This window comes from Microcebus murinus, chromosome 8 (assembly GCF_040939455.1).
Source record: "Microcebus murinus isolate Inina chromosome 8, M.murinus_Inina_mat1.0, whole genome shotgun sequence".
Lineage (NCBI taxonomy): Eukaryota > Metazoa > Chordata > Mammalia > Primates > Cheirogaleidae > Microcebus > Microcebus murinus.
The window spans coordinates 17,256,006-18,354,891 of record NC_134111.1 but is presented as its reverse complement, the minus strand read 5'-3'; the positions used below and the strand labels follow the sequence as shown (position 1 = coordinate 18,354,891).

The window sequence follows — 1,098,886 nt, the reverse complement described above, 5'->3', positions numbered from 1 at the left end:
AGGAGGATCGCTTGAGCCCAGGAATTTGAGGTTGCTGTGAGCTAGGCTGATGCCATGGCCCTCTAGCCCCGGCAACAGAGTGAGACTCTGTCTCAAAAAAGAGAGAAAGAAAGAAGAAAGAAAGAAAGAAAGAAAGAAAGAAAGAAAGAAAGAAAGAAAGAAAGAAAGAAAGAAAGAAAGAAAGAAAGAAAGAAAGAAAGAAAGAGAGAGAGAGAGAGAGAGAGAGAGAGAGAGAGAGGAAGGAAGGAAGGAAGGAAGGAAGGAAGGAAGGAAGGAAGGAAGGAAGGAAGGAAGGAAGGAAGGAAGGAAGGAAGGAAGGAAGGGAGGGAGGGAAGGTTGAGGGTCTGAGTGCAGGCATTTTGGCTGATATCAGTCCCCAACCACCCTGAATAAGGAAGTCGCCAGCAAGGAAGGAAGGAAGGAAGGAAGGAAGGAAGGAAGGAAGGAAAGAAAGAAAGAAAGAAAGAAAGAAAGAAAGAAAGAAAGAAAGAAAGAAAGAAAGAAAGAAAGAAAGAAAGAAAGAAAGAAGGTCGAGAGCCTGAGTGCAGGCATTTTGGCTGATACCAGTCCCCAACGACCCTGAATAAGGAAGTCGCCAGCATGTCACTGGCCCAGGACCACCCAGGAATGGATGAATTACTAAGCCAGATGCCTTACGAACTGTTTGTGACTTCTTTTCTGTGACAGCAGTTTACAATTAACCTTATGTCCTGACCTCAAGACAATGCTGGTCATGTAGGGGTTTCTTGAACATTTAAAGTGTCACCATTGCCCCCATAAGGGTGCCCCTTCTGCCTGGGAAAGGGCCCCTGTCTGTGGAGCGGGATCTGTTGCCTGTCTCTCTCAATAAACTTGCTGTCACTGGTTGGCTCACTCTTAAACTCCTTCCCACACAAAGCCAAGAACCCACTTGTGAGTTCAGAGGGCTTTCTTCCTTGTATTGGGGCACCCCTTCATCACGACGAGGTAAGGGAACATGAGTGACAATTTACATGGACTCCAGGTATGCTTTCTCTGTTGTTCATGCTCATGGGGCCATCTGGAGAGAAAGGGGACTTCTAATCTCTGGTAATAAAGAAATAAAACATGGACCCAAAAACAGTGCTCCATTGGGGGTCTGACCCCAACCACAGGACTCAGGATGGATAAATGAGACAGGAAGGGATCTGGTACGCAAATATCTTATGCATGACATTGTCAGGCACACTCATGACTCCATCCCCTGTGGCAGGGATGCCATCCTGCATGCAGAAATATATCCTTTGCCCACACATGAAAAGGACGGTTCAGAAAGTTATAGGAAAATGTCTCCCCTGTACTCAGAACAGCCCTACAACTAGCCATCCCTCCCTGCACAAGGAGTTCAGGCGAAGTGATTTCACTATGATGCCAAGGGTAGCAGGAAATTTCAAATATCTACTTGTGTTCGTGCATCCCTTCTTGGGCTGGGTCGAGGCCTTTCCTTGCTGGACAGAAAGAGCTTCTGAAGCCTTCAAGGCCTTAATAAAAGAAATGATTCCTCAGGTTGGAGTACTGGTTTCCATTTAGGGTGACAATGGTGCTGCCTTTGTGGCCCAGATCCACACAGGATGTTTCTCAAACCCTCGGAATAACTTGGAGACACCATATGGCCTGGAGACCACACTCCACTGGAAAAACTGAAAAGATGAATCATACTATAGATAAAACCTTATCTAAAATCTGCCAAGAAACTAATGGGACCTGGGATAAGGCATTGCCTATCGCCCTATTTAGAGTTAGAGTGGCTCCTAGGATCAGGCTCCAGTTGAGCCCTTTTGAAATTCTATATGGGCGACCCTTCCTGTGCTCTGGCTCTAAACCACAAGACCCGACAGTTTACTTGTTAAAGAATTATATGCCATCAGATATACACAATCCATAGGTCTGACTGGAACTGCTATTAATGAGTTTGCTTCCAACAGGCTGCAGTTCCTGGTGGATGTTCCACTACATCTCATCTGGCCTGGAAACTGGGTACTGTTTAAGATCTGGAGGACCCAGCGGAGGGGGCTCTATGAAGTCTTGCTGGTGACCCACTCCTCTGTCAAACTCATGGGAGTCAATCCCTGAATTCGCCATAGTCAAGTGAAGTGACCCCAGCCTGACCCCTGGCCCAGCAGGAAAACCCAAGAAGATACTTTGGGATCTCAGGAGTGGACAAGCGATCCCCTGTCAGATTTGAAGTATCTGTTCAAGAGAAATCCTAAATACTTAGTTTTACCTTTTAAAAGAATTGAAATGATATGCCCTCCTGATTATAATCAGTATTGTGAGCATCATAGGAATCTTTATTATCATTTCTGCTTTGTGCAAAAAGGTGGGATACCTGCTCCCATCTTTTGTTCCCTATTAATATGTGCAATCCATACATGCATTTTATTATTGCCTCAATCATTGTTATTGCTGGAATCCTTTGCATCTTAGAGATTTTGTGCCATGAAAGAATAGTTCCTTGCCTCCTCTTATTTAGATACCCTTAGTACTTGGGCTTATCGAAGATGCCACCTTTAAGTGCTGTGACTTTAGTCACCCTTTTGCTCTTCCTTGTCACATGGCCTAGAATGGCATGGCAATGCTATAGTCCTATCTCAAAGTATTGCTACAGGTGGAAATCTGTCAAGACTGTTGGATTTGCCAACACCTTCCCAAGTGTAACACCTACCATAGATTTGTCAGATGTTCCCAATGCCACCACATAACCAGACCAACCCTTCTGTATACTTTTCAAGCTCCATTAATCATACATCAAGACACACCTATCCCTTGTTTCAATCTCCTCTGTGTCCTTAAAATTGGATGGTCACACTGGACCACAGAACCTCCACAGCCCCTGTACCATTGGATTAACAGAAGTAACAGAATCCAGTTTTCAGGATTGGGCTAGAAAGAGGTCCGTGTTATGCCAACAGATCATACTTTTGGGATATCACGTAAGTGGATTTTGGAAAACGTGTATGAAACATGATTCCCAGTTTAACCTTGTATTACCCATGCTCCCTGTGAACAAGTCTATTAACAAGCACACCCTAGGGGGTGTTACTTGTGGGCCCCTGGGTATACTTTTGTCTTTGGCATGGGATTAGATCCTCCCTTGCAAGGATGGGCCCATTGCTGCCTTAACAGCCTACACATAGAAGGTTCCTGCTTATTGGGACACTTGGCGACCCCATTCTCTATTCACCCTAATGACAAAAGGTTCCACGCCCTAACTCAAGTATTAAAAAGAGGGTTGCTGGAAAGATTCCAGGACGCTGATGGCAGAGCGTTTTAGGAATAATGGCTCCTAGGCTATGAATTTTACACTAACAGAGACATGATCAGAAAGTTGTCTGCCACCCTAGGGTTAATTGCTGAGGAAACCGCAAAAAGCCTTACGGTCTTAACTCACTGGCACAGGTAGTCCTCAACTGGGCAGTCCTAGGCTTCCTGTTGGCTAAACAAGGGGGAGTTTGTGCAGTGCTAAATACCACCCTGGCATCACCTATATAAATACCTCACAAGAAGCTGAAACCCAAATAGAAAAGATTTCTCAACAAGGTGCATGGCTACAACGGGTCCCTGCCAATGACTCCATGACTGATTGGTTCTTGGATTATTCTCCTGGATCCTCCAAGGTTTCTGATCAGTTCTACAAGGCCTGCTAAAGTTGGGGCTCTTACTCCTTCAGATAGGGCCCTTATCATCGCCTGCTCCCCTAAATGCTGCACTAAACAGTGGGTAAGGGCACTGTTGTCATTGTCATTCAAACCTTGGATCTCCAGCCAGTCACCTGTGAGTACCTACAGACAACTGCAAAGTGGTTTCATTTCTTTCCCCTGGGGTCCACCCCCAACTAAACCCCTTATCAGCAGGAAGAAGCTAGAGCATCATCCACCTTTCAAGTGTAATCAAGTCCAGGGGGACTGAAACAGCCTGTATTAAAATAATGTAAGGACATAAGGCAGAGGTAATGATAAAAGTTTGATTTCTGTAAGAGTATAGATATAGCCAAAAGTTAACCATCCATGTTTCTTGACTTCCCTACTGCTATACTTACTTAGTGCTTAAGTGGCACATATCCTCCTTGACAGGGGCAAGATTTGTGACTCTCCCAACCGCCTCTGTAGTTAGCATCACCATTGTAAAACCTAAGACTGGTCTTTGAGATACTCTGCATTCAAGGGGGGCCCACTAATGTCACCCAGACCTGTGGGCAAGCATGGGAACTGATCCAACAAGTTCTGACACACCTCTACCCAGGAAATGTCTCAGCCAAGAAGACAATTTCTGCTTCCTCAACCCAATGAGTTCATCTCCAGCCAATTAGCAGACCCCATTACCTAGGCCTTTAAAAATGACCACCTTTAAAAATGTTAGCCTCTGAATTCTTGGGGAGATAGACTTAAGAAAAATACCGTTTCCTCACCAGGTGTGATATTAAACTTTGTCCACTGCAACTCCGGCTGTCTCAGTGTATTGGACTTTACTGGACCTGGTTGGGTGTTTAACAGGAGGGCTGGCATTCATTGAGCTTTTAATAGAAAAAAACACACCATTTAATTTCGGCAGCTGTTTGGGATGGTAGCATTCTCACTTTATTAAATGAAGACTAGAGTTCAGAGCCTAGTTTCTCAAGGCTATCCAATCAGTAGGTGGGAATTGGGACTGCCATTCAGATTTGTCTGACTTCTTAAGCTTTTTCTTGCTGCCTCTAACAGATTCCTGATGGAATCAGTTATATCCTGAAGTTTCACTCAGAAAATGACTGAGATGCTGATAAATTTTGATTTTTGAGTATTTTAATGGTGCAAAAAAGCTTTTCATTTTTTACCTACCAGTAATACTGCCTTCTCCCTTTTCACCAAGCACAACACCCCAAGTTTCCAATCACATTAAAAACCTGATTATGTACTAAATTTCTGTATGCTGAGCCCAAGCTCAACCAAAGAAATTTTAACCCTGTTCTAAAATGTAGTTCTACAGTATCTCCTTAACTTTAGTCTACTTTGGCCTTTACACTATGTAACGAGTGGCTCCAAGATAACTCAATCTGCTCAGTGAGCAGCCAAAACTGGACCATCACCAGCCAGGCCGTCTGTATTCTTCATACTTGCTGTACTTACAAGTATTAACAGTTTAAAGCAGCTACTTAAATGCAGAAATGTGCATTCTGAAAAGCTTTCCAGGTGACTCTGCCAACCTTGAAAGTCCCTGGTGTAAGCAGCCTCTTCCTTTAATGGTAGTATACAAAGTTTAAAAAGTCTTCATGTATGCTATTACACTGTGAAAAATTTAAATGGCAAACAGTCCTGAGGAAAGGCTATCATGCTTTTTTTCCTATTGCCAGGACATCTCAAAATTGTGAAAAACCATGGCTGAATCATCTATAAAGCTGTCACTCCTAGAGATTGATTTGAAAGACTAAAAAAACTGACCTTGGATGTATGTGTAAACATTTGAAAGGTCTAAGCAAGCCTTAATTTCATATCATGATGAAAACTCTCATTAGTGAGACCCTAAATGGTTTGGGGAGGTGGTTTTGGGGGTTGGGAAAAGGCAGATCATATGCTAGAGCTAAAACAAAAACATACAATTTCTTTTATTATATCAAAAACAGCAAGGGGTGGGGGGGGGGAAGAGCATAAACTAACCTGGACAAATTTGGTTAAACAGAATCACCGATTTTGTAAAGTTCAAGTAAAACGCACCTGTTTTATTATATGGTCACAGAACATGCCCTTACTGATGTTATCAACAGTAATATAAATCTCTTAATGTGATTTAAAAACACTTATTTTACATTCAGGCATGAAGTGCATTTTAGAGGAAGTAACTTTTTAATCCTAATTCTATTTTAACAAAGCCATTGCAACTAGCTTCCATTTTCTTTCAAGGGGAAAGTGCAGGAAAATTGGTGGGGAAGGGGAGTGGGAGAGAACAGCAATATTAAAAGCAGGTTATGATTAAATATTTTGATGGATAATCCCTTCCAGATAGTTGCAATTACTCTTTGCCTTTTATAGAAGTGATGGAAGAGGTTAAACAAGAAAATCCCAAAATGTGAATCAGAATGAACAATTTAAAAGAGAATTCTGAGGCCGGGAGTGGTGGCTCATGCCTGTAATCCTAGCACTCTGGGAGGCCGAGGTGGGAGGATTGCTTGAGGTCAGGAGTTCAAGACCAGCCTGAGCAAGAGTGAGACCCTGTCTCTACTAAAAATATATAGAAAAATTAGCTGGGCATGGTGGCATATGATTGTCGTCCCAGCTACTCAGGAGGCTGAGGCAGGATTGCTTGAGATCAGGAGTTTGAGGTTGCTGTGAGCTAGGCTGAAACCACGGTACTCTAGCCCAGGCAACAGAGTGAGACTTTTGTCTCAAAAAAACAAAACAAAAACCAGAGAATTCTGGATACTATAGGCATGCATCTGGATTGGCTTTCATCACTGTTCCAATATCCAAAATCTACCCCTTTATTAGGATTCTCTCTAATGCCATCCATTCTATCTGGCCTTCCTTGACCACCCAACCCCTTAAACCTCACAATTCTATGACGAGGTACTATTACTAACGCTTCGTAGGAAAGGAAATCAAGACGTGAAGTCAAGTAATTCACCTACGGTCATTCTGCTATTAATTAGTAGGGCTGATATGAGAACATGGACAAGCAGATCCTAGTGGCCACAATCCTGGTTATACAAAGTTACCTGGATAAAGACTCAATTATAACAGAGACTTTATTTCCCACATTTCCCAGGGACTGAGAGTTATTAGATTCACATTAACTTAACAAGACATGTTAGAGCCTTGGATTTGTGTTGTCAATAAACAAATTTTATTAGTAATTCCTTGTAAAGATACTGAGAAGCTTAAAGTCAATGACTAATTCATGCCATATACACATATTCCTGTTTTTGATTTTTCTATCAGCAAACATCCTAGTCAACTGTCATTGGGGGTTTTGAGTACATTCAGAAAATGAAACCCCACAATCACTGTTTACAACAAATGAGTACATGTGAAGTTTTTCTAACCAAATGAAGCTGCTTGAAAAACAAACACACCTTAAACATAAGAATGTACTCACTATTTAGTAAGAATGTACCCATTATTACTTAAATAGGCAAATCAAACTACTAAAAAGAAATGTTAATACTCGGGATTTTAAGTGAGGCTTTCTCCCTAAACTTGGAAATAAAGGAAATTAGACAGCCCTCAGAATTAACTTGTGAGATTAATAAATCACACAGTGAATGGGTTAAGTCACCTTTATGAGAAGAACAGAATTACTCCTAGCCATGCAAGCTTCAATACATCTTGCTTATCAACTGATCTAAAGAACTGTTAGGCAGGATAAATAATGGGTAAATTATAGAACTGAAAGAGGAGCGGCAAAAACTGGCTGTGCCTAAATTGACACTGTGGAGTAAAAAAATGAATGCATGGTATCAGAGATAAAATGTTTTGAACATTTCGGTCCCACTGGCAAGATCATCTCTATCATAAAGATATGTTTCAAGCAAACTTCTGATTTTGACTTACGTATGTCAGCTTACAGTTATCAGATTGTTCACTGATTTCAGACGTTACTGTAGCTGTGATTCCCAAATTAACACGTTAGCACCCTAAATTGGTACCCTAGGATATAGACAGAATGTGCTCTTTCAATGCAAAAATCCCTATCTAAGTCAGTGTATCTTAAACAACTGGGCACATGAAATTAGTACCTATCGTACTGTGAACTCAGTTAATTCAAGTTTCTTGAGTGGGAGATTTGCTGATCCTTCATCTGGGTAAATGTAGTTAGTGAATTCTATAGCCTCCAAAGAAAGTCTCCTGAGGGAGACTATCGGATCAAGAGAAATACACAATCAAGAATTCTTCCTAACAAAAGCTTCCAAATTTTTCTCAGCAAAGACATCCTAAAAGTCACTTAGCATTTTAAGCACAGTAGCAGGAAGGATTGCCTTTCATTTACATAAAACTGGAAATGATGAAATATCTTGAGAACAGAACTGTCTTCCTCTATAGATGCTACCATGTTTAAAAAAAAAGTCATTTTCATAGTAAATGCAAAATGCTGAAATATCTCATCAACCAAATATACTTATAGAATGCATAATATTCATGCATATGTAAGCAGTGGTTTATTTCTAAGGTTGGTTAAGGAATACAAATCAGGAATTTAAACTTTAAAATATAAAAGAAAATGTGCTTGAAAACCTTTTAAGGCAAGGTATTTGGTAACTAACAAAAACATTTTAAATTGGTTCTCTGAAGTAGACCTCAACTAGTCATTTCTTTAGTTCAAAGAGGATAGGCCAAAAAAAGTAAGTATCCTACATAATTGCAATCTGCTGTTACAAAGTAATATAAGCAGCCCTTCATGACATTCCTCAGCAAACCATTAATGGTAGAAATTTTCTTTAAGTGACTATGAATATAAGAACTTTAACCATAACGAATCTGTACACAGAAGATGAAAATGCATATATAACTCCTTTCAAAGATACAAACTTAGGGCTGACTACTTGCCTTTTCAGTATTTAAATACCTCCAAGTAGGAATATTGCAGTCTTACCATCAAAGGATACTACCACCAGTTTTGTAAAATAGGCCTCTGAGAATGTTTCTGTGAATAAACACCCCTTTGCTTTGGTTCTGAAAATATATTTTAAAATAGCTAAGGCAAATATTTATGGGGACACAGCTCAATATTGGGAAATTAGTTGGAAGAGGTAGAAGTAAAGCCATTCTTTGCAATGTGTTTCTGCGTAAAGGTAACAAATCTGTGATCTAGGGAAAACACAACTTAAAAATGAATCACTCTTTTATAGGATGTTTAAAGATAATGCTTTTTAATATTTCAAATATTAAAAAAAATCTCATCAAAATGTATCACCTTAACAGTATTTTGCACATGTGGAATTTCGTATCTAAATTTGATGATACTATTTTGGTTTATTTATGGCTACTTACAAGAAGACTCACAGTAATAATGTCCATTCATCAGAGTCTTTTTCTTTGGTAGAGCCTAACGGGACCAGGAGAATGAACTATCTTATGCAAATGAGATAGTTAAAGCAAATTCATAGTAATATGAATTATAAGGGTTTTCCTTTAATGGAAATGAAACTTAAAAGGATTTCCATATTTGTCCCCATTGTGGTTTTGGAAACTTAATATCCTGTTTAGAGGTTAAAGAGTTTGAATAGCTCACACAATCCTGTAAAAATTACAACTGGCTGCCCTTTAATAAATAAAGTCATTGTAAAGAATTACATTTACAGAGTGAAAAGTGAATACATAGCATTTCAATTTTGGAAGTACTAATAAGTACTGATCCATAACAATATACACTAGCTATCTTTTTAACTGTCCATCATTAGCACCAATAAAGATTCAACAAAATTACCTTTATTCTCACATCTCAAAACAATTCTGCAAATTCTTAGTGAAGTTTAACTATAGTCACAGACCTTAAATATTCACATTGTTTTCTATGTCTACTGAAAATAAACTCACTACTTTTCTGGATATTCTTTACAAAATCTTATTAAAATTCCTGGTATTATCATCCCCAATTATACAGTAGCACAACCACCCTATGTAGCTTCACATGATAGCTCTGTAGAGGTTTCACATCTATATTACCAAGAAAACCCTTCCCTCCCTCACCTTGCACTCAGCTTAATTCTATACTAGTCCTTGGATTATGTACCACTGATCAAAATTGTTATAATTGATCAAAATTACCATGTTTATGGATACAATATTATGCCATACAGAGCAACAAAGTTACACATAATGACAAAGATTACTAAAGTTATGCAAGACAAGAACAAACGTTAGGACATGCTAGCTAGGCAAAGTCCCTAGAAAGAGGCTCCTAGTATCCCAAGTTCAAATAACATTGACAAAATAAACAATTAACTTAAGAAAATTATAAAGCTACTGGTAAATTAGGTAATTGCTAAATAAAAGTAGAGCACGAGATTAAACTCTCTAGTATTTACAATTGCAACATACTTGAGTAAAATTACAATTGTACACATATCAGTGGCTTTGTAACAAAAATAATTCATATACACAGGAAAAATTAAGACAGTTTTCAGCTCAACAGAAGTTGAATCCAACCCATCTCAAAGATATGCAACAGCTCAAAGATTTACCACAGGATAAATTCAAGATTAGCTGATAAACAAGAGCCACATTACTGGTGTTTAAGACAAAATTTAAACAAGTTAAAGTCTATTGTTTGATCAGAAGTCAGATGACTGTGCAAACTTTACCTCGACAGAAATATACTGATATGTGCAAACAAATCTAAAACCCCCACTAGTGGTTTGCCTGGGAGGCTGACTTTTTTTTTTCTTAGAGCTTCCTGATAACAACCATAAACTATAAATACAGGTACAATGCACAGTCAGTGATCTTTTCTTTTTTTATTATTGTTAGAATATAAAAGAGAGAGCATAGGTTTAATTTCATTTTTATAAGGAAGACTGCATTTACCTGAAAAAGAAATATGGCATCACACACAAACACGCGTTCGGGGAGGAATATATTTAAGAATATGGTGTGTCATTCTGAATGTTAAAGGAAAAGTGATCCCTGTTTACTGTTAAAATATGTAGTGTGAAGTTCTTTAAGGAAAGAACATATTGATTCTTTACTATGTAAGTTTTTGTGAATTTAGTTTTCAAATCACAGTAATCCACATAACCATTATTAACAGCTCTATTTTATAGTACTGCAACAAGCCAACAAACACTTAAATGCACTTCACATCAAGAGTATGTAAACTTTATTTTTTCCTCTTCAAGCCTTCAGAAAGTTTAGGGGCTATTTCAGCAAGCCAATCTGGTCAGAACCTCTGAAGGCAAAAGTTCAGTGCCTCACAGTGTAAATGACCATCTGTGGCACTGCATACCCATCTGGTAGTGAAGTGTCCCCCCATCAGTGGCTTCCAGTAAGGCCTAGAGTTTAAGGTTAACATAAAAAAGTGCCACCTTTGTTTTAGATTAGTGATGGACTCTGACAAGATAAAATAAAGTTATTCTGTATATTGTTATACTTACAAGCAGCTCCAATCCTGAGTATTTATGGTAATATCTAAACATACAAAAATGTATGTACATTTTTCTCCACTTTCTTGTAAACAGTTATCAGTATACTGTTTTATCCCTTTATCATTGAAACATGCAAATCATACATACAAGTATAAATACACAAAAGAAAACAATTTACACTCATTCAAAAGCCAAGCAACAAAAAATAGCTACAGTATTCAAATTATAAATAATGAATGCTTGAGGCATCTTATATTCCTAGAAGCAGCCAGCCATTCATCCTAATGTTCTTAGCTGCAATTGTAGAAATACTGAGTGTTGCACCTTCCATGCTTTTACAGTATTTATAACACTATCATATGTGGAGATAAAGACTTGTTTACTATAATCTCTTCTTTTCAGAATGAAGAATAAAGCAGCACTTACAAATGTTGAGGCAGTGGCAGCAACAGCAGGTGTTACCACTGCTATATCAGGAGGAATTTTTCCATTCTAACAATTTTTAAATTAAAAAAGTAAAGGAAAAATTGACCTAAACAAATTATTACATGTTCATTCCTTGGGCACTTAACAGCGAGTCCAGCATGTCGAATGTGTCTTTGTAGTCCATATGCTGGCTGTTTGTACTGTACTCGTGATTGGCATCAGGACCGTTGGTCTCCACTGGCTTCTTGTCCAGTTTCACGAGGGTGCTGAGATGTCCGTAGCCCACCTGGTATGTGACAGGGGGAGGAGGGGGTAAGGGATGGTTAAAAACAGAGTTGTGAGAGGATATATACTGCTTAACAGAGGAGGAAGAACTAGATGAACTACCTGAACTTTTGGAACTTTTGCTCATTTTGGAGTGATGGTTGTGAGACGCATCATTGATATGCAGCTTCTTCCTCGAAGAGCTGGAACTAGATGAAATGCCATCACTGCTCAGGCCAACAGGACTCCTCAAAACAGTGGGTGGTATTCCATCAGCACTGTGTTTACTGCCACCGCTGCTGCTACTGCCACTATGTGAATAGGAATGCTTGTGAGTGCTGGCGTGGTGGCGGTTTGAAGGATGCTCTTTGTGCTTCTCCTTATGGTCTCTGCTAATATGTGGGCTTGAGTGCTTGCTCTTCCCACTGCCTTCATCAGAAGAGCTGTGCCTTTCTGAGGAGGAAACTTTTATCTTCATTTTCAGTTCTTCCTTATTGGTGCTTTTATCAGCAGGTGGTATTGGAATCCTTAACTTCAGCGATCCACTCTTTTCCTTTTTATCTGCCATGTATTTTTCAGGTTTTTCAGGATTTGTGATGGGAATTTTCATTTTAATGGGAGAAGTTACAGAACTGCTGCTGGCTGCCTGTAACTGCACGTGTTTGTGTTGCTGTTCTACCTGGGCAGCTATATAATGATCCCTTACATCAAGATCAAGAGTTTCTAGTTTACGTTTTTCTCTATATTTATCTAATGACATTTTCTGAGGAATTATTCCAGGAGTAGCAGAAATTGGCCCATGGTGTTTACTGCCCCCTGCTTTATGAGTATATTCTTGCTTCATAGAAGAATGATCAGAAATTTTGTCAGGTCTGTGATGTAATCCTGAATGTAGCGATACAGAAGGTCCCTGCTGGAAGTTGATGTTGTACTGGCTACTAGACAAAGATGTCTCCTGTTTCTGTGAATATATCTGTTCTGTCCTTGCTGATTCTTGATGTTGAGGCCATTCTTGGTGTGATGACAAACTGTATGAGGTACTTGGCATTCCTGTTGCTAGTATTGACAAATTATCAGATGTATGGCTGTCTTGAACAGAAATATTTCCTGAATTTAGAGGTACTGGAGCAGGGAATGCTGATGTAGATGGTTTCTGAAAATTTGGGTTTGTAGGCACACCAGTGACACTATCTACTAAAATGGAATTCTGGACCAAAGATGAACAAGGAAGTGGTGTCTCTGACACTTGTCCATCTACTTTTGGTTTCTTAGCCGCCTCATTTGCCTATTAAAATAAAACACAAAAGAAGCAGTGACAGCAAAGGAATTTAATACAAATTTTTTTGTTTACAAAGATTCTATATTAAATATATGGAAGTAAAATCACCTGGGGATCAAGTTTTATGTTGCCAGTAAATAAATGTCTTATTCAGAGGCATAACAGAAGGCTATACAAATTTGAAATCACTGGTTTCATAATTAGAAACAAGTTAAATCCTAGCCCAGTATTTTAGAAAGTAATTTAACTTGTCTAGGCTTTAGTTTCCCGTTTGTAAAATGAAGAGAATATTTCCGTCACAATCACTGTGAGAATTAAAAAAAAAAGTATAATGTACTTTAGCAAAATCCACTGGACACACTAGTTGAATATATATGTGGTTTATGATACACTGTAATTATTTAGGAATATTGGAAAGACTATTTAACCACAAAAACTCAAACTGGTTAGCTATATAATTGTTAAATCCTGCCAATTCTCTTACCCTCCAGTTTCGAATCCTCTTCAACCTACTAGGCGTTTTCTCCAATATTTGTAGAAACTCATGTGTTAGCTCTAAAAATAAAATTTAAATTTAAAACTTAGAAGGTGCCTTTAGGATTTAAATTTCTCTTAAATGGGCATATTAAAAAGGGACATTAAGAGTTCATCTACTTCACTTTCACCCTCCTATTCAAACTTTGGTGTATACAGAAGTAGATACAACTCTGAAAGTGAATCCTTTTTGAACAATTACTTTTTCCCCTGATTTTACTTGCTTAATTAGAATCTCTGGAAAATTAGTAGCATTAAAAACACTCTCTCCGATAAAAAAATCTCCAATTATGTAAACAACACAGTAATTCTTTTTGTAGACAAGATCCATCAATATATTCTTTAAAATTAGTGGACAAAAGTTTGAGGAAAAAGGATAACTGTGTATTTCCAACATATCTTCCCCAAGAAATTTATTAATTACCAAGAGAAAAATAATAACTTTATAGTGGAGAAACCCAGCAGATACCACCTTAACCAAGTGATCACGGTTGACATTACCAGTGATGTCAACCATGATCACTTGTATCAGTATGTTATACCCCATGACCCCTTGTTATACCCCACCAATCCTAATTCTATAGTATTCTTGCCAAAAATGTAACTTCAATCTGATAATGAGAAAACATTAGACAAACCCCAATTGAGGAATATTCTATAAAATTAACTAGTCATTATTCTTTAAAGTATCAATGTCATAAAAGACAAGAAAAGATTAAATAACTGTCACAGACTGGAAGAGACTAAAGGGACATGTCAACTAAACGGAATATGGGATTCTACGAATGGAAAAATATGGAACTTTGAATAAAATCTGTGGTTTAGTTAATATATTAATGTTAATTTCCTAGTTTTGATAACATTGTTATATAAGATGTTAACACCAGGAGAAACTGAGTGAAGGATATACAGAAAATCTATACTATTTTGCAATTGAAAAAAATTCCTCCACTTATATTTCCTAACAATCAACACTATTAACATATTAGCAAATTGCTCTGGTCATAAATTTATATCAATTTTCTTAAAATTTAAGATTACAATGAGATAATCCACTTTCCCAAAGTGGTGTGGTTATGAAGAATTATAGTTTTATACCCCAAAACAGTGTCACTAATAGTTATCTGCCACTCTCAAGACAAGTATTAATTTAGTCAAGTGAGTTAGAATACCAATTGATAATTAATAATGCCAATTTGACCCCAATACTGGAGGGAACCTCTGTCAGTGGACACTACAGATGCATTAATTGTTTTTCAGTATAAACAATAAATTTCTTTATATAAACTATTCAATAAAGCAAATGCTAAGACTGACAATGACAACAATATAGTTTGTCTTAAGAAACCAAAGAAGGCTGGGCGCGGTGGCTCACGCCTGTAATCCTAGCACTCTGGGAGGCCAAGGCGGGCGGATTGCTCGAGGTCAGGAGTTCGAAACCAGCCTGAGCAAGAGCGAGACCCCGTCTCTACTATAAATAGAAAGAAATTAATTGGCCAACTAATATATATAGAAAAAAAATTAGCCGGGCATGGTGGCACATGCCTGTAGTTCCAGCTACTTGGGAGGCTGAGGCAGGAGGATTGTTTGAACCCAGGAGTTTGAGGGTGCTGTGAGCTGGGCTGATGCCACAGCACTCACTCTAGCCTGGGCAATAAAGCAAGACTCAGTCTCAAAAAAAAAAAAAAAAAAAAAAAAAGAAAGACAGCAAAGAACAAGCAAAAATTCTACAGCATTGTATGTCTACAAGTGTGACTACTATACAAAACTAGCCCTGAAAACAATGTGCTAATAATTACCCGCCCCCCCAATCAAATCTAACCATTAATTTTTCAAGATGTAACTTCTTTGACAATTTCTATCCCCTGCTAAAGTCTCATGAGGTTTTTGATTCAATCTAATGCCTGGACTTCCACTTCCTCATTGGAAAAAAGACTACTTTTCTGCTTGAAACTAGTAAATGTATCAAATACAAGGCACTTCTGGTTCTAACATTAGCAAGAAATTGTTTTGACTGGATTTCTTTAATAGCTTGGTTATCAAGCACCAAATGCACATAAACTTCCTGGGCCAAAATCTGGCACACAAAATGTAACCTTTATTTCTAAGTATCCTACTCTATTAAATTTTATAGCAGAGGAACAAAAGACTCTGTCAAATAATCTGTTATTGTAAATAATTAGCTGTATGTACAAAAACCACAGTATGATACTTAAAATAGAGGCCCATCTCCCTCAAAGTTAATGTCCAAGCCAATGCTTTTTCTGGAACACAGTCTTTAACTGAACTATTTTACTTCAGATATCACACTAAAATTCAGATATATCTATCTTAAATTTTAGGTTATTTTTGTGATCAAAACAAAAAAAACCCTGCTATAATAACGTGCTAAAAGTCTTAATATATTAAGTTTTCCAAGATTCCTATTCTATTGCTCTCCAAATGAATAATGAACCTGAGCTTTTTCAAAATGAAAGAGAAGTAGCTCCTGTTGTGTCAAAAAATCTCCATAAAATATAAAACTTCATCTATGAGCTAAAAGCAGGATAAAAGATAGATTACTTTTTTGTAAGCTTTACTTTAGCACTATATACACAAACTATTTTTCAGATTATGCCTAACTAATCTTAACCTAGTAACTACTAAGATAAAACAGAGGCATAGATAATCTGAATTTTTAAGCTGCAGAATAGATAAAAACAATTCAAAAAGCCCCCATGGTTTTTATTTTTACTATTTTTTAAAATTTTATTCTTTATTTTTTTCTTCTCTCTTTTTTTTTCTATCCTAGTTTGTCCCACCCCATGGTTTTTAGAAGATGTAATTTTAACTCATTGAAGATTTTCTTCCCTCCATATAAACTTTGAAAAATACCTGCCAATTTAAAGAAAACACAATCATGCAGCAATAATATGGCATGAGATATATAATTTTGAAGAGGATCAAATTTTACACAACAGGAGTAAGAAACGATGGCCAGTTGGCCAAAGATGCCTGCTGCCTGTGTTTATCAACAGTTTTCCTGGAACACAGTCACACTTATTCATTCATAAATTGCTTATGGCTGCTTTCCAGCTACAAGGGTAGAGTTGTAGTTGTAGTTATACCTGCAACAGAGACTTTATGGCCAACAAACTACCCTTTGGTCATTCACAAAAAAAGGTGCAGACTTCTAGCTCAAAGATTTTACTGTAAGACGACATTTCAAAGCTACTCAGGTCTCTCACTTAATGTAACAGATGTTCTCAAGAGCAACAAAAGTGAATCCTGTTTCCCAATTAACTTCAATTTTGTAAATGGAACTAGGAAAAGTGCCCCCTCTCCCCAAAAGCTAAAAATCTGACATGTCAGTTTAGGTGTATCTATTATAGAAGAAGTGTTATCTAGTTCTTTTCTGAAATCTACAGTGTATCGTTAAAATGTATGTATCCCAAGAATCTCCCATCTCAGGCCAGCTTCTTTTATTTCTCAACCGGGAAAAGTTTCTTTCTTATCAAAATCTCCACATTCCAGGTTTATAATCTACAGAACTCATACCTCCAAATTTTTGTTGTATATTCATATTTAATAATGCAAGGTAACAATGGCACTACAGAGCAAGCAATATCCCCAAAATCCTGTTAACATTCAACTTTGAGTCTAAAACATTTAAAACTGAACAGAATTATTATACTTTAAAGAGGTATTCTTGTCCTATAGAATTCTAAATCGTATTTCTCTGAAAAGTCCTGAAAGGGCTTTAGATACTCAGTTGTGGTTAATACACATTCAATTGGGGTTTTTTTCTTTAGGCTAACAAATTCTTATTTTTGTCCTATTCATTTGATTGTGTAATTATACTTTTTATTGTCAAACTATTAAAATGAAATTACGTTTATGTTTTTAAAGAGTCCTTGTATTCTGAAATACAAACTAAAATATTAACAGATGAAATGTTATTTCAAATTAGCATTAAAAAACTGCAGTGTGTGTGCGTGTGTGGGTTGGAATGGCCAGAAATGCTAACTGGTCAGGTGGGCACTGAGTATACAGGAATTTAGTTTTTCAAACCTATAAAGGAGTAGATAGATTTTTTCCATAATAAAAAGTTTATGAAATATTTCTAATGTAAAAAAGATTACTTTTCTCTACTTACCATCTAATAATTCTAGTGTAACTGTAGGATCGACATATTCCCACCAATGCTTTCCATCAGTTGACACAGGAATCTCCCAATTGGACCATTTGCAAGCCAAATGAATGCATACACATGCTATCACTGTTGGTTTGTACTGAAGACAGAAGGTTGTAAGATGCAGACTGTTGTACAGCAGGTTTGAAAATGAAGAGCCACAGAAATTCAAATATGTAAAACAAAGAAAAACATTTGCCAATAAGATTAGAGCAAAATTAAAATTATAAAGGCTTTAAGTATAGAGTATAAACCTTATTTTATTAAATTAAAAGCTAACAGTTATAAAATTCTAATACTAAAAAAACTACATAGATTATGAGCATTCCTTTCACCTTCATATGCTGGAATATTATATTAATATTTTACTAACACTACTAATCAATTACTAATTAAAATTAATATTTTAAAATTGTTTTCCACCTAAATTTGAAGTATTTTATAAAGGAAGGGAAGATCGTATATTTGTAATAATCATTATATGTAACACTTTAAGCTTTTTTGTGGTATTTTTGTTTCTTGTGTAATATCACAGTAAAAATGTAAAGAAAAAGACTATTTGTAAAACTGACAAAGTAATTTCAATGTCGAATTATAATCAGGGACATTTGATATGGCTTAAAAGGCGTAATTCTCTAGTAAATCAAAAAGAATTTAACACACATCTATATAAGTAAACTTTTGCCTTCTTTTCAACAAAGCCACAAAGAAAACTTACCTTTTACCAAAGAGCTTCAAGGCCCATGTTGCTAAATAGTACAAAAAAACTACCTTTTCCTCCTGCTACTATATACCAAATATTGGACATGAATCATCTAAACTAGCTTTTTATAACTGAAGTTTGAAATTTAAGATTTTGGGGTTTTTTTGCTCAAAATTACTAGGGATAAAGATTAAATCTCAACAATAAACATCTGAGAAAATATATTGGTATTTGCCAATCCAAAATTATAAATAAAGGTTATCAATGTCATAAGAAATTAAGGATCACACAAAGCTGGTTTGGTCTCCTTCTCCCCAGTGACCCACTTAAAAAAACAAATTTAAATCATTAATATAATCAATCTAGAACAGAATTATTATTAAAGGCTCCTTAAAACTATTCTTCCAGTTCAGTTTCATAATTGATGAAAATGTTAACTGATTAGCCATAAACACATACCACTTTTTTGCTTTATATATACTGAAAAGGAAGTTAAGGCTTTTTTTAAGTAAAAATTATATTTATGTAAATCCAGGCACTGATAGGATTTGACTACTTCTAATTTGCTACTAGTGGGTATTATCTGGAAAAAATTCCAAGTTATATAAATTTTATTTATTAAAAAAACTTTAAAGATTAAAGTTAAGACTGGATCAATGTGAAATTTAAAAAAATTGTCATTTAACTATAATTGTAAACTAAAAATAGCTTTATACTTACCAAGTTGCTCGAATTTCTACGTTAAGTTTAGCTCTTTGTAATCTTTAGCTGCTATTCAGGCTACCAATTTTAGACTTATGCACTCACAAATCGAGAATATGTCATCAGAAAGCACCACTACACTTCACATTGTGCATTTAACCCCTCTGTGCCCAAAGTCCCTTGTACAATACACCGCAAAGCAAACAGGAAGGTACCACCACAGTAGATGGTCCAGTCTCCTGTTGCAACAAGGGTAAGAGACACATTGAGGGGGCCCTGCATTAAAGGAAGCTATAGTGTGCTACAACAGTGCAACAAAGAGGGTCAGGATAACAACCTGTTGGTAGCCATGAAATAGGATGTCTGTGCCAAATCCTTGCTTGCTGTAAGAAAAGAAAAAAAAACGAAGACAATACTATCAGCTTTAACATGCTACCATCAAAAAGTTCTCAACACAACAAAAACTTCAAAGATTTGTACACAAAAAGTAAATTTTACTTACTACTTACAAATATCACAAGAGCGCCATCATTTTCTATACTACTGAAAATCTTCAACAACATTCACTCAAATGTTTCTTGCTATCCCCCAAAGATCTGAGAAACAAGCCGATTGCTTTTAGCTAGCCAGTTACAAGGGCTAAACTTGTTACTAAGTTAAGCATCTAGTCAGCTAAAAGTTGCAATAAAGCATTCTCCTGGATTTAAAAAAAAAAAGAAGAAGAAGAAGAAGAAAAGATTTTGAAGTCTAATACAAAATACAAAGAGTTGCCTGCCAGACTTAATCCTCAGTCATCATATTTAAGTTGGCTTAAATACTTTCACCAAAATAAAACAAACCAACCCCCCACCCCAAAATACAGAGCACAAACTGCTCAGTTTTTCATCATGCTATTAAGCATCAACAGTGAGTAAATAACCAAGAAACAGCATTAAGGGTGTAGATATTGGAAGCTTCACTGAATTATTATATTTTTTTTAGTTATAGAATCCAATTAAAGATAACACTTAGAAAAGATATGGGTACTCTAGGTGGATCAGAATGCTTCAACACTGGTCCCCAACAGAAAAGTAATTTTTAACTAGCTTCTTAAGAAACTGAAAACAGTTTCCCTTTGCTATAGTTTTCCTTTTTTCCCCAATTACATTATAGTCACTGACATACCTTTCCCTTCTGCTCACCTAGGATCAGTTCACCTCATCTCCACCCCTCTCTAACATCCCTCACATTTCTTCCCCCTCCTATTCATTCATGGCACCTGTAATCCCTGCTGCCCCATGTGGATCATCAACATAAAGGTTCTACAAAAGGGATTTGGGCTTAGCAGAGCTGTGCTAAGGAAGAGTGTCAAAGCATCAGATGTCTTGGAGGCAGTGTGACTTAAGTATGGCATTCTTTCCTGGTGGGGAGGGAAGGAGAAATCACAGAAGTGAAAGGTCCCTGTAAAATGACATTAGCCAATTCTGTAGCAAAGTAGCATTAACCTTCTCATCTCTGGGGGGCGGGGGGAGAGGGGGAAGGACTTTACAGAAATCAAATTTATTTACCCTCCCCCCAAAAATCAAAATATGTAGAGAAGAAAAAATAATTTTAAATTGCCATAGCAGTTTTCACCCAAGAACATATCTAAATTCAATAATCTATAAACAGTTACTGTGCAAAAGAGAAGAATGGAGAGGAAATGTTTTTGTTAGTTGAAAGTTGTAATAGAGCAAAGGAAAAAAAAGACAACAAACATGAAAGACCATCTTTTAAATGGAGTGAGATGTAAACTGTAGTTACCCGAAATGTTAGTCAGACAAAATGATGTTAAATATATGTATAGTTTGTACTCAAATTTAAGAATCAGTCACATTTCAAACAATTACAACAAAAAAATCAGATTTAAATATTTTGTTTTGGATGATATATCCAATCTGTAGTTTCTGTAAATGTTTTAAAATTTACTATTTAATTTTTTAAACAAACTGACTTCATGTTGTTTAGATTCTTTAGATGTAGAACATGTGCCAAAAAAAATGAAACTCTGATAAAGAATTTAGAGAAGCCAATTCAAATTTCACATTAACCTGAATAATCAGTTTTATTTCCTACTAATATACATAATATATATTTTTAACATATACCAACATCTTCCTTCCACTAATTTCTTTCTTGCCAGGCACAGTGGCTCATGCCTGTAACTCCAGTGCTTTGGGAGGCAGAGGCCTGGGAGGATCAGTTGAGCCCAGGAGTTCCAGACCAGCCTGAATGACATAGTGAGACCCCTGTCTCTCAAAAAACAAACAAACCAAAAACTGGTAACTTAATTATATGGCTCTCTATTATTCTTACAAAGCTTAGCTTACCCTTTCAAGCTTTCAGGAAAACAAAACTACTCTACGCTTTTTTCCCTTAATTCAACATCTACAACTAGTTATTGTTATAATTCTATACTATATTGTAATACTGGGGGTGAGAATGAGCTATAAAATATATTCATACACTCATGAAGAATAGGAACCACAATTAAATATGCTCTAGTTTACAAATGATAACCTGTGCTAGTAGGACCAAAAAATATAACTGGATTTTTAGAAGTCTAGTTCTTAGGGACACTGTTGTATTAGACAATGGTTTTCTTTAAATGTAGCCATTGACATAATAAAATGCTATCTATGAATAAAATGAATCAATTTAGAATGAAAAAATGTGAGAATATTTAGGTAACTACTAAAAATAAAATAAGACCTTCAAAAATCTTACCCATTTTAAGATAAACCTAAAAAAAGCTGATGATAAAAGAATGAAACTGCAAAATGTTGTTTACAAAAAGAAAAGTAACAGAAAATGGCACACTGAAGGTCCCAATCGTTTGCTATGAGTATACTTCACATGGGAAACAGGAAAGTAGAAGTCAGAAGCAGCACAACATGCAACTGTGTAAAAAAGTATTTGTAGAGATACAACAGATACATAGCATTCATGTAGGATTTAATAAGGGTAGAAAAATGTCGTATCATGTACTTTACAAGCAGTAAAGCAATAATACAAAAACTTTGTACTCTCTGCTTACAAGAGTCTTAATAAGCACATCATAAATTATATGTATCATGCTTTGTAATTATTTCCCCATTATACACAAAAAGGAAACCAATTTTAGTAATGCTAAAGAACTTTGAAAAACGTATTAATTTTGTTCAAATGAACATGGGTAAAACATTTCCAAAAATGACAAATCTGCTAACAAAGGCAATTTTTATCTGAAAGATCTGAGGTTGGCCTCAAAATTCTTCAACTGTTATTACTTTTCAATAAGTCAAAGTTTGGCATAAACCTCAAATTAACATTATTGTCTGTACCTATGCATTAATGGCCTACATCTTAAATATTAACTGAAATGGGTCTGGCAAAGCCCAATGGGGAATGGATAGAGTACTAGTATTTGAAAGCCCTCTAATTTTTTAGTCAAATGAGATTCTCACCTAAGTTTAAAGGAAGTTAATGCACCAGGTAGAACCACCAATAGAAGACATGAATAGTAGAACACTAAAAAACAATGCTTCAAAATAACATTTCCCCCTAATTTTAATAAAACTCAACAAAAGGTTAGAAGAACAAAATAGCATCCAAATCAATTACAGATGATAGAAAGCATTAATACTTATCTTTAAAAAGTTTCAAAGATCACCTACCTCTTACTAGCTGGGTACATTTCACTACATCTGTATGTGGGTGTTCAATGGTGATCTCAAAACCTGAAATGATAAGGACTTTTTTTTTCCTAATCACTTACTACTACAATACTTGCCTGAGAAATGCAATAAATGTATAACATATCCTTCATTATAAAAAAAAAATCCAAAGACAAAGTTCAAGTTTCTCATCATTGACATGCTCAGTATACCTCCAAAGATAAAAATAATTTCTCAAATACAATATCTCAATAATGGAAATAAAGTTATTTTTAAAGACCAAGGGTAACATTTATTCAAAATTCTGAATTAATCTGGGATTATCCTAAAGTTAGAAACAAAATCACGGCAAATAGATTTGTTAAGCTGACCTCATAATTTAAGGAGAGAATTTAACTAAGTAATATCTTTGATTCTTTAAATCAGTTTCTAATACCAAAGATGAAATGTTGAAAAGCTTTCAATGTCCAATCAACTGTTAGGTATGGCATGGTTTTTACTTTTATTAAAAATGGAAGTTGCATTTAGTGCCTTCAGAAGCAGTAAGTGAATAAAATCCTAACAAATGAGTAATCTGGGTTTATAAAGTTGTTGTGTGGTCTATTTATATTTGTACTGTAACTGAACATGCAAAATACTTCAAAGCTATAGAAGCATATCCTCTAAATTCTAATGTCTCCCTTAAAATAATGTTATTCATTCTTAAGGCTTAATTAAGAATGTGATGTCTGGGCGTGGTGGCTCACACTTGTAATCCTAGCACTCTAGGAGGCTGAGGCAGGAGGATCATTGGAGCTTAGGAGTTCAAGAACAGCCTGAGTAAGAGCGAGACCCCGTTTCTACTAAAAATAGAAAGAAATTAGCTGGACACTAAAAATATATAGAAAAAATTAGCTGGGCATGGTGGCCTGTAGTCCCAGCTACTTGGGAGGCTGAGGCGGAAGAATTGCTTGAGCCTAGGAGTTTGATGTTGCTGTGAGCTAGGCTGATGCCATGGCACTCTAGCCTGGGCAACAGAGCAAGACTCTGCCAAAAAAAAAAAAAAAAGTGATACTCAATAATTTTATATAATAAGTAACTATAATTTACATTTTTCAACTTTTATCATTACATAAATGTTCATAACTTTTCATAAATTTATATAATTTTCTATAACAAAACAATAACACACCAAATCATTAGATTTGGAAGAAATAAGATGCTCACTTTCATTTTTGTATCTTTTTATTTTATAAAAATTTTCAAGTAAATTACAGTTGACCTTCGAACAACATGAGGATTGGGGAGCTGACACCCTTGCAGTTGAAAATCCATGTATAACTTTTGACTCCTCCAAAACTTAACTACTAATAATCTACTGTTCACTGGAAGCCTCATTGATAATATACAGTGAATTAGAACATATTTTGTATGTTATATGTATTATATACTATAGTCTTACAATAAAGTAAGCTAGAGAAAAGGAACTACTATTAAGAAAATCATAAGGAAAAGAAAATATATTTACTATTCATTAAGTGGAAGTGGATCATCATAAAGGTCTTTATCCTCATTTTCTTCACAGTGAGTAGGCTAAGGAGGAAGTGGAAGGGGAGGCAGGAGAGGTAGGCATACTTGCTGTAACTTTATGGAAATATACTCTAAGTATGACTTTTTGCTTTTTCATTTCTCTAAAAATGTTTCTGTTTGGTACCAATCCTTCTTCCACTGTTTGCTTTAGTTTTAGTGCCCATATCATAGAAGGGTCCATGCAGTAAAAGAAGTCAAAAGCAGTCTTAAGTAATCAGAACTCTTCTGCCAGACTGTCTAACATTGATGTGCTTTCTGGGACTGCTGCTTCTACATCTTCTTCCTCACCATCTGGCACTGGTTTGGAAGCACACATCTCCATCAAGTTATCTTCTGTTAATTCCCATGGTGTGGTATCTATTAGCTCTTGAATTTCTCCTAGATGCTAATCTTAAAATCCTTCATCCCCTACCTTTTCTTCTATATCCACAATCTCTTTCATGATTTTCCTGATTGGCTCTGTTGTAAATCCTGTAAAGTCATGCATAACATCTGTCTTCTCCACCAGAATTTATTGTTTGGGGCTTCATAGCTTTCATAGTTTTTTCTATAAGAACAATGGTATCTTCAATGCTATAATCCTGACTTGCATGTTTTCTCTGCTGGGGTCTCTTCCAAGCATTGGCAATACTTTCCACAGAGTACTGTGTGTATTGAGACTTAGATGTCCTCATGACCCCCTGATCTAGAGGCTGAATTAGAGACACTGTGTTTGGGTACAAGTAGACCACTTTAATGCCTTTGCTGTTGAACTCAACAATGCCAGGGGCACTGTCCAATATCAAAACAACTTTAAAAGGAAGTTCCTTACTCATACGTTATTTTCTGACTTTTGGGACAAAGCTTTCAGAACCAATTCAAAAAAGGGGTTCTCGTTTAGGCCTTCTTGATATACAATCAAAAGACCAGAAGCTGGTGTTTATCTTTTCCCTTCAAGGCTCCTGGGCTAGCAAGTTTATAGATAAGGGCAATATTGATGATAAACAAAACTGCATTTGCACAAAACACTAGAGTTAGCCTATCCTTTCCAACCTTAATTACCTGGTGCTTGCTTCTCCTCCTTACTAATAAATGCCCTTTGTGGTATTTTTCCCCCGAGAATAGGGCACTTTCTTCTGCATTAAAAACCCGTTCAGGGGCCCCTTCCTTGGGCCACCACTCCATCCCCAGCACCAGCCAAGCCAGGCAGGAGGCAGCAGTGGAGGGGCCAGGTGGCAGTAAGGCAGCCATAGTAAGCAGTGGCTGAGAAACTTGTCACAGCAGGCCTAGGAGGTGGACCTGGGCCAGCAACAGGAGCACCAGTTGTTATTTAGGAAGTGGCAGAAGCTCACCTGGGGGTGGGGGGCATCAGACTCCTACTGGATGAATACCAGGGCCTGAAGTATACAGGAGACTGCCATTGCACTTTGAAGTTTAAGCCTCAGCAGGCCTGCACACTTCAGTCCAGGGAAAGAGGCCAAGCAGATAGAGAGTGGCATGCTGGTGATGGATGCTGTGGACAGACAGCTAAGCAGTTTCTCCTAAAGCAAGGATGTCAGCAGGCATGCCACTATCAACAGGACCCAGAAGTACACTCCCAGGAGCCTCGGACATTTCACAAGAGTGATAATGGACCCCCCTTTGTAGTGGAGATAACCCAACGAGTAAGCAAAGCCCTAAACCTAGAATAGAAATTACATACATGCTGGAACTGATATAGGAAACCCACCTAAAGTGAGATAGGGTATTGCTGCTTGCCCTCCTCTGGATAAGGTAGCCCTTTAGAAGCAGGCTTAAGCCCCTAAAAAAAATAATTTATGAGAGACCCTTCCATTAATATAACCATAAGTAAAAGAGAATAAAGTAAAACAATATGTCAAATGAGTGTGTCAGATGCTAATCACTATACAAGAGTTTGCTTCTTTCAGGTTCCTGCCCCAGCTGGAAGCAGAGAAGGGACCCTGTGAAGTGCCTCTAACAACACACACCTCATTAAAATTGTCAGAAGTGGGTCCATTATACTAAAGCAAAGAGGTGTACCCCTTAGGGGAGGAGCCAGCCTTAGGCAATCTAAAAGTATCTGTTTGAGAAAAAGGAAAAAAAGAAAAAGAAAAGAAAATGTTGATATTTTTGCTAATCATTTTTAGTTCTGTCTGTATAAGATAGAAGGACAATGCCTCAGTGCAGATTTCCTGGGGCTATTGCCTCTTCTGTTGATAAACCTCAGTTTGGTACAAGTATTTCCGTATGTCATTTCTGAATTTGCAGAAGCCAGTCTCTTGGATCACTACAGGGCACAACTAATAGCTCTGCACTCACAAGTCCCATGTTTCTTTTCAGACCTGTATTGGACGTTGCATGCAAGGCAACAGTCCATTTCGCCTTGTCAATCCTCATGGTCATAGTTACTGCTTATGCCCTTTTTCACCCGATAATATGTACCTTCCATCTAAAACATTACCCCAATTCAGCAGGAAGTAGTTTGATGACTATGTTGCCCCTCCTCCCATGGATATAGAAGGGTAAAATTGACAGTGGCGAATACGTAACAAAAAGAATGGCCTGAAAAAGAGTAAAAATGTTTTCTGTCTTTGAAAATCTCTCACCCTTTTTGAGAACTAAAACCTATATCCCTGCCTCAAGCCACTGGTCAGGAGGGGCAGGAGGCTGTCCTTTGTGCCACAGGAGATGGCTCAAGGAAATTGTTCCAGCATAGGTCATGAGATGGTCTTAGCTGAAGACAGGATGAGTCTGGGCAGAGGTCACAAGACTGTCTTTACCGAACATGGGATGAATCCAGGTGGAGGTCATGAGATTGTTTTAGCCAAAACAAGGATTATGGGATTAATCAGAATTCTTAAAAACTCTGTACTTCTGCACAGAAACAGGATATTGGTACTTTAAGATGGGAGTCTGCCAACCTCTTCATTTGCTGGCAAATTAACAAACTTCTTTTTCCTTCTCCTCAAATAAAAGCAAAAAAAAAATCACCAAACCAAAACAAACAAAAAAACCTATTCAGGAAGATATCCTTTCTCCTCAATGATCTTCTTAACGGCATCCAGAACTCATCTGTTGCTTCTTGGCTGGCAGAAGCTGCTTCTCCTGTTATCTTGACATTTTTTAAGCCGAACCTCTTAATAAATTATCAAACCATCTTTTGCTGGCATTACATTCTTCAGTTTTATATCTTTCAACCTTCCTTTTGCTTTAAGTTCTCATATAAGGATGTCGCTTTTTCCTGAATTATATTAGAGTCTATATGGCATCCCTTTCTTATATCAACCCTGCACTCACATAAAAGCTGCATTTTTAATGAGATAAAAAGGTATTTCACAAAAATGTGCAAAGTTTTCATGCCTGCTGGCATAGCTGCAGTGATAGCTTGAGGAATTTCTTTTTCTTCTTTTACACTGGTCCTTAGGGCTGGATTCATTTACCTTGAAATGGCAGGCAATCACAGCTGCAGACCTCAACCTATGGTACACATCAAGCAATTCAACTTTTTTTTGTAAATGTCATGACTTTTCTCTGCTTCTTGGTAGTTCTTTAATATCACTATGGATGCTAAAAGGACCCTTCACATGGGTCCTATGGGATTATTCAAAATTTCCAGTATTGCACTAAAAATGACGAAAAATACACCAGAACCTCAAGAGATCACTTTTTACTGTGATAGGCAATTTAATGGAGAGACAAACTGCTCACTTGAAGATGATTAGTAACATGAGATGGTTATAAAATTATTACAGTAATACAGTATGCACTATAGTTAATCTTAGGTAGTTATGATTTAATACTGCATCATTATACTTTGTTTACATTTCATTCCACTGTGAAAAGTGCCATGTACGGTCTGTGTGTGCATAAGTTGTAATTTTTAATAAATCTGTATATAGTTTATGGTAGATGATAAAATATATTAGTATCTACATTTGTTACACGTGACATACCTTTTTCTTATTTTTTCAATATTTCTAAGCTACATGACTTACCTGTTTTTTCAAATTGTTACATCACCAAAAAAGTTTCTGATAATATTTATTTAAAGAAACTGCATAAAAGTGGATCTTAACACTTCAAACCCATGCTGTTTGAAGGTCAATGGTATATGCATTCCATACAAGCTACTTTTGTTATAAAAAGAATCTGTCATGATGAGAAGCTGTGATTTATCACACTTCCATTCAACAAGGAATGAAATAACGAAATAAAAATAACTGCAAATTCAAGATATGAGGTGGATATTATTCCATCTCCACAGAATGAAGGTACAACAAGTAAAGAAACTTTGCCCAAGTTTACAAAGCCAGTCAGAGGCATACAGATTTAAATTCAGATCTCCCCAAAGCCCATGTTCTTACTAAGACACCCTGCTAAGTTCTTGCAGAAGTAATATATGACTTCAGACAATTCATTACCTTCTTAGGCCTAACTTTCTCATCAGTAAAGTGAAAGGTTAGAGTAAATGAACCGTATACACAAAGATGTAACTTTCAGAAAAGGATAATCAACATTTAAATAATTACTATGTCACATTAAAAACAATGTGATGAAAACTTTTTTCAACGAAGGCTGTTTACCATTCAATTAAATTATGCCAAATGAAATTAAATTTTAGAAAAATGGTTTCCTTACAACCAGGCAATACTATCCTGGTCTAAAACCTGTTTTAAAATAACTTTCTTCAATAAAAATTATTTCAGAAATCTTTTCACTTGTTTAGAATACTTCACAGAAGAATACACAAGAACATTATCTAAGTACGTACCTAGAGTTTGTAGCATTATGGTTTCAAGTATAACCAGTTCTTGAGTCTGTTGAAGATAAGCCTGCCAGATAAAAATATTAAAATGATTAAGATAAACATAACATCAATAGACTATGTGACCGTTACCGCTCATGAGAATTACAGATTGATTACAAAAGAATCATAGTATTTGGAAATATGGGAAAAATAAAGTGAGGGTAAGAGAGACAAGTCTTCTGTGACAAGTCTAAATTGAAATACTTTCTATAACACGAAATGTAAATAGAGCAAAAAAATAAAAACAAAATAATTCTAGGCCGGGCGCTGTGGCTCACGCCTGTAATCCTAGCTCTTGGGAGGCCGAGGCGGGCGGATTGCTCAAGGTCAGGAGTTCAAAACCAGCCTGAGCAAGAGCGAGACCCCGTCTCTACTATAAATAGAAAGAAATTAATTGGCCAACTAATATATATATAAAAAATTAGCCGGGCATGGTGGCACATGCCTGTAGTCCCAGCTACTCGGGAGGCTGAGGCAGGAGGATCGCTTGAGCCCAGGAGTTTGAGGTTGCTGTGAGCTAGGCTGACGCCATGGCACTCACTCTAGCCTGGGCAACAAAGTGAGACTCTGTCTCAAAAAAAAAAAAAAAAAAAAATAATTCTAAATATGAAAGGAGGCAGATTAATTTTAAAAAGGGTATTTATGTAGTCTGTAAAGTCACACTTTAACTGGGCATTGGTGCTTCAAGACACATTAAGGACAAGAAGCACCATATCAAGTAAGAACATCAAACTCAAACTTGCCTTTAACATATTAACTGCTATGTGAGTTGTATTTATTAACTCTTGGTAGTTTTGAGCCCAGGGCTTTGTGAAGCAAACTCTGGGCAAAACCCTGCAGTTGACTCATGAAAATCTTACTTGTTGATTGCTTATTGTTACAATTAATATTGAGAAATTAATTTTAAAAACATGGATTAAATGAATAGAAGTCACTACATTTCAATTTTCATTAAATTAAAAAGAGTCATTTTGTTTTTGAAATTTTTATTCTATTTTTGTAATAAAATACTGGGGCCCCAAGGAAAAAATTTTTTTTTTCTAGTGTGGCAATGTGTTAAGTAAAAAAGGCTTACAAACTCACTCTAGAATATTTCATGTGGTAATTCCTTGAAAGTCACAGTAAGTCAGTGAGTTAATTTTAGAATTAACTTCCCCTCCTTCTTAGGGAACCGCCCCCCCTCAATCCTCCAATCTCTAGATAAAAGAAAAAATTTTCAATTATAAAATGCTAAAATAATGTTATCATGTACCCTTGGGACATAAACATTAGAGAATTTTCTCCTTCAATTTCAAGAAATTATTCCCCTATGACAATTTCTCCAGGAATAAAGGATACAAAAAATTTCCTGCCCTCCCTTAGATCATGACAATTGACCAAGGTGATAAGAAAATAATTACTACATATAAATATTCATTTCTGTAAGGACATATTGCTAAACCCAGAGAGTGAAAGCAACTTTAATTTTATTTATGCCCTATTTAAAAAAAGCACTTAGCTGATTTTTAAAACATAGATTTCCATTATTTGAACAATATCCCAAGTACTCACAAGAAATAACTCTGAATTTGTAAAGTTAATAGAAACTATAAGAACTATCTTTGAATAATAAATTCCTTACTGCTTAATGTCTATATTAATATTTTACTCCTTTGAAGCCAACATCTATAAAACTTGTCATTAATAAAGATACACTTCGATCAAAGCTTAAACTAACCTGGACTTTAAATCAAGCTGAATTAATATAGTCTAGTGGTCATTCAGTGGGATAAGGCTCCTGATTAAGTAACTTACCTATAACAAGAATGCTAGAAAAATGATTTTAAAGGCCCATAATTCTAACTTTCATTTTAAGATGTCAGAAAATTTTTCAGTGGTTCTTTCAAATAAGGTCTATTAAAATCTTGATGATAAAGAAGTTGTTTGGAAGCCAGCATTACTCTTTAGGAAAATTAAAATACTTAAAAAACAATGCTCCTTATCAAAGCATAGTAAAATATATTTTTATGTATTAGAGAGACAGATAGTATGACGTGTACTGGTCTAGAGGTAAATCCAGCATTTTTCTATACTTTCATCTGCTGATGTTTTAAGAGTTACTTATCTTCTAGTCTCAATGATGCCTACCAATGGAGGTGATATAACTTACCCTGTACATATACAACAGGTTTACTGTGAGAATAAACAACAAAAATGCAAAACACTTAAAAGTACCTTTGAATCAAAGCTTTGCATTATTCAGAATGACATCCAAATTCATGAACATACATGAAATGTTTCTGCAAGATTGCTTCCTGGTATTACACTGCTAAATGGTAATAAAAATAAGCCCCATTTGGAAGGCAACACTAACTGAACTATATTTTTATTAGGTTTGTATTATGAAAATGTTTCAAATTTACAAAGAAAAACCAAGATCCCAATTTTTACATACATCACATTTAGTATCCAGCAGTGGCTCTAGAGGATGAAGACAAGCATGTGCTACTTTGATAACATGTTCAAGTTTCCGAGCCTGTTCTTCTACTTTCGCAGCCAAAAATAATGCGGTAGGTGATATTATCTGCAGAAAAGACAAAAATCTGGTGATTTAAAAACAAATACATTTTGGAAAAACCCTCTACTTTCTAAGGGGGGAGGCGTGCAAGGAAGGAAAGCAATATTAACATGTATGTATCGTGAGTTGGGCCACGACAAGATTGATGTAAGAGTTTTAATAAGTTATTCACTAATCACTGAGTTTAAATAGGCATATTTAAATTCAAATAATGTTTTAAGATTACATTAAATCAAGAACTCATTTGCCCAGTTTATAAAATATTTTACTTGTTTGCAAGTAGAACAGCAAAGAGGAAAAGGAAAAAGACTTACACTAAAAATGCTAAACAAGAAAGTTTAAATAGTATTTTGGCATTGTGGAGGCAAAATATAAAAAATAACTCAAGCAAAATGATGATGCCATAGCTTTAAAAAAAAAAAAGATGAAAAGTGGGCAAAGTATATCCACTGAACTCCCTTTTTTTAGCCAAAGAGTCACCACTTTCTCATGTTCTAAATCAAGCAATGATTCATTATGTGGCTAACTGCTACACTATCTTGTTTAAGGGACAGAAAAAAGATCTAACAGGGTAAAATAAAGAGAAGAGGATTCTGAACATGAAACTGCTAGCTAATATCTCTATCACTTCACTACAGCAATAACAAAAGCAGCCATAAAACTAGAGTATAAACACGCAATATGAACCAATACGGTAGAAACCTTGCCAATTGGAGATCCAGAAATTAGCAAATTTTTTTTTTAGTTCAGTAAGTTAGGTCCTTGGGATAGAAGTACAAGAACACAGTACCACAAAGACGTTAACTAAGACAATCAATTTTGAATAAGTATTTATCCAGTTAGTAATATACCAGAGAATTGCAGATTTGGTAAATAGGCATATTTAAACTCAAATAATGTTTTATGATTATATACAAGAAGATTCTCATGAAAGGTAGTTTCTGAATGTCAAGATTCAAGTACCTATTTTTCAAGAAATGAACACTTGAGCCTCACTATATCTTGGGGGTTGGGTCATCAATCACCACAGAAACAATTTAAAACATGAGGCAGACAAACACGTCACCACAGGATTTGGGCGGTTAACACAAGGAGAAAATTTCTGATACAGGAAGGTAGATCCTTTCCCCTGAGAGCATTTAAAATCTAACATGAAATTTAATCACTGGATCTGAAAGGGACCTTCTCTGGTCCAACTGCATTTACAGATGACTTTAAAAGGTTTTCATCTTGCTGTATAAAAACTCATAAAATCAAGTCAGTTTGGTTCCCCAAAACCAGAAATATGTTACCTTAAAAGGACTGAATAATTTCAACTTATTTCCTCCTTATAAAATTAAAATTACAACAATGAAAAGATCAGAAAAATTAAGGATACTTAAAAGAGTAGCTTAATATGGAAGCAGCTTGAACACAGAATTATTCATTTGTGTTCCCAGTATCTCTAGTACTGTATGGCTGCCATTCAATGTTTGTTGAATGAATGAGATGTAGATTAATATACAAAGGCACCCATATTAAATTCAAAGCATTCCAAATACCACAATAAAAATCTAAGAGCCAATGCCAACATAAGAAATTCAAGAAACACTCAATAAAACGAAGACACTCAGGTTCCCACAAGTTCTCATTTATTATCTTATTCAAGTCTAAGAGAGGAATGACTAATCTAGCCTTCAAATGCTAAAACTGTGTGTCAGAGTGAAGCAACACAACTTCAAGCCATAAGTCAAGTTAGACTGAATTAAATCCTTAAACTTCTTTCCTAACTGCCAGAATTTTTTTTACCTGCCTAAAAGATACTTATAGAAGTCTCCAATTAACTTTCTTGGTAAAAATCTCATAGGGATTCACAGTCGCAGTCCATCCTCTTCAAACTTGTATTACTAGTGGTAACTGTAAGCCTCAATCAATATCAAGAATTACTTTCAAACTACACATCTTTTTCTCCTTAGAAGACAATCTCAAAGGAAACAAAGAACCCGTGCTAATGATTCTAAAATTCTATAAATAATTTAAAAAGTATCCAGGGAGCCAAGCAGTGATCTTCAGGGTATCAGATTCCTGGTTTATTTACCCCCACTTCTCACAGCAGTCTTTCTGTTCCCCCTAAACAGGGTTTGATTCTCATCCTCTTCTAGTACAACACTAATATTCAACACTCTTCCAAAGTTCCTAGTGAAATCCACTAACTCCATTTACATTTCCTCCTCTATAGCCTGCAAACATTTTACTTCATTAGGGCTGTAAAACAAAACAAACAAAATACCTTTTCAGATACTTTGTGAATATCCATGTGAGGCTTTAATTTTAAGGCTAAGGAAGTTGATCAAACTAGATACTATTGCTTTTTGTATGGAAGGTTGATTTTGTTGTGTGGCTTAAAAGAATTCCAAATGTTTTAAAGGATAACAGAAATATTACTAGTTGGTCAGCAGCTTTTAAAGGAGACCATGCTTTTGAAGGCACTAAACATTCGTTGGCACATGTAAGCTTGGTTCAAAGCCAAAGAATTCATACCAGTATTACTGGAGGAATATAGATAGTTTGGTTTGAGTGACCAAACAATCACAAACTGAGATTCAGCTCACTGGGGTCAAGGACCATACACTATTTTTATGTTTTAGACTCTAGTTTTAATAAACTTTTTCAAATTACTATAACTAAAGGGAATAAAAGTAAAGGGAAATTGATTTTTAAACAGTGTTCATACTCTGTCACTCTAGCAGATGTGTAACTATTTCAAGGGAATGTAACATTCACAAAACAAGACAAATTTCTACAGAAAAATACCATACAAATCATGGAGGGGGGAAGTAGAAGTGATGAAGCCAGCTGTAGCACAGTAGTCACACTGCCTCAGTGGAATCCTGGCTCTGCTATCTGACTAGCCTAGGCAAATTAATTATTTCTTTCTGGCTCAGTTTCCGCATCTGTAAAATGGGAGAAATAGCACCTGCTTTACAAAGTTGTCGTGAGGATTAAATGAACCAATATATATGTAAAGCACTTAAAAAGTGCCCCATAGTAATGACTCAAATATTATTGCTACTATGTTGAAGAATTAAAACAACTGTGTACTGTTAGTGATCTTAAATTTTAAAAGTAATTTAACAAGGTTATTTTAAAAATTCCCTTTCTTGTATACCTTCCATGGTTACACTCAAATCTTTAAAGGTTCTGCTGCAGTCCTATGCATATTCAAACCTTGAAATTATAATATGATACCTGACATTACTTTAGTGATTTATACCTGTATTCCTTTCTTCCCTTCTCCTTTTCTATTCCTTCGTGTTTCCATTCCTACGTCTTGATCTAACACCCTTCCTTTTCCATTTTTTCTCCTCCTGTCCATTCCTGGCTACTTTCTCCCTCTCTGCTCATGATGCCTTTACTGCTGACATTCTTTAATCTCTGCTGCTGGAAGCAAGGTCAGGCAGAATTAACAAAAAGCCTGGGTAATTTCTAAGTCATCAAAGATGGCTGTATCAATCAGTTTCAAATGAATCATTCTGGTACTGTAAGGGAGAATTTTTCCACTCCCTTCCTAACAGTAGCATAACTGCAAACTAGCATGACTAAGCAACTAAAGAGTGACCTTTGACCAGATTTCAATCTTGTGTATGAGTGCAAAATAGCATGACTAAGCAACTACAGAGTAACACCTGGTCGGTCTTGCGCCTTGTGTAGACTTTGTAACCATTTGCTTCTGTAACCTATAAAAGCCACCATGCTTAGACTCCATTTGCTCAGAATTTGGAGGCGAGACTCCTTTGAGCCCGCCAGTGTAATAAAATCCTGTTTTGCAGTACTCTTGTGTGGCTCTTCTTGGTTTGTTTCCCAGTCCAGTTTGCTGTAACATTTGGTTCCCTGACCTGGAAACCCGATAGCACTGGCTGTCAGGGCCACCATTCGCCTGCTGGCTGACCCTGACTACTGGTGAGGATCTAGGTGCACCAAGGTCCCGAATGGGGACGCTCTCCTCTTCGCTGGAAGGGGCTCTTGCCGACTACTGCTCCTAGAACCGAGAGAGTACGTGCAACCAGGAACCAGAAACAACCATCTGAACCGCAGGAAGGCCAGACTTCCTTTAAAGGAAGGCTAGAAGCCTTCTTGGAGGGAAGAGGAGACTGATCACCTCCTGAAAAGGTTATAGGATTCCCCGTGGGTGGGGGGTGAGATGTAATAACCTCTTGGCTTGGCCTATGTGTGTGTGAGAGTGTATGGCTCCACGGCGAAAGCTACGGAGTCTGACTGGGTCTCTACCTGTGGGTCTGTGGCAGCGTAGTAGGGCATAACGGTGACTCACTCTTCCGAAAGGAAAGTGACCTGGCCCGGGGTTTATACGGGAGCACCTTAGCCAAGACATGCCTTAAATCCCTGCAAGGGGTGCAGCCAGGCGAACAACTGAAAGTTACCCCACCCTGTGCGACACCGATCAGCAGGAACATTATGGGGGGGGTGTGTCTGAGTCTAAACCAACTGTTCTCAGATGTATAATCAAAAATTTAAAAGGGGATTCTCCAACGATTATGGAGTTAAAATGAGCGCAGGGCGTCTCCAGGCACACAGGCACTCTGCAAGTTAGAGTGGCCCACTTTTGGGGTAGGATGGCCTAGTACAGGATCTCTCGATGTTCCCACTGTTTGGGCTGTCTGAAACCAGGTTATTGGCACCCCTGGACACCCATATCAGTTCCCATAGATTCTTGGCTGGGAATTACTTGAACCCTGTGACTCTGGGTCTGGTTCTGCTCAAAAAAGGGACAGAGTAGGGTGCTCTTTGCTCAGCAGCCTAGAAAGTTCTCTGATCTGGGGCCCAAGCCTGTACACCAGGGCCCATCCGATGAAGAATTCTTCCTGCCACCTCCCTATAATGTTAAAAGTCCACCATCAAGGCCTCCGTCGGCACCAGACAGCCTGCCACCGCCAGTATCCACTCGCCCAAGGCCTGATGACACTGTGGAAGCAACTCCGGTAGCTACACCCAAAACCATGGCCCAGACCTACAACTGCCAATCTGTGAGGTCCGTAGCCAGCCCTGCCCAGCTGAAGATGGGTCAGTACAGCCAGGGCCACCAGCATTATACTATCAGCCCATCTCTACCACCAATCGCTTAAACTGGAAGCAGCACATTCTTTCATACTCAGAGAAGCCCCAGGCCAAGATAGACCTACTGGAAAGCATCTGCCAGACCCACCAACCCACTTGGGGGTACTGTCGGCAGATCTCCTGACCCTGTTCAACACCTAGGAGCCACGTCAGATCACCACCAGAGCTTGGAGATGGGTGCAAGATAATGTACCAGCAGGTGTCTTGGACCCTGAAGCATAGGCCCAGCGAACAGTTCTCAATAGAACCAGAGACACAGGACTTTATCGGCTTCACAGGAATAAAAACAGAAGAGGACCGACCTGGCTCTCTTACCTTGGCCCCAGGGAGCCCATAGTCACAACAGATGTGTATGTGTGTGGGGGGCAGCCAGTGACTTTCATGGTAGAAACGGGAGCCAAACACTCAGTAATGACTACCTAGGTGGCTAGGCCTTTCTGCCAGGCTCGATCATCATGCCAGCTTGGGGGACACCAAGTGACACACGAATTTCTCTATCTCCTAGACTGCCCAGTTCCCTTATTGGGACAGGACCTCCTGCACAAATTGGGGGCCCAGACCTTTCGTCCTGAAGGTGGCACAGACCTGTCATTGGCAGCCCTACAGTCCTTGATAATGGCAGTCACCATCCCCAGGGAAATGGAGTTATGCCTCCATGGCCGCCAGGCATGCAGCTGTAGGGTTCGTGGGCACAGCTACAGGCCATTGGGCCTGCAGAATTCTTACACTAATGGCCACATTTAGGGTGTCAAAGGAGAAAACCCCTCCGAGTTTTGGCATAACTTCCCAACAGTATGGGCAGTAGACAACCCCCCCTGGACTAGCATTTGGAAGGGCTCCAGTCATAGTTGAGCTAAAACCCGGAGCACAGCCCGTCTGCAAAAGGCAATATCCTATCCCTAGAGAAGCACAGAAGGGGATCCAAGCTCACCTAGACAAACTTCTTCAGTAAGGCATCCTGAGAGTGCCAGTCCCCATGGAATACCTCGCTGCTCTCGGTAAAGAAATCTGATGAAACTTCTGGACAGTAAATGAAGCCATGGTCACTCTCCATCCTGCAGTGCCAAACTCCTACACACTCCTGAGCCACATCCCTGGGGGTGCCAAGTGGCTCAGTTGCCTGGACCTGAAAGATCCGGATGGCCCCGTAGAGCCAGCCCTCTTTGCTTTCGAATGGGAAGATGCAGGTTCCAGAAGGAAGAGGCAGGACCAGGCTGCCACAGGTTTCAAGAACTCCCCGATGATCTTTGGGGAAGCACTGACAACAGATCTAGAGTCGTTCCCACGGGGGAAGCTCAACTGTACTCTGTTACAATATGTAGATGATCTCCTCCTAGCACCCATAACCCAAGAGGAGTGCATGGAAGCAACAGGAGCCCTACTCCTGTGAGAAAAGGGGTATAAGGTCTCATGAAAAAGGCACAAATTTGCCAACAGGTCGTCACATACCTAGACTCTAAAATCACCGAAATAAGGAGAGAGAAAGAAAGAATAAAGAGAAAGAAGGAAAGAGGAGAGAGAGAAAGTGTAGAAAAGAGAAAGTATAGAATGAGGAGACAGAAAGGAGGAGAGAGGGGAAAATGAAAAAGAAGGAAGGAAAGTAGGAAGGAGAAGAAAGATGGAAAAAAGAGATGTCTCAAAAGACTAAGTCAGGATGGTGGAGTCTGCCAGATGGCGGGGTCGTCATACCAGAAAGGCTGGCCTACACAATTATCTCTAATTACCATGTCCTTACCCACCTGGGAAAAACGGCCCTTACCAATCTGCTTGGCCAGTACAGTACTACTACATTCCTAAGCTTCTGTCCATCACAGCAACCATCTGTGCCCGCTGCCAAGTGTGTGCCGTAAGTAATGCAGCCACTCGGCCTAGGCTGGCCCCAAGCATCCAAAACGTTGGAACATCTCCCTTTGAAGATACAGAAGTGGACTTTGCTGAGCTAAAACCATGCAAAGGAGTGAAATACCTGTTAGTAATGATATGCACCTTCTCGGGATGGGGAACTGAAATGGCAAGGGAAGTAATAAAGGTGCTTCTAAGGGAAATTCTTCCCCGCTACGGGCTGCCACTTTCAATAGGCAGTGACAATGGGTCAAGCTTTACGGCAGACATCACACAGACTTTAACAAAGGCATTGGGGATTAACTGGAAGCTCCATATGGCATATAGACTCCAAATTGCAGGGAGACTAGAGTGTATGAACCAGCCTTAAAAACACCCTGGCAAAGATGTGCCAGGAAACTGGGCTAGCTTGGGTGGACTTACTTAGCCTGGCTCTACTCAGAGTCAAACGTAGCCCAGGGCCATCAGGATATTCACCCTTTGAGATTCTTTATGGAAGGCTCCCACCCATAATTACGCTGCTTAAGGGAAATATTACCCAAATAGGAGAAGATACTCTACAAGCTCAGCTTGTTTCCTTGTCCAAGGTTCTGAACAGAATTCATCACAAAGTTATAGAAAGAACACTCATAGCAATGGAGTACCCTGTCCAATCCCATCACCCAGGAGATTCTGTATGGGTTAAAGATTGGAAAAGGACGCCACTTGAGACCACTCGGACAGGCCCCCACACTGCAGTCTTAACCACACCCACTGCTGTTAAGGTTGCAGGAATAACTCCCTGGGTCTACCACACCCGAGTCAAAAGAGCATCATCTGAAGAGGACCGTGGCACCTGAACGGCAAAGCAGGACCCAAAGGACCCACTAAAGATCTGCCTCCGACACAGTGACCTGATGACTACACCCAATCCTGAATGACTGGACTGACTTCCTCTATCCCCATTGGCTTATCAGGACTATTGGCCCTACTACTGGGCATTGGACTTTACTCCATAGCCTCTACAAGACTGGGGGATGGGTAAAAGACTATGTTTTGTCATATTGTATTGGGCTATAGCGGGGCTCCTATTTCTAATTTGGATATTCCTATAGACAATCAACATAATACGGGATACAGGTCATTGATACAAGATGCCACTAAAACTCTTAACATTGGTTTCCTTACTCACATACATAAATATTCAAAACCCATGTTCCCCTTCTTGTAGCAGATATGTAAGGAGGACTGATGACCTGGAAACAGGGCCTTATGGGTCTTATGAGATCCAGGCTCAAACAGTTCCTAGGCCAGAATGTGTCATGGGCCTACAAAAATGTATTCATAGCACAAAAAATACTGGGAAGGGTGTTTAATAGGAAATGCTTGTGGGGAAGACAGGGAGACAAAAACAGGATGCAAATCAGGGGGCAGGCACCCGAAAGGCCAATTTCCCCGCCTTCCAAGACTCTGCCAAGTCCCACCAAGAGATAGCCCGGATTGTTATTAGCACACTTAAGGCATTACCTAATCAGACCCAATGTTGGATTTGCTTACCCCTCAATAGGCAACTATGCCTGGGGATTCCAATACCCACAGGTTGGAGAGCCCCTGCGCCAGAACCCAACAAAACTGTCCTAGTTGGACCAGTGGTGACATCTGACATACATCTGGACAGATCATTTAATGTCACTTGCCTCCTCAGCAAATGAGGGAGCAAGCCTCTAGGGACTCTCCCAGGCAATCTATGCAATAAAAATCATACCTGCAGTTCCAATATTCTCTGTCCCCGAGAAGGCACGTTCTTCCTATGTGGTAAAACTTTATATATCTGTCTCCTGGACAGTTGGACTGGGGTTTGTACCCAAATATTCTTGATCCCAGATGTTTCAATCCACAATACTTCCCAAATCAAATCAGCCTTAAACTCTCCCCTAAATGTCCGAAAGAAACACGTAGCCCCTTTGCTCATCCCACTCCTTGCAGGAGCAGGTATTCTGATGAGCATGGGAGCCGGATTTGGGAGATTAGGGACCTCACTACATATTTACCAAAAACTATCCTGGGAACTGGCAGATGACGTAGAACAAATAGCAGACTCCATGGCTACCCTCCAGACCCAACTAAACTCCTCAGCAGCAGTGACCCTCAAAACCAGAGAGCTCTAGATCTCCTCACCGCTGAAAAGGGGGAACCTGTGTATTCCTGGGGGAGTGTTGTTATTATGTCAACCAATCAGGGATAGTAAGAGAAAGAGTCCAACGAAAAAGACAAGAAAGCCAAAACTGAGGGTTAGGATTCAACCTGGGACAATGGTCTTCCTGGTTACTCCCACTCGCTGGTCCCCTCATAACCATTCTCTTTCTTGTCACTATAGGGCCCTGCATTCTCAGCCAGATCATTAAGTTTATAGAAACTACAGTCACCTGAAGGGCCACAACCTGCATCATAGCCCTCCAACGATAGTCATAGCACATTTAGGGCCATCAAGGGGGGGAATGTAAGGGAGAATTTTTCCACTCCCTAACAGTAGCATAACTGCAAACTAGCATTACTAAGCAACTATAGAGTAACATATGACTAGACCACAGTCTTGTGCAGACTTTGTAACCATTTGCTTCTGTAACTTATAAAAATCACCTTGCTTAGACCCCATTTTGCTCAGAATTTGGAGACGAGACCCCTCTGAACCTGCCTGGCATAAAAAAGCCTGTTTCGCAGTACTCTCGTATGGCTCTCAGTTTGTTTCCTGGTCCAGTTTGCTGTTACAGTACTTATTCTTTCAACAATTAATCTTGTACTTATATTGTATGCACATTTGTATTTAAGAACTATAGATGAGTACTCTTCAATTTTAAATCTCCTAATCCAGAAAAGTTCTAACAGTAGCAAAGAAAAGGCTTCCAGATTTACTTTTTATTTGCTAATAGATTATCAACAGGCTCATTCTAATCTGTTCTAGTGTTTCATCATTAGGTCCTATTGGCAAGTGAAACCATTTCTCTCCTGTCCCTTAATTGCCCCAAACATGTCCCCACCCAGCCTGTAAGACTAGGATCACTATTTTCAGTGCCTTGAAAAGGCTTCAATAATACATATCCAGTAAGCTCTAGTTATCCACAGATCAAAATTTGGGAATTACTTGCTAAGGCTATAGTTTAGGGAAAGTGGTAGTTATATAACCTCAGTAAAAGCTCACACAAAGAAGGTCTTAGAATAAAAAAAGGAAATAGTAGAACGTAGATGTGAGTGAAGACAAGGGAGGTATAGTCAACAAGGAAGAAAGTGGAGTAAGTCAAAATATCCATTTGTTAATAGGAAATTATCAATTTAAAAAGTCTTCAGGCTGGATGTTATTTGAGACACCTAATTACATTTGAAAGATAGCTAGCTTAATAAAGGCTGGAAAATACTATTCAGCCTGAATACTATAAAGTAGTATTCAGTATTGTTGAAAAGCAGTACTGATTACGAGAATAAGACTTGATTTCCATAGAGTAACTACATATATTTAAACAATGTAATGTAATTTACAATGTAATGTAATTTAAACAATGTAATAAATGTTTGATATGAACATAATCTGGAATTTAAAAAATTATTGGGAAGTTCTTGGGCATTATGAATATTTCTAAAATGAAATATATGTTGCCATGGCTAGAGTGCCGTGGCGTCAGCCTAGCTCACAGCAACCTCAAAGTCCTAGGCTCAAGCAATCCTTCTGCCTCAGCTTCCCAAGTAGCTGGGACTACAGGCACGTGCCACCATGCCTGGCTAATTTTTTCTATATATTTTTAGTTGGCCAATTAATTTCTTTCTATTTTTAGTAGAGATGGGGTCTCGCTCTTGCTCAGGCTGGTTTTGAACTCCTGACCTTGAGCAATCCACCTGCCTCAGCCTCCCAGAGTGCTAGGATTACAGGTGTGAGCCACCATGCCTGGCCTCAACTTATAGTTTAAGCATACTTAGCATTTCAGAGTTAAGGCTCTATTTTCCCTTAAATAGACATAGCTCCTACCAGTCCATAATAAATACTCAAAAACGCTACTCTCAGCACCAGCTACTTGGGAAGCTGAGGCAGGAGGATCACTTGAGCCCATGAGGTTGAGGACAGTGTGGGTAAAATAGTGAGACCCTGTCTCTTAAATTAAAAAAAAAACTCCAAAAGCTTTCACATAGTATTGTGAAACAAGAACATTAACATTTCATAGGTATTCAAATATGCTACACAATCTTACAAAAGGCCACTATTCCTTCAGACAGATTATTGTGAAGATGGCAGTACTCCACAAATTTGTTTACAGATCAAACGCAATTCCTATAAAAATCTCAGCTTCCTTCTTTTTGCAGAAACTGACCAGCTGATTATAAAATTCATATGGAGATACCAGAGACCCAGAATAGCTAAAATAATCTTGAAAAAGAACAAAGTTGGAAGACTCATATTTCTTGAATTCAAAACTTACTGCAAAGTGACAGTAATTGAGACTATGTGTTACTGGTGTAAGGGCAGACATATAGATCATGGAATAGAATCAAGAGTTTAGAAATGAACCCCTATGTTCATGATCAACTGATTTTCAACAAAAGTGCCAAGACAATTCAGTGGGAGAAAGAATGGTCTTTTGACAAACGGTCCTGGGACAATTGTTTATCTACATTTAACAAAATGAAAGTCAAATCCCTTTATACCTCACACAAAAATTAGCCCAAAATGGATCACAGACCTAAATGTAAGAGCTAAACCTGTAAAACTCTTTAGAGAAAACAGAAATGAGGCCGGGCACGGTGGCTCACGCCTGTAATCCTAGCTCTCTGGGAGGCCAAGGCGGGCGGATCCTTTGAGCTCAGGAGTTCGAAACCAACCTGAGAAAGAGTGAGACACTGTCTCTACTATAAATAGAAAGAAATTAATTGGCCAACTAATATATATAGAAAACATTAGCTGGGCGTGGTGGCGCATGCCTGTAGTCCCAGCTACTCGGGAGGCTGAGGCAGAAGGATCGCTTGAGCCCAGGAGTTTGAGGTTGCTGTGAGCTAGGCTGACGCCACGGCACTCACTCTAGTCTGGGCAACAAAGTGAGACTCTATCTCAAAAAAAAAACCAAAAAAAAAAAAAACCAGAAATGAATCTTTATGACCCTAGTTAGGACATCAAGAACACAAGTGACAAAAGAAAAATACTACTAAACTGGATGGTTGTGCTGCAAATAATTCCATCAAGAATGTAAAAAGTTCCACACACAGAGTAGGAGATACCATTCCCACTTCACACACACTAAGATGGCTATAATAAAAAAGGGCAATTTTAAGTGTTGAAGATAATGAGGCAATACTGGAACCCTCATACATTGCCTGTAGGAAGGCTACTCTGAAAAACAGTTTGGTAGTTCCTCAAAATGTTGTTCAGGCTAGAGTGAGTGCTGTGGTGTCAGCCTAGCTCACAGCAACCTCAATCTCCTGGGCTCAAGCGATCCTACTGCCTCAGCCTCCTGAGTAGCTGGGACTACAGCCATACACCACCATGCCCTGCTAATTTGTGTATATATATTTTTTAGTTGGTCAATTAGTTTCTTTCTATTTTTAGTAGAGACGGGTCTCGCTCAGGCTGGTTTCAAACTCCTGACCTTGAGCAATCCACCTGCCTCGGCCTCCCAGAGTGCTAGGATTATAGGCGTGAGCCACCACACCCAGCCCTCAAAATGTTCTAAAAAAGCTGTCCAAGAATTATTGGAGTCTAGGGGGATGGGCAAGGTACAAAAGCAATTTATGTAACCAGATTGTTGTACTCCCATAATATTCTGAAATAAATTTTAAAAAAAGAAATAATTATTGGAATCTAGAGTTGCCATACAACCCAGCAATTCCATACTCAGGTAATATGCCGAAAAGAAAACTTATGTCCATACAAAACTTATGTCCGTACATGACTGTTCATAGAAGCATTACTCATAATAGCCAACAAGTTGAACCAACCCAAATGTCCAACTGATAAGTAGATAAATAAAAGGAGGTACAACCACATGATGAATGGAATATTACTCTGCACTTAAAGGGAATGAGGTACTAATATATTCTACACCATGGATGGACCTTGAAAACATTATGCTACATGAAAGACCATATATTGCATGATTCCACTTATACAAAATGTCCAGAACAGGTAAATCTATGGAGATAGAAAATAACTTAGTGGTTGCCTAGGGCTGGAAAGGGAAGCAGGATTGGTGAACTGCTAATGGGTGCAGGTTTCTTTTTGTGGTGATGGTAATATACCCATTGAATTATGTATTCTAATGGGTGAATTTTATGGTATGTGAATTATACCATAAAGATTTTTTTTAGAAGGAGCTAATGCATATACACACCAACAAGGGAAATTAAAGGAAACCAAAGGCCTAATCATAGCATGACAAATACTGAAAACACGCATTTTAACCATGTATTATATACCTTTACCACATTTGTTAATTTAAAAGTAAAATAAAGTTTCATCTTCAGAATATCAATTTCTTAAACAGCAAGTGACTTTTGACATTTAAATTATGAAATTTTTAAAAAATTCTAAAAAATAGGGCCAGGCACGGTGGCTCATGCCTGTAACCCTAGCACTATGGGAGGCTGAGGCAGGCGGATTGTTCAAGGTCAGGAGTTCAAAACCAGCCTGAGCAAGAATGAGACCCTGTCTCTACTAAAAATAGAAAGAAATTAATTAGCCAACTAAAAATACATAGAAAAAATTAGCTGGGCATGGTGGCGCATGCCTGTAGTCCCAGCTACTCGGGAGGCTGAAGCAGAAGGATTGCTTGAGCCCAGGACTTTGAGGTTGCTGTGAGCTAGGCTGATGGCATGGCACTCTAGCCAGGGCAACAGAGTGAGACTCTGTCTCAAAAAAAAAAAATTCTAAAAAATACGTTGGGCATGGTGGTTCATGTCTACTATAATCCTAGCACTCTGGGAGGATGATGTAGGAGACTGCTTGTCAAGAGTTTGAGATCAGCCTGATCAAGAGCGAGACCTGTCTCTACTAAAAATAGAAAAATGAGCCAGGTACAGTGGTGCATGCCTATAGTCCCAGCAGGAGGATCACTTGAGCCCAAGAACTTTTGAGATTGCAGTGAGTTATGATCACGCCACTACACTTTAGCTCAGGCAACAGAGTAAGATGCTGCCCCACAAAAACAAAACAAAAAAAGCCACATGCAATTATTTCTGTAAACCATGAATTTTTTTTTTTTTTTTTTTGAGACAGAGTCTCACTTGTTGCCCAGGCTAGAGTGAGTGCCGTGGCGTCAGCCTAGCTCACAGCAACCTCAAACTCCTGGGCTCAAGTAATCCTGCTGCCTCAGCCTCCCGAGTAGCTGGGACTACAGGCATGCGCCACCATGCCCGGCTAATTTTATATATATATATTAGTTGGCCAATTAATTTCTTTCTATTTATAGTAGAGACGGAGTCTCGCTCTTGCTCAGGCTGGTTTCAAACTCCTGACCTCGAGCAATCCGCCCGCCTCAGCCTCCTAGAGTGCTAGGATTACAGGCGTGAGCCACCGCGCCCGGCTAAACCATGAATTTGCTTGTTTGACTAACAAAAATAATTTCAACAGATGTTTAAAACTACATAGAACGAACCATATCATTAATTCAAATAGGTACTCATATTAAGCATTCAGAACACCAATCACTGAGATATAGCAACATGAAGTACCTAAAACACTTACCTTGGGATGGGGTCTTGGAAAAATCTGGTATCCTCTCTGAGTCACTGCATCACTTAAAGACTGACCCCAAATCCTCAGAATTTCCTCTCCCTGCCCTCTGACCTATTTCTTTTTAAGCAGGGAACTATATCAACTTTCATTATTTTCAGATTCTTGATGAGAAAAGAATCATCTTTCCCATTTTTTTTAACTTCTAAATGAACTTAGTTTAAAATTAGTTTGAAGGAGCATGTTTGCCTACTGAACAAATTACTATAGTGTGAACTCCAATAGCATATTTTTATTTGTTGATGGATACAAATGCCTATAGCTCAAACTGTCACTGTCAAACACAAACATGATGCAAGCCACAAATATAATTAAAAATTTCCACTAAACTAAAAAATAAACAGGAATCCATGTTAATCTATTTTACTTACCCCAATAACATACAATCAATATAAAAGTATTAGGTGACATTTTATATTTTCCCTATAAAATTTATATTTTACACTGATATCATACCTCAATTCAGATGCTGATATTTCAAAGTGAAATGTAATCCTACCATAACAAAAGTTTTGTTTAATGGGAAATTATTTCACATTACTTATTTATTACAATGCAGTTCCTCAGCGCACTAGCTATATTTCAAGTGCTCAGTAGCTACTTCTAGTTAGTAGCTATCATAATAGCACAGGTTTAAACCCATAGGTGGCATTCTGAAGAGAATTAAACAGATGAAAATGTTATTAAATGTTTGCAGGTATTACAAAATAGCTCAGATTGATCACTGTTCTTAGCAATTTAACATTAGACAGTCAAGCTTAAAGTAAACTATTCAGTATTTTCTTTACTCTCCCATTAGAATATATGTCCCTTAGGGAAACCACTATTTATGTTTTATTTATTCGTAAGAAAATAAATCCCATCTCTGCATACAGCTTTGCACATTATTAGGAAGTTAATGTTTACGGAATATGGTTCTACTGTCACGTAAATATACAAAATACTGCCACTAAGTTCAAGCGATTAAAGCCCTAAACTTCATATTTTAAAATTTTAACACTGAACAAATAGGTGAACTTCTATCTATATCCCTCATTCATTTCTTTTCCTCTGGCGGCTCCAAATAATTTAGAGAAAAACTTCACATTCCATATATTTCCTTAAATATGGTCATATAAAGAGCACTCAGTATGCCAGCTTTACAACTAGAACTTATTTAAGTGTAAAACATTAGGTAAATACCCCAAAATATTGTAAGGCAGTAAGGTGGTTTCCATCATTTTCCCTAAAATAGTATATATATATTCATATATATAGTGTATATATATATTCATATATATAGAATATATATACACATATATATGTATGTATATGTATATGTGTGATCCCTAGAATATGTATACATGTCTATAATACGATGTACAGTGACCGAATTTGATTTTCACCTAAATTACCTTAACCAATTTTATGTACTAAAAATGAAACTCCTGTTCTAAAATGGCCTTGAAAGTAAAATCAGTCTTACTTTACACTGTACCAATGTAAACATTCAATGGATATTTTTCTTAATGCAAAAAACCTGTTTTATCTGTAGACCTGACTCAGTTTAGAACCTGCTACAGTTTAAATGTGCCCTGGGCCTGCTGGAGTGAGCTCACACACTTGCCCTTCCTTGATGATTCAACGAGGCCACCACAGAATATATAAACTATCAAGACTAAAAACATACATTTAAAAAAAGAAAAACATATACACATCTGTGTGTGCAGAGAAAAGGTGTATATTATGTATTCTACAATCATGCAATTTTGAAAAAAATTAGGCTGCTTCAGGAAGACTTCATTAAGATTTGCATAAGTCACTATACTCAATTAGTCAAAATCCCTGTAATTAGGCAGGTAAGAGTGACCTGTTTTAAAATAACCTTTAAAGCTTTTTGGGAAATTTTCTATTTGTTTTCAAAATCAATTTGAGAAAATCAAGAATACCATACATGCTTTGTAATGCCTATTAATAAATGAACTCTCCCTAATGGATCATCATCCTCATTTAACAGAACAAACTTCAAGTGACTTAATTATTCCTTAAAAAAAAAGAAAAATCAACTTCATCTTCCTAGAAGTATTTATTAAGTATATTTATTTATTGAGACAGAGTCTCACTCTGTAGCCTGGGCTAGGGTGCCATGGTGTCAGCCTAGCTCACAGCAACCTCAAACTCCTGGCTCAAGAAATCCTCCTGCCTCAGCCTCCTGAGTAGCTGGGACTAGAGGCGCATGCCACTGTGCCTGGCTAATTTTTTTTCTAATTTTAGTAGAGACGAAGTCTAGGCCTTGCTCAGGCTGGTCTTGAACTCCTGACCTTAAGCAATCTTCCTGCTTCGGCCTCCCAGAGTGCTAGGATTACAGGCATGAGCCACCACACCTGGACAATTAAGTATACTTAAATGATAGCCTACTGTAGTACCACTGGAAATTAATGTATTATCTCTAAAGTAAATGAAGATAAACTTTTAATGACTTACCTGAAAAAATCCGAGATGATGGTGGCAGAGGTGATACCCAAATCCCCACAGAAAAACAGAGCAACAAGATAGCAAAACCAAAACCTCATGGATATTTACAACCAAATCACATGAACAGGTCATTCCTAGGAAATTCGGAATACAAATGCGTGAGGACCCAACAGGCCACAGTACCTAGCATCTGTGCAACAAGAAGCAAAGGGAGGCAATGGGGCATGTGCTGGACCCAATAACAAAAGAACCTCAAAAGAGCCAACAGGCATTCATTGGAAATGATGGCTGGTCAATTTGAGAATGACAGCCCAAACTGGGAGTGTTGCCCATCCAATACGGAGGTGGATGCAAGAGGCATACAGTAGGCTTCAAGGATTGAAGCTAATTTCTATGATCTTTTGAAATTGATCTGCCAAATTTCGCTTCCAGTATTCCACATCGAAGAGAAACCTCTAGAAGCAAAGCACAATTGGCAGGATAGGGACAAGGGGAAAATAGGATTAAAATATTGAGGGGAACAGAGCTAGGAAACCTCACAAAGCAAGCTGCCACATTTTTTGAACATTACCTGAAAATAACAGAAAAGGGAACTCTGTGATTGGAAAAGCTACTCTGAAGCACATCCTGTCAATTTCAAGAAAGCTAATCTCTCACAAAAATAAGTCGATGAAGAGAATATCAAGATACTGTAAGACAAAATTAGAAGTTGTGCCTAAAGCAACAAATCACACTATAAAGAAATGCTTAAAAAAATTAACAAATGGTGCCGAGGAAACTGAATATCCATATACAAAAAGAATGAAGTTTGAACCTTACCTTACACCATATACAAAAATTAACTCAAAAAGGATCAAAGACCTAAAAAGAAAACACAGAGGAAAAACTTCATGACACTGGATTTGGCAATGATTTCTTGGATGTCACCAAAGCACAGGCAACAAAAAGAAAAAACAGATTGGACTTAATCAAATTTAATAAAGTTTGTACATCAAAAAGGAAAATGACACCCCAAAGAATGGGAGAAAACATTTGTATATCATACATTTGATAAGAAATTTGATATCTAGAATATGTAAAGAACTATAACTCAACAAAAAAACCAAGCAACTCAAAAAAATGGACAAAAGACTTGAACAGATGTTTCTGTAAAGAAGATAAACAAATGGCTAACAAGCACATGAAAAGATGTCAACATCAGTAATGAATAAGGAAATGCAAATAAATCGAAACCACACAGATACCACTTCACACAAGTTAGGATGGCTACTATCCAAAACAAAAAAAACAAACAAGCAAAAACACCCCCCAAACTACCAAAACCCCACAAGTTTTAACAAGGATGTATGGGAACTGGAACTCTTGTGCACTGATGATGAGAATGTAAAATGTTGTAGCCAATGTGGAAAATATGGTTAGGTTCCCCCCAAAATCAAAAATACATTTATCATGTAACCCAGTAATTCTACTTCTGGGTACACACTCAAAAGAACTGAAAGCCAGGTCTCTCAAATAGGTATCTGTACATGCATATTCATAGCAGCATTATTCACAATAGTCAAAAGGCAGAAACAACTCAAGTGTCCATAAATGGATGAACAGACAAAATGTGGTATACACAATGTAGTAATATTCAGGCTTAAAAAGGAAGGAAATTCTCACACATGCTGCAACATAGATGAACTCTGAAAATATTATGCTAAACGAAATAAGCCAGACACAAAAGGACAAACATATGATTTCACTTATAACAGTAGTCAAAGTTATGAACTAAAAAAATAGAATGGTGGTTGCAGGGGCTGGGAGGAAAGGAAGAATGAGGAGGTGGTTTAATGGGCAGAGTTTCAATTTGGGAAGATAAAAAACCTCTAGAAATGGATAGTGGTGATGTCTGCACAGCAATGTGAATGTACCTAATGCTACTGAAGTACACACTTAAAAAGGTAAATTTAAGCTATGTGTATTTTATGACATTTTATGTATTTTATGACAATAAAAGACAAAAAATTAAAACTGTAACATATTTCTAAACTGACATTAATAATTCAAAATATGAAATACAAGTAAAGATGATTTGAAAATATTTATAAAAGGAACACACCACCCAGGTGAGTATATCAACCCAGAACAATCAATATCAAGATTTTTATAGTATTATTATAGTAAGATTATTATAGTAGATTACTGGATTTTAAATCCTTTGGCCACTTAAAACAAAAACAAATTAAAGAAAATTACATCACCACCAAACAGCCAACAATGCTTTATGCCAGAAAAAAAAAAATAGTAGTTACATATTTAAGATACCCTAAGGAAAGAAAGCATAGCTAAGAATTTTATATACACAGAACTGACCTTCCATATAAAGGCACAAACTACTGACAATAATTAAGGATTCAGAGAATATTGTTTCCATGATCTTCAGCAGAATTTCAGGCAATCAAAATGAACAGACTTCAATGTAATCACTGGTAGTGAGCAATAAACATATAATTACTCCAGAACTAGGATTAAATGACAATTAAAAGGGAGAGTTATATAATGGCTATTTAAAATAATATAGACAGCCCTTCTAAGAGCTGTAAGACGAAAGAAGCAAGTGACATACAAGGGAAAGCCAATTCGAATAACACCAGACTTCTCTAATGAGACTTTACAAGCAAGGAGAGACTGGGGCCCCATTCTCACTCTTCTGAAACAAAACAATGCCCACCCTAGAATCTTATTCCCTGCAAAACTAAGCTTCATATATGAAGGAGAAATAAAGACATTCTCAGACAAGCAAAGTCTCAGAGAATTCACCAAGACAAGACCAGCCCTACAAGAAGTACTCAAAACAGTGTTACGCACAGAACACCATAATAAAAACTCACGAATATAAAAACAACCAAAACCCAAAGATTAAAGGCCAGATAATACAATGGCTCAAGAGAGAAATCAAAGCAACAACATCCAACCCAACAGAATGAACAGTAATCTACCTTACCTATCAGTTCTCTCAATAAATGTGAATGGCTTAAACTCTCCACTCAAGAGACATAGGCTGGCTGAATGGATAAGAAAATACAGGCCAAGTATATGCTGTCTTCAGGAAACACATCTAACCTGCAAGGATGCATATAGACTAAAAGTAAAAGGGTAGAGATCAGTATTCCAGGCAAGTGGAAGCCAAAAGAAGGCTGGCATGGCAGTTCTAATTTCAGACAATTTAGTTTTTAAACCAACAAAAGTAGTGAAAGACAAAGAGGGTCATTATATAATGGTGAAGGGCACAGTTCAACAAGAAGAGATAACAATTTTAAATATATATGCACCCAACTTAGGTGCACCCAGTTTCATAAAGCAAACCTTACTGGATCTAAGCAAATGGATTAATAGCAACTCCATAATCACCGGAGATTTCAACACCCCACTGACGGCACAAGACAGATCCTCCAAACAGAAAATTAATAAAGAAATAACGGACTTAAACAAAACCTTGGAACAACTGGGTCTGACTGACATCTACAGGACATTCTACCCAAAATCCACTGAATATACGTTCTTCTCATCAGCTCACGGGACATTCTCTAAGATTGACCATATCCTAGGACACAAAGTAAATCTCAAGAAATTTAAAAAAATAGAAATCATACCATGTACCTTCTCAGATCACAGTGGAATAAAAGTAGAAATCAACCCTAACAGAAACTCACATTTCTACACAAAAACGTGGAAATTAAACAACCTCCTACTAAATGATTACTTCATAAATGAAGAAATCAAGATGGAAATAAAAAAATTCTATACTCCTACACTGCTGGTGGGACTGCAAATTAGTTCAACCTCTGTGGAAAGCAATATGGAGATACCTTAAAGCGATACAAGTGAATCTACCATTTGATCCAGCAATCCCATTGCTGGGCATCTACCCAAAAGATCCAATGACACTCTACAAAAAAGACACCTGCACTCGAATGTTTATAGCAGCACAATTCATAATTGCAAGGCTGTGGAAACAGCCCAAGTGCCCATCAATCCAAGAATGGATTAATAAAATGTGGTATATGTATACCATGGAGTACTATTCAGCTCTAAGAAACAATGGTGATATAGCACATCTTATATTTTCCTGGTTAGAGCTGGAACCCATACTATTAAGTGAAGCTTCCCAAGAATGGAAAAACAAGCACCACATATACTCACCAGCAAATTGGTATTAACTGAACAGCACCTAAGTGGTCACATAGGTACTACAGTAATAGGGTATTGGGCAGGTGAGAGGGGGCGGGTATATACATATATAATGAGTGAGATGTGCACCATCTGGGGGATGGTCATGCTGGAGACTCAGACTTGTGGGGGAGGGGGGAATGAGCATTTATTGAAACCTTAAAATCTGTACCCCCATAATATGCCAAAATAAAAAAAAAAAAGATAATATAGACAGAGTACAACGTCTACAAAACGGGAGGGGAGGAGTATGGTGGTAGTAGTATTGTTATTCTGAGACTTTTTGCGAAACAAGGGATTAAGTTAATGAAGGATTATGGAATATCCAAATTCTATTATCCCACATTCTTAAGAAGGGGGATGTTATTGGCAGGTGTGAAAGACAGGTGATTGGGGCCAGGCATAATCCTAGCAATCTGGGAGGCTGAGGTGGGAGGATCACTCAAGACTCAAGGTCAGGAGCTTGAAACCAGCTTGAGCAAGATCCCATCTCTACTAAAAATACAAAGAAATTAATTGGCCAACTAAAAATATATAGAAAAAATTAGCTGGGCATGGTGGCACATGCTTGTAGTCTCAGCTACTTGGGAGGCTGAAGCAGAAGGGTTGCTTGAGCCCAGGAGTTTAAGGTTGCTGTGAGCTAGGGTGACACCATGGCACTCTAGTCTGGGCAACAGAGTGAGACTCTGTCTCAAAAAAAAAAAAGAAAGGTGATTGAGATGTAATGCAAAAGAGGCTGAAATTAAAAAGCCTGTTTTTTCAATCAAAATGAATTCATGAGGTATTTTACATATGTATTTAAAATAAAGATATAAGACAAATAGAGTTAACATATTTATATTTCATATAATATACTTAGTATTAAAATAAAGAACACTTAACATATCAATATGCATGGCGAGCATATATATATTTACTACACTATATATTTCTTAGCTGTGTTAACTGAAGATGCCTACAATGACCAACATAGTAACAATAGGCAACAATAGTGCCCAGGCTGTGGTCTTGAAATACCTCTTCCTATTAAAAGAAAGAAACTTTTCTTAAAGAAATGGCCAATTCCAGCTCTGAAATTTTCTGAGGCAGAAATTTTACAAGGGACTGGAATATCTTGTCATAACAGAGAAAAAGGTATCCAACATTACTGGTGTCTAGAGTTACCATATGATCCAGCAGTTCTATTCCTGGGTATAAACTCAAAGGAAACCAAAACACACGTCCACACAAAAACTTGTACATGAACATTCATAACAGCAATATTCATACCCACCGTGGTTGTCCATGTAGCTCATTTTCAAGATTAAAATCAGCAGAACAGAACTTTTCAAACCATCAAGGTACTGTGCATTCACTAACCACATCCTTCCCAAACACTTCCTTGATAATTAGAGTTGTCTGTGCTGCACTGGCCCCACGATGGAACTCATATTCAAAAATAACCAATTTTTGACTTACCCATAGTTTCACAAAAATGGCTCAAAAAATATTGAAAGATAATCACAAGCCAAAACGTGCATTTGCAAGACTGAGAACGCACTTTCACAATAAAAATAAAATAAGTGTCAAAGTGAAATGTCAGAGATACTGACCCTCAAACTTAGTACTTAACACACTAACTGCCACACACACACACACACACACACACAAAATTTCCCTGGGACCACGGTGTTTTAATAAAACAAAGCAATCCTTTCTTTCTAATTTGTTATTTTTTATTGTTTTCTGTGTGCAAGTTACATGCAATGCAATCCACATTAAATTGTCAATATAATTTTAACAACAAGAACATCAACAAGTAAGATTTTCACGAATCAGCTGCAGAGTTTTGCTTCATGAGGCCCCAGGCCTGAGTTAAATGCAACTAGCATGGCAGTCAATGTGATAAGGAAATCGGACATTTCAAACTTAATAACCTAACATTTCTTGTCTTAGGTGGTTGTCCGCATTATAACAATTCAGTAAGCCATACATTAGTTTGATGGTTTTACGTATTTGTTTTATTTTATAAAAAAAAAAATCTCATCTAATATACGTACAGTAATACTATAGTACTAAAAACTAACTAAACAAACATCATCTCCCAAAACCAGGATGTAAATGGGACCCAAAGGTAAGATCAAGAGACAGAAATTCAGAAATGGAAAAAGAGTTCTCTGAGGAATGCTTTATGAAGGAGCTGCAACTTCAGCTGAGTCTTAAAACTTGACAGAGCACAGTCATGAGGAAAGCAGAGAAAGCACCCTGAAGGAAAAACAGGGATGTACAATGCATAAATGCTAAAACCGATGTACTGCTGACAAAGAGGAATTTGAGATGTATAAAGAGGACCTCACTGGAGCACTACAGTATTCTCACGTAATATTAACAGACTCTAAGCATAAAATTATCTTTAGATTGTTTTATTAAATTAAAAGGCAGCAGGAGAAGTAAGCAACAATATAAACATCAACTTAGATTTCATAAGACACTTTCCTTTAGAAGGTAAAGAATAAAACACATACTGATTTGACTTCTATAAAACAGAGTATAACAATAGATTGATATGCACACGAGAAAAGGCAAAATTTAAACCAATGATCGTCAACTTTTTTTTTCACTTGGGAAGCTTGTTAAGGTAAAGAACCTCAAGCTCCACCACAAATATTCTGCTTACATAAGTTTAAGGCACAGCTCAGTAAAGCGTATTTTTAACAAGCATCCTAATAATTTTGATGTAGGTAGTTGGTGAATCACACACATTTAGCACATCATAAAGGCTTCATACTTATTACTTTCAATGAGAAATTTCAGGGTTATGAAGATAGTCCTAGTAATAGATAGTTGAGGTAGGCACAGTGATTAACTACATGAACTATGGAGTCTTGATCTGGGTGTAATTTTTGTTTTCATCACTCTGTTGCTGTGTGATTTCAGATAAGATATTTAACCTTTATAATTCTTATCTTTCTTATCTGGATGAAAAAAGAGGATATCAACCTCAAATACATGTTTGAAAACCACATATCAAAATAAACCTAAAGATTAAAAATACCAAAATTCTTCCCACAAAATCATGAAATAAACACAGTTGGACATCAATCTCTAGATAAGTATAAAGGTAATGAAATAAGGCAAAAGTAAAAACTGTTAGATTTGATTAACAAACACTTTTTAATGTCAAAAAGCCATTTTTAAAAAGCTAGAAAAATTACTAACACGGATTACAGGTGCAAGCCACCCCGCCCAGCTCCAAAAGAAAAAAAACTTAATCTTTGTTTTTAAAAAGGTCTTTGGGGAATTACAGATGAATTAGGTGATTTCTTACTAGAAGAGATGAAATTTACCACTCAAAATACAGTGGAGGTAATACTACCTTAGTATTCATTCTGCCTAGAGCCTTCTTCACTCAACTTCTTAGGTTAAACCAGGGTTTCTTAATCTTAGCACTAAGGACGTTTTGGACCAGATAATTTTTTATTAGGGGGTGGGGAAACTGTCCTGTGCATTGTAGGATGCTCAGCAGCATTTCTGGCTTCTACTCACTAGATGCTAGTAGCACCCCACATTAAGTTGTGACCACCAAAAATGACCCTAGTTGAGAACCACTTGTCTAATCTACAACAGTGGTGGGGAAACTTCGGCCTCAAGGCCACAGGCCCTCTAGATTACTAAGTGCAGCCCCTCATACGAACCAAACACAGAACAAATCCCTTTTATACCTGTGGTTATATCTTAAAAATTACTTCCCCAGAAGTAGCTATACCTAGCTCATACTAGGCCAAATCCAAGATCTAAGGTTAAATTAAAAAAACACTTTTTTGTGCTGAAAAAGATATACATATGCTTGCAAATGCAAAAGACATTTCTGAAAGGGCACACAAAAACCGTCAACAGGAGGTGCCATAGAGCAGGGGTGAGGGCTTAGACTCTTGGATGGAAGGGAGGTTTATGATAACTTCTTTTTTACAGTTTTCATTTATCTTGTGTCTACACAGGTTAAGCATCCCTTGTCCAAAAATGCTTAGGACCAGAAGTGTTTCAGATTTCTTCGGATTTTGGAATATTTGCATTTCCAGTTGAGCATCCTAAATCTGAAAATTCAAAATGCAACAATGAGCATTTCTTTTGAGTATTATGTCAGAGTTCAGTAAGTGTCAGACTTTGGAGCATTTCAGATTTTCAGATTTGGGATGCTTAACCTAAGTTTTCAATAATAAAAGATTTTAAATGTATCTATGTGGGGAGGATACATACAGAAGAAAATGTAGGAGTCACTCAACAGACCTGTGAACAAGATTACATCCATTCTACTGACAAGTATTTGTTCGACGATATCTTCTCTATGTGAGACTCTTTTCTAGGCACTAGTGATAACAGTGAATTAAACAAACAAACAAAAAACCCAAATAAACAAAAACCAAAAAAATCCCTTACCCTTACAGTGTAATAGGTAACTTCTACTAGTCAAAGAACAGAAAATCCTGGGCATTTCTCCAGACAGATAAAGAATGGCCTTCCTCCAAATCATTTACATCTTTATTGGAGGAGAAAAGAATGGAAAAAGAGTATCTTCAAATTTTCAAACATCAATTGAGAAAGATTTTTTAAAGGCCGTAATTAAAAGATGGCAATCAAATTTTAGCACAAGCAAATACTACTGACCCTTGAACAACACGGCTCTGAACTGCACATGGTTTTTCTTTTCCTCAACCATAACTGGATGGGAAGCACAGTATTCGCAGGATGTGACACCAGTGGATATGGAGGGCTGACTTTTCATATATGAGGGTTCTGTGAGGCCCGAATGCTGGGCTTGAGTATGTGTGGATTTGGTATCCTCAGGGGTCCTGGAACCAAATCCCCAGAGGATACCAAAGGACATAAATACAAGTTTGCTTACAAGTAGCTGTTGACCAATCTAACTTACATGTATAAAATGAAACTCAGAAATGACATTGATGATGTATTCTTAAAAGTCATTATAGTCATTCCTTAAGATTATTAATCCTGAGTCCTGTCTCCTTAACTCACCATGTACACTTGGGTCCTTACACAAACTACAGAACATTCAAATCTTCCATATTATACACAGTTCTGATTTCTAGAGCTCAAGGCAGAGACAATGAAACAAAGGAAAATAAAGAGAAGACTAAAAAGACCACGTAAATTGAAGATGTGCCATGAGAACAGACCATGATCAACAAAAATACTTATAAACATCCTACAATGTACAAAAAAAAAACCAAAAAAACAAAAATACTTAGAAAAGAGTGTGTTCTTTACAATTTAATCTTAGAAGAATTAATCAGACTTGGAATTGGTGTAAGAAAGAAATGCATCATAAACTAATGAACAGAGTTTCTAAGAGAAACTGGGTCAATATTTACAGTAAGATTGACATTGGGGTGGATGTTCTCCCTCACCATATACCTTAGAGGCACTGTTGGCCTCAGGGCTTCTATACTTTACTAGATTTATTTTGTGCTTGATCCAGCAAGATCATTCTTTAGTTACTAATCCCATCACACAAACCTCACTGAAACCAGGGAACGAAGGGTAGATTTATCTAACTAAGCTACATATAAAAGCCATTTACCGCTGATAGTTATTCAACTCTCTGGAAATCTGACACAAGAACTCAATGACTAGAGACAGTTTCTGGATCCTGATACATGCTGATACTGATTTTATTCTTAAACACAATAGCACTTTACCCTTAGGGTTTTTTTAACTTTTAAATTTGTCAACGTGGGAAAATAAAACAAAGTGACATAAACATGTAAAAAATATTTTAATATGATTAATGCACAATATTTATTACAAAACTAGATATAGTGTGTCACTAGCATCTTAACATTTAAGCTTGTTATTCCATAGGGTTTAATTTGCTGAATGGTGCTCAGTTTAGCATAGTGAAGATTTGTGCTTTTCTTAAGTTTACTATGACATTGCAGTATAACCCTGTAAGAAAAATTTTCCCAATGATGTGGGAGAATATGAATTTAAGAGTGACTCACATTCCATTTAAGATCACCCCCTTCACCCTAAAAGAATAGGGGACAAAAAAAAAACCCACACACAAAAAAAACAGCGAGGTTGTGCAACTGATGCAAATGCACTGACACAAATGTAAACCCCATAGCAAAGGTAAAAAAGACAATAGATATGAAGGGTACAATACTGTTTCTCAAAACAGAAATTAATACCAGATTTTAATTATCCTGCTAATAATGGCTCCATGTAAAATGCTGAAGTCTACCTTCATATACATGTAAGACATTAAGGAGGGTAATAATCAATACTCTGGCCTTTATAGTGAATGATGGCATTTAAATAATTTAGTGAAAACTAAAATACCAACGACTTCGGCTTTACCAGTCAATATAAAGTCGTGAATTTTGGCTTTAAGAAAAATACTTGTTTTAAAGCACATCAACCAGGCCACAAAGACAAATTATAAAAGAGGGAGGTCCTTCCCCCAAGGAAGCGAAGACTTGTGGTGAGATCATTTACTGAAAGTAGGAAAGTAAGCCTGATTCAGCCAATGGAACATATGTAGCCATGTAAAGAATTTCCATGGCCAGGCGCGGTGGCTTACGCCTCTAATCCTAGCACTCTGGGAGGCCGAGGCGGGTGGATTGCTCAAGGTCGAGTTCGAAACTACCCTGAGCAAGAGCGAGACCCCCGTCTCTACTATAAATAGAAAGAAATTAATTGGCCAACTAATATATATAGAAAAAATTAGCCAGGCATGGTGGCACATGCCTGTAGTCCCAGCTACTCGGGAGGCTGAGGCAGGAGGATTGCTTGAGCCCAGGAGTTTGAGGTTGCTGTGAGCTAGGCTGATGCTACAGCACTCACTCTAGTCTGGGCAACAAAGCGAGACTGTCTCAAAAAAAAAAAAAAGAATTTCCAGAGCTATTTTGACTTGTAATTTCTACCAGCATTATCCAGGGCTATTTCAGGAAAGCCACATTTATATCAATATTCACTAGTTCACTACTACCTTTGGAGAAAATTCAAATAAAAATCTAATTCCCTTAATCTAAATGTTATCAGCAATAGTGTCCTTTCTCTTCCTTAACACTATCATGGACCTAAGTGTTATGCACAAGAAATAACTTAAGAAACTAGAAACAACAGAGCAAGAATGACACAGATTTAAAAGAGGAAGAGTAGAAGCAAGACGGAATGCAATAGACCAAAATGTATATTAAAACACACAGGTCAAGACAAACCTATATGCCAAAAATCAGACTTAACGATCAGAAAGACTAAAGTAGGAATCAATCCAAACAATGAAGTTTTTCCTTCCATTTCAAAAAGAGTACTCTAAGGACCTTTTAAAAGACTTTTCCTAGCAAATAAGGTCCTAATGACTATCCACAAATAGCAGAAAAGTCTTCTTTGGTCCATTTTTCTACACACACCTTTCAGAATAACATTCTAAACTGTGATAAAGCACTATGAGATGTTCTTTAGGGTTCAAACACAGTATGCATGTTACTCTGAATAGATACCAGACTGTCTTTCATAACTTAAAAATTTCAACAAAATGCCATCACTCTATTTGTCAATATTTACAGGTTCTGTTCTAAATCTGTACCTTAGTGTTTAAGCGTAGATTTTACATCAAAACTAATAAGGTAAAATACTCCTGAGAGTATATTTGAAGCAAGAGTTGATGTTTCAATCATCAAAAATTTAAGGACACAATTAATGCTACTATGTGATAAACAGAAATGTCTGACATCTTAAATACTAGGTTACGAATGAAATATTTGTTAAACAGCTAGCTCTTTCAAAAGAATGTCACAAATTAATCCCAATTCACAATATTTGAAACAGTAGAACACAATTAAGATGTATCATAGAACTAGGCTTGCTCAAATTATACTGTACGTTACTACTGAAATTACTCAAATATTAAGTATAAAACTTAAATGAAGAAAACTGAGGTAATAGCTTCGTAAGGAAAGAAATGTTTTTTAAGTCTATTTTTTTAGCTTAAAAAGCCTGGCAGAGCCTAACTAAACAGTGCCTTGCAGTTTAACTCATTGTAAATTTTAAAAAACCCACAAAACCCCGCATCTGAAGCAAAACATTTATCATGTAATTTACTTTTACTGTTAACACAGAACACTACATCCAACAGTGCAATCAATGACCAACCAACTTTTCTGCATATTGATTTACTTTAAAATTCGGTGGTAGTAAAAACAGACAATAAAATAGTACTTACATTTCTATTGAATTTGGTGAAAGAATGGTGCATATAAAACCTGTGCATATAAACAATCGCAGTGTTTATAGTAAGCTGAGAGCTGGAATGTAATATTTAGGAAATATATGAGAAAAACAACATCTTATTTCCAAAACAATTTTCACGGAAAATTCCCAGGTTCTTTTCCAATGCCTCTCACTCAAAACCTGAAAATAAATAAATAAATGCCCGCGGAGGGTGGAGGGGAAGAATAGGCTACAAGCCAAATAAGCAGGAATAATAACAACTGCTGAGCATTGACTCTAATACTGCTATTAAGAGAGCCCCGGAACTAAGTACGAATACCTACGACTAAACTCAAAACCAAACAGTTCAAACGCACGCGCGCGCGCACAACCTTACAAAACCACGCCAGGAACATAAAGACCTCCCCATCCAGTGTGCTCCCAAGGTACAAGAGAACCGCCATCAAGCCGGCACGAAGCACGGGGAAAGGCTGCGAAGAACACTTAAGCCTTTCAGTATCTCTAATCTTCCTACCTCTCAACTCATTCCGGGACAGGGAGAAGTCGAAGGAGACGCCCCTTTTCTGCAATAATCCCTAAGATTCCCCACTCGCCCGGGAGGCACTCCCATCCCCCGCCGCCACCACGCGCGCCCGAAACAAATTACACAACGCAGCCTCCTGGCCAGGCCAGCATTCCCGGTCTCCCTTCTCCTCCACACCTCCTCTCCTCCGTTGGCCCCTCGCGGCCGCCCGAGCCCGAGCCTTCCACCCCTTACGGCGCGGCCAAGGCCCAGCAAAGGCCGAGGCGGCGGCGCCATTTTTGCGGGGCACCAGGCCGGGCGACCGGGCGAGGGAGGCAGGGCGTGAGCGGCGGAGGGCCAAGAATAGGAAAGGATACACATTGAGACGCTGTCCCATCTCCTGGATGAGGTTGGCCGCCTGCTGGCGGTACGAGAGCTCTCTGTCCGCCTCCACTCCGCAGCGGCGGCTCGGCGTGTTCTCCAGCTGTTCCCGAGTAAAGAACCAGCGAGAAGAACCTCCACGGCCCGACGCCATGACACTTCCTCCTCCGCCCGCTCCCTTACCCACCCCCCGCCCCTCCCGGCTCGCGGACTCCCCGCCAAGGCGCGCGACCCCGCCCCACTCCGCTCGCCGTAGTCCACGCACCGCCCCTTTTCTCCTCACGCCGCCGCCCTTGCGCGTGCGCGGGAGCCGCCCTACCGGCTAGCCCCAGTCTTTTGCTTTCTTTTTCCTGACCCCCGCCTCGCTCTCGCGCACAGGACCAGAATGCCGCGCGCCGCTTGTCATAGGGAGGCGCCGAAGGTGGGTGGTTGTCTCGGAAGGAAAAGGTCGTCGCAGTGCATGTCGGGTGTAAGCTTCTTGGGGCGAAGGGGTGGGAGGAGAGGAGGGAAGAGGCTGGATTCGGGTTGGGTGGAGAGAGAGGGCGGTCAGGCGTCTGCGCTGTGTGGTCTGTGCGTGGGCTCTAAAGGCCTGGCTGGTTCTTTCTGGGACAGGAGTCTGGCGGCCCTTTAAAGAAAAAATACTTTTCCCTGTCGCGGCTTCACGCCGCAGTCTCCATTTTCCTTTCGGATTGGTGCGCGCAGCGTCGGAGGGTGTCAATAGCGAACAGCCTTCGCCCAGCAGGCGACTCTGGGAAGATTGCCGGGAAAGAGTGCATAGGAAATTACGCTCCACGTTTGTCTGCGCTTGAGTGCTTCTCCCCCTCTTTCATTATCTTGGTTGAATCCAAGACCATGCAGGCCATGGGTTTATTTTTTAAAGTTTTTTGCCAAACGTTATCCAGTTAGTAACTGGGGGAACTGAATATCTAAACTACATTTTGAATAAAGTTTCTGATTATAAAGTTGAACTATTTGCGAAAGACAACAGAGTACAGGCAGGCTTGCTTCTAATAGGCAAGTGATGTCACTTTTAAGCGAGTTCCCAATTAAAGCTCCAGTTTTTTGTCTTGTTTTGGGGCTCCTGGGTTCAGGTTGAATTTGACCTGTTTGAACTTTAACGTGTGTTCGTGTTGACTTTTCAAACTTTAAATTTTTTATTGAGTTTTATTAAGTTGTGAGCAGTTTTTTATTTTCAGAAATGGAAACTTCAATTTACCTTAGAATTTTGATTAGGAAAAGTCTTCAGAATGATCCCTTTAAGTTAAATTTAAAACTGGTATTTATCTTCATAAGTTAATCTTAAGTGATTACCTTGAATATAGATTTAGGTTTTCTGGATGGGTACTATGAATTGGGTTGAGCCAGAGCCGTCGTCCTTTTGGGGGGATATAGGAGAAGGTACTGTACAAGGAAAAGAGAAATGCTTGGATGGCTATGAATGAATGTTGTTTCTCCTTTGGAATCTGGTAGTGTTGGAATTTATTTTTAAGATTATGTTTGGAGAAGTATTTGCAGTGGATAAGAAAGGAGAGAAAAGGCTGAAAAGGTGATATTCCTGAGAGACTCTTTTGGATTCTGTTGTGAATAATGTTCCAGGGCCAGGCAATCAAATATGGCATGGAGAAGGCTATTCTCTTTACCTTTGCTCAGAATTTTATGCTGCTAATGGCATCTGAGAAGAATGTCTGCTATCACCAGATGGCAAATTTGGCGTAGGCATTCCCAGATTAGTTTGTGAATACATATATGGCGTTTCTTATGGGCTGAATTGTGTCTCTCAAAAGTTCTTCTGTTGAATTCCTATCCCCCAGTATCTCAGAATGTGACTGTATTTAGATGTACGGTCTTCAAATAGTTAATTAAATTAAAATGGGTTAATTACAGTGGGCTTTAATTAGGATGTAGACCTGTACTGAGGGAAGATAAAGGGAGAAGATACCCATCTATGAGCCCAAAAGAGAGGCCTCCAAAGAAACCAACCCTCCTGACACCTTGATCTCAGACTAATCTCCAGAATTGTGAAAAAATAAATTTCTATTGTTTAAGCCTCACGTCTGTGGTACTTTGTTACTTTGTTATGGTATGGCAGCCCTAGCAAACTGATACAACTTTCCTGTGGGGATGCCCAGAAGTAATTGGAGTGGAGGGCAGAAGAGTTACCACTAGGATAGTGAAGACACAAACCATTATAAATAGCCACAAATTTGTGAGGTTTAGCCACTTGGATTACACTTAGAGTTACATGCATTCCCAACATACTCAGGATTGATTTCCAACTCCTTTCTTTGCTCCTTTTAGGAGTATCTGTTCGTTTTTCAAAATTAAGTTTGCTATTTATCTGTTCAAGAAATGTTTATGGAGATGTTACTGTGTGCTGGGAAATTCAAATTGTATCAGTCTTGACTTCCCTTTTTGTATGTCTCAAAAGCATTAAATTTCAGTATCTGCAAAAACTAAATTCATAATCCCACCCTTCAAACCTGGTCTTCTCTCTGTGCTTTTTGCAGTAAATGGCACTACCAGTTATTCAAGTCAGAAAACTAGGAGTCATCTTTGATATTTCTAATCCTCACTTCCCATTTGTAACCCCATCATCAAGGCCTTTCCATTGACACACCTTATCATCTCTGGTATCATTACACATGTTTCTCCACCAGCAGCATCCCCACCACCTTGGTCCAAACTACCCCAGTTAAGCTTCCCTGCAAGCTATTGCCATCCTACAGCCTGCCAGAGGGGTCTTTTCAAAATTCAACTTCATTTAATATCATTCCCGCCTTAAAAACCTTCTCGTTGCATTTTGATAGACAAACTCCTCAACTGACCTACATTCTCACATTATCTTGCCACTTTATACCAAGAATATTTTCCTTTCTCATCTCTAGCCCCAGTGGTCTTTTCTCTTGCTGTTTTCTCTCCTGCCTGTTCCAAGGTGAGCAGGTATATGCAAACCTACCCCCAAAGAGTGAGGGAGCTGAGAGGCTAAATAAAGAGGCTGATAAGTCCAGTTTCTCAGAAATAAATGTTTAATAGGGACTTAACTAACAGAGGTGATGTCTCAGGTGGCTGCAAGTTGGTGGATCACTGTCCCTGCCCTCCAGAAAGCATCTTTAATATAGCAAGCTTTTAGGGTAAAGACATGTAGCTGGTCATATCTCCGATTTTCTTGCCAAAACTTGTGACCACTGGGGAAATTAGATGAGCATCTTTATGAGGGGTTTTCTATGCTGCAGGTATTGTTTAAAGGCCTTGCCACAGAAAACCTTTGTGTAGAGGAGTCAAACATCAGTCATCATGGTGGTTTTGCTTCAAGATGGCGACACTCTTGCCATGCAATAGGCTGTTTTCCTATGCTCCACCCCTTGAAATCAGCTCTTAAAATCTCCTACACCCACCTCTTCTGCAATAGTTCCTGGGCTTAGAGAGAGGGTGTTTTGTATTATATAGCTCTAGCAGCAATGCATTGGCTTCATTGGAGGCAGATGCCATAGCAACACTAAAGGCAAAAATGAGACAATAAACAGTATATGAGCATAATACCTAAACCAAGAAGCAACTTCTACAACCGGGGACCCCCAGGACCCAACCAGCTATGAAGCCAATCGTTCAAAGTTGGGGTTCCATCTGAGAGATTGGTCATTTGGGTTTTCATATCAGTCATTAATTTAGTGATATTTATCTGATGCGTGAGGAATATAAACACTGTTAGGTTTTTATAATTGCACAGGTCCCCCTTTGTGCAGCAGTATGTCTAAAGCATGTAATTTTGGAGGACAGTCTTTCTCATGAGAGTGACTTCCACGTATAAAAGAGAGATCCCCATGCGACTATCATTCAGAGCTTTCTTTGTATAATTTGTTAGAGCTTCCACCTGCCAAATAACATCTTCAATTCCTAGTTGAGGAAGAAATAGAGGCCAAATTGTCATACCAGTAGAAAACAGATAGGGACCAGTGGGATTCCAAATGAGGGAGATTCGAGGACTTTGTAAGGATGTGACCTGTCTGTCCTTGTGCCCATATATAACACAAAGAACATCTTCCCATCTTCCTAACCATTCAGGCGGTAACCAAGGCCATAAATTGGTGCCACATGTCTGGGAAGCTCCATTTGAAGCCAACCACCCAACTCCCGGATGCAGTGCCCATTCTGTAGCATGTCAATCAGTACTTTGTAACATTATATTAATAGTGTATAAACGTTGGTCTCGTGGTATCCATCCTGTATCCCACATTTGGCCAGGTAACTTTAGAATGATTATTTTGTTCTCAACACAGGGGAGCAAGTTGACTAAGCTGGCCAAAAGGTGGGATTAACTAGATAAACCCATCCTGTATTTGGGTTATAGCATTGCAGTATCAAATTGTTTTGTTCTTTAATTAGGATGTTGCTGGTTGGAGAGTGTGTGAATTAATTTCATTGACAGAAAAACTCTTCCCATATCCCTTTTCAGGAAGGGTAGTATTAATGGGCTATTGGGTTATTTTATCTCTAGTCATACTTGTGTTATATTCCATCATGTAATTTTGAGAAGCAGTACTATGTTCCTGATAGTCTATTCAATCTCATCCTTGGAAGAGAGAGAACCACCATGGTAGGCAAGAAGTACCGGAGAGTGGCATAAGGCCACATGCTCATCAGGTGTTTTTCTGTAAGCCATCAGCATAGTCTTGGGGCCCATTGAAGGAAAAGGTTTGTTTCATAGGTGACAGCTCCATCCATTAGAATAACACTAGTTGATTCATTTGGAGCAATTAGTAAAAAGCTCTTGGCTTTTGTAAAGGGGCCATATACCATATATTTTGCCCAGGGAATGAAGTATCAGCCACAATTGTCAAAGCAATTTGGTTGAGAGTACACCATATTAGAGAGCCCACCACCATGCCTTGGGGTATACATATTTCTTCTGACCATTTATAGTGGGTGATTTTGGGTTCAGTATTCAATAGGATCAACAGGGACCAGACTGTTGGTCCAGGATAATTTCCACTCTCTGCAGGAAATAAGCTATCCAACCTGGGGGTATTTGCCATTCTAAGTCCCAGTGGACTGTCCCCTTCCCATTGACACCTTTATGCACAAAATATGCAGGTTGTCAACCAGTTTGGGAAGCAAAGCAGTTGTCTAAGTTACCAGTATGCAAACAGTGGTAGGCCTGGGGGATAGTAGGCCAACCTTTATTTTTTCAAATTGAGCCAAAGCAGGGGTAGGCATCCCTGCTTTGGCTCAATTTGAAAAAATAAAGGTTGCAGATAACATATTCATCCACTCATACAAGATAGGCCTCCCCCTGTAGAGTTCAAATCTGTGCTTTCAACAGACCATTTGTCCTTTCAGTTACCTCTGCTGCTTGTGGCTTATATGGGAGATAAAAATACCATGCTATATCGTGTTCCCTGGCCCAGTCCTACGTATCTCCAGCAAAATAGGCCTCTCCGGTCACTGTCCATGTCCTGGTGATAGCCGTACATAGTACTGAGAGTCCCTAAACCTTTAATGGTACTGACTTGGTTAGATTGCTTACAAGGGAGACCTTGCAGCAGTCCAGTAGCAGTGTCCATGCAGGTTAACACATTTGTTTCCTTGTTTTACAGGGAGAGATCTATATAATCCACTTTCCAAACTGTTGCAGAGTGAGCAGCCCTTTGAATGTGTCCTGCTTGATATGGCATACACCATGGAAGAAGGTCAACAGTTTGTAACAGCTATAAGGAGACTGCTATATTTTAAAGTCAGTCCTTGCTCCTTGGCTGTCTCCCAGACTATCCTATCACTTCTGTGACCACTTTTGTTATGTATCTAGGTCAGTATTTCAGCAGCATCATTTGGCACGATGCTTCTGATTTTTGTTAGGGTTACTATATTTACTGGAACTGAGTCTTTTTTTGTGTGTGTGGCCACATGAAACACAGTTAAATCAGATTCAGGATATTGTATGTATTTACAATAGGTGGAACCATTAACAAATACTCTTCCTATGACTGTGAGAATGGATCTACCAATCAAGGGATGGACAGAAGGATTGTTTAAATGACCCACCCCTGCTGTAGCCCAAACCCCTACCTTGAATAAACGGCATATAAGATATCTTATATGTCTTGCCTATGTTCATACCCCAAATGAGTTTGTACATATTTGTCCATTTTTCTTGTCCCCCACTGGGCTAGCTACACAGCCTTTGAATACACTCCAGCTATCAGTGCAAAGAACCAAGGGCCAGGGCTCATGTGTAATTACTAACCAAGCAGCTTGCAACTCAGCCCACTGACTACTCTGATGCATACCTGTATCACACCAGATTGTATCAGTTTGTGGTTGTATAGCAACAGCTGTCCAAATACAGGGGCTTCCCCTGCTGGATCCACTGGTATACCAAGCATCATCCAGGGTGGGTAACAATCCTTCTCTTACTGTGTCAGGTGCTGGTGGAGGAGGAGATGAAATGGTGTCCTTTGATTGCTCATATGCAACAGCACATAATTCTAGGCTTAACCAACTTGCTGCCAGAATACTCATGTTACAAATAGGCATGTCGTTTATTCAAGGTAGGGGTTTGGGCTACAGCAGGGGTGGGTCACTTAAACAATCCTTCTGTCCATCCCTTGATTGGTAGATCCATTCTCACAGTCATAGGAAGAGTATTTGTTAATGGTTCCACCTATCGTAAAGCATTATATACTGCTAGCATTCGTTGTTCAATAGGAGAGTATCTGGTTTTGGCTCCTTTCCATAATTATGACAAAAATCCTGAATGGCCTGGTTTACAATACTGTGGTCACCGTAAGACCCAACTGATACCCTCAGGAGCAGTAGTAACATCCAAAGTTATAGTGATACCCTCTAAAGAGGTACCTAAGGCTGTGCCCACTGCACTAGCACTTTGGCCTGTTCAGAATCTTCCTGCTGAAGTGTGTCCAGGTCCCAATGTAGCCCTTTTCTAAGCCTATAGAGTGGTCTCAAACAATGGGCTAAGTGTGGGTTAAATGCTGTCTGGTAGCCAAAAAGACCTACAAATGTTTGGGTTTCTTTTACCTTTTTCGGAGTTAGAAATTGTTGAACTTTGTCAATTACTGTATCCACTTTCAAACAAGTCTTACCCAACCATGTGACCCCTAAAAACTTCACAGTGGGCCCTGGGCTCTGATCTTCAGAGGGTCAGTTGCCCATCCCCCTTTCCACAGATGTGTACACAATGCTGTGAGACTTTACTGTAACACATTAAAATCTTCAGAAGTTAACATAATGTCATCAATATAATGAAACCAAGAAAGAGAAGACAGGAATGAGAACAAAGGCACCATTCCATGGCAATACTTGAAAGGTCCATTGGTGACCTTGCCAGGTAAAAGCAAATTTGTCTTGTGATTGTGCTGAGAGAGGAATCCTGAAAAAGGCATTAGCCAAATCTAAGCAGGATGTATCCCCAGCATAGACACTGTGTGGTCGACTGCAGCATATATGGCATGGTTACCTTGTTCAATTCCTGGTAATCCACAGTCATCTCCCAGGTATGGTATGGTTTGCCTGCAGGCCAGGTGGGTCTATTAAATGGGCTTACAGCTGGTGGATAATATACACCTTTGCCAGTTCCTCAATAGTTGCACTTATTCCAGCATGGCCCCTCAAGCAATTTGTGTTGCACATGTTGACAACCTGTCTAGGGACAGGGAGTTGTAGGGGTTCCCATTTTGTCTCTCTGCTGAGAACAGTCTTTACTACATGCACTTTCAGTAAGAATTCTCCCACTGAAGTTTGCAAAGTCTTTCCTAGCATGATATCCACGCCTAAACTGTTTTCTGGATTAGGAGAAATAAACACCATATATGGGTTAGGGGGAGCTTTTCCAATACCTACATGTATCAAAGTCCTTTTTACCCAGATCGTTTGTCCCTCATAACCATCAGTGGCAGCCCATTAACAAGGGTGTCTTTCTGGATTTCCATAGATTAAAGTTCATTCTACCCCAGTAACTACTAAGGCAATAATTTAATATGGGCCCTCTGGTCACTCCCTATTGCTTGAATGTGGGGGGGTAACCTTGGCCCCACTCCTAGTCTTGGGGACAGGGCATTAGAATGAGGAGTCAATTTGTCTTCCTCTTCTGCTGGAGGGGCAGAAGGGAAGAGAAGAAACTGCTGTTTAGGCTGTAGTTCCCTCCATAAGGCCACTAGTATAGCATTCCATTGTTTTTCTGTTTTTTTTCTCAGGGTGTTCCAGCTCCCACTAAACCATGCCACATTTGCTTATGTGTGACTCTTATCAGTCCCTTTCCCCTTCTTTCTGTGGGGTTTCCTTTTTCCCTTTCATTAGCCCTTCTTGGGTTACCAAGCATGCCCTGTCCCTGGCTTTCTTGGTGGTTTCTCCCAAGTCTGCGATGGCTCCTCCCACATCTCATACGTTTTGCCCCACTGTAGGACTCAACAAAGACAGGAAAGGGTTGTGCCATTCTCTTGGTGCATGTTGTAGCAATTTATTTCTCATCCCGTCAGCAAAAACTGCTTTCTTAGGTCTCACGAAAACCTGAGCATAGATGGCTTGCCTCATTCTCAATTCTCGGAGAAGCCCCTGGGCCTCTTCGACTGACTGCCAGGAGGCTGTCATAGACCTATTTAAAAATTTCCGATGGCTTCCTATGAAACTTAATATAAAAATCTAAACTCTTGATCATGATCTACTGATCTTGCCAACTTTTTGGCAACATCTGCCTGTCTCTCCCTTGCTTGCAAGCTCCGGTCTCCAGCAAGCTCTTTTCTGCCTCAGAGCCTCTGCACTTTGTGTGGAAGCCTCTTCCCCATTCTGTTATTCAAATCTCAGTTCAAAGTCCTCTTTAAAGAGACTTTCTTTGGCCCTGCAATTTAATATTTTATCTCCCTCCTTTCTCCTAGTCACTCTTTATCACATTTTTTTAAATTTCGGCATATTATGGGGGTACAGATTTTAAGGTTTCAATAAATGCTCATTTCTTCCCCTCCCCCCACAAGTCTGAGTCTCCAGCATGACCATCCCCCAGATGGTGCACATCTCACTCATTATATATGTATATACCCGCCCCCTCCCGCCTCCTACCTGCCCAATACCCTATTACTGTAGTACCTATGTGACCACTTAGGTGCTGTTCAGTTAATACCAATTTGCTGGTGAGTATATGTGGTGCTTGTTTTTCCATTCTTGGGAAACTTCACTTAGTAGTATGGGTTCCAGCTCTAACCAGGAAAATATAAGATGTGCTATGTCACCATTGTTTCTTAGAGCTGAATAGTACTCCATGGTATACATATACCACATTTTATTAATCCATTCTTGGATTGATGGGCACTTGGGCAGTTTCCACAGCCTTGCCACATTTTTAATTTCTTCATAGTGTTTATCAGTATAAGAAAAATTTCCTTCTTTCTTTCCTCCTCCTTTCCTCCTTCTGTTGCTTCTTTTTCTTCCTCCTTCCTTTATTTATTTATGTTTCTTACTCTCTAGATTGTAGGCTTTGTCAGCGAAGGGATTTTATCCTTTTTGCTTACTTCTGGCGTGCCTGGAGCATTCTTACAGTCTCGGACATAGAAAACACTCTGCGAATATGAATATACCCATTGCATAAAGTGATTAGGTTACTTTTTATAATAAAACAGTCATTAAACAGTATGTTCAAAGTACTCAAATATAGACTATTTGAAAAGGTGTAGACATTTTCCCCAAAGACTGGGGAAGGAGAAAAACAGCAACATATTCTTCATGTTGTTTCTTTGTTCAACTTTTTCTCTTCAGGCAGATAGGAGTAGTAAGCAGAGTGGTGGGTGTCTAAAATCCTGGAAGGCAGCAGGAGGAGCAAGAAAGAGATGGAACAATGAACTATATAAAATGAAAATAATGGAATGGGCATAGTTAAGTAAGAATTAGATTTTTTCTTTACTCTGGAGAAGGGTCAGCACAAATTACATGTCAATAGTCTACTCTTGATTTTCTGGACTAATGGAAGGGAAAAGGAGAATGAATGAGTCCAAAGTGAGAGAGGATAGTTTTAAAAAATTATATTTGATTTTGGAATTCAGCGAGAGGTAGAGGGACCACAGATGTAATTCACCCCTCCCAGGGCCAAGTTCCTTTTCAGTAGCCCAAGCAGAACCATAAATGAAGTGTATAGAACAAGGCTACCCTGATATTGCCTGGCTCACTTTACACAGCTAGCTTTATATATTCTGCTCAGTATTTTAAATTACAAGAGCTTATGGTAAAAGTAAATTTGTAGACTGAAACATTTTCCCAGAGCGGGTTAAGTATTCAGTTGGAAACCACAGCTGTATTCCAATAGTTTCACTTTCCTATTTCCCTTTCTCCATCCCTAAAACCACATTATCCATCCTCCTAGACTTGGCCCAAGTTCTGACCTCTGTGAAGATCTGCCCAACACTTTGAGACCAAAGTGAATTCCTCTTGCTGGAACTTCTTTGACACTCATGTTGTATTGCTTAATAACTATTCCATGAACAAGTATCTTGCCTCCCTAATTGGGCTGGAAGCTCCTCAAGGTTGTGGGTATTCTATATGCATGTCATTTATTTTATGGAGGCTAAATCATTCCCAGTCCAGTTTTGGGATAACGGAAGGTGTGAAAGGTGAATTGGGTGGAATTCACACATCCTTGCTCAAAATGAAGAACCTACCTGAGCCTTCTAGATGAATCTGGTGTTGGTCTTTCTCCGTATAAATGATTAATGACATTTTGTTTTTTATTTATTTGAGATTAATTAAAAAGGCACTGGGAAAATCACTTTTGTTTGTTTTTTAAATATTTAATTGGTACCAATATTTATTTTCATTTAAAAAAAATTTTTTAAGAAAAATCATTTTTGATTTATACATGAAATATACTGCTTTTCAGAATGAAAACACTTGTGAATCATTTTTGTTCTGAATAATTCAGGATATTTGAGATATTCTATTTCTAGGTGAAATAGTTCAAAATAAGATTTTAGTAATATGTGTATGATACATATTTCAAAACAAAAATGAAATGTCTTTTTGAAAGTTTCCCTTTGCAGTAGATTCAATCATTCGAATTGTTTTCTCTCAAGACACAAAAATTCCAGGGCATTGCCAGCTTTAAGTTTATCCTGAAAAAGAAAAGAAAAGGTTTTATTTTAAAGCATTATTGGTTGTTTTTAAAGTACTATGTTGAGTATCTTTATTACCTCCCCAATATGAGAGAAAAATATTAGCAGGTTATATAGTGACTCTTTTACTAAAATCTTCTTGGCCCACATTTTGCCTACTGCTTGAAATCTAAATCTGAGACGACTGTAGGAGAGGAAGAGACTTCTAAGCAGGAGAGCCCTCCTTGGGAAGTGCTCTTCTCTGGATCTTAAGGACTATTTGGAGGTAAATACAGAGAAAAGGTACAGTTTAGGTCTGTGGGACAAGAGGACTAGAAACAGTGCCCAGAAGTCACCTAGCCATCCCCCAGCTTCTAGGGGTGTGTGTGTGTTTGTTTAACATGGACCTGAATAAAAGGTAAAGTCTTTCAGAGCAAGAGAAGTGATGTGGGTGAAGAGTCTCACATGAGGATACCAACCTGTATAACTTATACTTATTATATATTATATATTATACCAACCTGTATAACTTATTTCACATGAGAAGAGGACTCCCCAATTTTTCTCCACCTAAAGAAGTGATTTGAAGGGTAACTTTGTGATATCCTCATTGATCTGTGCTCAGCTTGCAAAGGACAGGCATGCAGCTGAGGGGGGAAGGAATGTATGGAGTCATGTAACATCCATATCATGACCACTTCAGTGTTCTTACACAGCCTTGAAAAGTGGGTGATTTGAGATAGGGACCTCTTACTCAAGGTTCTTTGCTGATGCACACTTGGGCCATCCTCCTCTAGAGGAACAGTTCTGGAGGGACTGTTGCTGCTGGGAGAAACCATTTGCTTTTCCTTTTAAAATAGCTTGTTACCAAGTATCCTTTGAAGGAGAGAACCTTTGGTGTGTTGGATAGAGATCTGATCCCGGCGTCAGGGGATTTGGGGTTGCATCCATGTGCTATAACCCAACAGTTATATTGCCTTTTGGCAAACCTCTCAACCCCCAAGTCCTCCACTACTTCATGGTGGAATGCATCTGCCTGTATTCAGTATTCCCCCCTTATCCACAGGGGATACATTCTAAGACCCTCAGTGGATACCTGAAGCCACAGATAGTGCTGAACACTATATACACCATGCACAAATTTCTTTTTCATTTTTTACAACTTCATGGATAGAAGATTTGTTCTTACAAAGTGAGATCTTAGCAACTTGAGCATATGATGTTTTTTTTTCTTTATTAAGTTGAGAACTTTCACCTTTTCACTTAAAGGAAGCACTTTACAGATGCTCTTTGGCGTATCTGAATTGCCAACTTCACTAATCTCATGTTTGGGAGCCAATATTGAGTAAAATAAGGGTTACCTGAACACATGCACTGCACTATGATGTTTGACCTGGTAAGCAAGATTGCTACTAAGTGACTAAAGGGCGACTAGCATCTGTAGTGTGGATCCACTGGACAAAGGGATGATTCCACGTCCTGGGTAGGATGGAGCAGGATGGTGTGAGATTTCATCATGCTACTCAGAACAGCGTGTATCTTAAAACTTATGCATTGTTTATTTCTGGAATTTTCCATTTAATATTTTTGGACTATGGTTGATCAAGGGCAGCTGAAACTGTAGAAAGCAGAACCATGGAAAGTGAAACCATGGATAAGGGAGGACTCCTTTACCTCCCAGTGATTATACTTATCAAATGGATTCGTTTATTTTACTTTAAATTTCTTTAGCTGTTTTTGCCTTCACATAGTTCAAAATTCAAAAGGTTTAAGATGGGTACTTCTCTCCACTCTGCCACTCAGCCACCACTTTTAATTTCCAGAGTTAACAGTTTGTTGTTTATTCTTTCAGAGATATTTTATGCTTATACTGTACACGCAAATACTTATATTTAGCTATATGGATGTTCTTTTCCACAAACAGATAGTGTACTATCTACAAATGGAACTATGCTATACAAAATATTTTTTACCCCTTGCTTTTTTTTTTCTCTTGGAAATTGATATTTTATGGCTACATAGATTCCATTGTTTATATTGTTATTTATTTGACTATTCTCCTAAAGATTATTTTCAGTATTTTATTACAAATAATGTTACAATGAATAACCAGTACAAAATGTCATTGTGAAATTGTGACAGCATAACATTTTTATGCAAGATTTTTTTTGAAACTTGAAAGTGATAAGCATATAAGGATAAACAATAAAAGGCATAAAATAATAATGACTGTTGTTCCATTAAATTCTTAATCAGAATACTTGGGGTCATCTGCTTTCTGTTTAATTTTGTTTAACTTTATAGAAAGTTTTTCATTTTCAATGTCTGTGGTAAAAAAAATGATAAAAAGTCTTAGTATAGCTTCCTACTTTAACAGGTAAATATTTAACAATTCAAAACTTTTAGTGCCTTAAGGTGGGTAAGTTCTAAAGGGGACACTTTCTGTGTAAAACAGTCTGAGGTTTCCCAGTTAATAACTTCATCAGAATGATAATATCATCAGAATGATACATTATATACTTGTATACACCAGAATGAACTCTTCTTGGCATCTGTTAATGTGCTTCCAAGCCTGTTGAAGTAATACAGTGAAAAAAGTAATAAAGTAATAAAGTAAAAAAAAAAAAATCTGATAAGCTATATCTTATTTTTACTTTATTCTTTTTAACTCCTATACCTTGAAGACAACATAGCTATATATTTAACAGTTAAAGCAGAGAAAGTTCAAGGCAACCTCTGGATTGTAGTTTAGAAAAAAGCCAAAATTATGCAAAAGGATTCTGAGTAAGACTTACATAAGATTTATTAAGGGTTTATACATCTTCATATTTTCACTTTTGGCTCTCACTGATCCCCGGTAGTGATTGGTGGTGAAACCCTTAGGAAGAATTTGGTTTTTTGGAGAATGGAGTAGGGAAGGAGATGGCAAAGGAAAGGGAATCTGAAGACATTGCATCTCATTTTAAGCTTATCTTGGTTCAGGAGCCGAAGGGGTAGACTAGGTAGTGGTAGCATTATAGCACATTTTAGTGTCATTTAGCCACCTTAAAAGTGAAATGCCCCCCCCCAAAATGCAGTTACTTGGGGGTTATGATTCCTTGGGCCCTTGTTAATCACACTTTAGTCTCAATATCCAAATAACTGGAGTCATTACAACTTTTGAGATTGATGAATTTGTAATAGAAATACTAAAGGAAAAATGTAGTCATTTTTCTTATGATCCATTTAACATTCAGACATATATTAATATTATCATTATACAGTTTATTACAGTGTTCTTTCTGGATTTTATGAATTTAGTTGTGCTAGGCTGACTTTCAGCTTTGTCACGTTCCTTTGCCCTTTAATAGTTTAGCTATTTGTGGAGAAAGTAATATTAATAGTTCTAGGAATATTAAGCGTAATGGTTCCTGCGTTCTCTGTTATCATGTATCAAAGTGCTCTGAAACCAAATCCAATTAGAGCAGGAAAACTTATGAGGATGACTATGAGGTAAAATGCATATACCTTTGTTTCTTCATCAAATTCTTCCATGGACTCTATCAATTTCCCAGGTTCCAGCTCACCTAGTGGAAAGGGATAATCGGTTCCCAAAATGACTTTATCCTAAAAAAAGGAAATATATTTTCATCTGTAATTTTGTAAAACATTGAAGAGTCTCTTATAAACAATTATGTTTACTTACTACAGACATTCATATAGGAAAATAACAAATTTCTTCTTGATGAATAGAAACATAAAACTGGCCTAAAATTTTAAACATTTAATGGTTCAAAATTATTCTGATATTTTTTTCCAGCAGGTGTCGCTATTAGGTCTCTTCATGTTGCAAATCCACCCTATTCTCCCCCTTTAAAAAAAAATACCTGTTGCAGATTACTGAAATACAAGAAATAGACATTCATTTACTAAAACATACTCATATAGTCAGATGAAATTAAGGATTCTGCCTTTCTTAGAATGATACATTGCAATTGATCCCACAATTTTTGAAAACACTGGAGTTGGAAAGGAAAAATAAAAAACAACTGTATAAAAAGTAACAAAACAAAAACAATTCCTGTCCTATAAACTAGATCATGATTTGTTGAATGATATAGCTTCCAGTCTCCATTTGATACTTTGTACAACAGAACACACAGGGTTTGTCAATCTACAATGTGCAGTATGACAGGCAGTGTGTTAGAATCTAGATATACTCTGGTCAACAAAATAGACATGGTCCCTGTTCTCAGGGAACTCATAATCAAGTGAGAAAGAGAGACATTAAGTCAATAATGGTATTCTATTAAAATAAAACAAAAACATTTCAAACTAGAAATGTTACTTCTAGAAATGTATCCCATTCATACACTTCTACCAGAAATATATACAAGGGAATTAATATCTCCAAAAAAAAAAAAAAAAGAAAAAGAAAGGAGGTTTTTCTGACCCCCAAACTCTAATCTTCCTGCACAGAGGCAACTAATGTTACTTGTTTTTTCTTGGATATCATTCCTGAAATAGACTGTGTATATATGAACACATATTTGTGGGTCTATAGGCCCCTTGTTTAAAACAGAAATATGAACATAGCAGATACATTGTTCTAGAGTGGTTTTTTTTTTTTGTCTTTTGTCTTTATAACTTGGAGATTATTCCATTTCAACACATGTAAGTATTGTTTATTCCTTTTTTATTTTTGGATATTCTATAATTTAGTTGGCTAGTCTTTTACTATTACATATAATGTTAACATTAACTAAATTGGGCTACTACTATAGTTTTCTAACTCATCTCTCTGATTCCAATCTCATCCACTTGAATCAGTACTAAACACTGGATAAAAAGGTATTTTAAAAATACAAATTTTATCATGGTATATCCTCACTTAAAATCTTTCAATAATTTCCCATTTCGCAGAAGGTAAAGTTCAAATTCCTTAGCATGGCATAAGCGGCCCCCAGTAAATGTGAAAAGTGGTCCCAAACCTGAGTTAGGGGAGAATTCTGTGGTTTGATGTGACTAGCTGCTTTTCCTGAGGGAATAATTCGCATTCCTGATAAAATACTTGAGCAATTTTCTGATAGACTGATGAACTTAAGAACCTCTCTTGGGAAACCCACTCAACTGATTATTAGTATTGGCACTAGTCTAAGACCTTTAACCAATAATGCAAAGAAACTATCACCCTTAACTGGATAGTCTTCTTCTTTTTAAAAATCTAGTCTAACAACTATTATCTAACCATATTTTTTCCTAGAAAATGTGTCTGCCAAGATGGACTCTTTGAACTGGAGTTTTAAGAAAGCCTATTCTTTTAAGACAAGTTTGGAGTAAAACTCTGACACATGCTTATAATCGAGAGTTGCTTTAACGTGTGTGTGTGTGTTGAAATAATGAATGCTTGAATGTATGAAAGATGGAAGTCTGATGGGTAACTAGGCCTGAAATATTAGCTGTAGTTTAAATACTCTAAATTTGAGCTATTGTGAGGATAAATGACACCTTGATTTCTACCAAAAAAAAAAAAAAAAGATTTTCCTAGGTGTTATGAATACATTCGTGAAATAATGTGGGAAAGTGCATAAAGAAGTTTATAGTAAGGCCATGATAGACTAACAAGTCTATTCCTAGATTTCTGTATTCATTACTGTGTTAAACCAAGCAAATACACCTGCTGGTAGAAGCCCTAAAGACCCAAAGTTATGTTTACTCACATCTGTGCCAACAGCTGATCTCATTCTGAACTGTCTGCTTAGTAGTCACTGGAGGTTCATTTGTCCTTATTTCTAACCTGCTCTTGCTAAAACTGTTTACTATTTTAAAATACAACATAATTTTTAGAAGTCCCATGCTTACTTTACATTTGTCAAGTACAATTAACATGAAAATTACATCTAGAGATTAATTTTGCTTTCTAGTCAGGAATTCTTCCATTCCCAGCATTACAGCCTTCTTGGATATAAATACATTTTAAGAGGGGCTCTGTTTTATTTTAATGTGGAAAAAGCAAATGGTTCTAAAACAGACATGAAAATCAGTCTTCTGCAATTTATCCATCTTAGTTAAGATGCTTCCCTGCTTTCCTTCCTAACTTGATTTTGGATGCCCATTGCAGAACATCAAACTGATGGTTTGGCAATATTTAATTATTTAGTAGCTATTGTTCACAAGTCCTCTCTGTAGGAGGTTAATTATCCACTTGTGGTTATTTAGTTTGTAAATTTTCCCTACCCATTATCTGTCTGTACAGCATTTATTAATAACCTATAGTAAACTTTTGACCTTTTTTAACTTGTTAGTAATTTCATAAGAGACAGGGAAGTAGGCACAAAAGAACTGGAACTAAAATTCCTGTCAATTGAGTTTCTTGTTCAAAGGGAGAAGGATAATAGCAGGGAAAAAGGTTGAGGGAAAGAGATTCTTCATGAGTTTTAGTCCTATAAGATGAAGGTTGCATACGCCATTGCTTAATACCAGTCTCTACTTGGTAGATGCTTAATATAATAAATGCTTGAGTTAAAATACTTTTTCAGTCGTGATTTCTATTACCTATTATCTAATACTGCAAATTAATTATATTTTAAATGAATTACATAGAGAGTCCTGGGTTAAGGAGGCATATAAGATGGCCTTGGATAACTGTTGTCCCCATTTCCCACTAACCTTTGCTCCCTGGGATATCCAAGGTTCATGACATCTCAACAATAGTCATAAATGGGATCTTATGTTGGGCATTTGATCTATGAGTTAGAAGATGCACCTAAGCTGGAGATCAGTCAGCCACAATGGCCAAAGCTTCTTCATCCTTTTTCTGTGCTTCTATGTTGTTTTTTTTTTTTTTTTTTTTTTTTTGAGACGGAGTCTCCCTCTGTTGCCCAGGCTAGAGTGCTGTGGCATCAGCCTAGTCCACAGCAACCTCAAACTCCTGGGCTCAAGTGATCCTCCTGCCTCAGCTTCCCTAGTAGCTCGGACTACAGGCATGCACCACCGTGCCCAGCTAATTTTTTCTATATATTTTTAGTTGGCCAATTAATTTCTTTCTATTTTTTTAGTAGAGACGGGGTCTCGCTCTTCCTCAGGCTGGTTTTGAATTTCTGATCTTGAGCGATCTCCCCACCTCAGCCTCCCAGAGTGCTAGGATTACAGGCGTGAGCCACTGCACCCGGCCTGCTTCGATGTTTTTAATATTCAAGACTACTCTATTCAAGGGGTTCTACAGGGTTATGATGATCTGGAAATACTGAAAAGGTTCTTTATCATCAAAGAAAGATTTGATTATACCCAGGGCTATTGTAGGCAGTAGCCTACATACCTGTTCCTGGCCTCCCAAAGGCTGAATTTTCTTCTGTCTTCTTGTCTGTGATCTAAGATCCTATTCCTTTCACATCCCCTATGATCATAAACCATTTTTTAAAGATATCCGTGTTAATGTGCTAATATAACATTTGACAACACCAACATTTTAGTAGGGCCTTTCTACAGACTCTATTAAAACCCAAAGGAATAATTTGGAAGGTGAGCATTTCGTGTATCATGACTGTCTCTTCTGGGATTCTGAAGTTATACCTTCTGGACAGTTGTTGGCTTTCCTTATTAGGCTCTAAAAGCAGTGGATAATCCTGATGGATTTCTCAGCACCAACACTTTACCCCAACATATGGCTCCCCCTGCAAAGCCAGCAGCAGCACACATCTCCCAATGAGGTCAAATACTGAGCTGATAATAGTAGTGATTAATATTTCTGCCAGGGAAAGAAATAAACTTCTCACCTGCTGGGATACATCACCTTTTTCGCATTCTCAGGGAATGCTGCAAGATGGGGTTTACTAAATAATACTAATAGTGGGAGAAAGTTTTGTTTTTCTTCTGGAAAAGAAACACTTAACTGTCTTCTCATTAGCATATCTCATTAGTAGCATTTGCAATAAATACAACATAAGTGTATTATAGTTTATGACAAAAATTTTAGTATACCAGGGATTCCGTTTGTTTCCTGAGACATAATTTCCTAGAGAAGGATCCTGGTTTAATGTAATCAATTCAAAGTAAGATTAGTCTTATATCCCCAAGATATCATTACACAATTCAGTTAAACAAACATTAACTCAATGCCTCTATTTGTAAAGCACTAGAATAAGGTGATATACATCTCAGACATTTGTATAATCCTTTGGCATAGTATTAACGTTACACATCAACAAAGTATTAACTTTTCACATAACCAGATCTTCCTGGTTATCAACCCCAATTTTCAGTTGTGGAAGCCGAGGCTGAGAGGGGTAAGTGATTGTAATTAAAGATCACCCAGCTAACCAGTGGTAGAACCAGTACTTGCACTCTCTCTCACTTACTACAACTTATTGAGAAAATAGTAAATTATACTCTTGTCCTCAGGAAGCTTACAGGCGTCACAAAAAAAGGGGTTCTACTGTATTATTGAGGGCTGTAGTGCACAGGAAAACATCACTTAATCAAAATACTTGGAGACTGAAGTATTAAAATAAATTTAAATGTCATGTTAGGTGGGAATTAGGCATGAAGCCCTTTTTGTTTTAAGCCATGCTGGAAATATTTCTAATATATATGATGTGCTCTACTGCCTACATGCCCTGGGTATAATCAAATCTTTCTTTGATGATAAAGAACCTTTTCAGTATTTTCAGATCACCCTAACCCTGTAGAACTCCTTCAATAGAGTAGTCTTGAATATTAAAGACGTAGAAGCACAGAAAAAGGATGAAGAAACTTTGGCCAGTGTGGCTGACTGAGTTCCAGCTTAGGTGCATCTTCTAACTCATAGATCAAATGTCCAATACAAGATCTTGTTTATGCCTATTGTTGTAAAAAAAAAAAAATGGTGCTGTTGTTCCTAAAAGTGAGCCATTTCTTTTACTATGAGAGAAAACACTTTCTATTTTGCAGAACAGGAATTTCTGGTTTCTCCTTTAAAAATAAAACATCTGAATGGATATTTTGCTTGGAATGGCTAAAAGTCTAACTTACAGAGAGAGGCCTCTGTCTCTTCACTTTTAAAAAAAATTGAGGTGAAATTCACAAAACATAAAATTAACCATTCTAAAGTATACACTTCCGTAGCATAGAGCAAAATCACAATGTTGTGCAGCCATTACCTCTATCTTGTCCTAAAACATTTTTAGATAATGTTATATAATTATCTAAAAAGTCAACAAACCCAAGAGTTAGGTAGTAAAACATTTTACATGCCCAAAGTACAGACATTAGGAAAGCCTTTAATATGAAAGATTGAGACTTTTCAAAAAAGACAAAAGAGTCACTTGGAGGAAGACATACAGGGATAAGTAAACTCCAAAAAATTCTTAGTATATTCAGAGAGATAAGAAAAGGTATTGCACCTACCCAAAAAGAAGAGGATGTTTAAAAATATTCAGAGAACAAGAAAAATAATAACAAACTCTTGGAAATTTTTAGAAAAGACCAACTAAATAGAAGGCTTTGTTAATAAAGCTGAGAAAATCTCCCAGAAAGTAAAACAAAAGTTCAAAGAGGTAGTATGTAAGATAGGACCAAAAAAAAAAAAAAAGATTCAACATTAGAATAATAAGAATTCTAGAAAGAGAAAGCAGAGGGAATTAAATCATCAAAGAAATATATTAAGAAAATTTACAGAATGAAAGGGCCCACAAAATGACAGGCATAATAGGTGAAAATAGACCCAAAGCAAGTAACATCATTGTGAAATTTCAGGACAAAAAGAAAGTCTTACAGTTTTGAAATTGGGGAGAGGAGGGGAGAGAAGTAGGTTTTATGCACGTTTCAAAGATTAGGATGGCATCACATTACTCAGCAGCAACTCTAGGTTGGGCGAGCAACTCTAAGCCGAGGTGAGAGAATTGCTTGAGCTCAAGAGTTTGAGACCAGCCTGAGCAAGATTGAGACCCCATCTCTACGAACACTAGAAAAAATTATTAACCAGGCATGGTGGTGGCTTGTGCCTGTAGTCCCAGGTCTTTGGGAGGATGAGGCTGAGGCAGGAGGATCACTTGAGCCCAGGAGTTTGGGGTTGCAGTGAGCTATGATGGCATCACTGCACTCTACCCAGGGTGACAGAGCAAGACCCTGTCTCAAAAAAAAAAAAAAAAAAAAAAAAGCCAGAATACGATGGAACAATGTCTCTAAAATTTTGAAAGAAAATGGCTTCCAAGCTAAAATTATATACCTAACCAATTAACTCATTGTAAGGGAAAAATAAAGACATGTTTAGATAAACAAGATTTCAAAAATTTCACCTCCTATACTCCCTTTCTCAGAAAGTTATTGGAGGATATTGTCCACCAAGATAAAGGAGTAAACCAAGAAATAGGAAAATCTTGGGATCCAGCAAACAAGAAATCCAATGAGAGAGACAGAGAGAGAGAGAGACAGAGACAGAGACAGACACAGAGACAGACACACAGAGAGAAATAATGTCCTCAGGATAATGGTGAAGGGAGATTTCAAGATGACAGCTGTGCAGTAGGTCTAAATAGCAACCCAGTCCATATTCAAGCAAGGGAGAAGGCTCCTGAAGATAGTTTTTTAAGAATAAGGAATTATAATAATTAAGACTATTGTACCCAATATGTTTGAATGTACTGAGAGGAGAGTTACAAAATTGGTGGAGAGTTTGGGGTTAAGTTAGTGTAGTGTGCAAATAAAATAAAATAAGGAGAGAAGGAAGAAACTGGTGGGCTGCAGTCATCTCACTGAACCTCAGAAGAAACCATGAACCAGAATTGCCCAGTCATGGGGTTCCTGAATTCCTAACCCAGAGACAATGAATAAGATACTAAATGTGTATTGTTGTTTTAAACCACTAAGTTGTAGGCTAGTTTGTTTTGAAGCAACATATAACTAATACAGAGTTTTATAGTGGAAGTGGGGTGCTGCCATAACAAAAACCTAAAAATGAGGGAGTAGCTTTGAAACTGATTAGTGGCAGGAAGGACCTTGAAAATAGTGAAAGACTTATTAGAACCCTGATGTCCTGTGAGAATGTTGCAGTAAGGGCTTAAGGGAGAATGAGGAAAATGTTGGAAACTAGGGGAAAGGTGATCCTTGCTATGTGGTGGCAAAAATTTAGCAACACTATCATCTAACATGCAAAGTAGAAAACATATTTAATAAACTAGATGATATAGCTAAAGAAATTTCCACATAAAGTGTTGCCTTGCTTCTCCTTTCTGCTTATGGTAAAATGCAAGAGAAGCTCCTTAAAGGAAAAACTGCTACATATAAAGGAGCCAGGAATTGTTGGTTTGAAAATTCTAGGTCCTTCCAATGACCAATGATGCTAAGATTAAGATTTGGCTTTCTGGCAAAAATTAAATACAGGGCACAATCAGAAAATACAGTCTAAAAATGAAGCTAAATGTGACTAAAATAATCTCTTTGTTATGACCTGGAAAGATTTAGGCATTGCCTCAAAGAACTATCCAGTCAAACAGTAAGGGCTTCTAGGAAGCTTAATGGTGTTTTCCTTCAGTCACCTTAGCAGAAACCAGAGGTAGAGAAGAGCTTTTCTCTGAGATTTGTGGGTAAGGCTTTTGCCTAATGGTGTAAAACTTAATAAGATTCATAAAAGACCCACAAAGTTCTTAAGAGCATTGTATTAGCAGAAATACCACCAGCTTGGACTGAAAAGAACAGATGGAACAAAATGAAAAGAAGCCTTTGGATTCCAAAACTTGTACAGGCATGAAGCAGTCTGTAAAAATGACTCAGCCACAAATACAGGCTAACTTTCGTGGGAAAGGAAAAATGGCTCAGAAGGTAGAACCAAGAGCCATGCTGAAGCATTTCTGCACTTTGAGTTCTAATCAAGGAACTGCCAACATGTTCCTGACGGATTTCAGATTTGTCAGTGACTAGGGACTCCTCTGAACCTCCTGTTTTCCCCCTTTTGGAATGAGAGGGCCTGTAGCAACTATCCTATATCTGTCTGCCATTTTATTTTATTTTATTTATTTATTTCGAGACAAGGTCTCACTCTGTTGCCTGGGCTAGAGTGCAGTGACATCATCATAGTTCACTGCAACTTCAAACTCCTGGGCTCAAGCAATCCTCGTTCCTCAGCCTCCCAAGTAGCTGAGACTACAGATGTGGACCACCATTCCTAACCAATTTTTCCTATTTTTTTTTTTTTTTTTTTGGTAGAAACAGGGTCTCACTGTGTTGCTCAGGCTGGTCTTCAACTCCTGGCCTCAAATGGTCCTCCTACCCCAGCCTCCCAAAGTTCTAGGATTACAGGCATGAGACGCTGTGCCTAGCCTTACCGTTTTATATGGAGTCTGGGGGGGGAGGGGCAAAAGAACTTGTGTCTTTAGTGTACAGTGCTTTGGATTGAGAAAAACTGTACATGAGGAACCTTATCCACAAGTTCATTTAAGTAATGAGATCCTAAACTTTAAGGGGATGCTGAAAATGGATGTGACTTTTGGGGCAGTCTTGGTAGGGGTGAGGAATTTTTGTATTTAGGAGGAATATAAATAATTTGTGGCCAGAGGATGAAATGTAGCAGTTTTAAAATATGTGAAATTATTTGATATGCCTCCTTTTAAAAGATGGAGCCTAATTTCACTCCCCATGAATGTGAGCCAGAATAAGTGACTTGCTTCTAAATAATAAAATGTGGCAGAAGGAATGCTACGTGACTTTGGAATCTTGGTCATAGAAAGGATAGTTTTTGCCTGGTGCACGCTCATTCATTCTCTCTCTCTCTCTCTCTCCCTCTCCCTCCCTCCCTCCAACCTCTCTCTCTCTCTCCCCAACCTCCCCCCCCCACCTGTCTCCATCATCCTTTCCCTAGTCTCTCTCAGATCACTCATTCTGGGGGAAGCCAGCTGCCATGTTGTAAGGACACTCAAGCAGCTCTGTGAAGAGGCCCACCTGGGGAGGAACTGAGACTTCCTGCCAAAACCTGGCACCAATGTGCCAGTCATGGGTAAAAGCCAAACTTGGATATAAATCCTTAAGCCCCAGCCAAGCCTTTAGGTGACTGCAGCCCTGACTGATACCTTGCCTTCAACCTCTTAAGTGACCTTCAGCCAGTTAAGCTGCTCCTAACATATAGAGACTATGAGAGATAATACATGTTTACTGTTGTTTTAAGCCACTAAATTTTGGGATAATTGCAGTCATGCACCACATAACAAACGTTCTGGTCGGCCACAGGCAATATATGATAGTGGTCCCGTAAGATTATAATGGAGCTGAAAAATACCTATTGCGCAGTGATGTTGTAGCCATCACAATATCATAACACAACACATGTTTGTGGGGATGCTGGTATACACAAACCTACTGCACTGCCAGTCCTATAAAAGTATAGGGCATACAATTATGTACGGCACATAATACTTGGTAATGATAATAAATGATGTTATTACTGGTTTATATATTTACTGTACTTTTAATGGTTATTTTAGAGCGTACTACTTTGGCTTATAAAAACAAAAGTTAACTGTGAAGCAGCCTCAGGCAGGTCCTTCAGGAGGGATTCCAGAAGAAGGTGGTGTTATCATAGGAGATGACAACTCCATGTGTGTTACTGCCCATAAAGATCTTCCAGTGGAATAAGTTGTGGAGGTGGAAGACAGTGATATTGATGATCCTGACCCTGTTAGGCCTAGGCTAATGTGTGTGTTTGTGTCATAGTTTTTAACAAAAAAGTTCAAAAAGTAAAAAAATAAAATAAAATAAATAGAAAAAAGCTGTAATCCCAGCATGTTGGGAGGCTGAGGCAGAAAGATTGCTTGAGGCCAGGAGTTCAAGGCCAGGCTGGGCAATATAGTAAGATCCCATCCCTATGAAATTAAAAAAAAAAAATTAGCCAGGTGTGGTAGTATATCCCTGTAGTCCTAGCTACTTGGGAGGCTGAGGCAGGAGAATTGCTTGAGCCCAGGAGTTTGAGGCTATAGTCAGTTATGACTGAGCCACTGTACTCCAGCCTGGGCAACAGAATAAGAATCTGATGAAAGAAAGAGAGAAAGAGAGAGAGAGAGAGAGAGAGAGAGAGAGAGGGAGAGAGAGAGAGAGAAAGGAAAAAACTTATACAATAAAGATATAAAGAAAGAAAATTTTTGTCTAGCTGTACCATGTGTTTATGTTTTAAGCTGTGTTATTACAAAAGAGTAAAAAAATTAAAAGTTTATAAAGTAAACATTACAGTAAACTAAGGTTAATTTAGCATCAAAGGAAGAAAAATTTTAAAAATAAATTTAATGTAGCCTAAGTATACAGTGTTTGTGACATCTACAATAGTGTACAGTAATGCCGTAGGCCTTCATATTCACTCATCACTCACTCACTGACTCACCCAGAGCAACTTCCAGTCTTGTGAGCTCCATTCCTAAGTACCCCATACAGGTGTACCATTCTTTATCTTATACCTTATTTTTATTGTTCCTTTTCTATGTTTAGATACATGAATACTTACCATTGTGTTACAATTGCCTAAAGTTATTTAGTATAGTGACATGCTGTACAGGTTTGTAGTCTAGGAGCAATAGGCTATGCCTTAGAGCCTAGGCGTGCAGTAGGCTATGCCATCTAGGTTTGTGTAAGCACACTATGATATTCGCACAACAATGAAAGAACCCAATGCTGCATTTCTCATAAGGTATCTCCACCATTAAAAGACAGATGACTGTGCTTATGCAACAGTAGATTACTAATGGATCTAGCCAAAATTATGATGTAACCATATGAGTATATGATATGACTGACCTCTTAAAAAATCTATCCACCTAAATATTTTAAGTCTATTTTCTATGATCATGTTAATATAGGGAGGCAATAAAGTATCCCTTTTTTTGGATTTTTTTCATAGTGATAGACTTATATGACTAGCATCCTTTACATCTGTCTTTAAAACTGAGCAGATATAGATTGAAGGTGAAGAATTTTATAAGTGGAAGGAAGCCAAGAGATTAAGTAATTTAAGTATTTTTTGACCAAATAGCCCAGTGTTTTAGAATTAGTAGGTGCTCAATAATGGTTTTAGTTTTTTAAAATGTATTACATGTATCTATTTATTCTGAAGATATTTAAAATTTTTGTTTATCAAAGATATGTCTATATGTGATTAAACAATCACCCATTACTAAAATATCTTTATTATCAAAAGCAGTCCTGGGCCCACTTTCCTAACTCTTGTCTTCCAAGGCAACTTCTTTTATCTTTTCAACTTGTATCTTCTGACAATTACCTTCATATTCCCAGCTAATAAACTCATACATTCTTTCATGATTTATTAGCTTTAGAGAATATTTACCTATTTCCCCTTAGGTTCATTGAGAATTTCTTTCTTTCTTCAACCTCCCTATTTTCTTAATAGATTTATAATTTCCCATTAAACCAGTACCTAATATTTACACTATTATGAATATAAATAGTGTTCACTGCCAAGTCAAGTGATGTATGATTATTATCTGCCCTCATACAGATTTTTGTTTTCTTAAGTTATGTCCTTTCCTTTCATTTGCTTAATTTTCTATGTATATACTGCTTCTTTGTTCTTAATGCATCAGCAGATCTGTTAAATGTCTAGCAATAATTGTATCCAACTCTCAAACACACCAACTAATACATCAGTTCTGTTTTTTGTTGTGGTCGTTGTTTTTGTTTCTAGAGACCTCCCTCCACTGCACTCCATGCTCTTGCTCTAATTTGGCCAGGTTGCTTTGTAGCCCAGATGTCCATCCTGCTAGGACTTTCTTTATCCATTCTGACTTGGGGATTGTTTTTAAAAGAGAATTCGCTAATGTGAATATAACTAGAATGAGAAAGCATTAATATTTTAAAAAGAATCCTAAATTATTGATATATACTGCTTCTATGTTCTGGATTCATCAGCCTGTGAGATCACATAAAATGAGGTCAGATTTACTTTTGATGCCCAAATTAAAATAGCTCAAGCCTTTACAATTTGAATGCAAGATCTCAGCACCACTAACTTTGCAAAGTGCCCTCTGAATTTTTCTGGGAGTTGCTAATAGGGGTGTAATCACATGTTCTTACCAACTGGTCCATCTACTGGTTACCATGAGGCACTTGTCATATTATCATTCTGCTTCTTTGGCCCCCTGGCTAATGGGTATTGCCCTGGGTGCTGTTTGAAGGTGATAGTGACCCTCGTTGCTGATGGTGTCCCTCAAGAGATGGGTTTTGTATTTGCCAATGGCTTTTTCTCTTGATGTTTCCATTTCCAAGAATACTAGGGAGTACTAGGCTTGATGGGATATACTGAGAATGACCCTTTTTCCCATTCCACACCACTTAGTTTCTTCCCTTTGTAGTTTCCTGTTTACACATTTCCTAGTCGCCCTCCATTTAAATCCAAAACACTTCTCATTTGAAAGAAAGATTTGATTATACCCATATTTCAAATCCAAAACAATTAACAGTCGTGACCAACTGCAACCACCCATCTCAACCACTCATCTCAGCAACACAAAAGCTAGACAACTCAGAGACACAGCTCAACCACATAATGTATTACCAAACTAGAATATTTAACATTTATATTCTAGTGATTTCTTCAAGCCAGAGAAGCACTTAGCATTAAAGTAAGATGAAGCATTTATTCTGGAGGTAGAACACTACTTGCAACTTTTAAATGATGCACCTCTTTTTCTGCTAAACAAGATTTTTTAAATCTTAGAGTCTAGTTGCAATCTGAATACTATATTGCAAATCTTTAAATATGTCCATATACTTTTTTAAAACCCCAAAGATTTTTTTACCTTGGGAAAATTTGGAAATCTATAGATATCTGTAAGTGTTAATAACCAAATGGAATCGAAGTGCTAAATATTTTACACTTTGTGCTAATTCACACTGGCCTTTCCCCTAAAAATTTCTCTAACTCGCTGAGTTAGCGTTTTCTTCCTTTCCTTTCCTTTCCTTTCCTTTCCTTTCCTTTCCTTTCCTTTCCTTTCCTTTCCTTTCCTTTCCTTTCCTTTCCTTTCCTTTCCTTTCCTTTCCTTTCCTTTCCTTTCCTTTCCTTTCCTTTCCTTTCCTTTCCTTTCCTTTCCTTTCCTTTCCTTTCCTTTCCTTTCCTTTCCTTTCCTTTCCCTTCCTTTCTTTTCTTTCTGACAGAATCTCACTCTGTTTCCTAGGCTACAGTTCCATGGCGTCAGCCTAGCTCACAGTAACCTCAAACTCCTGGCCTCAAGCAATCCTCCTGCCTCAGCCTCCTGAGTAGCTGGGACTACAAGCATGTGCCACCATGCCCGGCTAATTTTTTTTCTATATGTTTTTAGTTGTCCAGCTATGAGTTAGCATTTTCAAAGAATACTTTAAAGTAGGGGTGCTGCCAACAGGGAGATCTGCTAGGAGACCATAACAGAGGAAAGACTGTTCTTGTGGGGTTTAAAAGACCACCATGCTGGTCCTTTAATCAAATGAGAGAATTGTTTTCAAAACTAAGGTCATATAATTCCAGGAAGGAATTTCACGGCATTATACACAAGACCCTCTACCTCAGTGGGTCCTAACTTGTTTGGCACCAGGGACCATTTTCATTGGAAGAGAATTATTCCATGCATGGGGTTGGGGGTAGCAGGGATTGGGGGGCAGGCCAGAGCTCAGGCAGTGATGTGAGCAATGGAGAGTGGCTATAAATACTGATGAAGCTTCACTTGCTTGTCTGCCACTCACCTCTTGCTGTACACACCACCTCTACTTCCTAACTTTCATGGAAAACAGTTTTTCCACGGACAAGGGGGCTGGGGGCAGCAGAGCTCTGTGGCCTGGTCCCCAACAGGCCATGGACCTGTACCAGCCTGTGGCCCAGGGGTTGGGGACCACAGCTCTACCATCTTCCCTGACTCCCTATCTAGTGCCAGGTCCCAGCCCTGCTTTCCCCCCCTTTTGATGTTCCAGTTTTCTCCATTTAGTAGATGAGGACAGTTGTGTTAACAATTTATCCAACTAGTAAGAGGTAGAGCCAGGATTTTAACCAAGGTCAATTTGACTTCAAAACTGGTGGCTCTTTCCTGCTTACCATGTTGCCACGTGGCATTTTGGATGGAGATAGAGATGTCCCTAAGGAAGAGGAGCTGATCTGGGGGAAATTCCCAGCCATATGGATTATCTGGGATTTCTCTGGCACATGTAATGGGTTCCCTGGTGATACACACTGTGTTGAGGGAGGCCCCAGAGAACATCCACTCTGCAAGCAAACCTAATCCCAAACCTGTCTGTGCCTCTTCTTTCTTCTAATGCCTTTTCTTCCACCCCTTTTTTGGAGAGAGGCCAAGTAACTGGTTGCTGATCCAGCATTGTGCTCCCCATAAACCATTCAAATGGTAAACGCGGCTTACCTTTCCTATGGCATCTGTTAACAGCTTGAGGGACAGAGGATCATGCACCAAGGAGTCTGTGTAAAAGGAACCAAGGTATTTCCTTGGGTTAATTGGATTGTCCTGGGCACACAGATCTGGCCGCATGCTGAATCCATGAGAGATTCTTCCTACTGTGAAGGCGAAGGAACCACCTGCAAGTAAAACTCATTGCTGAAGGGCTAGTGTTGATTGGAAAAGATTCCTCAGCCCTCATGCTGTGTGCAGGAAGTTACTATAGCCCAGCTGATTAACAGTAATTACAAAGGACCCATTGCATTCCAAATGCTGGGAGATGACCTAGAAGAAATGACATTAATTCACCTAGAAATTCAGACTTGAGAAATTTATCCTAAAGAGAAAAGACCAGTGTGTAAAGATATGTGGCCAACTTTTTCAAACGTTGTGTGGTTATAATAGCAAAATACCGAGACAGTCTATGAGCTGGGGACTAAATCATGACGGCACATCCATAAAATGTAATGCGTGCATGAAGCCGTCAAAACTGAAGCTCTTTCACTGACATGGAAAGAGTCTTCGCTATGCTATTGAGAAGGAAAAGCAGGCTAGAGAACATGTATAGTTTTATATTGTGTGTATGTGTGTGTGTGTGTGTATGTGTGTGTGTGTGTATGTGTCCAAGAGTCACAAATTCAATTACCTACAGGGGCCAGGCAGGCAATGGAAATCGAGGAAATAGGCCTATTTGTAAACAATGGAGAATGGTAGGGACTGTTGTAGACTGGAGAGGTTGTAGTTTTACTAGAGGTATTTAAATAAAAAACAAAACAAAATAAAAACTGTGCCAAGCAAACTAAATTCGCCTACAAAAATAGAATCTGGTCCCCAAACTATCATATGACTAGAATGGTGGCTGGAAGGGTGTTATGGACTGAATTGTATTTCTCCAAATATCCTGTGTTGAAGCCCTAATTCCCGATGTGACTGTATTTGGAGAAAGGACCTTTAAGGAGATAATTAAGGTTACATGAGGTCATAAAGTGAGGCCTTAATCTAGTAGGACTAACATCCTATTGGACAAAAGAGTTTGCCCCTTGCACGCACAGTGGAAGGGCCATATGAAGAAGGTGGCCACCCGCAAGCTAGGAAGAGAGCCCTCCCTAGAAGCCAACCCTGCCAACACCTTGATCTTGGATCTCTAGCCTCCAGAGCTGTAAGAAAATAAATTTCTATTATTTTTTTTTTTTTTTTTTTTAACTTTTTTTTTTTTTTTTTTTTTTTTTTGAGACAGAGTCTCACTTTGTTGTCCAGGCTAGAGTGAGTGCCGTGGTATCAGCCTAGCTCACAGCAACCTCAAACTCCTGGGCTCGAGTAAATTTCTATTATTTAAAAGCCACCTAGTCTGTGGCATTTTGTTATGGCAGTCTGAGCTGACTAATACAGATAGGGTTTTACCTCCATGTGCAAAACACACTTTCAGTTTAGGAAACTTCTCAAACACTCCACCCATGATCATGGAGCAAATGGCTATGGTGGTCTCTGCTGGCATTCCTGAAAGAGGAAATAGTCACAAGGCTCAGGGCTTGTCATCTCGAGTAAGAAGTTCAGCGACATTAATAGCTGGGGATTGGCAGCTAATGGCTGGGGAACTGTCAGTGCTAAGCAACTTGGGGCCCCTGTGTCCCAGCATGGCTTGACTTTGGCAAAGAGAACCATCTGAAGCTTCTTAATAGGGGGACTTGTCTATGGCTAGAACAGTTGAGGAGTCAGAGGACCTGGCATTTGCCCTGATTCTCTTGACTTCAGTTTTGGATGTAGGCAAGCAGAGTGTAATGAGAATGGGCTAACCCCTAGCTCCAATTTTCTGCCTCCTGGCCCTTGACCAGTTATTTAATGTCCCCGAGCCTGTACTTGTTCACCTGTAAGATGGGGACAGTGTTGCCCATATTGCAAGGCTATTGTGGAGCCTTGCAAATAATGATGTCAGCAAAGTTCCTGGCCAGAAATTCACATTGGAGATGCTCAACAAATATTAGCTGCCTCTCTGTGTCTCCATTTCCTCATCTGTAAAATTAGTTCCTGCCAGTTGCTTTGAGGATTCCGTGGACCTGGCACTTAGTGAGTGCTCACTAGGTATTAACTATTACTATTCCTGCTAAATCTTTGTTTCCTCTTGGAGCTGAGGTTGAAAATAACTGGATCAAAATGAATTATTTCAAGTGCTTTGTGCTTCTAGAAGAAGTAGCTGATCCATGTCTGATGCCTTCGCCCCCGATGAGCCAGTCTAGGTTATGTTGCCAGACAACTGCTTTTCAGACTGATTCAGAGATCTCTGACTGCTCCCTAGCTGTGCCCCCCCCCCTTCTGGGGAAGCCTGACTCTCTGGGCTGCTGAGTGGGGCTTCCTTCACCAGATGCTCATTCTGCCCAGGGCAGGTTCCTGCTCCCCAGACAGAGACACCCCCGGCTCCCCAGCCTCCTGGCAATTCTGGAAGCATGATGGATTCCTATCTATCTGGGAGTGGCTTGTAGACAGAGCTTCCCGAAGGCAGGGAGATGGGCAATATCACGTCCTGTGATTCTGCTTTCCATTAATTACTTGAACCATACATAACCCCACAATCCATTCTCCTTGTAAGAGCCAAAGTTATATTTTCAGTGTGAATTGGATCATGACCCCTCTCTACTGGGGATCCTCCAATCTACTAGTGACCACCTTTGCATCCCACATAAAATTCTGAAATTAGCCTGATGGTTTGTGATCTGTGTCCTTGTTTATTATCTCTTTCTTCTAACCAGAATATAAGCTCCATGAGGGCAGAGGATTTGTTTCTGTCTTCAGTGCTGAGTACAGGCCTGGCCTGCTGGAGGGGATCAATATGTTGTATGTGTTGCATAAATGAATGGTGGAATGACTCTATATACAAATGCTTGCCTCTTTTTCATATGGGAAGTTGCAGTATAAATAAGTTTATGGGACTTGTCAAGTGTTGTGAATAAGGATGAGATTTTTTTGAAGCTTGACAGCACTGGGCCTTTTAGGTTATCTCTTCCTACTAATTGTGGCTCAAGAATTTGGTAGAGGATGGGTAGGAAGCTGCCTTACTAAATACTTTGGTCTCCAGCAGCAATCACAGAAATGTATAAAAGGTCAGAGCAGAAAGAGACCTGCGAAGGAATCCGGACAGCATTCTCATTTTACATATGAGGAACAGGGGCCCAAGGAGGTGAAGTGATTTACTGTGGACTATACAGTGCAATACAGATTGAGCTGGAACTGAAAGTCAGTTTTTTTTTCACTTCCCACATTGCTCCATTTAATTCTTCATGGTGGTGGTTTGCATTTTGATGAATTCATAATTACGAATTGTACTAACTGGGCTGGAGAGCGAATGGGTAAATAGCCTCCCTAAAGAAAGTCCAACGCTTTTCATTTGGGGACCCATTTTTTCACTGGGTTTGTAGAAGAGCTGCACTTTTCATTTGTAGCTCCGGAATTTTGCATCTGTCCTCCATCTCTTCTCATCAAGACTGATAAGGAGAGATTGGACAGGCCAAAACAGGGGTTTCTCATCTTTCCCTTTTCCTCACCCTCATGTGGAGCTAGGAATGAACAGTGCAGGAGGCAATGGGCAGAGGGGAGGAGCAGGCAAGGACAATTGTACGCCTGAGTCATTGAGGATCTATAGCTTCAGATTCGTGGGTGGTAGAAGTGGACCTTCTACTTGTAATCCCAGAGTTCTCATTTGTAAGAGTCAATGCTATTATTAGCTTCTAAAAAATCTACTACATAGGTGTGGTTAGTTTTTTTTTTTTTTTTAGAGCTTCTTTGGGGTTGCTTTGGAGTCAGATCTATATATAAACTCCATTTTTACTTATCAACTCTGTGACTTGGACAACTTACCTAACCACTAGAAGACTCAGTTTCTCCATCTGTACAATCAACATTATAATGTCAACCTCATAGGTTAAATATATGATTTAGGCTGGGCATGGTGGCTCATGCCTGTAATCATAGCACTCTGGGAGGCTAAGCTGGGTGGATCGTATGAGCTCAGGAGTTCGAGACCAGCCTGAGCAAGACCTAGACCCCATCTCTACTATAAATAGAATGAAATTAGCCAAACAACTAAAAATATATAGAAAAAATTAGCCAGGCATGGCGGTGCATGACTGTAGTCCCAGCTACTTGGGAGGCTGAGGCAGGAGGATCGCTTGAGCCCAGGAGTTTTAGGTTGCTGTAAGCCAGGCTGATGCCACGGCACTCTAGCCCGGGCAACAGAGTGAGACTCTGTCTCAAAATAAATAAATATATGATTTATTTATGATATAATTTACTTATGATTGTATCGGATACAATTAAAATTAAACAAGGTAATATATACTGCACTGATCTGAGTAAGTGCTCAATAAATCATAGTTGCTATTACTCACAATCCTGTTAATTATTCATACTTTCTCTATTTGACATAATAGGGTTCCACAGATGATTGGAAAACCTAAGAGTTGGCTCTGTGTTCCAGACCCTAAGGAGACACCAACCTACGAGCCAAGGGAGCCAGTATTTGTCCATCCGTCCATCCATCTGCATGTCCCAGGGATGCACAAACAGGGAACAGTTCAGTCTTTCAGCCGCCTTCAAAGAAGCAATGAGAGAGAGAGGGTTATTTGGATGAGCTGGCATATATTATACAATTTGGTACTGTTTTGGGGGGAAATTGCTTTTCTCTGAGTGTATATTGGTCTGTATAAATGAACTAAAATACTTTTTTTTTTTTGGGGGGGGGCAAACCACGTGGCTTTATTATACACTCGTGGATGAGGTTCTGGGGCCCCAAGAGCAGGGGCCCCGGAAGTCGCCCTAAAATACTTTTTAAGTTGTTCCATGATCTATATAAAAAAGTCATAGACAAACTCTGCTTCTGCTTGGAAAATAAAAGGGAAACTTAGAATTAAAGGGGGTTGGTGGATTTACCATTGAGCTTGCCACACTTAATATATTGTTTGGCAAAGCAAATGTCAGGAAACATCCACCATTCAAACGTCTTGGCTGAGAGCAAAAGGCTCAAGGACTAATCCCACACCTCAAATGTGGGGGAGATTTTCCCTTCTGGGTCCTTCTTGCTCTCCTCCTTCGGAAGGACTGCTGAGATTGCATCCTTGGAATGAGTCAGGGTGAGAGTGCTCCCCCCATTGGAAATCTGAGGTTGTGGAAAGTGAGGAAGTGATGGGCTGGGAGCTGGGGGCAGGCTGGGCTGGGGCAGGCTGGCCTGACCCAAACCATCTGGCCACTGAGAGTCCAACACTGGGTGGAATTTCTGGGGTCTGCAGGCGCTCACACAGCCCCAGGAGTCCAGCTGAGTCCCTGAACAGTTGGGTGTGAATGAGATGACCTCAGAGAGGAAAGAGATCTCGATGCCTCAGCCGGGCAGGTCCTGGGATGAATGCCATGGGCAAACCTGCTCCAGGGCCTCCTGGGAAATGGAAAGGCCATCTGGATGGAATGACCTTTATTCAACAAAATTGTTTAATTAAAAGAAGTCCCCTCAACAGGAATTGAATATTAGTGCTTACTGAGGTTCAAAACAGATTTCTCTTAGAACATCGCTTTCCAAATCCATTTGGGTGCTGGAGTGACTCATCCCAGCTTCATACATACATATTTGTGCTAACCAGGCTGATGCAATATGACTTGTGTACATAGCATTTTTATAAAGGAAGAGCAATTCTGAGACAAGGGGATTCTGGGAGTGGCAGACAGAGGGTAAATTGAAGAAAGCACTCCTAGTTCAACAGGTTCTAGGGAGCAGAAGAGATATAAGCCTTTGGAAGGGAGAAGAGCTAATTGGTTTCTGATAATGAACAGTAGGTCGGAAAGAGAATAACAACTTCTTGGGATAGTTTGGGCTTGGTAAAGGCACACATGATCCTGGTATCTCAGTGAGATTTGACTCCTCATTAGGATAAAACTTTATTCTGTGTGCCTGTGATGGTTCGTTTCTATTCAATTCAAATTAATCCATGAAACATGATACAAAACACAAAAAGAAATCACTTATACTCTCAAAATCGTAACTAACGGTAATTGAGAACTTACCGTGTACCAAAGCTGTTATAAGAATTTTATAGTTATTAACTAGTTTAATCCTTTATGAGATAAGCACTATCATAACCCTCATTTTACAGAGAATGAAAATAAGGCAGAATGACTTACTCAGGTCCTGTGGCTGAGAAATGCTAGAGCCATGAAATCTGGCACTACCATTCTGTCTGCCTCATACCAGTAACAAAGAAATTTTTGTGCCTGAAGACTGCCCTGAGCATGTATGTGGGGGTCACTTACTAAGAAGGGAGACCTAGGAGATAAGGGGGACAGGTAGATGCTCTGGAGCACCAGGCTCACCTTGAAATGACACAGCTAGCTTGGCTCATGGTGATTCCTTTGTTTGTTTCAGTAGGTTTTACTGACGCAAGCTAGAGAGCAGTGAGGCAGGCAAGCCTTGCTAACCAAATAAATGTGCCGTCACCCCCAGGACATCACCAGTCAACTGGGGCCAGGATGTACTCCTGAATCCCCTCAGAGACTGTCAGCCCCTAAAACAGTCTAGTTAGAATGATTGATGGCTTAAGCTAGTCACAGAAAGAAAAATATCCATGTGGACTCCAACCAACTTCTGTTGTTTTCTGAGCGCCTTAGTAATTCATAAACTCAATTCCAATGAATAATAAAATGACTCGCAGCTGAAATCTCGCTCACACTGTGCTGAAATGACTTGGATGCACAAGTAAATAAATCCTTTTTCAAAGCTCATTAAAGTTTCTAGAAAACATTCACTACATCAACTAAGCCACTGCAGCCATAAGCTTCAGGGAGTTCAATATTTAGAGGAATATTAAATATTTCAGGTTATTTGGAGGCAATCTAACAGATAATCCTCCAACTGGTGGTCAGTTTAGATATAAACATGGAAAGAATTTTACATGTATAATAGTTAGAGCTCAGTAAATATTAAATGAATAAATGATCAGTGAATACAGTTCCTGGTGAGTCCACAAACAACTATTCATTATTAAAGATTGCATTTACAATGAAATAATAGAAGGCAATATTATTGTAATTCTAGGAGGAAAGTAAGAAATTTAAAAATGCAATTCAGTAAAGAATTATGCATCATGAATCCTGGTACTGAGGAGAGATTTAGTTATAGAAAGAATTGAAAGTAGGCCAGGCGCTGTGGCTGCTCACGCTGTAATCCTAGCACTCTGGGAGGCCAAAGAGGGTGGATAACTCAAGGACAGGAGTTCAAAACCAGCCTGAGCAAGAGCGAGACCCCGTCTCTACTATAAATAGAAAGAAATTAATTGGCCAACTAATATATATAGAAAAAAAAATTAGCTGGGCATGGTGGTGCATGCCTGTAGTCCCAGCTACTCAGGAGGCTGAGGCAGCAGGATTGCTTGAGCCCAGGAGTTTGAGGTTGCTGTGAGCTAGGCTGACACCATGGGACTCTAGCCCAGGCAACAAAAGTGAGACTCTGTCTCAAAAAAACAAAGAAAATAGAGGAAGAAGAGGATGGATGGACAGGACTATGGGACTGTGGATACTTGAAGTTGGATACTTCAAAAAGAATGGCACTGAATTTTTGAAAGTATATTTTATCATGAAATATTTTAAATATAGAAAGCATAAACAGTAACACAATGAACACCATATATTCACCATCTACTTTCATCAAATGTTAATATTTTCATGGCATTATTTTTTTATTATGTATTTTATTATATTTTACATTTTCAAAATATATGGCTTAAATATCTTAACTGAGGATTGGTTGAATCAAAACATATCTATGTATTGGAATATTCTGTGGTTATTTAAAAATCATGCACTGAGAGAATTTTCATTTAGGCTGGAAATTCTTAATTAGGATATGAAATCACATGTGTAATAATTTCAATTTCAGGCTGAGCGCTGTGGCTCACGCCTGTAATCCTAGCACTCTGGGAGGCCAAGGTGGGTGGATAGCTCAAGGTCAGGAGTTTGGAACCAGCCTGAGTGAGACCTCATCACTATTAAAAATAGAAAGAAATTAATTGACCAACTAAAAATATGTATACAAAAAATTAGCCGGGCATGGTGGCGCATGCCTGTAGTCCCAGCTACTCGGGAGGCTGAGGCAGCAGGATGGCTTGAGCCCAGGAGTTTGAGGTTGCTGTGAGCTAGGCTGATGCCACAGCACTCACTCTAGCCTGGGCAAGAAAGTGAGACTATGTCTCAAAAAAAAAAAATCAATTTCATTAAAATTAGATATATGCAAATAAAAAAACAAGTGAAATGTACTGTAACAATGATGACTTATCTTTGGGTGGTTGGATTATGGGTGATTTTTTTTTCATCTTTATACTTCTCTATATTTTCCATAATTTCTTCAAGATCATTTTGAAAAATGTTAAGTATTTTTTTCCAAAGCAAAAAGAAATACTTTTTTTTGCATGTCATTAATATGGTTCTTATGCACAGTGGCAGTGATGAGGGTTATGTTTTGGCTTCCAAGTGAAAGATTAAAAGGACAGCAAGGGAGATAGAAAGATGAGATATTTGGCTGAGTTAACTCAGGGCTGGCCCAGGAAGCATTTTTATCTGTCCCTCTTCTGTAGAATGGTCTACTCCTTTTTGGGGCAGCTGTTTCCCCACCTTCTGCCTATATCCAACATTCGTGGACATCTCCCTCACCCTCCCAGGGTGGTGGCGCTTCCTCTCCTCCCCACCAGCACCCAGCGGTGGCCGAGGAGTGCCGTGTTCTCACCGCATAGACAGGGAAGAGTTCCTTCGAGTTCAGGTCCCACTCGTTGATGTGGGAGCCAATCTGGACCCCGGGAAAGCCCAGCTCCTTCACACAGCGCTCCATCTCCTCGATGGCCAGCTTGGGGGCCTGCATGGGCAACGTCCCCAGCCCCACAAACCTCCTGGGGTGTCTTGCAACGGTGGCAGCTAAGTCATTGTTTAAAAGCTGGCACAGGTTTAAAGTGTCCTGAGGTTTGGCCTGGTGGCGACAGGAAAGGGAAAAACCACATTGTTAAAACTTTCTTCCTTCTTTAGATAGTTACTCTGAATAATGCCTCCTCGAGGCTAAAATATTCACTATTCTCAATGGCTTTACCACATCAGAAAACTGAGGCACAGATTGGGTAAGGGACTGGCCACAGAAGACTCAGAAGCCAATCTTTGTGAAAGCAAAGAAAACTGCTAGTATATTACTGATTAATTAAAAAAAAAAATTGAGGCTAGAATCAGAAGGGAAGGACACAATTACTGGATCTGGCATCCTAATGCCAGAGATGGAATGGGGATGGGCCACTGCCAACTTCAGAAAGATCCAGAACCCCCCACCCCCAGGAGGCTGGGCCTGGCCAAGGGCTCATGGACTCCTCCTGTCCCTGCCTGTCCTCCTCCCCTTCCTTCCCATTGGCTGTGACATTCAGGGCTGTCCTTAGCAAAATGCTGAGGCAAAGTTTGCTTTTGATTCCCTTGCCTTTCCCTTCTTCACTGTTTTCTTTTCTTTCAACATCACCCCACTGCCCCCAGCACTGCCAGGACTTTGGTACTCTCCCGCTGTCCCGGTTGTCCAGTCAGAGTGCTACCCAACTTGATAAGTGTAGGCATAGTGAGGTCTGGGGTGTTTCAAGTAGTGAATCTAATCACAAGAACAGGTAAAGACTGAATCATTCTCTAATACAGGGTTTATGAACACGGGTAGAGGGAGTAAGTGGTATTTCCATTGCTCCTTAAACCACAACAAGAGCAAATATCTGCTTGATTGAGCAGGTACATGGTGCACTCCCACCTATGTACAAAAATTTCCCTCCCTGGGCTCAAATTCATGACTGAAACTTTTAGCGCTTAAGATTTGTTCACTTGGGGAAGGGAATCCAACTTCAGGACTCCCCTTCTGAATTATATGTATCTATTTCCCTGGGAGAGGTAACATATGGCCATGATTATCATTCTTACCTCAAAATCATTCTTGCCCCAGAATACACTGGCTCATCAGTTCCCCAGCAAGGCATTGCTGCAATGAGTCACCAGACAGCAAGCTCTGGTGGAGACTGAGGCTGGTCTAGAACTGCACTGTCGAGTGGAACGATAACGTGAGTCACATAGCCACATGTGACTACTGGCTACTGTACTGGAGCAAGGATATGGCTAAGCAGGCAGGCCTGGGAGGGGACACTGCAGTAGGGAAGGCTGAGGGACCCTCCCGATCTCTACAGGGGAGGACAGTTGGGAGGGTGCTCAGTGGGACCAGCGTTCAGACTTGAGGCATCTGTTCACTTGCTGGGGAGCTGGATGCGAGCCTTTACCACCAAGGAGATGGTTTGAGGTTTCACACTCACCCAGTAGCTAAACATGACGGGAACGGTGGAAAGGGCTTGCACCGTTACTCCTAGACACAGACACAAAGAAAGGCAAAGCTGGTGAGAAGCGTGGCCTGGGGCACTCCTGCCGTTCCCAAGGCCAAGTGGCCATGAGCCTCCACCCCAGACTCCTCCTGCTCTCCCTCCCTTGTTGCTCCTCCCTGCACCCCTTCTCTCAAGGCCTTTCCCCAGGCCCCCTCCTCCCTCAGCCTCAGGTTCTAGGGAGAGAGGTAAAGGTTGGACAAAAATGAGATCATTCAAGGAAAACTAACTGACCCCATTTTCCAAGGGTTATTTCTACCTTTGCTTCCTGTGAAATTTTATTTAAGCAAGACTTTATCAGGGTTTTCCATCTTAAGTCATGCATAGCAGAGTGTGTCTGTGAACTACCTTCCCTGCCCCTCTAATTCAGCTCCTAAGTGAGCCTAGCTGGAGTCCCACAGTCTGGAATACCAAGAATGGGACCCTGAGTTTGAATCCAGATTCCAGGATGCCCAAGAATTGTTTTTCTTCAAGAGCGCCTACCTCCTGGGGATATTGTAGTGATTAAATGTATGTTAGGTGCTTAGAATCATGCCAGGTACAAAGTAAATGCTCAGTAAGGGTTAGTCTGGACTGTTCTCTCAAAGACAGCCATGGACTGAAACACAACAAAAGCCAAAGTGGTCACATGCATTCATCTACACTGCAGCCCTAAGCAGTGGTTTCCGACAGCAGTCATTCAGGTCTCATTCCCACTCGTTTGCTCTTGCTCTCGCTTCACATTTACAACAAAACCTTGCTGTTTGCTGTAGGGTTGGGAAGCATGTTCTTTTTCTAGCTCCTCTGCCACCCCAATGTACTTTTAGAACAGGGGGATGTATGCTGTGTTCTGTGGAATGGTCTACAGAAGGGCTTTAGGTTTTCAGCAAGGTTCAATTTGAATGTTGCTTAAATGTATTTTTAATTGTTAAAAAAACATATAAAGCAATGTCTGAAAAAAAGGTGTCTTACAATAAATTCTAACATGCCAGAGACCACCTACTCCTTTTGGGCTGACAAGTTAACTCCTTTTTTGCAGACCTTGGAATAAAACGTCCCCTGCCATCTCTGTGTGTATATTTGAACTTCTTGTAATTTGTCTTTGATTAGGAAGGTGGCAGTTCTAAACTGCTCTTTGATTTGTGTGTTTGGATCGTTTGTTTTCTAGTTCAGTTCTTCCACCAAGGTAAAAATTTAGTCCTGACGATGTCAGTGGTGGTCAGTTCCCCAGCACGGCTCATGGGCGTGGCTCACAGGTATCTGGAGGGCCTGGTGCATTTTCTTGGCACATTCTTTCCTCTGGTGGCACAGCCAGTCTGGCAGTAACAAGTGAAAGCATAATGTAGCCATGATATCCTATTTAGATAGTCTTTGAAATTATTTTAAATTGTGAGGACTTGTTTGATTTTTGAACATAAGGAAGGCAAACTGTTCTTAGAAATTGTAAGCAATTCAGCTTTGAAACAAAAATTTCCTAATTTTCTTCTTTCAAATTTCTGGAATGACTTTATTATTATTTAGAGTATCCTGAGATTATGTGATTACTTTTTTTTTTTTTCGAAATGCTTCCATTTCCACCTCTGATGTGTCAATGGAGATGTTCTGTGTATAATACACAGAGACAAACTACAGCAAGGAATTGGATCCTAAGCCTGACTACGCAGGTGATCGGTATTCTTAATCTGTGATTTCTAATTTTTACTATTTTAATTGATTCTATAAGTAAGTACTATATATTTGAACTTAAAAATGTTTTAAATAATAACATGCCACTTTTATCTTTTTGGTGGTATAGCATTCTATTTTAAAACAGGATATAACTGATTTTAGAACATTTTAGACCCATACTCTAAAAGCATGGTGGTAGAAGCCCCCATCCCTCCCCCACTGAAGCTGGAACAGCATGTCCTGGCAGAGAAAAGGGGTCAGAAGTTACCATTACACAAAGTTCTTAACAAATCTTAAGGGTAGAATGTTGCTTTTACGTCAGATGAAAACAGTGGCAGCATTTCCCATTGCAAGTACCTTTTTGGTCCATTTCTCTAATTCGAACTTCTGGATCCCAGCAGTTCTCTTGGATCACTCTGAAGACTTTCCCATCTTTCAGCATCTTTGCTTTTCCCTGAGGCGAAAAACTCACATTAAGAAAGGCAACCTAAGCCCATTTGAACTAATCTTTCCTTATGTGCTTTGGAAAATCTTTCTTCCCTTACATTTTTAGGGATTTTTACTTAATCCATGCAGAAGTAGAAATCTGTTCGTTTAACAAAATTCAGCTTTCCTTCCTCATGCTTTTCTTTGGCCTGGGGTTGCAGGGGTGTGCTCTGTGGGTGTCAGTGCCTGGACACAGAGACAGTAAGGTCATGGTCATGCCTTTCTGGGCTGGATGACCAAGGACAGCCAATCACCTTGCCGATGAACCACCGGCTACTAGACCCAAGGGAGTGGCCTACTGTCTGGAAAATGTTGGCTCTATAACATTTTAGAATTGAAAAGAACCTTTGAGATAGATTGTCTAGTCCAGCCCTCTTGTTTTATAGAGAAGCAACATATGGATAGTGAGAGGAAGTGATTTGTCCAACAGAGCAGTGCCCACCGATGCCAACAGCTGTGGGAGGAGGTGAGCCATGAAGTCAGTCAGTCTAGCAGCACGTACAAAATTTGGAGCTGAGTTGCTCACTTCCACCAGGCATCATGCCTGCCTATATACACTAAAACAATTTTTATAGATTTTTAAAAAGTGACAAATAAAAATTGCACATATTTATGGTGTAGGACATGGTGTTTTGATCTATGTATACATTGTGGAATGGCTATATCAAACTAATTAACATATTTGTTACTTTACATATTTTTTGAGGTGAGAACACTTAAAATCTATTCTCTTAGCAATTTGCAAGTATAGGATACATTGTTTTTAACTATAGTCACCATATTGTACAATAGATCTCCTGAACTTACTCCTCCTAACTGAAATTTTGTATTCTTTGGTTCTCTCCCCATTCTTTCCCCACCTTTTGGCCCCTGGCAAAGGGGGCTCATTTTGCTAGCTGCATCCACATATAAGTGGGCTCATGCAGCATTTATCTTTCCATGCCTGGCTTATTTCACTTAGCATAATGTCCTCCTCCAGTTTCATTCATGTTGTTACAAATGGTATTGATAGGATTTCCTTTTTTCTTTTTTTTTAAGAGACGGGGTCTCCAATTTGGCAAAGAAGGGAGTGAACAGGGGCGATGGTGAAAGAGAAAAAGTTGGGAAAGAAGTTTTATTTGGCAAATGAGAGATTTTATTTTTCTTTTGCTCCTTACTTGGAAAGCTTAATCATCACGACATTCCCAGTATAGCAGAGTGCCAAAGAGCATGGTCTTTGCATTCAGATAGACCTGGGTTTAAATCTCAACTAAATGACTTACTAGCAATATAACTTGTTATGGGGGCCTCCAAATTTAAGCCTCACTTTTTCTGACATTATACTTAACCATGCTTGGCCACCCAACATCTTTGGAACACATCCTATGCATGAAGAAATGTTCACATTATGATTCTGCCTTCCCATCTTCCCTTTTAGCTGGGCCTGGCATGTGCTCCCGGCGCTGTCCAATCAGATGTACCCACCTGTGACTTTGATTTGGAGGCGAGCAATGTGAGGAAAGCAGGGATCGGGCAGAATCAACCTGTGGACAAGGGTGTTGTCTAAGGTGTGAGAGGGGACTGAAGCAGCAGTGGCAAAGCCTCTGGGTGCCCATCTCAGCAGGGTCAGCGTGAGCACCCTGTTAGTGACTGGCAGTGGTGACACTTGCATTGTTGCTGGAGCAGCTCACTGAGTGTGATGTGGGCATCGGCTGTGTTCGCACGGCCTCTGAGCTTGACCGCTGGCCCTCCCGGGAAGTCTGTGAGCTCCTTGTCTAATTACACTAGCTAGAGTGGATTCTGCTGTTTGCAGTTAAGAACACTGAGTGATACTGAAGATTCAATAATAGAATGTTTGTGAAGAACTTAGCATCAGGCTGGGGAGCATGCTCAATAATGGCCAGATATTACTGATACCATTATTAATAACATATGTTACCAACTGCAAGGGAGGAAATCAGGTTTCTCTGGGAGATGCCTGAATACGTTTTCATTTTAGACAAAGCAGAGCATGCTAAAGCTGGAATGGATCATTTAGTTTAACTCTTGCGTTTCACCAGTGAGTCCATGAGGTGTGTGGTGACTTGTCCAAAGCATATACTTGGTTGGTATAGAGCTGAGATAAGAACTCAGGCTTATGAAGCCATTTTCCATCCTGCCAGGCTGATATTTGGCAATTGGTGTAGGCAAAAGTTAACTACTATAATATCCTAAGGAGTTTGATCTTCTTCCGGGCCAGGGGTGCGGTGACCCTCATTAAATGGCAAGAGAATCAGACTCACCAAACTTCTCTCTTTACATCCTTCATTCTGGATCCATGGTAAGAAAAAGGAATGATATTGACTGTTAGCAGAACTCTTTCTGAGTGGAAATTGCCACAGGGAAGCTGTGCCCCTATGAAAGACCCCAGATTCTCATTGGTTTTTCAGCCAGGATTTTGGGACCTGCCAGCTGTTGTAAAGAATCAGTCCTTCCCCCTCTCCCTTTACATCCAGGAATCCAGTATCACCGCAGGGCTACACAAGTGCCTCAGGGGCCAGCAGCTGCAGCCATGGGAGGGGATGGGGAGTTTCTTAGGTCCTAGTTTTTAACATTGACCTCAATATCTACCAAGATCTTAAACTCAATTAATAACCAAGTAATTGGAGCAAACTGCTCTAATTAATGCAACCAGAGCCCAATCTCATTTTTCCCCTAAACTCTCCAAAGAAAACCAAGGTTTTTATTAAGTTAAAGAATTCCCCCAAGCAACCATCACTATCCAAATAACCCATTTTACATACATCTCTAATATTTTTAAAGCCAAACTCTATCTCAGGGTCTGATTCCTAGGGAATCTAACCTGTGGAACTTCTGATTTTTAAGTTCTAGTTCTAATACTATTGCCAAATATGTCCAGATATGGCTGGCATTTCAAATGCTTGGTACTGCATGATCATCAGAAATGTGTTTTCAAACTCAACATTTCACCATCAGATTTCCATTCTCCTCCCCCTCCCCCAGTGTCCACCCTGGTAACCCCTCTAGACCACGCAGACTGCCATGGGCTTGGGTTGGCAGGAAAGGCCCAGACTGTGTCACTAGGAAGCATCTTCTGTAATCACTGCAACTCCCACATCCCAAAGTTCTGAGCGACAGTAGCCCAGGGAGGCCCCACCTTGAAGTCAATTAGCTCTAACTGTTCATCTCTCTCCCTGACCTGCATGTCCTCCTGGCTTGGCTGATTATGTCCTTGATGCCTGCATTATCTTCCTCATCCCTCTGAGACTGCATTTCTTCACTTCCCTCTGCCTGATGTGCCATCATCTAATCCCTTTCCCAATACCATCGATTCTGTGTCCAAGATACATCCCATAACAGTTGGTCCACTTCTGTCCACCTTCACTGCTCAGCCCTGGTCCACGGCCCCCTCCTCTCTCCCAGAACGACTGCTCAGCCTCCAGCTTCATCTCCTGGCTTCCCTTCTGTCCCTCCTCCCACCCAGTCTTTACAAACAGTCAGACTAAATGGTTAAATCCCCAATCCCCAGATTCTCCCACTGCCCCACTTAAAACTCTTGAATCGATTCCCATTGCCCTGAAGGTAAGATCTGAACTCCCTAACCTGGCCTGGAAGACCCTCCTGTGTGATCTAACTCCTGCCTACCTCTATCCCTTCCTCACATGCCTGCACCTTTATAGTCTCTTATTAACTCTTTTCAGAGTATTCTAATTTAGGTGGGATATTTGTTTTCTTTTTAGAATCTGATTGATCTAGTTTTTAAAAATGTACCTAAACATGCTGATTAATACTATGTCATTTACATAGGTAACATGCATATATAAGTATTAATAAAATCATAGGAAAAGGTCTGGAAAGATACCCACCAAATTGTTAACAGGAATTTACTTCTGAGGATGAAGAATGTTGGTCCAAGGGAATTGTAGCTGTATCTCTAATGGCTTAAGTTTTATAAGGAGTATTTATTCAAATATTACCCATGTAATACAATTAATCTTAAAAATAAAAACATATGAGGGAATTGAGACTGAGCGTGGCGGCTCACACCTGTAATTCTAGAACTTTGGGAGGCCGAGGTGGGAGGATTCCTTGAGGCCAGAAGTTCAAGACTAGCTTGAGCAAGATCAAGACCCCATCTTTACAAAAAATAGAAAAATTAACCAGGCATGGTGGCTCCAGCCTGTAGTCCTAGCTAATTGGGAGGCTGAGGTGGAAGGATCACCTGAGCCCAGGAATTTGAGATTGCAGTGAGCTATGATGACACCACTGCACTCTAGCCCGGGTGACAGAGTGAGTCTCTTATTTCGAAAAAACAAACAAAAAACATATGAGGGAATTAGGCTAGATCAATGGCTTTCAGTCAGTTTGGGCTGTGACCCCACATTAAGAAATCTATTTTTCATTGTCACTCAGAATACCCATATGTTTCTATTTATACAGATACAAACTGAGAAAAAAGTTTCATGTAACATTATTTACTCTTACCACGAGCAATGTGTTCTGCTGTTTTGTTTTGCAATTTATTTCATTTTTTAAGCTGTCCTGACCCACTACATTGACAGTATGACCCACTATTGGGTTCCAGCCCATATTTTCAAGCACTGAGCTAGATGGTGACCAGTCTTACAGTTGTATGATTCATTATCTTTATAAAGATTGGCCCCTGCCTTAGGCTCTCCACCTCCTCTGAACTCTCTTACTTTTTATTATCTCCTTCACTCATTTAGCACAAAATTACAGCTATCTATATATTCTTCATCCACTTGGGTATCTGCCTGGCTACCGGAAAAAGGAAAATCATCTTGAAAGCAGGGACCAGGTGAATGGCTATCTTAGTCAGCTTGGGCTGTTGTAACAAAATACCATAGAGTGGGTGGCTTAAATATGTATTTCTCCCAGTTCCAGAGGCTGTGGAGTCCAAGAGCAAGCTGCTGGCTGATTCAGTTCCTGCTGAGGGCCGTCTTGCAGATAGCTACCTTCATGCTGTGTCCTCACATGGTGGAGAGAGGGGGCAGGCTATCTGGCGTGTCTTCTTATAAGGGCACTAATCCCATCATGAAGCCCCACCCTCACAACCTCCCCTATCCTGATCACCTCTCAACGCCCCATCTCCACATGCTGTCATGTTGGGGTTTAGGACTTTGGCGTATGAATTTGGAGGAGACACAAAGATTATCCACAACAGTGAGAGAATCAGAAAGATTTATGCTAAGCATGATTTGAAATGTGTGTGTGTGTGCACACACTTATGTTCCCAAGGTCCTGAGAAACACTCAATGGATGTTTTCAGATGCTCCTGACCTACAGATGTGAAATGGGCCCTGTGTCTACCCTCCTGCATTGTAGTCCTTAAAATGCTCCCAGGTTCGGGGCACAATTCCACCCCCATCCCATGCAGCTCCCGGCAGGTCCTTATACAAACCAAGGACTGCCTTGCTACTTTTATAAACGTTCAGCCAAAGAACAAATGATGGTTTTCAATTCTGAGCAAGCCTTTACCTTGGCAAACAACTATCCCTCCATTTGTTCTGAGGGCACTGAAAAACCAAAGGTTAGCAAGATAAACAAATAGGTCAAACGGGAGAAATGTTTTGGAAAGAACTTTCAGAGAACAGGAATCTCTAGGGTAAATCAATCATGAAGGCAGAAACTATTTCGCCACCAGAGGAATGTAGGAGAATAAAAAGAATTTTCAAATACTGGATTTTCTCGTTGCTCTCAGCCTAATTTACATAATTGTAGACATTTGCATATGGTTTTCTAGTGACTCTAATCTCTGACCACTGTAATTATGAAAAATACAGATTCAGTTTTGTTTTGTTTTGCTGTGATTTGCTTCTGAGAGAGAAGGAAAGGGAATGCTACTGCTTTGTAGACTACCATTGTATCCAATTTTGCTGGAAATAAGTAGGTCAATAGATGTGACTGGAAAAATATTTCCTTCTTGTTTTCTTTTAGAGGTTTACTGCTAAGTTTATGAAATCTTTTGACATTAAAACGCAATGAAACAAAGGCCATTTAAATCCAGTATCAAGGGACAAACTGAAGCCTGGGCCATGGAGTAAGAAAAAAAAAAAAAATCATAGGCCGCCTGTCCCTGCAGCTGAGGTTTCCTAGTGGCCTTGTGATCTGCTCCACTTGTACAGTACTTTCCCCTGGAAAGACTTGAAGCCAGTGTAGTGCACCAGCTCTTGGGCTGGGAACTAGCTCTCTGAACCAGAGAAGTGTAGCACAGTGTTTAAATTGGTACTTCGCAGACACTCTTTGTAGAAGGTGAGGATGTTTCCATCAGAGGTTCTGATGTTTAGAACTTTTTAGTGATTCCCCCACTGCCTGCAGGATAAAGTACAAAGTAGTAAACCCATTTGGGGGCCTAAGCCCCTAAATCCTTCAAGAAGGCTTCTGTCCTCCTCTCTGGCTTCCTACCACTTTGCTCCCTAAACTCTTATCTGCCTCTATCCATTCTCCGCAGAGCAGACATGTGGTCTTTTCAAGCCATTAAGACCCTCCAGAAAATTTCCACTGCATTGTGAACACAATGCAGCATCCTTGGCATGTCCCTCTGTGGTCCTGCCTCTGCCTGTCTCTCGAGTGCCTGTTTCCTACCGTCTCCCCCTTCTGCTGCTTGTCAGCTACATTGTCCTCCTTTCTGTTCCTTGGACACATCTATGCTCCTCAGCACCAGTGCAAAGGTGGTCCTCACCCCATCAGGCTGCACTGGGTTAACCGTGTACATTAACTGTGTCTCTCCAGACCATGAGTCCTCTAGGGCCTGCCTTAGCCATGTCTGTGTTCCAGCTGGAAGCTCAGGAATGTTTCCTCTGAGCTCTGGCCGGGCGTATGATGCCTCCGAAAATGAAGGCAGACCTAGATCCTGGCTCCCTTGCAGGCCTCAATATTTGCAGAATGTTTTGCTCCCCCCCCCAGCCTTTTTCTCCCCTCGTTTTCCTCTTATTAAACTCAGTCCTTCATAACAGTGGCTTCTCCCCTTTGTCTCCAGTGTTTAATTTCTCCAGGTTGTGCTCAAACTTAACTCTTCCGTTGTTTTTAGTCAGCCTTAAACTACTGTGATAACCTACAGAGAGCATCAGGTTGCTTCCTTGAGGCAGAGCAATAAATGCTCAAATTGGTTCCAGAGAGAGAGAGAGAGAGAGAGAAAGAGAAAGAAAGAAAGAGAGAAAGGGGGAGAGAGAGAAAGAGAGAGAAAGAAAGAAAGAAAGAAAAGAAAGAAAGAAAGAAAGAAAGAAAGAAAGAAAGAAAGAAAGAAAGAAAGAAAGAAAGGAAGGAAGGAAGGAAGGAAGGAAGGAAGGAAGGAAGGAAGGAAGGAAGGAAGGAAGGAAGGAAGGAAGGAAGAAAGAAAGAAAGAAAGAAAGAAAGAAAGAAAGAAAGAGAGAAAGGAAAGAAAGAGAAAGAGAAAGAGAGAGAGAGAGAGAAAGAGAAGAAAGAAAGAAAGAAAGAAAGAAAGAAAGAAAGAAAGAAAGAAAGAAAGAAAGAAAGAAAGAAAGAAAGAAAGAAAGAAAGAAAGAAAGAAAGAAAAGAAAGAAAAGAAAGATTTCCCTAATGGATTCCCCAGTTCCAGTTTTAGTTTCCTGGTGCTCTTTGAAATCACCCTCACTTTTCCTAATAATTCTGAGAAATCTCAGTGCTGCTCCCTTGCCTGCTGCAGTGTTCAGGGGCGGGCAGGAGAGTTGGGTTCTGGGAGGCCCTGCCTGCAGTGAGCCATCCCAGGGCTCGGGATGCCCCTGGTCCTGCCCAGGCTCGTGCTTTGGGAGACACTCACCTTGCCGAGGTGTTGGAGCTCCACCCAGCCGCCGTAGCCGAACCTCTGCAGTGGGGAGAAGCACAGTTAGGCCTGAAGAGCAGAGAGGCCTGCACTCGAGGGTGTCCTTAGGGCAAAGGGTCCCAGCTCCTTCCTTTGAAGCATCACCTTCCCATTTTCCCTCATACCCATGTATCATTTATTCCATATGCATGTTTAAAGTATTTGACTTTTTCCCCTTAAATGTATTTATGCAGAAGAAAGTTCCATATCTCAGAAGTGCTGGTTTTATCTTTTCTCCTAATGCAGTTTGAAATTTTAAAAGTGAAAATTAACATTCAGACATATTTGTTCACGCACCACCTACAATCATTTCAGGGACCACGAAGTGTACACCGCCCATGAAGACCACTGTTTAGGAAATACATTACTCTTCAAACTCTGGGTGGCAACCCACCAATAGATCATGACATCAGTTTAGTGGATAGGGACCCAGGCATTTTAGAAACATGAAACAGCATGTGGAGCAGATGCTGTGGTTGTCCCACTCATAGCCCTTCCCGCTGACACTTCTGTGCACACCAGCCCACCTGCAGCTGCCAGCACCTGCGTTTCTTTGATTGAGTACCTCCCTTTTGATCCTGGAATCTGCTGTGATTGAGCCCTGCTAGCAGGTGCAGGAAATTAGCCCCTGCCTCTCCCTCCACCCAGCCGCTTTCAACAGATGATTGAGGTCATCGTACATAAATTGACTGAGTACACTGCACCCGGCCGCTCGGGCGGGATCACTCTGAGTGAGGCACACACTGGGTAGATACCACACCATTCACTGGCTCCCTTGTTTTTCCTGCCTCCCTTCCCCACTTCACTGGTGTTTCCCAGGATCACCTCTGAAGTGAACGTACTTGTATTGAATCCTTGTCTCGGGGTCTGTTTCCTTGGAAAACACACGATAAGATGGCAAAGGAATGGAACAGAATAGAGTAGAATGTCACCCATGTGGTAAGTGTTGGTTTCATTAAACTTTTTTTTCCATTTTATGTACATAAATATTTGTACTAAGTCTCCTTATAAAATACACTTCTTCCTTGGGTGTGGGGGGGAGTCATGAATAAAAAGTATTGAAAGCCACTGCCTAAACATAGATATATGTAACTATTTGTTTTATCATATCATTCATTCGTTACTTATCCTTCAAGCTTTCGTGGAGTGTGTTCTATGACCAGTCTGACCGGGACGGAGGACAGTGACACACGGCTCCAGCCCGTGTGGAGCAGGGTCTGGAGAGGGCGCGGCGGGGGTCAGCAAGGGCTTGCAGAGCTGCGGTAACCGCGAGACACACCGCGGCTGATGTGCAAGGGCTCTGGGAGCCCCGAGGGGGGTGCTGGCCCACACCACCTTGGGCCCGGGGGTGTCAAGGAGGAAGGTTGAAAAGGTAGTCCAGGATCAGATCGGGAGAGGATCTTCTGGTGTCCAGGATTTCCATGCTGCCCGGCCTGGCTCTCGGAGTGTGATGTGAGAGGCAGGGGACGAACTCGTGAAGAAGCTCCCTAACAGCTCCGAGTCCTGGGGCAGTGAGGCGTTGTGGAGCGAGGCAAGTGGAATCTCAGCTCAACTGCTTACATGTTGTGCTCGGATAAGGCCAGGGCGCTCATGTCATGGCAGAGGGGATTTGTCTGGAGGGAGTCAGGCGGTGGTGAGTCCCTCTTCCTAGCTCCCTTCTCACCTCTAGACTGAGTGAGACTCTCCGGGCCTGGATCCATGGGGTGCTTGTGTGTCCTTGTGCCTGTGACTGGGGTCTGCCTCAACAGGCTTCTTAAGATGTGGATTGATTCTATACCAGTCTTATTCTACCCAGATGTAAGGTCGCTTCTTGAGTTCTAGTTCCAAAGAGTCATATTAACTCTGGACATCTATCTGCTTCCTTCCTCGTGCCACCAGCAGACCCTATTTTACAGGCTTCTCCCTGCACCCAGCCTCTCCCTTGCCTGTGCCCCCAGTCCTCCTTCCCTCCCTTCGTGCATTCGGAACCACGTACTCTTCCCTTCTCTCTCCCTGGAAAAAGTGCGTGTTAAAGGAGGGGGCGGAACATGACCATAATCAGGTACACTTTAGAGTAAAGTTAAGGCTGTGTGCTCTCCAACTGGAAACTTGCCTTTGACATTTTATCCTCAATGTGGAAGAAAATATTTTATTTCCTTCTTTCCTGCTTTTTTCTCTTTCTTCCTCTTTTCTTTCCTGCTTCATTCTCTTTCTTTATTACCCTTCCTTCCTTCCTTCCTTCCTTCCTTCCTTCCTTCCTTCCTTCCTTCCTTCCTTCCTTCCTTCCTTCCTTCCTTCCTTCCTTCCTTCCTTCCTTCCTTCCTCCCTCCCTCCCTCCCTCCCTCCCTTCCTTCCTTCCTTCCTTCTCTCACTCTGTTACCTGGGCTACAGTGCTGTGGTGTCAGCCTAGCTCCCTAGCTCGCAGCAACCTCAGACTCCCGGGTTCAAGTGATCCTCCTGCCTCAGCCTCTCGAATAGCTGGGACTGCAGGCATATGCCATCATGCCAGGCGAATTTTTTTAAATATATATATATATATATATATAGTTGTCCAGCTAAATTTCTTTCTGTTTTTTTAGTAGAGATGGGGGTCTTGCTCTTGCTCAGGCTGGTCTCGAACTCCTGAGCTCAAACAATCTACCTGACTCGGCCTCCCAGAGTGCTAGGATTACAGGCGTGAGCCACCGCACCCAGCCTTTATTACTTTTCTTAATCCTCTAAGGAACTTTAATCCATCTGTTAGCAGATTAGAGGAGTATTCCATCTGGGGAAGGGCAGGGAGGCAGAGGGAGGCAGAGCAGAGGGATCCTGCCACACATGACAAATCACTTGCAAGGTCCTTGCCTGCGTTGGAGTAAGACACCTCTAAGTCACTGCTTCCCTATGTGTAAAGTGAGGGGAAGAAGAACAGCTGAGTCATAAGGTTTTATGGCAATTAACTGAGATGATGCATATGAACCTATTGACACCAGGCCTGGTTTATAGAAAGGGCTTCAGATGGTGACGACGATGATGACGGTGACAGTGGCGATGGCAGTGGTGGCAATGCAATGGTGGAAGTAGGGAGGTGGTGATGGTGGTGGGGGTTGTGGAGGTGACTATGGTGGCAGTGGTGGTATCAGTGGTGGTGGTGGCAGTGACAGCTGGGGTGATGGCAACAGCAGTGGGGGTGGTTGGTGGCAGCCTTATTTCACCCCTGGGTGGAATACCCTGGGGTCAGACACTAAGGAGAGCTGTAGGAAGGAGCCTTTTGTCATGCTGTGTTCTTCCCTCTTTTTCCTGGAAAGTATACAGTGCCCAAGTTACCCCATGGGCCCCTTCCGAAGACTTAACCTATTTAGGGCAATTTAATTCTGCTCCAGGTCTGGGCTCTGCAAAGTCCCCTGCTCTCATCCTAGGTTGATCCAAGCCTGGGGTCTGAAATTTATGACCCTGGTTTTGTAACCCTGGTTTTGGTTACAGCATATGCCAATCCAAAAGTGTTTGACTGATAATCACCAGTGTCCCATAGGCATTTATGGGCATGCCGGATAAAAAGGAAATTTAAAACATTCAAGGGAATTCAGTTTTATATACAAGAGATGTGTTTCTGAAATGGGCATAAATGAATCAGAGTGGATGAACTGAATGACATTTTTAATGTCTTGGGGACCTCACACCTTCATGAGGTTAATAGTGAACCTCCTGGGTGATGAAACCAGGTGTCTATTTCCTCAGAAGGGTTAAGTCAAATTACGTCGGGGATTTTGTCTTCTAAAACCTTAAAATGATCAAGTGAAATTAAATCATTGCTAACAAAAGAAGATGTAAATATATGATTTTTTTATTGAAGGCCAGAATTTTTTTTACCCCATTTAAAATTGGAAGGCTCTTTGTAAGCCCTACTATTGGGCACATAGTAGGTGGTCAGAAAAGCCTTGCTGAAGGAAAAAGCTGAAACCTTGTCACCATCCTTGTTGCTATGGATAACCTGTTGTAGGTCAAGCTGAAACCTCTTTCAGTATGGCCTCTTGGGCCCCGACCCCCCTCTTTGTGACAGCAGAGAGTGTGGGTCTTGATTTATCAGAAACAATTTAATCAAGTGTCCTGAATCCACTGTCTTTCCACTTCAGATAGATTTTTTTTTTCAAGGATCTGAATTGTAACTCTGAGTAAAGTCATCATTAGCAAGTGAAAATGAAAAGATTTCTCAAGTCCCAGTCCTCTGTACTCATGAGTTAATCATCACCCTAGGCATGTTGGTTCTGCTTTTCTGTTTCTTCATTGTAAAAGAAGGTCAAGGTTATTCCCACAGCAGTAGTTTCTTGGGCCAGTTTTCTCAAGGTGACTGTGGTGGTGCTCTGCAGGGACCACAGTGGCCCCACGTAGCTCTAGGATTCTGGGTTCATTTCTGACTCTCAAGAAACTCATATGTCAAGTTAATATAAATCTTAATCTGCACAAGGTTTTATGTGAATTAAATTATTTTTCTATCTCTGTAAGTACAAAGTATTATTACTGTTGTTGTAATAATGATGAAGAAGTGTATTAGCTGTCTGCTTGCAGCATGTGAGGCTACTAGAGAGGAAGAAGCCTGGTTTACTGCGACAAAATACCGCTCCCTCTTTTAAGGCAATGGCTGGTGATCAGAAGGGGAGGCCAGGTACAGAGCCAGCAGCTCCTGAGTTTGGGGAGTTTCCAGGGAACACATCTGTGGCTGTCCTCCCGCTTTGTGTCTCTCAGTTTCCTAAGCAATTTTAACAATGCCATTCAGGCCCTGCATGAGGTGGGCACCTAGAGAGGCTCTTGGTGACCAGTTCTCTGCTCAAACTGAGGGCAGTCTTGGGGTGGGAGGCAGGGAATGGGATGTGAGGTTGTGGCACAGGACACTGGATAGAAAGTTTTCTCCTCTCAGCAAAGAGGAGGCATCATTTTAGGCCCCTATGGGTCTTCCAGATGGGGAAGCCTCAGGATGTATGAAAGAGACCTTCATACATGTGGCTTACTTAGGAACAGTTTCCAGCACCCAAAAGGAATGGCTCACTGGGGCCCAGGTGTAGTGGGAAGGTGACCATTCTTCCCAAGGAGTTTGAAGATTAAAAGAGTGTGTTCCCCAGGAACAGGATATTTCTCTTAGATGGTGGCTTAAATCAATTTGGAGGTTTCTGAAGCCTGGGTTTAAGTCTGAATTCCACATTGAGAATGCAACAAAAACAGAACAGCCAGCCAGGTTCTTCTTTGTACAATGTGCCTTATACCTGCCTGTGGGAGGAACTGAAAAATCTTTCTTTTATCAATGAAAACATCTTAACTGTGACTGGCTTGCTCTCTGTCTTAGTCCATCCAGGTTGCTATCGCAAAATACCATACACTGGGTAGCTTAGAAACAACAGAAATTTATTTCTCACAGTTCTGGAGGCTGGGTAGTCCAAGATCTGGTGAGCACCTGCTTCCTGGGTTTTAGAGGGCACCTTCTAGCTGTGTCCTCACATGGTGGAAGTGGGAGAACAAGCTTCCTGGGGTCTATTTTATAGGGGCATTAATCTCTAAGCCCCAAAATCCTTGTCCGGACAAGGAGGTGGACAACTGGGAGCTCAGACCCCCTGGTGCTCTGACATTCTCTTGGTGGGGGATCATGTTGGCCACCTCTGTATGGAGGGGGAGAGTACAGGTGCACAGTGTCCTCTACAGACCACCATGGTAGTTCCCAAAGCATTTCATGTGGACGTTCTTTGATACTCAAATAGAGAGAAAAGCTATAATGTTGGAGGTAATGCTATTTTCTGGGGATAGAACAAGGGCTATTGTAAAATATTAATACCAAATGCTAAAATCTGGATTTTTCTAAGACTTTCTGATTAAGTAGTATAGTCTATTTCTTCCAATGCCTGTATCCTAAATTAATTTATTCATTGCATAATTTAGCAGACAGATACTCATGAAAGATGGGTAGAAAATGGTGAGCACTATAAGATGTAAGAAAGTTCATGCAGCTTCCAAACAAGCCAGATGTATTTCCCTGAAGTAACTGGTGCATCCCCTTCATACAATTATCACCATTGTAAAGTTACACTTTAATAAACTATGACAAGGACAACAACATTGAGAACAGCATATTCCCTCGTAAGCATTTAAACTCCTTTTGGGGGGAGGTAGATTGATAGGTTTTGCTTCTATCATTAGCTGTAATAGCATAAGCTTTCAGAGATGGTGCAGCATCACCCGTACTTTTCAATCTACAGTTTCTACACCCATCTTAAAGAAACCCTTAAGATGAACATTCTTCCAGGAGACAATGATGAAAAAAAATATAGTTTCTTCTACTTGCACAATGAAGTCCATTTTAATTCCAGTTTGAGTTAATTTATTTTTCCTCACTTGAAAAGATAAAACATTTTAAGTAGTGTGAATACACTAGAAGACTGCTAAAGATTGAATAAAACCTGATATTAATCCTGAACAAACCTCTAGCCAATTTTAAATTTCTGTCATGTTGCCCACCTTCCTCTTTTAGAATCCATTCAAAAGTCCTTAATGACACAAAGAAATGTCCATCTTTAGAGAAGCACAGACAATTCTTTAGAAATAGTCATTGTACAAAAGCTTCATGTCATTTATTCTAGGGGCTTTTTCTTTTTCTTTTTTGATATGCCTACTACCTAGTTCTTCATGACAAGGATTTACAGCTTAAAGAACATCAAAAAGGAAAGATTTCAGTGTCCTAAAATAGACTAAACATTTTCCACAAAGCTATCTCTTGGTGCTTTTAAAATTTTAAACATTTTGGAAAGAAGATATATATTTTAGAAGTCCTTGAAACCTATCACATTCCATGTTTTAATAGTCTTTTGCTTGACAATGTAACTTTAAATTCTATAGTTCGCATATATCTTCCCAGCAGCCGAATATGTGATTTTAAAAAGGTAAATCTACCTGACTTAAATTGTCCAGAAATTTTAAAGAATGCTTCATTTGAGGGGAGAAAAAGGATTTTGAGAAATCACTTATTTCTTTGATCCAATGTTCTTTCAAAATAAACATAAAAGTCATTTTTAAAAACTAGAAAATCAGATCTATCCAATAATTTAAAAATCAATTCCAAAGCAGAGAAACTTAATATATAATTTCCACCCCTTCCCCCACCAAAGAGAAAGGCCTAATAATGGAGGCATTGAGAAACCCTCGAGAAGTTTCAAAAATAATTCAGCAAATTAATTACCATTACCTTTTTTAGATCTGGCCATTCTTTTGGTAGAATATGACTATGGATATCAATTTTCATCTTCACAGGACAAGAGAGGTATGTAAGGAAAGAAGTTTTGATATCAAGAGATCTCTGTGAAAACCGTGGAGTTAAATGATTTACTCTGTCCTCTTCTAGCTAGTCAGCCCAGCCTGCCCAGCCCACCAGTCTAGGTCTGTTAGAACTGCTCACTAAAGTTCAAAATTCTGTTTATTTGTTAACCAGATTTTTGTGTCAGCACTCGTTGGTAGTCAGGACTCTGGACAAAAATACTTAAAAAAAAAAAAAAAGAACTGTACTCAACCCTTTGAGGTCAAAAAGCACAGCAGGCTGCTTTGAGTTACAGCGGGTCAAAAATTGACTAAATTTTCTTTTAAAAATGCCATTTTTAATCAAAATACACATGGTTAAAAATCAAGCAATTCATATAAAAATCAAATAATACAGAGAGATTTTAAAGAAAGAGTAGATCCCTGACTCATCTCTTCTTACACTTGGTTTTACTATCCAGAAGCAGCTAATTTTGACGCTTTTGCTTTTTGTTCAGTTAGTTATTTTGTTAAATAATATTTAACAATTGGCTTGTTTATGAAAATTTAACATGTTAAAAAGTTGCATAGGAAGTTTCATATTTGCTTTTATATCATAGAAAAAGCCTACTTTTTTTTGAGATAGGGTCTCACTCTGTTGCCCAGGCTGGAGTACAGTGATACAATCATAGGTCACTGCAGCCTCAAACTCCTGGTCTCAAGAGATCCTTCCACCTCAGGCTCCTGAGAAGTGTGGACTACAGGCGCGTGCCACCACACCTGGCTAATTAAAACATTTTTTTTTTTTGTAGAGATGGGGTCTTGCTATGTTGCCTAGGCTGGTCTTAAATTCCTGGCCTCAAGCAATTACCCAGCGTCACTCTCCCAAAGTGCTGGTATTACAGGCGTGAGCCACGGTGCCCAACCAGAGTCCTCTATTCATATATATTTTTTCCTCCATCCTCTTTGTTTTTTACTCATTCATTCATTTATTCATTTATATACTTAACAAATATTTATGGAGAACTACTGTGTGCTGAGGATATAAGTTTGAATGAGAGCTAAGACGGTCCATATGCTATAATAGATCAGTATTAAGTGTAGGGAAAAGAAGGCAGTAGATGTTACCATTGAGCATCGTCAGAGCAGTTAGGGAGGGCTTCCACTAGAGCCTGGAACACAGCAACCCTCTGTTGCTCTGTGTTTACCTTTTCCTCTTCTTGGGAAGCTTAAAATGTTCAAGGGACCCCCAGAGCCCCTGGCAACGCCTTAAATATGCCTTGAGATGCTCCTTTTAGGTCAATATCCACAATACAGAGACTTAATAGTTAAAAAGCTTTCTTTCTGTAATTCAACTAGATTCTGGATCTATTACCACAGACAGCTTGAAAGAACATAAGAGAAGTCCTCAAGATCCATTTTTTTAAAAAGTCCAGTGAGCTAAAACCAAATGAGTGAGCCTTGAGCTAACACATGGAGGCACATGCCAATACCACATAAGTTAAGTGCAAGACTTTTAGAGCACTTCCTATGGGCCAGGCACTGTACCAACATTTTATTCCTATCAATTTATTTGTAACATTTCTACTAGAGAGGAACTATTGCCAATATCCATTTTAGAGAAGAGGAAACTGACGCAAAGAGAAGTTAACTAACTTGATCACGATCACACAATAGTATGAGGTAGAGCCAGAATTAGAACCTGGACAGTGTGGCTGTAGAAGCCTAGATATTTGGGAATTAGTATCCTCAGGGGAATGAGAGATGCTTGGATATCGTAGAGTGTACTTACACAAATCTAGATGGCACAGCCTGCTATACACCTAGGCCTATGGTATGGCCTATTGCCCCTAGGCTACAAATCTGGACAGCATGTTACTAAAAATCTGGACAGCATGTACTGAATATTGTAGGCAATTGTAACACAGTGGAAAGTATTGTATCTAAAGATAGAAGAGGTACAGCAAAAATATAGTATGATAATCTTATCGGACCACTGTCATATATGTGGTCTATCATTGACTGAAACATCATTATGTGGCACATGACTATATATATAGACAAATATATGTATGTGTCTATATATATGACAAATCTTCCAACTTATGTCTTTCAAATATTGCTAAATCAATAAAATAAAAGTTATCTACAGGAAGCTGCAGAGGAGGGCCCCAGGGCTGGGGAACCACCAAAGAATCTCAAAAGCATTCCACACACACACACACACAAATATCTTTTTGTGCTCCAGCCTGGCCCACAGAGCTCTAAGCCATCTCATCAGGGGGTCAGTCAATTAACAACCTAAACGTTTCCTCTCTCTCCTTGTTTTGGCCCTATTGGAGAAAGAGATTAAGTTTAGGGAGGGAAATGCCGGTTAGGGAAGGAGAAGAAAGAATCACATGCCCACCTTCAGGGAGAGAAGACTTACCTTCTAACAAGGATTGAAGAGATGACTAACTTACTGGGCACTTTTACTTTCTGAACTGAGACTGGGTTTTCAGTTTAAAGAAACCTTAGGAATTTTTACTACCTAAAAGTGAGTAGAAATGTCTTGGAGGCTCTGCACAGGTTTTTTTCTTCCAAAGGGAGGAGAAAAACTACCTTCACTAGGCAGAATAAAAGGGAAAATGGGGGATTTAAAAAGTTGTGTATATGACTATATCCAATGTGTGTTCAAAGAACCTGCAGCAGAAGAAAAGGACATTGCTTTTATTTTTGCTCATAAAGACAGGCAAACCTTTTGGCTGAATGTGTAGGAGGTTAGTTGCAGAGATCTCATGAGCAAAAAGTTTTAGTTCCCACTGTAACACCAAGAAAAGTGAAAACAAAAAGGAAAGTTGTATGAGATCCCTACATTAAAATTTCAATTATAAATCGGATGGGCTTTATACTGAACATTCCTTTGTGGAAAAAGGCAAGAGATCCTTGAACTGTTCAGTAGTTAGATTGCATAAAAATAAGAAATGGTTTAGACGAAGTCTGAGTAGCTCTTTTCTCTTGGCCCTAATCAATGAATCAGCTCAAATATCAAGGTTTGACATCTTACTCCACTGCTTATTAGCTGGATGGCCTTGAGCATGTTATTTAGTCTCTGTGTAAAATGGAAATGACAATAGAGGAACTGATTTCAAAGAATTGCAATAAGTATTAACTTGAGTCATATAAAGCTATTGACTATGAGTTATACTGTGACACATAATTCAATTATTTCTTAGTTCACCATATGCAAAGACTGGCAAGAAGTCTGACATCAGTCAATTTAAGGGACCTTGCTCCCTCTTTCTTGGATTATGTAAGAATCCTGGGTTTATGTGATGCAGGAATGTGGAGTGGGGACATGCCCTCTGTGGTGTCACCATGATCGTGTTTCTCCTTGGCCAGGCCCATGTGACCCACTTGAAGGTGGGCAGTTCCACTGGTTGAATGGACTTGTGGAGGTTCCCATTCCAAAATGGAATGCTTTTCTCCTACCTCTGCTGCTCTCGTGTTTTCTCTCTCAGAGGATGACACCCTACCCAAACCAAACTCCTCTCTCTCTTTCTCTCCCCACAATCACTTAATCACAAGTCTTTTCATTCTAACCTCCTTGCGTCCACTAACCCTGTTCCCTCTCAAGTCTCATCATCTCAGGCCCTTATCATCTCTCTCCAGGATTTTTAAACTGCCTACTAATGGTCTCCGGCTCCACTCTTGGCCCACTGCAATCCATCTCCACGACTTTCTTGGCCAGTGTGATCTCTCTAAAACACAAAATGATCACATCTCCTTCCAGCGTCACACTTTTCATGATTTCTCACTGCTAAGTCCAAGCATCCTTGGGAAACAAGGTCCCAGATGTGCTTCTCCACCTCTCTTGTCTCTGTGCTTTGCCACTATGCTCTATTCCTCAGCCACAGGAAACTTTGTGCCTTCCAGATATAGTACATCCCCCCTTTTGTCTTTGTTTATGGCTTCTTTGGCCTTTGATCTCTGGAGTGACCTTTGCCTGCCCTTCTTTCTCCTATCTGTGACTCAGCATTTAGTTTAAACATTACCTTGTCTGTGAGGCCTTTTTATATATATATCTCTCCTATTGGTTGTGTCTCTCTAGGGAATCTTTTAAATATTTGATGAAATAATTAATCAATGAGTAAATAAACATGAATAAGTGCATAAAATGACTTTTCCAGGAACATTCTGCGTAAGCCTCATGTGGACCTGTTACGCAAAGGTTTCAGCCCTTATTCAATACTGTAGAGCAGGGGTCCTCAAACTTTTAAAACAGGGGGCCAGTTCACTGTCCCTTAGACCGTTGGAGGGCTGGAATATAGTTTAAAAATAAAACTATGAACAAATTCCTATGCACACTGCACATATCTTATTTTGAAGTAAAAAAAAAAAAAAAAAACGGGCAAAAACACCTGCATGTGGCCCGAGGGCCATAGTTTGAGGACGCCTGCTGTAGAACAACAGGTGCCATTCCCAGTGTTTCCTTGAGCCCTCTGGCCCCTTCTATATTTGGACAGCTAGGTGTTCAAGAGTGAAAATAGAAGCCAGCTGGTAGGCTTTGAGTTTTAAAAGCCTCAGCTTCATGGAAAGACATCGAGCCATAGTCTTAGAAGGAACTTCATGAGGTTGATCTGTCTCTGATTTCACCAGTCTTCTTTTGTTTTCAGGCTAAAGAGCATGCTCTTGCTCTATCCACTAAACAATGGCCCCCCCAATTCAGGGGTGGCAGGGGCAAGACCCGGCACTGTGTAGATCCAAAGGCTGAGCAGGTGACAGGTGTCACTGGCCTCGGGAGCTGGTGGAGAGTTCGCTCCTACACTGAGCAGGAGCCCACAGCCCTTCTCTTTTCCTGTTTGTCACATCTCCCATTTGGTGGCCCTGGGACACTGGGGCTAAGTGAGTGGCCAGAGGTGAAGTGAACAATAGGAGGTTGGATCTCTTACTGTTACCAGCTAGGCCAGACACTGCCCCCCAGTTGCCCTGAGGTTTTCAGTGAAGTCAGAGAGGGTGCCAAAAGTAAGATGTGTGTTTTAAAATATATATATATATATATATATATATATATATATATATATATATATATATATATATATGTATATGTGTGTGTGTGTGTGTGTGTGTATATTTTTAATTATGAGACATGAAAAAAAAGAATTTTTTTTAAGAAAAAGATTATTTTATCTAATTTCAAAAGTTATTTAGGCTGGGCACAGTGGCTTATGCCTGTAATCCTATCACTGTGGAAGGCTGAGGCAGGAGGATTATTTGAGCTCAGGAGTTCGAGACCAGCCTGAGCAACAGTGAGACCCCATCTCTACTAATAACATAAAAATTAGCTGGGCATGGTGACACATGCCTGTAGTCTCAGCTACTTGGGAGGCCAAGGCAGGAGGACTGCTTGAGGGCCAGGAGTTTGAGTTTGCAGTGAGCTTTGATGACACCACTGCACTCTAGTCTGGGTGACAGAGTGAGACTCTTGTCTCCAAAAACAAACAAACAAACAAGTTATTTAAAGGTTGATTCAAAATAGAGAATTAAAAAAAAATTAAAACAAGATTAAAAAGAACCAGTCAATAAAATAGAGATAGAAGAAAAGTTAAGGATATGAAGATATATTTTGTTGATAAAGGAGTTTTAAAAGAAAAGAGAATAATTTTGTATGAGAAAGGATCTTGTGCTGTAAACTTTGGTTTAAAAATTAAATGACTGGTTACTTAAGAAAGAAAAATTTAGGACAAAACAGAATGTTGTAGATGGTCTGTATAAGTTGTGATAAGGTTCATGAAAGAGAATTTATGAAATAAGTTTTATATGTGACCAAGTTGGCTATAATTGAAAAATTTTTTTTGTTGTTGTTAAAACAAGATTCTCTTAAAGTATTGATTCATTCTTAATAAAATTACAAAAACTTTTGATTTTAATTCTATAATCTACTTCTTTTGAAACTTCTCAAATTTATGTCCCAGAAGTTCAACTTTTGCTATGTCTTGATGCTTTTAGCTTTTCTCCCCTTGAAAAGGCTGAATGATAACTCTCTCCTTCAACCTTTTTCATCGGCTTTTGAAAAAGGGACTTTCTCCCTTCCCATTCTACGTCTATTGTTATGGCCTGATACAAAATGTTTCATCTCAAAGGTTTAGAAAAGCAATGATTTCCTCCACTATAACTTAACTCTATACTTGGCTTTTCTTGATATGTCTGAATTATTCAAGGTGGTCAGAAAACTTTTCACACTGTTGCTAAGAGTTCTTTGCTCCCCTGTTCAAGAAACTAGTTTTTCTTATTCACATTTCTCTGTCATATGTTGTATACTCATGGCCTTGGACACTCTTCCTGTGCCTGATTAACTCAAGTGCCCTTTTCATCAGGTTTGACTTCCAAATTGTCTAAATGAGTTTCCAATTAAAAAAAAAAAAATCACACTACAGAAGGCTTTCCTTTACCTTTTGATAACTGACCTAAGAAACAGAGATTTTGTATTTTATCAAGATAATTCCTTTATTATCATTGCTAGGTTTTTGACTGCTTGGAAAAAAACCCTGAACTTTGAAAAGCTTGAGGTTTTTGCATCCATGTAACTTTCTGTACTGCCTTTTAAATCTTTTATCACTCTAGGTTAAGTGAATTGCTATTATTTTATAGTGACCTGTGATTCTGCTTTTGATCAGGTGTTTTGAGCCTTTTGAAATCTTTGACAAACATCCTCAAATCAAATCAAAGCTTTATCAAATATTGTTGACTAACCCTTGTGCTGTTAAGTTACAGGGTCTTGACTCATGTGTATCTAACACCAAACTCAGGTTAACAGACCCAGAAAAAGACAACTATAAATGGCTTTCATGGAACAAAAGACCAGGCCTGTGTTCAGAGACATTAAGACTCATTTAATAATTTTGCTTCTATCTCAATTAATATAAACTGTTTAGTGGATAATTTAAATGTTTAGCTACCTGTAAGCTTCCTTTTCCTGTCACTACCAGAACTAACCATGATTTATAAGTGTTTTGTCTAAAACATGATTCATTCTTTTAAAAAACCCACAAAAAACATTCAGATACAAAAAGTCTCTAAATCCTTAGGCTCAAGTGGTATGACAAAATTTTGTGTAACAAAATTCCTGCAAGTCTGCAACTAAAATCACAATTCCCAATGCTTATAGATAAGTTAATTTTGTAACCTTGTCTTTGGTGTTTTGGGTTTTGCTCTTATGTTACCTAAAGGGTTTTATAAAATTGATAGTGCCCAAGGTTCCCATTTCACGGGACATGACATTCAAAAATGAGCAACAGAATAAAACACGGACTAGAGATTTCATCTGACCCAACAGGGGCAGGTCTAATAAAAGAAAATGGTTTGTTAAAAACTCAAGTCTGCGCACTGTCCAAGGATGGCTCCTTAAGGTCCTGGACTAAGGATCTTCCGGGGCTATACAGGTTTTACCATGCATGGCATCGCTTCTTATGAGTTGCTGGCAAGGCCTGTAAAACAGGCCCCACACACTCTCAGAGTTCTGTCTGAGACACCAAGCCATGCCCCTGGCGCAGATGGAGGATGGCAAGCCGTGCTCCTGAGAACACCAACAGACCTGATGAGCAGCGAGGGCTATGTGGACCTAAAATTGAGCTGCAAGTTACCTCCATGATAGATCGGCTTTATGGTGCCAGGGGGTGCCATGAAGGCAGCCAACGATGAGGTGACCCCACCTGTGCTCGTTGACAGAAGTCTGAAAGCCTTGCAATACCATCATGCAAAGATATTGATACCAGCTGAAGCCATTAGAGTGTGAGTGATCTGGGCAAGGCCAGAAACTTATCAATGGATCATTATGCCCCCTGTTGGGGAGGAAAGCCACTGTGGTATTGCAGGCCAGGCTCTCTAACAGGGCCTCTGGGAGAGAACTCATCAGCAATAATGTTACACGGAGTACATTTGCCCTTGAGAGTTCCTTCTAAACACCTGTGTCTGCACCACAGGCTGTTGTTCCCACTATCCAATGGCAAATGACAATGTCTTTTTTTTTTTTTTATAAACATTTGGAATTTTATTTAAAAAAAAAAAAAAAAACATCACAACCATGACATTGTTACAGTTAGAGGCCCTCTTGGTTCTCCACGACACTGAGCATGCTCACAGGGGTTCCCATTGTTAAGTCTTAGTTAAACAACCATCTTTAAAAGAAAAAAAAAAACTCGGCACACTACCATTTAACTTGTTTTAATGTTTCTTCACAAATGGTGAAAAATACTAAAGTACAGACAAGGAATAATCATAATGTTGTGGCCAACATTATAAATATGGAATTATAAATTTAAAACATTTTCTGGTTTAAAAAATAAATCTGGTAGTCAATGCAGCTCTGTGGGGTCTCCGCGTCTAGTAGGGCCGGTCTCTGCGCTCCTGACAGTGCTCGCCTTTATCCATTTTTCCAGGTCCTCCACGTCCGCCTCTTCTTCCTCCCATCTGTTCCATCAAAGGTCCAGGGGGCCCCCCAGGGCCACCTCGTCTTCCTCCGCCAAAGCCACCTCGGTCCATGCCCCGGCCACCACGGAAGCCACCTCTGTCTCCACCACGGCCACCTCTGAACATTCCACCAGGGCCACCACGATCCATGAGGCCACCTCTTCCACCCCGCATGCCGCCAGGGCCACCTCTGCCACGATCACCACCCGGGGGCGGGAAGGGTGGCGGGAGGAAGCCTTCAGGCTTCGGGGCCTTACACTGGTTGCATTCTGTCCTCCAGGCGAAGTTCTGGTTTCCACAACCCGGATTGGGACATTGCCAGTCTCCTGCTCGGTGTTGGACATTGCCTCCTCCAGAGGGGTTCCCTCGAGAACCTCGGGGCCCCCTTGGAGGGAAACCTCCTCTATCTCCTCCACGGCCTCCCATGCGACCCATGGGGCCCCCAGGACCTCCCGGGCCTCCTGGACCTCCACGAGTGGCGGTGGCACCCCTCTGCCCTCACGGGGTGGCATACCACCCCGCATGCTGTTCATTGGAGGCTTCTTCCGAGCAAGAGAGACTTTAAGTTTGCTCCCTTGAAAGTCTTTCCCATCAAACCACTCCACGGCAGCCTTGGCAGTTGGTGGGTCTTCATAGGACACTGTGGCGTCACCTTTGGGCTTTCCTGTTTCCTTGTCCAGGTAGATGTGGATCATGGGTTGCCCAGTTCTCTTGTTCATCTTAACAACCCCACATTGCTTAAAGAAGTCTGCCAGATCATCTAGAGTCACATTGTCATTTAATCCTTGCACATAAATTGCACTGTTGTCAGAGTCTTCATCCGGATTTACAGGTGGGCCTAGATCAAGATCTGGTCCTTCGTCCATGGGTCCACCAGGCTTATTGAAGCCACCTCACTCTTCAGAGCCCATTCCACCGCGTCCTCCTCCCCGCCCACCTCTGCTCATGCCTCCACGATCAAATCCCCCTCTTCCCCTGCCCCGGTTATCAGGGCCACTCATGCTCCGGTTCTCTCCTGGTCCGGAAAATCCTCCAGACTCCTGCCCATAAACACCCATGCTACTGGGGTGGTCCTGTCGGAATGAACTCTGCTGCCCGTAGCTGCTGCTCTGTTGGCTATATTGACTTGGAGCCTGGCTGTAGGATCCAGTCTGGGGGGGGTAACTAGTGGGAGGCTGCTGCCCATAGCTGCTTTGTTGACCATAGCTACTCTGCTGTCCATAGCTGCTCGGTTGCCCATAGGTGTTCTGCTGAGAGTAACTGCTCTGATCATAACTAGTCGGCTGTGTAGAGGAATAGCTGGTAGGAGGGTAGGATGGAGGTGTGGTGACTGGCTGCATGGGGTAGCTCCCAGGTACCTGGGGATAACTGTAGTTACTCTGGCCGTATCCTAGGCTGGGTTGGTTGTATCCCCCTGTGGTAGACTGAGGCTGACTAGTCTCAGCAGGCTTGTTACCGTCTTGAGGTCTTGTAGGTGCGGTAGCTGCCGGCTGCTGCCCATAGGCTGGGTAAGCAGGCTGAGTGCCATATGCAGACTGAGCTGCATAGGAGGCCTGGGTGGTGGTGACTGTAGCAGTGGTGGTATCATAAGCACCAGTGCCATACCCCTGGACAGGCTGGCTGTACGCCTGGGGGGCAGTTGGAGTAGTATAACCAGTGGGAGGCTGTCCATAAGAAGTCGCATAGGCGGTCTGCCCATAGGTCGCAGTGGTCTGAGCTTGGGTATAGCTGACATCAGTGGGCTGTCCATAGGTTCCATAGCTTTGTTGCCCATATGCCTGGGTGGTCTGTGCATATCCTTGAGTGGGCTGGGCGGTGTAAGCGCTGTAGCCCTGCTGGGCTGCAGCTTGGCTGTAGGTACTGTAATCCGGGGACGCCATTTTCTATCCTTCCTCCTCGTTCTCTCAACGTCCGTCTCCGACAATGTCTTTTTAGATTGGGCTGCAACAAAAGCAGCGGTCAACATCTAGTCCAACCATTGGGTTTGCAGATTTCTACTTTTGTCCAGTGGGAATGGGATGCCATGAAATGTGCTGCCCTTAACACCACAGAATTGGAGTGACCGGATGAGCTCTCTGAAAAGTGGCAACTCTACCCACATGAGTGACACCAACTCCACCATTCGTCAATGACAGCTGCCTGCATTGCAGAATACCTCCTACATGCCAACTCTCGGTAAAACTAAGACCCGTGTTTCCATTGATGAGACAACACATAAATGATTGTACTGTGCCTGCGTGATTTGTCTCACTGTGAACAGGCAAAGATACAATATCAAAACTTTACCTCACTCATTAGGAAGGGACATCGGTCTTATCATCGCTGGGATAAGAGCTGCTATTAGAATGGCCACCCATTACAGAGGTTTTATTTACCATAAAAAGTTTCTCCATAAGAAACTTGTCTACCTAGTTAAAAGTTCTGGCCAAGACTACTAGAGATACTTTAAGTATGCTTCAGACTTCCCTGGATTCTTTCGCCAACATTGTAATAGGTAACCAAATAGCCTTAGATTATTTATTGGCTAAACAAGCTGGTGTTTGTGCAGTCATCAAGAAAACTTTCTGTACTTATGTCAATGCCAATGGACAAATAGAGAAAGATCAAGAAAATATATAAGCAGACTAAATGGCTACACAGTTTTAGTCAAGGTGTCACCTCGGCAGAAACTATCTGCGACTCAATAAAAAAGTTTTTACCATCTGTTAGCTCTTAGGGCCTTTAGGGGCAATTCTGTTACTGTTAATCTTTGGTCCTTGCTTGTTTAATCTCCTTTTAAAGTTTCTGTCTTCCAGATTACAACATTTCTACGTAAGACGATGTTGTCACAGGGCTTCCCACCCATCCGTCCAGCCAATCCAGAACATGAAATGTTCTGCCCTTGGGCCCCATGGATCAGGCATGCAGAGGTTTTTATTCCCGAAAGGCAGGGTCTGCAGCCCCACCTCTGCTTTGAAGAAGCTGTGGGAGATGGATCCTTGTTCTTCAGCGCCCCCTTAAGGATAAAGGTGTTGGTGACCTGCAAGTGGAGGTTTTTCCATGTTCTTGGTGATCATTGGGAAAAGAATTTCAGGACACACTATGTAAGCCAAAGCGACAGTTTTTTTTAATTGAAAGATTAAAAGCAAAAGTACACTCTCTCAAGAGTAAGCAAACAGGCAGGCTCGAAAAGAGCAGCTGCACCGAGACGAAGTGGTTTTTGGTCTTTTGAAGTCTTACTAACCGAGGGGAGGAATATTTAAGGCTAAGGGGTTGGGTCTTACTAAATATTTGGGTAGTAATTCCTAGAAGTTCCTGAGTTCCCTCCCATTTTTATGCTTTATATGGTTGCTTCTGAACTCTCATGGTGATTTTAAGGGCGGAGAAAATTTAAAACCATAATGCAAATAATATTATAATTACCCAAAAGTTCATGTAAGGTGACAGAGAGGCTGACAAGCCAGTTAAAGCTAGTTCTTGCCTATGGTTAACAGCCCCTCTAGTTAGCTTCTGCCTGAGGGTCGTTTACACCTTCACAGCTGCACCCGATTTGCAAGCCCCTGCCTCCAGTCTCACCTCTGTCTCCTAGTCTACTTTAACAAGGGGATAAAATCTCTGAGGGGGGAATGAGATAGGAGTCAGATATCCTGTAGGCAGGTAGGACAGGAGCCAGAAGGAGAAGGCCAACAGTGTAAGAAAGTTGCAAGAATGTGAATATGCTTAGCTAAGATAAATGTGCTTATAACACCCTTATCTGAAGCAGAAGGGGAATTCCTTTAATTGGAGCATACACACAGTTGAGGCCACAGTGTCCCTAAATGAACTATCTTCATTAGCCAGATAAAAAAACACACCCAGGGTGCTATGACAGTTGTAGGAGAGACCCAATGTAAGGTCAAGGGAGGATAGGGTTCCTGGTTCTAGGAACTCTACACCCTTTTCCCAGAAAACCCATGAATATTCCACCCCAAGCTTAGCATATTATCACGAATTAGCATAAAAGCAGTCCCTAAACCTGGGGGTGTCATTGTTCCTTATTGGAGCAGTCTGCTCTTGCTTTTTCTAAGAAAGTGTGCTTTGCTTTTAATAAATCTATCTGGGCTTTTGCTTATATTTCATGTTTGACTTCCTTTCTCTCACTGTGGCCCTGAGCTTGAATTCCTTCCTGCATGGAGGTCAAGCACCCTCTCTGCCATCGTGGGTGGTGGCCTGTGTAAGGCTGGTAGCGGGGGGTGGGGGTGGGGTGGGGTGGGGGGGTGGGGGGGTGGGGGGGCCTCCCCTCCCTAGATCAAAAAGAAAAGGCTCACGAGACCAGACCCACCAAGGACAACTGCCAGGCCCCAATGAAAACAACAACACCTGGATATCCACTCAGATAAGAACGTTTTCGATTCCTAGATTATGCAAATACCACCAGCCCCTCCTATTTCTCAATAACCACTGAAGGTCACAGTGGAAAATCCCCAGTTCTTCCCTCCAAAAGTTCCTAGCCTGCCCCAAACAGTTTAAAAAGCCTCACCCCCTTCAAATGGATGTGACTTCTCAGGCCCCTCCTCTCTTGGGACCTGTGAACCTCGCCCGGGAGCACTCAGTAAAGTCATGTTGTTTGGCCCCACTCTCTCTCTCTCTCTCTTTCTTTCTCCACCGAAAAACTTTACCATCTGCATCTGCATCAGAACTAGGATCAAGACTAAATTTTTACCTACTCCTGACTAAATAAGGAGCTGCCAGGACTGGAAAAGGGCAGTCAGAGGAGAGGGGAGTGTGGGTCCCTGAGGATGGCATCCTAAGCCCTGCACTCCAGAGCCAAGCCCAGGTGAAGTTGGGAAGGAAACTCCAGATGGGTCAGGGGCTGTTCATCTGGTGGTAGAAGAGACTTGTGCCTCTTCTCAGGAAGAGTCTGGGAAGGTGGCAAGAAAAAGTGGTTGAATGTTGTACCTGGACTGAGAAGCCTTTAGATGAGTAAGCACAATGCCTGGGGTTCAGCAAGGCAGAAAAGAGAGCCATAGGGTGGTCCTAAAATGAGGATGAAAGTAGCAGAAAGCAAGTCATGAGAGGGTTCTGGGGTGAGGATAAGGGGTAAATCATCAGGCACCTGTGTGTTGATGATGGGAGGAAAAGGTTTCAGCGGATCCAGTACAGACAGTGACCCAAACCAGACACCACCTCTGCCTACTAATGCCTTGGGCTACACAGGAGACTAAGAGGGGCTCCAGGGTATTGGTTTAGGGCATAACCTGACATACACTTACAAACTTTGTTTCTTTGGGCAAATTACTTCTTTATGTACCCATTTCCCCATTATGTAAAATAGGACAATAATAGTAGAACCTACCTTAGGCCATTGTGAAGATTAAATGAGTCAAGACAAGGAAGGCATGTGAAACAATGGCTAGTTAGTGGTACATAAGGATTATACTTTATTTTTCATATCATTATTATCACATAAGCCCACCACAATTTAGATAAAACCTCAAGGAAAATGTACAGGTAAGGAAAACCCTAAAATAATTGATAACTATGTTTTCTGCCATCTGCTGGCATAAGGATTTATATTAACAAATGAGGGGTATTATAGAAAAGTAGAAAAAAATTACATTGTGCACACATCTGTACAATGACACACCTGAAATTTTTGCAAGCTCAACTAGAATTCCAGATCTCATTATATGGACAGGGAGGGTTTTGAGGGGAGGTTGGGACTGATAACCCCATCGTGTCATATTACCCCACTGCTCCACTGACAACCCCATCGTGTCATATTACCCCACTTCCATATTACCAAGGGTCATGAGCTGCCCAAGGAGATGTGGAGTAATGGGGACCAGGGACCAGGTGGAAGGGTAAGTAGCTCAGGGGGACAAGGACTGATGGAGATTGGAGTACAGGTGAGGGATTAGCTTTGGGGGGGAGAGATCTTCTCTTCTTTTGAGGGTGAAGGAAGAGATGAAAATATATAAGGGGGCTGTAATATGTTGAGCTGAAGGCAGTTACCAATCCAGAGCTGCTAGGATCCATGACCTTTACCAGGCAGGAAGTAAGGCAGCCACTGAGACAGAGTTGGAGATTCACAAAGAAAGGAACAGCATTCAAATGGCATTGGAGTTGCTTTTTGGGTGATGAACAGCAGCAGCAAGGCCCCAGTGTAGTTGGACAACCACTTGGAAACATGCAAAGAAAGTTTTTTAAGTCTAGAAGAAAATGCAGCCAAATGCATAGTATGGTTCTATTAGAGTAGTGAGATTATGAATGACTTTTGAATCTCTGTATTTTCCAAATATTTTGTAATGAAGTTGTTATAAAAAGTTCTGATCATTTGAAAGTTTTATAAAAGTATATTTAAAAAGAATTTGTGATATGTCATAGTGTCAAATATTTTCAAAATTCACCATCACTAATCTTTGACAATGAAACACAATGGTTTATCTTCTCTGAGCTGTTTTAGTTATAGCTAATCCAATGTTCTCATCCCATTCTGACAACCTAGACATGATATAATTTACCTGTTTGTCCCTATAATTGAGTCAATAACCCCAGAGCCCTATACATTCTGCTGCAGTTGCCTCCTGAACTCTTTTAAATCAGCTACAGGAACCAAGAATTGATATTCAATCCAGGATCTCCTCTGATTGTGTTAGCTTTTGCTAGATCATGGTAACCTAATAAGGTTCTGCACCCATGGAAAGAGCTATACCTACTGGAACTCAGGAAAAATAACTGGCTCACTTTAAATCAGATCTGTGAGTGCTAACCTCAAAACTAGTGATGCATTTGAATTTTATTCATCTTTTTTCACTATGGCTTTGAATCAGGGATCCGCTCTCCTCTGACTAAGACTCTTCATTCGCAATTATTGCCATAATTGATGACTAATTCAGAAATGAGGGGGTAGGCATTTACATAATTGGGAGATTATGTGCCATTCACTTATAATAACAATGCTAGGGTTGTCAATCATTGCATTCTCTTACAATGCTATGGAGGGGAGAAGGAGAAATTAAATGAATGTGAAATACATTTTTAAAATACATCTGATGTGTATTTTAAAAAGGATGAATTCCGCACTAGATTTACTCAGAACTCTGATGACAGAAAATAATAATTCTTTATCCTGCAGGGTTGAGAATGAATTGGGCAAAACCAGAGGTTCTCAATCTTAAACGCCAAATGGCAATCACCTGGGGGAACTTCAAAACTACTGATATCCATTCCCCCTTCTGTGTCCCCCTTTCCCACCCCATCCCTCACTCTCCACAGTTGCCCAAGGATGCCTAGTTAAGTTTGAATTTCAGACAAACAATGAATAATATTTTCAGTATGTCTCCAATATTGCATGGGACACACAGTAAAACAAAATTCATTACTTATCTGAAATTAAAATTTAACTTTGGTCCTGTATTTTTATTTGCTAAATCTGGCACATACACACTCCCAAACCAGATTTAGAATTAACACGTATGAAAGTTGTCAGAATCAAAATGGAGTCACTTGTGTCAAACTCTAAGAAAAAAAATAAAGTCGGGAGGCTGAGACAGGAAGACCCTCACATGCACATGCCTGTGGCTAGAATTATTACAAAGACCCTCTGAAGAGTCTTACGCACATATGCCTGTAATAAGAACTTTGTCAAGGGTTTCTCAAACTGCAGCTTGCTATGCAAGTCACAAGGACAGCTAGTTGGATGCGCAACACATGCCTGACACACTGTCTCCACTAATGCAATCAACTGCTGTAATAAGCCCCTGTAACCAATGTTCCCTCTGTCACAAAACAAATTGTGTGTACTTTTCACTTTTGCCCTTAAAGCTTCCCCTTGCCTCAACCTCTTTGGATATGCCTATGGTCTCCTTAGGCTGTATATCCCTGATTTGCAAATACCCTGCTCATTCTCAAGTAAACGCAATACCTTTGGAGAATATCCGTTTGTTATTATTTAGGTTGACACAGGTCTGGTAGTTTTTTAAGTTCCATCAGGATGAGTCTGTTGCGCATCAGGACTCTGAAAGACTGGGCTAACCCTGAAAGGTGTAGGCTGAGGTTGGCAGAGGGCAAATTAAAACAAGAAGGAAAAGCATGGGAAGTCATTGTGAAGAAAGATCAGTGCAACCCATCCCAACTCCTTTAAAGTCTGCTATTTTGTTATCCTATATTCTGTTACTATATATTATCCTATATTTGTTATAACTTACTGTTGCTTCCATGGCCCCTCCTGAGACTACCATACCCCTAGCCCCTGCTGAGTGGACAATCCCAGGAGGTTGTGCAGGCATGTGTGGCCATGCTCAATCAGTGACCCTCCTTGCCCCTTCCATACTTTGGCCACTGGGGCAAGAGCTAATTGCACACAAGGGAGGCACGTGACCCAAGACAGTCAGTTTAAAGTCTGGACAATGGTCTATGAGGTGGATGAGACCAGAGCTTTGCCCAGGAAGGTGATGATGATTAAATTAGACTAGGCAGATTCTCAGTTTGGGTACTTACGGATACGGAGCGTCAGATGATCAGTAATGGAAGAAGAATCAGCTGGGATATGTTAGGTCAGTGGCTCTCAAAAGGTAGTGAGCATTAGAACAATTTGCAGGGCTTATTGAAACACAGATTGCTGAACCTCACCCTCAGAGTTTCTGATATAGTAGGTCTTGGCTGGAAGCCAGGAATGTGCCTTTCTAATAAATTTCCAGGTGCTGCTGCTGCTGCTTTTAATTTAGAATTACTGGGTCAGGTTATGTTGCAGTAACAAGCTCTAAATCTGAGTGATTTAACAAAAACAAAGGTTTATATCTTGTTCGTGCTGCATGTCCATCATGGGTTGGCAGAGTGTTCTGGTCCACAATGTTGATTTCCTTACTCTGGGACCCAGGTGGGCAGAGCAGCCACTAACTGGAACATTCCAGCCACTGAGGCAGAGAGAAAGGAGAGACGTGTGAGGGACACCCTCGCTTGTAAGCATTCCCTCCAGAAGTGACACAGGTCATTTCTACTCAATTTCCTTGGCCAAAGAAAATCATATAGCCACACAGAGCTTCTAGAAGAACAGGTAAATACAATCTTACCGTCTGCTTAGAAGGAGAGAGAGCCTGAAGATTGGATAACTGCTCTAATGACCACACAGGGGCTGAAACTAAAAATGGCACACAGAAGACAGCTACATGCAGAGGCCATGAGATCATAGGAGCCATGAATTGAGGACAATTGTGGCCAGTTGGTTGGCAGTGGTGGGAGTAGTAGAAGCAGAGGCACAGAGGAGGAGAGTCATGTGATGTAGATGTGGTACGTGTGTGTGAGTGTGCATGCATATGCATGTGTGTGTGTGTGGGCGATAGGGTTCATGTGATGATGGTTGTTGAAGATGATTTTGGTCCTGAACCATATCAAGAGTTGTTGCATTATATTCTGGCTACCATGGGATGCATTTATTATGGCTATTCCCACTCCCTGTGAGATCCCCAAGATCCTCATACCTGTGAGCATGTGAAGCCTTCACCACCAGGGGACTTACTACATTCCCAAGTCACCACCAACAGAGTGTATCCCAGCAATTAAATGCGATTGCAATGTAACTCAAGTCTGCAACTTGTATTCCTTAAACAACATTTAGGGGACACCTAGACCAAAATAAAACATCTTAAAATTTCTTTTACTTTAAATACTTTAAACACATTCCCCCCCTCCCCCCCCACCAGCCATAAAGCTCCATGTCCTGCCTTTGGATTTCTAGTTTTTTCCCTCCTTTTCCCTTTGCTTCCAGTTTTGCATTTTAATATCCCGAGAGTCTGACTTAGCAAACAGGGATAGAAACTGGACTGAGCAGGCACAGTTAGAACAGAGTCCTCTTTTGTGGGCAGCGAGAGGGGAAAGTCTAGGTTATACCTAGGTTACCATTGTGATCATCACAGCCTTACAACAGAACCCCATTACTTTAGGTACCTGAGGGACACTGAGTTCCTTGTAATCAGCAGAACACAAACAACTCAGAAATCTATAGTGGAAAATGTGTTTTGTGTGTGTGTGTGTGTGTGTGGCTTAAATAGTCTGACACATTATCAACAAAAAGGAAAATGGTAAATTTTCATCATTGCTCAACTGCCAATCATTTAAATTTGTGCTTAGATACGTCTAAAACATCACCACTGTGTTGAGTCCAGTCTAGTTGCTTCCCCCCACTATTTGCTTGTCTAACACGAGTTCGCCATGATTCTCTCTCCTCACTACTTTCTTCTGTTTATCAAGTGATTGAATGAGATTGAACCCTGCGTCTTGTTCATCTCCCAGGATCCCTTTTGTGGATCCTTCTAGGGATAGGTAGTATCTCTTTTGGACTTGAGAAAGAAGGGTTCCTTCTCTGGGCCCCATGCTTAGCAGACTTTGGTTCTGGGTCTCTCCTGGCCTCGGTGCTCCTAGGCAAGGCGTCCCAGAGGCCAGGAGGCCATGTCCGGGTAACCATCCTGCTTACCACATACACCCTGGCCCTGGAATTCCCAGTGGCCCTTAGCCACTTCTAGATTCTGTATATGTCCCTGGGTCTACCTCCCAAGGATAGAATGTGCCACTGCACTCAGACCTCCAGGCCCAAAGGTTGGCCAAGGAGTGGCTGTGTGTGAGTGTATAGGTGGAGCTTGGACATGCAGGCTGGCATTTTGAGCCCACTGTGGTGGGGGTTGGGGAGGTGAGGGTGGGAAGACAAGGGGCGTAGTTCATGGGCCAGCAACCAGAGCTCTTGTCAATATCATGTTTGGACTCAGAGCTTCTGGGAGCCCAAGAATTTCAACTTCAAACTTGGCCTCCTACATAGTTCTGAAGGTATTTTTGTAAAGGTAAGTGGATAGAATATATTTGACAGTTTGCCAGCCTGATGTATAAGTTATTTTGATAAATATTAATAAAATTACAGTACATGGATCTCCATTTATATTCTTGCCACAACCCCGGTAGATGTTCGGTCCAGCCTGGGGTCAGGTGGAGACCTGGAGAGGCTGGGATCCGGATCTTGGTCTGGGAGAGTTAAGGAAAAACCTGCCAATTTAGTTCTATGGTGCAAAGACTACTGAGACTGCTTTCACCATGTAAGTTTCCAGATTTTAAACAACTGATGGATCATCGTCCTCAAATCAAGTTCTCCAAAGCCTCACAGAAGAGCCTAGCAAAAAAAGGAATGAATGCTCATGGTTCACTTAGCCAGCATGGCTCTCACTTTAGTCAGTCAACTATGTGTATACTACATTGTAACGTTAAGAGCATTATGCTAGAAGTCAAAGACATGGTTTCTAGGCACTATAACCCGGCAGCCAAGAGCACGAGCTTTGGAGTCAGAGAGAACTAGGTTAGAATGTCAACTTCCCTGCTTACAAACTGAGTGACCCGAGGCGAGTCTCTCAACCTCTCTGAGCTCAGCTTCTTCATCTATAAATGGAGGATAATGATCTCTGCCTCACAGGGTATTGTAGGGACTTAATGAAAATGACCTCAAAGTGGCTGGCATATAACATGTGAGCAATAAGGGGTAGTTGCTGCCACTACTGCTGTTTGTACTCTTCCTGCTACTGTTATAATTGATTGTGCAACCTTAGACCAGTAAGTTACTTAAATTCATTCATTCACATAGCTTAAAAATCAGATATGAAAAGACAGACATTGAAAAATGTACTTCTCCCACCCCTAGCCCCATCCACCTCATTCCACACAGCCCTGTCTTCTATAGGTAACTCCTTTGGTTAGTTTTTGGTGTATCCTTCTGGTATTTCTTCAAACATAGGGAGATATATAAATACATGTTATTTTCTCCCTTTTCATACATAAAAGGTAGTGCGCTATACATACTGTTCTGCACTGTTGCACTATACATACTGTTCTGCACTGTGCTTTTTTCACTTAACGGTGTATCTTGGAGATCTTCCCATATCCATATATAGAGAACGTCCTCATTCTTGTTCACAGCTGCATACGATTCCACTGGGAAGTTTATTCCACTAATCTCCTAGAGGTAAACGATTGGATTGTTTCCAATATTATGCTCTAATGAACAAGGCTGCTGTGAATGAATTTGAACATATACTGTTTCATGCAAAGCAGGCATATCTGCAGGAGGGGGTAAGTAGGGTAAATGCAGTTTTGATAGATAATGCCAAAGTGCCCTCCATGGGGGTTGTCCTATTTTGCATTGGCTCCAGAAACATAGGAGATTTAAGTCATGTGAACTTCTCATCAGGTTTTTGCTCTGTTAAATAGGACCTATAACGGTGCCCAGTTGTATCCATTTACCATTGTTGCTGTAATAAATTACTACACACTTGATTGTTTTAAATAACACAAATGTATTATCTTTCGGTTTTGAAGGTCAGAAATCCAAGACGGGTCTCAGAGCCTAAACTCCAGGTGATGGCCGGGCTGCACCCCTTTTGGAGGCTCTAGGGGAGAACGAACCTCCTTGCTTCCTCGAGGACCAGACGCTGCCCACACTCCTTGGTCCATGTTCCTGCATCACTCTAACCTCTGCTTCCATTGTCACATCTTCTCTCTGTGACCCTCCTGTCTCCCCTTCATAAGGACTTTTGCGATTACACTGGCCCAGCCAGATAATCCAGGATGCCTGCCCCATCTCTAAGTCATTAATCACTTCTGAAAAGTCCCTTTTGCCATGTAAAGTAACATATTCACAGGCTTAGGATGTAGCCTCTTTGGAGAGCTGTTATGCTGCCTATTACAACCACACACGGCGCAGATGTTAGGAGAATCAAGGCAGAGAAATTCTCCAAGGAAAGTTATGTAGCTTGCCGCTTCCTTGCCGGTGTCCCCAGCTAGAGGAAGGAGCTGTGTTTGGTTCAGCTCTTTTGTCTCTGTCTGTGCTTGATACCACCTGGTCACAGAGGAGACCCTCCATATATTTAAAAGTATTAATGAAGGAAGGAAGGAAGAAAATTCTTGAGAAAAATACAAAGCATTATGCAAAAGAAGCCATTATTTTTTTTAACAGGATCTGTATCCCAGTTGCCAGTTGTCTCATTAGACAGAAAATGGTGGTTAAGACAACTGTGATCCCTTTAGCCATTATTGTGCCAACTTTTGAGAATCAGTAATACAATCTGTTCTTATTGAAAGCATATGCTTTATATCTCAATGATGAAAATTCATCTGCTCATATCTAAAAAAAAAAGTCTTTCAATTTTTAATTTCAAATTAACATGCAAACTAATCTGCTGTCCACTTTTCCCGGCTCATGTTACTGAGTCACATGTCCATAGAGCAAGGAACAGACTGGAATAAAGCTGAGAATTCATGAGCAGGGGAAAATTCCTTTTCCGTGCATTGGAGGGAAGTGGCTGTTGCAGGAGACACTGCAGGCTAGGAAAAAAGCCACGTGTTCCCACTTCTAACTTGTCTACTGAGGTCTTCACCAGGGTATCTTCTTCTCAACCCCTCGCAAATGCAAACTTCCATTACAAAGCCAAAGGCGAATTGCCTGATTTCCAAATACCCTGGGCTTTGTGGGGGGCAGGAAACTATTATATAGTGATGAAAAACCCAACTTGAAACCCAATTCCAATACAACGAGATTTTGAGTGTTTAACCTCCCTAACCCTGACCCCCATTTTTGGTCAGTGAAATGTGGGTAATGATAGTATCTCTCTCTCATAGAATTGACACAAAGATCTGTTAAAAGGGAAAAATTTTTTGACCGATTATGTCAAGCAGGGTTTACTTGAACAAAGCAAAACAAAGCAAAACAAAACAAAAAATAATTTATGAATCTTGGTAGCTCTCAGAACCAAACAGGTCCAGAGGACTCCCACCGACATGATCTACCAGCATTTACAGAAACCAACAGGAAGGTATAGAGACAGCTTCATTGGTTACAATGTAATTGGTTAATTGGTTTACAGAGACTCCTGCAATTAACTAAAACTCTATATGGGTTTGGTCTGTGGGGCCCAGAGCAGGAGGCTAGTCCAAGTCAATGACCTCCTACAAAGTTTTATTTAACAGATTAAATGCTAGGACATTTGTAAAGCACTTAGCATAGTGCCTCAGTAAATGCCAGCTACTGTTCTCGTTGTCACTCTTATTGTCTGTTGCAAGGTCGAACCTGAGGCTTGAAATAATCAATAACTATAGTATCACTGGCAACCGTCCCACTCGGACCATCACCCCATCCATCCATGGAGCATACTACTTTCTTACTATCTGCTGCCCTCTTTGTTCCCAGCGCCCTTCTTTCTCACCTTAGATTCCAAGGTACCTACTGTATGCCTTTCCTTTTTTTTTGAGACAGAGTCTCGCTTTGTTGCTCAGGCTAGAGTGAGTGCCATGGTGCCAGCCTAGCTCACAGCAACCTCAAACTCCTGGGCTCAAGCAATCCTGCTGCCTCAGCCTCCTGAGTACAGGGACTACAGGCATGTGCCACCATGCCCAGCTAATTTTTTTTTCTATATATATTAGTTGGCCAATTAATTTCTTTCTATTTATAGTAGAGACGGGGTCTCGCTCTTGCTCAGGCTGGTTTTGAACTCCTGATCTCGAGCAATCCGCCTGCCTCAGCCTCCCAGAGTGCTAGGATTACAGGTGTGAGCCACCACGCCCGGCCTGCCTTTCCTTTTAAACACCCTTGACTCTTGCCATCCTCTCTGTTTTTCACATACCTGGCAGAATCTCAGCCTTGGTTAAAACCCTAGTGTTTGCCTACTCCAACAGTTGACAATAACTACAGAAAATCACGACAGTGGATAGCATCATTAGTTAAATAATAATACCAAACTATTATTTGCCCTTTTCACTGTGTCGACATTTGCAATGATAGTGCAAGAGCAATGGTGGGTAAAACTGCGGCTGCCTTATTAGCAGGAATCAAGGCAATGGCTCTGAACTGCACTAGCAGGGATTGTAGTTTTATTACCATTACATGCTTGCAGCTAAAAAAAAAGCCTATTTCACTTAAGAATGTCCTTAATGAACCAGTAAAAATTATTAATTTTATTAAATCTAAACTATTGATTATACATCTTTTTAATATTCTGTGTAGAAAATGGGTCTGTACAAAGAACCACTACTGCCTACTGAAGGATGCATACCTTGAGGAGAGTACTTGTGTGATTATTTGAGTTATGATCTGAGCCAGCTACCTTTTTCATGAAATTACATTTTTACTTAAAAGAATGTCTGGCATTCTTTAAAGTAAAAGAATATGGCTATCAGTTTTGTGTAAGGATGGTTTTTGAAAATTAACAAAATGAGTTTGTGACTTTAAGGGAAACAACACTTTTTTTTTTTTTTTTTTTTTTTGCCAATCACAGAATTTGAGGTTTCAAGCAAAAATTAGAATTTTAGAAAACATACAACCTCCTTCATGAGCTCAACAGCTTCCCAATAGTTAAAGAGTCTTTTGGGCCGGGTGTGGTGGCTCATAACTGCAGTTCCAGCATTTTGAGGGGCTGAGGTAGAAGGATCACTTGAGTTTAAGAGTTCAAAACCAGCCTGGGTGACATAGTAAGACCTTGTCTCTACAAAAAAAAAAATTTTTTTTAATTTAGCCAGGTAAGACGGTTCATGCCTGTAGTCCTAACCACTCTGGAGACTGAGGCAGGAGCATAACTTGAGCCCAGGACTTTGAGGTTACAGTGAGCTATGATCCTGCTGCTGTACTCTATCTAGCCTGGGTGACAGAGCAAGATATTATTTCAAAAAAAGAGACGCTTTTGATGTAATAGGTAATGATATTAATGAATGTGACTTTTTAAGCATTGTATAACAAAATGTGTCAAAATGTGGAACAGCTGCAAATTCAGAGAACCAATATTTTTCAGGCAACCAATGCATGTGTTACAAAATCATTAACAATGCAAGATAGATCAATGATGTAACAGAGTGCAAAAAGTTCATTGACATGGTTTCAGATTCCCCATGGCAACTAACTTTTAAGAAACTACCACTTGTCAAGTTTCCATGTAGAATCAAATAAGAATGTCCACAATTATCTGAAAGTGCTATTATAATAGTCCTTCTTTTACCAACTGTATATCTACATGAGCCCAGATAATCTTCACATCCTTCAACCAAAACAACATATCAGAACAGAAGTTCCGAGTACAGAAGCAGATGTGAGACTCTGGCAGTCTTTACTAAGTCAGACATTAAGGAGATTTGAAAACTTGGAAGACACTACCATACTTCTCTCCCTTTTTTTTTTTGACAATATCATTACTTTTCATAAAAAGTTATATTATTCTGAAATGGAGTTATTGTTATTTTATGTGAATTAATAAATATCTTTTAAACTTTTCAGTTTTCATTTCTAATATGGTAAACATTCATAGATCTAGCACTCATAAACTAAAGTTTGTTGGGGTCCTCAATAATTTTTAAGTGGGTAAGGAGGTCCTAAAACCAAAAAGTTTGAGAACCACTGCTACAATGCAACATAGATAATATCATCCTGCCCAGAAAGGCAGAGCAGAGTCAGAACAAGGAAGAGCAGTTTTAGTGAAAGTCTATTTCATCGTTGATGGGCAGCATTTCACAAATAAATACATTTAAATAACATGTAGTTGACTGCACTGGTAACTGAGCAGATAGTCAATTTAAGTAGAAACCAACAGGCAAGAATTATCTAAATATTCTTCTGATCATCCTTTGATTTTTATCACTCTCTTGGGAAAAACAAAATTGGGACTATAATAAAGCCATATCTGCTATCCATGCCCAACCTCTAACTCCACATCAGCTGGCAAGAATTTGATATCAGGCTTCAGGGTTGAGTGGGGTCTGTTCCAATTAAAGTAGAGTTGTTAACTTCTATGGAAAAGGAAGCACTGGAATTGATATATATTTAGCTGCAGTAGCAAACTGAATTCAGTTGGTGCATATGTCCAAGCTGGGAATTCAAGGTCTTTACATACTTTTGATAGACTGACCCTCCAAATGCTGCCCCTCATTGATATTGATGTGCAGCTGGTCCACTATGGAAGTATTCCTTCTCAGCTTTGATTTGGCATTGTTGGTGGTCATCTGGCCAATGTGCTATCCTCGAAAACCAAAGACAGCGATTCCAAGGTGGCAGGCCTGGCAAAATCAAAGTCCACATCTCACCAAGTTTATCCACTTGCCGTTTGCAAGCAGTTTCTATTTGATCACTTTTCTTTCCTGTGTTTGTTGAGAAGCTAGTCCTAAATGTTGCTTTCAAACCATGGCAAAGCTGGTCTTTCACTTCTGTTCCCAAAGGGTAATCAGTGTTCCTAACTTTCTGTCAAAGTCAGACCCTATCACCCCATTTGTATTTTCTAAGGCTTCCTTCATTTTCCTGCATGAGTTTTTCACATCCAGTCTTATTAGTCTCAAATCAAATCCTTGTTGAAAGTGTCTCTTGTTATTTTACTAAGGTCTGCATCTGGCAGAGAAGTATGTATTTAGTCTCACTAACGTCTGGCTCTAAGCCACCTTGGTGAGGCCACAAGAGGGGGTGATTTGGTGGTTGCCTGCAGATGATGATCCTTTAGCTCAGTGGCGAGAGAACAAAGGGAAAAACAGTTTATATTTCTGACTTCTACTCTGGTGGTGGATTTTGTTTTGTCCTCATCTGGGATTTGGAGGATTTAGGTATCTGTTGAGTATACACAAGCATCAGTTTTTCTATATCTAGGACAACTCTCAGAGATCTGGTCCAACACCATCATTTACTGCTGAGAGCATTAAAGCTGGAGAAGGAAAGTGACTTGAGTTCAGAGGTCAGGGTCACGTGGTGGCCAAACTGGGATGGTTTGTCTCTCTTCTTTGCACTGCCTTATGGTGCAGAAGCCTCAAAGACCTAGGTCTGGCATCTGTCTGTTGATCCTAGATTTGAATCACTTGGCTCCAGCCTGGTGCCTCTGCAGCCACGGTATAATATGATGGATATTTGTGGTGTTTTTCTTTCTAGGATTTCTTCCTTTTTACCTAGCAGCATCCACTCCCTTTTCCCTGTCTCAGTCTGAGTGGTTTCAGAGGGGCTCACCCTGCCCTCTGGTTCTAGTCTGGACAGCCAAGATGATTGGTAGAGGAATGAACATGTGACCCAAACTTGGCCAATCAGACCCAGCCTCAGGCTGTTTGCTGTTGTTGCTATAGAGAAATATGGTGTCTGTAAAGGAAAGCGAAAATCTCAGGACCACCTCTCATATGCATAAGCTCCTTATGCATAAGGGAAGGTCAAGCCTGGAGGCTGAGTCATGCAACACCCCCCCTTCCAAATGAACAGCTGTTACTAACATACATTAACCAGTTGCCCAGGGAAAGGTAAAAGGCATCTATAAGGACTGCCCACACAGATCATTCATAAAGAAATTCCTTCTTGGCCTCCCATAAACAAGGACTTGCCAATTGTAACTTTGTGTCTACAGGCGTGGTCTAGCTCCTAAAACTAAGGTCTGTTCTATTTTGCACTAATAATGTTGATTCCAAGTTATCTTTCCAAGTGCAGAACAGAGACAAGATAAGATCAATCATTCTTCCACCTACCAGGAACATCTATGTAATTGATGCTTCCTTCACTCCAGTTTTTCTCTTCAAACGTTTACCTTATCTTATGTAAAATGTAGATTTCCTGGGCCTCACAAGAATGTAACCATTTGCCTCGATGCTCACCACCTCCTCCTTTTTCTTTCTGGGTGCCTTCAACACTGAGTTCCCAAATACTGCATCAGGGAGGAAAAACAGTCACAGGTAGGTCTGTAGCTTGTGTTTTTTCCCCTTGTGTGTCCTCACCCTTGGTCTTAATAAACCTCCGTTGATTGAGATCTTTGCCTCAGTCACTTATTTTGGGTTGTCACGTCCATTTGGTAGAATATAAAATTGAAGGTTTCCATGGTCATTTGGCCACCACTTGTGAAGAGCCTGACTGAGAGGCAAACCAAGCTGTGGAAAACAAAGCTGAGGAAGAGGGACTGAGAGAGGAACAGAGGGAGAGGGGAATGAGGAGGGGGAATGGGAGGGAGGGGGAAGAGGTGGTTTAGCACCTGAATCCAGCTGCATTTGAAGCAAGATCTATCCCTTGAATTTTTTGTGATATGAAGCAATACATTTCTTTTTTGTCTTAAGCCAGTTTAACTTGATTTGTATCACTTGCAACTGAAACAGATCCCTATGGTGAGCTATTAATAAAATTCTGCTCACTGGCTAGGGTTTGACCCTCTAAGCTACTTGTTCTGCTACATTTTAAAAGTGCTAGTCGCTAGGGGCGATTTGCTGCAGCCTATTCTGCTGCGACCTGTTGCTCTCTGTGTAGCCTAAGCCCCTGACCTATGTGTGACCTGGGCTGCTTCGGGGTCCTCATTTTACTTTGGGGCTCACTTGTAGAGATTGGAAGGGGACGCTCACTGTCCACAAGCCTTCAGTAGATTTGGTCCCATGAGGAGGCATGACTCGCTTCTTTTCTATTTTAGGTTTTAGGTCTCTACTGGTATTAGTATCTCTAGCACTAAAGGAACAGAAATGATGGATTCTTATGTCAGTGAATTATTAATAAAAGGAACTAGGAATAGTGTGCATGCTGTATTCACAATGACACATATGCACAATATGGGGTGCATAACGTAATAGTGTACATCGTGTGATAATATTTAGAGAGTGTGTACCCATGTGCCATATGAATTAACACATTAAAAAATTTTTTTTTATTTTGGCATATTATGGGGGTACAGATTTGAAGGTTTCAGTAAATGCCCTTTCCCCCCTGCCCCCACAAGTCTGAGTCTCCAGCATGACCATCCCCCAGATGGTGCACATCTCACTCATTATGTATGTATATACCCGCCCCCCTCCCATCTGCCCAATACCCTATTACTGTAGCACCTATGTGTCCACTTAGGTGCTGCTCAGTTAATCCCAGTTTGCTGGTGAGTACATGTGGTGCTTTTTTTTCCATTCTTGGGATACTTCACTTAGTAGTATGGGTTCCAGCTCTAATCAGGAAAATATAAGATGTGCTATATCATCGTTGTTTCTTAGAGCTGAATAGTACTCCATTTTATCTTCTGCATCAATCAAGGATCCTGGCAGACACCTATGACACATTCAAACTAGAAAATTTGAAAGACTTTAATAAGAGACTACTTCCAAAGTTGTGGGCAGGGTGTAGGGAAGCTGCTGGGATAGCGCAGTACTCCCAGCCTAGAAACATCAGGGTTATAAAAAGAAAATCAAAGTCCCAGGGCCACTTCTCCAACTCCTTATGCCAAAGAGAAGGTAAAGGCCTCAGGCACCTACAAAGAGCTGGCCCCACAGATCATTCATTAAGGAAATTCCTTGCTAACCTCCTATAATCTGAGGACATGCAAATTGCACCCATGTCTAACACCTAGAACTAAAGCCTATCTGATTCCACACCTGCAATGAGTTACAAGTTCATCTTACAGGTAACAGAACTGGAGACAAGACAGAACCAGACGGCTTCTACCTCCCCAGGGACAGCTACATAATTGATGGTTCCTTCACTTCCTTACTTTATGTGTAATGTAGATTTCTTGGAACACAAAGAATGTAGCCACTTTGCCTCATCAACACCCGGCCCCTGCCAATTTTCCTTCTCTCTGCTGCCTTTAAAACGCTGACAGTGCCCATGTCCCCTTGGGAAAACAGCCATATCTTATCTGTGGTTCGTGTTTTGAGGGCGCATCCTCAAAATCTTGGCTTAATAAACCTCCATTGGTTGAGATTTTCGCTTCAGTCACTTACTTGGGTTAACAGGGCTCAGGTACCTCCCCTGGGCCCGAACTGACAAAGGAGGGAGCGGTCCCAGAACCTGGAGGCTGTGAGAGCTGTGTGGCACCCTGGCCCACAGGGAGGGGGCTGGGGAAGAAATGCTCCGTCAGAAGGGTTTATCTAAAGCCTTGACACAGAAAACGCCAGGCGCTGGGACAGGACGTGGCCGCTTGCCTCCCTCCCATGCTCTGACGCTCCGCATCTGCATCCCCCAGAGCTGGCACTGTGCGAGGTCAGTCGGAGGGTATGGTGCCCGGCCAGGGATGCCACCTGCTGCCACCTGTTTTTGGCCATGCTGCTTGTGTGATCCTGATTGGGTAATTTTGAATCCCACTGTCATTGATTGGATGTTAAAGCTTGTTGCTGATTGGATGTTAAAGCTTGATGTTGATTGGATGTTAAAGCTTGTAATTGATTGGATGCTTTTTGAGCCCTACCAAGGGTATAAAAGCAGGAGGAGAACAAGGAAGGGGGGGGGGTGTCAGAAGACCAGAAGACAGGAAGAGCGCTGTAACACTAGGTGTGCTGAGCCTGCCAGAGGAATAAAGACTATTCTCCGATTATTCACGTGCCGCTGGGTTCTTTCCCCGGTCACGAGCTGTAGCGCTAGCTGTACGCTTGCTGCAACATTTTGGTTCCCTTAGACTGGGAAAGCCAACCGAGCTGGCCCCTTGAAGCCACCGGGACGGTGGACTGAGATGAGCTGGCACCGAGCAGCTTCTCCTTCAGTGCCAAGAGCTGTCGGCCAAGGGCAATGCCAAGCTTGCCGAGGCATTGCTGAGGGAGGGGAAGCAAGGGCACCGACGCAGGCCACGCTGTGCCTGGCAGGTGCTGGGCTCCACGGTGCAGGGGCAGGAGGCTGAGCTGGTGGGTGCCAAGCTGAGCAAACTGGAGCGGCAGACCAAGGATGTCGGACAAGGTAGGGTCGCTGGGACCTGCCCGAGATAGGCCTGTCAGTGGGATGTAAGAGGAGCCCCATTGGCTCCTAGGGTGTAAAGAGGAGCCCTGTCGGCTCCTAAGGATTAGTCATCAGTGGGACAGAGGCCTGTCATCAGGATGGGAGAGGAGCCCCATAGGTTCCTAAGGACAGGGATCCTCCAGGGGAGGGAATGTGTAATCTCTGAGTGAATGTGAGTGGAGGGAACAGTGACTACTTGCAGTCATTGTGTCAGCAGCCCCACAGCTTCAGCTATGGGGTTTGAGCAGGTCCTAATCTGGGGTTCGGGGGTGATGTCGACATAACGGCGATTGCAAAGATGTGCCTAAGTTCTCTCGCTAGAAAGGGGAGGAGCCAGAGCAGGGACCAGAGTCTGGGCAGGGACAAGGTTCAGAAAAGGAGTGTTGTCGGGCGGCGTAGGGAACAGGAGTGCTGGTTAAATCAGTTGAAACATGGGAGGGTCCGAATCCAAGCCAACAGTTGCAAGGTGCATGCTGATAAGTTTCATGCGTTCAGTATGGAGAGTGGTGACTGGGACTGCACCCGCCACCCCGCCACCATCGGTTTCTCCACCGCTGGCATCTCCACAACTTGTCCACCCGTTGCGGTCTGCCCCGGCCTTCCAGATGCCTCTGCGTGAAATGCAAGGTCCGCCGCAGATTCGGGATGATGGAACCATCCAGCCGGGGCAACCTGCCCTGTATTATCAGCCTTTCTCCACCACCGACCTATTGAATTGGAAATACCATACCCCGTCCTACTCTGAGAAACCACAGGGCCTCATCGACCTCCTGGAGTCTATCTTCCAGACTCACTGTCCCACGTGGGAAGATTGCTGGCAACTCCTGCTGACCCTCTTCAGTACTGAAGAACAGCTTCAGATCATGACTGGAACTCAGAAGTGGCTGCAGGAATGGGTGCCGGCAGGCACCCTGGATGTGGAACAATGGGTATCACGAGCGGTGCCCAAGGCCAACCCAGAGTGGGATTTCAATGCACCAGAAGGGCAAGCAGCACTCCAGCGGTACCGAGAGGCTCTTCTCCAAGGAGTGTGGGAAGGCTGACCAACATGAGCAAGGTTGCCCTAATTACCCAGAAGCCAGAGGAGCCACCCTATGACTTCTATGAGCGCCTCTGTGAAGCATACTGAATATACACACTTATTGACCCGGAGGCAGCTGAAAACCAGAGAATGGTGAATGTAGTATTCACTGGGCAATCAGCCTCCGACATTCGGAGGAAGCTGCAGAAACTGGAAGGATTTGCAGGCATGAGTATCATGCAGTTAATGGAGGTGGCCCAGAAGGTGTACGTCAACCGGGACTGAACTGCTCAGAGGGAGAAAGATCAAAGGATGAAGAAAAAGGCTGCCCTCCTGGCTGCTGCCCTCAGTAGACCTGAGCCGTCCAAGTGGCCTGGACCCCCCACAAAAGGGGGGAACCAGAGGATGGGCACCCCTGGCAAGAGACCAGTGTGCAGTTGCAAGGGGTTTGGGCACTGAAAGAATGAATGTCCCACAAGGGAAGTCAGCTAGTGTGGCCTGGACCCCCATGAAAGGGAGGAACCAGAGAACGGGCACCCCTGGCAAGAGACCAGTGTGCCAGTTGTAAGGGGTTCGGCCACTGGAAGAATGAATGTCCCCACAAGAGAAGTCACCTGTTGCAAGGGAAGGCCCTGTTCGGGACTATCCAACAGAAACCAGAGGTCCAAGAGCTAGTGGGGCTCACTGGCATTGACTCCAAGTTGGGCCAACCAGGTTCCTTCAGCCCTCGGGAACCCATGGTCGAGACAAAAGTAGGGGGCCAACAAATGACATTCATGTTGGACGCTGGAGCAGAACACTTGGTTGTGGTAAGGCACGAGGCCCTCCACATGCCAGACTGTCCGGTGCCTCTCTTGGGACAGGACTTGCTGAGCAAGTATAAAGCAGATGTCATCCAGAGGACCGAGGAGCCGGAGGAGGCCAAGAAGAAGCTGGCAGAGAAAGATAAGGAGTGCGCTGACCTGAGGTGCAACCACCAGTGGGCATTGGAGTCTCTGCAGGCCTCCCTGGATGCTGAGACCCAGGCCCGTGACGAAGCACTGAGGCTCAAGAAGAAGATGGAGAGGGTGACCTCAATGACCTGGAGCTGCAGCTGGGCCATCCTACCCATTGGTCCACAGAGGCCCTGGCGACCACACGGCTGCTGCAGGCCCAGCTGAAGGAGGAGCAGGCAGGGTGGGATGAGGAGCAGCGGCTGGCAGCTGAGCTCCAAGAGCAGGCGCAGGCCCTGGAGCGCTGGGCTGCGCTGTCGGCTTCTGAGCTGGAGGAGCTGCGGGCTGTGCTGAAGCAGGGAGAGTGCAGCCAGTGGCTGGCGGAGCAGGAACTGTTGGAGGCCACTGAGTGCCTCAACTTCCTGCATTCGCAGAACACAGGCCTCCTGAGCCAGAAGAAGAAGCTCGAGGTGGATTGGCCCGTCTAAGTGGGGAGGTGGAGGAGGCTGCCCAGGAGAGGCGGGAGGCAGAGAAGGCCAAAAAGGTCAACACCGATGCCGCCATGATGGCTGAGAAGCTGAAGAAGGAGCAGGACACAAGTGCACACCTGGAATGGATGAAGACACTAGAACAGACGGTACGGGAGCTCCAGGCCCAGTTTGAGGAGGCTGAACAGGCTACCCTCAGAGGTGAGAAAAGGTAGGTACCTATGGTGGTACTGGTGCAGACTGTGGGCCCCTGGCAGAGGCCAGTGGCCTGTCTGTCCAAGGTGCTGGACTCGGTAGCGTTGGGATGAGCGCCTTGTCTGTTGGTCAAGGAGGCGGACTGGCTTGCATTTGGGCAGGGTGTCCATGTGCAGGTCCCGCACGCAGTGGTGGCTTTGGTGGGGGACCCACGAGTCACCATCGAGACTGTGCAGATCTTAAACCCTGCCATCTTCCTTCCTACCGGGCCAGGGGCCCCAGACCATGACTGTGCTGAGGCTGTGGAGGAGGTCAATGCAAACCGGCCAGACTTGAGGGATGATCCGTTGCCGGTGCCTGGCCTGGAGCTCTATGCAGATAGCAGCAGCCACGTCCAGGATGGCAAACGGTTGGCTAGCTACGCAGTCACCACAGGGAGCGAAGTCATCACGTCAGCCCCTCTGCCTCAGGGATGGTCGGCCAAGAGGGCAGAGTTATGGGCGCTCATCCAAGCCCTCAGGTATGCCCAAGACAAAAGGGCCAATGTATATGGATTGCCCCTGAATCCAGCTGGAAGCCAAAGACTGAATGGGACCACTGGTCTGGACTCTTATGGGAACTGGACTTGGGGCCTTCGCCCCAAGAGACTGGACTAACTTGCTTTGGTAATCCTGTTCTGGGTTTACATGGGGTGCTTCTGTGTTGTTCTTGCTTGGGGCTCTCTGGGGAAGAATATGTAAACCAATCAGGAATTGTAACTACCAAAGTCAAAGGGCTATGGTAACCATGGGACCCTGCTGGCCCAATGCAGTTATTAGATTCATAGAGGTTGATGCCTCTGTGTAAACTGATAAGGGCATCACAAGGGGAGAATGATGTGGAAAACGCTGGGAGCCGGGACGCAGCCACTTGCCGCCTCTCTGTGTCCCTCTGCATCCCTGCCGGCTGGCGCTGTGCAAGGCCAGTCTTAGGGCATGGTGCCGGGCCACCGCCCCGCGTGCTGCTGCCTGTTTCTGGCCACGCTGCTTGTGTGATCCTGATTGGGCACTTTTTGATTCCCACTGTCGTTGATTGGATGTTAAAGCTTGTTGCTGATTGGATGTTAAAGCTTGTAGTTGATTGGACGCTTTTTGAGCCCTACCAAGTGTATAAAAGCAGGAGGAGAACAAGGAAGGGGGGTCAGAAGACAGGATGAGAGCTGTAACACTAGGTGTGCTGAGCCTGCCAGGGGAATAAAGGCTGTTCTCCAACTCTTGGTGTGCCGCTAGGCTCTTTCCCCGGTCAAGAGCTGTGACACTAGCTGTACACTTGCCGCAACAGCCTGAAGGCCCCTCCCTCACATGGGCCCCTGGAGTACCCATGGGTGCTGGGTTGTAAAGTGCTCTGGGCAGGGAAGCAAAACCAGCCAGCAGTTAAAAGTATTTCTCTGTAAGCGTTTTGGATAAATTGTCTAGAGAGACCTCTGACCAAAGGGACAGGAATCTCCACACCGCCAGTAGTTTGTTCTGGTGTCTCTTCTATCTAATTGTGTATTTGTAGTTCTGTATTTTTCTTAGAAAATTGTATAAGCTTCAGGCCCCGCAAAACCTTGATTGGCCTCAATCTCACTCCACCCCCATCCTCCCTTGGACCCAGGAGAAACTTAGATGAAAACATACGATCTCTGTCCTCAACGGACTTACAGTCTAGTAGGGGGCACACGGATGGGCAAACAGTGGAGCTTCCCCATGGCCCCCAGGCAACAATTTTCCATGTTCCATATTACCCCACGCAGAAATTATACATCGTGGTCCTTATCGTATTGTCTTGTCACTGTCTGGGTTCTTCTTTTTCTCTCCTCAGTAATCTAGCAGCTTCTCGGGGGCAGGAAGTGGTGTCTTTTTAAAAAAATATAGATGCCTGGTCCTTGCTCCAGGACTACTGAATCAGAATTTCTATAGCTGGGGCCTGGACTTCTGAATTTTTAACAGTTGTAAATAATTCTAATGTATACCCCTTGTTAAAACCCACTAGATTTAAACTATGTAACTAGTTTACATGTGTGTCTATATATTGGGTAATGTAGACAAGAAGTGGACCAGGAATGATAACTGCATTGAGCACCTGCTGTTCTCGCCTGCCCAGCATCTCACCCCCTTCTCTAGTAATAATGTTCTGCTTTCCTTTGGGGATCCCCACCCTGCTCTCAGTTGATATGGTTTGTGTTGGAGCACCCCATGTCCTCAGACCCCCTCAGCCAGCCTCCCACCCCCAGGGGAGCTGAGAGCCCGTCCTGGCCAACCTGGGCGTCCCATTGTCCTGGCTCAGAGATGGGCACATAACATCAGTTAGCCCGACGAGAGCCCAGCCTGAATCCTTGTGCGACATTTGGGAAAGAGGCCCTCTTTCCACTGGGATGGCCAGGTGGTCCCCAGGAGGTCCGTCCGGGACTGCAGGAGCACCTGTTGGAGAGTGAGGTCAATGGGGAAGAACAGATCCAAGTAATGGAGCGGCAGGGAAAGTCCTGACCACTTCCTCTTAGGCCCTTGGAGCCAGCTCTGTCTGAAGACACCTCAACTTGGAGCAAGTGAGATGCCTTTACGTAGGCCAGCTTGAGTAGTCACTTACAACCAGAACGGTCTTGATTAACAGTTTATATAAAGTTCCTTTTTGTTTTCTGTAAACTTGACTAAAGTTTTTAATAGAAACACATTGGAGTCATTTTAACTTATGGTGATAAATATGAGCTACCGTTTATTGAGCACCTACTCTGTGCCAGGCCCTGTTTTAAGAACTTTACGTACTCATTTAATTCTCACAGTAACCTATAAGTAAGTGCATCCTTATTTTACAGATGGAGAAACTGAGGCACTTAGTGAGCTCCATTTTCATCAATTGTGTGTTCAACATAGTTCCTCCTCTTAGGTCAGGCAAATATTACGAAGATCTTGCCTGCTATTCAAGAAGCCACCATTTAAGTGGCTATTGTGCTTTTAAGGGTTAAAAGCATATTACTGCTTTCAGAAGTGTCTCACCGAAGCCTTGAGAGGATAAGAAAGAATGATGGCAGTTCAGCCCAAGACTACAAAGGAAAAGTCAGTGGTGGGCTGGTACCATATGAGCAGGTCTTTCTGTGCAGAAGAAAGGTTAGAAGGGTTCTTTCTCTCTGCAAGATTAACTAAATGATTAAGAATAGCATACTACTCTCAGAAATTCAGACTCCCGCAGAAAGAAGACGGATGAGGAAATAAGGGCGCGTTGCCATGGCAGAGGAGGTGGGGACTTGCTCCTGTGCTATCTCCTGGCAACCATTTGACAAGGAGCAGCACTTGACTTTGAATTACAAGCGTGGAAGCTACCACTCAGGGATCATTTGCAAGAGAACTCTAATCAAGCTTACCTTGGTGCCTCCAGAGAAGCCCAGACTTATTAATAGAAAATAAATACAATTTCAGGTGCTTCTCAGTGTGACTAGTCATGAAAGCAATGAGAGTTTTGCTCATGAAGGAGCCTTCCACTTTTAATTTTCTGAAAGTTGCACAGTCCTATGGCAAGGAAGGACTAGCCCTTGTCTGCAAATGCCTCCACCCCAAGGGCCAAACCATGGGGGTGATAGAATCTGAGATACCTTCTAGAATGGAGTTGCCAAAATCTTGCCCTTGTTTAATAAAAGAAACAAACCCCTCATTTAGAAAGAGGAGCACAGTATGTGGGGATTAGGGTGACCAATTCGTCCGGCTCACTTGGGACTTTCCTAGTTTTAGCCCTGAAAGTCCAAGTTGGAGAAAGCCTCTCAGTCCTACACAACCTGGAACGGTGTGCCAGGACTATCGCTCTTTTAAAAGGCAAAGTCCCACATCCAAGGTGTCTTAGTCTGTTTGGGCTGCAGTAACAAAATACCATGGACAGGGTGGCATAAGCAACAGACATTTATTTTTCACTGTTCTGGAGGCTGGACGTCCAAGGTCAGGGTGCTGGCATAGTCCGGCTCTGGTGAGGGCTCCCTTCCTGGCTTGCAGGTGGCTGCCTCCTAGCTGCGTCCTACATAGTAAAGCAAGAGAGAGAGAAAGCAAGCTCTCTGGTCTCCTCTTCTAAGAGCACTAATCATCCTATGACTCCACACTCACGACCTCATCTAAATCTAATTACCTCTCAAAGGGTTAGGGCCTTAACATATGAATTTAGGGGGGGAGGACACATTCAGTCCACACCTGGGACAATTCGTCATCCATGGGTGATTGTCTTCCCCATTAACCACCTTCAAATGCTTTACTAGAAACAGAGAATATACTCTTTGAGCAGACAGATATGCTTACTTTCTCTTTTGAATTTTCCATGGGCTCGGGCCACTTTGACATAATCTCAAATGGACAATTATCTGCTTGCATATAAAGTAAATATCCTGTCCACCTTGTACACACAGCCTCAAACACATCTCCTGCTTCACCTGCTCTAACAAGTCTTTCTTGACCTCCCCAGTCCTCTGTGTTCTGTTCTAGAGAGCCTAGCAGGTGCCCAGTAAATAACCAAGTGAGTAACATCTGCTCTAATTATGTTTGTCTTTAAAGTTCCTTCTCTTTTATGGTCTTATGAGGGTGAGTGGTATCTTCTTAACTCTCAGGCCAACATGTGTGTGCCTGCTGGCTCCAGCAATAACTCTTGGTGCTGGGTGACAATGGCTTTAGCAATATCCTTTCCAGCCTCTAGTCTTTGCAAGGGAAAGGCAATTCCAAAGTAGATAATGTCTCTTAGGCAGGTTTTGATTTTGCAACCCATGAGATAAAGATATCATAGAGCAGGTGTTCTCACCCTTGCTTGCCAATTGGAATCACTTAAGAGTGTAAAAGAATTCCCACACACAACTTCCCACCTTGACAAATAAACTCAGACTCTCTGGATATGGCCTGAGCACCAGCATTTTACAAAGTTCCTTGCACATAGGTTATTCCTACATGTAGCCAAGGTTGAAAAATCAGTGGCCTAAAGGATCTTTGAGGACTAGGATAAAATATAGAAAGGAATTATTCTATTAACACTTACCTTTTCTAGACCAAAACTTACAGGCATCAGCAGGACTTGAGTAAAAAAAAATCTTATTTGTTTTCTGGTTTTTAATATATACTGTACTTATTTTTAGTTATGAAAATTATATGCAAATTACCTTTATAAGGCTTCAAATGATTTATAAGTCCATAGATAGGTTAAAAGCAAAAATCATCCTTTCTTGATTACATTGCAGAGAAAACCCTCTTGTTGGTATGGGGTGTATTCATTCAAATCTTTCCCATGGCTATTATATTTGTGTATGTGGTATAAAAATAGATATTTTTCATAAATACAATCATGCTTTTTATATTGTTCTCATTCTTTGTTCTCCTTAATTACTCAATCTTCTAGATATTTTCAAGCTACCACATCTCTGTTTCCTTCATTCCTTTTAATAGCTGTCTGGTGTTTGTAGGATACATGGTCCCTAGGTTATGTCCCAATTCCCTTGTTTGTTTCAGAGTTTTGCTGTGACAAACGCTGCCAGTCCTCAAATCAGATTTACACTACTTTGTGCCACATGCAAGTAGTTTTGCTAGAATAGAAACCTAAAAGAGTTTTCCTGGGTTGAAGAATATACATATTTAAAAAATTGATAGCATTTGCTAAATTGCCTGTCAAAAGACTGTTGGTTCACATCCTTCCCAACACCTCTCATGTTAGATCTATCTCCATGTTCCTGGTCCTCGGTTCCCTGTGTCAGGAGTGATCACAAATGCAAAGCAATCCCACACAGTTTCTTACAGAAAAGAAAGAAACTATACAAAGTGAAAGTAAAAGAGGAAGCTACCCAAAGTGAAAATAAGTTCCAGAGAGAGGAACGGGTCAGATTTTATCCCTGCCAAACACTATGAGTGCCCGCCCTGCTCGCTTCCCTCTCAGGGCCTTTGCACATGCTGCTCCTTCTAACAGGGATTCCTGTCCCTTATGCACTTCCAGGTCTCAGTTCAAAAGCTTTACTTCTTCACTCCTTGGCTGGGTCATGGTCTTGTGTCCTGCCTAAGTTGTCAGGACATCAAACTCTTGTCCTTCGGAGTATTTACTGTGTAAATACTACACATTAATTGTTTGATGACTATCTGGCTCCCCATGCTGGTATAATTCTCCACTTGGCCCTCCCCTAGGCCCATTCCTTGTCATTCTCTGTGCCCAGAGGCTGACCCTGGGCTCCCTTGGCAGCTGGCTTCCAGCCAGGTTTAGCCACAGGAAGCACTGGCAGGTGATCTGGAGGGATTTCTCCACGTTTTCTCTATGAGGGCTGTGACTGATACAGCCTCCCCTTCTAGAAGGCATTCCAGAGTATAAGTAATATTATTATAGGTGTTACAGTGACTGACTGGGGAAAGAACCGGGCTGCACACAGATAACCAGAGAATCAGCCTTTATTTCGCCCGTGGGCTCAGAGGGGCATGCCACCAAATTCTGAGCCCTGCTTCCTTGTTTTTCTCCAGTTTTATACATTTCTTGGGGTTACACGCAACCAATCAACTATGAGCATAAGGAGTTATCCCATCAGCGGTGGGATTCAAAAGCATCCAATCAGCAACAAGCTTTACATACGTGAGTTTAGCCATGGGGCCCCAGGGTGGGGGTTTTTCCCTGTCATAGGGATTACCACAGATTTCATGTAATAATTTTTAAAAACCCTACCCAAACTCCAGTACTTCATTATGAGTCCCAGTGACTCAGCCCTAAATACCTTAGGTGCTCCACAACGGAGAAGTGTGAAAACGAGGATAGGGTCATGGGATAGTCACCCCCAACTGACAGCCCAGTGAGGGGCGTTCAGGTACAGATGATTCTTCTTACCCTCGGCGGTTGTGTTCTACCCAGTCGCAGCAAACGCCGAGTTAGCAAATCCTGAACAATTGCTCCTAAGAGAAACGCAGGTCTAGGTTCCTTCAGCCTCTGGTCACAGCATTTTCATCAGCCGATCAATCGGCAACCTTGTTCTACCTGTGTCTCTGTTTAGAGACACCTTATCTGATGCATATTGTCGATTCACCAATGTTAAACTCACAGCCAACAGCGCCACATCTCGCCCGAAGGAAGCTGATCTAACACACATTTTCCCCATAAGGCGCACATCCAGGCCTCCATGTGCCTGGGGACACCAGACAGCTCTTCAGCATTACACGTGGAGGCCATTTTAAACACAAAATCACCAACAAAAAGCACAAAAATGTGAAAACAATGTGGCACCACATAGACAGCAGCAAGGATACGTGTTTACAGCATGAGAGGAAGCAAGACGGCGGAGTGTTGGCTTGTTTGACCTCAGCTGGGAACATGTGCTTGGGGGAACTCGATGTGGTTCCTGCTCTGTGTGTGTCCTCAAGTGACTCACAAGGTGAGCAAGCGTGGATTCGGGGGTCGCAAATACATTGTGGCAAGCAGGCGAGTTTGAAGATACAGCATCCTCAAACAACGAGGACCGACTGCATTGTGTTTGACCGGCAAGGGTGATGCAAAGAAAGAAGAATTGGAGCGATCGGGATGGTGGGGTGTCTTCTGGAGCTTGCCACAGTCCCCGCCACCTTCCCTACCCAGCTGGCAGAAGCATGTGAGTGTGGGACCCGGCCACGTCTGCCAGAGGTGAGGCCCCTCTTCTGTCAGAGGGCAGGTCTGGGAGACCATCCGTTGTGTTTCCTTGGTCCCGGAGAAATTCAGGGCCGGCTTGGAGGGGAAGGAAATCATGGAAAACAGCGCAGCCTGGGGGAGGGGAGGGCTGAGATGTGCTGTTAGCTGTCCTGAGTTGGGCTGGGGGTCCACTATGACCCCAGGCTTCTCTCAGCCTGCTGCCTGCTTCCCAGAGCTGCAGCCACTCCCCCAGGCGGGCAGTCAAGGTGGGGCCGGGTCAAGCGGACCCGCTTGTTCTGCCCTAAGACATTCCCCTGTGGTTTTGGATGAGGGGCCTCCCACTGAGTCAGACAGGTTCCCATCATCTGTTCACCGCTATCTGAGGAGCGAGTTTTCCAGGGACCTGACATGTGTCTGTAGAAAACACAAGTTTAAACTTCTAGCCATTTGAGGGGAAACGCTTTTGGTAAATTTTTTGCTTCACTGCCAGATAAAATGATACTAAACATAAATTAGTGCGTCCATCACCCTTAATACAGTATGGTTTTGTGCTGAGTGACTTCCTCAGGGCTGGAAGGCCCCCTACACCAAACACCCCCAGCTATTTCCTTTCATTTGTTGAATTTTTCCATCTTTTAGCTGATTAGAAGTTACTCTTTGCTGCTATTGATGTTCTGATGAAGTCCAGAAAACTGGTAGGGACAGACTTAGCAAAGTAGGCCTGAGCTATATAATCCTACAAAAGGGGTAAAACTTGGAAGTCTCGGAGTAGAGACTGCAGGGGGTCTGCTTGCTGGCTTTGAATTCCAGAGAGTTCTGCAGGGTTGGCTGTTCAGTTACTCCCCTCGGCCTGGTCTCTCCTGTGTCCCGCCCAGGACTTTTAACAAAGACAAAGACCTATACTCCTTTGACTTTGCCCTGCTTCCAGCCTCCCAGTGACAAGCCAACGACTTCTGCCATACGGTGGTCTTTGCGTTTGGATTGACAACCTTCACATGTAGAGTCTGGGCCAGCAGGACTGTGTGGCCATTATTTTGTCTGCTCATCTACCATCTGACAACGCAGCTGTGAGGTTGGTGCTGCTGGCCAGCGATGGTGAGCCACAGCCCAGAACTAGGCTTAGCAGTCTGGGAGGGGGCAGCTGGGTGGAAAGAAAAGCCCAAGAGGGAGATCGCAGGAGGGGCAGACTTTCCCCCAAGAGGCTAGAGAGAGAAGATAGAAGGAAAGTAACTGCTCTAGTCCGCTCTGGTTGCTGTAACAAAATACCATAGACGGGGCGAGGGCTTATAAACAACAGAAATTTATTACGCACAGTTCTGGAGGCTGAGAAGTCCAAGATCAAGGCAGATTTGGCGTCTGGTGAGGGCTCACTTCCTGGTTCTTCCCTGGCACCTTCTTGCTGTGTCCTCACGTGGTGGAAGGGGCGAGCTAACTCTCTGGAGTCTCTTTTAAAATGGCACTTGTCTCGTTCACGATGGCTCTGCCCTCAGGACCTACTCAACTCCCAAAAGCCCCACCTCTTGATACCAACATTTGAGGGTTAGGATTTCAACAGGTGAATCTGGGTGGGACATAAGCATTCAGTCCATTGCAGTAACCTCAGACTGCCGGCACCATCGGAAGCAGTTTCTAGATTCTTAATGAGGTGCTACTTCCAGGGAAGTAAACTTTCTAGCAGATTCACAATCAGTAAAACAGAGACACAAGTTTTCCTTCCTGGAACTAAGGTAGAAATTCTTCCATGCATCAGCTTCCTACCATAAGCAAACTCCTCATGAATGAAAAGCGTCCTCCTCACCTCTGGGGTTGGCAGCAGTGCCTCCCACCCTAGCCACCAAGGCCAGGAGGCCCGAGGCAGACATGCCCTTTCCTCACTCCCCACCACAAATCTGTCACCAGGTTCCATCACTCCATCCCTCCCGAGATTGCTGGCGTTTGTGCACCTTTACCACCGCCTTGTTTCAGGTTCTGGTCTCTGACATTTCACCCCAGGGCCAACGGGAGCATGTCCCCCTTGCATGTGCTTTAATGAAAGCGCGGTTTCATTAGGGTGGCACATTCAGCCCTTCATGATGTCACTTACAAAGCATGTGCCGGTCGTCAGCGGGGGACCCTGCGCCAGACTCCCCGTGCGTCTGGTAGTGCGAACGCAGGGGTTAGAGCTAGGAAGATTTGGTTCTGAATCCCTGCTTTACCACCTACCAACTCTGTGACCCAAGATGAGTCCTTTAACATTGCTGAGGCTCGATTTTCCCATCTGTAAAATAGGGATGATATTTAGCTCCAATACTTGCCAAACTCTCCCTCCTGGCTCCCTTGGGAAATGGAATCAGGGGAAGTGTGAGGAAAGGGGTTACCTTTTATACAATTTTATTTTTATTTATTTATTTATTATATACATATATATATATTTTTTTTTTATTTTTTTTTTTTTTGAGACAGAGCCTCGCTTTGTTGTCCAGGCTAGAGTGAGTGCCGTGGCGTCAGCCTAGCTCACAGCAACCTCAAACTCCTGGGCTCGAGCGATCCTTCTGCCTCAGCCTCCTGAGTAGCTGGGACTACAGGCATGTGCCACCATGCCCAGCTAATTTTTTTTAATATATATATATCAGTTGGCCAATTAATTTCTTTCTATTTATAGTAGAGACGGGGTCTCGCTCTTGCTCAGGCTGGTTTTGAACTCCTGACCTTGAGCAATCCGCCCGCCTTGGCCTCCCAGAGAGCTAGGATTACAGGCGTGAGCCACCACGCCCGGCCCTTTTATACAATTTTAAATTGTTGACTTCTTTAGTAAGACTATGCATGACTTTTGTCAATAGAAGTCTTCAAGGAATGAAAAAAAAAAGTCTAGTGGATGTCGCATAGCATGGTGGTTAGGATCATAGACTCTGCAGTCAGACTGGCCTGGTTTAAATTGAGTTCACGCTTACTTGCTGTGTGACTGTGGGCAAGTTACTTACCCTTTTTGTGCCTGCTCTACTGATTTGCAAAACAGTGCTTAGCTTGCTGGGTTGTGGTGACGATTAAATAAGTAGCATACATGAAGTGTTTGGAATAGTGCCGGCACATGAATGCTACTTATGTGCTTGCTGTTATTAGCAATGGACAGTGAAACATAGTAAGTGAATCACAAATGCCTGGTGTTCTTGGCCCTCCCACAGATTTCACAGGGATGCTGTGAGGACTGAAGGAGGCTGTGTATCAGTGGCACCTAACTCATGTTGAGCACATAGTAGCTGCTGAATAAATGCTGCTTCCCTTTGAAGGCTCAATCAAAAACTTTTTGTTTGGAAATATTTTCCTGATCTATGCTGTCTGGGCCACCCCGCATTTCCCTGTATTAGGACACTTTTCACAAACCCGTGCCACTGCTGGTTTGCATCTCTGTTCCACACCAGACTCTGAGAACTTTGACAATAAGGATTATCTTAATTTATCCTTACATTTCTAGCGCTTGGCACAGTACCTGGCAAACAGTAGGAGCTCAATATATATTTGTTGTATTTAGCATAAATATGATCTCCACCTTTGAGCAGCTTATAGCGTATAGGGTGGAAACACACAAACATTCAAAAATTTACTCTTGTTGCAAGATGTCAAGACCTGTTTTTGACAGTGCCATGGGCCCCAGGGCAGTGCAGAGGCGAACCCAGCCCTGGTGCTGAGCTTTCTCCGAGACTTTGGGCCAGTCGCCACACCTCTCCGAGATGAAGTGTCCTGAGCTGTCAGATGAGGAACGTAACTGCAGGCCACCTGAAAACGCTGGGTGAACACACTGGTGCTTAAATAGCAGACTTGGGGCCAGCTGTCAGCTCCAGAGAAACCCAAAGTGGGGGGAAATCTGCGTCGGCCTCTGTGGTTCCACAGGCTTCTCGAAGAGGCAGTGTCTGCGCTGAGCTTTGAGGGGGTGGACAGAGATTAGGGAAACGGGGAGGAAGGCAGACTATTTCAGGCAGGATAATATCTTGAGATGAAAAAGTTTAAGGGAAATGAAGAGACAGATGGGAAAGGATAAAATCTTTTTTATTTTCTTATCCAAAAAAGAGGAATTAAAAGAGAAGGCTCATTGGCTTGTGAATACTGGTATTTTATTTCATCTATTTCTTTTGGAGGAAAGGAGGGAAAACACTGACTTGGAGGCTACAAAAGAAAAGCTGGGGACAGAGGGCTCTGCCCAAACCTGGAGAAAACTGGGACTCTAAAATCCCATATGGCAGTGAAGTTAATTTTTTAAAAAGTAGCACACGACTAAGACAAAAACCAAAAACAGTGAGGTACAAAGATCGTTAATAACCAAATGTTCTTACTGCTTTGAAACTTCATCATTTCATTGAATTTTGTTTTTCTAAACCTTCAACTCAGTAAAAAGTCAGAAAATACTGACAGTTGTTTTGTATTCAGCTTTTAAGAACTGAAAATGACATTCGAAAACAGTTTTTAGATTGATTACCTGTGTTTTCTAATTTTTCTACAATGTGGCATTACTTGAGTGACTTATGAAAGTTCTACAATAAAACTAAAAGCGAGTTACAATAACCTCTGAGTTTTCTGCGCCCATATTCTCCCTCCTTGGGCTCCTTTGCTTCCTATGGCAATAGCCCAAATTATAGCAATATAAAGAAATCCTGGTTGCAACTGCAGTTCCTCTAGCATCTATTTATGTATGTTTTTGTATGTTGTCTACATTTTTGTGATGCTGTAGAGTTGCATAGTAACCATCTCTTCCTTTAACCTTTAGCCAGTGCCAGAGATGAGTGACAGAGATCCTGTTATTAATGGATGTTGCCCCCTAGTGGAAATTCCGTACCCATTTACAATTTGGGACAGCTAGTTGGGCGCAGTGCTATTTTCAAACCACTCTGTAAGGCTAGCAAAATGAAACTCCTCATGTTCAAGCTGTCCTGTCAAACCTGGCTGTGGCAGACAGAATCATGCGTCCCCTCCCCCAAAGATACCCATGTCCTTATCCCCAGAACCTATGGTGAATATGTTACCATACACAGCCAAAGGGACTCTGCAGGTATCATTAAGTTAAGAATATTGAGGCGGGGAGTTGCCCTGGATTACCTAGGCGGGCCCAACGTAATCAATTACAAGAGTTCTTATTAAGAAGGGGGCCGGAAAGTCAGAGTCAGAGCAGGAGATGTGAAGATGTTGCGGCAATTGTACAGCTAGTGTTACAGCTCTTGACTGGGGAAAGAACCGAGTAGTACACAAGGAAAAGGAGAACGGTCTTTATTCAGCCAGCAGGCTCAACCTAGCAAGTGTTACAGCTGTCTTCTGATCTTCTGACCCCCTTTCCTTGTTCTCCTCCTGCTTTTATACCCTTGGTAGGGCTCAAAAAGCATCCAATCAACGTCAAGCTTTAACATCCAATCAACGTCAAGCTTTAACATCCAATCAGCAACAAGCTTTAACATCCAATCAACAATAGTGGGATTCAAAAATTACCCAATCAGGATCACGCAAGCAGCATGGCCGGAAACAGGCGGCACCATGCCCTAAGACTGGCCTCCCACAGCACCGGCCGCTGGGGATGGGGAGCAACGGGGAGGCCGCAAGCGGCCTGTCCTGGCGCCTGGCCTTTTTCGAATCAAAGACAGAGCAGAGTGAGTGCTGATGACGCTACGATGCTGCTCTGCAGATGGAGGAAGGTACTGCAAGCCAAGGCCCTTAAAGCTAGAAGCAGTGAAGAAACAGATTCTGCCCTAGAGTCTCCAGCGGGAACTCAGGGCTGCTGACACCTTAATTTTAGCCCAGTGAGACGCATTTCAGAGTTCCGACGTCCAGAACTGTAAGAGAAGTGTGTGTTGTTTGAAGCCACCAGGTTGGAGGTAATTTGTTACAGTGGTCCTGGGAAACCACCGCACCTGTCTTGAAGGAAGGGAAAGCACCTGTGGGGCTTGCTGCCTGGGACACCTGAAACCCTGACTCTGGCTCTGTCGCTCTTCTGTTAATTATCTAGGAAGAATGTGAAACAGATCCTTGAAAGTCATCATGTGGAGAAAAATCTAACCTGCCATTCTGCTTCTGTAAACTCCGCTCGCTCAACCCTACTCCCTCCCCCGCCGGCGCCACTCTGTAACTTCCCGAAAACTGCTTGCCGTTAGTCCTTGGAAATTATTGACCAAGATTAGAAGTTCCCGACATTAGCTCATCTGGTACATGTTTGTGCAAGGTCAAAGCCCATGGAACTTCCCCCCACCCTGTGATCCCTAGCCACCTGCGTGTGGTTTCTGCCTATAAAAATCCTAAGGAAAAAAGGGCCGTGTGGCAGCTTCCCTAGCTCGGTGGTGCTGCTTGCCCCTGCGCTCCGCTGGAAAATAAATCCACCTCATGCTATTGCATCAAGTCTCTGGACTCTGAGTCTTTTTGAGCAGTCGTCTCTCCCCCACACGGGCTGTACATTGCTGCGGCCTAACAATCACACTGTCCAAATCTATTTAAAAGAAGGGAAATTTCACTCTCTCTGGCCCAACAAAAGAGTCAGCCAAGGTGGCATCCTTGCAAAAGCAAACAGTGATGAGCACAACATTGTTACCCGACTGATGAAAACACACCTAACTATACTAGGGAAGGGAACTTTCTTTTTTTTTTTAAACAGAAACACTTTTTTTTCATGTAGACAATGGAAATGCTCTAGAAAAACTTAGAAAATACAGGAAAACAATGAAAATCACCCATAATTCAATCACCCAGAAAACCACTATTTTAGCATTTTTCTTCTAACCAATTTTTTCAATTGTTAAGAGTTTATAGTTTGAGCAATTTTGAATCCTTTTTTAAAACTTAATACTATCATGAGCATTTTCCATATCACTATAAATCAGGCGTCCTCAAACTACAGCCCACGGGCCACATGCAGGTGTTTTTGCCCGTTTGTTTTTTTACTTCAAAATAAGATATGTGCAGTGTGCATAGGAATTTTTTCATAGTTTTTTTTTTAAACTATAGTCCAGCCCTCCAACGGTCTGAGGGACAGTGAACTGGCCCCCCGTTTAAAAAGTTTGAGGACCCCTGCTATAAATCCTCTGAAAATATTGCTTTTAATGATAGTAGTGCAATACTCAACAGTTTTCATGTTCTAAAATTGACCTAATGTTGCTATGTTACTGGGCATTTAAGCTGTTTGGGGTCTCTAGTATAATGAATAACAGTGCAATGAGTATTTTTATGCAAAAGTTTTTATCTGAATTTTGAATTATTTCCTTAAAATAGATAACAGGTTTAGAGGTTGTGGATAATTTCAAGGTCTACGAAACTTATTAAAAAATTATTTCCCATTAGGTTTTATACTCTTTTCCTCTCCTACTCATATTAATAGTATCAACTATCTCCTACTCCTATTAATAGTTATCAGCTGGAAATATGCATGTAGTCATCTTAGACCAGTGGCTTTCAAATATATTTAACTGTAACTAATCGTAAAAACATACTTTGTATCATAACCAAACACACAGGCAGGTGTACACACAAACTGAAACAAAGCTTTCTCTGTCAACATAAAATGCACTACTCTGATATTGTGTTTTCTGTTGTCTCCTATTTTTTTAAATGCTGGTTTTGATTCTTAAACTGATTTCAGGGCCTATGAATGAGTCTGACCCAGTTTGAAAAACACTGGTTAGATCGTGAGAGTGGACACAGCTGAGTGTAACTTACATGCACATCTAGGAGGATCACAGGAACTACCCTTTCTAAAAATATCTTAAGACCCAAATTTCCTGCCACTTCAAGAAACATGCTTGTTTGATGAAATGATCATAGCACTAGATTAAAAATAACATCTGCATTGAACAGCTGACCAACCTTTTAAAATCTTAATTTAGCTCTGCTTCAAAACCTAAATGTCATCCCCATTAGTTCTACATTTTGGATGCTTGTTAATTCAAGAAATTGTCACAGGTACACACCTTGTGGTTTCTATGCATTTAATAATGGAAGATGAAGTGGCAACATCAGATTCTTACAATTTTGAATTCTGTGAGATTTTGATGTAACTTGCACCTTTGGTGTTATCGACACTTTTGTATGTCTGTGATTCTACCTAGGCTTTAAAAAAAGATTTATATTTCCCAGCTAACATCTGGGAAAGGCGAATGAACAAGCAGCAGGTTTTTAAAAATAGAAAAAAGAACATAGAAGAAGGAAACCATCTTTATTTTTAGATCGATGTCAGATTAGTTTTCTCGATTCAGGTCTAAGAGAAATTCCTTCTCATGTGTTAAATGCTTCCATTGTGATGAAATATATTTCAAAAATCTATCAGCAAATATATTAAATACATGTTGTAGGCCACTTAGCTCTAAATTTTATGAGATCTAAATGGCACACATTTCATAAATAAAACATTCTAGCTTTGATTGGGATTCTTTCTCTTTTCCTTTTTTCAACTGGCAAAAAAAAAAAAATGGAGAACATTAGAAGAAAACAATGTGCAACAGTTAAATGTAAAAGGTGAAAAAATGCTTCAAAGATTAGATTGCCTTTTATTTATGATATGCTTTTTCCTCCCAGGAATTCAAAGAATTTCACAGACATCTTCCTCATTCATTTTCACAGTTCTTCAATGTAAGAAACAGACAAAAGAATCTTATATCCTACAGTACAGAGAGAGAGTTAGGGGAAATCAAGGACTATAGTCAAAGGACCTGCCCAGATTCAGAAGTCTGAACAAAAAACTTACATTTGAAAATTCTAAATCGTTATCTCACATTGTGCTCCCTGACTTCAGCCACAAGACCCTCCAGGGCTTGAGGCTCTAAGAGCAAACGTCATTTGTTAAACACTTTCACGGCACCAATCGTGACCTGCCACTATTCCAAGTGCTTTCCAAATGCCGGCTTATTTCTTCTTCGCAACATCCCTACCAAGTGGGTACTATTATTTCCATTTTATTGACGAGGAAACTCAGGCGCTGAGATAAATGATTTGCCCAAGGTCACGGCTAGTCACTGGAACTTGGGTTTGAAAACTACAACCTGCCCTGTGGCCTTAACGATTACACCGTGTTGTCTCTCATGCTCGGAAGCAGACGACTCCCCACCCTTTTCATCTGGAAGCCAGCTTTCACTAGGGTTTTATGTTGTCTAGCGTGTTGGAACATATTTTTTGACATGATAGTTGCTGTCAGAGAAGGAATTCAAAAGCCAGCGTGCGTGTCGTGTGTGAACACACACATATATGCTCTCGTGCATGTATGAAGCCGGGTAGAAGTTTACAGATTGTAACCTTATATTCACTGAGCCCATCCTGCTCCATCCCCCTTCTTGCCCATGCTGAGGAAAACACAATTGTTTATGAAATTTAACTCGGTCCCATCCAGTGTAAAGCCGTCCAGTGGAGGTACATGTGGATTCCAATTCTCATTCTGTCTCAAGGCCGTGTCTCCCCTCTCTGCAGGCACCTGGGTGTAGGTGTAGGTCCTCTGCGGGTCCCCCTGCCGACCACTAGAGGGCCCTCTTCCGGAAGGGTCTGTGGGCATCTCTAACCGTGATGCGGAGGAGTAATGATGGGTCCCGGCTGGAATTTTGATGTCACTGCTGAGGCTGAAGGTCCCTGTGACAGCCTTCAGTCATAAGGCCCTCTGCCCTGTGGCCTCCACTTTTTGATGCCCAGGCGCCTCTGTCTACCAGTTCTCTTAGCATTTCCACATCCCCTGCAGGTATCTGTGGGTGCTACTGGAGCCCTGCAGGCAGCATGTCTGTAAACTGAGGTCCGCTGGGACCACCAACTCCACTTGGATGAAGCTGCTCCATCACTACCCTACAGCATCCAATGCAGGGACATTGCCCAATGTGGAACTTCTTTGGGTGCCCTGTAGTCTTCTCTGGCATTGAGCTCCCAGTATTCTTTAGGTTTCTCAAAATATAAGAGTGGGCTCCTTATACCTCTTCTGGAAGTTCCCACCCATAGGACGAGCCAAGACATTTGCATCTGATCTTTTGCCTTCTCTCCCTTTCCCCTCTCAAATGTTTCCCCCTTACCCCAGTGCTCCCCTTCTCTGTGATTCAAGCTTTCCTTCTTCGTATTTAAAGGGAAGGTTTCAGAATTTAGAAAATATCTTTGTCACCCCACCAAGCCCAGCTCTCAAGGTTATCTTCGCCGTGGACTTCAAATCGGTTTGAGACGTAAAGCTGAGCTATGATTCCTTTGATCTCAGTGGTGTCCGTGTTCTCTCGGAAGCAAAGAAGGCCACTGGTTCAGCCGGGGAAGTCGCCCGGCAACGTGATTTACCAGGAATGATAAGTAGCGTTCCTTGATTCAAGCACTGATATTAGAGACTTTAGCTTAAAATGAGACTTTAGCTTAAAAATCTTAATTATGGACTACTTATAGGAGCAGGATGACATGATGGGTAAATCTACCCGAATGGGCTCTTTTAAAATGTCACACTGGAAACCATTGCCATGGCCCTGCCTCCTGCCTGTCTTCTCAACTATAGTTGGTCCTCGATGCCCCTTCACAAAACTGTTTTTGTAACATGTTTCTTTTCCGTTTAAGATCTTTGACTTCCCACCACCTTTAGGATTACATTCAACATTCTCTGTGGTCTGGGCTCTGCTTGAAATATCAGCTTTACTGGTGCATTCTCTCCCCCGCCCTCCAACCCCCCCAGCCCCCTCCAGCCTGCACCCCTCCCCCAATGCAGCCTGTGCCCCAGCTGCCAAGGAGCCTAATTCCCTGCAGACCTCCCCCGTTGGCCCCCCACCGCAATCCCTTGCACCTGCTGCCAACCTACTTTGAACACCTCTCCCCCTGGCCACTTGGCTGATCCTTCAAGACCCAGCTCGAGCGGCATCGCCGCCTGGGGAGATTGCCCTTACAGCCGCCACTTATTTTGATGTGTCTCCTCTTAGCTGCCGGATGACCCTCTATCCTAGCATGTTAGCAAGCTGTTTTTTAATTGTCCGTTTTATCTCTGACATGTTTTATGCAGTCTATATATCTTAAATACCATTATTTCCACCAACGAGAATGCATTTTGAACTACGAATTGTGTTAATCAAGTCACTTGTTAATCAAGTCAATTTTATCATTATATTAATAAAAACAATTTCTGGCAAAGCATTGATGGAAATACTGATATCGGAAGCATTCGTTGTAGCCCTTCTGATATGATGCCAGCTGATCACCCCAGGAACACATATGCTTGATCAGGCGACTGACACGCTTAGAGATGAGGTTTTAACCAACTAGCACATTTGTATTCACACCTGGTCTATGATGAAATGTTTAAAGCCAGGGGTGAGGTCCCTTTTCCTGTTGGAAGCTGCATTAATTTAGCTGTAATCAAAACAGGCCACATTCAAGAAACTTCAATTAGATATAATTAAAATGTACATTATTTTGTAAAAATCTAACTACTATGTACTTAATAATTTCACAAAATGAAAACTACTTGCTAATTTTAAAATTAACCTTTTAATGACTTTGTTGTGTCTGCTTTTTGTTGGGAAGCACTTGAACATTTGGTTGCAGCACGGATGTCCTCGGTTTCAGTTGATCCTCTAGCTGGGTCTCAATCATTGTGACTTTAAGGGCGTCTTGATTTAGGTTAGGTAGGAGAATGTAGATTTGCAGCAATAAGTGGAGGAAAAGCAAGAATGCATTTTTCAGACATGTTGCCGAAGCTGTGGGTATTCTGCTGCATTTTTCCATATTTCGATTGGATCTTCCTTAGCAAAAAGTCAAACAATGACTTTAAAATGTCATCTACTGAGAGCTCAGTCTATTCTATCTGTAGTTCCTTAGGTGCCTTGGTGATGTCAACTAGGTGAGGCTAAAATGCTCATTTGAGTGTGATGTTATGATTCTCAAAGTCAGGGGACCTTTTATTGTACTCTCCAACTAAGAGGTCTATAACAGCTGTGTATTCTTCCAATTCTTCGCATATATCATCCTGCTCATCAATGACCTTTGCTAACCGGGAAAAATGTTCATCCAAAATTTCCTTTAGAAGAAGTGTTTTGAGAAAAGACAGCTTTTCTCAAAATGTTTGGAATTTTTTTGCCATATATAGACTTGGTTTTACCTTGCAAAGAAATATTCCAGTCATTTTGGGTTGACATGATATCACACAGAAATGCTGCATTGCTATAGAAATCTTCTTTCAATAATTCACATTGCTGATTCTGTTTTCCATAAAATTTAACTATTTGTTCTCACAGAGACAACATTTTGGCTAACACCTATCCCTGCAATCGCTAATGCACTTTAAAATGATATGGCAAATCCACACTGAATAGCTCATTGTTAAAGTTTAGCATATTGTGAAACTGATGATGCTGTGTTGCATTTACATAAATATAGTTAACAATACTTACAACTTGTTGCAAGACCATAGTTAACAATACTTATAACTTGTGGCAAAATGTCACTTAAAATAGTAGCTTTAGGCCGGGCGCTGTGGCTCACGCCTGTAATCCTAGCTCTTGGGAGGCCGAGGCGGGCGGATTGCTCAAGGTCAGGAGTTCAAAACCAGCCTGAGCAAGAGCGAGACCCCGTCTCTACTATAAATAGAAAGAAATTAATTGGCCAACTGATATATATATAAAAAAAAATTAGCCGGGCATGGTGGCGCATGCCTGTAGTCCCAGCTACCCGGGAGGCTGAGGCAGAAGGATCACTTGAGCCCAGGAGTTTGAGGTTGCTGTGAGCTAGGCTGACGCCACGGCACTCACTCTAGCCTGGGCAACAAAGCGAGACTCTGTCTCAAAAAAAAAAAAAAAAAAAATAGTAGCTTTAGCACAGAAACTTTGCTGATGCAAGATACAATGAAATGAGAGCATTTGGATCTGTTAATACTTTTTTAATCTGTGCAATAAATCCTTCATGTTTTCCTGTCATGGAAGATGCACTGTTTGTACATACACTCACTAAATTTACCAAATTCAGTACAACTTCATGACATTTATCTTGAAAGTTCTTGAAGATATTAATTCCCCATGTTCTGTTCACAGAGTGCCCAAAGCGCGTAACTCTTTGTAGAAAAGAAAATCTTTTGTTATGACCACAATGAAGTATAAAACTTGTGCTGAGTGAATATTATCAGTTGATTCATCCATGCAATTGAATAATATATATTTTCCTTTTGAAATATTGCATGAAGTTGTTCTGTGAAGTTGAAGGCTAATTCATGCTGCTTGCTGATCAGTCATGGTTCTCCTTGAAAGAGGCAGTTGTTTATGCTTTGAAATGTTATTGGGGTCTAAGCATCCTATAACTTCAACAATGCATTCTTTCACAATTTCTACATCACTGAATGGCTTCCCTTTTTTTTCACAAGTATATAAGCTACTTTAGAAGTTGCTTCAGTGGCATTATTTCTAGGTCTCATTGCTGCTTGAAAGAATTGTCTTTACTTTAGCATTTCATTCTTTTAGTTTCTACAGTACAACCTATTGTGCCTCTCCCTCTAATTTAAAGTATTTGTGGTCCTTATGAGTGTTATAATGCCGATGAGCACTGAATTTCTTTAATGTTGATATTGCAGTATCACAAAGCAAGCAAATCATCTTATCTTTAACAGAACCAAGATAATATTATAATTCCCAATCTTCATTTTAAAAAATCTGTTGTCTTCCTTCAGCATTCTCTTGGTCTTCTTTGACATGGTGGGTTGCTAAGCAGATAGAATTTAAAAAACACTTCTTCACAAATTCCACTTCAAACAGAAACACAGCGCACCATTGTCATAAGCTGATAACAGACTGGTGTACTTGACCCCCATAAGCTCTCGCCAACCAGCCTCATTTGGTAGAGGCGCCAGTCAGGCGGGAAAACTTAGAACTAAATCATGAGCCTAGAAACCATCAATTTAGCCCTTGTGGCTTACTCATGTTGTAATTGTGCCGGTCATTCTGGGAGGATTATTTCATTGAAACTTATTTTATTCTTTGATATTTTAAATATGTTCATTTTTAAAATAGAATAAAAATATAAAAGATGAACAAAAATATATTAGTGACAATAAAAGGATTTGTTCTATAAAATTTGGATTCGGTCAAAAGGTCACACTTAAGGACCTAGAAGGCCACATGTGGCCTTAAGGCCGAAGGTTCCCCATCCTTGCTTTAAAGCAATTTATAGACACAAAAGCATGCTCCTTGAGGTATCAAGAACATCTGTGCCAAGAACCTCTTTCCTGCTATTGCCAAAGTCCCTACTTCTAGAATGACTTCTAGAGTCGTCTCGGGCTAAATATGGACCTAGGTCGTCTTGCCATGACCTCTATGGCACACTTTGCCCTAAAGCAATGTTTCCCGGAAGGCTACCACTAGCTCTCATAGTGCCTTTGTGTGGATTAGAAAAATACACCCCTTCCTCCAGGTGGATGCAGCGAGTGCCAGGCACCTCACTCAGTGAGCAGGATTTGCACGACCACTCACCCCCGTTGGCCAGCTGCCTTGTGTGGGGTGGGAGAAATGCTCTGTCTGTCCGTGAATAGACTCCCATAAAACCTCTTGAAAACAGTCCCTTTAGCTTCTCCCTTGGGCTCCTCATCTTTTGCAAACAATCCTCAATCCTCCAAGTGCACCCTCTCCTTCAAAATATACTCGATACATGCCCCCAGTGAAATGTAAGAAAGCAATTGCCCATCTCCACATGAGCAAACGATCATTCAGGCCAATGCTAGTCTCAGTTTGCAGACAGCCAGGGAAGAGTGAGCTTCCCTCCCTCACTGTGCCCCCAATTTCCCCCACTCCCTTGAAAAACAAAGCGGAAGCTTCAGCAAAAGAAATGTTGGCCTTGTGACTATATGATTAAATGAGAAAATCAAACATCTACTTCAAGTAAATGAGATCGTGTAGCAGGATGCTTTTGGCAGGAGCAAACAGAAAACCCATCTCCAAACGGCTACAACTATAAGGAGAGCGTATTATCTCACTTAGTAAGAAGTCCGAGGGAGGGCAGCTGCAGGGCTGATTAGCCCAGTGGCTCAAACAACATTATTGAAAACCCAGATTCTTTTCACTTTTCTCCTTTGTCATCCTATTCATATCACCCTCTGTGTTACAAAATGGCTGCCATTGTTTTGGGTTTCACATACAGACATGACAATGTCTAGCAGAATAAGAGAGACTTTTTTCTGTTTAATGTGCCTTTTGGCTCTCCTCTCTTCCTTCTCATTGATTTCCCTTCCAGTTTTTCACTGCCAGAACTCTGTTCCATGCTCACACCCAAATCACTCACCCTCAGAGAAATGGGATAAGCAGGACTGCCTTTAGGCCAGGCCACCACTCACCCCTGGGACTGGGATGAGGAGGGAGGAGGAAGGGTTTGTGTGGAGGCGTACAAGCGTGAGAGGGGCACGTGAGTGGAGGGAAGGAAGTGAGTGGAGTTCAAGGTGGCGGGCCATGTCAGGCTGTGCTGAGGAGTTGGCCTCTATCCTGCCTTCATATCAAGCCATTTAGTATATCCATTTGTAGAAATAATCTTGAAACTAGAATCTTTACTTTAAATCAAAATTGTTTTTCGTTCACCACTGCGCTCAGCTGTGTATCTTCTGACTGGGAAGGATAAGATGGCTTATCTCCTGTTTCATGTTTTGTGCTCTGCAAAGTGTCAATGAGATTATCTGATGAAGCCATTTATCATAGCAGGAATCAGGCACGCCTTGGGGACCCACAGGCATGGCCACGCCCGGACCACAGGGCAGTTCTAATCCCAGAGCCTCCCATTCCGTGGGGGCTCCTCCTTTCCTGACCCCAGGCAGCCACAGGCCCCTCCTCACTGAATGCTGCGGTTCAGGCCACTGCAGGAAGCATCTATACTTCCCCCCAGAGAGTTACTCACATTTTCCCAAATCAAACTTCTCACCTCAGTCATTTTTATTTCGAAGCCTCTTCAGGCCCTGAACTGTGACTTCTGGTCTCTGCACATCACTTTCTATTTTAGTGTAGACTGCAAATGGCACGGTAACGCCGTGTGGCTTCTTTTCTAGAGCACGACCGAAGGTGCTGGAGGAGAAGTGTGTCACCGGACGACCTTCTGAGTCCCCAGAAGAAACATACACCCAGAGGGACTCCACATCGACCAGGCTGGCCTCCGGGAACAGGGGAGGGGAACAACGTCTGCTCTGAGCCTGCTGCGGACTTTGCAGCCAGTTTACTTAGTCTGCCCCACAGACCCGACACGGGGTGTTATCAATTCCATTTTGCAGATGCAGAAACTGAGTCTGAAAGAGGGTAAGGAGCTTGCTCAAGGTAGGGTTTGAGCCAGGTGTGCTGCCTCTAAAATCTGCCCTACAGCCAGTGCACCATGCTGGGGCTCTTGGAGGGATGAGTATGGCTAAGTGTCCCAAGCTTATTGTGATAAGAGGCCACTGACCTTCCTGGGGGCCCCAGGGCCAAGTCACAGCTTCCCCTTGTCTGGCAGGAGCAGCTGGGAGGATGGGGCAGGTCGCGGGGACCATGGGGCCGGGCAGCAGGAACCGGCAGCTTTTGCCCGACACCCTCTGCTCCTGTTGCTAATCAGTGTTTGGAGCAGCTGCTCCCCGGGACTCTCACTTTGGGCCTCACATTTGCAAAGCAATTCAGGCTAAAGGCAGGTGGGTCATGAGTTCTGAGCCTCGTGTCAGGTCACCAAATAAAAAGGTGACAGCTCCTCTCTGAATGAGATGTTCTGGGAGCCAAGAAGACAAAATGAATTCCCGAGATTTATTTTTTCCCCTTTTGTCTGAGACAATTTTCTCTTTCCGCCGAGAAAGCGCCGCTGAGTAACCTTTCCTGAACCTCACAGTTTGGGCAAGGAAATGAATTTCCTGCTGCCACAGCAACCGCCTCTCGCTTGCCAAGCTATGGAGCGGGGTGGACACTCTCGGCAGCAGGGTCTGTGACACACGGGACGGTCCCCCTAGCCGGTGCCCGGTGGCCTGTTTGTACCCCACGTGCCGGGGACACACGTCAGAAACCCAGGTTCCCTTGTTGCTCAGCAGATGGCAGAGCCCAGTGGCCACACAGCCTGGGACCAGGCACTGGCCGTCCTCACGCAAAACGAGGCATCCCTGGGCAGGAAGCCTGTCTGGAACAGAGACGGAGACTGATCCTCCACCCTCCCCCAGGGGAGCCTCTCAGGGGGCAGCCCTGTTCCCTCCTAGCATGCCTTTATAAGATAAGAAAGCAAAACCCACTAATCCTTTTTGGGGCATTGTGTGACATACAAAATATGTGCTCTGCATCGGCAAGAGTCTGAGAGAAAATATGTCAACTGCTTAAGAGTGATTGCTTGTGATTAATGAGAATTGGAGTAATTTTTATTCTTGATGTTTATTATGTTTTTTCTTTCTCTCTCTCTCTCTTTTTTTTTTTCTAGTTTTCTCCAACCATTTTTGGGGAAATAATAGTATGTTTTTTTCTTAAAGTCTGTAAAGTGAACACAAAATGCCATCCTATTTAAAAAAAGAAAAATAGGCGGGGCACAGTGGCTCGTGCCTGTGATCTTAGCACTCTGGGAGGCTGAGGCAGGAGGATCACTTGAGGCCAGAAGTTCAAGACCAGCTTGAGCACAAGCAAGAACACCCCCCACCCACCCACCCACCTGCCGTCTCGCTGTCTATACAAAAAACTAGAAAAATTAGTCAGGTATGGTGGCATGCACCTGTGGTCCTAGCTGCTCGAGAGGCTGAGGCAGGAGGATCACTGGAGCCCAGGAGTTTGAGGTTGCTGTGAGCTGTGATGAGGCCACCACACTTCAGCCCTGGTGACAGAATGAGACCCTGTCTCAAAAAAAAAAAAAAAAAAACCAGAAAAGAAAAACAAGTTAATTCTTCTATAAATAAAACACAACAAAGAATAAGAAATGCAGCCAGTTCACCTCAAACCCTCAGTGTGGAAGGGCAGGCAAGAGGAGATCCGGGCCAAGCTTTGGCTTTGCCAACGGCTGACCCCTTGTTCAGTCTCGTGTTTTTAAGTGTCCTTGCTATGACTCTTGGTTTCGATCTCCAACTGGACCTCTTTCCTGAACTCAAGATTTGGATGTGCAATGGCCCATTCATCATCTCCACTTGGATGTCTAACAGATTCTTAAAATTGACACGTCTAAAACGGGACTCCGGATCACCCCTCCCCTCTAAATCTGCCGCCCTCCGAGCCCCCCCTTTCCCCAGGCGTGGCAGTGCCATCTCTCCAACTGCTCAGACCAGAACCCTGAGAGTCATTCTTGACTTATCACTTTCTCTCACATCCCACGTGCAGTCTGTCTGTGAATCTGGCTGGCATATATGTCATATCCTGTCATCTCACAAAATCTAACCACGTCTCTTCACCCCTACCGCTACTACTATGAACCACGCGCCACACTGGATTGCCGAGATCGCTTCCTGCTTTCCTCTCTTTGCATTTTAGCAGCATTTTTGTAAGACGGATCTTGTGGCATCTCTGTTCGGATTCCTCCCGAAGCTCCAGCTCATTCTGAATAGAAGGCAGGCTTGTTGGGAGTCGACTACCTCTCACTACCCTACCCACAGAGAGACAGAGACACCGAGGATGCAAACACACAAGAGGAGTTTATTTTCTGGCTAGCCAGGGTCCAAGCCTTGAGCACCAACGCAGTGGCCACTCTGGTAGGCAAGGACCCCGACCGGGGTTGCAGCGTGCCTTTTATCTCTATGGTGCATACACTATGCATTGGCTGATCACGCGTGGATCATGCATTGACCTTTAACATGATTGGTTGGCTGGTAGCCCCACTATATAGGGATTCAAACAATGCAAAGTTGGTACAAACAAGCAAGCAAGCAATAGTTTCCATGGCAAGCAAGCAACAGTTTCTAGAAGCCGGATGTTGCTTCCGGCTTCACTGGGGGTGCAGGGCCTTACAGGCGTGTAATACAATGACTCGACCCCTCACAGGCTTACAATGTGGCCTGCAAGACCCTACACCATGTGCTCCCTCCCTGCTCTCTCTGGCCTCGTCTCCTGGCATCCCCATCCCCGTCTCCAGCCACACCTGTCACCTTCTGCACTGCTGTGACTAAATCAGGTACACTCCTGCCTCAGGGCCTTTGCACTTGCTGTTCCCTCTGCCTGGATGCCCTTCCCCCAGGTGTCGCAGGGCTACTCCCTTACCCCCCTCCAGATCTTCACACCAGCGGCCCCTTCCCAGTGTGAGGGCTTTCTGGTTCTAACTCCCTCCACCCAGTGCCAACTCCCTGTCCTGCCCTTTCATTCTCTGCGTGCCTCTGCAACTCTGATCACCATCTGACATTATTTACTTGACTTGCGTGTGTTGTTTCTTGTCCCTCTCCCCCAGCTGGATGTGGACTCCCTGAAGCAGGGACCGTGTGTCCTGTTGCTGCTGTGTCCTCAGTGCCTGGGTCAGAGTAGGCACCAGCACAGTGAAGGCCCCCGTGGCAGGCAGAACAATGGCGCACAGAGATGTCTGCACCCTAATCCTGAAACTTGTGACTATGCCACCTTACATGGCAGGAGGGACTTCGCAGATGTGCTCAAAATAAGGATTTTGGGATGGGGAGACTATCGTGGATTATTTGAGTGGACCCGACACAACCACAGGGGTCCTGTGTTTGAGGGGGAGGGTGGGAGGATCCGAGTCAGAGCAGGAGATGGGAGGACAGAAGCCGAAGTTGGAGGGACACGATCGTTGGAAGGGGCCATGGGCAGGGAAAAGCAGGCGGGTTCTGGCAGCTGGAAAAGGCAAAGAGATGGATTCTCCCTGAGAGCCTCGGGAAGGAATGCAGCCCTGCCACCCTGTCTCAGACATCTGACCTCCAGAATGCTAAGAGTAAATTTATGTTTTATGTTGTTTCAAGCCACTGAGTTTGTGGTCCTTTGTTACTGCAGCAGTAGAGCACTAATTCAGAATCACCTGTTGAAGAAATGAATGAATAGGCTGGGCTCCCATTCCCTTGTTTGTAAAATGAGAGATTTGGACTCAGTTCATGATCTCTAATGCTGTATTTTAAAGCTACATTTTGTGTGCTTCACTGAAGAATGAATGCATATACTTGGTAAAAAATTCAAACGGCCTGAAAAAGCGTATAATAAAAATAAGTTTCTCTTCTACCCCAAACTTGTGGTCCTTGGTCTCCCTGTCCAGATGTGAACACCATACAGATTCTTATGCATGCTCTCAGAGATTCTATGAATACAGATACAATTTCTCCCTTTTCCCACAAATGGCGGTATATTATATAAACTGCTTTGCTTATTGCTTTTGTGACTAAAACTATAAATGTGAAGATTGTTCTATATCAGCATACATAAGATGCAATCCACCTTTTCCATAACTGTGTAATATTCCATTCCCTGACATAGATGCATCTCAATCTGTTTAACCAATTCCCTAGTGACAGACAGTTGGGTTGCATCTAGTCTTAAATATACATCTTTGTACACATGCACCGTATATCTGAAGGATGAACTCTTAGAAGTGGAATGCATGCACATTTTATTCAATATTGCCAAATTCCCTTCCAAAGAGATGTACCTACTCTTTTTTTTTTTTTTTTTTTTTTTTGAGACAGGGTGTCACTTTGTTGCCCAGGCTAGAGTGAGTGCCGTGGCATCAGCCTAGCTCACAGCAACCTCAAACTCCTAGGCTCAAGCAATCCTACTGCTTCAGCCTCCCGAGCAGCTGGGACTACAGGCATGTGCCACCATGCCTGGCTAATTTTTTCTATATATATTAGTTGGCCAATTAATTTCTTTCTATTTATAGTAGAGATGGGGTCTCGCTCTTGCTCAGGCTGGTTTTGAACTCCTGACCTCGAGCAATCTGCCTGCATCCACCTCCCAGAGTGCTAGGATCACAGGCGTGGGCCACCGCGCCCGGCCGAAATGTACCTACTCTTTACCAACAGTGCAGGAGTCTCTGTTTTCTCATGGCCTTACTAAAATTTTATTATTAATTTTTTTATCTTTGTCAAGCTGATAGATGAAAAATGATGTTGTGTTGTTTTGCATGAGGATGACCATCTTTTATGTGGCTATGAGCACCTTGTATTTATATTTCTGTGGATTTTCTATTCATGATTTTGTTCATTTTTCTATGGGTTCCTTGACCTTAAAATTGACTTAGAAGTACTCTGGATATGAGGGAAGTTAACCTCCTGACATTTATTTATATGCAGATATTTCCTAGTCTGCAAACTTCCTAGTTTGTCTGTTTTGCTTTGCTCATATTCATCACCATGCAGAAAAATTTCAATTTTATTAAGTCCCTTAATGACTTACTTTATGGCTTCTGGCTTTGTATATAGCTTAGAAAAGAAGTCTGCATTCCTGTATATAAAATATTCTCGTATTCTGTTATACTTCATTCTAATACTTTATAATATTATAATTTTTATCTTTTATGTTTACATCTAGATTGATCTGGTCGAATGGTGATCCACTGTATGGGGAAACAGGAATGCTGTAATTAATTTACTCATTCCCTCCTTGATGAATATTTGTGTCATTTCCTGTTTTTCTTAATATAAATAATGCCGCAGTGAACAGCTCTGAGCATTATCTTTGCACCTTTGTGTAAATCTTTGAACCAGACAAATCCCTAGAAATAGGACCACTGGGGCAAAGTGTGAGGGCCCTTTCCATGATAAAGTGTTGTGATGTAGAAATGGCCTCTCAATCAAAGGGACATGTATCTGAGAACATGCCCTTCCCTAACACTTCCCTCCCCAAGCCCACGTGGTGGCTGTTGCCATTTGTGTGGAATTCAGAAGCCTTGGGGGACGCTCAGTCCTGTTACAAATGGTTACAGGTCCAGGGGCTGGTTGAGTGAATCGAATTAACAGGCTCTGGGGCTATGGAGCTGGCACTGAAGTTGGGCCTGGAAGCTGGGGCAGAGTCCCAGAGACAGATGGTGGAGGTGTTCCTGGTCTACTGATCTGTAATTTGGAGTACATTTCCCCATACAAAGGTTATAATTAGTAATAGTGGGAGGTGACATTGAAGTATTAATATTGCATTAGCTCATGACTTCAGGGACTCTGCAGAATAAATGGGCTTTGATGGGTTGCTGGCCGAGGAATTGAACCAGTGTAAACCATAGTTCTGATAAGACAAAGCTTTCTGAGTCTGGACAACTCACTCAAAAATGAGTTTTGTAACCCTTCGTGAACTTGAGGCTATGCATGGAAGACGCCCTTGTAGCCTTCATGACCTTGCCCACTTCACTTCCCAGCCACTCCTCCTTTCCCTCTAATGGTCCCCAAGTCTCCCAGACCCAGGTCTATGATCCCTAGCATTCCCATGTGACTTACCCACATCCTTTTATTTGTCTTTGGCCAACTCCTTCTCCCCTTCCAAACCCTTCTCACGTTCCTTAAGCCCTTTTACACACAGCCCCACCCTCTCATAGTTGATGGCTTCATCTCCTATATGATCAAAAGCATTAGACCTTTGGGCAAAAACTGCCCTAATTTCCAGCCTCCCACCTTACCCCTAATATAGTCATCTACCCAATCTCAAAGGATGAACACCCCAATCAAGGCCAACCTATGCTTTAGATAGAGCCCGGCCTATCTTCCTATCCATCCGTTTATCACCCCCTTCTATGTACATCTGGGCCACTGCACTGCACAATTCTGGGGACACCGTTCACATGTGATATGGTGTAAATGATGTCACTTGGAGTTGGCAATGGATAGGGCTGGCCCGAAAACCCTACTTCTCTACCATCTCTCTTTCCCCAGTCTGTCACATGAACAACAACAACAGCAATTTCCCTTCCCTATGCATCCTCCTTTAACTAACACTCTTCTCTCTCCTCCCAGCCAAACTTCTTAAAGAGTTATTTATGCTTTTCTCCCCTTCCTCTCTTTCCTTTACTCTCCATTGTACTTGCAATTCATTCTTTCTTTAGAAAGAAAGAATGAATTCATTATATTCATTACCTTATATTCATTACATACCTATCATATGCCAGGTACCATGCCAGATGCTCAGACTACAAAATAAATAAGGCCCCTCACACTCATAGGGCTTGCAGACTACTGAGAAAGAGAAACAAGGAAAATAACAAATCATATTTTAAAAGTACTTCATTTCAGGCTAGTCATAGTGGCTCACACCTGTAGTCCTAGCAATTTGGTATATGTGCCACCAAGCATGCACTGTAATCCTAGCAATTTGGCAGGCTGAGGAGGGAGGATCACTTGAGGCCAGGAGTTCGAGACTAGCCTGAGCAAGAGTGAGACCCTGTCTCTACAAAAAATAGGAAAGTTAGCTGACTGTGGTGGCTCACACCTGTAGTCCCAGCTACTTGGGAGTCTGAGGCAGGAGGATTGTTTGAGCCCAGGAGTTTGAGATTGCGGTGAGCTATGATGACGCCATGGCACTCTAGCCTGGGAGACAGAGCAAGACCTTGTATCAGGAAAACAAAAAATACAAAATTTCAAACAGAGATAAGTTTTATATCCAAATAAATGGAGGCAGCATGTAAGTTTGATGTAAAGCAAGAAAGCTGATCTGTTATCCCCAGTAACTAATATATTTGTTTGCAAAAAGTACAATCTGGAAATACCACTACATATCCTTGGACTTGCTAAGGGTAGGAGTTCTCACCCTGTGGCAGGTCAATGAGGGTGACATTTGTAGGTGGCTGAAGCTTTTGACATTCCTTAGCTCTCTGTGCTTCAACACCTACAGGAGAGCCTGCCGGGGTGCAGGCTTAGACCAGGAGTGGAGAGGGGAGAACATTCCAGTCATCCGGCCTAAGCCCTGTAGGTACAGTACAAGAACCAGTGGCTTGATTTCTGAGGCCCCCAGATGAAAACATGCTGGTTTGGGGGAAGGATCTTCCTGTTGAGCTCTGACTCCAGAAAACAAGTTGAGTGGAGTTGAGACGCTCCAGACATAAGCATGGTGAAATGCAGAGTGGGCCATGAAGGCAGATGAGCAGGGAGGCGAGTGGCTTCCTATGAGTCCGTTGTTTATTATGGTGCACTGGTGCTCGCCCCTGACAATGCCAAGGGTGACCCTGGCTCCCACAGAGCTGATGTTCCAGAAGGTTTGGCCCAGGAGGGTGAGAAGAGCAGCTGTGTGCAGATCTGGGCCCAGTGTCAGACCTGGCTGGGGCGCCATTGAAAGCTTGTCCGACCACAGCCTATTATAGGGTTGTAAAGTCGGAACTAAACTAGGGGTGGGACAGAGGAAAGAGCCTGTCCACTTTAGCTTCGCGGACAGACAGATGTGACTTTGCAGACTGGCGCTGCCACTTCCTAGCTGTGTGTCCTTAGGCAAGTTCCTTCTTGTCGAGATGCTTTGCGTTCCATGTGAGAGGATCCTCAAGTAGCCTGGCTTAATTCCTAAAGACCTCGATGGCTCACGTGAGCAGCTGCCCAGAGGAAAGCAGCACCAGGTGTTTCAGTGGCTTGATGAGACCTTTGAGGACCAGACTTTCTCATCCTTTTCCTCTTCCATCCTCAGGCACATCCCAGGCCACCCCCATGGTCGCCATAAGACTGACGAAGACCCCAGCTTGGCCTCCTCCCCTGATGCTATGCAAAGCACGAAGCAACAGGGACAGCGGCATAACTGTCTCCTGCTTTTTTCTTTCTCATAAAAAGCCTCCCTGGAGCACCCCCACAAACTTCTCCACATGTCTCCCATGCCCACAGCGCTACCACCCACGGGCAAAGTGGAGTGTGGCCAGCAAAACCGCTTCGCCTAGTCTTGACTCTCGGACTCACTGAGAGCTGGGCTCATTGTCACTGCCAAGGAAGTCAGGTTCTGTTAGCAAGGCGGCACAGAGGAGGGGCCTTGGGTAGGCAGCCAGCAGTGTCTGTCACACTCAGCCTCCCTGAGCCTCCATTATCTCAGCCCTTCCAAGGGTGGATAATAACCCCTGCCGCTTTGGTTGGGATGAGGACTGAAGGAAATAACAGAAGTAGGGCACCCGGTTCAGGCAGAGCACTCAGTAAAAGTCCACTCCTTTCTTTCTTTCTTTTTTTTTTTGTTGAGCCAGAGTCTCACTTTGTTGCCCAGGCTAGAGTGAGTGCTGTGGCGTCAGCCTAGCTCACAGCAACTTCAAACTCCTGGGCTCAAGCGATCCTTCTGCCTCAGCCTCCCGAGTAGCTGGGACTACAGGCATGCGCCACCATGTCCGGCTAATTTTTTTGTATATATATTAGTTGGCCAATTGATTTCTTTCTATTTATAGTAGAGACGGGGTCTCGTTCTTGCTCAGGTTGGTTTCGAACTCCTGAACCCAAACAATCTGCCCGCCTCGGCCTCCCAGAGAGCTAGGATTAAAGGCATGAGCCACCTCGCCCGGCAGTCCACTCCTTTCTATGAGTTAGAATCTAGACTTTTAGGACTAGCAGGAATGTCAGATATTAGCCAGGCCAACCCCTTCCTTTTGTGGGTTGCAGAGCAAATATGCATTCAAGCCAGGCCCAGGAAAGAGATGACAGTGGCTTACATGAGGGTAGTGAGAAAAAGGCAACTCTCTTGCCTTTTATGTATATGATGACAGTATTGCCGACTGGGTGGGCTGATGGATTTGCCATGTGGAAGAGGAAGAGTGGCGCCAAAGAGGACTCGGGGTTTTCGGCGGGTGCTGTGTGGTGAGATGGGGGACACTGTGGGGGCGGGGGTTAGAATGATTGTGGCTGAAATGGGAAGAAGGCAGTTTGAAGTTTTCAAACATTCTTGTTGTTTTCAAATTCTTTGTTGTATATGTTTGGGAATGATTTATACCATGTAGAATAATGGGCAATTTCTAAATCCATAGAAAAATAAGATGTCTAGAGATTTCCATACAATTTAGCTACCTACAAATTTCTCAGGACTCTGTTACCTAATGTTGACATCTGATCAGTTCACAAAGTCAAATTAATGCTTAAAAATAGCCTCTGCTTTGTGAAATCAACATGTCTTCTCTTTGACTCACTCCATTTGGGTGGCAGAAACAAAAGATGAGAAAAACCATCGTTGGTTTTCCTGTGGACCATGGAGGCTTCCAGGCAAGGTCTTTAAGAGATGAAGATAACACTTGCTCTCCATAAAGTGGTAGCTTGTCTTAATTTAGGAGACACCAAAGGCAGGGGCTTGCATGCAATATGGGAGGTTGGTTTTGCTTCTTTTCCCCTTGAAAACACACCTTCGAATACTTGCTCACTGGTTCTTCAGTAGCCAGGCCAGATGTGGTCCTCATCAGATGGAACGGATGCACTCTCTGGGTGCTGGCCAGACACCAGCCACCAAGGGTGACTGTGGTACGGTGTACCCATTCACCCTTCCTTGGAGTGGTGTCGTGGGTGTGATCATGGGAGCCTAGGAAGATATAGACCAGAGAAAGAACTTCAAGCATCCTTAATGATCACTTAGATCAGGAGTGCTCAAACTTTTTAAACAGGGGGCCAGTTCACCGTCCTTCAGACTGTTGGAGGGCCGTTGGAGAGTGCGGCGCACATTCCACACATGCGCACTGTGGGCCCGGGACGAGTCGGCTGCTAAGCAGGACAGGCAGCGGTGGCAAAAACACCCGGCGGGCGGGATAAGTGTCCTTGGCGGGCCGCATGTGGCCCGCGGGCTGTAGTTTGAGGATGCCTGACTTAGATCAATGATTCTCAGCCTTGGCTGTACATTGACATCACCTGGGTATCTCCAGTGCTGCCAACGGCTGACTACCTCCCAGAGGTTCTCTTGTGATTAGCCTGGGATGTGGCCAGGACATCTGCAATTTTTAAAATCTCCTCCCCAGGGAGGCTAATGTGCAGCCAGGGTTGACTTTGTCCCTCTGAATTTGTTCCCTGCTCTCCCTGTACAAATAAGCTAATCGAGTCCCAGAACTTGAATAAGGCCACATGGCTAGTTAAGTGGGATATAAGGGTTCAGACTCAGGTTTCACAAATCTTCTATCAATTGTTTTAAAAAGAGGTGGATATAGTCAGAGAGAAAAGGGAGGAAGACCGATTTAAAGGGTTTGATGGGAACACTTGTGAACTCCATGAATTCTAAATAATTTCTATGGTTCATATAAGAGTTGTGGTGAGGTCACTTCAAAATGTTTTCTGGTGGGAGGGTGTGGCTTGGGAACTCCAGACACCAGCCCTGCTCACACTTTCTCCTCCAAAGTCACTGTCCTCTCTCTTGAGAGGTGCTCGCCATTCTGAGCAAACAGAATTAAATGTGAAAGGACAGAGTGCAAAGAGAAAGCTGGACACTCCCTGCAGGAGGGGATTTTTTTTTTAAATGAATCAATTCTTTTTATTATGATGATTCCAAATATTTTTCTTTATAAAAAATTTTTAATTGATACATAAGAGATGTACATATTTCTGAAGTACATGTGATAACTTAATACATTCATATAATTTGTAAAGATCAAATTAGGGCCATCAGGATATCCATCACCTTAAATATTTTTGTCTTTTCTTTATGCTAGAAACATTTGAATTATTCTCTTCTAGCTATTTTGAAATATATAATAAATTATTGTAAACCACAGTCAACCTACTGATCCATCAAACACTAGGTCTTATTTCTTCTATCAAACTGTGCATTTGTGCCCATTAGTCAATCTCTCTTTATTTCCCTTTTCCCCTGCCCTTCTCAGCCTCTGGTAACTCCCAGTCTACTCTCTATCTTCACAAGATCCACGTTTTTAGCTCCCACATATGAATGAGAACATGCAATATTTGTCTTTCTATGCTTGGCCTATTTCACTTAGCATAATGACTTCCAGTTCCATCCATGTTGCTGCAAATGGCAGGATTTCATTCATTTTTATGGCCAAATAATATTCCATTGTGAATATATACCATATTTTCTTTATCCATTCATCCACTGATGGACACTTAGGTTGCTTCCATATCTTGGCTATTTGTGAATAGTGCTGCAATAAACATGGAAGTGCAGATATTTCTTCTATATACTGATTTCCTTTCTTTTGGATATATACCCAGTGGTGGAATTGCTGGATCATACAGTAGCTCTATTTTTACCTTCTGAAGGAAACTTCATATAGGTTTTCATAGTGGCTGTGCTAATTTACATTCCCACCAACAGTGTAAGAGGGTTCTCCTTTCTCTACCTCCTTGTCAGAGTCTATTATTGCCTGTCTTTTTGAAAAAAAGCCATTTTAACTGGGTGAGATGACATCTCATTGTGGTTTTGATTTGGATTCCTCTGATGATTAGTCACGTAGAGCATTTTTTTCATGTACCTGTTAGCCATTTGTGTGTTTTCTTTTGAGAAATGTCTATTCAGATCTTTCGCCCATTTTTAAATCAGATTATTTGTGGGGGGGCGTCATTACTGAATTGTTTGAGCTCCTCATATAATCTAGTTATTAGTTTCCTGTCAGATGGATAATTTGCAAATATTTTCCTCCATTCTGTGGGTTGTGTCCTCAGTTTGTTGATTGTTTCTCTTGCTGTGCAGAAGCTTCTTAGCTTGATATGATCCCATATGTCTATTTTTGCTTTAGTAGCCTGAGCTTTTGAAGCCTGGCACAAAAAGTCTTTGCTCAAATCAATGTCCTGGAGCATTTCCCCAGTGTTTTCTTCTAGTAATTTTATAGTTTTGAGTATTATATTTAAGTCCTTAATCTATTTGTATTTGATTTTTGTATATGGTGAGAAATACATGCAAAAGAATGAAACTAGACCCCTATCTCTCATCTCCTTGCTTAAATTTATTTCTAGGTATTAATATTTAATTAATTTATTCATTTACTGTAGCTATTATAAACTGGATTGTTTTCTTGACTTCTTTTTCAGATAGCTTGCTATTAGTGGTATAGAAATGTTACCAAGTGTTGTATGTTGATTTTGTATCCTGCTACTTTACTGAATTTGTTTATTAGATCTAATAGTTTTTTTGATGGAGTCTTTAGGGTTTTCTATGTATCTTGGTTCTGTTAATGCAATGTATCATATTTATTAATTTGTGTATGTTGAACCATCCTTGCATCCCTGGGATGAATCCCCTTTGATCATGGTGAATAATGTTTTTAATGCATTGTTGAATTTGGTTTGCTAGTATTTCATTGAGGATTTTTGCACCTTTGTTCATCAGTGATATTGGCCTATAGTTTTCTTTTTTTGTTGTGTACTTGTCTGGTTTGGGTACCAGGGTAAGGCTGGCTTTGTAGAATGAGTTTGGAAGTAGTCCCTCCTCTTTGATTTTTTTTTTTTTTTTTTTTGAAGAGTGAGCAGAATTTGTATTAGTCATTTTCTAAATGGTTGATAGAATTCAGCAGAGAAGCTATGGGTCTTTCTTTCATGGGAGACTTTTTATTATGGCTTTGATCTCATTACTCAATATCAGTATGTAGATGTTTTCTATTTTTTCATGGGTAGTTTGTATGTGTTCAGGAATTTATCCATTTCTTCTAGGTTTTCCAATTTGTTGGTATATAATTGTTCATAATAGTTGTAATCATTCTTTGTATTTTTATGCTTTCAGTTGTTATGTCTTGTTTTTGGTTTCTGATTTTATTTATTTGAGTCATCTCTCCTTTTTTCTTAGTCTAGCCAAGTGTTTATCAATTTTTTTATCTTTTCAAAAAAACTAACTTTTCATTTTGTTGATCATCTGTATTGTGTTTAAGTCTCCATTTCATTTATTTTTGCTCTGATCTTTATTGTTTCTTTCCTTTTATTACTTTTGGGTCTGATTTGTTCTTGCTCTTCTAGTTCCTTAAGGTATATCATTAATTTGTTTATTCGAAGTCTTTTTGCTTTTTTTGATATAGGTGTATATTGGCATAAACTTTCTTCTTAGTACTGCTTTTTCTATATCCCATAGATTTTGGTATGTTGTATTTTCATTTTCATTGGTTTCAGGAAATTTAAAAATTTCCTTCCTAATTTCTTCATTGATCCATTGGTCATTCAGGAGTATATTGTTTAATTTTCATGTGTTTGTGTATTTTCTGAAGTTCTTCTTGTTATTTATTTCTAGTTTTATTCCATTGGGGTCAAAAAGATACTGAAATAACTCTTACCTTTTTTTCTTTTTTCAGAGACAGGGTCTTGCTCTGTTGCCTAGGTTGGAGTGCAGAGGCATGATCATAGCTCACTGCAGCCTCAAACTCCTGGGCTAAAGCAATCCTCCCAACTTCAGAATTTAACCACAAAGCCTTTCCTTTCCAGGGCAAAATATAACCACAACTATTACCACCAATATTACCACAATTCCTCTCTGTTCTCTTTCCTCACTACATGTTCAATCCATTAGCAAGTCTGGTCAACTCAACCAGCACAATGTAATCAGAATCCCATCATTCTCATTCTCTTTACGGCTACCACATTGGTTTAAACCATCGCCTTCACCTTAGAGCTCTTAGATTAGCTCCATTCCCCTAACTATTAGTTGCCCCAAATTTTCTAAACAGCTATAGTGAGATACATATTGTCTCAATAAATTTCACCCATTGTAACAGCACATTCAATTGTCTTTAGTAAATTTATAGAGTTGTACAACTTTCACCATAATCTAGTTTTAGAACATTTCCATGTTCCCCAAACAGGGTTGACCCCTGTTTATAGTGAATCCCATCTCCCGCCCCTATTAAATCTTGCTTCTGCCTCTTTAGATTTGCTTCGTCTGGAAATTTCACATCAATCAACTCACACTATTGTGGTTGTTTATGTCTGATTTCTTTCACTTGGCAAAATGTTTTTGAGATTCATCTATGTTGTAACATATACCAATAGTTTGTGGCTTTTTATTGCTCAATAGCATTCTTCTGTATGGATATACCAAATTTTGATTATTTACTCACTCATTGATGAACATTTTTATTATTTCCTGTTTCTGGTTATTGTAAATAATAATGCTGTGAACATTTGCATACAAGGTATTTGTGTGGACATATATGTTGATTTTTTTGGATAAATATCTAGTAGTAAAATTGCTGGATCATATGTTTTCTACATGCTTAAGTGTTTAAAGAAACTTCCAAACTATTTTCCAGAGTGGTTTTACTATTTTATGTTCCCATCAGTAATGTTTGAGAGTTCTAGTTTCTCCACATCCTTACCAGCACTTGATATTGTCAGTCTTTTTGACAGTAGTAGGAGATGTGTAGTAGTATCTCATTTTGGTTTTAATTTGCATTTCTCTAATCACTAATGATGTTAAGGATCTTTTTCACATGCTTGTTAACTATTAGAATATTTTCTTTGGTGAAATGTCTATTCAAATTCTTTGCCAATTTAAAGATTTGATTGTTTACCTTACTACTGAATTTATTAATTCCAGTAGTTTGGGTTTTTTGTTTTTGTTTTGATAGATTCCTTGGGCTATTTTTGCATTCAGATTACTGTCATTTGTAAATAAAAACAGTTTTACTTCTTCCTTTTTCAATCTAGATGTGTTTTGTTTCTTTTTGTTGCTTCATTGCAGTGATTAGAGCTTCTAGTACCAGGTTGAATAGGAGTGATGAGAGATGACACCTTGCTTATTCCCAGTCTTGGGGAGAATCAATCAGTGTTTCATATTAAATATGAAGTGAGCTATAGGTGTTTTATAGATACCCTTTATCAAAGGGTATATGAGGAAGTTCCCTTCTTTTTGTATTTTGTTGAGCGATTTTTTTTATCATGAAAGGATGTTGTATTTTTTCAGATGCATTATTTTTTTAAAAAAATATTAGAACTTGAATAAGCTTTATACTGGAATTAGACTGCAGGTGGAGCTGAGAGAGAAAAGGGCTGCAATGCTACTGGAGGATCAGAGGAAAAGTCCCTGATGACACATGCCTGAAACAAAGGAAAAGTGGGGCTCACAGAGCAGTGTGCTCTGCTGCGTGGGCTTGTGGTGAGCAAGGAGAAGCTACCATATCTCTGCCATGGCCTCCCAGCTGTAATAGCTTTCACTTCATTTTTTAAAAAATTGTGGTAAAATGCACATAACATAAAGTTTACCACCTTAACCATTTTTAAGTGTGCATTTCAGTAGTATTAAGTACATTCACATTGTTTTGCTACCATTACCACCATCATCCCTCTCCTGAACTCTTTCCATCTTGCTAAATCAAAACTGTGTACCCATTAAATGCTGTCTGTTCCCTGCTTCCCCTAGTGCCTGGCACTCACCATTCTACTTTCTGTTTCCATGAGTTTGACTACTCTAGGTACCTCGTGTAAGTGGAATCACACAGTGTCTGTCCTTTTGTGTCTGGCTTTTTTCACTTAGTATAATGTCCTCCAGGATTATCCATATTGTGACATGTGTCAGAATTTCCTTCCTTTTTAAGGTTGAATAATATCCCATTGTACATATAGACTACATTTTGTTTCTCCTTTAAAGGACACTTGGGTTACTTCCAACTTTAGGCTATTGTGAGTAATGCTCCTATGAATCCTATGTATCTTTTCAAGTTTCTGCTTTCAATTCTTTTGGGTATATACCCAGATGTGGAACTGCTGGATCATATGGCGATTCTATTTTTAATTTTTGAGGAACTGCCATACTGTTTTCCATAGCAGCTGTGCCATTTTAAATTGCCATGTCAAGTGTATTTTTTGCATCTATTGAAATGAACATGAGGGGCTTTATCCTTTATTCTGTTAATATGGTACAGTAGATTGATTTTCTGATGTTACTAAACTTACATTCCTGGGATAAATCCCACTGGGTCATGGTGCATACTACTTTGTACATGTTGCTGGATTGAGGTTGCTAATATCTTTTAAGGATTTTTGCATCTATGTTCAAGGGGGATATTAATTAGTCTTATGGTTTTTTTTTTTCCTTGTGCTATCTCTCTGGCTTTGTTGTTAGGAAAATAGCAGCCTCATATGAAGAATTGGGAATTGTTCCCACATGTTCAATTTTCTGAAAGACATGCAGGATGCTATTATTGCTTCCTTAAATATTGGATGAAATTACCCAGGTGAAATTTTAAGAGCCTATTTCAAATTATGTTTTCTTTTTAGCTTAAAATGCTTTTGTTGCTTTCTAGCCCATTTAAATTAAGATCCAAACTCCTTACCCTGGCCTATAAAACTAAATGATCTCTCCCACCCACCGCTGTACACTCATATCTCCTGCATCCGCTACCCTCTCCCTCCCACTGTACTCCAGCCACCCTGGCCTTCTGCGTGTCCTGAAAATATACTGAGCTTGTTTCCACCATGCCCAACTTGTTTGCACTTAGGGGCCTTTGCACTCCCTCTGAAATGTGCTTTCCCAGGTCATTTCCTTACTGGTGCACATCTGGGTTTTCAGATCTCAGCCTGAACTTGCCTCCTTAAAGGGGCCTTTCGAGGGCAGAGGCCAGATTCAAGAATTTATTCCATTACACTCTATCTCATCACCCTATTTTACATCTCTGTGTAGCAATAATATCCTGGAGTTTTTCCTTGTTTATTTATTAGCTATCTCCCCTTTCTCGAATGTAATTTTTTATGAGCAGGAACCTCGTGTTTTTTCTCACCAGTGTCATCCCACTGCCAGGTACAGAGTGGACGTGTAGCAGACAATCTCAAGAAATATTGGTTGAACAAATGAACAGCAATAACAACAATAATAGCTGCTTTGGGGGAGCAGGCATGGATTTAAATGCACTGCTTTCAGACCAGGTACTATTTTAAGTGTTTACAAATACCATTTAGTTTGGTTCCCTAATTTAACTCAGAACGAAGATACTATTTTCCCCTGCTAACCAAGAAGGAAATGAGGCTTAGAGAGGCTAAGCCTGGCAGGTTCACGGCCACACAGCTGTTAGGGCGCAGAGCAGGGGAGACCCCAGGTTCGTCTGACATCAGAGCCCCAGCCGATCTGTACCTTGACATAAATCCCATCCTCTTTGGTCACAGGCAGGAAATGTTGGTCCCCTAAATTAAAGGTGGGGACTTCAGGCTGGCAAATCTTTGAGGCAGCCCAGGGTGAGGCCCCTCTGTTCGCAGCAGGGACCCAGGGGACAGTGGGGAGCTGCTGCACAGTGAAGCCCCCACCGCCCCATCGCCGTCTCGATGAATAACAGACGTCCTCAGAGGCTGAGTTTTCACATCCTCTTTTTGAAAATGGATCTGCTCCCTTAAACACAGTTGGCTTCATCTTTTACATGATGCAAATTCTTATTCCTGTCTTTTGTGAAACCAGCGTCCCCGTGACCTCCACGTGTGTGCCAGCTAAGGTGCTGGCTGCTTTAGACAGTCGGACCACGGAGGCTGATAATAACCCCGGATCGCTTGAGGGCTTCCTCTGCTCCAAGCACCGCACCTAGAGCACCACGGGATGGTCTCATGTCATCCTCGTGGAGCCCCAAGGTGTAGCTCTGCTAATTAGCCTGTTTTATGGATTGGAACCCTGAGTCTCAGAGGGGTCAAATTAGGCACCCCAAATCACATGACTAGTCTATGGCAGGGCTGGCACACAGTATGAACCTGGGTCTGTCTGGACTCCTCCTGGCTGTGCAGCATCTGGCTGAAAATCACGCATTATGTGACGCTTACTATTACTTCCACACAGCAGGGATAAACTGGAAATGATGATGGTGACAACCCCCAGCACTGTGATAGGCACTGGAAATATATTATAGTTCTGGAAATATGCAATAGCTCTGGGAGGGGTGCTGTTGGGGCCCCACCCAGATCCACTCCAGCCCCCGCCCCCACCTTGAGGCTTGGCTGCCCACACCCCACAGCTGCTTCCTTCCGAGCTCTCAGCTAACAGGAGGCACCTTACCTGGAAATGCCTGCTTCCCCTCTGGGGGCTGCCCCAGCCAATGACTGGCAGAGACAGGGTGCAAAAGATGGTGCTTCCTCTTAAGGGCGTGTAACTCTATAGTGCCCTCCATGCTACGCAGCTCCCTGCAGGATCAGGCTGCGGTTAGAGTTCAGCCAAACCTGCTTTTTTTCTTCCTCCTTCTTCCTCCTTCCTACCCTGATTCTCTCGTTCCCCTTCCCTGAGATCACTTGCACCAAGAATCTCTGTCTCGGGTCCTGCTTCTGTGTAACCCCAGACAAGCCCTGTGAGTCCAGAACGACCGTCTGTCTCTTGTAGAGAGGGAGCGTGATGCAGAGGTGGCCGTCCCCACTCGGGCACTGCCTCTCTCTCCTGAAGGTGCGTCATGGCTCTGGGCTCCCCGCCTGTGTTGGGAGCGTTCACCCCCAGCACCCCTCCTCAAACCAGTACCTCCGGGATCAGAGGAGTAATGCACAGGTGTACCCCTCTGGGCTCAGCCTTTCTTATCTTTGCACTTTCCCTGGCTTCTGCCTCCTCCTCTGTGGCCTCCATGAACCGTGGCTGCGGAACACTTGCAGACAAGCTGGAGGCTGAGGCAGCCTTGGATTTTGGTCTCCCTGCATGATTTCCTTCCTCTGCTTTCTGCTGATAGCTCACTCTGCACTCACTCTGCACCCCAACTTCGGCCGCAGTGTGGGCACATGGCCCAGGCTGGACCAGGGCACCATCCCCTGCTGGTTACAGAGATTGGCTCAGACATGAGCGCATTGCGGGAGGACAGGCCCCGGGACAGGGACCTGAACCCAGCTCTTCCCCGTCTTGCTTTCAATTTTCAGGCAGAAACTACATCCTGTGATTAGGAGGAGATGTCGGGAACATTCCAGGCTATGTCTTCGTTCCTTCTAGGACAGAATATCCCGCAATGCTTGTGCTCAGTGACCCCAGTGGCACCCAGGGTGTACAAACCCAGGTGGACTGCTTCTGGGGTCTCTCAGCAGTAGGGTGACAGGGGGGCAAGCCTGGATGAGGCTCTGTCTGCCCTAGGCAGCCTTTCTGAGCCCAGGGTTACTGCTCGCCATGGACCCTCCCTAGGTTTCTGTCCATCCCTGCTGCCTAGCAGTGGGTAAGAGAGTTGCTTTCCCTGACTTGTGCAGTGTTCTGTCTCACTGGATTACACCTACTAAAAGCAAGTGCTGAAGGACTGGGGCTCCTTTCCCCCTTGCAGCCATCCTAAGGCGCTGGAACTGTGAAGCAGCTGGGTCTTCGTTCAGCCCACGACAGGGTGACATCCCTCGCAGAACTCCGGGTTTGTGCAAAACCTCTTGCCAGGGACCTTGGCACATATGACCAAGCCAGGACAAGGAATGCCCTTGTTTGGGACTGCTTTGTGGAAACTAAGGGAAAAGACAGCCTCCTGCCTCTGGGGTGCTGGGAGGATTCAGACCTGGGGCTGTCAGTGGCCACCTTCCTGCCACATGGAAAAAGGTCATCTGTGGTAACAGAAAGTTGCATTGATTTCTGTTGCATCTTGAGGCTCCCCTGGACTGGCTGGGTGGGCTCCTTGTCACCACAAAGATCCTGATCAGAGGACATCAGGAGAAGGGAATCCAAGAGAAGAAGGGGACGTGGTGATGGAAGCAGAGACCGGAGCAGCACCGCCAGGGGCCACGGAGCGACTGCCACCTCAGAAGCTGCAGGACACAGGGGAATGACTCTCTTCTGCAGTCTCCAGAGGGAACCAGCCCTGCCGACACCCCAAAAGGTGATTTTAGTCCCATAAGACTCATTTCAGACTTTTGACTCCCAGAATAGCAGGAGAATAAATGTGTGTTCTTTCAAGCCTCCGCGTTTGTGGAAATTTGTTTTGACAGCAATGGGAAACGGATATGAATACACCCTGCTGTGCCTCGAGTGCTTCCCCTGACCTCTGAGCCCCGTCCCTCTCCCTTTCTCGTGTCTGCATTCCACAGCCGTTCTCTTGGCTTTCTTTCGGGCTAGGTAGCATAAGTGTGTGTCAACTGGCTTTTTCAGACATTAAGAAAGCAAGGTCCAGTGAGGTCTAACAGGGACACGCAGCCATGGCTGAGGTGAGCTGGAGCCCAGTCACATCTCTTCATTTCCATGAGATTAAAAAGTCATAGACAAGGCCTTTCTTGCTCAAATTTTGTTTGGATATAGAACGGTGTGAGCTCATTTCAATGGTGTTGGCATCTCGAGATGAGAGCTCAAGGTCAGACTCAGGGAGGACTTAGAAGTTGGAGTTGAGGCAATAAGCTCCTCATCCAGCAGGCCGTGGTGAAGTATTAATAGAACCAATTTCCAAGTTTATAAACAGCTTCATGGCTTCCCAAGGTGGTGCCACCGAGGATTACTATTTTAAAGTACTATCAGGACATGTTTTTCTCCAGTTATTAAAGCACTTTTCGTCTGAAGATCTTGATATGCATTCTAACTAATGAGCACTTACAATTTTTTTTTTTTTGGGACAAAGTCTCACTCTGGTGCCCGGGCTAAAGTGTCGTGGCATCAGCCTAGCTCACAGCAACCTCAAACTCCTGGGCTCAAGCGATCCTCCTGCCTCAGCCTCCTGAGTAGCTGCGACTAGAGAGGCACACGCCACTAGGCTCGGCTAATTTTTTCTATATATTTTTAGTTGGCCGATTAATTTCTTTTTATTTTTAGTAGAGATGGGTCTCGCTCTTGCTCAGGCTGGTTTTGAACTCCTGACCTTGAGCGATCCTCCTGTCTCAGCCTCCCAGAGTGCTAGGATTATAGGCGTGAGCCACCGTGCCCGGCTGAGCACTTACAATTTTTAATCTCCACATGAGAAAAGGGGAGAAAACATCACAGAGGACAGACAAGAACAAAATTTTCTCCCCTTATATCTAGGCCCCTTGGAGAACTGTCTTCTAAAAGCCTGCACAGTAGTGAGAAGGGCTATGCTGAGTTCTTCGAATAGGGTGATTGTTAATTTACTCTTTCATTAAACCAAGAAATATTTGTCTGCCTTATAAATGTTTATCTACCTTATACCAGGCACTGTTCTAGCCACTTGGGATACACTCATGAATGAAAGTGGCAACCCCCTCTTGTCCATGTGGGCCACACATTCTAAAAATAAATGATGGAGCGTGGCATTTGGACAGGTTGTTTGGGTTCTGCATGGACAATGGTGGAATTGCTGCTGGCTATAGAACTAGGGGCTCGTTCCTAGAAACCAAGTCACTTTGTCAGCTTGAGTCTCCAGTAGCCATTCCTCCTTCCTCACTATATTGTAAATTTATTTTAAATTTTTCTGTGTATTATGATGTTTTGACATATTAAAAAAACCTTTCTGGCTGGGGTGAGACTGCACCTCTAGGTGCTAGCCAATTCTTAGTGACAATAAAAGGCCCAGCCTGGAACTTGCCTTTGACATGCAAACTAAGCAACCTAGAGTCTTTACTCCTCTGGAAGGCCCATACACCCCAGGATACAATACTCCTCTGCTTTCATCACCCCAGGACCAGGTGCCAGGCAACCAGGGACCAGCCCTAAAGCCCAGAGCCCACCAAAATTATTCAAACTAGCCAACCCTACACTGTTTGCCCTGCCCTGCCTTGCTTTGCCCATGGAAACCCCAGTAAAGGCTCTGGCTAAACCTTGCCCTCGCCCCTGTCTTCTGCTTCCTGCGCACCCCAAGGTCTTGCCCACGTGGCCCTGGGTGGTGTGGTGTGTCCAGTCCCCAGGACCTGGGAGTGTAATAAGCTTTGTTTTCCGAGCTTCCCTGTCCCTCCTCTTGTGGCCACACCCGGCTGAGCACCACACAGAACACAGAACAGCCACCCACCCAGACTCATCTCCTTTCAGTGGACCAGCACGTGGCCTGGCAGGGATGGCTGGGGCTTGTGGAGCCAGATTCTGTGGTCCCAGTTTGGGCTTGGTCACTGCCTCGCTGTGCCACCTCAGGAAAATCACTTTCAACCTCTCAGAGCCTCAGTGTTCTCAGATGTGAGCTGGAGGTGACAGTAATTATTTTGTATTGCCGCTGAGAGGGTTAAAGAACGGACAGCGCCTGGCCCAGAGTGGCTATGAGCCTCTCACCTGTTCTCACCCCAATTATGGCTGGACGAGCTCTGATATAAACAGTTACTGCGGGATTTAAGTAGACATGGAACACAGCGGTAAGGGAATCCCAGAACCGAGGGAGACAAGCCCATTGGTGGATGGTAACCAGGCAGCAGGTGCTGGGCAATGGGCACTGCTGGGAGAAGGTGAGGCATTCATTCATTCATTCATTCATTCACTCCACAAATGTTCACCAAGCTGTGTACACTCCGGGCACTGTGTTAGGATCGGGAGGCTGAGAATTAAGATGGGCACAGTCAGCAGAAGGGGGCCAGTGGAAAGCAACTATAATATGGTGTGATACGTGCTCTGGAAGAGGTGGGTGCAAAGTTGGGCTTCTGGAAAGGGAGGGGGGCCCATCTCCCAGCCTGGGCACCGGAAGAGTGTCAGGGAAGGTTTCCCAGACCATGTCAGCACTGAATGGAAGGCATCAGCCGGGTGGAAGAGCATTCCAGGCAGGTGGGGAAACAAAGGTGAAGGTTTGGCAATTTGGGGGAACCAGGAGGACGTGAGTATGGCTGGAGCTTCGGGGTCAAATGGGGAAGTATAAAGCTGCAGAGGCCTTCGGAGGCCAGATGTGGATGGCTTTAGATGCCAGGCCAGGGAGCTTGTGCACATTAGCCTGATATAATGAGGAGCTATCGGTGGATTTTTAGCAGGGAAAAGACTTGAGTCACTCGTGTTTTAGCGATATTATCCTGGTCGCCTGGTGGAGAGTGAGTGGGGTGGGGACGGCCAGAAGGCAGGAGCAGAGCTGGGAGGAGGTGATGGCTGCTCTGGGAATCTGGCAATGGGGCTGGGTCAGTTGTTCTCACCTGGCTGCATGTAGGAATCACCTGGACAAATTAAAAAAAAACTGGTGCTCAGATCCCACCCCAGGTTAATTAATCCAGAATATGTAGGGTGGGGCTGGATGCGGGTGTGTTAAAAGAGCTCCCAGGTGGCTCTCAGGTGCTGTCAAGGTGGAAGATGACCAGGAAATAAGAAATATCTGGGAGTATTTGTAAAGAGCGCAGGTTCCCCAGCCCCATCACTGAACGAGTGAATCTGCATCTCTGGAGTCCTGGCCTGGGAATCTGCATTCACAAAGCAGCGATTCTTAAACTCCCCAGGATCAGAAATCCATTGATCTACAGGCACAAAATAAGGGAGGTGACCACCAACGGTAAGCAGACAGGGGGGCAGAACCTGGGAGGAGCAGAACTGGAGGGGCCATTCACCAGAGCCCAGGAGGACACAGGGAGAAGGGCCCAGAGCCACCCAGATGGGGATGGAAGCCCAAGGAGGCTGCATCCGGACCATTCTGGAGTTTCCACAACATGCTTGCATTTGGGCACTGGATTAGTCCACAGGGTCTGCATAGCAAAGCACCACAGTCTGGGCGGCTTAAACAACAGGAATTTATTTTCTCTCAGTTCTAGCTACCATAAGTCCAAGATCAAGGTGTCAGCAGGGTTGGTTCCTCCTTGGCTTGTTGATGGTTGTCACATGGTCTTCCTTCTGTGTGTATCTGTGTCCCAATCTCTTCCTCTTACAAAGACATCAGTCATGTTCGACTAGGGCCCACCCAAGTGACCCCATTTCACCTTCATCACCTCCTTAAAGGCCTTGTCTCCAAATACAGTCACATTCTGACGTACTGGGGGTTCAGACTTCAACACATGAATTTGGGGGGACACAATTTGGCCCATGACAGACGTCTCAGAGCTGGAAAGGAAGAGTGTGAACCAGCTGGGCCCGACTCACCCAATGAAGGAGGGCGCATTGGCGGAATGTCCCCCAGGGCAGCGGAGAGAACAGCAGCCTGGAGAAGCCTCCAGGAGGAAGGCGGGGACGGCATGCCTCCTCCAGGGACCGAACAGACTCTTTGTCAGGAAGGTGAGCAAAAGGGACAGAAGTTATGATAAAAACCAGGAGCAAGTTACAGAGAAGAGGAAATAAAGAATTGTGTTTATGTTTGAATACAATAGGTAGCATATTTCATGGAAAATTCTCCATATCAAATATTTTGTATTAAGACTCCAAACTGTGTCCATGTAAGTTTCTAGCCAAGAGCCTGCAAGTGTTTGGGCGAATTCGAGCTTGAAGGCAGGGGAGCGAACTGGGTGACCCCTGGGCTTCGTTAGTCCTCTAATTCCATCAATTTCGGGTTCATCCTTGACCATATAACATTTCCACATCTCTTGATCTGAATTCTGTTACCGCAATTGGCTTTTATTTCCATTCAATCTAAAGCAACAATGAAGCATTTACTACCCCCTTGACAGAGGCAGTATAATTCATAACTGCAATAAGTGAAATGATAAAAGAAAAGGAAGTCCTTCTTTGTGATTTCCACTGATAGAGACAGGATAGAGATGTACCTAGCTGACTTTAAAGAACACTGTATGTTCTCTTGTGTTTATGAACTTTAAGTACAATAAAATCATTTTAAAATACAGTTGGCCCTCTGTATCATTTTAAAATACAGTTGGCTTCTGCACCCTCAGATTCAACCAGCTGAGAATCAAAAATATTCAGAAAACAACAACAACAACAAACAATAATATAATAATTAAAAAAACTCATACAGTGTAACAACTATTTACATAGCATTTATATCGAACTAGGTAATGTAGAGATGATTTAAAGTATACAGGAGGCTGTTCATAGGTTATATGTATATACAATACCATTTTATATGAGACACTTGAGTATCCATAGATTTTGATATTCACAAAGGTCTTGAAATTAATTTCCCCCAATACCCAGGCACAACTGTATTTCTTTCAAAAATTGCTTTACATTTCCCATTTAAGATATTGTTCAGAATGAAATGGTCAATGTAGAATTTTTTCAGAAGAAATATTTAAAAGAATCTACGTGTTTATCAACTGGGGAAAGAAAGGGGCTAGGAGGGCGGTGCAATCTCTGGGATGGGAACCGCTTCACTGGCTGGCCGTGAGATCGATCACAAATGATCTGATCAGTTTAATTATCTAAGGCTTGACGAGAGCAGCTAAGCACTTATTTATTTGTTCCTTCAACAACCATTTTTTTTTTTTTCTGGGCACTTACACTCTGCCTGTGTTGTGGTAAATGCCAGAAACACCAGGATGAGTAAACTGCGTTCTTACCTTGAGAAATTTTCCCTCAGGCAGAAAGAAATTGGTATATCAACAAAATTAGAGAACTAAAGTGTGGAAGGGCTATAACAGAAGTATGTGTAGGGTACACATAGAGAAACAGAGGGAAAGATCAGAGCCCCTTATCGGGTGCCATATCAGGAAGGGCTTGGAGAGAATGGAACTCTGGGAAGAGCAGAAGGTGCCCGGCTTTGCCCGCATTTGGCTGGGATTGAGGGAGAGCTCAGAAGACCCTTCCAGGAAGAGAAAACAGCAAGGGCAAAAGCATAGTGGTATGACTGAACTATCCAGGCAAGTTTGGGGAACCAAAGATATTTTGCCCAGTTGGAGAGATGGGGTCAGAGGGCTGTGGAGGCATAGAACAGTACAGAAAGAGAGAAAGGAGGCAGAACAATCTAAAATATTTAAGACTTTATTCTAGAAACAATGGTGAACAGAGGAGCAGCATGGTTAGAGTGATTTCTTGGAAAGAGCTCAGTAACAGGAGTGTGCAGGGTGCTGGCGGGAGCCAGATTGGGACAAGATGGACTGGCCAGGAGACCACTGCAATAAGCAACTCACCAACAGGGAGGCTGGAGATGCAGAGATTTGGGGTTCTGCTTTTGGAAATACTGAGTTTGGGGACAGGCTTACTCAGCAGGAGATATTCAAGAACAGTTGGATTCATGAGCCTGGGGCTCTGGGAGGAGGTCAGAGAGGGAGGAAGAGATCATGGAGAATAGATGCCGTAAACTCTTTTACAGAGTGGAAGAAAAAGAAATATATATATTTAAACTTCTGTAACTCCCTTTCCCCAAATCAGATTCAGCTAACTTTGCACTTTATTCTTTTCAATGCCCTGCTCTCCATATCTTTGACATTTGCCATTGAGCTGAGCAAGATGACTCATTAGTCCTGCACAGGCAGTAGCCCCTAGCAACCTCTGGCTGGGTTCAGTACAAACTGCTTTAGCCAAGGGAGATCCATCCCTCCTAATATATCTGATCATTCTGGATAAAAATTTTTCTTTTCATTTTTTTTTTTTTTTGGAGGCAGAGTCTTGCTTTGTTGCCCAGGCTAGAGTGAGTGCCATGGCATCAGCCTAGCTCACAGCAACCTCAAACTCCTGGGCTCAAGCAATCTTGCTGCCTCAGCCTCCCAACTAGCTGGGACTACAAGCAGGTGCCACCATACCCAGCTAATTTTTTCTATATATATTTTTAGTTGGCCAATTACTTTCTCTCTATTTATAGTAAAGACGGGGGTCTCGCACTTGCTTAGACTGGTTCTGAACTCCTGACCTTGAGCTATCCACCCGCCTCTGCCTCCCAGAGTGCTAGGATTACAGGCGTGAGCCACCATGGGAGCCTAAAAATTTTTCATAAACATTTTTATCCTAAAATAAAACACAGGTACTAAAAATCACACAGATCAAATGCATGGCTTAATAAAGTCATTATAAAGCAAGTGCCACTCGAGTCAAGAAACAGAACTCTTCCAGCCACTCCAGAAGTTCTTTCAATCTGCCCCATTCCAATCTCCTTCTTGCCCCCACCGAGATAACCCTTATTTGGAAAGAATTGTGGATTGCACATTTGCACAAAGTTTTAGCCCATTTTATCATGGAATCCTTCATGCCTATCCCCATTCCCCTTTCCTGGGATATTCTTGGGATATTCCTGGATATTTCCCCTTTCCTGGAATATCCCCTTTCCTGGGATATTCTCCCACCGTTGCAAGTCAGTGTTACAACTGACCCCCACAAGCACTTCCAGACTCACCTTGTCTCTCTATTCAAGGGCCACTGTGTGTGGGCGGTTTGCTAAGCACTGAGGAATCCAAGAGATCAGTGTATCCTGGAGACTTCTCCCTCTCTGTATGGCATCACCAGTTACAAATCAAGGAAGTTTTACTTCTTTGATTTTTCCCTTATGTTAATTTTCTCCCCACATCCCTCCCTTCCTGACTCTATTATAGATTCTTTCAAAGTAGAAGCGAAACCTACTGCTTGTGCATTCTTGCCACTCAGAGGGTGGTCCATACACTAGAATCACCAGGGAGCTTGTTAGAACCCCAGAAAATTGGGCCTACTGAATTAACATCTGCATTTTACCAAGATCACCAGGTGATCCTTGCACACGTTCAAGAAGCCCTGTCCTTTCTTATGCCTGGTTGTACACTGGAATCACTTGAAGATCTTCCAAAAGCATTTATGCCTGGGTCCCACCCCCAGAGATTCTGATGCAACTGGTCAGGGTGGGGAGGCTGGTTTGGACATCAGGATTTTTAAAAGCATCCTAATGGGATGACTAACATCCCAATTTCCTTAGGACTAGGGGAGTTTCCAAGGACATGGAATTTTCAGTGCTAAAACAAGGAATGTCTCTGGCCAACCAGAGTGAGCTGGTCACTCTATCCCTGGAGATTGTAACGTGTATATGAAGTTATGATCCACTGCTCAAGCGAGTGCATGGCAAAGGCTGGCAATGCAGAACTATATTATCATGTTTAGCCTACAAGTCCCTTAAAGGCAGAGATGGCATTTAAAAATTAATTTTGGGCCAGGCAGGGTGGCTCAGGCCTGTAATCCTAGCACTCTGGGAGGCCGAGGCGAGTGGATTACTCAAGGTCAGGAGTTGAAGACCAGCCTGAGCAAGAGCGAGACCCCTTCTCTACTAAAAATAGAAAGAAATTATCTGGACAACTAAAAAATATATATACATATATATAAATGAGCCATTTATATATGTATATATATATATATATATATATATATATATACATATATAAATGAGGCATGGTGGCGCATGCCTCTAGTCCCAGCTACTTAGGAGGCTGAGGCAATAGGATCACGTGAGCCCTAGGAGCCCTAGGAGTTTGAGGTTGCTATGAGCTAGGCTAACGCCACGGCACTCTATCCTGGACAACAGAGCCAGACTGTGTCTCAAAAAAAATTATTTTTGTATGTATATTTTGCACATGAATCCTCTTAATGATGCTATCACCAATATGGTGTTTATCCACATATTCTGAAGTCATGCCCTAGTTTATACTTTTTTTTAATGGGAAAAGGAGTTTATAAATTTAGCACTCACACCTTCAGGCATGTGTGCATACACACACTTCCCAGATCTTAAGGCCATTCCTGCAAATGCTGTTGGGGTTGACCTTGGCAGCTTAGACACTCCAGTGCTGGACAGCTCCTCACCCAGCCCCAGCCCTGCAGTTCATGCCTACAAGGGCATCCTAGCTCTCAAGTATCCCTTATGTTTCTTTAAGACTTAAGAGAGACGGATATGTTTATATTTGGTTTCCCAAAGCCCACACGTGTAAGAAAGTAAAGCAAGTATATCTTAACCTGAAACCTGCTGTAGCTGGGTCAGGTGTAGAAGCCATGCTCTGGGTCATCTTTAGTTTCTTCCACGGAGGCCACATAGGGTAGTAGTTAAAAACAAGCCTCAGCAGCTTGACTCAGTTTCCCTATCTTTAAAATGGGGATACCAATGATACCGTACCTGCTTTATAGGGTTATGAGGACGAAGTGGATTCTTACATGCAGTGTCTTTAGAACACTCATGACCCTTAGGCGGCTCCACAGGTAACTGTGACTTTTATTCTCAGCTGAGGCTGTTACATCTACTTTGTTTCCTTTGATGTCTTGGTCTTTTCTTCTCTTTCCTGCATATATTCCTTGAATTAGGGCTTTGGGGACATTTACTGAAAATGTAAAAAGAATAGATAAGAACAAAAAAGGACACCACTGAATTTCTTATCATCTTGCCCATGTGGTCTAACCCGTATGTGACTTTCTAAGATGCCCTGATGGAAGTCCACTGATTTAAGAATGTGAGATTTCACAAACTTAACAAAATTCCCCAAATCCTAACATATACTAAAAATAAGACTCAGTGAAAGCTAATGGAATAGGTTTGAAATCATAAATATTAGTTTAATTCTTATCATATTCCATCTTTCTCATCATTACTGAGAAACATTTTACTCTTCATGACTATATTAATGGTTGTGAGTCTTAGCACTGTCTCTCTTTTGCAATGGGCAAAGTTCAAGGTGAGGGTGTCTATCTCTCACACTTAAGCCTCCCTACCTCCCTTAAAATTTTTTTTAGTAGACTTTACTTTTTAGAACCAGTTTTAGATTTGCATGAAATTGAGAAGATAAGAGAATTCTGTATACCATCAACTCAGTGTTCCCTATTGAAAATATCTTACATTATTGTATGTTCGTTACAACCAGTGAACCATAATCAACATGTTTATTAACTGAAGTCCATACTTTATTCAAATTTCCTTAATTTTTACCTAATGTCCTTTTTCTATTCCAAGATCTCATCCAGAATGCCATGTTACATTTAGTGGTCCTGTCTTTTTAGGATCTTCTTGGCTATAATGCTTAAGTCTCCTTTTTCATAACAATTATTTTGAAATATTCACTATTGTGATTATGAAATCACATGGCTAATACATACACGCATAGTTTAAAAATCAGTATGATGACCTAAATTATAATAGAAGAGGAATAAAAATAAAGCAATACATAATTAGTACATATTTGCTTTTGTAAATACTTACTCAGAACTACATGAAAAGTCATAAAGAAGTTGTCAGATATTTGCAATTACTTATAATTTAAGAGCAGAAAGACAGGACTCTGGAATATTATTGACACTTTTACTTTTTTTTTCCTGTTCAGCTGTTTAAAAGACCATAGAAAACACTTTTTTCATTGTCATTTTGAAACAAGAGCTAAATAAATACACACATAGGGAATTACTGGGCCTGTGGCTGATAGACATGTGTTAATCACTGACTCAGATTCCATGAGTGGAACTGGCTTCAGTGTCCTGATTTTCCAAAATGGCAAAGAGAGTATCATCTTTCCTAGACTTATTGAGTAGTTGCATTTCCAGGAAATTCTGTGTGTATTCAAACGGTGCAAAAATATTTTGTGTTGACATGTAAAACAGAGTCAAAGTTCTAATGTAACTAGAAGCACATTTTAAATGAACCAAAAGTCAGATCTGACATAGGAAAGCCATGTGGGCCATAGACAATCTCCCATATTCAAGGCTACCCCCCACTAAATGCCAGTGGCTCCCTCCTTCTATTCATTGTGGTAACCAATGAAGAGCACCTGCAAATTTCCAAAACGCCCCCTAGGGGGCGGTACCGCTGTGGATTGTTGTGCTGGACAGAGCTTAAGTCGGGAGAGCCGCCTTGGTTTCTTTGTAAAGTGAGGGCAGTAGCAGCTAACTGAGCGAGGCAATGCATGTAAAACCCTTAGCCAGGTTCCTGGCACATGGTATGCCCTTCAAGAATGTAAGCGAACATTATCTTCCAGTTCATCAGCAGGGATTGTTTGGGGAAACACTGTGTCCTTAATATCCAGGTAGCTGTGTGAGTGAGGAATGCGGACCAGGGAGAAACCACCATCCCTGCCCCACATAGGAAAGAAGCAGTGAATTATTAATCGCTTACGGTTCTGAAAAAGGAGTACCCAGGGGTGAGCTGGAGTCAGAGAAATCCTTCTGGAGATGACAATAGCAGCTTGTTGAATCCAGGCAGCTGGAACATGAAGAAAAATATATTTATCCCATGAATAAGAAATAACTCTTAGATCCCTGCTTCTCAATGTGTGGTCTTCAGACCAGCATCATCAGCAGCACCTGGGGGTTTGTTAGAAATGCAGAATTTCAGCCTCTATCTCAGACCTACTGAATTAGAATCTGCATTTTAACAAGAAGCCCTCGTGTTCCTCTGCACATTCAGGTTTGAGACATGCTGGACTACAGAACCAACCTAGGAACCAGAAGAAAGAACAATGATACTGGCTCCTTTGCGGGGAGTCTGTGGCAGATCTTGGTGTGTGTGTGTGTGTGTGTGTGTGTGTGTGTGTGTGTGTATGCTGATGGGTTTAAAGAAAGATTTCCAGCCAAATTCCAGATCTTTTAAATCAGAATCTCAGTGATCCATGGAGAAATAATGACAATAACAACAACAAAAGCCCCAGATGACTCTTAGAATAGGGAGGGGCCCTAAAAAATATCCACATCAAGGTCCTAGCCCAGACCAATCCCATCACCTATGATATATCAGGTATGATAGAATCTCTAGCAGTGTGGCCTTGGCATTTTTGTTCTCTGACTCCCCAGGTAATTCTTTGACAGCCATTGGCAGGGGGATCACCAGGAGGGAAAAAGTTGCAAATACATCTGAAGGATGGTCTCCCTTAGGGGACAGAACCGGGATTAGTGGGTAGAAATTTTTATTGTTTGAATCCAAGTAATCATAGCATTTTTCTTTTTCTTTTGCAGCAAGAAAGGACCTTTGTAATGACCTAGTTCAATTCTTTTAGTTTGTAGTTGAAAGAATTAGTGGTCTGAAAGGTCAAGTGGGTTGGCCAAGGTCAACTCAGATCTTCTAATTCCAATCCAGTGACAAGAAAAAGTCTAAGAACAAGAGCAAGAACAAAATGAAATGAGATGGTCTTCCCATTTCTGGTGATATTTCCACTGTCCATGAAGTCATTTAAATCCTACTCTGATTTCAATCACAAACAAAGTAGAGATGAGAAAGGAAAAGGGTTACTCTTCAAAAAACAGGGTGGACTCCTTTAAATGAGGAATTGACATTTTAGAGTGCTTATTACATTTAGAGACTGTTATCAATCTAAAGATGAAACCTACACTCCAGAGCTTGGATGTTGATACCATTGAAACTGTAGGGCAGACAGGTTTGATCCCTTTCCTCTCTGTCATATAAGTTATGCCTAATTCTCCTACAACAGAAGATAGGTTAACAAGAGTAAAGTGTAAAAAATTTATTTAATCAAAGTTTTACGTGACATGGAAGCCTTCAGAAACGAAGACCCAAAGACTCAGGGAAAACTGTTTTTATACTTAGGTTTGATGAAGAATGGACAGCCATGTAGAAATGGGATTGGTCAAAAGGGTAGGATCTAAGGGCAATAGACTGAGGGGAAACACAGGAAGGCCTGTCTGTCCAGATTCTTCTTGACCTCTCTGTGCGGTATTTCTACCCCGCAAGGGGTGGGGAGCCTGCGGAATTGGGGCCAAATGTGGCCTTCTGGATCCTTGAGTGTGGCCTTTTGACTGAATCCAAATTTAATAAAGGGATTTGTTCTGTGAAGTTTGGATCCTGTGGACGGCCACACTTGGGGATCTGGTTTCTATGAACAGCTTGGGGGAAAGAAGCGGGTGAGAGAAAGGAGGTGGTCAGAGACTTTTGCTTCTGAGTCTGCTTCGGAGGCCTCTGTAGTTCAAAGTACTCAGTGTACCAAGCATCATCCTTTGGGGTGTACTTTTCTAAGTCCCACCAAATTCACGCTGAATCTGCTAAACGACCTGCTTTCCCCTGCGTCTCCCTGGGCTGCAAGAGAGCCAGTGCGGACGAGGTCCCCGCCTCGCTGGTGAGACCAGCTTTATGGGGGGCATGGATAGCGCTGGGACAGCCAGGGGAGACTTCTCGGAGGAGGGAGCCTTGGACACTCAGCGGGGAAATAACGAGCTGATGAGGGAACTAGATGGGACAAAGGACCAGGGATAGTCGCAATGGGGCAGCCTTGAAGTCCCAGCATCTTCTAGAGCATCCGCTGGTGCTAAAGATATCCTATCCCTTGGCTAAATTGGTGCTCGAGATAGAAACCAGGAGAGTTAAAGCCCCTAAAACAAGGCCCCAGCCCAACGGGGCTGGGGACGGTGAAGCTCGTCTTGCTGGGATGGGCGGTGAGGATGGCGGCGGCGGCGGAGACCCTGCACGGCGTCCTAAGCCTGTGCGTCTCCAGAAGAGGAAGATGCCAAATTAAGGGCGCTGTCCGCTCTCCCGTCCACGCAGGGCCGCCGGTTTGGGGGAGGGCAGGCAGAGGAATCCGGTCCGAGGGGTCCCTTCTGGGCACCACCCTGCGGCGCGGGCGGGGCGGGTCCCTGGTCACGCCCTAGCCCAGCCCTGCCAGAGCCGCCAGCGGGTCCCCACGCCCCTAAATAGTGCCCGCAGCTTCCGCGCCGCTGGCGGGACTGAGTTCCAACCTCACCACCCGCCTAGGTGCGCGGGCTCCCGCGCCCGAGCCTCGGGGCGGGTCCCTGCCGCCCGCACCTGCCCCCAGGGGCGGAGCGCGGCGGCGACAGCGCGGCACCAGCCTCCGCCACCGGCCGCGGAGCCGCGCCGCTCCCCGACATCCCCTCCTCCCCGGCGGTGCACCTCCACGCCGGCGCCCGCCCTCTCCACGCGGTCCGTCCGCCCGTCCGCCCGCCCGCCCGAGCCGCGGCGCCTCGCACACTTCGGGCTCGAGTCCCCGCCGCGCTCGCCGCCGCCGCCGCCGCGATCCGCAGCCCCGCGCCATGGAGCCGGCCGCGGGCAGCGAGCGCCGCAACAACCCGGGGCCCGCCGTCCCGCCGCCGCCCCGGGGCCACGCGCCCTTGGCCGCCGCCCCCGGCCCCGGCCCCGGCCCCGGCCCGCGGAGCTCCCCGGCGCGCGAGCCGCCGCAGCCCGAGGAGGAGCGGCAGGTGCGGATCAGCGAGAGCGGCCAGTTCAGCGACGGGCTGGAGGACCGAGGTGAGCGCGCCCCGCGCCGGCCGGGCCGGGCGGGCGACGGGGCGCCGCCGCTGCGGCCGCCCTCTGCACCCGCGGGCCGGCCGGGGCGCGGGGCCGGGACTTCCCGGCGGAGGCGCGGCGGGCGCTGGGCGGCAGCCCCACCTCCTGCGGCGGCACCGCCTCGGCGGCCGCGCCCTCCCGGGACCCCGCGACCCGCTGCCCCGGTCGCCCCGCCCGGGCCCGCGCTCCCCCTCGGCCGGCCCAGCCCCTCCGGCGCCCACTGGAAAAGTTTGCCAGACGCATTTTGTTGCTTTCGGAGCCGGGCGCTCCCAGGGGACTGCGGGCTCCGTTCAGCTCGCAGGGATCCGGGCTCGAAGCGTCCGCCTTTCCGAGTCCCCTCCGCCCCCGCCGGCTCCCCGGGAGAACTTCCCTCTGCGGGTGTAGCGTCGGGGTGTCCCTCGCGGCTGCCGGGCTGCGCGCCCCGCCGAGGGGCGCAAAGAGGGGAGTGAGCGGGACCCGCCGCCGCTGCACTCGGGTAGTCCCCGACGTCGGGGACGCGGGTCACAGTGGGTCACTACCTCCGCTGGTGATAGTGACCGCCACGTTTGGGTTTGGGCCACCAACCTCCCTGGATAGATGCCACTGAAACCTGGTGGCTCCCGGGGGCGGGCGCCTCTACACCCTTCAGAACCAGCCCCGACCACCGGCCTGGCGCCCCGCACACGAGCCCCTCCCGGGAGGCCAAACTCGACTCCCGCCGCCCCTGAGAGTTGCCCGCACAGAACGGGAGAGACTCCCCTGTTCATTCCCGCGTTTCTCTCCTCCCTTCCTCCCTCTTTCCTTCGGCTTGGATTCCTTGAGGAGCCGGCCCGGTTCCTGGCCGCGTCTACGCCTTTTCTACTTATTGGTGAATCCAAATGCAAATTGTCCCCCTCGGAAAGATTCTGTGGTTCTGCTGAAACGGATTAGTGGCCAAAGCGGGATCCTTGCAGCCAGGCCCTTGGGGGAAGCCGGCTCTTTCTTTGCTCAGCCACCCCCTGTTCTTGGAAGCCTAGTTCGTTGGCTGTGGCGGGTTTATGTATTTTAGACTTAGCAGGTTTCTGTCCTATTCATAGTATCTCCTGTACATTTTTATTCCGGTTTAGTGTTCGGATGCACGATCTCTTTCTCCTTGGAAATTCTAGACTGTAGCATATGAAATAGAATGACATGGAAACGGCAGTTCCCGGAGAATACGCCGAGATGCTCAGCGAGGACTGGAGCGGCTCCAGTTGCAACGAATTCCGCACCTATGTTGCAGCTTCCCCCCCTCTTCTCACATAACTAGATGCCATCTCAGGCCCGATGGTTGGCGACATTGCAAGCACCCAGCAAAACCTATCACTTTTATTGCATAGGGTGTGTGAATTACCTTTGCCTCCCCCAACTAGCATGGTAGGATTTTAACATTTCATACTGAAGAAAGACAGAAGCCTGGGTCGAGCTTATTTCTGTAGCATTGCAGGTCATCTTTCAGAGCCAGCCTGTTTTTCTCTACCCCACGCAAATGATACGAGGGGGGAAAAATGCTAGGATGAGTTAATATTTAGCATCATTTTGTAGTTCATGTTTAAGTGTTAAAAAGCCCTTCTGAATTCATTCTTAAGGTTTATTTTTAACTGGTCAACAGAATTTCATTTTCTATTATATTATAGCATGAAAGCATTGACTGTTCGTAAACTGTCGCTGTGTAAAAGCCTTGCGTGTCACACACAGCCTCTCTGTTAGGATAAACCCTCTTCCCCAAAGAGCCCAGTGCTCTGTGGCATCGAGAGCTGAAAGTCAGTGTGACATTCTTTTGTTTGACCTGTCCCTGATGGCAGAGAGAGTTAATGGTGAATGAGTCATTTTTGTTAAATAAATCAGAAGGTTACCTGGGGAGGTTTATTGTGATATTTGGTATTTGCGTTATCTTTTTCTTATGGGGCTGCATCTTTCCAATATTGATTTTTGTATCTCCTGGGGACTGTTTGAGTGCAGCCACCTCTTTCCTACCAGTGAGAGGATTCGAGGGGGAGGAACCTCAGCAGTTGCCCACTGTGCATCTCTCCATCCTGCCTGGATCGCTTTCTTCTAGGCCTAAATACCGGCAGGGTGTGGGGGGTGGGTGGGTACCCTGGATCTGCTCCTATATTCGGTGTTGTCTTTTGTCCTGACTTCCTTCTGAGCTATCAGGATGCCGTCAGAGACCAAGGCTAACTCTGATCAAAGGTTTGTTTTATAATCTAGTGTTTTGGGACTTTGCAGGCATTTTTTTTCCCCTTGGAAGTTATGTGGGCTGGTTTGCAGAAGCTTAGCTAGCTCAGAATGTCAGTAACTGCAGTGCCATTTGTAGTGCCTGCAGTTCAAGGAGCAGGAGCTCTGTAGCTTAAGACTTACAGGGACTCAACACAAAAAAATAGGCCAAGTTTATCTTAGTCATCTTCCCCTTTTCATATCCCCTGTTCTCCTCACAAGTGTTTTTCTATCATTTTGTCCTAAACCTTAGAGCCCAGCTTAGCCTTAGAGAGTTATGTGTTTCAGCACTTCCCACTACCTTCACATCTAATAAAAATTCCCCTTTCTTCAGAGAATTCAAGCTTGACAAACTCTTAGGAGAAAGCAAATGGAACTAATTCATACTAGAATAGAAATGACTGATTGCTCCAACCTCTCTACATGTATTTGCACCCCCCCCAAAATAAATAAGGAATCAGTCCTTCATTAAATATGGCCTGATGCTTAGTATTTCCAGGCCCAAATTGCAAATATGTGAAATTTGAATGAGGTTAAAATTTGGATGTGGAGGCTCCAGCGCTGCCTGCAAAGCTGCCTGTCTTAGCTTCTCTAGGCTGTGCTGCCTCTCCAGGCTGCCTTCCTTCTACCTTTGAACCACAGCTTCCCAGAAACTTCAGGCGTTCTCACTACATCTTGGTGGTTGTGTGCCTGCATCCAGCATGGGTGCAGAGGCACCTGTGTGTGGAGCGTTCACTTATGAGCTGGGTTTCAGTAGGTCGTCACACTCCACTTCCCTTGGAGGAGTAGAAAGTTTTCCATTCTTGGTATCGGCTGTATTTTTAGAAAGGAAAATCATCAGGAAATAAGCAAAGATTGGATAGAAATGGGAAAGGCTTCCCATTGTACCTATTCCAGTTTTTTTTTTTTTTTTTAATTTAAAAAATATCGTGAGTGAGGCACACACAGGATCAGATTTGAAGAAGTCCTACTGCCGAGCAGACCCGAGTGTCACCTTAGCAGGGCAGTCCAGCCCAGGTGGGCTGTCATCAGAACTCCTGCGGGGCAGTGCTGTCTCAATGGGGGAGGGGGGGAGGCATGTAAATTGGTCCATATGTGTGAACCAGCTACTGTCATGTGGCAGACTAGAAAACCCCGATTACTATTGTTCCTCTTAGAAAACTAAATCTACTTCTAAAAGGAACCTTGTTTTTACCCCAGTGTATAAACCTCTGGAGATTTGTTGCTGTCAAAATACCCAGCAAATGAACTGCTTATTTGAGCCGGTAAATGGTATAGCTTCACTTTGCCTGAAAATCAATTGGCCAGGATAAAAGGAAGATTTTTATATCATTTGGGAAAAGGGACATAAATTATTAAGGGGGTGTGGAATCTGCTCATTTCAGGATAGGGCTTTAACTGGTGATCGCAGTTGAAAATGAGAATGGGGTGTTTTTTGGTAACTAGGAAAGAAGTAGACAAAGAGACATGCTGAATTTTCATTTGAAATCACTTCTACCTGGGGCAGAATTTGATAAGACAGAGTGTCTTTCTTTTTTCCCATCCAAGTGCATTTATGAAGCAGGGTTTGGGGAGATTTTTACAGTGAGATGATGGAGATGGCATTTGTACTCAACGTTTGCATTCTCATCTCCCTTTTGATCCTGCGTAAGCTTATAGGTTACAATTATTTAAAAATATCTGGGCTGTGAACTGGGCTCACTAAGCAGCCTTTTTGACATTCCCTCTTGCTTTGTTCAGGACTTGTTCAAGGATGCTCGAGTCTGGGTTATAAATGGAACTGAGAAGTTTTAGCAGGGTCCTTGTTTTATTATAATATTTGAACAGGATGCAATTTTTGGCAACTAGAGGCTTAGTGTGGCACCTAGTCAGACAAATGAGATGTCTTTTATGTGATGCATACATATGATATGTTCCACATTGTGTGATATTTTACCTCTGTGACCAATTCCTTCATCATTTGGAACAGTTCTTCTGAGGCTGCTTAGCCTCCGAAAGGTGTATTGTGGGTTGTTTTGCTAGAGATGGTATAATAAGCTCCTGTTTATATAGAAAGCATGCGTGAAAATTTGGTTCTCTGTGCAACTGAGAGATGCTACATATGATTTTATTTTCAAAGGAGAAGCAAAAATACAAAGCAATATCATATTGAAGATGTTTGAGTCTTTGATTCAAGGCAGTTGAAGTTTGGGCATTGCCTGGAAAGGGTCATGAATTTCTGCTCTTGTTGAGGACTCACAATGTTGAAAGCATAGGAGACAAAAATAAAACCTATCTTATACAAGTTCTACCTGGGACGCTACCTCCAGTTTTAGTAAGGTTAACCCACTTTAATATTCTGAGAATTTTTTGACATGTGTTTGGTCCAAAGGGTTATATACTACAGAGCAGAAAGAGAAGGGAAGGAAACGTGGCATGTCATTTTGGACTGGCGGCTCTTGTTGCTTGTGGTTAAAGAGAAATAGTCCTTCTCCTCCTGTTAATTGTCAGGGGGAGCAGTGAGGGCATTGGTATTCCATAACTTCTTGCTTTGGGCAAAACTCAGTCCACCAGTTGGGACTGTGCTGGTGGATCGATGCCAATCCATGCCCACAGTGGAAGAGCCCGAGTGCTCAACTAACTGTGGGCTATTTGCACTGTTTTCCTAACAGAAAAGCCCAGTTGGAAAGAGCAGCATCCACCTGAGCCAAGCACCTTAACACAGGGGCGAGGGCTGGCCTGGCGTGATGTGTCAGGGAGTGGTGGGGTCTGCAGTCCTAAAGAGGACAGCTGCTGCTACCCTGCAGAAATCCATGCCCCATATTGCCAGAGCCTGTGATTTTCCAAGGCATGCCAGAAAGCTTGATTTTCATGGGAAATCTCTTAATTGTTAAAACACAATGTGGGCCAGGCAAAACACATCTTGTCTCATGGGCTGCCAGTTTGCAGTCTTTGGGTAAGAAATTGTAGCTCTGGCTGCGGGTTTCTGAGTAAGGAAATGCCTAACTTCCTTTTCTCCTTGTTTTTTGTCAGGCTTACTAGAAAGCAGCACCCGACTGAAGCCCCACGAAGCCCAGAACTACAGAAAGAAGGCTTTGTGGGTGTCCTGGTTCTCCATTATTGTCACCCTGGCCCTTGCGGTGGCTGCCTTTAGTGAGTATCCGGAGTCTTGCAGATTGATACATGCTGGTGTTGCCTGTTTTATTCTCTAACTCCTGCGGGATGTGCGTGTGCTTTTAGTTGACTATTATTGATGAGTAAAAATTTTTTTAGATGGTTGGATAGCCAGGGTCCTTATAAATTAGTAAAATGGCTTCTCTCCTCTGCAGAGGGAAGAGGTATTAAGAAGAAGCAATGGAGAGCCTGGGCTCTCATCAGTATGCGGGTTTGTGGAAGTAGATTCTGACTGCCAGCCGAATAGTGACAATATTCTCTTAGTGGATGCTTTCAGCTTGGGCTGACATGTGACAAATATATATCCTTGACATTCGTATTTTGAGCCTAATGCAACAAGATGGATGCAATATTGTAGTGAGCCCTTTTCTTTTCTCCCATTATATCTTGCAATAAAATCGCATGCACATTTTCATGAAAGAAAAACGAGAGGGTCTTCTCTCAAGTTTCCAGCGGCCACAGAAACAAAAATATTTATAACAATCTAGAAAGACTAAGGAAATGAAACAATTTCTGCCAAATAATCCTGTTTGGGAGTTAGGGAGCCTTGTGGCATGTGTTTTCCTCAACTAACATTTGCAGCCTATGGAAATTTACATGTGCTATTTATTCTTATGAATTGTGCAAATGATTCACAAGCCTAAGCAGTGACAGCTATAGCTCAACCTTGGTGGCAACCGTGGTCTATTTTTGATGCTAGGGAAAAGAGGAATGTCTTTTGTGTATTTTGTGATGAATTTATTACGCCACAGAAAGATCTGTATTCTAAGTGATAAGCATCATACAAAGGTGTCTCCTGTGACAACCCCGAGAGTAGAAGAAAAGAACATGTTCTCTAGAATATATGGCTGTGTGTGTGTTGTTTAAAATTCTATTCTGCAAGGTTAGCTCTGCTGCTAGAAGTTGGGGTTGGCTCCCAAGAGGGAATATTAAAATTTGACCAAATGCTCCCTGCAAAAGTAGGCATATATTACTTGAAGCAATTGACATTGGAAACACTGTACCATGTCTTGGCTCTAAAAAAGCCAAACATTTAGAAGCAGAGGATAATGCATTCCAGGGTATAAACATTTTACCACTAGTGAGCCAAAAATCGAAGCAAGAGGAATTGTGATTCCTGAAAATACTGACTCCCACCCCTCCCCCCTCTTTTTTAATTTTTTTTTTTTAATGCTGAAACAAGAATAACAAGCCAGATTGAGGTCCCTAGAGGATAATTTGGTTGTGGTGGTTGGTGGAGGGCTCTGGATCAGACATTGTAATTTACATATGTAAAGAAAGAGGAAAGGAATGAAGGGAGGTGATTTACAAACAGAATAATAGTTACTCAGACATGTCCGTGTGCCTAATAAAGCTGTTATGACTTTATAATGTGGGTGTTTGAATGAGGACCTGAATGTGAAGAAATATTCAGCAAATCTTTCCTCTGGGAGAATAATATTATGCTTGATGTACTTAAATCTCATATAATAGGGAAAAATTAGGATGAAATGTTGGTTTCGCGTGTTATACCTGATCAGTTAGGTTATCCTAAAAATGTTGTTCCATTTCCTTTAATAGGGAAAGACTCTTGCATAATGCATAAAGAATTAGCATGTTGCTTTGTGAAAAGGATTTCCCTTTCTTTTTCTTTTTAAAATGATTTTACATCTTTACTGCAGCAGGTATTTAAGTCCTCTATCTTCTTGCCCATAAAATGTTGGCATCAGCATGTAATGTCATGACATGTCTTATCCATAGTACATTCAATTTGTTCTCAAGTTACTTTCAACTGTTCTAGTTTAGTCAAACCCCAAAATTTAGAAGATGAATTATATTTTCCCCCATTTTAACTATAGATTAGCTTGACTGTGTGTGTATGTGTGTGTGTGTGTATGTGTTTCATATTTTAAACCTGTGGGGTGGTGTCTCATTGTGTTAGGGATGTTGGCTTTACGTTTTAGTTTCCTAAATGTATTTATAATATGAAATATTTAAAATATTTAAAATCTTTTTCAAAACATCATTTACATGTCAAAAGACTTTAGTGCAATCCTTTTCCTAGTTTTGAATGGAAAGAAAATAGAGATTAACCAATATAAACTTACTTTTGAAGTTACATTTAAATTAGTGTCTAAAGAAAAATGGAACATTTCAGAATGGCAATAAATATGTTTTTTAAAAAATGTCACAAGGAGCCCCTGTCTTATTTTCCAAGGAAGTGGTTGACAGAGATGGATGAAATGGAATAAATACTCTGGCTTAGTGAACCTCTGTCCCGTTCATTGAAATGGACAGGTTGAACCAATTATTAATAGTATTTTTAAGAGCATTGCTATAGAATTGTCAGGTGTTATTCTGAAAATGTTGGTTCTTGGCCTGCTCATGGTCAAAGAATGACCAGACATGCCAAAGTAAGGCAAGTACAAAAATGAGGTTTACTGAGGATAGAAAGATAGGATTATAGGGCAAGAGCAAGATATAGGTTTATAGAGCATGATACATACTACACAGATGATGACTGAACCCATTGTCACAGCAGAAGAAGTGCCAAAGGAAGGGTGCTAAAAAAAAGAGACTTGGTTATGGTCTGCTGTCTTGTTTTACAGTGCCTGGATAGGGACCTCCCTGTGGCTCAGACAGCACCATGGAACTACTTTGATTGGGCAGTTGGGAGTCACATGACTTGAGCCTTAACTACCCATGCAGGTTGTCCCAGTTCAATTTCTGGACTCTATGGTACCTATGTTGCTTGGCCTGTGGGCTAGAAAGTCCTCTGCATTCTTTCACAGCTGGCATGCCTAGTTTTCCTCCTCCCCAACTATGGAGAATTAGGGTGGGGCAGAACCAAGATGGGGCAACAGCATCCACTGCTGTCCCCGGGAGACCTGGAATCCCTCACTACCTGCCTAACAGAATCTCTGTATGCAATGCTTTGGTGTGGCAGAGTAGGCTTGGAGCATGTGCTTACGTGGTGCGTGTGTGTGCTGGCAGGGGTGTTGGTCACGATGAAGAGAAATAGACCGTATTTATGGTCATGTCTTCTTGCCACTGTGGGATGACAAAAAAATTGGGGGCAGGAAGAGTATCCATCTTTGCATGGAGTCAGTACTGAAGACTTTTAAATACATGAACTGGGAGAAATTTTAAAAAACATTTTGTTATTTTTAGTTAGATGGAGGAAAACATTTCTTGGAAAATGATAAATTTCACTTAAAGGTTTAGATATCAGGCTTAGGTCTTGTTTATTTTATAAACAGTTATAGTTTTTTTGAAACAATTGGTCGTCCTGTGGCTGTTCTCTTGCTAAGGGCTGTGTCCTGGAGCTGCATCTGCTGTGGCTAGTCAGAATTTCACCTACTCAGCGACTGTTTTCTGTGTAATCGTAGATGCCGATTCTTAGCTGAGCATCTTCTGAAGAAATGCTGTTGTCTCTTTGGTGTTTGGAAATGAGGGGGATGGATTTATAGGTTTGGGGACACATTTTATTCTCAGTCAACTAGAAAGATTCATATTTTTACATAACATGTACATTGTAAGTAAAGACTGTTACCCTTTACCCAGGTAATCGGTATGCTGTGTTTTCTCGAGTTAGTAGTCACTAAAAGACCTAATGATAAAAGTAGCTTAGGTCAGAATTACCGAGTTATGAAAATGATGTACATTATTAATGAAAATGATGTTATTAGTGAAAAATGTTATTATTAGTTATTAGTGAAAAATGATGTATATTATTATGATTGATACTGACATGTCTGGTATAATTTGAAAAATTAAGTTGGACTTTCAAAGTTTGTGCATTGAAAGTGTTTCGAAAGGGATATGAACTATTTTTTGATAATACTTGGTAATATAGTGATTTTGGATCTGTTCAAAAGCTGATATAAAACCAGATGGTAATACATCTTGAATATTTCAGAGAGAGCCCTAGTTTGGTTTTAAAATTGATTCTGTTTATAATCGGTAGGCAGCATGGAAAATGGCAATCCTGTTATGAACAAACGTGAAAAAAAGTCTTTTAATAATGAGGCGAGAAGGAGAACAGAAGTTCCGTTTCAAAACTCAGGGTTTTGACATCATTGATGTCTTTGTTAGAATGATTTAGGAAAATGCATTCTGAGTTTGTTTTTGAGGTTTGAATGTAATTTTTGGACAGTCAATACATGTTCTGTGGGAAATGAAGATATATTTGAAACATTCTCAGGGGAAAACCTTTTCTAAGATACACAGCTCCGTTAAAAAAAAAAGTACTCCAAATGAAGATATTCTCAGAAAAAGCTCACTCAAAAATTTAGTGCAGCAGATTTAAGAATTAGAAAAAAATCTCTGAACGGAATGATTTTCTTTTTATATGTGGGAACTTTAAAATAATTTATTTGATTTTAGTGTAAACTCTTGACCCTTAAAAAATGGTAAGATATGTGTATTAATCCTTTTCATTTGTAAATTGTAAGACCAAGAGTTGAGAGATAGATAAAAGGAAATTACATGATTCTTCTACAAACACAACAAAAAATGGGAAGGAAGTTTCTTAGGTTTCCCTCCTGACAGACACATGGGAAGGCAGAAGAGGGATGAGACTCTTCAGGCGCTTTCTGGTGTCCTGAGAGTAAAGTCCAAACAGGTACAGTGGCCTTAAACGTCTGGCCTGACCTGGCTTTTTGTCGCCCGAACTTCTCCTTGGGGCTGGAGAAGTTTCTTCAGTCAGTTCATCTTCTCAGGGATCTCACGTGACAGATGACAGACTCCTCGTTGGCAGGGCACATCCTGAAGAGGCCTGCGAGGACGGCGAGGACCGTCCCCCAGCGTGGGCTCAGCCATGGCACTGCCCGGTCCTTCATCCCAGCTCTTGCCTTTGTGCCCCAGCTCCGTCAGACGGGGACGCTGGTGAGGCCTGGTCTCTTGGCCTGTGCCCCTCAGAGCCTCTACCCCTGAAATGCTTCTGCGCACCAAAGGCTTAAATGTGCAGCTTCCATTCTGCCTGTGGAGTGATCCTTTGTGTAGCTTGCTGGTCTCGTGTTTATTTTATTGAAAAAAGCCGTATATGCACACCATAACAGTTCATGAGACCAAAGGTGCACGGTGCGAACTTCTAGCCCATCCTCAAGTCTCTCTCTCCCAGTTCCCGCAGACAGCCTTTGTTACCGGGGCCGTGTGTTCTTCGTCACATTTTCTCTGCACGCACACGCCCAGGTGTGGTGTCTACACACACTTCTGGCAGCTACTTATGGTATACAGGTGGCGTCTTAGCCTTGCTGGTCTTTTAGACAGCACAGGCCTCTTCGCAAGCTACTGTTTTCGCTGCCCTGTGTAGAGTGGAACCGGTGTGGAGAATCTTCAGGAATAACCCCCCCCCCAGTGGGCATCTGCCTGCTGCCACTGAGCCGGTGAGGACGAGCGGGGTGGGTGGTGTGGGCAGGAAGTCTGTGGGCCACATCCTGGCGGTGTTCCGTGGGATAACTTGCTCCCACCAGCCTGCTCGGTCAGTGATAACTGCCCAGGCCGCTTCTGAGAGCTGGAAACCAGGAGGGAGGAAGAGGCAGGCATGTGGTTTAGGAACCTCACCCTGGCAACTCTCCCTGCCTCTGGGTTCTTCCTTTGCACCCTGTGGTCATGTGATCGAAGGTTCTGTGCCTGTCACCCCCGGTGCTGCTAGCTCACTGACAGCACAGGGAACATGGCTTCGTATTTTAATCAGGCCTCTTTGCTTACCACGGGGTCCCTGGTGATCTCGCCTCCCCCTTCCTCTTGGCTGGACTGCTGTCCTCCCACCCCCAGCCCACTGCCTGCTCTAGCCCCAGCGCCCCTGGTAGCCCCATGTGCTGTGTCCCACTCTTTGCCCCACAACCACACACCTGCTCATTCCTTGGTCTCAGGTGCCTTTTGTTCCTGACCCCCACCCTTCTTTTTCCAGCTAAATGTTACCTCTCCCTCAAAATCAAGATGAAAGATCACCTCTTTCAGGAAGTCTTCCAGGCTGATATTAGTGCCCCTTTTTTCCTTATAGCCCCTGGCCACGCATCCGTCAGAAACTCGAATCGTCATGTCATTGCTTTCTGTGCTCAGTACACACAGCCCCGTCCTCCCCAGGCTGTGTTCTCAGTCCCTGACACAGTTGCGGATTCAGACACTGGTTGGACAAGAGTCAGCTGTGACGTCTCCCCGCTGAGGCCCCCATGGTCGCAGCAGGTTGAGGATGTATAGCTGTGGGTCCCAGACAAGGGAATAGCAGCTTTCCCAGGTGAACGGAAACAGGGAGGGAAGCTGCAACTCGGGCATCTTCAACTTTGCAAACAGCTGGGATGCAGGAGCCATTCTCTCCCTCCTCCCGACTCCGCTCCCTGCTCTCCCTGCTCCCTCCGCCTGCTCTTGGACCGGAGGACCCAGGCTTCTATTGACAGTGACACTGTGGGGAGAGCACGTCTTCCTGAGTCTCCAGGCTCACAATGAGCTGCTGTTTGCAGCCGGAGCGGAGGAGGGGTCTCAGCAGCTGCCTGCGTGTTCTGCTGCCCTTCTTGGTGCATTCTGCACACTGCGTTTCATTATGAGTATGGCCAGGGCGAGTTAGCAGGAGGGTGTCCTTGTCACATAGACGTGGCAGCAACACAGGGTAGCTGGGCGGCAGGCTCCAGCCGGACTCATCCCTTCTTGCTCGGGTCCTCACTGGCAGGGGACCCTTGGGAAATCTGTGAGGGTTTTCCCTCCTGCCTCTCATTATTTTCCCAGTCGCGTTTGTTAGACAGTGCATGAGAAGGGGTTTTCTGGTCTGCGTATGTTCCAGGGCTGTGATTGGGTCCTCTGGGAATTGCCTCTTTACGGTGGATTTCTGGTGTAGCCCCTCCTGGACAAGAGGCTACTGCCTGTGCCCTATGCTGTGGGCTGAGATGTAGAAGTACTGAGATTTGGAAGGAACGGAGGAAGCCAGAGGGAGGGAGAGAACCTCCGTTCCCCCCTGCAGAGGAACCTGTTCCTCACTTTCCACCATCACCTCTGCCTGCCAGCCAGCCCTCCTTCCTGCGGTGAAAGTGCCCATCCCGGACTTAGTGGGCGCCTGTCAGTGCAGGACAGTCTGCTGTGCTGGCTACCACAGAGGACAGCAGGAAGTGGAGCAATCTGTCCCCCTGCAGAGCTCAGGTCTAAGTGGGCAGGTGGACTGTCTACCTGTCAGAGCAAACAACAGGGCAGTGGCAGCATAGTTTACCTGGCCATGTCCCCCTTTAGGCACACAGGGATGCTCAGGGATGGGCAGGCCCCCAAAAGAACGAGATGAAAGTCAGAGCCGCCCATGGGTGGGAGTGGGGGAGGGCTGCTGGTCTCGGTGAGGGGACTCGGGTTATGATGTCCACACAGGGATGGAAGGTGGCTGCGTTAGTGTGCTCGGGCTGACGTAACGAGGTACCCAGCCTCGGTGGCTTAAACACCAGAATTCTATTTTCTCACAATTCTGGAGGCTAGAAGATTAAGGTGTCAACAGATTGGTTTCTTCTGAAGCCTTTCCCTTTGGCTCATAGGTGGGCATCTTCTCCCTGTGTCTTCACATGGTTGTCCCTTTGTGGGTATCTGTGTCCTCATTTCCTCTTCTTATAAGGACACTGGTCATATTGGATGAGGGGCCACCCTGATGACCTCATTTTAACTTAATTACCTCTTTACAGAGCCCATCTCCAAATATGGTCACATCCCAAGGTACTGGGGGTTAGGACTTCAACATATGAACTTTGGGGACACAATTCAGCCCATAACAACAGCCTTGGCCAGCACTGGAATGGGGGAGGAAAGTTAGATCCCGGAATTAAGTAAATTGCCTTAAAAGGACTTTCCCTTCAGTGAAAAGGTGGACCAGAGTGAACACACCTACCAGTTCAGGAGGGCAAAGAGAAGCTCACCTGGCTCAGCATAGCTCTATGTGGGGTGAAGGTGGGAGGTGAGGGAGGGGGAGCCTTCGCTAGAATTCATAACCAGGAGACTTACCTATGCACATTTGTGTTTGGAATTTTCATAGGTTGATTCCCCAGAAGATAGACTCCAAGATGCTGAGATTTACCACAGGAGATTATTAGGTGTGGGGGCTGGGGGCGGGGAGATGGTTCTCAGGAATAACATCTGGGAGGAGCCAGGGAAGCAGGACGGGCAGAGGAGAGGTTGCACAGCCATGCATGCTGTTGCCTTGGAGGCTCGTCCATGGGACTTGGAAGCTGGAATGGCCCTGAAGAGTTATCAGTTGGAGCACGGGCCAGACCAGGCTTTGGTGTGGGCTGCCCCAGGGACAGGTGACTCCTTCTGTAGAGGGCAGTTCCAGGACTGGAAGGGAGGAGCCCTCGGCAGCTCTCACTCTTGGCAGCTGGGGGAATGAGTGCCCAGGTCCTGAAGGAGGATCCAGGAGACACACTGTGGCATCCACTCTAGGAATTTGCATTCTCCACTTAGCCTGGGACCCCTCATCCTGAGATATTAACATGCACATGGCCCTAGGTTGGAAATACCCCTGGAGCACCTCAAGCAAAGCGCAGAACTTCAACCAAGACCCAGCGGAGTCCGATAGAGGCAGCCTCCCCAAGAATGAGCTCACAGTGCTGCGTTAGGAAGCTCCTGAGAACAGGGCCCACCATGAGTGACAGTCACACAGACAGCGTGGGTAGGACTGAAATTACAGAGGAGGGATTATCTGGCAAAATCTGTAAAATAAGTATGTTTATTATGAGTGGATAATTAAAAAAGAATCAAACACATGGAAGAAAAGACACTGAAAAGAGCAACTGGAAAAAACCAAATAAATATATATATATTTTTATTTTTATTGAAGCTCTAACATGGATGTAGTTATAAAGAAGTTAAGAACTATGCAGTTACCATTCTGTTTCCTTCTCTGTTTTCCTCATCCCCCTCCCAGAAATAATTTTTTTCTTGTAATTGATTTTTAAATTTACTTAGATATGTATAAATGATGGGCTTCCAATGGTAATTCTTGATTTTTTTTTTCAAGTTTAGGCATTATTTCCCCAATAAAAGGAGATAACGAACTCTGTCATCTTCCTGACCTCACATAGACAGGCTGACTTCCTGAATTTCCATCCTCCCGTACTAGTGATGGCTTTCATTATGATGACTGTAAGTCCTCACCCAGCCATAGGGCGACGCATGATTACTTCTTTCTTGCAAATTTTTTTTTTTTTTTTGAGACACAGTTTCACTTTGTTGCCCAGGCTAGAGTGAGTGGCGTGGCGTCAGCCTAGCTCACAGCAACCTCAAACTCCTGGGCTCAAGCAAATCCTGCTGCCTCAGCCTCCTGAGTTGTTGGGACTACAGGCATGTGCCACCATGCCCGGCTAATTTTTTTCTATGTATATTAGTTGGCCAATTAATTTCTTTCTATTTATAGAGGCGGGGTCTCGCTCTTGCTCAGTCTGGTTTCGAACTCCTGACCTCGAGCAATCCGCCCGCCTCGGCCTCCCAGAGTGCTAGGATTACAGGCGTGAGCCACTGCTCCAGGCCTTGTTTTATGGATCTTTTTAACAGATCTTTTCTTATCTATCTGAAAATATTTGTGACAATTAGGAAAAACGGTTTCTGTTTCCCGCGTTATCTTCCTCCAACGTGCTTTTTTCCCCTGCTGCCCTGGACTTCATCGTTCATGCCGGGGAGGAATCCTGTGAGTGGATGATCGGCTCATGTTAAAGATGGGTCGTTAAAGGGCCGACTGAAGCTCTGAGCGTGTGGGTGGCATACACTGTGGGGCGACGTGCTCAGATTGTTCTGTTGGTAGGTTCCAGTTTGGTACTTCCAGATCCTTCTTGGGCTTTCCAGGCTCCCCAGAGAAGGGCGCTCTGATCCTCTGCCTGGAAGGTGAACCTCTGACTGCCTGAATTTTTGGAAGCTGAGCTGGGAATGAGGCTTGAGATTTCAACATTCTGTTTGAGATACTTTACTTGGTCAGCCACTTCCAGTCTTTCAGTTCCTTTCCCCCATCTTTGGCTGAGTCTGGTGTTCCTCACAGAGGAGACGGTTGCGCCTTCTCCAGAGAATAAACATCCGACGATGTGATAGGAGAGTTGGCCGAGAGTGCTATTGCCCTGCTGTGCAGAGTGGGGGAGGGAATCTGAGACCCGCGTTGAAAACAGACTCTGAACCAACCTCCCTAATGTCTGTCTTCTCTTTATTATATTGTGCTACCAGTTTCTGTGTTTTGGGGTGCCCTGAGGTGTAAATTGGGTTGCCTTTTTGCTTTCACGCTGTGTTTTAGGGATTTACTTTTGTGGAGTCTGTTAAATCAATTACCACTTGGCCATATGTTTTCTAGCTTCTAAAAATTGTTTTTGTTGCCTTTTCCATTTTCTTTTTTTTTTTAAATTCACTTTCATTTCCTTCTAATTTTTATGATTTTACTTTTTGTATTTAACTCTTTATTTTGTTTTGGATTTACTTTGGGGTACCAAAACAATATGTTTAGTGCCTTTGGACATCTCCTGAGCTCCAGATCCATACTCCCAACTACCTGTTAGACCACGTGTAGTCCCTGTGCACCGGCCATCTGTGTCTATCTAGTTTCCTTATGGAGCTTCTTCCATTTTATTTTCTCAATGAGCTTATCGTTGAAAAACATCCCTCTACTCTTATTTTGTGTAGTTTTTAGAGACAGCAAAAGCAAATGTGAGGAATCCTCTTGTTATATTTCTCAGGAGGTGTCAAACACAACAATTTGTAATGAAAAGTATAGTACAGGAACCAGAAACCTATGAGAAATAACCAGTAAACCAAAGTATGGATCTGAGGAACTTATCCAAAATGTAGAACAAAGTGATTCCTTACATTCATATTTACTAAGAGACATGGAAGACAGGATAAGTTCCAACAAAAACAAATACAAATTCCAAAAGCAGAGAAGAGAGGAAATAGAGAATAGTCAATGTTTTTAGAGGTGTCTGAAACTGTTTTGGGATTGATAGAAGGGATGGAATGCATACCTTTCAAACCATTAGATGGAAAAAAAGAATTAGGAAGCTTACCTCACTGAGTAGATAGCAGAAGTGAAATAAATGGCACAGAAAAAAAGCATAGAAAGTGCAAAATAAAATATAGAAATGAATCCAAATACTTTAGCAATTACAAAAAGTATGAATGGACTAAATCCATGAGATAAAAGTCAGAGATAGATTGCATTTAAAAAATCTAGCTGTATACTATTAACAGGAGATAAATTTAAAACATAAAGTCACAGAATGGGTTAAGTATAGAGATAAAAAGAGATGTATCTAGTACATACTAACAAAAGAAAGTTGGTATAGCTATATTAATTGGAGAAAATAGACTTGAGGACAAAAAGCATTGTTGGACAAAGGGTGTTACTATGCAAACAAAAGGTTCAATTCACCTGGAAGATAAAACACTTAGGAATTTGTATATACCAAACAACAAAGCCCCAAACACCCAACCAAAACTTGATGGGATTATAGGTAGAAATGAGCATATCATAATTATAATGGTAGACTTTAATGCACCTGTTTTACTAGTTGATAGATAAAAAGACAAAAAATTAGTGAACATATTATTTGCCTTATGCAGTTCAGTGTTTTTTAAACATTGTTGACTGCTATCCATGGCAAGAAATGTGTATGTGACCTAGAATATATAAATTTATGTGTATGTACACTACAGGTCATCATATCTAAAACACTTTTGAGTATAATATGCAATAGGATTTTTTGTACTAGTAGGAGATTTTTTTTAAATGCTGCCATTGAACTGTATCATGAACTGTTCATTGTATGAGCCACTTGATTTCAGAGTTGTTAAAATGTGAAAGTAACTTTGATAATTTCTAGCCTCTTTCATTTTAAAAAGTGCTGATCACCATTTATCAAATTGATTTTATGCCCCACTAATGGGTTGTAACCTTCAGTTTAACAAACACTGACCCAGTGGGGCAGTATAGAGCCATGGATTCAACAAATATGTTTCAACATCATGGAACATCTATGAAAGGTGACCACTTCCACCATCACAAAAGAAGTCTCATAAACTTTCTAAGAATCTATATTTTACGCTGTTCTCTGACCACAGTGCAATAATAATTTGGGATCAAATATAGCTAAAATACTCCTATATTTTATTTGTTGATTGATATATGTTGGGACATTAGCCATACTTTTCTGAGTAGCTCAAGGATGAAGGTTATATCAAATATTAAACAATATTTAGAACTTAAGATGAGAAATTGAAAATTGATGAACAAAACTGGCCAAAACAAGAGGCTAAGAAACTGAAAAACTGTAAATACAAGATAGATAGAAGAAAGGAAACAATACATTTAAGAATACAAAACGATGAAAGAGAAACAGATATTATAAAATCAACAAAACTAAAAGCTGTTTTAACACTAATAAAATAGGCTTAACTATGGCAAAATTGATTTTAGAAAAAGGAATGAATGAAAGGTAATTAGAAATGAAATGAGGGATGTAATTGATAATACAGAAAAATTTAGGAAATGAGACTGTTATTTACTATTTACAATTTTATGCCCATAAATTTGAAAGCTTAAGTGAAATGTAGTTTCCTAGAATAATAACATGGCATGATTGGCTCAAGGGGAAAAAATACCTGAGTGACCTATGACCACTGAAGAAGTTGATCCAGGACGGTGGTTCCCAACCAGGGGTGATCACGCACCCCTTCTCTTTCCAGGGGACATCTGGCAATGCCAGGAGACATTTTTGTTGGAGGTGCTACTGGCATCTAGTAGGAAGAGCGCAAGGATGTTGCTAAACATCCTACAATGCACAAGACAGCCCCTCACAACAAAGAATAATCTGGCCCCAAATGTCAATAGTGCCACGGTTGAGAAACTCTGATCTAGGCCAACGTGGTTTTACAGGTGCTTTTCTGAGTATTCAAGGATCAGATAATCCCAATCTCATGTACTCTGTTCCACAGAAAAAGAAGGAAAGCTTCCCATATCATTTTGAGACTAATGTTACCTTGATACCAAATCAAAGACAATAGGATTTATAGGTCAGTATCACTAATGAATATAGATACCTAAATCTTCAATAAGATATCAGCGAACTGAATATCTCTGTTTATATAATGAAACAATAAATAAACATCCTCACCACATAAATTTGTCTTAGGCATGTAGGGTGATATAATTAGAAAAGTCTATTATATACTTTACCATGTTCAAAAATTAAGAAGAAAAACCATAGTATCTTTCAATAGATACATAAAAAGCATTTGATAAAATTCAAGGCAAGATAAAAACTTAGCAAACTAGGAAAGGAATTGTTTTAACCTGTTAAAAGGTATCTAACCTAAAACATCAATAATTTTAAGTGGTAAATATTAGAAGTAGTACCTTAAAATCTAGAGTGAAGATAAGGCCTGCTATTACCACTTCTCCTCAACATTACACATGGTGTCCTAGCCAAGGAAATAAGGCAAGAAAAAGAAATAAAAGGACTATATATGGATTGGAGGGGAAGAAAAGTAACCATCATTGCTCACAGATATTATAGTCTGGTCTACACAGAAAAGCCAAGGGATTCTGCCGAAACTATGAGAAGTAGCAAATTTCAACAAGGTTGCTATGGATGGGTGGAAGTTTAATATACAGAACAAAATATATTTTGTATGTATATAAATATTTTTGTATATATATAATAGCAATACCTAGTAGAACTTTTAATTTTCATAAGGATACCATTTATTATAGTAACAAACCAAAAGGAATAAATCTAATATATGTATAATTCGTTCATGGAGAAATTTATAAAATACTATCAAAATGCATAAAGTAAGATACAAATAAAGAGAGATCCCATAGTCACTATTGGGAGGACAATATAATAAAGATGTCATTTCTTCTTACATTAACCTGAATGCATGCAATTTCACTAAGAATTCCAAGAGTTCTTTTTCAACAAAATTGGTAACCTGTAAAATGTATATGGAGGAATAAAGGACTAAGGATAGTCAAGATAATTTTTAAGAACAAAGTGCATGTACTTGTCAAAACTTCTAAAACTAGGGCAGTTGAGATTGTAATATTTTTAGGGACAGATAGACCAAGGAAGTTGAATAGGGAGTCCAGAAATAGTACCATGGGTATATGAAAATTGGATGGATAAGAGAGGTAGCCTCACACATTGGGGAGAGAAATAATGATACTGGGACAATTGGCTGTCTACATAGAAAAACTAAAATAAATTTCTCCCTCCCACATATACAAATATAAATTCCATGTGACTTGAGAAACTAAACCTGAAAAGCAAGAATTTTAAACTTTTAGATGAAACTATGAGATAATCTGTTGGACCTGGAAGTAAAGAAAGATTTTTAAATTTTAAAACAGAAAGCACAAACCATGAAGGAAAATGTCAATTAATTTAACTACAAGCAGACTAAAAACTTTGTGCATCAGAATACACCATATAAAACAAAGATAAGTCACTGCCTGGGAGAATATTTACAAGCCTATATGTATTTAAGGAGATATGAAAGACTGTTCTAGCACTTTTGTTGTTATAGCGAAAAAACTAGGAGGGAGACAGATGTCCGCTAACAGGAAGTTTGTAGACATGTTGTACTGTTTTAATACAGTGGACCTATAGTTAGCAACAATTTTCAGCTTTATCAGACCCAATAAACGATTTTTATAACCAGCATTTTATATTTTAGTATCTTAAAGTGAACTTCTATCTATACACACCGTTCACAAAAATAGTATTATATCCTAAATGTAATATAATGGAGAAATAAAAGAAGATACTTTTGGGAAAAAGTAGTATATATTTAAATATATAAATGTTTGGTATGATGATATTAATAGATACAACTAAGTAGTTATTTGCTTACACCTGCAAATAATGAGTAACTTTGGATCTAAGAGAGGTGAGAAAAGGGTCATACTGAATTGTTGACATTTTTCTTTGTATGCCATTTTGAAATAAGGACTAAATAGGCATATTGGTATACACATGTAGAATCATCATGAATGTAACAACTATAAGAACAGACTAATACAGAAGTTTCGTAGTGTGATTTGAATACCTTGAGTGGAGTTGCCATTGATGACCTTATTTTTGAATTGGTTTGTAATTCTGTGAAGGTCTGAATAAAACCAAACATACTCTTCTCTTGATTTACATGGTATTAATAGTTACATTCCTGGAAAAAGCAGTATATATTTTAAACCATGCAAAACAAAACACCTTTCCTATAGAGGTAAAATACAGTTGAGTTCTAGGTGCAGATAGTTTTTCATTTAAATGAGTATCATTTATTTGGGTTATCTGAAAATCCTGTGGGACAAGAAAAAAATTCTTCATTGTGAATAACTTGAATATTTCAGGAAATTAAGATCTCTGGCTCCCTCCAACCCACTAAATACCATGCTCTCCCTAGTCCAAAGTTGTAACAACCAGTAACAACCCTCAAATTTCCAACGTCCCCCCGCCCCCCATGATGTAGTGTTGCCTCATGGAGAACTACTGAACTAGAACTACTAACATGGAGGAATCCGAAAAATAATGCTGAGGAATAAAAAAAGTTGCAAGATCTTACCAATTAGATAATCTTAAATAGTAACTATGTTGTTTGTGGATACATAAGTAGAGTATAGCAACGAACATAGGAGCGATGACCTAAACTCAAGATAGTGGATGTCGGGGTAGACAGAGACAAGGGATAGATGAAGGATATGCAGAAAGCTTCAGCCAGAACTGTATTATTGTTATTTTTCAAAAATAACAATAAAGTTCTCTTTAAAAAGGTCTGGAGCAAATATGACAAAGTGTTAGATTTGTCAGAACTGTGTGGAGAATATATTGGTGTTGGTCCTTTTATTACTGTGTAGTTCATCATGTGCTTAAAAACCTTGCAAAACAATCTCAGGTCAGATAACAAAATAGGTGAAAACAAAGTTCAGTTGAATGGTTATCATTATATCTATGCCTTTGTATGATACCCTTTGTCCCCCTACTCCATTTATTTTGGCTGTTGTCTGTTGCCTCTTTACTATAAACCTATTCTTTCCTCTCCCCTTTCTTTCCCACAGCATCTAATTTGAAATATTAGGTTATTAAGTATGAAATGTCTGATTTCCTTATGTACCATTTGACAGTTGATGTCTCTGATATTTCACTTTGACACTTCTGGTTTTATGTTTATTGTGAAAGTATATCCTCAGTCTTGCAAATGCACATTTTGGCTTATGATTATCTCTCAAGGTTTTTTTAAGAGCAATTTTTGAAAAAACTATGGATGGGTAAGTCAAAAATTCATGTTATTTTCGAATATGAGTTGCATCGTGGAACCAGTACAGTGCAGACAGCTGGAAATATCAATGAAGTGTTTGGGAAGGATGTGGCTAATGAACACACAGTGTGTGGATGGTTTGAGAAGTTCTTTTCTGGTGATTTTAGTTTTGAAAGTGAGCCATGTGGGCAACCTGAGACAAAGGTGTATAATGATGGGCTGAAAGCTGTAGTGGAAGCGAATCCACCTCAACCTACGTGAGAATTAGCAGCAAGGTTTGACGTTACTATTCCAACAATATTGGACCATTGGAAACAAATGGGCAAGATAAAGAAGCTGTATAGATGAGTACCACATGAATTAACCTAGTGTCAGAAGAGATATCATCTCAAAGCTTGCCTTTCTTTGCTGTCACAACAAAGCGAACCATTTCTACACTGTATTGTTAAGTGTGATGAAAAATGGATTCTTTTTGACAATTGCAAGCATTTGGCATGATGGTTGGATAAAGAGGAAGTGCCAAAACACAGTCTGAAACCAAATATTCATCAAAAAAAGCTAATGGTGTCTGTTTGGTGGTCCAGAGCTGGTATTATCCACTACAGTGTCATGAAACCTGGTCAATCAATGACAGTGAATGTCTACTACAACCAGTTGGAAGAAATGATGAGGATACTTGCAATTAAGCAGCCGAGTTGGTTAATAGAGACAGGCCAATCCTCTTGCAAGATAACGTTTGACTACATGTCGCATGTCACTCAAACTACAGACGCTGGACTTGGAAAGTCTCTGTCATCCACTATATTCACCAGACCTTGCACCAACTGACCACCACTTCTTCCAGGCTTTGGACCACTTCTTGCAAGGAAAAATATTCAATTCTCAACAAGCTGTGGAAAATGTCTTTTGCGATTTCATCACCACTCACTCTGCAGACTTCCTCGCTGCTGGCATAAACAAGCTACTGTTAAGATGGCAAAACTGTGTTGATAGATGGCAAAACTGTGTTGATAGATGGCAAAACTGTGTTGATAGTTTAGGCCCATACTTTGATTAATTGTACTGCTTCTTGTTTGAGATATAATAAACTACACTTTTGATTTGAAATCTGGCATTTCATATTTAATGACCTAAAAAATAACATTTTACTGATAGTCCACCTATAAGATAGTCAGTGAATCTATTATTTTTCATGTACTTCCTATGAATATTTTCATACACTTTCATCTATTATTTTACATGTGCCCTCTGCAGTGCTTCTTCCCCCTTTAAAATATTAGACAGTATCTACATTGTCATAACATGGAGACATTACATATTCTATTCTCCTTAGAGCCATCATTTCGTTCTATAAGTAAATAAATTTTTAATTGTCACTGCCAATCTCTGAAATGGTGCTACATTTCAGCCCTTTCTCCATTAAATTCTTCAGGGAGAGTTCACTGGAATAATATTTCTTGAGCTCTTGCATTTTATATTTTTTCAGTGGTCTTTATACTTGAATTTTGGCCGAATATAAAATCCTTGGTTTACGTTTTCTTTCTCAAGTATCTTAAATATATTACTCCATTGTATCATGGTATAAAGCATTGCTGTCAGTGTTGGATGACAATCTGATTTTCTTTCCCTTATAAGTGACTCGATCTTTTCCTTGAATGCCTGTAATTATTCATTTTTTAATACCCAAGAGTTTTGTCAAACTGTGTCTTGGTGATATCTATTCTGTTTTTCCAGAAACAAGGTATAATTTCATGTCTTTCTATTTCAAAACTGTTTCCTTGAATTATAGTTTTTAGTATGTGTCCTGTTTAGTAGCTTTGGTTTAATTCCTTAGGGATTTCTAACATATGTATGTTGGATCTTCTTTGCCTGTCATTTATATCTGTCACTTCTCAAATCATTTTTATTTTTCATTTCATTTTGATTTAAAATTTTTTCCTCTTTTCTGTCATTTAGTTCTCTAAAAGCATTAGCTATTTTTTTGTTCTCGTATTCCTTTTAGTTTTGTCTTCATTGCTGAAATAAAAATTTTCAGTTTTTTTAAAGCCTTTTGTGAGTTCTGTTTTCTATGTTTTTAAATGTTTTGTTTCTTCACTCACACATTTCTAAAGTTTTAAATTCTGATTGCATATTTTTCTTTGTATCATTTTTCTTTATTTCTTTTTGCTCACTTTAAGATATTATGTTAAGAGTTTGTATCAGTTTTGTGAGCATGTTTTTCTGGTGTGCTCTCATCATGTGTAGCTTCCTATTCTTTTCTACTTAATTGTATGATATTTCAGTTCTTTTTTCCTGTAACTTGTATTTAAGTGAAATGAGTCTTCCTGTACTTTTAGGAGGAAGGTTAAGTTTGGAGAACCTTTTGAACATCATGGCTCTAAAGTTCCCTATTTTTTTTTCTCCAGAAAGATTTAAAAAATATTGCTTCCTTCTTTGAGTCTGCCTTCTTTGCTCCCATTTTCATTATGAGTGAGCTTTGCTTTGCCCCACTTGTCTCTGGCCTTGTTCAATTTGGATTCTACTTCCTGTCATTTCTTCTCAGTGTGGTCTCTTTCCTGGAGGAGAGCTTTGACTTGTTAATTTGTAGAGCACAGACTGCTTCTGCACCCTCAGACTTTACTGCTGTCTCCATGTACTCACTTACAAATTGAAGCTTGCGAAGCTTTCTCTCAGTTTTGACAGCCTCTCTTAGACTTACTGTGCATTCCAGTAATTATCTGTTGGTGATTTGGGGGTTCTTCTTTCCTTCCCTTTGCTTCTTCCTGATCATTGCTGATAATGTGCAGGTCTTATTGCTGTTGTTGTTGCTATTTTATGTTTTGTAGCAATGGTTTTCACATAGTTTTATTGTAAATACTTCAGTTTTTGGTTTTATATTCTGGTTTCTCTGATGTCTTTTATGAGGGACTTCAGGCAGATTCAAAAACTATTTCACCACCATTTCTATCTTTCCAGAAAACCATGGAATTTGTATTTCTTACCTGGTTAACTTTTCCATTATATCTTTATTTATCAGGAGAGATTTCTGGCATTCCAGTTAATTGCACTTAGAAACATTATAGCATTTTAAGATGGAAAGTAATCTTTGTTCATTTGATAAAGTACCTTTTCAAAATGGAGGGTTTCTGCTTTTTGTGTGTGTGTGTGTGTGTGTGAAAAAGAGTAATGTGTATATGTAGTCATTTTGTAAGAGTTTGGATCTAATCCCAGGTTATTCTTGAGTGTGATTGAGGAGATGTGATATCAGAACTGAATAGATATTTATTATAGAGTAATTTATGTACCAGTTTCCTGAAAGCAGAAGCTTGAACTTTACATGTCCTATAAAGACAGCATTCTTAGGGAATGATTTTTAAATTACAAAAGATGGCTATTTTTTGTTCTAAGCATGGACAGATGTAATTTATTTCTGGTGAAATAAGTTCTTAGTTGTAAGTGTAAATCTCATTACCTTTAAGTGATGAGGTTACCATGCTAACGACATTGGTCCTTCAGTGTTCCAGTATTGGCAGTGCCATCGGGCAGTGGGAAGGTTCTTTCTTTCCAGATACCATTATATCTGAATTGCCATCATTAGAGATCCTATACTCTCTTTAGGTCAATTCTAATAGTTCTCCAGCCTTTGTTTGAATACCTCTAGTACTGGGATGCTAGTAATTTAGTGAGACCCAGTGTATGTTCCCTAATTCTAATTCCAGAAAGTTTTTTAAATGATCAGCTGAAATTTGCCTTTTTCTAACTACTGCTTCTTAGTTATTCTTTTCTTAGCAAACATTTGGCAAGCATATATAAGGCAGGCACTGTGTTAAGTGCTTCACATACGTGATTACACTTAATTGTCACACCATTGCTCTGAGGTAGCATTATCATTCCCATTTTGCACATAGGGATTTTAAGATTCAGAGAAGTTATGGAACTTTCCTGAGATCCCATAGGTAGTATGAGAGAGAGTCCGTGTTCACATCCTGGTCTACTTGGCTTAGAGTCTGTGCTCATAACCACAGGACTAATCTCCCTTTTTCACCACACACCTCTTCAGCATGAGCTTGTTGTGTTGTCTTACCACTTTTGCTGAAGACTGAGCATCCCAAGATTCTTCAGCTATTCCTTGTGCAGGATGGTTTTGGAACCCACAGTCTTGGCTGACCTTGTCTCGACCTGTAAGTGTCCTGTCTAAAGCAGTGCCCACAGTTGTCCTCTAAGTCATGTCATCAGCAGGGAGCACAGTGGACTTGTCACCTCCAGAGCTGTGGAATTCACAGTAATTCACATGAACGCAGGTAAAGTTTGCATCTGTTTTTAGAGGCTTCATTATGCTGTAAGCTCTGGTTCAGCTTTTTTTTTTTTAGTTTTAGAACAATTTTTAAATTTTATTTGTTATGTCTTACTCTTAAGGCAGAGCCCTTACGAGTACCTGCTGATATACTCAAGGTTTCTGGATGAAGAGGGAGAGCAAAGAAGTTCCTGAGCCTAGAGGGTTGCAGAATGGCAGAATCTTTAGCAAAATAAGGGGTTAGAGAAAAAAACGATGGTTCTAATGGCAGCGCTTGGGGTGAGGTAGAGGGGTGTCAGGAGGTGACTTCCATTTGCTAATGCCTAATTTATGGCCTGGCAGAGCTTTGGGAAGGAGACAGCTGGCAGCCAGCCGGACATGTGGGACTGGGCGGTGAAGTAGGTGCAAGAAGGAAGGAAGGTGGACTTAGGGAGTGTTTTGCTTTAGACCAGTGATTGAGGGACTGGGGTGGGTAAGACAGCCTAGGTTCATGAAGAAGAGAGAGGAAGTGCTATGGACTGAATTGTGTCCCCCCAAATTCGTATGTTGAAGCTGGCCCCCCAAAGTGATAGTATTTGGAGGTGGGGTCTTCGGAAGGTGGTTAGGTTTAGATGACATGATGAAGGTAGGGCCCTCGTGATGGGATTGTGCCCTCTTAAGAAGAGACATCAGAGAGCTTGCGTCGTCTCTCTCTCCACCCGCATGCACCGAGGAGTGACTGTGTGAGGACTTGGTGAGAAGGCGGCCGTCTGCAACCCAAGGAGAGGGCCCTAACCAGACACCAGCCCTGCCCGTCCCTTGATCTTGGGCTCCCAGTCTCCAGAACCGTGAGGAAGGGACTCCTGTCGTTGAAGCCATGCAGTCTGTGGCATTTTGTTCTGGCAGCCCAAGCAGACTGAGACAGGATGGGAGAGGGCAGAGGACAGAATTTGGAGAATGACTTCTTTTGGGGTAGGACCATGACAAAGAATGAGTGGAAGATGTTGAAGTTGGAAAAGTTGGAGAGAATGTCTTAGTTTTCTGTTGCTGTTGTAACAAATTATGACAAAGTTGGTGGCTTCTAACAAGAGAGATTTGCTGTCTCATAGTTCTGGAGGCCAGATGTCCAAAATCAATATCACTGGGCTGAAGTCAAGCGTCAACAGGGCTGTGCTCCCTCAGAAGCCCAAGGGAGGAAACCTTTCTTTGCCTCTTCCAATTTCAGGTGGCTGCCAGCATCCCTTGGCTTGTGGTCGCATCACTCCATTCTTCGAGGCTGGCATCTTCAATCTCTCTGTGCTCCATCTTCGTGTCACCGTTTCCCTGGCTGTCAAATCTCCCTCTGCCTCTCTCCTGTAAGGACTCTTGTGATGACATTTAGGGCCCACTCAGATAACCCAGGATAATCGCCCCATTTAAGGTTCTTGAATTAGCTATATCTGCAAAGACACTTCCCAACCCCATTTGTTGCCCTATAAGATAACTTTCATAGGCTCCAGGGATTGGGGTGTGGATGTCTTTTGGGGGGCTGTTTCTCAGCCTGCACAGGAAGCAAGAATTGTACAAAGACGCAGAAAGCCAAATACGACACTTCGAGGAGGGTGTCCAGTGATGTTCCATGCTGCCCAGGGCCAAGGACGAGGAGACTGTCCGTTGGAGTTGGTGTTCAGGAGGTCACTCGGGACCTTGCAGGGAACGCTGTGTCAGGCTGGTGAACCCGGAAGCCAGGTTGCTAGGAGATGGACTGAGCATGGGGAAGGACAGGGACTGTGAGCACAGTGCTGGAGAAGCTTGGGGCACCCCAGGGTTGTATAAAAAGGGTGCATGCATGTGTGTGCACATGCCTGTGTGTGTTTACATTAGAGTTTTTTTGGAGGTCCAGCGAATATGACCCATTTTTTTCTTCCCAAGCTCAGAACCAGTTGAGAAAAGGCCACCGAGGAGTCAAACAGATGGAAAGAAAAATATCAGCTTTGTTGCTGCTAAACCCAGATTGGAGAATGGGGCTTTCTATGCAGCCACAAGGGCTTCTTTACACTTGGTGACCAAACTAGACAGACTTGGGAGACTTGGTGGCTGCCTGCTCCAGGGCTGGCTGCCTGCTCAGCTCGTGGACTGAAGGGAGCTGACTCAGGGGGACCCTTATGTAAGGAGAGGGCTTCACTCCACTTGTTCTGGGAACTCACCAGCCATTTCAGTTGCTCCCCTGTGCTCCCCAGAGTCTCGCTCTGGGGGAGTTGACTGTTCCCTGCTTGGGCCCTCACTGCCCTTGGCATGAACCACCACCCTCACGTACGTCCCCGTTGGCTGTCAGAGTGTCCCCCCACCTGCCATTCCTGCCAGCCACACTGTGAGCCAGCACCTGGGGCACTGCCTGGCTGGAGCAGGTAGATGGGCAGTCAAAGTTTATTGAACACGTTAACGAGCACGTTGCCTCCCAGGGTGGTTATTCAGGGCACTGTCTTTATTTTAGTAGCGTAAGTAAGTTCCATTGGTATTTGCATTGTGCCAGTATTAGTCTTTACACTGGTGGGAACAGCCACATCTGTGATTGTACAAGATCTGATTAGTCAGCCTTGAGAATAGCTGTGTAAAGACAGCCACAGTCATAAAGTTTTTAATTGTGCTGAGGTGAAGTCGGAGGGAGGGATTGGGCTTTCTGATGGTTTGCACAAGGCTCTGAAGAACTCAGTGTTTTTTTCTCATGATGAATTAAATCCATCCTTCAACATGATCGGTGACTTTTCTCTCTTGTAAGTTGCTGATGTAGCTAACGTTTGACGCATCTTGGGTGGCCAGTGGATATAAAGGCAAAGGGGCAGGTGGACTTTACTTTTGGGCTATACATGCAGTACTTTTGAGAAACCACACTTGTGAAGGGGGCCTATATTTGCTTGGGCATTAGTTTGAAATAAAGTTTACTTGTAGTAACTTGATGGTACGTTTGGGTGTTGAAATTTAGGAAACCATGATCTTCAGTCATAAAAGCGCAAGCTACGAGCTTTTCTAACTGCATCTTTCCCTCTGAACTCATTCATATGTACTAGGGAAAGATGAACCGCAAACATTTCCCCCACCTCTCCTGCCTTGCTTTCCTTCTCCTTGGAGGCTCCAGCCCTGGGCAGGTCTCCCTGAAAGTTTCTGGGCCCCTTAATTCCCTTTTGAGAAGGAGCAGGTGGGAGGGGATGTCACAGCGCTAATCATCCAGGGAAGTGAGCTGTGTGGGTCTCTAGACGCTGTCTAATAGAAACGAAAGATCATTCTAGTCACAAATGTGACCTACATGTGTAATTAAACATTTTCTAGGTGCTGCATTAAATGAAGTAAAAAGAAACTGATAAAATTAATTTTACAGGTATTTTTTATTTGCCCCAGTATATCCAAAACATTATACCAATATTTGGTAATAAAATATGACAATTTTGGGGATATTTTACATTCTACTTTTTCATGGGAAGTCTTTGGAAACCAGTGTGTACTTTACAGTTACAGCATATTTCAGTTTGGACCAGCTGCATTTCATGTACTCAGCAGCTACACATGGCTGTGTAGTGGGTATCATACTCGGCACCGTACTTGTACAGTGTGTGTATATGTGGGTCCTGAGATAATCTGATGTCTAGCTTTATAAGGTGTTTAGATAGGATTAGTACTATGATGAAAATTGAAGGTCATTTTTTCCATTGCTGCTAAATGTCTATCACTTCCTTGGAAATAAGTAAAGAAGAGAGTCTGTGAATACTTGTAGTGGAGAAACAGTTATAGCTGAGCAATTTGGGTGATGGGAGAACTGAAATGATTTCTAAAGTCCAAGTAATATATGACCTAATTATTCTTATCTGTTTAAGAATATTTTGAGGATTAATATATTCATGCATAGAAGGACTGAATCTAGGAGTTTGTGTAAAGAGGGCATTTGTAAGGAATAGAGTATTTTTGACTTCTCATTTGTCATTGGTCGATCATTGACTGTTTGCGTGTATTCTATATAGCCCCCATGGCGACATTCATTTAGTTTTATTTTCTGACTATGTGTTTGGAGACGCCCACCATTTATGTCTTGGTGGGCGGGGAGGTAGGGCCCTGGCTGGAAGGAACTTAGTTTCCCTGGATGCTTGCAGCCAGGCTGAGGCACATAACTGAAGCAGAACCAACTAGAAGTTCCTGCTTGGGGCTTTGGGTCTGGAGGGAGTACATTTTGAGGTTCCCTCCAGTACTGAAGATGACAGTAGTGCCCAGTGCTCAGTGGTGTTGCTGGCTGCTTAGCCAGGAGTCAGGTGCCTTGGTATTGAGTGTCCAGTGGTGCCTTGGTCACTGGAGTGATGTGGCCCTGCCTTCCACTGTGTGTGTCCTCAGCATCTCGCCTCCCTTGGTTCCCGCCAGCTTCCTGAGCTTATTTTGCTCTTCCCATCATCTGAACTCAGAACTCCTTCCCAAGCGAATGCCTTTTCTGTTTGTCAAGCTGAGTTGGTGGGCGTTGTTGGCAACCAAGAATGAAGCTCCTCGAGTTTGGGACTTGTTTTGCTAATTCTTTGTATCATCCCACGGTGTTTTGCACATAGTTAGGCATTCTCCTGTTGGTTGATAAACTAGGTTCCGCTTTTTACCACTGATCTGTTTTCTCATGAGAGAGCACAGGGTACATAAATGGGATGTCGATCACTGAGTGTGTGGTTGATAAAGAATTGACCTCCACTTGTAATAGCTTTGCTTGACTGTCACCTGGGCCATGCATTTCACAGTTGAATGCCATTTAAGAATGAGTTTTGCCACCTTGGCGGTATGTACTTTATCACAGCCACATGGCATCGTTTTTAGAGAGGTCTCTGGCATTCAGTGTTTGCATGGCAGTGCTGAATTTATAAATGGAAATGAATACACAACGGCTGTGTTTTGCTGTTAAATTTGTACATAGTTTAATTTTGTTTATCAAAATAATACATTTTCATGATTTAAGTCAAATAGTGCTAAAGTTGATGACAAATCAGTGTCCCCTGTGGGCCCTGGCCCCATATAGCTACTTCTCCCCCCAGAGGCAACCCTCCCCAGGGTTTTATCTGTGCTTTTCTACAAACCCCGTTTCTAAAAGTGATGGCTTTTGGGCATTTCTATGAACTTATTTAGTAGGTGCAGATTTTAACTCTCTTCCTTGCTGGGAGACAGTTATTCCTAGTCTCACACATTTCTGCATGTCTTGCAAGCAGTGGTACTAACTTTCTTTGTTTCAGACTATTTTTTCAAGGGTATTTGTATAGTGACTAGCCTTGGACAATGTAGTCTTCTTCCAGAGGAAAGATCAGGCATCCTTATTGCCGTTATGAAGGATTCAGCTTCCCTAGGCTTGGGGCTCCTGTCCTGCAATGCAGCCCACTGGATGTGCAGGTATCACCTGCTCTTTGGATGGCCGAGACAATGGGGCTTGGGGAACCAAAGCAAAAATGTTGATATCCTGGCTACTGCTATTGCTGTGAGTAATAAATTATCCTTTGTCTTTGATCCAAAAGTCTCACATCTTCTGCCAACATTCATAAAGCTGGCAGACTAAATTGTCAGCTTGCAAGTTGGGTAAAATCTCAGACCCTTCACAGCTTTCACTTCTACCTCCCCAATTTTTTTTTAGTATTATAGTTTTTGGTGAAATTTGTATCAAGTATATTTATAATTTTTACTATATAAAAATTGTATCATGAGGGGGGTAAGTAGCATGCTATGATTTTATCTTCATTTTTGCTCCTGAAGTCTGTAATTGCCATTTAAAATCTCTCAGTTGACAAATTTTCTTTTAATCTCTGGTCAAGTCTTCCCTTGCTTTCTAACAGCTCTATAATAGATAAAAATGACTTAAGAATAAGATGTCACATAATCTAGTAGTTCTTCCTGTTTACTGGATGTCTGCCCCTTGATGCCGAGACCATCCTGCTCAAGTAGGTACTGATTGCTTTTTGGGCTCTGTGCTGCTTTGGCCGAGCCTGGGCCAGCCTTCCCAGCTCCTGCTCACAACCTCCTGCACAGTCCTTCATCTGCTTTGGAGCCTGCGTGAGCTACCTCTTGTCTTCCCCGGCTTCTCCAAATGTCTGGGTGGCTCTGTAAACCTGGTAGATGATCATGTGAGCAGAGGTTTACCAGGGTGGGGCAGGGAGGGAAGCTGGGTTCAGGGAAAGTTTTTGCTTTCCTGGTGAAAGGGACAAGTGGAGCCCAGAGAGCTCTCCTTTCCTCCTAGCCGGACCATGGGCATGGCACCAGGACCTGTGACAGCCATTTCTGTGATCAGAACATGCAGGTTCACAGGCTGGCAGCCATACCTAAAGCGAGTCTTGCACTAGACGTTTCTGTGTGTGTGCGTGTGACATGCATCAGTACAGTTCCTTTTTGCTTAGGCCCATTTGGGTTGGAGCTTACATCCCTTGTAATGAAAAAGTCTAAATGGATGCAAAACCTATTTGGCATCCCTGAATAGGTAATGGAGAGTGTGGTCTGTGGTCAAGAATCTATGAGGTGGTAGTTTCAGAAAATGGGTTTAATGATGATTATGTGATTGGTTTATAGACAGAGGATCCTTTCCTTGTTTTGATTGTGTTTCCTTCTTCCATGTTCCTTTTATAAATAGTTCTATCATGATTGCATGAAATGCTGGTGGAGACAGTGGGAGATCAGGGGCTTTGGTAGCAGGGGCTCCAGATATCATTAGGCTATTGCTGGACCTCATAGTGACTTTTCTCAAAAACACTTTATAACTCAAATAGTAGCACAATGCAAAATTATGCTTTCCTACTTATAAATAATTCATTTCCATAATTTAATATTCCCAGCATTCTGAATTGCTGCTCTTAGTATAGAGCAAAATTCCTCTCCCCAAACTGTTCATGATAAAAGACTTCAAGTTATTGGCTGGGTTGTTGGTCTGTCATTTACCACCTACTCACAGCTCTTTCTGGATTCCAAATTAATGTGTAATTCAGGCTATTTTGATGATTTATATAGAGAAAGAGAGTCCTGAGAGGGGAGCTTATAGTGGAAATCACAGACAATTAAATGGGAATTTTGGAAACAGCAATATTTGAGGGTTAGACGTCTTTAAGATGCAGTGACTGGCTTCGGGAGCTGACTCAGCCAGGATCTTTAAACATAATACTGTTTGAACCCTGAGAGAACACAAAGTCCGTTAATTACTTTGTCAACCCAGTACCCAAGGGAAGGTTTGGAGAAGCAGTTCCTGTTTTATTTTAGTTATGACATCATCAGGTGAGCACCTGAAGTGTGAGAATTAGGTTGGAGAAAGTGGATATTCTTGCAGTGCCATCTTTTGAGGGCCTTGTTCTTGGGAGCTGATTCATTCTGCTCTTAGGGTATCTTTCTGTGTTTCCAGAACGTTGTGGTAGTGGGCTACATCTTGTTCCTGGGCCCTTTTGTTTGGTACCTCTAGAGCAAGGGTCCTCAGACTTTTTAAACAGGGGGCCAGTTCACTGTCCCTCAGACCATTGGAGAGTGTGCACTGTGGGCCGGGGACCAGTAGGCTGCTAAGCAGGACAGGCAGCGGTGGCAAAAACACACGGAGGGCCGGATAAATGTGCTAGGTGGTTGGCATGTGGCCCACAGGCCGTAGTTTGAGGACACCTGCTCTAGAGTCTAGCTTCATCAGCTGATAGCTTGGCCCCAAAGGTGCCCCACACTTCTGGCCTTCCTTCAGAAAAAAATGCTCTTCCCATCGTCCTTGTCCTTGGAAGAACCTTTAGCGCCTTCAAGGCCCTGCCGAGCCTTTGCTTATGCTCATAGAATTAATTACTGCCCTGTAGCACTGGGGCTCTTTTCATTTTGCCCTGTGGGTGGTAGTTGGCTGTGTCTGTCACCATCACTAAAGAAACCTTGATGGCAAGGCTGTGCTTGATAAATCTTTTCATTTACCAGTAAATGGAAGGTGTTCGGTTAAACATTTGTTAAGAGAATGGGCAGTGGGTGTATATCATAAGGCAGAGACCCAGAGCACTTTGTTTGTTCTGTGGCCTTGAACAAATGAATGAACCTTCTTGTAGGTCTTTCTCCTCTTCTGTAAAGCAAGGTAATAGTACTTACCTTAAGGATCTGTGAGTATTAGTGCCAAATATGCAACTGCTTAGGTCATTAGTTGATGATCATTAGTCATTGTTAGTAAATTGCCCATTTTACAGCTTTGAATTTACCATAAGTCAAACCTTAACTTTCTGAGACCACTAGAAATTGAAAGCATGTTGCATCCACAGTCACCAGTGTTAAAAAAGTGTTCCCCTGTGTTTCTCACTAATGATGACCTTGGTGTTGACACGTCAAGTTTAGGGAATTGCAGAAACAAGCCGGTCTAGTGTCTTCGTTGTCCTTTTGCCTGTTTTCCGGCCTTACTTGTTTGAGTAGCAAAATCTGATAAACTTCCCCCTCACCTTACTAAACACCTGCTGTTGAGCCAGGGGCCGTGCTGGGGACATGGGGATGAGTGAGACACCCTGCCAGCTGTTCAGCATGTCCAGAAATTAGCATGACTTGTGACAGATTTAATCAGTAGAGCCGCAGAACCTTTAATAAGCAGACATTTAGGTTCTAGTGCCAAGTTGTTCACACTTCGCAATTGTTTACTCTGTGATCAGAAAAGTTGGTCTGGTTGTTTATGGTCTAGCAAATGAGTTTTATTTTAAATTAAGGAATTGAGTGCAGTGGAAAGAGTCCTGAACTACAAGTCAGGAGATTGGAGGTCCTAGCATTGGGACTTTTGAATACATTTCGGTTCCTTGAGGCTTGGTTTCCTTTTTTTTTTTTTTATTGAAGACTTTATTTTTAGATCAATTTTAGGTTCACAGTAAATTTGAGAGGAAGGTACAGAGATTTCCCATATACCTTCTTCCCCCAGGCTTTAGCCTCCCCCATTATCAACGTCCCCCACCCGAGTGGTGCATTTGTTACAACTGATGAGCCCACACTGTCACTGCATTGCCACCCAAAGTCCATCATTTACACTGGGGCTCATCCTGGTGTTGTACATTCCATGGGTTTGGACAAATGTATAGTGACATGTATCCACCACTATATTAATAATATTATTATACAGAATATTTTCACTGCCCTAAAAATCCCGTCTTCCACCTATTTATCTTTCCCTCTCTCTAAGCCCTGGTAACCACTGATCTTTTTGCTGTTCACATAGTTTTGCCTTTTGTTTTCCATAATGTTATATAGTTGGAATCCTATAGTGTGTAGCCTTTTCACGCTGGCTCCTTTAACTGTGTAACATGCACTTGAGGCTCCTCCACGTCTCTTCATGGCTTCATAGTCGTTTCTCTTTAGCACTGAATAATATGCCATTGTCTGGACATACCAAAGTTTATCCATTCATCTACTGAAGGACAGCTTGGTTGCTTCCATGTTTTGGCAGGTGTGAATAAAGCTGCTATAAACATCCGTGTGCAGGTTTTTCCGTGGACATACATTTTCAACTCTTTTGGGCAGATACCAAGGAGCATGCTTGTTGGTAAGAGTATGCTTCACTTTGTAAGATGCTGCCAAACTGTCTTCCCACGTGGCCGGACCATTTCACATTCCCAGTAGCAACACACGGGAGTTCCTGTTGCTCTACATCCTCGCCTACATTTGGTGTTGTCCATCTTTTGGATTTTGGCCATTTTAATAGGCGTGTAGTGGTGTGTCATTGTTGTTTTCCTTGTTCTTCTGGGAGTATGAGAATGAAGAACTCTCCCACATGCTCTTCCCACTCTAATAGCCTGTGGTTCGAAGGACTTGGGCCCGCTTTCTCATTGGTGTTCCCTCACGTATCTCTCTCATGAAGGGGTGGATGCCATTCACCCTGCTTACTGACCACACAGCTGAGGCACGAAGAGATCGGCTGTCTGAGGCATGGCTTCCACCCTGCAAAACAAGCTGAGCATGGCCTGTATGTGTTGGCCTCTCCGCAAAGAGGAAGAGAAGTTTTAAGCTTTGTCTAGTAATAAGGGAAAGTGATTAAACATTTGTGAGAAGGTTCCCCTTCCCCTGCCTTTCTCAACCTGGATTCTGCAAGAGATTTGAGCTCTCATGCCCCGAGAAGAGTGCTGTCTGCACTGAACTAATGTCTGTCCCATGCAGCAAGGATAGTAGTAGCCATGTAGCATGCTCGGGAGAATTGAGAAAACTCACTCCAACCATCTTCTATGCTCTGTGTTTCAGATGAGGAATCCTGGTTAAGAAAGACTGCAAGACTAAGTAGCATCCTTTGGGGGAATTGCATGAAGATTCTGTATTTTATTTTCTCAGGCATCTTTTAAATAAGTATTAATATTTTTGATGTAGTGAGTCTTTTGCCCTGTGTAATGTGTGTGTGCCTTTCCCCAGACTAACAGTTTATAAAGTTTCCTTTGTATTTGGGTTCTGAATTTACACTTGTGAAAATACGGCTACGGTGGGGATGCTTTTGGGCATGTGAAAACTGTTAACAAGTTAGCAGCAGACAGACACCAGCCTGTTTCATTTCTAGAAGAAAAGGTGCTTGCTGGTTACCTGTTTACCTGTCCATTCCACACACCCTGGTTGAGGTCACGGCATGCTGGGCAGCAGGCTTGTCAGGGGGCATGCAGAGTGGGAGGATTTGTCCGCCAAGAGGATACTGTGTACTAGGTGATGCTCTGCTAAGAGGGGGCATGATACCTGTGTATCATGGATTGGAGCCTTCTGTTCCCATGTGCATGGTGTGCGTGTGTGTGTGTGTGTGTGTGTGTGTGTGTTGGGGGGAGGTGTGAGTGAGTGATGGGGCAGAATTCCTCAAAGGCCTTTGGGGAGTTACCCAGGGCGGGTTCGGTGGGCAGGAACACTGGGATGGGGTCTGTGCAGAAGGAGCTGCAGGGAGCTGAGCTGGAGAGGAGGGCAGCAGGCAGCGAAGGGAACGCAGGGCCTCCTGCCTGGCGTGGAGCTCGGGCTCTATTCTATCAGTGCTGAGCAGGGTCACCAAAGAGGCCAGACTAGAGTAAGGCGCCATGTCAGAGAGCACCACTGTGACCACGTGGAGGAGGAGGGTGGGGTGCCCTGCTGGGGCGCTGAGGCCGATGTTTGGAGGAAGCAGGGACTTCAGTGAGCATGCAGTGTGAGTTGGCTGGAGAGAAGAGGGCGACTTAGGAGATGACGGTAACTGGCAAAGCCACCTTAAATGACCCAAGAATCTTAGGCAGCTGACCCAAGTGGTTGCAAAGCCGGGCGGGTGGGGGCACACATTTGCTACTCTGTCTCCATCCAGGGTTGGCAAATGTGCGTGCTCTGCTGAGCTGTTTCCGTTCAAGTAGCCCACAGGGGTTGCACAGCTAATCTTTATGGAGCACGGACTGTGTGCTAGTTGGTCTTCCATGTGTTTTTGTGTAGTCCTCACAACCCCGAGAAGAAACGGAAGCGTGGAGGGGTTAGTGACTCCCGAAAGGCCACACAGCTGACCGTGGTGGGGCTGGGCTGCAAAGCCTGTTCTCTCTTCACCTGCCCTGATGCGAAGCCCTGCGCCCACAAGCCTCCCCTAGCTCCTTGCACGGGGACGGGGACAAGGCCCCACTGCTTCGACGTGGACGGTGGGTGGGTAACTGCCCTGCATGCAGATCAGCTGCCAGAACAGCCAGAGGAACCTGCGCGTTCACGGGGTCCGTAGTGAGCCTTTAGGAGTGACAGCACGAGTCCAGAATTGTACGTTCCGATGATTTACTTAAGGAAGAAGTGAAAGACTCATGGGAGGTGGATGTTTAAATTTGACCAGTGACTATAAAGGCTGGTTTTTGTAGGTCTCCTCTTTGCGTGTTAAATCCTTTGATTTCAGTCTTTTTATTTAATCCTTTTATCTCTCCCTTGAGGATAAATATCCATTCAAAATGGAAATTCTTTGAAAAGAAAACAGTAATTAATTATTTAGGAAATAGTGAAAAGTTATTTTAAGGCCTCTTTTAAATTTTTTGCTCTAAGACATTATGTAGAAAGCCTCATATTCTCGGGCGACCATTCACACAGTTAAGGATCTCCTAAACAGTCGGGGTCTTGTCCCAGCAGCTCCCCCCTTTTGGTCATCATGCCCCCTGGCACAAGGCCATGGAAGCTGAGGTTGCCTGTGTTTCCTGCGCCTACTGTATGACTGGGTTTCTTTTTGTAGGAATTAGCATTTAAAGAGCAACTTAAAATACATCTACTCTGGCAGGTATAGGGCGGGGCGTTACGGTTGCTGGGGAAGTCCATGTGGTTAGGGGAGGAAGTGGTGGCTGAGTGGCCGGGCTGGGAGGGTGGGGACCCTGCGGGAGTTGTCACTCTCCTGTAGCTCAGCTATGGGGCGGGGAGTGGGGGGCATTAGGAAGTGTGTTTCTCAGCAGGGACCTCTTACTAGCTTTGTGACCTTGTACAATACATTGAGTCTCTCTGAGCCTCATTGATTATTTGTAGAATGGATATAATGATCCTTTCCAAGGCAGGTGTAAGAATCGGATCAAATGCCTTAGAAAGCCCCTGGTAAGTTCCTTATCAGTCTTTAGTTCCTCCCCTTCCACTTTTCCTTCAAACCCAGAGCACTTTGTCACTCATTTCTATGACATGGGTAAAATGGGTCTAAGTAGATATTCACACAGGGGCCAAACAGGTATGAAAATGACTAAAATTGGTGGGGTGGGTGGGGGCCATGGCACATACCTGTCACCTACTTGAAATGCCAGTCTCGCTTTAATGTAAGAAAACCTTTCCTAATATTGGAATACGTGATCTAAAGTGAATGAGTTTTTCCTAAAGCCATTGGAACAGGTAAATCAAGCCAAACATACATGCACAGTCATACACACACACACACACACACACACACACACACACACACACACACAATATATATATAGTAACCACAGGGCTGGTGTTGGGTGGACATGTTCCAGGATGGCTCTGCTGGTTGTTAAAATACCACTTGGTAATCTGCCTCTGCACAACCTCTCTACCTCCACCCTTGTTCCCTGTCCACCCTGAGATCCTCTGGACATGCCTACCAGCCAGCAGCTGAAAGGTCTAATGCCTGGCGTGGGCTCCAGGACCCGGCCCAGCCCGGGAGCAGACACTGTCCCTTATGCCTGATAGGGGCCCGAGATCTGCTCATCATTAAATATGTTGATTGTCACCTCTGAGTACAAATCCATGATTTTCTCATATATAGGTAGATATTGGAAGAGGTTTTTTTTTTACTCTGTGAAAGGCTGACATTTCAGCAGTGGAAGTAACAGTTGTTCTCAAATACAGTAGCCTCATTAAAATGTAGCTTATCTACTTGCAGTTAGAACAAAACAGCTTAATAAAAATTCGTTTTAAAGCAATTAAACACCAATAACTTGAAAGGATTAGTTTATTCAGCAGACATTTATTGATCACACCTGCTTTATGCTTGGAGAAATAATATGGACGTGCCAAGGCTTGCTGTTGCGTTTGGTACTTGCAGCTCTGTGTCCGTGCTGTGTGTGGTTCCTGTTTTACCAGTTCTGGGATGTGAAAGAACTCCCAGGGTGACACAGCTTATGAGTAGCAGAAATGGGGGAGTGGGGTGTTAGGGCCAGGTTGAAGTTCCAGAGCCACTGCCAGTGGGGAGTGTTTATATAGAAACATGAATAGTCTCCACAATTGCATGTTATTCTATTTTATCTTTTTATTTTATTTTATTTTGAGACAGAGTCTCACTTTGTTGTCCAGGCTAGAGTGAGTGCCGTGGCGTCGGCCTAGCTCACAGCAACCTCAATCTCTGGACTCAAGCAATCCTCCTGCCTCAGCCTCCCGAGTAGCTGATGCCGGGCATACGCCATCATGCCTGGCTAATTTTTTTCTCTATATATTAGTTGGCCAATTAATTTCTTTCTATTTATAGTAGAGACAGGGTTTTGCTCTTCCTCAGGCTGGTTTTAAACTCCTGACCTCGAACAATGCGCCTACCTCGGCCTCCCAGAGTGCTGGGATTACAGGCGTGAGCCACCGCACCTGCCCGGCTATTTGCATGTTATTTTTAAACAAGACAAAACCCTTTTCCTATTTTCCTTCTCTGGAACTCTTTGCAACCCAAAAGGCAGGCAGAGAGGGCAACGAATTCATGTGCTAACACAGGCTTAAGAAGGAGACAGGGCATATTTTTTGCTGCTGCTTTGACCTTGAGGCTCAACTGCCACCTGCCTGGATTTAACAGAGAGATTCCTCCCTGTCCTGGTGCATGCAGCGCTTGGATGGGAGGGCTGGGAGCTCCTGGAGTCACTCCACAGCTCCATTTACATGTGGGTATTTGCAACTGGATGCAGGAAGCAGCAGATGTGTTAAAAACCACTTCAGCCCAGTGCCATCCTGGAAAATGAACGTTCTGGAACCGAAACAGCAGAATCAATGTGCTAGGATCGATCTGCTTTCCTGAGACCAGAAAGAAACTGTGACAAAGAGTCCCCTGGAGGCCCTGCTGGGCAGCACTGGTGTGCCCGTGTGCCCTCGATTTTGTGTTTGGCTGCAGGCGGGCGTCCGGGAAGATGGAGGGGCTTCTCACACCAGGGTGGGGAACGCACGGCCTCATTAGTTTGTTCCTGGGTGTCTAGTGATGCTGGAAGAATTGCTGTCCATTTCCTTGTGAACAAATGACAAGGGTACATTTCATTAAAAAGATTAATAAGGTAATGATTACAAAATAATATAAAAGTAACACATCATTTTGAAAAAAATTGGAAAGTAATCCTCTACTCTTCCATATAGCTACGGTCATATTATAGATATAGTTTTACGTTCTGTTGGTTTTGGGTGACTTTATTGCAAAAAGACCTTCTAGGAATGGAAACTACTTCTTAACCCCCCCTCCCCCCCAAGTGAATTTTAACTTTTTCCTTTTGCTTATAAAAGTAATACATGGTGTGGCTAAAAAAAAAAAAATCAAACTATATTGAAAGCCAGTAGTTTCTTTATGATTCAGAAGGCCACTGCCACTTTTATTTTTGTCTTCTCCCTGCCTCTTAGATTGCATAAGCTTTTTGTCTGGAGTGTTTCTCTTACAAGGAGTGGGCTTTTGTTCTGAGGAAGGGGCCATGGCAAGATCAGTTGCTGACACTTCAGAGACGCCTTTAAAAATAGCCCCGTGTCGCAGTCCAGCCGGCCTCGCTGTGCTGCAGCCCCCGTCCCAACGTGAGGATGTGGAACATCTTCAAAGCCATCACCCTCTGCACGGCCAGAGCCATGAGGTCTGCGGAAGGAAGACGGAGGAGCAGGGCATCGGGAGCTGGCCTGCTTTGATTCTAGAACGTCACAAGTTACACTCATGCAATGCAGGCGTTTTCATAGTATTTTACATCTCTTTCTCTGGGGAGGGCTGTGTCTGGTTAAAATGCCTTCTTCAGAGAACTGTGGATGGAAAATTGCCGACAGAAAGCATGGATGTGTCAGACCTACCTGCATTTTTTTCCTGCCCTATTCGTGGAGGGTTATCAGTCAGTTCTACAAGAAAACAGTTGAGGGTAGTCAGTTTTCTCACTTAGTAGGTACTGCCTGACATGGTGTTAATTCATGTTCTGTGCTTCTCAAATGTGCTTTTATGTTTAAAAGTGTATGTATGATGGTGTGGCATTGATTCCATTTATGTGAAATATTGATTTTATTTATGTGAAATATCCCGAGTCAGCAAATGTATGGAGGCAGGAAGTAGATTGATTGGTTGCCGGGGACTGGGGGTGTTGAGGGAAAGCGAGAGGTCACTCCTAAGAGGTGAGGAGTTTCATTTTGGGGTGAAGAAAGTGTTTCAAAAACGTGGCGATCATCGTGCAACTCTGAAAATGCACTAAAAACCATTGATTTACACACTTGAAATCAGTGAATTGTATGGTGTGTAAATTATATATCAATAAAGCTGTTAGATAAAATATGTATGAATATATGCATGCCCACCACAGTACTAAACAATTCAGTTAATATATAACCCCTCGGAAGGGCATGTCCCTTAAAGAGAGAACACATACACACTCGCAATGCCATATCCATAAGAATGAGTGGAGATTCAGGCGTCTGAGGATTATTTTTTATATTTTTGAGCATGGGTAGAGTGCTACCCAATAGTGAACTGGAGTGGGCTGACTCATAAGAGCAGATTGTTAAAATTTCAGGATTTCTACAAGCTAGTTAATATCAACTTGGTAGCTTGAAATTGGCAAAGGGTGGGTGTATTTACACCACAGAAATTGGCAGATGCTGCCAGTTAGGGCCTTATTTTTTCTTCCAGAGAGCCAGTGAAACGTTTCCCATCTCACCACTGGCCCTATCCACTCCACTGTGCCTTAAACCACAGAAGGTCACTTTCCTCTTGTCAATTGAGTTAAGAGTCGAGTGTAGGAGAATTGTCTTGATGCGGGGATTAGGAGGATTCACTGTGGGACTCTGTGAACCTCTTACATTCCTTCTGTGGGAAGTGTCTGGCTAACATGTCTTTTTAGGGTTGGGGGCCAACCTGAAGGGTCTCCTTGTTTTGGGGAGCTATGCTTCGTGGACTGTCTGCTAATAATCAGTGATGGCTTTTGCATGGCACTTTTCTGCCTTTGAGAAAGAAAAATTTGATTCCCAAATTCTGGGACCAGATTTGTTAATTAGTGCTGCTCTTTCACTGGGAGGCTGCCCTATTGTGAGCTCTAGATGAAAATTGTAACAGTAACTTGTGAAGCTAAGCAACAGAATCCACTTTACTTCTTATTCATCTTCTTTAATTAATTCAATTTGATTTAGGCTTAGATATCTAAAAGTCATTTTTTTTTCTAGGCAGGAAATATCTGAATTATTCATATCCTTCCCTTTATGAGCTGGGCATATAGGTCCCTTGAGAAATCACTGCTACATATCTTACTGCTGTTCCCATGTGTTAGTTTGTCAACATCTCTCAGCGAGATTAGTAATTAGATAGTCAGCTACACTGGAAATTGTGGAAATAATAGAGATTTTGGGAAAACCTCAGGTGATACAAATGGCTAAAATTTAAATCCAGATACAGTTCTTATGACTACATGGGTCAGATTTCTTTCACTGGTTAATTTTTTTTTAGAGAAAAGTAGCTGGATGATCTGAGTGTTTCATTAAACTTTGCTAATATTTGATTTGAGTTTTTTCTTTGTGTAATGATCCAAATGAAATTTTCACACGAAACTTTTCTGAGAATGAGTCTTTTCCATAAATGGAAATGTATTCATGTAGTTCTTTTTGATAATGCATATTATAAAATCCTATTAGTACACAGAAAGTCAAAGTTGATGCTTCATCCTGTCAACCTAAACGACAAACAGAGAGAGTCTCTGTCCAAGAAAAAAGGTATTTATTTCAGAATAGAGCATTGCAGTGGGAATATGTATGCCATAGTAAACTATGCAGGTATTCAGGGAGGTAAAGGAAGACAAATGTTTTTGAAGGAAAAAATGAGGAGGATTACATAATTGTTTTGAGATAATTATCTGCTACTAATCTATCGGCTACAAAGATCAATAAAAGGGTGGTGCCAGTCCATGGTTAGACAGGCAGTTGCTGGGCAGATGTCCTTGCAGAGGTATTTTTTGTGTAAGGTATTTTTTGTGTAGGTACCTTTTGTGTAGGTACCTTTTGTGTAAGGTATTTTTTGTGTTGTGATGGCCTTTGTGCAAGGCTGTGATTTTTGCAGAGCCTTTTGTGATAGTTTTTGTTATCAGGCGAATGAGCATGAGAGCCCTCTCTCCATGGCCTTTGCTGGGTCTATTTGTCAGGATTTTTCTTTTTAACATTAGTGACTCCATTTTCATTCTGACAACTTTCACATCCTATCCTCCAAGCGATGAGTGTGAGATACTTTTATATTAACCTGGGGTGATACCTGTGATGTAATACATTAAGTGCAACTGTAAGGCATGCTAGAGAGCAGTGTGTATAGTACCATCTGATTTAGTACAGAAAGGATACCCTCAAATATGGAAGAATTTATACCCTTGACAGAAGAATGTGTTCATGTGTGCATATAGATGAGCAAAAGACACATAGCAACCTTTTCCTTCCTAATGGCTGTGAGGTGTTTCCTCGCGTGTGTGCACCATGATATATGGAACCAGCCCACAATTGATGGTCGCGAAAGATATTGCAGTTTTAGAATCCTAAACAGTTATGGAATGAGAATATATAACAATATGGTTCTGTGTAGTAATTTGTGTTAGTTTCCTATTGCTGCCGTAACAAATGACCACCAATGTAGTGGCTTAAAACAACACAAAGTTATTATCTTATGGTTCTGGAAAGTTTAATTCCATTAGATTTAACTAAATTGCAGGGCCATGGCACACTGGCCCTGGGTGGGGGTTGGGGGTACACGAGTAGAGTCCAGGCTATCCTTAGGAGCTCCAGTAATGGGGGCCAAAGATGATGAGGGCAGGGCAGGTAGTGGGGGCAGAGCAGTGGGGCTGGGTCTGGGGTAGACGGGGTTGGGGAGAATTGACAGAACCGGAATGAGTCCTTGGACGAGCAAGTGGAGGATAGTTAGCAAGGGTTCTGGGTGGATGAAGGCCCCACCGGTGGACCTGGGGAATATGGGATGGTGAGCAGGTGTAGGGGCGTGGAGGAAGATGATCAATTCAGTTTTGTACACATTCATATCACAGGGCTTTGGGACATGCCATTGGAAGTGAATGTATATAGTATATGGTCATAGCAATTTCCGGAGTACAGAGGTACAGAAATTTATGAACTATCTCCCTATATTTTTACTTGTTCTTCCCTAATACCCCTCACTGTGTTCCTCTGCCATAAAGCTGCTAAACTCTTAAAATGAGCAGGACTTAGGTTAAGAATCCTTTTTAGCCAGAAAGAGCAACAGCTAATACATTTTTCATAATTTGTAGGATGCTTTTTACAGAGCAAATCCCATCTTATCATTATAGCGATGTGGTAATAAGGAGTGGTGGATGAACTGTAACTGACACAGGATGATAATAATAAATAATTGTTATAGATGACATCTATGGAACATTTTACCATGCCAAGGTAGGCATTTCCTAGTTGAATTCATCCCCACAATAGCTCCATGAGACAGCTACTTTTATCATCTCATTTTACAGATGAGACAGCCAAGTTCCAGAGAGGTTGAGGAACTTGCCCTAAGTCACTCAGTGAGCGAGGAGTAGAGGGGTAGCTTTGAACTAAGGTGGCTGGGTGTGGCTCTAAAGCCTGTGTCCGGCCATGAGGGGTGAGGCTCTGGCCTGCATGCTTGCCCATCAGCCCCATTTCCTGTGTTCCTTCCGCTCTGCCACTCCGTATTTCCAGGCAGGTGGGGAGCTGGGTGGGCCACACGAGGGAGGTTAGCAGTGGGACTTCATATCCAGTGGTGGGAAGAAAGGGGCCCCAGAAGATGGGGGTTGGGGCAGTGTCAGCAAGGAGCAGAGAGCTGTGGCATCCCTGGGGTCTGCAGGAGGACGGGGGAGCTGCCTCGGTCTCCATCCATGGCCAGAGGAGTTGGTTTGGGGCTTTAACCCAGACAGATGTGCCAGGCACAGGAGAGGAAGTGCGTCTCCTTTGGCATCTGGGGCTGGGTCCAAAAGAGTTTGGGAGGGAGCAGTGGTGACTGATTCTAGAGACTGCAGGAGCCGGGAGTTGGGGAGGGACGGTGGAGGGGGGAGTGTGGTTTCCTTGGTCCTGCCTCAGAGGGGCGTCTGTCTGTGCTCTGAGAACAGTTCCCTGTCTCTGGGCCTGCTGAAGTGCAGGCCAAACCAAATGCAGCAGCGTTTCCAGCCATGGAGGAACCTGAGTGCTGTGGGCCTTTGCGTTATTTGCTGTCAGCTTTTGCTGTGTGCTGGTGAGGGAGGAAGGAGGAGGGGCACAGTCCCCAGTGCCGGCTGCAGACGCCATGTGCAGAGCGAGCCTTTGAGAGCAGCCTGGAGTGCAGGGCGCGGGCGTCCCTCAGGCCAGCGACTCTGGGTTCCTGGAGTCCTGTGAAGACACAGCATCCAACGGGAAGATCAGGGCAGTGCTTAGAAGAAATTGGAATGAGCCAGAATATCATGGGTGGGTATTTCGTTTATGCAAGCACTTTTGTGGTGTTGGTTTCAAAGTCGTGTAAAACCGAGGACATTCATGGCTAGTAATTGGCTCTCTATGGAAGGGTTTCCAGTTACAAATGGGGAGCAGGTGATCTCAGCTTCCAGCCGAACTCAGCTGAAAGGCTAGGCCTTTGGTTTTCTGAAATAGCAGCTCCCATGACAGGTCCCCTTCACGCTTCTTCCCAGCTCTCCCTGAGCTCATTAACATGCCTTTCCTCCCCTCTGTGTCCTTTGCTGCTCTTGCCCTCGGCCACTGGCTTCTAGCAGCTCTCAGCCAGTTTGGTGAAAGTCACTAGTTCTGTTTTGCTTTTGTTTATTGATAAGCGATTCTGGTTTTCTAGAAGTCTGCTCCCTCGGTATGGCTGTCGTGGTGGGCAGAGGGTGGTGTCAGGGCAGCAACGCTCCAGAGAGAGTGGGGAGGCCCGAACCCGCCGGCCCCCACTCTGGGTCTGGCCTGAGGAAGCACGAGGGAGCCACACACTTGTACACCTGTGGCCGTGGGGATTGCCCAACTCCTGTTTGAGATGCTGCAACGTCTCGAGTGACCTTGAGAGAGGTATTGTGACATTCTCAGGATCTTGAAGTAAAAATTTAAACTCTTATCGAAAAGGATAGGTACCATTTACTCTACTAGAAGGCAGAGTTGTGAAATTAAACACTGACGACAGAATGTTCTAGACCTGCCCCAGAGGCGGTCAGTTGTCATCTTGGGAGAAGGGACCGTGTCTACTAGAGATCCTGGGTTCCAGTCACTAGGGCTGCATAACAGATCACCCCAAAGCACGGTGGCTGAAGACAACAATCATCGCTGTTGTCTTTCATGGTTTCTGTTGGTCAGGAATTTGGGAGCAGCTCCACTGGGTGGTTCTGGCCCAGGGTCCCTCTTAAAGGGTGCAGTCGGAGGGTTGCTAAGGTTGGGGCCAGCGCAAAGGTTTTTCTTTACTCATATGTCTGGTGCCTGGTCAGGGAACCCTTGAACAGCATGAGGCTGGAGCAGATGGCACATCCCTTTGGTACATCCCTTTGTGGTCTTCCCACGCCATCTCTCCAGCATGGTGGCTTTGGGGTTGCTGGGTTTCTTTAACGACGGCTCAGGGATCTGAAGGTACGGTCCCCAGAGAGAACCATGTGGAAGCTGATTTGCATGGAATGACCTACGCTCGGAAGTTGTGCTGCATCGTTTTGCCACATTCTCTTGTCAGAGAAGTTGCAAAGTTCTGCCTGGGTTCAAGGGAAAGGAACTGGACCCACCTCTCTGTGGTGGAATGTCAGTGTCATATTGTGAGAGGTGCACAAGGAATGGGAAAGACACTGGTGTAGCTGTCTCTGAAAAGACAATCTGCCACACCCTGGGATGGGGAATTTCATTGGGATTGACCTGTGGTAGCTGATGAGCTTTGGGACCCGCAGTGTCAGAGAATCTTCCTTAGGAATGTGGTTTCTTTTTTCCATCTGGAGGTGATCAGAAGTGAAAGTGAAAAGAAAAGGGAGCTCGGGCACCTGACTCTTGTTCCTTCCTTTCCATGTGACGGGAGGACAGACCAGGCCTAGAGACACTCCCTGTGACTGGGAGAGTGACCCTGTGCCCAAGGTGGGAAGGCATCTCCAAGGGGAAACAGCAGCCCAGGAGCACGAGAGCAGGCTTCAAAAGGGATTGGTAGTTGCGTTGAGGAGGGACTTTTGGTCCTTCTGGTGCCGGCATGTCCTGGCAGGGGTCAAAAGACTCTTCGTTTGGTCCCCATCCTCCTGTCCTCCAGAAACGAGGAAAGCAGCTCCTTCTGAACCAGGCTCTGTGAATAGGGAGCGGCGCAGGCGCCCTGGCCTCGTGTTTGAGCCACTCCTTGGTGGTGGCCCCTGTCGTGCAGCGCCCGCTGGAGCTGTGACCCCGTGAGTCTCAGTGTGAGAGCTCCGTTAGCAAATGCTGTAGTTGCTCAGGGCCTGCGGTGGAGAAGTGGCCACCGCAGTAGCTTTGGGCCTCCTGCGAAAGAACGCAGGCCTATCTTTCCTCCAAGAGAGAACGATGTGCACGCTCAACCGCCTTTGTAGGCTCTTGTTTGTTTGTTTGGTTCTTAGGGGATCAGTCATTTGTTTAAAATATGTCGAATTAACTATATGCTTACTATTCATATGTACTAACCTATGTGTAAAAATCCTGTTTCTATGACCTCTGCCTTCTTTGAGCCTAATGAAAGAGGAAGCAGAAGTGGTGGAAAAGAGCCCCCAGATAGTGAGGGCTGGCTCTCTGGGCCTTGGGGACTTGGACTTGGGGTCTGAGTCCTTGGAAGAGTGTTAATGCCATGAGCAAGAGAGGGGACTTTGTTGCCCCCTCCCCCACCACAACCTCCCCCTTCCAACCCCTTGAGCCCACCTGGTACCCCATGGGAGGAGGACACAGCCGGTGGCGAGAACAGAGGGAAACTCTCAGCCCCGTCCAGGAGAGGGTTTTGTGCTGATTGGGGACAAGTGGGAACGATGTGGCAGCAGCTTATAGGTTTTGTGGACAACTGTTTGGGGTTCAGGTTTTTCATTTTTCTGTTCCTTAGTAGTTTTGTTTCTCCTTCGAGTTGCTACTTTTGTGCCGTTTCTTTCTTTGGTTTGTAGAGTTTTGGTCCCTGGGCCCTCCTGAGTGCCTCGGCCTTGGTAGCTGCAGATGTAGGAAGCGAGGCCCGGCAGGTGTTGCTGCCCCTGGCAGGGCCGGGTGCTCAGGCCAGCTCTCCCGGTGTCCGCCAGCGTGGTCTCTCTCCATTCTTCCCGCCCGCTGCTCAAAAAGTTTGTTAGAGGAAAACGCAGTCAATGTCGCTGAATGTGTCTAAGTGATTTTGGTGGGTTCGTTGGGTTGTTTTTTCTTCCTGTCTCAGGAGATGTAATGATTATCTGTCCACTGCATGACTCATTAAACAAACAACACACAAATACTCTAGCTCAATGAGCGTTCTTTTCCAAGAAGTCACTATGGAAGAATTCACACAGTGTTATCCTGGCTTAAAATATATTTAAAACTTTTCCTTTGCAGATACTTTTAGAAGCTGTTATATGTCTGAATTAGTTGGAATATAGGTTCAGTTGTTATAAGAAACCCCAACTAGTCATGGCGTAAACATACAGCCCAAGCATAAGCCGTCCGGGGCTGCTGTGTTGCCCCAGGACATCAGAGATGCTGTTCCTTTCCCGTGCTCTTTGCTTTCTTTAGAACATTGACTGTGTCCACGTGGTTAGAAGAGTTTACCATATTTACATTCCATGTCTACCATGTTACATGCCTATTAGTGCAAAGGGCAAAGAGGAAAGAGAAAGCTTGTCCTTTCTCTGTGAGGGGAAAGGAAGCACCTGGAAGATGCAGTCCACATTCAGATCCTGTTGGCTAGAACATCATCAGATGTCATCCCTGGCTGCTAGGAAGGCTGGAAGTGAAGTCCTTATTCTGGATACCATGTGCCCAGCTAAACACTGGGGTTCTATTACTACAGAAGAAAGAGGTGACAACTATCGAAGGTAACTAGCAGCCTGTGCCATGGGTTGTTTGTTTTAGATTATTCTCAGAAGGGGCACTTCGTTGGGTGTGGGTTTGATTTGGGGTATCGTTAGACCACTTGAGCCAAGTCTGGTGAACAAGGATGTTCAAGCACCAGGTTGCACTCCTGCTAGGATAAGCAAGTGGCAGTCGTGAGTGAGGAGTGGATTTTTCTAGTGTGGCTCGTGCACCGGTTCTGCAAGCCACAGCATCACAGAGGGGCTTCCGTGGTGTTCTGAGGAGTGGGAGCTTTGGTGGGGAAGAAGACAGCCTCCTTTGACAGTGTGTCTGAAGGCAGCACTCAGCCTGTGCAAATCCTGCTGACAGTTTGCATTTACTGACTGTCTACTCTGTGCTAGGCATCATTTATTATGTGGATTATCTCATTCAACCCACAGACAATCCTTGCGTGGTAGGCAGATACTATCATGATCTCCTTTTCATGGATGAGGAAACCGGAGTCAACTGCCTGAGGTCATAAAATGAGGAGTTGGTGGAACTAGGTTTTGAACCTAGGCAGTCTCTGGGCCTTAAGGGAGAAAGTCTACCCTGCAGATGGTGAAGCCCCCAAATCCACTTGGTTCCAGAACAGGGACAGCCAGGCTTATCCCAGCTCCCAGGCGGGAAGGAGGATTCCCCTCTGGAGAAGTTCAGCCCATCGTGGCTGTGCCGAGGCTGGAGAAGGCGGGGACCCAGGAAGGGCTTTCGAGGCAGAGGAGGTGGCTCACGTGGAAGCAGAAACAACCGTGGGTCTGCGGAGCTGGGTGTCGTCTAGCAAGTTTGGAGGCGAGGTGAGAGCCACGAGAAACTAGACCAGTGTTGGCGGGGTTCCAGGCTGAGCCGCGGAGCCTGGGCTTTATTCTGCAGTGCACTCAGGGGTGTGGGGATGGACCAGGGAGAGACAAGACCAGAGGGTGGCCCTGCTGGAGGACAGTGATGCCTGATGAGCCGTGTGTGCTGTGCAAGGTAGAGGCTGTGACTTTGTTACCATCCTCCCTGGACGACGGGATCGGGTCTCAGGGAGCTACTTACTAAATTTAGGTCAAGAAACACACATCATCAGGAGGGGGCTCCTGTGGATCTGAGTGGGGTGTATGCATTCAGCCACTGGAGAAGCAAGTCACAAAAGGAACGATAGCAGCAGGTGTGTGGGGACTGCTTGCTATGAGCCCAGTGGAGCTTACACACTATTTTGCGTAATGCTCTTGAGAGTACTTTCAGGCTGGTAGTGTTATACCCAAGTTACAGGTGCAGAAACTGAGGCTGAGAGGTTGAGGGACTGGCTAAGCCACAGGGCCAGTGAGCGGCGGGGCAGGGTTGGAATTCAGCCCTGCATCCACTTGCTGTGGGTGAGGGGGGGACAGGTGTGTGCTCACCTGGTAATGCACAGTCACAGTCATCAGCAAGTGTTCCAGGGGACCATTCCCACAGACCTGCACCCTCACAGTGGCATTAGGTGTGGCCAGGAGTAGAGGTGTAGCGGGTTCTCGAAGTGTGGACCCCGACCAGCAATATCAGTGTCACCTGTTGTTTTAGTTTCCTGTTGCTGTTGTCACAAACTACCACAAATTTGGTGGCTTAAAGCAACAATTTATCCTCTTATAGTTCTTGGGGCCAGAAGTCTGAGCTGAGTCTCATGGGGCTAAAATCAAGAGGTCAGCATGGCTGGTTCCTTCTGGAAGCTCCAGTAGAGAATCTGGCATTCCTAGCCTCTTCCAGCTTCTAGTGGCTGCCAGCATTCCTTGGCTTGTGACCACGTCCCTGTAGTCTCTGCTTCTTACTGTCACATTACCTTCTCTTCAGTCATCCAATCTTCCTTTGCTTCACTCACATAAAGACCCTGGAGGTTCCATTTGGGGCCCACCAGATAGTCCAGGAGAATCTCTCCACCTCAAGATCCTTAACTGAATCATATCTGCAAAGTCCCTTTTGCCACACAAGGTAACATTTGCAGGTTCCAGGAATTAGGACATTAGGTGAAGTTATTTTCTCGTCTTTGCTGACTTTTTAACTGTTTGTCTCCCTTCACTTGAATGTAAGCTCCCTGAGGATAGGGCAGGGACCTTTCTTTCTGTTTCACCCTGGTATCTGCAAAGCTTAGAGCAAACAGCGGGCACTTGGTCAATGTTTGTGGGGTGAATAGGCATTGGGGTGGCCCGCCCAGAGCTCTGCAGTCGCCCCCATTCCTTAGTTGAGAGGTCGGTATAGGGTATGTGCTCAGCACAGGGTGATGGAGGGTGGGGGATCCTCACGATCTTCCTAGCTTGTTGTCATTCTTTCTGAAGTGCAGTCATGCACCGCATAATGACATTTTGGTCAATGATGGATCACATATATTAATTCCATGGTGGTCCCATAAGATTATGATGGAGCTTAAAAATTCTGTAGTGAGCTCATACCACAAGGCGTTACCTTTTCTATGTTTAGATATGCAAATGCTTCTTGTTGTGTTCCAGTTGCCTACAGGATTCAGTAGAGTAACACGCTGTAGGTTTGGATCTGCGGAGCAACAGGCTGGGTCATATAGGCCAGGTGTGCAGTAGGCTGTGCCACCTAGGTTTGTCTAAGTACAGCCTATGGTGTTTGCACGATGATCCAGTCACCTAACCATGTATTTCTCAGAACGTATCCTCGTCATTAAGAGACACATGACTGTTTCGAGTTCCTTTGCAAAGGAGAGCTTCATAAAAACATGTTTCAGGGGAAAAAAAATTATTTTTATGTTATCTGTTGTTTGGGAATATTCCTTTCACTTTTCCTCCATTAGTATGACAATTGGGGCCTGGGCTCTGTTTTGCTCATGCCAATACTCAGAACAAGGCCAAGATATTTGTTCTGAAAACTCATGGAAAACATTGAATTGTTCAGATTTACATATTGACTACCTTTCTACATGGTGCTGGTGGGAGGATTTGTCATTTAAACAAAACTTCACAAAGGTTTTTCATGATGCTTTTGTTCTCCAGAACTAATAGGATCCAGAATTGAGAACTAGGATCTTGTGACCTTCGAGCTGTTAATTTGGAACAGTGTTCGTTACTAAGTTTTTTCTTGGCTGAATTCTTTCTGTGTGCTCTGCTGTTCACAACGTTACTTCCTGTTCTCATAAGCTTTCACCTACGCATAGTGGAAGGTTCCTGAAGTCTGCAGGAATCTGCAAGTGGACAGCAGTGACCAACCTGCCAACCAATAAAAGTAACAATAAAATATTTTATTCCCCTTTCCACCTGTTTTAGCTATTTGTTTCCAAAACAAACATTTATTTAAAAATAAACCTTTCAAGCTTGATTTATGACACCACCTATAGTCTCACTGCTTCAGCACTATTTTTAAATTTTTGCTTATTTGTTTGATACTTGAATATACAAGTAATTGATCTTTGTGTTTAAATTTAAAAGTTATTCATGTTGTCAAAAATATATATGATAGAGAAGGGTATAAAGTTAAAAATTAAGTTGCCAAGTTCCTTTTTATGTGTTAATGATTAGAAATATATAATTCCAGATTTTTTTATGCACATACATATACATGATAAAGCACATACGAGGTCTGTCTGGAAAGTACACAGCCATTGTTAATGTAACGGGAACGGTTTGTGCGACATTGATGTAACCTGGCAGCCAAGGAGAGTGGATTGTAATGCACATGCGTGAACAGTGACGACGGCACTGTACAGGGGGTGCTAGACGTAGAGTGAGCGTGTGCACTGTGTGACCATTGCATTCAAAATGAGCGAGTAGAGCAACAAATCTGCATCAAATTTTGCGCTAAGCTTGAACATTCCTTCTCGGAAACTATTCAGATGATTCAGAAGGCTTGTGGGGACGATGCAATGAGTGCAGAGCAAATAAGAAGTGTGGCGCCAACGCCTCAGAGATGGTCGAGAATCTGTTGAAAGTGATCCACTTTCTGGAAGGCCTGCAACAAGCAGAACACCTGAGAATGTTGAACGTGTACGGCTTAGGTTAAGAGATGCTGGGAGAACTGTGAGGGGTCCCAAGGTGCCTACTTTGAAGGGGACTGAGGCATCATGTCCTATGTACAACGTTTCTTGTATCTTGTTGCTTCTTCAATAAATGTCTCTATTTTTCTTATTACATGGCTGGATACTTTCCAGACAGAACTCATCTAATATCGTGTAGTTTTTTTTTTTTTTTAAACACAAAAAGTGTGGTCATACTGTGCCTATTGCCCTACACCTTTGTTTTTTCACCCAATAACATATCGTGTTCATCTTTGCATGCCAGAACTTGCAGACCTACGGCATTCTTTATCGTGGCTGCATAGTGTTTCATAGAGATACTTTATGTTATTTTACCCATTCCAAAACTGTATGGCATTTAAGTGGTTTCGAATTTTTGGTTATTATAATATGCACCCACATTTTAATGTGATTTCAGTGTACTTGCAAGTTTTAAATCATTGTGAACATTTACTCATGTCTCTATTTCATGGCTATTATTTAAGATTGACATCTTTCAGCCCAAAAAGTACCTAAACATTATCCAGTTGTTATACTCCTAACTTCCTCCTTTTCACTTCTATAGAGAGTGTTTCAATGGGCTACATTGCACCATTGTTTGCAAAAGGGATTATAAACCTTCCCAATGAGTTAGCACTTTGAGGGTGTACTGGCCACTGGCATTAGTCATGAGCACTGCGGTGTGAGAGGGATGCAGAGGGGAAGTGAGTATTTGTGTTCTACCAAAGTTTTATTAGTTGATATTGAACATTCCAAGTGTTTATTTCCTTTTTCTGTGAATTGTGTGAATCTATTTTGTTCATTTTTGCCTTGAAGCCTAGATATGTTTTGTGTTTGAGAGTTTTATATGTTATAGATACCATGCTTTGTTATATTTCATGTAAATATTTTCTTCAGCCTTTTTGCCTATTATTTTGTTGCACAAACTTTTTAAATTTTGATGGACTCCAATGTGTTTGAGTTTTCTTTTGATATGTCACAGGTTGGAGAATTATGTTTCCAGGGTTCTGGCATTCAGTTCTTTCTTCTATTTCATTTTTTTCCCCACTACAAATAAATGGATATGTAATGATTCCTTGGTAGTTGAAATGATTCTTCAGCCCCAGGGAAGTTTTTAGCCATGAGCCATTAGCTGTGGTAATACCCCAAGGAGGTGTTTACTTCTGGTTGAAGTGAATCATTTACCTACCATATTAGCAGGGGATAAATGGATATAAGAAATATTACAATTTAATACTGTTGGAAAGATGCACATTCTTAGCACCATGAATCATGCTTCCCATTTCAGAAAGCCTAATTACAATTAGAAGCAACAATGTTTACACAGTTTGGCTAGTTACAAGTCTGTGTGGTGGGGTTGCCTTTTCTTTTATATCTTTGTATGTACAATTCAAATAGAAATGTAAATACAGTATTTTTTTGTTGTGGCCAGCTGGATGGTGAGTCTTCTTCACAGCCTTAATTTGCGTCTTCTGTGCTCATCAGGTGGGTTTTACAAATGCTCAAAACTGGTTGTGGGTGATGTGACTTTGATCTGTCAGGTATTCTCTTAGTCTCTGTGGGGTGTAGAGAAATAAATGCCTCTATCAGTTGTGAAGTCCTAGAGTCCGCAATTTACATTGAACTTGACTGTCTGATGCATAGTCAGGACAGAATGAGGGCCTAAGCTCCACTATACCTGAGTGCTCAGGAATTGTTGAAGAGGGTCCTCCATTAAGTGATTTCACAGGTTGGTAGGAGACCATTAGCTTCCAACTCCTTTTCAGAGATCAGGGATAGCTGGGGGAAACAAGAGACTTCCTGCTTAAATTTTATAAAAAGGCTGAGAATATTCCTCTTATGACTTCTTTTTGTGCATAAATGCTCCCTCTATGTCAGTTTTTTTTTAATGTTTAATAAATGTAGTTCCTAGACATTTTGACTAATAGGATGATAACAACATACACCCAGTTTGAGCTGGAAGGGAATGTAGAGGATATTGGGAGTCTTCCTTGTGTGAATAAAGAAACTGGGGCATATGGAGCTTGAATGACTTGGCCAAGAACACACAGTGATTATTGGCAAGTCCGTCTTTCCTGAGCCTGTTTTCCTGTTTCTTCTGAAGTTGGAACCTTGCCACATTGTGCTTTTTGTCAGTGTTCACAAAGCATTCTGAAAAACTGGAAGAGACCCAAATTGGGAATGAACTTCAGCTGATCTGACTCTAGCAGTTACACAACTGCAGGTGGACTCAGATTGTGAGGATGAATTGTTCATGAACATGAGTTATCCAGGGATGTAGTGGTATTAGTGGTATCTCATCATGGTTTTAATTTGCCTTTCTCTAATGGGTAAAGATGTCAGACTTTACCTTTTCATGTGCTTGCATATTCTTTTTTTTTTTTTTTTTTTTTTTTTGAGACAGAGTCTTGCTTTGTTGTCCAGGCTAGAGTGAGTGCGGTGGCGTCAGCCTAGCTCACAGCAACCTCAAGCTCCTGGGCTCAAGCGATCCTATTGCCTCAGCCTCCCGAGTAGCTGGGACTACAGGCATGCACCACCATGCCCGGCTAATTTTTTTATATGTATATCAGTTGGCCAATTAATTTTTTTCTATTTATAGTAGAGACGGGGTCTTGCTCTTGCTCAGGCTGGTTTTGAACTCCTGACCTTGAGCAATCCGCCCGCCTCGGCCTCCCAGAGAGCTAGGATTACAGGCGTGAGCCACCGCGCCCAGCCTGCATATTCTTTTTAGTGAAGTGGCTTTTCAAACCTTTTGCCCATTTTTAAAAATTGGGTTGTTTACTTACAGTTTTGACAGTTTTTAATATATTCTAGATATAAGTCCTTGTTTCTTTCATTCTCTTTATAGTGTCTTTTGCAAGAAAAATGTTTTTAATTTTGATGAAGTTAGTTTACTAATTTTTAGTTTTATGGAGCATGCTTTTGGTGTCATGTCTAAAAAACTCTTTGCCTAACTTCAGGTCTTGGCAAAAAATCCTGCTGGAATTTGATTGGAATTATGTTAAATCTATAGATAAATTTGGAAAGATTTACATCTTTGCTATGTTTAGTCTTTTAATTCTTGAACACAGTATGTCTCTTCATTTATTTAGATCTTCTTTAGATCTTTCATCAGTGTCTTGAAGTTTTAAGCAAGTTGATACTGCACATATTGTATTAGATATACCAACATTAAATTTTTGGAACTATTATAAATGCTTTTTAAACATTTATTTCTAATTATACATTGTCAATGTATATGGCTGATTTTTGTGTGTTGATCTTATATCCTGTACACTTGCTAACTTATTAGTTCTAGGAGCTGTTATTTCTTATTTGTAGATTCCTTTAGATTTTCTATATAGTCAATTATGTCATCTGCAAATAGGGACAGTTTTATTTATTCATTTCTAATCTGTTTGCCTTTTACTTCTTTTTCGTGTCTTATTGCACTGGCTAAGACTTCTCATATGATGTTGAACAGGAATGGTGAGAGTAAACATCCTTGTCAGGTTGCAGAAGTCTTGTTCTATTTGTAGCTTGTAGTTTAACATGAATGAATGTTGAATTTTGACAATTGTCAATTGATGTGATCATGTGTTTCTTATTCTTTATGCTGTCAATATGTTTGATTACATTGGTTGATTTTTGAATATTGAGCCAGCTTTGTGTTGCTGGGATAAATTCCACTTGTTCATGGTGTATTATTCTTTCACATGATTAGCTGGATTCTTTTTACTAGTATTTGGTTGAGGGTTTTTGCATCTATGTTTATGAAGAATATTGGTCTATAGTTTTCTCTTTTTATACTTTCTTTGGTTTTCATATCAGGATAACATTCACTTCATGAAATAATTTGAGAAGTATTCTCTCTTCTTTTATTTTCCAGGAGACTTTGTGTAGAATTGGAGTTATTTCTTCTTTAAATGTTTGGTAGAATTTGCTAGTGAAATTATCTGAAGCTAGAGATTTATTTTTCAGAAGGATTTAAATTATGGATCCTATTTCTATAATAGTTATAGTAATATTCAGTTTATTTTTTTCATTTTGAGTGAGGTTTTCTCATTTGTGTTTTTTTTGAGGAGTTGATCAGTTTCATCTAAATTGAAAAAATGATGTACATAAAGGTTTGTTTTGTTTTTATATTACTTATTATTCTTTTTAATGTCTGTGGGGTAGTGATGTCTCCTCCTCTTTCATGCCTGACATTGGTAATTTATGTCTTCTCTCTGTCTCTTTTTTTGTGTCAACATTGCTGGAGGTTGATATATTTATTCTTTTTCAAAGAATCAGCTTTAGATTTCATTTTATTTTTCTCTTTTTAATGTTTTCAATTTCATCGATTTTTTATCTTATCTGTATTACTTATTTCCTTTTGTTTGCCTTGCTTATTTTGTTTGTCTCTTTCTATTTTTGTAACATAGAAACTAAGATTATTGATTTGAGACCTGCCTTCTTTTTTAGTATAAGCATTTAATGATCTAAATGTCCCTCAAAACATTGCTTTATTTGCATCCCACAAATTTTGATGTGCTGTATTTTCATTTTTTACCATTCAAAATATTTTCCAATTTCTTTTGAGGCATCCTTTTTAAGTCTTGGATTATTTAAATTCTGTTGTTTAATTTCTAAGTGTTTAAAGATTTTTTTTGTCACCTTTCCATTATTGATTGCTACTTTAATCCCATTATGGTCAGAGAACATACTTCACATGAATTTCAATTATTTTATGTGGTTATAACTTGTTTTATGACCTAGGATGTGATCTATCTTGGTGAATGTTTCATGTGCACTTGAAACAAATGTGTATTCTGTTGTTGTGGGGTAGAGTATTCTATAGATGTCTGTTAGTTCCAGTTAGATATGGGTGTTGTTCAGGTACTTCCTTGCTAATTTTCTTACTAGTTCTACCTATTACTGAGGGAGTAGTATTGAAGTCTCCAAGTATAATTGTAGGTTTGTCTATTTCACCTTCGTTCATGGGTTTTGAAGTTCTGCTGTTAGGTACATATGAATTTAGTATATTTTCTCGACAAATTGACCCATTCACCATTATGTAATGTCCCTCCTGTGTCCTTGATGGTTGGCCTTTGCTCTGAAATCTACTTTGATATTAACATATCTACTCCAGCCTTTTTTTTGATTCATGTTGACATGGTGTATCTTTTTGACATTTTACTTTTAACCTATTGATATAATTATATTTAAAGTGAGTTTTCTGTAGGTGGTACGTAATTGAGTAGTTTTTAAAATTCAGTCCTGATTATCTGTTTTTTTAATGGGTGTGTTTATAGTATTCACATTTAATATAACTATTGATGTACTTTCCTTTAGCTATGCCATTTTTAATCTGTTTTTTGTTCCTCTGTTTATCCTTTCCTGCCCTGAGTTATTTGAATATGGATATTCCATTTTAACTTAACTATTGTGGTTTTGACTATGTCTTTGTATACATATTTGCAGTAGTTCCTCTGTCAGGTATATGTGCTATACATATTTTCTCTATCAGTGTGTTGTTTGCCTTTTTATTTTCTTAAATAATGTCTTTTTTCTGAGTAGAAGTTTTAAAGTTTAATTTCTCAATGGCATTGCCTTTTGCATCCTAACTAAGAAATCTTTGCCCACCTTCAGTTTGCAAAGATATTTTCTCATGTTTTCTTCTAGAAGTTTATAGTTTAAACTTTTTGTTTATATGTACAATGTATTTCAAGTTAATTTTTGTATATAGCATGAGGTGGGAGCCAGAGTCCCTTTTTCTTCCAGTTGGCTATTTAGTTATTCTGCCACCATTTGTTAAAAGGATTTTTTCTTTGCCCTTGAAATACCTTGGCACCTTTGTTTAAAATCAATTGACCTTATATATGTGGGCCTATTTCTGCATTTTATATTCTGTGCTATTGTTTATTTGACTATCCTTATATCGATTTTGATTAACTGAGATTTTGATTACTGAGATTTTACACTCAGGGTCAATTTCCTTTTGGTTTTCTAGTTATGTTTTATTTCTGACTGCATCCTTCACCCATTTTATTTTATTTTATTTTTTTGAGACAGTGTCTCACTCTGCCACCCCAGCTGGAGTACAGTGGCGTCATCATAGCTCACTGCAACCTCACACTCCTGAGATTAAGTGATCACCCTCCTTCAGCCTCCCGATTAACTCGGACTGTGGGTGCGTGCCACTGTGCCCAGCTAATTTTTCTACTTTTAGTAGACATGGGGGTCTCACTCTTGCTGAGGCTGGTCTCAAATTCCTGAGTTCAAGCAATCATCCCACCTCAGCCTCTCAGAGTGCTAGGATTACAGGCATGAGCCACCGAGCCCGGCCCTTCATACATTTTCTCAAGAGTGCCATGAACCTTTCATTTTCTTGTTTGTAGTATGTTTGCGCATTTGCTTGCTGTTAGCTAGCGTGGACAGCCTTAGCTACAGCTACACTTTGTTTTAATAAAGTGAAGCTGATTTCTGCATAATACGTTTCGTGTCTTAAATGAGACCAAGTTTGTGTTCCTTGCTGAGCTGCATTTTGAGGACATTGAGTACTTAAGTTTTCTGTGGTCTGAAGGTGCCTGGTAGTCGTAAGACGAACGGGGCTGGAACTTGTCTGAGCTTAGGTGTAGCCTATTTTGAATGACTTGAGCTGTACTTTCTCTTCTGAGACTTGGTTAAGGTCTTAAACCAGGATTTGCCCCCCCACCCCCGGACTTAGGGTGTGTCTATTCCCCTGGGGTGGGGGCTACTCTCAGGCTTGAAGCATGTCTGTCGTTCATTCAGAGGTCCCCAAAGAACATGCTCTATCAGTTTTCATAGTCTTCATTGAGGTCTAGAGATACTTCAGTGGTGATTAAAACCCATCTCTGCCAATGCCATTTTGCTTGACTTTTCTAGGCCATCATCCGTTTCCTTATCCTGCTCCTCTGGAAATTGAAGTGTGTTGGTGAGAATTTTCAGCATGTTATCCTCTTATGCAAGCCAGGCCATTTTTAACCCAGGTGTCTCCCAGCATGGTTTGTCCCTTGTTTTCCCACCTTTAGGACTATTTATAATTTTACCTCCTGATTTTGCATTTCTTGTCTCATGTTACAGACTTGAATTTTAACCTTTGCCCAAGTACTGATTACAGAACTAGTTCTTTAAAAAGTAGAGCTTTGATACTGGTAAATAGAAGTGACAGTGGAGAGAAACAAAGTCTTGAATAAACTGCAATCTGGGGAAACTGAGTTTTTTTTTTTAAAGGAAAATTGAATTGTAAGTGCTTATTGTGTCTAGGAAAGAAGTGAGTAAGAAGAAAATTTAATATCTGAAAGAAGTAACTTGCTGAATTTAAAGCTGTTACTGACCAGACAGTCAAGGAATGAGCCAAAGAGACATTAATGTCTTCCTTCCCTGGGAGACATGAAAAAATATTTTCATTTCATTTCCAATAGTGGTTGGAAAAATATCTAATACCCTGAGCCTTGGGAAGAGTTGAGTTGTGTATCATCTCTTGCATTGCTGCTGTTTTTGTGGGCATGTTCTAGATCTTTATTTCTAATTTAGCAGACGGTTTGCTATAACTACACAAAAGAGCCTTCCATGGATCAGATTACACAAGCAGCACATTTAGATGGCAGCCTGCGTGGATGACATTTTGCTGTGAGGCTCTTGGTTAGAAGCTTCTCTTATTGCAGAAACACCACTGGGGACTAGTAGCTCATAGGATCTTCAATGGAAGCAAAAGCTACCAGAAAGTAGGGCATTGGAGTTGGCACCAGAAACCACAAATAAGAGAGACCATGGCAGTATCTACATAGAGGGACAGAATGGCAGTGGGCTGATTTTCAGATGACCAGAATCTCTCATGTGTCATGATGATGAGGCATTTGGGCCCAGCTGTCCTGAGATTTTGCTACATCAGTTACCTCCATTGTCTCGCCTTCAGTTCTATTCTTTCTTGCCTAAGCCCTCTCTTCAGCTTATGATCTCCCAGCGGTGTCCCTATCCTATAAAATCTTCTGCAACTCCTGGGTCAGTTCTGCTCAGTGTCAGCTTGGCTGAATTCACCTCCAGTCTTACTTCCATTTCTTCCTCTGGTGTCTCTGCAGGTTGTGTTGAAAGATGACTATGGGTCCGTGCTACCAGCTTGTCCCTTTCCTCCACTGCGATAGGTTGTGTCTTCCTCCCAGCTGCCTTCTGCTTTGACTTGCTTCTCTGTTGGCTTCCATGACACATCGCTGTGCTTTTCTCCCTGACCTCTCTGGTCGATTGCCTCGGCCTTGCTGCCTGGATGCTGGTGATCTGGAGAGAGGTGGCACTTGGCGCTGTGCACCCCTCTCTGCCTGGGTGGTCCTGTCCCATCCCAGGCTTCAGCCATCACTCTGCTGGTGATGCCTACATCCCTGTTTCCATTCCTGTCCCTTCCCCTGAGCTCCGGGACACATTTCTAGCCACAGTTCCTAGTCTGCCTGGCTGTCCCATGGCCATCTCAAGGTCAGCACATGCAGCATGGAACTCACCTCCGTTCAGGCTGGTACCCGCACGGTGAGGGTTATGTTTGGGCACCCAAGTCCTTTCTTGGTATGTCAGGCTTGGAAACGCCACATGAGCCCTTGATTCTTCTGCCTCTTTTCCTCGCTGTCCTACCCACTCTCCCCCTTTTCCTGTCCCCACATTGTCAATCACTAACACTTAATTTTTTTCCTCTGTTGTTTCACCCCCGTTGGTCCTGAATGCCTTTCCCTCCATTCCTTGTGTAACCCGTGCCCTCATTTGGGTTCTCTCTGCCACACGTTGCTGGAGCCTCCTCTTTGGTCTTTCTCCATCACCTCCCTTCCTTGCATCCTTTCTGCTCTTTCCAGATTCTCCACCTTGCTATTACTGTCTGTATTCTTGTCCCCCTTTCTTGCCTCTCCCACTCAGTCAGGAGCCTTCAGTGGGACACACTCTTTGATCGACATTTCCACTTCTACTAGGATTTATCTTGCAGATTTACACAGATGTGCGTGTATAGACTGACACAGAGCTCGCTGTCATGTTGTCTGTAACAACAAAAGTGGATAATGACCTCTGTGTCCATCAGTAGGGCACTGCTTAAATAAATTAAGGTAGAGCCATATAATGAATAGAATGTCCTGTGTCTATTAATAATAGTGAGTACATATATATTTGCTGATATGGACCAAGGTCCAAGGTACATTGGTAAATTTGAAAAAAAGGTAAGGAGCATAACAGCGTATATATTAATATGTTTCTTTTTGTGTTAAAGCAGGATGAAACTTATATTCAACCTTGAATATTATTCATTAGATATTTGTGGAAGGTTACTTGTCACTGTTTTGTATAGTTTACTTCTTAAAACTGTATATATGTATTACATTTTTCCTAAAGAAAACTTAATATTAAATAAATAAACAAAACCTTGCAGGCACTTCTTATAGACTTACCCAGACTTCCATTAGAGCAGCAGTCCCCAACCTTTTTGTCACCAGGGACCAAAAATTGTTTTCATGGAAGACAATTTTTCCATGGACCCAGGAGGGGAAGATGGGGATGGTTTCGGGATGATTCAAGTGCATGACATTTATTGTGCACTTTATTTCTACTATTATTATTCCATGGTAATATACAGCAAAATAATTATGCAACTCACCATAGGTTGGGGACCCCTGCATTAGAGGACCTTTGGATTTGGCACCTAGGGGTGTCTCTAGCCTTGTTCTCATTCCTTTTTCTTTGCACAACCTTTGTTGGGCAGCCTGAACCCAGTGAAGAAAGGCACAGCCCCCTAACCACTGGTGTGGCCTGGTGTGGGGTGGAGCGGGCACAGCCCCAACAGAATGGGCACCAAACATAGTGCTGGGCCAGATCCTGGTGGTCCTGCTGCTCTGTGTGCTGTCATTGTATTAATACTTACTAGATCGTGGGGACATGCAGAAAGTTTTTAGTTACTAGATTGAGTATACTTGGGACATTCAGTGGGGGAAGGAGGAGAGAGGGTGCCCAGGGCGGAAGTAGCAGAGCTGCTGAAGGCAGGGATGGAAGGGTGAGGGTAGCTGCCATGTACACCTTCTGAGATGGAGGTTGGGGGATTCTAACGCCAGTGTGACCGTTCTGCTATCTTCTACCCCAGATGTCCTGTATGGGGCCTCTGCGTGCCGACCCGAGTGTGTGTCCGAGCCCACGTGGTCTTTTCCACCTGCACACTCTTCTCTAACCCCTGCTTTTCCAGATCCTGCTCACCCTTCAAAGCTGGCTGGGAAATTGTCTTTCCTTGTTCCTGGCTGTGAGTGCTCGCTCTTTGCTCTCTGAAGTTGGGAGGCCTTTATCTGTATCTGGGTTTCCACATTTATCTCTTTCTACACAGGCTTATAGTTTTCTTTCCTGGTCTTATCTCTCTGGCTAAAGACTTGACTGACATGCTGATAAGACCAGAGTTGTTCATCTTTATCTTCTCTACTACAGTGAAGGGATTTCCAGGACTCCCGCAGTGTTGAGTGCTCTGTTTTGGTCCCTTCCAAAATCTTCAAAGATTCTGTCACTCTGAGATACCTGGAAGGGTAATTCAACTGATGATTGGTGGAAAAGAGATAGAGAAGGACGGATTGCTATTCCTTTAGCAATGGAAGTAGGAGGTGTTTTAAGGGGCAGTCCTGGAGTTGGGGGGTGGGCATGGGGCAGGCTCAGGGATGCACAGAGCCCACAGGTAGAAGATCCTACAAGTCCCTGTCACCAGAAAATCAGGTAGCAGTATTCCTGTTTTCCAGATCAGCACAGGAAGCTTAGGAAGGGATATGAGATACAATCCTCCCAATTTGCAGTGTAGGTGGATTTTCATAAATGTTTTTACTTATGTGTTTCTCCAGCTTGCTTATTATTTTCCAAGAGAACTTCTCATGTTTTCCAGCCAGTCCTTTTGTCCTTCCTCTCCCTGCCTTCCCATCAACACCAATAAAACGTTAAACACGTGGAGCCAGTGGTCACATTGAGATTCTTTTCACTGGGATTCTTTAAAATGTGGTCCTGCTTATTCAGTGTATTTTCTCATATCTCTGTTACCTTTTTCTGTACACATATAGCAGTTATCCTAGAGTTAGAGGTTTAAGAACATTGGCCTCGTTTGGCCTTATTCCATCTTTTATTGCAGAGGTCAGCAAACCATGGCCCATGGTTTGCCAACACTGCCTGTTCCTGTAAATAAAGTTTTACTGAGACACAGCCACACCCATTCATTCACATAATCACAAAACGCAAGGGTAGAGTTGAGTGGTTTGGACAAAGACTATATGGCTCTCAAATCCTAAAATATTTAATATTTACTGCCTGGCCCTTTTCGGAAAAAGTTTGTGGATCCCTGCTGCATTGTGTACAATTGTCACCCCCGTCCCTCCCTCCTCCCCATCGTGATCATATTAGTATGTTCTTCTCTGTTAGTTCTTCTGTTGTATTCATGTTGTGACATACATCCAGCCACTCGGCACCTAGCACCAGCTGGAGGTGTGCGGACCGCCCTCGGTGCTCCCCTCTCCAGGCTCTGGGATGAGCCTTCTGCTCCCCCAGCAGGGTGGGCCCAGGAGGAGCTGGCCTGGGGCAGCTGTTACCGTTTGTGGGACCAGGCACAAAGCTGAGTGCTTTCCACGCTTGACTTCCCCATGACTTACATGGACAGAATGGTATTGCCCTTGACTTATCCAGGAAAACCTGCCCCGAGTCTCACGGCTGGCAGGCGCCCCAGCCTGCATATGAGTCGCACCTGTCTGACTGCAGAGAGCGGCCTGTTTCCTTTTCCGCTTTGCTGCTGCTCATCCAGACGAGCCCAGCTGTGCAGCGCGTGGGCTCTGTTCCCGCCCCGTCTTGATCTTTCTGGTGCATTTGAACTTTTACTGCCTCTGTCTGGCTCCCCTACTTCTTCCACTTAGAGAGTTAGAATTTCCTTCATGGCTTCTTTTCCTCCTCCTTCCTCTTTCTTTTGCATCTTAAACCTGGGTATTCTTCAAGTCTCTTCTTACACCACCCCCCCTTCTGTAATCTGCATGGTTAAACCCTGAAGAGCCACTGTTTCACAGAAGACTCCAAATCTGTCACCTGGTTTTCCCTGTGAACTAAATTGTGGTCTTGATCTTTTGCCAAAGCTCTACCCCAGCTTTCTAATTTTTTTATGGGGCTTCTATCAGGTGTCCCCTTGAGATCTCAAACTCCTGTTCTTCCCTAGGCACAGTTCTTCCCCTGACCTCAGGGTTTCTGCTCAGTGCACCATGATTCTCCCAGAAACCACAATTCAAAAGATAGTGATCATGTTTCCTTCATTCTTCTTCCCCTCTTCCCGTCAGCCCTGTCTGTGTCATCTTGTGTGTTTGTCCCAGTGTGTCCATTCTGGCCCCTCCAGCCTGGGCCAGCCATTGCAATGCCGTTTACGTAGCCTCTTTGTTACTGTCCTTAGTGCTTCAGGCTGGGAACGACAGACTGCCTCATGGTACACGCTCCACTTGGCCCAACTGCGCTCAGAAGCCCTCTGCTGTGGTCCGAATGTGTCCCCCCAAAATTCATGTTGAAACCAAACCCCTGTTGTGGTCGTATTAAGAGGTGGGGCCTTTTAGAAAGAAAGACAGAGAGCTCTGCCCCCATGAATGGGGTCAGGACCCTTATGAATGAGGGTGAAGGGAGCCTCCTCTCCTTCTACCCCTTGAGACACCAAACCTGCGGGTGCCTTCATTTTGAATTTCCCAGCATCCAGAACTGTGAGCGATACATTTCTATTATTAATAAATTACCCAGTCTAAAGTATTTTGTTATAGCAGCTCAAGTGGACTAAGATACCTTCTCAACACACCCTGTGATAGCACTGTAGTACCTCCCCACTCCAATTTATTTTATGCAGTTATGGTGAAATAATTTCTCTCATTTATATCACTTATCTGCTTAAAAAACCAATGATTCTTTATTGACTAACAAATTACAAACAAATATCCAGAGGAGCATACACAGCCTGCCTTTACTTGGCCTCCAGTTTTTCTTGCTAGCATCATTACCTACTCTATGTTCCCTAAGTTAAGTCCCAGGAAGTTAGGCAATTTAGTGGTCCCAGTACGTGGTCCCTTACTTCCTACTTTCATGCTATTAATTCTTTCTAGAATGCTTTTTCCATCCTGCAAAGCCTTTTTCAATTGCTATTTCCTCTGTGGTGTCTGATTTCCAGGCTAATGTGAATTTTCCCTCTTTTGAGCCTCCATATTACTTTCTTGGAGACTTTCTTATGGAACATGGCTCTTATATGTGCTATGGTGACAGAAGAACTGTTATTACTGCTAACCCACCAAAGCAGGAGCTCTTCTCTGCTTAACTAATGTTTAAGATGCCTAGGAAATGCTCAATACATATTTGCTGAATTATTCTGAATGGAATTATAGGAGAAAGTGATACGGTTGGCTGTGAAATTTAACAGGTTTCTCGCTCAAGTATCCTTAATATACTGTTAATGGATTAAGTGGTGCTGAGGTCTTCAAAATATGCCTTTGGTAACATTTATTTTAAATTAAAATATTGTCATCTTCAGCCAAAGGCCCACCATATAGTGATGGAAGTCAAAGAACCCAGGAATAGCTCCTATGACAGGTGGTGCCCTGTCTTGGCCACTGTCTCAGTGCTATGGCATTGAGCTTGCCTCTTGGCCTTTCTGGGCTTCAGTTTTCTCATCTGTAAAGTGGGTCTGGATGAATATACTTTTCAGGTAGAGTAGGAGTACCAGGGATGATTTTACTCCTAAGGGGCCATTTGTCGGTACTTGGGATGGAGGGGTGCTACTAGGCCAGGAATGCTGCCAAACATCCTCATCTTACAGGTCAGCTTCCATACCAAAGAATTATCTGGCCCAAAATGTATTAGTTCAAGGTTGCAAAACCTTAATGTAGAGCATACTATGATTCAAATCTTATTTTAATGAATTGAATGACTATTATAAACCTGATATTTCAAATTATAATTTAATTTAGTAGGAGACAGTCTTTTTCCAAACAGTGTTCTGAGATTCATTTTTTTTTGCATTTTATTTGTGTTTAAGCATATGGAGATAATTAACATTATCGTAGAGACAAAATATGTGTAATTTAAAATCATATCCATTTCATCATACTGGATCAGTAATTCCCCAAGTTCTTATCTTACTGTTAGAACATTTGAAAGAATTTGCAGGGAGGAAAGTCAGAAGAAATGGAAATCACATGTATGTGGGATGAACACAGGCTTTAAATAACTGGATTAATGAAAAGGGAAACCTTTTCCCCCCCTCTTTGTTCCCTAAGCACCACATTTACAGGTGTTGTCTGAGGAAGTTCTTGTGGCTTGGTGAGGCTGGAACCTGGGCAGTTTGAAGACAAGTATATTTGCCATTCCCTGGGACCAGCAAATGTTCCCAGTTGGTAGGGAACATTCCAAACTTTATAGTTTGGAAAGTTTCTTTTGTCAAAAATATCAGAGCCAACCAAAGAAATACAGCTGGTGTGAGATAGCATGACCGCTCAAGTATACAAAGGCAGATCCTGTATTGGGTAGAACACTTGTTTCTTCAAACAACATAGCTTGGATCACTTGCCAATTGCAGACACAGGGGGTTACTTTTTACCAGGGATGTGATTGAAGCAAGTTGGGAAAACAAGATTGGTTGCTCTTGCTTCTTGCCATCCTCCATCCTTCTCTCCACAGGTGAGCTTTGGAAAGCTCCCAGGTAAAAGAAAAGAGAATGTAATTTAACTTACAGAGAATTGCAATTTTTTTTTTTTATTGGAAAGAAAGGTGATGCTGAGAGAATTGCAATTTTGAAATGATCCCAGAGCCTCATTCTAAGAACTTAGTAGGAAGTTGGCATAATTGCAATGGTTGGCAAAAACATAAAAATAACAAATATATTGGAAGAGTGAAAAGTAGGTACTAATTAAAAGTATCAGATGGTTTGGCGTTCACACTGATGTGTACTGCAGTGCCACTAACTAATTGTAATGAGAGAGCCCTCAGATGCTGCGATTCCCTGGCACAATCCCAACAGCGGTTTCCTCCTCCTTGCTGGTCTGTGAGTTAGAGATGCCATGGAGCTGCAGGTGACAGAATGTCTAACTAGGGCAGCTGAGCCACACAGGAGGTGATTTTCCTTGTGTGAGTCCAGAGAAGGCAGTCCACAATCCTGGCAGGGACTCGGGCTCCCTAGCTTTGGCTTCTCCATTCTCAGTAGTAGTATGTGAGTTTCATTTTCATGCTCAGAGGGTAGTTGTTTCGGCATCCCACTTGCCTGGTGGACAAAAAAGGGAAGGCTGAGTACGGAAGGGCAGAGTGTGCTCAGCTTACATCTTGGCCATCCCAGCTTTGCGGGGCCACCTCTAGTCACAAGGGAGTGTGGGAACTGGCAGCCTTAACCTGGCATTTTGCTGTCCTGTTCCTATCGGAATCAGAGTTCTGGTGGCAAGTGATAAGGGAGAATGGACCTTGTGGAGGTGACAGGAGTGTCTGTGGCTTGGTACTTTTGCCTGTTACCCAACAGACATTCTCAGGCATTGTAGATTCATTTCTTTGTTGGCTTAGAAGAGGTAGATTAGTAAAAATAAAATTACCCTAGTAAAGTTGTGTTTCCTTGCTGCTTTCCCCTTTCACTGGCTAGGTTGAAAGTTACTGTCCTGTTGCCTGACAGACATTAAAATTGCCTTTTGGTGTGTGCAGCATCATTGTGCTATTTCCCTGCTGGGACTACAATGTTCACTTCTTGCTCTGGGCGTGTATCTGGCTCTTCCATGCTGCTACCTGGACAAAGGCTGAAGACCAGGGCCACTTTCTGACCTGGAGAGAGGGCCATAAGCTCTTTTTTAATTTCATGCCACTTCAGTGTATGGAGAGTTGTTCTGTGAGGGAGAGATGACCCAGCTTTCCAGGTTCCGTGTGTTTCTGGAATTTTCTACTCCCGGATGGAGGGGCAGTGCCGTGGCAGTTGGTGAGTGGTGATGGAGAGGTGTGCATTCCAGGGTGGCTCTGAGTGCTGAGGGTTTACAAGCAGCGCAGCAAGAAGTTAATCTATGTTTGTTCACGCAACTACAGCGCTTCCTTGCTGTGCCCTTCCTGCCCTAGTCCAAGGTCTGGCAAGTCTCTTGCAGGCCTCTTTTCCCCTCTTATTAGAAGGTCCTTCTGTATGCCTGGAAGACGTCTGGGTTGCCTTTAATCCATTCCTTTTCGGCTCTTATTGTACTTGGTTGCCAATTTTTCCCTTTTTGAAACCAATTTTTCCTCTTCTCAAGTGTTTGACACTTAGCGGAGTGAGGCTGTCAAAATGTTTTACTTCTATCATTAGCATAGTCTGTCTTAGCTCAGTATTGTGTGTGTTTGTGGTGGTTTTCTGTTTAATTTGCTCAGCCACAGATTAACAGCCACAACTCCCCCTCTGTCCCTCACACTTCTCCCCTACAGAACACACGCATAACTAAATGCGTTTCAGAAAGCATTCTAGACATCTCGCAGCGCTGAAGAGGCCTGGAGGTGGTGCGCTTCCGACAGAGGGTTGCCATGGCGACGCGCGGAGGCCAACTCAACCTGTGGGCAGGGAGGGCGGGCCTGGGGGAGAGGCCCTGGCTGCCAGACCCCCGCGCAGCCCCGCAGAAATGTCGTGTTTCCTACCACGCTCTTGGGATCGGCATTTGGCTGTCTGAGAGAACGATGAAGTGTCCATGTGGAGGCAGCTGCGTTGGCTGTGCCCACGGCCAGGCTGTGTGCTCGTGCCTTTCCTTCCCATGCACGCCAGTGTCAGGGGCTCTTCCCGCTCTTGTTGCCTCTCTTCCTGTCTGCACAGTGCTCCATTGGCTGCGAGGGGCCTGCTGAAGGAAATGCAGGTATATGAAGACACGGCTGATTTGAAAATGCTGGAAATAAAAGGAGTATTGTTTAGAGTTGTTTTATTCTCTTTGGAGATAAGTTACAACTTTGAAATTGGCAGTGGCATTGGTACTGATGGTCTCTTCCATTTCTTAGGGACTGACCGTGTCCTAGAAATGTGTCTTGTGCTAACTCATTGGATCCTCATGGTACTTCCCAAAGGTATAGAATTGTTATAACCATTGTACAGATGTGAAAAATGAGGACCAGAGAGGCGAGGTACTTGCCTAAGATCACACAGCTACTAGGTGACAGGGCTTAAACCCAGGGAGTTACTCAGTGAAGCACGGTGAACAGTCCCGACACATACTAGACATACGGCAAGTATATGTTGCATGGGTGAATTCAGTTGCTACTGGTGAGGTCTTCAGAGAGCCTGTGAATACTGATATTGATGTATAATTTAGCATGTCCTCTAGTTAGAAAAGCAGATCGTAGGTGTTTAGTAGTAGCTGTTCCCATTAGTTTATATGTCTATCAGGAATGCCTGGTTAACACTGGTCAGTTTGTCCATCAGATCCTTTCTTTACAAACAGCAGATGTCAGCTTTGAGCCAGCCCCATTGGGATCACAAATTCTGAACTGGTATTCTGTTTATTAACGAGGCTGCACTCCTGCGTGAAACCCACGTGCGTAACTCCAATTAATACGCTAATAGAATTTTATTGGAGAACTTGATAGAGTGATTCTGAAGTGTATTTAGAACAGTAAATATGCAAAAACAACCTAGAGCGTGGACAGAGATTGGTGGGGAGGGAATAGAATAATCATAATTACAATGAAGTTTAAATTGAAGATATTAAATTAAAACAGAATGGTGCAAGGGCGCATAAGTGAAAGAAAACAGAAAGACCAAAAATAGGCCCCAGGGATTCTATAAAAACTGGGCATATGATGAGGCAGGTCTTCTAATCTACAAAAAGTTATTATATCATTACTACATGCTTATTATGTCAGAAACACAATATGTGTGAAAGTGCAAAGTAAAGATTATTTTTTCTTCCTGTAATTTCATTCTCAAGAAGGAACTTAACATATTTTTTGAGGTATATTACAAATATACCTATGGATATGCACACTTTTGGAGAGAGAGGCAGCATGGTGTACCGGTTAATAATGCTGACACTGACGTCAGACAGCCAGGTTTGGAATCCTGTCTGTGTGACCTTGGATGCATTATTTAACCTCTCTGTGCCTCAATTTTTCTCATGAAATAGCCATGATAATCATACTTATAGGGTTGTTGTGAGGGAAAAATGAGATAATACGTGTAAAACACTTAAATACGGCCTGGGACATCATGCCTATTCGATAAAAGTTAGTTCTAAAACATGTAAGGTCATAACCATGTTTTGCAACAATTGATCATATAAGAATATTTTTTAGGCATTTACTGTGCGTGTATACTCATATAGATATATCTGGTTCATTCCTTTTAATGGCTATATACCGTTCTATTTTATCAACTTAACAAAATTCCTTGTTGATAGTGTGCTGAGTCCCCGAAACTACCCTCAGTCTTGATGATGTGCTAGAAGGACTCACAAGACTCAGAAAAGCTGCTTTACTCATGGTAGGGTTTATTATAGTGAAAGTATGCAGATTAAAATTAGCAAAGGGGAAAGGCACATGGTACATAGGGTGAAGTCAGGAGAAACCAGGTGCAAGCTTCCACATGATCTCCCAGTGGAGTCCCATAACTGTCCTTAATTCTCCCAACCGTGATGTCTGACAGCACATGCAAACTGTTGCCAAGCAGGTAAGCTCTCCTAAGCCTTGGTGTCCAGGGTATTTATTGGGGTTCAGTTATGTAGGCAGTGCCTGTATGACTGGCCTAAACTCATCACACTTCAGCCTTTCAAAGCAAAAACAGATGTCAACCATATATCCCATTGTTAGTAAAAATTGGTGAAAATGGTCCTGCATAGCCCCAGGCCTCAGGCATACAAAAACACTCTTATCAGGCAGGATATTCCAAGGGCTAGGAGTTCATCTCCCAGCTGCTGGCCAAGGGCCAGTCCTGAAGGCAGGTCTTTCTTTGGGATTGTGCAAGGTTTGAGCAGTCCAGGCCTGTTGAGAAAACCCTACCCCGCACAGACAACCATTTAGGAATTTTCTAGTATTTTGCTATCATGAACACTATTTCAAGAAGTGGCTGTATGTATTTTGTCTTGTGAACTTCTCTGAGTGTTTTTATAGATAAATGCATAAAATTTAAATCGTTCACTCAAAGGTACTATAAAATTGAACTTTTGACAGTTTTTGTAATATTGCCTTCAAGAAGGTTGACTTCACATTTCCACCCAGAAAATCAGAGTTGACATTTCCCCACATCCTCTCCAATATTATTTATAATAAACATTTGTTATCTTTTCTAATTTGATAAGGCGACAACTTGTTAATGTAATTTGCACTTCATTGTAATTGGGGAGATTGTACTTTTTTTTGTATGTATACTGGCCATTTCTATTTCCTCTTTGAGTTGAAGAATAGAAGGATTTAATAAACAGTGTTAGGGCAATTAGTTAAATTTATTTGAAAAAATATGTTCATGTTTCTCCCCATATGCACTAAACATTTCATATGAATTACTTTTTTTCTGTAAAGGACCAGGCAGTAAATCTTTTAGTCTTTGTGGGTCATATACTGTCTCTGTTGTATATCCAATCTTTTTTCCTTCCCGAAAAGCTCATGGACCATATAAAAACATGTGATAGGCTATAGTTTGCTGGTTGCTTATTTAAATATTTAAATGTAAAAAATAAGTTATCTGATTCTTACACAGTTTTTATCAGATTTTAGTATGAGAATGTTTTGTCTTAAGTAAAACTCAAATATATAAAGTTTTCTACTTGCAGTTCACTTTTCTCTTACATCCCAGTCTAAACTTATCAGCCATAAAGGAAGTCAACATAAAGCAAGATATGTACCAAAGAGAAAACCAGATAATTTAAAAAAATTTTTAGGAAGACTTAACTATTTAATCCCAAACATAAATAAATAAAATGTAAAACAAAAACGATGAACTACATATTTGTAAAATACATCTATAAGGGATGAAATTTAAAAGTTTAAAAATCTTAAAGACATATTTTTCAAATGCATAGCAAGAAATGTCCTACTGTGTTAGAGTACTAGGCAAAAGACACAAGTGGATGATTTCAAAGGAAGGAATACAAGTTACCAGTAAATATATAATATACAGCATCACTGGAAAGAAGAGAAATGCAAATTGAAGCATTAAGCTACATTTCCTGTGGAATTGGCAATGATTTGAAAAAAGAGTAATGTTCTGTGTTGGCAGGAGTGATCTGAAATGGGCACTCTTACACGCTGCTGGTGAGCATGTAAATAAAAAGTCTTTCCAAGAGGCAGTTTGCAGGCATTTCTCAAGAGCCCTGAAACATGTGTTCAGAACCTTAGCTCTGAACATAAATACAAGAATTTTAAAATATTTACACAGTATAGTTTCTATTTCAGCATTATTGATAATAGCAAAACATTTAGAAACAAACTAACAAACCAATAGGAGAATGTTTGATTTACCCGTAAGATGGAATACTAAGCATATGTTAAAATTCATGTTCCTGAAGAATGTTTTACGACTAGGTGTGGTAGGCTAAATAACGACTCCCCGAAAATGTCTGTGTCCTCCTTATCCCCAGAATTTGTGGATATCTTGCCTTACATGGCAAAAGGAACCTTGCGATTAAATTAAGGATATTTAGATGAGGAGGTTATCCTGGATTATCTGGGTGGTCCCAATGTGAACTCAAAGCTCCTTGAAGAGAGTGACAGGAGGGTTGAGGTCAGAGAGGGTGATACAGTGACAGAGCAGAGGACAGAATGATGTGGAGCCATCAGTCAGGGAATGTGGACAGCCTTTAGAAGCTGGGAAAAGTGGGGAAACAGATTCTCCCAGATGGAATGCAGCCTTACCAACACCTCGATCTTTGCCCAGTGAAACTGACTGTAGACTTCTGACCTCTAGAACTGTAAAATAATCAATTTGTGTTGTTTTAAGCCACTGAATTTTTGGTAATTTGTTGTGGCAGCAGTAGGAAACCCATATGCTAGGGACAGCTCACATACTGTGAGTGAGCCGGGGAGAAGGACATTATCACAGTGGGGTGACTGGTGGGGTGAGGCATTGCCCCCAAAGCAGACTCGCCCATAAGGTATTGACCCTATATGCTAGAAGTGCAGACTTGCCAGATTACAGAAGCTTAGGCTTAATTTTGTCCTGTGTCATGATCCCTTTTGTACCTTTCATGTCTCTATTTAGGAGCAGCATATGAAATGGTCTGTTTTCAATAGGCAATGTTTGCAGCCATTCGGGACCTATCTGGGTTTTGAGCTAAATTTAGCATCAGCTAAGGCCATATCTCATGTAAAGGAAAAGTGAGACTCACTATCCAGGTCTCTCTGTTTCCGACCTCCTGGTACCCCCAAATGCCTGTTTGCCTCTTGTGCCTCTGGACTCTGACTCACAGCTACATGTGACTTGGAATCACACCTCTGCTCCTCTCCCTGACAGAAAGCAGTAAATACGTGTGTGCAGTATGGCTTCATTAAGAAATAGCTCTCTCTAGTTCTAGGCAGAAAAAGGACTAATGACTGACTCTGTGTAGTGGGGTTAGAGGTTATTTCTATGTTCTTGGCTATACCCTTTTGTTCAGTTGACTTTGGGCCATGAACATGTGTTGATTTATTTAAATATAGCAGTACATTTTTTTTTTTAAAGGAAAGGTGAGAAGTTTCTGTGTGTACTTGATGCTTTTTTCTATGTCACTCTACTACCTGATCACAATTCTCAGCAGTGAGCATTCATTCCTTCAGTGTAGGCAGAATGCTGGTATTTGTTTCAAGACCTGCCTTTATGTGCTGGCCCCAAATTATGGAGGGGGATGGTGGTGCTTGGGAGTTCTTGATTCTGAGCATTCCTGAAGTATAGACCAGGGATGGACTCCCATCTTCAACCTGTGATTTCCTTATTTTAATGTTTGGATTAGGAAACTGTAGTTATGGGGTGAAATGGGTAAGAACAAGTAGACATCTATGCACCAATTGTCTTTCTTGGTCTCAGTTGGTTTTCTTTTCTTTGTTTTAAGAGTGTAGCATGGGGTAATGCAAAGAGCACTAAACTCAGGGTCAGGAGGCTAGAATTCTTGCCATTAGGCTGCTGCTAAGTGAACCTGTAAAACTTGCTTTGCCTCTTGAGGCCCTGTATGCCTATATCCCTTTTAATAAAAAGGGGAGTTTGGATGTTGTGAACTTTCTGGGTTTTCCATGTCTAATACTCTAGCATTGCTAAGAAAAATCTAGTCTTTGAATGTGAGTGCTGCCTGATAAAATGCTGACAGAAGTCATAAGGTTAACTCAAGTATAATATTGGGTGTGAGGGCGTAGGTGAGTGGCTACCATTGGAATTTGTCTGAAGTCTGCATTCTTATGTAAGAAAGAAACCATACATACCCGAAGCCAGTGTTGATGAGAAATGAAGTTTCTGCTCCATGTTTTTTCTTTTTCTTCATTTTTTCCATTCTTTTTACCACCATCAGAAACCTTCAGAAGATACAGATAGAAAATAGCATGGGAGGGAAGAATTGGCGCTGTCCACTGGAGATCCTTAGGAAATTGATGGTGCTTGGGTCAGAGGTTAGAGAATATTGCTTGCTCGTTTGTGTGTTTTCGACACCTACTCTCTGCTTTTCCTTCTTCCTACTTTCTTCCTGTGGTGAGAAGTGGAGATTTTATTTAATATTAGGCAGGTGAATTCAGCTGAAATACCCAAGGGCCAGCCCTGTGCTTCCATGCAACAAGCAGGCTGGGAGTTTTTAGGACTTGAGGGAATGACTTGATGTAATTGAAATCAACATAAACCCTAATTTAAGTGTGTCTGTCTGTATTGAATTTGTAGTTTTTTTCTAATATTTTCTTTTCTTTTTCTTTTTTTTTTTTTTTTTTGAGACAGAGTCTCACTTTGTTGCTCAGGCTAGAGTGCCGTGGCATTAGCCTAGCTCACAGCAACCTCAATCTCCTGGGCTCAAGGGATCCTATTGCCTCAGCCTCCCAAGTAGCTGGGACTACAGGCATGCGCCACCATGCCAGGCTAATTTTTTTCTATATATTTTTAGTTGGTCAATTAATTTCTTTCCATTTTTAGTAGAGATGGGGTCTCGCTCAGGCTGGTTTCGAACTCCTGACCTCGAGCAATTCTCCTGCCTCGGCCACCCAGAGTGCTAGGATTACGGGCATGAGCCACCACACCCGGCCTCTTCTAATATTTCCTGTTGGGAGTTTAAGTCAGTGGAATTGGGAGCAATCAGTATCATTTACCCAGCACAGGATAAGCAGACCTCTTGGGGTCCTTGCATACTGAAGCCAAATGCTTTGGTATCACTCTGTTCCACCACAGTGTTGGTGATGCGAAGACATAGCCTTTACTGTAATTTAGCAAAATGATCCTCATGTGTTTCATTACAGCAATTAGTATCCTCTCTATTTGGAAGGGAAGCCACTGACCCCTGCTGTGGAGTGTGTAACAGAGGCATTATAAGGACGGGAAGCAAACATATTTGCTGTATCCATCCAAGCCATAATTTCTATTGAGGTACAATATACATATCACAAAATTTGCCACTTGCAAAATTTATACACTTGTGCAATCATCACCATTATCCAGTTATAAAACATTTCATCACCCTGAGAAGTTCTCTGATGCCCATTTGCATTCAGTCCCCATTCTCAACCCCAGGTAACCACAGATCTGCTTTCTGTTTGTATAGATTTGCCTTTTATGGAAATTTCATGTAAATACCACTATGCAATATGTAGTCTTTTGTGTTTTGCTTCTTTCAATCAGCATAATGAATTTTTGAGTTTCATCCATGTTGTGGCAAGTATCAGTAGTTGTTCTTCTAAATTGTTGAATAGTACTCAGTTGTGCAGATACACCACGTTTGGTTTATCTCGTTAGTTGGTGGACTTGGGATTGCTTCCAGCTTTGGCCTGTTATGAATAATGCTGCTATGAATATTTACATGCAAGCCTTTGTGTGGATGTTTATTCTCGTTTCTCTTGGATATATACTTAGCAGTGGAATTGTTGAGTTGAATGGTAAGTCTTACATTTAACTTTTTAAGAAGTTGCCAAACTGGTTTCCAAAGTGGCTGTACCATTTTACATTCCCACCAGCAGTGTATGGGCAGTTCCATTTTTTCTATACTATATGCTAACACATGCTAACACTTGTTATTGTCTGTCTTTTGATTATAGCCATTTTAATGGGTATGTAACAGCATCTTGTTTTAATTTGTATTTACCTCATGACTAATACCATTAAAGCTTCTTTTCATGTGTTTATTTATCTACATGTGTATCATTCTTAGTAAAATGTAAATTCAATTGCCTTTTTAAAAACTAAGTTGTTTAACTTCTTTTATTGAATGGTGTGAGATATTCTAGATACAAGTACAGAAATCAGAAATAGGATTTGCAAATATTTTCTCCCAGTATATGGCTTATTTTGTCATTTTCTTAAAAGTATCTTTTGAAGCACAGATTTTTGTTTTGACAATGTCCAGTTTATGAACTTTTTCCTTTATGGATTGTGTTTTTGGTGTCTGTCTAGGAAATCTTGGCCCTTGATCCAGCGTCATGATGATTTTCTCCTATGCGTTCCTGTATAAGTTTTGTAGTTTTAGCTCCTACAGTTAGGTCTGTTATCCATTGTTGTTAATTTTTGTATATGATATAAGGTAAGGGTCTAAGTTTAGTTTTTTCCTTTGCATGTGGGTATTCAGTTGTCCCAGCACCATTTATTGAAGAGACCTAGCATTCCCTATAACGAATTGTATCGGCAACTTTGCTAAAAATCAATTCATCATAAATGAAAGATTTTCCTCTTGGATTCTCAATTCTATTTCATTTATAAATATTTCTGTTTCTACACAAATGACGTATTTTTTTGATTATTGTAGTTTTATAATGTTGAAATTAGGTCATCCTCCAACAGTTGTTAGTTCTTTTGGCTGTTTGGCTACAGAGAATCTGTAGGCTTCCAATAGATACTCTTTATAAAGTTAAGGAATATTGCTTTTATTCTTAATTTGTTGAGAGTAGGGTTTTTTCCTTGAATGAATATTGTCAAATGCTCTTTCTGCATCTATTAATGTGGTTTTTGTTCTTATTCTATTAATGTGGTAAATATACTACATTGATTTTTGGATAGTAAACCAACCTTGCATTCCTGTGCTAAATCTTATTTGGTCATCATGTGTAATCCTGTTTATATGTTACTGGTTTGATTTGCCAGTATTTCATTAAGTAAAATTGAGTTGTATTCATGAAGGACATTGATTTGTACTTCACTCACTTGTGATGTCTGCTTAGCTTTGGTATTGGGGTAATACTGGCCTCATAAAATGAGTTAGAAAGTGTTCCTTTCTCTTCCATTTTTTGGAAAGGGATTATAATAGATGTTATTTCTTATTTAACACATTGACTGCCATAGTAGAAAAAAAATCTTTCATTGGGGCCATGGTGTTTTATTATAAAAATGGAATGAAAATTTCAAAGACAAAATGATCCTTTCTAACATAATGAAAAATTTGTTATTTTTTATTGTTTTCTGTGTGTGAGTTTACGCAACTTGAAAAATAGTTCTTGTGGCTCCCAAGGTAAAGAGATGTGTGAGTTACATATGCTTCATGAGGCCCTGGGTTCAAAACTAGTGTGAGTTAAATACAACTCACATGGCAGTTAATGTGTTAAATGTCTGGTAGATTTCATCAGTGGAGCCATCTGGGCCTGAGTTTTTCTTGGGGATAGATTTTTAATTATAAATTCAGTTTCTTTCCATGGGTAGAACCGTTATTATCATAATTAAAGGTCTACCAGTTTTGTTTTGTTAACTTTCAAATAACCAATACTTTCTTTCTCTATTAATTTTCTGTTTTCTATATTTTCTTAATTTTTATTTCATTTATTATTCCTTTATTCTGTTTAATTTGGGTTTTATTTGCTCTTCTTTAATGGTGGAAGCTAGGATTATTGATTTGAGACCTTTTTCTCTAATATAGGCATTAAAAGCTATATATTTTCCTCTAAACACTGCTTTAGTGGCATCCTATACATTTTGATATGTTATGTTTTTATTTTTGTTCAGTTTCAAATATTTTCTGATTGTGATTCCTTCTTCAACCTGTGAGTTATTTGGAAATTTGTTGTTTAATTTTCAAGTATGTTGTGATTTTCCAAATGTCTTTCTGCTGTTGATTTCTGATTTAATTTTGTTATAATTGGGAGACAGACTTTGAATTAATTATTTCAAATGTATTGAGACATTTTTTGTGATCTATTCTGAAGAATGTTCCATATGCATCTGAAAATGTTGGTCATTCTGCTATTGTTGGAGTGTTCTGTAAATGTTTGGTCATAATGGCTGATAATGTTATTCAAATTTTTTATCTCTTTACTGATTCTATCTTATTTTATTAATTATTGAGAAAGAATATCACAATTTCTAAGTATAATATTGAATTATTTATTTTTCCTTCTAATTTTGTCAGTTTGACTTCATGTATTTTGGAGATCTTTTATTAGATGTATATATATTTATTATACCTTCCTTATGTATTGCCCCTTTTTAAATAATAAAATATTCCTCTTTGTCTCTAGTAACAGTCTTTGCCTTAAAGTCTATTTTGTCTGATATTATGATAGGCACTGTAGGTCTCTTATGGTTACTGTTTGCATAACATATCATTTTTCATCCTTTTACTTTCAACCTAATTGTACATTTGAATTGAAAGTGTGTCTCTACTAGATAGCATGGAGTTGGAGCCTACTTCTTAAATCCTATCTATCTCTTTTGATTGTAGTGTTTAATCCATTAACATTTAATGTAATTATTGATATGATTGATTTCACATATGTCATTTGCTATTTGTTTTCTAGGTCTCATATCTTTTTTGTTGTTTTTCTTTTGTTCATTTCATATTGTTTTTTATATTAATAAAATGTTTTTTATATTAATAAAATATTTTCTAGTGTATCATTTTAATTCCTCTGATTTTAAAGCTTCATTTTTTGAGGTTTTTTTATGCGTGTGAATGGGGATTTTGGGGGATTACAATATGTATTTTAATGTATCATAATCTGCTTCACATTCATAGTAACTTAATCCAAGTAAAGTATCGACACTGTTCCAGATAGTTCCATTTCCTTCTTTTTTCATTGTGCGATTGTCTTATATATCTGTTGCAAACCCCAAAATATTATACTTATATAACCTTATACCATTTAAAGAAATTAAAAGGAGAAAAGGAGAAAAATATTCATACAGTCTTTTATTTTTGCCTGCATGATTACTATTTTCAGTGCTCTTTATCTCTTGCTGTGCATTCTTGCTACCATATGGAGTCATTTTGTTTTAGCTTCCCTTGGTATTTCTTTAAAGCAAGTGCACTATATACAAATTCTCTCAGTCTTCATGTGGCTGGGGATGTTTTTGTTTTGTTTTCACTTTTCAAAATTTTACTTTGAAATAATTATAAATTCACAAGAATTTTTAAAAACAATATATATATACACACACGCACACACATACACACACAGAGAAGTCTCATACACCTTTATTTCAGCCTCTCCCAATGTCAGTGTCTTGTATAACTATAGTAAAATATCAAAATCAGGTAATTGACATTGGTGCAATACACAGAACTCATTCAAATTTTGCCAGTTATATGAGGGAACTTCAAAAAGTTCATGGAAAAATGGAATTAAAAAGGTAAAAATAAAAATATAAATTTTATTTCTCAGCATAAGCTCCATCAAGTTCAAGGTACTTTTGTAAGCAATGATACCAGCTGTTTATTACATCTGTAAGAAACTTAGGGTTCTGGGAATTTAACCATGTTAATGCAGTCTTTTTACATTATTAACTGAAGAAAATGGATGTCTTTCAAAGATTTTTAAGATTAGAAAACAAAAAGAAGTCAGAAAGGAGCTAAATAAGGACTGTAAAGTTGGTGCCTACTGATTTCCCATTGAAATGCTCATAAAATTGCCCTTGTTTGATTAGAGGAATGAGCAGGAGCATTGTTGTGGTGGAGAAGGACTCTAGTGAAGCTTTCACAGGTGTTTTTCTGCTAAAGCTTTGGTTAACTTTCTCAAAACACTCTCATAACACGCAGATGTTATTGTTCTTTGGCCCTCTAGAAAGCCAATCAGCACAATGCCTTGAGCATCCCAAAAAACTGTTGCTCTTGACTGGTCCACTTTTTCTTTGACTGGACCACTTCCACTTCTTGGTAGCCATTGCTTTGATTGTGCTTTGTCTTCAGGATCATACTGGCAGAGCCATGTTCCATCTCCTGTTACAATTCTTTGAAGAAATGCTTCAGGATCTTGATCCCTCTTGTTTAAAATTTCATTGAAAGCTCTGCTTGGGTCTCCAGCTGATATATGCACAATGATTTTGGCATCCATGAAGTGGAAAGTTTACTCAACTTTAATTTTTCACTCATAATTGTGTAAGCAGAACCCGTTGAGATATCTATGGTGTTGGCTATTGTTTCTGCTGTTCATTGTCAGTCATTTTCAATTAGGGTCTGAGCAAGATTAATTTTTTCCTCACAAATTGATACAGAGGGTCTGCTGCTCTGGGCTTCATCTTCAACATTGTCCCCTCCATTTACAAAAGTTATCCATTTGTAAACTGCTGATTTCTTTGAGGCATTGTTCCCACAAATTTTTCATAAAGCATCAATGATTTCACCGTTCTTCCACCCAAGCTCCACCATAAATTTGATGTTTGTTTTTGCTTCAGTTTTAGCAGAATTAATGTTGCTCTCATGGGGGATCTTTTCAAAGCTAAAAATCTTAGCTTTTTTATTGTCTCAAACTAGATCCTGGTCAGACATGTTACAACAAGTTAATAAGAGCTTATTTTGTTGCCCTCCAAAATTGAAATTCATACCGTTTTGTCATAATACACACCTTCCATGAATTTTTTGAAGATCCCTTATAATGCACTTATTTGTGTGTGTGTGTGTTAATGTCGTTTGCCCATCTTCTAAATGGATTGTTTCTTCCTGCTGAGTCTTGATAGTTCCTTATATTCTAGATACAAGTCCTTTGTCAGAAATATAATTTGTGAATACTCTCTCTCAGTTTGTAGTTTGTCTTTTTATTTTTTTAACAGTCTTTCACAGAGTAAATGTTTGTAATTTTGATGAGGTTCAATTAACCAATCCTTTCTTTTTATTAAAGATTCTTTTGTTCTCAAGTCTAAGAATTCTTGGCACTGCCATAGATCCTGAATGTTTTCATCTATGTTTTTCCTAAAATTATTACAGTGTTAAGTTTTACATTAAAGTCCATGGTCCATTTTGATTTAATTTTTGTATAAGGTGTGAGTTTGTGGTTTTCTGTTCTGCCCCATGATATCTGATCTCTCCACCATTGTGTGTTGAGAAGACTGTCTCTTTTCCATTGAATTACTTTTGTTTCTTCATCAGAAACTGTTGCATGTATGTATGTGGGTCTATTTCTAGTCTATTTTATTTCACTGATCTATTTGTCTGTCTTTCTGCCACTACTGTACTGTGTTGAACATTATAGTTCTAAGATAAACTTTCACATTATTCTTGTTTCTCCATTGTTTAGGCTATTAGGACATTTCCCTTTAAGATAAAATTTAGAATAACCTTGTCTATATCTACAGAAAACCTTACTGGGATTTTGATCAGAAGTGAGTTAAAACTATAAATAAATCTTGGGAAATTGACATCTTTACTGTATTGTCTTTCAAACCAGGAAGATGATAAAACTCTCCAATTATTTATAAGGTCTTTTTGGTTTCTTTACCAGCATCTTATAATTTTCAGCATGTAGGTCCTATATAAATGTTTTTACTAGATTTATACCTAGTTATTTTTTTAGAGTATTTGTAAATGATATTTCATGTTTTATTTCAGCTTCTACCCTGTTAGTTGCTTTCACTTTTGAAGGTTTTTCTGGGTATAGAATTTTAGATTGGCAGTTTTTTTTATATCAGCACCTTGAATATGTCATTATACTGCTTTCTTGTTTCCATCATAAAGATGAGAAGTCCACCATTAATTGTTCTGTTGTCACACTGTATGTGATGGACCATTTGTCTCTTGCTTTCCAAATTTTCTTACTGGTTTTGGCTGTCAGTGTTTGGCCTCTGATGTGTCTATAGGTACAGATCCCATTCTGTTGTGCTATGTAGGGTTTATTGACCATCTTGGATTTTTATACAATTTAATACTTCTCATCAAATTTTAGACATGTGTGGCTAGTATTTCTCCAGTTTTGGGGGGTCTCTTTTGCTTATCTTTTTTGCTGGGGCTTCTATTGTACATATGTTAATATACTTGATGTTGTCTCACAGGTCTCTGAACTTTATTTTTCTTTCGCCTCTTTAGACTGTATAATCTCAATTGACCAATCTGCAAGTTTGCTGATTTTTTCTTTGCCAGCTCAGATCTGGTGTTGAGCACCTATTCGGAAATTTTCATTTCTCTTATTGTACTTTTCACCTCTGGAATTTCTGTTTGCCTCTTTTAAATAATTTATGTCTCTTTACTGACATTTTCTATTTGTTTAGACATTGTTGTGATAGTTTAAAGACATGGTTTCCTTTAGTTCTTTGAACATATTTATAAAAGTTCATTTAAAGTATTTGCCAATAAGTCCAACATCTGGCAGTTTTTATTAACTGTGTTTCCCCCTAATATATGGGAAAAACTTTGTTTCTTCATGGCTTATTATTAATATATATATATTTAAAGACTAGACATTTAAAATAATATAATGTAGCGGCTCTGGAAATAAAGTTCTCTTCTCTCCCCAGGATTTGTTGCTGTTGCTGATTTGTTTTTGCTGCTGGTTCTTTTTTAGTGACTTCCTGGGACGTATTCTAGATAATGTCTTCATTTCCTATAGTGTGTGATCTCTGAGGTCTCTGCTCAGTTAGCCTAGTTGTCTGGTAGTGATTGGCCAGAGACTTCCTTAAATGCCTTTCATTAATAAGTCTTCCAACCTTTGCCAAGGAACTGCTTTTGCGTGGTCTTAAAATCAGCCATAGGTGAGGGATTGGGGCTCTCACGTCTTTCCTGGGCATGCACACAGCCCTATGCATGTGTGCAGCCTTCTGTCTCCCCCCAAAAAAGTTAGAGGTTTTGAAAGGCCCCTGTGGACATCTCATTTCCTAGATCTTCTTTGCAAGTGTACAGGCAGATCTTTTTATGCCTCAACTAGTGTGGGCAGCTGTGCTGTTAAACAACTGCTGCTGATTGTTTTCAGTAAACACCCTGGAGAGATCTCCGAGCCAGGTCAAATAACGTTTGTGTCTTGAAAAGGGGGCTTTCCAGGTGCTTGAGACAGGTCAATGTGTGTGTGAACTTGAGAATGCAAATACCCCCTTAGGGCAGATGAATTAAAGGAGGGGTTCTCAAAGTGCAGTTCCCAGAGCAGTGGCAGCAGCCTGGCCTGGGAATCCCTTAGAACTGTGTATCGTTAGGCCTCTGCCCCAGACTACTGAGTCAGAAACGCAGGCAGTGGGCCCAGCGATCTGTTTTGACAAGTCCTGCAGGTGACTCATGCACGGTGAGCGTTGGACATGGAGCTGTGGCCTGGGCAGGCCCAAGGCTGGACTTGAGCTCCCAGGGCGCAGGCTGCCCAATGGCTGGCATATTCGCGGCTCTGAGAGTCTGTTCTCCTCAGGCTCCCTGTCCCCTCTGTCCCTGCAGAGCAGACGACTGGCTCTGTGTTCACTCAGGAGGAGAAGACATCGTGGGATCGTATTGTTTTCAGCCGTCTCTTCTCCCTTCCACGACCCTCATCGGAAGGGGTGTCTGGGTCTCCCTGCGCTTTTGGCCTGTGTTGTTGACCCCCCTCTCCCTCCTGCTTCTGCCAGGGTCTTGTTCTGCACATCCCTCTTGCCTCACTCCACCCAGCATCTTTGCTTTCTGTCTCTGCTTTCTCTTCCCCTGCCTCCCTCTGTGGGCAGTACCAACCTCCTGGCAGCCCATGCAACTCTCCCTCAGCCTTCTGTGCCCTTTTTAACACCACAGTTCCCAGCAGTCTGCACTCACTGTCACAGTCCAGCCTACCTGCCACTTCACTGTTTTATTGAAACTGCTTTTCGCCAAACTAAAGTTTATCAAATCCAAAGATCCCCGCGCCCCTCGCCCCCATCAATCCTGGTCACTGTTGTATTTTCTGTGATATTCGGTGCAGTCGACCCCCTTTCCTGACTGACACGCTTGCCATCTACCCTCTTGCCTTTCCCTGCCTTCTGCTGTCCCCCCCCCCCTTGTCTTCATGGAGCTCCTGGTCCCCAGCCTGGCCCTTCCAGGGTGGTAGGAGCTGTGATGAGGCAGGTGGCCGGCTCTGCAAACACCCCGGGCAGAGTGGCTCTGCAGGGCTGAGCCAAATGACTTCTAAGGGGAGCAGTTTTGAGGCAGGGTCTGAAGTGTGCCCAGGAATTTGCTTGTCATGAGAGCAGGGAAGAAAGAAATTGTTCATCCTGAGCCGAGGGAGGAACACGGCATTTTCAGAGAGCAGAAGTCCTGGTGCTGGAGCATGGGATGCATGAGGGCAGGTGTTGGAAGTCGAGGAGGGTTTTCATGTCAGAGAAAGATGTAACATGCTGTGTTTAGAAATGTGTAATTTACCCCGAGAGTTTAAAAATACATTCTATAAAAAAGACACCTGCACTCGAATGTTTATAGTAGCACAATTCACAATTGCAAAGATGTGGAAACAACCCAAGTGCCCATCAATTCATGAGTGGATTAATAAAATGTGGTATGTGTATACTGTGGAATACTTTTCAGCTATAAGAAACAATGGTGATACAGCACCTCTTGTATTTTCCTGGATAGAGCTGGAGCCCATTCTACTAAGTGAAGAATCCCAAGAATGGAAAAATAAATACATGTGCTCACCATCAAATTGATTTTGTTGATCAACACCTAAGTGCACATATAGGAATAACATTTATTGGACGTCGGGCAGATGGGAGGGGAGGTGGGGATGGGTATATACATAAATAATGAGTGCGATGTGCACCATCTGGGGGATGGACATGCTTGAAGCTCTGACTTGGGGGAGAAGGTCAGCAAGGGCATTATACGTAACCTAAACATTTGTACCCACATAATATGCTGAAATAAAAATAAACAAACAAAGAAAAAATATATACTTTAAGTTACCAATCCATTTCCATCATATCCCCCTGTAAGAAACAAACAGCTCCCTCTGTAGTACTCAATTATTTAAAAGTAAAAGTGAATGTTCTTCCAAAGTCACCCCAATGGTGACTTCTGCTAATCAATTTTGTACGTGTCCTAGACGTGTGTGTGTGTGTGCATATATAAATTTCTAAAATGGGATCATATTCTACAAACTATTTTGCAGCTTGCTTCTGTCGCTTAAACAATACATTGTTGATATCTTTACCTCTCAGCATGCTTGGAGCTGCCTTATTATTTCTTAGACCTGTGGCATTTCATCGTATCAGTGTCCTGGGTCTTGTATAGCCATTTTCCTATTGATGGGCATTAGGTTGTTGCATCTTCACTGTTATGAGCAAGATAGTAGCAGACACCCTTGTATGTCTCTTTGCTCTTTTGTGTTCAGGTAAACTTTTGTAAAATGGAACACAGAGGAGAAATTGCCAGGCCCAAGATTAAGCTCAAAATGCCCCTCCAGGGTGGTTTAACCAGTAGAGGATGAGGATTGTGTTCTTAAAAACAAATCTTTACCAAACTGATATGGGGAAAAATAAGCATTTAAATATTCTAATAGGTATTCCTTTTATTAGGGAAATTGAGACTATTTTACTATGAATATTAAGCAGTAATTTCTTCTGTGAAGTGCCTTGGCATATCATTTGCTCATTATTTTTATTGGGTTGATTTTTTTCTTATTGTCAAGTGGATGTTTAAAAAATATCTTAGGTGTTGTCCTTTTATTTGAGTTTCATATGTTAATTTCATTAACGTTTTTAATACAGATGTGGCGTGTGAATACTGCTGCCTGTAGCTGTGCCTCCGGTTCCCGTGGGGTTGCCTTCCCCACTCCCTTTCTTCTCCCCGCTGCCCGGAACTTCATCTGCTATCAGACTTTTCAGACCCCTTTTCTCCCTTTATGTGCACATAAGTACCTAGAGGAAATATCTCACATTATTTTGAGGATTTTATTTTTCAGTAAATGCTAAGGACATGCTTCAGGTTCTGAAACTTGTTTTTCATGAGCAGTGTGTCTCGCCCGTCTGTCTTTGTGACCACATGTAAGCCCATTGTCTTTACCTGATGCATACTATACTATATGTAGTACCGAATTTATTTAACCATTCCGCGTGGGTGGACGTTCAGCTTTCCCCCCACTTTTCCCGTATTGTAAACAGCACTGCTGTGGGCATCCTTGGGCCTGGCTCCTTGGGCACACCAATATTTTTCATGGAAGGTTTAAGCAGGAAAGAATTCAGATCAGATGTGTTTGTCAGAAGTCACTCTGACAGCAGAGTGAAGGAAAAGGAGTTAGGTTGGAACTAACCTAACTCTTTTAATTGCAATAGCCCAGGAAAAAAGAAAGTGGATCTTAGTGGATGCAGCGGAGATGGGGAGATGCAGTCGCAGAGCGTGTCAGACTGTCCGCAGACTCGCTGCAGAGTTCAGAAGTTGAAACAAAAGTTCTTTCCTTCCTTCCTCCCTCCCTCCCTTCCCCACCTACATAGATTCACCAGATGTGAGCAAAGCAGTGCCAGCTATGCCAATGTCCCCTGCCATTGCTAGTCCCAGGGGAAGAAAGAGAGGGTCCTTAGCCTGGGGGGTGGGATTAAGGGTTACAGCCTTCACCCCACCAGGTGGGATATAGCATATGCTGAGTGTGTGAGTGTGCCATCCCAGTGACCAGTGGGTCCTGAGGAGCCACCATATGGCTCCTTTAGTCAGGGAAGGGACAAGTTCTAATAGTAGTGATTCGGAAAATGTCGGGCGCCAGGACGTGGCCGCTTGCCACCTCCCCGTAGCTCCGCATCTCCACGGGTCAGCGCTGCACGTGGCCAGTTGGAGGGCGTGCTACTAGGGCCAGTCCCCAAGGCACAGAGCCACCCGGGGCCCCTGCATGCTGGAATGCCCCCAGGCCCGAGTGCTGCTGCCTGCTTCACGCCATGCTGCTTGTGTGGTCCTGATTGGGTGGTTTTTGACTCCCTGTGTTTTTGATTGGATGTTAAAGCTTGATGTTGATTGGATGTTAAAGCTTGTAGTTGATTGGATACTTTCTGAGCCCTACCAAGGGCATAAAAGCAGGAGGAGACCAAGGAAGGGGGAGCAGAAGGGGCAAAAAATTGGAAGATGCGAAGAGAGCTGTAACACTAGGTGTGCTGAGCCTGCTGTGGAAGAATAAAGACTGTTCTCCGACTCTTCGTGCACCGCTTGGTTCTTTCCCCAGTCAAGAGCTGTAACACTAGCTGTACACACTGCCGCAACATTTTGGTTTCCTGACTGGAAAAGCCTACTGAGCTGGCTCCTTGAAGCTACTGGAACAGCGAATGGCGTGGGCGGAGCTGGCCCCTTGAAGCCACCAGATCGGCGAACTGTGCAGATGGAGAACGGCACAAATGGCGCGGACAGCGGACTGGGGTCTAATGTGTGGTCGGCGAGTGGACTGGACCCGGACGGTGGACGGCACCGAGCAGCATCTTTCTCCTTCAGCACCAAGAGCTGTTGGCCAAGGGCAAAAGCTTGCCAAGGCCTGGCTGAGGGATGGGAAGCAGGGGCACTGACGTCAGCGACAGGCCTCCCGGCAGGTGCTGGGCTCCATGGTGCTGTTGGCCAAGGGCAATAGCAGGAGGCTGAGCAGGTGGGTGTCAGGCTTAGCGAGATGGAGCGGCAGACCAAGGCCAGGACGTCGGACAAGGTAGGGTCCCGGGGACCCGCCTGAGATCGGCCTGTCAGTGGGACAGAGAGGAGCCTATCAGCTCCTAGGGTATAGGCCCGTCAGTGGGACAGAAGAGGAGCCCCATCGGCTCCCAGGAAGGGTTAGGTCCATTAGTGGGATGGAAGAGGAGCCCCATCAGCTCCTAAGGACAGAGATCCCCCAGGGGAGGGAATGTGTAACCTCTGAGTGAATGTGAGTGGAGGGAACAGGAGCGCTGGTTAGGAACCAGAGCAGGGACCAGAGTCAGGGACAAGGTTCAGAAAAGGAGTGTTGTCGGGCGGCGTAGGGAATAGGAGTGCTGGATAAATCAGTTGAAACATGGGAGGGTCCGAATCCAAGCCAACAGTTGCAAGGTGCATGCTGATAAGTTTCATGTGTTCAGTATGGAGAGAGGTGACTGGGACTGCACCCGCCACCCCGCCACCATCGACTTCTCCACCGCTGGCATCTCCACCACTCGTCCACCGGTTACAATCTACCCTGGCCTTCCAGATGCCTCTGCGTGAAATGGGAGGTCCGTCGCAGGTTTGGGATGACGGAACCATCCAGCTGGGGCAACCTGCCCTGTATTATCAGCCTTTCTCCACCACCGACCTATTGAATTGGAAACACCATATGACGCCATCCTACTCAGAGAAACTGCAGGCCCTCATCGACCTCCTGGAGTCTGTCTTCCAGATTCACCGTCCCATGTGGGAAGATTGCCGACAACTCCTACTGACCCTCTTCAGTACCGAAGAACGGCTTCAGATCATGACTGGAACTCAGAAGTGGCTGCAGGAACGGGCGCTGGTGGGCACCATGGATGTGGAACAATGGGCATCACGAGCGGTGCCTGAGACCAACCCAGAGTGGGATTTCAACGCACCAGAAGGACAAGTGGCACTGGAGTGGTACCGAGAGGCTCTTCTCCAAGGAGTGCAAAAAGGGGCCAAAAAGCCAACCAACATGAACAAAGTTGCCCTAATTACTCAGAAGCCAGAGGAGTCACCGTATGACTTCCACGAGCGCCTCTGTGAGGCATACCGAATATACAGACCTATTGACCCGGAGGCAGCCGAAAACCAGAGAGTGGTGAATGCAGAGAACGGTGAATGTCCGGTAATAGGCCTCCGACATGCGGAGGAAGCTGCAGACACTCGAAGGATTTGCAGGCATGCGCATCACACAGTTGATGGAGGTGACCCACAAGGTGTATGTCAACCGGGACTGGACCACTCAGAGGGAGAGAGACTAGAGGATGAAGAAAAAGACTGCCCTCCTGGCTGCTGCCCTCGGTAGATCTGACCTGTCCAGGTGGCCCAGACCTCCACGAAAGGGGGGAACCAGAGGACAGGTGCCCCTGGAGGGAGACCAGTGTGCCAATTGCAAGGGGTTTGGCCACTGGAAGAATGAATGTCCCCACAAGGGAAGTCAGCTAGTAAAGGGGGGAACCAGAGGACAGGTGCCCCTGGTGGGAGACCAGTGTGCCAGTTGCAAGGGTTTGGCCACTGGAAGAATGAATGCCTCTACAAGGGAAGTCAGCTAGTATGGCCTGGATCCCCACAAAAGGGGGAACCAGAGGACAGGCACCCTTGGCAAGAGACCAGTGCGCCAATTGCAAGGGGTTCGGTCACTGGAAGAATGAATGTCCCCATGAGAGAAGTCACCTGTCACAAGGGAGGGCCCCGTTCAGGACAACCCAACAGAAACTGGAAGCCCAAGAGCTAGTGGGGCTCGCTGGCATTGACTCCAAGTTGGGCTGACTGGGTTCCTTCAGTCTTGGCCCACAGGAACCCACGGTCAAGATGAAAGTAGAAGACCAACAAATAACATTTGTGGATGTTGGAGCAGAACATTCAGTTATAAGGCACAAGGTCCTCCACATGCCAGACTATCCGGTGCCTCTTTTGGGACAGGACTTGCTGACCTGAGGCGCAACCACCAGTGGGCAGTGGAGTCGCTGCAGGCCTCCCTGGATGCTGAGACCCAGGCCCACAACGAAGCACTGAGGCTCAAGGAGAAGATGGAGGGTGACCTCAGTGACCTGGAGCTGCAGCTGGGCCATGCTACCCAGCAGGCCACGGAGGCCCAGGCGGCCACATGGCTGCTGCAGGCCCAGCTGAAGGAGGAGCACTCAGGGCAGCATGAGGAGCAGCGGCTGGCAGCTGAGCTCCAAGAGCAAGCGCAGGCCCTGGAGCGCTGGGCTGCGCTGTTGGCTTCTGAACTGGAGGAACTGCAGGCTGTGCTGAAGCAGGTTGAGCGCAGCCGGTGGCTGGCGGAGCAGGAATTGTTGGAGGCCACTGAGCACCTCAACTTCCTGCATTCACAGAACACAGGCCTCCCGAACCAGAAGAAGAAGCTCGAGGTGGATTTGGCCCACCTGAGTGGGGAGGCAGAGAAGACCAAAAAGGCCATTACCGATGCCACCATGATGGCTGAGGAACTGAAGAAAGGGCAGGACACAAGTGCACACCTGGAACGGAAGACACTGAAACAGATGATGTGGGAGCTCCAGGCCCAGCTTGAGGCTGAATGGGTTGTCCTCAGAGGTGAGAGGCAGGTACCTATGGGGGTACTGGTGCAGACTGTGGGCCCCTGGCAGAGGCCAGTGGCCTTTCTGTCCAACCGGCTGGATGGCCGCCTTGTCTGCGGGCACCGGCAGTGACAATCTTGCTAGTCAAGGAGGCAGACTGGCTTGCGTTTGGGCAGGGTGTCCATGTGCGGACCTTGAACCCTGCCACCTTCCTTCCTACCGGGCCAGGGCCCCCGGACCATGACTGTGCTGAGGCCGTGGAGGAGGTCTGTGCAAGCCAGCCAGACTTGGATGGTCTGTTGCCGGCGCCTGGCCTGGAGCTCTACGCAGACAGCAGCAGCCACATCCAGGATGGCAAACGGTTGGCTGGCTACGCAGTCACCACAGGGAGCAAAGTCATCACGTCAGCCCCTCTGCCTCAGGGATGGTCAGCCAAGAGGGCAGAGTTATGGGCGCTCATCCAAGCCCTCAGGTATGCCCAAGACAAAAGGGCCAATGTATACGGATTGCCCCTGAATCCGGCTGGAAGCCAAAGACTGAATGGGACCACCGGTCTGGACTCTTATGGGAACTGGACTTGGGGCCTTTGCCCCAAGAGACTGGACTAACTTGCTCTGGTAATCCTTTTCTGGGTTTACATGGGGTGCCTCTGTGTTGTTCTTGGTTGGGGCTCTCTGGGGAAGAATATGTAAACCAATCAGGAATTGTAACTACCAAAGTCAAAGGGCTATGGTAACCATGGGACTCTGCTGGGCCAATGCAGTTATGAGATTCATAGAGAGGTTGATGCCTCTGTGTAAACTGATAAGGGCATCACAAGGGGAGAATGATGCGGAAAATGTCGGGCGCTGGGACGCAGCCGCATCCCCGTAGCTCCGCATCTGCACGGGCCAGTGCTGTGCATGGCCAGTTGGAGGGTGCGCTGCTGGGGCCAGGCCCCAAGACACAGAGCCGCCTGAGGCCCCACATGTGGGAATGCCCCCATGCACGCGTGCTGCTGCCTGTTTCGGGTCACACTGCTTGCGTGGTCCTGATTGGGTGGTTTCTGACTCCCGGTATTTTTGATTGGGTGTTAAAGCTTGTTGTTGATTGGATGCTTTCTGAGCCCTACCAAGGGTATAAAAGCAGGAGGAGGAGAAGGAAGAGGGGCAGAAGGGTCAGAAGGGGCAGAAGATCGGAAGACGTGAAGAGAGCTGTAACACTAAGTGTGCTGAGCCTGCTGTGGAAGAATAAAGACTGTTCTCCGACTCTTCATGTGTTTCTCGGTTCTTTCTCTGGTCAAGAGCTGTAACACTAGCTGTACACACTGCTGCAATGGTAGTTTTCAGAAGGTGCCACTGCAGTGGGTGTGTCTTGTCCCCTAAACTTGCCCAGGAGAGATGACCAGAAGACCCCATCTTTTATGGGATTGCCTTTACCCAGGCATTTGGGATTTTATAGAGTCTCTACTCACGGTCTTAAATTACTTTGATAAAAGCCCTCATGATTTTCAAGTTCAAACATGGGCCAAATCCAAACTATTTTAATATAATGAAATTCCCTTATGTTTTAAAATAATATTTATGGTCTCTAAACTTGAGCTAATTTAGGGAAACGTCTGGTAATAAAAGGGGAAAAGCTTCACTAAAAGGTAAAAATCTTCCCAGGTCCTTAAGGGGGATTTCTGGGTGACCGCCTCCCAGATATAAGGTTGAAATTATTTGATGCCGTAGATACATGGCTGGGAAAGAAAAGTGAGAGTCAAGAGTGACTCTGAGTTTGTAATTCTTAGAAAGATCATGTTATTTCTGATCCAGATGACTACAGAGGGGGCAGCACGTATTGGAGGTGAGATAAGTCCTGAGTTGGATATGCAGTTGTGAGTTTACAGTGCCCAGACCCCAGAAGGCAGAAGTGTCCGGTAGGGATGATAGCTCAGCAGACAGGTGAGGACCAGACCTCCAGGCAGAGCGCTCCTGAGTGTGTAAGCAGGAGCTGAAGCTTTGAGAACCAGCGGGGGATCTCCGAGGAGGAGGTGTGGAGAGACACATGTCACCCAAGTTGGCACACTCCCTCTCAGGGTGGGCAGGCCAGGGGAGGGCTTGGAACGGCCTGTGAGGCAGGCACAGGGCCCGGGAGAAACTGGGTTCCAGAAGCCTGGGGGAAGACAGAGTTTCAAGGAGGAGAGGATGAAGTCGTTTTGACACATCCAGAAAGATGAAGTTTAATTAGTGTCCTTTGTACGTGGAAATCAGGACATCTTCGTTCTCCCTTTTCAAAGTGGTTTCAAGAGAGGAATGATCCTCAGTGATGTTGCTCCTTTCCACTGTGTAAGGATCTCCTCTGCAGAGATGTCTCCTGCTTTAGTCAGGGCAAGTCAGCCTGGCTGCTTTGACAGCAACCCCATAAATCTCAGGGGCTGCAGGCAATTAACTGTCTCTCGAGCACACTGCACCCTGCGTGGGTTGGGCAGCTCTCCCCTGCGCAGTGACTTGGAAATCTGGGAGCTTTTCTCGTACAATGCTGACATCTTAAAACAATAGTTGCTGCAGGTGCCGTGGTGAGGGGAAGAGCACAGCTAGGGGTGCAGGAGGTTTTATGGTTAGGGCCAGAAGCGGCGCAATTAACCAGAACTATGTCACCTAATCCCAGCCTAATTGCACAGGAAAGCCAAGAATAGGAAATGGAGTCGGTGAGCATCTTACCCGTCTCTGCCACACCACGAAAGGCTTATCTGTGCCAGACCTCTCTCTAGTTGCAGGGTCTACACTTCTGATTTCTTGTGGAACATTTCAGACTCAGCTTGTTCAAATTGGATCTTAACTACTCCCATCTTCCATTGAAGGTAGAGATTGCTTTCAGCGGCAGGTGACATTTTAATTTTCTCCTCGAAGGAGAAATTTGGGGGTGGTCAGGGAGGCACATTCCTACCGCTGAGCCTTTGCTCAAGCTGATGTTTCTCCGTCTGCTCACTCTCCTTCTTCCGTAGCTCTCACCAGCTTCGGACGTAGGATAGAATGTTTGTTTGCTGTGCTCATTGTTTGTTGTCCCAGAAGAATGTTGCCAGGATGGGTTTCTTCGTTTTCATTTCCCTGATGGAGTTAATCGAGTGTCTTGAACAGTGTCTGACATAGCAGTAGGCGTCCCCATTCCGTAAGCATCTGTTGAGTGAACTGGATTACTTGGACCAGAAAATCTTGGAACCAGTTTAAGGAGGTAGGAGGCCAGGAAGGGCAGGGGTGGGGGCCAGCCCTGGCAGAGTTGCCTCTGCAGTCGCCTTGCGTGTGGGTGGGTCATGCTCAGCGCGCAGTTCTTGCTCGGCTGCTGGGTTGGTTTCCACCTCACTGGCCTCCAGGGCTCCAGCCTTGCCTTCCCCTGCCCACCTTGAACCTGCTGCCGGGTGGATCTGCCTGCAGTGTCACTCTGATCCTGTGGTCGTGTTGTATGAACACAGCTCTTGGGCATTGTCTGCTTTGACAGAGGGGGTGCTATTTGTTCCCATCAAGTAAGTTTAGGTTGTGACCAGGGCTGACTTACCCTCTAGCCATGACAGACAGCGTGCTTAGGACCTAGGATACTTTTGCATTGTACCCACAAAAATGTTTTAATGTCTTTTAAAATCAGAAGGAAAAAAAGAGGTTTTAGGTCAAAGAAGATGTTTTAATTTGTCATATTAAAATACTCATTTTTATTCCAAGGCAGTTGTAAAATATAATTTTTGAATGGATATTTAATATTTTTAAATGGATACTTTATATATATATATATATATATTTTTTGCTATGAAGGCAAAAGTGTCCAGCGCCCACAAAAGTTGCAACACAGCCCAGTTATGACTTGCCCGAGGTCACCCAGGATGTGGTGGACTGAGAACCAGATTTGTCTTTGAGTTCATGGGTCAAATGTAGTCCCCTCTTTGATGGATGAGGGAGCAGGGCCCAGCGAGTCCGAGCTGGGCTGAGAACTGCGTGGCTGCTGAGCTGTCGGGGTCACGGGCAGGTGTTCTGAACCCTGGCTGCCGTGCTTGTTGTGTGTGCCGTGCTCTTTTCCCTGAAAAACCTTCTGGAGAAGTAACCTACATGAGTGTGGTTTCTAAGTACATCTCATTTATTTTAATTATTCAGCAGATGCTTATTGATGCTTCAATGGTGTCATTTGTAAAGAGGTCACCTGTGAGTGACTGTGACCATTTCATCCCATTCTTCAATCATACTGGATAATGATTTACTGATTATCTTAGTCTGTTTTCTGTTGCTTATAACAGAATACCTGAAACTGGGTAATTTATAAAGAAAAGGATTTTATTCCATACAGTTCCGGAGGCTGAGAAGCCCGAGGTCGAGGGGCTGCATCTGGCGAGGGCCTTGTTGATGCTGGGGTCCCTCTGCAGCATCTTGGGGTGGCGCAGGGCTGTCACATGGCTGGAGGGCCGAGCGCGCTAGCTCAGGTCTCTCTTCCTCTTCTTACAAAGCCACCAGTCCCATTCCTATGATAACCCATCAATCAGACTGCTCTCTTCTCCTTATATTCTTACGAGGTGGAAGGTGGGCATAAAGCTCTCTGGGGCCCCCTTTACAAGGAAGGGCACTAATCCCATTCGCAAGTGCTTCACCCTTGTGACCCAATCCCCTGCCAAAGGCCCCGCTTCCCAGTACTGTCACATTGGGGATCAGGATTTCAATATGGATTTTGGAGGAACACAAACATTGGGTCCATACACTGTATGTTTAAGACACTATATGTCTACACTTGAAACATGTAAACCCCTCCTTGGAATGTGGATTTAGTGACAGAAGTTCTGAATTGAACTTCCTGTCGTGAACCACATTGTGAATGTGTTGCCTTGGGTTTGCACTTCACTTGGGGTTAAATACATACATACTTGGGAGGTCATCTGAGCCCAGAATGCTAAATTTTTAATGATTTTCTTTTTCTCCTAGTCCTTCACAATTATCTTGCTCACACCTGGTGTGAAGTCAACTTTTTTTTTTTCAACAGAATGACTTGAGTTGACTCTTTCCAAAGCATTTAAACTAATTCATAGGAATGGCTACTTTTTGCCAGCATGTATGTCAGTTTGCCTAATATTTAGGCAGCAAAGGCTAGTGGTTAAGTGTGGGCCGTGGAGCCAGACTGCCTGGGTTCTTACCTGAGCTCTGCTATCCTGTTTCCCCGAAAATAAGACCTACCCATAAAATAAGCCCTAGCAGGATTTCTAAGCGTCTGTGCAATAGAAGCCCTACCCCGAAAATAAGACCTAGTGATGGGCGTGGCTACGCAGCAGATCTGCACAACCCATGCATTTCCTCGCAGAGCAGTAAAGAAGACGAGCAGCCCCTCTCATCTGCCCCATCGTGACAGCTACTATCCCAGAGGTGACCGGAAAGGTGTGGGCAGCCCCACCAACAAGGTCGGCTCCCCCTGTCAGGTCCTGGCCATCCTGTGTGCACTGCAAGCTGAGGCTTTGAAGGGAAAATAACACATCCCCTGAAAATGAACCCTAGGGTGTCTTCTTGAGGAAAAATAAATATAAGACCCCGTCTTATTTTCGGGGAAACAGGGTACTTGCTAGCTGGACGCTGGGCTGCGTCCTCAATTTTTTTCATTAGTGAATTAAGGCTAATGATCATATATAACTTCATTGGATTGTGTGAGAATTGTATCAGGTGATACCAATAAAGTTCTTGAAACAATGTTTGGTACATAGTAAGTGCTAGCTACTATTAGTACTATAAATATTTAGTATTATGGGATTGTACTAACAGATACAATTGTTAGTTGTACGACAGGTTTGGGAGCAGACACCAGCATTTCTTGGCTTAAAACTGGTAAAAGTAGGGCTGAGTGAGCACGGCGAGAAGGCAGCTAAGGTCAACCAGAGCATTTTGCAGAGTGGAGAGTGTCTACTTTTCTGGCAAGTGGGTAGGTGGAGGTCATTGAAAGAGTTTTTGCTTTGTATATAATCGATCATACTTTTGCACATACTATAATTCAGAATATACGCCAAGCTGCCTGGAAATAGATTTTCCATCTTTTTGTTGTTGTTGTTATTGTTGTTCAGTGAAACCCATTATCTTGCTATTTTGCCAAAACCTCTCCTTGTCATTCTTTCTTCTCCAGAGAAAGAAACACAGACAGAGCACGAGCGAGCAACCTTGAGCCCTCGCAGCATGTTGTACCTTCGAGTTTATATTTCTCAGATTCTATGGGACTCAGAGAATTGGGCGCTATGCTTTCTTCTGAATTTGGCACATTTGTATGTTTGATGAAATGATATTTACTTGCTGATCATCTAAACTAGGAGATGGAAATAGACCTACATAACAAACTCAGTGAGCAGGATTTCTGCCAGTGAGTTGCCTCCCCAATTTACAGCTCTGCCGCATCCTGGGCTCTTGGGGGACTGGAGAGTGGCTTTTGTGCCACATATGTCTTTGTTTTTATCCCACTGTGTGTGTGAGAGGGCACAGTGACAGCGGCATATAAATAGCTAGCTTCCATTTTTTATTTTTAGTGGTAATGACTTTTTTTTTTTGAAATGGGATTTCTTATTTAATAAGTTACAGGATGTAATTACCACCTAGCAGAAGGCAGACTGGATCACACTTATTGGAAACTCCCAGTGAAGTCCACATATAAAGGAATAAAATAAGCCTGGTGATGAAATAGAGACCTTTAGGCTGTCTCAGTGTTCAACATTTCCCTCCCTCCCCCACCACTCCTCCCCTTTTCCCTCCCTCCCTCTCTCCAAGTCTTTCCTTTCTGTCTTAAAAACTGGAATGACTCAGATTTAAAATGTTTCTGGCGTAAGCAGATGCGCACGTTTTCTGCTGCCAGGTTGGGTAGGGAATTTCTGGTGTCTTGGCTCTCCCGTCGTTCAAAGGTTGTACCCCAAACTGGATTTTTTCTTGCCTCTTTGTTTATGTAGTTGCCCACGATCTTTAAATTCTACACCGAGAGAACCTGAAGACTTCATTAAAGACCCTCTTGCATGTTGGTTTCTATGCCTCCCCTGCAGGAATGCTCCAGAAGGCTGCATGAAGGCCGAGTGACCTTCATAGGGTTAATCGCATCGCTGTTGGGCGGCCAGCATCTTACAGAGTTAAACCTCTGCGTGTGAAAAAATCCCAGAGTCAGCATCATGGGTCTTCAATTTTTTATGAATCAAGCTTTTAGGCACTAGAAGCGATTAACTCTGCAGTGTCACGTGCTCCGAGCTGCCTGGATCCAGAGTGATTGATTGGAGAAGCAATAACTAACAGCCATTTCTGGACTTGGCTTCCCTTCCCCACCCTGCCCAACCCCCCTACTCATGCCTTCTCACCCCCTTTAGGTCCTCACACTCTCCCAGCCCCTCAACGTGCAAGGCTTTTCATCAGAGCGGTTTCTTAGGAGATCTCCTTCAAATAGAACTGCAGAGAGCACTGGGGCATGTGTGTTGTTAAGTGCTGTCGCGGCCAGTCCTGCCTAGTTCCTGGGACGAGTTAATGGCAGAGAGAGGGGGGACTGTGTGCTTGGGCTGCTCTTTTCAGTCTCAGGGGATGGTGTAGTGTTATGTCTGGTTTCCTGGTAGCTGTCAGGCCCGTGCTACAGAAAGGGGCTTCCTAAGATAATCTTAAGTGAATGCAATTAGAATCACAGTGGGACTTTTAGGGAATTTTCATGGTTTCTAAAGAAGCTGAAAATGCCTTTCTCCCTCTTCCCTACCTGTCTAAATTCTGCCCCCTGCTATTGAGGCCAGCTCAGGGTCCAGCCCACCTCCAAAGCTAGGTCCTATCAGTTCACATGGATTTCTCTCCTCTCAGGGCTCGTGGCAGTTTAACCTACACCACACAATTCAGGTATTGATCACTTACTGTCTTGTCTTCCTAAAAACAAAATCTTGTATTCCTAATGAAACAGAAGCTCCTGGAGCTTAGCTAACTTTGGAAAAAAGCTGAGTAGAGCATTACACGGGAAAAGATGACAATTGTGGCATTGCTTTTCTAATTCTCTCATTTCCAAAGATATATGATACATATTAATTATATATATATATATATATCTGTAGCTGGATGGATGTTTATCTCTCTATATATGCATATGTAATTATATACAGAGAGATAGGTGTCTATGTGAATAACTGTCTTGCATGTGCACATTTATGGGCTGTGATAGCTGCAGGAACACATAAGACTGCTGTTGCTTCTGAGAGCTAAACGGGAGGCAGTGGCCTATTTAAGTGATGGCATTTGATGGGTAGGGTAGTTGGAATCCCTGAATGTCAGGCTGTGGAATTTGAGCTTTATGTGGTAGATGTGGGGGAGCTATGAGCATGTGTAAATGGAAGGGTGGTGTCCTGCAAACCTGGTTTGGGGCAGGTTTATCTGGAAGCATTGGGTGAGGACTGGGAGAAACCAGATGAGGGCAGTATCATTAAGGAACAGCCACAGCAGCCCGGATGTTGAGGGACAGTGAGCCGGCTGAGTTGGGGGCTGAGAGAGTGGGAGGAAGGGTGAGTGGAAGTTTGTAGGAAGGGGAGGCAGATAACACAGGGTTAGAGACAGACAAGCAGGTCTGGCCACCGACTGGCTGTGTGACCTTGGGCAAGTTACTTAACCTTTCTGTATGTCCATTAGTTTCTTGTCTAAAAATGGGGACCCCAACTTTAAATTTCATAGGATTAGATTGGGTGTAGCTTGTAAACAACTCTTAATAGAAGCAATTAGAATCAGTGGAGCTTGGGCCTGGAGAGTGGAGAAGGCATAAAAGATGATGGAAATTTTAAATCGAGGTGACTAACGAATAAGAGCAAGTCTGTGTATCCTTAAAGCCCAAATCATATAGCTGTTGTCACTGGTGCTGTGGCTGCTGATTCTCTATCTCCCCCCAGATTTCTTGAGGATTAGGGGTGTGTCTTGTTCATATTTGTGTCACCAGCTGTTATACACAACAGGCACTCAAAGAGTGTTGAACAGGCCATTTTTCTTGTGGGGTATTGGCCTCTTTTTTGATCGTGCCTCCTCTGCTTCTCTTTCCAATGGGTCCTGTGTTTTCTGTCTGTACCTCAGAGCTCACCTGAGTCCCTGTTGTCTTTCTGCTGCCTCTCACTTCTGGATGTCATGACCTTATGCATGAGCTGTTGCAATAGCCTCATCATTACATTCTCTGCCTTCAATTTCTGACCCTTCCTATTCATCCTATGGTTGCTAGATAATAGAATAAACTTTTTTTTTAAAGAGACAGGGTCTTGCTCTGTTACCCAGGCTGGCTGGAGTGCAGTGGCCTAATCATAGCTCACTGTAGCCTTTAACTCCTTGGGCTCAAGCGATCTTCCCATCTCAGCCTCCCAAAGTGCTGGGATTACAGGAATGAGCCACTGTGCTTGGCCCAGAATAAACTTTTTAAGGTACATATCTTATTCTCTCTAAACAGAAATGGTCCCCATTCCCTACTAAATAAAGCCCTTACTTCTTAGTCTGCTGTTTAAGACCCTCCATGAACCCTACACTTCAGCCTAACTGGTCCTCTTCCTGCCCCGGCAGTGGCCTCGTCTTTTCTCAATTTTCGCCTGTTTGCTTGCTGCCCTCCATACCAATTCAAATGTCACCTCTTCCATGCAGTCCTTCTTGATTCTGCCTTCATTAAGGAATTAATCCTGTGGCCCCTATACTTCTGCGAGAGGAGTGCATTGCCTTGTTGGAATGAGTTTCTAGGGATCACGGTCCATGTGTATTTCCATTTGGTTTTTCTTCTTCACAGGTTTCTTCTTCACTTTGTACACAGTAGGCATGTAATAAATATGTGAATGAAAGACTCTCCTTCTGGACAGAGCTGTGGTGTTTTCTTGGTTGATGAGACATGCCGGTTCAGTGCTCTCTCTTTGTCCCAGAGGATGGCCTTGTCTTTTCTCTCAGCTGCAGTGCCACTCCAGTTTCATCTGATTTAGGATCTGCAGATTGGATTCCAAGGTGATAATTGTCCCCCCTTGTGTTTGGCTTTGCTTCTCTGGCCTGAATGATGATGTGACAAGGCATGATTGGCATAGCTTAGTGGTGGTGGAGGATGCTTTTATCGCAGAACTACATATCCCTTTCCCTTTTCTTTCTTATTCTCTGACTCACTCTTTTCTTTTGAAGTTGCTGGAGAGTCATTTCTTCATTCCATTAATAGCACGACTGCTTTCCATCCAGGCCTGGCGCCTGGTGGTTCTGCCCCAGGTTCCCATCAGAGCTCTGCACGGAGTGGAATTTTGGGAAAGACACCAACAGTCCCCATGTTCACATGGTGAACTCTCTGGGTTCCAGAAATGTCAATTCTAGGACCAGAAGGTACGTGGATGTTGGCTTATGGAGATGTCACAAGTTGGGTAGGATCTAGCTGGTGTTGGAGGGACTTACGTTCAACCTTTTCCTGGGCCTCCGTAATGTTTTCCTTCCTTTTGGATGTGGCGATTTATAGAGAGATTGTAACTGACAGGGTTATTTTTCACACTACACAACAGGGAACACTATGGAGTTGTTTTCGTCCTAAAAGTAAATTAAATCTAAACACTTCACAGTAATTGGATTTGAAGTGCATCCCTTCTTGTTATTTGTTTGAATACCTCTTCATCAGTGCCCAGGAGGATGTCTCTGGAGCCTTCCAGGTTTTTAACATCATGTGGCTAAACTGAGTCTTTGCTACCAATGAAAGGAATCCCATCAGCTCGGAGCCCTGGGGTAGCATTTGGGTCTCTTTGGGCAAGGAACTGCTTTTTGACTGAGAGCCAGCGTTCCAGTTTTAGCACAGTTGGGAGACAGAGTTTCCTGATGCCCTGACTATGTGATTTAACCACGTGTCTGGTTTCCTTTGTGTCTCCACTGGCCTTTGACATGAGCATACACACCTGGACACGCACAGAGGCTGCTGTTGGGAACCGTGAGTTGTGCGGTGAGAGGTTCGGATTTGGCTTGGTGTTCTCAACCTGGCTTCCCAGATGGCAAATGGGGGTGATATTTTGGGTCAAGGGTAGTCTTTTTGAAGTTCTGTTTTTGGAACTTTAAAGGCCATGGTTTCTCGGGACTCAGATTAGACCTTAAGTCAAAGATTGACCCTTGTTAGATCCCATTTTCCCCGCCTCCCCATCTGGCCCAGGTCTCAGGAAAGGAAATGTCACTCTGTCTCCTGTCTATAGGTGTGGAAAGGATAATAGGAGCTTTGGGATTTGGGCACATATTTAATCTACATATAGGTGATGCTTGACTTAAGATGGCTTGCTCTCATAACCTCTGCCACTTACTGAATTTCTCTGGTTAACTAAAGCCCTCAGTAACAGCCAACGCTAGTACTTACTGCCGTCTGGTGACCGTGCCATAAGTTCTGCTGCTGCTGCTCTGCATCCATCCCACTGGCAGCCCTGGCCCACGAGGCCTGAGTGTGGTCAGCAGCTCTGTTATTGGTTGAATTGTGTCCCTCCAAAATTCACATATTGAAGTCCTAACCCCCAGTACACCAGAATGTCACCTTGTTTGGAAATAAGGTTGTTGCAGATCTAACTACTTAACATGAGGTCACAGTGGAGTAGGGACAACATGACTGCTGTCTCTATAAGAAGGGGCGACGTGGACACAGACACACAGACAGGGAGATCGCCGTGTGAGGATGAAGGCAGAGGTCAGGGTGGTGCAGCAGAAGCCAAGGAAGGACAAGGATTGCCAGTGAACCACCACCGGAAGCCGGGAGAGGCTGGAGCCGATTCCCTCTCCCACCCCACAGAGGGGACCAGCTCTGTGATTTGTAGCCTCTAGAACAGAGGTAGTAAATTTCTGTGTTTAGGCCACATAGTTCATGGTACTTTGATATGGCAGCCCTAGCAAACTAATGTAAGCTTGACCTGAGATTGAGGGATCCCCAAAGAAAGGGAAGTTGCCCTGGAAACAGCCCTTTCTCCAACAAGTGCCATCAGAGGAATGTCAGCGGCATATATGTGCCTTGACTCAACTGTAAAACTTCTTACAATTGTCAACCCAGTTTTTGAACACTGTTTGGGGGTCCCTGGGGCCCAGCCTGCTCCTCATCACAGACTTTATCGAGCGAGAGCTTGTTTAAAAAATTCTAAAGTCTATGCACAAAAATCTTCCCTTGGAGGAACCTTTATGATGAAGCTTTTATACTACAAGTTTGGCTTTATTTGTATTTAATAAACGTTTGAAAAAACAACTCTTTTTCATAATTACCACTGATTAATTAAACATCCCAATTTTACATTATGTTGATAAGAATTATTAATGATAATAATTGCTAACATTCATCACGCATGGTGGTGTGCCAGGCAGTGTTCGAAGCACTTAACAGTATTATGAGTTAATGAGTATTAACTCTCTAAGAGGGCAGGAAGGAACAGAGAAATTAAGTCACTTGCCTGAGAGCTTTACCAGATGATTGGATTTGCAACCATCACTTGAAAATCCATTAGGTCAAGAGTGTGAAGTTGCCATCCCTTCTATTCCTGTTTCTAGGAGGATAGAAACTAAATGGACACAGTTAATAAATGCCTCTACATGGGATGTGGTTATAATGGAATGAAAATGTCTGCGGGCAAAGCTTGCAGTTTGGGGGCCAGTCGCTCAAGTTCTAGCTAAAGAACATCCAGGTGTCCATGAAGTGTCTTGGCGGTGAATTGTCTATGGGGCAGTTGGCAGGTCGCTGCGTGCAGTCGGGGCCCAGAGCTGGGCGCTGGGCTCTGCTGCTTACCAGCTCTGTGATTCTGGACGAATCGCTGGCCTCGGTGGGCCTCAGCTTCCTCGGCTGTAAATGGAAATGTTACCTTTCACCGAGATGGCAAGCTCAGTGCCAGTGCCTTGTAGATACTTTCACATTGTAGGCAATTTTAGCGAACAGTCATGTCTAAATCCACTAAAAGTTGCTACCCAGACTCTCATTTCCTTAGCAAGAATTATGGGTCTTCATCCTGTGCTTTTGGACTATTTTGTACAAGCAATTTCAGAGGTCTTCTAAAATGAAATGGTCGAGAAGTTCAGAGTTCTGGGTTCCCCCATGTGAACTTTGAGGATTATGTCTGGCAGGAAATCCAGTTTGCAGAGAGGGATTTTCCACCTGCGATTTTCACATGAGTGAAAGTATGGGGTGACAGTATAGGCCACCTGACCACCCTATTTAACGCTCTGTAAGCATCCATACCATGACCTTTGCCTCATAGGAGCTCAGTGGACACATGCTTTTGTGGATGTTGCTGCAAAGATTATGGCTAGGCAGTGAGTTTGGGGTTTTTGTTCGAGATTGATGCCCTTCCCGGATCCAGTCCTCTCTCGGTAGCATGATGTGTTTGTGTTTTTCATTTCAAAGGTTTACAGTGTTTCTTGGTTCTCTCCTTGCAGTGACTTCTTCCTAGGAGCAGGGCAAGCAGAGCTTAGTGATGATGTGCTTGCTTTATCATTTAACCTTTATTTCTGCCAAGCAGTAGTGTGCATTTCCTGTGCAGAGATCTTGCAGCCCATCTATTCAGCACCTACTACATGCCAGGTGCTGCTCTCGGCCCTGGGGATGGAGCCGTGAACACAGCAACAGAAACCCCTGCCCTTATGGCTCTCGAAAGAAAGAGGATCATATTAAACTGTGAGGGGAGGGGTGCTGTGGAGAAAAATGGGGCCAGAAAGGGAATGGAGGAGGACAGAAATAGCCGTTACGTGCTCAGTAATGTGGTCTGAGAAAGCTGCAGAGAAGGGGAGGATTGAGGGAGCAGCTCTGGGTGTCTGGAGGGGAGTTTTCCCGGCAGAGGGCGGCCAGGCAGCCAGTGTGTCTGGAGCAGAGGCAGGAGGGGAGGCCGTGGGGCTGGGAGGTGATTACACACCGGAGTGCTGGGCTGTTAAAAGTCTGCTAGAGGTTTCAGAGCACAGGCTGAATGTCGCCCTGTGGATATGGGGAGGGCCTTTTCCCAGAATTCCACTGGCTTCGGCTTCCCTGTCAGCCCCGGAGTTCTATCTCTGTTGTAGGTCAGGGGGTCGCAGCCTTCTCCCTGGGGTGACAGACCTCATAGCCCTGGACCTGGTTGGATTGCTTTTCCCCCTTGAAATCCTGGGAGCTTATTCTCAGATTATGGTCTAAAACTTTTATCACCACAAGTGACAAAGAGTTGAGAAGGTAACGATGAGGAGAGCTGCTTACTGAAAGCTGGCATGCCAGTGAGCACTCGCTGTGGGTGCTTTACACCCTCCCTGTCCACCAGCTAGAGATTGTCACTCCCATTTTACTGGTAAGGTAAACCAAGGCACAAAGACATTAAATACATTGCCCAGCTTTCCATGGCTGGCCGGGGGGCAGGGGGTGAGGATTCTAGTCACTTTAAAGCTGGCGCCGTGGGTAACTGCTATGCTGAGCGTAACTTTCTGGTGAAGTCCCACAGTTCTTTCTCCATGGGAGGAAGCAGAAGGGAAGTTATTCTAATACATTTTTATCCAAATAATCATTGCACAGAGATGCCTCTTAAAATAGAGAAGTATGATTTTGGTACCATCTTTACAGGAAGAATGGTCCAAGAGTAGAGCTATTGTGGGGAGTGTGTCCCGCAGGTAGATTCTTCTTTACTCCTTGCAGGTACTTAGGAATTTAGGCCACTTGGACCCCAAAAGTGGTTCCTCGGCCCCCTGTCTCCACTCCATCTCAGGGTGGAGGTTGCCCCCGACCCCCTCACCTGAGACATAACCACCAGCTAGTGGCTTAATGTTGCCAAAAAGTAAGGCTCCAACTTGATGCAAGATGATTTTTTTGCTTCTTTGTCTCAGAGACTGAGCATTTGTGATGACTAATTGGTGATATGCAAGTCACAGTACTCGTGTGGCGGGACCCAGCGCAAGCATCCACCGGCTTGGGTTGGGGTTTCTGGTTAGTCTGAGTGAACCTTTGACATGTGTTTGCAAAACTCACCCTTTCCTGTTCCCAGCCTTGGCCTTGTCTGTAGTTCCTTTCTCTCTCTCGTCGAGTGTCTTCCCATGGCACATGGCTGTCTTTCTGTCTTCCCTTTTTGCAATGCCCGTACTGTCTAGGAAACTCCCTGAAACCTTCCTCAAGCTCTTGCATTTCTCGTGATCTCTCACAGCCCTCAGCTGTGTGTGTGAACCCCAGCAGTTCCGGTTACAGCACTTGGACACTTCTACCCACACCCATGGTGGTAGGGACACCCCTCAGCTTCATGATACCGTATCAGGAAGGACAGAGTCTTCAGCTATAGGTGGCTGTATTTTGAGTGATTGAATATTTAAAATGGATAATCAATGGTTCAAGGCAGAAGGGATACTAACGGGCAGGTTGCCTTTTTGGTCCTATTTCTTCATGTTCTTTAGTGTTCTTTGGCAAATACGGTATAATTGTTGTACATATGTATACACATATGCTGACATGTACAGTGGGCAAGGATGGAAACTAAAGGTAGAATATTCTCCCTTCAAAATGAGCTGACCTGGTTCCCAAAGTTGTTTCCTCATCAACTTCATAAAAGGTGAACTCCCCACCCAAAAGAGTATGAAGAATGTCCCCAGCTCCTGCAGGTGGGGGGATTTTGGGGGGCTGACTTGGGGGAGGATCCATGCAGTCGGAGCAGGATGGTGGCTGCTATGTTACATTTGGAAGGAAATGGATCTGGTTCTGGAATGAATGTGAATTTTGGCATTCGGTTTCTCTTACCAAACTGAAGTGGAGGATTTCAGATATATCTTGCAAGAGACAGGCATGACCGTGTTGTTGAGGCTATTTGCATGTAGATACTCAAGAAGAAGGTGTGAAAATTGTTTCCGTGGTATGTATTTTCTTGTTGATTTAAAGAAATTAATTGGCATTTTAAGAGGAGAGAGACTTGAGTTATTTTTCAGATACTTTGGGTGATAGAAATTTGGCTTAAAAGAGGAAAAAAAGAAAAGGAAGACCCAGGTCAACCAGGGTGATATCTCAGGTTGCTAATTGCACTTGCTGGACTCCAAATGCCTTTCCACCTGATTGCCCAGTGTGTCTGTAACCCTGGCTCACCATCTTCCTGCCCTGACTCTGTTCTCCTTGGCACCAGCGTCTGTGATGACCAGGAAGTTCAAGTCTCTAATACAGGATCTTAGAACTGAATTGAGCCTCAGAATGCAGCCCCCCTGGAGAGATTGTTTAGCCAAAGCCAGACTGAGCCTGAGCTACCATCCACAGCTTGCCTTGTCCCAGGGGGGTTTCTTGATTCATAAATGCATTGATCTTGGGCCCAATTCCAGATGAATTTTTTTGTCTCAAAGACTGACATGCTTTGCCCAATAAATGAATGAATGAATTTTATTACATATATACTACTACAGTATATATTTTCTGGGAGAGCCAGTGAGCTTCTTCTGAACAAGGATTTTATGTTTCTTTTACAAATGGAACACTTTATGATACCACATAGTATGTTCCATCAACCTGCTTAATTGGGCTTGACAATTGGGTTTGGTTCTTAAACAGTTTTGTAACCCTCCTAATTAAAATCCAGTGTATGGTGATGGTGCCGTGTCTCTTAAAATTGATGGCTGTGACTCACAGAGTTGAGATGGCCTAATTAATTTTCAACCCTTAATGAATTCTAACTCTCTTCACCTTTGTTTCCCTCAGTAGAAAAGTCATTGCAGTGCAGACAGCAAGCATTTAATGTGCCATGAAAATGCATCTTCTCAATTTAAGAAAATTCCTTTATTGCCATGTAATTGGGCAGGTAAAATACTTCTGCCTTTTTTATTAAAGTGCTTGATGATTGAGATTTCTCTTAAGTACCAAATCTTACCAAGTACCCTGATTTGATAATTGATCTTTGATACATAAAGTACTTTTTATTTGTTTCTTTGTCATTATTTTATTTTTAAAGGCTAGATCTCCTGGTTTGGTATCATGTGAGATCTTTCATGCCATGCATAACAAAAGAAATCATCACTGTTAGGGCAAAGGCCAAGTTGTTGGCAAGAAATACTTGAGCAGTAAGCAGTAAATTGTTTACTAAGTGACTGATACATACATTCCTTTTAATTTTCCCCACAACTTCGTGAATTAGTATGTCACTTTTCAGATGAGGTAACTGAGGTTGAGAAACATTAAACAATTTTCCCTGTTTTTACAGCTGGTGTATGGACATGATTGGATTCAATTCCAGGTGTATCTGTCCCAAAGCCTTGTGTAACCACCAACTTGATTCCACCCCCATTAGCTTCCTTGTTAAGGATACAACTAGGAAACAAAAAAAAGGATGGAAGTATTTTCAGGTGATGACAGCAGGAACATTCAGAACTTGGATGAATCCAGAACTTTTTAATTCAGTGCATCTATTCATTTTTTAAACCCCAAAAGCTTCTTCATGTTAGAGACTTCAAATTTATTTTAAGAAAACCATGGCAGAATTATCCTGAAAAATTCCCAGAGTCAATTATACCTTTAGAGTCATACTTGCAGATGAATAGATTTATGGTGATATCGTTTTAAATACATTTTATTTTGTAGCTTAAGAAAACAAATGAGCTTTGTTAAAGTATTCTGTGTCCCACACTATATATGTTTTCATAATTTGGAAAGTTACCAATAATCCTTGTATTGAAAGCTTTTGTGGGAATAGTTGCCCCTTTGTAGATACAATAGTGTCCTTTTGAATGGACTTGAGTCACATTGGGGTTTTCAGGGAAGCCAGTCCAGGACAGCCTGCTGTGGACAGTTGGGGCAGAAAATGATCCATATGTGACCCACACTCCCGTCTGGGAGACCCTGATGCCGTCCTGTCACTGTACCCACTGGAAATGTCTTTTCATCATCTATAGGAACCATCTATTTCCTTTTGTGATTGTCTCTCCATTTAAATTGTGGACACATCCAGGATGGAGGTTTGTATCTCTGTGGTAGAGAATTTAGGGATGGATTGGAATATAGTGAGTTAGCTTGTTGAGGAACAGAGCAATCTCTTTTTACCTCCCTTCCTGAGAATACAGTCAGGCTCCACTTGGCTAAGCAATAGAAAAATTGTTGCTTTGTATGCATGTGCATGCACGTTCGTGCACACACACACACACACACACACACACACACACGCCAGTTATTACCACTTAGGCTGCGAGCTTGTACATGGTCGGAATTACTGAATCTAGGCTATGTGTCAGTTGACTGGGGCAAGTTGAGAAGAGAGTAATCACAGCGGCATGTTAGTATTTTGGTTGTGCACAGTATTTTTCATATTAACTGTACCATGGGGAAGTGTCATCCAATGCATTTTGCAGTTCGTTATCAAATTAATCTTTTCCAAATGGCTGCATGTGACATTACACATACAAAAGCTAACTGCAGTGGTAAACGTTTCACTATTCATGTGCGTGGCAAGCTGGAAATATAACTGGCTGACATGAATGTCATGCACTACATTTCTGGTTCTAGAAAGGCAATGCCAGTGCAGTGAGTGGAGGCTTTAACAGAAACACAAGGATCTGCTCTTCCATTAGGTGGGTATGTCAGGGTTCTTCTGTTTGGCTTTGGTGAGAGTAATCCTTTTGAAATGGGGCAAATCCAGAATAGGAAATAGTGTGAGCAGAATCTATAAGTGGACTTTTTTTTTTTTAACCTAACTCCTGTGGTTAAGACTTTTAATGAAAGCCTGCCCAGAATACTGCATATCTCATCTGAAAACCACTTTTTCTTTTCCTCTTACTTTTAGATTATGAAACTAGTATAACCATATTATCAAAAGCAGGAAAATTGGAGGGTTAAGAGTAATCCAGCCATAATTTCCCCTTTCTTACCATAGAAGTGTAGTCCCTTGGTATCACTGGAGGATTGGTATCTCGGATGCTCAAGTCCCTTATATAAAATGGCACAGTATTTTGTATAGAACCTATGCACATCCTCCTGTGTACTTTGAGATCATCGCTAGATGTACTTATAATACCTAATATTAATACAATTACATGCTATGTAAATAGTTGTCATGCTGTATTTTTTATTTGTATTGTTTTGAATTGTTATTTTTTTTTTTTACAAGAGTTCTCAGATTTTTATTTATTGGCTCTCATTTCCTCACCATCTCTCCCTTTTAAAAACTAAGCCTAAAACATACTCCTTATTTATCAGCCCTCCTTTCCTGCTCTTCCTTAAGAGGCTTTTCAGCACCCCCCACCCACTGACGCAAGGGAAGACATGGATTCATTTCTGTACAAAGAGGGGTCTGCAGGAGGGGGGTTGTGCACCTGGGGCTTGTTACCGGGGACCTGGTCTGACAATCACTCCCTCCAGAGGTCAGGCCTAGATTAAGCACATGGCCTTTGATACTAACCACCCTGAAAGGTTGTTGTGTGTTCTGCTCCTGGTTTTCTAATAATGAAAAATAGGGCTTATGCTTAGAATATGCACATATTTTGAAATAAGACCTCAAGTGTGACCTTGAGTAAGTTTATTAACCTCAGTTTTCTAATCTGTACACAAACATTCACACAGATGTAAAGAGCATAGCCCTATGCCAGGCTTGCAGCAGAGAACAGCTAACTCTCTCTAGCTCAATGGTTGTAGCAACAAGATATCAAAGATTATTTAGAAGTCAGACTTGAGACTCCTTATTGTGTTTTGAGATCACTGTTACTAATTTGGACTTGAGAAAATAAAATAAAAACCTTGAAGGCTCTCTCAGCTCAGGTTTCAGTGATGCCACTGGGTAAGAATTAGGGGACTCACAAGGTTACTGCCCCTAGAAGTGGGCACTGAAAAGAAAAAGGCAGCTGTTCTTTAGCCCAAGCAAAACCTCTGGTGTCAACTTCCCCTTTGGTGGGGGTTCCATTTGTCTGCCTAAGCTTGGAATCTCAAAGAGGAGAAACCACCTTTACTGGAGTAAGAGTCCAAAGCCTGGGTTTGGAGTTGATGGGGCAACTCTTCACTGTGCTTGCACCTTGGCTGAGGCAAGATCCAGGACCTCTCGGGGGCGTAGCCCACCAAACGTGGTCGGTTTGTTGGTGAAGGGCTGCCACTGACCCTGGATGCTAGGGCTGTCCGTGTGGAAGGGCTTTCGGATGCGGATCACCTCCAGGCCAGACTGGTCTGCCAACTTCTGCACTAGCGTCACGATCTCCTCGACCGACTTGCAGTGCATGCTCTCCTCGCGCACAGCCCCGTTAAGGTATTCGGCCACTACTCTGGGCACGCAGCAGGGCCGCAGGTTCACGTACATTACGACCCCGGGGTTCCGTCGGGCGAAGTCGGTCACCTCCCGTTCGATGAACTCCCTAGCACCGCGGGAAGAGGGCCCGTCGCGGCTGAGGCTGAAGCTGAGACGCTGCAGCTGCTGCACATAGCGACCCAGCCCATTGTGGAGGACACTGGTCAGGAAGCGGCTTGGAGTCCCGCGCCCGGTCATGGAAGCAGCTCTGAGGCGGCGAAGGCTAATCTGAATTGTTATTTTTAATTTTGTTGTTTTTAATATTGTTATTCTTCCCACTATTTTTGATCCATGGTTGATCGAATCCACTGATGAGGAAGCCATGGGTACGGAGGACTGACTGTGACATCCCGTGGGAGGCTCACAGGGACAAGTGAGGACGCTGGGGAAATGCCTCCCAGCTGACCTAGGTGTGTCAGGAGTAGCAGGGAGCACCTGTGGAGACTGCTGGGTAGAAGGAGAGAGGCTGGGCCCTTCCCTGCTCTCTCTGTCCGGCTCTGCGCCCCTGGCCGGAGCCTCTCTGTACTAACCTCTCTCCAGGGCAGCTCCTCTTGCTGGGCTGTGGCTCCCTTCTGGGCTCTGGGGACACGGACTCCAGCCCTCGGAGTGAAGGGCTGTTGTGCGTTTCTGGTGCCTCAATATCCCGGTTTTGCTCCTTTAACCTTGCAAGTTAAAGTGAGTTAAAGTCTTTTCATTTTCAAGTCTCTGGTGACTTCTGTTCCCTGCTAGGACCTTGGCTGGTACCAGTGATTCCTGAGGGAAGGAAAGGGACCATCTAGAAGAGCAGTGATGTGTGGCACGAGAAAGAAGGAGGTTGGGCTCCCATGAGGAGTTGAATTGGTTGATGCCATATGTATCTTTGTGTGTGTGTGTATATATATGTATACATGAGACATATATGTCATGTCTATCTAAAAGTGCTCATAAAATGGCAGCTGCCTTCTTTAAGTTCAGGAAGTATCTGCCGGGTGACTGTTTTGTGCTGGCCTAGTACTGGGGTGAAGCTACAGAGGGAATTCACAAATAGGAATAGGAGAGTTGTAGCTCCCGGGGGTGGGGGTGGGGCTTCCAGGCCAGAGGAACTGAACATGGCAAACAGTGCTTTGGATGAGATGTGCTAGATAAAGGCGTTAATGGGGTTAGAAAGAGTTTGCTTTGCAGCATATCCGCAGGGAATAAATATCCGTGTCTTTGTTTAATGATAGTTGCATTTAGGAGGTTCAAAAGGGTTGTCCCCACCTCCCGTCCTGAGATAGCCTTTATAGCAGGGGAAAGAAGGTAGCTTTGTGCATCAGAGGAAAGGCAGTGGGCTGTCTGCAAGGTGCCAAGTTTGCCCTTTCTTTTGGGGACTTGAAAATACTTGCAGATGCATTAGAGTTTGAGAAAGGTGTGATCCCTGCTGGCCCTAAAACCCTCAGCTTTGTAAGCAGAGAGGCTCAAGAGAAGCCAGGCCATTATCTGTCTCTCCTGCTGGTTCCTTTTGTGTGGGAGACCTTTCTCTCCTAAAAAGAAAATCCTGGTCTCTGGGAGGCATTCTGCCTGATTGCAAAGGGGTCCTGCTGGGCCATTTGTTCAAGGTTACAATTCTTATTGCCACTTAATGGGTGGCCCTTTTATGTTGGGGGAGCTTATTGTGCAAGCTAAAATTAGGCCCATCTGGGATTAAACCCTTATCACTGGGGATGCAGTTTTCCCCCAAACCAAAGGTGGCTACAGTAGGCCCTACTGGCATTTTTGTTTTCCTAATTTAGGGTGTCCTGAAAGATACAACAGTACCAGGCTCTTCTCATGACTAAAACCACTTTGTAGAATTTCACAGGCAGGTCACAGTCCACAGCCTAATTTTTAGCATCTTTCTCCCTAAGATCTCTAGGGCTTTTTAAAATCCTCATATTCTCTCTAGTTTTCCTCTGTGTCCCCTGGCCCCCCTGCCAGCCAGCTGACCGGTCAAATGCCTTTTCCTCAGAAGTTGTTCTTGGACACTGTGGCCTGAAACCTGTCCCTTGACCACATGGCACTGTACTTTCAAATTCTCTTCTTGCTGTGTCCATGGCTTCTTTGGTTTCTTTCACTGGCTCTTCCATCCTTGCCCAACTTCATAAGCGCAGGTGTTCTCCGAGGTCCTCCTTCACCCTTCTATGCTTGGAAAACTCCCCTTCCACATGACCTGGGTTCCCCTCTCTGTGGTTGGGTCCCAAGTCCACCAGGAGTCAGTGGCTCTTCTGGGGGTCAGTCCTGCTTGAGACCTGTCTTCCCCAAACATGCCTTGTTCTGGAATGCCACCTGTTGCCACTCACCTATTGAAATCTGCCTTCCTTAAAATCAAACTAGGTTCATCTGTGAAACCTTGGGTTCTTGTGTTCTCTCCCCACCAAACTGGATCCTTTGTGCTGCTATGGCTAAGTTCTGCCCTCCTAGGGGGCTGGGCAGTCACTCCATGTGGCGAGTGACCCATCCCCAAAGGGATGGCATGGAGCTAGGAAACGCTCAGGAACCCTGCATACATGTCTGTCTGCCCTACTAAATCGTGAGCTCATGGGCTGAGACTGTTCTAGGCACTTCTGTGCTGGCAGCGCTGCACACAGAGCAGGCCCTCAGGAATGAAGGCGGGTGAGAGTGTGACACTAGAGTGTGGCCTGACAGCCCGCGGGCAGTTCTCAGCCCTGTTCTCAGCTGCATCGTCATGGAAGGAATGGGGGGCTGTGGGGGAGGAGGACCTGACCCCGGCTCAGATGGATTTGTTTCTGGAACTGCTTAACCAGGTCCTATTTTGTGGATGAAAAATCAAGGCCAACCATCGTTATAAAGTTGTCTGCAGCTCTCAGCACCTGGGCTTTGCAATCACTTCCTCCTCGTGGTTCTGCCCCCCTCAAACTAGGCTAAAGAAAAATGGGGCAGGGCCAAGAAGGTGGCCACTGTCCCCTTCCTTCTCTCCATCTGGCCTCCCGTTGTGCATGCTCAGGACCACCACGGTGTCCCTCTTCCCCCCACTCCCCCACCTCCCCACCCCACATGTCTGGGCTGGCCTTGCTTGGCACATGGATGCTGCCTTTCCCTCTGCCATGTAGTCAAAACTCTGCTAGGCCGGGGGGCACCTCTGTGCACATTAGAAAATGCCCTCGTTTGCTGTGTGTGGATGCAGCCCCACGCCAGGGTGCTCAGCACGCTGAGTCCAATGGTCTGAGTTTCAGCACCTACTTGACCTCTTGGTGCGGAGCCCTTGGGCAGTGAACAGCCTGCACAGCAGTCTGAACCATCGGACTGAGCCAACGCAGTCTGTTCCCTACTAGGAGCTGGGAAACCCGCAAGCACAGTGGGTCCTGTTAATGGGCTTAACCCTCCCATTGATCTTCAGATAATTTCTTCATCTAGATGGTTGTTGTCTTGGTGCAAATTTGAAGACCATCCAAAGACCCTGACGAGGACTAAATAATTGTGGAGAAGGTGACATTTGAACCCATCTCCCTGGATTTTCAGTGTGCTCTGTGCCATTGCTCTGTTTTATGCGTAATGCTTGGCCATTTTTTTCCTACAAGCACACGGCTTGCAGACCTTACTCATTTTTACAGTATTCGGCCGCCCTGTCTCCTAGGTTATCAGAATCTGCTGCGACACTCTTGGGTAATATGGGTTTTATTTCTTACTCCTAATTGCTGTCTTGATTTACCAGCGTTTTCACATTTGTTTCTAAAATTTTACTCTAAACTGTTAAAAAGGTAATTAAAAATACAAACGCCTGGGTGGCAGCCAGCAGCCCTGGAACACAGGCCACATGATAGGTGATGGCTGTCTGGGTGAGCTCTGCAGTCCCTCCTGGAGACCCTGAGGGCCATTTGCTCCCGGGGCCCTGGAAGTGGAGGCATTGCCGCATCTGGGCTCGAAAGCACCGTGGCGTTGGAGACAAAAGACATTTGAAGTTTGAAGTGTTGCAGAATGAAATGACACGAGCTTTAAAAGAGTGATGTAAACAAATTAAAACTCTGTCTAAAATTTATGGGAACTAGAATCCTCTGGTTAATTAAACTATGTTTTTAATTGTTTTCTCTTCTTTCTGTATGTCATCATGCTTAACACGAAAACAGCACAGAAGGCTTCCCATCTATCCATATATACTATCTTTTTTTTTTTTTCTTTGAGACACAGTCTCGCTTTGTTGCCCAGGCTAGAGTGAGTGCCGTGGCGTCAGCCTAGCTCACAGCAACCTCAAACTCCTGGGCTCAAGCAATCCTTCTGCCTCAGCCTCCCTAGTAGCTGGGACTACAGGCATGTGCCACCATGCCCGGCTCATTTTTTCTATACATACTAGTTGGCCAATTAATTTCTTCCTATTTATAGTAGAGACGGGGTCTCGCTCTTGCTCAGGCTGGTTTCGAACTCCTCCTGACCTTGAGCAATCCTCCTGCCTCGGCCTCCCAGAGTGCTAGGATTACAGGCGTGAGCCACCGCGCCCGGCCTATCCATATACTATCAAGAACTGTGCACTGGCCTTTATCTGTTTAGAGGAATGTTTCTTGGCCTCGGTGCTGTGGTTACTTTGGGCTGTAATTGTTGATGGCAGGGGTCTGTCCTGTGCCTTGTAGGGTGTCTGGCAGCACCCCTGCCCTCCGCCGTTTGTGCCGGTTGCAAGCCCCTCTCCTCCAGCCGTGACAACCAGAGTGTCTCAGACGTTGCCAAATACCCCCTGGGGCCACAGGTGCCCCCAGTTGAGAAACACTGATTTATACCTTTCTGATCCATTTAAATGTCACTTGTTAGACTGAGCCCCCTCTGTCCGTCAGCTTTTTTGATGTGACATATATTTCACATTAGATTATGGAAACATCCTCATTGTTTGGGTCTTTCTAGTTGCTGGGTTATGCACAATGAGATTCTGTTCTGGAGAGAAATGACTAGTCTTCTCTGTGTGTGCCTTTCTGGCTCTCTCTGTGTGGTGTGATAATGAAAATGTGCTGGGAAGACTGGATCTCTGTTTCCTTGGGCCATGTAAATAAGCCCCTAATTTTCTTTCAGCCTGAAAGAATCACAGGTTGCTCCAGAGCTAGACAGCGTGTGAAGTCCCTGGGCGTCCATCCTGGGGCATGGATGTCCCAGGCGTGTTGAATCTGCACACTGTGTTGTATTTCTGGATGACTGTGTAGATTTAAAAGGAGATGCATATAAATAGTGTCTAAATGTCATATGAAATCTCCTCCAGTGCAGCAATCATTTTTATTAGTTCTCTAATTTGGGGAATATTGGCTCTTTGCAGGGCCGTGCAGGCTTCTTTGCAGAGGTCATGAAGAGGAATTCATTTCAGATCCTTAAACACAGAAGGGTCTATAATAAGCTCATGGTCTTCAGAGCTCGGAGAGCCAGGACTGAAAGGACAGCAAGATGGGCAAGGAAGGGCCTGTGACTTGGGACAGGAGGATTCTGGCCCTAGCTTTTAGATGTGTTGGTGATGGGGCCTCCATCACGTTGCTTTCCTCTATGGACTCCAGTGCTTTAAATAGAGATGTTGGACTAGAAAGACTATCTCTAAGGACTCTTTCAGCTTTAAGTGAAAATGTATGATTTTAATTAAGGTGATAATGAACTGGGTATTTTCAAATATAATTAAATAGAGTTGGAGAGGTATCTCTAAGAGGAGGGATAGTGGTAGGAGGATATTAAAAATTATATTTTCATCAGTGGAACTTTAAAGCAACGGATGTAATTAACGTTGCCATGGAGACTTTGTGGCCTGAGAACAGAGCTGTCTCTGCATCCCTTCATGGACCGACTTTGGAAGACACGTGCGTATGTCTGGACGTCGAGAGTGGGACTAGCTATATTTTCCTCTCTGTAAATCTGGAGACCTGAGTGCTAGTTCCAGCTTTGCTGCGTGATTTTGGGCAAGTTGCTTCATGTCTTAGGGCTCAGGAATTAGGCTGTGGTCCTGTGCAGAGAAGGTTAACAGAACAGGCTTGGGATTGCCTATGCTTAGAAAAGCCTGCTTGCAAGGTTGGCTCTCGGGTGATGTTTGGGAACTTGGCTAGTAAACAGTTCCCTGCTTCTAATATTAAACTTTCTCTAAATAAGATTGGCTCACTGTGCCTAAAACCATTTGTACAAACCATGTGGTTTATGCTGAACACCTGCTTTCCTTCTGGAAGTCTGGAGTTCTAGTACATGCTAGGCAATACATGACCTATGCTCAGTGAGTCCCCAGTAAGATCCCTGGGCACTGCATCTCTATCAAGCTTCTCTGGTATAGAACACTTTGCACATGTCGTCACTACTTGTTACTAGAGGAATTAAGCATATCCTCTCTGACTCCACTGCGAGAGGACTCTTGGAAGCTTGGGCCTGGTTTCCTCAAGATTTTGCCCCAGGTACCTTTTCCCTTTGCTGATTTAGCTTTCTGTCCTTGTGCTATAATAAACCTTAGCCATGGAACCTAGTGAGTCCCCACACCAGTGAGTCCTAGTGAGACCCCCTGCAAGAGGTACTTTAAAACTCTCCGAAAATGTATTTTGTAAGTAGAATTCTTTGATTTTTTTTTTCTAAGTAAAAATTATTTCAGTGTTTTAGGTGTTTGCCCCCTTGACATTGATACTGAGAAAAAGGTCATGGTAGAGGCGAGTGGGGGTGAGCTAGCAGAAACAGGGGTTCTGTGGTCAAACTGTAGCCTTGTTGGCTATTAGATAAGTGCTTTTTAATTTATTTTTCTTTTTGAGACAGGGTCTTACTCTGTCACCCAGGCTACAGTATAGTGGCATCCTCATAGCTCACTGCAACTTCAAACTCCCAGGCTCAAGTGGTCCTCCGGCCTCGGCCTCCTGAGTATCTGTGACTACAGGTGCACCATCACGCCCAGCTAATTTTTTCTATTTTTGTAGAGATAAGGGTCTCACTCTTGCTCTTGCTAAGGCTGGTCTCAAACTCCTGGCCTCAAGCAGTCTTTCCACCTCGACCTCCCAAAGTGCTAGGATTACAGTCATGAGCCACCATGCCTGGCCAATAACTGCTTTTGATTGTGCGAAAATAAATACAAGTGAGAAGGGGGCAATGCAGGGGGAGACAAGTAACCAGGAAATACCATTTCAACCCTTTTTCTGTTGGCTGCGCATTTTACATATTGGCGTGTCCTTCTGTGTTTTTGAATTAGATGTAATTGGAATCTTAAGACTGAGAATCTTGAATCTTAAGGCTGTCTGTAATTTGAAGGGAGCTTGTTTGAAGAAATCCTTGTGTGAATCTGTTCCTAATTTGTCTTTGAGGCGATGCCAAGATGAATGGGGGAGTAGTAGGAGCCTTAGCATCGAACATTCTGATTAAAAGAGACATATGTCTGTTGTAGCAGTTGGGAGTGTCCTAGTTACAAGCAATGGAAATCCTTCATGTCAGTTTCAGCAAAATAAATGAGAATGTATTACAGAATAGCGTTGGCTGGATCCATGGGCTCAAATGGTGTCAGGATTCTGTTTTTCTCCCTCCCTCCTCTTCCTCTCTGGTCTCCTTGCTTCTGTGTCAGCTTCACTCTCAGGCATGCTCTGCACATGGGTGGCTTCACATTGACCCCGGAAGGGTCCTAGCCCTTATAATATCAGAAGGAGAAAAACCTTTTCTGTCCCACCATATTTTGTTCTCAGTCTCTAAAAAAGGCTTCTGATTGTCCAATCACTGTGTCCAGGGGATGAGATGCTCTGCAGTCTGGTCACATGCCTTCCTCCGATGGAGGAGGGGAGGACAGGATTATCTTAGTGTCAACTATCCCACTAAGAAGGGACAGCCTTTGTCTTAAAAAAAAAAAAGTTTATTTTACTAGAAGCAGGCAGACAGAATGAGCAACAATAACTGTGTAGTATATGTATTTGCAGTCATCCTTCCTTCGCAGGGGATACCTTCCAAGACCCCCAGTGAATACCTGAAACCTTGGACGGCACGAACCCTGATTATTGTCAGTCAGGACACATTTCTACTCCTATCTTTTGCCCACAAATTTAATGCCTTGTCCATCTTAACTAAGCCTTTATCATGCACCGTGGCACTTTCACAGTTTGAGGTGTGACAGCAAAACCAGCAGGAATTTCTTTTTCTTTCTTCACAATTTCATGCACGGAAGATTCATTTTTACCATAGATCTTAGCAACCCTAGCATGTGATTTTTTTTTTCTTGCCTTATTAAGTCAAGAACTTTTACCTTTTCACTTAAAAGAAGCACTTTATGGCTTCTGTTGGGCATATCCGAATTGCCAGTGTCACTATTCTTGTGTTTCAGGGCCATTATTAAGTAAAACAAGGGTGACTTGAACTCAAGCACCAAGATACCGCTGTAGTCCCTCGGGTCACCGAGAGGGCTACTCATTGACTGACAGGTGGGTAGCGTCTACAGCGTGGATTTACTGGACAAAGGGATGATTTATGCCCAGGGTGGGACAGAGTAGGACAGCTTATGATTTTACCCTGCTACCCAGGATGGTGTGTGACTTAAAACTTATGGATCATTTACTTATGGAATTTTCCATTTAATGTTTTCAGAACTCAGTTTGATTATGGGTAACAGACCACAGAAGCAAAACTGCAGATAAGGGGGCACTACTGGGTATTTGGATCCCAGGAAGAGGTTACGGGGCATCTATGAAGTTGAGTGTGGTGGGTCCCCATTGGTTGCTGGTCGTTGATGGATGTCTCTGAGAACCATCTCTGAGTGTGGAAACAGAATATGTCCTTATTTTCCTGATGGGTAATAATTCCATTAGAGGCTTCAGCTGGGTCAGGGGCTGGGGATGAATGAGACTGTGGCTAGAATCCCAGTCCTCCCTGCAAGGATGGTGCATGCATGGTGTGAAGGCCACCCCCTTGTGAATGAGGATAGGGAGTCTTCATTTATTTAAGTGCTTTCCAAGTAATTCGTTTTAGTTAAATATTTGCAGGTAAATCTTTGACAGAACCTTAATTCTCAGTGGAGGTGAGAGGGAAGTTGCTCTGATTGCAATGAGGTAGGGGTGGGCAGGGAGGCCCAGTGTCCTCCCTAAAGGCTTAAACTACAGGGTCTCAGGAGCTCATTCTGAGAAACCTAGGGTACACGGTCCAACCATGGCAGAGAGTTTGGAAATATTCAATTCACTGTCCTTATACCTAGTTATGAGTTGTTTATCAGCACCGAGTGGAAATAAAGCTGTTGCTATCAGGGAAGAATTATTGTCATTGGATCAAGAAAAACCAAGACTCCTTATTTTTATTTCCTTTTGGAGCATCAGCACTGATTCATCTTTTATTTATAGCTCAATATCACTGGGAAATTGCCCCGGTTCATGTAAAATGTCAAAAACACAGCTATTCATCTATAAGACCCTATGAGGGCTCAGTTCAGGCTGTTTGTATTTGAGTAACCAGTGGCACTGTGGGTCCGTGACATCTTGGAGTGTTTATAATTTCACTTTTGAGAGTTGTGTCTTCAATATTCTTGTGACTGATTCCCCAGAATTCTCTTGGGAAGTTGTGTTCGTTGGTTGGCAGATCTGACAATGAAGTCCTTGTTGTGTTCTCCTCACCTTAGAATGCTCACTGGGCACATGTATAGCTAATGCACTTGTCGATTTAGAAGCCAGGTTTAAGATTTCTTTCTTTCATTCTTTTTTCTACCTCTGTGTATTCCATACAGACTTATGCTTGAGGTTAATGAAAGCTGGCAGAAATCTATTGAAACATAGTAGATCTGGGGCACCCCAAAATATACCAGTTCACACAGGCCTCCAAATAAAGTGAGTCATACCTGTTGAGTAAAATACTTCATTCTATTGTAAATCTTGTTTGAGTCTAGTTATTAAGTTAGAAGAATGTTAAGATTATGCAGTTAACTGCCTCAGGTATGACGGCAACCTTTACAGAAGAGAACACGTAAATTTTCAACTCCTAGTAGAGGAGACGATGTAGCCAACTGGACCTTTTTAGTTACTGCAGAATATGTTCTCTGACATTTGTATCTACCCAGTGAATGTCCGGGGTAGTCATATCGCTGAAAGTGTTTGCATTTGTCCTTCTTCCTCTTGATTCTTTAAGAACATCATCCCCAACCAAGAAGGAAAGATTTTATTGCAAATGGGGAAAGCTGCTCTTCTGGGGATTTTAATTTTGAGTAGTCCTTGACTCTTTCATTTTTTTTGTGTGGATTTTGACAAATAGTGGATCAGTTTGCTTTGTACCTGAGTAAATGGAGAGTGCACCTAGGTAGTCTAAAATGCCAGCAGCAACTTAATTCTGTATCTGAACCAACTCTTTTTGGTCAAATTTACTTTAAGTCTACGATGGCCAGTAACCACATAACAACTGATTCTCAGTGACTCTATGAAAAGTGGTTAGGCTGCTTTCTTTGGTTGTGGCACATGGGCCTCTATTTCTACTTTGGAGGTACGTGCAGGTGCATATACAAAGTAAGAAAACCAAAGGTTACAACAGGATGCACAGTGGAATGAGAGCTCCCTTTCAACCTTGCACTCCCAGTGCACATAGCTTGTTGTGCGGCTTCTCTGAAATTTTATCTGCATATATATGAGGGCTGTCTGGAAAGTATCCAGCCATGTAATATGTTCTGTTTATATTAACAAAGGCTGGATACTTTCCAGACAGCGCTTGTATGACTTTAGTTCTATACACACCCGTGCAGTTCTATACACACACATGAGCTTTGATAATCATTCTGTTAATTACTTTGTTTTATACACTGACTGCATTTTGCAGAATTATACACCTAGCTTTTTTAAGAGCTTAATAATAGCCTATAGCATGGATGTATGATAATTAAGTCACTCCCTTATTAATGGATGCTTAAGTGGTTCATATTTTACTGTTACACATCTGTAATAAACACTCTGTTATGTATTCTTTTTGCACTTGTATCATTACAAATATAGAAGACATTTTCAAAGTAGAACTGCTGGGCAAGTATATTTTACATCTTAATAAACATTTCCAAGCTGCCCTTCAAAGAGATTTCCCACTGACACTGAATAAGAAGGCTTGTGTTTCCATCCTCTCACCAATACTCAGCATTTACAAAATCCTTTTATTTCTGCCATCAGAGTAGGTGAAAATGGAACTTATTTTCATTTTCTTTTTTTAGTCAATTTTGCCGCCTTATGTTTATTGACTGTTTTAAAATTATTTTTCTGAAATTATCTGTTCGTGGTTCATTCTTCACTTATCTTTTAGACTCTCAGACTTCTGAAAAAGTTATTGATTTGCAAGTATTCTTAAAAACGAAAGTATAATAGACATACACAAAAGTCACAGATCAAAATTGTATAGCTTAATGAATTTTCACAAAGTGAACACACCTGTGTAACCACCACTCACACTCACTCATCTTCCTACCCGAGAAGACCTCCTTCTGTTCCCTTCTAGGCAGTGCTCCATGCCCAGGTAACCATTATCCTGAATTCTACCACCATGGGTCGCTTTGTCTGTTTTTGAACTTTACACAAACAGAATCATATACAGATTATTCAATGAATGCTTTTGTGTTTGCTTTTTCCACTGTCTCATCACTTTTGAGTTTTCTATGTGTATCTGTGATTCTCTGTAATTCATTTATTGTCATTGCTGTATCATATTCCGTTGGGTGATTTATCCATTCTATTGTTGACAAACATTTGAGTTGTTTTCAGTTTTGACAATTATTACTAATGCTGTGAACATTTTTGTAAGCATTTTTTTGGTATCCGTATGTGTATGTAGTTCTGTTGAGTATATATCTAGGAGTGGAATAGCTGAGTCATAGAGTACGATCAGCTTCGAGACACTGACAACCAGCTTTTTATAGTATTTGTACGGATTTACACTTTCTCCAGCAGTTTTTGAGAGTCCTAGTTGTACAACGTCCTCACCAACATGTGAAATGGTCAGCTTTTTTTCTTTTTAGCCATCTTTTGGGTATGTAGTGGTATCTCTTTGTAGTTTGAATTTTATTTTCCCTGGTTACTAATGAAATTGAGCATATTTTTGTATGTTTCTTGGTCATTTGTGTATCACCTTTCATGAGGGGCTTGTTAAATCTTTTGCCTGTTTTCCTATTGGGTGGTTTTTCTCTTATTGATTTGTAAGACTATATATTCTGGATATAAGTCCCCTGGTATATTTATAAGTATTGTAAATATCTTCTCTCTATAGCTTGTTGTTTTGCTCTTTTAATGGGGTCTTTTAATGTGCTTCAATTCTGGTCTTTTCCCTTATGATGAATGCATTTATGTCTTGTTTAAGAAATATTTTCCTTTCCCCAAGATTATGAAAATACTCTCCAATATCATATTTCCAATATTTCCTATATTGTTTTTTACTCTACACATTTACATCTACAGCTCATCTACAGCTGGTTTTTTTTGTATATGGAGGCAGGTGGGATCAAAATTCAGTCATTCTATATGGATATCCACTCGGCCCAGTACCAGTTATTGAAAAGAACTTTTCTTTCCTCAGTATGCTTCAGGGCTACCTTTCTTATATAAAAATCAAGTGACTGTATGTGTGTGGGTCTTCTTTTTTTCCTATGGTCTCTTTGTTTATCTTTGTGCCAGTACTATGTTATTTACTGTAGCTTTGAAATCTTGATATCTAGTAGTGACTGTCTTCTAGTTTTTGCTATTATTCAGGATTGTCTTGGCTGTTCTTGATTCTTTTACTTTCCACATAAACTTCACAATTATCAATTCTCTTCTAAGAAATCTGCTAGAATTTTGGTTTAAAATATTGGGGCTTCCAATCCGCAAACATGGTATCTCTCTCCATATATTTAGTAGTCTTTAATTTCCCCTAATAATAATTTATTGTTTCTCCAGGTGGAGGTCTTGCACATTTTTTTTTAGTTTCATTAGTTTATTCCCAGTTATTCAGTATTTTGTAAATACTAACTTTTAAAAATTGCATTTCCTTCCCGTGTGTGGCTAATATAGAAATAACTGTATTTGTGTGTTGACTTAGTATCAGTGGCCTTGCTGAATTCACTTCTTAAATCTCTGCAGTTCTCTTGCCAGTTTGCTAGTACCTCACTGCGCTAGTAATTGTGGCTTTGTGGAGAGCAGGGCATGAAGTGGGCAGCAGGCAGCTTTAACTGGAGTATTTTTTCTCAGGGCACTTTACAACTGATCTCCGTGGTCAGCTTGAGGGACATCCTCCTGCTTTGGAAGTGACAGTGGAGCCTTCCCTCCTTGTTGATAGTGCCACCGCCACCAGTCCTGTGGGATTCTTGTCCCAGTGGCTGTCTGAGCAGTGACTCCTTTGGGTTCACTTCCTCACTTTCTAGCCTGGGGAATAAGGGGAACAAGGGGAAAGGGCTCAGGAGTAGAGGTGGCAGCTGTCACAACTGCAGGGTGGCAGTTTGGGTGCTTGACGATTGTGCCATCTCACTGTGGGCAAGTCCGAGCTCTGCCTGAGACGTGACTGAGGTAAGTTACCAGCTCTCAGCATCTTCTTTTAGTGTGGTGTGAATTTTAATGTATTTGGTAGATATACTTTACAATTTAGGGTTGGGGGGAGGGTTGGCCATGTCCTAGTTTCTTTGATCATTGTGTTCTTTCTCTAGTTTTCCATGCTTCATATTGCTTGGGTGGGTTTCATAGAGGAGAATGATAGGGGAGGGAAAGACTTTATCCCCGCCCCCCCATAACTATTATTCCCTGAGTGATAATGTTAATGATCTTCTAATGACTTTGACTCAACTCAGGTGAGCCAGGTCATTGAAAGCTTAGAATTCAGTATATTCCTTTTCTTCACAGTATGTTGTTCTTTAAAATGTTCCTTTAGCAACTTTGTAAACCAGATAGGTTCAGTCTGTAGTATGGTATCAGCAATGCCAGGCTGAGGACCATCTTAGAGGCCGGCAAGGATGGCCTTGGATGACAACGTGCATACCATTGCTAGCTCTAGTGGCCCATGGCATTAGCTTTTGGTTGCTGCATGAATTAATCATTGCTTGTTAAATAAAAGCCAGAAGTTATTATTGGGAGTTAGAGATTCCTCAAGTCTTGTTCAGTTTAGTTTGACAAGCATTTATTAAGCACCAACAAGGAGGATAGAGGCAAATACGATGTAACCCTTGACTTTGGGCTTTTATATGCTGGCTGGGAGAAGGCAAGGGTCGTTTCTGTGTGCTGGGAGGTAAAGGCAGCAGGGACAGGGGGCTTTGGGACCACAGGAGGGACACCGAGCCAGTCACAATTAACGGGCTGAGAGCGGGAACGGGAAACAAGCTTCATGTCCCCGGCAACCACACAGGTGCTCAGAACAGAAGGCGAGAGAAGACAAAATGTGGAGGTTCTGTCCTATAAATTTTGTCCCTGTCTCTGTTTACCCATCCAATGAGCACTTTATTTACTGGGCTACAGTAGCAGCATTCTGTGATGGAGGGAAAGTTAGGGCTATAAAAGGTGTGTTTTGCCAAATTGCCGGGCGAGGAACTGCAGGATCTTCAGCTCGGTGGAACGGTGTTTGACACGCGCTGGGTGCTCCAGAGGCACCTGCTGACTGGGTGAAAGGGCGGCTGGCAAGTTCGGGTCTGCCTGGCGGTCTCGACAGGGTGGGCTGCAGGACAGCGGCCAGGTGCCTCCCCCAGGCATGAGACTGCTTGCTCCATAGCTGTGTTGGCATCACGGGGAACCCTGGCACAGGGAGGCGTAAAATCGTATGTGAGAGTGAGTGTTAGACACGCGTGAGTCATGTTCAGCAAGAACCTTGCTCTTCCATCAGGTCCTGCGAGCGAGGTCTGTGGAACACGTGGCAATGAGTGAGGCTGGGCTGTTTACTCCCTTGGAGACAGTCCATAAATGTTCATAAGAGTTGAGGAATCGTGGCTGCCGGGGCTCTTCCTCCTCCCTATCCCTGGTCTGTAGAAGAAAGTGAAAGCGTGCTGTAATGCTGGAGAGAAATTTCAGCGCTAAAAAAGCTGGAGTCTTGGCTTTTTTCCCCTGAGCCAGCGCTTCTTGTGTGAGACCCGAGAACCTCTAGAAACACAGGTATCTCCCTGTCTAGTGGCAATTGTCCTGCCCACGTCCCAGGAAAAATGACCCTTGCTCCAGAATGGTAGTCACACGCATTTCGTGTTATGCTAAAACTAGGGGTGTGGCGGAGGAAGCGAGGGTGCCCTGGTCCACGATGAAGAGTCACCTTGGCTGGTTTGCGTTTGGAGTCTTTACCCTTGTGGGCTCATGGCTTTGTGGGTCAGGGCTGTTGCTCTTTCCATAGTCCTACGTCTGTGCAGTTTGTAGATGCTTCAAGCTCTCCCTATGGGAATGATCCTTTTAGAGGCTGGTGTCTCCATTATGCCCCACAAAATGCTGGTGCTGCTCTGTTTGCTCAGAGAAGGGCTGCCTGGCAGTGCAGCCCGGCCTCGTGGTGTGAGCCCTCAGTCCCGTCTGCCTCCTCCCAGGAGACTCTGACCACGGAAAGCTGGAGTTACTGGCAAGGTGTTATATTAATCAATCAGAATGCTTTTCATGTGTTCAGGCACTGATCTTAGCATTTGGGAGACTTAAGGGAACAAAAATTCAATCGCATGAGCTTACCATTGTAGTGCTTATATTCTAATGGGTGGGGGTGGGGTGGGGCAGATGAAACACCATATTCATAAATAAGTCAGCATGGTAGATGACAAATACTTTGGACAGAGAGAACATAGAGGGGTTGTGGGAGCTGGGGCTGGTTGCAGTATTGGATAGGGTGGGCAGGACAGGCCTATGAGCTTTGAGCAGAGACCTGAGGAGGTGAGGGAATGAGCCAGGGGTAAGTTTGCCCCAGGTGGCTGGAGTGGAGTGAGCAGGTGCAGCCATGGAGGAGGAGGCAGAGAATGGGGGCCTCATCCGTCATACGGACCTTGGCCTTGACACCAGGGAGATGTGCAGAAGTCCCCGGGCTACATGTCGACAACGGGTGGGGGCAGACGTGGAGAGAGAGGCAGGGGCACGGGTAGGAGGCATTGTGGTGGTTGCCCAGGACACTTTCAAATGACACTCCCTGCCCCCATAGCAGCAGATCAAGGGCAATATTTTTTGACTTCTTCAGGCCTATTCTTGTTGTGGGCATTTACAGGCTATTGTGGGTGTGGGATTGGGAGAGGGGCTGTGTCGTCACTTTTTTTGGACATAACCACCTCTTGGTCATGTGAAAGAGCAAGAGTAGACAGACAGACAGACAGACATGATCATTCCTGAGGTCTTGGCAAGGGTCCAGAGACAGGCAGAGCCCTGTAGGGCGAGTGGGCTTGCTGATAGCCTGCCTGGGGCTCATGAATGGTTCTCAGGGTTGTCTATGGAAGACTAGGAGCCCTCAAAGAAAGGTTTTGCCTTTGAGAACATGGCCCATGCTGCAGCTTTTTATAATTTGCTGAGAGCCAGACCTTACAGTAGGAAACACCGGAGGCTACTGTTCATGTAGTACAATGAATATTTAGCAGGTGCTTTGCCAGAGATTGCAGATATGGAGGTAAAGCTACTGTCCTTTTCCTTAAGTTGCTCATGGGCTGCATCTAAGGCCCCATACTCCAGCCTGCCACCGGGGCCAGGCGGATGGAGGAGGCGAGGCAGGCCGACTGGCTCTCAGGCTGCAGGAGAGGTAGGTACCCGAGAGCGCATGCCCCATCTGGGTGCAGCGTGCGGCCCTGCAGGGAGAAGGGCACAGTGCAGGGTGGGCAGATCTCCGTTTTTGAGAGAAGACAAAAATCCAGGTTGGTTTTGTTGCTGTTGTTGTTTTGTTTTTGTTGAATGTGAAGTCTGATTTAAAAACCAATCTGGTAGCCCATTCTGATATTGGAATAATAATACTGTGTAGGCCAAACAAAAACTTCTAGATTTTGCCTTCAGGCAGCCCCTTTGCAAATTCTAGTCTTTCTAGACAGACAAGAAAATAAAACGTCAAGCTACTCACTGTGCTGCAGCTGAAGATGAGTAGTTTAATGGGCTAAGCCATAGTTTCGTTGATTTGTTTTTCAAAGCAGCTTTCCCCTCTTCCCCTTCAGCGATAACTGGGTTCAACATCCTATCACTAATTTTTATAGTATGTTATAATCTTGTTTGAGCAGGAGAGGAAGAGTCTGGAAGCTCGTGGTTCTCTTGAAGTGAGTTAGAACATAAATACGTTTCGACCCCTCTCAATTTCACCTCTTCTGCTGCCTAGGTCTTGGTAAGCATGAGAGCCTCCAGCTCAAGGTGGGTGATGGAAAGATGGTTCTCTAGTTGGGTTAGTTACATGGCTGCGGGTGAGGTTGTTGCCAGGTGTCTAGTGATAGAGGCAATCTAATTACAGTGGGATTGATTTATTAACCTAGCTTTCCTGGTCACATAATTTAGCAACTTGGAGGTGTTATGGGGCCTGGGGCATTGCTAAAGAGTGCTAAGGCTCAAGATAATTATTGCCTGGCTTTGGAGAGAATGACAGATGGGTCCTCATTGTTGCTGCAAATCTAGCCAGCGCCTGGAATGACATTCTTTGTTTGACGTTGTTGAGGGGCTCTCCGTGTTGATCTTGTGTCCCTGTCCCCTTGCTGGCACCCTCACCTCTCTGTGCATTTCCAAGGCGCTTTGTCTCGACCTCACACAACCCTCCCTCAAAGCCTGCTGCTGATTCAGCTGTGTGATTTGCATTTGGCTTTGCCCTAACAATGGGTTGCCTGGGTCCCATCCATTCCCCAGCTGTCTTTCTGTTTGAATTTGAGTTTCCAGCTGATGTGCTTTCTGGCTTGATGTGAGGGTGACTTAGTTAAAGGAGGTCTAGTCTTTTAACCAGACCTGTACAAATATTTATTTAAGGCTTCTGTTGTGTGTGTGCTTCTGGGAGTATAGCTGTTATTATCCCTTTGACACATAAATTAAAGTAGAATATAGGACAGGCAGTGTCCTGGTGGCAGCAGGTCCCTTGGACTGGGAGTGACACTTTGCTGTATTCCACACCCTGGTCCTCTGACCCTCCATCATACTCCCTTGAGCCCATTGGGCCATTTGCAACCCATTTGTGCAGGTGATTTGACCTGGAAAGATGGATCACTGCAACTTAGATCTAATAAAACACATACGGTAATAACGTGCTCTGCTGTTGCCAGAAGCATTCTTGAGCTCACAGTGCAGCCTGTTCCCAGATGTGCATCACAAATCTGATTTCTATTCTAATTTAGACCTTTGGTTATATTTTTTTAATGAGTTGGGCAATTTTCTTCCCCAAAATCAAATTGATTCTTTTTTCCGATTTCAATGGTTATACATGATAGTTGTAGGAAATGTGGAAAATACAAAAAAGTAGGAAAGAAAGAAATCTACTCAAATAGTGCCATGCCTTGAGGATTAACCACTGTTATTAATATCATTTGAAGCATTTTTTCCTAGTTTTTGTAAAAACACAGTTGTACTGTAAAGCTAGTCATATTACATACATCATTTTGTCTCTTGCCCCAATTATTTCACATAGTTCTCCTCCTGATCTTTTTTGACTTTATCCTACATGGCCTCAGACATACCAGATGCTCCACCTCAGGGCGTTTGCACACACTCTTCCCATGATCTGGAAGGTTCTTCCTCCAGGTAACAGCATGTCTTATGCCCTCCCGTTTTTCAAGTCATTGCTAAAAATGTCACCTGATCTCAGTGGAGCCCCTTCTGACCTCCCCATTCAGTTTACACCTACACTAGCTAGAACTCCCTCATCCCAGACCCATCCTTTCCCATGGCACCCAACATGCCTCCTATCTGTTTATTATCAGTATTACTGTTCTAGCTGGGCTTGGTGGCTCACACCTGTAATCCCAGAACTTTGAGAGGCTTAGGTGAGGAGATTGCTTAAGCCCGAGAGTTTGAGACCAGCCTGGGCAACATAGCAAGACCTTTCTCTACGGAAAAATAAACAAATTAGCTGGGCATGGTGGTGTGCACCTGTAGTCCCAACTACTCAAGAGGCTGAGGTGGGAGGATTGCTTGAGCCCAGGAGTTCAGGATTATAGTGAGCTATGATGACACCACTTACACTCCAGCCTGGGTGACAGCTGGAGATGCTGTCTCAAAAGAAAACCCCAAAATTATTCTATCTAATAGGCTAATATAAGCATTAAGCAACAGTGCACTTTGTAAACATTTTAAAATAGCTGCATATAGCCTATTCTTTGAGTAAACCATACATTAATCATTGCCCTGCCCCTGCACATTTAGACTGCATCTATTATTTTGCTATTATAAATCACACGAACCTATTATAAACCTTTTAAAAGGTGTTTTTCCATTTTCTTAGACATGGGATAGAGAAATTCTTGGACATGGGATTACTGGGTCAAGGTATATTGTATTAAGACTCAATTGGCTGCAAGTGATACAAACACAAACTGGCTTAAGCAAATTAAAGGAAATTATTGGCTAATGTATTCGAGGAGCAGAGGGAAAGATTTCAGGCAGGGCCTGTTCCAGAGGTTCAGTCTATGTTATCAGGGGTTTGACCTGGATCTCTTATCTTTAATATCTACTTCCTTCTGGTGTTGGGTTTATTCTGAGGCAGTGTCTATCCATTTTAGTCAAAATGACTACCTATAACTCCTGCTTTCATCCTACCATCTCTAAACTCCCTTCTTAGGAAGACATCCCCTTCCCAATATTTTCAGCAAAAAACTTTGGACAGGTTCTCATTGGCTCAAATTGAATCGTGCCATCCTTGAATGATTAACTTTAGGTATGGGACAATAATTGGATGTACTAGCAAAGGGATGTCATCCCACCCAAATCACTCAGCCTGAGGATAGCGCAGGTGCTGTTCCCCAGGGGAGAATGGGGTGCTTTTGCCAGGATGGGGAATGGGCGCTGGGCAGGCCTCAAACAACATGTCTTCATTTTGCCTATGAACTTTTTGAGGATTCTGTGTCTTAGTGAAAAACAAAAAAGCCAGCAGGGACAGAGAGAGGAGCCCAGTTGCATCCTAAGCACGTAGTTTTGGATGTGTTAGTGCAGCCTAATCAGATGGCAGAGGGTTTCCACTCTCGCCATGGAAGAGTTGGGACCAAGTATAGCCTTCGTGAGAGAGCTTCTCTGCACAGCTGCCTGGTCACCCATCCTTTCGTGTACCTTGCTCTTCTGCAGCATAATTATCTGAGGTTGAAAGGACAGGCCTTTATCTGTGGGCCACTGTCGAATCTAGCACCTTTCTTAAAGGCAACACCAGACTTTGTTGGCCCCGTGGTAGGTTTTCCATTGCACTCAGCCACATGTGTATGGAGCTCCACGGTTGCTACCATGGAATTTCTGCTTCAGGTGGTCATCCTAGCCCAGCACTGCTGTCCCCAGGTGGACCTCATCCTTAGTCCAGAGGAAGTTGAACATGTCATGATGAAAACCCCACAGTTTGCTCTGTCTCTCCGTGGGAGCAAGGGCCATCTAAACCGGACCGACCCTTTCTGTTGAGTTTGTTCTTATCTCCGAATTAGGATGTGTTGTGGTGGGTTATGGGACAGAGAAAATGAAGTTACTTCAGAAATTTCAAAAAGGCTACCTGAACTCTTCTGTCTGGGTCCTGTGCTAATGACTATTTGCTGTAATTTAGTAGCAAGAGCCCAGGAGTTGGCCACAGAAGGCAGCTGCCAGAGCCAGGGCCACGTGGAGGGCCCTTCAGAGCACTCTCGAGTCCCCATGCAATTTTTGGCATTTCCCCCTCTCCATCTCATCAAGGAAATTAGATGGAACCAATTTATAAGTAAATGATACATCTCTCTGAAGGACTCGAGGTTAATCTGGACCCGTCTTGCTCGCATTTTCCTTGGTGCACAGGGGACAGAACAATATTAATATTCCACCTGTGCTCTAGGTCATCCATCCACCGGGCAGGCTTAACTCACACAGGCAGAATTTTCCAGTATAATCCCTAGAGTGTTTGAAATCATAGACACTGGACTCTGGTGGAATCTGGGAAACCGCACCATTCAGTGGCCGTCTCCTTTGTTCGATTCCAGGTCCCTGAAACAAGGCTTCTCGTGGTTCTCAGTAGAATCTGGTGGGTGTCTACCCCTCTTGAAGTCTGTAGCCCACTGTAGAAATGTCTGGGATTCCCAAATGACTCCGATGAAAACGTTGTGAAGTAATGGTTTACTGCCTGTAAAGTAGGTGGTCTTGCGGGCAAGGGGAGGGGAGCGCTGTTCTAGCCCTGCCCTCTCCGGGGTGCCCAGGCCAGAGAGCGCAGGTGGGCACGGAGTGGGAGTTCCAGCTGCTCTTTGGTCTGTTGTAGATATTGAGCACCATGCAAGGTGTTGGGAGTTAGAAGGTTTCCACTGCTGGCAAAGGAGCAACCCACAAAAAACACATAGCTAAGATATTCTAAAATTGTAGGTTGTAAGGCAAAAAACCCAGATAACCCTCTGTGACTTGTGTCTCTGGAATTCTGTTAGGCTTAGTTACTGAGCACTCACTGCGAGGCAGCTCTGTGTTTTGTAGGGCGTCTCAGTTTCCAGGGCAGCCCTGCCAGGGCCAGCTGCCCCTTTCTGCACATGTCAGGGCGGCCTGTGAGTTGATGATGTTCTTGGGGAAAATCCAGTGTCCCTGGATTTCCGCCGCCACACCTGTGTGGCCTGTGAAGGCTGTAGCCGGTGTCTGTGCACAGCTGGCTCTGTCCCCTCCCTGTCCCAGTAAGAGCAGCAGCAGGGGCACCTGGAGCAGCTCGTGTCAGAAACAGGTGGTGTCAAGGACTTAACCGATTGTATCCGCCTCAAGCGGCCTGAAGACCAGAAAGTGGCTGAGTTTCAGGAAGGACTTGGGAACAGGAAGCCAGGGGTTCTCTACCTCCCCCCACCCGCAGTGCCGTGTGTGCCCTGTGCCTGCCTTTTGCTCCTCAGCCTTTATAGCCAGTGAGGGCTGATGACAGCTCCAGTGTTTATGAGTTTCAGTTCTAACCACAGAAATTGACCAACTAGACCCTTTCAATCTCAATTCCTAAATCACAGAAAATGAACAAAATGGTTCATTTTGGTCCACAGCGGGGCAGGTGACCTCCTTAGAGCTCACAGCACAGCATAGCTGCCCAGGGTCTGTTTCTGGGCCTCGTGGACAGGACAGCAAGTGCGTCCTAGAACAGGGATGTTCTAGGACGTTGTGATGAGCTGAATGGAAGTCCACGCAGGTGTGGACCTCTGTGCTCTCGCCCACGCGATTCACACCCCAGTGTGAGACTTGCAGCACCTAGGCGGGGAGCGAGCCGCTTCACAGCCCTGCTGACCCATGGGGTGGGGCTTCGGTCTTTGTCGAGGGAGTACACGTGCTTGTTAAATGTGACTTTCATCTGGAGATGTGCCTTTGTTACATCAGTTATGAATAAATAGTCTTCGAAGCTGCTTTGGGGCAGCATAGGATTGGGCAAAATGCTGCCCAACTGACTTGCCCCAAATTTTTATTCATTTATTTATTTTTATTTTTTGGTTTTCTGATTTTATTTTATTTTTTCCAGCATATTATGGGGTTACAAATGTTAAGGTTTATGTATATTTCCCTTGCTCCCCCCCACCCCAAGTCAGAGCTTCAAGCATGTCCATCCCCCAGTTGGTGCGTATCACACTCATTATGTATGCCCCCAATTTTTAAATATGGATAAAATATGTCTTTCTTTTGCCATATAGAGTTTGTAAAATATGTCTTAGTTATAATCGTGGCATCTACATTTGTAGACGTCTATTGTTCAAGATCATTTGTTGTTATTTTTCTAAATAGCTATATTGGTGTCTGCATTAGATTTTAAACTCTTGGTGGGCAAAAGATTGTTTTCAACCATGGCAGCAATGGTGTGTGCCTTAGACACCACCCTACTCGTGACCTTATTATGGGAACAGTCAGGGTGGTTACAGTTTCACTTTGAAAAATTTGATGTAGTTCCTGATTCTCTGTCCCAGTTGCTGAATTCTTAAAGTCTCGGAAGTCATTTGATTGACAGCTGCTTAAGCAGTTTTATTCCGAAGTTGGCCCTTGGGTGCTGCGAAACACACTGGAGAGGAAGTTGTTGCAGGTGGAGGTGGGGAAACTTTTCAGTTCACGCTTCACTTTCTTTAATTCTTAGATTTTTACAAGTACAGTTAATTTTTAGTTTTATTCTCCTGGAATTTTTCCACTGATGTTTAAAAGGCCGTGTCAAATGTATTAATATACTCACAAATGAGAGACGTTTTAAAATATTCTGAATAATATTTTCTTTCTTTTTAGCTGTCTCCGTTATGAGGTACAGCGCCTCTGCTTTTGGGTTTGCAGTAAGTAACCTGAAAATGTACTTTCATGAAGTTTTGCACGTTTTTCCTAAGCCCCCTCAGATGAGAGGGTGCTTTAGCATATGAGAATTTAGCCTAAGAAACAGACCTGCTATGGAAAACTGCTTCTACAACGAAATTGCAATTGAATAGCATTAAACTGCAGCGAGACCGTGTCATCCTCAAGCACAGATGGGGGACCGCATTTCCCACGGTGTGGTCGGGCGGGAGGATGTGTCGGGAGTCTGGGTCCCTCTTCCCCTTCCAGGCTGTGCGCAGGGCTGGCTCGCACTGGAGTGGCATTTGCAGGTGTGGGCAGAGGTGCTGGGAATTAAGGTCGGGCTACTGCGTGCTGGGCTGAATCAGTCAGTGGCCCCCTTAGAGGTGACCTGGCTTTGCAGCCTGCCTCCTGAGGGCAGTCCCTTAGAGAAATCACGCCCGTGCTTCCCAGGCCAGGTGTGTTGAAAAACCGGGCGAGGTTTCCCCACATCCCTTCGAGAGGTCGCTAGTGTTCGTGGCTTTCCAGCCGGGAAGTGGAATGGGGCGATGACTCAGAGCGCCCCTCCACACCCCTCCCGAGGTAGCTTTAGGGTGTCCTGCACCCGAGGGTAGGTGTGCCTGTTCCCGACCCCACTTCTGCCCTTTGTTGTGAGCACTTCTTGATGTTTGCGGGGCACGGGGGATTCTTTCCAGAGTCGTATGAAAGATGTGGACCGTCCAGAAAAAGGCACACTGCCACGCACACCCCCAGACACGCCACGTGTTCACACGCACACAGGCACGGGCAGTCCCAGAAAAACGCAAGCACATGCGCACATTTTCTCATTCTTTCTCGCTTGCTACTCGAGGCGCTTGCTCTCATGCAAATGAAAGCATTGATTTTGTGTATGATTTCCAAGTGTCGGCAGACTTCCTGCAGCCCCCTGGGTGGCCCCACCCTTATCCCTGGACTCCAGGTAGAACAATGCCATTGAGAGCCAGAAATGCAGAATTCTTACCCCGAGTCTTTTACTTAGGATATGCAGGAAAATGCTGCCATTATCTGGCCTGTCGTGGGGAAACCAGTTCCAGGGGTTTCAGGACAGTGTGTCCCCCCAGCCCTGTCCATAGCTGCAGAGTGCTGGGAGCGGAGCCCACTACACAACAGAGTGCGATTTCTCAGGTCGTGGGAGCAGGGAGCGACACAAGGTGTTAGGAGGGGTGCAGCGTTGCCACCAGGCCGGCCGGTCGGGTGCCCCGGGCTCCACACTCCACTGTGAGGGCTGTCAGCGGCTGTGTCGCTACAGTTGGACGCCTCTTTGCTCTGAGGTCACTCCTTCAGATATTCTGAGTCACAGCACAGTTGCCCTGTGTCTTCACAGTCATGCCCTCTTAACTCTGGAAAACCACTAATGCCGTGTCTTCCTCTCCTAGTTTGATGCCATCCTTGACGTCCTGTCATCGGCGATTGTCCTGTGGCGTTACAGCAACGCGGCCGCTGTGCACTCTGCCCACCGGGAGTACATGTAAGTAGATTCTTATCCTTTCCCAGACTGCAGAACCCTTGCAAACGAAGGTCGCATCGTTAGACCCTGAGCACAGCTCACCTTGCAGCTTGTGTCCCGGTGACGAGAAATAAGGTCCCCAGGATGTCCCTGAGAGCAGCTGGTGTGATGCAAGTCACGTGATAGGCCCCTCCTGGGGTGATCAGAGAGATAGCCTGTACCTGTACAGTTCTCTCTGTTCTCTGCTCTTGAGTCAGGGCAAATATTTGTTTGCTTATCATCCGTCCGTCCGTACATCCATCCATCCATCTTTCCTCTCTCTTTTTGCTATTGGAGCCCATGTTCTCTTGGATTTTTGTGGTGTTTTTCCTTCCTTCTGAGTGAGATGAGTTCCCCACTGTCATTCACAGGGACATCTCACGGGCACTCTGAGTCACTCTGCTCGCCTTCCATCCCTCTGTGTGCTAGAGGGTGTTGCTCGCCCCAGCTTCCACATCCCGTGGGTGGAGATTTTGACTTTAAGGGACTTATGTTTGCCACCATAAAACATACATCTTTTCCAACTTCCACCTCAGATTTCTCCTAGGCTTTGAATATCACTGCTTACTAGCTCTGTGACAGGGGGAAGCTAACTGCTCTAGGCCTCAGTTCCACATCTAGAAAAGCAAGAAGCCAACCAATCGTAGGATTATTGTGATGAATAGATATATACATATACATATATTAACTCATCTGTGTGTCTGTGTGTGTATATATACATGTGTATACAGACATATATATATATACATACATACACACACACACACACACACACACGTGTGTATGTGTGTATATCAGGGCAAGAGTTTTACCCTGACTCTGCAGCTTTTGGACAGTTGAGCACAAATGAGTAAATTCTCCCTTGCTGTGGTTTGTGTTGGTGTCCAGAAACAATAGAAGATGCTCTTTTTTGGGGGCAGGGGTTGGTGAGCGGGAAGCCAAGGTGGAAGTTGGGAACATAGAAAATGCTCTTGTATGGGATGTTAAGCCATACTGAAACATGCAAATGTTGAGATATCTTTTTGGGGCCAAGGGATACAGAAAATGTATCTGAGTTTGAATCTGCCAAATGGAAACCTTTTGAAAGTTGATGCCATAACTTATTCACTAATGGGAGCAAATTTTATATCACTTCATTATTGGCTTTAGTTAGTACACAGAAAGACTGGTTTTAAATGTTAAATATTTATTTTAATGTGCATTAACTCTTTTAACAAAGTATCAAACTTGGGATATCACAGATGATATCATTTAGGAGAAAGTTAATTTTTAAAAGCGACTTAATTTGTGGTTGAAAAAATTAAGAAAACAATAGCAGTAAACAGATTTTTTTAAAAAAATTTCAACCCGATGTTACAGGTTGAGCATCATTAATCTGAAAATCTGAAATCCAAAATGCTCCAAAATTCAAAACTTTTTGATTACCAACATGATGCCATAGTAGAAAATTCCACATATGTATGTGCAGATATTCTAAAATCCCCCAAAATCTGAAATCTGAAAGACTTCTGGTCCCAAGCATTTTGGATAGAAGATAGTCAACCTATCCCATGGTGATTGAAGTTGAGTTAACACTGGTCTAGCTGAAGGAGCAGCTAATGCATCCAACCAAGCTGTTCAAAGTATTTGAGGAATTCAATGAGAACAGTCCAGAGAGTGTCATGTAGAGAAATGCTCGGATTTTAAGAGCCAGCCACTGTCTTGCCAGAAGAACATGGAATCGTTGGTTCTATAGTTGCACTGTCAATATGATTGCTACTAGTACAATATTTTAGCACTTGTATGCAGCTTGTCTGACTGGGATGTGTTATAAGTATACACACCAGAGTCCAAAGACTTAGTAAGAATAAAAGTAAACAGTTTATTGATCATTTTTAAGATATTGATTAATGTTGATATCAGAATATTTTGGAAATACTGGGTTAAATTATTACAATTAAGTTTTTAAATTTATGTTTGCTTTTTCAATGTGGCATCTAGAAATGCAAAATTACATTTGTGGCTTGCATTCTGTTTTTCTTGGGCATTGCCCTGCAAAGAGAAAGCTCTTCCTCTGCATTTTCTTTCTTGTTTTAGAGTTAATAATACAAAATTTGATTTGCAATTCCAGAAGGAATTGAGTTCAGAGTTTTCCAATTTCTTTCTTCTAATTTGCTTTTTTTAAAATCTGATTTCCTTTCTACTGAAATGCTTTTCATACGTATTAGTCACAAAGCCACAAATTATTGTGGCTTCTCTTTAATGTTTGGATCTGTGTGAAAATTTGCCAGGTGGCCTGGAGGTTTTCCAAGATAAAAATTGATGACAAGAAATGTCTTTGGCTTCCTTGTTTTTAATGATCCCGAAACAGGTACTGTTTTTTAAAAAGCATATATTATTATGCAAAAGTCAGAAACTCACAGAGGACTTGCTTTGGTAATTCCCAGGTAATTGTTCATGTGATGATGTCAATGAATTCACTTGGAGATTCCTAATCTAGGGATTAAAATGATACAATCCTCTATATTGTTGGCTTTGGTTTGAAGTTTTAATCTCTGGCTTACCCCATGTGAATTTCAAATTGATAAAATCACTGCCAGCTGAGAAGCTGATGTTTGCATATTAATGAACATAAATAAGTTATGAGGGCATAGCCAGAAAGGCTATTGGCTTTCAGTTAGTTGCTGGAGAATAACATTAGAAGGAATTTGGAAATATCCAACTGGCCCTTAGTTAACTCTTTTTATTATTTTGAATTGGACCCAAAGGCTCAGAATGCATCTTGAGCTTGGAATTGCCAATGCCAAGAGAATTGAAACCTTCCTCAGCCACCTGAGTGTGTCCTCACTGTGGATTTGATGGAGTGTGATGCTCAGAGAAGAAAGGAGTATGGCTTCAGCACCACTGCAGAGTGTAGTCCCAGTAGTTATTTTTTTGCATTTTTTATTTTGATAAAAAATACATAAAATTTATTAGCTAAGTGTACAGTTCAGTAGTGTTAAGTATGTTTACATTGTTGTGAAACAGATCTCCAGAAGTTTTTCATCTTGCAAAAGTGAAACTCTGTACACATTGAACAACTTCCCATCTTCTCTTCCCTACCCAGACCCTGGTAGCTACTATTCTACCTTCTGTTTCTATGAATTTGACAACTTCACATACCTCACATAGATGGAATCATACAGTATTCATCTTTTTTTGTGACTGGCTTATTTTACTTAGCATAGTGTCTTCAAGGTTCATTCATCTTGTAGCATGTAGCACAATTTCCTCCTTTTTAAAGGCTGAATAATATTCCATTGTATATATGCGCCACATGTCATTTATTCATTCAGCCACCAGTGAACATTTAGGTTGATTTTTTCCTCTTAACTGTTGTGAAAAATGATACTATGAGCACGGATATGCTTCTGCTTCCAATTCTTTTGGGTATATACTCAGAAGTGGGATTGCTGGGTCATATGGCATTTCTTCTTTAAATCTTTTAAGGAACCTCTATACTGTTTTCCATAGTAGTTGCACCATTTTATAATCCTACCAACTAGTTATTTTTTTAAAAAACTCAAAATTTGATTAGTCACTTTTCTGTGGTGGGGAATAGAGGTATGGAGAAGGTAGACCATCATCAGGTTTACTCACAGATAGGATTTTCAACAGGTAAGTTTTTTTTTTTTTTTTTTTTTTTTTTTTTTATGATAGAAGGAGGGACAGGGAGTCAAGTATGTTTGCAGTCAAGGGATTCTAAGAATAGACCAGAATATGTGAGCTGGGCACGGCGGGATGGAAGGAGAGTGGCAAGATTAATGAACAGCCACCGTGGACTACAGGTTTTGATGAGTTCAGCAATTGTTGGTGTAGGGTGCTAATCTGAGACTAGGCTTCCAAACACTGAGAATCCTTAGGTGTTTCAGTTATTGCTATAGACTTAGGCTGGGAGAGGGCGGCTGAGCTAGAGTGGGAGGAAAGGTCAAGGCCATGTGTGAGGCGAGGCCAGGGATTGGCTGGATGCTGAAGAAGTGGTTTGCAGCTGCCACCATGAAGATGAGGCTCTGAGATGAGGGAGAGAGCTGCCTCTCCTTCAGAGGTGAGGAGACAAGCTTCCCTGGGGCACAGCTATGTGTGTGTTAGGGCATGAAGGTGGCAGGAGCAGTCAGGAAGGAGTTTGAGGCTGTCGGAGAGCAGAGAGAGAGGTAGAAGGGAGCAGGGCCACATAGGGTGTGACAGGAGAGTGTGGGGGTGGTGACGTTGGCCCTGGTGGCAGTGGATTGCCATGCAGCCACTCAGAAGAATGAAGTACTATTTGCACGCTTACATTGTGACCCCCAAGTTTCATTAAATGAAGCAAGCATGGCACGATTCAGTGTGTATGGTCTTTTTTCATTTAACAGAGGAGTTTAACATCTACATGCTTTGTTTAGGTATATAAAGGGGCTCTGCAGGGGTACAATGGAGCCTGGCATCAGAGTCCCCTCCCCTCTAGGAAGGGACTGGGGACAGAGGGAGGAGGGAAGACATTTTCTTCACATCCTTTGGAGCAGAGCTGTCCAATAGACACTGCGATGATGGACATGTCCTGTATCTGCTGTGCACTGTGACAGCCTCTAGCCACATGTGGCCACTGAGTGCCTGGCATGTGGCCAGAGCCACTGAGGAACTGGATGTTTAACTTTATTTAATTTTAAAGAATTTAAATAGTCCCATACAGCTACTATATCGGAGAATGCCTCTTTAGTTTGATAATTTTTAGCCTCTTTTTTAAGAAAAACAAAGTTGTTAATAAATCCAAGTCTGGGGCATTTGGAAGGGAGAGAGAGCTATCGAGGAAGGAAGGCAGTGCTGGAGGAGGAGGAGGGCGTGGGGAGACATTAGCACGGGAGGAACTTGGCAGGGCTGAGTGACACTAGGATTTTCATGCCTGTCTTAACTATTCTCGGCCCCGGGTACCATGTAAGGCCACAGGAAGGACAGACTCCTGCTGCCGTCAGCTGCGAGGGCCATCGGGTGCTTGCCGTGGAAGGTACAGCTGGACGCTCGCTGGGGGCCTCTGACATTTTGCATATGATTGCAGCACAGGTGGGGCCGTCCTGAGGCGCCCCAGTCCCAGCTGTCTCTTTGGGCCATCAGTCAGCTCGTTGAGATAGGGAGGTGGCGGCAGATGGGAGGCGTCGTTCACCTTGACAGCTTCTAATTCTACAACACTCAGTCAGTAGCACAGCCTGAGAGGTGGTTCTCCTCTTCTGAACGTACCTCCCAGTAGATAGCATCATGCTCAGCCTCACACTGGAAAGTGGATTTGAGGGCTCTGGGATGATGTCCTTAGAGTGGCATGGATCCTTTGTGTGTCTCGTCGTGTGAAGTCAGCGGGGCACCCTGGCTCTCGCCCAGGCACTTGCTCTGCTTTCTCCTCCCATTTGCTGAGCCACACGCCTTGGCCTGAAAACTACCAGCTGACAGGGTGGCTTGATAGCCTTTTGATTACTGGCTTCAGTAGCATCCTGGCTGCTTTCGGAAACAACTCCAGAAATTAAAAAAAGGAACTGGGATTCAGTCAAGAAATGATGGATTGGTAATTTGCTTTTGGTGCTCGATCTAACTGGACTGCAAAGGCAATGAGTCATTTATACCAAGAACATACTAAAATAGCATCACATCTCCCCCTTCTTCGAAAGGGATGTTTGATCTGGCCCTAAATCAGAGGCTCTGGGAAAGTGAATCCCATTTATTCCACATTTGTCTAGCCCTCTTAACTTTACAAAGTGCTTGAATGTGTTTTAATTCAAGAGCAGAACCTGAACTAGAAGGATCAATAACTTCAGAGGTGCCCTCAAGTGACTGATAAGATTTCAGGCGAGAAGGTGGTGCCTTTAGAGCAAGACATGAGATCATCTGCCTTGAGTAGTTTGGATGTAGACTTGCCTGAAGGCAGAAGGAATTTGTCCTCCACTGTCATGAGAAGACATCTGACACCAGCCACGACACAGACATGGCACTAATGGGTTGTGGTGCTGTGGGAAGGAGGTACTGGAGTGTAGATTTGGTCCCTGCTATTGGTTGAATTGTGTCCCCCAAAAAGATAAGATTGAAATGCTAACTCTCCCAGTCTGCAAGTAGAGCCTTTGCAGATGTAATCAACTGAAGAAGAGGTGGGCCCTACCTAATCCCATATGACAAGTGTCCTTATAAGAAAATAAAACAGATTCAGAGACACACAGGGAGTAGACGGCCATGTGACAATGGGGGTACCGTGTTTCCCCAAAAATAAGACATAGTCTTATATTTATTTCTCCTCAAGAAGACACCCTAGGGCTTATTTTCAGGGGATGTGTTATTTTTTTTTAAGTACGGTACAACAATCTACATTTATTCAAATATAGTTAAGTCGTCTTCTTCTGAAACATCGTCATAACTCTCCAAACCCCGAATTCCATCCTGAGTTTCTTGCAACTCTATTTCCTTTAGAACCATTGGCCCCAATTTCTTAAGTCGAGCAATAGAGCTCTCATGGGGCAGATAAGAAGGGCTGCTCATCTTTACTGCTCTGCAACGAAATGCATGGGTTGTGCAGATGTGCTGCGTAGCCACACTCATCACCAGGTCTTATTTTTGGGAAAACACGGTAGATGCTTGGAGTGGTGCATCTATAAGCCAAAGAATGCCAAGGATTGCGCCAAAGACCAGAAGCTAGAAGAGGCAGGGAAGGAGCCCACCCTAAATGTGTAAAAGGGAACTCGGCCCTGCCGATGTCTTGATTTCAGGCTTCAGGCCTCCAGAGCTGTGTGAGACAGTAAGTTTCTGCAGCTTAAGCCGCTCACTTTATAGTGCTGTGTTATGGCAGCCTCAGGCCATTGATACAGTCCCTGAGACGAGCCCTCCAACAGAGCACATTCTGCCACTCACCTGCTCTGTGACCTTAAGTGAATCATCAATCTTTCAAAACCTCTATTTTCTCATCTGTGAACATGGGTGGAGGAGGGTCCTGACAGCTACCACGTGGCATTGTGGTGAAGATTAAACATGGAATTGAATGGAACCTGCCCCCAAAATGTTAGATAACTTATTTTCCATCCCTAGAATTGTGAAAGTCTTTTTTATTTGTTGTACTGGAATAGTTTGAGATTGTCTAGGCTATTGTTTCATCCTGCTTTTCAAGAGCATGGAATAAGAGAATTTGTAAAGGAAACTTTAAACCCACACACTGTAGCATATTTAGAAAGTTGCTTTTGCCCTAGCAACAAGAGATGGTTGTAGTAAAGGGATAAAAAGATTATTCCTTGATTTTTGCTCCCACCTTCCCCAGCCCAAGAAATCTGATTTGTGTGGGGCAAGACAAAGTAATACATGATTGTTGTTAAAAGCTCAGGTAATTCATAGAGGTGTAAAGAATACAGTACAACCCACTTGTCAGAGGACCGCCCAAGCATAACCAGAGCTAGCACATGCACACGACTACACATATATCCATTCTGCTATTTCTTTTTTTTTTTTATATAAATAGAGATGACCTATATATACTTTCTTGCAGACTGGTTTTTCTCTACTTAACAACATATTTTGGACATCTTTCCATCCTAGGATAAATAAAGGCACGTTATTTTTGACAGCTATGCAGTATTCTATGTATGCATTTAGCCTATTTTCTTTAGGCACTTTTCTGCTGAAGATATGGGTTGTTTCCAACATCTTGGGGTTAGGGACAACCTGAAATAACCGTCCTTACACATTTGTATTTTAATTCTTGTTCTCTTCTTTAGGATAAATTACTAGAAGGCTGGGTCAGAGAACATGCCAAAATAATTTTGATGACCTGTGTCACGCCGTGCTCCAAAATGGTCACAGTAATTTGCGTTCCCACTAGCAGGGAAGGAAGATGTCTGTTTACTCGCCTTTGCCAGTACAAGCGTTATAGCTCTTTTCGATGCTCACCGGCTGTCCAGGTGGGACACTGAATGCTCCATGTTAGTGTGCATTTCTTTAGTCCAGCTGAACATATTCTCATGCGATTTTGGGGCATTTGCATTTCTCTTGGGAAATGGGTTGCCAGAATTTCAGATGGGAGTGAGAAGCCTTTATTGCCGTGTTGAGGCATTTCCCAGACTCTGACTACTAGAACTCGGGTGACGAAGGCAGCACAACTTCATAATTGACCAGGTAGCTCCTGCCTTGCCCCCGCCATCCATGTTCTTTTTGTGCAGTACCATGTTTTTTTCCTTTACCTATATTTAATTTATGTATTGGTATATTTGTCCATCTCTCTTTACAAGACTGTAATATCGCCAGGGCAAGGATATTCCTTAACTGTCTTATTCTTTTTATCCCCAACCCTTAGTCTAATGCCTGGCATTTAGTAGGTGTTCATTAAAGAATTGCAGAATGAAAGATTGAACTGTGGAATTTCATCCTCTTACGTAAAGTTTTGATAACCCTTATTAAGATGATGGTAATTGATAACCATCCACGGAGCACCTGACTCATGCCAGGTATTATTCTGGGCTCTGTGCTTGGTAGAGGTATTATTGAGCTCCTGGCACAGCAGGTGTTCCTGAAGGCTTGTGGCTAGTATGGGTAGACTAGGGTTTAAACCTAGGACTTGTTTGCTCTGCAGTGTGCTCATGACTACAGTAGAGTGCTGTGCTGCGAATGATCATTTGCACGTCTTGGTTTTACCACTTTGTCCATCTGCCTGCCTTCTCCTTCCTCCTAGACATGCTCCTTCCTAGCAAGCAGCTGGACCCCAAAATTAGTTGGAGGGAGAGGCAAAGTCACTGTGGATCCAGAAGAATTAAGGACTACAAAAGTATCCAGCTCGAAATGCAGTCTTGGGCTTTGGTTCTAACTCTGCAAGGTGGGAAACGGCTGGCACTTGGCCAGACATGGATTAAACTGTCCCCACCGCAGGGCAGCCTGGGGCCAGGTTGGCTGGTTCCTAGGAGCTGGCATTCATTTCTTGGGTCCCCTGGGAAATGGCTGCCATGGTAAGCTCTGCAGCCCTCCCGTGTCTCAAAGGCCTTGCAAAGGAGGATCCTTTGTCTTGTGCTTTTTAAGGCTTTGGTTCCTGCTCTCATGAAACTGGGCTGAGGGCTCTGTGGTTTTGCCACCAGGGGCAGGAGTTGGCCTCCTTTGTTCTCAGCTCTGGCCTTTGCTCTGGCACCTGCTGCCAGGAAGCATTTGCCGAGAGTGGAGTGTTCTGTCCCCAGAGCGCCAGGGCCCAGCACCGAGGAAGGGGACCGTGTTTTACCCCAAGTTGGTTATGGTGTTTGTCATCCTTCTCTCTGCTGCTCTCTGCTTCCCTCCCTGAACTGCTGCCTGTGGTTGGAGGTGAACAGTCCTCAGTTCAGGAGCCCTCCTTGCAGTGGCAGGACTTTCGGGAAGACAGATGAGGGTGACATCCTTCTCCCCTTGTGCCCATTTGTCAGTGGGGATTTGGGGCAAGCTCTTTCCCTTCTCTGAGGTGTCCTATTTTTAGAGGAATGCTCTGTGGGCTTGTTTTTTCCACACTTGTCTTTGAAGTTTTAGGGTCAGAGAAGTTTTATGGTGTATTTTTTCTCACTTCCGTCTCCAGATTTTGTCCTGCGAGTTCGCTGTTGGGCAATGTTAATTTAATTTGACTTTTTTTTTTTTTTTTTTTTGAGACAGAGTCTCACTCTGTTGCCTGGGCTACGGTGCAGTGGCATCAGCCTAGCTCACAGAACCTTAAGCTCCTGGGCTCAAGCGATCCTCCTGCCTCAGCCTCCCAAGTAGTTGGAACTACAGGCATGTGCCACCATGCCCAGCCAATTTTTTTAATATATATATATTTTTAGTTGTCCAGCTAATTTCTTTCTATCTTTTTAGTAGAGACAGGGTCTGGCTCTTGCTCAGGCTGGTCTCGAACTCCTGACCTCAAAGGATCCGCCCGCCTAGGCCTCTCAGAATGCTAGGATTACAGGTGTGAGCCACCGCCCCCGGCCAATTCAATTTGACTTTGCGTAGTCCTTGCCACTGACGACTGATCAACATCAAAATGTTGATGTTGGTTGTAGCTGATGCTTACCTTCTTTTTTTATCTTTTTTGAATTTTGGGGAAAAATTTTTTATAAGGTCCATATATTATTTTTGTAGTCGTACCAAGCATACTTTTTCCCTTTTTGGGAAATTAAAAAAAAATGCAAGCCAGTCTGGGAACAAAGAATAAAGCTCTTATCTCCTTTGCATTGATACTGCCTTCCTATGATTATGCTACTGGGTGCTGTTGTACTTAAACCATCAACCCTGCTGGGTGTTTTTATGTGCTGCTACTTCTCTTATGAAAGGACACCATGGTTGCATGCAGCCTGCCTTTGGGGCTCCATGAAATTGCTTTGAATGAAATTCTGGTGATTTTTTTTTTCCCTCCCCATCTCCTGCCTTCTTTTAAGGAGTTGCACCCGAGGAGCTATTAGGCAGGACAGATTTCACCAGCATCCCTCTGTATCCTAATTCATCTTTCTGTACCATAATTCAGCTTATTTAGCACATCGCTAAATAAGCATTTAAAGGAATACTTGAGTGTCGTCGTTTTTTAATAGTTTCTTCCTATCTCATAAAATTGTTACGAGAAACACATGGATAATACGGTAAAGTTGCTTGGCACCGTGTTTACACGTAGCAGGTACCCGATCAATGGGAATTATTTTTTAAGAGGCTTTCCAGGCAAAATAGAGATGGGTGGTTTTCACAAAACAGCTTCATTAAAATATAATTGACATAGCACACCCTTCTCCCATTGCAAGTGTACAGCTCAGCGCCCTTCGGTGTATTCACGGAGTCACGCTTCTGTCACCGCGGTCGATTTCAAGCATGTTCAGTGCCACAGAGAGGCCCCGCTCATGTCAGCCGTAATCACCGGGCACCACCCTGCCCAGGGCCACCATTGTCTACCTTCCGCCCTTGTGGGTCTGCCTATTTTGGACATTTTGTATACATGGAATCGTACACTCTGTGCTCCTTTGTCACTCAGTCATTCACTCAGCATAAAGTTGTGAGCATTGACCCACGTAGTATGGGGTGTCGGAACTTCATTCCTTTTCACCGCTGCGGCACATCTCACTGCAGGGATGGGACACATTGCGCATGTCCATTCGTCAGTCCAGGGGCACTTGTGTTGTTTCTACTTTTTGACTGCTGTGAAGAGTGCTGCTACGGACATGTGTGCAGTCGTCTGTGTGTGGACATATGTTCTCATTTTTCTCGAGTATATAACTAGGAGTGGAATTGCTCTATGTCCTAGTCTGTTTGGGCCGCTGTAGCAACATACTATAGACTGGGTAGCTTATAAGGAAGAGAAATTTATTTCTCACTGTTCTAGAGGCCGTGAAGTTCAAGTTCAAGGCAGATTCAGTGTTTGATGAGGGCCTGTTTCCTGGCTCATAGATGACCTTTCCTCAGTGTGTCCTCACATGACAGAAGGGGCAAGGCAGCTCCCTGGGTATCTTTCACAAGGGCGCTAATCCCACTCGTGACGTTCTGCCTTCATGACCGAATCACCTCCCAAAGGTCTCCCCCTCCTAATACCATTGCTCTGGGCAATAGGATGTCAGCATAGGTATTTTTAGGGGACACAAACATTCAGACCATGGCTCTGGCTTATATGATAACTCTGTGTTTAACATTGTGGAATTGTCAAAATGTTTTCCAAAGTGGCTGTACCATTTTACATTCCCACCAGTAGTGTATAAGGCCTCCAATTTCTTCCCATCCTCGCCAACACTTGTTACTATCTGTCTTTTTTATTCTAGCCATTCTAGTGGGTGTGAATGGGATCTCTACATTGATTTGATTTACACTTGAGGGGTTTTTATGCTTTTGAAAAAAAAAATCACCTTTTTATTCCCTCTTCTGAGTTTTGGACTTGATTCCCACAAACTCTTTAGAAGTTCGGTTACCCATGCTATTGAAGTAGCATGTCACTGTTTGGAGAGACCTTCCTCCAAGAGGCCCTCCCACCTCACTGCCCTTTGTCCTCCTGGTCTCATTACAATGCTGTAGAGTCTGGTTTTTGGGCTCACAGACTGAGCTTTGAATTTTTAATGGCACAAAGTCAGGGGACTTGGATTAATCAAGCTCACAGAACTGACGTAAAACCAGGATATCAATTTATTAGTGGATGCAAAGTGCCTCCGTTATAAGATCTTGTCTGGGTGTTTGTTATGGACTGAATGTTTGTGTCCTCCAAATTTATATATTGAAGCCTTAATTCCCAATGTGATGGTTTTAGGAGGTGTGGGCACGTTGGGAGTAATTTGGTTTGGATGAGGTCATGAGAATGGAGCTCCCATGATGGGGTGAGAAGAGGAAGAGACACCAGAGCTTGCTCTCTCACCTCTCTGTGGGCACATAGAAGCCACTCACTATAAGAGAAGAGATGGCCCTCCCTGGAATCCCTGGGCCCTCCCTGGCCCTCCCAGACTTCCAGCTTTTAGAACTGGTAGAAAACAGCTGTTATTGAAGCCCCTCAGTCTGTGGTATTTTGTTTTAGCAGCCCAAGCTAAGAGGGTGTCCATGTGAGTTCTTCCATTTTTCCCCGTGGGTAGACCCTGGTGGCAATCCTGGGCATTGGAACGGTATTTAGTGGCATCAGCCTTTGAGAACTGGATGTATCAGTCTGTATATTAGAGATGGTATTTGGGCCTAAAAGGGACCAACTTTGAGACCAGGATCCTGTCCATGATTCCTTCTCCTTTGGGTAACACTTTGGAACGAGCTGTCCTATTTGCCCTTGTAACCACCTTTGTGTTTTCCTAGCTGACCAGCTCCCTTTCTGATTTATGAGGTTTTTCCTTGGTTATGTTGATACTGTCACCATCTGCTAATAATTGAGGTTTCCTATTCTTTTTAAATTCCATATTTTCTGAGTGCCTGTAGGCCCCAGATATGGGGCTGTGGATCTTATGGTCTGGCAGGGGACCGTGGCCTGGGAGCCAAGTGATTTTTGTACAGTTCTGGTTCTGATCTCATAGGTTTGGATCAAAAGGTTTAACTCTGAGGGACAGTCTTAATTACTGATTGTCTTACTATGCTCTGGGCACTATGCTAAGTAGTTTCTGTGTTTTCTCTCATTAGGACAATCCTGTGAGATACAGGTTTCACTATTCTGACGTTATGGGAGGGAAACGGAAGTTTAGAGGGACACGGTGACGTGCCCAGAGTGGCAAGGCCAGGATAAAGCCGCTGGAGCAGGGATTTGCAGCCCGCCCTCCCGGACTGCAAAGCTCGGTGTGTCTTCGTGTCTAGGCGGTGCTGTGCGCCCTGCCCAGGCGGGGTTCACAGCCCCTCGGATTCACAGCGAGCTGAGGGCAGGTGTGGCTGTGGGCTCAGCAGCAAAGAGGAGGGTCAGAACGATCCCCTCCGTGGGGCTGTCTCACAGATTTATAGTCAGCAGGAAGGGTGAGCCAGAGGGAGTTGGTGAGGGGACTCCTTTCATTTTCCCTGTTGCCCCAAAGGAAGATATTCTCCAAATTGCAGGCACAAAAAAAAAAAAAAAAATCTGTATTTTAGGTCTGTTTCTGCGACACTTAGTATAACTTCACTTTGTTTCCAAACCAACAGATGTTTCCTCATCTGTTGGTTAAGGTTGAAACTTCTCATCCTACCTATCTTAGGAAAAGGATTAGAGGAGACCTTGTAAGGTCTCTCGAAGTCTCCTGAAGACTTGAAAAGTGTACATATTTGCACGTGCTCTTTCTCTCCAAATGTGTATGTGCTCTCTCTCTCCAAATGTGTATGTATACACACAAATACATAAAATATTTATATATAGAAGTAATGTTAATATACATGTTCTAAAATGCAATTAAATTCACTGAAATTCTTTTCTGAAACTTATTTTAGCATGGTGCAAACACAAAGTCTCCCCTCCTGACAGACTGAGCGTACGATGCCGCACGTTCACGGCGGCGCTGTGCTGTGCGGCCGGTCTCCAGGGCTTGCTCATCGCGTGCAAGTGAAAGTTTGTTCTTTGATGAGCAGCAACGCTTGCCCCTCCCCATTAACTTCTTAAATACAGGCTGCTAGAGGGGAACATCTCTGAGAGGATTTTAATATTTGGATAGGAAGGTTGGTCCATGCTTGGAGTGGAAGAGTTAAAAACTGTGCGTTAGCTGACTTAGGGCTACAAAGCAGGGAGATTACTATTTCTCAATGTGTTACCCTGTTTGTTGCTACAAGGGATCATTAGTGTGGGTGTCAGCACCCACCAAAATTTGTGCCTTTGCATTTTCAGCCAAGAAAATATTTTTCTCTTTTCGTTTGTATGTGTTCGATGAGCAAACTGGTATGTGTGATGCACTGGTGGCGTGGAAGTCACCTCTAAACATAGTAGCTGATGCTGCCTGGTTTTTGAATCCAAGTTCAAATCCTTCTCCTCTCCCAAGGTGACTGTGGCTGACATCGTAGAAAAACTAGGTTAGTCTAGGTGTATCCTTCTGGAATAGGAAGGCATGTGTCGGAGCCTGAAATTGAGTCTGAAATTGAGTACTCTTCAAAAATAGCCACGTGAGGCCTGTTGACAGGTCCTGTCTGGGAGAACAGATGGGAGTTTGGGAAATGACACAATGAGGTCCCTGTGTCTCAATACTCCCCCTTTACCCCTGTTTTGAGCAATATATTTTATTGGTTTCAGTTAAGACCAATCTGGCAACAATGTCTACCCTTTTTAGGCGTTTATTTGGCTATTTGGGCAGACAACTCAGAATTGGTGGTCACAGAGAGAATTTATGGCCTTTTCCAACCAGGCCAATCCTCCAAGTAAGGATTAGTGGGTACATCTTGGGGGACTTCCACAACATGTTAGTGAATCTAAACTCCATCCTTATTTTAAATTCTAGGTAGTCTGCGTGTCTGGAATGCTGAGCAGCCATCTAGGCCTTGGTTTCTGGTGGGATAGGTGTTCTGTCACTGTACATCTCCATTTTGGTTCATACATGAGAAGGTAAAATTCGTTTTGAAAAAAGTCTGATTTTTACCCATCAGAATCCTGTCAAGAGATACATGTTCTAACACCTCGCCCTGCCGTGCACTCACTCAGTGAGTACTCAGTGCCCACTACGTGCCAGGTGCGGTTTGAGGCGCCAAAGCAGCTCCCGCTCTCATGCGCCTAAAGATGCACGATGAGGTAATTGCAGAGAGGCGTGAGATCCGAGAAGAAAATAAACTGGAGCCATGGGAGGACAGAGCATGTGAGAAGGGCTACTCCAAATTGGGGTCGATGAAGGTCCCAGTGCGGAGGTGACGCTTGAGCTGATGCTTTGGATGGCAGGAAGTAGCCTTGAGAAGAAGCCTGGACAGAGGGCTGCTGTAAACAGGGGGACCAGCGTGGTGAGCTTGGGAGTCAGGAAAACAGGTTCCTGTGGCTGGAGCACGGGAGGATGCCCGGGGCTTTGGGGGGAGTTTGATTAGAGGAGCAGCGGGAAGCCATGGGCAGGTTGTTAGGCCTTGGGGCACAGTGATATGGTTAAGTCATTAACATTGGAGAGCTCAGGTGGTTGGTTATGAGAGCCTGCCATTCCCGTGAATATATGAGGGCCTGTGTTTCTTCAAAAATGACAATGTTTTCCCTCATATCACTGATTATAATGGTGGCGCTTATTTTTAGAACAAATGCATTTAAATTAAAATAAACTTTAAAGTGAACATCTTCTCTCCTTCATAGTTACCCTTATCCTTTCCTCCCTTCTCCATAAAAGATAATCATAATGAACAGTTTGGTGCATGTGCTTCCAGGATATTTTCTTTGCAAATAAAATATGATACTCATTTGCTTTACACGAGGTGTAAGTGTAAATACGATCTTTCTGTACATATTGTTCTAGAACCTACTTCTTTTCCCTAATGCAAAACCCCCAAAGTTTAATCTCTGGTCTATATATATCTTACCCCTTCTTTTTAATGATCTCATGGAGTTCTGCTGTTGGATGTACCATAATTTATTTAACAACCTATTAGGAAATCTGAGTTGTTCCAGCTTCTGCTGTTTTATGGTGCGATGCCACTTACCGCCTGTGTGTGAATCTGTGCACACCTCTTTGTTTATTCCTTTAGGTCCTAGGCTTGAGCTGTGGGGCATTATTTTTAATAAACAAAAGACAGCTACACTGTGAGTGTGTCCCAGCGCAATATCTATTCTGACTAGGAGCGAAAGCCGGTTTGTTGGCAAGGGTGTGCATTACACTGGAGACCTGTCAGTCCCCAAGTGTGGCAGGGCTGTTGTTGGCCACTGATCTGTAATCTTGATTGTTCACGGAGTGGCTGCTGTGATTGGAAACGCTGCCAGCCACAAATGCATGGAAAAATGAGGAACATATGTAGGGAATGTAAGCTCTCCTATTTTGTATGCACATGAAGCTGGCAGTATTCCCCAAGCGCCCTTCACTGTGTGGGCACAGCTGCAGGTCTGTATTGGGTTGCTTTTCCCAATATCATGAGTAACTAAAGCCAGGGACAGGCTTACAAACAATAGACTACACAAAGCCGGGTCTGCCCTTTGCATAATTAACCAGTAGTTCTGCATTTCCAGAGATGTGATTGTTTGAGGCAGTGGCAAGCACGTTCAGGATCAAGTACACGTTTCCTTATTATCAAATCTACGTTCTGCAAATATCACATCCTATCAAAAACAAGGGAGCTTAGAGAGGAGGATTTGGCTGATGAAAGATCTTGGGAGAAAAATGATATAAGGGTAATATTTCTGCATCTGTCGTTATTCCCAATCCCTAAGGCAGTCCAAGAAGGCTGACTTTACTGAGATGTTTGGGATGAATTATACAGCACTTGGGGGCTTGTTGTGTGTTGTTTCGACATGAGGCCTTGTGTGCAGATTTTGGAGAACAATTTCTTGTTCATGGTGCACCCAGCTCTAATAGCTGAGCCAGGATTTAGGCCCAGATTGGCATCTTTGCCTCAATGGCCAACTCCTAGACACAGATGGGCCAGACTTTTCACTTTCTGCTTGTCGTAGATACAAGACTGTAGTTTTGTGCTGAATGCACATACCTGAATCTTATTCTGAAACCAGCTGGATCCATCCTACCTGTGATAGTGTAAAACATATATTTGGTCTTCATCTCCATTTCCAGGCCTACAGCTCCTAAAATCCTTGAAATCTTCAAAGTGATAAAAGACTTTTTAATATGCTAATGAAGTGAGTGGTGGCTGGCAGCCCCTAGGTAGCTCAGGATGGGGCTGGTCACCAGAAAGACCAAGCCTTGATTAGAGGGTTGGGACTTTCATCCCCACCCCTAACCCCTGGAGAGGGAGAAGGGCTGAAGGTTAAGTAGATCACCAGTGGCCAATGGTTTAATCAGTCATGCCTGGCAGTGAAGCCTCCATAAAAACCCAAAAGGACAGGGCTCAAAGAGCTTCCAAAAAGCTGAACACACAGTTCCTGGAAGTGGTGCACCCGAGAGGGCATGTAAACTATGCACCACTTCACCTATACCTTGCCCTATGTGTCTTCATTTATGTCGTTTGTAATATCCTTTATAGTAAACCAGTAAACTTAAGTCTGTATTAAGTTTTGTGAGCTGCTCCAGTAAATTAATCAAACTCAAGGAGCGGGTCGTGGAAACCCTGACTTGTAGGCAGTGGGTCAGAAGCACAGGTGACACAGCCTGGGGCTTGGGACTGGCATCAGAAATGCGGGCAGTCTTCTAGGACGAGCCCTTGCCGTGTGGGATCTGACACTCTCTCCGGGTAGAGTCAGAATTGAATTGGAGGATACTCGCCTGGTGTCCGCTGCAGAATTGCCTCCTTGCTTGGTGTGTAGAGAAAACACCCAACACGTTTTCATGACCAGAGGTTACGGAAATCTTCTGTGATGATTGTTGCTGAGTGAGAGAATGGGAACATCAGCTGAGTTTGGTTTTTCCTGCATCCACACCTCACCTTGCTACAGTCAGTCTCCATCCACTGCCTCTTTCTGCCCATTCACTAGCAAGGGGGGTGGGTATCTGCATGGAAAAAATGCATTGGGGCTAGGTTTAGGATTTTAGACAAAGTACATATTTTAATGGCCTTGTAAAAGGGTTTTTTCCCTAATGGCAAAGTAGAACAAATATAAACCCCTTTACTCCCTACTCTAACCTCAGAACCAGACTGTGAGAGCTGGCGCAGTGGTGTGTGCCCGTTATCAGCTACTCGGGAAGGGAGGCTGAGGCAGGAGGATCCTTTGAGCCCAGGAGTTTGAGGCCAGGCTGGGCAACATAACAAGACCCTGTCTCTTAAAAAAAAACAACAGATTAATATAAGCAGATAAAAGCTGTTGGAGCTCAGGCTAGGAAGAATCAAAACATAGTTGAGGAAATGTATAAAAGGGTTTAAGTCTGTTTCTCCTTGGACCCTAAGCTTTGTAATATCAGGTTGGCCGATTTCAAAGGAAGAGTGTGTGCTGTGTGTGTGTGTGTGTGTGTGTGTGTGTGTGTGTGTGTGCGTGCCTGCACATGTACTTGCCCCTGTACACATATGTTCTGGGGAATTTTATCACCAGTGAAAATATATTTGCACATTAGCTACTTTCCAGAAATGATTACTTTGATTTCCCCATCCAACCCCAGAGGAAAGCCCAGGTTACTAGATTTAGTTCCAAAGAAGGCACATGTCACTGAGTTAAAAAAAAAAAAAAAAAAAAAAAAAAAAAGACTTCAACTGGTTTTCATTTGGGTTTTTTTTTTCTTTCCTTCTTCTATAGAAAAAAAATGGTTTGGGTAGATTTATTGAGTAAGACCTCTTCGAATTTCTCTGGGGCCCATTTTGCATTGGGAAGTCAGTCAAGGGGCATTTTTCCGCTCTAACTGCCCTCCAGAGAGCATAATCGGAGGGTGCTGCCCACGGAGGAGAGTGGGCTGTTTCCTTGGCATCTGAACAAAGGGGCATTTGCAGAATGGACTTAAAGGGGGAAGAACAGATGCTTCCCCCTCCCCGGGTTGTACACATCTCTTGCTTTGCTGTAAGTCGCCTGGGGACAGGGGCTTCCCAAGCTGCATGAGTATGATCCTCCTGTGAGGGCCTGGACTGGCTGTTAAATGAGAGGTGACCTTGAGGGACACCAAGGTCATCCCTGTTCCTTCCAGCACAGAACCTGCCCGACAGCATTTCTGCTGCAGCTCTGAATGGTGGCCCTTCAGCCTCTGCTTGGGTACTCGAAACTGTCCTTTTTATAGTCTTTGAAAACCAATTGTAAAAATATGCAGGGTGTCCCAAAAGTGGCCATACATAGGGAAAATGGAGACTACAAAGGAAAAATTTTGTAATGACTATTTTGTAAATAAAGATACATTTGGCTACGATTTCCCATTTTCCCTAGGTATGGTGACTTTTGAGACACCCTGTATATTCTAAATAACACTTCATGATTTTCAAATGAATACATATTCATGATTTAAAAGCGAAACAATCAAAGTATCAAGATAAAATATCACCCCTCATTCCACAACACAGAGAAAATGGCTTTTAGAGATTTTTTTTTTCTGTCTCTTGTAAGCACGTAGACAGGTTTACATACATTTTTATAAAAACTGATTGAATGTAATGTGCTCTGTTGTGCATCCTGCTTTCTCTCCCACTAACTTTCTAGAGTGAATATTTCTTCTTCATTGAAAAACCTTGATAGACTTTATCATTACTAACCATTCCCCTTTTATTAAATACTTAAATGTGTGGTTCTCCCCATTATAACACAGCACTGAAGAGCTTTGTCCCTTCCTGCATCTCTCTGATTATTTCCTTAGGAAGAAAATTCCTTGAAATGGAATTTCTAACCAGAGGTGTGATACATACTACTAAGTTGTCCTGTGAGAAGCTTATGACAATTTATATGTATTCCAACTAGCACAGGATATTTTCATTTCAAAAAGTTGACAATATAAGAGGCAAAACAGGGTCCTTTACAACTTTCTTCACTTTTCAAATGGTTTTGACACTAGACATCTCACTCCAAGTTCATTGCCTAATCAGGATTTTCTGGAATGTTCGTCCACCCAGAGTTTAGTTCGCCTAACTGTACCCTCATTTCTCTATAAGAATAAGAAACTCCTGACAAATGCTGTGATAAATTCAAAATATGTCATCCAAGGCAATGTTCTGGTTTCCTAGGCTAAGGAAGCCATCTAAAAAGAAGATGAAATTAGGGCAGTTTGATTTATTCCTAGTGAACCTAGGACAACATCTTTTAAATTTTGGAATATTTATAATAAATCTGTTGAATAAGCCATCAAGGAATTTGAAGTAAGCCTTTTATCAGTCTTTAGTTTCTAAGATCTGCTTATAAATATCAAGGCCTATTTCCAGGCTTTTAGACTAGTTTCCCGTTTGCCCTGATTCTTAAATGTGCTGGTAGTTTTGCTGTCGTAACATTGAATGATCTTTCAGTATTTGGGATAATGGGGTTCAGGGTATGGATGCTGTTAGAGTGACCAGGTGTTTCTGTTCGAGTCCCTCTTGTTGGATTTCTGTGTCCTCATAATGAATTTTCTTTTCTGTACCTTGTGCAGTTGAAAGAAACTAAGATGTGGTGCCCTTCCGTCTTTTGTCTCATGTTAACATTGGCCATTTTTCTTGGGTTGTAGCCAATCTGAGAATTTTCCTCTGAGTGGGACTTGAAAAGTTTTTTTTTTTTTTTTTTTGGCCTAAATATCTAAAGGATGCTTTTCAAGGCTCAGCCCATTTCAGACCTATGTCTAATATAAATGTTTGCGTTATTCTTTTGATTGTGTCTTTGGCTAACTAATTGACTATTTCCTATGCTCCCCGTAAATCTCACCTCATCAGGCAGCTTCTCATGCTGTCACAGTGATGTTTTTGTGGGCATCCTTTCCATCTATCATGCTGTTTTACCGGGCAACAATCATCGTTTCGACCAGGACCAGAATGACTCCCAAGGTCAAGACAGGTCACTCCTGTATTCTTGATCAGGATGCTGGAAGAGCAAGAAGTGGAGAGCCCTGTGGGTCTCCTTGCCACAAACTCTTTTGGAAACGATAAAGCCCTTACACCTTGAAAACTTCCTGCCATAGCTGTTCTTCCCCTTCGTTCCCCAGCCCCAAGCTGTAGTATAGCAGGATTTGGGAATCTGGGACCTTTTTTTTTTTTTTTCTGCAAGTATCCTTTGCACATGTTAAGGATGTATTATATTTCCTATTGGAGTTTTTTTTTTTTTTAATCTTTTAATAGTTTTCTACAAACTTTCTAAGGTTCTCGCTCCTCTCTCTTTTCCTTCCTTCCTCTGTCTCTCTCTCTGTGTGTGTACACACACACACTCAAGCACACATATAAACATGCATCTATATGTAAACATGTGTATAAGCACGCATATATACATGTACATAATATGTGTGTGCATGTATATAAATAAGCATGCACAGTAGATAGATTTGTAGAGGAGTCAGGAGAAATGTGAGTGGGGAGATAGAAGAGAGTTAATGATGTTGCAGTTACCAAGAAGATGAGATTTGATTCTAGTTATTGCTAATAGTCATGTCTGAAAAACAGTCTGTTATGATGGGAAAGGAAATAAGGAATACAGGAGATGTCATTACCAGAATTAATTGATAACACCCTAGAAAACTAATTGTCCCATTTTTGTTTTGAGGTGAGATATTTTCACAGGGACTTTGTTCGGTGGTCATGGCTTAGACTGGATGATGGGAGACATCTTTTGTTTATCCATCTAGAACAACATATACGGAATTTTGCTGCTGTTTAGAGATATTTAAGTTTTTACTATTAGGTTTTCCTAGTGAACATTTTTTTTGGGGTTGGTATAAGGCAAGGCTTGGAGGATGTGCATTTATCATATTCTTCTTGAAATATAATGGCCCAACTGGGACAAAAGCAGACATGGAACTTTAGAAATGATGGTGCTTTGCAAGTGGTTTCCTAAGGGACTCATAAGCCCATTGCATTGCTGGGCTGTTTTCCCTGCTGGGGGTAAAGAAGCTTCACATATGATTTTAGAAGTAGCTAATTTAGATGGAGAAACTGTATTATTGACCTAAAGGCTCATGTCAGGCAGTTGATTTCTCTAGCATAATTATAGATTTTAATTCAGGCTTTTGATGTGGATACCTATTTTACTTAAAATATTTTACTAATCTTGGGTGGTTTTATAAAACTCATTTGTCCTTGCTAAATGTGTCCTGAAGTGTCTTTTCTCTTTTCTTTCATTAAAAAGGGGGGAAAACTCCTCTTCTGCACCATTGGCTTCAGAAAAGATAGTATTAAATGCAAAGAGTGAAAGTGACCATGTTTTTTGACTTACAGCACACACAGAAAACCATAGCTCTGAGGCAGCTATAAAAGGTTCATTGCCCAGAACTGTGGGTGGCACAGGAGTTACACCTGGGGCTCACCTGAGGCCTAGCCCAAACCAATTCTCCAGCCTTATTTTCTGTTCTCTCTGCAGGAATCTCTTCCAGTAGCCTGATGAACAAATCTGCTGTGTGGTATGAAGAATACCTGCAGCATTCCTGCCTCCTATTCTCAAACTATTCTCCTTGTTGCCTGCCATTCCACTTACCTTAACCCTACTGCCCAGAAAGATCTGGAAAGCTTTTCTAATCTACCATACACCACAGGTGTAGGAGATTGATTAGGGGAAGATGCTCTCTCAGTCCAGCCAGATGGCAGAGGCAGGCTTCTGCAGCACTTGCTCTTGGAAATGTTGGGCAGGGCAAGGCAAGATTTTTTTTTCAATGAGTTTTTCCCCAAATACCAACTTGGAAGTCAAAGATCCTGTGAGTGGTTCCAAACTGTAGTATACTTGTCCCTTTAGCTCAGAAGGTAGTCTCAACAGCAGAACATCCACTCCCTCAGATGCCAACTTCATACAGTGCTTACAATGTCACAACACAGGGAACCAGTGCCCTTACAGGACTGCCCAGCGATTGATTTTGTGGTTGAATTTCTGCAAAGTGGAGACTTCTTTAATTCAGAAGTGACTGTGACATCCACCTGCCAAAGAACACAGTGATCTGATTGTAAATGATCATAACTTGCAAGGAGGCTGGGAACCTATCACTTACTGCAGCAGTGCTCAGACCCCAGGGCCTTAGAACCCACTGAGGGCTTGCTTGTGAAAAAGCACATACTGCAGCCCCACCCAGAGTCTCTGATCAGTAGGGTGGGGTGAGGCTGAGAATTTGCATGTCTAGGAAGCTCCTAGGTAATGCTAATGTTGCAGGTTTGGGGACCACACTTTGAGTAGCACTGATTTAACTTATTTGCAGACAGTGGTTCTTACACTTGGCTACACATTGGAATCACCTGGGAAGCTTTTAAAACTCTTAATGCCTGTAGGCCACTTCCCAGACCAATTATACTTCCCGTGAGACCTAACTGTCAAGCTAGGCAGATGAGTCCAGTGTGAGAACGGCTTTGATAACCTTTATTCTAAGAAAGGGCAGCTCACATTTTAATGCACTTACAAATCGCCCTGGGCTGTTCGAATGTTAGGTAGGTTCTGGTTCGGGAAGTCTGGGGAAAGACCTGACCTTCCAACGAGATCTGGAGTGATGTAGTATCTCTGCTGCTGGTCTAAGAACCACACATTGGGTTGCAGGGCCCTAAAATCTTGGGGGTAGAGCAGAGTATCTCAACCTCAGCTCTGTGGACATTTGAGCCAGACAGTTCTTTGCTGTGCAATGTAGAATGTTTAGTTAGTAGCTTCCCTGACCTCTGCTAAATGTTACTAACACCCTACCCATCCAGTTGTGACAACCAAAAATGTCTACAGGCAGTCCCACATGTACCCCAGGCATAAGAGTCGGGGGTAAAAGTCTCTCTGAGCGAGAACCACTGGGGTAAGGTTACTTACTGCCTCTGGATTTCAGGACCCCTCCCACTTCCTCACATTTCTCTGTTTAATAGAACCTTTATTCTTTTGATCAGGAGAAAAACCATTTATCCACCTCTAGACTGGTCCTGAATTCCTGGAAGAGGCCTCACTCCGATTAAAGTAATTCCTGCCGAGATGAATTACCCATCAGCTCCTTTGCCTGAGGCTGAGAGAGGTGGCAGGGTAGTGGCAGTAGGTGCTGGAGAAGTTGGAGGGGGATGTGTGGGGGGAGACAGAATGCTTTTCTAGGGTTTCTCAACAATGGATTTTGAAAGACCTCAGTAATAGCTTTTTTATTTTTAGCTTTTTTTCTAAATGAAAATTTGCTTGTCCCCATTTCTAATCATCTCTGGGTTAATAAGACAACAAAACAACTGAGCACCATATCTCCATTCTCTCCTGTTACATGAAGTTTTTGACATGTGACCTTTTAGCAAGCCCATGAATAATTCCCTTAATTGACTGCCTGGTGATGTTTTCATTGCTCAGTGGAGTTGCAGTTCCAGTAACGGCACACACGCACTCTGACCACCACCTGCAGACCCACCCACAGGCTGTTAGATCAGGGACGGTGGCAAAAATCTTTCACGGTTTTGAACTGGAAGTGTTTGTTACACAAAGCATGTTAATGGTTAATAAAATTACTGTGTACACATGCATCAGTTTTATCCACAAATTCTCTAATTTGGATGAACCACCTCTGGCATTAATGGGGCAGATTGGATGTGGGGTTGTGATTACCCAGGACCTCATTACACAAGCTCTGTCCAGCACAGTGCGGCTCTTTCCCATCTGTCGAAAGCCAGTGGACTGGTAATTAGGGAGAGGATGGGCATTGCAAGGGCTGCTCAAAGCCATAGGGCAGTTTTCTTTTAATATGCATAGAATGCAACCTGCCCCCCACCCTTGTTTTAAAAAAAGAGAATGGCAGGTTACTTTAATTCAAAATCCTTGAGCCGGCAAACTAGAGCAAAATGGGGTACTTGCAGCAATAGGCAAATTGGGATGAGCCTTAGATAAGCCAGTAGAATAATTATGATGGGAGTAGTAACTTTCCTTTTTATCGTTTCCATAATCATGTGTTCTGTGTAGCTGGCAGCCTGTCCTTACAAGGCTGTTTCTGATCTGGGCAAAATAAAGGCCACTGTTGGTAAAGTCACTTCTGGATTTGTGGCCCCTAACACAGGCACAGTGGGTTATTTATAAGCATGCCCTCATAATTTCTGGTTTTGGGACTTTTGGGGAGCAAATTATCCAATCCATGTGTCCATAAGACCTTGAGGTGCTGGCACTTCAGATGCTGTGAGTCCCCAGATAGTTTAGTTTTTTGTGACTAACCTGCTTAGTTCACATTTCAGGAGCTCTCTAGGAGCTAGCTTCCCCCAAATAAGAGGAAGCAGGTTAAAATGCTTTATTTCTCTTTGATCAGCTGAGTTAGTGTGTTCTGTTTTGTTTTCTCTTAAGGGAAATCAGATGATGGTCTTTGTGTCTCACAGCCAGCCTCTCCCTTCTGTGGAAAACAAGCCCCTGGAAGCTGGCCTGGCAGTAAGTGTGGCCCAGACCAACCAGGGCTTGGGAACCTGTGACCTCAAGGCCATCTGTGGCCCTCCAGATCCCCAATTGTGGCCCCTCAACTGAATCCAAACCAAATCCAAACTTATTAAAAGAAATTTGTTCTGTAAAATTTGGATTTAGTCAAAGGGCTGCACTTGAGGTTCCAGAAGGCCACATGTGGCCCCAAGGTGAAGGTTCCCCACCCTGCCTGGGTGCTCAAGAATCATTCGTAGAACATATAGAGACTCCAGAGTCTGAGCCCAACCTCCTCTAGAAATTGTCCTAAGATCTGGGCTGGGGCCACAGAAGGAACAGTGTAACAGGTGCCTCAGAGCATGCTCCGGAGAAACAAAGACACAGACTGAGAGGAGCTGGACGATGGTGCCCAGAGCACAGGCCCCCTCCACAGGATACAGGTGGACAATCTACAGCCCAGCCTGGAAGCCTTGCACACTTTTCTCATTCGATTTGAATTTGGGTTTCCTCGACTGCTGAAATGTCTGTCTTATTGGACAGTTGTGAGGAGTAAACGGGCTGGTGTAGGTGAGGTGTCTGCCCCGTGCCTGCCGCTTAACAGGTGAAGCTGACACTTGCTGGTCAAAAGGAGCACCTCTGACCCTGACATGTCTCCAAGGTTGGGATCATTGGCATGCTCTTCTTAAATGAAGTTTAAGTTCACCCTGTGTGCATGGAGGTTGTGGTGGCCTTTCTGTGAATTCATCACCTCTCCTCCCCCCGTTAGTCATCAGTCCACATGTGACCCAATTTGGTTCTCTTGGCTTTGTAGATTGGCCCCATTTGATGGACTTAGGAGCTTGATAGCCATTCCCTGGCACCCAACAAGAGAAAGCCACATCCTAAAATGACTTAGAGCAAGGTTTCTCAACATTGGCCTGGTTGACATTTTGGACTAGATAATTCCTTATTGTGGGGGGCTGTGCTATGCATTGTAGACTGTTAATCAGCATCCTTGGTATCTACCACTAGATGCCAGTAGCTCCCCTCCCCATATTATGACCACAGAAAATGTCTCCAGACATTACAAATGACCCCATGTTCCCTGGGGGGTAAAATCGTCCCAGGTTGAGAATCGCTGACTTAGAGCCCTGCCTCTGCCTTAGGAAAAAAAACTCCCAAGCTTCTTGCTTTGTAAGGAATACCCAGAAAACTTCGTAAAAACAAAGTTAACAAACAATACCTGCCTAGGCTTTAATTAATGCAGACTATGGAGTCAGAAACTTTAAGGCAGAGCCCTGTAATCTGAATTCCTCACAAGCCCCATAGATGGTTCTGGTGAGAAGGCAGTTTGGGGGTACAGAGACTTACCCTGTCCTGGTCATTTTGTGAGTGTGTTACTGAAAGTTTGGCACTTGTCCCCAAGGCTGCATCAGAAGAATGAGGACAAGTGGTTTGAGGAGAAGGAAAAAAAAGTTTATTAGTTTCCCAGCAAATTAGGAGGATGGTAGACTCTCTCATCTTAAAGGGCCATTTGTCCTATCTATAAGCAGAAAAATAGAGCTTTTAAATGGAGTTTTCAGCTTTGGACTATTGCTGTTTAACTATAGCACCTCCGAGGAAGACAATCTGGTGACCTCTGCCTGGACAAGTCCTTTGAGCCATCTCCTATGTACAAAGAACAAAGGCCACTCCCCTGCCCTTCTGATTACTGGCCTCAGGCAGGGATGCAAGTTTTAATTCTCAAAAAGAATGTGTGTGGGGGGGGGAAGGGGGGGGATGTTTGAAGAGACAACTCATAAAACATTATACCCCTTTCAGGCCAGTCCCTCTGTTACAATTGGGTGACCTTGCCTGTTCCAGTCTAATTCTAAAGATGAATTCAGTATCTGCCCACGTTGAGTCACAGGGTTAGTAATTGGAAGTGAGCTTGTAGTCGAGAAGGCGTTGTGGAATTTAAGGGTGAGTTATAGGTCCTGCCATAGGAAGATGGGGATGTGGTCCAAGAAAACGAGAGGAGTGCGTGTGTTTGGATAGTTGCATTTTGCGCATCATCTAAATAAGTCACTTAAAAAAAAACCCTGTGCCAGGCACTGTGCTAATAAGCTCTGCATGTAAATAAACTCAACAGTCATGCTGCTGTACCCCCATTATACAGATGACAAAACCATGGCGCGCAGGGAGGTCAAATAGCTTTCCTGGTGTCTTGCATTGCTAGTGAGGGCTTGTGCTGTGGTGCAACCAGGCGCGTGCCCAGGGCTGTGCTTGGAGCAGCACGTTGTTGACCCTTCTTGTAGCAAGAGTGAGGGCTCAGTCAGAGCTTCCACTGTTACTGCATTTCGACAGACTTCACAGAAACTGTTGTGCGTGAAATTTCTCTATTAGTGGTGTCCACGTTCTTAACTAGCAAATTGATGAATCAGTTATTTTTAGGACATTGATTGGATTCTCTATTGGGTGAATGTGTGGCGCTATCAAGTATAGAATGACAGGTTATCTTGTTATAAGGGTCTCTCCCTCCCTGGCTTCTCTAATGGGGTAAGATGTAGAGTTAGATAAATTATAACAAGGTTTTCTTCCCGCACATTCCTTTGTCTTTTTTTTGTGTGTGTGTGACAGTGTCTAGCTCTGTTGCCTGGGCTAGAGTGCCATGGTGTCAGCTTAGCTCACAGCAACCTCAAACTCCTGGGTTCAAGTGATCCTCCTGCTTCAACCTCCTGAGTAGCTGGGACTACAGGGATGTACCACTACACTTGGCTAATTTTTTTCTATTTTTAGTTGTCTGGCTAATTTCTTTCTATTTTTAGTAGAAACAGGGTCTCACACTTGCTGAGGCTGGTCTTGTACTCCTGACCTCAAGTGATCCTCCCACCCTGGCCTCCCAGAGTGCTAGGATTACAGGCCTGGGCCACCGTGCCCGGTCTCTTTGTCTTTATATTGGCATGAGAGCTTGGTTTCCAGATGAACGTGCCCAGGGTGGGTCTGGCGATGTGAGCTGTCTCTGCCTCTCCTTTGCGCTCTTGAATGCCGTCTGGCCCGTAATTGTCCACACTTGCCCCCCCCCCCCAATATTCCCCCCACTCAGCTTCCAGAGGACATTTTTGTGTTTAAAGCTTGCTCATATTTGGGTCTGCTGCTCCACACCCAAATGCAGCCTTTGTTCACTGTGCTCATTTGAGGCAGACACAAAGCTCAGTGCTGACTTCCCAAGGCCTCCTTTTATGGAGCTATAGAAGATTTTAAAAGCCGCCCCCAAAAGAGGGGAAAGTCAATAGATTTCAGAAGCAAAATGTGCCATGAAGTCAATAGATTTCAGAAGCAATGATTTGAAGGGGGCAAGTCTTGCTTTCTTTGACGCTCTATTCTGATTTATTTGGCTTGGTTTATTCATAGCCTTTCCTTTAGGTCTATGAGTATTTTAAATGGTAATACAGAATTGTTGGCTACTTCAACAATTGTGCCAAGGACTGCTGCTTTTGGTTGGATATTTGTGTTTGGGAGAATGTCCTCATCCTGGGGGTCTTGGACAGATTTAACTTGTAAAAACAGGAGAATGTTGGTGCTATTGGCCTGGGTCCACATTTGATTTGTTCACATGGGTGTTTGTGGTCAGACTGCGTATTTGTCTGTCTTGTCTCCAAATTGTCTGGCTCTCTCTCTCTTTTTCTTTTTCTTTTCTTTTTTTTGAGACAGTCTTGCTCTGTCATCTGGTGTCAGCCTAGCTCACAGCAACCTCAAACTCCTGGGCTCAAGTAATCCACCTGCCTCAGCCTCCCCAAGTAGCTGGGACTACAGATGTGCACCCCCATGCCTGGCTAATTTTTTCTATTTTTAGTAGAGATGGGAGTCTCACTCTTGTTCAGACTGGTCTTGAACTCCTGAGCTCAAGCAGTCCTCTCCCACCTTGGCCTCCCAGAATGCTAGAATTCCAAGCATGACCTATGTCGCTCAACCTTGCTCTTTCCTTGACAATTCACTATGGTTGTCCCTGCCCTAAGTTCCCCCTGGAATGCCCCTGGCCTGGGACAGGGGCCTGAGGCAAGGGAGGACCTGGCTGTAGGCCTTTGCTTGGCAATGATTCCAGGAGTGATCCAGGAAGCTGGGGTGAAGTAGGGGAAGAGTTAGACAGGGAAAATGGAAAGGCCAATTAAGGTACATGATCAGGGTCACTTTTGTAGGCTGAGGGGGCTTGATTTTACCTCTGCCTCTGAGGCACACCATGCCACCCTAGTGGGCGCTGAGTGAGACTGTGTCTGAGAGCTCGGGGAGTCGCCCACCAGGCCTTGGCAGGAAATTTGAGCTGGCCAAGAGGATGTGATGTGGCTTCAAAAGCACCTGCTACACCTGACTGTCCCCTGCAGTCATTTATGTGACCTCCAGTGGTTTAAGAAAACATCCTCCCTACCTGTCTTTACTCTGGGATGTGCTTGTATTTATGTAGCACTACAGCAAGTTAACATTTATGTTCCTTCATTTCCCCGTTTCTAAAACAGGCAGGATGATAATGGCTATGTAAACGATGGCATTTCTCTCTCGAGATGGTGTGACTGGTAATGTATCTAGTTTATACTGCTGATTTAGGGACCAAATCTGTAGTCTACTTATGGGCAGATCTGTATTTTATAGGGAAGCCTTAGCACTTTGTGAATCTAATAACAGATTTCTATGTCACTGGCATATTTTCGAAGATCCAGAATTTTTAGGAACTAGCCCCTCCCGGTGAAAGCTTTAATCATTAATGTGCTTTCCCCAACTTACAATGTAATGAGGCTCCAGTGTATTGATATTCTCCAAATAATTTTAGATCATTCTGTTTAGAAACCTGGCTTCCTAACTCAGTGGATGAATAACATTTTCTTTTAAACATGCTCTTTCTGGATTATCTATTTTTTTCTCTCTTACGCTGGGAAATGTCAGCCCTTCAAAATAGTAGAGTGTGTAGGTCACAGAGAAGTTGCAGACATAAGTAAGATCCAGCCAAAAACGTGGTGCATATTTTTTTTTGCCATCTGACATCTCTGCGGTGATATATGAAAGGAAGCTTATAATTTGCAGATTGCTAAGTGGGAAACATATTTCCCCTCCTCCCCAACTTGCCAGTGGGTAAATAATGCCTACTGTTCAATTCTTACATTTTGGTTATGCAAATAAATCTGTGTCTTAAACCTGTTGATTTAAAATAAAAATCTTTAATGAGCCAGAATTCCCATTGCTACAGCTGGACTAGAATTTTATTAATACAGTGTCAGGACCTTGGTGATTAAGTCCAAGTTGCTAATTTTCAACGCGAGGAAACTGAGGTCTAGAGATAGTTTCCCATTTGTCCCCAAGTTGAGGATGGGGATGGATCTAGAACCCAGAAGTCCTGAGCCCCACCCCCAATACGGTGACTTCAGTGATACCGCTATTTCACTTAGAAAAAATTATACACAAAACCGTGTGCAGAAATCATGTGTGTATGTTTAGATTGGCAGATACCCAGATAAAGGCAATTCCAGCTCGTCTGTGTTGCAAGCCTTAGATTTGGATGTGAGTGCCAGCCCAGCTCTTGACTGGCTTCATAACCCTGGGTAGGCCACAAACTTACCTGAAACTTTCCCCAGTTCTCTTTCTCCCTGAACCCTGTCACTCAGCCCTCCTGACTTGTGAGACGGGAGAGGGGATGCGTGTTCCACACGGCAGCATGGATGAAAACCAATGAGTCCAGGAGAGTTCTGTGCACACCACGGGTCCTTACCCACACATGCCTACGGTGTTTGGCCCAGGGAAGTCACACCCCTGGGACTTGGCCCTGAGCCTCAGCTTCAACATGCTCTGCTGGCTTTTACCAGGACTCCCAGCGATGGAGGAAGATGCCAGAGGATTAAATCAGAAATGTTATCGTTAGTGTTTTATATATGCTTAATATCATCTTAATGATATTTTACCCCATCTTATGTTGACTACAACTCTGAGGGGGAGGGAGTGGTCTTTTTTTTACTCCTATTTTTCTCATGAGGAGACTGAGTGTTGGAGAGGGAGATACGAGCAGCTGAGCTTGGGTGGAAGCTTGCTGCATTTACTCAGAAACGGGGCTATAACTCACTGAAACCACACCTGATGCACCTGAGCCCTCTCAAAGTGCAGGGCACAGGGTAGATGCTCATGAAAGCCTGATTAATTGATGCCGTCAAGGTTGAGACTTGATAGAGACCAGCATTTCACATCTTGTGAGGGTACAAATAAAGGGAAATGTTAAAAGTGATACAGCTGGAAAAGACACTTCTAGACATTTTCTTGTCATTATAAAAGTACAGCATATGGGAAAGTAGAAAGGAACTAAGTCCATCTTATCATTGTTACTTATAGTATATTTTGTTTCAAAATGTCCCCCTCCCGGGTTTACGTTTATTTTTTACATTTTCCTAACCTGTATATGTACAATTATATATCCTACTTTTTAATATTTTATCTTTTGGACGTTTTTGTTATCTATCAACAGTTTTTTAAAAAATGGCACCTAATAGTCAACCGAATTGACGTATCACAGTTACTTAAACACTGCTTTTGTGGCACATTTAAATTTCCCACTTTTAAATATAAAAATAAAAATGCTGCCGTGAACAGTCTTCTGCAAGAGGGTTTTTCTTTGGGGATAGATTCCCAGAAGTGGATCAAAGCAAATGAGCAATTTAAGCCAATTACTTTAAATACAGTAATTAAGGTTAGAAACACCCAAGAATAGGTTACTAAGGAAATGATAAGAGTATTTTCGCAGGGGTTAAAAGAAATAAAAGATTTAATTAACCAGGTCATGCGGAGAAGCCTGTGTTCAGAAGGTGCTGAGCTAGTCGTTTCCCGCAGAGATGGAGCAATGGCACTGGTGGCCGAGGCTTCCGCCGTGGGGCGGGAGTGCTGCAGATCACACGAGGGTCCGTTCTGGTCTGTCTCTCTGTGATTCGGTGAGATTATTCATTCAAGAAGTGATTTTTCTGTGCATCCCGAGGCATCGGGATTGCCTGCTTTCTGGGATGGACTAAAACTCGAGGTGACTCCACTCTGCCGTAACCAGACAGGTGAATGAGCTTGGAGCGGGCAGCTCCTCCCCTGGTTCCAAGCACTGTGCTTTTGAGACAGGCTTTTGCCGCCACTGCCATCAGGTGTGTCCCTTTCAAGAATCTGTATCTGTCAGCTCTGCTGCAATAACAACCCACCCCCCAAGTCTCAGTGACTTGTACCACAAACACACATTTTTCAGTCACTTTCTAGGTAGGCCGAGGTTGGGTGGTGGCCTGTTCCATGTGAGTTCTTATTCTAGGCAGAAGGAATCGCTCCTCTCTCTGAGGACCACCGGGCAGAAGCGAGGCCAAGCCAGCTGTGCACATGTAGGCCATCTGCCCAGGGACAGTGGAGATCATCTCCACTCACGTTCTGTTGGCCAAGACAAGTCACACGGCCAAGCCTGACGGAGGGTGGGATGTGCGCTTCCCCTACCCAGGGGGCTGCCAATCACGCGGCAGAGGTAGGGGTGTGTAGGTGAGAGCAAACTGCTGTGAGCAGTGATAGAGTCATCCACAGGCCCACTGGGACTTGGCCTCCTCATTTTCTTCTGACGTTCATCCATCCGCTTGTCTCCTGCAGTGCAGAAGCCTCAGAACTTGGCTCGGCGCATGAACTGCTTTGTCCCTAGTGTGACAGTCTCCAGCAGCACAGGGCTGGCTAACCCAGTACGTGACTGACGCGGTGCTGGGCCACTTCGTTACTGTGGCGGATGGTGTTTTCTGAGGATGACCACAGCCGTAGCCCCCTCCCACATGTTCCTCTACAGCGTTACCCTGTTGCCACCCCCCCATCGAGAGGTGGCGCCTCGTTCCTCTTCCCTTGGACCTCAGTAAGCCTATGACTCAACGGTTGCAGAATGCTCTGGAAGGGTGCTGCATGACTTCCAAGACCTTGCAGCTTCTACCTGGCTGTCGTGGAGGACTTGCCCTGGGGAAGTCAGCACCATGTCAGAGCCCCGACTGTCCCCAAGGGACGTTGGTTCAGCACTCTGGTTGACAGTCCCAGCTGAGCTTGGCCTCCCAGCCGTCCGCACTGTGGGCTGAATCATCTCGATTTTCAGTTCTTGTTATCATTCACCTTGGGTTGAAGGTCCAAGGACAGAGGATCTTGGGTCGGGTGCCTTTGTTCCTGGCAGTGACTGTCAGTGTCAGTCAGGGGAGCCTGAGAGGAGGACTGAGGATTGTTCCCAGTGACGGGGGGATGGGGGCAGGTCAGGGCCCACAGATGCTTGCCTGGGTCACCTTTTGAAAACAAAACTCTCATCTTAATTCACCATTTCCAAAGCTGTCAGAGGCTCTGCATGGTTTTCATAAGAGCACTTAAACACTGAGCTTATTAGCACATGAGGCTCTGCAGGGTTGGGCCTGGCCCACCTCTCTGCCCAGCTTCCCAGCCAGGGTCCCTCATGGAACCTTCACTCTCGCCTTACTCGGGCATGAGTGATTTCTTGGAAAAAAAAAATATATCTATTTTCAAAGCTTCAGCTGTGCTGATGATTCTCACTTTACGTCCTGGCCTGAGCATTTATCTGAATCTAAACTCCTATTTCCAACTTCCTTGTCAACACCTCCACTTGGGTGTGTCACAGACACAGCTTGAACTTACTGTGCCCAAGACTGAACTCCTGATCTTTTCTCCCCCCAAACCTGCTTCTCCTGCAGTCTTCCGCACCTCAGGAGATGCAGCTCCATCCTTCGCTTTTCTCAGGTCCGAAGCCCTGAGTCATTCCCAACTCCTGTTTGTTTTATACCATATGTTGACAAAACATGTCAACTGTATCTTCCAAATGTGTCTCTGACCAAAACTCAGAATATCTCTAAAGACTCACCTTCAGTGTCACCATCCTGACCCAAGATATCCTTTGTCAGGTTCTCACCTGGCCTGGTCATTGCAGCAGCCTCCTGACTGTGCTCCCTGGGTCTGCCTTTGCCAGGCAGCAGCAGTCCTGTTAAAACATGCCATGTCGTGTCATTTCCAAGTCCGTGCCCCTGTGGCTTCCCATCTTTGTAAATGCTAAGTCCTTACCACGGCTCCACGCCCTTATGTGATAGGCCCCTCACCCTCTGACTTCACACTCCCTGTTTCTCGCTGCCTTCAGCTCGTTGGCTGCCTTGATGTCCCTCCAAGTCAGGCAGACTCCTGCCCCAGAGCCTGGAAGGTTCCTCCCCCAGATCTCTGCGTGGCTTGTTCCCTAGAACGGTGCCTGGCAGGGCAGGTGTGCAGTGAAAATATGCTGAATGAATGAACTCTGGTGTGCCTTTGGCCTCGCTTTCTCTACCCCAGAACACACCCTGCACTCCCTTACCAAGCTAACTTTTTTTGGTTCATTCAAAGTCAGCTGAAATCTCAGTCTCTCTAGGGAGATTCCTGTGTGATTTAAATGACCCGTTTCTCTGCTCTTGGAGGAAAAGGACTGTGTCTTATTTGTCTTTGTAGCTAATGCACAGCAGGTTTCTTGGCACATGGTAGACCCTCAGTCAGTATTTCCCTCAGTGTCAACTTTGGCATTGTGTTTATTTGGGTTTAATGGACAGTATACATACACGCACAACTACAGAAACCACGGTCGGGGCTACAGGGAAGAGCGAGCCTCTGTCCCCTGTGTGTTTTCAGCAGAATCTGTTATTGTTCTCTTTGACATCTGCCTAGTTATGTTCTATGCATAGCCAAGTAGTTATATGTTCAGCAAGAATTTAAGAAACATTTGACATTGTTGCAGGAAATTGCCCAGTTTTTGAAAATATTTAAGTGGGTTCACCTTGAACAACGAGTTTACTGAAGTAGTAAGAATTCTGGGTATTTGTGTTCTCCTGAGAAACAGGTTTACCCTGAGAGTAGTTTAAAGATCTTTCTAAAACCCACAGGTCCACTTACTTCCCTAGGTCAAATATACCGAATGTCCGCCCACCCATCTGTCCTGGGTCTCGCAGGAGCTTGTGCCACCTGCCCCTCCCCACACTACCCCTCTCTGCCCTGTGCTGGCATTGGTTCCGGAGCACTGCAGTTTCCTTCCCCTAGATTTCCCTTGAGGTCTGTGCTCAGAAGAGCAGCCAGAGCAATCCTTTTTGTATGTGAGTCAGATTGTGTCATTTCTCTGGCAGTCCTCTAAGGTTTCCCGTCCTGCTCGGAGTAAAAGCACAGTCCTTATTATGCCATGAGGCCCTGCAGGCCACTGGGTTCCAGCCGTGCTGGTCTTGTCACTGGTTGTCAAATGTACAGTGCCCCTTCCTGCCAGGGAAGCACAGTGCTCGTCCCCAGCGATCTACAGAGCTGGCTCTGTCTTTCAGGCTCTTGGTCAAATGTCCCCTTATTAGAAGAGTGACTATGGGACACATAACACTCCCATTATCCTCCCCCTTTATTCTGCTTTATGTTTCTATACGTAACATGCTCACTTGGTCACGTGTCTGTCGTCTGTCTTTCCGCACGTGAGCTCCGTGTGAGCAGGCAGTCAGTCTGTCTTGTTCCCTGCTAACTGCTTGCCCTAGAACACAGTAGTCAGTGAGCGCTTTGTTGACTGATTGAAAGAGCTTGGGCTCTTTGCACAAGAGTCTCAGCATGCGTTCCCCTCTCGGTGTATATTGGACCTGGAGGTCCTGGGTAGATTTGGCGGCTTGTAGATGGGATGTTCTCTCTACCCATCCCTGCCACCCCAGGGACAGCAGCACAAGGCCCTGGGGGCCCAGGCTCATGAGATGCGTCTTGGGCTCAGGTCAATGTGTCCGGACGTTCCTTCTGAAGCTTAGCAAGTCCCCAGCTAGGCTCACTACTGCTCTTGGATGTGCTACCACCTCTGCCTTTTTGGCCAGCTTTGAAATTGGGGTTGTCCTTGCATCCTTCTCCGTCCGTTGTCCACGTCCAGTCAGTCCTAAGTCTTGCCAGTTCTGTCTTCTCTTCTCGGCGTCTTTCCACATTGATTCTTCACAGCTGTCCTGGCCCCAGTGCAGGGAGTCGTCACTTTGCTTTCTTGGCTACTGACATTGTCACCCAGCGGATTCCCCTGCCTCTCCTTTCTGTCCTTTCAACCCGCCCAACCCCAGCCACAGTCAGGAGATCTCTGCAAAGCCCAGGTCACATCATGGGGCTCCTTTGCTTAACCCTTCAGTGACTTCCTGTCACTGCCATATGTTTCCCCAAATTCAGACGTGTGTGAATTTCCACCTCGATGATTTTTGCCCTATCCATGTACCACCTATCCTGTTACTTACTTAATATTTATTTAAATGTATTCATATTTAATTTTTTCCCTAAGCAATAATATCTTTGAAGTCATGGGGTGATAATCAGGCTTTTTTTTTCTAATGTACATTAAAATGTTACTATTAAGTACAACACACTGGTCCATATACCACCAAAGATCCACTGTGTATAGGTACCATGGGTGACATGCCTCCCATCTTGAGGGGGCTTCCAGGACATGCGGAGCCTTCTTCTGGTGGTCCTTGCATTGCTGCTCCCCTTGGGCAAAATGCTCCAGGAGCAGCCTCTCCACTTTGAACTTCCACTGAAATAGGGCCACATGGTGCTTTGTGTCTTCATGCTGTTGTTCGTGAAGTTTCTTCCATCTAGAGTACCCTCCGCAGCCTTCTAATTTCTTTGCTTGAAAATCCCCGTCCATTCTTCACACCCAGCCTGGATATCATGCTGCAGAGCCATTTTTCCTTCCTAGTCCAGTACCCCCAGGTTGTGTTTATTATGCTAAGTCCTTTCTCCATTTTATTCCTGGTCCATTGTCTATTTTCCCATTCCCAAGGGATGACTGTCCTGCAATGATTTCCAGGCTTTCTTTCCTAGATTGGTGCTCTCTGGAGGGTGGGTATAGATTTTGTTTGCCTTAGCCTCACGGCCAGGCGTGGAGAACTTAAAATATAAATGCCTGAAGTTTCAATTCCCCTTCTAAAATACAGTCACCCCTGGTGGAGCAGTGTGTGTGGCTGGACATTGGTTGGTGAGGTTGATGAGAATAAGAGTGAGATTTGGCATGTAAACCTGGGGGCCTGGGGGGCTGACTGGAGGGAGGGAAATGAAGCATTGTTTGGTGGGAGGTCCCAAAGGCATGATGCCCCTTCACAGGGTTTCCTAAAGCAGATCCCGTTAGCCCACATAAACGTACCTGATCTTGAGGAGTAGCTTGTGGGCTGCAACCCCTTTGGTGAGCCTCTGTGTTTTCAGCCCAACCATTAGAGCTGCAGTGGTCAGTGTGGTAGCCACTAACCACATGCGGCCATTTGAATTTTAATTACAAGTAGTCAGAGTTGAAATTTCATTTCTGCAGTTGCACTGGCCACATTGGAAGTGTTCAATGGCCACACGTGACTAGTGGCTACCATACTGAGCAGCACAGAATAGCACTTGCATCATTGCAGAAAATGCTATGGGACTGCTCTGCTTAGGGTCTGATTCTGTAACCAATTACTCATGTTGACTTTTGTCCCTAAAGTTGAAGCCAGGAATAAAGTCCTATCTAAGTGGGATTTCTGTTGGTTGGTTCTATTCAGCTTGTGTATTATACAGCTAGAAGCAAAGGGTCCTTTGTGGATAAGGGGGCTGTGTGGTGAGGAGATGCGTGACCTAACCATGGAGAGGAATGTCCCAGCTGCCTGGAGAGCTCTGGCCTGAGCGAGCTGGTCCAAGTCAACCTTGTCCTGTCCACAGTCTAGACACCAGGGAGCAACCTTGTCCTGTCCACAGTCTAGACACCATGCAGCAGGGGGATGAAGTTCAGATAGAGGCGAGAGGGGACGATGGGGGTCTAGAGCCAGGGGAGGGAGATGAGGATGGGTGAGCATGTGAGGAGAAGGGAGGAGGGAGCTCCTGAAGTATGGGAGGAAAGAGGGGCTGACGGTGATGGGATGTGGGAGGGGCAGAGTCTTGAACAAAATGGGGCATGTTTGGCATGGCCATCATAGAGAACGGGGATGGCTCACGTCCATTTGTTGCTCACTTTTTCCATCCTTTTATCCTGCCTCCAAACTCATTTCAGTTTGTGGCTTTATCTGAAATGGCAGAACACATTGGAGGGAAAGAGGGCCTAGCTGGAGAAAACCAACATTAGAAATTGTGTGTCCATAACTGCTGTGCTGTGCGATCACACCACTTGACTCTTTCATTTTTCATTATTTGCATCACATTTGAACAGCGTCCCAGATTACAAACGCTTTGGAGACCAGAATGAAAGATGATAAATAATACATTACACTTTAAACTCTTGGACTGACTGAGTTAATCATAGGGTGACTCTGTGTTTTAGGTCTGTCGTAAATTAGAAGGCGGATTGGAGAAATTTCTCCTGCTTGGTTTTTTTGGGCTGATGGGAGAAACTTAGAATCAGTATGCTAGGGCTCTGGCTTTATTAATGTGAGCCACAGGCCTTTAAACTGACAAGTGTCAAGGACCAAACTTCCAAGCTGACATCATTTTGGATGCGAATGTCTGTCAGTAGGTTTTGCCCTTGTAGTTTCAGAGGCAAAAATGAGTGCTTGCTTCTAGGTTTTTCAGATATCTACAGTGCTGTGCACAATCAGTGATTTGTAGCTTTTAGGGGAAGGGGTGGGGAGTGGCTTTAACCAATTCTACTCATTTCTTTAAAGTGGCTTTAACCATTTGTTTGGATTCTACTAGCTTTCTTTCAGACGTTGAATGTGTCTGAATTCAGTGGTTCTTAAACGTGAGTGTGCATTGGAACCACCTGGAGGGCCTATTAGAGCACAAATGGAGGGAGACGACCACTGGTCCCATGGGAATTTCAGTCCTGTTTCAGCCTAAGTTGATGGGAGGATACCTTGGAGGAGGGGTGGTTCATTTGCCTCCTTCTGACTCATTAAAGTTCTCTCCTTCCGGGGTTTGGACAGGAGGGAGGAGGAGTCTACGTTCTTTCTGTTGACCTGGCTCCGCACAGCCCTCTCCAGGTGGAGGCCATGGAGAGCTGGCGGGGCAGTCACCCTTGGCCACCGCCACCACCCCCTCCAGCCCCCCCCACCTGGTGGCAGCTCACACTTGCAGGTGCAGAGTGTTTGCTCCTGACTCAAGTCTTCACTGCATCTTGGAGACCTCCGCCGTCCCAGGGTGTCTGTGGGGGTGTGAGCATGTGACTGCCCAGACTGGCCGAATGGTTGACGGGGCTGGCCGCTGGGACGGAGTCACCTGAGTGGAGTTCTATTTCTGGGTGGAGTTCACCCTCCTTGGGTGACCTTGGGTGACCTTGGGCAAGGCTCCTAATCCTTGACTCCTCCCATTTTGACCACTCGTGTTGATGACACACACCTGTCCCTATCTCTGTCCACACCGGTAGCAGAGAAACAAACGCCTGGGTCTGGTGAGTGGCCTCCCGGGGACTGATGAGCTGATTTCTGGAACTCTGAGTGCCTGAGGAGAAAGCTGCTGTGTAAACACAATAAATATATTATTAATAAAGTGTTAAAAAATAGCATTGCACCTTCTGCTAATAATAGCTGCTGTAGGCTGGCGGAGCGGCTCGAACACACAGGCTCCCAGCAGGGTTGAAGGAAGGGTGACTGTGGTTTTTGAATTTGCAACACACTTAAAAGAAGGTGAAAATGAGCTTTTAAAATATTTTTGAGCATATCCGTAGGTATAGTGGTGAGAAAAATAGGGCTATGGTTCTGTGATATTCAACTTTAATAAATCAAATCACAAATTTCTTTTGATTTCCAATGTATTTCAGCATTGCTTTACAATGTGGGCTATTCCATGGGAATCTGGCTGAGGTGTTTTTTCCTCCTTCCAGGAAAGAAGGGCTGGTGCCACCTTAGATTCTGCAGGATGAAACTTAAAGAATCAGTTGGTGTTTACTTAATTGGTTGATGACTATATCTGTTCTTCACGTGCACTGGAGCACCTGCTTCTTGCTATTATAGACACAGAAATAAAAAAGTAAGGTCTTGCCCTTAGCAGTTTATAGTGAAGTTTTGATTAAAGATATGTAAGCACAAAGTCACATGACAAGGCCATGTGGGGAGTGGGCTCCATGGCTAGCGAGTGCACCGGGCAGGCTTGCCGGAGTTGAAAGAAGAGATGGGCACGTGTTCTTTATTGTCGCGGGGGATGCAGCCGCTGCCAGAGCATGGCTGAGAACATGGCAAGCACTTACATAGGTTCAAAGCGATAGTGGCAACATGCCATGGGAAAGCATGATCCCATGGGCTCACCTGGGAGATAACACTACGTAAGTGTACTGACTCGCGCCTCCCCGGAAGGCTGGCAGAACACACGCCGGCGGTCATTTCAGTTTGGCCTGGGAAGCCTATTGCCTATGCAACTGGATTTCCCCTGGAGGCCATTGCACCCTTTGCACTTACTTCCCTGGGAACGTAAACCCCTTTTGTGCGTTACTGCGGCATGCCTGCGGCGATCTGGAGAAGGTGCAGTCCTGCAGCCTCACCACGTTCCCTGTCCGAGAGACGCACAGGAAGCGCCGACATTTGCTCCCTTTGTCCCCCAGGGTAGTATGGAGACCAGAAGCTCCCTTGAGGATGCTGTGACAAATTGCCTGTAGCATCTAGCACACAAGTGATGGCTGTCCCACTCGTTTTTCAGGGAGAGAAAGCTGGTCAGTGAACAAATGCAGTAAGGGCCTCTTAGGGACCCATTCCCTCCTCCCCAGCCGAGCCGTCCCTTCCCTCCCTGCCTCTCTTCCGGCTTTTACCCCATAGGAGATGCTTCCTAGGGACAGGCCCTTGCCTGGGTCTAGGCCAGACATTTTCAAACCTGGCACATCAGAACTGCCTGGGGAGCTTTTAAACAAATAGGGAGGCCTGGGTTCACACACACCCCCCTGGAGAGTCTGATAAAATTGAACTGGAGTGGTCCCCAGGCAACTTTAAAAACAAAATTCCCCAGGTGGGTACAGAGTGCTGTCAGGACTGGGAAGTGCTGAGTTGGTGGCTGAATTTACCTAAAAGGGTGAATCAAAGAGATAGATAGTCTCTGTGAGTCACTCAGGCGGTTTGTGAATGGAGAAAATAAACTACTAATAAACTAATAAACTACTTACTTATAAACTACTAGTGTAAAACTTACTGTGGAGGCCTATCCTGACTTTAGGCTCTCTTCCTGCAGTGGGACCTCTTGTGGCTCATTTGCTCACAGGTAGAAATGGTTACTCCAAGTGCAGCCGGCCCATAGCTGTCTTCCAGCCCGCACAGCTGGTACTCAGAGGAGCCAGTTACTTTGGAAGCATCAATTCCCATATCCCTGGGACACCCACTCTTGCTCCAGTATGTGGTCACCTAAGGGCCCTCCAATAGGTATACCTCACTCCCCCATGACTCTCTCCCAGCTGTGGCCCCCTTTGTCCCTGACTGTCTTCTCCATACTGTGGTTACCTGCCCCAGGTGCACTGTGCCCTATTAGCTGTGGCAGCATGTACTTATTTCCAGAATTATAGGATCACAGTGCCACACAGCTCACAGTGCAGCGCGGATGGGATGCTGTGAGGTTACTCAAGGGGGTGAGTCTCTTTCCCCGGAGGTTTGCTTTGGTGATAAAACCCTGAACTGTATTCTCCTAAAGGTCACTTAATGTCAGCCCTGGGACTGTGGGTGGTCACCCTGGGGGTGTGGCAGCTTACAGTTGATCCTCTCCCAGGCTGTGCCCTTGTCACTGTTGATTGTGCCAACTCTTTGGCCACGTAAAGCTCTCCCCATTAAGATTCTCAATGTTTAATTTTTTTTGCAGAGTGTGTGTCATCTTGGGGGTGATATTCCTTCTGTCATCCATATGTATGTTCATTTTCTCCAGTTTGTGCGAAGGTCCCTAACCCATTCATTCCTTTCCCTCCATCTCTGTTCTTTTTTGTGTTTTGCCCCAACCTGCAACGGTTCCTTCTTTGTGTTTTTGAAAAGGTAAAACCTGTGAGTAGAGTGTGGATCAGAAGTCTACTGAGTGGACTCCAGCAGCCTTGTTTCCCTGCTTGTAGTCCTGACTTATGAATCTGGGGAGTCGTTTCTCTCCATGGGTGTATGAGCAGGGGCCACTTGAGTTAGGGGCACAATTTGGAGCCATGCTGTTAGTCCAGAGAAAGGAATCCAGGCTGGATGATGAAAAGTGACTTCATTTGCTAGCTGGGGAAGAAGGCTGAGGAAGCTGCCAAGTGGTGGAAGTGTCAGGCTGGGACTGTGGTCATTCTTGTCTTCTTCTTTCGCTCCCTCTTCATTTTCATTTGGTAGTTTGACCGCTGTATTAGTATCCTCATGTTTCCCTACATTTTCCATCTATCTTTCTCCTGAGAGTTGTTGTGTCTGGGTTGTCAGAGGGCTTTTCCTGTGCCCCAAGTCCCACAGACTTCCTTACCTGCCCCCAGCTCCCGTCCCCAGCCATGTAGCCACCTGTTTCACCTCTAGCCTCGTCCCCAACCTGCTCCCACTGCCTCCTGTGCTGGGTGTCTTGGGTGACCTCATCCTTCCTTCTTTACCCTCATTTCTTCTCTTTATAATCTCTCCATCTTACCATGAACTGTCTTTTGTCATTACCTAATCACTCCTCCTTTTTATCTTTGGGAAAATCCAAAGGTGTCTGTCATGCCATATCCAAAAGAGATACCCAGAGTAGACTTGTCCTTTGTTTATGCAACATTAATGCTTTGGGTATCATCTTATGTCATCTTTAGGTGGGAAATATTATTCCCATTTGAAAGATGAGGAAATTGAGGCTAAGAGAAGTTCAGTTCCTTGATCAAGATCATGCATCAAGTTAAACGGTAGAGCTTGGCATGTCTCATGCTGCACTGTCTACTCTTTGCTATTAAACTCTGCACCTTCCAGCTTGAGCAGGAATGAAACATTGTGTTTGCCAGGTGTGTGTGTATGGGGGGGGGTGTGGATTTCATGGCCTTGAAGACCCTTCCATAACAGTATTCATGGGATGCTGTGAGGTTATGCAGGCTGGTGAGGCTCCTTCCCATGAGGTTGACTTTGGTGATAACACCTTGAAATGTATTTTCCTAGAGGTGACTTAGCATCAATCCTGGGACTGTGGGTGGTCACCCTGGGGGTGTGGCAGCTTTCAGTTGAGTCCACTCCCAGGTTGTGTCCTTGTCACTGTTGACTGTGCTGATGCTTCGGCAGTGTGGATCTCTCCCAGTTAAGATTCTCAATGTTTTGTTTTTTGCAGAGCCTGTGTCATCTTGGGGGTGATATTCCTTCTGTCCTCCATATGTATAGTGGTCAAAGCCATCCATGACCTCTCAACTAGGCTGCTCCCAGAAGTGGTAAGGTCCTTCTTCTTCTTTCATAATCCTTCCTGGCAATGCCAGCCCCTGCCCTGCCTCTCACTAAAGGTTTATCTGGGGGAGTTGGGCAGGTTGAGAGAGAACAGATAATGTTTTGGGGGTCTAGAAGATCTCCTTGCAGGAATGCAAATGGCTTGGCAGAGAGAATCACTGGGCAAGTCCTGGGACCTGTGTCTCTCTCCTTAGGTTGTTTGAGAATTTTAAAAGCAATATGTCTGTTTTGTAAAGAGAAATGGGGTTATTTTTGTGAAGCAGAGTGATCCAATCCATGTTGTTTGCATCTGTTGTTCTGTGTCCATTCAATGATTGTTGCAATATGCACTATTTTTTCCTTTGCACTTCAATACATAAATCTATTTATGTTAGGTTTTCTGGCACAACTGACATTTGGATATAGAAACTGGAGGACACAATTTCTTATTAAAATATGTCCTTGACTGCCTTGTCCTCTAGGTGAGAGTCATTACCCACATTCTGATCCTTCCCCCCACCCCTTATGAATGCTGAGAAGAGAAATATTTTTTACAATCTTCTATCATGTGGTCTTCATAGAAGACAGCGGATTTGGTTACAGGAGATGAAGAGGCTGCTGTTACAATAATTCCCCATATACAAGTTGCAGCAGCAATTTGAATGCAAAATATGGGCTCTTCTCTTAGGATGTGATTGAATTTGCACCTGGCTACATCATCCACCTAATGTAAGGCTAAAATGATTAAACCTTTAATTTCACTTTAAAAAAAATAAATTAATCCTCTTTGGGGTGATGTATTACATTTGTATGTGTACGGATATCTGTTTTTATAGAAAGGATGGAGTGGGACGTTCTACTGCATTTAGTAGAGGCATTACAGTGGCTGCTTTAAGTTGTTTTGCTGCACCCTGTAAAACTGAGATTAAAGGCTTCCCTTTAATAATTCACCAGGATCTTAAGTGTAATTTATCCCTGCAGTTGGCCAGAAGCTTATTCTGTCATATCTCAGTGATGGGAGAAGATCAATACCAGGATAGGAATGTACCTATTTGTGGCATTTTAGTCTTTTTCGGAAGAGAGAGTTCAGGCAGATATTCCTATTATTGCACTTCTGTGCTCTTCATTCTCCGAATTACCATAGTCTCGGCCTGATCTCCCTGGTCGCCCAGTGCCTTGGACTCTTCCATCCTTTTTCTCCCCCAGATTGGCTAGCCTGTGTCCCACTCTGCCAGAATCTGAATCTTAGGTAAGGTATGAGGGTGCTGAGTGTGATTATACATGGTAGATGTCAGTCGAGAACGATTTTTGCATTTTTACAGGGAGAGGAAATGTGCCTCAACTCTTAAGAAATGTGTATGGGTGGGAATTCCCAGCACCATGCCAGTTGACACATTCATTTATTTGGGCATTAAAAATTAATTTCTGGCAGAGCTACCTTGGTGTAGAATAGATAACTGTGCTCACAGGCCCTTGTAGAGGGCCTCCTTGTTTTTCTCTTGATAGCTGAACCACTTCCAACTGGGAACAAACCCTTACTTTCCCATGGCACAAATACTCTTCTGAGAATCAGCTCCCTGGCTGAAATGCCACCTCACGGTATAAATGCCTAATGTGGGGTTCAGAGAGCGTGAAGAGCTCCGTGGTGGTGCCAGGACTGTCCCTGTCCTTAGTGAACTCCTGCCCACTAATTGTGTTACCAGTTCTGGTCTGGGATTTAAAAATCACAACTATTCACGGTCATCTTGTCAGCACTCCGAAAAGGTATAAGGTGGTTTTGTTGGTTGTGTTTTGTGTTTTCTAAGCCTTCAGAGGAATTTTCAAGGTGGGGGAGCCCCCGTCTCCAGCGGGGGAGGCCGTCCAGCCAGCGGAGCGGCACGGAGGCCAGGTCTGAGTTGCAGGTGGCAGCACACATGTTGCAGTCCTGGGTCTCCTGGTGCCCTTGCTCTGCCCTAGAGGTTTGCGGAAGCCAGCAGGTGGAAGAAGCCAGGCCCCCTATCCCTGGCCTGCTGTGACTCCAAATGAGCATTTGTCCACAAAGCCTCATCTGCATTAGGAGTCACAAACTCAAATGCCCGCAGAAGTCTGTCCGGAAACAAAAATAGGAGAAACAGGCCGGGTGGGTCTGCGGCAACCGGAGAGAGTGCGCATGCGCCCGGACGTGGGGCGGACCACACGCGGAGTTGCAACGCCAGGATGTGCGCCACGTGGAAGGAGCACTCCTCGTCAGATCTCCCGGGGTTTTAAGAAAAAGCAGGTTGCTCTTTAGGGCCGTTGATGTTATCGACTTAGTTCCGAGTTGCACCCGCCCCCACCCATACCCTCAACTGCGGAACTGCATTTTCCGTGGGATTTCTGTCCAGCTGTGACCATAGATTCTGGCAGAAGCGGCGTCTTCCTTCCCCCAGCAGCCTTCTTAATTCAGCTGCGTGGTTCTCGGAGTGGAAATAATTGCAAGAATGGATAGGTTTTGAGTAAGAGGACTGTGTAGTTAGGAATTTCTCAACCGTGACGTCTCTTGGCTGTGAGCCTTGCTAGCGTCTCCTTCCTCTTGGGGTTTTGTGGGAGAAATCAGGCCAGCCCGGCTCTCCCAGGAGCTCCAGAACTGGACTCCATAGAATCTTCTGGAGGGCCTTCTGAGCAGATGGCACGAGCCTGCTCCCTGACACCCTGTGTCGGTCGCCTTGGATGGTTAATGAAACAGGTTCCCAGGAGCCTTCTCTGAAACTCTTGAATGGGCCGCGGTTCTGGAAGTTGAGAGGAGAGTGGGCAGTGCCACAAATGTAGTAGTGATAGTACTAGCTTCATGCCCATGGGTTGCTAGCTAGCTATTTATTTTAGCAAGAAAGAAAAGTCTCATTTGTTTAGTTTTAAATGTCAAAATACTAAGGGGGTGCAAATGTTTGTGTTATATGGACAGCTCGTGTAACGCTTAAGCTTAAGCCGGGACTTCTATTGTGCCCCTCCCCAGAATATACTATTCATCATACCCGACAGGCTCCCGCTCTCTCCTTTTCCTGGTTTCCAATGTCCTTTACATCTCCTTGTGCCCATCGTTTAGCTCCCAAACATGCGGTGTTTGTTTTTCCATTCCTTAGGATAATGGTCTCCAGTTTTGTCCAAGTCGCAGCAAAAGACATTATTTCATTGGAAAGAAAAGTTTCAAACCTGAATGAGCAGGTTCCAGCAATCCATGACACTGCTTACTCTCTGTCTGCCTCACCGACTACACCTTTTTTCTAAATTTATTTTTATTTCTTTAGTTGAAAAGTAAACATTGTGTATCTTGATGGTGTACAGCATAATGCTTTGATAGAGGTACACGTCGTGGAATGGCTAATACGGGTTGCTTTAAAAGGGGCATCACACTCTTCCTGTCCTTACCCCTGCTAGCCACACCATGGACAGGTGGCGTGCTTCTCCTTTTCTCCAGAACTTGGGGGCTCTGAAAGCTGACGTGATCTTCCTGAGGCTGGGCTCCCCATCCCTGCCTCCTGGGCTCCCTCTGACTGTGGACACCACACGTCCGGTTGTGGCTGCTCTCATGCTTGGTTTGTCCCCCCTCCCCGGGCCTCTGGGGGTCCTGCCTTGGTTCCCTGGGCAGAGCTGGTGTTGCTGTCTCTTGGACTTCAGACAGCCGTAGCTCACTTTGGGCCAATCCGGTTTTGGAGAACACCGGACAAGCCATTGGAGAAGACCTGACCTCTAAGCCGAACTCACTCCTCATCAGCTGGGTGGCTTTTAGCAAATCACTGCTCCTCTCTGAGCAAGTTCCCTCATTTGTAAAAGGGGCGTAGTGCCACCTACCCCACCTACAGCAGACATGGTGAGCAGTCAGGATGAGCGTGAAAGTGCTTTATAAACTGTCGCATGCTTCACAAACATGCAGATGGTGCCGTTTCTGATTCTGTGGTTCTGGAAGTCTCCTCCTTGACCCTGAGCTTTCCCTCTGTGTCCTGATCGGTGACCAGCCCGTTAGCTGCCTCTGCCCTGAGTATTCATGACTTCTTCACTTTGAGCTCATGGCCAGGGTCTGGGCCCCATCTCCTTAAGAGGCCACGTGGCAATAACACCGATTACCATTATGGTTACAATAATAAATAGTCACACGTTGGCAGTGAATGATACGCAGCCGTATGTTGTTATAACTGATAATAATTGCTGCCGTTTGAACGTCTGCTCATCTCCAGACCAACCCTCTGTCTAGGCACGTGGGATTCAGAGTCCGATAGCGATAATGGCCAGAGTGTTCTTGTCGCTCTGCAAAGCCCTTTAATTCTCAGAGGTTGTGGCTACTGCTCGCAAGGAGCTCAAGCTGGGGAGAGACCCATAAGCTGATTCATTAACTGTGTGGTGATAAGGGCTGTGCTAAAGGCAGTCACATGAGGACACAGAGAAGGCTTTTGTGTCTAGCCTAGGGTCAGGGAGTACGAGGCCCTTCTGGGAGGGGCAGACCCTCCACGTGACATCTGAAGGAGGGATGGTCGCTGGCAAGGCCGGAGCTGAGAGGGACCAGGCACGGCAGGAGTGCATCCAGGCGGGGCCATGCGTTCGCTCTCGTGTCTTTGCTTCCTATTTATACAAGAGTCTCCGAGTAGGAGGAGGGAGGGAAGAGAATAAAAGACAAAGCAGGAGGAGGCAAAAGGAAGAAAAGGAAAAGGACTTTTTGTTGCAAGCCAGCAATGTTGCCTAGCAAGATTTTGTTAATTTCTTCTTCCTTGAGTAGCAGTATCGCCCTTCCAGCCCCACTTGTCTATCTCCTCCCTAAACATTTGCCCAAAATTCCATCCCGTCCGCTAGGACCAAGGAACTTCTCTCCAGCAACCAAAGGGATCCCCTCTCTGTTGCTCATTCTCCTGCAGGCAGCCAGTCCTTAGCTCTGTTTCGTTTCCAGTGGCTGGAGGCGGTGGCAGTGGTGTCCGGCTGGATGGCCGTCTCCTCCCGTGGGAGCATCCCTTCAATGCGTGGTGCCGGGCGCGTCCCACTCTTGCAGGCTGGGCTGGTGCTGCAGACTCTCCGGAGAGCCACGGTGTTCCCGCCAGAGCCTCAGATGGTATTCCACTCGCACAAACAAAATGGGAAATAAAACTTGTCAAGGATATTTTAGATTTGGATTTTGTCAAAATGTGACATTACGACAAATTTAGTTGTAGAGCTAAATGGGTTTTATTCATGGTTCCTGCATTGGGGCAGCCTGTACCCCACAAAATAGGATGAGCTCCCACTGGGCAAGGACAGGGCAGTGGGCGTGGTGAGGCAGGCGCCAGGAAACAGCCGTAGAAGAGAAGGCGATTGGTTAACATCAGGTTACTTTTCTGCATGGGTTAAAGCAGAGGGGACTTCCTTATTATGCTAACTTAGTTAGACTGGACTCTTCTATTTTGGGGAAAAACTGGTCTGTTTGGAGATCTATCTGCTTCTTTAAAGTCTCAGTTTGATTATGTGGCGTTTGGCATGAGTGGCTCCGTTTTGACTTGGTCTGGTCTGGTCTGTTAGGCTTAGTGCAAGAGCTCAGTCCAAAACAGTGGCCTCCCTTCATTTTTTTGTTTGGTTTAGAGACAGGATCTTGCTCTGTCACCCAGGCTGGTATCAAACGCCGGGCCTCAAGCAATCCTCCTGCCCTGTATCTCAAAGTGCTGGGATTTCAGGCGTGAGGCACTGTGCCTGGCCAATTTAGTTTAACAGTTGCAAGTCCACAGCCAGGAACTTGTCCCAAGGATGTCTTACTTGCAGACGTCACTGTGATTCTTGAATTTGTAGGCTTTTGAGTACACAAAGTGTTTAGCATTTGGCCTGTATCTTGGGTTGGTAGGAGTTATTTATACCTTCTTCAGGTGTTTATTTTCTCGCTCTCAGTGAGTTTTGCCTTGTAGGAGGATGGAGACACTCATGCCTCCCTTCTTTCCACACCACTGTCTTTAGTACAAGCTACGGTTTGTCTTCTCCCCTGTCTTTCCTGCTGACTCAGGGCCTCTCCCCTCCCCACAGTTAAGTCTTTGAGCTTCCTGTGTGCCACCCTCCTTGGAAATCTTGCCTCTATACTTGTTCCTTCTCTTTCTGTTACCTCCTAGTCACTGCCAGCCTGCCACTTCCTTCCCAGGCATTGACTTTTGCCCCGCTCCCTGACTCTGTCACTCTTGCCAGTGCTCCGTCTGAAGACGCCCATCCCTTCCTTTGTATCCCTTTTGACACCCAGGTCCAAACCTTGCCTGCCCCAGCAGTAGATTCATCAGGGCATCCCTTTGGAGGTAGTAAACATTTAGCAGGAGGAAATGAGGGAGAATGGTGGGGGAGTGCAGGCAAGGCCAGGTTTGGGGCCAGGTGAGTAATTTCCTAGAATTGCTGCCCGCCCAGTCTGCATGTCCACCTGGGGTCTTCTGAAGCAAGTACCTTGGGAGTGAGTTTCTAAAGGTTCCCTCGGCATGAGTGAGTGCTCTGAGGCTGTGTAGCACCGGGGTTAAGGATCTGGGAGCTGAAGAATGGTGGTTTAATTTTTCAATCCCTGCCTCCACCTTCTTGGTTTGTAAAACGGAAATAATAAGGGTACCTTCTTTATGAGATTATTAGGAACGTAAAATAAAAAGATGTAGGGGATGTGCTTAGCATGTAACTATTGAAAGAATGTCAGCTGACATTATTGCTGTTGGACTAGAGAAGAGACTTCTGAGGAGCTTCCATGCCTCTAGGTCTAGAAGGTTAGGCTGCATTGATCTGTCCAGGAAATGCCTTCAAGGATGCTCTTCTCAGCAGGTAGTGCTGTAGTCTCCTTCTTGTACAAGCCTATAACACCTGGATCCAGCTGTAGAGAGGTTCATCTTCCAGTGTGACATGCTGTCAAGTATAGCTCTACTTTGAGAGTTGTATTGACTGATACTTAAAAAAAAAAAACACCAATTATACATGGTCAAAGTCCTCAACATCTGCCCGTCACCGTCTCCCCAGCACTGCACAGAGAAAGGCAGAAATCATGGTGTCAGACTATCTGCGGTGTCACAGTCTTATTGCTTCAGACAGAATAATCCATGACCTCAACAAGATTGGCCTCTTTATTCATGCTGGAGCCAAGAACCTACCAGCTTTGAAACAGAAAAGAACTGAGCACAGGATTGTTATTGGTTTGAGTGAGTTCAGGGAGAAGAGGGGGTTCAGAAATAGACCTACACTTAGCTAGCCAAGGTGCTAGCTAAGTTTTCAGCAAAGGTGCCAAGGTAATCCAGTGGCGGAAAGGAAGGTCCCCTCGACAAATGGTGCTGGGTCAACTGGACAAAAACGGACATCAACCTTTACACAAAAATTAACTCGAAATGGATCATAATCCTCGATGTAAAACTGGAAACTATAAAATTTCTAGAAGCAAAAAAGAAAGAGAAAAATTGTTGCAACCTTGGGACAGACAAAGGTTTCTTAAATATGGCACCAAAATCATGAACCATGAATCAAAACGTTGAAAATTGGACTTCATTAAAATAAAACGCCTTTGCTCTTCCAAGACATCATTAAGAAAATGACAAGATAGTACAGATAGAACATGTATCTGACAAAGATCTTGTATCCAGAATGTATAAAGAATTGTTTAATAAGAAGGCAAACAACCCAGTAAGAAAATGGGCAAAAGATGTATATAGAAATTCACAAGACCCAACAATGAGACGGCAGAAGACTCTTAAGACTGCCAACAAAATGAAAGATGCATTTGAAAGAAAATACCAAGAGTCCTACTTAAATTACAGTTCGTTGCAACAGGTGACTCACATTCTCTAAGCCTGCTCTGTATAATATGTGGTGACCGGCTATTCAACGAAGCCAGAAAACCTTCAAAACTGCTTTGCCACATGGAAACCAAGCACCCTGCATTAAAAGACAAGCCTTTGGAGTTTTTCAAAAGAAAAAAAAAACATAAACATGAAGAACAGCAGCAATTATTGAAAGCCACCACTTCATCAAACGTGTCTGCACTGAGAGCATCATTCTTAGTGACTAACTGCATTGCTACAGCTAAGAAGCCCTTTACTGTTGGTGAAGAGTGGATCCTGCCTGCTGCTAGGGACATTTGGACTTTTAGGAGAGACTGCAGTTCAAAAGGTGGCACGTGTTCCTCTTTCAGCTAGCACCATAACTAGACGAATTGATGAAATAGCAGAGGACACTGAGGCACAATTATTAGGATTAGTGAGTCACTGTAGTGCACAATCCAGGTTGACAAGTCTACCCATGTTGACAACAAGGCAACAATGCTTGTTTTTGTGTGACATATTTTTCAGGAGGATATGCATGAGGATATGTTATGCATTTTTGTTGCCAACCAATACACAGTTGCAGAATTATTCAGATCTTTGAATGATTACATATCAGGAAAACTGAATTGGTCATTTTGTGTTGGCGTATGCGTGGATGGAACAGCTGCCACGACTGGAAGACTTTCTGATTTCGCTATTTGGGTCCAGGAGGTTGCTTCTGAATGTGAGTCTACACACTGCGACATCCATAGAGAAACGCTGGCTAGCCAAAAAATGTCGCATGAACTAAACAATGCTTTGTAGGATGTGATTAAAATTATCAACCACATTAAAGTACATGCCTTTCACTCATCGCCTGTTCACACGGCTCTGTGAGGAAATGGACACAGGGCACAGACGTCTTCTCTTATACAGAGATGTGAGGTGGTTTTCTAAAGGTGGATCACTGGCCAGAGTTTTTGAGTTACGGGAGCCACTCCAGAGATTTCTTTTACAAAAACAGTCACCAATTGCAGCATATTTTAGTGACACAGAATGGGACGCAAACCTTGCTTATTTGTGTGACATATTCAACTTGCTCAACGAACTCAATCTGTCACTTCAGGGGAGAATGACAACTGTGTTCAGGTTGGCAGATAAAGTGGCTTCATTTGAGACCATAAAGCTGGTCTCATTCAAGGCCAGACTGTAATTAATCAGGGCAACAAGTGAGCATTGGGAGTTTTGACGTGTTTCAAACATTAGCAGAGATTTTGAAAGAGACTGAGCTGCAGCCTTCTTTCTCCCAGCTGGTGCACGATCACCTGCCTCAACTTTCAAAAGAGTTTGAGCATCACTTCCCAACCACAAACGACCCCCAAACTGGGAAAGAACGGATCTTCGACCCGTTTGTGAATAAGCCAGGTGAATCCACTTTGTGGGTGCTAGAAGAGGATCAACTGCTTGAGATTGCAAATGTCGGTGGCCTTAAAAGTATATTTGATACAACTTTAAATCTCCACATGTTCTGGATTTAAAGTCCAGGTGGAATATCCTGGGATTGCCACAAAAACAGTGAAAAGCCTGCTTCCATTTCCAACATCCTATCTTTGTGAAGCAGGGTTTTCTGCAGTGGCAGCACCCAAAATGAGATTACAGAGTAGACTGGACTTGAACAACACGCTTCGGGTGTCACTGTCTCCTGTCACCCCCAGGTGAGACCGTCTAGTTATAGGAAACAAGCTCATGGGTCTCACTGATTCTGTATTATGGTGAGTTGCATAATTATTTCATTATATGTTACAATATAATAATAATAATAAAGTGAACAATAAATGTAATGTGCATGAATCATCCCCAAGCTATCCCCTCCAACCAGTCTGTGGAAAAATTGTCTTCCATGCAACCCGGTCCCCGGTGCCAAAAAGATTGGATACTGCTGCATTAGAAAGTCTAAAATAAAAAAAAAAAAAGAAAGAAGAAAAACCCTCAAGGACTGAAAAATGTGTAGAGTGTCTGAAACTCTTATACACGGATGGTGAGAAAGTAAAATGAAACGACCACTTTGGAAGACAATTCGAAAGTTCCTTAAAAAGTCAAACATCCGTTCACAGATGACTTAACCATCCCATCCTTAGGTATTTACCCAAGAGAAATGAAAATATACATCTACACAAGGACTCACATGCAGATGTTTATCATAGCTTTATTTCTAATGCCCCAAACTGGAAACAACCCAAGTATATATCAACAGGTGAATGGCTAAACAAATTGTGGTGCATTCATACAACAGAATATGAGTTAGCAATAAAGAGGAACTGTTGACCCGTGCAACAGCACGGCTAAATCTCAAGATAGTTAAGGTGGGTACCAGAAGCAATGCAAAAAGGAGTATGTATGATATGACTCCATTTATTTAAAGTTTTAGATACACGCTAATTTCTAGTGACAAAGCAGATAGCGGTTGCCTGAAGATAGAGGAGGGGAGGAGGGGGGAGGAATTAATAAAAAAAATCACAAGGAAACTTGGGGGTGATGGAAATATTCTCTTGCTTTTGGTGTTAGTTTTGCTATATAAAGATATGTTAATGCTGATCAGTGTGCTCTTTAAATGTATTCAGTTCAAGTGCATCCAGGGCCTGTGCTTGGCCACAAACGACCTCACATTGCTGTGCCAGATCAGAATCCTGCTAAGATCCATACAGGATAAATATTTTAAGTTGCTGTGAAGTGAAGGTGTTTTTAAATTTTATTCATTTATTTATCAGAGTGAGATAGGGTCTCACTCTGTTGCCCAGGCTGAAGTTTAGTGGTGCAGTCATAGCTCACTGCAGCCTTGACTTCTGGGCTCCAGTGATCCTCCTGCTTCAGCCTCCTGAGTGGCTGGGACTACAGGCACCTGCCACCATGCCTGGATAATTTTAAAATTTTTGTAGGGATAGGGTCTTGCTGTGTTGCCCAGCTGGGCTCAAACTCCTGGGCTCAAGCAGTCCTCCCACCTCGGCTTCTCAAAGCACTGGGATTACAGGCATGAGCCACCATGCCCAGCCTGAAGTGAGGTTTTATTTTCCTGACTGTGACCCACACGTTCAGCACATGGGATGTTGACCTCACTGCTAAAAATTATACTGTAAATAGATGATAATAAGACAAAGTACATGATAAGGGCGGAAAGTGTAAATAGTAGGCTAAATATAGCAGCTTCACCTTTGCTGCAATATGACTGATCTCATGCACTTGCCAGAAACACCCATGAAGGGCAGGTGGTAGCTGAGGCTGCAGAGAGCCTGAAGCCTCCGGAAGCACAGGCAGCTTATCTTGTTGGTGTCTTGCATACAGTATGATTTGTTTGTCAGCTTGTGCGTTACCTAGGAAATGACTGTACAAGAGTCCCTGATTGGTTCTCTTTTCCTCGCTCTGGAAACCTTGGGTTTTAAGCAGGCTATTGAGCAGTCTGCCATGTTGCTTTATTCTGTCTATTATGCCTGTTTGTGTTTTCCACTTCAAAAAAGTGCTTTCTAGCTTATTATCTCATTAGACCTTCACTGTTTTTCTGAAGAAGGCAGAGGTGTTAGACCCACCGCCATTTTATAAAGAGGAAATAAATTCTAAGGTAAAGACATAAGATGGCTCTCTCCGGACTACATAATGTCAACATCAGAGGCAGGGCGGATGGAACCAAGTCTCTCAACAACTGGTGGAGGCTCTTTCTCGTCCACGGATTGCCTCCTGGAGTACCACAGAATTTGAGATCTGAAAGTCAGCCTTCATGAAAAGCTAATTCAACTGGCTCAGTTTCCTGATGGAGGAAATATGGCCCAGAGACTCTGTGTCTCAGAAGATTCTGGAAACAATTGAAGCCCAGGATTTTCCCACACTCTCCTGAATGGGAGTGAACCACCCCATCCCCACTCCACGCCCCAGCCTGCTCTGGGGGCGTCTGCGTGTTTAAGGAGACTGGTGTTTATCAACGACGGGTGTTCAAGGCTGAGTACTTTGCTATTCAAAAGCCTCTGTACTTGACCTTGGGACACTTATTTAATTTCTTGGTACTCATTTTTTTCCCCTCTGGAATGTGAGAACAAACTCAGCACTTCTTCCTCTCAGCAAGGCTTTGAGAGCACTTTCTTATCTTTTGAAGAAAGAAAAACATTTTTCGAAAGGTGTTTATTTAACAGTTTAAGGAAAATATTTTTTTTCATTCACTTCCCTAAGGATAATATGAACAATGCAATACTCATAACGTTTCTGGGTTTTTATTGTTGTTTATTATTTAGCTAAATGGAGAGCATCGTTCTGAATGCTTTTTCTTATTTCCCAAGCTCTAAAATACCCCCGTTTGTGTGGTGCACACAATACATCCTAGCGCAGCAGAGCAGTGGGGAGTGAGTTTTTCCAGTGATGAAGGCTCCTCCTAAAAATCGCGCTCCATCCTTCTATCACGTGAGCAGTGCTGTCACTTTGGAATATTCTGCCTGTGACCGGAATATGAGTATTTCGTAACAAAGCCACACATGTTAATGAGTTATGAGGAAAACATTTGATACTGTTCTGGGAAGTAGCTTTGGGACACTTAAAAGTTCTTAACCCTTAAATAATCCTATTAAAGTGGGTTCTCTGATCATCCCAGTCTCCTGCGAGAATTGAGACATTCTGAGACCAAGATGAACTGAATATAGGATCTTTTCCCTAAAGAGCTTCATGCGGAGGGGCTGAACATGGAAACCAGGCTGGCTGCAGGTCCCTGGCTGTGTTAGGAGGGACCCTCGGACCTGCTCCTTTATTTTCCGTACAGTTAGCTGTTCCAAAGCGCGGTGGGGTGTCCAGAGACGGTTGTAAGGGAGAACAGCTGTGAAGAGCCCTGTGCCTTGACACTTCCCCGTGATGCTGGTGAGAAGCAGCGTTGGTGAAAATTTGTGAGCATTGCCACCAAATTCTGCCTGCTAGCCGTCTAGTTTAGCCAACCCTAACCTCCTCCCATTTGGAGTTCCCCAAATACCACCCAGCTCCGATTTAGGTGTCCATCCTCTGTGCTCTGATGACAGCTCATGCTGGTTGCTGTAGTAACTCTTGGTACACTGCAGCGTCATTTTTGGTCTACTTGTCTCTCCGGAGTAGACTGTAAACTCTTTGAGGACTAAAACTTGCTGCCCCACAAAGTGCCTAATACGGCACCTGGCATGTGGCAGGAAGTCGGTAAATGTTTCTAGAATGAATGGATTCTCGTGTGCATGTGACCATTGGCAGTACCAGGCAAGTAGGCTATTGCTGCACTTAGGAAAGGGGTGTCACCGTGAGGATTTGTCTTTCAGGGAATCCCAACCACAGGCTGCCTAACACCTTTCTGTGGACATTGTTACACACCCGTGGGAGAAAGACAGCCAAAGGGGCTTGTCCCAGACTACTCCCCCATGTTCGTGACCTTGACTTCTTTTTTTCCTGTGTGCTATGGTGCTAATACATGTGAACAGGTGATTTGCAGGTGGGACACACCCCCCTCCACCCACACCCCACACAAGGGCCATCCAGACAGTATCCAGCCATTGTTAACATAACGAGGATGGTTTGCACGACACAGATGTAACCAGGCAGTGACTTCACTGTACTAGTCAGCGGGGCGCTAGACACCCCTGAGTAAGCGTGTGTGCTCTGTGGCCATCACATTCAAAATGACTAAGCGAGTAGGACAACAAATCTGCATCACATTTTGCATTAAGGTTGAACACTCCTCCACAGCCACTGTTCAGATGATTCAGAAGGCTCTTGGAGACGATGCAATGAGTGCAGAGCAAATAAAAGCGTGACGCAAATGCTTTAATGATGGTCGAGAATCTGTTGAAAGTGATCCACGTTCTGGAAGGCCTGCAGCAAGCAGAACACCTGAGAATGTTGACCGTGTACGGGTTAGGTTAACATATGCTGGGAGAACTGTGTGAGGTCCCAAGGTGCCTACTTTGAAGGGGACTGAGGCATCATTGTCCTGTGTACAGTGTTTCTTGTATCTTGTTGTTTCTTCAATAAATGTCTCTCTTTCATATTGCATGGCTGGATACTTTCTGGACAGACCTTGTATATGGCTCCTTTGACCCTCGCCCCTGATTTTTGTATTTATATACATATTTATGTGCATAGGATATATAACATTGTTTGTGTTATTCCATGAGTGGATATTGTACATAACATGCTGCAACTTTTTTACTCAACATGTTTTTAAGATCTAGAATATTTATGCTGCTAATTGCTCATCATATAAATTCATGTGATTTAGACACTCCCCAGTTGATGGACATCTGGGATAGTGTTCTGTTTTTTACTATCACAAAGATTAGAATGAACATTGTTCATTCTACCGTGGCATTGTTCATACTGCCGTGGCAATGTGTAATGTGTATAAATGGTGTTTCTCTAGGGTAGATACCTAGGAGTGGGATTTTGGGATAGTAGAATATGACCATGTTTTGTTTTTATAGATAATGCCAAGTTCCCTTTCGGGATGGCTGCACCAATTTATGTTCTTGGAATGTCACCATTCTTGATATGTTCAAACTTTTCACAATTTTCCAGGCTAATGGGTGAAAAATGGTATCTTGTTTTAATTAGCCTTCCCCAGGTTATTGGGGAAGCTGATTATACTTTTATGTACTTGTCCGTTTGTGTTTCCTTTTCTGTATGTTGCTGCTTTATGTGCTTTGCCATTTTTCTACTGTTATCTTTTTCTTGCTGGCTTTTAGGAGTTCTTTATTTGTTCCAAGTACCATTCTTGTTATACATAAGCTGCAAATAATTTCTCCTAATTAGTTTTTCTTTTAATAATATTGTGTGGTTTTGCTATAAGAAGTCCCCCTACCCCTTTCCATTTTGGTATGATCAAATTTACCAATCTTTTTCTTTATGAGGTTGTGGTGGTTTGTTTTTGTTGGGCTGGGGAGGATAAGAAAGCTACTGTCTTGATGCCATGAAGATATATGCCTATATTTTGTTTCAATGGATGTAAACAATTAGACTTTAAAATTATGTCTTTAATGCATCTAGAATTTTTGTGTTTGAGATGAAATAGGGATCCAATTTTGTTGATTTTTTTTCTCAGACAAATATACAACTTTCCTGATATGATTTCAAAGGTCTCCTCCATTCTATGCCAAATTCCAATGGATGCATGATTGTTCCTGGATTTGTTGTTCCATTCTGTGGATCTGTTGGTCCCTTTTGTTCTAGAGCCATACTTCTAACATTTATGTGATTAAAATGAGTCAATGTTTGGTCACCATCTTTTCTTGGATTTTCAAAGTGCTGTTGACTAATGTTGCATTTATAGTATATTTCATATGTATTTCAAAATTGGCTTGTCAAATCTAATGAAAAATCCTGTTGGGGTATTGTGTGAGGTTGCATTAAACTTACTAATTTTGAGAGTATTGGCTTGTTTTCACTATTGATTCCTCTCTTCTAGTCCATCTTTCTCCAGTAAGCTTTTCTTTTATGTCTTTCAGTGAATTTTTTATTAGGGTTATTCCTTTATATTTTGTGAGGGTTTTTTTTTTGTTATTTTAAGTGCCTATATTAATTTTCTGAATTATTACTGGATATAAGAAGCTAATGATATTTGGATATTGATCTTGTTGGCCCATAGCTTTGCTAATTTTTAAAAACACTTAGTTCTATCAATTGATTATTTTGGATATGTTATATAATGATAGTTTTGTCTCTCCTTTCCAATTCCATGTTTCTTTTTCTTTTCTTTCTCATATAATGAGCCAGGATTTTCAGTACAATGTTGAATGGCAAGGGTGATAACATGTAACCTTCTGTTGGTTCTTACTGTAACAATTGCTTCTAAATTTCATCACTAAAAGTGTTTGTTGCTGGCTTTGGAGAGACTCTTTCATTCCTTATTGGCTAAGAGATTTGTTTATTTGGTTTTTAAGTCATAAATAATGTTGACTTTTGAATGGTTTTTCTGTGTATACTGAGATGTTTCTTTTCATTTATGAAATTAATATTTCAAATTAACTGATATTCTAATATTAAGGCATGCTTGAATTTTTTGGGATAAACCCTATTTGGTTAAAGAGTATTATTCTTTAAATCCATGGCTAGACTCAATTTTCTGTTTTGTTTTGGATTTTTGCATCTATGCTCATAGCGACATTTGTCTAAAGCCCCTGTCCTTTGTACCACATATAATGACTTAGGCAGCGTCTCTTCTTTTTCTGTGCTCTGGTGTCTGGTTTTAATGTAAGATTTATCTATTCATTTAAGTTGTAGTAGAACTTACCTGCAAAACTGGACCCGTTGGCTTTTGGAGAGGATATTGTCTATGTTTTTGGAACAATTTCCGAAATTTGTTTTTCTTCCAAATTACCCACTTTATTTAGGGGCTCGTCATAGTTCATTTGGGGGTAGGTAAATGAGTTTTATGTTTGTTTATTTTTTCTTGTTAGTTTTAGCTGTTGGCATTTAATTTTAATTATTTTTCAGTTGTGTTTTTAAATGGCAAGAGAGATGAAATATTCATTTATGTAAGGAGCAGGCAAAGGCCATTTGCATAGAAGTGTGTTCTGCATAGCATTTTTCCACATTGTATTTTTTAGGTATTAGGAGCGGTTTTCAGATTCTGGCTTAACCTATACTTTGCCATGTAAGGACAGGCAGTCTCTGGGTTGCAGACAACCTGACTCATGGCGTTCTGTACTTACGAATGGGCTCCCAAACCTCCCCATGAGGATAATTTATAATTGAATAATTTAATAATTTGGGAACTGGTTTCTTCTGCACATGTAAATAAACCCATGTGGCATAAGTGGTTTGTTGACACACCATCTTCACCCTAGCAGCTAGTCTTATAGATGAGAGGCAGCTGATAGAAACACAACAACACAAAGAATCGGGAAATCCAGAGACAAGAAAATTTATGACAAAAGAATTACCTAAAGACTTTCATCTCATTGAAGCAGGATTTGCTAAGCTTGAGCAGCAAAATCCTAATATTGAGCTGTTACAAAGGTTTACCGTGTAGTTAGTGAGAACATCAGCTACTACAAGGCCATTTAAGATGGCAAAAAGAAAAAGGCTATTAAAACAACCTTTTTTGAGAAACCAACTTTAGTGCTAAGCTCCCTTCTTCCAGCAACAGAATCAAACCCTGATTCTCCAGCTCCCACTCCATCCTTTCCGGCACCATCTCCATCATCATCTTACAATTAATGTCAGCTACCTTCTTGCCTCAAAAAATAAGCAAGACATTGATGCAACATTAGGGGAGTGTTCACCTATAATACTTTTTTTTTGAAATTTGTCTCCTGTCTCCTATCAAGTAACAAAATTGAGGCAGCAACAAAAAAATCTCCCAACACAAAAAGTCCCAGATCAGATGGTTTCAGAGTCAAATTTTACTAGATCTACAAAGAAGAACTGGTACCTATACTGCATAAATTGTTTCATAACATCAAGAAGGAAGGAATACTCCCCAACTCATTCTACAAAGCCAATATACCTTGATACCAAAGCCAGGAAGGACTCAACCAGAATAGAAAACTATAGACCAATATCCTTTATGCATATAGATGCAAAAATTCTTAATAAAATCATAGCAAACCAAATTCTGCTTCATGTCAAAAAAATAATCCACCATGACCAAGCTGGCTTCATCTTAGAGATACAAGGATTTTGAACAGACACAAATCTGTAAATGTGATTCACCACATAAATAGAAACAAAAACAAAGACTATATGATCCTCTCAATAGATGCAGAAAAAGCATTCAACAAAATCCAGTACCCTTTTATGATAAGAACTCTTAACAAAATAGGCATAGATGAAACATACCTCAAAATTATAAAAGCTATATATGACAAACCCACAGCCAACATCATATTGAATAGGGAAACATTGAAAGCATTCCTGCTTAGAACTGGAACCAGACAAGGTTGCCCACTGTCACTGGACTTCTGTTCAACATAGTGCGGAAAGTCCTAGCCAGAGCAATCAGACAAGAGAAAAAAGTCAAGGGTATTCAATACAATGCGGAAAGAAGAGCTCAAACTATTGCTCTTTGCTAACAATATGATCTTATATCTGGAAAACACCAACAATTCTGACAAGAGACTCCTGGAATTAATAAATTTAGCTAAGTCTCTGGTTACAAAATCAATGTACACAAATCAGTAGCATTCCTATACACCAACAACAGTAAAGCTGAGAATCAAAGACTAAATACCTTTCACAATAGCAACAAGGAAAATAAAATGCCCAGGAATATATTAATAAGGAGGTGAAAGACTTCTACAGAGTGAACTATAAAACACTGAGGAAGGAAACTGCAGAGGATGTAAACAAATGGAAAAACATATCATGGTCATGGATTGGCACAATCACCAGTGTTAAAATGTTATATTACCCAAAGTGATTTACAGATTCAATATAATCCCCATTAAAATACCAACATAATTTTTTTGCATATCTAGAAAAAATAATTCTGTGCTTCATATGGAATCAGAAAAGACCCTGAATAGCCAAAGCAACCTTAGGCAAAAAGAATAAATCAGGAAGGGCACCATTTTACCAGACTTCAAAGTGTACTACAAGGCTATAGTAACCAAAACATCATAGTATTGGCACAAGAACAGAGACATAGACCAGTGGATCAGAACGGAGAACCCAGAGGAAAAACCATCCTCATATTGCCATCTGATCTTTGACAAAGCAGGCAAAAACATATACTGGGGAAAAGAATTCCTGTTTAATAAATGGGTCTGGGAAAGTTGGATAGTCATATATAGGAGGCTGAAACAGGACTCGTATCTCACACCACTCACAAAAATTAGTTCACCATGGATAACAGACTTAAACCTAAGGCATGAAACTATCAGAATTCTAGAAGAAAATGTTGTAAAACTCTTAATAGATATTGGCCTAGGTAAAGAATTTATGAAGAAGACCCCAAAGGCAATCACAGCAACAACAAAAATAAATAAATGGGACCTGATTAAATCAAAAAAGCTTCTGCATAGCCAAGGAAACAATCAACAGAGTGAGTAAACAACCTACAGAATGGGAGAAAATATTTACATGCTATACATCTGATAATGGGCTGATAACCAGAATCTACAAAGAACTCAAGCAAATCATCATGAAAAAATCAAACAACCCCATTAAAAAGTGGCCCAAAGAAAAGATATACTAATGGCCAACAAACATAGGAAAAAATACTCAACATCTCTAATCATGATGGAAATGCAAATCAAAACCACAATGATATATCACCTAACTCCATTGAGAATGGCATTTATGAAAAAAGCCCCAAAACAACAGATGCTGGTGTGAATGTGGAGAGAAAGAAACACTTATACACTGTTGAAGGGACTGCAAACTAGTATAAATGTCTATGGAAAGTAGTAAGGATACACCTCAAAGAACTAAAAGTAGACCTACCATTTGATGCAGCAATCCCAGGACTAGGTATGTATCCAAAGGAAAAAAAGACATTTTATAAAAAAGACACTTGCACTTGAATGTTTATAGTAGCACAATTCAGAATCACGAAGATGTGGAATCAATCCAATGTCCATCGGTACACAAGTAGATTAATACAATGTGGTATATATGTACCATGGAGTACTACTCAGCCATGAAAAATGAATTAATACCTTTTATAACAACCTGAATGGAACTGGAGACCATCCATCTAAGTGAAGTATCACAAGAATGAAAAAAGAAATACCACATGTACTCACTATTAAATTGGAACTAATTGGTCAACACTCATGTGCACAGATGATAGTAAAACTCAATGGAATTCAAGCAAGTGGGAAGGGGGAGGAAGGGATGGATAAATTCACACCTAATGGGTACAATGCACATTATCTGGGTGACGGACACACTTATAACTTTGACTCAAACTGTATAAAAGCAATGCATGTAACCAAAATATTTGTACCCCTGTAATATTCTGAAATTTAAAAACGTTCAACGCTGTTATATTATGATTATAAATGTTATTCATAGCTGAGCCCTGTAGTCTTGTATGATTTGTTATTTCCTTTCTTGCATTAGATTTGTGTTCCCTGGTATTAATATTAATAAATGAATATATGGTATAGATTAATTACACATACTTGTTCCTGTCTTTGCTGGGCATGCTCTAGGTTGGCTCCACAGTTGTCATCTTGGGCTCCCATGGGTTGACATCCTGGGGATTTATGTTACTTTTCTCTTAGTTTGTATATAATCTCATCCTATGTTGTCTTTTGTGGTTTACTCCATTGTTTTGGAGGAGCACATCCTCAAGAAGAACCTGAGATACAAAGAAAGTTTTTCTTTTTTAAACCTAGAATGTCTGAAAACATTGGTATTCTGTCCTCATAATTTATGTAGTAGTTTGTTTTAGATGGAAGTGAGTTTACTTTTATTATTTTGAAGGCATTCATTCATTATCTTCTAATTTCTGATGTTGCTTTTGAGATGTCTAATGCCATTCTAATAACTAATTCTTTGTTTAAAAAAGTAAATTCCTGTTTTTCCTCTCTGGAAGGAAGATCTTCTGTTTGTCTTTCATGTTATGAAAGTTTAGTGATTAGCCTTGGTGAGGGTTTTGTTTCATATTTTTGGTTTTGCCTGTTTATTCTCGATGCATTATGCAAGGTACTCAGACCCTTTCACTCTGGAACTCATGTCCTTTAGTCCTGGGAGATTCTTTTGAGATTATTTTATTTACATGTTTTGTTTTGTTTTGCCCTTGTTTTCTCTGATCTAGCTTTTTGGCCTTCCTGTTATTTATATCTGGACCTCCTGAACTGGTCTTCTAATTTTCTCTTCTTTTTTTCTCCTCTATTTTGTTTTTTGTCCTTTTGCTCTACTTCTTGAGAGATTTCCTCAACCTTATCTTCTGATCCTTTTATCGAGCTGTTACTATCTATTATGTTTTTAAATGTTAAGAATTTTCTTTTTTCTTTATGTGTTCTTTTTTATAGCTTCTTTTCTTGTCTGACAGTTACAATATCTCCTCTCTCTGATGATGTTAATGATAATTTTTGAAAGTCTTCCTCTCCTTGAATACCATATTTGCCACATGACATCGTTCTATTTGTTATGGTCTCTGTCTTTCATATTAGATGACTTCCCAAAAGTCTGAAGATTATGGGCTTTCTGATTATATTTAAGAAAAAAATATATATGATTGTGTATAGGTTATGCTTGTTAAATGTGATCTTAATTCTAGGGCAAGGGTTTTAACCTGTCATTTGGATACATGGATGGAATTTAGGGAATCCATGAATTTGAATTGGAAACAAAGTGCCTATTTTAATTTAGACTTTATCTGAAAATTAGCATTTGTTTCAATTGTAAAGGAAATAAATAAATAATATTAGAGTACTTGTGACTTTGTCACCAATAAAAATCAGATATTTTCATCTGAGATTAGTTTTGGCAGATATCTCAAAATATTTGTGCGTATCATAACTGAAAATTACCATGCTTATTAGATTTGCTATTAGATGTTTCAATTTAATGCATTACTTTAGAAGCATTTCACTACTATAGCACAATTTTTTATACGTTATTGACTATATGCTAATTTAATCGGTTTCCTTTGTAAGTTTATATATTTTATTTTATGCACTTACTGTCATTTTCCCTGTTCTCCTGGGCAGGGCAAATTCCCAGGACAGTAGGAGGAGAATTCTAATCTCCCCCTCTCTTCAATGCAGTGACCCTGCTTTTAGCCTAGCCCAGTCTGCAGCTGAACAGAACCTTTAGTCTACTCTCTGTCATGAATGTACTTTCTCCCCTACTGGGAGCAGTTAACACATTCTGAACAGTGGTGGGAGGAGGTCTGGGCATCTTAAAGATGTGTAGTCAATTCATGCTCTTGCTTTTTGTTCCACCTCCTTCACCCCCATTCCAGGAATGCCTAGTGACACCCATTCCTGAGCCTTCCTGGGGTGGGAGTGTTGTGACATCTCGTTTTTTGACCTCTCCTCTCTGCCTTAGGACTGCACCATTCCCTGCTCCACGAGGGCAGCTACCACTCTCTTCTTCCCCAGATCACACAATGTTGTGACTGTTGTCCTTCCCTTGTTCTCCTCGGCCTTGTGGGTTCATGCCTTAAAAATCCCTGCGCTGCCATTTAGAAGGCTTAAAAATCCAAGTGTGTGTGTTCAGTCCACTGTCTTTAACTAGAATCCCTTCTGATTTTTTAAGGCAGTTTCAAAGTATAAAGGGGTGTTCTTAGCATTGTGAATTATTCTTTTCCTTTTCTTTGGCAAAAAATGAAATTCAGGGCCATCAGGCAACATTACAGAAAGAGCATCCTACATTGTTTTGGGTACAAAAGGCAGTGGCCTTCAGCATCTCTGACTGTGACCTGGCCCTACGGGCGTGACTTCTCTCTTTAGAGTTGTAATTTTCTCCTAGTAGGGATCTTGTGATGGTTATATTTAAAATAAAGTTAAATTGTGTATTAAGCATTTGGAAAAGAGCCTCCTGTCTAATGGGCATTAGGAAATAGTGTTGGCTGGTGTTGTTGTTACTGCTACTTAAGGAACTCTCTAGCTTGATACTGGGGTGTTGGCGTGGTGTTCATACCAACTTAGGAGCAACAGCAGGCAGCCAGAAGGTCCCCCTGTTGGAGAGCAGAGCTATGCAGGATGGCAGTGCCTCTGCTAGGGGGGTTTCTTGAGGGGAGGCTATGCTTGGCTTCAGTTTTAGGGAACCCTGGAGGTATCCTTTAAATGTCTGGTGGTGTGTGAGCCCGGCCAGCATGGCTCATCTCAGATGCCATGGTGACCTTCAGGGATTGGAGTGCTTGTCCCTGAGCCTCTGCATTCCTTGTAGCAGAAAACAGTCTGAGGGATGCCTCACCCATCAGAAGCCAGACTGCATGGTGGAGTGGCAGCCATGAACCTCAGAGTGCCCTCCTTGTCACCGAGGCAGCTGTGGCACCTCAGCTAATGCTCTGACCCCTTCTCTGTCCCCCGCTGTGGCTTCCTATGGCCTTGATGGCCTCAGTTTCATGGTGCCCCTGGAGGTAGGCATCTGGTTGCTTCACAATGTCCTGCAGGGCCTCACCTGGTGGGCAACCTGCCTGGCCACAGACGCTGGGACGAGAGCCCACTGTGACCCTAGTATCCATAGGCTACGACAGAACCTCCGGGCTGCTAACCTGCTTGTCTTAACATCAGTCTGATCCTCCTGATATCAGAATGGTCTGATGCTAATTTAAAAATTGTGAAGTAGGCCGGGCGCTGTGGCTCACGCCTGTAATCCTAGCTCTTGGGAGGCCGAGGCGGGCGGATTGCTCAAGGTCAGGAGTTCGAAACCAGCCTGAGCAAGAGCGAGACCCCGTCTCTACTATAAATGGAAAGAAATTAATTGGCCAACTGATATATATATAAAAAATTAGCCGGGCATGGTGGCGCATGCCTGTAGTCCCAGCTACTCGGGAGGCTGAGGCAGAAGGATCACTGGAGCCCAGGAGTTTGAGGTTGCTGTGAGCTAGGCTGAAGCCACGGCACTCACTCTAGCCTGGACAACAAAGCGAGACTCTGTCTCAAAAAAAAAAAAAAAAAAAAAAAAAAAGAAAAAAGAAAAATTGTGAAGCCGTGGCAATTTGTCAATATAATTTAATAAGCAAGGGAAATTGAGGGTTTCTACTTGGTGTAATTTCCTCCACATCTGCCAGTTTCTCTCATCTGCTGCTGGGGTGGAGGGGAGGGTGGTGATGGAAAGTTCTGAAGAGGAGAGTGACTGTTTTAATTTCACCTGGGGCCGTAAATCAATATTCATTTATTATTCAGCCAGCATTAGCATGTCCCTGGGTAATACTCTAACACATGTAGTGTCAGAATGGTTTGAATTTGTCCTCATTAGGGAGGCAAAGGACGCCTTTTTGCAGGCATGAGCTAGTGAGTATTCCTGCTTGCTGTCGCCCATCTTATGAAAAAGGAAAATGTTGGTCTTTGGGGGAGGGGCGAGTTGGGTTTTCAGACACACCTCTCTGGTGTTGGTGGCCATAGTGATCTGGAATTGCAGCTGCTGGTGTTGCACCTCTGATAAGGAATAAGCTTAAAGTAGGAGGTGACAATTGGCACTGTAGGAAAAAAAATCTTATTTCAACACAAGGTTTTCCTGTGAGCAGCACAGTGAATAAAAACACTTTGAGATGAGACTGTACGGGAAGACGGGGCTGGTGGCAGAGGGGAGAGAGAGACGTGAACTCTCAGCGTTGGGGACTGTGCTGGCTGATGCCTGGCTAGAAACAAGGCTTGTCCATCTTATTTGAAGATGAGAGTTAATCAGAAGACAGAATTTGACTTACAGATGCTAACCGACACTCCCACCTCTATTTTGGTGCATGGGGTATTGGGTGGGAGTGATGGGGAGAGGGTGGGGTGCACTTTGAGCTCAGCAGGTTGGAGGAGGTGCAAAGTTGTGTTGAGACATCCTGACAGCTGAGGTTTTGCTTAGTGACTGGACCAGCCGTCTCCGAGGCTGCCGGTAGACCCCGATGGGAGAGGTGGTGCTAGCATCTCCTCCACCTCAGCTTTTGTCACTCTGATCCTTTGACCTGAAGCTATAGCTCCTAGGAAGGCAGATCTCCTAAGTAAGGGGAGAGGATTAGATCCCATCAGCTTCCCCCCATCTCTTCGCCTATTCCTTGCATTGACGATTGCCAGTTGTCTTGGGAGCCAAAATAAAAAAGCCTGGTGTCAGCGGGAGGCATTTAGATTGAATTATAACAAGTGTTTTGTGGGGAGGGCTGTGAAACAAATCACTAGGATGAGACTCAAGGACGAACGAACAGCTGATACTTGCAACAGTATGGGTGACTCTCAAAAGCATGATGTTGACAAAAGAAGCCAAACAACAAAATACTGTGATTCCATTTATATGAAATTCAAGACTAGAAGAAATTAATCTATGGTGATTGAAGTCAGAAAGTGGTTGCAGGAGGCTGAGAAGGAGACATGAAGGGAACTTTCTGGGGAATTGGCAATATACTATGTTTTGGGGGTGGTTATCTGGGTGTTAACCATTGACAGAGTTTATCCAATTGAATGTCTATAATCTGTACATTTATTGTGTATTCATTATATCTCAATACAAAAAGTATATAATGGTTTTTAAAACCTAATCCCTAGGTCCGTTTTGGAGGCAGGGTGTTAGTCGCTCACAATGAGTCTTAGCCCTGTGATTTGCCCAGTTTAAGGTCCCATGTCCTTGCCTAAATACTACTTTTTGACCATTTTCTGGGTCACGATTTCTGTCTGCTCCCGTCCTGCGCTTGTCTACACCACTTTTGAGCCACTTATGGCTTTATCCCAAGGTCAGAAGGAAGAACCAACTTGTTTGGAAATCTCTATCCAGTAAAACTTTCTGTGGTGATGCGAATGTTCTGTGTCTGCATTCTCCAATATGATAGCCAGTAGCCGTGTTGAGCACTCAAGTGTGGCTAGTCAAATAAGGAGCTGAGTTTTCAATTTCATTAATTTTAAATTTAAAGTAATTTTAGTGTGGCTAGTGAAATAAGGAGCTGAGTTTTCAATTTCATTAATTTTAAATTTAAAGTAATTTTAGTGTGGCTAGTGAAATAAGGAGCTGAGTTTTCAATTTCATTAATTTTAAATTTAAAGTAATTTTAGTGTGGCTAGTGAAATAAGGAGCTGAATTTTAAATTTAAGCACACCTGCTTGAATGTGATGAGTGCTATTGAAAAATATCAGGGAGTGGAGAAGGATTACAATCAGGGATCACCTCACTGGGAAAGGGGGCATTTGAGCAGAGAGATGACAGAGGTGAGGGAGTAAGCCCTGTGGCTGCAGGGAGCCTCCAGGCAGTGGGAACTGCACGTGCAAAGGACCTGCAGTAGGAGTGTGCCTGTTGTAAAGGAAATAAAGACTCTCAGGACTCTTAAACTGCTACGCCAAGGGAAAGTTAAGCCTGGAGGCTGAGTCAGGCATCATCATCTTCCAAATTAACAGCCATTACTTCATAACCTTGTGTCAAAACATTATACAGTGGTCAGACCCCCACATAAAGGCAAAAGGCCTCAAGCATCTTCAAATGATGGCTCCCACAAATCCCTCATGGTCTCAAAACCTTTCAAGATGTATATCCTCCCATAAACAGGGCCCTGCCCATCGTAACTTTGCAATCGGAACTTGCAATCCAAGTCTAGCTCTTGAAACTAAAGCCTGCTCAATGTCACACAGATCATGTCAATTAGAAGCTCATCTTCCCAGGTATAGACCAAAGATGGTGAGAGCAATCACCCCTGCACCTACCCAGCCCTCTTCCTCTGTGCCTTTCCCCTTTAAGGAAAATATATAAATACTAAACCTCCTAGAAGCCTCTTTGGAAAGAAACAGCTACAGAGGTGTCTGTGGCTTGAGTTTTTCCAGGATGTGCCCTAAAACTGGCTTAATAAACCTCGGTTGCCTCAGTCACTCTTTTCGGTTGTCACAGCCATGTCTGAGAAACAGGGAGGAGGCCATGGTGCCTGGAGCAGAGTGAGTGTGACAAGAGGGAGGGCGGGGGTCTGGTTGGGTTTGGCTTTCCTGCCAGGAGGTGGAAAAGATATCATCTGACACTGTACACCAGGTGGTGGGGACTCACCTGCCACCTCCCTAGCCTGGGGGTCGGGTGCAATGCAGGGGCTGTGTGTCTTCCAGGAGAAAAGCCGAGGGAGGCCCAGGTCTGGCTGACCAAGGTCTCCTGAGCTAGCGTGCAATAACCAATATCACAGGTCGGCACAAGAATGCTCACCTAGGTCAGATTTTGCCAGCTCCCTGATTGCCTTTGAATTCTAAATGAGCCCTGTGGCTTTCTCTGCATTCCAGCCTGGGCTGAGAGAATTGGAAGGGGCTCTCAAGGCAGAGCTGGAGGATGGCTGAGAGTCCTGAGCTTGGAACATAGCTCTGTCACTCTCTCTCTGCTGTCTTTGGGGAGTCACCCCCTTTTCCCACATCTCAGCCTCATTTTCATTACTGGCAGCATGAATTGGATGCCCCCTAAGCCTTTTTACAGTTATAGTAATGCTGTATGATTTTAAGACCACCTCATGTTCTCACAGAAGGAAGGGGTACTCTCCCTTGTCTGGTGGTGGTCAGATTTGGGGTCCTACGAGTGTGTGTCTCTGTGATTTATTTTGTGAGGTAAGGCAGGATTAGTCTTGGCATAGACCAGAGAGTTTGGGATGTATCGCTTTTTATTTCCCAGGGGTCTGTCGGTTTCATGGAATTCCCATAAAAGCATTTTGTTCCATAGGATAAAGGTGTTTATTTTCATGCCTTGGGACCAATGAAGTTGGAAAATTAAAGTTTGAGCATTACTAGGTCTTGGAAAAGACAGTCCACTCAGACTTACCACTGGCTTTTGTCACATACGATCTGGACTGTAAGGGCTTTTTGGGAGTAGGATGAGGTGGCATTTAGAAGCTGCCCTGCTTAGAAAATGGGGTGCCGGACTGTCTTAGTTCATTCGGATTGCTGGAACAGAATACCATGGACTGGGTGCCTTATAAACAACAGAAATTTATTTCTCATAGTTCCGGATGCTGCAAAGTCCAAGATCAAAATGTTGGCAGAGGCTGGGCACGGTGCCTCATGCCTGTAATCCTACCACTCTGGGAGGCCAAGGCAGGAGGATTGCTTGAGCTCAGGAGTTCAAAACCAGGCTGAGCAAGACCTCGTCTCTACTAAAAGTAGAAAAAAATTAGCTTGGTGTGATGACACGTGCCTGTAGTCTGAGTTATTCGAGAGGCTGAGGCAGGAGGATGGTTTGAGCCCAGGAGTTTGAGGTTGTAGTGAACTATGATGGTGCCACTGCACTCCAGGTTGGGTGACAGAGCCAAACCCTGTCTTAAAAAAAAAAAGATGCTGGCAGACTTGGTGTCTGCAGAGGGCCCTCTTCCTGGTTCATAGATGGCATCTTCTTGCTGTGTCCTCACGTGGGGAAGAGCCAAGGAAGTCCTTTGAGGTCTCTACAAAGAAGGCACTACCCCACTCATGAGGGTTATGCTCTCATGGCCTAATCACCTCCCAAAGGCCCGGCTCCTCATTCCATCAGGTGTTGATTGGGATTTCAACATATGAATTTTGGAAGAACACAAACATTGTCTCTAGCAGGGACTGTGGGCTGTTGCCCAGGGGGGAGCTCAGCAGCCCTGGTCATGGGCACGGGGGGCTGTTGCAGGCCAGCGTTGTCTGCCCACTCCCATTCATAGGGGTGGGAGGGGGGTGTGTTTGGACTCAGCTCATGTCTGGTGTCTTGGAGCGTGAGCAAGGCCTCCAGGGTCTGCTCAACCTGGGACCCTTGTGGCTTTCCTGCTAGTTCAGCCTCACCCTCACTGGTCACCTGCTTCCCTCCAAAGGCCAGGCAGCAGCTGATGCCCCAGAAGACTGTCCCTGGGGTGGTGTTTCTTCCCATCCCAGTGCACATTCCAATGTCCAGGTTGATCATTAGAAAACCAGTCAGCTTAGTCCTCTCCTGTCCCTGCCCCTGCTACCCCAGGAATGCCTTCACCGAGTGAGGATTTTAACCTTATGTCCGTGACTTTTATTGAGGCTTGCTATGGCTTGAATGTTTGTGTCCCCCACAAATATGTGTGTTGAAATCCTAACCCCCTAAGGCGATGGTGTTAGGAGGTGGGACCTTTGGGAAGTGATGGGGTCAGGAGGGTAGAACCCTCGTGAGTGGGATTAGTGCTCTTTATAAGAGAGACTCCAGAGAGCTCCCTCATCCCTCCCGCCTTGTGAGGAAATGGGAAGAAATTGCCGTCTGTGCTCCAGAAAGTGGGTCCTCACCAGACACGGAGTCTGCTGGTATCTTGATCTTAGAGTTCCAGCCTTCAGAATTGAAAATTAATTTCTGTTGTTGATGGTAATTGATGGCTACATTGTTGATGGTAATTTGTTGTTATAGCAGCTCCAATGGACTAAGACAAGGGTCAAGATGACAAATTGCTGTATTAATAAACATTTCCACATCTTCCATAAAACTGCTGCTAAAAGGCTTCGTTTACTGTGGTTTTGACATCCCTGTGTGCAGTGTGGCAGTTCATATCACAAATGTTTTTTTAATATAATGGAGTTGGATCCCGAGCAGATGAGAAAGGAGCCTGCTTAGGGAGCTCACAGGAAAGGGAGACATTGGGGAAAACAGGGGCATGGGCCGGGACCCGGCTCCAGTGTGGGCACTTCTCAGAGGATGAGATGTCAGGAAATGCTAGATGGAGAAGAAAACACTTGGGATGAGTCTAGAAAAAGGAGTATTTACCTACTCTGACTATGGAAATACATCCACAGGAGATTCTTGAGACTTCAAGCCATCCTGTCTGGGTCCTTGTTCCACCACTAACCTCTCAGCCTCTGGGTTAGTCCTTACAGTGGTTGTAGTTTGATCTGTGTCCTCTACCTCACACTATGGTAATGAGCATTGCGTACCTAATGATAATGTGCATAGGCTGGATTATGCAAATATCGGTAATTGTCACCTAGGAGGCCCTGAGATAAATTTTTTTAAAAAATTAATTTTATTGAGATATATATACAATAAAATTCATCCTTTAAGTGTAGAGTTTGGTGGGTTTTGACAGATAAGTATTGTCACAGAACTACCACCACCATGAAGATACAGAATGCTGCCATCATCCTCAAAAGTTCCCTCATGCTCTTGTGTAGTTGTTACCTCTGCTCCCCAGCTGATCTGCTTTCTGCCACTATGGTTTTCCTTTTCTAGAATGAAATCATACAGTATTTAGTTTCTTGTGTCTATCTCCTTTCACTTATCATAATGTTTCTGAAATGCAGCTCTGTTCTTACTGAATGTATCTGTAGTTCATTCTTTTTCATTGATGAGTAATATTCCATTGTATGGGTAGATGACAATTTGTCTATCCATTCACCAGTTAAGTTATTTCCAGTGTTTGTCTATCATGAAATTAGCAGCTGAGAACATTGGTGTGTAAGTCTTCGTGTGGATGCATGTGTTCATTTCTCTTGGATAAACACCAAGGACTAGAATTGCAGAGTCCTATTATAAGTCTATATTTAATTTCATAAGAAACGGCCAATCTCTTTTGCAAAGTGACCGTACCACTTTACATTCCCACGAACAGTATGTGAGCGTTCCAGGTGCTCCACATGTTCATCACACTTGGGATTATCTGTCTCTTCAATTTTAGTGATTCTTATTGGTTTGTAGTGGTAACTCATAGTGGTTTTGATTTACATTTCCCTGTTTGACAATGATGTTGATTATCTTTCCACATGTTTATTTGCAATTCTTATATCTTCTTTGATAAAGCATCTGTTCAAAGCTTTTGTCCCCTTCTCCTTTAAACTGAATCCTCTGTTTTCTTCTTAATGTGTTGTAGAAATTCTTAATATATTCTGGATACAAATCCTTTATCAGATCTGTTTTGCATGGCTAGGTGTGGTGCCTCATGACTGTAATCCTAGCATTTTGGGAGGCCAGGATGGGTTTTCTTTTTGGTCTGTTAATATAAGGAATGCTTTGATTGATATTTGAATGTTTAATCAGTGTTGTTTTCCCAGGACAGACCCCACTTGGTCATGTTGTATAGTCCTTTTTACATATTGCTAGATTTGTTAATACTTTGTTAAGAACGTCAGGTCTGAGTTCATGAGAGCTATTGGTCTGTAGTTTTCTTGCAATGCTTTGGTTTTAGTGTCATGGTAATGCTGGCTTCAGAAATGAATTGGGAATTATTTCTTCTTCATTCATATTCTAGAAGAGTTTGTTTTAGAATTGGTATTATTTCTTCCTTAAATGATTAAAGGTTTGGTAGAATTCATGAGTAAAGCCATTGCGGCCTAAAGTTTTGTGAGAAGAGTTTTAACTAGAAATTCAGTATCTTTAATTGATACAAGGCTCTTCAGGTTTTCTATATCTTCTTGAATAAAGGTTTGTCCATTTCTTCTAAATTTTCAAGTTTATTGGCATAAAGTTGGCTACATTTCTTTATTATCCTCTTTATAGATCTGTTATATCTGTAGTATGTGCCTTCTGTCATTCCTGATATTGTTAACTTGTGTCTTCTTTTTTTGTAGATAAGTCTTAGAAGTTTATCTAATGTTATTGATCTTTAAAGATCTTTTTGGTTTTAATTTTTCATTATTGTTTATCCATTTTCATTCATTTATGTTCATATGTTTATTCTTTCCTTTTCCTTTGGGATTAATGTGATTTTCTCTTAATTCTTTCTTAAAAGGAAAGCTTTAGATCATTGATTTTAGGCCTTTAAATATTTTCTTATAAATCATTTACTAGAAATTTCCCTCTAAACACTACTTTTGCTGCATGCCACTAATTTCAATATGCTGTTTTTTCATTTTCTTCTACTTCAGAATATTTTCTAATTTCCCTAGTGATTTCTTCTTTGAATCATGAGCCTTTAAGGAGTGTGTTGTGTTGTTTAATTTTCAAATATGTGGAATCATTCTATCATTCTGTTACTGATTTCTAGTGTATTCCACTGTTGTCAGAGAATATACTTTGTATGATTTCCATTTTTTTTATTGGTTGAGATCTGTTTAATGGCATAGAATGTGGTCTACATTGATGAATATCCCATGTACATTTAAAAAGAATATGTGTCCTGCCCTTGTAGGCTAGGTGTTTCACAAATGTCAGGCCAAGTTGGTTGATAGTGTTTTTGAGGTCTTCTGTATGCTTATTGATTTTCTGTCAATTTATTCTCTTAATTACCCAGAGAGAAGTGTTACAATCTTCATCTTTAATTTTGGATTTGTCAGTGAATACTCCTGTATGTAGCATCATTTTCATACATGTACAGGTATAGCAGTAAGATAAGTATACATAGTGGATGTATACTTGTGGATGGTTTGTTCAAAGGGTAGATTTGTACTTTTCAGAGAAATTTCCAAATTGCTCTGCATACACATTGTACCATTTTTCACTGCCACCAGATTTGTACGACAGTCTGTTTTCTCATAGCTTTGTAATACTTTTGGGTAGGTAAAAAAGATCTTACTGTAGTTTTAATTTTCATTTCTTTTATGAGTGAGTTCGAGCTTCTTTCATATGCTTAAAAATCATTTTATTTTTAACTGTGTTTTGCCTTTTATCCATTTTCTATTATTTGTTGGTCTTTTTCTTGTAGATTTCTATGAGCCCTTTATATAATAAGGAGATTAACCCTTTGTGATGTTTGCCCTAGTATTGAATATGACCTTTCCCCTACATATGTTTTAATTTTTATATTACCAAGGATATCAAACTTTTATGGCTTTTGAGATGTTTATAAAGGGCCTTCACCACTACAAGGTCTTAAAGGAGCCTGCCAGCATGGACATAATTCATGTAGAGTTTACCTTTAATGAACATTTATCCTTAGCTCTGAATGAGTGGCTAATTTCCTTAAATAATTTTTGTCTGAATTTTTTATCATTCAGTGAAGATCCGACTGTGAGAAACTACAGATCCAGTGCTGGTAAGAGTGGGAACAGAAGACCTAGCAAGAAAATGGCTGTCTCTATTTTCACAGAGTCCATGGTTTAGGGACATAAGAGAGGCCATAGATGAAGTATCCTGCTACAGTTTACAGCTGGGAACCATTCCAGGTCCTGCCACTAGCAGAGTGACCCTGGGCAAATCATTTAGCCTCTCCGCATCTGTTTTGCATCTGTCAGATGCCCGCTCAACACGGGTCTGAGACCTAAGTGAGATGACAGGTGTGGCCGCACTGCAGGTCGTCATCAGTGGTGCCTACCTACAAGGGTTGCAATTTCGCATCATGAGCCATGTCTGCTCTGGCTTCCTGACTCTCTCGAGAAGGAGTCCTCCCGGAAACCACTTCTTTGATTAAACTTGGAGGTTGTCTTAGCTCGGGCTGCCAGAGACAGATGCCATTGCCTGGATGGCTTAAACAACAGGAATGTATTCCTCACAGTTCTGGAGACTGGAAGTTCAAGATCAAGGTGCCAGCAGAGTCAGTGTCTGGTGAGGCATCTTTCCTTGAGTTGGCCACCTTCTCTCTGTGTCCTCACGTGGCCCCTCCTTGGTGCATGGTAGTGGGGCGTGGAGGGGAAGAAAGAGAGAGCTCTTCTCTTTCCTTCCTATAAGGGCACTAGTCTCATTATGAAGCCCCCTGCCTAATCTAACCCTAATTATCTTCCAAAGGCCCCATCTCCAAATACCGTCATGTTGGGGGAGGTAGGACTTCAACATGTGGATTCGGGGAGAACCCAGGCATCTAGTCCATAACAGGGGCTGATAACTTGAGCAGGCTGATGACTACATCTCTGTGACGTTATGCTCGTCCTGACGGTTGATGTGGAGAACTGAGTGGAGAGAGGAGTGCCTGCCCCCCAGGGGAGCCGGCCGGGCTCTGGGTGGGGAAATCACAGAGCTTCTAGGACCTTGAAAGCTGGTTTCAGGAGAGGGGCTTCAGCAGGTCTGAGCCAGCCCAGGCCCTCGCTGGCTCTTCTGCAGGCTTCATTTTATTTGGAGGCAGATCAGCTCAGCAGTGTGGAGCCATCCCCTGCACTCTGGGTGAGACTCCGAGGTGGCCTCAGTCTCTGTTCTCCCACAGGGGACAGTAGTTGTTTTTTCCGAGCTGGTCCAGAGAGCAGAGGGTGGTTGGTAGAAGTAATCCATGTACAGGAAAAACCCGCCTTTTGCATATTGGCTTTTCCACATTTAAAAAACTTAGCTTTCGAATACTTGTGTAGCATTCACTCCGTGCTGGGCACGGTTTAAGCCCTTGGACGTGTGCTTGTGAAATCAGATGTCAGGGTTCAAGCAGAGGAACAGGCCGCTGTGATACAGAATTAAGGGGTTCATGGCAGGGGTGGGACCTCACACGACAGTGGTTGCAGGTGAAGGCGTCCTTGTCAGGCTGGTGCCTTGGCGTCTGGCATTGGACTGGAGTCGGCAGGGCAGGCAGCAGGAGACCTGGGCGTGGAGTGGAGGGCAAGCATGAGCTGTGCCCATGAGGACGGCCGGGACCCGCCTCTGCCCAAGACACGGGTGACCTGCACAAGGAGCTGTACGCACGCCTGGCTCAGGACACGGAGAAGCGGAAGGAGGGGATCCAGCAGGTGCCTGCCCCTCGCCAGCGTGAGCCCACGGCTCAGCCGGACGCTATGCGATCACAGCACAACTAACAAAACTATACGCTCTCTTCTGATTGCCTTGGTTTCCCACTGATGACCTTTTTCTGTTCCAGGATCCAGTCTGGGACACCATGTTGCATTTAGTTGTCACATCTTCTTAAGTCTCCAGTCTGTGACAGTTTCTTGGTCCTTCCTTGTCTCTCATGACCTTGACATGTGAGGAGTAGTGGTCAGGTATTTTGTAGACTGCCCCTCAGTTTGGGTTTGTTTGATGTTATTTTCACAGTTAAGCTGAGGTTATGGATTTGGTGGTAGAATACCAAGGAGGTGAAGTGCCCTTCTTGTCACATCATATCCAAGGGCACGTGAGATCAGCACAACTTATCAGTGGCACTGTTAACCTTGACCACTTGGCTACAGTGGTGTCTGCTGGGTTTTTCCACTGTGAAATTACGACATTTCCCTTTCTGTACTGTATTTGTTAGATTTGAGTCACCACGTCCAGCCCGGACTGAAGGGCAGGGGATGGGGGGAAGATTAATCTCCACCTCTTGGAGGAAGAGTAGCAAAGCATTTGTGGATGTGTTGTTAGAACCACGATTGCCATTGATCAGTATCTGGGGGAGATACTTTGACACTATACGGATATCCTATTTCCAGTGAGGTGATTTTTCAAATGACTTTGCTCAGTGTCTAGCGCAGGCAAACAGGCTGCCTTCCTTGGGTTCCTCTGTGAGGTTATTGAATTTGATTAATAAAATGCCAAGGAGAATCCTGTTTCTTTGCGTATATATGACGCTGGATCAGATTCCTGCTGGCAGTTGCATTTTAATGTTGCAAAGTCTGGAGGCTGAGTGGCATGGAGTGACACACGGGAGCAGAGCTGGATGGGCCGTGATGTCAGGAGATGGGGCTTTTGTGTATGTGACTCACTTTTGCTCGCAAAGGTAAGGTAACAGTTACAGGAAGTGTTAAGATAACGTCAATGGCAGACTATATTTTTAGATGCCGTTTTCCCTACCCTGAAGGGTATATTTGAGTTCTCATTTGCTTTGTGTGAATTTAAGAAAAAAAAAAAAATACGGGTTGAAGTAGCTCCGGCCATTGTTGACCCTGCAGCAAATTCAGCTGGCTCTGTATTGAGTGTTTAGGCCAATGGTGTACTTATGTTCCAAAATTCTGAATCAACTGCTTTGTGAATTCTTTGTGGAAAACTCTGTTTAGAAGACACTGTTCTTAGCGTTCTGACTACTCTGTTATTGATCAATGATTTCCACTCATTTTAGCAGAATATTGGGAAGGTGAATCTCCTACAGGAAAAGAAATGCATAATGGTTTTCCAAATGAATGTAAATGGAGATTATCTGTTTCCGATCACTTTTTCTAATTCCCAGTGACACACGTAACTGAGGTGTGTAAGCGTGCAGCACACCCCCACCTAGTGGCAGCATACCCGACTGATTATTTGTACTTGGAATGAAGCTGATCTCTAAGGCAAGTGGTTTGCAGATGATCTGCTATAGCAGGAGGTGAACTGTTGAAATCTGGAACTTTCTCTTCTAGGACGATTTCCTGTTCAGCGTCTCCATTTTAAGTGGGATTCTTTGCAGCATCCTGGCCGTGTTGAAGTTCATGCTGGGGAAGGTTCTGACCAGCAGAGCACTCATAACAGATGGTGAGTAAGGCCGGTGTGCCTGATCTCAGGGGGCCGAGCTCATAGTTAGGGAAGGTGCTGTTTGAGTCACTTTTAGCTGCTTGTCTTGCAGGAACTCAGTGATTTAGAATCTATCCTCACCAACCCCTCCTCCTGTTTAATGATTCTCAGGGCTTCCATATCAGGGCAGATGTCATATGCCCTGGGAGTTTAATAAACTCTCCGTGAATATCTCTAACCTACTAATGGGGGCGGGGGGATTGGGGCTCCCCAGCCTCTTAATCATGAAGCACAAAGGGCTTCCTGGAGTCTTGGGTCTTACGTGCATTGCATAACAAGTAAATGCCTTTTCTGGAGTCTATAAATGTATCCTTTGTGAATTCTCCGTGCTTGTTTTTCCTTCCAGCTAGTACATGCTCACCTGGGAGTTGAGGTTGCTATTACCAGGTGCCCGCACTGGGGAAACCGTCCCGTGTGTTCTCTGCTTAGAGTCCCAGCCAGCTAGGAAAGTCCCTGTGTGTCCCTGGGACTGCAGAGGAGCTTCCTGTGTGGGCTTAGGGATGACAGAGAGAAGAAGGGTATGGGCATGCAGGTATGGGGGTGAGGGGAAACTTCCCCCAAAAGGTCAACTCACAATAAGGCAGATTAATAAGAGAAAGAGATTTATTTACCATGCGCATGGGGAGAATCACAGAGTGATTACCTCATATCCTAATGGGGAACTCATTTTAGAGGATCTATAAGGGGAAGGGGAGATGAGGAATATAAGTAGTTCTGTTTAGGGGCCATAAATGGTTACTAGGGAGGATGAATAGATATTTGGGAGAATGAATGGATGGTGGGGGGAATAGATTGATTTATAAATGATTCTTTTTGGAAACTAAACTTGAGAGGCAAGTATTATATTTAGAATGATTTGGGCCAGGTCTGTTGCATTCTTGATCTTCTTTCCTGTAATATATTGAGATAACAGGAAGGGGAAGGGAAGTGATTGTTCTTTTGATGGGTCTGGCTTTATGTCAATGGAGGGAAAAACTCCTGCTTGATCTCTGAGGACCTTTAATTCAAAATACTCTGTATCAAGGAGTCATATTTTGGGGTGAAATTTCCTGAGCTCCTTCACAGGAAAAGAGTGTTTCAGGCCCCAAACTGGCATTGACCTATAATGAAGACACTTGACAAACAGTGCCACCTGGCCATTTTATTTTTAGTCATTCCTGAGCACGTGCCGAGTCCAGGGGGAGTCAGCAGTAAAGTGGGGGGTGGTCATAGCATAAAAGCTTGTGGGTGGGTGGGCACATTGGCGCAAAACAGAGCAGAAATAATTGGATTCTTTTTTCAAGAGAACACTCCCCCATCTCCAACTCTCAAGGTTCGTTCATATGTGGAATGTGTGAACTCCCAGGTGACAGAGCATGGTGACAGCATGTAGGCTCCTTGTCTCCTCCTGTGCCGAGGCCTGCCAGGCACGGAGCTGGACTTTGCAGCGTGGTGGGGGACAGAACGTCAACGCGATGCTTCCACCCTGGGACTGAGCTCGGGCCGAGACTCCATCTGCAGAGGCGGGCAGAGCTGCTGGCAGATATGGGCGAGTCCAGGGCAGAGGGAGGTCTGCAGCCCCTGATGCGCAGGCTGGCGGTCCTTGACCAGGAGCTGGTAGTGCCTATGCCCCCCACTCGCCACACTTGAGCCAGCTACGGTGTCTCTGGGGAAGGCCTCCAGCTTTTTAACCATGGCTGCCTGGGGCAGAGCATCACCTGTGTGCACAGATGTGGAAGGGTTCATCTGAACAGGCCTGAAGAAGTTGGGGATTTACACAGCCTGACATCCAGGCTGCAAAACGAGGGGACCCCAGATGCTAGTCAGTTGACCACCACCATGCTGGCAGCACCAAAACTGCTTGGGGTGTGTGTTAAAAACCCGGATTTCTGGGGCTCACCCCTGAAGATTCTGGTTCCGGGGCATTGAGGTGGGGCCCCAGACCCTGGGGGCCCCACCTCATTGTGTGCACAATGAGGCTGGGCCCAGTGTCACCCCAGGGCAGGAGGACCCTGCTGTGTCCAGCACGGCCTGCTATTTGTGTCTTCCCTTGCAAGATGCCGCTTTTCTCCCTGGGCTGCTGGGGCTGACTCTGCCCTGAGGGTTGGAGGCGACTGCCAGAGAGACAGTGCTGTTCCAAAGGGCAGAGGCAGCACCCTCTCCCCCCAGCCTGTTACCCTGTGCTTGGCGTGCCCTGCAATCCCTGCTTGGGGGTGTTGTTGGCAAAATATTTGGCAGTAATTGCAACTTTCTGCTAATTGTGTCATCTGGGATCTGAGCTTTACTCATTCATTGATGAGCAGAACTAGGGAACAATCTAATTATCCTCTCTCTGTTCTTTCCTCACTCTGGGAGGTGGGCGGGGCAGGATGGGGCTCTGGAGTGCGTCCTGTCCCTGTGGCTGCCAGCCTGGCTGGGGCAGAGCCAGCACCTTCTCTGCAGGAGGGAAGCGAGCTGGGCACAGGGCGTTCCTGAGCCAGGGCTGTGTGTGAACTGGGCCAGGTGGCCTCTGGCGCTGCCTCTGCTGCTGGCGTGTGTCCTCACAGCCAGGAAGCAGATCGCAGGGAAAGGGGGCAGCAGGCCGAGGATGGCAGGGACTGTGGGTCATCCAGACTTCCCCACTCTGTGCCATGCCACATGGTAACCCTTGTCTTGTTTGGTTTTATTGCTTTGGCTATTTAGTCAACACTCGTTTATTGCTTGACCAGGCTGAAGCTTGCTTTGTATTATTTAAGGCAGAATGACTTTGCACAACAAATTAACACAGTCAGTCAGACAGAGGAAGATGGTGGGAGGGCACCAGGGGACAGGTGCTGAACTAGGGCCGGGGGCTGTCCCACGCGCAGCAACCCCCTTTGAAGTGCGGGGCCCGTTCTCTCGCTCACATGCAACTCTAAAATACCCAGAGCCTGTGAGGATTTTCCAAGCACAAGAAAAACTTTTTAATCAGAATAGTCTGCATAAAATCACTGTGGCTCATTACAGAGATTCTGATCTAGTTGGTAAAGCTGGCCTCTAATCCAGAGGGCCCCAGCCATTGCTTTGTGCCATTGTATGTTCTTAAACAGATAAGAGTTTGCTCTTTAGAACAGCTCTGTGGTCTCAGCTGCGGGGACTGGACTCTAGAGGTGAGTGACCGGCAGAGCCACATGCTGTCGTGGGTAGGGGGCTCGGGCCCCTCACGTGGGAAGGCTCTGGAATTCCGAGGGGTGTGCAGGGCAGCCATGGAATTGCCCCCCAGTCCCTGTGGGTACTTTAGAAATGAAGGTGAACTGAGTCAGGCCCTGACCTCCCAGGTGAGCCAGGCGCAGCAGGTAAGAGTCCCTTCCTAGCTGATGCAGGTGAGCAGGTGAACATGCCACAAATCCACTGGCTGTGCAGCGTGGGGAGCATGCCGGGGTGGACCTGCTGTCAGGACTGCAGGCTGGGACGTGCCATCGGCTGGCAGAGTGGTGGCATGGTGGAGCTGCATTGACCTCTGGTGGCCATCTGTGGAACCTTATGTTGTTCTCGCTGCATCTTTTCCGAGGGCCTGGGCTGGGCGGCTTCTCTCCTGGCTGGGGGTGGCTGCGGTCTCAGCTCTCTCCCCCAGGACAGCAGAGCTAAGGCGGGGCCGCATGCCAGCCTGTCTTCCTCCTCCTCCTCCAGTTTTAACTCATGCATTAATGCAGCAGTCATCTGTGTCCCTGATAGGTGCCAGGCCCTGTTCTGGGACTTTGGATGCAGCAAGGAAGACACAGAGTTCCTGTCCTTAAGCTTAGGTTTCTTGTAAGCGAGAGAGATGGCTTTAAAAAATGGCAAAAATAGCTTCTTAGATGGTGGCAAGCTCCGGAGAGAAATGAAGTGCAGGGAGGATGAGGCGGGAGGGTTGGAGGGAAGCCTGGTGGGGGGCCCGAGGCGGAGGGGTCCAGGTGGACGGTGGCCTTGCAGGGAGGGCAGGTGGCCAGCACAGGGTCATGTGTGGCTGGAGCACAATGAACCAGGAGGAGGGGGCTTGAGGCGGGGGCTGTGAAGAGTTCAGATGGCATCTGCAATAGAGACATTCGTTGACAGAGAGTCTCTGGCTGCTGCGAGGGGAATGGGCTGGGGGAGCCGGGGCTGGGGGAGCCGGGGCCGGGGCCGGGCAGTAGGGTGCGGGAGGAAGAGAGACTGAGGATGAGTCGTGGAGGTGACCATCAGCAAGAGTTACCTGATGGGTTCGGTGTGTGGCCCGGGCAGCTGGGCGGACGGTGGCACCACTTGCAGGGGACAAGGCAGCTGAGGGTGAGGGGTGGGGCGGGAGCCGTGCACGTGTTCAGTCTGAGACGCTGCATGAGTGCCTGCACTGGAGGGGCCACGCAGGACTGTGGGAGACACCGGCTGGTGGCGTTGGAGAAGAGCGCAGACAGAGGGACAGGGCAGAGGACTGAGCCCAGGGAACCCCAGAGGGACACAGAGAGGGGTCCAGCCAGGGAGAGCAGAGGCGGGAAGGGTGTGAGGCTGGAGAGGAGAGCTCACAGGAGGGCGTAAGAAGTGAGTCCTGGTAGCATAGGTGCCCGTCACTATCACATGTGGCATCACGGGGCCACAGCTAGGGAGTGCGCAGGGAGGAGGAGCCTGAGCGGAACGGGTGTGTGTGTGTGTGTGCAGAGACAGCTCAGGCAGACACCTGTGAGCGGGCTTTGCGGGGGGCAGGGGCGGAAGGGAGCTGTGGGTTGGGGTGGGGTCCAGGAAGGAGTTTGAAGGTTTGTCCTGGGGGCAGGGATGACCCAGGAGAGAGGGGGAAGAGTTGCAAGAAGCAAGTCCTTTGAGGTGACAGGTGTAGAACATCTGAGATGCCCCTGGTTCACCTGTCCCCAGTACTGGGGAACACCCCACTGCCGGCCCTCCTTGGGTCCTCTGAGCGGGGCTCTTTCTGAGCTTTGCTCAGACCATCCTTGCCCCACAGTCTTCCTCTCTCTGCCCTTCCTAGAAAGACAGGTGCTCTGAGCTCGATTTTCTTGCTGGTAGCCAGAATTAGGGCTTCTGAGTTCAGCAAAAGCACTGCGTGAGCACACTGGCACAGTTGCCCCAAGAAGGAAGCGGGGCCTGGAGCTGCAGCGGAGGTGGCCCTGCCCAGGCCAGCTGCCAGGGCACCAGGGACCTGGAGCTTCTCGAGGGGCCACTGTGATGCTGAGGTGGGCGAGCAGCCTGGTGCCTCCCTTCACAGGGAGGCCCCAGACGCCATTCCCTGTCCCTGTGGCCTTGCAAATGCACAGGCAAAACGGAAGTGTGGTACGTGAGCTGGGGGGACTTACGGAGGTGACATGGGAAAGGAGAAGGTGATTGATATCTGTTAGCTCCATTGCTGTTTCTATTATAGGACCATTTCTCCAGCCATGTAGCTAATACACATACTACTACAAATCATGTACCTCACGTTTCTCCTCCGGAGAGAGGGAAAACCCTTAGGTTACTCTAAGCAATCCGGATAACCTCGTCAGTTTATTTAATGTCATTCTACTTAGTTTTCTCGTCAGTGAGATGGGTTGATAACAGTTTCCTTCATGGCACTGAGAAGGTTTATTGGTGACAGCACATCTAAAACACCCAGCTTGGAAGTTGGCCCAGCAGACATTCAACAGATTTGAGCTCCCCCTACTGCAGTGCCCGCTGAGTGGCAGGCACAGCCGTGGGCACTGTGGCGTCAACAGGGAACCATGCCCCTGTCTCTCGGGAAGTTTGCGTTCTAGTGGGGACGGGGACCAGAGGAACCACACACAGGCATCAGTGCTTGGAAGAGGAATAAAGCAGGTGCAGACGGGCGCGGGGTGACAGCTCCATCCTGGGAGGTCCCTGGTGACAGATGAGCAGACATGATGTGCTACACAGGCATCCAGGTGGTGGCTATCACTGGTGAAAGAGCTCTGGGCAACGCTCCTTCCGGTACCTGCTCCGGAGTGTGGAGGCACGCCTGGTACTCGGGTCCTTTTCTCCGTGGCTAAGTGAGATTGCTTTGCACTGCCACGCAGCCTCTCTGCTCTCTCTGCAGGCTTCAACTCCCTCGTGGGCGGCGTGATGGGCTTCTCCATTCTCCTGAGTGCGGAAGTGTTCAAGCACAACGCGGCGGTCTGGTACCTGGACGGCAGCATCGGGGTGCTGATCGGCCTCACCATATTTGCCTACGGGGTCAAGTACGTCCCTGCGCTTTCAGCTTTGCCGTCCCTGAGGCCAGGAGTGCCACTTTCCCAGCCCCCTTCCCTAGCCGTCACAGTCTTGTACCTGTGCACCTCCCCAGCCTGACTGATGTCAGGGGACTGGATAAGTGGGGACAGCAGGGGACAGGTGTGCTCATGGCTGGCACACAAGCGAGGCAGGGACTTTAAAAAGTGGCGTAGGGCTGTTAAGGCACAAAGGAACTCCTTTACTTTTGTCTGATGTCTGTATGATCCACTTAAATGGTGGTCCCTTTAACCCCCTTCATGTCCTGAAGATTTATGCTGCTTCCTGTCTGTAATGGTCAGCATGGTGCTCCAGCGAGCACCTTCGTGTGGCTTCCTCACTTGTAAAGCACCCCGCCACACATGGGTGATGCTCCAGCTACAGTTTGGGGTGGGCAAGCAGCACCACCTGGCCAGAGGCTGCACCCCCAGATTTAGAGAACTTCTTGCAGAATGGCTGTGTGGGCATCGCTGACTCTGGATTCAATGCCCAGGCTGGAGCCGGCCTTTGAGAGAGCCCTTTCTAAGGGCTGCCGTGCTTCTCAATATTAAAATACTTCCCGTCTCCCACTAAAAGGGCTATAATCAAAACGAGGGCCGATCACAAGTGTTGGTGAGGATGTGGAGGCACTGGAGCCCTAATCCACTGGCGGTAGGAATGGACAACGGTGCTGCTACTTTGAACAATCGGGCAGTTCCTCAAAATGTCAAATGTGGAGTTGCCATCAGACCCAGCAATTCCGTTCCTTGGGATATGCTGCGGAGGAATGAAAACGTAACATCCACACCGAAAACTTGTACGATGTTATTCATAACAGGCAAAAGGTAGAAACGACCCGACTGTCTATTAGCCGATGAATGGATAAATGTGTAGGATCCATGCAATGGGCTATTATTCAGCCATAAAAAGGAATGAAATGCTAACACTCGCTACAACACGGGTGAACCTCAATGTTTTGTCAAGTGAAGAAAGCTAGTCGCAAAAGGCCACCTCCCGTACGAGTCCTTACATGTGAAATACCTGCAGTAGGCAGATCCGCAGAGACCCAGAGTAGATTATTAGGTGTCAGGGAGGGGAAATGGGGCGTGACTGCCATAGTGGGTGTGGGGTTTCTTTTTGGGATGATAAAAAATGCTCTGGAATTAAGATAGGTGATTACACAAATTCATGAATATGGTAAAAAAAAAAAAACACTCCTTTATGCAGTAAAAGGGTGAATTTTATGGTATGTGAATTAATGCAGGAAAAAAACCCCAAAATACAAACGACTACTTCCATGGCCGGCCCGGCTCTCGCCCTAGGGCTGTGGGGGGAGGGGCTGGCGTCCAGGTGACCTCGTCTGTCCGTCTCCTCTTTGCAGGCTCCTCATCGACATGGTGCCGAGGGTGAGGCAGACGCGTCACTACGAGATGTTTGAGTGACTGCCCGGCGCGGGCGGCTGCGCATCCGAGTGAGACCTCCCAGACGACCAGAGGTTTCCACGTGGGCCGAGGGTGCCAATATTTACCTGAACATCCAGTTTCTTTGTTGGGAGTTTTCCTTCACAGTCTGTCGTCACGGGGTGAGGTCTGCCCAGCAGGTGGACCTGCCCTGTCCCCCTCCCCCGCTGCCCCCCATCAGACAGTTAGGACAGACGCCCTTAGGAGGGGACACGCTTTCCCCTCTCCAGCTGGGACTGATGTTTTTTTTCTATTTTCTGGAGTAAACGGTTCTCCTGGGTAGGATACACCTTTGCTCGGCAGGAGGGCTTCTGTGGTGCTCTGAGCCTGACACGGATAGCAACCGACCAGACCCGCCTCCTCGGGGACTGCGTGTGGCCCTGCCACCCCCTAGTTCCAAAGTCTCTTCTCTCCTGGCAGATTTTAAGGGAAGACTGTGCCCTTCCGTCTCTCGCCCCCCTTTACATACCCAGAACCATCAGTATATGGCTTCCTAATTCCTATCACCGTATCTCATTAGTTTCATACTGTTTTACTAATCCTAAACAGATTTATTTGTTCAAAAGGAGACCATTCTATTTTTTAAAGTACTTAGTGATATATGTATGAGCTTTGCATGGATGAACTAAATAAGCACATGACCCTTTCTCGTACATTCGGAACCTGAACACCCATGTGAAAAACACGATCCATTTTTGACAGATGTGAGACTACGGTTTATTTGTAATAAATAATTATCGGTATATGCATATATCCGTATGCTGTGTTCAGTGGTAATGCTGTATACATTGCAGTCTGTGCAAGAGACGGTTTACTCCTCTGTAAGGAACGAAACGTTTTCGGTTTACGTAACGTTAGGTTTAGAGTCCGTAGACACACGTCCCCCCAGCCCGCAAGGATCTGTACCTCTCACACCGCTGCTCGCCCGGGCAGCAGTGTCCGACCAATAAACAACTTTACCTGTTTGTACGGTACAGGGAGGCCATCATCTTTCAGACTGTCACCGTGCGGCACCGACACACGGTTGTCCCGTCGTGGGCGGGCTTTCCACTGTGGCAGGAGGAGGTCATATGTGCCTAGGGGGATGGAGTGGAGACCCTGGGAGGACTGTCGAGAGGGGCCTGGTGGCCTCCGTGGTGCAGGCCCACCCCCACCCATTCGTTTCCTGGTACGGGACGCTGGTCTTGCCTGGGACTGGGACACAGCTGCTCCCGGGGCCTCACCCCAGCCCCATCGCCCACCGGGCTGGCTAAGGGGAGACAGTTTGTTCTCTGAGGTCACAGAACCTTGATCCAGTGAGATTCCCCCCAACAGTGCTCTGAGCGACATTCCATGGGACGTTAACGTGTTACACGGAAAAAAGGAAGATTTGCCAGTCGTGGGCTTCTGTCGGTTTCTTTCCTGCACGTTCTCTCACTGGTATCTAACACACACCGAGGAAGCTCAGAGGGGGAAGGGATGATGTAGCGTCCCCCAAACTGAGGCACTCGGCGTTGCCGTGGCACCTTTTTGAGGACTTATGTTCCCCGCCACACTGCGTGAACTACGTGGCACCTGTTTTGTCATCAGCCTGGAGGTTCTCGGGCTCCAGAGGGGCCGTGCTCATGGGGGACGGAGTGGGGGCTTCAGCGTCACCCACACATGAGCTGCTGGCATGGCAAGGATTTGACCTTACTTCTGACGCCAGGGCATTTGCCTAACCAAGGGCTCCAGGTCCACGGATCGCTGGTTTAAAAGTGTTTTTTTTTTTTTTTTGAGGGAGCTATAAATGCCTTCCAGGTCTAACGGGCTCGCTGCCCAGTCCTTTCAGGGCTGTTTTACGAGCCCATTTTGAAAGATTTTTAAACGTCTGGTACCACGTACTTATCTCAAAATCAGTCTAGTAGTTCACATTCTAGTTCAGCTCCCTTCCAGGTGGACGCAGGGCAGGGAGGGGGCTGTGACAGCAGCAGGGGTGGGTGTGGCACAAGGGAACGAACACTAGGCAGTGAAACCTCCTCTCCTCCTCCTCCTCAAACACCGTCCCGTCTCCCCGCCAGCAGCAGTTTCAAAACAGCGTGTCTGCAAACCGTGAGATTCGGCTGGACAGCGGCCCCACCGGCGACCCTGCACCCACCCAGCCCGCCCCCGAAATCACTTCCACCTGTCACACAAGAAAAGTTTATTGAAAAATAAAGTTCTCCCTAGTTTTCTCTACAACAGTGGAAAACAAAGCAGTGCTCTCTCTATGCCAGTATACAGTACATTTGGACAGAGACATCTTAGTTGCAGAATCCCGCGCTACTTAACCCCGGAAGTGAACAGTAGAAAATGGTTGGACCAGGATCTGTTTGAAGACACAGGTGCGAACGTCCATTAGCTTAAAGACATCATGGTTGTGACAGCGACTACAGTAGAAGGGACATCACCATCTCCTTTGGCATCAATTGTTATGCTATTGTCTTAATACTTGGGCAGGACAGTGAGCAAAATGCCTCCTAGGTTTGCTCGCTCTCAGCTGTGGCGGGCGTGACAGGCTGCGCTGAGGTTCCTGACCTGCTGTCCCGGCAAGGCGTTTAGACCCCCGAGCACTGCACATGCTCTGAGCACTCACCCCCACCCCCACTGACAATGGCCTTGCGCACCCCATCAGCAGAACATCCCCCCCTTCGTCCTTTTGTCATGCCGCCCAGCTGTGGAGGTCTGGGACAGTCTTATGGATGCTCAAAATCTGGAATGGAGAGAGATGCTTTGAAGGTGGTAAATTCTAACCATTACATCCGTAGGACTATAAGACTGCTGATTCAGCCGGAGAAAATCCAAAGGAATTTGAAAAAGACATTGAACTCCAGCAAATTTCCCCATGTTCCACAGCTGCAGTCTATCCATAGCTGTGTCACGATAGGGCAGGAGATAAGACTTTAAGTCCACCGGGGAAGAGGCGAGATGCCCACCCCCTAAACAAAAAGCAAACTGGTATACAGGTGATTTGGGAAAACATTAAACCATGAACAGCCTGTAGGAACTGTTCTGAAAGAGGCCAAAACAGCTGCCCTGCTGCCTCCGCTGGCTTCCCCCATGGGCTGGGGGTGGGTTTTCTCTGGGACAGGCCAGGGACGACCTATAATTTGGCGGAAAAGTGGACTACCCGCCTGGCAGTCTGATCCCTGAGGCCCAGAGGGGCTGCCCCAGCCAGCAGGGGGCAGCAGAGGGACACCCCGGGGAATGTGGACGTTCAAGCGGTTGGTCATTCCTTCCCCCTTGAGCAACACAGCAAAGCCTCCTTATTGCATTTCAGAGGAAATAGTGTTAACTTGGATTCGAGGGGTACAGTGTGTCAGAGAACTTGTTTTGATTTGCAGCTCAAAAGTGTTCCTTAAAACTCCTGGAATGTTCTGGAAGACATCAGTGGGGTGAGGTCCAATGTGTGACCAAAGGCCACCTTTATCCTTCTCAGCGCCAGTTTACACACACACTGTTGCAGCCTTGATTCTACTGGGGGCTGAAGTCTGGCACAATTTCAGATCAGTGCATTGAGGGATACAGTAAACTTTCAACCAGCAGGGTAGGCACAGAACCTGGACACTCTAAACCAGTAATTCCTACGACATTCAATCAACGTGGAATAATATTTTCATGTGGGTATTGTTTCTGAGTCAACAGGTAGGGAGTGAGCTCAGCTCTTTCTCAAGTTTTATGAAACACTAATAATAACGACAATAGTTAACACTTACTAGGGTTCACTAGGTGCCAGCACTGTGCTAAACATCGAATCCTCACAAAACCCTAAGTGCTAAGAAAGCTAGGGTAATTTTTTTTTTTTTCTGCATCAAAGACTATACAGCTAATTTGGTCTTTTGCTATAAAAACTTGGCTTTCCACTTTATGTTGAAGCCAACAGGAACAACAGGAACTCACCCTCACTTTTATGAAATTTCTAGCTTCCTAAATGAGTATCAGTGTATTTATGTCCCCCCATCTAGTCACATGAAGATGCTCTGCAGCCCCACAGCGATGGATGGGATTAGAATAAAGCCAATATGGAAATTAAAATATTTTAAATAAATAAAACAATCCAGGCTTGGGATAGTAACACATACAACAGAGCCTGTCGTTAACAAAATAGACTTTAAAAAAAAAAATCAAGAATTTTTGGGCATGGGGGAGGGTGGTGATGTCTAATTATATACATAATCTAGGTAAACCACCTTGGTCTGCTCTAGAAAGCACACGCCCACCTATTCACACACAGTTCTCAGTCGAATCCATCACATCTATGTCTTCACTACCAATGAGTTGTACTAAGGCTCTAACTCCCAGAGGGGAAGCCAGTAATCACCTTCACTAAATCCTGCATTCACTAAGGAAACAAAAGCAGGGGTGCACATTCTTTCCCTTTCATGATACTAAATAGGCGAATTATTTCTGAGCTCACAGGATGCTGTACTACTTTGGTGTAGCCACGCCTTAGTGAGCCCACGGGCAGCAGGGAGCACAGGCTGTCAGCACACTGGCAACTAGCCGTCCCGAGACAAACCCAAAGACATGGCCAAGCAGTGCAGGCGGCGTGGGCTGCTCTGGAGGAAGCCAGCCCAGCCCCTTCCCTGGGGTTCTCGCGGCTTCGTGTCCTCCCCAAGGAGGGGGAGGTGTGTGTATGCACACGTGCACGCTCTGTGGCCTAGGGGGCTTGAAGGGCGCTTCTGGTGCCCAGCCTGAACAGCTTCAGCGACCCAAGGACACATCCTGTCTCCCAGCTGGAGCCATCTGCTATCGTCCTTCAACAGCACCCGGATTCCAAAAAACCAACCCCGAAGAAAAGTAAAAAAAGCTCATTAGGAAAACAAATTTCGCCAAAAACCAAAAAAAAAAAGAAAAAAAAAAAAAACCAGACTCTTAATATCTCCAAACACACAAAGACACAAACTATAATAAGCAGTGACAAAAACCCAATCAATGCAAAAAGCATCTCCATTTATACATGTGCAAATCAAACTGCATACATGAAATAAATGAGGTGTTTACTGGCATTTCAAAGAAGTGTTTCCCCTTTCAGGAGTTTTAACTCCTGAAAGCATTTACCTTTTGAAAGAAAGCTCTCTCTCTTAGTAAATTAGATAAATGTTTTCCTTCAAGTTTTTAAGAGCTTAGGATCATAATGGGGAAAACCATCCCAAAACCCAGGCAAGGCATGTTTATAGCACAGGAAAACATTGATCTTGATTTAGAATTTCTCTCCCCGTGGCATTGTCATCAATTACAAACCGGTTTAGGATTCTATTAAGACCAGCTATGGCAAAGCCACTGCATACAGTCAGGGGCACCTTCCTCTCCTCATGCACTCAGGGCACATGGAAGCTCCTCTCCCAATTTCTTCCTCAGGGTCAAGACCAGACCTAGACCAAGTCTGAGGAGGCCTGGAAGCCAGCATATATTTGCAGGGGTCCTCAAACTACGCCCGGCACGTGGGCCATATGCGGCCGGCCAGGACATATATCCCACCCGAGGGGTGTTTTTCCTCCGCTGCCTGTCCTGCCTAACAGCCGACTCTTCCTGGGCCCACAGTGCACATGTGTGGAATGTGTGCCGCATTCTTCAACAGCCCTCCAACGGTCTGAGGGACAGCGAACTGGCCCCGTTTAAAAACTTTGAGGACCCCTGGCTTAGGGGTTACTGGTCTCTATCGATAATGCCCTTAACAACTGGAGTGTGGATTTCTTTGCCTCCAAAGCGGCCGCCCCACCCCCACCCCTTGTGAAAGAGGAACAGGAAGGTGGAGAGGTCCTGAGCTCAGGGACGGACAGCAAACAATCCCTGCAGCTTCTGGGACACCAGGCAGGGACCACATAGCTTTACTTTCCCGCTTCCTTAGCTGCGGTGCAATTTAAACAGCCTTCCAGGAAGCGCGTGCGCGAACCCGCGCAAACTGGCGCCGCGTGGCAAGCAGTCTTGGCACGTGGGCGCCCCCTGCTGGCAGAACGTCCGCACTGCCAGCCTCGGTGCTGGGAGATCCCGGAAGCGCCCAGGAGAGGGCGGTGCTGGACCAGGAAAGGCAGGGCTGCGCACTCCGGCCAATTCCCACACTCTAGGGTGCAGCCGAGTGGCCCATGCCAGGGAAAAGCTCTTCCTCACAGTCAGGATGCCAGCTGTCTGCCCTCCTATTGAAGGAAACTGCCCTTGCGAAGCTTAAAAGCGCGCGCACACACACACACACACACACACACACACTCACTCACTCACTCACTCACACTCTCTCTGTACTTTGGATGCCTGCCCTCTCGTTGCAGGGCCCCGGCAGAGGCTATGCTTAGCCAGGTCTCGACGGGCCCCTGTGATGATGGAATAGACTCCGGGTGCTCCTCCCCAGCCCCTCTCTGAGGGCCTAAGGACAAAGGCTGGCTATACGTTCAGGATTATCCATGCACCGGGGCACAAACCCAGGAGGAAGATGAACCTAACTTCCCAGACTTAAAGGCTCCACGTTTCCCCCGGTTGCCATGAAGCAGAATTCTTCCTTTCCCTCACTCCCCAAACACCCTCCCAGCCACTGGCTGTGGCCCTCTGCTCTGCCCGGCAGAGGCTGCACCTTGCCGCACCGGGCCGACGGCAGGCAGGGTGCTGGGAACCGCAGGGCCGTGGGCGGGCACGGAGCACAGAGCCAAGCAGCCAAGGTGCCCTGCAAGGGCTGGATGATGCTGACAGCTCCTCTCGGGGACATCCTGCAAGAGCTGGAAGAGGGACGTCTCTCCCTGGCCTGGAGGTGTCAGGGGTTTCACAGGAAGCCCACAAACTCGCACGCAGAGCGTGGAAGGAAGCACTGCTTCAGGGGGGCAGGAACTCACCCCTCCCAGCAAGGTTTCCTTTGGATTTCTGCCCTTCTCACTGCTGGGCCCGGGCAGAGGCAGGCTCTTTCCGGCCCAGCAACAAGGCAGAGCACGGGGGCTCCAGGTTGGAGGGTGGGGTCCAATGTGTGTGACAAGGGCAACCGCTGAGTGGCTCCTCCCTGTCAGCACAATCCCACCTAAAGGAAGGGCCGGCACCAGACTCCCGGCCCTTGCAGGACGCACGCACAGGTGAGCAGCCAGGACAGCCGCCACGCCTCGTTCACGCTGGGCTGCCCTGCCCCCCCCCCCCAGCCAACATCGTGTTCTCCCAGAGGCCCATTCCCTGGATTTTGGTGATATCCGAGGGGACATAACACAAGGCCACTGTCAGGGGCCCATCTCCAGTCATGCCGCCAGTTGTTCTTAAGGACCAACTTCACCCTGTCCAAATCTCAGTTCAAAGACAACCCTCTCTGGGGCTAAGTCCAAGAGCAGCTTTGCGAGCCCCTCACCTCTGCTTCTCTCCTCACAGTGGCACGGGGAGGGAGGGAGAATTTACCAGAAAGTAGCAAAATTCCTCAATCCTCCAAGCCTGCATTTCTTTCCTAAAGGGATTCTAACCAGAAATTAGGGCCAAGGCATGTGCCTGGGGGTGGGGACATGGAAGAAAGGGGTCCACCCCATCTTTTGTTTTGGCGTGGCTCTCTGGACAACACAGGCACATCCCCCTATGCCGGGGGTGCCTGTCCTCTAGCTGCCATCTATAACAATGCCCTGGAGAGTTCGGCTGTGTTTCCAAAGCAAGATTTTCGTTTGCTCTACTGCCACCTGCTTTGGGGAGCCAGGTCCCCACGCTGTCCTTGAGCATGCCACCAGCCCCACGGCACACCCTGCCGACTCCTGCACCCCACCCGGAGCAGACAGAATAACAGTATAGTGAAGGTGGATGACTAACAGTAGAAATAAAAGAAGAAAGGTGTGATTAAGCCTCTTCTCCCTCCCTCGTTCCCCTCCCTCCCACCCAAATAAATAAGTTAATGGGTTTAGGAATGTTCCCAATTCAAAGTTCTTTCCAATCAGCTCAATTCCTCTCCTCTTGTTTTGTTTTAAATGACTCTCGAGACTCTCTTTTTACCCTGGAGCAGCTGCATCCACGGAGTCTCCTCACGGTTGCTCCTCAAGAAACAGAAATGGCACCGTGCCAGGGAGAAGCCCGACTCCCCGCCTGGTCTCTGCTCTGCTCTTGTTTGGCGAAGACTCCACTGGGCTGCTCTGACCACAACAAGAGCAACACCAAAACAAAGACTTCCACCAGAGAGATCGGGCTCTGGCCAGTGTCCCTGAATGGATTCTGCCCCTGGCCCTGCCCGATGGGGCTGCCGCCCTGTCCGTCCCAGCAGCATGGCGCGGGGCTGAGCAGGCGGCCGCTATAGGCAGTCTTTACAGAGAGCCACCTGGCCTTTGATGAAGTCCCTGCAGGGGCAGATCCTCCGGTGCCTGGGGTGGGCACCCGCACAGCTGAAGAGCAGGAGGTCACCTTGAAACACACAGTGCTTGTTCTTGGGGTCGAAGGAGGGCACCAGGATGTCCTTGGCCAGCTCTGAGCTTTGGCAGATCACCTCGTACCTGAAGAGGGAGAGAAAGGCACGTGGGTTGGTGAGGCAGAGGGCAGGGCCTGTCCTCGTACTGGTGCCATCACCAGCTTCGGCTGCCTTCTGGGGTGTGGGTGGAGGGTCTCCTGCTTTAGGACGAAATGGCACCCACCCTCAGACCCCGAAACCCCCACACTCCTAGGCCTCTAGGCTGGAGGGGGCGCGTGTGCACCAGGGCGCGTGTGCACCAGGGTGCGTGTGCAGGGGGTGTGTGCTGTGTTCAGGCTGCCAGTGAATGTCGCCTGTGATGGAGAAAACCTGGAAACCACTCAAATACTCACCAAGCGGGGAACGGCCAGATACATCCTGGCCCATCTGTGCTTCTGGAATGCTCTGCAGCCATTGGAAAAGAACGGGGGTGGGAGGTGGGAGGGGGAACGTGTGTGCCAGCACGAGCGCCGTCCTGGAGGGAGGAGCGTTCGGAGCAGGACGCACCGTGTCATCCGCCCGGTGTGTGCGCGTGAGGGTCGAAGGTCAAGAAGGCTACACACTAACACACTAGCATAGTTGCTGTCAAGGAAGTGAGACTGGGACGAAGCTACGCATTATTTAGATTTTTGTATTTTTTAAAGTATGTTTAACTTTTGTTAAAGGCTTAAAAACATTCCTGTTATATGGCCTTAGTCTCCCACGGAAAGCAATCAGATAGAAGGGGCCGTCCTGCGGCATCGACTCACTGGGTCTTGGCAGCTACCCTTTGGCCACGGTGACAGTAACCTCAGTTAGAGGTGACTGAGCCGAGGCCTCCTGTCCCAAGCCCGGTGGCTCTGTCTCTTCTGCCATCTCCTCCCAACAGCTGAGCAGTCTGTGGGCTGGGGCCACTGCTTGGCCCCCCAAGCACAGAGAGGCCCCATCCATGGTGCAGCCTGATTGCTAGGTGGGATCCCTTCATCTCTTAGCCACTGTGTGACCTTGGACAAATGACCGAGCCTCTCTGTGCCTCAGTTTTGCCTTCTGCACAATGGGGATAAGGAACCCTTAACTGCAGGAATTAAACTAGTGCCTCTGCAGCACTCGGGAGAGTCACGCTCAGAGTTAGCACTCAACACATGGCGACTGGCATTGCTATGGTCATCTTCACCGTTGTCATCGCTCTCCTGTGGTGGGCGCAGGAAGCTACGCCACCTTCCTCCCTTGCGTGTCCAGGTGAATTTACACACACACACACCAGCCACTTCCGTTTCTCTTTGTTCGTGGAAGTCTCACTTCTTGCTGACAGGGAGGGGATCAGGATCGGGAGCGTGAGGTTCCCCGTTGCCTCTGGGAAGCGTCCACACCAACCGCGCGTGCGCCTGCGCGTGCACGGCTCGAGGCGTCACTCTCCCTCGCGCTGCTGCTCCCCGGGGCCGCCTCCCTGCTGGCATTCCTCCAGGGGGCCCCGGCACATCTGCCAAGCTCTCCCTGGGGCTGCCGGCCTAGGTCCCACTCAGCTTCGCCGAGGCCCCAACTGCTTCTGGGACCCCCCAAGTCCCTGGCCCTCTGGCCTCTGTCCCCCCAGGGCCTGCTCGGCTGCGGCTGCGCACGTGACCAGACCAGGAGCCCGAGGCCGCTCCGGAGAGCAGGCTCCTCTTACCCTGCCCCTGCGGCTGCCAGGGCAGCTCTGTGCCTCCCCACACACCCCAACACCCCGCTCTTGCCGCCCGCCAGGAGCCGGCCATGCTCAGGGGTTCAAGGTCACGAGCCACGAAGGGAGAGGGCAGGAAGTAGGATTTTTTTTTTATGGATTTCCTAAAAGGAAAAATGAGTCAGACTTGGAGCTCCCCGGTCCTTCGCAGGCTACCCTGACCGGCCAGCAAAGACAGAGGGCGTATCTGGAGCTGAATTCTGAATTGGAAGTTTACACGTGCAATGTGGCCTTGGGAAACGGATTTATACTACGGCATTTATTTACTTAGGTGGATCACAGCAGCTGCTGTGCCATCACTCCATCTGCCCGGCACGTGGGAATCTCCACAACCCTTCTCAGAACCCACGGCCAGGGATGTAATTGTCAGGAGCCAAGAAAAGCCCTCTTGCTTCCTCCCGGGTCACCTGGACGCAGGCTCAGGACACCAGCTCCTAGGGCACGAGCCCACATGAGCCCTGCTGAGGCCACTGGCAGCGGCAGGAGCCTGCCTGGTTGATGCACAGAGACCCCTGAGGTTCAACGGACACGGTGCTGTGGCCTGTGGTGGGTGCCACTTCCGGGTGCCATCCAACCCCCTGGCCTGAGCGTCTTATAGGCCCCCTAGGGAGCTCTCCCACAGCCCTGGGCGTTCAGGAAGGAGACTTTATCATCTACGCTGAACTATTTATAGCAGAAGAAGGCACCAGAGAGGCGAGGTGATGTTCCCCAGTCACTACAGCACTTGAGAGCCTCCCTCTGAGGCCCCTGGCTTTTAGGGGTACACGTGCCATACCTGCCTTCCCTGCGTCGGCTGCCTCCCACCCACACACACTCCCGCTCGGCTGACTTCTCGCCAGGGCCTGGAGAGCTTCTCCCACAGGGTGGAGCCGGGGCTGCTGGGCCACCAGCCCTCAGCTGACGAGTTGTAGCTCTTGAAGGAGGACAAGAAGGCAAAGCCCCTTGCCACGGGGGCTGCCATGGTGGCAGGCGTTAGGCTGAGAATCGAGGCACTGGGGGAGGGCACAGAAGCCCGTCCCACCTGCTGCCCCGGCTCCTGCACTCGCCCTGCCCTAGAGCGCCTTCCTCCCTCCACCCCTTCTTGGGGCCTTTGTTCATTCTAGTCCTGTCCCAACAAGTCCCCTCATGGTGCTGTGCCGTCTCCCTGCTCTCAGGTGCTCGCTGTCGAGACTGCACCACTTAGCATTCCCGCATCTCACACGGCAACCCCGATGCTCAACATTGTGAACTATAAGAGGTAGCAAACTTACAAACCAGACTTCACGTGAACACGTGTTGTAGGTATGGCGCTGAGTCCTCCCCAGGGTGCCACACTGGGATGGACTCTGGCACTTCTCTGGGCCCTCTGCCTTCCAAGCCCCTACCCTGGCCCAGGGGGAGTCTTGTCCAGAGAGTGGGTCACACCTGAATCCTGCATGCTTTGCGGCGGCCTCTCCAGGATGAGCTGCAGCTGCGTGCATGGAACTCAAGGACCAGTTGCCCAACCCTCCCTGATTCAAGATGACAACACAGGATGGTCCCAAGGCTCCACTGACGTGACGCATAAAATTCACACTACACAGTGGGGACAGGTGGTGCTTCAAGGCCGTGGACACCCAAAGACTGAAAGGAGCTCAAGCCTGGCTCAGAACCAGCCCCAAGCTGGAGGAGAGAAAGCAGCACCGGCTTGCAGGAGCTGCTAATTGCTAATTGGCCATGAATATGGATGGGCCAGGATTACCTCCACGCTGAGGAGGCACTCAATAGACCGCCAGATAGCTGGGCCTTTCACAATATTATCAGTATTTACAAATGCATGAACAAGTTATTCAGTAGGGCTCTTATGTTCAGAAAATTAAATTCAGATGGATTTATTGCAAAATTAGCATTCATTCCAGCCTCCGGCTGCTAAGAAAACCCTCATCTCTGCAGTGGGGTGGGGGTGAGCGATCCCACGGCACGGGTCCTGGCCACAGGGCAGTCCCACACTGAGTCCCTGTTCTTGTGGACCCTCTGCATGCTGCACAGAGATAGGGAGGGAGGCCAGGGCAGGGGACTGGCTTTTCCAGGCTTGGCCCTGTGGTCTCAGGCCTACGCCGATACCCAAAGCTCTCTGAAGAAGGGGCCGCTCTGCTGTGCATTATCTCACCACTAACCAGGATGGCCCCATTTTTGCTGATGAGAAAACTGATGGAACAGAGGGAACTGGCCACTCACCCAGCTGTGTCCCTGCTGACCTGCACCCTTGCCCTGGAGGCAGGATGCCTGCGTGGGGCCCTGATCATGGTCCCTGGGCCGGGAGCCCTGACTCCCGCCTGGCCAGGAAGGAAGCTGCCACGTTCAGGGTTCCCATTTGGGTCCCCTTCCCAGAATGCAGCGCCTCACTTTCCCTCTTCTAGAAGTGGGCTGATGTAGACGGTACTGTGCACAGTCCCCAGTCTGTACTTGGTGAATTCAGACTTCTGTGTAGAGAGAGTGAGTACTCAGGGTTCTCAAAAAGCCACCTCGCTCTGGGAGCCATCTACAAACGGGGCGAGTGGAACCCCAGGGTTCCGGACTGTGCTGTGGAATTGGACGCCTCAAGTACTGTCAGCGGCTTTCCACACCCAGCAGACCCCATCCTCACAGAGCTTCCCTGGTCTCGCCACCTGGACCTCCCTCTTCTGGCTGTGTCTCTGTTTCGATGGTGGCCTCGGGGCAGCCTCTGCGCCTGGTCTTCCCGTGAAAATAAGGGGCAAAAATAGCATCGCCCACGTGCCTGCTCAGGGGAGAGTCCCTGCAGGTGGGACTCCACTGATGAGAGGTGACACCTACAAAGTGTGAAATTGCACTCTCCATAAAATGCGTGTCATAGCCCACTCCAGGCTAAGACGACTCACACGAGGGACCTCGAGACCACTGTGCACAGGTGGCCACAGCGGCTGACAGCACTAGCAGGGCGTTGTGAAGCCAGGACCAGGACAGGTGAACCCGGAGCCCCAAGTCCACACCGCTCCTAGACGTGCTCTTCAAGCCGGGGCAGTCCAGCTGTTGGACTGCGTATCTGGAGTTGGGACAGTGTCTTATCACCCATAGGCAAGTCTCTAGGAGAAAAACGCTTCATCAGGGGTACTAAGGTAGAGGAGGGTGGGGAGGCTGGACAATGAAGCAATCTCTGGGTGGGCGTGGGGCGTGATAAAAATCGGGAGATTTAGGACTGATGGGTCACGAATCAGAGGCCAGAAGAAACCTCACATGGAAATTTGGGGACTGCAAAAGCCAGACCCAAAATGCCGACACAAAGGAAAACCAAGGGCATCACTGAAAGTAACGCAAGTGATATGGTTTGGATGCCCTGTCCCTCCCAATCTCATGTTGACACTGAGCCCATGTCGAACGTGGGTCTGTTTGGGTCACAGGGTGGATCCCTCATGAACGGCTTGGTGCCCACCCTGAGATAATGAGTTTACAGGACAGAACGTGGTGCCGCCTGCTCCCTCTTTTGCTCCTTTCTCGAGCCATGGGACACGCCTGTCCCCCCACCTTTCACCCTCCAACTTGACTGGAAGCTCCCCGAAGCCCTCAGCAGTAGCAGCTGCTGGCGCCATGTTTCTTGAACGGCCTGCAGAACCCGGAGCCAAATAAACCTCTTTTCTCTGTGAATCAGCCGGTCTCAGGTGCTCCTTTATAGCAATGCAAAATGGACTCAACAGCGAGGGAGAGGTAAAATCCAAGGAATACTGACGACCCTCCCGTGTGTAGTCCCGCACCGGCGTGCCTGGTGATACACCCACCACCTTGCTGCCATGGGACACGGTGTAGCAGGGCCAAAGGTCCAGAAGAAAGTGCAAAAGGCAATAGGGCTACAGAGGGGAAGGCGGCACATGGCATTTGTTGTGAGCAGTTTGGCGCCAGCTCCTTCTACATATTTCTCATTCCTTTCTGACTCTAGGGTTGAAAACTGCCACTGGTCCCCTGAACTGCTCAGGCTTTGCTGGTGGCCACCTAGGGACCATGCTGCTGCCAGGGGTCTGTCTGTGGCTCTGTGGCCACTTCCACTCCCACTGTTCTTGGGGCCAGCATTAGCAAACCAAACACCTCCCATAGTCTCCAAGCTCAGACATGGCACTGTTTATGCACACACAGCACCCCCCCATTCAAATTCTAGATACAGCAACCTTGTCTCACCCGATGCAACAACGTTGGGCTAATTCTCTCTGGGGGGAGCATACTGTGTCCTGCTCCCCTCCCCACACCTTGTCCCCAGAGCCCGCAAGCCTGGAAACTGAAACCTGGTACCACTCGCCCAAGCCACACCCAGAGGCAAGCTGTCCCTGTCCCGTGCCTCCCGCCCCAAGGCACTTACTTCAGCATGTCCTTGTCCTTGTTGAGGTGCTGGAAGAAAGAAGGCTCGCAGATGAGCTGGCTCTCCTGGCACACCTGCTTGCAGGACTGCCCGGGCTCGGCAAGCTTCACCTGCAGGGCGCTGAGGGGCGGCCACATCACTTGCCCGTGGCAAAAGTCCTAGAACGACAACAAAGCTGTTGGCCAAGGGACCAAGGACAGAACTGGGGATTCCCAGCCCTGCCAAGCAGCCCCAGCCATGGCTTGCACCATGCAGGGAGAATGGTGGAGGGAAGGGGGGATTTTAGACCAGGGCTGGAATGAGGCTGACCTCCACCACCACCTTGGGCCGGGTCTCAAACTCTCTAGTCACCAGCTTCCTCGGCCACAAGAGGGGACAACAACAGTGTCTTTCACACAGGGCTCAAGGGAAAGAGGAAATGCCTATCGTGTGCGCAGTGCCACGCCTGCCATCCTGCCGTCATCACCCTCGTTCTTCAAGGCCCATGTTCAGGCCACCTCTGAATCCAGACACCGTGTCGACTCTGACTTGGCAGTTCCCTAACATGACACTGCTTCAGGAGTGCTCGCTGTATCCCAATGGCAAGATTCTGACGCCGTGAGGTGAAGGGTCACACCGAGGAGCCGGCAGGTGTCCCTGATGTCACCTGACACAGTGCCTCGTCCTTCAGGGACTCCGGGCGTGTCGGCTGAGAACAACTCCAGCAAGTCCTCACTTGCCGCATCCACAGGTTCTCAGAGAACGACTACGACAAAACCCACTTCACCACTGGCTGGCCGACACAAACCAGAGTTAAGCTTCCACGGCATGTGTGTGGTCACACAAGCACCATCGAATTTTTACACAAGGGTCCCAAACCCTTCTCCTATTAAACACTGAAATAAAGGTGAGCCTGTATGCACCTTCAAGAAAGATGAATAAGAACAAGTAGGGTGATTACTTATCCAGTGTTTGGAGAGGCAGGGAGTGACGGTGGCCGTAGGGGTGGTGCGTTAAGTCGGGGAACGAATGTCCGTAAAGCAAGAATAGTCAGGAGCATCTCCTCACGAGCCATCACTCACCAACAATCAACATGGCAGGGTCACCGAGGGCTTCCGTAGTGCACTGTTGGTCGCCTTACATCCCTAACACGGGGTCGTTGTGTACTTTACAGAGTTTTATTGTAAAATCATGAGGTCTGTACGGAAAGTATCCAGCCACGTAATATGAATCCGTATACTAACAATGGATGGATACTTTCCGGACAGGCCTCATATTCATTCATTCTCCAACCTGTTTATTCCAGTTAAGGGTCACGAGTCCCAGCGGCTCAGAGCGCGTGGTGGGAACCAGCCCTGGACAGGACGCCATCAAATTGCGGGACACACACACACACACACCCACCCACCCACCCACCCAGTTACTCAGGCTGGGACCATGTGGACCGCCAGTGACCCTAACCGAGCACATCTTTGGGACGTGGGGAGAAACCGGAGTTCCTGGAGAAAATGCACACAGATGTAAGGAGAACGTGCAAACTCTACACCAACAGCGGCCCCAGCCAGGAATCAATATATATTTTTCTCATTGACAATACAACAAAATGGCTTACATTTTGAACAAAACATTATCCAAGGACCTGCTGTAGAACAATCGAACCACCACCCGAACAACCAGAGAAACAGCCTGAGCAGCACGAGGTGGGACAAGGAACACGGCACCCCTACAAAGAAGGCGTGGGGGGCGCGCAGCATGGGGCACAGCCAGTCACCCCCGGGACCCAGCCGAGGGTAACCTGGGGCTGGGCAGAGAGGCCAGGAGGCAGCGAGGGCAGCGTGACGACCCACCCGTGTGGTCAGGAAGACGAGTGGGGTCATCTCTCTGACCCGCGGCCTCTCATCTCAGCTGTGCCTGCCGTGATCCTGAGCAGGTGCCAGTGATGGGCACACGGGCCCCTCTGACACCCGGAGCTGGCTACTGCGGTGCTGTCTGTGGGGGACACCCGAGGGCCGTGCTGAACTCACGTGGGGCAGGCCAGCCCTCGGGGAGCCCAGTGGCGCTCAGGATCCTGGCTGGGAACGCCACTTGTGGGAACTGGCCCCACAGATACATGGGGATACCTGCAGAGAATGTCCCCACAGGGTGGCAGGGACAGCACGGTAGTACTGTCAGAACGGCTCAGGACAACCTGAAGGTTGTATCTGAACAGATAGCTGCTCAACGACAAATGATACCAAAAAAGGAGGCAGGTTTCTACGACCCAACAAAGGAACATCTCCAAGACGTCCTGAGAAGGGGAGCAGAGTGGGGCGGTGCGTGGTGTTCCCACTGAGGCAAGCTCTGGGGAGGAGGTACGTAGACACGTGTGAACACGCATGTGCTGCTCCAAGAGCCTCTCTTCCCTGAGAAGTGAAATGGAGTGACAGGGTCAGGAGTGGTAAGGAAATGTACCTTCCAGTGTGTGACCTTCTGGAATATTTTATTTTTCCGCACACTTCCTTTCCTCACCCGGTATAGGGGAGCTGGCCGGTCATCTCGGGTCCCAGAGCTCAGACAGAGGAAACGGTTCCCGCCCCACCCTGTCGGTCACGTGGAGGGTGACAGCAGGAGCAGGAGGGCTGCACGCTGGGGGTTGGGGGCGCTGAGCACCACAGTGAGTGCGGCGCTGGCACAAGGGGCTGGCAGGAGCGGCAAACAGGAGGGGTCTTCCCTGCTGCTTTTTGTGTGTGTGTTTTTAATACTATAACTTTTAATGAGCCAAAGGCAACAAGAAAATGAGCAAAGCAAAACCCACCCCAGGTTCTACAGGCAGGTGGCTCTCAGAGTATGTCCTGCCTCTCCCTTTACTGGCTCCGTGGACCCGTGGGCAAGATATGCAGCAGTCCGCAGGGGGCTGCCTCATGGTCAGCACGGCAGGAGGGAGCTGGGAGTCCGGCTGGGCCCCTGCTCCCAGCTGTGGGGATTCACAGCTGTCTCCCAAGCCCTCTCTGCCTGCGCTCATGCGTAAAACGAGGACATACCATCTGCCTCCCTCCGTGCCTTATGTAATTCCGGAGAGATAAAAATGGGGTGACCGGTAAGAAGGCACCTTGAGATGCTAAAGACAGTGTTCCAAGGTTGACCGTTACTCACTGCCAGGGTCCAGAGGTGAAAGTTGAGTTGCCTGAATTACATAGGATAATTCACCCACGTCTATGACGGCCACCTCCGGGCCTACCTGCTGCGGGCACAACTGCAGCGGAAGTCCTGTGACAGCCTCTTCTCACCCGCAGGTGCCGGCACCACTGGGTGCTCAGAGGGCTGCAGGTCTTCTGCTTTGTTCAACCACAGCACAGGCTAAGTGGCAACACCACATGACCTCACCTCCTCACCGTAAGCAGTCACCCAATCATTCATTCATTCATTCATTCATTCAGCAAATACTTGTGACAGGCAGAAAAGCATGGCATTCCGCACTCACACTGCCTAGATTTGCATCTTAGCTCCTCCATTTTTTAATTCATCTTGATGTGAAAAGTGCCTGATATATATGTCACACGATGCACGTGCTGACTGTCACCACTGCTATGTGCAATCTAGGCCGTTGGCAGGGAGATCACTTGGTGCACAAAAGGAACCTAAACCCCTGCCTTCATTCAGGAAGGGGGAAAGAAAAACAAAACAGAGTAAGTCAGGTATGTACAGTACGTTAAAAGGCAACAGGTGGTCCAGAAAAAAGGAAGTGAGGCCGAGCATGGTGGCTCGTGCCTATAGTCCCAGCACTTAGGGAGGCTGAAGCAGGAAGATTACTTGAGCCCAGGAGTTTGAGGCTGCAGTGAGCTATGATCATGCCAGTGCACTTTAGCCTGGGTGACAGAGCAAGACCCTGCCTCAAAAAAAAAAAAAAAAAAAAAAAAAGAATGAAGCGAGACCGGTTGGGGTGTGTGTGTGTCCAGATAATGCAACACTGAGAAGGCGGTATTTGAGAAAAGATCTGAATAAGTAAAGGGGTGAGCCATGCAAGTATCTAGGAAGAATGTTCCGGGCAGAGGAGAACCCAGATCTGAGGCTCTGACAAAGGAGTCTGTTCCAGGAGCAGCGTGGCATCCTGGTGGCCTGGGCAGAGTGTGTGCTGTGGGTGGGACGCAGGGGGCGATGGGGTCCGGGAGGCAGACAGTAAAGCTCTAGCTTTCCCTCAAAGTGAGATGGAGGCCACTGGAGATTTCTGGGCAGAGGAGCAGCAGGACCCGCAGTCCTGGGAACAGAGAGACAGACAGCTGCTGCGACAGCCCAGGAGAGAGAAAGGGACTCCAGCCAGACAGAAGCATCTTCATTCAAACCTCCAAGAAATACTCACACAAGTTGGTTTTGAAGGTGTTCTCATTCATTCACTCATTCATTCATGGCCTCACAAATGACCATTAAAAGCCTTACGCTGGGAGTTGGGAATATGAACATGAGGGAGACACAGTCCCTGGGCTCAGAGGTTTAGTGCACAGTCTAGTAAGAGAGGCCGGCCCTTGAAAAAATTACAGAGCAGTACAAAACATCTGCCCAAACAGGATGCACAGGCCCCTCAGAGGAGGGAAAGGATTAACTCTAGGAGTGTGAAGAGTGGTGGTGGCAGCAATCAGAGGAGGCTTCCAGGAGGCAGGGACTTCTAGGCTGGGCTTTGCAGGATGCATAGGAATTAGTGGCTTATTGCTAGCACGAGCCTTTGCAGATAACTGGTGTGCAACAAAGAGCTGTTGAACTGATGGCTCTAGCATACTGGGGGCTTTGACAGTAGCAGCAGAAGAAAAGGAGACTATTCCAATCCAGCAAGCTTCTGTGCTGCCGGAATGAGATATAAACAGTAATTTCCAATCTGGCTAACAAGCCCACTTAGAACACAGAACATCTGCATTCCTCCCTAACAATTATTCCAACCAGTCTCCAAATCTCCCCAAATGTGCTTGACTATTCTGGAATGTCCATGCAGTACCCATAAACCATAATAAGAAAGGTCTGTTAACCAACAAATGTATGAGAAAGAGCAATGTTCTAAACAAATGAACACAACCCACTGTGAAGAGGTAAGAGTAGCGCCTCGGTAACAGGAAAGGCTAATTAGTAGCATGGTGAAAACATTACTCACAAAAATACCTTAAGGTCAAGGGGGGTGGTGAGGTGCTCCCTGGGAGAAGCTCTAGGTGGAGGGGCTGGCTTGTCCCTCTCCCTCTCGGTTGGCTGGGCCAGGGAAAGGGTCACCTGCTCGGAGCAGAGCGGAGGAGCGGGAACCAAAGGGCTGACAAGAGAACGCTGAGCGGTGTGTGATGGGCCTGACCCGTAACCCCCACCGCGAGTCCAGGCTGAATCTCCAAGAGAGTCACTAGGTCCACGGTGGATTAGTGTGAGTGGATTTCTGTGGAAGCCACACTGTTTGGACCGAGGAAGGCAGGTTTGGATATACGTGCCTGGAGGCAGGAGCTAGAGGAAGGCAGACCAGGCATTTGCACAAAGAGAGGAGGGAGGAGGAGGTTGGTGGCACAGGTTCCAGGCCAGGAAGACGGGGTTTGGGCCATGTTCACCCAGCTCTTTGAGGGATAAAGGACACGTGTTGTTTCTGTTACACTGGGAGATCTGGGTCTGGCGACGAAAGGGTTCGATAAACATTGAGCGACCAGCTGCATGAGGCGCACCTCAGTCGCCAGGGTGCTCTCAGCCTGCGCTGTCCCTCAAAAGGAAGTGGACTCTGTCCACGGGCAGCCCCTGGCTCGTTTCCCAGAAGCGAGCGTGAATCTGTGTTTCCACAAAGGCAGCGGAGGGCGGCTGTGAGGCTGAGCGGCAGGCACTCATCTCCCCGGGTCACCTCGGCTCCTCAAATCCCCTGAGCACAAGCCCAGCCGCGAGGAGCCGGACAGAAACCGACCACCTTCACACCCTGCGACTACTAGGAGCCTGCCAGGGAGAAACGTAAACACACGTCGCACAGAGATCTCGTGCACAGCACTTACCGCATGAGCCAAAGGTGGAAACAGCCCAAATGTCCATTAACTGGTGGATGGATAAACAAACTGCGGTATATCTGTACTATGGAACAACATTCAGCAATAAAAAGAAACAAGTGCTCATACATGGCACAACATGGATGAGCTCCTAAAACAAGTGAAAGCAGCCAGAAATATCCAGAAAAAGCCAATCTAGAAAGATAGGACACAGATCAGTGGTTTTCCAGGGCTGGGGCAGGAACAAGGACTACCGTAAACAGGTACAAATGAGCTTCCTGGGGTGTGGAAACATTGCAAAACTAGGTGGTGGTGGTAGTTGCACAACTCCATCAACTGCTAAAAAGAAATCACTGAATTGTACCCCAACACAGTGAGTTTTGGGGTCTGTAAGTTACATCTCAATGAAGCTGTGTGAAGCACACACACCTCTGTTGGTTTCTGGGCTCCTGTGGCAGCAAGCAGCTCTGGCTTTCAGAGCGCCACCCTGGGCCGGGTGCTGTTCCCAGCGCCAAACACGTATCCGGCCGTGGGGGTCGTTCACCACCCAACGGGGCAGGTAGCATGAGCCCCGTTTCACAGATGAGGAAAGAGCACGGAGAAGTCAGGTAACTTGCCTAAGGCCAGGGACAGTGGCAGCAGAGTTGGGATGTGACCCAGCCTCCAGGGGCCAGCGCTTAATCATTACCAACCCGCCTCTCTCAGAGCAGGACGAGCTGTGCAAACAGCAGTCATTGATTTTTCGAGTAAACATTCCCCAAGCAAGTGCCAATCTTCCCTTCTTTTAAATTCCTTTTTCTCCTGTAACTGTGCCACCTCCACCATCGCCCTCACCCCCGGACTGCCCAGATTCACTGACAGGCACGTCCTTGTGTCCAGAACACTCCTCAGTGAGTTCATTGCAGGCTCTGATGAGCAGACATCCTGGGAACTTAAGCTGATATCACAGGTGCTCTTGAATTTTTTTTTTTTTTTGAGACAGAGTCTCACTCTGTCACCCTGGGGTAAAGTGCAGTGGCATCATCATAGCTCACAGAAACCTCAAATTTCTGGGCTCAAGTGATCCTCCTGCCTCAGCCTCGCGAGTAGCTGAGACTATAGGCGTGCATCACCACTCCTGGCTAATTTTTCTGTTTTTTGTAGAGATGGCAGTAGAGGGTGGGTGGTGGGGTGGTGGTGGGGCAGACTCTCTCGCTCTTGCTCAGGCTGGTCTTAAACTCCTGACCTCAAGCAATCCTCTCACCTCGGCCTCCCAGGGAGCTGGGATTACAGGTGTGAGCAGACAACCTTGCTCGCACCCCGAGCCAAGTTAACCCCTTTTTACCCTCCATATCTCCAGAATGCTTTTCACAGGAATGACACAGCTCTTTACACACTAGCATGACTGTGACCATCCTATATAGTTCCAGGGTCTTTTTTTTTTTATAGGAAATAGAAAATAGGGTTCAAGAGCATATGTGTGGTTTTCAGAAATCAATCTGATCATTGCCATTCCTTCAAAATAACCTGCTGTACTGTCTGGCCTGAGGCCAACACATGAGACTTCCCCATGAAATGCATAATGAAAACCTTAACATGCCCAGACATACTCAGGGGAGGGAGTAATAGTGCTTGATCTTAGATTACAAAGAATTTTCCTCTGCTGGAGACAGTGCCTCTTTTAGAGAGCTGATCTAAATCAACATTTTTAGTAGAGTAAAGGGAAGGAGGACATTAGGGAAGAGCAGGTGGTCCTCCTAGGGCCAGGGGTCTTTTCCATTGGGTGCTGTACCCGGCTGGCTCGCTAACGGGTGGGTTTCCTGCTGGTGACTGCTCGACTGTACTTTTAAGCCTGGGGTGCTCCTGATTGATGTCAATTGGCTCCCTCTGGCTCCTGCCGCCTTGCTGAGCTTGATGGACAACCTTGAAAGGTTTCTGGGGTAAAAGCTTGTGCATTCTCCTTGCAGATCGCAAGGAGAACTCTGAAGGCAGTGACCAGCCTAATTAGAGCTGCAGGCTTTGCTGTTTATATCAGGAGCACCTTCCTTCTACCCTTCTTGCTCTTTGAAGATATTCATCTAGCTGCAAAAACAACAAAACCCCCGAGCTCTAAAATACTGGGGCCTGGAGCTAATGGTTAGAAGACTCGAACTGGGAACCAATGGGGTCTTGGCTTCCTCTCTTCCCTCTGGAACATTCTGGGTCCACTGGAATCCCTGGGATGAACTCAAAACAGGCCCCTTTGTTGCTTGTTCAAGATCATTGGGAGGATGTTTAATAAGAATGCCCCAAACACAAGATTCCTAGAATGATTCTTTTAAACAGCAATCTGAGAGTCCTCCCTCTCTCCCTCCCCCTGCCTGGCCTCTCATCCCAGCCACTCGCCCTGACTTCTCTTTATTCTCAGGCCTTCGCATCTCCACTTGCCCGGCCCCACCTGTGCCCTGAGTCTGCCCTCAGGACTCACCTCCCACAGGATGCCTTTGGACACTGTCTCCTCTCTCCCCTCCCCACCCCGCAGGCTGGGCCCTGGCGTCCCACCCCACCGTGACCGGGCTTGGCCCACATGGCGGCACTGACCGTGGACTTGGCTGCCTTCTCCATGAAGCTCGAAGCTACCTGAGGGCAGGGACGGGCCCTTGACATCTTCTCCTCCCCAACTGCCAGCACAGCCCACAGCATGGGCCAGTTGACAGATATCCACAGAGCGGACGGATGAATCAACACGAGCAGGCAGAAAAGAAATTTCTGTGAACAGCAGATCTCAAAGTCTTGGTGGTGGTGGTGGGGGGGCATTTTTTATTAGCATATTTTCCAGATGACAATTTTAGTAACGTTTTCCCAGTCATAAAGTCCAAGACAAGCTTCTTGGTTCTCGACACGGAGGAGTAAGAAGCACAGTCCCTCGCTCGCCGCCCATTCACGCATTCATCCCTCCACCTGGGAGTTGCTGCGCCCCCACTGTGCGTCAGGCAGGGTGCGAGGGACCCAGAGGTGAACAGGTGAGGTGGGGCCCCCACGTCCTGGAGCGTTTGGCAAGGGCTGCCTGGGGAACAGGACTTTCCTAGCAATCGGCTTCCAGAGGACTTGAGAACTTTTAAGGACTCACTGGGATTCATGAGCCTCAAGGGAGAAATAGAAGCCTACAAATAACCTTGATCAAGAGTCACTCATGCCTGGTGGGGAGCAGCTATCTTCCCTGAAGGGAAGTGGGGACAGGAAAAGAGGAGGAGCGTTTCCGCAGCAGCTGCAGGGACCCAGGTATGACCTCAAGAGAGCCACTGAAATGGCAGGTAGCATGTGCCGTGATGTCTTTGACCCACTGCCAAAGGGGGCCCTGCAGCCCCTCTAGACACCTGCGGGAAGGGGCAGCGGCTCTCGGAGGCAAAGCAGGGCGGGAAGCACAGCTCCGGGACACCTGCCACCTCCCGAGGCCCCGGCAAGTGCTGCCCATGCAGACTCAGCCTCGCACCAAACCAGCGCCAAATCCGGATTCCACAACTCGTGAGCCCGAGAACTGTGGGTCTCGGTTTCCACTATCTAGAAAAGTCGGTTACTACTGGCACCTCCTGGGACTACTGTGGGGAGTAAAAAGGAGATGATACGCGGTGAGGTGTTTGGCACAGAAGCTGTACGGATGTGGCTGGCAGAGTCACGATTATGTCAGACTGGTGTCACATAAAGGCTGAATGTGATAACCATCCAATGCTTAGCTCCATGGGGAGGCCTGGTGACTAACATAATTTATGTGTATAACTACATATAACAGTTATAATGCAATATAATGTCCTACTGTATAGCACACTGTATTAAATAACCAACAGTGCTAGTCCGCATTTATCAAACATCGAGTGCCAGTCCCTGTTCTAAACACTTCTCCTGTGCTAGCTCATGAGGAAGTAGGTCCTATTATTATCCTTATGTTACAGAGGAGGACATTAAGGCACAGAGAGGCTGGGCGACATGCCCAAGTCACACGACCAGAGACTTGTGGTGCCAAGAGTTGAACCCAGGCGGCTGGAATGCAGAACTCTTGCCGCTAACAAAAACTCAGCGTGTCAGAGGCGCCACCCTGGGTGCGTGATCCATAGCTCCCCTCCATGGGGCACCCGGGGCCGCTGGCTGGCTGCTCACCAGTCTGTCTCTTCAAACCACCACCTCTTCCTTTGAAAGCCCCCTTGGGCCTACAATCTGTGCCCACTTAGATTTCCAACCCGCCATCTCTATTTTCAGCCTGCACAATTCTCGTCCTCCATTGTGTAAAGATCCCTTCATCGTCTTAAAACACTCTGCTTTGCTCTTTAAGAAAAGCCCCTTATTTCTGGAATCTGGTCAAAGAGTTCACATTCCCTTACCCACGGGGGTTCTGAGTCATCTATTTCTAGCTCTGTGTTGCTTTTGAAGCTCAAGGAATTAAGACATTATAAAGTGACAGCAATGTCACTCTTGGCCTTTACTTCTAGGAGCACAAGCTGCAGTTTCCAAACCCTGTTGGGGGAAATGGGGCTCTTGGCACCCTCTCTTGCTTTGGAACCAAAGTCCTGCTTTTATCTGTTTTATGTACCTAGGTTTTGGGCTGAGGTTTCATTTGAAAAGGGTCCTTTTTAAGAAGAAGTTTGAAAACCACTAAAAAGCCCTACCACGTTTAGAATTACTGAACATATATTATTAAAGGCATGCTTAGAAACCACTGGTTTCAGACCTTTCTCTGGGTGAGAAATGAAGAGAAGGTAGGACCAGAGAACCGTCTCTGTGTCCCTTCCCTCCACAGTCTTTGCAATGCTCCCGAGAATGTCCTCAGGGCACAGGAACATCTGAGTCATGGCCATCCAGTTTCTCCTGCTAGAAGTTTCCACTTGACCTATCCCTGTCATAAAGAACACACTCAGCCCCAAGGAAAGCCTCATTCCCTTGGGTGACCATGGCAGTGCTGCCTTTAGAACCCCAATAAGCCATTATCTGGCTTCTAGAGTCTTCCAAAGCAGAATAATAACCAGAGAAACACAGTGAGCTCTTAACTGATTTTGAGAGCCCTGGGATAACAGGAAGCAGGACACAGCAAAGACAGCCGGACTTCTAATGAGCCTTACCTGCTTTTCGATGAAAGCATTGATTCTCTGTAGCATCCCCTCACATGTAAATTCATACGGCATGTACGGCTCAATCTGCGAAAACAGAACATGGTACCATGAAGGAGGACGACAGAGAACAGGCAGCGCTTACCCATTCCTCTACTGATTCACTCTACACACAGGTGCCAGCACCTGGAGGCTGCTTCATGAGGGTTAAGACTATAAGGCTGGAAGTTGACAGATCTGGTTCATGATCTCACTCTGCTCCTTACTAGGTATGGACCCTGAGCGAACTACTTGCCATCTCTAAGTCTCAAGTAGCTCATATGTAAAAGGGGGATAAGAAAAACCCATCTTTCTTAGGCTATGGTGAAGAGTATATGGGGGGCACAAAGGAGCTTAGTTCAGTGTTTGGCACATTGGAGGCATTCAACAAAAGTTGGCGATTACCACTTGCCAGCAGGTAAGCTTCATGGGGCAAAGTCCACGGCTAATGGGCCATCTTTGCACCCCACTGCAGAGCATAGAGTGGTACATGTGAGAACTTAGCAAACATCTGTGGAATGACTGCATGGTCTCCACTCTGAGAAAGGCATAAAATGACCAGTTTAAGGAACCATGGCGGTGACAAAGGCAATGGTCTGCATTAGTAGGTGAGGTCAGCATGTACCCAAAGAACATGTGGTGCAAAATCAAAGTGATCAAACGTCACAAGGAGTTCAACTAGAGCAGGCGTCCTCAAATTACGGCGCACATGCTACATGTGGGTGTTTTTGTCCATTTGTTTTTTTACTTCAAAATAAGCTATGTGCAGTGTGCATAAGAATTTGTTCATAGTTTTTTTTTAAAACTATAGTCTGGCCCTCCAACCATCTGAGGAACAGTGAACTGGCCCCCTGTTTAAAAAGTTTGAGGACCCCTGAACTACAGGGTCCTGGGAGGTCAGAAGGTCAAAACTGGCTTCTGTTCATGCTGGGCTTTTAAGGCCAGCTATGAGTCTAGCAAGCTAGGACTGGGGCCAAGACTCCATGGACATAGTAGGTGGAAACAAGTAGTATGAGATTTGACAAGAAAGCACAGCAGGAAGCTGGAGCTCAGGCTCATGGAGGCTGGTGAGACAGAGTTGGGAAGAAGAGTCATTGGATTTCCACAAAAGCCTTGACATTTCTATACTAGGGAGCCTAGCTTTTCTTTGAGGGGGAGCAGGAAACAGTAGAAGGTGCTTCATTGGGATGGAGGTGGCAATCTCATCAATATTGTGACACCTGTGGGAAGAGGAAGAAACATGGGTTTGACCTCTGTTGCACAGTGTTTGCCAACATCATGAGACCTGAGTTTTCAGGTGCATTACCAATCTGAAATGGAAATTTCACTTGGGAGAAAATCACCAGCAATCTAGTCCATTATGGCTTCCGAGAGCTCAACAGTGCCTGTGAGTAACAGGGAAGAGGGACACATTCACCAGCATACTCTCAAGTCTATGTTTACCTATCTCAAATCTACAGGGTGGAGGAACTGGACAAAATATCTATGAAATGAGTCTTGCTGAGTTGAAAATCAACAGAGAAGACATTCCTCAGTGGGCACCCAAGCAGCTGTTCCCAGGGCATCCTCTCCTCTTTTCTTGGGTTTTGAACCACACATTATATTTGAAATCATCTTCAAGCATGATTTTTAAAAATTTCATTATGTTTTCAAATGCACAAGAGGCTGAGCCGTAAGTGCTGTAATATCATGGCAGACTATTCTACCAGAACAGAGAGGGCACTCTATTCCTAGATAGCTCATTTGCCAAAGAGCTCAAAATGCTTTGAAGAACTGACTTTCACATCCTCAGCTTGCTCCTTCTCATCTCAAGCTTTTGAATTTATTGTTCCTTCTCAGTCCCAGACACAGCCCTTCACATAATATGTCACATTTTTCTTTTCTTTTAAAGGTTATTTACTTGACCCATGGGGTGACCTAGAGGTAAGTTTCCTTCCAAAGATTCAGAGAAGGAACAAAAAGCTGCTCTCTAAAATAGAGAACATGGCATACCTGGGTTCATTTATCAGTGGAAAGTAGACTCTCAAGAGTGAGATAAACACTGGTGGTTATCTTTCATGAGACCAGAACAGACCCAGTTATGCAGTGGGAAGCGCACTGAGTATCCAAGTGCCATGCTGACAACATATTCCAAAGGGCATCCATTAAAAACAAAATTGAATCCATTCAAAGGGCTCAAGGCAACACATATGGAAAAATGGTTCTTCCTTTGTTCTCCTACCAAGCCCAGTTTAACTGAAGGGATGCTGACTCATTCATTGGGGCCAGTTCACTGTTTTAAAGGATATGAAGCCAAATAATTTTCCTATAAAGGAAAAGAGGAAAAAGGGAAATTGTATTCTTAGGCTGCCTCCGCCAGTGAGTTCACTAGCCATCCTGCTATGGAATGAAGCAGGCAGGGCCCTCTGCACGGGAATCTCTCCAGACCAGCCCTGGCTCCGGGAATAAAGGGCACAGGCGAGCCCCAAAGTGGGGGCTGCTGCATGGGTTTGGGGAAGGGAGGGGGTCAGTTTTCTGCACAGCAGTTCTTCAGGAACAAGTCAAGGCCTCTTCGGGAGATGAATGAAAAGAGAATGTGGAAACCACGTCTAGTCACTGAGAAACCCAAGGAAGGCCAGCTGAGGAGAAGCAAGGGGAGAACACTCTTATTCCATCCTGCTTTGTGGAAGGGAAACGGTTACTCATATGGCCAGGGCCACAGGAAGGATGCCTGCAGGCTGCACTGTGGAGTTTCTGCTGGCCCTGGAAACTTTCCATGATCTTCCCATCTTCTCCTCTTGACCTCCCTTCCTGACGGATTCCCTATCTCCACTCACTCGCCTTTCCAAGTCAGGGGACAATCCGGCAGGGAACTGCCCTCAGAGATCAGCCTCCATGAAAAACCCTCCATGGTCTGATCTGACACAGCGGCTCAGCATCATTCAACAGGAGATGGTCTTAGAAGGTACCAGACGCCAGGCTCCTCTATTTACTATCCGTAGGATTTTGAGTTAGGCAGATGCTGTCATTTCTCTTGATTTCAAATGTAAAGTAGGTCACATCATTCTCCTGTTCAAAACTTCCCACTATACTTACAAAATCCAGGATGGATCCTCATCATGACCTATTTACTTCTTAATTTTATTTATTTATTTAGGTTTTATTTATTTAGAGACAGGGTCTCGCTCTGTTGCCCAGGCTAGAGTGTCGTGGCATCATTATAGCTCACTGCAACCTCCATACCTCCTGGGCTCAGGTGATCCTCCTGCCTCAGCCTCCCAAAGTGCTAGGATTATAAGCATGAGCCACCATACTCAGCCTGTCATGGTCTGCCCCATATATTCTGGCTCCTGGGAACTTTTTTATGGTCTCTATTATTTCTGATGAGAAGTTGGTAATCTTTAATATCATCATTCCCTAAATGTAATAAATTTTTCTCTGGATGCTTTCAAGATTGTTTTTTCCTTATCTTTGCATTTCAGCAGTTTGATTATGATGTGCGAGTGTGTGATTTTCTTTATATTTATCTTGCTTGGGGTTTACCAAGCTCCTAGGATCTGTAGGTGGATGTCATTCATTAATTTTAAAAATTCTCTAGCCAGGTATGGTTGCACACTCCTGCAGCCCCAGCTACTCAGGAGGCTGAGGTGGGAGGGTCAGATCACTTGAGCCCAGGAGTTGGAGGTTGCTGTGAGCTAGGCTGATGCCATGGCACTTTAGCCCAGGTGACAGAGTACGACTTTGTCTCAAAAAAATTATAAGAAATGACAGTGACCTAGCATCTCTTAATTTTTCCTGGATAGAGCTTGAGCCCATTATCTGAAGTGAGGTGACACAAGATCGGAAGAATGGGCTCCACATGTACTCGCCATCAAATTGGCACTGACGGATCAGCACTATGGTGCTCACATGGTAGTAATATTCTCCAGGGATTAAAGGGTTGGGGGGCAAACTCACAACTAATGGATGCCGTGAGCATTGTAGAGGGGAAGGGCATGCCTCTAATCTTTGCTTGGGTGAGGCAAAGACATAAAATGTAACCAAAATATGTGTACCCTCATAATATCCTCAAAAGAAAAAAAAATTCTTTGCCATTATCTTTTCAAATACTTCTTCTGGTCCATTCTCTCGTCCTTCTGAGATTCCAATTACACATATGTTAGGGTGCTTGATACTGTCCTGCAGATCTTATCTTTTTTTATTTCATTCTCTTTTCCCTTCAGTTTTCAATTTAGATAATTTTTTTAAAATGGAATCCTTGTATCAATTTGGATGATTTCTACAGACAAGCCTTCAAGGTCATTGATTTTTTCTCCCCTCTGCTGTGTACATTGTGCTGATAAGCCCACTAAAGAATTCTTCATTTCTGATAATATATTTTTCATATTTAGCATTTTCTAAAAATTTGGCTCAAAATTTTTTTTCCACCTCTTTGCTGAAATTCTCTATCAGTTCACATACGTTTTCTACCCCGTTTATCAAACGTTTAAACATATTTATCATAGCATCTTGAAGTTGCTATCTGATAATTCCAATACCTGGGCCATTTCTAGGTCTGGTTTTATTGACTATTTTCTCTGTTACTGATGGGTCAAATTTTCTTGGGTTTTGTGTTATATAAACTTAAAATCTTGGAATTAGATATGAACCCAAACTGTGTGTATCTAGCCTGTTCTACTAGCATCACTACCCTCTTCTCTGAAAACATCACAGAAAGTGTAAAAAGTATTCCCATCTGAGTAGTCCAGGGGCAGGGTGCACCTGATTGAGTCCATGGCAATTTCAAGGTTGGGAGAGAGGATAAGTGACATCATCCCCACTGGAGGGTAACCTTCCTACGGGTGTGAAGCCAGCCCCGTCTATGTTTATGGAAGTAAACACACCCCCAGGGGGCTCACAGTTGCTGTGTACAGTAGATACTTAACAAGTGTCTACTGAATTGATCAGATGGGTCCAGAAATGTTACTTTTACAAAATTCTACAAAATATTTAGGTAGAAAAACGAAATAAACAGATGCTTTATAAAAACATCGCCCAGTATTTCCTTATCCTTCTCTCTTTTTATTTTTTATAGAGGAAACAGGTTTATCTTTTCAGATCTTTGTGAGAGAGCAACATAATTAGCTCATTGGAGCAAGTATAACTCAAGCTCCTGCTCCTATACTAGGGACCCATGAACCACACCAAAGGGTCTGGAGAATCCACGTCCACATCTGGACACCAGTCTGTTTCCCCTTCACAGAACATCCATGAAATCCCCGGGCCTACAGCTTGGCGATTTTCTAACTCCAGGGTTAAGCTGATGTGGAAAAGTGGAATAAAAGAAACAACCTTCTGATTTAAAATTGCTTTCACTGCATCCTCTACTTCCTCTTGATTGTTGAGGTCAACGGTCCAAACGTGTGGCCGGCCGATGAAAACTTCAGCGTAAGGATGCTGGGATGTCAGCTGGAAAATAAAAAAAACAAAACACCTCAAAACCCATTTTTTAAAAGACCTACTGTGCCAGATGAAGCGCTATGCTTTTTACAGTGCTGAGTTGTACCTGTGTAGGTACCCTTCCCTTGGAGGATCAAAACCTCCTAAGCATTCAATAAGCAGATAACAATAAAATAGTGATGGCTTCACATGTTGAAACTTACTTGGAAGAGACAGAATGTCACAAGCAGGTGACAAGGATGCTGTTATAGGTGGCTTTAACCCCCAACATCACACCGGGAAATAGTGAACATTTAGTGAACTCCTCACCATAACCTAGCCCTGAAAACCACCAAGATCAAACCAGTATCTATATCTTGGCTGGGATAGATAGGTAAGGAAAGTCACAGGAGGATGAGTAATGGTGCAAACAGAAGGTGAAAGACAGAGAAATGAAACCACTAGAAAAACACAGAATTTTTGGAATGGTTTCAGGAATAATAATTGAGCATCATATTTGGAAAAGCAAGGAATGGCAGTTTTTGTCCTAAAGGTTTTAAGAACCAAGTGTGCTCAAAGAAATCCAGTGTGAATATTGGGAATTCTGAGTTCATGAAGAATACATCCTATTAAATGTAAGATACATAAATTTACTACTCAATTTTGTTTCTACCTTTATTCTCATATCCCTTTAAGGTCATGGAGTAAAGGAACTCAAGACATCTGTGACAGCATTTTGAGTTGCCACAGTGACCTGGGGTGCTACCCTTACTCCATGGGTGGGAACCATGGGTATGAGAAGCCTTGCAATGTTGGACAGGCCTGTCCAGGAAGAACAGCTGCTTCCCAGGCTACTTTCAAATGCACTACTGGGCTTTCATGTGGATTTATAGAATCCAACTCTTTGATACTGTTTTAACATACATTGAATTTTCCAGGAACATAATTACTGTGTAAACCAAGGGATAAACTCTGTTTTATTTGGAACTACACCATCGAGGGGCATCACCATTTCAGAAAAATCACAGCAGCCCAGCCAATGCCACTCAGGACATTCATCTTCAGTAAAACATACCCCAAATCAGTGTGTATTTGTAAGCTATCATATTAATAGCAATGGTGTATGTGTGTGTGTGTGTATGTGCACTCTTGAGCTCCTCTTTGCATTCAAGCAAAAAAGACTGAACATATTCAGATGAATGTTTTATTTCTTTTAAATACAAACATTAATTGTGAGGAGCAATGAGCCATCAAATTGTCTAGTATAGCTCTTGGGTATGGTATAGTATAGTTCTTGATGACATAATACTGAAATATGCATTACTTTATTAGCAATTATTTTCCTTTATGTTCAAGTTAGGGAATGATTCTCTGGAAATTACATATGTAGGCAGGTTATATAACTTATAAATTTCATTTCAGGAGAGAAAAGTAGACATTATAATATATTTATTATATAATAAAGGGAGGTGTTGAGTCTGGTAGCATTGGGGCCTTTGGAAGCCAAGCTGGCCTTTTTTTTTCTTCTGACTCCAACATAGGCTACAGACTCTCTGCAGGCCCACAGATCTGGGAAACCTCTATTTTTGTCTTCCCATATTTTGGATTCAGCACATACAGACGAAGCCCTGGCTGGGCCGGGGATTGTACTGACCACCTGCACATATGTTACTCATCAGGTTTCTGGGGTACTGATGAGGATTTCTGAGATTCAGAGGGGTTTACACTTCCCCAAGACCACGTAGCCAGAGAGTGGCAGAGCCACATTCAAACCCGGATCCCTCAACAACTTATTAGCTTTAGACAAAGAGGAAGATGGCAATTTTAAAGGACATCACTGAGTTCTTAAGACAAAGACAAACAAATGCCCAATGTAAGGACCAGCCTTTTAATCACTCTCTTAAAACTTGCCAACCTAAATTCAGGACTGAATTTATGCTAGTATTAGACCTTTCCTGAAGATGAGCAAAATGTCACATCATTTTCGTTTTGTGGCCTGAAGAACAAACTAATTAGTTTTTCTGATGGAAGCTGAGTAAATTAGAGTTGCCATCAATGTCGCTATTTAGTAATTTACATTTTAGCAGGCTCTCTCCTCTCCTCTTCCCCCTTTTAAGGTCGCTGCTTATTTACAAGGTTGCTCTAAGCACTTAGAAAATACAAAATGCTGAGCCATTATCATTTTATTCATTTACATTTATTGAAGGTTAATTTTATGAGTAAGGCATTTTTGTGATTCATTAGTTTCCCTCTGAATGTTATGTTCCTTCTTGTTAATTTATTGAGAACCATCTGATCTAAGCTACTTCATTGTATATCCATCAGTAAATTTACTGAAGTATAGTTTATAAAAATAATGAAAATCTTATTAAATATGAGACATGACTTCAGAGTGGCTATTAAATCTCCAAGGAGAACATGAGTTCTCTTTATTAGGAAAAAACCCTGAAGCCAGAGAATTTCTAATGGTTTACAAAATGTCAGAATAATGATCAAGAATCTACTAATATATTTCCCAATATGAAGATAATGGGCATTGCAGACTCAGAAGTGGGGAGAATGGAAGTGGGGTGAGAAATGAATAATTACCCACTGGGTACAATGTACACTATTCAGGTGATAGGTATACTAAAGAACCCAGACTTCACCACTATACAATATATCCATGTAACGAAACTCCATTTGTACTCCCTGAATTTATTGAAACAAGAAGATTTTTGCTTTAAGAGCTAGAAAAAAATATAAAAATCCAATTTATAATAAAGTATAACCTATACCAATCACATTACTTAAGGCATCATGAAACTTCTTCCCCTGAGTAGACATTGTGGTTTGAAAAACTGGTCCAATGCAAAAATAAAAACAAAGCTAAACTCACATTTACAAATCTAGACTTTTTCTTCTCTTCAAATAAAGGCAAAAAAAGACACATATATGCAACTGATATGGATCAATTTATGTGGATCTGTGGATCAATTGTTGCTTAACACGAAAGATTTGTATCGGCACAAAAAAGTTGCTTTGTAATTATGTACATTCTGGTTAAGATGTTTCCATTTGCTGAAGAAGAAAGAAACCTTCTAGAGATTTTTTTTTTAACCTTAGAAATCTGTAAAACTGCTGATGGCTCTTTCCCCATTAAAAGCATCTTTGGTTAGGAGGACATGGGGGGCCTTTGTGAGTTGCCATTACAGAGCAGTGTGGCCCACCTGGCTGTGGGCCCAAGTTCACTGGCCCTTCTCAAAGCTGTCTGATGCTCCTAGAAGGAGAAGGACATCACATGGAAGCTCACTTCCCGCTGAAAGCAAACCGACCTTGGGCCTCAACTTGTCAGCATTCAGGCTTCTCAGGCTTGAGACCCCTGCCCTCCTTTTCCTTTACAGCATAGCCCCTCCACCTCGCCCCTTCTTGGCTAACCCTGCACATCAGGGGTCCGCAAACTACAGCCCTCGGGGCCACATGCGGCCCGCCGAGGACATTTATCCAGCTGACTGGGTGTTTTTGCCACCACTGCCTGTCCTGCTTAGCAGCCCATTCCTACCAGGCCCACAGTGCGCATGTGTGGAATGTGTGCTGCACTCTCCAACAGCCCTCCAACGGTCTGAGGGACAGTGAACTGGCCCCCTGTTTAGAAAGTTTGAGGACCCCTGCTGCACATTCTCCACCTGACACAACTCCAAGTTCACTCCCCTCCCTCAATTCACTTAGCTATTTCTTTATGCACTTCCACTGATTATGCATCTGTCCTACCACTCTTCCATATCAGATTTGAGGCTCCTGGAAAACAGGAAATGTGTCATGATAAATTCCCCCAGTGCAGCAGTTAATACCACCCTATGGGGATACATTAAACATCCGTCAACCGCCCTCCTGCATCCTGCCCTCCCGGGGGAACCCAGGACTGATGGAGTCATCTGTGTGAAGCAACTGCTGAGCAACTTTTGAAACAATTCACAATGTCTTTCCAATGGAGTCTCATTTAAGGGCTGGTGGACTCACCTGAAGGGACAGGAGGAATCAAATGCCCATGCAGCACCTCCAATACCTATTCTCTTTCTACACCATAAAGAACGAAAACCCTCCATGATCTCAGGGAAGAGTAAATTACTATATGGCAACTGATAGAAAACAATGAACATACTTCTTTTGATAACTTCATACTGACTATTCTGATCTATGCAACATTACATCAGTCATTGGACAATGTTTAGATTGTGTTTAAGAGTGTCCTAAATTTTTTTTTCAGGAAAAAATACTCAGTTGCCACAAAGTATCATCAAAATCTTTAGAACTAGTGTTAACAAAAAGGTGCTAATTGTCAACTTAGTCTAAGATACTTTCGATTCACTTCCAAAAGGGTTGCATATAGACACTACAGTAAGAAAAGACATGGGTGTCTTTGCCTTTCATGCATTAAAAAAAATCATGATGAGAGAAATAGAAAATCACTATCAGAACACCACAGTAAAAACTATTGCAGAAAAGCTTTACTGCTATTATATGTGATGCAATAAATACGTGGGCAGAAATCTCAATAGGATATTCACAAAGTCTCCAACTATTCCCCCTAAGCCAGAGAAAAACAATAACTTTATGGTAGAGAAATCTAGGAAACACTACCTTAACCAAGTGATCAGGGTTAACATCACCGTAATAAAACATATCGACATCATTTGGCCCAATACATGATGTGCTAAGAACACATAACTTCTGGAATATTGCCAAAAATGTGTAACCTCAAACTCATCATGAGAAAACATCAGTCAAATCTAAATTAAGAAAGAGTGTACAAAAAAACCCCCTGACCTGTACTCTCTATAAACATTAAGGTCATGGGTGACAATGAAAGTCTGAATTGTCACAGATTAGAGAAGACTAAAGAGATGTGACTATTAATGTCATGTGGGATCCTGAACTGGTTGCAGGAATAGAAAAAGGATCTTAGTGGAAAAACTGGTGAAGTCCAAATAAAATCTGTAGTCTACCAGCAGTCCCCAACCTTTTTGGCACTAGAGACCATTTTCATGAAAGACAATTCTTCCATGGACCGGGGGACAGAGGAGGGGAAGGACATGGTTTTAGGATGATTCAAGTACATTACATTTATTGTGCACTTTTTGCTATTATTATTACATTGCAATATACAATGAAATAATTATACAACTCACTATAGGTTGGGGACCCCTGGTCTGGACAATACCATGGTACCAATGTTGATTTTTTTGGTTTTGATCACTGTACTATGGTTCTGTAAAAGTTACCACTAGAGGAAGCTGGATGAAGGGTATACCTAAACTCTGTATTATTTGTGCAACTTTTCTGTATGATTAAAATTATTTCAAAATAAATAAAAAGTAAATTCTAACGAGTCTACTTATAGGTATATACCCCCAAGAATTGAAAGTGGGGACTCCAACAGATACTCATATACCAGTGTTCACAGTAGCATTACTCACAACAGGCAAAAGGTGGAAAGAACCCAAATGTCCATCAACAGATGAACGGATGAATAAAATGTGGTATATACATGCCATGGAATAGTCAGCCTTAAAAAAGGAATGAGATTCTGACATGTGCTACGACATGAGCAAACCTTGAAAACATTATGCTAAGTCAGTGAGCCAGACACAAAAGGACAAATATTATAGGACTCCACTGACATGATGTACCTATAATAGGCAAATTCATAGAGACAGGAAGTAGAGCACAGGTTACCCGGGGCTGGGGAGGATGGGGAGTTAGTGTTTAATGGACACAGAGTTTCTGTGTGTGATGATGAATTAAGCTCTGGAAATGGATCACGGTAATGGTTGCATAACATTGCAAATACACCTAATACCAGCAAATTATACACTTAAAAATGATTAAATGGTAAATTTTATGTAGTATGTATTTTATCACAAAAAAGTTAAAAAACATCACAGAAAATTACAAATATAACCTACAATTTGGGCATAAGAACTTTAGAGATTTCATACACCTAAATTAAAACCTATAGATGATTTTGGCATAAAAACAGACATAGAGACAATAAAACAGAACAGAGAAACCATAAATAAATCCATGCATTTACCATCAACTGATTCCAAACAAAGGTACCAAGAATACATGGGGAAGGAGAGTCTCATCAATAAACAGAGTTGGGAAAACTGGATCTCCACATACGGAAGAATGAAAATGGATCCTTATTTCACACCATAAACAAAAATCAACTCAAAATAGATTAGGCTTACATGTAAGAGCTGAAATAAGTACAGCTACTAGGAAAACAAATAGGGAAAAAGCTTCTTGACACTGCTCTGGGCAACAATTTTTGGATATGATACCAAAAGCACAGGCAATAAAAGCAAAAATAGATAAATGGGACAACATAAAACTAAAAAGCTTCCGCACAGCAAAGGATATAAACAACAGCGTGAAAAGGCAACCTAATGGCTGGGAGAAAATATCTGTAAACCATGTACCTGATAAGGGGTTAATATGCAAAAAATATAAGGAAATCCTACAACTCCACAGCAAAAAAACCAACAACCCAATTAAAAAAATAGGCAAAAGATCCAAATAGACATTTCTCTAAAGAAGAAATACAAAAGGCAAACAGATATATGAAAAGGTGCTCATCATCATCAATCATCAGGGAGATGGGAATCAAGACCACAAGGAGTATCACCTCCTGCCTGTTAGAATGGCTTTTATCAAAAAGACAAAAGATAACAAGTACAGACAAAAATGCAGTAAAAAGGGAACACTTAGACACTGTTGGTGGGAATGTAAATTGGTACAGCCATTATGGAAAAGAATACTGTGGTTCCTCAAAAAATTAAAAATAGAGCTACCATATGATCCAGACATCCTGCTGGATATATATCCAAAGGAATTAAAATCTGTATGTTGAAGAGGTACCTGCACTCTCATGTCCAGTATGGTATTATTCACAATAGCCAAGATATGGAAGCAACCTAAGTGTCCATCAACCGATGAATGGATAAAGAAATTGCACGTGTGTGTATGTGGGTATACAGGGAATATTATTTAGCCTGAAAAAAGGAAATCCTGCCATTTGCAACAACATGGATAAACCTGGAAGACATTATGCTAAGTGGAATAAGCCAGACACAGATGGACAAATACTGCATGACCTCACCTAAATATGGAATCCAAAACAGTTGAATTCATAGAAGCAGGGAGTAGAGTAGTGGTTCCCAGGGGTTGGGGAGTGTGCAGGAAATGGGAGATGTTCATCAAAGGGTACCAAGTTTCACTTGTACAAGATGATGCAGATTCAAATCCTAGCCCTGCCACTGACCAGTGGGCGATGTGATCAGGTCACCCATGTCTCTGAGCCCCTGCACCCTCCTCTCCCCCTCCCACCCAACCGGGCTAGATGGAGGTAAGACCTGCATTAGCACTCAATAAATGGCTGTCATTCATATTACTGGAAAGCAGAATGATTTTGATAGATGCTTACCTCTCTCAGAGTTGGCTTGCCGATGAAAAAGTCTGTGTTTTTGCTGCTTTTGGGTGGGCTGAACTTGGGATTCAGAAAAGCACAGCCATTTGCGATAGCCTCCAGGGGAGCTGGGCCCTCGTAAGGGAACCCGAGTCCAACAAACAGCTGTAGGACAGAAGAACACACGCCACATAAGCACATCAGTCGGGATGGGCGTCCCCAGCTCACAGGGCGCTACTCTGTGGTCCAGCCCTGTGCGGATGCTTCAGAGGCCCTGGAAGGCTCCCAGGCCCTGGGGGGTGGGGGGTGAGGCTAAGGGAAGTCGGCTTATACCAGGATCTGAGAACCATAACCAGGGACGCTGGGAAGCTGTTCGGCTCACTGTGTTCTCCTTCTCTGCTAAGAAAGTAAAGAAGTAAGTGTTGGGGGGCAGCGGGTGGGTAGGGAGGTCAATGTATTAAAAGGAAAACAAACAACCACCACTACCAAGACCCAACAATCATCTTTCTGTAACTCACCAGGAGCCATGACTGGAAAAACACTTGCCTGACTGCACAGAAGGTTTCTTCATTGAACCAAAGGAACAACAGGCCCTTTCAGGGGCGCTGGGCGGAGGGACAGAAAGGTCACTTGGCAGTTTGATTACAGTTCAGACGGAGCCACTTGCAAACGATGGTAGGTCAGTCAACACGGGTTTTCATAATGGGGTTTTCACTGGGGGGGATACCAACATCTTGCTTTTTATTTCCCCCGTCCGTGGGGAGGGAGGGTGCACGGTTTGCTGAATCTGCAAGGCGGCTGCTCCCCCGTCCCGGCCAGCGGCCTGTGTATTCCCCGAGATGGACGACAGATGGCAGCAGCCACACGCTCCCGAAGTCCCCGGAGCAGCCGTGGCAGCTGGGAGCTGCTGTGACAAAGCGTGCATGCTGCAGCTCCGTGGTGCAGATTCCCGGGCCCCAAAATGAAATGACATCTCACAGAAAGCCCTTGCTCGCCTTGGACCCTGCCTCGGGGTGGCTCACACTGCAGGAGGACAGCCCGGTGCTGAGGGCGGGCAGGGCCAGGGCCTGGGGAAGCGTGTGTTCTTGTCCCCACGTGGAGGAGCCCTGCATGAAATCGCTCTAGCCCCCAGAGGCACATCAAGTGACAAAGAATAACTGGGCCCCAGGGCACCGTTTCCTTTTGCCATCACACGGAGGAGCACCCACACAGCCAGGCCCCGAGAGGGAAGGACTAGGGAGGATTCTCCTGTCCCCAGGCTTTACCTGATGATTATTCAGAAAGCAGCAGCTGCTGGGGCGGGGGCACCCTGGCCAGGTTGCCGAAGGCAGATCGTCTGTGCCGGGCACCCGACACCAGGCTAAGGCCCAGCACGGCTGAGTCTGACGTCTTGGAGAACCACATGGCTATCGAAGGAATCATGGGGCAAAGCACTAAAACCTCAGGTTTTCTGGAGATACTCCCTGTGTCAGTAACTTTGAGAACACAATGCCAGAGGCACCCACCGGGGGAGCGGGGTGGAGAGAAAAGACGCTTTGAGAGGCCCAGAGAGCTGCTCCTGCTGGCCCTGGGCCATTCTCCCCTGCTCCTGCAGAAAAGCCACTGGAGCCCATGGGGTGAGGAAGATACAGGACAGCCAGGAAGCAGTAGGATAAAGGGAAATCTCTACCACCACTGGCAGGCCCTGCTACGGATCTTTTATCATTCAGCTCACGGAACCCAGACTGTTAGAGAGGACGTATGGGGCGTGGCCTGGAGATGTGGCTCAGGGGTAGGGGGAGATCTGACAGCTGCAGGGGACATGGGCGGAAGTGGTGGGACATACTAGTCCCAGGACGTTGCAGCTTTATTAAATATGAAGACTTGCAGGGCTGCCATCCTCAAGGCTTTGATCTCTGTGATCTGCCCTCCCCCATCGGACTTCGGAGAAGACCTGTCGGCTCTCCAGGAGAAAACAGACCACCTCGGTCAGGCTGTGGCTGGGCATTAAGATAGCTCAGGGAGTCCAGACCTTCTTGACTCTGAGAAGAAAGGTGCTAGAAGATGCAGATCAGTGTCTCCATGGGTTCAGCCAGAGACCTGGAGCCTACAGTGTTTCCTGACCTCTGAAAATCAGATCTGCCATGAAGTGCTGATACCCTCATCAACTCCAAATTGCAAAGAACTACTTCGGGGGAAATGCAAGCAGTACAATGTTGTCTATTTAAATAGGAAATCTTGGGAAAAAAAATTTAATTAGCTTCTTTAGACCAACCAATCTGAACCCATTAATTAAAAGGATTTGAGGCTGTTGCTTAATGGACTTGAACGTGACCTAGGTTTAATTATATCTGAATAACAATATGCACCATCTCTTCTGCCCTGTGGGTGCCAGAATATCTCCGTGCACATAAAATAAACACTTTGGGCTAACTCTCCCAAGTCTCACGATTTTAGAATGATGCTTAAGCAAATACCACACAATTTCTTGGCAATGAATTTTCTTGTCACACTAATTAGGATTGCAGGAAATGCATTACTTGGAAACAGCAAAATAAGTTTTTTGTCACTTCTGTCAATAAGCAATTTTTCCTTTTGCCCTGTATACTCATTACCTGTGACATTACAATGCAGCGGATGTATTAAGGTCAAATAGCACATTTGCTGTTTGAATGACAACCGGGCAGGCAAAGAGAGTTCATCACTACTGAATGGCATTTGGTAAACACATGGGTGCTTATGGCCTTGCCACATATTGCTACCTTAACCACACTAAATTGTTTTCCCCCTAATCCCCTGCTTTCCCCATCATTCTGCCCACTTAAAGATTTCCTCAGCATGGAAGCAAGAGACACACTGCAAGAATGCACTCAAGTGCCAAGGCTTAACTCTGCTGGAGAAAACTGGCCGTACTTTATTTCTATTCCACCTGACCTTTGGAAGCCCAGAATCTAATGAGAATATTCCAGATGACAAAACATCTCCATGGCTGCAACTCCAGTGCCATCAATGAGCATTTCTAAACAGAGGGATTATACGCTCCAAAATCAATGTTTTGAACTAATGCTAATCAAGAAAGAACAGATGAAGCATACATTGCATTCATGGCATAGGATCAGGACATGCCTACACGTCAAAGAGTCCAGTAAAACCACTCAGAGTTTCCACACTGTGAAAGGAGAAATTGTTTTAAACCCCTAAGTGGAGTACTTAACAAATAATCCTTTAAACATGGATAAAGGTAGTTCTTATCCAAGGGTTTGGTCAATTTTCACTCTTGATGGGAGTGAAATATCAAAATAATCCAAAATAGGAGATGAACACTCAACATAGACTTTTCTGATCAGTTTTAATTAGCCAAGTTGATGGGGTGGCTCAGCAGGGAGATGTGAGCAATGACTCAAAACTCAGCTATCCAGTGAACTGATTATTGGCCAGAACAACATGGCGATTACAGCACGTGCTCTGGAGTCAGACTGGGGTTCAAGTCCTGACTCCATCACTTCCCAGTTCTGCAACTGTAGCAAACTGCTAGATGCCTCTGTCTATGGATTCTGAGGCCCGTTTATAGTCTGTTCTCTCTAGTCACAGCACCTCAGTCAAGGTAACACAAGCTCTCCAAACCTCAGTCTTTTCATGTGCAAAATGGAGAAAATAATAAAGATTTTTTTCATGGGATTGCTATGAGGATTACATGAAATACTACATGGAAAGGATGTGTTCCAAGGCTTAGCACCTAGTGAATGTTCAATAAATAGTTGTCCAAGTTCAAATCCAAAGGCAACTTCGTGCAGCTGCATATCATGACCTTGTATCCTTTAGCTAGCATTTAGGTGTGCGGTGAGTTAAGTTTGTGGGTTTTTACAGGATGTTCAATGCCTGCATGTATATTTATGAGTTCTCACTGTTTGATAAAGTACCTGGATTGAAAAAGAAGGGGAAAGACATTCATCGGAAGAGAAAGATGAGGGATGATGTGATTACAGTGACTGGTGCACAGTAAGGCCAGTCCCATGAGTCACATGCTATTGCTACGCTATGTTTATTCCTCATACAATGATTGGGAATCATTATATTCCTAGTAATAGGTATCCCTTTTTTACCATTAAAAAGAACCCACACAGTGGCTGGGTATGGAGAAAACTATTTATTTTTCTGAAATGTGATGCTGTCCTGTAGGTCAAAGGGTCTCTCTCTGGCCATCTGTCTTCCCTCAGGCACCTGCTGCTGAAAGAGGGGACTAACAGTGGCCATGTTCTCTCCCGTCCTCTCACCGGTGGCACAAGCCCCTGACTCACAATACCTCAAGACTCTAGGGAAGAACTGGAAGGACCAAAGAGGTAAAGACAAGGAGACCTGTCCCGTGTGTCCAGGCGCCCAAACTTTGTCAAAGTTGCCTGCTAAACCAAAGACTACTTCCTAGAGACCAGCTCACGGGGTTAGACTCCCCGACTATGCCCGGTTACCTAAATACCCTTTTCAGAAAGGAACTAAACCAAACCACAAGCAAGGGCATCAATCAAGATAAAAAGCTGGTCATTTGGAAGCCTCAATACAAAATCAAATGCACTACAATTTGCATGGTAAATTTATTAACTTGGAGTAACAGAATATTTGCATAAACTTCAATCTGTGGAGGCCGGACATGTCCAGCCAGGCCAGCCTGAAATGCTCACCACTGAAGGTCCACTCAAGCATCATCTCCTGGGGGAGCTTCCCCCTGCCCCCCACAGGCTGCTCTCTCGTGCAAATTCCAGACCAGGCCGACCCCTCAGTTCCCAGCAGGGAGGCAGCAAAACCCTGGCCTCTGCTTCATTAATAAGTTAACATGGGGTTATAACAGTGGCAGGATCATAGGATTTTTGTAATGAAGAGAGAGCTCACAGGAACGGCTTAGCACAGGGTGAAGGGCAGAGATAATGGCTGTGGGTGTGACAGCAAACCCCACAGGCAGGTGTCCACAACAGCACAGATGTGTTAAGCAGTGACTGGCAACGGCTCCGTCTCTGCAGTGGGACTACCCCAGCCATTTCATTGATTTCACAAGTCACAGCATCTCATTTTGCACAGTTGCATCATTGGCCCCACTTACAGCATCATGACGACGTCTTATGTCAGCATCATCATTATGTATTACTGGTAGTTCCACCTGCATACTTCTCATACTGTTACAGCTACCTGCCTATCGCCTCTAGCACACCTGTATGCTCCTCGTGGGCAAAACTGCCTCACTCACCCCTGTATCCAGAATGGCTAGACTAAGGCCTAGAATGCATGTAATACTTAAGATGTATTTGCTGGATAAATGAGTCAAAGAATAAATAATAACTAGATCTTCTCAGCAATCAGTGTCTCTGAGTGCGGAGGCTGAACACGTGTGTGTCCGTGTGTGGGGATACACATTTGCTCTAGCAGTCAGAGGGGTTACTGAGTCACACCTCTGTGCGCTCTTCATTCTACACGCATGCATGGGGAGGGGCGGGATGGAGGCACGTGTGTGTGTGAGTGCCGTGTTTCCCTGCATGTATACGGCATGGGCAAGATTTAAGGTACTTGCTCGCCAGGATGGAACCTGCTGGAAATGGCTGCCTGGGGGCGAACAGGAACCAGCACCTGCCACAGGAGGAGGGCGGCTCCCTCTCAGGAAGCAAGCTCTTGGCTGTCACCCACCCACAGCACCTGGCACCGTGGGCAACGTCACAGAGGGGCCGTCGTGGGGTATCAGAAGGGCATGTCCCTGCCGAGAGGATGTTGGTGATCTAGATCCGTGTCTCATGAGAACAAGACGACGTTCCAAAGATCCCAGATGGGCAGTGGAGTTCCTTCATTCTTTACATACTTATCTAAATGCCTTCTATAAGCCAGGCGCTGTTCCAGGTGCGGGTACCTGCACACAGAATAAGACAGACCTCTCTGCCCTCCTGGAGCTGCAGGCAGTGGTGATGGGGGCTTTTGAGAGCGCTATTGCAACCACATCCAAGTCCAACGGGAAGAGCCATAGTTGATTAGGGACAGGGTGGGGGCGGGGGGAGTGTGGTCACGTATGAAGATGGGACAGTTCAGAGCAGCACACACTGCACATCTGCCAAGCCTGTCCCGGCTTCCTGGTGAGTCCCAGGGGTCAGCTCATGAGCTGACAAGCTGGGGAGACAGGATGGTCTCGACCCACCTGCGTCTCGGAGGGGCAGCGATAGGAGGATTAGGAGAAAGGGGGCAGCAGCAGCTTCTCCTGGTTTTGCCCAGTCAGTATTTGCTTGCAAGCATAGAAAGAGAGGTACCTGGCCCAGCTCACAAACCACTCTGGTGAGCTCCGGACCCTCCTCTACCCCAGTGCTGGACACGTGTGTGCTAATCAAGGTAGTGTGTGACATAAGGAGCTTCCTAAAGGAAGACTGGGGTGGGGGGGGGCAGGAAGAGGTTACAACTAGGAAGGTGGAGGAGGAAACCCCATTAAAAGAGAAGCAGATTTAAGCCAAAACCAAAAACATGCCACCCTAGTGAGTCCTCATTTGCTGGCTAAAATTGCACTCCTGGAGTTCCCTGGACTGCATGACTCCTCTGATAAATAATTCATTCATCCAAATGTATACCCCCGTTCGAGGGGTCTTCTAGATCCCAACAACTTTGCAGCTTTTTTGGCCTCGATATTAGAATGGCATTGAATTCCTTTCATCTTCATAGGCCCCCTGAAGCAAGAGTCTGCTAACGACGCCTGCACCCCTAACGGTGGGCCGGGACAACATTCTGCTGAGCAGAGGGTTTCCTAGGCTTGGTGCAGAGATTCAAAGATGGCTCGTAAAGAAAAATAATGAGTCAGAGCTGATTAGGCATCTATCATCTCGCTCTGTCTCTAAGCCTCTGGAGGAGACCAGACTTGCTGCTCTCGCCCGTAACGAGCCCGAGGAGCGTGTGAACCCCATTCATTCCTCAGAAGGTAGCTTCCCGGCAGCTCCCGGGCTCCCCTTCCAAGGCGGATCGGAATAAATCGCTTTTAAATTGCTCAGAGACACGGAGGAAGGAGTGAGAGGCAGGAAGGGTTATAAATGCAAAGCCTGACTGGTCTTTTGTGTCATTATTTCAAAGCCCAAGGTTCATTCATTCGAGTGCCTGCTGCTGTGTTCTGGGCACCCGGGGAGTCTGAGCGATGCACTACCTCATCCTCATCATATTTGCCAACTGTTGGAGCCACAATCCCACGCGGAGTAGTTTAATATATTCTAGTCGGGTAAACAGGCAACCCGTAATGGGATCAGTGACATCCTCTAAAGGCACCAGGTTTTCAAGGATGAATGTGTACGCCCCTCGTGCTCAAAATTCACGCTGCAATCCTTGGTCATCAGGCAAACTCTGGTGTCGTGGCCTGGGCCTTCTGGGCCTCTTTTCTTGTCCTCCCCTGGACAGCAGGGACCTCAGTTTCGGCCTATTTCCTAGTCTCTGACAGGGGAAATGGACGGCAGGTATGGAAAGGTTCTTTTAAAATTTGCAAGGCCGAGCAAGACATTTACCAGGTTGGGTTAATAGAAGCGTGCGAGACAGAAATGACACGCTGCTGAGAACCAGCTCTGCCAAATGTTATTTTAAAGGAACTGGAGCTTTTTCCATGCTCCAAAGTGGAGAAAAGTAAAATGAGGCAAATGGCAAAAACAGCTTTGCCACGAAAGGGCCAGGACATTCTGACGATTGCAAAATATCCACCTAAGATGGAGGGTGACGGAAAGCAAACCGTGAAAATTGGGGACATGCTTCACTCTGGGAGAGCCACACACAGCTACCAGACTACAGATGACCTTGGAAGGAAATTAAATCTTAATTAACACAAACCGGGTCTTTGGCCAAGGAGCTAAAGGATATGTCTGACTATTTCATTCATAGCTTCCTGCAAATGGCTTGGAGGTGGAAAAGATCAAATACATTGACAGATGGAGAAACTGAGGCAAAGGGGAGATATACATTCTTTTGGCTAGTGAATGCCCACTACGTGCTCTTGAGTGTTCATCAGTAGGGTACACTGGGGGCCTGGGAGAGCTTAAATTTGCTATTTAAAAAAACCCTAAGTTAGGGCTACCTCCAAGACTTGACCCCAGTTTAGCGGGGGTAAGCCAAACTCTCTAGCCTATTTCCTCATGTCTAAAATAATCCCTGCCCTGCCTACCTCTCATGGCTGTCGCGAGAATCAGAGGACAGCGTGTGAATACACTTTCTACAAGTGAAGTGCTGCATGACGATTCGCAATCAGTATTATGCCACGGAAGTCGATCTGCTCGACCTTTCCTGCTAGCTTGGACGTGAAAACAGTGAGCCAGAAACCAGAGCCGAGGAACCCACTATGGGAAACACGCTTCCCTGCGCTTCAGGAAACACTGAGGGAGGGACCCACGTGCCGCCTTCTCTCGTATCCCTTGCACCATGGCTGGCACACAGCAGCTGCTCAATAAAATCTGTAAGATTCATAAATAAGAACGTATTACCAAACGTGAGGGAGCTTACCTAAATACATTAAAGTGCCAGCCAATGCTTCAAGGTCAAACTCTGGTTTATTCACAGGTCCCTGAAGTTCATTTGGTACTTCCAGGATTACAGAAAGGACACAGACCGCTGAGTGGGCTTCCGCATGTCATCATGCAAATTAACCCTCCACGCCTCGCCAGCCGCCCACACCACACGGTCTGAACTCTGCCTTGCCTGTGACAATCAGACCGTCATCCCCTTACCCAATTTTATCTCCCACTATTTTCCAACACGTAGACTAGCCAGGTTGGCTTCTAGCTCCGTCCTGAATAGGTCATGGGCTCCTCCGAAAGGCAAGGTGCATCCACACGCCACCCACCTTTCATCTTCTGTGTCCCTCCTGATACACCCCCCGCTCTTTGAGCCTGCAGGGACTTTTCCCTCATCTGAATTTCCTCAGTGTCCCATATGTACCTATTGAAGGGGGAAGGGCGAGGACAAGCTGGTTAGGGGAACACATGCTCAGACAGTGATAACTGAGTAGGGGTTGGGGGTTGCCTTCAGTACCTTCGGCTACTGCCCTATCAGCAGGTCCTTTGATAGGTCCCTCTGTCCTATCAGCAGGTCCTTTGATAGGTCCCTCTGTCCTATCAGCAGGTCCTTTGATAGGTCCCTCTGTTCTATCAGAAGGTCTGTCCTTTGAGGCGGGGCCTTATGTTTCTCATTTATGGCCTTATCCCCAGCCCTTGCTTGATGCCTTGCACAAACTAGGTCCTCTGTAAATATGTTTTTTTTTACTTAATCAATGAACAAAACTGAGCAATTTCCTTCCACAATTCACTATCATTCCAGCTACCGCTGGTCTAGCAAACCGCCGTCCCCAAAACATTCTAAAGAGCTCTTGTGCATTGAAAAGCAAGCATGAAAGATTCCAACTCCATTTTCAAGGACAATGGAAACAATCTATAAACCACACACCCAGTGAATTTTTATGAAACTACTAAAAACTTACCTTGGTTTCTCGGAGAAGAAACTGCAGGTCCCGTCCACTGAGGATACCGTGGTTTTTTACGTAACTGGGAATGTTCTTGGTGCTGGAGCCGTAAACAGTCGCATGCACTTCCATGTATGTATGAATGATGTCCAAGTAGATCTTCTTATTCTAAAGAGGAGACACAAGCAGGAGGCATTTCTCTTTTCCGTTCATTCGCGTAACAACCTGTGGCACAGAACAGAATCTCTTCTGCGAGCCAGAGGCCACAGAGATAGGAGTTCTTAATATGGAGACCACGGGAATCTGGCAATCCAACTACTAAAATTTCTTTTTAAAGTAATTTGGCTGGATTTTGAGGGCAAAAATAGTCATATGGCGGCTGTGCAATTTTGCAAGGAGAAACACGTTATATGAAAACATATTACTGAATACCAACCACAGCTCACGGCCAACAGTTTTGAAGTATCGTCTTTGCCTTTGTAAATTACGAGGGACCCAACAGTTGCTTTTGGCTAATCCTACTTATAGGAGAGGAAGTTTGGGGAAGGAAAACCGAGAGAAGCCAGTCAGTTGGACTGGAATATTTATCCAGAGATGCTAAGCTGTCCCGGAGGAACACAAATATCCTCTGCTCTCGCCAACGTTTCTAGTGATGATTAACTCATGTTGTCGGAACTGGATCCCACCTAATTTGGATCATGGGAAGATGAGGGTTTCCCACAGCTGGAGCGATAATGAGACTATCCAGGTAGACGAAAGTAGAAAAAGAGATTAAAATGTGAATTTTGATGAGCCCTGAAACATTCAAGGAGTGTTACTTTTATTAGAAGCAAAACCCAAACCCCTTTCCTGTATTTGTAGGCACTGAATGTTGAGGCACATTTTCAGAATCAAAACCGCTTGCCAAGTGGAAGCAAGTTCACTTTTTCTACCTCTTCATGTTTCTGTGGCTAAATCACACAAGCTAGATTTTGTGGGTTGTTGTTTTTGGAAATTTGAACAAGTCAAGCTCTGTAATGTTTTCCAGTTGTATAAAAGTGGGACAAGGTTTTCCCATTCTAAGCCTGTTTTCGGACGCTCCAGGCAAATCTAATAATAGCTGGTTTTGTGACTTAAGACCACAAGGAACGCAGGGAGGTGGCACCAGCAGCTACAGCATGCAGAGGGTGGGGGAGGCGGGCTCTGGATGAGACGGTTCACAATCTGCCCTCTGCCATTCACTGCCCTGGTGACATGACACAGGGCTCTCACCTTTGAGGGAAACCTCTTCCAAATGAGGTAACCAAAGTCTTTAGGACTGGAAAAACAGCACAGTCCACATTTTCCATTTTATGCACCAGGATAACTTTGTTCACAACCAAGCAAGCCTATTCCTGCCACTGTAAAGTAGGAATAAAATGAACACTTGGACTGCAAGTTCAATTCCATGCCACGTTCAGAGTGGCTGCAAGATGCTGAGTTCACTACTTCAGAGACGTATACTTGCATTAGCGCAGAGTGATGATGGAGAGGTTATGAACCATAACTTCCCATTTGTAGCTTGAGCTGAATTTAGTGTCGCCTACCTGGCGTAAGTTAATTTGAAGGGTTCTAGGATGTGGCTCTTGTCCTACACGTATCTGGTAACTCTTGTCCCTGTACCCCCGCCACCGATGACGAGCCTTGGGTTGTGTGTGACCCGAGGGGACCCATTCCTGGGCTGGCCAGCAGCCCAGGAACGATGTGGCCGGCTCAGGAAGGCAAAGGGAGCCAACTAGACCCTCTCTGGGGAACTCAGAACCCTGTACACAGCGAGATTACTGCCGGATGGCCACGGGCTTCAGAGCAAGGAGGTCATTCAGAGACCGAATTTGGGCAATGATAGGCCAGACGACAAGTTCTGAGGAAGCCAGTCGCCAGTGTCGTGGGGTGGGGTCGGGAAAAGAACCAAGAGCTGAAGGAAAGGAGAGGGCAGGACAGACAGACAGTAGTGACAGGGACCCAGAGAGTAACTGGGATGTCATCCCTGTGAAAGCTTGAGAGACAGGGGGAGGGGGAGGGACAGAGAGGGGGAAGGTAGGGGAAGAGAGAGAAAAGAGGAGAATAAGGAGAAAGTTTGGGGAAGGAAGTGAAGGAAGAAGAGGGAAGAGAGAAAAGCAAGCAGAGAGACAGAGGAGAGGAATCAAAGCCCGGAGCCACTGTAGTTCCAGCCCAACCTGCAGCTGTTCCTTATTCTACACTCCCCAGGTCATTCTGGGTCCTTAAAACAACAGCAGCTCCCCACACTCTTCCCAGACCCCTTCTTTTATTTGAATTACTCCCAGTGGATTCCAACCATCCAAAAGGAGGCCTCTGTGGACATCTTGCTGGCCTTAAAGCAGAGACTGGGAGGTAAGGGCGGGACACCCATCTCTTCTTTATGCAAAAGGAGACAATTCCCTAGAAAAGCGAGCTGCCAACTCGTGACAATGGACCAAAAGCCCCCATTCTAGGTCTGCGGTGAACAGTGAATGGCCCATCTGGTTCCTGTCCTGGACAAAACACTCACTGCAGACAGATTCAAGATTAGGATTCCCAGACTAAATGCCCTGCCGAGAAAGGAGTATACTAGGTTACTCATGTATTGCCATCGAATCCCAGAAAAGGGTGGGGCTCCCTGAAGTATAACAAGAGGGCAAGTTCAGGCAAATATTAGTCTTTATTATGTAAAGACTAATAAGGTCTATGAACTTATTAACATTAAGCATGGTCTGAAAGTACAACGTACCTTCAAAGAGGATTTATGTAATTTCACGGATGAGAAAATGCCAACGGGCGATTAAAGGACAAAAATGTTTCAAGCATAATTTTAACCTTTGATGTTGATGTGACAATGAGGTGATTTCACCTCAGGTCTCCTGTTGCCACCTGTCAGAGTTCTACAGAAATCTGGTCAAAGTGAACCACACTACCTACTCCAGGTGTAGGTGCCTCAGGAGTCTCTCACACTGAGCCACCCCTGGCCCCGAAGTTAACGTTCAACTGGATTCTAAGGAACCCAAAAGGCATCCTTTGGCTCAGATTTTGTTCCTGAGTTATCCAAATATCCTGAACCTTTCCCACCTGCTGTGCGGCAGCCACTGCCAACCCCGCAGGTCAAGAGGGAACCCCGTATCCTGCCCGACTGGCACCCCTCATCTGCTCTTCAGCTCGGTGACTGGTGTCACGCTCCCAGCCAAGTCCCTGCACCAGAATCGCACTGCCCCCAAACCCCTGCCAGCACACACACTGAATCAGTCTCACAGTCCTGTGGATTCTGCCTCCGTAACATCAAATTGGTCTCTTCCTCTCCAGGCCCTGATCCTCCCTCACCTGGATTATGCCAGGATTAATTAGCATCTTAATATACCTCCCTGTGGCTCAAAAGGTGATGCAATTTGTCTAGGATTTCTCCAAGCAAGCAGCAGTGCTGACTGAGATGACTGCAAGAGAATTTGTATGGCTTGATGCTGTTTTTGAAAAATTTTTTAACCATGCAAAGCCATGCTATGCATATGGACAATGTTTACACATATGAGCACTGTAGTTACAGTATAAAAGTATGCATGAGGATGATAGGCACCAACTTCCAGAAACTGACTGAGGAGAGAGGGAGGGTTTGGGGGAGGGGGGTGGATGGAGCTTTAGCAGTATTTGTAATATATCATTTCTCTGCTAAAAAATATTGAAAGATATTAGAATCTATAAATCTGGGTGATAGGTATATCGATGTCTTATTTTTTAGACTTCTCTATATTTTATATATTCTAGTTAAAATACAAAAATTTAAAATATATGCAATCAAAAAATGAAAACCAGTCTAAGACTCTAAGGCTTGCACCACGGCTGTCACACCAGAAGGCTCAGCTCTTGCCATGAAAGTGTTCAAAGGATCCCCCCTTCTCTCTTTAGTGTAAACTCTTGTGTGTTTAAGAAGCAGAGTACTCGGGTTTCTTGAATGAAGGATGCCCCTTGTGTGCCTTTCCCCAACCCATGGGATGGACCAAACTGGGGAAAGGGAACAGTTTAGGGGTGGGGACATTTTCCAGCACACGTCTCCCCCAAATCCTTCTCTGATTTTGGTCATCCAAGCCCAGGGTGATGGTGACACCATTGACCCGAGTGTCCCACTGGATCAAGATCACTCCCTAAAATGCTTCCCTTCCTTCTCTGACTTAAGAGGCAAAGGTCAAAGAAAATTATCTACTCCAAAAACTCTACCACCTACAAATCTCTTGAGATGCAGTCAGAAGGAGCCTGCACTGAGTATCACACCACAGCATGCAACCACCCCATCTCCCAAAGGTTCCAGCTAAGCAGCCCGCAGCGCCTAATGCTTCCAGTCTCTAGTTCAATTTAAATTCCCATTAAAAACAACTGACTTAACTGATTAAAATTTAAATCTACCTAAGCTCTCGGAGGGGGAGGAGATGCAAAGGAGAGCACCAGCTAGAGTCAACAAGCAGTGCTATCAGCGTCTTCAGTTGTCTGAGGCTGTAGCTTGAGGCAGGTACACATGCAAAACTGGTCGTAAGATGTTTACAGCTTGGTGGAAACCTTCAGGAAAACAATTCAATCTAAGCAACACTTCTGTGAGTCCACAGCAGGGGGAGGTAGAATGCAGATCTGCGGAATCAGAAGCTCTTTCCCTGTTTAAATTTTTACTGATACATAATAGTCCATTCTTATGGGGTACATGTGATATTTTGTCTCATGCATACAATGCGTGATGATCAAGTCAGGATACTTAGGGAATCATCACTTTGAGTGTTTTATCATTCCTATGTGATGGGAACATTTCTATTTTGAAATGCACGATACGTTGCTGTTAACTATAGTCACCGTACTCTGCTGTGAAACTCTGGAGTTCACTGCTTCTACCTAAGTGTGCGTTTGTGGCAACTGACCAACCTTTTTTCTTCCCAGCCTCTGCCGCCTATCATTCTACTCTCTACCTCCATGCGATACAATTTTTTAGCTCTTACATATGAATAAGAACATGTGATATTTGTCTTTCTGTGCCTAGCTTATTTCATTTAACCTAATAACCTCCAGTTCCATCATGCTGCTGCAAATGATAGGGTTTCATTCCTTCTTATGCCTAAATGGTATTCCACTGTGTTTATGCACCACGTTTTCTTTTTCCATTCATCTGTTGATGGGCACTTAGGTTGATTCTCCATCTTGGCTACTGTGAATAGCGCTGCAATAAACACAGGGGTGCCTGTATCCTTTAGACGCCCAACTTCTTTTTTAGCTGGTGAATCAGCGGTATAGGAATGTTGTCCGGCAAATGGCAGTATTCTGAGCTTTGGGCTAGAGGGGATGTTAGACACTTTTCTCCCCAGCAATACCCGTTCCTCACTGCAGGTACACACGTCCTGTCTCCTGGACACCATTTCCACTTATGCACAGGCACCTTGTCACCTGGTGAAGCTCCCCGGCCCAAGCTTGGTTCCTCCAGTGCTGAACACCTGTGTGTCTGAGCCAATGTGGGGCTCCCTGGAAGGTGCTGGATGGGTGTGGAAAGTCAGTCCCACTCCAGAGTGACAGCAGTGAGCTGCAAACCCAGGCTGCCGAGGCAAGCATGGGTCCTACCCCATGGAGTCAGGCTCAAGTGAGAGAAAAATTAAGCCCTCACAAAGAAGGCCCAGGGGGAGAGTGTGCGTCCTGGCGGGTCTTGGTCCGCGGCCCAGGTCATGTCTGAGCCCAGGGGCACCCTTGCCCTCCTCCCTGGGTTCCAAGAGTCGGCCAGTGTCTGTGGCCTAAGCTAATATAAAAAATCAGGCTTGTGTCATCTGCAGCAGTAAGAGTCCTGACAAGGGCATCTGTGATCAAATGTTTTATTTTGACCACTGTGGATTTTTAACTATTTCTGAAGTATAGGTTGAGCGTCCCTAACCCAAAAATCTGATATGCCTCAAACTCCAAAACTTGAGCACTGACATGGTGCTAAAAGAAAATATTCACTGGAGCATTTTGGATTTTTGGATTAGGGATGTTCAACTGGTTAAGTATTGGCAAATATCCCCAAATCTGAAAAAAACAAAACAAAAACCTGAAATCCAGAACACTTCTGGTTCCCAACACTTCAGATAATACCCAACCTATAGTAGCTTCCCCTGCTCCTCTGCAAATACAGAGATGGGCCCATTACATGGTTTTGCAAAAATACGTTTCCTTTAAGAAACACAAGGCCGTAGAGCGAGCCCCGACCAGAACCAGCCACAGGAGTCTCTCGCTACTACTGAGACGTCACTCCTGGAAAGGCTGTGGTCAGACTCATTCATTGAACTCAACAGAGATCTTGCACATCTTTCTCGACCACGGGCCTCCTCCATCGGCTCTGGCTTTCACCCCTCCTGCAGGGACTGCTGCTGTCGTCTCTGAGCTCCTTGTCTGGTTGGTGGGTGACACAGCCTTAGTCGCCTTCTCAGGCTCCCCTGACTGCCGGCCCTTCTTTCCTTCTCAGTCTGCACCTGCACAAGCCAGGCCACCCCCCAAAGCCAGACGGGTGGGCCCCCTTGCTGAACAGCACCCCAGAACTGTGGGCCTTGGCTCTCTGGGAGGCAAAAGCCAAAGGAAAACAGGACGTAAGAGGGAGCAGGACAGATAAGATACACCTCTTTTTTTCTCTTCCACCCCATGCCCAGGTAGAGCTCCTCCTCCCAGGGGCGTCTAGAGCAGATGTACTACTGTGTCTGGGGCCCCTGGTGAGGCAGGAGCCGGTGTGGTCAGACACGCCATGGCTGTCGTGTTACCCTGCACTGCCCTCTCCCCCTCACCCTTACTGCCCTGGGTTTGCACCTGCTCCGCTAGCAGAATCCTAGTGCTTTAATCTTTGCCTCCGGCCCTGCCTGCTAGAGGCTGTGGGCCAGGACACTGTCTCTGGGCTCTCACCCCTCCCCCACGCTCCTCATTGCCACTAGTTTCTAAAACCGAAGGTTTTGCTCCCCTATATAAAGGCTTCCAAGGTTCCTCGTGGGTGGTGGGTGAGAAACCGCTCTTCAGCTCTGCATGCAAGACCCTTGAGAATCTGGGCCTCTGCCAGCTCTCCAGCTTTGGTTCTGATCATTCCCTTGCCTGCTCTGCTTAAGGTCTGCCTAGCCGGCTTATCCCTCAGTCCCAAGCCTCTCCTGCTCTCGCGCAGACACCTGGCCTGCCACTGCTGTTGCCAAGATACCCTTCCTTCCTCCCTCCTTTTCTCCCGTGTGGATCCCTTCCTCTTCATCCTTCCAAGCTGGCGATCCTTGATCCACCCGGGGCAAGGTAGCTGCTACCTCCTCCGTGCACTGGGTATCTTTCCTGCTTGGTTTCCATGCTCCCAGCTAGCTGGACCTGTGAACTTCCCCAGGGCAGGACACCAGGCTCTGCAGAGACCCGGCACAGAGCAGGTGCTCAGTAGATACATACTGGCTGAGAGGGACAGAGGGCACACAAGCCATGAGTGGGCTCGTGGAAAAGACGGGTCTCAGGCAGGGCCCACTCCCTAAAACACCCTCCCAGGACCTGCCCATCCTCCCACCCTACTTCACAAGCCAATTCCTCCCACCCGCACCTCACAAATGAGTTCAAGATCCATCACAACCTAAGGGTATAATCTAATAATAAATATGGAGAGCTGCAAACCTTAAGAGGTGTGTCTTATAGTTGATTCATCTTCTTTTAAACATAGCTACCAAGGATAAGCTTCTCTCTCGGGAGTTGTGGGGTAAAAAAAGAGAAGGCAGAGGGAGAGAGACAAAGAAAAACTACCTTCTCTGCCTGCTCTTGAAGTCTAAAATTCAACAAGGATGAAACATCCTTTTATTCTAAGATTAGAGGTAAGTTCTAACATGCAAATCTCTATGCATTTCAGCAGTGAAGCAGAAATAATTTACATTACAGAATGATTTAAAGTCCATGCAGCCCTTGCCTCATTTATCTCAAGGAACCACCCAAGGTCAAGGTGGCTGTATGGGGTGGGGGGTGAGTGTCCTTGCTGTGTCCCACTCAAGCCTCGTGGGGCTCTGGAAGACCCTCGGAAGTGAAGATTCTCAGAGCCCGTCCAGCCCTGCCCACTGCTTCCCAAACCCTCACCTCCCTAGGAGAAAAGCCGGGGCTCGACTGGGACAGTGGGAACAGAAGGGGGACCTGCTCTCTCGTCTCCAGCCTGGCCTGGGGGCTGCCTGCCGGCCCTTTACGTACCGGACTCCACACTCGCTCCTGACCTGGCCTCACCTGGTGTAAACTGGAAGTCATCTAGGGCAATACGGAGGGGGACTTCTAGGACCTGCCCCACTTGGGGAGCCAGGGAGAGGGAAGAATGGTTATAATATAAGCAATCCACTGTTTGATCGGGATAATTGTGGTCTCTGGTTCAGAGAAAGACATTAAACAGGTGGTACAGAAAGATCGGTGAGCCCCCTTTTTGTGCCTTGTTGGCAAATTTCCCATCTGTAAAGGGGGATAATAGCACTTCCCAGCTGTAACTGACAACTATTCCATGTGCTGAGCTAGACTTTGGAATAATAAAATGAATGAAAGAGCTGTTTAAATATGTGCTCTTATTTTTAAAAACAGGGCAATAATACCGCCCCCAAAGCACAAAATGGGACAGGTTGGAGGAGGAAGTTCTGAGATGGGGTGGCGTGTTCACCTCGCTGCCCGATCGGAACCAGCGCCCACGTCCCCTCTGGATCTCTCTACCCGACCGGAAGTCAGTGCGGTTCCCCGCCGGCCAGCGCTTGTTTTCAGGGTTTTTCTCTGCACTAGCACCAGAGCTTTCTGCTATTTAATGAATGCCTCTGAAAGGACTCCGGGGAACCACCAGCCAGTTTGTAAAAACAAGAAATCTTTGACATGACCTCCTTTCTGCTTTAAGAAGGGCAGGAGGACTTCAAATTCTAAGCTATTTTCCCCCCAATGCAAATGCAGTCACTTACGGATAATGACACCCCTTCATCTACTGACTGATGAAGTCCTGAAGCCACAAAGCCCACCAGCTATGCTACTGTGCAGAAAATAGGCTGGGGGGCTGCAGACAGACCCCCACGGCCCGCCGTGTCAGCAGACTCCTCTGTCAGCTGTACTGCTGTCCGCTGTACCTGGGCAGTAACCGCAGAAGACACCAAAGAGAAGGCTGTCACAGTGGAGGGTTAGGAAGACTAAGAGGCTGCCTTGGCAAAACTGAAGCTGCCTGTTTCATACAAGCTCCACGAGGTCCGTGAATCGTGGATTGAATGGACTTGACCTGACAGTCTCATCCTGTCCTGAACGGGAGCAGACGGTGTCCTGGTAGGCTCTGGCCAGAGCTGACGATCACACACTAGGTAAAGGCAAAGGAGAACTGGTTCCATACAGGACCAGCCAGTGCCAGTCTCCAGGGAAGAATTTTGAGCCGCTGGGGCTGGGCACGGCCTCAGTACAGAGCAGCAAGGTCACACTGGTGGTTGGCGCGATGGGGCTTCTCCTGACAGTTAAACTGAGTCCCCGAAGACCAGCAACCAAACAACAGGAGCCAAGTACCCCCCCACCCCATGTGAGCAGCCAGCCCTCCTCTACCCGGGCAAGGGCACGACAGGCACGTGGAAAAGGTTCAGCCAGCCTCCACCTGCCCCCAGCCTGAGGGAGGAGGAAGAGGATGGATGACCTTGGGGAGCTGTTGGCTTGTTCCCCAGCTCTGCATAGCCAGGGAAGGGCCTGTAGCAGACTCACCTGGAGGGCTTCATGTGCATCCCCAGGAACTTCTGGGCCACACAGATTGATGCCAGACCCAAGCCTCAGGTCAGAGATGGGGCTGGTCGAATGTCCTGGAGGAGGGGCTGGAGCAGGGCTGGCCTTGGGAACTGCCAGAGCAGCCAGTTTCTCAAGGGACGGATGGCTGTCCCACCTGGTGCAGGTGTAGGCTGCACAGGTGGGCCCTACCGGGTCCCACTGGACGGGGCTCTGCCCACGGGGGCCACTGGGGAGGTGGGTACTGGAGACCAGCAGCTGAGAGGGAGCCACACTGGCAGCCTGAGGTCACAAGCAGTACTACAGGTGAGTGCTCAGTGGGGGTGGGTGGGTGCAGCCAAGACCACCAGTCTCAGAGGACATCTGCGTTAGACATCCACGGCGCCAGTCCTATTCACACAAGCATTTTTGCCATCACCCTGCTGTACCCCTGGAGGAGCTACCAGCAGCCCTATCAGGGGACAGGAAGATGGTGGGGAGGAGGAGGTGACCCATGAGCTGGGGACACAGAGAAGATGACCACGTGTCCCACCCCCACTTTAGACTTCTCAGGTGAAACAGCAGTTGGTAGCAGAGCAAAGGAACTTAGCCTGAAATGATGCTCAGTTTCCATTATTGAACTAAAGTAGAGACTTTATGACACTCAGGTTCTTCTTGGAACTAAAAGGAATAGAAGGAGTTTTTTTTTTTTTTTTTAATATAACAGTTATAGGGTCTGCCCCAAACTGCATCCAGAGGGTAGAGAAGAATAACGTCCTAGTTCAAGGGCTCCAACACTGGTTCTTTGCATTTTATAGAATCCCACTCTTCCCACTTAATTACACAAGGTGACTTTTGGTGGCAGATGATCATCTTAAATTTTAAGTTACATAGATTTATATGTGGTTTAGTAAAACACAGCAGACCCACATGATTTCATGGATATTGATTAGGACAAACTTAACATGGTTTTTAAAATAATTAAGTCCGTTTAAAATAGAGCTAACGGCACAGTTGCTATATGGATTTGGTGTGGAATGACTGAAGTTTGGAAAAAGCAGCGTGTGGGGGACAATTTCACTGTACAGGTGAGGACACCGAGAGGCACGCAGGAGCCACCACGCAGAGAGGTGAGCGGCCCAGCACAAGGGCATCGGAGCAGCAAACTCACACAGACTTTATCAGGCGAGTGGGTGGGCCGGGGAGTCAAAAGGAAAAGAAGGTGGGAAACCATTTTCACTTAATGCCCTCTCACCTTGCAGAAGTTCAGGGAGGAGGGGAAGCTTCCTTACAGATCACAGGAGACCCGGGCAGGAGCTTTAGGTCTCCTGGAACTACCTGGATAAACCCGGGTGGCTTACTTTATCTTTTGCAACTTCAGGTTCCTGAGCTGTAAAACGAGGGGCTGTGATTGGAAGGTCCTCTGAGGCATAACCTCTATCTATGCCTTTGGATTTGTGACTTCAGGCACCCTCCCTAAGCGCTGCAGAGGCACAGGGTGTAGTGGCTGCCGCTCTCTATTGTTGGATGTGTAGTGTCATCTGGTGACCTCTCCAAAGAGCTGCCCTCCACTGAAGAGAACCAATTGCTGCTGGGGGGGTGCAAGAGGCAGACCCTGTTTCAAGAGCAGCCCACTCTCCAGAGCTGCCCCGAAGCATGAGGCTGGAGCCGGTCTCCAGCTGAAAAGCTTCCTGTCCCTGGAGCGTTTGGCATCGGAAGGGGATCATTCTCAACATCCCCCCTTCCTTAGACCAAAGATTATGTTCAGTAATGACCATGAGATGAAATCAATAATGGCCAGAAATGTAGACAGGGAACATCTTCTTTTCTTTTTTTTTTTTTTTTTTTTTTTTTTGAGACAGAGTCTCACTTTGTTGCCCAGGCTAGAGTGCCATGGTGTCAACCTAGCTCACAGCAACCTCAAACTCCTGGGCTCAAGCGATTCTGCTGCCTCAGCCTCCCAAGTAGCTGGGACTACAGGCATGCACCACCACGCCCGGCTAATTTTTTCTATCTATATCAGTTGGCCAATTCTTTCTATTTATAGTAGAGACGGGGTCTGGCTCTTGCTCAGGCTGGTTTCAAACTCCTGACCTCAAGCAATCCGCCCCGACCTCAGCCTCCCAGAGTGCTAGGATTACAGGCGTGAGCCACCGCGCCCGGCCAGGAACATCTTCTTTTCTTACATTTGTATATATAATCACGTCAATAAATTAAAAATATTACCATATAAAAAATTAAAAAGTAACATTAATATTCTAATCACTTTAATATATATCTTTATAAAAAGGAAGATGAAACGTCTATGTACATATTGGTTTTTCTCAGTAGGAAGTAATACTACATTTTGTGCTTTTCAGTCTTAACTACTATAAATCTGTCAGTGACTCTATCAGAATTAATACTCTTTACATATATTCATGTTAAAGGACAGTATTGCAAGATTTGTCAATCTATTTTTACTGATAGTTTATTGGGTGACACTTTTTTATTAATATCAAAAAGTTTCTTTCCTATGAAGCAAGATATAGTAATACAAGGAAGAACACAAAGCGACTGGCAGAATACACATCAAACCCAGTTATTTCTGCATGCCAGGATGACAAGTAATTGCTTTCTTATAATTTCCAACTTTTCCACATGTAATTATCTTACATCCAGGGGAAAAAAAGATAACACCTGTCTCCAAAATCACACTTGGCAGCCCTAAAGGGCACGTTTCACCCGCAGTAATTACGTGGAAATCTGGGCGGTGTGGTGAGTGGAGGCGGCCCCTTTTGGTTTCACTGGGAAACCAGGCAGGGAAATGGAGAACGAGGCAGGGCCTACTTCTACTGGGAGGAACACCCCTCACCTTTCACCGTAAAGAGAAGCAGCCACCTCAAGGGCTGCAGCCTCCTGCCAACCTCTCGCAGGTAGGAATAGAAAGGGCAAGCTTGAATTAGATGAACCCCATGCAAGGTAGGAGCTTACACTCCACTCAGTGTGCGTGGGCCTCTCCCTGGATCCTTCCAGAGCAGCAGGTGCGTGGGTGGGTGGGTGGTTGGGGGGTACTAGAGTGGTTCCATTAGGTTGACTCTGAATTACATAAAACACAAGACCAGGCCGTATTATGAATTTCATAAAACACAAGACCATTACATAAAACACAGGACCAGTTGCTGTGTGTCGTGGGGCCACACAGCAACCTGCATTCTAGGGCTGAAAAAATTTCATTTAGTGCCTAATTTACTGTAAAGGATTTAATCATATGATTCTATAGTAGCATTTGGAGGCATTCCTCCCTTTGCAGCACTCATTAATAAATAAAAAAAACACCTCTCTGGGGACACCAGGACAGCCAAACAGACTCAGGCAGCTCACAATGGACAGTTCCAGATCTTGGCTGCAGAGTCTGCATGAGTGTGTGACAGACTCCAAAGAAGACATAATTGGATGTGCCAGGAAGCTCTCATTGTTATGATGATTACACGCATGGCACCCGGCACAGCTTCAAAAGGACTGAGGACTTGTTGAAGACCCATAAGCTTGGTGGCTCTTCCTAGCAGCCTCCCAGAGGGATGGCATTAACTACTCAGTGAGCACAGGGGGGAACTGGTCTGTCTGTACACAGCCTTCACGTGGGCAGGCCGGCCCTCCCACAACAGCTCTGCAGCGATCCAGCCTTTTCTGGGGCCCATCTGCATTTGTGCAAAATTAAGTAGGTGCAGTTTAGGGTCAAGAATGAAGTAATCTGGATTTTTATGCCAGGTTTGTAACTAACTTCTTGTGAGACCTTAGGCAAGTTCCCAAGCTTCAGTTTTCTTGTCTTTAAAATGAGGAAATATTAAACCTGCCCTATTATCTCATGGGGGTGTTCACAGAAACTGAGATTTTTAAAATTATGTGAAGGACACACACACACACACACACATACTCCCTAAGCCCTGCAGTGGATTTGAAAGTGTTCCACCCAGCACTTTGTCATGGCTGAGACAGGATACACCCCTGACCCAGAGGGACGGTGCCTTCATGCGGTGGAAGGCAGAGCCTCCCCTCAGCAAGGGGCTGTTTGTCCTGCAAGGACCAGGGCTGACCCCTGGGAGGGACAGCGTGAGTTTGCGTCCATCAGCCACTGTGCTGAGGTGCATTTCTAAGTCTTAAGATCTGGTGTGTAGAGCTGTGCGCTTGTTAAATGTCCTCTGAGGCACTCAGCCCAGCGCCATATGCATTAATAACTCCGGCTCTGTGTGACGCATGTGTCAGTTGGTAATAATGTGGATAATATCTCCCCTCAGAATACTAAGTGTCAACGCATCTTTGTTGTAGGCTGGGCCTGACATGTGACAAACCAGGCCATTGAAAACACAAGACTTTCTCCGGCTCCTTCCTTCCCTGCTCCAGTCAAACTAAGAACTACCTTCTAAATTCCAGGCACCACCTCTCCGTCTTTGAGGGGTACGGATGGAGATTCTGATTCAGGCATGGCAGGGACAGTTCCCTTCAAAGGACAGCTGACCGCCAGGCTTTCACTGAAGGGCTGATTTTAAAAGAGGGAAGCTAAAAATACCCTCCCCTCTCCTCAAAATAACCCACTTGCCTCTTGAAATTTCTTTGCTTCATTCCCGATTTCTTGAAAACATGAAGATGGCAAAATAAGTGTGATCGGGCTAATTAGAGTGCCTTTGAATCTAAAATATGCTGCAAATAAATTTACTTGGAAAGGAGAAACAGCTAACGTGTCTAATTTAGAAGTAGCAGTTTGAAAACAGGAACAATTAAAATACACGGGGAAGACAAAGCTGAGGTCTCATACTTGCCAATCTTTTTGGAAAGTCTCACGCTTTCTACATTCTTACCTCCGTTTCTGTAGTTCTGAAGCTCAATTGCCAACACCAACACAACACGTCTACGGGACACAGGGACAGGACTTGTACCAGGAAACCTGAGTTGGGACTTGGCACTGCCCTATTCTGGCTATGTGCCCTCAGGGAGTGGTTCCACCCACCTGGACCCAGATTCTTTGGGTAATCACCACCCTCCTTCCGGGAAAGGTCCAAAAGGTCACATGTTATAATGCGGACAAGTGACTCAAACTACAAAGGATTCTTCTCATGATTTCTCAAGCTGAGTTCCATTCTAGCCAAGCCTTTCTCCTCTGCCCCATGTCCATGCTGCTACGGCCTGAACGTCTGGGGTGCCCTTAAGATCCACTGTTGGAATTCTGATCCCCCGCTGTGATGGTATTAGGAGGTGAGGCCTTGGCAAGGTCATGAGAGTGCAGCCCTCACAGATGGGATTAATGCCTTCATGAGATCAGAGATCCAGAGCTCACTCTTTCCACCACGTAAGGATGCAGTGAGATGCTGGCAGTCTGTAACTTGGAAGACCTCACCAGAACCCGACAATGCAGGCAACCCTGATCTCAGGCTTCCAGCTCCAGAACTCTGAGAAATAAATTTGCTGTTCATAAGCCACCCAGGCTAAGGCACTTTATTACAGCAGCCCAAAGAGACTAAGCCAATGGCTACGTGTGGTCTCATCTTTGTGCAAGAGACTCTCTCCTACTTGGAGGTGCCACCCTGCCATTGACCACCCTCCTCGGCAGCCCCCTCCTGAAGCACTGAGTACCACCTTCTCACCACTGTCCTCAAGCAGGTCACTAACGGCACCACCTACCTCCGGACTGCCCCAGCACTCACTGCTCCCCCCGTCCGCGGAGCTCTGATCCTCTACCCACTACTGCGTCCCTCCTGGTTAAACAGTTTCATAGTTCTGTCTCCTCCTCTTACTTGATTCAGAGCCTCAGGGGGGCAAGGACCTATCAGATCTGTCTGTGATCATCAGTCTAGATCAGGTGTCCTCAAACTACGGCCTGTGGGCCACATGCAGCCCGCGGAGGACATTTATCTGGCCCGCTGGGTGTTTTTGCTGCCGCTGCCTGTCCTGCTTAGCACCTGACTTGGCCCGGGCCCACAGTGCGCATGTGTGGAATGGGCGCCCCCGCACTCTCCAACGGCCCTCCAACGGTCTGAGGGACAGTGAACTGGCCCCTTGTTTAAAAAGTTTGAGGACCCCTGGTCTAGATCCACAGAATCAGAAGTAGCTTAATAAACACCTGCTAAATCAAACAGGAGTCCAGGGAACAAAGACCCTTAGGGTCTCAAACAAGACAAAGAGCTGCAAAAGTCAGAGGGCTGGCGTAAAAGGTGTTGAAGTAGTGAGGCTCATCCAGCAAAAGAAACCACATGGATGGGTGGGAAAGTAGCCCAGTGCAGTAGAAACCTGGGCCCCAGTAATTTGATGTTTTAAAGGAACTCTACAGCAACTATTTTAGTAAAAAAAATCAACTGTCATTATATAGTATTTAGATTTTGGGGGGAGAAGAGGATGGGTTTGCTTAAGCCAGAATACATGTCGCATGACAAACCTGTGTTCATTGATAACCGGGCTACTCCGTGAAAACAGGAGACACAGGTCAGGTTAAAGTCTGTTGAGAAGCCCTACATGTAAAAACAGGTTACAGTGTCCTGTCATGTGATTTGAATAAAAATTTCTGAAAACAAAAGAAACATAGGTTGGAATAAAAATCATTTCTTTCCACACTTTCTGATTCTAAAAAGTAATTCTAGCTGAATTCTCCTTTTGGTTTGTTTGGAGGGTGCAGCGGCTGTTCAGCTGGCATTTCAAACAGTACCTGCTCTAAGAAGTGGACCTCACCGTAGAATGCACAAGATTCACTGGGAGTATAAGAAAAAATTGAGAAGATGTCTGTCTACAGTTTATTATTTTTTATAATGTACATGTTATTATAATACTATCCATTTTTATCAATAAGTTAACACCCAGATATTGGGAGGTCACTCTCAAAATGTTTTCACCGACACAGCTGCAACAATCACAGCCGGAAGCCCACGTGGCAACCTGGAGTCCTGAGCAGACGGCTTGCAAATGACCGCAGCAAGGGCTGAGAAACACTGATGGGATCACACCAGTGCCATACCTGTCCCGGTCATTTGCAGCTGTTCATTCAGAACGAGTAGTTGTGAAAGGAGAATGATTCTATCTTCCAAATTCCAGGAGAATGTGGGAAAGGGAAAGTGAACACATTCATTGAAAAGGTTCAAACGAGGAGGTGCTTGGTCTCCCGTGTCTTTGACGAAAGGAGCTCAGGACCACATAGCTTCTCTCCAGGAGAGTCACCTAACACCTACCTAGGCAAAAACACTAGTACTCCGAATTTATTCTAGGAGCAGCTTGGCATAACCTGTGCTGGTTCTGATGCCGAGTTTATTCAGGTCACCTTCACACACCATTAGCTTGGTTACCCACCTTTTCATCATCCTTGAATTTGGGGAAGAGGTAGCAACTTTTGAGCTTCTGATGCCTCTAACCTCATGTTAGTTCTACGCCTCCCTTTTATTCGTCTTTCGTGCATCCTTCTAAAAAGCCAAGGCTCTGATCCCCATGAAGTACAGCTGGTGATCTGAGTCTCCCGATTTGCCATCACTGGCACCGCTGTGACCACAGAAAGATGTGTAGAAAGTGTCCCAATTCTTCAACAGTCACCTGACCAGCCATCTTCTGCTGGGGGGGGGGGTGTCTCCATTCATAGACTTCCCTCCAGAGACATAGCTCCCTCCCCTGGTCTTGGAGTTCTCGGTTACACATTTGACTACTCCACCTTCTGTGCCTATGGGAGGGCAGTTTCCTCCCAATTTTCCTGTCCCCTCTTGTTCCCCTGCACCAAACAACTCCTCTAGGCTGTGCTGTTCAGGACCGAGTCACAAGGATAAGGACGATTCTCCCCCTTCCCTCTAGCGCAAGGTGGCACGAGGCAAAAGCCAGCTAGGTGTTTTGTTACCAGCTGGACAGAGAACTTCTAGGAGAGACAGGCCAGCCCTGTCAGTGGGCACGGTGCCTTCCGTGTGCTCAGCTCCGTAGGAAGACTTCACCTGTGTCGTTCCAATTAATCCTTACAACCACCTTAAAAAGACCAGTCTGCTGTTCCCACTTTGCAGACAGACAAACTGAGGCCCAAGAGATCAAGAAACTTCCCTAAGGTCTTCTATCTAATAAGTTAGCTGGAAGAATCAGGATTGGAGTGCAGTTATTAACCAACCAACACTCAATGAATGTAGCTTTTTTGTCAGTTTGGTAAAGAGAATGCATCATGCATACCTTTTGTCTGGCCAACTGGTTTTGTGTACTCTTAGAGAACAAAATGTCATCACAGTATTTTAATCTCCACCCCAACTTCTGCTTAAGACGTCTGATACAGGTATTTCCTGGGCATATAGTACTACCCTCCCTACCCTTTCAGCTAATACAAAGTCAGCTTAGCACATATCCCCCTTGTAGTAGAGACTGCTGATGGCTATCCCCTTCTTCCTTACGAACAGAATATCACTTTTATTTGATGCAGGAATAGTCCCAGTTAAAAGACCACATTTCCCAATCTCCCTAGTAAGTGGGAGTAGGTAAAGATTGGATATGGGTTCTGAGAAAGCTCTTTAAAGGGGGATACCATATCAGAGAAGTATGGGTAACAAGGTGCTACTTATACCTCATCTTACCTTCCAACAGGTTCCGCTGATCAGCGCAGCCTCTGCTTAGCTGTTCCGTATTTTCTCCATTTGTTAGAACCAACATCACCTTATTCACATGCCCCAAGTAAAAGGATAAAAAACGCTGGATTTATCTTCAAGTCTAATTGTCTACAATCAGGGGCCCTCAAACTTTTTAAACAGGGGGCAAGTTCATTGTCCCTCAGACCGTTGGAGAGTGCGCACTGTGGGCCTGGGAAGAGTCGGCTGCTAAGCAGGACAGGCAGCTACGGCAAAAACACCCAGAGGGCCGGATAAGTGTCCTAGGCGGACAGCATGTGGCCCACGGGCCATAGTTTGAGGACGCCTGGTCTACATTTCTTCCTCCTCCTCAGAATTCTCAGTATTCTTTCACTTTCAGTGGCTCTGTGATCTTCCCTGGTGTCATACTGTCAAAAACTTTTCGTTTTCTTATTGACATGTCATATGTATGTGTTGATATATAATTATAAATATCCAATCTTATATGTGCACATTAAAATAATACATGTACATCTAGAACCTGATCTTTGAGCCAGAACTTGCCACCTCAAAGTCTGGTGGCATTAAAAACCTCTACCCCCAGGTTGTCACTGAACATAGTAGCCTACTTCAATTAGCAGATAGGGGGGCCTAAGTTGGGAGCCAGTAGAGAGGGGCTTCGGATGGCACAAGAAGTGACCAAGGACATTCTAGTCACACTTTCATTCTTCACTCCCTTTGGATTTAATCTATATTGTGGTGTATGCATGCTGTCTCAAATGCCGACCTGAAATTTAGTGCTTGACGTTTGCTCAGTTTTCTGCTGTTGATTGGCATATAAGTTCTCCTGCTGGTACCGCTGTTTAATGCACAACGGCATCGGGAGAGACGGAGACTGAGCAAGGAAGTATAACTCAGTTCTGCCGAAACGTACGTTTCTCTAATGTCAATCAGCTCGTATGTGAGGAGTAAGTAGGGAACGGTGTCAGTAGAGCATGCAAGTCACTTTGGTTACTAGGCACTTCCCCCAGCACATCACTGTTTTGTAGAATCAGTAACGGCAGCTTAATGCAAGATACACCCAACACAGCTACACGCAGTAATCCACAGAGGACTACAGTACCGTACGCCACGCACGCCTGCCCTTCCCCCGCCACCTGTGGCCATGGGCTCTGCCATGGACGTGCTCCCATGGGGATCTTTTCCATCAGGAAAGGCCAAGTGCATCTTACACTTGTTTCTACCAACTAAAAGCACCTTCAAACCATCCTTACCCCTCCCCCTCCCCAGCATGCTAATTTGACCTTTGTCATAGGTAACACGCTGTATATTTACTACAGTGTTTGCTTTTTAGGTCTTAAATGTGTTTTCCACTCTGCTACCATTTTTATTTGCATTGTTTTTTTTTTTTTTTTTAATAACTGCTGTCATTCAAAGTTGTATAGATTTGCAATGGTTTGGCCCTCGCCCTACTTTTCTCATAAGTTCTATTATTTTCAGCCTGTGGTTTTTGTAGTCTTCACGATTTCTCAGGAATGCAGGTATCACGATACAGCCAAAGTGAACTTGTTTGTTAAACTTCCAAAAGGTAAGTTTAGTTTGGGTGCACCAAAAGCGAACTTTAGGGATTTAAAATAAATGTGTATTTGCAAAAATCAATTAGTTATGAAGAGCCAGCTTGCCTTTTTAACCACTGAGGTTGGATTTTGCTGATATTTTATGGTTCAGAAGAACCAGGAGTTTGGCTCTAACACACCACAGGGCTGGCCCCCCCCGAAGCAGGTGAGGAAAGAACCCCTGAAAAACTGACCCAGTTACACTCAAAACACTTTCAAAGGCAGGTTACAAATCAACCTTGAGGAGGACAGCCAGGAGGGAGGAACCCATAGGTAGGAGCCTAAAGGAACAAAAGGCTGAGACCCAGGCACAGCTGGCCTTTGGGTGGGGGGGGGGGGCACACCTTTTTCCTTAAAGGGCCAGATAACAAATATTTTAGGCTCTGTGTCCCACCAGGTCCCTGCTATACTCAACTCTACCACTGAAGCTCAAAAGCAGCCACAGATAGTAAGCAAATGGGTGTGGCTGTGCCCTGTTAAAACCTTATGGGACACCAAACTGCGCATTTCATGCAATTTTCACATGTCCCAATACTATGTGAGTATTATTTTGCTTTTTTCCTCAACCATTTATAAATGTAAAAACCACGCAGAGCCGTACAAAACCAGGTGATAGGTGTGTGGGCTGGAGTGTGCGAACCCCTGATTTAGAGCTGTGAGATGTGTTTAAGGGTGAGATTAATCCCTGTATTATAAATAACTGGATACCAACTGGCAAAAAGTGGACAACAGCGGTATTCAAATAGCCTGTGGCAGCCAGCAGGAGGAAGACGATTTCAAAAGCAAATCTTTTAATGAAATACAGCTCAATAGCTAGATGAGTAATGAGCTACTTGACTAATTTTTTTCCCCTTTCAGTACTTGATGCTGTGTTTAATAAGAGAAATACAAAGTTCATTAGGATGTGTATTGTTGTTGAGTAAGTAGAAAATTAAAAGCTCAGGTGAGTATGTTAGTGGCTCACTGCGGCACTCCTACCTGCCCCGGCGACACCCTTGCTCACTGCTCTTTATCCTGAGTAGGAGGGAGGAACAGGTGCTCAGCTAATCGGAAGGATCCTTTAATGCTGGCAAAAGTGAAAAGCAACACCTAATTTCCGTACTGGAAACACTTTAATGTAAAACTGTAATGCCCTATCTAAACTTTCTTTAAAGTGGCATGTAAGTGTAAAAATACTTGCAAAGCAAGGTAAATGCAGACTCAACGTTTTTGTGAATTTCCCCATTATTTTGTTGTCTTGACTGCCCATAATTTAACAGCAATATTTGTAAAGGACTCACCTCTATTAAATCCTTCCAAAGCCACCATCTAAGTTTGCATAGAAGTGACTGCTCTTACTTCACTTGTGATCCTGAGTACCTAACTCAGCCTACTGCACCCAAATCCCTAGGGTGCTGTTACTGATGGCCTCCCCCTCCGGCCTGTTGAAACCACTCTTTAGAGTGTGCTTGGCAGCTTCAATCATTCTATTTAGACACACTAGAAGTCTCCAGAACAGTGGTTGTCAGCCTTTGTCACACGTTATAACCTAGGCGAACTTTTGTCACCTTGCCAGCAGTTCTGCTCGAACTGGGCTGGGTGGGGGCTGGATGCCGGGATTCTTAACGGATCTCCAGGTGATTCCAGAGGGCATCTCCTGGGCCCAAAACCCCAGCAACACTCCAGGGCCAGCAGTAAGGATGGGGGCACTTCTCAGTTCCTGAAAACCCACACTTTTTTTGCATCACTGGGGTTCATTAGGCAAATCATTATTTTCATTAAAAAGATACATTTCAAGTGTGTTTTTACCATAAAAACCTATACTCATGCTTAAGCAGTATCCAGGAAGCAGCTAAGGATCAACTTCTACAGAACCACAAATTGAAATGATTGACAGAACAAACCTCTGAAGGCCAAATCCACAAAAGCTGATCGCAAGGTTTGAAGTAGCTAAAACTAAGACTTGCATCTGAGCACCTGGGCAAGATTTCTGAAAACTGTTTGCATTTCTATGGAAAGTAGAAAAGCAATCACTCTTTCCAGGAATTTACCTGGATTCCTGGAACTATGACCAATCTTTTATTTTTACAGGGTCTCCCTATGTAGCCATACAACAGCCTTGAACTTCTGGTCTCCATCCACACTCCTGTCTCAGCCTCCTAGTAGCTGTCCCGCCCATTCTAAGTAACCATTACAATCAGACTAAAGCCATGAATCCAACCTTCCCGTGATTCAAGCAGCGTTCAGAATTCATTTCCACAAGGAATGAAATGGGTTCTCCTATCTGCAAGGACTTCATTGAAATTTTTTGTTGTTGTTGAGGGAGGTATAGATGTTAAAAAAAAAAAAAAAAGAAAGAAAGGGAGGGCAACTTCCATCCTTGTGTTTCCTCACCTTGTTTTACTGTTCACAGAATGCACCACGACACTATATATTATTAATAATTTAATGGTTTACCGCCTTCTTTCTCCTTTTTAGACTATCTGATCCATGAAGGCACACTCACAACGTCTTCACTCTTGCATTTCCAGACCTTAGAACAATGCTTGCCACACAGTAGTTACGTGTTTTGAATGAATGAAACAAAGTTCTTGCCTTCTGAAAAGTTGGAAATTGAATATAACCCACTTGGCTGGGGTGGGGTGGGGCAAAAACACGACAGGCAAATACAGCAGCCTCTGATCACACGCAGCGCAGTGACAGCAATACCAAATTAAGACACGACCAGAACAACAGGGCTGCCGTTCCAGCACCGTGCCGGTATTTATACTCTTTTCTCATGAGATCTTTACAGTAAACCTGCCAGGTGGCAGATGAGGAAACTGAAGCTCAGAGAAGACTGGTGGCTTGTCCAAGGCTATGATATGGGCTGACAGGGGGGCAAGGGGAGGGTCTGCCCTTAATCCACACCCCTCTTCTTAGCCATTCTACCTGCAGCACTGCACGGCCAGGAAGGGTGAGCCTGCGTGTTAGTGGCATAAAGCTGAGTCAGACAGAGATGACTGTTTTTTGTTAAAAGGCTAACTCAAGTGCCATTGTACATGACGAGTATTTGGTGCTAACTAATAAGATGACAATAGCTACCACTTGTTGAGCATTTACTATGCTCCAGAAACTGAGACATGCATATTTCTAGTTTATTCCTTCTCTCCTGTGAGTATTATGATGCCTGTTTAGCAGATGGGACATTAAAAAGTTAGCAGGTAAAGGGCAGAGAATGGAGACACTACCAAGTGATCTCTTAATCCCTTTCTTAGCGCTAAAAATCTCTAAGTCTGAGCAACACCCTCTTTGTCTCAGGGAAAAGTTGCTCCAAGCACATCTTTCTTGCATGCCAGACACCACACTAAACACTTGATATTCCTTATCTTGTCTCTCCAGCCCCGTGACCTCAGCACTGTCACTGTCATTCTTGTTTTACAGATAAGAAAACTGGGTGGACAGAGGTTAAGACATGCCTAAGGGCACAGGGTGAGTGATGGCATCAAGAACAAGTGCAGGGCCCAAGACCTAACCCTTCTAACCACAGGAACAAGATCTGTGATGCAAACCGTCCTGCTCTTTCTTTTCAACGAAAAGCGCTGGAGTTCTTATCGAGAGGGGATGGAAGAGACTTCAAGCTCCTGGGATTGGCCCACTTCCGTCCAATGTTCTCATTTTATTCTCTTGAAATATTCACTTTGCACCTCCAGGGACCAGGCCCGGCTAGGCACTGGGCATGGAAATGTGACCAAGACCGCGGGTGCCTGCCCTCAGGAAGCTGCGGTCCTGCCCGACTGCTTGCTGGCAGGAACCCCACTTTCGTCAGGGCAGCCCTCGCCCATGTGGCCACTTTCTCTGGCGCCCAGGTGCTGGCGGGTGGCCTCTGCCTGCTGGTGTGCCTGCATGAGGATCCACTCTTTGAACTCCTTATCCAGCTGGCAAAGGGAAGCCCTCGAAAGGCACAGATGTTTCCTCGTGAGGACAAGAAACTGCTTACGCCGCGACCTCTGCATCTGTTCCCACGCTGTGACTCATCTGTCTTTTGGGTCGTGGCCACAGTGACACTTCCTTCTTAGTTTATTCCTGAAAGAACAAAACTGGAAGGGAATAGGCTTGACCCCTGGAGACAAGGACTACCAGCAAGTCACCCCAAGATGATAAAACACGCAGAACGGAAGTGCACGCGTTTCTGCATGGGACTGGGAACGTTCTGAAACTGTTTCATCAGACTGTTCCTAATTCATTACAGCGAAAGCCTAAACACAGGGAGAAGAACTGGGAGATGCGTAAGAAAAAGGTGGGAAAGAACGAGGGAGAGAGGAAAGGCAGAGAGTGGCGAGCACACACTCTGGTGGGGGCTCAGAACGCAAAGAACTTGGAAACTATCCAGCTCTGCCACCTGCTGCACACCAGAGTGCCACACCCACAGCCACATACAGCCAGACACTGCACCGAATGCTCCCATTTACAGTCGTCACCTCGAGTAATCCAGTGTCCCCTGTGAGCTATGTACACCTTTGCAGCTGAGAACACTGAAGCTTAGGTAAGCGTCAGGTAAAAGAACACGTAACCAGTGAGTGGTGCAGCTTGGAAATGAGTCCTAGTCTGTCTCTGCCAACCATGCCCTTAACTACCATGTGTCCTCTTTCTAGAGTTTTACAGACATGTCTATGCCTGAAGGCCCTTGCTAAATAGATCTGACTCTGGGGAAGGAAAACGGGAGAGGGAGGAAGAGTGGGGAGGAGAGAGAGAATTGCAAATGATTTATAAAAGTGGAGAACCTTGGCCAGGGTCTCTGCTTCCCAGTCCAGCCACGTGGTCCCACCTCCCCTCCCTAACACCCAGGCAGCAGGATCCCCAGACTGTGGAAGCTACTCAGGAACTGGATGCAAAACCCTGACCCCTTTCATCCTGCAGTGCCTTAATAACACTCCCTAGTGACAATGATCCAGTGCCAGCTGCAAAGGAAAAATATGTCCAGGGCCCAAATCCATTTTTGCAGAGCAATTAGGAAGGGTGAATTTGGAGCTGAGCAGCAATCCACTGCTGACCTACCACACTGGCTGAGGATCCACGCCAAGGCCAGGGAACTCAGCGTGTCTGGAGACCTTCTAAGCATGGCTGGCATCGAGGGCTAGAAGAGGTTAGGTGTGTGCTGGGTGTAGCAGATGCCATGTGAAAGTTAGATCTGATTTCCCCCCACCCACAAAGGAACCACCACTCAAGGCCTTCCAGGCCTCAAAGTCCTGCGTTCTCCCTCAAAGCCCATCTGCGCTCATGTGCTATGCTCTACTGCCTGGTTTTCAGCTTCGTTTTAAAATTTCCCTAATTTTTCACTTGTCCAAGCCAGTATTTCTGCTCTCCAAGCTCTTTGAAGGCAGACATGTGTTTCCAAGATCCAACAAGCAAGGAGGATCCTAATAACTAATTCCTGATGACAACAACATAGTAAATGTAATGAATATTGATAGATTTCTTCTTCAGAATTAGGCTTCGCTTCATTTTACTTGTTTTGTGACAAAGGCAAACAAACAGTTGCAGCCCATCTCACTGTCACTATTTGGCAAAAGGGATTTCAAGTTTTCACACAGAATCCTACAGAACTCATCCTTGAAATCCATCCCATGCCAGTGTGGACAGATTCAGCTCTCGGGACAGGAGAGGATGGACAGGAGGAGGAAGAAGGAGAGGGAGAGGAGGGAGAGAGGGAGAGAGAGGAAGAGAGAGGGAGGGAGGGAGAGAGAGAGAGAAAGAGACAGATAGAGAGAGAGAGAGAGAGAGAGAGAGAGAGAGAGAGAATCCATTCCTTGCAGTCCAGGGTAGTGGCTATAGCTCATGATGCAGTTCAAATCCTGACCACATGAGGAAACTCAACCTCTATCTGCCTCAGTTCTTTCACTCAAAACAGGGGTTAATAACAGTATTTACTTCATAGAGTCATGGGGAGGGCCATGCCTGGAACACAGGAAGCACCCAAATGTTAGCCATCATCATCATCTCCTCAAGAAGCTCAATCTAGTAAAAAACAGATTCAAGGAGGGGAGAAGCAAAGGCTGGCCGGCTGTAAAAATTATAACCGAGCAGGGAGAGCTCTAATATTTCCTGGAGCTCTGCTGTCCCTTGAGGCCAGACCGAGATTCTTGATTTATCTAGTCCCGATCGCCTCGTGTACAGATGGACGCCTTCAGTACTCGGGCTGCACAGCCACCGCCAGACTTTATGAGCATATGCTGCGTATATGATTTTTATTTAAGTATAAGATTGTACATAGATGCTAAATATGACTTTAGAAGCATACGTATTACGTTAAAAATATTTTCAATTGGCTTATCACTGTTTCTCAGTGCCATAATACCCCTTCTTGCAGTTACACGATGGATTCTGCTTCCAACAAATACCCTGCGCCGTAAAGTCTGCTCTCAGTCTGTATTTTCTGATGTCAAATCCATCAACAAGCTCTGCCCCTGCACGGTCTGTGCTCCAACCTTCTACAGCACGGCTCTGCGCTGATGTAGAAGGTTCCACGGGGCCCAACTCATGATTCCGTTTCTACCAAAAACGATTCCTCCAGTACTCCAGCTGGCGTGGGACTCCATCCGGGTGCCAACCCACACCGCTACTTCGCACGACCTGCTTGCTCTCCACGGCAGTGTGAAAGCCACCAGGAGGCGGTCAAGCCTCCTTCGACTGTCCCCACATACTCCACCAGCTCATCCGGATCCCGTTCCCAGGTTTATGAGTTGCTTCTCCACCCCCATTTTAAAACCACGCTTCTACTTTGCTTTTTTCTCCAGGTAACAGGCAGAAACCCACACCCCGTTTCCTTCTACTACCATCATTCTGCTTCATTTGCTGAATTTCTCAACCAGGGTTGATGTAAGGACTACAGGGAGTTCATTCCAAGCCACCCCCTTTTTGGGGGGTATCTGAATCTCCAGCAGTGCCACGGGGCAATGAGCGTCATCTCCCAGGATGAAGCTGGGGCAGCCTCAGGGATTTTCATCCCTGAACCAAAAGAAGACATCCAAGTCCCCCATCCTCCAGGAAGCCTTCCTCAAGATGGGGGTGTGGCGGTGCCCTTGGCAATCTCTGCACACCTGGGGCCACACCACTTCATCAGGGCTCAGATGCTGCAGCGAGCTCCGGGGGAACACTGCAGGGAGCGCACAGCATCTCAGGGTGCAGCGGCGTGGCCCGCTCCTGCCGGCCCAACCCAACTGCTGCCAGGGACCAACGAGGACAGGCCCGGCTCAAGCTGTCACCGCGCTTTTAGAAGAATCCGGGCTATGCCTAGAATTCTCATCCAAAACATGTTTTTCTGTAAGATATGCTTTAATAGTGTTCTATTTAGGAGAAAAATATCCTGATCAACATGATTATCTCATTCTTATAAATCTGTGCCCGATCACATTCAGAAGGCTCTGTCTCCCTTCAAGAATGACTTTTAACCCTTTCTTCACTTGAAGGGAACATTCTCAGGAATGCTTTTGTCACTAACGACTTTGCAGCAGGCCCTCTGGCTTCTCCTGGGCACTGTTCACCATCTGGGCGCCTAAGACCCTGGTCGCCACATGTGATGCTGCCGCCTCCTCCATGGAGCGGTTGCTCTTCTCTCTCTCGGCTTCCCATAGCAACTTCTTTTCCCATCCCTCAACACCATTGTTCCCATATCTGCTGCCAAACTCTTGGGGTTGGAGTAATAGTAAAAAGCCTCGAGGCAAATTACAACCACAACAGCTGTGTTTACTAAGAGCTACAAATGAACTCATCCCAGAGCTATTAGAGCCAGCCGGGCAGTGATTTGGAACCTTCCAGAAGCGCCCCACCCTCAGGATCTTCGCCGGCTGCCTGAGTGAGCTTCCAGCTTCCCAAGCCAGCGCTGGCTTTCGCAGGAGACCCTGTGCTGAGCACTGGGGTTCTGTTTTCACCCCCCTCCACTCTCCTATGTTTCCTTCTCACAGCTACAAGTCACCCGCACAGCAGGCGCCTGGCTGGTGGCTGCCACGAGGGCACCAGGAAAACTACTCTCCACCCCAAGGCCACCCAAATGCCTCCCTAACCACCAGGGATGAAGGACTAAAGTTCTGCCATGCATCACGCGAACCTTTGTATCATGAGTGGCCCGTCTGAAGTGTAAAGGTTGCGGGGAAGGAACAGCACCTAGGAGCTCACCGCTGACCCGCACCTTAAGGTGGACTGCTTCTCTTAAATGTCTCTGAGGCTTCTTGCGTTTTATCACCTATAAAATGAACACGTGCTTTGCAAGGTTATGATACAGTGCTTTATAATATCTGAAATGCATACAAATGATTTGGATTCCTGGGTGAAATGGCAAGCATGCTCAAGGGAGAGATCACTGGAACCCACTTAAGCGGTTTGCACCCTAGTGTGGATTAATTCAGGCCACTGGATTGGCTATTACCATGGAGATAAGGGGGTGGGCCCCTGGGGGAGGGGTCACAGGGGGTGGTGGCAGTGGGTCAGTCATACTGAGAAGCAAAGGCCTGGAGCACGGGATGTTGCCTGGGTAAAACAAGGGTACAGCAAGTGCCTCCTTCAACATGGGGTGGTTGTTGGCTATATGGCAGCCATATGCTATGTATGGAAAGGAAGTGATTTTAAGGTTTTTCTGATCTAGGAAAACTGGCTACCCAGCATAGTGTTTCCCACACTTGCCTGTTTGGAGCACTTGTTGGAACAAACAAATTCCCAAGACCCTTCCCTGGAGAGTATGACTAGAGGAGGCTGATGGGCCATGGTGTCTGAATGTTTAACAAGTTCCCAGGTGGTACTTAGGATCAGGCCAGTTTTTTTTAAACACAGACCTAGATTCTAGGAACAAACTTCAGCTTTCCCACCTTTCCTTGGAACACAGGCTGGAAATCATCTCAGCAAGGAACTCCACAAATCCATGTTGTGCCAAAGGACCATGCCAGGTTCCAGGCTGGACCTCCAGGGAAGCCACTGCTTGAAACTGTAGACACGAGAGACTCTACCAGTTGGGTTCTCAGGAGGGGTTTTCACTTGCAGGTGGGAAGTCGTCTCAAGAGACTATTCCATTGTAATAGCTAACAGAGCAGGAAGGTGACAGGCTCCCAGTCCCAGATGTAGGTGGGCTGCCATGCATTCTTCCCACCTTCCCCAACCCCCAACCCAAAGAAGAAAACTGTTGCAATCACATGCACAACTCAGCAGAAGCCACAACCACCCATATCAGGGCTGGGCTGTCAACTGGAAAGTGCCCATGTGCTGGGCTCTGACGAGGAGGAGGAACTTGTAGTCTCCACCATAGGGATTCCAAGAATTTTCGGTTCACTGCTGGGGCTGCATGCTGTGGCCTTGATTTTCCTCTCTGCCCACCCTTATGCCTCAAAACTTGACAGGTGACTGGAAGGATGACGTGGCCTGGAACATGGAATTCATGGTTCCATCCACAGTTCCTTCACCCTCTTCAGAAGAAACCTATTAAACCCTCTTAAAGCACCAGGCAAAAAGATGGCTTCTCCCTGGCCTCCCTCGTGCGAGGGCTGCAAACTCGAACACCGCTGGGGCCAGGCAGGTCCTAGAGATCAGAGACGGCTCCAGTAGGACTGCCACCCCCAGAACAACCCATAACCCAGATATGGGGCGGCCACCACTCGGCTCCAGACAACCTTCGGCTCCTGGGAATGACAGTCCAATTTGCCACGTCACCTAAATTTTCAGAAGCAGCCAGCAATCTTGGTGTTTCAGATGAACCTTAAATAGCAGATTTTTCAAATTTAAAAAAACTATTGCTCTGACTGGACATAAATGTCTGGGAGGTAGATTTGGCCCGTGGGGTCCCAGGCTGTATCTGTTGCTTCAGACACAGAGCTGTGCCCCGAGGAAAGTACCTGTGGGCACCATTTTCTTCTTGGTGCCGCCAGCCAGTGGGTAAGCTTTTCCTCCATGGAGCGTTCCCTCCCGCTTCCCTTGTCCCACCCCTTTCCACAACACGGAATCCCTGAGCTGCCGGGAGCCTCATGACTCAGTGCCACGTCCTCTGGCGTTCGCTATACCCCTCGGGAGCCCTGCCAACGTCCACTCAGACAGCAACAGGGGTTTAATGGCTTCCCCGGTGACACACCTCGTTTTTGGACAGTGTTGACTTTGAATTATGGCCCCTCTTCCTCTTCCACTCCTTGCAAGCTCAGCAAGTTCACCCACAGCCTATCTTCCGTCCCTCTGGGGGTCACGCAGAGCAAATCTGCCTCCTCGTTCTGGGGCCACCCTTCTGAGTCCTTGCACGCCCACTCCCAGCCCCAGACAAGCCTTTTGTCTCTTGGCCAAACACACCAGCTTCTTCAATCATCAGTCTTCACAGAGCACAGCTTGAGTCTCCCCATATTTTTAATCCTTCCAATCAAACGGGCTATAATTTACCCTGATTTTATTATTAATAGCAAGAAAAACAGACATTAATGAATACCAGGCATTGTTCTAATAGCTTTATTAGCTCAGGCAATCTTCACGAGAACCCTAAAGTAGGTGCCATTCTTATCACCCATTTTGCAGATGAGAGAACAGAGGCACAGGGAGCCTAAGGGACTTCCTTGCAGTCACAGCTTTAGTCAGTGTAAAGCCAGGACTGAACCCTACCAGTCTGGTTCCAAGGTCCATGCCCTTAGCACTCCAAGACTCCAGGTAGGTTCACCTGCACAGAGAACGGAAGGGGACCAACACCCTGAGCACTGGCAGGAATTGGCACCATGCTCAGTGCTTTTATTTTAAATTATTTCAGAATATTATGGGGGGTACAAATGCTTTGGTTACATAAATTGCTTTTGTACCATCTGAGTCATATCTACAAGTGTGCCCATGCCCCAGACAGCATGCACTTCGCCCATTTGATGGGTGCATTTACTTGGGTGGGGAACATCAGCCCCTTCCTTCCATGTGTTATGCCTCAACTAAAAGGCCATCGTCAATCCTTAGCAGCATTCCACACTGATGACCCAGCTGAGCTTACTGTTAATGACTCCATTAAGCCTCTTCTACACACGGATGCTAACTCACAGCAACCCCATCCCTTCCTGGGGCAGTCGGTCATATGGACTCCAGGCTTGGCCCAATTGTCAACCCCACCCCTAGGCTCCCTTGTCTGGCTCTGCCCTATTTCTGGTGGCCCATAAAGTTGTCTTGTAGGCTATCTCCTCCTTGCCCTTGCTCTTCCAAGAATGAGAGGAGGCCAAGGAGGAGTTTACATTACAGAATCATGGGACTCTGGAGACCTAAACAAACGAACATCCAGTGCTCTGCCTCATTTTACAGATGAGGAAAGTGAGACCCAGTGGGCAAATGACTTCCAAGGACAGGCAGCCAGCAAGTGCCACAGCTAAAATGAGAATCTGGGTACCTGCTTTCCCCACCCAGGGCTCCTCCATCTCTTCCAGATTGTCTCGAATCAGTGTCTCCAGGCCAAAACAGGGGGCACACGACAACGAGAATGTGTCCTCTCTGCCATGTGACAAGTAAACTAGATCTCAGAAAGCTTGCTGAAACAGGGAGCAGACCGCCTTTCAGACCGCTGGGAAAATGAGATGGGGAAAGGCTGCCCCAGGGTCCTCTGGGCTCCTAGGTCCACATTCATTCCTGCTCACGCACACTCGGCAAACACTGACGTGCTTATTACCAGGGATGCCACGCAGGGTTAAGCTGTAGCCAGCACGCAGCCAACGCTATTTCTGCAAAATCCTTACATCTACTGGACTGTAGCACTTGGAATCTTCAAAGCTAATGATTCATTCCTGGTGTTTCCTTTTGCATTTGATTTCCCCTTTGTTCCTCCCCCGCCCGCCTACCCCAAGCTTGTCCTTGAATTTGGGGTAAAGGCTCTGTGATATAAGTGCACTTCATCACGTGCCAGGCACAAAACAAGCACAGGTGGCTGCCTGGCTTGGTGAGTGGCTGCCCGTGAGGGACTTACCATCTCCGCAGATGCGCTAAACTCCCTGGCCCTGGCAAGTGCAGTCTCCAAGGGAGCATGACAAGGTCTTTTCTGATCGACTTTTCCCCCAAGGGAAATAAACCCAACGACATATATTATTTTCTAATTTCTAATGCTCTTCTGGTTGGAACCAGAACAAAGACCTGTGATCACATCAGAATTTCCAGCAACTCCAATAGAACTGATTCCAACTTTGTTATTTCAGAATATATGCCAATTTATACTTCAGGTGGGTTTAAATTTATCTGGTTTATCTCTACATTATCTGGTAAGAAAGGTATCTGGTTAAGCAGATTAAAGAACAAACAGGATGACAAGGTGCACCTGCTTATAAAAATGCATTCTTTTCAAGGGTTTCAGCACATTCTTTAATTACAAAGGTCTTTGGTGGTTCAAACAACACACTAAGAGCAATTAATTCCTACTATGAAATAAAACGGCATTTCATCAAATGGCTCCCATCTCCAAGTTTGCATTAATTTAAACTAAGCCCAAGTAAACCAAATTAGTGAGCTAGATAGTTTTTTCAATGGAATTCTATCTCAGATTTAGGGCTCACCTAGTCTAGAGACTTTTAAGGTTTATTTTGGCTTAAAGTGTTTAACCCTTGTAATCCTAGCACTTTGGGAGGCCAAGGCGGGTGGATCACTCAAGGTCAGGAGTTTGAAACCGGCCTGAGCCAGACTCTGTCTCTACTAAAAATAGAAAGAAATTAATTGACCAACTAAAAATACATATACAAAAAATCAGCTGGGCATGGTGGCGCATGCCTGTAGTGCCAGTTACTCAGGAGGCTGAAGCAGTAGGATTGCTTGAGCCCAGGAGTTTGAGGTTGCTGTGAGCTAGGCTGACACCACTGTACTCACTCTAGCCTGGGCAACAAAGTGAGACTCTGTCTCAAAAAAAGAAGAAAAAATTAAAGTGTTTAACCTCTTTTCCCCAGTGAAATCTTACTGAAAATCCAAATCTATGCCACAGATAAATCAGAGCTGCTCTCGTGGGGTAGGGCCCATCCTGTGTGACTGCCCTTTGACCTCCCATAGTAGCTGGGCCCCAGGGCTCCAAAAAACATTGGTGAAGAATTACTGATCTCCAGGTGTGGTTGTCAAACCTTTCTGGTAAAGGGCCAGATAGTAAATATTTTAGACTTTGTGGGAACACATAAAGTCTATCACATACTCTCTTTTTCTTTTAGCTTGCAGGCTGTGCAAAGACAGGCCAGAAGATAGATTTCGCCCATAGGCTGCTGTTTGCCAACTTTCATCTATTTTTTAACAGCTTTATTGAGGTAAGTGACATAGACTGCATATTCTTACAGTGTGCAATTTTATAAGTGTTGACAAACAGGTATGCTCCCTGAAACCATCACCACACCCCAGATAGTGGACACATCCGTCACCCCCCTCCTGCCTCCCCATAAGCAAACACTGATCTGCTTTCTGTCACTATGGATTAGTTTACATTTTCTAGAATTTTATATATATAGAATCACACAGTTTGAGTAGGTATTCTTAATATTTTGAGGTCAGCCATATTGTTGCATGTATCAACATTTTTTTTTTTTTACCTTCATTTAAAACTGAGGCTGGAACTGCCAGCCCCAAATCACACAGATGACAGTAGAGCAGGCCCAGAGCTAAGCTTCTGGCCTCTTCTGCCATGTCCTCTTCTCATGCTCTCTCACTGCTAATCTCACCAGGGCTTTCGAAAAAAACTCTCCAAGCTTCTATGGGGTCTCCAGAATTTTCCTAAGTGTAGTTCCATTCCCATTCCACCAAACCTCCTCTCTCAGTCTCCTTGGGCCACCAGAGAACACATGGAAAGCCCAAAGCAGAAAACATTCCAAGTTGCATCCCTGGTTCCCCAGATAAATGAGTAACTTAAGCCAAACTCAAAGGAGATACATTCAGTCACCAAGTACCATGTTGCCCTGAAAATAAGACCTACCCATAAAATAAGCCCTTAGCAGGATTTCTAAGCATTTGTGCAATATAAGCCCTACCCCGAAAATAAGATCTAGTGATGGGAGTGGCTACACAGCGTATCTGCACAACCCATGCATTTCGTGGTGGAGTGGTAAAGACGAGGAGCAGCCCTTCTCATCTGCCCCATCGTGACAGCTACTATCCCATAGGTGACCGGAAAGGTGTGGGCAGCCCCACCAACAAGGTCGGCTCCCCCTGTCAGGTCCCGGGCATCCTGTGCATGCTGCAAGCTGAGGCTTTGGGGAGAAAATAACGCATCCCCCGAAAATAAGCCCTAGGGTGTCTTCTTGAGGAAAAATAAATATAAGACCCTGTCTTAGTTTCAGGGAAACATGGTAGTGAGTTGCTACCTTCTGCCAGGCAGCACTGAGTAAGCAAAACAGATTCCTGCTGTCATAGAGCTTATAGTAAAGAAGGAGAAACTGACAACAGAAGATAAACACGATTACAAAATGATGAAAAATTATATAAAGGGAATAAACAGGGTCCTGTGATAGGGAAGGGCTGCATCTGGCTGAAGGCACATGTGTTAGACAGGGTGGTCCTAGGGGCTCAGGCTGGGGCAGGCAGTGGCCATGAAAGAGGCCTGGTGGGGCCCGCAGGTGGGGGAGTGGTGTGTGAACGCCCTGTGGCCATGGCCCAGGAGCCAGAGAGAACAGGAGGTGCAGAGCAGGTGTGGGCAGCTTGCAGAGAACCTCACCAAACCACGCAGATGCCACTGTAAATGTAACATGTCCTAAGTTTAAAATGAAGTCACTGGAGAGTTTGAGCGAAGGAGTAACATGATCCAACTTACATTTCAAAAAAAAGATCACTCTGGCAGCTGCTGCATGGAGAATGGAATAGAAAAGGGCAGGAAGGAGGGAAAAGTTGCATCCCATTTCTGGAAGTTCTGCTGCCTGATTTCTTAAGGCCTATAGGAAAGGAACTGTGTGTCATTTGAGGAGATGCTGTAAAACCACAAAGTCTTTGAGGTCCTAGATAAAAGGGAGCTTTCCACCAAAATCAGTGAAGACTGGTTGCTGCCAGGTAGGCCAGATCTGGAGCAAGCCAGGGCCTGGGCTCTGAGGCCAGAAATGACTTGAATAGCTCAAGGCAGGCCTATTTACCTTGCAGAACTGGCTGCAAAGCTGTTGGCCGACTTGGCCATCGTGTGGTGAGCAGCCCGGAGCCACATTTTACTTGCAGACACCAATATTTGCCCAGGGCTCCTGCGGTATACCTAGTTCACCCAGGGACACCTTCCTTCCCAGCTTCAGAATCCTGCTCGAAACAGGGACACACCCTCCAGGGAGGCCAGTGGCAGCAGGGTGGCAAGTGTCCAAGAGGGGAGGTCAGATCCCAGACCCTGGTCCTGGCTTTGCCATTGCATGTGCCGTAGGACTTGGCCATGTCACCATGTCCTTGAGCTAGTTCCTTATTTATAAACCAAGATGGTTACAAGGCATCAGAACGTACCAGAGGGAGTGCTGCACAAATCTGAGGCCCTCTTTTATTATTATAACACATTAGTTACTAAAGCCCTGGCTTTTGCTGGATGCCCATAAAGAGGTACCAGGTTCAGTGCCCGGGGCTTCATTTTTAGATTGGTTCAGGACTTTAGCAAAGTCACACATCATGCTTCCATGCATTGCTTATCCGTTAGCCTCAATCATACAGAATATAATAAGAACCTCCAAACAAGCCAAAAAAATCTCTGCTAAGATCTGTGCCAGGGACTGTTGACCAGTGTGTCCTCAGAGACAGACTCAGTTTACCTGGGACATAGCATAGTTCATGGGTCAGCAAACTTCTTCTGGAATGGGCCAGAGAGTAAATACTTTAGGCTCTGCTGGTCGTTATGGTCTCTGTCACAAATACTCAACTCTACAATTTTAGCGCCAAAGTAGCCACAGACGATGAAACAACCATGGCTGTGTTCCAATAAAACTTTACGAAACAGATGGTGGGCTAGATTTGGTGCGCAGGCTGGGGTTCGCCAAGCACTTACACAGTTCACAAACTGGAATCTCAATTCCTTTGGGCAGGCTTCCAGCTCCCCACAGGATCGACCCCCTTGTCTCATACCCACAGCAATTCCTGCGACGGTGCTTCCCATCTGGCTGCAATCATGACATTAATAAGAGCAGCAGACATTCTTCTTTTTTAAGTGTTTCTTGATAGGCATTGAGAATGCAGGAAGATCTATTTTATAATAATAGTAGGTGTCCTGGGTGTGACTACAGGGGACAGAATGCACTGAGATACTGCAAGCGACCAGAGTGTGAGAAAAGGACATATGATCTGGACAAAGCAAGCTGCCAGGAGCTCCAGCAGCTGCTTTCTCTTTCTCTCCAGGCTGCGGGGGTGGTCTGTCTGTCTGTCTTTCACTCTACACGGCCCCTCCAAAGCACTCCTATTTCTCTCAGGGGGTGCATCTCTCCTCACTAGGGGGGCTTCACTGGCTTCTCAACATCTCCCCTTCCCTTTCCACAGCAGGTATCTTCAGAATTTGAACAAGTCCTAGAATCGGAGGGTGAAGGAAGAGCTTCCAAAATCATCTGGTCCAAACCGTACACTCCCCAGCTGCAACCCTAAGCCTCCCAGGACTGACAGGTGTCACTGCCATCCCAGAACATCTGAGGCAAAGGGGGACACTGGGGCACGGGATGGGAAAAACCATCTTCAAAACCTCCCGTGTCGAATGCAGCTCTGGAAACGTGGCTGGAGTGACATCTCACTTAAAAGGCACATCTGTTTTCTATGCGCACTTGCTAAATACTCTGGGATGGAAATGTTTTGGAAAAAGAAACTAAATACTCACATGCTGTGCTGTGTTCAAGAACTGGAGAAGATGTCCTGAATTCATGTGAAAATTTTACAGTGTTTTTCATCTCCTTGGACCTTTCCCAGCACAGAATGCTGGAATGATGTAATAAAATTGGAACTAACATCCTAGATTTGTTGGTATTCAGGCAAAGATGAACGCGGACACACTTTGTAATCTTCGGGCAATGCATGGTACAGGTAATGAGGAAGGCTGAACACCTGCAGAGTTTTAACAACTCAAAGTACAGAAGGATTCCAAATCGTTTGAGCAGCGTGGTTAACACTTTCAGGACAGGCATGAGAAAGTCACCTTTTTACCAGTGGTATTAATTTATCCAAAACAGGTGACCGAAAAGCTTTCAGAACCAATTTATTATTTTGTTTTTCTAGGAAACCAGAAAAAGTTGCCAGAGGTAGCTGCACTTGGTTCCAAAACAGGTGTTATAATTTCAAGGTCAAGCCCACATGAATGTGCAAGCTCCTTTTCTTTAAGCAGCAGCAGAGTTTTCTTTAAGAGCCTGAGTCTTCCTAAAACCCATGCCATGATCCGTCCATTTCACAACCAAGATGAGCATGAGAACAACCCAATATGCCCTTTTTAACCCAAGTCCGGCTAAAAGTCAGCTGAAAAACGTGCCATTGATACATTTCGATGCAAGGGAAGCAAATGTGCATAAATTCGTGGGACCACCTTAAATCGCCATTTATTATCTAGCTTGATTTTATTTTGCTTGAGAGAAGAAATTATGGAGTAACATAAGTAGCAAATAATTCCTACCCACCAGCCGGGGTTTCTCAACCTTGGCACTACTGCTCCTCTGTGCGTGGGGCTGTCCCGTGCATTGCAGGGTGTGTACGGCCTCCCTGGCCTCTGTCCACTACATGCCAGCAGTACCACTGACCAGACATGCGACAACCCAAATCGTCTCCAGATATTACCAAATGTTCCCCCGGAGGTAGCAGGGTAAGGGGATAAAATCGTCCACAGTTGAGAACTAGCTAATATACTAAGTGAAGACAAAAATTTTTAGCTGTTTATAAGAAAGGCAGTTGTGTGGAGTTAACTTGGTCTCCCTGGAAACAGGCTGACCTCCTCGCCCCCTTGGCACAGTCCGCTTCTCAGAGCTGAGGGACGAGGTGCCACCTTCCCTTTCTGAGCACGGGGTCAGGAGAGCAGTAACGGAGACTTCTCTACCCTGCACACCACTTATGCTCCCACAGTTGTAGGATTTCTAACTTCCTTGACTGTGGAGACCCAGTAACATGAGACCAGAGTTTGTGGCCATTCTGGAAAGAAATCCATTCTAACATTTAGGAAGAGGCATGTTTTGAGGTCCCAGGGGCTTCTGTCCTATAAAAACATTTTCTCAAAAAAAAAAAAAATTATGATATTTGCCTACTGAGGCAGAATGCCTTATAAAAACATTTGCCCAACGCTTTTGGAAAACCTGCTGAGTCTGCCACCAAACACTCTCTTTCATCCAAGACCTCCCCAAGCAAACTGCCCACCGTCAGCTGCAGTTAGGTGAGTACTGACTACAGCCGAAAGGACGTGAAGGCCACTGCCTTCCCCAGGAAGGGGAGCTGCCGACCTCCCTAGACTACTTCCCAGAAGGCAGAGGAGGAGACTCGCTTGGCCAAGTTTCTCCCAGTGCTTAGCTCCGGAGAGCGATCCAACGCCCGAGGGGCCCTGGCTCTCAGAAGCAAGTACAAGATGTGAAGGAAGCTGGAATGTGTCACTTCTGCCACGCAAAGAGGGAAGGGATTTGTTGCGCAGCCACTACCCAGATAAGCAGGCACAGCCTTGGGGAGAAAACCGAACGCCGAGCCCCCGAGTCCTCGCATGCTCCCGTTTACTTCTAAGCAGGTCCTATTAAGCCCTGGACACTTGGCTTGATGACTCCCTGGATCAAAGTTAAATTAAATTTCCCAACAAGCTGCTTTTCGAGACGCACGGGCTGACTCACCTTCCAGAAGCTATCCACTTTGCCATACACCAGGGACTGGTTCTGCCTTTTGATTTCATTGATGTGGTGGACGTCGCTCGAGTTCAGGTGCTGCTCGACCACAAACCCCAGGAAGCTGTTGTCTGGGGTGTGCGCTGGTGTAGAGAGGAGAGGAGAGGATTCGAGTTAATCAGCAAGAAGGAACTGCAATTATCAGTGCGATCCAGGCCATGTCACCATCATCAAATGCTTTCATGTCACCCTGCTCTTCCTTACCTGAGTGGGGTGAAGGATAGCTTGCTCCCACATGTCCCCAGCAAAACCTTCACATGGGAGTAATTCTCCCCAGGATGGATTAACCTGAACCACATCCTGCTCTTTTTTGGGGAAAGTTCATCTTTCTAAATATCATTAAGCTGCGCACCCTCCTCAGAGCCAGGTTACCGTCTGTCTCCTGGCAGACACGCCCTTGTCCGGGTTTCAAAGGCCAAATGTGCAGGGAGCTGAGCTGCATTAGACATTCTGCACGGGGGGTGGGGGTTGTGGGCCCCACAGAGTCAGATCTGACCCCAGCCGCTTGGGGACAAAGCAAGCAGTGTCCCCCTTCTAACCTTTCACCTCCTCTAAGAACTACTCACCAATAAAAGATATAATTATGTGCTATATGGAGCAGGTGCCTGGAAAGAAGACAGAATAAAAGGCCAAGCTCCCCGGGGCACGAACTACTCCAAAAAACCAACCCCTGCAAAGCAACAGCGTCTACAGGGCAGACTATTTCTGGGTTTCTCTCATTATTTGAGTTCTACACCTTCTTTATTAAAAGAAGTTAAAACACTTGACAAAAAGGAGGAAGGCAACCTCACACTTTCCCCAAACATTTGTTATCTTGTGCTGATAATTTTAAAGGAATGTCAACAGGAGGCAAGAATCAGGAAACAATTCTGTCTAGATTGAGTGGAGACTCCCTCCACCTTCAATCCGGCCAGAGAAACGTCAGCGTTTCAGGAGATGGGCCTGCAGAGGCCGCACATGGCCGACACTAAACGAATCAAGTGCACGGCTTGGCTCTGACCAGGATAGAATGGCTATAAATATCATGGCACCGAATTCCTCCTGGTAACTGAGATATACTTGAGATTCCAGCAAGTCCACACACTGCAGCATTAGCCACATGCATTCCTGGGTGGCTGGACGACAAGCAGAAGATGCTGGTCCCTACAGCTTGTCCTGGGGTTCCCAGGACTGAGGCGCCCTTTCCCGGGCAGGCTGGTGGCATGGAAGCCCTTTAAGATGGAGGGAAGGGCAGAGGCGGGTGGGCCGCAGCCCAGGCCTAGGAATCGGACGCCCCGGCTCCACCCTCCCCTGCCCCGCGTGCCGGGGAACGAGACGAAGAGGGAGGCTGGCAGGAAGCCCTGAGCTGCGCAGGTGCATGAGCTGCATAAGCACCGTGCTGTCACCCTCCGTCTCCCAGGCTTCTGCCTGATGAGGGTGACAGAACGAGGAGATAATGGGGTTGTGGCTGGGGACTTGTGTTCAGTCTGGTCAATCTGTTATTTCATTTCTGCGTTTCTGAACAAGTGCCCAGAGGCAACGGCAATGGCTGCAGTTGGCTGAAAAATAAATGACGGAATAAATTCTACCGCCAGCAAGGGGCGATGGCTGCTTTTCTCCCTTTTTGAGCGGCTGAGGGCGGGAGGGGATCGGAGGAACACAGGGAAGGGGAAGAGAGCCTGTGTGAGTTCCCGATGTCATTAGGCAGCTTAAAATATCTCTTGGTAAAAATTTCTGTTGATTCCACAAGTTCTGAACTAGAATCTGACACTCTATACTTCAGAATCGTGTTTTCCATTTTCAGGAAATTTATGAGGTGATTAAAGCTCTGTGCTTTAGGTATCTGTTTCCACAGTTCAGGTATTGGGTCCCTACGGGGGCACTTAAAAAAATACTCTGGCATATAAAATACTCAACAGGACTTATTTCACATTATACTGTACTAAGGTATAGTTGAAAATAAAATCACTGTTAAACCCAAAAAAGAAAAAAGGACACCTGTGTACATATTTTTGTGTCAAAGATTCCCTTAAGCTTCTAGCTTGAATGGTGAGAGGAAGGGCAAGAAATAATCTAGTCAAAAAACTTGAACATAGGCCGGGTGCCGTGGCTCATGTCTGTAATCCTAGCACTCTGGAAGGCTGAGGTGGGTGGATTGCTCAAGGTCAGGAGTTTGAAACCAGCCTGAGCAAGAGTGAGACCCGTTTCTACTAAAAATAGAAAGAAATTAATTGGCCAACTAAAAATATATAGAAAAAAATTAGCCAGGCATGGTGGCGCATGCCTGTAGTCCCAGCTACTCGGGAGGCTGAGGCAGAAGGATTGCCTGAGCCCAGGAGTTTGAGGTTGCTGTGAGCTAGGCTGATGCCACGGCACTCCAGTCCGGGCAACAGAGTGAGACTCTGTCTCAAAAAGAAAAAAAACTTGAACAGCAGGCTTTGCGGCTGTAATTTGATACTCAATCAGCATTGATGCTGTATGAAAGAATGGATCACACATCCAAGCTCTCCCTAAGTTTTATCCACACGCTTTAACTCAACACCTGTCTCCCCTTGTGAGATGCTCACTCGGGGATCAGTAGCCTAGAAGTGCAGTTTGAGGACCTCAGGTGAAGCTTCAGGAGACATACAGGCAGTGCTTAACCAGCACCCCACGTTTGACAGGTTGAGGCCTGGGCACTGGGCACACCTCTCCACGTCTCTCCCCCGACAGGTAACTCTCAATTTGCCACGGGACACGGAGCCTCAGCAGCATGAGGGTTTGCTCAGCTACGACTTGTCCCAGCAGGTGATTCGGAAGTAACCACAGGCCTGAGTGGCTTGCTCCCAAGGAGCTGGCCACCAGCTGGTGCCTGCTTGGTAGTACCTGCAGAGCACGCCCTGGTCCTAAAACAAGGGTTCCTAATGTTGCTCATAATAAATCAAAAGCCACAGTCCAGGCTGATGCTATCTGAAACGACCCTTTTTTTCATTGAGATCAAACCTCAAACTAAGTTTTCTCTTTTGCTCTGTCTTAAGATGGGAAAACAGACCTGAGTGGTGTTGGGAGGGTTTCAAAGAAAAGGTATTTACGTTTCAAGGTAAATCAAAGAAATCCCATCATAAATGGGATGCAGAAAATCACTCCATCCCAGAAGATACACAAATGTGATTTTTTTTTTAAAGATGATATTTGAGTTCTGACCACGTGTCAAGTTCCGTGCTAAGTGTGTTGTGCTGACTCTTTCATATTATCCTCATGAGCATCTTATAAAACGTTTGTACAGATGAGAATGAGAGTTAAACCACCCCAGTCGACATGCTAGGCAATGGCGCCACTGGGATTCAGAGCCAGCTTGGCTGGGGCCAGGGCCCGAGCTCCCTAAGCCATAAGGATATACAGCCTGGTAGTTCAAATGTTTTATATTCTGGACCCTGTGAACTATAACAATAAACCACGCTTCTGAGGAAAATAATGTTATAAAGTAGACAAAAATGCATATGAGAGACCCAGAATATCTACATAGTGTGGCCTCAGTTTCTCAAGCGACTTGTGCCATGTGTGTGCGGGACCACACTGATCTTTTCACATGCTGCAAACTGCAGGGGATTTGCTAAACATTAATTTTAAAATAACTTTGGACAAACATCTTTTCTTATTAAGAAAGGCACTATTTTAAGCACTTTGGAAGCACCTATTTAGAAGTGATTACGAATCAGCTTGGTGTGTTCCCTGAGCAGATTACAGTGATGATTACTTTTAAGAAATACTATTAGCTTAGCTTGAATTATTCAACGACGTTTTGGAGCACTCTCTCTACAAACCAGGTTATATGCTAAGTATTGATGGATCACAACCTAAAGATGAGTTTCTTCTCTCAAGGAGCTTACCAACTACTTAATAAATGAAGTATATACCATGTATCAAACAGTAATGATGTCTTCTTTTAAAACACAATTCAAAATGTTTACATCAAATTGACCTTTCCTTCAATTGCGTAAGTCTACAAGGTCTGTGGTTTCTAGCAGTAAGGCCCAAACATCTCTGAGAATGTTGGGTTTCCCCACACCACCTGGTCACCAGGGGGCAGAAGCCCCAGCACCAGCCTGGCTCACTCCTCAGCTCTTAGGCAGCCGGCAGGTCCCAGGGACTTAGCTTCTCAAAACCCATAAATTCCTTTCCTCCTCTCCACCCTTCCCAGTTCAGGCCTCATCCACTCTTGCCAAGGGTTCTGCAATAAACAAGCTTTTCTTTTTCCTAAATATAAACGGTTTTATCGCATTTCCTGATTATAACAGAAATATATCCTCAGTGTAAAAATTTTCAGATTATATCAAAAGATAAGGGGGAAAAAGAAGTTACCTATCATTTTACCACCTAAAAATAAACACCACCAGTGGGGATTTTTTTAATCTTCAAGCTAAAGTTGGATCCTACTACACTACTCTTTGGTAAACTTTCTTTTCACTTACACAATGTGCTGTAGATATCTATGTCGTAACCACAGCTCATCACACTTGCTAGAACAGTACGATACCTCACAGCCTGATGTGCCTGGACTCACCCCATTAGATGTGGGCGTGCTATGGCTCTGGCCTGCCACCATCTCCGTGTGGGACTAACCACCCCTCCCCCAAGCCATGCAATTCTGTTCCCAATAGGTGGTTGGGGTGGTGCCAATCCTGACCCTGACCCACCCTCCTCCTACCTCTCTCTACACCTCTACAGATGGGCACATAACCCAGAGGACTACATCCAGTTATGGCTCAGTTGAAAGGTGACTTTGTAATCCAAGTCCAACCCCTCCGTTTTCTCCTTGACTCATCTGAGCTACTACTGAAGTTCAAGACTTTCTGCTGGAGTCACTAATCTGGGAGGGTGGAAATCTAGGGCTGCAGGTGGTTACCTGTGCCCTGTGATGACAGCCTGCTTCAGAATGACACCAGCCCAGAGAAGGTCAAAGCTGAGATTGGGGGAGGGGGGAAGAGAAAGAGAGAGAGGGAGAGAGAGGAGAGGGGCAGGGGGAAGGGAAAAAGGAAGGGGAGAGGAGGGAGAGTTGGGGAGAGAGGGAGGTGTCTTCTGAGGCCTGAATCCAGCTAAAGCTGGTTTCAACAATTCCCAGTGACAAGAGCCAACAAACCTTGTGCTGAAGCCAATCTGACAGAGATCCTCTCTAATACTGCCTCCCACAAGACATTTAGGACGTTCCAATTTTTGACAACTTAAACCAATGGGTGTCGTCTATCATGGCACCCTTGTAAACTCTGCAGTGGGTGTCTGAGCAATCTCTGTACCTACAGCCTTGCCTCTTCCTCCCTTCCTGTTCCCCAACCCCAGGGCAGCCTCCATGTTGCTTGACAAGATGTTCTTTGAAACAAGTATGTGACCATGGCAGTTTCCTCCTGAAAATCTGTCCCTCTTTCAGCATGAGGCAGGGCCCAGCAGAGCTGGCATTCCAGCTTCATTCCAGACACACCCCACTGATACATAGCTGTGCTCCACGCTGACCTACCTGGGCTGTTTCTCCATCTTATCTCATGCTGGCATGTGTCTGGCATGCCTATCGCTCCCTCCTCCCTCTAAGACTGAGGTCACATCACCTCCCGGTTGGGGGACTTCCTGAATCCCCAAGACTGGGTGTGCCCTTCCTTGGCACCCTCAGACCATGACAAGTTAGAGCCCTTATCACACATAACTGTCTCTCCTAGGGCACTCTATGCCCCCTGAGGACTGAGCCATGCTTTATGTACCTGACTTGTACCTGACTGCCAACAGCATATTAGGAATTAATTTTTTTTTTTTTTTTAGACAGAGTCTCACTTTGTGCCCAGGCTAGAGTGAGTGCCGTGGCGTCAGCCTAGCTCACAGCAACCTCAATCTCCTGGGCTTAAGCGATTCCTCCTGCCTCAGCCTCCCGAGTAACTGGGACTACAGGCATGCGCCACCATGCCTGGCTAATTTTTTTTTTATATATATATTAGTTGGCCAATTAATTTCTTTCTGTTTATAGTAGAGACAGGGTCTGGCTCTTGCTCAGGCTGATTTTGAACTCCTGACCTCGAGCAATCCGCCCGCCTTGGTCTCCCAGAGTGCTAGGATTACAGGCGTGAGCCACCGTGCCCGGCCAGGAATTGAGTAATTTTTGGATGCATAACTAAGTCAATGATGAATGCTTAATTCACTAGTATGACTGACTTTGGAGGTAGGTCTACACTAGTCAGCAGCAGAGGCCATGGCTGAACTGCCCCCCACATTATGTTCTTTACACACAAGCTCCAAAAGCAAAGCCCATTGTTGGCATTAGTCATTAGCTAAGGTAGCTCACACCACTCTATCCCAGAACCTAGCCTGATATATACTAAGTGTCCAATAAATATTTGTTGAATTGATAAATTAACATATTAGCATATCATTTTATCTAAGGCACAAAAATAGATGTTGGAAAGAAGGAAAGCAAATAAGAAATAACATAGTTTTAAATTAAAATTCTAACATCATGGGATTCTAACTTCATTCAACATTCGGCGCATTTACTGGGCACTTACAATGAGCCAGGCTACAACTTAGGAGTTAAAGATACAACAGTGAAAAAGATAAGCATGGGTTTCCCTTCATTAAGCATGTTCAGCTGGAGAGATGGATAGTAAGTAAATAAAATAATCCCAGTGTTGTACATAAAGAGGAAATAAACACAACTGGTTTTATAAACAATATAGAACCCTAGTTAATGTTATCATGCTAAAGCATCTAAGGATTCTTTTATGCAACCCCAAAAAAGGTGGCTTGATGGATGAAGAGAGGATTGGCATATGGATTAATATGTCATAGAACAAATAAACTGTTAGTGGTTGAATCTAGGATGTAGGTTTCTAGTATACATTTCTTCTACTTTTTTATGTTTGAAAAACATCATAAAAACATTGGGGAAGAATATTGGCTGCCGTCATGTTCATGAAATTTTTGCTGATTCTGATGATGAAACTGACATGACAGAAACAACTTCAGTGAAAAATAAAGTTATGTCACATAAGAAGAAATCTGGTTGTAAAAGCTGTACACAGTGACGTTATGCTTCAAACTTTACCAAGACTGATTTTTTTCCCCAAATGGAGGTGATTCTCTCTTCAAGAGAAAAGGCTGGGATACAGCTAGGGAAACCGTAATCTAGAGTTGAGCTGAAAAAATGAGTACCTGAACTGTTGACAGAAGGCATACGAGTGTAGATTTTTCAAGTGTCAAAAAGCAATTTAGGAGGGAATGGACTCTTTAGAACATCATTGCTCCTGAAGGTTGAGGCTCAGACCGAAGGAACTACAAGGCTGGCCCTATCAGTCATTGGTCTGCACAAAAGTGAAAGGCAAGAGTCCTCCTGATCCAAGTTAAATGCCAGCGAGACAGTCTGAATCACAATAGCTCTTTTGCCTGTCTCAGACTAAAAATAAAATGGTACACGGAAGCAATGATCCTTAGCTACAGTCAACAGGTTTATCACCTGTACGGATGGGAGCAAGCTCCTTCTCTACAATTCCTGTTGGTCAGGCAAAAGTTCTGATCCACAAGCCCCCATTCCAATCTGATCATGCAAATAAAAATGGCCAGGAGCCCCAAATCCTGGGAGAAATTCAAAGAATGTCAGTATCAATCAGGATGGTTTGAACACCTCTTGAGAGCCCAACCATGCAAGTTAAGTTCTGTGTGAAGACAGAAGAGATAAGCTGAGGCCACTGCCTTAAAAAGCTTCTGTAATCTTGCCTGTGCACCAGTTCTTCCCCTTGCACGGACTAAAAATAGGGATTTAGGGATTTTTGTTCATTCTAATTTAACTGATACTAATATTTTCTGAATGCCTACTATGTGTCAGGCACTCATCAAGATATTAGGGTTTTAGCAATGAACAATACAGATAACAATACAGATCCCCCCCACCCCCACCATTATATACTACAGAGTCCAGGGGAGAAAAAAGAAAATAAACAAAAGTGAAACATAAATGCTAGGTAGTAATAAAGTTAGGGAGGAAAATAAAACGGGACAGTAAGAAGTTGGGGAGAAAGGAGTTGCATTTTAAAAGGGAGAGGGTCATGATAAGTCTCACTGAAGTGACATTTGAATGAAAAACCTGGAGGAGGAGATGGGGAAGTCTAAAGGAAGAATGTTCTGGAAGATGGACAGCCAATGCAAAGGTCTCCAGACCTCCTACTCAAGCAACGGCCAGGCAGCTAGAGGTGTAGTAACAGATGGGGCCAGACAGGCGGCAGAGCCGGAGGCCCCCTGGGGCGACTAGGGGCCATACCCAGGATGTGTCTCACCTCCATGTTCAAGTTTTCTCTGCTCCATTTAACTGTGTCTGTAGTTTCTAAAGTAGAAGCATGATTTTTTGTGTACCCCCACAATTTGTTGAAAGCAGGCATGTGGAGAACAGAGACTCAGGCATCCCACAGATGGTCAGGAGATGTGTATTGAACATGTGGGTAAAACCAACAACCAAAGATCCCAATCTAACTCTTAAATTCACTCTCCTAAGGAACAAGAAAATACTCAAGCTCAGCCACCTCTTAACCCTTACTCAACTCAGGAGCACCTTACAGGGGTGTGGGAAGGGGTGGGAGGAGAAATGCGAAGACTGAACTAAACACCCCCCAAAATCCCCAGTCCCTGTTATATATAGCTCCCCGTCTTTCCTGCTCCAAATTTCCATGTGTACCCAGAAAGGCTGAACACTCCCCTTTAGTATAACATAGAACATGAGCACCCACCACAAGGCAAATTCTATTTCCACATTGTGAATGATTCCACACACACATGCATAAAACAAACCTATATAAACGAGACTTTGCTTAGACAATGAGGACATGTTCTATGGCAGCGATGTGAAAAGTGACACTTTCAAGGAGACTCGGTTTCAAAGGTTGTTGGAACATTGTGGGACATAAAAATAAAGTCCAAGATGAAACTTGCCTGAAACCAGGGAAGCGATAACGTCTGTTATTGCTACTTTCAGCCACAAGTCTCCAGGGAAAGAAAGGGAGGGGGAAAAAAAGATACAAACCTCAACATGATAAAGATGTTTTACCACTGCCGATGTTTTTACATAAGCCGGATGAAGTTGTGAAAGTGGGTGTCGCACAGATAATTTGAGCTACCCAAATACTGGATAATTTGCGGCGCAAATAATCAACTGTAGAGTTTTCTCTTCTAAATGGTACAGGCAAATGCCTTCATTTTGTTTTTTCTGTGTGGGCAGATTCCTTGCATTCATTTACTAAGGTATTTAATATAATGTACTTTGCCTGGGACTGCGAAAAATAAGAGAGACTGTGTTTAGGAGTTTAAAACAAGCAGTATGCACAGTAGACCACGGGGACAGACTTCAGTCCCGCATCTAGAGCCAAGCGAGTACCTGGCAACCACGGAAAAAGCAACAGTTAATTCTCAATAAGAAATAACAAAAGCATCCCCAAATAAATACAAATTAGAAGCTAGCCACTTGCCAGACCATAAAAGAGCCTTAGAAACCATGGTTTTCAAGTTGGAACAAAAAACGACATATTCAGTGGGGGAAAAAAAGAGATACAAAATTTTAGTATATATATTACAACTTGTTAAAAATATACCTGTGAAAAAGATAATAATGGCTACACTAGGATTAGGGGAGCCATTTTTGGTGAGAGGAAGGCTTTCCCTGTTTTTATAATAGCATTTCTTTTTTCTTTTTTTTTTTTTTATAAATTTGACCGGAAAGATGGATGAAATCATTTAAATAGAACTTGCAAGAAAAATAAATTTGGCTATAAAGGTGACTTGAAGGAGGCAGGAGTGGTGAGGAATCTGTGCGGTGCCTTCAGGGACTAGCAGGCTGTCAGGTGAGGCCGGGGCCAGGAGCTGGGGGGGACGTGGTGGGGGAATTGTGTCCAGAGAGCCTAGGGTCTTGAATACGTTGCCGTGGACTTTCGACATGACCCTGTGGACACAGGAAAAGCCCTGCAGCCTTTGAGGAGGAATCGCTTGATCCAAGCTGAGCTCTCAAGAGCTGGTTCTGGCAGCCACGGGGAGGCCTCAGTGCCCAGCTCGGAGGCCCTGCTAGCCTGTGAGCCTGGGGCAAAAGAGGAACCAGGGCCTAGAAGGAGGAACAACCAGATTTATCAACTTCCTAGAAAAAACCATCACTTAATATATCTAGTCAAATGGCCTTAGTGTTGTCCGACCACCCATCAGTCCCTCCGGAAGCTGCTTACGAAGGTGTCAGGAATAGTCTTATGTGGACACACTCTAAAATGCCCACTTGCAAACAGAACACAGAGAGAGAGGATGGTGCCAGGGAACTTCTGAGACTGGGGGAAAAACAATACAGAGAAACAAGGCTTTCCAATTTGTACAAACCCCACCTGCTTAGCCAGGCAATGAGTCACTGCTCCTAAAGTCGCAGCACCAGTGCATCCAATGGCGTGCGTTTCTCCTCGTCTTCCTGCTGGGCTCTTTCTAACACGCCTGCCCCCACGCTCCCTCTGCTCTGTACGTGGTGCTATGACACTGCCACATCTTACAGCGAGACAGCTGTGCCTGAATGCCACATTCTACAAGGAGAAGCCCTCCAGTTCTGCGGTCTCCAAACTTTCCTTCGGGCACCCCACCAGTAGAAAACAATGTAAGAACACAAGAGTCTGAATATACCCTCAATACACGTGCACATTTATACATCAACTATATAATGACCATTAGCCCATATATTAAGCAATAGCAAATTTGTTTCATTTTAAAAAATTAACAAGGAATAAACATAACTTCTGCTATTTTCTTCTCATCGTCTAAGGGATGACTTTTCCCTTCAGAACACCGTAATAGCTACACTTACCCAGAGGGGAAGGGAAGGAGGGATTCCACGTGGAAGGACTTGGCTGGACTGGACCCCCCCCCCCTTTCTCATATGGGAAGGAAGAGACCCTCTCTCAGGGATGCACCCAGGTTCACTGTGGACAGGCCCTGGACAGGCCCTACAAAGCAGGGTGCAGGAGATACTATTTTCTGCTGCAAATTCTCCAGCCCAAGCACACATCAGCACGATGAAGGTCTCAAACTGCTCCAGTTCCCTATTCATTGCCCTGTTTCCTCCATTCAAGACAGCCTCTTCCCTGAGAAAGTTTTCCCTCCACCTGTTACTTGATGGATTTAGCAACCACTGGTGATGACTGCCTTGCTCCACTGTCTCATTAAGAGTTTTAAAATGCTGATTTTCTAATTCTTCATTCCTTTTGAATTTATTAGATGTGATTTCCCCATGATTAACAACTTTCTCTCATCAACGATTTGATTATCTTAAAAAATAATTTGTGCTAGAAAAGTAGGATCAAAGCTGAATCCTTTCGCTTTATTTTTTGCAGTAATGAGTTGGTGTCCTAGCAACTTGCAAAGGTGACCCAGCTAGATTCTCTGGGTTTCTCTTGTCTGGCATGTTATTCTGGATTCTTGTAATACTCTCTGCCCGCACTTCTTGTATACTGAACATCTTGGCTCCTACACTGTACCTGTGACAGTTTCAAATTACGATATAAGTATTTCCCACTACCACTGTACAGTCAAAAGACTCTTTAAAAATCAAAGGAATTATTTTCTCTGTGTGAGAAGTTGACACCAACCTAATATGTCTTCAATTTTTAGTGAATGCTTTTTAAATTTTTTTACTGTGATAAAAAACACATAACATTAAATTTACCACCTAAACATTTTCAAGTGCACAGTTTAGTGTTGCTCAGTTTATTCATATTGTTGTGCCACACACAGATCTCCAGAACTTTTTCAACTTGCAACAATGAAACCCGAGATACGCATTAAACAGTGATTCCCTTTCTCCCTCCCTCCCAGGCCTTGGAAATGACTTTCCGCCGTTTCCATGATTTGACTACTTTAAATACTTCATGAGTGGAATCACATAGTATTTGTCCTTTTGCGCGTGACTGGGTTATTTTGCTTAGCTTAATGTCCTAGAGGTTCATCCACGTTGTAGCATGTGACAGGGTTTCCTTCTTTTTAAAGGCTGAATAATAATAGCCCATTGTGTGGACAGACCACATTTCCCTTATCCATTTATGTGTCCATGGACATCTGGGTGGCTTCCACCTCTTGGCTAACGTGAATAATACCGCAATGAATGTTGGGTGTGCACGCATCTCCTCAAGACCCTACTTTGAATTCTTTTGGGTATTTAATTCTTTTTAAATTATGTGAAACATTTACATAGGTCTAAAGTCAAAACAAAGTACATTAAAGATAAATTGACCTTCTATTCCCATCCCTGCATACCTCTCCTCCAATGGTAATCATTTTGTATTAGTTTATCTATCCTTCCATTGTTTCCTTTGGGAATACAAACTCATTCACATGCACTAACATATACACACATTCTTTCCCCTATACTTAACTTGTATAACAGGGAGTAGCTCTAAACTGCCCTGCACCTTGGTTTTTAATCATTTAATAATTCAAGATGTGTCCCTCCTTGAGTAGAGACTTTCCTCATTCCTTTTAACATACTTCACTATATCAATGGACCGCATTATTCATGCAGTCCCCTATGATGAATACTTGGGTTGTTTCTAATCTTTTCCTATTACAGATAGTGCCACAATAAATGCTCTTGTGAACGTACCATTTCTTATTTTTGCCCACATATCTTTGGGATAGATTCCTAGATGTGAGTCTGCTTAATTGAAAGAAAAATGCACAAGGAGTTTCACTAGATCTTGACAAATATCCTCACACAGGGGTAGTGTCATACTGTATTCTAACCACTGGGGAGAAAAGAACTGGTTTCTCTAAGAACAGCTATCTAACATTTGGATTTGTGCCAATCTGTACATGGGGCATTGGTGTCTTGGTGCAGTTTAAAACACTTCTCTTATTGTGAGGTTAACATCTTTTCACATGTTTGGAGCAATGCATTTCTTCTTCCTTTGAACAACAGTTAATAGCCTTTTCTGAGTTTTCTACTAGATGATAGAACTTTTTCTTCAATTTTTGGAAGATATATATATATATATATATATATATATATATATATATATATATATATATATATATATAAAAAATACTAGCCCTCAATCTGTGATATAATTTGCTTATGGTATTCCTGGTGGTGGTTTTGCCATATAGGTTCTTTTTATTTATTTTTTTCCTTTGTAAAGGCAGTCAAATGTGTCAATTTCCCCCTGATTTCTGAGTCAGAAAAATTGTCCCCCTCCCAGGTTAATAGAAATTAATTCTTGATTTAGTCTTCAGTTACATTTTAAGCAGTGCATTTCTTTCAATTGAATAAACCCACACTGCTGAAACCCTCCATCCATGAAGAACAAAACAGGCTTGCAGGACTCTGAATCCCAGCATTCCAAGACAGGCCTCTATACCGTCAGGAAAAGCTTCTCCTCTCTACATCCTGGAGGCAGGAAAACGCCATCTCTTGGCGGGCACACACACTGTCCCATCCAGGCTGTTCTGGCCATTGTGCACACAGATAACACTTTACTTCACCTGAAGTAACACACAGGTCACTCCTTAGGTTATTCTGTGCCACCTCACCCCAGTCCCTCAAAGTCACACGGCAAAGTCAAACCACAGGCTAACTCTGATCCAATGTCTCACCCTGCCAACTGCCATCTGTCACCTACCGTGCCAAAAATTAGTCTGCCCCCTGAACTGTGCCCCAGGGACAGCTTGCAATAGCAGGCTGATACAGCTCCAGGAATAATGATGTTTAGGATGCATATGGCGCACTCTCACAAATCTCAGCGAAAAAGAACATTTAAATGTGAGTTTTTAAATTATTCCCCTCATCAGCTGTACCCATTCCTAATTCTCCCTTCTCATCCCTAACGCCCAAGGATTAGTCCACTGTGTTTGCTGTTACTACATTTAGTGAACCTGGGAAAAGGGTACCTTCGTGTGACTGCCAATGGGGGAGAGGCAGCTACGTGGGGAAAGGGCGGGCAGGAGGCCCTCATGTCTTCACTCCACAAAACAGGTTCGGCAAAGGAAATCTCTGGATTAACATTATTCTGATAATTTTGGAAAATGAGAATTCTCCGCTCTGAGCATCCAAACACCCTGTTTAACTCATGCGACCTTTCATTTACAGAATAGGACCTCACCTTGTCACTAAGGCCTCCTGGCTTGAATAATAAATTTATTTTTGGCAAAAACACTGTCAAATTTAGTATCGGGCTTCACAGTGTCCTCAGATAATTAGAAATGAGGCTAGAGGCAGGTAAGCCAATAGTCCTAAGAAGAAATAGCAAATGTGGGAAAATAATACCAGAGAAACAGAGCAAGTTTAAGAGCCTAGCAGTGGGGGCCAGTTAGTTCCTTCACCATGCAGTGTGCTGCTCTCACTACAACACCTCGTAAAATCATCACTGCTACTGACAACCACGTCAGCAAGAGACGGTAAAACTGCATTCTGGGCCCAGGATTTAAGAAGCCCATAAAGTACAAAACTGAGTTCAAACAGTTCCGTTTTAAAAAGGCCCAATTTTTTCTTTAAAAAGTTTGATGCTTAAATAATTAAGATTTAAGCATTTGGAAAATGGATCTCTGCATGGAAGACCTCATTGCTCATTAATGATGAAGTGGATCCTGAACAGCTTCTGTGTGGCATGAGATGAGTTTGGTGCCTGCCAATCTAAAGTTGACGCAAAGTCCTTTCCCAAATGGTTTCTAATGACATTTCATAATGAACATTTTCTCCAGAACATTTCCAAGGCTTTCCACAAAATGCTTACATGGCCTTTCAAATTTCAATTACAAAAAAAAAAAAAAAAAAAATAGTAATTCCCAAGGCAAAGGTTTAACAGCCCACACTTCTACATCTAAGGGTCTTGAGAATCATAACCTCCAAATAGATGGCTAATTAATTTTCCCATCTATTGTTGGTGGCATTCTGGAAAGGAGAGGCAAAACATGAATACTCACGGAACATGGTATAAAACTGCTGAGGGTTCAGATTCCATTTTCCCCATGGGGTCTTGTGGCCTTTAGACTGGGCATAATTAGCATGATTAAACTCTGGTTCCGTGCCAAATGAATCGAGGACTCGGAGCATGCACCTGGAAGAAAAAAGTGATGTGTGTAAAACGACATCCTTGACCCCCAAAGTTCAAAAGGTAAAAGCTCTGTCCCTTCCTTCAGGCACTACTAAGACTGGACAAATACTTTTAATAGCAGTGGCAGCACTGGGCAAGTGCTGGGAGGTGCTAGAACAGCTCGTGTACTAAACATCTCCAGCTGCAACTTTAGAGCCTGTGCCTTCACCCAGCAGATATGACTTACTTCAGACTGGCTGACGGATCACAAAGGATCACTAAAACACTAGCAAAATTAAAAGTTCCACGAAATCTGGAACTAGGGACTGCCATGATCATTGCTACATACCCAGCACCTCACCAGGGTTGCGCATACAGTAGGTGACTAATCAATGGATGAAGAAACAAAGAACAACCATCTTCAGAGGTCTTATTCTATTTAAAGCATGTGTTCTCTCTTTCCGCTATCGTTCAACATTCTCATCAAGTAACTGGAGTATTTGATTTTAGGTAAAGCTTAGACTCTTGGAAATGGTGATTTTTATGTATTTGACAGTAATAGAACTTTACACTGCTTTCTCCTTAGATCCTGAAGAAATACACGTGAAGGTGTTTCCTTTGCTATTCCTCCAAAGCCTTCCAACAGAGCAAACTCTGTTCTACCACCTGTATTTTTGTGTGGCCTGTGAGCTTTTAAGGATCTGACTCAGTTTCTTCTTTTTCCCTACTATCAGGAAGTCGTTCTTCAACTCTTAATTCTACTTCAATATGTGAGTCAGGGGAAAAAAAAAATTCCAACCACCACATTGGATTTTCCAGGAAGCACCCTCACAAACCATCATTTTTGTGTGGTTTTCTCATTGGAGATCACCACCATTTGTCTGGACAAGGAAGAGGACAAAAGAAAGCAGGAAGGCCATAACCACAAGTGAAATACAAGCTGACCACAGGAAGAATTTTCTTGTCTGGGATTCTTGTGTGGCTCTAACACACTCTCATTATAGTGGCAATGTTCATTATATCACCAACCACAGGTCATCAGCTTGGCAGCTAATAGGTGGACAGAAATAGGAGCCCACAGCCCAGGAAGAAGAAAGCTAGGTCATTGCTTACTTTCCTTGCTCTTTGAAAACTTCAGAGCATTCTTTTCCTCTTCTTAATAAAACATACCTATTTCTTAACTTATATTTTTCACCTTTAAAATAGGATGCAAAAGGAACTGGTTGGAGCAGTATATTTTCTGAGGAAGATGGCAGTATTCAGGTCACAGGGACTGTGGTGACAGCTCTGCAGAAGGTAACCATGAAAGGAGGGGAAAGGACCAACGCTGACTTGTGGGGCTGCTCAGCTCCCAGAGAACCAGAGCTGGGATTCAGCAGCACCACTTTGCGAGTCAAAGATTACGGCTCTGTGCAGGCGCAGCAGGGGAAAACAGGCCACTCTGAGCGTAAGGAGCCGTGTCTTGAAGGCTTCGACTCATCTGCAATCAACTCCAGCAGTCTAATAATTGTCCCTTGGTATCTGCAGCGGATTGGTTCCAGGACCCCCATGGATACCCAAATCCAAGGATGCTCATGTCCCTTATATGAAATGGTGCAGTATTTGCATATAATTTATGCAAAAATTATACTGTACTGCTTTTTATTTATATTATTTTTGTGTTCTTCAAATATTTCGATTTACAGTTGCTTGAATTCGTGCATGTGGAACTACCAACATGAAGGGCTAACTGTATATTCCTTCTTAGTTTTGGATGGTGACCATCATTTTTAAATTTCAAAATATTAAGGGAGTACAAATTTTCTGTTACAAGAACACACCATATAATGCTGGATTCAGGGCTTTCATTGCGTCTGTCACCAGCACAGTGTTCACAGTATCCAATAGGTAAGTTTTTATCCCTCACCCACCTCTCAGCCTCCTCCTCCTCTTAGTTTCTAATGTCGTTTACCTCTTCATGCCTGTTGTGTACCCATTGTTTAGCTTCCACTTATTAGTGAGAACAAGTGATGTTTGTTTTTCCATTCCTGAGATACTTCACTTAGGATAACAGTGTCCAGTTCCATCCAAATTGCTCTGAAAGACGTTATTTCATTCCTTTTTATGGCTGAGTAGTACTTCATAGGGTGTGTGTGTGTGTATCCACCACATTTTCTTATGCACTCATGAATTGATGGGCGCTTAGGTTGATTCCATTATCTTTGCAATTATAAATTGTGCTGCGATAAACATTTGAGTAAAGGTGTCTTTTTGATAAAATGATTTCTTTTCTTTTGGGGAGATACCCAGTAATGCGATTACTGGATCAAATGGTACGTCTCCTTTTAGCTCTTTGAGGAAAATCTCCATACTGTTTGGCACAGGGGTTGTACTAGCTTGCAGTCCCACCAACAGTGTATAAGCATTCCTTTTTCTCTACATCCATGCCAGCATTTGTTGTTTTTTGACTTTTTGGTAATGGCCATTCCAACGGCAATAAGGTAGCATCTCATTGTGGTTTTAATTTTCATTACTCTGATAATTAGAGAAGCTGAACATTTTTTTCATAGGTTTCTTGGCCATTTGTTTATCTTTTGAAAACTTCTGTTCATGTCTTTTGCCCACTTTTTGATGGGACTGTTTTTTCTTGATTTGCATTCTTTGTAGATTCTGGATATTAGTCCTTTGTCAGATATGTAGTTTGTGAATATTTTCTCCCACTCTGTGATTTGCCTGTTTATTCTGTTCTTTATTTCCTCTGCTGTGCAAAAGGTTTTTAATTTAATTAAGTCCCATTAATTTATTTTTCTTGTTGCTGTATTTATCTCTGGAGGTCTTAGTCATAAATTCTTCACCTAGGCCTGTGTCTAGAAGACTTTTTACTACATTTTTTCTAGAATTTTTATAATTTCATGCCTTACATTTAAGTCTTTAATCCATCTTGAATTTTTGTATATGATAAGAGATAGAGGTCCTATTTCATTCTCCAGCATGTGGCTATCCAATTTTCCCAGCACCATTTATTGAATAGGGCATCCTTTCCCCTTGTTATCTGCTTTGTGGAAGATCAGTTGGTCATAGCTACATGGTTTTATTTCTGGGTTCTCTATTCTATGCCATTGGCTTATGTCTATACTTTTATACCAGTATCATGCTGTTTTGGTTATTATAGCCTGCTAGTATAATTTGAAGTCATGTAATGTGATGCCTCCAGATTTATTCTCTTTGCTTAAGATTGCTTTGGCTATTTGGGCTCTCTTTTTATTCCAAATGAAGCTTAGGAATTTTTTCTAGATCTGTGAAATAAGACATTGGCATTTCAATGGGAATTGCACTGAATCTGTAAATTGCTTGGGGCAGTATGGCCATTTTAATGATGTTGATTCTACTGATCCATGAGCATGGCATGTTCTTCCATCTGTTTGTGTCATCTATGATTTCTTTCATCAATGTTTTATAGTTCTCCTTATAGAGATCTTCCAACTCCTTGGTTAAGTATATTCCTAGGTATTTTATTTTCTTTGTAGTTATTATAAATGGTATTGAGGCCTTGATCTGACTCTCAGCTTGACTGTTTTGAGTATATAGAAATGCTACTGATTTTGTACATTGATTTTGTAACCTGAGACTGCTAAATTTATCCATTCTAGGAGTCTTTAGGATTTCCTTGATACAAGATCATATCGTTAGCCAACAGAGATAGTTTGACCTCCTCTTTCCTGACTTGGGTACCCTTTTTCTTTCTGTTGCCCGACTGCTCTGGTTAGGACTTCCAGTACCAATTCTGATAGTAGTAGTGACAGTGGGTATCCTTGTCTTGTTCCAGTTCTTAGGGGGAATGCTTTCAACTTTTCCCCATTCAGTATGATGTTGGGTATGGATTTGTCATAGATGACCTTAATAGTTTTGAGGTATGTTTCTTCTATGTCTAGTTTATTGAAGGTTATTTTAATCATGAAAGGGTGCTGAATTTTGTGGAATGCTTTTACTGCATCTACTGAGATGATCTTATGGTCTTTGTTTTTGTTTCTGTTTATATGGTAAATCATGATTATTAATTTGCGTATGTTGAACCATTCTTGCATCCCTGGGATGAAACCCACTTGATTATGGTGAATTATCTTTTTGATGTGTTGAATTCAGTTTGCTAGTACCTTGTTGAGAATTTTTGCATTTACATTCATAAGAGATATTGGTTTGTAGTTTTTTTTTGTTGTGTCCTTTCCCCTCTTTGGTACTAAGGTGATACTGGCTTCATAGAATGAATTAAGGAAGAGTCCTTTCTTCTCAATGTTATGGAATAATTTCTGTAGGATGGGTGCCAGTTCTTTGTAGGTCTGCTGGAATTCAGCTGTGAATCCCTTTGGTCTGGGGCTGTTTTGTTGGGAGATTTTTTATTATTGCCTTAATCTTGCTTCTCCTTGTTGGTCTGTTCAGAATTTCTATTTCTTCCTGATTCAGGCTTGGAGGTTGGGTGTTTCCAGGAATTTATCATTTCCTCTAGGTTTTCTAGTTTGTGTACGTAAAGGTTTTTGTGGTATTCATGGATAATATTTTATATTTCTGTGATATCAGTGGTAATGTCTCCTTTTTCATTTCTAATTGAGGTTGTTTGAGACCTTTTCTATTTCTGGTTAATCTTGCTAGTGGTGGCAACTGTATTTTTAACTTGGAGTTTTACTACTGTTATTTTTAATTTGGATAATTAAAAGAAATCCTGATAAGTAAAGTTTCCTGGTGGGGGTCTAACTGCTGAAAAGGAAGACTTTTGTACCATGCCTAGATGTAAGGTAGGTGACTCTTTGTGACAGAGGACTGGAATGTTTCAGATGTCTCTGAGAAAATTGAAATTTTACATCCTTTTACTTGAGGCTTTGGATTGGGAATTATTTTCTAGCATATCTAGGTTGGATTCATTAATATAAACCAGAGGCAGGAGATTGGTCTTTGTCAATGACAGGGGGGTTTAACATTATAGTTTTCCTTTCCTTCTCCAATCACATTCTACATCTGTATGTTACGGAATTGTGTGTTTGTGTCACTAATATTTATGCCATCTCTTTAACATCTTCTGTGTCTGGGGCTTCAAGAGCAGACTAATGACTTGAAAAGATATTTGCCTTGATGCCCAAGGCAGCTGGCCTTCCTAACAGGGACTACACCATTAATGCCAAATGGCTCCTGGAACATTCTCTCTTTGCTCTCAGCCAATGAAAGGGATGCTCACAGACTCCTTGATGGGTACTGCTTTCTAATTTGATGTTTGATATAAAACATGGCATATTTTGGACTATTTTCATCTTTCTTGTATGTCGTCAACGTTCAACAAAGACCTCACAGGAAGCAAAACAGGTATGAGTTTTGCAATACCCAGCAGAATACTATTTGCATGTAGGCATTTAAGAAACATTCAGTTGAATTTCCTGGTTCCCTATGCAAATTGGACAGAATTAACAAATATTTTTCTAAGATCAATAGGCCTTAAAGAGTTTGCTCCTAACTGAAAAATCAGCTGATGATGTTACATTCAGTGACATACATAAAATTAACCAAGATAAATACAGAATCCTGACAATTTCTAATTTTTAAAGGGGAAAGAAATTGGCAAGAAACTTCCAAGAGGACTTCATTGGCCTTTTGATGGCATCTTAGCTTTATCACAGCACAAAGACTGCAGGACTGAAGCACTAACAGACTTTCTGCCAGCTAATATCACTAATGTAGATGATTTATCAAAGAAAGGCTGATAAACATTGCACTTGTCCACAAAACCCCCTCTGAGATGGTGCCTTTTCATCCAACAAGAATCAAATACCAATCAACAGCAACCATTTTAATAACAAAATTGTCCTTTTTAATTGATCTAAACACTACCATTGAGAATACTTTTTCATCCAAATAGCCCTTCTTAATGCGAGGAAATGAGAGCCTAGGGATGCCTGTACTGCCTAGTTTCTTTTGCACATTTATCAGATGTCTGCCATTCACAAAATGCCAGGAAACAATGGCTCTGTTTGTGTTAAGAGTAAGAACCCCCACCCCAAGACAGGAAAACCCTGATGTAAAAGGTAGAGTGCTATCCTCATCCAAACCAAGTTTTTAATTTTGCTTTTTTAATATTCATGTACCATATACACTATTAAATATGGTCCTTAAATTTATTCACCTTTTAACATTTTTGAAAGAAAACCTTTCAAGACCACAAATAACAGAAAATATCAACTGCAATAAGTGCAAGATAACAAAAGCACGTAACCCTTCTTAAAAGAGTATTATTAAATTCAAAATGGACACTTTTGCTTGCTGAAGGCTGAGACTCACAGCTACTCTCATGGTGTTAAAAATTCATGTAAGTGTACAAGGAAGTGTTGGAGGTACAGTATCTTCGAACTAAGCCTTTTCTTGGAAAGGCTGAAAGAAATTGAAAAATTAATAGATTTAATTATATCATTCAATGTTATTTACTGCCATATTTGGATACAATGTAAAATTGTTTTAAATACTAACTCACAGTCCCAAATCCACACCCAGGGAAACACTGAGCTATTTGATTAAATAAAGACTGTGCAGAATACACAGGCACTGTAGTCACACTAACCACAGGCTCATCCTAAAAAGTGCAAGACCCCAGCATTCCGATAAGGTATTCTCTGATTTCCCTTCCAAGAATGGTGAGAATACTGATGAGGAAAAAGATAAGAGAAACAAATCATCTCAAACCTACGGGCTTCAAGAAATAACACTGCTCATATTTTATCAAAACTGTTATTTGATTAAACAGATGAGACGGGTGTAGGCATGCTGAGAGAGGAATGCTAAGTATTAGGGATGGTAAAAAGGAGGTTGGACGCTTGTTTTCTATTCCTAAGAAATCAATGAAAACAATGAATAGCCCTTGAAAGTAGAAAGCCACTGTGAAGAATTTGAATTTCAATTAGAAATGAGAAACACACTCCATGTAGTTCAAAAGATACTATTTGACAAACTTTTTCTACCTGCAATCATGCAACTGTTAGGAAAACAAAAATGAAGCGCTAAAAACTTTAAGGAAGAACAGCAGGTAGCACTTACTGGTAATGAACCCACGAGGGTCCAAGAGTTTTCTTGAATTGAGCGAGTCCTACGATATCAATATAAATGAGCTCGACGATTCTGTCTCCCACAGTTGGGCAGCCAGATCGGTTTCCTACAACTTTCTTCATGATTCTAGAGAAAAGGCGGGAAGAGGAAGGGAAGAAACAATTTACTTCAAGGTAATAAACTTGGCAACTTTAATAAGCAATCATCATCCCCCAAACCCTTATTAGAGATGATAGCATGGCCCTTCCAAAACTGCTACCTGTTCAATTCTTCCTACTCTCTAAGGCCAACCCAGGGCCCTGATTCTGACTCTTGCAAAAGCAAATGGTGGCATACAGACACAACCTTGGAAATCAAGGAAGACTGGGGTATGAATACCCCCCACACTATGTAAAAGCTATGAAGCCTTGGACAAATTATTTAACTTCTCTGAATCTCTTTGCTCATCCTTTAGAGAGGAGGATCAATATGAAGATGATGATACCAACTTCTCAGGGATTCTTTGTGCGTTTAAATGAGCTATTGAATAGAACGTGGCTAATGCAGACCAGATACTCAATGACTATAGCCCGCTGCTGAGCCTGTTCTTACTACCCTTACTAACTTCCTCTTTTTCTAAATTTCTTCACCTTCCTTGCCTATGTAGTATTAACTTTTTATACTGTCTTATACTATTCCCTAATTCTTTCTTGTATGTCAAATTTTTCCTTTTAATGGGGCTGTGTTACAGAACTGGCACTTTGGTTTTACTTTTTCATCACCTTTTCTCCCATCCAATCCATCCATACACACAAAAGCACCCTTGCACTCAGACGGTGACAATGGACTTGACTAGCACACCAACTTCACTTGTAGGAACGAACAAACTGCTGACCATACCGCCATTCATTCACTCATCAATCCTCTCATCCCAATCCCACTTGCACCCCACAATAACCCTTCATCCTACTCCTAAGGACAAGAGTCACAAAACAGGACTCTGCTCTCCAGTCCTGTAATGCCACCGTGTCAGCCACCCTTGCTCTCTCCTCTGGGTTTCTGAAAGAGCTAGATTCTATATAACCGATTTCTTCCCAAGAGGTGGACAACCTTTTCTGTGAAAGGCCAGATGGTAAATACGGTCACTTTTGCAGGCCATACGTCATCTGTCACAACTATTCTGCTCTGCCATTGTAGCACGAAGGCAGCTGTAGGTAATATATAAACGATGGGCGTTGCTATGTTCCCACCAAAGTTTATTTACGAAAACAGGCCAAGGGCTGAAGCCACAGTTGGCTGACCCCTGGTCCACCCTATGTTCAGTGGCTCCCAAACTTGTCTATACCCCGACATTACCTGGAGTCATCACAAAATACATTCAGTTGCATATGTCCTACCCCCACACAAAGGTCATGGTTTAATTATTGTGGGGTATAAATGAAAAGATCCTCAGGTCATTTTAATGTGCAGGCATATGTGGAGACTGCTGCTCTGTGTTGCTCCCCAAACCACCTTCTAAGATAGAGCACCTCTGGCCTGGCCCCAGCGTGCAGGAAGATTGCTACAGCAAGACCTCACTCAACACTGTGAAGCTCTCGGAAACAGGGACTCCAAGCCAGTCCTTGAATAACGTTGTTTACTTCAACCAGTTTCATTATGTTGTTGATGAAAAAAATTGGTTTCATTATCTGTCATCTCACTTAAAGTCCAAGAAGCTATCGGCGACATTAAATGAAGACTTATTGAACAGACTTTCCCTTGATCAACTGAGTCTCTGCCTTATAAATTCCCTGATATGCCTCGCCTGACCTCCCCAGGCAGGCCTTGTCCCTGGTACTTCCACAGTACTCCATTTGTTCACCCACCCACTCATTCATTCCTTCACTCACTCATTCACTAGTCATATGGGCACCCACTATGTACTGGGCACTATCTAGGTGCTAAATTCCCAGTGGTGAATAATATTCAGTTTTCTGCAAGCCCTGTGCTTACATTCTAGCATCTACACCTCAATCAGCACCGATGAAAGTGTAATTGGTATAATTATTATGTAAGACTAGTTATAATTATCAAAAGATTGTCAGCTTCCTGACCACATGCTGGTCATCTCAGTATGTCCTGCACCGAAAAACAGCCCACAGAAAGCACTGAGCGACTGCTGACCATATGCACGCAGCCACTTTAGAGGCTGTGTACCCCATGTGTTTTGAAGCAAGCAGGAGGCAGGTAATAGGAGGCAGCCTGTGAAATGGACCAGAGTGGTGATGAAGGGTTCGGGAGACTGCAGTTTCACCTAGCTCAGAGAGGAACATGTAGTACACCATGGTGAAGAGCACAGATTTTAAGGTCAGACAGATACAGGCCTTAATCCTGGCTCTCCCATGTAACCATGAAACCTCCCATGAAACCCTACACAGTGCATTTTTGGTTTGAACCTCAGTTTCCTCATTTTTAAAATGCAGACAGCAACAGCACTTACTACCAGGTGCTAAGGACTAAGTAAAACACACATAAAGAATGTAGTAGCCGGTGTACAGTAAGAAATCAAAGGTTAGCTGTCAAGTCACTATCAATATTATGGTTGTCATAATTGTTGACACTATCATAATTAAAGCCTTTATCACAGCACCTGGCATATGGAAATAGTTAACAAATGGTGGCTGATATTATCTTACTGATAAAATTGCTTTCATCCCAGCACACTGCCACCAACCAGGTGGGGACCCCAGACCCAATACTTGGACCTCTCTGGGTGTTAATGTCTCAGATGATAAAGTAGGAGCAGGGTGGAACATATATTAACACCCCTCCCCCATCTCTAGAATGTTCATTCAAGCTGTTTCTTCTGGAAACATTTGGCATATTTCAACATGGTAACTTGGCCATTGGGGTACAAAGTCTGCATGGGCGGTTATCCAGGAGTGAAAGGGATCGAAGCATCCTTGCTCAGCCAGCTGTGCCAATCTAAAATGGATTAAGAGAGGGCTGGAGCTAGGAGCAAATCTCAGAGAAACAGAAAACCCAGGTAGAGTTAACAGACTCAGAGTTGAAAGTTGGCTAATTGAAAAAGGATTGTATCAGGGCTCCCAGGAAATTCATTCCATCCAAATTAAATTATAAACATGAACCTGCTCTGTTTTAAGATTTTAGAGAGCTTGATGTTGAGGGAATGGTGTGAATTTCAGCAAGAGACAGGGAATTAGGAAAGTCAATAATATTTTGTGCTGCAGATGTTGGAAGCACCTGTAATAGCAGAGAATAAGCTCCTTAGTTTGAATTTTGTGGCATTCATTTATGAAGCCTCGGGAGCCTGCAGCTACAATGAAAACATATTATCCTTTTCACAGTGTATGTATTTAGCTCCTGAAAATAATCTTCTTATCTCCTGTTTAGTGAATTATCGCTTTCATTTTCCTCCACAAAAAATTACACACTAATAGAGGGCTTTAAGAGTTTACAATTTCTTTTTTGTATTCTGATTTTAAAATTGAAAAGTAATCTCCTTACTCCTTGAGCTCAGCCAGTGAAGCTGAAATCCTAATGTCATGGCCCAGTAAGTACAGAGATGTAATTAAATCACTCCACTGAACTAATTCACCAAGAGGGCCACCACTGAAAGCTGTCTCTGCAATCTTGAATCCAGATTCCTTGGTCAGGAGTCCCAGGTGAACGAGGACCTGGAAAACAAAGAAGAGGCATATGCCGGTTCACACTGAATAAAGTACAGACTCCACAGTAAGGCACCAACAAGTGATCAACCAATCCCAGAGTAACATTTAAGTCCCCAAAAAATCCCAATGTGGGAATGCCATTTTTCTAGAAAGTACAAAGAAAGGAAGGAAAGAATTTTTCATTGTTGCTTTAGAGAAATAAAATCATTATGGCCCTTAGTCTGGCTCTGAGCACGAGGTATGGATATAATTCTGCTTCTAAATAGCAAAGTATATTTATAAAATTAGAATTTAAAAAAGCCAGTCCAATTAAAAAAAATCTTTTAACAATACAGAGCTTTTATCCACAGTTGGAATTATTTTTTAACCCTTTATCATGGAAAATTTCAAGCACATAGAAATGCAAACATAGCAATATAATCAATGTCAATGTATTCATTACATAGCTTCAATAATTAATTCATGACAAATCTTAATTTACCCCTATTTTCTCCTAATCCCTCCAGATTATCTTGAAGCAAATTCTAGATATCATATCCTTTCATCTGTAAATATTTCAGTATGTTTCACAAAAACAAACTTTCCCTTTAAAAATATAAACTTAACATCACTATTATCCATAAGAAAGCTAATTATTCCTTAATGTCATCTGATATCTAGTTAGCATGTACACTTTCTCAACTTTCCCTTATTTTTTAAGTGCATTAGTGATTCAAGAGTCAGCAGGCACACATTATAATCACTTCATGTGTTTATTAGCCTCGTTGAACTCATCAGCCTATTTTGGGGGAAAGGTATACTATAATCCACTTATCAAAAAAAAAAACAGATTTTATTTCCAATAGAGTCTCCCACACTCTTGATTTTGTTGATTGCAATCTCAAGGTACCATTGAACAGATTCTTCTGTCCCTTGTATTACGGTAATTAGCTCTACAGACATGATCAAATTCAGATTTGATTCTTTTTAGCAATACTACTTCATAGGTGGTGCTGTGTACCTTCCACTGGTGAGAACAATGTCCAGGTGTTTGTTTTGGGATGTTACCACTGATGATTACTACCTGCAACTGTTGGTCCACTGGGGGTTGCAAAATGGTGGTAATTCTATCATTTCTTCTACATTTATTAGCTGTAATACTTCTATAAAAAGAAACTACCTGTCATCAACTATTGGGTCACCCTAAGATGACCCTACGGTTCGCATAGAAGGAGTCTGGTAAACAGTTGATTCTTTCTCTTTACTTACCAGTTTTCAGAGTAACGGATTTGTTCTTTAGCAGACTCTAATGACGATCCCTGAGGTTTATTTTTAAGTATATCATTATAAAATCATGGATGTAAACGTATTTGATGTGTTTCAGTAACTTGCACTTATTACTCTTACTGATTATCAAATTGTCCCACCCTGGCCAGCGAGACACTATTCAATTTGGCTCCCAAGTTATTTTGACACAATCCTAGTGGTCTTGGATACCTTCTCTGTCCTGGACAAGAATGTGATGTCTAGGCTCAACATGAGCACAGCTGCTGTTTCAGACCTCAATAAAGCCATTTTTCCAAAAATGTCTTATACCATCTCGTGGAAATAGCATTTAGAGAATGAAGTCTAGGGCTTAAGGGACTCTAGTTTGTCACTGTTTATAGGCCTTTTTGGTGGCCTGAGCTGGGCAGTTTATTTTTCTTCCAAGATAAAACAAATCATGAGTTCATACTGGTACTTCTGATTCAAGCTCAGGTTCACAGTATTTTTACATAACATAACCAATCATATATGGGTCAATTCCTCTTTCCCAATGCAAATCCCACTTCTCAAAGACACTAACATGATTACTCATTTGCTTTATCCCAATATTCACAGGAGATTCAGAATGAGAATATCAATACCACCACATACTACATGATTAATAATTGCTTTACGATATTTTTGCAGTTCTTTTTTGTCCTTTGTGATATCCCATCAGAAAGTTTCATTTACTGTGTTCTGAAGTTACTCAGAATAGTCCCTTTCTGTGTGCTTATAATCAAAACTGGAAGTACAGTTTGTTATATTTTCCTTCTTACTTTCAGGTTTTTGTAATTAAATTTTGTTTAACACTTATGCAAAATGGTTCTAGTGTCAAATCTACAATACAAATCTAGATACATTCAGAGAAGTCTAGTTTCTACACCTGTTGCCTCCACGCTAATCCCGCCTCCTGTTTAATCAGTTATTTTTTCTTATTGTGGTAAAATACACCTAATATCAAATTTACCATTTTAAGGCATACAGTGCAGTAGCATTAAGTACCTTCACACTGTTGTGCAACCCTCATCACCATCCATCTCCTTTATTTCCATGATTTATCTTCCCTTTTGTAAAAATGAGCAAGAAACATACATATGCATTACATGTGCATGTATATACCTACATGTAGATATAAATTCCCTCTCTTTTTAAAAAATAATGTACACTGTGTCGCAGCTAACTTTTTTACACCTTTTAATATACTCTGAAGATTTCTCCATAGGATTCTATGGAAATAGTCCTTATTTCTTTTTGCAGCTGCAGCATCTGACCACGTGTTCTTTCATATGCTACCATTTGGTGCCAGAATGTTTGATCTTGCTGTGCCACAAACTCAAGGGATCTAAGCAAAACTGACCTATCAAACTATGACCTGGTCTTGTAAGTGTATCTATATTTTCTTTTTCAAAGATATCAAATTAGTTTGATTAGGGATACCAAACTCATTTTTTAGTTCTTTTTAGATAGAGGAATAAACTGTTCACTTTGCTCAATTCTGAAATCAGAACAGTTCATCTGAAGCCATGCCATCTTATCTATAGTTAATAGGGTATAAGATCTTCTAAGCCTAGGGCTAGTCTAGAGGTTTTCCAAGCATCTTCCTCATAAACTTGACACAAACTGCCTCAAATCTAATAAAATGCCCATCCTAACACCAACTAACAGAGCAGCAATGAAACTCACTGGTTGCCCAAACCCCAGGGCTGACAAACAAAAATGTAAAATTGTCATGATATAACAGGAAGCTCTCAAAGGCTGGATTCAGGTGGAAACAAAAAGGGGGGAGAGGTTTCCTGACACCCTGAGAGAGACAGTTGGTTCCCAGGAAAATCTCACAGGCAGATTTTCTGCTTGGCTTCGCCCAAGAAACTCAGGCCAGTCCTTGCCAAGTCAGAGTACTGTAACTGGGGAAGGAAAACCCAAAAACAGCTGTATGAGAGACTGAGCAGATTCACCCTGAGGGAGTATCATTTGAGACATGACATGTCTCTTAGTCTTGTTTCCAAGCAATATCAAATTTTAAAAGAAAACTGGCATCTAACTGAACTGAATTAATAAGAAACTCACTTTCTTCCGCTTTCTCTTTTCAAGATTCTGCTTCTCTGCCAGGGACTTGATTGCCTGGATCCACGCGTCAGCCATTCGCCGGATCCGTAGCCTCATCCACCGGAATTCTTCATGCTTTTTCATCATACCGTAGAGAATATTAAAATCCGTGCGAATTTCCGCCTAGCAACAGAAATTTAATAAAATGATTAGAAGATAAAAAGTCAGAATGCATAATGGTTTTCAGGATGTGACATTTGAAAACTTGAAAGGGATAGTCAATTAAAATCGAGGGCTTCAAAAGTGGGTCTCATCTGCTGCACAGCTTTGACTTTAAGGTCTCAGGATTGCAAATTGAAGCAAAGGCCGCTGACTGTCGCTCTGCTGTAAGGGACATCATTAAAAAATTAGAAATTGAGAAAAGCAGCACAGTCCTTGCAAAGCCCTAAGCTATGTTAAAATGCAGTTTGTACAATGAGTATGCTTGAGGTACCTTGAAATTCTCCGCACCCAAATTTATTGTGCCACTTGGACAGACTGCAGAGCAGCAGGCTGCTGGGAGAACTAAAGTCAATTCTTAACAGGCTACCTGACATCGTGCAGGCTGCCGGAAAGCCTCTTTCTGTCCACAGGGTTTAATAGGGAAATAAATGCTCATCTTCTAGTTTCCTCCCAGTCCAAATGAAAAAATCATTTTTTTCCTAAGGAATTTAAAAGCCAGGAATACTATTTTTCCATCATTATTGAATACAATTTAAAATTCAGACCAGAAAAATTTAAAAGCCAGTAAGAGTATTTTTCCTAATATCCTGTATAATATAGCTGGACACAACCAGCTATATTCCAATGATTGGAATAACAGAGAAACATGATAATAACCAGTATTTATTTCACAGAACATCTCAAGCCAGCTGAATCATCTTTTAGCAGTCACCATGGCTCCTTTTAAACACTCATGTCCCTTTCTTGACTCGATTTCCCAAGATTCCCACAGTTTACAGCACGGGTCAGCAAACTACAGCCCTGGGGCCAAGTCCTACTCGGTCACGCTGCACCTTTTCATTTACATGTCACCTATGGCTGCTCTCTGGGCTAAGGTGACAGAATTGAGGCATTTTAATAGAGCCCATGCGGCCTGCAAAAATGAAAACATTTGCTGTCTGGCATCTTACTGAAAAAGTTTGCGGATGCCTGCTCTAAAGAATGAGGACTTAAGCTGTTAATGTGGCACACAGAGCCTCACCCAGTCCCCTTCCTTCCTACCTTTCCAACCTCGTCTTCTACCCCGTCTTCCTAAGCCCCATGGCCACGGCCCACTGAGAACCATGCACGCTCTACTCCCTCAAACTGCCAAGCCCTCACTTTCCCAAGGTCACTCTGACCTTGTATAAACTTACTTATTTTACATTCGGTTCCAAAGTAATCTTCTCTATGCCATCTACCCTGGCCCCTGAAGGCTGAGATTGCCTCTTCCACATTAATTCCCATAGGCCTGTTTGCCAGCTAATGTCACTGGCAGGGTCATTTACAACCACTGCCCTTAGCAGATCACCGAGAGCCTCAATACCTGGCACTGGATCTTACACCTATCAGTAGCTCATCATTTAGAACTGAGAGAATTGCTCAATTAATATATGCTAATTGGTTGACTAGTTTGGTCACCTAGACTTCTACAGGATGAGTGACAGACACTGTTCAGTTTAATACTATTTCAGATTACAGCTAGCATTTCTGGAAGATTCCACATGTATCACTTGGCATCTGATCTAAATGCACACGTCTAGGTAAGAGTTTTCCAAAATCACTTACCAATGAGTTATGATCAGCTTCTTCGTAGGGATTTTTTGCTCTCCAAGGTAAATGAGGACACCAATTTTCAACCTGAAAAACATAAATCAGTGACACTAAGTACACCAATTCATCTATAAATGAATTTGTATACGTACAATGCACTGAGAACAGTTCCTGGCACATAATAAGCACTATGTTAATGTGAGTTATTCTTGTTAGCCAAATTCCCATGATCTTAGCTAGCAATCCAGACACAAGGAGCCCTCGCTGATGAAACGGTAACCAGCAAAGATCAGAAGGAACACATGATTACACTTTACATCTGTCCTTCAAAGTACTTTACAGCGATTAATTCCTTAATCATTTAATCCTCATACCTCTCTACCAGAGGGAGAGGCAGTCTGATGGCAGACAGGTAAGAGACTTGAACATGGCCACTGGGGAACGAGACTGTAAAGGTGTCTCTGTGACTACGAAGCCAATGGACAGGAATGATTCATTATCTGCTGTGGTATATCTGGAAAGGAAATTGGATGGCATTTGAGCCAGGGAGCACAATCATTTATCCCAGAGTGAGGAATGCTACTGATCGTTTTAAGGCTAATTGGTCAAGGCTTCCCTCGTTTTCTGACTATTCATGTCACGCTACCTCAGGAAATAAGGCGGTAAAACCTATTGGAGAAAGAGATGAAAGGAAAAGGGAAAAAAAAAAAACCTTTGGTGAACTTAGGAGAGCCATTCTGGAAGATGGATTGTTCTGTCAATATGCAAGGGTTTAGAGAATTCAGGGGAGGGAGAAAGAGAAAGGAAAAAAAGCACCAGGTTTTATAGAAATTACTTCCACAGAGGTTACTGAAGACTGTGACACAAATTAACCATTTCTTCTAAAGATAAAATGAGAAACGCTTTAAGTAATACTGATGTCTAGTCTCTGTCAAAACTAGGTATAAAATTTGAAAATGAGGATTATTACCCATTCGCTAATATATAATGAGATTATTAAAGATGGCTAATAAACAGGCACTGAAAATAAGTTTTCTATGGCCAGGTGGAGCTATAAAATTTAACAGAGCAGGAGGGGGGGGGCATCCTTGGAGGGTCACTGAGACGCGAGTGGGGGAGTGGTTGTGTGTGGGGTCAGCAGTCAGACAAGACGATCTGCCCTCTAGGTCTGGGTGAGTTTTCAGAGCACCACGTCTGTGTCACTACTCTAGACCTTACTCATAAATGCAAGGTGATTTTTACTATGACCAAAAATAATTGGCCTGATTTGCATAAAGCCATCTGCCACTGCACCGGGTCCCAAAGCAATAAGCAGAGGACAGCAAAGCTTGGGGAAGGGCAGAATCCTTGGACAGAAAAAGTGTAATACACTCTCTTCTTGTGAAGTAAAATTAGACCTCACCATATTTGTGAATGACTTCTGAGACTCAAAAGGACTCCCCCCATAAGGAAAGTTGAAATGATTTTTACTCATTAAAAAAAAGAAAATGCCAACTTGCCGTGGTGGCCCACGGCCTAATTACGAGGACCTTACGGCAACATGACCATAAAAGGCAATATCTGGAGTTCCACAAATGAGAAAAAACGAGAGGAAACAGCAGGAATAAAAGCCCGGATGAAGCTTCTGCTGACCTCAGCAACAGCTAACCCATCTGGTACCTCGTATTCTTAGCCTGAATGGAATTATTTAGCTCCAATTAAATTTTTGTAAATGGAATCAACAAAACATCCTTATTATAAAGTGTATTTATAACATGAAAGCTTCAAATGGATTACAGGCTTCATTGTGAGGCCTTTAACCCCAGCCCATCCCCCCAAAAAGGATGAGGATGGGCAGGCAGGGCACGGAATCGCAATAAACCTCACACCACATAAATAACCAAATTTACACAGGCACTTGTCAAGATAAAAAATTGCCCCGTGAATGGCATGATGGGGAAAGATGAAACAAGACTAATGAAGGAAATCAACTAAAAGGAGGAGACGTTAGTGAGACCACAGAGTGACAAAGGACAGCTCGTTCCCTCCTCACTTCTCCGCCACAAGAAGAATCTTCCAAGATTCATTCCGATGAAAACATAGTCCTAGGTGACTTTCTAAAATATGACTTCCCTACAGAATCCTCAGGAATGTAATTCCTTTTTGAAACTGATCATTTATCTCAGATCTTCTTCCTCTAAAGCACTGGCTACTGTTTTGCAAGGCTCTCAGGACATCCCTGCAAGTACAGAAAATAGAGTCAGTCCAATTTAGCCTCCAGTGAGAAATTTCCCCTTTAAACGTGCACTCAGAATGGTGGAAAAATCAATTATGAACATCTTAACAAAGAATGGGAGGCGGGTTTTTGTAGGTTGTTTTTTGTGTGTGGTGATAGGATAACTGGTTAACAAAATAATTAAATTATACATAAACCAATTACCCCATGGGGAGAGAGGGGAAAAAACAAAACAAAGCATTTCTTTCTTCCTAAACCTCGGAGGATTACCAGGATTGGAAGCCAGCCAGCACTGGCAATGACTCCAAGTACTGAAACAAACAGCCCTCAAATGAGCAACATTTTCCTAAATAAGAGCACAATTAATAACAGTCGGGGGAAATCTTGCTCAAGGCTAATAACTCAACCTCCTAATCCCTAAATTTGTTTTCTGTTTGATCTGTCCAGGGTACAAGCTTAACCCACCAGTTCAGTTCCCTCCCAGTAAAGCTGGACCCTAGCATGAGCCCACCCCCTCCCTGACCTGGAAGCTGCTCTATTTTGAATCACTCTCAATAGCTCTGCTCCCTCTTGGCTCTCAGAACTCTAGTGCCCTGCACCTGCCTGCCTGCGGCCACCTTCCTTCTTCCACTGCCTTGGCCACACTTTCCCAACTGTGGCCCCTGGTACTCTCACCCTGGGGCGGGATTTTGTATTTGCCATTGGTGCAGGGACCCCCTGGACCCTCCCACTGTCTACCCCCATCCCTGCCCGACTCTTGGGGCCTGGGCAAGCACATCCTCAAGCCCCTTGCCAGGGAAGGAATTGGACATTCTTTACAGTAGCCTGTAACTCACCACAGTCAGTCTAAAAATTGAAAACCATCTGAGCTCATGGCAATGTGCACACAACGATTGATCGAAGAGCAGAACCATTACTCTAATAACCTTCAATTTGAAGGCAAAACTCCTTCAACACGAGCTAATCTTTTCAGTGTACTCGTCAGGCCACAGAATGAAGAGGCAGCAAAAACAGACAAAGACCAGCTCGGGCTAGAACTTTGGAGCATCAATGCATACTCCATGGAAAGGGCCCTATAAATCAATTTTCTTGAACAAGGAGATACTAAACAATTTCGTTCTTGACATCCCTCCTCCCAGTGATTGAAATTTCTTTGAACTAAAAAGGTTTTGCACCTTAATCAAGAGCATTGTGAATTAAAGCATTCTCTGAGTTCCTAAAAATCTAACTAACTCACTCTTATTTTCAAGGTCCATAGGATGGACAATTATATTTAAAGAAAAGAAATTATTGGTAGATATATATACAGCTCAAGTTGGAGTTTAAAGGAGGAAAAAGTAATAAAATCATTGCAAAAACTAGTATGAGATTCAATGAATATATGCATGTAGTTAGGTATAATATGGCAAAACTCTTTGTAGTAATGTTCTGTTCTTCAAAAGAATAATGATTAGTCTCTGTTATGGCTTCTTTCGTGATTAATGTCACTGACATAGGATTTCATGCTCTATTTTTCAGATGTTAAGTGCAATCAAAACTAAATGGGAAAAATGCATAAATCTGAGGTTATCTCTAGATAATGGTGTTATGGGTGTTTTTCATGTTTTTCTTTTTGCTAAACTGCATATTATAATTCTTTTGCAATGAACATTAATTCAGAGAATAATTTTTAAAGGAGTTACATTATATAAGCATACAAGCACTTACAGAAGGCTTGTAATATGTAAGGCTCTCTTCTTAAAAAAAAAAAAGATTGCATTACATCACTTAATCCTCCAGGTATTAACATGGGTACTTTCAACATATTATCAGGGTATGAAATCAAGGCTTAGTGGGAATTTGCTGATGTAACCCCTCTAGTGAGTGGCAGGAATGGGTGACAACTGAGATCTGTCACTTCCTTTAACCAGGACATGTTAGAGTCACCTTAAGGTCACGCTTAGTGAGGGACAAGAGAGCTGTTCAGTGGGAAAGGGGACTGAATCTGGGGTTAGCCAAAATGGATTCTATGCTCAACTCCACAAGATAACTAGGTGTGTAATCTTCAACAATTGGCTTTCACGGTTTTTCATCTATGAAATGAAGGTGTTAGGTTAGGTGACCCTCTTAATTCCATTATCCTATAAGATCTGAAAGGGAGAATTTTATGTCATCCTGTTAGGTTAGGCTAGTTGGGTTATACATCAAATGAATACGATTGACTACATGCCTATTCATCTGACACACTGATGGTACATACACACACATTTGTTACACTGATGACATATCAAGTTACTCATTACCAAGTGCCAAGCCCTGCCTAGTCCGCTTTCTGCTGTTTCAAAAAGGAAATGCAAATGGTAATGGGATGTCTACTCATGTAACTGGTAAGTGGTGCAGCTACCTAAACTGGTCTCTCTGCACCAAACACCTACACTCATTAACATTTTTGCCCAGCTACTTCTTTGAATGGTTGCACATGGCAGGTAGGTCAGGAAGACAAAGGGTAAGAAACAAAGGCTGCAACTTGCTGGGAGCCCGGCAAGAGGATAAGCACTTTGCACACATTATCTTCTCTTTCAAATCATCTTTCGGGAGAGGTTGATTATCACGCCAGGTGAAAACACCCAGGCACAGATTGGCCACAGCTAAGGACTGAAACATTGTCTGTCCCACCCCACAGCCAGTGAGCAGACTTGAAGCTTATACACCAAGCTTTTGGTTCCTACAGTCCCATAAGCATAGTCCACTCTTCAATATTTCAGTGTTATTGCCTCAATCTTTCAGGTGAAATCCTCTGGAATGATTTATTATGCCCCTACTGCATGGCAGTACCATAAGGTTAATAAAAAGTAACAATTTCCTGCTTCCAACTCCTGCCTCTACCATTTATTCTGTGTAGCAAGAGTAATTGTTTTAATGCCTCAATTGAATCACATTCTACACATACTCAAACCCTGCAATGGCTTCTCACTGCACTCAGAATAAAACCCAGAATGTGTACTAAGATGCTACAGAATCTGACCTCGACCCCCATACTGTATGCCTCATTCACTCTGCCCCATGTAAACAAACCTCCTTGTAAGTTCCAAAACATGCCAATAAGTTAGCCACGTGTGTAGCCACTTAGGTGTGCCTGTAGTCCCAGCTATTCCGCAAAGATACTCATCATAATGATACTCTTTTTGGCTGATGTGGTGCTGTCCCATTTTCATCTTATTTCACCTTTCAACAATATACTGGGGAAGGCAGGCAGGCTTTATCTTGGCCTCAGTGAGGACATCCCTGTGAGGCTGCACTGCTGGCCCTGCCATGGCAGACAGGAGCCTCAGCAGCACGCAGTGTGAAGCTGGCTAGCGCCAGAGAGCAAGGGCGGGAGGGGCCCATGGTATTATTAATAATAGTTTTGCTCGGAACATTAGGGAAGGGGCAGAACTTAAGGAGACACTGAAGTGAGTTTTCAACGTGCCACAAAACCAGTGGACACAGTTTGAGAAATCCAATCAAAATTTCTAGAGGAGGAGGAAAGTCAATTTTTCCTTACACATAAGAGGCAGCAATCAAATCCTCTACACCCAACCACAAAGACAACAATCAAATCCTCTACACCCAACCACATAGACAACAATCAAATCCTCTACACCCAACCACATAGACAACAATCAAATCCTCTACACCCAACCACAAAGACAACAATCAAATCCTCTACACCCAACCACAAAGACAACAATCAAATCCTCTACACCCAACCACACAGACAACAATCAAATCCTCTACACCCAACCACATAGACAACAATCAAATCCTCTACACCCAACCACACAGACAACAATCAAATCCTCTACACCCAACCACACAGACAACAATCAAATCCTCTACACCCAACCACATAGACAACAATCAAATCCTCTACACCCAACCACATAGACAACAATCAAATCCTCTACACACAACCACAAAGACAACAATCAAATCCTCTACACCCAACCACATAGACAACAATCAAATCCTCTACACCCAACCACATAGACAACAAGCAGAGATGCTTCAACTCTCATCGGGCATACTTCCTGCTGGCAAAACTCATCCTGTGCAGCCCACACCCACGACACTCCGACAGCCAAAGCCACCCAATTTTAGGAGATAGTCACATTCCAGAGACCAGGGCTATGGCTCTTCTTTTGGGTTTAATGTGCAATTTTGCCTAAAGCCTAGATCCAGACAAATAATCCTAAGTGACAATGAGAATAAAACACAGGTAAGAAAGCTGCGCCTTCAAATGTGATTGGGCTCATTCCACTCTAATAGTCGGATCTGATCCCTTCTACTCTCTTAATAGAAATGGTATCAGAGAGCTTTACAGTCATCGTCCCCCTTATCTGTGGCTTTGCTTTCTGTAGCTTCAGTTACCCTGCAGTCAACTGAAAATATTAAATGGAAAATTCCAGATATAATTCTTAAGTTTTAAATTGCACACCATTCTGAGTAGCGTGAAGAAATTTTGCATCATCCTGTCCTGTCCTACCCGGTAGGTGAATCACCCCTTTAATCAGGGGATCTAAGCCATAGACACTCCCTGTCCGTTAGTCCCTCAGTAGCCTTCTAGGTTATCAGATTGACAGTGAGGTGTCACAGTGCTCGTGTTCAGGTAACCCTTACTTTACTACATAACAGCCCCAAAACACAAGAGCAATGATACTGGTAATTCACACACATCAAGGAGAAGCTGTAAAACCATAAAGAAGGACATTGTATATATAGCATTCAGTACTGCCCTTGGTTTCAGGCATCCACTGGCGGTCTTAGACTATGTCCCCCGTGGATGAGGGGGCATTACTGTATATTAAACTGGTTAATAAGTGCTCAAAACAACTCTGCTTCATGTCTCAACTCGAATGTCTTATCAGATTTTAAAGTTGCAAATTTTATAAGGACAGTTCAAGGTCAGAAAGGTTATAGCTGGGAGAAGTTACCTGCTCAGAACAACAACAACAAAAATCTAGCGCCTATTTTTAAAAAATGTTTCAAATAGAATCACTCACTCAAATAAACAATTGTGCCAGGCACCACTGTACATGAAAACAAAACAGACAAAATTCTCTCTGGAGATAACTTTCCCTGATGCTAATCTTGGAAGCTTATGGTCCGCCCCACCCAGGGCCTTTGCACTTGCGGTTCCCACTATCTGCTAAAAACAGTCGGTCAGAGGTCTGCACTTCTAATTCCCTGGCCTCCTTCAAACAGGCGTTCACAACTCACTCCCTCACCTTGTCAGCAGGGCCTGTGCAGACGTCACTCTACCCAAAACTGACGCCAGCACTTCTCATGAGCACGTCTTGTCCCCTCTTCTTTTCCTCGACGGTACTCACTACAATCTAAGAGATTATATATTTTTTTCTTTTTTGATATTGCTGGCTGGCTGTCTCCTCGCACAAAACAACATAACCTTAATGAGGGCTGTTCGATCACGGTTATATCCCCAACACTCAGAAAAACCCAATAGCGATGAACACCCGGCACCCAGACTGCGGTCCCTGGGCATAATCTTCCACCGAGAGGAGCTGGGGATCCCTGGGGAAACGGCTGGGTCCACGCCTAGGGCAGGATTGTGCACGACTTACCTGGAAGATCTTGTCACACTACAGAGCAAGAGAACTATTAAAAACTACCAGGGTCACCTCAAAAGGACACAGAAGGCAGTAGGAATAGGTTCTCCCTGGCCAATGCAGGGATAATAATTTGAGAATCACTAAGAAAATAATTGCAACAGATCAAACATAACAATTATGTTTCAATCAATGACTTCATAATTATAATAAAAACCAAAAAAACACAAAAAGTGCGGGTCATCGGTGGAAGATGCTAGGAAACCGACTAGGAAATAAATGTTTCTTATATGAAGTGTTTCTCAGGGTGACCAAACAGATAAGGAGTCTTTCCTCTTGATAAAAGTATTTCTGATGTATTAAGAAGGAACTCCCAAAGAATTAATGCACCTAAGGCAGTGAAAACTGCGAACATCATAAAAAGGAAGACAATCAGGCACTATGTGCCTCCAGACAGAAGTATGTAACATCATCACCCAGGAAGTAACCTGGAAAAAAAGAAAATATTAAGCCTTCCTGTGATCAAGCCTCAGATCTACCTATCGATTTACAGGGAATACAAGGGGAAGATAACTAGGTTACACAACAACACGGGATGTAAGAATCAAAATTCAGAGTAAGGTATACTCTCTCAGGCAAAAAACCCCCAGTAATTTCTTCAACAAAAAATTGCAACAGAGAAAAATAAGACATGGAAGGGAGCCTAAAAAATTAAGAGAGATTTAAGACACCAAAGATTTAAGGACCAAAAATTGCAATTTATAGTCCTTACTTGAAACCCAGTTCAAATAAACTTATTTATAAGACAACCTGAATACTAATCTGATTTGATGGTATTAAGGAAATACATTAATTTTCATGTGTGAAACAGTACTGGCAGTTACAATGGAATAGTTATGTTTTTAAAAAGTCTCCTTTAAAGATGCATATTGAAACACTTATAGATGATATGATGTTTGAGATTTGTTACAAAATAATGAAGCGGGGGGGTAGGGGTATAAATGAGATTGATAATTGTTGAATCTGGCTCATGGACATGTAGGGGTTCATTATACTCTTTTATTGTATATGTTTGAAATTTTCCATATTAAAAAGTTTAAAATATAAAAATTTTAAAAATATTTTTGAGCATGGAATAGAAGTTACAAGACACAATATTTACTTAAAAGTATGTAAAAAAAGAAATTGGAGATGGGACCGCACGGAAGCCCCATCTTGCCACATGTATTCCAAGGAACAAAGAGGTATTAGTTTGGGGTATGGCAAATCTTGTCCTTTCTCCTGATTTTTGTAGGGCAGAGGCCAGAACAAGATGTCTTAATATAAATGGTAAAGCATCTGAAATTCTCCGGCAAACAGGAAGCATCACTAAGAACTTCAGAGAGGGGAGAAGCTGAGGGGAAAGAATTAAGAGATCAGTCAGGCAGACTGACAAATAGTGTTCTGTAAGCTCAGGATTTTTTTTTTTTTAATTCCTTTTCTAAGGATGTCTTAGAACTCAAGTAATAAGAACAACGAATACAAATAGATGAAAAAGATACCAATAAAGGGTGAACACAGAAAGTGAAAAGAACATGATCATAAATCTCTGCCACCTCCTTTACTGCTAGGAAATATTATCTTGTGAAGAGGGAATTTCCTATTTCAAATGGCTGAGCCTTTAAAGGTGTGTGTTGGTATTCTCAGGCAACAGTCTAGTGATATTTTTAAAGTACTCCCTGACCCATCCAGAAATGTTATGTTTTTTCATTCAGGTTTTCTGCTGCAACTTAAATAGTCAATTCTTCATCGCTGCCCACTTTGACAAATTAGTCTGTGCAACACCATTTCCAAGTTATCTTTAGCAGCCAACAAAGCTCATAAATCCAAATCATTGTACTGGTTATTAGGATTTCATTTCATGCTCGCATTCACAAACATTTAAGCTTTCAACCTTTCCTGTTGGGCATTAATCTTGGCATTAATCAAGGGATTAAGTACGCTGAATTTAAACTCAAGGTTAATAGCATGCTTAGCCAATATTAGTTTTACATATTGCCAAGGGAGAACAGAAAGAGGCAAAGAGCTTTATGCCTGTTGTTCATGAAATATAAGAAACAGATTGATGAGTAGAGCATGAAACTGCTTCTTTTGTTCCTTTAAGAGGGTGTCATACACACACACACACACACACACTCACACACACAGTCCAAACTGACATTTGAAGCAACAGCTTGTACACATTGCTAAGGTCTAGCAATCAATGATGGGGCAATTTGATTATTTCGAAGCCACTCTATTTGCAATGGCAACAGAAGCGCTTTAAAAAACAGCACAAACAAATTAAGAAGTCTGGAGAGGTATGATCCCTGCTAACTTCTGCAGCAACCATATAAAAACAAGAAATGTGTGGGTGCCAAATATATCAGCATCATCTATCAATATAATACCAACAGAAGTAAAGAAACACATTCTAAATTTTGTAAAAGCTGATAGCAATAAAAGGCTCTGCAGACAGCTAAGTTAATATACCTGAAACAATGACATTCAGAGTAATTACTTTATAGGACCTTGTCTCTATAATGGGAGTAGTGACATGGCTCACAAAAACAGATATAGAAAATGAACTGCCCGAGTTCTGGAAATACAAGGCTGCCTAATGAATCATTCACTGACTCTTACCACTTGCAATGGCTGACACCTGGTTTTTATGACTTATGTCCTCAGAAGGGTTAGTGGTTTTTTTTTTTTTTTTTTGGGTGGAGTAACAAAATTAGAGTATTAGAAAACTAGGAATGAAGATTAATTGAAACTAGCTAAATCTGAATCATATTTCAAAGACAAGAGGATTTACGCATAAGACTTTTAATGTAAAGTCAATGACTACAAGTCAGTGTCCGGAGTTTAGTTTTCCTTCAACATGAAGGAGACAATAGCAATGAGAAGAGCAGGACTTTGGAGAGAAGTGACTAACCCTCTGGGCTCCCTCGGACCCAGCTCTCCATAACTCATCAGGGTTGGTGAGAGGTTTACATCAATTCCACTGGTGACTGACCATACGAGAGGCATTTTACGATACTCCATGTCCTTTAGGTATCTGTCAAAGTTCTGATGTTAAACATAGATCTAAACAAGAATTGGCTCTTCCAATAAGGATAAGAATAAAATAAAAGTCACTGGTACATGTGTTGATCAAGTCAGCAAGTCCAATGAAGACGTCCCTCTCAATCATTTTCCCAAATGCAAGAGAAACCTGGCATGTGATACAGGAAATAAACAGGTTTCAGCACCTGTTGTATTTTCCTGGCTAGAGCTGAGACCCATTCTACTAACTGAACTATCCCAAGAATGGAAAAATAAGCACCACATGTACTCACCAGCAAATTGGTTTCACCGAACAACACCTAAGTGGACATACAGGAATAACATTTATCAGGTGTGTGGGAGGGGGGAGGAGGGGATGGGTATATACATACATAATGAATGAGACGTGCACCGTCTGGGGGATGGAAACCCTTGAAGCTCTGACTCGAGGGGGGAGGAGGGGCAAGGACAATACATGTAACCTTAACATTTGTACCCCCATAATATGCTGAAATTAAAAAAAAAAAACCAGCTTTCAGAGTTTAATGAGTTAACAGAGTAAGTTTCTAGACAGCAAGAGAGAGAAAGCCACACAACTGGACTAACATACAGTTCCTACAAAGCCACAGATATTGTACAGGAATTTAAAGATGCTAGAAACAAATTTAATTGGTTTTGGAAAACATGGCTACTAACTTGACATTAACAGCTGCAGGGGCGCACCAGCTCACATTCCAACCCAAACGCAAGTACCACGCCCAGAACAAAACAGAAGGGAGTGTTCTCACCACAAATATGCAGGTGAAGCAATGCACATGTTAATTAGCTTGATTTCGTCATTCCACAAAGTAGACCTACATTAAAATATCAAGTTATATGGCACAAATATACACAATTTTTATTTATCAATTAATAAATAGAGATTCAAGGGAAACAGCAGAATTTCTATGTTCTCAGAGATCAAAGGACATAAAATTAAATGAGACTGGTGAATGAGAATCAGAAATTGATTCTTACTCTAAAATAGAACCAAGGTCCCACACATAATGTCCAAGGCTAAGTGACACACCACAGCTGCCCTCAATAATGACAACATTAAAAAAACCATCAAGTATCAGTTATGTGTATTGAGTGTCTATCTGCCAGGTTTTTACTCCAAATATGTTCCCATATAAACTCAGGAATCCTTACAACATCCTCACAGTAGGGGCCTTTAACAATATTAAAATTGTTATTTTATAAAGGAAGAACCCAAGGCACAAAAGTTAATTAACTTTTTTCTAAAAAATCATACTACTTGGAAAGCAGCAGAAACAGAAGCTGAAGTCAGGCACAAGGCTCTATGGCAGTGTTCCTACTGAAGTGACCATACTGGTGACATTATCCTCAAACTCTCAGTGCCTATTAACGACACTAGGATGACATGGAAATTTTTCTAAAAACCCAGAGGGTCGGGGTTATTTTCAGACTGAAACCTCAAAAAAGATTCCTGCATCCTTCCTCCCTTCTCTCCCATTTGCCTCTTTTAAGATGATGAATGTGGAGCATGGCTCATTAACCACTGACAATGAATACAATAGAAGTTCAATAATTGCTCACTGAATTGAATTTAGCCAAACAACAAAAACCACCTGATCAGCTGCACATGGAGAGAGCGGAATGGGCTAATGAAGCACCACTGCATACCCTCAGGAAGAAAAAATAGTTTACAGGTTTTGAAATGAAGCACTCAGCCTCTGATAATCAGTACAAGGTGATCCATCACGTCTTCATACAACTGGGTCTGCCCCCCACTCCTCTCACCTGCCCGTTCCCTCCCAGAATCTCATTTTTCTTTGAGCCTTGCCATGTCCATCCTTCATCAGGAGTGGGGGTGGGGCAGTGGCCAAAGGAAGGGAAGAGGTCAGAAATAATTTTGTCCCTTCAATCTGGGCCACTGGCCCAGGAGGTGGAGGGGGCTGGGACAGCAATGTAAAATCCTCTCTTTCCGCTGCACACCCCAACACACAAACTCTTAGGAAAGCATGAAATTAGCCCAGCTTGTCAATCACGGAGCACAGTTGGACTCTGGCTAAATTCCATCAAGCAGAAAGGGGAAGAAAACTTCTGAAAATTAAACAGAATGAAGAACCTTTTCCTCTGGGCAGGAAAGGCACTTTTAATTGACTTCTCACGACAGTGAAGGTTCACCCACGGCCCCAGGCCTTTCTCCTCTGCAGAAGGAAATAAGGCGGCAGGCCTGGCATGGCCAGGAGAGCCAGAAAGCCAGAAGCCAGAAACACGGCTGCATAAATGCTCCCAAGTCAATTCGCCAGCAGCTTGCTAATGAGGAGCACTCCACACCCAACCCTCGGTGCTTTCCACTTCCAAGAGGAATTTTATCACTAGCTCTGGGGTCCTCATGACAGCCATGGGTGACCATGGAACACCTTCATCCAAAAGAAAACAGCCTGACTTGAGTGTAGCAGGAAGGAGAGGTGGTGGGCCAGGAGAGGGGCAAACCCCACAGAATCCAGGGGCACACGCCCTATCGCAATGCTAGTCTGACCCCATCCCCCAAAGAAGCTGTCCCTGTCACCTTATGGCACAGAAAAGAGAGGTGTCTGAATCCCTCAAGGAAAACTATGGCAAAAGCATTTAATTTAGCCCCATAAACGGAAGCATTCCCCTTCCTGCACGGCATCTCCAGGGAGCCGTTACTATGCTTCAAATGACAATAGCAACACCGAACAAAAACGGGACAGAATTAAAAAAATTAGGCAGCAGAGGGTCTGCCGAGGCCCATCCTCTGAATTAGCTGTTTCGCAAGATCCAGGGCTGCCCTGTCCACGGAGGGGAGCGGGGAAGCCAGCAGGCTGCGATCCCCTAGAAGGTTCTTCCCCTGTAGCATGCCCGAGGCAAAGTCTTAACCCTTCCCCACTCCCTGATTTTACTGAAAGTGAAACAGACATCACAGAAGCCTGGCACAAATTCCATGAGGTCTATAAAATGCTCTGCAACCCTCAGGGAGGGAGCTATTTAAAGTAGAGGGTACAAATGGAAATGGAGCTCAGATAAAAAGAAAGAAGGTAGAAGTAACTAATTCGGCCTGTAAGTAAATAGCCAACTCAGCCGACAAGCCCAGAAAATATCAGTATCATTAAAGAAATCAAACCTAAAGCATAATAAGATACCACCTCACACCCATGAGGATGGCTACTATTAAAAAACCAGAAAATAACAAGTGTCAGTGAGAATGTGCAGATACTGGAACACCTGTGTACTGCCGGTGGGAATGTAAAATAGTGCAGCCACTGCGAAACACAGTGTGGTAGTTCCTCAAAAAGTTAAAAATACAATGTAGCATTTCAATGCTACATTCAATGTAGCAAAAAGTTAAAAATACAATGTAGCATTTCAATGCTACATTCAATGTAGCAATTCCACTTCTGGGTAAACTCCCAAAAGAACTGAAGGCCGGGTCTTGAAGAGATATTTGAACACCATGTGCATGGCCGTGTTGCTCACAATAGCCAAAAGATGGAAGCAACCCACATGTCCCTGGATGGATGAATGGATAAGCCAGATGTGGAAATACACACACAACGGAATATTATTCAGCCTTCAAAAGGAAGGAAATTCTGATACATGCTACAGTGTGGATGAGCCTTGAAGACATTGTGCTAAGTGAAATTAGGCAGCTGCAAAAGGACAAATACTATGTGATTCCACTTACATGAGTTACCGAGAGTAGTCAAACTCACAGTGGCAGAAAGTAGAACAGTGGTTGGCTGGGGCTGGGGGTCGGGGGAATGGGGAGTTAGTATTTAATGGGTATAGAGTTTTAGCTTTGCAAGATGAAAGAGAGTTATGATGCAAGTTTGCAAGATGAAAGAGTTTTGCAAGATGAAAGGAGATGGATGGTGGTGACGGTCGCACAACGATGTGAATGTACTTAATGCCACTGAACTATACATTTGAAAATGGTTAAGATGACTAACCTCATGTGTTTTTTATTGCAATAAAATAAATTTGGGGGAAAAAAGTAAATAGCTAACTCAGCCTGTTTTTCCCTTAAGGGGGGAAAAGAAATCATCCTTCTTGGGGAGGTGGGGGAAGTAGGTCCTTCATATAGGGTCCTTCATACAGGTCCTTCATATAGAAACAATGCACAGCTTTAAGCTTTTCAAATTCCAGGCTCGGCTACAACACGGCACGGTCACATCTACCCCTAGGAGCCAAAAGCAGCTACTCACCTCACTGAGGTAAATAAAAAAAGAGCAGGTGGAGCCATCCACTCCGTAGTCTGCGTAGCAGGGATCCGAACGCCACATGTCTTTCATCCACTGAAACGAGAGCCAGAGCAGAACATCGCTGAGCAGCCATTCCCAGGGCCCCGCACGCCTGCTCACAGAGAAGGGCTGAAGGGTGGACACGGGGTGAACGGCTCAAGCCGTGGCCTAAAGGACTGAGCGAAGGTGCCACTGAGCTGAGGCCGAGACGGCCAGGTGCTCGGCTCAGCTCCTGGCTGACACACAGGTGGACAGGGGCTCGTGCAGCCTCGGCAGAGGTGCCCAGACAGGCGCGAGGCCGGGAGACACTTCGGGCAATAAAGCCCAGGAGAGGTGATGGCCGGGAGAGTTCTACCAAGAGCAAGTGCCAAAGGCAAAAAGCAAGTGCACTCTTGCGTGCACACACCCCCTCCGGGAACTAGTTCCAACAGCCCAGAGCACGGTGCCTGGACACATGGTGCGGGGACCAGGGCGGGAATGAGCGTTCACAGACGGCCCGAACGGAGACCACGCACATGCTTCTGGGGTCGGCCCTGCCGTCCTAGGTGCACACCTGAACTGACCCTTTTCTCCGAAAACTACCAGCAGGCAGTTGTCTTCCCAAGGGCAGGCCACACAAATGGGATTTTTTAAAAAAGGTTAAGAGTACAAGAACAGTCCAGCATCTTTGGGTACTCAACCACAAACATTAATGTGACATTTAAACCATAATCTGGAGACCTCAGAGCAGGGGGCTGGGGAGAAGGGAGTTGGACGTTAAATAATGGCAGCCTCTTGTCACTGGTCCCACTAAATGCTGAGAAAGGCAGAGGGGGAGGCGACTTCAAAGACACAGCAGGTGCCCGAAAGGGCCCAGGCTCTTTCAGGCCGAGAGTGAGAGCCACTGTTGCCCAACCCTGCGGAGTTGGCATGAGCAGAGCCAGTTGTCATGGCCACAGCCCAACACGGGCAGGAGTGACTTGCCTCAGGGGAAAGTCATTTGCATCCCTGGAAGGCAGAGGGAGGGAAGGGGAAGAGGAGGTGCTGGTGCAGATCCAGAAGATGAACATGGGCCCGCGCTGCTCCTGCCTTACCTTGATTTTCCCCTCGCAGTGGGGGTAGCCATCCATAGGAGGCAATACGCATTTTTCTTGAGCTCCGTTAATGATATCTGCAAAAGACAGAGAACAACAAAGGATACCATGAAGTCTACAAAGCACAAGCCTAACATCTTTATGAGCAGAGAGGCAGGGAGAAAAACCAAAAAAAGAGAAGTCCATATTGGCAGCCATGTTCTGATTCCTAGAACCCCTATGGCTCCGAATGTATCTGATTGGTCTGCACTGACGCCAGGTCTGCCCACCTACAGGCGGGTCAGAGACCTATGACACATGCAGCCTCACTCAAAAGGGTGAGCTGTGCCAACCGGACAACCAGCTTAAAAAATTTGCAATTTGGAAGCTGAGAAAGCAAACAAGCCGGGAGCAGGAAGTGAAGCCATGAGATTAGGAAGGTGTGCCAGGGCTGGCGGGCCACTCCAGGCTGTGCGGCAAGCTGAGGCCACGCACAGATGTCGTGAAGACATGTGCAAGCTGAGGAAGCCGGCGGGGGACAAACAGACCGACGGAGCTGGTGGACAGAGGAGCAGAAGCCACAGACACAGCTGTGCCATAGCAAAGGGCTCTGGCTCCGGCTCCATGAGGTGCAGCTCCTTACAGACCCGGTTCTTAGATTTCATGAAGGTCTCCTTACTCTTTAAGTATCTCCTCCCAACAAACTCCCTTTGTATTACTTGGCTAGAGGAGGTTCCTATTCCTTGTTAACTTCAATAAGGACTTTGATCTTTATCCTAAAGACACGGCAGAACGATGAAAAGTTTTAGGGAGGGGATGGTTGTGATCGGATTTGTGTGTAAGACTGATTATTTCAGCTGGAAAACAGGATAACCCTAAACCTACATGCTTCTCTTGTCCAGAAATGTTTGGAAAATTTCATCATTAGTTCATCATTATTTACTGCTGACAGTTTTCTATACAAAGTACTAATAAGAAATTAGATCCCAAACTGTAATACTACTTGACGGGGGTATTTAAACAGAGGTTAGTGCTGAGGAGGACCGTACCTGCCCCTTGGAAACCAGTTCTTCTGACTGTGTGCAATGCGGAAATTCTTGACCTCTTAATCCAGTGTTTTCAATGAGCCTCCTACTTGCTAAGAATAACTGGAGCATAAAAATCAATATACTCCTCCTCGTGGCTGGAAGCAGTGTCATTTCGTAGTCAAAATGGGGGTTACACAGCCTGTCAGAGCCTGTTTCATGATCTGTAAAATGGGAATGGCCACGCCTCTGCTTCACGCAGCTCTTTAAATAAGTTAACGTTCGTGAAGAGTCTAGTCTCGCACTCCCCACGGCAGGTGCCACGGACCACAGCGGGTGCTCGTAGGTTGGCATCTGCTGTGTCATTCCTCACAACCTTCACTCCTGCATCTGGGAAAGCAGCATTTCAAATGCACAGCGGCTGGAAACACATTCTCTGCGTTTTTAAAATAGATGCAGGCTCGGGGTTGCGGCTCTTCCTACAGCTCCCACATGCCGGGTCCAGAAGCCCAACAAATGCGCTGTCGCACCAGGGAAGAGAGGGGGTGCATCAACGGCTACCCCTCCCATCACTGGTTTCAATCCTGACCTTGCCGGGCAACACTCGCCAAGCAAATACGCAGCAGCGGTTCCGTGAACGAAGGCACAGACTACGACAGGCGAGGGTTGGGGTAATCACACATTTTAGGGGACACTTGGGGGGAGGTGCCCCCTCTTACATCACAGATACTATTCTATTTCTAGAATACTTGCAGCCAGAAGCTACTGACACTTGAGGCTACTGAGTAGGTGGCATGGGGTGAAGGGAACTCGTGGGTGGAGGGCTGCAACCCTCTACTCATGCCTCGGGTCCTCCTCATTCTATTGCAAGGATAAAAATGTATCGAGGGTCAGCAAACTTTCTTTTTTTGGTAAAAGACCAGACAGCAAATATCTTAGGCTCTGTGGATCACACGGTCTGCTGCAGCTACTCAACTCTGCTGTTGTCATGCGAAAGCAGCCACAGATAACAAGTAGACAACTGGGTGGGTGCTCGAAAGAAACAGGGACAGACACCATGTCTGATGTGCTAGGACATTCCCCAAATGAGGCCCCCGCCTTCTGCAAAACGCTGCTGAACTGACTTCTCTCCAGGCCCTTGCAGGCCTTCCTCTGCCTGCCACCCTTCTTCTGCCCAGGTGAAGCCCCTTCCCTTTCTGTGAGGCTCAGAGCCACCTCCCCGAAGCAGCAGTCCTTGCTTCTTCTGCCCATGCCCAGCCAGAGCTCTGTGCTGCTCTGGGCTTCCCTGGTCTCCTGCTCGCCTCTGTCCTACCGCAGCAAGCATTCCTATTATCTTCACATCTGTCCATCTCCCTTCCTAGGGCGTGAGGAACCTGTGGGAAGGCTGTCATCTTGCTGGATCACCAGGCTCTCGGTAAATGCTTCTTGACCGAATAAACAAGGCATAGTTCCACCTGCCCTGTGGGCCTGACTCCCTGGCTCGTGGTGAAGTAGCCTGAGCTGGGCCAGGGTTTGGACTCTTCCTTGGACTGGCAGTTTGTCAGCTAATCCAACAAGGTCTTTTCTGCAATTCCATGATCTCACAGATGAATTTTATCTCCATTATTCAGTTTCACGGGGATGGGCCTGAATAGATAGCAGGCTTCCGAAAGCTTTGGTTTAAGGGCGCTCAAGGCTGGGTGGGGGGGATCTGCGATTGGGAGGCACAAGGAGTCCCCACCCTCCAAGCATGGGGCAGGGCACTCCCTGAGTCTGGTCAGGAGTAGCCTGAGCAAGACCTGTCACCGCACAGCTCAGGAGGATTTTCAGCTCCTTCTCAGGGGACAGCTCCTCATTCCGTTTCCATCACAACACAAAAACTCAACAAGTGTTTTCATTACTGTGTGTCCATGAAGGACTTTTCTGCCTGTAGAAAAGCTTCTAATCTCATTTTGGTAAGAAACAAAAATTCAGGCCAAAAAAGGCTAATGTCACTGCTTTTCAGGGGAGACTGAGATCATACACAAGGTCCCTTTCAAAAGAGAAAGATTACACCGAGGTATGTTACTAGATGTTCTCCCTGCTGTTTATCCCAAGCTCTCCCCCATGCTCATTTCGTTAAGTGGCGAAAGGGCAAGGGAAAATACAAATTTAATGTAAGCAACGAAGCTCATTTCTTATCACTAGTTAGGATTCAGTTTCATCCCTTTCCCTCACATCAGCCCAAGCTGCAATGTCTTTCCCCCAGACCTGCACCTCTGCATGCTTCTATGGCTTTGGCAGCCAGGTGTCCACCCGGAAGGCAGATTCCACAGGTGTGAAAATTCTGTGATTTTATCAGCCACTTGTAGGTGCTCAGACACTGGGTTTAGTCTAAGAGAACACACGCTTTTCCTACCATCGAAAATGCTTGAGATTCAAGATCACACACATGCCAAAAGCAGCACGAGATGTCACACACACACACACGCACACGCACAGACACGCACACACACAGACACACACGCACAGACACACACAGAGCAGGGTGCTCCCGTCAAGCGTGGAGCCAGATTCTCCCCGGCAGTCCCAGCAGTCTCCCAATATATTGAGAGAGACACATACAGAAAAAGACAGTGACATTTCAGATGTGTACTGAGAGAAGCCACAGGGACAGAGAGATACAGAACCAGGCAGATTTTTCTCTTACTCTTGTTTTCCGCAGCCGCTGAGGGCGGAAGGAAAGAGGTAGCGTCAGGGCAGAAGGAAATGGTCTCAAAGGGACAGTGGGAATAGCAATAGGGTGATACAGGACAGGAAAAGAAGTGGATAGAAGGTAACAACTTGCCTTGCTACGTCACTTGCCTTTTTCTATAGGGCTGTCACGTACGTTATCGCATTCCAGGGAAAGGAGAACTGTTACCTCATCTGATAGTTTGGAAAGGAGAACATTCAAAAAATCCTCACCCCGGACCTCCAACTGCATCCCATTGTCACCGGGCACCTGCTGGCTGCTGTGTGCTGAGGAGTGGACACTGCACCCTTATAAAGCTCGGTCCCTGCCTGCCAGGGCCGACACACGCAAGAGGAGGGGCCGCACACGACAGTGAACGGGGCACCAGGCGCCAAGGCCTCCTCCACCCAACGGCGCTTCTGGAAGGCACGACAGCTACACCTCGTGCTGTGGCCTGGAATGAACACGCGCCCAACACACCGGGGACACCCCAGCATTTTTTCAAACAATGGAATAAACAAATGTAACAGAGGAATGGAGAGTCCAAGTTCCAGAGACTGGAAGAGCAGAGAAAGTGCCACAGAAAAAGGGGGTGGGAGAGCCTCACTCAGAGGCACTGACCCGGGAACTCTGAGTTCTGGACTTCACGCTCCACACAGCTTAGGAGTTCGGGGTAGACACAGGGGAGACAGCAGGAAGGGGCAGCGGTGAGAGGAGAATCACTTCTGATACTAGGAGAAGGGACGTGGCCTGGCCCCCATGAGCCACTGATGGTCACATTTTATTGGTATTCAAAAAGGGAGCCTTAGGGTAGAGTGAGATACAATCTTACCGAATCATAGGTCAACCGTCCTGCTGCTTATACAAATCAAATGCAAAGTACATGACACACCATACAATCATCTTCCAATTGTCCAGGTCAATATTTACACATAAAGATGTTGTCACATGTTCTCTTTTTAAAGCACCATCAACTATCAAGCAGGCAGCATCATACAACACCGACTCTCTACACACTTATTTAAAGTTAAGGATATGCACTCCTCGCTGCTGAACAAAAGGGATCTGGAAATAGATCCCAAAGCAAACGAAAGAGGCTGGAAGTCAGGTCAGCCTCAATCCTGACTCTACCAATGCGTACAGGTGGCACCACGTGTAAGAAAGTCCACTACCTGCTCTGGGGTGGTGATGACACGGTGGGGAGGTGGAAAGAAGGGGGGGGACAGGAGGAGGGAGAGACGGGAGCTTGCAAGCAAGCCCCGCACAAGAGACAGCACTTTCAGAGTGAGCAGTAATCATGCCAGGGAGAGGACTCTGTTTCGCCAAGGCTCACTTTTCTATATATTAATTATGACAAAGATGACGAGCCTTTGAGATGGCACCTTTTTTTAAAGAATTTATAGAAAGAACACAACGCCATTAACTTTTTTATCTCAAACTGAACAGGCACCTGATAGATGAAGAGTGTCTAAGTCCCTCACCACTGTGATCTTGAAGGGTGGAAAAAAAAGGGAAGAAAAAGTGGGTTTATTAAAAACTCTCAGAAACCTCAAAGAACACGCCTATCTGTCTGCTCAGGAAGTTTCAGGAAACTGAGTTCAATCTCCTCGTCCAGTTTCTTTGCCAACAGCTAAGATAATCATCTTCATTCAGCCCAACAACACCCCCTACATATTTCCTCTCGGAAGATAAAGGGTCTCCAGCGATTTTGTTTTGTGTGTAGGACAAGGTAGCGTTTCTCCCCGCACACCTGATATGAACAAGCAGCCACGCTTATCAGATGGCCCCTGCAGAGCGCACCCACGTGAGCGTGCCACCGGCCCGGCCACTCAGCAACAGCTGGAAACCAAACCAACCTCCGTGCTCGGCTTAGAGACCCAGCTCTTGCCAGCAGCTCCGTCAGGTGACTTGGCCTCAGGAGTGGACAGCAATATATGAGATGGAAACCAGTCGTGGTAACATACAGTCTCCCATGTAAAATGACCTCACCAGTCATTCTCAGCTTGGTGAATAGTCATTTAGGGCTGCTTTACTTTTGTACCATGAAAAAAGTGATTTCATTTCTATAACGGAGTCATGTACACACATTCCAGGCCCATGGCCCCGTAGTAATAGAGAGCTTCCTGCCCAAACAGAGGACCCGAGGAGGAGCCAAGGCATGGATGAGACAAGATCCACCCACAGACTCCAGATGTGCATGCTGGGCCTTTTGAGAAGACTTTTTTGCATTTTGCTTTTATTTTTTAACCTCTTAAGTTGAAACTGCAATCATTACACAAAGGCATTTTAGAGCTGCAAGGGACTTCTGAAACCATATTAGTCCACCCTCCACTTTTCCCGACTCATAACAATGAGGCCTAGAGAGAGGATGTGCCTTCCTCATGCATCAGTTAAACAAAATTCCAAGAAGCACCTTCCATGTGCAAGGCACTCTGCATGCCCAACCCAGGCCTTTGCCTTCTGAGTCAAGGGTATTTACACTGTTTCTAGGTGTTAAAAACCACACCACCACCTTCCTGTTCTGCATAGGAAATCTGAAGAACAAAAGCCGAGGAATAAAATGACAAATTCTTTTTCCCCTTGAAAAAAGCACCTCCAAGGGCTTTATGGACTTGCTATATAAAAACCAGGAGCTACGGTATTGCCCGTGTACAGATACTATGGACATAATGGAAATCAAAAATGAAAACCATATTCAATATATATGGTTTCTTAATCGTGCACAACTTTTCAAGAATGGAACACTTAACAAGAATGAAGTTGTGATGACAATGAACACTACCAAATAGAATCAATGTCATAAAATTTGAAATCACAATTGAGCTAATTAACCCCAGATTGTTTATACCTCCCCTTTGTTATACCTGATGTCATTTATTTATTTATTTTTTTTGCAGGATTGCCTGTCTAATTAAGCCTTTAAGCAAGCATTAGTAAGGTTTTTCCGTTTGTTGGTAAAATAGTATTAAGAAGATGACCTAGAACCAAGATTCTCAATATGAAGGACAGGGATATAAGAATGTTATACAGACACAGTACTGTACACACACCACCCCTTCATTCTCGTAAGCCCCAAGTTACTAGGAATGTTCAGCTAGAGACAAGGTAGGTTATGGCTCACCTAGGACCCATATATGTGGTAGGCAGAACACAGTTGGGGTTGAATTACTGCAACTGATATGGGAAGAAAAGCTTATCCTCAATCATCAGAGAAATGGAAATCAAAAGCATAATGAGATACAACTTTCATAGCAACTAAAGTGGCTATAATAAAAAATTCAGATAATAACGAGTATTGGCAAAAATGTAAAGAAATTAGAACTCTCAAACACCACTGGTAGGAATATAAAATGGTGCCGCTGCTTTAGAAAATGGTCTAGCAGTTCCTTAAACAGAGGTGTCATTTGACCAAGCAATTAGACTCCTTAGTACATATTACAGAAGAATGAAAACATACAACTACACAAAAACTTACACGCAAGTGTTCATGGTAGCCTTATTTACAACAGCCAAAAGTTGGAAACAACCCACATTTCCATCAACCAATGAACAGACAAAATGTGATCTCTCCATTAAAATGAAATATTATTAAGCCATAAAAAGGAATGAAGTGCTAAGACATGCTACATAGATGAACCTTAAAACCATTATGCTAGGGGAAAGCAGCCATGTATTTTGCAATTCCATTTATATGAAACATCCCAGGCAAATCTACAGAGACAGAAAGTAGATCGGTGGCTGTTTAGGGTTGGGATGGAAGGGAGTAGGTGACATGGGTGTTTCTTTTTAAGATAATGAAAATGTTCTAAAACTTGTGGTAATGGTTTCATAACTCTGAATATACTCAAAGCCTTTGAATCAGACACTTTAAAAGCATAAATTGTATGGTATGTGAACTATAACTCAAAGCTGTTACAAATACCCCAAAATTTCTGACACCAATTCATTCAACAAATACTGCACCTAAATGAGCACCTGCAATGATTTTACCTTCCTGGGAAGCATAAAAACACAAAGCAATCCCTTGAATATACTTAGAAACCCCAAACTTGTTTACTTCCCAATGCAATATACGATAAAAGACATGCAACACAGGCAACAATGAATGGAATGGGCTGGAGGAAGCAGCAGACTGTAGGGGCCTACAGGGATCAGGAGGCGTCCAGGACTTGGCAGGCCATTTGCTGTCCCCCCATATCTGACCTCCCTTCATTCCACAGTAACAGAGTCTTCAGCCGAGTACCTGGTTACTCAGCTAGGGCTTCTCGTGCAGCTAGATGCAACTGTAAAGCCAGGCCAAGGGGAGATGAGAGGAAATTCCAGGTGCTCTACAATTTCAGGACAATCTTGCCTACCTAAGTCTATAGCTCTGACAGCCCCCCTCTGCCCCACACTTCCCATGGGCTAGAAGATGAACCTGCAATGACCAAAGAAAATGGGAAGGATCTGGAAGTCTGAATGGCAGCATGGAGAAGAGCCACGCTGTTTGCCTGGACTGCTCATTACGGGATTATCACATGACAGAGAATCCACCCTCATCTCATTTAAACACTGTGTTTTGAAAAGTGTCTACAAAAAGAGACTTCTTTTTCTAACAGCTTAGTTTATACCTTAAATAATCACGGGACGAGTGGGATTTGAGGTGGGCTCTAAAGTAGGAGACAGGAGAGAAAGGGGAAGATGGGCATGCAGAGGAACAGCAGTGATAATCTGATAATGACAGCAACCTCCCCTAGGAACATCTGCTCTAACTTTACGCGCTCAGATTATCTCGATTTACCCTCGCAACAGCCCTAGGAGGGAAATACCATTATCCCCCAATTCTATAGTAGAAGACACTGAAGCCTAGAGAGATTAACTTGGCCAAGGTCACAGGACAAGTTAGCCATCCTTGGCCCCATCCGCACATTGTAAAAATTACTTGGTGCTTTTGAACATGTACCTCACTCTCCAGACACTCAGATAGAATGGTCTGGGGAATGGCTCGACCACTGCCCCCCCAACCTCAGGTGATTCTAACGGGCAGTGCCAGCTGGGAACCGAGAGTCAGTAGTGAAATAATGCAAAATAGCACTGCAGAAAAGGAAAGGCCAGAGATGCAACACAGATTTTATCTCATGTTTCAACAATTAGACTGTTTTTTAATCTATCCCTCCGAGTGGGTAAGAACCACCAATCAATCATCTGTGTCTAAGAGGACATGGGGGAGCAGAGGGAGCCAAATTGGCTAAAGCGGACACCACCCAAGCCTGGGTAGTGAGAGACACGGCTAGGAAGGGAAGCTGGCACTGCATGCTACGGGATCGTGAATGCCAGGCTTAGGACACTATCTGTCACTGTTATCACTGCAGGAACAGGAAGGCCACTGCGTACACGTGTGCAGTTTGTGTACAATGGCTGTGGGGATGTAACTGATAGTCTTTGAGAAGAAACATGCTGAAAGAAAAGGTGAAGTCCAAGCAAAAAAGGGTGTGAAAGCAACATTTTGAGGATAAAAATGGGATCATATGTAATTTAAAAGATACTACTGCATAAATCTTTATAGCTGAATAGAGTTATGTCTAACATTGTAAATCGCCCAGAAGTTAAAAACTCTTTCACTGGTTAGGAAGTCAGGGCTATTTTTCTGACACAGGATCTTTAAAACCAATTATGAATGCTCAACCCCCTGTTTGGTTAATAGCAGCTTCTAATGCCTTTCTTAAATAGTCTCTTTAACACTCATTTTCATTTAATTAAACTCTCATTGGCGCCCACTTTGTAAGTAATTGGTAAATCCTTTCAAATGCATTTGCAAAATGCCCTTGCATCACCCTCTAAAGTTATAAAACTATAAAAAATCTGTGTTCTCTAAACTCCGAAGAGTAGATCAATCCTCTCCTAAAGCACTATCTTCCCTCCCGGCCACCATGCAAGATCCCTCCTCATTACGGAGCAACCTGCCCTGGCACTGACACTGAAATGTACCAAGGGAGAGCAACACTTGGATATCCTGGTCTTTTCAAGTCCCTGACCATATTCAACCTCAGCAATGGAAAAGGCAGAAAACGGGAATAAAGACCAAGTCCTGGAAAAGGCACGAACTTTGTCATCTAGAAGATCTCAGGTGGGATTCTCTCTCTGCCTTTTAAATCGCATAACCTGAGCACATTAGTTAACCTTCAGGAGTCCTTGTTTCCTCACTCAAAAAAGAGAGTCAGAAAAACATCTTCTAACAACCGAGTCACTCTTTTTGTGCCAGGTACCGCGCCTAGTGCTCACTTGCAAGCCTCTTTCACCTTCGGGGCAATCTCCAGAGTAGAATGTGGGATGTTGAAGGAGACAAAGCCATGAGAAAGACAGATTGCCTACACCACAATGACACATCACACACACATTATCATTCAATCACCTAATCTATGTGTGCCATATACTTGTCCTACTGTCCCTATGCTCTCTGTGCCTGTCTCGCCTATCCCTGGTTAATCTCCTGTCACCGTACTTGGTAGGGTGTGAGGTACAGTCAGTGAGTAACATGCTTTGGATTTATGGAAGGAAGAAATGTCTAAATCTTTTAAAATGAATATGATAGAACAACAGCATATACTGTATATATACTCTCACAGCTCTGAGACTGGAAGATAAAACTCAGTTTGTAGCATGGTTTGGATAATCAGAGCTCTCTTTAGTGCATAAATCTATATGTATTCATCTCTATGTGAATGCCATTTTCTGTAAGTTTATACTTAATTTTTGTTATTTCTTCTGCAAAAAAATGTTCTTCAATGTTTTAAGTAACAATATAAGGAGCAAAATATCCCATGTGAATATCTTATACACACACACATAAACACACACAACAAATGGGCATAACAATCATTAAATTGGTAGAATGCAGGTTGTATACATCAAAACCAAAAAAGAAGTTATACTGGTATATTTCTAGAAAAATGTTTCTGTACATATTTTTCAAAATAAGATACAATACTGACATTTTGAGACATCCTCAGCTGTCAATTTTGATTTAAGAAAATATACAGAGAACTAGGTGGCAGATATTAAAAATTCAAGATATCTGCAGAACTACATCATATTCTCAAGTTGGGGGCCTAATGTGGTTTTTATAACTATTCTCTTTTTTCCAATAAACAAGATAGGACAAAGCCTTTCCTACCTCCCCCTCCTCTCAGACGCAATTTCCTGGACGAAGGGAAGAGTGTTACCACGCAGCTGTCTTTACTGTAATAGGAGTATGTCCCTGGATCATGGAGTACGCATATATTCCTTCAATCCCTCAAAGAGTGGTTCCATTTTCCTTCTAAAATAGGATCGAGTGTTAAACACAGTTCATACATTTCTGCCTGTTCTTACCAAACCATCAAAAGTGTTCTCGGTTTGGATTTTGTTAAAGGAAGAATATATTTAGTTTTGTGTGTGTATGTATTTGTATTTCTTCCTTGCGAAAGAAGAAAAAAGTAGGAAATATGGAATAACTATAAGAGAAGGCTGACTATATCTCTAGGATATTTTGATTGTATAAATTGCCAAAAAAATAGGTGTGTTCACTTCATATCACATAATGCCCCTCTTTTGAATCACTTGCCCCAAGCCTCATGAAGCAGTTGGGAAAGAATAGCGCTTGGTTGTCAATTTGCTCTTTTGATTATTTCCCTAGCTGTAACAGAAGCTTTTTTAATTTAATCAAGTCCAAATTACTTTTGTTGTTGTTGTGACTACCATTGGGGTCTTCTTCAGAAATCCTTTCCCTAAGCCAATATCTAGAAGAGTGTTTCCAACATTTTATTCTAGGATTCTTATGGTTTCATGCCTTACATTTAAGTCCTTTATCCATTTTGAATTAATTTTTGTGAGTGGTGAGAGATATGGATCCTACTTTATTCTTCTGCACAAGGCTATCCAATTTTCCAAGCACCACTTATTGAATAGGGCTTTTTTTCAACAGTGTATTAATATATTGTTGTCTGCTTTGTCAAAGGTCAGTTGGCTGTACGGGGATGGTTTTATACCTGGGTTCTCTATTCTGTTCCATTCATCTATGTCTTTATTTTGTGCCAATACCATGCTGATTTAGTTACCAAAACCTTGGTAATGTGACGCCTCTAGATTTGTTCCTTTTGCTTAAGATTGCTTTGGCTATTCGGGCTCTTTTCTGGTTCCACATGCAGCATAGAAGTATTTTTTTCTAGATCTGTGCAATATGACATTGGCAGTTCAATAGGAATTGAAATAGCATGAATCTATAAATCACTTGGGGCAGTATTGGCCATTTTAATGACGCTGAATCTACCTGTCATGAGCATGAGATATTTTTCTCCTTCCATTTGTCTGTGTCATCTGTGATTTCTTGTGTGATTTGTAGTTCTCCTTGTAGAGATCTTCCACTTCCTTGGTTAAGTGTATTCCTAGGTATTTTCTTTTCTTTATAGCAATTGTGAAAGGTATTGAGTCTTTGATTTGACTCTCAGCTTGACTGTTATTGGTGTATATAGGAATGCTATTGATTTGTGTACATTGATTTTGTGACCTGAGACTTTGCTGACATCCGATAAAGGTCTAACAATCAGAATGTACAAAGAACTCAAGCAAATAAGAAAAAAAAAAAAACATTAAAAAGTGGACAGAAGACATGAACAGAAGCTCTTCAAAAAAGATAGACAAATGGCTAATAAACATATGAAGAAAATGCTCAACATCACTAATCATCAGGGAAATGCTAATTAAAACCACAATGAGGTATCACCTTATCCCAGTTAGAATGGCTTTCATTAAAAAGTCCAGAAACAATAGATGCAAGTGTGGATGCAGGGAGAAAGGAACTCTTCTTGGTGGGACTGTAAATTATTAATAGTGCAACCTCTATGGAAAACAGTATGGAAATTCCTCAAAGAACTAAAAGTAGACCTACCATTTGATCCAGCAATCCCACTATTGGGTATTTACCCAAAGGAAAAGAAGTAATTTTATCAAAAAAGCACCTGCACTCAAATGTTTATTGCAGGACAATTCACAATTGCAAAGATGTAGAATCAACCCAAGTGCCCATCAAGTCATTAGTGGATTGACAAAAATGTGATATATGTATACCATGGAATGTTACTCAACCATAAGGATGGATTAATGCCTTTTGCAATAATTTTGATAGAACTGGAGACCATCCTCCTAAGTGAAGTATCTAAATAGAAAAACAAACACCACATGTACTTGATATTAATTAAAACTAGCTGATGAGCATATACATGCACAGAGGGAAGTAAAACTCAGTGGAAATCAAGCAGGGGTGTGGGTGGGCAAAAAGCTACCTAACGAGTACAATGAACACTATCTGGGAGATGGGCACACTTATAACCCTGAAACTCAAGAATTACAAAAGAGATCCATATAGCCAGAAACATTTGTACCCCTATAATATTTTGAAATTAAAAGACTTATTATAAAGATATAGTAATCCAGACAATGTAGTATTGGCATAAAGACAGGCCCAGGGGCAAAAGCATCTTAGTAGAAAATAAGAGTGTTCAAGAAATGGTGATAAAACAATTGGATATCAATATGCAGAAAAGTAAACTTTGGTCTATACATTATACCATACACAAAAACTGTCCAAAAGGGGCTTATAAATGTAAATACAAAACCTAAAACTGTAACAAAACTTATATAAGCAAACACAGGGGAAAATCTTTGTAATCTTGAGATAGCTAAGTTTATAGATATGATATGAAAGTATGTCTTCACATGACTTTATAAAAAGAGGAAGAAAAGCAATCTCCCTCCCTCCATGTGCACATGCTGAAGAAAGGCCACATGAGAACACAGTGTCTGTCTACAGGCCAAAAAGAGAGCCCCTATAGGAAACCAAATTGGCCAGCACCTTGATCTTGGACTTCTCAGGCTCCAGAATTGTGAGAAAATAAATTTCTGTTATTAAAAACAAAGAATAGCACTTGGCCACCCAGACACCTACAGGTAAAGAGAAAGTGCTTTGACAATTTTCATAACAGGAGACCAAGGTTAAGTTTTTGTTTTCACTTTTTCACATAAACTGAATTTTTTTTTTTTTTGGTTGCTTGGTTGTGATCTTCTGTATCACTTTTTAAAATGGGGAAATAAATCATAAGATAATTTAGAATTGAGATGACACCTTGATAACAAGTTTTTGGTACTAGAAAAAGCAGCACAGAAGGAACATATAAAAGAATCTGAAGGCTAGAATGTTAGGAATGCCCACAAACACTCCAAATCCTTGGTACAAGTTTGAAGAAAGGCCAAAGGGTAATTTTTGCAGGTCTCATGTGATGGATCTAGAGTTGCGTAAAACATACATGCCATTATCATAAAGCATACATGCCAAGCCTGCTAAATAATGTCCTTGGCTAGGGATGTCTTAAACCAAGTTGTGCCAGGCACAGTGGCACATGCCTATAATCCCAGATACCGGGGAGAGGCTGAGGCAGCAGAATCACTTGAGCGCAGGAGTTCCCAACCATCCTGGGCAACCTCATCAAGATCCCACTTCTTTTAAGAAAAAAAAAAAAAAAGTTACCTTATAACTTCATTCCTTACAATCTCTCCTAACCCTTAAGCAAGTTGTACCTTCATGTAGTAAGGTAACATGCCTGGTATTAAGATCATGTAAATTTGCACACTGATACTCAACTTGTAAAGTCAAGAGAGTAATGTGCACATTGTTAAATATTATAGGGATTGTTATAATGCTGGAATGCTATTCATCAACTCCACAGAGAAGGCTAATAAATATGTGAATGCAAGTTCTTCCTACTATAAAAACACAAAGGTTTTCAACCGTCTGGGAATTTGTTTCAGGAAGTAGTCTGTTCCCAGACTAGTGTTTGCATTTTGAGTCATAGCCGGGAGGGCGCTGACCCGCAGGGGGTGGGATTATGACCGGAAGACCGATTCTACCATGCCAGTATCCGGAATAACCCGCGGTCACTCGCTCGCCCTCAGCCATGGCACATAGGGCAGAGGGAGAGCCACCATTAAATACACGCTCTCCCCGCCAACCTAGAAACGGCGGTCATGGTGTCTAAAGCAAGAAAGTGCTGACGTGCATACCAAAAGAGAGAGGGAGGTCAGCACTGTACCAACGTAACTTAGATCTTTTGCTAGACAAGGAGCACACTGCTAAACTACACTGCTTGTGCAAGGACCACATGATCGGTGTAACTAGGGATTCTTTAAAAACACAAAGCTGAGAAAGTATGCACTGGCAATGGTGTAGAAGCTTGTATTGGAATGACCTTCCCAGAGACAACAAGACATTGAAGAGTGAGGGGCAGTGAGCAGAAACTAGAAGGGATTTGGTCCTTCAAAAAAGGGAACTGCACTAGATAAGACTGACATTGATATAGTGAGCCCCTGTGGGGACTCCCCCATCTGGGTGGTAAGTAGCAGCTAACAAAAAAACAAAAAGCTACAGTCTCATTGGCTTGAGGTGTCATAGGATGAAATTTGGACAGTGGTGAGAAATGAAGGTAGGATATTACCAAAAAGAGGGAGCCAAAAATGGAGAGCCCCAAGATCTGCACATCAAGTAGCATAAACTTCCTGAGTAATCCCATAACTAAGCATTTATGGGAGAAATTCCAAGGAAACCTATGAAAGTATGCAAGATATTTCAGCTGCTGCTCACTGCAGGGGAGCCAGAGTTTAAACTACTAAAAACCAGAGGGATTTGGTCAAGATTTCAGGATTTCCAATGAAACCCCAGAAGGGCCTCACATTAGGCCCAGGATTTAAGAGGGTCTAAGATAAGGGAGAAAACTGAAACATAAAACACCCCAACAAACCGTAAAATAGAGTCTTCGTAAGTTCGAGGTGATAACTCAGTAATTTAACTGCCTGCTAGAACAAAAAGACACCCTTCAGAGAAAGATAACAGAATCCAATCTGTAACATATTATAATGTTCAATATATAATAATTACTAAACATGTGGAGAAACAAGAAAATGTGAACCAAAGACAAGAAAAGCAGTCAATAAAAGGACATCAAGATGATGCAAATGCTGGAGAACTGACAAAGAACTTAAAGTAGCTATTATAAACAAGATTAAAGATAAAGGAAAAATGGTCATCAGTGAATAAAAGGATTCTCAAAGAAATGGACACTTGATAAAAAAAAATTCTAGAACTGAAAAGTATATCACCTACTCACAGACTGGAATTAACAATAGTTTGTAGATGGAAGAAGACAAGTGAATTTCAAAATAAAAAAAAAAAAAAAGGAAATTATTCGGTATAAACACAGAGAAAATAAAGATAGGGGAAAATTAGCAGAGCCTCAGTGACCTGGGAAGAACATCATGAAATGAAGGCTAACCTTTATGTGAATGGATGCCCACAGGTAGAAGAGAGAATATGGGAAAGAAAGAAACAATGGCCAGCAAATTCCCAAATACAGTGAAAAACATTACCTTCAGATCCAACGATTCAGTGAACCACACGCAAGATAGATATAGACAATCACATTTATCGTAAACTGTTAAAAGCCAACAATCAAACGTTGAAAGCAGCCAGAGAAAAACAAGACACATTACATAAGAGGGAACAAAGACAGAAATGTCACCTGACATCTCGCCAGAAAAAGATGGAGGCTAGAAAACAAAAAAACAGCATTTTTTTTTAAGTGCTGAGAGAAAGCTTATTGTCAGAGCTCAGAATTCTCTATGTCTTTCAAAAATGCCAGCCAAAAATGAAGCCATTTTCAGATAAATGAACACAGATTTCACCACCAGCAGACCTGTATGGCAAGAAATAATAAAAGAAGCTGTCTGGGTTGAAAGAGAAATGACATCAGATGGAAACTTGGAATCACAGGAAGGATGAAGAGAATGAGAAATATTAATATGTGGGCAAATATGAAGGACTATAGTTTTTTTCCTTTCTCTTCTTTATCAGACAATCGACTGCTTAATACAAAAATCACATTAGAGTAGAGCAAGATTTAAGACATTTGCAAATGTAAGATATTTAACAACAACAGTACAAAGGATGGTTGATCATTATAAAGTAGACATGAAATTGTAATATTAACTCTAAGCAGATAACAAAGCATATTGCAATCTCTACAACAGGGGATGACAAACTGCAGCCTGTTGGCCGAATCTGGCCCACTGCCTGTTTTCATCAAGTTTTATCAGAAGATAGCCCTGCCATTCATTAACACATTGTCCAGGGCCTCTTTTGTGCCCTAATGGCAGTTAAATCACTGCAACAGAGATCAGAGATCATAGCGTTCACAAAGTTAAAATATTTAATATCTGGCCCTTTACAGAAAGTTTGTCAACTTCTATCCTATAGTGTCCTTTGGTCAGTTTTACTACCTACAGAATTTATTTGGTGTCTAGGAGGTAGAGCATGAAGACTTACTTCATCCAAGTCTCTTTCATTTAGAGACAAGGACCCCAGCTTGTGCAGGACCATCCACACCCCAAGGTTGGAGGCAAAAAAAAAATCCCTCCAAAACCAAAAATGAACTTGCCATGGGGGTCACTCTGTCACCACGGGCTGCAGTCCATACTTGTGAGTCCCTGCATGTTCTTACTCTCCCCCACTCAGCATTTAGCTTCTCCTGGCTGGCTGCCTGCCTGCCCCGTGTATTTCAAGCTCCACCATCAGACACAAAGACTGGGGCTTTACAGAAATTGTTAAACCAGCTCCCCAAAAGGTCAAAACCCTTTGACAAATCCCTTATACACACACCCTATCCTGGTGGTTCTGCTTCTCTGATTTAATCCTGACTAATAAAAATAGAGAAAAATTAACAAAGCCAAAAAGTTGTTTCCTAAAGAAGATGAATAAAATTTATAAACCTATAGCAAGAGTGATCAAGAAAAAGAGAAAATATAAATTAGCAATATGAAGAATGAAAGAGGGATAGCACCACAAATCCTATATAGATATTAAAAGAATAAGAGAATGTTATGAACAACTTTCAGCCAATATAAGTCTACTGCTCAGAAAAAAAATCAATGGGCTCATGCGTTTCTGGCAGCATTACTCATAATAGCCCCAAACTGGAAACAACTCACATGCCCATTATTAGGAAAATGGATAAGCCAATTATGGTGTGTTCATATAAGGGTACTGCTCTGTGACTGAAAAAATAAACTACTGATACGTGCAACATCATGGATGAATCTCAAAAACATTACGCTGAGAAAAAGAAGCCAGACCCTCAAAATGTTCCCACTGTATGATTTCATTTTGATGAGCCCCAAGAACAGGCTAAATTCATCTACGGTGACTGAAATCAGAACAATGACTGCCTGTGGGAGATGAAGACTGAATGGAAGAGGCATGAGGGAGTATTCTAGGGTGATGAATATGTTCTTTATCTTCTCTGTGGTGCTGGTTTATGGATATGTACATTCATCAAAACCCAAACTGTATACTTACGATCTGTGCTTCTGCATTATATGCAATTTTGCTCACATAAAAATTTAAGTTGCTTAAAAACAAAGGTATGTTTTTTTCTGCATACATTAAGAACTGATGATGGAACATCATTTATCTCTGCTAACCTCCATTTATTAACCCTTGGCTAACCACCTTCGGGGAGAGACTTATTTTACAACAGGCTCACATGCAACCTACAGCACCGCAAATATTAATGATCCCTTCAGTGACTTCCAATATTACATGTTTCACTGCGAGCTGACGGTGCCACCCGTTTAGGCTGGTTACAAAACTGCACAGAAAACTGAAGTTTAATCTTTATTCTGGAAATTACAATCTTGGACTTAAGCATAACCTGTAGGCAAAGTGTTTTTCTCTGTCACTGACTGCATTTAGGTGTCTCAGATTTGGAGTGGATTAGTGAATTGCGTATTTACAGTACTGAGCCCAAAACTGAAGGGAGGTTTAAATAACAGCCTTTGCTCCAAAAGGTGACTAAACGTGTGCGGAACCAGTCACCAGTACCAGGAAATACTTCACCCTCAAGACACTCAACAGAGAGCAGGCTGTGGTCTCACTCCCACTCCTGTCTGCAGGCAGTGACAGAAGTCACCGACTTCATTTTACAATACGCAACTCTGAGTTCTCAGCCTATTTGCAGTACCTGGCGTTCTGCCTCCAAAATGAGCTTTGAAAAGGGAAGGTGGTCTAAATGAGCGAAATCTCCGAAGTAATCAGGAATTTTTTTTTTTTAATTTTCCACCATCACGCAGTGCTAATGAACCAGAGGGTCAGAGAATGGCTGCTTCCTGCAAAGGTTACAGTAAACAACCAATACCATCAGGAATCAATCCCCACTTCTGTCGTGCTCACTAGAACACAGAAATGAATTTAATAGCAACCTCTGCAACAGAGCTGCAGAGCAGAGTAATCACTGCTGATTTCCATAACAATATGGCAAAATTTCATGGTATGAGCTTGGACGTGTTGAGAGAGTTACACACAAGGTCAGTGCAAGGCAATGGGAAAGCCAGGCAGGAACTTCTTGGGAAGCAGCAAGGTTTGTGTGTTCCAGGGGTGTTTGCTACAGGATGGGGGCACCACAACAGGAGGTCTTTGGATATTGACTATGGGATTAAGGGAAGTCAGCTTTGCATTAGGAACTTTTTTGGGGGATGGGAGGTGGGTGGGAGAGGATGGAGTCTGTACATACCCAATCTGAAGAAGTCTTTGAAGAATAAAAGAGGAGATGGGATAGAAATTAGATATCTGGCTTGGCCCCACCACTATGAAATCAGAAGAGAGGGTATAACTACCCTTACCAATACTGTAGTTCATCTTGCTAAAATAAAAATCCAGATGCAGGCACACTCCATTTCAGAAAAAATAAACAAGCTACAAAACCTCAAATACAAATCTTGTTTCCATTTATAAAACTTAACGAAGGGGCCAGGCAAGGTGCTCACGCTGTAATCCTAACACTTTGGGAGGCCCAGGCAAGGAGGATCACAGGAGTTCAAGACCAACCTGAGCAACATAGCAAGACCCCATCTCTACAAAAAAAAATTAGCTGGGCATAGTGATATGAGCCTGTAGTCCCAGCTACTTGGGAAGCTGAGGCAGGAGGATCACCTGACCCCAAGAGTTTGAGGTTGTGGTGAGCTATGATGACGCCACAGCACTCCAGCCTGGGTAACAGAGTGAGATTTTGTCTCAAAAAAAAAAAAAAAAGAAAGAAAAAGAAAAAAAAATTTAATGAAGGTCATGCAAATAAAGTTCTAAATCCTACCCGCCCTGAAGGTCTATCTCAAACTCTCCCCTGCCAATGAATCTTTACACTCCAGCTCACATAGACATCTTTAGACTGCCTGTGAATGTCATAAAATTTTTAGTCTGGAATGAACAATCTCAAACTGCCTGGTGTTTCCCCTATTTGGGATGAGTTTGTGTGGGCGCACACACACACAGAACCCAGAAATACCACCAAGTCAGTGGCCACGTATCAGTCGCCTTCTGTATTCCCCAGAACAAAAGGACACCACTGTTGATAATGTTTTTTGTGAATCAAAGATGGTGGTAGTGGTGCTCACACTTAGAAAGATCAGATATGAAGTCTAGGGGAGAATTAGAAATGATGGGCACATTTGTTTCTGGGCAAGACGGAAAAGTCCTGTCAGGAAGACCTAGGTAAGATTACTGTTCTCAAAATAGGGACATCTGTCATTCATAGGAAAAGGGAAGAATCATTATCTTTTAAATGTCACTTCCTTCTTCATCCACTCTGTTGCCTTCCTCATTCAGAAAGAAGGTAGGGTGGTCTTCAACTGCTTCCATGCTTCTTGCTTTGGAATCATCTCAGCTTTTAGACCTAACACTCAAGCAGCCCCAATCCTAACCTATAGCTCCTACCCACATATACACACTCAAACCATGACCTTCACCGAGAACCACCACCCCCTTCCCCAATTCCTGGCCTAGACTAAGCTGTTTGGTACACTTATGATCACATCTAATCAAGAGAGACTGCAAGAGACCATCCAAACCATACATGATCCTGAATTTACGTCATATTGAAAACATCTTCCAACATATCTGGAAACTCAAAATTGTATTTAGTTGATATTAAATTATGACAAACAGTATTTGCAACAACAGAATTTGGTTCACATGATGTGCAGTTGGTCTCGTAAAAAGCTCCTAATACTCTGGATCATTCTTAAAGCTGAAAAAAATATAAGTGATATAACTTATTGTGAATGGAAATAGTGACCTAAATTTTTTATAAATAATTTTATGAATATAATTGATCTCTATATTTTTTATATAAATAATCCAACATTAACACAAAGGCATACACATTGAGGAATAAAAATTAAATCCTAAGCTCCTCAACCAACTGAACAGGCCCCCCTCTTTGGCCAACAGGAGCCTGGAGAAATCTTAAAACTGAGTTCCCAACCACGACAGGAGGAGGTCAGACATGACTCCTTATACTCCATTCTTCCCTGACCACCATTAGGCTCGCTTCCCTGGGGGCACAGAAACAAGTCCTTTGAAAAGACTTGTGTCACAGCTGATTTCCACCAACCTTGTGACTGCCCCTCCCTTTTGTGGTTTCAGCACGACAAATGGCCGACATTCTTCTTTCCTAAAAGAGACCACTGACCATGGCATGGCTCTGGCCAGTCTACAGAGGCTGCGCACAGAGTGTTGTGTCCTCTGCTTCACCTTTTGACATCAGAGGACTGAAAACTCCACCCTCGGATCATGCCATTTTGGGGACACGGGACCCATGAAGTAACATGAAGCTCAACTGCACGTGCACATTTCTCCTTTCATAAATATTCATAACGCCTCCTGTAGTTTATGAAATATGTATGTTTGGCCACCCAGCTCAGCAGAAATTCCTGTTTCCTTTACCCCCTATCTCAAAGTACCTGTTTCCAGCTTCTGGCCAGACGCTATACTTCTCAGCCGGCCAGTAGGCAGTGTAAAACTTCAGTGTAAAACTTATTTACACTGCCTACAGGCTTCAACCCTTTATGAGAAATGAAACTCTCCTTTCCAAATTTATGAACCTCATCATGCTTCAGTTGACAACATCCATCCTCTGAAAAAAAATAACTAGATAGATGATCTCAATTTGGCTAAACAGGAAACAGAACACAACTTAAGGAGTTGGTGATTATTTTTATAATCTACATTATTTTTTTCTAATTTTTTTTTTTCTTGAGATAGTGCCTCCTTCTGTCATCTAGGATAAAGCTCACTGCAGCCTTGGACTCCTGGGCTCAAGAAATCCTCTCACCGCAGCCTCCTGAGTAGCTAGGACTATAGGCTTGCATCACCATGCCTGGCTAATCTTATTTATTGTAGAAATGGGGTCTCACTATGTTACCCAGGCATACCTTGGAACTCTCCTGGCCTCAAGCAATCTTCTCACCTCAGCCTCCCAATGTGCTGGGGTTACAACTGTAAGCCACTGCACTCAGCGCTACATTTTAATTAGAAAAAAATTTTTTGAAAACATATACAACAGTAGAAAGAATGATATAATGAATCCCTCCCTCCCTATCACTAAGCTTTAATAGTTAACGATATATTGTTGAAAAGAAGTGGCAAAAGTAGACAACCTTGCCTTTTCCTGGTCTTAAGGGAAAAGCATTTAGTTCTTTTCTGTTAAGTATGATATAACCTGTAGGTTTATCCTATTTGTTGAGAATTAATTCCATGAGTCAATGGTGGATGTTCTTAAGTGCTTTTCGGCATATATTAAGATGATATGATTTCTGACCTTTGTGCTACTAATATAGAATGTATTAATAGATTATGAATGTTAAAAAAAACCTTGTATTCCTAGGATAAATTCCAACTGTTCATGATATATTATATAATCCTTTCTGTATACTGCCGAATTGGGGTTTCCAATATTTTTAAGATTTTGTGTCAGTGTTTACAGGAGTCCAAGGTCCGTTTATTTGTGATGTCTTTTCCTAGCTTTAGTAACAGGGTAATACTGGCCTCAAAGAGTTGTGAGGTATTTTCTTCTATGTTTTCTGGAAGAATTTATGAAGAATTAATATTTCCTCTTTAAATACTTGATAGAATTTGCCAATGAAGTCATCTGAGCATGGGCTTATTCTTTGTGGAAAGAGTTTTAATTATTAATTCAAATGCTTTATTGAGCTATTCAGATGACTCTGAGTCAGTATAGACTGTGTCTTTCTAGGAATTTGTCCATTTTATCAAAGTTGTCTAATTTGATGACATGAACTTATTTACAGTATTCTCTCATGTTTTTAATTTTGCATGGCCACTGGTGATATACCCTCTTTCAATCATGATATTGGTAACGTGTGTCCTACTTTTTCTTTCCTTTGTCAATCTAGCTAAATATTAGGTCATTAAATATGAAATGTCCGATTTCTAATCAAGAGTTTATTATATCTCAAAGAAGAACAATTAATCAAAGTATGCGCCTAAATTATCAACAGTTTTGTTATCCTAACAGGAGCTTGTTTATGCCAGCAGTGAAGAAGCCTAGAGAGTGAGTGGCAGTGAAATCCTGAAAGGTATTTTCTACAGCTTGTCAAGAACTGAATATTTTTCCTTGAAAGAAGTGATCCAAAGCCTGGAAGAAGTGGTAGTCAGTTGGTGCAAGGTCTGGTGAATACAGCAGAAGACAGAGTTTCCAAGTCCAGCTTCTATCGTTTAAGCAGCGATGTCTGTGTGACATGTGGTTGAACGTTGTATTGCAAGAGGATTGGCCAGTTGCTATTGACCAATTTCAGCTGCTTAATCACAGGCATCCTCATTTCACCCAAATGGTTGCAGTAGATATACACTCTCATCGCCTGACCAGGTTTCAAGAAGCTGTAGTTGATAACACCAGTAATACCACAGTGCTGGACCACCAAACAGACACCATTAGCTTTTTTAGCTTTTTTTTTTTTTTTTTTGATGAATATTTGGTTTTGGACTGTGTTTCACACTTTATCTTTATCCAACCAATGTGCTGAATGCTTGCGATTGTTAAAAACAATCCATTTTTCATCACACATAACAAGATGGTGTAGAAATGGTTCACCTTTATGACATGACAGCAAAGAAAGGCAAGCTTGCCGACAATTTCTCTTCTGATGCTCGTTTAACTCATGCAGTACCCATCAATTCAGCTTCTTTACCTTGCTGATTTGTTGCAAATGGTACAATATTGTTGGAATAGTAACATCAAACATCTTGCTGCTAATTCATAAATTGAGATAGAATCACTTCCACTACAGCTTTCATCTCATCATTATCCACCTTGGTCTCAGGTCACCCAAGTGGCTCATTTTCATGGTTACAGCCACCAGAATGGAACTTCTCAAACCATTGATGTACTGTGTGTGTTGATCAGCCACATCCTTCCTAAATACTTCATTGATATTTCGAGCTGTCTGCCCTGCATTGGTTCCACAATAGAACTCATAACACAAATCTTTGACTTATCCATGGTTTCACAAAACTTGCTCTAAAAAATTTTTAAAGATAATCACAAACCAAAACGTACATTCATCACAAGACTGAGGATGTACCTTCAGAATAAACATAAAACAAGTGTCAAAGCAAAATCAGAGATACCAACTGTCAAACTTAATACTTAAGGAAATCAGACATTTCATACTTAATAGATAATCTAATATTTGTTAATTTTCTTGATCTTTTGACAAAATTTTGTTTGATTGATTTTCTCTATTGTTTTGCTTTCTATTTCATTGATTTCTACTCTAATCTTTATTATTGCTGACTTCTGTTTGCTTTTTTATTTCATTTCCTCCTCCTATTTTTAGTTTCTTAGTGTAAAAGCTTACGTTATTGACTGGAACCTGTCTTCTAATACAAGTGCTTAAGACTGTAAATTACATTATTACAAATCCAACAATAATTATTTTTATGGAATCTCAAAAGAAAAAAATCTACGTCTATAATCTTTTATATTTACCTTTTCTGGTGCTCTTCATTTCTTTGTGTGGATTTAAGTAACCACATGATGTTATTTTCATGTAGCCTAAAGAACATCATTTGGTTTTTCTTATAAGGCAAGTCTGCTTAGCAACACATTCTGAGTCTCTGTTTGCCTAGGAATGTCTTTTTGTTTTGCCTTCACTGTCGAAGAATAGATGTGCTGGAAAAAGAACTGATTGGCGTTTTTTCTCTTTCAGCACTTTGTGTAACACTGTCTTCTGGCATCTATTGTTTCTGATGTGATGAGTTATTTTTCTCACGTTTTCAAAATATTCTCTTTGTCTTTCGAGAAGTTTGACTATTATTTGTCTAGGTGTGAATCTCTTTGTGTTTATACTACTGTTAATTCATTGAGTTTCTTTATCAAACTTCAGAAGTTTTCCACCATTAGTTTTTCTAATGTTTTTTTGTTCCTTTCTATCCTTCTGGGGCTCCTATTACATATATTTAGTGTGCTCGAAATGACACAGGTCTCTGAGATCCTTTTTGATGTTATTTTTACAGCCTTTTTTAGATTGGATAATTTCTATTTATCTTCATGCCCACTAATTATTTCTTTTGACATCTCAAATACTGTCATAAGTTCCCTTAGTGAATTTTCAAGTCAGTTGTTTCATTTTTAAACTCCAAAATTTCCATTGTTTCTTTTTCATAGTTTTTATCCCTTTGTTGTGATTCTCTATTTGTTGAGGCATTGTCATTATACTTTCATTTTTAAAACATGGTTTCCTTTAGTTCTTACCATAGCTGCTCTGAAGTCTCCATCTGCTAAGTCCAAGATCTGGGCCCACTTAGCCCATTTCTATTAACTGCTTTTTAGAAAATCTTCTGAGTATGGATCACATTTTCTTGTTTCTTTGCATGTCTCATAATTTTTAGCTTAAACTAGACATTTTGGATAATATATTATAGCAGCTCTGGTTTCCAATTTTCCCAAGAGCTGCTGTTGCCATTATTTTGTTTGTTTAGCAATTTGTCTAGTCTAAACCTGTGGAATCTGTCTCCTCTATTATGTTTGGCTGTTGATGTCTCTGCTCAGGATTTTTGGGTTTTCTTCTTAAAATTTTGTTCTTCATTTTTAAGACTGAATCACCCTGTGTTTTCATAGTGTAGTAGTCAGCCAATGACTGGTCAGAGCTTACACACGACCTCAAGTCAGTGAGACTTTCAACCTCTGCCAAAGGATATGTGTGTCTGTTCATAGCCCATTCAACGTTTGGCAGTATTGACATCAACCCAGTATTTGATTTTCTGCTGGGTCCTCTTGCATTTCTCCTCTGTGCGAGCTCACAGGTTCACAATTAGCTAAGGATGAGCGGACAGCAAGAGCCCCTCAGGTCTTGTGGAGAGCTTATCTAAGCCCCTAATGACTATCTTACTTCACAGACCTCCACACTAAGTATCTGGCTAGGATTTCGGTTCACTGCTTGCACCAAACAAGAGGGCATCTTTGGTCCAGCTGGGTCAGTGGTGTTTGCATTCGTCTGCCAAGGTCACTGCTGTTGTTGCACATGGGAATTTTTTATGCTCTTCCAAATCGTGTCAATGCTATCACTGAAGCTGCTGGTTTTCCCAACTTGCCCTGCCCTGCTGCCAGGGCTGGGGTAGGGAACAGCAGCAACTCCAGGCAAAAAGGCTATCAACACCCACCGTTCTCACATAAGTTCATGAGTTTTTCCATGAGCAATCATTTCTCAACTTGCTATACGCCTTTTATCAATTTCAAAACCCCTGACATAGGGGCATATAACAGTTTTGTCCAATTTTACGATTGCTGTTTTTGGAGAGGATTTGCCAAGCTTCTCCCCTGCCAAACTGAAAAGTCCTGCCTCCAACCTACGTGCGTTTGTAGAAAAAAACTACAAATATAATGAAATGTAAAAGTATAATTTCTTCACATTAACTAGTTTGAGAAATCATACTTCTTGCCTACCTTCCCTTTTCTGGATTCTACAGCTCCTACATCTGAATATACATTTTTCTTTTCCTAATGAAATACAAATAGCAAGTCTATTTTAGCAAAGTAAAATAAATAACAAGAGAAAGAGAGGTTAAGTGAAATAGATTGCAGTATCTGCAGAACAAGGTCAGCTGTATAAAAAGATTTTCTATTTTTTACTGTCTCTCATGTACTCTGTAAGAATAAAGAAAGTGGTTTTTCTTTCAAGTATTAAAATTAACTCCTCAGGGTAAAAGGGAAAAACAAGGCAAGGGCAAAGGGGGAAGAAAAAAAAAAAAAGCAAGCAAAAGAACCATAGGTTTAGTCATATGCTGCAAAGAAGAAAAAAATATTTAACCTTCCATCAATAAAAACTGGAAGCCAAGGATATTAAGAACAGGAAATTCATAAAAACAGTATGAGGTAGGCGGCCACTCCCTCAATACCAAACCACACAATTTAATATTTGGTGTTTATTTAGTGCCCACAAATTCCAGGAATTGACTCCCAGGTTCAGCTTGTTATATACGATCATAGTGATTTTAAATTGTGTATTATTTGTTAAATACCAGGTGTCCATTTCCAATTCTCTGAAACGCAGTCACATAAAAAACAAAAACAAAACAACTCAAACACAACTGACCTGGCCTTCCCAGCTCCACAAAATCTAATGAATTTAGTCTGTTCCCGGCCCGCCTGTCTCACTACCACACCTCTCGGCCTCCACGGCCAAGATCACGGTATTTCTGTTACCAGTGAGTCAAAATTCAAATAAGAACAAACATGTACGCAGCACATACAGCTGCCAAACATTACTAGATAAAACCCTCTTGCCTTCCAAAGAATTTTACCTCTACTTTTTACTTCCCAAAGAAACGTCACTGTCATTTTGGGTCCCACTATAAATAATAAAATCGTAGATTCCTATGTTTGGGAAGGAATGTTGTGAATCCACCTAACTCATCCTCCCACCCTTAAGCAGAGTTTAGATCAAGACAGGGGAGTATCTGTTACACTAGGGTTAAGAGGCGGAAACCGAAACAGAGACTGCGACTCGGTGTAATTCAAGCTTCCCGAAACCACTCTTGCGGGGTATCCAAGCAGCCCCAATAGTATTCCCAACGGTTCCAACAGAAACTCTGCACAGCCCTTTCCTGTTTAGCTGAAGCCAGCAACAGCACTGAGAAGTCACCAACCAGCCACTACTGTTGCTCTTGTAATCCTCGGAGAGAATCTGAACAGTAAATCACAACAGAACCAAGACCCTTAGTAAAGTAATAAAGAAACTCCCTCTAAAATTACAGCCTGGAAGAGTGAGAATAAAGGAGAAGGCCAATCAGGGCAGAAAAATATTTGCAACACCAATGAGGGTTTCTCTCCAATCATAATTTATTTCACAGCTCTAATGCTTGGAGATTACTGCAAGAGGATCCCAACATAGCACATTTTTCCTGCCTGAGTGAAGACAGTCAGGCTGTGGACTGGGCCCACTGAACTCCAACTTAGCACTGCCAACCTCAGCAAAGACTTCTAGCATGATCTGGCTCTACTACGGCCACATTCAACTCATCAGTACTGTCACCACAGTTTCTAGATTTTTCTAGCCATTTCCACTCTTCTTTTCTGGTGTTTTCAAACCACTGAATTGCTATCAAATGTCAATCAACATATGGGACATCTAAAACAATATACGCAAACCATCTTTTAGAAAACCAAGCCCTCAGGCTATAAGACTACAGCTCCCCTTAGACAGACCTTCATCTGCAGTGGGATACACCTGGGATAAAAATCCTTTGTTGGATCATATATTTCTAAATTTGAGAACTATGAACATAATACTGTGAATGCTTAATCCTAGTAGTTTCCGAAGCAAAATCGTCCAGCAACCTAATAAAATCCCCACGTTAAGTAAGACCCAGAAGCATGAAAATGCAAATGCTGATCTCCAATACTGCCAACCCAGAGATCTTCCCATGACTTACGAGGTCCATGCGGCTAGACTGCAAAGGACGACAGGTGCTTTATGTAGCGGTTAGTGCCCAGAGCAGTGCAAACTGGCCACCCAGAAAATTTCATCTCTCTCCTCTCTTTGCCTTCTTGCTCAGAGACAAAAGGTTCGAAGCCACCAGAAAAGCAGGCAGTATCTCTCCACCGAGTACGCAATGCCGCGTGTGGCAGTCCCTTCTAGATCCACCATCCATCCATTTGGAGACTGCCACACCCAGAGAACAACCAGGCAGGGATCAGGGAGGGGAACAAAGGGGACAAGTTACCTGCCTGCAGGCGTGGTCCAGCCCTCCCACCTCCTCACTGTGTTTTACATCCTCTGAGGCTCCTGAGTAAGGACAAGTCTCACGTCATCCTGGGAAACCACAGACCTGAGAGCCACCGCACTAATGTCAACACCTGAGGCTTTGAGGGGCTTGGCCACTACCAGAAGAGAGAACTTTCCTGCTTGGCTTTTCTTCAATGTAAAAGGAGGGAGGGAGGGATGGAGGAAGAAGAGAAGGAAAGTAAGAGAGCAGAGCACTTATTCCTAACATCTGCAGGCTTGTGTTATTCCTCCCATGCTTATACTAAAATCACAGCATGAGTAACCAGCCTAGTGCTTGGAACCAAGTGCCCACTGATAATGTATTCATTTGCAATTTGATGAATCCACCATCCATTTTCAATTTTCATATTTTCCATTCACTTACTAGTAACGCTTATTATTATATACATGTTATAAAAACATGCAAGAGAAGCCAGGGTGCACAGTGATACCCAAAACGAATTGTAATGAAATGAGAATAGGCTACCTTTCATGTGTGAAGGCCTATTAAGGACCCACTCTCCCCAGAGGCATGCTTGCTAGCTATTTTTACCAGTGACAACAATGGATTTGCCCAGAGCCTGGTACACATCTGTGATGGCCCATGACCTCCTGCATCTAAAATTTATTTGGAGACCCTGTCTTGAAGCCTGGCCACCCAGGTAACTACTTTTTCCTATCAACTTAGGTATCAGGCTGAACTGCAAGGGGTTCTGAAGAGCTGCAAGAGCAGAAGGTCACAGAAGACTCTGTGATAGAGAACCCCTGTGTGTCACGGAGGGTCTACAGCACAACCACTGTGTTATAAGAGCTGCCCATGTTCAGCCACCAGGTGTGGCCCAAGGCTAAGAACACAGATGAAGATAGATCCTAATAGAAAAATTAAATAAAAAGACAAACAAAACAACACGATACCCAGTGATGGCTGGCTGGGGCAGAGGTTAGGGTTAGGAGGGGCCAAACCTAAACTCAATTAAAATTATAGAAGTTGAAGTAGGAAGAGTTAAAACAACCAATTAGTAGCAGAGTTGGCATGCTGAGTACACTCAGTTCTAAGGGCTCAGACCCAATCTGCAAACCACACACTACTGCTCTGATCTTCGCCAGGTTGATCTGCACTAAATTAGGCCACATGGTCAAGGTGAAGGAAAGTTTCCTCTTGTTTTATTCATTCATTCTCAAGGGCCCAACCCTGTCACAAACGAGAAATGACAATCTGCAGACAAAGATGATATGATCATATGTGTCAACCCAGCCTGGCCTGATACAACCACCGAGTGAATGAATTTGAGAGGGAATCTTCTAGGGTTCTAGATCCCCCTTCTAGGATCTCAACACACGAATTTGCAAGGGACACAAACACTCAGTCCACAGCATACCCTCAACCTCTCCCCAGGCTTTCTCTATTAATCTTGCTTTATATGTTTTTTTATTTCTACGTGACATGATCATTACCTGCACATTTGTCTGCCTATGGCCAACGTCCCTCATTAGAACATAAGCTCCCTGACGTGCTGTCCTGAGTCTATTCTGTTTTGTGCTGCATCCTTTGCACTTAGGAAATGCTCAGTAAGCACTTACTGAGTTACATAATTGATTTCCAAACTCCGTACACCCGATCTGATCACTGCGCATGGCTCTGCTCAGAAGTGCTCCCCCTGATGCTCTTTTACCACAACTGTGAAGTGCTGGAGAAATAGATTGTGCTTTGCAGCTCAGTCCCTCCCGTGTGTGTTCTCTACTAACAGCAGGCACCAGAGAGAGAGAGAGAGAAAGCCACAGAATCAGCAGCCCCTCTGTCACAACGGACTATCCTGCCCACGCCCGGTTTCGGGGCTGCAACACTGTTATTGCAAAACCAGCCACGGAGGCTGCGTGTCCAACAGAGCACTGAAGGGTGATCCAGAGAGGTTTCAGAAAAACAATTTGTATGACCAAAGATCAGTACAAACCAAACCGTAGAGACAGGAAGCAACACCTCATGTTTGCATGTGGGGAAGACACAGGAAGAGTGTAAGGAAGAGGGTGAGCCAACCACCAGTCCCCAAAACTTGCTGCACTGTAAGTGCAACTGGTCTCTTCCTGTCACCTACTTTTTACTCCCCCACAAAACCCCCAGGGATTGCTGAGTGGTACTTACTAGACATCATCATCAGAGAAGTAAAAAGACAGCCCCAGCCAAAAAAGGCAAAAAAACAAAAAACAGAAAACTAAGAAATACAACATTTCATCAACTGGCCAAGATCAAGTTGGTGGAGTGGCTCTTCTCAAAATCATTTCACTGGTTTCAAGTGCGTGCTCTTTGAAAGAGGTTGCACAGGAGAACACGTGTGTAGCACTACCTGGTGCCTCACACTGCCTTGGAGCTGCACGGCCTGGAGAGTTCTCGAGCCCTGAGAGCCCACCCTGAGGGCAAGCCTTCGAGTCAATGGGGGGATCCCAGGACCACTCCCAAGTTCCGTGGTTTGCTAGAAAGACCCATAGTGCTCATCATACACAATCACATACTCACAAATGAGTACTAACAGCTGAGTTTTATTATAGCGAACAGATACAAAGCAAAATCAACACAGGGGAGGAAAGACGCACACGGCAATGTCCAGAGAAGACCCGGTGCAAGCTTCTAAGAGTCCTCTCCTAGTGGAGTGACATCAGATGAACTTAATTCCTCCAGCAACAAGTTGTGACAGCCACACAAAATGCTGTCTAACTGGGAAGCTTGTTAGAGACTGCATGCCCAGGGCTGGTCACGGAAGCACCTTGCACCTAGCATGTGCCAGGACTCCAGACTCCCAGAAGGCAGGCAGGTGTTCAGCATAAACCGTACTGTTTGTCCAGATGGTTTAGGCACAGTCACTCTTATCAGGGAACGATAGGGAACTGGATTTCTAAAATCCAGATCCCCTATGCTAGCTAGCCCATGGTCAGTCTCACAAGCAGACCTTTCAAAGGACAGAAGTCCCAGCCTGCAACGCTATTTTCAGCACAGCCCTATGACCACACCCCAGCACGTAACACACTGCACAGGTCCTGGCAGGAAGCAGCTGGCTGATGGCTTTGTGCCTGGGCTACTACCGAGGGGCATTGTTGTGGGCAGGAACAGTGCTGAGGCCACAATGTTGTGGCCCTCAGGAGGGCCCACAGAAGAGAGACTGGCACACTGGAAGAGGGCGTGGAGCCCAGCAAGGGCCGTCCTCCCAAAGTCAGAGGGTGCAAGGTGGGTCCACAGAGCAGGAGCGTGGCCCCGCCAAGCAAAGGCCGCGTGGGGGGAGGAAAAGAGACAGCAGGAGTGGGGTGCTCAGTGTCTCCAGGGCAAGCACAGCCCCCAGGAGTGAGTCTGGATCCTACAGACAGGGAGGCGATGGCTAAAAGGGTGGATGTGGAGAAGGTGCAGGAGGAAGGGTGGGGCCCTGCAGGAGGCAAGCGAGACAGAGCACACACACAGAAGACTGGCAGTTCAACCGCACGCCGAGGCTGTCCGCTTCCACAGGCTAACCACTGGCTTCTGTCTGCTGGTTTTCGTTCTGTTTTCTGATGTCACTTGTTTTGTAATGCTGTGAAAACCAGTGGCCATAAGAGGTTTAAGTAGGAAAGGCCCGTTTTGCACATGTGCTATTTCCGGAAGGTGCAGGGGGAGGGGAAAGGGGAGTGGGATGCCTGTCACATAAAGAGTGTGGCTGCAACAGCAGTATTCCTGGAAACCAGTTATCCGAGGAATTCCCAGGAAGACAGACTGACACAGGTATTACACTCACATACATCACCCAAAGGAAGATGCTGCCATATCATCTTATGTACTGGCTTTTGCAGAAGGTAGGACAATCATGCCGCTTAGTTTTGATTGATAGGAACAAGGAACCATCAGTTTTCATAAGTCTTTGTGAATACTTACATGACATTAAGCACCAAACAAACATCTAGTTTGGGGGTTGAACTTTTTTTTTTCTTTAAAGAGCCAGATGATAAATATTCCAGACTTGCAGGCCACATGGCCTCTGTACCAACCACTCACCTTCTGACATTACAGCATTAGAGCAGCCATAGGCAAGGAATAACTAAACAAACGTGACCATGTTCCAGTAAAACTTTATTTACACAGGCTGTGGGCCAGAGTTGGGCCCATGGGCCATCATTTACCAACTACTGGTCTAAATCCTTCATGGAACTTGGAAGGGGCAGAGACAGGTCTCAGACAGCCATCTAGGATTTTTGCAGAACTGACAGTGTCCCATTTGAATGGCACTGGCCATTATGTGTCAGGTAAAGCATTTCAAGTACCTCCATCCTCACAGACTACCTGAGCCATGTCAGAAAGAGTCACAAAATCCAGCAAAAATAAAGGAGGCCTTCACTTCCAGACACTAGCAAGAGGACTCAAACTTCAGTGAGTACTCAAGAGAATAAATCAAAGACATGAACAGGAAATTCCCAAAATACACAAATCCCATAAAACATATGGAAAACATCTAACTTTTCCAGCAATCAAAGAAACACATGTAAGCTATCATTTTCCATTTATTATACCAGCAAATTTTTTTAAGGAAAATATCAAGTATTTACACAGAGAATGTAAGACAGGAATACTCATACATTATTGATCAGAGCATAACTTACAATGTCTATCAAGTCTTAAGATGCTTTTAGCTTCCAGTTATAAGCAGCAAAGGTTTACTCTCTGGAGAGACTGCACTTTTCAGAGAACGTTCTGGACTCAGAACGGTGGTAAGGGTGGATAAATGGAAGTGAGATCCCTATTCAACAAATGTTGAAAGGCTCCAGTCTCTGGCTTTGCAGCAGAGTTTTGGAAGCCAGGTCTCCAGCCCCCAGGCAGGAGGCTCCACCTCTGAGGAAACTAAGCGGAGAGAGAAAAGACTGGAACAGACATTTGGGGTCCTCCACCATCATCTATGGCTCCCTACGAGGTGGGCCAGCAGCTGCCAATCCTCACTCACAGGCAACGCCACCCTCAAATCTGAAACAGCCCCTAAAGGCTCCCAGATGCGTGAGAAAACATCCTAACAGGAAAGAAATCAAAACGAACTCATAGGCGGCGAGAGGAAAAGAAAGAAAAAGAACAAAACTCAGGAAACGGACGATACAGAGGACAGAAAATGACTGAATACTTTTTAAAGCATAATTAAAATATGCCAGATAAGTGAAGAATATCGATTCATGAAACCAGCATGGGATTTTTTTTTTTTTTTAGTAACCTTGAGACAATAAAAACTCTTGGAAATGAAGACTAAGATAAAAGAATTAAATTCAGAAAAGGAGCTAGATATAAAGTCACGGAAATTTTCCAGAAAAATAGAGCAAAACGATGACAACAGGAGGGAAATAAGAGGTGTGACGAGGGCGTGAGAATCAAGCACTGATGTGCAGGATCCAACTACTCAGCTCTGGAAGAAACAAGCAGGGTGGGCTGGGGAGCTGTGGGGAGATGGAACAATAGATAGTTCACGAAAATTTCCAAGAAAGACGTATCCCAATGGAAAGAGTCCACGGAAGGGTCAGGATGAGGCTGAAACGTGATCCATACCAGGCACGAGCGACTTCATAATACAGAAGAGAATGCAAATCCCAGCAGCTTCCAGAAGGCCGTGAGTTGCCTCCAGGTATGAGATCCCTGTGGAGTTCCCAAATAGGATACTGAAAACCCGAAGTCAAAGGGGCGAGATCTTCACATTTGTTAAGGAAAAACAACGCGGAAGCCTGTAGAATTTTATATGCAATGAATCATTCAAAGAGTGACGGTAGAATAAAGACAGTTTCCAACATTCAAGAAATCTCAAAAAATTGTCTCCCCCATATAGCTTCTCTCTCAGGAAACTACTCCAGGATGAGACAATAAACCAGCGAAGAGGAAGATATGGAATCCAGGAAACAAAGGACAGAGCACAGGAGAGGGAGAAAGGGCACTGGGAACAGCAGCCCCAGGACAAGCGCTGCAGGGCAGGGCAATACCTCTGGGACAGACTGCAGCCAGAGGGCAGAGGGCTGCAGGAAGAAGCCTGCTGAATAAAAAAAAATAACACTTCCGGTAAATTCTCTGATCTGCAGGCCACATGAAGAAGTGTTGGTGGAAAATTTAGGGCTGAATCTTGGTAAGAACGAGCATATTTCTGTCTTTTTTGTTCACTGATGTGTGCCTGGCACACAGAAAATAATCAGTAAATATTTATTGTATTAATTAATCAAAACTAAGCAAATATAAAAATTATTAACTCTGGGGAAAAAAACAGGTATCTTATCCCATTTTGCCAGGTAGCACTAAGCAGTATCTTTATAGAGTAAGCACTGCCCACTGAATTTGGCCAAAACCAAAGAGTTCAGGATGCTTCAGTTTTAAAGGACAGACAGGAGGGGTGGGTGGGACGGGGGCCAGAAGTGGCAGTAACATCAGAGAGTTAAATCCTCATTTTCCATACCAGAGAGTCAGTAGATGATTTCAAACAATGCAAGATAAGCAACATGAACACGTTACTGAGAAATACGAAAATACACATCGGTAGAAATAATGAAAGAAAAGTATTTGCCTTTCAGGAACATAATTCAGGGGTACAAGGAAGGGAGAAGTCAAAAGCAGAGGATTGTGCTTTTGTTACAAGGCTTATATTGTTTGACTTAAAATTATACACATGCACTAATTTGATAGAAACAATTAAACTTTAAAAAGTGTTTATATCCTTTGACCTGGCCATTCTGTAGCTAAGAAACTCTCCCAAGAGAATATTCAAACATGCAAAGATTTATGTTCACTGCAGTGACCTTTATAATACAAAAAAGGGGGAAAGGTAAAAAATATGGACCTCGTTAATAAAATATTTTATTAAAAAAAATCTTTTAAAGAATCAAACAAGAGAATGCTCCCTTAAAAATCAGAGTTTTAAAATTATAGAGAGAGCATAATTATAATTTTTATGGAACAGATGCATAAGAAAAAACCTAGAAAGAAATATAACCCTATGTTAACAGTCCTATGTTCTAGATAAGAGGATTACAAATCATTTTAATTATTTTTTACTGTATTTTCCAGATTTCCTACAATTAATTTGCATTATTTTGCCAAGCATTATAAAGTGTCTTTAATTGTTAAACCAGAAAAAAATCAAGATGGAATATAATTCTAAGTATTTCTCTAGAGAAAATGACCTCAATTGAAATATATAATCATGAAGAAGAAAATCACAGGGCAATCAATGCACAGTGGCAAAAAGATCAAAAAATTAAAAAAAAATAATCAAAACTCACAAAATCAAGTATGCTTGGCACCTGAAACATTTACAACTATATGCAAACCACCAAAAATGTTTAGACTCTCAGATTATCTTCCACTGTTGAGGCTCAAGCTAGTTTCATCTTTAAAAACGTCCCATGTGTGACCTTGTGAAGTGTAATTTTCCCTGCTGTGGTTTCCATCTTTGAATGTGGATGTTAGACAGTCCCACTAGGATCTGAATCCTAGCTCAGACTCTCACCACTTTGGGCAGATAACGTTATCATCTCCTACCCTAACACTACTTGTCTGTTAAATTGGGATAAGTGTTTTGCAGATTTGCTCTAAGGGAAAGAACTAGTAACTTTAAAGTGATTATTTGTGCCTGGGACATAGTGATCTCTCAATAAACAAAGGCTATTTTTTGTTCTCGTCTATGCACACACCCCACAAATCTAACATATTTAGCACACGGGGTCCCAGGAAGGCTGTGTACTGCACTCCAGAGAGCACCATTCATTTAGACCAGGGATCTGCAAACTTTTTTCTGTAAAGAGCCAGAAAGTAGATATTTTTTGTCTTGGTACCCCAGATGGCCTCCTTCACAACGCAATTCTGCAGGTGTAGTATGAAAGCAGCCATAGACAATAAGTAAACAAATGGGCAAGGCTGTATTCCCATTCCAGTAAAACTTTAAAAATTCAGGTATTAGGCCAGATTTGGCTCACGGGCCATAGTTTGCTAACTAGTCACATAGACCCTGTGAATGTGGCCCACTGAGGTTGTGAAACATGGTGGCTAAGCCCCACCACTACAATTGTTCAGATAAGGCTTGGGAACTTTGGAAAGGTTGCAGCCCCTCAATTTGGGAAAAATGTTAGAATATCTAAATCTCTTCCACTTCTAAAAGGCTACAAATCCTTGGCTATGAAAGAAGAAACAGAGATTAGGTAATTTGCAAAAAATCTCATTGTTAGTTCTGACAGCAGTGGGCCTAGATTTCCCAGCCTCCTGTGTCCTGGCCCTAAACTCTTTCACCAGGGCTCAGAGTGCCCAGGCCTGGAATTCTTCAACCTGTGACCAGTTTACATTCTGAACTTATTGCCAGCCAGTCACGCATTTCTCAGAGACCCTACTGCAGTGACGCAAGCCCTGACATCACACAGAACCCCAGTGGCCAGGGGAACCTGTCTGATTTAGCTCCATTAAGAACAGAGTGGGCAGGGACTAGAATCATCTAGAGAAGGGATTCTTATGGTGTCTTGGAGGTGGGGCCAGTCCCTGACCACAACACTCCACATATCAAAGACTTTAACTTAGGTCAAGGGAAGCGAAGCAGATGAAACGGTGTTTCTAGAAAATCCAGATCTGGGACACGAGATGTGCCATGATGAATGACTTACCCAAGAACCAGCTTCTATGAGGCATTATGCTAAAAGCATGGACCCAACTTAGGTCAAGCCTCATAAATCCAAAGACCAACCAGGATGTCACAGTGGTCTTCTGAAGCCTCAAGGCCACACACCCACATCCCCCGAACTGAGAAGAGTTTCTACAAAACACAAACAATACTTTCCTCACCAATGCCTTTAAATCTGAATAGAGACAGGCACCTACAACAAGTTGACCTCCACAATCTCTGCACCCACCAAAACCCAAACCCTACCCAAAACGTGTGGTGCTTCTAGTAAAGCCTTGATTTTATTTACCTCATTCTTTGGCAAATGAGTAGAATCTGCCTCCACTTTGGTACTTCTAATATAAATTTCGAAGCTCCTTAGTTTTAGTTAAAAAGCCTATGGATCAGTTAATACCAATTTGATGGTGAGTACATGTGGTGCTTGTTTTTCCATTCTTGTGATACTTCACTTAGTAGAGGGGCTCCAGCTCTACCCAGGATAATACAAGAGGCACTAGATCACCATTGTTTTTTGTGGCTGAGTAGAACTCCATGGTATATATATGCCACAGTTTATTAATCCACTCATGTATTAACTGATCAACACTTACATGCACATTTAGTAATGTTCATCAGGTGTCGGGCAGGTGGGAGGGGGGCAGGGGGGATGGGTGAATTCACACCTAATGGGTGCAGCGCACACAGTCTGGGGGATGGACATACTTGAAGCTCCGACGCGGGTGGTGCAAAGGCAATATATGCAACCTAAACATTTGTACCCCCATAATATGCTCAAATAATAATAATTTTTAAAAAGCCTATAGAACAAAGGCACACATAGAGCCTTTTAAAACCATTTGCCAAAACCACATTTTGACAATTACAACAGCAGCCAGTACTTTCTGGACACTTACTGTGTGCCAGCCCTTCATAAGCACTTTCTCACGTGGCCCTCCTCATGCCCCCATGAGCTAGTCTCTGGTGTCCAGAGAGGAGACCTGAGACTTGACAGCTCCAAGTGACTTGGCCAAAGCCACACAGCTATGAACTCATGTTCAAGGCCCCGCAGTCTGTGGCTGGCGTCCGTACTCTCGGCTGCTGCGCACGCTCAGGTCTAGTCATACATCGAACCACTGCGTTAACACACCCACCCCCTTTCCCACCATTCCAATACTCCTCTCTAGAATGTCCCATTTGAGGCCAGCAGAAACAAGTGACACAATACAGTTTGGTAGTAAATGGTCTCTTTTTTGATTTTTTTTTGTGCTTTGGTTTTAATAAGCCACTTTCTGCAGTAGGATTAAAAGGGTGCAATAGTGTTTCTTCAAAACACCCAGGAAAGAATGTGCCTCGGGGCTGCTGTGCAGACGGACGTCTCTGGCTGGAAAGCCCCAGGTCTCCCTCTCTTGGTTCTCTGTTCAGTGTCTCTCCTTCAAAGAGACTTTCCTTGACAACCCACCCACCATAAGCAGCACCCTCTACCCTCTCCCTCCTTAGCCTGCTCCATTGCTCTCCATGGCATTCTTCACCACGGACCTGGCATATGTTTACGTGTTTGTTTATGACCTGCCTTCACTGCCCCGGAATGTAATTTCCAGGGAAGAGACTTGGCTTTGCTAATCATTCTCTCTCCAGTGCCTACAAAGGTGCCTGGCACAGAACAGGTGCTTAGAGCAGGGTCCCCGGCCGATGATAAATTATATAATTATTTCATTATATATTATAATGTAATAATAATCGAAATAAAGTACACGATAAACATAATGCACTTGAATCATCCCCAAACCATTCTCCCCCTCCCTAGTCCATGGAAAAATTGTCTTTCATGAAAATGGCTCCTGGTGCCAAAAAGGTTGGGGACCACTAGCTTCAAGTATCTGTTAGTAAATCAGTAAATCTCTTGGTGGCAGAACAACAGCTGCTTTGTATTTTCATCTCTTTGCTTAGCTGTAATTTCCAAATTTTCAGCAATAAAATTGCATCTCTCTTTATACTGTGGAAGAAAAACACTGTTTTCCAAGTCTTCCCTTTTGAAAACACAACCCTATTATTCATTTGTGCACATAAACTCAAAGGTAGAGATGACAGCTGCTTTGGTCACTGGTAGTCTGGAGGCATGAAAACCACTGCCGAATTAATCCCCAGGTACCCTGGGATGACAGCTCAGCATGCCCAGGCCCAGTGTGGCACGCACACACCGAGGGCTTTCCTGGCCAACTCAGCTGCTACTAATGGCCCTCTGTCCTCCCCACACAGCACAGCCAGGGGCTGACAGCCACCTTCTTAATTCTCATGGCATTGCATTCCTGGGCAGTACAGAGAAGGCAGTTTATCATTGTCACCATGTCACTCGTGTCTGACTGAGGTCAGAAACATAAGGAGAAAACTGAGCTCACAGTTGTCTCCAGGAGACACCCACGTGCCTCTGCAGAGTTAAGATTCAGAGAACCACTGATGAGAAACCACTGGAACTCACTGGAACTTTCACCAAGTAGTTCACTATGTTTCAAGTCAGACACCATCAGATACAGTTTTTACTAATCTTCTCTTTGCCCCACCCCAACAGCACCCTGAAATAAAGCCTTAAATATTTACTTTGTTCTTCTGCAAAGCTTGCTATAACTTGCACTGCTCACATTAACCATACTTAATGAAAGCAATTATTGAGAAAGTTCTATTAGCGTAGAGCTTAGACAGGTTAATGACTGTCTTCCCTTGAGAGCTGAGCATTCCTGCACAGTAATTTCCCTCCCTATTTTGGAGTGTGAAGGTGCCGTGAGGGGCCAGGCACAGTTTCTGGACCTGCCTGAGTTTGATGTGACAGGTGGTATAGGGGCCATACAACTTCCACCATGTGATAGGGGAAATTCTTTCTGTACCTGTTCCTATAGGTCATTCCTATCCCTTTCCCCAGATAACTACAGAGTTTGAAGGTCATTCCCAAAACCAAAGATCAGGCAAAGACCAGAGTCAAAGCAGCACTAGGTTAAGGGTCAAGAACGATATTATGAGGACAGCCAATACTCCCAGGCTCCCTCCCTCCTCCACTAGATGGTGACCTCTACATTTCTAGCGGGATGCCCAGCTTCCCACCTGGCTGCATCTCCACTGACTGACACAAGCCTGCCATCATGCAGTCAGTGTAGGTTGGATGTAAGATACATCAGCATTGGCCACATTATGTCTGTGGCCACTCCTTTACAACACAGTGGTCACGAGGGTAGGGACAGTAGGTCAAGGGGCCAAGGCTCTCAGTATGCATTATCTCATTGCATCGTCACCACCAGAATGCTGATGTCTCTTTCTCTCTGCTACACAGAGCATGCAGCTAAGGCTCAGCAATGGTTAATAAAACGTCAAAAGCAAATATATAAGGGGACTCAAGAGTTCTACTCAAAACACCTAATGCCAAAGACCAAGTCCAGGTTGACTGCCAAGCAGCTTCTGGAAAGCCCTTTTCCCAGGTCTGGTTTTCTCTATAAAATATATCATTGGGACCAGGTAGTTTACATACCCATCAAGCACTGACCACCCGCTACACTCTTGGCCCAGGGATCAGACTTGAGTTGCATTCTTTAAGAAGCATCTGAACCGATGTCCAAAACCTACTGAGCTCTGTATCTCGCACTTGGCACCTTCAGTGTCTTTCCTGTGTTAACTCACGTTCCTACCACCACCATGGCAGGAGTCCTCATGCCCATTTTATAAAAGAGGGAACTGACTGGGTTTATCCAAGGTCACAGGGCTAGGAGGCCGCTGAGGTGGGATTAGAACTCAGGCAGCCAGGATTCAGCATCTGTGTCTGAACCACAATCCTATGGCTGCTGTTTAACCAGGTCCCCCACTGGGGGAAAGTATTAGCACAAGCTCTTCATTGCACATTTCATTTGACTCTGGTTCAAGAGCCCATCTCTGGCTGCACCAAGGGATAGAAAGAGTTTCCACCATCAATGTTGACTCGAAAAGCTCACTAACATGGAATGTCAAGGCAGCTTGAAATGAGTTGTCCAACTCGGACAAGACAAATCAGAATGTAGTTTAAAACCCTTTGTCAATCCCTGACATGTAGTCCTCTGCTGGCTTTGTCCATGCTATGGGCCCTCAGCTTGACATACGTGGATTTGGGGTCTGCAATCATCCACACAGGACTTGCTGAATGCTCAAAGATAAGAAAGGGACAGAGAAAAGAGACTGTGCAGTAAGGATAATGAAGATATTTCTGTTGTCCCAAACCATGGGCAGTTCAGCCCTCTCTATCACATACTTAAATTGGATCTCTCTTTCCCTGATCTCTAAACTCAGCAAAGAATTTCAGACCACCTTCACCCCACATGGTTTCTCTCTTCTTTTTCTGGTATATAAGTGAGAAGAGAAAAAAAAAAAAATCAAAAAGTAGCAACTGATTTTTATTTAGGCCGCCTAATTTTAGAAGCTGTGGATATGTAAAGCCAAAAGCACAGCTTAAAGTAAAATCTCTCAATATCCCACAAACCTGCAAACCCATAAAGCCTTTTCAGAAACACGGAGACATCTCTCTCCTCGCCCCCACCAGATCAGCTTTATTCTAAATTATTTTTTTTACTGAATTTTTAAAGCTCAGGCTCTAAAATGAGTCTGTTGAAATACATGTCAACGAAAGCAGGTAAAGGATGAAACGCCAAACACAAGGGAGTATCTGAGAAAGCATATGTTATGTTGTAGCTGTGGAATGTCTATTGAATCAATACCATATGTAAGCTGATATCACAACTGTATACACATACCTCATTAAGCCAAATTAGAGCAAGTGGGATCTGTCACCTTCTGATTAAAACAAACAAGTCTAATTTCAGTGTGTCCTATCTCTGATACAAAGAGCACGGCTGCACAGAGGCATTTGCACGAACAGTAAAGCCTGCACAAGGGCCCCAGGCCAGCCCTGCAGTGCATGTTACTGGGGACTGCTGCTCTTCCTGCTGTTTCCCCATCAAGTGGCAAGGTAGGAACAGCATTCCCTGCAGGGATACATACCCTCACTTTCTGAAATCAAAAAAATCTGTGTATTCCTTGAAGAGTCAGTAATTAGTCCAAAGGCATGAGGATTGCCGGGTCCCTGTTTCTTTTCTGCAAGAACTACTCATTCAGAGCAACCTATAACCTAATGGAGGCGTCCTTGAATGGTTTTTTTTTTTTTAATCCTACTTATATATTTTTTTGTATTCTCGGTTTTCAGGAAGTGAAACAAAGCAAAAACATCTCCCCTTTTTAGCAACACAGCAGTCGACGTTCCAGGTGCTTTCAAAAGGATCCAAGGGCCTGCCAAAGTAGGCCAGTGTTAGCAACAGTGGTAGAGAAGTGAAGGCGCGGCCATTGCTGTCATGACAAAAGCTCCAGGACACAGTGGCTGACCTGGAGTGAGTTCAGGAGAAGGCAGAGTGAGCTCAAGTAGACAAACACTTATTGACAAAATCTGCCATTTGCTGGGCTCCCAGCTAGGCACTGAATTTAAAAGAAAAATGCAGGATATTGCCCATACCTTTGAGGAACTTAGAAACTGGCTGTGGATCTAGGCAAGGAGAAGTCCAAGGACACACAGCAGTGGCGGGAATACAAAGCAAGGCCACTGAAAACCCCTTGGGGGTGAGGAGGACAAGCAAGTCGTCTTACGGAGACAGTGCTTCAGGTGAGTCTTGAAAAGGATTAGTTAGAATAATAAGAATAATAAATAAGAATTAGCCAGAACAATGGGCATGTCAGGGCACGCCAGGCCTTAAACAAAAATGTACAAGGGCATGAATAAACAGTATGCCGTGGGCTGGGCTCGCTCCCAGAGGAGCTGAGGCACACTTGGCCACAGAGTACATAGAATGGTGGCAGAAAAGTTACCCATCCAGAAACTTCGCCCTCTGAACCCTCAAGGAGAGAAAAGCTCGAGTCAGACTCAAGGCTCTGGAAAGCCATACCATGATGTGACATGTGACGAGGGTTTCTAGTAGCTATATGTATTTTATCTGCTTGTCTGGAATCTCTTCAGGGACTCTCTCCCACACCACGAAATCTCAGGAGTGACCCACATGACCCAGGCCTGGCCAATCAGGATGCCACACATCACTGGGTACCTGTGATTGGATCACAAACAGGAACAGAGTCCAAGCCGAGCCAATCAGAGCCCTCCCCCAAGAGTGTTGCTGAAACTCCCAGAAAAGCAGCAGAGTCTGCTGGGACTGAAAACTAAAACCGAGAGCTGGCTCGGGACTATCCCTGTTCCCACCCTGCAAAGATGGCCCGAGAATGAAGCCAAGGCAGAAGACAGCACAGCTGACGTTCCTGAAGACCATTCCCATGTCTGAATCTGGCCAATCATCCGTCATTGACTTTTCAAGTGACATGAGCCCAAATTTCCTTTTCTGTAAGCTAATATGAGGTGCGTATCTTGCCTCTTGCAACCAAGAGATTACTGACAAATGTGTGGACTTCCTGAAAGGCCTCCAAGTATTAACAATAAAGGGACAAAAAGGTCAATTTGAGCATTTCAAGTTTAAAGCACTCAGACGAAATAATATGTCCAAGGATGTTTTCTAATCTATAAAGCACTATACAAATATTAGTTAATAATTTCACTGTCAGTGGTTAAATATGAATAGTCACTGCAATGTTCCATTCTTATGTTTAATGTTCCAAATATGTAACTTTTAAATGGCAATTAACAAATACTCACATAGGACTGACTTTGCGCCAGGCATTTTTCTAAGTACTTTACTTTTCCCCACTTAATCCTCTTAACAACCCTGTGAAATGAGTGTTATTAATTCTCACATTTTACAGATGAGGAAACTCAGCCACAGAAAGGTTAAGAAGCTTGCCCAGAGTCACACAGCTCTGAAGTGGTGGAACCAGGACTTGAACTAGGACACTCTGGGCTCCATATTTAAACCAATATTCCCAAACAAAAGTCTTACAGCAAAGTACTTTATACTCCTTAAGTTACTCCCTTTATACTCCCACATTAAGACATGGCTACTGTCTTCACAAAATGTTATCTCTTTTCTGGGTTGTTTCCTCAAAAAATGAGGGACCCAGTCATCCTTCAAGCTACACTCTTGGGAATCATTATGACGACTTCTCCCTCACCCGCTCCCCGTGGTCTGCAAGTGTTCCCATCATGCCAGCTTCACCCTGACACGGGGCTCCAATTCTCCCCTTCTCCCTGGGCCTCATGCATATGTCTAGTTCCAAGACCCCCTCCCTGGGTCAACTGAAGTCTCTCACCTGGCTTCTGATGGGAGCCCTGACATGCATCTCACTTCCACATGACCATTAATTGTTCCCTGAAAATACAGACCTCAACTATTACCCTCCTGCTTTAACCTCTCATCAGCTGCCCCTGCTTAGAGAACCAAATAAGAAACTCCTAAGTTCAACACTAAAAACTCTTCACAAATTCCCCAACCTATACCTCTCTAGTCTCATCTCCTTCCATATTGCTCCAAATCTGCAGTGTAGGGTATTTTATGCTGTAAAGTAGATCTTCGGGGACCTGTCTTGTTTTCCTTATTTAATTTACTCTCATATCCTGATAATTACATACTCTGCTGAAAATTAATAAAATAGAATGTCTTCTAAAACATTTTGCAATTTAAATCCACTCTTAGACTCCTTTCCACCATCATTATTCTGAATTAGTGGCTCTTTCATGAAAAGAAATAATTACCTTCTACATGAGCAGGAATAAAATGCACATTGCCAAAAATGCACTGGTTGTGGGCCAGGAGAGGAGTTTCTTAAGGTTGGGATCCCAAAATAGTTTTCTGGGAGCCTAGAAAACCTTCCCTTGGAGTTCTCAAAGACCAGTAGCAAAGCTAAAAGGGGTGGGAGGCTTAGAAACCGTCTTGGTAAAGCAGAGCAAAAGAGACATTAGGTCTCAGATGGCCAATCAGGAAACCTCAACATCTGTCTCAGGCATCTTTCTGCACTGACAGTAGGTGGCAATACCTGCTGGCACAAGATTCTAACAATACCTCGGAGATCAGGGTTTCCCAATCACAGTATGATTGACATTTGGGATTAGATAATTCTCTGTTGTGGGGGCTGTCCTGTATATCGTAGGGTGGACTTCTGGTTCCAAAATGGTGGCATAGAAGCAAACTAGTTTCACTCTCCACCACAGAAAACCAAAAACAAATACACAGTGACAAGATTATCACTGGAAATCTCCAAGAACTCAAATATGAAGATGAGACAGTTTTCCTGAGGCCACAGAGAAATGAAAAAACTCCAAGTCGATGGTAGGAGAACTGGAATTCCACATTTGCGACAACTCTCCCCCAATTCTGCCCAGCACCAAGCATATGGAAAATTTCCCCACACTGTTTCTTACGCTGAAAAAAGTGAAATCAAGGTGGTCAACCATCTTCTCCACCATCTTAGGCTCCCTGGCAGGAGATCTATCCCTGCCTCACCCCATAGGAAGAACTGAGAGTGCCTGAAGGGAGAACTAGCACTCAGGACAACCAGGGACAAAGTAGGGAGGCAGAACTACATATCCCTAGAAACCTTGCTGTGTAATCCAGCTAAAGGAGAGGCCAAATCAGATTGGCTGTCTGATTGGGCATCATGCTGTAGGAAAGGCGTCCTCAAACTACGGCCCGCGGGCCACATGTGGGCCGCCTAGAACATTTATCCAGCCCTCCGGGTGTTTTCGCCACCGCTGCCAGTCCTGCTTAGCAGCCGACTCGTCTTGGGCCCATAGTGCATACTCTCCAATGGTGTGAGGGACAGTGAACTTGCCCCCCTGTTTTAAAAGTTTGAGGACCCCTGCTGTAGGAGGTTCATCCCAACGGTCCCTGGGCCTGAACCTCTGGCTAGCCTCCCCACACTGCTAGGAGATCCCCTTTCGAACTTCCCCCACTTGGGAAGGGCAGCACTCTAATCGGTTACCAGAGCTGAGGCAAACCTGGGCTTAAGGCACCGCCCGGAGCTGAAAAGGAGGCAGTGACCTAGTGGTAAAGAAACTCCAAGCAAATATATCCAAGAAAAACTAAACAAGCCAGATGGAGAAGACTGGAATAACTAATCCTTCAATGCAAAGACAGACACATAAATCCACAAAAAATAGCAGTAAACAGGGAACCATGAACTCCCCAAACAGAAAAAGCAATGAACCAGTGACTGACTCTAATGAGATGACAAAATGTAAGCTCTACATAGGACCAAGAATGCAACGTAGCAATTTAAAGGGAACTAACTCAGTGAGCCCCAAAAGATCACAGAAAAGAAATTCAGAAATTTATCAGAGAGAAATTAAACGATTGAAATAACTTAGAAAAAAATCAGACAAATCTTGGAAGTGTGAAATACATTTCCTGAACTGAAAATAAAAATCACTCGAGGCTCTCAATAACAGAATAGGTCAAATAGAGGAAACAATCAGTGAGCTCTATACCCATTTGAAAACAAGCAGAGAAGAAAAAAGAAAGAAAAGCAATGAAGACTGCCTACAAGATATAGAATATTACCTCGAAAGACCAAGTCTAAGAACTATTAGTGTTCAAGAGGGAGTTGAGCAAGGTGGTAGAAAGCTTATTCAAGGAAATAACAACATAAAACTTTCTAAACCTTGAAAAAGATGTGTGTGTGTGTGTGTGTGTGTGTTTGTGTGTGTGTGTACAGGAAGGTCAGAGAACATCAAACACACTGAACCCAAATAAGACTACCTAAAGGCATATGATATTCAAACTCCCAAAGGTCCAGGACAAAGAGAGAATATTAAAAGCAGCAAGAGGAAAGCAGCAAACAGCATGTAAAGGTGCTCCAATTCATCTGGCAACAGACTTCTCAACAGAAATCACACACAGGCCAGAAGGGAGTGGGATGACATTTTCAAACTGCTGAAAGAAAAAAAAAAAAGAAAAAGAAAAAAGAAAACCACCCCTGCCATCCAAGGATATCATATCCAGCAAAGTTCCCTTCAAATAAAGGAGAGATAAAGTCTTTCCCAGCACAGAGATTTCAGCAGCACTAGACTTGTCTTGTAAGAAATGCTAAATAGATTTCTTCAGTCTGAAAAGAAAAATATACTAACACAAAAAACCATTTGAAGGTATATTATAGGATGTTTAGCAGCATCCCTAGTCTCTATCTAGTAGATATAAATAGCACTTCCCAAATTGTGACAACCAAAAATGTCTCCAGACATTGCCAAATGTTCCCTGGGTAGGGAAGAGGAGAGCAAAATTGCCCACAGTTAAGAATCACTGCTATAGATACACAGTCTTGAAGGTCAGTATCACTTCGAACTATATTTTTCTTCTTAAGGATAAAAATCAAAACTCCCTTGACCACACAAAGTGAAAACCACACCAACAATGACAAGCATTTCCTGTGAAGACAGCAGAAGAATAGCTTCTGACAAGTTATCCAAATATTTATTGCTACTTTTGCAAAGAACAAAACAGAAAGTGACAGGTAGACAAAAGCACATTTGTTGTTTCTTGCTCAAATTAACAGGAAAGCACCCTGAAATCTCATCTCTGTCCTGTCTCTTGGCAGTTTCTAAGGTCCCACAGACTGGCCAATAGGTGACCTTGAAAAGGCACCTGCTGAGCCATTGGGCTGGGACCTGGGACACTTCAGGTGCTTCTTCCACAAAACTCATAATACAGATACACAAACAGGGAAACAGCACAGGTGCAACTTAATTTCAGGGTCCATTAGCAGCACAAAGGGGGGAAAATTACACTTCCAAATGCAAGCTCTGGAACTCAGCAGGGACATTTTTCATTTTCAACTTTCAAACGGTAGGAATAATAATTATGGCTGTTGTTTTTAACACATTGACTGCCACAGTAGAAAAAAATTTTTTTTCCTGGGGCCACAGTGTTTTATTAAAACAAAATAATCCTGTTTTAATTTTTTTAATTATTTTTCTGTGCATGAGCTATGTGCAATGCAATCCACGGTTTTAGAATTAAACTATCAATGTTAATTGTAACAATAAGAATATCGACGAGTAAGATTTTCACGAACCAACCGCAGGGTTTTGCTTCACAAAACCCTGGGCTCAAAACTAGCCTGAGTTAAACGCAACTCACATGGCAGTCAATGTGTTAAGAACAGCATCCAAGTTCAAATACACTGCACTTCAACCCCAAACAGTGGAATGTGCTGCATGTTGCAAGTGACCTTGGAAAAATGCACAGCTGCCTGAAGTTCAATTTGGACTAAATACCAGAAAACAGTCATTTGAGTTGTGCCTGCACCTTTGATTTAGTGATCATGCTTTCTAAATGACTTTGCAATTATAAGTGGTCATAACAAAGTGGGTCCCTATCACTGTGTTTTGGCTTTCAGAGAATAGTCAGCACCGACCAGTTATTCAGCTAACGTTGAATGACAACTAGTTATTGAGAGTATAAATAACCACACACACATGTACCCTTGTAGAAAGCTGTACAATGTCCCCATCTTCTAAAATTGTGGTCCCCAACTCCCAGTCTGCAGCCTGTTAGGGACAGGGCTGCAGAGCTCCGCTGTACCCCCAGTCCCCCGACATCCATCCACAGAAAAATTGTCTTCCATGAAACTTAGGAATCAGAGGGAGTGCACAGCAGGAGCTGAGCAGCAGGCAGAGCTTCCTCTGTATTTACAGCTGCTCCCCACCACTCCCACCACCGCCCGAGCTCCGCTGGTCCCTGGTGCCAAAAAGATTGGGGGCCACTGCTTTATCACAATCTAAAGTTGCAACCACTACATCCCAGGGAGACTCACAGAATCATCGATGCAAGGCTCAGTCATGACCGACAAAATAAGCAGTCCCACTTCTTAGGTGGTGTCTGCTGAGGTCTGAGAAAGGGAAATGAGATACCAAGACACACTTCCAAGCAAATGCCCATAAATACAGAGAAGAGGAACTATAAGGAGAAACTCCTGGAGGTGAAACCAAAGGCTGTCCCCTCTAAGTATAATCCAATCCATGTGAACAGTATTTATTAAGTACCTTCAACAGGTAAGGCTTTGACCAAGACACAAAAGCAGAACAAAGATAAATCAGACACTGTCTCAGTTCTCAGAAGACAAGTATTTGCATTATCAGATATCTATACTTTCTAGCTTCCCCATATCGAAAAATTACAGACCCAATCCTAGTCGCTCTACTTCTTCATTTCAGATCACAAAACTAGTGAAAAGGCAGAATGGGTCTTTCCAAAAACCATGGCCTCATTCTGAAAGTGGATAATTTTGACAAGGGAACATTCAAGCGCTTTCAGAGAGTAAAGGTGGAGAAATTAATTTACTGTGTGATTAGTGGAAGGGTGGGGATTTTTTAAAATCTGCTTTTTCATTTCATTCCCCTTCCTCTTCAACAAGATAAACAGAGCTCAAAAGTGGAGTCCAATCTGATTTCTTAATTTTAATAAAATTCGTTTCCACCTAAATTTCTCCAGTGGTGCATTCACCTTTGCATTTAATGGATGATAATTTTGAAAAGAAAAGCCATTTTGGATAAAAGCCACACAGAACATGGCTAAACAAAGAAAGGAAAGGGCACACACATACACACACAGGGCCATTCCTCTAAAGAAAATAAATTTAGGGAACCTTTCTGTAACTGCGATGGTACCCAATTTAGAGACAGTATGTAGCCAGCTGAAAGATATATCAGCAAGCAATAAGACACAACAGTAAGCAATCAGAAACATCAGTGAGCAATAAGACGCCAGAGTCAGCAGTAAGACACACCAGGGAGAACATTTCTGAGCAATTACCACATGTCTCAATGCAGGAAGGGAGAATTAAAAAACTTTGCTCCACTAGGAGTGGAACTCCATAAAACTGAGCTCTCTCTGAGCTCAGGAGCCATTTCTGAGTTGACAAGAGGGGTCCGAGGACCACCAGCAGGGCCACAGATCGGAAAGAGGGCAGAAGGGCAAGGAGGGGCTTCTCCCAAACAAGAACTGCCCACTTAAGTCCTCGTCCTTCTTTGCAGCACCCCAATCCATAGACGTGACAGATAGTTTTAAACAAAAGTGTTGGTTAATTGACAAGATACAACGGACCCTCAAACTTCTGGGGGAAATGAAGGAGGATGCTCAACACATCTATATCCGCTCTGGCCAACAGTGTCTAAGGAAAAGATACCCCTGCGTGTGACTGTGCACACACGCATACACAAACATACACACACACGCACAGAGGGACCAACCAGCTTTTATAAAGGGCAGCTAAAGGAAGAGACCCTGAGACAGAGAACTTCCTTATCAGACAGATTATTAAATACCCCAGGAAACTGAGCTCTTCTTCTCTGGAACCCTTTAATCGTAGCACCTTTGTACAGACTCATTCTTTACAATAATTTGCAAACAGAAGCAGGAGAAATGGAGCAAAAGCCCATAACCGCTTCTCTACATGGTGCTAGGAGGTCTCAAGCTGAGCTCAGGGGATTCCAGCACCAATGGTTCGCCTCTTCCCAGTACTTAAATTCCATGAAACCTGGGAAACCGCTTACTTCCCAGAGACATTGTAAAGTACAGTCATGTACCTTGGAGGGTCAGGAAGAGTAACTGGTATTTCCGGGATGGCTGCAAGATGTCAGTTCTCTCTCCTTCCCTCCCTCCCAGTTTTTTCTGGGTCGCAATCCATTTCTAGTCTATTATCTCCTCCGTAAGGCACCTATGCCTCAATCCTACCCACCTTCGGAGTTTACCGTCCTGCAGGAAGCCTTCCAAGGTCACCTCCACTTCACCGTGCCCGTGGTGTGGTGTTATCTTAGGAAAATATTAATGTTACACACACCCAATTAACCAATCAAAATTGTGAAGGTATAGACCATATCCTACACACACCTGAAAAAATGTAAAAGTATGAGAACGCGGTTAATTATTAAAAACATGACTCTAAACTTGCTCCTATTTTCCAAAGAAGAAAAAAAAACCCACTCCAGTTCTTTAAATATCATTAAAGATACTATGGTACATCTAAAGGAGCCCCACTCAGAGCCAATGGCCTAGAGATGCGCTCAAGAGGTATTTGATAACTGAAGCTACCTCGATACCCAGGATTAGGATCCCATCTGAAAGCAGCAGCCACCAAGTCCCTCCTATTTCATTCCAGGAAGACAACCCATGACCCAGAGCCCTGTGACACAAAGCTCAGGTGGAAAAGTCTCTTTGTGGACCTGGCAACAAATAGGACAGCCAGAGACAGCAGGACCTCACATCAGAGGACAAGAGGACAGCAGGCGTGTTTGCATGGGACAGAGAGAAGGGGCAACAACATTAAAGATGGAACACCCCCTCCCACCTCCGGAAATATGACGCAGAACAGTGATGCAGCCGGACGGGACCTTCCCAGCAGCATTTTCCACTGGGCGCAGCGGGGGGCGCGGAGACTGGAGAGGCATGGCTCCCATTTATTAATGAGCAGCTCGACACAGTGGGAGGGTTTCTCGTCTAATTACAGAAGCCGTTGGAAGTGCAAGGAAGACAGAATTTATGGCCTAGATGACACTGCCTCTGTGTTGTAATTAAAAGTTATTTTTAATACCTTTATTTAGTTGGACACTTTAGATTATTAGAAATATATTTTGCAATTTAAAACTTGCCAAAGGGCAAAGAACATAATAAAAAGTAATACAACCAGTTTGCATAATGTGAAACAATTAAGTGTTTTGACATTGGGAGGTGGGAAAGGAAAAGAATCTCTCCTACTTAAGTCTGAATTTTTATAAGAAAGGAAGAGAGGGAAAGAAAGCTTAAAAGAATATGGAACTAGATTTTTAAAAAGTGGAAACTAGATTTCAAAAGTAACTCAATCACTTACTTTACCCGTTAAACCAGAGTTTGGCTACCACCCACCTGCGTGAAAACATAGTTTATTCACAACCATTCACCTAAAACACCTAATCCTGATCCTCAGGCTCTTTGTTTTATACTGCGTCCCTAGGAAACAGCAGTCACCCTAATAAAGAGCAGTCCTGGCTCAAGCACAAAGACCCGGGGGCTGACCCCGGGTAGTGTGGTAGGGGAGGGGGTCCAAAGTGAGCTGTGGACAGTGACATGCCATGTATAATTTAGGTTTTGTTTTGAATTGATTTTTTCCGCTCTCATCCAATATTCTAGTTTCAAGAAGGGGCCAGACAAAAGGCCTCCCAGTGGGAATTGCATGGCAGTGCCCAAGAGTGGCTACAGAATCTGGCCAGGACTAGGCAAGGGCCATGTACCTCCCAAATGCCATTTCTGGAATTTATATTTCTCCATGTACACATAGGAGACATTTTCTGCAATGGTGGCTCTTCTTTAATAGGGAGCAGAGAATATATGTAACACTTCTGAAATTGTCTCATGGGAGTGGGGAGGAGAAAGGAACTCTAAAAGGGATAAACTTCTTCAATAACCTCTCTGTTTCATGTAATCCATGCTATGAATCTTCTCATTAGAAGAGAATTCCAGGAGCTCATTATGCACAAATGTGTCACAGAAATCACTAAATATTATACATCATGATGAGACTATAAAAGCATTTTAAGATCTGTTATTCAAACATAAATTTAAACTTACCTTTACAACAGTCATACCAAGTTTACAGAATTTGTGCTATATGGGTATCAGTAAGAACCACTGTGCTCCTTTATCCTTCTCCTAGTCCAAAGCAAGGCTTGACTCTATGTCGGGATACAGCATTGCCATCCTTACCTGCTACATTAATCTTCTCAAGTGCTACCAAGCTGGGAACAGCTGTGGTGGAGTTGGTCGAGTTTGTCCCTGTGCCATTGACAACAAGATTGTCCACCTTCGACTCTAACTTGCCGATGCGCTGCAAAATGTTATCCAGTAACACAGCAAGGGTCTTCTTCAGATCTGTAAAAGAAGATGCAGACAATTTTAAAATACTCTGGCCTCCGCATGCACGTCTGGCTCGCTCTCTAACATGCAGCACAAAACTTCTCAAATGGCTCAGAAGTGGCACAAAAGATCTGTCCTAAAAAAACCATATCTTAAAGGTGACAAGGGCCATCTTCAACTGGCTCAGACCCTACTAAATGGATCAGTCTGCTGCAGAACCCAAATCTGGCAAGGAGTGACATTATAAAAATACTTCCAGCTACTAGGTTGACAGAGCAAACTGTTGCTTAGCATCCTACCACTACACTGTATTAAATTCCTCCTCCTCGGAGCACAGTGCTTTCTGACCCAGTGAATGACAAGCCAACGCTGCAGCATGGTCCCAAAGCAGCCTGTTGATCAAATTCATTATTATTTTTAGTGTTGTGTACTCTATCACGTCCCAGTTTTTGTTTTTTTTTTTTGAGAAGTGGTTACATATGGTAGCACTTATTAATAAAAGCCACAGTCCCCCATTTCCAGGCATGCTGGATAACCTAGAGTTGACTATAACCAGATTTAGAAAACTACTGAAAATAGAGAACTAGAGTCATTCATTTGCTCAAAAATATTTATTAAACAATTACTACGTGCCAGGCATTGTTCTAAGATGCCGGGGATATTCTCTGATGGTGCTTACACTTAAGAGTTTATTCCCTTTCTTATATATCTGATTGTTCATCTAAAGAGTAGTATACATCCCTCTGGATAAATTATAGGTGGTTGTCTTTAACCCTATGTAAGCATTTACTAAGTTTATAGACAAGACATCTGAGGGGTTGGGGTGGGGAGAAGAGGAGATGAACTTAGACCCTCTCCTCTGGAAACTCATTATCAAAGATATACTGACTTGTGTTATCAGAAAGACAGATGGGCAACAGGACGCCCTCCCATGAGGACAGAGTCCAGACCCATTTCTGAACTGGGAGTAGGCCGGAGAGAAATGCACAGTGTGGGTGGCAGGACTGAGAAAAGCCCTGAGTTAAGACGAATGGGAAGTTGCCACCTTCCCTTCTGCTGGAAACAGAGCAGATGCTGTGACCTGGCCAGGAAACACACACACGCCTGGTCAGTCGCCAACCCAGACCACGGCCAACCAACCCTGGCCAAGGTGCACCCAGGCTATCCCATTTTGCCAAGTGAAGAGAAACTCTTCTGAAAAGAAACAGACACGCGATGAACGTGGAAGTTTATGTTCTTAGTGGTTTATAGACAGCATCACTAAGCAGAATAAAAACCATAAACAGAAACAAAACCCACACAACCTTTGTTCTAAAAGTCTGGTTCTTCGAATAAGAATCATTCCAACAGCAAACATTTAGACTCTTCAACAATGTTAAGATCTGCAGATCAAATACCTGACAAGGCCCATTCTTTGCTCTTCAGTGTGTCTCTTACCTACAGGTACACAGTATTGTAAATATTTTTAAATTTTCCATACATTATGATGTTTTTACCTGTTAAAAACCTCCCTGGTCAGGCAGAGACTGTCTCTTGGGTCTAACCAATTCTTAAAAACAAAGGGCCCAGCCCCAGAAGCCAGTCTTTGATATGCAAATTAATCAATCCAAAGCCCTTCCTCTTCTCTCTGGCCCCCATATGGCAGACTATTCCTCTGCCTTAACCATCCCAGAGCCAGGTAACTACCATGTTTCCCCGAAAATAAGACAGGGTCTTATATTTATTTTTCCTCAAGACGACTCCCTATGGCTTATTTTTAGGGGATGTGTTATTTTTTTTAAGTACGGTACAAGAATCTACATTTATTCAAATATAGTTAAGTCGTCGTCTTCTGGAACATCATCATCACTCTCCAAAACCCTAATTCCATCCTGAATATCTTGAGATTCTATTTCTTTTAGAAACATTGGCCCCAATCTCTCATGTCAAGCAATAGAGCTCTCATCGGGCAGATGGGAAGGGCTGCTTGTGTTCTTTACCGCTCTGTGACAAAATGCATGGGTTGTGCAGATACTCTGCATAGCCACGCCCATCACTAGGTCTTATTTTCCAGGTAGGGCTTATATTGTGCAAATGCTTAGAAATCCTGCTAGGGCTTATTTTATGGGTAGGGGAAACACAGTAGAGACCAACTCTTTAGCCCAAAGCCCACAACTAGAGACCAACTCTATAGCCCAAAGCCCATGTGGCTACCAATTCTAAACTGTCCAACCCCAATTAGGGCTCTGGCTTTGCTTCCCCTAGTAGGTGTCTTCTGTCTCCAGATCACCCTGGTGTCCATCCCATGTGGCCTGCATGGCATGTAGTATCTATCTCTAGGACCTGTGAGTATAATGTGAGCTCCTGTGTCTCTTCATGGCCACATTTGCCCAGCCAACTCATAAAAGAATTGAAAAAACCTACACAAGCTAGCTATAGCTTTGGTGAAATTGGGTTAAAACCATGATTGCAGCAAAGACAGTAGAAGGGAACTAATGTTCCTGAATGCCTGTTATTTGCCACTCACATAGATAATCAAGTCTGTTTTGTCTTTACATCCTGTGAGGTAGGTGTGACTTCATTCTACAGATGAGAAAACTGAGGTTCAAAGACATTAAGCAACATGCTGGTGGTTACAAAACTACAACAAATCAGAATGAAGGTTTGCTCAGGTTTGCTTAATTCCCTGATGCCTCACTGGGGCCAGTCAGGAGTCAGAACTTGGGTAGAATAAAAGAAACCAACAGTGCATTTTAGAGTCTTTCATCGATAACAGTGGGTGAGGGCCTGACTTTGGAGCCAGACGTCCTGAGCCTGTGTCCTGCGCCTCTCTGTTCCCATTTTCTTGTCTGTAAAAGAGTGATATGAATGAGCCTCCTGCTTTAGGGTTGTTGCCAGAACTTAGTGAGTTAATATTTATATACTGCTTTGAACACTGCCTGACACATAATAAGCAATGCATAATTGCCTGTTGAATATGTAAACAAAACAAAACCTTCCTCTGGAAAAATGCTGTCCTCCTTCCTAAAGAAATCTCCTTTAGGGTGATGCAAAGTTTTATCATTTTCTCCCAAGGGTCATGAGATCACCCTCCTCTGGGGTGCGCAGTCCCATGGTCGGCATGACTCACAGTCTGACACTGGCACATGGTTAGCTGGCACGGACAGCGGGAGTCAGTCATCTGCTCTGCTCTGCCCCTGAGTCCACGGAATCAATCAATGGGCTCTCCAGAGTTCTGACGGTTGCCAGACACCAGCCACACAGGCGGGGGCAGTTGGGCCAGGGAGACGTGGCTGCCTTCCACATAAAGGAACACTCCCCAGATATAGGCGATAAGTAGCCACCATATCCGGCCTCTTTGCCTGGAGCCTGTATCACCAGCCAACCAGAATCAGAACGGAATCTAGAATATCATTTAACTATTATATTGGCAATTGCAGTTAACCAAAGCAGCCCTGGCCCTCCTATGTGACTTAACTCAGGGTTTCTCAACCTTGGCACTATTGACACTTTGGGCCTGATAACTGTTGTCATGAGGACTGCCTTGGGGCATTGTAGGATGTTTGGCAGCATCCCTGGCTTCTTATCCACTAAATGACAGTAGCAATTCCCCAGCTGTGACAACCAAAAACATCCCTTGGGGGGGCAAAACTGCCTTCATTTAAGAGCCACTGAATTAGGTACATTCCTCCAATTGCTACATTGTCCACTGCCCCTTTGTGGAGACACTGAGAGGGAACCGAGGTAGAGGGGTTATGGGATAGGGACTGCAAGAGTGAGAAGCCCACCAGTAAACCTGCATCAGTGGAGGCACTTCTGCAAATATGTTGGGAAGTACTGACGAGTGAAGTCTGCCTGTCTCCCCAAGGGAGAGCTAACAACAGAAGACTGGCCCATGCTGATGGGCGCTCAAGGGCTGTTAACGTTTTGGAACCAAGTTAAAGGCGACAGAACTACTGGACAGAGTCCCCGACTCATAGTCATTGGTGACAGCCATTGGTGGAGCACATCCTAGGTAGGATACAAAGTTGGCACACTAACAAGAAGATACTCTCCCTCAATTCTCAAATTACATTCCACCGGCAAGTGTGACCTACTATCTCTTCTTATTCCACCGGCAAGTGTGACCTACTATCTCTTCTTGACCCCCCTCTGCCACAGATTGATCTTCTGTGACTCTGTGACATGGGGTGAATACAGGAATTCACGATGATGAGGTTGGACACTAATGCTGGCCATCCCAATTCCACCACCATCTACTGACCCTTTCTATGTACCAGCCACTGTGTACTTTATGTAGATTAATCCTACGGAGACAATATGAGCATTATTCCCATCCCCACCTTACAGATGAATAAACCACAGCACAGACAGACTAAATGATTTGCCCCAGGTGACAGCAGACCCAGAACTGAAACCCAGACAGTCTGCTTCCAGAGCTGATGGCTCTGATTCAACATGCTCCACTACCCTCTTAAGAACCACCACGGACCTGCCCCGCCAGCAAGCATCTCTGACCTGCCACTTCTGAACCTACTTGTCAGAGATTAACCTCTGGGATTTCTGCCATGTGTTTTTGCTAAATCATACCCCAAACACCCTCAAGACTCTGATGCCACTGTCCCATGGCTACTCTGTCCACCTGACCCAGTGTCACTAAACCTCAGCCAGCTGACATTGAGTTAAGAGACTACTGGATACATCAAGTAACCCAACCTTAACTAAGAATTTGCCTTTCCATATCTTCTGACTTAAAATGAAGATGGAATATAAAGGTATCAAAAACCTTCAATTCTCTAGGCACTTCACCTGGGGAGGCATGTTTTCTCTTCCAATAAGAAAAAAACAAGAGTTCATTTTCAACTCAAGCGGCTATTTGAACCACCATTTCAAACAAAGCAGTTCAACACAGAAGATGCTGTTAATAAAACACACAAGGACAAAGATGATGTCAAGCCCATCTCTGTATTCTTATTAACTAAGCACAGGGCCTGGCACATTACTCAATAAGTGTTATGTAAGTGAAGAAATGAATGAATGAAACAAATGAACCATAGTCCTCCCACAAATAAGGCTAAAGAAATTATGCCTTTTCAGGTGATGAAATTATTTCTCACCTTCGTATTTTACAGTTACACCTGCAAAAACTGTTAAAAATTTTATCACAATTTAAAAAATAAAGGACTCTGTGTTTTAGTCTTAATGGTAACCCATTTATCCAATAAGAACTGTTGCCAACGAACAATTTCTATGGAGTTGAATTTTTAAAAAAGGGTGAAAATATTCCTCCAAATTCTAGTATGTTTTTATACTTATCACTGTGTTTTACAGTTATTATAGCAGTAAAACGTGTCCTCGGCAAGATTACGATTTTCAATTACTAACGAGCTTTTAAAATTTTGTTTGTGCTTCAAAGCCTTAGAAATAAAAATTTAATCCCAACATTACTGCTGTAATTCTGTGTTCTTAAGACTTACTGTACATGACAACGATGAGATCAAAGTAGTTGAAAACATTTAAAATGTCTCTCTCTGGGGAGAAAGCAAGCTTTGGTGTTTATCATGCCGGAGTTCTCTGATAAATGGTGAAATCAATTAAGCTGCATTAGAACAGGTGCTCTGATAGCTTCTCTAAGTTTTCAATGCCAGGAAGCCATGACATCTGGGGGTCAGAAGGGGCTGACAAGTCCTTGAAGAGGACAGCCAAGGAGATGTCACTACCAACCACATCTGCCTCTGTATCTGGAATTCAAGGAGGAGGGATCCCAACAGAGGGCCCTGCTGCTGGAAAAAGGGTTGTAGATCTATCAGCTAAAGCTGCAAGACTGGGTGGTAAATCCTGATTTCCCAGATCAGCCCATCAATCAATATTTGAAGAATTACCAACCAAGGCCGTGCCTGGGGCCCATGCTGTCCCCAGCTCCATTTGCCCTGGGCCATGCTTCTACTAAAGCAGTGGTTCTCAGCCAGCTGTACATCAGGACTCACCTGGTGGAGTCACCATTCCAGGCTGCATCTTCAATGTACTAAATTCGAATCTGCAGAGCCCCACTGTCAAGGATTCTGGGCATAGCTGAGGTTGAGATCTACTTTGAAGGTGTGGCCGCCATAAATTGATGGCACAGAACCAACTGTAATGAGCAAAGACTCACACCCAAACTGCCAAAAATAATTTATATCCCTGCTTATTCCTAACTCAAATCCCTTCTCGCCATGGCTGCCCCAAGAGGCAGAGTGTGAAGAACAGAGCCACAGAGCAGCTTCTCTTGCTGCTCCGGAGAAACTGGCAAAGACAAGGTGTTAATGAGAAAGGAAGGTGCCAATGAAAGAAGAATTAACCTCAACCTCTTATTTCCATCCACCAGGAATGTCAAGTTTCATCAATTATATATTTTTAAATTAATTTCAGGGTGACCTTTCCAAAGAAAGATAATACAGTCATAGTGATGACCAAAATATAGTCCATTCATTATGTACAAGGGCATTCAAAGCAGTGTTATTTATAAAAGAGAATAGTGTTATCTATTAGCAGATAAGAACTGGGAACTACTCAAACACCCAACAAAAAGATTAAATTACATTATATCATCCATTCACGAGATAGAATAAGTCACTAGATTGTAAACTCAGGGAGGGCAGGGACCAAGTCTATGTTGTTATCTGTTTATTGCCACTAGCTGTTAACATCAGTTCAATAAATACTTATTGAATGAATAGGTGAAAAAGAAGAAGCATACAGCCATCAAAAATATCTAATGGCATGAGGACATAAAGATAAGTTTTAAAAGCTGTATATAAAAATATCCCAATTTTTGAAAATGTACATATACGTACATGTATATGCATATACACACATACATAAGCACGCATCTACCTGCAATAAAAAGGTGGGAGACTGGAGGGAAATCAAAATTTTATCAGTAGTAAGATGGGTAAGGAGTATTTTTGTTCTTCATTCTTCTTTATACTTCCTCAATTATATACAAAATTATACATGCTCTCAACCTTACATAAAAATTCACATTGCTTTCAAAGTCACAAAGGCATTAAGTGCTATTTTAAACATACATACAGTGCAGTGAATTCTACTCTCAGGACTCAAAGATACTGCCACAAGTACCCACCAGAAACATCTCAGTGACCTCCACTGCCTTATCTCATTTGAATTTTAAAGCCAAATGGCAAATAATTCACCTGCATGCGAACTTACAAATGTGCCTTTCACCCTGCAGTTGGTCCAGGGAGCAGAGTTGGGACACAAAAGGGCATTGAACAACCATTAACAAAGTCAGAGAGCAGCTCAGATGCTCACCACCACCAACTAGCATTCTCTCCTGGCTTAAAACTATGGATTTAAGCTTTGACCAGAACTTGTACCTAGAAGTGGAATGTTCTTCCTGGGGGTGCTGCAGAGGGTGTCATTAGTATTTCAGAGAACTTTCCAGGCAGCAGAATCTGAGAAAAGATATCCAGGCCTGCAGATAATATCAAGTGCGTTTTATAGAATCTATAAATACCCAGAATGGAGTGCTTAGGCTGTCCTCTGAGTTTTCCCACCACCCAGCTAGCTATGGAATAGGAGCCGAGAATTTTAGCTTTTTTTTATGGAAGAGATAAGGACTAAGGTGCTAAGAGGTCAAGTCCACAGTCACCCAAGGTCCCCATCTGTCATGAGGCCCCACATCTTCCCGGTCAGGAAAGGTCAGCCTTGCACATTGCTCCTTTCTACTCAGCACCCCATACCAGAAACATCACCTCCTCCGATTACACGCACAGGTGAACCTGGCCACATCCAGCTCATCTTACAGCCCACAGAGCAAAATCTTATCTTTTGAACTTGGCAATGACAATCGCATCTCCTTGTTTGGGAGGGTGGTGGCAAGTCTGCCTTCCTTTAGAGTACAGCCAATTTCCTCTTGTGTCTGCTCAGGCCCCATCCCTGTAAATGCTGCACAAACAGGTTGCTGAAGCCCTGTGTTCACAAGAATAAGTGACATCGGGTCTACATGGACAGTTTTGGTTGGGTGGTGGCAGATATGGGTACACCCAGGACAGAGCCAGTGATAACTAACGGCAACAAATGTACTTTATGAATTTAAGTGCTTTAATAAACGTGTCATTTATAATTCTTTACAAGAAGCCTATGAGGTTAAGTGATATCATATCCTCTGCTTCACAGAAGAGGAAATAGGCTTTAAAAAGAGCAGTGACTTGCTCAAGGTTGCAAATCCAGCAAAAAGCGTGCACCCATCTCCCCCACCCCACACAGATACACTGGAACTGCCTCACAGGGTGAACAACGGCCCCCATGTCAGGGTCATGCACAATAGCTGCTTGGAGCCTCTTGGATGCATACTCCGTAGGTTATTTCTTCTCCTCTCCTGCTTCACTAAAACCATTACTAGATATTAGTCCCAGCTGTAACTATACCACATAGTCACAGAGTCCTCCTGGGGGGGGTAGGGGTAGGAGCTGCTATTCATTCGTGGCTCCCATTATGTGCCAGGCACCACTATGTGCTAAGGCCTGAGGCACGGTGGGGGGAACAAAACAGACCAGAGTCCCAGAGTCCCTGCTCTTTAGGAGCCGACGTTCTAACTGGGAAAGAGAAATGATCGGCACATGCAACAAACATGCAATGCTAGGTAGCTTGAGTGTTAGTCGGAATGACAATGATGGTTAGGTCAGGCCCTCCTTCCAGAACAGAGAATGGAAGGAAAAGAACAAATGAGGTGGAGGGAAGAGCAAATGCAGAGGCTCAGAGACAGGAGAATGCGTAGCCACCTCCAACAGCTTCGTCCTAAAAGACAGCGGTGGTCCCAAGGCAGACTCGAGGCCTGCAGAGCTCTCCGGGGTGCCCCCAGAGCCACGAGAGGGAGGACAGGGTCACGTGGAGCTACGGCTGCCAGGGAAGGTGGGGAACACCCTGACCCCGAGACTCAGACCCCACATACGTGTGTCCCCTCCTCAGCCCAGACTTGGAGCAGTGGCACAGCATGAAAGAAAAGGTCTTGATGACAAGAGAGCGGGAGAACAAACACTTTGTCCTGCTTTTACTCCTCTGGTCTAGAACACTCCTCAGACCTCCGGTCTGGGCCGGGTGTGCCTGTGAACTTGGCCTAGCTTTGATGAGGAGGATGCTGCAGGCGGGGCCAGACTCCACCACAGGATGGCTGGAAAAGCCCCAAGCCGCAAAGAGGCCCATTTTTAGGTTCCTAGTTGCTTAAAGCAGAAGCCCTTTCTTTAATCACACAGGCCACGTCAACGTGGGATAGCCGAGGCCGTCTCAGACGCACCCAACAGCCCAGCTATTTCCCTCCCTGCCTGTGTCACTCCAAGAACAGCGGACTTCCCTCAAGGGCAGGGAATTTCTGCTTCAGCAATGGTGGTTTTCCATACCACCACCCTACAAAAGCCCCTGCCCTCCAAAACACAGCCCCTTGATCATATTTGCAAGAACAGAAGCAAAAAGGAAAAGTAAAAACACAAAACAAAACACCCTTTACAAGCTTGCGTCTCTAATGAAATCCAACCTTTTTTTTTTTTTACTTCTTTTTCACAGGAGAGACAGAAGGAAACACTTGCAAAAGCTCTTGTCTGAATCTCAGAACAGTACCTGGATCTGTAACACGGGGCAGCTGCTGCCCTGTCCGAGCAACCTCTGGCAGCCCTGAATGGGGCTGACGTCTCAGACACGAGACCCCAGGCCAATGAGGGCCACTGGACGCCCAGAGCAGTCGCCTCTCCACGGCCTCTGGGTTTCCACCCGCATCCTGTGCCTCCTTAAGAAACTGGAGGAACTTCCTTGTTTGTTACCTTCCCTCCTCCATATGGAGCCGGCAGTGGGGCCACAGGGTAAGGTCGAGGCCAGGTTTACTCCCAGAATCACCCATGTCCTCCCCCCGCCCTCTGCCTCCCATCAACCAGGGCCCACAGCCTGCAGGGCCCTGCCCGAGCGGCCCTCTTCTCGGCCCGACACGCTGCACGCTGCTCCTTGCCGCGTCCCGGCTGCGGCAGCCTCCACTCTGCCCCTGGAGGGCACACGCCACACCTTCTCCCTGGCACACTCTGCCTCAACCTCCCTCCTCCCATCCCACCTGGCCACTTCTTGCTTTCAGGTTAAAAGACACCTACTGACAGAGGTCTTTTCTCTGACCTTCCAAGTACAGAGCAGCCCCTCTGGTATTTTTTTTTTTTTGTAAACCACATTCCACTGTGTCACTTTTCCGCCCGGAATTTATTTGCTATCTGACAGTCTCTCATTTATCCCTTCTCCCCTCCAAAGAGAACACGGCATCCACGAGAGCAGAAGCCTGTCCATCGTTTTCCCGCTGTATGCACAAAGCCTGGAAGGATACGAGCCAGTCAGGGGGGCAGGCCAGGCCTAAGCAGCTCAGGGAAGCAGGAGAAGCGTGAAGAAAGCAGACACACAGACCCTGGGGGTCAGGGAGGGACAGGAGGCAGGCAGAGGGCCATGCAGTGGGGGCCAGCAGGGAAGCTGAGAGCCCACGGCCACTTTGGCCTGAGCTTGCGGCCTTCCCGGGGCATGTCCCGGCCCAATAGAAGCGAGACACACCAGGGTTAACAAGATGTGGACGGACCGAGACAGGGCGTCCCACCCTCGCCTCAGGTTTCCATCACTGCTCGTCAGAGGACAGACATGGACGGGCAGCCCTGCGAGATAAGAGGCGATCACTGGGGATCAGAATTTGGGTCAGGCTGTTAGAGACAGGGATCAATTCCCCTCGGAAACAAGAATGGCATTGACGGCGGTGAGTGGCACCACTCGTCACGCAATTCCTGTGACATCACCGACAGGCGTGGCCCTGGCCGCGCTTCCTGGGAGATGCCCAACTGCGGCGGGATCCGGCTCCAGGTGGGCTTGGGGGGCGAGAGCCAACGCACAGAAAACGCCCCCCACACCCCGAGGACGAATGCGCCCGCCATTCCACACGGGCTGCCTCGGAGACCGTCCCAGTACCACCTTTGAAACAAGTCCCCAAGGAAGTTCAGAAGTCTCTTTCAAATTGGCACAATGAGGACGGGTGGGGACACGGGAAGACACTCTTTGGAAGTTGTTTCTATTGTTGAGTACCAAACTGACAGCTGACATCGGGCGCCTGACCTGCAGCACCCGCTCAAGCTTCACAGTCCTGGGTGCCCCACTTTAAACCTAGTTCGTGCCTCCCAGACCAACCCAGGCCACGCAGGCAGGATGTGGCAAAGCCAAACCAGCTGGTTCCAAACCCATGCTCCTAACCACTACAGACCTCCACCTGCCACTCAGAAGCAGCATTTGCAGAGGCCAGAGAAATGCTGCATTTGCATGTGCACCTAAGATGACGTCTCAAGTGAATCCTCAAATGCAGGGATGACAGAGATTGCTGACACACACACACACAAATATCCCACAAGTAAAAAGGACTCACCCAGGGACTATCTAGGTCAGGGCAAACATTCTGGGTGAAGGACCAGACAGTAAATACTTTAGGCTTTGCAGTCTCCATGGCAATAACTCAACTCTGCTGTTTGCTGCAAAACAGCCACAGACAATACATGAACAAATGGTGCAGCTGTGTTCTGAACACATTTACAAAAAACAGGTACCAAGGACACTTTGACCCACAGGCCAGAGTTTGCTGACTGTGCCTTAGATTATGGGAGTGTCCTGGGAAATAGTTGAGTCAATGAGGAACAACATAATCAGATGAGCATTTAGAATAACCTCTGCTGACTGTTGGATGGACTCAGAATGGTTTAGATGTTTTGTGAAATAACACTGGCATTATCATGTTTCTCTGTTATTGCTTTTGTTATAAGCAAATGGCAGTGGCTGTGTTCCAATAAAACTTTGTTTGCACACCCAGGCAGAGGTCTGAATCTGGCCCACAGGCCATAGTTTGCTGAACCCTGCTGCTTTAGGACCTCAGGCCAGAAATTCTAATAAATCAGTAATCATCTAAAAATCAGCTACTACAGTTCATCAAATGCCTGCGGTAGACACTGAAGACCCATTTATAGCATACTGAACGCCTCTGATTATGGCAATGTGGGGATGAGAGAAGTGATTTCTTTTCTCCGTATTAACTGAATACATTCAAACCAGACACAAGTCCCAGCCACACAGGATCAACACTTCACTCTTTCAGAGCAGACGTGTAGGCAGTGCACTGCACACGGGCTGCTCTGTGGCAGGAAAAAGAGACTGGAAGCCAATGGCCATGCATCCTCATCACTGCCCTGCCAGCCAAGCTAAGCCACTGAACATCCTGCAGCCTCTGCATCATCATTTGACATCAACTGCAGAGCTGACAGCCTGCCAGTGTGATTGACACTGACAGATTCCAGGGGAAGGACATGGCACTGGAATGGCTCTCCAACTTTCCAGGGCTGGCCCTGGACTATACCAACTCCTGGTATAATCCTCTTGCTCCATCCAAGTTGTTGGTGTCCAGAACCGGGAACCAGGGGGAAGGCGAGGCTATCAAATTTGAAATAACAAAAACCAGTAAATCTGCTTGAGAAAAATCCCTAAAGAAGATGGTGCCAGACAGTGCTTGCTGTTTCTGCTCCTAGTGCAGTGGTCCCTCTAAGGTGGCAGGGAGGGGGGGAAATGACCGCCCCCCCCCCACATCTGGAGACAGCTTTAATTATTACAGCTAGGGAAGTGCTACCAGCATCTAGTGGGTAGAGACCCCAGAGATGCTGCTAAAATCCTACTACGCACGAAAAGCCCTCATCACAGCAAGGACTGCATTTGGCCCAGCCCAAAATGTCAATGGTACCAGGTAAGAAACCCTGTCTTAGTAGGATTTGACCACATGAAGATCCTAAATACTTCAAAGCAAATATCCACAGTCCAGTTATGTTCCAGAAACTCAGCTCCAAAGACCATTTTGATTGACATGTTAAGTTGATTAGATAAAAGAGAAAACCAGCAGTGTGAGTCAGACGGGCTGGTGTGACCTGCGTGATTATTTCTTCGTTGTTATTGAAAAAAAAAAACATTTTGCTAAGGTTCATCTATAAAAGGAGCAAGTCGGAATAAATAATGCCTATAATTTCTTTGAGATGCAAAGCCCTATGATTACCAGCATACAAGGTGGTTGAAATTATCATATACTATTTTGGGGTTTGGGGTAACCTTTTAAAAAAAATGTTTCTGTGAGGCTGAAAAGCTAAGAATATATCACTGTCCTGTAGAATTAGAGGAAGGTTTCCCTATGAGATTTTTAGCAGTGTACAATAAAGACAGCCAAAACAACTAGAGAAACTCAAAGTCCACTAATCTGCCATCCATGTGGCCTCTTCTTGCTCATGGAAAAAGTTTGAGGGGCTGAGATAAACAAGAGGAGAAAACTGAGTGATTCACCTTTCCTTCCAAAGCTATAACATGAAATGCATAAAACCAGGAACTTTAAAACAGCACCTGTGTTACCTGTCACATCATACACACTGGTAACATCGACGGTGACGACTGGCTTTATTTTTTTTTCCTGATAGTTTACATATACTACTCTGGAAATGTTATAGAAGACGTTAGTTAACGAATAACTTTAAAAATGCACCTTCCAGGCCAGGCATGGTGGCTCACACCAGTAATCCTAGCACTTTGGGAGGCTGAGGTGGGAGGATCCCTTGAGGCCAAGAGCAGCCTGAGCAACAAAGCAAGACCCCATCTCTATAAAAAGAGAAAAATTAGCCGGGCCTGGTGGCACACACCTGTAGTCACAGCTACTTGAGAGGGTGAGGTAGGAGGATGGCTTGAGCGCAGGAGTTTGAGGTTGTAGTGAGCTACGATGACAGCACTGCATTCTAGCCTGGGCAACAAAGTGAGACCCTGTCTCCAAAAACAAAACAAAACAAAACAAAAACACCCTCTGAAAAAATTACCTAGTTGTTTTTTAGTGAGGGCTCTCAAAATGGAGTCTCATTTTTTTAAATCCATCGGATCAAAAAAGGTTGCATTTTATATAAACATATTCAAACCTAATACATAGATAGTTTGAAACTTTGAACAGATTAAAAGTAGATGTGTGTAGATTATGCAAATACTAAGCACTTAAAAAGAATTTCCACATTGTTCCTTAGAAGTAACAATCTTCTTACAAATATAAACATATATACATAATACATTTATTTTATATGTAGAATTTTAAAAACTAAGTTTTTGAGATCCCTTCAAAAAGAAAGGACACACATGTAACAGAATATGATTTCTTGCATTTGAATTCAACCCATGCTAAACTGAACCTGTCGCTGTACATTTTCAGGAATCATCATTTGAATTCTATACACGTCAGGGCACATTCCTTGATTGGAACGCCAACCTTTCTCTACCTTACCAACCATTTTCAACCCCATTCTTGTATGTCATTTATATTATTCATCCCAAATACTGAGACCTCTGAAGCCTCAATTCAGTGACTAGATTTGCCACTGAGCAATAGTAAGTCATCTTCTACAGACCAAGTCTGCTATGAATACTCAGTGGCCACAGGAAAGCTGAGAAGCAGATTCTCCAAAACATGGTCTGACACCATTTGCATATTTCGTTTGCAATTTTGTAAGTATCTGTGTATATACATTGTGTGTGTATATAAAACATCAAAGACAGACACTGAAATGTTAATTATGATTACTGCCTGTAGTAGTAGACTTAGGTGTGATTTCATTTTGCTTGTCTACATCTACATCTTCCAATTTTTTCTATATTAAGCATAACTTTTGCTAAAAGAAAAATAAGTTATACTCCATATGTGTATCTTTTTACTCTATATAACTTCAGAAAGAATTTAAGGCACCTAAGGAAAAAAAGCAACAAGTACAAAGATTTTTTTTTCCAAAGTGAGGGCAATTAAAAATAACAGCAGAAAACAAGAGCAGAACCCACCTGAAGACGCCAAAGGTTACAGCTCTTAGCCTGCACATAAGCGCCCACGTCCTGTCTATTGGCAGAAGGGAGGCACATGTTTGGCTCTAAATTTATTGGCTTCCACAGAACATTCCTCCCCACTCTCTAAGGAGTCTTCACCTCACCCCCCCCCAGTCTTTATTAAGTTTTGTTTGGGGAAGGATAATAAGAATGTTTGATATGCCGTGAACACACCCCCAGATGAGACCACACAGTCCCAAAAACATGGTGAGGGAGTAGGAGCTGGAGCAAATACAGCCAGGAGAGCACCAACCGCACTGCCCACTGCTCCTAGGAGAAAGCGTGCATGTGAACAAGGGCTCAGAACCCTCCAAAAGGTATTGCTTTAACTTTCTCGAAGTGCCCCTGTGTGTGTCATTCACCGCCCATGCAGCCAGTGGCGAGGGGCATTCGATGCATGACAAAGCCAAGTCCTGGGAGCCTCAGGGTCCTTTCAAGGCCAGGGCAGGCTTCAACTCAGAGGCCCCGGTGGCGCTTACCGTAAGCCGTCATGACACCGGCGTAGGGTCCGTCCACCACGTTCCTGTTTTCTTCCGCCAGAGCCTTGATGTACCTTTTGCTGAGGTCCAGGATCTGCTCACGCAGCATGGAGCTGCTTTCAGGCTGAGTTCGCTGCTGGATGGTAAAATGCAGGAGCATCATGCCCCAAATGAAGCCGAAAGTCACCAGGAAAAAGCCCAGCTTCTGAGAGGACAACTTCCACGGAGTAAACAGAGCCATCGCTCTCCGGCAACTTCACCTGCCCTGGGCTCCTAACGCGTGGAAGGCAGACACGGCCTCATGGTGCGCGACTCCGCGGGCCTCACTCCGGCTCCTGGGTCAGCCAGTCTCCTTTCCTCGCTTCCATCCTGCTGTGGAGGAGGAGGAGGAAAGTTAGCAAAGGGGGTCACGGCAAACCACAGCGCAATAAACCAGAAGCCACGTTTTCCCTCGCAGAGCTCTAAATAAAATGTCAACTCTTTTTTAATTTGCTGGTTTGATGTCTTAGGATTCCGGGATCTGCAAGCCCGGGGGTGGAATCTGGCTCGGTGACAAGCAGCTGAGCAAATACGGAGAAGGAAGAGTGTACCTGTGTATACAGGTGGAGTGGGGCTGTCCAGTCCCGACAGAGGCCAAAACAGGAAGCTTGTTTTGCAAGGTGGGGAGGAGGCAGAAAGATATTTCGCTGAATGTCAGCAAAAACCCAAGCGGAGGGTGGAGTCCTATCACCATCGGGCACTTTTGTATGTCTGTAACTTGAGCTTACAAAGTCATCATGTGCTCCTGGCAAGGATTAGGGCATGCAGCTGGCAAGGTGAGCAAGAAAGTGGATGCCCCCTCAGGGTAATTAGACAAGGAAGGGGGAGGGCGCCCCCATCTTATTTAAGCACGGCCAGCTTTCATTATCAGTGCTAGGGACAAGATGACTCTCTTGGGGCTGCCGGGTAGCCTTTCCCCGTGCACCAGCACAGAGAGGATATGCCAGAGCACAGCCAGTGGTCTTGCTGTTCCAGCCATGGAATAGAAAGCTCCATCTCACTGCTCAACCGTGCGATGCAGCCCAGGAACCATGGGGCACCCAGCAGGCAGCTCTTCTGTGGTTCTCACTTTCACTCCTGCCACCAGGCGAAATGAGAGTGCAAAAGGCAGGGTGGTTTCAATTCTAATGCGGCCAGATCCTATCTGACACCAGCACAGACAGGGCCACCCTTCCCAATCAGGGCTTCCCAACAACTGGGGCCTGAGCAAGGCTCGCAAATGGTGACCAGCATGCCCAGATTTCAACCCCTCCAGCCAGGGTGCTGGGCCCAGCAAACAGCCAGGCTTACACACAGCACGGTTTCCAAGTGCCACTCAAGGGAGAGGCTGAGCAATGACCCCTTAAACAAGGGACTAACGCAAAATGTATTTCAGGATGTACATATGTTTCAGTTCAAAGGATTCTTCTCTGCAAAAAGCCCAAGAGGGAATGGTAGTAGGATATTGGAGCACTTAGCTTTCAGAGTGTGCAGTAGCTCAGCTCTCTGGTTGGTCTGTCTCACTGTTCCCCCTTGCCTATCGATACAGCAATTAGTTGGTTGTACAACTGATAATAAAAGTAAATGGTAAATAAATTATAGCTATGTCCCAGGCACTGTGATAAACCCCTTTTTTATACCTTAGCTCCCTAAATCCTCATAAAAGCCCTGTATGGTAAAAAGAAGTATTAATATGATCGCCTTCATCTTATAAGAAACAAATAAGAGAAAATAAAGGCACAGGAAGATTAACTTGGCAAAGGCCAGCCATGTGGCAGAGGAGGGATCATCAGTAAACCACACCCCATGTCCCCTGGCCACCCCGGCAACCCCCCCCACACACACACCCGGGGCCTGTTTGTATATGGTCAAGAATGGTTTGCAGATGCTTAAAGGGTTATGAAGACCAACAAGGAAAAATATGTAGCAGACATACTATGCAGGCCCCAAAGCCTAAGATACTTATTATCTGGCCCTTAACAGAAAAGGTTTGTCGACCTCTGAATACCAGGCCAGTATGGTAAACTCAGCGACAGCAGCATCACCAGTGAGAAATGCTAATTCTCAGGCCCCCCATGCCTACAGCAGCAGCAGCTCTGGGGCATGAGGCCCACAGCCTGTGCTTTAACAGGCCCTCCAGACGACTGTGTGCATGGTTAAGGTTTAGAGCCTCTGATCCCGACAGACAGACGTTCCGTCACCACACCATGCCACCTTCATGCCAATACCGTGAGGCTCAAACTCCATCTCACTCTGCTTTATAAATGCCTCTGCCCGGTCACACCCTATGCACCTGCTGGTCTGCTCATCACCACGAACCCTGCACATCCTCCTTCCAGCATCTCCTCCCACCTGGCCCTCTCTCTTTTCTGTATCAGGCCGACAATCCAAACCCAGACTGCTTCCCCAGCCCCAGTGCCACCTGCTTCAGACCACTGTCCCCATGGCTCCAGCCTGCAACGCTCCCTGCCCAGTCTGAAGTCTGATAATGGAATACTACTCAGCCATGAAAAAGAAACCCTGCCATTCTCAGTGACATGGATGAACCTGGAGGACATCATGGTAAATGAAATGAGCCAGGCATAGAAAGACACATACTGCATGATCCCACTCATGCAGTGTGGGAGTTAAAAAGTTAATCTCATAGAAGTGGGGAGTAGATTAGTGGTTATCAGGGGACAGGGAGAGCTTGGTCAATGGGTACAAAGCTGCAGTCAGATAAAAGAAATAAGTGCTAGTGTTCTGTTGCATCATAGCATGTTTAGAGTTAGTATATTTCAAAATAGCTAGAAGAAAGGATTTTAAATGTTCTCACCACAAAGAAATGAGAATTAAGGTGATAGATATGCTAATTACCCTAAATAGATCATTACACGACATATACATGTATCAAAACATCATACTGTATCACATAAATATGTATGATTATTGTCAATCATAAATTTAAGAAAATTTTTTAAAGGGGGGGAACAATAAATAAAGGAGTATCATGGGTTTAAAAGAACAAAAACACTCATCTGTCTACCCTAGATTGTTCACTACTTTCTACGTGGGACCCATTACATCCTTTAAGGGACACCCCCTGCCACCAACACACGCACACACACGCCTTCTCAGAGAGAAACACTCACCCCACAGGGGCACAGTGGAGTATCTGCTGACTGAGAGAACCGGTCATCCAGGCACCGTGGCATGTCACTCGGCCCCTCTAAACGCAGGCCAGCTGAACAGCACCTTCGGCAAGCACATACTGACTACCTGCTGTCATCAGGTTCAGGAATTGAACAGCGAGTAAGATGGAGTTCCCACCCCCATGGGGCCATCCCACTAACTAGGTGCTGCCCCCAATTCCTCAGGAAGTGGCTGCACTTCCTTTCTGACAACCCAGACTCATCAGTTCATCCACCCCAGGGCTGAAGGGGCTTTCCCAGGGCAAGAAAATGGGGTGCTTGCTGTACCAAGAAAGGGAGTCTTCTGCTGACCTGCCTTGACCGTTTCAGAAGAAAACATTCATCGCTGGGGCAGGAATTACATGTCCACTTTCAGACAGGAAGCTCCACTCCACTTCCTCAACCAGCCCCACAGAAGAGGCTGCTCAGAGATGCAGAGTTTAAACAAAAGAAAGGCGGCCTAAGGACCAGGAACTGAACAAGGGCCTCATCAGAAAGTGGAAGGCTTTCCCACCTTTGCCTGGGGCAGGGTTGGAACCACCCAGATGGTGCATTCCAGGGGCAAGAAGAGGGCCTAGAACCCCAGACTGGGTAAAATTATTCCAACTCAGAGACATGCAAATTCGGAGTAAAATTTCTAGACATAAGGAGTTCAAGTACACTTCTGACTACTGAGGGCCTAGATTTTAAATGACTACAGAACTGTCAGGAATGTTCTCTTCTCTAGTGGAATCTAGAGTCTGAAATAACAGAATCCGTGTCAGCAGACACAAAGCACACGTAGAGAATGACATTACAATTCATCTCTATGGTGCCTACTAAGACGACAGACTTTAAGACTTTTCAAAGGCATTATTCAGGAGCCACCCCCAACCCCCACAGTAATCGAAGGGTAATGAGGACGACACAGGACGCCCAACCTCACAGAGAGTCTCAGTGCCATAAAAGGACAATGATGATCATCAGTAATGGACAGGCATTTAATGGAGAAGCCCCAGACCAACAGCGATCAAAAAGATATTGCTCAAGTGAACAATCTGCGTGCCTCCAGACGCCCTAACAGCTGAGCCCTCTAGCTAAGTGCACAAAAGGGACTATGTAAAGTGGATCTCATCAGACCTTGTTGCCAACCAGAGTAATGACTGCCCAGGGCCATGACTTCATCAGTTCACCTCCAGAAAGAAGTTTGCACCAAGTCTGGTTGCTGTATTAACCACCCCGATATACATCCTCTCTGTCCATCTACTTCCTAAAAGAGTAGCATTCACCTTCTTCCTTCCCACTCACTCACTCGACACAATAAAATCTGGCTTCCACCTTTCCAAAAGTGGTCAAAGATCTTTGGCAAGGAAACGCATCAGTTCTCATATAAAAAAAAAACAAACAAACAAACAAACATGAAAGCATGCTCAACATCATTAGTCATTAGCAAAAATGCAAATCAACACCACAACGAGATACCAACTTCATACCCATTAGGATGGCTATAATTTTAAAATACAAATGGGAACAAATGGTTGGTGAGGATGCAGAGAAGTTGGAACCTTCACATTTACTGTTGGTGGGAAATGTAAAATGGTACAGCCAGCGTGGAAAACAGGCTGGCAGTTCCCCGAATAGGTAAACACGGAGTTACCATATGGCACAGGCAATTATGCTCCCAGGAATTCTCCCAAGAGAAGCATGTGTCCAAACAAAAGCTTGTACACAAAATGTTCACAGCAGCATTATTCATAATAGACAAAAAGCGAAACCACCCCAACATCTATCAACTGAGAAATGGATAAACAAAACTGGTATACGTATGCAGTGAAATACTGCTTGATCATAAAAAGGAATGAAGAACTGTTATGCTAAAGCATAGATGACCCTTGAAAACATTAGGCTAAGTGAAAAGGACAGGCACAAAAGACCACATACTGTGCAATTCCATTTATATGCAATGTCTGGAACAGAGAAATCTATAAAGGCAAAAAATACATTAGTAGTCACTTAGGGCTGGGGAGGCAGAGAGTGGGGAATTGGGAGGGGGTAGCTAAGGCACGCAGGGTTTCTTTAAGAGGTAACAAAAATGTTTTAAAAATTGTGGTGATGGGTGCATAATTCTGTGGATATACTAAAAGCCATGGAGTTGCACACTTTGAATGGGAGAATGGTAGGATATGTGAATCATATTCTCAATAAAGCTGTTTTTTCTACCTCTAAAGCTGGGGGTAGGAGAAGCAGCTCTGCTTAGAGCAGGGGCATGAGCCCCACGGCCTCCTGCAGCCTCTTCCCTCCTCCCCACTGCATATCCAAGACCAGGCTGTGCCACACGAAGGGCTGGCTGCGGCCTGGCAACAGAAGGACATGCCAGAGTAATCTGCCTCCAGGTCACCAGACATGGCTGCTCTTGCAACCTCCAGATTGTCCTCAAAGGCCTCCCTGGAGACGGCTCCTGGCCCACCTTGTTTGGCAGAGGCTGATTTCTCCACCCACCTGAGAACCCTAGTAATAACCCCAGTTCCAACGCAGCAAGAACCAGAGTAATGAAGCAGTTCCTCCAGGTGGCCATCCCTGTCTTGGAGGCCCCATTTCTTACACCAGGAGCTACCTCCTCAGAGGATGAATGAAAGGAGAACCTCCCATCCTTCAGAAGTGACACCAGCCTCGAGCACAGAGATCTGGTCTTTTCCAGCAGCCCCACAGGACAATGGCATCACAGCCTGCTGTGGGATGGGCACTGCTCTCAGTTCACAGTCATCTTCTGTCCTCACCATGCACCACCCAACTACTCCATATCCCCCTGTGAACAGAGGACACTGGGCCCACCTTTAGCTGCATCCTGTGCAATAACGTTCACGGATTCTAAGTCTCCCGTGTTTAGCCAGGTTACCAGGTAGGAAATCCCATCCTTATCTCCAGCCTCACCACTCAACGCTGCCTCCTGCGTGAAGCCTCCCATGGCTCCCCGGACTGAGGAGAGCACCACCTGCTCAGAGTGCTCACAGCAGTTTGTGCCCCTTCTGAGGAGCTTCTCACCTGCTCTCTACAGGATGAGCCCGTTTCATCTCTCCCATGGGGTCCCCAAAGCCAAGAAATGCTGGCCATGGCCATGCCTTGCACAGATAGTCATTGAAGCGTTTGCTAGATAAAAGGACAGGACGGTGGAGATGAGATGAAGAAAAAGATGAGCGGCGACCTGGAAGATTTCCTTCTGGAGTGAGGCACAAGGATGCCGGGCGTTCTGAGACTGCATTTGCATCTTACCCGTTGGAAGATTTTACCGCAAGATCTTGTCCCATAGTAGTGAAAAGTTATCGCACCCTTACACAGGTGCGGTTAAACTAAAGTGGTATGGTGGCAGAGAGGTATTAACAGAGAAGAAAATGGGAAAAAAACAAAAAACAAAAACAAAGCTCCAGAAAAGAATTCTAGAAGGGGCTGGGCAGTGAGACTATGGAAACAAAAGATGTCCAAGACATGGGGTTGGGAGTGGAAAGCAGGGGACCCCTCCCTTGGAAGCCACTTGTTTCATCACTGCATGCTGAGATGATCATAGGAAAGGACACCAGAAAGGGTGATGGGGGGAACTAAAAGAATCCCACATGAAACACCTAGAAATCTTTGATCTGCATCTCATTCTACCCATTGGCATTGTGTGATCCTAGACAAGCCTATCTTAGTTTCTGCACATATAAAATGCTATGTGCACAGCACATATGGAAATAACATTCACTGGGGATTGGGGCATTGGTGGGGGAGAAGGGAATGGGTAAATTCACACTCAATGGGTATAGTGCACGCTGACAGATGGGCACACCTGTAGCTTTGACTCAGGCAGTGCAAAGGCAATTTATGTGACCAAAGCATTTGTATCCCCATTAATATTCTTAGATAAAATATATATGAAATTTTAAAAAATTAGAAAAACACGCAGAAAGTTCTGGAATCACAGAACACTGTTAGAGCTGGATGAGTAGAGGTGACACCAAGCCAAGTTACTGGTTCTCAAACTGTGTTCTACTGGTTCTCAAACTGTGTTCCAAAAGTCTTCAAGGGTTCCCAGAGATATTCCAGAGGTTCCACAGATGTTTCATTTGAATTTCGTTTTTGTTTAAAATCCTTTTTTTTTTTTTTTTTTTTTTTTTGAGACAGAGTCTCACTTTGTTGTCCAGGCTAGAGTGAGTGCCGTGGCGTCAGCCTAGCTCACAGCAACCTCAAACTCCTGGGCTCAAGCAATCCTCCTGCCTCAGCCTCCCGAGTAGCTGGGACTACAGGCATGCGCCACCATGCCCGGCTAATTTTTTATATATATATCAGTTGGCCAATTAATTTCTTTCTATTTATAGTAGAGACGGGGTCTCGCTCTTGCTCAGGCTGGTTTTGAACTCCTGACCTTGAGCAATCCGCCCGCCTCGGCCTCCCAAGAGCTAGGATTACAGGCGTGAGCCACAGCGCCCGGCCTAAAATGCTTTTTTTTTAAAAAAAAATTTGTTTAAAAGATTTTTACATGCCAAATCCTAGGACAATGGTGACAATCAATAAACATATCAATTTATACCATAGAGACTCAGAACAAAACTGCTTTGGCTACCTCTGTACACAGAGTCAGAACTTGGAATTTCTATGTTATTGGTTAGGAAGTTAATGTTTGGCAGTGGTCTTGCTTGCTCATTTATTTAAATTCAGGGCCACATATCTATTTATATAAAATTGTCCACAAAGAACACTACTTTAATTAAGTGCTAGGTGAGGTTTGGTCACACATTTTAAGCTTCAGAGGCTTTATGCCTACTGTCATATTAGAAGCGACAATCGTCTTCAGACATTAGTGATTCAGGTTTAAAATAGTTTCCACTATTTCTCTTTTCAGCCTGTCTCAATTTACATTAAGAGCAACTTAAGAGTGCTTGGCCAACTTTTTAACAATGGCGGACATTCCCATTCATAATCAGGTGAATCTGGGCTTCCACTGCTCTGAACCAGAACATGGTGCAGAAATCAGCCGGGTGCTAACCTCACAACGACTGTACACCTTCTTACTAAACTCCTGATTCTATGCAGAGCAGCTCAACTTTGGAAGAAAACAGGATAAATTAAAATGTACAGAATACCTTTATACAAACTGGAAGACTACAATCCATTTTGCTTAGGAAAATAAAAGTGCAAACCCTCAACTTACAGAGGAAGACACTGAAGCCCAGAAAAATCACACATCTTGCAATTAAAGTCAGAATCAAACCATCAACCCAAGTCCTGTCTCCTGATCCTGCATGGTCTCCACCAAACCAAGCTGACCCAGCCGCCTGCAGAACATCAGAATGGAAGAGGCCTACCTATTAACACATGAAACACAAACCAAAAACCATCATCCTGTGATGTTAAAAAGCTGTGAGTCGAATGCAATGTCCCAACCTTGAGGGGTTGGGAGAATCAACAGATAGGGAGAAAAATGAGCATTTAGAGAGATTTTGGTATAAGGAGGACAGATGGAATGGGGGAGGGGGATTCTTCCTTTAAATATGGTGTTCAAGGGGGCAGCAGAGAAGGAGGGAAGGACAAGGAAAGCAGCTTTTTCCTCCCCACATAAGTCCAAGTTCCTGGGAAGCAGCTCTGAGGTGGTTCCCTCCCCTGGATGGCCCAGTGCCACCAACCTGAACTCAATTATAGGGCCCACTCGGCAGCTGCCCAGGTATGAGTCCCTGACAGTTGTGACAACCGCTGCAGGTAGCAGAGCAGATCAGGAGCAAACCGAGACCCAATTCTCACTTTCAAGACCTTGGTTCCTCTTCTTTATAAACAGGAAAAACACATTCTAAACAAAAACAGTCTGCTCCCATTAGAACTGGCTAAACTAGTCTTATTTTGAGTCGCTAGCTGAAAGACACCAGCTAAACCAGCACATTTGGTATTCCTGGGAGGCTTTTCTAATGTCTCCATTTCAAACAGCCCATCCCCTTTTACATTTGAAGGGGTCAAAGCAGTGCAGTCCTGAGCCCGGAGTTTTCATTCATCATAGACATTTACATTCTTCCTGTGGGCAGGGAAAGGAAAACCTCCAACTCCACCCACCTGAAGCGGATATTTGCCTTGCAAGTGACGCTGTCCACTGAGTGGCGTTCAGAGGTTTATCTCTGGTATCAACAGCAAAGTAAGTTTCCAGACACTGTATGTAATAGAGCTGGTGAACCAGGATCCAGAACACGCACTCCTCCCTGCCCTCCCATTCCTGTCTTCCACCCCGCATCCAGCTGTCCTCCGCCATTCACGTGTCCATGTTTCCACTAGGGGGCGCAGAGGGGCAGGGAAAACACTCCGAAAGGGACATTGGATGATTTTATTCTGACTTAGCTTCTTTGAATGTGCACGTTACTGGCAGGTGCACAAAGGAGAAAGAGGACAAGAGTGAGAAGCAGTCTGTGGCTGCTGGTGCAGACAGAATCTTCACATGTGCCATGAGTTTCATCCACTAAGCCCACAGGTTATTCACAGCTGGCAGAATTTCCCAAAAAAGGAAACCACAGCAACCCCAAGAGTTCTGAAAATACCTACTAAACCAAGACAAAAAACACAAGTTCTTGAAAAATGAAATAAATCCCTTTAATCCAATGTTTCTCCATCTTTGCACAATTGACATAGGAACTTGAATAATGCTTTGTTGCCAGGAACTGTCAGTTTAGTAGCACTGCTGGCCGCTAGCCACTAGATGCCATTAGAGCCCTCCAATAACCCTCCACAACTGGGGTGTCGTGACAATCAGAAATGTCTCCCAACACTGCCAAATGCTCCCTGGGGACAGAAACGCCCTGGTCAAGAGGCAATGCCCTAACTGATCAGCAGGACCTAATCCACCCACGGGAAGGCACTCAGAGGAGGTCCTCCCAGACAGCTAGATCAGAGAGTGAGACAGAAGCAGACCAGGGTGAACTTGAGAGTCCATCACCAGCCCGGAAGACCGGCAGGCTTGGCTTGTGCTGAGGCTATGGAAGCCACAGAAAGAAGAGAGGGGCCGGTTCCTGACACTGCCCAAACCTAACTGATAAATAAGTCTCATCTTTCTCCACATCCTTCAGTACCACCACTGTCTTGGCACAAGCCAAGGAGCTCATTCCTACCTAGGCTGGCTGTGCCCTCATGTACTAATTAATACATGGCACAGGTGCTCTGCTCCATAAAGCTCCTAGTCTATAAATCACCAGGCACAGGCAGGCGGCTTTGAGAAGACCAAATCTGGATGATGCTTCATCAGTCTCAAAAAATAAACAAACAGAGCTGGGATTGTCATCTGGCCTCTGGCCCAGGAAGCCATGAACAGGCTATTGATGATAGGTCGATAACGATCCTCTAAGAAGAAAGAAAGAATCGTCTGTGAAAAGATCACATAGTCCGTCAATTTGTCAGGTAGGTCTCCCTCAACATTCAAGGAAAATACTCAAAAGATTCGCTTCAGCACACAGCCAAAGGGCAGAGTAAAGCCACAAAGAAATTTCATGATGAACATAGAATGCACCTTTTCTCTGAAGATCAGACTTCTGGCCAACTCTCTACATCAAAAAATCACCCATGAGTGATTCTAGTAATAAAGAAAATCACGGTCCAAAAATTTCCAAAATTTTTTCCAGAATGTGCTAATGCCTTTAAGATAAAGCTCATCATTCAAAACCTGCTCCCTGAACCCTATTGGCCAAATCACCCCTACATTCCGAGGACCTGTGTCTGTTACCTAGGGAGAGCACAGGGTAGGTGCTGGTCTACCCCAGGAAGTGTTCTAGCTATCCTATCTGCAGAAATGGGACAGCCCTCCAAAAACGTGACTTGATTGATAAAGGCCACCTGGTTAAAAAATGTAACAAACTAGCTAATAAGTGAGGAGATACATGCATGTATGCACACACATGTATGATCTCAAGTGGCCACTCAGGCTTATATGAAATTTAAACTTATAATGAATTTCTTGTCACTTCTAAAACAAGGCTACAGTACATCCACTGGAGCACATGGCTCCAAGCTTTAGCCAACTCAGGGTCATAACTGCCCCAAATCTGAATTTTCTTAGAGAAGAACACAGGTCAGATGCTGGTTGATAAATTCACTTGTTCCTCAATGTATAAGCCAAGGTCAACTCTCCAAATACTGTAAATACCTTGGGTCAGCCTGGCTGGTATCTGGTCACAAACCCTCGGATTGCACAACTGGTAAATTAGCTCAAGCTAAAAGGGAGCACCCCAGGAGAGTTTCCTGTTCTCAGAGTTAAGAACTGATTCAACCAGGGACTGTCAACCTAGATGCACTTAAGAATCACCTGGGCTGCTTAAAAAAAAATAGAGATGCCCAGCTATCACGCCCAAACACACTGACTTCATCTGAGGTGTGCCCTAAGCAAAGGTATTATTTTTAAGCCATGTGACTTTAATACACAGCCAGGCATGACATTTATTAAAAGATGTTCCTTTTACCAACTCTATGGGTCCTATCTAGTGGGACCCAAAATGTTATCTATTCCCACAGTTCAAGAGATAAGCTCTCTGTTCCCTACACATGTAGATTTGCCGGCTTACTGGATACTGTATCTGTAAGGGAGTCTGGTTTTCTCCTTAAAGAATCACAAGCTGGTCTTCTCTGGCCAATGTCCTGCTCAAGCAACCAGACTTTCAGTTAGTTACCCTGGAACCTTGTCGGATCATCCCACGCTGTGGAAGAATTCAGAGAGTAACACTGGTCCCACGTGGCTTTTGTTAACCTCTCCTGTGCATCTGGCTCCAAAGATGAGAAATGATTTGAGGCTAACCTAACGGCGTCTTCAACTCCTAACACCGCTTCTAGCGACCTACACCTCTATCACCTTGCTATTCCAATTCTGGTCTGTGGACTCACGGCACTGAAATAAACTGGTAGACTGTTAGAAATGCAAATCTCAGGCCCAACCCCGGACCCAGGGAATCAATTGGTGTTAATAACAAGATCACAAGGTTATTTGTTTGCATATTAAAGTTTGAGAAGCGGTGCTCTTTATCTTATCCAGAATAGTAAGAACTGGGGTAGATCAGATCCTAATTTCCAGTGAGGGATGACAGAGAAAGAATATGGCACAACTCTCCTTTTCACAACATGCACAGAACTTAATGATTCGGCATCAGTTTTGAATAAGCTGAATGTTATGTCCTCCTGACACATATCTGAGATGAGAATTACATACAAGGTGGCATGGTTTGATCACTGCTAACCAGGAGTGCCTACACGACAAAGGATTCTGCTTTACAGTTGATGACCAAAGGGAAGGATTTAGTTCCATTACTATAAATATCAAGGACACAGCTTGGATCCATGTCTTCCAATATTGAACTCTGTTATAGCAAATAACTTCCATGTAGCAAAGCACCTCATTCAGCCACCCCATATACACTTTGCACAGCTCAAAGTCAGACATCATAGGGTGTCTGAGATTTTGTTGTTTTATAATTGCCAAAGCGCTTGCTGTAGGACACGTGCTTAACAATCACAAATTCTTTCCTAGCTGACATCCAAGTATAACAGCCTTCAACTGAGGTTAATTAAGCATGCTCATTGGGTGCCTTAGTTTTGCATAAGTGGATGTCAACCAATAGTTAAAGTTTCTGGAAATGTTTCTAATTCTGATATTTTCCAGGGCATATAACAGTGACCTCATGGCCACTGAAAGCCTTTCCAAAGTCTGGCTGAACTAACTATATTTGAAGGATGACTTAAGGGATAGACACAATCCATTCATTGTTCTAGATCAGCTTCGGCCAACCTTTTGAGACCAATGAACTCCTTTAACAGTAATCTCTGTCACTCACACACACACACCCCACTGGAACTTCTTAATCATTTCTACATTTTTACATATAAATAATCAATATAGGGTATTAAAGCAAAATCATAATTCATTTTTGAAACAAGATATTAAAGTTTATGAAGTTCATTCATTTTGATACCATCTTTGCTAATGTTCCAAATGATCAATGGCAATTTGTTTTTCGCCAATCTAACCTAACACACAGCATTTAACTATGTCAGAAAAAAGTATAATTTGCCAATAAAATCCATTCCAAATTTACATTAGTAGCAGTATATATTTGGTACGGGGACCAAATGTATATTCAAAACTGGATAGCAATCGAATTATCATCTCCGGCATCAAAATTAGATAAGAAATTGCCCAGTCTTTGGATTTCTTGCACCTGGATTTCGAAACAAATCAAATGGTTTATAAAGGGAGGACTCCTTACTTCCTCTGGACATGTTTTCATGTAGAGCATGTGCTCCCTTTCCCAGGAAGAAACCAGATAAGAACTATGTAGGCTCCTTCTTTAGAGCACTCACAGTTCTTCCAGGGGAGGAATGACAGTATCTCAGCTTGAAGGGACTACTGGATACACTCTTTCAGCTCCTGTTCCCAGAGGTTGAATGGGCAGGGCCTTCAAGCCCACCCAGAGGCAGCCACGGGTGGGTGTGAAGATTCCACTTAGGGTGGATCAGGAGGTCTTGAGCCAAAACATCTTTCAACTCTGCTTTACACTGATAAAACTGGTATTTTAATTTTCGTCTTGCTTCTTCAATTCCCTTCCCAGAAGGGAAGAAGGGAATGATTAATTGACGTCTCCAAACCCCCATAAGTTTATTTTTATATTTCTTTCAGTTTTGTTTCTAAATATCAGGCTAAGACAGGTGGTTTTCAGCAGTTATTTGAAAGCATTTCTCCACAAATAACATGTTGCAGGTGTATAAATCTTCAGTCCTAATAAATTAAAAAGAAAAAAATGACTATAACAGTCATAATATTTTTGCCTTCTAAATATTGATTTCTAAAAATACTATAAGATATGCCAAAAGAACTTTGATCAGATGAATGCAACTTTTGACTAGGGAGAAGATAATAGGGAGGAAAAGCTGCAGAATTTATGGTATAATCCTCAATTGCTTATACTTTGATCTAAGTCTTCCTAATGCATCCTGTCTTTAACCAACACTCCATTAAGAACAAACTTTTTTATCCTAATGTAACATATAATGGTCAAAAACCTCATGGGTTGCCAGACAGAACATTCTTTTGACTGCCACTACCCAAGAGACGGAAGCTCTTGATAAATACTGGCAGCTTCTCACACTCTTCCACCTTAAAGGAGTATCGAGAATCATGTATGTAAATACATATTTTATGACCTTCAAAGACAGAAGTGGTGAAAGAGTTTCATCCATCACTTTCATGCAGAATGAAAGCTCAGGGCACCCTCAAAAATCCCTGGGTCACAACCATCAGACAGGAATTGCTGCTCCTGGTATTCCAAATTCCTGCATTTGGCCTGATCATGGACCACATGGCTTGGAAGAAATCATCAATCAAAGCAATGCATATTTTACCAAAAAAAAAAAAAAAAAAAAACACAACCAGGTGAATGAAACACACCATTGGGCTTACTGTAATGTGCCAATGACTTTTCTCATTACACCTGACATACACAGGAACATTTAGAGAAGAAAGTTCTTTCATCACAGTATCAAGAATATTCATTCTAGGCATTGGAATAACTGGTTGGACTTTACACTAAACTGATAGAGTAAAACATAACTAACAGTGTTTCCCCTTCAAGAGAGCTAGTAAGAAAAGCTCACCGTCCATTTCCAGGAAGTACACTGGACTCCGCTACACGTATTTTTATTGCATTATATGTTTTAATCCTTTTTGGAACATACCATGATAAGTAAGCAATTAAACAAAAGAACAAGACAGCTGTGGTAGGCAGAATAACAGCTGCCCAAATCCATCCATGCCCTCAGCCTCAGAACCTGTCACATTACACAGCAAAGGGGAATAAAGGTATCAGATGGAATTAAGGTTTCTAATCAGTTGACCGTATGAGAGGAAGATGCTCCTGGGTTGCCCTGGTGGGCTCAGTATCATCACCAGGTCCTTAAAAGGAGAAGAGGGAGACAGGGTAGGCAAGAAGAGCAACACTGTTTCTTCTCAAGACCACTCTGACTACTAAGTGATTTGCATCAACCAAGGACACTAATTTAAGAAGTCTTGTTATTTGGTTTCCTTTGAGTGACAGGCTTTTCCTTCCATTTCATCAAGGAGACACCCCCGCAAGTCAACTATTCACAAATGAAGAGCCAGTTAGGTATATGAATTCCAACCTAGGGAATGTTTCAAGAATCACAGGCCTGAGCAGTCTCTCCTCTGTCCTCTTCCCCAAATTCTGCTTTTGTCATTGTGGGTTGGGCTCCTGTCTGCAGATTAAGAAAGAAAACTTCCCAGGTGACCCTGCAAACACTTACTCTATCATTTCCCCAGCCCAGCCAGCCCAGAGCATCACCGCTTGGACGTGTCTTTAGAATCCAGAGGGGTTGAGTCTGAAGTCTCACAGTAGGAACTTAATTTCAAAGACCTCAGGAGGCATGGGTAAAACTCAGGCTATGAGCAAAACAGATCTGCTGTTAGAATTCAGGAGCCAGGTACAGAACAGGAGGGCAAAAGCTAACACACACACACACACACACACACACACACACACACCCCTCTACCTATCTACTTATAACTCAGAAGCTACATCCTGGGGAAAGGTGAGATTACTAACACGTATCACAAGTTTAGAAAGAGATATCAATCTTACTATTACATCAAAGTGACAGTAAAATATTTTCTATAGAACGAAATCTAGATAAAAGGGCAGTAAAAGGTCCACCAGAGAGTCACAATCTCAGCAGACAAATATTCAAGGAAGGGGCTTACTGGGTGTGCTACGTACTGAGGAGAAAACAGTGAAGGTTCAAGAGACAGTTCCTGCCCTTAGAGACACCCTCCACCCACCCACAGCTCAACCAGAACCTGGAAGATCTATTGGCGAGTGCTAAAGACTTCTGGGCTTCAAAGAAGCTGTAGGAGGTTTCATGGAGATCCTGTGGCCAGAGGTGGGATTCATCTCTTCATCATCCCTCCAACTAATGTCAAGCCCCAGGCTAGACACTGGGGATAAAAGGTGAACAAAAAGCACAGTTCCAGAAACCACAGACTGCAAGCTCCATGCTTTCTCTGCAGGCACAGACCCGGGCAAGAACAGCTGGATTCAAAGAGCATCATACACAGAGGACTGGGGGCAGGGCTCTGAACCCACCATTTAACATCTCGAAACCTTGGTTTCTGTCTACCCATAAAATTATGCTATAAATTAATAGCATAAATAGGTGGTGCCTAAGTCCCTTCCATTTTAAGTTTCAAATGAGAAAAAGTCTTTTATTTACTAGCTACTTGAATTTTTTAATAATTCAGAGTGGCGACACTCATAGCCTAGGATGTGGGCCTGATGGGAAGGCGAGGGGGAGATCACAGAAATTGATTTACAGTGAGAGAATTATAGATGAATGAAGTCATTATGCAAAACAGAAAACCACCAAAGTGCCCCCTCCCCTTTTATCCCTTGCCTCAAAGACACTAAATCTATGTCACCTGCTTCTCATGGCCACTAGATTTATACGCCCATTAAAAATACTTTTATAATCACTCCATGCAAAAAAAAAATGACAATTACTATAATGATTTAAGTGCCGACAGCAGTACAGCAGGATCTGGGGGGAGTTTATTAATACCTTAGCAAAACGTGCCATGAATACGTCATCTGGATGTTCGTTTTTTAGAAGTGCTCCGATTTTCCCCAGTGAGTTAACATTTAACTCATGGTGTGACTGTGGCTCTCAACTGGATGAAGTTAACAGTTTTCTCAATTCCTCTGCTCTATGGCTTTCTCTCTCCCCATCAAAACCCACCTGGGCATCTTAAGCACCTTGGGAGACATTTTAAATATTAATACATTAAGTTCAAATGCTAGCTCCCTCCCCTTTCCAAGATTATGATTCAATGGGTCTGGGAAGGGCTGGGAAAGCAATATGATTTTAAGCACCTCTGGATCTGCTTAGACATCAGCTTAAAAAAAAGAAGAAGAAGAAAATAATTTTAAGCACCCCAAATTCTGAGGTATTTCTGAGCCAGGGTTGAAAAACATTGAGCTTTCTGCCTTGCCAGGTAAATAATAAGCGTGTATGGGGAAAAGAGGGGAGAAAAAAGGTCTGAGGGGGAGACTGGCAGAGGAGAGAGAAGAGGGGCTATGCTGAACAGGAGACTGGGGACCCCATTCAGAGGGGACAGCCACTTCTCTGCTCCAATCACCGGACAACCTGAGTGGGCTCAGCAGGGAGTGGCCAGATCTTCTAACCTTCCTGAGAAGCCAGAAACCCAGAGTTGTGGTCAAATCTCCATTTTTAAATGTTGACAGATTTAAAAAAAAAAAAAAAAAAAATTCTAGGTGGGCTAAATAAAACACATCTGCAGCCTTCACTACCGATCACCACCTTGACTGAAGATTTGACGAGGCAGCTGTGGAACCTTGTAGAAAGACGGAAGCAGAATTCAAGACCTCGAGTTCAGGGGAGTTTACAGTCTTGCTCAACTGCTCGCTCCACCTCGTTCCAGCTGTTTGTTACTTTATCCTAATTACTCAGCCATTCTCAACTTCCTAGACAGTAGCGGTCCTCAATCAAATATGACTTATGGCCGTCACGTTCAAAGGTTTCAGAGCACTAGCTTGCTGGCCTCACTCACCGCCCAACACAAGCTTCTCACTTACACCTAATTGTAAATCCTAAGAAACTGGAAGGGAATTTGAAAAGTCACCCAGTCAGAGACATGCAGGTCCCAGGATCCAGAAAGCCCAAGTGACTTGCCCAGGGCCACAAAGACGGTTGAAGGTAGGGTGACCGATTTGTCCCAGTGTCGGCACAGAAAGAAGCCCCTGCTTGGGGAAACCTCTGGTCCCAGGCAAAGTGGGATGTCTAGTCACCTGGTTGAAGAGCAGAGCCACACTGTTACCTCTTGTGCACACACCCCTGTCATCTTATCATTCTTGATCCATATACACATATTTGACTTTTAGCTTTATGGTTTGCTCCCAGTTAAGATTCAAACTCCTTGAAGGAAGAGATTTAAGTCCTCTGTGAATTAAGTATTTAATATTTGCTGGGTACAGTCCTTGAACTCCCCTCAGTTGATGAAGATGCCTGCTACTGGCATCCTTGAAATTCTGCTCGGGGAATTCTCTCTGAAGAACCTGAAAATCTTGACCACCCCATTCCCCTAGCCTCCTTTCTAAGCCCCCAATAACTGCTTCACCGCTTCTTGGTTTGTTTTTTTGAGACAGGGCCTCGCTCTGTCTACCGGGCTAGAGTGCCGTGGCATCGTCATAGCTCACCCTAAGGCCTCACATTCCTGGGTTCCAGCGATCCTCCCACCTCAGCTTCCTGAGTAGGCTGGGACTACAGGCGCACACCACCATGCCTGGCTAATTTTTTCTATTTTTGGTAGAGATAGGTGCTCAGGTTTGTCTCTTAACTCCTGACCTCAAGCAGTCCTCCCATCTCAGCCTCCCAGAGTGCCACTAGCCAGCTCCACCACTTCTTTAACAAAGCATAAGAAACACAGAGAAATGAATCCAAGGAGCAACTGCCAAGCTGGCTTCTTCCTGCTTTCCTTGGACCACGAAGTCTCTCTCCTCTCATGAGGTTAATACCCATCACAAAAGGACGTAGCATCCTGTGTGTTCCGAATTCTCCACTCAGAGATACACCTCAGAAGGCAGCTTCTCAGCTGTGAAAGAAGTCGGCCTTTGCAGTCCTCTCTCTCTACAGCCTGCTTTGGAATCATTCGAGAAGGCCAGAGCTGAACCCAGAGCGTTTTCCATGGCTGGAGAGGCAGCCTGGTGTGGGAGAGAAAGGCCTGGGAATTAGGTCCACATCCAGACATCAGCACTGACATAAACTAGCCCCGTGCCCGCTTCGGGAAGTTACAGAAAGGAGGATCCAGTTTCTTCATCTGTAAAAAAAAAAAAAAGTTTTTAACTTGCAAAGGGCCTAGTCTGGTGCCTGACCCTTGATGAGAGGTGGGGGTGACCGGGGGAGTCCCATGACTCCGCTGAAGAGCCCCAGAGGCCCCTACGAGTCAGGCGGGAGGAGCCACCCTACTGCCTCCTCTAGACACACACAATCTGCCTTTGCTGACCTAGCTTTATTCTGAAGCAGATCGTGGTTTTATGTCTGCCCTTCAGTTCCCTTTTCTCAAAGGGTGTGAATGTATCTGTGAGAAACACAGAAAAATGCAGGCAAGTGTCAGCAAAATGTCACCACAACTGATACAAAGCATCTTTCTATCTCCTCCATCACTTTTGAGGAGGAAGCCAAGCAGCTCTCCGTGACTGAGCTGATTCCCGGTACCGGTGAAGACTGCTACACCTCAAAGAATTTCCTGGGTCAACACCTAAAAAGTCTGAAATCCATTCCACTGAATTCATTATGACCCATAACAACATTCTATCTCTCAAAGCAAAACTATACTTTGAGTCATTGCATATAGCCAATCCTCGGTAGACACTGAATTTCAGAGTTATGACCAAAACAAAACCAAGAAAACAAAACAAAACAAAACAAGGCTTGTGCCCTGATGTTTTACAATCTGTGTAAGACAAAATAAAGCAAGATTTACACATACCTGGGAGCAGTCCACACTGACATAATTTTAAGATGACTGAATGAATCTCAGATTCCAGAAGAATCAACGTCTGTACTATTCTTCTAGCGTAAAACCTGTTGTGGCAGTTCTGACTTTTTACATAAGAAAGTTGCGACCTTAGCTCACTAGATAGAATTACATTGCTCAAATTTATTCTTGGCAAGCTCTTCGGGGTATAACCCACTTTATAAGGATAAACAAGTAGTTGCTATCAAAAGTCACACACACTTACACATAACACAGCACACACCATGACCACCACCATTCCTAAATGGAAACGTGTCCCAGTGAAGTCAAGAAATAACCCAACAGCTCACGTGACAGGAAGCGCTACATTCTGACCTGGCAAGAGAAATGGGCATTAAAAAACATAACAGCGACCTGCCAGTGTCCACTGCCTGCTTTGGTGCTGTACCAGAACATACAGCATGGCACCGCTGGGGGAAGCTGGGCTCGGGGGTCCCTTTTGTCCTATTTTTGCAACTTCCCATGAAATGATTATTTCAAAACAAAAACTTACTTTTAAAACATCACTTATTGGATTATCTTCCTGTTTGCATGGGGAGATCTTTCAGGAGACAGAAGCCCTTTCCCAGTGCCCCTTTCTGGGAGTCCAGGATGTGATCCGCCCCTAAATACTAGGAGTGGGGTTCCCCAGATGATTCTGAAAATCCTCCCCGGTTCACTGAGCACCACCACCACCACCAATGACGTTAATCACTGGAGACATTAAAGAGTGGTGAGGCTGCCATGTTGGTCGTGGCTGCTACGTGGAGGATGGATTTGAAGTGGGCAAGGCTGGAGCCCAGGAGCCCAGTGGGGAGGCTCGTGCAGATGTGGGGGTGAGGAATAAGTCTGACAAAAGCCCCAACAGGGCATTGGCAGGCATAGCAGGTAAAGAGACCAGGAGTTAGAAACATGTAAGAAGTCAAATCAGGCTGGGCGTGGTGGCTCATGCCTGTAATCCTAGCACTCTGGGAGGCCGAGGCAGGCAGATTGCTCAAGGTCAGGAGTTCGAAACCAGCCTGAGCAAGAGCGAGACCCAGTTTCTACCATAAACAGAAAGAAATTAATTGGCCAACTAATATATATAGGAAAAATTAGCCGGGCATGGTGGCGCATGCATGTAGTCCCAGCTACTCGGGAGGCTGAGGCAGGAGGATTGCTTGAGCCCAGGAGTTTGAGGTTGCTGTGAGCTAGGCTGACGCCACGGCACTCACTCTAGCCTGGGCAACAAAAAGCTAGACTGTGTCTCAAACAAGCAAACAAACAAACACATCCCAAAGAAGTCAAATCAGCAGGACACAGACAATGGTTGACCGGAGGGACTAGAGTGTCATCTCAGACGACTGCTAGGCTCTGGGCTCGGGCAGCTGAGGAGAAGGTGGCGTGTCACTCACCAAGGCAGGGAAAGGGAGGTGCTGGTCTGTGGGGGAGGAGGGAGGCGGCTGCCTGGAGGTTGTACAGGCAACAGTGCTTTTCATACTGCTGACAGAACAGTCTTCCTCCAGTGGGGTGATTACACTCAGTCAGATGAACAAGTGGTGCCAGGAGATGGACAACCTGGCACAGCGGGCAAGAAGGGCCAGCCACCACCAGCCCCAGCACCGGCTTGGCCCTGCTTGGTCAGATCATTCGCACGTACGGTCACAGACCCAGACATTTGGCCCCTGATACTTCCACGGGGGCAAGAGCGGCTCAGCTGAGCGGTTCCCAGCAGGCTCTGAGGACCCGGGCTTCTACCATTTCTATAAAAAGAACTCAACTCCAGAGGGTGGAGGAGAACACCCAGTAAGAAATCAAGTAGCTATTCATTTCTCTTCCTAGTATCCTCGCCCCCTGTGAGAGATGGCATTCCAAAGAAAAACGGAGAATTCTATAGGAGGGGACATCAAGAAAGCCTGTGAAGATCTTCTGACATGTGGACGATTACTTTGTACACAGAGATACAGCATTTACCTGCCAGCACTGAGAAAAGTGCTTCATTCGATGATTTGTGGAGGTTACAAATGTGTTTTGATGACAGATTTGAGATATAATTCACATGCCATACAATTTGCCCATTTAAAGTACACAATGCAATGGCTTTTAGTATATTCAGAGTTGTGCAACTATTACAATAATCAACTTCAGAACTTTTCTGCCATCCAAGTACTAAACACTCACTGCCCTACTTTGCCTTTGGATTGGGTGCATTCAGGGCAGCATGGCCATAGACAATTCCAAAACATTCCAATCACCCACCCCCCCAAAAAAAATCCCATACCCTTTAGCTATCATCTCCTAAATCCCCCTAACTCCCCTCCTGCCCTATGCAACCACTCATCTACTTCAGTGTCTCAATAGATGTGCCTGTTCTGGATGTTTCATATAAATGGAATCGTAACATGCAGTCTTTTGTGACAGGTTTCTTTCACACAGCATGTTTTCAAGGTTCAAAGTTTTAGTATATATCAATACTTCATTTTGGTTTTGGTCAAATAATATTCCATTTTGTGGCTATGTCACATTTTACTGATTTATTCATCAACAGATGGCTATTATGAATAAAATTGCTACAAGCATTTTTGTACAACTCTCTGTATACATGTATGTTTTCATTTCTCTTGGGTATATACGTAGGAGTGGGATTGCTGGGTCATATGGTAACTGTGGTCAACATTTTTAGGAACTGCTAAATGTCTTCCACAGTAGCTGTCCAATTCTACATTCCCACCATCAGTGTATGAAGGTTCCCAATTTCACCACATCCTTTCCAGCACTTATCTTTTTGATTATAGTCACCCTAAGAGGTGTGAAATGGTATGTCATTGAGGTTTTTGATCTGCATTTTCCTGTTGACTAAGGATGGTGAACTTCTTATCTTTTCATGTATTTACTGGCTATTTTCATTTCTTTTGGGGGAAAATATCTATTCAGATCCTTTGCCCATTTTTTTTTAATTGGATTGTCTTTGTTTTTGAATGTAAGAGTTATTTACATATTCTAAATACAAATCCCATATATACGATTTGCAAATATCTTCTCCCATGCTGTGGGTATGTTATGAATCTTATTTTCAATACATAATTGTGATACTTTTTTAGTTCCTAAGAAAAAATTTTGTTTCTCTATTTCTGTCCAGTTATAAAGTCTTAAAATGCATTTAAGTCATTTTTTCTAGCAATTCATTTTGCCATTTTCATATTCTAGCAATTCGTATTGCCATTGTGGTATTTTTAACATAAGTGGGCATAACTCATGAGCTCCTTAATACATACCATTACAGAATATTTTAAAAGATAAAATGAGGGCTTTCACACATATAAAATGAACACAAAGATTTTATTTAAACAGTTAATTAATGCAGGAACCAGAAAGAGCATGTAACAGGTCCAAAGAAGAATACAGAAACACACAACAGACAGGCCATCAGGAATGCAGATTTGTTAACATGTAACTAGTTTTTTTGGAGGGATCAACAGTACCTTTCACTGGGCAAAATTCATTTGCATTTCTGTGAACAAGAATCATTTCCATTACTATAACTTTTCTACAACTTGGCAAAATGTAAAGCAGTTCAATGAAAATAAGAGACAGAAAATCCAGAAGGGTACATTAGACAGTCACCTGTTTTGCTCATTTCAAGGTCTTCTGTAGTTTTCCACGACTTTTTTTTTTTTTTTTTTATCTTAAAGAGACAGAGTTTTGCTCTCTTTGCCTAGGCTAGAGTGAGTGGAAGGATCACAGCTCACTCACTGCAGCCTTGAACTCCTGGTCTCAAGTGATCTTCCTGCTTCAGCAGCTGGGACTACAGGCAGGTGCCACCCCTCACCTGGCCAAGATCCATTTTCACAGAGCAGGCAAAAGGGGTGGAGCTGAGAGGCCATAAATTAATAGCTAGCATCTCTGCCATGGTCAAATACATTTGGGGAAATGCCAGCTACTTATGGGGGTGTGGGAACACTTGTGTAGTACCCTCTGGGCTAAAGGACTTTAGGCAAATTGGGCACCAAAAGTAAAAACAAGAATTCTAACCAGGGCTCTTCTTGCCCTGTCATTTGCCAAGGGCTGACCCTGAGCAAAGGCTACATCTGATTCTTAACTTCCCTGTGAATTATCACCTTCCCCTTCAAAGGAAGGTTCCACCTCACCGTTCTTTTCCTACCCTCCTGAACACACACACCCCATCTCTAACACACATTGTGTTCCTGTGACCGATCTCATGCAAATGTTGTGACCTTCTGAAACTATGCCTTAAAACAATTACTAAGAATATCCCAGCGTTTTACTCTTTTATCAGAGAGATTGCTCCCTCTGCACAAATCCTTCCTATTTATGCTAAAATTTTCACGTGGGAATCACCACTGCAAGCCTAGTATTTTCTGGGTCCAATTCTCCACCTCCAGCCTTCAAAGCAGGCTGCATTTTGTCTAACGGCTGGAAGGTGAATGAGAAGCCTGACAACTGGGCCCCAGTCTAGGTAAAAGAACATGGCTCATTCCCACTGGCCCTGCCCCACAGCTATTGCCGAATCACTCCCAAACAGCACCCACAGCTGCTACCCTAAAGCACAGGGAACTAACTGAAGAATGCAAAGGTTCCCACCTGCCACGAACCCCAACCAGTCTGAAGCCTTACCAGATGCTAAGGAAAGTCACAGCTGAAGAGGAACCCAGAGTAAACCAAAGGCCTTCCCTTCTTGAGGAAGCCTTCCCTGCCAAGTTCACCCCCACGAACAGACGATGCAATTCAAAAGTAAGCAGAGTTAGAGTTTACCTTTTCCAGAATACACTAAGCCATACAAAGAGGTTGGTGGCAATATGTTTTTTAGAGGTACTATTTTTTATTTGTTTTAGGCAGTAATTTGTAGCCTGGTATAGTTGAGTGCTCATAAATGCTTAAACCCTGCAGAGAATGAATACGAATATAAATGCAGGTCCTGCCTGCTAGAAATAGCTAAAGTCTCTAAAACTTACCATTTCAGGTTCTTGTCTTTGGCCTCAAGTGAAAGGAGCGATTGGAATAGAGTAATAACACGACCGTACCAAGAGCTCAACTCATCAACTGTTTCGTTTCACAGGCGGGGGCCAACCACAGGGTCCCGTTTCTCACTGTTGCAGCCCACGATTCACAAGGAGAGCAGAGAGAGGCAAAGCCCTGGGACACAAACCCCAGGTACACGTCCTATTTGTGGGAGAGAGAACAAATGGGGTGGGGATTGGGGCCGTGTTTTGTGTACCACCGATGGGCCAGAGATCAAAGTTACATTTGTTAGGGATATAACCTTATTACTTAATGCCAAACTAGAGGTCAGAGGTCAGGAAGTTTTTTTTAAGTCATTACAAACATTTGAAAAATAGGAAGATTTCACATAAAAATCTTAGTTTCTGACCTCCTCTGAAAAATGGGACCATCTAGTACACTGAACCCTTTTCCTGTGATGGGACCTTGGCTGGAATGGAGAACAGGGGCGTGGCTCTCCGGTCTGCCATGGAGCAAGACAGGGCTGCTCTACAGGCCTGTGTGACCTGCCTAGCCCCTGCTGGCATTTTAGTCACATACTAAAGGACCATGAGCCCCGTGAGGGCAGGGTATATCTGCTGTTCTTACCTACACTAGCTCCTTTCATTCTTAGTATCATTTTGAAATATTTGAACCTCACATGTAAAGTGGGGAGCAAAGAACGAGCTAACTTCACTTCCAAAGCTCACCTAAGGGATTGCAGGATTTGATCCTAAGTTTATTTGGCTCCAAAGCAATGGAGTATGGAAAAGCAAGTCTGGATACAGAAGAGCTTCTAGCTTAAAAAAAAAAAAAAGGCAATAGGCTGATTGCAAACACTGGTTTCCTAGGTAGTTTTTGTTCCATACTTATAAACAAAAAGTACATACAATATAGAGTTATGGCTTCTCCTTCTGCAAAACTCTTACGGAATCTTACATCAAGGGAGCCAAGGTCCGCCTGCTAAATATTTAAATGAGGCCAACTCCCGCTACAGGGATTAGTGGCCATGCTTCCACTAGGCAATTTGGGAGGAAAAGCTTTAGATTTAAAGATAATATGCCCTCCATGAGTTCCCAAAGACAAAAAGTCAGCAGGAAGTCAAGCCACTTACTAGGAAGCAGGAATTCTTGAGCAAGGGCCGGAACAGGATGACCACTCAACAGTAAACACTCTCCGGCCACACACCAGCAGGCTGGTGAGTAACAAATGGCTAAACGGCTTACTTGGAGACACAATAGGTGCTGTCCCTTCTGTTTGAAGAGGAATCAGGGCAGCTGTCAGAAGAGGTCAGGAGCATGGTAAAGTTCAAAAAACATCTTCATTATATTATATTTAGGTTATCTGCGTTTACTGCTGTTAGTGACATCCCAGCAGTAGGACAAAACTATCCACTCTTCTCTCTGGTCCCTTATGCTATCACAATATATAGCACATTGAGATAAAATTCCCCTTTTACATGTTTATCTCCCTGGACCAGGCTTCTCAAAGGCAGAAGCAATATTTTACTACTTGAATCTTCAGTAACTTCTATGGTGACTGTATATGGATGTTACGGCATCTTCCCAACCCCAGACCTCAAGGCAGACAGGCCATAAATGATTCTTTTCCTGATATATATTTTCATGGAAATACTCACAGAAAGGTACAAAACCAGACCATATACTGATAAACAGATATATATCTAAATCACTTACTGTAATTTATTAAAAATGATAGAACAGAACGTAATCTTGCACACGGAGAGGCCATGCCCACAACACAATGCCTCTGAGAGATCTGGCCACCACTGCTGCCCATGAAACAGGCTGAGCCTAGAACTCTGCTCCTTGACCATTGCCGTTCCAGTGCATCACCACGTGATCCGGTCGTTCTACACATTCCGAGTTGGCCTAAGGAATCTGCAGTTCTTAGAAGCTGCCCCGCTTTGCCAATGCTCCCAGTCTGTGGCCCACCCTTGACTAGCAATGTTCCAGGCCTGCCAGTGGAGGCACATGCCACCTTTGTTCCTTGCAGCCCACACCATGCTTCTTCAGTGAGTGGAGCTCTTGCCACAGAGGACAGAGCCTGATGAGGTGCCTTTAGACTAGAAATTTCGAAGGCAACCACCTTTGTGTTTTATTCCATTCAGCTTCTGAAAATCTATCACCAGTCAACCCTAAGAGCCTGTAAGAATTAGCACTAAGGGGAAAGTCAAAAACAAACCTCAAGCTCCTTTTACTACTACTGCTTTTTTGAATGTCACAGTTTCAGAGACCCAGCCCTGTGTACCAGGGTTTTACCCTTACAAACAGGTGTCTGTGTGTTCCTACACCTCTATCCTTTTCTTTCAGCTCACACATTAACATTTCCAATCTCTTTAGACTTTCTAAATAACCCAGGCAGCGGATCCTAATATTTGGGGGCCAAAGGCTCCTAAAGGAATCTGACAAATCTATACATACTCTTCCCCAAAAAAATTCACAGACACTAAAAGTTAACATTTCAGGGGTTTCACAGACTGTACCTGAATCTCATTTACAAGAGGAAGCCAGCCCCCTGTCTTCCAAAAGACGTAAAGACACAGGTCAACACTCAGAGCATTTTCTTTGTAAAATATGAGTCCTTTCCGACAGATACTCCACGGGAGATAACAAGTACCTGGCTTGGGAGACTTGCTGCAGATCACGAAAGGCCTGCCAACAGGACCCACACCTTGTTGTAAAGCAAGACAACAAATGAATAAAACCGAGATTTTCAAGACAAAGCCACAACCCTGGGAACAATAAATAAATGCCGTGACTGGCGTTGCTCTGACCCACATTTTCTTAAAATCATGCAAGAAAGTGCTGGACTCGTGCTGGTTAGCCCCAGAAGGGACCGCTGGACAGAGGGTGGAGAAGCAGGAGAGGAAAACTAATTAAACAGCAAATGGGGGGAAATTAGCTTGGAAAGGGCTTGCTGAACTGCCGACAGCATGGAGTGCTAAGGTGAAAAGCAAATGCAAGAGATTTGGCAGAATCCAAAAGGAACGCGATCAGAGTGAGCAATGAGGCCAGAGCCAACTCCCGGCGGCGAGTGAGAGTGAGCAGCAGTCGGTGACATGTGTGGAGATGAAAGAAGAAGAAAGTTCCCTGGACAAGAGCGGAGCACACAGACTGCAGCGAAGGCCAGGCAGGGCTGCGGAGCAGGGAGGGCAGGCCCGGGCACAGAAATCAGAACACGGCAGCCGCCGCGTGCACGCGCATACACACACGCGCTCCAAGGACAGCAGAAAATCTAACCCTGGGGAATAATCCGAGGCCTTCTTTAGAAAAACGAGGGGACCAACTAGAGACAGGGAACAATGAGCTGGCTAAGCCATCACAAATCAGCTTATAATTACAGACGGAAGCCCGGCTGTGTGTAGAGAGGATGTACTGGCACTTGTGGGACACACACAGAGCCCACTGTGGGGCTATCCTGCTCCTTTCCACCGGTGCAGGCAACAAGGCAGGGGCACCACCCTATGCTCACTTCATCTGAGCCACTTATGGTAGAGAGAGGTCATTTCACTTGGGGTGGGGGTGGGAAGGGCCACAGGAAAGAGAAAACAAATGGATGTGCCCAAGCACGTCATTCTGAAACCGGAGTTGCGCTTGGTAATTGAGTCTCCAGAAAGGAAAGGCGGGGGAAGAACTCGGGTCCCATGGAAGATCAGGGAGCTGCACGCCCCTGTCTATTACACTGTGCGTAACGTCACGCAGAATAGAGTCCTATTATTCACCAGTCAGAGGGCGGTGAGCCACTGTGGAGGTGCTCCTTCCCCCAGCAGGGGCACCTGTGGTGCTTCTGTTGCTTTCACAAAAACACAATGACCCGGCAACAGCCCAGGCACTGTGACATTACCAAAGCAACAATGACAATACGGGTGATTTCGCTTATTAGTGCTTACACTACGCCAGGCTCCCATTAGAACCCTTTGCTTACAGGGGCTCAACTATTCCTCTCCATAACCAAGAGAGGGGTCAGCAGTACCATCTCCACTTTGCAGATGAGGAAGCCGGTCAAGAAAGAAATCACTTGCCCAAGGTCTCACCTCAATAAGAGGCTGGGGCAGGATTCGAAATTCGAACATTTCCATTTTACTAATTGTGATTCAGTCATTTTTTTCATGGCACACTTTTAGGCCAAAAGAAATAATAAAAGCTCCAGTTACTAAGTAGTTAGGTCCAAACAACTTGGTTGCGGTTAAGTGGCATCTGACAGATGTCCCTGTGTTTTCCTCAAAATTGTAAAACATCTCATGCCAGCCTTGTGACTTTGCTATGGTACCCCCAGGGCGCCTCAGGACACAGTTTGACATTCACTGAGCTGTATTATCCTGGCTTCCTCATTCTAATGAGGAAAAGGCATCAGGGTACGATAATCGAACTGTCTGTTCCTTAAAACAGATAAGTCGCCAGCATGAGAAATCTGCTAACAACTTCCCTTCGGTCATCAACTGTGCCGGAGTCCCCAATTCTCACAGCAGGCTTTTCCACCTGGCCCCAGTGGACTTCTCCAGCCCTACCTCCTGCCACTGCCAGCCCTCCAGGAAACAAAGTATTCCAGAACCAGCTACCCTGGTCCTTTAGTGCAGCTGAGGCACCTGCTGCATGCGCTCTCTCTCCCCACCTCCTCTCTGCCGTTTCCTGCTCCCCGCTCCTGGGTCACCGGGCCCCTCCTCTGTGCAGCTGCCCCACCCACACTTGGTTCACAGCCCACTCTGCACGCAAGGCCCCTTGGGCTCACCCAAATTCTCTCATTACTGGCCACCTACACGTTCCCTCTCCCTCCTGCGCTTTGCTTATGAAACTCCGCAGGGCGGGGCTGGTATCTTACTCATCTTGGTTTCCTTGGAGGCTGTGGACAGTGAACAGTACACAGTCTTTCAGGAGTTTTAATGAACAAAGAATGAAACAAGAGAATATGGGATTGCTTAAGGGGCCGCGTGAACACGGTGGAATGAAGGAACAAAAGAAAGGACATGGTGGACGGACTGCACTCATGGTCCCGATTAAGAGTTTCCCCACATCCACGTTCCCTGCAATGAGACCACAGCAACGTCCATCAAGAAGAATCTGTGTCTTTACAGTCTGAATCTGGGCTAGCCTTGCACCTTGCTTTGGCTGATAAAACGCATTAGTTGCAGCATGCCAGTTCCCAGCCCGGGCCTCAAAAGATAATGGATGGATGCTTCTCCTTATCTTCTTAGAGCCACACAAATGGCCTGAGCTGGCCTGACACAGGATGGCAGACCGCGTGCAAGGGAGCCCAGCGGGGGCCATCCTAGACCAGACTCTGCCAGCCAACCCCCTACACAGCAGAAAGCCCAACCAAGATTAGCAGCCTTGCTCCACTTCCCCAATCACAGGCCTGAACCCAACTAAGACCAAAGGAACCACCCCAACTGACCTACAGACTCATGAACGTCAATAAAGTCTTACTATTTTAAGCCGAAGTTTCGAAAGAGCATGTCATGTGGTAAGAGCTGATAGGGTGAATGAGCAAACAGTCTAATTTATGACACTGCAGTTCCTAAAAGGCCAGGGCTATGCGTCTTTGTTCTGCGTCACACTGAGAACTACGGTGTTGCAACAAGTTAGGAGATACACCATACACTGTGATCTGCTGTGAGGTATTTTAACAAAGTGTTTGCAAATTTTACAAGTGATTTACTTTAAGTTAGCATGAATCCATCATCACCCTCATCTGTGCCGCCACCGTCACTCATGCATTTCAATAGCTTTTCTTGAGGAGGAAGGTGGACCAGCAGGACCAAGAATCTGTTTCCTGCTTCCCAACACACATCCTCACAGCAGATACTAACACTAACAGCAAGCACTGATTGACTGCCTATCGTATGTGATCATCTATCCTGTGAGCCAGCTCTCACGGAATTGCAGTCTTTGGTGGTGGTGTCAGGTCCTTTGTGGAAAGGGCAAGGCACAAAAACATCTGTAAAAGTTATAATCCATTTTTTCCTTCAACTCTCCATGTTTTTTCCCCATGCAATCGAGAAAAATGCCCAGTTCTGTGCCCAGCATTCAGTACAAAAGACATGATGATCTTCTGCCCTCAGGGAATTCATCTGGAGAGAGACTGAAAGGCCCTCTTCTCTCACCAGGAGATCAAATAAGAGCTGGGCCTTATTCTCACAATAAAACATCAGAAATCCACAGCAGGGGGTGAGACCCAGGGCTTGCCTTCTAAAATGAAAAAGTCCAGGTCACCAAACCAACCTTGGTTATAGGCTGGTATGTGAGGAAACACCCAAATCCAACAATATTTCTTAAATGAAGGACCTTAATGAACGTTCTGACCAGGAGTAACTGCTGCACCGGCGGCCAATGCAGCATCTTTCCGTGATACATTTGCTCTAGAGGATGGCTTTCAGTTCAGCGTTCAGCTACCCACACCTGCCTTCTCAAGTCTAGTAAATTATTAAGGCCTGTGAGCCTCAGTTTCACATCTATAAGGATGGAGACTCAAATGAGATTGAATGTGACAATGTAACATCAAAGTCCAAGGGTTTGGCACAGCCTGGACCCTCTAAGTGCTCGAAAAAGATTTGTTTCCATCCTTTCAGCTATAAAAAAAAAACACTTGGTGCACGACACACACACACACACTCCTTCAGACCACACTCATCCCCTCCTACCCGATACAGATGTCACATCGGTAATAAAAGCAATAGCAGAAGGTTCTGAGAGTCATATCCAGAAAACACATATATTCTATTACTTTTACCCAATATCATCATGCTGGGTACAATTGACATAGGGCCCCTAAGGATCCTACCAGCCTCCTGGGACTTTTCTCTTCCTACAAGGGACACCAACAACCTCCTTATATGATCTTCGATCTTCAGAGGTAGCTAATGAGGAACAAGCCACCAGAGCCCCCGGAAGCAGCATCCCATGATCCTGCTGCAGACTGACTTCTGCCAAGCCCACCATGCTTTATTTTCTGGCAAAAGCATCCCTGTGCTAAGCAGGGCTCCTGTCACATGTCCCTCAACTGTCAAGCACAGCAGTGGTCCCATCTCCCTCCCAACTCCCACTTCCTCATTCGCCGAGCACCCGAGAAACCGCCAGCATCATCCCGAGATCAAGAGCAGAAATGGCAAAAGTAGCAGCATAAAAAACGATGCCGAATCCATCTCCATTAATCACCTTCTACATGTCGGGTGCGAACTGTCTCAGGAACACAGCAGGAGGGTGAGTCACATTTCCCACTTACATAAGGAGACCCGGGCCTCTTTAGCATGCTCCTCATGCCAGCACTATTTCCTAGCCAGGCTTTAATTTTTCTGCAGAATTTTCACAGTAAATTCTGTAGATCACAAAATTGCCTCGACTGATAGAAAAACCCAGCCTCCATGGTAAGGCAGAAACGCTATGGCGGCGGTGCTCTCAGTTGTCACGTGGTTCTGAGCTACTTCACTTTCACTCTTTATAACCTACCCTATCCTGGAAGCGTATTTGACTGCAACGTGGGAATTTCCCACTCAAAACCTGAAAATCGAGTTTGGTCTCACAGAACCACAACTTGAGCAAGTTTCAGACTTATCCATCTTCCACCCACTGGCCGCCCTGTGCAGAACTATAAACGTCCAGGTTGAGTACTAATAAATTCAGCTAGCTCAAATTAAGCTGGCCTCATTTGGACCTTGGTTTCTTATTTCTGCTGATCTCACTGCAACAACCAAACATATGGCAAGAGTAGACTATTATTCAGTACAAGACACCAAACTTTACCAGCTTCTCCCTTATAGAATAGCTGAGAAATGATGGAATCTGTTGCAACACATCAGCTTTTCTGAAAACTTAAAATAATAATGCCCTTCCTAAGGTCACCATGTAAAAGCAGCAGAGATTAGAGTCCATTATAAGCACAAAGCACATAACCAAGTCCTTCCAAATCAAATACAAAAAATGGGATTAAAACCACACCCTAATGTCACTACATACCCACCAGGCAGGCTAAGGTGAACAAGATAAGGAATACCAACCGTGGTGAGATGCGAGGGAGGGAAGCTTCCATACACTGCTGGCAAAAGTACAAATTGGTACAACCACTTAGGGAAACTGTCAGTCTCCCACAAAGCTGACCGTGTGTACCTACTATGATCCCCAAATCCCACATCTAGATACAGACTTAGCATAGTGTTGATGTGGTTTGTCTGCCTAAACTCACGTTGATGTTTAACTGCCAGTGCAGTGGTGTTGGGAAGCGCGTGGGTCATGGGGGCAGGTCCCTCATGAGTAGAATTGATGCTGTCTACAAGGGAGCAAGTTCTCACTCTTGTAGAAACAGATGAGTTTCCTCAAGAGCAGGTAAATAAGGACCCTTACAACAAATCAAGGTTCCTTCTCATATTTGGTTCCTTTTTGCGCACACCCGTTCCCTCTCTGGTCTTCTGCCATGTCTTGACACAGCTCACGGCCTTCCCCGGAAGCCACGCAGAGGCCGGTACCATGCTGCTAGGCTCTCTAGCCACCAGAATCGTGAGCTGAATGAAACTTTTTTTTTTAATAAATTATCCAGTCTCAGGTATTCAGTCATAGCAACACAAAATGGACTAAGACAATACTCAACTCTTACATGTAATGTGCACCTATGTTCACCATACACTAGAATGTTTCCAGAAGTACCAATCATACCAGCCAAAAACTGTTAGTTGTCCAAATGCCCATCTTTGGTAGAATGGATCAAAAATTGTGGCATATGCACATGATGGAATATTATACAGCACAGAGAATGATTTACAACTATAAACAAGAATATGGATGAGTCTCACAACCATAATATTGAGCAAAAGAAGCCAAACACAAAATAGTCCACACTGTATGAGTTTGTCCATATAAAGAGAAAAACAGACCACATGAATCTATGCATTTAGAAGTCAGGATTTGGGGAGGGGGCAGGTGGGACCAGTGGCTGGAGAGGAGAACATGAGGGGGCTTCTGAAGGGTTGACAATGTCCTATTTGTCCATCTGGTGGTTAGGTAGGCATATGTACTTTGTGGGAGTCCATCAAGTTGTACACTTGTGATGTGTACTTTTCTGCTTGCATATTATATGTCAATAAGAAGTTAAAAAAAAATCAAGAGTACTGGTTTGCTTAAGTCACCTCAATGACTATTAAAATACTGGTTGGCTGTTGTGACCTAAGAACTATGTATTTGTCCCTCCCAACTCCGCCCATGACTCAAGAGCTCCATAAAACCCTCATATATCATTTCCTAAGTGATTGGGTGATAGAGGCATCTTTTGTTATACTATTTGGTCTTAACCCCCAGTCCCCCTCACAAGAGCTTTAAGACTCTGGAAATGTCCAGAGTTTTAACAGTGTCTTTGTGTATGCTAATGAGATGACTGGTGGTTGAGGTCCCTAGATAGCTACAGGATCAGCACTGCTCACCACAAAGACCAAGGCACACCAGACGGTTGGAACTTTCTGCCCCACGCCCCAACTCCTGGGAAGGGAAAGACTAAATGTTGACTAAATCACCAGTGGCCAATGGATTTGACCAATCATCCCAATGTAATGAAGCCTCCATAAAACCCTATATGACAGGGTTCAGGAACTTCCAGGTTGGTGAACACACCCATGTGCCAAGAGGGTGGCACACCCCAACTCCACAGGGACAGAAGCTCCTGCACTTAGGACCCTTCTAGACTTGCCATATGTACCTCTTCATGTGGCTATGCATTTATATCATTGGTAATATCCTTTATAATTAATCAATAAATGTAAATACAAGTTTCCTTGAGTTTTATGACCCATTACAGGAAATTATCAAACTTGAGTGTAGAAATTTTGTAGAAACCCCAAATTTATGGCCAGCTGGTCAGAAGTACAGGTAACAATGTGGGACTTGTGATTGGTGTCTGAAGTGAGGGCTGTCTTGTGGAGATTGAGCCCTTACCTTGTGAGTATGCACTAACTCCAGGTAGTGTCAGAGTTGAATTGTAGGACACCCAGTTGACCTCTGGAGAGTTGGAGAATTGGCTGGTGTCCCCCAAGCCCCACAACATCTGGTGCCGTAAGTATTAAGAACCACAGGTAGAAGTTGGCCAGGAGTAGGTTTAGGGCTCAGCTTAGACCTGAGAGAGCACCTGGCACTCACCCTCTTCACCTCGGAATGCAAGATTTAAGATGGGGACTCCCAAGTCTCACTCATGTGGATGTGTTCAGTACATCTCCAAAGCCAGCCCAATATCTGATTAGGCACAATGGTACTTCACCACCTGGGCCACCTATTTATTGACCTGGAAATTGAGTCTAGTTCCATTTGTTACCAGCCTGTCATTTTGCTGTCTTTCTTTCCCCTAAGAAAATAAAGTGAGGACGTTTGCAAAGTGATGCTTTTACCCAAGTTAGCAAAGACTCCCTGCAAATAAAATGCAAATATCCACAATGCCTGCGCAGACCTGGCTCTTCCAAAAGGCAAAACAGTGTTTCAATGTCAAGAAGATGAGACATTTTCCCCACATGCATCAACTTCAGCAGATCAGTATTCTCCACCCAGTGGAGCTCAGCATGCAAGCCGGTTCATTTACCACTATCACTCAGGTGACGCAAGGCTCAAGGTCTTATTGACATCTTCCCTGTCTCTGGAAGATAATAGTTTGATATGCTGGAAGTGAATAATAAAAGGAGTATTTCCCGAGAAGTTACAATAACGCAATGGAGAAGAGGGAACAGGCTGAAAGCATGAGGAAACCCTACATCTTCCCCACAATTTTCCATGGAAAACTAGATCCTTGATTTCTGAGGAAATCAGAGGTGCTCCAAATTTCTAGAGAACTGATTTAACATTCTCCCAAAGCAGGGCAAGAGGCAGCCCTGGAATCAAGTTAACCATTTTAAGGGACTTTATGTTGTTATAAAAATAAGCCATCCCCCATACACAACCCATCTGGCTCACACACACCCCAATTTGCAAAAAAAGAGAAAGAGGAAGACAAGTGACTGCTAGTGACACAGGGTAGGAAAGGTCTGGGTCTTTCCTTACACACGCCCTCTCTTCAAGCTGACGAACAGAACACCAGGTAACACTGCTCTGGGGACGCTTGGAAAAACTGACGCCAACCACAAAAATGAAGCCTTATTGATCCTCTTTGTTATTTAATTTCATTTTCTCCAGAGGCTGAAAGTAAGGTAAGGTTTATTAAAACAAAGATTATGGTATAAAAATAAATATATTTTTTAAAAGTTCAGCCAAGAAAGACCAAATAGATATATGAGGTAGAGTTATGTTTATTAGATTTTTTGCTTCTCTTGGATAGAGTTTCATGACTTGCCTAGGCTCTGGTGGAAGCCCATTGCGAACCTGTTCCCTTAGACATTTCATATAGAATATAAGTTCTTCCTCAAGCTTGATTCCACAAAAGGGATAAAGGTCAAGATTTCTGGTGTATGTATGTATCTATGTTATTTATATTATAAATGCTAGAGTAAATAAATGCATCTTTTTGCCTGGGGGGAATAAAGGCATGTCCAATCCCTGGTTCTCAGATAGTCTACTTAAATTGTTCCTAAATAGCTGCCAGCCACCCTCTTACCTGCTGAAGCTAACAGAATTCTGGCTCCTAGTCAAAGACTATTTCCCTTGGGCACCAAGCACCCTGGGCAGTTAGCATGGTCTAATTCACCATTTTCCTGATTGTGGTGCATATGATAAAAACAAATTCATTTTATTCTAATAGTGAAGTATTTATCTTAATATGGGTAAGCACATCCATAAGTTGATATATATTATCAATTAGAATGAGACTCAATTAAAATGAGTTTGATTTAGAATAAATCTAAAGACAAATATGTTAACTAGTACAGGTGGTAACATGAATATAGTAAAAAAAACTACGTCTGAAGTTTAAAAAATACTGGTCTGCTTTCAAAAAACAACAACGAAAGTTCAGCCAAAAGAACAGAAAGCTCTTCTTCTAAGTGGTGTCTTGCTGTGTCCTTGGGGATCCTTAGCTATCTTCCCTAGGCAGGTCTCACTAGAATGACAGGCAATAAAGCTGATAGTGTCAGTGACAGCATGACAAATGCGAAATCGTTCAGAAATAAAACACAAGATCTTCTCACCTTCAAATAAGGTGTGACCACTGGCCAGCTGAGGTTCATGGACCTTTGAGTTATGACACATGAGCCAACAAGGCAATAGAACAAAAGAGAATCCCTCCCCTTAAAACCTCCCTGAACTCAGCTTGGTAGCAGGCAAGAGGCAGAAGATGGCAAGAACACAATGATGCATATACCACCGCTGCCTGGTATCTGCCCTCAATAACACCCTTGTGCAAGGCGCCCAGTAAGGCAGGGCTTTCCGAGGGCCGGATTCATTGCTAAGCTCTTAAAATCTCTTCCGAGCCTAGCAGAAGCAAATGATCATTACCTCTGGCAAGCAACTGTTTTTAACCGTTTAATATCATCATGGGGTTTGCCGTGTGCCTTGAGAAATAAAGCCCAATCTGAAGGCTCCAACATGCAACTCTTGTTGGCTCAGGTACTGGGAGGAGGAAGAAAACCATGCATGGTAACCTCAGATGGCCAAGTTAGGTTTCCTGGAGAGAAAGACTCATTTCTTCACCTTATATACTATTCCTAAATAACTGCCCCCTCCCACCCCGTGATCAAAGGCCCTCTAAAGAAGTCTATGTCATAACTCAGCATCTAGAATATGTTACCTTACATGGCAAAGGGGAATAAAGGTTGCAGGTGGAAGTCAGGTAGCTAATCAGCTGACCCTAAAACAGTTATCCCGGATGCACCAGGTGGGGCCGATGTAATCACAAGGGTCGTTAAATGTGGAAGAGGGAAGCAAAGAGTCATTGTCTAAGACAGGGGTCCTCAAACTTTTTAAACAGGGGGCCAGTTCACTGTCCCTCAGACTGTTAGAGGGCCAGACTATAGTCAAAAAAAAAAAAAAAACACTATGAACAAATTCCTATGCACACTGCACATATCTTATTTTGAAGTAAAAAAACGAACAGGCAAAAACACCCACATGTGGCCCACGGGCCGTAGTTTGAGGACGCCTTTTCTAAGAAGTGTCAATACAGACTGGCTTGAAGACAGAAGGAGGTCTGAGTGAAGGAACATGGACCACCTTTACAAGCTGGAAGAGGGAGGAAACAGATGAACAGATTTCTCCCTAGAGCCTCTGAAAAGGAACATAGTCCTGTCGACACCTGATTAGCCCAGTGAGACTGTATCAGTCCTCTACTGCTGCTGTAACAAATGATCATTAATGTAGCAGCTTAAAACAACAGAAATCTATTCTCTCACAGGTCCAGAGTCCAGAAGTTCAAAATCAGTATCACTGGGTAGAAATCAAGGTGTCAGCAGGGCAGTGCTCCTTCCGGTGGGGCTCTAGGACACAACCTGCCCCTGGCCTCTCCCACCCTCAGGTGGCTGCCTGTGTTCTTTGGCTTATGGCCACATCACTCCAATTCCTGCCTCCTCTGTGGCCACACTACCTTCTCCTCTTCTGTCCCCATGTCATCTTCCTCTGCTTCTCTGTGAGAAGAACATTTGTGGTGGCATTCTGGTTCCATCTTGATAATCCAAAATCATCTCCCTATCTCATGATGCTTAACTTAACCCCGTCTGCAAAGACGCTTCTTTCCATATAAGGTAACACAGATTTTAGGGGTTAGAGCCTGATATCTTTGGAGGGCATTATTCAGTCTACTACAGAACCATTTCAGGTTTCTTCCCTCCACAGCCATGAGATGATAAATGTGTTGTCTTAAGCCACTAAGTGTAATAATTTGTTATAGCAGCAAAAGGAAATTCACACCCCCCCCCCATCTCCCAAATGTGTGCCACAGATCAGAAGGCCATCTGCATCTGGGCATCCCCTGCATCCACAGGTGACCCCCTTTCCCCACTGGCATACTTGACGTGATGGGATGCCAAGAGTTGGCAGGAAGTGGCCATTAAAAGCTTCGGAAATCACCTTTCTCTCTTCCCTCTCGCCCATCACAAATTTCTTAAATAAACTGTATGGGAATTCATAAAGCAAAGCTTAGGGGGAAAAGGAACTGACATTCATTTCAGAGAATTCCTCTTAATAATAATAATGAGTGCACTCCATCCACAAATGTCAAAGAGCTTTGCTCACAGAGCCAATGATCCCTACCACAAATATAAGGTGATATAAAAAACTTAAGGACCATATTCCTCAATTAGGAACAGCCTCTCTGGTAGCATTCCAGGGGCAGAACATACACTCTTAAGCGCTTACTGATCACTCTTCTTTCTCTGGGCATGTTACACTGCAGGTTTTCTGCCAGTTCAGCGGGGATTTCTATTTATAGAACTGCTCCTTTTCACCAATCTGCCTTGAGGACACCACAGCAATTCCCCTGCTGACTTCTCCCCAGGAACCTGCCCTGCTGGAACGCCCCTGGGCTCTGTGCTTGGACCTCTTCTCTGCATCCATATTCTCTCTCACTCAATGAGCGCAAGAGCACCCTGTCCTCTGATCTCAAATACCATCTATAAGCCGAGGCTTTCCAATTCACGTATCTACCCGACCCCTCACACCTGAGCGAGCTCCAAACATCCAAGTGCCTACTCCGCAGCCCCACTTCCACATGCAGTGTGCACCCCCAGTTTAGCAGGCCCCAGTTGGAGCAGCTGCTTTCACAGGCACACACACCAGCTCAGCAGATGGCATCGCCACCCTCCCGGCGCCCCCCACAAAACCCTTAGCCCTCCTGTGCATGTTCTCTTCATTCCCTCCCACCCTGAGCTCACATCCATCAGCATCCTACCAGCTCTGCCTCCAAATGTATCCCAAAATCTATGTTTGACACTTCCACTATTTCTATCCCCTTCCAAGCCACCAGGTTACCTCCCACCCAGATGGTGGTAACAGTCTTCCTGCCCGCTCACCCCTGTCCACAGCCAGCCTCTGCCCTCCACAGGGCCATCAGCCATCTCTCTAAAGTGTAAAGAAATGTCACTCCCATGGGTAAAACTATCGGGGGCTTCTCAGCTACACTCAAACTCCAAACTGGACCACAACCTACATGCTCTGGCCACTGCCCACCCCGTGACCTCTCTTCCTTGCATAGGAACATGTGCACAGCTCTGGCTGGCTGTCCTCTCTAGAACGTGCTGAGGCTGGTTCCTGGCCCAGGGCCTTCATACTTGTGGCCCTTTCTGCTGTGAGCATTCACCCTCGAGATCCATGCATGACCACACCTCCCCCCTCCCTGAAGCCTCACCTCCAGCATGTTTATCACTCTGGCCTAGAGAAAGCAACTGCTGCTCAGTCACACTCATTCAACTGCTCGACTTTGTCTTTCCAGAACACTCAGGAATGTATGAAGTGGTCTTAATTATTTGTCAAGGCAGTGTGATTCTCTTCCAGCAAAATATATGCTCCCCGAGAGCAGGGCTCCTCCCACAGAATCCCCAGTGCCCAGCACCTCTCAGGAGCTCAACAAATACCTGTCCTTGAGCTGAGTGACTTCACAATCCAAAAAAAAACAATATCAAGTCATCCTAAAGGGCATCATTTTAGTCAGTTTCTTTGGTTTCAAGCAGCAGCGATTTCCTGGATTCCAACAGGAAAGGCACCACGATGTCCCTCCTCCTAGAGCAGGGGTCTTCAAACTTTTTAAACAGGGGGCTAGTTCACTGTCCCTCAGACTGGACTGTAGTTTAAAAAAAACTATGAACAAATTCCTATGCACACTGCACATATCTTATTTTGAAGTAAAAAAAACAAACAGGCAAAAACACCCGCATGTGGCCCACGGGCCGTAGTTTGAGGACACCTGTCCTAGAATCTCTGGTTTCTCTTTACATGAGCCCAATTCTCCCGTCTCTACCAACTGAGCAGCTCCCTTACCTTCCACTGTACCTTGTTTCTGCTCCATCCTAGCTCTGGCCTGCCAGGGCATCATGCCACCGTGTACCTACCGAGTTTTCTTTTGAATCTCTCAAGTCAACTTCCTGAGACAGAATCTCACTGGCTCAGGAGGAAGAGGACACAGTATAGAAGAGAAAGGGCACTTAGGCAGAAATTAGAATTTCTAGTACTCAGATAAAGAAATCCTCCCCACAGTAGTAAGGCCCAATACATCTCTCCATTCATTCTCCTTTAATAGATGGGTACGTGACTACACCATCCTCCCAAAGGGAGGGAGAGGGCTGTCAAACACAGATGGTAGGAATCCCCAGGGGGTGAGAAATGAGTGCTAGCATGAATAACAATGAAGATTATGAGGGAAAAGAATCTCCATGTAAACAGCATGATTAAGTAAAATTATGCAGCGAAAAGACATCGGATCCTTGTATAAATACCAGTACAAAGGACCACTGTTAAATGGAATGCTTCCTCTTGGCCCATGCAGGACAACTCCAATTTGCACTAGCTAGTAAGTACACTGGTGGGATTTACTCCCATCAGATCAAATCCCCATAACATACCTGCAACGCAACTATTACATTTCTTGGGTGAAGAAATGGATGTTGAGAGAGGTGCAGTGCAAACTTACACACGTGCCTAAGGCCCCACAAAACTTTTAGGGACCCATAAGAATGCTTTCTTTAAAAAAAAAAAAAAAGGAAGAAAAAAATGAATATAATCAACCTTAGATACATTCATAAAATAGAATTTTTAATATTTGTTTAAATGAAGGGGTCTACTAAACCCTAGATGCAGTATTTTTGATTTTTAATGAAGTAAGGAGTCCCTTCAGAGTCATCATGTGACTCTCAAAGGTAGGGTGACTTGCCCAGGGTCACAAGCAGCAAAAAGCTGCCCGTGAAGTCCAGATCAGCCCCTGCTCTCTTCTAGAACGTCACATCCTTATGCCTCATAAAACCCTAGGGAGCTCTGGAGTTTCAGAATGTGCCATAACCTGAGCTTTGGAAAAATGTAATTTTTTTAAATGTAAAACTCAATGGTGCTATTAATGTACCTTACAGGACTCAGCAAAAAGCTGAGTCTTCCTGTCTTAGCTTAAATGGGAAAACAACTGTTCTTACCAAACATGAAAATAAGCAGGCCCTGGGTGTTCTTGATCCCTAGAACATTCCTCAGAGCACTCAAAAAGAATTAAGGACCGACAGTTTCAAGTAGCATTCCTCAAAGCTTGTCCCTGGACCTACTAACTTCACTGGGAGAACTTGTGATGCTCATGAAAAACAGATTCCAGAGCCCTGCTTGACACCTGCTGAATCTCCAAGGGTGGGAGGACTCAGAAATCTGCATTATAAATGAGCACCCCCAGGGGCTCTGACCTGCCTAGCAGATTAAGACCCACTGGCCAGGAGTACCTATGAGGACAAACTACTCCTTCAGTAGCTTTAATATATTTTAAATATTCCCAGAATGCAACTATCACGCACAATGAACTAAGAACATACTTTGTTTTATTCTGAACTTTACCACAAGTTACTAACCATAAAAAAAAAAAAAAATCACATTACTGATGATAAAGCCACTCCTGAGTATGAGTCAACCCTATATTTGGAGTTGTTAAATTTATAGGTGACTTTACCAATAGGTGCAAGGATCTGACTACTTATCTTCTTGCTATAGTTGGGCCCAAGCATTTAGATGATGAAATACCTATTTGACTATATGCATTACTTTCCTTCTAACTTCTCTTTTTCATTACAGTTAGGAAATTCCATTTTTTTTTTTTGAAAGTGTGTGTGTTGCTGGATTACATTATCTGTGACTCACATTCAGGATGATGGTTGCACCGCAAAATAATTGTCATAAAATGAGACAAACAATGACTAAGAAAAGACCCTGCCTAAAGCATGTTCTTAAGCCATTGCTTATCTCACATGTAGGGGTGGTCCCTAAGTACATTCCTCCCCCGCCCACCCACCCACAAAGTGAATGGCCCCACAGAGGCGGCAGCCAGAGCTGCCTACTGCAGCACTCCTATCTGGGTGCTGAGCCCCGGGGCAGTGCCTTCCTCTGGTCAGGCTGCCAGAATGAAATCCCTCAGACTGGGCACTTGATAAACAAAAATGCATTCTGGAGGCTGGAAAGTGCAAGATCAAGGCACCACCAGATTTAGCAATCTGGTGAAGGCTCGCTCTCTGCTTCATAGATAGCACCTTACAGCTGTGTCCTCACGTGGCAGAAGGGAGGGAAGCAGCAGCCAGCTCCCTGGGGCCTCTCTTACAAGGGCACTGGGCCCACTCATGGGCGCACCTCCTTCATGATTTAACCACCTCCCCGAAGGACTCATGACCTCCTTAATACCATCACACTGGGGATCAGATTTCAACATGTGAATGTTTAGGTCGCCCAAAATTCATACCCTGACAGCAAGCAACAAGGCAGAGAAACCGAACAAGAGAATGAAAAAGTTTTGGACAGTGGTTAGTGGGGCCGGAGGCAGAGGCAGGGGGTGGAAGAGGAGGAAATCTCAGATGTGAGTTGCTGGCGAGTTCTCAGGTTGGGTGGTTTCAGTGGTCTTCAATAACAATGCTATGAAGTTAGTTGCTGTATTCATTAGTATCAACTATTAAGATTAATAAGCACAGAAAGTGGGCCGGGCGTGGTGGCTCAGGCCTGTCATCCTAGCACTCTGGGAGGCCGAGGCAGGTGGATGGCTTGAGGTCAGGAGTTCCAAACCAGCCTGAGCAAGAGCAAGACCCTGTCTCTACTATAAATAGAAAGAAATTAATTGGCCAACTAATATATATAGAAAAAAATCAGCCGAGCACTACAGGCGCATGCCTGTAGTCCCAGCTACTTGGGAGGCTGAGGCAGCAGGATTGCTTGAGCCCAGGAGTTTGAGGCTGCTGTGAGCTAGGCTGACACCACGGCACTCACTCTAGCCTGGGCAACAAAGAGAGACTCTGTCTCTAAATACATACATGTATACATGCATACATACATACATACATACATAATCACAGAAAGGAAAATAACAACGCCCCTACTAAACCCTGGCATATTCCATCACACACAGCAAACTGCACATTAGCATGAAGCCCTTCCAGCGCCCGAGTACTCAACGGCAGCTTTTGGAGAGATGTGTACTTCGAGGTTCTCATTTAACGACAACAACAAAAAGAAAGGGCAGCACTTGGCATGGGGAGCGTGGCCCTCCCAGCAGCGTGTCAGGGCCCATAAAGATGCTGGCGCCCGGCGGCCACCAAGGCCACCTCGGACAACCATTGTGCTTTCTCATTAGCATTGTGCAGCTGTTACCTCACTCCACAACGACAACTGCGGCGGAGGCTCTGACAAGCGCAGGTCACCCTGAAGGCGAAAAGGAGAAAAGGATCTGAAGACAAATCATAAAAATCGTTCCACCCCCGTCTGGAGCCGTCACAGGTCAACCCGGCGCCCTGGAAGATGCCGACTTCTCCTCCCCGGGGCCTCCTGCCAAAGCAGCATCTGACTGTTCACCCTCCCCCCACCCGTCATCCCGTCTTTTCCCCTATCTACTCGCTCCCCGGTGTAAGAGAATATGGAAAGAGACAGGCTTTTTAAACAGAAAAGATGGAGAAAAATAATTTCCTTGTTACGGCCAAAGCACGAGAGGATTACGACATCCCATTCCCCAGCTCAAAGACAGCAGAGAAGACCCTCTTTCTGAGCTCCCCAAAATAGTTCCCTGTGCTCCCACGGACCCCTGGACCCACTTTTACATCGCCCTTTAACATCTGACTATCTACTGGTTCAAGCAGTTAGAGGGCAAAGACAGCATCCCCTCCATCTCTAGAAAGTAGCCCCAGGAAGTAAGATCAAACACCAAGGGCTCTTAATAAAGGTAGTCTGATGAATAAACAGAAGACATACGCCCCTCTAACCTGAAATGTAAACCTTTTTTAATTTACGTTCAATATCCAAAGTAGCTTATAAAAAATCCAGGCACTGTTGTAACGTAAAGTCTATGCATGTTCATTTTATTATGCCACATAACACACGACCTTTAAGTCTCTATGAGCCCCAATGATAATTTACAAAAACAGCAGAGGAGCAGACAGAAAACTCTAGGCACTGCCCCAAATGGGGAAGGAGAAGGGAATGGAGTGTGAGGAAAGGGGGTAGGACCCTGAGAGTGTGCAGAACCGCGATTTGCTCTAGGCATGCTTTATTCAATTTCCTTTCCCCTCACTACAGAAATCAAGCAGCAATGCTCATTGACACCAACACAGGGACAGACAAGGGGCAGGCAGAGGGATGGGACCTGCCCTCCACAGCACCTCCACCGCCAAGATAATTCCACAACACAGCTTTGGCCTTGGCAGATACAGGCCCCAATCACCTGGGGTGAATCTATTGAGGCAGTGAAGAAGGCAAGGCATGTCACTTCCAGGAAGGAAACAAAGTTTACAACCTGGCACTTGGCTTGCTGATGTCCACATACAAGCAGGTGATGCAGAATACTATCACTGAGGGAAAAACACCAGGCCATGCACACAACCTTACCAGGGCTTTCCTCTTGATGCCAGTGACTTCCCATTGCACCTGAGGGCAATTCAAGGCTCCCTACTCTGCCAAATCTGGCCTCCTGTTCTCCTACCAGCCCTTCTCCTCCCTCTCCCCCAACCCAAAAACGCCCATCTTACTCCACCTCAGGTGTCTCCGTGTGTGTGCTCTACCCTGTGCCTGGCAACCCCATTCCGTGGCCGACTCCTCATTCTTCAAGGCACAACCCACATGCAAGGGGACCCAGCCGTTCCTGATCGCTCATGAAACACAGGCTCCCTCCTTTCCCTCACGGCTGCAGTAACTACCTGAGGTTATCCTATTGGTTTTGTCTATTGGAATGTAAGTTCCATGAGGACAGAGAACTCATTGGTTTTGTTCACCACCACACCCTTGGTGAGTGGAACAGAGCCTCGGGTACAGCAAGCGCACAACTATTCCCTGAACGAGTGACCAGAGAAAGGGTAACACTAATGGAGGTTACATGGAAACACACAACCTGCACCAGACTGGGTTTATCTGATTATACTTTGGTGATGGGGAGACAAACAACAGCTAAATCGAGAAAAGAAAGAGACCAGGAAAGACACAAACTGGCAACAACTACCATCATCCAGGGAGAGAACAGCTGTGCTCCTGCATCCAGGGAAAACCGCAGTGACGAGAGAAGTTTCCAGAAGAATCCACAAAGGAAGCACCACATCAGGGGACCTCCAGACAGCCCTGTCTGAAGCATTCAGGCTGGAGGCTACATTCCCTTGGCAGAAAATCTGTTTGAACTCTCCAAGCAGAACTACTAGAGTGTCCTCACCAAAGTCAGTCAGTCACTTATTTCTGGAATACTTCCCAAAGTTGTGACTTTCCCAGCCTTTGGGAGTAGGGGCTGGGGGCGTTAGCCTTCCCTAAATAAAAGACTTACTATCTGCAAAGTACTATGTAATTAATTTCAACATCACTGACCTGAGACAGAAAATAAATCCTGGAGGTATTTACAAAATCGTATTTCTAATTAATAGTTTTGCAACTAATTGTTTGTGGGTGTTATTTTTGTTGGGCCACTGAAGCTTACTGCAGACAAGACCGATGTTCATTCCTGCCACCCGCACCACCTCCACACACAGAGCACCCAGCTGATAACCAAGCGATACTACCCACACGTCCCTCACGCTCCAACAGAACCGAGACCACAAAGGAATACACTAGCCAATACGCAGGGGGTCCCCCAAATAAAGGATTTGGGGGTAAACTTCCCAAAGTGGAAGGTTCAAATAATAAGGGAGGAGAAGGAAAAAGCAAAGCATCTGGGTAAAGCCCTCAGAAGAAAATCCTAAACTAGAGGAACAAAACCACAAAACAAATATCTGAATGACCATTCGGGGGAAGTCACAGAACACTGACAGCAGAGAGCTGTCGGACCGGCCTACAGAACAGGGCAAAAATAAATAAATAAATAAATCACCGTTTCTCTCAACACAGATTTAGTGCTCCATCCTCACAGAGCAAATAAATGGGAGAACGAGGCTCAGGCTACTGTTTCTAGAAAAAGGAAAAAAATAAATAAATAAAAGCAAGCAAAATACAGCTGCAGCCGCAGCCAGTCCCGAAACACCAGCCTCCACCAGAGAACCGGCCGGCAGGCCACGCAGTCCACAGGTGGCACAGAAAGGAGGGCAGCTTTCAGGCCACAGCTGGTCCCAAGGCTTGCACCCCACCCCCCTCTGCCCCATCCTGGGAGAGTCTGTCTTCTGAAATACACAGACATGCTTCTGAGTGCTCTCAGGATACAGGAAAACACACTGCCCCCTCATGAGAGGTGGAGGAAGACAGGCGAAGATGCACGATTTAAGAAAAGGAAGGGTAGACAGTCTGAGAATTTAGTCACATTACGTGCTCGAGATTTCCCTAAGAAACAGTGGCTTAGCATAAGAACTCCAGAATGGAATTTAACGTTTACTTTCAAATCTATCACCAATTTTGGAAGATATGGAAGTATTTAATTTCTCTAAAATGGTACACATGAAACATTTCCTGGTGTGCTAATTTTTACCCTTCTGTTAACCAAAATGTTTTAAGACAACTTAATATGCCATGAGAAAACATTTCAAGGGAGCTGTGGAACTGCACACAAACACTATTCATTCAAAAAATAAACTTTTGTCTCTCTTATACTTGCCGAGCGTCAGAAACAGCCCAGTACCGACATTTACAAGTTAAGCTATAACATAAACCCTTCAACAAAAGGGAAACCAGGATGCAGTTACCAAGGGTTGTAAGTAAATACTAAGTAGAAGGTTGCAAGGCAGTGGTCCCCAAACCCGGCCCATCATCAAACCCAACTGGAGGGGGGTGTTGCTTACATGTCCATTCGTGGGCACCCGCCCAAGAACCTGTGTGTGTTGGTCTACACTACAGTAGATCACAGAAACCTACAAATCTTTTCCAGATGATTTTGACCACCAGGCAGGTTTGGGAGCAGCTGCTATAAGGAACACGGGAAGGGTGGGTTGACTGCGCCCACCCACATCAAGGGAACTTCAGGTCAACAAGCTGCTTTGTAGGGAAATGTCCAAACGATCTTATTAACTCAGCCACTCTGGATGGAGTCCAGATGGTGCAAGACAGCCAAGCCTCACACCCAGCTGTGCTCAAGAGCAAAAGGCATCTTCTAGCCAACTTACCGGGCCTTGCTGTCAACTGCTTGGTAGTTCTGAAGAACACCGGGTCAGCACGCTGGCAATCTCTAGAGCTGGGCAGAGCTTGAGGGCATGGAGCGTGCACGTTCCGCAGTGCACACCGATTGCCTATGACAGCAAAGTTCAGAGGGCAGCTGAGGGCCAGCTAACGGGCTCGCTGAGCCAGAAGAGGCAGACAGAGCTTATAAAATCTTTCATTTTTCAATATGAAGAATCTCAAGAACGTGAGCTGTGGCTACCCTTCTTGACCACACAGGATCTAAAGAACCTTTTATTTCCAGTTACCAATAGTTTCCTCTTAAGATGACAAGGCCCAAACAGATATGCATGGGATCATTATTGGTCCCCCAAAGCTATTCTCACCTTCTTCCAGACTCAGGGATCTAGCAGAGTACCTAGCTACTCAGAGTATAATCACCTCTTGCAGCTGAGGGGACCAGGTAACCAAACTCTGCCCCAGTGGGATCACAGAAGAAATTCATGCAACTAGGTCATCGTCCCCGCCCCTGACCCCCACACACCCTTCCTCCCACCTTTTCCTGTCCATTATCTCAGGCCACACAAAGGAGAGCAACCTTGCAGAAGGCACAGCAACCAGACAGAAGGAGCCCGGCCTCCTGAAACTACAGCAGAACAGCAGTGCCATTTTAACTGACATTAACTTAAAAGAAAACTCCATTCTATCTTGAGGTTTCTGTTAGAGCAGCTGATGCGTATTACACAAGGACTTTCTGTCCTACATGGAGCATGACAAGAACTCCTGATAGAAGCAAATCCTCCATACCTTCCTTTTCTTCCTCAGCCTAACAATATGGCAGACATCATCATCTCTGATTCCAAAGGATCGCAAGTTAGACCAGGAGACTCATAAGTCTCTTTAATCCCAAATCTCAGACGTTAAGTGCTGGGTCCACCTGAAAATATAACCTTTGCTCTTTGGGCCAATGTCTCCATCTACCTTTTGAATTGAATTTTCTGCCAGCCTCTCTCATACTAGTGACTCATAATTTCTGGAACAAGTCTAGCATCGCCTTCCCAGTGTTAATATGCTATTCCCTCTGCCTAGAAAGCCCTTCCTGCCCTACAAAATTCCTCAGCATCATGGTCAAGTTCAAATGCAAAAATATTCCAACTCCTAAGGGCCTGAAAGACTTTGAAAAATGGATTGAAATATACTATGACATACATACCTGTTAAGTCACCAATCTGCAGAGTTCCTAATGGCAAGAACTGCTTTTTCATCTTTGTTTCCCCTGACCGCCCCCAACCTCTAACCCACACGGGCCCTCTACTGCATGCATTTTAGTTCCTGGCACAGTAAGAACTCAATAAATGTTTGGTGAACTAATTAATGAAATCGTTGAACTAACTGTGTCAATGTTATCTTGAGACTAACTTTTTAAGTAACTGAAAATTCAGACACAGCACCTACAACTTAAGGAAATCTTATAAATCAAACAAACATACATATTGCCCTTAAACTAGTATAACTTAGCTAATTAAAATAGGAGACATGGACTTTAAACCACAGAGGTGGAGTTAAAGATCTATGACACAAGCATCAACTATCATTCATTAGGAATTGCGTCTAGTAAAAAGGACAATTTTGCACCTAATAGAAAAACTTTACTTAGCTAAGAAATCTGAGTTGTCACATTTTTTAAATGATTACTTGGCCTTGAAAATGGATCCCACATTGAAAAGAAAGTACACATACATTAAATAATGTTTTTAAAAAGCTCCCTTGGATCTAGAGTTTTTTTAACCTTAAGATCTAAAGATAAAAAATTATATACCATCACACACACACACACCCCAATGTTGGCACCTGAGTACCAGAAGCAACCTAAACTCTTCTCTTTTCAAAGAGAGAGAAAAAATATTCTTTCAAACACCGAGGATAGGTCTTGGATCATACCTCCCAAGCACAGGGATGTCTGGACTAATTCTATGCTCAATAGAAATTTCTCCTTCTGCTTACTCGCTTACAGCTTGGCATAGGGACTAAAATATCTAACAAAAGGTTAAGGAAGGAACAACATATGGAATGAGCAAGATCAACTTCTAAAGAATATCATGTCCAGAGTACAACACAGGAGCCTGTAGGGAACTACCTTGAATAAGTTGGGGGAAAAGTTGTTTTCCATGAGGATCATCTGAACTTTTTTCCCCTGGAATTCCCAAAACGGGACCTTCCAGACCATTTGTCTCAGATGCTCAGATGTATCAAGTGACTCCCGGGCACAGCACACAGAGTAATGTCCACTTCTTAATACAACTGTCACCAATAAAACCAATCATGGGGAATGAGATCGCCCAGCCTATTCAGAAGTTCTTCCAACACACACATGTGCAGGCCTGTACCAGGCATCAAGTACAGAAGATTTCAGACATTAAAAAGGCTCTAGGTAAACTTTACAATGGGATTCTCTTAACATAGCAAGTACTAGGAATTCAAAACTGAGTAAAGCTAAAGGAAACCCATCCCACCAGGAGGTTGGGGAAGGAAACAGAAATCTCCACACATAAATTATCAAACCACATGCTACAGGCTAGGTACAGTGGCTCCTACTTGTAATCCTAGCACTCTGAGAGGATTGCTTGAGCTTAGGAGTTTGAGACCAGCCTGAACAAGTGCGATACCCCGTCTCTACCAAAAATAGAAAAAAAAAAAAAATCAGCCAGGTAGTCCCAGCTACTGGGGAGGATGAGCCAAGAGGATGGCTTGAGCCAAGCAGTTTAAAGAGTTTGAGTTTACAGTGAGCTATGATGATGCCACTGCACTATACCCAGGGCGACAGAGCAAGACTCTGCCTCAAAACAAAAAAAAAACCCAAGCAAAAAAAAAAAAAAAAAACACAAAAAGAAATCAAAACATATGCTACAGCCCAGATGGGAGATAAGAACAGGTATTATGGGATATTTCTGACTCTAGGATTAAAATTTTTGAATCTTTCTCACCTCTGTAATTTCTAGGGTAACTTCTAGAAAATTTTACTCTAACTTAAGTGAATAAAAGAGTAAGAATTGTTACACATAATGCCCAGACTAAAAAGACGATTTCAGAGATTTTGAAAAGATGAATCTGTCTCTAAAAGAGAAAAGTCACACTTGAAACTTTTTTCTAAGTTTACAAATGCAGAGGGGTATTAAACTCGTTAATGACTAGCAAGTCTAGCACAGTATCTGCTAATTCAGATTCAAGTCACCCTCTTGGGTGGGTGAGAAATGAACCACTGTTTTAGGAGCTTGAATGAATCCAAGTCGTTTACAGGAATACTCCAAATGGTGTTTCAGTCCTGGAGGTTAAAAACCTCCCTTACGCAGAGCATTGATGCCAACTGTGTTCCGTGGAACATTTGAGGTCAGAGGCCATGAGAATAAAATAGATATGTGACCTTCATGACCACACTCACGAATAAAAGGCTGCTGGACCTTAAGAGCCTGAACAATGCACTCAGACCACAGAGAAAGGACTAGATATTAGTAAAAGAGCGCCCACTTCCACTTCATTATCAGCTTCCCGGAGTGACGTTCTTAGGGCAGCATGGACCACTTTAATCACAAAAAAACAGATAACATCAAGGAGAAGCATAAATGTTCATGGAAGATATTCTTCCAGGGACTTAACCAGTGCACAAAGTGATGGCGGGCATAAAGAACACTCCTGTCTCTCTAGAGAGGCCTGTTGGAGGTGGCAGGATCTCAGCAACTGCTTCAATGACTAGATCAGGACTGTACTCTCCGTATGTACCTTGAAGTATATAGACCTCGTGGGGGAAAGAGAATTCATGCCAGCAGGACCAAAACTCTTGGACTCTAAACATCCCCCATCACTTTGTAGCGAAAGATTAGATCGATTCAAACATTTACTATTACTGCACAGCACACAGACATACCTTATCTTCAAACTGAGAACTCATCTAGTGGACTTAGAGGTAACATTTACTACCTGCCTCCTCGTAACTGTCCAAAGCTGTATTGACAATGCAATGATCAAGAATGTACATGGAACCATCATAACAGAAGTGGTCTTACAGTCATGAGGACCATTTATTTTCCCCTCGACCCCTTCAAACTAATATCTATGATATAAGCATCCTGTGCCACCTAATGAAAAGTAGAACCGTACTGTAAAGCTACCATTGCATTCCACTCTGAGAAAAAGTTCACTTTTCCCAGAAGTTGGCGCAACGGACAACTATTTAGGGATACATATCTATAACAATACTAGCAATAAAACTAATTCAATTCATAGCAAATTATTCCTGAAAGTGTCACCTCTTTCTCCTTCCTAAAATAGAAAGATGGCAAGAAAAAGAACCAAATGCAAATTGCCACCGGCAGTGTTTTGTGTTAAAGGTGCACAGAATGATTCAAGAGCAACTCAAGGTTTTCGGCAAATGCCTGTTCATTAACCCGGTAGGAGGTGCAACACCATCTGGCACTGGTGTCCAACAGAAGATATATTGCTCGGGATCAATTCTGAGCAGCAAGCAAGTTTATTTTTACCCGTTTAAAATTTTATGCACAAAACTACAAGGACATAAATGTCTGCATTAGGCATGCCAGGGAGACTTAACAAGACTGGAAGACGGGATCCAAAAATGGGATCGAACAGAAGCCAGCTTTCATCAAGATTGATTAAACACCCTCCCAGCAAAACCCCACAGGGCCTCAGCTAGAAACTGTGTAAGAAACCACAAAGACTTCGGGCACGTAAGAGGGGAGACTTTCTCATACCCACTGGTGCCAAAAGACGTGGAGGGGCTCATTCATTCAGGCTGGGGATCTGGGGAAGGCAGGACAGAAGGGCTTTGGGGACACATCCACCAGGGCCTGGGCACAAGGCCAGTCACCGTGGGGAAGAGTCAGCCACTCCTCGGGTGCTGGGAACCCCTATAAAAGAGGCCCACTCTGCTGGGTTCGCCCTCTGGGGATTGTTCCCTTTGAGCCTCACAAAACCAACCAGAATCTTCTTTTTTTCCAAATGAATTTACTGCCTTTTTTCCCTAACAGAGTCACAATACTTGCTCAATGCCAAAAATGTATTAAATACTGGAAAACCACAAAGAAATTTTTCTTAAAAATTAGTCATCATTCAGCCCCTGCAGATGGTAAGAGTTTCGTGCATTTCATATATATATTTCCATATATATGACTATATGGCATGTTATCAATATATATCCCAACGTTGTTACACTGGGGATTAGGTCTCCAACACATGAACTTTGGGGGACACACTCAAACCATGGCAACACCTCATGGCTCACCAAAGTTTCTATTATCTATGTTTTATTGCCACTTTAAAAACTTATGTGCCAATCAGGTATGAATGACTATTTCTAATAAAAACCACAACCACGTTTCCTGGGCACTCGCTATATGCCAGGCACATAATACAGAAAAGTAGAACGGTGGTTGCCAGGACTTAGGGAGAAAGGGATGGGGAGTAGTTTAATGGGCACAGAATTTCAGTTTGGGAAATTAAAAAGTTCTGGAGATGGATGGTAATAAGTGAACTTAATGCTACTGAACTGTACTGTACACCTAAAAACAGTTAAAATGGTAAGTTTTGTATTACATAATAAACAAAAGAAAGGATTTGGAAGCAAAGGGCTTCCCCTGAGCTTTGTATCTAGTTGGGTGCTTCAGTCACTTGGGCCCTAGTCAGATCCTCACATGCCCTTCTAAGTGACACCATGCCACAGAAGTATGGGGGGGAGGGACGGGAGAACAGCAGGAAGCTGTGGAAGTTGGCACCGCAAATTTTTTTTTTTTTTTTTTTTTTTTTAAGAGACAGAGTCTCGCTTTGTTGTCCAGGCTGTAGTGCAGTGGCATTATCATAGCTTACTGCAACCTCCAACTCCTGGGCTCAAGTGATCCTCCTGCCTCAGCCTCCTAAGTAGCTGGGACTATAGGCATGCACCACCATGCCTGGCTAATTTTTTTTTCCTATATATATTAGTTGGCCAATTAATTTCTTCCTATTTATAGTAGAGACAGGGTCTCACTCTTGCTTAGGCTGGTTTGGAACTCCTGACCTCGAGCAATCCGCCCGCCTCGGCCTCCCAGAGTGCTAGGATTACAGGCATGAGCCACCAGTGCCCGGCCACCACAAATTCTTAAGAAAAAAATGAAAATGCCCTGGAAACACTCACTCTTTAATTGCACAGACCAACCTGGAAGTTCTTACAGGTGAGCTGTCTGTAGTAGTAAGGGAAAAACAGCAAAAACAAAGAAACAAACTATGAAAACCACACTTGTAACAGAAATCAGAGAACATACAGGAAAATCGGGTGGGCATTCGCCAATGACTGCAGAGATACAGGGAAGAACATGGGGAGACCTTACCGCCAGCCTGCAGCTCCTCAGGCTGCAGGTCTCCAGTGGTCAAGAACATCAGATGCAGACAGCAGAGAGACTACCTGCCTCTCCACAAGCCAACACCCCATGTCCATCCAGACACGGGGTACACTTACTAAGAAGGGTGTATCTGGGATCCAGAAAGATAGCTTATGAGCAGATAGCAACACACTGGATAGCAACACACTGGATTCACAAAGACCACCACCGACAATTTTAAAACCACATTTTCCGAAGACTCAAATTCAGAAATACTGTCTTTGTGGCTTAACAGAAAGTCACTGTAAAATCCCGAAGGCAGCTTAATTACCATGAGACTAAACAAAGCTGTCCTGAAGAAAGGAAGGCTAGAGACACTGAGGCTAATCACATGTTACTGTCTAACCAGAAGCCCAACCTGACTCTGGGAGAGAGCAACACCACCAAGACAAGAGCCGGGGCCCTTGTCCCCGGCAGCCCTTCCCAGGCCATCTTGTATTTGGCTATCTTGCATATAACCTCCCTACTGTGCAGTAAGGAATTTGGCTTTTGTCCCTGGCTGGGGAGAAGGAGGACTCTAAGTCCTTAGAACTTCCTGAGTAATAGGAATATCTTTGTTACTCATCAGACCCTTGGCTCACACCTGAGTTTATACTAAAAGATGAGAAGACCCAGGATAGAGTCTACTCACCAGAAAGACCAGCCCTGTGATTAGAGGATTAGGGCTAGGAGCCAGCCCAACTCAGAGGAAAGAAGGGCTGGAAATTGAATCATTGGCCACATGGTCGTATCCAGTCAGTCATGCCTATGTAATGAAACCCCAATAAAAACTCTGGACAACAAGCTCCTGGAGCTTTCTGGTTGGTGAACACCAGGTGACATACCCTAATTCCAGAGGGACAGGGCACAGGAGCTCTGCATTCAGGACCATCCCAGACCTCACTCTGTATGCCTCATCACTGTGGCTGGTCTTGATTTATATCCTTGATAAAACTGCACTGGTAAACATAGAGCTTCTTGAGTTCTGGGAGTCATTCTAGCAAATTATCAAACTGGAGAGGGTCATAGGAAACCCCTGGATTTGTAGCCAGTCAAAAGTGTGAATGGCCTGGAGACCCCATTTACGGCTAGCATCTGAAGTGAGAACAGTTTTGTTGGGGACCATATCTTGTAGCTGATGGGATCTGCACTAACTCTGGGTGGTTACAGCAGAATCTCACTGCAGTACACCCCTCCCCCATTTTCAATCAATTCAAGTGCTGTATACCAGTTGTGAGACAGAGCAGGGGCCCGCTCTTAAAGGCCTGCTGGGCAACCCCTAAGCATGGAAATAAAGGAAAAATCTTCAGAAACTTCAAGCGAAATTCCAGGCACCTAGCTAGCCTTGAAAAGTAAATGAGCAACCTGATAAGATGGTAACAATAGCCTCCCCCAAGCAAGCCAGAGTTCCAAGGTGTTTTTGTGTTCCCTATAGAAACTAAAAGATAACATCTTAACATGTTTCTGAGTTGTTTTTCAGAAAACCCCATCAGATGTAAAATGCAGAGCACTGTCACTTAGATATCAGGTCAGGGAGAGCTGAGCACTGAACTCTTACTCCACCTTTCTTTGAATAAATTTCTTCCTGTGAGGCCAGGAGAGACCCGATTCCTCAGGCCAAACCTCCATGAATAACCTCCAGGTGTTGGCTTATGATTTAGTCCGCAACTTCTGCTTTCCTAAAATGTGCCTGTGCCTTTAAAAACCTTGCTTCTGAGCTACTGGGGAGTTCAGACCTTAAGCAGTAGCTGCCTGTTCTTCTTGCATGGTGCCATGCAATAAAACGCACTTTTCCCCCCACTGAAAATCTCGTCGTCGTCAGTGTCTGGCTTTACTGCACCGGACGAGAAGACCCCAGTTTGGTTCAACACCCAGGTCCAAATAATACAACTTTGATCTGCTAAAACTTATGCTGTTCGTGACTAGAAATCTCCTCCTACTTAATAGCAGCTAAATATTTTGAGTACTTTCTATCCCAGATGTGGTTCTAAGACCTTCTAAGACCTTCCAACTAAATGAGAATTAACTTACCTAATTCTCATAGTCACGTTTTGGGTAGGTACTGTGATCATTCCCATGTCACGGATGAGAGCACTGAGGCACAGAGAGGTTAAGGGACTTGCCCAAGGTCACGTGGTGGAGGTGCTGGGATCCAAAGATGTTCCTCCATCCCGGAGCCTACCTCTTAGCCACCAGACCGGAGGAAGAGCTGTGACTGCTGGCTGCCATGGCACAGAGCCGGGGATGTGCCCCTTCTCCATCCCCACTTGCTCCCACCCTCCATCCTTGGAACGGCCTTATGCCGACCTCCTTGGAGAAGAATGTGTGCTTTCTAATGGCAGAATCATCCGGCTCTGACTGCAGCTCAGGAAAATGAATTTTGAGAACACAGCACTGGGGGAGGTTAACTATTTCCCTGGAAGTCTTTTCCAACAAAAACAAATTAACAGCTGGATGGTACTGGATGTAAATGAAAGTGACACATTTCACTGCAACAAATGAAGAGGTTCGAGGTTGTTCCTTTTCATCGTCGTCTCCCTCACCACGGGCAGAACCTCTCCACGGTTGACACAAATCTCTTCTCCCCTACTTTTTCCCTATTACTTAAACTCTAAAGTGCTAAATACTTCTTCACTTGTCTTAAATTGATGACACGGTTTGATGTTTTCTGTGTGTTTAGCACAGCAATTAAAACCTCAGGCAGTCATTTTTCAAATAAAAGTTACATAATAAGGACATCAGCGGGCTTCGTTTACTCGTTCAATAAATATTTTGAGCATCTACTGCATGCAGAGCAACATTCTAGGCAAAGTCCCTGCCTGTCCTCATGACACGGACATGCCAGCAGGGGCGAGAGTCAAAGAGAGAATGAGCAAACATACATGCACTTGTATGTGCACATGTGTACATGTGTGTAACTTCAGGAAACAATAAGTGATATTAAAACAGGCAGGTGAAGATCCGGGGTTAGCACAAAACAACGTGCGTGGCTGGGGTGAAATAAGTCGTGGGAAAAGGAGGAGATAGTTGGGGGGGGACACAGTTTTTTCTGAACTGATGTATCCAACTCTTATCACCACCTCCCACCTCTCCCCCAAGTCTACACCACCACCTCCTGCCGGACAGCGCTCACCTTCCCAGCTGGAATCTTCACTTCCACTCTTGCCTCTTACAGCAATTCTCCACACAAGCCAAAGGATCCTTGTAAAGTACAAATCCAACCAGGTCACGTCACCTTCCCACTCAAGACCCTCCAAACGTGTCCAGCGCAGCCAGGATAACACCCAAGCTCCCTTCCTTGGTTTTTCTTCACTGCCTGTACTCCACCTGACACATGACTTACATATTTCTTCCCTTCGTCTGTCTTTATTCACCACTATAAACCAGTGTCTAGAACAGTGCTGGGCACAGAGCAGGTACACAATAAATATACATCGAACGACAGAACGAACGACTTTGATGATGTCATCACCGACTGGGTCATGCAGAGTCAACTCGTAATTCCCAGTCCCGGGCATCCAAGCCATCCACACCCGCTGTCCAGGGACTCTTGGTTCAGATCCTGGCACCCGCAAGCCCAGAAGGCAACACTGTCCATCTGACTGTGCCAACTGCTCCAATAAGCTCGCCACCCTCTGACTCTGGCCCCAAGAGGACAAGGATTTCCCATGAAATCATCTGACAACCTAACATTTATGCAAAAAGGGCAAAAAGCACCTCTTGGTTGATGAATTTCTCTAAATTATAAAGTAAGTGGAGATGCCATCTCAAATGCTCTCTGTTGGTAAGTGGGTGGACAGAATTTCCAAGTAAGCAGAAGTGTCTTCAGTGCCCCCTTTTCCTGCAGGGACCACGGCTTATGGCTGCTCAGTCTTCACACACCTCCCTCTCTGCCCATGGATGGGCAAATCTCCCTCGTCACTAGGACAGTGGAGTGTGTTCCATTCAGAGTAACTGTCCCTGCACAAAAGGCCTACAACACTCCAGGCTAAAATCCTAACTGGGCTTTAACTGGACCATCCATGTTGGTTTGCTCTACGTTCCCATTTGGGGAGATAGGTAGGGTTGAGGAATCTGTCTTCTGTCTCTCCTTCTCCCAAGTTGGGAGCAGTGAGCCAGAATACCCGGTAATTCTGCAACTTGGAATCCCTACTTCTGAACCAGGAACAATCTGACTACAGGGAAATGGCACCATGTCGTGGACAACAGCTTTTGCATCTTGGAAGAATGCAAAACCTACTTATTGAGTCACATCTCTCCACTTTTGTACAGGATTTTTTTTCCCTTGGTTATTCATTTTGCTACCTGCTGGCATTCACTGGCAGATAAGTGACTGCCAAAGACTGAGCAGGTTAGGGAAAGAAAGACTTAAGATTGGGAAAGCTCCATTCTGTCACATAATTTATTTTTCTGGAAACTGAAAAAACATCACTATGATATGATTCCAGGGGCTGAGTACCTGAATCAGTTAAGCACTCATAGCAAAATTACTGCAGAAAGGAAACAAGATATGCAACACACAGGCCTTTGTTGGGCTGCACAGTAATCATGTAAAAATGGCAATTAGTTCCTTTAAAGGATAATTAACATTGCCTTTACATAACACACTTTTTTTTAGTTTTTCTTTTTTACTGATGTTTTCCTGCATCAGCAATCAGCGAAGTAATCAACATCGATGTCAAGCATTTTCCCTGAGACACTAACACTTTCATCAAACACACTTTCATACACACAGAGATATTTCCATTTGGAAAACAAGAGGGTGGGGTTGGAGGGTTGGAAAGGCATAGTTCTTACCCCTGCAGCATTCTGGAATTCTCTTGCTGGTTAACCACAGGGCTGCAGGATTTGAAGTTCTGCCCACAGACTCAAGACTGTAGAGCAAAGAAAAGTCTCATTTGCCTCTGAAACAGTACCCCAAGGCCAGCCTTGCATGAAGATGCAGACATTTTTGAGCACCTCTTCCAGGCACCGAGTATGTGACAATGAATAGTCTTGCTCCCTGCCTTTGAGGGAGGGATATACCAGTAGATAGTTATGAGATAAAATAAAGCCCATCTATTGGTTCGATAAGTATCTGTTGAGGACCTACGTGACAGGCACAGATTTAGACACTGGGCCTCCAGCAGCGCACAAATGCCAGTGCATGGCATGTAGGCGGTATTGCAAGAATAGAGAAGAAACATGTCTTATCTGATCCAAGAGGATAGAGGAAGGCCGTCTCTGAAGAGGAAGGAGTTCAAAACCCTGGAAGGAGTCTTGAAGGATGAAAAGATGGTTGGGGAGGGGCAGCCCCAGCAGGGGGTGAGAACAAATGCACCAAGCAGGCACACCTGAGGGTACTGCTCCCCTGTGTGTCTGAACAGAAGGGGAGGCCGGCAGCAGCCACAGCCAGTTTGCTGTGTAGGCAAGACAGCACGAGCTGGGGCTTGGAATGCCACAGCAGGACTGAGGACTCTCCCAGAATCAAAGTGACTTTGAAGAGCCCTGAAGCTCAGGAGCGACACGATCCACTTCCCTTCTCAGATATAATTTCCTCCTGAGTTGGTTAGTTGGTTTTTATTTGCAGCCATTGCCTCTCCTGCATCAGAAGCTTGAAAATGCAAAAAAAAAAAAAAAAAAAAAAAAAAAATTGATTTAGCAAGTAAGTCCCAAAGAATAAGGCATTTAAGATTTTTCTATCTTTATTAGAGAAGATGACTAAAAACACTGAAAGGAAGAAGAAAAAAAGAAGAAGCCTTTCAGAGACCAAAAAAAAAAAAAAAGAAAGTGAGCTAAAGAGCAGCTTCCTAGAGACAAACCTCCCTGACTTAGCAATTTTGCTGGAACCGTTCGTTTCCATCTCCGCCGGGACCAACAGAAGCTGCATGGCAAACGTTTTCCACGTTCCGCGTGGCCTGCTGCCCACATGAGACCTCAATGGCAGCTACATCAAGCTCCAGCTCCAAACTTGGCCGCCGCGGCTCGCAGCGAATGAGCCAGCCTCCAACAGATCCAGATAGGAGTGAGAAGACACGTCCCTCACCATGGAGGACGGTTGCAGAAAAGGCTACTTTTAAAAATAGGTTTAATTGAACAGGACAACATTCCCAAGGGCATTCAAACTGAGTACCGAACTTCTCCATGACGTGAAGGGCAATTTCAGATCCTCCTGGTCTAAACTTCGATTATTAAACATCCCATCCATTCAGTTTCTACGGACAAAACTACTTTCTGTAGACAAGACTGCTACGGCTCAGAAAATGGTATTCTGAATGCACTGGTGCAGTAAGATTGCACCGAAATGCTATGGTTTCCAATCCAAAGCCAATGATAAGTTTCCATCCGGCGTGCCCAGCTGACTGACTAAACCTTGGGCCTGAAAGTTAGTCTAGCATCAAATGAACTAGATTGCTTCAATACAAACGCAAACACAAATTTAATTTCTATACAATTATCTGTCTTCCAAATAAAATTCTAAACCCCAACAATAAGTGATGTTGTAATTAGGTTGGTTGTTTTCTTCATTAGACAGAAGCAACCATATTAAATGTTTACTACCTTGAAGTCCAATGTTTCTATTAGTGAACCCATGCATGAAACAAGGAATTTTTGTTAATCTACCCCTGAAAGTTGCCAAGATGTTTAACTGCCACATTTTAGAATATTTCAAATGTCTCCAGTTAGAATCAAAACTAAAGATATGGATTAAAAAGTAGTTTTATCTTTCTGTACTGTATAATTCCATTTATGTAACAACAACAAAGAAACCAGGTGAGGGGGTAAACTCACAACTAAAGGACACAGTGAGCATGGTAGAGGGCAAGGGCATGCCTCTAACCCTCACTAGGGAGAGGAGAAGACATAGTAACCAAAATGTTTGTATCCTCATAATACACTGAAATAATAATTTAAAAAAAAAAGCCAGGTGAAACTGATCTGTGCTGTTAGAAGTCTGGGTAGTGGTTACTTAAGCTTGGTGGGGGGAGGGGCACACTGATAGTGATGAGAGAAAACACAAGGGAAGCTTCTGGGGACCGAACAGGTTTTGTGCATGTCTTATTTCTCGATCTGGGTACTACTAAGACAGGTATTTGACTGTGACAATTCATCATGCTGCATACTATGGATGTATCCTCTGTTCTTCACGTATAAACCAATACAGTCTTAAAACATTGACAGTGGAGGACAAAGCACGGTCTGCGCTCACAAACATCAATGTGTCAGGACTTCAGTTCTGTGTGGCATTTGAAAGAGGACCAGTTTCACGTGGGCAGAAACCAGACCAATAGAAATAACTGCTTTACTCAGGCTGCTTTCATTCTGTCTTGTGCATTTTTCTTAAAGACCTCAACCATCCCACAGTGATGAACCTAGCTCAGGTGACACCAAGGCAGATCATCGCTAGGTGACATCCCTCCTCCATACAAAATTCCCAGCAATAATCAATATTCTTGAATCATCCTTTTAAAAGATTCAAAAGAATTTCATTCTTAAAGTTATTGCAAATTCAGTAAAAAAAGTTCTTCCATGAGCTACCAAAGTGTACTATATGCGCTTAGCAAACAATGGTACACCGAGTTCTCACTGGTTTCAAATTTTAATCACGCATAAAAACTCCCAATGGTCGCATAAAATGACAGACGTGATGAAACTCAAGTTCTGTTTGTCTTAAACTGAGCTATGCTTATTTATTACAAATTTCTACTTAAACACAGGAGACATGAACTGCACCTAGAGGAAGCTCCAATTGTAAACTGTTGAGAATTTACTCTCAAAGCCATGTATGGAGTTGAGTCCGCAGGCATCTGGACCAATTAAGTAACAGGAGGTTAATTTGCCAAATTAACCTCCATGTGGAATACAATGATTTTCAAAGGGTAAAAATAAAAAAATAAAATAAAAAAAGGTACTAAGCCAGGCACAGTGGTTCACACCTGTAATCCCTGCACTTTGGGAGGCCAAGGCAAGAGGATCACTTGAGGCCAGGAGTTTGAGACCAGCCTGGGCAATATAGCAATACCCCATCTCCACAAAAACTAAAACTTTTTAAAAATGGGCTCATCTGAAATGTGTATGTATATTAATATATACGCATACATGTAATTATGTAGCAGCAATGATTTAGAACTTAGAACAAAGCAATTTTTTCAGGAAGTATTTTATCACCAGCTTTGTTTACAATTGCCCACACATTACCATAATGAAAAAGCAGACTGGCCAGGGTCAGTTTGATTGTTTTTAGTCTCAGTTGACAATGCACCCTGCCCCCCACCCATAGATGCACCTGGAAAGGACCTTTCCCACAGCCCCTTCTACTGCCCCACCCTCAGGAGGCAGCTGCAGCACAACCAGACAAAAACCTCCTGGAGACACAAAATAAGCCTCAAGTTCAGGCACTAAAGCCTCTGTACTGGACACAAATAAGGCCCCTCTGGTTCCTATGAGGGTGGAGTAGGGTTTCTCAACCTCAGCACTATTGCCTGCTTGGGCTGGACAGCTAGCTCTTGGAGGGGTTGGAGGCTGGCTTATGCCCTGCAGGATTGCAGCCTGAAAAAAGAGAGTAAGAGATGTTTCTACAAGCTACTTCTTTAAAACTTCCCCCATTCTTTCTGTAACTGAAACCCGCATCCTTGCCTCGGGCCAGTGGTCCGGAGGGGCAGGGGCCCGTCCTTTGCTCTCTGTACCACAGGAGCTGGCTCATCGGCATGGCCCACTGGTCCATGCTGGAGATGGGAGGAATCAGAATCCTCAACTATAGTGAAACAGCAAATAGCCTGAAGCTGAAAATGCTCCCTTTAAAACCTCTATATTTCTGCTTTTAAGGAGGAAAACTAGTACTTTAAGATGGGAGTTGGCCATTTTCCTCATCTGCTGGCAAATTAATAAACCTCCCCTTCCTTCTCCTCAAACCACTTGTCCTCAGTCTTCTGATAAAGCCTCAGGGACAAGTGCCAAACAGGATGTTTAGCAGCATCTCTGGCCTCTACCCACTGGATGCCAGTAACACTCCCCCACCCTCCACGGAGGTGGGGCACATGCCCCCAGGGAGCAAAATCACTCCCAGCTGAGAATCACTGTCAGACCATCTTTGGAAGAGTCTACAAGAAATCAGGCCCACTGCTGGCCTCTGGGGAAAAAAAGACTTAGTTATTAATAGTGTAAGGGCCTGGTTGCAGCCCAAAGCTGCTGGCTCACTTGTGCGAGCCCGGATAACAGAAAATTGGCCCAAGAGAAGAGTAATCGGCTTCTAGAAACTGCTAGCTTGGGGCCCAAAAGTAGAGCTACCGGCTAAACGCATATTTCTGCTTCTGAGAATCGCTTGCTTGCAGCTAGACACATAGGTACGGTGCCAGATAAGGGAGAAAGCCCCCTCTGCCGCCGGCGGGCTACCAGTCCACCAATCATTTTAAAGACTAACACGCGCAATCAGCTTGTGCAGCGCGGGTGTTCAAGAGAGAGGGGAGATAAAAGGGCAGCCCCAGCTTTGGTCAGGGTCCTTGCCTGTAAGAGCGACCACTGCGCTGGTACTCTAGGGCCTGGACCCTGGCTAGCCAAAAAATAAAGCTCCTCTTGAGTAATTGCATCCTTGGTGTCTTTGTTCGTCTGCCTGGTGGGGTACAAGAAGCCGGTCCCTAACAATAGCACCCTTTGAATTCTTAACAACGTACATCTATTTCTTATTCAAACAAATACATTTAAATACACAAAAGAAACTAGAGACAGAAACAAAGCAAGAATGAAACAAGGCAAGAATGAACTTTAGGTAAAAGCGTGTACCCTAAGAAAGTGCCTGCAACCCCCTCTCAAACTATCTTTTCCCTTTTTCTTTTCAAAAATGTCCCTAAGGGGAAAAATATAAAATTAACATCTTTCTGAAATGGTTATTCTACTTCATGATAGATTTTGTACACACATGGAAATGGATATCTTTTTAAATATATATATATTCCTGGTCCCTTCTTTGGAATCTCCTATTTCACACACAACTCTCATTTGTTACGTGGTTTCTCCAGGTCAGATCAAAGCAGAATGGAAGCAGCAGATCAGAACAGTAACCCAGTCCTGGGCCAGCCTTGGTATGGTCAAAAGAGCCAGGCACTTGGGGTCAGCAGATCTGGGTTTCAGTCTCTGCCAGTTTCTAACCCTGGAACCCTGACCAAATCACGGCCTTCCAAGACACCGGTTTCTATTTATGAAATGGAGGGTGACACGTGCTTTACAGTGCCGCTGTGCAAACTCATTCAGATGAAGTACGTGGAAGTTTTCAAACAAATGTCAAATATTACCTTTACTGCAGGATGACACACATCGCGATTCTCAACCAGAGGTAGCTGCTGGCTTTACCAACAGGAGTCTCAGCATTGGTAACAGCTCCAGGCTGGGGCCCAGCAGCATGAACAGCAGACTGAGAAGGGTAGAAAAGAGCATGAATTAGATGCAAAGGCAGGAGAGCACAGGATGAAGATAAAGGGTTGGGGGCCAGGCGGTCCAGGTTGTGATCCCACCAGGGGCCCGTGCCCAACTCTCTTGACTTCTACTTGCCTTGTTCTCTTTATCTACAAGCTGGGAATAATAGGACAGCTGCTTCACAGTATTTGTAGTTTTGTTCTATCAAGTCTCTGCAGACACTAACTCAGCAAATCCTGAACCATTGCTCCCAGAGAAGACATAGGTTTCTGGGGGCCTCTGGTCACAACTTCATCAACTGATCCAGACATAACCTTGTTTCATCTGTGTTTCTGTTTGAAGACAGCGTTAACATTGAACTCATGGCCAACGGAACTACAAGTCATGCTTCAGTGAAGCTTGCCTAGCACTTGTATGTTCTCCCTAAGATACCTCAAATCACCAGCCTTCTTGTGCTTAGGAATACCAGACAACACCTCAGCACTGTGCTTGGCAGCCATTTGAAGCAGCAAGATCACCCTAAAAAGGGGGGTGGGGTGAGGGAAGCATGGCAGTAACCAGATGGAAGAAAGAACCCTTGTTTATAATATGAGAGCTGAAGCAAGAAGGCAGAACAGTTGCCTTGTTCAACCTCAGCTGTGAACGAGCACATCAGGCTGCTCAAACATTCTTCCACTCTGTGCATGTCCACGAACGACCAGGACAACACCGTGTTGCTTTCGGGGCTACATGTAAATTTTGGCAAGCAGGCAAATTTGCAAATACCAAAATCTACAAATAATGAAGATGGACCATATTTGCCTTCAGTGTAGCTCTGATGAGTCAATCAATTAATACAGATAAAGCACAAATTGAAAATTCGGCAAATGTCAGTTATTATTCGGGGGGAGTCAAATATTTAAATAAAATGTACGATATGTATGATGTAAAAAGCATGACGGAAATACAAAGGACACATGTAGGTGGTAACAGAAACGACAAGGCAGAAATATGGCATGAGGAAAGGGACTCGAGAATAAACATTCTTTTCCTAAAGCAATCTCTTCATCTATTGATCTTCCTTTGCACCAAGAGGTTACACACCCTGTGGCCAGCCATCTAACCCTTTTGCTCTCAAACCCATTCTCTGCACACCTTGTCCTTCTGCAGAGTATCAAGGGCAGGTGCATTTCCCAAGCTCCCTGGCCATCTGGTGTCCAGTCGTGCTGGCCTGTGGGAGCAGGAAGGGAGGGAGCAGCAAGGGTCTCTCTCCCCACCTCAACCTGCTGGCAGGTAGATCTTCTCCAGGGAGGTGGCACTCTCTGGAGGGCCCCACTGCCCTTTTCTGAAAGCACCATCAACGCCGTCACCCCCACCCCATTCCCAGGAGAGGACATCTTCCCGAGATTACAAACGTCTGGGTCGCTGCAACACACTGTGGCAACTCACCTCTTCCAGCACCCAAATACCCAATTTTCTGTATTAGCTTGTCAGTGGGAGACGCCTAGTGCAGTCCCTGTGACTATTATCCTACTGAACCCTGGCTCTGGAAGGATGCTACGCCCTCAGACCCTTCTGCCAAGAGCCTCTCCCACTGTCCACCCCACAATCTCACTTCTCCTGTTCTGACTCTCTGGCCTCTCTGAACTGAGAGCAAATAAAAGATTTTGTTTTTAATTCACTACTGCAGGAAGAGAAAAGCCTATTTGTGGAAATATTATGGCGATTTCAGCTTTTTATCAAGTTACATTACCTCTGCCACCTTTCAACATGGGCTCCCAGCTGCCCTCTCACCGATGGAGTGATGGTTTCCCTCTACTTAAACGCTATTTACCTTTCAAAGACTGAGCATTACTCTCAACTCATAAATACCTTGATTTTTTTTTTAATCCAAATGCAGCCTATGGCACGTTGCCAATTCACTCTAACAGTCCGCATCAGCCACTGCAGGCGGCTGGCGATTAATTCCGGCAGCGTCTATTCTCTTTTCCTTTCCATTGTGTCTTACCCCAGCGCATAAGAACGTCACGCCCGACCATAATCACACTCGGAGTAACAGATGGATAAATGAGTTCACTTGGACAAAAGAATGTCATAGTAAGATTCTGATCAGTGAATCAGAGAAAAATGTGAGAGAGTAGATGAGGGATGCCAGCTCCTCACGGAAATTGCACTCTTGTCTCCTTCCTGGGCCCACACCTGGACGCACTTCTCAACCAGGGGTGACCCAGGTGACTTAGTTCTAGGAAACAGACTGCGAGTAGAGACGTAAACCATTGTCAGGCCCGGCCATAAAAATACTGCATGCTGGCTCCTCCATCCATCCCCCTAATCCTGTGGGCTGGAATGACAACTACCATAGGGTAACAATTACAATAGGGTGACAATTACCATAGGGTCACCTGTGTTCCAAGAGTCAGGGCCTACTTAGCCTGAGTCACTAAATGACTCCTTTGAAGAGGTCATCCTCTCACACCCCACAGAACTGTTCACCATCCAAAAACTACAAGAAGAAAGCTGACACTGGGTGCACAGTGACTATCGATACAGATCTGTCTCACACACGTGGGTCGATCTGCCACAAAAGGTCACTACGTCACCATTGCAGGCGACGTCCTTGCAAACGAGCAGGTCAAACGTCAGGCCAAGGTGGCCGAGGGGGTGTAAGAGAGAATCCCCAGCACGTCCCTTCCAGAAGGAACTTTAAAAGGAATCCACCCAGGCAACGGGCTAAACGCCTCTTCCTCATCCCACATGCCCTGTTGGGAGAACATGGACATGTTAGTGAACCACCGCTTTCATTCTGTAGCCTAAGACTCAGAGAGGTCAGAGTGGCCTCCCCACACGTGAGGGCAGACCCAGAGCTGAGACACAACTCCAAGGTCAGGGCCACTCAAAGAGCAGTCAGCAGAGCGGTGCCAGCCCCCGTATTTGTTTCTGAGTCTGTGAAAAAATTAATACCAAAATGGAAGGTAAGTATTCTAGAAACTTTCATAGCAATTTTCTAGGGTAATATTGTAGCTTTAAATCTAATAATAAAATTGGAGGTTTATATAACATTACAAACTTAATTTCATTTTTCCAGTAATTTTTTATTGTACCAGTCCATCGTGACTTAAAATTTCTAAAACCATTCTGTTTCTCCAGCCACCAGAGTCCTAAAACTCTTTCAGCCAAATTCCTGAGGCCGCCACACATCCCCTTCCGGGTCCTTCCGGCCTCCCCCTCAGCTGGCACAGCACGCCCCTCCAGCCTTCCCTCAAGGCGCCCCTCTCAGAAAGCGGGTGGCGTTAAGCTCGCCAGCCCCGCAGGCCGTGGGCGCCGACGCCTGTGCGCCATCCTAGACTCCGGCCAAAACGCAGAGCCAAGTGAACGGTTAGTCATCCGACAACAGCACGGTTGTGAGCTAGCATAGCACACTTTCTGCTTCAGAAAACGGCCAGTTAAAAGAAGAAATGGCTAGAAACCTGCCGAGGGGCCTTCCCCACGTTATTTAACCTGGGGGGGCTTCTCTGCCACCCTACACGCACCACCGTCTGTCCGTCACTCTACACCCGAAAGGCAAAGTGACAGGGCCTCTGCCTCTCTCCTCCAAAGAGGTCGGCACACGTGGAGAAAACCCCGTCCCAGGCCTGGGGAGGAGCAAGAGGTTATTTACAAAGTGAGTCATCCGTGTGGCATCAAAGTATGATGAAGTATTATGGGAAGGAAACAGGATACAGAGACAGTGTTAGCTCTGCCAAGCAGGACCGAGTGAATTACCCGTTACAGGGAAGTGCTGAACTAGCTGGAACGAACGAACGAACACACACACACACACACACACACACACACACACACACACACACCTGAAACTGAATGAAAAGGGGAAGCAGATGGCAAGAATGTAACAACAGAAACCCTAGATCTGGGCACAGCCAGGAAGTGCCAACTGTCCTCAGAGCTCAGGCACGCTGGGCTTCCTGGGTCCCAAGCAGACCACATATTTCAGAACTCCCAGGAACAAAAGGACCGTAACTTTTAACATAAGGAGCCAAAGCAAGCAGCTTTCAAAGTTACTAAGACACACGTGACCAGCGAGATAGGAAAGACGGCAAATACGGGGTGTGGGTACATGAGTGACTATCCTATTAAGTCTCTGAACTTATATTTGAAATACCGAATTTTTAAATATTTTTTTTCAAGTAAAGCCAAAGAATAAATGTGCTCGATGCTGTTTTGAAACAACCTCCCGCTCTGACCCAGGATTCTGATTTGATGCAGTCAGCAGCTCTGCTGCTGTACACCCGGCCCCACTCCGCCCTCTGGCCGGCAGAGAAGCAGGTCTGCCCACCATGCCACCCTGCCCGTGGGCAGTGGCCATGTACACGGCAATTTTATAGATTCTGAGGCACTTCGTGGGCTCTGAAAAACAGAACTGGGACGAGATGCTGATGTGCACCATGAGCAAAGGGCCGGGAAGAGGTGACAGACATTCATTCCTCCGTGGACAATCATGCCCAAGCCTGTGGCCACCATCTGGCTGCCTCAAGCAGCCTACTCCTGCCCGACTCCAGGCAGCCCCGCACACCACACAGCCGGGACCGGACACTGGCGGCTCTCGAGATGTGGCCCACGTCTGTCCTGGAAACCATATACGAAACCTGTGCATAGGCAATGAAGGTGTTTTATTGTAATCACATCTAACACCTGCCACCTAAGTCCCCATTTCTTGTCTCAAACTATTCACCTTTTATGCCAACAGGAAAACGTCAATAAATCCAGATTACGGGATTAAAAATTAACGTTTAACGTATTTCAATGTCTGCACGACCCAGGTAAAAAGAAAATGAAACGAAAATCTCTTCTACTTAAAAATAAGACTGCTTTACACTTGTTCACTCAGCTCAGATGCCGACACATGCCAGCCACTGGTGCTAGCCACTGGTGGCACGAAGAGGAAAACGCCAGTCAGTCAAGGAATGTCTAGACAGACCCACGGTAACCAAAACGCATTCCAATTCCCTTTTTCCTTTGCTCCGCTGTCTTTGGCAGCATGTGCTCCTATGATCTACTGGGGTGGCCTTGGTTTTTATTTGCACCAGGAACGTGGCGTCATTCCCTTCCAGTCAGGTCTCAAGAAATGAGGCTTCAAATCTGGTTCTCTGAGAAATTAGCACATAAAACCAAGCAGGTACAGGATCCACCAACCCATCTGAGAAACATTTTCTGACATCCATTTCCCAGGGACACCCTCATCACAGGCTACGTGGCTGCCAGAGCCGAGTCATTTGGTCTTAGAAGCTAATATCCTTCCTGTTCTAAACTGACTTCATATGGTCACAGCCTCTTCCTACAGAAGTCAGAAGAGATGATTTTATAACACGGGGTGGGGGAATGCCACCTCATCACCTTCATGGCCAAAGGGTGCACAAACCACATGATTTATATGCTAAGGGCCTATAATTAAAGGATTAAGAAATGTAAAGTCATCTGTGATGCGGCTTTCGAGTTATAAATGTCAACGACAGCGAAGTCTGCTACTTTGGGAACTCCTCCAACAGGTTGACAACAGCCCAACCCAGCAGCTCTGGAGGAGGCTGACAGACAGCTGCTCTTTCCCTAGTTACTCCCAGAAGTGCCAAGAGGCCTTTCCAAAGGCAACTAGGTATATAGCATGCTGGAGGGAGAAAGTGACAACATATTTGATGGCAGAAAGACACAGCCCAGGAGTCCCGCACGACGCCAACACGTCTGCCTGCTCCATAAAGGCTGTCAAACCCACACGGTGCAGAGCTGACAACAGGAGGGAGGCGTGCATGCTGCCATGAGAATCACAGTACAGTAAATGCAGAGAGACGCTCCTCTTCCCCATAGCAAGAGCCACAGCACTGGGTGGCAGTGAGGACAGACCCAGCTCCATCCCGGCCCCCTCCCCCAACAGCGCCAGCCTGCCTTCCCCAGATACCCTGCCTGGCAACCCTTGGAGCAGACTGCCCTACCTATTGGCACTAAACCAGTTTCAGGGGAAAGAGACCCTTGAAGACAGATTGCTCAGTTGTCCAGTCTCTGAAATGAAGTGACATTCTCATTAAGCAGGGTGTGAGGTGTGTGTATGGGAGGCAGGGACAGACTAAATATGCTTATTGTATTTTAGACAAAAGCCCACATCTTTAGAGATTCAAAAGCCCTTTGAGGTTCCAAAAGGACACACACTTCCTGTTTCTCTGGTTTCTCCCAGCAGGACAAACTCTCAAGGTGACAGCTTAGAGAAAAGACTCAGATAGAAGTCACATGGTCACATGATTTTCTAGCTCTAGCAGCATTAATGCTTTTAGTCACATCAAGACATTCTGTCTGCTTGCAAGTTGGAGTGTTTTATCCTGTGATGTTGTTGGAGGCAAAATATGTTCAAAGATCCACATACATTAAAAGACAAACAAACAAAACAGGGATTAGGAATGTTTAGTGTTTTATTTTGTTGACCCCCATAATCTTGAAACCCAAATCCTATCGGCCTGTGAAATCCAAATGTTCTGCTCCAAGGTGAAAATCTGATTTACCAAGGTGACTCTCAAGCGTAGCCTAGGCAGTGGTTTGAAGTGCTGCAAACAATTCCGGCAGTGAAAATAAGGAAGTACTTAGCAAACTGCTTCCACCCTAAAATATGCTCATAATTGAGGACTTAAAGTGTACTCCTTGAGCCATGGTTCCTTGATATAGACACAGTTTAGAGGCTGTACAAGCCTTCTGAGTCACTCTCTCCAGTTCAGTGGCTTTACCTACATTCACAACGTGACCTTCTGGGTCAGGCCTGGGTTGGGCTGCTCTGAAGGGCCAGCCCTTCTATGTAAGAGTAAGCGGCATGGACAAGCTCAATAAATTTGTATTTTATAATGAATGAGGTAATAAATAGCCTTCTGCTCCAGTCACTTCACCAATTCTATAGAGAAAAAAATATTCTTGTTCGATTACGCTGAAAGATCAACTCCACCAGGCCTTAAGCAGGTAGCCAGAGATGTCAGGATTGTGGGTGACACCGAGGGAACCACCCTCTGGCCCGCTGGGACCACAGTGTCTGCATTTTGATGGTCCCAATGATAACATCTGACTAAAGGACTAGGTCCTCTCCTCTGCAAAGGGCAAATATCCTGCGTGGGCTCTGTGCTTAGCCGGGGTGAATATTTGCTTACCGTAGTACTTACACGGCCTAATGGAGCCTCCTCCAATGTCCAATTTAGAAGAGGAATCGCTCCTGAAATCACAAGGACATTTTTAAGTTCCTCCTCTTTAAGGACTTGATCCATTGCATACAGACAGGCTGACAAAGAGCTTGTACGAACCTTGTTTCTCCCTTTTTGGAACCCAACTGCCTTTTAAGATAGTCTCCCAAAAAGAGATAGCTAAAAATAATGAGGTGGGAGGCCCTATCACTTCCACACCAGAGGCATTTGTCTAAAAAATATTATCTCCCTTGTTAGGATCCAGATCCATCCATTATTAGTCCAGGAAGGGTAAGGCCACACTTGGCAAAGATGGAGCATCTGCACAAAACTGCTCTTTGTTCCAAGTCTCAGCAGGCCTCAAACCAAAGCTTTCTACCCACCCTAGTGCTTTCCGGACTAGCCTACATTAATCTATGCACACAGTCCCAAGCATATGTGTATACACAATTTTAAAAACAGATAGCTCTATTTTAAAAAACTAAGGAGTTCACAGTAGGAGATAAAGCCAATTGAATTATAAGCCAGTTCATTCAAATATAACAGATTACTTACAGGTGCTTCACCTTGAATAGAACCAAAAGTAGCAGTAAAAAGCCATTCTAGAAACAGATCTATTAATACTTAGAAATTTATCTCCCGATTTTGGCTAACATTTTCCTCTACAATAGCCCTTTAAAAAAATAAATAAATAAATAAAACAAGAGGAAAACATATCCCTTAACAAATACATACAGTATGTTTCTGATATTCATGGAACACATCAGCAGAGAATTGTAAATCTGAGGAAGGACCTGAATTAGGGAGGGAGGGACAGATCCATCTTCTAGCTGAATGTGGGTAAGTCCTTCTAAGACTTAGTCTTAAGGACTTCATGGAAGAGCATACTGTACAGTTTTCTTCTGGAAGATTTCTCAAAGATTTTTGTTATTTTTAATGTGGTGCTGATTCCCTCTTTATGTGGTCTGCACCATGTAGCTATTAATACATTCACAGTTACTAACATTTTTGTCTGTGTCAACAAGCTCTGCGGTTTGTCAAGAGGTTTGTGTGCTGGGGCAGCTTGGGACAGCAGACTCAACCTGCCGTCATTCCAAATCCTCCATCTCCGTGAGACAGTCTGGGCTCAATAAATGTTTACTGAAGGGATGGAAGGCTGGAAGCGAATCAGTGCCATGACTCCTTTTATACTCCTTCTGTCTGAGATAGCTTTGAGGTGAAGGAACAGGGTTTTGAAAGTGGATTATCATGATACAGGAAAGGCCTCAAACTCCAGTAAGTCCAGTCTTCAAGATTTGTTTCTAGAAAACAACCCCTAAACATCTTGGTCATTACCAAAAGCACCTCATTCCTGAGCAGTGGTGTAGGCTAACAGGATGAATACCCATGTGCCTCAGGCCTAAGTAATACCACTTTACTTCCAGTGCTTCTGCTCTTTATAAGAGTTTCTATAAATATCTCATTTGGTGCATCATATGGCAATTTTCCGTGTGACTACTGGGATCAGGTCTGTAGGCAGTAGGTGACTTATGGATCAGACCAGCGGTAAGACTGTAAGATTCCAAAGTGTTCGTAATGTGAAAAAAGTAGCTGTAGTCCTTTACTTCACCGATTTTTTTTTTTTTTTTGCTTTAACAATATAGCCACATAGTTAAGAACTCAATCATGATTTTACCTTAAGATTCAGACAAGCTACATTATGAGTCACACAAAAACACAACTGCATCACCCTCGGCTCTGTGCATTTGCAAAATTCTTGGTCACCAAGAAATCAAAAAGCCATCCATTTACTTCTATCCTCAGCAAAACTTTCATGTTCAACTCATCATAAATATCATTTCCTGCGGAGTCAAGTACATTACATTAATGAAAATTGATAGCCATTGCTAGCTGTGTTTATAGATAAATACAGAAGGAGGTCCTTTCTCCCTCCTCCTAATTTTCAAAACGGCACAAGATCAAGATCTCACATCAAGATCTCACCCACAAGTATCTCTTCTGGGGATTAACTGGCTCCCTCAATTTCACTTTGGGCTTATGCTTTGATTTACCTTACTTTCTTAATTACACCTAAACTATAAAAGATTTACAGATGGAGATAATGTGCATACAATTCAATCTTGCATGAGAAACAAGGAGGCAATCACAGGGGACGGTGACAGAGCAGCCAGGAAAAACTGGAATCCCATTTTCAACCAGTATTTACTCCTTTCATTTTATATTAGATGAAAGACACTGTAAAGGCCCTACAAACAAAATAGCCTACTTGATAAGTTCTGTACAGTACTACTGCACTCTATTAGACGTCTGCATCTGAGTCTCTCCCTGCCTGGAATCCAAAGCATCTCTACAGGTGAGCCATGACAAACCAATGCACGTGCAAGGCCCACCCACGCAGCGCCCACTCGGATCTGATGACACAGGACAACGGTGGCCAATTCCAGACCTTCGGGTCTCACACCTCCCCACCCCCTTACGCCCTTCAACCGGTTAGGCTGATCTCTCAGTTTTCATACTCAAGTATTTCTTTCTCTTATTCCCTGAGGATGTTTTCCCCAAAAGCAAATTCAGAATCTTGAATGCCAAAAAAAACCACCAAGGATTTCCCTGTCTCCTTTCTACACCTAAGGCACAGGTGGCTAATTAAAAACACCAAAGCTGCCCTGTATATTTGTTCCTTTAAGCGTATCTAAGGTTCTGCCTAAAATATGTTCATACCTAGAGAGAAGATTTCAAATAATAAGACCACCTGATATGCACTAGAAACAAATCATGACCATGTTTATAAACTTTAACTCATTTAATCTTCCTTATCAAGCATCATGTAAGTCATGTAGAAAAAGACCCCCATAACTACAACACTGGTTTCACAAGGCTTTCATCTCACATTGGCTAGAGCCACTAAATTCACTACTTTGTGAAATCTTGTCTAGTTACATAGATCTAGAGTAGTCTTTGACACCAGCATACACACAGTGGTAACCTTAAATAGGTTTGCTTTCGTCATACTTCAAAACTTCCTAGCATTTCCATTTCAACGAGACCTCTCTCATCAAGTCTCCATGGAAAGTTTCCTAAAATATAATAGATTCTAAATCTGCCCTAACTTGCTCACACTGCCTGGGCTCAAATGGAGAGCTCAAACTACGTGATAGCAACCAAGTGACTCTGCAAGCCTCTGTCTTCTCGTGTCTAGGAGAGATTATCCCAGGGCCTCATTAAGAGAATGGGGGTTCACAAGCCAAGGCAAGGGAACACAACAGCCTGTGGCATCAGTCAGTGAGCCCTGTTAAAATGTTAGCGATTATTATTGTTGTGGTTGTTGTTGTTTTAATGCAATAATTAATAGGATACTAAAAGGGCTGTTCTAGAACCAGTGAGAAGTTTAGAAACAGGCAGAAGATGGTGCCCGATTCCTTACACTTTCATTTTGATAACAGCTATTGTGTCAGGTGGCTATGACAAGGATGATGAAGTGGCTTGGGACTTGGAATACCCTTGGTTAAAATGACTGCTGTCCTATAAATGGTCCCCAGATACAGTGTTTGATTTACAAATGAGAAAAAAAAATATCCAAACTTCTAAATTTTTCACTATCTTGGAGAATACTTAAAGCCAACAAAATTCATCCAAAATTTTACTAAGATGCAATGAACCAGGCTGGGAGACCAGCTATCTAGATTTGCAACCATTTTTAATGTTCACTTACAATGTCACAAAGAGCAGATGCCCTTTAAAAGGCTTGCACATCATCCCAAATGGAATATGGTTTTTCATCAAAATTTTAACAAGCACTAGGGAATTAATCTTAAAATTCTGTTTTTGGAGCCATCCCCCACTTATACCTGTTTCTCTCCTACTTAGCCCAGCGGTTCTCAAAATGTAGTCCCTGAAGCAGTATCATCATCTGGGAAGTTGGGAATGCAAAATCTAAGACCTCACACCACAGGTCTGTGCAATCAGAAACTCTGGGGTGGGGTCCAGCAATCTGTTTTAACAAGGCCTCCAGGTCATGCTTGGATGCATGCTCAAATTGGAGAGGCACTGCCAATAGGCTATTAACATGTGGGCTGTGCCATTACTTCAAGCCAGCTCTTTTCCTTAAAAAAACTATCTGGCATTTGTCTGTCCCTTAAAAACCTGCTATAGGATGATGTCAACGGTTCCTATTTTTAATTCCTCACGATGAGGCTGAGGATGATTCATTTAGCACCTTATGTGATCACTTAAATAGTAAGGATCCTTCTCTCCCACCCCTAATGGAAGGTGACTGCTGCCTGTTATTTCTGATGTAATTACAGGAACAATTCAGTAACAAAGGCTTGTCCTTCCTCAACCTCAGTAAAAGCTATAATAGAAGCTTATAATTATAACTCTCCATTCTTTTCCATAATGTGTTCCTCATAACAGACCCTTTGAAACCAATCTTATCACATGTCATAACAAGGAAACACAGAACCTGGGATCAAATTTAGTTTATTGTAAATAGAGATCAAAATTGCAAGTCTTTGGGCCAACCTTTTTCAGCTGACAAAAAACAAGTATGCATCAACCATCTGGTTTTATCTCATTTATCTAAGTGAAATGTGTATGAAGACAAAAAAAAAAAAAAAAACAGTTGATTTAATGCTTTCTATGGGTCCTAAGGTAACCTCACAATAGTGTAACGTCCTGTCACCACCCAACTCAACTATCAAAGCAGGAAGCATTAAGGGGCATTTCCCAAATATCAAATAAAACCTCTACCTTTAATTTGTTAAGGTGTGTATTAATTCAGAGAAGTTAATTTCATACCTGCTGTGAAGTCACCTGATGAGTTGTGAATACCGTGATGTTATTAATTTCCCTTTCATTTTTGATTAATTTCACACTTATATTGGACAAGAAAGGCAAAATTAATGATGTCTGGAAGACAATACTTAGCTCTGGTAAGATACTAAATCAACCTCAAGTGTTCAAGTAAACAGAGAGCCCAGATAAGGAAATGATCATGGAATCCGCTCTAGAAAGTGCGCAAGGTGCCATGTAAATAAATGCCCAGAGACCCAGAGTGTGTAAGCTGTAATCTCCACTTAATACTCCTTGGGGAGAGGAGGAGAACGAAAGCCAGAATTCTGAAGACTGGACTATGCACAAATAAACTTGTGCCCTCATCATTGACTAAAGACATGGATTTTTTTTTTTTTTTTTTTTTTTTTTTGAGACAGAGTCTCGCTTTGTTGCCCAGGCTAGAGTGAGTGCCATAGCGTCAGCCTAGCTCACAGCAACCTCAATCTCCTGGGCTCAAACAATCCTTCTGCCTCAGCCTCCCGAGCAGCTGGGACTACAGGCATGTGCCACCATGCCCGGCTAATTTTTTCTATATATATCAGTTGGCCAATTAATTTCTTTCTATTTTTAGTAGAGACGGGGTCTCGCTCTTGCTCAGGCTGGTTTCAAACTCCTGACCATGAGCAATCAGCCCGCCTCGGCCTCCCAGAGTGCTAGGATTACAGGCGTGAGCCACCGCGCCCGGCTAAAGACATGGATTTACTTATCATGCTACAAGTCTCAAATTTCCAGGGGTCCCCCTGTGCATCACTCTGCCTCTTCACACCCTCTTGACTTCTCTTGACTCTAAGATCATCTCAGGACTCCCAGCTCAATACATGTGGAAAGAAGGGTCACTCACATCAGAAGATATGAAGAAAAGAGCTCAGTCCCATCATGCGGTTTTAGATAATCAGATACCTTTGTTATATACACCCTAATCCTATTTCCAATAATAAAGCCTATATTGAGAACCTGCAATGTGCCAAGACACTAAGAGCTTTGTGTAAGTTACAGAATATAACAATACCTCTTTGAAGTACCATTATTCACAACTTACCTGAGGCTCATAAAGTTAAATATCTTGCATAGGAGTGACCGCCAACTTAGCTCTGTTAGGCTCCCAAGCCTGGAGTCTTCCATATTTCATTACTTCCCTAGGAACATGAGTAATAGAACAGTTCTGGCTGCCTAGACATTATTTCAGAAGACCTGAAAGCTATAGGCATGCCACCTTCCTCTAAAAAACTTCTTATTTCCAGCTCCAACTCACCCACCTCTTCTTTGACTTCCAACTTATTTAAGTACGACTTCATAATCCCGTGCTATCAAGTTTTCTAATGTCCATTGGAGAATCCTATGTCTTAAATCTCCCCTAACAAGCTTGCCCAACTAGAATCTACATCCAAGTCCTATTGGTAAAGGCAGCAACTGGTCATCTCTGGCCATCAGCTACAGCAGTGCTATCCAATATGGAAGCCACTTACCACATGTGGCTATTTAAAGAAAATGAAAAATTCCATTCGTCAGACACACTAGCCACACTTCAGGTACACGATGGCCACACACGACTAGTAGCTGCCACACTGGATAGTGGATACAGAACATCTCCGTCGCTGTGGAGAGTTCTACCGCACAAAACTTGCATTGAGATATTTCAGGGCAACATCTTTGCCTCTTACACCCTACCACCATGGCAGGAGGACAGAGCCTCTTCACCACAGAATTAATTAAGGGCTTTCTCTGGCTAACTGTGACCAGACCCATGTGTCTTAGGGTCTCTCTCTGTGTTGCCCAGGCTAGGGTGCAGTGGCTGGCTATTCACAGGCACCACAGCCTTGAACTTCTGGGCTCAAGACACCCTCTTACCTCAGCAGGTCTCATCTTTTAAGGAATAACAACAAGCCCGGAGGAGTTAAGTCATTTGCCATACATATTGATATAGCAAATGCACTGACCTCACAGGACAGAAGCATCAAAACTGACAGGCACTGAGAAATAATCACTGCAAGCTCTTCCATTCAGGAATAACCACCCTACGCGACTGCAGCTCACAGAACAAAGCACAAACCACAGACACACAAGCACAACCACCCACACAGGTGCATCCCTGACGCACAGCCTCCAAGCTCTCCCCAGGTAAGAAGTCAATCTCCACAATTCTTCCTTGACGAGATAAAGTCCCCAAATCTGGTCTCTTGTTTCTATTTATTAAAGAAGACAATGCTAGGAAACCAGTTCTCCAATCACTGTTATTTCCTACCAATCACGCTCACTAAATTGCTTCACTAGAAGTTGGATTAACACGTACATAAGCCTTTGTTGACAATGACAGTCTGACAGCATGCTAAAAAAGGGAGCCTCAGTCCCCCTGGTGACACCTAAACTAGGGAGGAGTTAATTAAAAGATTTCCAGGAATTAAAAACCTCTCAAACTCTGGGTATAGCTCCACTTTGGGGAAGGACCCTAAAATGTATTGCTGGTTACTGCTGCATTAGAACAGCCAAGGTGAGGCACACTCAGCAGTAAATAGGCAAGGTTGTGGATCTGACCTTCGACTGCTACAACCTGCAAGTTCTCCGCACTGCACTTGACATTTCCTCTGTCTCCCTCAGCTGTTCACTGCTTTCCCCCAGCCTCCCTCCCAGCATCAGGCTGCTAGGACTGAACTCCCCACCCAAGACAAGCCAGCCTTCACGGCCACCAAAACTGGTCTATAAAGCAGTGGATCCAAGTCAGCACGTCACCTCCAGTGCTAACTCCTTCAGGTAGTTGTGGCAAGCCCCATGACAGTCCCAGACTCAGATTGGCATACAAGTCAGACCTGGGTCTTACTATTAATACAATGGTACGGTAACGAATGGGAACTTTGCAGAGGTAGGACACGAAATCAAGATGAAGGTTTTTCTAGTAAGAAATGCAAATGGACTCACCCTTCTGGGCACGGAGTGGGGGGAAATAAACTAACATGTTCCTCTTACAGCCTGTGACAGTCATCTGATCCTAGATAGACGTTCCTCTCTCTGAACATTCAACTCAATCACATCAGTAACATTTCTGCCTCTTCTAATGCTACTCACCTTTGCTTAAGGACCACAGCCACGTGAATAGTTACGAAGCCCGATGAGAGTCGCTGCTTTAGCCACTTCCCACCCAGTAGTCAAAACAGCATTCTCACCTGGCCAGCCCTCCCCCACGCCAATCCATCCTGCACCCACCAGCTGGACCACCAGGAACACCCTCTCCCCCTCCCTCCCACTTCAACAACGAGGCTTAGGTACCACCATCTCTAAGGCCAAACCGAGAATCAGGAAGGACTGCTTTGCTCACACTAATGAGTCTACCCTTTATGCACATCGCAGTCGGGTTATTTTCCACAGACCCAAGCCTAACTCACCTCGCACCTCAAACATCTCCTCTGGGACACTTTCTCTCCAGGGTATGGTAACTTTCCTAACCAGACTGTCAACCCCTCAAGAGCAGGGCATGTCCTTTCACTTCTCAGTGTCTCCGAAGAGCATTTTGGGAACAGAATCTTAAGCAAAACTGACGTTTTCACAAATATTTCCCAATGCACTGAAAATACAGTTTCTATTCCTGCTCCTAATCATTCCAACGGTAGATTTTTGGGCCAGCCACTAAGGTCATCCCACTTCAACACGCAGTTTGCAATCCACTTAACATGTCTAAACCTCAGCTGCATCTTCTGTGAAATGGCAGTAACAACAGTACCCACCACAAAGGGTCCCTGGGTTACAGAGATCATGGTCAAGCACAGTGCCTGGCACACGGTAGACGTTCAATAAATGCTGCCATTGCCCCTCCTCCTTCCCATCAGGAAACCTCCTTAAAGGGACAGTGTAGCATAGAACTAACATGGCTGGAGGAATAAAATGGACCTGTGTTCAAATCCTAAGTCTGTTCAGATCCTGGGTGTGGGACCTTGGGGGAAGTTAGTCAACCTCTCAGTTGCATTCCCTTCACCAAGACTGGTAATGAACCTCAAAGGGTTAGCCTGAAGACTAAATGAGGGAGTAACACCTAATGCTCCCAGTACAACTCAATTAGTGCCATTTACTAAATACAATTTTAGCTTAGTCAAAGCCCTAACACAGCTGGAAAAAAAACACACCTTTGCACCCCTTGCTGACATCCAGGCCATGTTCTTCTGGCCACACTGTTCAAGGGGAGTCCCTAACCAGGCCCGGCCCTTTCAGCCAGCAACCCCACCAGTCCTCAACAAAAAGCTCTAACGCCACTGAGTACAAGAAACTCACCGGAGAGCTGTGCAGAGACCCGTGCTTTATGAGGAACACGTGCATCCTGATTGTAATCACTCACTGTCTCCAAACGTTCCCATCTACTCGTATTTTACACATAAAACTAGAGAGACCATTCTTGGGGGGGGGGGGGGACACTGGCACTATTAGTTACTCTTTTTTAAACAAATTCATAATTGAAACTATTCTAACAAAACAGAGCCCAAAGTGCCAAGAGTGAAAAATCCAGATCTGAAATGGATATTCAAACAAGCGGATGAAATGGGACAACCACGAAAGGCAGTCCCCAGCTGGAATCACCCCCTTACTGGGAAAAAAAATAAACGCCACTGGTTCAGACCAATTTGCAAGTTTTTGAAAACCCTGAGGGGGAAGTCGGAGCAGACTCGAGTCCTGAGGCTCCCAGTGCCCCCTTCCGAGGGGCCCAGCTTCCTCCGCCGCCTCTGCAAAAGGGTCCAGGGGCCCAGGAGGCCTCCGTGGCTCACCAGGGCAGAGGGGCAGCATTCAGAAGTTAAATGAGTTACCAGGTAACAGGGTTCCCACCAGAAATATGTCTTCTAGGCAATGGCCTGGCTACACAAAGCTGAAAAGTGACTTCACTTCCTTCCCGTTGCTCCCAGGCCAGGCCCAGCAGGCTTGGCGATGCACTGGGCCGGCCCCGTCCCCACAGACAGGACCTTACCCCAGTCCCGCTCAAGCTACTGGTGCAAGGACAGTCATTCCCCTCCCGAAGCAGGCTGAGGAAGGCTCATCCGAGCCCACAGTGAGAGTCCGTCTTTCACAAGGGCTTAGAAATTCTGTGAACAGCTGCAAACCCACTGACCATCCCCAAATACTCCAAACTTCCTCACCTCCTTCCACCACCTCCAGCTGTCTCCATTTCTTCCTTGCCCGTGCCTGCCTGCCTGCCTTGGGGCTCACAGATGTTCTTTGCTAAAACTATTAGGCCTGCTCAGATCCACCCTGCAGATCCTAGCCTGAAGTTCACCAGAAGTGTCAGATAACACTAATGATCACAGCAGAGCAGCAGGAGCATGCCTGAAGGTTCGCTAACCAGCCAGATGCTTCCGAAGTGGTATAACCTTGACCACAACATTCCATTTGCAGATGAAGGAAGCAAGTGAGAGAGTTAAAGTAACCTGCACAAGGTCACAGTGGACGAGTGGTAATGCCAGGATGCAAACCCTGACTGTGCAACTACGGAACCTACTGCATCTAGCCACTCCTTTCGCTGACTGTTCTGGAAGAAAGAATGATCTCTTACACCCAACAAACCATCAGCAGGTGCTGGCAGGAGACTAGGAGGACCAGCTGTGTCCACTCAACACTGGGGCCCAATCCTCAACCTACAGGACAGCTGTACTCAGCTTCCTCATCACCATTCCCCTTGAGCAGCTCGGGCAAGCCAGGCTGCATTTTGCAGAAGTGGAAACTGAGGCTTATCATTTACCGCAGGCTGCACTGCCACACTGGACAGGCAAACGTGTTTATTGATTTGTTTGGTGTCAATCCATCCCTGCCCCTAGAAAAAGTAGCACGGAGCTCAGGAATCTGCATCTTCACTCCTTGGATGACTGAGATACAGCTCAGGAACCACAGAACCACCACCAGAGCAGTCAATTTCAGGGCAGAGTTGGGAGAAGGATGTTAGAATCCTTAAGGAGCTTTTACGCCATCCTAACAACAACAAACGAAACAAAATAGTCTTCTAGGGTGTCAGGAGCAAGCAGAGGTAGCAGTGCTTAACTTCTAGGAGTCCTCAATCCTACCCCACTACTGAGGCAATGTCTTTCTAGTAGCAGAATCAACTGGTTGATTAGGAATATATAATAGTCAAATTAGATCATGTGAAACTCCAAAGCCCTCTGCAAATGTTTGCTGTGCACTTGATATCAGAGGGAACAGAACCGTCTTACTCTGTGGGCTGGTATAAAGCACTAGCCAGCTTTTTGTCTGAGCAACCTTGTCATGGTTCAAATGATTTAACATTCCCACCCCTTCAGAGATTCGTTTAGCAGGCACGCTGCAAGCAAAGAAAGAAGGGGTAAGGGGAAGGAAGGAGGGAGAAAGGGAAAAAAGGAGGGAAGAAACGAATGAATCCCAGGGCCTTTTACATGACACTATGTTGGGAATATGGGGACCCTTCACACACACTGAGTAGGATTTAGACCAGCACTCTCCAAAAAAAATACAATGCAAGCCAAACAAGTAGTTTTAAATGTTGCAGTATCCACATTAAAAAGATAAATAGAAACAGGTGAAACTTTAAAGAAGTATTTAATATATCCAAAATATTATCATGTAAAATATGAAATCAATATTGAAACATCAATAATGAAATGTTTTACATTCTTTTCTTCATACTAAGTCTTCCAAATTAGGTGTGTGTTTTACATTTACAGCCTACTTCAATTAGGATTAGCTGCATTTCAATTGCTCAAAAGCCACTTGTGCCTAGTGGCCACCATGGGAGATAGCTGAGATTTAGCCAGAGATGTGTAGATAATGGGGAAGAGAAAGGGTAAAAATAAAACCCTCAAAGCTTTTAGGGGGGGTCCATTTGGAGAGACGGTAGTAGCCCATTTGGGCAGAAACAAGAAGATCTGTGCAGGAGAGGACTAGGAAAGCAGGTCAAGTCCAGCTTGTGAGGGCCTTGAAGGCTGCAGTAAGGTGTATGGCATCATCTGTGATCTAGGTGACCATCCAGGCTCATCTGTGACCCACAGCCTGTATTCGTAAGGGGTTAGGTGTCATTCTTTCTTCCAGAATAGTCAGCGAAAGGAGTGACTAGTTGGAGTAGGTTCTGTAGTTGCAGTCAGGGTTTGCATCCTGGCATTACCACTCGTCCACTGTGACTTTGTGCAGGTTACTTTAACTCTCTGCCTCACTTCCTTCATCTGCAAATGGAATGAATAAGCGAAGCTCCTAAAAGAGGTGTGGTCAAGGTTACATGCACTTCAGAAGCATCTGGCTGGTTAGCCAGCCTTCAGCCATGCTCCTGCTGCTCTGCTGTGATCATTAGTGTTATCTGACACTTCTGGTGAACTTCAGGCTAGGATCTGCAAGGACTGTGTGAGCACAATTTACTGACCAAGAGATTGCTGGTATCACCACAGTGCCCAAAAGTCTCAAGCGCACAACTGAAGGGTCAGTGTCCAGTACCATGTGGACGCTCCGTAACATAACCCGCAGCTGCACCTCACACACCTGCCACATGGTCAGCCGGGACCCCAGCGACAGTCTGCACCCTCAGTGCCCAGCTGCATTGATTATAGCTCCCCACCCCCCGAGGGAAACAGGTGGAGAGCAAAGCTCCTCTCTCTTGCCAATGGGCATAAATTCTGCCCAAGGAAATAAAACAAGTCACTTCCCTCTAGGGTAGAAGTCCCCAACCGTTTTGGTACCAGGGACCGGTTTCATGAAAGACAATTTTTCCATGGCCTGGATAGGGGTGGGGTGTTGTAGGTGGAAAGGGAGTGGTGCATGGCCCATTTCCTAACAGGCCACAGCCCAGTACCAGGCCACAGCCTAGCGGTTGGGGACCACAGCTCTGGGGGCTGTATGGGGGACATGGGACATAAGCCACTGAAGAAGAATTTGGTAAGCAGAGTAAAGGCTCCCTGACAATGTCCTCATCGCAATCCCCAGAGCCTGTGACTGTGCTACCTTATGTGCCAAAAGGGACTTTGCTGATGTGATTAAAGATCTCCAAACGGAGAGATGATCCTGGATTATGCAAGGGGACCCAGTATAATCACAAGGGTCCTTATTCAAAGGAGGCAGGAGGGTCAGAGTCAGAGAAACAGATCTGATAACAGAAGCAGAAGGAGTGATTCGATCAGTGGCATTTAAGATGGAGAAGTTGTCATGAGCCAAGGAACAGGGGGTCACCTCTAGCTGGAAAAGGCAACAGTCTCCACACAGCCTCCACAAGGAATGTAATCCTGCCGACACCTTGGGCTCAGCCCAGGGAGACCTACTTTGGACTTGTGATCTCCTAAACTAAAAGAGAACAAATTCGTGCTTGTGGTTTTGTTACAGCACCATAGGAAACCAATATGCCCTTGGTAGCGCAGTCAGCTAGATGCAACAAGCACATTTGTTACAAGGACCCTCGGAATTATCAGTAGTAACCTGACGGGTAAGTCCCACTAGTAATGGTCACCATTCACTAAGTGGCTTGCTAAATCCCCAGGCACCTTGCTAAGTGCTTCACAAGCAATTTTTTTAAATAAGCTTTCATTTTGGAATAGTTTTAAATTTGCAGAAAAGCTGCCAACATAGCAGAGTCCCTGTATACTCTTTGCCTGGCTTCCCCCAACATTAGCATCTTACGTAACCGCGATATCTCTGTGAAAACAAAAAAACTAACATTCGTATGACACTATTGACTACAGATTTTATTTGGATTCCACCTGTTTTCACAAGTATTTTATCTCTTCCCAAGTCCTATTCTAATCCCGACGTGATGGCGGAAGGAGGCTGAGGCTTAGTAAGATCCGAGCACTTGCTCATGGTCGGTCAGCGAAGACTAGCAAGACCTGATTACGAAGGCTGCTCCCCGCACCCGGAGGCTCCGCTCAGGCCCTGCAACACCAGCTTCCCCGGATATCATTATGCCCATTTTACAGAACAAGAAGATGCAACGAGAAGCTAGTTACACGAAGGCACGCGGCCAGAAGCAGCATCAAGCCTGGATGTGAATGATGCGAAGTCGAAGTCGTGCTCAGGCAACACCACCACCTCCCTCCATGACATGGTGAGAGGAGGGGCCGCTTGGGGCCCGTGAAAAGCCCCTGAAACCCGTGGAGACTATCGTGGTGGCGGTGGTGGGGCAGGATCATGCCTGCAAACTGCCCACCTGTCATTAACAACCTCACACGGAACTACACAGAGTGAGCAGCACAGAGACTCAGACAAGCCCATCAGGACAGCCCATAACAAGCCAAGTTTTTCACTTACTCTTAGCCTTCAAACCCTCTCTGGCATTCCATGACCTAGCACTGTGGTCCTCGAATCCCAGCCATGGACCGGTACCGGTCCGTGGCCTGTTAGGAACCAGGGCCACACAGCAGGAGGTGAGTGGTGGTGGGCAAGTGAAGCTTCATCTGCATTTACAGCTGGTCCCCATGGCTCACATCCTGTCAGATCAGCAGCAGGATTACATTCTCATAGGAGCCTGAACCCTACTGTAAACTGCGCACATGAGGGATCTATGCTCCTTATGAGAATCCAGTGCCTGATGATCTGAGGTGGAGCTGAGGTGGTGACACTAGCTAGCACTGGGGAGTGGGTGGCTGCAAATACAGATTGTCATTAGCAGAGAGGTCTGACTGCACAATAAATGTAATGTGCTTGACTCACCCTGAAACCATCCCTCCCCCACCCCAGGTCCATTGAAAAATGCCTTCCGTGAAACTGGTCCCTGGTGCCAAAAAGGTTGGGGACCACTAATCTATCAGACCTCGGGGCATTGCGAGTGCAATTGTTTTCTCTGTGTCTCACTCCCTCCCCAGCCCCCTCCACCCTCAGTAGTTCTCAAAGTGTGGTCTCCAGGCCGGTAGCACTTCGTCACCTGAGAACCTGTTAGAAATGCAAATTCTTGAGCTGCCTGCCACAGAATCAGAAACTCTGGAGGCGGGCTGCACAATCTGTGTTTTAATAAGCCCCCAGGTGTTCCTGATGCACACGCTATGGTTTGAGAACTGCTGCCATGGCTGACCTATCCGTAAACAAACACTGGCTCCTAGCTGGACTGTGGGCCTGGGGAAGCTCACAGCAGGGCGGGAGGGCGTTTGTTCATCACATGGCTGGGGAGCAGGCCAGGTGTGCCCTACGTGCTGCGCAGTGCCCTCAGCGCTCGGCGACATGGAGCATCGGCATAGGAGAGCTTGAGGATGAATACGGAATTACAGACTGGCGGAAGAAGAGAACAGGAGCTGCTTCCATCTTGGGGGCCAAGGGGGGCTCTCTGAGGAAGGAACAGAAGGAAGTTGAGATATGGAGGAGAAGCAGGAGTTGGCCACGCAACGTGGGGAGGAAGGAAGCATTCTCGGTACAAGCACAACTCGTGCAAAGGCCCTGCAGCAGGAGAGTGCGCGGTGCTGTGGGGATCCTGAGAGAAGCCAGTGGGGCCAGACACAGAGGGAGGCAGGAGGACATGAAAGAGAAGCTGGAGACGCCTCAGGGGTGTCATCAAGAGTCTAAGCTTAAAAGGATGTCCCTAAATTTTAGGCAGAATATCGACAATAAAAATAACTCACATTTTCTCAGCACTTACTATGTGCCAGGCCCTGTCCTAGGTGCGCCACACAAAAAGGTAATCCTAACCACCCATAAAATAGATTCCATTATTGCCAGCACTCCGCAGACGAGCACGGGAGGCGATTAAGCTGCCCTAGTGACGTAGCTAGTGCAGGGCTGCGACTCAGACCATCTTCACGCCAAGCTCTGGCCACCCACCTGCCATTCTGCAGGAGACTGAAGCAGCAGACGGCCAGCCATGATCCAGTTTGCAGTTTCAAAAGCTTGCTGTGGAGGCCATGGAGATAGGGAAGAGAGAATAGAAGCAGGGGACAAGGCATCTTTCAGGCAAGAAATGGCAGTGGCCGGGGCCAGGGTGGTGGCAGCAGAGTTGTCCAAGCAACAGAAACGTCCCAGAGGCCACTTAGCAAGTTCTCAACTCCTGACCCTGAACAAAGGGAGCACATCCTAACTAACCCTCCCTCCCCAGCAGGACTAACCCAAAACACAGGGCTGTCACTGAGCCACTGTTACTCCTTAACACTAGCATCTCGAGGAAAAGTCTGTTCTTTGTTTAGAATGGATGTTGTCCACCAAGAAAGGCCAAGACACCTCAGTGTGGTGCCCTCATAAACACTGACCAGATTCAAACTCAGATATAAAAAGATGCTTCTAGCTCGCATTTTAACAAGCTAAGTTTCTCTTTAACCTGACTGTCTCACAGCTCATTAGAGAGTCTGACAACACATTCGTCAGGATGGCATGTGATTCTAGAAAAGTCCCACCTATGGCTTGGTAAAATGGTACAGGTGTTGGAGGGCCTGGGATTCAACCATCTCCTTGGGTCAGACTGAGAGTCTCAGGGGTGTAGTCAATGTCACCTGGCTTTAAATAAAAAGGGTGTTGGGGGGTAGATAATGGAGGCTTAACACCCATCAGCTTACAAAGCCTGGGAATCAAAGCCACTGACAGATCTGTGACAGTAGTGGGGACACCCCAACTGACCGATGAAGGCACTGGGTCTCCTGGGACAGGTCTGATCAGGTCTAACTGCTGGGCTGCCCCAGGACGAACCCTGCTGGCACCCACTGTCCTGCATGTCTGGACACAGCAGGGACAGGCCAGGGGTGGAGCCTGGCAGGCTCCAGATGGGGACAGGGTGGGGGATATGGAGAGGGGGATTGCAGCTTCCTAAGAAATCGCAGCCTCACTTATTAGTGCAGTTGTAGAACAGGCCACATGAATTTCAGAGTTTTGAAAGACTGCATCTAAAATGAAGCGGGCAAGTGTCCCTTGGGACCTCTCTCCTGCATAACTGCCCATCCCCCTACCATGCATTTCTCCCACATTCCTCTTCCTTACACTGATGCCTTAATTGGCCACAAAGTCTCTTGTGCTATCAATTGAAATTATAGCACCTGGTGGGTGAAAAATTCTATGTCTTCTTCTTGTTTACAAAAGTATTAAATTAAGTACCTCTTGTTGTGTAGGGCTCTTGGTATTTTTTAGTGATTTTTTTTTTTTTTTTTTTTTGGATAATGAACCTTAACAAGGAAGAGCTACAGCCCTGCTCTTACCCTTGTGGAAAGGCCAAGAAGCCTCTAATGGTGTGAGGAAAGTAAAGGGACAAGACAGGACGGAGAACCTGTGTCTCTGGGCTGCAACCCCCATAGCGGTAGGGCCCTCCCTTCCCAAAGAGCCACAGGCAAGAGTTAACGTGCCACTCATCGAACACGCAGAGCAGTGCAGTCGTCTGCTATGAGGAAATAGTCCTCCAGTGGCCTGTAAGATGCTGAGTGAGTGGCTTAATCACCCAGCAGGGCCTAGCAGGCAGTGCAGAAAACTCCTCCAAGACTGCAAGCCTGTAAATGGGAAGCATTATCATTTGTAACAGGATTAATAACACAGGCTGGAAACAAACAGACACCACTGGATTACTGTTCCAACCTCTTCCGGGAGACCACCGAGTTTGATGGAGGGTTTTATTTCTTTGTTTTTAAACAAGACGACAGCTCGCACCAGGTGACACCAAGAACCCTCTCCAGGGAAGTCACTTCTTGTGCATCCATCCTGCCACTGATAGGCTCGCCTGAAGAACAGGGGTCTGGCTACGCGGTCAGGAGGAAGGTCCAGAAGGAACAATTTTACAATTCTCACTAAAAAAAAAAGGACAAGACCAAAGATCTCCTGATTTCTCCTGATCAAGCATCAGCACCCTAAAAAAAGGCTTCAGGGGATCAGTATTCCCATGTTGCCGTGTTTCCTAAGCTATGTTTCTCAAACCCCTTGGGGTCTTGGTTAAAAATATGGACTCCACACCTGGGAAGAGGGAATCCAGAGATTTGCCTTTTTAACAAGCTCCTTTGGCCCTTCTTAACCGAGTTTGGCAAAGCGCTGCCCTATTTGATTAATGCACTGCTGACAGCTGAAGTCAGAGAACGATTCACACTTCTTTTAAAACTAGAAAATAATCTCAATCGCATCTGCATGTGATGTGGAGACAGAGTTCGCCACATTCATCAGTTAATTCTTTAGCCCTCCAAGTTTTTCAACAGATCATTAATTTTAAAAAATTAGAAAGACATTGATGTTATATGTACCTCCTTTCTTTTCCTTTGGTGAAGTCTCTACTGACTAGCAATGATCTAAAATGGTCAAAATTTGGCAACAGAAGGAAAAGCTGTGAGTGGCGGTGAGCTGGACGCCTCTGCTCAACGAGAGGCTCCTGAAAGCTTCCACCTCACCCATGATTATGCAGGATGCAGGCAAACCTCAACCTTGAATCTTTCCCAGCCTGGGATGGGAAAGGGCCCTCGAGGCAGGGGAATCAAAGCACACAGGACATGGTGGGGTGGGGTGCAGATGTGGCATGAGCCCAACTCACAACCTCAGACTCAAGACTTCTGGTACTTCCTCCCCGGCAGAGTCATGGGGTCTCACAGAGACACAAACAATGGGCTTGAAAGAAAGCATATAACTCTGAACGTACATCCTATTACCAGACCACACCACCTATATATAGTATGCTATGTCTCCATATTTTTGTGACTCCTATAATTATCTTGTAAAAAGCATGACTGGGCCAAGAGAGGTGGCTCATGCCTATAATCCCAGCACTTTGGGAGGCCAAGGCAGAAGGATCACTTAAGGCCAGGAGTTCAAGACCTGCCTGGGCAACACAGCGAAACCCTGTCTCCACAAAAAATTTTTTTAAATTAGCCAGGTATGGTGGTGCATACCTATAGTCTCAGCTACTTAGGAGGCTGAGGCAGGAGGATCAGTTGAGCCCAGGAGTTGGAGGTTGCAGTAAGCTATGATAATGCCACTGCACTACAGCCTGGACAACAGAATGAGACCCTCAAAAAAAAAAAAAAAAAAAAAAGCACGATCATATTGTATTATGTTTCTTTGTGTTATGTGTTCAGGTCTCACATGTAAACATTTAAAATTATCTATGGTATTTCTAATCCTGGGTTGCACATTTCCTCACCTTTCAAATATTCCTCATCTCTTCTCTTGAGCTCTGAGAGGCCCAGGCTGTACACTGGCCAGGGGAGCTAACCCAGCGCAGTGTGGTCTTCTGTCTACCCCGGACGATGACTGGAACTTGCTAGGTGCACGTGTCCGGAGAAACAAGAGAGGGAGTTTCCAAATCCACATCCTCTCCTCTGGTGTGCCTACCTGCCCAGCTGCAGTGAGGACTGGGACATGGAATGCTTCTGGATGTGGGGTGGAGAAACCAGGGGGTAATTTTCAGGGAGAGCTTCTCCGGAAGGACAGCAGGGGAGCCAGGGCTCAGGAAAATATACAGTGTCATGATGCAGAGGGTTTGCTTCTCCGTATGTGAGCAATTCCTCCTTCTCTCTCTGCCTCGACGGCCTTGCTGATGCTTAAAGGAGATGGGGTGGACAAATGACCACCCAAATGCAAGGAGGCAAGGGACAGGAAACACCATCGCCGCTGACCACCACAGTGCTCAGCAACCCACCAGGGCCCTCACTCGGCCCTGACATGCAATGGCCTCTGCACCAGTTCTCTGGTTACTCTCTTTGCCCCACCATCCTGACACCCACCTGTAGACCACACCACCTGCGCTCCCCTGCCTGCCGGTTCAGCTACCCGGGGACCCCATGGGTGACTGGAGGAAGGAAGAGAGGTGAGGGTATTTCTTCCAGCTCCCTCTCTCCTTGGGTGCCACATCCTTGGGCCCCATGCTTCCTGGACACCAGCTCCTTCCGGCAGCTTCTCCTCCACAGTCCCGGATCTCTCTGTGCTGCACCACCTCGACTTCCTGCCCTGTTCCCTCCGCCCCAGTGGTGATCCAGGTTTTCTTTCCACTGTCGTTAGTCCCTCTGCCTTGGTGGATCCCTCAACTAGGCCAGCCACTCTGTAATTATTCCTTCATTAGCCTTCATTCAAGCCATCCGAGGTGAATTCTGTTTCCTGCCAGGAGCCCTGATAACTGCCTCTCATTTTCAACATAATTGTTTCTGCAAATGAGATGAAATGCACAGATGTGGGTCGATGAGCATGTGGGGGCATTTCTAAGGGTTTATTTTCCTGGTGTAAGTACAAGGCTGAGAAGAGCTGATGATAAAGCTCATTCAACATCCACGTGGCTTTGAACCCAACTGCAAATCCAATCGAATGGCCACAGCAATCCCAAGCCATGGGTTGGGGGCCTCTAAACTCTGTCCGTAGCAGGCACACAGGGATGTTTTACTTATCCTTGCTTTCTGCTACCTGCTTACTAGTAGGGAAAAGAACTCGGGAAGCGGTGGTGGGGGGGGACATGACACTTCAGGCTTCTTTGGGGAATACAATCTGCAAGGAGGATAATAGCGATAGCTACATGTCAACTGACCTCAGATACACTTCAGGACAGTCCTGCAAGGAAGCCATCTTTATCTCTACCTACCAGATGAGTAGACAGATTCAAAGATGGACAAGCAGCCTGCCTGGGCCTGACCCCAAGGCTGTTCTTTCCTCCCCACTGCACTGTTTCTTATAAGAGGGAGGTTAAGATCCGTGGTCTCCAAGTTACTCCTGAACTGAGCCCAGAGGGATTAGACTCTCCCGTTTTAGGCAAATCAAAAACGCCAAAGAAAGAGAATTTTAATCTCAAGGACAAACAACTAGCTCCGAAATTGGTAAATAAGAGCTCTCTACTATATAAGTGGAAAAAAAAATAAACGTGTGTAGTATGTCTGTACCGTGTCACTTGCATGGTACAATCCCAGCATGGACATAGGTATGGGGAAGGGGTGTCTACAATAATTATGCACAAAACTTGTCAGCAATACTTATTGCTATGAAGGTGACAGTATAAACTTATAGTTTGAATTTTCTATCACAAGCATGAAACTTAATTTCTTATTTAAAGAATCAGAAAGGAGGAAAAGAGGGAAGTAGGCTGGTTTGTAGACCTTCACTGCACACAGGAATCCCCTGCAATCACTGGGGCCAGCCTCAAAGATCTGCAAGGACTTGGTCTGAGGTGTGTCCTGGGCACTGGGAGTCTTGAAACTCCCACAGGCGATTCCAATGGGCAGCCAGGGTTAAGAGCCACTCCTTTATCAGTCAGGAAAGAATTGAGACCAGAGATGACAGATTAGGGGTCTTGGCCGTTGGTGTGCCCTGCATTGGCAAGCTGCTGAAGCCCATGGATGTTGCTTCCAAATAACGTTTATAAATGCAAAAAAACACAAAGGATTACAAAGCAAACAAATTATACTTAGATTGAGTTATTTTAAATTGTGATACGGGATGAGTTCCTCGTTATTTTTTTTTTTAATATTACATATGATTGATGAAATCCAATTCCTCATTATTAATACACCAACTGATAAGATCTAAAAGTGGTTCTGTTATCTACCATCATTTTGAAATAGTGATAAGTGGAAAAAATATTTAGAGATCTCCACAACCACTGCAATGCAGTATAGATTTATAGATGACAATGGTCAAGGTACTTCTAATACTACTTTGGTCTGTTGCCTATATTCGTAACTGAAGAAAATGCCAACTTTCAGTAAGAATTGAGAGTATGTTTTTCCCCATGGGGCTCAGACTTCTAGGTAGAGAGGGAGGAGGAGGAGGGGAGGGTGCAATTAGAGAACAGTTACAGGACTGCTCATCCCAACACTGGTTCTACCACTAGGTGTGAGACCACAGCCAGAAGAGAAAAACAAACAAACAAACAAAAACCAACTTCAATCACATGTTAATTTTCAGTACAGGCTGTTCCTTTTATCTTTTTCTTTTTTTTCTTTTAGAAACTCTGTAAGGCTCTTTCAAGACATGAAAAATGTACATTTCCTGAAAACTAACTACACTATATATTTTAATTACAGCAATACTTTTCAAGTACCACTTCATGTGAAAAGATCCCTGTTTCTTCCACTAAAAAGACTCAACTGTTTTATCTGCCTCAAGACATCCATCACATGAGTGCCGATATCTTGGGATTTAAAAGGGGGCTTTTTGAAACTTTTTCAGTGTTTAATCAATAGGCTCCTTTTCATATAGTGCTATGCTGCCTGCATAGAAACTAAACACTTTTTTTCTTTAATCTGAATTTGAAATAGCATTTACCATGTATTGAGTGGCTACTATACTTTGGGCATAGTGCGAGGTTCTTTTTCCTGAATTACAGTATTCTACAGTTCATCTCCATGCTATACCATTATCCCACCTTTCTAATAAAGAAATAAAATGATTAAAGGTTTCAAAACAGCCTGATGGTACAAAATCACTCTCTCAGGAAAAAAAGGAGAGACAGAGAGAGAGAGAGCACCTAGACTATATTAACATTTGTGTTGAAATTCCAGTTATAATTGAAAAGGTATTTATTTTTAACTAAACAATACAATATTTGCTTGGGATGGGAAGGGATCACCACACCTACTTATCCTAGCAACAGACTAAGCTAAGAAACTCAAAGGCCTACTTTTCTTTATAGCCACACTTTTCTAATGACGCCAGAATTTTTAACATTCCTGCTGTTCATGAAGGGATACAGCACTCCAGTGAAATGCAGGAGGGGATGGCATTGTCAGGCCCGCACACGGGCATGTGCTGCAGACATACGTACCCAGTGATCTGGGAAGCCCTGGCCCACAGAACTTGACAGACAGGTCAGGGAGGTCCCCAAGCACGCATCTCTAGTCCATTAGAGACAACGGCATTACCTTCACCTTGGTAGGTTCTCATCCCATAACTACCAGGGAGATTCTGAAAGGACCCCACTCAAACATTTTGATTCTAAATGTTTTCAAGACTCATTTCCTTTGATTTTATGTGCAATGGACTATGAGAGTAGGGTGGGGGTTTTTTGTTGTTGTTGTTTTTGTTTGCCCCTTATGAACTCAGTTCCTCATTAAGGCATTTAATAGGGATGGGCAAAGCTCATAATTAATGAGTTGCTTCGAAGTTAACCAAACTCCACAACATAACTAACAATGCCCGAAACTCTCCTTAAAGCAAAACAGACTGGGGGAAAGAACCCACAAATTGAGATCACAGGGAAAAGAGCAGGCTAAGCAACAACACAGACTTCTTTAAAACAGTCTAACAGGAAGTCTCAGCAACGCACATTTTGTTCTCAACTGCCTTTTCCACCAGGTGAAAATGAACAAGAGGTGAGCATGGAGAGACTGGAGGAGGGATGGAGGTGTCAAGAAGGAGAAAGGTCTGGCAATATTGTTAAATCCTAGCCAGTTTAAGGGACTTTCACATGTCATTAAGTCCTTTCGTTTTTCCCACTATCTCCTCTTCAACGTTAAAATGAAACTGGAAGTCAGAGAGGTTCAGTGACTTGCCCAGAAGCACCCAGCTAGTAACAGCAGAGTCAGAACTGGGAGGCAGGTCATGCTAACTCAGGGTGATGCTCTTTTCCTTGCCCCTCAACCCTCAGATCTTGTTACTTTCTGCTCAAATTTTAAGGCGCAGGAAAATCGCATCCCAGGTTCCTAGGTCATAATCTGTTGGAGGGAAGGGGAAACATCAAGAAGTCAGAAGAAGGGCAGGGGTGGGGGGGGGTGTGAACAGCCCAATTTTCCAAAAAAGTAGGTGAGGATTGGGATGAATTCCAGAAACTATCAATGTCAAAGAGTATTCAAGTTCCACAAGTGAGTATTCAGCAAACGGTTTGTGATCACTTTAAAAAGGTGGTCTCCACAGCACAATGAGTTTGGAAAGAGCCAGGCAGCCCAAGGTAACCTCATGCCCTTTCTGGAAGGGACCCTTTAGTTGGTCCACCTGGAGACAGTGCAGAGACACGAGGCACCTGTTTCAACAAGCCATGTGACCTGGTCTCCCATGTGCCATCACTCCCAAGGACCCAAGGACATCATCCAAGGACCTGTCCAATCCAGTAGCCTTCAAAACGATTTCCTCATTTCATCAGCCAAAATAAGCATGCAACCCTAAGATATGTTAATTTATTTTAAAATTAAAAACATGTACTACTGCCAACTTATAAATATTAATAAAACTTAAGACCTTAATTTTTAGGGGAAAAATAAATATAAGTTAAAGTTTTCACACTTTCCCTCCCGTTCCCCAAAGGATTATCCTGAGCACCGAATCTTGGAACTCACTGCCCTAGATTTGCGACATAGTGGCTGCTTGGAGCTCAGTGACCTTCATCTATCTTCACTTCACCTGAGCCACATCCCTCACACACCTTGTCCAGGTTCACTGTCTGGGCCTCTAGTCCCAAAGCTGAGGGCCTGCTCTTTGCAAAGAGGAACAAGCCAGGGCCAGGGAGATGACCTACTTCGCTCCCTGCCCACTTCTCCCCCTCTATTTTTTTTTTTTAAGTTGAGATAAAATTAACATAACATAGAATCAGCCTTTAAAACTGTACAATTCAGTGGCTTTGTATACATTCGCCGTGTCATGAGAGCATCACTTCTAGCTCCAAAACATTACTGTCACAACAAAAAGAAACCCCAGACCCATTAACAGGGTTCTCCCCATCCCCCCGCCCTGGCAATGCTAATCTGCTTCCTGTCTCTGCGGGTTTACCTATTCTGGCTATTCCATATGAGCCAGCAGAGTCACACAATCCCCGCTTCAATTCTGAAACAGCTCTGCCCTTCCTGATCCACTCCTCCAACCTCCTCTCAGGAGGCCGCCTCTCTTGTGGACCTTTGAGCTGTGTCTCACATCTGTCCTGACGCCCCCGCCACCCCCGCCCCCAGCCTGTATCTTTGAAATCTCCCTCGGAACTGGCTCTTTCTCTAAGACTTTGAGCAATTCTCTCGTCCTTTAAAAAGGTAAAAGGAACACTTCTCTTATCCCTTCCACTTGTCAAGACAGCCCTACCACCCTCGGATTCATTCCATAGCATTTGCAAAGGGCTTTGCAGATTTCCGAATTGACAAAAGCAATGAAAGCGTTAGAAGGCCTCAGCCCACCGGTGCCCTCTGGTCATGTGACACATGTGACCTCAGGTAAACAGTGACTTGGCCTCCCTGTGCCTCACTCTGCTCATCTGTAAAACAGAGATCAGAATAACACTTACCTCACTGGGTTTTTATGAAGAACAAATAAGTGTAAACACCTAACGCGCTGCACCATCAATGTTCCAAGCATACCGCAAGGACTCCAAAAGTATTATCACCAAGGTCAAGATTATCTGTTCCATAAAATACATGGCCCTGCTCCACCCAAGCAGGACCAGGGCTCTCTGAGCACTCCTTCACTTTGACTCAGCCTGTAAATGCAACAATTTTCCAAGGACTGGCTCTTCCAGGGTGATACTCTTCTTGGGGTGATAACATTCAGTCTCCTGGCTTTAACTGCTACCTGATGCTGGTAACACCTAAACCCATGTATCCCAGTCCTTACCCTCCCAGACTCAGCACAGCTTTGCACTCACATGGGAACACTTGTGCCACACGACAGGAACCCTAGGGCATCTTGAACTTATCATGCCACAAATTAAAAGTCATCTTCCCATCACATCCCTCAGCCGCCTCTGCCTCCCCCCTCCACTTTGGGTTCCCCGGACCTCTTGCGGGGACGACTTCAGTAGCCTGCCCCTCCTGCCCCACTCTTATTCTGTTTCCTCCTCTTCCAGGAACAGCCCATCTGAAATCCAAATCTGCCCAAGCTATGCCCCTGCTTAAATCCCTTTTGGTGCTCTCCTCTGTTCTCAGAAGGAAGCCCAAATGCCATTCCAGGGAGGCTTTCCTGGCCTGGCCCCAGCCCCAACAGCCCCTGCCCTGCCCACTGTGCCCTGGGAATGCTAACGTTGGCAGCAGTGCTGCAATAGCCCACACGGCCCCCTCTGCTGGCAGTGCCTTTCCCACCTGATTCTCCCAAAAAGGATCAGATCAGGCACCACCGCCTCCAGGAAGCTTTCTCTGATGCCCCGGATTGCACTAAGGACCCTTCCCATCTGAAACAACTGACTAACCTTTGCCGTTTATGGGTCTGTTTTCCCCATTCAGCTGCAAGCTCTCTGAAGACCCTGTTTATCTCCTCCATCCACCCATCCATCCATTTAACCATCTATCTACCCATCCATCCACGCGCTCACCCATCCATCTATCTATTCACCTACCCATCCATCTACCCATTCACCCATCCATCTACCCACCCATCCATCTATCTATCCATCTACCCACTCATCCATCCATCCATCCATCCATCCATCATCCACCCACCCATCCATCCATCCACCCACCCATCCATCCATCCATCTACCCACCCATCCATCTATCTATCCATCTACCTACCCATCCATCCACCCATCATCCATCTACCCACCCATCCATCTACTTTTTCCATCCACCCACTCACCTATCCATCCATCTACCCACCCTCCATCCACCCATCCATCCATTCATCCACCCATCTATCTATCCATCTATCCATTCATCTATCCATCCATCCATTCAACAAAAATGACCCAAGAGCCTACACTGGGCCAGGTACTAGAAATACAATAATTAATAGGGCACACATGGTTGCTGCCCCCAGGCAGCTGGCAGTACAGCAATGGTGACCCCCTCACCCCCATTTATTAGTCCATTTTCTGCTGCTATAACAAAATACCACAGACTATGTAATTTATAGAGAAGAGAAGTTTATTAGCTCATGGTTCTGGAGGCTGGGAAGTCCAAGAGCATGGTGCCAGCATCTGTTTGGCATCTGGCGAGGGCCTTCTTGCTGTGTCATAATGTGGAGGGGGAGAGGAGGGAAGGTGGAAGCCAGTGTGTGAGACAGAGAGGGAAATAGGCCAAACTCATCCTTTGTATCAGGAACCCACTCCCAAAATAACTAGCCCACTCTCACGATAACGGCATTAATCCTTTTGCAAGGGCTCTAGTCACCTCTCAAGGGCCCCACTTCTTAATGCTATTACAATTAAATCACAACATGAGTTTTGGAGGGGACATTCAAACCACAGCACCCCCCATAGTAGCCACTCAGTGCGGGCTCTGGAGCCAGGCTCCAACAGTTGAAATTCTGGCTCCACCACGTGTTAGCTATGAAACCTGGGGCAAATTATTCATCTTTCTGTGCCTCGGTTTCCTTATCTCTAAAATTAGAACAGTAGTGCCTAGCTACTACTTTTTTTCTACTAATTCATTTTGCTCATCTATTTAGCTAATATACATAAAATGATGGGCAGTATCTATCACACTGACTAGCACCTAATAAATGCTTTGTACGAGTTAGCTATTCTTCCTATTACTGCAGCAATGGGAGTGTTTATTACAGGGTCCCACGCTAGATGTGGGGACAGGTGTTATATTCACCTTTGTGCCCTGTGCCTGGTATGAAGCACTCAGCAAATGTTTATCAAGCCATACCGGTGGGCCCTCCAGGGATGCCTCACTGGCTCAGCATCCAAGATGTTTACAGCTGGCAGTCATACTGAACAACATCTGACCCAACTCGCCCACTTTTGTGGAAGAGACAGAGGTTCACAAAGCTAGTTAGTGGCAGGGAAAACACCAGTCCCCAGATGCCCTGTCTTGCCAGCTGGTGCCTGGTTCCCCATTCTACACAGACTGGCGTGACCCCTGGCAGCACAGCTGTTCTGCATTTTCCAGCCTCCTGTCCCACAGCAGAATGGCTGCTTCTGGCCACACCAATTCCTCTTTTCTCCCCTTGCTTCACCTTCTCACGCCTCTCCTTCAACCCTGTGTTCTTTCTCTCCTGTCTTATGGCCGGTGGTTCTCGTACTTCCAGGAAAAAGCCTGGCTCTTCACAAAGACAACCAGAGATCATTGTCCTCTTCAGGGAGTGGCTCAAACCAACCACAGAAGCAGATGAAATCCCTGAACCCCAGAGTCCCTGTCTTGCCTACTTTAGGATTCATTCTTTTTCAGGTGCTCCAAGGGTCAGAATGTGGATCCCCCTTAACCTGGGTGTAAATGAAGGCCACGTATCAGCTCTCAACTGAAAGCTGATTCCCAGATGTCTGACCAAGTATGTAACTCCTGCCCAGGCCTCTGCTTGCTCTAGGCTGCCAGCCGTGGCCTTTGGATGGCAAGTCATTTTCTGGCACTGCTGACCTGATGACAAATGGTAATCTAGCAAGACTGTTTTACAGGCTGTGGTATTTACAGAACTGCCCTGTTAGGAAACTTTTGCTTTCACACCTCTCAGCTGGCTCAAAAGGCCACAAGAGAATGTGACACTGTGAACGAATAAATCCCAGGGTGCTGTGCAAGGCTCTTGATTACCTTTCATGGCTGGGCTGTAATATCATTTGTAAGTACCTTGTGCTTCATCCATCTTTGCGTCTGAGCCTCTGCCAGGTGTGTTCACACGTGGATGTCTGAGGCTCACACGAGCACGGAGAGTCAGGAGCCACAGTGTGGCTGGGATTTTTATCTCAACATCTCACAGGAATGATTATACCACACAGAGATTTGCCTTGATAACACAGCCATGGCCAGAGCACTAAAAACAGGAGTAGTAAATGTGTATCTACATATCTTACTATTGAAGAATTCATTATATGGCTCTATATCTTAACAGCCACTGGCTATGAAGATGTTTGTCCTAGATGTGAGATTTTATGACTCTTACTTTGTCTTTCTTGTAGATGCTAAAGCACATCCATTTCTCTGGCCAAAGGGAACTCTGATGTCGCCTTACAGGAATTTCTCTGTGTCTTTACACCTAGTGCAGGACTCGGTTCTTCCATCTGTGCCTTACCAATTCGTCCGAAGATGGAGCAGCCTGACCTGACCACATGCAACGGAAAGCAGGCAGGCTCTGGAATCAGAGACCTGCATTCAGAGACCCCCAATCAGAGACCCCTAATCTGTACCTTATCAGTAGGGGGACATATGTCCCCTTTTATGCCTGTTACCTCAACATAATCATCAATAGCACTCCCTTTCACTCTCAAGAGTGTCCAGCTTCGGATGTAAATTGTATGGTCACCTTGCTTACTATGTAAATCACTGCAGGCAAGACACTGCACTACTCCGTACAATAGTTTCATGTTCATTCAATGAAAATAAGAAAACCTAATGTACGAGGTTGTCCCAAGCATGAAATTAGACAGTGTGCACAAGGCTTGGTTATGGAAGTGCCTAGTATTCCCCTGAATACCAGCTGCCACACTGGAAAGGTCCACTCTCTGGAAAAAGTGTTTGTCTCCAGGTCCAAGTTTGAGTTGTCAAGTAGCATGAAGAACCCATATTTGCAATTTTTTATTGTGATATGGTCTACCTGTGTCCAGCAGCTACACAATTAATTCCGTCATCTATCTGACCAGAAGATGAATCACTCATGGCTATTTTAACTCTGATACCCTAGACCTGGACTTTATTTACTCTCTACAAAGTAAAATTAAGATAAAAATTCACCCAAACCAAACCTCTACAAAACAGGCCAAGTGAATGTGGTCAGAATTCAGGGGAGGTAGGAGATCCATCAAACTGAATGAAACTGTCACCTTTCAGCCAATGAATTTGGTGAATGTCTTACTTTCTCAAGCCAAGAAAAACAAAACAAAAAAACCCCGGCCTTATAGATCCAATGATAAAAGGAACAGCTTCTCAATAAAAGGATCTTAGATATCTCACTTTAAAAATTAGGCCTCGTCAATTGTACTCACAATCTTGTACATGAATCTGTAATATCAATCAGGGCCTCAGGGAGCAATAGCATTTTGCTATTCCTGTTCATAAAAAAAAAAAAAAAAAAAAAAACAACCACAGATGAAATGCTATCACTTCGTTGATAAGCTTGTTAAACAGACGTATATATTCTCTTTAGGTCTTAAATGAGCAGTAGGAATATAATGCAATGGGACTGCTCCTACTTCCTTATGGGAGTGGCTTATACTCAGTGAGAAATTTGATCAGTAGCTAAATGCATAGAAAAATGAAGGGGAAAATTCTGATGCTACTGGATTCCAATCTTCAGCATAATATTTTTTGAAACAAAGAATGAAAAATTATTATTCCCAGTGTCACTGAATACAGTTGTCCAAAGAATTAGTGCTGAATACATGACAAGCCCTCCCCCACTCCAACTTCTAAAGAATTAGAAAGGAAATGTTCAGCATTTTCATGCTCTAAATATAGACTTAGAAGCTATGAGAGGAAAAAGATGCACATGGCAGCACAACAATGACTCCGTGTCTGGAGGACGGCAAGGCACAGTGCAATAAGCTCTTCTGTAGCAGTCATTTTCCTATCAACAGAAGTTTCCAGAAACAGAAAAAAGTTGACTCCACTCCCAGAAACCCAGTTATAGCAGCAGCACAGCACCCTCTAGGCTGCACTCGTTGGGTGGCAAGCTAGCAAGCAAGATGAAGTGCATGCCTATGGAGCCATGCCCTAATTTCTGGGGTATGCTCCTTCCCCCACAAGCCAAATGGCCAGAGGAAACACCCCCACCCCCACAGCCACTTGTGCAACGTCCTTCTTGGGCGATGGGTCATTTCTTAGAGTCACATTGGTGATCACGTAGCTCTGAAGCCTAAGAAGCGGAAAACAGGGTGCTGGTGTGTTTATGGGGACTTTTCCTGCAGGATGTCTGTGGTTTTTCTCCACTTGAAAAACTGAAGCAGAAATCATACATCTGCTTAGGATTCAAATAGGCAGCACATGTTGGCTTTAAATGCATTGTGTACCTTGTACCGATAGACACAGCCTTGCTGGAGGAATGTTCTGACAAACTTGCCTTTTCATGAATAATAAAAGAGTGAGCCAAGGGTAGAGCTGAATTCTCTGACCAGGTCTAAGAAGAAAACAAGCCAACTGCAGATAAGCCCATGTTCACTCCGCATCCCACATCTGACACCCTCAAGGAAAAGCCAGGTCAGCAGGAGGTCAACTCCTGAGAAGAGTAGGAACAGGAGAACGGTAGCATGTGTAGGGTCACAGAACACACCACAGTCCCACTCTACCATCTCCGTGCCAACGACCCCTTGGGGGACTAGAGAGGCCTATGGACCCTTCTCAGAAGGACTTTTTTTAAATGCATAATATGAATTACGTGTCCCTGTTTATTAACACATTAAAAAACACTACCTAGCAGCAGGTGCAATGACCACCATAATTCCAAAGTGGTAAGTATTGATATTTCAAGATATCTGTTAATCATCTGTAATGAGATATGAAAATATTGGATTTTTATTGGTGACAAAGTCACAGACAATGCTAATGTTACTGCAATTTATAGCCACCATTCAAAATTGAAAGAACTGCTAAATTTTGGCTAGAGGTTAGTGAAAGTGGAGTTGTGTATTTTCTCATGCAAGCTCCCGGGTCCCCCTGAAGTTGTGCGAAGTCGTCTGCAGCAGTTCATACGAAACTCGTAGAATAACCTGATTTCACCCCCTTCTCCTGCAGCTATTCCACAATGATGTGGAAACCTGCAGACCTACATCAGAGCCACAAGGCAGACATATGGGCAAGTGGCAGTTCTGCATCAAGGACAGTCCATCACCTGTGGGCTGGGCTGGGGGACAACCAGGATGTCTGGGGCCCCCAGCTCCATTTCTTTTACCTGCTGCACCCAATGTATGGGCCACAGTTTGCTTTCTTTAAATGCTCGGCATTAAGAATATTCATTCAAATGAATCATTAGGCTAGAGGGAAAAACAGTTACTTCACAAATCATTTCACCTAGTGCTGTGTTCTAAAAACTCTATCAGCTCCAACATCCCAGCCTTATAGCAAACTTATAATACCCCTTTTCCACCTGGAAGCAAATTCTTAGATAACCTACCTAAACACAATTTCAAACACAGACATGCAATGTCCTAAGAATGACATAAATGCGAACAAAAGGAAAGTAACTTACGACAAACCTAATGTATTTCAGTATGCAATTAGTTGGACAAGACCATTCTAGAGGGCATACTTGAGTCACTAGAGACATGTGCTTTAATGTAAAATTAAAAAAAAATGAGTCAGCTGCGAACATGGACTGATAACAGGTGATGGTGGTGATGCTATTGTGTGGTGTGGGTTTCCAAAATGGCAAATTTCTCAACAAAACAAAGGTCACTGTTGATTTAAAATGTGCAAAAATTACTTGTTTACAATGCAAGTTAGGTCTAGGTTCAGGTTTTATTTGTCCATGACTATCTAGTAGTGGGTCCCAGGAAACATTGTGTGATATGCAAGTCTTCTACCCATTACAGATGTTTAGCATCCCTGGTCCCCACCCAATAAATGCTAGTAGCACCACTTAATCATTGACAAGGAAAAGTGCCCCACGACTTACTGAAATGTCCCCGATAACATTATAAAGCCTAGGATGAGACTGGAGTCCTCTCTCCAGGTCCTAACCTGTCCACCTCTGGGTGACCTCAAGCTGGGCACTAAGGGGACACTCCCCAGGAAATTGAAGCTGGCATTGTAAGAGAAAGATCAGCCTTGTTGTGTGGCTTACCCTGAAACAAGTAGCCCTACCCAGAGTTCTGCCCTTAGGACAAGAAAAGCAGACAGAGTAAGACTTAAGCAGCCAGGCAGACTAAAGCAGAGAAGAGGGCAATGACGGTTTCTGGAATTCCCAGAGCCTCAGGACCAGGCTATATGTAGATGGCTCCTGGACCCTATCCCTGTATCCCTAATGTGAATTTTCCACTTGCACTGAAGCAAGCTCCAGTGGGTTCTATGGCTAGCACTCAGAAGAATCCTTATTAATTAAAAGTATCCAACCACCTAGAGGGATGGCCACCCACCTGAACAAAGGGTGGCACAGCTAACATCAAAAATGCTCAAGAGGCCAGGCGCAATACCTCATGCCTGTAATCCTAGCACTCTGGGAGGCCAAGGCAGGAGGACTGCTTTCCATCAGGAGTTCAAGACCAGCCTCAGAAAGAGCCAGGCCCCCATCCCTACAAAAAAATTAGAAAAATTAGCCAGGCATGGTAGTGTGCACCTGTAGTCTCTCAGCTACTCAAGAGGCTGAGGCAGGAAGATCACTTGAGCCCAGGAGATGAGGTTGAAGCTATGATGACGCCACTGCACTCTAGCCCAGGTGACAGAGTGTAACCCTGTCTCAAAAAGAAAAAAAAAATGCTCAGGAGAACCTATTCTAGCATCAAAGAATCTACCTTATTTGGGAGATGTTTCTCATATTTTACGTGAGCTCTTCATGCTGCAGTTTAAGCCCATTTGTTTTTATTCCATTCTCACTGCCAATAAATAAATGGACCAGGGACCATCCTTCACCGGGCATTTCAGATTCTACAAAGACATATCCAGATCACTCTGGAGTTTTCTTCTGCCTCAGCTCTTTCTCATCAATCCCACACACAAGCCACACAACATAAATGACAATGTTGTCCTTCCTTGACAGGCTTGGAAAATGGAAATATTGGAGACATTTGGCCTTTAAGGGCCCAATTAGGTTGGAGGGGGGGGGGAAATCTCCAAAGTCTTTTCAACAGCAAAAGTCCATGATTTAATGTCTCTAAATTTTATTATGCTCAGAAATAATACCACCCTAATTCAAAAATATAAGGACCAGTTGCCAAAAAGGTGTTCTAAAAAAAGCCAGGATCACTGTTTCTCTACCTCTTCCACTAATGGACTCCATTATATCACATAAAAAGTCACTGCTGGAATCTAATGAATAAATAACTAGCACTTGAATGGAATTTGTGTCCACTTTAATTCCCGTTAGTTTCCACTAAAGCTTTATTTAAAAATAAATTAAAAAGGGGGGCATAACACTACTTACAATGAAACATTTTAGAAATGCTTGAGAAGTTCCCTAGATAAGCCAATCAGGTATGATATTAAACAGCAAGAGCTTAATTGCTGAATCTAAGTAAATGGAAAAGAAAGGTTGAGTATGACACTGGAGAAGGGTTAGTTTTCACATCGGCCAGATTGGTTCAGTGTAATTTCTAGAAAGGTATCAGGAGAACTAAGGATCAGGGTCTTGAACAGGGTCTTCCAAATGGAGGTTTGCAACTATCTGATGGGTGATCAAATCAATTCAGTGCAAGGGTGTTGTGAGCAGTGTAGAAAGCAGCCATAAACAATTCAAGAACAAACAGAAGTGGCCATGTGCCAATAAAACTTTATTTACAGAACAGGCAGCAAGTCAGTCAGAGTCTGTTGACCCCTGACCAGCATTTTTTTAAGTCAATGAAATAGAACAGAATAGAAGAAGAGAGGACATCAGAGGTAGTAAAGGTAAATACTGTTATATGTAACTTTTCTTGCTGTTACATACTTACATGTGTGAGTTCTGAGTCAATGTATATTTCTTAATGTAGATTGGGGTCAAAAGCCACCATACTACAATAAATAGTTTGAGAAAGGAAAATGAGACTGCTTCTAAGTGAAACTGGTAAGAAAATAAAGAATTTTAATGCTTTTTAAAGAAAAGGAGATAAGGGACAAGTTCTTAAACCTGAAGTACAACCTTGAAAGAATATCAATTAGTTGCAAGTAGTAACTCACAAAATGATCTCCAAAAGGACACCAAAATTACTTCTTACGCTATTGAATATCTGATATGAGCCATGTATTACCAGTTAGCAATTGCTCTATAGCAAACTTCCCCAGAACTCAGTGGCTGATTTGCACAGCTCTACAGATCAGCCCAGCAGTTCCATGATCCAGGCCGGGCTAGACCTGCTCAGAAGACCACACGCAGTTGACAGGTCTGATGGGGCTTGTCAGTCCAGGAGAGAAAATGCTGGCACAACCTGACTCACCCCATTGGGCTAGCCTGGGCATGTTCTCATGGTGGAGGTGGCAAGGTTTGAGAGAGCAAGCCTATCTGTATAAAAGCCAATCAGAAATGTAACCACATTAGACCACGCTGGTTCAACTTTTATGGACCAAAGTTGTGAGTTGTTTTTCAGTTGCCATGGATGTAACCTAACCATGCCTAGACGAACTAAGCCTAAAACCATGGGTGGAACCTAAGTGCTGGGATGGAGAAGCAGGGACTGAATTAAAAAACGGATACCAATTGGCAGGATCCAGGATCCAATCAGATTGAACCCTCATGTTACCCTGCAGCATGGTCCAGTCAGAGTTATGTTTCTTGGCATCACCCCATTGCAAGACCCTATCAGATCACACCTTACTACCCCCGACTATAAAATCTTGCCCCAACCCTAGGTCTGTCTCAGGGAAACATATTTGAGTTCCACTCCTGTCTTTTTGTCTTGGCTGTCCGACAATAAACCTTTGTCGCTGCAAAACCTAGTGCTACTATGGAGTGTGGGCAAACAAATCCGGTTTGGTTCAGTTACAAAAACACATAGGTGCTTTTAAAACTCCATTTATACATGTTAGCATGCGCTAACATCCCAATGGCCAAAGCAAATCACATGGCCAATCCCAGTGGGGGGTGGGAGGTGGGGAGGAAGGAGCAGTGACAACAAAGTTATGGGGCAAAGAGTGTGGACAGGGAGGACATTAATGGGAGCCATTAGTACAATCAATCTACCACAGGCAATATTTACTGTTTATCATCACCCTGGAAGAAGCAGAGAGATTTTATATTACACTTTTCCATTACCATTTCTCATTCTGTTTTTCTATTATCACTTTTAAGGCTGAAAAGCAGAGGAAAAAGAATGCAGGCTTTTGTACCCCAGCTCGCTCGATACCCCGTCTGGCTATGTGACCCTGGGCAAGTTTCCTTTGCATCTCAGTTTCTCCACTGTAATGTTAACAGGACTGCGGACAATTACATATTCTAGAACATGCAAAAGGACCCAGCTCAACATTTGACCTTAGCAGAACTCAAACTTTAGATACAAAAGTGTTTTGCAAATAGTTGATTTGAATATATTAAAAAAGGTGAGTAGGTGAGTAACAAGGAAACAGGTAAATTTCCTATAACAGGAATACAATAAATAATACAATAAAGAATAGTTCCGGCCAGGTGCGGTGGCTCACGTCTGTAATCCCAGCACTCTGGGAGGCCGAGACGGGCGGATTGCTTGAGGTCAGGAGTTCAAAACCAGCCTGAGCAAGAGCCAGACCCCGTCTCTACTATAAATAGAAAGAAATTAATTAGCCAACTAATATATATAGAAAAAAATTAGCTGGGCATGGTGGCGCCTGTCTGTAGTCCCAGCCACTCAGGAGGCTGAGGCAGGAGGATCGTTTGAGCCCAGGAGTTTGAGGTTGCTGTGAGCTAGGCTGACAGCCATGGCACTCACTCTTGCCTGGGCAACAAAGCTAGACTCTGTCTCAAAAAAAAAAAAAAAAATAGTTCCTTTACATAAGGAGTAAAGAATCCTTTCTTACAAAGAGTTTTGAGGACTGGTAGGTCCCCCAGTATGTTCATATCTTAACCCCTGGAACCTGTGAACGTTACTTTACAGGGCAGCTGTGATTAATTAAGGGCCTTGAGATGATGGGATTACACCGCATTGTTCCAGTTGGTCTATTGACACATGGACCCTTAAAAGTGGAGAACCCTTCCCAGGTGTGGTCAGATGACAGAGGACAAGGCCTCAGCTTGACACTGCCGGTGTGGAAGGCCGAAGAATGGGGCACAAGCCTAGGAATGTGGGTGACCTCTAGAAGCTACAAAAGACAAGGAAAGGGATTTTCCCTTAGAGATTCCTGAGAGGAACAGACACCTTGATCTTAGCCAGTGAGGCCCATATTGGACCTCTCACCTACAGAATTAAAAGAGAACCAATGTGTGTTGCTTTAAGCTCCTAGGTTTGTGGTTATTCGTTATGGCAGCAATAGAAGGACAAGATAATCGTAAAATACTTCTACTAAATACTGACAATGAGGAAATAGAAAAGTCTCTCTGGAAGCTCCCAGCCTGGGAGAAAGAAACAATAGAACTTGGAGAGTACTAACCAGTCATGGCATCAAAAATGGAAAGCTGCATCTGACTCTGCCTACAAAGACAGGTAGAGAAAAGGCAGTATGACAGAGTAAACAACTCGTTATTATGGAAAACACTTTGTAGGAAGAACAATAAAATCATAATCCAAGGATCCCCTACTTATATAATAGCTCCAACAAGCAGGTACTAGGGGGAAAGCCATATTAACAAAATCCTTCCATAAAAACTTTCTGTAGACTTCATTTAACTGATGGTTACTCCAGATGTACGGTTACTCCAACTTTGATCACTGTCATTTTTTTTTTTTTAGATAATGTTGACAATAAAGTAATAGCTCTAGTGGGGTATGTGTGTGTATGTATACACACACACACACTGAATCCCAAAGTCCCAATTTGTTTACCTTCATGAACCCATGAATTGTGCTCACTATCAGGGAAAAAAATATCTACAAAAAGATTGATTTAAAAAAAAGAGAGAACTCTAAAAGATCACAATGACCAAACAGGACCTCAAAATTAGGACCACACCTAAGAATATTCTTAAGGATAGATTAAAGAAGCTATAGCAGGGCTGGATGCAGTCGTTCATACTTATAATCCTAGCACTTTGGGAGGCCAATGAGAGAGGATCGCTTAAGGTCAGGAGTTTGAGACCAGCCTGCCTGAGCAAAATAGTGAGACCCCCATCTCTACAAAAAATAAAAAATAAAATAAGGTGGGCCTGGTGGTACACACCTGTAGTCCCAGCTACTGGGGAGGCTAAGGCAGAAGGACTGCTTGAGCCCAGGAGTTTGAGGTTGCCATGAGCCATGATGATGATGCCACTGCACTCTAGCCAGGGTGCAAGAGAGCAAGACCCTGTTTCAAAAAAAAAAACCAAAACAGCAGCAGCTAGAGTAAATAGGTCAGTGCACTGAGCCCAGTCAAGCAGGCCCACTAGAACCCCCCAAGTGTAGGAGAAGCTAAGTGATGCATCACTAGGGAAATCAGAAATTGCAATCACAGAGCATAGAATCCGCTGGTCTGAAGACAGGCAGCTAACTGCAGAGAGGCCTCACCCCCGGGGAGGCTGATCTCATGACTTCAGCATGCCCAGCCCTGGAGCTTCCAGTCTGTGCCTATGAGAGCTTCATACTTTCTGAGTATTTCTTGGAGCCAGATGTTTGGTTGTTTTGTTTTGTTTTGTTTTGTTTGGGAAAAGCCTAAGAAAAAAACTTTCCCTTGCTGGAGCTCATTGGACATCAGAATTGCAAATGAGGAATGGTGAACCTATACAAAAAGGTTGATCATATTTACCCAAGAGAATTACATTTGTACACAATGTACAGTGAAGATCGCCCACATAAGGTTACCTTTAAATCTGACAAGCCTGACAGTTAAAAATCAACTAAAGGAAGAGGAAGAGAACCGTACCATCCTTGGCCAGGGAGATCAGAACTTTGTTACAGAGGGAAGCCAATCAGATGAACACAGGGGCTTGAAGCTGAATGTGCAAAGGTCTCACCCCCAGGACTGGGGACACTTCATGATTGACACTGCTGGGGGAGGGGGACAGAGGAAAGCTCCCCCTCCCTCTCCTCGGTCTCCTCCACCTGGTGCTGCCTCTAACCTTAGTTGCTCTAAAAAAATTACTTGAGAGGGGATAAAGGAAGTATTCCAAACAGAAATAGCAAGAGAGGTGCCAAACAAAAACAGAAAGCGCGCACTCAGCATGAGGCACAGACAGTGCTTCTCCCAACAAGATGCGTTAAGAGAAAGAATCGGTCATTTAGAAAACTCCTCATCGGCATGAACGCCACTAGTAAATAAAAAATCGGAGTTGAAAATAACAGATGGCTAAAAAAAAATAAATAAATAAAGCAGCTGCAAGGAGTCTGATATCAAACTCCCTTATTTTCAAACATAGCTGTTTCACACTGAAGTGGAGAGGAAGGGATGTAAACAGAATTTGGCCCTCGTTGGGGCATCGTAAACACCTAGCCACGTCCCCCGGGTACCTTGCCACCTAACCATAGAATACTGTGAGCCTGGTCATCTTCTACTCTTTGAATCTCTACTTCCCAAGGGAAAAAATAGCTTCACTAGGGGAAAGCAGGTTATTTCTGGGCTAAGAGTAAGGACCAAGGCTTTTTAATTCTAAACATGCAAAGATAAACATCCCAAAAGATAATGGTCATAAAGGGTTGGCTCTTCTTAGGCAAGCGTTTCAGATGTCTACTGCAGAAAGTCTATGAGCAAGGGCAAAAACAACTTGAATGTTTTCTCAATGCTTTTCTTTATTCAGTAAGGGAATTTAATTTCTTTATTTTACACCTCCTTTGCTACATGTAGGATACTTTGCTACATCTCCTTTGCTACATGTATAGGATTAAGGAACATTAGAGACTAAACAGATCTTTGGAGCTCATTCAACCCTCCCTTTCCTTCCTAACATAAGAACTGAGGACCAAAGTGGCCATATGGGCTGAATTAATGTGTTCTTCATTCACAATTTCCTTTATAACTGAACTTAACTCTTCCGGGTGGGCCCTGACCAGGACTGTGCCTTTAAACTTCTTGAGCAGCTAGGGACTATTTATTACCTAGAAATATTCAGAATCAGGAGCAGGTGAGAGCACTGAAATGCCTGATGCAATCCTGGGCATATGAGAGGAATAAAAAGAAAGGAAATGGTGCTCACTGGTATGGCCACCGGGAAAATTCCACGAAGGACAACGATCCCAGTTGCCAGAGGCTTCTGCTAGGCTTCTGCATGGCTTCTGCTCTCTTTCTGGGTTCCAGAGACACTGTTGGAATGTCTTCACAGGCACCCTTTTTGGAACTGTTATTAGAATAACCCTGACATTCCTGCCAGGTCACCCCTTGACCACCCCGTGATTGTAAAGAATAGAAACTAGCGCTGAGAAGGGCCAGGAGCCTGAAGACACACAGAGAGAATAAGTAAGAGTGAAACGTGAAGTCCAGCCCAGACTGTGTTCTTAAGGTGTCAAACTTAAAAAGTGACATGAGGAAGGGAGCCCCTCACTCAAAGGGACATAAGTTGCTTAGATTCTCCCAGTGGGGGATGGGAGGAAACCCCGGCCACACTGACCTACTCCCCACCACATTCCGAGGTAAAGGTGGTGTGAGCACACAGTGGGCTGTAGGGAGGAACAGATGCCAAGCGGCTGTCACATCCTCTTTCTAGATCATTGCTATGAACAAAGCAGGCACACATCTGTTATCAGTTGTTATCAATTGTTCCTGCGGAACCCAAGGTCAGAAGTGAGGCCCAGCTTTGCCTCTGCCGATGGCTAGTGAAGCTCAGTAAGTCCAAGTACCTCTCCACACCTCCGCCAGCTCAGCTAGAAAGAGGAGGGATCTCCCTGCAGCCCCTTCCAGCCCCGAGTGTCTAAAACCCCTACCCTCTTGGGTTGGAAAGAAGGTGCTGGCTGGTATAGGGCACGTTTGTCAGCCTTAACAACTGCACAGAGCCCAGCCAACGCAGGCTCTGGGTGAGACCATCTGGGTTCGAATCCTTGCTCAGTCGCTTGTAAGCTGCTTGTGACCCTGGCCAGATTCCATAACCTCGCAATGCTACAATTGCCCTTTGTAACTGGGAATAACAATGGAATCTATCTTGGTGTTGCAGAAAACATTAAATGAAATACCTGCAGTACAAAACAAGCATTTGCAATAATGCCAATTACAGAAGAGAAATGTTTTCACCGCCATCATTTCTGTCTTCTTGCCCATAACGCTTCTCCACAAGGACATAAAATCTCTATGAAGATCACCAACATGGCACACTCAAACGGGGTGGGGGAGATGTGGAAGAAACCCCAAACTGTTAGAGTGGAAGGCTTTCTCTGTGTGGGATATGTATAAAAAGCATTTTACCAGCATAACAGGACTTACAAGCAGTCTGTGCGCAGAACTACAACAGCAAGGAGTGAGGTTAGAACAAGAGTGGGTGGGTGGCACATGTTCCCACAGGGGCCAGCCACAAAAATCACAGAGGGATACAAATAAGTACGGTTGTTATTATTCCAGGGATAACCTTAAATGCTGACTTTTTCAAAACTAAATCTATTACATGCACCAGTACTTAACTATTACTAGTAACAAAGCACTAGGGGAATACCTCACTCCTGAGTGCACAGGCAACAGAGCAGAGAGATACTCCAGCCATAATAGGTAGCTGCCCCAACAGGGGTCAAGGTTTAGCAGGCATTAATTAACACAGGCCTGGCAGTGAAGGTGACAAAGGGACAGGGACAGGGACAGTTCACAAGGAGAATCACTCTCACCAAACACAGCCACAACAACTTATATATAACCCTTGCCTGTCCAGATTTTTGAGGCTGGAAGATGAGAGGAAGGCCCTGTGCCTGTTCTAGAAGATTGTTTTGACTCGAGAGCTGTGGGATTTTTAAGAAAAAAGGATTCCTCCAATCTTTCCCATGCTCATACAATATACAGCCTTCCAGATCTGACGAAGTTCAGGAAGGATGCACTTAATTGTGACAATGAAAATAAAATAAAATAAAACCACCCAAATGGGCAAACGCTTAGCTCAAGTCCCAACTCTTCCAGCTGAGAACATGGTTACAGAACGAAGCCTCCTGGGACCCACCTTGGCGGCTTTCCAAGAGCTATTAGTTTGCATTAACACACTGGAAGAGAAGGTCAGATAAATTAAAAGAGAGAACGTAATTTAGAAGGACATCTTTATAGCCAGCACCGGCACAGTGCAGGGCATACGGCAGACACTGGATAAATGCTTGTGAGCACACCTGCAGCCAGCGTCGTGGCCACAGCTGCATTCAGATTGTTGCTTATTGACTCAGGATGTAAAATATGTATAGGAATATGGCTTAGATTAGAGACTTTAAGGGTTCGGGAGATCTTTACTCAATTTCAAAGATATATTTAAAAGTATAGCCATCTTCTGACCATTAAGAGCGACTCTACGCTTCAAAGCAATTATTAACTTTACAGGCAGCCTGGCGAAACGTGCACTGGCAAGCCTCGAATGCTTCTTTCTTTCTCACCCAGTCCTCTCAATTGTCACCCACATGGCAACCCACAAAATATAAAATTGTTTCTTCCTTTTTTAACGTACCTGGATTGTGGAACACACACACCTTCCTTCAGTCAAAACTACCCATCGACCATTCACCTGACACCAGGACCCTTGCCCAGACTTTGACAGCCACCATAGCAGACCCCCAGAGACAAAGCTCACAGCACATGCTTTCCTGCGGCCTCCTGTAATGGCATCAATATAGAATACCACTCCCAACCCCCACCCCTTCTAGGGCCAGAAGGCCATGACACACAGGAGAAGGGACAAAAACGAGTCCCCACTACTCTTAAGCAAAGCAACTACCTGTCTGGATAACCACAGAGTGAGAGAGGACTTAAGTTTTGCAACCCAGATCTTAAAGTGACTGCTCTTTGCAACTTTCTAGACATCTCTGCTGGGTAAACTAGTACACTAAGCCGGGATGACTTTGCAGTGACTTAGATCCTGAGACATGTGGGACATTAGGAAAAGTCAGGTCAAACATCAGAGTGACATCTAGAATAGATCCCGAGCAGCCATACTTCTCAGGAGAGGAGCCAAAGGCCACCCCCTCAGCTAGGGTCACAGGGGGATTCTGGAATTTCAACACTTTCAGAGGCCAGCTGGGCAGAAGGCTGATTGGTTATTTTTTAACTGTGAAAACTGAATGGGAAGAGAGAGTATTTGAATTCCTGTGATCTCTTAAGGTCCCTTCCAGCTTCCAGACTCTACCAAAGAAGACCGCCCGTGCACATACATATGCATATGCTTCTTTATAAAAATGTATACAGATGTGTCAATATATACAAATGAGGACTGTATTCACACTTTAAAACACAAAGCACTTGAAATACACACTGCTGAGATTACAAGCTGCTTTGCAGCGGTGGCGGGAACACACAGATGTCGTTGGCACATCTGGGCAGAGGCCCCCAGCCCTCCTGTCACTGGCAGTTCACCTTGAAACCAACTGGAGGCCACTGGTGTAGATGCAAACCCTGCAAAACTCCCAACCAGGACGACAGACTACTTCCTCCTAGTAACTCCAGTCACAAGTGTCCCAGAGCCAGGAAGGCAGGATGAAACAAAGGAGGAGATGAGAGAAGAAAAACAAACCCTGTATGCAGGCACCCGCTCAGCCAGAGCCAGGTGCCAGGAAGAGCAACTTCCTTCTCCTCTTCTCCCAGTCCCTAGAAAGGGTTAAAAGGTCTCATTCTTCCCTCTTCTCCTCCGCCTGGCTTTTCAGGGCCTCTCCATATAGTCTGACTATATGGGTAACTGGAGAAAACTGAAAAGACCTCTAGAAATTAGAGCTTTACTCTAATCCTACGGCCAAACAAATCCAAGGGTGCCCATCTCGGTTTTGAACAATAGCAACAAAAAGAATTTATAGGAGAGAAGGGAGAGGGCGTGAAAATGTATTCATTAAGACAGATCCGAGATGGTTTGCCCTTCAGGAAACACTGTTCTGTGATTTTCCTGGATCAGACAAGGGACTTCCGATCCACCGTCAAGGCTGAGGACCTGGGTGACAGTCCTCAGCCTTGAGGACTGTGGCTTTGAGACAGTGGCTTTGGGGGAGGAGGGATCTCTCAGGGTAAAACCAACCAAGTCGTTTAGGTCCTGACAATGAACTGAGGGGAGTTCAGTTCAATGAACTAGCTTCTCAATTGCTTCTCTTTAGAACGAGATGCCAATTCTAGCGCTTTGATCTGGGTATGTTTACCAGTGGGACGCTGCCATCCCACCCGAGCCCCACACAAACCTCAGCCTGCCTCCTCCCCAACTTCGCAGCCCCAGAAGTGCCCAACCTTCCCTAACTGGGCCTCCAGTGCCCGGTGCAGACAGTGGCGGCCGCCTGGGCAGGGCCTGGCAGTCAGTGCCAGGGGTGCCGGGCCCAGACCTCGACTCGGGCATCTCCGAAATCCACACACCTCGCTTGGTTCCCGCAGCACCGAGGCGCCAAGCACCCGGTTGGTGCTCCAAACGTCGCTGGACAATGCAAGCGCCACCCCCTTCCCTCCTCAGCTCTTCGGCGCGGCGGCTACGAAACCACGGCTTTGTGTGTGACAGCAAGTGTGTGCGCGAACGTCCCCGGGCTCACACACCCCCTTCCACCCAGCCTGCTCGCCGCGCAGGGTCCGTGCGCACGGCGGGCGCACCACGAGCGGGTCCACCGGGCAAGAGCCCCGCCGCCAGGCCTCCCGCCAGCCGGCCGCAAGGAGCAAGGGATGACACCCACGCCCCCGACCCCAGCCGCCTGGGCGGCCGGGGAGAGCAGCGCCTGGGGCTCAGCAGAGGCTCTGCAGGGGTTCGGGGGCGCGTAAGGGCGGCAGGCGGGGGCAGCGCGCCCTACTCGCCAGTTCCGCCGCCCCCAACTTTGCGAGCCGCGGGCCCAGAGGGGGCCGGGGCCGCTCGCGACTCGGCAGGAAGTTCCCAGGCCCGCACTGAGCATGCTCTCGGGGAGTGTGTGCGCGGGTGTGGGCTCTGCGCTCACCGCAGCTTCCCAGACACGGTAGCAGCGCAGAGCACGCTGGCTGGATCGCGGTCCGGAGGGCCGTCCCTGAAGGGCCCAGGGCGCCCCGGGGTCTCCCTAACCATGGCCAGGAGCCCCCGCTGCTGCATCCCTCCTCCCGAAGGGCCTGGGGCCGGCCTCCCGCCTTCTTTCTCCCCACTGGCCGGTGGCCGAGCCTGTCCTGCACGCCTGGGTCTCCGGGACCCCAGCCCGGCCCACGCCTGCAGCGTGACCCCACTGGGCTCCTCTGCGGTCCGAGCGCCCATCTTCCATCTCCGGCCGCTCGCCTCCAGCCCACGCAACCGGAGCCTCCTCCGGACAGTGCCTTTTAACGCCTCCAAGCCCCTCGCCAGCGGGCCTTGGGGGCGTCAGCCTCCATCCGGAGGGGCTGCCCCGGGCAGGTGGGCTCCCCAAGGCGCGACACCTGGCTGCACTCCGGAGTCCCGCTGAGCGGCCGCGGCCGGGGCACCCACGCAGGCGGCGGTGGAAGCCCCCAGCCGCGCCGCCCCGGTGCAGGTTCTCCCCGCCCGCCCGCGCCCCCCGCGGTCCCCTCTGCGCGCATCTCCCCGCGAGGATGGCGAGCTCCGACGAGATCGCCCGGACCCAGCAGCGCTTACCTCCGTGTTGGGCAGCGGCAGCAGCAGCCAGAAGCGACCGCCGGCCGCAGTGCCCGCGGGGCCCGAGGCGCGGCGGGGCGCGGGGTCGCGGCGCCCCGAGCCTGCGGCGCGGCTACCCGGGCTGGATCCCGCCTGGGGCCGCCGCCGCCGCCGCGGGAGCCGCAGGGCCGCCGCCGAGCGGGCCGCGGCAGGGACGGTCTGCAAACTCCCAGCCCTGGCGGGCCGCGCGCGGCTCGTCCACACTCAGCCCCGACGCTGCAGAGGCGCTCCTTTGGGGGCTCAGTCGACCAGGGCGGGAATCAGTCCGCAATTTCTTCCTACCCTCCCCTGCCCGACCTCACCAACTTCTCTCTGCTTCTGGGCTCGCCCCACTAGGAGGCTGGGATTCCGGCCAGGGACGTTCTGCTAACTCCCCGCCCCCGGCGGAGCGCTCAGCCAATTCGGAACGCCCCACCTTCTCAGGGGCCGTCTGCAAAGTCTCAACCCTGCCAAAGAGGAATACTCCCAGCCTCTCAATTCGGCAGCCAGAGGGGAGAAACCACCGAGGGAGACAGTCTGATGCTGATCATGGCGATAAATAATATTCCAGCAAGGTCAGGGGAAGTGTGCAAATGTTGATATGACGATGCATCTTCCAAAGCGGTGCAGTCCAAGCCTCCAAGGATCGGGGGCCTTCCAGCAGTGAAGCCCAGTGAGGGGGAGACTCTGGTCTTAACCATCTAGGGCGCAGGCAACTGTAAAAAACACGCTCAGGCTCAGTTTCCTCCTTCCGAGAATGGATTATATAAAGCAGGATGGGGCTTCTGCCACTTGGTTTTTGTGACCTTGGGCAAGTCACTTAACCATTTGATTTCAGCTTCTCTATGAGCATAACTAATGCTGCTTCATGAGATTATTGTGAAGATAAAATGAAATATATGTAAGGTACTTAGCCATATCTGGCACATAGTAGGCGTGTTCAGTAAATGAATTCCATTCTTCCTCCTCTGCCCTGCTCCTACTCTTGGATTTTATGAACACTCTGGACATGCTAGCTAAACATTGCCCTGTTGTAAATTTCAAAAGAAATAAAACGCATCCCATGCCCTGAAGGCACCACAAAGAGCATTGACTGACATGACATATTAAATCCAGCCAAGCCCCAGGAGAGAGAATGCCATATATTCACATCGTCAAGCATTACAGATAGTTGTTAAGTATTATCTGGAATGGAGGGAGAGGGGGCTGGCTGGTGGATTACTTAGAGGTGGAAATGACAAAGGTCATAACCCGAGCAATTTCCAGACCCCATAGCCAGTCACTACATCCAGACCCTATGATGGTTCATGTTCAATTTCCCCTGACCTTTCTTGCAGGACTTCTCCACCCCATTCCACTGCCCTCTCTAGGGTCTTCATTCGTGGACTGAGATCATCTGCACTCTGCTACCCACCCTTCCCAAAAGAAGCATTTAAAAACCAAGGAGCATGAAACTTGGAGACCCTAGAAAAGATTTAGTCCATCCCCCTCATTTCGTAAGTGAGCTCTCAGGGCCACACAGCTCGTAGGGAGGTCCCCTGACCCCAGCACCTTAGTAGGACACACTCGTGGCTTCTCTTGCACTGAGTGAGCCCAAGGACCTAGACACCTTAGGTCAGTTCTGCCTTCAACTTCAAGCTGGAGAAAGTGGCTCTAACACTTCCTGACCAGATGAGCCCCAAATTATTAGCCACTTGGATCCTCAGCTGTCAGAAACTGTTCAGGCCATGCTCAAGAACCACAAGGAAATCTACATGAGTAGGATACCAGTCTTCATTAGAAAGGACCTTTTGCTGAAATCCCAGCAACGTTCCAGGGCACGTATTTCCCTCAGTCCCTTGGAAGAAAATAATGTCTGAAGCTCTCTTCAAGCACCAGGAAGGGAATAGAAGAATGGTGACATCTGGTGGCCAGGACTTGCTGTGCTGGATATAGATCCTGCAGATTCTAATCATAATAGATTGGCTTTGAAGCCAAGTTCCCACGGGTGGTTAATAATTGCACCACCTGCTTGCCTAGAGATTTCTGAAAGACATAAATCATTTAAACTTTGTGTACCTGCTGCTATAGAGGACATTACAGACGGTTACTATTTCAGAATGATTTTTTATAAAAAATATATGTGTATATGGAGAAATAATTCATTGTATACACATATATGCATTTTCTGTATTTGTATTATATATTCTATTTATTTACATAAATAATATTCCTGAAATAACTTGGAGAGAAATTAATACTATTAAATGGTTTTAACACAGAATTAAGATTGTAGTTTATATTAATAATTGCTAAAGGACACTGCTTGTAGACATAAAGATGCTTACTAGGATGGAGTTGTATATTTCATCATGTCCTCTCGAGAGAGTTCATTACAAACTTAGAGAGGAAGAAAATATCACAGTGGGATTGCAATAGTGAAAGCCCTAGCAGCTGATGGTCAAGGTCATGCATACCTGGTGAACAGAGATTCATCTTCAGCATTTCCACCACTTGTGAACAATGGGTGTTAGGTTATAGGAAGAAAGATGTTTGGGATTATTTCTTAACAATGCAACAGTGTCTTCTGGTATTGCTAAATCAGCTCTAACTCTATTGTTCCACTTCTTCTCATACATTTGTCCCATGCACAGTACTTTAGATAATTGCTCAATTAAAAACAGAAAACACAGCTCTGTTCACGTAATCAAGTACAGTCAGCCCTTGGTATCTGTGGAGGATTACTTCCAGGACTCCCACTCCATAGCAAAATCTGCAGATGCCCAAGTTCCTTCTAATAAACAGCATCCTACAGTCGCCTCCCCTATATCTGAAGGTTCTGCAGTGGATTGAATCCATGGATGCTAAACCTGCAGTTACAGAGGGCCGACTGTGCATTGTTTGTCAGCATCTCTTACTAAGCTCTGTGTGAATTATACTTATCCTCATAACAATTCAGAGAGCCCATTTTGCTATACCCATTTTATAGAAGAAGAAGCCAAAACTTAGAAAAGGTAAGTAATATACCCACTGATGGGCACTATTGATAAGGGTCAGAGAAAGAATTGACTCCAGTGCCCAGAACCTTTCTACTTTACCATGCTGCCCACTCTAGACAACCAGGAAGAATGAAGATCAGGGCAGAAACTACTCTGAAAAACACACTAAATACTGAAAGGGATGTTTAGGATACTATACACAAGTCACTTTGCTTAACCTATTCAAATTGTATAAAAATTATAAGCAACAAGATAACAATTATGTATGTGCTATAGTTTGGATATTGTCCTCTGCGAATCTAATGTTGCAGTTCGGCTCCCAATGTTAGAGGTGGGTCCTGACAGGAAGTGTTTGGGTCATGGGGGTGGACTCACTGCAAATAGATTGAAACCCTCTCTGGGGTGGGGGAGAGTGAGTAAGTTCTCATTGTTAGTTCCAGAGAGAGCTGGTTGTTAAAAGGGGCCTGGCATCCCCCCTCTCTCGCTTCCTCTCTCATCATGTGAGCTCTGCACAGCCAGCTATCCTGAACTGTCCACCATGAGTAGAAAAAGCCTGCAGCTCTCACCAGAAACTGAACCCGTGTTGGTGCCATGCTTCTTGTACAACCTGCAGAACCATGAGCCAGATAAACCTCTTTATAAATGTCCCAGCCTTTATTCCTTTATAGCAACACAAAATAGACTAAGACAGTATGTAAGCCTTATAAAGCTGAGACCCATGTGGTTCAGTCTTAGAACAGATCTCTGTGAAATAAACAAATAAACTTTTTTTTTTTTTTTGTCCAGGATCTGAACTCTCTTTAATGGTTTGAGAAATTATCCACTATGTAATCTTCGTTGAAGGTAAAGCCTCTGGTGGTAAAGGCAGCTGATCAAGTTTTAGGGCAGCATTGCTAGCAGTGGTGCCCAATGACGGATGCCATGATGGTGATGCTGTAAGCTGTGATGTCTGGCATGTAGTGATAGAGATGGCAGTGTCTTCACCTTATCAGTTTCATAACATGATTTTAGGAGTTGTTTCTTAATTGCATGTCTCTGAGCCTGACTCTCCACTTTTCCTTTAAATAAATTCATTTTCTCCTTAAATTGATTAGAGTAAGTTTGTGTTGCTTAGAGTTAAAGTATCAGCCTGGCTGATACAGACATTAGAATTAAAAAGATCAGACCCTAAGGGAAATAGATGAAATCAGGGATGTGTTATCTAGCCTGATTGAGACAGGGTTGAAACCCCAACTTGTTTATAGGATTCTGATGCAGGCAGTCTACGACATGCAGTGGCAAAAGTTTATTAAATTATCAACTGCATTCACCTAGAATAGTACCCATTGAAATCAAGCTTTTGGGTGACCAAGTGGCAGCTAAGAAACCACCTTACCGTGGGAAGTAAAGTGGCTGCTTTTTATGGAGTTAGACAGCTTAAAGAAATAAAATAATGAGCTCAAACTTCTAAATTCTCAGCTCAAAGTACATATAAACCAGGGATTTTTGTTGACTTCTGAAACAAACAACAACAACAAAAAATGACAATAAAGAGGAGACTTCTTACTTTTTGCAGTTGACAGCCAAGATAGGTAAAAACCAAAAACAAAGTTTGATCTTGTGGGTTGCTACATTACAAAGTCAATTGAATTCACAGCCTAACCACTGTCTTATTTGAAACCAAGGGCATCGATTAGAACAGAGTAGGATGGTGATGAATGAATGGAGATACATGGAAGAATTCAGATAACTTTGGTGTACTCTACACCCCTCAAACTCTATGGGGCCTTCCCTTGCCAAATGAAGGCAATGGTGAGGTTCTTGCTATCTTGATTAATATCCTGTAATGACGTAGCCTGAGGGTGTTGCCTTGAAACCTAACACCCTATTCCAGACCCTCCCTCATTTTCTTTCAAACACCCAGATGCCTTTCATCATTCTGTAGGGCACTATCCAAGTGGCTTTGCAGTTTGAGCTTATACCTTATGTTTGAATGGTGGCTGCCGCAGCTCCAGCCTTCATGACCTCATTCAAAGGCAGGAAAACCAAGGGTGGCCAGGGGGAGAACCTGCCTCCTCCAGAGGACACAGAGTTGGATACCAGCATGCCTCTAGAGGCCAACTGAAAAGGCAGACTTTGAAGAAGACTTGAGTTGTGAGATTTTGCTGATTTATATAAGCAAAAATCTGGGGAATACATGTGGAGACAGATTCTGAGAATGCTAGACCAAAGAAGGAAAAATATAGCTTTAGATCAGGCTGAATTCATTGATATGTAGGAGTTACCAAAGATTCTAGACTCGATGTGCTCACTTGAGCAGTTGGGAGTAGTACCAAGCATCTGCTTAGTTGGCTGCTGAAATCTAGACTCCTGGGGACTGGTGTAAATAATGATGCAGCTGGCGTACATGTAATGCTTGCTGGGTGCCAAGCACTGTTTAAAGTGCTTTCAGACATTAAATTATTTAATCCTAATAACAAACTTATGAGATATGTAGTATCATCCCTATTTATAAAAGAGGAAACTGAGACACATACAGGTTCAACAATTTCCCATATGCAGCTTATAAGTAGTAAAGCTCAGAATCAAATCAGATACGCTGGTTCTAGAGTCTGGGCTTTTAAGGTCTGTACTAAGTTCTTTTTATGAAAGTGAGATGCCAGGAATACCTTGGTATTATGTAGAGGGAGAATCCAAGCATTTAAGAAAATGCTCCAATACATGTACCAGTGTGACCCACTTATCCATACCAATCATACGTTCCCTAAGATGCTCCGGAAGACATTCTGTGCTCACCTCAGCACTGAGAAGACCACTGGGGAGGGGAATGGCAGCATTTTTGGAGAGCACTGTAATGGCTTTTCCCCGGAGCCCAGACTCATAATAAAGAGCTGTGGGCTTCACTCAGTTGCCAAACTTGATGTCCATCAACCTTAAGCCCCTTGAATAAAAGAGAGACTGGACACTGGCTGCAGACACCATGAGTGGCCAACCAAAAGCCATTTCCAGTCCTATTTCCTTTCCTACATCCCACTTCGGAGTCTGCAAAGTGAGATATTTGCTTTCTCAGCCTCCATTCCAGTAGTGCTGGTGGATGGGGAAACATGTGACCCAGTTCTGGCCAATGAGATCTAAGGGGAGGTCTGCTGAGGGATTCTGGGAAAGATGTTTGTTTCCTTTTAAAATCGGTGCAGGAGGAGGTAGGTTCTCCCCCTGGCCACCCTTGGTCTTCCTGCCTTTGAATGAGGTCATGAAGGCTGGAGCTGGGGCAGCCACCATTCAAACATAAGGTATAAGCTCAAACTGCAAAGCCACTTGGATGGTGCGGTACAGAATGATGAAAGGCATCTGGGTGTTTGAAGAACCACCCCCAGCCACTTCGTAGCTCCAGGCTTCTTGTTATATGAAAGAAACAAATCCCTACTTGTTAGGATATTAGTGCTCCACTTTTCTAACACGCGTAGCCTACCCATTTCTAAGTGATAAAGTAACCCTTGAGGAAGGACCCAAGACAACACCCACCGGTATGCACTATGTGTCTTCCAACAATCAGAAGAATATCAAAACAGCCTGTATTCTTACCCTGCGTTTCTTGAAAACTTTGAACAGAATCCAAATACATTTATATGATTTACAGCAATATATTTTTTTAACAATCCCCTCTCCCTATCTGCTTCAGTCACATGGCACAGCTGCTCCAGAGCTTCTCACTGCATAGGTCCCCAGCTGTCCCCTTCTCCTTTATCCTCCCTATGGCCGTCTACCTTTACCATACAGACTCCCTGGCTTCTCTCCAGCAAAAATGATGGGGGCGTAGGGGCGTGTGTCAATATAAAATGCCTTTTGGTGACTTCCAGTACTCCCATGTTAATAATTATTGTTCCACCACCCATCATTGTAACTTTGTTTAAACTTTTTTTTTTACTGTTGCTTATAATGGACATTTCTGTATTTCAGATCCTATTACTCACTGTATTTCATTTTTAAAGTAAAGATGGCTTCTTTTGGAAGACAACTTGATCTCAATATGAGTCAAATCACATTTGAGAATGTCAAATGTTCACAAACTGCCCACCCTTAGCAATATATTTTTAAAATAATGATAATGCTTAAAACAATATTACATGTAAAAACATGGGAGCAAGGTTTATTTCTACAGATTATATGAATGGCCCTTTATTATTAAATACAGCTGTGGCAAATTACCTCAAACACAGTAACTTAAAAGGATACAAATTTATTATTTTACAGTTCTGGAGGTCAGAAGTCCAGAATGAATCTTAAGGACCAAAATAAATTTTTCACCACAGCTGGTCCCTTCTGGAGACCCTAAGGGAGAATCTGTTCCTTGCCTCTTCTAGCTTCTAGAGTAGTAGTACTCCTTGGCTCCTGGCTGCATCACCACTCCAATCTCTTCTTTTGTCTTCATGCCGTGGCCTTCCTGCTGCCCTCTTACAAGGATCCTTGTGATTATGTTTTGGATCTACTCCGATAATCTAGGATAATCTCTCCATCTTCAGATCCTTAACAAACCCAGGCAAAGTCCTTTTATCCATGTACGGTAATGTTCACAGGTTCTAGGGATTAAGTCATGAACATCTTTGGGGATCATTATTCAGCTTACCAGTCTGCCCTGTGGATCCCAAAGATTCATGTCTCTTTCACATCAAAGCACATTCACCCCTTCTCAATAACTCCAAAAGCCTCAACTTATTACAGCATCAACTCAAATTCCAAGTTCTCTCTGAATATTATTAGTTCAAATGTCCCAAATCACTTCATTTAAATCACCTAAATAAAAATGGGTAAGAGTCTGGGGATGATCCATCTCAGAGAGAAATTTCTCTCCATCCGTGGACCTGTGAAACTGGAAAACTAGTTTTTCTCCCAAAATACAATAGCAAACAGGCGTAAGATAAGGGTTAGAAACATTACCATTGAAAAGGGGAGAAAATGAAAGGAAGAAAGGCATCACCAGTCCCAAGCAACTTAGAAATCCAACTGTGAAAATTCCATTTCAAGGAATGGGATTAATGCTCTGTGGCTCTTGGCTTCACTCTCAATTATATCCTATCCTACCTCTCAATCATAATTCCTTTTTCATGAAGAGTAGCACATGTTGTCATCTACATAGTTTTATCAGCCTGTTTCCTGCCTGAGAATTTTGGGAGTCCAACAGCCTTTTTAAATTTCATCTCCCCTCTGTCCCTTTCTGGCCAACCTGACAGTGTTTCTGGCTGTATAACATCATCAAGAATCTCGTGGGTCCCCTATGTATGTCATAGGGATTCACTCCATTTGACAAGGGGGTCTTCCACAGATCCTTCCTGGATAGTTCCATGAGAGGGCTAAGGGAATCCATGAGTCACGTTTAATTTCTTCAAAAAGCCCTCGGTGTGATAGAATAATACTGTGACATTTTGTTTCCTCTCAGGCACTAGCAAAAGATGTCCAGCCACATTCTTGGCTTTCTCTCCACATTCTTGGCTTTCTCTCCAGAGCACACTTTCCTGACAGCAAATCTTGTCATTTTATCCCCTTTTGCAATCTGGAAAGGCTGAGAATTTTCCCAAATTATGAAGTTATGGCTCCTTTTGCTTAATAATCCTTTCCTCGATGTATCTCTTTCTTTCTCACATTTACTATAAGTAATAAAGAACAAACCAGATTGTACCTTCAACACTTTGCTTGGAACTCTCCTCTGCTAACTGTCCAAGTACATTGCTCACCAGTTCTTCATTCCACATAAATATATAATGAGATTCAGCTAACCTTTCAGCTACTATATAAGCATCCCCTTTCCTCTAGTTTCCCATAATATGTGTCTCATTTCCTCCTGAGGCCTCACCAGCAGAGTCTCTAACATCCATATTTCTCCTAACAGTCTGTTCAAGGCAAGCCAGGCCTTTTCTACCATGTTCCTTAAACTTCTTCCAGCATCTACTCACTACCCAATTCCAGTGCCACTTCCACATTTTCACCTGTTTGTCACAGCAGCCCCCCACTTCCCGATGCCAAAATCTATCCTGGTTTTCTATTGCTGCTGTAACAATTCACCACAAACCTGGTGGTTTAAAACAACACAGATTTATTCTCTTACAGTTCTGGAGGCCTGAAGTCTGAAATCAAGGTGTTGGCAGGGCTGCGTTCCTTCTGAAGAACTTAAAGGGGTTTCTGTTTTCCTGCCTTTTGGAGGAAGCTTTTGGAGGCTGTTCTCAGAAGCTGTTTCGGGGTACAGTATTCAGCCTTTCACAGGCCCTAACTCTTCACGCCTCCTTAAAACCATGCCCATTGTCATGTCACCATGTCACATTCCAGTGCCCTCTCTGTGGGGATGTAGTGTCTTCCCCACCCTTGGATTCTGGGTGTGGTCTTGTGACTTGTTTTGGCTAATAGAAGAGGCAAAAGTGATGCTCTCAAGGAATCTTCCAAATTTCCTCCTGCTCTCTTGAGCATTGCCACTGTTATGAGAAGAGATGCTTCCATCAGTCTAGCCCTGCGATCCCATGAGATGGATTAGGAGTATATGGAGCAAAGCTGCCCCAGCCAAGCCCAGCTCAGCGTGGATCCCTAAACTGATCTGCAGACAGACGACTAAGCCCAGTTAAGAGCAGATAGTTCCTACAGTAACCATCCACTGTGTGAGAAATAAATGCTTGTTGTTTAATGCCATTGACAATGGTTCATTATGCAGCAAGACAATTCTTTTATTTGCACAATAACTTTAAGGCCTAAGGGAAAACTACCACTGTCCATACAATTGTTCAGAATATCTACAGTCCTGTGAATTTAAACACACACACACACACACACACACACACACACACACACACACACACTTCATTTCATTTTATGATGTATCAGACTTAATTTTTAGTGTTTTATAAACACTGCTTTCAAAGAAAATATCATCTGGCTGTGGAAAAATTTTTTTTCTGAACCACGGAAAAATCGGAGAAGACAGAGTTTTAAAATAGAGGGACCACATTTCTTGGAACATCATCAACAGATTAATTTACAAGGGAGGGTGTTTGCTGAAACAGGCTGTAAAGAAAACCCTATGGTATTGCACATAAATACCCTTTGCCCTGATTTACAAACTTTGCAATTTAGAAAGGGTTTCTCAAAGTGCGTTCTTTGCAACACTAGTTCGGCAGTTTCTTCATTGTTGTTGGGTGTGTGTGTAGCAGTTATGTACGGACAGCTGGTTGTATACATCTCTTCCCGACTTGTCAGTGACATCAGGTTGATAGTCAGTAATGAGCCGTGGTGGGAATTCTTACACCACAGAAATCCCGCGTCAGTTACGGATGTGTGCACTGGGCCATAATAGAAAGTGTATTTCTTACACCGGGTCACGGTCAGAGGCTCTGACAGCCTTGGCTCTCTCAGTGATTGAGTAAACTTCAGCTCCCCACAGCACTAACAGTCTATTTGTGTAAAACCTTTCTGCCCCTGGAAGCAAGGCTTGACACAGTGGCAAAACAAATGGTGTCACCACCCAAATTAATTTGGAAACAGAGGCATTTTTCTATGGACGTTTCTGCCATCGGTGTCAGGTTCCTGTGTTCTCTTCGTCTGCTCTCTGGCTGTAGGAGTGGGGGGTGGGGGTTGATCATTCATTCTAATGTTTCAAGCTGTGACTTGAAATTAATGGGGAAAGAGTAGGTATTTGAGAATGGGAAAAGAATGGGTATTTTGCCTCCACGACTTCAAAAGATGTTGATGGTCTCTGCTGCCCTGTTCTCAGACCATGCCATATGCCCCCACAGTGTCTTTCTTGAGTGAGGTAGGGGACAGGAATTGGCATTGAACCATGCCGGTGGCCCGGGTCTGCAGCCACTTTCATGGTAATTTGAGAGGCCTTATGCTCTAGAAAAGTTTACCTGCTCAGCTGGGCTGGGAACTACAATAGAAGTAAATCAAGTTGGCATCACTAATGAAGGTTGGAGCAATCTCTGAGCCAAACAAGAATCTTAAAAATCTACTTATGTGCATCTACTCTTGTGAGGAGGTTGAGATGCTGCTCTTCTTTGAGTTTCCCATATTGTGACGAAACACAGCACGTAGTTTGACAAACATACTCAACTTTTGCCTTGGCTTTATGACTTTCTCTGCATTCCAGGCCTCAGACATATTAGATCATCAGAGCTTTTCCCTGCCCGTATTACTTGAGTTCCCCACTTTGGCTATAGCAGAAGTTTAAACAGGAACACTAGGTAGAGACACTGGTATGAAAAGAACCTTCCTAGAACTGCACAGTGTAAGCCATTGCCATAGGCCTTAGTAGAGTCTCATTTCCTGTGTCCCCCACCCCCACACACAAGGATGGCATTGGCAAGACTTTAACCACACCCCAAACTGCAGAACCTCATTATTTGATTTGATCTGACTTTAGTTACTTTTGCCTAAATAGTTCTGTAGATGCAGCATAAAATTGAGCTTTTACCCATATCCACCACTTCCAACCAGAGTGTTGCCACTGAGCCGCCCCCGTTTGGGAATATATTAGAGGCCACTGGTGTCAGTGTGCCCAGCAGCAGCACTTAGCCAAGAAGAGCATGAAAATGGGACAACAACCATTGAAGTCTAGTAGTAGTCATAGCTAATTCCACATACCAGGCATAATTCTGGGTGCTTTACTCACATTAAATCCCCCAAACTCCTCTGAAATAGATGCTATTAACATCCCATTTTACAACTGAAGAAATCTGAGGTTAAGTAACTTGCTCAAGACCACAGAGTCATGGTGGACGCAAATCTAGACCCAAATCCCGGAGAGATTGGCCAAATGGCTCGGGCTCCTCCTAGAAAGATGAGTCCCACCCCCAATTCCAAAGTCCTTCCATCTTCCTGCAGGTTGTGTTCTGACTCATGAGAGAGGTCCAGAGGTCCCTTCTCATCCTGTCCTTGGCTCTTGCATCTTACAATGAAGTACAATAATCATCATGGTATGTGCCAAAGTCAAAAGCCACTAAAATAACAATAATGATTACAGTATACATTTAGTAGCTTGTAAGCCCTCAACGATATTAAACTTCACCTGAACCCTGTACTCCAGGAAAACAGCAACAGTTAAGAAATCCTTCTATTTTCTTATTTTCTGAAATCCCTCACCTTTTTGTCTTCCAGAAAATTGCAGCTAGATAGAACCTCTCCCTCCTACCAATAGATAAGACTTGGCTACAATCTTCCTGACAATTCCCTTTTTTGCCTAGTTCTGTGAAACCCCAGGTTACCTTCCCTTTGAGATTCCTCATTAATGAATATTTTCCCTATTGCAATAGGCTGAATAGAATGATCTCCTTGATTGTCCAGTGCATTTTACCTTTGACAGTTCTGCACCATCACTCAGAAAGACTGGACCTTTCCCCCAGGTCCTTGGGTCCTTGAGTCCTCACTTACTCATTACTGACTGCCAGGTGGGGGACCCAACTGTGATTCTGACTTCCGATCCTGTGCCCATGACTTTTGTCCATTAGTAACATGGTAAGAATTTGATCTAGATTATTTCTGAGTCCTTCCTTGATTTCTACTGCCAGCTTCTTTTGGTTTTTATGGTTTGACCATTTGTGATCCCTGTACATGGGTTGACGGCTTATAGAGATCTTCTCCCTGCTTGATGACAGACGACAATCTGCTTGTCACTCTTTTGTATTTGTCTATTTTGAGCTTAAATCAATTAAGAATTCATACTCAATGGGAAGAGAAAATTTCTTTGATGTGAACCAAGGAGTTTTGTATTTCTGTGTTTATGCTTGACTCATGGCTAAAATTTTAGAATTGAACCTATGAACTCTTTATCTGTGTCTGTATGTACAGTGTGCATGTGTTTGTGAGTTTGCAGTATTTTCCTACCTCCAGATGGCATTACCAAATTAGATTATAAGGTGCCTTAAAGGTGCTCTATTCTGATTGGCTTAGAAATAAATAAATGCTTATATAAATTTAATAATCCTAAAATTCATATGTATGACATAGAGAAGCTATGGTTTTGGCTTTATTAATAAACATGTTCATTTTTTGTCATTCTAAGAAATTGAACTAGAGGACATATGCTTTTGTTAAGCAAAAATGAGAGTAGTTTTGTTCTAAAGTAAAACAACTGGTTGTTCTAGAATGCCAAAGAAGAAAGTTTAGGACAAAGCCTAAATGGATATAGAGCATTGTAGAAAGTTTGCAAAAATGGAATTTTATTTGCCATGGTCAAAGCTGACTAATTATGCCATCTTATGACTTATTTGTAAGATTTTCAAAAAGATATTTAGTAGCAAGTATTATTCTGATGCAAAACTAGAATTTGGTTCTCTGTGTTAAAATGATATTTTTAATATATTATTGGTTTGTTCTTGATAAGGGACTATAAAATGTTATTCTTACATTCTGTGTAATGTGCCTAGATTACAAAGATTCTGTGCATTATAAGAATAATTTACTGTACTTCATTTTGACTTTGTTATGTCCTTGATTATATAAAAGTACAAAATCTCACTTTTTTTTTTTTTTTTTTTTTGAAAAAAACCACTCAGACTGCGTCCTCTCCCTCTCCCTCCCCCATAAAGGGGGAGAAGAACGATCATCAATGGCAAGTGGCAGTTGCAGCGAAGCAACACCAAGAACCGGCTTCACGCACAGGAGAGAACACTGCGCCTCCTCCTCGTGGTTTTCGGTACTCTACACGTTCAGAGAAACTTCTCTAGTAACGGACTATAGAAATGATCCCTGAAAGTATAGTCTTCAAAATCTCACTTTTTTAATTAATCTTTTTTCTTTCTTTTTCTTTTTGGACTTACATCGAGCAGGTAAAAATCTTCTCACTTTTTAAAGAGATAAGTTAGGGTAAGGTTGTTTGCCATCATGTTACCTCCTATGTTTACTTCTTAAATCCATTATTGTCACCTTGATAAAATTGACAATCAAGTATTATTGTCAGTAACCCATGATCATATCTTGACCAATGTTCAAATCTCTTGACAACTTTTGATATTTTCTCTTTCCTAAACTGAATTCAAAATTATATTTTTCATACCTAAGCCTGCGTGTTGTATTTTCCAGAGGGTCTCTGGAAATTTACAAGGGAATTATTTTTGTTTTTTTTTTTACCTTCTAAAACAAGAGGATCTAGAAATAACTAGGTTGATTTGATTTGTTACTATTGATGAGTTGCATGGAAAAGCATAATCAAAACAGAAAAGATACATAATCTTCCCTAGTTTAAATTTATATGGGTAAAATGTTACTAATATAAATATTTTGAAATTATATGCTATATGGGAAGTTCCTAGAGCATTGTCAAAGTCCTCACTGTCCATGATATATTTCTATTGCTCAGAGTCCTGGTGCTACTTTGCCTGATGGGAGACAATAACAGTCTAGTGTTAATGGTCATCATTTCATTTATTTGTTTTGGTATCCATGCTAATGTGGTTACAACTTTACTTACTTAATTTGAATCTACCATCATTTAGGCCAGTGGTTTCCAAGTTGGGTTTCTCACTTGCCTATGTGGTTTTATTAGCATATAGATGTTTAGGACTTACTTCAGATTTACAGAATCTCTTTACTTGATGTTCTCAACATATTTTTTGGAGTATTTTAACTATGTGCTGAATATTCATGGTATACTATGTCTCGGGATTATTATATGCCATATCTGAAGATATATTTCTCTGTAAAGATTACATTTATCCATTTATATAAACTAGATGTATTATCTACTCTTCTTTGAAGACAGGATTAATCATTATGTTTATAGCTATTTTGTCTAAAACTTGTTTTGGATTGACTTTATGAGTTTTGCACACCATGGAAACAGCAAAATTTCCTTGTCAGTTACATTATTCTTATAATAAGCTCTCATCAGATCTTTCACCTTTGAAAATGATCAGTAAAAGATTCACCACAATCATTTTAAGTCTTTTGCCATCTACAGATAAATATTGCTTTACTCTGATGCTTCCCTGAAAGGTACTGCAATTATCTACAGGCCTGAGTGGTTTCTCTCCAACAAAGAACAATCTCAGAGGCCTGTGGAAAACAACTTTGTGAGGTACTTTTGGGCATAGACTTCTGAAGGCCTTGCTTAAACAACTTAGAGACCATATCCATAGCAGTGGACTGAGTCAGGATTTCCAGAATTTCAGTCAAGAAACAGATGAGTTTGTTACTGAGCACTCAAAGAACTCACTGCCCAATGTGCATAGTAGCCAACACCATGGCACTGGTATTTGAGAAAAGAGAAGCTTTCTTGCAAGTGCACAGGAGAAAATGCTCAAATCTGTCTCCCTGAGCTGGTGGCTGGGTCAGGTTTTATAAGCACAGGGTAAATGAGGTGATCTGATTGGATCTTGCAATGGAGTGATGCCAAGAGGCATCTTCCTACTGGGCCATGCCATGGGGTGATGCCAGGGATTGATCTGATTGGATCCTGGATCCTGCCACACCCTGTCTGCTTATCAACTTAGTCCCCACTCCTCAGTCCAGTCCGAGCATTTAGGTTCTGCCTATGGTTGCATGCATGGTTCAACTGGGCATGTTAATGTTATGTGACCTTCAACTCAGGGATCTACGGCAACTGAAAAACAACTTACAACGTTGTTACGCAAGTTGTGCCAGATTAGTCTGGTGTGGTTACAAACCCCCTCCTTTTTATGTCCATTCGTTAATCTTGAGGGAAAGGAGCAATGACCATTCTAGCTACTTCCTTCTGATTAGGGATGTAGACCTTGGTTAGAGGGATGAAATTGCTTAGCACTTTGCTATAGGAGTTCCCTGGGGTATCAAGATCACATTTTAGAATGAGTTGTTTTGACCTGGTTCTAGGACAAAGGCATAAAGAGTTAGCAACCTAAGCATTATTTGTTCCAGAGAACAAGGGAAAACTAAGGTTTCATAGCAAAAGTTCCTTCCCAGGTTCCCAATCAAGTCTGATGATGTAAATGAAGAATTGAAACTTGAACCAGCTCTGACTGGTTCAAGTGAGCCTTGAAAGTCCCACAGATAAAAAAGATGCAGGTTTTCAGGGAACTCAGAGTATGTGTGTGACCCCTAGTCACCAAATGGCTGCTTGGCTGTATTTTAAATTCGGGCCCAGTTATCCAGTCAGTATCCATCTAGAATGATCGGCTCAAACTTGTCAGCAGACAGCACCACATTCCAACATGGCACCAGCAACCTGCTCCGGGTCCCATCTGGTCCCACAAGGGGATCCTACTGGCAGGGCAAGGCCAATTGAACAAGGAGAGCCATTCACTTATGCGAGACACTCAGGTACTTGTTAAATTTGAACCACAGTCTCTTGAGTTAAGTTGGTTCTGGTTTCTGGCTGAAGTGAGTTGAAAGGCTCAAGGGTTTGGGGAAGCAAGATCCTGGTGGGGGTCTCTTAGAGACATCTGTGTAAACAGGCTAGAACAATTTTAAAGAGGGGCCTAATGCTCAGCCCAAATATGAGGAGGATCATTAAGACTCATAGGGTAGAAGACAGGAGGAATCCTATATGGGGGAAAGCCAACTGAAAGAAACTGGAAATTAGAAATTTAACTCCGTAAGTCCAACCAGGAAGCTTTCTGAAGGTGTCCCTCTCAGAGATTTGGTTAGCTTCTAAGACCTTGGGTGCTCCCAATTCACCCCGACTGGAAGTATTTACCCAGGTACAGCAGCAAGTGTTAGCAACGGCACCAATATTACCCCGTGCAGCGAGGTGTTCATCTAAAGCAAGTGGCTGTCTAGGACCACACGAGCAAGGAGGTCTAGGGGCCTCTGTGGTGCCCTGGTGGCTTGGGCAGTGAAACAGGAAATTCTGTTAATATCGCAGGAAAGGTTTCTGACCATATATCCACTCTGAGCAGAACCTAGCCCCAGACAGGGACCCCAGAAACCTTCCCAATTTAGTAACTTCACTAGAGTTAATCCCTCAGAGTAAATCACATACTTTGAAAGTGTCCCCAGCTCTAACCTAAGGGCTATGGCTGGTATCGGCTTGTGCCCCCAGACTCTCAGGTAGCTCTTGGAGAGCAGGATGGGTAACATTGGCGAGGCTAACTGAATAGAGGAGAATTTAGGTAAAAGATGTTTCTGTGGCCAAATCTCCTGGCAAGGATAACTCAAGTATTATTTCCCCATCTTTGGGAGAGAAAAAATATGGGCCTGGCAGGTTTCTAAGTCCCTTCCTTGGAGGAGGCTGGGGCCAACAGAACAAGCAAAAACAATGACTACCAGTGAGAGGGTCGTAGTCGGAAAGGGATAGTTAAAGATTAGGGTCCACCATGGGTTTGTGGCTACCCCGACAATCTGGATAAACTCAGAACGCCAAGGAGGGAGCATTGAAAGCCTGTCAGTGTTAAGGAGGAATAAAGAAAGAGCCTCAGGCCATGGCAGGGTACACGCCACACTAATCTTTGCCAACTGAGCCTTTGTTGTTTCTTTAGTCTGTTCCACCAGCCTAGAGGACTGTGCGTGGTAAGCACAATGGAAATGTTGGTATTAATAAGCAGGCCAAATTAATTTGCCCTGCAAAATGAGGTTCCTCAATCATTAGGAAGCTCTGGAGAGACTCCCCATGTTGGTAAATTTTTCTAACAGGGCCACGGAAAGGCCTGTCGACAAGGGAAGGCTTCAACCCAAAGCAAAAATATGCACATCATAACTGGTGCATGTTGGCATCCTTGAGAGGCAGGGATCTGAATAAGATCTCATTCCCATACCTCAAAGGGACCTTTTGGTAATGGGAAGTGGCCCATTTTGGTAATGGGAAGTAGCCCATAGAGGCACCTAATGGTTTTCCGGTATTGTATTCTGTACACATTTAACACAGATCCCAAGGTTGTGAGTGACCTAAAAGCACACTTGCTGTGTGTATAAATACTGGCCATTTTACCTTTGGCTAAAAGCCATGTCCTAGTAAAAGCATGTAGTTCTGCTTGTCGGGCAGACCTGCATCAGAAGAGGTAAGTACGTTGGCAGGACTAAGCATGTTACACCAGGTGATGGTAAGATGGGGTGAAGATAAAAAGAAAACCTTGTAGTTTGCTGGGAAGTTTGTGATGTGAATTGAGGACAGCCTTGATGGAGTAACACAGACAGTGAGAGGTGACCCCATAGCTATCTTCTCTGTAGCTTTTGCCAAGGAAGAGATGGCATCGACTATTTTAAGACAAGGGGCAAGTTCCCTGAGCAATATAGGGTCTAACTGCTGACCGCAGTATCCTATGGGGCCAATGTGTTCCCCAGTCCTGATACCTAATTCCCCTAGTTGTTAGTTATAACCAAATATTGGAGGAAATCAGGACAATTCAGGATCTAGCCCAGTCTACAGGCATGTGACAAGGACCTGAATACAACGCATGGGGTTACAATCTAATAACAGGTGTGCTTTTGCTTTCTTTAGAAGCATAACTTTTTCTGTCCACATTAATCAGAAAGGAAATCTCAGATTTACATAGAACTTCTTGAGGCTAGGAAACCAAAGCAAGGCAGGCTTTAGTTTTTACCTATAGTCTTAAGGTTCTTGGGCCTGTCAGGAAGTTATAGTCTTTACTCACTCCTTGTAATTTTGGGAACTCTTGAACCCAGGCATTTTATGCTCATTCTTAAATATGACATTTGAATCCAAACCTTGGTAATATAACCAAAGTCTCCAAAGCTTACTTCCAGCTAAGGAAGTCCTGGTTACATGAATGTTTCCATGAAAGAGTAGATTTTTACTGAATTTATATAAATAAAATAAGAATACTCACAAATAGCTTCTGAAGTTTGGAGGAATCAAGTAGGGAGAAAAACACAAATGCTTCCACCTTTGTTCACAAAAGCATACTTTACCAAACTATTTCAAACTATAGATACCCATGACAGAAAATTTCCTTGAAACTGGAAAACAAAATATTTAAGTCATAAAAATTATCCTTATCAATTGCTTAATTTCATGTAATTAAAAATTTTGTTTTGCTCAATATTGATTAGCAATTTTGGACTATAGATTATTGCAAATGCTCCCAGAAAAGAAGTTAAAACAATAACTGTGGATGACATAAGCCCAGAACAGCCAAAGATTTGATGAGAATTTATAATTGACAAGGAAATCTAGGGTATTTCTGTGGCATACAACCATTTAACACAATAATCATAATCATGACTGCTAATACATATCACAGCATATCAGAATTTTAGGACTCTCATACAATTTCACACATTTTAATGACATACTTACACAAATATAATTTAAAGGAAGTTAAACACAATTCCTTATTTGAATTCCTATATTATTTACCAAATAAGCCTAATCACTGATTATGTCTGCAAGATGAAATATATACCCTCTGAGGCTCTCCACAGAGCCCACCTGGAAAATTTCAAAGTTAATATTAGGCGAGAAGGCTTAATACATGATTTGATCCCAATGAAACCTGCCAAAGATGTCAAAAGATCCAAAGTGCTTTCTTCAACAGAATCATAGATCCCTGCTAAATAATAGTTATACATTTAGTCAAAATAGTCATCAAAAGAATTCAGAAAGTTACATGGATATAAAAACCTTAACCTTGTTAAAGCTGAGTTTTCCCAAGCGGTCAAAACCTAATAAAGACAACATGAAGCACAGGGCATTATCTTGATAAAACAACAAAATCTTTGTTTCCTAGGGCAGTTATCTTGAGCAGGGAACACATTTGGTAACAGTTTAGGATGTCCTGGTTACATGAAACAATTCAGATACATTAAGAAAAGCCAAGAATACCAGATCAAGTTGTACTGGAGTTAAACTTTGCTTTTCAAGATCTTCAAGGTAAACCTGAAACCAGCGAAACTACATTTTTTTTTTTTTTTTTTTTTTTTAGGTTTCTACTTCTGTGTGAAAACCAGCGAAACTAGATAGTTCTCAGGAAAAAATGTACCAGAAGCAGAAACTTGTTCATAATTCAGAGAATGGCTGTTAAAGAAACAGATTTCAGAATTAAAATTAAAGCATCTTATAATCTTACTAAGGGTAAATTCATATTTTAGAAATCTTATTGTTTTATAGGGGGCCACATTTTTAAAGCTCTGTATCAGTGTATCCTAACATCAAAGTTTACTCTTTAGAAAGACTCTTACAAATAATTTCTTTTAATTATAGCTAACTTAATCACACCCCAAATTTTCTTCATAAGTTCCTGTTTATGAACTTTATCACGACTTACAGGTACAACATGCTTGGACTTCCTGGTTTGCCATATCCTTGCTCTTAAATAGCCATTAATTTTATTCTAGGACAAAGATTTACAACACAAGATTCTTTTTCATACACAATTATTCTTTCTTCACACTTATAACTTTCTTCACATCTCTTTCTCTTCTACTTACTGGTTCCTTTCTTGCTTCTATTTCCTTCCTAAATCCATTATTTTGAACCTCCCTTTATATAACTTCTGAATTAGGCAAAATTATTCTTTTTCTCAATAAGGAACACATTTTATGTCTCCTTATAAGTTTTATTCTTATTAACCGCACCTTACTTTTTGACACATTTTATATGTAGAATTATATATTAGTTAGGATTTTTAACTCTTAGTAACCTTAAATTTCATTAAAAACATAGGAAGCACAAAATCTTGAATTGCCTGTCACATGTTGGTATTTTATAGATGAGTAATTTTATAATTAAAAAAAACATGTTTCCCTATAGCATAATTTTATATGTATTTATAGACCCACACCTATCTAGTCTTTCTATAAAATTTAAGAAGCCAAAACCAAACATATTCGTGTTCAGCAATTTGGTTCCATTTTTACCTTATTTACAGATGGCCCAGACATTTAATGAATATCTATTATTTCATTAAGATTTCAAATTACATAAAAAACTTATTTATAGGTATTTATCTCATTTACCTTTATTTATTTATTTATTTTTAGCAGTTTACCAAGATTACTTATGAGAACTGAGATATTAGACAAAGCTAGTCATTATTTTAAATTACTTATCTGTTAACTGGTTTATATAACTGCATGTCAGGCAAGTATCTTCAAAATAAAACCTTAAAGTAAGTCAGAAGACACAGCCATCCCCATCAAATCAACAATTTTAGACCAGTCCCATTCACCGAAAGATTACCAAGTCATGTGAACTTGAAAAGCATTTGGGCTTATTTGCTTAATTCACGAGTGCTCATTTCTTTAAAGGCTGGTTAGGTACCATAGACAAATATAACCAGACCAGTACATACAGACAGATGCCAATAATGATCTTGTGGCTTTAATTTTTAAAGCGTTAGCCATGGGTCAGGAAAAACTGACTAGTTTACAAACACAGATTTGAACTGCATCTCTGTCACATTAACAATTTTAACTGAAATGTATCTGTTTCACATGGCTGAAGCTTATGATCAAATATTAGAGGAAACAAGGTAGCAAAGTAGACAGAGTGTCAGGAAGGAGGGGTGGCTGGTGGAGAAGGTTAGCTCCCGTGTCAATTAGAAAGCCCGTGAGTCTCCTTCCCACAGTCATCGTTACTCAGGGCTCCTAGATTGTAGAGGAGCCCCAAGTACGGTCATAGGGTCACTAGTAGCAACTGTGGCATCTGATGAGCTGATTGAGGGGAAGCTTCATCTCCTACCCACCAGGTGGTTGGGAAACTGCTATTGCCAATGACACCCATGTTTACAATATGCACATTGATTCGACCCTAAGGGTGGACAGCCAGGCAGTGGGCACCCCAGGGGTCGTACTGCCCATTTATCTTCTCCAGCACATGCTTTCTTATGTCCTGGCTGCTCATGACCAAAAGCCCCAGTGAACAGACTAGCTTGTCTCATATCTCGTTGTTTTTGCCCTTCCTGGACTTGATCACAGCTGTTAGGTACTTCAAAGGCAATCTTGGCCCACTGGTAAATCAGCATCTCTAATGCCCCTTCAATTTTGCAGTTTTTCTCTTATATTAGGTGCATTCTGATCAATAAAAGTCACATTAACCAGTCTTATGTTACCTGGGGGTTCAAGGTCGATGTCAGCATATTGCCTGTAGCCTTCAAAGACCCTCTCAAGAAAGGCAGAGGGTTTTTCTTTTGGCCTCTGTTGTAGTTGTGTGGCTTGTGCCACTGTGCCACTGGACTCATTATTTCCTGACGATGTTAAATGCCTGATGCCAGTCTACTTTCAGTTGTTAAATCACTTTTGTCAATAAAATTGTGAAAGTTGTGTAAGAACTGGAATGACATGGAACGCAGGATTTAGCACTCACAGCCACTGGAGTCCTGCTACGGCTCCCAGAAATGCCCGCTCTGCCCACCATGGTCCTCCCTGACACTTCCAATGAACCTACTCTGCCATCCAGGAACAAATGTGAGTACAGACCGAATCAGGAGTTCAGGGTCAATTTGAGCCAAGATCTAACCGCACACACAAATAGGCCCCTCCCAGTGAGATGGCCTTGCCTTGGCTCCACCTTCTCTGGACTCTCTGGAATTGACAGTCCCCATTCTGGATGGAGGATTGTCTAAGACAGCCAGCCCTACACTGGGGAGGTGTTCCTGAGGTGTGGTGCTTATGGGGATTCCTTCCCAGAGAATCACCAATGGGCCAGGTACCCCCTAGTCACCTAGGAGGACCCCAAAGGGGCTGGAGGGAGCAATGTAAGTCCAAGGACCCTCATTGAAATAATTTTTTAACTAGGCTGTTGCTGCATCCATCAAAGTTTTTAACCTCTGCTTAAGCCAAATATTGCCACACAGAGAACACACAGACAACCAGAACCAGACCAGAACTGGATCAGAAACAGACAAGAGCTGGGCCAGAACTGAACCAGAATGTGACCAGAACTGGACATTAACACCTTGGGATCCTAATGGAAACACCAACACTTTGGGACTCTAAACCAAGATTTGGGACAGTAGTGAGCACCTCAGCAGCTACAACGTTTTAGCATTGCCCTGATTTGGACACTAACCCAAACTTGCCTTGAGACTCTAACCCAAACCTGATCCCCTCCCTTTAGGGTGGGATCTGAGTCTGTAATCCCAGGGAGTGGGTGTGACTCCAACCCACAATCCTAGTCCAAAGGTTGAGACTCCAGGCAGCTTTTAGGTGTAGGTGCAAATTAATGAGGTTGCTCATCCATGGAGCAGTTTCTTTTCTCAAAAGAAGTACCATTAATGGGTCTGAGGCACCACAACAGGGAGCAGGGCCCTGGCAGTCCAACCTCTAGAAAAATTAGTCTGGTGGACACTCAAGGTCAACGAAGAAGTCCCACACAGGGCCAATAGGGCTGTAGTGCCTCAGGCAGGCCTTAGTCTCTTCATGGTCACCAGAAGTGTTATCAAGCAATCAGTGGGTTCAATGCCTGTTGTGCACAGAAGCAATATCACGGCACCAGCCTTTGAGAAAAGAAAAGCTGTATTGCAAAGTCCACTGGCAAGGAGACAGGATGAAATGCTCAAATCTGTCTCCTTGAGCTGAAAGCTGGGTCAGGTTTTACAAGCATTGGGTAATGAGGCATGATTGGATCTTGCAATGGGGTATTGCCAGTAGACATGCTCTGAATGGACCACGCCATGGAGTGAAGCCAGGGCTTGATCTGTTTGGATCCTGGATCCTGCCATGGGGTGTCTGCTTCTTGATTCAAACCCAACTCCTCAGTTCAGTCTAAGCATTTAGGTTCTACCTATGGTTGCACACTTGGTTCACCTGGGCGCGTTCAGGTTATGTGACCTTCAACCTGGGGATCTATGGCAACTGAACAACAACTCATGACTATGTTACATAAAAGCTGATCCACAAGTTCATGAAATTGCTAACCCAGGATGGAAAGGAACAAGAATTAAGTACATAATACTAAATAAACTTCTGGGGGATGACTGAGGTTTTGTGTTGTTTATTGTTGGTATTTTAATGCTTTATTTTCTGGATATAAGGAACCCCTTAAGCTATCTTTCTCTTAAGCTGTCTATAACTTATAACAATTTAGTAGATTGTACTTATATAAATAAATGAAACATTTATCTTTTTCTCCCAGCCTGACCCTTCTAGAATTTAGGAACTATAATATTAAGTATTCTCTTTCATGGTAATATAGTTATTTGAATAGATTCAATAATGATCTATCTTCCTTGTTAGCATGACATAATTGGATATATTGTTTATGCAATTGTGGCCCTGCCTGGAATGTCATATTTGAGAATGATGCTCATTTAATCAGACATGACCAAACACTTTTAAAGAACAAAGAGAACAAAGGCTAACTTTATGCAGTCACGCTTGCAAAGACCTTTTGGGAAAACTCTCCTCTATCTGGTTCATCAGGTTCCTAACATTATAGATGAGTAAGAGAAGTCATTTCCTGGGAGACTTGGGAATCTTAGCATATTTTGGGGATCCCAAGAAGAGTGGAATTCATTCAAATTTATAGCTACTGCAGGTGAGATCTAGTGGTGAATTCTTGGCTTGGCTTCCTATCCTTGAGTGGCTTTAGAAGTCCAATCTGAGATTTCTTATGAATACTTCCAACAAAGCAAACTTAAGAAGACCTCTATGTGGCAAACTACTATTCTTGCTGCACCTATGTAAATAATCAGGGCAAATCTAATGAGACCATCTTTATTTTCTGTTCAAGAATAATCTCTTTTTGAGATTATTTTTGATCAAAAGGAAGGTGACTATAGAGAGAAATTTTGTGTGTCAATGGAAAAGTACACATTGTCCAGAGTACACCCTTCCCAGTTATTTGATTTAGGTCCTATTCATTGCCTTTGAGCTATTTCGGACCTCTATGGATATTGCATACAATTAGTGGAAATGCAATCTCTGTCTTATCTGGTAGAAATTTAGTTGTCTGTGTCCTCTTCCCATCCAGTATAAAAACCACTTGTGGTATCTACATGCAAATTGGACTGAATCTAGCTACCTTGCCTAAATTATCAATCCAGACCAAATTTTCAATTCTTCCAGTTTCCTTCAATCTTTGGCTATATCTCCACATACCAAGTTTTCCAATTTTTATCTCTCCCCTGACCTGGTATCATGAAGATCTAAAACTTGCCTGCCCAGATTCTTATGTATTGAGACTTCAAACTGCCTTGCTCTGGCTCTTTTCTCTGGGATCTGAAGAAGCCCTGAGAGCTAACGTCCCATGACTTGTCATAAACCTCAAAGGACCCATCACTGCAACAGACCATGCAAGGACCAGATTTTTACACGGACATGCTGCTGCAAGGCCACAAAGGAGGGAAGTCCAGTAAAATGCTCAGGCTGTGCATGCGCTGATCAGAGAGGCAACCAAGCCTGTGAATTACATTATCAGACTATCAACATCCTAATTTTAAGAAACTCAGTGAGCACTGTTGCATAACCAAAATATTTCCCTCCATTGACCTGAAATCCACCAGTCTAGTTACCTTCAAGTTTCAACTACTGGATGTTTACTTTAATATTATAGAATCATCTATGTTAATATTTCTTTTCTTTTATGTAAGATGCTTGATATTTAAGACTTTAGAAAGACTGATTTTTTTTCCCCACTACTTCTCAACAGATGGTTCAACAAATTTTGCAGGAAAAATCCCAACAGGAGTCTTCGAGAGACTATTTCTTAGACCCTGATTTGCTCCACTCAGAAGATTTATTATCACTACTGAGCTGTTCAGGAATGAATAATATTCACTTGTCTTGAACTAAAAGGGGAACTGGTAATGTTGAACTTTACTTGAGCCCTGTGCTCCAGGAAAACAGTGATCATCAGGAAATTCTCCCACTCTTTTGTGTTCTGGGACGTGGCCACAAAGAATCACCGTTACCACGTGACATGGGCAAGGCTCACCTCACTCATTGTCACAATTCCCTAGTTTACCTACCTCCATAAAACCCCCTGCCTGTTCTTCGAGCGTTCCTCATGAATGAATGTCCTCTCAGTTGCAATAGCCTAAAGAAAACCATCTCTTTAGTTATCTGGTGCATTTTGTCTTCCACATCCCATAGAGTAGATTCCAGCTACCAAGAATGATAGAGCAGGTATTGCCTGGGATGTGGAGAGAAAGACCACGATGAAGGGGAGTAAGCTGTGAGTGTGATGGAGGATGGTCCTAACCATAAATATCTGCCTCACGGCCAGCAACAGTGTCGACAGAGCCAGCAGTAAATTGCTGGGTGTCTTCCATTTGTCCCTCCAGCCCTACTGATCTTTAAGGACAATGCCAATAGGTCTGGTTTCTTGTTGAGCCTACATTTTGGCTGAATGTTGGAGGGAGAGGAGGATGAAGGTCAGGGAATTTACTTTCCTGATCTCTCCCTGACTATGCCCTCACATGACTCTCTTCTGTGCGACTCTCCCCTTTTCAGTTTCCATAACTAGTCCCTTTCCTTGTCCCAGCAGCCTGGGGTGCTAATAGCCTCCTCTGCCTCTGGCTTCTGGTGTGTCCTGTATCCACACCTCTATTGTTAATGATAGGCCCTTTGTAAATAAATGCATCCTAACTTGAGTGTGCTGCTTTCTGTTGAGACCCTGGTTGACACAAAATTCATTTTAGGACCTCAGGAGACATTTGGGGCTTAGGAAATCCATTCTCCAAACACCCTTGGGAAGGATGATAGCTTAAATCAGTTTCAGAGAACAAGCTTAGCCAGGATCTAGCCCCTTTTTCGCCTCTGCACCTCTTCTCCCTCATTCCACACTCAAGCCAGCTGAAATTCTTTGAAGTTCCACAAACATGGAATGTTATTTTATCCCATTGTGGTTTGGCCCAGGCTGGGGGTGGAATACCCTTGTTTCCCCAATTCCTTCCCAGCACCTACATCTGGCAAACTCTAACCTACCTTTCAGCCCCAAGTTAAGGGCTCTTTTTTCAGAAACCTCACTGTGAGCCTCTCAAGCAGTGTTGCTCACCCCTACCTCCATATACCTCAGCACCTGCCACTCTCCTGGAGTGCTTTGTCTGCATTTCTGTCTCTCCAGGACTTTCCCAGCCCCTTGCAGACAAGGACTGGGTCTTACTCAATTCATGTTAGCATATAGCTTGTATATAATTAGCATTCAAAAAATATTGGCTGGCTGAATTACAATAAGAGTACAGTTAATGTTGGGATCGTGAAGGAAGAGGGGACATTGCAAAGGGAGGAGTGACGTGTTGGACCTTGATCTTTTGCTAGCATGGGCCCCAGATATCTTTTACAGGCACAAGAAAGGAGAAAGAAAAAGCTTCAGAGCTAATATCACAGCTTCAAACTGGGTCATTCTGAAGCTGGGGGTATTTAAATTGGCTTTCTGTCTAGGGAGGCAAACTACATAAATTAATACACTGAGCCCTGGCCTGAAGAGCCCCAAGGCTTTAATAAATAAAGAGCTGCAGCGGGCCAAACAAGAACATGACACTGCCAAATGTCTCTGTGTCTCAGTTACAATAACAATGTTTCCTGGGCCCGGGCCCGAGAGCAGCTCAGAGAACATTAAAGAATTTTTGTGCTGCTTTTAAAAACTTCTTTGATCGGAGAGACAGCTTTGGCATCTCCCAAAGGAAAAGTGGACATCTCCAGTCTGCTTAGGGCTCCTTCTTGACTCTGGCTTGAAATGAAAGGCTGTTTCTGGATTCTTTCTCTCTGCACCATTTTCTCCTCCGTGGCTTCTCCACTTATTTAGGACAAAAAACTAGCTGGTGTTAAAGGAATAATTCTGCCAAGTACAGTGGGGCCTTGGTTAACAGAATCTCTTTCATAGAGAAAGAGAGGGTAATTCTTGGGCTGAATGTCTCCATCTCCCCATCAAATACTAAAATATTTGAGTTAGAAGGGACCTTAGCAAATGATTAAATATATTATCCAATTTCCTGTTTTTACAGATGAGAAAACTAAGGCCTAGAGTGGTAATCAAATTTGGCAATGTCAGAGAGTAGGGAGGCAATTGGTTTAGAATTCCAATCTAGTGCTTTATTCATTCAATACTTCCTGTTACTTGAAATACCTCTAACTTTAGTGCTCAATGTCCATTATACCATTATTAGAAATAATGCTAAAGTTTTACAAACCCATGGTGTAGCAGAGATTTCTAGGGTTCACCCACATCTGACTTTCCTTTCCTTCTCATCACATAAGATGATTAGACTTCTCTGCCCCTTTGTAGTTGGGAAGGACCACGGCGGAACTAGTTCTAACAATCGGCTCTGAGCAGAAGTGACTTGTGTTACTTCTTGGCTAAGGCATGAGCTGCCAGGTGGCAGATGTCCAGCACTCTTTTCTCTAGTCTCAGCAACTGAGGAGTCCATCGGTTAAGCCACCCTGATGAGCCTGGGTCCTGCGAGACTGTATGGAGTGGAGCCCTCGTGTGAGATATGAAACATGGATGAGAAACTTTTATTGGGTTAAATCACTGAGATTTGAGCGCCGTTCGTTACTGTGGCATAAACTTAATCTGTCTAGGCCAATGCAGCATGAGAAATGATACACATTAATTTACATAGTAAAGTTTAAATGATTTTAATAGCTCTTTCCTTTGGACCAAGTTTCGATATCAATTTATAGGACTGAATTGGATACAGACCCTTTATTCCAAGATGTTATACTCTAGTGCTGGAAAGAGAATGTGTATAAACAGTTGTAAGGGAGAGTATGAAAACTACCATTGAACAGTGCAGACGATGCGTGATGGGAAAGTGGGGGAAGGGGGAGGACCCCCACTGACAGGAGATGTCCTGGCAGACTCAATGCTCAACAATCATTGCTCAAGCTCCTCTTATGTACTAGGCATTGACAGAAGGAGCCTTGAAGCATGGGTTGGATTTAGAACTTCAGAGAAGAGAGGAGATCACTCAATATCTGAAGATAAAATCTACTTTCCTCTATTTTCTTCACAATTTTGAGTTTTCTTGAGATTCTGGAATTTGAGGTTGAAAACCACTTTGGAACTAAATCAGAAGCCTCAAGCCTCTAGTTTCTGGAAGAGGATGGGATTAATGTGGTTGTTTTGGAAAAGTCCCGGGCCAATAATCAGACTTCCATTGACTGTGTCATTTGGGGCAAGTTGTTTAATTTCTCACTTTCAATGTCTATAGGGAAGAGAGATGGCCTGGAGCATTGTTTTCCACTGTGCATTTCTAAACCATGTCCTGTGGAAGGAACACTTGTTTCCCAAGGCATTTCATGGGGAAGAGTTCTGAAGTCAACAGCTTTGGGAAATTCTGTGCCTTAGATGCATCTGACATCCCCCTCTTGGAGATTTATGGTCCATCAGCTTATTAAAGACTCTGAAAAGTCCTGCCACAAAGAGATGTGTGTAGATTTGTTTAACCCAGTATTTCCTAAATTTATTTGACAGTAGATACCCTGTAGATAGTACTTGCTACCATCACCTGGAATAAATGTTGTTTGAAATATGCCTTGGAAACTGCTGACTGCTCACTGCATGGTTCTGCAAGATGAAACTATTCCCTTAGCTTTCTAGCTTCTCACAGACTCAGCACAATTCTTTCTCATTAACATTTTCTCCAGCTCTCTGTGAAGAGCAGTGTGTAGATAATCATAGGTCACACCAGTACCCCTCTTTCCAGAGTCATTAAAACACAATCAGGGTGGATTAGAAAAATAAATCTTTACATTTGATGAGTGTTCAACACTTTCCATGAATTCATTATCTCATGATAGCTTCACAACAGTATGGTGACAGAGGAGGGTAAAAGACACTATTATCCTTATTCGATGTGTAATGCCTCGAAGAGGTCGGCCAGGATTTAAGGCTTTTCAATTTTTGAGCCAGTGCTCCATGCACTTATTAATGCTCCTAGAAACTAAGGGTGTGAATAATAATGACTCATATATAAAGTGCTCAGTAAATGTTTGTTGAATGAATAAATGGAGTCAGGCAGACAGGATGAAAGGAAGAAAAGAGAAGAAGGAAAGGAGAGATGGAGGGAGGAAAGGAAGGAGAAAAGAAAAATCTATCAATGTTTTTGGCTTCTGCCTTCAGGGAATGTACAAGTCTAATTTATATTTATTAAGTGCCTACCATGGACTAAGCAGATACAGAAATCAAAGACATGTTACTGTCCTTAGAGAGCTTACAACTGAGTGGGGTAAAGAGACAAGTCAATAACAATAACAATGGCCAACACTATTAAACTGTTTATTAATTGCCAAGCCCTGTTCTAAGTGCTTCCTGTGTATACTAACTCATTTTGTCCCCACAAGCTAGTGAGGTAGGTACCAGATCAGCCTCATTTTACAGATAGAGAAACTGAGGCACAGACCGTTGATTATTCAAGGGCACACAGCTACTAAGCATCAGAACTGGGATTCAAACACTGACATTTCAGCTGAGTCGTTGTGTTTAATGCTAGGCTGTCTTGCCGCTGTGGTGTGATAAGCATTCGTTAGGACAGATGAGCTCTGATGTAAGCGTAGGGCACTGGGGCATCCAAAGTTGGAGCAGCTAACTGAGCAGGTGAGGAGGGTTGGGGAAGGCTCCCTGGAGGAGACAGGCACTTGAGCTGAGTCTTGAAGGGTGGGAAAAGAATTAGCTGGGCAGATGGAGGAAGGACTTTCTGGATGGGGAGCAGGACTGGGGGGGCCCAATATGGGCCTGGGCATGAGAAAGCCAATGGCCCCTGGGGCAGTTGCAGGCAGTTTGGAGGCAGGAGCATGGGGTGTGGGGAGGACAGTGGGGCAGGCAAGACTGGCCAGGCCAGCAAGAGTCAGCTCGCAGGGGCTGGTGAGTCTCAGGGCCTGGGTCACACACAGGCACTGGGTGGGAAGGGAAGCATTGATGGCTTTTCACTAGAGAAGTCACATACGCAGAGTTTCATGTCTATTGGGAGAGACGACCTTGTCATCCAAAAGTCCACTTGAGAAGCTATTGCAGTAAAGTGATCCGTATGGGAGATGATAAGGTCTGAACCAAGGAGGGAGGGTGGAAATGAAGAAGTGAGGACAGATGAGATGATGTAACAGGTGGAGCCATAAGGCCATGGGGATCGAGTAGACGAGTGGAGAGGGAGAAGGTAGCGGAGACTAGCCAGCCAAGGGAAGAGTGTTTAGAGCAGGATTTTGCAACCTCCACACCATTGGTATTTTGGGTTAGAAAATCCTTTGTTGAGGGGGCAGAAATGGAGCTGTCTCATGAATTGTAGGATGTTTAGAGCATCCCTGGTCTCTGCTCACCAGCCTCCAATAGCATTTCCCCTCCACACTCCCCAACTGTGAAAATCAAAAATGTCTCAAGGCATTGCCAAATGTTCATGGTGGACTGATGCAAAATCAGCAGCAGCAGCAGCAGCATTCCCAGGGAACTTGTTAGCAACGCACATTCCAGCACCCCAACCCAGACTGACTAAGTCAGAGACCCACAGGTGGAGCCCAGGAGGCTTTGTTTGAATAAGCCCTTCCAGCTGATTTCAATGCTCACTAAAGTTTGAGAACCACAGGTTCCAAAGAGGAGGAAAGAATCATTGAAGTCAGATGCTCTGGACAGGGCCAGGCCTGCCAGGCCTGGAGAGGGAATGTTCTAGAAGGATATTAGGAGGTTTTTTGGTAATACTGGTAAAGGCAAGGTCAGGAGTGTGCAGGGGGCAGAAGCCGCCCTGTCTGAGGTTGGAGATGGGAGTTTGGGTAATCGGAAGCTCTGAGGACAGACCACTCCTTCCTGAAGCTTAGGTGGAAGGGATGCAGTGGGAGCTAGGAGATCATGGAGGGTCCAAGGAAGTTGATTTATTTTTTAGACAAGGCTGGAATATGTGTATAAGTTCTGGTAAACAAGCCAGTTGGATCAGGGCTTAAAAGCTGCAAAAGAAAGAAGGTGGTCTAGGAGAAAGAAGCATCTTAGGTGAAAGTGAAATTTGTGAATAAACAATCCACAACACCAAAGAGCCCAGTGGCAGAGGCCATGGTGTGGTTGATACCACAGATTCACTGGAGACATAGGAAAAAATTCATCTTCGGGTTCAAAGTCAGCCTTGGGAATAAGCCTGGCACCTGGGAGGGTTTCATCAAAGATTCAGGACTGGCCTGCACACATGCAAAATACCTACCAATTTAGGCCAAGGACAAAGTCCTCAATTATTTGGACATACCAATTAAAAGAGTTTTCCTTTACTTAATGGGTTTCATTGCTCAAATTAAGAAGTTCTCTTTTTCCACCTCATTGGTTCATTTATCTTGCACATAGCTCCTGATTCAGTGGTCTGGAAACTCTAAGTTCATAAATCACTGTAGAATTCTAGATCCTTGGTGTGAGACAGTCTCTTAGGAGGTGAACTGGCCCCTGTCTTCTCTTTGGCCCAATGAAAAATACTGGTGCTCACATTCACAGGCAACTCAACTAAGCAACCAAGAGAAAGAGACTTGCTGAAGGAAACAGAGAGAATCATCTTGTTGTTAATATGTTCAATTATGAGCTTGATCCTGATGGCTCCATAACTAGACATCTGAGCATTATCAGAGCATAAACCATAACTGACAATTTCAGGATGATAAATGAGAATCCTGAAGTAGAACAGCAACATTATTGAGAAAACAGCTAGTAATGCTAGGCAACAGTAAAGACCACATGGAGCAGAGAGGCAAGTTCTCAGGACATTTGCTGCACTCATAGCTCCCCTATAGGGACTTTCTTCCAGTGAGTCATCATGCTGGTGGCCTCTGATCAGGCCTCTTCTCCAAACCTCAGATGATTGCACAAGAAGCAGACACGTGACCCAATCCCCGCCAGGGTGTAGGCTTCTGCCAAATCCCCGTGTAAACAGACTTCACTGATGACCTGGACCAATCAGATTCCCTCTTTCTGGACTCTGAACTAGAGCTGAGAATGCGGTGAGTTGGTAATGGGAGCATCTTAGAGACGGATGCTGGAGAGAGGAAGAAGAAACTTGTCACACTGACTATGGAGCCTTGGGGTGGAATTCCCCATGACCTGGGTATCAGTGTTGATCTGGAATCAGAGTGAGTTCTGAGCTCCTGACTGGAGGCCCAGGCTCTGTGAAGCCTGGTTGCCCAGGGATCCTGGTGTATGCTTGTTCCTGAACAAGGGCTGTGATTCTGACCCATCGATCAAACCGAAACAACACAACAAAACAATCTTCCTTCCTGTAGTCTTTGATTCTTGCAACCAGATGTGCCTGTCCTGGCAAAATACTCTAGAACCCCCTTCCCTGGTCCAGCCTCAGCACATGCACTTCCTGAAATGAGGCCAGATTATCCCAAGCAAAGTCTCCAGGTCCCTTTGCATAGATAACCTCCTGTCAAAGGAGTACTTTCAGGAGGAAGGAAGGCCACTTGACCCATGGTGGGTCTCTGCTTTCAGGACAGACAACACTTATCCCTGAAGTTAGGGATAATAGGGGTGTCTATGCAGGGCAGGGTAAGAGGCAGTATACAGCCAGCAGAATTCTAGACAGCTTCTAGAAACACATGCATCCCTTCCTCTGCACCAGTGTCCCAGTGACTATGGAAGGGCATAGAATGAGGGACCAGGGGAGTGTTAGAGACAGAAGGAGTGGAGCCAGGTCACAGTGGACCACAAGAAAAGTTCCCAAACTTTCTCAGTTCACTACTATCTTAGGGTGGCAGACTTCTTTATTTTTTGTCTCCCATGGCTCTGAGGCCAAAAGAAATACCTAGCACTTCCATTTATTGAACAGTTGGGTCCAAACAGCTCCATAGGTATTTATGTCCTAACAATTATAGACTTTTGAAAAATAAATACGTAAATGGAAATAAAAACTAATATTACTATTCCATTCTTAAATAATCCTAATTACTTACTAATGTGGCTATGTGTTGGGCACGGCACAATTTCTCAAACTTTGAAATCGGGTTGGACACTGCCACCCTCACTTTCTGCTCTACATTGAATTTGGGGTGATGCTTCCTTTTTTTTTTTTATCACAGAAACCACCCAAAACTCAGCTTTGCAAAGACATGGTGTTGTAAAAAAAAGAATACAGTTGGGTTTGATGCTGAAGTCTGACTACTTCGGCTCATATGTTACCCTTCAATGTAAGTATTGCTCAATTTACTTCAAAACTGTAAAACTCCCGGTGCCTTTAGCAGTCCCTACAGCACTCTGAGACCCCAGACTTGGGAGTCCGGGGACCACACTGTGGTTCATGGTCTCTAAAAGAGATACAGCAATGAAATCGCCAAACACAAAATTCAGAGTTAGTAACTAGGACTGTAAAGCTACTGTTTGCATTGTCAGTGAACGACAGAAAAGTCTCGAACATATGCAGAGTGGATGGAGAAATGAAATAGTTAATACTTAAAGGTTAAGATTATAGCAAAGGAGATATTATGTGCTTGGGAGATTATTATCAATCGTTTATAAATGATTTTGGTTTCTGTTACCTATTAATATCCCTCAGCCCAGGTGGAGGAGTCACCTCTGAGTCGAGGCGGCCTTGGAGTCAAATCACTGATCTCTGGCAGGAGGCTGCGGGTGGTCAGGCAGATCCTGGGGAGCCGTTACAGTCACCCCGGTTGTTTGGTTGTTTCGGCGTTGCTGCGCTGTGTGCACGCACGTCTTTGCTTCACCCACGCATAAAAACGCCCTGAAGTAATTTCTGCAGACTCCAGCACTCTCACACGCCAATCCCCAGCGTTCAACAAATGCTTAGTAGAATTCCAGGATTTCCAAAGAGCTGTAGCAGTCACAAATGTCAAAGGAGACAAAAAAAAAAAAAAAAGAAAGAAAAAAAAAGAGAATAAATCAGCGGGCAGCAAAGACATAATTTACTCAGAATGGAAAGACCCCCTCGGTGAAGGAGATAAAGGAGAGAACGACTGACCTTTGTTCGTGGGAGACCAGATATAGTAAAAGGAACTGGTGCCATGAAAAGAAAAGGGAATGAGGGAGAGCCCTAGTGAGAAAGGAACATTTTCCTGTCACTTGGACGGTGGTGACATTATGGAGTCCCTGCCCGTGTTGCCTCTGACAGGAGTTGTCTCTCTGGGCCATCTGAGGAATGAAGAGACACACACTTGTAGGAAGAACAGGCAGCTGGCTGCATGGTGTGACTAGAAAGTCACAGAGACTCCCCAGCCCTGTACCAAAAATAACCTCCCTAGAGGCCTGCCACCAAGCCTGAAACGCTCGGCATTGTCACAGTGCTTTTGAATTGGGCCACTGTGTCTCCAGGGCTTCTCTGTTAAAATAGAATGGTGTTATTTTGGAAGGATAAAGCATCACCCACCAGCGTTTGTCCAAACGTCAGCTCAGATTGGCTGGTAGCCAGTACAATCGAATGGATTGTTATCTAATAATGTGTTCTCCTGTACCCTATGTTGTCTAAGGCTGCACGACAGATTATCCCAAAACTTAGTGGTTTAAGATAATTGACACTTATTATCTTATAGATTCTGTGGGTCAGGAATTTGGGAGCAGCTTAGCTGGCGGTCCCAGCTCAGAGCCTCTCCGGAGGATGCAGTTAAGGTGCCGGTCGGGGCTGCAGTCATGTGAAGGCTCAACTGTGGCTGGAGTGTCTGCTTCCAGGAGGCTCCCTCAGGTAGCTCTTGGCAGGAGGTCTCAGTTCCTCCCCCACACATTCCCCTTTCCACGGGGCTGTCCATGTGTCCTCACAACATGACAACCGCCTCCCTTCTAGAGTGAGTGACCCAAAAGAGGGAGAGGTAGGGAGGGCACTGTAATGCCATTTGTGACCTACCATTGGAAGTTATGCTTTCCCGCCTCTGGCACGTGCTATTTGTTAGGATAAAGTCACTAAGTTCAGCCCATACTCAAGGGGAGGGTTATTAAGCTTCATCTCTTCAACAGACAAGTATCAAGAAATGTATAGACATACTTAAAACCCACCACAGCTAATCACTCAACAGCCATGAAAAGATGGGAAATGAGTCAGGTAAGGATTTTTTTCCCCCTTAACAGCTTTGTCGAGGTATAATCGACATACCATACAACTCACCAATTTAAGGTATAAAATTAGTGGGTTTTAATATATTCGGGGTGATGTACAACAATCACTACCACTATCTAATTCCAGAATATTTCCAGTATTTCCCCCCAAACCCTGCACCCATTGGTAGTCACCCTCCATCCTCCCCGATTCCCTCAGCTCTAGGGAACCACTAATCTATCTTTGGGATGGTAACTCTTGATAGATGGTTAGTGAGGAAGAGCTGGCCAGAAGAGATTTCTACCCTGGTCTTCCATCTTATTAAGACTAATTAGTGGACAGAGGCAGGAACCCGAGGGACACAGCAACAGGTATGGCGCCAGGTTTGCCTGCATGTTGCAAAGCAGCAAGCAGAGGTTACTCCAGAACTTCTCACCATCTGTAGCCAGAATTAAGAAACTGGGTCTGCCTGGTGGTCTTTAGTGGGGTCCCTGAGACCAGCGACCTGAGGATTCTGGTGCCTTGTGGGGTGGAAATGCGGAAGAGTTATGGGTGAAGAGACACTGGTTCTAGAATCAGGTATACCTGTGTTGAGGGCCCAGCCCTGCCACTGACTAGCTTGGGTCTTTAGTCAACTCACATACCTTTATTTAAATCAAAGCTTCCTCTTAGTGTAGATTTTCCTTTTGGTTTTTCTGCCTGCCTACTAGTCCCTAAGACCAGCTCAGGAGTACCAACTCGGAAGTGTTGTTTTGAGAATTAGAAGTCAACGGAACACATTTAACCTGAGTACTTTGCATATATTTCTTCAACAGGGGGTGGCTGTTGCCTCTATTGTTCACAAGGTGACCTGGAAGGAACTTGGATTCAGGCTGGAAGCCTCTCACCTCTGGGGCATTTGGGCTAGGAGTTCAGGTGAGCCGAGGCCCTGGGCTTAGATTTCCACAGCGTGCCTCCCACCCCCAGGCCCTTTCTGGCCTCCCCTGAGTGGCTCCAGTCTTTCTTTCCAACAGAAGGGTGAATCTGAGAAGCTGGTTTTGCTCTCACTGCACTTGGAAGTACAGTGAGAGTTTGGAAAAACTACTACATGCGTTTATACATTTATATGAAAGTTGGTTGCTTTCATTTTAAAGGCACACTACTTCATACATAAACATGCACAAATACACACTTTGCAGTGTAAGCAGAGGGAAAAAGAGACCCCAACACTCTTCAATCCAAACAAACAGCTCGGCCCAGCTGCAGAGGCAGTGTGGAAGGAAGGCACGTAGCTGGGCGGGCTCTGCTCCGACCTCTGAGCTCCCTGGGGCTGCTGTTACACCGGCCCACAGCCTCCACTGCCTTGCTTGGTGCCACCTGTCACAGACAAGCCTCATGGCAAAAAAAAAAAAAAAAAAAAAAAAAAAGCCTGGGGTGGGGAGCTTCAGTTTGAAAGAGGAAAACACAACCTGGCTCTCTGCCAACCTTCCTCCCTTGGGGCTGCCGTCCCCTGGCACTGGGTGGGCATGGAGAATTTACATCTGGCCTCGGCACCCTTCCTTGTTGGAACCCTTTGAGCAGGCCACCTTTCCGACCTCCCTGTCTCACGTGGGTACCCCATCTGGCCACTCGCTATGACATCTCTCTACGCGTCATTCCCTTCATAGCACTACTTCGTAACATCTCTTGTTTGCTTATTCGTTTATTCTCTCCACACCCTTAGAATCGAAGCCCCCTGGGGTGTGGAACTTTCCGTCTTCCCCGCCCAGTATCCCAGGTCCTGGAACGCATGCGCAGCAGACGTGTGGCGAATACTGCTGGGACAAGGAACGTATCCGTCTATTCTAGCGCTTAACATTCTACAAAGATTTGTCTTATGCGTTATCTCATTTGATTCTTCCAAAAACCAGTGAAAGGGGCATATTTATTGATTTTATTTTATATTTTATAGATGAGAAAATATAGAGGGGGATCCGAGAATGACTTGTCTAAGACCACAGTTAGTAAGAGAGGGAGCCGGAGCTTGTTCTTTTTGTCAAACCCTGTGATTATCTTCCGTGCCTGTGACGATGCCCCTGCTTCCAGAATGTCTCCCCCCCCACCCCCCCTCCCCCGGCCCCCCTGGCACACCCCACCCAAGAGTGATGAACTACTTTTACCATGTGTTTTTCTCATCAGGTTCTTTCATCTCCATGAGATAACCATATCTCATAAACAAGATAGCAAAGAAAAAGGTGTCTTTGTTGCCATAGGTTTAGATGCATGACCCTTTCCATGCATTTTTAAAAACTGCCATTAAGGGCTGATTGGAAATGATATGGAATAATCTCTAAAATATAGTGAAAAAAGCAAGATGCAAAACATTGTGTATGGAAGGCTACCATTTGGATAAAAGGGTCAGCAATCATGCTCCTTGCTATTTACTCAAAGGAATTAAAAACCTACGTCCACACAAAATCCACACACAGATGTTTATAGCAGTTTTATTCAAAATTGCCAAAACTTAGAAGCAACCAAGGCGTTCTTTAGTAGGTGAATGGATAAATAACTCTAGTACATCTGGACAATGGAATATTATTTAGTGCTAAAAAGAAATGAGCTTTCAAGCCATGAGAAGACGTGGAAGAAACTTAAATGCATATTTACTAAGCAAGAGAGGCCAATTTTAAAAGGCTACATACCGTATGATTCTAACTATATGAGACCCTGGAAAAGGCAACACTATGGAGATAATAAAAAGATTCATGGTTGCCAGAGGTTGAGGGGGTGTGACAGGGTTGGATAGGCAGAGCACAGGGGACTTTTTAGGGCAGTGAAACTATTCTTTATGATACTACAATGGTGAATACATGTCATTATGCATTTGTCCAAATTCACAGAATGTACAGCACCAAGAGTGAACCTCGAGTGGTTATGATGTGTCAATGTAGGTTCACCGATTGTAACAAATGTACCACTCTGGTGAGAGATATTCATAATGGGCAAGGCTGTGGGTGTTAGGGGCAGGGAATGTATGGAAATCTCTGTGCCTTCTGCTCAATTTTGCTGTGACCTTGAAGTTGTTCTAGAAAACAAAGTCCATTTAAAATAATTTAAAAAATGAAATAAAATAAAAAATGGAGGGGAGAGAATACGTGACCATATTTGCTTATGCATGCATTAAGTATTTCTAGCAAGGTATGCAAGAAATCAATTATATTAGTTGTTTCCAGCAAAGGGAATGGGTGCCTGGAGTCAATGGTGGAAGGAAAACTTGTCACCATGCACCCTTTTGTTCCTTTTCAATTTTATACCATGTGACTATGTTATCTATTCAAAAATGAAATAGCTCACTGATAGAAACCATTTTAAACCATTTTCTCTCCCAGCATCTCTTTTGCTGAAGTCTAATGGTATGGGTGAACTCTTAATATGCAGTCTGGGTCTCCCCTGCCTTTCTACCAAAAAATGGCAGGGTGACAGGATCTAGGAGGGAACTAGGGTAAGTCCCTAGGTCAGGTGTCCTACCTAGACATGCCCAGACAAGATGCCCGTCTCTGCAGGAAGTGTGGCCCCCGCACTGCAAGCGGATGTCCCTCTTGGAGGCTAGCAGGCCATGTGCTCTGACTCCCTCCTCTCTCTCTGGTCCCCAGAAGTAGAGCTGGGGCAGGAGCAAGTGCTTGGGGAACAGTTGCTTTCCTGGGACCCATTCTCTAAAAGGAGAACTTTTTCAATTTTTTTTTTTCCCACCAGGTAATTTGTTGATAGGTAGTTGTTAGGACCATGATTAAAAATAAAATCTTGGAAAGAGCATGTGACACCAGACAAGGCTGGCACAGCAGTTGCTGATCTTTTTCTTTTTCTTTTTTTTTTAACCTGTTCACTCTCACATCAACCATGAACGAGACACCCTAGCAGCCACATTCTCCTCTCTGCCCTTGATGTTACAACCTGCTCGTTCTGTTTCTCTGCTTGGCTCCCACTACCAGCATTTTATTTTCTCTTTGAGGACAAAATAGCAAGAACTACCCCCATTCAACTTGAGATCTGGTCTTCCCCTTCCGGTCTCTATCCCCTGCTCTAGCCAACCAGCAAGCCTCCCATAGTCTCCTGAATTATGAAGCCAAACAGCTTGCACAGGACTTTCAGAATCGATGGCAGGATGTTTTCCTGCTTACTGTGACTCCCTCCAAGGAGTTAAGTGTATGCTAGCAGCCTAACTGCCACTCAGGGATTCCAAACACCCCCCGGAGATTCCTTAACCAGCCATGCCATATCCACTTGAGTGGCTGCTAAGCGCAGCATCCTCTCTCAGGAACTGAACATATAATATGTACCACTCTCTGAGGAAGCCTTGATTCAAATAAGGGAAGCACACATCATACTTTTAAAAAAACCAAACATAATTACAGTGCAATAGCAGCAGAAGCACAAGTATGCAACTAATTACAGGCAGGGAAGCAGATGGTCTCATCCTTGAGGAATAGATGAAGAAAACCTCTGCAGAATGAGGTGAAATGATAGGTCCATGGCAGTTGGAAAAAAGGCAGGCTTTCTCTCCTGTCTAGTGGGTCCTCCCCGCTCTTTCAAGGATAGCAAAGTCCTCTGTCATTAGCATGTCAGAGCCACAGCCATAAACAAAGGAAAGGCTCCCACCTTTTTGGCAACTTGGAATACTGAGATGACAAAAGAAGTCGAGTGGAGGAAAGGAAATGTTTCTTTAACAGTATTTCCTCGTCTCTTCCTGTCTGGAAGCATTCTACCCAGTGGCTCTCTCTGGTTGTGTCTGTCCCACAAAAAAGCTTGAGAAATGGTGTTTTCTTTTTTTTTTTAGAGACAGAGTCTCCCTCTGTTGCCTGGGCTAGAGTGCAGTGGTGCAATCATAGCTCAACTGCAACTTCAGAATCTCAGGCTCAAGTGACCCTCCCACCTCAGCCTCCCAAGTAGCTGGGACTTACAGACATATGCCATGACGCCTGGCTAATTTTTCTACTTTTTGTAGAGATGAGGTCTTACTGTGCTTTTCAGGATGTTCTCAAACTCCTGGCCTCAAATGATTCTCCCTCCTTGGCTTCTCAAAGTGCTGGGATTATAGGTGTGAGCCACTGTGCCCCACTGGAAATATTTTGTTGTTTGTTTGCTTTTTGTTTTTGCATGTTGTCTTCACCTTGATTATTGTGGGAAGCAGAATCATGGTCTCCAAATGTGTCCCTGTCCTGGTCCCAGGAACCTGAGTATATGTTATGTTCATGGCAAGGAGAAATGAAGCGAGCAGATGAAATTAAGTAGTTAATGAGCTGACCTTAAGAAAATGTGGTGATTCTGGTTAATCTAGTAAGAGGCCTATTTTGTTCATCTTTTCAAAGAACCAACTTTTTGTTTCATTAATCTTTTGTATAATTCTTTTGTTATCGATTTCATTTAGTTCTGCTCTGACTTTAGTTATTTCTTTCCTTCTGCTGGGTTTGGGATTGGTTTGCTCTTCATTTTCTAATTCCTTGAGATGATTCATTAGATTGTTGATTTGTGATCTTTCTGTCTTTTGGATGTAGGCATTTATGGCTATGAACTTTCCTCTTATGACTACGTTTTCTGAATCCTACAAATTTTGATAACTTGTGTTCCTTTTGTCATTTAGTTCAAAGAATCTTTTGCTTTCTAGCTTAATTTCTTCCTTGACCCAATACCAATTCAGCAGTAGGTTGTTTAATTTCCAAGAGCACATAAAAAAAAATAAGCCACCATTATCAAGTGGACTTCATCCCAGAGATACAAGGATGGTCCAACATACACAAATCTATAAATGTGATTCACTACATAAATAGAAGCAAAAACAAAGATTTTATGATCCTTTCAATAGATACAAACAAAATATTTGACAAATTCAGCGCTCTTTTATAACAAAAACTCTTAACAAAATAGGCATAGATGGAATATACCTCAATATTATAAAAGCCATATATGACAAACCCTCAGTCAACATCATACTGAATGGGAAAAAACGGAAAGCATTCCCACTTAGAACTGGAACCAGACAAGTTTGCCCACTGTCACCACTTCTGTTCAATATAGTACTGGAAGTCCTACCCTGTGCAATCAGGCAAGAGAAGGCAATCAAGAGTATCCAGATGGGGAAAGAAGAGGTCAAACTATCACTCTTTCCTGAAGATATGCTCTTATATCTAGAAAACCTCAAAGATTCTGCCAAGAGACTCCTGGAATTGATAAATAAATTCAGCCAAGTCTCAGGCTACAAAATCAATGTACACAAATCAGTAGCATTCATATACACCAACAACAGTCAAGCTGAGAATCAAAGCAAAGACTCAATACCTTTCACAATAGCAACAAAGAAAATAAAATAACTAGGAATATATTTAACTAATGAGGTGAAAGACCTCTATAGAGAGAACTACAAAACACTGAGGAATGAAATTGCAGAGGATGTAAAGAAATGAAAAAACATATCATCCTCATATATTGGCAGAATCAACAGTGTTAAAATGTCTATACTACCCAAAATGATTTACAGATTCAATGAAATCCCCATTAAAGTATAAATGCCATTTTTTGCAGATCTAGAAAAAAATAATTGTACACTTCCTATAGAACTAGAAAAGATCCTGAATAGTCAAAGAACATCAAGCAAAAAGAACAAATTGGGAGGCATCACTTTACCAGACTTCAAGCTATACTACAAGTCTATGGTAACCAAAACAGCATGTTATTGGCACAAGAACAGAGACATAGACTAATGGAACAGAACTGAGAACCCAGATATAAAACCATCCTCATATAGCCATCTCATCTTTGACAAAGCAGACAAAAACATACACTGAAGAAAAGAATCCGTATTCAATAAACAGTGCTGGAAAACTTGGAAAGGTGCATGTATTATAGAAGACTGAAACAAGATCCGTGCCTCTCACCTCACACAAAAATTAATTCATGATGGATAACAGACTTAAACCTAAGGCATTAAACTATAAGAATTCTACAAGAGATCAGAAAAATTCTTATAGATATCAGCTTAAGGAAAGAATTCATGAAGAAGACCCCAAAGCTATTCACAGCAACAACAAAAATAAATGGGATCTAACTAAATTAAAAAGCTTCTCACAGCCAAGAAGAAAATCAATAGAGTGAATAGACAACCTACAGAATGGATGAAAATATTTGTATGCTATACATCCAATAAAGGGCTAATAACCAGAATATACAAACAACTCAAGTGAATCAACACACACAAAAAACATCCAACAACTCCATTAAAAAGTGGGCAAAAAACATGATCAGAAGCTTTTCAAAAGAAGACAGACAAATGGCAAAGAAACACATGAAAATATGCTCTATGTCTCTAATCATCAGGGAAATGCAAATCAGAACCACAATGAGATGTCACCTAACTCTAGAAAGAATGGCTTTTATCAAAAAGTCTCAAAACAATAGATGCTGGTGTGGATGTGAAGAGAAAGGAACACTTATACACTGTTGGTGGGTGACTGAAAATTAGTGCAACCTCTATGGAAAGTAATATAGAGATAGAGATGCCTCAATAACTAAAAATAGACCTACCATTTGATCCACCAATCCCACTATTGAGTATTTACCCAAAGGAAAAAAAAAAGACATTTTATAAAAAAGACACTTGTACTCAAATGTTTATAGCAGCACAATTCACAATTGCAAAGATGTGGAAATAACCCAAGTGTCCATCAATACGTGAGTGTATTAATAAGATGTGGTGTATTTATATCATGGAGTATTACCCAGCCATAAAAAAGAATGGTGAATTAATACCTTTTGTAACAACCTGGACGCAACTGGAGACCATCCTTTTAAGTGAAGTATCATAAGAATGGAAGAACAAAAACCATATGTACTCACTACTAAATTGAAACTTTTAGATCAACACTTACGTGCACATATGGTAGTAAAATTCAATGGAAATCAAGCAGGTGGGAGGGGGGAGGAGGGGATCGGTAAATTCACACCTAAAAGGTACAATGCATGTTCTCTGGGTGATGGACACACTTATAACTCTGAAACTGTACAAAAGCAATAGTTAATGTAACCAAAACATTTGTACTTCCATAATATTCTCAAATAAAATAACATGAAATAAAATAAAATTTTAAAAAAAGTGGTGTCCCTGAATTATCCTCATGGGCCCAAAGTAACTACAGGGCCCTTAAATGTGGGAGAGGAAGGCCAAAGCATTACAGGGATCCAATGCAAGAAAGACTGGACCAGCCACTGCTGGCTTGAAGCTGGAAGGGGCCACAGGCCGGGGCATGCAGACAGCTCTAGGAACTTGGAAAGACATCAAAAAGGATTCTCCCCTAGAGTCTGCAGAAGAAATGCAGCCTTACTGACACCTTGATACTAGCCGTCTGAGACACATGCCAGACTTCCGACCTTCAGAACAATAAGAGAATCAATTTGGGATGTTTTTAACCAGCAAGTTTATGGTGAGTTGTTACAGCTGCAGCAGAAATGAATAGAAACAGAAAATTTGGTCCTGCTTGTCCCAGGACTAGGCAAAGGTGCTTCCTAGTGGGAGTTGGCTCCATCATCATCGTCATCATCATGAACAAATGAAAGTGGACCCCACCCAGGGGCTCTGATCCAGGGTAACAGAGAGGTCTGAGAAGGAGTCTCTGACCTTTAGATCCCAGTATTTTTGGGAGAGATGAAATGACACCCAATATTCATAAGAGGAGACGAGATGCACATTTGCTCAGAGGTCCAGGCACTCAGTGTTTGAGTCGGTCATGGTAAGAAAGAACTATGTGACTTCCGGTGGAAGCAGAGCCGGCTGGGGCCTGAAGGGTGGGGGCACCTGCAGAGGGAGGGTCCGGGGGAGAATGCTGCCCCATGGGGGGGGGTCCCCAGGAGGCAAGAGCACTCTAAAGGGCGAGCTGCTTCTCTGCTTGTTAGAAAGAACAACCTTGGCCTGGGGGATACTCTAACATATAGAGCCTCTCCTAAAACTCTGAATTTCTTGAAAATTACAAAGCTAAATCTTAAGGATTCATCAAAAAGGGGTAATGACCACTGAATAGTGTGACAAGTACAACTTTAAAAAATTAAACAGAAACTCATTACTAATTCATTTCTAGAATTAACTTTTTAAAACTCCCTCTCTTTAGTGCTCAAGAGATGCAGAATTGGGCTTTTCAACAGTTTCATCTTTGCCCTGTAGGAAAGGAAAGGCACAGTGAGTCCAAGCCTCTCTTCACCCTCAACCCTCCCCAGCTGAGGAGATCAGTGGGGCAGAGGAGGAGAGGCAGGCCCAGCACTGATGGCACCTGCAGAAGCCCAGGCTGCTCCGTGGTGGTGCGCCCCGGTTACTGATCTAGAAAGTAGCCTGAGATGGCACAGGCTGGGGGTGAAGGGACAGGGCACCTGTCACAGCTGCAGCCCTTCTATGGGACATACCTTGCCCTTGGCTGGAGCCCAGCCTTTAGGTTGGGACTTCCGGGAGCAGAGATTGTGTCTGTTCACACTTTTCACTCCACCCCAACCCTCTACCCCAAGTGCCAGTAAAGTGCTGGGCACAGAAAGATGCCCCATTAAACTCTTGCTGAATTGCAGGGGATTGAAAGTGCAACCAAGGTCCTCTTTCCCTCCCAGCAGCTGTAACTAAAGAACTCCTTCCCAGCACAGACTCCAGATCTCTCTGTGTACCAGGTCACGGGAGTTTAAATGAGGCCACTTAGCATTAGTGTAGGTTGGAGTTAATGCCATTAGATGAATGGCTCAAATTTGAACAATATTAGATGGCTAAAGGCCTTTGGGATATAATCCAACTCCTTAGCAAAGAATACTTATGTTAACCACACTTGTCCCCTATCCTAACCATACTCCTTCCTCTCTCTATACCCACTGAATGACTCAGTCGTCTAAGCCCACCAGATTCTTTTTGGCCATCCCTCTGCCTGGAATGCCCTCCCTGCATCCCTGTCTACACCTCTCTGGCAAATTCCTATTCATTTTCCAAGACTCTGTGTATGTGTCATCTCTACTAGGGGATTCTCCCTGATACTCCAATCTGGGTTAGATGCCACCTCCCCATGTAGCCCTAGTGATCTGTTTCATGGACTGTGCCATTTATCTTTATGTGACCATGGCCTAGAAAAATGCCTGGCATGTAGTAGATTTTCCATAAATGTCTATTGAATAGCTACTATGAACAGCTACTATTTATTGAGCACATTTTACTATGTACAATGCACTATACCAAGCTCTACATGTATACGATCTCCTTTAGTCATCCCCGCAGTGCTGTAAAGCAGATTTATTTTGCTCATTTTACAGATTCAGGAACCGGGGACTGGGAAACATAAATAATCTGCCCAGGGTTACCAGGCCACCTCGCGAAGGAGCCGACATTCAAATTCAGAAGCTTTATCAGATTCTCTATGGGGTCTTCCAAAGTTCTAAAAAGGGTTATGAACTACTTACTGCTTTAGTTTAAAATAGAAAGGACTAGGGTGATAGATTACATTATTTTTCTCACTTGCCTTCCAACCACACTCTTTGTCATGTGAGTCTGTGGTTCCTACCATGAGAAGTAGAGTTCACTTTTGGCTCCCTTGGTGCTGGGTTTGCCATGTGATTTGCTTTAGCCGAGGAAGTGTTAGTGGGTGTGGAACAAGCACAGACTTTACATCTATCAGTGGGGCTGGGCTTGTTCTTCTGTGCTCCTACTTTTTACCACAGGGAGACTAGGCCTCAGGAAGCCACGAATCTGAGGAGAACGAGAGATAAATAGAGCAGACCTGGTTCCAGCCCACAGCTTGAATGTCGGCCCAGCTGAGGCCAACCTGGATTAGTCAAATCCCTAACGACCCACAAAAGAAGGCAAGAAATACTTTTGCTATGCCGTTGAGTTTGGGGATTGTTTCTTATGCGGCATAGTTTTGGTAATAGCTGACAAATATAGTTAAATAAGTCATGTTAGAGACAAAATAGGAGAGAACAATATTTTTCTTCCAGCAAGGACTAAAACAAGGTCTCTGTCTTTTAGATACATAGAAGAAAGAATTTGTTGAGGGTGACTGTGTTGTCCTAGATTGGTTAATTGGGGAACACTGGAAACATTTTGTTTCTGGATAGCTTAATGAAGAATCATCTTTCTGGAATAATTTCTTACAGAGACTGGCATGCACCAAGACAATAAGCTAGAGGTCTTTTAAAAATCCCTTAAAACCCAGCAGATTTTGCTGGCCTATGATGATTCAGAAAAGAAGTTTAAAAGTTTCTGAAGTCACAAATATATAACAAAAAAATTAAACTGGCAACATTTTGATTGAGTGACAAAATTGTACTGTTTACTTCCTGGCAAGATTGCTCTTAGAAACAACTGTACTACTCCATGGTTAAGGACGAAGTTAAGAGACCAAAGAAAATAAAGGGATTCGGATTCAGAAACAACATGCCCATATGCACTTAGAATGTAAAAGCTTTGGGGATATCTGCATCATTCACACATACCTTCATCAAAATCTATGCCTTCTAGCAAGTTTCTCTGAGTTCTCAGTTTGAAAAGCCCAACCCTGGACATCCCTGGGTAGGAACGTCAATGTCAGAATGCTGAGGTTCACTCCAGCATAATGGCCTTGGTCTCTCCTGGAACTGTATCAGCCTTGTCCTCAGACTTCAGGAGGAAGCGTGAGTGCAGTGGAAGCATGAACGCTTGTGGTCAAGCCTGGCAGGCTACAGTAGCATCCCTTGTATCAAATCTGCCTCACCACCAGTAATCCTTTTGATAATAATTTTCATGTTGATGAACTCATTGTGGGTGGGGGTGGAGATCCTTAGCACTTTGGCAGCCTTTCTTTCTCCACTGTAAATTTTCCTTTAATTAATTGGATGAATTCTCCTTCCTCCAAGCCCCCAAGTGTAGCCAGTGAAAGAATTAAAGAGAATTGTTAAGATGTGTAGCAACACAGTCTGACCTACTTTGGAGCGAGCACATTCTGGGAAGGAAAGGAGCCCAGATTTCAGCTATCTGTTTTCTTTGTGTCTAAATCCTTCACTCTTTTAGTTAAGAAGGGCCAAAGGCAGACATGGTTTCATTGAGATTTAGAGGATTTCATTTTCTGTGACTGATGGTGGACTAATAAGCTTGCCTCACAAGGCCATTATGTAAAGGAAGAGCTTTGGTAGCTGGGTCAACAGAGCAGTGTTAATTTCAGCCTTGTTTAAAAAAAACAAAAAAACAAAATTCAGGGCAAAAATCTTAACACTTGCTAAAGCAGACCAAAGGATAAATATTTAGCTTTTCTGAGAATCATAAAAACAGAAAGGGAGAGTAGAACTTCAAGTGAATAAATATTACTTGACAGTGTTGCTTGAAGTCTTTAAGATCATTCTCTTAAAAAAAAAGAGCTATTTAAAGGGACTTGAGGCAGTGGTGGGAAAAAAATTGTTCCCAATCCAGGGAATTAGTCAAATGTTTCAGAAGAGCTTTAGCATCCATGTTATTTTTCATTTAATGATCAAAAAGACAAAGAAAGAATCAGACTTAAGCCCTTTTCAATCAGTAACTATCTGAGCGTATGGCATTAGATCACCTGTGGGTCCCAGAGCTCCTCCGGGAGAGGAGTGTGGGAACTGGTCGTGGGTGAGGCTGGGGGGATGTTTCCCCTGGGGTTTCTTTCCGTATTGCACTCCGTCCCCCCCCCCAATTCCACTTTTTAGCAGGGGGTTTTCCTATATGTATTTCTACCTGCCAAGTTGTTCTGGGTCCAACTCATCCATTCCACTACTGCTGTTTCCTTTCCATTTTCTCCTTGACCACGATAGCACAACACAAATTTAGTGACAACAGACCTGTACAGAGTAGTGTGTAACTAGAATCTACACATATCGGGGGGGTATCTTCATTAAAATAAAACGAAGGGAAAAAGAACAAGCTCCAGGGGCTGGGCCTGAGCTCTCATCTTAGGGCTGCCCCTTGTGAGCTCTCTCCCCCTTGGTTCTGGAGTTGGGAAGAGTTGGACCCAGTAGTCTAGGATTCTAGGTGTCAACCTGCAGGAGAGAGACAAGTGCACCTGTCTGTTTGTTGGTGTCTCTCCAAGGCTGTGTCTGAGTGGCAGGATGAGGAAAAGAGTGAAAACTAAAGTGACCGAATGGGACCCCAAATGACTGGCATGGTTGATGTTTTTATAAAAACAGTTGCGCTGACCTGTTGTTTCGGAACCTACCAAGACCACCCCACCTGGAGGGGACTTGACTGTTCTCAGATTCCTTTAGAAAAAAAAAAAAAAGATCCCACTGTTACTCTGGGCAGCCTTCACTTTGGTATCTGGTAGTCACTGCCAAGGATTACAGAATAAACCCGAGGAAATCAAGCTATTGTCAGCCCCTCTCCTCTTATCCCTTGACATTTTTACATTAATAGAGTCATAGACTTGGGTATAAGTTATACATTAAAAATGCCACTAAAATATTTTATTTTTTGGGGGGAACACTTAATGACTTGATAAAATGTTCATGATATATGATGTTAAATAACAAAGAAGGATATACAAGTATATATGGTATGGTATGATTCCAATTCTGTACACACACACACACACACACACACACACTCATACATATAAAAGGCTAGAAGAAATGCATCTAGGCATTGGAATTATGGGTAATATAAATCACCTTCATAGTCAAATGAAGTTTTCAATTTTTATGCAGTAAGTATATATTACTGTTCTAACCAGACTATCTATCTATGCCTATGCATACTATATATATATATTTTTAACATGGTTTGTTTAGTCGTTTGTTTGGGTCAAAGCCATGTCTCTACCCCCGCCCGCCTAGCCCCTGCAGTGTGGAGGAGCCCGCAAGCTCTGAGGCTGTCAGCAGGGCTGGAGAGAGAACCCTTGCCGAGGGTCATTAATGTGCTAAGCCACGTTTTCAAAAGCTTGGTCTAATGAAGGCTTTCGAAGCTCTATTTGGCACATTGCAGCAAAGGAGCAAACATATTGCCAAAGTGGATTCAAAAGTTTCCAAAGAGTTACAGAGTGGAATGGAGTTGGTTCTGATGGCCAGCATAAAGCCTCCTCAGGGGAGGAGAAAGGGCCTCAGTACATTTGCTTAGGCAGCTCAGCAGCCCGAAGCCTGATGCGGGACATGCTCTTAAGCCACACAAATGTCTCTGCATTAGTCTGCTTGGTCGCATAACAAAATACTACAGACTGCAGGGTTGAACCCACAGACATTTATTTTCATACGGTTCTGGAGGCTGGGGTGTCCAAGATCAAGTACCTGGCTGGGTTTGGTTTCTGGTGAGGGCTTTCCTCTTGGCCTGCAGACGGCTGCCTTCTTGCTATATCCTCATATGGCCCTTCCTTGGTATATGCATGTATGGGAGAGAGCAAGAGAAGCAGCTCTCTAGTGCCTCTTCTTAGAAGGGCACTAATCCTATCAGATCAGGGCCCCACTCTTATGACCTCATTTAACCTTAATTACCTCCTAAAGGCCCAATTTCCAAATACAGTCAGCCACATAATGATGGTTTGGTCAATGACAGACCACATATATGACAGTGGTCCCATAATATTATCATATGGTATTTTTACTCGACCTTTTCTATGTTTAGATATACAAATACTTACCATTGTGCCACAATTGCCTATAATTACAGTAACAGTAACAGTACAGTACAGTAACAGTACTAAGTAACAGTAGTTACAGTATAGTAAGAGTAACAGTAATTAAGTACAGTAGCATGCTGTACAGGTTTATAGCCTAAGATCAATAGGCCATTCCAAGTAGCCTAGGTGTGTCGCGGGCTATACCGCCTAGGTTTGTGTAAGTATACTTTGTGATGTTCAAACAAGAACGAAATCACCTAAGGATGCATTTCTCAGAATATATCTCTGTGATTAAGTGATGCATGACTATATGGTTACACTAGGGGTTAGGGCATCAACATGAATTTTGGGCAGACACAATTCAGTCCATAGCACTAAATGTAGACTTCAGAGAGATTCCTGTCTTTCTTTCTCCATGAGGTCAGACTGACAATGCCCTTACCACTCCTGCCTCTGTGTGGACTAGCTCTTTGAAGGACAGCAATGAAAAGGGCACAGACCAATGTAGAAGTAGGTGAAGAGTCGACTGCAGTTGTGGTGTGACATCTGGTTGGGGGAGCAACCCTACTGGCTTCCTTAATAAACCCTCACCCAATGCTATAAGGTTGCAAGTGAAGGGAGAAACTCCAAGTGTGGAAAGGTTGATTCTTGATTCCAAAAATCTCTCCCAACTATCATGATGGTCTGGAGGACTTCTGCTCTGTCTTAACAATCCCATTACCAAAGCTATCCTTGACTTGCTCTCTCTCAGTTCTTGATATATACAAGCAACCAGATATACACAAGCAGCTCACATACCCCCAGGAGGGGGCTGTTTCTTTATACTCTCTTGGGCACCCAGGGTCGACTTACTCTCAGCCTGAGTCATCTAGGAAGCTGCTTGGCTGACAACTCAGGATATTTACTCAGTGCAACCTCTTAAAGTGCTATTCTTGAGAAAGGAAATAACTAGTTGCCAGAGACTGGTTTTGCTTTTAGAACGGTTAATAAAGCGGCTGTGGAATAAGCCTGGACTTGGGTCGGTCCCTGCAGATGCCTGCCACTGTGCTAGAATCGTCACCAACTTGCGACTGCAGGGGGGCCCTAGGGAGAGTTTACCATCCTTGTATAAGAATGACAGCGTGTTTCAAATGACCCAGGGCTAGTCCAGCATCTGAGCACATAGTAGGGCTCTCCGAACATTACTTACAGAATACATATGGAAATAAAATGGCCATTTAGGATGTCCCATCACCATCATGAACAACAACAGTAATAGTTAATATTTATTGTGCATCACTAGGTAGACATAACTTTTGAAAGGGAAAGCCATATATAAATCAAAAACCCACAGAAGTCCTGTAATCCAGTCATCTCACCTAGAAGCCTTAGGTTGCCCACCGGTGTCTCAGAAGGTTTGGGCAGGAATAGTTAGGAAGCAAATGAAGGTTCCAGAGCTGGGGCTTGACCTCTTGTTTCAATTAAACCAGCATCATGTTTTTATCTCTTTTCTATATGGGTAATGTTAACAAAGGTATCATATTTCTATAGGATTTCACTGCTGAAATTTGGATTGCATTGCTTCATTTAACACTCTCTAGCACCAGAGTAAGGATGGGACTTAACCAATGTCACACAGTTAGTGAGTGGCAGAGCCGAGACTGGAAACGAGGTCTCTAGGACAATGCTGTTTCAACCACACCCCTTTGCCCTCTGCCCGTAATATCATCAAGGTAACAGTATGGTGACCTTTGGATTGTAAATTTGGAGTATGACAGTAATAATAATGAAGGCTTTATTGAGTCCTCAAGGCATGCCACACACTATGCTAAGTACTTTACAAGCATTAATTTATTTAATTCTCACAGAAATCAACAGATGTAAGTGCTGCTAGCGTCATCATTTAACAGATCCGGAAGTTGAGTCACTGAGGAAGTAAATAACTTGCCCCAGGTCGCCCAGGAAGCGTGTGATGGAGCCAGGGTTTGAACCCAGATAACACGGCTTCAAAGCTCATCTCCTGGCTGCCTTGCTACTCCACGTCCCAAGACCGAAAAGATTTCCACAACAAAGCAGAGATACACAGAGTCAGTCCTACCCTTTCCCCCTGCTTGGAAGTTCTTTCTCTCTAGTCCCCTTACTTTCAGGCCTTTAAGAACTGGAAGTTACAGAATCCCCAACGGATACATTGAAATCTCTGCAGGGAAGAATGAGCAGTGAGAGAGTTATTTCTACCTGATAGACAAGGGGCCGTTCAGAGGCTTGTAGACATAGCTCACCATTTCTCATTCACAAAGGCAGACAAAGTAGGAAATTGCATTTGTTTGAGTCCTCAACCTTGGTTCACCCAACAGTGTGAGCTAGGTACACATGCGGTAAAATGACGGTGTGTGTGCATGTGCGTGCGTGTATGTGTGTGTGTGTGGGGGGAGGAGTGGGAAGGGGAGATGTTGAAAGATGAGGCTAGAGAGACATGCAGGGGATGAATCCTCAGTGAAGCTGCTGTTCATCGCATAGAGACCACTGGAGAGCTTTAAGAGAGAGAGTGAACAACTAGCTTTGTATTTCAGAAATATCTTTTTGTGTAGTGAAGGTGGGGTTGGATTGGAGGTGGGCCAAGACTACATAAGAAAAGAGGATCAGGGAGTGGCGCTGGGAAGCTACTGCAGTTTTCCAAGAGAAAGAGTTGCTTGTGATCTGTCCAAGCAATGGCAAAAGTTCCTGAACAGTATTTGCAGGCAATCCACATACCTTGATCGAATGCATTACAGTGATGAAAAATAATTTCCAGCATCCCTTAAGCTCTCGGGAAACCCTTCAGTGTTGATTGGATATAATGGTGGCTGAGGGCTCGTGATGTGTGGATGCTTGATTAGAGATTTCAGACTGACTAACCCTCGTACCTGGAGGTTGTAGGGGACGGAAATTGACATACATATTTATCACATTGTAGATGCTGAAGGATTTCAAAGTAAAGTACTCAGTCTACGGCGTAACTGAATAATGTGCAGATGAATGGCAGCTCAAAGGAAAGGCGAGTTGGAAGGGGTCCTTACCCTTCAGGATTCTTCAGTCTACTGGAGAAGATGAACAAAATGTGCAGAAGTTGCCTGGGCAGGTGAAGCAGTGAATGAGGAAGGGCCCAAGTGTAGGTAATAAGCTGTAGATGTCCCCATGGTTGGCAAGCAGGTGTAAGATGGACTGAATCAGAGGTAGACTTAACTTTTCATTCATGTAGCAAATATTTATTTAGCAGCTACTATTCAGTGACCATAGGGATACATCAGTGAACAAAATAGACAAAGTCCTTCCCCATGGGGACCTTACATTCTTGGAAACATTTATAGAGGAGGTGGGGCTTGTGCTGGATCTGGAAGGAAGGGAAGCCTTGATTGGCAGCCAGAAGACATCAGAGAAGGGAAGAGCAAGTAGGAAACTCAGATGCAGGAAATGTTTAAGGAGAGGCAACTTGGGGAGTGGCCAAAGCCAGTTGGTATTGGGGGGGCAACAGGAAATTAAATTTAAGGGGGAGGTTGGGGCTGGGTTTGAAAACTTGGCAGTGGAGATCTGTAAACTTCACAGAGCCCTGGAGACGTGATGCAAGCTCAAGTTGAAAGCAGGAGGCAGCAAAGACAGAAGAGAGGTGGTGGGCAGGAAAAATCTGTGGCCATTTCAGAAATCAATTATTTCTCTCTCTTACTCTGCCCTGTCTTTTTCTCTACTGTCTGAGTTTTTAAGATACCTAAGATGTTGTAATTATGTCTGAATGCATAAGAAGAGTAGAATCAGGTGGAAACTGCATACAGATCCCTGGAAATTATTATGCAAATGATTTAGCAGTAATGCAGACGGAGTCTTCAGAGTGAGCACTTAACCATTCTTCTCCTCCTGGCTATTTAAGTGTATTGTGAGCTTAACAATAAATCCCAGCGATTGATGTACTTGGGTGGAGTGTGTCCCTGGGCAGGGTTATCTGGACAAAGTTCCTCCATTGGAAGTCCCTCATGGGAAATTTAATTTTAAATGGCTGATAATAAAGTGGAGAATTAAGATTTAACGAGAGGGAGGGAAAATGGATAAAGTCTCCAAATTCTTTTCTCTCTCTCTTATTCATACCACATGCTTTATGGAATCTTTTATCATTCTGACACTTGCCATTTATATCCCCAGCGTCCTCTCCTGCCAGATTTATTTTACTCTTAGTGTGGAGGAGAAACAAAGCTGCTTATGCAATTCCCTAGCTTGCTATGCAAAATGTAGAACCCCTGTGATGATTTCAACCTCCCAAATCCCGTGAGTTCCTCAGAGCAAAGATGTGTACTACCGGTACCTTAAAAAGGAACATGGGAGCCTGTTCAACCCAGATGTCCCCAAGCTGCAACAACCTGATAGCACAAATCATCGTGGGGTAATTGCGGGAAGGCAGAGTCTCCCCTTAGTGATTTCCGGGAGACTCCAGAGGTGCCTCGACTGTGCTTAGGGACATTTCTGCTCATGTCCTGCCTCTGCTACAGGTGCCCTCCGAGAGAATGTCCCTGCATGGCACGGCATTCCTTCAATCCTCCGCTGCCTATGGCCAACGAGGACAAGGAGGCAGGGTGTTTCCTGGCCAGCTCTTGCATCTTATCATTAAGGCCTGGAAGTATCACTACTTGTATCTGGACTCACAAAATCCTTACGATTTTCAGCCTCAAACTCCTTTAATACTAGGTCATCAGAAATATGCATAACGCATAATAATGTATGTTGCTGACACATTTTGGTAGTTAAGGACTGGATATAAACTGATTTCCCATCAAGAAAATAAAGCAAATGAATAAACTGGGGTATATCCATACTGTGGGATAATATGCGGACATAAAAAAGAATAAGTGAGATCTATTTCAGATGACTTAGGCTGCAAATTAAGGGATTTGGGCTGCAAAATAAAGATGTAGAAATATTTATAAAATCTGATCCCTTTTTATGCCACAATGTAACCCTGCTAAATATTTTAATATGTAAGAAATTGTTTAATATGGCCTCTATAATATTATGTTAGTATAAAGAAATAAAATGGAAGGACACAACTTCAGTTGTTAAACAGTTTCGGAGACCTTTTGTGTCTGGCCTCACATCTATTCGATCCACCTAAAAAAAATTTGTTTCCCACTTTTAAAAATTGTAAAATACATGTAATGTGAAAGTTACCATTTTAAACATTTTTAAGTATATAATTCAGTGGCATTAAGTACATTCACATTGCTGTGCAAGCATCACCACCATCCATCTCCAGAACTTTTTTCATCTTCTCAAACTGAAAGATAATTACAATAACTTGATTAAACACTAACTCCCCGTTCCCCTCCTCCCAGCAACCACCATTCTGTGTTTTGTCTCCATCAATGTGACTATTCTAGGGACAACATATGAGTGAATCATATAGTATTTGTGCTTTTGTGACTGGCTTATTTCACTTAGCATAATGTCCTTAAGATCATCCACATTGTACCCTGGTCAGAATTTCCTTCTTTTTAAGGCTGGATAATATTTCATTGTATGCACACACCACATTTGTTTATCTATTCATCATCCATCAGTGGACTCTCTAATTGCTTCCACCTTTTGGCTGTTGTGAATAATAACTGCTATGGAGTGAGCAAAGATCTTTTCAAGAACCTGCTTTCTTTTTAAAATTTTTAAAGTTTTTATAGTCTTAGGGAGTACACATGCAGCTTTGCTATGTGGATATTATGCATAGTGGCAAAGTCTGGGCTTAGTGTAATCGTCACCTGAATTCTACACATTGTACCCATTAAGTAATTTTTCATCCCACACCCCCTCCCACCTTCTCACTCATCCTACTGAGATGAGTGGGAGCTAAACATTGTGTAGCCTGGCTATTACTCTCTGTGTTCATGTGTACACAATGTTTAGCTCCCACTTATAAGTGAGAACATTCAGTATGTGCCTTTCTGTGTCTGAGTTATTTCACTTAAGATAATGGCCTCCAGTTCTACTGATGTTGCTACAAAAGACATGATTTCATCCCTTTTTCATGTTTAAGTGCTATTCCACGGTGTGTGTGCATCTATATGTATGTATACACCACGTTGTCTTTATCCAGTCATCCATTGATAGACACTTAGGTTAATTCCATATCTTTGCTATTGTGAAGAGAGCTGCAACAAACATACAAGCACAGGTATCTTTTTGATATAATGATTTATTTTCTTTTGAAAACCCTGCTTTCAATTCTTTTAAGTATATATCCATAAGTAGAATTGCTGAATAATATGATAATTCTGTTTTTAACTTTTTAAGGAACTGCCATACTGTTTTCCATAGTAGTTGTACCATTTTACATTCCTACCAACCATGCACAAGGGTTCCAGTTTCTCCGCATCCTTGCCAATACTTGTTATTATTATTATTATTATTTTTGTTTTAATAATAGTCCCACTAACAGGTGTGAGGTTGTGTCCACTGTGATTTTGATTTGCATTTTCCTAATGATTAGTGATGGATGTTAAGCATCTTTTCATGTGCTTGTTGGCCGTTTGTATATTTTCTTTGGAGAAATGTCTATTCAATTCCTTTGCTCATTTTTTATTCGGGGTTATATGTATGTGTGTGTGCCTGTGTGTCTGTGTGTTTGTGAATTTTGTTGTTGTCAAGTTGGGGAACTTCTGTTATAGGCTGAGTCGTGCCCCCCCAAATTCATATGCTGAAGTCAAGTCCTAACCTCTAGTACCTCAGTATGTGACTACATTTGAAGTTGGGCTTTTAAAGAGGTAATTAAGTTAAAATGAGGTCATTAGGGTGAGCCCTGTTCTTTTTATAAGAAAAAGACTTTAGGATATAGACACAGAGGGAAGACCATGTGAATATATAGGGAGAAGGCTGCCGTCTATAGAACAAGTTGGGAAGAACTGACATCTTGACAATATTAAATCTTCCTATCCATGAGCATGGAACAGCTATTTATTAAGTTCTTTGATTTCTTTCATCAAAGTTTGTAGTTTTCCTTCTACAGATCTTGTAGATATTTTGTTAGATTTATACCTAACTGTTTCATTTTTTGGAGTGTTAATGTAAATGGCACTGTGCTTTTAATTTCAAATTTTACTTGCCAATTGCTGATATATATATAAAAAAAGACTTATATATTAAATTTGTATCTTGTAATCTTGCTATAATTGCTTATTAGTTTCAGGAAGGATTTTTTTTGTCAATTCTTCCAGATTTTCTACATAGGCAATCATGTCATCTGTTAACAATTTTTTTTTTCTTTTTCAATTATTGCACCTTTTATTTCCTTTTCTTGTCTTATTGCATTAGTTAAAACTTTTAGTACAATGTTGAAAAGCAGGGATGATAGGAGACATGCTTACCTTTTTCCTGATCTTAGTGGGAAAGTTTCTAGTTTCCCAAGATTAAGTGGCATGCTAGCTGTAGGTTTTTTGTAGATACTCTTTATTAAGAATATATACAAAAGTAGATATTAAGAAAGTTCCTATATTTCTAATTTACTGAGCTTTTATAATAAATGGGTGTTGGATTTGTCAAGTGCTTTTTCTGCATTTATTGATATGAAGGCATGATTTTTTTTTCTTCTTTAGCTTGTTTATGTAATGTATTATATTAATTGACTTTCCAATATTGAAACAGCCTTGCATACCTGGGATAAATCTTACTTGGTCATGGTGTATAATTTCTTTTGCACATTGTTGGATTTGATCTGCTAATATTTTGTTGAGAATTTTTCAATCTATGTTCATCTATAGTTTTAAACTTAGAAATATTCAACAATAGTTTCCTTTTTATGTATTATCTTTGGTTTTGGTATTGGGGGATGGTGGCCTCATAGAATGAGTTAGTAAGTATTCCCTCTGATTCTATTTTCTGAAATAAATTGGAGAAAATTGGTATAATTTCTTTCTTAAGTGATTGGAAAAATTCACCAGTGAACCCATCTGAGCCTGATCATTTCTGTTTTGAGGGTTATTAGTTATTGATTCAATTTCTTTAATAGATAAAGGCCTACTCTGATTATCTACTTATTTTTTGTAAATTTTGGCACATTGTATTTGAAATTGGTTCATTTCATCTGGGTTATTAAATTTGTGGACATAGAATTATTTATAGTATTCTTTATTATCTTTTAGTGTCCATGGGATCTATAATGATGTCCCTTCTTTCACTTCTGATAGTAGTACTTTGTGTCCTCTCTTTTTTTCTTACTTAGCCTGGCTAGAAACCTACCAATTTATGTATCTTTTCAAAGAACTAGGTTTGGTTTCATTGATTTTTCTGTATTGATTTTTCTGTTTTTAATTTCATTGATTTATGCTCTAAATTTTATTATTTCTTTTCTCATGTGCTCAATGCTATGAATTTACCTCTAAACACTGCTTTTACTCTATCTCACAAATTTTTGATAAGTTGTATATTCATTTTTACGTAGTTCAAAATATTTTAAAATTTCTCTTGAGAAATCCATGTGTTATTCAGAAGTGTATAGTTTCCTCTCCATGTATTTTGGGATTGTCTAGTTAACTTTCTGTTGCTGATTTCTAGTTTAATTCCATTGTGGTCTGAGAGTGGACATCATATGATTTCTATTCTTTTAAACTTGTCAAGGTGTGTTTTATGGCCCCAAATGTGGTCTCTTTTGGTGAATGTTTCATGTGAGCTCAAGAAAAATATGTATTTTGCTGTTGTTGGGTGAAGTAGTCTACAGATGTTGATTGTTGTGTTGTTGATTGAAGGTTTGTTGAGTTCATCTATGACTTTACTGATTTACTGCCTGCTAGATCTGTCCATTTCTGATAGAGGTGTGCTGAAGTCTCCAACAATAATAGCGCATTCATCTATTTCTCCTTGTAGTCTGTCAGTTTTTGCTTCATGTATTTTTATACTCTGTGGCTAGGTGCATACATATTAAGGATTATGTCTTCTTGGAGAATTGACCCTTTATCCTATGTAATGCCCCTCTTCATCCCTATTAGCTCTCCTGCAGCCTGCTCTGTGTGAAATTAATATAGCTACTATTGCTTTCCTTTGATTGATGTTAGCATGGTGTATCTTTTTCCATCCATTTACTTTTAACCTTGATGTAGCTTTATACATAGACTGTGTTTCTTGTAGAAAACATATAGTTGGGCCTTGTTTTCTGATCCACTCTGACAACCTCTGTCTTAATTTGTGCATTTAGACCATTGATGGTCAAAGTGATTATTGATATAGTTGGATTCATAACTATCATTTTTTTCCTATTTTCTATTTGTTTCCCTTGTTCTTTGCTCCTATTTTTATCTTCTTTTTCCTGCCATTTTTGTTTTAATTGAGCATTTTATAGAATTCCATTCTCTCTTCTTTCTTAGCATAACAGTTACACTTTTTAAAAAAATTTTTTAATGGTTGCCCCAAATTTTTCAATCTACAATATTTACAACTAAAGCCCACTGTCAAATAACACTATACTGCTCCAAAGCTGGCATATTTTATAATAAGAAAATAATCCTAATTCCTGCTACTCATGCTTTGTAGTCATTGCTATCATCCACTTTACTTATGTATAAGCATACATAATCAAATACATTGTTGATATTATTTTGAACGAACTGTTATCTATTAGATAAATTAAGAATAAGAAAAATAGAACTATTTTTTAACCTTCACTTACTCCTTCAATGTTCTTCCTTTCTTTATGTAGATCTGAGTTTTTAACTTATATTATTTTCCTTCTCTCCAAAGAACTTCTTTTAACATTTCTTGCAAGACAGGTTTACAAGTGACTCTTAAAGAGAGAGGCAGAGGAAAGTTTGAGACAGACAGAGGAGAAGACAAGACACACAGAAGAGAAGACGATGTGAAGATGGAGCAGAGAGACATGCAGCCATAGCTCAAGGAATGCCAAAAGCCACTGGGAACTGGAAGAGGCAGAGGAGGATTCTTCTCTAGATCCTTTAGAGAGAGTGTGGCCCTGCTGAAACTGTGATTCAGATTTCCAGCCTCCGGAACTGTGAGATTAAAAAAAAAATTTTTTTTTTATTGTTTTAAGCCACCAAGTTTGTTTGTTAGAGCAATCACAGGAACCTAATACTAATCCCCCAGTGGGATTAGCTCTAGTTGCCCACAGTGGTGGCAATCTTAATAACTGAAAAGTTGGTTTCTTCCTTCCTGTGTCAGTCTTTCCTGTTCCCCATTCCTATTCCCAAGGATCATTTCCCATAATAAATTCCCTACCTGCCAACACTGGTCTTAGGCCCTGATTTTGGGGGCATCGGCTAGGGGGAATCTAGGCTAAGATACTTGGTCACCTGAAGTGACCCTGGGAAGCAAAACCTCAGGATGTTATTATGGGACAGGCTGCCTCACTGGCCCGGCAGTGGAAGGACTCCTGCTGGTGGTAACCAACCCGGCATCCAGTGCAGGAACGAAGGGATCTAGGGCATGTGAGGGACAGTCCCTCTAAGGCAAAGGATGATTAATTGCTTCTTGCACCTCCTGTTACTCAGGAAAACTGCATTTTGTCACACCTTTTTTAATTTTGGAGGCTGCATGTGACACATTTGGAAATACTGCTGTGACCGTTTTATTGGGTGACTCAGAATCCTGTCAGTTTTGAGAAGACTCTGCAGCAGGTCCAAGCTCTGGGGCAAGCTTCCCTGCAAACTTGGGTCACAACACCCAGCAGATGAATAGTGCTAGAGGTAGCCAGGGCAGATGAGGTTGCCTGTGTGGAGTCCCTGGAAAGCCCCAAGAGGAGAATCACAGCGTAAACCTCTAGGGCTCTGGAGGAAGGTCATGCCTTCTGCAGCAGAGGATTACTCACCATTGAAAAGCAGCTCCTTTGTGTGTTGCTAGGCCCTAGTGGAGACTGAGCACCTGCCATGAGCCACCAAGTGACTATGCGACCTGAGCTGCTAATCAAATATTGGGTACTGTGGCATGCACCGAATTATAAGGTTGAAGAGACACAGCAGTAATCCACCCTGTGAAAGAAATGGTAGGTTTTGGATGGCACATGAAGGGGCACAGAAGGCACAAGACAGTTCCATGAATGGGTAGCTCTGACTCCCATGCCAACTGCCTCTATTATTATAGCACTGCCCTCACGGGAATTTATATATGTAACCTCATGGTGGGGGTTTCTTATGATCAATTAACACAGGAGGAAAGAACTTGGGCATTGTTCCCTGATGAGTAAGCTCAATATTTCAGTGCCAACCGCAAAGGGACGTCTCTGCACTGCAGCCCCACTCTGGGCTGCCCTGTAGGACAGTGAGAAGAGAATTCCCCTCTTTGTGGGGAGAGCTGCAAGAAGTATGTTGATTACTTAATTCGTATGGAGGCAGAGATGGCCTGAGGCATGGCTATATACAGACTCCTGGCAGCGCTAAGTGGCTTGGCTGGGTGTCAGGGCATGAAAGGACCAAGAATGAAAACTGAGTCAAGGAAGTAGGAGATGAGGCATTTGGGTGAGCCTACAGGAGTGGGCACAGCATGTGATGATCTTTGGGTTTCTCGTTCATGCTTACCAGAGAGCTTCTACCACAGAGGAGGCCCCGCCTGTGGATATCAGCTAGCGTCTTTCCGTGGCCAGCTCAAGGCATGGGCAATGATCCCCTGCGTGCCACAGTGGCAGGGAACAAGGCTGTATACCTGGGCCCATCAGCATGAGCTCTTTCTCATCAAGGCTGATCTAGCCACTGATGAACTGCCACTGATGAACGCCCAGGATTCCAGCTGAAGAGACCACAGCGGAGGTCTGTGTGTGATAACATCACCCAAGGGGACCAGCCAGTTACCTGGTGGCAGGTGGTTTTCTTTAAACCCCTTCAACCTGGTGGGAGCAGGAATTTATTCTTATCAGAATTGATGGCAACTCTGGATATGAGATTCTCATCCCCGGATGTCAACATCACCACCCAAGGGCCAACAGAATGCCTGATTTACCAACATGGAGCCTATATCACATTGCCTCAGGGTAAGGGACCCATTTTGTAGTAAAACTCGTGTTCCATTGGCTGCATGGCTATAGGAATCTCTATTTCTACCATTTAGCACGTCACCTGGACGTTGACAGCCTAATGCAAGAATGCAAAGACCTATGAAAGATTCCTTCAAGTTATTATCTTGTCAATAGTATCCTATGGGGTTGCAATGTAGCTTTCAGGATGTATTATATGCATTGAGCCAATGGCTCAATGGCTAGAGTACATGGATCCTAGAAGCAAGGGATAAAAGAAGGATTAGCACTCTTACCATTAATCCCAGTGACCCACTTGAGGAATTCATACTTCCCATCCTGCAACCCTATGTTCTGTTGGATGAAAGACTCCCCAAAAGGTAGAGACGTGCTTTTAGCAGGTAGATTCTGCTGAACCTCAGGTTATCACTGCTGCCTAGACACTTTAAATCTCTTGAGCCTTTGGACCATAAAGAACAGTATTGGTGGAGAATAACTGAGCCTGGTTACTATGAGAAGCTAGAGTTGATGGTCCCCAGTAGGGTTAAGAAAGGAGCATGTCTGAAATCTGGGGGACACTGGTGCTTCATGCCATGTGGAAAACGTAAATGGGCCATCGCAGCAACCACAGCTGCATAGCTGCAGCAAGGGAACCAAAGTGCCAGTTCTATAGGGTTAAGGATCAAGTCCAGTGAGGGTGAGGGGAATCCGGAATGGATGTGGGTTAAGGAGATGCCACACGTCAACCATGGTATGGGGACCAGTTGCAGTGAGAAGATTGTAGCTTGGTCCACTAACTCTCTTTATTGCTTTTTGTAGAAATTGCCACTGGTCCTCACGTTAGAGACCCTGTGACTGACTGTAAACTGTACCGGATACCTCTCATGCCTCACACCTTCCATCCCTCCAGCCCACCCTCTACTGTGGCCCCTGCTGCGGTGGGCAGCTTCGTGCAGGAATAGTGTTCCAGAACCATCCCCCTGTTGCACTTCACGTCTTGCCTTCTGCCTGGGACCCTTTCTGAAGCTGCTCTGCTAGACGATGGCTAAACCAGTCTGGCACAATCTAGGAGTAAGACGAGACTAATACCCACGTATTAGTGCAATCCTTGCCCAGTGGGAGTCAGGAAATAAACAAGTGCTCTGTCTTCCTTCCAACAGGTAGACAATTCTGAGGTGCATTACACACAAATCCTTGGAGAGTCCCAAGGAGATTGAGCCCCAGTTGCCCATGGCAGTGACCAGTTCCACAAAACACCCTCATAGTGCCTTTCCTTCCTTCCCTGCTCCATTCTTTCCAGTCCCTCCCTCTTGTTCCCTGGGTCACTTTCCCGAATAAACTACCTGCATGCAAACCTTTGCCTCAGTCTCTGCTTTCCGGCTAAGACACGTGGGTTACTTGGGGAAAATGGAGATGCATGTGGTGTGCTGATATGAGTGAGGACAGAGAGAGGTAGGGGAAGATTCACAGGAAAAAATATCATTCATCCTAGACCCCACTTTTATAAAATTACATAGATGTGTGTATGCGTGCATAAAGAGATGCTTTCAAAAATAGTCACCACAATATTAATGTTGGTTATCTTGAAATGGTGAGGTATAATTTATTATATTTCATATTTTAAAAAGTATTTATTACATTTTAATAAGTTGTCTGAATTATTTACAATGAATAAGTGATATTTACATATTATAATCAGAAAAACACTATAAGGATGAAAGTATAAATGGTGGGAGAAAAAGTAGACCTTCAGACCAAGGTGGGATTCCTCTTTCCTGGCATCTGTGCACAAAAGTGTTCCTTCTTCCCGAAGCCATAAAACAAATCCTTCTCTATACAGGCAGGCCCTGGGTCATGGACGAGAGACATTCCTGACAACATGTTTAGGTCAGATTGGTATGTAACTCCGATCCCTGATGAACAGCACGTGTATGATAATAACAATACTATAATAGCTTATATGTGGTAATTATTATTACAATGCAATACTGTAATAATAATAATATCCCATACTGTCATAATAAGTTACAGAAATTATTGTGCTCTTTCTTTTAATTCAAAAAAACAAGATAAAAATAAATTCATACAAAAAGTTTAGATAGGAGATGGGAGAAATTCCAAAAAAGAATATTAAAGGTGAACACTCCCCTGATGTTGCACCACCGTCTTGCTCACTGGCAGGGGCATTTGTGGGGCAAGGAGGCAGCTGCCATTAATCAGAAGAGGACAGAGACAGTGCTGGGGAGGGGCGTGGGAGCTGGGGAGTCAGGGTTTGAGTCTGCCCCTGGAGGAGGGAGTGTACCACTGAAGTGGGTTTCTCAGAAAAGCTATCTAGGGTTGCTTTTGCACAGGTTTTTTTCTCTTTTCTCATCATAAATGGCCTTGCAGCAGCTGCTGTTCTCACTAACTGCACGGTAAATCTTTATAAACCGCTTGATGTTAGGATCTTGCTCCTCAAGCTTAGCAAACCCTGCTTCAGTGAGACGAAAGGCTGCAGCTAACTCTTTCGTTGTAAACTCTCTTGGCTCTGGATTCTTCGAGTCCCGTGTTTCCGTCAGCTGCGTCTCAGTCTATGTGACACCAGCCGCTGGCGTAGAGACGGTGCCAGCCGGCCGCTTGGGCCGTGCGGGTTTGTTCACATGCATGGAAGAAACTAGTTCCTGCATTATTAGCTCGATTATTTAATTATTAATTATGCTTACGGAGAGCCTTGGGAGCCCGTTCGTCAGTACAGAATGCTGTGAGTCTGTTCGGCAGTAGCCCGGGGATGGCCTGTACGTCAGTTCATCGCAAATGAGAGGTTCCAAGGGGGTGACCAGAGCCCACTAGTTCCACAGCAGGAGCTGGACTTCGCATGGGGCTCCGGTGGGGTCCATACTGTACATACACACACAGTCTTCCTTGTTGAAATCAGCTGAATCAAACCCTGGCTTGCAGGAAAAGAAAATGGAAGTCCTAAGGGAGTCCACGGGGAGTTGGCATTGTCTCAAAATGCCAGGTAGCAATGGGAGCTATTAATAAATAGATTGACAGATTGCAAAGAAAAAGTTGGATCCTCTGGGAAACGATGCCATCCATTCATTACCTTCTTTCCCCCGTAGGTCAAGGGTCACCACATGGGGGTACTACCCCCATCCGATTCTAAAGGCCTTCAGCCAATCTCCAGCGCCAAGTGTCTTGGTTAAAATTGTCTTCCATATAGCGTGGCTCAGCCCAACAGTCATCAGGGCCCGGGCTGGACACTGGGCTGAACACAGCCCGGGAGGACCCAAGGCTGTGCTCTCAGGAGGTGGGAGAAGTTATTGAGCCCCTTTTTTGAACTAGGATTTGATTTTTGGAAGATATTAGAAGTGTGGAGGATATTAGAGGTTTCTAATTTGGAGAGTAGGGAGTTATGCCCCTCACAGAGGAAATCTTCTGGGTAGAAGAATTTTAAAATGTGTCCCAGAAAACTGGTGAATCAGGTCCCAAATCCTGGGTTGACAGCAGCTTCACGTGTTATTAAATCCTGACTTTTGGAGTAAGGAAATTTCCCACTGGAAAAAACAGAATGAAGGCTGAGAACTTGGCGTTTGACAGAACAATCAAAAAGAAAGAAAAGGCAGGTCCCTGCAGACATCAGTTTAAGGATCTAAAAGCACCAGGGGCATCTCTTTTCAGCCTTAAGATCGATGTTTCTGCCACTCAGTGGCTATTATATAAGCTTATAAACATTATCTTGCTTTATTGAAAACCATAGTTTATAAGTCGACCCTCTCACGTTTCATTGCTACCTTTCCCTGTCCCCCAACTCTTGGTTTTCCTTCAACCTTATTCATTGCCATCCTCCCCCATCCCCAACCCCATTTTCTTTGCTTTAAGGCTCCTTTTACCTTGTCAAGAAAAGGTTCTCAAGGTATGAACCTGCTTTGAGAAGGCAGGGTTGAAGATGGGCATTTTTGGAAAAGTGAGCCTGAATGTCTCCCACCTGCCTTCGGGATAAATTTTCCCTCCCATCTCATGGGGCTGCCTGGCGGTGGGGGACTGCCCCAGGGCTGTGACGAGTGGGCCACCCAGGCAGTGAGATGGAGATTTCAAGTTGCATAATATTTAAATATTAGGGAACTCTAAGGATACTCTGGAGTGCTAGAAATGCTCTCTGTCTTGGCCAGGGTGGTGGTTATCAGGTATTTAATACATACAAAGTCATCAGTTGTGCACAATTGACCATATACAAGGTATCCTTCAATAAGTTAAAATACATAGGCCCTCAAAATACCCTGGGCCATGGATAGAACCTCAAATTGTCCTCCTTATGACTTTGGACTTTGACAATGAAGTAGGGGTTATTGCTTTTTTTCTTGGACGTAAACACCACTGAGATAACACACATCCTGATGCAATAGCAGTTTGGGTTAGCACTCTCATCTCATAACTTCAAGAACATTCACTTTTCCTAGGAGAACTTAAGAGAAGAAATGGACCTTTTACTTCAAGACATCGTGATAGGAAGCAGCAATCTTCATTGAGTTGATCCGTTTCTTTTTATTTCCTTTTTTTTTTAAAGATGGCATTTGATTTATAGTTGGGAGTACCCTAGAATGAGGCTTCATTTCGACACTGACAACGTTCAATTCCTGAGAGATTTGTGAGCAGCTCCTGCTTGCAGGGTCCTTTCCCAGGGCCGAGTCCCCGGGAGACCACGCTGAACAGCCAGCAGGACTGTGCCACCCACATGCTTGAGGTGGGAGCCTGGAGGCTGGAAGGGGGGTCCCTGGTGCCATCTTCCAGGGCTGCAGGGCCAGCTGCTCCCCACCTCTGGGGGCTCTCAAAATAGGCAGACTGTTGGCCAGGTGGCTGTCACTTGAAATTGTTGGCTTTTATTAAATCAGCCACTCTCTGGGTGACCGGGACAAGTCGTCCACCTTTCAGGCTTTCACACTTTGTCACCTGTAAAATGAGGGAGTTGGTTAGACCCAGAGCATGGCAGCCTTGGCTGCAGGTGGAACTCGCCTGGGGAGATGTCACCAACCCAAACAGGGAAGCAGGGGCCGCAGCAAACATTTTTCAGGGCTTTGGCTTTGAGAATGTCAGTCCTTTGGTTTCTCAGTCAGGGAGGACATGTTTTGCAAAACGCATGCCTGGTACGACACTCTTCTTCCACCTCTGTGTCACTGAAGGACGTTCAAGAGCACACTTGCCTTGTGGTTAGATGGTCTGAATATGTTCCCTAACCTGCCCATTTCTTCCCCTTCGCTGCATCGAAAGCCATCCACTTTCTGGTAGAACAAATGAGGCCATCGTTGGCTATTTTTTTATTATTGTTTTAAGCCTTGTTCTCTTGTAATTTTTTTTTTTGAGACACAGTCTCACTCTGTTGCCTGGGCTGGAGTGCAGTGGTGTCAGCCTAGCTCACAGCAACCTCAAACTCCTGGGCTCAAGCAATCCTCCTGCCTCAGCCTCCCGAGTAGCTGGGACTACAGGCATGCGCCACCATGCCCAGCTAATTTTTTTCTATATATATTTTTAGTTGTCCAGATAATTTCTTTCTATTTTTAGTAGAGACTGGGTCTCGCTCTTCCTCAGGCTGGTCTGGAGCTCCTGACTCCAGTGCTAGGATTACAGGCGTGAGCCACCGCACCCGGCCTCTTGAAATATTTTTGACTCCAAGAAGTTGCAAAAAGAACCCAGAGAGTTCCTGTGTACCCTTCTCCCAGCTTCCCCCGAGGATAACATCTGATATAACCATCATCGTGGGTTATTATTTCACGACAGGATGTACCCCTCCCCACACTCAGCAGAGGCCCTGAGCAGTCAGCCTTAGAATCTGAAAGAGCCTAATAGCAAACAGCAGTGTTTTTGCAGTGTGAGAGTGAGAGCCGAGACAAACACTGAAGTTTCCTAGTCCCCAATCCGGAGCTTGTAGTGTGTTCACATGACGCAGCCTCGCAGGGAGGTTAGAAAAATCCTCAGATGAAAACCGATGATTTGTCTACTTAAAGTAGAGGCAGCAAGTAACTCACGAAGTCATGCCTTTGCGTATTGCCCCTCCCTGCAGTGGAGATGGATGGGTGAGTCTCTCCACCGTGCGCGGACGATGAGGATGAGGTGGGCTGGGAAGGCAGTGCGGCGTGAGCCATAGAGGACGTGCCGGGACTCGAGGGACTGAGGACCTAGCCCTAGTTCTGCTGACCTGGTGAACCGAGGAAGCTGGCCCTGAGAAGGGGGTTAGCGTGCAGGCTGCTTGGCAAGGGGAACCTTCTGTGGAAGGAAGGGGCCGAAGCAGGACAGGCAGACAGAGAAGTTGAGGCCCAGCGACAGCCGCAGCCAACCGCGTGGAGACCTCTGGCACTGGAACACCACCGGCAGGATGTCAAGCAGGGTGAAAGGTGCAGGCCTTCCCACCCGAGGTCCATCAGTGTGGGCTGTCCCGGGCCAGGCCGGGACTCTGGCCAGGTAGCTCTCTGCAGCTGAAGCCATTTTCCCCAATGACACTCTCAACTGCTGGGCAACAGGAGCTTCGTTAAAGGGTCATCTGGGGGGCTCGTCACCATGTCCACCATGACATAAAAGCACGACATTGCTGTTAGTCACTAGAATACCAGGGATTATAGGATATTAACATTCACAGGGATATTAGCGATCACGAGGCTCAACCTCTCCATTGAACCGGGGAGGAAAAGGGAGGATTCAGTGACTTGCCCAAGGTCACACAGCAAGGTCATGGCCTATTGATTCCTTGTTCTTATCTCCCTTCTTTCCAGGACAGGACAGTTCATGTGCTGAGCACCTGCTGGACCTACTCCTTTTCACAGGAGCAGGCAGAGAACCAGGCAGCCACAAGTGGTGCTGGGGGTGCCACGAGCTGGCCTCAGCCACAGCCACGGGAGCCCAGGTTCCATCACACAGTAACTCGCTCACGCCCGGCGCCTTCAGCCTTGCACAGAGAATGGCACTCATCCTTCTGGCTGCCTGGGAGCCTGTCCTGGGAATTTTTCCAAGGCAATCTTTTCTCCTTGGAGCCTGGTTAAAGGGGGGGGGAAAGTTAAAAACCTATTAGGATTAGGCTTAGTGGTGATGGTGTCTTGGTGCCATTGGCCACAAGGGAAATTCATCAATTCATCCTCCAAAGCTGGATCGGCAGAGCACAGAGCCAAGCTGGAGAGGATTGGGAACAGGCATTTCCCCCCGGATCTGCACAATTCCTCTGCAAGGGTCCCTGGGGCCCAGGCCGGGAGCCCTGTGGGCTGGATAATGAACTCCCCGCCCAGCTGAGAGCCGGCCTGGCCTCTGCGCTGGCAGCACTCGGGTGGGGGGAGGGGTGTGTGGGTGGAAGGAGCAGGGCGGGGGAGGCCTGCTAGAAGTGGTTACATTTTGTAAGAAATGTCTTATCTTGTTCCATTCACAGAGGAAAAGAAAACATCAGCGCCACAGCCAAACCTGTTTCTCGGGGTAATCCATCTCTGTACAGCAGCTCCCTGCAATCTCTCTCTCGAGTTAGGTTTCCTGGTTTCACACTAATGCACACACTGTATTCCTTGGAAATTTAATGAGAGACCTACGTGTCTTTTCTCATTTGTATTTCTGTGCCTTATCTTCACATAATGTGTTAATATGGAAATTAATTTCCCACTCATCAGATAGCAAAGTAAATTGCCAAGGTATGGGTTTCTTTTAGCATTGTTGAAAGTTCTCCCCACCCCGCTCTCTGGCAGCTGAACACTTAATATTATCCAAACAGGGAAAATGAACTTACTGCAAATACATAGGAGCTAATTTAGAGCTGACGCAATGCCTTCGCTTTTTGAGCCCGGATGGGACCCGACCCTACTTGCTCAGTCTCTTCCCACCACTTCCAGCTGTGCCCCACCTGCATACCCTCTGCTCTAACTGACCTCTAGAAGTTTCCTAGATGCATCACACCTTCTCAAGAGTCTGTCCCTTTCTGTTATACATGCTGGTCCCCCTGCCTGGATCACCTTTCCTTGCCTTCTTTCCCCCTAAAAACATCGACCTCACTCATATTTTAAGACTGCTAAAATGTCACTTCCTCTGAAGGCTTGGGGTTGGGGCTCCTTTTGTGTGCTTTCGTGTAGCATAGCCTGTAGAGCAACACTGAAGGTGTCCAGCGGTGGGGTGGGGGGCAGTCACACTCCTGCAGGTGGACATGTCGGAAGTCCCCTGGGTGCTGAGATTTTGATCCACTGCTCCCTCCCTACAGAGAGAGGATTCCTGCCAGGAGAACGCCTGTCCCCCTGCCCTGGCTGCCTTCAGTGTTTGCTTTCATCTGGCCCCTACTCCATGGAGTGGCAACTCTTCCCAGGTAGGGACCTGGTCTGCCGTTGGCTTCCAGCAGGTAGCAGGCCCAGCGAGGGGTCAGTTAGAAAGAATCTTCCTCAATGAGAACATGAGTGAAAGAGTGAAGGAATCAAGTGTGAGCAGGAAGAAAATTTGTTTCCAAGAGAAAATAGCTGGAAAAATAATTTTTTCTCTGACTTAGAAGATGATTGATTACTTCTTTTTTTTTTTTTTTTAAAGATATACCTTTCTCTTTAAAAGAGAAAAATAAATAAATAAAAGATTCTTCAGGTCAGAAGCCAGACAGAATTTTTCACAGCTCTGAAAAAGGTGATTGTTAACAAGAGAATTCACTCCCCTTGTGCCGGGTGGCATGTGCCACCCAAGTGTTCACTGCCCCCTGAAAGGGTCCCCTCTGTGGAACACTGGGGAGGAAGACGTTTGTCTCCAACGTGCTCCCCGAGGAGCTCCTCTGTGAAGTGGGAGTCCTCCTCCCTTCATCCCCACGGGGCAGTGGTCTGTTCCCCAACCCACAGCCCCTGGTGGCCCCTGGACTCCTGGCCCTGCTCATTAACGCCACCTCACTCTGCTGAGAGCATATGCAGGCGGGAAGCCCCTGCTTGGACAGCCAAGGCAGCATGGGAGAGACTGACTTCCCTGAAGGGCGGGAGGGAGAAGGAGAGGGCATGACAAGGCGGGAAGCCGTTGAGGAATTGTGCCTGATCTGATGGGGTATCCGGTCTTGTCGCGCCCGCCTCGCCAGCAAGGAAGACGCGGCAACCGGAGTTCTTCTGACAGCGCTTTAATGGGGATTGCTTAACTGGTTTCATGCGGAAGACGCTGAGGCGTTCTCGGTGGCTGCTTATAAAGGCAGTAAGTACACTGGGCATTGTCTGATTGGATAAGGCACTTGGAAGGGAGGAGACAAACTCTGCACATGCGCTGAGCACTTGTTTGTCAGACTAACAGCAGGGTTTGACCAGGAAGCGGGCGCCATCTTGGAATGGCGTTGCCACCGCGCCCCACATCTCCCCCTATTTTATTAATTAAATGAGAACTGAGCAACCGTTTAGCAAGGATGCAGAGCCTCACTTACCCAACAACAACCACCTTACCTCGTGCAATGAGCAAAACTCTGAGATGTGCAAAGGCTGGTTGTGGGACTGGGGACATGCCTTCTCTGGTGCAAAGGCCATGTCTGCCAAATGCCTGGGGGTAGGAGCGGGTGCAACCCAAACCTAGGCTAACCCTTAAGCATGGTCAACCACACCTGTGTAGACTGTCCCAGTTCAAGTGCAGCAAATGCCTGTGCCAATACCACATGGTCCCTCCGTCTCTGGGCCTGTAGCCTACAGATGCACCACAGTCCGCCAACAGCCGCAACGATCAGCAAAACGGCCACGGCTGCAAGACCGGACCATTCCTTCAGATGATGGGTGGCTTGTTGAATCCATGCTGTCAGTCCTGTGGCAAGGCTCAGATCCACACGAGTGGAGTTCACGTGCATGATGGCCAGTCTCAGGTCTCTGAGTGAGGAATCAAACTGTGCAGACCAGTTGCCTGTTAGATGCCTAGACAACTGTCTAGAAAGATTAGCGGCAAAGGTAAAGTTCTCATAGAGCACAGAAGTGACACAGAGGCTGGTCATTCTCCACTCACAACCCAGCTGCGCAAGCTGCCAAAGAGTGTCCACCTGGTCCTGTACTAAATCCACTCGCTGATTCAGAAGCATAATCCCACCCTTCACATGGGCATTCAGAGTGGCTTGAGTGTCGAGGGCTGCGGCTACTCCAGCAGATAGATTGTTGAGCCTGAGCAGTATGAATCGCAGCTGTGATCCCGAAATCTCTGCGAGATCTAAACAGAGTCATAGAGCTAGGAGCTTCAACAGGAACAGGAATGTATCAGTAGTCAAGCAGGCATCTCCTCTGTCTTCTGTCCTGTCCTTTCCTTTGTCATTTTTATTTTTGGTACCTTTACATTTCTTTCTCTCCCTTTTCTCCTTTCTTTCTCTCCCTTTTCTCCTTCTTTCTCTCCCTTTTCTCCTTCTTTCTCTCCCTTTTCTCCTTTTCTCTTTTGGTACCTTTACATTTCTTTCTCGCCCTTTTCTCCTTCTTTCTCGCCCTTTTCTCCTTCTTTCTCGCCCTTTTCTCCTTCTTTCTCGCCCTTTTCTCCTTCTTTCTCGCCCTTTTCTCCTTCTTTCTCTCCCTTTTCTTCTTTCTTTCTCTCCCTTTTCTTTCTTCTTCTTTCTCTCCCTTTTCTCCTTGCGCTCTGGCTCTGGCTCTGGCTCTGGCTCTGGCTCTCGCGCCTGCCTTGGTCAGCAAAGGTCTGAATTCGGTTCCGTCCCACGCGTCAGTTCTGAACTCTCCTCTATCGAGGTCGTCTTCCGCTGGTGCCTCAAAGTTGTTTCGGTTCCCGGGTTTCGGCACCACTTGTCGCGCCCCCTCGCCAGCAAGGAAGACGCGGCAACCGGAGTTCTTCTGACAGCGCTTTAATGGGGATTGCTTAACTGGTTTCATGCGGAAGACGCTGAGGCGTTCTCGGCGGCTGCTTATAAAGGCAGTAAGTACACTGGGCATTGTCTGATTGGATAAGGCACTTGGAAGGGAGGAGACAAACTCTGCACATGCGCTGAGCACTTGTTTGTCAGACTAACAGCAGGGTTTGACCAGGAAGCGGGCGCCATCTTGGAATGGCGTTGCCACCGTGCCCCACACGGTCTGTGCTCTGTGACCACATGCCTTGGTCCCCGAGAGAAGCTCAGAGTTAGCCCCTCACAGAGGGGGTCCCACCTCAGTTCCTAGCCTGGTTCCCCATCTCAGGTCTACCTCCTTTGACAGATGATCAGGGGCTACGAGGGACATTGACTACCCAGCTCCAGGGGTGGCCATTTCCTTGGAGCATGGTGGGAATGGCGCCCCCTGCAGTTGTGCAAAATAGCAGCCCTAGAGACAAGCCCCTTCAGGCTTCCCAGCTTCAGAAAGGGCCCACCACCCTGCGCCCAGAGGCTGGTCTTGTCTCAGTTTCCCTTCCCTCGGTTCTCCGTCCCCAGTGCTCAGGCCCTCACTCAGAGCCTGCCGGCTCTCATGCCTTTCTATCTTGAAGCAGATTAGAAGCCCAAATTAGAAGGGATTGGGGTGCGTGCGGAGGCTGCTCAAGACCAGAGTGCTGACTGCGAGACTATGAAGGACGAAGAAATGGAGATTTTATGCTTCATAAATCCCTATGCATAGAAAATACTGTGTTTGGCACCTTCCGGGGGCAAAACCACTCTTGATGGCTTTGTAGCCCAGCTGGACCTAGTGCACCATAACCCGCGGGCGGAAGGAGGCCCTGCGTTCCCAGGGCAAGGTGAGCCGAGGGGAGGAGGTGACAGTGGAAGGAAAACGAGAGGGTGACTCAGAAGACCTGGGCCAGCCCCAGTTCCACCAGTACCAGCCGCGTGACCTTTAGCAAGTCACCATCCCTCTTAGAGTCCCAGTGTCATGTTTGCCAAATGGGGACGAGGGCGTCATAATAGCAGGACACCTGCTACAGGCTTCTCGTGATGACAAGATGATATGGACAGAAAGTCCCCTGTGAGCTTAAAAGCGCTAAGTAAATGTTTGAGTTTAATCACTAAGCTCAATGTTTAAGGAGAAGGGAATATGTGCGGTAAGATTTAAAAATAATACTCTCCAAAATTAGAGAAAATGAGTTTAGGAAAGGAAAGAGATGACTTTCAGTTTTTTAAAGAATTCACTTAGGTGAAGTTCTGTTTTATAGATAGATAGTGAGCGGCTGCGAGAGAGAAATAGAAGCTCTCAGTGGGGAACAGAAGTTCTAGAGTTGCGCGTGTCTATGTATGTTCGTTCATTGATTCATTCATTCATTTGCTGAGTGTTGGCCGTGGAGTAGGCCCTGAGCCAGGTACTGGGAATACAATGGCAAGAAGAGATGAATATGGTCCCTGGCCCTTTTATTCTACTGGGGGACTTAGTGAAATAATCCCACCAGCGAATGCATGATTCCAGACTGCAGTGGTGACTCTGAAGTATGGCATGGTGGACCCAGTTTGCTTGGGTTTAAATCCAGTTTGCTGGCTTGGCAACATTGAGTGTGTTACTTAACTCTTCTAAGCATCAGTTTTCTCATCTGTTGAAGGGGGAATAATAGTATTTGCCTCTTGGGATTGCTGTGAGGATTAAATGAGATAGTACCATACAGAGCAGGGTTTCCTAACCTCAGCACAATTGACATTTGAAGCCAGATAATTCTTTGTGGTGGGGCTGTCCTGTGTATTGCAGGGTGTTTAGCAGCACCGCTGGCCTCTGCTTATTACCTGCCGGTGAGCCCCTCCCCCTGCACTGTGACAACCGACAGCATCTCCAGACATTGGCACTTAACAGCTTTTGTCCTTGGTTCAGAAGCACTGGTCTGGCACATGTTGAATACTGAATATATACTAGCTTTTAGAATTTATATGCTAGCTTTTAGAATTTTCACTAAGGAAAGGTACACAGGAAAACCAGGGATTTGAGTCCTGGTGTCACCATTGACTGGCTGCGGGGCCTAATCTTGAGAAGATGAATGAATTTGTGTGTACTTTGGTTCCTCCAGCTCTTAAAAATGGTGATCATCATACATATTTTACTAAGTGGAAATAAAGTAAAATAATGAATTATTAATTTAGGTCCACATGAAGGTATCTAAAAATAATGACTATACTGTATCTTCAAGGCAGGGGTTGGCAAATAACGACCCGTGGGCTAACTGTGGCCCACCATCTGTTTTTGTACAGCACACAAGCCAAAATGGCCTTTTGACTTTCTTATTGAATTGCAATTTGCATAATATAAAATCAACCGTTAACCATTTAGAAGTGCGCAGTTCAGTGGCAATGGCTTTTAAATTTTTATGTGGCTGAAAAAAATCAAAAGAATGATATTTCCTGGCGTGTAAAAAGTGCATGAAATTCAAATTTTCGTGTCCATAAGTATTGTTGGAACCTAGGCCCCCTTGTTGCATGGCTGCTTTCTTGCTACAACAGCGGAGTTGAGCAGTTGTGACAGAGACAGTTGTGTGCCCCACAAAACCAGACATAGTTACTGTCTGAGCCTTTGCAGAAGCCTTTTCTGACCCCTCCTTGAAGGTCTCAACAAGACTGGGGGGTTGGACCACTTACCCTTTGGAAATATGTGCTTCCCCTTCTTAGTCATGCTTGCTGATTTTAGTCAATGATGGGGTTTACTTGAATATATGAACCACTGATATTTTTCTCCATCAGTTTGGTGTAGTCAGCAGGCTCTGTAGCCATGTGGCCCCAGAGGCTAGGAAAGATGCTGGCATCACAAGGACAGAGGACACACAGTGAGGCCGCCTGCTGTCTCGCTTTCAGTACCTTTCTCTTAACTTCCCTTTGCTGTCTGGGGCTGGTGCAGCTGACTCCGCCACGACTGAACAGTTCAGTTTGGAAGCCTCTGTCATTTCAATTCCAGGTCATAAATGCAGGCTGCTCTTTGTCTATTTTCTGTGTCACCTGTTTCCACCTATGATATCTTTCCTATAAAACATTTGCTGTCTTGGTTTTCCTCTTTAGTCCAAATCAATTGACTACAGGCACTGCTTGGTCCAAGGATTAACTAGGGCTTCCCAACACTGCTTAGTTCATGCTAAACCATTACTTTGGTCTGTAAAGTCTGTTAAAATATGGAACACATACAATCAGAAGGACTAGAAATTTCATTTTCTTTTTTGATGGGCCACAATGTAGGGAAAATCTGAAGAATATTTATCTTGAGCAGATGGAGTTTAGGTGAAAGTGGGAGGAGAAGTTTAGATGAGAGACAAGATGCTTGAGTGGCTGCAACACAAATAGAAAGTCTTTCAGAATGTTCACTTCCCATATTCTGAACTGAAGAACTGAAGAACTTCTGGGCCTTATCCCTGACAACCCTTATGGGGACACCATCTAAGTAAGATGAATCCCGAATACCTGGGCTTTACTGAAGGTTTCCTCATGGGTGTATGTGTATTATGCAGATATGGAGACCTCCACTGGGTGAATTTTACTTTGATATTGATAATTCTATAGATCAAGTAATGCCCCAAGCATATCTTTGTCAAAATCCGCCTATTGTCCTGTCGCCTGGGATCCTGTGTCTCCTGGATTGAGTCTGAAGTAGTGGCCATGGCCCAAATGTCCTCAAAACTTAGAGAGGAACTGGAAACATTCACAACAAAGCTTGAAAGCATTTTTGATGTAGCAGATCTTAATTATGAGGATGTTAAAAATCTCTGGCGGTAGCTTTCAGCCTCAACAAGGATGAGATGTGATTTCTCCTGGGGCTGACCAGCCACATCCTTGTCCCCCAATCTGATGAGATTTTGAACTCCTTTAAAATCTTCCTTTAAACTTCCTAAACTCCTTTAAAATCTCTCAGCTCGGGGATAGGCTGGCTTGAAATAGAAAAGAATTAATACACGGCATAAGGAAAGTATACACATGAGTTTCATATTAGAGCTGGTTATCCAAAAATTAACAGATTATAATCAGAAGTCAGAGGGATGCCCTCAAAGGGTCTTAAAATCACCTCGGGGAATTCTATAGGCAATTTTCCATGGGGAGAATGGCTAAGGTCCTCTGAATGGTGTTCTTCAGATTTTCATCTACAGACTGTTGTCCAAGGTTTCAGAAGGAATCCAGAATGCAGCCCTCGGTGAGAAGCCAAGATTGACTCATAAACCCATCCAAGCAGCCATCCATGAGCACAATAAGATTCAAAATCTAAAGAAAGCGGAGGAAGCTGATCTTACGTTCCTGCAAGTTTACAAGAGCAATAGATTGTGGCATCACATCTTAATGCTAACTCTTCCATAAATTCCATCCAATAAATGACTACTGTTCTAAAACCCAAGGCACTGGAAAATTTGCTAGAATCATGTTAGAATTCTCTGAAATCCCCATATGTCTCCCCTAGATTTAAACAGGACATAGCCTGTCCTGCCTATCCGGCCAGCCTGCCTCAACCATTCTTAGCAACGCTTTTCCCCTTTCATCCACCAACCCCACATCCCATCCCAGACAGGCACACAGTGTTCTTACACTTGGGCTACCCATTTTGTGTTGTCATTTATCTGCTCTGCCCATTATCTGGTTGGATGATTATTGCTGCAAGAACTGAGGAAAAGCACTTGGCCGTCATCTTATTAAATGACTTCAAAGCATCCTGGGGCTCTTCACGAAGAACATTCTTTTCTCCTTGGCACGTGTGTGTACTGAATTGAGCTTCACCTTGCAAATTGAATACATGAATGAACTGCAGGTTGAAAACGGTAATATATGTGGACCAGGTCTTCCCGTCTGGACAATCTTGAGTGGGAAACTAACAGTGACTAAGCTACAAGAGCTTTCCAGTTTGGATTTGACCTTTGTAGAAGTCCTGTCTGTCTATGGGCAGCTGCTCTAATGAGACAGGGAATTAGCTCAGGGCGCCTCCTGCTAAAACCAAAGTCACATTGCCTATGAGGCCATTCTGATGCCCTAATATCTACGTTCACTAAGCAGAAGAGGCATAAGAGCCCTTCATTAATAACCTCCTTAAACAGAGCATCTTAGTTCTAGCCCAGAGTCCGTGTACCTCTAGACATCCAGTAAAGAGGTCGGGACATTTTAACGCTGACGGCCGACAAGTCTCCTGTTTCGTTGAGAACTTGTGTCACCTTAATGAGCATGTCAACCTTGTTCACTCTATTGTTCCTAATTCGAATACCATTGTCTCCAGGATCCCAACGCAGGTCTCTGTTGTTTACTTGGCCAGTACATTATTTTTCCTCTCCAGCATCTTCCCAGGCCCAATTCCTCTTGCCTTTTCTACCATGACCAACAGCCCACATCAATTACACAGATGAGCTTAGTCGGGGAATTGCTCGAGTTGCTGCAGCTGCTAATGCTGCTTCTCCCAAGGACTATTTCTTCCTGACACTTACTGACCGTAAAACAACTATATGACTGAAAGAATAAGGCCCCTGGTTAGAAAAAGGCCATCAGGAAAACAGTGGGTTGCTGCCTTCACCGTGTTTACAATCTGTTCATGCCCATACAAGCATCCCAGGATTCCTAAGTCCCCTCTACCAGTCAGTATATCAGCTGGAGGACACACCTGGCAAAGCAAAGGCCCAGAACAAATCAGAACTGCCTGTGTGTGCCTGGATTACCCAACACGGCAGCTTGTCATTGCACATGTTCCTGCACATTGCAGTGCAGGAAGCTGGTCCGGGACCCATTTGGGGCTCAGCTAGGTGTTGGAAGCCTTTTAGCCACTAGCAAATTGAATTTATCAATTTTCTATTCAGTGGTAACCCCATGTCCTGCTTATTATATAATATGCTTATTTTCTGGAAGGTCTCAGGCTTTTGCCTAGATCAGTGGTTTTCAAACTTTAATGTGCATCGGGACCACTTGGAGGGGCTTTTGTTAAAACACAGATTGCTGAGTCACACTTCCTGTTTCCCATTCAGCAGGTCTGGGGCCTAAGGATGTGCATTTCTAGCAAATTTGCATTTCTAACAAGTGCCCAGGTGATACTGATATTATCAATTTTGTGACCACTCTTTGAGAACCATTGTTCTAGGGAAATCAGACATTATTACTTTGCCAAAACATTGGTCCAAAAATATATTCATTAACATAGACTCAGATTAAGCCCCCAGTGTTATGAGACAAGTTTTTTATGTAACGGCAGAACCCATAAACGAAACCTTTGGCAAGACAGAGAACAAAAATTATGACAGTAAGCCAAAATTAAGTAGATTTTTCAATAAAGACCTTAAACGGCCTGAAGCCTTCTCAGTTATCATAATGACACGTAGTTCTGTAGCCAGAGAGCTCAGTTCAGATGCGATTGAAATGGGATGGCCCAGCATGGTTCTAGCTTACGTTCCAGCTGTTTTCCTCCATCATCTAGAACAGCAGTTGGTAAATTACAGCCTGTAGGCCAAACCTGGCCTGCCACCTGTTTTTGTATGGCCAGCAAGCTAAGAGTTATTTTTATAGTTTTAAATTGTCAATGAAAAAGAAAAATGACTGTTTCATGAATGTGAAAATTCTACGACATTCAAATATCATTGTCTGTAAAAGTTTTATTGGTACACAGCCATTTTCATTGTGTTGTCTATGGCAGAGTTGAGTAGTTGCAACAGAGAAAAAGTCCATTAAAATACTTGCTCTCTTGTCCTTTATAGAAAATATTTGCTGACCCCTGCACTGGAGGGAAAGGAGGTTACCCTGTGACATCCACTTGGCCAAGTGAAAAACTGTGTGAAGCCCTCTAAGAAGTGATAAAGAGCCCTTAGGGGATGGGCCCATAGGCCCATTGGCCTCGTCATTTGGGGGACAGACTGAAAAATGCTGGGTTTCAGTACTCCCATCGGATTATTTATTACCTATCATTACACTTGGCTGTGTCTGCCAGAAAGACCTTTCCTCTCAGCCCCTCGCCGGGTCCCTCATCTCCAGATGTCTCTGAGCTCTTGCTCGCCTGCACCGTCCTTCTGCAATACTCCAGCAAATGGTTTAGTTACCAGTTCTCTAAGCTCAGCAGCTGCGCTGGAAAGTAAGTAGGTTCTGGGTTTGTGTGTATGGCCTCTTGATGGTGGTGAGTCTTCTCTTCATGGTCTTGCTATAAATATTTGATCTTGAAGCAATTTTATGGGGTGGGTGAAGCCCTCCAGATATAAATGGAGCTGGAACAATGCCAGACAAGACTCTGCATGTCCATCGGCGTGGTCATGTACGGGCCCGATAACCCCACTAGGGCAGTGGCAAATGTGCAGCTTCGCAATCTCCTGTGAATGACCACAGTGGAATACTGCATCATAGCAAACTTACCAAGGCACAAATCTTCAGCAAAACAAACCTGGTTTTGTTTTGAATACTGAATAGTCTTGTATTCAGTGAGTGCAGGATCTCAAGAATGACTGACTATTTGGAACACTCTCTCCAAACAAACAATTAAAAATACATGATTCGGGTGTGAAGCTTTCACTGATAAAGCTATATAGTCCTTCTGTTTGCACATTTTCCTCAAGTCTCTGTACTTTTGTCGCCATGAAAAATGTGTGAATTTTTCGGTCTAAAACTAAAAATTATGAATTAAACCGCTTTAAAAACAAGAATCCTATTTTTCTAGTTTCGTATCATGTTAATAAACTTTTGATCTATTAAAAAGGGAACACAAGTCCGGGTATAAAAAAGTCTTGGTTCTGTAAAAAGCAAAAATGTGGAGGTGGTATTTGGTTTAAAAAGTCATTTGTGTATCTTGTTTTCCTAAAACATATTTTTCAGATATTGAGACCTTTCTATAATATCCTTTTTAAACTTCAAAAGGTGCCTAAAAACATTTACATAATGAAAATGAGAAATTAAATATTTTACTTTAGAATTAAGAATGTGATTTGCTGTTTTTCCTCCATAGGGAAAAGAACAATTGATTTATGCAAATGTAATGTAATATGAGATTTCAATGTAATGTAATATGGGATTGGAATGTATTGTAATTGTATTATTTTAGTTGCAATGGTAAGAAATGATGTCTTTTGTGAATTGGTTCTATTTAAACCCTAATAACCTAAAAAATATATGCATCTAGAGAAAAGTTTCCACTTGAACATTTTGGATAAATTTTATTTTGTTTGAATAAGTAATACGCTTTCATGGGTCAATAAAACCAAAACAATACAAAAAAGTATGTACTAAAATGTTTGTTCTTACCTCTGTTTTCACCTATTCCATCCAGCTTGTTTCTCATAGATAACCATTTATATTAATTTCATGCTTATCATCTTGGGTTTTCTTTTGCAAATAAAGCAAGAATGAATATTTATTCTTATTGTCTGCCTTTTCTCATTTAAAAAAGATGGCCAGTAAAGGCAGTGTTAGATGCCTTGCTTTCTTACTATGTAACCTATAGATTTTTCTTTGTCTTAAACAGTCATAAGTAGAAAGCCTCTACATTCTTTTTTTTAGCTGTATAGTACTCTGCTGTGTGACCTTATAACAATCTCTTCAATTGATGTCTTATTGCCAGAACTTGCTTGTTTCCAACCTTTTGCTGTTGTTCCCATCAGGAACATTTTAAAGTTTTACTCTATAGGTTTTGCACATTTCTATGTTAAGCACCTGGTTTTTGTTTATATGTAGTCCTTTCTCTTGTTTTGAGTAAAACTTTAAGATGTAATAGCTGTTAAATTTTTCTAATACCTGTTTATTAAACAGTGTATTTTATCTGGTTATAATTGGTTGTATTTTCTAGCATTCACGATTTGCTCTTAGAAGTTTGAACTTATATGACATTAGGGTAATGAATATTTGTGTTTATTTAAAGTATTCTCAGAACCTGACCTTCCAAATGAGGATTGTCTTTAATTAAAAGTAAGATTCCTAATAATACATTCCTAATGTAATACATGAAGTAGTACTCTCATACATAATCATAACAATTGTGTTTGCATGTTTTTCTTTGGTACTCACATGGAATTCCAAGATACTAGGATTCTCTTTAAAATGCCCAGAAAGAAAATTAAAGACTATAACTGGTGTAGTCTCAAATAACATTCATTAGGAGAATGATTCTGATTTATAAACTGTAAACTTTAGTATAACACTATGTGAAGTAATTTCTCATTTTAGTAAGGGACTATTTATTGCTCATTATAAAAGTAAGAAAATACTCTAGTTCAGAAAGGTATAAAGATAACATAAAAACTTCTAACATCAGAATTCTGTAAAGTAAAAATTTAATTGAATATATAAAAACATGCAATTGCTGATATTTCTAGAAATTGAATAGTAGAAAGCACAATTACTTTGCCTATCCAGATCTTATGTTTATGAATCTTCTGATATAATCATGTATTTAGTCATTGCAGATGGCTCAGAGGTGCTAAATAAAACTCTCACACATGACTTTCCATACAGCTCTTAAAGTGGTATAACAGAACTGATTTCTACTGTACTCTATTAGCTGAATGTTGCCACTGAGAAAATACTAGTAGTCAAATCTGGTCTCTTGAGAACTTAAAACTACCATCTGTTAGAATGTCAACACCTTTGAATTAAAAAAGAGATGGAAACAATGAGACTAAACCAAACTTCAGATAAGCAATTAAAAAAAAAAACCACACAGAATGTAAGATGATGAATGACTTTTAAAGTAATGTATTCATTAATGTTTATTAAGTGAGGATTATTATTGGGCATTAATACAAAGAGTTCTTGGGATACACTGGAATACCAATTAATCAGACTGCCATTTTTAGTAGGATGCATTTTAAGGGTAAAAAGGACAGCAATTACTCTATTGAACTTCATTGAGAAGTATCACTGTATTGATATAGCAGTGCTATTTTGTTAGTTATTGATTGTCATTTAAAGCAAATAAGTTATTGTTTCTAGGAATAAGATTTTTGATATGAGTAAAAGTTAATATAAATTGTAAAGAATCCAGTGTAGAATTTAGTACATGCACACACATGCACACATATCATGGTGTTTTACTTTCCATTACAAGAATGACATCATAGATTGTAACTTTAAGTCAGACAAAACCATAAGAAATGCTCAAAATTCAACCAGATATAATTGTAAATGTCAGCAACAGTTGTAAAGTACTTGGGGATATGAAAGAATGCAAGATTTCATCAAATTCTAAGGTCTTTATTACTAGATAGAAAAGATATTTACATATTTTAGAATCTCAACAAATCATATAGGCCAAGTTTCCCAAGTTAGTGGTCATATTTTCCAACATGTAAGTAGCTTTACTCATCAAATTTCAACCACAGACATAGGTTTCTGGCAATATGCTTGACTAAATATACAGTACAACAATACCAACGAAAACCACCAAAAATGCTGTACAAAACATGGTTTGAAAATCTTCTTAAAAGCACTGAAGAGCTAACAAGGGAGTAAATAATTTTCAGGCCAAAATCTCAGTGAGAAGAAAGTAGAGAAGGCAGCATAGACAGACAGAAAGGTGGAAAATATGAAAAAGTAATTAAGAGATGTGGAGGACAGAGTGAGAGGGTCTAACAGACATGTGATTGGACTGCCAGAAATAGGGAAGATGGGGAATGTAGAAGAAGCAGTGTTATGAGAGATACCTCTTGAGATACCAATTTACAGATTCAAGAAGTACAGCCAATCTAAAGGAACATTAAAAAGAAAAGGAATTAATTCTCATTTACAGAAAATTAATAACAAAGAGAATACTTAAAAGTTGGCAAAGAGAGAAGACAAATCGCCACCGAAAGTGTTATAGATCGACTGACCTCTAACTTATCAAAAGCAGATATGGAAGCCAGAGAACCACATCCTCAATGTGCTGGAAGAAAAAAGTTGCCAAATTAGAATTCTGTACCCAGTGAAAATATCTTTTAAGTATGAGCACAAGATCAAGAGGTATTGCTTCTGGCATCCACTATGGATATAGAGAAACTGTAAGGAATTCTTAAGGAACTATATAGAAATACAGGCCAATATCTCAGGTCTCATATTGTGGACTGGGAGGCCACTGAGTTTTACTATATCCTGTATGATTCCCAACAATCTCTGCTTTCTTTTGTAGCTTGTTATCACTTGCCAGGAAAAACTGCTTCCTCCTACTTTGCAATTCCTTGTCTGGTGGTTACCATGTGACATTTCCTTGTGTCATTTGAAGAAGGCACTGTGAACTTGGTGTGCTAAGGTGGAGACCATCACTCTGCAGAAGAAATCTTCATGCCGTCCTTGTCCCGAATAATAAAGCTACATGTCACAGAGACTGTTGGTTTAGACCTTGGAAAACAAATAAGAATCTTGTTTTATTATACTTCCTCTGAACAAATACTGTGATCCCTTTTAAAAGTCAGTTATGAGTGTGCTTTACAGATGGCTCTTTAGAAATTACTAACCCAGGCTTTCTTTTAAGAGAACATCACAGATATCTTTCCATGTTGTAATTTTTTGCTGTGATCAGCTTGCTTCTTAATTTAACATCTTCCTTCTTCATTTAACATACCTGAAAGAATCCACCTTTCCTTTTGTACATTTCAGTTGAAAGGCTAGTCAAGGAACAGGGTGGACAAGTGGTAGAGATTCTGTGTTGTGTGTGTTTGCTTTATTCCTTTCTATACTAGGCTTTTTAGAAAATAACAAAGTCTTCCTCAAAGCCTGAAGTCTGAAGTCTTATTTTATGCAACGATTCATCAAATTATTCTTGAGCAGAGCAGTTTAATAAGCCCATTGACATAGTGGCTAAGATTCCAAGGTCTTCTTCAAGGCAAAAAAGGTAATCCGTCAGGGATCCTCAAAGGAAGGGGAGTTTTGTAAATGGAGAGACCCTTATTTTGCTGAACACCCCGACAAGGTTGCTGAGGTGAATTGCTCTGCAGAGTTGAACAGGGAGAGAAATTCGAAGTTAGAGTGAGTGTGTATGAGAATCTGGGAGTGGAAAGAAAAGAACCAGCAAGGATCAAGATATATATTAAGAAACAACAACAACAACAAAACACCTTGGGAGAATTGATCTATTCTCCTAGGGTGAGCAATCTTAGCCTTTCATGTGCCATGTACCCCTTTGGCAGCCTGGTGAAGTACAGCACCCCTTAAATGCAGAAAATAAAATATGTAGGAAAGAATGGGCATGGTGGCTCACGCCTGTAATCCTAGCACTCTGGGAGGCCGAGGCAGGAGGATTGCTCGAGGTCGGGAGTTCGAAACCAGCCTGAGCGAGACCCCGTCTCTACTAAAAATAGAAAGACCAACTAAAAATATATACACAAAAAAATTAGCCGGGCATGGTGGCACATGCCTGTAGTCCCAGCTACTTGGGAGGCTGAGGCAGGAGGATTGCTTGAGCCCAGGAGTTTGAGGTTGCTGTGAGCTAGGCTGACACCACAGCACTCATTCTAGCCTGGGCAACAAAGTGAGACTCTGTCTCAAAAAAAAAAAAAAAAGTAGGATTACAAAGGAAACTGATGATATTGAAACACAGTTATGAAAATATAAAAAAGAAAAACATGAGATATAGTAATATATGTGCTTTGTTATTAACACTTTACATAAAAAGAGCTAGAAGTGGGTCTGTTTATCACCATAAATTTTGCAGCAGTGGTGAGCATAGGTGATGTATTTCCAGACACTGCAACTATAATGTGATACGACAAAAATCCCTTGTGATTTCTGTTACTGAGGAAGCCACAGGTACAGTTGACGTGGTTGCCAACATTAATATTGGAAGGAAGTCTTTAACTTCAGTATTTTTGTCTAACCAAGGTCACAGACCCTAGATAAGGAACTTTTGCTCTAGTGTATAATGCAAATTTTTCCTCCTTCCCCATGTAAGTCTCCAGCCAAGACTCTGCTGGGATGCAATGCTTCCGTGTGGGTGCAGGAAGGACCAGGAAACAGCGTGGGGGACTGGTCTCCCGCCAACTCCCAATGCCAAGGCATTTACCATGGGCTCAGTGGCCTGTGGCACTGCCTGCTAGGGGTAGAGTCGTGGCCCCTGCCTGGCATCTCGTATGCACAAAATGCAGGTGGCTGGCAAGAACACACAACGAATATCTGCTTAGAGAGAAATGCACATAAAAAGCAGGAAATATGTAGATTAACTATTTTCCCTAAGGTACCTTAAGAGCGTTCATTAGGAAGGCTGAAAGGATTTTGTGAATCCTTCCACCTCCTCATATCTGCAAGGCACTTTTAACTTCTCAAAGCATTTTTCCATCCATTACCTATTTTTGCATGACCACCCTGGAGTTGGAAGTGCAGCTATTGCTCTTTTGCCTCTTCTTCCAAAAATATATATTTATAACACAAATTTACCAGAATCAGAGCAAAAATTCAAGATGGAATAAGTGGTGGTATTTCTGAAATGAACACAACTATTCCAGCCTCAGCAGAGACACTTAAATGAAATATTTAACATATAAATAATCTCCCCTTGCTGCTAAACAAGAGGAAAGGCAGTACTAAGAGCTTATTAAAGGGAACACATTTTTAGGTTGAATTTTTCCAAAACAAGTATATGTTTATAAAAAATTCAAACAATACAGAAGCATTGATGAGAATAAAATTTTTTCCCCTCATCTAATAAAAATACATTGGAGAAATTGTATCAGGAAGAGCTCAGTTAAGGGACAGGAATAGCAACAGTTATTTAAATATAGACAATTTCATATGAAGAATTGTTAAACTAGGTCTAAAATTGTTCCTTAGGTAACTGGAATGCTAAAAGGGAGGGGTCTGCAAACTACAACCCATGGGCCTGTACCTGTTTTTGTAAATAAAGTTTTATTAGAACACAGCCATGCTCATTTGTCTACACATTGTTTGTGGCTGCTTTATGCTATAATGACAGAGTTAAATAGTCTTAACAGAGACCATATGGCCTAAAAAGTCTAACATATTTACCACCTATCTAGTCTTTTGCTAGAAAAGTTTGCTGACCCCTGCTCAGTATTAAGGTACCAAGGAGACAGTATCTAGTTCCAGAACTGAGGGGGGAAATAGAAAAGGAGATAGAATTGCTAAAGCTTAGAAGCTTGGAGAAGTCAAAATCAGACTCTGAGGGTGCTGTCTGCCTGCTGCTGCTGTCTTTTAGGGAGAGAATGCCCATAAATGTTGGAAAACTATGAGCCAGATCGGTTTGAGTGTCTGAGGGAATAGGCCCAAAAGGGTTGGAAGAGACTTGCTTGAGACCACACTACCTAGGCTCTAGTTCCTCTTAAAAACAGAACTTCACAATTGGCTTAAAATAAAGGAGATGGTACTACTTTGCACAGACAGTGCATGTGTTCCTTTTTCTCTGCATCCACACCAGTATCTCTGTTGTTTTTAGACTTCTCAGTAACAGCCATTCTGACTGGTGTATGGTGGTATCTCATTGTGCTTTTGATTTGCATGATTAGTGACACTGAGCATTTTTTCATGTTTATGGGCCATTAGTCTATCTTCTTTTGAGAAGCTTCTGCTCATGTCTGTTGCTCACTTTTTAATGGGGCTGTTTGATTTTTTTTTCTTGCAGATTTGCTTGAGTTCTTTGTAGATTCTGGTCATTAGTCCTTTATTGGATGTATAGCTTGCAAACCTAATGGGTACAATGAACACTATATGGGTGCTGGGCACAGTTTTAACCCTGACTCAAGCATTACAAAAGCGATCCATGTAATCAAAAACATTTGTATCCCGTAATACTTTGAAATAAACTTATTTTTTTATTTAAAAAATTAAATTAAATTAAATTAAATTAAATTAAAAAGGCGAGAGCATGGCAGGACTGTGGGGTGGGAAGGGCATTCTTGCTTAGGGAACAGCTCAGAGGGAAAATGCAGTGCAGGAGGAGAGCTTGGACGAAAGCTCGTAAAGCTCCAGCCCAGATAGATTAAATTGTGATCCCTGCAGGTGGCTCTCAGGTGTCAGTATTTTTGGAAGCTCTCCAAGTGGTTCCAATGTGTGGCCAAGACTGCGACCAAGTGCTCGAAACCATGACATACATGCACTCTAGTTCACAGAACCTCTTTCTCTTCTGCCTCACTTGTGGAGTCACTCCATTTTGGAAGAAGTCCATCGTTTTAGGGTAGAAGGGGCCACTTCTGCATCCAGGGGGCCGGAGGCAATGGGTGGCTGAGAAGCAGCAGCCCCTTGTCCCTCGGAAACAGTGTCAGGCACACTTGTTCCCAATGCTGAGGCCACCTGGAGGGTGAGTTCGCCCCAGGCTACTTGCTGAGAGCAGCGTGGCTCCATCTCCCAGGCTCTAGGCAGTCAAGTCGTTAGTGGAGTGCCTTTCAGAGCAGCAGCAATTGTGTAATGAAGGTGAAACAAACTCTCCCGAGGGAGGAAAAGTCCCACTCAAGAGGAGGCTGGGGCAGGAGAGATGGTCCCAACCCCAGGTGGTTCTGAATGTAGGACCCGAGGGGAGGATTTGCTGAGCCGCACAGCCTGGGGCCTGCTCAGAGCCGCTGCTGGCTGGGCCTGCTGTTGCCTTTCACATGGGACAATGCACGGGGGACAGACTGAAAAAGCAAACCCGGTTCTTCTTTAAACTTGTTTTTCTACAACAGAAGTAGTACATTTCCTTATAAAACAATTTTTTTGAAATACTGAAAATCACAAAGTAGAAGATCATTACCTGTCATTGTACGACCCTGACATGACTATAGGTAGAATTTTGGGGCAATCAGCCTGGACATTGCATGCATATATAAAATATAGTAGAGATACAGCAAAATTCATATCATATATATATATATATATATATATATATATATTTTTTTTTTTTTTTTTTTTTTTTTTTTGAGACAGAATCTCACTTTGTTGCCCAGGCTAGAGTGAGTGCCATGGTGTCAGCCAAGCTTATAGCAAACTCAAAGTTCTGGGCTCAAGCGATCCTCCTGCCTCAGCCTCCTGAGTGGCTGGGACTACAGGCATGCGCCACCATGCCTGGTGCCCAGATATAGAATTTTTTCCATATCTATATTAGTTGGCCAATTAATTTCTTTCTGTTTATAGTAGAGATGGGGTCTTGCTCTTGCTCAGGCTGGTTTTGAACTCCTGACCTCAAGCAATCCACCCGCCTCGGCCTCCCAGAGTGCTAGGATTACAGGCGTGAGCCACCGGGCCTGGCCTATATCCTATTTTTTTTTTTTAACTCAGTATATCTTGAGCATTTTCATTTGCAATATTATTTTAAATGGTTTGTTGGATTCTACCATCATGTCACATAGCTTATTTAATAATTTCTTTGTTTGGGACACTTGGATCGTTTTCACTTTTCCTTCTCCATACATAATACTACAAGGAACATCCTTATAGATAAGTTGTGACCCACATAGTTGATTAGTGCTCAGTTCCTCGTAAGTTCCTAGCTGTGAGCTTTCGTGCCCTCTACCTGGAGCTCTTTCTACCTCTAGGCTCTTTCTTAGTCAATCTCTATTTTTTCTATCAAGTCTGACCTTAGAATATCTGTTCTTCCAAGGAGCCTTCCTGATCCTGAGGCTGAGTTAGGTCTGCCAGTTATAAACCTTGACAGCATCTTGCTCTTTCCTCTTGTAGCACTAGCACATTTACTTCTGTCTTTGAATACTGTTGGGCTCTCATAAGGTATCCAAGCATCTATTGGCTGATTGAATTCACACATACATCAATCTTTCTAAGCTGTGTGTGTGTGGGGGGGGTCAGGTACCTTTTTGTCTTTCAGAGAGGAAAAGCCGTAGAAAACTGATTTAGCCTCCTGCTCACCCACAGTCCTGCGCCTTCAATGAACAGGTTGCAGGTAACGAAGCTGAGACCTGGGCTCGAACATTCCAAATGTTAGTTCCTAATTGTTCCTGCCTGATGGCCACAGTCAGCCCCGCCAACCCAGGCCAGCCAGCTCAGAAACCAAGCCTTGGTTTTTCAGAGGACAAATTTCTTTTTACTAGGGGAAAATCTACATATCTGTTCATCTGTCCATCCATCCATCTTGTATAGATTGAGTATATATTTTTCCTTCACTCAACAAATATTTATTGAGTGCTAGGCATGGTTCAAGGTTTGGCAAAAATGGTGGATAAATCTCTTTCCTCTTGGAGCTTATAGTTCATCTCTTATGTGGAAAGCACTGTGCTATCAATTTAGAGCATATCCAGAGAGAAAAGATATGGTTCTCCTCCCCAAAGAACTTACAGTGTACTGAGGATTTGTAGCAAGCACATGAAGAGTCATACCACCAGTTGAAGGTGATATGAGAGCTGGAAACTAGGAATCATGGGACAGTATAACATCGTCTCCTTCTTCTATGGTTTCTGAAGGAGCGTCCATGTCTGTATCCAATTTCAACTCTTGGTTCAATGACGGGAACACCACTCAATCTATTCTATCCACTCTGGCCTTAGTGGATTGGTCTGGGGAAGGAGCCTGACCTTAACTTGGCTCATCTGCTTCCTTCCCTGAAATATCTCAAACTTAAATTGGGAGGTTCTGGTTCTTTCCATGAGTGTGCATTTTAAGAGGCAAAGCTCCTAGGAGCTATAGGCATGTTTCCTGCCACGTGGATGTGCCAACCTACGTAACAGAGAGGGAGACTCCCTCGAAGAAAGTGATGATTATTCGGGAATAGGCATTGCCATGGGCATACGTGTGCCACAGCAAACTACGTGCATGTTCAGGGAGGTGAAGGAAGACAAACCTTTCTAAAGGGAAAATGAAGAGGATTACATAATTGTTTTAAGATAATCACCTTTGGCTATAGTAAAAAGGGTGACACCAGTCCAAGATTGGACAGGCAGTTGCTAGGCACATGTCCTCGAAGAAGTGTTTTCTGTGTGTGTAAGGTTGGATGGTCTTTGTGCAAGATTTTGGTTTTTGCAGTCTCTTGTGATCATTCTTGTTATCAGGCATGAGAACCTCCCTTCATGGCCTTCCCTGGCTCTATTTGCTGGGGTTTTTTAACACAAGTGACTCCATTTTGACTCGGACAACATTCACAGAATAAAATGGGCTGTAGTAGTGGGAGAAAATGAAGCCAAAATGAAGAGAGATTTAGGAGATGGAACGTCTGGTGACCTTTTCTTTCATGGTTCCAGTGGTTCCTGCAGCCCAGCTATAACTTCTCCCTCTTCTTATTTTATTAGTTCAAGCTTCCCTCATATTCCAATGGCCAATCTGTTCACCACCAAGATTTATTAGAGTTATATCCAGCCAAAAGAATCCTTTCTAAATTGGAAGGCTTTCCAGAGGAGGTGACATTTAAGCTGAGTCTTAAAGATTGAATAGCACTTTAGATGTTTTATAATAAGTTTTGGCTTTTAGTCCAAACCTGAGCTACCAAAAAAAAAAAAAAAAAAAAAAAAAAAAAAGTCATACTTCAGTGGTTGTTTTGTACTTTAAAAAAAATTGGAATAACCTTTCCCCCAATAATATTGAAAGTTTGAAAATGTCAAATAATATAGAAAATGTTGTTTGTTCCCTTCCCCTATCTCCACATAATTCTACCCTCAAGATATAACCACTGTTAACAATTTGGGATGATCATTTAATATGTAGTGTTTTAGAAGCTGCCCTCTTTTCAATATGGGCATTTAAAAATGTTTTTGTTTTTTGAAAAATCTTTTTATTTGGAAATAATTTCAAATTTATAAAAATTTGCAAAATTAAAAATAGTACAATGCAAAGAAAACTCACCTAGACCCATCTTATTTTATTTTCTCTATTGTTTGCTCTCTCTCCTTGAATCATTTGAAGGCAAGTTATGTAAATCATGGGCCCTTACCTCTAAGTTCTTTAGAGCGGATATTCTAAGAATAGGAATAGTCTCTCACATAATTACAGTACAGTTGCCACCTTCATAAATTTTAACCAATACAATAATTTCATCTAACCTATTGCTTATCTTCCAGGTTTTTCAGTTGTCCTAATAATGTCCTTTAGAGCTTTCTTCCTTTTCAATATAGGATGCAGTCTAGGGACAGGATTTCAGATTGTTGGCATAACAGTCGGTACTCTTTTATGTCTTATCTCTTTCATCTGACATAATGTTTTGAGATTTTTCCATGTTGTTGCATAGGTCAGTAGTTCATTCTTTTTCTCGTTGCCATTTAGTATTCCATTGTATGAGTACACCACAATTTATTCATCCATTTTCCTTTTGCTGGAGAATGTTTTCAGTTTTTGGCTATTATAAATAAAATTTTCATGAAAACCCCTTACAAATCTTTTGTGGATATATATTGTTATGTATCTTGGGTAATTAGCTTGGAGTTGAATTGCTAGGTCATACAGAAAGCTTATAGTTACATTTTTAAAGGAAGTGCTAAATAGTTTTCCAAAGTGCTTTTAGCATTTCACACTCATGCTAGCTGTTTATGAGAATCACAATGGCAGCTCCATGTCCTAACTAAGGCTTGCGGTTGTCAGTCTTTTTATTTTAGCTCATTTTGGTGATAATATAGTAGTATCTCTTTATAGTTTTCATATGCATATCCCTGATTAATTTTAAGTAACTTCTCATGAACTGTCATTTGGATATATTTGTTTGTAAAATGTCTTCTCAAGTTATTTGCCCATTGTTTTAATTGGGTAGTTTGGCTTTTCTTATTGATTTCTAGGAGTTCTTTTTTTTTTTTTTTTTTTTGAGACAGAGTCTCACTTTGTTGCCCAGGCTAGAGTGAGTGCCGTGGCGTCAGCCTAGCTCACAGCAACCTCAAACTCCTGGGCTCGAGTGATCCTTCTGCCTCAGCCTCCCGGGTAGCTGGGACTACAGGCATGCGCCACTATGCCCGGCTAATTTTTTTTATATATATATCAGTTGGCCAATTAATTTCTTTCTGTTTATAGTAGAGACGGGGTCTCGCTCTTGCTCAGGCTGGTTTTGAACTCCTGACCTCGAGCAATCCGCCCGCCTCGGCCTCCCAAGAGCTAGGATTACAGGCGTGAGCCACAGCGCCCGGCCTGATTTCTAGGAGTTCTTAACATATTTTGGATGCAAGTTATGTCAGAGTTTTATGTGTGTGTGTGTATAGTTAATATTTTCTCTCAGCCTTTATCTTTTAATCCATTTATTATCCCTCATTGCTATCTGTGAAGGAAAAAAGAAAAAAAAATCTTTCATTAAAGGCTTTTTTAAAAAAAATATATAGAGTCTTGCTCTGTTGCCCAGGCTAGAGTGCAATGGTATCATTATAGCTCCCTGTAACCTCAAAGCCCTGGGCGCAAGCAATTTTCATGCCTCAGCTTCCTAAGTACAGGGGACTTGGGCATGAGCCTCCATGCCCAGCTAATTAAAAAAAAATTTTTTTTGTAGATACAGGATCTTGCTATGTTGCCTAGCCTGGCCTTGAACTCCTAGGCTCAAGCAATCCTCTCACCTCAGTCTCCAAAAGTGCTAGAATGATAGATGTGAACCACCACGTCCATCCTTTTAATGGTCTCTTTCATGGACAGAAGTTTTTCATTTTGGCCAACTGCAGTTTATCAATCTTTTAAAAATAATTTCAGCTTTCACATTCCACATGCCTGTCTCCAATTCATGTTTGCGTATGGTGAGAGATAAGGGTCTAGATACTGTCCTGTGTGGGTTTTTGGCCTGCCTTCAGCACAGCTCTGGGCTCCCAGCAGTGCATGACTGTGGATCTCTCTCTCTGCTCGCCAGCCCAGCCCGGCTCCCTGACTGCCGTGACTGCACACCTAGCAGATAGAGCATGGGGAGGATTGGTGGACACGGAGAATTAGCTTTACATTTAAAGCTTTTACAGATTCCAGTCTTTCTTGCCAGCCCATAAAGTTGTTCTAAGCTCCACTGATTTCTCCTCATCCCTGAAAAATCCCTCTGCCTATGACAGGCCGGATTTTCTACATACTCGTGCACGACCTAGCAGACACTTCAGGGAGGAAAGCAACCTTGATCTTGATCACCTGGGAGGCCTCATCCTTCACCAGCTCTTTGTTCCTTTAGGCTTCTTTGCTTCCACGACTCTCTGGTGTCACTTAAAAATAAACAGTTGTTTTAGCTTACTCATTTCTTCCTAGTTGTCACAGTGAGTGTGATGACCCATTGCAGCAACTGGGTCATCACTGAAAACTAGAAACCTAGTTCCACGACTGTCAACCACCATCTCATACCGACAATTCTCACATGTTTATTTTGAGCTAGGACTTTGCTCACGGATCCCAGACCTTTACCTCTAGTTGTCATAATGTTCCACAGCCTCTTAAATGTACGTATCTCAGATGGAGCTCATCTTTCCCTGTAAACCGGCTCCTACCTGGAATTTCTTGTCTTGGTGAGCACCATTCCCCACCCCCTCCAGTCACCCAGTCCCTGGACTTCTTATTGACTCTCACATCAGGGGGACACTAATTTCACTGGAATGTATCCTGGAAAGTCTCACACATGCCATTGCCTCAGTTTCCCCTGCCATTGCTCTGCTCAAGGCCTTCATAGTCACTGGTCAAAACTATTAGAATGGCCCCGGCTGAACCCAGGTGTCAATCTCTCTCTCTGCCTCTCCCTGTTTTACCTTTCTGACTACTTTGAATGGTCTTTTAAGATAAATATCTTTTTGAATATTCAAACATGATCGAGTTATTCCAAGACTTAAAAATTCCTAATAACCCTCTTAATATCCACAGAATAAAGTATAAATGCTTTAGAACTCAGAGTCCCTCACAGCCCTGCCCAGGCCTGTCTCTCTAGTCACATGTCCAGTCTTTCCCATGAAGATGATGGGGGCCGGTGACTTTGTGCAGCACCGTGGGGCACCCTTACACTGCATTTCTGCATAATGGCAGTGTCATCAATGCCACTGGAGTTTGCAGTGAAATAATCCAGTTGCCTCTGAATTGCTCTTTGTCTTCTGAAAAAAAAAAGTGCGTTCTCACCGTTGAGCTGTTTTCCCATCCTACCTGCAATACCCATCCTTAGCAAAATTTCTCTCTCTACTCCAAGACCCAGCTCAGATGATTTCAAGCCTTCTCAGTTTTTTTCTAAAAGCCACTCACCCTATATATAAAGGAATAATTTATTCCATGATTTGGAATTCCATTATGAATGCCAGTCTACTTTGTAGTACCAGTTTTTTATTTATGTATCTGTCTTTCCTGTTAGGTAGCCACATTTTAGAGAGAAGTTTATGCATTTATGTACCCCCACCTATTAGGCTGAGTACGTTTTCGCTAATCTGAATTGGAAATAATATATGGAGTCAGGGTGCGACCTGATTGTCACATTGAGCTTTGAACATCAGTTTGTGGGATTTGTGTTTTATCCGATGGACAATGGGAGGCATTAGGCCTGGGGCTGGGTGGGTGGTAGCTGATGAAACGCACTCTGCCATGCTTAACAAAAATGGGGCCGCGTCAAATAAAAGAGCAGTCTGGGCATGTGCGGAGGCAGGAAGGGCAGCTGGGTGCCGTCCAACCCACAGCCCTGGATAATAATCTACCTCAAACGTTGTGAACAGTCACATGAAAGTGCTATTCCTGCAGAGAGCAATTAGCCAGTTTCTGAATGGTCCCCATGTTGGCTTTTGATTTTAATATCTGCTTTAATGTTCCGAAGGTTGGTTTGTTTAAATTGCCCTGTAAGCAACTTGTAGATGTTTCTTGATGACATTGGCTGGGCTGGCTGTCGGTGTAAAAAGCAGGTTTTTAGTGACATGGCTACATGTTCTGCTTCTTGCTGGCCTCATGCGAGGAAATAACCGTTCAGTTAAAGGGATGGTGTAGGTCCAGTCCCTGCTTCACTCCCTTCACTCCCCTTTCCCTAGCGGGAACCCACGGACCAGCTGCCAGGACCTAGGGCCACCATGGCGGGACATGGCAGGGATGTAAGCAACTCTAGCAACCCATTTCACCTGCAGAGTCAGATCGCCTGTGCGGCTCTTTTGTTTCTCTCCCCTTTTCTTATTTGTTTTCCCCTTGGTCTTGATTTTCTATTTTATTAACCTTGTATATTTCTTCCGCTGAAATCCACATCAAATACATTTTAGAAAAACTCAGCCTATAAATAAAACAAGAAAAAAAAATAAAACAATCGCATGCCGTGGAAGAAAAAATACGTATTTATTATAGAAATTTAGGCTGGGTGCAGTGTCTCATGCCTGCAATGCCAGCACTTCGGGAGGCTAAGGAAGAAGGATTGCTTGAGGCCGGGAGTTTGAGATCAGCTTGGGCAATATAGCAAGACCCTGTCTTTGAAAAAAAATGAAAATTTAGCCAGGCCTGGTGGTGTGTACCTGCAATCTTAACTACTCAGAATGCTGAGGCAGGAGGATTGCTTCAACTCAGGAATTTGAGGTTACAGTGAGCCATGACTGGGCCACGGTACTCTACTCTGGGTGACAGAGGAAGACCCTATCTCTAAAAGAGTAAGAAAAAAATTACAAATAAAAATAATAAAAAAAAGAAATTTCATGAAACAGATATAAAGAAGAAAATGAAAACTACTCTTTTAGAGAACACCAGTATTAACATTTTGGTTTATATCTTTATATATTTTTACATAAAATTCATATACTATATTTATATATTATAGTTAGCGTATCTATATGTTGATATATAGATATTGTTATGCTTTAAATGTCCTCTCCAAAATTCATGTTGAAATTTAATTGCCATTGCAGTAGTGTTAGGAGGTGAGACATTTAAGAGGCTGTGCCCTCATGAATGGATTAATGCTGTTATCCGCTGGGGGTGGGTTAGTTATCATGAGTGTGAGTTCCTGATAAAAAGAATGTTTGGCCTGATTTCCTGTCTCTGTCTCTTCCATTTGCTTGTCCTTCTGTCTTTCGTCATGGGAGAAGGCAGCAGGGAGGACCTCCCCAGGTGCTGGGGCCATGCTCTTGGACTCCCCAGTCTCTGGAACTGTGCACCAAGTAAATTGCTTTGTACATTACCCAGCATGTGGTATTCTGTTACAGTAGCACAAAACAGGCTAAGACAGATATATACACATTCACAGATGGATTAAATATGCATTTTAATAACAATAAAACACTTGCAAGTTCTGTTTTATAACCTCCTTTTCTATTCAACAATATATCTCTCCTTGTCGGTATGTATTCAATCTACTTTCCAGATAAATATAGTGGAATAAAGTTAGAACCTAGATTTTATTTCTCTCTATGTCTAATAAAATAAAACCAGCAGGTTTTTTTTTTTTTTTAAGCTACAATAACAAAAAACCAATAATAACGAAATAAAGAAACACAACCCCATCATGATGGTAAACAAGAAGACAAATACTTCTCTTTCCAACCTTCGGGAATAGGATATGAGAAAAGAAGATTAATAAACGAAATCTTGAGAATTTTTGCACATGTCGTCTAATTGGCAAGATAAAAGAATAAAAATTGAGCAAGAAGCTTAAGATAGCTTCTGTCTGGGGAAGTAAAAACAGCTGCTGGGAGGCAACGGGTGGAAAGGGGAAGTAAGCAACTGGGGTTGACAGTCAATGACATGCAGTCTCTGGTGCATCACACTGGATTAAGGGTCTAGTTCAAAGCTCAAGGGTGGGGTCCGTATTGCCCACTTTACTGAGTGGAATGAACCCTTTTACAGGATATTTAATGGAATCTAAGATGAGAAAGGGCAGAGCCAAGTTTTCCAACAAAGATTTCACTCAGAGCTTGTTTCTTCCTCTATCTTCAAGTTGATGAAATTTCATACTCAGCTCTTAAATTCAAATTTGGAGTGATGGGAAATGGATTTCAAGCAGGAAGGAAGTCAACAAGAATTCATCTACCCTTCATCAAAGGATCGAGCTGTTAAGCATGAGCAAGATCAAAATAAACTGCCTGGCACTTAAGCTAATATACTGTAGTTACCAAAAATAATGGTAAGAATAGGAGCAAAGAGGAGAAGTGAAAGGAGTGCAGAGTGCAGTTGATAGCTGAAGAATACATCCTGGGGAAAAATAACCTAAGGAACAGAAGAAAATTTTCTGTAAGTACAGTCATACCTCAGTATCCATGGGGAATCAGTTCCAGGACCCCCAACAATACCAAGATCAACAGATGCTCATTTCCCTTATATAACATAAAATGATGTGGTATTTGCATATAACCTATGCAATCCTCCTATACTTCAAATCATCTCTAGATTACTAATAATACCTTATACAATGTAACTACTATGTAAATACAGAGTTGTGCTATATTTTTTATTTGTATTATTTTTCATTATTGCATTAAATATTTTTCCCCAAATATTTTCAATCTACAATTAATTGAATCCAAGGTACAGAACCTGTAGATATGGAGGGCTGACTGTATTTCATGCTATACAACAATTTAAGAAGAACTTGGATTAAATTTTTAGAAGAGCGCAGAAATTAGATTATATTAATAAAATATCTGAATGAAGTGGAAACAGAGGTTGCGAAACTAAGACAAGAAAATGAGGAATAAGGCACTACTGTTGCAAGAGTAATAAATTAAAAACAGGATGGAAGAGAGTAATCATGGCTGAAAATGTAACCATTGAAATCCTGAAAGAGCTAGAGATAATTTTATTAAATTTAGAAGACTTATAAAGAGAATAAAAGAATTATAGAAAAAGATGAGAGCTATGGAAGAGAGATAATAATGATCTAGTGTTGATAAACATGAAGTAGAGAACCCAATAAATGGGTTGGAAAAATTATTAAAAGATTTCATAGAACAATATTTCTCTGGAAAGAATATCTGAATTTTTTTTTAAACATTTCTTTTTTTTTTATTTCTGCATATTATGGGGGTACAGATTTTAAGGTTTCAATAAATGCCCTTTCCCACCCTTCCCCCACAAGTCTGAGTTTCCAGCATGACTATCCCCCAGATGGTGCGCATCTCACTCATTATGTTTGTATATACCCGTCCTCCTCCCCCCTGCCCAATACCCTATTACTGTAGTACCTATGTGTCCAGTTAATACCAGTTAACTGCTCAGTTAATACCAGTTTGCTGGTGAGTATATGTGGTGCTTGTTTTTCCATTCTTGGGATACTTCACTTAGTAGTATGGGTTCCAGCTCTAACCAGGAAAATATAAGATGTGCTATATCACTGTTGTTTCTTAGAGCTGAATAGTACTCCATGGTATACATATACCACATTTTATTAATCCATTCTTGGATTGATGGGCACTTGGGCTGTTTCCACAGCCTTGCAATTATGAATTGTGCTGCTATAAACATTCGAGTACGGGTGTCTTTTTTGTAGAGTGTCATTGGATCTTTTGGGTAGATGCCCAGCAATGGGATTGCTGGATCAAATGGTAGATTCACTTGTATCGCTTTAAGGTATCTCCATATTGATTTCCACAGAGGTTGAACTAGTTTGCAGTCCCATCAGCAGTGTAGGAGTGTTCCTCTCTCTCCGCATCCACGCCAGCATTTGTTATTTGGAGACTTTGTGATAAAGGCCATTCTCACTGGAGTTAAGTGATTTCTCATTGTGGTTTTGATTTGCATTTCCCTGATGATTAGAGACGTTGAGCATTTTTTCATATGTTTGTTGGCCATTCTTCTGTCTTCTTTAGAAAAGTTTCTGTTCAAGCCTTTTGCCCACTTTTTAATAGGGTTATTTGATTTTTTCTTGCTGATTTTCGTGAGTTCTAAGTATATTCTAGTTATCAGCCCCTTAACAGATGCATAGGATGCAAAAATTTTCTCCCATTCTGTAGATTGTCTGTTTACTTTCATGACTATTTCTTTGGCTGTGCAAAAGCTTTGCAGTTTGATCATGTCCCATTTATTTATTTTTGTTGCTGCTGTGATTGCCTTTGGGGACTTCTTCATAAACTCTTTGCCTAGGCCGATGTCTAGGAGAGTGTTTCCAACTTTTTCCTCTAGAATTCTAATAGTTTCATACCTTAGGTTTAAGTCTGTTACCCAGCATGAGTTGATTTTTGTGAGAGGTGAAAGGTGTGGGTCCTGTTTTAGCCTTCTACAGGTGGCTATCCAGTTTTCCCAACACCATTTATTGAAAAGGGATTCTTTTCCCCAGCGTATGTTTTTGTCTGCTTTGTCAAAGATTAGATGGCTATATGAGGATGGTTTGATATCAGGATTCTCACATCTGTTCCACTGGTCCTTATTCCTATTTTTGTGCCAATACCATATTGATTTAATTACTACAGCTTTGTAGAATTGATATCTGGAATATTAATGCCTCCCATTTTGTTTTTGTTGCCTAGAATTGCTTTTGATATTCGAGGTCTTCTTTGGTTCCATATGAAGTGTAAAATTATTTTTTCTATATCTGTGAAGAATGCTGATGGGATTTTAATAGGTATTGCATTGAATCTGTAGATCAGTTTGGGTAGTATCGACATTTTAATGACGTTGAGTCTGCCTATCCACAAGCATGGTATGGATTTCCATCTGTTTACATCCTCTGCTATTTCCTTCCTCAGTGTTTCATAGTTCTCCCTGTAGAGGTCTTTTACCTCCTTGGTTAAGTATATTCTTAGGTACTTTAATTTCTTTGTTGCTATTGTGAAGGGAATTGAGTCTTTGATTTGGTTCTCCATTTGATTGTTGATGGCGTATATGAATGCCTCTGATTTCTGTGTATTGATTTTGTATCCTGAGACTTTACTAAATTCATTGATCAGTTCCAGGAGTTTCTTGGTTGAATCTTTGGGGTTTTCTAAATATAATATCATATCATCAGCAAACAGTGAAGTTTGATCTCTTCTGCGCCTATTTGGATACCTTCAATTCCACTTTCCTGTCTGATTGCTGTAGCCAGGAATTCCAGCACTATGTTGAATAGAAGTGGAGATAGTGGGCAGCCTTGTCTGGTTCCAGTTCTAAGTGGGAATGGTTTCAATTTTTCCCCATTCAGTATGATGTTGGTTATGGGTCTGTCATATATGGCTTGTATCATTTTTAGATATGTTCCTTCTATGCCTATTTTATTAAGTGTTCATATCATGAAAGGGTGTTGAATTTGTCAAAAGCTTTTTCTGCATCTATTGAAAGAATCATGTGGTCTTTGTTTTTGCTTCTGTTTAAGTGGTGAATTGCATTTATAGATTTACGTATGTTGAACCATCCCTGCATTCCTGGGATGAAGCCCACTTGGTCGTGATGGATTATTTTTTTGATAAGCATCTGGATTCGGTTAGCTAAGATTTTGTTGAAAATTTTTGCATCTATATTCATTAGGGACATTGGTCTGTAGTTTTCTTTTTTTGTTGCATCGTTTCCTGGTTTTGGTATCAGAGTAATATTCACTTCATAAAAGGTGTCGAGGAGGTTTGCGTTCTTCTCGATGTTGTGGAATAGTTTCTGCAAGATAGGTACTAGTTCTTCTTTGTAAGTGTGGTAAAATTCAGGTGTGAACCATCTGGACCAGGACTTTTCTTTATAGGGAGATTTTTGTTTGCTGTTTCTTTTTCAGCTCTTGAGATTGATATGTTCAGGGAATCTATTTCTTCCTGGTTGAGCCTAGGGAGGCTGTGTGTTTCTAGAAATTTGTCTATTTCCTCCACATTTTCCAGTTTGTGTGCATAAAGATTTTTGTAGTATTCATAAATTATATCTTGTATCTCTTTGGGATCAGTTGTGATATCTCCTTTTTTGTTCCTGATGCAGCTTATTAGAGATTTCTCTTTTCTGCTTTTCATTAGCTTAGTCAATGGCGTGTTAATTTTGTTTATTTTTTCAAAGAACCACCTTTTTGTTTTATTAATCTCCTGAATAGCTTCCCTGTTTTCAATTTCGTTTAGTTCTGATTTGATCTTGTTGATTTCACTTCTTCTGCTGGGTTTGGGGTTGTTCTTCTTTTTCCAGCTCTTTGAGTTGTTTCGTTAGATTGTCTATTTGTGATCTTTTTGTCTTTTGGTTATAGGCATTTATGGAGATAAACTTTCCTCTCAGAACTGCTTTAGCTGTGTCCCAGAGGATTTGATAACTTGTCTCTCCATTGTCATTTTGTTCATAGAATTTTTTTATTTCCATCTTGATTTCTTCATTTATGAAGTAATCATTTAGTAGGAGGTTGTTTAATTTCCACGTTTTTGTGTAGACATGTGAGTTCCTGTTACAGTTGATTTCTACTTTTATTCCACTGTGATCTGAGAAGATACATTTGATCTTGATCAGAAATCAAGGTATGATTTCTGTTTTTTTAAATTTCTTGAGATTTACTTTGTGTCCTAGGATATGGTCAATCTTAGAGAATGTCCCATGAGCTGATGAGAAGAACGTATATTCAGTGGATTTTGGGTAGAATGTCCTGTAAATGTCAGTCAGACCCAATTGTTCTAGAGTTTTGTTTAAGTCCATTATTTCTTTATTAATTTTCTGTTTGGAGGGTCTGTCTCATGCCATCAGTGGGGTGTTGAAATCTCCAGTGATTATGGAGTTGCTATTAATCAATTTGCTTAGATCCAGTAAGGTTTGCTTTATGAATCTGGGTGCACCTAAGTTGGGTGCATATATATTTAAAATTGTTATTTCTTCTTGTTGAACTGTGCCTTTCACCATTATATAATGACCCTCTTTGTCTTTCACTACTTTTGTTGGTTTAAAAACTAAATCATCTGAAATTAGAACTGCCACGCTAGCCTTCTTTTGTCTTCCACTTGCTTGGAATACTGATCTCCACCCTTTTACTTTTAGTCTATATGCATCCTTGCAGGTTGGATGTGTTTCCTGAAGACAGCATATACTTGGCCTGTATTTTCTTATCCATTCAACCAGCCTATGTCTCTTGAGTGGAGAGTTTAAGCCATTCACATTTATTGAGAGAATTCATAGGTAAGGTAGATTATTGTTCATTCTGTTGGGTTGGATGTTGTTGCTTTGATTTCTCTCTTGGGCCATTGTAATATCTGGCCTTTAATCTTTGGGTTTCGGTTGTTTTTATATTTGTGAGTTTTTATTATGGTGTTCTGTGCATAACACTGTTTTGAGTACTTCTTGTAGGGCTGGTCTTGTCTTGGTGAATTCTCTGAGACTTTGCTTATCTGATAATGTCTTTATTTCTCCTTCATATATAAAGCTTAGTTTTGCAGGGAATACAATTCTAGGCTTGGCGTTGTTATATTCAGAAGTGTGAGAATGGGGCCCCAGTCTCTCCTTCCTTGTAAAGTCTCATTAGAGAAGTCTGGTGTTATTTGATTTGGCTTTCCCTTGTATGTTACTTGCTTCTTTTGTCTTACAGCTCTTAGAAGGTCCTCTTTAGTTGATATTTTGGTCAGTCTGATGACTGCATTTCGTGACATCTTCCTGTTCGCATTGAATCTCCCAGGGGTCCTCTGAGCTTCTTGAACTTGTATATGGAGATTTTGAGCAAGGCCTGGGAAATTTTCCTCTATTATATCTTCAAATAGCTTCCAACCCTTGAGTGTTGTCTTCTTCCCCTTCTGGTAACACTATGACCCTCACATTAGGTTTCTTCACAGAATCCCACATCTCTTGTAGGCTTTGCTCTTTTCTCTTGTTTCTCTGCTCTATCTCTGTGACTGATTTATTTAATTGGAGGGTATTATCTTCAGTCTCTGAGATTCTTTCTTCTGTTTGATCTACCCTGTTCTTGAGATTTTCCACTGTATTTTGTAGTTCCCTGAATTGATTCTTCATTTCTAGGAGTTCGGTTAAACCTTTCTTCATTATGTCTATTTCTTTAGTGAACTTTTGTTCTAGATCCTGGAGGCTTTTTGTGGTTTCTTTGTGTTGGTTATTGAGTTGTTGTTGCAGGTCGGTGAGTGTTCTTATGATGCACATACGAAATTCCTCTTCTGTAATTTTGGTTGCCTGATTTTGGTTGGTGTCTGTTTCTAGGGGGCTGGTGCTCCTCTTTGGGGGTGTGTTTTCTGTTTGGTTCTTCATATTTCCAGAGTTTCTTCGCTGATTTCTTCCCATGTCGATCAGTTGTTTCTTTTCTTTAGTTTTTTGTTTGGGTATTCACACGCCTTGTTTAGTTTCTGAGCTGGTAGGTGGTGTCTGTGGGTGAGATTCGACCACTCCCTGTATAATGAGTCAGTAGGTGCTGTGAAAAGGGTGTGCAGGATGCTCTCCCTGTCAGTAGATGGCGCTTGCTTGGAGGAACAGGCTATGCTGTTGATTTTGTGTCCTGTTATCAGCTCTTGTTCCTGTAGAGAGGCACTCTAGTGCCTCAGTTGGTGGGTGGGGCCCTGGGACTTCCAGGTGTGTCCTTTTCTCCCCCTCAGTGAGGGCTGGTCTGGGAGTGAGTCTGGGCAGAGCTGGGTTGGGTAAACCTGCCCTCAGGCACCACAAATGTGGTTAGCAGGGGTCAAAGTTCTGTTCTCTGCTTCCAGGCAAAGCTGACAGGGAGGGGCTGGAATGGCCCCACTCAGTCAGAGAGTCTGCGTGTGGGGGTGGGGCTGTCTGAGACCTGCAGTCTGGAAAGGGCCTGGCTTCTTTCCACCGTCCCCAACTCCGTGGCTACTCCTGGGCCTCTGCCAGCAGGCCAGACCACACACCAGCAGGCCTCCCCTGCCTGTGATGCCGGCCGGGAGGTTCCCTGCGCAGGAACGTCACCTGGGCTGGTTGGCGTTCCTGCGCAGGGAACCCTCCCCTCCTGCGTTCCTTTGGGGGGAGGGTTGCCCTCTAGGATGCTGATCTGCCCCTGAAGGCACACACTCCTCAGTAGGCTGTTCACGTATATCCCTTCTGTGCCCCGGGCAATGTGAGACCTCAGTGCCTGGGATCTGGTATGCAGGTCTGACCTCTGGGCCCCAGAGTTCAAACTATATCCCCACCAGGGATAGGAGTGCCAGTCCCAATTCACCCAGGGAGCCCAAGCTGGGTCTATGTCTCTCAGCCTCAGGGTCTGCCCCATTCTCCTGGGGTCACCGTGCCAGCAGCACCTGGGAGGGCTGGCGGGTAGAGAGCTCACAGTCTGAGTTTCCCCTTAGTCAGCCGTAGGGCCCCAAAAGGGAAGGTCCCGTTCCCTGTAGGTGCCTCTGGCTGGTGGCTGTATTGTCTCTCTGGGCAGCCACGGGTAGGGTCGGCAGAGGGGAGAAGGAGGCAATATGGCGCCTGCCGCGCTGCTCGGGTCTGTGCACACGGAGGTGCCCCCAGGGAGTTGGAAGCCTGGTGCCTCGTTGGCTACTTGCTTACCGCTCACTGGCGGCAGCTGTCGCTGGGCTGGTGTCGGAAGTTCTCTCCACCCGCTGGGGTGCCCACCAGCAGTCCCAGATGCAGGGGAAGGCCACCTACTCTTCCCATTGGTCTCTGGGCTACTCTGGTGGTCCCAGCTTCCAGTTCTCCTCTGCGACCTCCTCCTGTGGAGTCTCCCGTGATCTCAGGTACTCCTCCTTTTGACCCTCGTCCAATGTAGGCTCATCTTCTTGCTTCTTTCTTCTAATTTCTGCTAGAATCTGTCTTTTCTGCAGAGACACTCTGTCTGGCAGGGTTTCTCGTCTGCCATCTTGATTCCCCCTTTGAATATCTGAATTTGATATAAAAGACAAACTACAGTGTAGAATAAAATTGGTTCAGATGGTGGACTCTGAAATGTATCCTTTTAAATTTATTGGCGAAAGAAAATGATAGCATTCTTTAGGTCATGATTCAGAATAAACAAGTCTTTTGAACAAGGGCCAAGTTATCATGAGACCTTTCATAGCAACAATCCAATCAGTGGACTAATTAACTATAATCATTAGGGTAAATATGAAACAAAACACAATGAAAATTAGCAATTATTAAACATAAAATAATCAGGGAATAAATACTTTAGAGCCATTCTGGAAGCAAAGAAATCAACTACTTTGTGATAAAATCTCAGTCAACCAAGAGATGAACAGAGAGGCCACAGGAAAAACAAGTGGACCAAAACACATAAGAACACAGTGAAATAATACCTACAAAGTTCTCAGGTAAAGAAACTGTGACCCAAGAATTTTATAGCCAAGTTGATTTTATAGTGGTAAAGGGAGGACTCTCTCCCTGCCCTCCAACCCATGCATGCACAAGAGAGTTTCGATTTGGTGATTAGATCCAGAACTCTTGCAAAACAGAGAGATGAAGTTCTCTGGTAATGAGCAGAGGCTTTAGGGGCCTTTTTCCTTGGGACCACTACTGTCTTTGTTCCATCTTCTATTCTGGCTCTAGTATCCCTACCAGTTCAATTTCTATCCCCTTCTGCTCTGCCAATAGAAAAAGCACAATATTTAGCATAGGGGTTTTGCATTTCTGTTCATATGTGATGTTGGACTATAACGTTACTTGCCCGTAATGTCTTTGTTCTGTTTTCAAATTAAGATCATGTTTGCCTCATAATAGGACTTGAAGTGTATAATTTTTATTTTATAATCTTTCTATAGTTTGGGTAAGCTTGGAATTAATTTTATTTATGTTATAATGTAGTGTATGTTTTTAGTTTTGAATTTCTATATTGATAGAGTTGTAGTAAAAAAGCATAGTGTGATGCTACCAGTTGTTTGAAATGTACTGAGAGTTATTTTATGGCCTAGTACAAAGTCAATTTTTACAAATTGTTCATGTGCACTTCATTTGTTCTCTCTTATTATTGGGTCCAGAGTTTTGTATATGGCTACTAGATCAAGAGTGTTTATTTTGTTGTTCAAACCTTCTATATCCTTACTTATTTATGTTTTGTCTTCTTGAAACCATACATTTCTGAGATAGGTATCTTAAAATCTCCCACTATGATTGAGATATATCTCTTAGCAGTTCTGTCAAACTTCGCTTTATACATTTTGAGCCTATGTTATTAGAATCTTCTTTATGTCAATTAAATCAATTAGAACATTAATTCTTAACTTCTTACACTCTAAAGTTAACCAATATGTTTGTTCACTGTCCCAAACAATGAAGGGCCTTTGTACCTTTTCATTTCGATCATGCTCTTTTTTCCTTATATGCTATTTTTGTCACATATTTTCATTGTAATCTTGTTTTGCTTCCTCCCCATAAGACATTATTATTCCTTAATATTTATTTATTTGGTTTTGTGGTATAGTCCCATGGTTCAAAAATCAAGACACAAAATATGATGGGAAAATTCTATCAAAAATTCTTTCTTTCATCACTGATTACACCCCATCTTACCACATGGAAGATTTTCGTAATCCTTTGATGTTTCTTAGTATTCACACAAATATGAATATAAATTATTGTTTTTCTTCCTTCTAATACAACAGTCAGCATAATGCAAACACTGTTGTGTACTTTGGTTTTTTAAATTTAACAATATATCTCAGAGATCTTTCAATACATAGGGAGTTTCATCATTTGTTTTTACATAGCTGTACAATATTTCATTGTATGGATGTACAATAATTTATTTAATGAGACTTTTATTGTTGGAAGCTTGGGTTGTCTCCAATCTTTTTCTAATACAAGCAGTGATGTAATGAATACTCTATATTGTAGAGAACACTTGCCATTTCATACGAGAGCAGTTAAATCTGTGGAATGAATTCCTAGAATTGTAGATGCCAGGCCACAGGGTAAATGTATTTTTAATTGAACAGATTTTGCCAAATTGCCCTGGTAGATTTGGTTTGCTAATATTTAGATTAAAAATTTGCATTTGTGCTCATGAGTGATATTGATTTATAATTTTACTTTCTTGTAATTTTGGGGTTTTTTGGGGGGCCAGTTTTGGTATCAGGATTATGTTTGCATTGAAAAATGAAATTTGGGATGTTCCGCCAACCCTTGGCAGAGTTTTTGTACTATTGGTTTTATTTTTTTCTTACATATTTGGTAGTATTTCTTAGTGAATCTGTTTGGGCCTGAAATTTTCCTTGTGGGAAGGTTTTTAATTACTTTTATAATCTTCTCTTTGTTTTTTAATATTTTCCAGTTTGATTATGATATTTCTCACAATGTATTTCTCTTTATATATCTTCTTTCTTATTTTTAAACCTGTGGATAAGAGTACTTAATCAGCTCTAGAATATGCTTACCTCTTATTTATTTCAAAGATTGCTTCTGCTTGTTCTCCATCTCCTCTTTCTAGAATTCTAACTGTAGGTATGTTATATCTCCCTACGTCATCCTTCATGCCTCTTAACCTCTTTTTTGTATTTTTCCATCTCTTTGTGCTTAACTTTAATAATGCTTTCAGTTCTCACTTTTGGTTCACTGTATGTCTCTTCAGCTGTGACTAATCTGCTTTGTAGCCAATCATTAAGGTTTTAACCTCAGTTATTAGATTTTTTTTTTATTTCTAAAAGTTTTGTTTGGTTCTTTTTGAAATCTGGTTGGGGACAATTGATATTTCTAGTTCCCTGCTCATTTGTAAGTGTCCCTCTATTTCTTTAAGCATATTAAACACAATTTTTAATTATGCGTCTGATAATTCTAAATCTGAATATTTCCTGATGTTTCTGCCCTTTTTTTATTTTGGCTTACTCTCAAACATTGTGCCTTGTTTTCTTGGGTATTTTGTGATGGTAAATTCTAAGCTGCTCATTTTCCTTGGAACTTGATCTGTAGGAATTCTCAGAGGGCCAGGGTGAAGAAAGTCCTCCAGAGAGGAACTGCATTTGCTTCTTCTCTGGACCTTAAGGAAATACCATGGTCTGGGGTGATGTGAAACCGTATTTTGGGCTTGAGGTTTTTCCTACTATGAGGAAGTAACAATGTGGGCCACAAATTTAAGTAAATTTTAAATTTAAGTAAAATCAAGTAAAAAGAACTTTAATACTTTAAAATCACATTTAGTAGAATCTACCTGTTTGTTCCAGGGTCCATGTGAGTGACCATCCCCCTATTTATCTGTACATGTGCGTTGAGAGTTGTCTGAAATGAAATCTACAACAGTAACAAGGCCTCCTAGGTAATGCGATTTAATGAGTTTTATTCTTTGGCCTTTGTTCTATTTTGCATTGCTTAATTTTATTGTGTAATGACTACACTTTCCCCCAATACTATGAGGTCTTTACTTTAAAAACAGATATGCAAACACTTTGCTATAACACATTAAATACCTTCCTTCAGGAGGTGGGGGTGTCGTGCCTGGTCCTCTCCTGTGTTTCTGTTCTGTAATTGGATTCTGCCCTGTGGTCTGCATCTAAGTCCCTGTTTGTAACCTTGGATTAGAGTCCAGTCTCTGGTTTCCAATACACCATCTCCAGCTTCCATACTTGTTGACAGACTGTTATCAAGCCTGCCTGTTAGGTTTTTTTTAATCTGCCCCGCCTGGAGAGTTCCTTTGCCAGGGCCTGTCCGGCAGGTCACTCTCACCAGATCCTTGGTGCCAACTGCTGTCTTGGCTTTGCACCAGCCTCTTCCAGCCAAGCCCTCCAGATGGTGAGTTCTGCTGGCTCTATGGCAGCCCTATCAGCACCTTCCGCTGCACCAGGCCTTCCTGCTTGCAGGTGCCAGTTGGTCTCTAAATCTCTCCTTTCCCGTTCTCTCCCTCTCCCCTTCTATTCCCTTCTCCTCCTCCCTTTCCCCTCTCTTCTTTCCCCTCCCCTTCCATCCCCTTCCCTTTTAGACCTGTCTTCTCCTTGGCTGCCCTCCCCTTCCCTCCCTTCATCCTCCTTCCCTCTTTTCCTTTCCCATTCTCCCTCCCCCCCATTTCCTATCTGCAAAATGATTTCTTAGGAGGCTTAAATTAAATCATAAAATCTAAATTGCTTGGCATGCTGTCGAATACATGCTTTCTCCACGGAAGCCATTCTAGTTGTTATGTACTTACTGAATCATTCATTCATACATTCAACAAACATTAGCGAGCCTACCATGCAGCAGGCACAGTGCTAGGCACTTGTGGTTAAGGTGATGATGATTCAGACAGGATCCCTGCCCTGAAGAAGCTCACAGCCATGTAAGGAGAATAACGAGGGAACAGACAAAGATGCCACAGTTAGCAGGTCACCTGTGCCCTGGGTGCAGTGGTGTGCGTCATCTTGCGCAGGGAAGCTGCGGATTGCCAGTCCCTGTGGCAGAATTCCAGGGCACCACTTGTTAATATTGCCCACTGAAGGATTTGTTTCCTGAGCTGGCAGGGAAATAACATCTGCAGAGTGTTATGGCCAAGAAGGTGGGTTCGATGCCTCTAAGTCAATGGAGCCTTTTGGTCTGCTCAGAACAGTAAGTCAGCCTGCTCAGCCTCTAAGCCTGGGACATCCCTGAAACAGAGTTTAAAAAGTCTATATTTGAGCCATTTTTATAAGCAAGGCAGCAGGTAGGAAGTAAGGTGGGGTGGTCGTGATTGCCCCACCTCATTCGGGAGGCAAGCTGAGTCTCTGTAAGTGTTGACATTTCTTTTTGAAAGGAATCCATGCATTCTGCGATTTTCATCATGGGCCAGACTTGGGCCTCTAGTACCATTTCTTGTCCCGAAAATCTTGCCTTTGGAAAATTAGATGCCCCCAAACATTCAAAGAACAATTTTCTATAAGAGGTTGAACTATTTTTAAGGTTTCATGGAGTGTGAAATGTACTATTTCCACCTGTACTGGCCATTTGGCCTTTGCAACAGGAACCCCGCCAAAGCCCCCTGCGGGGTCACTGTCCAGAGGAGGCGGGTGGGTTCCAGCTTGGCAGTGCAGGCCGGCCCAGCAGGCTCCCAGTCTTAGTGCTGTTTGTGCAGGCCTGCCTCAGTTGCCTCTCTGGTCCCCTTTCCTGGGCTGACCCCTGCGTGCCCATAGCAGCTCCCTCTTCCCTCCAGGCTGTGCCATTGTGACCTGGAACCTTTGATACCCAACCTGCCATCGAAATTTGTCTGTCACTTGTTCCAACCCATTACATTCTTCTCTCTCCTAGAGACCCCAGGCCAATCCAAGTGTTGTATTATATCACAGCCTTCCCTAGTCAGAAAGCTAACAACCGTCCCTCCCAGGTAACATAGAGGCTGAGGTCAGTGACAATGCCTATCTCCCGAAGTCCTGTAGGAATTAGTCTACTGAGCAATTTTCTAGTGTCAAGGCAGGTGGCTGAGGGACATATTGAAGAGTCTGTGGGATTTTCTGTAGCCCTCACATTGCATCTGTTTGGTGGCTGCTTTCTTTGTCTATAAAAGGGACTCGTCATTGTAAAATGTCTGCAGCAAAAAGTTCAGGGACTGGAAGAGTCAGCTGGGCCTGGAAGGAAGAATGAGAGCCTGGCTTTTGGGTCAGTCTCATTTTCTTCGGCTGTGGTAGCTGGATCCAAAACAGCGAGTATCTCTCTCTTTTTTTTCCCCTCCCAGAAATCCTTTTATTGAGTTGAAAAAGATAGATTTTAAATAAATGTTAAATACCAACTATATAACATTGGGCTTAATGGGAAAGCAATAGACACATTACTATTAAGGAATAAGTAAAAGATATTTTTTATCACCATTATTTACCACCATCATGCATTCATTCAACAAATATTTATTTATTTATTTATTACTATTTCAGCATATTACAGGGGTACAAATGTTTAGGTTACATATATTGCCTTTGTCCCACCTGAGTCAGAGCTTCTAGCATGTCCCCGACAGTGTGCACCATTAGGTGTGACCATACCCATTCCCCCGCCCCACTTCCACCCTATATATCTTTTTGAATAACACTTTTGTCATATATTTTTTTCAGATTTCAAAGGTAATATGTGTTCATTGTAGGTAACTAGAATGCATCAAGTGAAAAATACAAGTCATGTGTCCTAGTACAATCTAGTTAGAAGCGCGCCTGCCGTTTGGTCTATGGACTTCTGGTCAGAGGCAGATCCGTGGATGCAGAAGCCCCAACATCACCCCATTCGGCTGGACCAGGACCATGCCGTTCCTTGGTTCTCTAGCACAGTGGTCCTCAAGGCATCATCCCTGGACTGGCAGCACTGGCATTCTTTGGGAACTTGTTAGAAATGCAAACTCACAGGCCCGACTCCAGATCTCCTGGGAATCAGAAACCATGGGAGTGGGCCCAGCAATCTGTGGCCCAATAAGATCCTGCGGGTGGTTCTGATGCACACTGAAGTATTACTGCTCAGTAAGGGGTCTGAGCCCCCGAACCAGTGCTGCCTCGGGCCCCTACCCCATTCGCTACATGGGATTGCTAGAGACGACTCTCAACTTAGCTCATTTGAGTCTGAACTTAATTCAAGCCCCAAATTTATAGTCCTTTTAGACTTAACTTCATATTCGTGGGACAATTGCTCAGCCTTGCAGATTCTTTCCCTGACTGCCTCACCCAACTCCTCTCAGAAATGACATTTAGGACTTTGGAGGATGAATGTAAGTGTCTACATGGCTAGAGGGACCCCTGTCTTGTGCTGGTGCTCCCTTGGGTGCTACTGCTGGTGCTGAGATACAGCTAGCCTGGTCTTGTCTTTAGACAGTCTGCTGGCGTTTGCAAGGGCATCTGTGACCACTGACATGTTCCATCCTTTCTCAGCTTGTTCAGGACCCAGGGGCCTCCCTCTGGGATGTAGGCATCTTCCTGGCTCCTGCGGGTACTACAGACCCTGGGTTTCTGCCATATCTTCTACTTGCTCTTGACACCCTTGGTCCACTCATACTGCTGTGGGTCTGGGTCAAGTCCACACCCCCGATGCTTGTGCACTCAGCTACGTCTCTGCTTTCCAAGCCAAGCTGGGGTCAAGCCGTGCATCACAGACGTACTCAGCACAGTGGTCTCTGCCTTGAGTCCCAGGTGGGGAGAAAGGGAAAGTTCTGCCTGCCCTTGGTGGTCCCCTGTGCTCATGGGACAGTCTCCTCTCCCTGAACATCTTCTCCACTCTGTCTTTATTTCTCTTCCCTCTGAGCCTTTGAGCAAAGTCACTGTTATGTTGGATGGCCCTCTTTGACCAGTTCCCAGCCTCCAAGCCCATCGCAGGGGTAAAATCCTATTTTGAATGTCAAAAGCTAAACAGTTAATCTTTCTCTTGGCATCTGTAATAATGCCTTGCCCTAAGGCAGATGGATGTAGGATGGCAAAATAGAAAAACACAACAATATGTTTCCAAATCTTCCCCTCTTTTCATAATCAAATATATACACAACTTTCATATAATTTGGATTCTGCTGCACGTACTTTTTGATAGGTCTTTTTTTTTTTTGTCACTTATCCATATGCCATGAGCACTGTTTCCATGTCATTAAATACTTTTCTACAACATGACTTTTAATAGCTCTGAGGAATTCAATTAAATATGTTGTGGGAAGGAAAATATATTGCTATTTTAAAACCTATTGGCAGTTTTTCTTGGGTTCTTTAGGGTGTGGTAGCAAAATTCATTTAAGGGAGACTTTTTTTGTTGTTGCTGTCATTGGGATCAAAGAGACACTTCAATGGGCCTTTTGAATATGCAAAGGCAAGAACTAGTGCCTTCAATGGAAGGAATGGAAAAGGAAGGGAAGCAACTCCTTGAGTTGTTCTGATGGCTGCTGAGTTTTGGCTTCCTTTGGGGGCTGAAATTCAGGGGTTACAGGCCTAGGACCCAGTCAAGTGAGAAGGACTTAGATACATTTAAGAGTAGACTCTAGGTGGGGAGGGGGGGGGTGTGGCAGGACAAAGAGGTGAAATGGTCAGCAAAAAGCTCCTTGCATTAAGGTATGAGCAATGGATTTAGGTCTATTGATGTCTGATTTAGAGATCTAAGTTTCATTTTCCCATCAGATTCTTTCCCTGCCCACCTCACCCGGTGCCTTTCAAAATGACATTTGGGCATGATCTCCTTGTTCAAGACTGTTGTATGCACAGTTACACACCTAAGCGATGTCTGGAGAGGTTAATGAAGGGGGCTGGTACCGTGTTTCCAGTAAAGTGGAGAGAGGGTAAACATGGCCAGGAGATAGGAGAAGCCAAAAGCAGCGTGAACCCAAGAGGTGACAGCTACTCCTCAGAAGCTGTTAGAAATATTCAGAAATCCCTGGTGTCGTAAAGAATGGGCAGTCCAGTGACTTTATTGGAATATTAAGCAGTAGGGTAACTACACAAGGCTGGAAAACCTGGGATACTTTATCTATAAGTGTATCTAATTTACTTAACCATCCCCTATTTGGGGTATTTTTTCCATTCTCTGCTGTCATCCATAACACTGCTATGAACAGCCTTACAGATTAATGTTTTGGGTGTATTAGTGATTGCTCCCTTGGGGAAGATTTCTAGAAGAGGAATTGCTAGAAGGATGGTTATACCCACCTTAATCACTGTGTTTAAGTGTTTTAGAACAACTTTAAGTCTTTGCACTCCCCAGGAAAAACAGTCATCTGTGGGGTCAGGACTGCTGGATTTGCCACTGTGCCCGCACTCTGTGACCTGCATAGAGGATTCCAGTGTTTGATGGAACGATCGTCCTTATGGGTGGGGATGCATCAGGCCGGTTAGATACCTCTCTAAGACTTTTCTTGTTTTGGAAACAAGGATGATTCAATATCGACCTTGTCAGTTTGATTTCACAGAAACTACAGTTAGAAAGCGCATGGAACTTTTTATGTACTAAAATAAATCCATAGATATGAATAATATTGAACTCTCTGCCTTTTCTTTTTTCGGGGTGAGAGAAACGTGGAGATTTCAGTGTTTTTTGTCTCCACGAATCCAGAGAGGAAAGAAAAATAAACCACGCAGAACCTGCTTGCTGTGGTGTCCACTGCCAGCCCCAGTAATTGGATTCAAGGATATTTATGACCTAGTTTTTGAATCACGGCAGCCCAGACTGTGCTATTTCTTATGTTTTCTTGATGAGAAACCAATGTATTACACAAGCAGAGATTGTGTGTTTTTCTGTAAAGGTAGGCTCCTCTGGAAATTCTGGAAACCTCTCCAAGCTTGTGGCACAAACTCCCAGGGTGACGGGAAGAGGTTTTGCAAACTTACGTCTGTTTTGCTGGGATTCTGTGCAGGGTTGGGGCCTTGGGGAGGCTCTTCTTGTCCTCATTGGTGTTGATTGTCCCAGACACTCACTGGCAGCAATTAGTTCTCATTTGGCAGAAAGCATTTGTCCTAAATGCTTTTCTTCCATTAAATCTTGGAATGGACAGCCGATGCAAAGGGGAAAAGAAGTGTTTCCAGCAGTGCTTGTCTACAAGTCCTTTGTGACCACATTGGTGCAAAGTGGGCCACAAACATGCTTGTTGACACCTGCAGGGTCAGATCCTAGAAACAAAGATAGGGACGGGGAAAGGGAAGCAACCCATGTTTACCATGTCTTTCCAGCCTCTCAACACTGTTCTAGAGGCTTTTAAAAAAGGTTATTATAGAGGATGGAACTAGGGAGAGGCAAATGAGGTGAGTCATATTTGTGCAGGGGTGGATTCTGTCTTTAGTTATTTTAATAAAATTTTGAAATTTTGTTCCTCTTGGATTTTTTTTGCATTAACTTTAATTTTTTTAAAAAATGTTGCTCTATTAGGTGGAATAGTGCCTCCCCTAAATTCATGTCCACCCAGAATCTCAGAGTGTGAACTTATTTGGAAATGGAGTCTTTGCAGATGCAATTAGCTAAGATGAGGTCACACGGGATGAGGGTGGGTTCTACATCCAAAGACTGCTGTCCTTATAAGGAGGCCATGTCAACACACAGAGACACAAAGGGGAGATGGCCAATACAGCTACAAGCCAGGGAATACCAAGGGCTGTCGGTCACCAGCAGAAGCCAGGCGAGATGCAAGGAGGGAACCTTCCGTAGAGCCTTTAGAGAGAGCGAGGTCCTGCCGACACCTTGATTTCTGGCTTCAAGCCTCCAGAACTGTGACGGAATGAACGTCTGTTGTTTTAAGCTACCCAGTTTGTGGTAGAGTAATGCCCCCTTATCTGCGGTTCTGTTTTCTGCAGTTTCAGTTCCCAAGGTCAACGGGGAAAATTCCAGAAACAAACAATTCATACGTTTTAAACTGTGCACTGCCCTGAGAGGCACGATGAAATCTTGCGCTGTCCTGCCCGGGACGTGAACTGACCTTTTGTCCGGAGTGCCCGTGCTCTGTGTGCTCCCGGCCCATTAGCAACGATAGCGCCTGCTCCTGGCGTCCAGCCACGGACACCATCATGACTCGGTAGCCCAGGACGGCGAGAAGCGGATGATCCTCCTTCCCACATATCAGAAGGTCAGCGGTAGCCCAACGCTGTGTCACAATGCCCACGCCGTTCACCTCACTTCATCTCGTCATGTGGGCATTTGATCTCGTCACCCCGTCACAAGAAGGGTGCGTACAGTACAATCAGATATTTCAAGAGAGATCATATTCATATAACTTTTATTACAGTAGGTTGTATAATTGTTCTCCTTTATTATTAGCTGTTGGTGCTATTCTCTTGCTGTGCCTAATTTATAAATTAAACTTTACCATAGGAATGTATGTCTAGGGAAAAAACAAAGTACACAGGGCTCGGTACCATCCGTTGTTTCAGACATCCAATAGGCGTCTTGGGACACATCCCCCACAGGTTAAGGGGACTACTGTACTTTGTTACAGCAGCTCTAAAAAACGAATAACAATTGCATGAAAATATTACTTGATTACTGAGTATTTTGGTGTCCCTTAAATTTTGTATCTAAGGCGAGTGTCTCACTCTCCGCACCCTATTGCTAGCTTTGTCCTCACACTCATCCTGTATAACAACCCAACAAGGGACACACAGAGGAAAATTGTCTATAGGCTACTTTTTGATTTTTTTTTTTTTTTTTTGAGACAGAGTCTCAGTTTGTTGCCCAGGCTAGAGTGAGTGCCCTGGCGTCAGCCTAGCTCACAGCAACCTCAATCTCCTGGGCTCAAGCGATCCTCCTGCCTCAGCCTCCCGAGTAGCTGGGACTACAGGCATATACCACCATGCCCAGCTAATTTTTTCTATATGTATTAGTTGGCCAATTAATTTCTTTCTATTTATAGTAGAGACAGGGTTTCGCTCTTGCTCAGGCTGGTTTTGAACTCCTGACCTTGAGCAATCTGCCCACCTTGGCCTCCCAGAATGCTAGGATTACAGGCGTGAGCCACCGCGCCCGGCCTTATAGGTTACTTTTGATATGACATATGTGCTATACGAAATTTAGAAAATATATATTAGAATAGATAGGGGAAAATTAAGAAGGCAGGGGTAGTAGGTCTGAGAATGAACCTTAAAGAATAATCCTAAATGGAAGGGAAAATTTCTCCCACAAAAGTGCTAACTGCTAAGTTATTTAGAATAGTAAAGTCTGGAGACAACTAAAAGAAAAAACCTTCTACACCGGAGAAGAAGGTTACGTAAACTATGACATATCTTTACAATGGGCTATTGTGCAACCATTAAAATTGAAGTTTATAAAAAAAAATGTGTTAGCTTGCAAAATGTTTTAGCTATAGAGCTAATTAAAATTAACACAGAAAAGTGTTTATACAGTATGACTATACCTATGCTAAAAATAACACAATATCTGCATCAAACAGAAAAAAACACCAACAAGTGCCCCTGGGTGATGGTAACATGGGAGAATTATTTATTTATGCCTAAATTCCTACCTATTATCTTTTATTTGTTATCTATTGCTGTGTAACAAATTATCACAATTTAGCAGCATAAAACAACACCCATTTATTATCCCACAGTTTCAGACAGCAGATATGTGGGTGTGGCCCAATTGGGTTCTTTGTGTAGGTCTCAAAAGGCTGAAACCAAGGTGCTCACCGAGCTGTGTGTTTTTGTTTTGTTCCCTTTCCACGCACCTGGTTTGAAGTGAGCTGTGTTCTTACCTGAAGCTCAGGGTCCTCTTTCAGGCTCTTTTCGGTTGCTGGCAGAATTCAGTTCCTTATGGCTGTGGGACCGAGGGCCCTATTTTCTTGCTGGCTGCCCACTGGGGCTGGCTTTGGGCTCCTGGAGGTGACCCTCAGTACCTGGGCCTGTGGCCCCCTCACAACGTGATGACTGCCTTCTTCAAAACCAGCAGGAGAATCTCCCTCCAGTTGCTATGACAGTCTTATGTCACATCACCCCAGCAAGGGAGCGACCATCCTATTGTATCCACAGAACCCACCCACGCTCCAGGGGAAGGCATTATACAGGACATACGTACTGTGGTGGGCTATTTTAGAATTCTCCTGCCACAGCAGGTATTGCTCCTAGAATAAAGAAAGAAATGGGCTCTCAGAGCCACAGGATCAGGCCTGCCGTTGCAGCACTGTTCTGGCTGGGGCTGGCTGGCTTGCCTTGGGTGAGTTCCCCAGGAAGAACGGCGCTCTAGGGAGAAGATGCTGTTTTTCTCTCCAAAGCAGTTTTAAGGTATTTTCCTTTCCTCCCTGCATAGGTATCCATCTGCTATGTGTGAGACAGAATCCATGTGTTCACTCCACTTCCTCTGGGGATTATGGGCATTCCTTGAAGGAGCAAAAAGAAAACGAACATTGTTGGACATCCTGGTATGTGGCAGGCCCCAGAGTGAGTGCCTTATGTAAATGGTCACTTTTAGTCCTCGCTATAACCTTAAGAGGGGAAAAGGACTCAGAGAGGTTAAGAAACTCTCTCCAGGTTGCACAGCCACTTAGCTGCAAGAGAAAGCACCCGGGTCCTGAGCTTTTGAATCCACAGGCAAAGCTCCTTTTATAGATTCAACAGGCATTCATTGTACAGAATTATTGAATTCCTCTGTGCAGGTCCTACATACGTGCAACACCAGGGTCATGACAATGAAGGGAAGGTCTTGGCCTCTCCCTTGGTGGAGCCAACAGTTCTGCAAGAGCAGACGCTTGACAAATCGTGCACAAATGTTAAATTGTAGTAAGGGGCTCTGGAGCGGCCAGTGCTGTGATAGTTGGAAGACCGGCTTTGATCTGGTCTGCAGTGAGATCTGAACAGCTTCCAGGGAGTTTGAAGGTTGACTAACTTGGAGTTGGCTGTGCAAAGGCAGTGAGGCAGAGAGAAGAACAGGTACAGGGTCTGGCTGGAGGAAGCACCATGGCACATTATGGGTACTCACAGAAGGCCCAGGGAGCCTGAGTCAGGGGTGCAAGATGTGCTCTGTGCTGGGAGCTAGCCAGACACGGCTCACACCGGGCTTTGGGGACTGTGCAAAGGGCTTTGAACTTTCTCTTAAGAGCAGTGGGAAGACTCCAGAGCTCCCGTATAGGCTAAAATAGGCAGAGGGGACTGTGTCTTTCCATATGGCATACTCTTATTCATTAATTTAACACAGTTGTTCCCAACTCAGAGCGCACATTTAAATCACTTGAGGAGTTAAAAAAGCCAAGACCAGTATCCCACCATAGACCAATTAATTCAGAATTTGGAGGAGTGGTGTTGGAATCAGTCTTTATTTAAATTGTCCAGATGATTCTTATTACAGCCAGTTTTAAGAACCACCAACTTAAATATTATTAATTAAAGTTCTACTTGGGTTTCTCTGCGCTGACATAGCATTAGCAATCAACATAAACTTGGACCTTGCCCTCAAGGAGCTTGGCTTTTTCTGGCTTTAAGCTGCTTCTGTTCTTCGGCCCATTTGGTCATTAATTCTGCACCTGCTGGGCTCCCAACATGTGCCCTGCCTGATCCTTGCAGAGAGTGCCTATACCTGAGGCACTCACAGGCACTGTTCTGTCCTAGCCCGTGTGCAGTGATAAACCACAATCAATTGGAGGTGCAGAAGAATGAGGATCACATGCAGAAGGACAGGGGTGCACAGCCAGGCCTCAGGACAGGCACAGCCATGTCCAGGGTTGTGCCAACCATAGTGCGACAGAGGGTGGGACTGTCTGCTCAGGGTCAGTGACCAAGGAAAATCACCGTGGGGCACATGTGTGAGGCTCTTCCTCCATCCCTTGGCTTTGGACAGAGGTTCCCCTAAAACACATTTTAACACTGTTGATTCTGCCAATCCATGAGCATGATATGTTTTTTTTTTTTTTTTTTTTTTTTTTTGAGACAGAGTCTCACTTTGTTGCCCAGGCTAGAGTGAGTGCCGTGGCTTCAGCCTGGCTCACAGCAACTTCAAACTCCTGGGCTCAAGCGATCCTCCTGCCTCAGCCTCCGGAGTAGCTGGGACTACAGGCATGCGCCACCATGCCCGGCTAATTTTTTTTTTTGTATATATATTAGTTGGCCAATTAATTTCTTTCTATTTATAGTAGAGACGGGGTCTCGCTCTTGCTCAGGTTGGTTTCGAACTCCTGAACTCAAACGATCCGCCCGCCTCGGCCTCCCAGAGAGCTAGGATTACAGGCGTGAGCCACCGCGCCCGGCCGATATGTTTTTTCATTTGTTTACATCCTGTGTGATTTCCTTGCTCAGTATTTCGTAGTTCTCCCTGTAGAAGTTTTTCATGTCCTTGATTAAATATATTCCTAGGTATTTTATTTTCTTTGTTGCTGTTGTGAAAGGTATTAAGTCTTTGATTTGGTTCTCAGCTTGACTGTTGTTGGTGTATAGGAATGCTACTGATTTGTATACATTGATTCAGTAGTCTGAGACTTTGATGAATTTATTTATCAATTCCAGGAGCCTCTTGGCAGAATCTTTGGGATTTTCTAGATATAAGATCATATCGTCAGCAAAGAGCAATAGTTTGACCACTTCTTTCTCCATTTGCACATCTTGATTTCCTTCTCTTGCCTAATTGCTCTGGCTAGGACTTCCTGCACTATGTTGAACAGAAGAGGTGACAGTGGGCAACCTTGTCTGGTTCCAGTTCTAAGTTCTAAGTGGGAATGCTTTCAATGTTTCCCCGTTCAATATGACGTTGGCTAAGGTTTTGTTGTATATGGCTTTTATAATATTGAGGTATGTTCCATCTATGCCTATTTTGTTAAGAGTTCTTATCAAAGGGTGCTGAATTTTGTCAAATGCTTTTTCTGCATCTATCAAGAGAATCATATGGTCTTTGTTTTTGCTTCTATTTATGTGGTGGATCACATTTTACTGATTTGCATTTGTTGAACCATCCTTGCACCTTTGGGATGAAGCCCACTTGATTATGGTAGATTATTTTTCTGATGTGCAGCTAAATTCAGTTTGCTAGAATTTTATTGAGAATTTTTGTATCTCTATTCATAAGGGGTATTGGTCTATAGTTTCCTTTTTTTTGTTGTGCCCTTTTCTGGCTTTGGTATCAAGGTGACATTGGCTTTGTAGAACAAGTTGGAGAGGATTCTTTCCTTCTCTATGTTACAAAATAATTTCTGCAGTGTAGGTACCAGTTCTTTGTAGGTATGGTAAAATTCGGCTGTGAAACCACCTGGTCTGGGACCATTTTTTTGTTGAGAGATTTTTTATTGCTACTTCAATTTTGTTACCTGATATTGGTCTATTCAGGAGTTCTATTTCTTCCTGACTGAGCCTTGGGAGGTTGTGTGTTTCTGAGAATCCATCTATTTCCTCGATGTTTTATGTGCATAGAGATTTTTACAGTATTCAGAAATAATATTTTGTATTTCTGTGGTAGCATTTTTAATAACTCCTTTTTCATTTGTGATTGAGCTTAGCAGGGTCCTCTCTTTTCTATTTCTGTCCTGCCGATTTTGTTCACTTTTTTAAACAACCAAATTTTTATTTCCTTAATCTTCTGCATAATTCTTTTGTTATTGATTTCATTTAGTTCTTCTCTGACCTTAGTTAGTTCTTTTCCTCTGCTGAGTTTGGGATTGGCTGGCTCTTTCTATTAAAATTCCTTGAGATGATTCATTAGATTGTTGATTTGTGATCTTTCTGTCTTTCGGATGTAGGCATTTATGGCTATGACTGCTTTTGCTGAATCCCACATATTTTGATAACTTGTGTCCCCTTTGTCATTTAGTTTGAAGAATCTATCAATTTCTATCTTAATTTCCTCTGTGGCCCAATAATCATTCAGCAGTAAGTTGTTTAATTTCCATGACTTTGTGTAGAGTTGAATGTTTCTGTTGGAATTGATTTCTAATTTTATTCCGCTGTTATCTAAGAAGATACATGGTATTACTTCTGTTTCTCTAAAATTTGTTGAGACATGTTTTGTGGCCTAGGATGTGATCAGTTTTGGAGAATGTTCCATGAGCTAATGTGAAGAACATATATTCAGTGGGTTTGGGTAGCATGTTCTGTAAATATCTGTTAGGCTCATTTATTCCAGAGTTCCTCCTAAGTCCACAGTTTCTTTGCTTATTTTCTGCTTGCAGGACCCATCTTATTATGTCAGTGGGGTGTTGAAATCCCCAGCTATTATGATGTTGCTGTTTATCATTTTGTTTAGATCAAATACGGTTTGCTTTATGAATCTGGTGCACCTATGTTGGGTGGATAAATATTTAGGATTGTTATGTCTCTTTGTTGAATTGTTCCATTTGCCATTATATAATGAGTATCTTTGTCTTTCTTTTGCTGATTTGAAGTCTATGTTATCTCATATGAGAATGGCTACACCAGCTTTCTTTTGGTTTTCATTTGCATGGAATATTTTTTCCATCCCTTCCCCTTGAGCCTGAATGAGTCCTTGTGGGTTAGATGTGTTTTCTGGAGACAGCAGATACTTGGCCTGTATTTTTTTTTAATTCATTCAGTGAGCCTATGTCTCTTGATAGGAGAGTTAAGACCATTCACATTTATTGAAAGGATTGATAAGTGGGGTGGATTTCTGTTTACCCTGTTGAGTAGAACTTTATTGCTTTGTTTTACCTCTTGAGCTATTGTGGTATCTAGGCTCTGACCTTTAACTTTTGGGTTATTTTATACTGGTGGTTGTCTATTGTGCTCATCCATGTGTAATGCAGTTCTGGGTACTTCCTGCAGGGCAGGTCTGATCTCGACAAATTTCCTTAGTATTTCTTTGTCTGAGAAAGTCTTTATTTTTCCCTCATATAAGAAACTTAGTTTTGCAGGATACAAAATTCTAGGCGCGGCCATTATTCTGTTTAAGAAGACTGAGAGTGGGGCCCCAATCCCTTTTGGCTTGTAAAGTCTCAGTTGAGAAGTCTGCAATTAGTCTGATGGGTTTTCCTTTGTAGGTTACCTGCTGCTTTTGCCTTACTGCTGGTAGAAATGCCTCTTTTGTGTTTAATTTGGCCAGTCTGATGACTATGTGTTTGGTGATTGCTTCCTTATGATGAATCTCCCAGGGGTCCTTTGAGCTTCTTGAACCTTAGTATCTAGATTTCTAGCAAGGCCAGGGGAATTTTCCTCAATTTTTCCCTAATATTAGTTTTCCAACCCCTGTGTATTTTCTTCTTCACCCTCATGGATGTCTATGATTCTTATGTTAGACCTCTTTACAGAATCCCATATTTCTTGTAGCTTTTATTTTTTCCTCTTGTTTCTCAGATCTTTCTCTTTGACTGACTTGTTTAACTCAAAGGTGTTGTCTTCAAGCTTTGAGATTCTTTCTTCTGCTTGATCTAGCCTATTCTTAAGGCTTTCCACTGTGTTTTATATATCCTTGAATGAATTTTTCATTTCTAGCAGTTCTGTTTGATTTTTAAAAAACATTTTGATTTCCTTAGTAAATTTTTCATTCAGGTTTTGCAATGTTTTTGTGGGTTTGTTTTTGTGTTGGGTTTCTATTTTCTCTGATATTCCATTGAGCTCCCTTATAATTTATATTCAGAATTCTTCATCTGTCATTTGAATCTTTTCATTTTGGTTGGTATTCATTGATAAGGAGCTATTGTTTTCTTTTGGGGGTGTCCTTTCACTCTGATTTTTCATGTTTCAGGAGTTCTTTTGCTGATTCTTTGTCATCTAACTTCTCAGTTGAGACCAGTGTGCTAGCCTTGGCTTACTGGCCTGTCTCTGGGTCCCTGAAGATTGATCCCTGAGCATGCCAGGAGGGGAGTGCTGGTCCTGCATTGCCTATGGGATGTTATAGTAGGTTTGATGTACCTCCTGGGTTACCTCTCACCTGCTCTCTTCACTTCTTCACAACAGTGTGTAGTGAGTTAGGTCTTCCAGCTTACTCTTGGTGATGGCATGTGATACTTGTGAGTGTGAATCAGCCACACTCTGTTTGCTTGAGTTGGAAGACGCTATGATGGGCCATATCATTCTTCTTCCTGTCATTGGTTGATGTTTGTGTGGTAGAGTCAGCTGCTGAGATGTTCTTTTGTGTTCCAGGTAGATTCTGGTCCCCCTGGTGGAGTATTTGAGTGCCTGGAAACCTATACTTCCCAGGGGGTTTCTTGGTCTCCACCAACACTGAGATTGGGGGAGGAGCAAGGCAGCTTATGGCTAGGTTATGAGAACCTGAAAGGCTTTGCAAAGCCTCAGTGTGGCTCAGAAGTTGGTATTCCAGCCACTAGGGGAGCTGCTGGTAGGAGGGTCATGACAAGCTCTCCAAACCAGGAAAGCTATTCAAGGAGGAGGGGGCTAAACTCTTATATGCTATAAGGCCCAGGGTTGGGTTCTTTCTGCCCTTATCCAGTAGTGTACTTTTCTATGGGGAGGAATAGGTTCTCCCCAAATGGTCACCATTCCTTGGACCCCCACACACTGTGTAAAATTGAGTCAGTAAATGCTGTAAAGACTGTGAAATTGATCTTCCCGTCACTAGGTGGGGCTCGCTGGAATGAAGAAGCTGTAATATTGTTTTTGGGTCATATGACTGGCTCTAGGCTCTCAGGAGAAGCTGGGTGGGGCTCTGGAACTTCCAGGTGTGTCCTTAATCTCTGCAGCAGCAGAGGCGGTTGTGGGGGTGCAGTTGGGCAGGGCTGGGTTGGGTGAGATTGCCCTCGGGCTCCACAGGTGCTGGCAAAGTAGCAGTTTTGGCAGGGGTCAAAGGTCTGCTCCAGGCTTCTGGGCAGACCTGCCAGGGAGGGACTGAAGGGACCCCGCCCAACCAAAGAGTCTGTTTGTGGAGATAGGTCTGCTTGACTTTCACAAACTGGCAGTGGGCCTCACTCCTCTCCCCCTGTCCTCTGCTCCACAGTTTCTCTCTGGTGTCTGCCAGAAGGCAGGAGCCCAAGCCAGGCAAGCTCCCCCACAACTGGTCTGTGGGAGGTAGATTCCCCAGCCAGAACCCCAGACTAGGCTGAGAGTGTGGCCCTCCCATGGGGGAAGGGTTGCTTTGTAAGCACATTGCACTTATGGTCCCCACTGCACTCTCCCCCCAGATCTGCCCCCACGGGCTCTGTTGCCCCCTGATTCAAATAAAATCAACCCCTGACCATGCCAGGGAGAAGCATGCTGGTCCCGAGTTGCCCATGGGGTGCTGAGCAGGATTGATGTCCCTCTGCCTTGGGGCATGCCATGTTCTGGTGGAGCTGCTGGGCAAGTAGCAACAAGAGGGGCTGGCTAGCAGAGATCTCACAGATTGAGCACCCCTCAGTCCACTTCAGGACCCCAAGAGAAAAGGCCTGAACCCCACTCTCTGTGGAAGCCTCAGTGTGGTGGCTCAATTGTCTCTCTCAGCAGCCGAAGGTGGGGGAAGAGAAAGGAGGGGAAAAGAGTCTGGGTGGAGGAAAGCTAGCACTCTGATCATCTCTGACTCTGTCTCCGGGAGGTAGTCTGCCCAGAATGTCCAGGCTCTGGAGTCACGCAGATCACCCTGGACCCACTAGGGTCCCGTGGCTCCTGCTGGCTGGGCTGGAGTTGGGAAATGTCTGTGTGGGAGCGAGCAGGACAAAACCTGAGGAGTCGAAGCCGCCTGGGGAGGAAAAAGGTGCATGGTGGGTAAAGAAGCAACATGGCGCCTGCCGTCTAGCTTGGGTCTGGGGGTGGGAAGTGCCCCAGGGGGGGCTGGGAGCCTGGTGCCCTGTCCACAAGGCTCCCAGCTCACTGACAGTACCAGCCTCTGGGCTCATGTGGGCAGGAAGTCTCTCCAGCAGCTCGCCCCACAGACTGTCAGAGATGCAGGAGAGGGAAACAAGCCGCTGCACCCACACTTCTTGCTCGACTCCAAGCCTCTTGGGGTTTGGCCTTTGCCGACACCCTGCTCCTTCTTATTCCTGCACCACTCCTTCTTCCCGTGGAGTCTCCTGGAGGCTCTGGCACCCTTCCTTCAGACCCACAGCTGACCTGTGTTTGTCCATTTTTTCCTCTTTCATCTAAAACTTCTCCTTCTCATTGAGATGCTCTGGCAGCTGATGTCTCCCATCAGCCATCCTGCCCGGAAGTCTCTCTTTTGTATGTTTGAACATTTTCAGAATGAAATAGTGAGAGGGATGTAACATTTAATGACGCAAAACACATCAGTCAGATCTGAGTTCACATCTTGGCTCTACCTCTTCCTGGCATAGTGGACTTGAGCTCTTTGCTCCCTGAGCACCTGCTTCCTCATCTCACCATCGGGGACGATGACACCCTGTTGGCTGGCTGTTAGGACTGTCAGACATAACACATGGAAAGCACGTAGCATGGGACGGGTCCAAGCTAGGTGTGACACGGCATCCCGTTTGACCAGAGAGGAGACTCAGATGCATCCAGAGAGTGGAATTATACTAAGTATCCGCTGATTGCTGAGATTGCTAAGAAGTCCACTTGAATGTTGTCCACATTTGGGGTTCAGGTGCATTCAGACATGAAAGGTGGGTGGAGCAGAGGGGGTCTGGGAGATGCTAGGATGTCGAGATGGACGACAGCCCCTCTGGCAGGCAGGATCTCTAAAACGCCCACCCTTCACCACCAACATGCCATCCTAATCCCTGGGGCCTGTGACTATGATGAGATACCACACCTGGGATTTTGTTATATGGCAAAGTTGACTTTAAGATAGGGAAAGGATCCAGATGGGCCTGATGTGATCACATGAGCTTTAAAGGCCAGAGCTTCCTCTGGTTGCTGGCAGAAGAGTAAAGCAGACAGGGTGGAAGCTCTGGGGGCATTCGATGTGCTACTGCTGACTTGGAGACGGAGGAACCCCGGGAGCAGCGAGGCTGTTGGCCTTGAGGAACGAGGGCAGCCCCCGCTGACAGCCAGCAGGGAAACAGGGACCTCAGGTCTACAACCCCAAGGAACTAAGTCCTGCCAACCTCCCAAGAGACCTTGGAAGCAGATTCTTCCTCAGAGCCTCCAGACAGGACCCAGCCTGGCTGAGACCCTGACTTCAGCCTTGTGAGACCCTCGGCAGAGAACCCACTTGAGCCCACCTGGACGTCTGACCCACAGAACTGTGAGCCAATTGCTGCTGTTGTGAGCACGTGGTGCCAAACCGGACCCCGTGTGGCACCTAGCTGGGGCCAGGCGTGTGCTATTTGCTCAGGGTAACAGCCACTAACTTTGCGGTGAGTTGCTATGTAGCATTAAAAAAGTTACACACCCCTTGAAAGAGAATAAATCCTGAAGGAAGGATCTAGATGCATTTTGCAACAGAGGAGAGGCATTGCTTCCCTGACCCAGCCACTGGATTCAAGAATTAACTTTCTAAGCTGCACTGTTTTGGGAGTCCCAGCCATGCTGCTACAGAACCTGGCCCGACAGGACGAGAGGGTTTGTTCTCGCTGCACGGGGGATCGCTTCACTGTCCCTGCGCAGTGCGGGGAGACGGGACTGTCAGCCGGGGAGAGAGAACCAGCAGGATCAGAGCCTCAGGGGGCAAAGCAGCCTTGGCAGCAGCCCTGGTAGCACCACCAGCACACCCCTAGCTCAGCCACTTCCCTAGCAATGCTGTTCCCATGGCAGCGCCACCGGTGAGCGGAGGAGCCTCGTGGGAGGGAGAGGACGGCAGGGCCAGCGGCTACCCAGTAACAGCTATGGCAGCCAACGACGACGACCCCTCCTGGAGCATCTCCCTATGCTCCTGATGGGAGGGGAGACTTTGGCAATGGCCTGGGATAACTGTGATTTAGGAAAATATAAATATAGATGTGACTTTGCTTGAACTCCCGATTGCTGAGGACTGAACATATCCAGGGTATGGAAGTGTCCACTGCTATTTGTTTGTGTAAAAAGTGTTTACAGTGACAGACACTGCACTGGGTGACAACAGCAAAATCTATGGGCTCTGCCTTGAAGGGACTCGCAGTACAGAGGGGAGATAGGAGACAGACACGAGCAAGTGCCACAGAAAGGGACAGTGCAGGGCAGGGGTCACACTGCCCGAGCATCCTTCCAGGCTATTTGCAAGAAATCCTCCAGCCCTGCTCTCTTGTGAATTTGCGGGGCAAGAGATGAGAGGTGTTTCCTTTGTCTGTTGCCTCCTCCTGCTTCCCAATAGGCGCAGTCATCCTGGTGTCCTGCCAACACCACCTCTCCCCTGGCAGGAGTTGTGAGAGAGGAGCTCAGGCCCATGATGATGTCATGTCAGAGAACACCCCGAGCCAGGAGGCCCACGCCAGCGTGCGGAGACAGCACTGTCAAAATAAAACTAGAAATACACATTTGCTTCAGGAACGATAGAGTAAGGATAAAGGCTCAGTGTTCAAGAGCCACTGGGTATCCACTGATGGGGATGTGAGAAATCAAATCTCTGCTGGTTTGGAGAGCCAGAGAGGAAGGACGGGCACGAAGGAAGGAACAGGCTGCTGGTCCCATGAGCCGGGAACTTGCAGATGATATCGTGTTGGAAGAAGAAAGTCAGAGAAGGCAGGAATGGGCAGTGACTCTGGAACACGACTTTTCCAGCTGGAGAGAACTCAGCACCCCGAGAACCAGCTATACATAAAGCCATTTGCCTTAGTGATGCAGGTTAAAAATAGTGGTAATTGCCAGCTCCCTGAGTGTGCCCAATTATTACCATTATTATAATTGGACTGCAAATTAACCCTTTGGGCAAGGAACCCACACACATCCGAACTTGTTTCGGGCCAGCTGGTTAGGGAAATGCTGGTGTTAGCTGGTGGGTGTGCTCTTGGGGGCACTCAGAGCAGAGGTGGGGGCGGGGGCGTGGTGCCAGCTGCAGCCCTTTCTTCTCCCTGGCCTGCTGCAGGAGTTCTGGAGTCTGAAATGAGAACCCGTGTGATGGGGCTGACTTGCTTTGCCCTTCCTGGTGGCATGGCCTCGAGACTGACCACCCAGACATGCTTGCCTGCTCTCTGGTTGGGGGTGGGGGGGAGGGGCTACAAAGTGCAACCTATGTGTGCTGCAAGACTCCAAACAAAGCACAGTTCTGAAGGCTGGCACAGGGGCTCATGCTTGTAATCCCTGCACTTTGGGAGGCTGAGGCAGGAGGATCACTTGAGGCCAGGAGTTCGAGACCAGCCTGAGCAACATAGCAAGACCTCGTCTCTACAAAAAGTAAAAGAAAATTAACTTGAGCTTGGGAGTTAGAGGCTACAGTGAGCTATGATGACACCAGTGCACTCTAGCCTTGGTGTGACAGAGGGAGACCCTGTCTCAAGGAACAAAACTAAAGAAAGCAGAGGTCTGAGGGCCTTATTGAACCCTAAACCGTTCTAAAATTTGAGGCTCACATAGGTTTGCCCATTTTGGAACAAAATAGATGTAATGGGAAGAAGCTGTTCTGCACACTGTGGTGAGAGGGACAAAGGGGTGGGCGTTTCGGCAGCTCTAGGGCGGGGCTGGGACTAGGATGAGATGAGCAGGTGCCTGGGACGCAACATGCAAGGAGGTGCTCACCCTCAGCTCCGTGCAAATTCCGGCCAGCACTCGCACGACCTGGGTGCGAGGTTCTGCTTTCACCGGGTGCCCTAGTTCATGACTCTAGGGGCGCCTGGCCCTGGTCCCTGTTGAGAGGAGAGGTTAGTGCCTGTGCTAGCAGGTTCCTAGAAGGGAATTGAGCTTTCATTTCTCCTTCCTCCCTAGTGACAGAATCCCGGTTTGTTTGGGGGAATGGATGTGCATGAACTCAGTTGAATAAAAGCACGTAAAGGGCCATTTCCCAGGCGCTGTCACAGCCTGGAGCGGTCGTGTGTGAAAGGGAAGCAGGGTGTGCGCCGTGTGGGCAGGGAAGCCTCTGCTTAGAAGGAGCTGACTAATCTGAGAGAGGCCTCCTCATTTTGCCATGTTGACTTTTCTCTTCCCATCCCAGTTTGGAAGCTCCAAGGGCATGTTGGACCATGAGGTGACCTTGAGAATGGAAGGTCACGTGCCAGGAAGACAGAATCAAAAGATAGAAGTCTGACATCACAGAGCTGTTAGTGATGCTGTCGTTGATTCTCCTAACAGCATATAACATAGGTCTCTATAGATAAACAAAACTGTAACTCAGAGACAAATTAGCCAGCTCAGCTCTTCTTCCCAAGAAAGGACAGAGTGGGAATTAAGACCCGGGACTATCTGATTCCAACACGTGCTCTTAGCTACCAGCTTGTACTGCTGTACAGGTGCCTCCTGGGGACAGAGCTGAAAGTCACCTCTTTTCCTGACTGTGCTGCGAGGGTTTCTGTCAAGGCCCCCTGAGCAGCTCGTCCTCCCCAAACCTGAGCTGACCAGTGGCTCTGCTGTCCCTTGTCTCTTCAGGCTGGGCCTCAGAAGGGCAGCCTCCCTCTCTTGGGGCCTTTAAGCTCTCAGCTTCCAGCTCACCACTTGCATTCGGCTGGGAGGGCAACGCTCACCAGGGATTTCTTTTCCAGCCTCCACGCACTCAGCCAGATCAGGTTTCCATGAAAGATGTATGCTTTCTCCCAAGGCCTCGGAAAATCTGCACCTGTCCAGATCAGAGTCCTGATCTGCAATTCGGGTTGGGAAGAACCACTCTTTTATTCCACTGCTTTGCCCTTTAGCAAGCGGGAAGGGAGAGGAATTGAGGCTGGAGCATCTTCATGTTTCAAGGGCAGCTCAGGATCAGAAAGGCTGTCTAGGGACGAGTTTGCAGAGAGTGGCATGGAGACCAGATTATTCTCAGGGAGACCACTCATCCAGGACACAGGACAGAGCCTACCTGGTGTGATTGGAGACACCAGTCACATCCCACTGCCCCCAAACTTTCTACTTCTTCTCTGCTCCCAGACACTCAGGACACTGGTGACAATCAGAGACTCATTCATTTTCTTAAAGACTTTTGAGATTTTCAGCAGACTTCTCAGCCTGGGATTGAATTATGTTCATCTTAGGGTTCAGGCTTGCAGTGGAGGAGGAGGTAGGAAGGACTGACTGAAAGGATGGTCTTGCTAATAAACTATCTAACAGAAACAAGGGAGAAAGATCAGAGCACACAACAGCCCCTTGTTTGATTAACCACCTGCAGCTTAACCCGTTGTTTTTAAGATTAACCGGCTGTGGAGTTTTGTTTTTATAGCACTTGAAAAGAACCGAGCAGATAGAAGGAGTGTGACCCTTTCCCCACATCCACCAGAACTACATTCCAGAGAAACTAACAAGCCAGCCTCAAGGAGAAGAGAAAAACGAAAGAAAGAAAGAAAAACTAATGCCGCAGCTTCACAGCTATTTACTGCTATTAGCCTGCAACAACAAACTTTTTTTTTTTTTTTTTTTTTTACCATTTATAACCCCTAATAAAAGCCCAAGACACTTGTCCTCTAGGCCAGCACTTCTTCTTTCTTTTTTTTTGTGTGCCAACCCCTTTCCTCTCTCTCGAGGAAGGTAAAATAAACTTTAACTTCTTTCTATCCTAATCTTTGTGTCCAGAATTCTTTCTCATCCTGCATTATGAGTTCCCACCCTAACAGAGACCTGCCAGGACAGCTATTTATAGAAAAAATACAGGACTAGGGTGGCAAGAGAGCTTGTGTTAAGGGAAGAGAAGGTTGAATGCATAGGTGGGTTCAAAGGGTAAGGAAGGGGATGGAGGGAGGAAGGCAGCCACAGTAAAGGGTTTGGTGCAAACTACGTGAGTTATGTCCCTGCATCCTGTGTGGGACCCGCAGGTTGCACTGCATCAATCAGCCCCCTGGTTCCAGCGGTGTGCGTGACTGTAAGATGATGGGTGACGGTGCTGGGGACCTGGGGGTACCCGCTGTGCAGGCTGCAGCGGGCACCAGCGACTGCAGCAGGGCTCAGCTGTGTAGTTGCCACCTCTGCCCCCGGCCCTGTGTAATGGTGAAGTATGTGCCAGCTTGGCTGGGCCATGGAATGCCCAGACAGTTGCTCAAACCTTGCTCTGGGTGTGTCTGTGAGGGTGTTCTTGGCTGAGAGTGACATTTCAATAGGTAGACTGAGTGAAGCAGGTGGCCCTTCCTAATGGGGTGGGCCTCATCCAATCTGTTGAAGGCCTCAAGAGAACAAAGACTGACCTTCCCCTGAGTAAGAGAGAATTCTTTCTGCCTGCCTGCCTGTGGACTGGGACTGGGCTCTTCCTGGTTCTATAGCAGCTTCTGGCCTTTGGACATTGGCTCTGCAGAGTTTGGGGCTATCAGCCTCCATAATTGTGTGAGCCAGTTCTTTATAATAAATCTCTTTATATATATATATATACACACACACACACACACACACACATATGGTATATGCATGCGGGTGCATGTGTGTGTATGCGTGTGTGTATCTCCTAGTGGTTCTATTTCTCTGGAGAATGCCTGACTAATTCATATTCTCAAGCGGCATCACCATGTTACCATGGTGACCCAAATTAGGTGGGAAATGGTACCTGCCATGGGGTAGCCAAAAAGGCTGTCTGAAAAACACATCTGGGAACTTCCGGAATCATCTGACGGGTCACTGGGGGGAGAGGCTTGTTTTCTCAGAGTCCGGGAGAGCACAGAGGACACAGGCAAAGGGAGACTTCTTTGAGGGCCTGCGGTTGGCACGGTGATGGCCCCCGAGATGCGCACATCCTGATGCCCAGAACCTGTGAGTGCTGCTTTGTGTGACAAAGGGACATTGCGGATGTGATTAGAGGACCTCACGCTGGGGAGATTGCCCGGTGTGGTACAGGGGCCTTCTAAGTGGGAGGCAGGAGGGTCAGAAGGAGCGGGAGGCAGACACGATGGGGAAGGAGAGGCTGCAGTGATGGGACATGGGGAAGGGGCCCCAGCCCAGAAGGGCAGGTGGTCTCAGGAGCTGGAAAGGCCTGGGAGACTGCCACAGGCCCCACGTAGGAAACATGTCACCTTCCCCCAGAATGGGCAGGGCAGTAAGGTGTCGGCCTGTGCAGAGAGTGAGCCTCTCTGCGTTTAACTCGTGTGGCCGGCACCGAGGAGGGTCCGCCCACCCCTCACCTCCCCAGCTGCACCGACCGATGCCCTGATAATGTGTGACTGCTGAGCCGACTCCGGAACTGCTCTCCTCGAATCACACTTAAGATACATCCTTACGGGTGAAGTCCCTGTTGCAGAGGGCTTCCTGATGCGGCAGCCAAACGCATCCTATAGGACCTAAATTTCCTCTGACCACCTCAAAATGTCCTACTAACATGCAAGGACCGAGGGGCTGAGCGTGCACTGGAGGCAATTGAGATTGTGCATTTTATTCCCCTTGTCCGGGAAGGCCCATCCCTCCCGTGGTAGGCGCCGGTGCAGGCGGGGATGGCGTTGGACGGAGCACACCGTCAGACTCGGCCTTTCGCTTGTCTGATTCTGCTTTGCTGCACCTGGGCTGGTTTTCACCCCGAAGGACCAGCGGGAGAGCGCGCGGCTGGGCACACAGAGGGTAATTAGGGGTGTCGTTCTCGCCGGGCAGTGGGGCCGAGGGTCTGGTTTCTGCTCCCCGCCCATCTTGTAGTTTGGCTGAGTTCGGCTCGGCTTCTCACGTAATCCGATCTGCACATTCTGTCTTTGTGTTTTCTTTGACTATTTTTAGATGCTTCGATTCAGCTCTGTTGGCAGCTGCTCTTCCCCCAAATTCTTGAAGAACCTCCAATTCCACAGGCGGGCGAGGCGAAGACTCTGGTGGCTGGGAAGCCGCCCCCTCCCCTGCAGCTTCCCGACTTCGTGGCAGGACAGGACGCGGGAACACCTGACCGAGGCTTCTTCGGTGCTGCTAGAGCGCAGTCACCTGTGAACACAATGCCTGGCCACCCTTGGACCGTGGCCCTTGAAGTCCTTCCTTCGGAAAACGTGATGGTTCCTCTGCAGTTCTCGCTGTAGGTGTGGGCAGAGGCAGGCCCTTGACTGACTCCATGGCCAAAACGTGGCTTTTAAGCTCAGGTTAGCTTTCAGCACTCATTTATGATCTTTATGGAGGGATACTCCTTGGGTGTTCCTTCTCTAAGTCCCCACGCTGGTTGGTGACTGCCTGGTCTCAAACCCCAGTGTTGCCACTTATCACCTATGTGACTGTAATCTCCCTGTGCCTCAGTTTTCTCGTCTGTAAAATGGGTGTGATAGTATTATAATAGCATTGACCTCCCAGTGGCATCATGAGGATGGCATGTGATTGTATGTACGTTCAGCACCTGACATGTGACACCCCACCGCAGGGGCGTTGGCTGCCAACTGTCCCCAGCCTTGGCAGCGCTTCTCAAGCTCCCACCCCAGCCCCGAGCCTGCGCTGTCAGGCCACGACGTCGCTTGTGTGCACGACTGAGAAAATAGAGACCTCTGGTACAGAGGATCTCAATTCCCTTCCACGTCACACATTTGTGTTTCATGAACTTTTAGCCCCTTCTTTGCTATCCGAAAGGACAAACGGCCTCTCCTCTTGGCCAGCGCTAAGGCTTCTACTTGTGAGTTCAATCCCTGCTCTTCTTGTCTCTTGAGCCCAAGCTCCAGGGGGGCCTGTGCCACTCCTCTTCACAGCCACACTGCGTAGCTGCCAAGGCAGTGGCGGGTAAAGCATATTTACAGTGGAAAAAAAGCTCAAATACAATCATGTCCCACGCAGTGACGTTTTGGTCAATGACAGCTCACATACACAATGCTGGTTCCCTAAGATTATAATGCAGTTTTTTATTGTACCTTTTCTATATTTAGATACACAGATACTGTTGTGTTATAGTTGCCTAGTGCTCAGTACAGGGACGTGCTGCACAGGTTTGTCACCCAGGAGCAACTGGCCGTACCATAGAGCCTGGGTGTGTGGCATGTCACACCTTAGAGGTGAGACACTCTTTGATGCTCACACCATGACGAAATTGCCTAACACAATCCTCAGAACTTATCCTCATTATTAATCAAGGCATGGTTGTAAATGAAAATCAGAAATCACCAGGAGTCCCACCTAATTGGTCCCCTCTCCAATCCCTTCTTTCCACTGTACAAAATGATCTTTCCATTTGTGGATTTTGTCACACATTCCTCTGCTTTGAAACCTTCCAGGGGTCTCCTCTTACGGAATGAAGTGGATCTTCTTCAGCCTGGGACTGGGCTCTCCGTGACCCCGGGGTCTGCCTTCCCATCCTGTCCTCTCCCGTCCCCTCCCAGGAGGCCTTCCCGACCTCGCCTGCCCTTGCTCCTGCCCTGTCCCCTAGCTGGCAGCATCCCACTCGATGCTCAAGCTCCAGATCCAATGCTGTCTGTTTGGCAAAGCCGCCTTCCACCTGCCTCCAGCCGGCAGCTGCAATTGCTCCCTGTGTGCTCTGTCCCGTTGCCTTCACATCTCTAATAAAGCTCTTATCACCTTCCAACACCTGTGCGGCTTCCTATGCACACAACTCTCTAGATTCATGGAATTTGGCTGCTGTTGGGCAATTTCCTCTCGCTCAGCACCCCCGGGAATGGCTGAAGTATGAGCCCGAGTTCTCCCTCTGAGTTGTCTGAATAAGCATTTGGCTTAAATTGGGAACAGCCCTGAATCCCAATCTGCCACTGGAATAGGGCATTTTGGGGGCTTATCTTGGGTGAGCCTCTGTCAGGGGCTTTTCTGGTCTTTCCAGGAGAGGCAGGACTCATTGATGCCAGATTTTCCACTCTGTTTGCCTCCCCGAGTTATTCTGAATCTGCCACTCACTGAACTTGAGATCACTGAACTTGAGCTTCAGCACACCCCAGAATCGCTGGCAGGCAGGGGGATAAAAGGGTGGTGGTGGGGGCGGGGCATGTGTTAAAATGCAGGTGGCTGAGCCCAGCCTCCAGAGCTGCAGATACCCAGGAGGTCTGGGGTGGGGCCCAGGAATGTGCATTTCTAATGTGAACTAAAATAAAATCTTAAGGCTCCCCACCCCTGCCACCGGCTGACTGAATGGACCCCCTCTTGGCCAAGGGGATATCCTAAAAACTAAATTGCCTGCCACAAAGAGTGAGGTCAGACATGCCTCATCATGCCTCCCTCCCTTCTTGGGGACATCCTTTGTAACCCATTAACAGGCCTAAGGCAATGGAAGACAAATATATGTCCAGTGGCTTGTCTCTGATTAACAGACCTCCTTATGTTAAAACATTCCAAGCCTTTAGATAAAACTTCATGTCTTCAACCAATTACAAGCCAAAGAATTTTTAAACCCACCAATAACCTGTGAGCCTCGCCCCCCACCCCACCTTAGAGATGGCCCATCTTTTCAGGCCAAACCAGTGTACGCCTTCCATGTATTGATTTATGACTTTACCCATAACCCCTGTCTCCTTGAAATGTATGAAACCAAACTGTAACCCAGCCATAGGGAGTCCACTTGCTCAAGGCTTCTTGGCAGTGGCTCTGGGTCACAGTCCTCAAATTTGGCTCAGAATAAATCTCTTTAAAATTATTTTACAGAGTTTGGCTTCTTTTCCCTGGACGCTAGTAATGCCCCAGGAGCTGCTGCTGGTCTGGGGGCCACACTTTGAGGCCCCCTGCCCTTGGGAAATGGACAGGCTTGGGACCAGGTTTCCTGTAGTGCTGTTCTTTTATGTTTTCTCCCTACCTCTATGAGGATAGCCATGTTTTTTTCTTTGTTCATTAACATGACAACTGCTGAGTCCCATTCATTTTAAACCTCTTTCTTGCTCCTCCCTGGTCTCCTTTTCCTTCCCTGACCTGCCTATTATGAGCACCCAAAGGACAAGGATTATGCCAATGTGGAGGTTTTTTTTGGTTTTTTTTTGTCCTTAGTGTCAATAATGACTGGCACTCATAAAGAGCTTGAATACATGCGACAATGATGGAGTTGGATGCCTGGTCTGGCCTCGCTATTGAACAGGTCTTTTTGGCAGTGAGTTAATACTCTCTACTCAATTTTTTTATTGTTGGCAAAATGAAGGGAATGGTGCTGACAGCAGATATGATTTAGAGAATTGGGTACAAAAAAGTCTGCCTAGGAGGAAGATTAATTAACCACCAGTCTTAATCAATAAGCTGTAGGCAGTGGCTGCTGAGATACATTGTGGTAGCAAATCCAAAATTTTTTTATTTATTTTTTTGAGATGGGGGTCTCACTATGTTGCCCAGGCTGGTTTTTTTTTTTTTTTTTTTGATTCAAGAATTTTAAAAGTTGATATATAATGTTTTACATGGTTATGGGGTACTTGTGTTATTTTGTTACATGCTTAGAATGTGTAACATTCACGTCAGGGTGTTGAGGGTATCCACCTAGAAGGGGTCCAACTTGTGTTATGGAACATTCCACAAGAACACAGCGTTACTGCAGCAACCTTGATAAAGATTATCCCTAAAGAATTTTGAGTTTGGGGCAGGGGGAAGGAAATATGATCCTTTCATAGCTGCCCTGGCCTCGCATGTCACAGTGTATTAATATAAAGGCTGATTACAAAAAAGTAATGATGTCTTATTTTTTTCTGATAAAGAATTAATTTACAATTTAGAAGGTCTGAGAATACAGAAAGTATGCTGAAGGACATAAGTTACCTGTAATCTTACTCAGAAAATATCAGCATTTGCATGTTGAAGTATTTCCTTCTTTTCAGTATCTTTCTTTCATTTTTGGCAATATTTTGTAATGTTTTAGCCTTTATATATTCTGTTTCCTGCTTTTAAAAATTCATCTTATATTATGAACATTTTTCTGTCATTTACCAGATTTCAAAAACATGATTTTTTTAATCCTTATTTTTTAATTACAAAAATAATAATTGTAAGTAAATCAAAGGATTTCCACTCCAAATCCACACCCCAGAAGAAATTACTGGTAACAGCTTGAGACTTTTTTGGTTCTGGGCATAGTCAGAAAGTTAAATTTTAGAGCAAATAAACAAATGGGCTTATATCATTCTGTCATGTGCTCTTAAAAATAATTTGGCATTTTGTGGGCACTTCTTTTTTTACTAAAAATAGTGAAGACATGATTTTTCGTAGCTACTCAATATTCTACTATTGAACATTCACATTGGTTGGTGGTTTTAATATTCTAAAGAATGCTGATATGAACATTCTGCTACATACTGCTTTATCTATGAGACATAAGAGTATTTTTAATGGGTCTTGGATGCTAAGAAGGTTGGTCCCAAGGATTCAGTCTCTAAATAGGATTCTTGGCTTTGGCCTTGCCCTGGCTCCTGCCTCTGGCCCACTCTTCCTTAGTCTCTCAAGCCCCTTTGGGTTGGGTGGGTGCACAGTGTGGGTCACTGGGGCCCAGGCCCCCTGGTTCCCAGTCAGCAGTGGCATTTTCCCAGAAGAAGGAGGGCTTGGAGGAACTCAGAGTTGTAGAAATGACTCGGAGCGGAAGGGGGTTCCTATGATGCCCCACAGTGAGCACCCAGGGCTGGGAGTGGCTGGGCCCGGGGAGGGGAGGAAATGGCCCTTGTTCCCCGAGGTGGAGTCTTTCACCTCCATCTGGCTCCTGAGCCACGCTGGAATAAATAGCTTCCGGATGTGGAAAACGTGAAGTTATAGGGATGATTAAAGGTGCAGGCTAGTGTTCTCCGCCCTCTGGAAAGGTCAGGTGGACTGCAAGGAGAAAGAGCAACAGGAGCACAGATTTCAGGACTGAGGCTTTTAGAGCGGAGCTCACAGAGCTTGCCGCACGAGAGCAGGGATATGATGTGCCGTTTCGCACGGTGGGAAAACGTGCTTCTTGGTGAAAGCCTGGAGAGTGTTCATGGTTCACTGAGAAATAAACAGGAAATCACATCCTCCCAAGATGTGCAGAGATAAGGGAGGAATCTCGGTCCTTGAGAAACACAGCTGACGTGTGATTTTTCCAGGCCAGGGATGCAGTTCAAGAGTCTCAGCAGCCGTTTCTCATGTCCTCAAGAGTCTGTTGCTCCGGAATCATCCCTGTATAATAAACCCCTCCCTGAGATGGTGCAGCGGGGGAAAAGGATCAGTTTAGAAGGAAGAGAAACCACGAAGGCAATGGAGGCTTCTCCTGCAGACTCAGAGCTGGAGTTCACAACGGCAGGTGCGCAGAATGGGGTGTGAGGTCCTCAAAGCCTCCTGGGACATGTGCCTGGTGGTCACAAGTCTCTAACCCCCTGGACTAGTCCTATGCACCTGTCAGGATTCAACTGGAGAAGCAGAAACACTAGGAATATCTACATCTATATCTCCATATCTGTATATATGCCAAATCCCTATAACCAATTATTTGTGTGTATTATATATAATACATAATATTGTTACATTATATCTTTAGAGAGTTGCTACTATTGGTAAGGTCAAATCCCTGCCACAAACTTATATATGTGTATAGATAAAATGTAATATTATATTATGTATTTATATATAGAGAGAGACAGCCCCCACAATTTATTGGTAAGGTCAAATCCCTGTAACACATTTATATAGACATATAATATATATTTTTTTATGTGGCTATTTTACATATATCTATGGCTATAAAGTATAAGACAGCAAGAGCAAGCTGGTGCCCACAGGACGAGCAGAAACCCGTCAGCCCTCGTTGCCTCTGGCCTGGGAGGCTGGGTGGCGTGGGCACCCCGCAGAAGCTGAGGTCTCCATCAAAGAGTGAAACACCCACGTGGGCAGGAGTCGAGGCAGGGGAAGAAAGATCCCGGGGAAGGCAGAGCAGTGGCAGGCCTGCGCCTTCACACCTGCGAGCCGAGCTGGCCGATAAGCGAAACGTGTGAGCTACAGAACACCTGCTGCTTCCCTTCTGTGGGCTTGTCTCCCACAGGGACCTCTCTTGTGGCCACCCTGACCAGAAAAATACAGGAAAGGAAGCCCTGGGCATTGCAGTTCAGCCTAACCGAGCTAACGTGTTACAAAGCTGTCACAGTCTTCTTCCAGACCACATGTCACGAACACATGTCTCCTGAAACCAGACTTCATCTCCAAATAAGGACAGTCACAAGTCATGATTCCACCTAGCTGAACACAACGATTTGGTGTATAAACAGAGACACTCCAACTCCTTTTCCAAAAGGAGATACATCGTTCTTTTTTTTTTGATCTTTGGGTACTGTTCATTCTTCTCCTAGGAGACTCGTGCTCTCCCTTTTATAGCCTCTGCCTTAAATACTGAGACACTAAGTTAACATCTATTAACACATTTTATGTAAGATGATAAAGAGGGAAACAAAAACATTTGGTTAATACACAATATAAACATTCATATCAAGAAAAAATATTCATAGCTATTATAGTGATCTCGTAACTGGTCACAGGGTTGTAGCTGGTATTTATAACTACCTTCTATCACTCCCATTCCCTTTTCCCTTTGCCCTCGACAAGCACTTCAGACTGGTCATGGTTCCTTGCCTAGTGGGTTTCTTAGACCTTCTTTGCTGAAGAATTTGGGCCATTAGTAGTTCTGCCTCAGTTGGGTCGTTGACTTTAATCACAGGGCATGGGAATACTAGGAGGTGCCCCAGAGGACCTTCTGCATTCCAGACACACTCCTCCTCATCCCTCTTGTGAGGCAGCAGCCCAATTTTGCCCTGATAGGCAGGATTGATTATCCCAGAGTGTACAGTAACCCCCTCTTTGGCCTATTGATTCACTGGCGCAAAGAGCCCAAAATGGCCGGATGGAAGTCTCAAATTCCAGTTCAATGGAATAATTGCTGTGCTGTTAGAGGTAGCATTTCTCCCTTTGGAACTAAGACCACTGGCCCAGAAGAACCTAGAGCTACAAGGGCAGGAAGCAGAATTTTGCTAGTGGTTCACTAGGTGTAACAGTGAGTGGGGGCCCTCCCTTTTCCAACGCTTGATTCCCATACCTGTGAATCTTGGCTGGGGAGAAGTAGCACCACATATTAGATGCTGATCTAGAGCGTTTACTGCATCCTGGAGGATTTTGCCCCACCCTTTTAATGTTTTGCCACCTACCTAGTGCAGTAACAAAGTCTTCAAAAGGCCATTCCACCATCAGCCACTCCCAGATGATGAGAAGCATCAATGAATTCTATGAGCATGGGCCCATTGTTGTACTTCATTTTCCATGAAGTGAGTTCCTTGGCCAGAAATAAGGCTGTTTGGGATGCCATGAAGGTGGATAAGGCACTCTGCAAGTCACAGATGGTAGTTTGGGCAAAAAGCACAGCAGGCAGGGAAGGCAAATCCATACCCAGAGTAAGTGGCTAAGAACAAATATTCTCTTTTCCATAATGGAAGTGGTCCAAGGTGACCCACCTGCCACCCGGTCCTCCTAGCAATGGTGCCATTTCAGGTGCTCAGTGCTGGTCTTGCTGTTGGCAGATTTGGCACCCAGCAGTGGCTGAAGCCATATTGGCCTAGGTGAATAGAAGTCCACATTCCTGAGCCACAAGGGTACTTTGTCCCTGGCCAATTGTCCATTAGCCAATGACAGAAGCAGCTGGGGAAAGAGGCTGAGTGATATCCCGCACAATGGGTCATCCCATCCACTTGATTGTTAAATTCCTCCTCTGATGAGGCCACCCTTTAGTGAGCATTTGTGCGTGAAATACCGATCTCTTCACATCTCATTTCCATCTGGGGAGGTCTAGCCACATACCTCTTCCTAGACCTCCTTGCCATTAATTTTCCAGTTTTGTTCCTTCTAGTCCCTGCCCTTCTGTCAAAACCACAGCGCCTGAAGCAGTTTAGGCCCATGCTTCCGGCCATCTCTCCTTCTGGGAAAAATGAACGATAGGGCACCCTACTCCAGACCCATGGGAATGCCCCCCTTTATCACTGTCCCGGTGCAGTCCAGTGTGGGCCGTGGGGCTGCAGCCACCTTCTTTCACATGCAGAACTATCTGTAAACCTTGCCTGAAGGTTCTTCCTCCCCCTGCTCAGTCAACTGGATCGAGGCTGTAGGCACAGGTTGAAAGAGAGAAGGCGGCGTAGCAGACACAGGGACCATGGGGGTGTGGGCCACTTCTCCATGCAGCTGTGTCCTTAGGAACTGCGCAAGCCTGGTCTCATGCATATCACTGCCACATGATGATGAAGTGCTGCTGTGAATGCTGAAATTTATGGCTTGCTGAGTCAGACAAACCCCGGTTTATGCTGGGTAGCTCAGGCCACCTAATAACTTGCTGTCTTATAGTCATTTATCTCAAGACCCAGTACAAACCAAAAGCTGCATTGTGCCTCCTTCCTACAGGTAGGATGAGCCCAGTGCAGCAACTCGTCCTTCACCTTGAAAGAGATGTCTCAGCGTGTCCTAGATTATGACATTTTATCAAGGTTGTTGAATACCATCAATGTAAGGGGCCAGCAGGGTGTCCTGTGGAGTGGAAAGGTGGTCGTGTCCCTGTGGACTAGACTATGTGTGGAACTGGAGAGTTTCCATGGCCTGGAGGTAGAACAGTGAAAGGGTATTGCAGGCCTTGCCAGCTGAAAGAAAACTGCTTCTGGTGGCTTCATTTAGAAGTATGGAGAAAAGGGCATTTGCCGGATGGATAGCTGCATACCAGGTATCAGAGAATGAGTTGATTTGCTCCAACGGCAAAGCCATATTTGGAAGAGCAGCTGCAAATGCAGCCACCTCCTCATTAAGTTTAAGACAATCCACCATCCTCCTCCAAGCTCCCCCTGTCTTCTACATGGCCCAACTATTACAGGCCAGGTGTATGGGGATGTGGTTGTAATTGTCTTCCCTGCACCATTCAAGCTCTTGGTGGTGACACTGACCTCTACAATCCCTCCAGGAATGTGGTATCGCCTTTGGTTTGCTATGTCCCTGGGCAGAGACAGTTCCAGGGGCTTCCACGAGGCCTTTCCCACCATCATATCCCATGCCCTGCAGGTGTCCTTGCCAACCATGCACTCCACAACAGCAGAAGTGACCGAAGGATGATTTCAGGCCCCACTGGGCCCACTGTAAGATGAAACTAAACCAGAACTCCATTAATCATCTGACCTTCAGAACTGCCTACTACTGTGATCCACTTGCTCTGACTGGTGGGTCACGGTGACATTTTAGGCATTTAGGAATCAGTGCTAGTGCAGACTCAGGGTCCCATAGTCCCTGAAGAGTCTGATTTTTTCTCCTTCCCCAATGCACAGCCACCCTGGTAAATGGCCACGGGTCCATTTGGGAAGGATCGGGAGGCATGTACATAATATATATTTTTGCCAGTATGGGTGGGTCCTTCTTCAAGCATTCACTGACTATGGGTTGGTGAGTCAGTTCACGTCGGGGAATTGGTTGAGAGGCTACAACTCTCTCATCTGGTGACTTAAGCCAGATTTCTGTTCATTGGACTTAGAGCTTTTCCACCCATGCAGGTAAAGAAGACGTTAACATTCTACCTATCTATTTTAATTCTAGGGACAGTATGATCAACTAGTAAATGCCAAAGATCCCCGTGAATCCGACTATTTTTATACTGCTTTGGCTCCGATGTCACTTGGCCCCTGCCATCCCCAAATCCCATTGTCCCCATTGCATTCAGGAATCATAACTTGGTCACATTCACATGGTGGCGTCTGACCTACAGAGAAGAGCAAGCACAGAACTCTTCAAGGATGTGGGGGAGGGGCTCCCCTCATGAATTTATCTCAGACATGTTGAAGGGTGGGTCCTCTGGACGCTTCCAGAATGAATGAGCAGGGCTTGCGTGATCAATCCACCCTAGCATCCTAATCTTAGGTCTTTGAATACTTGCCTTTGAAGTACACCGAGAAGTTAGGGCACTTCGATTTTATTTACTGTAGACCACCTTTGGGTACGTGTTTCAGTTACCCAACCAAGCAAATGTTAGGGTTATTCCCGTCTCCTGAACTAAAGCATGGAATACAGACTCTGCTCGATGAGCCCTTATTGACAAATTGGGCCTCATCCCAGTTTGTACTTCGTCCCCCTGAGCTAAGGCAGGAGTGGAGTGGGAGTGGAGGAGAAAGCCAGGATGAGAATCAGCAGGATTTAATGAACTCGGGGGTCGCCATTTCCAACATGATATACATTCTGTAGGGGCCCAAGAGAATGGTCAGGAAGTCCTCCCAACTAAGGCAGCTAACTCTGCCTTAACTAGCTGTCCCCTGCATTGTTGGCTCATTCTTGGTTTTCAGTGTGGAGCTGTGTGGATGGCAGAATTGGGAAGGGATGTCATTGTCACCTGGATCCTATATCTGGTCCTTCAAGAAGAGTAGCTCGATCTCCAGCTTTCTCCTCTTTGAATGAGGCATTGCTTTATGGAAATTTTGAGGATTAGAGATTACAAAGAGCTTGGCACATAGTAGGCATGTAATAAACAGCTGGTATCTATTCCTATCCTTAGACCTAACTATGGAAGTAAAGTCCGTTTTCATTCTTTTTTTTTTTTTTCTTTGAATACTTTTGAGAGCTTTTTCCCTTTTAGTTTGGTATTATAATTTCTTCCTATATATCCTTAATTTTGTGTAATCAGCAAATTATACCTTTCATACCCGTCTGCCATTTCTTCTGATAACTATCTGAAGGATCTGAAATCCCAGAGAGAATCAGAACATGCAGCACCTGAAATAGCAGAACATGTTCGTGACTGATTTATTCCAGTTTCAGTGCAAACGCTGCTTGACCAGTGAGTGAGGTGCACTATTCACTTACTTTGCTGTTTTTTTACAATTTGTTTTCTAACGTTGGAAGGGCAGTTTTCAATAGTCGGCCAATGAAGAGAAGATGTGGATGTAGGGGAAGAGTGATGTGTGCTGAATACTGGACTCTGTATGTGATATTTTCTTGTCTAATTTTTTAAAAATCTTCAAAGCAACTTACATTTTATAAATAGAGGATGGTACAAGTAACTTGGCTAAGTCATAGAAAAAAAAATCCAGGGTGGTGTAGTGCTTCAAAGCATGGGTTCTAGAGCCAGGATTTAATTCTGGCTAAGGACTATTGATCTAAATCCTTTGTGCCTCAGTTTCCCCTGCTGTAAATTGGGGGCAAATATGCCCATCCCAAAAGTTCACTGTGAGGATTAAAGAAGTTATCATTCTAAAGCCCTTAGAACCAGGAATCCAAGTTCCTGGCACATTGGATTTGTGCCAAGGGTTTACTATTGAAAGCAGGTCTCCTCAGTGTCCTACGGTTATGATTGTCACTGGTGGAAGCTGAGTAAAGGGTATAGGGAACTCTCTGTACTGTTTGTTTTGTAACTTCTTGTGAGTCTTAAACTATTCCAAAATAAAATGGTCATAAAACAAAACAAAACAAAGGCAGGTCCTCTGGCTCCAAAGCCTGTACCTGTCCTCAGTAACCTTCTCTCCATCATTAGGAATAGGCATTTCTTGTAAGTCCCACTGCAAGAACTGCTCTGGCTTGAGAGCTGCAAGATTAATCAAAGGCGAGTGTTTCAGGATCCAACTACACATTTGGAAAACAGCCTCAGCTACATAGGAAGTAACTAATTAAACCTGCAAGAAACTGCAAACTTGTGGTATAGAATCCCCAAAGTTGAAAGCTGTGAGAAATATAATTCTGTCCCATTAAATTATGAATGGGGACCTCAACAACAAATCCTCAGTAGGCTGTGTGAGTTCAGTGTTGCGCGTGCACACGTGTACCACACTTTGTGTTAGAAACCTCAAAGTTCAGCTGCCTGCCATGCTTTTATGGCCCGAATGTCATATAAAGCTCTATGCAAGCATGTGGAACATATATTATAATTTTGTACATCAAACAGAGTAAAAGAAACATGAGAAAAATATCTAGGCATCTAATTTTTAAGACATTAAAAGGAATAGTGCATCCAAACTCCTGCAGACCAGGTGATTTTGCTTATTCAGTGGGTACATGAGGACTTGTAGAACTTAGGGTTGAGGCAGAAACAAGGAGTTTTCTGACTCTGCCAATTTGTTCTTGAACTCTAGTCTGTATTTCAGAGAAAATATATTCAGACAAAAGCTTCTAAAAACACCATCTCACTCGGGGTTCCTGCAGGGCAGTGGGAAGCTGAGGTCTCACAAAGAGAGCAAGCATGAGTCCTTTGAAAACTCACATTTAAATTGTAATAAAATTTATACTTGAAAAACAAACAAAATATGTATTTGCAATTTCTAACCAGAAAAGGTAAAGCAAAATAAAATCTCCTTGGCTGGCAGGAATGTGTCAAAGAAAACAGACTTGTACATCAATAATTCTTAGGGTGCTGATGACAATCTTTATCAAAAGATGACATGGGCTAAAGAAAAGCTATTGAAAAGTTCTGGACTAGATGGTAAGACTCAGTTATCTGAAGAATGACATCTGGCTGACCCCACCTGTTGGCCCCACCTGTATCCTCCCTACCCTTCACCACCAGCCAACACAAACCAGGATGACTGCTAAATCATCAGCATCACTGAGGACAAAGTATTTGAAAGGGGCGCTGGAGAAACATTGGGCTTCAGAGAATAGCTGAAGGCTGACTTTTTAAAATTTGCGTTCCAGGAATCACAGACTCTGCATCAGCTCAGCTATGCATCGCTCTGGCCTTGCTGGACCAGCCTGGCTGCTGGGTTTGAATCCTGCCTCCTCAGTGTAGGAGGTGAACTGTCCTAGGTGAGACATTTAATCTCTCTGAGCCTCCGTCTCCCCATCTGTAAAATGGGGTGACGTTAGTGTGCTCCTGAGGGGGTGCACGAACTGCTCACAGGAGATAATGCATTGAAAGCACCCAGCACTTTAAAAGTCGTCAGCAAAATGAGCTGCACTTGTTACTACCCTGGGGCGGCATCAGCTGGTCTTCTATCATGGGATCTTATGTAAATGCCTGGTCATGTTCCAAATATAAATTGTCATAGGTGTAGGCGGACAACATTGATCAAATAGAATCAGGTTAGGAAGACTTAGACGTCTAGGCTGTATGTCAGCCACAGGCGAAGATGGAATCTGAGTATAAAAGGCTGAATTCCAGGTGCTTCAACCTGAGGCCTCTCCCAGGGTGGCAGGGGCAGTAATAAGACCTACTAACAATCCCTTTCCTTGCCTGCTAGTTCCTTAGCTTCTAAGAGCTATCCTATCCAGGCACTTCAGCAGTCCCAATTTTACAAAATGGAACCTGTGCTGCCCACCTCCCTCTCAGGTGGGAGTGCTGCCACCTGCTGAGAACGCAGTCACAGGTCTTCATCTTGGTTGGCAAAGGCCAGCTGCGCCAGCAGATGTTCCAGCGCCCAGAGCTCAGGCTCCCTGACCGTGCAGCTTGGCGTCTCCGCTCGCCTCTCCTGTGGCGATGCCAGCCGAGCTTCGTGAAAGTGCACGCAGGGCTGCTAGCATTTGAATTTCCAACTCCCCCCGCCCCCCACTCTTTGGCATTTTGTTTCTATTTTTTATGCTCCTTTTTTTGGTATTTTATGTATTCTTATAAGCCATCTGCCATCCTTTCTGGAATGAGGTGGCATTTCAATGCATACATATATGCATACATAAAATATATACTGATATTTAAGAAAGACTTATCAAATACAAATGCATCCCTCAAGGTCACTGGTATTCAAGAGAGTGAGGGGGAGGGCGGGGAAGGGAACTGTATTTTTCAAAATACATATGCTGGTAATCTTCCGATCACTCCCTCCCTCCCTCCGTTCTCAGGGGCCCAGGTAATACCAGGATCACGGCTGGGGGAGGGTTTTTATTTTGAGAAGTCTTCCAGGTGCTTCTGATTCCCTTCCTGCCTCCCAGCCCCACACCCGTGGCTCAGAGCCAGGTCTCCAGGCTTTCTCCGAGCTATTCCTGTGTTTGGTCAGAAAGCACCCCCTCGCCCCAAATTAGCTCCTCTCTCCATGGAAATGTCACCCCGGAGTTATGATGTAGTGCTATGCCCTTGCCTTTTACAGAGAGATAATATAAGAAGCAGACAGCTAAAAGGCATTTCTGAATCTTTTGCAAAGCCTTGGATGAGGCCATTGTCCATTATGTGACCAAATGTCACCCAAATAAAGATTTCTCCTCACAATCCCTTATAATGTTCAGTGCTAGAGAAAAGTTCAATTCTCTAGGAGAACTTGAATTCTTCCTTTTTATAGAAGAGCAGAAATGAAGTGCCCATCATGCTGTCATTTTTTTTTGTTGTTGTTATTATTATCTTCCAGGCCTTTCTGTGCAGTCCAGCAGATATTGAATACTAGCTACCATGTGATATCCTGGATTATAAAGATCAATAGGGCCAGGTCTGGGCTCTGAGGCACTTGCAGTCTAGGGGACACAGAGGGAAACGCATGTCCATTATGGCTGTGCTTTCTTAAAAGTCTTTTATAATGACCTCTCCTCATCCTCTGTGGTTTCTGGAAAACTTTGTTCTCTAAATTTTTTAATTCCTTGTTGTATTTATGTAGTTTTTCCTAGCGAAAGACAGAGTTTTGGAGGGGTTTTCTGTTTTGTTTTGGCTAGTGGCTGTCCCATGTGTCCTACCATGCATGGTATGTTCTCTTCTCCCAGCACAGTCTCCTTCTAAGGCCCTCTTGTGCCATGCAGCCCCCTCCATGGCTGGATTGTTCTGGAAGGAACCTGGACCTGATCTGGTTTTCCATACTGGGAGTTTGGAGCTGGAGCCCTGAGAAACAAGCCAGGTGGTCTTGGCGGCTGAGGCCACCATGGTGGGGTGACCACGGTGGAACTCACTGCAGTGAGGATGTGAGATGAAAATGATCTTCGAAAGGAGATTGAACTAAACACACCAGCAAACAAGCTGAGATGAGAGACCACACGGAATGAAGGCCACAGTGAGTACGAGCAGGAGAGGGTGAGAAATGCGTTTGGGAACACAGGAGTGCTCTCTCTGGGTTGCTTCTATTTTCTCTGTGACATAAAAGGCAAGGTCTTCAGCTGAGAGTAGGAAAGGGAAGGGGGTGGCAACTTGAGAAAAGAAGGTGTGAATTACTCATCGTGGAGTAGGGGTGTGAATCCACCAAGGGAATGTTGGATTGGTTGGGGTGACAAACAGCACTGCAGTCCCCTGGAGTCTTCTATCCTGAATTTACATGGGGACAAGTCACCCTAGTTGCACGTGTTTTCTGCGGGCACTTTGGCTGCGTGGGTGTGTGCACAGCGCAGCAGGCAGAACATGGGACTGAACCGGGGCTGGGCTTTCTGCCAGGTGACTGGGACAGAGGGAGAGAGGACAAAGCAGTTGACTGTGTCCACAAAAGACTGGTTATAATAATGGACTGCGGGTCAAATGAGAGCAGTCAGGGCATAGCCGGCACACTGGCAGTGTGGTGACGGCAGAGTTAGAGGTCCCCATGCGGCTGAATCACTGGTATTCAAGCACAGACAGAATAAGCTGTTTAGAAACTAGGGTATGTGAGATAAAGATTGTGGGGCAAGGGGTGCCCCAGTGAAGGGAGGAAAGACCCCTGAACTCACCAGGTGAGTTCTTGGCTTTGTGCAGGAAAGAATTCAAGAGCAAGCCAACTAACAAGAGAACATCTATTGAGAGACAGAGACAAACGACAGATCCTACTCTACAGAGTAGGGGTCCTTTGCTCAGCAGAAGGGGCACCCTTATGGGACAGTGGTAATGTTTTTAAATGTTCAAAACCCCCATATGTCACCAGCATTGTCTTGAGGTCAGACCACAAAGGTTGATCACAAATTGCTGTCACTGAAAGGTAAGCACAGATTGTAAGGCTTAGTAGTTCATCCGTCTTCAGGTGGTCGTTGGCCGGTGACTTGCTGGTGACTTCCTTGTTCAGGGTGGGCAGGGTCTTGTCTTGGTCAGAGTGGCTGCACTCAGACTCTCTCGACCTTCCTTTTCTGCTTTGTCCCTCTGTTAGAGCATTAGAGGTGCGCAGCAAGGCAGGTCATGCCAGGGAATGCGGTGGGGCTGAGCAGGGCTGGGGTGGATAAAAGAATTGGAGATGAAAAGATCAGGAAACTGGGAGTTAAAGGTGCTGCTGGTATGATCTATGCAAATACTGAAATCACCCAGTGTTATGACAAGAGCAGCAGTTGAGGGGGAGAGGGGGATGGGGGAGTAGCCCAGAATCTTTAAATGACTTGCACAAGGAGGAGCACTAGATGGCATGGGGTGGTGCATAAGTCTCAAAGAAGCTGTGTGTGCCTGCGTGAGTGCGTGCACGTGTGCATGTGCGTGTGCGTGTGTGCGCGTGTGTGCGTGGTATAAAACACAGGAAAAAACATGGTGTAAAATCACAGCATAGGGACAGGACTCCTGACTGAGGGAGGCAACGTGGAGCACCATGACCCAGCCTCGTTAACTGTAGAAGAGCAAAAAACAAATGATCCTCTAGCCCCTGGAATCAGTCTATACCCACATGAGGAAGGGGCCAACTTGTCTGTCGCTTGGGTAACGTCTTCCAGGACCACTGACCACTGAGGCAACACACTGACACCAGCTGACACAGAATGTGGCTGCAAGGAAACCAGACCTGTCCAGATCCAACCACCTCAAGCCAGAAAAGACCCCCACACTGCCCTTGCCCTGCTTTTCCATCATTGTAATCTCATTTTAATGCTAAAATTCACACCCAGGGGTGGAGATTTAAAATGTTAATGAGACATGTGGAGCATGAAGACGCATGACTGCCAAGTGTGCGGCCACCAGCAGAACCCTGCTCCTACATGCGACCGCTTCAAAATAGACACTTACCTCCCTCTTTATAACCCTGTACGAGTTCCCCAGCCCTTTGTTCTGAGAGCCAGTCTGGTCCCGCCCTTGGCCAGCACTGTTTCCCTTTTTGTTCAAACAAAAAGTCCCAATAAAAACCTTGACTTGTATAAACTTTTCTGGTTTAGTGACAATTTGTATTGACTCAGACCAAGGACCCGAATTCTGGTATCACTACTCTGTCACCCCAGGTGGGGTAAGATTCCGTGGAACAGACTACTACTGGACTCTAGGGACGAAGGGATGTGACTCCCCGTGCAGCTGACAAGCGGCTGCGTGGACATTTGGTCTAGTGTCACTGCACGAGCCTTCTCTGTATAAATCTTTCTAGTCTTGTGCCAATTTCTATACTGACTCAGGGACCAAGAAGTCTGGTGTCAAAAGCAAATTGTTTTTCCTACTCTTGCACATTTACTCAATACCCAACACAGAATATTCCACCTCTAGGCACCTAAATGGGTAGGAGTTTCTCCCCACCACAACACCCAGCTGGGTGTCCCACAATTTAATTCAACTCTAACACTGCCCACCTGGAGATAGCATCAGATCCCACAGGTTACGGGCTCAGTCCTACAGGACCACTCCCTATTCCAGATGCCACTTGTGAGTCCTAGTCTGAGCCCTGTGCTTCCGACCAGCAGGCTATATATACACTGGGGATTCCCAGGACTCCTTCCTCACGTTCGATTTGTTTGCTAGGGAGGCTCACAGAACTCAGGGAAACACTTTACTTAGGATCACCCATTTATTCTAAAGGATATTACAAAGGACACAGATGAGCAGCCAGAGGAAGAGGCATCTAGGGCAAGACATGGGGGGAGAGGCGTGGAGCTTCTGTGCCCTCTCTGATCACGACCCCCTCCAGGGACTCCGCAAGGACAAGAACCTGGAAGCTCATCTGAACCCTGTTTTGGGGTTGTTTTTTTTTTTTTATCAAGGCTTCATTCCGCAGGCATGATTGAGTAAATCATTGGTCACTGGAGGTAGGAGGGTGGGGCTGAAAGTTCCATCTCTCCAGCCACAGGGTTGGTTCCCCTGACAACCGGCACCTGAGGCTACAGAGGAGCCCTCTGCCACTTGTTACTCATCAGCATACAGAAAGACACTTACCACTGTGCAGACTCCAAGGGTTTTTGGAGCCTCCTGTCAGGAAACAGAGATGGAGACCAAATGCTCGGTACTTATTATAAACATTATTAGCGGTTTATAAGGGAGGCATGGAGTTCTGCAAGTAGCAATGAGGCCGCCTTTCCCACTCACCGGCTCGCGGCACCAGCGTGGGGAGATGCAGCGAATCGAGGGAGGGAGGGATGGTGGTGGGGGGTCGGGTGGGTAGAAGTGTCCTCAGGGAAGGGTCTGGCTGCAGCAGGGCAAGAAGGAGAAGGCAACGCTGGGAGAAGGAGGATAAGGATGTCCTTCTTCATACCAGAAACGAGCACTCAGAAAAGGGTTAAGGACACATGGGATTTTGCTGCTGATGGACCGTGACTCTCAGAGGTCACAGAAAAAGACTTTGAGGAGGTGGGGAATCGGGTTCTATTTGGGTCTGTTCAGAACTGTATGGGAGTGAGAGTCCAGGTGGAGAGGGAAGACCTGGGGCTGGGGACATCTTGTGGTGACCTAGGGAAACAGAAATGCAGGGCAGATGGGAGTGACGCCGACACTCTCCTACCAAGAGGTGGGCCAGCCACCGTGAGAGCAGGTTCCTTCTTGGCAGTAGGTCCTTAGACAGATGGTAGCAGGGAAGCAGGAAGTATTGGGAGGGAGGGGTGCTCTGTGGTGCTCCCGACAGTGGAGGTGTGGCCGGGGAGGGGGCATGGGACACAGGAGCAGGCACATAGCATAGGCACAACCAATCACAGACCCCAGCGCTGGGCACAGGTGGTCCCTGACCCTGGGAACCAGTAGTCAAGGCTTTTAGTCATCACTTTCCACATCTCTGGTATAGATCCACAGTCTCTTAACCATCATTCTGAAATTCCCAAGCTCGGAAAACCAGAAGTTTTTACGTTATGCGTTTAGCAGCAAAACCTTATCCTAAAAAGTGTGACTGTCCATACATTTTACCTTACAGTGATCAACGAGTTTGACTATGGAGCGAGCGCTGCTCTGCACTCCACGGCAGGTGTACTCAGTGCATCGCAGAGAGCCTGTATTTCGTTTTTAAAATCTGAAAAGGTCTAACATTACCTGATTCCAAAGGTCCTGGATAAGGGCTTTTGGCTTTAAATGCCCTGCTGAATGGGTAAAAGCCACGGTGGAGGCAGCTTCCTGGGTCTTGGCCCACGTGGCCTCTGTGAAGTGCACCGTGGGGCCCCAGGGACTTGCCTCCCAGGACCCAGGAGTCCTGTGAGCTTCACCTGCTTGTTATGTACCCTCCTGCTTCTGCAGGAAATCAGTCTATACCCACAGGTATAGACTCCTCTACAGGTCAAAACAGTGTGGGAAGAGAAAACAAAAATAAATGTTCTTAAAGAAGCCGTTGTCCACCTAAAGGAAGAAACTGAGGCAAAATTAATATGAAAGGGTTTTTGGGCATTTGGGCCAAGATGAGGATGGCTGTCCGGAAGACTCAGACTCAAGTGACCTTGGACATGAACTCCATTTGGCCTTTGTTCCAAGAAGGTTCTTAAAGGCAAAAAGGAGGACAAGGAGTGGGTGGATACACAGTTGTTTTTCAGGAACGGAAGTGGCCTTGATTAGCGGCTGGCCATACACCGTTGACCTGTAGGGTATGAGTCATGCTGTCCAGTGTGTGGTGTCGTTGAGTTAATTTATAGCCACGTGTGCTGCGAGTCTGTCCGGGGCCCACATATAGCAAGCTGCTTCCAGAGATGATTACTCAACTCAAGGCAGGAATGGGACATGGCTGCCCCTCATTGCCATGCCTCTCTGGGCTTGAAAAATTTCGAAGTTTCTTTTCTTTCCCACTGTAAACCTCTGTCTTTCTTTTTCGCTAAATAGCTTTGGTATAAAGTCATCTGCTCTGGTAGAAAGTTAAGTACTTTTTATTCAGGTATTGAAATTCATACCCGCTAGAGATTCCGGAGCTCCTGGTGGCTGAGGTTCCTGCATTAGAGAAAATCACCTTCTGACGGTGAGGGTGAAGCCAACATGTAAAGAGTAAAAACAGCCGGGAAAGAGGCCTGGCTGTGCCCCAGCTACGGCATCCATTATCCTGAGGCCAGCTCCACCTTCCCGAGGTTTGATTATGTGAGCCCACGGATCCCCAGGCCCTGCTGGTGCTTGTGTGTCTTGCCCATACACAAAGCCTCAGGTGTGTCCTTCTAGGCAGACAATGTGAGCCAGGGACCCCAGGATCTGGGGATGTCAGGCATCTTAGCATTGGGGAACTGTGTCAGCCAATAGCACGATCTTCCCTTCTGGGCTGGGCTTCGGGATGGGGCTTGAGTCTTTTGGAGAGAGGAGGAATAGCTTATAGTTCTAGAGGAACTGGAGTCCTAAATGAGTTCCAAGTCAAGGCTAAAGATCATAAGCCAAAGATAGACATCTGAGTGCTGCCCTCGGCCAAATATCGTGGAAGGTGCTGCGCCCAGAGGCCCAGAGGGGGCCCAGGGGTGGGCACCACTTACAGGTAGTCTCTGGTGCATGGAAATAAAGAGGCAATCGAAAGGGCAGAACTTGGGTTGAAGCCCAACAATAAAAGTCAAGTAGCTCATCCTAAGTAGTAGTTGTCCTTTGGAAGAGGCTAGGCAGAGGATGAATACAGTCATAGTCATAGGTAGGAAGGAGGATAGCATATGAGAGAGAAGAGCTTCAAATAAAAACAAAGGAGGTGGTGTCTGGAAAAATTCCTGAGCTGAAGAGATGATAGGTGTAGCTGCTTTTTGTAGGTTATCTGTGGTCTAGGTTGTGGGTATAGAGAGAGCTGCTAAAGGTGACCGTGCCCCAGAGCCAGCAGAAGCACAGCGGTCAGGCCTGGGGCACAGGATCAGGACCCGGCAGGACTGAAGGATGAGCTGGGTTGTTGGGGTGGTAGATGTCTACATTCACGGCCCCAGTGAACCACCTCTCTCATAGTCACACCCTGGTGTGGTCCCTCCCATACTGGACTCTGGGCTTTGACCAGTGAGATATGAGCAAATGTGATAAGTCAGAGGCTTGATAAGGGATAATTGCATATTGGACCTTAGATCTCAGAATGCTCCCTCTTCCAACTCTGAGGTCACCATGCTGTGAGAAAGCCCAAGTCATCCATGAGGACACTCCATGTGGAGGACAACCGAGGAACTCAGCCAAGAACCAAAATCTAGGCCCCAGATGTGTGGCCCCCAGTTGAACAGTCTCAGCCAGTATCTCAGTGGAAGCCCCAGTTATCATGAAGCAGACATGAATCTTCTCCATTGTCTTTACCCAAATTCTTCACTTGTAGGATTGTGAGCAAATAAAATGATTGTTGTTTTAGGTCACTAAGTTTAGGGGTGGCTTGTTATGCAGCCATTGGTAACTGAAACCAGTGGTCTCCTACTTACAGAGTTCTTGCCCCAGGTCAAAACTAGCCCTGGTGCTGGTGGGGTGGGTTGGGGTGGAGGGGACCAAAGGAGCCTGCAGGCATAAACTCCAGCTGTGGGGGTACGGAAGCTGGCCCCACAAAGTGGTCTCTATGTCTGTAGTGGGTGTCTTTTTACCTCTTCTTCCTAAGAGCTTTCTGTTCAGATATCCACCCCCTTTCTAGGTGGTTGTATAAAGGTGATCCCAGGTTCCAAGAATTGATCCTGATTATTTAAAACTGGTAACTGGTTTAGGAAGGAACATGAGACTCAGTTTTGGCCTACGAAGCCTAGGGGTGATCCCGCATGCTTGGGGGCATCTGTGGTGTCTAGATCCCAATAAAGGGCTGCAAGATAGAGTCCTTCTTCCTCTCAGCACCGTTACTGTCCAGAGGATGCCTTGACCAGCTGTCACTGTCTGCGGGTGAAGCCGGCACTGGAGGAACGGAAGGAATTGCAGAGCTGCGGAGCTTGGACCTCAGTGCAGCATGTCTGGTCCCCTCCTGCCTCTAGTCCTGTTATGTGATCGGATAACTTACTGTTTAAACTTCTCAGTAAGTTCAGCTACTTGCAGCTGAAAGTATCCTAATGGCACAGGCTTTTGTTTAAATTTATTGAGGTAAATTCACATAATGACATTTGTTTTTGGAAGCTGGAAATTCCATAAGTAAAAATATTTCCAAACTGCTTAACATCTTCAGTGGTTCGATGGGGAGGCTCTGTCCTTGTGTCCACACCTTCTCCTTACCTGATGCCCGGATACCAAAATCTGAAATGCCTGCCATTGGGGTGCACCAAGGAGTCGGGTTGGTAATTTTAGAGCATCATAGCCAAGAAGAATTACTGGGTTATGTGTGCTCATCTGGAGCTGAGACAGACTTTTTGGTTCCAGATGTCAGCTTGTGATCTGAGGGGGTGACATCCATTTATCCTGGGCTTCAAGGAGGACACCAGACACAGATACTTCTTATGTCCCTTCTAGCTCAATAGACTTCATGACTTTTCCTTCTGATAGGTGAAACATTAAAAAAAAAAACAATAAAAGACACACTAACCAATATATTGAATAACAATATCTTCCAAGTCTCATAGTGTTTTTCTAGACATTATAAATGTATAAATTAGCCTCATGCAAAAACAGAAGCACAGCTTATAGCACCATTTCTATCTGACACATTCTGCTACATAGAAGACTCCTTAATTCATTCCCTTCATCACGTTCCCCAGCATATTCTCCACCTGAGTATCAAACAGCTGTAAAATGGTGTTATAGAGGTGAGTAGTTGCATATCCTTAATTGTTTGCAGCCTCAGCTGTGTCTATAGTAAGCCACTGTGCTTAGGTGACTAAGCTCTAAATAGGTCAGAGGATGAGGGCGCCTTGTATCTATCCCCACCGCTGGATGATAGCTCCAAGGGAGGACAGCAGGGCTGTGTTATCTGGGGAGAGCTGAGGCCTGCGAATGCAAAAGAGCAGAAATGATCAATGGAGCATTCCCATCATCCATCACTGGGAAAACCCAGAGAGGGGAATTGTGCCCTATTTTCCCCACTTCCCTTAATGCGACACAAATCTCATCACTCCATCTCTTTTTTTTAACCTGTGCCAGAGCAAATAGTTTTGGGACATGCACAACGTGAAGCGGCCCCATTCAGTCAGGATGGCAAATGCTGTAATTTATCCATGCTCCCTTTTTGGAGAAGTTGAATAAATATTGCAGATGGGCTTTTAGGTAAAGGCTGTAGTAGAGCCTTAACTAGAATTAGAACAGTAGGTCAAAGTATTTTTGCAGAAGAGAACCACTGACACTGTTTCCACTTTACAGGGTAGATGTGTTAGAGATGCATCGGTCTGCACTAAGTTTGCAGCTCCAGGCAGGGTAATTCTTAGGACACTCAGACCAGAGCTCTCTCCTCTGTCCAGTGCTGCTATTCCAGGAATGGGGCAACTTAAGCATTAAATGGGACCCACATTTTAATCTTCAGCACTTGGTCAGCACTTGCTCTTATTCTAGTTCTATCCCATTCTTTTTAATCCTAGTCCAAGCTGTCTGGAGGGTACAAGACTTCTTCTACAGCCAACCAGAGTATAGCTGATCACTGTAGTCCTAGGGGCTGCCAAAGGCTGAAGGGATGAGTAATGCTAGTACCTTCCTTTGCTCATTTGAGGGAGATGGTACAAGGGCCATGTGGAGGTAGGTTGAGTATTCCTTACTAGCTAGACCATCAGGGACGAAGAGGTGAATAAATAATGTCCCTGTCTCAAAAATCTTAATGTATAGAGTAAGGGTTGGCAAACTACATCTGTGGGCTGAAGACACTGACTGTTTTTGTAAATAAAGTCTTATTAGAACACAACCATGCCTGCTTATTTACATACTGTCTATGGCTGCTTTTGCTCTATAATGGCAGAGCTGAGTAGACCTCACAAAGATCATATGCCCCACAAAGCCTAAAATATTTATTATCTGTCCCTTCACAGAAAATATTTGCCCACCTCTGTACAATATAGTAATTTTTGTTATGTTCACAGAATTATACATCCTTCACCTCTAATAAATTTCTGAACATTTCATCACACCAGGAGAAATCTCAAACCCTTGGCAATCAGCATCCCAGCCCTTAACAATCACCAATCTACTTTTTACTTTTTACTGTCTTTATTGATTTGCCTATCCCTGCCATTTCATATTAATGTAATTTGTAGCCTTTTGTGACCGGCTTCTTTCTCTTTTTTTTTTTTTTTTTTGAGATGTGGTCTCACTGTGTTGCTTAAGCTGGTCTTGAACTCCTGGCCTCAAGTAATCCTCTTGCCTCAGCCTCCAGAGTAGCTGAGATTATAGGTGCACACTCCATGGCATATTGCACCGAGCAGTTTACTGTTTTAAAGGTTCATCCATGTTGTAACATGCACCCGTGCTTCATTACTTTTTATTGCCAAATAATATTAATTGTGTGTATATACCACATTTGGTTTATATATTTATCAGGTACTGAATGTTTGGTTTATTTCCACTTTTTGGCTGTTATGGTGAATGCTGCCATGAATATTTATGCATAGTTTTTGTGTGGACCTGTGCTTTTGATTCTCTTGGATATATACCCAGGTGTGGAATTGCTGGGTCATGTGATAAATCTGCGTTTACCATTTGGAAGAACTGGAAACTGTTTTTCAAAGCAGCTGTACTGTTTCACAATCTCACCAGCAATGTCTGAAGTTTTTGATTTCTCGATATCCTTGCTAACACTTGTTATTGTCTGTCTTTTTGAGTCTAGTAATCCCAGTGGGTGTAAAGTGGTCTCTCATTTAGATTTGGATGGTTTAGATTTGGATTTCCCTCATGATTAATGATGGCAATCTTTTTTTGTGCTTATTAGCTATTTGTATATCTTCTCTGAAGAACTGTCTATCAAACCCTTTGCCATTTTGAAATTAGGTTATTTGCCTTTTTCAGTTAAGTTGTTAAGAGTTCTTTTTTTTTTTTTGAGACAGAGTCTCGCTTTGTTGCCCAGGCTAGAGTGAGTGCCATGGGGTCAGCCTAGCTCACAGCAACCTCAAACTCCTGGGCTCAAGCAATCCTCCTGCCTCAGCCTCCTGAGTGGCTGGGACTACAGACATGCACCACCATGCCCAGCTAATTTTTTCTATGTATTGGTTGGCCAATTAATTTCTTTCTATTTATAGTAGAGATAGGGGTCTCACTCTTGCTCAGGCTGGTTTTGAACTCCTGACCTCGAGCAATCCACCTGCCTCGGCCTCCCAGAGTGCTAGGATTACAGGCGTGAGCCACCGCGCACGGCCTGTTAAGAGTTCTTTATCCTGAATTCTAGTCCCTTGTCAAATAGTATATGATTTACAAACATGTTCTATTCTGTGGGCCATTTTTTCACTGTTTTGAAGGTGTCCTTAGAAGCAAAAAGAGTTTTTAATTTTGATAATATTCGATTTACTTATTTTTTCTTTTGTTGTTTGTGCTTTTGACATCATGTCTAAGAAAGCTAACTCAAGGCCACAGAGATTTGCTCCTATGTTTTTTTCCTGAGAGTGCTATAGTGTTAGTTTTTACATTTAGGTCTACCATCCATTTTTAGTTTATTTTTGTATATAGTGTGAGGTAGGGGTTCAATTTTATTTTCTTTGCATATGGTTATACAGTTGTGCCAGCACCATTTGTTAAAAAGACTATTCTTTCCCCATTCTTCACACCCATGTTGAAAACCAATCAACTGTAAATGTGAGAATTTCTGGATTCCTAGATTTATTCTAATGATCTATGTGTCTCTACTCATGCCAGTAACACACTGTCTTGACTATTGAAGCTTTGTAGTAGGTTTTGAAATTGGAAAGTGTAAGTCCTCTAACTTGGTTCTTCCTTTTCAAAATTGTTTTGGCTATTTTGGGTTCCTTGAATTTCCGTATGAATTTTAGGATAACTTTGTCAATTTCTGTAAAGAAAGCCAGCTGGGATTTTGACAGGGATTGCACTGATTTGTAGATCAGCTGGGGAGTATTCCAGGATCAGTTTTAATCCTTTTGCTTCCAAGATGTGTTGAGTGTAGGTCATCTGGGTAACTTGCATCAATGATTTCCAACATTTTTGAGCATCAAGATCCTTTTATAATGTGAACCATTATTGTTGATTTCTCAAAGGATAAAAATTTTACTTTTCTGTTAAAATTATCATTGTATTGCCTAAGCACATAACGGCAGAAACTACTATGAATTGGAGAATGCTTTTAAGTGAATTTGTATTTTATTAATTCACAATAGCATCTATAGACACTTGAGAAGTTAGAAAGTAGAATGTGGAACAATGTTAAAAATCTGTCTTCAGCCACGGCTTGGTGTATTTATGGAATCATTGTCATTGTACCATTTGCAAAAAACATCATCAGCTCCCACTTGGGGAACGTCTGGTCAGTAGGAAAACTCTTGTGTAGCAGGTCCATCTTTCTATAAAGAATGATTCAGCCTCAGAAGAGGGAGGCTTGGCTGGAACTAGCCTCAGTGAGCTAAATAACAATGTCAATTAGCCCACAATCAACTGGTGCTTTCAGTGAGTTGATTTTCTTGTGAGGGAAGGAAATTGTATACTGAGCTGCTTGCCCTGTAATCTAAAGCTAGCCATGCTGTTTGTCTCACCTGGCCTTTGAGTCTTTGCTCCCAAAAATGCTCTAACAATTGAGCTAATTAGCAGTATGCTCCGATGAACAAATTCAGCCACAAAAATACCTCTAAAATTTTTTTTGGCACTTCTAATTACCACTCTTTATGTAAAAAAAGAAAACAAAAAAACCTGAACTCTCATGAGAACATTGTGATCTTTCCTCTACTGGTATCACTTTTCTTTATATTTGGAACAAAGTGGAGAAATACAAAATTGCCATTGTTTTTCTTAGTCAAGAAGCTTTACTGAAGAAAAGAGTGAAGTAGATTGATAGCTTATACTAGTCTAGGAAATTGTTCAGATTTTTATTCTCTTCTACTTGGAAAGATTCATTTTGCCATAGTTTAATGGAAAGATCACTGAATCCACCATCGGAATACCTGAACTCAAGCCCCAAATCTCTGTCTTGCTGGTCTTGGTTTCTGTACCAGTGAAACAGAATTAGTAATAGCTAAGTTTTTTATTTGAGAATTAAGGAGAAACTTGAAGACAGTAAGATAGTTTATTAACTTAAGTATTGTTTTTAGTATTAGTATGTTATTTTTGCATGGAAACTAATATACCCACCTGCTCATGAGATTCCCAGCCTTCTTCCCTGGGGCCGCGTGTTTCCGGAGAGGCCTGGGCTTCCCTTCCTGCTGGAACAGGTGGAGGCCGTGCCCTTCCCCAGGAGTGTGCCCAAATAATGCCACAGCACTCCGGGGCTCCCAGTATCCAGCCGCTTCTTCCTGGTAGCGGGAGTGGGCACAGGTAGCATGCCAGGGCCCAGGCTCAGTGACATCCAGACAGCTGGGAGGGAGAGGAGAGAAGGTCACCTGACAGAGGGGCACAGCACTCCTCCTCCCTTTTTATTTCCCACCTGTCTGTCACTCGCAGCATTTGCATCTTCCTGTGTGATCTCTGAACTGTGTTCTCCTTTTTTTTTTTCCCCAGAGTATTAACTAACATTTTCTAGACCTCTAGTGTGTAAACAATTTGCCTTTGGGGAAGGTAATATTACTTGAAACCTTCCCAATTAAATAAAATCCCTTTACCTCTCCCTTCCCTCCTCTGTTCCCTCCTTCCTGTACAAGCTGGATTCCATCTGTGTTTGTTGACTTTGGAAGGAGTTTGACAAAGCCAGGTAGCCACTAGTCACCAGCTCCCTGTGTCTGGAGCCTGGCCCAGTGGGGGGGAGCAGGTGAGACCCCCTGGGTGAGGGGGGTGGTGATAGGAAGGTGTGAAAATGGGGGAAAGGGGAATGATCAAGGTCGACACACAAGAGCTTCCGCCCCCTACGAAAAAGTCCTCTGGGCCCAGGGTCCGGCTCAGAGTGAGGAGGAGAGAGAAGGACAGGCAACAAGGCGAGCAGAAAAGTCAGCAGGCCTGAGAGGGCCCTCATGCACCAGCTTCATAGGTAGGGCCCCGGGAGCCCACACAGCTGCAGAAAGTCTTGGAGTCTGGAGGGCCACGGGGCTCTTCAGCCTTCCTCTGTGGCCACAGTCCTGAGAGGTAGCAGGAGCCTGGGTGGGTTGTGTGTGAAGAGGACATCTAGCAGGCTGGGCACAGAGAGCCTGGCTAAAACTCTGTGTCCTCTTCTGGCCCACAGGCTTCACAGTGGGTCATAAATGGGACAGAGAAGTAGAGCCCTACAGTGGCCACATGGACAGGAGTCTCAGCATGTAGACAGGTAATAATGGAGCAAGGAGCACGAGGCACGTTTTGGGCAGCACCTGTGTCTGAGGACCAGGAGATGCACCTGCCCACAAGACCTTAGCGCTAACTAATCTGTCTTGAGTTGGTGAACTACCCTGGACAAAGGGAGGTGGAGTCCAATTGGCTAGACTACATTTTTGCCATCTTGGCAGGAAGTGGACTCAAATAATAATTAGGTTGCATTATTAAAATTAAAATTAGAAAATTTTGTATTTCTTGCACACTTGAGTCATGGAATTAAATGTATACCCACCACACTGTTCTTTTTTTTTCCTATATATGTTCCACTCTACTTGGTGTGGCTGTATTGTGAGTCCTTTGGACTGCATTAATATGGTGCAATAAGTATTTATTGAGCTTACATTTGCCTGGCCCTCTATTAGAAGTGGGGCACGCCCATGAGACTGTGATGGGGCTGGTGGTGGGCATCCTCGAAGACCCCCGTGTCCCCCACCCCCTGGTATTCATGACCTTGTGAACCCTCTTTGCTTGAGTATGGCCTGGACTTTTAGCAAACAGCATGTGGCTAAAGGAATGCCACTTCCAATTCCAGGTTTCAATGAGACTACGGCTTCCTTGTTGCTCATTTTCTCTCATTCTCTCCCTGGCTCGTTCCGAGGGATGCCAGCTGCCACATTGTGAGTTGCCTGCTGCACGGTCCAGAGGAAAGGAACCAGTGTCGCAGGCTAACAGCCAGTGAGGACCTGACTCCTGCCAACAGCCCTGCAGGGGAGCCTGGCTTCTTTGCATGTTGGACCTTGAGATGACTTTGGCCGTAGTTGACAGTTTGTCTGTAGCCTTGGGAAAGACCCCTTTGAACCAGGAGCACTGAGCTGTGCCTCCCGGATTCCTGATTCTCAGAAACTATGAGATAATAAATGCTTTCTATTTTAAGCCGCTATGTTTTGGAGTTATTAGTTATGCAGCAAGAGAAAGCCTGTACATGGTCCTTGCACTCCAGGAAATCTTGCTGTAGGATGAGAATTTCTTTGGAAAGAGCGTCTGTGATAAAGATTGGAGAACTGGCATAATGACATGGATTCTGTTCATTAGGCTGCAGGTGGCGAGGAGAGACCCAGAATGCTGAGCGGGCAGTAATGGCTGTGCGGTCTGGGACTGGCTTCCTCTCGCCAACACATTCTCTTTAATTATAAAGTTTATTTTCCTACAATGACAATATTTTCAGTTTCACTTAGTGGGTTGGCAGAAATAGGAGAAATAGCATCCCACAGCAGAGATGAGAAACAGGGCTGTTCTGTTGAATTTAGCTCACATCGACAACTATTTTGGGGGCGCCCACTGTGTACCCCCATGAGCCCTTCACTCGCATACCCATGCATGCTCTGCCCAAGCCTCTACTGAGTAACCCTTTCTGAGGACATTTTGCTGGGAGGGACTGTGCCTGTGAGTGACAATCTTAGTCATCACCCCTTCTGGGAGGTGGGGAGTTCTGGAAAATGGTGACTCTCATCTGGCATCATTGTAGTTGTAACAGATTTAAGGAGAACTTTATTGAAAATGGAAAGGGGTGTTGGCGGCGGAGGTGGCTGTGAAGGAGAAAGGGGACAACTTCCATTTCTTCTGAAAAGCCCTGGCCCAGCCCACTCACTGGGAGTGGTGCAATGTTTTTGGTTCTGTCACTTTTTCTTTTTCTTTTTTTTTTTTGGAGACAGAGTCTCACTCCGTTGCCCAGGCTAGAGTGCCATGGTGTCAGCCTAGCTCACAGCAACCTCAAACTCCTAGACTCAAGTGATTCTTCTGGCTCAGCCTCCTGAGTAGCTGGGACTACAGGCATGCACCACCATGCCCGGCTAATTATATATATATATGTATCTTTTAGTTGTCCAGCTAATTTCTTTCTATTTTTTTAGTAGAGATGGGGTCTCACTCTTGCTCAGGCTGGTCTCAAACTCCTGAGCTTAAATGATCCACCCTCCTTGGCCTCCCAGAGTTCTAGGATTATAGGTGTGAGCCACTGTGCCTGGCCGGTTCTGTCATTTTTATCCCAAGATGTCCCACCCACTATGAGGTGCTCTCCCTTCTCACCCACTGTACTGTGTTCTCACAATAGCCACACTGGGCACCTGGGCAATTTCCTTGTAAATTGATATTATTTCTTTAGGTATGATTATATTGGAACATTATTCCTGGTTCTTAATTTTAGGTGAGTTCAGAAAAAAAAAGATGCCTAAGGTTTAAGGAGGGCATCGAAATCAATTATAAACTGATTAGCTTGGAACCATTTCCTTGTTCTCTTTCTTTTTTCCCCCCATTTCTGTATTAGCAGATCCCCATGAGCACCGAGATTGGGTGCAATCAAGCTGCTACAACCTTCTGATAACCGCCGCGGCTGTCAGAAGTCATGGGGAGTGCCAGCAGTCAGCCACCGTCTCTGCGGAAGGACCAGTGAGATTTCCAGAACTCTGCAAGTCGTATTGGAATACCTCACATTTCATCTTGTCAGCCCAACTAGCTCCCTGCCTGTTGTATGTGACGTTTTAGAGATTATATGTCCCTGGGCACAATGTTTGTTTTGTCTGCTCAGCATTTATTGCCTTGTCTCCTGTTGACAGCACTCGGAGTTTCTAGGGGGGGTGGAATCCCACTCTTAGTCCACATTATTGGGGAGGAACTGGTCCCTGGTTCTGGAAGGGGACATGTAACCCAGGTGTGGGCAATTAACATACTTTATGACCTGGTCCCAATAATTGGTGGACGTGTGATTCAATCCAGGCCAGACATAGCCATTGAGACTTGATTTCAGGACTTCTCCTAGAGGGTTGGAAGAAGACACACTCTGTTCCATTGGGCGTGGTGCTCCAGGTGGACAGGCAGCCCATTTATGATCACACAGAGAGTGCTCATCAGTGAATGGAGACCGCATAGAGGATGGGGGAAGGAGGGCGGACAGAGAAATTGAGAGAGTTTTGTGAGTCAAAGTTTTTTCCATTCCTCTTTTTTGTTTGTTTGTTTTGTTTTGTTTAAACAAGTTTAAGCTGGATTTCTGTAATTTGCAGCTCATATAGGCTTGACTGTATGTTGGCAAGGCAATCTGCCGTGGGCCCTCATGTTTTTGCTGGAGATGCCAAGGATTCAAGACTCTGACTGCTCTTCTGTAAAAAAAGTTTAATCAAATTTAATTATATCTTTCTGATTAACACATAATAATTGTACATAATTATGGGGTACATAGTGATGGTTGGACACACATAATGTATGGTGATCAGATCAGGGTAATTAGAACAGCCATCATCTCAGCATTTCTCATTTCTTTGTCTTGTTTCCTTGGGACCTTTCTCAGAATATTGTTTGCAGGAAGCAATGTTGAGGGACGAAGTAACCTCTCTCACAGACAAAGAGCAGGCTTGCTTCTGCTCGCTATAAAAGCAGTGAAATCCCCCATGTCCAGTGTTCCTTCTTGCAACCCAACACACCGTGTGTCCAGGCCTTCCTGTGATGCCCCTGTGGGACTTGCAGGGCATGAGGAAGAGGCACAAACCAACAGCATGTTCATGCTTATTGTTGGGCCACGAAAGACTTTTGTCTCTGATCTAGGAGTCTTGTGTCTTCTGTCAACTTTTTCATGAAAAAGTAACAGGCTAGCCAATTAGTTTTAAAAGTGAGGCAAAATTCCAGACCCTTAACAGTTCTTGACATTGTACGGCTCCTTTGGGCTTCCCTGGGCTACTGAATGTCACGTAGCAGCTGGTTAAGAGCACATGCTTGGAAGAAAGACAGATTGAGTTGAGCCCTGGCTCCAGCACTCTCTGTGTGATTTTGAGAAGTTACCTAACCTCTCTGACCTTCTGGCGTCTCCTCTGTGATATGTGAATAATATTTTCAATTACAGAGACTTTTCATTGTTGAAAACTGGGAAACATATGTTATAAAGATTAAAAAAAATTAAAAATTATAATTCCCAAACCTAGGCAACCATTATTATCATTTTGGTAAATAACTGTCTAGAATATATATGTGTAAGTGTGTGTGTGTGTGTGTGTTTAAAATGAAACCAAAATCATAATTCACACATTTGTTTCATCTGTTTTTCCTTACTTAGTATATTAATATCATGACCATCTTCCTAGTTTATACTTCTTCTGTAGCTTTCAATTAAAATTTATTATAAAATAGTATGTGCCAATGAATATAAATATAATAGCATAGAAGTGATTAAGAAGAAGAATAAAATGAACACCCAGGAACTCACCATGCAAAAATAACATTACTGATACCTTGCAGTCTTCTGTGTGATCTTCTCTGACCACATCACCTCATCTTACCCACCTGGGTAAGGCCCCAGGTTACATAATCTTGAATTTTATGTGTTTATCGTTCCGTTACAACTTGTGTAGTTTTACGACGCATATGCATATTTGTAAAAACAAAATCATTTGGTTTGCTTATTTTAGAACTTAACAGGCACAGTATTCTGCTGCATGTATTTTCTGTGACTTGTTTTTATGCTTCACATATGTCCCTGAGATTAATCTATGTTGATGCATACAGTTGTAGTTCATTCATTTTTTAGGGCTATATTGTATTCCCACAGACAAATATGCCATGATTTAGTCAAGGGCATTGGTCTAAATCACCAAGAAAAGGATTGGCTGAAGGATGTCAACTGCCCCCTTTGGCAGGTGCTTCACACTGTGAGTGGGGGATGGAAGTCCCACCCTACCCAAGCCATTTGCTTCCAGGTCAATTAGAGGTTCCCCAGCCCTGGGCAAGCTGACCCAGACAATGCAGGGCCCAGGAGGGTCAGAAGGAGATACTCACAGGTACAGAGGAGAAGAAGGAGGAATGAGGGCCTGAGGTTATGGGATAGAAGAAAGCTTGGATGCCACAGGCAGATTGCAAAGATTTCACTGGGGGAGAATGTAGAAGGGATAAAAATATTCTTCTAGGAGGATGTATGGCTAGAGATGCAGTATTGAAGAGAATGAGATTATTCTGCGTAAGAAAGAGCATAGAAAAGGTTAGAAAATTTAAAACAACCTATATAAGGAAACCAACATTCTCTAACATTACTAACAGGAAGTATAATTAGCATAACCTATATGGAGGGCAATTTGGGCAAATCTATAAAAGTTAATAATGCACTTACTGCTTGAACCAATGATTAAATTTCTAAGAATTTATCTTAAAATGTGTAAATTATGTACATACATAGTTACTTATGGCAGCATTATTTATGGTCACAAAATATTGAAACAATTTAAATGTCTATTGATGGAGGATTAGAGAAATAAATGGTGGTTTATCCCTCCAATGGAAAACAACGCAGCTCTTAAGGAGAATGAGACAACATTTTAGGAACTAGTATGGTACAATCTCCAAGTTTTATTAAATGAAAAAGCAAAGTGCAGTGGTGTAGAAAAGCTATGTGTGTGTGCACGTGCGTGTTTGTATTTGCTATCTATGTATAGAGTATCCCTGGTTATAGCAGTTGAGGCTGGTGATCTGGGTAACCCCAGACAAAGACGGGAGAAAGATATATTACTTTTTAAGTCTTTGTATATTATCTTTTTGTGTCTTTTTAAGAATTGTCGCATAGGAAGGTATCAATATATCAAAGAGTAAGTGAAATAAAAGTAAAAAGAAGCGGGGGCAGGAGTCAGGACCGCAAAGTTGGTGGTGGGGGGGATGGGGAGTGAAGATGCCGGGACAGTTGGAGCTTTGAGGGGCGGCAGGAGGGATTTATCTTGAGGGGCAACTACTAGAAAATATATTGGGAAAGGATTCTAGAGAAATTCTGCAGACTCTTCGGGTGGTGTAGAACCTTTTGCCAGGATCTCTCTTGCCCAAGGAAGCCTTTACTCTTTAATGCCACTTTTGAAGTTGTAGTCTTCTTCCTTTGTTATGTGTTTTTCTGCTAACAGAGTACTCAGGGCACTGGTAACAAAGCTCTTTTCAAGCAAAAGTTGAAAAATAGTAAGAATAACACAACAATAAAGTAATGATAATTATAATGATGAAGAATAGCTATTATTTTAGCATTTACAATGTGGCAGACATTGACTAAGCACTTTACATGCATTATCTCCTTAAGTCCCATATCAACTATTAATATATGAAGTTGGTGGTATTGTTCCCATTTTATAGATGAGAAAACTGAGGCACAAAAAGATGAAGTAGTACATATTCAAGATTACATAGCTAGTAAGTGATTGTACCGAAATTTGAGCTCAGTTTTGTTTGCCTTTGGAGGTTGTGCTTTTTTAAGCCACTTCAGTACATTCTTTTGCTGATGAATGAGGAATTTGTTAGAAAGTGTAGTACCATGAGCACACACACATCTCATTTCAGATGTTAACTGTATACAAATATTTATGGGCTGATTGTCGGGTAGAGCTGAGGTAAGAATGCAGAAATGTCACAATCTTGTTCACCCAAGAAGAATCTAGGGACATTAGGACAACAGGCAGGGTAGCACCTGGGGATGCGGGGAAGAAAGATGCCTGCAAACTGGCAGTCAAGCAGGTGTTGTTGCTGTTCCTATTAGGCTGCAGGGAATTGCCAGAATGTGCGGCTGAGGAGGAAATCAAATAAATGGTTTGCTGACTCCTCTAATTGGCAAAAGTATTTCCAAAAGTCCAAGCAGATTACTCACTCTTGAGGGGCCCCCAGAACTTGGGTGATATATTTCAGAGATAATGCGTTAACCCGAAAGCTCTTGAAAATCTCCCTGGAGCTAAGATGAGCCGAGCAGCTTCAGCTCACAGTGGGGATGAAGTAGTCAGTATTTTCCCAGGAAGACTGATGAGTTCTTCTTTCTTTTCCCTTGTTCATAGAAGGCTGATTCCAGTGAGTTTATAAAAGCAATTTAAGGCTTCTTTTCTCAGCCTTTCTTCCAGAGGGAGATAAAGAAATGTCAGTTTCTTCATTACTGCAGAGGGTGAAAGAGTATCTCTGCCTTGTTCTCCTTATTAAACCTGGATTTGTTTGGACAGGAGAGTTTCTCATCTGTTACTTGTTCCCCACCAACACTAACACTTTTCAACTCTGGTTGGAAACAAGAGGACACTCTAGATTTGTGCTTCCAAATACTACAGCCACTAGCTCGTGTAACTAAGTATTTGAAATGATGATTGTCTCAATTGAGCTGTTCTGTAAATGCATAGTACACATCATACTTCAGAGACTTAGTATGAAAAAAAGAATGTAATAGATCTCAAAACTATTGTATTGATTACATGTCAAAATGATGCTATAGACAGCTCTTGCTTTGCATGATGGTGCAGGACCGTGAAAATGACCCTCCAGGCTGAAACAGTACAAGCGATGTTAATGATCAGTGGGGGAACATTATGATTGTTATATGATGTTTAAACATTTTCATCAAAACATTAAACATCTTATTATCAATTATAAACATGAAGAAATAAAAAAAAATAAAACTATTTTTAGTACACAGCAATTTCAAGTGCTGGAAACATTAAGAATGAAAGTGCTTTTTTTCTTTGTTTGTAATAAACTTAGTAGTTTGAACAGTGCTTTGCCTTCTTCTTGTCCTATTACTTGTAGGATGATGAGGCGTCTTTTTCAAGTGTTGGCTAATTGTCAAGACTCCTTTCTAAGATCAGCTTCAGCATTTTATCGTTTGCTCTCCCAGTGTTATGAAATCTCTCTGGGATTTTCTTCAGTGTGAAGTTTTTTGCTAGTGTCACTTCTTCTGGGACATCTTCATCCTTTTTTAACAACCATGTTTCTCATTTATGACTACGAGTTTCGCTTCCCTAAGTTCCTCTGGCTGAGTATCTTGAGTCTGTTGAACAGCAATAGTGTCAACACCTCTACAGCAAACTATCTTCTAATCACGTCTCTGTTCACTTCCAACATTATCACTTTCTGTTTCTTTGCTCTACTTTCATCTTTATCGACCATTGCCTCTTTAGATTATCCATTTTTGTAAAATGTCACATGAATTTTACCACTGGGAGACAAAGAAAAAACACAATTACATACTTTGCTGTCCATGCATGAACTGAATAACATTCATAGTGACCCATCACAGACAGACTTTGAAAGAAATGACATGATTGGTCACTGATATTGATGCACACCTGTGGTTTATGTAGTGACTTGTGGATTGAAAGTCTAATAGAAAAGTTTATACTTTATGTAATTAATCACAGTAAATATGCCTTACTAGTGAAATTTGAACCATGTTGTTGGAGGACTAATATTGTTTAACTAAATGGTGATAACTGGCCAGGTGCGGTGTTGCATGTCTGTAATCCTAGCACTTTGGGAGGCCAGGGTGAGAGGATTGCTTGAGGCCGGGAGTTCAAGACCAGCCTGAGCAAGAGCAAGACTCCATCTCCACAAAAACTAGAAAAATTAGCCAGGTGTACTGGCATGCACCTGTAATCCCAGCTACTTGGGAGGCTGAGGTAGGAGGATTGCTTGAGCCCAGGAGCTTGAGGTTGCAGTGAGCTATGATGATGCCACTGCACTCTAGCCCAGGTGACAGGGTGAGACCCTGTCTCAAAAAAAAAAAAAAAAAAAAGGTAATAACTGGAATTCATGCATGTTGGAGCCATGCAAAACAAAGTCTGCCTGTATTAGGGACATTTGGTTAAATAAATGTGATTAAAGTAGAAGAAATAAATATAATTAAAATTAATTACAACTGTTTCTTTTTACTTGTTGAATGTGACTAATATAAAATTTTAAATCACATGTGTGGCTTACACTGTATTCCTATTGGAGAGTGCTGCTTTGTGCCATACATTAATAAAAACTTTAAGAGAAGAAAAAAAGAAACACACAATTGGAAAAGAATGAATTATTTTCAAGGTTTTGAAATGATAGGGGTAGTCACCAACAGAGGAATAGATTCAAATTTACGCACATTGAACATGATTGTGTGTCGATAAACAGTAAAGCTGAAATTAAAAAGATAATAGATTACAAAAACAATTGTACCATATTTGTAAGCCAAAGGCAACTGGCTGATATTATAAACTTACTCATTCAAATTTATTCTACAAGTATCAAGATCCCAGCATTTTGTAAAACAGATGAATAGGCAATTTACACGAAAGAAAATTAAAATAGTAAATGAACACCTAACAAAATGTTCATCTTGTCTAGTTATCAAAAGCATGAAAATGACTGTCAACTTTGAGTTACAATTTACTTTCCAGTTTATTAGCAAAACAATTACAGCACCAAACACTGTGGAGAATTTGCTGATTTCACGTATCCTGACTGACACTGGAACTAGATGCAATACTTTTAGTCAGCAGAACTCTATAAATAGAAAGAGCTATAAAGGTATTCTTAACCTCTTGACTTAGTGATACTATTCCTGAGAAGTTACTCTAAGGAAATTAAATAACTCAACAAGAACAAAAAGTTATATATACAGTAAGATGTATATTGTATCATTTCTTATACTAGCAAAAAGAAAAAATAAAGCTGCAGACACCCTAAATGTCTAATGTAGCACACTACACCCAACAATGACAGAATACATAGTGTTCCCAAATGCACATGGAACGTTTACTAGACTTTCTCACTTGCTGTCATAAAGCAAGCTGCAATATATTTCTAAGGATTAAAATAGTTCAGAATATGCTCTTGGAGCATACTGGAATTACTCTAGAAATCCATAACAAAAGCTAACCAGAAAATCACCAATTGCTTTAAAATTAAGCTATAAAATGATAAATAACCCAGGAATCAAAGAAGGAAACAAAACAAAGACTAGAAAATGTTTTGAACCAAATGATAATGAAAATACAGCATATCAAAACATGTGGGAAAGAGCTAAATGGTGTGAAAGGAAGTAACTGCCAATCTGGAATTCTATGATAATAAAAACAGTCCTCCAAATATGAAGGTGCAATAAATATATCTTCAGATTAGCAAAAACTAAGAGAATTCATGCAGTGACTGAAGGAAAATTTATACTCTCTAATATGTATATATTAGAAAGAAAATAAAATGCCATATATCAATTGTTCCAAGTTTTCATCTAAAACTGAACCATTAAAAAACACACAAAAAATTAGTCCAAAGAAATTAGAATGAAGGTAATAATAAAAATAAAAGCAGAAATAAGAGAAATAGAAAATAAAATATAATAAAGAAAATCAACAAAATAAAAAATTTTGTTCTTCGAAGAGATCAAGTAAATTGATAAAGTTATGTCAAGGCTGATATAAAAAGGAGAAAACAAATTACCAATATCAATAATGAATAAGAAAACATTAATATAGATCCTATAGACATTTAAAAGAAAAGAAGACATTATAAATAATGTTACGCCAATTTCAATGGAAGAAATTCCTTGAAATACATAACTTATTCAAAATGATACAATAAGAAAGGATAAATCAAAATATTATGTGTCTCCTAAAGAAATTAAATGTTTTATTTAAAACCACTCCACAAAGTATATCCCTAGTCCAGAAGGTTTCTTTGGTGAATTTTATCAAATATTAAAGAAAGTGGTGCCCTCTTTTGTGCCCTTTTTATTTTTGCTCTTTTCCTTAACGCTGTTTTTATTCTTTTACTGGCACATAATATTTGTGCATATTTATGGGGTACATTTGACATTTTGTTACATGCAGAGAATGTATAATGATGAAGCCAGGTATTTAGGGCATCCATCAGCTTGAGTATTTATTAATATCATTTCTATGTGTGGGAAACATTTCAAGTCCTCTCATCTAGCTATTTTGAAATATACATTCTTGTCAACTATAGTCACACTACTCTGCTATCAAATGTTAGAACTTACTGCTTCCATCTAACTGTATGTTTGTACCCATTAACCAACCTTTCTTCATTGGCCCCCTCCAAAAATTACCATTCCTCCCAGCCTCTGGTATCTATCATTCTACTCTCTGCTTCCATGTGATCTACTTTTTTAGCTTCCATATAGACGTGAGAACATGTGACATCTATCTTTCTGTGACTAGTTTATTTCACTTAACAGAATGACCTTCAGTGCCATCCACATTGCTGCCAATGACAAGATTTTATTCCTTTTTATGGCTAAATAGTATTCCATTGTGAATATATACCACATTTTCTTTATTCATTCTTTGACTGATGGATATTTTAAGTTCATAAATAGTTCTCAATTTTGACTCAATTCTTTAGGAAATGGTGACCCGTCGGATTTTCAAATAATACAAGCTACCAAACTTCCTTTCCATTATGATTAATCCAGTCATATTTGCCCAATATACTCTCTCTATATTTTTTAGTACATAGTAAATAATATTCTTTCATTTAATATATAATAGGAAAACTAACTTTTGTTGTCTTAATATTCCCCAGTCTTGAAAATCAACTACTTTATCTTATAGGTGGTAAGACCAGCACTTACACTTTCTATTTTATTTTTGCTCACTATTCCAAAATCTTTCAAATTATCTGCTCCATTAAAATTCCAAAAACCACCACTCAAAGGTTTGCTTAATATCAGACTTAATGTATTAATTCTTTGGGACGATAACCCAACTTATGATAGTCTTTATAAAATAAGGAATTCTTAATATCACACTAAATTCATGTTCTTGAGCTTTAAAACACTTTTAAAGCTTTCTATTTAATTCTCCATTTATTTTTTACCAGGTACTATAAAAGTTCTGCTATATCACATCATTGTTGCTTTACTTTTGTTCATTCTATTTGCCTAGTTCATTCCACGTTCTTTATCGTTATAAAATGTCAGTAAAGAGACTGAACATAAATAAAGATCATGGCTAAGCCAGATGTAGAGAAAGTGAAAGTCAATGCCAGATGCCAGAGATTTTCTTCAATTTACATATTCAGCACCAGGTGGTTGAGTTGGCCTAACAAAAGAACATGTGTTTATGAGAGATACAGAAATGAAATTGGAGAGACCAGTTCTCATTTGGATAAAATTGAGTTACTTAATGAAAGCATGTGAGAAGGGTTTGGAATCAAAGTAAAAATGAAATTAAGTTAAATCATTTATTCATATTTATACCTAAGGGAAATGTTATTGTAATTTGTAAGATTTCTTTGAAAAATGAATACTTAGGATAAATGCTAATATTTATAATACCAGCTAAAGGAAAAAAAAAAAACTTAAATTATGCTTTAGTGGCAGCCTAATATTAAATCTGTTTCCAACTTTCTACAGAGTGGTTATAATTAGGATAATCAACTTTTCCTATTATGGATAAAAGTAGAAATATAATTTCTTGTAAAAATATACCGTCTTTCTTGTCCTGAAATATCTCACAGCTCAAATTGAGGTTGGTGCCTTTACAACTGGCTACAGTAAATAAACTGACCATGTAGCATGACCTCACGCAGAAACTAATGACTTCATGGGTATTTTTTTTAAGAGATGGGAGTCTTGCTCTGTTGCCCAGGCTGTAGTGCAGTGCCACGATGCAGCCTCGAACTCCTGGGCTCAAGTGATCCTCTTGCCTCAGCCTCCCAAGTAGCTAAGACTACAGGCATGCACCACCATGCCCAGCTAATTTTTTAAAGAAATTTCTTGTTGAGACAGTGTATGCTATGGTGTTGTCACCATGCCCGACAACCTTGGGGGTATTTCAAGATGTTTTCTTAACACAAATGAATCAAGTCATCACAGATATGCTGTGATATATGTTTGCAAATACATATTCACATATATGTGAACCGTATGTGTTTGTGTGCAGCTGAGTACGGCTGTTGCCAAAACGGCCACAGTCTTAGAAAGCAATCAAAGGAAGGCAAGAGGTTAATTTTACTGTAAGATGTGTTAAGCAAGATGGCACTACTATCACTTAAATTTGTTTCTCACAAGTTACTTTTTAAGTGTACAATAGAGGCGTACAAGTTACTTTTTAAGTGTTCATGAGGAAGTAGCCTATTAAAAATGTTTTAGACAATATTTAAAATATCCATACAAATGAATAGCTGTGTAATAAATACATTGGAGTCCCCTATATGTCCCTTCCTTCTTCCTCACCCCCACCCTGCAGAAGTAACCACAATCCTGAATTTAAAGTTTATCATTCTGAAATGACTCCTTCCTTCTCCTTCCTTCCTTCCTTCCTTCCTTCCTTCCTTCCTTCCTTCCTTCCTTCCTTCCTTCCTTCCTTCCTTCCTTCCTTCCTTCCTTCCTTCCTTCCTTCCTCCCTCCCTCCCTCCCTCCCTTCCTTCCCTCCCTCCCTCCTTCCCTCCCTCCCTCCTTCCCTCCCTCCTTCCTCCCTTTCTTTTTTTCTTTCTTTCTTTCTCTTTCTTTTTTCTTCTCTCTGTCTCTTAAATAATCCATCTTTATTTACCTATTTATTTTTATTAGCTATTAAACTTTATAAATAAAATGGAATATGGTGTACAATATGTGATGTTTTGATAAATGTATACACACTTGTGGAATTATCGAATTAAGCTAATCAACATATCCATCACCTTACATATTATCATTTTTCGGGGGTGAGAACATAGTAAACCTCCTCTCTTGCTTTTTTTCTGAGGAAGACGCGGTCGCAGTTGCGGCGGAGCTGTGGTGGGCTTGCTTCTACTCCCGACTCAACTGCTGTTCTCTCTGGCCAAGGAGCACATCGGTCAAAAAGCTGTGCCACAGCCATGGCTTTTAGAAATACCAGGAAAACACCTGTGCAGCCAGAGGTGGTGACTCACGGAATTAGAATTACTCTAACCAGCCTCAACGTAAAGTCCGCAGAGAAGGTGTGTGCTGACTTGATCAGAGGTGCAAAGGAAAAGAATCCCAACGTGGAAGGACCAGTTTGGATGCTAACCAAGACTTTGACAATCGCTCCAAGTAAACCTCCTTGTGGTGACTGTTCTAACATTTGGGACCGCTTCCAGATGAGAATCCACAAGCAGCTCATTGACTCACACAGTCCTTCTGAGATTGGTAAGCAGATTACTTCCACCAGTATTGAGCCAGGAGTTGATGTTAAAGTCACCGTTGCAAATGCTTAAGTCAACTGTTTTAATAAATTGATTACCAGCTGTTAAAAAAAAATCTATTCTCTTAGCAATTTTCAATTATACAATACATTAATATTAACTGTAATCCCCGTGTTGTATGGTAGATCTCCAGAAGTTATTCCTCCTGTCTAACTCAAACTTTGTACCCATTGACCAATCCATTCCACTCTCTGCTTTTAAGTGTTCGACTTTTTAAGATTCCACATATAAGTGAGAGCATGCAGTTAGAATGGCTTCTTTCACATTCCAATAGCAAATTATTTTTATCATAAATTTTATGTCTATTACAGATATTTTGTATGAGTTCCTATAGTTACAACAAGAAATGCTTCGATACAGTTTAAGCTGTACTCCAAACATGCATCAGTTATATACGGCAAATTTTCATAATGCTTGGGTTTATTCCAGACCACGTGTTAGTCATGATCAAGAGGTGCCGAGCATGGCAGGAAGCAAGAGAGCGGAGGATGTCCCACTAGTCAAATGGTGACATTGTAAGGAAATACTGTTTCACTAACATAAGCATTGTATAGTTTCACAAATCTGATGATGCAAAACATTTACTCTTAAGCATATAAAATTGAACATTTAAATTATGAGAGAGAGGTTTAAAATACAACAACAATTAAATACGTAATGGAATAGTTATCCTTGTGACATAGAGCAGTGGTCCCCAACCTTTTGGGCACCAGGCACCAGTATCATGGAAGACAATTTTTCCACGGATGGGGGGTGGGGCATTGGGGGGTGTGATGCGGAGCTCAGGCAGTGATGCTCGGCCCTGGGGTTGGGCACCCTAGACATAGAGCAAACATTGCTTGGCTACAAGGTAGGTGGACAGTAACTGGTTAGTTTAGTTATTAAGAGCCTGGTTCCCAAATGCCCAAGTTGACTATATCAGAACCTTCTGGGAAGCTTTAAAAATATACATATATATTTTTTAGTTGCGTCTTTCTTACCATAGTACTGCAACATAATTTTAAAGGTTACATGCTTTTAATTTATAGGTTACATGCTTTAAAGACTTATAACCAGAAAGAGTAGACTATGTATCCTCCTCCTCCATCAATTTCCTCTCCCTGGAAGCAACCATGTTCCGTTCTTTGAAGCTGTTCCTTCTGGAATTTATTCTGTATTTCTAAATAACACACTTACACTATGTTGCTGTTTTATAGGGGGAAGGTACTAGTTTTCTTTCACTTTTGTAACCAATTGCCACAAACTCGGCAGCTTAAACAACACAAGCTTATTATCTTACAGTTCTGGAAGGTAGAAATCCCCCACGGGTTGCATGGGGCTAAAGTCAAACTGTCAGCTGAGTTCTTCCCTGGATACTCCAGGACAAAATCTACTTCCTTGCCTTTTATTTTTCTGGGTTTTTTGTTTGTTCATTTCTTTTGTTTTGTTTAGGGACATGCTCTCACTATATTGCCCAAGCTGGTCTCCAATTCCTGGGCCCAAGCGTTGCTCCTGCCTCAGCCTCTGAGTAGCTGGGTCCACAGGTGTGCGCACATTCCTTGGCTCATGGTCCCCTTCATCCATCCTCCAAGCCAGCATCATTGCATCACTGTGCTTTGCTTCTGTGGTCACATCTTCTGACCCGCTCTGCCTTCCTTTTCCACTTTTAAGGGCCTCTGTGGTTACATTGGGCCCACTAGATAAATCAGCATTATCTTCATATCATAAGATCAACTGATTAGCAACCGCAATTCCATCTAGCACCTTAATTCCCCTTCGTGATGTGATGTAGCACATTCACAGCTTCTGAGGATTAAGGTGTGAGCATTTTTGGTGGGTGGCATTTATTTTGGTTAATACAGGGGATTTATTTAGGGGCTTTACCACCCAAAAAGCAGACTTTTGCTTAAACCCTTTGTTTTTAAGGCAGCAGCCCATCTTTTCTATTTCTGGTATTTCGGAGTCCCTGGGTTTAATTTTTCTTCTGGCCTTCTGCTGTTGCCAGGGCAGGTAATATTCTAACTGCATGTGGCTGGGGAGGGAACCCTGGCGTTTACCTGCTTCTTAACCAATTCTTTTGTTTTCTGTCTCCTTCTATTCCCTCGCCTTTAGGGGTGTCATGACCTCCAGTTCTTGAGCCTTTCTGGGTTTCTATGCTGTGAATTGACTAGTTTCCAGGCTTGGCCACTGAAAGAAGTTAGCTTCTTTCTAATTTAAAAGCATTATTTTTGGCCGGGTGTGGTGGCTCACACCTGTAATCCTAGCACTCTGGGAGGCCAAGGAGGGTGGATCATTTGAGCTCAGGAGTTTGAGACCAGCCTGAGCAAGAGCGAGACCTCGTCTGTACTGAAAATAGAAAGAGATTAATTGGACAACTAAAAATATTTAGAAAAAATTAGCCAGGCATGGTGGCTGTAGCTGTAATCCCAGCTACTCGGGGGATCCTGAGGCAGGAGGACCGCTTGAGCACAGGAGTTTGAGGTTGCTGTGAGCTAGGCTGATGCCACAGCACTCTAGCCTGGGTAACAGAGTGAGACTCTGTCTCAAAAAAAAAAAAAAAAGCAATATTTTTTTGCCCACGAATTTTTCTCTCTCACTCTCTTGTTCCCTATGGTGGCTAAAAAATTCTTTGGTAATAATTTTAGAAGGGTTTCAGAGAAAGTAGAGACAAATGTGTGTCCCAGCAGCCAGAAGCCTAGTATATTCGTTTTACAGAAGACAAAGTCCTAAGGCTTTCAAATACCTTGCCTTCGATTACAAAGCCACATAAATTGGAACCAAAATTCTAATATAATCTTTCTGATTCCTGTATTGGGAGGATAATTAGATGCAATAAACTTTGAGGTCTCTTCTTAATTTAATATTTTATGGATACATTAAGCCACAGTGATTCTCAAGATTTATTGCCTATCTTACCTGACAGGCAATTTGCATTTATATACATATCATATAGCTCCTACAAGATTTTAATTAGGTTGAGAAATTTATATGTCTTTATAACTCCTATTGTGTCATATACCTGATGGTCAGCTGATAAATATTATAATGAAAGAATAATGAATACTTCTTTGCCAAACAGACTTAATCTTCAGGGTCTCCTAACCTATTGTTCTAGAACAGTCACCGTCAGAGCTAGGGCTCAGGTTAAACCCCTGGCACAATGTAATGGTAATTCTGTAGCACAATTTTGCACTTTGTGACTCAGCTATCTACTCACATGGTACTCCTAAGGCTCTTGCATACACACTTTCGAGATATGATGGCCAAGGTTGACTGTGTGGTTGTTACCACTTGATAGATATTGGCAGAGGCTTTAAGTTTTAGGCAATTTTTTTTGGCTAACACGTTTGGTATTTGGGGAATGAGAGACATCAATGTTAGTGATATCTTCCTTGTAGTCTTCCAACCTGAGACATAGAGATAGTGTTAAGGCTGGGCTATAGCCTTAGAGGTTTTCAGAATTGAAAAGTTTATTTATAATGTCAAGAGGATGAGAAGACAAGTCACAATCTGCAAGAAAATATTTGCAAAACATATACCTGATAATGGTCTATTATCAAAAATATGCCCCAAGCCCCTCTTAAAACTCAACAATAAGAATACAAACAACTTGGTTAAAAAATAGTTAAAAGACCCGAATAAGAGAAACCTCACCAAAGAAGATATCCAGATGGTAAATAAGCCTATGAAAAGATGCTCCCAGGCCAGGCATGGTGGCTCACGTCTGTAATCCTGGCACTCTGGGAGGCCGAGGCAGGCGGATTGCTGGAGGTCAGGAGTTCGAAACCAGCCTGAGCAAGAGCTAGACCCCATCTCTACTATAAATAGAAAGAAATTAATTGGCCAACTAATATATATAGAAAAAAATTAGCTGGGCATGGTGGCACATGCCTGTAATCCCAGCTACTTGGGAGGCTGAGGCAGCAGGATTGCTTGAGCCCAGGAGTTTGAGGTTGCTGTGAGCTAGGCTGACGCCACGGCACTCACTCTAGCCTGGGCAACAAAAGTGAGACTCTGTCTCAAAAAGAAAAGAAAAGATGCTCCCAAAAGATCATGTCATCAGGGAAATACAAATTAAGATGACAATGAGATACCACTACATATCTGTTAGAATGGCCAAATTCAGACTACTGACAACATCAAATGTAGGTGAGGATGTGGAACAACAGAAACTCTCATTCATTGCTGATGGGAACACAAAATGGTACAGCTACTTTGGAAGACAGTTTGGCAGTTTCTTACAAAACTAAACATACTCTTACCATATGATCCAGCCATCACGCTCCTTAGTATTTACTCAATGGAATTGAAAACTTATGTCCACATAAAAACCTGAATGTGGATGTTTATAGCAGCTTTATTCATAGTTGCCAAAACTTGAAAGCAGCCAACATGTTCTTCAGAAGGTGAATGGATAAATAAACTCTGGTACATCCAGACAATAGAAAATTATTCAGTGCTAAAAAAAAATGAGCTGTCAAGCCACGAAAAGACATGGAGGAAACTTGCATGCATATTTCTAAGTGAAAGAAGCCAATCTGAAAAAGCTACATATTGTATGATTTCAACTACAGATGCTCCTGACTTACTATAGGGCTACTTCCCAATAAACCCATTTTAAGTTGAAAATATTGTATGTCGAACACAGGCATCTTGCAGACATGATGGGAAGCAAAATCACAAAACACAATACGAAGGAAATACTGGCAACAAAAAATGCTGTAGAGTGCTGGTTGTTTACCCTCATGATTGAGTGGCCGACTAGGAGCTGTGGCTCACAGATGCTGCCCAGCGTGGTGACAGAGTATCATACTGCTAACAGCTAGCTCTGGAAAAGCACAAAGTTCAAAATTCGAAGTACAGTTTCTACTGAATGCATATCACTCTCTCGCCATTGCAAAGGGGGAAAATGGTAAGTCAAACCATCATAAGTTGGGGACTGTCTGTGTATGACACTCTCAAAAAAGCAGAACTATGGAGAGTAGAAATATCAGCAGCTGCCTGGGGTCGTGGTAAGGGAGAGATGGATGGGCAGAGCACAGGGGATTTTTAGGGCAGTGAAACTACTTATCACTATAGATTTCTGCAAATCCATAGAATGAACAAGTCCAAGAGTGAAACCTAATGTCTAACATGAACTTTGGGTGACAATGATAAGTCAAAGTATGTCAGCAGTTGCAACCCATGTACCACTATGGAGGGGGATGTTGGTTGTTAGGCCAGAATTTTGCAGGACCACAGAACAGAGAGACAGACTCGCCAAGAGCTAGCTCGAGCTAGGGTCCAAGTCCCAGAGCACCACCAACACAGTGGCCTCTATTTTGACAAGGACCCTGCACACTGAGGGATGGAGCCCTTTATATCCTGGGTGCATAACTTGTCCATGAGCTTGCACTTTACATTGATTGGTTGGTCCCTTGTGTCGCTTTACTGCAGCATTTTATTTCGCCCTAACTCTGATTGGCTTTACCCCGTTCTGGGTGCCATCTGATTGGCCCTCAAATCTGGGTTTTCTTTCTGCATTTTGTTTCATCCCATAAAACATGCTAACCCCACTGGGATTAGCCTGCTCAAGCCAACTTTCTAAAAGCAAGCAAGCAATATACAGAAGCTAAAACAAGGTGGTTAGCCTGAGGTTTCACAGGTAATGGGGGAGTCTATGTGTTTGGTGGGTAGGGGACATAGAGAAATTCTCTCTATCTTAGGACCAATTTTGCTGTGAACCTAACATTGCTCTAAAACAATAAACTCTATTAAAAATAAAGTTTATGGTGCTCACTACTCCCACATATTCTTTACATTGTAAATTTAAAAATTATGGTAGTCCTCATATATAATTCAAAATTGATGCAATGCTAAATTGGAAATACTTAAAAAAATTTTTTTCCTAAATGAAAACATCCTTGCTTTTGAGGGGTAATAGCAAATTATTTCAAAGAACATTTTTACCCTCATCTTGTGTGGGTTCTCCTGATTAGTAGAACTTGGGGTCTGCCTTTCCAGCTACCTAACGTATGCAGAGGTGACATGCATACTTTCCTTCCCCCATGGCTCCTCTGTCCCCATGGCTCCTCCTCTGTCCCCATGGCTCCTCTGTCCCCATGGCTCCTCTGTCCCCATGGCTGAGGCACATGGAAAGTCGCAAGTCCTGAAAACCCCTTCCCAGGGTGAGGTACCTACAAGGTCTCAAGCTACTTTCTCTTGGTTCCTGAAGTCCCTGGCCAGCTGGGTGACTATTCAGAGGTCCCTTCCAAGGCTGAATGTGGGGTTTAAGACAGATGGATGCGAACTTTTAGAGCTAACCTCTGTTGTCCAGCTGAGTGAACTTGGACAAGTATCTCTCTGAACCTCTGGTTCTTTTGTAACATTTGTTTTAAATCTTTTGTACCATTTGTTTTCATATACCAGCCTCCTGGTGGGCACGTGAAGAAGAAATGGAATAATACACACAAAAAAGACAGCTCGGAACCTATCAATAAGTATCAGTTTCAATCTTCTCTTTCCCAACTCCATGACAAAGACCATGATCCTGGTGACAATAATACCATACTGCTTCATAGCAATTTACAAATTACAAAGCAATTTAATACGTAGTCCTAGCATTATCAAACATTAGCGTTTGAAGGCAACTGAAAAAAAAATCACCCAGCTATTTGTTTTATCTTATCAGTGAATAACCTGAGGCCAAGAAACCTCATGTAACATAACAAAGGTCACCCAGCTAGGTAATGGAAAGAGTGTGATTAAAAACATGGATGATATTTTCTCCTAAATACTTCTTTTGGCATATCTTAGCTTTATTGAGTATGTAGAGTATTACTCCTAGAGTAGTAGCTACTGTTTATAATCATCAGCAAAAATGCCAAGAATTTTCCACTACTTTCACATCTTATTCCCACAACAGGCTTCTAAAGTGGGTACTACTATTTTATCATTTGCAGAATCCCGAAATGAAGGCTCAGAGAAGTTGAATAATATCTACAAGTTCACCCAGCCTGTAAGAGGCAGAGCAGAAATGGGCCTGGCAAATGCTCCTCACACTCAGAGTGTTGTCTGGGTGGGGTTATTATACAGTAGGGCAGTTTGAGTTGGCTGAGCTGTTCAAACCATCTGTGCACGTGACTCCCTGTGATTAGTATTTGTTGCTAGGAAACGTGGCAGTGGAAAGTGCATGCACTTTGCACTTAGGCTGGGGCTGGAGCCCAGACTCCAGAGAAGGTGGTCTGTGGACTGAGCAAGGACTTTGTTGTCAGTCTGACCCGTGTCTGAGTCCCAGTTTAGCCAAGCACTTGATTATGTAACTTTGGGCAAGTGACTTGTCTTCTCTAGCTTCTCCCACCTGTGAAATGGAATATAATAATATGGATCTTGTTGGATTGTTGCACAAAGGAAATGAGAGATACTGTTTGTAAATTATATACACAGTACTTCGTGCAGTACTGGTTTGCACAGCTTTGAGCAGTACTTGTTACTCTTGTTACCTATGGGTGCTTACTGAATATTGACTTTCTTATTATTGTTTTCATTATCATTTAACTTTTCTGAGTCTTGGTTTCCTTATTAGTAAAATGGGAAAAAATATGACATCTGTGTATCAGTGTAATAAGTAGAGAATTGTATATAAAGTACCTGGTACCCAAAAAATGGTCACTCAAAAGAATGGATCCAATAAAGTGTATCCTAGAGGCTTCTGTAACCGAGTCACATGAATAATGAAGATAAATATTAACTTATTAGAAAGTATAGATAAGTAGTCTTAATGCCAATAATGTCAATAATGTTGTTCTATGTGGTAGGTTGCTTCCAAATCTCCATTTTCCATTTCATAAAACCAACATCAGGGTTAAATGTGAAGCTACAGGTTTAGACAGAGGTGAGCTTTGCCTGGGGCTAAAGGGATGGAGGACTGAAATGTCTTCAACTCCAAGTTTGAAAAGCAAAAATGTATCCGTCTCTGTGGGTTGCCTTCCTCAGGAGTCATGTTAAGACTAATTCCTGAGTTAGCTGAGACATAAGACTTGGTTTGTAAGAAAAGTGATTTAAGCTAGTGAAATAGAAATTGTTCCAGAAGGTCTTTGATGAGGGAATAAAACGGTGGGCATTTCATGGCTTTGCCACAGACTTCCGTGTGTGATGTCTTTTCTGAGGTGTGCCTTTTGTGCCGCTTCAATCATGCTGAGGGGAATGGTACTGTCTGTGCTAATAACACCAAGCGGCCATTCCCTTCCTCACGCTCCTGGCTCCTCTGCAGGCAGAGAAATACGTGGGTGTCTGAAGCGAGTCTCTGCTTGGGGCGGCGCCTTTGCTCTGGCTGGACGGGGGCTGTGGAGCGGGGAACCTAGACCAGACGTTCTCTGAGGCGCACAAAGGTCGGAAAAACAAACATCACCAAAAACCCCGTGTGGCTGTGGACAGAGAGACCCACCCCCACTGACCCAGGAGAGCCCTGCTGCGGGCTAATTGGGCATCTCTGTCGGCCTCACCACCTCTGCGGTCTCCCTGCCTGGGTCAGGGCTGCTAAAGAAGGCGTAGGGCTGGAGACATCACGGTGGCCTTTCTCCTTCAGGTTTTTTCGTGGAGGGTATGAGGTAAACAGGGGCAGGGTGGGATGTTCGAAAACATAGGGAGAGGCCGGGCGTGGTGGCTCAGGCCTGTAATCCTAGCACTCTGGGAGGCTGAGGTGGGAGGATTGCTTGAGCTCAAGAGTTTAAGACCAGTCTGAGCAAGAGCAAGACCCCGTGTCTGCTATAAATAGAAAGAAAATTAGCCAAAACAACTAAAATTAGAAAAAAAAAATTAGCCGGGTATGGTGGCGCATGCCTGTAGTCCCAGCTACTTGGGAGGCTGAGGCATGAGTATGGCTTGACCCCAGGAGTTTGAGATTGCTGTGAGCTAGGCTGATGCCACAGCACTCTGGCCCAGGCTATATAGTGAGATTCTGTCAAGGAAGGAAGAAGGAAGGAAGGAAGGAAGAAGGAAGGAAGGAAGGAGGAAGGAAGGAAGGAAGGAAGGAAGGAAGGAAGGAAGGAAGGAAGGAAGGAAGGAAGGAAGGAAGGAAGGAAGGAAGGAAGGAAGGAAGGAAGGAAGGAAGGAAGGAAGGAAGGACAAGAAAGAAAGAAAGAAAGAAAAGGGAGATACAGCAGACAGGACAGGAGACTGGAATCCCATCTCCGTGTTCTTTCAGGTGTGGATCCTGGGTAAATACATCAACCACCCTGTGTTACCCCAGGATTCCCTGCCTGTGAAATGGGGGTTAGGAGTGTTGTGAAAATCAAATACCATATTTGTGTTTGACATGCTGTGTTGTCATGTTCCAGAAATGTCTTCAAAAACTAAAAAATAATTTAAAAGTTAAATATAGAAATGCAAACTACATGATGGCCAAAAAGAAGCTTAACCTTCAAGATCTCCTGTTCAAAGGTGAAATAACACCTAAGGAAGTATTTTGACAATTCCCTCAGGTCTATAACTGTATTATACCATTTGAGAAATAGCCTTTTATTTAAATTTTTCTGGATTAAAAGTGCCCCGAAAAATATTTTTATCAAACAGTGACATACTCTTCCTAAATTATTTTGAAAGGCGAAGTCTTAAGGACTGTTTGAAGAAAAAAAAAAATTAATCTTCTTGAACACTTGGTATCTAGGCAAATAAATGCATTTCTAACATTGGTATTTTTAATTAAGTATTTAGCTATTGTCTAGAAGAAAGTCCTTTTATATTTCTGAAAAGCTCCCTACCGTCATCTTAATTATGACAAACTATTTAGTTTTGTAGGAATGCTGCTCCTTTCACAGCTAATGAATTCTGAAGTTCTTACTTGCCTGCACTTTAAGGCCATCACTATGAAGATTCAGAATATTCCTTTTTAAATAAATTAACTCATTTCTGAAGAGCAGGCAACACTGATCCCTTGACTATTCCAACTGTCTTTTATAGGAAAGAAAAGTATGGAAAGAACATTTCCCCAAATATAACCTGTAGGTTCCCATACAGAAAGACAAAATTCATACCTCCCCCAAATAATGGTTCCCTAGAGGGGAGAGGGAATAATATTTATTGAGCATCTGCTGTGAAGCAGGTATTATGCCAAGAGCATTAGATGCATGTCTCATTTTACTTCCATGGGCTCCATCTCATTTTAATACTTTAACAACACTATGACATAGAAATCTCTTCATATTTTGGTATATTCTGCTCCCCAAACATGTCTCTATCTCCATTCCTTCCGCCTCTACTTCATCTCTAGGTAGAGCTGTGTCTCCCAGTATTTTCATGTTGTGGCTCAGGTAGAAAAGTAGAACATTTGCATGACATGCTAAAACAAACAACAGAGTATTCTGGAGCATTTAGATAAGGCTTGGTGGGAAAATTCATTTATATATAGTGTAATTATAAGAAAAATAAATATATATTATGGGAGATAAATATTGAATTTGTAGTACACTTGCAAATAAAACACATTTGATGGACATAGGGCTATTTAGATATTGTCTTTTTTGTTGTGTCAGCTTGAGTAAGTTGTGCTTTTCAAAAACTATGTCCATCTTATCTGATTTGTCAATGTTATTAGTACAAACCAATTCATAGTATTCCCTTATTATCATTTTAATGTCTGCAGAATCTGTAATTTTGTAACGTCTTACATTGCTGATGTTGGCAATTGGTGTTTTCTCTTTTTTTTCTTGATGCTTTATGGTTGGCAATCTTATTGATATTTTCATGGACTCAGATTTGTTGATTTTCTCTATTGTTCATTTTCTATTTCCTTGATTTCACTCTAATTTTCTTTTCTTCCTTTTTTTAATTTTGTGTTTAATTTGCTCTACCTTCTCTTGATTCTTAAAGTATAAGCTCTGATCATTAATTTTATCTCTTTCCTCATTTTAAATATTAGCATTTAAAACTATAAAGTTTCCTCTAAGTACTACTTTATCTGTATCCCATGAATTTTGAAATGGTGTGTTTCATTATCATTCTGTTCACATATTTTCTAACTTTCCTTGTGGAAAAAAAAAATAAATATATATATATAGCCTAAGGGTCATTAGAAATATGCTGTTTATTTACAAATATCTGGAGATTGTCTAGATTTGTAGCCACTGGTCATACATGGATATTAAAAGTAAAATTATATAATCAATTAAAATTAAAAACTCAGCTGCCGAGTTGATCTAGCTACATTTGAAGTGCTCAATAGTCACATGTGGATAGTGACTCCCATATGGGGCAACACAGATATTTCCATCATTGCAGAAAATTCTATTAGGATATTTTGTTGTTATTGATTTCTAATTTAATACTACTGTAGTCAGAGAATATTTTCTGTATGATTTCTGACCTTTGAAATTTACCGATACTTGTATTATGGTCCATAAAATAGTCTGTCTTGGTGGATGTTTTGTGTGCACTTGAGATTACACAATCCACTTCATTGTTGGGTGTCATGCTATGGAACCATCAATTAAGTTGTGTTGATAGCTTCCATGTCTTTGTTAATTTTATTGTCTAGTCCTATCAATTGCTGAGAGATATTGAATTCTTCAAAATGATTGTGGGTTTATCTGTATTTTTCTTTTGTTCCGTCACAGTTAAATTTGATATGTTTTCTTGATTACTTAACCTATTCATCATTATGAAATGCCTGTCTTTATCTCAGTATACTCTTTTAGTTGAAGTCTACTTTTTATTATATAATATAGTCGTAGCAGATTCTTTTATGCTTAGTGTTTACATGGTATATCTTTTTCTATTTTCCATCCTTTTACTTTCAACTTTTCTGTGCCTTGAGGCTTAAAGTGTATTTCTTGTCAACAACATATACTTTGGTTTTGCTTTTTTTTTTATTAGCCTGACACTCTCTGCCTTTTAATTCATTTGTTTAGTTTATATATAATTATTGCTATATTTGTGTTTTAATCAACCATAGTGGTATTTTATTTATATTGTTCCATCTGCTTTTTTTTCGGTTCTTTCTTTTGTGTGTGTGTGTGAATTATATATTTTTAAGTTTCTATTGTTATTTTCTGTGTTAGTTATCATTGTTAGTTGCTTTTAGTTATGTCTCTTCATGTTGTTTTTAAGTGGTTGAACTAGAGATTACAAAGCGCATCTTTAACTTATCACAGCTACAATAAAAATTACTTTACTACTTCAAAAGCAATGTAAAAAATCTTAAAATAATATATTTTAATTACCACTATGCCACCTCTATGCTCTTGTCATGTATTTTACTTCTATGTATGCCAGAACCTCACACTACATTATTATTTTTATTTTTAGAAATCATTAGTTTTTAAAAGCCACGTGTGTGTGTGTGTGTTTTAATGCCCTTTATGTTTACTAACATGTTTTTTCTTTCAGAGTTCTCATCCACTCTAAAGAACTGGGTCTCTATCTGATATTGTTTCCTTTCAGCCTAAAAATTTGTTTTGGTAATCCTTTTAGTAGAAGTCTGCCCAAGACAATTTTCTTCACTTTTTCTTCTTGAAAATATCTTTATTTTCTCTGTCATTTTTGGAAAAGATTTTACTGGGCATACAATTCTAGATTTAGGTTTTTTTCTTTCTTTTAACATTTTAAAGATGTCATTCCACTGTCTTCTGATGTCTTGTTGTTTCCAGTAAGAAGCTGTATTTTCTGTTGTTGCTCCCCTTTATGTAAAGTGTCTCATTTTCTCTGGTAGTTTTTAAGATTTTCTCTTTATGTTTGGATTTCAGCAGTTTGATTATGTTGTCTCTAAGGGTGTTTTTGCTGATATTTCTTTGTGTTCATCCTCCTTTGGGTTTGCCGGGTTTATTGAATATTGGGCTAATGTCTTTTGTATATATTAGAAAATTCTAGGTCATTCAAATATTGTTTCCTAGAACTCAAATTATGTGTTTATTTCACTATTTTATATATATCATATATTTTACATTTTAAATAGAGTTCAAATATAAACTATCTGATTGCCTTCAATTTCACTGATGCATTCTCTTCTGTGTACAGTGTGATAATAACTTATTGAAACATTTTTTTATCTATAAAATGAAATATTTTAATTTCCAGAATTTCCATTTGGCTCTAAAATTGTCCATCTGTTCAAAGATGTTGTTCACTTGTTCCACTCAGTCTTTTTATACATTCATTATTATTATTTTAAAGTCCCTGTCTGATAATTTCAACAATTTCATGGCTCTATTTACTGTTTCATGGTTCTATTTACTGTTTTCTCTTTTGAGGAAGAGTCATTTTTTTCTTACTTTTTCATATGTCTTATAATTTTTGATTGAATTCGGATACCATGAATCATAAATAAATAGTAGAGTCTGAAGAAAATAAATATCCAGAAAAGGGCAGGTTTCTTTCTCTCTCTCTTCCTCCCTCCCTCCTTCCTTCCTTCCTTCCTTCCTTCCTTCCTTCCTTCCTTCCTTCCTTCCTTCCTTCCTTCCTTCCTTCCTTCCTTCCTTCCTCCCTCCCTCCCTCCCTCCCTCCCTCCCTCCCTCCCTTCCTCCCTCCCTCCCTCCCTTCTTTCTTTTCTTTCTTTCTTTCCTGGCAGGCTATTATTAGTCAGAAGCTTTAAGATAATCTAGTCTGTAGTCGATCTAGGTCTGAAATTTTTGTTGCTTTAGTTAGATTTAGTTCACTATAGGCTTCACATTGTTTGATTGAGGAATCAGAATATTCTTTTTAGCACATGAGTGCTTGGGTTGGACTATTAGTCCTTCTTTCCTGCCTTCAGATTTTAGCAGGCCTTGTGTAACTTTGCCCTGTGTCTGATTCTCCTATCTTGTCTCAAGTGTGGATGGCCTCTGCCATGTACTCAGTGCAAGGCATGGAACATCTAGGGGTTTCCCTTTAATATCCCTGTTATGCCCTTGGACTTTGGCAGGACCTAGGCCCTTGGGTTTGGGGTGGGGTGTCTTTCCTAGCTCTCTGGCTAGGTAGGTGGTCCTTACCTAGTAAGAAAAGGCACACAGCATCTGTGGGGTTTCTTGCAGTTCTTTTTAGACTTCAGCAAGCTTGGCACACATTTATTTGGAGAAGAAAAGGGGATATTTTCCTCAGCTCTCCAGCTCCTCTGCAGTAGTGGATGGTCCTTGTGTTGTGTGCAATATAATGTCCAGGGTGCCTGTGAAGTTTCTCACAGTTCTCTCCTCTGCCTTCATTCTTTAGCAGACTTCATGCACTTGTACCTCATGTTTTTTTTTTTCCCAGCTCACTGTTCCTCCCTCAGTGGCAGATAGCTGCTGCCTTATACTCAGTACCATGACCAGAGTGCCTGTGTGCCTGCGGAATTCCCCTCAGTCCTTCTGCTCAGACTTCAGCAGGCCCTGCACGCCTGTGTCTTGGGGTCTCTCAGCTCTCTTGCTCCACCCCAGTCTTTCTTATGAGCACTCAGCAAAGGCCTATGGAAAAGAGTTGGTTGGTAGGTACAGATTCCACTTATGTCAGAGCTTCTTGGGGATTCTAAATAATCACACCAGCTTGTATTCTCCTTTTAAAATTGCGTTAAAAGTCCAGCAGTTTTTTCTTATCTACATCTATGGCAGCTTCTTCTTCCATTCTTTTTGCTGCCAAGGATAAAAGGAGCTATGGGGGTCTCCTCTCTCCTAGGAGGTTGTTTCCACTTCTTGAATTTTGGTTTATTAGATTTCTTTACAACCTGAACTCTCTTATAGGCTTTTGAAAATTATGATTTTATAGATGATCTGGCTTATTCTTGTTGCTAGGGTGGGAGCAATGTTCTCTTGTGACTTTCTTCATCTCCAGTGAAAGTGTAATTTAACATAGCTTGTTACATTGAGTTTTATGTTGAAATGGTTACAAGCCAATTCTAATTGACTTTTTAATGTATTCTCTTCAAATTCTTGATCATCATCCTTTAAAATAGAGTTTTGCACAGAGGTGATAAAATACTTAAAACCATTTTTTTTACAACCATTGAAACATTTGGAAGAATTAAAATTATATTTAAAGTCTTTAATAGTGATTCTTTTTCTTGTATTGACAAATGCTATGCTAAATTTTATTTTGTAACAATGCAAACAGAATTCAAATGCAAACTATCTTTTGCATAGCAAGTATTTAAAAATAACAGTGGAGCTCTAATTTACAGAAACAACGGCAAAGCACTCACTGGAAAGTTAACTGGGTTTCTAGTAAGAGCACATCAGTCACAAAGGGACAATTATCTGATATATGTGAAACAGAACTTTGAGAGTATAAAGAAAATGAAATCAGTAAGTTGAAGACATATCTGCATTCCCATATTCATTGCAGCATTATTCACAATAGCCACGATAATGGACTCAACCTAACTATATATTAATTGATGAAGGAAATGTGGTATGTACACAATGGAATATTATTCAGCCTTTATAAAGAAGGAAATCCTGTCATTGGTGACAACATGGGTGAACCTGGAAGACATCATGCTAAATGAAATAAGCCAGGCACAGAAAGACAAATACTACACGGTCTCATTTATATGTGGAATCTAAAAAATTTGAACTCACAGCAGCGGAGAGCAGAATGGTGGTTCCCAGGAGCTGACGGGGGTGGGGGGTGGGGGTGGGGGGGTGGGAATTAGGGAGATGTTGGTCAAGGGACACAAAATTTCAGTTAGACAGGAAGATCAGTTCAAGAGTTCTATTATACAATATGGTGACTACAGTTAAAACCAATGTATCATATACTTGAAAACTGCCGAGAGTAGACGTTGTTTCCTATGGCTCGAATATGTCCCCTCCAAAATTCAGGTGTTGCCAATGTGATAGCATGAAGAGCTGGTGCCTTCGTGAGGGCTTTTCCCTGGTGGTGGAATTAAGGCCCTCATGAAAGAGGCTTCGCATAGCGTTCAGCTTGCTTGCCCTCTGCCTTTGGCCACACGGGGGCTCAGCCTTCCTTGTGGAGGACGTGGCGTCAGGTGCCATCTTGGATGTGTAAAGCATCCCTCTACACTAGACTACAGGACCTGCCAGCGCCTCAGTCTTGGCCTTCCCACCCCTTAGAACCCTGAGAAAACAAATTCGTGTTCTTTATAAATGACCCAGCCTCAGGTATTTTGTTATCGCAGCACAGAATAGATTATGACAGTGTTCTAGCCACAACAAAAGAAGTAGATGAGGTGATGCATATGTTTGTCAGCTTGACGTAGCACACATAACCTCTGCATCCTTGTCAGCTCCCCTGTCTGATGGGGCTCAACTGAGATAGTGGATGTACATGCTGTTGGTATACAAGGGCTGTCCGGAAAGTATCCAGCCATGCAATATGAAAAACGTATCAACGATGGCTGGATACTTTACAAACGACCCTCAGGTGATGCATTACTGTATCAAGATAAAGAAAGCACAATGATTATAGAAATGACTGAGCCTCGTTAAAATGTCTAAGTACATTAAATGTGCAATCTTGCACTGCCCTCATCCTGGACAGTGTGGCCGTGTGGGGGAGAGGTAGGGTAGTGGAGTTGGGGAACTCCAAAGTGATGAGAATCCTGACTCGACCACTTAACTAGCTGTGGGGTGCTGGACAAACTATTTGCCATTCCTATGCCTTAGTCTTCCTCTTTGTAAAGTGGAAATACCATCAGGATGGAGCTCACAGGGTGTTATGTGCTGACAGAGCATAGACAGGTTGCAAATGCTCATAAAGGGCACACTGTTTTAGTGAAAGGAAATTTTTGGTGCTCCTCAAATTGCAACAAATAGCACACTGCCTGCTCCACCTTTTCATAAAGCATTTCCCTAAGATGGGAATAGATGTTCTGTGGGGAAAAATCCAACCAGACACATTTCTATGATCAAAAGTTTGAGAAATGCTATACATTACACCTCCTTTGGAAGCTTCACAGCATGCATTTGCATATCAAAGGTTCTGAGATGCTCCACTATAGAGAAATTTGTTCTATTTTATTTATGCAGGATGTCTTAAGTTTATTTATATATGAAACACTTTTTTGTGGCCTATTTCTTAACATCCCAGGTAACTATTTTCATCTGTTAACATCCTTGTTAAAAAAAAAAAATCCCTTCAATGCAAGTGAGAAAAACTAAAGAGGTACTATTGTTTATGAACAATGGAACAGAAAATAAAGGTTATGGCATATCATTTAAAGTGCTAAAATCAATAAAGGATACAAATAGTGATGAAACTCTACTGGAGGTAGGGTTTGATGGATGGTATAGGTGAACTGAACTCACCTACTAAAGGAAGTCAGGAAATCTCCCAAATTAATACACAAAGCAAAAGTGACAAAAAGTCATTATTTGTAGATATGGTAGGAACCATCCAAACAACTGGAATTTTTGTCTTTTGTTACAAGTCCCTCTGTAAAGCCTTATTTTTAAAAACATATGCATGAGTTACTTGAATAAAAATTTATACACACAAATCTTTGAATATACTCAGTTTCCAGGCTTCGCTTACTCTAGGCTGAGCCAACCCTAGAACTGATGGACAAAGAATGTCAAGGCCCCCCACCCCCATCGCCACAAATCTAACAGCACATGGAGCTGCGATCGATCGCTGTTGGTCAGCTGGAACTTAGTGGACTGCTTTGCACTTGCTCCCTTTGTAGTCCGAGCGTGCTTTAATCATTTTTCCTCCCTCTCCCCCTTCTTTTCTTTTTCACATTTCATGCCATTCTGCAGTTCCATATTGCAGTGTAAGATTAAAAAGAAACTAATAAGCCCAGGGCAACTGGCTGATTGGTGAACTCAGCTACCGTACTATCTCCACAGTATTATAACTATTTTTCCTTCCAGCAGCTCCGTATATGCCTGCTCCTTTGTGGCATTTTTCAGCAAACAGATTCTGAGAATTCACTACAAATCCTAAGCTAAAAAGCATTTCAAGATGCAGCAAGCTTTAGAAATGGGGTCTGGGTGCATTATCTAAGCTCTCTTAAATTGCCAAAGCCAAGTCAAGGTGGCCTGACTCGCTGATTAAATGATTCATTCTGCCTGGATTTAATTTCAGGTCTTCTGGAATTCAGCTGTGGTCTCAATGAAAGCATTAGTCTTACCCAGAAATCTGAATTTGGTTTTCTCTTGGTTTACATCTGCAGCTCCCATTAGGAATCAATATTTATCCTCCAAAATTCAGCTCAGAATTCACCTCCTTTCTCCCTTTCCCCAGCCCGGGACCCCATTTTCCTCTTCTACACTTTTACTCATACATAATTGCCCAGAAATTCTCCCACACGCCTTTGTGACAACACCTCTTATTCTATACTACAATCTGATTACCTGTCTGAAAGGTACATCTTAGTCACACAGCTGGTATGCGCAATCCCCTTCTCTTGAGCGTGGGTAGGTCCTGCCAATATTATGGGATGTCATGCTATTGATCAGTTTACTTTACGTGGCAGAGGTAATGGGATACATTCTGCAATGACCTGAAGTTATATACGTTTGTCACAGTTGACAGCAGGCATGCAACCTTGCAAATACCTTGATTTTAGCACACTGAGACCAGACTGCAAACCTCTGACCTCCAAAACTGTAAAATAATAAATTCGTGGTGTTTGAAGCCACAAAGTGTGTAGTACTTTGTAACAGCAGCAGTAGGAAATGAATACAGATTTCAGCTCCTGCCTCATTCTATATGACCTTGGTGGGACTGTCAATCACACTGCTCCTTTGCCTTTCTACCCAAAGAGAAAACACAGCTCAGATTTTCTAAGACCAAAAGCAGAATGGAAGGTGGTTGGAGCTAGGTCATCCCAGTGGCAATATCAGAATAGGGCTCAATGTAATTTTCAGCAGCCGAGTTCCCTGGGGGTCCATCCTTCCCAAAGTTGATCGTTGTGATTACCTTTTGAGTCAGTTAGTGTCCCAGTGTGTTTATGAGAAATGTCAGTTTTTGCTTAAGTTAGCCAAATGCAATTTCTTTTGCTTATAGCCAAAAAACCCCACTACCAGCTATCCTTTGATCAGCACTTAATATTTTCTCCTGGAAATATTCCCTGTAGCTTGACTTCCCCTTGAAGGTTCTTTGCTGTGTGCTTTAACTACATTTTAACTCTTAACAATAATTACTCTTTACACTTTAACTCTTTACAATGATTCTAGGATTAGCTATTGTTAAACCCATTTCACTGACAGGAAACAGACACAAAAGAGGTTTACTTGCCCAATGTCATGTGTCTATTCCATGGTAGCACCTGAATTCAAATATGGGGCTCTTATTTCCAAAATCCATTTGCCCAGCCACCAAGCTATACTGCGTTATGATAAGTAATGACCATCGGAGAAAGGTAGAAGAGACATTCCTTACAGAGAGAACAGAATAACCTAATGTACAGGACAGGGAATAAGCTATGTGACTGTTGTAAACAAAGAAGCTGAGAAAGAGTATTTTCAAAAGGGAGGAAAACCCTGGGGTAGAGGAACTAATCAACCAATGTTGGTTTTCCTCCCTGTGTTCTGTGCTATGCTGTGCAGACAAAATATTAAGCAAAAGAATGAGAAGCAAAAGGTATGGTTTCCATTCCCATGGTCTTAGCAATGAAGTTCTCATGATAAGACTAATGATAGCAACGAAAAGGGTTGCTTGGAGGATTACAGGAGATAATTCAGGGAAATCTTTTAGCAAGGTGTTTGGCAAGTAGAGGGGCTAACAAACATTTACTTAATTCCAGGATCAAATAGTCCTTTGTTGAGGGAGAGATCCTTCCTTTAGCTGCCATAGTGCCTCCACCTGGGACTTGCCCCAGATTGCAGCCCTGACCCCAGGTCAGTCGATTTCCTGTTAACCTGTGTAAGGGTAATCTTATTTTCCTCCTTTTCCAGTTCCCTGGAGGGCATTTCACTCTAGGCTCACATCTGTAGTCACCAATGCCTGTTGGGCAGTACAGCAGGCTGGGGTTTTCTCTCCACACTGCTTCCTTCCCTCCCTCCCCAAACTGGGAGGCCGGAAGACCCTCTGTGATGAGAAGGAGAAGTCTGCCTGACCATGCATGGGCGCTATGTTCTTAGCTACAGAAAGGCCTGCTGGCTTCCATGATTCCTGCTCAGGCTGGGTTATTCCAACTCAGTATCCTCCAGAAGAAACGGAGGGGCCTGAAACCTTCCTCTCCTCTCCAGCACCATGGAGGGGAAACTGTTACAGTCAGAGTTGGAGCCTAGAGGAAGAAGTGGGGCTTGGGACAAGGGCAGAGAGAAAAATATCAAAAGCATCAAAGGGGAGAAGAACTGAGAGCGGAACAGAGAGCAGGTGGACTCAGAGGCAACTTGGAAAACAAAGCAATTCATCCATTCATCCTATGGATGTTTTGGGGAATCTACTATATTTCAGGGAATGTACTCATGGGAAAAGAATGCACACCCCTCCCCTGTGCTCAAGGAACTCCTGTGATAGTGACGGCATGGACAACACACTTGTGAACAAATTGGATGATTTCAGAGAACGGTAAGTACTAAGACAAAGATAAGAGGGTGATGCGACAGAGTGCCTGGGGATGGGAGTGGAAGCAGCAATACTGGATAAAGAGGCCTGGGAAGGTCTCTGAAGAGGAGATGGTCAAGCCTAGACCTGAATGGTTAGAATTCGCCATGTGGAGATGAAAAGAATATTCCAGGCAAAAACAAAACACCCAAAATAACCAATACAACAACAACAAAAAGAAACCACTCCAGCAAGTGGTAAAGATAAAGATCGGTCCAGGTAGGAAGAGGAAGCTCACAGTCTCGGTGGTCATAGACTTGGAGTGCTCCAAGGGAAGTAGACGATGGGGCAAGAGCCCGGGGCAGAGCTGCTTCTGCTCCATCCTTTGTGCAGACTTGGGCACAGTCCGAGGTGAAAATCTCCTCTCAGACAGAGACTCTACCAGCACCCCCTTCCAAGTGTCAAGGGGAAGGCTCGATGCTGGTGCACCTGTTACAGATGAGGAATCCCGGGCACAGAACAGCGCTGTGATCATCCCAGAGAGACAGAGCAAGGGAGTGGTCAAGGCTCAGAACCACGGCGTCTCCATGCCAGCCCCGCGTTCTTTGCTCTATTCCACAGAATTGCTCTCTGGGTCCAGCTCGTGGGCTGCCTGCTTTCTGGGAAGCTTTTCTCCTGTCTTCACTCTTTCCACAGCGTTGTAAACAAGCCCGGTCATCACACTTAGTTAATATTAACCTTCGTGACTTGGCTAGCCTGTCGCTGTCCTCCTGCTCCCTCTCCGCCCCTTTCCTTGTGAAACCAAGCCTGTCCGCCTCCACCCACCCCAGCGGCCGCCGGACATGGAGACAGGGTCTTCTTTGCCAGAGAGGAAGGCAGCCATTTCAGTATCTAATAGAAAGGAGAGTAGGTCCCTTACCAAGAACTCTGGAGCAAAGGGAGGCTGGGGGCACAGTCCCTACACTCCTGCTCCCCTTATTCTAGAGTTCCTACTTCCCCTGAGAGCGGACATTGCAGGGATTGTCACACCTCCCAGGAGCTACCAAGAATTCCCCCTGGAGCCTGGTAAGAATGCGAATTCCAAGGCTCTGCCACCAGAGAGCCTGACTCAGTGGGCCCGGCGTGAGCCTGGGAATCTGCATTTTAAAAGACATCTCCATCAATCTGTTTTCTCTAAATCGAATAAAATCTGATTCCAAGGACAGCAATAGTCTGACTTCATCTTTTAATCCAAATACATGTGTTAATATGAGTTTCAAAAGTATGATTGCATATTTCTTGGATGTAATTTGAATTTAATGTTGAGAATATTAGATATTATTAAAACTACTGAGAAGGAATGCAGTTGTAAAAAGGTTAAAATGATGTAGGTGTAACTAGTTTACCCCACTTTATGGCTATCCTTTTGAAATCCCTCTGTAAGTATGACAACACAGTCAAATCAGAGCCCCAGGACTGGCGACACACTCAAGAGAGAAGGTTTAAACCGCTGGGCTTACTAATTTATGATATTCCTGTTTGTACAAGGTACGCCTGCCTATACAATACTTCCTTCCTTTGCACATATATTGAACACTGCTTATTTCACCAATGAAAAATTGGTTTAAATATCCCTGGTGCTAACTTTTCAGCCTTCTAGCACTTATCCAGACAGCCAGATTGGAAGAGTTGCCTTAGTGCTCTGGGGAGTGCCTAGCTAATGGGGTCTGTCATGTGCTGACTAACAGTCCCTAGAGGGTAGATAGCTGATTAGGGCCCTTTGCATGTTAACTAACAGCAGGCCTCAGAGCCGAGGTTCTTAATCTTTTCTGTGCCTTCCATACCTTTGGCCTGCTAGTAAAACCCTGAGATGCCTTCCCAGAATAATGTTTATAGATGAATAAAAAAATGCCTAGGAGGAAACTAATTATATTGAGATATACAGTAGTTATCAAAATTTTGAAAAACAGATGGATGCGATGTAATAATATATGTGCTTCTTTATTAATGCGGTAAATATTAAGGTCTGGTGGCAGGTCTAAAAATTACCATAAATTTGGAGTAGTGATAAGCATAAATATTTCAGAATGTCTGCCATACTTGTAATACTATGATATGCAAAATCTGTAATTTTGATGGGTTACAAACTCACAGGAACTTCCGTGGTTGTCTGCATTCCTATTTGAAGAAAATGCTACATTTTAGTTAGAGGCCAGTGCAAGTAAGGATAAAATTTTCACCCTATCCAAGTTCATAAAACCCCCTGAATTCCCTCTGGGGCCTTGTAAGATACTGGGCTATTAGGACAACGGACACCTTCCAGCTTCTGTTTACTGCTTGCTTGCTAACTGCAAGGCATTATGGGTACATTATGGGATGCAGAGGAGAAGGACAAAGAATGCGGAAACTGGAGTCCCTCAGCTAGGACCTGGAACAGGTTGGAGCCTATCAAGGGCAGGGTGAAGTAAGAATCACGGTGGGGGCGGATGCATGACCAGTGTGTAAACAGCTTAGGTATTAAAGGCTCACTAGCACACAAAGGGGGGTCCCTGCCTGAAGAAGAGGCCACTGCGCTGGCACTCTGGGGGCTCGGACCCTAGCTCGAGCTAGACAATAAAACTCCTTTTGATAATTACAGCCTCAGTGACTCTGTCTCTCTGCGAATCTCGGCTATATAACAGCCTCGGCATAGGAGGCCCTGCCCTGCAGGGTGAAGTAACTCACGCAGCACACGCTGAAGCAAGCCACAATATGCCACCATTCTGTGCAGGCACAAGTGTCATTTTCTTGGCATTTTCTTCCCCACTGCCTCTAGAGGATGAGCCCCAGGGCAGTAGAGGCCGGGTCGTGTCGGCTGCTGGATCGCCAGTGCTAAAGCAGTGCCTGGCACACAGCGGGGGTCAGAGATCACTTAATGACAGCACAGGATGGAGGCAGCACGTGTCCAGATGGGCCTCATTCGCACAGGGGGTCATTGGATGAGGCGAGGCTGCTGCCAAGCCACGGCCTTCCCGGGAACAGAGGGAGGCGATATTGGCATAGCCCTGGGCAAGCGGGGAAAGGTGGGCTCACCCCTGGCTCCAGGTATTCTTCCGGGACAGTGGGTTGCTCCCTTCTGGAAACTTCCTTGAGAATGGGCATCTAGCTCTTGTCCCTCAGCCGTCCATCTTCTCCACTTGTCCCTCATTTCCCCTCCTGTCAGGTCTCAAGACTTCTTTCTGTCCTTTTGAATCCGTCCTTCCCTTTTTACCCCCTCTGCCCCTCCAGGCCTTCTCTTTTCTCTCTTCTGCCTGTTAATCTAGAATTCTTTCCTCCCTCTATAAGAGAAACTGTTGGCTTATGAAATCCAGAACCTCATTCATAAAGAACCCCAAGACAGTGTTCATAGCACTGCTTTCTTGAGGGTGGAGAGGGCTCTAACTTCAGAAAACCTTCCAAGGAGGTGACAGAGAGAGACAGAGACTGAGAGATTGAAAGATAGAGATTACGAAAGAGGTACGGAAACTCTCCGAGTGCACATTCTCACCACTCCTATCTCCTTTATATCGTTCTCACACCACTCTGTAGCATGAATGTCATTAGCCACATTGCAGTACTCAGGAAAGCTCTGATCCAAAAGTTTAGGTAATGTGCCTAAGGCCACGTAGCTGGTAATTATTCGTGGCAATTAACAGAGGAGATCGGATCTCCTTTTTGTCTGGGAAGCCCACACCCTCAGCTCCTTTGGGAGCGGAACAGACTCTTTGTTAAGCCCAGGAAACCTGGATGGAGGAAGACAAGGTTGAAGCCTGGGCCAGCGCTTCTCAAACCCGCTGTGGTGGACGGCTAGTTTGATTTAACTTCCAATCTGCTCCAGACTCACAAGTGCTGACCACCCACAACTAGATCCCACAACCCTTGCCACAAATGACTCACCAGCAAACCTGCAACCTCCGGATGGGTCCCGCTCTGTTGATCTGATCGAGCCTTGCGTGGCAAGGCACTGTCAAGTCCCTGTACAAGTTCCTAATGCTCACTCTCACTTTCTGTATTTGCCTCCTCATGGAGTGGTGGCACACAGCTCGCCACGGACCAGGCTCAGAGCAGCAGGGGTGCAGGGAACAGCAATGTACACTATGGCCAGGTCGCCAGCCCAAGGAATGCAGCTGCCCAGTGACCTATCGCTCTTCCTACTAAGCATGAAGCAATCTGCAGATATTTTACAGCTAGGAGAATTCATAGCGGGCTCTAGATAAATAATTTGACAATATTCTCATTCATGGGGAGGAATATCTATGACTCCTTTGAGATGTTAAATGAAATATTTTCAAAGTTCCCCTTGCTGTGCATGTGATGTTAATTATAGTGTATTTATGGCTGTTGCCATGCATTTTGGCTAAGAGGCAGTTGAATCATTTAAGAGCTGCCATTTCAAGGAGGACTTGTTAAGGTGTTTGGACATCCTCGCTGTTGGCGATTGTGCCTGTAATTTATCTTTTCTTGGAGCACTCTTGGGGATTTCTTTGTGCTCCTGGTAAACAGATGTATGGAAACAGTCTGCATTCCTCAGGATTATGATTTTGAACTGAGATGCAAGCGTGTGGATTTGCTATCTTTTTCTATCAGCATTAGACACCTGAGGAAACATGCATTCTAATCCACTTCTTTGAACCTTGGCTTAGTTCCTTCTGGACGGCTTTGCCTTCCTGTTTGTGCACAGCTCAGCTTTAGAACACCTCAGAGCTGGAAACCTCCCTGGCTTGCAGGCTTTTGTGTCTCAGACGCACTTTTTTGGTGCCACCCAGTGGCCAATTAGGTTGATTTCAGGTCCTGGAATTGTGACACTCAAGATGTCTAGCTTGTAAACCTGGACTTGCATTGCTTAAGGAAGACCCCCAAATTTAGAGAAACTGAGGTACCTTAAGACAGTGGTCAAGGAAATGCCCATGTAGAAGAGTTCGACTTTTTGCACCCAAAAGATCCTACTTAGAGCATGCGTTTGAGAGCCTGCCTGATCGGGACTTGAAGGCTGGCTCTGAGGCTTGCTAGCTGGGTGACAACAAGCGAGCTAGCATCTCTTAGCATGGTCTAAAGGGGGAGGGTATGGATGTCAGTGCTTGCCCACATGCACCTATTTGATTCCTGGGAAGTGGGTGGGGGAAGAGAAGGAGAAGCCTCCTTATGGGTTTCAGTTAAGTGTGGACAGAGGCGTCAGTTCCATAGCTGAGATGTGCCTCCGCTTCCCCTTAGTCTATCTCTGAGCAGTTCTGGTGACCAGGAGGAAGGCTGATAAAGGCTCTACATGAGTCCCCAAAAAGTTCTTGCATGTGTGGGAGCAAGAGTCTGTTATCTCCTGACCAAGTGGGCTCACCAGGAGGGACTGGAGTCTCCCTGGGCCTCGGTGAAGGGAACATGCCTGCAGACACCAGATGGGAACTCGGGTCCCTCTGGGGCCATGCTGACGGTTTCCCGGCTCTGCCTTCTGGCTCTCACTACAAACAAAGTGAGACTTTGGATTTGCTGTTTTTTCCAGGGTGTACAGTTTCTTCAGTGGCAGAAGTGAGCTCTACTTTAAGGAAGCTTGACACACGAAACCACAGATGAATTAGGGACAGGCTCTTTGCTCCATGAAAGGGTTCTTTGATGTAGAAAAAGGATTTGTCATGAAATTTAAGATACTTGAAATGCGATCTGAGCTACAAGGATTCAGTTTGTGTACAACATTACAGGGACACATGTCTTTCTTATCGAGCGCTCATCTGCATATCGGAATCTGAAATAGGAGCCATTCAAATAAAAAAACATTATAGAAACTGCCTTTTTCTTCATACAGGGAAAAATCCTTTGTGCAGGATTTTTGCAGCGTGCAGATGTGGTGTCAAACCCAGTCTCTGCCACTTACTGGCAGTCAAGTGGTCCTAGGGAGGTTGCAAATCAGAGTTCTTTCCTGGGGCAGGAAACCGTCTACGTCATGGGGCTACGTGATGTGCGGACAGGTGCATGGCTCCAGCCCAGTGCCCGGCTCTGAAGTGATGCTCCATGAAAGTTGCTGTTTTCCCTGTTTCCTGTGCAGTTGACTGGGATCATACCCTCTGTGTGACTATAGCATGTGTGTGTGTAGATCTGGAAGCAGATTGTTCAGTGTCAGAGTCCTGTGGGGCCAGCGTAAGAGGCCAGGTTTCCAGCGGCAGGAGTCTCGCCCTCTCTAGTCCATGGCCCGAGTTGGAGTGAAGTCCCTGTGAATGCAGGTGCTTGGGTGTCTCTTTAAGTTGCATCTCAGAGGGTCCCAGGCTTTTCCCTCCCAGGTTGTCAGAGTGGTAGAAAATAACTATGCATGAAGCAGAAACAGAAGTAGGTTGCAAAGTGCCTAATAGTTAGTTGCCAGAAATTTCCATTTGGGACTGGACTTTCCTCACAAAGCAGATGGAGAAAGCTCCCCATCCCAGGCCAGGTGGAGGGGCAGGAAGGGTCGAAAGAAGTGGCCAGGCTTCTACTGCTGCCTCCTCTGAATCCTGGACACACAGACCTCATCGGACTGCATCTTGTGCTCCCTTAGAGAAAAGGCAGGGGAGCAGCAGCAGACTGCTAGGACACTTGAAGGTCATTTTCTCCCAGTGTTGCATGAATATGTTTTCTTTATCCCCTCCCCTCTCCCCAGTCTTCTTCCTCTTCTTTCTCCTCCTCCTCTTTCTCCTCCTCTTCCTTTTCTTTCTCCAGATGCCAAATGTGCATCTTCACTGGGTTGTCCCACTGACAACTCAAGCTCAGCATGTCTTGGACTGAACTCACTTTCTACACACACCTACCCAGTTTCTCAAGGCAGAAACCTGTGTGTCCTATGTCACTGCTTTCTCTCCATCAACACTCATAGAACAGTCAATGACTGTTTTCTTACTTGTGTCTCTTCTTTTTGTCACTGGTTCAAGCTCTAGTATCTATTACTTTCCTCAACCCCCCCCCCCCCCCCAGTAAGCCTTTGGTCTTCCATCTTGACAATGTGTTCTCCATAAGACCACTAAGGTCTCTTTCTACATATGAAAACTGGGACATTTCTTTACTTACAGGCTTTTGGTGGCTTCAATCATCCACAGGATGAGCTCACCCTCCCTAGTAAGGCACACAGGGCCCTCTAGGGACTAGTTTCTACCTTCCCCTCCAGCTTAATTCTCCCTGCTTCCCCCTATCCACATCAGCCTTCTTATAGGCCTCCAGGAAGATCACACTATTTCCAACTTCTGTTTCTGGAAGGTCCTTTCCTCTACTGTATACTTTGTGAACTCAGGTGCATCCTTTGACATTCATTTTTCTTCCGTAGAGTTGTCTCTGACTTTCCAAACGAATCACTCCCCACTTTGCCAATTGCTGTAGCTCCTACCATTGCACCTCTACTGTTGCATTTGCAATTGCTTTTATATATCTTTTTAATTTTAATTTCAGAAAATTATGGGGGTACAAATTTTTTGGTTACATGGATTGATTTCGTACTATTTGAGTCAAAGTTATAAGTGTGCCCATCCATCCATGTGCGTTTATGTACCTTTCCCATTAGACTGTGAATGCTTGAGGGCAGTTGTCAAGTCATAGACATTATCTTTGTGTCATCAACTTCTGGCCCAAGGCCACATCATGCATATTCAATAGGCACACTGGTTCAGACCTTGAGTGTGTTGCAGGAGCCTTTCTGTGCCATCAGTAGGGAGGGCTGCAGGAACTCATCTGCCCAGCCCCCGTGCCTCTTGCTCTCTGAGCTGCTCAGAAGTCCCCATGCCCCACGCCATCCACAACATCTTTTTCAGTTCTATCAACTGTCTGAACTCTTCCTTCTTCCCAAACTGTGCTCTCATGTGCTTTCCAACATGACAGATAAATTAATTTGGCTAATCTGGACTAAAGTGTTGATGGCTAACAATGATACAGATAGTAACAATACACAGTTTTCATTTATGTACTATAACTGCTCCTTGTGTTATGTTTTTGCAAAAATTGCCACCATTTATGAGTTTGGTTTTAGAAACCTGGGACTATAGTTCACATGCTATTAAAATAAAAAGGATCATTATTAATATGAATAAAGAATAAGAATCTCAAATAATTGCTAAAATTCATAAAGAAGATTATGAAAAACAGTCAGGATTTAGAATCATTCCATTTGTTTAACTGCCTGTTTCCACTTTAGGCAGTAGCTACCAAATCCGTTTTTTTCTTATTATGCTTTTGTTTGGGTGTAACCTTCCTCTGTGTCCTCATTAATTTGTGCCCATTGTGATCATTTCACCAACCTGGTGAGAGACTGGATGCAGGGTGAGCACATGACTCAGTTCTGGCAAAGAAAGGTGTGTGGGGGGGTCAGCTGGAGAGTCTTTTGAAAAATACAATTTTTAAAACTCTTATTCTACTGGACACTATCGCATCTGCACAGATCCTTGCAGTTGTGGCACCATGGGGAGGGAGCAAGTAGGGCCAGGCCAGGAGGTACAGAGCATCAACCTGGACCCTCTGCAACAGCTCAGCTGCTGCAACAACTCATCTGCAGCCACTCTGCATTGGACATTCTTGCAGTGGGAGTCATGACCCTTCCTTCTTGTTAATACCAGTGGTTCTTTGAAACGATTAACAAAATAGACAAGTCTTTGGCTAGACAAGGAAAAAGAGAATGACTCAAATTACTAAAATCAGTAATGAAAGAGAAGATATTACTACTGAATTCACAGAATTATTACAAAAAAGGATTATGAGGCTATGAATAATTACAAATTGAAGTTTTCTATGAATTAGAAAAATATGATGAAATGGACAAATTCCTAGAAAGAACAAAACTACCAAAACTGAAGAAGAAATGGAACATCTGAATAGAACCATAACAAATAATGAGATTGAATTAGTAATCAAAGAAGTTCCCAAAGAAGAAATGCTAAGGACCGGATGTCTTCACTGGTGAATTCTATCAAATATTTAAAGAAAAATTAAAACCAGTCTTTCACAGTCTTACCAAAAAAATAGGAGAAAAGGGAGTAGTTCTCAACTCATTCTAAAACAAGACAAAGACAACACAAAAAACCTATCCCTTATGATTATAGACTAATATCCATTATGAATATAGACCAAAAATCATCTACCAAATACTAGCAAACTATTCTAGCAATATAAAAAAATTGTACACCATGACCGACAGGGATTTATCACAGAAATGCAAGGTTTGTTTCAGATATAAAAATTAATCCATATAATACAATATTAATAGAATGAAGTACAAAAATTACATGATTATTCTTTGTAGGTTAGATATGTTTCCTGGAGACAGCAGGTACTTGGCTCATATTTTCTTTATCCATTCAGCCAGCCTATGTCTTTTGAGTGGGGAATTCAAGCTGTTCATGTTTATTGTTAGAATTGGTAAGTAAAATGCATTTGTGTTCATCCTGTTGGGTAGAACCTTATTTCTTTGTTTTACTTCTGAAGCCATTGGGGTATATGGGCTTTAGCTTTTGGGTGATTTTACACTGGTGGGTGTCTATTGAGCTGATTGATATATAATCTGATTGATGTATAATGCAGATCCGAGTACATTCTGCAGGGCAGATCTTGTCTCAGATAAAATCGCTTGTCTGAGAAAGTCATTGTTTCTCCTTCATATAAGAAATTTAGTTTTGCAGGACACAGGAAATTCTAGGCTGGCCATCATTCTGTTTAAGAAGAATGAGAATGTGGTCCCAATCATTTCTGGCTTGTAAGGTCACAGTTGAGAAGTCTGCAGTTAGCCGGATAGGTTTTCCTTTGTAAGTTACTTGATGTTTTCACCTTATGGCTCACAGGAATTGCTCTTTTGTGTTAACTTTGGACAGTCTGATGACTATGTGTCATGGTGATTGTCTCTTCACAATGAATCTTCTGGGTGTTCATTGAGCTTTTTGTAGCTCTATATCTAAATTTCTAGCAAGAGCAGGGAAGTTCTCTTCCATTATTCCCTAAAATAGGTTTTCCAACTCTTATATATTTTCTTCTTTACTCTCAGGGATTCTTATTATTCTTATAATTGGCCTCTTTACATAATTCCATATTTCTTGTAGGATTTTTTCATTCCTCCTATTTCTCTGTTATTTATCTTTGACTGACTTGTTTAATTCTAAGAGGTTGTCTTCAAGCTCTGAGATTCTTTCTTCTGCCTGATCTAGTATGTTCTTCATACTTTACACTGTGTTTTGCACTGTATTTTAAATGAATTTTTCATCTCCAGCAGTTCAATTTGATTTTTTTTAAATAATTTGATTTCTTCAGTGAATTTTTCATTCATTTCCTGTATTGTTTTTGTGGTTTCTTTGTGTTAGTTGTCCATTTTCTCTTGTATTTCTTTGAGCTTCCTTATAATCCATATTTATAATTGTTTACCTGTCATTTCAGTATTTTCATTTTGGTTAGTATCCATTAGTAAGGAGTTATTTTTTCTTTCAGAGGTGTTCTTTTACTCTGATTTTTCATATTTTTGGATTTTTTACACTGATTCCTTCTCATCTGGCCTCTCAATCAAGTCCTGGGGGTACTAGGCCTGGCTTATGGGTCTGTCTCCAGGTCCCTGAAGATTGATCCCTGACTGTGCAGGAAAAGGAGTGCTTGTCTCAATTTGTCTATGGAGTGTTCAAGCAGATTTGATGAACCTCTTGGGTTGCCTGTGACCTGCTATCTTCACCTCTGCCCAGTAATGTGAATTGTGTTGGGTCCCCCAGTTTAATCTCTGAGATGGTAAGTGGTACTTGTGAATACAAATCAGCCACACACTGTTTGCTAGAGTTGGAATGTGCTGTACTGAGATACAGAATTGTTCCCCCATCATTGGTTGATGTTTGTGTGGATGAACCAGCTACCAAGATGCTCTTTTGTGGTAAGCTGTAGTCCCCCAGGTGTGGTACTTGAGTGCCATAAGCTTTAGGAGAGATCCTGTAGTTCCCAGGGGGTTGCTTGATCTCTATTCTTACTGAGGTGGATATAGGAGCAAGGCAGATCATGGCTAGATTGCAAGAGCCTGAAAGGCTTTGCAAAGCCTTGGTGGGGCTCAGACATTGCTTTTCCAGCTGCAAGGAGGAGCTGCTGGTAGGAGGTTAAGGACTAGCTCTCCAAACTGAGAGGACTATTCCCGGGTATGAGTCCTAAATGCTTGAGTGCCAAGTCCCCAAGTCAGGCTCTTTCCACCCTTGTCCAGTATTGCAGTTTCTCTGCAGGGAGGGGTGAGCACCCTTCCAAATCACCACTCCCTGGAACCCCACAGCACACTCCCACCAGATTAGTTCATGTGTGTTTCCTCACCAACCTGAGTCCACCTCTCAAATTTCCTCCAGTCTATGTGTCTGACCCACTAGTGAGCTTCTCTGTGAAACACTGCCAGACAGGTAGTTCCCCAATTGTGCACCCTGTTGCACCACAAGTCCAAAAAGGAAGAGGAGTGGGGCCCTCTATTTGCATGGACCTCAGCCAGTGGCACACTCCTGCCAGAGAGAAGTGGCTGCTCATGAACTTCTTGGCTCATTCCCTATTGTGCAGACTGCTTTTTAGTCACAAGTACCACCTACCTATTGAGTGGGGGAGGAGTCACAGCTCCCTTTCAGCCAGCATGCCTGAGGTGAGGTGTTTGGTTACCATGGAACCAGGGGCTAGGCTATTTCTCTCCAAATGCTGCACCCTTATCCAATATAGCAGTTCTTTAGTAGGGGTGGTTGGGTGTGCTCCCAGTGTCTTATTCCTCAGAACCCCACCACTCTCTCCAGTCAGATATGTCCATGAGGGCTTCATTACCACCCGAGACCAGCTCCGAGTCCTCTCCCCTGTTTCTCCCTGCACCATTCTTGTGTTGGGGAGCACTGGGACCAGCCCTGCTTTCCTGAGCCACTGATGCATGATCCATAAAACCCAGGTTGGAGCATGCTCCTGTTGTAGAGAGAAGTTTGTTGATGAGCTTCTCAGCTCAGACTACTCTCACAGTTAAATGGGAGGGGGAGGGGCCATGGCTCTTGGTCAGCCTGAGCTCAAACTTTTTCTTGGATGCCATGGTTTTGGAGGTGCAGGGGAGGAAGTGTCCAGATGTAAGAAAGCTGCCTCTTTGGCCTCTCATGGCACTCTCCTGTGGGGTTCCCTTATGGATGCCCAAACTCCTGGGGCTCGATGGTTTACCCCACCATTCCTAATTAGCTGTGGTGCCTGGGCTTGTGGAGGGTGGAAAAGCCTTCAATAAACGTAGTGTTCTGCTGTTCACTGAAGCCTGGTAGGTGGGACCGTGCCCCTTACCCTTTAACTGGGTTCCAAGCCTCACTGGGATTGATCTATGCTGCTATCCTTTCCTTGCTATCCTCTTCTTTCTCAGCTTTGCAGTTTTCTCTGTGGGGCCCCCAGTTGTCTCTGTTATCTCTCTCTGTGATCCACACCTGAGCTGTAACTCCTCCCACTCTCCTTAGTCCAATATCCCACCTTCCAACCAGCAGGATTCAACAAGTGATGTCTCTAGTTGGCCATCTTGGCTCCTAACTCTCTTCCATTTATTTATTTGTGTTTTCTTGCACCAATACCACACTGATTAATTATGATAGCTTTTTATAAGTCCTGAAATCTTCAAAAGTAAATATTACCTTTTGCTTTTCTTTAAGTTTGTCTTGGGTATTCTTGCTACTTAACACTGCTGTATCAATTTTAGAGTCAGTTTGTCAAATTACGTACACACACACATGTCTTGATGAGATTTTGACTGGGATTGAATCTATAGATTTTTTGGGGGGAGAATTGACACATTTATAATATTGAAATTTCCAATAAGAAACATGGCATATATCTCAATTTATTTCGGTTTTATTTGGTTTCTTTCAAATAATGTTATGCAGTTTTCCATGTAGAGATCTTGCACATATTCTGTCAGATTTATTTCCTAGGCATTTGATTTTTAGATATCATTATAGATAGTATAATTAAAACATTTAGATGTTCTAATTCTTTACTCATAGTATGTAGAAATATAGTATTTTTTGGTATATTGACCTTTTATTCACTATAATTGGTAAGCCCATTTATTAACCTAATAATTTATGTATAGCTTATTTTGTGTGTCTATGCACACAGTTGTGCCTTCTGCAAATCATAATGGATTTTCTTCTTCAAATCTTTTTTTCCTTGCCTTATTAGACTGGATTTATTAGATTAGTCCAGTACAATGTAAATCTAATGGACTTATTAGATTAGTCCAGTACAGTAGTTAATAAGTTCCATTCTTGTTTCATTCTCAGTTTCACAGGGAAATTTTAAACATTTCATCATTAAATATGATATGTATTTTTGGTTTATTATAGATAACTTCTATCAGATCAAATTCACTTCTATTCCTAGCTTGCTAAGATTTCATTATGAACGAGTGTTAAATTTTATCAATCCTTTTTCTGTGCCTATTCAACAAAATAATATAATTTTTCTCTCTTTTTTTTGTAAATACAGTGAATCACATAGAGTTTCAAAAGTTAAACTACCCTTGCATTTATGGAATTAAGTAGTCATAATGTATTATCATTCTCATATTGCTGGATTCTTTTAAGTAATATTTTGTTTAGGATTTTTGAATTCTTGTATTATGTTTAGGATTCACAAATACGTTTGGTTAGTAATTTTGTTTCCTTGCAATGTCCCTGATATCAAGATTATGCTGGCCTCATAAAATGAGCTAGGATGTACTCACCATTAAAATAAATCTCTGGAAGGGTTCCTGGAAGACTGTTGTTATTTCTTTCTTTGTGATGCTTACATCAGGGAAAATCTGCATGTTTTGTGCAATCTGAGGCAGATGAGCTAGCTTTCACCATGTGAAAACCAGTCTCAGAGTTTACAATATTCAGCAGGTGCATTTCATAGTTTATGCTTTGGGCTTGTGTTTGTTCCTTTATTGAAAATGGTGTTTTTTCTCTATCTTTGTGTGTGTGTGTGTGTGTGTGTGTGTGTGTGTGTGTGTGTGTGTAGGGGGCTGGTTTGGTGGAGTTGTAAAGAGAGAGTACAGCAAAATATTTCTATTCCTTTATCTCTCAGGGAAAATATTCTCTGTTTTAATACAGAAATCCTTGCTTTAAGGCAAAGTAAAGAAGCTTTCTCTCCGGAAACTCAGATCCCTAAGATGAAAGAATGGAGGAACTGTTTTGGGAGAAGCCTGGTTCTTAAGAAGAAGAGAAACCTTGGCCTAGGGGAAGAACACTGCATATAGGGTGGCCGGCAGGCCTGGATATCTGACTCTGTGCCCTCCCTCATTATCTGTGTGAGCCACTTAACTTCTTTGAACTTTGGTTTCTTTTCCTGTAAAACAGAGAGAACAACACTAGCCCTGCCAAGCTCACGGGATTAGTGGGAAGATCAAATGGGATAAAAAAAAGTTATCCTATTTGTAAGATGCTATAGAAATTAAAGCATATTATTTTTATACCTTCACATAGAAGTCTCTGGAAAGCTGTCAGGGACTAAGACACAAAAGGATATTACAGCTACTGTTACCCTTTTATTCCCTCTTAATGGATATCCCCCAGCTAATCTGCAGTCACAGAGGAGTCACATTAATATGGAATTTATATAATTCATAAACTGCTACACCAGCCTGGAATGGTTTAATCAGTTGCCTTCACTCTTAATTATTTTAAAGCCTCATAATGGTCAAAGGAGCTGCACAGAAGTTTAATTAATTTGCATTAAGCCCAAAGGTCTTGAATGAGCAGTGAGTTTATGAGTGGACAGCGTGTCAAGCCCAAATTGGTATCTCGGCTGCTTCCCCTGGGTTCCCCCTAAGTCAGGCTGTGTGTGTGTGTGTTTGTGTGTGTGTGTGTGAGAGAGAGAGAGACTCGCACAATTCCCATCTCTGTCCATTACATTAGAATTGGCCTTGAAACCTATGAAAATGAGCTCACTTGCTGTCACTTGCTAGCAGAAACGCTTTGGAATTATCTGTGAATTCCAATTGCCTGTGCACTTCCTGTTCAAGTCTCTGTGGTTAACAGAGAGCTAGCTGGATGCTACTTTTATTTTTGTAGGCGAGAATTGGTGCTTTCCTTTTCCCATCATATTGATTTGGTAATTAGCACATTCCACTGCAAAAATCCCACTGGGTGACAATGGCTTCCCAAACTGTTTCAGTCCCATCCATACTCTGCACTGAGCTGTCCTTGGTCACTCCTGGTGCAGGAGCCTGCCCTCTCAGGTGTGGCTCTAGGCAGAAGCTATGACCACATTACCCTCTCTCTAGGTTTGGAGTATGACCCGCCCCATCTGACACATTTATGCCCAAATGGTCAGGTGGATAAGGAGGAAAAAAAAGGAAGTTGGTAAATAGACTCATCATCTGACTCGTTTTGCTAGTTTTCTACCAGCACTAGAAGGCTATTGGCTGCAGGGAAAGAAAGTGATCCGGAGTGAAGGGCAGGTGGCCACATTAGCAGTGTCCAATCAAGGGACAAAGCAGTTACAGGCAGAATGAATGGGTCCAGGGACTTTCAGGAGTGAAGGAATTAAATCTGCCATATTATCCATAACATGCTTACTTTGGTTAGATTTAGGGGCCAAATGTCCACACAAAGTTGATGATCTGGCCAGTTTAACCCTCCAAGGCAATTAACAGGCAATGAATGTTGCTGGGAAGTCTCTTGCAGGTATTCTAGGACATCGCAGGCAGGCACTGCCACACGACTGCCAAGGGGGAGGGCAGGGAACTGGCAGCATTAGCCACATGTGGCTAACTCAGCTGGTTGGAGTTGGTCGGGGCTAAGTGCTGTGGGTCAGATTTGACCCTCACGTGCACAAGTTGGTTCCTTACAAGCCAATTCTCAAAGGGTGCTCTTGGTCACAAGGCCATGGACAGGACTCATCAGCTTGTGGCACCACATGCAGGTGACTTAGATCCTTTGGGTTGCCTTGGTCTGGGAGAGGAAGGGACAGGGAGTGAGCTCCTGGCAGTTGTGTCGAGGTAGAACTCATGAACTTGAGAATCATATGGATTTGGGTTTAAGTCCTGACTCTGCAACTTAATGAAAAGTACAAAGTTTAATTTCTCTGGACCTGTTTTCTCTTCTACAAAATGGGCATATTTCATGATAAATTATGCCTTCCCAAAATTCATATGTTGAAGTCCTAACCCCAGTGCCTCAGAATGTGAGTGTATTTGGAGATGGGGGTCTTTAAGGAGGTGAATGAGTTAAATTAGGTCACTGGGGTAGGCCCAGTCCAATATGACTGATGTCCTTATAAGAAGAGGTTAGTACAGAGTTGCTCACAGGGATGGACCATGCAAAGACGCAGGGAGAAGACAGTCATCTACAAGCTGAGGGACGAGGTCTTAGAAGAAACCTACTCTGCAGAAACCTTGATCTTGGACTTCTAGCCTCTGGAACAGTGAGGGAACAAATTTCTGTTGTTTAAGCTTCCTGGTCTGTGGTCCCTTGTTACGGCAGCCCCAGTAGACTAACACAAGAGGTAATAGTATACTACATACCATCCAACTTGTACGGATTTAATAAGTCGCTTGGTGTGAAGCAGGTACAACAGAAACTGGCTGCTAGTAAGAAGAGTGGCTGTTTACTGAACACATCCTGTTGAAGTACAAGCCCTTCTGCTGAGACAGTTTTTCAACTTGGTGTGTGTTCAAGGCATCTAGAGCTGAGTGGTTCCAAAGAACTTTCTGTCTTGACAGAAATATTATATAGCACCATCCAATATGGTAGCATATGAAATGTGACTAGTGATCCTGAGAAACAATTTTTACTTGAATTTAAACTGTATTGGATGGGACAGGTCTAGACCCTACTAGAAGATACTTATGTCAGGCCCATTTATACTTTTGAGTAGCTAAAATATGATTTCTTCCATCAACGTAGAGTACCAGGCTCCTCATAGTCCCATAGGCTAGTCTACATCATCAATGTCATTGTCACTTAGAATTACTGTCAATTCTTGAGTGCCCAACACATTAGTTAAATTAATTGGGTTCTTTGCTATTTTCAACCAAACATGTTAAAATTCCCTATTGCTGCACATTTTTAGTGACAGAAAATAGTATTTAAAGTATACCCAAATGGCCCATAAAAGTCCTTTATTTAGATATTTGAAAGAATTTTAATTTATGCTCAGGTTTGCACAGCTCTCTCACACGAAGAAGGAAAATTGGAAAGAGCTAAGGAGTTTCCCTGGCAGAAAGTGAGACGTGAGTGTGAAGTGAAGGCTGCAGGCTGTGGCTCAGGACTTTGTGCATGAGAAACATGGATGAGGACTTTGAGTCTCACTCATTGCATCTCGAGGGAGGGCCAGGCAGAGGAGGAACCTCTGCTTTTACTTTAGGGGAGAATTATCACCCCACAGCTTTGAACATATATTACCACTTCAGAAAACACAAGCATAGCTGGAAGAGAAACAGCTCTATGGTACAGGGAAGAATATCTTTATTATTCAAGTCAATATGTATTTGGATGGTGACTGGGTAACAGGCCTCTAGACAGGAAATGTGGGGAGTGAGCAAAAATAGACACTGCTGTGGCCCTCATGGAGTGTTCAGTCTGGCAATCTAGACAAACACAAATAGGTAATGACACAAATGACTGTGATAACAGTAAGGGAAATTACTGGGTGGTATGATAGTACCCAATAGGGAACAGATTTCCTGAGAAAGGAGTATTTGGTCTGAGTTCTACAGGATGGGTTCTGAGTCCCAGGAAGTCCTCCCAGACAGGTCAGAAGATAAATAACCATTCATTCAATATCTTAATAGTCAAGTACTACATTAGCCATAGTAGGTGATACAAATCTGATGAAGATTGTTTCTTCCTTTGGAAATTGGGAGTGGAGCTTCGTGGAGGGGTAAATGTTTTCCAAAAAGATGCCAAGACAGATGTTAGAAGGCAGTCAGCATCAAATGTGGTGTGAAGAGCTGCCATTCAGCAAAGATCTGTCCTGATGGAAGGGTTGAGAGTAGACTTGGGACTGGTTTTGGGGATGGGCAAAGAGGATGGAGCAAGATGATTTAACTTGATCACGTGGGCTTGGACAGCGAGCAACAGAGCTGACACCACCCTACTCAAAGGAGGAGATTCTGTCTATGTTTTCCGGTCCCAGGTAAGCCCAATATTCTTGTGTAATCTCGTGGTGGTGGTAAGAGGGGAGATGTGAGTAGGCAGCCCACATTTCAGATGGCTGAAATGCAGTATTTCTGAGAACCAACTTTTTATGGCTTTGAGAAAGAGTGAAGTGATTTTTATTGTACCTTAGAGTTCTGGAGTGAAAGTCAAACCCGTTATGTTAGGTTTCTACCCTCAGAGAGCTTATTTTTGGGAGGGTGGATGGATATAAATTTGTTAACATTTGCTTCAGTGCAATTAGTGCCATAGGTGAGGCATCTTATAGGGCATTTCGAAGGAAAAAAACACTTTCAGTTGGAAGAATCGGGAAATGCTTAAAGGATGAGAAGACAGTTGGAATAGCTCATTAAGAACAGGGGATGTTATAAAGCTGATGGAAGGTCATTCCAGGTAAGAGAAAGAGTTTGAACAAAGCCTTATGAAATGTGGGCCCTATTCTGGAGACAGAGATGAACATGGTACTTTTAGAGCTGATGAACCAAATAACTCCACTTCCCCAGCTCAGGCTTGCTCATCCCCCACAGGGACACATCTCCATTGACAGTTACTACATTTTTTGCTATAGCCTGCCCCCCCCCAGAAAGATTTTTATCAAGCTATAATGTAATTTGTATTATAAGTATGTGTTATTTGAAATACAGTACAATATTGAATGATGTTTTTATAAACTACAAATGGCTTCCTTAAGACTGATTCACCACCAATTCTCCCCATTTGAAAATCACTAGACTTGATTAGAGCTTAAGATATGTATATGATCTCCAGTTCCATCTACGTTGCTGCAAAAGACATTATTACATTCCTTTTTATGGCTGAGTAGTACTCTATGCTATATATACATATCACATTTTCTTAATCTACTCATGAATTGATGGGCACTTAGGTTGATTCCACAACTTTGCAATTGTGAATTGTGCTGCTATAAACATTTACACATCTTTGCAATTGTGTATTGTCCTGTGGTAAACATTCAAGTGCAAGCATATTTTTCATAAAGTGACTTCTTTTCCTTTGGGTAGATACCCAGTATTGGGATTGCTAGGTTGAATGCTAAATCTATATTTATTTCCTTGAGGAATCTCCACATTGTTTTCCATAGAGGTTGTACTAATTTTCAGTCCCACCAATAGTGTATAAGCATTCCTTTCTCTCTGTATCCATACCAACATCTATTGTTTTTTATTTTATTTTATTTTAATTTTTGTTTTTTGACTTTTTAAAAATGGCTGTTCTGACAGGGGTAAGGTAATATCTCTTTGTGGTTTTACTTTGCATTTCCTTGATAATTAGTGATATTGAATATTTCTTCATCAGTTTCTTGGCCATTTGTCTATGTTCTTTTGAAAAACTTCTGTTCATGTCTTTTTCCCACTTCTTAACAGGATTGTTTGTTTTTTTCTTGCTGATTCGTTTGAGTTCTTTGTAGATTCTGGATATTAGCCCTTTGTCACATGTATAGTTTGCAAATATTTTCTCCCATTCTCTAGGTTGTCTATTTACTCTATCGATTATTTCCTTTGCTGTGTAATAGCTTAAGTGAAGTATCTTAGGAAGGGAAAAACAAACACCACGTGTATTTTCTCATAATTGAGAGCTAATCAGTGGGCGCACATAGGCACAAAGAGACGTAAAGGTCATTGGAAATCAAGAAGGGAGGAGGGGGAGGGGCAAAAACTTACCTATTGGGCACAATGAACACTATTCAGGTGATGGGCACGCTAAAAGGACCAACTTAAGCATTATATAATGTATTCATGTAACAAAAGCATATGTACCTCCTTGATGTTTTGAAAAAACCAAACCAAACAAAAGAAACATGTCCTTAAACAGGCTTACTATTGGATAAGAAGTTAGAGTGGGGGAATGAACCCAGCTGAACTTGCAGCATGTCAGTTATGGGTTTTTTCAGATATGCAGTTTTATTCAGATAAATAATATCCAAGGCAAAACAATTGTTTATAAAGCCTACTGAGCAATTATATGATAGTTTATATTTAGCCATCACTCTTCTCCATCCCCTGTTAAAGTATATGAAAAATTATAAATTGAATAAATTGTTTAAACATGCACACACACACACACACACACACACACACAACACATGTAGATGGGGAGCCATGGCGGTTAGTGCTGGCAGGTTTGGTTTAGACTATGCAGTTGACATTGAATGAATGCCAATGAGACCAATCAGATTAGAGGGCTTTGACCAGAGTAGGGTGGGCTTAATCAAGGAAGACTTTTTGGGAGACATACTATGAGCAAAGCATTGAAGAGCATAAAAAAAAAAGACTGTGGAGGAATAGGTAGGGTCAAGGGAACAAATGTCTTCTTAGCACTATGTTTCTGAGTGACTAAGAAAATAATCAAGGAATGAATGGATGAATGCAAGAGGATATGAAATTATTCAGGTGAAAGATCCCATGGATAGAATGAGTCACTAAAGGACTGGTTCTCCAAGGATGAACAGGCCACAAAAATACATGGCTCATATTTGGAACTTTAGCAGTTGATAGCATTTATAGAAAAAAGGCATTATTTCTACTGTCACATGAGAAGAAAAGGTCTCCTTGGGGCTAATTGAAATTGAAGGCAGCCACCAGACTGGTTACCCGAAGTCAGCAGGAACTGACTTGGTTGACTGAGGTGTCCCCCGGGAATTTTATCTATTCTCAGTTGAAAATAAGAACTCTCTTCCTTTCATGTGAAATAACCCCAGAAAATCTCCCGGACCTTCAGCAGATTAACTGTGAGCAAAACTCAGGCAGAAAATAGAGGTGATGGCCAGGCTGTGGTGTCAGCTGCTCAACCAGGGTGTAGAATTTTCATTTAATTCAGCAGAAAATGATTTTCAGGGTGAGAAGCCCACCTGGTTGGACTCCCAGTGAAGACAGGTTGTATTCCTCTCTCCAAAGGCAGCAGCAGCAGGAGGGAGGAGAGGGGAGGGGGAGCAAGCCCATCTTTGTCTGCAGGGAGAAGGCCGTTCCACCTGAGGTGTGGGCCTCCCACCTTGAAGCTGCAGAGGCCAGCTTGGAGGCTGATTTTCATTGCTTGGATATAGTCATGGAATCCTTTGTAGGGGGCACAAAGAATTCACACAAGAATTCTGCTGCCATTTTTAAAGAGAAGGCAAAGCACGGTAGTTTTCTAGAAGGTCAGAAACCTAGTCAGCTCCTCTTTTCCTATCTGGATTCTGAATGCTTTGAGACCTGAGATAAAGGGAAACAGGTGGAAGCTAAGTGTCACTTTAGTACCAGTAGGAGCCAGGATGACGGGCATGGCTTTAGGACTGTCAGTGCCCCCAGAATTGGGCACACTCATCCCTCCCCCCACCCCCTGACAACTGGTGACACTTGAGAAGGCAACCCACCCTCCCCACACTAGACAGACCCTGCCCCAGGAGGGGCAGCAGAATCCACCTGCTCCCCCAGAGCAGCTCATTCCCTAGAGGGGAGAAGGGGAGCTGAGTTAATCAGTCCCAGTCCTCAAATTTATCAGTCTGCCTCTCAACAGGGTAACATGCCAGAAACACAGTAGCCAGCAGGACAGGGAAAACAATACTTTGCCCTAGCATTTGGCTGAACCGAGTAGTTTTCCTGATTCATTCAGGAACTTGCTCAGAGGACTCAGAGGGTAGCAGCCCCCTCCACTTCTCTCCTTCTCCACCCTTGGCTTTGAAATTAACTGGAGTCTCTGGGACTTTATGTTAAGAAAGTCAGCTGCTGTGCTAGTTGCTTAAGAAGGCCTTCAAAAGTGTTTCGGCGGCCGGGCGCTGTGGCTCACGCCTGTAATCCTAGCTCTTGGGAGGCCGAGGCGGGCGGATTGCTCAAGGTCAGGAGTTCAAAACCAGCCTGAGCGAGACCCCGTCTCTACTAAAAAAAAAAAAGAAAAAAAAAAAAAAAAGAAAAAAAAAAAAAAGTGTTTCGGAGGTTGAGTCTATTCAATTCAGTGATCTGCTCTCAGATGTACTGTAGGAATTTTGGATTCTGGGTACTAGGGAGTTGGCAATAAGTTGGTACTCAGGATTGGCTACATAATTTGCAGGGCCCATGGTAAAAGAAAAATGCAGGTCCCTGATTTAAAAAGTATTAAGAATTATCAGACAGTGACAGTAGAACAGTGAACCAAGTTCAGGACCCCACAAGTGCAGGGTCCTACGTCACTGCACACAGTGAAGGATATTATTTATGGGCTCTGCACGATTTTTCCTTCTCTGTTTACCAATTGGGAGCATCACACACACACACACACACACACACACACACACACACACACAGCCACCAGTTTAATGCAATACACATATAACATCTGTAGGAGAAACTGTGCTTATCAGAAACACACAGCTTGACAGGTTCTCACAAAATACAGCCACTCATGTAACTAGCCTCTGGGCCCATTACCAGAACAAGACCAGAATCTCAGAAACCACTTTGTATTCCTTTCTAAGCAGTTTGCCATTTCTTTTGTGATTGGGCTTCCTTCATTCAATTTCATCTTTGTGAGATTCACCCACATGTTTGTGTGGAGCTGAGTCCATTCCTTTGCAGTGTTGCCTTTTAAACCACTGTAGTGACTCATTCAAGTTATCTCTTCTTTCTGCAGTTGATGAACATCTGGGCTGTTTCTAGTATTTAGCCATTACAGTTGTAGCTGGGGACATTCTGGTGTCTCTCTTGTGCATATGCGTGCACTTGTTGGAATTGCTGACTTACTGATGGGCTTGCATGGTAGAGATCAGCTCTGTGAACACGCCCTCATGTTTCACACTCAAGTGTCTGTCCACTCTACCCTTCTCCTAGGAGGATAGGCGTATAGAGTAGACTGTAGAGTATGAGTTCCTGTTCCTTTATATTCTTGCCAACATTGATTTCGTCTTATTTTAAAATTAGAAAATATTTATTTTGGTCACGCTGGCTGGTGGATTATTATAAAAAATGATTTATCTGTTCCTTACTTGACTTTAGAAAAGATCTAAAAGTTCTCATGCATAAAACATGCCTCCTATCTGAGCTTCTCTCTGCCCAGTGGCCTTACCCTCCTGCACCATGTTTCCCGCGTGCTGGCGGGTACAGCCACGGCAAACGCCGTCGCTGTCACAGTGCAGGGAAGAAATTCAGCCTAGGGGAGTCAGGGAAGACTTTACGGGAGTGACGGAACTTGAGTTGGATTTGGAAGAACCTGGAAGAGGCGGGGAGGAGGGCGAAGGGATTCCCAGGTGGATTAGGTGGAGGCGCCGCGTGAGGACTCCGCTAGGGAGGGACGGACTGGCCGTGCAGCTCAGGGAGCAGGACCAGAGCGTGCTGATGGCTCCCTGTGGCCGAGGAACTTGGCTACTGCCACCGGCTTGCACGTGTCTTGTCTAGGAGCATAGGAACGTGAGTCTGGCCAAGGTCCACTCGAAGGAACAAGTGGAGAAAAGCTGGAGGCCAGAGACAGAACGGAGGGGTGAGGGAAGGCCTGGGTTAGCGTTCAGGGCAGTATCAGAAGATGGGAAAAAAAGTTAGATATATTTGGAAGGAAGGATTGACGGTCTCTGGACACATTCCTTGTCGTCAGGCCATGATCACGTGCTGGGGCTGGGATGCCTGACACGACTGCTCATCACCCAGCTGTCTCAATTTTGGGACCCTTCCCTCCCCACATCTGATGGGGAAGCTCGAGTATAAAGACAATCGTGATTTCAGGCACCTCCCATTGTTTGCTTCACTAACAGAATTGTGGCTGCGTCTATGAGGCTGAAATACAGAAGTGCGTTATAGGATAAAAGTACCTTGTTGCCTTTCAGTTGATTTCATGACTTTTTAAGATGGAAAAGAAAGTTTACATTCCCCCCACTCCCCGAAAGGATATAGAGATTATCTTAGTAGTTTGGAGCTCCGTGATACATTGAATACGCTACGCGCTTACACCTGCAGCACGATATAAGCTATTTCATACAGTTCTTTTTCTTCTTCGTGGTCACAAGTGATAGCTTCTTGCCCAGGTCCGCTTGAAAAACTGCAAGTCACCACATCGCTTTGTTTCTCATTTTAATACTTGCACGTTATCCTGTGTGTACAGGATATGAAGTTGACTGTCTTTCTATAGAGATGCATGTTATTATTTTCAATATTTAAAAAAAATATTTCATTCTGCCCCATCCCCAAATGCCCATTTGGGGATGAAGATGTTATTAACAGGCAACTAAATCTTCTTTGCGTGCAGAAGGCGTGGGCACATGCGCAGAACCGACTGGCAGCGGTCTGTGCTGGAGAGGGGTGGCGGCAGTGGGGTGAGAGGTTGGCGTGACAAGCCACCTGCCCGAAGCCACGTACACGGTGGCGATTGTCAACGCCTGCAGGGGTGGGTGCATGTAAAACACCTTCACGACTCTCTGAGCTGGGCTGAGCGTTTGGGGGAGTAGCGTGCTGAACGAGGGCTACCACTGGCCAGTGAATAGGAAGGGGCGCATTCCTAGAGTGATGGTTTCACGCCTTTTCCCCGGAAGAAACATCCTTGAGCTTCCAGACAAAGTGCCTACACTCAGTGGTCTAAGCTGTTCCAGCGTGAGATCAAGGCCACCTGTCCTACTTTTCTCTCCGCCATACCGTGAGCATTACACGTATGTGAAAAGTCCGTACCATGTAAAGAATTTTTGTTCTCAACCAAATAAGCAAACACTCTGGAAACCCTTCAGGCATTTCCCATGAGACATTTAGACTCAGAGCATTTGGCGTTGAATAATTGGAAAGATGGGGAAAGAGAGTATTTATTACCAGTTCGCATTCAGGCCAAGTTTGCTTATCCTGTTTGTCTAAAATAAGAGCCAACAATCTGGAGTGGTTTTGATTGGATCTAAATATTTCTCCACGTTTGAACGGGCTCCAAGGGCCTGTTCAGCGCTGGGGCCAGAGCACCTGTGAGTTCTGGAGAGGGCGAGTCATCTGTGTGTGCAGTGGCTCCGTCCTGGCTGGAGACAGGGGATGGTGCCCTCGTCCCCACCCTGCTGATGGTGGGGTCAAACCAGGAATTGAGTCGCTGGGGGAATTAAACTTCTGCCTTTAGCGACTCGGGCCACTCTGTGTGGACAGCGTCACCCTGGGGAGCTGGCCCTTTCTCAAGCACTGTTAATGCTTTGGGAGAGAAAAATGACCTAATAGCTAATATTTACCTGAGAAGTCATTAGGAATCAGGCACCATTCTAAGCACAGTCCTGGTGTTAACTCACTTAATCCCCCTAACCCCTGAGCTAGGTCCCCTCACTGTTCCCACTTTACAGATAAGGGAAGTGGGCATGTGGAGAGGCTTAATAACTTGTTAAGTTCACTCCACCAGTAAGTGACAACAGGAGTGATATTCAAAAGATATCACGTAACAACTGGGATGATCCCAGCACTGGCCAAGGAGGGGCAGGGCTGTGACCACAGGGAAGAGATGCTCCCTGTGAACAAAGCTGGTTTGGGACTACAGGTACTACTGTCCCAGTGCCACCCTAGTGGGGATTCGAGCCCAGGAAAACTGGCTGCAGAGCCCACCGTCTTTCCATGCCTCCACCTCACCTCTTTGCTTTCCTGTGGGCCTGGCACACAGTGGGCGCTCAAGGAACCATGTGCTCAACCGAGCGCCCTGTCGTCTAACTGCTCTTTGCGAGGCGTTCCCATGTTTTCTGTCTCCTGCCCAGAGCGTAGCTGTGCGCTCCTGGCACCACTCATGAGTGGCCTTCTAGTCACTGCCCGAGGGACCCCTTCCTTCCCTCTTCTGTCAATATCTAAGGAGCACTCACCTCCTCACCCCTCCCACTAAGAAACAGCTTGCTATTCTGCAAGTCAGTACACACAGCTGCTCCTCTGCTCCCTTGCAACCCCTCTGCACCATGTGTGGCTTCCCCGAGGCACGGAGCATCTGTGGTTCTCAGGAGGTGGCCCAGGCTGGCCCTGGGGAGGTGGGTGGAGAGGAGAGGCCCACGCCAGGGCTGAATGACCGTCCTTCAAGTCCTGTTCTTCTTGGGAAGAGAGAAATAGCATATTTTAAAGAATTCCTCTACAGATTAAAGATGGACAGAGAATTTATGATTGGGTAGGTCTGGGTGGAGCCCGGGAATCTACATTTCTAACACGTTTCCAAGTGGTGAAGCTGCTGTGGGTTTGGGTCCCACACCTTGAGGCACTGCTCTGGATTGTTCCTGTGTCTAGAGCCAGCCTTCCTCTACTTCTGGGGCAGTTCTCCTAGCTGGCTCTGCCCTGGGAGGTGGGGAGGGCTGCCCAGGACCTGTTCTCGGCCTTTCTCAGCTGGTTTGGCCACAGTCTCATGGAGGGCACCGGATCGAAGAGAGTTAATCCTGACCACAGTCCTGATGCCTGGCCTTGCTGGCCTGACACTGAGGGCCGCTGGAAGGCCGGTGCGGTGGTGGCTGTGAGCAGCCGGGACCACACGTGAACTGTGTCCTCCAAAATGGCCTCACCCACCTGCTCCTCGTGCCTCGCAGCACCCCACTGGGATTCCTGAGTTCAAAGACATAAAAGGCCACAGTGAAGATTCTCCCTCTTAGCCCACCCTCCAGCCACCAAGTTTTCTTGTCAAAAGAGTCAATGTTCCCTCCTGTCTCCAGTCAATGTTCTCCACCCCTGCAGGCACATGACAGCTTCCGCCTCATGGTAGCACAGCTTTGCCACCACGTTTGTGGCATTGATTTAGGCTGCGAGTGACTCGAGGGCAGATCTCTCTGCCTTGCTCATTCTTGTGGACATGCAGAACACATTGTAGGCCCCTCTGAATGTCTGGGAAATGGAAACAAAGCAACAGCTGGGAAGGCAGCGTAGTGCAATGCATGTAACAGAGCCTGGCTTTGCAGGCATCAGACCTGGGTGCCGATTCCAGCTTTGCCAGTTATTATTAACAGTGTAACCTTGAAGAGTGGTTGCATAACCTAGTTTATTCTCAGCTTCCTCATCTGTAGAATGGGAACAACAATTCATCCTTATAACGTTGCTGTGGTCTGAAGTAAGATGATATGTGTAAGTCTCCTATCACCTATCACAGGGTGATGGGTGCGCAGGCAACGGTACCTATGGGTGGAAAACCGCGTGCTGCACAGATGAAGGTTGGAAGGTGAGATGGGCATGGGAAGAGGTTTCCTGGGGCCCTTACCTTTCAGGGTTTTGACTAAGGGCATCTTTTGGCCTGCAGTATTGAAGTGGGATAAAGCAAGAGGCTCTCAAGGGAAGAAGATGTGTCCTCTTCAAAGAAGCAGAGCCAGAGAGAGTAGAAAGAGGTAAGAAGACAGACATAGCGCAGGCTTCACTGCCTGTCTGGTCTGTGGTTTTATTAATGTGTTAATTCACTGCCCTGTTTCACACACGCCCTTCTGTGTGTATCCACCAGCTGATCGTCCTGCAGAGGGTAGAGGCAATCATAGGAAAGCTTGAAGAACAGGCCTGTGCTGAGAACGATGGCATCAGGATCTGTGTTGAGTAGATGTTTGAGGATGACATTGCTGTTTATTGATATGTGAGGGCTATTAGAAAAACATACCTTGTTCAGTCTTCCTCTAGGCTATACATGGCTTTTGCACTAGCTAAGCTCCCTTTTGTATGGAAAGATGCACCACACACTGTGATAGACATTGCAAGTTCCATTATTACTAGTCTCATATCCAGTTCTTCTCTTTCCCTTCCAGGCATGTGGAAGTCAGCCCCCCTTGCACTCGGGCAGGGCTATGTGCTTAGTTCTGGTCATTTGAGAGCGGAGACAGTGCAAAGCCTGTGCACCTCTCAAGGTGTGTGATCCCGGAGGAAGAAAGCTATGACTTAGGGGCAGAGCTGCAAGAGTAAAGCAACGCTGGACCCCCTGAGCCACCACATGGATAAAGCTGCCTTGAAGAGGCACCTGGATCACCCCAAATCCTTGTTGCATTAAGCCATTGAAATTTGGGGTTGTTAGTATATGGTAACTTGGCTCATTTGAATGCACAAATTAATGAGGAAATGCTACAAGTCTTTTCACACCTTTTCCACCATCAGTAGGTTACACATCGCACTTCATCTGTGCTTAAGGTATAGTAGCCCAGACTCATGAGTTTATAATTTCACTCACGATAGTGAAAACTTAGCACGGTCCATTTAATTGTTGCTTGTTTGCGTGGCCCTGAATTCGTGGAGGTAGCAAATGTGGAGACTTAAATAAGGGGTCACGAAATCGGGTTTCTAGGGGAGGCTCCATTGGGGTCAGCAGTGTGGTTGTAGGGAATTTTGTGCCCTGGGTCACCATCTGACAACTCCAGGAGACGACATTCACTTTCTGTTTTATGGAAACGGAGCCGTCTGTGCTCAAGGAGCGGTGCTGACTGTGCAGCTAGGTGGTGGCCGCTGAATGGGTCACTTATCATAGGCCAATGTCATTTTAAAAAAACACCAGTGAGGACTTGAAAGGGACCCAGGATCAGAGACATGGCTGAAGTTAAGATTCTGACTGATGAAATCCCATATGAAAGTCTCAGGGACTTATCAGGATGGAGTAGGCTGAGGGCTGGCAAGCTACCTGCCTGGGCCCAGGTCTGACCTGCCACTTGTTTTTGGATATAAAGTTTTATTAAAACACAGTTGAGCTCAATCATGATATGTATTGTCTATGGCTGTTTTCACTCTACATGAAAGCAGAGTTTGGTTACATGGGGAACAAATGAATGGCAAATGCATGATTTGGTTGTTTATAGCAAAACTTTGTCAATGCTAAGACTAGATCAGTCGGCCGGGCACTGTGGCTCATGCCTATAATCCTAGTGCTCTGGGAGGCTGAGGCAGGAGGATTGCTTATGCTCAGGAGTTCAAGGCCAACCTGAGCAAAAGTAAGACCTGCCTCTACTAAAAATATAAAAAATTAGCCGGATGTGGTGGCACATGCCTATAGTCCCAGTTATTGGGAGGCTGAGGCAGGAAGATGGCTTGAGCTCAGGAGTTTGAGGTGTCTGTGAGTGAGGCTGATGCCACGGCACTCTAGCCAGGGTGACAAAATGAGACTCTGTCTCAAAAAAAAAAAAAAAACAAAATAAAAAAACCCAAAAAAGACTAGATGGGTTGTTTTCAAATTTATACGTGCATTGGAATCACCTGGTGATTAAATCAAATTAAAATACAGATTTCTGAGCCCCACTCCAGAGTTTTTGATTCAAAAGGTCTTGGCAGGGTGGGGTGGGGTGGGGCCATGAATATGATTCCTACTAAGTCCCAGGTGATGTTGATGCTGCCTGTCTGTAGATCACATTTTGAGAACCACAAGATTAGAGATTACAGTTGACAAGCTGTGCTCTCCAGATGAACTCTGATGGAACAGAATGGGTACCAGCTGTGCACAGGGCTGTTCCCCGCCCTCCATAACAGGATAGAGGGCAGAGGTGTCCAGGGACCTCTCTCTCTGTATCACAGAACCAAGGTCCTATTGCTGTGGTTACCGAGTTCGTGTTATGCACATATTTGAGGAACTTCATGAATAAGGTTGGCTATAAAACACCTCTTCTACTTGTGGGCATGCAAGAATCTTGTAAACCTGCATTGCCCAAGGCAAAATTCTCCTTAAGTACAATTAGCAGGTACCAACCTGCAGCTATATAATTGCCAAATTCCCGATGCACATGTACACAGTTCATCCAGTATTGCTTCTTTCTGATGGGTGTCAACTACTGAACTCTGGGAACTGGCCTTTGGGAGGTGAAACCAAGCAACGGTGGACAGGCTTTTTCTAATTATTTTTTAACTTAATCCCCCATCCCTCTAAGTCCCCTCTGAGCCATCGGCTCATTGGTGTAGGATCCACGGAAGAAACCACCAGGGTGAAAGGGAAAGATGGCAAGAGAAAGTCAGACCAGGGCTGCTGCACACACGAGTTCTTATGTTCAAACTCAGCTCTGAAGGAAGAAGGCTGCAGTCTTCTCACCCGCCGCACCGTGCATGCGAATTCCATGAGCCAGGCCTGCTTTTGCTGTGTGTGCTCCTGAAGCTTCTCCTCACACGGTCACTCACGGCTGGAGGGTGAGGTGCGCATGGTCCCGCCTCTCCGGTGCGACTCAGCCTTGCTTTGCTCGCAGGCTGGGCTCTGGGTTCCTTGGGAGGAAGCTCTTCAGGGACAGCCAAGGAAGGCTGGAATTTTCCCTGAGCCCTTCTTCCTCCCTCCCCCGGGGAGGTGCTCCCCTCTTCATGCGTAAATGCGGGGACCCCAGACTTAGGGGCACGGCCATTCTGAGGTCTCCATGGGGGGCCACCGGAGTCACCACGGCAGCACATTTCTGGCTGCGATGGGCTCTGTCACGCCTGTCGCAGACCAGCTGTGGTGACAGTTACGAGCCTGCCTGACCGATGGATTGTCGAGGACTGAGGTGGACTGAGGCGTCAGGGCCAGGATTCCGAAAGGGAAACTCCTAAGCACGCCTCCTCCACCCCAGCCGAGGGGCACTGCTTGCCTTAAGAAGCCTTGTCTCTTCCCACCGGCCTGGGAGCACCTGGGAGAAGGTGGAGGCCCCAGACAAGTCAAAAAAAGACAACTTAGGTGCCCGGATGTGACGGGGTCTCTGCGTCCTCCTTTGACCCCCTGGAGGGCTCTTGCTTATCCTGCAAGATTGGGTTCTAGGACCATTTCTCTCATCTTCTCTGAGAAGCTCTTCCTCACCTCCCTGGTGGGGCTGGTCTCTTCCTTCTTTGAGCTTCCAGAACACATCTACACCACGGTGCTTCTCATATTGCTCAAGTTACCTGGTTAGGTGTCTCCTTTTGCCTCTGAATCCCATGCCCCTTTATTTTACTCCTTTAAAAATGCTTAAATATGTATTAACTCTTCTAAGTGCTTGATGGGTATTAACTGGATCTTCACAACAACTTTGTAAGGTCGGTATTATTATTATGCCTATTTTGCAGATGAGAAAACTGAGTCACAGAGAGGCTGCATAATCGCCCACAGCCACAGGTGCCATGACTGGCAGAGCAGCACTCACACTTTGCCAGTCAGTCTTCAGGGTCTCAGCCACTGTGCTGCGCTGCTGCCCTGTAGGTGTGGCATTTATGTTTTATCCATTTTTAATGTCTGGTTTCTGACACTAGGCCTGGCATAAGACAAAACTTTAACAAATGGTTTTGAAAGAAAGAACATAGCATTTCTTTGTTAGGAAGCGATAGGCATGAGTAATTTTTTGGAGTCAGCACATACATATTCCATTTAATGAAATCTGCAGTGTGCTAATTTATGACATTATTTGTCTCTGAACTTATTTTCCTAAGGAAAAGATTTGTGTAAGTGTGTGTGTATGAAAAATCCTTTGTAGTTTGCCATTATATGTTTTTCCCAGTGTTTTGAGAGCTCTTGTATACCTTTGCTCAAAAACAGGGAGAGTAAGATCCGTTGTGCACACTCCCAAGCAGTGACAGTTGGCACCCTGTGACGCAGACCCTCTCTGCCAAGGAGCCCTGTGCCCTCACTCTCTCGAGTTGAATGTGTTCCACTAAGAGGGTTGTTAATTCCCTTGTAGCCTTTCTTTCTGCCACTTATGCTGTGTTCTAGTAAATCGTTTTAACCTGCAATGACTGGCAGGGGAAAAAAAAATGTGGAAGTGAATGGCCTGAGCCTGTCTCAAAGAAACACAAGCAGAGAAGATCCAGCTGGATCGTAAAAGGTATGTGACGTTGTTCTCTAGACCCAGCAGTGGCAGCCACCAGCGCAGCCCCAAGCAGTGCTTCCTTTCAGCAGCTCTTCATCTGGGAGAAGTAAGAGGGCCCTCCAGCCACCTCCAACCAAGAGCAAAGACAAGGATATGAACAAAATATCTGGAGCCAGACTTCGTTTGTTTGCCAGACTCAAACACTGCAGCTTGTGCAAGGGGACAGGCAGGTAGCCGGGGCTGACCAACAGGCTGGGTCTGGATGTCCTGCACCCCGAGGACTCCTTGAGCCCGGTGTTCACCCTCCAAGCTTGTCTCCACCGTGGATAAACCTGCCCTTTGAAGCATGTGCCACCAAGGCCTTTAACTCCAGAGGAAAGAATCATGCATTAAGGTATGAAATCTCCAAGGACAGCTTCTCACCTTTCCTGGGGACCATGCCTTGGCAGAGTCCTGCCTCATGATTGTGTATCATTAAACTATGGCCAGCACCTTCTCCGTGGTGTTAGGGGCTGCACTGGCCATGCTGGGCTATACAGTTCCCAGTACACAACTTTCTGAAGTTAATTTTCTTTTATTAGTATGCATTTTATAATATGTAATATTTTTATTAATCTAAGTTTATTTGTATTATAGTTTAAATAATTAAATAAACCCTTAATTGTTAGTAATATATAATAAGTTAAGATTTTTAGGAACACCTTGCCATTAGGTCTATCATACAATATTTCCATACTGCACAGATTTAGTTAGAGCTCCAGTTTACAGAACCCATTCTCTACGTTAAATGAGGTATGCCGTGTGCTATGCGCTACGCTGAGCTTTTTACATGTCTTATCTCACTCAGTGGTCATGATTCAAACTTGCAAAGTACAAGAAACTGGAACTAGGAGATGAAAATTTAGATGTTAAACTAAACAAACAACTCACGACGTCTTTTGTGTGAATTCAGAATTGATAGGCAAATACTGAGTGCCTACTAAGTAGCAAACATTTTCTATTCAGTACCTAGAATAGCACTGATTAAGAAAATGAGAGGAAAAAAAGTCCTTCCTTCCGACATACCTTACTGGGCAGTTGGTTATTCAGTAACAACTATCCTATGTCACTTAAGATTTACTTTCAACTGCAAGTATCAGTTATGTGAAAAATAGTGGTTTATTCCAATGAAGGGTTTTATTTTTCTCACATAATGTAAAGTCTGGATGTTGTTAGCTTAGGACTGGAGGAGCAGCTCCATAATGCCATCAGGACCCAGGCTGCTTCTGTCTTTCTGCTCCATCATCCTCAGTGCATGCTTGTCTCATGGCCACAAGATAGCTGCCAGGCTCCGACCATCTCCTTCACATTTCTACCAGGACTAAGGGAATCAGCAAGGGCTGAAAGGAACAGCCTGGCTGAGTCGGCTCCACTTTTATGGAGCTTTCCCAGCATTGTCACCTATTAACTATCTCTTGCTTCTCATTGGCCAGATTTATGGTACATATTCACCCCTAAATGCAAAGGTGGCTGAGAAAATAAGTTATGTTTTGGGAGGAGAATGTTTACTATTACGTCCAGAGGGACATGTGAGCCTGCCAGGCATCTCTGAGCCTTGGTTTACTGTTTGTAGCTTATATAGTCACTCTGGTAACTCTGGAGTGGAGGCAGGGCTGCTGCAGGCATAGGTGTCTCAGTGGTGCCTCCAAGGCATGGACCAAAGAACACCTGGGAGGCTCTGGGGCCATGTCGCATAGCCAGGTAGTAGCAGAAGCTGGAAATATCATCTTTGGAACCCTCATGACCTTTCTACTGTTATATTCCATCTGAGAGCTCAAACTCCTGTGAACTGACAGCTCCCTGAGGGTCTGCTTGCATGGCTCCAGGACCGCTAGAGGTGCTTTTGGAACCACAAGTGGCTGGTGAGGCACTCACATCCCTGAATTGCCAGGCTAGCATGAAAATGTCCCGTAGGTGCCTCTTACCTCCCGTCCTCTGGGAAGATGCAAAATGGGACAATCTTTGAGCCATCACCTGTCTCTACTGCGGTCACAGACTGAGGTTGGAATATGGGTGGAGACAGTGTCTTTCATGGGGCAAAGACACAATTTTAGGGCATAAAGAAGAAATTGACCCACATGTACAGAGACAGAATAATCATTTTTGAGGTGCTGCCGGCATCAGGCTAACCAGATTTTAGGCAGAATTTAATAACATCATGAATGACAGAGTCAAAGGAATAAAATTGCACCCCATCTTCGGGGGCTGCTACATTCAGGAACTCGACACCCATTAACAATGGAATCCAGGTAACAACCTCCAAGGGACTTGCTCACTGCCCTTTCACAACTAAGGAAGCTACGACTCAGCACGTGAGCAACTTGCCTCGGACACAAAGGAGGCTGGGAGGCCAGCCTCGCTAGGGAGGCCAAGATGAGTTTGAACCAGTTCCTAATCCTGGATTCTTCCCACCATGCTATGCAAACCTCACAACGTACCTGGAGCCTTTTTAGTGCAAATAGGAATAGGTTGGTGCTGGAAAGAATTCAGATGATCTGGCGAAGTATTCCTTCCCTCTGCTTCGCTGGGGTCTGGGAAAACGCCCTTGGGCTGTGGCTGCAGTTGGCCAGCAGATGGCACCAGATAGCTTAGAATCGGTTCCAGGGAGGCCGGCACGGCTAAAAGTGAACCCTACAGAAAAACGCAGCTGGAGTGCGGGTCAGAAGGGAGGAATCTTGTTAGAGATCTGGGGGCCCGCAAGAGGTGAAGCCTTCTCCATCCTCTCAAGGACCCGTGGGGTGGTGCTGGGGTGGCTCCAGATGACTTGGGATGGGAGAAGTGTTTGGAGAGGGGCCTGACCCTTTCAAGGTGAGACCTGCCTCTTCAAGTGGACAGGTTGACTCCTGAATACTTGGAAAGAAATGACACTACCACCCACTTCCTTCTGGAAGAGTGTGGACCCTCTGTGAAATCTGCCCAGCAATTTCATTGCATGTTATCAGCCATGAACTTAGTCTAAATGAGGACTGCCCAGAAAGTATCCAGATGTGTAATGTGAAAAATATAATATGGCTGGATACCTTCTGGACAGGTCTCATAAAAAGAGTACAAAACCACAGGACAGTGAACAAGCGTCACCTCCAAGGGATTCTCTCCCTGAGGCAAAACTGGAGGAAAAAAAAGAAAAGAAAATCAAAAACAAAAAGCACCCAACTCCAAATCAATTATTTTTTTCTGGTAAGTTGCACTCACTAGCAACCAAACACAGCCGGTCCCCTCCCCAGCAGCCCTCCCTGCCAGTCAGTGAGGACAGCACCAGCACCAGCCCACGCTGGGTTTCCCCGTCCATCAGGTGGTGCCAGCTCACTGCGCTTGTTTCTGGAGCCCTTCAGGTTCCACGTCACATCCATAAATCAGTGCTTTCACTCGAGGCCTCGAGCCACTGGGGACTTAGCCAGTGGCCCGGAAGGGAACACTCCCTTGCTCAGGTGTTTCTGGTTCTCCCTGTTAAAAGCGTTCAGAATTTGGTGTGAGTGCAAGATTTTCTTTAAAAAAAAGATGTGTTTATAAATGTTATCAAAATGACAGCAGCTTGTAGCTGGAAGCCATGTAGGGAACTTCAGATCTTCAAAGCAGTGCAATTCAGAAACAGACCATTTTTACAGTGCCCCTTTCACCCTGCTGTTTGTTTGCCTTAGCAAGTGTGTGTGTGTGTGCATTTGAAGGTGACAACTATCTGCTCCTTATGTCCTTGCTACTCAAAGTGTGGTCCCTGGGCCAGCAGCATCAGGTCGCCAGGGAGTTTATTGGAAATGCATCATTTTGGGCTTCACCCTGTGCCCACTGCAGCAGAATCTGCATTTGAACAAGATCCCCAGGAGATTTGTGTGTTCTTTAATGTCTGAGGACCACTGTCCTAAGAGACTGTTTGAAAGCTCGCTCCTGTAGCCTTCTCAGCACCTGGGGATGGGAGGGGAGAACTGCAGCGCTGGGCCCTGGCTCCCGGGGTGGGCACATTGTCCCTCCTCATCAGAGACTCTGTCTCTGCTCCTTTGTTCCATTTGAGGAGGGTGTCTTGTTGGTGGGTACCAGCACATTTCATTAGGGAATGACAGGCTGGAGCTACGTATTGGTGCCATTTTAGAGTGCCAAGGGGACATGTGGAGAAAGCTGGCCCTTGCTACAAGCAAGTGGTGGGCACACAGTGACCTAGAGGCAGAGGTGGCAGGAAGGGGCAAGAAAGCAGTGGGACCTCAGCACAGACACATTAATTCAGGCAGCAGAAGGCCACCTACAGTCGTAAGGCCTGTCCTTCGATAAGCGCAGGCTGGGCGGGCTAAGCTGGAAACATCTAGCCCTTTCAGGCGAAACCCCCAGGGAGATGAAGGGGTTCCCCATGGCCAAGGGCTCCCATGTGTTGCCTCAGCCTGTGCCCACCGGGGACTATCCCCAGGGACTTTCTGTGCTGTGCAAAGCAATCTGGCCAGCTGGGCTGGGCGGCAGATGTGCAGATATTTTTGTGCACGTTACATAAGTCTATAGGTGGCCCAAAGGAGCCATTCCCACGCTTCTGACCGTCACAAATGCCAGGCATGAAGCAGAGCCAGTTCCATGTCTGAGTCTGTGCAACTGTTATGAGTGCTTTCAAGTAAGATGCAGCTTTTGGCTGAGATGAAGAAAAACTCCTTCACTCTATTAAGTTCCCGGCCTGGTTTTTCTTCTTTTAAAATACGAGCAATAGTGATTTCCGCTGTTGAGGAAGTAACTGGGTTGAGGGAGGTGGAGCTGCCCACAGCGAGTCGTGAGGCCAGGGCTACCCAGACGGGGCGGGGACAGTGCAGGTGACAGGTGTCGGGTGGGGGCAGCCTTTTCATGTGCACATGCATCATTAGAAGCCAGACTTCCCATTCAGAGCACGCTTCATTTCCTGACCTACCTCTGAGTCTCCGGAGGCCACCCAAGTCCTTGGAATTTGGTTTTGGCACAAGGCAAAGAAAGAGTGTCTCTGTCCCTATTGGCTGCTCTCATCCCCCTGGGGGCCTCAGTTATTCGCCAAACTCCAGTTTCTGTCTGCAGGATAAACTCAGAGACAAAGAAAATCCTGAGAGAAAAATGGTCGCATGTCACACTGGGCCTCTGCCTGACATGTTGGGCCTTGGAATGAGGTCACAATCCCAAACCTAGAAGCTAAAGTCCCTGACAGCCTGAGACTCTCCCGTGTGCCACTGAGTTTCTCACGCACTGTTTGAAGCTTCAGAAGCAGCCAGTGTCCCTGGTCCCTTCTGCGTTCCTCTCCCGGCCACCCTGGCCCTGCCCGCTGCACGGGGCCTCGCACGATTCTGCCTCTGGGGGCTGACTGGTGGGCCCGCCTGGTTCTCCAGTCCCAGCTGGGGCAACCTGACGCCACTGAATGCCTGGGGCCTGGCAAACTGTGCCAAAATATGTCTTTTTATCTGGATGTTTTGACATCTGAGGCCTTGTTGACCCTGGAGAGACCCCCTCCCGGGGTTAGCCAATCCCCAGAGATAGTACAAGCCTCCCTTTCAAGCATGACTTTCATTGCACACTGTGGATCCAGAACGCATAGTGCACACCTCCTCTGTCAGCCCTTACACTCCGCACTGATAAGCCCCCGGGCCAGGTACTAGACACCCATGAATAGGCCTTATAACCCAGAGTCCCCAAATCACTCAAACTAGCCAGTCCTGAGCCCATTTACCAATGCCCCCCAACCTGCTCCTTCCCAGCGAAGCCACCCTAAAGCTTCCCGCCCGTGTTTTCCCTTCTTTCTGCCTCCTGGCCTGCCCTGCTGCTTCCCGTGTGGCCCTGCGGGGTGTGGCGTGCCGTGCCTCCCGCGTGTCCAGGGATCTGTGAGCTCACACACGTCTTCTTTCGTGACAGCCATTTCCGTGTGTGTGCCTTACCAGGCCTGATTAAAACAAATTCGGGTACATTTTAAAACACCAGCCCTCCTGCCCCTAGATTGGATCCTGGTCCCTGTCCTGCGTGGGTACACCTCCTGCCCTTCCTGCCTTCCAACTTGGAATCGCCACCCCCCTGCAATTTTGTAATTTCTTACTGTCACCTTACAGATCCCGGGGCCAGTAATAAGCAGGAATCAGAAATATGGCTGTGGTGCACGCTTCAAACACCGCGCCCGGCCCACCGGGATGCGTGTTCCTGAGCTAGTGCTGTTATTTCTGCAGGAAAGATCTCAAGAGTGAAACTTCTGGGCTGGGGGATACATAAGCAGTCAATTTTGATGGATGTTTCCAGATAGCTTTGCAGAAAAGCTGCCACCAGTCACATTTCCATTGGCGAGGTATGAAATGAGCTCTTTCTCTGCAAGCCCCTGGGGATTTGGCATTCTTGGAGTCTAATAATCCCCCAGCGCCCCAGGTGAATGCACTGAGCTGCCAAGAACCCCGAGCCCCCAAGAGATCGGGGTGTGGCTGCTGGCAGCTCCTGGGTGCTGAGCCACCCGAGAACCAAGCTGGCTGGTATGGACAGGACGCCTCCCGATGGTCTGCCGTGGTGGGGGGGGGTGGTTCTGTGACCTGAGACCACGCAGGTGACATTGTCTCTGTCCCCTTCCCTGCCAGCTGGGCCTCCCGGGGCAACAGGGGAGAAGGTCCCTGTCAGATGATTTCTGCTACATTTGCTTTCATGATTGGTTGAATATCAAGGATTTTATGATTTGTCTTTTTTTATGTCATCTTCATCCATTGTCCCCAGAACTTGACTTGCCAGTGATCTTGGTGGCAATTAGCTGGCGCAGGCTGGGGGTGTCCTGGTGTAATTCAGGTCACAGGGCCTGCTGTTTACTCCTCAAGACCCTGCCAGCGACTTCCCCGTTCTGTGCTCTGGGGTCCTCTTTAAGAATATAGTTGTTTTTTTAGAAAATTGCACAATATTGTTTTTAGAGGGAAAATATAGCTAAGCAAGAGAAGAAAATATTATTTAAAATCTCACAAACCAGAAAAAAAACATTACTAACATTTTGGGTGGGTTGTTTGGCAGGCTGTTTTTCATTAAAAAATAATTGATTATTTTTGGCCTGTAACCTGCATATTTCAACGAAAAAAGAATCACGTGTGTCACACCTTGTCAGTAAACGGGTTTATAAGCACCATTTTCTATGGATGCATAAGCATTTTGTCACCTCTTACATTGTTTCGCCAGTCACCTATTGTTGGTTAGTTTCCCCAGATTTTCTCTATTGAAATAACTTCTATAACAAACAGCTTTGCACATATGTCTGTATAATTGTCCAATTATATTCTTAGGCAAAATGCCTAGAAATGAGATTACAGAATTAAAACATAGCCACTTTTAAAGGGCTTTTGTGTTGAATTGCACTCCAGAAAATTTGTACCAATTTGCACTCTCCCAAGAAGTATTTGAGTAACTATTTTTCCAAACTCTTCCAAACAATTGAGGACCTGCAATACGTAACACGTGGCTTCCGGGGAAATTTGGGCAAATTCACCTCTCTATGCCTCAGTTTCCTCATTTGTAAAATGGGGATAACCATAGTTCGTATCTCACACAGTTATGATGAGGATTGTATGCGTTAGTATTTGTATACCACTGAGACCAGTGCTCGGCGCGTGGTACGTGAAGTTTGTTCCATAACTGAATAGGTGAGTCAGGTGCAGCACGCCCTGTGCCAGCCAGGTGAGCTGTCACTGAAGAGCCGGCTCCTGCGCTGAGGGGGCCGCGGGTGGAACGGCCACACGGGAGGGGGCATGGGGGAGAGGCCCCCAAGCTGGGGCTCTGGACAGTGCAGGCGAGGATGGTCTGGCCTGCCCGTGCTAGCTAGAGGAGGAGTGGATGAAGACACATCTGTGTGCTTTCTTCCATCGGAGCGGGAGGGCAGAGAAGAGATTCCTTTGAAGGGAGTTCTGCCGATCGGACGGGGGTCAGACTCAGGCACGATCAAACGTCCCTCTCATCCTGTCTCCCTCCTTGTCACTTCAACTCTAGCGTCACCTTAGGAAGAACAATTCCCCTGGTGAAACTCGAAACTGAAAGTGGAGATCAGAGAGTCTCAGGCCGGCCTCGGGCGTAGCAGGTGAGGAAGGGGCGACCCACGGATGGACGGCTGGGGGGACGTGCCGCTCTTGGTCACCTTGCGCCGAGCCGGGGGTCAGCTGCAGTGTGCACGGGCCCAGGCCAGGCTCGGGCAGAGGAGAAGTCGTGCTCCTGGAGAGCTGTCGGCAGCATGTGCCTGTCACCGAAGTCAGCCACGCCCGGCTCCGACGGGAGCAGGGGGGCCTGAGCGAGGACTGTGGCTCACCTTGGGGTGCTCACCTGGGCCCTGTCCTGTCTGGGGTCTGCCAGCCTCCAGTGGTGCTGGCCTGTGGCGCGGCTGTGTTCGGCCAACTGAGTCCTTTATAAAATTCAGATTGGCAAGCGCTTGCCCGTCAACGGGGGGAGTGGGGCTCAGGCTCTCAGTGCTTCCCTGTCGTCTGACCCACCTCCTGATGCCCCGGGGGACTAGCCTGGCTCCGGGACTAGCCTCTGGGGTCTCTGCCTCCATGTGGAGGAGACCCCCAGTCCTGTGTGATTCTCACTGAGCAGCAGCCGAGCTGGCCTGAACCCCGAGATGTGGCCTCTGTCTCTCCTGCTTAGCCTTCAGCACTTGCGGGGATGGGTCGTCTGTTCCTGTCCTTCCTGAGCGCCTCACCCTCTTCTCCCCGGCTCTCCGGCTCCGGGGGATGCTGAGACCCCGACCCCTGAGGCTGCCCCTCCCCCACCACGGGAGCTGCTCACACGGGAGTGTCCGCCTGAATTGAGGCCACCTTCGTGACATTCCTCCGAGTGACCACTGACGGGGTCCGTCTGAAAGTGAGAGCGCATCTACCGGCCCTGCCCCATCAGCCCAGCCTCTGCCTCCCCACTGGCCGAGCAAGTCTAGAACCCTCTAGGCCGACCTCAGACCTTTATTCGGAGTTCACTGAGTCACAGTTTTCCCTCTATCCTGTCAGCCGAGGTTATGCGACTCCACCTGCCGCAGGTGAGGAACAATGAGTCGTGAAGCAGGGTGAAGGTATTGGGAGGGCAAAGGGAGAATTGACAAGATGGCAGAAGTCAAGACCACAGGAAAACCTCAGTATCAAGTTGTGAAACGCTTGGGCCCAGCTGAGACGCTGCCTGGAGCCCCGTGGATGGGCCGGGAGGTGCTTGATGCTAGGCAGGTGGGAGGCGCTGGACTGAAGGGGAAGGAGCTCTCCCTCCAGCCCCCACCCCCTGTATCTGCACCAATAGATCAGACAGCCTTCAAATCCCTTATGGCAGGGAGAGGGGAACGGCCCCTCTGAATCTGGTGGAAGCCACTTCGAAAACCAAGCCCAGTGCGAGGCACATAGTAGGGCTTCAAATGTAGTTCCCTTTCTGTTCTTACTGAGCTGGTTTACAATGGATGTGGACTCCCGGCATGAAGTTTTATAGTTTTGTAGTTCCTCTGTCTCTATTTTATCAGATGTGTTGTAAGATGCATCTGGATTTTCAGGGATGTTAAAATTGGAAAATAAATATGCATCTAATAATCAATGACATACATTATTGCTTTGGGAAATCATTGCCTCCTGGGGATCGACCTTCTACTTGCTTGACCAGAGAACCCTCTCTGCGTAGCACCCACAGTGTTCTCTGGGACTTGTATTCTATGGAACATATTTTAGGTCACCTTGAGTCATTTAGAAAAGTTTAAATCGTTTTCAGTACATACTTTCTTCATTGACTTAGCTCTGTGATGTAAAACATTTTAGAAAGATTTCCATTAAAAAATGCTTAAAGAAATGTCACTTTTAGCTCCAAATTTGCATAAATGCTTCAGGGAGCTTGAGCCAGTCCTAGCCTGCTCCAGGGGCTGATTTGCATAAAGGGCCCTAGGCTTTGGGGAAATTGCTGGCCTTTCCAGAGTTAAATTAAGACTGAGCTCTCCAGGAGAGGTGATGGAGAACACCCACCAAGAGCCAGAGGTGCCCCCATATCCTACCTCCCTCCCATGGCCAGGGACTGGTGCTGGCTGTCTGGGAAAGCCCAGCCCCTTTGTGTCAAGGTGCGACAAACCTCCTAGTGTAGTTCCCACTCTAGAGCGCCCTGCAGGGACAGGTTGAGGCTGGGACTGTGCCTCAGATTGCAGCCTTGTCTGATTTTCTCTCTTTCCTCTGTCTTCCTTCCCTCAGTCCCTTGCCAGAGTTTTCCAGAGGCACTACCTTAATAACTCACTGGCACAGGAGTCCTCATCTCAGAGGCTGCCTCGAGGGACCCTAACCCCAGACAAGCACCTTAACCATTAATAAGAATTCTAAAACATTTTAAATATTTAGCTTGCATCATAATTTCTCCAGTGTTTCCTTACTTCTTTTACAAGTTTGCTTGTTTGAATTGGGATCCAAATGTGTTCCACGAATATCAGTAGGGTAACTTCTTACATCCCTTTTTAATCTTTAGGCTTCTTTGCTTTCCCATTATAGCTTTTTAAGGGGGTTGTGTTCTTTTGTTTTTGAGAAACAAGGCTGCCCTGAGAGTTTTCCTCAGGGTGGATTCCCTTGCTGTTATTTAACGTGTTCCTCTGTTCTTGCTTTTCTTGTAGATCGGGGGTTACCTCTAGAGGCAGGACCAGATTCCTATGTGAGTTTTTGTTAAGATCCCTTTGTGGGAGTGTTGTGTTTTCCCATGAGCAGGTGCCTCATTTGCAATCGTCTCTCTTACCCATCCATGCTCAGTTTTCAGGTCTCTTATCGGGGGTTGCCAAATGGCGATATTCAAATTGCATTATTCCTTCTTTGTTAGCTGGAATATTCGGAGAGACTTTTAACTATTTGGTTACTTGAAGTACAGTTCGTGTAGGGAATCAGAAAAAGATATGTTTAATTTTATTTTTTGTACCTGTTTTCAAAATTAGGAGTTGGTTCCCTAGCATCCTTGAAAGTCTTCTCATCTTATAAGGTTTCTTTTTGTATCATGATTAGCTCAGGGATTTACACATATATCATGCTTTTCAATCCACTGCAGTTATATGAATTTTTACATGCAAATGATACCCTGCTACACATTTTACTTTGTAATTTTCTGCTCAAAAAACTCAAAGGTATGTCTGGCAGATCTTTTCATGCTTATACATAAAGATCTACTGATTCTTTTTAATCACTACTGAATATGACACAATATATAGGTCTTATGGTTTATATTAGACTCTTTTCGATCAGGCTAAGCCTTTTGTGTGCATTATTTCATATAGTCCTTAAGACAATTCGATGATGGAAGTATAACATTCTTATCTTTTGGAGGAAGACATGGAGCCCAAGGTCACCCGGCTTAGAAGTGACGACCAGGGACTGCAGCCAGCTCGACTGAAATTGGACTCCAGAGCGCCTGCTCTTGACCACTGAGCCTCCGGCTGGGCCAACGTGAGCTGCTTGACATCCTCTGTGCTCTGGGCTGCAGCTTCCAGCCCACTCAGGAATCCTGCTCCAATCAGTGCTCCCTGCTGTGTAGACGCAAGTGCACGTGGGACCTTTCCCTCGGCAGTGAAACATGTCTGGGCCGTCCTCATCTTAAGAAAACAAGGTCGTCCCCTTGACCCCACGTGCCTTTGAGTCATGGCCCAACCCTCTCCTCCTGCAGCCTGGGCTTATTTTATGGCATCAGAGCCCTGCGACCTGGCTACGTGTCTGTTCCCGATGTGACCTCTGGGGCTTTTGTACCTGGCCAGGATGGACAGCCTCAGGCCACCCACGGTGGTTGGCTCTGTCTTTGCAGAGGCCACAGGCAGGGCTCCCCGCTGCACCCCTGGGGCCAGTCCTGAGGAGCAGGCAAATTTTGGAAAGTCAAACATGGCCTTTGCACTCCTGGCTTGGAGATACTGGGAAAGTAGGAACTGCAAGAGAAAAGTTTTGATTTGTAGAAGGGTATTCTTTCAATAACAAGAAAATACCTCTTTTCAGATCCTGAATGCTCGCTTGTTTTTTCCTCGTGGATTCTTCCTTGGCATGCTCAGCCTTTTTTAATATTTCCTTTTCTGCATAAGTGGTATCAGGTGTCTGTATATTTGGCTTTGCATTATTATGAATAGCTATGTGTGAATGAATACCTTTGTGAAAACTTTGGGGGTTGGTATGTCTTCTAGTCTTTGATTCCCTCACAATCAACTAGCCCACTAATGACCCTGCACACCGTGGGCACCCCATATCTGCTGGATGATGGTCTACCTCGTTGTTCTTACTGCCTGTGAGGACAAACAGAGCCATATTCATAGGCAACCCACACGGCACAGGCTTTAGCTTCTGTCTTCTGCTGTAAGACATCAGACTCTGGTAACGTCTTGCATGTGCCCCCTCAAAAAGCCTATTTCTGCCACCACTACTGTCTGATATCTCTTTCTTAAAATTTTCCAGTGTTACTATATTCGGGGAATGAGTACTGTGGCCAACATGATTGAATTATGGGGTGTCTCCATGCCTAAACATGGTAGCAATAACAGGGCTGGAAAGAGCCTCTCAGCAGTGCACGGTGTTGTTTGCCTGCACGCAGCCCTCCTACCTTTCAGGAATCTATTTTCCCTGGGAAACCCCCACGTACCCACAGTCAGTCCACTCAGTTTCCGTAGGCATGACTCTCCCACCTCCACCAAGTTCCAGGGATGGGCACGGGACACATGCCAGGCAAATGAAGCTCAGCTTTTTATGGCATGACCAGGAAAGAGGTGTTCCCTTATCTGCTGGATTTGGATTTCTGAGAATGTTAAGAGCAGAATTAGTAGGATGCAATGAATAGAGAGACTTTCCAAGAGAGATGTCAACACAGAGTGGCGTGGAGTGGAGAGACCCAGCCCAGATGGCGTTGCCTGAGCCCCTGTACCCAGGGCCTTACCTCCTGGATTGGCAATTATGTGAGCCAGCTGCTTCCTCATTTTGCTGAAGTCAGTCTGTGCTCATTTTCTATTGTTGTGAAACTAAAGAGCCCTAACTCACACCATCTCTCTCCCTTTCCAGTTAGATTGTCAGAGAGGGACACAAAGTTTGCAGGGAAGTAGCTTTGCTAACTTAATTTTGTCCATAGGTCCTCTGCTTTCTTTAATATGGTGACAATAGTCCAGTATGGAAAAGGAGGCAAATAAAGGTAATAGAACCTCCTTTCCTATCCAAGAAAGGCTTTATTGCTGGGCATATCAGTTATGGATATATTTGGCCTTAAGTGATAGAAAAACCCAGTAACAGGAGCTTAAACCAATGAGGATTTTATTTTGCCTTGTAACAAGGAGTCTGCAGACAGTTGTTGGTGCAGATGAGAAGAGTGACAATGTCAGGTCACCTTCTCTGCCACCCTCCTGGTCTTGCTTGGTCTTCTTCCTTCATACTGTTGCCTCATGGTCATAAGGTAGCTGCTTCCACTCCAGACATCATATCCATATTTAAGGCAGAATGAAGAAGGGGAAGAGAAGGTTGCACCACTTCCATGTCTCTCCTTTTATTTGGAAAGTGGAAATTTTCCCAGAATCTCTCTTTAGGTCTCTGTTCATGTCTTATTGACCAGAATTCAGTAATGTGATATCTCCTACCTTCAAGGAAAGCTGGGAAAACAAATGTTCAGGTGGGCATATTGGCACCCCTGCCAATATCTGGGTTCTTTTAGTAAGAAAGAAGAGGACAGGGATCTTAGCTATTTGATAAACACATGCCTGTTCTCCCTCAACCCCCTTAGCATGAATTATTTTCTAGGAAGTTTCTCAGAGTCCTTGCAAAAAGCCTCTGGCAGTCCTGCCCTGCCAGGTTGTCAGACCTGCCTAAATCGCAGCTAAAAGTCACTTTGAGCCTCCTTCCATATTTGACAAAAGTGGACTCATTTGACAAGAGCCATAGCTAAGTTGCAAATATACAAATGCCAGTGTCCCAACTTACTATGTAAAAAGAGAATCCTAAAAATGACTGAAGATGGTACATAAATATAAAAGACATGAAGTACCTAATGTGCACCTCGCTCAGGGTTGACATCCAATGGATATTAATCCCCTGCTCCTTCTGTGTGCTCCCCACTTCTTGTGTTGGTAGGAAAGTTCACTGTAGTGTGCACTGGGTATCTCAGCTCTTTGGGTCCTGACCCAGCATGCCCAGAGAAGGATCACAAAGAACACACCAATGCCCAAGAGTCAAGCAAGTCAGACGTGCCACATATCTTTGGTTTAATTCAATTCACTAGTTGCTCAGCCATAAAACTTGAATCTATAGCAAACCAGGCCAATTAGTTCTGGTGCTTGCTTCATGGATCTGCTGGTTATCCTGTAATGACGTAATCAATACTGCCCGCCTGGCATGGAGTCAGAGGTTCTGTGAGACGCAGAGAAACTTAGGAGGTCACCCAGTCCGCATTTCTATCGCAGAGTCAGTTCTCCACGTAGGCAGGGAAGATGGCCCCACACGAAGCACAGTTTGATAAGATCGATGGCAAGAACCACTCCCCTTCTTGCATTTTCCCTTCCCACGTGCTAAAGTGGAAGGAGCGCTAAACTGGAAGGGAATAATATATGGGTTTGAATTTTGATCCCACCACAGATTGGCTACATGATTTTACGCGAATTATTCAACTTCTCTAATCCTCCATCCTCTCTTGTAAAATGGGTTGCCGTGAAGATTAAAGAAGAAAACTCTGAGAAAGAAAACTTAAAGAAGAAAACTAGTAAAATGGGTTGCTGTGAAGATTAAAGTGTGTAAAAGCATATGGCACATAGCAGGGTTGAAATCAATGCATATTTCTTTCTCTGCCGAAACAATAAGAGCACCTACTGTGGACCAGGGATTTTCAATATGTTAGCTCATTAAGTCTCAAAATAAAGTGATGAAGTGCAGGTGAAATTCCCAGTTACAGATGAGAACACTGACGCTCCAGAAAAGGAGCCGATAGCTCCCAGCTTCGCCGAGATGAGCACCGTCCGCTGGGCCAGGGACCAGCCTTGGACTCTGACATCCCCAGGTGAGTTTTAGCTGCCGCTGTGTGACTTCACCTCCCTGGACCTCAGTTTCCTCCCCCTCCGAATGTGGATGATAGTGGCACCTCCTCATGGGTTTGCTGTGACGATTAAATGCGGACACATGCGGACACAAGTGCTCAGCGCAGGGCCGGGCGCATGGTGAGCAATTACTAAGTGGTAGCTAGTAATAATAACCAGCACCCTGCCGGGGATGTTGAGTGAGCATCTCCATTCTTTCACTGTTTTTTCTTTTTTCCCCCCCACCGGGGAGCTGCGATAAAAAGCAATCCAGCCACCCCAGACACCAGAGTTCAGAATCAATCATTATTCAGCATGTTCATGACAAGGGGAAAGAATCATATTCAAAAGATAAATCATTTCACCCACAGAAGACACGCACTAACCAGAGCTCTAGCGATGGAAGGACTGCGGGAGAGTCCTGTGCAGGGACTGAGGACATGATATATTGCCACAGTGTCATTGCGTAAGTTATTATTGTTTTTTTTCTTTTTTTTTTTTTTTTTTTTTAGAGGAAGTCGGCAGACAATGGAGTGAAAGATTTGTCTGGATTTTTTCCTCCGCCTTTTCTTCTTTGATCTCAGATCAACGGGGCTGCTCTTTGAAGGGCTGGTTTCTGATACTGCCGGAGAGCTGCAGGTGGCTTTCTGAGCAGCCGTGTGTGGCCATTTGTCATTCTCCATTACATAGTTTGCCAACTCCAAGGTGGAAGTTTTGGAACCTTTCTGGCTGATTTATGAGTGCGAAATATGACAGGTACATTGTAGGTCTTTATTTGTGGCCATAGAGCATGGCCCTGCCCGCTCTGCGCGTGAGCCCACTCTGATGTCTATCAAAACATTTAGGATTGCTCATGGGGACCATGCCTGCAGACCACCCCAGCGGTCACCCAGACACCAGGGATCATTTCCAAATGAACAGCTGTGTTCTCTACACAAAGTAACTGTGTGGGTGGAGACCAAAAGGCCTAAATATTCAAAATTTCCCTGGTGAGTGGGATGCTATTTTTGTGATTCCTGTAAACCATTCAGCCCATAATTTTTTTTTCCCCATATTTGTCACACAAATTAGTAGGAAAAACTCAAGGAAAATCAATGGAACTCTATGGATGTTAGGTCCTACCTGAATTTGCAAGAACAGGAGTTCTGGACTTGAAATTTCTTGGGCTGTCCCTTTAGGTTATTACTTGGATATTTAAAGTATTTACTTGAAGATTTCTTTTTAAATTTAAAATTATTTTTATATCTTTCCAACCTAATGTTTTATTAATAATATACTCCGAGCCCAAGTTGAAAGTGACTGGATTGCCACTGACAACTAAATACTTTGGGCCAGCTCTGTCCGATAGACCCTTCTGCACTATGGAAATGCCCACTGTCTGTGCTGTCCAATAGGTAGCATCTAGCCACATGTGAAACTGGGGTTTTAATTTAATTATAATAAATTTCAATTTTGATTTCAATTGCACGTGGCTAGTGGCCACCTCATTGTACAGAGCAGGTTTGGGCTATTCTGTAGGGGAGATGTCAGAGGACCGAGGTGTTCTGAGCTTGGCTGATGACACGTAGCAGAACATCCTCTCTGGGTCAGGAGAAGAGCATCGCAGTGAGTGCACTGTCTCCATCTTCCTAGCCCCAGCCTAGTGTCCCCATCACAGTCACATTGCACTCCCCGGTGCAATGCTCCTTCCTTCTTCCAATGACCTGTGAGGCATCATCTGTGTCCCCTGCCCCGGTGCTCTGCCTGTGCTGCCCTGCATAGCTGACTTTCATCCTGCAGGTCAATGTTCTGTGTCCTCCCTAGACCGTGAGGCTGTGGCACCATCGGGCCGCTGGAGGGTCCTGTCCCAGCACTGGGAGAAGAACCAACCCAGGCAGAAACAAAGCAGAAAGACCACAATGCAGGGCTTGTGAAGTCCACCCTGAACTCACCTTGACCTGCCCTGGACCCTCACCCATCCCCACACCACTTGCTTTCTAGAAACTTGGTATTTCCTTGCTGCAGCCTCCCATTTCTCCTAGTGATGCCTCCCGGCTTTGGCTCCCCGTCAATTCCCACGCTGGGACCTCTCTCTGGTCTGGTACCTTGTGACTTTCCCGCTGCGCTTCCAGGAACCCACCCTTCTGCATGATGAGCCCACCAGCGTCCTCCTGAGGTCTGACCCACGGCAGATCCTGGCGTGCTGAGATTGTCCCCCCTTTCCACCAGGCATGGGGACTTGTAAATTCTTGTCGATTGCTTAATGGTGACAGAAACCTATACTAAAAAGATATTTATGTTTTGTTTTGTTTTTAATTGCTTCTGGGCTGTAAACCACATGCAATTGCTTTGAAAATGTAAAACCCAAACCAAATGGCAACATGGTGAGCTAAGCTGTCTGTCCAATCTGTTTTCTCCTTTCTGTTCTCTTTGACCTGCAGGGAGGTTCGGGAGCCTTCGTAGTCTCATCCGGCAACAGTGTAGAGGTTTGTGAGAAAGGTAAACCGTAAGATAAATGGTTTCATCTCTTTTGTCTTCAGTGCATGGGCAGTGTGGCCCAGGGGAGTGAGATTTTCCACGGGGAAGGGGCAGGAAGGGACAGAGACCAGGGAGGAAGCCTTGCCAGGGCGGGTGAGCGGCACCCTGGCACTGTATTCTATCAGCGTGTGTGAACAGGGGGTAAATGCTCTGGCTAGAGATGGAAGATTGCCATCAGAGGCTTCCCTGGGCAATTCTAAATCAGGGAGAAAATGCTTCTAACATTTAGGCAGCATTCAATCCTTCCTTGGAATTGATAGCCTGGTTGTGAGGCACCGGATGGTCTTATACAAAATAGATGTGTGTACACATGCATATAGATGTCTATGCTCATAAAGAGATGGAGCCGAGTAACAGATTACTCTTCTCACTCTCAGATGTGCAGGAAAATGTGTTTTCCATATTTTGCCTGTGACTATATGATTTCCTTTATCAGACCCATTCCTGTGGGAGGTGGGGAGGCTCCAGAAGGGATTTAGTGCAATCCAATTTGTAATCTCAGCCTGGGCCAATCAGGGGAACACTTTCTCTAGGTAATTTTGCTTCCTTGGGATGAAAGCTGCCTTTTCTATTCCTGCCACTCCCTGCCTCCCTCCCTTCTCTTGAACTACACGGCCCCTGTGGATACGGAGGGAGGGAGGGAGGGAGGGATGCAGTGTAGGTGCTCAGGGCAGTGGAGGGAAGGCTGGGGGCCCTCGCATGCACAGACACCCTCTGGGGCCTCCCCGGCGAGGCAGGACTGGTGTAGGGACCAGTGAAGTGTCCACATGGTTTGATGGGCTGCTGTTCACTATTGCATACATTGGATCCTACTTTTTGAGTCCAGTTTTAAGATTTGCCCCCATCCTTAGAGACCCCAGGCTTCTGCTGGACCACTGGGGCTTGCAGCACGTCCCAGCCCCCTCACTGGTGCGGGTGGCAACCTCTGGGGCCCTGCATGCCACAACAGGGGGTGCTCAGAGCTGACTCGTGCTGCTGGTGCTGGGACATCACACCCAGCAAGGGTCCAGGGCGATGCGGGGGTGTATTACTCAGCTTGGGCTGCCACAGCAAAATGCCACAGACCAGGAGGTTTAAGCAACAGAAATTCATTTTCTCAGGGTTCTGGAGGCCGGAAGCCCAAGATCAAAGTGCCGGCAGAGTTGGTTTCTGGGGAGGCCTCTCTTCCTGGCTTGGAGATGGCTGCCATCTTGCTGTGTCCTCTGCATGCACATGCCTGGCATCACTTCCTCTCCTTATAAGGACACAGGTACTATTGGATTAGGGCCCCACCCTTATGACCTTATGATTAACCTTGACTACCTCTTCAAAGGCTTTATTTCCAAGTATAGTCACATCGGGGGTTAAGGCTTCAACACATACATTTGGGGCAGCATAAATGCATCCATACCAGAGACTCTCTTTTGGAGGCTTGTGTGTCCCTTCTTCTGTACCTCTGGGAGCTGCCACTCACCACGATGTCTTGCTCTCTGCCTCCTCCATACCTATCTGGATGTTTCTAGGCTGCCTGCCCCTCCCAGAGAAGGGCAAAAAATGATGACCCTGAGTTTGGGCTCAACATCCTTGTCTCTTTCCTGTCTCCTCCCAACAATCTCTGAGCAAATTCTGTCATCTGAGTCTTTCAGTGTTGAGTTTTGATATGCCAAAACAAATTTAGATGTTCCTTTCTTTATGGATAATGCTGGGTTTTCAAATGTTTTGTCAAACAATAATCTACTTTGACTTTGCTCTATGGGGAGCCAACCCCTCCCTAAAGCTCTGAGACCTACTGCCTGGAAGTCCCAGGACAGGGAGACTCATGGAGTCAGAAATATATGCGAAATTATTTTTAAAAAGATCTCTTTCACCTGTCCAATTACACCTATGCGTAAACACACAACACCTTCAATGCCATCTCTTCTGCTTCCCTTGAATTTGATGACATTATTTGTGAATGTTAATGTCAGTATACATGAATAATTTCTTATATTTTAATAATTATAAGAGTGTCATGTTCTCTAATTGTAATGTTTCAAATCCTGAGTAATAGGGATGTCCTTAAGCAGTGTGGAAAGAAATGAAAACCAACCAAATATGAACAGGCAAAGGCTCTGAATAGAGCCTGCTGTAGCAGGAGAGCTAGCCACCGTCACTTGCATTTCGGCAGAGACTCAAAGGCAGAAGAGGAGTGGGGACGCTTTAGAGTGGGAAAAGGAAGGCTTCAGGTGTGCCCAGATTGGAGGTGCTCGGTGTAGGGAAGCTGTAGGTGGCCAACTAGGAGCCAAGCATCCTGTGTGATTGGTTAGAGGAGCATGCTTGACTTTCTCTGGTTGGTCCATTTGGAAGTGGAGACAAAAATGAAGGAAGCTGCCAGTTATTAATCCAGGCCTGGACATTTGGGGCCAGTTGTTACAGGGTTTATTGTTTGGCTTCCTAACTAGAGACAGCAGTCTGACTTACAGACAGCAGGCTGGCTGTCCACAGCTGGATAGTAGCTTAGTTTCTTGGGCCAGTTGCTGCAGGTTGTGGGTCTGCGTCCCACTTTTATATACAGTCTAGCCATTGTCGTCTGTCTGTTCAGTTTCTCGGGAGTTTGTTAAGTTCCCTGCTGGGCACTCCCCTTTCCTTCAGATACCTGCCAGTGAATCGATGCTGAGTCCTAGAGCAGGCACCTCACCTGGCTCTGAGCGTGAGAACCACAGGTCTCTGGTGAACGTAGTAGCCCTGTTTTGTCAGGTCCCAGCATGTCCCCTGCCTCTACCCATGCTGTTCTCAGGGCCCAGGGTTACTGATGCCTCCACCCTCCCACTCGACGTCTGAAAAGAAATGTGTTTGTGTTTTAGGTCATAACCCATCCATGTGGCTCAAAGCACCCAACAATAAAGGTGGCAAGGAGTGGCCTTCTCCCATTGGGCCCATCCAGCCTCTACCCCACTGTGCTTCAAATAGGCAACCCTCCCTTCCTTCCTTCCCCCCTCTCACCTTCCTTCCTCCCTCCCTTCCTTTCTTCCTTCCTCCCTTCCTCCCTCCCTCCCTCCGTCCCTCCCTTCCTCCCTACCTCCCTTCCTTCCTTCTTCTGTCCCTCCCTCCTTCCCTCCCTGCCTCCCTGCCTCTCTCCCTCCCTCCTTGCCTCCCTCCCTTCCTTCCTCCTTTTCTTCCTTCCTTTCTTGCTTCCTCCCTCCCTTCCTCCCTTTCTTCCTTCCTCCTTCCCTCCCTCCCTTCTTCCCTTCCTCCCTTCCTCCCTTCCTCCCTTCCTTCCTTCCTTTCTTCCTTCCTTCTTACCCTCCTCCCTCCCTCCCTTCGCTCTTCTCTTTCTTTTCTTGACAGGGTCTTCACTCTGTTGCCTGGGCTAGAGTGCAATGGCATCATCATAGCTCACCACAACCTCCAACACCTGGGCTCAAGTGATCCTTCTGCCTCCGCCTCCCAAGTAGCTAGGACTACAGGTGAGACTACCTGACTACTTGACTACGTGACTACCACCACGCCCATGCCCAGCTAATTTAAAATTTTTTGTAGAAATGGGGTCTCACTATGTTGCCCAGGCTTATATCGAGTAATCATCCTGCCCTGGCTTCCCAGAATGCTGGGATGACAGGTGTGAGCCGCTGTGCCAGGGCCCATTTCTATTATTTTTAAATGTGTGTGTAGAGGAGATCTTCCTGAGTTTTAAAAAAGCAAATAGGAGTGAAGATTTTATTTTTACCTCTTTCTATATAGAGAAGGTAGTATACTATACATACAGTTTTGTATCCTGATTTAATTCACTTAATTTTTTGGATTTTTTTTCCTATTATTTGTATATAGAAGACATCACAATTTTTTCTTTAAAAAAAATAACTACATAATATTCTATTTTTTGTCTGTACCATGAACTATTTAACTAGTCTTTTCTTGAGACACATTGGATTATTTCCAATCTCTTTCTGGTATAAATAAACACAACTGTAGTGAATAAACTCGTATACATGCCATTTGGTACCTGTGTAGGTATATGTATAAAATAAATTCCAAGAAGTAGGATTGAGAGGGGAAAGCATGTATTCTTTGGCAGTTCTGCCAGCTGTGGACGAGTTGCCCTCCCGCGGAGCTATACCAGTTTGCACCCACCGGCAGCCTATGGCAGGCATGCAGACTCGACCTAATCGTTTCTTTTCAACTCACTTTGACTGGGGTCTTCAGTGTGACAAGCCTGGAACTGTGTCTGATTAGAGACGGCAGGCCAGTCGGGGACCTCACCCTCCCTGGCCTTCGGCACTGGTTTCAGAAACCTTCATTTTTGGTTTTATGGGTGGGAGTGCCCCTGCGTGAGCAGGATGCAGAGCCTTCCAAAGCTGTGCTGGTGCAAATCACTCGCGCTTAGAAAGTTGACTCCAGACCTCCCTCGGCCGAGCCCTTACAGCTGCGGGGTGTCTGTTGATTCGCTCCTGATGGCTTCTGACCCTGACGGCCCAGCGAGTCTACTTGGGGATTCCCGGTAACCATTCCCGAGGCCTGGCTCCAGTGACACTCCTGTCCCATCAGCTGGCCGAAACCTGTTCCTGCTCAGGAAAGGAAAGAGTCAATCTGTAAGTCTGGACATCTTAGGCAAGAAGGACACAGCTGGAAGCAAGAAAATGTGGTTCTGCGCAGCACGTGCCAATGGCCAATGTCAGTTTCCTGGCCGTTGTAAGCTGAGGTCCTTGTAGCTGCCTCAGGCCCGTCTCCAAATCTTCACTTCAGCTCTAGAGTAGGGGCCCAAACTCAACTGCACACGGGACACCCGGATAAAGCAGATGAAACCCACGGGCGGGGGGTGCCCAGGGAGAAGGAGACAGAGAGCACTGATACTCTTTATGGCTTTAGCCAGTTGCTGCTATGCAGGAATCCCAGGAAGCCAGGACTTTTGATACTTTCAAGAAACGTTAGAAACCCAGATTTTTATGTTAAATTCTACAATATTAAAATACTGGCAACTAATTCACATCGAAAGGACAACAGCATCCATGGTAGCTCTAGCGACTCCAAATAACACATTCCAAGAATAGGGTTAGTCTACGGGCGGCTCATCCTGTGTCTTGTTCCTCAGAACGGCCCGGACTTTCTGTCTCTTCAGTCCTGTAGCCCATTATGGGCCTGGACGTGAGGCGCTTGGCTGCCTTTTAGACCTCCTGACCTTGAAGGTGCTGCTTGTTAATATTATTGGCTCTCGGCAAGTTTTCCTGGACACTCTTCTATAAAATCTAGAGCCATTTTAAAGTTATCAAATTACAGTAAAAATGTCGTGGCTCCCAAGAACTTTTATCTGGGAAAGCCCAGTGCTCGCACCTACCCCTCCCATCTCCATTTGTGCTGGGGCTTGAGTCTCCCGCAGGGAGAAGAGGGATTCGCCATGGCATTGCCATCTTCCAGGGAGCCTTTGCTTAATCATACCTCTCCTCTCGGTTTCTCCCTGGAGCAGCATCCCCTTTTCATGCGGGAGGTAGAGCCCAAGAGTGGAAAGAACTTATTGATTCTGGAGCCCATATTATCTCTCTGAGCCTCAGTTGCCTTAGCTGTAAAATGGAGTCAACAGCAGTGCCTCTCGACTTGACATGGCAGGAGTGGGAGTCAAATTGCTGTATGAGAAGATGCTATGTGAACTGCCAAGTGTTGCAGAGGATGGGCTCAGGGTTTTCCTTTCTTATATTTATGCATTGCACAAGGAGTATTATAACTATGGAAAAGGAAACATTGAAGACATAAAAAAAAAAAGACTTTGAAGACACCTGCAATCTCACTGTGCTAACCCACGGATAGTCATATTTCCCAGTATTTCGTATTCTCGTCCAGTTCTTACCCACATGAAAACAATGGGAGTGATCCTGAGCTGAATTTCTTCTCCCTCCAGGCCGCTCTCTGCCCTTCTGTTCTCCAGCATTCGGGAGGGGGGCAGAGCCAGCCCCCGCCCCACCCCTGGACGCCGGGTGAATGACTTATTCACTGAGTGTGTTTAAAGAGACCAGACGTTTTATGCAGATGAGGCACCTCACGTGGAGTTCACCCAACACCAAAGAGACATAAAATAGACAAAGAAATACTAACTCAAGAAAGGCTTGACAGTGATGCCTTATTTTACAGAGTATTTCATAGTTTTTAAAGTGTTTTCGTGTGTATTATCTCATTCTTTCTTTGCAACAGCTCTGTGAGATAGCACAGAGCAGACATATTTAGTGCTATTTTTTGGCTGAAAATAAGAACCCCAAAGAGGCTAAATGGTTGTTCGAGGTTACAGTTAGTTCATGCTAGGGCTGGGCTTGGGACCCAGATCTGATAGACTCTCTTCTTGTTCTCTTCGTTTCTGTCGCTTTAATTCTTCCTCGTGACCTCTGTGTTCAGTGACCACTATCAGCGCTTCTTTCATATTAACCCCTCCACAGTGCTGCTCACGTGAGAATAAATACTCCCTGATTATTTGATTAATAAGCTATGCTTGGAAGCCGTATGTAAGGTTATCTGAATATCATAAGAACTGTGAGATGTGACTTACGATAGCCCTTTAAAATGAACCCCAGTGAGCTATAAATCTTGTTGCTTTACGTTTGCTTGGAAGAAGTGGGTCACGGACTGAGACGTTAAAACTCCATTGGTTATTCCATTAGTACCCTACTTTGTATATTATTGTAAGGTTCGCTAATTGCTTTCGCATCTGTTGTTGCACGTGGTCCCCAGTGCATCTCTCCGAGGTGTGTGGGCGAGCAGCATCTGCTGCCTGTTTTCAGGAGTGGAAGCCTGAACACCTCTGCTCACGGCATCTCGGTGTTGGAGTCACCGAGGAATACACAACGTAGCCGAGGCCTGGCTGGAGCATGCTTCACTCACGCAGTGAAAAGACGGGGCGAGAGCAGCTCGAGGGCGTCGGTCCCCCAAGGTCAGTGGGTCCCTTTGGCAGATGACGAAGGGCCATGGGGCCTGCACGCAACCCTCTCGTGCTGCAGCAGAAGTACCCCGTCCCCTGCCCAGAGGGAACAGATAGAGCAGTGGCGGTGGCCAGGTGCCATGCGACACATATGCTTAAGCAGAACAAAGGGTACACATCGAGTCCCAAACAGGCAGAGATACTCCCACCCGAGGAGTGGACGTGAGGAAGAGTTTCAGGGTCACGGCCCGTTCCTGCGTGCCCTGTGGGAGGGGATTGGAAGACTGTGCGCCAGAGACGGCCTTTCCCAGCAAAGGGGTCAGGACGACTAAGCAACTGCGATGTGTACAGACTTTCCAGGCTTGCCACCTTCCACTGGAATATCCCAGTAGGAGGGTTCAAGTCTCCCTTCCTTGTGTTTCAGGTGGCCCCACCCAAAGGTTTCACAAACTTCCAGGGAGACGAGCTTGCTCAGGGGACAGATAGGTGACAAGCTCTGTGTAAGGAGGTTTGCCGCCCCCTGATCAGTGTGCCTCTGTCGCCTGCTCCCAGCATGGCCCTAGGGCTCAGGATCGCTCCTGCCTCCCTCCTCCCTGCTGTCCCGTCCATCCGCAGTCTTCTCTGCATCCCGGCAATTCCGACCTGTTGTGTGTTGCAGACTTTATTGATGCTTCGGGGCAAGGGAAGGTAATTACACCACAGGCACAAAACCACTTTCAGTTCCATTCAGGTGTTCTTGCTCAGAGAAATCTACTAAGCACTTTTGTCCGCAGGGAATTGCTCATTCATTCACCTGCTGCCACGTAGCCAGCCGGGGCCTTCTCGCTGCCCACTGCGCCCACGTCTTTCCTTTCTCTCCCGTCTGATGATTCTCAACCCCTTTATTTGGGGCTTAATTTTTTTTTCTCACTTTGATGTGCAGAACGATTCCTTTCTCTCCTTTTTAAAACTTCTCTTTCCAGACAATGCTCTGGAGGTTTTCACCTTTTATTCTCAAAGCTCATTAAGGTACGCTCCTAAACAAAGGGCTCTCTCTCCCGATTTGAATGCCCTGACTATACAAAAGTGGCTGCAGCCACTGGTTCTTACATTAAATACCAGTTTTTCCTTTCTGTCTAATGACTGGTTATTTCCATATTACGGATGAGGAAACTAAGCCTGTAAATGGTTCGGATGAACCTCAGAGCTAAGGCCTGGTGCTGAGTTTGTCCCACTCTACCTTTCTAGTTTTTAAGAGACTTCAGTGGTCATAGTACTTGTTGCAATGATATCAAGCTGTATCTTAATTTACGTTCTCCGTCATAAGTGATTACCTCAAATAACATTTTACGTTGACTTTTCCACTGCTCAGAATTCAAGGAGCAAAATCTTCCACGAGAAAGAGCAACGAATGTCACGGCTGCTGTTAACACAGCCCAGTCAGGCTGTTTACATTCCTTGTAAAAATAATTGTCTCATTAATCTTCACCTCAACCACCCTAGTGCTGTTGCCAAGGTCAAGGTAAGGATGCAGGTGAATTGCAAATACGCTATCACACACACGGAGCACGGTAACCTGTGCCCGTGTTGTTTGAAGTGGCAGGGAGTGTTGGGGGGTCAGAAGCTGGAGATGGGAAGAGATAAAGGTCCATCCAGCCTTCTCGAATGTGCAAGAAGGACCTGCTCTCATACACACCAGAAATGTATCCTGCAGGTTAACCAGGCACGGACAGACCTTCCCAGCAGGGAGGTCAAATTGTCTACGGATTTCAACTCTACCACATCTACTCAATGTTGAATTAAATGGTAAACTTTTACTCCCTTCCTAGGTAAACATTTCTGTCCTAGAGGTCAGCCTGCTATCACAGAGGCAGTGACTTAAGTGCAAGAGAATCCACACAGACAGGAGTTTTTGCTTCAGTGCACAGATTACATCACCGGATAATAACTGGAAAAGAATGTATCATGGCAGATCATTGATTTATGAGTTAAGCTTAGGAGGAGGAAATGAAGACAAAGGATCCTCAGAGGTTGATTATACAGTTTTATGTAAGGAGAATAGGTCTGTTATTAATTTGGTTTTATTTAAAACATTTTTTATTGATGCATAATATTTGTACATATTTATAGGGTACATGTGATTTTTTTATATGTACAGAATGTGCAATATTCAAGTCAGGGTATTTAGGGTATCCATCACCTCAAGTATTTATCGTTTCTATGTGTTGGGAACATTTCAAGTCCTCTCTTCCAGCTATTTTGAAATATACAATATATTGTTGTTAACTATAGTCACCCTACTCAGTTATCAAACAGAAGTTACGCCTCCTTCTATCCGACTGTATGTTTGTACTCATTAACTAATCTCTTTTCAACCACCCACTCCCAAAACATTCTTCCCCTCCTCTGGGATCTATCATTCTCCCCTCTACCTCCATGAGATCCACCTTTTTAGCTTCCATTTAGGAGTGAGAACATGTGGTGTTTGCCTTTCTGGGCCTAGTTTATTTCACTTAACATAATGACCTCCATTCTCCTTCATATAAAACACTTAAAAAAAAAAAAAAAAAAAAAAAAAAAACATAATGACCTCCAGTTCCATCCATGTTGCTGAAAATGACAGGATTTCATTATTTTTTATGGCTGACTAGTATTCCATTGTGTATATATATATATCACATTTTTTTAAACCATTCATCTGCTGATGGACACCTGAGTTGATTTCATATCTTTGCTATTGTGAATAGTGCTGCAGTAAATATGGAGGTGCAGGTATCACTTTGATAAATTGATTTACTTTTCTTTAATTAAATACCCTGTAGTGGGATTGCTGGATCATATGGCAGTTCTGTTTTTAGATTTTTGAGAAATCTCCATATTGTTTTCCATGATGGCTGTACAATTTACATTCTTATGAACAGTGTATAAGAGTTTCTTTTCCTCTGCATCCTCACCAACATTTGTTATTTTTTAAAATCTTTCTTATAGTAGCTATTCCTACTGGGGTAAGATGATACCTCATTATTGTTTTGATTTGCATTTCCCTGGTGATTAATAATGTTGACCATTTTTTTCATTATCTGTTAGCTATTTATATGTCTTCTTTTGCGAAATGTCTGTTCATGTCCTTTGCCCACTTTTTAATGGGATTGTTTGTGTCTTTGCCATTGCATTGCTTGAGTTACTTGTATATTCTGGGCATTTAGTCCCTTGTCAGATGAATAGTTTGTAAATATTTCTTCCATTTAATAGGTTCTCTTCAATCAAAATGTTCTCTTTATTTAACAGTCTCTTTACTCTGTTGATCATTTTCTTTGCTATGCAGAAGCTTTTTAGTTTAATATAGTCCCAATTGTCTATTTTTGTTTTTGTGTGGTTTGTGCTTTTGGGATTTTAGACATAAAATCTTTGCCTAGACCAATATCCTGGAGTATTTTCCTATGTTTCCTTCTAATAGTTTTATAGTTTTGGGTCTTATGTTTAAGTCTTTTATTCATTTTGAGTTAAATTTTGTATATGGTGAGAGATAAGGGTCTAGTTTCATTATTCTGTGTGTGGATATCCATTTCTCAGCACCATTTATTGAAGAGGGTGTTCTATTCCCAATGTACATTCTGGTCACCTTTGTTGAAAGTTAGTTGGCTATAAATATGTGGATTTATTTCTGGGTTCTTTTTTCTCTTCCATTTGTCTATGTTTCTGTTTTTATACCAATTACATGCTGTTTTTGTTACTATAGCCTTGCAATATATTTTGAGGTCAGGTAGTGTGATACCTCCAGCTTTGTTCTTTTTGCTCAGGATTCCCTTGGCTATTTAGAGTCCTTTTTAATTTTAGGATTGGTTCCATTTTAATTTTAGGATTCTTTTTCCTATTTATTTGAAAAATGACATTGATATTTAGATATGGATTATATTGACTTTATAGATTGCTTTGGGCAGTATGGTCATTTTAACAACATTAATTTTTCCAATCCATGAATATGGGACATCTTTCCATTTGTTTGTATCCTCTTCAATTTCTTTATCAGTGTTTTGTAGTTTTCATTATAGAGGTCTTTCATTTCTTTGTTTAAATTTAATACTAGGTATTTTGTTTCTTTTGTAGCTATTATAGATGGGATTGCCTTCTTGACTTCTTTTTCTGCTTTTCATTATTTGTGCATAGACATGCTACTAATTTTTGTGCGTTTATTTTGTATCCTGCAACTTTACTGAATTTGTTTATCAGATCTAAGTGGTTTTTTTGGTGTAGTCTTTAGGTATTTCTAGATATAAGACCACATCATCTGCAAAGAGGAATAATTTGACTTCCTCTGTTCCTGTTTGGATTCCTTCTATTTTTTTCTCTTGCCTGATTGCTCTGGCTAGGACTTCCAGTACCATGTTGAATAGTAGTGGTGAAACTGGGATCCTTGTCTTCTTCCATTTCTTAGAGGAAAGACTTTCAGATTTTTCCCATCTAGTATGATGTTAGCTGTGGGTTTGTCATTTATGGCTTTTATTATGTTGAGGTATGTTCCTCCTATTTCTAGTTTATTGAGAGATTTTATTATGAAAGGATGTTGAATTTAATCTGATGCACTTTTTTTTGTACATCTATTGAGATGATCCTATGTTTTTTGTCCTTCATTCCAGGTAGGATATATAACATTTATTGATTTGTGTATGCTGAACCATACTTGTATCCCTAGAATAAATCCCACTTGATCATGGTGTATTATCATTTTGATGTACTGTTTGCTAATATTTTGTTAAGGAGTTTTGCATCTATGTTTATTGGCCTGTAATTCTTTTTTGTTGTTGTTGTGTTTTTGTCTGTTTTTTTTTTTTTTCTACAAGGTTGGCCTTATAAAATGAATTAGGAAGAATTCTTTCTTCTTTAATTTTTTAGAATAATTTGAGGAGAATTAGTGTTAGTTCTTCATTATAAGTTTGGTAGAATTTGTCAGTGAATCCATTCTTCCTATGATTTTATTTGTTGGGAGACTTTTTATTAGTGATTCAATATTGTCATTATTGGTTTGTTCATATTTTCTATTTCTTCTTGGTTCAATCTCGGTAGGTTGTATAAGTCCAGGAATTTATCCATTTTCTCTAGCCTTTTCAGTTTGTTAGCATATAGTTTTTCATAACAACCTTTAATGATCTTTTGTGTTTCTGTGGTATTAGTTGCATCGTCTCCTTTTTCATTTCTGACTTTGTTTATTTGAGTCACCTCTCTTTTTTTCTTGGTTATTCTAGCTAGAAGTTTATCAATTTTGTTTATCTTTTCAAAACCAACTTTTTCATTGATCTTTTGTATTTTTTTAAGTCTCAGTTTAGTTCTCCTCTGTTCTCTATTTTTTTCTTCTTCTAATTTTGGGCTTGGTTTGTTTTTGCTTTTCTAGTTTCTTGAGGTGCATTATTAGATTGTTGATTTAAAATCTTTCTACTTTTTTGATGTAGACATTTATGCCTATAAATTTCCCTCTTAGCATTGCTTTTGTACTGCTTTTGTTGTATACTATAAGTTTTGGTAGATAGTGTTCCTATTTTCACTTGTTTCAGGATTTTTAAAAATTTCTTCTTATTTTTTTCATTGACCCATATTGTTTCCTTTCCATGTATTTAAAGATTCCAAAGTTATTCTTATTGTTGATTTCTATTTCTATTCCATTGTGTTCTGAGAAGATACTTAATATGATTTTGAATTTTAAAAAAAATTGTTGAGGTTTGTTTTTTGGCTTAACATATGGTTTATTCTGGAGAATGTTCCATGTATTAATGAGAAAAATGTGTATTCTGCAGCTGTTGGATGTTCATTTGGTCTAATGTGTAGTTTATATCCAATGGTTCTTTGTTAGTTTCCTGTTTATATGATCTGTCTAATGCTAAGAGCTGAGTATTTAAGTCCTCAACTATCATAGTATTAGAATCTAGCTCTCCCTTTAGATATAATAATATTTGCTTTATGTATCTGGGTGCTCTGGTGTTGGGGTGTATGTATATTTAGAATCATTATCCTCTTGGTGAATTTATCCCTTTATCATTATATAATGATTCTTTGTATCTTTTTATTGTTTTTGACTTAAAGTTTGTTTTATCTGTTTCTGCTCACTTTTGGTTTCCATTTCCGTGGTGTATCTTTTCACATCCCTTTACTTTCAGTCTATATGTATCTTTGTAGATGAAGTGAGTTTCATGTAAGCAGCATATATATGGATCATGATTTTTTTGTTTGTTTCATCCATGTAACCAGTCTACATTTTTATAACTGTAAAATTTACTCTCTTTATATTCAAGGTTATTATTTATATATTAGGACTTTTCCCTGTTGGTAACTTTGTATATTCTTTGTTTCTTTTGTTCTCTTATTGTTTATCATTGTGGTTTGGTGATTCTCTGTAGTGGTAATATTTGAGTCCTTTCCTTTCCTCATTTGTTTGCTCCTCCGGTGAGTTTTATACTTCTGTGTGTTTTTGTGGTGGTATATATCATCCTTTTGCTTCCAATGTAGGACTCTTTTAAGCATTTTTTTTGTAGGGCAGGTCTAGTGGGATGCATTCCCTCAGTTTTTTCATTTATAAAAGATGCTGGATATAGTAATTTTGGTTGACATTTTTTTTTTTTCTTCAGCACTTTAATTATATTATCCCATTCTCTCTTGGCCTTAAGGTTTCTGCTGAGAAATCCACCATTAGTCTGATCAGGGGTCTCTTCTAAGTGGCAAGATGCTTTTCTCTTGCTATTTTTAGAATTTTATCTTTGCCTTTGACTTTTCACAGTCTGACTATAATGTACCATGGTGAACATGGTGAAGATCTTTTTTATTTTATTTTTTTTTGAATTGTCTCTATTTGGGGATCATTATTTTTTCTTTTTTAGGTTTTTTTATTTTTTGAGAAAGTCTCACTCTGTTGCCGTGGGTAGAATGCCATGGCATCAGTACTGGGGGAATCTCTGACCTTCCTATATCTTGATGTCTAAATTTCTTGTTAGACTCAGGAATTTTTCAGCTACAATTTCATTAAATATGTTTTCTATGTCTTTGTTCTTCTCAGAATTCAGATATTTGGTTGTACTATGCTGTTCCTTATGTCACATAGACTTTATTCATTCTTTTTTATTCCTTTTTTTTATATGATTGAGTTATTTCAAAAGACTTATCATCAGGTTCTGAAATTATTTCTTTTGCTTGAGCTATTCTATCACTGAAGCTTTTAAATGTATTTTTTAAAAATTTTATTCATTGAATTATTTAGTTCCAGGATTTCTGTTTGGTTATTTTTTTATGATATCTATCTCTTTGGTGAAGTTCTCATTCATGTCCTGAACTGTTTTTCTGATTATTTTGATATTGTTTATATGTTTTCTCTTTTATCTCACTTAACTTCTTTAATATTATTTTGAGTTCTTTTTTGGCATTTCATAAATTAATTTTTCATTGGAATTTGTTGCTGTAGAATTATTGTGTTCCTTGTGAGGTATGATATTTCCTTACTTTTTCATATTTCTTGTGTTCTTATGTTGATATATGTGTATCTGGTATAACAGTCAATTCTTACAATTTTTTTGATTGGGTTTTGTAAGGGAAAACTTTTTCCTGAAGATGTATATATGGTGTTGGTTGGGTAGAGCATTCTGGCCTTGATTCTTGGGTACATGCAGTAGTGTAGTCTTTGTATGATTTCTTAGTTGTAAACAGCATCAGAGATGTTTGTTTCTTCAGTTGCTTAGGCTGCAGTTGTTAATGGAGAGGGTGGTGAGGTTTTGTTGGGGATGGAGATGTTGGACAGGTCAATCCATGGATTCCAGTTGTGGCAGTAGTGGGCTGAGGGTGCCTGTCCTTGAGCCCCCAGGTAGTATATGTTAGCACCAGTGTTAGCAGGTCCAAGTGAGTTGAGACTGCTAGAGCAGTGCTCAGGGGAGATATGGGGTGGAGCCCCCACACCAAGTCCCCACTGGGGCACTCCTTAGTGGGACTGTGAGAGGGGCCTGCCACCTTCCATACCCCAGAATGGTGGAGCCATATCCTAGAAAATCCACAGGCCTTTCATATCAACCCTTGAGGGTAGCCACATGAGCTGCACCCAGCAAAGCCATGGAAATGGGACTTCCCTAGTCCTTGGGAGCCCAGCCCTGGCATCAGTGTGCCTAGGATGTGGGACATAGAGTCAAGTAAGATAATTTTGGAGCTTCTAAGTTCAATGCCTGCCCTGCTGGGTTCCAGAGTTACATGAGGCCTATTGACCCTTTCTTTTGACTGCTTTCTTCCTTCTGTAATGGAATGTTTACCCAATACCTGTACCACTTTTGTGTTTTGGGTTTGATCTTACAGGCTCATAGCTGGAAAGAACTTGCCTTGAGTCTCACTCAGCAAAACTTTGGACTGTGGTCTTCTGAGTTGATGCTGGAATGAGTTAAGACTCTTGGGGACTACTGGGAAGGGGTGATTATATTTTTGTAATGTGAGAAGGATGTGAGATTTGGAGGCCAGAAGTAGAATGACGTGGTTTGGATGTTTGGCTCCTCCAAATATCATGTTGAAATTTGATCCCCAGTGTTGGAGGTGGAGCCTGGTGGGAGGTGTTTGGGTTATAAGACTTGATGCCCTCCCCACAATAATGAGTGAGTTCTTGCTCCATTAGTTCATGTAAGAGTTGGTTGTTTAAGGGAGCCTGGCACCACCTTCTCCTTCTCTTGTTCACTTGCCATGTGACATACCTGCTTCCCCTTAACCTTTTGCCTTGATTGGAAGCTCCCTGAGGACCTTACCAGAAGCAGATGCCGGCACAGTGCTTCTTATATAACATGTAGAACTGTAAGCCAAATAAATCTTTTTCTTTATAAATTACCCACACTCAGGTATTTCCTTTATAGCAATGCAAAATGGACTGACACACTGCAGCTTCTTGGGTCTCAGAGGGTGTGTGGGACCTGGTATGAACATCTCTGGAGTGATGTTGTCACACAGTCTCCAGGCAGCTCCCCATGCTAGTCTCAATGGCCCTTGTGGGTCGAGGGGTTCTCCCATGGCTAGGGGTGCGGGAGTCTGTCGTGGGAATGTGCAGTTCTGGGGGTTTCTCACTTTCACTTTCCCTGCACTGGGGAGACTTTCAGGGCTCCCAACCAATAATGGCCAAGCCAGCTGCCTTGCTTCCCTCTCCTGTCCCTCAGGTATCTCCTGTCGCTTCTCTGCTGAATTCCAGCGTTCTCTCTGAGATGCTGTGTTTGGAGCATGATTATACACTTGCTATTTTAGTTTGTTTGTGGAGGAGGTGAGCTCTGGATACCCCTACTCATCCATCTTAAAGCGTTCTAGTGTTTTAATTCGGTTCTCTTATTCAATAGTAATTTATTGGACCAGGTACAGTGCCCGACACCAAAGAAGCAACAGCAAATAAGACACTGTGCCTGCCTAAGGAACTCATGGTGAGTGGGTGAGTAAATTCTGACTGTATGGATTGTGCTGTGAGGGGTAAAAACCCATGGTGCTGTGAGAGCACAGAGAAGCCCAGTCTCGGTGAGCGAGGAGAGCTCTTCTTTCAGCAGCTTCTATGAAGCTGGTGTCTGACGGACGAGAAGGAGTTCACCGGACAGAGAGAGGTGGACGTGGTATTCCCAGCAAATGGAATACCCAAGGTCAGAGGTCGGAGGAGGAGTGGTGAGTGAGCACCACCAGGTGTGGAGTGGTGGAGAGAGGGAGAGAGAAAACGTGGTCCACATTTTGGATGTATTGAGATTGAGATGTTTTTGGAATATCCAAGTAGAGATCCCCAGGAAGAACTGGAAATTTATGTCTAGGGCTAAAGAGAAGATTAGGGGTGACAATGTAGGTGGGGGAGTCACGAGGCCTCAGCCCTGTAAACGCTGAGTTATGCAGGCACCCTGGGTGAGCTGTGTAGACTGGGATGAAGAGGACCCCAAAAGACCCCAACATTTAAGAGATGGACGAAGCAGCACAGCCCCCAGAGGAGGTTGGGAAAGGAGATCACAGAGGTGGAAAGGAAAGTGGAAGAGAGTGGCATGGTGCTACCTGGTTTGTTGGTCGCTTGGGGGAACAGGCACTCTATTGTCACAGCAAGGACCTTCAGGCTGGCCAGACAGACGCCACACAGAGGTCCAGGAGCCAGGCGGGCCGGTGTGAAGCAGCACCTGCCACACACGCAGCAGTTCTGCTGGACAGATTCAGCTAGGGGGCTGGCCATTTGAGACCCCTAAACTCAACCAATTCTTTAATTTTATAGACAAGGAAATTGACAATCAGATTTGTTCAGTGACTAGCGCGGTGACTCACTTTCAGTTACTGTCAAAGCAGAGGGAAAACATGTCCCAGTGCAGGGCTTTTTCCCATTCACATGGCTGCTTCGATTTTGAGCAAGCGTGTGTGTAATCTGCAAATTCTCTGTTGGGTTTTTGGCCCTGTGGGAGAGAACCAGATGCTCATTTATCTTTAAGAATAAGGTCATAAAAGGCCCTGTGCTGTACGTAAGGACACCCTTTTCTTTTCTGTTGTAAACAGAAGATAGTGTGTTTGCTCATCCTCCGACTGACAGACATGGTATCCTGATTCCCTAGATCCAGAAAGCAATGGGGCAGAACATTCGAGAGACTGCCAGAGCCACAGCTAGAATCCTTTGACAACATGGGACCTTAACATAGAAAGACAGTAACATTCCATCTAACTGCACTCACATTTTTGGTGCATCTGCTATGAACCCAGCACTAGGCAAAAGGTGTGCTTCGCTTTTGTTTTTCATTTCTTTCCACATAGATGCTAGTGGTAGTGGGTGGCCAGGTGCTTAACGGTAGAGCAGAAACCAGCCTCCATGGCTTCGGAGTAAATAACAAACGACTTACTTGTAAAGCTTGACAGGCATGACTGGTCCTCATGCATCCCCTGAAGTGACCAGAGTGTCAACCATCTGGAGAAACATGAACGAATGTTAAATTCCTTCCTTCTTTCATGCCTTGGAAAACAAAGGTTTCGCTTGTAGAGTGGCCAGACTAGGCTCTCATCACAGATATCCTTCATTCAACCAGATCTGCCTTTGGCCCCGCCAGCACATGCCGTGTCCTCACACTGCCCCGAGCACAGGAAGCAAAGCACTTTTGTCCCTCCTTGTGCTCTCTCTCCTCCTTTGCTCTCTGTCTGATTTCTTGTACAGCTGGGCTTGGGCCAAGATGGCCTGTGGCGCTGGGGACAGTCCACGAGGAACTGCGTGTGTCACTGGCTGCCGTCACCTGGCTTTTCTTATGTGTATCTGACAGTTTTCTTTCTTCCCTCCCTTCCTAACTCTCTGTCCTCATTTTCCTTCCTTTCTTTTTGTTGCTTCCCTTGTTCCTTTTATGCTTTCCTTTCTCCCTTCATTTCTTGTGACCCTTTACTTTGTCTCCTTCCTCTCTAGTTTCTCGTTTCTTTTCTTTCCCCTTTGGAGACAGGGTCTCACTACAGTGCCCAGGCTGACCTCGAACTCCTGAGCCCTGTGACACCCCGTGTCAGCCTCCCTCATCTCCAGGGCTGTGGGTCCCCACGCCCGGCCCCGTACCTTCTCTGGATTCCAGTTCTCACTTCCTTATTTGGCTTCCCTCTTCTTGTTTCTCTTTTCTCACTTCCTTTTCTTGCTTCTCACTTTTAAATTTCTATTTTGATCCCCTCTTCTTGTGTTTTTTCCTCTTCTCTTTTTCACTTCCTTTTCTTACTTTATTTTTTTGCTTCCCTCTTTTTTTCCTGTTTCAATTGCCTTTTCTTCCTGTTTTTTTCACTTCTATTTCCCATCTTTCCTTTCCTCACTTCCATTTTTCTTCCTTTTCTCCCTTCTTGTTTCTCTCTCCTCCCCTTTTGTTTTGTTATCTTTTCTTCCCCCTTTTGCCTTCTCTTCCTGCTTCTCCCTCATACTTCCTGATTTGGCTTCCCCTCGCCTCTCCTCCCTTCCACACTCACGCCCCCTCTTTGTGCCCTTCATGCTCATTTCCGTCTTTCCTGCATTCTCTCCCTTTTTCTTTCCTGTTCTTCTTCCCTTGACTCACCTCCTTTCCTAGTTCCCACTCTCCCTTCCCTTTCCTGCTTCCATGTTTTGCTGCCTTTTTCTCACTTGTGATTTTTTTGTTCTTCTCTTCTTGCTTTTCTTCTCTTGCTCACCATTCTTACATACCATGCTTCCCTTTCTTGCTTCCTTTTTGTTGCTTTTTTTTCCTTTTTCCATTTTTTTCACTCTCCTTACTTTCTTTTCTTCCCTTATTTCCTCCCTGACCTGCCTCTGTCTTTCTTCCTCCTCTGCTGCCACTGCCTCTTTCTCATCTTCACCTTCCTCAGTACATGAGCCGTGATCACTGTGGAACTCAGGGTGGCATTGTCGAAGAGCATCATCTACTTCCCAGTGAGCTGGGCCAGCATTCAAATCCTGCGCCCACCACCTTTTAACCATGTGAAACCTGGTAGGTTACTCCACATCTCTGAGCATCAGTGTCTTCACCGTTAGGTAATCAAGTTAAGAGTTGAGTTACACTGTCATTGCATCCCAGATCATGTTGGCTTGAACCCCATCCACTGTGCATGGGAGGTGGTCCAGATCTCTCCAGATTTTAGGTGAGAGGGTCACTTTGGCTTTCCCCGGTGGACCCTGAGATCCTGTGTCTACCACTGAGTCTCTTGCTTCTCTGAATTGCATATTTCAGATGTGGAACAGCACCCACTTTTTTGGCTTCCTTCTGAAAACGTCTCTTGCACACAGTGTTGCTGCTTGCAGGAGAGTATGCTGCTGGACTGGGGGCAATGTGGAGTTTTACATCTCCATGTTGCTGGGTAGGTCTCATCTCTCTTTGGAGCAGAGGTGGCAAACTTGTGGCAAACGTGCTAAATATGGCCCTAAACAAAGGCAGCCCACAGACATATTATGTTTAGCTGGCCCAGTGTTGTATGAAAACTATTGAATTGGTTGCCAGCATTCGAAAACCAGGAGATCTCATATGAAGATACGCTTTCTGGCTGCTCTTGAAAACTGGAAGACCAGGTGCTGCTGGGCCCCCATGTCCTCATGATCAGTGCAGACCAGCGTCATTTGCTCCCTGGCTGTTTCACTCATCCCACCCCACCTGGCTCCTCCACCTGTTCTCTCTCTCGCCTGGTCCCTAGAGGCAGTGAGGAGGTAAGAAATGTCTTCTTTTAATAATATTCCTCCAAAACATCTTGCTTATGATCCAAATCCTCTACTAAGATCCACTAAGCTCTTTCTTCCTGGCACACACCCTCCTTGAAGCAATGCACACAAGACAGACTTATGTATTCCTACTTAGGGGATGGGGACCAGGACAGCGTCTATCGAAAGGAAAAAAAATATATCAGAAAAATATTTTTTGCCCTGAATTTTCTCCTGAAATAATGATTTCTTAATTTCTCCATGCCTTCAAATTTTCCTATGATCCCCGTACTTTATCGGGGCAAAGTGCTATGTGCAATGTGACACCAAGTCAGGTAAATAAAGTTCTTAAAGTGCATTTTAAAATGTTGTTACAATTTTTATCTTTGTTAATATTCATTTTTAAAATCTTGGTTCTCTCTACATGTAATGGCATGTTAAATCCTTGCTTGCTGTCTTCAACCAGTTAGTTAAGATTTTCTCACCTCTTTTGAAGTTGGGACTTTCCTCCTCCCTATGTCTGATAGTCATTCCTTACAGAAATAAAACCACAGATGAATCTGTAGCCATTCCCTATAGAAATAAAACCACAGATGAATCTGTAGCCATTCCCTATAGAAATAAAACCTGGTCTTCCTGGGCTGAATTACATAAAATTGCAACTCCTGGCACTCTCTGTCCCGCTTTCCTTGGCCTTCTGGCCCTTCTTCATAGCAATTGCCCCCATCTGACATGGTATATCTTTTATGCTATTGTCTGCTACTCCATGAGATGCGAGGCCCGTGAACGCAAGACACTTTGCTGTTTTGTTCCCTGCTGGGTTCCCTGGAGTGAGCCTCAGTAGGATTTGAGCAATAAATGAATCCTGGGCCAAGAAGGGAGACAGCCTCCACTTGTCCCTGTCATAGAGGGATGGCCCAGTTCCCCCAGTCCAGTCTCAGCAGGCCACACACGGCACTTCACCTGGGTGATCTGTGTGGTTCAAATAGAAGGGCACTGTTGACCAAGGTGTGGGCAGGGCTTACGGGGAATAACAAGGAGTCATGCGGGGCCAGCAGCCACTACCCCACCCCTGGCCTGCAGGGGTAAGGGGGGGCGGCCCCCAGGAGAGCCACATGGAGAGGCTGCTGGGTGGGAGGTGTGGCCTTTGCAACAGGGATTCAGGCAGAAACGTGACCACTAAAGAGGAAGGCTAAGATCTCCCACTCTCGCCTCCAAGCTGTTCAAACCCAGTGGAGTCAGAAGAAAAAATCCCATTGATGTGGTCTGTAAAGTCAGTCACCCAGAGCAGGGGACAGGAGCAGACTACGGAAGGGGTCTGGAAGCACTAAGGGAAGGCAGCGGCATAAAGCTCCCTGCTGTGCTCCCAGTAGGATTGCCTTCTCTATCCAGCAGAGCTGTGGTTAGCAAATGGCAGCGGGGCCTGAGGACCTGTTGGGACTCTGAAAGGGGGTCTCCCGGTGGTTCTAGGTCGTAGGCAGTCAGGACACAGGTAAGGAACCAAAAGCGGATGACATAGCTACCATGTTTCCCCGAAAATAAGACCTACCCATAAAATAAGCCCTAGCAGGATTTCTAAGCACTTGTGCAATATAAGCCCTACCCCGAAAATAAGCCCTAGTGATGGGCGTGGCTACGCAGCGTATCTGCACAACCCACGCATTTCCTCGCGGAGCGGTAAAGAAGACGAGCAGCCCTTCTCATCTGCCCCATGAGAGCTCTGTTGCTCAACATGAGAGATCGGAGCCAATGGTTCTAAAGGAAATAGAGTTGCAAGAAATTCAGGATGGAATTCGGGGTTTGGAGAGTTATGATGATGTTCCAGAAGAAGACGACTTAACTATATTTGAATAAATGTAGATTGTTGTACCGTACTTAAAAAAAATAACACATCCCTTGAAAATAAGCCCTAGGATGTCTTCTTGAGGAAAAATAAATATAAGACTCTTATTTTCGAGGAAACACGGTAGATGGCTGTTTAAAGTCTATGGAAACAGCAAATGTGGGGGGCAGTCCACAGACGTGGAAGAATGAAGACAGTGACCAAGAGCCTGCAAGCTCCCCACAGCGTGGGGCTTAAAGGCCAGGGCCCTCCGTGGGCTTCCCCGCCCCCAGCCTGCCCGCGAGCGGACGGCGGGCAGCTGCAGCCACCGTGGCAGTGCTTTGGTGTGGCGGTCCCCTTCTCAGTCAGTTTGCGGCTCGGGGCTGCGCGGCTGCTGGGAGGCGGACCTGCCGACAGGGAGGTGGGGCTGGCAGATGTGCTTCTAAACTGCACATCTGTCCTGTCTAGGAAAAAGGGCTTCTCTGTGTGCGGGGAGGGGGCTGGGGTTCACCCAGGCGTCCTTCATGCCCGGACTGGGGAGTGACTTTGGTCCTTTCACTCCACTGCCCCTGCCTTCTTGGCAATTAAGGCGCTTTTTCTCTTAATGACATCTTCAGGCCTGTGTCTCTTTCCTCAAGGCAGAGTTAGTTGTTCCTGTGTCCCCGATGCCTTTGCTGTTGGTGTGTGTACTCTCACCTGAGGGTACTTTTGCCATCACAACAGGATGGGCTGTTAATGGGTCTGCTCCCTCCCTTGCACGCTTGCACACCCATGCACGTTCACACACGCACACTCTCACCCGTACCGTCCTTAAGGCATCATTTCTTTCTATATGCCCTTGCATAGTGCAGGGACATGGGAAGACATTAAGCAAAGTTTGTTGTGTGAATAAATGAATGAGAGTCGACACCCCCAGGGCGTCTTCCTGCCTTCCTGTCTATACACCCTGCTCTAGGTCTTACCTGTCCCTTCCGGTCACAAGCTTTTCTATATGCTTCATTGCTTTTTCAAGGTTCTGCTGGATGACTGGCTCAGGAATTTGATATTCCAACTCATGGCAATGCAGTAGTTTCAAACAACTGGATTGTATGTTACTCTACACTGGCAGTGTCACAGATGTCTGTATTTCCTAATGAAGAAGTCAGTTGGATGCAATGAAAGTCCCATGTGTCCTCCTTAGCAATACCCAGTTGTTGGGTAGCGTTTCCAATCAAGAGGATTTTAGTTGTCTCTTAAAGGACATGCCATGATCAGCCACCTACATTGTCTAATTATGGTGCATCTTTGATGATTTTACTCTTCCCAATCTGATTGTCTATTTTTTTTTTTTTTTTTTTTTTTTTTTAGAGACAGAGTCTTGCTCTGTCACCCAGGCTGGAGTGCAGTGGCTTTCTGCCTCCTTGAACTCCTGGGCTCAAGCAGTCCTCCTGTCCTAGCCTCTCAAATAGCTAGGACTACCAGTGTGTGCCACTCACTATGTTGCCCAGGCTGGTTTCAAATGCCTGGCCTCAAGAAATCCTCCCATCTTGGCCTCCTAAAGTGCTGGGATCACAGGTGTGAGTCACTGCACCTGGCCCATCCTCTCTCTTCTTCCACCTTTTTTATCCCTGCAATGTTTCCCAAGCCATGGTAAGGGCCTGAAGCATGATAGTTTTGTACTGAACTTCTCTTGTGAGGTGGGTGAATGGGGCAGGTTTTCCCTCCCCTCCTGAAGGTATTGCATGTGGTCTTCTGGAATCTCTAAAGGTGCTATGGGAGAGGCAAGGTGCATTTGTGCATGTGTATCAGGCCTGAGCTCCCCATTTGAATGTGGCCAAAGAAACAGGTTCAGCCTATGGGGAACAAAATAAAGTTACAGCTTTTCTTTCTAAAATGGTATCAACCTCAGTGTCCATCTGAACCAAATTTATTTTACAGACATTTGTGTCTACCCAATTAACCAGCATTCTACCACCCGACAGCTGATAACTCCAAATTTGCTGACTCAAAGATTGCTTGTGGGTACAGAAGTTTCATCCTCTCACTGCATATAACTAGTAGCTTTTCTGCCCGTGTCTAATCCCCCACAGGAGCTATCAGCCCTATATATGGTTTTCGACAAGCCATTTTTGCGCATATAGGATTAAATTATTTCACAGGGGAAAGAAAAGAACTAGGATGTGAATGCGGAAGGCTCCAGGAAAGGAGAAAACAAGGTCATAGCAATGGCTTTCCTATCTTGAATGCTACAGGAGTCCCTATAAAACTGCTGGTTTAGGAAAACCACTCTGATGTATTAATACCTGATCATTTTCCTCAACTTCCTTGTTCAAAGACCACAAGCCTAAAGGTTTGAACCAAGAGAGATGCAATGTAAGTCAGGCCTCAGGAAATTCTTAGGTAGCTGAAATACTGTACACGTCCCTCCCCTGGTTCTCACGGAAGCTTCTCCACTGAAACACCCAGCCTGTTTGTTTATTGTTTTCATTTTCAGTGTGTCCCCTAACCTCTGGGTTTCTTGATGACAGGGATTTGATTCTGTTCATTCGAGCAGCTGTGGCTGCTGTGGGGCAGGTGCTCACAATCCTGAGTTATGGGCACAGTGATGAGATGTGCAGGTCAGAGCACTGACATACATGCATTTTTAAGATGTTCTTCCAATACAAAGGGGAGAGAGTGGAGGACACAGTGACAACACAGTGGAAAGAAACACCACAAGGGGAGGGGGTCTGGGCTGCCTGGAGTGGCTGAGGCTAACAGACCTTGGTGGCCCATGCTGGGGTGGTGATGTTTTAGCAACTGGTTGAGGATGGAAGGAGACAGCAAGGCAAGCTGGAACCCTAACTTAGGCCAAGAACATCACTGTAATGCACAGAACATGAGCTGAATGTCCAGGAGCATCACTCAAGGCCAATTATCACTGACTGCGTGGACACAGTGTTTATTCTGTGGCTGTGTTAGCAAAAGAGGTAGCACCAACCAGTGCCGGGGACCATGATAGAAGCAGTGGTGGCAGTGGGCAAATTGGACCTTCCAGTTCTTCTCTACTTGACATTTGGAAACCACATTGATATCTTGGGTCTGACCAGGCCCTAAGGATCTACAAGGATCATGGTGAGCATTGGTCTTAAAAGGAAGCGTCTGGACTTCCTGTTGGTAGGTTGGCACTCTAGTGGCACTCTAGGTTGGCACACTAGGTTGACACTCTAGTGATTAACTGGATAAAAAAAAAGAACCCTTTTTGCCCTCAAGTTGAGGAGGCCAGACAAAGTCTCATACATAAAGTCTGAGGTATCTATAGAACATCAAGGTGGAGATTCCAGAAGGCAGATAGACAAATGGACCTGAAATACAAGGAAAAGTTGGGGTCGGACATACAAGTTTGCAAATCTTCAGAATATAGATAAGACTGTCATATTTATCTCTATATTCCAGGAGAATAGGAGTAAAAGTTACTGTCTGTTGACTGAACAAATTGATGAATGAGTGAATGAATGCAGTTCCAACTGCAAAGTAGTATAATTAATTTTTAAACGCAGATATGCCAGGACTTTTACATCCAGATGAGTTTTCCCTACTTCAAAGTGATCAACTTGGATTTATTCCCATAATATGTTTATTGCTCAGGGCAGTTTCGAGCTCCTGCAGGGATTAGCTGTGTTCAGAGCACGTGCTTTTACTGATCTTCAGGGGTGGCGACTTTTCATCCCTTGAGGGGGTGTGATTTCCGGAAACAACCAAAAGTAGTTCAAAGCCACATTTGGTGAATGGCTTGAGAAGTAGGAGAGGTAACATAATTTTAGTCATTCATAGTTTTCAATTATGAAATGATGGGACCTAATTTCCAGTTCTGAAGTCAGTTTTAATAGAGCAACACTGAAATGCTTCAGCCTCAAAGCCACAGCCTTTATTTCAGTTTATTTTTGGGATTCTGAATTCACAGATCAAATGAAGGATAGGAAAACATGGGAGGAATCTGGAAGCATTGTGTTCATGGGGTTCTTAATTAATTTTGAAGGAGAATTTTTATTATGGTCTGGTGAGAGTACTGCCACATTCGGTCTACCATCTGTTGCATGCAGGTGAGGTATTCTACACAAGCACTCTAGTTACAATTGTTACACCATTGCCCCCTACGTGTGACCACTCCAGCATGGTGGCTTCAGGACAGCTGGACTTCTTGTGTGTTGGCTGGCTTCCCCCAAGCTGGGTTACTTTGAAGTTCAACATTGTATGGATTCTAGTGGAAAAACCTAAAACAAAAGACTGTGCATATTCATAGATATATCACATATATATATAAGATCTATACACGTGTATTTTTTAATGTAAGGTTTAGGTACTGGAAGCATGCCTCCTCACTTCTTGTTCTTCTTCACTCACTTTCTCTACCCACCTGGCCCCATTCCATTTAGTGTTCCTCGGGTCACAATAGCTGCGGCATTTGGATCCCCTGTGAGCAGAGACAAGGAGTGGTGACAATAGGAAAGACTCTGGGAACCAGTAAATGGCAGGGGAGGTGGTCAGCACCTTACTGTACTTTGATTCTTCTATCCCTTGTCAGTTTGTCTAAACCCAGAGTAGATTCAACTGGGCTAAAACAAAGTCTTTGTTTAGACAGATTCTGTGGCATTAAATTTTCATTAAGAGAACTTGACTCCACTGTTGGGGGGATGGTGGAAGGAAACCAGCGTTAGTGGTAAACTTCTAGTTCTGCCAATATTAATGATGGTATTACTACTATTGCTTCTGCTGCTTCTGTACTTTAGATCGGCAATGGTTTGTACCTTACAAATTTTTATACATACATATTGTGTCTCAATTAATCTTCACAACACCCCTAAGAAATAGGAGGACGCCAACTGACCCATTTTCCAGTAAGTAAAGTGAGCACACGGGGAGCTTTCAAGTACTTATTCAAGAATGACAAGGCAAGTCACTTTCACTCTCAGGGTTGGACTCTCTAAGCTCTACTTATCTTGTAAATTGTGTGCCCTGCACTTTTAACAGAGTATAATATATTGTTCTGTATTAGAGTATAGTTTTGCATTCCATGAATTTTCCAGAAGCAGGGGTCATGAAGGCTCATTCTGCTATGGTAAGAGTTAGAATATGTGCAGCAAGCGAGCACAAGATCCCTTAAAATTAAATACTTAAGGAAAAGATAAAGTCATGAAAGTGTTTATTTTGAGCATATTTTAGTCTTGCCACTTCTCCCTCCAGGCTGGGGAGAGCCATTACTCTTCACTGCGAAGTTGCTATGGAAACCGGTCTGTACTCTTCTCCCTTTGCCACCGTATTTTTCTCAGGCATCTCTATCTCTCGGAAATCTTAGCGGTGAAACCGACATCAAACCCCAGCAGATTAAAAAATGGGATTTGTATTTCTTTTCCCCACCCTCGCCCACCTCCCTTCAAAGGCATGACTATGGACAAATGGGTGGCTCGCGGATTATCCCTACAATGCTCCCTTTTCCACCAGGACAGATGCTGACAGAGGGGCTGCCGCACTGATGGAGCCGGGCCTGTGATTGCATCTGCTGGGCTCCTGCAGGTGACAGTCCCACCTGCCGTGGGCACAGGTGCCCTGTCCGGGTTTGAAGGATGAGAGGCACTCATCACGCTTGCAGGAACACAAGAAACACAGAATTAGTGTTCATCAACATCAAAATGATCGAGCAGGTGACAGAAATGGGGACAAGAAAGAGGCTTGTCTTATTTTTATTTTTTGGATTCTGAATTCACTGGCCAAATGAGGGTTAGGGAAACCTGGGAAGAATCTGGAAGCATTGTGCTCATGGGGTTCTTAATTAATTTTGAAGGAGAATTTTTATTATGGTCTGGTGAGAGTACTGCCACATTCAGTCTGCCCTCCGTGGCATGCAGGTGAGGCATTCTATGCAAGTGCTCTGGTACAGTTGTCACCTTCCCTCCCTATATCTGACCTCTCCAGCATGGTGGGTTTGGGACAGTTGGACTTCTTGCATGTTAGCTGGCTTCCCCCAAGAGTGGGCATCTCAAGACAAGTAAGCAGAAGCTGCGTGGCTTTTGAAGAGCCAATCCCAGAGGCATGTAGCATCACTTCCACCAGACTGTCCTCGTTGAAGCAATAACAAGCCCACAAACACACATGGACTGGGGGGACGTAGACCCACTTTTCTTGATGAGAAGGCTGTTAAGGAATTTGTGGCCCTCTGAAAAACTTCCAACATCAGCAAGTGTTCTGGAAAGCTGCAGCCAATTTCTTTAAGTGCCAAACTTCTTAAACTGCTAACTCTTCCTTGGTATCTCAGGATCTTCATTAAGAGCATTGATTAATGCACTGTGTGGAAAAAGTGTTATCTCCAGGGCATACTGAATAGAATAAAATTTTCTTTAAAAGCTTCCTTTTGCTGAGTGCTCAATCTGGTCCAAGTGTTTAACATATTTTATCTTATTTAATTTTTGGAATAACTCAATGGTAGGTAGACAGAGTGTTAGCTGCACTTCCAAGGTGAGGAAGCTCAGGGACAAATTGCCTGAAGCCCTACAGCCGATGACCTTTGGAGGCAGGTTACTAAGTCTGGAGTGTTAGGTTGCAAAGCCCAGATTTTTCATGGAGGGGTGAGGGTGTTTGTTTCTTGTTCTTTTTGGAGGAAACAGGTCTTCCTGGGCTCAGGCTCTCTCTAAGCTCTCCTTCTCTGCCTTCAAGACAGCCACTGCCCTTTCTTCTGTGATGAGGTTGCTGCTTCCCTAACCCTTAAAGTTCTTTTCCCTGCAACACTGAATGAAAATATGCTGTCTCCTCAATTTTCCCCCGGCCCTTTATTGCTGCACCAAAGACCAACCCAGAAGCCTTTTTTGCTTTATGAGCTTTACTGCTGATCACCATACAAAAGAGGAACAGGAGATGTTCACAATTTCCATGGGGGTATCACCGGCTTAATCTGGTCCTCACAGTTTTGGACTATGTCCTTGACTCTGGCCTAACAGTCTTGACTTTTTTTGTTGCTGTAACTGGTAGGTGTATGCTTGCTTGTGAACAAGGCTACATTTCCATTAGATATACCCAGATGAAGATGACTGCCATCCTGCACCTTCCTGGGCTGTTGCTGAGAATCTCCCAGGCCTTGTCTCATGGGAATCAGAAGCAGGTGTGCTCACTGTGCCCTCTGCTCCAGCTTCCGTTGGGCTGCCTGGCTGTGCCTCTGCAGGTGGCCCCATGGTGCCCCTGTTGGCCTCAGATGGCAATGGCAGGGGCAGTGGGCAGACAGTGGTCATTGCTTTTCTTGTTACCATTTTTTCCCCAAGGAAGGGACAGGTCTTTCTCTGGATTCCCCACTGCACAGCCAAAACCAGGTTAGTTTTGATAATTAATTGGAAGGTTTAGGTCCAGTATACAGAAGGGTCATGCAACACCATCATAACTGGGAGCTCTTACCAGATAAGATCCCTCTTAGAGCATTTGTAACAGAGACCACCTTTCCCACTGGGAGAAGGGCCCTCCCTAGCCTGGCTGCTGGCCTGCCCATGTGTGAGGACTCAGCTCACCCCTTCACAGGGAGTGGTGTCTACACTTCAAAGTTCATGTCCCAACAACCCGGAAGACCAGAGAGCAAAGTTTTCCCCTTCCTCTGGTCTAAGTCCCACTTTAAGAGTCTTTATTTCCTGCCACAAGATTGGCTTCTTTCTAGGAAGATTGATGGTAGGAATATTCTCTTCCCTTAGTGGAAAACCATCCCCACTCTGTGCCATCTTTTCTGCTATCTCATTGCCTTTCTTAGGGGGATGGTTCTGAGGTTTGGGAAGTGTCAGTTTAGGAATAAGAGATACCCACTTAATTGAGATGGTGAAAGGAGGATCTGCCTCCATGAGCTCACCACCCACCTCTAAGCTATGCATGAGGGACTAGGAATTTAGGAGGAGAGAGCTGTCAGTGTGCCTTGTGCATGGTCCACATCTTGACTGGAGAGTGGATGAGGTGGGGTGAGGGCTGGGTATTGGGATTCTCCTTATCTTAACTGGAACTGTAAGAAGCTGTTGGAAAACTTGCCATATGTCCCTTGAAATCAGGATTATAAGAAAAGGTTCTTAAATCACACCCATGAAATCTATAGCTGTACCCTGTAAGTGAAGGTCAAGGTCGTGTTGAAAACCCCCTGCAGCCTGGTGGGATGAGGGCACGTATGCATGTTTCCCGTGTGCCTAAGGTGGACCCACTGGAAGGGACACTGGCTTTGGTCTCCTTCAAAAGAATCTTACTCCAGGGGACCATGTGGAGGCATGAGGTGACCCCAAGAGAAGAGCCAGGGAAGCAGGGGCCTAGGGGAACCTTAGAAGTGAGCAGTGAGAGGAGACATCATCCACAGCAGGGGCCTATAGGTGGGAGACCTTTCAGCATGGAGTTTGTTTTCTAAAGAACCTTCAAAACACTCCTGAGAGGAAGAATCAATACTTGCTCAGTGTGAGACACCTAGAAGGCTGAAGGCTCATTGCAACTGCCCCAGCCTTGTAAAACTGCTTTCTTCCTTTTCTCTCTAGCCCAGGCCAACCTAGGAGTGGCCAGAAATTTTAGCTAGTGAATAAGGAAGGAGGAGATGTAGAATACTTAATTTCTTACCAAGACTCCCTTCCCTACTGCTGACCTCTAACTTTGGGCAGATACAAACCAGGGAAGCAAGAAATTTCGAATACAATGAAAACTCAAGGTTTTAAATTTTGTGCTAAAAGAAAAAAGTTTTAAACAATACTAAACTAGATATTTTAATATCAGGAAAAATTAGACTAGTCATTATTATCTATGTCTGAAAAAGCTATGGTATCTCAAATCCAACATATACAAAAAGGATTATACACCACAACCAAGTGGAATTTATTCCAGTTACACAAGGCTGCTTTAACATTTGAAATTGAGAATCAATTACTGTAATCTACCACAGCAAGAGGCTCAACAAGAATCATGTGGTCATATCAATTGATGCAGAAAAAGCATTTGACAAAATCCCACACCATTCATGATGAAAACTCTGCAAAGTAGGGATGGAGGGGGACTTCCTCAACTAGATTAAAAACCACAGGTAAATCATGCTTAGTGGTAAAAAACTAGATGCTTTCACACTGAAATTGGGAACAAGGAGAAGATTTCCTCTCTTACCACCCTGATTCAATATCATACTAGGATTCATAGCCAGTGTATCAAGACAAGAAAAGGAAATAAAAGGTATAAAGATTGAGAAGAAGGAAATAACAAAGTCTTTGTTCACAGATGACATGATTGTCTAGGTAGAAAATCCCAAAAAATAAACAACAACAACAACAACAAAAAGCTCCTAGAACTAATAAACAATTATAGCAAAGTTCACAGGATAAAAGGTTAATATACAAAGATCAATTGATTTCCTAGATGTCAACAATGAACAATTAGAATTTGAAATTCCCAAAGACAATACCACTTACATTAGTGACACAAAGGGGAAAGAAATACTTGATTATAAAATAAATAAAATGTTTAAAATATGAAGAAAACTACAAACTCTGATGAAGAAATCAAATAAGATCTAAATAAAGAAAGAAAGATTCTGTGGTTGTGGATTAGAAAACTCGATATTGCTAGGATGTCAATTCTTCCCAACTTGATCTATGGATTCAAGGCAATTTCAATCAAAATCCCAGAAAGCTATTTTGTGGATAGTGAAAAACTAATTTTAAAGTTGACATGGAAAGGCAAAAGATCCACAGTAGACACACAATATTAAAGAGGAAGAACAAAATTGCACTCAGAGGTGAAAAGTTGAAAGCTTTTCCTTTAATAGCAATCACAAGATAAGAATACTCACTCTCACCACTTCTATTCAATGTAGTATTGGAAGTCCTAGCCAGAGCAATTAGACAAGAAATAGAAAAAAAGAAAAGAAAAGGATATCCAAAACAGACAGAAAGAAGTAAAATTTTCTCTGTTAGCAGATGACATAATCTTATATGTAGAAAGCCTTAAAGACTCCAGCAAAATACTGTTCAAAGTAATAAACAAATTCAGTAAAGTTGCAGGATAAAAAATCAACATACAAAAATAACTTGTGTTTTTATACCTTAACAACAACCCACTTAAAACAGACATTAAAAAAATCTTATTTATAATAGCATTGAAAAGAATAAAATACTTAGTAATAAATTTAACCAAGGTAATGGAAGATCTATGTACTTAAAACTATAAAACATTGATGAAAGAAATAGAAGACACAAATAAATGGAAAGATATCAAAATAATTAATATTGCCAAAATGTTCATACTATCTAAAGTAATCTATATATTCAATGCAATTCCTATCAAAATATCAATGACATTTATCATAGAAATAGAAAAAACAATCCTAAAATTTTTATGGAACCACGAAACATCTGAAATAAACTAAAGCAATCTTCATCAAGAAGAACAAAACCAGAGACATCACAATTTTTTATTTTAAATTTATTACAAAACTGTAGTAGTCAAAACAGTATATGTACTGGCACAAAAACATACAAGTAGACCAATGGAATAGAATAGAGAGCCCAGAAATAAATCCATGCACATATGGTCAACTGATCTTCAACAGGATCTCCAAAAACAGTGGGGAAAGGACAATATTTCCAGTTAATGGTGTTGAGAAAAACGGATATCCATGTACAAAATTGGATTCTTTTCTTACACTAGATACAAAATTCAATTCAAAATGGATCAAAGATTTAAACATTAAGTCCTGAAACTGTAAAACTCCTAGGAGAAAACATAGTGGAAAAGCTCCATGACATTGGTCTTGGCAATGAGTTTTTGGACATGATACCAAAAGCATAGACAACAAAGGCAAAAATAAACAAGTGGGGCTACACATCAAACTAACAAATTTCTGCACAACAAAGAAAATAATCAACAAAGTACAAAGGCAACCCACAGAATAGAACAAAATATTTTCAAACCATATATCCAATAAAGGGCTACTATCCAAAATATATAAGGAACTCATACAACTCAATAGCAAAAATCCAAATAACTCAACTTAAAAATGAGCAAAGGATCTTACTGGACATTTTTCCAAAGAAGACACAAAAATGGCCAACAGTACATAAATGTGTACTCGACATCCCTAACCATAAGGGAAATTAAAGCCACAATGAGATTATTATCTCACTCCTGTTAGGATGACTATTATCAAAAAGTCAGAAGATAATAAGTATAGTCAAGAATACAGTAAATGCCAGGTGTGGCTCACTCCTGTAATCCAGTACTTTGGGAGGTGGAGATAGGAGGATCGCTTGAGCCCAGAAGTTCAAGACCAGCCTGGGCAACATAGTAGAGACTCCTGTCTCTACAAAAAATAAAACTTAGCCAGGCATAGTGATATTTGCCTGTAATCCCAGGTACTCAGATGGCTGAGGTTGGAGGAGGATCGCTTGAGCCCAGGAGTTTGAGGCTGCAGTGAGCTATGATCATACCACTACACTCTAGCCCAGGCAACAGAGTGAGACCTTGTCTCAAAAACAAAACAAAATGATACTCCTCCAACCCCCACCACACAAACATAAAAAAAAAATAAAATACTTCTGGGATCATCATAGGAAATAAAAAAGAAAAAAAATAGGATGGAATAAAAAGGGAACTCTTGTACACTGTTAGTAGAAGTGTAAATTGGTACAGCCATTATGGATAAAAGTACAGTGGTTCCTCAAAAAATTGAAAATACAACTATAATATGATCCAGCAATCCACTGGGTATATATCCAAAAAATAGGAAATCAGTATGGTGAAGAGCTATTTGTAGTTCCATGTTCACTGCAGCATTATTCACAATAGCCAAGAAATGGAGACAACATAAATGTCCATTGATGGATTAATGGATAAAGAAAATGTGATATATATATATATATATAATGGAATAGTATTTAGTCTTAAAGAAGACGGTAATCCTGCCATTTGTAACAATATGAATAAATCTTGGAGGACATTATGCTATGCAAAATGAGCCAAGCACAGAAAGACAAATACTGTATGAAATCACTGATAATGTGGAATCTAAAAATGTTGAACTTTAAAGAGAGAATAGAAGAGTGGCTACTAGGGGTTGGTGATTAGGGGAAATGGGCAGATTTTGGTCCAAGGGTACAGACTTTCAGTTCTAAGATGAATAAGTTCTGGATGATCTAATGTATAGCATGATGACTATAGTTAATAATAACATATTGTATACTTGAAATTTGATCTTAAGTATTCACAAGAGTTGATCTTAAGTATTCACAACATACATATACACAAAAGGTAACTAACTATGTGAGGTAATATATAGGGGGATTAGCTTGATCGTGATAACCATTTCACAATGAATATGTACATTGAAACATCCCATTATACACCTTGAATGTATACAGTGTTTTTGGTCAGTTTTACCCTAATAAAGCCAAAAAAAAAAAAAAAAAGTTGGAGGATGGACACTTCAAGTCTTACTACAAAAGCTATAGTAATTAGGATGGTATGGTATTGCAAAAGAAGAGGTACATAAATAAATGGAAAAGAATAGAGAGCCCAGAAGTAGATCTGTAAAATATAGTCAACCAATGTTTGACAAAGGAACAAAGACAATTCAATAGGAAAAGGATCATTTACTTAACAAATGGTGCTAGAAAAATTGGATGTTAATATACAAAAAACAAAAAAAAGCATGGACTTTATCACGTTTACAAAATTAATTCAGAATGAACCATATACTTAAATGTAAAATGCAAATTTTTAAAACTTATATAGGATAGCATAGAAGAAAATTTGGGAACTTTGGGTTTGGCAATGAGTTTTTAGATACAACCCAGAAGCACAATCCATGAAAAAAAAAGATAATGAGTTGGATTTTATTAAAATGAAAAACCTTTGCTTCGTTTTAAAGACACTGTTAAAAGAATGAAAAGGCAACGCACAAACTAGGAGAAAATATTTGCAAAACACATCTGATAAAGGACTTGTATCCAAAACATACAAAGAACTCTTACATTCAATATGATTAGTTATTAGGGGATTTCAAATTAAAACAAGGAGATACCATTATATAGCTATTAGAAGGGCTAACGTCCAGGGAAAAACACAAAACGCCAAGCTATTGGTTTTGAATGAATGTCCAGATTAATAAACAACTACATCTTTATAACCCAAGCCTTTTCCATGAATATTTTTTAGGGATTTTAGATATTTCTGTAGAATCAGCTGAGCTGTCTCTCGCTATCTTCCCATATCCTGCATGGGAAGCATCTGAGGTACCCCCGGACCACGCAGCCTCAGCCCTCTCTGCCCTGTCTCTGAGTGCCGAGGTCTCTCTCTCTTCCTACGTCTGCTCATGGTGTTGCTTTCTTCTCAGTTCCTGTTCTTTCTAGTTCCCACCCCATGCTCTGCTCCTGGGTTTCCACCTGCGCCTGTCCTGGGCGCACGATGACTGACATCAGCTCCCGCCCCCTGCGGCAGTGCCGTCCACAGAATTGTCCTCTTCACTGTCTGGCCCTCCCTGCCCGTTTCATGTTTATTTCCTGCAGACCAATGTCTAATCCGTTCCCTCCAGCCAATATTTTGGCAGACTTTTCGCTCATGGCCCTTTTTAGTTTGACGGGGGTTCCAGTCTGTTTTATTTTTTCCTACTAGAGAGCAGACAGGAGAAAAAGGAAGAACAGGAAGATGTGATAATGAGGCCTCTTGGTAACTGCGCTGCTGTGATGCTGGGTGTCCTGGTCCCTCTGCCCTCAGGCTCTCCCGGGAACCTCTGTCCCTGAGTGCTCAGGAGACTCACTGGAGTCCCGACTGGCAGCTCGAAGGAGCTGCTCTGCTACCGAGTCAGACGGCCTCATGCATCTGATATAATTTCAAAATAATTTCCTTTTAAGTAGCTGCTCTGGTTTTCAGGTAGAAAAAAGTTGTCACCCTAAATGACTCACCTGGTGACGCTGCCTCTTGGATTGTGTACTTCAGAATGTTCCTATTCTAGCTTCATTTGGGTTTCCGCAGGACCCAGGAATGAATGGGTCTAATACCAGAGATTAACAGCATAACTAATGGTGGTGTCTAGTAAGTGGCCAGCCTTCCCCAGTGGCTGTGCCTCGGGTCTCTCCTTTAAGCTTGGGCGTCCAGCTCACTTTAGACCCCAGGCGGCTGCTCACGTCTCCCCTGGCAGCTGCTAGGCGTGCAAATGCGAACTCTTTCATGAATCCAGTTCTATGGCTATAATCGGCCTCCGCCCTTATCTGGGTGAGAAAATGCTTATCTCTGAGTCTTATATAATTCAAATGAGAGAGCCGCATAATGTGGCTCTTGCCTTTAAATTACAGGGAATCAGTGGTCTGTCCTTCTGAAAGGTCCCCTACATCTGCCTGAATGAAAGTGACTCAAAGTGAGGAATGTCTAATGATGCTTGTCACTAACACTCTCTCGGCATCCTTATCAGGCAGGGCGGCCAGCAGGAGCCTCAGACATTCAGATATCTTTGCCCCTTGAGATCTCCTTGAGGTGCCCACATTAATTAGTCTATTGCTAACATTCATATCAGATAAATGTCAGGGAGAAACACTTCGTTAAAAGGTTTTGGAACTGTCTCCGATGGATCAGAAAATTAGACTGAAAATGCCCACCTGTTATCATCTGTGGATGAACCAGGCTCTTTATGCAAAGAAGATTACAGAAAGGCCGCTTTTTTTTTTTTTTTTTTTTTTTTTTTTTTTTTTTTTTTTGCAGAATGCTTCTTAGCCTAAAGGCTAGGTATCAATTTGCAGGGATTTGAAAAATCTATGACTGTGGCTAATTTGCTGATTTGCTTTTTTTCTGATGTGCCTTCTAGAAGGATTATGACTTAGCTAAACCTGTAAAGCAATTAGTTCTCAGGAAGCTCCCCAACCCTTCAAATTGTTTTATGTGTGAAGGTTGGATCAAAGTGCAGCTACTAGTCCTGTTCGGGTGGAATTGAATTTTATTATTTTTCAGGTCACTACTGCAAGTGTTTATATGGAACGTCACTGTTGGAGACTGTGCATTTCTAGGAGCTACTCACGCCAGGACCTCCATCAGGGAAGGGGCTGTCAAATGGGTTAAGGAAGAAATCAGTGCTCCAAGATACGTATGAGACCATCTCTTTAGGGGAAGAATTTTTAGAAGGAGGAAGAAAGGAAATCTATATGAAATTATGAGGGCTAAATGCTTTCTTGGAGTCCTCCTCATCATGGTACCTTCTGGTGTGGTTGGTGAGACAAACTTACCCTTGGAAAGCTGAAAAAGAACTGAGTTGGGCCAAGAGGGAAGCAGGCATGGGGCAGGCTTCTGAGGTCCATCTCTGATCTAGGTAAACCACTCCCTCCTCACATCTCACACGCCTGGGCAGTTTACCAGGTAGGCACCCTGCTGAGCTTTGGTCCCAAGGCCTTGGCCAGTGTTTACAAAGTAGAGTCTTACCAAGGATGCCTTAAACCTGTTAGAACTGGGCTCTGGCCATGGTAGGTGATTGATGAAAGTTTAGAAATGTCTGGGTCCTGGGAGCAGCAACCAGCAGTGAGGCCCATTGTTTAAAATCTCCTAATTCAGCACCACATCTTCAACAAGGTATGGGATAAGGCTTCGATGCTAAAAGGTGAATTGTGGGCTGTCATTCACATTTGCTGGTCTCCCACTGTGCCATGCATCACTCATGCTTGCCCCGCTCCCTGAATCTGGACATAACCTTTTAATACTCATGCTGGAGTGAAATCTTCAGTCTGTGTACCTCAAGTTGGCAGACACAATTTTCATATCTTGTATATCTCAAGTTTTATGTGATTAAGGAAGTGAGGAAAGAAAAGCAAATCTGTGGAACTAATTGTTTAAAAGATTTATGTGTTGAAAATAATAAATTGAAAATAGAAAATAAAGCAAGTTCGAAGATAGTAAATGGAGATCTTAGATGATTAACTCATGACATTACTGATTTGTCAGGGATGTTCAGGAGGATGATAATAGTTCATCTGCCATGTTCCTTCAAATGGTCCATGGACGCTTTCCTGAGCAGGATGGACCATGGGGCTGAACATTTCATCTTGTGTTTTGAGTCTTCACGCCATATGCTGCGAATTAAGAGATCACGCGCCCTGTTAGTAACCGGGAGAAAACACGTGTGTCTGACATTCTCAAGTGCCATTTGGATGAAGGCACCAGTCCTTTCCTCATGCTTCTCGCAACCTAATGGTTGACTCAGGTTCCTTCTTTTCCTTGGCCTCTGCAGGAGGTGCTGATAGCAAATGTGACCTTCTAGAAGAGCAGCAGAGGAGAGGAGGAGGAGGAGAAAGAAATACTAGCTGGTTCACTTCTGTGTCCTTTGAAATATTGATGCTGTGTTGCAAAACTGTGTCTGCAGGACAGTTCTCCGAGTGGCCTGGGACTGGCCCATTCGCCCTGCTTTCTTGCTTCTAGTTCTCCGGAATGATTGTGGGACGCACTGAGAATGCAACGTCCCCCAATAGGAAGGAACTGCCTGACACAGCTTAGGCCCGGTCCCTGTCCCTCCTAGGGAATGTAACCTCTCGAGTTAGGGAGGAACTGCCTGGGACAGCCCAGGCTTTGTTCCTCTCTCCCCTGGAAGCAGGATACCTTCAAGTGTTAGCCCAGCACGCCATGTTTCCCCTGAGGTGTATAACCTGGGGCGGGTAGCCTTTTGGGGTCCCTTAGCTGTGGCACAAGAGCGGCACACGTGATTGAGACTCTCTCTGCCCCAGGCAGCTTTCTTGGGCCTTAAGGAACGAGCTTATAATGAATCCGAGGCTTCTGTCGTCCCTTGCTGCCTATCTGTAAGTAATAAACCTGCATTATGTAACCTGTGTATGGGTGTGTTCTCTCTCTCTCTGGACCCAGGTGAGCTGGTAACCACTGCACAGTGAAGCTGCTCTGCAGTGTCCTTTTCCAAGACAGAAACGAGCCTGGTCTCATTTAGTTGAGTCCAGCCTTCATTGAGCCATCCCCAGTCACCCCCTGCTCTGAGACTCACTCCCAGCCAGGGCAAGCAGATGACAGTGTGTTCTCCCAGTCCTAAAATCCATGAATCCTTTGATCTCAATTGTTCCTGTCGCTTACTGAGCTCAGATACTGTCCTGAAAGCTCTCTCCCCAGTTATCTGCCACGGCTATACTTGATGTTGTTTATCCCAACATCTGGAGTGGTGGGGTTCAACGTGTACCCCCTCGGCTCTGTGCATTCTCAGACGTGGACTGGTGGCTGCTCTGGGACTAGGTCATAGGCTGGCCCTCCTTTCAAGGTTACTTTGATTTATTTGAGGCTATTTTCCACTACTCTATTCCCGGAGATTGGCATGAAAACATGGTAGATTTGGAAGACTTGGTTGTTCTAGAATCTCAATTTCCACTTTTTAATGAAGTGCCCCAGCTGTGGGATTAGATTAGCTATTGGAATTTTATGGTGTGTGAGGTTTAAGAAGTCAAGGGAATAGAGTAGGAAACACAAAATAATTAGATGAGTTCATCCTCTTAACTTTGCCCTCGGTGGGTATGTAAAGTGAGAGCGGCAACTGCACTCAGCATTGGGGCACTGGGTGCCAGCCCAGCTGCTTTCTCTGACTCAACTTCTGCCTTGAAGAGTCACCTGCCCTCTCTGGGCCTTAGTTTCATTTTCTATCAGTAGGTACATTGGGCTGGACCTTAGGCTTAGAGCTTGGGAAGCCATTGTCCTGGAGCTTTCTGAACCTGCTCAATGGCATACATAATTACAGATTTCTCTTTTGTAAGGGAGAATGTCCAAAATTTCCATCAAATTCAAAGGTCTCTGTGACCAGAAGTATTACGAACCACTGTGTTAGGTGGTCTCCATGGCCCATGCCAACCCGGGTGTTCCAGGATCCTAGAACATTTTGTAACAAAGAAAAGTGGACCTCAGGCCCCGTTCATACCTGCTGCCTGTTACAGACAGAGCTTCACTAACTAAACCAGTTCACACTGACCTCTGCCTCCTCTAATCTCCTATATACTTCAGTTAAATCATTCAATCATTTATTAATGTATTCATTCATCAAATATTTACTAAGCAGCCAGATAACACATATAGATCGGGTGGGTACCTGGTATATGCCAGACCGTGTCAAAGTGGAGTCAAATGCTCACATCAGCAACACTGACTGATGCAATGAGCATCAACCTTTCAGTACCACTGAGACCAGTGGTTTGAATTCTGGCTGGATATTAGAATCATTGCGAGGTTATTAAAGCTTTCATTTTGACCATACACTTATCATATGTACAGTCATAAATGTAACCTTCATCATACATTTCTTGAGTTTTTCTTCATTTCATATGTAATGTAACGTGACTTCTTATAAACCACCATTCATTCTGCCAGACCCATTTTGTGTTGAATACTTAAGACATTCCCACTGCATTTATTATTTCCCTGTGTTCAATGAGCCTATATTTTATTCTCATCTTCCAGGTCGAAGATGAAAATGTTCAGCAGAACCATGCTTTACAATATGCATCTGGTATTTTATCAAGGGGCAGAGTACTATTTTAAGTGGAAAATAATTAGTTTAAAAACCAGGGAATGAAATGAAGTGCCAACCCATTGAGGACATTCCAGTATTGGAAATTGTGAACGTGTGACCGAGGAACAGACACTCGTATTTAATGAAAGTGCTGGACACCCACTTCAAACCAAGAGGAAGCACCAAGAGTCAAACAGTCATCTCAATCTCAGGGGAAAACCAAAAGCTTTGGAGGTCAGTAAGTCTGTCAATCTGAAAGTTGCTTTTATTTCTTTCTCTCGGATTGACGATGCCTATTCATTTAAGCTTTTATTATATAATATTCACCTTTTAGTGCCGCTCGCTGTGTCTCAATTAAGCCTTAGCAGCCCACCATAAAGCCTAATGTGAGTGAAAGGCTTTCTTTTTATTCCCTCGTCTTTACTGGCTACCAAACCTAAGCCGTCTATCAGAGCTTTATACTCAGTTCCTGAGTAGACATTTGTTACCCAGAACTTCTTCCCCTGTTTCCCAGAATTTTTGAAACATTCAGTGCCGGTTGAAATATTTTCAAATCTAAAAATATAGACCTTTCAGCCAGAACTGATACTGCCACTGTGCAACCATTGATTGTCTGGGTTTTTATTTTTGAAACATCATCAGACAAGGATTTAAACAGAAATGGGAAATTCATCCAACTTGCTGGGTTTAACTCCATGGTGTGTTGTCATTTAACAGGTATGTTTAGCAGCACAAAATTTTCCATGGGCATCAGAAGCCTTGAGACCAGAGCTAGAGTCATTGCCAAGGATGTCTTATTGCTACACATAAACGCCATCTTTGGGTGAGCTGATGATAATATAGAAATTAAAAAAAACCAGGAATAGAACTTACAGTTATTGGGCGACACTAGGATAGACTGTGGAGAGGCAGGTTGTGTGCACTCTGGTCCCTTATCTTCACAGAAGAATGTCTTTATGTAATTACTCTCAGTCTCATTTTCCTCATCTATGCACCCCAAGTGTCCTTCGAGCAAACAGAAAAGAAATTTTCTTTCTCACGTAGGATCCCATTCAGGATCACACTTTGTGTTTCATTGTCATATTCTTTTGGTCTCATTTAACATGAGACATTTATTCCATCTTTCCTTGACGTTCATGGCCTTGGCAATGTGAGAAGTACTGGAACTTTGTTTTATAGAATGTCTTTCCATTTGTTTCCAACATTTTCTCTTGACGAGACTCAGGTTTTACATTTTTGGCTGGGCCATCATAGAAGTGATCCTGTGTCCTCCTCAGGGCATCAGATGGGGAGGCCCATGATGGCCACGTCCTGGAGGGGGTGGTGTTTGCTTTGATCACTTGGATGAGGTGGTGACTTCCAGGTTCTCCTGCTATAAAATGATTAGTTTTCTATTTTAAATTAATAAGCACATTATAAGTACATAACCTGATTTCTCATCTTAGTTCTACTCACTGGTTTTACTGTCCATGTATATATTTTTTGGACACCTCCCACCCCCTACCCCGTGCCCAGACTCCAGGATTCTCTTTGACCATGTTTCAGGCAGAATCTTGAATATGTCACTCCTTGGCCTAAAATTCTTCAGTTCTTTCTTTCACAGAACAAAGATTGCCCTCCTCAGCACAGCTTGGGAGGCCCTCACAACCTGTCTACACCCAACCATTGCAGTTTTCGTTCCCACTACACCTTGAGAAACCCGGTCAGATTGCTTTTGTTCCCAAGACTTGTCACGAGCTCTCTTGCTTCCCTTGCTTTTGCTCATGTGTAGTGGATTGAGGGGTGCTTCCGGCATCCTAGTCTCTGGAACCTGTGAATGTTACCTTACTTTGAAGAAGGGTCTTTGCAGATGTATTTAAGGTAAGATCACCCTGTATCATTGGGTGGGCCCTGAATTCAATTGAATTCAATGAATTCAATGACAAGTCTCTTTATAAAATGAAGCAGAGGGAGATTTGACAGATGGAAGAGGAGGACGCACTGTGACCACAGAAATAAAGACTGGGGTGATGCGACCACAAGTCAAGGAATGCTGACAGCCACCGCAAGCTGGAGGAGGCAAAGAGCAGACCCCACCTTAGAACCTCTAGGAGGAACAGGACCCTACCGACACCTTGATTTTGGACTTCTGGCCCCCAGAACTGTAAGAATATAAATTTCTGGTTTTTTTTTTTTTAAGATCCCTTGTTTGTGATGCCATGTTACAGCAGCTACAAGAAACTAATTCATTGCTCTACTTTCTCTGCCTGGAATTCCCTTCCCAATCCCATTTGGGGTTTGAAAGCATGCTATCTTATTTATCTTTAATGTCTCAGCTCACACACGCATCCTCCACAAAGGCTACCCATATCTCTCAAGCTTATGGTTGTCTCTGTGTTTGTGGGTGACAATCTGTGCTTCTCCTATAGAAGTGAAGCCATTAGTCTTGCCATCCATCATAGCTGGTTTAAAATCCCACCTCTGCCTCTTGTTACCTATAGATAGATGGGAAGAAGCAACTTAACCTCTCTTGTTTATAAAATGAGTGTGATAGTAATACCAATTTCTCGAAGTTTTTGCACACACATGCTGTAATATATGTAACATTCTTGGGAGCATTTAACACTGGTAATTATTATTATTATTAGTTATTATCCTCATAGCCATTTGTACATCCGTCCATGCCATTATACTTACTTGATCACCCCTCTTCTTCCTCACCAGACCACATTCCTCTTGTTGGACTTGATCATGTTTTTGTCTCTCCCCCCAAAATGACTGTCACAAACCCTTTTGCATTGTCAGCTTTCAATACGCATTTAATAAACTTGAATTTGCAAAAAACAACTTTATCTCTTAGTTTTGTTTTGCCATCTGTAACACGGAGAGAAAACTGTACTGACTTCCTCTGTAAGGATTCTTCCAGCTCCAGCAATATATCAGTCCATGCACGAGCCTGTGTTATAACAAGACTGCCTTGTGTTTAGGGAACACAAATATATTGCCTGTTGGTCACAGTATGGCATGGTTGTCTGCGTGCCTGTATGTGTGCATGTGTGTACCTGACAGCCCGAACAGAATACAATCTGCAAAAGGAGGGTTGCTATTCTTTGTTCTGACCTTGGAGTTGGTATGCTACTTCAGGAAGTAACTTTATTTTTCTAAACTTGAAAATTAGCACTTTTCTTGAACATTGTGTTATGAAGGACCCCTTGCTCTGGATTTGAATCTCCTTGGTTCACATCTCACATCTGCTTCTTATTAGCCGTGTGGCCCCGGGAAAATGACTTAGTGGCTCCCAGCCTCAGTTTCCTCACACTGAAATGGGAATCACAGGGCTTTGGGGTGGTTCAGTACATTGTGGGTACTTAGAAAGGGGCACATGTGAACACTCCATTAGTTCTCATCATCAACACCATCACCATCATCCCCATTGTCATCAGAGACGTCATCACCATCACTCCAAATCCATGTGGACTAAGAATTGAGCAGAGTCAACACCATTTCTTGTTCATAAAGTGGTTTTTGTTCACAAACTTACACATTGCGAAGCTCTGGTTTCCCCTCCCTCTGTTCCTACTTGCCTTTTCCTGAGTAACTCTCAACTTCCCCCTTTGGCTACTCTCTGTAGTTGGAGAGGAGGCTTATGAGGGGGTTAGACAGGTACGAGAGGCTCTGGTCATTAAGCATTTGCTGCTCCTTGGGCGTCCTAACAATATGCTGCATCTCAATGTGACAGAACAGTGGAGCTTTCTTTTGCTTCCTGGCTAAGCTGCAGGCAGACAGGACCGGTCTCAAAGGCCGCCTGAGAGCAACCCGATTCAAGGCTCCTGGTCCACCCATTCCTACCGCTAGATAGCACTGTACCCACAGTTTTGGATTCTTCACCATTGGTTGGTAAGAATGAGAGCAGCTCACAAAATACACGAAGTTTCTCAACAGGATTACTTGGTGTGAAAAGGTACCTCTCAGGATTAAATTAAGAGCTTTTAGAAACAGCTGGTAGATGGAACCATTTAAACCTTTCCTGTGTTTTCTTAATTCCTAGTAAGATGATTAGCTAGCAAGGACAAAGTTAGGAAAATTCCTCTGAAAAGAGTAGAGTTACTGCATTGGTACTCTTAATGAAGTAGCAACCATTTTCTTCCCCCCTGCTCCCACTCCTCACCTTTTAATCCTGAAATATAATCTTGCCACCTGGGCAAATGGAACTTCGAACTTAAAAATGGCCAGTAAGTGATACCAACAAAATGGTGAGGATTGGAGTAAATTGCTGAAATGAATTAAGCAATTAAAGATACTTTCCTGCATGGTTCCCCTTTTGGATATAGAGAACTTAAAATCAGCATCTGCAATTTGTGAAGCAGAAGATCATACCTGCAAAAGTCGTTTTTAAAACATAAAGTGTCGCTAAACTATTAGTACTATTTTTGTTACGTTTGTCTCACTGAGAATGTGGAAATTATCTATTGAATAGTGATTTTGATGATTGCCAGATAAAGTTATGTTTAGGTGAGAAAAACACCACAGTGAGAGAGCATGGGGGTGGGAGGGGGAGAGAGATTGGGGAGAGAGAGAGAGAGAAAGAGAGGGAGAGAGGAAGGGAGGGAGGGAAAATCGACGGTATTTCCAAATGAATTAGACATCTTGGAGAAGAGAAATGAGAATGCCAATGAAAAAAGGCTGAATCTCTAGTTTCTGTCCTTGAGAATTTACACTAGAAGGAGAGAAATAAAACATTCGGGTCTACCAAGAGAATTTGGTAAGATATACACAATTAATTTAGGGCAAAGGATAGAGTACACCTGTTGCTAGTAGGCTGCATTTGGGCCTGATTAAAAAGGAACATGGACGATGTCAGAGGAGGAATGGATTTCAAGTTTGGTGAAATTGAAGAGAGAAGCATGGTTTGGTGAAGGCTGGGAGAATGGCCTTTGGGGAGACGTGTGTGTTGGGAGAAATATGACGCCCCTGAAGGGTCAGCTGTGAAGGGAAGGAAGGCTGGGAAGAGATGGCCTGTTGAAATTACCATGTCTCGACAGTGGAGTCTAGCTTTAGGGTGGAAGCTAAGCTTCTTTGAGGATGCCAATTTACCTCTAGAATTGGGAGTATTGTTCACCATTGAGGAAATCTCTGTCCTGACCCTCTCTTTTTAAAAGCATGGTGCCTTACACACAGAAGCTCTTTCTCTAGATTGAGTCATCGGCTGAGTGCTCAGTGACTCTTTGTAAAATAGATTTCCTTTAGAAACAAGATTCAGGGTAATTTTTTTTCCAAAATCATTTTTTCTGGGTAGTTTCCATTTAGGAAACCTCAATCCACACAATTGAGAAGCAGGGGTTGAGGCACAGTTGTCATTGGAAATGAAGGACAGGAGAGGAATGGACAGAGGTGGGGGGTGGGTTGAGCCACCTGCAAGACCACTGTGCATTGTCTCTGCTAAGCCTTAGCTTTCTTCATCTGTGAAATGGAAATACTATGACCTGATACTGTCAACTACGTGGTTGTGGAACAAAAAATACAAGCGAAAACTCTCTAAGAAGTGAAAGACATGAAACAAAGATGCTATCGTTTTTATAAGAAGCAATGCTAGATTTAACAATGTCTTCACTGAAATGCCTCCTACCAACATCTGCAGGAAAATACTTATCTCAGCATTGGATCAAATGTTGTATTTTCACATCCTTTGGACACAGAACCTTATAAAACTAGTGTTTATTGAGCACTTATTATGTGCCAGGTACTGTTGGGGGCCCTTTTCTTCTACCAAAGAGCTAAAGAGATGCAAAGACCCATGAATAAACTCTTTAACATTTTTATTATTGCACGATTACTTTATTTTACTTCGTTCCCTTTTTAGAGGTGGAGAAATATAGAAAACTGGTTGTAAGAAAGGCATGATTGTAAAATTTTAAAAAAGTTTATTTGGGTGCTCATTAAAGGTATCCAATTACATCATTGCCAAATGCGTCAGCCCATAACTGTGCCGTGTTTCCTCCAGCATGTCCAGGCTGCACATGGCCTTTACTGGCCTCCTGGGTGCTGTCTGGGGCCTATCTCTTTGAGCTGGCAGTGCCCGGTGGAGCAGTCAGAGGCAGCGGCAGTGGCTGCTGCTTTGCATTTGGCTGCTGTTTAGAGAATGTAGCTGCTGGTGGATTTTAAGTATTCAAATTAATTGCACTTTTTAATTGTGCAGGTTCTCCAGGGTTTCTGAAAGGAAGGGGACTGGTTTTGGAAAAGGAAAATCAGCCACCAGCTGTTCAAGTCTGTGTGGGTTTTTTTCTGTGGGTCAGGTATACGCTGCTTTTAGGAACCACTAAGGGAAGGGATTTGGCCCCTGACTTCTGAACCGCAGCAGGGAGGGTTATTGGATCTGTGGCACAGTCCGAGGTTGAGCATAAAACCCTGCACGATCAAACCCAGAAGCAATCTAGAAGTTGGGTTTGGGGGTGTTGGGGACATCAGAATTGGTGATTCTGGAGAAGCAGGCTGAACCCAGGAAGGGTGGGGTGTGTGTGTGTGTGTCAGGATATCTGGAAGTCAGCACGCAGAGCACCTGGGGGCAGTCACAGCCCGGGCTCAAGGGCTGGAGCAATCTGATCTAAAATCAGGTCAACTGAGAGACAGAGTCCCTGTGGGCCTTGAATATCTGCTGGGTCTGGTCCCCTTGATAGGCAGGGAAGTCTTTACTTTTGCCCTTCTGCCTGCCTGCCCTATCCCACAGGTGCTCTCCATGGAGGAAGAGGCTCGTGGAGGTTGAGGAGGCTATAAGCTACAGCTGGTTTTTCAGATGCTCCTGAGGCCTGATGCAGGTGTGCTCTGCCTGGGACGCCACTGTCCTCCCCCGTGTGTGCCCAATTCCTACAGATACTCCTAGACTCAGTGTCCACATTGCCTCTCTAGACAGCATCCCCGAGTCCTCTGGACCTGGTTGGGTCCCTTTCCTCTTGCGTCTACAGTGGCCATGGCACATTCTGTAAAGTTTTTCTAGCCTTCACTACCCTTAGACTGCAAACTCCTCGAGGGCAGGCACCCGGTACCTGGCGTGGTGCTTGGCACAAAGAAGGTGCTCAGTTAATGTTTGCTGAGAAAAAGGCCTAAAAGTCTTCACAACTTTGGTCATTTTAGATGCCACTTTCCCAACAATTGTCATGTCTGAGGATCCCTTGTCATTTAATGTGGCATTTTTCATCAAATTGGTTTTTAAATCAAGTCACTTTTTAAAAGCCCAACCCTGTTTTTAAGCACCAATATCTGAAATGACAAGCTTGCGCTGCTAGCCATATGATTTCTTATGCACGTTGAAAGGAGTGCACAGGAATTAATGCGAAACTGCATCGGAATCCTCACCTTGTGCACCTCTTACTCTGAGCCACCTGTCACAGGATCCTGCTGGGCCCCAGCTGACCTAATTTCCCTGCCACTGCCCCTGCTGATGACATTGCCGTGACTTTCCTACTGCCACAACTGCCGCCGGCCTGTCACCACCCTGACCAGCCCCGGGAGCTCTCAGCTGCGTTCTGTCCCAGAGGCCCAGCTCCCTTGCTCTGTCCAAAGCAGACCTGTGAGCCTCCTCTTCCTACAACAGCCTTGCTCCCTGTAGGCCACGGTTCTTTATGTGAGCAGTGGATTATAATCTGTGACAAGGTATTAAAGATTAACAAGGTGATACAAATAAATATCAACCATGAGCTCCAGGAAATGGAATTTGGGGGCACAGGTGGCAGATTATTCAAGGAAGAAATCTGGGGAGGAGGGACCTTTCAGCATCTCTCGCCTTTGGGTTCAATATGGCTTGATGCTTTATTTAATTGAAAAGCATTTATTATATGACTGCTACTTCCTCCGTTTCAGAGAGAAACCATCCCGGCTTCCCTGACTTCTCAGTCCATTAGTTCTTTTGAATCCCTCTTTTCTGAAATCTCCTTATTTTCCTTCCTGAGTTTTTCTTGGTAGGGTGGAGGTGGTGAGTTGATCAGCAACTTCTGGGGAAACGAAGGACTCAGTGCCTGGGGTTGTGAGTGCAATCGTGCCTGTTTCCTGCTCACACGCTTCCGGGCACAAGAACAGCACTCAACTTCTCTATAAATGCTGGTGTCAGGAAGGCCAAGGGGACAAGCATCTCCTCTGGGGCCAGGAGCCCAGGTTCAAATCCCACCTCTGCGTGTTTTTAGCTCTGTGACTCTAAGTCATTGACGTTCTCTTCTTAGCTTTTCTGTATGTAAAAGGGGATCGTGATGGTCCCACACCCTATTCATGCAGGCTGTGAGCAGTAAGACTGTGCACTCTCACGCCTGCTGCACAGCCATGCCTGGTCGTGCTGGGAACATTGACTGACCCCTCAAGGGCCACTTGTCTCTTCTCTTAGACTGACATGCATCTTACCACGGTGGTGCTTCTGTGGGTAGTTCACACGCTGTGTGGAATCCAGGGCGAGAGGTCCAGCATTCCAGAGTGCTACAGACCCTTGGAACAATTGTGCCTGATCACGTAGACATATGCAGTGGACGTGGACTGCAGTATTTCTCTTATCCTTTCAGTTGGGTGAACCGAATCTGCAACGCTTAGCCTTTACATTCATTCTAAGGTCTCCTTGTTTTGGTCCCATTGCTTTACAAAGTCCGCAGAACAGGCCCCGAGCCAAATCCTGGGCAGAGTCTGCCAGGCTTGTCTGAAAGCCAAGTATGAGCCTGCTGGGCCAAGAGTGGTTTTTGGCCCCGAGAGACCACAACACCTCCCGTCCAACAGGGAGGGGAATCCACTGCCCGTAAAACGCAGTGAGAAAGAACAAAAAGAGACATTGAAGTCGGTATAACTTGGAGAGAGTTTCAATGGAGTCTGGCAGATAAAGGCTCAAATTCTGGAGTCTTAGGTCGGATTGTTGCCTCCCAGCACAGAGGTGACACTCCCAGGGACTTAGTGACCTCATTTTGCTCTGGAGAGACACAGATAGGTATCACAAGACTGTCATCCGACGAGGTCTGAATGGCAGCCTCTGTTTAAGAACAGATGTCCGACAGGGCCAGCCAGGATGATGTCGGATGTCAGGAGAGCCCCGGCAGGGACAGGGGAGCCCCGCAAACAGTGCTTTCCTCTGTGACGGCTGGAGCCAGCCCCACGCGTCCAGAGGCTCGTTTCACAAGCTTCTCGTTCCCCCTTTCCCCACCCCGAAGAAAATGATGTAATTGTGATAAATAACCACAATGAGCATCCTCGCCTGCATAAATCCATCCTTGTTATTTGTGCTTGGTTGGGAACTTTTGTCATCACAGATCACGCCTAATCCAAATACATGCCTAAACTTAGTTCTCCATCTGCAACGTTATTAGTGAATTATGTGGGTCTGAGATGAAGGTAATACATTGTCAGCAGGCTAGTCAGCTGGAGGAGGCAGCACTGGGTGTTCCCATGGGACCTGAATGAAAACATGATGTCTAATATTTCAGCAAGTACCCCCCTCCCCCTCAGAACCCATTGCAAAACCCAGCCATTAGGGCTGCTACTGGAATCTTGGCACATTCTTTCTGCCTCGTTGCTGGGAATCATTTGTAAAGTTCTGTTGTGGCAATGTACTAGAATGATACTAATCATGTCCAACTCTGTTATTTCTTTCACACAAGGGACTCTGTGTTAGTAACCAACTCAGAGCCTATCACAAAAATCAATTTATTTTTCTCCGTGGCTTTAGGATGGAATTTCTTCTTTAAAAATCACACATTTTGATTACAGTTGACCCTTCTGTAGTCTAGAGATAAACTCAGGCCAGAAACCATCAATCTGAAAGATATTTCCAGCATCATTTCTTGGTTTGGGTTTATCTATGTAGAAAGAATTGAATGAGTAGGGAGGGTAGAATGAGTGTGCTTCGAAGAAATATTAGATCTGACTTAATGTAAGTGGTTTAATGACATGAACTGGCTATTGTCTTTTTATAATTAAAAATCGAGGAGGGGGCTGGATAAGCACGGTAAAAAACTCACATAGTACCAAAAGATAAACAGAGCTAAAGTGAAGCATCACACCCGAGACCTTCCACTTCACAGTGTGCCTGTTCCAGGCAGCAGTTGTTACCAGATTCTTTTTGTCGTTGCAGGGAGAGGGTATGCGCACAGAATGCATTAAAACACAAGTTTCATGTCCTACATTTTGTCTTGTTCAGTACTCCATCTCCAGCTTCCAGAATAGTGCTGGGCATGTAAAAGGAGCTTAATAAATATTTGTTGAATGAATGAATAAGCAGAAATGCAAACACACACACACACACACACACACACAGAGTAGTGTACTATATACACTGCTCTGCATCTGGTTTGTTCACTTAATATATTTTATAACTATACATGTAGAGTTGCCTCATTCTATCAGCAATGCCTACTATTCCATTGTAAGAATGTACATAACCTATTTCTACCAATCCACTAATAATGGGTGTTTTGGTTCTGCCTGTCTTTTATCTACTGAAAAGAAGTTGCAATAATATCTGTATATCTATGTCTTCATGCGTATTTTGAGTTTATCTATAAGAAAAATTTCTGAGTAGGTTCAGATTATCTATAACATAAGTTCTTGGAATTACTTAGTCAAAGTATCTGTGTATGAAATTGCTACTTTCTAAGTAACTAACTGCTGCAAACTCTGAGGAGAGTTTCCTATCCTCATTGGCAATGAAAAACCTTTCTCCCTTTGCCTGGAAGCCACTTCCCTTGCTCTTTAATTGGAGAATTCCTAGCTATTTTTCATGGACCATGCAAATGTCACTACCTTTATGAAGCCTTCCTTGACCTCTTGAGGCAGAATTAATTATTACCTGCTTTGTAACTCTTCTACTGTGCACCTAGCTCTGTGGTAGCAGTATCATATTAAATTATTACCTATTTATGTGTCTGTTTCCTCAACTAGACTGAAAATTTCTTCAAGACAAGGATTGTGTCTTATTTCATCTCTATATCCCCAGTGACGGGCACAAAGCCTGCCACATTGCAGGTTCTGATAAACATGTGTTCCATGGTAAATCTGACAGTGAATTTTAGATAGTCAAGGTGGAGAACAAAAGTTTTCCTCAAGGCTGAGTCTTTGACAACGGTGGAAAGAGGAGACATATTTGAAATTAGTCCGGTGAGATTCAAAAACAGGACTGGAAGACTTGTTGAGAAACAAGGTGGACATTTGATCCCACCTGGCAGGGAAGTGTCAGTTGGCTCAGCTGGGGAGTAGGAGTCAGGACCATAGCCTGGCAGTAGGTTAAAGTTGGGCAACTGGCCTGGAACCTGGTGGGTGCAGATATAAGAAGCAAATAAGCCCAGGCAATTATGGGAGCAGAACAGATGGGATGAAAGCAGGGTTGGGAATTAAGGTGAGCTGTCTGGGCTCCAGGGAGAGTGATCCCTAAGGACTGAGTAGGGTGGCATAGGTTCAAGTCTGGTACTTTCTGCCAGAAGAAACAAAGCCATATCAAACTTGTTCAAAGAAGTGAATGCTTTTTGAAAGGAAGCTTATGGGGCATTAAATGAAACAGAGTTCTCCCAGGAGCTAAGAAGAGTATATTAGTTATCTAATGCTGTGTAACAAATTACTTCAAAACTTAGTAGTTTAAAACAATAAACATTTATTATCTCATGGTTCCTTTGGGTCAGAAATCCAAGAGCAGCTTAACTGGGTAGTTCTGTGTCAAGCTTTCCCATGAAGTTGTAGTCAATCATCTCCAGGGCTCCACTAGGAGGATTTGCTTCCAAGCTAACTCACCTGGTTCTTGGCAGGCCTTAGTTCCTTGCCGGCTACTGGCTGAAAAATCTTTTCTCCCAGGTGAGCTTCTCCATAGACTGCCTGAGCGTCCTCATGATAGGGTAGCTTGCCTCCCATAGAATGAGTGATCCGAGAGAGAGAAGCCAAGACAGCAGCCACAGTGCTGTAGCCTAATCCCCACAGCAGCACACCAGCACTCTGCCACACTCCATTTACCTCGGCACCAGCTCTGTGAGGGGAGGCTCCCTGAGGGTGTGAATTCCTGCACATCTATGCCCTGCTCCTCTAGTTTTACTCATTGACTTGCTTGCCTCACTTGATCAGGTAGCTTGCACATGGTCCTACAGGGCTATCTGGTCCACGCTGCTCATGCTCATATAATTTTATTTCTCCACTGTAATTGCTTAGTGCCTCAGTTACTTAATTCTAAATTCCCATAAGAGGAATCTAGTTATTTCAGCTCACCTTTTTATATCAAGTCATGGGTAGGGGGTCAGGCTCTAGTGGAAAATCAGGTGGGTTGAATGCCCACCTCCAAGACATCAGTAATTCTTGGGGTCTGGGATTAGATGTGATTCATGCAATGGTGTTCGTGCAATAAAAGCCCTGTGGCATAGATGCCTAAGGTTAGGGCCAGTCTCCTAGAAGCCTTGTGGACAGGACAAACACCAACTGATATCTTTGGTGATTAAGAACACAGCCTCTGATGCCTGTAAAAGTAGAGCTTCAATCTTGGTCCTCAACTTACTAGCCATGTTTTCCTTGGTACTTCTTAAAGTACACAAGCCATCTCTGTAAAATGGGTGTAATAATAATATCGTACAAGTACAATAATAGTATTGTACTTGATAGCATTGTCACAAGACTAAACGAGATTATGTATGTGATACGCTTGGCTTAATGCCAGGAACATAAGCTTCAATAAATGCTCACGATCATATCTAGTGCTAGAGTGCTTATTTTGGGTGATGGTTCTGGAAGCAAATGGATGGAGTCAGAGGAGGTATCTCTATCAGTTTAATTCATTCATTTATTCAACAAATATTTATTAATAATCCTTCTTCCTTTCTGTTGGAATTTGCTTTTCGGTTGTAACATATGCCTTGAAATTGTACTCATTGTCGACTCACTATCACATTACTCACAAAAGCTTTTTCAATATTTTCTTTAAAGAAATTCTTTGCAGGTGCCCAGTTCCCCTGGAACCTTCTCTCACTTTTCATAGATAACATCTTGTCTCCTTTACCAAGAAGAGGTAATAGTGGGTAATGGAAAGCAACCCGGGCTTGGCACAAGAAGCTGTGGATTTGAATCTTGGCTCTGCCTCCGACTGTTCGGAAAGTTACCTGTCTTCACGGAACTGCTTTTCTCCCCTATGAAACGGTTACGATAAAACTAACCTCACATAAGGGGATGCAAGATGTGGTGGCGAAGAACACAGACTTTGAAGCCAAACCACTGGGTGCAAGTTCGAGATCTGCCTTTCAGAGGCTGACCTCGCACAAGTTAACTAATCTCTTGGTGCCTTGCTTTCCCCATCTGTAACATGAGGTGACAACACTAGCACCAAGCCCATAGTGTGGGGCTGGGAAGACTCAAAGGACTGACGTAAGTGAACAACCTGGCACATAGTTAATTGCTACATAAATGTTACCTGTTTTTACATAGTTTGTTCCTGTCTCTAAGAACCAATAATAACAATATTTTACTAACTCCACCAGAAACGGGAACAAAACAAAGAATATAGATATTCAGAGGTTGGAAGTTACGAGTTCCTCATGCTTAATATGTCCCCACAGGAATGTTTCACATCATTGTTCCCTCTTTCTTGCAATGTCAGGAAAATATATCCTACAGGACTAAAACCTGTTTCTGTCTTTTTACCACCACCAGCTTCTTGAAATGGGAGTCACAGTCACACTTCCTTTTTCAACCACTTCTGATCCCAGCGACCCTCAGGTCTGGCTTCTAACTTCCTGCCCACCTTCACTCACCCCCCACTTTGCTGGAACCACTTCCTCGCAGGACAGCGGGGGCCTCCTTTTCTGGCACAGCTCAGCCCGTCTGCAGGGCTTGATACCCGAGTCTCCATCTTGAATTCTGTCCTACACCACGCCCCTTTATAAAACATTTGGATCACCCTCTCTCCTCTTTTGTTGTTTTTAAGAGGATTTTTTCGTGTCCTCTTAGTTCCTAAGTCTGTCCTCAAGAGTATTTCTATGGGGTGTTCTTCCCTCTTGCAAGTCTGTCCTTGCCAATGCCTTAAATTCTCTTCTCTGTGAGGGGCCCTCCAAATATGTGGATCTGGCTCTGACTTTCCTTTTTGATTTTGAGTCCTTTGAGTTATAGATTCCATATGCCGGAAACCAAACGCGTCATGCACCTTTCAATCGAACTCTCGGTCTCGTTACTTCTCTGAGTGGCACTGCCCTTGCCCTGGGCACCAAGGTCAGGGTCATCCATGCGTTGTTTCCTTCACCAAGATTTCAACATCCACTGTGTGACAGGCATCGCACTTGGCATGGGAAACACGAGTGTGCATCCACTGTCCTTGGGTTTCAGGATTACAGAGGGGTAGATGTCGGGGTGGAACAGTGTGGTGGGTGTGGATGGAGCTCAGGGAAGGGTGTGGTGTGCTATACCCCGGCCGGGAAGAGCACAGAAAAGGCTGCCAGGAGGAGGTGGAGCTCACTGAATGTTAACGGTGGGACGGCTTTCAAAAAGAGGGAGGAAAAGTCAAACAAAGGAGAGTTGGAGCCAAGGCAAGAGAAGAGAAACAGCCAAGAGCTGCCGGGACCTCTGCACCTCCCCACCCAGGCGCTCTGCCAGAGGCCAGGCTCCCCGCGGGCCAACACAGATATGTCTCTGGCAGTTGTCCTTGTCTTACGTTCCCTGTTCCCCAGTTCCCTGTTCAATCCTCCATTGCTTCATTATTGTTTGGATTTCATTATTAACTTTTTGTTATGAAACACTAAAATCGCATACAAAAGAAGATACTATAATGAGCTCCCATGCACTCATCACGGGCTCTACAACAATCAATTCTGTATTCCCACCAGAGCCCTCCCATTGGCGTTCTGTTGACTCGAGTCTCCCTCGTCTTATCATTTTATCCACACACGTTCCTAAGAGGTAAGGACATTTTAACAAGCATAACCACAATGTACTATTTACAGCGCAACAAAAGAAATTACCAATAGTTTTCTTAATATTATCCTATGCTCAAATCTCATATATGGTTTTATGTTTCACAGTTTGTTTTTACTAAGATCCAAAAACAGTCCGCATTTGTGATTACTTGATAACATTTTTAAGTGTCTTTTAAGCTACAGGTCTTTCCCTCCATTTTTTCTTTTCCCTTGCAATTTACTTGCTTAAAATAAAACAGGTATTTTGTCCTTAGATTTTTTTTTCCCAGTCTGGATCTTGCTGATTGTATCCCTGTGGTGTCATTAGAGATATTCCACTGTCCCTCGTATTTTATGTAAATTGTTTGGTAGATCTATACATTTGGCAAAATGGTGATATTCTAAAAATTCTATCATTCCTTATTCATTTATTAGAAGAAATATTTCTATTAAGATAAAGTTCCCTTCATTTAATGTTTGGGTTCCTAGTGGTACATTTCATGTAGGAAAGATAAAATAAATGCATGATTCATTCTCTTACTTACCACTTGGTTTCCCAGTGTGTTCCAAGAGTGACCAATTAGTATCTTTATTTTAAACATCACTATGAAAGTGCAGACTTAATACATATGATGTGTTTCAATGCACTGCTGTGATATCCTGATTTGAAGCCTGAATTTTCCTGTGTTTAGCCTGTGGTAGCATCTCCAGGTTGGCTTTTAGTTCTTTTTAACCAAACCCAGTAGTCTTTGCTATTTGACATAAGATATTCCAGACCCATCTTCTATATGTCCTTTCCCAGACTTGAAGCCAGCTGCATCTCCAAGGACTCCTGGTTTCTTTTAATGGAAAATATATTTCAAGACTGCAGTTTGGATACTAGTGTTCTCCATTACTTTGAACCTTGACTGTCATAGAAAACTTGACCCACCAGCTTCTGATTCCTGTATACTTTAAATGTGCTGTGTTTTCGCAGCCAGATCTTCCTGAAGCCCAGAATTAGTCATGTCCCACTTGGATGTGGCCATTTTCACCAGCCTCTTTGATTTGCCAGGTCCACCAGGTGGGCATTCCAAACATGCTTCCCAGCCTGGCCCACCCTAAGGTCCTAGCTGCAACCCCACCATCCCCCCTCACCTCCCCACATACCATCCACACTGACCCTCTAGTAGTTTTGGGACTCTGTCTCCTATTTTCCTACCTCTGTGCTTTTGCTTATGCCGTTCCTTCATTTGAAGCACCTTTCCTCAGCACCACTGTCTTTAGATGTCCTTGGGTACATGGCTAATTCCAGGGCTGGATTAGGAAATGTACCAGCCCTTCCTTAAATGCCACCTCTGCTTTTGGGGCTTGCCTATCACCTCATAATAAAAGTTCCTCTTTCTCTAAATTCCTATACCTTTGTCTCACAGCATAGACATATCCATATTCCCAGAAGGATCATGAATTCCTAGAGGGCTGAGGTCCTGGCTTATTTATTCTTTAAGTTCCCAGTGCTAATACTGACATGATACGTAGCTGATACTCCAGTAAACATCTATAGCATAAAGAAATAGACAAATGACTAAATGAATAGCTCATATTCTGCTTGGTGTTATGATTAGCTCATGTTCTGCTAATGAATAGCTCATGTTCTACTTGGTTCCTATCCTGTTATCACTTGTCCTCAATTGTACCACATCCTAACCTCTTTGGAGGCAGGGATAAGACTTCCTGAGAAAAGGCAAGCCTTTTCTCCCTTGCAGCTCTTAACACAATGCCTAGCTGAGTTTAGAGTAGCCACTTACTGCATTCTGGCTGAATTGAATTTATGACAAAAAAGAGAAGATCTTAAATCCAAAGACTCACTCTCAGTTTAGCCCACAAAGGTTTGAGCTCTGTTCTACCTCAGTGACAGAGGATTTTGAAGCCAATGGAAACCACAATTTCATTTTTCCAGTTTTGCCATTCTGTACTTTGGGATAGGCCTGCTTAATATTGCAATTATTTCCCCCCCTCTTCTTACTCTTTATTTTTTTTCCCTCTCTCTCTCTTTCTCTCTCTGAAGCACCCTGTGTGGTTGAGCCTTTTCCAGGCTCATCGCAAAGGCTTGCAGTGGCAGTGAAAAAGCTTCCCAGAATCCAGTCCAAGAACAAACAGCCAGTGACCCTGGAGATGATAGCACAAAAATGCTATTGACAAAAGATGGTCAGCGAGCGGTTGCCTTTATTTGGACAGAGTGAGGAAAGAACTCCAAGTGAGTCTGTTAGCCAAGCACACCCTGGGTGTTCTATTGCTCTTTTTGGGAGTGTCACATGCCTATGATATCTGCAACCAGGGAAGGGATCCAGAGCTTTCTGTGGCTGCACAAGGGACTTCGGATCACAAATGTGCACATGGATGATGCTATGTGCACCGAGTCACTCACTGGGCTGGCCAGAGTTGGACTTGAACATCATAGGCTGAGTTTTTAGGTCCATGCTCTTTCTGCCATACCAACCTCCCCTCCTTTCATGAGGAAGCTCAGGACTGCTTTGTTTCTGAGGAAACTCCAAAGTCAAAGGACATAATGGAACCTGGGAATTCTGAAACCTGCTTTCTCATTCCTGTTCTTTCAGTACCTAGCTGCGAGACACTGGACTAGTCCTCCTACCTCATTGGTCTTCAGTCACTTTATATACCAAATATCTAGTCTTAGAGTCCTTTCTAGCTCTGAATATTTTTCATGACTTTCCTGCTATTGGAAATTCTGCTGATTCAAGGAACTTCTAAAGGGGCCTTTAGAATCTGGTGGCTGATTACTTTAAAGAAATCATAAAGTCTGAAATTCTCAACTCTGATTTGTAGGATTCTTCTCAACAGGTGGGATTTTGAACACAAAAGGAGGGTTTCCAAAACAACATTACATGGGCTGAGTCCTTGCCCTTTCAGCCAATCTAGCAAGGCTTAGCCTTCTCAGCTTCCTATTCCTCTTCCTCTCCCAGATACAGAGAACACTCACTTTCGCTAAGGATATTCAACTTACCTGTAAGAAGAGGAAGATGTCGGCTATCTAGGGCTAATATAAAAAAATAAGTTCTTTTCTGAACTCCTTGAGTATTCAATGCAGCTGGCTGAGGTTTTGTTATTGTACAAAGAAGGATGAGAATTTCCATTCCCCAAATGCTTCCTCTGCTAGGCATGGGGCTAAATGCTTCATGTCTAGTTCCTACATGAATGTTTACAGCAGTTCTCTCAGGTAATCATGATTTTCCTCAATTTACATGTGAACCCAGGAGAGAGACGGTGCCCACTAAAGTGTTATTATGAAAGAAGAGAAAAAGGGGAAGTTCGGCAAGAAGAGGAGGAACAGAGGTTTAAAGAGAAGTCATTTGCTCAAGATCACGGTGAGTCCCATGATTTGAAACCAGGTGTGTTCTATTCCAAACCTAGTGTTTTATTTCCTCCTAATTATTACCTTCAGAAAGGTCTGTTAATATCTCTGCTCTTCCACTCAGCATTTTCTGGGTTAAGTCATTGAAGGGAGGAATGGAAGCTCTCACCTTAGGCTGCATTACTTGGTCAGATTAGCTTTGCCTTCCAGCTGGGTTTGCAGCAAAGAAATCTAGAATAGGCAAGTTTTGAGAATGGACTGGAAGACAGGTGGGTAGCTCAGGCAGCTGGAGAAGGACGCCCAGGAGCATCTCATCTTGTCCTTCCTTGCAGGGACAGAGGCCTGGGAAGAGGCAGGATGAGGCCCAAGCCATTCCTGGTTGCCTGTATCTCACCTTGGGGCAATGTGTTGTGTCTCAGTCTGTCCTGTTAATAAGCTGAACATGGTTCCTCTCCATTACCTGATCAAATCTAACTGTTGACTAGAGAAGTATTGATTGGCACTACCAGGCTTGGTTCTGGGAATATTCTCCCCTTTATGTGCTGCTGACAAAACAACTTGATTTTTCCCAATGTCCAAGTCCGCCCTTAAAAGAGGAAGACATAGGCACTCCATTAGAGATGCTGGTGGTAGAGTGTGCGTGGGGGAACCCACGAGAAAGCCATCTTTAGTCATTGCTGAGCAATGGTGTGGGCCAGAGTTTATGGGTTCCATTTTAACGTGCATCAGTCAATATATATATATATATTATGGCTCTGGGCTATCCTTTCAACCCCAGCCAGCCAGCTTGCAACACTGTGAGGTGTGCATGGGACCAGAATGCTAATGACTAAAGACAAACTATTTGTCTCCATGGGTGAAATCATTTATTTCACACACTCGCCTGACAGGGACTCTCCACCCCACATTCCTCCCGCACTGATTGATGTCTGGGAAGGAAATGCTTTCTTTGTCAAAGAGGAAAGAATTGAGAATGCCAAGTATGACATTAAAAGCAGTTGAGGGGCTGCCACATGGCCTCCACTCCCCATCCACCCTGCACCCCCAGTACCACCTCCTTACTGGGTTGGATTTGAGCTGGGCTCAGAAGGTAATGCTACTTATTCTTGAATACTTTGGTGGATGCTTGGACAAAAACCCTTACACTTGAAACCCTTTTGTGCAACTAAAACAAGAAGGAGATTTTCAATTATTTGAATAGAAGACAGAGGAATACTGAAAGTCACTTCTCTCCTGCTCCAATTTGTTCCCTGTTGCTCTATATACTAAGGACCCACCTGGGCGTGGATCAGGGCAATGGAGAAGCCCCATTTCAGCAGCTCTGTCTTGGCCTGCACTTATTCCAGCTAATGATTCTTTTCTGACCCTGTTGTCACCATGTCCCTGTGGTTGGTTTTCCAGCCTTGATATCCAGTCTCCAAGGGTTTTATCTGTCCTAGGTTACCTCCTAGAAGCAGACTTCCCGCCATTGTTACTACTGCCCTTTGACACTGCACTGGCTCTTAGCTTTGGCCTTGATGTGACCTTTTGGAGTTGGGTCCACTTATGGTTATACATTTCCACTCATCCCTGAGCTCCTATATTTGAACTTCCAGTAACTGATATTCCTGCCTCTCCAATCTCTGCAAAGGCAACTGTGTGGGCCTGCACTGGCTGGCCCTGCTCTCTAACATTGGATTGGAAAGTAAGAGGACCCCTTAGCCACAGGTGAGGCACATAGGGTTAGAAGGTGAGGGTTAGCACAACGGTTGTTAAGAGCAAGGAGACCTGATGCAAATTTTAGGAGCCACAGGGTATTGTCAGACTGGGTTAGTGTCTCAGAGGAAAGAAGGTGAACAAGAAACAGTGACCAGGACTGAAATAATGGCATAATCTCTAAGCATTGCATGTTTCCTAACCCCTGGATTTTGCACATTTCCATTGGAGTTTATATGGATGAGGCAGAGCTATTCACAAAGACTAGGGCAGGTAAACCCACATTTTGGGTCAGGTCACTGGTGAACTTGTTTTTTAATATAATTTTTAATTGATACATAATTATACATAATTATGGGGTACATGTGATATTTTGATACATACACTGTATAATGATCAAATCAGGGTAATTAGAATATCCATCACCTCAAAACATTTATCTTTTCTTTGTGTTTGGAACATTCCAAATCTTTTCTTCTATTTTGAACTATACAATAAATTATTGTTAACTATAGTCACCCTACTCTGCTATCAAACACTAGAACTTATTCCTTCTATTTTACTGTATTTTGTGCCCATGAACCAACCTCTCTTTATTCCCAGCCCCTGAACTTGGTTTTGACACTGTGGCTTAATAACGGGAAGAGCGACATCACAATGAAAGCACAGGCGACCACATATAATATCTATTTTCTCATTCTGGGGACCTCAAAGAACTGAATGGGAGAAATATCTTTTCTTCCCTTTCTAGATGCCAGAGTCTGGCTCTAGTTTTCTTTAGCAGTTGACTTTGTCAGGCTTACTCCAATAGAACAGCCTTTTGTGTATTTTTTTTTCCAAATCCCCTTGGCCTCTGAACTAAAGCAAACTCCACTGAATGTTATTGCTGAATAGCTCGCGGCATGTTTACGATATGTATGACTTTCTCTGGCCGACCTCACTAAAGGGGGCTGTTGCTTAGCCAGGGACCCATTTGGAGTGGCAGGGAATGAGAAATTATAGACCATCCAGGCTAGCCTCAGAGGTAGGCAGATCTGAGAGACATTTGGAAGGAATGAGATCACAAAACATCTGGAGAAAAATGAACTGATGAAAACTAGCCATTGTGGTTTCATAAAGGGTAAATCTTGTTTGACAAATGTGGTGGGAAAAAAGAGAGAGAGGGAATGAAGGAGATAATGTGGGAAGCAGAGGGTTACGAGACAGTGCATGTAAACTATTAGGATTTCCAGGAGGCTTTTGACAAGGCATTGCTAAATGGGTGCACACATTGGGTGGCACTTCCAGGCTTCCCAAAGGGGTGAACCTTAATCATTGCAATAAAGAGCTCAAGTCAAGCGGTAATTATCCTTTTTCTTTTCCTAAGGGCACTCTCTTAAATCCTCAATTATTATACACTTGGGTAGCGAGACTAGAGCCAAGTGAGACTGCGGAGTTTAAGGCTTCGAACTTTCTCTGCAAGTTGCTGAGAGTAATAGGTTGCCTTTGGAGTGTCTAGGAAAGCTATTCTGGAAAGATGGCTGAGCTGCTCGGCTAGCATTATCTAGCTGTCAATGACATAATTTCTAGTTGAGAGTTTGACCAGCTATGGCCCACAGGACAAACACACCTGTGTTTGTGAATAAAGTTTTACTGGGACACAGCCATACCCATTCATTTTCACATCGTCTGTGGCTTCAATTGTGCTGCAGTGGCAGAGTTGAATAACTGGGACGCTATGGCCCACAAAGCCTCAGCTATTTAATGTCTGTTTACAGAAGAAGGTTGCCAATCCCTATTCTAGTTTACCCGCAACCTCCTTCAACCAGCCATTTAACGTAGCCTCAAGGCGGTTGCCTGTCACTTCTCTCTGTTTTCTCTTCTTCATAGCATATATCACTACTGCATTTATCTTGTTTAGTTATTTACTCACATTTTGACTGTTTCCTCTCATCAGACAGAAAGGCCCTGGAAGGCAGAGGTCTTGCCTTTTCTGTTTGCTGCTGTGTACACCCAGTTCTTAGCACATTAGAAGTTGTACCATCATTAGCTACTGCAGAAAGGAAGGAATGAAAACCTGCATATGAGGAGAAAGTGGTGAGGCAAGGGGATGAGGATGAGGCCATGGGAATGCTTAGTGAGACCAAATGCTTAATGAGTGATCATGTATTTGTGCTTCCTGCTTAACTAGCCAGACAATATGAGTTCCACATTAATTGGAAGGAACATTCAAATTGCTCTTTCCCACTCACTCTGTTATGTCAAATTATAACCCACTCTGAGCCATACTAGGCAAATATTTCTCTCCACAGTTAGTAAAAATTTTCAGGAATGGATATTCCACATTTATCAGCATGGCCTGACTCCTCTGTGAGATGACACCTTTGTCCTCTTGTTGCTGTCTCATTGCTGAGTTTCCTACCCAAGATCAGGGTAAACATTGTGTCTCCTAGTGTCTGGGCCATGCCTCTGAGCTGGGAAGCTTGACCACTGCTAAATGAAAGAAGCAAAGAGAAGCCCAGCCTGCTAGGTGACCTTGACTAATCCTGCTTGCCATTTGGAACTTGGGCCCTACCTACTTTATATTAATACTTATTTTTGCTTCTAGCAAAAATCATTATGAAACTGCCTGCTGTAATTACATACTTTTGCAAACAAATCAACAGGTCAAATAGGGATTTGTACTCTTAAGAAAACAATGATGTAAATCTCATAAGAGCTGGTAAATTCTAGTACTTCCTGAGTGCTTGGAGAATAGTCTGCAAGATAAAAGGGCATGGATCTACCCCTGGGTTATCTTTCTTCTGGAGCTTTCCTTGGGGGAGCTCTGAAATAAGCACAGTGCAGTGGGCAGCATGGTATTTTGTTAGCTATTCCACCCAGGAGAGAATAGAGGTGCTTATCTGCATGAAAATTCTCTTTATTCCATGAATGTTTTAATTGGTCTTAGAATGACTGGCGTGGGCTACTAGGGTCAAATAAAAAAGTCTCAGGGGCCAATTTTAAGCAGGCTCCACTGGTGAGAGAAGAAACAATTTGAGCATCAAATAAAGGTAATAACTGCATTGGATTGATACTCATCAAATATGATTAAATCCACGAGTTCAAAATGACATTGGGAGAAAAAACTCCAACTAATTACTCACCATTGGAGGGTGCTAGGGAACCAACTCATTATTTTGAACACACAAGGGAAATAATCAAATTTTAATTTTTTCTCTCCTATATAAATTGCACCACTGAGTAACCAAATAGTAGACAATGGGAAATTTATATTTGTAGAAGTATCCAGCTAATAAGATAAGAGATGATGGAATTGGAAAATCACCATTATGCAACCACTGATAATTAGTGGATCTTGACATTGAGCGTGAGTGCCCACTAATGTCACAAAGAGAGACCACCAGATATCATGTGCCTCTTGACCAAAGAACACAGGACTATCTTTGAAGTAGTCTTGCCAGTGAACAAAACTTGGATCTGTCCAAGACTTTAGATGAAATCACCAATTTATAGAAAATGCGGAGAGGACAGAGGATTCCATTAATAGATACCACATGCATACAATTAGCAAAATAAAAATTGGAAAGCCCCACGAGATAAATTTCCTTGTTTGTTCAACAAATTAATTGTAAGAAAGAAAAGGAAGGAAGGGGGGAAACTATGTATTGAGAGAAAGTCAAGGAATTTATCAACCAGTCATAATGTATAGACCTTTTTGCACTATGATTCCATAAACAAACTATAAAAATCATTAACATTTATGTTTCAATTGGAAATCTGATAACTAGATATGTGATATTAAGAAATTATTATTTATTTCTAAGTGTGATATAGATACTATATTTTTAAAATAATCCTTATCTTTTAGAAATACATACTGAAATATTTATAGATGAAATAATGTCTTTAGGTAACACAGGGCAGAGAGTTAGGTGAGAGTATAGATGAAACAAGATTAGTTATGAGTTGAAAATTACTGGGTAATGGGTTCATGGGCTTATTATACTGTTCTCCCTACTTAAACACTTTTTTAAAAAATGACTATCTTGGCAAAAAGAACTCTGGTTGTTCAAACTATTTCTTTTAATGGCATATAGGGAAGGTGACATATGACTATACATCATTCATTCATTGTGAAACCTACCTGTGTGACCCTACACTATATAAAAAATAATATTTTGAATATAACGTAATATAATGTTGTTTATATTATAATGTTGAGTTATCACATATGTTATTTAGGCACCAGTTTATTTCCGTGATTTAAAAATATTTAAATAATCAGTCAAAATGATTTACTTAATGTAATACGTATTACCATTTCGTCATGGGATAACATAAACAAGGGCAGTACGAAGCACATTGATTAATGTTTTTCTCTCCTTCACGGGAGTCCACTATGTGTCAGCACCAGGTCTGGCTCTAAGGATAAAAATCATCTAAGTCATGGTCTGACCCTGGAGATGCCCATCTTCTTGCGGGGAAGATGGATAAACGAAAGCCCCAGAACATCAGAAGAGCAGGCACGCGAGTCGCGGCACATAATGGCTCCGGGAGAGAGAGCAGGGCCACCTGGCCTGGAGGCTGAGCTCCAGTCGGGGAACAGGGCAGGGAGGAGGAGACAGAAGGTGGGAGGTGGCGATGACAGCAGGGTGCTCAGGAAGGGCTGTCAGTGGCGCTGGATTAGAGGGGGAGAGGGCGAGAGTGGAGAGAGGGGAGGCTGAGGTTGGGGGAGGCGCGAGCATTTGGTGCCTGACATTTTGGAAGGTGTGGAAGAAGCCAAAGACACACTTCTCTGTGCAAGGTCCTTAATGTCCTGTCTCAGGAGTGGCCCCTCTCGGCTGTGATGGTTGATGTGCAGTGAATCTGCTCTCCGGCGCTGCCCCTCGCATCCCATCTGCACACTCCCTTCCTGCCAGGCTCTCTGCACAGCAGCCTCTCCTTCCTGACTTCCTGGCGTGTCCTCACTCCCAGCCCACGCATCTTTTCCTTCCCTTTCCATCCAAGTCTCAAGAGGGCAAAGGCTCTGGGTTTCCTCGACTGATCTGGTTACGACTGGAGGCCGTCCGAACTGATATTCCTCAAGGACCCTCACTCGTGGCCTCTTCAGTTGAGTTTGTCAGCTAGAAGGGACTCTGGAAATTAAACAATTGCAACATGTTTTCTTTTTTTTTTTTCCCCTTTAACTTAAGGAATGATCTCAAAGTGGTGGTAGCACGTATACTATGATCACTTATTATCTCTATTGCTTTGGTTTAACTTACCCCTTTAAAGAAAAAAAAAAACCAAAAAACCTTAAATAGTCCAATGAGGGTAATTCCTTGTCATTTACTGAGAGCTTTTTCCTGGTCAAAGCAAAACATTAGCATTCTTAGCTGTTCACTTATTTATACTACAGGAAACCAACAGTTATGCAAAGCCACTGCCAACATAATCACGAGCTGCTGTGTGGAGTCTTAAGTACCTCATGGAAAAATAACTCTGAATTGGAATTCTTCCCAAAAGCCAGCTTCGTTAATGCTTCAACAACTGAGGTAGGCAAAAAAAAAAAAAGAAAAAAAAAAAAGGACTCTAGAAGGCAGTTATAAATATGAATGGCTGTTAAACCTTGTAGTGATTTAGTGTAAAAAATGTAAGATAATAGCACAAATGCTCTTGCAATACTACCACAGCTGTGTCATGCCTTTAATTTACCTAGAATTAATTATAGGTTTAAAATGCTTTATAGTTTAATGAACAAACAGAACACAGCCTCAAGTATGTTTTGTTAACCTGGCTGTGCCTTGTATTTAAAAACAGTCATTGAGAATGTGGGAGATAAGCAGTGTGTCTTGTGTATGTTATAGGTGTGCATGTGTGTGTGCATGTGTGTCTATGCATACATGTATGTGTCCCCGCACAGATGCAATGTGGGGTAGGATGGACATTGGGGTGGAGGGTGTGGTTTATTGACATAGCTATTCTCAAAACCATACATTTCAATCATATGGCAATTAAGTCTTGGACTGGCACTCTCTGGGCCTTGCCTTTAAAAGAAGTTTCTGGTATTTGTTTATTTATTTATTTATTGTTGTTTAGAAAAAACAGGTTCTTCCATGAACAATTCCTGAATACATGTTCTTTTCTTAAAAGTAAATGACAGGAGCTATGAACCAATAACAAAAGTTTTGAAGGGTGAAGGGTTTGTACGGTTATTAGGAGCTTTCCATCCTTACTGAGAGCTATGGTTTGAATGTTTGTGTTCCACCCAAATTCATAGATTGAAACCAAATCCCCAGTTTGAGAGCATGAAGCAGTGAAGGCTTTAGAAGGTCACTAGGTCATGAGCATGGAGCCTTCATGAATGGGATTAGTGCCCTTAATAAGGGGACCTCAGAGAGCTCCCTCATCCCTTCCAGCATGTTAGGACTCAGTGAGAAGGTGCCATCTGTGACCCAGGAAACAGGCCCTCACTAGACACCAAATCTGCCAGCACCTTGATCTTTGACTTCCCAGCCTCCAGGACAGTGAGAAAGAATGTTTGTTTTCTATAAGTGACTCCGTTTATAGCACAGGTTGAAGATCCCTCATTCAACATGCTTGAGACCAGAAGTGTTTTGGAGTTCAGACTTTTACAGATTTGGGAACATTTGCATTATACTTACTGGTTAAGCTTTTCTAATCCAAAAATCTGAAATTTGAAATGCTCCAGTGAGCATTTCCTTGGACAGTCATGTCAGCGTTCAAAAAGTTTTGGATTTTGAGGCATTTCGGATTTCTGGTTTTCAGATTCGGGTTACTCAACCTGTATTTTGCTGTAGCAGCCTGAACGAATGAAGACAGTGAGCCAACCAGAGAGCAATGATAGACATCACTTTTTTGAACAAAATCATCCCTTTGTTCTGAGAGCAGATGGACACAGTTTGGATTTCCAGGGATTCAAATGTCTGTAGCACTCCAGGGAGTGATTAAGGTGTTGATATGTCAGGCCTCCTTATATTTTTTGTCAGTGGTTATTTGGTAGTAGTCTCTCACTTATACTCCCATCCCATCGTTAGCATGCCAAGTTAGTTGTCCTGGTGTCTTGGCCGCTTCAGGTAATTTCTTATCAACTTGCAATCTTGATTCCAAATTGTTAGGAGAGGGGGCGATGAGAGTTCAAAGTGGCAATGATGATCACGACAGCTGACGTTAACTGAGACTACAGATGCAACAGGCATTGCATAAAGCCCTTAACTCTGGCCTTATTCTACACTCATCACAAACCTATGACGTGGGACCCATCTGTATTCCCTTTATATGGGCGAGGAAACCAAAGATTAGTGTGGCCAAGTCATGACCCAACGACAAAGACGTGTGCATGGTGAGCTGGACTTAGCCGTGAGAGCAGCTGCCTCCAGAGCTTGGCTGCTGGCCGGTGTGCTCATGGTGTCACAAGTCTCCTGACACCAGAGGACTCCACTCAGCTGCAACCTTTGCCAGGAGATGAATGATTTCTCTGCAGATTCCTGGATAGATGTGAGAAGTTTCCAAGCTGGCCATGAATCACATTCCTACTCTTTCAGTTTTTGAAATAAAAAGCAGTATTTCTGAATCCTTTGGAGAACACGAGATAGAATATGATTTTTCAGATTTGAATTTTTTATTGCAAAAGTGATAATGCTTGTCATAAAAATTTAAACATTACAAAATCTTAATAAGTGAACAATCTCTCTCTTGCTTGCTTGCTTTTTTAAAATTCACTTGCAACATTCTTTCTTATCCAACCACTTCTAACCCCAATTCCACTCCCAAGATGTAACAGAGGTTAACAATTTGGAATCTACCTCTTTCTCTCTGTCTACACATATATACGTGTGCACACACACACAACTTGGCACTGTTAAGTGGACACAACACTCTGGGGCCAGATTCCTTGGAATCTGGCGTTTACTGGGTAAGGGATTTTGTGCTATGTATCTTTCCATGCTTCAGTTTCCTTATTTGTAAAATGAAGATAATACTATCACCTACAGCATAGGTTTATGTAAACCTTACATGAGTTAATATTATATTACATGAGATTGGCACATGATAAACCCTTGATAAGTATAATGTCTATATCACTATGTACAAATATGTATATTAATATACATAGGGTGACACTATATACATTCTTTTGTGTCTTATTATTTTGACTGAACAATATATTATTTCAGAACTGCTTTTTAAAAAGCAGCTACACAATCAATATTCAATCACATACATGTAACCTGTTGATAACCTGTTAGCTGTATCTATTTTTCACTCTGATAAACAATGCTATAATAAACTTCTGGGTACATAAATCTTTATGCATTTGTCTAAGTATTGCTGTAGGATAAATTTCCGGAAATAGAATTGCTGATGAAAATATATGCATATTTAAAATTTTGGTTGATACTGCCAAAGTGCCCTCCCCAAAGGCCATATAATTTGCAATTCAGAATATCAAGATTGGATGCGTCTATTTCCCCATAACCTTGCCAGTGCTAATTATGAGAACATTTTAAAATCTTTATCAGATTGGTAAGTGAAAAACATCTTATTGTTGTTTTAATTGCATTTCTTTGATTAGTAGTAAGGTTAGGCTTTTTTTAAAAATGAGCATAAGGACTATTTGTATTCTTCTATGAATTAGCTGTTCTTATCTTTTTGCCCATTTTTCTACTGGGTGTTTTCTCAAATTGATTTTTTAAATTCTTGTTTATTAAGGATTTAATCCCTTATCAGTCACATATGTTAAAACGTTCCCAATATGTTTGTTGGCCTTAAATATTTTTACCTCGTAGACGTTTGAAATTCATATGCAGACAAATCTGTGAATCTTTTCCTGCCTGGTTTGGAAAATCCCCCCTAATCTCAAGTTTATATAATTCTTCTCCTATATTTTCCATTAGTAGCCTTGTTTTTTAAAAGTATTGAAATATATGTCAAACATGATGGCTCTGAATACTATAGTGTGAAGTAGAAAATTTTACCTTTTTTACCACTAAATAAATAGGCACTTTTTAGAGAAGTCGAGGAAAGACAAGAGGAAAAAATATATTTAGAAAAACTATAACACATATTCACTTATTCATTTAGTCAGCTAACATGTATTTCCTGAATGTTTATCATTCGGCTTGAACTATATAGGTCGACACTGGCCAACAGAACTTTCTGTGATGATAGAAATCTTCTACAAGTTGAGCATCCCAAATCCCAAAACCCCAAATCCAAAATGCTCCAAAATCTGAAACTTTGTGAGCACTGATGTGATTCTTGAAGGAAATGTTCACTGGAGCATTCTGGATTTCGAATTTTCAGATTTGAGATACTTAACCAGTAAGCATTAATATATATAATGCAAATATTCTAAAATAAAAAAAATCTGAAATCTAAAACACTTCTCGTCACAAGCATTTTGGATAGGAGATAGTAAACTTACACTGCTAAATGCAGTAGCAACTAGCCACACATGGCTATTGAAATATGGCTGGCGTGATCAAGGAACTGATTTGTAAATTTTTTTTTTACTTTAAATTTAAATTACAGAGCTACTCATGGCTTTTGCTATCATATAGGATGGCTTTTGCTATCTTATATGAAGACAGTGCAAGTATAGGTGATAATGGAAAAAAATAGAAAAATAAGAGCATGTGTGTGTGTGCATGCACATGTTTATGTGGCTACTATGAGAGAAAAAGAGAATGTATATGAGAATGCAAAAAGAGTAGCCAAATGCTTTCTGCTGGAAATTATTGTCAAATTCTAAAGAAAGTCCAATTTTGTATGTCTTTGTGATTTATGGATTAGAAAAAAGAAGACATCAGGAAAAGATAGCATGTATCCTTGGCTTTGAGGTTCCTGGTTATCCAAATGAGAAAGAATGAGTCTGCGAGTCAATAACCGTTTCTTTTCAAGCTTTTCAACTGCACGTCTGCCTCGGTTCTGCACAGCCCAGCTCCTTTCTGCATATCACACATCTCTTTTTCAGGAAGCCTGTAGCAAACCTGCAACCCTAATGGCCGACCTCTATATTAACTTCTCCCTTCTAGGGAAAAGGATGAGCTTCCTTTAAAAAACGAGCTGAGAAGATGCCAATGTGGAACATTCTGGATTGGGATTCTGAAATCCCTTTGATCTTTTCTGTGGGGTCCCCTCAGTGTTTTCAGAGTTTGGGGCTATGCCTGTTAACTGTCTTGATACAATGAATGGTCCAGAGAGACCCAATAAATACTCTTTGGATGATGTTAACATGCAGATGCATTTGCATGGTGGAAAGCCTTGCAGATTCTAGGCAGAGAAACCTCTGTTTCCACGTGCAAAAGAACATAGGCCTATTTCTCTGCTGTGTGACATGTAAACCCAAGACAGAATCATAGCGAGGTTGTTCTTGTGGCTCTGGGAGCAAACAGCTATATGTGAAGGAAGCTGTTGTTTGTGAGAGGAGGACGAGGAAATGCCAGCGTGGTTCCAACGGCATGACTATGCGGGTGACTGGAGCCACGGGTAGGTTGTCAGACGTACGGCCGCCAGATTTATTACCAAGGTAAAAGGCATACATCATATGTAGAGCCAGCTGGCCCCTGTCAGGTGGAGAGCAGAGACTAAAGCAAGCTGCTCGGCGCTCGGGAGATAACAGCTTTATGGGGACTCAGTAGTGGGGTGTCTGAAGGAAAAAAACCCATTCTGCAAGGCGCACCTGCATGCAGGATGAGAAGACAAAAGCGAGTGCTGTGGAGGGCAGGATCTTGGGGTCCAGAGAACGTTGGATGTGGCATCTCATGAAACTTTAATCATGAAATTCATTCAAATTCATTGAGATATGTGGGCTGATAGGAACTGACAGGCGGCAGAAGCTGGTTCAGCTCAGGCTGGTGATTTATGGAGAGGCAGAGAGCAGGATGCTCCCCCCGGCTTCCCCCTCCAGCCTCTCTTAACAACTTCATTAATAACCCAGATAAACAAGCCATCCAGTTCATGAACAGCATCTGATATTAGATTGAGAGGTGTTGAGAATGGAAAATAAATCCCAAGCAGCCAATGGGCCTGTTGTGGAGTAAAACAGAGACCAAAAGGCAAATAGGATTCTGTTGGAGTACAAAATAATTTGATTTTTTTTTTCTGTGTGATTGTCCCCAGACACATTCGAGGAAAGTGGGAATCCAATGAGTAATATCCAGTCATTGTTACTATGAGTCTCTATTTCAGACGCCTCATTGAATCCTCGCAGAAACCCTGCGATGGGGACTGTCTCATCCTCTTTCACAAATGCTGCAAAGCGAGGAGCAAAAGCAATTCACCAGGAGCCCCGCAGGTAGGAAACGCTAGAGTGAGGATTGGACACGCAGGTCTGTTGGCCTTCGCAAGGGAGTGCTCTTTCTTCTGTGTTCTTGCTACTCAAACTGTGGTCCACGGACCTGCAGCATCAGCATCACCTGGGGAACTTGTTAGAATGGCAGAATCTCAAGTCCCTTCCTCAATCCCACGGAGTCGAAATCTGCATTTTTAGCAGCCTCCGTGGGTAATTCACACGCATGTGAAAGTCTGAGAGCTCGACATGCAGTGCACATGGGAACTCAAGCTCATGATGGTGACAACCCCCTGTCACTCTTCTCTGCTGCCCCAGGGTCACCATCCCCATTCACCCACAGACCTAGTGCCATCTGCATCGTAATCAAGAGAATCACCAGCCTCGCACAGACACACGCACCCACGTTCTAAGCGTGCGTGGCCCAGCCCATTCAGAAGGTAGAGTTTCCAGAGTGAATCACTCTCACCTTTGCTTCCTTCACTCCCTGTGCTTACTGCTACCTTGGTGCTTGCCACACAGCATGGGAGCTGTTGATTTAATTGTTGCCAAGTTTTCACTAGAGTCTGAGATCTTGGAAGGCAAAGGTTTGTCTGTTACCTTGAATTTTTGTTTCCCTATCAGCTATCACAGAGCCTCACATGGCCCAGAGAAGATGCTCAGTCAATGTGTGTTAAATGACTGTGTGTGTGTGTGAGTGAACGAATGAACACCGGGAAGGGTTTTGTTCTACCCAGGCTAATTCTCATTGATGACTTTGCCTGGACACTCAAAAATCAGAGGTTTGTTGAAAACATCTGGAAAGTTCTTTTGTTCCTTCCCCACCCTTAACTATAGGTATATTTTCCTTCTAGGCCCCTGCAGGTGTTCTCTTCTGGCAAAAAGCAAAGACAGGAAATCTACAGTATCCTCTTGACTGTGAATTTGAAAATAAAAAACAGTTGTAAATAAGAAAAATACTTTCACAGATGGAATTTTTATGTTCTCATTTCTGCTGCACATTGCAATTTGTGGTGGAAGGCTAAGGTCATGAAGGATTCATTCACTCATTCAACAAATATTTATATAAAGTCCTGTTGTGCACCAAGCTTTAGAGACATTCAGATGATCAGATACACATCTTACCTGCCCTTGTGGAGCAGGGAGACTGACAAAGAAGATAGGAAATAAATTGGAATAACTAATTCAAAGCGCTATGGGAATACTAGTGAGGGAGAAGTTGTGTGTATTTCAGAGATGGCAGGGACCACATGAAGGCTAAAATAGGATTTGTGGCACTGAATGGGAAAAGGACATTATGTACTACAGAAAGAGTCAAAGTAAACGTACAAGGGGCTCCCTTTCTCCCTTTTTCATTCTCATTCTTTCTCTCTCAACTCTTCAGCATTTGAAGATATATTAAACATCAAATTATTAAAAATAGCACATGTTCAAAATTTCTAAATAAAAAAATGAATATTTAAACATAAACATTTAAACACAAATATACAATTTTTAAACAACAACAAAAAAAATAATCACCGGATTTATTTTACATATTGGTTTGGTGTTCACTAAGGTTGGTGTAATCCAGCCAGTGGACAAAGATTAAAAGTGTGTGACCTAGGTCTTCACTTTTTAACCCTGTTGGTCTATCTCCATAACCACTTACACATATACCCTCCTTTGGAGACAAATTTGAAAGTCTAAATGTAAAAGCCCCTTGAGACAGGGAGGACTGGGCCCAGTGGTTCTTCTGGCCTAGAGACAATCTACCGTGGGATTTTTTTTTTTAACTTAGGAAGGCATCTGCTGAGAATGTTTGCTATGGGTCTGCTTTGTGGTTGGGGTGTGACATCCCACATCTAGCTCACGTGCTTAACCTCTGCCTGTTCCCTCCATGTCCTATCACGTTAGGGTTCCACATGGGGCTAGAAGTTAACCCACAAAGTCTCCAAACAGCCTTGGGGGCCGTTGGCAGTCAGCAAAAAACCCCTTAACGACCTTAGTCGCTGGGGCCTAGATGTGAAATTTGCCTGCATTGCAACTCACTGATGAAATTAGCAAGACACATCAAGATCTTTTTTTTAAAGCCTTGATGGAGAGACTTTGGAAATTCCAAGCACTAAATGAAACTTTGTTTGCCAGGAGTATCTGCACCATTGTTTGCTAGTTGTCTTCCATTCCTCAGCAGGGTGGAAATGTGATCTCAAGATTTCTCTTAGTTTAAATTCTTGCTGTGTTTTCAAAAGAGAATGCTTCCATGCTCTGGAGTTATCTTCTTTGGTATCCAAGCTGTGAATTGTGAGTACCATGGAGGGTCTCGGAGGTTTTATGTGGCTGACAAGTGCTGGTGAATATGAGCAGTGTCAGAAACTCCTGTGACCGCTCCTTACTGTGTCTCCCTAAATCACGGCCAAATCTTTTACACGAGGATTTTTCAGGGAAACCAAAGGTTATGTTCTCTGCTTTCCTTTGTAAATATGTCATAGTACATTTGGCCCAGAGACCAGCTCCCCTCAGAGCTAGTGGTAGAGTCAGATCTGCTGTCTTTACTAAGATTTAAATCACTGAAAATCCTATTTCTTTTTCCCTAACCCAAACTGTAAAGAAGATTTATAGTATCAAGAAAGGATTTTTCTATAAGAATTAATGATTTCTTTTAAAAGTAAAAACATTGTTAACACAAGAAGGTGCAATTCTTTAGGTTACAAAACCTGTACCAAATGATGATTTTTTTAAAGTAAGCTCAAAGGTGATTTTTTTTTTCTATATTACAATGACTTTCCATTGTGGCATGTTTCATATTCAGTTCAAATGATATATAACAGGAGGATATGTTCATTGATTTACTTTCCACAAAATCAGGTGTTGTTGTCTCAGTTATAGTAATGGTAGCAGTAGTGGGAGTAGTGCCTTTACATGGTAGAGTAGAATATAGATAATTTTCATGTCTTTACTACATAAAACCCATAATTCTTAGGACAAAATCCATTTAAATATAGTTTTAGTGGCAAAAACTTGAGCAAATTTCCAAAGTTGGGTCTCATATTACCTGGCTTTTATGAATTAGACATATTTACTATGAGGCAATACCATAAATACTTAAAATTAAACTACAACTGTCAAAATGAATAAAATATGCTTTATGATCCAGAATGGCTCCTTTTATGGCTAGATTTCGTAGCTACTCATCCCTCAATTTCATTAATCCATAAAACATTTCCTATTTAATAATAAAAAATGAGAAAATGCAATATTTTTGTTTTTAGTATAATTTTTAAAGCAAAATTGTAGCCATGTGTTTGTGCTTGTTTGGGTAAGGGAAGGATAATGATTATTTTAAGTGACAGAGAGTGAATGCCCTTCTTGTGAAACGTACTCTCTTTTTTAAAAATATGCTCTATGCTTGTTGTAAAGCTTCTAAAGGAGTCAGGTAGATTTGGGCTATAATTTAGGTTGCACAATTAATTACTATGTAGTCTTACACAAATCAGTCAACCTCTTTATGCCTCAGTTTCCTCATCTGTAGAATAGGGATAACAAGCAACTCTCGTGTTTTTGTACAGATTAGAGATATTACATACAGAGTTAGTACAATGCCTCGCTCCAAGTTGATGCTGAATCGATGTATCTATTATATGCCAAATAAATGTTTCGATTGCATGACAAATAAATGCATAAAATAAATACCAAATAAATGTATGTATTCTGTGCTTGATACTGGATTATCTTCTGGGGATTGTAAAACAGAGGAAATCCTAGTACCTATTCTCAAAGAGATCATGATTTGGTTGGGGGGAGTGACCCAAGAGAGATGTGTACATAGAAAATTATAAAATAAATCAGATTGTGTTTAGACCTCTTAACAGGGTTGTGAACAGTGCCTGAGAGCCCAGTGGTGGGAGCAATTAATTCTGATTGAGGAAAGGGAATGAGGAGAATCGTGAAATATCAGGGAAAGTTTCACTGAAAACAATAACATTTGAGAGTCCTCTTAAAGAATAAACAGAATTTTGGTAAGTTGGAGACAAAAGAATACCCCAGAAAGAGCAGATAGCATTGGAAAAGGTATGGGGCATGAATATGCACTGTGATTTCTGTGAACAATGAATACTCCAGAATGGTAGGAGTGAGCTAGAAACATCAGCAAATAGTGACAGACTTTCAATGCAAAGCTAAGAGTCTGGACTTCATTGTATGAGTGACGGTGGAACATTAAATATTTTTTATTGTGGAAGCGACACCATTCTATCTACGTTTAAAAATGATGCTTTTTCGTGGTGTGGTGAATGCAAGTGAGGTGGCTGGTTGAGTCATTGTATTAGACCAGGGTTTGGCAAACTTCTTCTGTTAAGGGCCAGAAAATAATTATTTTTGGCTTTGAGAGTCATAGTATCTTCATTACAACTACTCAATGCTACATTATAGCACAAAACCCGCCATAGTTAAGATGTAAATGAAGGAGTACTGCTTTGTTTCAATAAAACTTTGTTTATAAACACAGGCACCTCGCTGGATTTGGCCCCTGGGCAGCAATTTGCTGAGTCTTGTAATAGATGATAGAGGATGAAGGCCTGCACTTGGGTGGTGGCAGAAGAAAGGAAAAGAAGAGAAAAACTTGGAAAATGCTGTGGACATAGTAAGTTTTGGACATATTTAGTATTTGATAAGAGCATGAAGTTTAAGAACAGTGACAAGTACCAAAACTTTTAGACATCGGGGTGGATGTTAGAAACTAAATAAAGATTGAATCAAGTAAAATGTTTTTGACTGAACAAAAGTATATTCCAACAGAAAATTTGCTTCGGGCATACAAACAAGTAAATAAAACAAACTACATTCCAACAGGTAATTTGGCGCAGGCATGCAAAATGAACAAGTGTCGAGCCCTGTAAAGGCAGAAGTCATAAAGGTAAAGAATTTTAGATTTTAACTGCATGAGCAACAAAATCATAAAAAAAATTATTAGTTTGAATCAAATGAAATTTCTAATGGCAGGCTATTTTTGATCTAAAAAAAGGCGATTTCAGATGGCCTAATATATACATGATAAAGAACAAAGAAGAAAGCACATTTACATAAATATGAGAGAGTAGAATAATGCTTTCATGTAGAAAGAGCTCCTTAAAACTAATAGAAAAAGGCAAACTTTCTGGAAGAAAACTGGACAAAAAAGGTATGAATCAACAATTCACAAAATATTTCTGACTTAAATATTTGAGAAAATGCTCAACTTCAGTGATCAAATGAATACACATATAGCAATAATTGTGTACAGGTTTTAGCCTGCTGATAGAGATATTTTTTAAAGACTTTATTGGAAATTCTGATAATTTCCAATGTCCATGGGAAATATGAGCTCAATAAGTTTTGGTAAGCGTGTAAAGTGATATGACCATTATGGGTGACTATTTGCCCAAGGAATTCTATTTTTGGTAATTTACCTTATGGGTATAATCTAAAATGTGTGCAGTACTTTACACATGAGGTCTTTCATTATCGAGTTATTTATAAGAGCCAAAAATTAGATAGGACTAATGACTCATGATAATAAGATTAAATGTCTAATAGCGCCCAGATATCTGGTTGAATATTATTCTAGATGTTTCCATGAGGGTGTTTTTTGGTGGAGATTAACATTTAAATTGATGGACCTTCAGTAAAGCAGACTGGCCTCCATAAAGTGGAGGGGCCTCATCTAATCAGTTGAAGGCCTAAAAAGAACAAAGTTTCTCTGACCTGCCCAGAGCTAGAAGGAATTCTGCCAGCAGACAACCTTCAGACTCAACTGCAGCATTTGCTTTTGTTTCCATCCTGTAGGCACACCCGACAGATTTTGGACTCGCCAGCCTCCATAGTCGCAATGAGCCAATTCCTTAAATCAAATCTCTCTCTACATAGATTTATACACATCCTACTGGTTTTGTTTCTCTGGAGAATAATACTACCTGATACAATACAAAATTCATGTTTAAGAGTTTATATAAAATTGAGAGGGCTTGTTCTTATAGATATGAATTATAGTCATGCACAATATCAAGAAGATAGGCTATTTGTTTCAGAGTTTCTAAAGAGAAATTTAACTCTGCTATGGGACTCATCCCCTGTTTTTGTCAACTCACTGCTTCTTGGGTTTTATTCAACCTTACCTCTTCCTACACGGCCTCAATCAAGTGGTGTTTGGATGTGACCGAGTTAAGGTGCCCTGACTGTGCGCCGTGCTCCTGAGGCTGCCTGAAATGATTGTGTTTTTTGGCCTCTTGCTTTGCTTTATTGCTTCAGGAACCAGGGAGAATAAGGCACATGTTATCTTGTCATGTTTTGTGCACGGCTGTCTGAATTCCTTAACACCTAGATGCACATTACCAGATTCCAGCACTTGAGCCAAATTATTCTTAAATGGAAATTGTAAAAATCATAATAACTTTCCATGCCCTGCAAAAGCTGATGTGTGCTGCATAAAAACCAGGCTGGGCCCATCTTCGCCGATACCGCCTTTATTATAATAATGACAATATTTCATGGTTGACAGCGGCTTCATTTACTGCTTCATTTACTTTTGTAAGTATTATCTCATTTGATCCTCAAAAATATTAGGTAGGGAAGAAATTCTTATCCTAATATTATGTACATCTATATGGAAATGGAAGCCCTGAGAAGTTAGATGTGTAAGAATACACAGCTAATGGTAGTTGAGGGTGCTGGGATCCCCATCCTCGTCTTCTTATTCTAAATCCCATGTTCTTCCCTCTTTTCTTTCTCCTATTCTCCTCCTTCCTTCAGTTCCATCTTTCAACAATATTTGTTTACTAAATTCTATGTGCGGGTATTGCTCTAGGTCTTGGGGTATGTCAGGCAGTAAGACAGACTTCTTCAAGAGCCATTTCCATGGGCTGACTTGATAAAGCTTAGAGTTTAAGAAGGAAGACAGGAATAAAAAACACAAATAATTTTCAGTTGTAAGAAGTGCTATTGAGGAGAAATATAAGAGGCCTGTAAAGTGTATCAATGTAATCATTTATTCAGCCCTGTTTCAGAATGAAGTGTTGCATATGAGCAAATATTCTAGAGAACTCTTGCCCCTTTGAAATCAGCATTTCCATTTTGGATGGAAATCCTTTGAAAATACATTAGAAACTTCTCTGCTTTATTAGGGGCATGTATGATATGTGTTGTGTTTTTCTTGGACTCCGGTTGGCCCTGATGCATCCAGCATTGGTCTGTGTTTCCATACTGCATGCAGTTCATACATCAGTCAGTCTCCTAGCAGGAAACAAATGGCACACTTAAGTGGGACAATAGTGGAGAATTAAATAAAGAGGTAGGTGTAGACAATTCTGAAGAGACAAGAGAGGAGCGGTTACCAGAACCCAGACTGCAGAGCTGTGGGCAAGGGCTGCCTGACCCGAGCTGCCACTCTCAGCCACGTGCAGGACAGAGTCAGGGTGACACATACCCACGCCATTCTCCTCCTGTCCTCTGATTGCAGAGCCCAACCAGGAGGCAGAGGGCAAGGGAGCCTGTGAAGGCGTCCACACAGGCCACCCAGTGGGACAGAGAGAGAACAGGAAGGATAGGGAGGAAGTCTGGATTGGCAAATGAAAGATGTATAGTGTAGCTTCTCCTGATCTTTGCTAAAAGGTTTTCTTCTAATAGCTTTTTTCTGCCACTCTTTTTAACTGCAGTAGTTTCATGAATGGTCTCCTTTCTTGCATACACTATTGCCCCGTATAACACAATCCCTTTTTTTCAAACAACCAAAACAATTTTTGGAAAAATGCCATGAATTGGATAATATGCTCCACCCCTCCCTGCTGCTTCAAATCCGCCGATTGATGCCCATGGCCTTTAGATTAAAATCCAGACTCTTCCATCACCTATAAAGCCCTATTGAGCAGCCCTCTCCCCTTTTTCTGGCCGGCTGGTGCCATTCCCTTCTTTGCACATTGCACGCTGGCTTTCCTGTTGATGTCTACGCCGAGCTCGCCCTTGTTTCAGGAAATCACTACTTCCTGTTTCCTCTGCCTGAAATCCTCCTGGTGGTCTCATAGCCGGTGATGGCTTGTTCTCCTTTCTCCATTCCTCCTCATTCTCCTTTCCTCTTCCTCCTCCTCTTCTTTCTCCTCTTCTTGTTCTTTTCCCTTTCTTCCCTTCCAGCCCCATAGAAATCTCTTTCATGCCCCTGCCAGTCAACATCTGCCCCCTCTCCAAAAGGTAAAAAGATATTTTGAGCTCTATCACTGGAGACCAGTTGTGCTTATTTTTGAAGTTTATATAAATGCAATCATACAATAGGTATTCCTTTTTGTCTAGCTTCTGCTGCTCAACATAGTGTCTGTGAGATCTATCCACATTGTTGCTTATCCCAATAGCTGGCTTTTTTTGCTATGTGATATTCCACTGTGTGGTGGACATACCAGAGTTTATCCATTCCATTACTGAAGGACACTTGGGTTCTAGTTTTGGTCTTTATGACTAACACTGCTAGGGACAATCTGTTGGGTATAGGCCAGAAGTAGAATTACTGGGCCATAGGATAGGAAAATGCTTAGGTTTAGCAGATATTGCCAAACACTTTTAAAATAATGGTCGTACCAATTTACCCTCCCACTAGCAGTGTGCGAGAGCTCCCATTATTTCTCATCCCTGTCAGCACTTGGTATGGACTGTTTAATGTTAGCCGTTCTGGTGTGTGTAGAGGTATTTCATTATGGTTTTGATTTGCATTTTCCTGGTAACTAACAATGTTGAGCCTCTTTTCATATTAGGCATCTTGATAGCTTCTTTTTAAGTCTTCTGCCATTCTTTTAGAAAACTTGATCGGCCCTCTTTTTCTTACTAATTTATGGAAATTCTTTATATATTTTGGATCTGCGTTCTTTGTTAGATATGTGTGTTTTGTAAGTATCTTCTCCCAGTCTGTAGCTTATTTTTTTTTTCACTCTCTTAAAAGTTTCTTTTCATAAATGGAAGTTCTGAAGTCAAATTTAACCACCTTTTCTTTCATGGTCAATGTTTTCTGTGACCTGTTGTAGAAATCTCTGAATATATCACTTCTCATTATGACCTCTTCAGAGACACCAGCACTGGAGCCTGCCGCCGATCCCTGTGTGCCTGGAGTGTGAGTGGAGTGTGAGTGTGAGTGGAGTGTGAGTGGAGTGTGAGTGTGAGTGGAGTGTGAGTGGGGTGTGAGTGTGAGTGGGGTGTGAGTGGAGTGTGAGTGTGCGTGGAGTGTGAGTATGAGTGGAGTGTAAGTGTGAGTGGAGTGTGAATGGAGTGTGAGTGTGAGTGGAGAGCGAGTGGACTCCAGCGGCACTCACGGGGGTGGGCCAGTTGCAGTGGCCTTGGGTGCAGATTGATATCTGAACTCACAAACTGCATCAAACTCACAATCCTGGTCTGCTTTATGGGCATCAAGGACAGGCAACAACATAATGTGATGTCTGTTAAAGCCAAAAGATTTGGGGTCCCCTCAGCTTTATAAGTAGCTAGTCACATCCCTCCCCCCGGGGTGGATTCTGAGGCACTGCACCCAGATCCTCCACTTTAGAACCAAGGCTCTTATTTCCTCCCCTCCCCCATTTGCCCCAGGAACATTGGCTGCTGGTGGCTCACGGCTGGCTCCCTTTCAGGTGTCACCCTCGGTCATCGCTCCCTCTCCCCCAGATCGGCTACTACGGCCTCTTTTGCAAACGAGCTGCAAGTCACTTTCTCCCTCTGCCTAATTTCCTCACCTTCGCTCCTTCACAAGTATGGATCCTGGAAGCCAAGCCTGCTTCCAGAAACTTCCCGCATGCAAATCTTCCTCCCAGAGTCGACTTCCCTGGACACTCTCGGGGAGCTTCTCTGCTGCAGCTGCAGCTCATCAGTCCTGGTTCCTCAGTTCTCAATAAAGCCCCACTAATGACATCCAGGTGCTTGGAAGGGCGCACAGACCTCTGCTGGGTTCTCGTTCATCTTGGGTCCAGTGTAGGCATTCTCCCAACGGTCCCTTATCCCCTGAGGGAATATTGATCGAGGAGCAAATCCTCAAGCACCCCTGAGGCTAGAGGGGTGACCACAGACCAGTTGTTAACCTTATTGCTCCAAGCTGTACACACATATACCATAGGGCTATGTGCACACACACATACATGCACGTAGGTATACATATATGTATATATGTACCTCTATAGATGTGTGTGTGTGCCAAGCCAGCAAACTGTTATTCTATTAATAACGTCATACCTCGACAAAATAGGAAGGTCAGATTCACATTTAGAAATTTCAGATCCTCTGGAGTCTCTAGAATGTGGCAGCACAAAGAGAACCAGCCCGAGCCGCTGCCCCATGACCAGGGGCCACCCTAGTTTTCCTCCCATCGCCAGCTCCACTCAACTTTACTGTCACTGGCCCTCTTGAGCATGTTCCTCTTCAAGTCTACTGTTTCTTCATCATTCTCACCGCTCTGGAGTTATCTTATTTCTTCTTATTATTTTTTATTTGTTTATTATTAATCTCTCCTGCTGAAATTGATGTCAGGATGGCAAGGAGCTTGTGTCTCTTGCGCACCATTGTACCCCCGGTGGCTGGCACATGAATGGTGAAACAGATGTCGGGGCTTGTTAAAAATGCTGGTCAAGTGACGACTGTAGACGTTGGGAACACGGCCTGAGGGAGACTGCAGTTGAGGAGCACAGTGGCCCTTGTTGCATGCTCCCTGGCTTTTGCCCCAGAGACTTGTGGTTGTAGGGTGACCAACCCATCCCCAGAATTTCCTGGTTTTCAGCACTAACGTCCTGCATCCTTACAACCTGTCATTCTCAGGCACACGGGGACCACTGATTGGTCACCCAGCACTGTTAAGTGTGGTCAGGAAGCTGATTAAGGAGCAGATGAATTTTTCTGCGTTGAAGGACCAGCTCTGTCTTCTTAGCATCTACTCAATATAATTAAGAAAAAGTGAAGAAAAAGCATCTTCCTCGGTGTATAGTGAGGCTGAAAGATTTATGCTCTATTCTCAACATAGCGGAGTCAGATGAAGCATCAGGCAATGGCAGAGAGACATTTTAAAAAGTATGTCACACTGAGGTTAAAATGTGAGTCTTGATAAATAGGAAGTAATTGGATGGCATCTCCTTTTCAGCATCTTCCCCTTCATTATATTCTGAAAGATGCATGGTTTACTGTCCTCCTCTGTTTAAAGATTTTATGAAAATGCATAAGTTGTTGACATTTTGGGCACCACTAATGATGAAAACTTATCGCCCATTATGCCAAATTGACGGGAGCAGAAATTACAGAGTCTGAGCAAGGTCTGGCAACAGCAACAGCGCCCCACATAGCCACAAGCTCCACTGAAAGCAGCAGAGCTCCATGAGCCTTAATAAAAACACTGCTCGAGTCGAAATGACTTCCCGCTTAATCGGCATGTTTGGCCGCTGGGACACCCCTCCCAGTGGGGCATCAGGTATGATTCCTTTCTCATGAGGATTACAGGAACCTGATCAATAGTTGCCAGTCTTTGTGAGGGGGGTGAATTTTTCCTACATAAAGTGCAGGTGGAAGGTAGCCAGTCCCAGGCTGTGGCTCCACTATGTCCTCAGGGACCAAACTCATCTTTCCGTTTAGCTGTTCTTACCGTGGGTGTTTTGTCCTCATGCTTGTTTTCATGGTTCCAAGAGGGTGGCTCCATCGCCTGCATTTGTCTTGCTCCAGTAGGGGAGGAAGGGAGGGGCAAAAGGTGAAAGGTGAGTCCAGATGAGTCCGTCTCTTTTAAAAAATCTTTTTCAGAGGCATCATCTAAAAATTTTTACTTGTATCTCAATGGCTAGGACTGTGCCACATGGCCATTTAGACATCTCCTTGGCTAGGACTGTGTCATATGGCCATCTACACATCTCATGGGCTAGGACTGTGCCACATGGCCACCTAAACATCTCATTGGCTAGGACTGTGTCACATGGCCATCTACACATCTCATGGGCTAGGACTGTGTCACATGGCCATCTACACATCTCATGAGCTAGAACTGTGTCACATGGCCATCTACACATCTCATGGGCTAGGACTCTGTCACATGGCCACCTAAACATCTCATTGGCTAGGACTGTGTCACATGGCCATGCACACATCTCATGGGCTAGGACTGTGTCATATGGCCATGCACACATCTCATGGGCTAGGACTGTGTCATATGGCCATCTACACATCTCACTGGCTAGGACTGTGTCATATGGCCATTTATACATCTCATGGGCTAGGACTGTGTCACATGGCCATCTACACATCTCATGGGCTAGGACTGTGTCACATGGCCATCTACACATCTCACTGGCTAGGACTGTGTCACATGGCCATGCACACATCTCACTGGCTAGGACTGTGTCACATGACCATCTACACATCTCACTGGCTAGGACTGTGTCATATGGCCATGTACACATCTCAAGGGCTAGGACTGTGTCATATGGCCACCTATACATCTCATTGGCTAGGACTGTGTCTCATGACCACCTGGACATCTCATTGGCTAGGACAGTGTCACATGACTACCTTTGTCTACAATGGTGGGGGTGGGAAATGAGTTATTTAACTAGGAACATAACTACCTTCCAGTTCTCCTTTCTAGTCTTCCTCTACCTCAAATCAGGGTTCTGTTAGTTCAGAAAGGGAGGAACAGAGTAGGCAGCTAGCAGTGTTTGGCACAAGATGAGAACCTACCTCCTCTTGTGGGAAGGTAGGTTGGAAATCTGTGTATGATTAGGACATCTGCTTGGATGGAGGGCATGTCCGCTGTCCTAAGCCCCAGGCTACATATTGCACTGAGTCCCCTGGTGAGATGAGGTGCCAACTGAATGAGAATCAGCAAGACGAAGAATTCATGGGATTCCATGACAATAAAGATAACGTCATTTGAGTGCAATGTGAAGGAAAACCAATCCAAGCTTTACTTAGAAGAAATGAGTTAGAAATAGTTTATAATTAATTTAGTGCACCATTCATGCTACAGCTAAAATTGTGCCTAGCAAAGTGCTGTTGATTTCATAGACAAGGATAATCCCTTATTTCTGTTCTATAGATGCTCGTATTCTCATTGATGAGACAGGGCTAATACATGAAAAAGTTAAATAGTGCCCAATTGAATAATTTCCTTGGAGCATCAGAGCAGAAGAGGTCACTCTGGTCTGGGGTGGCCAGGAAAGGCTTCATGGAGGCAGTGAGGCATGTCTGGATCCTTGGATGGGGGATTAGACTTGGGCCGTTAGAGAAGATGGTGCAGGAGGCACAGGGTCTACACAGTGCTGGAACTGAGACACCAGTGGGAGCTCTGAGAAAATCATTTGTGAGGGTTAATCTTATGTGTCAACGTGACTGGTTTGAGGGATACCCAGCTAGCTGTTAGAACTTTATTTCTTGGTGCGCCTGGAAGAGATTAGCATTTGAATCAGTAGACTGAGTAAAGACGATCTACTCTCACCAATGTGGACAATCATCATCCAATATATTGATGGCCTGAATGGAACAAAAGGGTGGAGGAAAGGCAAATTCACTCTCTTTTCTGGAGGGGGGACACCCATTGTCTCCTGCCTTCAGATATCAGAGATCCAGATTTTCAGGCCTTTGGACTCTGGGATTTCACATCATTGGCTCTCCTGCCTCTTAGGCCTAAAGACTCAAGATGATGACACCCAGGTTTCCTGGTTCTCCAGTTTGCAGAAGGTATGTTGTGGCACTTCTCAGCCTTCATAATCACTTTAGCCAATTCCCATAATAAATTCCCTTTTTTGTATCTATATATAGCCTATTGGTTCTATTTAACCCCGAGTACCAGCTTAAATGCACGGTGTTCAAAGACTGCTAGTTGCCTACACATTACTATTATCTCCTTTTTCCTTGGTAGGAAAACCCCTACTTTATTAAGTATGGTAACATGTCCACTTGCAAAACTACATTTCTCAGCACCTTTTGCAGCAAAAATGGCCAATAAGGCGTAAGTGTAAGTCTTGGGTGGGACTGGGACTCCCAAGATAGATCTTTGAAATGGCTTAGTGTAGTTGTAAAAAAGGATTTTTTCCTTGTATTTTTCTCTTTTCTGCTGCCTAGAACATTGATGTGATGGCTGGAGCTGTAGTGACTATTTTATGACCCTGAGGTAATCTTGAAAAGTAAAAGTATGAGATAAAAATTACAGAGCAAAAAATGTACACAGTGCCTGGGTCCCTTTGTGAGAGAGCTATCATGGAGCTATCATACCAATTATGGACATCTTTTGTGAAAGTGAAAAAATAAGCTTTTCCATTAAGTTACTGATATATGAAAGCCCTGTTATATGCAAATGAACCTAACTCAGACAAGGTTATGAGATTAGTTTGGAAGGATAGGATTAGGCCAATTTATGGATAAAGAAAAAGAAAGATACTACTAGAAAGATACTACTACTAGCATCAACTGTTTGTAGGATGCCAAGCTATGTACTTCACATGTGGATATTCTAAAGTAAGTCCCTCCTTTTTCTTTCTGTGATTTCTAGCTATTTCTGGGGTGAGGCATGGCCAGAGTGAACCAAACTGGCATTGCATAGTCTCTTCAGTGTGGGGATCCTCTTGACAACCTGCAGTTCTCAGCCATGATATTTCTATGCCTGCCATTGACTTCTTGGTGGGCAGTTATTCCCCTGCCCGTCATCAACACAAACATGCCAGATTTCATTGAATTTCTATTCAAGGGTTCAGAAAATACATTCAAAACAAACCACTGCGGGGTGAGAGGTGTTTTAATTGGGACATTAGGCCCTAATCCCAAAATCCAGCCACCTAATCACCTTGCCCTGAACTGAAACTCAGGGCCCAGCTGCTTGGGGCGGGGTCCCACATAGATGTCCTTTAGGCTTCTCGAGGTCCTCTTAGGTGTATCCCCATCCTTTCCTAATGATCCCTCTTCCTCACAGGTCAGCTGGGTCCCCCTGAAAGCAGATGCCGAGCTCAGTTAGGAGCTCCAGAGGTGGGGGCGAGTGGGCGGTAGGCAATTCCTGTGAAACATAAGAGGAGGAAGAAGAAGTGAGATTCTTCGGAGCCTCAGGCTCAGCTGCAGAGCTGACCAATCTCGGCCAAGCCATCGGAGAGCCTTGGAGCAAAGATGCCCATCCGAGGCGTCCTGCCCTGGGTGTAAATGGTCAGATCTATATTCCCTTGCTGCTGTTTGTCACTGGCTGGTGGCCGCCCAGGAAGAATGTGGCCTTGGCTCAGCAGCCGAGGCAAAGCCTGAAGGTGCTAACAGCTGGAGGCCATCCGCTAGCCACTCTTCCTGCAGCTGGACAGCAATTCTTCTGCAAAGGAGATCCGAGCAGCACCTCCCCGGCTGTCACGGTCCTTCCCCCACCTCTCTGAATTTAATCCCCCCTCCTCCCCAGGGTTCCCCGACCAGACTTCTGAGACTGTCTGCCTTCCCAATTCCAGTTTCTCGCTTGCATCTGACACAGTTCTCGGCCTTGGACATTTGCCCCACGCTGAGGCTCTTTTCTCCTCCGCAGTTTCTGCTGCCGCCCGTGGGTGTGGACAGTGAGGCACTGTTTTAAGGTCTCCCAGCGCGGGGCTGGGAGGGGAGCGGGTGAGCGCTGACCCTCTGAGCGTGGGAGGGCCAAAAAGAGACCTTCCACACTGGCGGCAGCTTGTTCTTGGCGAAAATGTTTAAAATGCATCAAACCTCACAAGTCAAAGATGAACTTTCTCCACAGACCCCCTATTCACACAGCTTTAACACTGTTCCCTAAGAACACGAACCCTGGTTGTGTTATGCTGGGAACACATTTGCTTGCTTCCCAAAGCTGCCTGTGTTCACTGGACCACAAAGCGAGTCGTGCCCAGCTCACAGAGCCCGGGTGACCTTCCCCGGGGTGAAGGAGACTCCGCTCAGGTCCACTCTGACACACCAGGGTCACCCCTTTTCATCCTCATGGTCACCCACGACAGGTCATATTCACCATGCGACCTCCTACCATCTGACACCATGTGTCAGAGGCGATTGGCTGACGCCATGGCGGGAACCTGGCTCTGGACCCAGCTCTGCCTGGCTGCAAAGTCCACGCTCAGTGCAAGAGTCTGGACTTGATGGTTCCCTCCATTCATTCGTTCAGCACGTGCTAATCAGGCACTGCTATGCGCCAGCCAATCCTTGCTGCCAGGCACCTTATATTTTAGCAGAGACGCAGGCGTGCATTTAATTTGAAATAACTAATATGGACCAGGCACTGCCAGGCCTGGGCTGAGTTATTCTTGTACGTTATCTTCTTACAGCACCTAGCGAAGCAGGCGATATGTTTAATCTGCACTTCGCTGCTGAGGAAGCTGAGGTTTAGCAAAGCTAAGCAACTCGCTCAAGGTCACACAGCCGGTAAGTGGCAAAGTGAGGGTTCAGTCTCCAGGCAGTCCGCCACCAGAGCTCCTGGACTCCATCACTACGGCAAATGGCTGCTCCCCCAGGAGATGAAGAGATCCAGAAGGCTCTTAAAGAAAAGCAGGCCCCCTGAAAGTCGGCTGCAGGCGTTAGCGCAGGAGGGTGTGCTGGCCACCAGGTGCCGCGGTGCATCCTAAGCAGCGGGAGGGACAGCGTGCTGGGGCCGTGCCTGGCTGCTCACGCCGGTCCTGAAGACAGGCATCGCTGGGGGCAAGACAGTCCTGAGAGATGCCGCTGGAAGGATGGAAAGGTTTCTACCTGAGGACCGATTTCTAAAAATTAAATCTCCAGTTCCAAAAAATTCAAGGCTGCACTGGAAGATCATTCCAAGTCCATGAAGTCAACCCCTGCGTTATGGACAACAGGAACCCAGAGCTGTGCTTTCAAATTCCGGCGATGGGACACAGGTGGCCGCTCTTGTTCTAGGACACAAAGAGGGATGTGTTGTTTTCGGCAGCTGGCGCTTTCTGCGCGCCAGGAAGAGCAAAAAGCTCACGGCCTGACCCTCAAGCCATTTCCGCAGGCCCCTTCGGCAAGCAGTGCGTGGGAGCCCGAGTTCCTGTGGCTAAATGTGCAGCTTTGGTGGGGATGACATTTTGTGGGAAAACTCAGGACACAGGGAAATCTGAGAGTGGCTGCTGTGGGGGTGGGGAGTGTCCCACAGGACCTTCCCGCGGGGGTCGGGGCCGATGGCAGCCTCTGGGGCAGCTTCACGGAGCAGGGCCGAAAGCCACGAGGAGAGTTCAGGTTCTGCGCCTGCCTACAAGCAAAATTTCTTCCTTTTGTGATGCAACAACACTTTTTGGAGCATTTGGTGGCAGGAGAAACTTTAGCAGTAGTTAAGCAATGAGACAGTGAGTAATAGATGCGGAGATATAAAAGTTAAAGGGGAGCGTCCAGGAGCCTGCGTGTGTGACCCTGGGGTGCAACTGAGAAGGTGCTGTCCCCGGGCGAGGCCAGCCAGGCCGGTGGGATTGGGAGGAGAGATGACCTTGAAGGGGTCGATTTAGGGACACAGTCCTGTTTTTCTGTGGGGTGTTAGTGAGGGGAATCGAGAGGGAAAATCCCTACCATCAATCGAGCCTGAAATTGTGCAATGCTGGTCATTTGTGGGGGTTGGATGCTACGATCCAGCCGGATGGCCTGCGACACGCCGCGGCCACACCCACTCGTAAATTAGAATGTGGCTGGGCGTCAAGGTTTTCATCCCATTCTGAGATTTGTGCTGCTTATTTTTAATGTGTCTGGTTTGGAAGTCGGAGGAGAAATACAAACTCTAGTCGGGCTGACTTTCATTTTTAGAATAAGACAGTAGCTGTCACACGATTTCAGTAGCTGCTTCCAAATATTTTTTTTTTTTTTAATTTTTAGTAGAAGAATCCTGTTTTTAAATTAAATCTTATTTGGAATTCCATGATTTTGAATAGACTGTGCAGGATTTGTTATCAACGTAAATTTATTTTGTAAGTCCAAATGTGTAACATTTATTTTATATAAAGTTAGGGAGTTAAGTGGGTCTGCTTTGATGATCCACGATATTCGACATGAGAACTTAATGCCACAGACTTTTCTCAGTTCCAGTACCCACATTTTTCCACGTGCTGCTTCCCTGTTGCCACGGGTTTAAGGAAATAGTGGTTCCTACAAATAAGGGGCAGTGAGAATGAAATGTTCCTAAGTAGCTTGCCCTTTATACCCAGAACTCGGTAATTATCCAAAGCAGCAGAAAATATTTTATTCTACGTTTTCCTTCAGAATATGTCATACTGTGAACAAGTAAGCATGTCAGTTGTTTCCTGTGAGCTAAATTTCTTAAAATTAATGTTTAAAAATTGATTCCTTGGTCAGTTATGGTTGTGGCATCTGCTGCTGTTCCTTTCTTCCGGTTTCCCTGACTCAAGCTGTGGTTTCCTTGTCCCTGTTGTCTCTGTCCTGGGAGGTTCCAGAATCTCCTGGGACAATGTGGGCGCCGCTGGTGATCTCTCATCCTGAGTTTTCAAATTGACTGCCACGTAACCCCAGAGTTTGATTTGGGTTTCATTTTAAAATATATCACCTATTTTCAAAAAGCTCATATTAAAAAGGACATACATTTTTATCACATTGGAGACATCTGGTGCACTGACTGTTACTGTCTGCCAGCCCAACTTCTCTGGACAGACTTTGCACAAAACATCGTCTGTCACCTCTGGTTAATGGAAGAGAATATGGAATTAATCGAGGACTTATAACCCATGTAACAGATATTGTTAGCTGTCTTTGCAATATCCATTTTCCCATTCTTTCTTGAAAATGGGACCCCACAACAATGCACACAGTTAGAAGACATTTATTTCCCAGTCTTCTTTGCAATAAGATGTGACCACATGGCCAAGTCCTAGTCAAAGAGATATAAGAAGAGGGTTGCATGGCACTTCCAGGGAATTCCTTATGGAAGATTCTCTTTTATTGTCCTTCACACACCTTCCCCTTTCTTTGTCTTGGAATGTGAATATAAAGGCTGGAGCTCCCACAGCCACCTGGGGCTATGGATGGTCCTGAGGATAGCAGCTGACGGACAGTAGTGCAAAAAAATTGAAGTGAGTCCTTAATAGTGGTAGAACCATGGCACTAGCTCCGGAGTCCCTACCTCCGAACTTCTTTCACTACTGCTGGTTTAGGTGGTGTTTCTATACAGCCAAACCTAATTCTGACTGATATGATCAGGAAGGCCTGATCTAGAAGGGACTATGCCTCTTCAGGTTGGTAGAAGTACCAGTTAAGATTCTGGTGGATTGAGCGACAACGTATTTAATGAATGTATATAACAGGAAGGTAAACAGTCCCAGAGTTGACTCAAAAGCCTGTGATCTCATCATGGATCTAGGCTCACATCAGTCTTCTGCTCTTCCAAACTCAGCACTGAAATATGAAAGAAACTATTTCTTTTATAGTTTCAAAGTACTTATGCACAAGACACTCAAGGAAGAGAGCAAAGAGGCTGCCTTATCTTTAAGCTTCTTTATCTCTTTTTTTAGATCAAGGAATGCATCTTGCCAATATTCCCTCCAGCAGACTTCCCTCATTAGCCAGCCCGGGAAATCTAGCCCCCTGCTAGATCACTCACTAACAACGAAATGGATTACTACGATTGACTTAAAGGAAATACAAGTTATTTTTTGAGGTTGTGCATTTTACAGCCTAAACAAAACTGGGATTCTGAAACCTAGGGGAGAAGGAATAAATAAATGGCCTTTGGACAGGTAACATAACAGACTTTGCTAAGAGATTTTTAAAAGGGTATTAGAGGCGGGGCATGGTGGCTCATGCCTGTAATCCTAGCACTCTGGGAGGCCAAGGCAGGTGGATTGCTCAAGGTCAGGAGTTCCAAACCAGCCTGAGCAAGAGCGAGACACCGTCTCTACCAAAAAAAAAAAAAAAAACAAAAAAACAAAAAAACAGAAAGAAATTAATTGGCCAACTAAAAATATCTAGAAAAAATTAGCCGGGCATGGTGGCACATGCCTGTAGTCCCAGCTACTTGGAAGGTTGAGGCAGGAAGATTGCTTGAGCTCAAGAGTTTGAGGTTGCTGTGAGCTAGGCTGATGGCACAGCACTCTAGCCTGGGCAACAGAGAGAGACTCTGTCTCAGATTAAAAAAAAAAAAAAAAAAAAGGTATTAGAACAAGCAGGTCAGCTAAACAGCAGTAACCCAAATGGAACCTACCAGAATGCAGGGCCTCCTGGGACTTGCCTGTGCCCGGAAGGGAGGTGAAGAGTTAAATCCCAGGCTGGCCCAGTGGAGGCTGGAGAACACTGCCGGACAGGACTTTCTTGCACATATTGGCCTTTATCCCCACACCCAAGTCTCCTCCTGGAGCAGGTGAGGCTGCAGGGGACGTTGTTTTCTGCAAAGTCCATCAGCCGCGTTCCTCTGGCCCTGCTGGGAAATGATCTTGACTGCGTTAACAAAGTGACCACAGAATTTAAAAGGCTAAACTATTAATAACATATATACTATATTAATAATATATGCTATATTTTGCCTTTATATCTCAAGTATACAAAATGTTTTAAAGCTTTTTTTGTTGCTGTTGTTAGTTAGATCAGGGTCATCCTTAAGAACATCAGTTTTTAGCAGCTTTATTGAGATATAATTTACCAACCACAAAGTTCGCTTTTTTAAGTATACAATTCGGTGATTTTTAGTGTATTTACAGAGTTGTGCAACCATCTCCACTATCTAATTTTAGAACGTTTCCATCACCCCGGAAAGAAACCCCATACTCAATAGCAGTCAATCTCCATATGACACCCCCCAAACCTGCTGCCCCTACCCAGGCAAGCACTAGTTTGCTATTTGTCTCTGTGAATTTGCTTATCCTGGACATTTCATATAAATGAGATTATACAACACGCAGCCCTTTGTATGTGACTTCTTTCACTGAGCATAGTGTTTTTGAGGTTCGTCCACACTATAGCATGTGTCAGTGCTTCATTTTTATTGCCAAATAGCATTCTATTGTATGGCTATACCACATTCTATTTATCCATTCATCTGTTGATGGACGTTTGGGTTGTTTTCATTTTGGGGCTATTATAAATAATGTTGTTATGGACAATTATGTACATGGTTTTGTGTGGACATAAGTTTTCATTTCTAAGAGCATCAATTTTTATAGTGTTTTGTAGGAGACGTTGATGTTAAGTAACAGGAGGCATATACATGCTATGTGCTTACCATGTGGTATGACTTCTCCCTCATTTTACTTATTTGTGTGGCAATAGTTTGACCACCAAGAGCCAATGGGAAGGGTTCAGAAGAGGAAAACGAAGGAGGCAAAATTGCAGTGATTGAAAGGTGGGCAGTGAGGTGTGTGTGTATGTGTGTGTGTGTGACTGTGCACATATGCAGGCATATGTGGATCTTGCTTTAAGCCACAATATCATTTACTCATTAGTCTTTCCCCATTGTCTTACCTCATGGTGTCAACTCAGTTTAGCCAACAGCCATTGAGCCTGACAACATGCTATGCATTCCAGTGGCTTTATAGTTTGTGACTCCTAAAGCTTTATTTTATATCTATCAGCTTTTCAATGTTCTCTAGAAGATGCCTTGGCCTTTGTAAATGAAGGCTTGATGGGGTGGAAATGTAGAAGCAGGAAGAATACTTCCAGAATGTTTCAAGAAGTGCATAATCCTTTTATAAACCAGGGAGCATTTTTTCTTCTTTTTGTAGAATGTGTGTGTATACAGATAAAGAGTAGTAATAACTACCTTTTGGTGAGTTACTTTTGTTGTTAGACAAGTCATTTCCACCCTGGCTGCACAATTAAAATCATTTTCAGGGTAGCTTTTAAACATCCCTCAGTCCCACTCTTGGAGATTTTGATGTGACTGATCTAGGGTGGGACAGAGGCATTAATATTTATTAAAATATCTGTAGGTAATTCTAAATTATTAATACATATATAAACTCATTTAATAATTACAATGACCCTATGGAGTAGTTGGTATTACCACCTGCATTTTATAGATGAAGAAATTGAGTCTCTCAGTGGTTAATTAACTGGATTGACATTGCTAACTAGTAAATAGAGGACCAGGAGTTAGAATTGGAATCCATAGTCTTAACCATGGTCTTAGTGAGTTTGGGGTCCTATAACAAAACACTATACAGTAGGTGGCTGATAAGCAACAAACCTTTATTTCTCACAGTTCTGGAGGCTGGGAAGCCCAAGATCAAGGCACCAGCAGCTTCAGTGTCTGGTGAAGGCTGCTTCCTGCTCATAGATGGTACCACACATGGTGGAAAGGGCAAGGGAGCTTACTGGGGCTTCTTTTACAAGGGCACTAATCCCATTCATGAGGGCTTCACCCTCTTGACCCAATCACCTCTCAAAGGCCCTACCTACTAATACCATCATATTGGGCATTAAGTTTCAACATATGAATTTTGAGGGAACAAAAACATTCAGACCATAGAAACTTTCATGCTCTATTGCAGAGATAAGAACAACATTCAAAGAGTTGTTGTAGTCTAGGAAAATAAGTTATTCAGAAAGCTAAATTGGAGATCAAGTCTTCTGCATTGAATAATAATAATACTGCCATTATTACTACTTCTAATGGTAGTAATAAAATTAGCATTACTAACATTTTGCTAGCATTTATTGAGAGTGTGCTGTGATCCAGACACTGTTCTAAGGATCTTGTTTTATGTAATTCTTGCACCAGGTCACTGAGGTAGCTTCCATCATGTCCATTAATCTTTTCAGATAAGATCATTGACACTTAGAAGGGTTGATTCAGCTGGCATTCAAACCCAGGTCTGGCTGCCTATAAAATGCGCACTATTTCCACATACTCTATGCGTACAAACATGAATGTGTGAACCCAAGATGTCCTCCAGTGACACATTTGTGGGGCAATTAGAGTCCAAAAATAAAAAAAGTATTGCCAAAAACACTTCTTGTTTGAATAAATGTTCCCGCATGGATATTGGCACCATGTGAAAAACAAAAAGAAAGGATAAAGGGTATATTCAGCGAATAGTGGTAAAGTTATAAAGATCTAGTCTAGGCTTCTGGGGTTCAAGGACAAGTTGCCCTTGTGTGTGTGTGTGGGGGGGGGCATGCTCAAAGCTCGAGTGCACTGTAGGGGCAAGAGACCCCCTGGGAAGAGGAGGCAAAGGGAAGGCAAAGGAGAAAGAGGTGGTCTGACCAGAAGGAAAAGGGAGGACTGGAAGAGATTATGTTGGATCATAGCTCTGGCCTGATTTGCAAAACTGACACCTATTCCCGGTACCAGGAGGACTGTGGCAATTAATATAGAGGAAGGCACGTGGCTTCATGAGCTGAGGGTGCAAAGTTAGTGTCATGTCCTGGAAATAAGCAAACCAGTCTTAGCTGCAAAATGAGAGAAGCAAAGGTGGTGGTAGTACTGACTCACAGCTCATTATGACAATTTCAAATATGTATCACTGGAAAGGGGGGGTCACACCTTTGCTGTTTCACGAATAAGAAATCCTGAAGAGAATTGATGGAACCAAAGATTGACAAGCATTCCTTTGCAGTATTATGGAACAAAGACATGCTAAAAAGGATACAGGGTACATGGATTACGTAGAATTGATAAGATGGAATAGACTGTGGGTTGCATCAGGGACTCTAGCCTGCAACAGGACCGTAATCTTTTGCTCGTGAAGATGAGTCTGACTTTGTTGAGAAGGGATCCGTGTCTGATTCACAGGGCCGTCAGAATAGTCAGGGCAGGCATGCAGCCTCCGGTGGGGTACGTGGGACCACGTGGTCTCCGGGGTCACTTCTAAGTTTGGGGGTTTTGGCAGCAGGGTCAAATTCCATGGACTTCCAGCCCGAGGTGCTGAATTTATTGAACAAACGTGTTCTATCTGGAGGACAGGCTAGCTCACAGTCCATCCCACGGTCTCTGAAAGCCCGTGTTGTGATTTCTCCTCTGGGTGGGCACACGTGTGAAGCTTTAGGCGGGAACTCGAGGTAGGGAGAAGGGGAAGGTCAATATTTACGAGTGGGTTCCTAAGATTTTATTTTTCTTATTTCATTTCCATGATCAGCGTATGCCTTCTGGTGTCTAAGGCCCCATGATTTCGCATTTATAAGTGCCTAGAAACAAAAGCTTATTATAGGAAATTAGATTCTTTTGCTCTTGCTATTTTTCATCTTTGATTTCATAAAAACAGCAAGAAATCCTATTACCAGAGAGAAGGCTTTCACTTAGAATGTTATGAAAACAAATACCCCAAATGCCTGCGATATAGACTGGACCTTTTTGTAAAACTGGAAATATATTCAGCACATCGCCCAAGTTTTCTACACCCCTCTCTCCGGGCCCAGCCCGAAGGAACTCATGCATTCTAGAATCTCTCCTCCCCAGCCTGCAGGTTGTTTCTTGATTTCTTCCTTCTCTTCATTCCTTGCTGTCGGTTTGAGGAGCTTCTCCTCTTTACACATGGCTAAACTTGGCCTGGAACCTGCTCCTGTTTCACTAGGGGCAATTGCACGCTGGGCCTTCCGTTCTAATTATTTAAACCACATGACTAACCTATGGAAAATCCCCAGGTTTTAGCCATTTGCAGACATTCTGGCATCTTTGCAACAAAGATGTAATTTTTCCAAAAGGCTGAGTTGCGTGTGTGTGTGTGTGTGTGTGTGTGTGTGTGTCTTTGGTTAATTTACACCATTCACAGATTCTGTCCTGATGAATCATGATGCTTTTGCCAAACAGATGACCTAGTTTTCCAGTGTCTGGTGCGAGCGGGGCTGTTGGTGTTGCCTGAGTGTTGAATGCGGATATGCGGTGTTTATCGAACGCCCACTGTGCGCCTCACACCGCAACTGGCAGCTGCAAGCAAGTTGGAAAGAAAGCAGAGACGTTGTATTTGCCCCCAAGGAGCTCGCCCCTTAATGGGGAAATGGGGTGAAAGACAAACATGAACGAAAACAATTTAAAAAAGAGAAAAGAACCAAATGCCAATGACTTAAAGTGCCCTGACTCTGGCTGGCTGCCCCAGGATGGGACCCTCTGGGAACCATGCCTGAATGAGAGAACAAGGATTGGGACAGAGATCCCAATCTTAGCGTGGTGCTCAGCAAACTTCAGTTATTTGGGGGGAACTTTACAATTTCTGCCATGTTCTATGTCCTTACAGTTTTTAAACATTTTACTTTTACCATAACTCACAGTCATTTGTTAAAAAGCTATTAAAAATAAAGGGGAAATTAATATCAATATTGCTACCATAAATGTAAATCATAAAGGTAGATACCCTTTTGATAGATGGATACCCTATCCATCTTTTGATAGATACCCTATCTATTGTATGCACACAAAATAATGTGTTTACCTTTTAGCTAGTTAGTGTTGCCAGTGGAAGTCCTGAGCTTGAGGCTTGAGACCAAAGGTGAGAGACTAACACCTGTTAGGAGGTGTTAAAGATATACCAAGGCCAAGTTAAGACCAATCCTTTGCTATGAGAAGGGATTGTGAGAGCACTGACAGGAAACAACATTCTCACTCAGATGTTATTTTCCCCTCAGATCCATCCAGAACCTGGAGGAATCTCATATCTAGCCGTGGAGGGCTGCACTTTGCAAAACCCTACGCTAGTCTAGGAAAGGCACTAGTTATGGGCTGAATGTTTGTGCGCCCCCTTAAGTTCGTGTGTTAAAATCTGAGCCCCCACATGATGGCATTAGGAGGTTGGGCCTTCAGTGGTGATTAGGTTACGAGGGTGGAGCCTTCGTGAATGGGATTAGGCCTGCGGACACTCTCTCACCCTTTTGGCCACGTGAAGATGCAGTGAGAAGATCACATCTATGAACCAGGAAGTGGGCCTCACCAGAGCTGAATTTATCAACACCTTGATCTTGGACTTCCCAGCATCCGGGACTGTGAGTAATACATTTTTGTTGTTTAAACCATCCCGTTTATGGTATTTTTGGAGCAGCCCTAACAAACTAAGTCAGCACTCTAGGGAACCAATCACAATTTGGACATTGTTCCTGGCACAATGTCCAGAGCAGTTCAATTGTGGTTTAGGCAAAACCGGTTACCAGGAGTCCAATTCCATGGGCAGAGCAGGAAATAGCCAGGCTTTTGAGTGGCAGGGAAATTCAGGAGTCAGACACTGCTATTATGGTCTGTACTGACAGGTCTCTTCTTAAGACCAGAGAAGGCCCTGTGGACGCGAGTGTGTGGAGGAGAAGCCAGGCTGGGGGAAGGAATGAGGTGGTGATTAGGGGTTGCACAGTTTTCGGGTGTTTGCTCTGAGCACACCTGACTCTGGGGACCACACCTTTGCATTTCCTCCCCCTGTGTGGGTGTACTTCTGCTATTCTGCACACTGAGCAAAGTTTCCTGCTCTGCTTCCAATTTGTCCTTCATCCCCAGATGCAACCTCTTAGTTGTCTCCTAGCTCCTTGCTGTGCTGCTCACGGAACCCATGGTGCTCTAAGTTGTTAAGATAATTGTAAAAAAAATGTTAAAGGAAGCAAAACGAAACACATAATGCTGACCTTGAGCGTGTAAAAAAAAAGTCCTTTCCTCTACCCATTTTAAGTACTCCAGCTGGGGCTCTATACATGAGACTGGCCAAAGACAGAGTAACTAGAGAAAAATAAACAAGGTTATTAGCCTGTGCATTGTGCTTACTCATGGGAGCACCAGAGATGGGTAACTTAAAGTAGTGCTTGGAACTTGGGTTTATATATCATCTTAGGCTAAAACAAAGGAAAGGGAGTTTGGGATTCTGGGTAGGGGAGACAAGTTATGGGAAGGTGACCAGGAAAAGTATGGTAAACAAGTGTTGTTCAGCAAGATTTGTTCTGCAGACCTAAGTCAGTTCCTTCCCCACTGATAAGAGCTATTAAGTGTCCTCTTTTTCCTGATATGGGAGAGAGAGACACCTTTTATAGAAGTGAATTTTCTTTACAGAAGGAAAACTTGTGCCCTTCTTTTAGAGCTTTTTGTATGTCTTTTGGTTTTCAGTGGCCTTTAGCTTAAAATAATCCACATGCTAAAGAGGCATGTTTTGGAGTAGCATATCCTGGTACCCTTCAAGAGGAAGAGGTTCAAAGTTGCTGTCTTTAGGTGCCGGCACTACCCCTATATAACTATTTAGGCCTCTTCCCACTGAGAGGTTCAAACTAGGGCTCATTTCCTCTGAAGTTAAGAACTGGCTGTGCTAATGAATTCCTGTTTCCCTGCATGCCACACCTGAAAGGCCAGAGTTTTCTGCAGCTGCACCTGTTCCCATGGCCAAGGCTGTCTCAACACGAGGTCCAGCACCAGATCTGATTAGCAACAAGATAGAGGGGGCCCAGCAGTGGAGGCTGCACATGTGCATTCCTGGGCTGGGCTCATGCCCAATTTCCAGCCATACCAGGTGATAGGATTGAGGCGTCTGACATCCTAGACTTCCAGGCCTGGGTGGCAAAGAGCCCTCTGTAGAGGCGTTGTCTGAGGGTCTGTCAGCATTGTGATCAGGGTCCATTGCCAAGGTGCAGCAGGGTGTGCAACCCCCCCCACACACACCTGTTTTTAACAGGCTCTGCCTTCCTTCTCTGTCTTACTGTACCCCATATCTACTTGTGTGCCCACTTCATATCTCTGGTCACATTGTTCTACACTGACATGCTGGAGGCTGTTCCTGCCTCTTGCCTGTGGCATCCTGGGAGCTTCATTTATTTCTTATTTGTCTTTGTATCCTCACACCTACTATGGTGTTTAGCACAATGTAGATGACGTAGCAGTTAGCACTGTTAGCTGGCAACGTCAGAACCTTCTTTAGCTAGTTTCGGCAGGGAATATACACATGAAACATATTACTTCAAGGACTCACAGAATCCATGGAAGCACCAGTGTTAGGCTGGGCGATCATGCAATTGGGAGCAATGCCCAAACCACCCCACGGGACTGGTCAGTAATTGGGCACAGACACCTCAGATCCCAGTACTGACTCGGGACCCCGGACAAGGGCCTCGGCCACTGTTGTCACCCCTCAGGGCAGCTCCTCCATCACTGCTGACCGGAAAGTCATCCCCCACCTCTGTCTTCTCGGCTTCCCTTCACACGGACATCTGCTGTCAGTGCCTCTGCGTTGTGAAGTCCAAGGCTGGCAAAGACACGTGCCTCTCGGTTCCACCTTGGGCAGGTGGGGCTCCTAATGAAGCACATGCTCCACATAGAAGAAGGCTGTTTAAATATTACGGAAGCCACCCAACCTGATAAATATAGGTCAAAGGCATGAAACAAAAGGCTTTGTTTGTTTTTCCAGATTGCTTTAAAAAGGAACCAAGCCCTAGTTTTACATTCATGCTAATTTGGCAGGAAAATCTGTACACAGGGGCATTCCTGGAGCTAAGGGAGTGACTGACGGATCGGCAGAGCTGCTGGGGATTTGAGGGCAGAGGGATCAGAAGGACCATCCCGTTTTCACAGTGGTCACCAACAGCTGTTTACTAAGCACCCACTATGTGCCAGGTTCATCTCTGGGTGAACCGCTCCAGCCTGCTCTAACATGGAGCCACTGGTGATTTTCCACACCGTGAATGAACAGATGCAAAAACCCCAGAGAAATTACAGGAGGTTTTCATCCGCCCTGCATTGTGATGTGGGAAGTTGTCCCCTGGTTATATGACAAGTCAACTGGAAAATTACTCCAGGCTGACCTGTCTTAGGAAATGTTCTAATTTACATCAGTTCTGGAAAAAAAAGCTCTTGCAAGCTGTCTCCTTCTTTGAGGCAGAAGTGAAGTGTTTGTATCACATTCAGAATTAAGTCTTTTAAAGGCAGTTCTGTTAGAGGAGGTTTTGTCTGCCACTGTCGGCTTACTGGTTTTGCTGACGCTGGACACTAGACTATCAAACAAAACAGTTCTGAAACCCCAAGCCCAGGAATTTGTATATAACAATGCCTGCAGGGCTTTGTGACTTGTTGAGAGGAACTGAAACCAAAGTCTGAAATGAGAATAATTGTTTTACCGGCTATGTACTGTGGTTGAGGATGAGAGAGGTACACGTGACGCAGTGTCTTCCCTAGTTTATAGCATTCTTCCTCTATCATCACCCATCCTCGACATCAAAACGTAACATCCCAACGCTAGGGAAAAATAAAAAATATCATTTCCCGGAACCTCAACAACCATGAAACGTAATAGTGCATGAAATCAGCTACACAAATTGTGAGACTTGCATTTCGGTTCTGTTGTTTTCAGGGACGTTGCAGATTTTTCAAATATGTCATCATAGTAGAAGCAAAGGAGGGGTAAACTGTGTCACACATGTCATGGGGGGAACCTGCCACTGTTCTGTCAGCCTTCACTTCTTCACTCACTCATCCTCCACCTCTGACTTGGGGACGGAGGTTGCATATGCCTGTAATTTACTGCAATAACTTTAACCTAAGTAATTTTTTAAAAAAATCTATGAACACCATATTGCTAAGTTAATAAAAATTGGACCCAAGCCAGCTACCTAACACCTCTGCATTAGTCTTGCTGCTGCTGCTGCTCTACCCTAGTACCCCTGTTTGAATATTTGGGCTCTTACCTGGCTCTTACCTGGGTCTTTGTGCTTCTACTCCCACTAGAAAGCCACTTCCTGTCTGTTCCTGTCTTGTTCCTCCTCTGCCTGGCTTGCATCTTGCCTGGTGTTCAAATTTCCCAAGACCTGGGAATGACTGTATCTTGTTTTTAGCTGATACAGAATGTGGGTCCCGCCTCTGGTGCCAATGCTTTGGCAAGACCCCTCTGTCTGCTCCAGGCCACTTGCAGCCCAGATGTTTGTAGCGATGGCCCCTAAGCCCCTCTTTGCCAGAAATATCTGCCTGGTACCTAGTCCTTGCCCTAGCAAATCCTGCCCAGTCCGATTCTGACTAGCTGCTTCTGGTGGTAGATTAACAAATGTGATAGGAAAAAAGAGAGGTGTGGTCTCAGGAGGTAGGTTGATGCCAGATCAAGAAGGGTCTTGATAATAAGCATATCGAAGAGTGGAGGGTTCATTGTGGAGATGACGCTGTGAATGTTTTCCGAGCAAGGTCGTGACAGGTCTCAGCTGTGCTTCAGGAAGTGAGGTTGGACCTCTGTCTAGGATAAATGGGACTGGACATGACAGTCACTCTAGAGAAGATACTAAAGACCTGAACTGGGGGCAGGGGTGGGCTTCAGGAGTGCAGGTGCTGAAGGAGAGAAAAAAGCAAGAAATGATGCCAAGTTCCCACCTGAGTGGGTGAGGTGAAATCATGGGGCATGCTGGTGGAGGGGTAGGCGACATGTGCTTCTGGACACGGTGGCTTCAGGTAGAGAGGGGACATC

General features: G+C 43.8%; 4 protein-coding genes, 1 non-coding gene and 3 pseudogenes across 21 annotated transcripts; 2 read left to right on the top strand and 6 right to left on the bottom strand.

The window, feature by feature from the left end:
- Positions 1 to 6,811: 6,811 nt before the first annotated feature.
- On the bottom strand, positions 6,812 to 62,407 carry CCNT2 (cyclin T2). Of its 10 annotated transcripts, none has more exons than XM_012740097.2 (10): positions 62,215 to 62,407; positions 61,328 to 61,409; positions 31,614 to 31,742; positions 29,144 to 29,204; positions 22,825 to 22,887; positions 19,488 to 19,533; positions 17,710 to 17,873; positions 13,525 to 13,595; positions 11,885 to 13,046; positions 6,812 to 11,783 (listed from the first exon to the last, which is right to left on the bottom strand). In XM_012740097.2, the coding sequence occupies exons 1-10, from the start codon at positions 62,370 to 62,372 to the stop codon at positions 11,716 to 11,718; spliced, it is 2,004 nt and encodes a 667-aa protein (XP_012595551.1). In that variant the 5' UTR covers positions 62,373 to 62,407; the 3' UTR covers positions 6,812 to 11,715. The 10 variants fall into 10 exon arrangements, 9 of the variants coding, with proteins under 9 accessions (XP_012595551.1, XP_012595553.1, XP_020144096.1 ...); XM_012740099.2 differs by adding an exon at positions 19,653 to 19,746 and having other exon boundaries at positions 6,812 to 13,046; positions 62,215 to 62,396; XM_020288507.2 differs by adding an exon at positions 19,660 to 19,746 and having other exon boundaries at positions 6,812 to 13,046; positions 62,215 to 62,396.
- Positions 62,408 to 72,988: 10,581 nt separating this feature from the next.
- On the bottom strand, positions 72,989 to 119,348 carry ACMSD (aminocarboxymuconate semialdehyde decarboxylase). Of its 3 annotated transcripts, none has more exons than XM_012740103.2 (10): positions 119,185 to 119,348; positions 111,960 to 112,004; positions 104,072 to 104,168; positions 102,005 to 102,054; positions 100,417 to 100,653; positions 96,152 to 96,245; positions 93,066 to 93,161; positions 91,632 to 91,804; positions 76,810 to 76,908; positions 72,989 to 73,323 (listed from the first exon to the last, which is right to left on the bottom strand). In XM_012740103.2, the coding sequence occupies exons 1-10, from the start codon at positions 119,239 to 119,241 to the stop codon at positions 73,261 to 73,263; spliced, it is 1,011 nt and encodes a 336-aa protein (XP_012595557.1). In that variant the 5' UTR covers positions 119,242 to 119,348; the 3' UTR covers positions 72,989 to 73,260. The 3 variants fall into 3 exon arrangements, with proteins under 3 accessions (XP_012595557.1, XP_012595558.1, XP_020144097.1); XM_012740104.3 differs by having other exon boundaries at positions 91,632 to 91,687; positions 119,185 to 119,347; XM_020288508.2 differs by lacking the exon at positions 93,066 to 93,161.
- An 8,069-nt stretch (positions 119,349 to 127,417) lies between these two features.
- Positions 127,418 to 129,600, bottom strand: LOC142872340 (RNA-binding protein EWS pseudogene; annotated as a pseudogene).
- An 80,112-nt stretch (positions 129,601 to 209,712) lies between these two features.
- Positions 209,713 to 435,078, top strand: TMEM163 (transmembrane protein 163). The gene is made up of 8 exons (XM_020288506.2): positions 209,713 to 209,990; positions 215,256 to 215,375; positions 345,063 to 345,106; positions 346,517 to 346,608; positions 390,125 to 390,221; positions 425,588 to 425,699; positions 431,728 to 431,869; positions 433,258 to 435,078. Exons 1-8 carry the CDS (start codon positions 209,777 to 209,779, stop codon positions 433,316 to 433,318), a joined length of 882 nt encoding a protein of 293 aa, XP_020144095.2. The 5' UTR covers positions 209,713 to 209,776; the 3' UTR covers positions 433,319 to 435,078.
- Positions 321,139 to 322,136, bottom strand: LOC105857613 (large ribosomal subunit protein mL43 pseudogene; annotated as a pseudogene). Its single transcript, XR_001147766.3, has one exon. The product of XR_001147766.3 is annotated as a large ribosomal subunit protein mL43 pseudogene (transcript).
- A 404-nt stretch (positions 435,079 to 435,482) lies between the features above and the next one.
- Positions 435,483 to 752,418, bottom strand: MGAT5 (alpha-1,6-mannosylglycoprotein 6-beta-N-acetylglucosaminyltransferase). Of its 5 annotated transcripts, XM_076005478.1 has the most exons (19): positions 752,020 to 752,418; positions 699,922 to 700,040; positions 679,350 to 679,400; positions 635,404 to 635,772; positions 619,862 to 620,026; positions 566,707 to 566,783; positions 565,598 to 565,687; positions 550,515 to 550,586; positions 548,727 to 548,888; positions 545,209 to 545,378; positions 541,714 to 541,848; positions 534,554 to 534,687; positions 519,587 to 519,720; positions 481,064 to 481,213; positions 471,643 to 471,789; positions 464,088 to 464,204; positions 458,751 to 458,825; positions 447,737 to 447,894; positions 435,483 to 441,762 (listed from the first exon to the last, which is right to left on the bottom strand). In XM_076005478.1, exons 4-19 carry the CDS (start codon positions 635,642 to 635,644, stop codon positions 441,564 to 441,566), a joined length of 2,226 nt encoding a protein of 741 aa, XP_075861593.1. In that variant the 5' UTR covers positions 635,645 to 635,772; positions 679,350 to 679,400; positions 699,922 to 700,040; positions 752,020 to 752,418; the 3' UTR covers positions 435,483 to 441,563. The 5 variants fall into 5 exon arrangements, with proteins under 5 accessions (XP_075861593.1, XP_012595520.1, XP_020144092.1 ...); XM_012740066.2 differs by lacking the exon at positions 679,350 to 679,400 and having other exon boundaries at positions 635,404 to 635,775; XM_020288503.2 differs by lacking the exon at positions 679,350 to 679,400.
- Positions 752,419 to 765,514: 13,096 nt separating this feature from the next.
- LOC142872781 (small nucleolar RNA U3) lies at positions 765,515 to 765,732 on the bottom strand. Its single transcript, XR_012920877.1, has one exon. It is a non-coding gene; the product is annotated as a small nucleolar RNA U3 (small nucleolar RNA).
- Positions 765,733 to 927,332: 161,600 nt separating this feature from the next.
- Positions 927,333 to 927,692, top strand: LOC105857614 (small ribosomal subunit protein uS10 pseudogene; annotated as a pseudogene).
- Positions 927,693 to 1,098,886: the final 171,194 nt, after the last annotated feature.

Bases quoted from the DNA above. Each gene is read 5' to 3' on its own strand.
- CCNT2 (XM_012740096.2), bottom strand. From the start codon at position 62,372: ATGGCGTCGGGCCGTGGAGGTTCTTCTCGCTGGTTCTTTACTCGGGAA. The intron at 31,743-61,327 runs GTAAGTACTATT...TCTTTTCTGCAG, and splicing joins TCACCAAATTCAATAGAAAT to ATAATATCACCTACCGCATT. The intron at 22,888-29,143 runs GTACGTACTTAG...TTATCATTTCAG, and splicing joins CATAATGCTACAAACTCTAG to GTTTTGAGATCACCATTGAA.
- ACMSD (XM_012740103.2), bottom strand. From the start codon at position 119,241: ATGAAAATTGATATCCATAGTCATATTCTACCAAAAGAATGGCCAGAT. The intron at 102,055-104,071 runs GTACTTGCAATG...GTCTGTGTCTAG, and splicing joins TAGAGAAATGGACCAAAAAG to GAGTAACGGTGCAAGCCCTT. The intron at 96,246-100,416 runs GTGAGAACACGG...GCTTCTTTGAAG, and splicing joins AACTCTTCCCTGTCTATGCG to GCGGCTGAAAGACTGAACTG.
- MGAT5 (XM_076005478.1), bottom strand. From the start codon at position 635,644: ATGGCTCTGTTTACTCCGTGGAAGTTGTCCTCTCAGAAGCTGGGCTTT. The intron at 550,587-565,597 runs GTGAGTAGCTGC...TATGTTTTTCAG, and splicing joins TTTTTATTTACCTCAGTGAG to GTTGAAAATTGGTGTCCTCA. The intron at 545,379-548,726 runs GTGAGTTTCTTA...TTTGTTTTCCAG, and splicing joins AAAAGAGAAAGCGGAAGAAA to GTCCTCGTTCACCTGGGACT.
- TMEM163 (XM_020288506.2), top strand. From the start codon at position 209,777: ATGGAGCCGGCCGCGGGCAGCGAGCGCCGCAACAACCCGGGGCCCGCC. The intron at 215,376-345,062 runs GTGAGTATCCGG...CTTTCTTTTTAG, and splicing joins CCTTGCGGTGGCTGCCTTTA to CTGTCTCCGTTATGAGGTAC. The intron at 431,870-433,257 runs GTACGTCCCTGC...TCCTCTTTGCAG, and splicing joins ATATTTGCCTACGGGGTCAA to GCTCCTCATCGACATGGTGC.